The sequence below is a fragment of the Chaetodon trifascialis genome, chromosome 11 (genome assembly GCF_039877785.1).
Source record: "Chaetodon trifascialis isolate fChaTrf1 chromosome 11, fChaTrf1.hap1, whole genome shotgun sequence".
Classification (NCBI taxonomy): Eukaryota; Metazoa; Chordata; class Actinopteri; order Chaetodontiformes; family Chaetodontidae; genus Chaetodon; species Chaetodon trifascialis.
In genome coordinates this window covers 26,839,579-27,977,335 of record NC_092066.1, presented here as the reverse complement: position 1 = coordinate 27,977,335, position 1,137,757 = coordinate 26,839,579, and the positions used below count along the sequence as shown (strand labels likewise).

General features: G+C 41.9%; 14 protein-coding genes and 2 long non-coding RNA genes across 31 annotated transcripts; 9 read left to right on the top strand and 7 right to left on the bottom strand.

The window, feature by feature from the left end:
* Positions 1 to 29,800: 29,800 nt before the first annotated feature.
* On the top strand, positions 29,801 to 73,130 carry blvra (biliverdin reductase A). 5 transcript variants are annotated; one of them, XR_011602647.1, is made up of 9 exons: positions 29,801 to 30,064; positions 35,778 to 35,897; positions 36,538 to 36,657; positions 38,326 to 38,423; positions 38,737 to 38,844; positions 43,863 to 44,031; positions 44,320 to 44,485; positions 54,691 to 54,813; positions 54,927 to 57,909. XR_011602647.1 is itself a non-coding variant. In XM_070974638.1 (9 exons), the coding sequence occupies exons 2-9, from the start codon at positions 35,779 to 35,781 to the stop codon at positions 72,214 to 72,216; spliced, it is 1,101 nt and encodes a 366-aa protein (XP_070830739.1). In that variant the 5' UTR covers positions 29,801 to 30,064; position 35,778; the 3' UTR covers positions 72,217 to 73,130. The 5 variants fall into 5 exon arrangements, 4 of the variants coding, with proteins under 4 accessions (XP_070830739.1, XP_070830743.1, XP_070830740.1 ...); XM_070974638.1 differs by lacking the exons at positions 54,691 to 54,813; positions 54,927 to 57,909 and adding exons at positions 71,623 to 71,709; positions 71,983 to 73,130; XM_070974642.1 differs by having other exon boundaries at positions 54,691 to 59,523.
* Positions 73,131 to 75,049: 1,919 nt separating this feature from the next.
* exoc3 (exocyst complex component 3) lies at positions 75,050 to 163,486 on the top strand. Of its 2 annotated transcripts, none has more exons than XM_070974615.1 (16): positions 75,050 to 75,117; positions 77,273 to 77,476; positions 78,487 to 78,706; positions 79,283 to 79,455; positions 93,420 to 93,632; positions 146,453 to 146,631; positions 147,021 to 147,137; positions 147,837 to 147,954; positions 152,524 to 152,649; positions 153,301 to 153,401; positions 154,418 to 154,528; positions 159,151 to 159,292; positions 161,492 to 161,614; positions 161,816 to 161,977; positions 162,171 to 162,292; positions 163,066 to 163,486. In XM_070974615.1, exons 2-16 carry the CDS (start codon positions 77,333 to 77,335, stop codon positions 163,268 to 163,270), a joined length of 2,256 nt encoding a protein of 751 aa, XP_070830716.1. In that variant the 5' UTR covers positions 75,050 to 75,117; positions 77,273 to 77,332; the 3' UTR covers positions 163,271 to 163,486. The 2 variants fall into 2 exon arrangements, with proteins under 2 accessions (XP_070830716.1, XP_070830717.1); XM_070974616.1 differs by having other exon boundaries at positions 75,057 to 75,351.
* A 1,777-nt stretch (positions 163,487 to 165,263) lies between these two features.
* LOC139339152 (dnaJ homolog subfamily B member 6-like) lies at positions 165,264 to 207,802 on the top strand. Of its 2 annotated transcripts, XR_011602648.1 has the most exons (10): positions 165,270 to 165,434; positions 167,397 to 167,503; positions 168,039 to 168,148; positions 168,386 to 168,451; positions 171,802 to 171,912; positions 172,084 to 172,230; positions 172,371 to 172,569; positions 196,444 to 196,514; positions 202,350 to 202,489; positions 207,696 to 207,802. XR_011602648.1 is itself a non-coding variant. In XM_070974643.1 (8 exons), the coding sequence occupies exons 2-8, from the start codon at positions 167,439 to 167,441 to the stop codon at positions 196,547 to 196,549; spliced, it is 804 nt and encodes a 267-aa protein (XP_070830744.1). In that variant the 5' UTR covers positions 165,264 to 165,434; positions 167,397 to 167,438; the 3' UTR covers positions 196,550 to 197,095. The 2 variants fall into 2 exon arrangements, 1 of the variants encoding a protein (XP_070830744.1); XM_070974643.1 differs by lacking the exons at positions 202,350 to 202,489; positions 207,696 to 207,802 and having other exon boundaries at positions 165,264 to 165,434; positions 196,444 to 197,095.
* Positions 207,803 to 207,879: 77 nt separating this feature from the next.
* LOC139339134 (potassium voltage-gated channel subfamily B member 2-like) lies at positions 207,880 to 235,625 on the top strand. The gene is made up of 2 exons (XM_070974613.1): positions 207,880 to 208,464; positions 233,285 to 235,625. Exons 1-2 carry the CDS (start codon positions 207,880 to 207,882, stop codon positions 235,295 to 235,297), a joined length of 2,598 nt encoding a protein of 865 aa, XP_070830714.1. The 3' UTR covers positions 235,298 to 235,625.
* Positions 235,626 to 246,944: 11,319 nt separating this feature from the next.
* LOC139338915 (uncharacterized) lies at positions 246,945 to 268,918 on the bottom strand. 4 transcript variants are annotated; one of them, XM_070974259.1, is made up of 11 exons: positions 268,839 to 268,908; positions 253,009 to 253,213; positions 252,759 to 252,866; positions 251,825 to 251,916; positions 250,567 to 251,734; positions 250,262 to 250,324; positions 250,104 to 250,163; positions 249,778 to 249,840; positions 248,758 to 249,002; positions 248,117 to 248,276; positions 246,945 to 247,698 (listed from the first exon to the last, which is right to left on the bottom strand). In XM_070974259.1, exons 6-11 carry the CDS (start codon positions 250,320 to 250,322, stop codon positions 247,580 to 247,582), a joined length of 708 nt encoding a protein of 235 aa, XP_070830360.1. In that variant the 5' UTR covers positions 250,323 to 250,324; positions 250,567 to 251,734; positions 251,825 to 251,916; positions 252,759 to 252,866; positions 253,009 to 253,213; positions 268,839 to 268,908; the 3' UTR covers positions 246,945 to 247,579. The 4 variants fall into 4 exon arrangements, with proteins under 4 accessions (XP_070830360.1, XP_070830364.1, XP_070830361.1 ...); XM_070974263.1 differs by having other exon boundaries at positions 250,567 to 251,916; positions 268,839 to 268,900; XM_070974260.1 differs by lacking the exon at positions 268,839 to 268,908 and having other exon boundaries at positions 253,009 to 254,097.
* Positions 268,919 to 270,310: 1,392 nt separating this feature from the next.
* rnf31 (ring finger protein 31) lies at positions 270,311 to 420,817 on the top strand. Its single transcript, XM_070974644.1, has 24 exons — positions 270,311 to 270,880; positions 272,540 to 272,738; positions 305,939 to 306,085; positions 306,578 to 306,733; positions 310,111 to 310,167; positions 319,426 to 319,621; positions 320,270 to 320,447; positions 321,023 to 321,156; positions 329,617 to 329,789; positions 346,217 to 346,450; positions 357,543 to 357,728; positions 357,826 to 357,978; positions 358,086 to 358,271; positions 360,465 to 360,671; positions 360,763 to 360,936; positions 363,267 to 363,365; positions 364,022 to 364,111; positions 373,634 to 373,748; positions 375,013 to 375,125; positions 390,578 to 390,688; positions 391,089 to 391,137; positions 418,067 to 418,163; positions 419,590 to 419,755; positions 420,708 to 420,817. Exons 2-24 carry the CDS (start codon positions 272,541 to 272,543, stop codon positions 420,756 to 420,758), a joined length of 3,270 nt encoding a protein of 1,089 aa, XP_070830745.1. The 5' UTR covers positions 270,311 to 270,880; position 272,540; the 3' UTR covers positions 420,759 to 420,817.
* Positions 420,818 to 427,716: 6,899 nt separating this feature from the next.
* Positions 427,717 to 777,896, top strand: xkr4 (XK related 4). Of its 2 annotated transcripts, XR_011602646.1 has the most exons (5): positions 428,043 to 428,908; positions 488,610 to 488,809; positions 493,025 to 493,379; positions 499,617 to 501,591; positions 777,877 to 777,896. XR_011602646.1 is itself a non-coding variant. In XM_070974627.1 (4 exons), the coding sequence occupies exons 1-4, from the start codon at positions 428,214 to 428,216 to the stop codon at positions 500,215 to 500,217; spliced, it is 1,851 nt and encodes a 616-aa protein (XP_070830728.1). In that variant the 5' UTR covers positions 427,717 to 428,213; the 3' UTR covers positions 500,218 to 502,079. The 2 variants fall into 2 exon arrangements, 1 of the variants encoding a protein (XP_070830728.1); XM_070974627.1 differs by lacking the exon at positions 777,877 to 777,896 and having other exon boundaries at positions 427,717 to 428,908; positions 499,617 to 502,079.
* On the bottom strand, positions 569,390 to 938,526 carry tmem68 (transmembrane protein 68). Of its 5 annotated transcripts, none has more exons than XM_070974635.1 (9): positions 611,099 to 611,266; positions 610,388 to 610,569; positions 608,503 to 608,676; positions 605,833 to 605,932; positions 579,531 to 579,698; positions 577,038 to 577,231; positions 576,053 to 576,113; positions 570,983 to 571,122; positions 569,390 to 570,211 (listed from the first exon to the last, which is right to left on the bottom strand). In XM_070974635.1, the coding sequence occupies exons 2-9, from the start codon at positions 610,445 to 610,447 to the stop codon at positions 570,107 to 570,109; spliced, it is 1,002 nt and encodes a 333-aa protein (XP_070830736.1). In that variant the 5' UTR covers positions 610,448 to 610,569; positions 611,099 to 611,266; the 3' UTR covers positions 569,390 to 570,106. The 5 variants fall into 5 exon arrangements, with proteins under 5 accessions (XP_070830736.1, XP_070830737.1, XP_070830734.1 ...); XM_070974636.1 differs by having other exon boundaries at positions 610,388 to 610,472; positions 611,099 to 611,241; XM_070974633.1 differs by lacking the exon at positions 611,099 to 611,266 and adding an exon at positions 938,516 to 938,526 and having other exon boundaries at positions 569,397 to 570,211; positions 570,979 to 571,122; positions 610,388 to 610,589.
* On the top strand, positions 611,692 to 646,095 carry tgs1 (trimethylguanosine synthase 1). Its single transcript, XM_070974614.1, has 15 exons — positions 611,692 to 611,927; positions 612,080 to 612,147; positions 612,666 to 612,778; positions 612,873 to 612,963; positions 614,437 to 614,514; positions 621,345 to 621,863; positions 624,348 to 624,459; positions 625,955 to 626,041; positions 627,670 to 627,826; positions 629,082 to 629,457; positions 629,623 to 629,787; positions 637,244 to 637,390; positions 639,547 to 639,765; positions 641,357 to 641,433; positions 645,958 to 646,095. Exons 1-15 carry the CDS (start codon positions 611,818 to 611,820, stop codon positions 646,069 to 646,071), a joined length of 2,433 nt encoding a protein of 810 aa, XP_070830715.1. The 5' UTR covers positions 611,692 to 611,817; the 3' UTR covers positions 646,072 to 646,095.
* On the bottom strand, positions 646,330 to 805,584 carry cntnap2b (contactin associated protein 2b). Its single transcript, XM_070974612.1, has 25 exons — positions 805,150 to 805,584; positions 745,380 to 745,490; positions 723,364 to 723,557; positions 712,196 to 712,343; positions 703,015 to 703,218; positions 699,594 to 699,778; positions 696,881 to 697,024; positions 690,457 to 690,715; positions 690,143 to 690,292; positions 687,614 to 687,776; positions 687,350 to 687,456; positions 687,153 to 687,272; positions 686,612 to 686,727; positions 660,452 to 660,536; positions 658,969 to 659,125; positions 658,615 to 658,742; positions 658,277 to 658,447; positions 657,008 to 657,226; positions 655,329 to 655,565; positions 654,787 to 655,008; positions 654,515 to 654,648; positions 653,516 to 653,609; positions 650,730 to 650,960; positions 650,546 to 650,620; positions 646,330 to 649,754 (listed from the first exon to the last, which is right to left on the bottom strand). Exons 1-25 carry the CDS (start codon positions 805,217 to 805,219, stop codon positions 649,555 to 649,557), a joined length of 3,924 nt encoding a protein of 1,307 aa, XP_070830713.1. The 5' UTR covers positions 805,220 to 805,584; the 3' UTR covers positions 646,330 to 649,554.
* On the bottom strand, positions 924,472 to 931,664 carry LOC139339150 (C-C chemokine receptor type 3-like). The gene is made up of 2 exons (XM_070974637.1): positions 931,545 to 931,664; positions 924,472 to 926,276 (listed from the first exon to the last, which is right to left on the bottom strand). Exon 2 carries the CDS (start codon positions 926,260 to 926,262, stop codon positions 925,126 to 925,128), a length of 1,137 nt encoding a protein of 378 aa, XP_070830738.1. The 5' UTR covers positions 926,263 to 926,276; positions 931,545 to 931,664; the 3' UTR covers positions 924,472 to 925,125.
* Positions 938,527 to 948,215: 9,689 nt separating the features above from the next.
* LOC139338630 (uncharacterized) lies at positions 948,216 to 949,025 on the top strand (the record flags this gene model as incomplete). Its single annotated transcript, XM_070973817.1, has 1 exon — positions 948,216 to 949,025. A coding segment is annotated over exon 1 (810 nt), but the record flags the coding sequence as incomplete, so codon positions are not given.
* A 19,060-nt stretch (positions 949,026 to 968,085) lies between these two features.
* Positions 968,086 to 1,135,814, top strand: LOC139339140 (choline transporter-like protein 5-A). The gene is made up of 22 exons (XM_070974623.1): positions 968,086 to 968,195; positions 1,011,650 to 1,011,698; positions 1,039,558 to 1,039,631; positions 1,068,483 to 1,068,567; positions 1,082,541 to 1,082,625; positions 1,103,578 to 1,103,706; positions 1,103,981 to 1,104,041; positions 1,109,066 to 1,109,189; positions 1,109,708 to 1,109,791; positions 1,110,742 to 1,110,854; positions 1,111,123 to 1,111,254; positions 1,116,489 to 1,116,588; positions 1,116,728 to 1,116,820; positions 1,117,023 to 1,117,110; positions 1,122,999 to 1,123,267; positions 1,123,415 to 1,123,509; positions 1,123,607 to 1,123,710; positions 1,123,822 to 1,123,895; positions 1,133,670 to 1,133,740; positions 1,133,964 to 1,134,052; positions 1,134,501 to 1,134,585; positions 1,135,686 to 1,135,814. The coding sequence occupies exons 1-22, from the start codon at positions 968,108 to 968,110 to the stop codon at positions 1,135,781 to 1,135,783; spliced, it is 2,190 nt and encodes a 729-aa protein (XP_070830724.1). The 5' UTR covers positions 968,086 to 968,107; the 3' UTR covers positions 1,135,784 to 1,135,814.
* Positions 982,725 to 985,868, bottom strand: LOC139339388 (uncharacterized). The gene is made up of 5 exons (XR_011602655.1): positions 985,751 to 985,868; positions 985,101 to 985,199; positions 984,892 to 984,990; positions 982,926 to 983,026; positions 982,725 to 982,816 (listed from the first exon to the last, which is right to left on the bottom strand). It is a non-coding gene; the product is annotated as an uncharacterized lncRNA (long non-coding RNA).
* On the bottom strand, positions 988,311 to 992,910 carry LOC139339258 (uncharacterized). 2 transcript variants are annotated; one of them, XR_011602650.1, is made up of 4 exons: positions 992,510 to 992,910; positions 990,788 to 990,863; positions 989,753 to 989,887; positions 988,311 to 988,508 (listed from the first exon to the last, which is right to left on the bottom strand). It is a non-coding gene; the product is annotated as an uncharacterized lncRNA (long non-coding RNA). The 2 variants fall into 2 exon arrangements; XR_011602649.1 differs by lacking the exon at positions 992,510 to 992,910 and having other exon boundaries at positions 990,788 to 991,741.
* LOC139338474 (uncharacterized) lies at positions 1,127,750 to 1,128,631 on the bottom strand. Its single transcript, XM_070973508.1, has one exon. It carries the CDS (start codon positions 1,128,629 to 1,128,631, stop codon positions 1,127,750 to 1,127,752), a length of 882 nt encoding a protein of 293 aa, XP_070829609.1.
* Positions 1,135,815 to 1,137,757: the final 1,943 nt, after the last annotated feature.

The following is a 1,137,757-nucleotide window of genomic DNA, read 5'->3' as shown; positions in this document are numbered from 1 at the left end:
ATTTTACTGTGTCATTAGTACCGATATTGTGCAATTTTCTATATTTCTATATTTTCTCTATTATATTTCTCTTTTTTCTATTAACTATAGCGCCCCCTTGTAGTGAGAAACTTAATGAAACTTGACCGTCTTACAAAAAAAACGAAAGACATGAAACACATAAAAAACACGTGGAAAAAAAAACATGCAAGAAGATCACCACCTGACCAATAGTGACAAAAGAGAACGGGCTCCCTGGGCGCCGCTGTCGGCTGCCAGCCCACCGCTCCTGGTCTGCCGCGGAGGAAGGACTTGCCGGGATGGGATAAATGTGGAGAAAAGAATTTCACAAAAATGCATGGCGTGTGCAGTTTCCCCCCTGTAACTCTGTGTGTGACTTGTGACTAATAAAATGATGTCTTTCTTTCTTTCTTTCTTTCTTTCTTTCTTTCTTTCTTTCTTTCTTTCTTTCTTTCTTTCTTTCTTTCTTAATTATGATGTAAGTCTGAACTTGAGACAAATTTGACTGTGTAGTAGATTGGAAAGGCTACATGCTCATTTTCTTTTGGAAACGGACACCCCCTATATATATATTTTTTTTTTTGTTGTTGTTAAATATTTAAACTGATTTAACATTTAAAGGTGATACTTAAACATGTTAATAGATGGTGATACTCTGCCACTGTGGATACTGTAGGGAGAATTGTATAACCGCTCTGCTCATGCGCAGCTCTAAAATTAAATGAGCAACAGCAGGAGCAAGACACCAACTTGTGTCCTCTCTCTCTGATTAATCCACAGTGCACCCTTTCCTGTGGACCTTGTCTATCGGCCCAGATTTCCCCTAGGTCTGGCGCCGGTAACAACTGGGGGCTTGTCTGGGATCCTGTAGTGTTGCTGCCTGGTGAAGCGAGTGCCTTGACAACATGTCCAGTATTTGAAGCTTTAGGGAAGGCTACAGTCTACTATGTCATCCAGAGAGCAGAAGTTACCTGTTACTACGTGATCATGGCCACTGTCAACCCCTGGGCGGGCAAAATCCAAAAGAGACTTGCTGATTTGAGTGCAAGTCAGCTGCTGCAAGTTGTGAGTTCGATAGATGATGGCAGTGTGATTGGTAATGTTGATGACCTGAGTGAATCAGAACTGTATGACCTGATTGTCGACTATGTCAGAAGTGAGAAATTGGTTGCCCTGGAGGATGGAGGCATGTCTCAGCTCCTCCTCCTCGATGACATGTTGAGTGATCTGATGGCTATGGACGCAGGGGCAACTGGAGCTATACAGATGGCAACTCTTGAGAAAGAAGGTTCAACAACTCAGCTGCAGGGATGTTCCACTCCACCTCTTCGTGACCACAACCAACCTGCCAGATGCCCAGTTTCAGCCACCACAGACATTTCTGTCGCGTCACACTTACCCATGGACACAGATGTGCACATGAACCCACCTTCAGTGAGAAAAGACCTTCACACACCACAGTCGCCTGCAGGAAGAGACAGTGTTGTGTAAGCAGGAAATCCCACCTTTCCAATATCAGCCAAGCCTCCCTCAGCTGGTTTTGCTGGTGTTTCTTCTGGTAGGGCCAGTCTCTTAAGTTTACTGATGTTGCAGCTCTTCTTCCTCACAGAGAGATCAAGTTACATAGTGGACAGATTTCTGATGTTAGCTCTGAAATGTCATACAGTTGTCTGTGTAAACTAATTGATGAAGGTTTACAAGAAGGTTTTACTGAGTCAGAGGTAATACGTACAGTGATTAAAATCATCAAACCGGGTACATTTAGAGAGATGCTGCTAAACAAAAGTGATCTAACTGTTGAGGAGTTAAAGCGGTTTCTCCTTGCACATATCAGGGACAAAAATAGTACTGAACTTTTCCAAGAGTTGAGTAATGCTAAGCAACAAGAAAAAGAGAGTCCACAGCAGTTTCTGTACAGAATAATGGGTTTGAAGCAGTGTGTTCTCTTTGAGTCAGGACAACGAGGTGCTGAGTTTAACTATGATAAGAAACTTGTTCAGGGCACTTTAAAGAACTGACTGCACAGGTGTCCTCACTAACCAAGCATCTGGCACAAATGGTGAAACCTACTAATAGTGTGACACCTGGGACTCCTGCTCACCCACAGCTCGTCCACAGGCACTGACAACGGATAAAAGAGGCAGATGTAATGACTGTGTACAGCAGAGCAAGGTAAGCTGTTCCCACTGTTTTGTATGTGGCCAGACTGGACACCGTGCCATCGGCTGTCTTCAAAGGAAGTTTTTGGGAAACGGACTGAGGTCACTGGAGAGGGACAGCCAGTGACTGTGACAGCTGAGATGTCCCCAACACCAGCCACCAACCCAAAAACAACCAACCCTGTGAAAACAAACACAAAATGCCAACCACCACCATCACCAAGAAAACACATTGCACAGCTCATCGGGAAAAGGTGCATGGATTTGTGTGCCATGAATGGAGTTCCCCTTCAGATGTTACTCGATTCAGGAGTTCAAGTGACTATGGTAGGGAGAGCATGGGTCAATAGAGAACTCCCCAACATCCAGATTCAACCACTTGAATCCCTTCTTTCTGACCAGCATTTAGACATTACTGCAGCTAATGGCACAGATGTTCCCTTTGATGGATGGATCGATGTTGAACTCCAAGTCTGTAGTGAAACCCACAGACATGTCACCATACAAGTGCCAGTGTTAGTCAGCCACAACAGTGTTAATTGTCCCCTGTTAGGCAGCAATGTCATTGGTGGAATAATTAAAACTATGACAGAACAGAAAGGGGAGGCTGATATTTCTGCTTTACTTAAAGAAGCTCTAAGTATTGATGAGAGTGCAGCTGAAGCTCTAGTTTCTGCTCTCCAGATTTTGACTCCTGATGAGACTTCCCCAGAGTGTAATGTGAAAACAGGAAAGAAAGGTGTAAACATTCCAGCAGGACAGATTTGTGAGGTGAAGTGTAGAGTCAGAGAAATGCCAAGGGGTGGGACAGTACTTTCCCAACCCAGCCTAGTGGGTAACTGTCCTGAAGGATTAGACCTGTTTCCAGCCTTGGTTGATGTCCCAAGTGGGTCCACAAAAATAGTTAAAATCCCTGTTAACAATCCAACAAAGCATGACATCTACCTCACAAAGAGAACAATATTAAGTTCATTATAGGAAGTTACAGAATTGAGATCAGTTAACTTGTCCCCAGTTAACTCAGAGCAAGTATCTCAGTCTACTGTAAATGCATGTTCAGCTCAGTTTAACACTGACAAGCAAAAACAAACCAATGACAAACACAAGACACCAGACAATACAAAACAGAGATGGCACCCACCTGTTGACATGTCACATCTGGAAGAGGATGAACAAAAGATGGTTCGTGACATGTTGTATGAAGAGTCGGATGTGTTTGCAAAGGATGATTCAACTTCAAATGTTTCATTCAGCTGATCATGGATGGAACTAACAACATTGAAAACCAGAGCAGGAGAACAAACATTTTCATCAATGGCATTGCTGACGAGAAAGGAGAGAATTTGAGTGAATCAGAGAAAAAGGTGAGACAAATGCTTTCTAAGGACTTAGGCTTAGATGGAACAAATATGGACATTGAGCGTGCCCAGAGGCTTGGTCAGTACCAGGAGGGGGGAAGGCCAAGGAAAATTGTTGTCAAACTTCTTCGCATTAAAGACAGAGAGCTGATTCTTTCTTCTGCCAAGAAATTAAAGGGCACAAAGATCTATATTAACGAAGATTTCTCTGAAGCTGTGCAACTGAGGAGGAAAGAGCTGTGGCCAAAGTTGAAAGCTGCCAGAGAGAGAGGAGATAAAGCGAGCTTGAAGTATGATAAACTGATCATCACCCCCAGGGCTGGACAATGTCACTCACTGGCCTAATGAGCTTTAAAGTTCAATTTTATCTTTTTGCGAGTGTAGTGTTCGTGTACATGCATGTGTGTCTGTGTGCTAGACCAATAAGTCTGATGCAGCCTACTTGATCATGACAAAACAACTTATGGTACATGTTCAAATAGATTATACATATTTTTATAATATCTGATTTATTTACCATCAACTAAGATGACCAGTATAAATAAAGGTTTAATCCTTGCACATATTAATATATGTAGTCTGAGGAATAAAATTCACGACCTTTCTCTATTTTTGCAATTAAACAAAATAGACATACTCATGATTTCTGAAACCCATCTGGACAGCTTCATAGACAATTCAGATGTTGATAAAGGGGAGTTTCCAATTTATAGACATGATCGAAACAGGTTTGGAGGTGGCGTGTCTATTTACATACGTGATCATTTTCCTGTGAAACCAAGACACGACTTAAGGGTTGAGGATGTTGAAGTGTTGGTTACTGGTACAACTTCCATATTTAAAACCAATAGTTCTTGGCTGTTGTTACAGGCCACCTAGTGCCAGGATAGAGTACTTAAATAGTTTATGTAATATGCTGGACAAAGTGACTGAGGAAAACAGAGCTATACTGGCTGGGTGATCTAAATATTGATTGGCTATCTGATAATTGTCCTCTGAAAAATAAGCTTAAATCTATGACAGACACCTGTGGTTTATCTCAATTAATGTATCAACCCACAAGAAATTCTAGCAATAGTACAAGATCTTTAACATCAAAATGTATCAATCATATTTACACTAATAATCCTGATATGTGCTCAACACCCGTTTCTGTAACAGCTGGCTTCAGTGACCACAACTGCGTTGCTGTCTCCAGGAGAACAAAGCTACCTAGAGCCTGTCCTAAAATCATTATGAAAAGAACTTATAGGGCATTTAATGAGGAGAATTTTCTAAATGAATTGGATAACATTAAATGGGATTTGGTATGTGCCATTGTGCCCCATTATGAAGAAATACAGTTAAAGCCAAAAGTGCTCCCTGGGTTGATACTGATTTAAAGAGCTTGATGGCTGAAAGGGATGAGGCTAAAAAGGTTGCTGTTCTTTCTGGCTCTCTTGAAGACAGAAAACTTTATTGTACTTTAAGGAATCATGTGACCAAGGTGAACAGAGTGAAAAAGAAAAAATATTTTCAAAAGAGAATCTCCGATAGTGGCACAGATAGTAAGAAAATGTGGAATGTACTCAACGAAATCATGGGGAAAAAATCTACATGTACTTCTTTTGTTGAATTGAGTTTATTTGACTAAGCCAACACAGATAGCAAATTATTTCAATGATTATTTTGTTAATAAGGTTTCTAAACAAGAAAATGGATTGTAGTGTTAGTTCCAACTCCGATGAGCTGATAAAAAAAAATATTATGAAGGATAAACAGTGTAATTTTGAATTTCATCAGGTTAATGTTGTGCAGGTGGAAATGTTGCTGAGATCTTTGACTGTTGGTGGGTCTGCTGGTACGGACAACTTGGATAGTAAGCTGTTGAAATTATCAGCTGTACATATTTCTAAACCAATCTGTCACATATTCAACAGATGTCTGATTAGTGGCGTGTGTCCAAAACTTTGGAAGGAGGGCAAGATCATTCCTTTACCCAAAGATACAAAATCAACATTCTGTGGTCCAAATAGTAGGCCTATTAGCATTCTGCCTATTCTGAGTAAATTATTGGAAAAGATTGTATTTAAGCAAATGCAAGATTATTTTTCTCACAATGATTTAACTACAATGTTCCAACATGCTTATTGGACTGCCTTTTTTCCACCTACGTAATATCGCAAAAATCAGGCATATTTTGTCTCAAAATGATGCAGAAAAACTAGTCTATGCATTCGTAACTTCCAGGCTGGATTATTGCAATTTCTTACTATCAGGCTGCCCAAATTCATTGCTGAATATTCTCTAGTTGCTCCAGAACGCTGCAGCACGTGTTCTGACAAAAACCAGGAAGAGAGATCATATATCTCCAATACTAGCCACTTTGCACTGGCTCCCTGTGAAGTTTAGAATAGAATTTAAAATTCTCCTCCTTACTTACAAAGCCATAAATGGCTAAGCACCTTCTTATCTTAAAGAGCTCATAGTACCTTATTGCCCCACTCGAACACTGCATTCCCAGAATGCAGGTCTACTTATGGTTCCTAAAGTCTCAAAAAGCAGAACAGGAGTCAGAGCATTTAGCTATCAAGCTCCTCTCCTGTGGAACCATCTTCCAGTCTTTGTCCGGGAGGCAGACATTTAAGAGTAGGCTTAAAACTTTCCTTTTTGATAAAGCTTATAGTTAGGGCTGGCTCAGGCTGGTCCTGGACCACCCCCTAGTTATGCTGCTATAGGATTAGACTGTCGGGGGACCTCCAAAGATACACCGAGCTCCTCTGTCCTTCTGTCCCTCTCCATCTGCACGCTTTCATGTCCTACCACAGCTCTTTCCCCGGAGTCTCTGTGCTTTGTCGTCTCGCAGGTTCCACAGTGGCTGAATCTGGATTGTGGATTGCAGCTGCGTCTCCTGTCTTGGCCCTGCATGACATCCACTGCAACTGCTACTACTGTTATTACATCCACTGTCACTGTTATTGTGAATGCATGTCTGTCTGTCTGTCTGTCTGTCTCTCTCTCTCTCTGACTGCATTTCTGTCTGTCTGTCTGTCTGTCTGTCTGTCTGTCTGTCTGTCTGTCTGTCTGTCTGTCTGTCTCACTCTCCCTCTCTTGCTCTCCCTCTCTCACCCAACCGGTCGAGGCAGATGGCCGCCCACCCAGAGCCTGGTTCTGCCCGAGGTTTCTGTCTGTTAAAAGGAAGTTTTTCCTCGCCACTGTTGTCAAGTGCTTGCTCATGGGGGAATTGTTGGTTCTCTGTAGATAAAAGAGCTTGGTCTGTACCAGCTCTATATGGAAAGTGTCCTGAGACAACTTTTGTTGTGATTTGGCGCTATACAAATAAAATAAAATTGAATTGAAATTATAGGTCTGGTCATTCCACCTGTACTGCAATGACACAAATGTCAGATAGCTGGTTGACTTCAGTGCTGCCTTTGATGTGATCGACCATGACATTTTGATTTCCAAACTTATTAATTATGGTTTTACTTCCTCTGCAATCAAGTGGTTTACAATCTATCTGTCTGAGAGGTCGCAAATAGTTTATTTTAATGGTGCATTATCTTGTAGTAAGTCCCTAGACTGTGGAGTCCCCCAAGGAAGCTGCCTCGGACCCCTTTTATTTTCAATTTTTACTAATGATATGCCATATGCACTCAGTAAGGCCATATTGACTATGTTTGCCGATGATTCTACTCTTTATTATGCAGCCCCTACATGCTCAGAGCTTAATCAGGTTCTGTCTTGTGAGATCAGCAAATTATATTACTGGATCAAAACAAATAAACTTATTCTAAATATATCAAAAACAATGAGTATAATATTTGGTTCTAAGTATAGACTATCAGATAATCCTAAAATGAATATACAAGTAAATGGTCAAACTTTACAGCAAGTAAAAACAGTGAAGCTTCTGGGACTTTGGCTTGATTGCACATTGTCATGGTCTGATCACATCAACAAGGTTGTTGCCAAAATGGGTAGAGCTGTTGCCATAACGCGTAAATGTGCACCATTCCTCAATTCACAGTTGTAAGTCGTGTTGTTTGTACATTGGTTTTATGTCATTTAGATCAGTGGTCCCCAACCTTTTTTGCGCCAAGGACCGGTTTAATGTCAGACAATATTTTCACGGACCGGCCATTGAGGTGTGGCAGATAAATACATAAAAATAAAATGATACGACCGTCAGCCCTTCTGCTCTCTTTATACATCGATGCTCTGCCCCCTAATGCTCTCTGATCGTTATGGTAATGTTTAAACATGTTTATCATATTTTGAAGAAATATGATACAGATACACCACAAAAATTAGTAAAAAGTGCATGAAAAATCCAACTGACCTTAACGCTCAATCAATGGGAGCCCTGAGCTTTTTTCTCTGCAACAAGGTAATGCAGGGTGCTTGGTCTGCAAGTGGTGAAGCAGTTTTGAAGGCTTCATTGCCTCATTAGAGAGTCGATCACTACATATAATGCAGAGCGGGCTTGGTGCGTGGGAATCACCTGTCGCAATAAATCAATTTTTTAAGTAGGACTCCTGGTACTGTCTGTTAAATGCAGCTCATCCTCTGCCTCCTCACTGGGCCTTTTTCCCTTCACAAAGAAACTCTCTAACGATGTCTGTTTTTTGCTCATTTTGCTAGCTTGACTGTAAAATTTCAGCGACAACGTGTCACGTGACTGAGATGTACCAGAGAGAAACCTCATTTTTCAAAATAAAGCATCGTTCAGACTCAACAATAAATAAAACGGAAATAATGTGAGTCATTTATTCTTTCTGTGCGGCCCGGTACCGAATGACCCACGGACCGGTACCAGTCCACGGCCCGGGGGTTGGGGATCACTGATTTAGATTACTGTTCAGTTGTACGGTCTGCTGCATCAAACTGTCTTCTAAGAAAATTACAAGTGGCTCAAAACAAGGCTGTAAGACTGGTTCTTGGTTGTTCTTCAAGAACTAGTGTTGCAGACATGCATGAATGTCTTGCTTGGCTGATGGTCAAGCATAGACTATCTGCTAATATATTAACATACTTTCATAGAATTATTAACACTCAGACTCCTAAATTTCTTTATGATAACATAATTTACTGCTCAAATACGCATTCACATTTCACTAGAGGGGCGAATAGTGGACAGATTACTTTACCCCTACCTAAGTCAGACTCTATGAAGAGGACTATATTCTATAGATCAACTGTGTTTTGGAACAATCTTCCAGTTGTGGTTCGTGAAATTAAGGGAAAATTTGGTTTTAAAAAGAGACTAAGAATGTATTTATTCTCAACACTATAATATCATCTTACTTGATTGAGCGAGGTTTTGTCATGTGATACATGAAGGGATGCTGCTTTTTCTTATTTTAATGTTCTTATTTTAATAAGTACTGTTGTTTTTTTTTCCTCTTTTAATTGAGATTTCTTGTAATTGAGATTGTAATTATTGTGTTTTGTATGTGTGTGTTTTGAAATTTGTATGTTTTGTCTGGACCCCAGGAAGACTAGCTGTCGTCTTGGCGTCAGCTAATTGGGGATCCTTTTAAATAAACAAATAAACAAATCCCAAACCTGCAATTGAAAATCCACTTGAAGGATGAGACACCAGTGCAAACATCTTACAACTCAGTTCCTAAGCCCTTGTATAAAGAGGTTAAGGATTATGTTCAGAACCTGCTCAACCATGGCTGGATAAGAAAGTCCACCTCAACTTACTTGTCTCCAGTGGTGTCCGTCAGAAAAAGAGACAAGAGCCTATCGCAAAACCATCCCCGATCGTCACCCACTTCCACGTATCCAAGATTTGCTGAACAATCTCAGGGGCTACTCATGGTTCTCCATACTTGACCAGGGCAGTGCATACCACCAAGGCTTTGTTGATGAGAGCTCCAAACATCTAGGGGCTTGTATGAGTGGATCCGTCTCCCATTTGGCCTTACCAATGCCCCGGCGGCTTTTCAAAGGTGCATGGAGGGGGTCCTCAACGGTCTAAGCGATGAATGTTATACCCCATATTTGGACGATGTGCTCTGTTTTTCAAAGACTTTTCATGAACATATGGATGACTTGAGGAAGGTGCTCCGCCGCTTGCGAGAGCATGGTGTGAAACTACATCCAAAAAAATGTGAGTTTTTCAAAAGACAGGTTAGGTATGTAGGGCGCCTAGTGACCAGTGAAGGTATCCAGATAGACCCTAAAGATCTTGAGGCAGTTCAACACCTTAAAAACAGGGTGCCAAAGAATGTTGGTGAGGTCAGAGCTCTCCTTGGGTTTTTGGGCTATTATAGAAACTTCATACAGGACTTTTCTAGGTTAGCCAGACCCCTATTTAAGCTTGTAGAAAGTCCCAGTGAGTCAAGTCAAGGAGCTGACATAGCTAGATCCAACAAGACCAAGTTAAAGGGCTCTAGTAGTGGTCAGCTTTCATCCAGAACACCTGTTCAGTGGACATCAGAACACAGTGCAGTGGTGTCATGCCTTGTGGACATGCTAACCAGTCCACCTGTTTTAGCTTACCCAGACTTTGAGTTACCCTTCATCCTTCACACTGACGCTTCTAATGAAGGGTTTAGGTGCAGTGCTTTATCAGCAACAGGGAAACAAACTTTGTGTCATCGCGTACGGTTCTAGGTCTCTCACACCTGCTGAAAAGAATTATCACTTCCATTCGGGCAAGCTTGAGCACAGCTAAGTTAAATGCAGTTGGGCATCGTTGGGTGGGCGAGTTAGCTGACTTCCATTTCACCATCAGGTATCGGCCAGGCAAGTCAAACACGGATGCTGACACACTCTCACGATATCCAGTTCAACTGCATGACAACTTCAAGCACTACACTGAAACATTGCTCCCAGATGTAATTTCTGCCATCTGGCAAGGTGACAGAGCAGCAAGAGACAATGACGTGCCATGGGTTGCTGCACTGCAGTTGCAGCCTGATGCAGATAACACACCTTCTGAAGGCATTCCACTTATCACCCCAGAAAGTATTCGAGCAGATCAGAAGGAAGATGCTTCTATCTGTGAGGTGATAAATCCTGAAAAAAAGAGGATGAATTCCTAATGACGGAGACAAGAGACAAATGGGACGAGAAACAGACTGATACATGAATGGAACAGACTGACACTTGACAAAGGAATATTGTACAGGTAGACAGGACAATGGAAACAGTTGGTACTCCCGAGCAAGCTTAAATCAACTGTGCTGAAACATCTGCACGATGAAATGGGACATATTGGGGGAGACAAAGTCATTCATTTGGCCAGAGAAAGATTTTATTGGCCATTCATGGAACGCGAAATTGAGGACTATGTCATTCGCCGGTGCCGGTGTCTTAAACAGAAACAGCCTCGCATTTCAGAGAGAGCACCAGTGGGTTCAATTACAACTAGTGCACCCTTTGAACTTGTTTCTGTTGACTACCTTCATCTTGAGCTGAGTAAAGGTGGTTATGAGTACATCTTAGTGCTAGTAGGTCACTTTACTCGCTTTGCACAGGCATAACAACCAAAAACAGGCCGAACAGCAGCAGAGATCTTTTCAGACTCTATACCATGCTTTGGATATCCTGAGAAACTGCATCGTGATCAGGGTGGCAAGTTTGAGAACAGGCTTTTCCAAAGACTCCAACAGCTATCAGGAATTGCCCATTCTCGAACCACCCCCATCATCCGCAGGGGAACCCCGTTGAGCGTCTAAACAGAACACTTTTACAGATGATGCACGCTCTACAGCAGGAGAAAAAAACTGAGTGGAAAGAACATTTGCCCCACATAGTCCATGCATACAACTGCACAAGACATGAGAGCACAGGCTACTCACCTTTCTTTCTTCTGTATGGCAGAGCACCACGTTTGCCAGTTGATTTGCTTTTTAACCTGAAACCTGAACCAACACCTCAGTCCAGACAAGATTATGCACAAAAATGGGCTTCTCGGATGCAAGAGGCATACAAAATTGCCTCTGAAAACAGTGAAAAAAGCTCAGCAAAAGGGAAAAAAAACTATGACCAACGTGTGAAAGGTGCTGTGTTGCAGCTGGGAGATGGGGTCCTTGTAAGAAATCTTTCAGAGAGGGGTGGCCCGGGAAAACTTTGTTCTTATTGGGAACAAAAGATTCATCGTGTTGTTGAAAGGATCGGAGAGGGACCTGTGTACAGAGTTCAACCAGAAACAGGAGATCAAACCCTTCATGTCCTGCATCGAAACCTTCTGTTGCCTGTGAATGATTTGCATGTAGACTCAGACAAGCAACAGACTGCCCAGGCACCTCAGAAAAGACAAAAACATGATTACAAACACACATGATTACAACAAACAAAGAGATAGCAACGGCTGAGTCAGAAGATTCTGAGGAGGAAGAATACACATATTGCCTCAGGAAAGTACCTGTTTACCAACTGAGGAGACCAGACACCCAGTACCTCAGCCAGAATCACAGACCAAACTCAGTGCTTCAGCTTGTGAGTTTCAGCCAGTTGAAGAAGTAATAAGGACAGTTCAATACCAGCATCTACATACACCTGACCCTGCAGTGCCAGCTCCAGTGTCACCACCAGCACCGCCTGCTACATCACCAACTGGTGATGTAACAATTGCAATTGGTCGAAGGATTCCTGATTTTCCGCAGTTTGAAATAAAGCCTGTCTAGCAAAAATTAATGTCAGTTTTTAGGGTCACAGGAGTCATGGTGTGATTAAGTGTTAAGCTGCCAGGTGAGGGGGTTCAGGAACTCAGGCAGGTGCTTTGCAAAGCACTTAGAACTACCATGACCTGGATGAATGAGAATCTTCAAAGACTCTTTGAATTCATATCAACAGACACCAGAATTTTTCTTCTCTGCCTTACAGTTGCCAAGATATTTACCAAAACACTCTGCAATATTTGTTAATTGATTTCTCACCACATTGTGGCATTATTACTACCACATCTGAATATGACGCATTAAAGAGTGGGGAAGTTGTTTGCCAAGTTTCAATCTTGTAGCATTTATAGTTTTTGAGGTATTCATTATGTTTATGATATTCCCCATAGAAAACCATTAAAAATATTACAATTACTTTATCTTCTTTGCCATTTTTCCCATTGACATGGCTACTGAGTGGTTGAACAAGCAGAAGTGTCAGTATGCAAACAAATGTTTAAGAGCATTTCTAGATCCATTTATTAATAATTACTGGGAGTTGAACTTAAGTTTGTGTATGTGGACCTCTTTCCACGGAATCTGGTGTAAGCCTATATGCAGCTTTAAATCTGACAAAAAGAATGCGTCTGAATGCTTCCGTCTTTGTGCATACACAGAGTCATGAATCTATGTATCTGGCCCCTAGCCAGTTGTTTTTTATTGTAATGTTCTGGAGGATGATTGAGCTTCACACAGCTTGACCCTTGAAAACAGGTTCTGTTGTTCAATCATCCAGTCAATATCATTACCACCAGGGGTTAAAGTGGGCTGGAGCCCACTGGAGCTGAGCTCCGCCTCACCTCAGAGCTGAGCTCCGCCACCCCGGAGCTGAGCTCCGCCTCCTTAGTCAAATAAATAAATGATTTTCCCTACTGTGTCGCAACACCGAATTTTAGGGCTCCCCCACCTGTCAAATCCCACTTTAACCACTGATTACCACTAAACCGTAACGCCATTTGGGCATGACCAAGACATGCATGGATACAGATGAATGACCACTGCCTGCCGGCAGGTCTCTGACCTCAGCCCCTGCTTTAAGTGAAATTTGTATATTTGGGCTAACACAAATATGTAGATGGAAATTGATAGTCTGCCTTGTAGGCCTGTGCAAGTAGTTATGGGAGGTAGTAATTTTCCATAAGGGATTTTGTGCCAGAAAACCTCTCTGCCACAAAGCCTTTAGGAAGCCAGGTGGCATAGGGTAAACAGGGATAAGGTCCAAATATAGGGGGTAGATCACAGTGTGTCTATTGGTCAAACACAGGACTTATACCCAGGAGGCTGGGGTTTTATTTTTAGATTCAGCTGACTTCATATTTAGTTTTGTCTTTAACATTATTTTCAGTTTTCAGTTGTAGTTAGATTTAGACAACAAAAATACTTGGTTAGGTTTTGGAAAGATCATGGTTTGGATTAAAATAATAAATTCAAATTGCCTATTGGTTTCACATGGGACACGAACTGCAGCTGTCTGGCAGAAAGACTGTCTGACAAAAAGCCCAGAAGACAAACTTCCACCCAAATTGACATGAATTCCCAGCTGCAGGGCAGGACAAGACACTACACTACACTGATATCAGAAAACAGACCTTCCCATCTGAGTAGATGTTTGTGGTTGGACATAATGCTGTCCATCTACAACCCCATTTCCTAAAAAGTTGGGAAAGGAAAATCTAATTTTCAAAAACAATTACATTTCTTAGTTTCAATATTTAATATGTTGTCTTTGTACCATTTTCCATTAAATATGGGTTTTCAGTGTTTTGCAAATCATTAGATTCTGTTTCTATTTACATTTTACACAGTGGCCTAACTTTTTTGGAAATGGCCATACAAAGTCAGCCATCACAGATATTAGTACCAAAAATCAAACAAATTGAATTAGATAATAGATATATAAATGCACTGTTTTGTGAACACTTTGGATGGCACACAAATCTGTAACTGGACACATTCAGAATCAGTCAGCGAGGCCAAGTATGTTTATGCACACAAAGTGTCACACCGCGGTGAGGTATTGTCTTGTCTTGGGTTTTTTGTCTCGTCATTTCCTGTTTTATTTTGAAAAGTAACTCTCCTCTCGTTTCAGGTCACTTGCCCTTCCTCATGTCTCCAGTCTGATTGTCTTCCCGATTACCTGATTGTTTCCTCCTGTTTCCCTTGCCCTCATGTGTTCAAATAGTCTGCGTTTCCCTTTGTCTTGTGCCAGTGTGTTTCGTCCCTGTATGATCACGCCAGCGTTCCTTGCCACAGCCACAGGTTTTTGATATCGAAGTTCTTGTTTGTCTTCCTCTGATCTAGAGTGATTTTTTTGTTGTACATTTAATAGACCAGTTTTAGTATTCTTAGTTATTCTGACATAGGTCTTTCCTCGTTTTCAAGTGATTTTTTTGTTTTAGTTTGTATTGTTTTGTTTATCCTGTTTATTCCTCCGTTGGAGTGATTTTCTATTTCATGTTATTTTCACTAGTTTGTATAGTTATTCCTCCCATTGGAGTGTTTTTCTGTTCTTTGTTGTAGATGCTAGTTCTTTAGATTATCCTCCCTTTTGGAGCGATTTCTGTTTGGGTAATTTTGCATAGTCTGTTTTGGTTTCTTGTTTCTTTGTTAATGTTTCATAGCCGTGTGATTTCCCCTAGGGAAGATCACGCGTCAGGTAGTTTCATAGCCTCTTGTTTTCTCACTCTGCCCAGAGGTTTGTTCAAGACTTCTCTAATAAAGTCAGAACTTGTGAACGAGTCTCTGCATCTGAGTCCTGCTTTGAGCCCTAGCCTGACACAAAGAACTTGATAGACATGGGTAAACATAATGTACAGGGGGTGCTTTTCATTACGTTGAATTGTGCCTCCTCGTCTCCTCTCTCCTTCGTCGACCCAGAAGTAGTTTCCTCTCCGCCATGATGAAGGATCTTCCAAGTCTTTTAAATACTTAAGGGGCGTGTCGTATGTGTCATTAGTAATTGACGTCGCTTCGGACTGACGCTGTGGAACGAGGATTTTTCATTTCCTCGCATCCCTCTTTCACGTCCTCGCTGGGCGGGGCTAAGACGCGAGGAGAGGGAGCGAGTGGAGGAGTTACCCTGAATTACCCTATCAAGAACATTGTTTTATTAAGACCTGTATGATCAAATCTTAATCTGGTTAATACAGTCTCCTGTCTTCTATTACCTCTTTATACACCCTGTGTTGTAATGGATTTCTGCACATTAAGTATTTCCTTCCGCTGCTATCCCTGTCCCATCTGTCCTGCCATTTTGTCATTGTTCCTTTTTTGAGTATTGCCTTACCTTCTCCTTTACCAGTGTGTATATCTATAATATTTGGCATTCTGGTTGCTTTTTTGGCTATTTTATCTGCTCCCTCATTGCCTTTTATTCCAACATGGGCAGGTACCCCACAAAATTGTACTTCCACCCCAATCCTTTGAAGTCTGAATAAAGTTTGCTGAATTTCCAACATTAAATCTTCCCTGTTAGACAATATAGATTGTAAACTTAAAAGGACAGCCATTGAATCTACACAACACACTACTCTGTCAGGTCTTACTTCCTCTACCCACTGCAGTCCCACGATGATTGCCATCTATTCTGCTGTATAGACAGACATCTTATCAGGTATCCTATTTCCAATATTAATATTCATAGGGTATATATATTCCTGTGCCTACTCTATCATTTTCATCCTTCGATCCATCTGTATATCTAAATAATTATAATATTTGTGTTTAATATAATGACTTGCTAGATATCCTATCCCACTCTCTTCCCATTCTTTCTTTAATTCTATTATACTTAAATCTATTCTAGGTCTCAGGAGTAGCCGGGGGGGACATTACTAATAGGCGTAGGGGTATTGAAATGAATGTTCTCCAATCTATATTCCTGTGATTTAGCCTTTGTTATCCACCCAAATCCATTACCTTGAAATTTATTATATTCCCAACATTCCTGAATTACACTTTTGGTAGCATTTCCATTACCACACCCACGTAGGTGGCTCCAATATGTAAGTGTAAGTTTATCTCTTCCTAGATCTAATGGAACTTCTAATTCTACCTGTAGTGCCTTGATTGGTGTTGACCTCATTGCCCTAGTGCATATCCTAAGTGCTTTATTTACTACTCTATCAATCTTATCTAAGTGTGTTTTGGCAGTTGCACCATAAACAAAACAACCATAATCTATTATTGATCTCATCAAAGCCCTATAAATGTACATCAATGCCTGTTTGTCTGCTCCCCACTCTTGCCCCACTATTGCTCTCATTAAATTAACAATTGTTTACATTTCATTTCCACCTTCTCCACATGTGTCTTCCATAGGCCCTTCTGTTCTAACCAAATGCCCAGATATTTAAATGTATCTACTTTCTTCATGTCTTGTCCATATAGCTTCAGGCTCTGATTATTTATCCCTTTCTTCCTTGTGAGGAGCATGTAACAGAATTTGCTTGTAGAAAGTCTGAATCCCCAATCATATGACCACTGTTCCGTTTTACTTATTACTTCCTTAATTTTACCCATAACTCTCGAGATCTCGTCCCCTTGCCCAGATGGCCCCATCGTCTGCATAAAGAGCTGACCCAATCCTTCTGTCCAGGTTCATAAAAATATCATTAATCATAACATTAAATAATACTGGACTAATTACACTGCCTTGTGGTATTCCATTAATAATTTCAAATTCATCAGACAACTCTGAACCTACCTTAACTCTTCTTCGATCAGATAAGAAATCTAATACCCAGTTATAGAATCTTCCTGTTGTGGTCATGATTTTGTGTTTTTCTGGTCTTGCTTCCACTGACTTTCTCTCTCCCTTCTGGTAGTGCGAGTGACGAGGGGCGGAGCGATCTCCTGGAGTGCTGCTCTCCCGGCACACCTGCAGCTCGTTCTGCCTAATTCATCTGGCTTCTTAAGCCGCCCTCTGGTAGTCTCCAGTGCCGGAGAATTCTCGCAGATCGCAATCACGCGGAGCGCCTCCTGAGTTTTCCTGCACTTTGTATCTAGGCTTTTTCCCAATTATTGGTGATTTTATGTTGGAGTTTTAGTTGTTACTTTTCTAATGAGAATTTCAGTTGTTACTTTGTTTTTGCATCGTTCTGCTGAACTGATTTTTCGTTGTTACTTTGTGAATAAACTGTTCCTTATTTGATACTCTGCTCCTGGGTCCTGCTTCTCCATTGTCTGGCCTTAACAGAATTCTCCGGCCAACATGGACCCAGCAGAGTCGGAGAGTTTAAAACGAGCACTCTCCTCACAAGCTGCCCAAGTCAACCAGCATGAGTCTTCCCTGATGCAGGTAATGGATCACCTGCAGCAGCTTACAGCCAGCGTCGCTCAACTGGGCGGTCAGATGGTGGCTCTGAAAGACCGGCTCGCTCCACCTGCTGTTTCCGTTGCTCACCACCATGCGGATGATCAGCTGACCAGCCCAGCACCTCAAGCACGTGAGCCCTACATCCCCATATCGGCTCGGTATTCTGGAGACTTAGGCACATGTTCTAAGTTTTTACACCAGTGCAGCCTGGTTTTCCACCAGCAACCCCACACGTATGCCACCCCTCAATCTAAGGTCGCTTTTGTAATGAGTTTACTCTCCGGAAAGGCAGCAGCCTGGTCCCTAGCCATTTCCTCCCAACAGCAAGAACTTATTCAGGACTATCACAAGTTCACCGAGGAAATGAGACAGGTTTTCGATCATCCTGTTAGGGGTAGACAGGCCGTGAGCCGCCTGCTCCACTTGCAGCAGGGTCGCCTCTCCGTGTCGCAATATGCGGTGAACTTCCGCATTCTAGCAGCTGAGAGTGGGTGGGACGATTCGGCTCTCCAGGCCATTTTTCTTAAGGGGTTGGCAGGGGATGTTAAAGACGCGTTGTCGGTTCGGGAGGAGTGTAACTCACTAAACTCCCTGATTGATCTAGCCATTCGCCTAGACAATAGATTGAGAGAGAGATTTAGGGAACGACAGGAGGCGAAAAGAAGACAACCTCTACGCAACATCCAACCCAGTTCTCCAGAATCCACCCCGGCGCTTCCTGACACCTCTGACTACGCTCACGAGTCTCGACCTCCACCTGCCGACGAACCCATGCAGCTGGGACGGGCCCACCTCACCCCAGCGGAAAGACAGCGGCGCATGCGAGGCAAGTTGTGCCTCTACTCCGGCCAGGGGAGGCACTTTCTCTCCAGCTGTCCCGAGACGCCAAAAGACCGGGCTCGCCAATAGGAGGGAGGACTTTGGTAAGCCACACATTGTCTAATGTACCCCCTGACTATCACGATCTACAACAAGTGTTCAGTAAGACTTCCGCCTCCTCCTTGCCTCCACATAGACCCTACGATTGTGCCATTGATTTGCTTCCCGGTGCTCCTCTCCCCACTAAACGACTGTTTAATCTGTCCAAACCTGAGCGAGAAGCAATGGTAAAATATATCACCGAGTCAGTCACGGCTGGTCTCATCCGTCCCTCCTCTTCTCCAGTAGGAACTGGTTTCTTTTTCATAGAGAAAAAAGACAAAACACTACGACCCTGCATAGACTACACCGGACTAAATGAAATCACGGTGAAAAATAAGTATCCACTTCCCCTGATCGACTCGGCCTTCAGTCCGCTACATTCCGCCTGTGTTTTCTCAAAACTCGACCTCAGAAATGCCTACCACCTCATCAGAATCAAAGAAGCAGACGAATGGAAGACAGCTTTCAACACCCACTTGGGACATTTTGAATATTTAGTCATGCCATTCGGACTCACAAATGCTCCTGCTGTTTTTCAATGTTTAATTAATAATGCGTTACGAGACCTGTTGAACAAAACTGTTTTTGTTTATTTGGACGATATTTTGATTTTCTCTAGTTCCCTAGAAGAACATGTGACTCGTGCGTGATGTTTTGAAAAGACTTCTAGAGAACAAACTGTTTGTAAAAGCAGAAAAATGTGAATTCCACGTGCCTACTGTGAGTTTCCTAGATTTCATAATAGAAAAAGGACAACTGCAAGCAGACCCCTCCAAAGTGGAGGCTGTGAAGAGAACAGTTACAGCGTTTCTTGGGGTTTGCCAATTTCTACAGGAGATTCGTAAGAAACTATAGCCGCCTGGCAGCACCGCTCACTCGCCTCACATCCACCAAAGTAAATTTTGTCTGGTCTCCTGTTGAGCAAGCTGCTTTTGATAAGATAAAAAACATGTTTGTTAACGCTCCTGTCCTTGTGCACCCAGATCCTGAGCAGCAGTTCGTGGTCGAAGTTGACGCCTCGGACTCCGGGCTCGGGGCCGTGGGCGCCGCTGGGCGCTGTTCTTGGGCTGATTCCAGTTCACCATCACTTACCGCCCCGGGTCTCGCAACATCAAGCCGGACGCGCTCTCCCGTCAGTTCGCCCTGGGGGGGGGGGGGGTCCTCCAATGGTACCATCTTGGACCCCGAGTGTGTCCTGGGAGCAGTCCACTGGCGAGTGGAGTGGGGGGTAGAAGAGGCTCTTCAGGGAGAAACCATTCCAGACGGATGTCCACCGGGCCGCTTGTTTGTTCCACAGTCTGCCAGATCATCAGTGTTGTCTTGGGGCCATGCGTCCAGAATAGCCTACCATCCAGGGGTTCACCGCACTCTAGATCTCACCCAGCAGCGCTTCTGGTGGCCGTCCATGTCTTCGGACGTCCGGACTTTCATTGCAGCATGCACGGTGTGCGCGCGCAGCAAATCCCCAAACTCCCTACCGCCTTGGAAACTGCTAACCTGTTAGTCACCCATGTTTTCAAGCTGTATGGAATTTCTCAGGACATTGTCTCAGATTGCGGACCCCAATTCATTTCACAAGTATGGAAGGCTTTCTACCGAGCCCTCGGAACCTCCTCCAGCCTCTCGTCCGGTTACCACCCGCAGTCCAACGGGCAGACCGAGCGAGCCAATCAGAGCCTGGAGTCTTCCCTGCGCTGCGTGGCATCCCGCCTCCCGTCCTCCTGGGCCACACACCTACCTTGGGTGGAATACGCCCACAACACGCTCATCAGCTCAGCCACCGGTTTGTCACCATTCATGATTAACAACGGTTTCCAGCCCCCCTTGTTCCCCAGCCAGGAGTCCGACGCTGCAGTTCCTTCCGTCCAAGCTCAGTTTCACCGGGTCCGACAGGTGTGGCGGGAGGCCAGAGCAGCGCTAAGGAGGACTGCGGAGTGGAACCGACGGCTTGCAGACCAACACCGGGTCCCCGCACCCAGTTACCAAGTGGGACAGCAGGTGTGGCTTTCCTCCCGGGACCTCCCCCTCCAGACAGAATCCCGAAAACTCTCCCCAAGGTACATCGGACCCTATCCAGTGGAAGAAATCATTAACCCCAGTGCGGTTCGCCTCCGTCTCCCAGCCTCCCTTAATGTCCACCCTGTTTTCCATGTCTCCCTCCTCAAGCCAGTCACGGAGAACCCCTCCAGTCTCCCGTACCACCTCCACCGCCTCCGCGTCTCATCGACGGCCACCCGGCCTACACGGTGAACCGGATTTTGGACGTGCGCGGACGGGGTAGGGGTTACCAATATCTGGTCGACTGGGAGGGCTACGGTCCCGAGGAGCACTCCTGGGCAGGACGCTCCCTCATCCTCGACCCGCAACTGCTGCGGGACTTTTACCACAGGTTCCCGGGTAAACCAGGTAGGACGTCAGGTGGCGTCCCTTGGGGGGGGGGGGGGGTACTGTTGTGGTCATGATTTTGTGTTTTTCTGATCTTGCTTCCACTGACTTTCTCTCTCCCTCTCTGGTAGTGCGAGTGACGAGGGGCGGAGTGATCTCCTGGAGCGCTGCTCTCCCGGCACACCTGCAGCTCGTTCTGCCTAATTCATCTGGCTTCTTAAGCCGCCCTCTGGTAGTCTCCAGTGCCGGAGAATTCTCGCAGATCCCCGCACGCGGAGCGCCTCCTGAGTTTTCCTGCCTCTCGTCACGAGTTGTTCGCCTTCCAGTTTCTCGAGTACCAGTTTGCTTAAGTATTATTTTTGTTGCACTTTGTATCTCGGCTTTTTCCCAATTATTGGTGATTTTGTGTTGGAGTTTTAGTTGTTACTTTTCTAATGAGAATTTCAGTTGTTACTTTGTTTTTGCTATCGTTCTGATGAACTGATTTTTTGTTGTTACTTTGTGAATAAACTGTTCCTTTTTTGATACTCTGCTCCTGGGTCCTGCTTCTCCATTGTCTGGCCTTAACACTTCCTCTATTTCCCATCCTGTTCAGTTTAATTAACAGCCCTTCTCTCCACATAGAATCATAAGCTTTTTCAATATAAAAAAATACAATAGTCATTAGTTCTTTCATTTCAAGGGTTTTTTCTGTCTCATTACTTACTTTTACCACAGCATCCATTGTTGAACGTCCTTTCCGAAATCCACTTTGGTATGATGCAAATAACCCTCTATGTTCTAAAAAGTAATTAAGTCTTCGGACTAATATCTTTTCCATCCATTTACATAGATGAGCGGTTAATGCTATAGGTCTGTAGTTACCAGCATTGTTTGGGTCTTTACCACATTTGTTAAAAGGCAGTATTACGGCACTCTTCCAGTTTTTTGGCATTCTCCCTTCTTCCCATATCTTATTAAATAACTGCAAAATTATCTTTAATACTTCTAGGTACTTTTCTGAACATAGCATAGCTGAGCTGATCTTCTCCTGTCACAGTATAACCAGTTCCATTTAATACTGTTACTAATTCATTGTTATTTCTGAATCCATAGCACTCCCTTGTTATCTTTCTTTCTATATACATCCCTATTTTCATTTAGAATCTCCTCTTTCCTTTTTCTATGAAGGCCATCCAGATGGTTACCACTGTGGACACTAGCAAAATTTTTACCTAATATGTCTGCCTTTCCCTTATCTGTTATTGCCAGTACTCCATCTTCCTCTAGTACAGGTATTTTAACAAATACCTTTTTCCCATTCTTTTTTTTTAACATTGACCAAACAGCTCTGATTTGAACTTCCCTGCCTATAGTAGAGCAATAATTTCTCCACGCATTACGTTTACAATTTTTAATTACCCTATGAGCTAAAGCCTTTTTCCTCTGATAATTGAGTATATTTTCTTGATTCAAGTTATTTCTCAACATTCTCAGTGCACTATTTCATTCCTTTATAGCTTGAGTACATTCAGCATTCCACCGCAGAACCATTTTCTTCTCTCCCCCCAAAGTCTTCATTGGTATACTATTTAATGCAGCATTTCATATTAAATTTGAAATTTCAGATGCACATTCCTCAATATTACCCTCACTTGAAATCAATTTTACTGACTCTCTACAAAGTTCTGTAAACTTTCCCCAGTCTGCTTTTTCAAAACTCCACTTCTTATGACTAGGCCTTTCTTGCATATTTATCTCGACATTTATAGAGCATATAATTGGAAAATGGTCGCTTCCAATACTTGAACTGTGTTTAACACTCTACTCATAAGAACTTGCCAAATTATTAGAAATTTGAGTACAATCAATACTTGACAATGTATTAGAGCGCATGTCAATCCTTGTGCCATTTCCATTATTTAGACAAACTAACTGCCTCACGTCTATCAATTCTTCCACCACCTCACCATTATTGTCAGTATGTCTACTACCCCAAAGGCTACTGTGTGCACTAAAGTCCCTGCACCATATTTCTCTTCTATTTCCTTGTCTATTTACTATCTTCTCTAAGGATTCTAGTCTTAATGGTTTGCAAGGATTGTAGAATTTAACTATTATTATGTTCCCATCTGTTTTACATATTTCTGTAACTACACATTCCATTTCTGATGTGGCTTTTATCCTTCTAAATGCTATCCCATCCCTAATAAAAGTTGCACACCCTCCACCCTGATTTTCACTTCTATCATACCTCACTGATTGATAACCAGGTAAAATAAAATCAAGGTGAGGCCTAAGCCAAGTTTCTTGAACACAAACAATATCAGGTTTACTTTTGGATTCTGCTATAAACTTTTTGAATACCTGACCATTTGCAATTAGGCTTCTAGCATTCCATTGTAAGAGATGGAATACCATTATAAGGTTAAACAACATTCTGTGACCCACCATCATTATTTATGCTCAACATCTTATGTATATCTTCAGCCCTCAAGTCTTTAATTCCTAGAAACTCCTCAGCAGCTTTCACTACCGTCTTGATTCTGTTGCTTTTCCTTTCTTGTCTTGTAGCTACATTAACAACTTTACACACAAAAGCTACAAAGCTCTTCTTTTCTACAATTAAGGTGTTCTCCTCAACATTGCATTTGTGGTTACATGTTCACTGTGGAGGTGCTGGCCTTTCTGATTGGAATCTCCTTATGTTTACTCTCTGGGGCAGGCCTTCAGTATAGTATTGTGTCTCACTGTCATACATGTTTTCATTAGTCCTACTCTGCTTCCTTTCAATGGTTGCAACACTCTTTACTGCCTCTGCATATGACACCTTATACCTAATCTTATATCTCTGTACTTCTTTGGCTTGTTTCTGTACCACACAGCCAGCATATGCAGCACTATGCTCACCTCCACAGTTGCAACATTTCAGCTTAGCATCCTGACTACATTTGCCATAATCATGCTCCCCTCCACATTTTGCACACCATTTACATTGCTGTACTGCGTGTCCCATTCTTTGGCATTTAAAGCATCTTAAAGGCTGTGGGATGTACTCTCTCACCTTATAGTTAATCCAGCCCATTCTCACTTCAGTTGGTAGTATTTTCTCAAACATCAATAATACTGACAAAGTATCAGATTTGACACCACCTTTATTATTTTTATGTCTTTTGGCCTCTATAACCTTTCCACCTTGTATCTCTCTCTTCACTTCTTCCTTGGACATTTCCAATGGCACATTTGTAATCACTCCTCTCAACTTTGCTACTATTCCTGGTATATGTACCTTAATCTTTTCACCATCCAGGCTGCTCATCTTAAGTATCTTTTCCTGTTGTGTTTTGTTTATTGCAGAAATAAGGATTCTTCTATTTAGCAATTTTGCATATTTTATTTTTCCAAATGCCTTTTCAATTGCTTTCGTCACCTGAACTGGGTGAAAGTGGCCTTTATCATTACTGAGTGTAATAATAACTTTCCATTCCCCTTGTTTATCATCATCTCTGTTCTCGTCTTTGTTAACTATAGCTCTGATCTTCTTGGTGTTGCGACTTGGACTATTCTCTCCTCCGCTACTTGCTTTGGACCAAGACTGGTTTCTTGCATATTTCGTTTCGCTATACTCCATCTCAGAAGCCCATGTCTCTCCATCTGAACTATCACCCATCGCTACACTCACGGTACAGTGTGATTTCCACACCTCTCCTTCTGCCCCCTCTCATCCAGCTATAGTAATGTTTTCAATGTAAATCACAATTGTATCTTGCACTGTAAGCATAGGCTACATGATTTGGTCTTACCGGGTTATTGCATTCTTTCGGTAATGTGTATTTCTGGGTTTATGAATTGAACATTCATTATAATGTTGAGTGATTAGTGAAGAGAGGCCTTGGAGACGAACGGCTGACGCTGTGCTAGCTAGGGAGGACTGTGAATGGACATGAGATGGCAGAGGGAAGTGATGGGTCAGGAAATGATGGGATGGAATTAGGTGGCGGGAGAAATGAAAGTTGGAAGGTTGTGAAAGGGGGGAAGGCGAAGCGTAAACGCAGGAATAAGGGACAGAGAGGAATGAGCTCAGCGTCGGAAGAAACAGATAGCGAGCAAGCAAGAGAGGACGAGGAAGAGCATAAAGTAATCATTAGATTGGAGCAAGAAGGTGCCTCGTTTGGTGAGTGGAATCCTGTTCACCTTACCAAAGCAATAAATAAACAAGTGGGAGATGTGAAAAGTGCGAGAGTGTTGCGCAATGGAGCACTGCTGATTTTTTGTAGAGATAGTGCGCAGCTGGGGAGAGCCAGCAGGGTGGATAAAATTGAGGGGAGGAAGGTGGTAGCAACGCTGGCTAGGAAGGGAGGAGGGTTCACTCGAGGAATAATCTTCGGTGTGCCGTTAAGTATATCTACTGATCAGATAAAAGAAAATGTAAAGGGAGCGAAAGTGAGGGAAGCAAAGCACCTGAAAACAACCCGTGAGGGGGAAAGATGTGACAGTCTGTCAGTTTTGGTTACATTTGACAAGGAGCGACTCCCTGATAAAGTGTATATAGGGTATATGAGTTACGGTGTGAGGCTCTATGTGCCTCCGCCATTGAGGTGCTTTAAATGCCAGAAGTATGGGCATGTCGCAGCAGTGTGCAAGGGGAAACAAAGGTGTGGGAGATGTGCTGGGGAGCATGAATATGGGAAATGTGAAAACGGAGCCAAGCTTAAGTGCTGCAATTGTGGAGGGGATCATACTTCTGCATACAGGGGATGTGAAGTCAGTAAGAGAGCAGCAGAAGTGCAGCAAATTCAAACATCACACGGGGTTACATACGCAGAAGTGGCCAGGAGGGTGCAGGCAACTGAAAGTAATGCCTGGGCGACAGAGAGACATGAAGTGAGAGCACATGAAGGCTGTAAAAGAATTTAGGAAGACACGATGATTGTGGGGAAGAGAGATTTCATACTGTTTATGGTTGAAGTGATTAAGTGTACAGCGCAAATGGACAAAAAAACGGAAAAAATCAAAATAATAGTGAAATCAGCAGAGAAGTATCTGGGACTGGAGGCCATTGGGTGGGAGGAAGTGGAGGATCTTTTGAAAGGAGGGGCATTCAGTTCACAGATTCCATCACAACAATCATCAATATGGGGTGGGGGATCATCATGGTCCTAAGTATAGTGCAATGGAATGCAAGAAGCCTCATAGCTAATGGGCAGGAATTTAAGAAGTTTATTTCTGGGTTACAGGACAAACCCAGTATAATCTGCGTTCAAGAAACATGGCTGAGAGTGCAGTGGGATTTTGTAATACATGGGTACACGGCTGTAAGAAAAGACAGGAAGAATGGGACAGGTGGTGGGGTAGCTACCTTTGTTAAGGATGGAACAGGGTTCAATATTGTTCAAATAGGGACAGAACATGAGGCCATAACAATTAAAATTTGGACAGGAAGGGATGAGGTAGCGGTTATTAATTACTATAACCCATGCAACAGATTGAGTATGGATTCACTGAATATGGTACTGGGGGATGTGCAAGGGAAAATAGTGTGGTGTGGGGACTTCAATGCACATAGCACTTTATGGGGGAGTGAGAGAACAGACTCAAATGGTTCAATAGTGGAAGAATTTATAGAGGATAAAGGGTTAGTATGTATGAATGATGGGAGGGGCACTAGGTATGATTGTGTACGAAATAAGGAGAGTGCAATTGACTTAACTTTAATGTCCAATGAGATGGCAGGTGTCACAGATTGGGAAGTGCAAGATGAAATATTAATGGGGAGTGATCACTATCCAGTCATTAGTAAGGTGGGAGTAGAAATGCAGCAAGAGGAGGAAAGGAGGGTGCCAAGGTGGAAATTTCAGAATGCTAAATGGGATGTTTATCAGGCAGTGAGTAGAAATAAGTTTGAGGAGTTACATGAGGGGCAAGGGATAGATGTAGATGAATGGAATAAGAGAGTGGTCGCAGCTATAATACAGTCTGCTGATGAGACAGTTCCAAAAGTGTCAGGGGGCAGAAGTGTAAAAAGTGTACCATGGTGGGACGATAACTGCAAACAGGCAATAAAAACACGCAACAGGGCATTCAGATTGTTAAAGAAAGAGCATACAATGGAGTCATTAATCCAATATAGAAGGTCACAGGCAGTGGTGAGAAGGATGATCAGAGCAGCTAAGCGGGCGTGCTGGAGGAAGTACTGTAGTGGAATAGGGCAGGAAGTACAGCTATCAGATGTTTGGGGAATGATAAAAAAAATGAGTGGAATAAGAAGAAGTATAACAATCCCAATTCTGAAGAAGGATAATAGAACAGCAGTCAGTAGTTTAGAGAAGGCGAAACCATTGGCTGAAACGTTGATTCGAGTTCATAGTTCAGAAAATATCTCAGCAGAAGCAAAGCAGCATAGGCAAAATGTGCTGACACGAAACACTTGGGTTACTAAGAAAAAGCAGGCAAGAGGGGAAGACCTAGACCTGCCCTTTAATTTGTATGAATTAAGACGAGCCGTCTCCAACGCGCGGCAGTCGTCGCCAGGGAAAGATGATGTTTGCTACTGTATGTTAGATCACATGGATGACAGGTTGCTGGGGGTAATATTGAAGCTATTTAACAAAGTATGGGATTCAGGGGAGGTTCCACAAGCATGAAAACACTCAGTAATAGTGCCAATTTTGAAACCAGGTAAAGGAGCATCAGATCCATCAAATTATAGGCCAATTGCACTTACATCCCAGTTAGGGAAGACAATGGAGAAGATGGTGACAGAAAGGCTGATGTATTTTTTAGAGAGTTGAGATCTTTTTTCATCGTATCAAAGTGGGTTTCTTAAAGGACGAAATACGATGGATTCAGTGCTTAGGTTAGAATCGGATATTAGGAAAGCACAGACAAATAAAGAAATAGTGATGGCAGTGTTCTTTGACATAGAGAAGGCATATGATATGCTATGGAAAGAAGGGCTGCTGATTAAATTAGATAAGTTGGGAGTAGGAGGGAAATTATATAACTGGGTATTGAGCTTCCTGTTTGGGAGAACGATAGAGGTGAGAGTAGGGCAGGAATTCTCTCCAATATATAAGGTTGAAAACAGAACTCCGCAAGGGAGTGTGTGTAGTCCAGTGTTCTTTAATTGTATGATCAATGACATATTTGAGGAGGTGGGAGGAGGAATAAGTAAGTCATTATTTGCTGATGACGGGGCCCTATGGGTGAGGGGGAGAAATCAAGAGTATTTGCAGAAAAAGCTGCAGGCAGCTGTTGAAAAAGTGGAGCAGTGGGCGAATAGGTGGGGGTTTAAACTGTCAGTGGCAAAAACCCAAGTAATATGCTTTGCGAAGTGACATAAAGAGGTGTCAATAAAGCTATATGGTCAAACACTAGAACAAGTCAAAGTTATTCGGTTTTTGGGTGTTTTGTTTGATGAAAAACTTACCTGGAAGCAGCATATTGAAAAAGTGAGAGATAAGTGTAAGAATGTTAATAACCTTATGAGGTGTTTGGCAGGACGAGATTGGGGTGCAACCAGGAAGTCTCTGTTAAACATATATCAAGCTATGATGAGATCTAGAATAGATTATGGCAGTGTGGCTTATATGTCAGCAGCAGAGAGTCACCTTAAGAAGCTGGATGTGGAACAGGCCAAAGGGCTGAGGATATGTAGTGGGGCGTTTAAGACCTCTCCAGTGGCTGCTCTACAAGTTGAGGTGGGGGAAGAGCCTCTGAGGATAAGAAGGGTGAAGCTCATGCTGGCATACTGGGTGTATCTGCAGGGGCACAAAAGCAATATTAGAGGAGTGTTCAGAGTACAGCAAGGCAAATTTTTGGAGCTTGGGCTGGGTTGGAAATATAAAAGCTGAGAGTGTTGGTTTATGTAATATGCAGTATGTGTCGAGTAGTTCTTTGCCAGACATTCCTTCTTGGGTATTTTAGGAGCCAATGGTGGACTTTGATGTTCAGTGCCAACTAAAGAAAAAATCAGGGCAAAGTGGTACAGGAGTTATTGTGCAAAGATATATTGAACAGAACTATGCAAACAAGCTATTGATATTTACGGGTGGGTCAAAGGATCCAGAGACTGGGCACACAGGGGCAGCAGCCTACATTGCAGAACAGAGACTGGCAATTAAAGAGAGAGCTACAGATCACGCCTCAGTTTATACGGTTGAGCTCTTAGCTATTACACTTGCCTTAAAGTGGTTGAAGGAAGGCAGTAATGTACATGCATTAATAGCATCAGACAGCTATGCAGCCCTAAAAAGTAACAATGAAGTCATGTAGACAAGACCTAGTTATGGAGATACATCAACTGCTACATCAACTCCATAGCAGGGGGGGGGGACAGTCTGCTTTGTGTGGGTCCCAGCTCATGCAGGGGTTGAGGGCAATGAAGAGGTGGACATACTGGCAAAACAAGCAGTCAAAGCGCAAACAATAAACAACAACATTCCGCTGGGCAGAACTGAAGGGAAATCAATCATTAAAACACATATGCAGAAGGTGTGGCAGGAATACTGGGACAGAAATGACACAGGGAGATATTTTTACAGTATACAGAAGCAAATGGGGGGAGGGCGGGTGTTGGGCAGGAGCAGGAAGGAGGAGGTGGCCCTCACCTGCCTCAGGCTGGGACATACAGGGCTGAACAGCACATTAAGAATAATTGGTAAACACCCTACAGGTAACTGTAGAAGCTGTGATGAGCAGGAGACAGTGCAACACCTGTTAATGGAATGCAAAGAGTATGAAAGAGAGAGGAGAGTGTTAAAAGCAGGCCTGGAGAAAGAGAAAGTAGGATTCACACTAGGGAATCTGTTACAAAGATCAGAAGATATCAATAAACATGTACAAAGATATTTGAGGAAAACTGGTTTAGTTGAGAGGATCTAGATTGGGTTTGGAGGGGGTTCCCCCCTCCCATTTCTTTGTTTTGTTTTTTTTTTACCGCTAGCCTCCTGTTCCACACTCCAGTCCGGTAGGTGGCGGCAATGGGCCTAATAGTAGGATGCCAGCCGCCAATCAAAACAAGAAGAAGAAGAAGAAGAAGAAGAAGAAGAAGAAGAAGAAGAAGAAGAAGAAGAAGAAGAAGAAGAGAGGCCTTTGACAGCTCCGCCCCTCTTCCACCGGCAGGCCTGTCTCACCAACGGAACGTAACAAGCGTGCCTTTAGTAGTTCCTAGCGGCCATGGGACGTACGGAAAGTGAGCCATTGACGCTCGCAGGGTCTTCAGTCTTCCATCTATGCTCAACAGCTACATTTCTGCGTGTGTGTCCCGGAAGAACTAAGTAAAACCAGGTAAGGGAACAGCGATGTCCTGTCAGTGACTCTTGCTCCGACTGAACGTCGACGAACATGCTCAGCAACAGCATCAATAGCTACAGCCATACGCAGTGTTTTGCCTGAACGCGTTCATTGAACGATAGTTCATGAACTCGTTCATATTTTGGGCGGAACGTAACTGTAACTGAACGAACTGTATTACTGCCTGATGAACATTACTGTGAACTCGTTCATTCTGGTGTCTGTGAACGGCACACTCTCTCAGGCTACGTCTACACTTAGACCCCATGTCACTTAGAGAAAACTCATATGTTTTCATGCCGTTTGGCCTCTCGTTTACACGCAAAAGGATTTTTTTTTTTTTTTTTTACCACGGAAAACGATCATTTTTAAAATCTCCGGCCAAAGTGGAGATTTCTGAAAACGCCGGCTATTTGTCGGCGTGTAAACTGGGTTAAACGGCGTTTTAGGTTCCGAAACGTCACATCATGTGACTGAATACTTAACGTCATGTGAGCGACCTATGTTTACACACCCATAGGCTTGGCACAATTATGATGCGCTCGACGGCGTATTTATCCGGGTTCATGTATACGACAACATTTTTGAAAACGATGTTGTGTGCACGATGTTATTTTTGAAAACGGAGGGCCCAAAATATCGTTTTTCCAAATTACCCTGCTACGTGTAAACTTGGGCTCAGAGAAAACGCATATGCTTTCATGCGGTTTGGCCTCTACACGCAAACGGAGTTTTTTTTTTTCACGGAAAACGATTATTTTTAAAAACTCCGGCCAAAGTGGAGATTTCTGAAAATGCCAGTTATGTGTTGGTGTGTAAACAGGGTTAAACTGCGTTTTAGGTTCCGAAACGTCACAACATGCGACTGAAAATACTTAAAGTCATGTGAGTAACCAATGTTTACACTCGCGCCCATACATGAACCCATATCCGGGTTCATGTAAAGGACAACATTTTTGAAAACGATTTTGTGTGCACAATGTTATTTTTGACATTGTAATCACAATTTAAAAGAAAAGGTAGCCCTCCAATTTTTCCAAAAATGTTCTGTGGTATGAAGTACCAAAGGGATTCTGGGTTTTTTAAATATTCTTTTATCCATTTTTGTTTTAAAGGTATAGTTCATATCCATATAATCTAGCAACTCCACGTCGCGGTCCTGCTAAGATTTATTTTTTTAAATGATGGGTTTTGTTTTTCCCAAACAAAATTAATTAATTAAGGTGTTATTTATTTCTTTACACCCCTCAACCTCAGTCCCTTGTGAAAGGTTGTTTTCTGTTGCTGGTCACATTGTGCAGAAAAAGAGAGCTTCTTTATCCTCTGAAAATGTAAATAATCTTGTGTGCCTTAGCAACTGGCTTAGTGCAGAGGAGTAGAAAAAAAAAACAGAGCTCCAGTAAAACATGCACTTTACATTCTTGTCCCCTGTAAAGGAAGTTTCAATAGTGAACTTTTTCTGGTAATGCTGCTAATGTTAAAAGTTTCTGCTGTTACCTCAGAAATTGCCTGTTTGTCCTGATTGTGGCTCAGGATTTTGTTGGTGGATTTTTTTTTTATTTTTCATAAAGAGAATGTCCTGGCAATGGCAATAAGCTTTAATTTATTATTATTACTATTATTATTTATTTTATTTATTATTATTATTATTATTTTTATTTATTTTTTTAACATTTTTTTTTAGTTGAGATTTACACTAAATATGTGTTACTGAGTGCTGATGTTAAAAGTGTTTGCACAACAAATGTTATGGCACTTTCGTTCATATGGCAGCTCATATGGCAGCTCTTTACACTATTTTTGAATTCATTATTGGATTTTGCGTATACGATGCGATTAATTGTGATTAATCAGGCAAATTATGCGATTAATTGTGATTAAAGATTTTAATTGTTGCCCAGCCCTAGTTTTTTTGTATTCTGGGTTTGAAGTTTTTTATTTGATGATCATTAGGATTTTTAGAAATGTGAATTCCAAGATACCTAACACTTTCTTTAACTGGAATCTTACACATGAGGGTTTCCTTGGTGTTATATAGACATAATATTTCACATTTTTTTAAATTAAGTTTTAAACCTGATGCATTAGAAAAGGTGTCTGTTATCCTAAGTGCTGTCTCTATTTGTTGTTTATTTTTCAAAAATAATACTGTATCATCTGCTAGCTATCTTTAAACCTTGAAAAACGTTGCTCTGTCGAATCTAAACAACTCTAAGGAAGAGAAATGGAGAGCAGGGACATCCTTGATGGACCGACCTGCAAACTGAAATTCTTTTGGTAGTATTTGGGAATAACATGACACAACAACTGATATCTTTCGAGAGCATTTTGATATTGGAGACAAACATTTCACCAAAACCAAAAGATTAAAGTGATCTAAATAAAATGTCGAATGCCTGATAAAAGTCCATCCATCCATTTTCTATATCGTCTATCCCTTTCGGGGTTGTGTGGGGGGCTGGAGCCTATCCCAGCTGTCAACGGGCGAGAGGCGGGGTGCACCCTGGACCGGTCGCCAGTCGATCACAGGGCAACACACAAAACAGACAACCATTCACGCTCACACTCACACCTAAGGGCAATTTTAGAGTCACCAATTAACCGAATGAGCATGTTTTTGGCCTGTGGGAGGAAGCTGGAGTACCTGAAGAGAACCCACGCATGCATGGGAAGAACATGCAATCTTCACACAGAAGGGCCCTGCCTGACCCGGGGATTGAACCAGCGACCTTCTTGCTATGAGGCACGCACACGACCTGCTGAACCACTATTGAGCCCCTGCTGTGTTCAGTGCAAAGCACTGAACCACTATTGTTCTTCTGCGTGTTTCTTCTTCTTCTTATTAGTGATTCAGTGCGAAGCACTTAACACTATTGTTCTTCTGCGTGTTTCTTCTTCTTCTTCTTCAACTTCTTCTTCTTCCGTACAAATTTCGATTCGCTACTAGTCCTACCCGTTTTGAGAGCACCCAGGCACGTTTTGATATTATATATCAAAATGTGCTGCTCGATCGGGAATGGGGTGCTATTATTTTTCTCGACAGAATACACGAAAAACGCACGAAAAAATCCCAGAAGAATAAGAAAAAATCTCCCCCTTTTTCAAAGGGCTACTGCTCGGGCATACTTTCACCTAGAGATGACATTCCAACTTGAAAACGTAGACATAAGTCTCGTCTATTGTTGTATTAAATCTCGTTTTGATAGGTCGTATAGTTTTTGAGCAGTTGCCGTTCAATGACCGTGAGCGTTTGGGGAGAAATTTTGAGTTTATAATGGGTGTGTATTGCGCGGAATTTTCGCGCTAGAGTGGAGGGGATTAACTGCCAGAGTGGAGAGAAGGTCTGAAAATTGTCTGAAACTGAAACTTTCCACGCTCCTCCAAAGCACAAATTTTGCTTTACGCGCGTGAAACTTTCCAAGGCTTGCGCTGATTCTCACGATGTGCCTGGCTAAATGATAGGACTTACGGTTTTTGAGTTGTGAGCCTCTGAGCAAGGAGAGCGCCTCTGACCTCGCCCATAAGGTCCAATACAAATCAAAAACGGGAGAGACAGAAACCAACCATTTTTTAATTCGCTCTAAAATCCGCATTTTTGAGGCCAGCGGAAAAAGAAAGTGATCAGCTTGTACAGCAAAGCCTTGTGGCTCTCATGGTGAAGAAATTTCCGGAATAGGAGTTTCGGTCTTTGCGTGAGAAGCGTTTGTTCAGAGGGTGCGCAGAGGCCAAATTCAGATGTTTCTCAGACTCACAGACCCGCAGGTGGCCTGATTTCAAGTTGCCGGGGCAACCCCTGAGCCTTCGTGCCTCTCCCACACACACACACACACACACACACACACACACACACACACACACACACACACACACACACTTACACATATGTAGCTTTAGCTGCAGCTGTGCAGCTCAGTCAAATGATCAGGGCCGTTTCTCAATATGCGTTCTTCTCTGTACTTGTGTTCTTGTGTACTTGAGAAACGTCAGTTGCCGTGCCAACCTCTGAGCCGAAGTGCCTCTCCCACACTCATATTATGTAGCTTTAGCTGCAGCTGTGCAGGTGATTCAAATGAGCAGCTCCTCATTAAGCAAAGCTGAAATGTAATGTAATAAGTGATGTTGGCCTGTTAGCGCTAGCCACAATGCTAACATGCTAATGCTAACATGAGGTCCTATGAGCTTGTTGGTGCATGGAGGTTTGACTATAGACATAATATACGTAGACGCCTCATTACATGCTGGAGCGTAATCCAGCGTCACCGCCATATTGGGTGGGTTTCCGCTAGCACCAGAGCCAACCGAAGTCAACGTAAAGAGCGCAACAATGCCCCTATTTTATTTATTTATTTTATTTTATTTGGCTTCCCAGCCCCAGTTGCAAGCTTAACAGGGTAGTGTAAGACGTTGGAATGACCTGAAATTATAAAGCTTAGTTTTCCAGGCCTTAAAAAAAAAGAAAGAAGGAAAAAATGTACTGAGCAGGTATATATGGGAGCTTTGTATGTGTGTGTGTGTGTGTGTGTGTGTGTGTGTGTGTGTGTGTGTGTGTGTGTGTGTGTGTGTGTGTGTGTGTGTGTGTGTGAAAGCAGCAGTGGGCCGACACACATGATGAGTTTGCCAAAAAGAAAAAACCTTCCTCGTTTCGACAGTTTGTTTTGGTGAAGTTTTATTCCAACACAAATAAGTATAAAAACTTAAAGTTTAATACGCATGTCAACAGGTTATGCGAGATGTCTGGTTTTTGTGCGTGTGTTGTGTGCCTGTGCTTAACTTTACATTAAATAAACTCAGTGCACAAAACAAACAAAAATGAAGAAATTCTTGTGTTATTGGTGTGTACAGAAGGGCCATGATTTTGTGTGTGTGTGTGTGTGTGTGAGAGAGAGAGAGAGAGAGAGAGAGAGAGAAATCAAATGAACAATCAAACTGTTTCTTTATTAAAATATAAAATTAATTCATTTATACATTTATTAATATGCCATACCATATGTCTGTATTATGCTCTTTAACAAAGACAAAGTATTTCAGCATGAAAGCATTTGTTTTTAATGTGTGACACCATCCTGTATCATAACTACATCTCTGACGTTTGTGACAAACCAAACCGTGTGAAAATTGGGTAAAAATTAAAGGAGTTATGATGATTATAGTAGCTGGACATACACCTTCCTCCGTAGAAATAAATGCACTGGGGACGCATGGGAGACCCATCCAAGATGGCGGCCGCGCTGAACGTCAGCTCCAATAGGAAGCGTCAGTCAATGAGGCGTTTACGTATATATGTCTATGGGTTTGACTATTGATGTCGGGTTGTTGTGCTAACATGCTAATGTTAGCATGCTAATGCTAACATACGTTAAAATGAATGTTCATTGCATTCTAATGGTGGTTCAGATGTTTTTAATGTGTTATTTGACATGCTAATGTTAGCATGCTAATGCTAATATGCTAACATACGTTAAAATGATTGGCAAAGGCATTCTAATGGTGTTTGCGACCTTCAATGTGTATTTTTTGACATGCTAATGTTAGCTTTGCGTTGTGTTTTTAGTACTGGACACTGCCACACGGCCCGGCGTTTGCGCACTGTATCACTCTCCAAAGTTCCCGCCGAGGGAAATTTGTCTAGTTAGAATTTGATATCCTGGACAACCAGTTTAAATCCATTCACTGAACTACTGTATAACCTCTTCTCTTTGTGTCTCAGTATGCTTGGAGCGGTGGTGGTTGGCATGGGTACAGCTGGATGGGTGAGGATCAGAGACATGTTGGCTCCCCTGCCTGGCAGTCCTGCAGAGAAACTCACTGTTAAAGGATTCATATCCAGGTAATGTGCACAAGGTGCACATTTTAATTCTACTTTATTCTCCACCTTATTTTAATGTATACTTACAAACTACGTTAATCTGCTCCACTTGCTTTTCCACACACACACACACACACACACACACACACACACACACACACACCCCTACACTACTGTTACTGCACACACACTGGCTTGCCCCACCTCGCTTCTTTCTGGTTAGGAATGAGGAGTGATTTTGGGTAATTTGTCTCAAAACCAAAAACGGAAAGAGCGTTTGCTGTGTCAGAATCAAAAAATGAGAAACCAATTACAAATGGTCCATTTTTGGTTTTTGGAAATTCCTTCTATCATTGTTCTTTTTTCAATTGAATAATGAAGAGGTCTGTTTATGTTAAACCAATTCATTGTTTCTTTTGAAACCAGAAAAACAGAAGTCATATGTTTTTTGTTTTAAATCAAAAATGAAAACCCAAATTACATGGTATATTTGTTTATTTGGTATATTTCTTTTTGTTTCCAAATGAAGAACAAGAAAACCAAATTCCAGCAACCAGAAGAGTGACGTGATGTCATATGCAAACAAGCTATTATTATAAAGGTGACTTTTTTTAAGCAGTTTTCTCATCAGTATGATCCTGATAGATGTTTTTGTCAACAGGAGAAGCCTGGGCACTCAGCAGGGAGTGAGTCAGATATCAGTTGAGGAGGCTGTTAACAGAGAGGACATTCATGTGGCATTCATCTGCACTGAAAATGAGTCGCATGAGGTCAACATCAGGTAATGTTAGAGACAAGCAACTACAAAATAGTCTCTGCCCTTGATTTCTGCCACATTGCATAAGCCAGTGAATCAATCAATTAATTAATTCAAAATAAAAGGAAAAAACAGCAGAACAAGTCTTAGAATGGTGTTGGGCCATACGTCTTGAATGGCAATATCTTGTAACACATTTCAGTCACTGAGTGGCCACTGGCGGCCAGAAGATACATGAAGGAAGCATAGGTTGTCTTCTGGCCACCAGTGGCAGTATAGAGCTCACAGCTGCTGAGCAGAACTCTAGCTCAAGAGAATAAAAAACTGTGATGTACTTAATTGCATAATTTTATTTAATTCTAAAATATCATTTTCAGTGCATGTTGAACAAAGAAAGTTCACATCTGTCACATTGACTTGAAATGTCATAATTACATGCATAACAAAGCAACAGACTGAGCTAACAGCTGATAGTTAGTCTCTGTTTCTGACTGTATGAGCTCCCTGCTAACCTACAACTTGCAGCCAAAAGTTCTCTTGCTTTGTTTATTGCAGTGATTTCTTGGGGGGGTTTGCTGTAATATTTAACTCTCCATATTATATGTTTAATATGTACTGCTTTGTGGCCATAAACATTCTAGTTTTGTTTTAATGCTCGTTTTCTTCACTGTGAACTGGTGTGATCAGCGCTTGATATGTTAGGTTGTTGGTGTTTCCAAGTCATGAAGTGAACCAGACTTTACGTAGTCTGCCCACTTTAGCTCCAGCTTTATGAAGCAGATTGATCCTGGTTCAATCTGTGAAGTAAATTCAAGACACAATAAGCCCTGCTTTGCTAAGCCACCTTTATGAAACACTCCTTTGGTTTCGGGCAACAGCAAGCAGCTATTTCCACTGACAAAGCTCATATAAACCCAGCGGACACCATCTGTTCAGCACCAATACTGGACTTTTATCAGGTGGCCAGAGAAACCACTCCAAATCATTGCTAATATTGCTCTGTGTCTGCTGGATGTGTAAATAGGCAACTCTTTGTAACTTTATAGTAGTAGTGATATGCCACATGTTTTTTTCTTAGCACCCATATATCAAAAAAAAAAAAAAAAAAAAAGCTGAGCATCTTCTTTCACCACATTAGTACACTGGACACTGTATAACTTGACAGCTCTGTTCTCTAATTTTTTTTTAAATCTCTTATTCTCTTATGGAGAAACAGAATGCACAACTTCTAGTTTCCTAGCAGAATTACTGTTTTGATGGGTGGCACGGTGGCAACACTGTCGCCTCACAGCTAGAAGGTCCCGGTGTGATTCTTGCTGTGGGCGCCGGGGGCCTTTGGTGCCTGCTGCTCCAGGAAAGGGACCTTTCTGTGTGGAATTTGCATGTTCTCCCCGTGTTGACCTGGGGTATCCTCCTTAAAAAAAAACCCACTAAAAACATGCAAGAAGATCACCACCTGACCAATGGTGACAAAGGAAACTGGGTCCCCGGGCACCGATCGGATGGCAGCCCACCACTCCTGGTCTGTCGCGGAGGATGGACAACCAGGATGGGTGAAATGCGGTGGACAAATTTCACCAACTGCGTGGCATGCATGTGTATGTGTGTTGTGTGACTAATAAAGGGGATTGTCCCTCTGATTCTTCTTCTTCTGAACAATTTTGACCAAGAAACTCTCTTTTATCTCATCAGGACTTTTCTGCAGGCAGGGAAACACGTCTGTGTCGAATATCCCATGACCTTGAATTACAAGGCTGCTGTGGAGCTCTGGGATTTGGCCCAGGAAAAAGGTGATATTAATGTATGACAATGTCTAAGTATAACATGTATGTATGTCAGGATGAAGTTTACTGTTCAACATGAACAACATCTAACACTCTGAGGAAAATGTCAGGTTATGATCAATGCGTGGTACCTTCAGTCAGCTCTGGGTTTTGAGACGTTTCTGCAAAAATACACAGGCCAAACTAAAAGTTTGTGCATCTCATTCTACTATCTCAATTAACATTTGTGTGTGTGTGTGTGTGTGTGTGTGTGTGTGTGTGTGTGTGTGTGTGTGTGTGTGTTTGTTTGTTTGTTTGTTTGTTTTTATGTGTGTGTCAGGCTTGATTCTTCATGAGGAACACATTGAGCTACTGACAGAAAACTACAAAGAAATCAAGAGAGAGGTAGAGGGAAAAGTCTTGCAAGAAGGTACCCTTCATTTTACTGGTAAGAGACAGTAGTGTGTATCCCCGTGGTGTGTTTTTTAATTCAATTTCAATTCAATTCAATTCAATTTTATTTGTATAGCGCCAAATCACAACAGAAGTTGTCTCAGGACACTTTCCATATAGAGCTGGTACAGACCAAGCTCTTTTATCTACAAAGAAACCAACAATTCCCCCATGAGCAAGCACTTGGCGACAGTGGCGAGGAAAAACTTCCTTTTAACAGGCAGAAACCTCGAGCAGAACCAGACTCTGGGTGGGCAGCCATCTGCCTCGACCGGTGACAGACAGACAGACAGAAATGCAGTCAGAGAGAGAGAGAGAGAGAGAGAGAGAGAGAGAGAGAGAGACTCCGGGGAAGGAGCTAAGTTAGTAACACGCCGTGGTAGGACATGAGAGCGTGCGGATGGAGAGGGACAGAAGGACAGAGGATCTCGGTGTATCTTTGGATGTCCCCCGACAGTCTAATCCTATAGCAGCATAACTATGGTGCTGGTCCAAGACAAGCCTGAGCCAGCCCTAACTATAAGCTTTATCAAAAAGGAAAGTTTTAAGCCTACTCTTAAATGTAGAGACAGTGTCTGCCTCCCGGACAAAGACTGGAAGATGGTTCCACAGGAGAGGAGCTTGATAGCTAAATGCTCTGACTCCTGTTCTGCTTTTTGAGACTTTAGGAACCATAAGTAGACCTGCATTCTGGGAACGCAGTGTTCGAGTAGGGCAATAAGGTACTATGAGCTCTTTAAGATAAGAAGGTGCCTGGCCATTTCTGGCTTTGTAAGTAAGGAGGAGAACTTTAAACTCTATTCTAAACTTTACAGGGAGCCAGTGCAAAATGGCGAGTATTGGAGAAATATGATCTCGCTTCCTGGTTTTTGTCAGAACACGTGCTGCAGCGTTCTGGAGCAACTGGAGAATATTCAGCAACGAATTTGGGCAGCCTGATAGTAAAGAATTGCAATAATCCAGCCTGGAAGTTACGAATGCATGGACTAGTTTTTCTGCATCATTTTGAGACAAAATATGCCTGATTTTTGCGATATTACGTAGGTGAAAAAAGGCAGTCCTTGAAATTTGTTTTACATGGGAGTGAAAGGACATGTCTTGGTCAAAGATAACTCCCAGATTCTTTACAGTGGTGCTGGAGGCCAGCGCAATGCCATCCATAACTGCTATGTCATCAGAAAGTGACTTTCTAAGATGTTTAGGGCCTACTACTATAACTTCAGTTTTGTCCGAGTTTAGCATCAGAAAATTGCAGGTCATCCAGGTCTTTATGTCATGAAGACATGCTTGTAGTCTAGTTAACTGACTGGTTTCTTCCGGTTTCATATATATAGATATATACATATACATAAATATAGCTGGGTATCATCTGCATAGCAATGAAAATTTATTGAGTGCTTCCTGATAATCTTACCTAAAGGAAGCATATATAAGGTGAATAGAATTGGTCCAAGCACAGAACCCTGCGGAACTCCATAGCTGACTTTAGTGAGCACAGAGGAGTCGTCATTAACGCGTACAAACTGAGAGCGATCTGACAAGTAGGATTTAAACCAGCTTAGCGCAGTTCCCTTAATGCCAATGAAATGTTCCAGTGTCTGCAATAGGATGCCATGGTCAATGGTGTCAAATGCAGCACTAAGATCCAGTAAGACTAGTACAGAGACAAATCCTTTATCAGATGCAATTAGAAGGTCATTTGTAACTTTAACCAGTGCTGTCTCTTTGCTATGATGCACTCTAAATCCTGACTGGAAATCCTCGAATAAACTATTATTGTTTAGAAAGTCGCACAGCTGATTGGCAACTGCTTTCTCAAGAGTTTTTGAGAGAAAGGGAAGGTTGGATATCGGTCTATAGTTGGCTAAAACCCCTGGATCAAGAGTAGGCTTTTTCAGTAGCGGTTTTATCACAGCTACTTTAAAGGACTGTGGTACGTAGCCTGTTGATAAAGAGAGACTGATCATGTCTAAAACTGTAGAGTCAATTAGAGGTAATACTTCTTTAAACAGCTTAGTCGGGATAGGATCTAAAATACAGGTAGATGATTTTGATGATGAAATTATTGAAATTAGTTGGTGAAGGTCAACAGGAGTAAAACAGTCTAAGACTGTGACAGACTGAGTAACAATTTCTACGATTTCTGCGTTTGAAGACAAAACAGTACCTGTTAACGGCAGGAGTCGATGAATTCTGTCTCTAATAGTTAGAATTGTATCATTAAAGAAGCTCATGAAGTCATTACTGTTCAGAGCTAAAGGAATACATGGTTCAATAGAATTATGGCTCTCTGTCAGCCTGGCTACAGTGCTGAAGAGAAACCTGGGATTGTTCTTATTTTCCTCTATTAGTGCAGAGTAATAGGCTGCCCTGGCACTGCGGAGGGCTTTCCTGTATATTTTAAGACTGTCTTGCCAGGCGGACCGAAATTCTTCCAGATTGGTAGAACGCCATTTCCTTTCTATTTTCCGTGAAGTTTGCTTTAATTTGCGGGTTTGAGGAGTATACCATGGAGCTAACCTCCTCTGTTTAATTTTCTTCTTTTTTAGGGGAGCAACAGAGTCAAGTGTCATACGCAACGATCCTGTAGCACTATCAACCAGGAAGTCAATCTGGGAGGGACTAACGTTAGCATAAGACTCCTCTGTTGTATTGAGACATGGCATTGAATTAAATACTGATGGGATCATATCCTTAAATTTTAGCTACAGCACTATCAGACAGGAGTCTGGTATAAGAATTTTTGCCTAATGGCTGGTAGTCTGGTAATATGAATTCGAAAGTTATTAAATGATGGTCTGATAAAAGAGGATTCTGTGAGGAGACTATTAAGTCATCGATTTCAATGCCATATGTCAGAACAAGGTCGAGGGTGTGGTTAAAACAGTGAGTCGGTTCATGTACATTCTGGCGGAAGCCAACTGAGTCTAATACTGAGATAAACGCAGTGCTAAGGCTGTCATTATCAATGTCGACATGTACATTAAAGTCACCTACAATAATTACTTTATCTGCTTCAAGAACTAAACTTGATAGAAACTCAGAGAACTCAGCTATAAATTCGGAGTAAGGACCAGGAGAGCGGTATACTACAACAAATAAAAGTGGCTGCACTGTTTTCCATTTCTCATGAGAAAGAGTGAGAACAAGGCTTTCAAATGAGTTATAGTCGAGTTTAGGTTTAGGGTTGATCAAAAGGCTTGAGTCAAAAATGGCTGCAACTCCACCTCCTCTGCCGCTGCCTTGAGGAATGTGGGTATTAATATGGCTCGGAGGAGTAGCTTCATTTAGGCTCACCTACTCTTCAGGACACAGCCAGGTTTCAGTCAGACAAAATAAATCAACATTATGGTCTGATATTAACTCATTTACTAGAACAGCTTTAGAGGACAGAGATCTGATGTTAAGGAGTCCACATTTAATTCTCTTATCTTGTTGTACTATTGCAGAGGTTGTTCTAATTTTAATTAGATTCTTATGTTTAACTCCTCTTCTCTGTACTTTTGGTTTACTTAGTTTACGTGGTCGGGGGGCAGACACAGTCTCTATGGAGTGTTGGGTGGGTAACTGCTCTAATGGAGGCGCAGAGAAGCGTGTAGGACTGCAGCTCTGCCTCCTGGTCTCAACTCTGAGTTGTCAGGGGTTAGGTTCATAAATAAAATCGGTCAGATTTCTAGAGATGAGAGCTGCTCCCTCCAAAGTGGGATGGATGCCGTCTCTCCTAATCAGACCAGGTCTTCCCCAGAAAGTCTGCCAATTATCAATGAAGCCCACACCGTTTGCTGGACACCACCTCGACAGCCAGCGATTGAACGATGACATGCGGCTAAACATATCATCACTGGTCAGATTTGGCAGGGGTCCAGAGAAAACTACGGAGTCCGACATTGTTTTAGCATATGTACACACCGATTCCACATTAATTTTAGTGACCTCCGATTGGCGTAACTGGGTGTCATTACCGCCGACGTGAATAACAATCTTACGGTATTTACGCTTATCCTTAGCCAGCAGTTTCAAATTTGATTCGACGTCGCCCGCTCTGGCCCCCGGCAGGCATTTGACTATGGTCGCTGGTGTCGCTAACTTCACATTTCTCAAAATGGAGCTGCCAATAATCAGAGTTGGTTTCTCAGCGGGTGTGTCGCCGAGTGGGGAGAACCTGTTAGAAACATGAAGCGGTTGGTGGTGACCCGTGGGCTTCAGCTTGGGACTATGCTTCCTTCGAACAGTCACCCAGCCTCCCTGGTTTCCCGGCTGCTCGGGAGCTGTCGAGGGACGGCTAGCCGGAGCTGCACTTGGTCGGTCCGCACCGACTACGGGGGCCTGGCTAACTATAGCTAATGGTTTTGTTTCCATGGTGCGGAGCCGAGCTTCCAATTCACTAAGCCTCGCCTCCAACTCACCAAATAAACTACATTTATTACACGTACCAGTATCACTAAAGGAGGCAGAGGAGTAGCTAAACATGTGACACACCAAGCAGGAGAGAGCTGGAGAGGGACAGAGAGAAGCCATCGCTAGCTGCTAGGCTAAGTTGGTATAGCTAGCAGAGCAGACAAGCGCGTAGACAAATAAAATTGACGGTCGCTAAATAAACAGACTTATGGGTGCTTGAGCAGAACTAATGTTACTCTAGAGCGCGGATAAAAGGCCGCTGTAACAAAACACAGAGCAAATTACACTCAGAGGAACAAGAGCGACAAACGCACACTACTCGTAAGGCAGCAACCAGAAACAGGAAGTGAGACGATACGCTTACCTCAGCACGTCAGCACATGAGATTCCTTTCCCTCCAAACGTACCGCTCAGTTTCAAAATTAGGAGTGAAAGTATTTTATTAGTTTAGTTTTAGGACAAGGCTTAAGTTTGATGCTGTTTTCCAGTTTATCAAATGTCAGTCTAATGCGGAGTGTTGTCTTACAAGACCAGAAGAAAACACATTTTAGGATTGAAACTCAAGCTGTGTATGTAATTTCATAGTAATAATGTGTGTAGTGTTATTTGTTGAAGGTGGAGCTGTGAAGCCCGGATTTGGTTTCCCAGCATTCACTGGCATTGCTCGCCTCACCTGGTTGGTTGAGTTGTTCGGTGAGCTGTCAGTAACTGCAGCAACCATTGAGGAGGACTCCGGAAACAACTACAGCAAGATGACTGCAAAGCTAAAAACATCTGAAAACAAGTGAGCAAGTATATATCTGTATGTCTGGACTGTATGTCTGTCTGTATATCTGTATGTCTACCGCAGCAACAGCAAAGTTCTTTATATGAGATCATTCATTGGGGAGTGGCTAGATTAACAACTTGTTTAAAGGCCATTATAGTAGCCACTGAATAGGGATGTGTTCCAGCCTCTGCCCTCCCTTGGTTGTCCTGACAGTTAAGGAGAGCACTGATGTGGATATAGGTAAATTATGGAGAGACACTTTATGAAGCATTGAAAGAGTAATTAATATCTGTGTCCTTATAGACCTCTGATGTGGACTGAAGAATGTGGACCAGGTCTCCCCAGGGGAAGGAACATCAACTTTCGCTTTGATTCTTGCACTCTGACCGAGATCCCTTCTGCACCCAAAGGAGCTGTGGGCCTCTTCATGCAGGACCTGATCCACTTCTCTGCCAAGCTTGTGGGCCAAGTGAGTTCCAAGGAGCTCCAGAAAGAGAAAATCAGGATTCTACACTGTTTGAAACTGGCAGACAGAATAAAGCAATTTTGCCAAGGTTGAAAGGGGACTCTCCAGTTTATGATAATCATAAATCTTAACCTCATTCATACATGAATTTGTATTTATTTTGAAAAATGTATTATCACACCAGAGATAATTATTGTCTGAAAGATGAGTCATTGAATTGAATAATACATTCAAACATGAACAGCACATATTCAAACATGGGTGTCTGAAAGTAGAATATTGTGACTACTGGAAATATCATATAGAACAGGTCTCCATCATCCAACAAAGATTCAGTAGGCTGCACCTACTATGACTGTTGTTTGATGGAAGGAAATGTTCTTTTTTGAAAAACCATTCAACCATGGAATTAAAAGGAAACCTTGGCAACACGAGCTGGCTTACTGGAAGCATTTTTAAAAAAATCTAAACTACATGTTTGTAATCAAAATTGACCAGAGGGCCATTTAGCCTGGTGCTATGATTTTGTGATGCAGACTCAAAGACAAACACAGACTCAGGAATAAAATGGCTTATTGAAACAATTTATTGGAAGAGGTAGTGGGCTGGCTGTGGGAGAAGGCAAGAGGGTGCTGAGGCATAGCTGGACTAGCTGGAGCAGCATGAATGGGGGAGAATGCTGTCAGCCAGCAAATGTAGCAGGTGATTAGTATGTTGGAGAGCCGAAGGAAGGACTGACCAGGATGGGTTAAAGGCAGAGAAAAAAAATTCGCATATGCATGGCGTGTGCAGTTTCCCCTCCTTAACTTTGCATGTTGTGTTAAATTGTGACTAATAAAGGATTTCTTTTTTTCATGCAGATTATGTAAAAATGGACAACCCACCAAAAGATATTATGTCATTAGCAAGGTTAGACTTGGAAATTATACAAAAGGAATATAGGTACGGTAAGTAAGCATTCTAAAAACCAGCAATTGCTAAAAAAAAAAAAAAAAAAAAAAAAATGTGATGCACACATGCCTCAGAGAGAGAGCTCATGGAAGAGAAGCGTATTAGACTATGGACATAATTGTTGAATTGACATGATGCCTATTGTTACTTTTCAGTTCTGTGGTTCATCAGTGCCTACTGGAGTCTCTTTCAACAATGACAAACCGATCCGTGTTTAGGTTTCACTTGTATACTCTGAAATATCTCTATCCTCACTGTGCTACATTTTTATAAACTATGATGTATGGATCATGGGTTACACCTCTAGGTGTCATCCAAGGGCTGTCTCTCCCTCTTCACCTCCTTGAAGTTCTCATGCATCAGTTTTGTGCAGTTGCTGTGGCTGCCATGACATGTAGTATGTTACTGTTCCAGTTTACTGTCTGCAGTAGTGTAAAACGTTTCAAATTAGTGGATTTGTAGAATGGGAAGGCTAGATCTCCTTTTCCCTTTTAAAATGATGGTCCAGTGTATCCTACACCAAAAGATACAAGAGGGTATGTAATGAAGCCCCTTTCCTTAGCTTTTAAAAAAATACAGCTCTTATCATGGCTACCACTTAGATATTTCCAGGCCATTTCACCGAGAGAGAACCCCTCCTCAGAATTTTTTTTCTTTTTGTCTGCACCACAACCCTAGAATGACGGCTCTAACCATGACAGATGTGTCATCTGGGTGGGGATAAGCTGTACCTGAGCAAATTTATAATGGTTCAAGTGGCTTGTCATTTACCCAAACAAGGTGTTTTAACTTTCAGGGTGGGATATGACAGAAGGTAAGGATTTTCAGGTATGATGATTTTCTATACGCACTGTATCCTCTAAACACTCAGTGGCCACTTCACAATCTAATGTAATGCAATCGAATACAACAGCCCTGCTGTAATATCTTTTATACTCTATATATATGTTTTAATAAAGCTCATAGATTAGATTTTTGCTTTTCTAAATGACTTTCTCATGACTGTTGAATAATCCTCAAATTGACCATCATAACATTATACTGGAAAATATATAGTGCAAAAATATATGACAAATCGGCAGGTAACCAATGCCGTGTACATTAATGCATCCCATACCCACATGGATGCTGGCTTTTGAACTGTGCGCTGTTAACGAGCCAGTTGGTCCCTCTGCTCTTTAGCCTGGATGCAGTGTCCATAATTTTCAAAGAGAATTTCAAATCTTCACTCGTCAGACCACAGGAGAGATTATCACTTCACCTCAGTCCATCTTAAATGAGCTTTGGGCCAGAGAAGGCAGCAAAATTTCTGGATCTGGTTTATATACAGTTTCCCCTTTGCATGGTAGCGTTTCAACTTGCATTTGTGGATGCAACTTTGTTCACAGACAGTGATCTATGCAAGTCTTCCTGAGCCCATTCAGTGATGTTCACTATAGAATCACGTTTGTTTTCAATACAGTGTCGTCTGAGGGCCCGAAGATCACAGCCTTCCAATATGGGTGTTTGGCCTTGTCTCTTGCATAGAAAGTCTTTTTTATGACATTATGTACTCTAGACCATGAAATTCTTTGTAATTTTATGTTGAAAAACATTATTCTTAAATTGTTGCACTGTTTTCCAGCACAGTCTGTCACAGAGTGGTGAACTTCTCCCCATCTTGACTTCAAGAAGACTCAGGCTACATTTACACTTAGGGAAAACATGTTGCATGTGGTTTGGCCTCTCGTTTACATGCAAACAGATTTTTTTTTTCACGTAAAATGATCATTTGTAAAAACTCCAGCCAAAGTGGAGATCTCTGAAAACACCGGTTATGTGTTGGGGTGCAAACAGGGTTAAATGGCATTTTAGATTCCACAACATCACAACATGCGACTGAAAATACTTAATGCCATGTGAGCGACCTATGTTCACACTCGCGCCCATAGTTTTGGCATAGTTATGATGTCGCTCGACGGCATATTTATCCGGGTTCATGTAAACGACAACATTTTTGAAAACAATGTGTGGACGATGTTATTTCTGAAAACCTAGGGGCCAAAATATCCATTTTCCAAAATACCCTGCTACTTGTAAACATAGGCTCAGCCTCTCTGGGACCAGATCATGTTACTAACCTGTTCCCAGTTAACCTAATTAATTGTGAATCATGCCACCAGATGTTTTCTTTTAGCATGTCACAACTTTTACAGTCTTTTATTGTCACTGTCCAACTTTTTTGAAATGAGTTGCTGGCCTGAAATTCTTATTGTGGATATAATTTATTTCCATCCATCCATTTTCTATGCCACTTATCCCTTTCAGGGTCGCGGGGGGCTGGAGCCTATCTCGGCTGTCAACGGGCGGGAGGCAGGGTACACCCTGGACTGGTCGCCAGCCGATTGCAGGGCTATAATTTATTTATTCATATTTTTTTTAAATAAGAAATTTAAATGTCTTATTTTCAACAATTGGTGTGTTGTCTTTGTGCTATTTCCAATTAAATATGGGGTTTGGTTATTTTGCAAATCATCACATTATATTTCTATTTACATTTTACAAAGTGTCTCAACTTTTTAAGAAATGGGCTTGTAGATGGACAGCACTATGTCCAACCACAAACATCTTCTCAGATGGGAAGGTCTGTATTCTGATATCAGTGTATAAACTTCCATTAATAAATGCCCTGCAGCTTGGCGACCAAGCCCATTTGGGCTGAAATTTGTCTTCTGGGCTTTTTGTCAGACAGTCTTTCTGCCAGAAAGCCACAGTTCATGTCCCATGTGAAACCAATAGGCAATGCAAACCATGATCTTTTCCTGAACATAACCAATAGTTTTGTTGCCAAAATCTAACCCAACTACAACTGAAAACTGAAAATAATGTAAAAGAAAAAAGTAAATAGTAAGTCAACTAAATCGAAAAATAAAATGTCAAAATTGGCTTGTGGCTTTGAAAAGAACATAACCCCAGCCTCCTGGGTGTAAGTCCTGTGTTTGACCAGTAGATACACCATCATCTACTCTCTTTATGTGGACCTTATCCTTTTTTATACTATGTCACCTGACTTTCCAAAGGCTTTCTGGCGGAGAGGCTTTCTGGCACAAAATCTGTTATGGAAAATGTCTCCTGTAACTTCCCATATGGGCTTACAAGGCAGATGATCAATTTCCCTGTTCTTAGGTGTGAGCCCAAATATACAAATTACAGGAAAGCAACTTGCACTCAGAGCAGGGGCTGAGGCAACAGACCTGCTGGCAGGCAGCTGTCATTCATCTGTATCCATGCATGTCTGGTTGTGCCCAAATAGCATCACAGTTTAGTGATAGTGATGATGATTGGATAATTGAACGACAGAGCCCCTTTTCAAGGGTCAAGCCACTGTTTGAAGCTCAATCATCCTCCAGAACATTACAATGAAAAACATCTGTGTCATATATGCTCATATGTACACAATGTAATATGTACATATATGTACATATTGGGAACAGAAAGTATATGCACGTAATACAGCACTATGGATATGATAATAATGAAAGTATGACTAGTTGTAGGAGCAGTTGCAGTGGATGTCAGGCAGGGCCACAGCGGGAGATGTGGCTATAATCCACAATCCAAGTTCAACCACTTTCCATGGGAACCTGCGAGATGACAAAGCACAGACTCCGGAGACGAACCTCAGTCAAGAACATGCCTTGGTAGGACATGAAAGGTTCTGCTTTTGGAGACTTTAGGAACCATAAGTAAGCCTGCATTCTGGGAACATAGTGTTCTAGTGGGGTAATAAGGTACTAAGAGCTCTTTAAGTTAAGATGGTGCCTGACCATTTATGGCTTTGTGCATAAAGAGAAGGATTTTAAATTCTATTCTAAATTTTACAGGGAGCCAGTGCAGAGGGGCTATTATTGGAGAAATATAATCTCAGTGAACGGTTTACTGGCAGAGGGGAAAAATTGATTCAGTTAAATACAAGCAAATGAATGATACAAGAGAATGGCTTCTAAAACAGGATAGTGATCCAAAACACTTCCCAAAATCCACAATGGACTACATCAAGAAATGCAAGCTGTGGGTTTTGCCACGGCCCTCAGAGTCCTCTGACCTAAATGTCATCAAAAATCTGTAGATAGACCTCAAAAGAGCAATGCATGCAAGATGGCTCAAGAATCATACAGACCTGGAAGGCTTTTCTAAAGATGAGCAAATATCCCCTAATGAAGAACTGAAAGACTCTTGCCTGGCTACAAAAAGTGTTTACAAGCTGTGATCTTTGCCTAATTCAATTCAATTCAATTTTATTTGTATAGCGCCAAATCACAACAGAAGTTGTCTCAGGACACTTTCCATATAGAGCTGGTACAGACCAAGCTCTTTTATCTACAAAGAAACCAACAATTCCCCCATGAGCAAGCACTTGGCGACAGTGGCGAGGAAAAACTTCCTTTTAACAGGCAGAAACCTCGAGCAGAACCAGACTCTGGGTGGGCGGCCATCTGCCTCGACCGGTTGGGTGAGAGAGGAAGAGCAAGAGAGAGAGAGTGAGACAGACAGACAGACAGACAGACAGACAGACAGACAGACAGACAGACAGACAGACAGACAGACAGACAGACAGACAGAAAGAAAAGCAGTCAGAGAGAGAGAGAGAGAGAGAGAGAGACAGAGACAGAGAGACAGACATGCAGTCACAGTAACAGTGACAGTGGATGTAATAACAGCAGTAGCAGTTGCAGTGGATGTCAGGCAGGGCCAAGGCAGGAGACGCAGCTGAAATCCACAATCCAGATTCAGCCACTGTCCATGGGAACCTGCAAGACAACAAAGCACAGAGACTCCGGGGAAGGAGCTAAGTTAGTAACACGCCGTGGTAGGACATGAGAGCGTGCGGATGGAGAGGGACAGAAGGACGGAGGAGCTCGGTGTATCTTTGGATGTCCCCCAACAGTCTAATCCTATAGCAGCATAACTAGGGGCTGGTCCAGGACAAGCCTGAGCCAGCCCTAACTATAAGCTTTATCAAAAAGGAAAGTTTTAAGCCTACTCTTAAATGTAGAGACAGTGTCTGCCTCCCGGACAAAGACTGGAAGATGGTTCCACAGGAGAGGAGCTTGATAGCTAAATGCTCTGACTCCTGTTCTGCTTTTTGAGACTTTAGGAACCATAAGTAGACCTGCATTCTGGGAACGCAGTGTTCGAGTAGGGCAATAAGGTACTATGAGCTCTTTAAGATAAGAAGGTGCCTGGCCACTTATGGCTTTGTAAGTAAGGAGGAGAATTTTAAACTCTATTCTAAACTTTACAGGGGTGCTTGTACTGACCATGCAAACTTTTGCTTCACACCATTTTTCATTTTTGCTATTTCAAAACTAAAAACTTTTAAATGAAATAATCTAAATAGAAATATTAAAGAAATGTGTGATTTTTAATATTATGTTCCTTGGAAATAATGTAATCTTTTTCTCGCTAAGCTATTAACAGTAACATACATTTTGACTAAAATTACCCAAACTTTTGCATTGTCTACACACGCGAGCAGCTGATCGCGCTGTGTAAACCCACGCTGCTGCCTGGAGAGAGGATTATAGTCCCGGCCAAGCTGAAAAGATGACGTCAGGGTTGCAGAGCCAATCAGAGGGCAAAGGCATGGAGATACAAACCGTCCATTCTAGTGATCATCACAGGGAACATGAGGTCCTTGGCTAATAAGTCGGATGAGCTAAACTGCATCAGTTTCAGAGTCCTGAGGACTTGTGCCAGTCAGCTGTCTGTGATCCTGGGTCACCTCTTCAACCTGAGCCTGAGCCTGCAGAGAATCCCAGTGCTGTGGAAGACGTCCTGCATGGTTCCTGTTCCGAAGAGGAAATCTTCATCTGGCCCCAATGACTACAGACCCGTTGCCCTTACATCGCTCATGATGAAGATGCTGGAGAGGCTGGTCCTGGCCCACCTTCAACTGCAGGTGAAATCATCACTGGACCCTCTACAGTTCGCCTACCAACCCCCCCTGGGAGTGGACGATGCCATCCTACACCTGTAGCAGCAGCACTTTGAGCATCACCTTCTTTGATTTCTCCAGTGCATTTAATACCATCCAGCTGCTGCTCCTGGGTGAGAAGCTGCAAGTGATGGAGTAGACGCGCCCACAATCACGATTTTGTGGAATGGTCTGGAAAATGGTCAGAAATCACCTGCTGCTTAACGTGGCCAAAACCAAGGAGATGGTTGTTGATTTTAGAAGGAACAGGATGAGCACACAACCACTGTGCATTCTGGGGGAGAATGTCACAGTGGTATTACAAATACCTTGGAGTGCACTTTGACAACAGACTCAACTGGAAAACTAATATCAACACTGTTTACAAGAAGGGGATGAGCAGACTATTTCCTGAGGGGGCTCAGATCATCAGAGGCACAACAACATCCACATGCACACACACGCCATGCACTGGTGAAATTTTTCCTCTGCCTTTAACCCATCCTGGTCGTCCTTCCTCCATGGCAGACCAGGAGCGGTGGGCTGCCATCGACCGGCGCCCGGGGACCCAGTTCTCTTTGTCACCTTTGGCCAGGTGGTGATCGTCTTGCATGTTTTTAGTGGGGGTATTTTTATGGAGGAAACCCTAGGTGAACACGGGGAAAACATGCAAACTCCACGCGGAAAGGTCCCTTTCCTTGAGCAGCAGGCACCGAAGGCATGGTGGAGGACACACCCCCAGCGCCCACAGCAAGAATCAAACCCAGGACCTTCTAGCTGTGAGGTGACAGTGTTGCCACCGTGCCACCGTACCATCATTCAACATATGCAGCAAGATGTTGGAGATCTTTTACCAGTCAGTTGTTGCCAGTGCACTCTTCTTTGCTGCAGTGTGCTGGGGGAGCAGCATCAGAGCTGGTGACACCAATAGACTGAACAAACTGATCAGGAAGGCCGGCTCCATTATTGGCTGCAAAGTAGACACTGTTGAAGAGGTGGTGGAGAGGAGGACACTGGACAGACAGTTATCCATTATGGATAACCCTGAACATCCTCTTCACCACCTCGTGGACAGACAGCGCTGTCACAAGGACCGCTTCAGAAAATCATTCCTGCCACAAGCCATCACAGTGTATAATAGCAACTTAAACAATGTCACAACCCCAGTACTTTACATTTTTATCAGCACTATTGCAATATTGCATAACATTTATTTATATTTACAGTATATTTACATTTACATTTAGTTTTATCTTGTATTCACTGCTGCTTTCTCTGTATATATTTTTGTCACTTTTTTGTTTACATTTTTTAATTCTTGCATATATTCTATGGTCGTCTGTATGTTTTTTGTTCTTTGCTACTGCAACAGAAAAAATTCCCAGATTGGGATCAATAAAGAAGCAGTCTAAAGTCTAAAAGTCTAAACATCGTCCATTCTGTAACCCAGACCCAACTGTCTGAGTTGGTGCAAATCCATCCCTCAGTATATCATCTGAATCTTTTACAGATATTTCAACAACATTTAAGAATCACCTGGCAGCTTCTAGCGCCATCTTAATCCGTTCTGATTTCCCATATATTTCAACAACACAATTAATAACCATGGCAAATCCCAAAAGTCTTTTCTTATCCCTGCAGATATTTTTATCAGCTCCATTTCCTCCAGTTCCTATTGCACTGCCACATTTCATAATTTCTCTCCATTCTCTTAGCAGCTTATGAAAAACCCCTTTCAGCTCTGATTTTATTCAATTTACTTCCTCTTCTTTTGCTCTCTTTTGGACACTTTGCTGACCCCGCCTGGTGATTTTGCTAACAGTGGCTTGCTGGTTTGGCTTGCTCTACATCTTCGCACTCCCCATAGCACTTATCCTTTTAACATCTCCCATATCTTTTGACTCCTCTACAAACTGCACCAACATAGAGGAAGTCTGGGCTCACAGTTCACTGGAATATATACACAGAAGCCATGACTAGTTATAATAAAGCCATCCATCTCGCAAGATCATTACAGAAAATTCTGGTACCTGACTAGCAACTCAACACTGTCCCCACCCATCCACAGTTTTCTGCATCAAATTGTAAAGAACATATATCATTGTTCAATAACAAAATAACTTCAATTAGAGCCAGCATTGCTGCTGGTATAAACACAGATGACCTCAGCAAACCCGATGAAAAAGATGTTACTGTGGGAAAAATTCACCTGTTTTACATTAAGTGAGCTCTGCAAGACTGTCGCTGTACCTAACTCTTCCACCTCATGTGTTGGCCCTGTAGATGGTTGAAATCCTTCTTTTCAGATCGATTTCAATTTGTACATGTTAAAGATGATTACCCTGTGTTAGGCTGTGCCTTGATATATTTTACTGGACTCAAAGATGCAGACCAGGGACAAAGGAAAAAAATATTTATTTTACAATATATGAGCAAAAAGCATACTCTCTAGGAACAGAGTAAAACTAACACAAAACACACTCTTAAGGAGCGGAGAAAACAAACAAAAGAAAACCACTGGATGGGTTGAGGTGGAGCAGTCCAAATAAAAATCTAACATAGAGTTCACTAAAGCACATGAGGAAAGATTCTGGCAGCAAGACTGGATGATACTCACAAGGGGAAAACACATGAAACTCACAGTAGAGATAATGAAAATTCAGCAACCAGTAGAGCCGAGAGCCTTCCTTATATACCCCTTACCTAATCAGCCCGAAGTACCACAGGTGCGCACCTGATTAGGCGGTGCCAACTGAGTGTAGGAAGCCACACCCAGCTTAGACAGACAGAGGAACAGACAAATAGCACCAAGGGGAAAGGGACATAGGAAAACACTAGGAACAGACAGGTCAAAGATCCTAACACCCTGTGCACGCTATATGCTTCCTCTGGCAACATTATCAGGAACCACTTCATAAATTTTAATTGCTATGCAGATGATACCCAGCTATATTTATCAAAGAAGGCAGATGAAACCAATCAGTTAACTTAACTCAAACTTTTTGTTACTAAACTGCAGTTATGTTATAGTTATAGTACTTGGCCCTAAACACCTCATTTTGTGATGATATAGCTATTCTGAATGGCATTGCGCTGGCCCCTAGCACCATTGCAAAGAATCTGAGAATCATCTTGTCCTTTAACTCCCACATTAAACAGATTTCAAGGACTGCCTTGTTTCTTCCAGGTTGGATTATTGTAATTCCTTACTATCAGACTGCCTCAATTCATTGCTAATGTTATTTGTCTGTCTGTCTGTTCCCCTGTCTGTCTGAAACTCTGCGTGGTCTCCTACACTCAGCTGGCTGCTGCCAAATCATCTGCGCACCTGTGGTTCATCAGGCCAATAGTGCTTTAGGTTGGGTCTCTGCACTACTGGTTGCCAGCTCATCCCGATCTCTCCTGTGTCAAATGAGCTCCTAGTGTGAGTATTGCCGAGACTATTCTTCCAAACTTTCCCTTGTGTGTGCTCAAAAATTCTTATGTTGGATTTTGTTTTGTTTTTGGACTGCCACTCACGTGTGCTTTTTCTTTTAGTGCCTTCCAGCCATGTCCGGTGTTTGCTCTGCCTCAACCCATCTAGTTGTGTTTTCTTTTCTCGTTTTTATCCGCTCATTGCGAGTGCGCTTTTTGTTAAGAAAGACTGTTTAGCAAATGTACTTTTGTTTGTTCAATACATTTGAGTCCAGTAAAATTTAGAGGCACAATCCTAACAGCTAAATACTCTCCAGGTAATTCAGAATGCTGCGGCATGTGTTCTGTGTCCTGTGTTCTGAGAAAAAGAAGAAAAATGGATCATATTTCTCCAATATTAGCCACTCTGCACTGGCTTCCTGTAAAATCCAGAACAAAATTAAAATCTTTCTCCGTACCTACAAAGCCTTAATGGTCAGGCACCATCTTATCTTAAAGAGCTTAAAGTGCACTATTACCCCGCCAGAACACTGCATTCCCTGAATGCAGGCTTAGTTATGGTTCCTAAAGTCTCCAAAAGCAGAATGGAAGCCAGAGCCTTGAGCTACCAACCTCCTCTCCCGTGGAACCATTTTCCAGTCTTTGTCTGGGAGGCATAGCTGTCAAAAAGATGTGTCAATTTTTGTATTTTTAAACTTAACAATTTGTATGTCATAATAGTTGTTTTACACAAAATTCTGTTATCACATACGTGAGTCTGTGAAATTGGATCCGGGTTACAATTGTTTTTATATGCGTATGAGTATAAAAGCTGTGAGTGCAAAGTCTTATGAATACAACCCATTTTTCTACAGTACGACTACAAAGTCTTCACTGTGAATATGAATTCAAGTTTACAGGTACGAGTCGAAAAGTGCTGAAATGATGTCACTGAGGTCACAGTCAAGTCGCAGGGGAAAGTAATCGATCGATTCCTCCAACTACGCATGAGCCTGCCCCGGACACAAACATGCAGGACAATGCCGCACGTGCTGGGGGGCAGCAGGACGAAATCATGTTTAGGTGCAACACCAGACAAATCACACTTAAATTTCATTTTTTGCGCAGTACGGGGTCAGGTGCAGGCTAAAGGCAGATGGGGCGGAGCCCAATAAGGGGGGTTTGCTACTGAGGTGTCATGTCATTGCAAATTGCCCATTGTTGTTGTTGCTGTGGAGTATATTTTGGCAGCCCTAGGGGGCCCCCTAGTGGCCGCGGGCTCCAAGCAACTGCCTGGCTTGCCTGTCCAGAGGTCCAGCCCCTAGCTCCAGTGACCACACCTGTGTAGGAGGTCAGCCCTAACATCTGGTTGGATGCTTCAAGAACATCCTTCACCTAACTGACCTCCCCTGCTGGACACCCTCTTATCAGTTAATGAATTATTATAAAAATACTTGTAAAGTACTTCTAAACTTGTAAAATATGTAAAATGCAATGTAGAAAAAATCTGATTTTATCAAAATATCAAAGGGAACAGTTTTAAAAGCCATATATTATTGTTTAAACACTAGAAAACAGCATCAAGAAAAGGGAACAGCAGCCCCATGTTGAAACAGGCCAAGAGGCATCTGAGCAACATACAGAATACAGGAGGTGCTTGACACTGCTGACTGACATGTTATCTATTACAATCCATATTTAGTGTTACAATATATATCAGTGAGAGCGAGCCAAATAACACAAACACTTCTTTGTATAATGCAATACAGCTGAATCAACAGCTCTTTGAAACCTAAGCTCTTAAGTCTCATGCATTGGGCTATTTTTTAGAAGAGTGGAGTAGGTAGAGGACTTAGTGATGTGTCGGTCGTGAACGAAACGGAAGAGCCAGATCTTTGAAGTGAACGATCGGGCCGACTCCTGCCTGGGAGCCGCTTTATTTTGGTTTTTTTTTGTTTTTTTTCGTGACTTTTTTTCTGTTCAGCTGCATGTGATTGGTCAAATACATCATGTGTGGTGGCTTCTGTGTGTATGCACTGAGCTGGGGGGGGATTACAGACACAGCGCACGTGCACATACCTGCACTAAGAAATGCTGAATTAAAGAAATACTTTCATTTGTACGAATTTATGTGTCATTTATCAGATCAGTCAAACTAGTCAGAGAGGTAAGGAGAAAAGAGGAAACAACTTCATCGAGACTAGGGTGAAGAAAGACAGGAGCAGTGGAGGTAATAAATCAGGAAGAGAGGAAAGAAGTCGGGTAGGGAAGGAGAGGATGGTGAGGAGAAGGGGATTTCGTCTATGAGTCCAGTAAAGCTTGCAACAGTTCTAAAAAAACCAGATTGGGGACATACATATGGCTAAAGTCCTTAAGGATTGTAACTTGTTGATTGTCGGCAGGAATAAAGAGCGGAGAGAGAGGGCTGGCAGCATTAAAGAAATTGGACAATTTAAAGTGGTAAGTGTGAGTCATATTTACAGTGGAGGGTAATGGGTTAATGGGATCAGCCACAATCTTTCCTGCACGCCTCAGGGTCCTGGAGGCATACAGGTCTTGGAGAGACGGGAGATTGCAGCCGATCACCTTCTCTGCAGACCTAATGACACGCTGCAGTCTGCCCTTGTCCTTGGCAGTGGCAGTGGCAGCAGCGTACCAGATGGTGATTGAGGAGCTGAGGATGGACTCAATGATGGCTGTGTAGAAGTGCACCATCATTGTCTTTGGCAGATTTAATTTCTTCAGCTGCCGTAGGAAGTACAACCTCTGCTGTGCTTTCTTGATGAGGGAGCTGATGTTCGGCTCCCACTTGAGGTCCTGGGAGATGATAGTTCCCCGGAAGCGGAAAGACTCCACAGTGTCAATTGTGGAGTCACAGAGGGTGATGGGGGCAGGTGAGGCTGAGTTTTTCCTGAAGTCCACAACCATCTCCACTGTCTTTAGAGTGTTTAGCTCTAGGTTATTTTGTTTGCACCAGGTCACCAGATGGTCAACCTCCCACCTGTAGGTGGACTTGTTGCCATCAGAGATGAGTCTGATGAGCATGGTGTCGTCCGCAAACTTCAGGAGTTTGACAGACTGGTGACTGGAGGTGCAGCTGTTCATGTACAGGTAGAAGAGCAGAGGAGAAAGAACGCAGCCCTGAGGGGATCCGGTGCTGATGGTCTTTGCGTCGGAGATGTGTTTCCCCAGCTTCACGCACTGTTTCCTGACAGACAGGAAGTCTGTAATCCACCTGCAGAGTCAGGCACGCTCAGCTGGGAGAGCTTCTCCTGAAGCAGGGTTGGGATGATGGTGTTGAAGGCAGAGCTGAAATCCACAAACAGGGTCCTGGCGTAGGTTCCTGCGGAGTCCAGGTGCTGGAGGATGAAGTGGAGGGCCAAGTTGACTGCATCATATACAGACCTGTTGGCTCTGTAGGCAAACTGCAGGGGGTCCAGGAAAGGGTTGGTGATGTCTTTGAGCTGTGAGATCACAAGGCGCTTGAAGGACTTCATGACCACAGAGGTCAGAGAGATGGGTCTGAAGTCATTAAGTCCTGTGGTCCTTGGCTTCTTGGGAACTGGGATGATGGTTGAAGACTTGAAGCAGGCTGGCACGTGACATGTCTCTATTGAGGTGCTAAAAATGTCTGTGAACACTGGAGACAGCTGATCAGCGCAGTGCTTCAAGGCGGATGGGGAGACAGAATCTGGTCCAGCTGCTTTCCGGGGGTTCCGTCTCCTGAAGAGTTTGTGGACGTCCCTCTCATGAATTGAAAGAGTCATGACTGAGGTGGGTGGGGAGGGGGGTCCTTTAAGGTGGGAATTGGTGGAGGTGACTGGAGCTGGAGCTGTTGGGAGGTGTCATGGGGGATGGTTGCTGGACTGTCCTTTTGTCTTTCAAAGTGGCAGAAGAACTCGTTCAGGTCTTTGGCTAGGCATCGATCATTGATGGAGTGGGGGACTTTAGGCTTGTAGTTAGTGATCTCCCTGAGCTCCTTCCAGACAGACGCAGAGTCGTTAGCTGAGTAGTGGTGTTGGAGCTTCTCAGAGTGCAGTCGTTTAGTCTCTTTCACTGCCTTGCTAAACTTGAATCTGTCTTTGTCCCCACTCCTGAAGGCCTCTCCCTTTGCCAACCTTAGCTGTCTGAGGTTGGCTGTGAACCAGGGTTTGACATTGTTTTAACTCACCCTGGTGCGTGATGGAACACAGCAGTCCTCACAGAAGCTGATGTAGGACGTCACAGCCTCCGTGTACTTCCTCCACAGCATCACTGGTCCACTTCCTAACATTAACATTACTTAAGAAGCTGGAACTGATTCAAGCCCAAGCTTTAAGGTTATATTGTGGTGCTTTTAAAACAACCCCTGTGTCGGCTCTGCAGGTTGAGGTGGATGAAATATCACTGCATCTCAGAAGAAAGCAGCTTATGCTGAATTATTGGGTAAACCTACAAGGCCATGCTGAGAACTATCCTACAGCAAAGGTACTGATCCCATGTTGGGAGAGAAAGAGCCAAGCGAAAATGTTTTGCATGGGTCAGTAGTGAAATGGCTGCACTATAAAAAATTACATCCCTCTGTAGTTATTTCAACTTGTTTATTACATTAAACTTAATGTACCATGATGTGTTTTGAATATCAAACTCAACTTTTTAGGTTTTCCAAGTTTTAACTCAAAATTATTCATTGACTTGACTATCTGAGAATTCTCATGGTTAAGCCAATGTCCAATCAACTCAACTTTGTAAATTGAGGATTTAAAAAAAAAAAAGAGAGAGAGAGAAAAAGTAGTTGTAGACCGGAACAACGGAATAGAACGGCTGTTTCTAGTCAGCGCTCATAACGGGCAAAAATATTGTAGTAACTTTATACAAATTCTGTGGTAGCAATATATGAAAGGATTCAATATCGATTGACTAAGTGGACTACATGTTGAGATGGAGGAACATGCACCTGACTACATCATGAGGCGGAAGAGCACCTACACTTTTTGCTTGACTTTGCGCCAATTTGCCAAAGTTTCACAGGAACGCAGGTACACAGGAGGAGAGACAGAAGTGAGTGAAAGACGTAAGTATCTATTGTGTAATAATTTACGTTTATAAGCACTGTTAATTTGTCAATTTGTTAGAAGGTGTTTTCCATTATTTTGGCTTAGGCCAAAAATTTTAAGTTGCAGATGTAATTTTAAAGGGTTAACGTACAGTAACATTGTTAGCATTCTGAAACAACAGCTTTTCAAAACATTAGAAAGCTAACTTAATGTCAGCTAAGTTTCTAACAACCAGTACCTAAAAAGCTTAGTTAAAAATAGCAAGTGAACCACTTTGGAACATACAGTTTTACTCTAACGTTACCCCAACCTAACTTTATTCTTGGACATGGACAGGCATGTCCGGATGATTGTCTGTAGTGTGCTGCTGTCGTTTTACTGCCGTGTTACTGCACTTTAACTGTTGTTTTACTGCCGTGTTACTGCACTTTTACAGTCGTTTTACTGCCGTGTTACTGCACGTTTGCTGTTGTTTTAATGCTGTGTTACTGCAGTTTTACTGTCGCTTTACTGCTGTGCTACTGCCGTGTTACTGCACTTTTACAGTCATTTTACTGTCGTGTTACTGCACTTTTACAGTTGTTTTACTGCCGTGTTATGTCGTGGAATGTGAAGGCCAAATGCACAAACCACAATCAGGCCCAAAACATTTAAAAACAGCCGTCCAATTATTTTCAGAGAAATCTTTCTTTTTTAACGAAATGCCCAATAAAGATAAAAATTGTAAAAATCCAATAAAGACAAAGGGTATCGAATAAAAATAGAGGATGTCCAATAAAAACAAAAAAGAGTCGAATAGAATAAAAAGGTGTCCGACAAGAACAAACTCTGTGGGAGTCAGAAGTCCGATAAGAGTCCGAGAAGAATGAAACTCTGCAGGAGTCAGAAGTCCGAGGAGCAAAATACTTTATTGTGCACAATAAATGGGAACACGCTCAGAAACACACAAAGTGCAATCCTGACGAGCTCCAAAGTACAATGGTCAGTGCTCTAGTTTTATACACTTCAGCAAAGTGTTTACCATGCCCTGTGGTCATCTTTTGTTTTTTGTGAGTTGCTTCTCATCTTACACCATAAGGTAATCTCAGGGCAGCTGCCCTGACCTTAAAATCCCCTATCTTTCCCAGATTTGCATTGTTACATCAAAGGTGCATCCCAAGGAGGCAGTCCATTTATTTTTCTCTCTGCTCTTCCCAAATTACATCATTATCTTTTGTAAAAAGTTTACAACTTTATTGCAGGCACAGAGTGTATAACAGAAAGCATAAAAACAATACTTTGGTCATTAAGTGCACATAAAGTGATTATGAGAACTTTCAATCCGTCAGTGATTATAGTAAACACACAATTATAAAGAATACATGCTTTAAGGTTACTTCAGGACAGCGAGGTTATGTTAGGTCACACAGAGTAGCAGCTGCCCGAACACCTGCACACCCCACGAAGGGGGGTTTCAAAATCTCAGGAGTAGCAGCTGCCCAAACACCTGCAAGGCCACGAAGGGGGGTTTCAGAATCTCAGGAGTAGCAGCAGCTCGAACACCTGCAAAGCCACGAAGGGGGGGTTTCAAAATCTTGGGCTACGTACACTGTCTTCAAAATTCTCAGACCCTGAGCATTCTCCTTCCGTCATATCCATGATCACTCTGTCTTCTGTCTCAGTGTATCACAGATTCGTGCTCAGTATATCATAGGCTGTGGCCAGGTGTCATTCTGAGGGCAATGCATCACAATAACACACTTCATCAGAGCTACTATAATATAAGGCTCAACAAATCTATCTTCTTCAGTCATTTGCTACCATTGATTATAACACTATATTCTATTTCTCCAGTGAATACATGACATCATCACATATCTGTTTTTACACTACAGTTACTGCACGTTTGCTGTCATTTTACTGCTGTGCTACGGCTGTGATACTGCCGTGTTACAGACACTTTGGAAAAAAACATTTATTTACGGTAATTAAAAATTTAAAAAAATCTTACTGCGTACCATCTTTCTGTGTAAATATCTCATGCTACAACGTGGGCACCTGCAGCTTATAGACAGGTGTAACAGTTTTGTATGTTTCAGCAGACAACTTGGGTGCACATTCACTCGGTGGATTCCAAGAGTCTTTCAACGTAGAGAGGTTTTGTAGATTTTGTTTGGCCACCCGTGAAGACATTCAGCACTATAATGTCAGAAATGGATTTTTTACTCTGAGAACATCTGAATTGTTTGGTGAAGCTGTGAATGAACTTAACCAAAGTGAACTACTGTCTGTTGATGGTGTTAAAAAAGACTGCCCTTTGAACAGATTAGCCCACTTTCACACTGCTAAAGGATTTCCACTGATTTTCTACATGATGTACTCGAAGGAATTGTACCTGCTGAACTATACCTATGTCTCTCAGATCTGATTTCAAAGAAATATTTTACTTTGGATCAGCTTAATAATGAAATAGTCTCATTTCCCTTTAAATTCTCAGACAGAACTAACAAACTTCAGAAAATACAAGCAACTTTAAAAAAACAAAAAAACAGAACAATAGGTGGTAATGGACACGAGAACTGGGCTTTACTGAGATTTCTCCCATTGTTAATTGGACACTATATACCAGTGGATGAAAAGACATGATGGATAATCCTTGAGTTAAAAGACATTGTGGAACTATTATCCAGTCCTTCATTCCCCAACAGAGACCCTCTGCTACCTGCACTGCTCCTCCTCCTCTGGCAGCTGGTTTCTGTCTGAGCTCGTGATTTCCCATTTTGTCTTCTGTATTTATTTTAATTTTCCTTAAACTTGACTAATTTTTGGCTGAATTGGACATCTAAAGACATATTTTATGGACAAACATTTAAAAGTTGTGGATGACCCTTGCGACCTCTGATATTTCACAGATACACTCTGCACTGGCCTACTGACAGAAAAAGCCTGCTTTGGCCTACCAACAGAGAAAGCCTGCTGGCAGCTAAAGCTAATTAGCACCAAGATGCCTCTTTTCTCCACAGATGACCTCTACAAACTTCTGCAGCAGGTTGCAGTGTTGGAAACTAAAGTCCAGCGTCTGGAAATAAACACAGAAGTGAACGGACTTTGTGGAAATGACAGCACTTTGCCGCTGACTCAAAACAGCGGACTGGAGAATGCTAACATCCAGCTAATTAGCTCTGATACAGCTCCCTCAAAACTAAAGGGCTGTGTACTGGGTAATAAATCTGCCAGTATTAGTCCTCCCTGGAATGCTCTTGGAGCAAAGCCCAAGAGTAAATCAGCTGATATGGGGAGACGTCCAACAGGTAGAACCCAGCGCCCAGAGATCTGTGATGTGACAGGCTGGCCTGCGTTAACATCCTACTCAACACCTGTGCAGAGTAAGACACAGCCGTGGATAAAAGCTAAAGGGAAGTTGAGCAACAAAGCTCCCAAACCAGCTAGTGTGCAGTTACAAAATCGGTTTGCTCCACTACTGCAGGACCCCGGATCTCCGACTGAAAACCTGGATAACTTCTCGGACTCACAGAGAAGGGTAAGGCCTGACAGGAAGTCAGAAGCTAGAAAGCTACAAGGAAAGCTACTGACTGGTCCTGAGACTCTGATTGTTGGTGATTCTGCTATTAAAGATGTGGGAAGAATGTACAGCAGAAACACAAAAGTGTTGTGCTTTCCTGATGATACATTCTCCAACATGACCGACAAAATCCTCAGTATTGTTGCAGAAATTCCAACTCTGAAATACCTTGTACTGCACACAGGGGCAAATGATATTGCGAAATGACAATCTGAAGTGCTCAAACAAGATTTAGGTAAACTGCTAAATACAGTGAGCTCTCTGAATGCTAAAGTCTTCTTCAGTGGGCCTTTACCACCAGTCAGAGGAGGAGGAGAGAGATATTCAGCAGATTGTTGGCACTAAACAGATGGCTTTCAACTGCATGTGATGTCCACTCATTGCATTTTATTGACAATTTATAACCCCTAACCCTTTTTACATGTAACCCATGTTATTACATGTGTAACCCATAAACTCCCATGTGAAACCGATTCAAATACCCATGTGAAACCCATGTGATCACATGTGAAACCCATGTTATTACATGTGTAACCCATATAGACTCCCATGTGAAACCCATGTAAATTCCTATGTGAAACCAATGTGATTACATGTGAAACCCATGGGATTCCATGTGAAACCCATATTATTACATGTGAAACTCATGTTTTTACATGTGTAACCCATAGAAACTCCCATGTGAAACTGATTCAAATACCCATGTGAAACCAAGTGGGTTTCCAAAACTTACATTTTCTATATAAAATTTAAACCAACAAAACACAAATCTAAACTAGGAATGCAAGCAGTCTTGGATGTGCCTGGCAGATGTCGTCTAAGAGGAAAATGAGGGTGCACGATATGATCTGTCCATCCATACAAAGGCAGACTTCAAACCATCCATCCATCCATTTTCTTTGCCGCTTATCCCTTTCGGCTGTCAACGGGCGGAAGGCGGGGTACACCCTGGACCGGACGCCAGCCGATCGCAGGGCAAAATATACAGACATACAACCATTCACACTCACACCTAGGGGCAATTTTACAGTCACCAATTAACCTAATGAGCATGTTTTTGGTCTGTGGGAGGAAGCCGGAGTGCCCGGAGAGAACCCACGCATGCACGGGAAGAACATGCAAACTTCACACAGAAAGGCCTGACCCGGGAATTGAACCAGCGACTTTCTTGCTTTGAGGCACTCACACTACCTGCTGCGCCACCATGCAGCCCGACTTCAAACCAGTGTTTCATATTTAGTTTAATAATTTTACAAGAAATTAAGCAGTTAAGACGAATAATAAGTGATACAAATACTGTTTATTTGCAAACATGCAATGAAAAGTGAGAACAGAACTGTCCACAAAAAGGATCAAAATGCCCCTAAAAAATGTCTTCTGGGGAAAGAGTGTGTGTGTATTGTGTGTTTGTGTTGTCTTGGTCCCTGGGTGTCCTCCAGCAGGCTCCCTGTTTTGGGATTGAAAGACAAAATCAAAGATTAGGGCAGTACAAACACCAGTCTATTCTATCAAAGTAAAGGTTAATTTCTTTTCTATCTGGATTACAGGATTGGTTATTTTCAAGTGATGACTGGTCTATGTACAGTAGTCAAATATATAAACAAGCACAGATCCTGTGCAGACCCACAGCAGGCCCCTTAGAAGCCATCCAAAACTGGATTCTACGAATCAAAGTATCATCAACAGTATCATATACAGTATAAATAGGTTACCCTGTTTCCTTCTCAGCTCATCTCCTGGTGTCTTTTAATTTTTGTGCCACGCAGGCTTTGGTTTCAGTGTGTCCAATGGCTCCGTGAACTTTTTTGACATGGCCTGTAAGAAATGAAATGCTACTAAATTTACTCGGGGTTCACCAATTAATTCATGTTGTGTAAGATAGGTGTCAATGAGGATGTAAATGAAAATCATTGAAAAAGAGCAACATTTTTGTGTGTTAACAAGCTGATACAATAGCATTTTGCCCAACCCAAACAATATTCAGACATGCTTACCAATTACTAGCTTCACTTTGCCTTTGTCAAGGCTCTGTCTTTTCTCCCCTATAATCCCCTTTTTACCTGTGATGGAGCACGTCGCCATCTCTTCAACAGTGAGGATGGAGTCCATCACAGTCCTGCTTCTTGTAGCCATCACACCTCTGAGCATAATCCAAGGCGGTTCGATTCATTAAATCCATTACAGACTCGTTCTGCAAAGATGAAGAAATATTAGAATACATCCATGTACTCCCAGAATGCAAAAAAGTCCAGTTCTCAAAGGTGTGGCATTGGCATGGGTGCTGGTGAGAAAAAAAAGATTTGACTGAACTTTTTTTTTTTTACTGGGGTTCAGGTTGTGTGGCGAAGCTTATGTTTGCATCCCACATGTGCAATGTGTAGGTGTAAAGCCTAAATTAGCAGCTAGCTATTACTGAGTTTCTAATAAGCAGTCTTAAAAATATAGGAATTATTTAAAATCATCATTTTGGCACAAATAGTCTATGTAGGGGCTGCACGGTGGCGCAGCAGGTAGTGCGCGTGCCTCACAGCAAGAAGGTTGCCGGTTCGATCCCCGGGTCAGACGGGGCCTTTCTGTGTGAAGTTTGCATGTTCTTCCCGTGCATGCGTGGGTTCTCTCCGGGTACTCCGGCTTCCTCCCACAGACCAAAAACATGCTCATTAGGTTAATTGATGACTCAAAATTGTCCGTAGGTGTGAGTGTGAGTATGAATGCAATCAGCTGGCGACCGGTTCAGGGTGTACCCCGCCTCTCGCCCATTGTAGCTGGGATAGGCTCCAGCCCCCCGCAACCCCGAAAGGGATAGGCGGTATAGATAATGGATGGATGGATGGATAGTCTATGTAGTATTACTGCGTGGTGATGAATGAGTGTGTACTCAGTCTATTCAAAACAGGGTTAGGATTTATTTCTATTTTAAATATAACTAAATGTTGTTTCTAGAGCAGCAACAGTAACGTTTACAACAAGTTAAAAGTTAAAACAGCATATTTAGATAACGCAAAGCCTCATTATAAACATGTAATATGTAAATATGTGGATTGAAGGGCATCATATATTTCACTATGAACTCTGCTGTTGCCGGGGTCATCTCACGGTGTCGTTTTGAATCTCATTCAAAAGGAGTTCTGCTCTGTAACATTTCTGTCAAGATGGGTTTTTAGGGATGCAATCGTTACACATGGCCTTGTGATACTTTTTTCTACACAATACGTGACTGTCAAAAGAGATCCAGACAACCGCCATACTGTTCCTCTTTGACACTAAAGTCGCCTCTGGCTCGTTGGTGTTCAGTTCTGGGGTGGAGGGGAGCTGGCAACTAGCATGCCATCACCAAACATTAGAAGAAATGAAAAGACAGCAGAATTTAAGTATAGATGATCAACTCATTGCTTACAAGAGGATTTGGGCAGGCCAAATATAATGAATGTATGGGAAACACTGCATGGTCCACAAATGAAATCACTTTTCCTGACTATGTAAGTGATACCTTTGTGGCTGCTAGAAGGCACAGGGTGGCTGGGGACAGGCTGAGCTGCCTGTATAGCGTCTTTCACAGTTTTTGTGATTGTATCTGCTAGCCCCACAATTAAATCAAAGACTTGAGACTTGTTGAGTGTTAAATCAACACTTACCTATTCAAAATCATTAATTGAGTTGTCACTTATTATAGTTGTAGCATTAGTATTATAATATTGTCATGAAAACAGGTTCAAGGTTACTGCAAGGGCTCCCCTCCATACTTACGCTCTTGCAGTTGAAGGTTCAACCTTCGCAACTGCCTGATCTCCTTATCCTTGTCATTTATCCTCTCCTCAAGCTCCTTTAGGTCATTTTTGTAGTCCCTCTATCAGGTGAGAAAGAGAAGATAAAGAAAGAAGAGGCTTAAATGGATGGAGAACTTTGGTAGTATCTTGTGATATACTGTAAGCCCAAAATCTGTGATTCTCTGTTATCTGTTGCTCTGGTTGGTACAAGTCGAGAAGGTGTGCTATAATCCTGCTGAAATGTTTTCAAGCGAATTGCTTTCTCTATGTCATTAAACAAACAAGTGAAACACCAAAATCAGGTCTGAAAAATTGCACACTTGTTCATTCAAACTGAATGGAAACCTGAACTTTGGCAAACATTACTGATGACAGGAAGATCATTGAGTGAATATACTAATATTTTTGGAATCTGCAGACTTCAGAGGATGTGCAACATGTTTTGTGTTGGGCTGGGACCACTTATGGCACTACCAATTAATTTAATAAGTACTGATGATAACAGGCAGAAAATCAGTAAGCAAACATTTTTTGGTTTTCCCTTAATTGCTGATTCTGCCTTTATTTGCTGCCTAGTTTGCTGCCTAGTTTGCTACCTAGCCACAGCATGACTGAGATCTCTGACAACAATCAGTTGGGTGCTGCGGCCTATTTTACACACTGTTTCTACTGTCTTAAAAAAATAAATGAATAAAATAAAGAACTACACACAAAAAAAACCTTAGTTGTACTTTTAATAAGATGAACTGTTATATTTACCTTTGGTCGTTTTGGAGTCCTGTATGGGTCCTCCTGAAAAGTCTGAAAAACAAGTGTGGGGGAAGGGTGTAAAAGGCCAGCAGTTATGGTGATGAGTTTAAGACTGAATAATAACATGTGTACTACCCAAAAGTTGTATACATACTCAGGTTTGTAAAAGCATAATGATAAATGTATGACATAGACAACAAATCATCAGTAAATTATGTCACAACTGAAGCAATCCAAATAATTAAAATAAAAGGTAACCGGGAAAAAAAGTAACAAGAACATGAACATATGTTTGTACAGCATTTCTGTACCTTCTGGCGTTGAGGTGTGTCATCCTCATCATCAGAGTGACCACTTTCCTCAGTGGCAATTGTAGTCTGACAAAACAGCAAGTGAATTGCAAGGGAAAGGAGAGGACAGGAGGGAGTATAAATGAGCTTGAACATCCTGCAGTAACACCTTCATTATTGAGTAAGTAATTTAAATATTAGATCGGACTATTTCAACAATAGTGTAACAATATACCTTTGGTTTTTCTGGAGTCCACATATTGTGTCTCTATCCACTGACACTCTGCCTTTCTTATTTCCTCAAGGCTCTCTGTTTTACAATAAAACACAAGAACAGCAATTGCAGCAGGGATTGACCATCTGGCCACTCATTGTGCCTCCTCGGGGGGGGGGGGGGGGGGGGGGGCAGATTCTAACATTGCGGGAACGGTGGATTCCCAGTCGTTGGATTCTGAGACGGCGGTTTGGCTAACGCTCACGTCATGCTAATGTTAGCCGGCCCGTGGGTAGACATACGTCCTGGACGGCTTCCACGTCAACATCGTCCACCAATGTGTCCCGAGCAACGTTAGTAGTAACACTCACGTTAATATTGCTAACTTCTGCGAACTTTTGCTAGCGCTCACGTTATGCTAATGTTAGCCAGCCCGTGAGTCGACAACTGCCGTTGACGTTACACGTCACACGTCAAATCATCCACCAACGTGTCCCGAGTAATGTTACTAGTAACACTAACATTACTATCGCTAACTAGCTGATTGACTTCATTTCTCTAAATTCTCTCACCTCAACTCACAGCACCACTCGACTGACAGCTCACGGAGACAGCTCAGCCCACAGCTATCAACGCGATAACAGCTGGGCTGTGATTGGTGCCTAGAGCTTCGCATTGCATGCAGGGGGTAGTAGTTTTTTTTTGCATGTGTCCACATGTGGTACCACATGTTATCACGTGAACACAAGTGGACACATGTGGTAACACATGTTTCACCTGTGTCCACATGTGACCACATGTGGTCACATGTGGACACAGACATGGGAAAATTCATGTGGTTTTTCTGTAAGTGGTAATCCAAAAGCGTTATATTAACGATAATACCTGTGCAGTCTTCACTCAGTCTTTTATACCATCACCAACACTGCCCTCAGCTTCAACTGATGACCTTGTAAATAATTTCAGTTCCAAAGTTATGACTATTATTGACTCCATCACCCCAATTAAGACCAAAGTTCTGTCAGGGAGGAATAAGGCACCTTGGAGAAACACCACACTGGTCAAAGTCCAGAAAAGAGTCTGCAGACAGGCAGAGCGCAGGTGGCAAAAAACTCCAGGTTAACTATGAAATTTACAAAAACAGTCTCCACACCTATAACCATGATCTAAAGAAGGCAAGGCAAGCATTCTTCTCAGAGATTATCAACAGAAACTGTAACAATGCCTGCACTTTGTTTTCTATTGTGGACAGACTGACAATCCCCACAGCATCAGTCCCTCCTGAGCTGCTATCCAACAAGTCATGCAATGATTTTGCAGCCTTTTTTACAGATAAAATTTCAAGACAAACAGTGTGCAGCTCCAACTCAGGCAAAATGATAAGTCCATCTGTGCCTTCTTGTTCTTCAGTTAATCTAGCACATTTTAACCTTCTAGATCATACAAGGCTGACAGAAACTGTATCACAATTAAAATCCACAACATGCTGCCTTGATACTCAGCCAACAATTTTTTTTTTTTAATGTTTTTAATTGCATAGCTCTAGATGTGTTGCAGATAATAAATAATTCTCTTCAGTCCATCAGTTTCCCCAGGCATTGAAAACTGCAGTAATAAAACCTCTCCTAAAAAAGACTAATCTGGATGCTTCAGTAATTAGTAACTACAGGCCAATATCAAATCTTCCCTTTCTAGGAAAAATTATTGAAAGGGGTGTTTTTCAACAAATGCATGCTTTCATGATGCAGAACAATCTTTTTAATGCATTTCAGTCTGGATTTCGTCCACACCACAGCACTGAGACTGTACTTATCAAAGTTTTAAATGACATACTTCTGAATAATGATGCTTCCAAAACCTCAGTCTTAGTATTATTAGATCTCAGTGCTGCCTTTGATACGGTTGATCATGACATACTTCTTGACAGACTGGAAAAGTGGGTGGGACTAACTGGCACTGTACTACACTGGTTCAAATCCTATTTACAAGATTGAGACTACTTTGTGTCAGTTGGTGAGCATGTGTCTGAACGAAAAAAGATGATGTGTGGGGTGCCACAAGGGTCCATTCTCGGACCACTTCTTTTCAATATTTACATGTTGCCCCTAGCTCAGATTATGGAGCATCATAATATTTCTTATCATACTTATGCAGATGATACACAACTTTATATTTCTGTGTCATCACATGACTACAGTCCCTTACTTTCACTGAGTGAGTGTATTCATCAAATCAGTGAGTGGATGTGCCAGAATTTTCTTCAGCTTAATGCAGATAAAACAGAAGTGATTGTTTTTGGCCCCAAAAATGAAAGGTCAAAGATCAGTGCTCAACTTAACTCCATGTCACTGACAACAACAGATAAAGCCAGAAATCTTGGTGTAATTATTGATTCGGACCTGAATTTTAACAACCATTTAAAGCTGATTACCAAATCAGCCTACTACCACCTGAAAAATATAACCAGAATCAAGGGATGTCTGTCCAAAGAAGACATGGAAAAACTGGTTCATGCATTCATTTTCAGTAGGTTGGACTATTGCAATGGAGTCTTTCCTGGCCTAAACAAAAAATCAATCAGGCAACTACAGCTGATCCAAAATACTGCTGCACAAGTCCTTACAAACACCAGAAAAATGGACCATATCACACCAGTCCTCAGATCACTACATTGGCTTCCTGTGAGTCAAAGAATAGACTTCTTACTGTTGGTCTACAAAGCATTAAATGGTCTAGGACCAAAATATATTCTAGATTTATTAACTCCATATGCGGTATCCAGACCCCTCAGGTCATCAGGGACAGGTCAATTTGTGTTCCCAGAATGAGAACCAAACAAAGTGAAGCAGCTTTCAGTTATTATGCTCCTCACCTGTGGAATATTCTCCCTGCACACCTGAGGTCTGCACCAAGTGTCAGCTCATTTAAATCAGGGTTGAAAACATTATTATTTGCTACAGCTTTTACTTAAAGTAAATGTATTTGCTCAATGGTTTTAATCATTCTAAATGCTAAATTATTGTCTTTTACTGGCCTCTGTTTTTAATTGTCCTTTAATTGTATTTTATTTTTATTTTTCTATTCTCTTCTACTCTCTTTCTTTCTTTCTTTCTTTCTTTCTTTGAAATGTGTGATTTTAATGTATTTTTATGCTTCTGTAAAGCACTTTGAATTGCCTAGTGTATACCTATTTCTCCAATTCTGCCTTTTCTGTGCTCGAGGACACAAACCAGAACAGAAGAACGGCTGCCATACTTGTTCTTCCACACTACTTGCGAGAGAATCCCTCAAACATAAGAATGTGTGAAGTAAGTAAATTGATAAACTCATGCCCAAAACTGCACTATTTGATATTTATTCATGTTATTTTTATTAGCATTCAACATGTATTTTACAGCTAGGTTCAAAAATGGATACTTGTTTTTTCTTTTGGCTTTCTATTTTACTGAATAATTTTTTTCTTAAGAAAAATTGTACTTGGAAAAAGGCCCAAGTGTCTACTTTTGACCATGGCTCCACATTTTAGTTGAATGATCATTAGGTAAAATTTCCTTTTTGTTTTTATATTTTTTTCTCTTCAGCCTCATGGTGAAACACTGGATGTTGCCATGAATGGGATGCAAGTTGGACTCCTCATCGGACATGAAGGCGTGCTGGACGATGCGTTTCCACTTCAGATCTTCAATGTAGCAGTGGTAGTGGAGGAGAAGATCGTCATCTATAACCTAAGAGATGGCAAATGGGTTTGCCATACTAATGGACATTATCTACTCTGTAAATCTGGAATACCCGCCCTCCATGAAATACTCATTTGAGTTTCTACAGAGGGTCATCATGAAGATTAAACCAGATCAGTGCTCCGCAAGAATTCATGGACTCAGAAACAAACTCTTGAGGTACCACACATAGACTGTTTAAGGACTCCTTACTATTGCCTGCCATTGCTTGGGGCAAGTTTTTGTTCTGGTACTGTTTTTATTTGAGGCGCTGTTTGAACAGACAAAACACGTGTACTGTGGTTAGAACCCCAACAGCAGTCTTATTCTCCCTTGCTTACTGTCTTTCCTTGATGTGGGAATTGACAAATGCATGTGCTCCCTTCTGCCTTGGTCAGAGGAGAAAAATGTTTAATGGATTTACAGTTGTTTAGCACTTGAACTTTGAAAGATTTGTTAGTTGTTTCTAATAAATTTGATATCAAACCTTCATGTCCAGTATATCACTTTTCACACTCTGTTAAGTCACTGCCAGTTTACAGAGGCCAGTATGTGACAGCTCCTGCAGTTCCTGAGTTAATGTATGAAGGTCACTGGAATGACAGTTGCATTATGACAGTTGCCTTATTCTCAAATATTATGTTTGTTCAGTTTCTGGTCTGTTTGCAAAGAAATTATGATCTTTTTGTCAAGGATGAGAATAGAAGCCTTAAAGCTATACTGAGAAGGATTACTCCCTTTTAGTAATTTCTTGACCAGTCATGTCAAATGTATTTCCACAGCCTTTGTCTTTTCTTTTTTTTCTTTCTCTCTGGGAAACCTGAATCCTCAATCCAAATGTTTGAGAAATGTATTATGAATGTATTATGATAGCTTACTGTCACATTTTTGGTGTTTTATGCCTTTGATGTCTTTGAAGATATTGCAGTAGCTCAGATAACAGCTGTTAAAATACGAAATGGCAATGTTGTACAAATTTCACTGTTAAATAAATAAATGTCAGTGTTCCTGATAATTGCCTGTGCCATTCATTATAGATACAACTTTACTAAGTTTAAAGAACAAATTTTGATTTGAAAAGTAAATATATATATATAAAATTTAAACTTAAAAAGTTAAGTCCACTGAACTTAAAATTTAAGTTTAGTTGTACTTATTAATGCTATTTGAACTTGAATGACAAGTTGAGATGGTGCAGAATCGTGCATTTATTTGACTCAAAACATAATGTTTTTCTTAAGAATGATGTGAAATACTATATTGTTTTAAATCAGGGAGTGAAGTTGAGTAAACGAACAACTTAAAACATTGCATTGAATGACTGGAATCCTATTAGTTGTATCAACATTTGCAACTTGCTTTTGCAAGTTGAAACAAATTCTAGACTTATGTGGATTTTACTCATACTCTTAAGGCAGCAGGGAAACTTAAGTTTTTAAGTTGAACTACCTTAAAATTTCTTATAGTGTTGAGAAATGAAATTAAAGCAGAACAGATTCACTCCGACAGTTTCATTGTCAGTAACACTACCCTGGCCGTTTCCCCCAGTGTTGCCTGATTTTTGTTTTATGGATAAGGTTTATAAGGCAATAGGAGATATTGCTGCTTTAGTTGAAGACAGGTTGCAAACAGTATACCAAACGTATGTCCCAGTTTTTACAGATGAATCCAAAGACCCTGCCACAGACAGAACATGTTTTGCTGTTAGTATTCCAACATTAAATGTCTCTGACAAAAGAACTACAGATCACCTTTCAGTATTTACTGTGGAGATGTTGGCAATATTAACAGCACTGCAACGAATAGAAGAACTCTGGATTAAGAATGCCATTGTTTGCACAGACTCATCTACTTTAATGTTATTGAACTCATATTCAATGTAGACAGGACATTGTTAATGAAATCTATGAAATGTTGTGCCAATTTAAGAGTTTAAATATAGTTCATGTGGGTACCAGCTCAAAGAGGGGTAAAAGGGAGTGAAATAGCAGATTCACTAGCAAAACAGGCCCTTAATCAGGCGGAAAGTAAGGACATCAGTAAAAGTGAAGCAAAAGCATAAATTAAAAAACATATTATCAAAGAGTGGCAGCACAGTTGGGATGCAGGAGGCACCGGGCGACACCTCTATTCAGTACAGCAAGATGTTGGTACAGTGGGGACAGACAAAAGATGCACAAAAGAGGAGAATATTCTAACCAGGCTGAGAGGAGGACACACAGGGCTGAACAAAACTCTTCATCTAATAAATAAACAACCCATAGGGCTGTGTGAACAGTGTCAAGTAGAGGAACCAGTGGAGCATGTCATTCTTCATTGTCAGAAATATTCAAGACAACAAGAAACTTTGGAGAGGGAAGACATTTTTACCACTGGAGTATGTAGTTTATTCAATTATCTCACTGAAACAGGGCTGATCCAAAGAATCTAGTGTTTTTTTCTTTTGTTTTGTTTTTTTCGTGTGTTTGGGTTTATTTGTGGGCTGCACGGTGACGCAGCAGGTAGTGCGCGTGCCTCACAGCAAGAAGGTTGCCGGTTCGATCCCCGGCTTAGGCGGGGCCTTTCTGTGTGAAGTTTGCATGTTCTCCCCGTGCATGCGTGGGTTCTCTCTGGGTACTCCGGCTTCCTCCCACAGACCAAAAACATGCTCATTAGGTTAATTGATGACTCTAAAATTGTCCATAGGTGTGAGTGTGAGTTTGAATGTTTGTTTGTCCTTGCATGTGGCCCTGCAATCGGCTGGTGACCGGTTCAGGGTGTACCCCGCCTCTCGCCCATTGTAGCTGGGATAGGCTTCAGCCCCCCGCCACCCTGAAAGGGATAGGCGGTATAGATAATGGATGGATGGGTTTATTTGTTTTACAAGGGGTAGTTACTCAGGTCCACACTCCAACATAGTGGGTGGCAGTAATGCACCACAACGCTGGTTGCCACTCGCCATAAAACAGAACGAAGAAGACGAGCTCATAGGAGGAAGTGGAACCACAACAACATAACAGCGTTAGTAATATCAATGTACATTTATGAAATGTATTTAATCTTCCCCATGTTTATCCGTTGAGTGCCTGAGATAAGAATGTTTGTAAGGTTTGTAACGTGTAGGGTTTGTAAGGTTATAGAGAGTTTGTTTCACAAGCAGTGAGATAGCTGATTGCTTTTTCTCCTCCGTTCTTGGCGTCGCGAGTGCTATTAAATTTATTGAGCTGGGAGATTCATTGGAAATTCATTTGTGCGGTTAGTTAATATTTTATTCTACACTATGTATGTCACATTGGATAGCTTGTCCGCCTGCTGTTTACCACCTGTCAAAACAAAAACAACGCCAACGCTAGCTTGCTAGCTGTCATTCAGTTACATTGTCGCCCTGTACGTTACTCGATGCTTCACCGAAACTAGCTATTTAACAATATTTTACAGTTGAATAGCTTGAAGAAAATTTGAGGCAGGCTGCGTTATAGTTTTTCCCTCTGGGAAAAAAAAGTGCCTTGTTAACTGTCTGCGGTCAGGAGGAGCCAAGTCGGACAATGGTATAAATGGTGTAACATTAGCTACTGTGTTACATCTATGGTGAAAGATTTAAAGTAATAGCTACAAGCAACACGACTAACACTTATTAAACCAGCCTTAACGATTTCACAGAAGACAGCTGATCGTAAACAACGTACCCTGTCTTGTTTCGAGGCGATCTACGTCTTAGTGGCGAGCGACCATTACGAGTGGTTAACCTTTTTGATTTAAATTTAAATGAAGTCTTTATTTCGAACATGTAATAGCAATACAAAACAGCAAAATCAAAAACAAATGAAACAATATTAACTTAACATGTCTGAAAAGGAGTAGGAAGAAGCAAAAGCTTATTTAATCCTACCCCTTCACCACTTAGTAATTAATGTGTCTACTTCCTGTGTATCCTGTGGTGTTTTTTTTTTTTGTGATCACATACTCACAAACACAATAGATAAATACATTTGCCTGTGCCAACAGTAGAAAAAAAATAAACAAGCAAACAAACAATATGTGAGAACCCTAGTGTTTGTCACACCCTTCTTCCTCCCTGTACATTGTGAATACCATATGTTTGTACTGCTGTTTGAACTTGCTCATGCTTGGACATTGCCTTAGCTCCACTGACAGTTTGTTCCACAGTTTCACTCTTCATATAGAAATACAAAATGTTTTTAAGGTTGTGCAGCACAAAGAAGTTTGAATTTCAGTTCCTCCTCAAATTACATCGCCCCTCTCTTTGAAAAAACAGTTTTTGAATATTTTCTGGAATTAGGTTGTTTGTTGCTCTGTACATGATTTGTGCAGTTTGAAAATGAACAAGATCAGTGAATTTCAGTGTTTTTGAGTATTTGTGTGTTCTCTGTAACCAGTGTTATGAATTATCCTTATGGCTCCTTTTTGCAGTATGCTTAGTGGTTGTAATTCACATTTATAAGTATTGCCCCAAACCTCTGCACAGTAATTCAACCGTAACATAAACGTCAACATTCAGCACCGTGGTGCTGAAAGTCAGTTACTAGGTTAATTCACAGGACAGTAACAGCTGTGCACCTTTGAAAAAACAAAACGACAGTCATCCCTGTGCAGCTTGGTGCAGAGGTCGTGAATCCATTTGCTAACAAGAAAGTTGTATGCCTCCATTCCTCTGTGCCTCCGTTTTGTATGCTTTCATTTGTTTTCTAGAGTAGAACGATGTCTGAATGACCAGGTAGTTGCTGCCTCAGTAACAAGCAAGACTTTCAGTTCAGCTGTAAAAAGGTCTCATTCAACATATGTTCTGATTTTCTGTGTGTACCTGTCTCTCATAATATCATATAAACTAATCCAGTAAGAACTTTCCTTCATCTCTTCCATTTCAGTTTTCACTTCTGGCCCTTTGTCTCAATTTAACAACATGACTGCACACAACCTATTGATTTTTTTGTTTTTTTGATCATTGGTTTGACAGTCATCAAGAACAAGAATTATTCTTGAATCAGTGTCCTTTTCAGTCAAGGTTGCGTATATCAAAAGCTGCCAATGTGTTGGTGTGTAGAAGTGTATAATTTGAACAAAGAGTCACATCAATATGTGATTGATGTGCAGGAAATTTACAGATGAAAAGCCATTCAGACAGAGACATATGACATTCTGTATTTTTCTCTTTTAGCTCAAGTGTTTGCATCCAGTTTTGGGATATAAGTGGTGCTTTATACTACTGAGCAGTACTATGGAGGAAACAAGTCGGGAGGCGGTGGCCACGGCAGTGCAGCGTGTGGCAGGGATGCTGCAGCGATCGGACCAGCTGGACAAAGTGGAGCAGTACCGAAGAAGAGAGGCCCGCAAAAAGGCCTCTGTGGAAGCTAGGCTGAAGGTGATGTGTTTGCAGACAGTACACTACTGTTCAGTATACTTAATTTTACACATCTGTTCAGTCACTGCTGCATTAAGCAACAACTGTTTTGTCAGTAAAATGTCAGAAAAGTTTTGTTGAAATGTCAGCAGGCCAAACCTCAAAGATAATCCATCTAAAATTAGAATCAAATGGAGGAACCCAGCAATTCCTGACCAACCCTCAGAAGTTGGAACCACGGAATTGTTGGTATTTTTGCTTGATGATTTATCAGTCATGATTAAAGTTGTTTTTGATCCATTTTCAATTAAATGAAAAAAATAAACATAAATTGTGTAACCGATTTAGTGGTAGAAGAAATAATTTATTGAGCAATCACAAAAATTTGATAGTTGCTAACAAAATGAAGTTAAGATTGTCAACAAATACAGTTAAGGTTGGCTTCATGTCAGTCTTTTGTTATACAATTGTACTGGAACAAAATCCTCTCTCCATATTGCCATGTTTCCTCCCTGCCTTTTGTCTGTTAAATGTTAAGGTTATTTGCACAAATCTAGGTATGTTTAACTCTGATGGGCAATACTTTTAAATGTGGATCTCCAATAACAACAGGAATATGTTTCAGTAATTTTTTTATTCTTTTTTAAAATTCCATCCACTTCTGATCTTGATGTCACAATGTAATTGTCCTTCCATCAGATGGGAACCAGTGGATTCCAAATAGCATGTCAGCCTCTAGTGCAACCTTTTTTGCATTTGTAAACAGTCTGTTATTTTTGTATCTTCCTTGTAAGTTTGTATAGAGATCAACCTTATTTGTGCTTTATTGCAGCTATGTAATAATGCTTTAATCTATTTAAATGTGACCAAACATACATTATACTGTGACACATACTCAGTAATAAAGCAAGAATTTATCATATACCACATTAGTATTAATTGACACAAAAGGTGTAATAATAATAATAACAACAGTACCTTAAGTAATTGATAAAAATACCTATCTCTTGATGGCCCATGATGTTCTTCAGGCAGCCATCCAGTCCCAGCTAGATGGAGTTCGCACTGGACTGACCCAGCTGCATAGTGCCCTGCTGGACGTCAAAGACATCCAGAGCTCACTGGCTGATGTGAGTAAAGACTGGAGACAAAGCATCAACACCATAGAGAACCTGAAAGACGTCAAGGATGCTGTAGTTCAACATAGTCAGCTGGCCTCAGCTGTGGAAAACCTTAAAAACATTTTTTCTGGTAAGCCAAGCTCAAACCTGCCTAAAATTCAATGATTGTGTTTCCCTTAGGGCTGTGACTAACCACTGTTTGGAGAATGGATGATTCTATTATTGCTTCAATACCTAACCCCTACCCTAACCTACTTATTCCTTTGCGTTTTTCTGATGTATTGGACATGAAAAATGCCTCTGCCATTTTTCAAATGCTTACCCCAGAGACAAAGTAGATGGTGTCATTTCCTGAAATTCATCACGTGAGCTACAGAGGGCACGGCATTGGCTGGCTTACTGCCTCACCTTATTAAATGTTGCCACAGTTTGTTTCATGCATCATAATACAGATTCAACTAATTGATAATGAAATTCGTTGGCAACTATTTTTAGAATTGATTTTGATTGATTACTTGTTGCAGCCCTAGTATCTCATCACAGACAATATACTGTCACTACAGAAACATTCTGGGGTATTCATAAAGTTTAACTCATCTGAAGGAAAAGTTCTGGTTTTGAATACATCATTGGCAAAGTTTTCCCCTGCTTTCTCTTGTTCTTAGTAGTCTCTGTGTGTGTCTTTGTCACTTTGCTGTGTGTACAGTACCAGAAATTGTGGCAGAGACGCAGCAGCTGATAGAGCAGGCAGAGCTGCTTCAGGCCCACAGGAAACTGATGGAGCTGGAGTGTTCGCGGGATGACCTCATGTATGAGCAGTACCGCATGGACAGCAAGAACACAAGTGACATGAATCTCATCTCTATCTACTTTGAAGATGTAAGTTCAAGTGATAGAGTATTAGTGTTGTAACATAACTGTGAAAGATTGTCATACGTATCATCAATATTTTTGGGAAAGACCAAACTGACCTTTTTCTCTCCCCAGACACTGATTACGATATAGTTACATAAACTCTGGGTATTCTCTAAGAACACTGATCTGATACCATTGCTGTTCATTTGTTATGTAATTTAAAATATCAATTCAACATGTGAAAATTTCATTGCTACATAGTGCCATCAGTACCACAACAGCGAGAGAAGAGAAGAGAGAGAGAGAGAGAGAGAGAGAGAGAGAGAGAGAGAGAGAGAACCAGGCACACTGATGCTATGCCATCGGTGTGTGAGTGGATGACGCTCATAATGAGCAGGCTTAGCTGCCGTGTGAATGTACAGTATGCGCAAACAGGTGAATGCAGACTTGATTTGTTAGAGCGTTTTGAGTGTTCTTCAGACTAGAAAAGTGCTATACATCCAAGTCCTTTTGCCATGTACCATTTGTTTGGAACAGGCTTAAGATAGAGTCCTTTGTTCTTAATTGTACTGATTCTCTGTAATGATAATAATTTTAACACTTCCTCATGTTTACATGTTTACCACGACAGTGTGAGTGTGTTTCTTTGAGTATGAAATGTCTGGAATTAGTAATTTTTTTCGTGTTGGACACCAGCTGACAGTAACTGCATTTATTTAAGGTATATTGTTCTAGAGAGTTTATGAAATGTGTAGTTACAATGCATCAGAATCAGAATCAGAGGGACAATCAGAATCAGAATCAGAGGGACAATCCTCTTTATTTGTCACACACATTACATATACGCACACACGCCATGCAATTGGTGAAATTTTCGCATTTGACCGCTCCTGGTCGCGGCAGACCAGGAGCAGAGGGCTGCCATCCAACCGGCACCTGGGGACCCAGTTTCTTTCGTCACCATTGGTCAGGTGGTGATCTTTTTGCATGTTTAGTGTTTTTTTTTAATTATTTTAAGGAGGATACCCCAGGTGAACATGGGGAGAACATGCAAACTCCACACAGAAAGGCCCCTTTTTCCTCGAGCAGCAGATTTTTTTTTTTTGCTTGGTTGTCATCAGTGGCGGCTGGTCAATAGAGGGCGCTAGGGCGCCGCCCCTCCCGTGAAATATTGACTCTTTTATATATCTGCCAAGATCAACCATGAATCAATCAAACCAAACAAATACGAAATAAATAAACAAAAATACATCGCGTTTTTAATTGTGCAATGGTGTAGTGGTACCCGCCACACTGCCAGCAACCATTCAATGCGTCCGACTTTACGCTAGACTTGCGATTTGCCATTTGATATAAAGCCCTCCTCCTCAAGGGTGCCACTAATACTGGAGTCTATGGGAGCTAGCAAACTTTTTTATTGTTTTCGAGCAGAGACTGCATTTCATTGGTGCATGAAAATTTGCTTCTAGTTCGCACCTCTGTGCGCCTAGACCAATGGCATTGTTTTCCAATTTTTTAATCTAAGCGTGATTGGACAATTCATTGAATCGATCACGTCCATCAGCAAGCATTTGCACCACAGCTGTAACTACTTCCAGAGAAGAGAAAAGATGGCTAGTGGAGACTGTGAAGGAAGGATGGCGACTGTGGTGAAGGAAAACTTGATTGTTTCTCTACGTGAAACTCAATTTTTTCATCGGTCAGATGTGGACAAGAAAAGGGTGAAGGATTTGGGACCCGACTGTCTGTCTGGATTTAAACATTTCGCAGCAGACTACTCATCCGCACTGATGCGTGCTCGGACTATACGCACAGTGCACAAAAAAAAAAGAAGAAAAAAAACGATACAGCACGTGCATGTCTCGGGATTTGGGAGACTGCAAGATTGACATGGCTAGCAACTGCAACTCCATCATTTCATTCAGGGAATTACCGTTCAGTCGTCGAGTGGTGAGTGAGTGTGTTATTAAATGGTGAGTTGTGTTATGTTGTGCTCTCCAAATGTTGGTTTGTAAATAGTTGTGTTACGGTGTGTAATCAAGGCCAGAACCCAAATTGCAGAGTCTCAAAACCTGGACTTTCACGAAATTCGGCTCACCAGCGACCCCCTTTTCACTGGCGAGCCCGATCTTTTGGGAGCTCCGAGCAGTGGCTGATGAAATGCCCCTCCTGGCCGCAGTAAAGACAGCGCTTTTCCCTCATGCGGCGCTGGCGTTCCAGGTGAGACAATCTGGTACGACCAAGCTGCATGGGCTCCTCAGCGGAGAGTGGCGGAGTCCCTGAAGCGGAGTGATCGGAGCCAGGGCTGGGATGAGCGTAGTCTCGGGCGTGCGGGTGGACTGCCAGGTGCTGTCGTCTGCTTCGAGCCTCGTGTTTTTCCCTAGCTCTTTCCCTTAACCTGTTGTCCAGCTTTATGGCCAGATCAATTAATTGATTTAACGAGTTGCACTCTTCACCAACCACTAGCTCGTCTTTAATTTCCCCGTTTAAACCTCTATGAAAAATTGCCTGAAGCTCCGCATCCCCCTACCCGCTTTCAGCTACTAATAAGCGAAAATCTAACGCGTATTGGGAAACAGATAAACCTCCTTGCTGAAGGTCTAGTAAATGTCCCACGGCTTGCCTCCCTTTAACGGGGTGGTCAAACACGCGTTTCATTTCATCTGAGAAGGCCTGATAGTTAGTTAATAGTTCGGATTGCTGACCCGAAATGGCAAGGGACCATGCTGCGGCCTGTCCAGTGAGTAAACTCATTACAAAGGAAATCCTAGCCTGAGGGGTGGCATAAATATTTGGCTGCTGGGAAAAAACTAACGAACACTGGTGAAGGAATTGGGCGCATGTCCCTAAGTCTCCCGAATACCTTGCTGGGATGGGGATGAAAGGCTCTCTTGGCTGCGGGGTGGAGCTGACGAGCGGATCGATGATCTGATCTGAGGGCAGCTGATGGTGTGAAGGACCAGCCGGTTGATTGAGCTGCTCCCGCATGGCCGCCAGCTGGCCGCCCAGTTGAGCCACACTGGCGGAGAGCTGTTGCAGGTGGTCCATCACCTGGTGTAGTGACGACTCGTGCTGACTCACCAGAGCTGCCTGGCTTGAGAGGGCTTGCCTCAAGGATTCGGACTCTGCTGGGTTCATGATTGCCAGACTATTCTGTTACGGTGTGTAATCAAGGCCAGAACCCAAATTGCAGAGTCTCAAAACCTGGACTTTATTAGAAAACAAAGTACAACTGAAAAGCACCACGAGGGGAAAACTCAAAGTCAACAAACAAACAGAAAAACTCCAAAAGGGAGAGACAAGACTTATAGATGCTTGTAACAGAAAACACGCCCAAAACAAAACTGGCGGAGGAATAACTTCTATGGAAAATCCAAAGTAATCAAACAAACAGAAAAACTCCAAAAGGGAGAGACAAGACTTATGAACGCTTGAAACTGAAATCACGCCCTAAACAAAACTGGCGGATAGCACGAAATCTTCCAATGCACACGTAACAAGGCTAAGGACTAGAGAAAAAGCTCGAGGACGAGAGACACGGGTGAACACGGCTGGACTGAGGAATAGTCTGGCACAGGGACGATTGTGAACGGAGCATAAGAAGCCGGCTAATTGCCGATGAGCAGCAGGTGCGTCTCGTGTGCCTCGCCCCCGAGCCGAACGGCCCCGCCTCTCCGCACCGAGCCAGCTGAAGCAAAAGGGAAAACAAGGGTCAATATAAATACAAAAAGGGCTGAACAAAACCCCAGACCATGACATAGTTGTATTGATTGCATATTACCAGCCAAATACTGTATATACTGAACATGTTCTGTTAAGATTTGATTAATTACAGTTTTGATGATAGTATAATTTGATTTGATTTGATTATTGCTATGGCATCCATGGTGCCTATAAATTGTAGACTGTGCTAACAGTGATTTCATGGGCAATCTAGTAGATGACAGTGTATCTGTTGATGCCACGGTGGAAGTGTTTTATTGTGGAACCTAATTTATTGTATTTGAGACATTTAACTTTATATACCTATACAAAAATAGCTACTGTACAGTATGTACCTTTCATGTCTGGTGTTGCCATCTAGTGGTTGAACAGGAAAACCAAAATAAACAACACAATGTAACACTGTAAAGTTAGCTATCTGACTTTTATTTATTATCATTTTACAATGAACGGGTCATCTTAGCCATCATCGCAATAGTTGCCCCCCCGAGAAATTTGTCAGGAGCCACCACTGGTTGTCATAGGTTTGTACCCAACCCGAATTTTTTCAGCGGAATCAGAAAATCTGTTGAAATGACTTCCAATGATGATTTCAACCACATTAACATCATCAAATGCAACAGAGTCATGGGAACATTAAATCATTTAAAAGTCAATAAAAGACAGCTGCATATGATACAAGATTTGAATTATGGCCTTTTTTACAGGATAGGCTTAAACCCTACTTCTTTATTTCTCTTTAAATATAAAAAATGCTAAACAAATCTACGCAAAAATAAATTAACAGAAATTTCCCCACTGTGGGACTAATAAAGGTATATCTTATCTTCTCTTAGATTATTTAATATCGTAAACATTTTTTCCAAGGCCTGTCCCTGAATCTTCGTCTTAAGTCGTCTCGGTGTCAGCACTTCAAAGCAAGGGGGTTTACTTCTGTTGGCTATGTTGATTTGTCATTCGCTTGTGGTTCATTGGTTCATACTTTCTCTTATTGATAGATATTTTTCATTTTCATAAACACAACATTATTACTGATATCTTTTATTCAATATCTTACCTACAAATATGAAAAATATACATTTCACTTCTCTGCCTGTTTAGTGTTAGTTTAACTAACTACTTAAACGCCTGTATCAGCCTACATTCTCAGTCTCATATCTTTAAAGCCCATGTTTTAATGCTGTTCTTTGTCATCTGTCACATGAAGACATCAGATTACCACATGGTCAGAGAAAGTTAAAGAATGTGTTCTGCTCATAGTTTAGTTCTAAAATCACAGTGCACCACGGGGCATCCCTCTTGCCAGTCAACTGACAGTCACAGTGGATGGTGAAACAGCAGCCTCTGGGGGCGCACAGTGTGGGATTAGGAAAAAACACCTCAGCACACAAGCAACATAATAAGACATAATAACAAAACTCGAAGACTTGCACATGTGCCACTTGGCCTTCAGGCCATAGTTTACTCAACCCTGGTGTATAATGATGCATCTCAAGAACAAAAGTGCATTGATTCGACTGACAAAATGCGAGTCAAATTGTGGTCTTCTAATCTGATGATTTGAATCAACTTTCAACTTTTAGGGGGCAGTCCGAGTCTGAGACACATTATTAGCATCTGTTTGTATTTTCTCACTATTACTACCCTAACCCTAACCCTTTTTTTTTTTACTTGTTACTGTAAAGCTACTGTAGAGGTGGTACATCAACACAGTGTCACTTAAAATTATGCTACTCTAACAGCTGTTGAAACAAAGGACCTGCAGTAGTGTTCCTTTTTACGCAGTGAATGCAGCTGTCTGTTGCTGAAGGAGCTGCTTAAGGTCTCCACCATCTCATGCGGTGGGTGAGAGGGGTTGTCCATTATTGATGTCAGCTCAGCTAATCTCCTCTCATTCATCCTCTTGATGATCTCTAGAGCGCAGTCCAGGACAGAGCCTTACCTGGTGTTGAGGATGTTAGTCTTTTTCTGTCCCTCTCAGAGCTTCCACAGCCCCAGCAGACCACTGTAGAAAAGATTGTAGATGCTACCACAGTGTCTTAATGTGTTATTAACAGACACATCACAGAGAAGCTCAAGCAAGACAAGCTGGAACAGTATCTTCATGAGAACATCTTCACCAAGACCAAAGACCAGCAGCAGCAGCAGCAGCAGCAGCAGGTCAATCTGATATAAATCTAGAGAATCACATATATTTTCTTGCATTTAAGTTCCTGGACTTGTGTGTAAGTGAGTTCACCACCTTAGGAGAGTGAAATCAGCAATGGCAAGAATCATTTGTGGCAGAAAATAGTTCAAACCCAAGCTCCAGTGCTTCTGCCCGGCCTGGGCTGCAGTAGCAGCCAAGCAGGCACCAGGAAAGGTCCAGGCTTTGGTAAGCTACACTAGGCCGGGGACCAGGCCCTCTATTCACCGGGCCGAGTGGCAAAGCGAGGAAAGATGCCTCAGCGAGAAGGAAAGAAGCAGAGCAGGAAGAACAAGGGTGATGAACAAGCCAGTGATCACGAGGGAGAAGCATCCTCTCCTGCTGAAGAGGAGGTTGAGCTCGTCACCATGGCCTCTGTCAGAAAGATGATCAACCAAATGCTGACACAACAGAAAGCTCACTACCTGGAGATGCTGGACAGACAAACCGACACCTTTAATAAGTTTGTCAAGGTGATTCTGGATTCCACCAATGAGCGTCTTGACTACATGAACAGGAATATACAGGAGATCAAGGACAGTATTCACTACACTCAGAGAGAAGTAGATGAGATTAAAGCTACTGTGTCCAAACTCTCTGATGATCACAACACTTTGGAAAATAATATGAAAACCATCTGTGAGGGCCTTGTCAAGCTAAACAACAAGGCTGATTATCTCGAAAATCAGTCAAGAAGAAATAATCTAATTTTTGAAGGGTTTGAGGAATCGGCACGGGAGAGCCGGGTGGATACTGAGGGGAAAGTCCGCACTTTAATCTCTGAAAAACTGAAGTTGGATGCCAGGGCAATGCCTATTGAAAGGGCTCATCGCAGTGGAAAGCCAGAAAACAGAGCTGACAACAAGCGTCCTATTGTTGTTCTTAAACTACAAGGACAAGGAGCTAATCCTGAAGAGGAGAAAGGAACTGAAGAAGACTGCTCCTGGGGTTTACATCAACGAGGACTTTTCCGAGGCTGTAAGGCAGAGAAGACGGGATCTTGTGCCTAAACTAAGGGAGGCATGGAAGAGAGGGGACATTGCCTACTTAAGATACGATCGCCTTGTGACCCATCCACCTAGGGAGCGAGGGGCTGTGACGCCCCCGAAAATGTCCTCCACCCCTGAATGAAAAGGAGTGGTATTTAGGACAAAGAAATGAGGACCTTCAGTTTGTTTTTTCTTTCTTTAATGTCTTTGAAATTACCAAAAAAGGGATTAAGGTTTGCTCACTTAAACATCTGTAGTTTAAAGAACAAGGTTCAAGAGTTATCTTCTATTCTACACGAAAATGATACTCATATTATGGCTGTGTCAGAGACACACTTGGAGGATGCTATAGAGGATGGAGCGGTTTCAATTCAAGGCTATAATATATTCCGATTGGATAGAGACAGGTATGGAGGAGGTACTGCTTTTTACATACAAAATCATATTCCAGCTAAAATAAGGAAAGATCTAGGTATGACTGGTGTGGAAGCCCTATGGCTCCAAGTGCATATCCCTCATCTGAAACCAATATCGGCATGTTGTTGTTATAGGCCACCATGCTCTAACACTGAATATTTGAGTAATATGTGCACGATGCTGCTGACAATGGCAGGGATATTTACATTCTTGCTGATATGAACATAGACTGGTTGTCCAGCAATTGCACACTGAAAAGGAAGCTGAGCGATACAGCCTCATTATGCAACTTATCTCAAGTCATAAGTGTACCCACAAGAATTAATGTCAGCAAGAATGGAATAATCACGTCAACATGTATTGATCACTTTTTTACAAACTGTTCTGAAAAATGCTCTAAAGCCGTGTCGGCACCGGTGGGCTTCAGTGACCACAACATTGTTGCCCTAACTGTAAAAGCAAAGGTTCCTAAAGCAGGGCCTAAAGTAATTCACAGGAGAACATACAGAAACTTTTTGGAAAAAGATTTTATTTCTGAGATAGAAAGTATTGAATGGGATGCGGTTCTTGAGAAGATGCATGTAAATGCTGCGCTAGACTGCTTTATGAACCTATTTTCCACAGTGTGTGATAAGCATGCTCCAATTAAGAAGTTCACTGTTAGATCAGTCAAAGCACCTTGGCTTGATGAAGAATTAAGAAACATGATGAGAGACAGGGACCTATTGAAAAGATCTGCCACCTTGTCAGGAAATGTTGCAGAGTGGCAAGCCTATCGCTCATTAAGAAATAAAATAACTAAATTAAATAGACAAAACAAAAAATACTACTGTCATTCTAAATTTGAGCAGTATTTTGGGGACAGTAAACAACTTTGGAGAGTACTAAATGATGCCATGGGCAGAAGTAAAATGGCTAAAACGCCTTCGTTTATTGAAGTGAATGGGGAATTTATCACTAAACCATTTGATATTGCAAATTACTTTAATAATTATTTCCTTAGTAAAGTGAATACATTAAGAAATCAAATGTTGCCTGGGAGTGGCAGGCTATCCAAAGATATAATAGAGCAACATATAATGAGGGGAAAGGATTATGTGTTTGAATTCAAGCCAATCAGTGTTGATTTTGTGGTGAAGCAACTTAATTCAATCAAGTGTGATAAACCTTGTGGGTTTGATAATACTGATGGAAGACTACTTAAACTGTCAGCTAAATCCATTGCTAAGCCTATAGGCCATATTTTCAATTTATGTTTTAAAGAGTGTGCTTATCCGGACTTGTGGAAAATTGCAAAAATTACTCCTCTGTTAAAAAACAGTAGGGAGTCATTTACAGGTGAAAACAGTAGACCTATAAGCATTTTACCTGTTTTAAGTAAGACTCTCGAGGGTATTATGTTTAAGCAGATCCAGCAATATCTTGCAGAAAGTAATATTAACTCAGATCAACAGCATGCATACAAAGAAGGTTACTCTACGAGCACTGCACTGACATGTCTTACTGACGAGTGGTTGAAACAGATTGACATGAAATCAGTGGTTGGGGCTTTATACTTGGATTTCAGCGCGGCCTTTGACCTTTTAGACCACAACCTACTACTCATGAAACTATCTGCGTATGGATTCAAAGACACAGCCATTGATTTATTGAAGAGCTATTTAATGAATTGACAACAATGTGTTAACTTTAATGGGTTCCTTTCAAATATTGAGACACTTCAGTGTGGAATTCCTCAGGGAAGTTGCCTTGGCCCTCTTCTCTACTCTATTTTTGTAAATGATATGCCATATGTATTGAGAAATGCAAGTATGGCGATTTACGCCGATGACACAACTTTGTATGCATCGTCAGAGAGCATTGAGGGTGTCAATGAGGTTCTTCAACTAGAATTAGAGCTGGCCAATGAATGGATCATGGAAAATATGATGATGCTTAATATTAAAAAAACTAAATGTATGACTATAGGATCCAAATACACTTTCAGGACAGATAAGATATTATGCCTCTCTCTATATGGTGCCACAATTGAGCAGGTTAAAGAAGTGAAATTATTGGGTGTTACCATTGACGAGACACTGTCATGGTCCACTCAGATTAATAATACAGTGGCCAGAATGAGTAATAGCATCTGTGCCATTAGAAGGAGTGCTCACCTGCTACCTAACAATACAATTAAATTAGTTATACAGTCTCTAGTTATGTCAAACCTGGACTACTGTCCTGTTACCTGGTCTAGTGCATCAAAACAACAACTTTGTAAACTTCAGTATGCTCAAAACAGAGCGGCAAGGCTAGCACTTCAATGTCCTGTCAGAAGTAGTGTGGATACTATGCATGCCAGGTTGTCACGGATGCGAGTGCATGAAAGACTGGCATACAGTCTTATTCTGTTTTTAAAAAATGTGTATTCCTTACTGAAACCCCTCTATTTGTTTTCAGAAATAGTACCTGCAAGTGAAAGACATCAGTATCATACTAGGCAAGCACTATAGTAACTTTGCTTTACCAAAGCCCAGAACCAACGCACTTAAGAAAACGGTCATGTACAGAGCCATATCATACTGGAATATGCTTCCACCACACTTGACCATTACCAGAAATAAATTTGTTTTCAAAAAGAAACTTAAAATAGCAATAATCAGAAAAGATTAAATTTGATTAGGTTTTTGACTGATGAACTTTTGTTTGGTTTTTCTCTGTGTTTTCTTTTATTATACTATTAATGTAAATTGCGTTTTCTACGCTTGTATATTTTATTTTAATTGATGACCATGCTATATGGCATTTTATGTTTGCACTGTAATGTATCTTGCCTGGACCCCAGGAAGAATAGTCTCCACTATGGTGGAGATTAATGGGGATCCTTAATAAACCAAACCAAACTTAAATTTAGACTTAGACAAATTTTACTGTCATTCAGTAAACAGCAAGTGTACACTGAACGAAATTTTGTAGCAACAGGCTCAGCACAGGATTAAAAATATTTAAGAATATATACAGTACCAGTAAAAAGTTTGGACACACCTTCTCATTCAATGGTTTTTCTTTCTTTTTGAATTTTCTACAATGTAGATGAATACTGAAGGCATCCAAACTATGAAGGAACACCTATGGAATTATGCAGTAAACAAAAAAAGTGATAAACAAACCAGAATATGTTTTATATTTTAGTTTCATCAAAGTAGCCACCATTTGCTTTGATGACAGCTTTGCACACTCTTGGCATTCTCTTAATCAGCTTCACAAGGTATCACCTGGAATGGTTTTCCAACAGTCTTGAAGGAGTTCCCAGAGGTGCTGAACACTTGTTGGCTGCCTGGCCTTCGCTCTGTGGTCCATCTCATCCCAAACCATCTGAGTTGGGTTTAGGTCAGGTGATTGTGGAGGCCAAGTCATCTGACGCAGCACTCCATCGCTCTCTTTGTTATTTTGTCGAGTTGTGTTTGGGGTCATTGTCCTGTTGAAAAACAAATGATGGTTACACTAAGCGCAAATCAGATGGGATGGCATATCACTGCAGAACGCTGGGGTAGCCATGCTGGTTAAGTGTGCCTTGAATTGTGAATAAATCACCAGCAGCAAAGCACCCCCACACCATCACACCTTCTTCTCCATGCTTCACTGTGGGAACTGCACATGTAGAAACCATCCGCTCACCTTTTCTGCATCTCACAAAGACATGGCGGTCGGAGCCAAAAATTTCAAATTTGACTCATCAGACCAAAGGACAGATTTCCACTGGTCTAATGTCCATTCATTGTGTTTCTTGGCCCAAGCAATTCTCTACTTGTTGTTGTTCTTTCTCAGAGGTGGCTTCTTTGCAGCAATTCGACCATGAAGGCCTTATTTACTCAGTCTCATCTGAACAGTTGATGTTGAGATGTGTCTGCTACTTGAACTCTGTGAAGCATTTATGTGGGCTCTAATCTGAGGTGCTGTTAATTTGCGGCTTCTGATGCTGGTAACTGATGAACTTATCCTCTGCAACAAAGGTAACTCTTGGTCTTCCTTTCATGTAGCGGTTCTCATGACAGCAAGTTTCTTCATAGTGTTTGATGGTCTTTGCGACTGCACTTGAGGACACGTTCAAAGTTCTTGAAATTTTCCAGATTGACAGACCGTCATGTCATACAGTAATGATGGACTGTTATTTCTCTTTACTCAGTTGAGTGGTTCTTGCCATAATATGGATTATAAAAGTAGCCAAATAGGGCTATTCACTGTATAGACCTTTCTACCAACCCTACCTCTGCACAACCGAACTGATGGTCTCAAACACATTAAGAAGGCAAGAAATTGCAGAAATTAACTCTTGACAAGGGACACCTGTTAACTGAAAACTATTCCAGGTGACTACCTCATGAAGCTGATTGAGAGAATGCCAAGAGTGTGCAAAGCTGTCATCAAAGAAAATGGTGGCTACTTTGAAGAATCTGAAATATAGAACATATTCTGGTTTGTGTAACACTTATTTGTTAAACAAATAAGGCTCAGGTAGAGAGTGGAGGAGATTTCGTCCTCAGTGGAGCGGTTTGGTCGGTCGGCAAACTGGAAGGGGTTGAACGTGGGAGGGAATCTGGAGATGATGTGTTCCTTTTACCAGCCTCTCCAAGCACTTCATCATAATGGGAGTGAGTGTGACAGGCCGGAAGATGTTGAGTGATGTGATATGAGGGGGTTTTTTTGGCACTGGGATGGTGGTGGCAGACTTGAAGCATAATTGGACTTCGGCTTGATCCAGTGAGGTATTAAAAATGTCCGTTAGAATGTAAGCCAGCTGATCTGCACATTCCCAGACAGACAGACAGACAGACAGACAGACAGACAGACAGACAGACAGACAGACAGACAGACAAAGAGAATGCCTCTTCATTCTGCTGGGGAACAGCTTTCTCTGCAGGACTGCTATTTAATGCATCAAACCTCCCAAAGAAGATATTGAGAGCGTTTTTTGTTTTGTTTTTTTTGGCTGTGAGCACGCTTTGTTAGTCTGATGGCACGATTCAAGTTGGCTCTCGCTGTTCTCAGTGCCTCCTCATCTCCAGACTTGATGGCTGAGTTCCATGCCTTTAGCATTTTCCATACATCCTCAGTTATCTAGGGTTTTTGGTTGGCCCGGATGATGATGTTCCTCACAGTGCTGATGTCATACATGCATTTGTTCATGTAGGCTGACAGACATGGCATACTCATCGAGGTTGGAGTGATCATTGCAAGTGGCAGCTTCCTTGAACAGTGCAGTAAGTGCAGTACAGTCCTGTAGTGCCTTCATAGCCCCCTCAGACCACACCCTCACCTGCCTCAGTGATTGGCAGGGGCTTGTATGCAGGAATAAGCATGACAGACAAATAGTCTGGAGAGCCGAGGTGGGCGCTGCTCTGAATGCATCTTTGATGTTGGTGTCTTTGATCATCAACAACATCAACATCTTTGATGTTGTCTAGTGCGTTCACTCCCTTGACTGCACAATCCACATGCTGGTGGAAATGTGGGAGAACTGTCTTCATGTTACAATTACAATTACGCTTTTATGTTTTTATGTTACAATTACAATTACGCTTTTATCCAAAGTGAAGTACATATGAATTCACACTGCAGCAGGGGCAGTTTTGGGGTTCAGTATCTTGCCCAAGGATACTTCGGCATGTGGGCTGCAGGGATCGAACCACCAACCTCCTGATTGGCAGATGACCGCTTAACCTCCTGAGCCACAGCCACCCTGTGTTGGCCTGGTTAAAATCCCCAGCAGCAATGAAAAAGCCCTCAGTGTGAGCGGATTGAAACTGACTGATACTCCAGTAGAGGACACTCATAGCCTCCTTTGTGTTAGCGCTGGGGGGCACATACACAGCAGTGATGGAAACTAAAGTAAATCACACAGTTTGAAATGAAACATGCATCTTGGCTGAAAGCGTCTTCACTACGTGAAAAGAGTAAAATAAGTTAAAAAATCCCTCTTAAAGCAACATTTTTTTCTCTAAACGAACCAAAAAAACCCCCATTTATTTTAACTCTTGCAGTAATTCTGTATAGACGTGGAGGCCAATTTGCATTAGTGGTTCAATCGATTCTTTGCTTTAATCAATGCATTTTCCACCCAGAGTCCCAAAGGCACTGTCCATTCAGGCTCCCTTCAGTCACTGACCCTAATATTTACTTGAGCAAGGTGGGGGGAAGTTATGTATGTAGATGAGGCTGCTGCTGGTATCAGGGATGCACTGGGAGAGGAGGGTATGTGGAGTAGTAAAGCCGTCAGGACTGGGCACTGGCGGGTGGGGGAAAAAAATGGGGTTAGAATCAAATCTGTTGAAAAACAGATTTAGTTGGTTTGCCCAGTCTCAAATTCTGGGCCCCTCCCACTGACTTTACCGTGGCCAGAGATTGTTTTCAGGCCTTGACAGACCTCTTTGCATTGTTCCCCTGAGGCGCTCCTCCAGCTTCCTCTTGTAGCAATCCTTGCATTTCCTTATCTTCCCTTTCAGCCCTTGACCCTCCTCAGCTCATATTTGTCTCCAATTCTAAAAACCCTCTTCTCACACAATAGGGCTTTTAGTTCCAGGTTATACCCAGTGTTTGTTATTTGGGAAACGTATCTTCCTTGTAGGCACAGTGTTTTCCACACGGTGCAGGTTGTTCAAATCAATTTTCAGTGTCTCACTTTCCACTTCCAGGTTCAGGGATTATCAGATGAGCTGGCCAAACAGTTGTGGATGGTCCTACAGAGGTCCATGGTAACGGTTCGGCGTGACCCTACCATGCTGGTGTCAGTGGTTCGCATCATTGAGCGGGAGGAGAAAATTGATCGGCGCATGGTTGACCGCAAGAAACAGACTGGGTTCATTTCTCCTGGGCGACCCAAACAGTGGAAGGACAAGATGTTTGAGGTAAGAACAGTGATGAGGGAAAGCTCTTTTATGCTCTTTTTGCCCTTTGCCCTCTAACTCTTTTTGTCCTCATTTGACTTTTCATCAGATTTTTGCTGCTACTCTATTCTCTCTATTTTCTATTTATCCCTTTCTCTCTTTCTTCCTCTTTATAAAACAGAACTGCATTTTGGACAGCAGTCAGATGTAGTCTCAAATATCTATATCCAAATATGGCCATATGGAGGCTGGTTTGAAGGCAGATTCAAAGTAATGCTAATGGTGGTGATTGTGATGCCTTGGCCTCACAGTCATGGATGTCCATTGGAACATTACTGTCTTTGGGGAATATGTCATGTTTTAGGGTTTGTAGATTGTATTTCACTGTCAACACTCAAATGCTGAAATCTATTTTGAAAATATATTTTGTGAAAGTCTGGAACATTAAAGAATTCATGATTTGATTTGCTGTGGAATAGATGTGTTGTTAAAGTTTTTATTACCTTAATAAGACAGGGTTAAATAAGATAATAAGCTCCCAGACACTTTGTTTATGTGCGGAAAAGTGACAAAATGAAAAAGAAGTTGATGAAGCTTTCCTTCCCCATGTTCCAGAATGAACTGTCTGAATGCCCTGAATGGAGCTCCAGCCACCAGGAACAGGACAGAGCACGGTCCTGAAGGTTTATATACCTTAATAATATTATGGTGGCAGAGAGACAGAAACAAATAAACTAATTAATGAATTAATAAACAAACAACTCAGAAATAATGAAATGAATAGAAAAAATAGTGTATGAAGGGGTAACTCTGCTCAAAATGAATTAGTCAAGTTAAAAATCTTTACTGATCGTATCGTGATCGTATAATTTTTTGAGGACAAAACAATGGTCAATGGAAACCAAAATCATCAACCCACTGAGGGCAAGATTCAAAATCGCACCGAGAGATCACTGACGTGCCTGTATGCACTCCCAACTAGGGATGGGAATCGAAAACTGATTCTTGTTTAGAACTGGTTCCCAGTGTTTCAGTTTCTTGGAATCATTTGTCAATTTTGCAAACGATTCCCTTATCAATTCCGGTGGGGGTGAATGATGTCACCACACAATGTGCATTCCTCAAAAACAAAAGCTCGAAAGTTTGGGTACATTTCACGGGAAAGGATGTCAACAGGGCAATTTGCAATACTTACAAAGTGGATATTTCATCAAAGGAAGGAAATACTACCAATATGCAGAAACATTTACACACACAGCATGCGATAACTTTGAATGAATGTCACGTTTTCGATCCGCTCCTGAGTGAATCTCAACCAAGCAGCAGCGGCAATGTTAGGACGTCCTCTGCTGTTAATACTGCAGGTAACTAACTAACACTGCCTATTATGTTAGTGCCATTTACCTCATTGTAAAACCTGCTATTACTAACTGTTAACGTTAAATGAATGCCTTCTCATGCATTACATTTATATGAGATGAGATAAGACAGAGTCTGACTGGCTCACAGGCTGGCAGTACACACTCCATTTCACGTCTACCCCTAGCTTCTCCTTTCATTGAGTGGATCAGGAGATCCAGTTGTACAGAAGCCTGCCCCCATCCCCTTCAAGGATAACACCACCCAAGAGAGAGACTCTGCCCCTGCTGTCAGGACTGGCTGAAAGCTTTCTGTGTGTACAAGCGTCCTCCATCCCTGAGAAGGTGTTCTCTACAGCTGGAGACACCAGTTCAGAAAGATCACGTATCCCTCCTGAAAAAGCAGATATGCTTATTTTTCTGCAAAAGAATTGTTAATTCTTCTTAGTTAATGTCTGCAGAATTGCACAATGCACAGTTCCATTGGACTTGATTGTATTTGTCACTGGCTGATGTAGTTTTATTTTTGAGTGCTCAGGTCATATATCCTTTTAAAAAGGAGAATTTTAATTTCTATTAGAAAAATGTTGAACATGATACTGGACATTGTTGTGTAATTACCACAGAATAATTTACGTTGTATTTTGTTAATTTCTACAGAAGAATATTTATTTTATTACTATTATCATTTTACATTTATTTTCAAAACAAATTAATTGGGACCCCCTGCACCCCATCGAGGACCCCTAGGCTGTGGGCCTCTTAAGACCTCACTTTTGGGTTTGTAAGGTCATGTTACTTCTAAACTAAACAAAGTTGATGCTAATCGTTTGTTCTCCTTTTTTCCAAATGAGAAGCATTAAGCAGAATTGAAAATGGAATCGGAATCATAGAAATCTTATCGATTCCCATCCCTACTCCCAACAACGTCTAGGCATGCTCCTGATGAGTCGATGGATGGTGTCCTGGGAGATCTCCTCCCAGACCTGGATCAGAGCATCAGTGAGCTCCTGGACAGTCTGTGGTGGTACTTGGTGGTGTCAGATGCACTGATGCATAACATCCCATAGGTGCTCAGTTGTTTTTGGTCAGGGGAACGTCAGGCCAGTCAACGGCATCAACGCCTTTGTCATCCAGAAACTGACTGTAAGGTCTGACAGTCGCTTTGAGAATTTCATCCTGGTACCTAACAGCAGTCGGGGTACCATTGGCTGTAACATGGAGGTCTGTTTGACCCTCCAAAGATATGCCTCCTCAGACCATCACTGACCCACTGTCAAACCAGTCATGCTGGATGATGTTACAGGCAGCATAATATTTACCACAGCATCTCCAGACTCTTTGATGCCTGTCACATGTGCTCAGTGTGAACCTGCACTCATCTATGAAGTGGCAGACCTGCCACTTCACTTAACGTTTCCGACGCCATCGCAAGTGGCAGTCCTTCCAGCAGCTCTGTGTGTGTAGTGTGCTATTTTGACTTTTAGACCTTTCAGATTAACCTCTATCCTATGGATATGGATTATAACAAGCCTAAACTTGTTTATTCGAGGAACCAACTGCTTGCTCTGCAAACAAAGTCCTGTGCCGGTGTGGTAGCAGCTAGTGAGAAAGTGGAGATACAAGCCTTCGGTACCTTCGGTTATCATGGGAAATGTGAACTCACTACCGAACAAAATTGATGAAGTGGCTGCACTGATGAAAAATATCAAGACCTACGGGGAGTGCAGTTTGTTGTGCTTTTTTGAAATGTGGCTCACAACAAACATCCCGGATGCTAACATGGAGCTACCTGGCCTCAGCACAGTCAGGGCAGACAGAGACACAAAAGCCTGCAGGAAGAGAAAAGGAGGAGGACTCGCTATATACATCAACATAAGGTGGTGTAATCCTGGGCATGTAAGCACCAAAATCTCCATTTGCTGCAGGGACATCGAACTTATGGCTGTAGGTTTGCGTCATTATTTGCCCAGAGAGTCTGGACATGCCATTGTCATTATTGTTTACATCCCTCCATGGGCCGACGCAGAGGTAGCGTGTGACGTCATCCACTCTGCAGTTGCCAAACTACAAACACAGCATCCTGAGACCATTGTGTTCATCTCTGAGGACTTTAATCACGTGACTCTTGACACAGCGCTACCTGCTTTCTTCCAGTATGTGGACTGTAACACCAGGAGAAATAGGACTATTGACCTACTGTATGCAAAGGTAAAGGATGCATACAACGTCACCCCACTGCCTGCACATGTGAAAGCAGACCACAACGTGATTTTGCTTCAGCCCCACTACAAACCAAGAGTGAGGAGGCTACCACAACCACACTCTCTCTCAGGAAGTGGTCTCCTGGGGCAGTGCAAGCTCTGAGAGATTGCTTTGCAACTACAGACTGGGAGTTACTGCAGGGGTCACACGGCGAGGACATTGAGGGAGCTGTGAACTGCACTACTGACTACATCAACTTCTGTATGGACGTTGTTGTTCACTTAAGGACTGTACGCTGCTATGCTAACAAGCCCTGAATCACGAGTGACATCAAGGGCTTTCTAAACCAGAAGAAGAGGGCTTTCAAGGACAGTGGTCAGCAGGAGTTTAAGGGCATGCAGAGGGAACTTAGAGTCCAGCTCAGGGAGACGAAGGAGCAGTATGAAAGGAAGCTTGAGCAGAAGTTGCAGAACAACAGCATGAGGGAGGTGTGGGACGGGATGAAGATCATCACCAGCTGCAGCTCAAAGCGGGGTGCCACCATCAAAGGAGATGTGGAGAGAGGGAACCAGCTGAACAACTTCTTCAACGGGTTTGACCACCCCAACTTATCCGCACCTCAGAGTAGTACTGCACCCCCCTCCCCACCCCCACTCTCTCTCTCCCTCCCTCTCTCTGCATTTTCTGGACAGAGAAGACAGATGGTTTGAAAGAGGAGTGAGAGAGGCCATCCATGTCAAGGTTGAAAAACCATCTCTTTACAGAGGGAGAGGTCTGAGACACCACCTATCTCCCACATACAATGCTGTCCTTTCATCTCTTCCAAAGAGATTCAAAAATTTAGCCTCTGAATATAAAAAACAAAGCCATACACACATGGCTCAAGGAGCTTCCCAATGACAAGAATGGGACACTAACGAGGCAGATGATTGTCATTGACACCCAAGGGTTGCACCCTACCCCGCCTTAATGGGGGATCGTTTGCCTCACAATAGAGTGATACCATCCTTGGTTTTGGGGGTTGGCCTCACTTAGAGGATAAATACTTGAATCTAACACCATTTCATTAGACCAGAGCTGTCCTATCTAGTCTGATGCACATGAACTGATGAAGCCTGCTCGGATGAGAGGCGAAACGTCTTCTAAGACAAACTGACAAGTCCAGTTGCGAGCGATTGAATGCCCTGAACCTCTCCCTCTAAACCCCAGCACAGGGGCGACCCCCCCCCCCCCCCCCAAGATCACAGCAGCCCAGGTTTGTGGAGAGTTGAGGAGGCTTCATCCCAGCAAGGCAGCGGGTCCCGATGGAATATCCCCACGACTGCTGAAACGAATATCCCCACGACTGCGCCCAAACAGACCAAAACCTGAAGAGCTGAATGACTTCAGGCCAGTCACTCTGACATGACACGTGATGAAGACCATGAATCGGCTGCTGCTACAGGAGAGGACAGAGCCGACTGTATTTCCTCAGAAGGCTGGTGTCCGTCAACATCTGCAAAAAGATGCTGCAGATGTTCTACCAGACTGTGGTGGCAAGTGCCCTCTTCTATGCAGCAGTGTGCTGGGGAGGCACCATCAAAAAGAGGGACACTACACATTTGGACAAACTGGTGAGGAAGACAGGCTCTGTTGTGGGCACAGAGCTGGACAGCCTGACATCTGTGGCAGAGTGACGGGTGCTGAGCAGGCTCCTATCAATCATGGACCATTCACCGCTGCACAGCGTCATCTCCAGGCAGAGGAGCTGGTTCAGTGACAGGTTGCTGTCACTGTCCTGCTCCACAGACAGACTGAGGAAGTCCTTCCTCCCCCACGCCATGCGGCTCTTTAACTCCACAAAGGGGGGGAAATGTTAAACATTAATGTCAACATTCATCAGTGTCCTGAATGGAATCTGTACAACACTCTGTTCAACATGCACCTTAACTTGCATTCTGTTTGCACTGGACATTTAAACTTGCATTCTGTTGCACTGGACATTTTTACTTTTAATTCTGTCTGGACATTTTTACTTTTAATTCTGTTTGCACTGGACATCTTTTAATCCTGTTTGCACTGGACATGTGGACATTTTTTACATTTTTTTACTTTTAACTTTTAATTCTTTGCTTGCTGTGCTTTTAGATTATTGCATGCCTTTATGTAAAATTTGTGGAATATGCTGGAACTTGTGAATTTCCCTTGGGGATGAATAATCTATCTATCTATCTATCTATCTATCTATCTATCTATCTATCTATCTATCTATCTATCTATCTATCTAATTCTGGTGTTCTCTGGTGAATGTCAGTCAAGCTGCACGGTGCTGGACTGTGAGCACGGGTCCTACTAGAGGATGTCGGGCCCTCATGCCACCCTCATGGAGTCTGTTTCTGATAGTTTGGTCAGAAACATGCACATCAGTAGCCTGCTTGAGGTAATTTTGTAGGGCCCTGGCAGTGCTCCTCCTGTTTCGCTCTCCTGTCCCTTTGGGTGACACGGTGGAACACTGTCGCCTCACAGCTAGAAGGTCCCGGGTTCGATTTATATTTAAATTAATAAAAATTAATAAAATCTCTCCACCATTTATCATGCATTTTTACTAACATTGTATATATTGATTTTATACATGCATGTTTTAACAATTATATATTATATATATTCAATCCCTTTACCACAATTGTTGTGTGCACTTTTTTATTATGCTTGTAAGCACTTGCTTTTAACAGGATGGACGGAAGACTGTATCTTATTAAAACATGATCTTATAAAAATAAATGACTAAAAAACTAATAAATTGGGGATTTATTGAGGATTTATTTATTTATTTCACTATATATGGTCCCCGATTCGAATCCCGCTGGGGGCGTGTCCTCCACCATGCCTTCGTTGCCTACTCGAGGAAAGGGGCCTTTCTGTGTTCACCTGGGGTATCCTCCATAAAAAAACCTCCACTAAATACATGCAAGAAGATCACCACCTGACCAATGGTGACGAGAGGAACTGGGTCCCTGGGCGCTGCTGTTGGCTGGCAGCCCACTGCTCCTGGTCTACTGCGATTTTCTTGCATGTTTTTAATGGGGGTATATTTTATGGAGGATACCCCAGGTGAACACAGGGAGAACATGCAAACTGCACAGAGAAAGGCCCTTTCCTCAAACAGCAGGCACCGAAGTCATGGTGGAGGACACACCCCCATTGCCTATGGACCTTATAGCTGTGAGGCGATAGTGTTACTACTTGTGCCACCGTGTGTGTATATATATATATATACACACACACATATATATATATATATACAGTGTTTCCCACAGATCAAGGATCTATTTGTGGTGGTGTGGTCTGGGGGGGGTGTTAAGATTAATAGATATACATAGTAATAAAAGATATGAATAATAGCTTATAATATATATAATATATAATAATAGCTCCAGTTTTTACTGGAGTATTTATTTAGTTTGTACTAGATATACAAAGCATATTTACATTTATAGAGACATTTACATCACTAGTGGTTGCAGAGTTTGCACTCTTTATCTGAGCAACCAATTCTTCTGGGCTTCCTAAAGAAATACTCCAAGGCCTTATCGTAAGGGAAGTCCTCAGGGAAGCCTGCTGCCTGCTGCCTGCTTCCTCCCCCCTCCCCTACATCTCCCTGCGTAACGTTACCCGCTTCTACTATCCCTTCCTCCTCCTCCTCCTCCTCCTCTCTCTCCCTCTTACTGCTGCATCTCTCTCTCTCTTTGCCGCAGCTGCATCTGCTGCCACAGCTGCGGCGCTAGTTGAAGCCTGGAAATATTGAAAGCAAATACATTTCACACTGATGGAAGACTTGTCACTCCATGCATTTCTTAAGCGTCTTATACCGTTTTGATAATACCCCGTGAGGTCCGGAACCTACCTCCTCTTCAAGACGAGGTCTTTTCTTCTTTAGAAAATATTTTTCTATACTCATCTGTGTAAAGGAGTGAACATCCAAGTTAATTACTAATGAGCAGAGATTAAGATTACGGCAGCAGCTCTGATGCCTGTCGGCTAACATACACTAACAGTTAATGTCTCTGCACATGTCTCAGCTTCCAGGTATGATACAGACACAGGCTGATATAACATAATGAGTTAGAGTTGTTCGGACCACTTTTGGGCTTATTTGACCACTTTGTACTGTCGTTCGAGCCAGGCCTCTTCCACCACGACTTTTTCTTCTGCGTCTTATTAATTTATAGTCGGCGTTACAATGCATACCGCCACCCAGTGCGCCAGAATTGTAACGACACGCGACATTCTCAAAGCAAACAGTCTGGAGGCGAGGTCGAGTCAAAAGCCGAAAAATGTATTTGTGGCGGCTAAAATTTATTTGTGGCGGGCCGCCACGAATAAATGAACGTGTGGGAAACACTGTATATATATATATATATATATATACACGTATGTGTGTGTGTGTGTGTGTGTGTGTGTATATACACGAGTTGCATGAAGTGCTCTCCACTGAACTGCATGAGATGTTTTAAGGATTTCGGAGACCCGGTTGGCCACAAACGCTCGGAATCTGGAGGTCTCATTTTTGATATACTTAAGCACTGAGGTGCTGTCAGTCCAAAAGACGGTCAAGCAGACTGTAGACTGCTTCTTTATTGATCCCAATTTGGGAAATTATTTTGTTGCAGTAGCAATTAAACATACAGACAAACACAGAGTGTATACAACAATTGTTTAAAAAAAAGTAACAATAACAGGAATAACAGCAGTTTGTTAAAAATAAAAATATAACTAAGTATAACTAAATATATTGTTATATAATGTGTATTATAATGTACAACACGTACTATATAACGTAATAAAATAGTAAAAATACAGTAGAAGTAAGTATATAAGTATTTACAGCAAAACATTTGTGCACTTTCAGATGATGAATAAATGTAAACAGTGGACTGTATGTGTAATATTGCAGTAGTGCAGATAATATGTAAAATATTGGGGTTAAGATAAAAGTGCAGTGCTCCTGGGGGAGCACTGCGGGGGGCATGGGCTCTCAGGGGCTGTGGGGATCCAATGGATCTTAAAAACCTTTCTTATTTTGTGGTCAAGGATCCTTATCCAAGTCTTCAGAAATATACTTCTTAATAAAAGCATGTTAAAAATACAAGGTGGATTGGGCAACGGTTCAGGACACTTGCGGGAATTTGTATATTTATCAAAGTACCCCCTCTTTCCAGGGTCTCTGCTGTAACATTTAGGGCTGTCATTACTTAAAAAGAGCAAGCTTTATACAATATGATAAGAGAATAAATCATAAGTGCTAGGATGTGAATGTAAGAGGTTAGACATAAAACCAGGGATTAGTAAAACATAAGTGCTAAAATCATATAATATAAAAAGTGCCTTCAAACAAGTACTGGTAAAAATCACAATATATAAAAATATATACAAGTAGCGAAGATAAAAGTTAAATAAGAGAGAAACACACCCATATATACACAGGGATAAAATAAGGTCATGCGTGGTTCTGTTGTTCTTTGTCTAAAACCTTACATTTGTAAAAATCCAATTCCAAAGTAAAAGAGCTCGTTCTTACTAAAAAGTGATAATGATAATAATAATAAGAAGAAGAAGAAGAAGAGGAAGAAGAAGAAGAAGAAGAAGAAGAGGAATGACACCAACTTCCCACAGGTTTTTAGAAAATACATTTTATTTCGAACAAGGATTAATGGAGGCTCTGTCTGTGGTGAGGCCTCTTGTGAGGAAATGATCCTTTTATAATAATAATATAATTGTTAAAACATGCATGCATAAAATCAATATATACAATGTTAGTAAAAATGCATGATAAATGGTGGAGAGACTATTTTATTAATTTAAATAAGTTAAACTATAATTAAATTTAATGGGCAAAATATGTAAATAATAAGTGATAAGTAATCGAAGAAAAAGAATAAAAAAAATTAAAAAGTTAAATCCCCATAAAGAGGTTGTAGAAAAAAGAGGGCCATTAAAAGAAGAGGGTTTCTTTCTTTGATCACCACAGTCAGAGCCCTGCCAGAAACCTGCAGGAGAAGAGGCCCCGGAAAGTGTGGAGGTGAGCACTTCTAGTAAATGCTGTGAAAAAAGTGTTTTATTATCAAGTGGAAATGGACTCATCAGCCATACTTTCCATTTAGCCCGGTGGGGTCTATGGTCCTTAGTAGATGAATCCATTTCCTCTCCGCTGCCTCTGTCTCTGGCCCGTGATCGAATCCCTTCTGCTATACAGGCCGATGCTTTGGACATTGTGTTGGCCATGTAGTTTAAAATGTGCATATAGGACACTGGTGCCACTCTTGTTCTTAACATAAAAATGCTGTTTTATTCTGTCTGCAATTGAATGTCTGGTCTGCCCCACATACATTTTGTAGCAGGCCTTGCACCTAATGGTATATATAGCATTGTCTGTTGTGGGCTTCAAGGCCTGCCATGGGTTTATGCCTGTTCTGATGTAAAATATTTGGGTTTGTGAGGTTGGTGGATTAACTGTTGAAGTTGCTACTGTTGATGGCTCATAGCAGGAATGTCTATTGCAGAAGGAGCTCTGCTGTCTGTCCATGAGGTGGTGAAGAGGATGTTCTGGTGCTGTTAGCTCCAGTCTAGGACTGGTAATTGGCTTTTAGGGAGCCACTCTTGCCTTTCACATGATAAATACACTGCATGGTGTGCATGGTTGTGCGCTGCGGTTGCTTTGAGCAGAAGTCACAGCTCCGAAGCCCGTGGGCTTGAAGAACCTGCTGACTTAGGTGGAGTTCTTGTATCCATTTTGCCCACTCCATTGCATTGAGTTTAGATATGGTGTCATCCCACCCAAGGCCTTTCCTGCACAGATCTTGCAAGATTATTTTGGCTTTCAACACCACTGGCTGGAGCACCTGCCCCTTTGCCCCTTGATGCCCAAAGTGCCCTTTTTTTTTTTTTTTTTCAAATATATTTTTATTGTCAGTTTTCTTAATAGTTGAAACAACAGATAAACATATATACATGTAATAATAAAAAAAGAAAAGAAAAATAATGAATAAAGAAGGTTTTTACACAGATTGCAACATGGAAAAACAAAATACACACAAAGAGGCGTTGAACTTTCATCAATTACATCAGTTATGCCAAGACAGATAATTCTTAGGGGGGTTGACTATAGTTTCAAGTATTCCAAGATAGGTCTCCACACACCACGAAATTTCTGTAAGTTACCAGATATCTCATATCTCAGTTTTTCAATGTGGAAGATTCCTACTAGCTCCCTCAACCAGGCTTCAAACTTAGGTGGTGAGTCAGACTTCCACACTCTCAAAATACATCTCTTTGCTATAACCATACCATAGGCCATCACTGTGCTAACATTCCGACCCATCTTGTCTAAAGTGTTAGAAATGCCAAGCAAAGCAGTTTCAAGGTCAGGATCCAGATTTACTTTAAGTACATGAGAATACCATCTGAAAATCGAACACCAGAAATCTTGAATCTCAGGGCATAGCCAAAATTGGTGTGCAAGTGTGCTATCTGATCTCTTGCACCTTTCACACAAGGGGGAAGTTTGGGGAAAGATTTTATGCAACTTAACCTTCGAATAGTGTAACCTGTGTATAACTTTGAATTGAATCAATTGTAACCTAGCATTGATTGAGCAATGGTGAATGTCATTTAAAGCTTGTTTCCATATCTAATCTTGAATAGAGATGTTGAGATCATCCTCCCACATTTGTTTAAATTTAATATCAGGCTGTGCATGTTTGTGGAAGAAAAGGCACACCAATGGGCCAAGTAGGAGCTTGAAGAAAGAATTTTCCTCCGGGAGGGGATCAGATGATGAGATATTTTGTCTTATGTAATGATGTAACTGTAAATACCTGAAGAAGTTTGATTTTGGCAGGTTATATTTTTTTTTGTTGCAATATTTCAAATGAACAGAGATGCTTATCAACATAAAGATCTTTTATAGACCCCATTCCTTTCCTACTCCACTCTTTAAAGACTGCATCTGTGTTTGAAGGGAGAAAGGCGTGGTTAGGCCATATAGGGGCGTGCACTGATGTCTTCTAATCTGTGTCCAAATTTTTTGATTATTAATTATTGTGTAATGCTCTCCCTTACAAGAGGCTCGTGGCCTTGGTGATGAGAAAAGAATTGCTCTGAGGGAGGTTTTCTGAGGTAGACTTTGTTCTATTGCTAACCAGGATGGTATCTCAGTCTGTGGATCAGGGTCATTAGCCAGTTGCCAGTATACCATCGCTCTGCTATTAGCATCCCAGTAATAGTGTAAGAAGCATGGTAGGCCTAGGCCTCCAAATACCTTTGGCTTTTGAAGATGTTGTTTAGAGATTCTGTGCGCCTTATATCCCCAGATAAATGGTAAAATACAGAGACAGAGTCAATCATTTTAAAAAAAGGATATTGGGATAAAAATTGGGATGTTTTGAAACAAATAAAGCAATCTTGGCAGGGAAACCATTTTAATTGTATTTATTCGGCCTATCAGTGACAGAGGCAATGTTCTCTCCATTTTTCAATATTCTTTTTCAGTGCATTTAATCTCTCTGTGAAGTTATATTTAAAAAGTAACTCTGTTTTTTTAGTGAGTTTAACACCTAGGTATTTAACACTGTTTTTTGAAATGTTAAATTGAGTTGAGGTCACAAATGCAGGATCCAAATCAGCCATGAGCGTCATGAGGTCGCTTTTTTGCCAGTTTATGGTGTATCCCGAAACCGTGCCAAACTCATTTATCAGATCAAGCAGAAACAGGACAGATTGTTCGGGGTCCGTCAGGAAAATAGCAATATCGTCGGTGTAGAGTGATATTTTATGATTAACACCATCAATGGTGATAATGAATTTATTTTCCCTTATACTAATTGCCAATGGCTCAATGGCTAGCGCGAAAAGTAATGGTGAGAGGGGACTCCCTTGACGAGTGCCCCTCTCAGGCGAAAGGAATGTGATCTGTTTTGATTAGTGACAATAGAAGCAGTTGGATTTAAGTAAGCCATCCGTATCCAGGAAACAAAATTGTCTCCTAGACCAAATGACTCCATCACTCTAAACAGGTACCCCCACTCCACCTGGTCAAATGCTTTTTCGGCATCTAAACATAAAATGGCCTGTTTAGAACCAGTAGTATATTTATAATATATGATATTTATTAACCGTCTTGTGTTGAAAAAGGAATATCTGTTTGGGATAAACCCTGTTTGGTCGCTATGAATAAGGGATTCAATACAGTGATTTAATCGGTTGGCCAATATTTTAATAAAAATCTTAAAATCCATGTTAAGCATAGAAATTGGTTGGTAAGAGGCAGGGTTTGTGTTGTCTCTATCCGGTTTAAGGATTAGAGCAATGTCTGCATTATATAATGTTGGTGGTAGTTTTTCTGTCCCAGTGGAATGGGACAGCATCCTGAGTAGGAGTGGAGATACCCGTCGAGAAAATTTCTTATAGAACTCTGGTCCAAAACCGTCTGGCCCGGGGGCCTTTCCACTGGCAAAAGATCTGATAGAATCTGTCACTTCATTTATAGTTACTGTCGCATTCAGAGCCTCCTGTGAAGCCTCATCTAGTTTAGGAATGGGAACATTTTTAAGCCGACAAGTATTTACAGAAATCTGCATCATTCATTAAGTAAGGGCGGAGCCTCCAAGTCATTTGCTGTTTTTGCTGGTTGAAGCCTAAGTTTACACTAACTGTTTTACGAAAGAAGCCTGCATCGTCAACATTTGGACCATAGATATTGACCAGTGTGACATGCATAGAATACAACTGTCCAATTACAACTAAGAATCTGCCATTGTCATCATTTATAGTTTTTATATGTTGAAAGGGTACATTCTTTTTAATTATGATGACTACTCCTCGTGCCGTGCTAGAAAATGTAGATTGGAATATATGTCCCGCCCAGCTGCATCTTAAGCGACATTGTTCGGATGGTCTAATATGCGTTTCCTGTAAAAACAGTCAGAAGCCAAGGATCTCAAATGAGTGAAAACCTTTGCTCATTTAATAGGGTGTCCCAAACCTTTTACATTCCAACTAACCATAGTAACCCCCTTACCTCTACTACTATTCACTGGCAACATGGCATATTGTAACGATTATTTCTTGGGTAGACATATTAAAGACCTCAGACAAAAACATAAGACAGCAAGAACACCTAAGTGTACAGAACGTGTACAAAACCCCACCCACCCCCCAATCCCACTTTCCCAAACAAAGTAGGAAAAAACCCTGGTTAAACATACTGTTGAAAGGGGAAATCCAACTGGGCTTAGCCTGAAACTAAGCTGTGAATACGCTAATAGCTACCTAACAGCTCGCTTCCCCTACGATATGAAAGTCTTGTGAATGAAACACCCAAGCCGAAACAATTTCATGTCAATAGTAAGGCACTTATTATGGAGTGAACAGTCAGAAAAAGGAATACAATAGGACTAGATCCTGTAAACTTATGGCTGAGTAAGCATAACTCATGTGTTATATTATGTCCAGAAATTGATCTGGTTTGTTGTTATATGAGTTACAGTTTGAAGGTAGCCATTAGAGCAGCCTTGCTGCAGTATGGATGCAGGATCTGTCCATGGTGATCAATGCTCACAGTCTCTCATTGGACATCCTTACTTGGTGAGATTGTTTGCGAAAATCTCCGCCTCCTCTGGATTGTTGAACGTTGAGGTTACATTGCCATGAGTAACTCTCAGGCGAGCGGGGTAGATGAATCCCGTGCGGAGACCAGCAGACTTGAGCCTTTTCCTGGTGTCTTCAAAGAGTTGACGCTGTTTCATAATCTCCGCCGGGAAGTCCGGAAAGATATGAATGCATTGGTCTTGATACATCAGAGGGGATTGTTGTGCTGCAAGCCTCATGATTAGCTCCTTGATGCGGTAGTTGTGTATCCTGGCCATTAGGACACGGGGTCGGTTAGCACCGTTAGCAGCTTGTCCACCCAGCCTGTGTGCACGGTCAACTTCGATGTGCTTTGGAAAGTGGTTTTTCCCCAACAGATTTTCAATAAAGCTGGCCACAAATTCAACCGGGCGACCAGACTCAGCATTTTCAGGCAGGCCTATTATCTTGATGTTTTGGCGTCTGGAGCGTACCTTGAGGTCCACAACTTTGTCTTGTAGGGTTTTATTAGCATCCCTGAGGTGTTTAGCCTGTAGCTCGAGTGCGGCTAACCTGTTGTCATGATCACTGGCCATCACCTCCACTGCAGAGAGACGAGAGCCGTGTTCTGTTAGTGTTGCTTGGCTGGCTTGCAAAGACGCTTCCAGTGAGTTGAATCTCTCGACCATTTTACTGCTCATCCCCTCTATAGCAGAGAGAATAGCTGCACTTTCTAGCGTGATTCTGAGGTTTCTTTTTCGGTCTCATTTGCTTCTTTGGTGGCATCTCTCTCGTCGGCGTTTCTTACAAGTTTTATGAGCTTGCTCATACACTGTTTTTAGTCAGAAGGAGGTGTTTTTTATGAAAAACTCGATTTATCAGAGCGGAGCTTCACCTAAACACGTCTAGTCTGTCATGTGCGCTCTAGCGCCCCCGCCCAAAGTGCCCTTTTGTCAGTGATTTTTTGTGTGTGTGTGTGTAAGTGTGTGTGTGAAAGTCCGTCTGTGTGGCCCAAAATAATAATAAATAAAACAAAATAATGATAATTTAGATCTACCTTGGTCGGTCACATGATCCACAACGTGCCCTCACTCTGCCGTCGCTGCCCTGACGTGCCCTGCTGCTAATCGCTAAGCTGCTGGAGACGGCCACTGCTAGTCTCGCGAAACTGAAGAAGACCCGAGGGCGTAAACAACTGGTCCGGTGAATAGGTTTTGCAGCGTATTCGCTTGTGCACAGTGTATTCTTGCAAGATGACTGACGAAGTGAAGTGAGCAATGAGCATCCTCTGTGTCGTCCAACTCTGCATACACACCTTTCATAAGTTATAGCTGCTATTTAAGCACACACAGTGTGTGTCAGCAATATGCATATTCACATAATTTTGGACTATTGCAGTATAAATACAACAATAATAGAAGAATTTGAATTTTGATTTTCTCAACTTCTCATTTAAACATATCAGTACTTGTTTGTTTATAACATTTACACACAAATTAAATATAATATGCATACAAATTATATAACTTTTAGAACCTTGCTGTCAAAGTCGATAGTCAAACAGAATAAAAGCACAAAAATATTTAAATACATGATTTCTATATGATTTAATTATTTTTTACTTTATTAATCTAGCACTAGGAATAATAAAGGGCAGATTATGAATGGATGAAATTCATGGCTATACAGTGCAGTTTTTGAAAAGGTATGAAATGTCATATCAGCAGCAGCAGCAGCAGCCTCCTCACCAACCTCCTCAACAGAAGCTGTTCAATGTACCCCATCAGGTAAAACAGAGGCTAATTTTGCTTTGCACTGGCCTCTAACAAATATATGAGGTGTGGACAATGATATGGTGGTGATATGGGAGAAGGCGTGGAGTTTGACACAGCCGAGTCCAATCTTCACCAGTCACACCAGCTACTTGCCTCACTGCTGACAACGTGCATGGCAAGTTTTGAGGATGACTGAGCCCACGCAGGAAACTGTCCGACGCCCAAACTTCTCCAAGGAGGCGACTGACGTCACTCATGTCTAAATATGAGGTCCTTAGATGGTAAATCCTCGGCCTCCTCCTCCTCCTCCTCCTCCTCCTCATCCTCCTTAAAGCAATGATGTACTCCATCTTTGTAGATAACGTTAAGCATTACAATTACAGATGGACCAATTTTCGGCCTGGCCAATAATATCGGCTGATATTCGTCATTTTTCGATAATTGGCATCGGCCGTTTTTTCCACCGATAACCAATAAAATTAATTAATTAAATTTTAAAACACGCTCCTTTGGCTCTGATGCAGCCATCTCTCCGCCTGACGTCACCACTCTTGGCTGTGTAACAATGTCCCGCCCACAGCCCTCACTGATTGGCTACATGGCACAAGTGAGTCAGTGACAGCCAATCAACACTGAAGCCTCTACATGCAGTACACAGACAAGGAGAAGCAGACGACTGCTCCGGTGATCCAGCAGACATAAGGCGACAGAGTCAGTCATAGTTGCATTAAAAACCCTCTACGATGAAGTTTTAAAAATACCACAACCTTATGATCAATTTCAGTGATAACATGCAAGCCCAGAGTTGACATTTCACTGACTTACTTGTCTAATCAAATCAAACATACAACTTTTCAAGATAGTGTCACGCACCAAAAAAAAAAAGAAATAACGACATACCAGTAGGTAGACTATAAGGGAGGAAAACCTGCTGAATTCCGCTGTTTGGCTCTGGAGATGAACCTGTTCACAACTTCAACAAGGCGTATTTCATGATGACCCACCGCAACCGCTTCATAGCCGGGGCCAGACGCACAATAATAATATAGGCCCTTTTGGTTACCATTACATTGTGGGAATAATAAATCTCCTAATGTGTCTCAGCCCGTGGGACGGCTCCTCGTTTATCAATAAACAAGACTGGAGGTGATTATAGCCTATAAGTTTTACAGTACTGCACGCTAATGTGTCTTTGTTTACAATCGCCTCTTCCTCAGCGCTCATGCTCTCACTACACTATGGTGCAGCAACTTAACTACTGGTGTTAGATGATCGTCTTTTTGCCTGTTCCTCGTAAAATCCAGGGATATGAGTTAGGCAGAGAGCACATGTCGAGGATATTATTCTCAGTGTGTTTTATTTTCAATCAATAAATTTATCATTGCGTCTACAACTCACGTGTGGAATGAAGCCTTTATTGTTTGCATTTACAGTTACAAGTGCCTTATTCTTATTTATGTAATACGACATACAGTTTTAATTCAATTCAATTCAATTCAATTTTATTTGTATAGCGCCAAATCACAACAGAAGTTGTCTCGGGACACTTTCCATATAGAGCTGGTACAGACCAAGCTCTTTTATCTACAAAGAAACCAACAATTCCCCCATGAGCAAGCACTTGGCGACAGTGGCGAGGAAAAAACTTCCTTTTAACAGGCAGAAACCTCAGGCAGAACCAGACTCTGGGTGGGCGGCCATCTGCCTCGACCAGTTGGGTGAGAGAGGAAGAGCAAGAGAGGGAGAGTGAGACAGACAGACAGACAGACAGACAGACAGACAGACAGACAGACAGACAGACAGACAGAAATGCAGTCAGAGAGAGAGAGACAGAGAGACAGACATGCAATCACAGTAACAGTGACAGTGGATGTAATAATAGCAGTAGTAGTTGCAGTGGATGTCAGGCAGGGCCAAGGCAGGAGACGCAGCTGCAATCCACAATCCAGATTCAGCCACTGTCCATGGGAACCTGCAAGACGACAAAGCACAGAGACTCCGGGGAAGGAGCTAAGTTAGTAACACGCCGTGGTAGGACATGAAAGCGTGCGGATGGAGAGGGACAGAAGGACAGAGGAGCTCGGTGTATCTTTGGATGTCCCCCGACAGTCTAATCCTATAGCAGCATAACTAGGGGCTGGTCCAGGACAAGCCTGAGCCAGCCCTAACTATAAGCTTTATCAAAGAGGAAAGTTTTAAGCCTACTCTTAAATGTAGAGACAGTGTCTGCCTCACGGACAAAGACTGGAAGATGGTTCCACAGGAGAGGAGCTTGATAGCTAAATGCTCTGACTCCTGTTCTGCTTTTTGAGACTTTAGGAACCATAAGTAGACCTGCATTCTGGGAACACAGTGTTCGAGTAGGGCAATAAGGTACTATGAGCTCTTTAAGATAAGAAGGTGCCTGGCCATTTATGACTTTGTAAGTAAGGAGGAGAATTTTAAACTCTATTCTAAACTTTACAGGGAGCCAGTGCAAAGTGGCGAGTATTGGAGAAATATGATCTTGCTTCCTGGTTTTTGTCAGAACACGTGCTGCAGCGTTCTGGAGCAACTGGAGAATATTCAGCAACGAATTTGGGCAGCCTGATAATAAGGAATTGCAATAATCCAGCCTGGAAGTTACGAATGCATGGACTAGTTTTTCTGCATCATTTTGAGACAAAATATGCCTGATTTTTGCGATATTACGTAGGTGAAAAAAAGCAGTCCTTGAAATTTGTTTTACATGGGAGTGAAAGGACATGTCTTGGTCAAAGATGACTCCCAGATTCTTTACAGTGGTGCTGGAGGCCAGCGCAATGCCATCCATAGCTGCTATGTCATCAGAAAGTGACTTTCTAAGATGTTTAGGGCCTACTACTATAACTTCAGTTTTGTTCGAGTTTAGCATCAGAAAATTGCAGGTCATCCAGGTCTTTATGTCCTGAAGACATGCTTGTAGTCTAGTTAACTGACTGGTTTCTTCCGGCTTCATTGATAAATATAGCTGGGTATCATCTGCATAGCAATGAAAATTTATTGAGTGCTTCCTGATAATCTTACCTAAAGGAAGCATATATAAGGTGAATAGAATTGGTCCAAGCACAGAACCCTGCGGAACTCCATAGCTGACTTTAGTGAGCACAGAGGAGTCATCATTAATGCGTACAAACTGAGAGCGATCTGACAAGTAGGATTTAAACCAGCTTAGCACAGTTCCCTTAATGCCAATGAAATGTTCCAGTGTCTGCAATAGGATGCCATGGTCAATGGTGTCAAATGCAGCACTAAGATCCAATAAGACTAGTACAGAGACAAATCCTTTATCATGTGCAATTAGAAGGTCATTTGTAACTTTAACCAGTGCTGTCTCTGTGCTATGATGCACTCTAAATCCTGACTGGAAATCCTCGAATAAACTATTATTGTTTAGAAAGTCGCACAGCTGATTGGCAACTGCTTTCTCAAGAGTTTTTGAGAGAAAGGGAAGGTTGGATATCGGTCTATAGTTGGCTAAAACCCCTGGATCAAGAGTAGGCTTTTTCAGTAGCGGTTTTATCACAGCTACTTTAAAGGACTGTGGTACGTAGCCTGTTGTTTTTAAGCACAAGAGTTTACATCTAGCCTACTATTCTGAGATTCAGAATATGCCTTTATTTCTCTAGCTATATATGAATAAATATAATAATAAATAAGGAACTATAAGTGAAAAACTCCCCTGAAAGTTTCATTTTTATTTACTCATTATGCTGTTTTATGTAAAAATTGAATCTGAAAAGCAACTACTAAAGCTATCAAAGCCAAGGTTCCTGCCAACCTCTTTATTCATTAAGGGAAAGGCAAGGGAAAGGCTTTTTCAGTTTACACAAAACAAACAAACAGTATACTGTATTCATTCTAATCCCAGGTGTGTTACTCTAAATTTTGACACCAAAATTTTCATTTTTGCTGCAAACGAATATCGGTTCTAAATATCGGCTAGCGGTTTGCTTGATTATTAATTATCAGTATCGGCCCTGAGAAATCCATATCTGTTGATCTCTAATTACAATGATAACATTTGTATTTGGAATGAAATGACGTGGGTAATAGCGGACAATGATCATCACTTATGTTTTTTCCATGTGTCTGTTTCTGTCTGTCTCTCGAGTGCTCTGAGATAGATGCAGTATGCTCTGTAGGATGCCACGGCTGTTTCTGGTTGGCACAGCGACCTTAATTGATTAGTTTGCATCCCTGTTTCACCTGTGTACATTCGGTCAGGGTGAGTGACCATTACGCGTGCCGGACGCGCTTGCGATGTGGTCAGATGAGATACTGATCAAAATATATAAATTTAAGTCTGACTATATGTGCTGACTCAGATAGTTGCATTGAATCGTGGCTGTTGCTAATTATTGATCGCGGTGAAATGCCAGACACTGTGGAAACCTGCCTGTGAGGTATAGGTGACATGGGTGCACTGCTGGCGCACAGAGTTGACCAGGTCTGGGGTGGCGAGCTTTCAAATCCAAATGTGCCGGCTGATTCAATTAAATTCAGTATACCTTTATTTGTCCTGCAAGGGGAAATTCCAATTTACAGCAGTACCAGTAAAAGATAGAATTAGGTAAAAACAGCAAGTATATACAAAAGAGTTTACAAAAGTGTACAAAAGATTATGCCAACACCTTTCCCTACTGCGCCGCAACACCCATCCTGGCGCACCTCTGTATGCCTTGGTTTACCAAAATACCAAGTGCGCCGTGCGTCTGCCTGCGCTGCACGAAAATACCACTGCGCGGGGTGTGCAGCCTGCGCTGCGCGGGCGGCAGAGTCAAAAATAGAGCCCTAATCCTCTAGTCTGACCGTACACGTTTAGAAGAGAATGGAATGAATGACTTGTTAAGGGTACACTCCATAATTGCTACCATCTTAGCTTTGCACTGTCTTTGGCGTATATTGTATATTGACATTGAAGTTCACAATGTCAGGAAAAGTAGCTCTTGGATGATGTCTCTCTTGAATATCACAAGCCACTGATCTCCACTTGTCTCTTAGCTTAAATGGCAACTGATTGATTGCTTTCCGAGCAATCAGACATGTAATGTATTTCATCCATAGCATCAGAGTATCTTCTTAAAAACCATAAGCCTGCAGTGATTTCAAATCCCCTGCTTTAATTTTGGCCATGAGAGGGCTTTGTCCAAGTCAAAAGGCACAGATGAATTTGCATCAACATTTAGAGCAGCATTGGCCTTTGTCTCCCCTTCATTAAAATAGGATTCCATACAATCCATTTTATGAGATATGCTGCCTTTCACACTACTTCTTGTGGCTCTTAAGACATTCACTTCAGCCTTTGATGCTGCCATCTCCGCTTCAAGCTCAAATCGCACTTTCCTTTATCTTATTTCCTCCTCCTGCTGTTCCAGATCAAAACAATGCATCCTGCTTCATCCATGTTTTGGCATCTGCGTAGATGTTATCACTAACCTGAACAATGATGTGTTCTGGCAATTTTGTACAAAAGCACATTTGTTGAGTCATTTGTTGTCTTTCTGAGAGTTTATTCTGTTTGCCTGCAGACTGAAACTGAAAAAAGAAAGTTGTTAGATTCTAAACATTATCTTTGTAGACAGGATGATTTTGTTCTATCATCAGAACAATGTCGACACAGTAGTCACGTTGTTTTGTACAATCAGGACAAAAGGTTCACTTAATCAGTGCATATTAACATATGTGGTGTCATGGTTAGCAGATTATGGCACACGCACACACCTAATCATATGACACGGTTATTCATTTGGCTTTAAGACAGTGAATGTTTATGATTGAGTAAAAGAGAAGATGAATAGTAAGAATTCCCATTACATTCCCCCATTTGAGCATATTACGCTCACAAATTAACATTAATCAAACTAGAATTAATCATCGAAACCTACAATTTGTAAAAACTAAAAAATGTCTAGATTAAAAAAGTGTTAAAAATCATGAAGATCAGCATAGGGTGGAACCCAGTCCAGAGAGGAATCATCTTATGACTGAATCACTTACTGTCCTACAGAGGGTTTGACTAGTGAAGTGATTAAAGCTTTTATGCAAGGTATACCACAATAGATTACAACCATCAATATATTCAGGAAAAGGAGCAAAGCTGTCAGTATTTTCAACAATGTCACTTTTCATCCTCTGTCAGTCAACCAGGACCACAGACTCCATTTGTCAGAGTCTTTGGTCCTCTCTTCAGGCAGCAGGTCATTTTTCGTAACATTTCATCTTCGCACTGGCTGGTATGGGGGAGGTGCCTCTTAACCAGTCCAATCCCTGTATTAATCGGCCATGCAAAGAGGATTTTAAATGGGCTGAAGCCTTTTCTGCTTCTGACCCTAGCTCTCATCTGCATCAAAACAATTGGAAGTGCTTTTGTCCTAGTTTAACCAGTTTTGTCACACCATTTAACCAGCTTGCCTTTCAATGTACCATTCTCTCTTTCAACAGCCTCCCTGCTCACCAGGTGATAAGCACAATGTTGCCTCATTTCAATGCCAAAATACTCACCCACACTCATCAGGGCTGTGCTCACGAAAGGTGTACCATTGTCAGACGAGATCTTACCTGGAATTCCCCATCTTTAATCTCTGATTAAAGCGTTTGCTACTGCTGCTGAATCCTGTTTAGAAGTGGGAAAAGCCTCCATCCACGTGGAAAACATGTCAACAAAAACCAAACAATATTTGTTTCCCTCACTAGGTGTTTGCTCAATGAAGTCCATTTGTATGGGTTCAAAAGGTTTTTGTGGTGGTGGATGAGCACCCTGGGCGAGCAGGTAGTGCGCGTACCTCAGAGCAAAAAGGTTGCCGGTTCAATACCCGGGCAGGGCTTTTCTGTGTGAAGTTTGCATGTTCTTCCTGTGCATGCATGGGTTCTCCCTGGGTACTCCGGCTTCCTCCCAGACCTGAAAAACATGCCCATTAGTTTGATTGGTGACTCTAAATTGCCCCTAGGTGTGAGTGTGAGCGTGAATGGTTGTTTGTCTTTGCACGTTGCCTTGCAGTCGGCTGGTGACCTGTTCAGGGTGTACCCCGCCTCTCGCCCGTTGAAGCTGGGATCCAGCCTCCCCGCAACCCCGAAAGGGATAGGTGGTATAGAAAATGGATGGATGGATGGATGGATGGATGGATGGATGGATGGATGGATGAGCACCCTTTTGTATTTGGATGCCTCTGCCTGCATTGTAGCACAGATTAGTAGCACAGATCACACAACTGTGACAAAATTTTTGGGAGAAGTTAGAGAATCCCTTTGTGAACCAATATCTCTGAGGTCAACGATACACAATACACACATACAATACACAATACAGTATCTTTGCAGAAGGGATGACTTTGTTCTATCAGTATATCCAAAACTCTGCAGCTAGGATCCTGATGAGAGTGCAGAAACATGAGCACATTACCCCCATTCTCCACTCACTCCACTGGCTTCCTGTTTCCACCAGGATTGAGTACAAGGTCTCCCTCCTCACACACCAATGCATCCATGGATTTGCCCCCCCCCCACCTCAAAGAACTTATCAACCCACAAAACACAACACGCTCCAAGAACCAGACTCAAGACCATGGGAGATAGGGCCTTCTGTGCTGCTCCCCCACATCTGTGGAATGCCCTCCCTGACCTACCTTGAGGGCACCACAACCCACTGACTGTTTTAAAAAAAGGTTTTAAGACATCTCTTTTTAGCAAAGTTTTTGGCCCCTTTTAGTTTTTTGTTTTAAACCTTCTTTCATATATATATATTTTTTATCATTTTCTTTTTTATTAATTTTCAAGTATAAACTTACAAACACTTGAAACCAAAAACATATAAAAGGGTCTGGATTGCTCTGTCTCCACAAAGTCAGTCAATTTCTATAACAAGTTCATTGGTTCATCCTCTCGGCTTGTCGCTGATATGTAAACAATGTCCATTTCTCCCATTTCTCTTGACATTTTTCCTCTTGAGTTCTTATTCTGTAGGTTAATTGTTCCATGTTGTATATTTCAGCCACAATTTCCAGCCATTCCTCTTGTGTTGGTGGTTCAGCTTTAAACCATTTCCTCGTAATGGCCTTTTTACAGGCTGCCAACAGAATTTTTAACAAATATTTATCTTCCCTTAAAATACTATCAGCTGCAAAACAACCAAAATACAAGACTGTACACGATTTAGATACATCATAGCCCAGAATCTTGACAATAGTCATGTGAACATCTCCCCAAAATTGCAAAATTCCAGTACAAAGCCAAAATATATGTGAGTGGTTTGCATTTACTACTCCACATTGTCTCCAACATGGTTGTGATATAGACAGATACTTACTCCTAACGTTGGGTGTAATAAAAAATCTAATTACATTCTTCCAACAATGTTCTCTCCAAGCACGTGAGGATGTAGTAGATTGTTGTGTTTTCCAAATATTTAACCAATCGTCTTCTGAAATATTTACTCCTAATTCTTTCTCCCATTTGTGCTTTATATATATCGTATTCCCTCTTTTCTCCATTAAATGTTGATATATAGTGGATATCATTCTGTATTTCTTTGAATGGTAAACTCCAATTATTGTTCTAACTATTCCATTTTTATCTAAATTCACCCTATGCTTTATTCCTCTATCAAAATAGTCCCTTAATTGCAAATATCTGAAGTGATCCTGATTGTTTAATCTGTAATCTTGTTTCAGATGCTGAAAACTTAGGACCTTTCCATCTTTTATAATTGTACATAATGCTGTTATACTATTAGGAATCCAGTGTTTAAACCTCTCGTCAAGAGTAGTTGGGGTAAAATGTTCATCATAGGCTATCCATCTAAGTAGTCTGAGCTCCTGTTCTAGGCTGTATTTTCTTACCAAATTAAACCACAGTTGTAAAGTAAATCGAGTTACGGTATTTAGTTGTTCAAGCAAGTCCATTGTTGTCTCTCTGTCCGCAATGAGACTTTGAATTTCACGCCCTTGTACATATCGTTCTATGTTTTTCCATTTTGCTTCATAATCCCTAGCACACCAGCAGATTAATGGTCTAATCTGTGCTGCATGGAAATATTCTTTAAGGTTTGGTAGAGCCATACATCCTTTATGCTTCCCTCCCCTCCCATCTGTAATGTTTCAAATTTGACTCTCGGTCTTTTACCATTCCAAATAAACCTTGAGATGATTTTATCCCAAGTTCTGAATTGTTTATCAGGTATATCAACTTGTAATGACTGAAATAAGTAAAGGAGCCGTGGAAGTAGATTCATTTTTATAATTTCTACTCGTGAGCTGAGATCCAGTGGAAGTACATTCCACCTCTCAATATCATTTCTAATGTCCTGATCTACTTTTGTATAATTTGCTTTATACAGTTTATCAATTCCACTTGTTAAGGTGACCCCAAGGTAGTCTATCTTTTGGTAGGTATCTTTTTGGAACTCCAATTTAGATTATATATTTGTTGTATATTTTTTGATGGTTGATTAATTAATTAATTGTTAGAACCTGTGTTTTAGTTAAATTCAATTTATACCCCGAATAGAAACCAAACATCTGTAGTTGGTTGGTTAGAATAGGAAGACATTTGTCTGGGTCCTCTAAGTAACAAATAACATCATCAGCAAAAAGTCCAATGATGTGTTCTTCATCCCTGACCCTTATCCCTTTAAGGTCACCATTTTGCCTAATCGCCTGCACCAGAGGTTCTATAAAGATTGCGAATAAGGTTGGTGATAAACAACAACCCTGCCTAGTCGATCGCTGAAGTGTTATACTATCAGTTAGACTGCCATTTATTTTTATCCTTGCAGTTGGTCTTTGATAAAGTGTTTTAATACATTGTATAGCTTTGTCATTTAGTCCAAATTTCTCAAGCACCTGATAAAGGAAGATCCAGCTGACACTGTCAAACGCCTTTTCTGCATCGAGGCTTATTAGGGCTGCACTGATATTATTACGTTTAACATGTTCAATGATATATAATGTTCGCCTTATATTGTCTTGGGTTTGCCGTCCTCTGATGAAGCCTGTCTGGTCTTCATCTATGATATCATTCATGAAATGTTCATATCTTTTTGCAATAATTGAGGTATATAGTTTATAATCTATATTCAATACTGATATGGGTCTATAACCCAAGCAAGTCTCACTACTCTTTCCTTTTGGAATCACTGATATTATAGCTTCGTTCCAAGAAGGTGGGAGTTCACCATAATTAAGAGTGTGATTAAATGAGGCTTCAAGTAATGGTATAAGAAGTTCACTAAATGTCTTATACCATTCAGATGGCAGGCCATCACTGCCTGGAGATTTATTTGTTTTTAATCTAGCTAGTGCTTTTTCTATTTCTTTGGTTAGTGTCTGCTGATGGAGGCTGGCTGTACAACTTCCCATAGTAATTCCTAAAAATAGTTTCTATCTCTTTGGGTTCACACATTATCTTATTTGTTAGTGTGTCCCTTATCTTATGAATTGTCCTATCAGCTTGTTGTTTTTTCATTTTTTTGGCCAATAATCTAGTAGCTCGGGGCCCCACCTCATAGTAAGATTGCCTCAGAAATCTTGCTTTCTTTTCTATCCCTGTATTTAGCAAATTATCTATATTATTCCTAATTTCTTTAATTTTTGAGAGGAGTGTTATGTCATTTGAGTTCTTAAATTGTTGTTCAGTTTCGTATAGTTTTACTTTTTCTTTATGGAAGGCTTCTTCTTTGGCTTTTTTAATGGATACTGTCTTGGCAATAAGCTTCCCTCTCATAACTGCTTTAAGAGCATCCCACAAAATAGTGGGATTAACCTCTCCATTATCATTTTCAGTTAGATATGTTTTAATTTGTTTTGATTTCTTCTACAAATGATTTATTATTCAGTAGTCCTACATTTAATCTCCATAGTGTTTTTTTCTCCTGTGATTTTATTTTGATTTCTAAATAAATTGCACAATGATCTGATATGTCTGTTTGTCCAATTTCACATTCCTTTACTTTATACAAATCTTTTTTATTCATAGAGAAATAATCTATTCTCGAGAAACTGTTATTAGGTACTGAGTAATGCGTATAATCTTTTTTGTAGGGGTGTAATTCTCTCCAGATATCGAGTATACCATATTCTTTAAATATCATCTTAACCATTCTTGTAGTCTGTTTGATATTTTTCTTTTTATTTGTTGTGTCTAAGTTACTATTCATAACAATATTAAAATCCCCCCCACAGATTAATGTGCCCTCCATTTCCAAAATTATCTTATCAAGCAGTGTCTTAAAAAACAATTTATCACTATGAGGCGGGGCATAAACATTCACCAATGTCACTTCCTCATTTTCTACTCGTCCTTTCACGATTATGTATCTTCCCTCCCTATCACTGATTTCTGTGGTACATTCGAATCTTACAGAGTTGGGAATGAGTATAGTAACTCCTCTTTTACATCCATGGCGAAATGAACTATAAAATGTATTTTTATAGCCAAATCTCTTCAGTTTTTCATTTTCTTGTCTTGATAAATGTGTTTCTTGTAGATATATAATCTGTGCCTTGTCTTTCTTTAGTCGGGCCATTACTTTACGACGCTTAACTGGGTTATTCAAACCGTTCACATTCAACGACAATATCCTGATGTTACTCTATATAATTAACATTTATGGTATCTTGTTGCAATCCAAACATAAACACATAAAGAACATATGAACAGAAGAATATTAATTGAACCCAGAACATTGTGACTTCCAAAACAAAGGATGTGTTTGGCCATCCTTTATGTTCCCTGTTGGTGGGAGGAGGGTACAACGCCACATTTCTGCAGGGGCCCTCCCTAGTAGTGAGAAAGTACCCATAAGCTGGCACTCCTCCTCTACTAGAAGTGTCCAACATTTAGCGCGTATATAACCATTCCTTCCATCGGTTTGGCATACTTATTCAATCAAGTCATAGGTTTTCTTAGTGTGGCCCAGGATGTCTCCATTTCCAAATATTAGACATCGCAGCAATCAAGGAAAAATAAGGAAGGAATAAGGAAATTTAAAAAATAGATAAATAAATAAAAAAATTCCTTACTTTGTGAATCGAGTTTGAAGGCACATTCTTTAAAATGTATTATAAACAATAATAAGAGGTTTGTGTGGTTCAGTTTAGGTTAGGCTCTGCTGCCATAGTCATTTCTATTAACAAAAAAAATCACACCTCAGTCTCACCATGTGCCTTTACACAAAACAAAAGACCTTCCTATATTTAAAAAAAATCCAACTTAAATTCAGTCATTTAATATTTACCTGGACCACACTCATTTTCTCATCTCCTCCAGCTTTAACACTGCGAGCTCCGTCTGAATTCAGTGAGCTTTTCTAGTGCACGTTGAGCTGCGGTGCCTGTATGGCAAGCCATTCCTGACAGAAATACGCCACATTCAGTTGCGTTTCAACTGCATTACGGTGTAAAAAACGCATTTTTTTCAGACTTTACGCCGTTTTTTACGCCGTATTGCGAAAAAAGAACGCCGCTTTTTACGCCGTAATGAAGTCCTCCGAGAACGCCCATAAAAGACGCCGTTTTGTGCATCACAACGCGCGTAAAATACGCGCGTTTGTGCACATTACAACGCGCGTAAAAAACAGTGTTTTCCCAGTATGATAATAATCTCCACCCTTCTTTTCTCTCAGCCACTCAACTTGAAGTGTCTGCGCCCAATCGCTGATCAAGACAAGCAGACCAAATCAGTTGAGCACAGATCTCCATTGTGGCAAAGTTTGTCCTAACTTACCTTGTAGTTTCTCATAGGTAAATATTTTGGATGATAGGCAGGAATATATCCCATAAATTAACTTCATCATTATTTTAAATTCCTCCTCCATGCATTGTTTATTTGTTTCTTTTTGTGGTTAATGCTTCTATGTCATTGTTGATTCTGACTGGTGTAGCCACTGAGGAATGAAGCAAGGAAGTGGTGCAGTGGTTAGAGGCTGTGTATTTTAATGTTACGGTGTATTTTAATGTTACGAACTCTTATTTTGGTGCCTTTCCAGCGGCACAGGAAGTGTACAGCTAAGAAGCGTCACTTGACATGAGGGAGACGTATCCATAAAGTACGAAAAATCATACGGGAAGAGGAAAAACGGATTACACTGTGTTGCTGTCCAATGCAAAGATGTATAAAAGTTATAAGCGCCTTGCTGGAATGGGAACAAGCTCTTTCGGTGTTTCGTGAAGAAAGGAGTGAAGGACAGAAAAGTAAATTTGTGTTCAAAACAAGGCTGACGGCTGAACATAAATAAATGCTTTGTGAAACATCAGTACGCTTCACCATTGTCTGGCTGGGGTTTGCTACAAGGAGCTCTAACCACTGCACCACTTCCTTGCTTCATTCCTCAGTGGCTACACCAGTCAGAATCAACAATGACATAGAAGCATTAACCACAAAAAGAAATAAATAAACGATGCATGGAAGAGGAATTTAAAATAATGATGTTAATTTATGGGATATATTCCTGCCTATCATCCAAAATATTTACCTATGAGAAACTACAAGGTAAGTTAGGACAAACTTTACCACAATGGAGATCTGTGCTCAACTGATTTGGTCTGCTTGTCTTGATCAGCGATTGGGCGCAGACACTTCAAGTTGAGTGGCTGAGAGAAAAGAAGGGTGGAAAACGCTGTTTTTTACGCGCGTTGTGATGCACAAAACGGCGTCTTTTACGGGCGTTCTCGGAGGACTTCATTACGGCGTAAAAAGCGGCGTTCTTTTTGCGCAATACGGCGTAAAAAACGGCGTAAAGTCTGAAAAAACTGCGTTTTTTACGCCGTAATGCAGTTGAAACGCGACTGAATGTGGCGTATTTCTGTCAGGAATGGCTTGCCATATGCCTGTAGTGTTGACACATTGCCATGGTATCACCTCATTCAGCCTCTCCTCCACAGCGGCCGCGGTGCTCATCTTCACTGTCACCCTCACTTTAATTCCACGTTTATTCAGGTCCCAGGCTGCCTCATCTGCGTTCTCATAGATCCGTAATCCTGTATCCCAGTGCACTCACATCTTCGTGTAAGGTGTCTGGTACCGAATCCCCTTTTCTCTGAGTGCTGCTTTAATTGGGCCGTATGCCTTACGCTTCTCCATGATGTCAGCTGCATAGTCGTTGTCAAAATAAAGTTGCTTGCCGTCGAGTTCATTCCTTTGCTGCCATGCTTTCTTAAGTATCATTTCTTTGACATGATATTGTAGAAAGTTAACTATTATTGATATTGGAGTTGAGGTTGCAGCCGGTTTCGGCACCAATGCTCTGTGTGCTCGTTGAATTTGGAGCTCCACTCCCTCGGGCAATGTGAGGTGTTTTTTTAACAGATCAGCCACAAATTCTGCGACGGATCCCCCTTCTTTATCTTCCGGAACTCCATAAATACGAAGATTATTTCTTCGAGAGTGGCTCTCCAGATCAACTGTCTTGCCATGCATACTTGCGTTTTGTTTCACCACAGTCAACAGCGTGTCCCTTCATCTCGAGGCATGCTGATTCCAGATCTGTTATCCGGGCTTGCGTCTCCGCGATGCTAGTATTTTGACTTTGCAGCTCTTGCACAACTTCGTCTTTAAACTCGGCAAGGTCTTCTTTCATAATGCTTCTCACTTTGTTTTTAAAGTCGCTCAAGTCCCGCTTCATGTCCGTTTTAAAGTAATTTATCTCTCTGGAGAGCTGAGTCAGACCCTCTAGCAGTGCGTCTTGGTTAGCAACATTAGCTTCTCCTCCTGTTTCCTCGTCACCGTCCTCTTTTCACTCGACATCTGAGTTTTCCTGGATTTTGTTCATTTTCTTGTCTGTCCTATGACTTTTTTGTTCCCTCCCTCCTTTCATACTTAAGTTGAGCTAACTTTCATGTAACATATATTGCTAGGAGGTATTTAAAAAAAAAAAAACGATTCGAGGAGTTCACCACTACACGTCCATCTCGTTATGGCGCTACCGGAAGTCCTCTTTCATATATTTTTTTTGTTTTGTTTTGTTTTTTCTGTAGCCATTTGAGATCTGCGATGAAAGGGGCATTACAAATAAAATATATTATTATTTATTATTATCATCAGAACAACGTCAGCACAATACGCACATCATAATGTGTTTTACAATCAAGACAAATGTTTACTTGTACGTGGTGTCATGGTCAGCAGATTATGGCACAAGCACACACTTAATCACATGACATGGTTATTCATTTGGCTTTAAGATAGTGAATACTTATGATTTAGTGAAAGAGAAGATGAATAATAAGAATTCCCATTACATGTTCGCACAGGAGATTTTTCACATGGAATCATTACTCCTGCTTTGAGGAGGGATTCAAACACTGGTTGTATGCCCTCAACTGCATCTTTTTTCAAATGATATTGATTTTTGCATGGTCTGTACAAGGATTTTGGTGTGATCACAACTGGTTTGGCGCCTTACATCATATTTGTGCATCGCCTACAAACATGATGGTACCTCATTTAACTCGAGAATTTCAGAGGCATCTCTTATGAAAGTGCTGAAGAATGAATCAAAAAAATCCCTCAACGTTATCCCGACATGAGAGTGGCGCTGTATACTTATCTATAATGTGAGTGCCTGATGCACGCACTATCTTTGCGCTTAGTTTTGGGGTTGGGCTGATATCTTTCTGCATGATAACTGATTCTGTGGCACCTGAGTGCCAGAAAAAGTGATGTCTTGTCCCTCAACTGTGAGTGTGTATTGTGGCATTTTCTTGTATGCCTCGTGTGTGAATTTCATGTAAATTTTAGAAATTCTTTCTTCACCAGGTTTTTGTGTAGACTTCAGATGTTGAATGGCATGTCAAATAAGGTGTTGCTTGCTATGTGTGTCTACTTCTGCCATGTTTTGCATGTCAGTGGATGCATTTTTACTTATCTGCTGTGTGGAGTGCCGTCTCAGCCCTTGCATCATCACCAGATGAGTCTGTCACTGTCCTCTGCCACTGTGCTTCGCCCCTTGTCAATCAGTGTTGGTCTCGATCTCATTTTCCTTGTTTTTCAGACAGTCTCTAGTCCAGTGTCCCATGGCCTGCCTCCTTCCCTTTGTTGTGACATCTTTGGCCTCGGCCTTGGCCGCGTCCAGCTGTCTGTAGCGCGACAGCTCTTTGGCCAACTCCTCATTCCATTACAGATGAGGTCAACAAAAAGTAATGGCCCCAACCCAACCTCTCTGTTCCAAGCCAAAAAACTGAATAGCAACCAGGTGGGCCTACAGTCTTGTTCAGATTTTATTGATGGTATGGACAGCGTATTGTCACACTATGATACTATTCTGTATATTTTGGAGAGGACTTTTTTGTGGAAAGGATAATAATCTCTGAGCTGTAGGAGGAAGGTCAAGGTTGGTGGAGGTAATGTTACATTCCATTTGAATGGATGATTTCAGTTTTAGATATTCCAGACATTGCCGTACTTCTTCCATACTCTGTGTAATATGATTGATTGGGATGGATCTATTGACTATGTATTAAAGTTGATTTACCTCTAATGAGTAGTGCAAGGTTAACCCAGTGATGGAGAGCGTCATTTATTATTTTGAGTAGTTGGGTGAAGTTGAGTCCAGACAGCTCTGACAGCCTCTGGAAGACATTAATACCGAATGATTATTAACATCAATAACACTTGATGTGATCTGTGAATGATAGGGCTGTCAACAAATATTCTGAATATGAATTTATATTCAAAGTATAAAAGAAATCCATACATTCGACTGAAAGTTGAAATTTTTGAAAAAAAGCTTCACTGAATGCGCTGCATGGCAGAAAGGAGAAACCAGAGTTTCTGTCGTCCAGTAATGAAGCAATTTTTTTGTCTCCAGGAAAATCTGTCTGACAGTCTGACATGAGTCTCTCCTGTCAAAGAAAATATTTCCAAGTTAGATATGAAAATGCCCAGCTTCTATGTCCATCTGCTTTTAAAGGGGGACCTTAAACCGAAGGTGAGGGTCAGCCCCTTCGTGCTGCCTTTAAGAATTGTGATAACTTGTCTCCTGTGACAGAGGTTTCAGTTTGGGATACTTACAGCCCAGCAGGACCATCTGAATGGGGGACAGCAGCTGTCTGTAGCGCGACAGCTCTTTGTCCAACTCCACATTTTTAATGAACAGAGGTGTGTTTGATGTTATAATCTTTTAGTTGTACTAACCAGTGGGAGGTTCACGGGGGTGAATGTATCATGGACCACAACACTATTTTCAACTAATCTTTCCACTTTAGACACATCATCCAGAAAGATGGCGATGGCACTGTTCATGTGAAAGGCAGATTTTACACTTTCATACCCGACAACCTCTCCAGCAGCACAGCCAGCCTCCACTGAACAGCCGACAGTTGGTGATAACCGTCAGCGTGTCAGCTTCTCCAGCTCCACCTGACTACTGACAACGGGCATGGTGCCTGACTGCCAACCCCACCACCAAACTAACCCAAAACCAACTGATAGCGACAACTAACAAAAAGAAAAATAGTGTTAGCCCAAATTCTTTTGTTGTAAGCCCTAGAGCAAGACAGGAGAAATCTTTAGTTCACAGATATGAAGTCTATTCAGGTCACAGGTAAAACAAGGCAGCACTGGGCTTGAAGTGACAAAGCTCTCACAGGACCTCAGTCAGAGCGGGCCCAGACTTCTGGATGTATACCCATTTTATCTTCTTGGGCTGGGACTTGCCCCGTACAGAGGTTGGACTTACATGTGATCTCTCATTGGCCACTTATTTCTGATGTGAACAACCAAAGTTCATGTGAATTAACTGATATTAAATACAAAAGATGTGTGTGTGTTGGTTTCAAGGTGTGTATCTAACGAGACAGACTTAACCTTGACAGATATGAGAGGATCCTGTGGGCACATCTGGTGTTTGTCCTATCAGGTAGAATGCCACAGTGTTCAAACTAAGGAGTATGATTTGCAGGTTCACATGAGTACATAGTCAGATGATTTGCAGGTTACATGAGGACAGAAAAATACATGAATACAAAGAAAAAGGAAATTCACAGTGAGTATGGAGCCTAAATATTATTATGTCATTTAAACATAGGTTGGAACGTTCTTGCTGTATTGTGTCACAACTGTGACTTGCAGCCAACTTAGCAGGCCCCAGAACTGGGGAAAGTGGCTACCTACCTCAGATGCAGCACAACCAGGAGATTTTTGATGTCCCTCCTTTTGATTTAATTTTATTATATTAACACAAAATACAACATCATAACTGTATAGTGTATTTGTAAGCATGTCTTCATTGCATTGAGCATCCTATATGTATGCAAGTATGTGTAAGCTTTTCTTCGTTCTGCAGGCATGTGGAAATGATAAACAGAGCAATGTGGGTATACCAAAACAGTCATAAAACAAAACGTTAGCTAAACAATTCATATCAGGAGTTACAACTGTGATGCTGGGAACAGAACCTCTTTCCCTGGGAAGTACAGCCTTCCAAAATTCTAGTGATAGCATATACGCAGTGAGCACAAAAATCTTAAAAGAAAAGGGTATGTGGGTAACTTTAGTAGAATGTATGTATTTACAGGGATTCAGGAGTATAAACAGTGATCTTCATCATCAGCGTCCTTGTAGTCTTCAGTCTCATCCCCTTCGGGCTCAGAGAGGGAGACCAGGGGAACAATTTCAGCAGCATGTTGTGACAATTGGTAAGGAGGTGGTGTGGGGAAATTGTCATTGATCGCTGTGGTAATACACTTAAGACAGTGGTGCCTGATACATGAATACATGAATGTTCCTCTGGAGCATCTAATTTGCATGCAACAATGTAAGTAACTATTTGTAAAAAATATTAAAATGTTATCATTGAGACACAATTATTTTTTTTCATAGCTACTACAACCTAACGTTAACAAATGCAGTAAATGTTTTTTCTAAAAAAACATTTTTTTTCTTGAAAATCTACCCTGGGGACAGAAAAACTCCCTTAATTGAAGAATCACCCATATCCATGTACAAATATGTTACCAACCAAGTCTTCCGGGGGGCATTTTGAGTTATTTACAAATTCTGAAATTGTAGTTTCTAAGCTTTCCAACGATGTGTAACACATGGAAATCTGAAAATATTTGAGGAAGATGTGGACATTTGAATGTAGGCACTCCTCAAACTATTTTTTTGAGAAATCCAGCCTGAAAGATTCTATTCTCACCTACCAGGGGAGCCAGGTAACACAGTACTGCTCATTGCATCTCATTTACACAAGTCCAACCCCCATTTGTTCAAACTATTGTAGTAGTTTGAGCAATGGTGATCAAATGGAAATGGGAATTCTTTTGTTACAAAAAGCCCCTGAATAAAAATAAAAAAACAAGAAAGGTAATATATTTAAGACAGGGTGTCCGGGGTTTTAAAAAGTATTAAAAAGTGATAAATCAAAATTGCCAAATTTGAGGCCATTAAAAGTGTTAAATGAAGTTTTAGAGGTATTATTTTAAAAAAAAAATAGGTATTATTTTTTCAGACTATGTGGTGTCCTACTCTGATTGAAATTCCATGTGCTAAAGTTCGTGTTATTTCGTTTAAACGTGGGCTTTAGCATATCTGGGCACATTATCAAAGATCTCAATCCTGAAGTCTCAACTTTGTAAGCTATCTTTGATGCTGACGTCATATTCAGTAGTCGTTCAACATCTCAAACACTTTGTGCGCTCAGCTCAATTGGTTAGCCACCTGGCTGGCTAACGTTTGACTTGCTTGCATAGCCTATCTTGTCCAGAACCATCATCGTCTTCATGGGCAAATGCAAGTTTTCTGATATGTGGTTGGAAGACCCAGCATTTAAGGACTGGCTTAGGCCTGTGGTAGGGAATAACCGGCAGGCTTATTGTTCGGTTTGTAAAAAAAAGCATCAACTTGTACTGGATGGGAGCTAACACACTTCGGTCGCATATGCAATCCATCAAACATAAAAATGGAATTCACGGTCAGCGACAGCAGTTAACTCTACCACTCTCAACTTTCTGTGCTGCTGCATCACCACCACTGCCGCCACAAGCTAGCTCCGCAGTACAAGCCAACGTTATGGCCCCAGCAACGATGCCTGACCTCCGGATGACTATGGGCGCCACACCAACACTGCGCGCCGAGGCTCTGTGGTGTCTAAACACTGTAGTTAAACACCACTCACTGAACTCCAACGAAGGAATTGCGGAGCTGTTTAAAGAAATGTTTCCTGACTCTGACATCGCAAAGTCATTCACCTGTGGAAAAGACAAAACCGGTTACATCATCAGATTTGGACTAGCATCGTTCTTCAAAAAACAGCTTGTTGATGGCATCAACAAGGCTGGGCCATTCGTATTGATGTTTGATGAGAGCCTCAATCAGGCATCAAAGAAGAAACAGCTTGACATCCATGTTCAATACTGGGCGGATGGTCGTGTCCATTCCAGATACTTTGGATCTCAGTTCTTGGGACATGGAAGGGCTGATGATTTGTTGCATCACATCAAGCTAAGTTTATATTCCTGTGGTCACTCATTAGAAGAGTTATTTATTTTATTGTAAAGCTAACAACAAAAGGACGCGGCTATGTATACAACACTGTTTAGAATCCATTTGGCCCACTTTAGAGGACTTTCGGGTGTTTTCCTCTTTGTAGGTAATGTTGAATAAAACCATGGAGGCAGCCATGTTGACATAAAGCGAGTGCCTTATTGGTGTAGCACAATCACGTATTGAACCGTACCACCACTCTCAAACCAAAATCTTATTGCGCTCTGAAGGAGCTAGTTCTGCATTAAATGCCTCGAGAAAGAGAATCAACTTGATTTTTAGCGACAAACTTTTTGCTGTTAGCTTAATAAGTCTCGTTACCTCCGTCAGAAATGTGGCACGAATATAATTCCATAAAGACCTGCAGTTACTTGAATGAAAGCTGAGTAGGCCTACCTACATTTATTAACCTGTGGGGTATAGCTCCAAGGTACAAAAAAAAAAAAACACGTGTTCAGTATTTTGTTAGGTTCAATAACCTATCACAGTTGTAGAAATGTAATATTTGGCTCAAGTTTTACTGTTGGTAAAAAAAAATAATAATAATTTTATTGCTAAAATACCAACTATACTGTCTCTTGAGGGCAGAGATGAACGCTTCTGCTCTTTTCAGCCTTTGAAGCAGTGTGTGGATGTGTTTCTACACTCAACGCTCAGCACATCCTACACTGACCTGTTAAGGTTCTGCCAGAGCCTTTTACTTCTATCACATGGACATGGAGAGAGGCTTCTCCATAAACAAGGAGGTGGAAACGTGTAACCTTCTTGGTGAATCCTTGGAGGCACTGAGGTTAATCTGTGACAATGTCAGTAGCTGTGGTGGTGTTCTCAAGGTGCCTTTAACCAAGGAACTGCTGGCCTCTGTGGCCTCAGCAAGGTCCCAGTACAGGCTATACCTTGAGCAAGAATGCAAAAAGAGGGAGAGTGCTGCTCAGACACTGAGGAGAAAGGCTGCAGAGGAAGAACTAGAAGAGCTCAGACAGCAAGGCAGAGTCCTGGACAATGTTTGTGCCATCCTTGAAAATGATGCCAACAAGTTGGCTGAGGAGGCAGAGGGGAAGGCTGGGTCAAAAATGGCCCACCTAATCATCAAATCCAATACACTCAGAAGAAGATACAAAAAGAAAAAAGAGGAACTGGTTAAAATGGATAAAATTATTGAAGAAAAGGCCATGCAATTATGACATTTGCCATAAGGTTCTTTTGCTCATGAATTCATATTAGGCTTATATATGTTTACATGTTTTTGTTAAAATCAAATAATAGCAGTTCACCAGTTCATGTAGTGGATGCCAGTTTGTAATGCATCAACAGTTCATGCAGTGAATGCCAGCCAGTGTGCTGGAACTATCTCTTTGTTGCACATTTTATGTAGTTTGTTTTATTTTTATTCACGAAGTGAAATAAATGTGCAATATGTGGTCAACATCAGTGAGTCCCTAAATTTATTCTGTTGTGTATAGTGTTCCATAGGTCAAAATCTAGTAAATGTTAGTAGGTCGCTGAACTCAGTGTCATGATGGTTTAAAAAAAAATTCTGAATGTAGTAAAAAAAAGGTATTAAAGGGCATTAAATTTAACGTAAGGATTACTGTATATACCCTATAAGAGTTAGAAGGAGCAAATTTTCTAATATTAAATAAAATAAATTCTGTCACTCTGTGGTGCAGTGGGATGGCTCAGTCTGTTGCTGAATGAGCTGAATGAATCAAGTCAAGTCAACTTTATTGTCAATGCTGCTATATGTACAGGACATACTTGATGATCGTAAAGTCTACGAGGGGTGAATAGTGTCTACAAATCACCACCGCGCTGCAGGTCTTACCTCCCTCAGTGAGGGCTCTGTCTGCTCAGTAACATGTTAGCCAGTCCAGCTGGAATGCGGAGTCCAGTATGCTGTTATTGAGCCATGTTTCCGTAAAAATGAAAACACAGCACTCTGTCATGGTCTGCTGGGTCGATCTCAGAAGGTGTATATAGTCCAGTTTGTTGTCCAAGGAGCGTACATTGGTGAGTACGAGAGATGGTATAGCTGGCTTGTGTGGATTGGCCGCTAGCCTAGCCCGAATACCTCCGCGCTTTCCCGCTTCCGCCTCCTCTGGCACCGCCTGCAGCCCTTCCTCTGCGGGTGCGCTGCAGTAGTGGGGGTCGGTGTCGAAACGGGCCGCTGGCGTGTGCCAGGTTTAATTTGCAGATTGCTGTGTTGCCGATGTCAAAAAGAGTCCCATGGCTGTATGTCTGCATCGGAACAAACAAGCGCGACGAAAACATAAAATCACTCAAACACACCGACGAAGACAAACATGTAGACACCACATTATCAGGACAGAGAGGAGCCACTGTGTCCACACACGCCACCATCACCACTACTACTCTTCGTCGTATTCTTCATCGTCTTGATTTTCAGCGAAGGTCAACTGTAGATTAGGGATGTTCTCCAGTGTATTGCAGTCGCTCTCATGGATTTCTTTAGTTTCATCTTCTAGTTTGGGTTCAGAATCAGAAGTGAGCTCAGCGTCAGCCAGAAGCTGCATAAGTAGCCATGTGGTTCCCTTTTAACGTGCAGCTGATTGGCCAAAAAAAGAACAGAAGCACGTGAATAACCAAAGAAAGCCAGTATGCTAATTTACTGTTGAATCGCCACACCCCTAACTGGGACCGAGAATTTCCGCTAAAACAACCCAAATTCAAATACAAAGTTTATGGTTTTAAGCCCCCCAATACTGTTGAAACATGGAGTGGCTTCTTCATGATTTCAGCTCACATATTCTGTAAAAAAACATAAATCACTATTTTTTTTTTTAAATAAATTTTTCTTTGTTTACACAACTTGTGCAGAGCCGACTTGTTGCTGGTTTTCTCGTGGTGTATGAACAGTGAAGTTAAGTTTATTATATTATTATTTTATAAGGTTATTATAGATGAAACTCGCTGCTCTGTCCCCCATAGCTGTAAATGACCATAGTCAGCCCTGTAAGTGTTTTATGTGTTCTGTTTGTTGCACAATTTCCACGTGTACTGACACAAACAAATAAAAAAATCATGCACGTATAAAGCTAAAGAAATAAGAAACCTTGCGTACCAGCATTTTCAACCAATAACAGCACCCACGTTTTACATTTGAATGTGTGTGCTCTAGCTAGCTACTTTTCCTCAGCCTTAGGTGAATGGTCAGTAGTGCTGGTCAGCAGTTTCGTCTGTGTGCTCTGCCCATTCATGTGTAAATGACAAGCAGTGCTGAAACTAACAGCTCACTTAGACCGGTCAGTGTCTCAGCAGATTGCTAGAAACCCCCTCCTCTTTATGTAAACAGCCAGGACCTTCGGACTCTCTGCTTTCATATAATACCAGGCTTGTAGTGTTTGCATGACGCAGTGAAATCAGCAAAATGGACATACGCTATTTCCGTGTTGTCATTTTGTGGGCATATAATTTCTTGGGGTATGAATTATGTTTCATTTGGGTGCTGGGTATGGTTTGTAGAGGCTTTTAGCTGAGTTCTCCCCGTCATTCTGGCTTGCTACAAGTTAGGATCGGTGCTTCCTAGCATGAGCATTGACCGTCTGAACTGCAGGCCTCTCGCGCTTTACCCTGTACAAGTGGCGCTCGTACTGAAGAGAAAAAAAACAGAAAGACGTTTTTTGAGTAACCTTTCAGAAGTGTCCTGCTGAAGGTTCTGAGGTCTGAGGTTCTGTAGGAGCCTCCCCTCCTTCAGGATCCGATTCATGTTCGAACATGTATGGTTGACCTACTGAAGAACGCTGCCATGTCTGCTACTTTTGCACGGGTAGTGCTCTGTGAGTCTATGCTCTCCCCATTACCACAGTAACATGGGTGGGACAGCAGCAGCTCATTTGCATTTAAAGCCACAGGCACCAGAAACAGCACATTCTGAAAAGGGCCTGAAACAGAGGGAAATAGAGGGGGACGAGAATCTTTTCCTAAAAGCTATTTCCAGCATACAGCTTCAGAAACATGTTTTATGGAAATCACAGACCTATGTAACTTATTGAAAAAGCTTCATAATATGGATTGTCCAGCCCTGAGTGTTCTGCTAATTCTTCTGACATGGTCTTAAGGCCAGAAAGGGCTCGAGTTATGGAGCCATCTGGGGCTGTGTTGTTAGGGATGAACACACAGCAGTCTTGGGAAAACATAGCGCACACAGAGCCTCTTTCAACTAGGAGGAAATGGAGGGCCATTCTGTTTTGATAAGCAATCAGGGAGGTAGCAGCCAATTGTTCATGCAGTCCAGCAATAGCATCTCTAGTCATATTGTTGAGCCTCTGGACATTAAAATAGATGTAATTAATCCTGTCTACATTTTTATTTGTAGTGACCCACCAGAATAGCGACTAAAACCCTGAAGCAACTTGATCAACCAACTTCTATTCATCAGGTACACTTCTGGGGACTCCAATTGCATCTATATAGGTCAGGGAGTTCTGATATAAGTCAAATGTGTTACACTTATGCCTGCAGGAATGGGGTGAGCTATGATAGATGGTGGATGTCCACGAGGCTACTTCTGAGGCAGTAGTCTTAATGATTTTGTCAGGAGCTAATAATGACAGGATAGTACGTTTACCTGTCCAATTTGGAGGTAGTGTATTCCTTAGTAAATTTCCCCCACAACCGGGGGCCTGATGCCAATTTCCCTTCTGTGGGTGTGGAGGTGGAGGAGCCTGAGGAGGGGGAGGATATGTATTATAATCATATTAACCTCCTTGTGGTTACAAGTACTGTTGGACTCGACATTGTTTAGCCCAATGGCCGTAGCCTCCACATCGATAGCATTGATCATTTCTGTTTGGTCCTGATCTGGACCTGTTAATATTTATTCCCCTTCTTCTATTGTCAAACTGAGATCTGCTCTGTAGAGCAGCCTGTGTATTAGGATAGGGAGATGGGTCAGGGTAAAAACCGTACAACATTTGCGTGGTAGAAGGAGGGGGCTGAGGCATTGGTTGTGGTGGCACTTGCTGAAGTAATTGTGTAGCAGAAGCTTTGTTCTGATTTACTTTATCTCTGATTTCTTTCGATTGAAATTTAGCCAATTGTGCCTGGAGAGAAGCCAAATCCTTTTTCTCCTGATCCCCTTGCTCAAACTCATTATCAATATATTGAGTGACATGCGCTGCCCAAACTAAGTACGTCATAGTTGATAACCCTACCACCTGTCTTGGTGTTGTTTGTATAGAGGGAGGCAGTGAAGCTTCCACTGTTCCTCTAAAAAACATCTCAATTGTGTCACTGACAGCAGCATCTTCACCAGTTTTATCCTGCCATAGCTCTTACCCAGAGTAAGTATGCTGTGCCTCTTTCATCATCACGTGGTGGTATTCTACACAATTCAGCTGACTTCACCTGTATAGGAATTTTTTTCTTGTATAAAAGGCCACAAGCAATACATGAGGTGGTCTAAGGGCGTACTGTCCAGGTCTGTATCTTTTCCACAATGTTGTTCCACTTCCTTCAGCATTCCCAGTGATGTGCACAAGGCGAATACACGTCTGAAATCACTTTAGGCTGGGATTACTCCAGCACATGCTTGTAGTAATGCCTTGATCCAGGGTGTGCCCCCTTGATTTATGTCTGGCAATTGAATGAATGAATGAATGAATGAAAATTTTATTTCAGTCAGGTCATTTAAGATATATGCAGTTTACCAGAAAATACAATTATTATGACAAATAACCAAACCGAAAAGGCATAGGCTGAAGCTAACGCTTATTTACGCCTACCCTTCTTACCTGATCAGCTTATTCAGATCAAATAATTCAAATCATTAACCAGTAAATAATACTTCTTATGTAACAAAAAAAATCCCAATAATGATTCCATTATGGTATCAATAACATCATGTACATTTCTCATATTTTTCAAATATCTTACATTTAAACAAGCGTTTAAATTCAAAGATTGACCGGCACATCTTCAATTCATCGTCAAGACCATTCCATAGATTCACACCCCTTACAGAGATACATTGATCTTTTATTTTAGTCCTGGATTTTATTTTCTCAATCATATGTTTTGCTCGGAGCTCATATCTACATTCCCTTTTTTTAAACATGCTCATTATTTTACAAGGTAACAGATTGTTATATGCTTTGTACATTATCAGTGCTATTTTATAGTCCACTAAGTCCATAAATTTAATAAATAATCCATTTGATGGTTCTCTGCAATTTGATTTTGTTATTATCCTTACAGCTCTTTTTTGAAGGATAAAAACAGGTTTAGTATGAGTAGGATATGCATTCCCCCAAATTTCTAAGCAATAAGTTATGTAAGGGACAACCATTGAACAATACAGAATATACAAAGCATGCTGGTTCAACACATCCTTTACCTTGTACAATATGGCTATTGATTTAGCTAATTTTGATTTAACATGATTTATATGCAGTTTCCAATTCAGTTTATGGTCCATAATGACACCTAAGAATTTAGTTTCAAAAACTCTTTTGATTTCTGTATCCTCTATTCTCAGCTTTACTTCAGTGTCTATTTTACGGTTCCCAAAAATCATAAATTTTGTTTTACTTGTATTTAAAGATAACTTATTTACATCGAACCATTTTTTGACCAGTTTCATCTCATTTTCTACAGTAATAATTATTTCAGTTAATTGTTCCCCAGAGCAGAAAAAAAATTGTATCATCAGCGAAAAGGATGCAATTCATTAATTTTGACACTTTACAGAGTTCATTCAGGTACAAGATAAAAAGTTTTGGTCCCAGAACTGACCCTTGTGGGACCCCACATTGTACCTTTAATAACACAGAATCAGTTTTATCACAAGAAACATATTGCCATCTATCACTTAAATAAGAACACAACCATGAGTGAGCTACCCCTCTGACGCCATATTTATACATCTTTTGCATTAATAGTCCATGATCAATTGTGTCAAAGGCTTTTTAAATCAATAAAAATTCCCATTGTGTATAATTTATTGTCTATTGCAGTAGTTAATTCATCCATAACTTTCATGAGTGCTAATCCAGTAGACTGGTTTGTTCTAAAACCATACTGATTCTCACTCAGGATGCTATGCTTTTCTACAAAGCTATCCAGTCTTATAACAAATAATTTCTCAAGAATTTTCGAAAACTGCGGAAGCAAGGACACCGGTCTGTAATTTGATAGAAGATCTTTTCCACCAGACTTAAACAGAGGAATAACTTAAGCTGTTTTCATTTCATTTGGAAATATTCCAGTTGTGAGTGAAAGATTAAAAATATAGGTCAGAGGTTCAACCACACATTCTATTGTGTCCTTAATCAAGGCCATATCTAAACCATTATTATCTGTGGACCGTTTGCTCTTAAACGCTCTGACAATCCCCATTACTTCAGTTTCATGAACGGCTGTAAGAAACATACTATTTGTATTTATTTCTGTCAAGTTACTTACTTCATCCGTGTTAATTGGTTGTACAATATCTCTTGCCAAATTTGGTCCTACATTGACAAAGAAACTATTAAATTCGTTTGCAATATCTTCCTTATTGTAAATATAATTATCAACCTTTAAGATGGATTGGGGAGAAACAGTTTTTCCACTGTTCTTTCTAATTAAGGAATTTATTAATTTCCAAGTCTCTCTGATGTTGTTTCTAATTTACTATAATAATTCTCCTTACTTAACCTAATTATATTTGTCAATCTATTTTTGTATAGTTTATATCGTCTTTCAGCTTTTTCTGTTCTACTTCTTAAAAATTCTCTATATAGTGTATTTTTCTTTTTAATTGCATTTTTTAGTGTTTTGGATATCCATGGCTTATTTTCGTTTTTATTTCTATCACTATATGTTCTCAAGGGACAATTTTTATCATAGCAATCTTTAAATATCCTTAAAAATGAATTATAAGCCTCATTTACGTCAGAAACATACACAGATTCCCAGGTTTGTCTCATTAGATCCATTTTCAGTGCCTCCACTGTTACTGGGTTTCTCAGTCTAGATGTTATTTGAGGTTTTTTTTTCCGGATTTCCCTTGGGATTACAGTGAAAAGTAGTAAAAATTGGTAAATGATCACTAATGTCTTGGATGAACAACCCCCCTACAGTTGCATCTATGATGTTAGAGTAAATATTATCTATGAGAGTTGCACTGGACCTAGTATTTCTACTTGGTTTAGTGATCCTTGGGAATAAACCAATGCTATACATGGTGTTAATGAAATCAGTTGTTCCCATTTGACCCTGAGGATTTAATAAATCAATGTTGAAGTCCCCACATATGAATACAGTCTTCTTGTTAGTCATTTTTTCATACAATTCAATCATTTGTTCCTTAAGAATTTCTATTCCACATGCAGGAGCTTTGTAAACACAACTTATGATTATGTTTTTAGCTTTCTCCATCTCAATTTCTACTGTTACTAATTCCAACTTATCATCTATCTCTTTAGACATGTTTTTGACTTGTTTACATTGTAGGGTCTCATCAACATATAAGGCCACGCCCCACCCCTTTTTTTCCTCCTATTAACATAAAACATCTGATACCCCTGCAATTCATAATCTTTTACTATTTCATCAGTCAGCCAAGTTTCTGAAACAGCTACAGCACTAAACTTAGTTTTCAATATCCTCAGGAAGTCATAGACCTTTGAGAAATTTTTAATTAGGCTTCTGCTATTTGTATGTAAGATTGAGAATACACCTACCATTTTAACCTTTACACTGAATTGCTGTTCAGTGTAATACCTACATTCGTTGTGCATTGTATGGAAAAAATTTGTTTCTGGATCAAAGTCCCAGTCCATGTTGTGTTTTCTTTTTCCAGAGTAATCAAATGTTTCATAATTAAAATCTAGATATGAATTCAGAGTGGTCATGTCATTTCCTCCAATCGTTACATCTAGCTCTTCACTTTCACATTCCATCATTGGTGAAAAAATAAACAGTAACTCATAATTAAGTAAAAATATCAAAAGCACTAAAAATGGACTCACATGTGTCCAAAGTTCAATTGTTCCTCCACAATGTCCCCACAGTCCAGCATCTCCAGCAGGATAATAAAGCAGTACAGGGCAAATCAAGTCCGTAGGCCCACTCCCAATACTCACGCCAGGTCTGCTGCTCCAAGCCACTCCGTGCTCCAATCTAACTCGGGAGAAAGCTGTGGTCACTGTCGTCCAACCATTACGCACACTGTCCAAACTCATTTCTGTTGCCCAAAACTCCCGATAAGACGTCCATAATACTACTGAATGAAGACTGAAATGCCAGAGCCAAACTTGTCACTTTAAATATTTCTATTTGTCCATTCAGACTCATTGGAATTTATCCAGTTCTTCAATCTCCCGAATAACCATGGATTTCTCCTCTTCCGGGGATGAGCCATTCGTGCGTATCCAGATCTTACAGTCTCTTGTCCACATTGATTTAATTTTTCTCTGTTTTCTCAATAAACGCGCACATCTAGCAATGTCCGTGTTCTTTTTCGTTAGATGCTCATTTATGTAGACATGAGTCTCTTTCAGCTTGTTTCCTTGTCTCAGAAGATCTGTCTTGTGTTTCCGATTTGCAAACCGTATGATGATATAGTTTGGCATGCTCCGTTTGAGGCTCTTTTTGGTAAAAGATGACAGGCTGATATACTTTCCTTTTGAATGGTTATTTGTTTACTGTGAAAGAACTGAATCACCTGTTCCTCAAGAGTCTGTAGCTCGTGCATTGGAGCGTCCTCTCCCCTTAACTCCCCGCTGGCAACTCGTGCGTAAGAGCGGTGTCTGGTTTTCAATCCACTTATCACCACATTATCCATGCGTGTATATTGTTCCAAGTCGTTGACTCTCCGCTCCAGAACCGCAATCTTGTCATCTTTTTCCTTGATCAGTTTCTTCAGACTCTTCACCTCTTCTTTCACCAGATCTTTCACATCTTTCAGCAAATTTACTAAAGTTATGTCCTGCAACACATTGATTTTCCCCGTAAGGGCGTCCAACAATTTCTTGATCTCATCCATCTCGGCTATTGCGCTTGCCTTGGGATCTTTCTGATTAATCTTTATTCAAAATGTTCCCCCATAACTGACGGGTCAGAAAGGGAACTTCAAAATTTTCGAAAAGTTTGATCTGAAAGTTTCGATCATCAAACAAAGGAGCGGAGACTGCAAGGCTTCCACTCCATGCATGGCCAATTGGGATTTAATCAGCACAGTATCCTGTAAAGAGAATGGAGTGTATGTGGTAGAAGTGTGACCACCAGCGGTAGTTGCCATAACCAGTGGTATCTGATAAAAGCAGTGACATGTGTCTGAGCAGGTGTGAATATTGCCATGATCAGGTGTCCAAACAGAGACATGTGGTACTTCACAATTGCGTGGCTGATCGGTACAGTTCTTCCAATCATGCAATCCATGTTGCTCAAATACAGAAGTTAGGCCATGTACAGAAGGACCACTTCATACAGCCTCTGGTCTATTCATGCAATCAGATTTAGATGATAGGGCCTGTGATTGGGTTTCAAATTTGTCAGATGACACAACTGAAATAGATTGCTCAACTTGAATAGTAGTGGTGAATGGATTAGTGCTTTTTCATGCCGTTTCATCCAGGTCCTCTCCCACCATTGTTTGTGAATCATTATCCCCTGGGAATGGAGCTGATTGCAATAGACTATTTTTGACAACTACTAACGGAGCCATCATGGAAGGTGTATTCTGAGTCTGTTTTATGTCTTGGAAGTAGCCAGTTTAGTTTGAGACATCTCATGTTGAAGGGCCTCTAACAGTATGCGTGCCTCTGCATAAGGAGGCGGCGCTGCTGGCGTGTCATCGGTTGTAGTTACTGTAGGCGGAGGAGTATTATCTTTTAGCTCAGCACATTGTGTCTCTGGAGGAGTCAAGGTCTTAACTGGCATTTGATGTTTTGGTTGTGCAGAGGACTGTATGTGAATAGAGTGTTTGACTTCTACAAAACACTGACAATTTGTCAGAAAGGCTTCTGCTTTCTTCAGTTCCTTCCCTGCCTTTCCTTTCTGCAATCTGCCTACCTCCTGCAGCTTCGCAGGAGGTAGGCATATTTAAAAAACATGCTGAAATCGCTCAGTTCTGGTAGAGTGCTTTCACATCCTCCCTTATTTGTATTTCCCTAGTCCAATCTACAAATCTATCTATTCCTTTCTGTTCTTCCTCGTTTGTGCCATCTAGCCACTGTTTCAAATAATACCAACCCCAAGGAGCCAGGTTTACAGTTCTTCCATTTATCAATAACTTTCTGTGACATCTTTAAATATCTACACACGTGTAAGTCAGTGAGGGTGAATGGCGCAGTGTCTGAGTGAGGACCTGATCAAGAAGCTTCTACACAGAGCCTATTACTCTGTGTGCTTGATTGCTGGGGGTTCTCCCAGTCTGTTCACTTGTTTTTTATTCACCAACCTCTGTAACAGCCTAACTGAAAATTCTCTCTAAACTATTCCAAAGCCCCCCTTTTACAGAACTACTTGAGACGTGTTTTAGTGCAGGAATTCTTGATCAACCTCAACTGCTTGATACACTGCACTGTCACAGTAAAAATATCAATTCATTAGGAAACCACCCCACGGATAATTGACACTTCTTATCAGGAAGTGTTCACCTAACGTGGCATCGCCTAACGTGGCTTCAGGGGGCCCTTTAATGTCCTTTAATAATTTAAAATGCCTTTTTATTCTAGCCAATTGCAGAGCTTGATGATGAGCTGATCATTTGAATCAGGTGTGTTGACGCAGGAAACATCTGGTCTATTGTACTGTCATGATGAGTGAATATTGTAGAATAATTCCACACTAGTATCAAAAGAGGTTTGCACCGCCCCAGAAAATGATGCTATTTACAAAGAGCCACTCATGACTCTAATTTGAGGAATCAGAATGCTACAATGCTCTGAAACTACAAGGGCTGTATGAATAATCTTGGTGTCAAAAGAAAGCTAAGACCTGTGAGATTACCACAGAAGTGTCAGAATATAGAAATGTGTTACTGTGTCACAGTAAATTCATCTGGAAGACAGTAGAAAATTACATTTTTTTTATTTCTGCCTAAAAAAAAAAAAAAACATTATTCAGAGTGAAAACCACCTCTAAATAAGGGGATAGCAGCCAAATTCGTCTAGGAATTGGTTAAGTAATATCTGATGAGTGACTGTGCAAACGTAAATGCTTAAAAATTAACCTGAGCAGTTTTACAGATGCTTTAACACAGGTATGTCCATGTGCTCATTTGGGCACATCTGGGCTGAGTACCATTATGTCACCCAAGCATACGGCGAACCTCCTCCTCGGGCTGGTCAGCAGTGTTTTCTGTGAGCGCCCTGCCCATTCATGTGTAAATGAGACGGAGCAGTGAAACTAACTGCGCACTTTCACACTCACACACTCACTTTCATGTTTTTGTTACATGCCCATATAATTTATTTTGGTATAAATTATGTTTCGTTTTGGTGGCGAACAAGTAGGGGATTGGCTGAAGTATTTTCTGCTTGGTATTTCATACCTGGGATCCAATGTCTTGATCATCTGTCTGAAGCCTTCTTTTTCTACAGTTTTAAGCAGGACCATGTCTTTCATTTGGTGGGTAGTGATAGAGTTTGTAATCTCAATCCACTGTTTTTTCTGTCGTAGGGAGTCCCTCTAGCAAAAGCATCTTGAAGTGACATTTGTCTCGATTTTTTCTTTTGCTTTTCCCATGTTACCTGTTGATGTGGAGGGTGTTGATCTTAACTTCATACATTCTTGATATTCCAAGACATGCTTGCAGCTAAGGTGGTGGAGCAAATTGCTCATGTTGCCACATACGGCGACAACTTTAACCCGTAGACACTTACTTTTTTTCCCTTTCGAAATCAGAAAACCTCCAAACAGCAGACACGGCTCCTCTTTTTGGCACAAGTTCTTCTGTGTTGTCATGTTCTGCAGCTTCGCTTTCAGAAGGTCTATCCCATCTGTCTTCACTGTAACGTAACACCTGAGCACTACAGTTTACCCTCACCACGCCCTTCTGAAACAGTGTTGCGCAGCGTTCTGAAGGTTGTGTAATGAAATACACCAGTATGGCTGTATATTAATAATTCATATCATAACAAAAATATGCACTGGTATTTGGTGTGAACCGACTATCTTGAATTTTACAGGGAGCCAGTGCAGAGTGGCTAATATTGGAGAAATAAGATCTTTCTTCCTCATTTTTGTCAGAACGTGTGCTGCAGCACTCTGGAGAAACTAATATTTAGCATTGGATTTGGGCAGCCTGATAGTAAGGAATTGCAATAATCCAACCTTGAAGTTACAAATGCATAGACTAGTTTGCTAGTTGTTTTTTGTTTGTTTTTTTTGCATGGTTTTGAGACAGGATGTGCCTGATTTTTGTAATGTTACATAGATGATAAAAGGCAGTCCTTGAAATTTGTTTTACATGTGAGTTAAAGGGCATAACCCTATCAAAGATAACTCCCAGATTCTTTTCTTTACAGTGGTGCTGGAGACCAGCGCAATGCCATCCATAACTGATGTATCATCAGAAAGTGAGTTTCTAAGGAGTTTTGGGGCTAATACTATAACTTCAGTTTTGTCTGAGTTTAGCAACAAAAAATTGCAGGTCACCCAGGTCTTTATGTCCTGAAGACAGGCTTGTAGTCTAATTAACTGATTGGTTTTTCCTGGCTTCATTGATATATATAGCTGGGTATCATCTGCATAGCAATGAAAAGTTATGTTTCTTGATAATATCACCTAAAGGTAGCATATATAGGGTGAATAGAATTGGTCCAAGCACAGAAAACTTCTTTAAGCAGATTAGTTTGGCTGGGGTCTAAAATACAGGTTAATTATTTTGATGACAAAATTATTGAAATTAGTTGGTGAAGGTCATCAGGTGAAAAGTGACGTGTTTAGTAACATTTCTATGTTTTTTTGTGTTTGAAAATAAATCAGTACCTATTGCGGGCTGGAGGTGATGAACTCTGTCTCTAATAGTAAGAATTTTGTCATTGCAGAAGCTCATGAAGTCAATACTGCTTAGAGTTAAAGGAATACGTGGTTCAATGGAATTATGGCTCTCTGTCAGCCTGGCTGCAGTGCTGAAGAGAACCCTGGGATTGTTCTTATTTTCCTTTATTAATGAAGAGTAACAGGCTGCCCTAGCACTGCGGAGGACTTTCCTGTATGTTTCAAGACAGTTTTGCCAGACAAAACGAAATTCTTCGAAATTGGTGGGGTGCTGTTTCCTATTTCTACTTTTTTAGTTTGGAGGGTATACCATGGAGCTAACCTCTCCTGTTTTTTTTTAATCTTCCTTTTTAGAGGGGCAACATAGTTGAGTGTCATACACAATGAACCTGTAGCACTATCAACCAGGTAGTCAATTTGGGAGGGACTAAAGTTAGCATAAGATTCCTCTGTTGTATTGAGACATGGCATTGAATTAAATGCTGATGGGATAAATGTAGCTACAGCACTATCAGATAGGCGTACACTGCGTACACAACTGCGTACACATCCCTTTTGAAACTCAGTGAGTGAAATTTTAGAGTAAAGTCTGGAAAGATTATTTTCCTCCAGAGATGAGTATGTCGCTTACCTCTGTGCAGCATGATGGTTTTGGTGATGTGGATGGTGTTGTACCCGGGCTAGAGAGTGAACCTGAATGTGTCAGTGTCATGAGTGTCATGCTGTCTGAAGTGAAATTGGCTTTGCCTTGGTAAGATCCTGAGTTACCCCTGTACAGTACTGGACCAGCTCTCTGTTCAAAGGATCCGGTTTGCAATCCTACAAGTAGGTTCGAAATCTATAAACTTTTTTAAGCTGGTGATGAAGAGACACACCTAGGTTCTTATTGCCCACATCTGCACACCTGTCCTGCTCCCACTGCCAGTGCACACAGCTGCATAGCCCTTGAGTTGGGTGCAGTTACCAGTCACTGTACACCTCTCCTCTAAATGAGCTTAGGCTCTTGGTAATAGTGCTAGGATAAGGTTTAGTGGCCAATGTGCCCAAAGGATCTGTTAATTTTCCGTAGGCTAGAGTAGTCTTTCAGAACTTTCATGGATGTTTATCAAAGAACAATCTATGTTCTCCTACCATCAGAAAAATATAAAAAGGAAAATCCAACACTTATTTATTTCCAATTGAATATGATAAGCAATCGCAAGCAAACAACTCAATTAAACTTAAATCTTTCAATAATAATGTAAAATCAATCAGTGTAAAATCAGTGAAGGAAATCTAAAATATGGCTGAAGCTAATCTGTAACTCATCTAATGGAAATGGAGAGAGATTGGTCTTCTGGCCAGTGTGACCTTTTCTTTCCTGCTGAGGTTTAGGACTTGAAGAAACTCAACTCTTGCAAAGTCCCTAAGTCTTTTCAAAGTCCCATTGTTGTAGCGGTGTGAGAGAGGAGGAACTTAAACTCCAAATTATAATCCACAGTCAATTGGGAAATAGTTATTTCTCCTCTGCTCTATGCTCCTGATTTGACTGTAGAAATTGCAGAAGTCCTCCTTTGCGATGTTGGGCTTCTCACATACTCCTCTACAGTTGGCTTGAGTTTGAAGAGATGAAGGAAGAAAAATTATGTTCTCTCCTTTGTTGACTATTTTATACCCTTTCTCTGAATCCCTCCTCTCCATTGCACATGTTCTTTTAGACACCAAACTGCCAAAATTTATGCATGTGCAACTTTATGTGTATGCGTTCTTGGTAATTTCCTGCCAAGCTCTGGCCTTCAGCTCAGTTTGGCAAAGGCCACCAGCTATAGCCTTACATGACTTCCTCATCTGGATGTTGCTTATCTCCAGTGAAAAAGTACATGACCTATTACTTATTAACTCGCTCAGCCAGATACACTTGAAACACTTTATACTTAATTCACATTTAATTTGTAACCGTTATCATTCCTTGTTATTATATTACATTGTTAACAGCTTACAATAATCATCATCATAACTTGATAAATGGCAAAAACTCGTGCATTGTGCAATGTGCATTACTTCATCATATTTGGACTAGGTGCGAAAAGTCCTTTTTACTCACAGTATGTCTGAAAGGGAATGGGGATCTCAACTCTTTTGACAGCCTGTTAAAGCATTCATCAATTTCTTCTTCCAGACCATGCAGCATGATATTGATATTGTATTCTGGTTTTTGAATGTAAAAAATGGGACAATAGATGAGGGGTAAAATGGACAAGAGAAAAGGTTCTATGTCCAACAAGAGATTTGATTAAATCATTAGCCAAGTAGCAGGGGGCCGCCATCTTGGATCTCATCATCTCACCCCAAGAGTTGCCTCCTCTCTCTGAAATGTAATATGTTTTAGTTACCTTCACCTCAGTAAGAGACGGTTTCTGGCCAACCATACAGACTCAATCCCCTAAACCAATTTGATCTCTTTCCTCTGCTGTAGGTGTTGGAGGCCACAGTCAGCACCCGCATTGAGGGTACCCAGTCAGTGACGAGAGAGGCTGATAAAATGTGGCTGGTTCGCCTTCTTGAAATAACCAGGAAATATGTTCTGGATGATCTCATCGTTGTCAAGAACCTCATGGTTCAGTGCTTCCCCCCACATTACAATACATTCAACAGGTAACCGATACAAAATGTTTTGAGTGCGTGTTTTTCTGTCAGCATAGAAGCAAAACACAAGATTATTGTGCATACATATTCAGAACAGAAAAACCTTTTTGTCTGGACACCAAACTTTCCCTCCACCTTTCAATCACTTCATTTACAAAAGCCAAAGGTGCAGATCCTAATTGAATTTATTACCTCAACGGCTCATTTGAACAGTTGAATTTTAGAATGAACTGAAAAAGGAAATTGTGTCAGTACAATGTATTGAATTGAGCTATGAATTATGTTGCACATGCTGGCAAGAATCTGCAAACGTCCAAATGTTCAGTTGTACATTCATTCCACAATCATTCAACAAATTCAGGCAAGTGTTTGCTCACATTTATGTATATGTGTTTCAGGTTTTTTAGTCTCTACCACAATGCCGTGTCCACTCGTGTAAAAGAACTGGCATCTGAGGACTTGGAGGCTAATGAAATTGTATCCCTGCTAACTTGGGTCCTCAACACATATAAAAGGTACAAACACATCAGACATCTACATGGTGACCTCTGTAAGGTATTAGATAAACAGTAGGCTTAACCCCAGTATGTGTGTGTGTGTGTGTGTGTGTGTGTGTGTGTGTGTGTGTGTGTGTGTGTGTGTGTGTGTGTGTGTGTGTGTGTACACACACATATACAAACTGGCAACGGTGCCACCATTGTAAGCTTTCACTTTGAGGTTCATGCCAATCAAGTCAAGCTTGACCTTTATTGATGGCATATAGTACAGTAAACAAAATTTCCTCAGTGTTGTGAGTCATTTAGTCTGTTTGAATTACTGATTCCTGTTCTTAAACATTTTCACAGAAAACTCCCAGATAAGAAACATGCCAAACCTAAGGCACTCATAATACTGATTTATTAATCTAAACTGTTTCCCATCTCTAAAGTCATTTGTTACATTTCGCTACATTTTATTGCTTTCAACAGTCATGTACGTACTCATGTACGAGGGGCATGCAGGGGAGGGATACCTCCACCATAAGTCCATCTAGCTTGACCACAGTGTTTCGTCCTCATTAAGTTGCTTCTCATTTGATTTACCTTGTGCATCTGCAGTTTGCTGTTTATATTGTTGCAAAACTTGTTCAGATTCATCAGTTTATATGGCCACCCAGCATGAATAAGAATGCTTCCCAAATGCTGAAATAATGTCCGTGCATGTGTATGTTTCAGTGTGGAGATGATGGGCCACCCAGAGCTCTGCTCAGAGTGTGACATCAAACAGCTGCAGCCTCTGCTGCCTCAGGATGTGGTGGACGATCTGCTTAGCAAATATGTCAAGACCTTTACAGTAAGCGCGCAGGCACACACACGCACACACACACACTCACACACACACACACACACACACACACACACACACACACACACACACACACACACGTTGTGTTTTTATCACTTGTGGAGACATTACATAGACTTACATTAATTTCCTGGAGCCTTACCCTCCTTATCTAAACCTAACCCTAACCTGTGCCCCCCGCAGCGCTCCCCCAAGAGCACTGCATTTTAACCCAAACCTAACCATAACCACTATTTGCCTATTCCTAACTCTGTACCTAACCTAACCTTACCTAACCCGAAACCCTATCCTCAGTCTTCACCCTAAAATTTAATGATTTACATTAAGGTGACCTGCATTTTGTCCCCATAAGGCAGGTGAGTCCCCACAATGTGACTGTGTAAACAGATTTTTGTCCCCACAACGTGATGAATACCAGGTCATACACACACACACACAAACACACACACGCACACACACACACACACACACACACACACACACACACACGCACACACGCACACACACACACACACACACACACACACACACACACACACTAACAAGGACGGTAATGGATGTCCCATTCACGTTATGTAGCCTTTACTCTTTTCAGACATTATGCCTGCCTTCATTTCATTTGGACCAGTTTGTAGAATCAGAATCAGAATCAGAATTACAGAATTGTTTTTGATAAAATTAGGATAAAAAAATTAGAAGACAAAAGAAAGAACGATAGATAGATAGATAGATAGATAGATAGATAGATAGATAGATAGATAGATAGATAGATAGATAGATAGATAGATAGATTTATAAAATAATATATTATATTATATATAAATATATTATATATATTTATAAAATAAAAATATATATAATATAAAATATATATAAAAATATAGAAAAAAATATACTGAGAACTACAAGTATACACATAGACAAAGCAAAAAATAGATTAAAAAAAGTATTTGCAGTAGGAAAGAGTATATACAGAAAGAATGTGCTTTGTATATTGAATTAGGTCAACAGTGAACTGCAGTAAATATGTGTGATCTACCAGGGAGTGAAAAAGTCCAAGGGCCATTCAGAGGGAGGAGTTATACAGTTTGATGGCCACAGACAGGAATGATTTCCTGTGGCGTTCAGTCTTGCATTTTGGTGGGATGAGTCTCTCACCGAAAGTACTCTTGTGTCTGATCAGCACATCATGAAGTGGGTGTGAGACGTTGTCCAAAATAGTCTGTAGCCTAGTCAGCATCCTCTCTGATACCACCGTCAGAGAGTCACACTCCAGCCCCACATCAACACTGGCCTTGCAGATCAGTTTGTTGAGTCTGTTGGCATCCGCCATCCTCAGCCTGCTGTCCCAGCAAGCAACAGCATAGAGAACAGCACTAGCCACCACAGACTCATAGAAGATCCTGAGCATAGTCCGGCCTCAGCACCAGTGTTCTTTGCCCAGTCCAGTTTATTGTCAATATGTACCCCCAGGTACTTGTAATCCTCCACAATGTCCACACTGACCTCCTGGATGGAAACAGGGGTCACCGCTGCCTTGGTTCTCCTCAGGTCCACTACCATTTCCTTAGTCTTTGCCATGTTTAGTTACAGATGGTTCTGTTCACACCATGTGACAAAGTTGTCCACAGCAGCCCTGTACTCATCCTCATCACCTTTACTGATACATCCAACTATCTCAGAGTTATCAGAACTATTGCACAGGTCTCTGTGCAAGAGTGGCTTGACCATGGGCCGGAGCTGCTCCAGGACGAGTCTATCCAGAGTCTTCATGATGTGGGAGGTCAGTGCCACAGGTCTGTCATCCTTTGAGGCCCTGGGCCGTGATGTCTTTGGCACAGGAACGAGGCACGACGTCTTCCACAGCATGGGGACCCTCTGGAGACTTAGGCTCATGTTAAAGACATGGTGAAGAACTCCACACAGCTGGGGGGCACAGGCTTTGAGCACCCTGGGGCTGACACCATCAAGGCGTGGAGCCTTGTTTGATTGGAGTCTCATTGGCTGTCTTCTCACCTGGTCAGCAGTGAAGCACACTGTGGAGGTGACAGGTGGGGAGGGGTGTAGTCCTCAGGTTGGAGAGTACAGTCTGTCTTGCAGTCTGAGGTGGTGTGAAGAGGGCTCACACAGGAGGATGGGGGGGGTTAAGATGGGGGGGGGGGTGTCAGGAGTCAGAGGGGGGTTGAGCCAGGCCTGAAGTGTCAAATCTATTAAAAAACAGATTCAGTTCATTGACCCTGTCAACGCTGTCTTCAACTCCTCTGTTGTTGGTCGTTCTGAAGCCAGTGATGGTCCTCATTCCACTCCAGACCTCTCTCAAGTTGTTCTGCTGGAGTTTCCACTCCAAATTCCCACACAATCAGATTGAGTGATGCATCATAATCGGTCAAGCTGTGACCCTGATGAATATTTAGCCAGTCATACAGTGTCACTGAACCTCTGATGCCAAGACATCCACTGACTGGCCATTTACAGTGCCTATCATAAGTATTCACCCCCTTGGATGTTTTACACTTTTATTGCTTTCATAAATCAATCATGGTCAATAAAATTTGGCTTTTTTTAACACAAAAATTTATTGGAAAAAACTCTTTAATGTCAAAGTGGAAACGGATTTCTACAAAGTAATGTTAATGAAAGAAAATTATATAAATGAAAATAATTGTTTGCATAATTATTCACCCCCTTCAAGTCAGTATTTCGTAGATGCACCTTTGGCTGCAATCACAGCAGTGAGTCTGTGTGGATAAGTCTCAATCAGTCTTGTACATCTGCCCACTGCAATTTTGCTCCATTCTTCTTTGCAAAACTGCTCAAGCTCTGTCAGGTTGCGCGGGTATCGGGCATGAACAGCCCTTTTCAAGTCCAGCCACAAATTCTCTATAGGGTTGAGGTCTGGGCTTTGACTTGGCCACTCCAGAACATTTACCTGGTTCTTTTTAACCATTCCTGTGTAGCTTTTGCAGTATGCTTTGGATCATTGTCTTGCTGGAAAATAAATCTTCTCCCAAGCCGTAGTTCTCTTGCAGACTGAAGAAGATTGTCCCCCAGGATTACGGTGTATTTTGCAGCATTCATTCTGCCCTCTATCTTTACAACTGATGGCCAAAAAGCTCAATTTTGGTCTCATCAGACCAAAGAATCTTCTTCCACTTGACCATGGAGTCTTCCACATGCTTTTTGGCAAACTCTAGTCGAGATCTAATATGACTTCTCTTCATCAGTGGCTTTCTCATTGCCACTCACCCATAAAGCTTTGACCGGTGAAGAACCCGGGCAGCAGTTGCTATATGCACAGTCTCTCCCATCTCAGCAGCTGAAGCTTGTAACTCCTTCAGAGTAGTCGTAGGGGTCTTGGTGGCTTCTCTCACTAGTCTCCTACTTGCACGGTCACTCAGTTTACGAGGGCGGCCTGATCTAGGCAGATTCACACAAGTGCCATATTCCTTCCATTTCTTGATGATTGATTCCACTGAACTCCGGGGGATGTTCAATGCCTTGGAAATTTTTTTGTATCCATCCCCTGAATTGTACTTCTCAATAACCCTTTCCCTGAGTTGCTTGGAGTGTTCTTCTGTCTTCATGGTGTAGTGGTAGCCAGGAATACTGATCAGCCAGTCTCTTGACCCTTCAGACACAGGTGTTTTATACCTCAATCACTTGAAACACACCCACACCACTCAGATCACACAGGTGATCTTCATTTCACTAATTGTGAGACTACTGGCAATAATTTGATGGACCTCTTGTAGAAGTCTGTTTTCACTTTGACATTAAAGAGTTTTTTCCAATAAATTTTTGTGTTAAAAAAGCCAAATTGTTTTGACCATGATTGATTTATGAATGCAATAGAAGGGGAAAACATCCAAGGGGGTGAATACTTATGATATGCACTGTATCCACATCCACTGTCACTGTTACTGTGATTGCATGTCTGTCTGTCTGTCTGTCTGTCTGTCTGTCTGTCTGTCTGTCTGTCTGTCTGTCTGCCTGTCTGTCTGTCTCACTCTCCCTCTCCCTCTCTTGCTCTTCCTCTCTCACCCAACCGGTCGAGGCAGATGGCCGCCCACACAGAGTCTGGTTCTGCTCGAGGTTTCTGCCTGTTAAAAGGAAGTTTTTCCTCGCCACTGTCGCCAAGTGCTTGCTCATGGGGGAATTGTTGGTTTCTCTGTAGATAAAAGAGCTTGGTCTGTACCAGCTCTATATGGAAAGTGTCCTGAGACAACTTCTGTTGTGATTTGGCGCTATACAAATAAATAAAATTGAATTGAAATTGAATTGTATGGTTGAATAATGCATGGTTTTTAACATACAGTCATCACTCATTGTCACTGTCAAACTAAATCCGTGCACATTGTAAATTTCATTGTATATATTGTTTATTTTATATTTTATATTTTTGCACTTCTTAACTTATTGTTCAGTCTTTTGTTTGTTTGATTTTTGTCTTTTTGTCCTTGTTGAGCTTTATGTCTATTTTCCTATGCCAGAGTTGAATTCCTTGTATGTGCACACATGCTTGGCCAATAAAGCTGATTTTCATTCTGATGTCTTCAGTCTAATATAACAGGCTGGCTGCGGAAGGCCCTGGAAACAGACAAGAAGGACTGGCAGAAAGAAACTGAGCCTGAGGCTGACCAAGATGGATACTACCAGACCACACTGCCTGCTATTGTCTTTCAGGTAACACATATACACGCACCCTTCTGATGAAGTATTCCAGACGCTGAATAGGAATGAGCAGAAATAGAGAATCACTTGACAGATTTTCAAGGGGCTGGAGGTGTGCAGATTCAGGAGGGGCACTCAATGGCATTCAGACATTCCCTAAAGATACTCCCTTTTGACCATTGTCTTGCCTGCTGTCGGGCCGGATTTGTCTCATCGCACCGGACACCAGTTTCTCATACTACTCTGTGTGTGTGTTGTGTTGTTATATTTCCCACATGAGTTGGTGTACATCAAACCAGAGCTAAAAAGGAGAGTAAACATTGAACTTACATTCATCAAGTCACCAGAGAACTTGATGTGTGAATAGGCAATTTGCTAACATGTTTGCCATAACAACTTAAAAGGTTGAAATATGTCAGTGTTGTGTTTGCAGCTGCCCCCAAACGGCCCCAAACACTCTTAATGCAGGCATAAGTTTATAAGACAAGAACTCCAGTCAAATTCTGGGAACATGTCAAGGATGTAGGTTTGTGAATACTTACTGAAGCCACTGTATGTTTACTTCCTGATCATTGTAAAGAAAATAATTTATTGGAGACCACAGTACTCTTGTCACTCATTCTCTCTCTGATCTTAACGTATCTTCACTCCACTCTTCATCAGATGTTTGAACAGAATCTGCAAGTTGCTGCCCAGATTGATGGGGATTTCAAAGAGCAAGTTCTGAAGCTCTGCCTGAAACAGATGAACACTTTCCTCATCAGGTAAATTTTTTCATACTTATTGACTTTTTCTGACATGATGAAAGTCTCTTAAACATATCCTTTAGATTTATGGGATTCATTTCCCCACATACACCACATGCACATTTCAAAATCTTGTTGAATTTAAGGTCAAATGAAAAACACCTTGTCAACAACATAGTATAACCTGGGTAATTTTCAAACTCTCCACATTTGTGTACTCCCTACATTCGCGCAATGAGTTCTGCTGTCCATAATTTACCCTTTAAAGCTGCAGTGGGTAACTTGTATAAAAGTAATTTTTTTTATCATATTTTCTAAAACTGTCCCTATGCCCAGACAGCAGTACATGAAACATGTAATCTGTGAAAAAAACAGGCTCCATTGGTCCCATCTACTGCTCCTACTGCAGTTTGCGAGAATCCACCAATCAGAGCCAGGGGATGGTCTGAGGGAGTGTCTGACATCTGTCAATCACTACTCACACACGCTGCAAACCGCCCCCTCCCTCCGCTCATGCTGCCGGCTGCCGCTCAGCCAAACAGCTCTGTGAGCGGCATCAGGAGGCTAGTGAAAGCTATGGTGGAGCAAAAGCCACCCCCAGAGGAGAAACTGCCCATACCGCGCTGCAAACAACAGCATATACGGCTAAGACAACTAATAATTATAAAGCTAATATGGTGATTGTTACAGTAACACTCCGCGTACGGTATGTTAGCGACTGCGATGTAGTGGCTGAGCAGAGTTAGCTTATTTCCGGTGCTAAGGCTAACATTACTGGTTGTCACGGCAGCCAGGCAGACGCCACAGGGAGGAGGGGCTTGGAGTCAGGACATGAGTGCAGCGGAGAGGGAGGGGGAGTGACATGGAACTTGTGTTGGTTCAAATTTTCAGGCTAAGTCCGCTCTCTTCTCGATCTTACCTACTGCAGCTTTAAATATTGGTTCTGTCAATACAGGGAACAAGAGAACAAACTTCTGCAATAATTCTGACAGTTACTATGTAAACCTAACAAATGTGTGCATTGTTGTCTGTAGGTACAGAGAAGAGGCAATTGTCTACAAAGAGGAGCACCTGAGAGACAGACAGCTTCCTCAGTGTTATGTACAGTACATGATAGCCATCATTAACAACTGCCAGACATTCAAGTAAGATTTAATTTATACATGAACTCGTGTGTACACTTTAAGTAGATGATAACTTTGGTCAAGTTGTTTGGCCCTCCCAGTGTGAGACAGGGAGGGCCAAACAACGTTATCATATCGAATGCAGTGGTTGTAATTGTCACCTGTTGTAAATCTGATGGCAGCGTGGTAAATGGAATATATTGGCCTCAGAGTGTAGCAACATGTCAATAAATGACATCTCCATGAATTAGAGCTGAGAGGAAAACCACTTGAACAACCTCTTACCACAGGTCAGATGGAAGCTGCATTTGTTTCTGCACCAGAGGCAGTTTAGAAAGGAGGAACAGCCCATAGAAAAAGAGAGTTGCTTTTTGTAATGTGTATTTAGATATGTGATTCCTAATTCTTCTGAACTTTCACTTGAGTAAAATTTTGAGTGCAGGACCATATGTGTTGTTACTCTTCCTTAAGTAAAAGACCTGGGTACCTCTTCCACCACTGATTTACTGTGTGTGCGTGAATATTTTTGTTGTACTTCTATGGTCATAATTACACATCCTGAGACATTCACATAAATATTCCCAATAAGTAAAAATTAATGAATGCCAGCAACTGCTCATTTCAAGCTAAGAAAGAAATTTAGTCAATAGTGCAAAATAAAGAAGGCAACCAATTGCATTCAATGAAACATTTTATTATATAGTATATCCGGGAAGAGGGTAGGTAAGTTTTTCCTTGAATGGGCAGTCTTCAAAGAAATTAATTTGACTTCCTACACAGAGAAATAGCAGAAAGTAGGCTGGGAAAGGTGTGCAAGCGTTCAAACTGTTGGCCTTCCCTGTATTTATAAAGAGACTACTTCCTCTGGAAAAGCTGTATTCAGACTGCATGCAAATCACATGTGTTTCTCACATCAGATCTTTAAGAGACAGACATCACCAAGCTATGTGCATGGATAGTTCCAGTAATGACATAGGCATCAATCACTATGTATGCTAACAATACTGCTTTCTAACATGGAGCATTAGAAATGGAAATCACTGGCTCTGAGGTCCTGAAAAAAGACCTCTACTTGCTACTGGAGACAATAGACGATAGTCACTCCCAACATGTATTCATGTCAGGCCCCATTCCAACCTTGGGTAAAGGAATCAAACCTTTCGGCAGACTCCTTTGGAATGCCTCATTCATGGCATACAGTATATTGACAATTCCAATATATTTTGGCACTGTAAAGTCTTCTTAAAGACTAAGGGCTACATCCAAATATCGCTGGTCGCAGGCTGCTTGGCACCAACCTGCATGTCATGTCCTTTGGCTGCCGTACCAGAACAAGAATGCATCAGATAAGCATGAAGGCCAGCACACACCGTGTGCTCTCAGAGTAAAACAAAGACGCGTCAACCAGTTCACGCCTCCGTGAAGTCCATACATTTCTGATAATGGACACCTCGAAGGGCATTATCCCGCTTATACCATGGTCACTTACGAAAGAAATAAATATTAAATCAATTATTAATACGTTAATGTTGTTTATTACCGTTAAAATCGTAAGTTTTTCACAAGAAGCGGCTGAGTGGACTATTTAATATCTCTCGTTGTGACGCGTTGCCAAGGTAACCGGCTCTGGCCACAGAACCTGCAGCTCGGTCGGCCGCAGCTGTTATATTAGACCTAATCAGTGGAGGGAAGTGAGATGATTGCTTAACGTTATGTTACGTGATACAAAGTATCATTTCAGAGGGCAAGTGCACCTTTTACCGCTTGTGCGTGTCCAGAGGATGATGCAAAATTTTGTTTCAAAGAATCAGAATCCACAAATGGTTTCCTAAATCGTTTTTATTGCAAAAAATATTATCCACCATTGACTCTGATCATTAAATGTGTATCAAGCAAGTAAGTCTATCCTAAATCGTTTTTATAAATATTATTCACCATCCACTCTGTATCAAGCGAGTAAGTAAGTAAGGTAAGCAAGACAGAAAGACAGGCGACAAACTATTTAAAATTAAATGCACTGTGAAATAACATCTGTTAACGTATGTTCTGAGTTTCTGTTGCCAACTAGCATTTGAGCCAGCGCAATAATTTAGAACAATCAGGCTATTTGACCGGAACTTTTTTATAGGTGTCCTATAACACTTTAACGGACACCCTGCAGCCAATCAGAATCGAGTATTCACCCAGACCACGGTATAATCTGTTTTAAAGGTGTTTGTTATCGTATATAACATATATCATATATCATATATAACAGTCAATGGCAACTGTTTTTTTCTTGTATTTAATGTTTAATGTTTTTGTGTATGGATAAAACGGTCTCATTTCAGGTTCAAGCATCTGGCTTAGACTTAGTGTGCATCAAGAGCAGCAAACTCAGGTTTAATATATGTTTACATTTTGCACTCTTTTCTTGCTACCACTGGGCACGTTTGGTTTTTCTTTGAAGGACATAATTTTTTGGTTGTTGTTGGCCTGTGGGAAAATGTTTTCATTTGAAGTTACTCTGGGAAGCTGTAGATAACGCCATAAGAAATGATTGCAACTGATTTCAATTTTTTTTAATGATTAATGTTGTTTTATAGGTAATAACTTATAGGCTGTGTTAGTTCCAGGTTTAATATGTGTAATAAGTTCATTTCAATCAGTTCTCAATAAACATTGAACCAGTCTGGCCCTTGAATTTCCCCTCGAGGGACGAATAAAGGAATATTGAATTGACTTGGAACAATTTTTTTTTAATTTTGGCCCACTGAGTATTTGAGTTTGACACCCCTGGTATACAGCATTCGAAATATTCAAGTTCCAGTGATATTGATTGGTATGCACCCTGCCCAATGGTGACTAGGACGAGGCCCAAAATGGATCCCTTGGTAACTCGTAGAAATTTAGATTTGGCCGTTCCTGTCATCACACATTGGTGTTGATCTGAATAACCAGGCATCCCTTCCGAGGCTGACGGAGACTAACCTTTAGAGGTGCAAAATGATCAATCGTTTCAGAGGTTTATAAACATGGAGGCACAATGTTTCTTATTGTTCAAACCAGTAGTAAGTAACCAGTAGTAGTTATTAGGATCACTTCTGTTTCTCCATTTATGCAGGGAGGGACCATATGAGCCAGTTTCCACATGTGATGGACTGTGCAAGATGTAATTGCAAAGTTAAAAATATATGTAATGTGATCTGCAATGACTGGAGCAGATAGAGATAGAAATCATAACATCAGTCTGACATGCCTATCGCAAATTAAGCATTGTTTTTCTTCATTCATGCAAGGAAAAGAAAAAAGAATGGCAGCAGGAAATCTGTGGCCAGTTTCTTAATCACCAAAACAATAAAAAAACTTGTATGTGAGCAACCCCGAATCAACAACAACAAATCTAATAATGATTAAAAATCAAGAGGAAAATGTTAAAGGAAACATAAAATACCCTGAAATTACAGCATAAAGGCTCCCTCAAAATATCTAATCTTTCTCATGGCAAATTTAACGACTAAACTATTTAAGAGCACCACTTCATCAAAACAGTTCTTGGTGGACAGACAAAAAACATAAATAATTGCAGGCATTGCAACTTTATGATTAACTCAGCCACAGCATAATGGCCTTGTCTCTTGATCACATTTCATCTCCATGTACATATACATTTCCATGTACGTGCCTCACCAGATTTTCAGATTTTTTTTGGTCATTTATTTTCTTACTAATATTTCATATAGTTATGATCACCTTTATGAATGGAACATATTCTATATATGTCATAGATCACACCACAAAAAGCCACAACCCTACGGAATTAGTTTCTTCCAAAAGTGCAGGATGAAATCAGGTAGTCTCAGCACTCACATTCACTGGAGATATACGCTAAAGCAGGCGTCTCAAACTCATTCCACAAAGGGCCGTGTGGCTGCAGGTTTTTCCTCCAACCAATCAAGAGCACGCAGTCTGACCAATCAGCTGTCTGAAGACTGAGATCAGCTAATGAAATGAGTCAAGTCTGGTGTGCTGCTGCTTGGTTGGAAAGAAAACCTTCAGCCACTCGGCCCTTTGTGGAATGAGTTTGAGACCTGTGCGCTAAAGTCTTAACAATATTTTGTTGAAGTAGTTAGTAGAGCATCAATCCCTCTTTCAAACGTATAACCAGTTAGTTATACACACTTATTTGCATTTGAGAAATAAAGGCATAGTTTGCTTTGCAAGATGGTTGGCCTTTACCAGCTAAAGTTACTAGCCATCCCTCTGTCTGGTTGTTTAGCCTTCTGGTGTTCAGTCATAACTTGTGATAGCATAGCTTCATGTTTGATATTGGTAAAGAAAACTTATATAAATCGCTGAATTCAATTTGAAATCTCAAGGTCAAGATGCAGAGGAAAATCTCATCATTCTTTAAAAAAATGACAGAAATCCTGTCCTACAGTAAGTCAGGAGGTTGTTGGTACGAGGTTGGTTTATTGTCACATCTACCACAATTACACTGAAGCAGTCATTGGCAATGAAAATCTTAGTTCTCAGGCTCCCTGCAACAAGGCTCAGAAAATGAAAAAGAAAAGTAAAAATGGTGCAGAAGACATTCAGTATTGAACACTTTGGGGATTCATATGCATAACAAATTAATGACAGATGTCCCATGTGTTCCTCAGAGAGTCCATCAACAGTCTGAAGAGGAAGTACTCTCAGTCTTCAGAGCCCACTGACAGTGATGCTGCCATAGAGAGGACACTCAATGATGTGGCCAAGGAGGGATGTCAATTCCTATTGGATGAAGTCTTCCTAGACCTTGAAGTAAGAAGGGCTCTTATTGGACAGAAATATATTTAGTCTTTGTTTAAAGCTTGTTTGTTGTATCCTCAGCACATTTGTATGTATGTATGTATGTATGTATGTATGTATGTATGTATGTGTGTGTGTATACATACAGTATATACACCGATCAGGCATAACATAATGACCGCACCATTGCCTAAGATTGTGTTGATCCCCCTTTTGCTGCCAAAACAGCCCTGACCCGTCAAAGCATGGACTTCACTAGACCCCTGAAGGTGTGCTGTGGTATCTGGCACCAAGATGTTAGCAGCAGATCCTTGAAGTCCTGTTAGTTGAGGTGGGATCTCCATGGATCAGACTCATTTGTCCAGCATATCCCACAGATGCTCGATTGAATTGAGATCTGGGGAAATTGGAGGTCAAGTCAACACCTCAAACTTGTTTTTGCTTTGTGGCATGGGGCATTATCCTGCTGAAAGAAGCCACAGCCACCAGGGAATACCACGAAAGGGTGTACATAGTCTGCAACAATGCTTAGCTACGTGTCAAAGTAACATCCACATGGATGGCAGGACCCAAGGCTTCCCAGCAGAACATTCCCCAAAGCATCACACTGCCCGTGCCGGCTTGCCTTCTCATAGAGCATCCTGGTGCCATGTGTTTCCCAGGTAAGTGGCACACATGCACGTGGCCATCCACGTGATGTAAAAGAAAACCTGATTCATCAGACCAGGTGACCTTCTTCCATTGCTCCGTGGTCCAGTTATGAAGCTAACGCACCCATTATTGCCGTTTTCAGTGGTGGACAGGAGTCAGCAAGGGCACCCTGGTCTGTGGCTATGCAGCCCCATACACTACAAACTGTGATGCACTGTGTATTCTGACACTTTCTATCAGAACCAGCATTACCTTTTTTGGCAATAGGAGCAACAGTAGCTCGTCTGTTGGATCAACGTCCCCACGTGTATCAATGAGCCTTGGCCCCATTGACCCTGTCGTCAGTTCACCATGGTTCCTGCCTTGGACCGCTTTTGATAGATACTGACCACTGCAGACTGGGAACACCCCACAAGAGCTGCAGTTTTGGAGATGCTCTGACCCAGTTGTCTAGCCATTTCAATTTAGCCGTCTTCAGACTCGCTCAAATCCTTACGCTTGCCCGTTGTCCTGCTTCTAACACATCAACTTTCAGGACAAAATGGTCACTTGCTGCCTAATATATCCCAGCCACTTAAAGGTACCATGATGAAGTGATAATCAGTGTTATGCACTTCACCTGTCAGTGGTCATAATTTTATGCCTGATCTGTGTGTGTGTGTGTGTGTGTGTGTGTGTGTGTGTGTGTGTGTATAGGGCTGCACAATCTTACCACAATCTGGAAGATTTGTGTGATGTACAAGGTTTTGATATTTCCTCTTCTGTGATTTCTGCCATCACCCTAAGTGCAGGTTTCCACCAGACGTGTAATGTCCGCATTGTGTCCACGACACCTATGACGGAGTTGATAGCTGCCATCGTAGTCAATGAGTGCATTTCCACGGGGCACGTAGTGTCTCCTTTTCAGAAGTGTCCCAAAAGCGTATCTACACTCTGCTCCCCAGAGAGAGAGAATCTGGGAGATTTTCAAAATAAAGCACCCTGTGCAGACTCCAGATCATCCATCAACAATAAACGCACCTACTTACCTGGTGTAGAAGGACAAAAATCAAGGGAAAATGAACAAATAAACACGGCCCGAGCAAGTCAACAAAGCTCAACAGGCAAAACACTTTGCTTCTGAAACGCCAGTAGTGGTGATTGGAGATGTGCAGAGGACGGAGCAAATATGCGCGGCATATGCAACGGCATGAATACATGCCTGGTGGAAATCCTAGGTAATGCAATTACAGATTATTTAATTTGGTTTGTGCTGTCTAATCAGAATCAAATAATGCAAAAAAAAATTGCACTGTAAAATTAAGTAACATGCTTTTACAAAATGTCTTTCTATGTCAATTAATGTGGTTAATTCACATGTACTTCAGTGGAGTGAACTACAGAATGTGTGCCAGGAAATGTTGTCATTTTCTACAAAGTAGAAATTCCTTCAAATGAAAAATACATGATATTTATTTTGATGTTGCTCCTTTGTTTTTCAAAGCCAGTATGTCAACATAGGTTGCAAAAAATAACCCCCAATGTATTTAATTGCTGTAATTTTGACATTGAATTGACCAGCATCACCTGAATGAGCTGCTGACCAGGAAGTGGCTGATGGGCTCTCATGCTGTTGACACCATCTGTGTGACAGTGGAGGACTACTTCAATGACTTCAACAAAATCAAGAAACCCTTCAATGAGGTAGGATGGGAGGGGAACACAGTGCTTCTAGCAGGGTATCTCTAAAAGTTCTGAATTAATTCCACTGAAACCTAATGGAAATGTTTGTCATGCGATAAGAACCAACTTTCCGTAGAATCCAACATGTAGAACAAGAGTCATTTTCCCCCGTTCAGAAACTATTGATATGAACTTATGGCATGTTGGCTGTTGTATGTGCAGGAGATGACAAGTGAGGCCTTGCGCAGAGTGGTGGTGGAGTACATTAAAGCAGTGATGCAGAAAAGGATCGCCTTTAAAAATCCTGATGAGAGGAGGGAGGGAGCAGAGAGGATGATCAAAGAGGCTGATCAGTTCAAGTTCCTCTTCAGGAAGCTGGCAGCTGTGAGTTCACATATAATGGCTTTGCTATACTGCAACATTGTTCACTTTCAGCACCAGGACTGCATTTTCATTTTCATCAACAACTAGTTACTGGGCCAATGCTGACATGGTGTAACAGTTGGAAGCACAATGACATGAAACCTTTTAAGGTTGAAAGGGCACACCTAACTTTGGTTAATTGCTAATTGTGTAGGGTGAAGACACAGACCGGCTTTGTGGCGCCATAACTGCAATCGCTGAGGTGTTCAAGCTGACTGACCCCACACTGCTGTTCCTGGAAGTCACCACTCTGGTGTCCAAATATCCTGACATCAGGTACACACAGTCACACACACGTTGACAGCCATTTCTCCTTGCATTAGTACTGTAACTAATAACTGATTTCTCTTGACATTAAGAGAGTGGGCATCCTTTATGGAATTTAATGACTCCCCAGAAATTTTGTCATCATTACTATGGGAAACAGGTAGGGCAGTAGTTAGAGGCCAGATAATATCATACTAACAAGAACTAACAAGAAAAAAAAAGGAACAGGAACTAGAAAACATCTGGAACAGAAGATTAAGCAGTTTATAGACATGTACTCAAACAATTCCAATTAACAAATACAAAATGAGCTACAAGATGCAAAATTTCCTCCTTAATTATGTTAACACTTTATGTCTATGTTATTCATCTTCTATATCACTCATTTCATTTTTGTCTTCTGTTCTGAAAAAAAGAGAAAAAAACATAAATCTTACTGTATCATGCATTGTATTAACATGTCAACATCTATTGTAGCAGCTGAAATATACACCCTGAAATACAGTGTCTCTTCCTCTCTGCAAAATACTTTTTGGTTTGGCAGTAAACACACACTCCCACATTGTATTAGAGATCCCCCCCCCCCCCCAATTTCAAAGTCCAAGGGGCATGAATACTTATGCAAGGCACTGTAAATGAACTGCAGCCATTGTATTTTGGATGAGTTTCTACATGAATGTTACACTCTGCTTTCTGGGTGAATTGGTGGTAATCACAAAGGAAGTGAAGGCCACATTGTCTGCACATTGCTAAGGTTTTTTTTTCACTTCTGCTGTTCCTAGGGAGGAGCACATCCAGGCGTTGCTGGCAGTGCGTGGTGATGCCAGCAGGGAAATGCGCCAGATGATCATCGGGACTCTCAGTGAGAACAAAGTATCCTACTCTGGTGTGACAGAGCCCATCTTTAAAGATATCACTGTGCCCACCATCACCATGACAACCATGACTACCATGACCTCCATGGCAACTGCAAAGCTGCTCAAATAAAACCAGTCACCATGACACTATTTCCATCTTAATTACCTTCAGACACAACACCATTAACGAACTTCTTTGTCCAGATACTCAGTTAATTGTAATTGATTAATGCAGCTTGCTGTGTTTTATTGTCCCCACCCTTCCTGTATTTGCAGTTTTAATTGTAATCCTGATCACGTCTGCTTCAAAAAAATAAATAAATAAAGTTATAATTGTAAAAATGTGCACTGTGGTATGACTACTAATTAGAGGTTCAAGAATCACAGCAGTTGGGTCCCTGCTTTTTCTTCTTCTCTTCTTCCTCTTATTTGTTTAGCTTCTTTTTCTTTTCATCCTGTGGCTTTTCCACTGCTGCTTCACTTTGACTTGTCCACAGATGTCACAGTCAGTCAACAAAATTCTCTTTGCAACACATTCAATTTGCCAACACTACAAACTGACACACAGTTAGTGAGTCCAGGAGGATACATTACAGAAGATCAAACAGGCACTAATATTATAGGGTCCTTATTTTCATATGAGAAAATAGAAATAGAAATTAAGAAATAAAAATGGATCAGACCACACCAGACAACAAATACAAAATGCTTTACTTCTAATTTTGTCCTCAAAATGTCACATAGCACACAAATTGAAAACATTGTAGTCGTGTAAGGGAAATTCTCCCTGTTGATCGCTGAGAGTTGCTAATTCTCTAAAGAATTACAGACTCGTTGTGATGTATCAGGTCTCTTTAATACATGCAGCATGGAGGGAAAACTCATGCAGAGTGTTCTCTGCCGATCTCCGCAGTGTCTTGGCTTCTATACTGTCCAACAACAAAAGGACAACTGGTTGTCACATGCACCTGGTGTTGGTAAATCATTCCCCCAAAACAATGACCATTTGAGGAGTGCACTCATCCTGTGTCCTAGGGTTTATACTATAAAATAAATTCCTCAGGTACAATGACTTGGACCCTAAATTGCCCCCTTATCCTGTTTCCCTCATCGAATGTCCTTTTGTCCTCTCCCTCACCTTAGGGAGAAAGGGCCACAAAAACTTGTACAATTTATAGACTGATTCCTGGGATTAGTAAGTCATCTTACAGTCAAACATGATGCAAGTTTATCAGAGCAACACAATAGCGTTTATCAGTTCTTTTTTTTAAATATTCATGATTAATTGACATCAAAAAGAGTTTGCAGTGGTCATTTTATCAAGATTATACAGAGAGCTGTAAGAAAAAATGCAGTCAATGCAGATGTCATCATTTTTTTACATTAATGATGACGAGTGAGTTTTAAAAATTAAACATGCTGTATCCCTGTCAATATAGATGTAGTCTGAGTTTACAGGTAATCTAAATTCATAGCAATCAAAATGGTGACTCCACGGAATTGAAAGTAATGTTTCACAACTGTAGTGATTGCAAATCAATATACACTAAACTGTGCACTAATTGCTGCCCTGATGACTGATCCTGGGACAGCAAGTGATGTAGGAACTATCAACTGGAAATGTCTGTGGGATTCATGTTATCAGAAGGATTGCTCAGTGGATCATCTGTCAGGAATGATGCTATTGGCCAAGTCTGTGTACACATACAAGGAATTTGACTTGCTGCTTTCAATGTAGCCTCGGAAGAATTTACAGAAATAGAAATAGACATACAGATAAAAACAAGCACAACAAATTTGAACAAATATAGGTCAAATAAGTATAGAACTATTAGGGAAATACAAGTAGGTGTGAAATAATATATATGAAGAAGCAACAATGGGCAACAAAATACAATCGCTATATACTGTATAATACAAGTGAAGTATTCAGTGGATTGTGAACATACACAAAATGAGATTTTACTCAAGATTTTGCTGTTTCCTGAAAAAGAGAGAATTCGAATGGGGCTGATAGTTGACAGCTATTAAATGAAATTCTTTGTACTAATTGTTTCTATTGCTACAGCCTACTGTGTCCAGGTGGTGGCGGTGACGCACGTGTGAGTTGTAATGACCTCCAATAAACAAGAAGAGGGTGATGAAGAAACCAGGAAGAGGACGATGTGTTAAATCTGAACCTGTGAACCGCGGCTCATGAATAAACCTGTATAGTTTTTGTCAAAAGCTAAATAACAGACTGTCTGTCTTTCTTACATGTTTCCTGACATCACGGACAGCTGGACTTGAATTGGGTAAGAATGTTTGACAACAGCTAAATGGGCTAATGATGTTACTGCTAAGCAGAGCTAAGCTAACGCCATCATCATTTTACGGTAGGTTCGCTAAAGTGAGCAGCTAACAAACACCTCCGCAAACAAAATATTTCAGTGAGATTATATTCTTCAGTGCGAACTGTTGGACATGCTATATGTTATAGCTGTGCTGCAAATAATCCCTATTTACACTGTTGTTCCTAGTTCTTTTCTTAAATCTTTTCCATTTATGTTAGCTTAGTGGCAGCAGCCATTCAGGGTCACAGAGAGATAAACAAGTTAGCGTCACCCTTAAAGCTGAAATAGGGTGTATGGAGATCAGGTTTAGATGGTTGTCGTTAGATTCTCTCAGTTCAACTATATTTTGATTGCAATCTGATTGCTAAATTCATAACGATAAAAATATGTGAAATGGTATGCGTCGTTAAATCAGGACACAGACATGCTTCTTTTGCTATTCATATGTAGTGAGATTGAATATCAGTATGGAGCATCTGTACAGTTTAGAGCATAATGGTTCGCGATGGCTGGGAAGAACTGCTGCACTGAGCAAAAAGATGGAGACTAGAAAAAGAAGAATTTTTTTCAGAAAAGACATGGGATTGCTATACGCATTGGTGACTGCTGCCAGTGTTTGAAAAAGAATGAATAGATATTTGGCATCAAATTTTAAACGTGGATATAATTTTCAAAAAACGAAAAAATGATATTTATTAGTTTCATCATTTGATATGTGGTTTTTTTTTTGTCATTTTCAATTGAGCTTTTAAAAAATGTTTTTGGAAACAGGTTGAAGTTAAGTGAATAGTAACTGGACTTAGCTCTAGTGCATTATATATCTCAAAGTAATTCATAAACTTCACATGCAACATAATGAGCACATGTTTAGTTGAGCAGGCTGAAGAATTTAGTATTTTGAAAAGAATGGTGTTTGCACTGTGTACAGTGAATATCATATTGAATCATCTTAAGGCATGAAGATAGGCGCCTCTCTTCCCAGCACACTGTGTTCATGAAAACCCAGCAGTGCCTCCAAAGGCTGAGGAACTCAGGACTTTTGTCAGCAGCAATACTAATTGAATCTATATTCACCTTCAACATTTCAACCTGGTACAGCGCCACCAAACACAATACAGATTCTCCACCAAAATAAGTGGTTCACCCCAAACACCACTTTCTGAACAATACACCAGGTTGGTAGCCAGGAAAACCATTTAGATCAAGAAGGACTTCTTTCACCCCCTACATGAAGCCTTCCAGTAACTGCTGTCAGGTTGCTGCTAGTCTCACTGACCTGGAAAAACATCTGCGAAAAATCTTTCATACCCTCTGTTGTCATCACCCTAAAGAGATTAAAATAGGCAATGTGCTTTGACCTGTTTGCCACTGTTCTTGTCAGTTTAGTTTCAACAGGTTTTAGTCCTTGGGGTGTGTGTGTGTGTGTGTGTGTGTGTGTGTGTGTGTGTGTGTGTGTGTGTGTGTGTGTGTGTGTGTGTGTGTGTGTATTCAATTCAATTCAATTCAATTTTATTTGTATAGCGCCAAATCACAAAAATAGAAATCACATATGTGTGTGTGTGTGGGTGCCAGAGCCTCTTTTATATTTCAGCAGCTCCAAAGTACCTTTTGATTAGACATAATAACCCTGTGCATTTCTCTTTATACACATTAAAGTAAAACAGTGTGATAAGAGATCACTCTTCTGTTTGGCTTCTCATAGCTTGAAGATATGTGTAACCTGTGATGGGGCACAAGTAGACATTGCATTACTATAAACAGTCACAAGTCAAAAATGTGCTAAAAATGTTCTGGCTGATAAATCCAGGACACTAACCATGGTGGCTAATCATACTGTAAGCCATATCAGTGCAGTGTTTGGGTGATGTATAATTTAAATACACTGCATGTGTAATATTAGTCAGCAGCTCTCATTGTTTTCAGGTTCATCAAGCTTGCTGAAGTTTCTCCCTTCATCCACTCATCATGGTGGAGTACTACCAGGTTTTAGGAGTGCGAAGAGATGCATCTGCAGATGACATAAAGAAAGCGTGAGTTGATAAAGTTTCAGAATTGTGTACTACTCTGAAATAGTTAAGCAAACATCTGCTGTCACTTTTTTGTCCTTGAAAGGCAGCGCCTGCCAGCTGTACATCTAGTGAATGACTATCCAGGTTGGTCAACTTTCTGTGGAACCTCATTAACAACAAAACTACGGATTGAGCTAAAACTAACAAAGTAATCTGTCTGCAGCTCGAAATTTAAGAGTGTGAAGAGGCACATTTATTAAGTCAGGACAAGTGAGCAGAGCACAGAGCAAACAAGAGTGGAGTTGTGATTGGAACTGAGACAGTTAAAGGATTCCTGTGGTCAGTGCCTCAGTGTTGCACACTTTGTGGATAATTGTCATAAAAAGAAATGTTCCAATGCTTAGTTCAATGTACAGTTCAAATAATTGTTCAGTTGTTATATTGACTGCTGTCATTAAAAGAAACACATGGACAGCATGATTCCTTCAGGAATGCTTTTTCATTTTTCAGTCAAGTCTTATTAAGCAACCATCATCTTCCCTCTGTCCTCGTGTAGGTACAGAAAGCTGGCCCTGAGGTGGCACCCTGATAAAAACCCAGAGAACAAGGAGGAAGCTGAGAAGAAGTTCAAGGAGCTGTCAGAGGCTTATGAAGTGCTGTCTGATGGTTTGTATCATAACTCTGTACAAGTCTGCAAATTAACACCAGACACCACTGAAAGACTACATTGTAGTTAATAGAGATAAGCTAATACCAACAACACAGCGTCTGAGGGGAGCAGAGGAATTCAAGTGAAACACACTATTTCTTTTTTCTCTCCAGTGCTGCTTGTATTTCTGACTTAGTAGTTGTATTCTCACTGTCGTTATTCTGCTTTTGAGTTTTTTCACTTTCTTCTTCCAGCCAACAAGAGGAGCATATATGATCGCTACGGCAAAGTGGGACTGACAGGGAACAACACAGGAAGAGGTAATTGCTCTTTAGAACCCCTTCATAACAAGCATCTTCAATACTTAGTAGAGCACCCTTTTGCTGTTATGACCTGCTGCAAACGTGATGCATAGCCAGACACCAGCTTCTGACAGTGTTCCTCAGTGCTCTTATGGCCTCAAGTTCAGTAATATTCTTGGGTGTGCGTTTTGCAACGGCCTTCTTCAAATCCCACCAGAGATTTTCTATGGGGTTCAAGTGAGACGTCTGTGACGGCCACTCGAGAATCTTCCATTTTTCTTCTGAAACCAAGCATTGGTGGACTTTGAGGTATGCTTAGGATCATTGTCCTGTTGGAACGTCCATTGACGCCCAAGCATCAGCTTCCTCACAGACGGCATGACATTTTTCCCTAAGATTTCCTGAATCCATCGTGCCCCCCACACACTGAAGTTTTCCAGTGCCAGGGCCGGCAAAGCAGCCCCAGAGCATCGCAGAGCCACCGCCATGCTTCACTGTAGGCAGGGTGTTCTTTTCAGCATATGCTTCATTCTTCTTCCTCCACACATACCACTGGTTCATCGGCCCCAAAAGTTCCAGTTTTGTTTCATTGCTCCACAGAATAGAATTCCAAAACATCTGTGGCTTATTTATATGGTTTTGACTTTTCTCACACTTTTCTTGTGCTTTTGGGTCAGTAGTGGTGTATGTCTTGGAGTCCGGGCATGGAGCCCTTCAGTGTTTAGTATGCGTCTTACTGTACAAACTGAAATCTCAGTGCCTGCTGCCACCAAGTCTTGCTGCAGGTGTTTTGCAGTCACTCGAGAGTTTTTTACCACTTGCCTCCTCAGGAATCTGGTGGCAGCCACTGATAGTTTCCTCTTTCTGCCACATCCAAGTAGTGTAGCCAGTGTTCTTTTAGCTTTGAACTTACGAACTATGCTTCCAACTGTATGTATGTACGAACATTCAGAGCTTTTGCTATCATTTTGTATCCTTTTCCTTGTTTGTGCAAAGCAATGATCTCTTCTCTGAACTTTTTGACAATGGTTTTGCTACAAAATACAAATTCCTTCTATACATGTCCCATACAATGTAGTGCAAATGCTATGAATCCATAGTGCAAGAACAGATAGCAGCAGATATGTTTTTTTGTCTCTTTATATAAAGGTGGCTGGTGCTGGATGTGGATGTGTGTGTGATGAGGAGAGGCAGTGGGGGGCAGCGGCATTACAGTCAAGTATTTTTGGGGGAAGAGGGGAGAGGTGGGAGAAAGAGTTAAGAGAGACAGCATCCTGACAGCCTGGTGGATGAAGCTGTGACTTAATCCAGTGGAGGTCTCATGGAGGCTCTGGTATCTTCTATCAGACATTAGGAGGCTTTGTGAGGAATGGGTTGAGTCAACCACAGTGCTGAATGCTTTGCGGGTATTCATGATGCACTGCAGAGTCTTGTGGTTGGAGACAGTGCAGCCACTATACACAGTGATGTGGCTGATCAGGATACTTACAATGGTAGAAAGAGCACATGAGGGTATCGAGGCTTTCTTGGCCAGTGATGCAGTGTTTATTGTCCAGGTGCTGCTCTCACTCCGCACAGCAGAACCATGTTCTCTGTTCTCTTGATGTCAAAAACGGTCTCCTTTGTTTTCCCCACATTCATGGAGAGATTGTTATTTCTGCACCATATGGCCAACTGGTTCACCTCATTCCTGTAATTTGTCTCATCGTTGTTGCTGATGAGACCCATCACAGTCATGTTGTCTGCAAATTTTCTGAGGTGATCGGTGCTGTAGGTTGGTGCAAAGTCATGGGTCAGCAGGGTGGGGAGCAGGGGACTGAGCACACATCCTTGGGGGACTCCTGTGCTCATTGTGATGGTGCTTGATGTGTTGTTGCTGACCTGTGCTGCTTGTGATCTCTTTGACATTGTCCAGCAACCAATCACAGAGAGAGGCTCTCAGGCCCAGTCAGACCAGTTTCATCATTAACTGCTGAGAGACATGAGTTTTGAATGCTGAACTTAAGTCAGTGAACAGCATTCTCACATAAGAGTCTGTGGTGTCCAGATGGGTGAGGGCTGAGTGGAAAGCAGAGGAGACTGCATCATTGGTGGACCTGCTGGCCTGATGTGCAAACTGAAATGGGGTTTGGGAGGATCTTAATTGCTGCATGACTAGCCTATGAAAACACTTCAGGATGGTGGAGGTTAGTGCAACAGGGCAGTAGTCCTAGAAGCAGGATGGAGATGACTTCTCATCAGGTATGATCGTGGAGGCTTTGAAGCACGTGGGGACAACAGCCTTACTGAGAGAGGTTTTGGTGATATCCGTAAGGACATTGAGCTCCTCTGCACGTCCTCGTTCAACACACAACCACAAAACATGACATTTCACTAAATAATACTCGTTTTCAGTCTTGTTTTATCGAACCAAGACTGTCTTTAAAGACTATTTCATTGCTCACTGCTTGTTCCACTATACTTTCCGCAAACCACAGACCCATGTTTGCCTTCTGTACAGGATGTTGACTGTTGATTGTCAGTTGTCAGCATGTTTTGTTGGTTGTTAACATGGAAACACAGCTCTAAATTCAGCTGTTTGTAAAGTGGCTAACTTTTGGGGACTAAAATTAGTCAGACTTTGTTATCATTCAACTCACATTAGAATAGTTGCAAAGTCAAGCAAGTTAGGCCTGGCTATTGTTGACTGGTCTGTCTCAGTCAAATAACCACTTTGATAGAGTTAAGTTTGGTATTATTGAAATTCTGTTCCAAAGGCAAGGGGTCACAGCAAAAAAGGCAACATAGCACATAAAAGTCTGTGAATGTTGCTACACAGAAACATCACCAAAACTCTAAAAACTGCTTGCAAACAGATGTGTGACTTCAATCAGTTTATCTATTGAATGTCAGTGTTTGTAGCAGTTACTCTTCAAGCTAAGCACTCTGTACCACATACCAGAAAGATGAGCAGCACACTCAAGTACAGAGAGTGACTGAAGTCTCTAGAACAGATGTTTTTGTGGTCTTTCCAGTGTTACACTCAGATTATGCAAAAAAAACAAAAAAAAACAAAACTTAATTATTGGTGTAGGCTTTATAAAATGATTTCATGTGTGAGGAGTACAGCTTAAGACATGTCAGCTACATCAAAGTGTGATTCCAATGACCCATGACATTAGGGAGGGCATGTCCAGTCCCTGCAGAGTTGACTGCTGGGTAATAAACAGAAGCACATATTGTTGTTGAATGGAGCAGGTGACCATGGCAAAACAGGTGAAAATAAACACTGATTCAACAATAATGAGTATTGTATGCATTTTGTTCTTTTTTGGTTCTGGTCCACATGTATACTGTTTACATTACTTTTCGTTAATGTAATGTTTCAGGTGGCCATTTCCACAATGGAGAGCATTTCCATGAACCGTTCACATTCCGCAACCCAGACGACGTCTTTCGGGAATTTTTCGGTGGTAGAGACCCATTTGCAGACTTTTTTGGTAAGTCATACTCTTTCAGTGTAAAGAAGTTCATATGTCACTAAGTCTGCCACTGCTTTTAGAAGTTTATAATAGCAGATTTGAAAAGCTTCAGCCTGAAGAACAATCTTCCTTATTTCCTGCTCCAGTTTTTGATTTACTTTAAAACTGTTGTCTGTCATGTTCCCTCAGGTGCAGATCCATTCAGTGATGATCCGTTTTTTGGCAGTGGCCGGCGGCACCAAAATCGGGCTAATCGCAGTCGCACAGGTGGCTCATTTTATGGGGGCTTTGTTGGTTTTCCTCCCTTTGGTGCTGGCTTCTCACCTTTTGACCCAGGTAAGAGATGCACCAGTGAATTAAAAAAAAGTTATATGATATATTCAACTGTAAACCAAACAAGTTCAAAAATATTTCACACTGTCACCAGGGGAACATTACCCGTGGCCCACTGAGACTGTCTGTACTGTTTATCTCAGGTTTCAGTTCTTTTGGCTCCATGAGCACCATGGGTCACATGGGTCAAATGACAACCATGGGCAGTCTAGGAGGTGGAGGCTTCACCTCTTTCTCTTCCACTTCCTTTGGGGGAGGGGGTGGAGGAGGAGGCATGGGCAACTTCCGCTCTGTGTCCACTTCCACCAAAATCATCAACGGCAGGAAAATCACTACGAAAAGGTAGGTACTGACCAACTAAAATGACTGCCATAATGGAGTGTCTTTAGTCTTTTTCATTTCTTCACACATTGCAGCAGTATAATTTTTTTTTCTTTCCTACACACATCACTGGAAATGAAAATCTAGAAGACAGCTTCTCAGCCTGGTTCTTTATTGACAGTAAGAAATGTTCAGTATTACTGAAATCCAGACCAGAAACAAGCCAATTGATTTAAGATAGGACAAGATAAGATTTAATATTGATCCAATTTAATTCAACTCAACTCTATATTCCATATTGAGCTGGTACAGGCCAAGCTTTTTTATCTACAGAGATCCAACAATTCCCTCATGAGCAAGCACTTGGTGACAGTGGCGAGGAAAAACTTCAGAAACCTCAGGCATAAACAGGCTCTGTGTGGGCGGCCATCTGCCTTGACCGGTTGGGTGAAAGAGATTGATCCTACACCGGGGCAGTTAAGTCGTTACAGCCAGCAAGTATTAAAAAAGCAAAAACGATGGCACAGAAGGCTCTCGTTTGCAAGATGGCGCTGTGTTAGTTGGCAGCCTGTTGCAGTAGCTCTGTCATTTTTGTTTGTCTTTTGTTCATTTACTGTGTTTTTGTACGTTTCTTTTAATTTCTATTTTACTGTGTTTTTGGAAATTGTCGTGATGTTCGCGTGCAGTTTTACAACATATTTGGTGGCCTTTCTATTACTTTTTACACTCTTTGTAATGGAGGGCCATACATAAGGGAGTGGGGGCATTGTCTACACACGCAAGCAGCTGATCACGCTGTGTAAACCCATGCTGCTGCCCCGAGAGAGGATTGTAGTCCCAGACGAGCTGAAAAGATGACGTCGGGGCTGCAGAACTGGAGCCAAACAGAGGGTGAGGGCACGGAGATACAAACTGTCCATTCCGGTGATTATCATGGGGGTCCTTGGCAAATACGATGGATGAGCTTGTTGCGCTGGTCAGGACTCAATGGGAATACTGCCTGTTCATCCTAATGGCCTTGACGGAGTCGTGGTTGCATTCAGACGGCCCAGACCAGAGCGTGGAGGTACCCGGCTTCAGCTGTGTGAGGGTGGACAGAGACGTGGCTCGGAGCGGTAAGAAGAAGGGAGGAGGAATTGCGCTGTTTGTGAATGAGAAGTGGTGTAATCCCGGACATGTTACCGTTAAGGAACGTTTCTGTAGCCCGGACATTGAGCTGCTAGCCGTGGGGATGCGGCCTTATTATTTGTCTCAGGAGTTCACATTCACCATTGTGATTGCAGTCTACATCCCTCTAAAGGCTGACGGGGAAGCAGTGTACGACGTTATCCACTCCACCGTAGTGGAGCTACAAACACAGCAACCAAACACGTTTGTAGTCATTACTAGAGACTTTACCACAATACCTTGGACAAAACTCTGCCAACTTTCAACCAGTTTATCAACTGTCACAGCAGAGACAACACCACACTACACTTGCTGTATGCTAATGCAAAGGATGCATACAGTGCCACTGCCCTTCCCCCCTAGGCAGAGCTGATGACAGCCTGGTGTTGTTCACACTTCAGTATGTCCCTGTCGTCTGGAGGCAGCCTGTGTCCACGAGAACAGTGAGGAGGTGGACTCAAGACTAGAGATTGACCGATATGGATTTTTCACGGCCGATACTGATTATTAATAATCAAGTGAAACTGATAGCCAATATTTAGAACCGACATTCGTTTGCAGCAAAAATTAAAATTTTGGTGTCAAAATTTAGAGTAACACACCTGGGATTAGAATGAATACAGTATACTGTTTGTTTGTTTTGTGTACACTGAAAAAAAGACCTTAACTTTTTGTAAAATAACACAAACACAAAATCTTCATTGAAATGCCTTTAAGTTTAATTAATTTTACAACAAAAAGTGCAGGGGCTTTCCAGCAACATTTCTTAAAACTCACTCAAATGAATAAATAAATAAATAAATAAAATAGCTCCCTGAATTTTTGAAACATCAACAAAATAAACTGAACTGAACTGTTCTGAAATTTGGGTCTGAGTTAGTACTCCCAATTCAGTAGCAGGAGAAATGCCAGCACCACAGTTTTCATATCTTCGAGCTTGGAAAAGCATTTCATTACACACATGAGTTGTAGACGCAATGGTAAATTTATTGATAAATAAATAAAACACACTGAGAATAATCTCCTCGATGTGTGCTCTCTGCCTGACTCATCCCTGGACTTTATGAGTGACAGACAAAAAGACGATCATTTAACACCAGTAGTTGCGTTGCTGCGTCATAGTGTAGTGAGAGCACGAGTGCTGAGGGAGAGGCGACTGTAAACAAAGACACGTTAGTGTGTAGTACTGTTCAACTTATAGGCTAGAATCACCTCCGGTGTTGTTTATTGATAAACCAGGAGCCGGCCCATGGGCTGAGACATGTTAGGAGATTTATTATTCCCACAAAGTGACGGTAACCGAAAGGGCCTATATTATTATTGTCCGTCTGGCCACAGCTATAAAGCGGTTGCGGCAGGTGTAACGTAACGGTGGGTCATCATGAAATACGCCTTGTTGAAGTTGTGAACAGTTTCATCTCCAGAGCCAAACAGCGAAATTCAGCAGGGTTTCCTCCATTATACTTGCTATAGTCTACCTACCAGTATGTCATTATGTCTTTTTTTTTATTAAGTAAGGAGCTTCAGGTCATGTTCACTTGGTTATGTCTTTTTTTTTTTCCCCTGTCGTATGCTTGATGTGATTAGACAAGTAGGTCGGTGAAATGTCAACTCTGGGCTTGCATGTTATCACTGAAATTGATCATAAGGTGGTAGTGTTTTTAAAACTTCATCATAGAGGGTTTTTATTGCAACTTCGACTGGCTCTGTTGCCTTGCATCTGCTGGATCACCGGAGCAGTCGTCTGATTCTCCTTGTCCGTGGCAGGCTTCAGTGTTGATTGGCTGTCACTGACTCACTTGTGCCATGTAGCCAATCAGTGAGGGCTGTGGGCGGGACATTGTTACACAGCCAAGAGTGGTGACTTCAAGCGGTGAGACAGCTGCATCAGAGTCAAAGGAGCGCGTTTTAAAATACATTAATTAATTTTATTGGTTATCGGTGTAAAAAACGGCCGATGCCGATGATCGGAATATCGGACGATATTATCGTCCAGGCTGATAGTTGGTCGATCCCTACTCAGGACGCTAATGAGTCACTGCAGGATTGCTTTGATACAACAGACTGGAATGTGCTCTGTGAGCCACATGGGGAGGACATCTACAGTCTGACAGAGAATATCAAATTCAAACATCAAATTCTGTGAACAGACCGTACTTCCAACCCGGACAGTACGCTGCTTCCCCAACAACGAGCCCTGGATCGCCAGTGAACTGAAAAGTCTCCTAAACGAGAAGAAACAAGCTTTCAGGTCAGGGGACAAAAAAGAACTGAGGAGTGTGGAGTACGAGCTAAGGGAGAAGCTGAGGCAGAGCTGAGATGCCTGCAGGAGGAAGCTGGAGGCCAAACTCCAGCAGAACAGAGTGAAGGATGTGTGGACAGGAATGAAGGGGCTCAAGGCAAAAGACAGACCAGCAGCCGGCAGCCTTGAGAAGGCCAATGAGCTAAACTGCTTTTTCAACAGATTTAGCTCACAGCCAGGAGTCGCCCTACAGTCCCCTGCCCCTTCACACTTCCCACTATCCACAACCCCCCTCTGCCCAAGCTTTCTCTCTCCAGCCCTCAGCCCTCCCTGATAATCCCTCCCTTGGACTCAACTCCCACATCCCTCACCATCCCCCACAGCACCCCCTCTCCACTAGCACCATCCCCTACCTGATTGCGGGCCAGGTAAGAAGACAGCTGGAGAAGCTGCACCTGGGCAAAGCTGCTGACCCTGACGGCATCAGTTCCAGAGTCCTGAGGTCATGGGTCACCTCTTCAACCTGAGCCTGAGCCTGCAGAGAGTCCCAGTGCTGTGGAAGACATCCTGTGTGGTTCCTGTTCCAAAGAAAAAATCTCCATCTAGCACCAACAAATACTGACCTGTCGCCCTTACATCGCTCATGATGTAGGTGCTGGAGAGGCTGGTCCTGGCCCACCTCCAACCGCAGGTGAAATCATCACTGGACCCTCTACAGTTCTCCTACCAACCCCATCTGGATGCAGACGACGCCATCATACACCTTCTGCAGCATGCTCACGTCCACCTGGATTGTGGTGGCAGCACTTTCTTTGATTTCTCCAGTGCATTTAATGCCTCCAGCCACTGCTCCTGGGTGAGAAGCTGCAAGTGATGGAAGTTGACATGCCCACAATTTCCTTGATTACTGACTACCTGACAGACAGACCACAGTTTGTCCGACTGGGCAACGTTCTGTCGGAGACCGTGGAAAGTAGTACAGGAGCACCATAGGGGACTGTTCTGTCTCATTTTCTCTTTACCTTGTACACCTCAGACTTTCAGTGCAACTCTTCATCGTGCCACCAACAGAAATTTTCGGACAACTCAAGGGTGGTGGGGTGTATAAATGATGAATGAGAGGAGGAATACAGAGCAGTGGTGGACGATTTTGTGAAATGGTCTGGTAGAAATCACCTGCTGCTTAATGTGGCTAAGACCAAGGAGATGGTGATTGATTTCAGAAGGAATAGGATGGCCACACAACCACTGCGGCATTCTGGGGGAGAATGTCGCAGTGGCTGAGGATTACAAATACCTCGGAGTACGCCTTGACACAGTGAACTGGAAAACTAACATCAACACTGTTCACAAGAAGGGGATGAGCAGACTATTTCCTGACGAGGCTCAGATCATTCAAGGTATGCAGCAAGATGTTGGACATCTTTTACCAGTCTATTGTTGCCAGTGCATTCTTCTTTGCTGCAGTGTGCTGGGGGAGCAGCATCGGAGCTGGCGACACCAACAGATTGAACAAACTGATCAGGAAGGCCAGCTACGTTATTGGCTGCAAACTAGACACTGTTGAGGAGGTGGTGGAGAGGAGGACACTTGACAGACTGTTATCCATTATGGATAACCCTGAACATCCTCTTCACCACCTCGTGGACAGACAGCGGAGCTCCTTCTCCAATAGGCTGCTTCAGCTCCGCTGTCACAAGGACCGCTTCAGGAAATCATTCCCACCACAAGCCATCACAGTGTACAATAGCAAATTAAACAGTTAATCCGCCAACGTCACAACCCCAATACTTTACATTTTATCTGCACTACTGCAATATTGCACATTTATTTATATTTACAGTATATTTACATTTACATTTAGTTTTATCTTGTATTCACTGCTGCTTTTTCTGTATATTCTGTCACTTTTTTGTTTACTTTTTTAAATTCTTGTATATATTCTATGGTCGTCTGTATGTTTTTTGTTCATTGCTACTGCAATTGTGTATATGTACATTATGTGTAAATTATAATAATACTTAATTACATTAAAATACTACTGCCCATGAAAATACAATTGCCAATATTCTGAAGAAGAAAAACTACCAGTGCCGTATGTTGCATTGCACCCTTCATAGAAAGAACATTGAACAGTTTATCAAAATAAATACTGTTGCCAAAATGAATATTGAATACAGTGTTATTGACAGTAGAGGAAAAAAATACAACTACAACACATCAACACAGTGCAATATTATCTGATGCCGAACTGACAGCTGTTGGGATGAAGGACCTGCGGTAGCGTTCTTTCTTACACACTGGATGCAGCAGTCTGTTACTGAAAGAGCTGCTTCAGCCCCCCAATGTCTCATACACAGGGTGGAATGGCTTGCCCACCTCCTAGGTGGTGTTCAGAGGGCAGTCCAGGACAGTACCAGCAGTTAATGTGCAGGTGGTTCAGTCCACACCAGTTGACAAAGTTGGTTATGACCTCCCTGCCTTCCAGTTTGTTCCCCTGTGATACACATCAAGCTATGGCTGTATCATTGGAGAACTTCTGGATGTGACAGCTGTTGGTGTTGTGCCTGAAGTCTGATGTGTAGAGGGTGAAGAGGAAAGGGGAGAGCACACTCCCCTGCGGACCCGCTGTGCTGCAAAGTACCACATCAGACACGCAGTCATAAGGCATCCCATACTGTGGTCTGTTGGTGTGGTAGTTGATGGTCCACGCAGCCAGGTGGCAGTCTATTCCTGCTCCTTCCTGCTTCCTCCTGAGCAGTGATGGTTGGATTGCGTTGAAAGCACTAGAAAAGTCAAAAACATAACCCTCACCATGCTAGCAGTGTTCTTCAGGTCGATGGAGCTGGTAGAGGAGAGGTACAGATGTAGCGGCCTCAAATTTCCCCTAATCTCGTGCTGGGGCCCTGGCGGGTCCGTAACCGGTCCCTGCTCTGCAGTAGGCGGGTTCGTGACTGTAATGAGATCCCCCGCGATGACGTCATCAGTGCGTGGCCAACTCGTAACGCCCCTAAGCTCCATTTGCGGAAACTACCTGCACTCGCTCGATCAGTCCACCAGGAGGAGCAGTCATTATAATTGGTTACCGTGTCAGCTTTGCTGAGTCTTCTTTGTTGTTCATTAGATCTGCACATAGCCTCCACTGCTGTAAGAAAAACTGCTTGTCTAGTAGAGCACCCTATGCAGTTTTTTAAATATAATTATGCTTAATCATCCACATTATTGTAGTGCTCGTTCACAAACTTCTTGGATCTGCTCATCTGCCCATCCTGCCTTTTCCTCCACATCTCTCTCCACCTTTGGAGAGGCTCCCAGCGCATCTCCATGTGCCGAGTGATTTGTGCCCAGAAAATTAATCATGAATAACAGAAGTTGTGCGTCGCGTTTTTCTAGCATTTTGAACTGCTAAACAGTTAAATGTTTAATACTCTGCCTGATTTGCAGAGCCACTCTGCTTTTCAGTTGGTGGGTTTCCTGTTTGTAGCGCATTTTAGATTTGCGGGTCACTATTTGATGCGGCGACCAGCAATACGCAGAGTCCTGTATGTGTTTGTACTGTATATTACTGGACAGAAATCATTTACAGTGCGCTGAAGAGGGAGGGACGGGAGGATGAAATGCCAATTTCAGCCTGTGATCTGTTAATGTCTGACTGAACAGCCTCGTGGAAGTGATATTTTACAGTTCTACATATTTTAATCTAACGAAATTCGTTAAAACAAGTCACTTCGGAAATGTTCAACATGACTTCATCATGTTAGACCAGGCAGACAGGTTCTTACTACAACATCAACTCTCCCTCCGCAGCCAGCGAGCCTTATCCCCCGCATGGACACCTACATTCAATCATGAATAATCCTAATGGGCCAATCAGACCAATGAAAAAAAACAATGTTGTGGGGCATAAAGGGCCAATGGGCCGATGTAGATGGGCCAATCTACTTGTTTTTATTGGCCAATCAGTTAACACACACACATGAAAACGGCCAATAAACAGTGAAATCAGTATCATGAGTATTTCTCAGATGATGATTTCTGTATCTATCTAATCCGTGGCATGCAATATATAATTGATTTAAAACGCTTCACACTTAAACATCAGAAGCAAACACAGTTTTGCATCACAGAAGTTTACATTTCAGCTTTCGTGGCCAAATCTCTTGTTAACTTATTAAGCTCTTCCGCACAGTGTGACATCTATTTTAATTATTAGAGAGCTGCTTTACAATAGGTCATTGCCGTATGGCCACTGATAGACAGACCATCCTATTCTATAAACTGTTGGTGGTTTGTGAACTTTACTGCATTTGTGCATTTGAAGCGATTAACTCCCGGCACATTTCAGAGCTGATTAAACCTGTAGTTTCACTGACACATCGCGCATCATCACCATGGGCGTCATGATGTTCTCCTGTCTGTCACTCTGTCAGGCATGTGTAGTGTCGAGCCGGCCGCGTTGTTGGCTGAAAAGTCATTATTTGCATTACAGTGTATCCTTTGTTCTAACTCAATGGATGGTCGCCAGCCAAACAGGCTCCCAGCCCCCACTGTCCCACAGACTAGCTATGGCCAGTAAAATAGGTGGAGGGCTGAGGGGAGTGCGTACCTCCAGTAATTAAAAATCAATTTGTGCTACAGATATTAATATTGTGTCGCTGGCTACTTTATAGACAACACTAAATGTTTCCATTACACTTAATTACATTTATGGATAAGCCAACTTTCCCACCTCCCTCATGCATCAAAATGTATATTATCAGTCCAACCAGGAAATCTTGCGATCGCAAAAATTAGCGCATATTCAACCAATACTAATATGACTGTCTACTGGCCGCTTCCTGGTCTATTTTTCCCGAGAGCCGCGCGCCTGTTGTGGAAAACATAGGCGAGCCCTGGAATCTCCAGATGACGCGTGGCAGCAGCCACGCAGGACCGAGTATCTCTGCTCCTGCAGCTCTGTCTCTGTTCCAGCGCATGTAAAGTAAAATTAGGTCATCATTTTTGTTGATAATTATCAAAAGCAAACTCTATGTAAACAGATGGAGCCTGTTTATTCTTGGAGTCACAGGCTGTTTTGTAAAGCTACATCACATTTATGTCTCAGGAATGATTTTGTAACTTTTTTTTTCAAAGTTATGTTTTGGGCTTTTTGGCCTTTAGTGTATAGGACAGCTGAGGAGCAGCCATAAAAGAGGGAAGATGACATGCAGCAAAGGGCTGAAAGCGGGAATCGAACCCGTAGCCGCTGCAGAGAACTTCATGCATGGGGCGGACGCTCTACCAACTGCGCCAAATCTCCGCCACATGATTTCGTAACTTTGAGCTGATGCTTCTTGTTCTCAGGTTCAAAATTTTTTTTTCTTTTTAAGATCAGAACTGAATCTTTTCGACTGTTTTTGTAATGTGAAGTATGCTTATTATCATATAGGAAGTGATTATATACAACTTTTTTACATGAGTTTGTTTTTTTTATCGCAACAATCACACAAAAATTCATACAGTATATTGTAAGAGAAAAACTTAGGAATTTTCTATTTGCAAATCGAAAATATGCATTAAAACAGGCTGATGGAAACACACATTTAAGACTTTTTTAAGACTTTGTGCGAGAAATATTTTTCTAAGTTGATTTAAATAATCATAAAATAGTTGAGTAACTGACTGCCTAACTACAAATAAGCCTACTAAAGCAGATGAATGTAGTGGAGTAAAAATTTTTGCCCCTGAGATGTGAGTGTGACACGCCATCTGACACCCTGCAATTGAATGAAGAGGCGTGTTTATAGCGGATTCTGGGCACACCCCCAAGAGGAGGGGGGGGGACTCCCTGCGACTGGTAGCTGGTTGGGAGCCGGCTGGGAGCTGGATGGCCTCTGGCTGGGAGGGGAAATTCGAGGCTGCTGCATCTGTACGGGGGTATAATGAAATCTGTTGAAAAACAGATTTGGTTCATTTACCCAATCCCATTCTCCAGATTCTGGACCCCTCCTGCTATCACTGTTGTGGCTTGAGATGGTTTTCAGACCCCTCCAAACCTCTCTGGTTTTGTTGCCCTGAAAGTGCTCCTCCAGATTCCTCATGCAGCTGTCTTTGCCTTTCCTCATCTCTCTTTTCAGCTCCCTCTGCACTCTCCTCAGCTCATCTTTGTCCCCTGATTGAAAGACTCTCTTCCTCTCATTCAGTCAGGCTCTCAGTTCCGGGGACACCCAGGGTTTGTTGTTTGGGAAGCACCGTACCTTTCTAGTAGGCACAGTGTTTTCCACACAGAAGTTAATGTAGTCCGTAATGCAAGTTGTTAAACTGTCAATGTCCTCCCTGTGTGGACTGCACAACACATTCCAGTCAGTGGTGTCAAAACAGTCCCTCAGTGCCATGCTGGACTCCTCTGACCATCTTGTGTGTCCTCCTCCTCCTCCTCCTCCTCCTCCTCCTCCTCTTCTGGTAGCTGGTTTCTGTCTGGGCTCGTGATTTCCCATCTTGTTTTCTGTATTTATTTTAATTTTCCTTAAACTTGAAAGTTTTAATTTTTGGCTGAATTGGACATCTAAAGACGTACTTTATGGACAAATATTTAAAAGTTGTGGATAACCTTTGCGACCTCTGATATTTCACGGATACACTATGCTCTGGCCTACTGACGGAAAACGCCTGCTTCAGCCTATCAACAGAAAAGCCTGCTGGCAGCTAAAGCTAACTAGCGCCAAGATGCCTCCTTTCTCCACAGATGACGTCTACAAACTTCTGCAGCAGGTTGCAGTGTTGGAAATTAAAGTTCAGCGTCTGGAAATAAACACAGAAGTGAATGGACCTTGTGGAAATGACAGCACTTTGCTGCTGACTCAAAACAGCGGACTGGAGAATGCTAACATCCAGCTAATTAGCTCTGATACAGCTCCCACAAAACTAAAAGGCTGTGTACCGGGTAATAAACCTGCCAGTGTCAGTCCTCCCTGCCCCCCTCCACCACCATAGCGCCGACGGGCACCACCTCCACCCCCTCCACGGCTTGATCTGAACCTACTCCAGTCCCCTTGTAAGAGCCCAGCACAGCCACCTATTTGTGTTGGTAACTGATGTGTTCTGGGTCCAGCTTTTAAGGCAAATGTTATGCCTGGCTTTTCCAAGGAAAAGCCAGGGCCCATTGTGCCAGAAGCTGCATTCATTCATGTCACAATAGGTAGGAGGAGAAGATCGGTCCATCTCTCCAGAAACATCACATCATTGAACATGTATTCCATGTCAGCCACAGTATGTTCTAAAACATGGGGATGTTGTACTTTTTAGCACACTTAGCTCTTTTAAATGTTAGGTCTTTGGCAGGCAAATCATTCTTAATCAATGACTTTATCATCAAGCACAAGCTTGATTTTATGTTTTTAACTGAAACTTGGTTAGGACAAGATAACAGTGCAGCAGTTCTCAATGAGTCAGCCCCTCCGAGTTTCATTTTCCTAAGTGAATTAAGAATGCTTAAGAGAGGAGGTGGAGTCACCATTTTGTTTAATGATAGCATCCAATGCAAGAGAGTCTCTTATGGTCAGTTTGAATCTTTTGAATATGTTGCCATTCAATCAAAGTCTCCCTGTTGTAACCATCTACAAGCCCCCAAAATACAATCCAAAGTTTTCCGATGGGTTTGCCAAACCACTGTCTGTTTTCGTATTGATTTTGACTGTGTTGTATTAGTGGGTGACTTCAACATTCATGTTGATAATCTCAACGATGGATGTGCTAAAGAAATTTTAAAGGTCCCATATTATGAAAAACCATCTTTTTCTGGGTTTTGGGGTGTTATTTTGGGTCTCTGGTCAGTGGCAGATGCAGAACGTGACAGATGGGCGGGCGTGGATTAAGTCTGGGCGGGACTGATCACCACTTCGCTAAAATTGATAAGGTGTGTGTGTGCACGCGCTCACACACACCTTATTGCGCACACACACACACACACACACTGAAGCCACCACACATCAAGTATCTGACCAATCACGTGCGGCTTGAACGGAAAAAAAGTCGAGAAAAATGCGAAAACAAACCAAAAAAAAAAAAAAGCCCAAAGCAGCTCGCTCTCTGGCTTCAATTGTTTACTTCAAACCGACACACGACCGACACATCACTACTGTGTCACGCTAGAAAGTGTTCAGCACCTACCTAATAGGGGGTTTGGGGCTTAATCCCCGATTATTATTATTATTATTAAACTGGGCTGTTAAACATGCAGTTTAAATGGAGTTTGAAGGAAGGAAGAGAAATCGTCTTGTCTGACAGGAACGAAATGGATGGCTGGAGTGGAGGAAACACATGTGAACGCAGTTTATGCACCTTTACTATTAATGGAAAAAAAAGTTCATGGCATGCACCTCCATGCCTTGAAAAATGAATTCAATCCACAGTGCTCTTCTGTCAGCTGGGAGCCGATGGAGCGATTTGTGCTCCTCTTTACAGCCAATAACAGAACAACGCCTGGACATGATTCACAGCACAGTGCTTTCAATAACCTAACAGCGGATCTGTGGGAAGGTGGCGCTGGGTGGAGAGACACCGGGAGCGCCGAATTCAAACAGCTTGTGTGGAAGCTTGTGTGGAAGCTGAAGGCAGGGTGCTTACAGAGATCCGTATCTCACTCAAAAAAGCGCGGACAGTCTTGTTTCACACTTTGTATGTGTGTGGCAGCACCAGAGACCCAAACAAGTTTTTAATAATACGGGACATGAAAATCGTTTTATTTTTTTAATTTTTTTTTATTTGAATTTCTGATTGGCCGTAGCTCCGCCCCTGTCTCTGGTGCTGCCACACACATACAAAGTGTGAAATAAGACCGTTCGCGCTTTTTCGAGTGAGATACGGATTTCTGAAAACACCCTTCCAAACCAACCATTTGCAATTGTCTCTCGCTAATACGCAATACGGGAACATGTTCCTGCCCACCAGACACCACTCCCTCCCCATCTCCCTGGTGTCTCTCCACCCACCAGATACAGCGCTACCACAGATACGCCATTTCGTTATTGAAAGCACTGTGTAAGTAGTTATCATGTCGAGGCGCTACATGCATTCTTCTGTTGTTGGCTCTAAAGACCAGCACAAATCGGCTCCAAGCAGCAGAGGACAAAACAGTGGCATGGATTGAATTCATTTTTGAGGGCAACATCCCAGCTACAGTTGGCAAAAACCTGCTGGTGTGTGCTAACCACTTCAAGGCTGACCGTTTTTCCAACCTCGGTCAGTACAAGGCAGGATTAGCCGAGAGACTTCATCTAAAGGAGGGCTCACTTCCAACTTTGCGTGGAATACCTGCAGAGGAAGGACATGTAAGTATACAAATAATTAGCTGTGTGTTTCTTTTGTAGATTAGCGCGAACTCTTGCGTGTTGTAGCGTGTTTGTTTTGAACGACGTATGGCTAACCGCTAGCTTCGAGACTGCGGCTTCAGCCGTCAAACGTTAGCTCGCTGCCACCGTAGCTTCTGGTACATCACACCACGTTTCTGGTCTCGTAAATGATTTAGTGCATGTCCGAGGGAGATACCAGCATTTACAAATGTTAAGCTGTGTTCATTTTTCAGTTCTACACGAACTAACAAAGTAGCGTTTTGCCATATAGCACAAGCTAACGCTAACCACTAGCTTCTAGTTAGCAATCAGCACGGTCTTCATATGCAAACCCAGCGACCAGGTCGGCCAAACGATACATACACGGACGCTTCACCGGGTCTAAGCTTTGGAATTTGTGAAAATAATGCATTTGGAAATATCTTCTAAACTGGTGTATGTTAGAAAAGCCCAGGGCAAAACGAGTGTATGGTTGAGACTGCTACATCCCAGCACAATTTACACTCCAAGCGTTTTTTCTCTGGATTTTATTTATGAGTGATCCTTTTTTACGCTGTATGCAGCTGTTGGCATAGCTATACACGTAAGATAAAGCTGATGTCACTTCTCTCTTTTTACATAGGCCAGTGCATCATTACAGTTACCTGCTGTTGATCAAGTGTAGCAGTGAGCTGTTGCAGCCTTTAGCGCTTGAATTGACACTGTAACAGTGCTGTCATGTTTTACTCCTAAGTATGGCCTGTTATCATAAGAATATAATTTTGCACTGCATTACAGTGAAAATGCTGTTAGAGGACAAACCATCACATCATCAGGGGATCCTCTTTTCAAATTGAGCTTTCCAAAGTTCATGAAGAGAGAGTGCAGAGCCAAACCAGTGAAGACTGAGGCTACATTCGTGTTAACTTTTTTTCACTCAAAAAACAAACATTTATATTGTACGTCATACAATAAATGAACCAAAAACTACACACTTAAACACAGAATTCAAAGTGTAAAATGTCACTATATTAACAGTTGTTGAATAATCCAATAAATGATACTAATGATTCATGTTTTTCTGTGTGTCTGTGTATTGCACAGGGTATATTGATGATTTGATGGACATGCACGTGATGGGATGACTACACAAATCTTCTTTCCAAGGAAGCTCCAGCACCAGCTCACAAAATTCATATAGGCTAGATACCTGTAACAACTGAGAAAATTGAACAATATGTTAGTCAAAAGGTTCTATAATGTCAACATCTGTATTCACATTTTTCTAATATAGATTCAGTGATTCCTTCACTTGTACTGTATTTCCATGTACAAATACTCATGGCTGCGGTCAATAAATATTTATTGTATATCTATAAAATGTTTCATGTGAATAAATGTGTAATATACAGTATTTGCTAAGGAAAAACTTGGCTATATGTTCAAGAAAAGATATGACTGACTTTATTTAGTTTATTATGTCGTATGAACAATGAAGTTGGTCAAGATGAAACTCACTGCTCTGTCCCCCATAGCTGTAAAGGACCGTAGTCAACCCTGTAAGTGTTGTATGCACATTTAGGCAAACAGGTTCTAAACCTGGATGCTCGATCATGCCTGGAGGCCTTACATCCAGCTGCTGCAGCCGTCTTGTAACCTGTTATGCATAACATAAGGTCAGTATCTGCAGTGGCATGTTATCTGCAATCATACACTGCGATCATACTTTAAGTGCAGTAAAGATATTGTGACCTGTAGCACCTCCTGGCAGCATATGTTCTCAGGCTCTGACTGCATTGTTGCACAATTTCCACATGTGTACTGATACAATCAAATAAAAAAAAGACAATTCATGCATATATAAAGCTAAAGAAATATGAAACGTTGCATACCAGCATTTTCAGCCAATAACAGCACCCCTTTTTTTACATTTGAATGTGTGTGCTCTAGCTAGCTACTTTTCCTCAGCCTGAAGTGAATGGTCAGTAGTGCTGCTCAGCAGTGTTGTCTGTGTGCTCTGCCCCTGCATGTGTAAATGAGACGGAGCGCTGAAACTAACAGCACAGTTAGACTGGTCAATGTCTCAGCAACCCAGTGACTACTAGAAACCCCCTCCTCTTTATGTAAACAACCAGGACCTTTGGACTCTCTGCTTTCATATGATCCCAGGCTTGTGTGGTTTGTGTGATGTGGTGAAATCAGCAGACGCGTTTAAGTGGACATAAGCTATTTCCGTGTTTTCGTCACATGCCCATATGATTTATTGCTGTATGAATTATGTTTCCTTTGGGTGCAAATGCTTGGTAGAGGCTTTTGGCTGAGTTTCTCCCCGTCATTCTGGTATGCTACAAGTTAGGATTGGTGCTTCCTAGAGTGAGCATTGACCGTCTGAACTGTGGGCGTCTCACGCTACCTCCTGTACAGGCGGTGCTCATGCTGAAGAGAAAAAAATAGAAAGACGTTTTTAGACTAACCTTTCAGAAGCGTCCTGCTGAATTCTCTGAGGTTCTGTAGGAGCCTCCCCTCCTTCAGGATTCGATTCAGGTTCGAACACGTACGGTTCAACTACTGACGAACTCTGTCTGTTTACTGCCACCATGTCCGCTACGTTCACATGCATAGTGCAACGTGAGCCTATGCTCTCCGTTCTTCCCGTTACCACGGTAACATGGGTGGGACAGCAGCAGCTCATTTGCATTTAAAGCTCCAGACACCAGAAACAGCGCATTCTGAAAGGGACTGAAACAGAGGGAAATAGAGGGAGGCAAGAATCTCAGCACGTAACACATTCAACACATAACAAAGGGCATGTATTAGATTTGTTTTTTCCAAAGGGCTTAATATCTCTGAGGTTGTGGTGATGGATGTTGCACTTTCTGATCTGACTACTGTGTGTCATTTAAAATGGCCACACCTGCTATTCTTAACAGAAGTGGAACAGAGGTAATCAAAAAGCGTCATATTAATGATAACACCTGTGCAGTCTTCACTCAGTCTTTTACACCATCACCAACACTGGCCTCAGCTTCAACTGATGACCTTGTAAAAAGTTTCATTTCCAAAGTTACGACTATTATTGACTCCATCGCCCCAATTAAGACCAAAGTTTTGTCAGGAAGGAAAAAGGCAGGGCAGGTGGCGATAAACCAAACTCCAGGTTCATTATGAGATTCTCCACACCTATAACCATGAACTAAAGAAGGCAAGGCAAGCATTCTTCTCAGAGATTATCAACAGAAACTGTAATAATGCCCGCACTTTGCATCTCAGCATCTCAGCATCAGTCCTTCCTGAACTGCTATCCAACAAGTCATGCAATGATTTTTCAGCCTTTTTTACAGATAAAATTTCAAGGATAAGACAAACAGTGTGCAGCTCCAACTCCTCCAAGTCCACCTCAGTGTTTCCTCTAGGATTTTTTTCAGCAGCGGGGGCAGGGAGCTGTGGCAGCTTAAACAAATGACACTTGACTGCAGATTTTACTTTTACAACCTATTTATTGAATGGCCAGTTGAAAATTGCTTCTTAAAGGCTGTGTGTGTGTGTGTGTGTGTGTGTGTGTGTGTGTGTGCGCGTGCGTGCGTGCGTGCGTGTGCGTGCACGCACTGTGTCTGTAACCCCCGCTCCTCCCCCTCCTGCTCAGTGCATACACACTGAAGCCACCACACATCATGTAGTTGACCAATTACCTGCGGCTTGAATGAAAAAAAAAGTCAATATCGAATCTTCCCTTTCTAGGAAAAATTATTGAAAGGGTTGTTTTTCAACAAATGCATGCTTTCATGATGCAGAACAATCTTTTTAATACATTTCAGTCTGGATTTCGTCCACACCACAGCACTGAGACTGTACTTATCAAAGTTTTAAATAACATACATCTGAATCATGATGCTTCCAAAACCTCAGTCTTAGTATTATTAGATCTCAGTGCTGCCTTTGATACAGTTGATCATGACATACTTCTTGACAGACTGGAAAAGTGGGTGGGACTTACTGGTACTGTACTACACTGGTTCAAATCCTATTTACAAAATAGAGACTACTTTGTGTCAGTTGGTGAGCATGTATCTGAATGAAGAAAGATAATGTGTGGGATGCCACAAGGGTCCATTCTTGGACCACTTCTTTTCAATATCTACATGTTGCCCCTAGCTCAGATTATGGAGCATCATAATATTTGTTATCATATTTACGCAGATGATACACAACTTTATATTTCTGTGTCATCACATGACTACAGTCCCTTACTTTCACTGAGTGAGTGTATTCATCAAATCAATGAGTGGATGTGCCAGAATTTTCTTCAGCTTAATGTAGATAAGACAGAAGTAATTGTATTTGGCCCCAAAAATGAAAGGTCAAAGATCAGTGCTCACCTTAACTCCATGTCACTGACAACAACAGATAAAGCCAGAAATCTTGGTGTAATTATTGATTCTGACCTGAGTTTTAAGAACCATTTAAAGCTCATTACCAAATCAGCTTACTACCACCTGAAAAATATAACCAGAATTAAGGGTTGTCTATCCAAAGAAGACATGGAAAAACTTCATGTTCATGCACTCATTTTCAGTTGGTTGGACTATTGCAATGGAGTCTTTACTGGCCTAAACAAAAAAACAATTAGCCAACTACAGCTGATTCAAAATGCTGCACGAGTCCTTACAAACACCAGAAAAATGGACCATATCACACCAGTCCTCACTACATTGGCTTCTTGTGAGTCAAAGAATAGACTTTAAAATCTAACTGTTGGTCTACAAAGCATTAAATGGTCTAGGACCAAAATATATTCTAGATTAATTAACTCCATATGAAGTATCCAGACCTCTCAGGTCATCAGGGACAGGTCTATTGTGTGTTCCCAGAATGAGAACCAAACAAAGTGAAGCAGCTTTCAGTTATTATGGTCCTCACCTGTGGAACATTCTCCCTGCACACCTGAGGTCTGCACCAAGTGTCAGCTCATTTAAATCAGGGTTGAAAGCATTATTATTTGCTCCAGCTTTTGCTTAAAGCAAATATGTCTGCTCAGTGACTTTAATCATTCTAAATGCGAAATTATTATTTTTTACTGGCTTCTGTTTTTGATTTTCCTTTAAATGTATTTTATTTTTCTGTTCTCTTCTAATTTCTTTCTTTCTTTCTTTCTTTCTTTCTTTCTTTCTTTCTTTCTTTCTTTCTTTCTTTCTTTCTTTTAAATGTATGATTTTAATGTATTTGTATGCTTCTGTACAGCACTTTGAATTGCCTGGTGTATAAATTGTGCTATACAAATAAATATGCCTTGCCTTGCCTTCTCACATGCCTGATGGTTGGTGGTTGTTTTTTCACCAAAGGTATGCATGCAGGGAGCAGATAAACCAGATTGTGGTGGGAATGGCCCAGCAGGGGGAGAGTTGATGGGCTGTAAGCATCCTTAGTGTTTGCATACAGTAGGTCCTGTGTTCTATTGTCTCTGGTGGGGCATTTAACATACTGGGGAGAGTGGAAGACAGGGAAGCATGATTGAAATCCCCAGAGATGAGGAGGAGGGCCTGGGGGTGCGGTGTCTGCAGCTGTGAGACCACAGTTTGCAGCAGCTTGCATGCTGCTGCTGTTGCATCGGCTGACGGGGTTAGCACTGGTTAGCACTGTTAGATCTTCCATCTTATTTGCGAAAGATCTTACATTCCCCATAATAAGATAATAATGGTTTGTACTGTCTTTACTTTTCACGGCACTTCGCCCCAACTCTGCATCCCTTTCTCCGTTCTGTAAAGAATGTAGCTGTGGTTCAGTGGATCTCCCAACGCTGATTTAAGCATTCCAGAAAAGAGTAAAAAGCAGATCACTCGTCTCACCAGTTATACATCCATACGTACGCACGATCGACTGAGACTAGTGACGGAAGTAACATGAGGAAAAACACAGAATCACACTGCTGCCGCTTGTGCTTCGCCATCTTGTACACGACTTAGTGAAAAGTGAATAGAAAGCAGCTTAACCCACACCCTAGGAGTGTCCATCTGCTCAGCACTACAGTAAGTTACAGTCAATGTTGTAATTCCACCAATTACTTAAATAACACAGTTACAATTGGTTGCATTTATATACACTTATTGTTACTTTTGTCTTGCATGAAGGCAGTGGACAACTGCAGAGTTGAGCAAACACAGCTTTTCCCTGGATTTTCAGTTTTTTTGATCAAATGTCACCCAACATTATGGCGGTGCAAGAAAGTTCAGGTGATGTGAAATTGTAAAAAAAATCAAGCTCACTCTATGTTATGGTGATTGTAATGTTTCTCATATAAACTGAAGAAACTTGGGTTCATCGGATATACTTATTACCTACTGTAACAAAGTTTGGTTAACATGTACATTCACCATCTTGCGGGCATTCTTCTTTCAAATTTTTCAGACAATGCAAGATATGTTACAGGTGTAAAGCGAGACATTGCTTGCTTTTTTTTTGGGAAAATTTTATTTTACATTTTTGAAATTATGAGAACAGTCATATACAATATACAAACAACCAAAATAACAAGTATTTATAAACACATGCCACTCTCCCCCACCCCTCCCTCCAAGACTCAAATAGGGAGACAAAAAAAAAAAAAAAAATACAGAAACAAATCACAGGAGACTAGAAAGGTACATCTCATTTCAATTCAAAGCAAAAGTATACCCATACTTCTGTGTAAATATTGTGGTTACAACCAGGTAGATAGTACAGTCACTGGAAGGGAAAGTTTTCGATAAAGTTGATGAAAGAACTCCAGGTCAAAACAAAGTGTTACGGGCTTTACATACTTTACATCAGAGCTTTTCTACAGTGCAGAAAAGACAGCACGTCTCTTAGTTACTGTGAGAATGACAGGGCATTATTTGACTTCCAATTAAAAAGAATACGTCTGTGAGCCAGAAATTAAGCAAACACTAAAGCATTTGCCTGCAGAGATGTGACATTTCAGTTCGGGGTAGGTATACCGAAGATGGCTGTGTGAAAATCAGGGGTTGTGTCATGGTTTGTTTACAGATATGCGTAAAAACATCAAATATCTGTCCCCAGTAGCTGTTAAGGAAGGGGAACGCCCAGAACATGTGTCCTATTGAGGCTGGACTATGGCTGCACATCGGACAGTCAGCGTCTGCAGTGGCAAAGAGTCTGGCAAGCCTTTCTCCCGAATAGTGAAGATGGTGAAGCACTTTAAATTGAATTAGACCATGACGTATACACATGAGGTGTGTATACAAGTTAAACTGTCACGCCACGAATCCTCAGAAAGCTCCACACCTGAATCCCTCTCCCAAGCAGATTTTGTTTTGTCCCAGGATATGTTTCAATCTCTGTATGCATAGATTGTAGAGACATTCCTCCTCTCAAAGTGATCTAGTCCAAGAATATCGTCTCATTGATTCCTGGGTGGCAGGTGAGGAAATGTGGGAAACACTTCCTTGGCAAAACTGTGAATTTGAAGGTACCTTAAATCTGGGATCTGGCTATGTTATGGTCTTTAGCAAGAGTTTCAAATGATGTAAACGTACAGTTTGTAAAAAGGTCACAGAAAAACACCAGTCCATTCCTATGCCAGTACTGAAATGCATTATCCAAAAGAGACGGTGGGAAAAATTGATTATTTGCTACTGGGAGAAGTTTGCAAACATGCTTTAATCCAAAATGCCTCCTAAATTGTACCCATATCCTAAGTGAAGCTTTAACCACCGGGTTTGTTAATTGTATGTTACGGATATGGTAGTGGAGAGGTAAGTATTGATAAAGGATTGGATAAGAGTTCCATATGAGCCTATCTGTGCCCTGTTTATTCTCATAAATAAATGCCCATTGTAAAAGTTTGACGATATTCGCAGCCCAGTAGTAATGGATCAAGTTAGGCAAGCCTAACCCTGTCTCCCTGGGGACTTCCAAATATATCTTCTTCATCCTGAGGTTTGAATTGTTCCACGTGAACGATGAAATAAATCGTTCTACAGTCCCTGAAAAAAGTCTTGTCGCTTATCCATGTTGTAGGAACAACAAATAATAACTTGACTTGTAGTTGATCAGTTGGAATCGGAATAGCTTTTATGAAAGGCAAAGGCCCCTAGATTATGCGTATTATACCAAAATAAAGTATTGTATCATTCACTGAGTTTTATCATTTAATTAGAACAGAAAGGTCAGATTTTGCTTGGACAAAAGTGTTGTCACATACAAAAGATAATGCACGATAGAAATTATACTTCATTTTGAATACACAAACATGCTACAACAACATCAGAACATAAAGCCATGGTGCCTTGGGAAAAATAATTAGTATCGTGTATGACTCCCATGAGCTTGAAGGACTGCATCCATACATGTTGGCAATGACTCAAATAACTTATTGATGAAGTCATCTGGAATGGCAAAGAAAGCAGTCTTGCAGGACTGCCAGAGTTCATCAAGATTCTTTGGTTTCATCTTCCAAGCCTCCTCCTTCATCTTACCCCAGACATGCTCAATAATGTTCATGTCTGGTGACTGGACTGGCCAATCCTGGAGCATCTTGACCTTCTTCGCTTTCAGGAATTTTGATGTGGAGGCTGAAGTATGAGAAAGCGCGCCATCCTGCTGAAGAATTTGCCCACTTTTGTGGTTTGGAATGTAATGGGCAGCAAGGATTTCTTGACACTTCAGGCTGTTGATGTTGCCATCCACTCCATACTGGATGTAACCCCAAACCGTGATTTTTCCTCCACCAAATGTGACTGTTTTCTTGGTGAATCTTCGGTCCATGTGGGTTCCAACAGGTCTTCTGCAGTATTTGTGGCGATTGGGATGCAGTTCAATGGATGAAGCATCAGAAAAATTAACCTTCCTCTGCCATTTTTCCACTGTCCATCCTTTCTGCAAGGTGTGGGCCTTGGTAAATGCAACACGGTTGTTTTGTTGTCTTCTGTTTAATGCTGGTTTCTGACCACTAATTCGGCCATGGAGACCACCATGAGAGAGAATTCGACAAACCGTTTTCGTAGATACAGGGGTTTCTGATGACCAGTTCTCATGTAGCTCTGCTGTAGTTGAAAAAGGGCTGGCCATGGACTGTTGAAGCAACAGACGCTCCTCTTGAACAGTTGTCTTACGGGGTCTGCCTGACCTGGGCTTGCCATGAACGTCAACACTTTCTTCATATTTTTTTCTTATCCTCTCCACTTGACATTTGGATACATTGAAGATGTCTGCCACCTTAGCAGCAGACTTGGTCTTCAGGCTCTTTATGATCAGCACTTTGGTCTGTAGTTGAATCTTTGGCATGTTGTCAGAAGTTCAGGTTGCACTTCACATGAAGGCTTGGTGTGCTGGGATTCTTTTTATACACACCTGGGAATGTGTTAATTCCAGGATTTGTCACAGGTGAAACTCTCGTCTGTAATTGGTTGAATCATTTAAAGACACAAACCTTTTGTCCTTGCAAAAACAGATGTTATGGGCTTTACCAAGCTGTGAACATCAGGACACTTTTTGACAGTTTAATTTTGCACCCAGTTATTATTGTGACAAAAAAAAAACATTTATTGTTACTATTGATTGATTTGAAATAAAGTTATATACCATTTTAAGTTACTATGTCCTCATGCACAAGACTTCTGTCAATGCTTTAGTTGTTGAAAGGTTTCCTTGGATATGAATATGGGAACCATTTGAAAAAGGTAGAGAAATCTAGGTGAGACTGTCATTTTAACTATGTTAATGCAGCCTGCTAATGAAATTGGCAGTGTTGACCATTTCTTGAAATCTTGTTGTGTTCACTTAAATAATATTTTAAAGTTCTGATTATATAACTCCCCCATTGAATGGATGACTTTGATTCCAAGATATGTGAATACCTTATATTCAAGTTTAAAAGGGGAATAAGAGTAGTCTCTATCCGTAAGATTAATTGGAAATTTTATAAATAAATAAATAAATATTTAAATAATTCTAACCCATGTTAGGAATGATGAACCAAAGTCAGACCTTTCAAGGACAGTGAACAAATATTGCCATTCGATGCGGTCCAGCGCCTTCTTGGCATCCAAAGAAATCACTACTTCTGTCTGATCTACAGAGTGAGGTGCATACAGTACATTAAATAATCATTTAATACATGTTGTAGAATGACTGTCTGCCTAGCACAAAACCAGTTTGGTCCGGGTTAACAACCTTTGGGACTACAGCTTCAACACAGGTGGCCAAGATTTTTGTAAGGATTTTATAATCGCAACTCATTAGGCTTATAGGGGGTATGAATCACACATCAAGGGATCTTTATCTTTTTTAAGCAATACTGATATGATTGCCTGTGTCATAGTTTGAGGCAGTTGCTGTTGATGGAAAATTTCCTGGTACATCAGGGTAAGCGTCAGTGCCATGTTGACAACAAATTCTTTATATATTTCAATCGAGAAGCCTGGTGCTTTGTTGCCCTGCGTAGATTTAATTGCTTGTGCACTTCCTCTGTCAATATCTCCCTGTTAATCTGTGGCCCAGTTTTCAGAATTGTCAAGAATTGTCTAAAACAGTGTTTCTCAATTCCGGTCCTCGGGCCCCACTGCCCTGCATGTTTTAGATGTTTCCTGCTCCAACACACCTGATTCAAATGAGTGGCTCATTATCAGGCCACTGCAGAGTTTGATGACAAGCTGATCATTTGAATCAGGTGTGGTGGAGGAGGGAAACATCTAAAACATGCAGGACTGTGGGGCCTGAGGACCGGAATGGAGAAACATTGGTCTAAGAAATGGAGGATATGCAATGAGTTATTTGGTGGCTCTGAACTATAAAGGGTAGTATAGAATTGTTGTTGGGTTTTTTTTCCCCTGCCGCTCTATAAATTTCAGGAATAGACATTGCATATTGGCATAGTGATAATGGGTTCAATGACATAAAATTTGACAGTCTTCTTGTTCCTTCAATTAATTAACAGATAAAATTGTGGATTGTAGATGGTGAGGCACAAGCATTGTGTCTGTATCTTTGCTCGATAAAAACCTTTTTGATTAACAAAATACATCTCTTAAATGGATGGATGAACCCATCAATGTCTCTCATTAAGCTGAGAACTCAGTTTCTTCTGTTTAGGAGGGTTTGTGTCAGTGAAGTCTGTTTTAAAACTGCATGTACATTCTTTCCTCCTTCACACCCTCTTTTCCTTGTGGGTCTCTCTTCCACCAGAATTGTGGAGAATGGTCAGGAGCGGGTGGAGGTGGAAGAGGATGGGCAGCTGCGGTCATTAACCATTAACGGTAAGGAGCAGCTGCTGCGGCTGGAACACAAGTAAAGACGGAAGCATCCTCTACTGAAGGGGTGTTACCTCAGCACAAACATACCAACAAACTTGAGCTTGAAACAGAAGGGGAAAAAGCTACACAACAATGTAATAATAGTGCTCTACTGTTGTTTTGATGTACATACTTAGGTTATGTTTATTTCCCCTCATGTCCTCTCCCTGTTGACTCTCATTTATAATTCAAATCACAGGATTTGAACGCAGATTTTTCTATGCATTCTGTTCATGTATTTCTGAATTGGAGCTGTCCTTACATGTTGGCTCAGGGTGGTTTTATTGTTTTAGTGTTTGGGACCTAAGTGTTGTTCTGATGTATATGACCAGACACCCTCGCCCCTTCCAGTACTTTCTGTATACACTTCACTGCGTGTCAGTCTGTCTGCAGACAGTACAAACAGTGTGTTCAGAAAACAAGCATGACTTTTTCATCTGAAAGTTCTAAAACATGTTGAATTTGATTTTAAAAAGTGGCTAGGAATAACTGATCTCCCCCATCTGTTTACTGCTGTCTAAACTCTTCATAGTCTTTTTTTTTTTTTTTTTTTTTTTTAAATATAATGCTGTTAAGATGAGTTATGCAATTTTATATGTTATAATACCAATGTGTTTTTGTTTATTTAATAATGCATGTACACCTGTTGATGTTAAGTCTTAAAGTTGCTTTATGGTGCACGAATATTGGAAGGCATTCAATTGCCCTGATTCCAAAAAAGTTGGGACACTGTGTAAAACAAATAAAAACAGAATGCAGTCATTTGCAAATAAGCTGTATTTACCAATGTGTTGTCTTCCGGAGCCTATGTAGTAATATCCTTTATTCATGTGTTTCACAAAGTTGTGAACCTTAGTGGTTAACCTTGCTTGCCAGGATGCCCTTTTCATCATACAATCATACGATCACCTGTACCAATGAACTTGTGGAATGTGTTTTTTCCTGAACTTTCTCAGTCTTTTGTTCACCCTGTCACAACAAATTCAGAATAAGCATATATTGACAAAAATCTATCAAGTTGATGAAGTAAAACATTAACGATATTTTCTTTGTACTGTTTTCGAAGTATATGTCAAAAGGTTTAGCAAGTAATCGCATTCTGTCTGTATGTTTTTCACAGTGTCCGTTCTTTTTTTTTGTTTTTTTGCAACTTTTTTGCAATCAGAGTTAATAAATGATAATATGGAAGAAATTTTGTGTATTTTGTAAACCAGTAAAGCTGATTTTCATCCTGTTTTCAGGATGCTGAAATCTTGGCTGATCTCTGTGCTGTTGATTGTTATTGAGGTAGAAAAACAGTTATGTTCCAGCCATCAATGTCAAGAGCGTAAACATGGGTAGTAACCAGGGTGTCAGTGCTCACAATTACATTAAATTTCACTTTGTCAGATTTGTTAGAAATGTGTCTTGAATGACAAGGTGGTGTTTCATAGACATACCAAAACATTACAAACCAAAATTTGTATTACAGTGATATATTAAAAACAAACAAAAAAAATTGTCCCCCTGCAGTGCACTCTGTTTCATTACTTGCTTCCACCTTTAGTGCCTTACCCACACAGGTACACACGCCCTGCATTACATCACATCCTCTGTGTAGATTTACCCCTGGCCCACTAAGAGCCCAGATTCTGGTTTTACTGACTGAGGAATGAAAGACTTCTGTTACAATCTGTCATTCTAACAAATTAAACATTGTACGGGTCTGTTGTGGTATGTAGTGCCGAAGAGAAAATGTCAATATGCCAATATATCAGAACTTCATGTGTTTTAGATGTCAGTTTTGCAATCATCTTTATAAACTGCAACCCTGAGGTTTTCCTCAATTAGTAACAATCACAGTTTATCTGAATTAGTATCATCCTATCCCAGGGTGTCTGGAGTTCAGTGTAGAAAACACCACTGTCCTTGATGTGGTTCACCATCTGTTCAGGAAGCCCCATTGTGCAGACATTCAGGGCACTGGACAGACACACTGTGCTGAAAAGGTCCATCTGACAATAATTTAAGGTTCTCTGGGAGGAGTTTGTTAACTTCCTGTGACTCCGACCATAATTAGCATTGGAAAGTGGATAGGTGTGGATTGCTATGAGGTGTCTTGTTGAATTTACATATTGCTAAACAACTGCATATACTACAGTAACTACAGAGTGTTTATTAAAGGGTACAGTATGTATGAAACATTACTTTTCTCACTTATCACAAACTTACTTAACTTACATTTTCTGTCATGTCTAGTCAGATTTATTTGTGGCATGATGTCGCCAAATGATATCCTGTGGAATCTGGACATCTTTCTTTGCCTGGTTTCAGATGTGGAAAAACTGCCCACAGCTCCAATTTTTTCAGTGATTCTAATAATATGAAGACAATTGCAGTCTGACTATTAGAACAGAGGTTAGTAACACAAAAGAGTCAGTGGAGTCTCAGGCCTGAGACTTCAGCTTAATTCTCTCCTCACAAGCGAAGCTGAAAATATGCTAAGAACGCAAGCTAGATATTAAGAGAGTGGTGCAAGATGCACAAAATTTTTAGCTTGGAAATTGGAAAACGATAAAAGTAGGAATGTATCCACATCTTGGAAAAGATAAGCATGGTAATCTGGTGTGAAATGATTAAGAAATCAGTTTTATTTTTATAGATTATTATGAAAAGCTGTATCAATCAGAATCAACTGCTTCTGGTCAGGTATCTCCTAACCAGAATGGGGAGCTTTTTCTCAAGTATATTCAACAGTCTTCTGTTAGTGCTGAGGAGAGAAGGCTCCTGGAAAATGACATAACTGTTTCATTCGCTAATCCAGCTATTCATCAAATGGCCACTGGAAAGCCACCTGGTCATGATGGTCTCTCTCAAGATTTCTATGCTTTGTCATGATAAACTCACTCCTCTGCGTTTTTGCTCATTATAATCATTTTTCAAAAAGAGAATCATTTTCTGCAATCTCTAATACAGCGTCAACATTTTGGATTCCTAAAAAAAATAAAGACCACAGTTTATGTGAGAGCTGGCCCCCTCTATCAATAGTGAAAGTCTTGGCTGAGGTATTAACAAATAGATTGGAGAAGGTGATATGTAACCAAATGCATGCTTATCAGCTTGAGTGCATAAGAAATTGTATGGTGCTGATAATGCCAAGCATTTATGCAATATAAAAATGTTACACAGGTATCTCCCCCAGTCCTACCATATTGTCTTTAGATGTCGAGAAGAAAACCTGTGACAGGGTAGAGTGGGGATATGTACTCAACATTTTGAATTCTTACAGATTTTGTTCCATATATATCAGAATTGTGAGAATCATATATTCAGGTATTATGCCTCAGTTATCACAAATGGTCAGGCATCCCCAGGTTTTAAACTCAATAGTGGGATTAGACATGGGGGTTTGGCTCTTCTCCTTTGCTATTCTGGCCCTTGAATGCATTACTATTGCTATAAGAGATGATGAAAATATACATAGTGACAAGGTTCACAAGATTGCTTTGCATCTAGATGATGATATCTTGTTCAATACCCAGCCACAGCAATTAATCAAGAGAGTGTCCAGAGCAATACAGTGTTTCTCTTCTTTCTCTGGTTATAAAGTGAATTGTTCAAATTGTTCAGAGGTCCTTCTTCTTTCTGAACTGTCAACTACAGCCTCCATAATAAGTTCTCACAAAATGGCATATAGCTTAACATTGTTAATTAATCTTTATATGGGATGGGGGGAAAAGCAGGCTTGAAACTCTGCAAACATTAAAGACAAAGGAGGATTCAACATTCATTGTTCAATATTCAGTTTTATCATTGGGCATTCAGTATGCATACAGTTCTGAAGACAATTCTTTTAGTTTAGTCAGCCTAAACCACCTGTGACAGTTTGAGATGCAATCTTCATGTCCAGTCAGTTAAAACAGTGTTTTGTTTTTTACCTAACAACGCACTGAAGGTCTTCACATTGATGTCTAAGTAAGTATTGTATCTGGAAGAAGTTACATAGCTATACTGAAGAACCTGTGACACAGTCCCCATGGATGCAGACTTGGGATAAGCCATCAGTGGTGATGGGGGGAAACCTATTAGATGGCACAATTCATATGTGAGGAAGATTGACAAAGAAGGTGATCTTTATAATGACAAAGGGTTTAAGTCATTTGCAGATATTAACTCAGAAGTCTCTTCAGAACAAATACCTCTGTGGACGTACCTCCAATTGAGGAGTGCAGTCATTGCTTTTAGGAATCAAGCTAATGCACCGCTCAAGTCCCCTATTGGGATGAATGTTAACTAGAAAGAGATATGTATATCAATTAAACACAAACATTATAAATAAATAATAAACTATATAAAGAAGTTAACAGGTGTTGCAGTGCCTCTGTGTGGCTGACAAAAGCAGTTAAGATTAAGATTTCCTTTATTCGTCACAATTATTACACACAACATGCAGAGTTAGGAGGAAACTACACACACCATGCATTTGTGAAATTCTGTCTCCGCTTTTGACCCATCCATGGTCAGTCCTTCCTCCACGGCAGACCGGGAGCGGTGGGCTGCCAATCGACCGGTGCCCGGGGACCAGTTCCATTGTTGTCACCATTGGTCAGGTGGTGATCTTCTTGCGTGTTTTTAGTGGGGGTATTTTTATGGAGGATACCTCAGGTGAACACGGGGAGAACATGCAAACTCCACACAGAAAGGCCCTTTTTTCCTCGAGCAGCAGGCACCGAAAGACATGGTGGAGGACACGCCCCCAGCAGGATTCGAACCGGGACCTTCTAGCTGTGAGATGACTGTGTTTCCACCGTTCCACCATACCACCAAAAGTTGAATTTGAAATTGTCATTATGCACTATAGCACTATGCACTACTTTACATAAAAAACACGTTTAGTGGGGTATCTAGAGGACTATGAACTGCAATGTCTCTGGATTGGACTCTGGGTGCAGAAACACTTTCAGAGATCAGTTACTGAGCCACAGTAACTTTGACTTAGTCTGGATGGAGAGTAAAACATGCAAGGCAGGTGGGATAGGAAGGGCTACTGTAAAATCAACTTTGTGTCTTAATTAAATATGTCATCATAGTAGGCATACCCCCCATATTATATCCCCCTCCCTCTGCCACACAAGTACAACGTGTCTGCATGTTTAAACATGCCACTAAATGGTTACTGAAGTTACAGGGGCAACCAAATGAAGTCTGTACTTTTTTTTTTCTTCAAATTTTTCACATTGTAAATGTGCATTTCAGACAGTGAGCCATGATAAACAGATAAATAAACAGGTTTTTCAGGCAAAATCATTGTTTCTTTATCCGATGATGACATCATTGTTCCTACGGAGGTTGAGTGCACGTGCAGTATTATCCTTACTGAGGGCCCTTACAGACTTGAAATTAAGAGAAAAAGAATGTGACCAGCAGAGGAGCCGAGCAGCCTGTAGTTCAGTGGAAAGAAGCTGTTGATCTGGAGCTGTCCTTGGTGCTGAACGCCTCAATCCAATTACCTCGCTCTCCCTCTGTCTCTTTCTCTCCCTCTCTCCCCCTTTCCTCCCCCCTGCTCGCTCCCTATCTCTGTCTTTCTCAGTGTCCGTGTCCTCCCCCCCCCCCCAGCCTATCTCATCCCTTTATTCTCTCTTCCTTGGGGCTGGTAGCTCTCCGGGCCATCCGGTTCACGCTTCTCTTTCTGTATCTAATGTGTGTGTTTCCTCGTGGCGCTCAGCAGAGCAGACATACATTCTGGGACATTCCTCTCCTGCACTGACAGTTTTTTTTGTTTGTTTGTTTTTTTTCCCCCTTCAACATGTGGATCTGCAGCAGTCTGTGTGCTCTCGGGCTTCATGAATCAGCAGTCAAAGTGGAGGCGAAGCAGCTGAAATAACTAACTGGATGCTATGGTGGGACCTCCTGGCAGTGCAAGAGTTCGGCTTTCCGAAATATCATCGGTTAACACAGAGGTGGGCTACATGGAAATTATTTTACTGAATAGACTGTTTAATATATTTAAAAATATAGACTTTAAAAATGATGGTAAGCTACTATTGATTACATTAATTGGAGGAAATCAAATATAACAGTCAACAAAGTGATGTGTGTTCGTCCAGATATTATTTATATCCACTTTCTGTCCACCTTGTACTTTTTGAACTTGTACTTATACACTTAGGTGTATAATCACAGGTTAAGCCTGAGTCGCCTTTATCTCTTGACAATGAACTGGACGCATTCACTTTGGGCTTTTATTCTGGTTTGTATGTCCACGATTCCACCTGTCTCTGCAGTTCATTAGGTCTAGTTTGAAAAAGAAAGTGGAGAGAACAAACTAATGTCAGCTATCTCACCTGTTACAATAGTTTTAATTGCAATCCAGTGAATCTCAGTTTAATAATCCCAAGATACAAACTGTAAAGTCAGTTTATTAATATAACTGTTTGTAATTTGTTTGTAATTCATTTCTGGAGGGGAAAGACTAGATTAGATTGATTTTTTAGTATTGACGCAGCAGCTTCTTTCCTTACGTAGCCATGTGTCCCATGAGTGTCCCAGGAGAAGATAGACGGTCTATAATTAACTAAGGCAGACTTGATCCAAGGGAGACGAAGCCTAATGCCACTACTGGGATTTGTGGAACTCCATTACACAATCAGATAAAGGTTCCACAGTCAGAGGGCTTCTAATGGCAACATAAGCCTTTATAGTCCAACAGGAAAAAGGCTTCCGAGAAAAAAAAAAAATGCATTTAGGTTCCATTCATTCTCAGACAGTGGATTAAAATTCCAAATTGGTATACATTACATAAGAAGACCCAGACAGACATAAAGTTTCATTATTCAGTGATTTAATGAAAGGATTCTTGATAATTAAACATACCAAAGTTTCCTAGGTACTGATGAATCTCCAGGGTTTAACAGGGCTTCCAGATATTGCAATGTATCACATCTATAATATTTCCAACCATAATGTGGATAGAATATGGCTTTCTAATGTAAATACTCAGATTTGTAATTTTGATTTGGTCTTCTACTGACTGAACCAAAGTAATTTACTGCAGATGAATATCTCTATAAAGAATTACCTATCTGTGTCACTCTCTAAACATGCAGGTTATGACCTTATGGCCTTGCTAATGATATTTTAGGAAATTAGTAGATTTGACCTATCCAGTGCCACCCAATCCCTAGCTCTGCTTCTTTTAAACATTCTGCAGGCATGGTCAGATTAACCTGCAAGAGGACTCCAAGGCAAAAACGAGCTGCTAGGCCCATACTGACACTTTCTTCCTCACCCTGCATTGGGTGTTGTAGTAGAGAAAACCAAGTTATCGAGGTGCCCCTGAAAGCGTTTCTTCTGATTTGATTGAAAATTAGTTTAGAAATACACAGCACTCGAACACAATAACAACTGATCTGTGGTCTCATTCATAAAGCAGTGCATACTAAAAATGTACATGGCACATATAGTGGAGAAAGTAAGTATTGAATGCATCAACATTTTTGTCAGTAAACTTATTTCTAATGGGGCTATTGAAATGAATTTTTCACCAGATGTCAGTAACAGCCCAAGTAATCCACAAATACAAAGACACCAAAACAAGTAAGTCCATAAATTAAGTTATGTGAGATAAAGTGGAATGACACGGGCAAAAGGTATTGAACATGCAAAATTAAAAATGATTTAATACTTGGTAGAAAAGCCTCTGTTGGTAATGACAGCTTCAAGGTGCCTCCTGTATGAAGAAACTAGTTGCATGCATTGCTCAGGTGTGATTTTGGCCCATTCTTCTACACACACTTTCTTTAGATCTTGAAGGTTCCTGGGACCTCTTCTATGAACTCTGATCTTCAGTTCTTTCCATGGATTTTCAATCAGATTTAAGTTGGGTGATCGACTGGGCCACTCTAGTAGCTTTAATTTCTTTCTCTGAAACCAACTGAGAGTTTTCTTGGCTGTGTGCTTGGGATCAAGAGCTTGGTCTGTACCAGCTCTATATGGAAAGTGTCCTGAGACAACTTCTGTTGTGATTTGGCGCTATACAAATAAAATTGAATTGAATTGATCATTGTCTTGCTAAAATGTCCACCCTCACTTCAGCTTCAGCATCATGGTGGATGGCAGCAGATTATTATCAAGAATGTCTCTGTACATTACTCTGTTCATTCTTCCCTCAATTACATGAAGTCTGCCAGTACCATGTGCTGAAAAACAACCCCACACCATGATGTTCCCACCTCCAAAGTTCACTGTTGGTATGGTGTTTTTGGGGTGATGTGCAGTGCCATTTCTGGTGTGTGCTGTGACATTCAAAAAGTTCAATTTCAGTCTCATCTAGGGTTGCCACCTTTCAGAAATGAAAATAGGGGACGCCCACCACAGCTCCTTGGGGCCATGACCACCACGACCCGACTCCCGTGGGGTGGGGCGCCCGCAGCAGTGGTATGTTTTATTTTGTGCCACTGTTTTTAAAGCAATTGGTCATACTTAAAGCTTGAAATGCTTTATTACCAGTGAACACATTCTTTATTGTGCAACATTGTTGCATATAAAATGCTGTTAATTAGGCTACATAAAGCCGTAATTACATCCCTATTTAACATACAATGAGGAAAATATATAACAAAGTGCCATACGCACACAATTTAGTAATTGCACAATCAATTAACCTAGTTAATGAGATAGGTCAGATGAGGTCATCCAAACAGTTAAACCACGTATAATAATAAAAGAATTTATGTAATGATCACTGAACACTGTATTCCTCAAAAATATAAACATTGTGACATAGATTACACAGAAAGCTCTACAAACATTTTTAGTCTAGGAAATGTATATTTAAAAAATATATGTTTTCTCTTAACAATATTTATTTATTAACTGTTAATCCATTAATATGATTTGTTTTTTAAATGGCCATTTATATTGGCTAATACTGCTGTATATTAAATAAATGATCATTCATTCGACTTTAAAAACTCAACATCCTAAACAATCAACCAAACCACAATAGTCTAATAGTAATCATCTCCACTGACGCCGTCCAGCCAAGGATGTGCCTCTTCCCACTCATGTCTGTACTTTTGCAAGCGTTTTCACTTTTGAGGACGTGGTGGAGTATCGGGTGTAGTGGACATTTTTAAAAGGCACGGGTGTTGTGAGCAGCGCCGGTGTGTGATGTCTGTCTCCAGGCAACCGTGACAGCAACACACGCAGGCAGCCAGGCACAGACACACAACGGGGGTCCTGTGTAGATCCCGCCACGACAATTTTACTGGCCTTAGTATTTCCTGTGTTTTATTTTGTTCATTATTGTTAGATTTAGTGTTGATGTGTGTGTGACAGACATGTGTATTGGACATTTGTGAAAATATGGAACAAATCCATATTGAACCAATACGGGACGCAACTTTTAATTGTCAATTAAAGGACGATTCCATATTTTACGGGTTCTTTTACATGTTCTTTCTTCAGGAGTGGAGTCTTGTGTGGTGAGTGTGCATAGAGGTCATGGTGGTTGAGGGCATTACTTATTGTGGTCTTTGAAACAAGTGTACCTGCTGATTCCAGGACTTTCTGAAGCTCCCCACGAGTGGTCCTTGGCTCTTGAACAACTCTTACGATTATTCTTTTGAGTCCTCTATCAGAAATCTTGTGAGGACCACCTGGTTGTGGCTGGTTTAAGGTGAAATAATGTTCTTTCAATTTCCGGATAATGGCCCCAACGGTGCTCACTGGAATGTTCAGAAGTTTAGAAATGTGTCTGTAACCAATGCCATCACTATGTTTCGCAACAATGAGGTTGCAAAGGTATTGCGAGAGCTCTTTGCTTTTACCTATGATGAGATGTTTCCTGTGTGATGCCTTGGAAATGAGAAACCTTTTTATAGACCATCAATGAGGACTTGTCTTAGGGGACAGGATTGCATTCTACAGATTTCAGCTGTTTTCTCAGCTTTCCATGCATTTTTGCACCTCCTCTGCCTCGTGTTCAATACTTGTGTCATTCCACTTTATTTCACATAATTTATAGACTTATTTGTTTTGATTTATTTGTATTTGTGGATTACTTGGGTTGTTACTGACATCTGGTAAAAAATTCATTGTATAGCGCTTTTCTAGTCTGACAACCACTCAAAGTTTTACAACTGAAGTCTGCATTCACCCATGGCAGCTACTGCAGTGTCTTCAGTGTGAGACAGCATAGTCATGTTCACTGCAGCAAATTTACACACAAAACCAAGGTTAAATAACATCCAAAACTGTACTTGGTGATATGTGTAGTATCAGAAGATATTATTGAAAACTGTTGATGCTCTGTTGCAGTTCTTTAATACTATTCATGTAATTGCAGATGATGATAATTTAATCAGTTAGCCTTCAGCACTTTTTCTCTGTGCTCCAGGCATGGGGATGTGATGACTTTGATTTAAGATTTGAGTTTGTTTATATCTTTAACAATTTAAAGGTGCTTATGGAAATTATGGCTCACTACAAGCCCAAACACAAATATGTTTATGGTAATGTGAATCTATAATAAACATTTGATATGAGGTGAAATTAAATTTGTGTTAACCATGTATATATAACAATTCCTCTCACATTTAATTTTTGGAACCTCACCATTTGTTTTGGCATTTTCCCCTGTCTCCAAAATGTTCCTACCCATGGGACAGAGTTCACATACAGGTGCTCACATTCCTCCATCTGGTTTTATAGATCACACTTTTTGGTTGGAAATGGCGTATGCCTCCTTCAGATGTCGTTCTGAGTTCACGCAACAGTTATGTTATCCATTTATTTTTGGGTGGTGTGATACATAACTTTTTATGAGTAAGACATGAATTTTGTCTTTTTGGTTAAAAAATATGTCAGTTTGGACAAAATGAATGTATTGTAATACACTGAGAATGCAGGAGATGAGGATTATAAGTGGCCTAGCAACTCATTTGTTCCTTGAGGCCGCCTAGCAAGTTCTTCTGGTCATGATGACACAGGGATGGTTTGTTTTTTTTGTCTACTTTACATTAAATGTATGTCATTGCTTTTATAAATGTTGATAGTAGCACATCTTGTGGTCATTGAAAAGGTTGTACAGCTCATTTAGGAGAATTACATAATTTAATTTACTCTGGTCAGATTTGTATAATGTATAGAGTCTTGTTTTCCCAGCCATGGATCTATACAGGAGTTCAGTGGTCTGAACACAGCCAGGTGAGCGTGGTTGGCCTGGGCAAGCTTCTGACCACCATCATCTGATTGAGCCGCACGAGTTCCAGATACTCACACACACCACTCCAACTTCTGATTGAGGTGACTGACATCCACAGTAAGAGAGCAGCACACGCACAGCAAAATGACAGACAGAGTGAGCTTCAGCACACCCAAAGTCAACCCTCGGCCCGCAGCAGCTCCTGTGCTCCCCCCTGAGCCAATAGACATTATCCGTATCAAGGCACGCTCACGACGGGTCAGGCTCAATGTTGGAGGTCTCACACATGAAGTCCTGTGGAGAACACTGGACCGCCTGCCCAGAACCCGTCTGGGACGGCTAAGAGACTGCAACACCCACGAGTCACTGCTGGAGATCTGCGATGACTACAGCCTCTCTGAGAATGAGTACTTCTTCGACCGGCACCCAGTGGCCTTCTCCTCCATCCTCAACTTCTACCGAACAGGGAAGCTGCACATGATGGAAGAGATGTGTGCCCTGTCCTTTGGCCAGGAGCTGGACTACTGGGGAATTGACGAGATCTACCTGGAGTCATGCTGTCAGGCGCGATACCACCAGAAGAAGGAGCAGATGAATGAGGAGCTGAGGAGGGAGGCGGAGACACTCAGGGAGAATGAGGGGGAGGAAGGGGACCAAGGCTGCTGCCCTGACAAGAGACAGAAGCTCTGGGATCTGCTGGAGAAACCCAGTTCATCTGTGGCTGCAAAGGTAAGAACAGCAGCACACACTCTACAAACATGTTGGTCAAGGAAAACTCCACTCTAAAAATAACCCCATTCTGTGATCCTTTAGTGTAAGATAATAAAATGCCCATCACCTAGACTAGATGGAAAACATTTAGTACTTGCACTGTGCACTGCACCATTGCATGATAAAGCCAGTTTATATATGCAATGTGATTTATGAGATGAGCTCCTTATCTCTTAACTTTGATATTGGAAAGGAAAGGAGACACCAAATAAGGGATGACATTGATCAAAGCAAGCCTCAGGTCAGGTCAGCTTGAACCAACAGCTATGAAATTACTGTTGATGGTCACACATCCTGAACCCCTAGGTGACCCAGACATGACTGTTGACGTCTCTTGTAAAAGAAATGTATTCACATACCAACAGAACAGAGGTAATAGAATTATTTAGTTCTGTTCAGTTTTAAAAGTAAAAAAGGTATCCTATTCTGTTTCATGCTACAGGATTCTGTTTAATTAATCAAGTGTGTTAAAGGAGGAAGCTGATTCTTAGAGTCAAGTTACTGTAACATGCATTTGGTGTTAAAGCATTTTTTTTCAACATTTTAACTTGGAATGTGACACCTCTTTCTGTCTGGATTTAGTAGAGCTGCAATAGGCCTGAAATCTTAGTACCTAGTAGATGGACACTGGACACATCTTTGATTTCAACCAATAAGTTGTTAAAATATTGGATGAAAATGATTTGTGACTGGGGTGTAATGTCTGTCCACAGAGTGAAACTGAGCCATTAAGCAGTGATGTGATTCCTACAATTTGCAATTTGCAACTATTTACAGTGGTAGTCTGCTCAGCACTTGTATTTTGAGGTATTTGTACTGTGCTTGAGTATTTCCATTTTAAATCATATATAATGCATTATTACAGATTCAACAAAAGTCTGTTGTTAAAATTATTACCACATTGACCATCTACTGCATTAAAATGCCACTTTCATTTTGATTTGTCAACAATAACTCAATATGAATTGAAATCATCCATTCTGTATAATGAGATGCTTTATTTTGCTTATCAAACTTTGTAAACACTTTGCCATTGTCATTTTGAAAAAAAGAAAACATAACTATGATTGAATTCATTGCATGTCATGTGTTTTGAACCTACAGTGTAATGCTCTGAAGTAGAGGTATTGAGTCCCATTTATTTTTAGAAATGAGTCTGGGATGCCAGATGAGCTCAGGTCTGTCTTAATCACAGGTTAGGACCTTAATGTAGAAGCGACTGTTAAACAGTAGCAAATATTTTACAAGAAAAAAGAAAAGAATAGAGAAAATTTTTAAAAATGTAGACATTTTCAAATAAAATAAATATTTGGTTTTTAATTATCTCATTAACCATCCTGTAGCCCCAACTTCCATGTTGGGGCCCAGTGCATTATACAACTGTCAAGACTACTCTTGGCTTTAAGAGCTATTATACAGAGAAAGTGTGATCATGGTGGAGTCCATGTGGTCCATGATTTTTTTGCGTCAAGAAAAAGAATGTCATAATTTCTGTATAAATAAGGATGCATTTCCAGTCAGATAAGCTTTAGAGTGCATGTGTGTGTCTTCAACATATACTACACTCTGCAAATTGTATTTACATGGTTTTTCTAGCGAAGCCATTTATTCTTTTTGGCTTAACCTATCAGAAAAATTAAAAATAAAAATAATGAACCAGAGAGATATTCCTACTAGTATCTGGGACCAAAAATAAAAAGCCAGTCCTCTAAAACCTGTCCTAAACCAGCAAGCCACTGCTGCATTAAAGAGAAGGGGAACCAGTATGGGACAGCTGAGCCACAGGTGTTGTACAGTTTTCTCAGCTTTGAATAACACAAAGTTACCTCCTGCTTGATAGTCCATGTGTTCCACATATCTGTTTGTAGCCACGGCCCCATACACCACCCCCCACTGAAGATCCGCACTACACTTCTGTGTGGGAGGTTTGTACAGCTGCCATTGGGAGGTGGCCCTGGCACCAACAAACCAAACCTCCTCGACTCTTGGACACCGGCTAATGATGCTCTGTTGAGAACCTTCATAGTTACAGAATACCCGCTGTTCTTTGACACTTTGGAGAAGTCCAGTAGTTCAGGTGTTCAAGAAGATAGCAGAACTTATTTTCCTTCCTCCTGCTCCTCCACTGCAGCACAGATAGACAATGATGGAAACTCTGTAGGCTGTATGACCGACTTAACTGAAGTTCATGTTGCGGTCCATTGCATTGATGTGATCCATGAAAGCTTCCACTTCCCGTGCTCTGCTACGCACTTCTTCCATATAGAGATTAACTGCTATTGGAGAAACTGGGGACCCCATGGCAAAACCATGCTTCTGTCTGTGGAAACCCTTGTTGTACTGGAAATAAGTGGTTTTTAGGCAGAGGTCTAGCAGGGCACTAATGTGGTCTTTGGTCTGTTTTTTTTTTCAGTTAGCCAGGATCTTCTTTTTTGGGTAACTGTAGTGTATGGCTGAGTGGTGAAGTCCCACAGTCCAAACAGCCTTTGAAAATGTAAAACAAGTCTTTTTCCTGTAGGGTCCAAAATCTTTTATAAAACTCTGAAAGAAGTCCATCAATTTCACAAGACTGACCACAGTCAGAATCACAGATGACACAGATGTCAGCCAGTGTGGAAATCTATAGGTAGCTTCCACATCCCTCATGTATTAGCAATTACAACTCCATTTGGAAGTTTGAGATGCGTCAGTTGCATTCGCTCTCTCCAATTTAAAGAAAAAGATTGTTGGGGGTATCTATATTTTTAATGGTTGAGATTCAAGTGCTAATAAAAGCACCCATTGCTTTTTTATGTAAAACCTACCTAAAGCTTTCATCCTGTTCTCCTGAATCCTGAGTGCTATCTATTCCATTAATAACTGCATCTTCTAGTATCATAATCTCCTAATCCAGCTCTTTGGAGCAGTTTCTTTCTATAGCTATTGTGATTGCTGTGTACTGCTGAAAAAAATCTAATTTCTGTTTTAAGGAACGGCGACAAGAAGCAAGGATGGGAGAGGAGTGTAAGAAAGCAGAGAAGGAGAGAGGTGAGGAAGAAGAGAATAGAGGAGAGAAGAGAAACAGAGGAGATGAGAAGAGGAGAGGAAAGGAGAAGGGAGGCGTAGAGGAAATGGGAGGAGAGAAGTAGAGGAAAGTGGAGGAGACCTATAGTAAGATGCTATTTAATCAGTTTGAGATGACCAGAACCTGCCAAGTCTGCTAGGGAATTGCATTCATATTGGATGTGCAGCACATGGTTTACATTGAATGATAAAGTTGTCATTGCAAGAAGTAGTGTGGTCCTTATGTACAGCCAGTGAAACAATAGCATGATGACTTTAATGTGCTAGACTTTGTGTCTTCAAGATAAGAGATAAGATAAAACTTTATTGATCCCACACCGGGGAAAAGCCAGCTAGTATTACAAAGAATTCATGTAATTAATGGCAGTATAAATTGGCTGCTCTGTGGTTCTTTCCTCTTCTGTACATGATGGTATCATTTAAATAACATAAATGGAAAAACAGATATGGAAGCAAAGGGACACATAAAATAAAAGCAAGTGATCGGGGAAGATAAAAATTTATATTGTTAACTGTTACCTGTTTTCAGCTGGCCGACTGCAGAGTGCCGCTTTTCTTTCTGTCTGAAATGTTAATTTTTAACTCAAGTCCTCCTTAAAAAAACTTCATCACTGCACATGTTCACTGCACAGTGGACCATTAATGTTATAGCTTTGTAAATGTCTTTGTATGGTCTGACCAAACTAGCTGCTGTCTGCTAATCAAAGTTACACAATGTTGTCAAGCACATTAATTCCTGCTGTCTGACCATTTATTTTTCACATGCAGCTATGTCCTTACCTTCAGAGCATGTCTTTTGAATAAATTTACATACAGCAGTAACACTCATGCATACTGACAAAGACCTCAGAGCAGAACAAGCTTCATATATCAACAAAGCTAACACTAGCTGTGCTTGCACTGCAGTATAAATACACAAAAAGCAACATATGATGTTCCTGACCACAGAACTGTGAGTAAACCAGTTGTTGTGAAGCATGAATATTACCTTTGAGATATTATTGCAGATATCAGGAGAGATAACATCAATTTAAATAAGACACCTTTACATTTCCATTCTTAGTACTGACATGGTGGCCATCCATTCTCTTCCGCTTATCCGGGGCCGGGTTGTGGGGGTAGCAGTCTGAGCAGGGACGCCCAGACTTCCCTCTCCCTGGACACTTCCTCCAGCTCTTCCGGGGGGATCCCGAGGCGTTCCCAGGCCAGCCGAGTGACATAGTCACGCCAGCGTGTCCTGGGTCTTCCCTGGGGCCTCCTCCCGGTGGGACATGCCTTGAACACCTCCCTAGGGACGTGTCCAGGGGGCATCCGATAGAGATTCCCGAGCCACCTCAGCTGACTCCTCTCGATGCGGAGGAGCAGCGACTCTACTCTGAGCTCCTCCCGGGTGACAGAGCTCCTCACCCTATCTCTAAGGGAGCGCCCCGCCACCCTGCGGGACCTCGTTCTTTCGGTCATGACCCAAAGTTCATGACCATAGGTGAGGGTAGGAACGTAGATTGACCGGTAAATTGAGAGCTTCGCCTTTCGGCTCAGCTCCTTCTTCACCACGACAGACCGGTACAGCGACCGCATTACTGCAGCCGCTGCACCGATCCGCCTGTCAACTGTCTCACGTTCCATCCTTCCCTCACTCGTGAACAGGATCCAAAGATACTTAAACTCCTCCACTTGAGGCAGGAACTCTCCCCCAACCTGAAGGGAGCAAGCCACCTTTTTCCAGTCGAGAACCATGGCCTCGGACTTGGAGGTGCTGACTCTCATCCCAGCTGCTTCACACTCGGCTGCGAACTGCCCCAGCACATGCTGAAGGTCCTGGCTCGAGGTAGCCAACAAGACATCTGTGAAAAGCAGAGACGAAATCTGCTGGCCCCCGAACCGAACCCCCTCCAGCCCCTGGCTGCGCCTAGAAATTCTGTCCATAAAAATGATGAACAGAACCGGTGACAAAGGGCAGCCCTGCCGGAGTCCAACATGCACCGGGAACAGGTCCGACTTACTGCCGGCAATGCGGACCAAGCTCCTGCTCCGGTTGTACAGGGACTGTACAGCCCTCAACAGAGGGCCTCCAACCCCATACTCTCGGAGCACCTCCCACAGAATGACGCGAGGGACACGGTCGAATTCCTTCTCCAAGTCCACAAAGCACATGTGGACTGGTTGGGCAAACTCCCATGAACCCTCAAGCACCCTGTGGAGGGTATAGAGCTGGTCCAGTGTTCCACGGCCAGGACGAAAACTGCATTGTTCCTCCTGAATCCGAGGTTCGACTATCGGCCGGATTCTCCTCTCCAGTACCCTGGAATAGACTTTACCAGGGAGGCTGAGGAGTGTGATCCCCCGATAGTTGGAACACACCCTCCGGTCCCCCTTTTTAAAAAGAGGGACCACCACCCCAGTCTGCCAGTCCAGAGGCACTGTCCCCGTCTGCCACGCGATGCTGCAGAGGCGTGTCAACCAAGACAGTCCTACAACATCCAGAGACTTGAGGTACTCAGGGCGGATCTCATCCACCCCCGGTGCTTTGCCACCGAGGAGCTTGCGAACTGCCTCAGTGACTTCAGCCCCGGTGATGAATGAATCGACCTCCAAGTCCCCAGTCTCTGCTTCCTCTACGGAAGACATGACAGAGGGATTGAGGAGATCCTCAAAGTATTCCTTCCACCGCACGACAATATCCCCAGTTGAGGTCAACAGCTCCCCACCTCCACTGTAAACAGTGTTGACAGAAAGCTGCTTCCCCCTCCTGAGGCGCCGAACGGTTTGCCAGAATTTCCTCGAGGCCAACCGGTAGTCCTCCTCCATGGCCTCCCCGAATTCCTCCCAGACCCAAGTTTTTGCTTCTACAACCGCCCGAGCTGCCGCACGCTTGGCCTGCCGGTACCCATCAGCTGCCTCAGGAGTCCTATGAGCCAACCAGGCCCGATAGGACTCCTTCTTCAGCTTGACGGCATCCCTTACTTCCAATGTCCACCACCGGGTTCGGGGGTTGCCGTCACGACAGGCACCGCCGACTTTATGGCCACAGCTATGGACGGCTGCATCAACAATGGAAGTAGAGAACATGGTCCATTCGGACTCAATATCTCCAACCTCCCTCAGGATCTGGTTGAAGCTCTCCCGGAGGTGGGAGTTGAAAACTTCCCTGACAGCGGGTTCCGCCAGACGTTCCCAACAGACCCTCATGGTACGTTTGGATCTGCCAAGTCTGTCCCGCTTCTTCCCCTGCCAGCGAATCCAACTCGCCACCAGGTGTTGATCAGTTGACAGCTCAGCCCCTCTCTTTACCCGAGTGTCCAAGACATACCACCGAAGGTCAGATGATACGACTACAAAGTCGATCATTGACCTCCGGCCTAGGGTGTCCTGGTGCCACGTGCACTGTTGGACACCCTTATGCTTGAACATGGTGTTCGTTATGGACAAACTGTGACTAGCACAGAAATTCAATAACAGAACACCACTCGGGTTCAGATCGGGGAGGCTGTGCCTCCCAATCACACCCCTCCAGGTGTCACTGTCGCTGCCCACGTGAGCATTGAAGTCTCCCAGCAGAACAATGGAGTCCCCGGTTGGAGCACTTTCCAGTACCCCTCCCAGGGACTCCAAGAAGGCCGCGTACTCTACGCTACTGTTCGGCCCATAGGCCGAAACAACAGTGAGAGACCTATCCCCAACCCGAAGGCGCAGGGAAGCGACCCTCTCGCTCAGCGGGGAGAACTCCAACACATGGCGGCTGAGCTGGGGGGCTATAAGCAAGCCCACACCAGCTCGCCGCCTCTCACTGCGGGCAACTCCAGAGTAGAAGAGAGTCCAGCCTAGGGGTTTGGGTCGTCGGGGCCCCCGCCCACGACTGCTACCCATATCACATAGCACCGGCCCCTTCTGATCCTTCCTGCGGGTGGTGGGCCTACGGGAAGGCGGGCCCACGTCGCTCCTTCGGGCTGTGCCCGGCCGGGTCCCGTGGGCAAAGACCCGGCCACCAGGCGCTCGCCTGCGAGCCCCAACCCCAGGCCTGGCTCCAGGGCGGGGCCCCGGTGACGCCAATCCGGGCGACGTACACTTCCTTGATTTAATTTCTTTCATAAAGGGCTTTTTGAACTGCTCTTAGTCTGACCTGTCACCTAGAACCTGTTTGCCTTGGGAGACCCTACCAGGGGCATTAAGCCCCGGACAACATAGCCTCTAGGATCATTCGGGTACTCAAACTCCTCCACCACGATAAGGTGGCAGTTCAAGGAGGAGAAATGGTGGCCAAATAGTGCTAATGACTAATACTTAACTTTCTCCATCCATCCATCCATCCATCCATCCATCCATCCAACTGTCCCTTTCCGGGGTTAGCCTATCCCAGCCTATGCCAGCTGTCAACGGGCAAGAGGCGGGGTACACCCTGAACCGGTCACCAATCGCAGGGCAACATATACATATGAACAACCATTCACGCTCACACTCACACCTAAGGACGAGTCACCAATTAACCTAATGAGCATGTTTTTGTGGGAGGAAGTCGGAGTGCCCGGAGAGAACCCACACATGCATGGGAAGAACATGCAAACTTTCTCACATTCAACATTCTCAAAAACCTTAGATCAGTCAATAAAAAGGGTGACACAATCTTACTATCTAATTCATGAGCAATTTCTGTGCCCCCTGACTATTCAGCTCATTTGACAGACCATCTTTATGTAAAGAGGCAGGAGACGCAATTGGTGGAGCATATTTCTGCACCTCTTTGTTCGCTTATGCTTGGCAAATTCTCACTTTTCTCTCTGTGTGATACAGTAAAGTCCCTGTGGCATGTTTTACAAAGAAAAATGTTCATTTACTCTTCATTAAATATGGATAGTCCCCCTTCCATTTGGTGACACACACACACACACACACACACACACACACACACACACACACACACACACACACACACACACACACACACACACACGCGCACGCACACACACATACATGTATGTATGTATGAATATATGTGGGTGTGTGGGTGTGTGTATATATATACCACATACTACTGGACACGAGTGACCAATGGTATGTTCTTTTGTGACTGATCGGCTGTACTTTGATCCTCCAATTCCACTGCTTGTGTCTCAGTTTGTCAAGCCTTGACTTGAATGAGTTTTTAATACTATTGTTCTCAGTCAAAAGCCGCGTCAAGGTGTATTTATTTATTTATTTGGATCTGGTCAAGTCAGAGAGGAAATGACTTCCATGAAACTGAATTCAGTGGAGACATTTTTTAAATTATCAGAAGTGTTAGTTACCTGTTAATGCTCATATCACTCAGGATAAGAAGTTCTGAACCAACATAGTTGGATATCAAATCAATCATCTATTTCACCCACAGGTACAGAGGGTGAATGATAAAACCCAATAACTAGTACTTTCCAGAATTATTTTTCCCCAGACAAATACTTACAGCCAAGGACTCAAAACATTTTGGCATGGATACAGAAGTAATAATGGAGACAGATAAACAATCTTTCACAACAATGGCAACGCTACCTTCCAGTCACATTGAAGAACACTGTGATTATCAAACAGCATTTTGAGTTTTGTTCGACAACCATGTTTCTGAGAGTACAAAAATGGGTCAGTTTTTTGCACCAAAAATTTAACAGTGTCCACGGAATAGTGAAGAGTCAACTAAAACATTCAGAGCTTTTGGACCGAGTTGGAATGGGGCCAGACACAAGATAACATTTTCCCAGTCTCTCAACTGTGTAGCACAGGGAGTCAAGCTCTGTGTGGAATTTGCTTGAATTTCTAGCCATGGTGTCAGTCATTTGAATGTGTTAAAACAATTTCAGTGAAAGTTGGAATGAGCTCGTCAACTACCTTAGTACCAAAGAGACAACAGATGATAGCACCCAGGAGAGTTAAATACCTGATGACAGAGTCACCAAAAATTAAACTGATTGCTTCTTTTCCCACAGCTGCTGCAGTTTACCAGCTTTGGTGAAAGATGGTTCTGATGATGGTACACAATAACCAGGCTAGCTGGATTAGCTTCAGCAACAGTTGTGCTTGGCAGATACAGTGCAGCCCCCTGTCCAGAGGGACCAAGGCTAAGCAAAGACTTCAGAATGTTAAAGCAGGAGCTGCATTGCTGCCCTCTGATGATGAGTTCACACACAAGAGCACTTGTCAGATGGAGAAATGGCTCTGGAGCTGGAGTTTCTGCACAGAGATCTGCACCTTTAGGAAAGTTAGATGTAACTGTAGGATTTGCTCCAGCACAACCTCCACTCAGAGGCTGTGAAGGCAACATTGGTAGCACATTCTAATGAGAAAAGTTTACAGTCAAAGTTATACAGCTCCATCCTGGGAATCATAGAGAGGAAGGAAGAACCTCTTCATACACACAACCACTGAAGCCAAGGTGGAACAGCCAGGAGATAGGTCGACTATATCAGGGTGCGTTACCTTGCTGGTAGACTGGTGGACTCTGGATGCTCCAGTGAGGCTAGCCAGGAACCAGTGTCCATCTGCCTCTGGAGAAGGACTGAGATGATGTACTTGATGGAGGTTAACTTGCCCTTGATCTTAGATATCAATAAGGAAGTGACCATACTTAGAGATATACCCTCAGTAGTCCTGTTGTCATATTCAATGCAGCAGCAAAGCATCTTATACAACATCTCAATGAGCTATTTATACTTGTTAACATGATCAATGCAAGCAAAAGAACTAAAAAAAAAAAAATGTTATGAAATTAAGCTAGATTATAAAAGTGGCTGCTGAAGACACTTTGCTTCTGAAACGTTTCCAGCAGACATTGTGTCACTTATAGAGCATGCACACATTACTAAACTGGGAGTACAAATTTACACATGGCTCTTTTTTTTCACAGCTGACTCCTGAGGGGCCAGGTACTAGTCTCTTGCTTCAACAAAATTGAGACCTGATAACCTAGAATGTTTACTGTGACTTATTACAAAATTAGAGAGTTCTGTTGACTTTCATCTTTATGTCCGGCTGTGGCTCAGGAAGTAGAGTTGTCATCCACCGTGGTCAGTGGTGCAATCCCTGGCCTCGGTAGTCCACATGCTGAAGTATCCTTGGGCAAGATACTGAACCCCAAAAACTGCCCCCAATGCTGTGCCATCGGTGTGTGAATTCATATGTTCATTGCTTTGGATAAAAGCATCTGCCAAATGACTAATTGTAATGTCCAACTCCTTAACATTTTAAAATGTCATTATTATTACATTAAATCAACTCATCTTTTATCCTAAACTCACCTTTAATTTAGGTCACCCTAGAGAGTCCACTTGTCACTTTCAGACCTTGGAAATATGAGTTCATACTGAACATTATTGCAAGCAAAACAAAAGCTTTAATGATTAGATGTTGTATGTCCTGATGGATCAACCTTATACTATTACAACTGTTTCCATTTCCAGTAATGATAGAATTAACATTGTTAGTACCCAAATTAATCTATGAAATGAAAATTCCAAATGGGTACAATGTACAATTACACAATAACAGTGATTTTGGCAGACGCTTTTATCTAAAGCGACGTACATATGAATTCACACACCAATGGCACAGCATCGGGGGCAGTTTTGGAGGATCAGTATCTTGCTTAAGGATACTTTGGCACGTGGACTGAGGCCAGGGATTGAACCACTGACCTCAATGGCCACAGCCACCTCTACATGAGTTATCATAACTGCAGAGAATATTAAATTGGACAAACCCAAAGTTAAATTGTCTAACTCACCTTTTTATTTTGTTTGTTGTTTTGAAAGAATATTTTCTCAGTGTTTTCAGTTTTACTCTTCAGATGGACTTATCTCTGTGAGTGTTAAACCCTAGTGTCACCTTCAGACATTCACAACTTGATAAAGTAGTGTCTGACTGTACAGCTGTGTAATCTGAGTATAGGAGAGGCAGCATTTGGCTCCAGAGACTCCTTAGGTGTTTTTTCTGCACTGTACAGCAGCAACCATGTTGTCAGTTTCCATAGTCTGGTAGACTTAGACGGTTTCTTTTTTTATCCCAGTTTGGGAAATTATTTTGTTGCAGTAGCAATTAATCATACAGGCAAGCACAGAATGTGTACACAATTGTTTAGAAAAAAGGAACAAAAATATAAACAGGAAGAAAAATAAAAATATAACTAAGTAAAACTAAATATATAGTTATATCATATGTATTGTAATTAGTGCTGTCAAAAATATTGCATTATTAATGCATTAACACATCAATTTTAACGGCGTCATTTTTTTTTTATCACAAGATTAACGCTCTTTGTGACCTAGTGAACTTGTAATTTTTTATAAGCTGTGGCCACTGCTAATAACGTAAGAAAAAGTGCAGGATCTGGTTGTAAACCAGAAACAAAACAATAGGCATGCCCCACGCACGTGTTTGGTCTTGTCTGCTCGCTAGCTGGAAAAGAGTAGGTGACCGGTTTGTGTGGATGTCAAGCGTGAAACGCCGAATCAGAGGCGAACAAGATTCTGAATGGAAAGTTTAGTTTCAAATAGTTGCTAGATGGGTCAACAGACAAGACCAAAATTATCTGTGTGTATTGTCGGTGTGAACTGAATTATCATGTAGCACATCCACTCTGAAATAACACTTGATGGCCAAACACACAGTGAATGCGAATTCTCCGCTGCCTCCACCTGGTCAAAACCAGGTGACAATGGATGGCTTTTGACGGAGGCATATGGATGCTATTATGTTCAAAGAAAACTTAAGAAAGGAAAGTTTAAGCCATGGTTTGCAGTTAAACCATGGCTATAGCCTGAGTCCTAGTTTACAATGATGTGCACTTCGTAACTTTATTTTGGATCACCCTGTTTTGATCCCTTAGAAAGGGTTGTTGAAGGGGCTTTTTTGTAACCAAGTATTTATTTTTTTGTCATCTGTTTACTGACAGTGTTAAATTGTGTGAGATTTTGCTTCAAATGTGAATGACTGCTCAAAGTGAGAATGTTAGTGTGAAATATAACACTACATGTTGTTGTTTTCAGTTAAAAAACATTTGCACAAAGCAAGCGACATTTAGAATAGATAAAAATGTGTGATTAATTTGTGATCAATCTCAAGTTAACTATGACATTCATGAGATTAATCGCGATTACATATTTTAATTGATTGACAGCACTAATTGTAATGTATAATACATATTATATAATATTATAATATATAATATTATATAATAAAACAGTTTAACTAAATATATAAACAGTATTTACAGCAAAAAGCAGCAAAAAAAGGTGTAGTTTCAGGTGATTGATAAGTATAAACTGTAGACCGTATGTGCAATATTGCAATAGTGCAAATAATATGTAAAAGTAATATGTAAAAACACAAGAGTTTGTGAAGTTTGTGGATTAATTGTTTAAGTTGTTATTGCACAGTGTGATGGCTCGTGGCAGGAGTGATCCTTGAAGTGGTCCTTGTGACAGCACAGCTGGAGCAGTCTATTGGAGAAGGAGCTCCGCTGTCTGTCCAGGAGGTGGTGAAGAGGATGTTCAGGGTTATCCATGATGGATAACACTCTGTCCAGTGTCCTCCACTCCACCACATCCTCAAAACTGTCAGCATGATGGAGCCAGCCTTTGGGATCAGTTTGTTCAGTCTGTTGGTGGCGCTGGCTCTGATGCGGCTCCCCCAGCACACTGCAGCAAAGAAGAGTGCACTGGCAGACTGGTAAAAGATCTCCAACATCTTGCTGCACATGTTGAATGATCTGAGCCTCCTCAGGAAATAGAGTCTGCTCATCCCCTTCTAGCAAACAGAATTGATGTTAGTTTTCCAGTTCAGTCTGTTGTCAAGGTGCACTCCAAGGTATTTTTAATCTTCTACCACTGCGACATTCTCCCCCAGAATACACAGTGGTTGTGTGGTCGCCCTGTTCCTTCTGAATTCAATTACCATCTCCTTGGTCTTGGCCACCAGTCTACCACACCATTCCACAAAATCTTCCACCACTGCTCTGTATTCCTCCTCTCGTCCATCCTTTATACACCACCACCACACCACGGAGTCATCCGAAAACTTCTATAGGTGGCACGATGAAAAGTCTGAGGTATACAAGGTAAAGAGAAAGGGAGACAGAACAGTCCCCTATGGTGCTCCTGTACTACTTTCCACAGTCTCAGACAGAATGCTGCCCAGTTGGACAAACTGTGGTCTGTCTGTCAGGTAGTCAGTAATCCAGGAGATTGTGGCCGCAGCTTCTCACCCAGGAGCAGCAGCTGGATGGTATTAAATGCACTGGAGAAATCAAGAAGAAGAATAATAAGAAGAAGATATCCCTTTATTAGTCACAAATGCATGCAGAGTTACAGGGGGGAAACTGCACACGCCATGCTCATGTGAAATTCTTTTCTCCACATTTAACCCATCCTGGCAAGTCCTTCCTCCGCGGCAGACCAGGAGCACGCTACAGCAGGTGTATGATGGTGTCATCCACACCCAGGGGGGCAGTGGCACTGCATACATCCCTTGCATTAGCATACAGTAAGTCCAGTGTGGCGTTGTCTCTGGTGGGACAGTTGATAAACTGGTTGAAAGTTGGCAGAGTTTTGTCCAGAGTATTGTGGTTAAAGTCTGTAGTAATGGCTACAAATGCATTTGGTTGCTGCGTTTGTAGCTCCGCTATGGAGTGGATGACATCATGCCACTTTTTCCCCGTCAGCCTTCGAAGGAATGTAGACAGTGATCATGATGACGGATGTGAACTCCTGAGGCAAATAATAAGACTTCAGCCCCACAGCTAGCAGCTTAATATGCGGGCTACAGAAACATTCCTCAACGGTAACATGTCTGGGATTACACCACTTCTCATTCACAAATAGCACAATCCCTCTTCCCTTGTTCTTACTGCTCTGAGCCATGTCTCTGTCCGCCCGCACACAGCTGAAGCCGGGTACCTCCACGCTTCGGGACGTCTGAATGCAACCACAACTCCGTCAAGGCCATCAGGCTGAACTGGCGGTATTCCCATTGAGGCCTGACCAGCTCGACAAGCTCGTCGGTCTTATTTGCTAAGGTCCTCATGTTCCCCGAGATGATCATGGATGGTCTGTATCTCCGTGCCTTCACCCTCCATTTGGCTCCGGCTCTGCAGCCCCAACATTGTCTCTTCAGCTCGTTCAGGACGACAATCGTCTCTCCGCGCAGCAGCGTGGGTTTACACAACGTGATCAGCTGCTTGCGTGTGTAGACAATGCCCCCATTCCCATCTGTTTGGCCCTCTGTTACAAAGGGTGTAAAAAGTAACAGAAAGGCCACCAAGCACGAACACTTAACATCAGTTAAGCCATAGAAGTTAAGGAAACAAAAATGAACCAAAACAACAAAGCTACTACAACAGGCTGCCACCTAGCACAGCGGCATCTTGCATCTTGATAGCTTCTTCTTTGTATTTGTCAATCATAGATAACCATGGCCAATATATGACCTGTATAATGTAATATGGTGTATGGCAAGTATATGTATAGCTACTTTATTTTTCGTGATAAAAGTCCAGTTACCAGATCATCATTCATTACAATCACAACACTGCTGGCCTTCAGGGGTCCATGTGACTATGTTGGAACTGTAGTGTCAGCAGGAGGGAAGCTGCTTAGGCCAGTCTGCACTGACACCAGCCGTGTGCTACTCTGTAGCAGCAGTGATGCAGCTCAGCTTGTACCCAATAGGCGTGTCTCTTATTGGTGACATGTACAGATCAGTGGTATAGCTGATTAGAACAGAAGCATTGCCTGGCCATTTGGAAAACAAGCTGCAGCATTTGTTCAGCAGTGCGCTTGCACACACACAGCAATTCAGACTCCAGTTGGAGTTTTAATTGAATAATATGAGTATTAAATATTCCCATGATATAGATTAGTTCTGTATACTTTATATAATATTATTTTTCCATCCGATTACATTTTTTGACATGTTCCCTTTGTACACATCCCCCAACCTTCCCCCCATGTGCGCACACACACACACACACACACACACACACACACACACACACACACACACACACACACACACACACACACTACACTCCCCCCACCCCCACACTACCACCACACACATATCACACACGCACAGTATGACTTAGGAGAATGGCTTAATCTCCTTTGAGGCTTTTACCAGGACTGCTGCAAATAGACTATTGGGTAGTCTGTCCTGTCCACTGTCTGACCTGCTGGAGGGAGAATAGGGTGGGCAATTAAGAACACAGTACAATGATAGGTTTTATCTAATGACAATGTCACTTTAATACACACAGTTTTATTTAAACAGTGCAATTACTGTGAGGCACCGACTCACTTGCCCACAAGATGGTCAGTCGTACACTGGTTAACCAAGCATTTTTAAACCAAGATAAACAAACTATGCAGAAAAGACTGACATAATTATTTTGTTACTTTGTGCTACTACTACCACTATATTCACTTAGGCTACTGCTAGTTGTTTTGGGTTGATTCAATTTAACAAACAAATGCAACCACCAGAACAAGATATTACATGTGATTTGGAGGAAATTTATTTACAAATTTATTTACAGGCCACCAGTGTTGCAATGACACCAACAAGCTACAGCTTTCTACAACAGACTGGTTGGACCTGGAGAAAATAATTCAGGATGACAACTATAAGGCAGAGAGTCCCCTGCAAAAGCTGAAATCTCGAGTGAACCTTAACCAGCCAGTTGAAGACCTCACACGTACTCAGTGCGTGTAGTTGGCTCATACAGCCTGTTGCACCTCCAGGGTGTGTAGATTATTTAATTAATTATATATATCTCGAACATACTGTGAGCAGAACTGTGGCAAGTCTGTGTTCTGCTTGTTGACGTCCTACAAAGTAAACAACAAGCCTGGAGCAGTTTCTCCTTCATCTTCATGGACACATCAGCCATTCCCCTGAAACTTGGGGAAGAGGATTTGCAGGTGCTTGGACCTGGTCAATTAAATGTTTCACTTGGACCTGAGTGGGCTTAGGATTTTTAGTTTGGCTGGTGCTTTGGCTTGTCCGTTCCTCGTTGACTGCTGTTCCAGGAAAGCTGGTAATCTCTCCATGAGCAGCTCTCCACAGACCTGTGGCTGTACTGTTACCCATCTTCACTGGATTTTCTGTGCAGGAAGCACAGTATCAACTTTCACAGATGTTCTGTTCAACGGTATGTCAGCAGCAATGAGGCCAAACTGTGACTTAAAGAGCCAGGGGTTTATTTTAACAGCAACACACACAACTTACTGACGGATCCATGAGAGCTGTGACACTCCCACAGACTTCTGTTGGAATTGGAGAATGTGAAATTACCACAGTAGAGTGTATGTAAGTGCAAGAGGTATGTGCATGAATCTACAGCAAAAGAGGAAAGAGAAGATCACATGCAAGAATGACATGAAATTGAAAAGAATGAGAAGGGAAAATGGGCAGCGCACCAGGTAGTGCGCGTACCTCACACCAAAAAGGTTGCCGGTTCGATCCCCGGGTCAGGCAGTAAATCTTTTCGAATCTTTTGATCCGACACTGATGAGCAGCTAATTATCTGATGCAGGTAATCTAACACTGAGGAGTCTGTCTGCTTAGTTAGTCTGCACAGCACCTTAGCATCTTAGCTGCAGTGTTGGGAAAGTTCACTTTCCACATGCACTAGTTCAAAGTTCAGTTCACAAATTTTAAAATGAACTAGTTCAGTTCATAGTTCATAATTCAAAATTTTGAACTAAGTTCACCATTCCAAAAATGAACTAGTTCATAGTTCTTTTTTTCCCATTTGTTGCTGCGAGCTATTATTTTTCAAAATTATTGCCACAGCCCATATAGAACCACAGACAGCAATTATTTTACCAGTTTTAACACTGTAACCATGCGTCAGAACACACCTTGAGGCTAGCCAGGTGCTTCAGTTCAATGTGTTTTCAGTGTTGCTGTGGATGTGAAGTGCGGATTTTCTTTTTGAAAGCTGTCGGACAAAGTTTGCACAGAAATGTATGATTTTTCACATGCTCACCGACCTTGTCATAAAACTCATTAAAATGATCATATGACGCCTCCTGCGTGCTTTGTCGCCTCCATGCTGCTTTTAATTTTGATGACGCATGCGGCGGTGCGACATGGATGGCTGGTGTTGCCAGATCGAGTTCATGAACTATCGTTCAATGAACGTGTTCAGGCACAACACTGCTTAGCTGTTCTAAGGACTGTACTCCTCTGGACAGAGACCACTCTCCCGGTTTGTGGGTCACTGTCCCCAGATAAACAAGTATACCATTGTTGCCTTTACTCCCCACATCTTCTCTAGCTCCTTACAGCCCTTGGTATTTTTTTTAGCTTCTTCTTCTCTGTTAAACAATTTCCCCTTGGGGATCAATAAAGGAATTCTGATTCTGACTCTTGTATTCCTTCTCCTTGATGTTGCTGTCCCTCTGGATCGCTATGTCTATCACTACTGCCTTCCTCAACACATTTTTTCAACACAGCTGCCCACACAAACCCACCTCTATGCAAAGGTTCTTGTCAGGTATCATCCCATTTCAAATGGTCAGTCATGTCATGATTGAAGTCATGAAGTCATGATTGATCATATCTGTAAAAAAAATACTAATGTGTGTATTGATGAAATATTGCAATTTAGTGTGTGCACTGTGGCAAAAGTAATCGAGTTGTCATCATGATGTTGTAACATAACTGGCCATGCCCACATGTTGCCTGGTAAAAAAACAAAACAAAACAAAACCAACAACCTGTGGGTCCAGCATCTGCTATGGGTACACAGGAGCATCAATGATGAGCTGAGCCAGGGGGAAATTTGATTAGGGGATTTGCTCCTAATGTTACTTACAGTGAATGTCAAACATCTGGATTAATGAACGGATGAATTAATGAGTATTAGAATGACCTCTGTTTAAAAACAGATGAAAACAATGAATAGTGAATGCACCAGTTTTCTCGATAAACTGTGCCAGTGACCTCTGCAGAAACACAAGCTGTGCAATCCTGTCCCTGTTGTTCCAGAAATGCCTCCATATATTGATCAGGGCTTGGGTTTCTCTGCCCAGTCATTTCATCCATTCTTTTCAGTCATTCTTTAGTTCTATCATGTGATTTCCCTCTGTCAATTTCTCTGATTCCTTACCCTGCTCTCTCTCTGGAAGTGCATAAGGTTTACTGCGTCATTAACACCATGTTCCTCAGCTTTAATCTCTGAAAAGTGTATTGCTGTTACAAGGCTTGAATGTTTTTTTAGCTGAGTCATATTTTTTTTGTTAGCAACTCATTGTGATACAAACTCCAAGTGTTATTGATCAGCTGAATCTTAAATGTGGAGCCTCTGTTAATTCTTCCTCCAGTGTACAGCTTCTAAAGCAGCTTGTGTGTTCCTGGTATTGCGTTAAATCTGCCCTAGGTGCCAAGGTCACAGTATTTGGCAACCATTAAGCCATTAAGACGCTGCAGAGTGGACACACTTTGATACACCTGTCCTCTACCTCCCTTTGTCCTGTCGTTTTCTTTTTCTTGCTTGCTATTGCAGTTTTGCATAACAGTTTTTTTGTCTAACACAGTCTGAACGTCTGAATGAAGATTGTTAAACAGCAGAAATGGTATTCACTGTTTAATGTTGTAATGCTCAGTGCTGTTTGCCATGACTCTGATAGGCCAGATGCTCCATCATCTATAGACAGTAAAGACAATCATTTCATCATGTGATTTCACAGGAATACCCTCTTGAGTCTCAGGGACAGTTGTCATCGCAGAATAAAAAAGTGCATGCATGATGAATAATGATGTCTTTTTTAAAAGATTTTTTCATGCATCGGTCACACACAGTATTCCCTGTCCCTGCAGCTCAATCCATCCCAGCAGCATTTAAATAAATAACTTGACATCTTTATTTTTGAGTGGTGCATCATCTGCATGTCTTTAAAGTGAACAACTTACAGATTCATTATTCTGTTTTGGACATTTCACTTCACCTCTATTGGTCACTGTAGGGAATATTTCCTTTCATGTCAAGCAATGTGAGCTTTCCAGATGATTTCTTCATTGTGTGGTATGTTGAGGTATGAGTGTTTTCTTTAACAATTTACTTTAATCATTAGAGAGGTTTCTTTCAGTGATTGTAAATGTTTCCATTTCTATTACAGTCATTTGGCAGACGCACATATGAATTCACACACCGATGGTGTAAAAAATTCGGTAATTCGATAATTCGGCACATGGACCGCCTAGGCCGGGGATCGAACCACCAAGCTCCTGACTGGCAGACAATTGCTCCACCTCCTGAGCCACAGCCACCCTATTTCCATTTGTGCTGTACTAAAAACTGTAGTTACAGACAGAGGAAATAATAAATAATTTAAATATTTATTAACATAGTAACAATTGTATAGCAATTGTATCAGGCTGGCCTTGGCCCCCCTTGGTGCACACCTGGCGACTAATTATGGAACACATATATCACAAACGGCTGTATTGACTGGAAGTGCTTCTCTTTGGTGAGGCATCTGATGTCAGATGGTAGAAATGATGATGATGATGATGATGATGATGATGATGATGATGATGATGATGATGATGCTTCTTACAGCTGGTTTTCCAGGGTTGGATCAGTCAATCAAGAGTCAAGTTTGATTTGTTCCTTTTCTTGCAGCTCTTATGTATGTCAGAGTTCAGGCTGTTCAGGGGGTCATCAGTTTTCTTTGCCAGACTGTTGTGGGATACAGTATTGGAGTAGACTAACTCTAATTGATGGGACTTGCAATCTGTCTCGTGCAACTAGCTGACTACTACTACCAGTCTCTGTAGCCACTGCCCTGTTACACACTCCCTCACACTGTCTCCATCCTCTCTGCTGTACATACAGCAACTCCTATCACCTCATCTTTCGAACTGTGGCTCATCACTGATAGGAACTTTGTGGTGGCCAAAGCTTCTTTCAGTTTTTTTCTGTCTGCCTTGAATGTTTGGGTTCCTATAATGTTTAATAATTGACTAAATCCTGAGAAAGTTGCTAATTATTCCAGTGGCACACTCCAGACGATTCTTACAAAAGTAGCCTTTTTGTACGCATATATATATATATATATATATATATATATATATATATATATATATATATATGAATGTGTGAATGAATATATGTACATGCTAGTGTACAATCCTGACAATCCTGACCACTCTTTATTCTCTAGCAGTCTTACCTCTTTTTGTTCAGTATTCTTTGTCCTTGTTTATAGCTGTATGTCTTCCTGTGCTCGGACTGGGCAATTTGTTTGTGTTAACTGGAGTGTTATGGTGTCACTGTGTTTTATGTTCAGCCAAGGTTAAAAGGCCTGTTAGTTGCAGTTACTGAGTTTTCCAGGATGACAGTGAATTTGTTCAGGGCTTGTAAGGAAACGTGAGATACGTGCTTAGAGGCTGTGAAGCCTGTCAGTCATCTCAGATACCTATGACAGTGAGATAGCATACCTACAATTGGCAGAGAGTTTGAGAGGACACTTGTTTATGAAGATTCTCAGGTATCCAGGTCATAGTTGCGAGGGTTGGCAGCTGGTTTTGTAAAAAACAAAACATTTCACCTTTCATCCAAGGAGTTTCTTCAGATCTAACTGACTGGTATCACGATCTGATGATATACCTATTCTGGATGGCACTGTGCTGGCCCCAAGCACCACTGTAAGGACTCGGGGAGTTATCTTTGATCAGGATATGTCCTATAACTCCCACATAAACCAAATTTCAGCTTTTTTCACCTACCTAAGATTGGAAAAAAAATCTGGCACATCCTGTCTCAAAATGGATGCAGAAAAACTAGTCGACGCATTTGTTACTTCCAGGTTAGATGACTGCAGTTCCTTACTATCAGGCTGGCCCAATACATTGCTACTACATTGTTAGTACTCTCCAGCTGAACCGCAATGCTACAGGACATCTTGTGACAAAAACTAGAAAAAGGGATCATATTTCTTCCATAATGGCCTCTCTGCACTTGCTCCCTGTAAAATCTAGAATAGAATTTAAAATCCTTCTCTTTTCCTATTCAGACCTAAATGGTTAGGCACCATCTTATCCTAAATAGCTCATACTACCCTATACTCCAATAGAACACTGTCCTTCCAGAATGCAGGCTTACTTACGGTTCCTAAAGTCTCCAAAGCTAGAATCCGAGCCAGAGCCTTCAGCTATCAAGCTCTTCTCCTGTGGAACCATATTCCAGTCTTGGTCTGGGAGGCAGACACCCTCTGTAGATTTAAGAGTAGGCTTAAAATTTTCCTTTTTGTTAAAGCTTACAGTTAGGGCTGGCTCAACCTCGCCTTGGACAAGCCCCTAGTTGTCAAGTGCTTGCTCATGGGGGAATTGTTGAGTCTCTGTAAATTAAGAGCATGGTCCACACCTGCTGATAATGTTGAATTGAATTGAACTGAATTGCAATAATCCTCTTTCAAACCATTTGTCCTCTCTGTACAAAATACGTATGTTGTGAGAGGATACTTGGGCTTGCTAGTTTGAAAAGCGAGTGTTGGACTACAAGCTAGAGTTGAAATGAAATGCTGGTGCTGAAATCACACTGTAAGACAAACAGGTATTGTTATTTTGCCATTGGTTATGGCCCACAGTAGCCTGTGTTTTGCTGATTAGTAAAGAGTAAGTGAAACCAGCTAATGTAGCGTCATTAACATAATGATGCCACATTTAGTGTCAGAAGTGAGGGAAAACGTTGCCTACGGGATCTCCTATATAGCTCACTAACTCACAGCTAACATTGCCCAGTTGCTGCTCTTTCCACAGGTGAGGAGCACGTTGCTAGGGGACTTTTAAGTTACGCAGGCTCCCACTCTGAGAGAATAGCAGTGGCCGAGGCCACACTCAAGGGCCTTACAAGGGGTGTGGACAGTCTGGTCACCTGGTCCAACATTGGCCTTCATACTAGGGAAGTGGGAAGGGGACCACACACACACACACACACACAAACACACACACACAAACACACACACACACACACACACACACACACACACACACACACACACACACACACACACACACACACACACACACACACGGAGTGTAGATAGATTTTTTTTCCCCACATTTCACACACTCCTGTTGGGGGAGGCAGGAATGAGTAAACACTTCTAACCTCTCTCTATCCTTTCTATAGATAGCAACACAATCCTATTACAATTATCCTGAAATGTCCTAGCAAGTGCTGCAGAGAGAGGAGTCAGACTGCACATGCTTCAGCTATCTTATTCACCTCCGACATTAGATTTCCCCATTACTGTTTTTTTTAACAGTGCTATTAGGAAGTCCCGTTAATTTCCCTTGGTTTATTTTCTAGGTGAGTCATGTTGTGAGAACTAGGACTACTTGGACTACAGCCAGGAGCACTAATAAATTGGGGTTGGGGACAAAAACTGTCAAAGTTTCATAACTTATAACTGGTTAAATATGCAGTGGCAAATAAATAACTCACTCTGTTCATATTTTAATTCAGTTCAATTCAATTCAATTTTATTTGTATAGCACCAAATCACAACAGAAGTTGCCTCAGGACTGTCAACTGTCTCTCTCTCTCAATCTGACTGCATTTCTGTCTGTCTGTCTGTCTGTCTGTCTGTCTGTCTGTCTGTCTGTCTGTCTGTCTGTCTGTCTGTCTGTGTCTGTGTCTGTGTCTGTCTCACTCTCCCTCTCTTGCTCCCCCTCTCTCACCAAACCGGTCGAGGCAGATGGCCGCCCACCCAGAGCCTGGTTCTGCCCGAGGTTTCTGCCTGTTAAAAGGAAGTTTTTCCTCGCCACTGTCGCCAAGTGCTTGCTCATGGGGGAATTGTTGGTTCTCTGTAGATAAAAGAGCTTGGTGTGTACCAGCTCTATATGGAAAGTGTCCTGAGACAACTTCTGTTGTGATTTGGCACTATACAAATAAAATTGAATTGAACTGAATTAAAATATGAACAGAGTGAGTTATTTATTTGCCACTGCATATTTAACCAGTTATAAGTTATGAAACTTTGACAGTTTTTGTCCCCAACCCCTATTTATTTATGCTCCTGGTTGATTTGAAGTAGTCCTAGTTTTCACAACATGACTCACCTAGAAAATAAACCAAGGGAAATTAACGGGACTTCCTAATAGCACTGTTAAAAAAAACAGTAATGGGGAAATCTAATGTCGGAGGTGAATAAGATAGCTGAAGCATGTGCAGTCTGACTGAATTGACACTTTCCATATAGAGCTGGTACACACCAAGCTCTTTTATTTACAGAGACCCAACAATTCCCTCATGAGCAAGCACTTGGCGAGAGTGGTGAGGAAAAACTCAATTGATGAATTCCTTCTAGTGCATTGTGGGAACAATTGGACCAGTATAATAGGCTGTTAGAGCAGTTGACACACACAAGAAACAGGGAATCCTGACCTCACAGAAAGCACTACAATAACTGAAAAAATGTCAGAAAAGCCCAATAACTGGCAACAACTGTGGTTGAGTAACCAATTACTCAACAAAAATAGCATAGATCAATTTATTCTACTTTTACTTATAAAACTTGTACTTGTATTTCATTGTTTTGATTTGTTGATGAGCCAGTTTAATCCTTATTAAATTTGGTTGTGAGCATGTGCAACTGTGCGTGCAGTCTGTTGCAGTTGCTTTGGCCTGTTCTTGCCATTTTCTCTGCTGTGGCCTGCTAGGGCAGGAGCCTGAGGATTCAGAAGGTTGGCTCTGTCCGTAGGGTGGAGCTAGACTCTCTGCATGTAGTCACAGAGGGGAGGATTGCTGTCAGTTTTTTCCACAGCAGGGTGGGCTGGATGGTACTGAAAGCACTGAAGAAGCCAACTCACAGTGCTATCTGGCCATGGCCTGTCTATGTGAGCATTGGCATGGTGATTCAGCTCCCAACTCCCAACTTTCATTAATATTTAAACTGAAGGTCATAATATAACCAGGGGCCATAGGTATGTTAGGACTGTCCTCTGCAAGGTCATGTGAGAAGACAGAAAGTTCTCCTTTGCAAATAGGGTCATGAATAGAAGATGGTTAAGGGCTGAGTCTCACTCTGCCACAGCTTTCAGAGCTAAATAATGAATGGTGATCATACATTTGGGTTCAACTAATTACAAGAATAAAACCAGAGACACATTTTAAGACTGTAAAAAAAATTGGCCACTTTCAAGGAAATTGAGTGGGTTTCAGGTTCTGCATGGGCTGCTGGGTGCCACTCAAATCTCAAAACACTGATTGTAAGGCTGTAGTTATGCACAGCAAGTTTATTAAATGCTAATGTCAGCAAGTGAACATGCTTGCAGTGACAATGTTAAACATGTTGATGTTTAGTACGTTATGTTTACCATGTATGTACACCCACAGTAGCATGTTAGCATGCTAATAGTTGCATTATTTCCACTGTACACCAAATGCAGTTCAGGCTGATGGGAATCCTATTAGTTGTGGGACTTTTTGGTTATAAACTGAAATACTGGATAAATTGAAATTTAATTTAATTTAAAGAGTCACAAGGAAGTAATTACATGTCATCCTGTGGGAAACAGGAATGTCTGTACCAAATTTAATAACTGTCATGACATTTGAATCAAAAATGACAAAAGATGAGGGGGTCCTCAAAGTCATTATGAATCATCCTGTCAGGACTTTCAATGTCTGTATATCGTTTTGTGCCACATAACGGTAACCCACAATCTTGTCTTTGTTTCACAGATCCTGGCTATGATATCCATTCTGTTCATCATCATTTCCACCATCTCATTGTCCCTCAACACTCTGCCGGAGCTTCAGGTGGTAGATGAATTTGGCCAATTCAATGATAACCCCAACCTAGCCCATGTTGAAGCTGTCTGCATTGCCTGGTTCACAATGGAGTACATCCTGCGGCTGCTTTCAGCACCCAACAAGTGGAATTTCATTAAAGCACCACTAAACATCATTGATTTGCTGGCTATATTGCCTTACTATGTGACCCTCTGCCTAACTGAGTCTAACAAGAGTGTGATGCAGTTCCAGAATGTACGCCGTGTTGTCCAGATCTTCCGAATAATGAGGATACTGAGGATCCTGAAGCTTGCCAGGCACTCAACAGGACTGCAGTCTTTGGGCTTCACTTTACGAAGGAGCTATAATGAGTTGGGTTTGCTGATCCTCTTCTTAGCCATGGGCATTATGATCTTCTCTAGCTTGGTGTTCTTTGCTGAGAAAGATGAGGATGCCACCAAATTCACCAGTATCCCTGCCTCCTTCTGGTGGGCTACCATTACTATGACCACAGTTGGTTATGGAGACATCTACCCACAAACCCTGTTGGGCAAGATTGTAGGAGGACTTTGCTGCATAGCAGGTGTGTTGGTCATTGCCCTTCCCATCCCAATCATTGTCAACAACTTCTCTGAGTTCTACCGAGAGCAGAAGAGGCAGGAGAAGGCCATCAAAAGGAGAGAAGCTCTTGAAAGAGCCAAACGAAGTGGAAGCATTATTTCTATTAACCTAAAGGATGCTTTTGCACGAAGTATGGAACTCACAGATGTCTTGGTGGAAAAGAGGGAGGACAGTAAGTGTCCTGTGGACAATCACCTGTCACCCAGCCGCTGGAGCTACCACAAACACTACTGCAATGCAGAGGTGGGTAGTCCAGGCAGGTCCCAACATTCACATTACCAGGAAGTGGCTCAGTTGGGCTCTCCTGAACGAGTGAAGCCTTTGTCTAACAAAACGACCCCTCAACACCTCAATACAAAGAGGTTTGATGACACTTACAATGAGACACCTTCTATCCCAGAGCAGCAAGAAAAAAATACTGAGGAGAAGATAGAGATGAAAGTGCTGACGTCCACCCAAACCTGTCAAACTTTGCCTGAAATGGGTATTGTCAGGAAATCCTCTGATGTGGCTGATGATTTTTCTGTGGAAAAAGGAGAAAGAAGCTCTCTGCTCCCTAGTGCTGAAGGGAGTCAAACTGGAACTAGACACCAGCGTATCCCCCCTCCCTTGGATCTAAGCCAGATCAGTACCATGGAGGTGAACAGGGCCCCTGACAGCATCCAGCCAATAACTATCATCAAAGAGGGACTGTATGAATTTGTGTCCAGTCCCAGAGGAAGTGGGACTGGAGATATGGGTTTGGCACTACAGACCATGGAAAGCTTTGGGATGACCTATGACAGCATCTGCAGCTCCTTGCAAGATTATAGCAGCCCTCAAAATACAAGAACCCTCAATGTTGACTTCATTGGATCCCAAGATGATGTACTAATGGCAGTAATGACACCTGTAGCAACCTCAGCCTCCTCTGGCTCAACCAAGCTTGCTCAACTCCTTTCCGAAGACATTGTTTCCAGGTTTTCTACATCTTCCAGCTCTGCAACACAGGAAGGTAAGTCTACAACATCTACGTGTCTGGCCCAGCAATCTGTCAGTCCAAGCAACTACCAGGGGGGAGGTGAAGGCTCAGTAGCCAGAAGCTTAGATGGTGAAGGGCAGCTCACCGGCTTAAGCCACCACAGTAGGAATCACATGGAGAGCTCTGCTCTCGGCTCAGGCAGCACTGCTAGCCCACTGTTGGCTAAAGCCAGCCCGCTCAACTGCACCCAGGAGCTAATAACAATGGAGGGAGTGGAGGAAGGAGAAGGAAGGGAGGGAGCAGAGCAGAGTGGAGAGAAAAGAGAAAACCACATTGTTCGGGATGGAAGCCTAACACCGCCCTGTGAAACAAGTATGTGAACCCAAAAGTGCAGAAAGGTTCACAGACAGGGACTCCAAATGGATGATTTGAGGATAAGGTTGCTTGGATGGGTGACAGCAACTACCCAGAATAAACTATGATAACTATTACCTGGTGGGCAAAGACACATTCGTTAAAGTGTTAACAAAACTATCACTGTATCAGTGTTTTACAATTTACAGTTGTAGTTTTTCTGGAGAGATGCAGTCACCGTGTCCCACAAGACCTTTGGACTCTCACCTGTTTTTGATAAGCACTGCTGTTCAGAAACAGACATCTATGCAGTGTTGTCAGATGGCTTTATTACTGGATATTGTGGGAAGTCAGAAAACAATTTGAAAGATGCTGTATCTTTTGTGTTGTTGACTTAAAGACCAGACTGAAAACAGTGACAACTGATCTATCATTTAGGGCTCAGATTTGAGCATAAATGAAGCCTTGTGTGAATTAGAATATTTTCAACTAACCTGAGGAGCTTTGTGTACAGCTCAACAGGCATAGTTTGCAGTTTCCTATTTCTTCATATTTAGGCCTATTTCTTATGATGGACTAATAACACCAAGGAACATGGTAAAGGACTAAAATTCCCACTCTTATTTTTATTGTCTTCATTGGACACAAATAGCATTGAATAGTCCAAAAGAACATACTATGCATCTGCTGAATCCTGAACGCTGATGTTTGTCTGTTTTATGTGTTTCTGTAATTTTTGTTTTAATTTAATTTAATTTAATTTTTTGTTTGTTTGTTTGTTTTGTTTTTTGTCTTTCCTTTGTACCTGAAATCAAAACAGGATCTTGAATGTAAAAAGAATAGAATAGGGATGCAGAGGTAATTGTATTCACTGCAAGATCAATATTTGCATACACTTCTGGAATCAAAAATCCTCTCTCTCTCTCTCTCTCTCTCTCTCTCTCTCTCTCTCTCTCTCTCTCTCTCTCTCTCTCTCTCTATCTATCTATCTATCTATCTATCTATCTATCTATCTATCTATCTATCTATCTATCTATCTATCTATCTATCTATATATAAGCTTAGGATGCAACACTATATATTCATAAGGAGATTGCTGAAATGAGCAGATCTAGAGAAAAAAATACAGAATGGTGGGGGATAAGTTCACTGCTCACTATGTTGATCATCATTGTGTCGTGCTCATGAGCTCCTCTTTCAGTGTTATGCATTTCTGTACTGAATGTGTCATAACAGGCTGATGAGGCTTAACACAAACCAAAGGAACCTCCATACATGGCTAAGAAATGTAACCTTCTTCTTCCATCCTTTGTCAAAACATTTACCTGCCGCTTGTTTCATGACATCTTCACGCAGTCCTCCTAAGTTCAGTAATATTAAGTGTGCATATAGTTTAAATTTGATGAAGAGCACCCAAACACACCTCACACACCATCTGTTTTGGTCTTTGTGAGACTAGTGTCTTATTTATGGATAATTCCAATTTATTACATCTCGGCTCTTGTTTTGTAGTTTTGATCATCAATTCAACTTAATAGTTGAGGGCTTGGGACATCAATAAAAGAAGACCACTGGATCAAGAAACATGATCAGTCAGGTTGGAAACAAACAACATACCAACAGGTTAGTCAACTGTATTTGGATAAACTAAGGTATCTGCTAACGCTAAACAATCGTTACTCACACCTTCCACTCTCCTTAAGCTCCACTTATTCTTACTATTTACCTTAAATTCCCGCCCGAAGCTACTTTTAATTTCAAGGAGGCTAATCGGCATTTTTGGTGTTTTTCCAAAATAACAAACTAAATCACTTCCACAGCAATGCACCATTTATGTGGATGTGTTAGAGGAGACAAAGGTTTCAACTTCTCTAGCTCTCCTACGTCATTTATCACTTATTGTAAGTGTAACCATCATGAATTGCTTTCATTTAGCAGGGCTAAAGTCAAAATGGCACTCATTATACTAATTCATGCTCATGTACTACAAAGTTCTACAGGCAGTTATCTTTTCACCCTGCTTACGTGTGGCCATATGGAACCAGAAACACTTTTGTTGTACACTAGTGTCTTTCAAGTGTACTAAACCCATCACTGTATGCACACAGTTTTCCTGTACAATAAAGGATTATTAGCAACATTTCATGTGTGTTTATCCAAATGATCTAAACCACTCTATTTTTAGGTAAATCATCAGTTTGTTTCTTTCCTTTCTGATCATCAGACTGCGTACTCCTCAGACTTTGTTGTGGCAATGCAGGCATGCTGTCAGACAATTTACTTGGAGACTAACATGGCAGATGGACAAAACCAATCAAAATAAGACCAAGGGTAATAAACAAATAAACTTCATTATGACTACAACTATCATTTGAGGGAGTAGGTGCAAGTTCAACCTACTGGCCTGGCCTTTCTCCAAGAAATTATATTTATATGCAACTAATTTACATTCTGAACTATGGTGTATTAACAAATCCAATTGCTGCCTGGATTATGTTCAGAGTCAACATTTCTTTGAGTGAAAGAAATTTATGTTGCACGCAGGAGTCACCGGGATGTGTTCATGTGGTTGATCGCAGGCAGTGTTGGGAAAGTTCACTTCCTACATGAACTAGTTCGAAGTTCAGTTCATAAATTTTAAAATGAACTAGTTCAGTTCATAGATCATAATTCAAAATTTTGAACTAAGTTCACTGTTCCAACTAGTTCATAGTTCTTTTTTTCCATATGTTGCTGTGAGCTATTATTTTTCAAAATTATTGCCACAGCCCATATAGAACCACAGACAGCAATTATTTTATCAGTTCTAACACTCTAACTATGCGTCAGATTTCATCTTCATATCCAATTTTGAATCCTTATCCAAATAGGGTTTATATTAGCATTGAGGGGACAGCATTTCCCCATTGTTGCTTTAACGCTTTGTTACTGTCAGTTCAGTCCACACTAAGAGCAGTTGCAGCTTTCACTCCATGTGACTGAAGTGCGGATTTTCTTTTTGAAAGCCAGCAGGCAAAGTTTGCACAGAAATGTGAGATTTTTCCTATCCTCACCGACCTTGTCATCTCGTTTAAATGATCATACGACGCCTCCTTGCTGCTTTGTCACCTACATACTGCATTTTGTTTTGATGACGCATGCGGCGGTGCGTCACTGGTGGCTGGTGTTGCCAGACTGGGTGTTTTTTCCGCTAATCTTTACGGTGTTTTAGACGGGTTTTCGCCTGGAAGGCTCTATAGAAATCTGGCACCCTATTGAACAAAGTTAAACTGAGAGAGCGTGCCGTTCGCAGACACCAGAATGAACGAGTTGACAGTAACGTTCATCAGGCAGTAATACAGTATGTTCAGTTCACATTCGCCCAAAATATGAACGAGTTCATGAACTATCGTTCAATGAACGTGTTCAGGCACAACACTGATTGCAGGTATACAAGGTGCAGGACTATGATACCAGAATCCAGGGTTCATTAGCAGTCAGTGTCTAAACATAACCATTAAAAAGTTGAATATTGCTGTAGTCACTATGAGTGTGTTGCAAGATTGCCTATTTTGGTGGAATTAGATATATTGTATTGTAAAGGTAGTATAAGAGTGCCCTCTACAGGCATTCTCAAGGTACTTGAATGAAAGGATCCCTCTTTTGCACTCTGCATAATCTTATTTAAGGGATATTGTTTTATTAGATGAGCTGTGCATTAATTTGAATGCATGTTGACACATTCAAATGCACATTTAATTGTGCGCACAATGGATTACTTACACACAGTGCAGAGTAAGTGTGTAGTAATGGGACCAGTTGGAGGTTGAAACATGAATTGTAACTGTATTCTCAAGTATACTTACTCTTTCTAGATGAAGATGTCATTTTTTTTGTTGTTGTCAGTTAAAAGTAACTTATTGCATTTTTGTAAGAGGAACGTGGAGCTGTGTTGTTAACATCTCAGTGTATTTAAAGAAATAGGTGCCTTTTCATAAATAGACAATTTATGAGAAGGTGAAAAAAAACCCTGTATCCTCAATATGACCAAATTCCTCAATATGACCAAATGTTTTGTTATTTATTTATTTATTTTTTTGTTATTTCTCTGTTTATCTCTGTTTAGTGGATATGTTAATGTGCAAATCCATGGGTTCTCAAGGTTCTGCATACCTTTACCTTTGTGTTGTTCTCGAGTGAACTTCAATGTCAGTCATCTAGTTTAGTTTTTATGCAACATAGCTTACAGCTCTAACCTCACTGTGCCACAATGTCTTTTTTCCAGCAAATGCAACTTTTTGGAGAAAGCAGTGGCTGCAGTTATATTCAGAAGTGAGTTCAGCTTGGATCACTTTGGTACCGCAGCAGTATAATTTATATTTACATTTTAACTGCAACACTTTTCTAGATGAACAGTGACATTCAATAAGGTATGGTTAAAACAAAGAGCCCACCACAGCATGTGGAAAATGATCCCAATAAAGACGTGAAAACCAATCAACATAAACTTCTGTACAGTAGCTTTGAAGATACAGTGTGAGATAAAAACATGACTCTTTTTTAAAGCCTTGTAAGTGTTGGGATAATGCTAATATGTAATTGTCTTCATACCATTTCTGGGAGCCAGTATCCCAGGCAGGCCAATCAGGGCTTTTGGTTTGATAAGAGTGCTTTGTAAAGCACAGTGTGATCTCTCAGGAAATCCCTTCTTTATTTTTTTTTTAAAAAAGAAGGAAAAAAGATCATCCTGTCTGCTAGATATGCCAAAAAGAAAACATGTGGACTCAACCAGAATGAGTATTTACAATAAAATAAGCAACATCATGACCAAAAGTGTATCTCATTCTTAACCGATTAAGTCAACCAAACAGTATCCTACATAACTTAAACATGATGCAACTTGATTTTGAGTAATTGATGTAAATTTGCAAAAGCTGCAGATTGCAACTTGGGAACAGGGTGGTCCAGGCATGCACTGCTCAAATGAGACTGAGAATTTATCTCTTCATCTCCACACATCATCTGAAAAATGTCACAATCTCCATTTGTATTTGTTGTTGTAATCATTTAGGTTTTGTACAGTTAAATAAACATACAATCATACAAACCAGACACAAAAATCAGCTTCTCCATCCCCACTGCTTGCTCTCCTTCTTCTTTGTTTCTTTAATGTTTCACTCTTCCATCCTCATCTGCTTGGTTTAACAGTAGCCTGTGTGATGATTAGTAAGTTTCATTATTTGTAAGTCAACAAAATGATCGTGAATGATTGGGGCTTTTGATTCAGTAACCATATGCAAGACAAATAAACTTGTTCATGTGACCAACTTTTGTCTTGTCTTGTATTTTTGTGTGTGAAGCAGGGCTGGGCAACCATTCATTCTACTGCCTTGAGTGCTTTTAAGATAAGATAAGATTTTACTTTATTAATCACTGCACACACATGCTACAGGGAGGAGACTGCACACATGCCATGCTTTGTGAAATTATTTTTCTCTGTGTTTGACCCATCCTGGTCTGTCATTCCTCCGCGGCAGACCAGGAGCAGTGGGCTGCCAGCTGCCAGCCGATGCTGATGCCCGTGCCCGGGGACCCATCCTTCTTCATCACATTGGTCAGGTGATCTTCTTGCATGTTTTTAGTGGGGGTTATTGAGGAGGAAACCCCGGGTGAACACGGGGAGAACATGCAAACTCCACACAGAAAGGCCCCTTTTTTCCTCAAGCAGCAGGCACTGAAGGCAGGGTGGAGGACACGCCCCCAGTGCTCACAGCGGGATTCGAACCAGGGTTCTTCTAGCTGTGAAGCGACAGTGTTACCACTTGTGCCACCGTGCTACCCAAGCACATGTTCTTGTTAATATTCTGAACTTCTACTCAAAAAAAAAAAAACTTTTGGATATTTGACTTATACTTTAAATGACCAGTGTTTACATGGTGTGGTAATATTACTTCAGTGAGGACCCTCCTTGACATACACGTCCTTATGTCATATTGCAATCCCTAGCCCCTTACTTAGTCACAACTAATGCCTAATCTCAACCCTTAATACAATTTGCAACCTAACACAATAGAATTTCTGGACACAAGTGTCTTTTTCCGTGACTCCAGTGACCAAAACAAGGTACTGGCCACCAAAGTCCACTTCAAAGACATGGACCGCCACGCACTCCTCCATAAGTCCAGCTACCACCCAAGGCACACATACAGGGGTCTCATCAAGTCCCAGCTGATATGCTTCCACAGGATCTGCATCTTCCTGGACCATGTGGAGGAAGCCATAAGCACCCTCTTTAGTGCACTGAGGCCTAGGGGTTACTAAAGACCATAGACCCTACGGGTCTAAATGAAAAATGTGGTTGATGAATCCATCTCCACTTGATAATGAGAAACTTTTTTTACAGCATTTACTAGAAGTGCTCACCTCCACACTTTCCGGGGCCTCCTCTCCCACAGGTTTCTGGCAGGGCTCTGTCTGCGGCACTCCAATAATGGAACCCTCTTCTTTTAATGTCCTCTCTTTTTGTATTTTTTATAGTAATCTAACTTATTTTTTAATTTTGATGTTTATTCATTTATTTCATAATCTAAAGGGACACGATTCAGTCTCTCAACCACTCATATATGGATTTTATGCATGCATTTTTAACAATTATATATTATATTTCATATATTTCATCTTTTTATCAGAATTGTTGTATGCACTTTTTAATTATGTTTTTACAGCACTTACTTTTAACAGGTTGGATGAGACTGAATCTTACTACCACATGATTTTATTCCTCCTTAAACTGTGAGGATTTATTTATTTATTATTTTACCTTTAATGCATTTATTCCAATTGAATTATTTTATTATTAATCTATATATTTTTTTATTGAAACTTGGAAAATAATTATTTTCCCACATGAGACTTCTCGCTGCAGCTGGAGCCCCCATTAACCCTTTTTCTTAATGAAATGTATCTTACACAAACTGGTGGGAAGTTGTCATTATAATCATTATTATATTTTTTTAGTAGAGCAAGCTCTTTTATCTTGGGATTTTTTTTTTTTTTTTTTTTTTTTTTTTTACGAATAAGATGTTTTTGACAAAAAACAATGGCATGGTCTAAGGCCCATAAAAATACACAATCTCATTTTAACCCTCTTATCTTTCTGATTTCATTTTTACTAACTGTGTATATTTATATATTGTGTTTTATACTAGCACTGATTTAAATGCACTTTTTTATTACTACATATTTTAGCACTTATGTTTTACTAACCCCCCTCGTTTTTTGTTTACCCTCTTAAATTCAATCCCAGCACTTATGTTAAGGTTCGTGGTTTTGGACCGACAGTAGCGGAGCAGGACACAATCAAGCAGTAAATAGTCTTTTAATGTCCAACAAAAAAAACACCGCTGGCAAGGCAGCACAAGGCAAACACAAAACACTCCAGCTCTAAAAAACGAAGGCGGAGGAGATAAAAGTCTTAGATCTCCCGGGAGACGACGGAGAAACCAGACAGGAGGCAGCGACCAACAGGAGACGGAGACCTCGAGGAGAAACGTGGGTGAAGCAACTGGTAATAATCTGGCAGAGAGGTGGAGGAATGATCAGAGTCTTATGGGGAGCTGATCAGTGGGGATGAGACGCAGGTGCGCCTCATCTGGAGACCAGCAACGGCAAAGATTGGCCCGCTCCGTCACCTGTCGCACCTGCAATGAGAAAAAACGCAAGAGGGAGGGGGAAGGGCACCAGAACAAAATACCAAAATCCAGCAATGACAAACAAAACACAGGCCCTGACAACTTATTTTATTAAACTGTATAAAGCTTGCTCCTTTTAAGTAGTGACAGCCCCAGATGATACAGCAGAGACCCACTACCGGCCTGCACCGTTGTCCAATCCACCTTGGACTTTTAAACATACTTTTAGCCAGTCTTTTTTAAGGATTCTCTTTTAAGGATTGTTTTTAAAGACTTGGTTAAGATCCCTTCATCTTTTATCTATTGGATCCCCACAGCCCCCGAGAGCCCGTGCCCATCGCAGTGCTCCCCCAAGAGCACTGCGCTTTTACCCAAACCTAACCCTAATTCTAATGTGACCCTTAAAATCAAATGTTAACCTTCAAACAACTCTTTGAATTGTGAATGTCCTCACTTTCCAAAAATGTGATCACTGTCAAAACTCCTCCACAGCAAATGTAATTACACTTCCTCCTCTTCGTCATCTATTATTACACTCCTCAATCCCTGTCTTCTTTAACTTCTTTTCACACTGAAATATTTTTATTGATAAGCCTTTAAAGCTATCCTTAAAAATGGTCAGCTTAGTCAGTCAGCTTTATAGCATCAACCATAGATGCTTCTGAAGCATGTCTATAGTCAGGGGTGCACACACCTTTTAACTTTTACTTTTTGAGTACCAGGTGATCATCCTCATAATCGTCCTTGCAGTCCTCCTTAGTGTTGCCTCACTGTTGCTACACTTCAGCTTCCTGCATTGTTGATGATAAGGATGCACCTCTCAGTCGCTGGTTGAACCTGCAATTAGCTCTCTCCATCCACAGGTCAACTGCTGGCTTTAGGTCAAATGTCTCTGTGGTCATTTTTAACAGGTGAATGTGCATCAAGGCTGAGAGACGGACATGTGACAGAATGGTGTTTTTTTATGTTGAGATGTGAGAATCCCCTCTCATATTGCAGTGCTCAAAATCAGTGTAAAAGACAATTTAACAACCACGTTGATGTTGGAGTAACGATGTGGATTGCTTGTATTTACAATTTGGACAGAGAGGACACTGCCAAGCTTTTTCCTGCTTGCTTTAAGCACATCCATTCTCTCACAGAAGAGTCTCTGTCACAATGCAAGGCAGTTTTTGTGATGTCCTCCAATTCCATCAAAGAGCAGCCCCAAAATTCATTGGACTGCAACTTTACTTTGATAGTTGCTCTGCATTATTCATCTTCCCAATAATTTCTCTGTTTTAATAACACAAAATTCTCAGTATAGGAAGAAACAAGATCTGTGTAAGTTGGTGAAGTGAAGTGAGAAATATATATATATATATATATATATATATATATATATATATATATATATATATATATATATATATATATATATATATATATATATATATATATATATATATACACATACACACACACACACACACATACATACACATACATATATACATATATACATATATATATATATAAAAAATAATAACAAAAATATAAAAAACTAAAAATTGGAGTGTGCACATGCTATGAAGCCCCTAAAAAGTTCTGGTACAACCAATTACCTTCAGAAGTCACATAATTAGTAAAAGGAAGTCAACCTGTGTGCAATCTGTGTCACATGATCTGTCAGTATAAACACACCTTTTCTGAAAGGCCCCAGAGGCTGCAACATCACTAAACAAGAGGCAACATGAAGACCAAGGAGTTCTCCAAACAAGTCAGGGGCAAAATTGTTGAGAAGTACAAGTCAGGGTTGGGTTATAAAAAATTATCTAAATCTTTGATGATCCCCTGGAGCACCATCAAATCCATCCTCTTCAAATGGAAAGAACATACCACAACAAACCTGCCAAGAGAGGGCTGATCACCAAAACTCACAGACCAGGCAGGGAGGGCATTAGTGACCCACCACCAGCAACAAGTTGGCCAGCGCAAGCTGAGTAAACAATGAAAAATCGATTTAAAATAAAATAAAATAAAATAAAATAAAATAAAATAAAATAAAATAAAATAAAATAATTGTGATCTTCGTTTTTTGAAGAATATGTCAGTTGAAATCATGAAGAAGCCACTCCATGTTTCAAGTAACAGTATTGGGGGGCTTAAAACCGTAAACTGTATTTGAATTTGGGTTGTTTTAGCGGAATATTCTCGGTCCTAGTTGGGGGTGTGGCTATTCAACAGTAAATTAGCATACTGGCTTTCTTTGGCTATTCACGCAATTCTGTTCTTTTTTCAGCCAATCAGCTGCACGTTAAAAGGGAACCACGTGGCTACTTCTGCAGCTTCTGGTTATGCGGACACTGGTAATGTGGTGTCTAAGTGTTTGTCTTCGTCGGTGTGTTCGAGTGACTTTATGTTTTCGTTGCGCTTGTCTGTGACAATGTGCACATACAGCCGTGGGACTCTTTATTTTGACATCGGCAACATAGCAATCTGCAAATTAAACCCGGCACACGACGGCGCCCGTTTCGACACCAACCCCCACTACTGCGCACCCGCAGAGGAAGCGCTGCAGGTGGTGCGAGAGGAGGCGGAAGCGAGGAAAGCGCGTGGGTATCCGGGCCAGGCTAGCAGCGAATCCACACAACCCAGCTATACCATCTATCGTACTCACCAATGTACGTTCCTTGGACAACAAACTGGACTATATACACATTCTTTGATCGACCCAGCAGACCGTGAGAGAGTGCTGTGTTTTCGTAACAGCATACTGGACTCCGCCAGCTGGACTGGCTAACATGCTACGGCTAACACCACAGCGGCGGGGTCTGTGTTTACATCAGAGATGCTTGGTGTCAAGACGCTGTGGTGATTTATAGACACTGTTCACCCCTCCTGGAGTTTATGATCATCAAGTGTCGGCCTCTTTTAATGTCCTGTACATATAGCAGCATTGACAATAAAGTTGACTTGACCTGAATCATTCAGAAGCAGACTGATCCCACTGCACCACAGTGACAGAATTTATTTTATTTTATTTAATATTAAAAATAAGTATCTACATTTGCTCCTTATAACTCTATAGTATATTACCTTTCTTGTTTTTAATTTTTATTCAGGAGCTTTTTGTAACAAAAGAATTTCCATTTCCATTATATAACCATTGTTCAAACTACTACAATGGTTAGGGGGTTGGACTTATGTAAATGAGATGCAATGAACATCATAAGCTGCGTTTCCATTACAGTTGTTCGCAAAATAAAAGCGATATTTCTGAAATTTCGACAAAGTTCAAGTGCTACTTGCAGGTGTTTCCATTGAACGGTGTTTTGCGAACTAACCGAAATTCTCGTAAATTCTCGGCCGTCCCGCGAGACTGGAAGATGGCCGAAAGCGTTATGCGTCTCGGTACACTGATCTCAGGAGCCGCTACGGCTGTTGCTGTACTTATTATGAACAGAAGGCGGAGGCAACGTATAACTGTTCAAAGGCGAAGCCCTTATGTGTGGCAGCGGCCACGAATAAGGGATTTCTGGGAGAAGATTGTAAATGAGGAATTCACAGACGAACTGTGGATACAACATTTTCGGATGACCCGGGCCACGTTCATCGAGCTTTGCGATGTTCTTGAACCTCTTGTGGCACCAGATGCGACATGTAAATGCGAAAAAAGTGTTTCCTTTTGCGATACACTTTTATATTGACACGTCTGAAAAACCACCTCATGAGAGCGTAAAAATGTTTTTGCGATATTTGAGAGGATTTTCGAAATATAGGTGTTTCCATTACCAGTATTTTATTGCGATATTTAGGTTTTGCGCATTTCTAGGGGTAATGGAAACGCAGCTACTGTTACCTGGCTAGACCTGGCCTAGATGAGAATCTTTCAGGCTGGATTTCTCAAAAAATTAGTTTGAGAAACATGCCTACATTTAAATGTCCACATTTTCCTCAAATATTTTCAATTCAATTCAATTCAATTCAATTCAATTCAATTCAATTCAATTCAATTCAATTCAATTCAATTCAAAGCAACTCAGTTTTATTTGTATAGCACCAAATCACAAAAGAAGTTGTCTCAGGACACTTTCCATATAGAGCTGGTACAGACCAAGCTCTTTTATCTACAGAGAACCAACAATTTTCAGATTTCCATGTGTCATTGGAAACTACACTTTCAGAATCTGTAGATAACTCAAAATGCCCCCCGGGAGACTTGTTGCTGGTTTTCTCGTGGCTGGTCACATTACCCAGAAAGCAAAAATCCATTGAATCAACATTGAGATATGGTCATGGCTTAAAATTGAATCAACATTGATGCATTCTCTATGAACAAAAAGAAGAGACCGTTCTATTTATTACTATTTATTTAGTACTAATTTGAATGTCATTTTGCTGCCTCAACAAACAGCTACAAATACTGGGCTGTCTGCCATTTCTCACAAATGTCTCACAATTTTAAACAAAACAGATGAAAGCAATAGTCCAGTGGCAAAATAAAAATTGACATGGGCTAAATAAGCCAAATATTTTTCAAGGTTTCAACAGGTTTTATAGTCCCTCTTTGTGTTACTATACTTTCACTGCAGCCCAACAGGTAATCCTGGAACTATAGGATCCAGTTCAACATGAACAAAACAGACAGGAAAACAGCTAATTCTTTCCTTTCCTTGGTACTCTGCCACTCCTCCCTGGTGCATAACGTAGCCACTTCTTCACAGTCTCGCTGTATGGGAATTCCAGCAACTTGCAGTCAAATTGACGAACAGCCGCTACAAAAAAAAAAGACTTGTTATAAAGGTGTGTGTCTATCTATCTATCTATCTATCTATCTATCTATCTATCTATCTATCTATCTATCTATCTATCTATCTATCTATCTATCTATCTATTTGAGAGAGAGAGAGACAGACAGACAGACAGACAGACAGACAGACAGACAGACAGACAGAGGGGCAGTGTAGTTTTTACTGTACTAGACTTTCACTCAGCCTTAAGAATGGATGCATCTTCCTCACCATGGAATGATTCATTTATCTATGTAGATTATGCTTCATTTCATGGTGAAGAAAAAAGCATCCAATCTTGATTAATTATGCTAATCAAATTAAAAATACATATAAATTAACTTCAGTATTTGCCAAATCCATTGCAAAGTAGTAAATCTAGTTTGTTGAGATGTAGGCTCACCAAACATGCAGTCCTGTAGTAGCGTGTCTTTGAAGGCCCTCTTCTGTCCTTTTCCCGCCCAGTTGAAGAGGCAGGCTAGACTGTTTGTCATGGTAGAGGATAGCATTTGCCGGATCATCATGTCTGAGTTGGTCCCTCTGACTAATGCCAGGCGGGTAATCTGAACAGATAATGGAGAAATGGTCGGTGTGCAAGTGTAAAGTGTACCATGTCAAATGGACAAGGTATCAGCTCATTTTTTAATTACAAATTTAATGAATTTTAAGCCCTTTTTATTTCATCTAAACAAAAAATAAGACCATTACTGTGTCAAAACCAAACAACAAACAATGCTATCAAACAAATTGACAATCATTGGCTAAAAAAAAAGACAATTATTAACTAACAAAGAAATATTATCCCGCATCGTTCTGAGCATTTAGATCGGCCATTTTCACAATATTTCTCTGGCAAACACACAACCAAGTGAGAAACAGATTTAATCCCTCAACTCCTACAGACATCACAAACCCTTTGATTTCAAACAATAAATTGAAGGTCTTTATAAAACTTTTTAAAGATCCACAGGATACCTATGCCTGCAGAAAAGATTGAAGCCTCGACAGATTATAGAGAAAAAGTTTAGTGTAAAAATTATTCACCATCTTTCGACGGACTGTTTCCTCTTTAAGTGCAGCTTCAGCCTCGTCAAACTGCTCTTCATTGGTGAGCGGCAGCACGATTGGGAAATTCTCTTCTCTCTGTGAGTCAGGTTCAGCCCCACGACTATTCAAGGTGGATCTAAGGTCTGTGATTTCAGTCTTTAAAAACTGGATGTCCCGTGACATTTGCTTCACCTCCATGAGTAGCTCTGTAAGCATCGTGGTGTTTTTATTGGCAGCAATGTCTGGAATAAAAACAATTGATTTTACATTAAATTTCAAGGGCAGATTCAACTTTCTATCATTTAGAATTATACTAAGCAACTCACTGAGTATTTGTACTCCTTACTTCTAGTAACCATTAAGTGCTTCAAAGTTTAGGCCTAAACACCATGACAAATTACACAAAAAAACATGGGAAAGTCACAAGAGATGTGTTTCTCAATTCAGAGGGCATCAATAAGGTTTATTTTATTTTATTTATCCTTTATTTAAAGTCGTACAGAAATGGAAAAATTTTATTCCGCTATGGGTCTAAACATTAGTGTAATCACTCACCTATGAGATGATGTAAAGCAAAGTTTTTACAAAATTCTACTTATGTGTAAATCTGCAGTTAAAGTCGGTAATCCCCCGCCCAGTTAGTGCAGGCACATGAGTTGTGCGTCAGCTAGTACAGGATTCATCAGCCATCAAACTGCTACCGAGCGAGTCACGAGCTGGACAACATCCAATCAAATTCCTTCAAAACACTCAGTGTCCCGCCTCAAACATAACGTCCAATCAAATTTGTTTTCTTTACTCATGTAAAGTCGCGCTCTCACTCAGGTGAAGTCGGCAGAGACAGGGAAACGGCTATTTCTGTACGATTTTAATCAGGTGAGTCTTGTTGAGATTGGAATCTCTTTATAAGGGAGCTTTGGCCAAAAAGGCAGCAAGCAAAAGTTACAATATAAAACATAAACACAACAGTACATTGATAAATAAGGGGTAAGAGGTTGATCAGAAAATGATACTTGCCTTTCAACACTTGGCTGGACTCCCCTCCGTGGAATCTTCGACGTGGTGTTTCTGGAGCTGAACCTTTAAAATACGAGACCACACCACAACAACATAGCATCAGCATTTACGTTAGGTCATTGTGTATTTTATGAATGCTAGATGTGTAATTGCATTGCAGTTGAACAGGGGTGAAAGAAGATAGCGATCATCTCATTATTTTATGTCCAGTCCTTTGAGACATACATTTTGTGATATTGGGAAATCGGGAACAGGAACACTTTGACTTGACTATTAGTAGCCAAGTGTACTCAGTTACAATGGGAATATACTGTAGGTATCTTTACCTAGGCCAGATGACCTGAACTCAGCTGATCTGGAGCCATGTGCATAGCTGACACTGAAATCTAAAAGAAAGGACACACATCATTATTTGTGGAAATGAACATGAATTGCAGAATTTTGCACAAAAAACAAACAACCATTTAAGTTAAGTAATACATACCATTCCTTGCTTGCTGTGATGGCAAGCGAGTGTGGTAGGGGCTTGAGTTATACATTGGCATTCCTAGAGAAATACAGACAGAATCAACAAAATAAGGCTACAGGTTCTAGCAAAACAGTAAGACACTGAATAAGCTATATCCACTTGACACTCCCACCCATCTAATTAACATTTCCAGTCAGTGCATGGTCTCCAGTATGTCAGGACCAGTAATCTCCCATAGAGGCACCACTGCCTCCTAATGAACTGGAGAAAATATGAGTAGCTGAGAGAATCACATACACATAGCATATTAGTCTACTTACCATTATTACAGATGTCTGTGGACTCTAACTCTGCCAAATAGCTTCCACAAAAGCCTAAAATGAAAGGACACAAAACAGGAACTATGAATGTTGTAACTTGGACAAAGTTACGAGTAACTTAATGTAACTGAGTTACTTTTGAAAGAAGTAACTAGTAACTGTAACTAAGTTACTAATTTAAAGCAACTTGCCCAACACTGCTTGTATTCAATTCAATTCAATTCAATTCAGTTCAATTCAATTCAATTCAATTCAATTCAATTCAATTCAATTCAATTCAATTCAATTCAATTCAATTCAATTTGTATAGCGCCAAATCACAACAGAAGTTGTCTCAGGACACTTTCCATATAGAGCTGGTACACACCAAGCTCTTTTATCTACAGAAAACCAGCAATTCCCCTATGAGCAAGCACTTGGCAACAGTGGCGAGGAAAAACTTCCCTTTAACAGGCAGAAACCTCGGGCAGAACCAGACTCTGGGTGGGCGGCCATCTGCCTCGACCGGTTGGGTGAGAGAGGGAGAGCAAGAGAGGGAGAGTGAGACAGACAGACAGACAGACAGACAGACAGACAGACAGACAGACAGACAGAAATGCGGTCAGAGAGGGAGAGATAGAGAGAGACAGAAAGACAGAGAGACAGACATGCAGTCACAGTAACAGTGACAGTGGATGTAGTAACAGTAGTAGCAGTTGCAGTGGATGTCAGGCAGGGCCAAGGCGGGAGACGCAGCTGAAATCCACAATCCAGATTCAGCCACTGTGTAACCTGCAAGACGACAAAGCACAGAGACTCCGGGGAAGGAGCTAAGTTAGTAACACGCTGTGGTAGGACATGAAAGCGTGCAGATGGAGAGGGACAGAAGGACAGAGGAGCTCGGTGTATCTTTGGAGGTCCCCCGACAGTCTAATCCTATAGCAGCATAACTAGGGGCTGGTCCAGGACAAGCCTGAGCCAGCCCTAACTATAAGCTTTATCAAAGAGGAAAGTTTTAAGCCTACTCTTAAATGTAGAGACAGTGTCTCATTTAGTTCCTGTGTATGCACTGACACAGGAACTAAATGCTTTTAAATTAAAGCTTACATGCAAAATTCTGTCTCTACCATTTTAATAAGTAATGACATACCACTGCTTGCATCTGGGGGGCACTTGCTGGATTCTGGCACTGTATTAACAAATAAGTGAAATTAAACACGAGAAATGAGTACAGTAGGCGTAGCAGTTAGTGCCATAACTGACAGTGTTATCCCTGTACCTGGAAAACGAACAGCTGGTGGCTTTGCAAATTTTCTCTTCACGTTTATTGTTTCTGGCTCTCCATCCGACTCCAAATACACAGGATTTGGCCTTGAAAATAAAATTTAAATAGTTAACATTCCCAGCAATTGAAACAATTTTAAGAATAATTAAGTTGAGCAAGCCTTGAGAAACAAAGTTCACAGGTCATGAGCCTATTGCTTGTTTTTGCAGAATGAGTTAGCTTAATATACAAGTACACGTAGACATGACTAGTCTATCACAGGAGAAACATCCAACTCGCTGTGTAACTGTGTGTGTATCTCCCTCTCACGTTGTGTAACTGCGTGTGTATCTCCCTCTCACTCTGTGTAACTGTGTGTGTGTCTCCCTCTCACTCTGTGTAACTGTCTCTGTGTAACTGTGTATCTCCCTCTCACTCTGTGTAACTGTGTGTGTATCTCCCTCTCACTCTGTGTAACTGTGTGTGTATCTCCCTCTCACGTTGTGTAACTGTGTGTGTATCTCCCTCTCACTCTGTGTAACTGTGTGTGTATCTCCCTCTCACGTTGTGTAACTGCGTGTGTATCTGCCTCTCACTCTGTGTAACTGTGTGTGTGTGTCTCCCTCTCACTCTGTGTAACTGTGTGTGCACCTCCCTCTCACTCTGTGTAACCGTCTTTGTGTAACTGTGTATCTCCCTCTCACTCTGTGTAACTGTCTCTGTGTAACTGTGTGTGTGTTTATCTCCCTCTCACTCTGTGTAACTGTCTCTCTGTGCGTAATTCTGTTGCGCTCTTCCTCTGTCGCTCTCACACTCTCACTGTTGCGCTGTCTGTCGCTCTCTTTCTCTCTGTCAGGGTGGGCATTCACCACAAAGCCCCAGCATCTAGGTGTGAGCTAATAAGTAAACCAATGCACCAAACACATTTGGCTGAGGAATTCCACTGTACCTTGTTCTTCTTTTCCGACGTTCTTCTGCTTCCTCCTCCGATTCCAAATCAGTGGTTGGACATCCAGTAGTCACATTTCTTCATACTGTTTGGCCTTTTCTAATGAGTCTGCAAAAGAATAAGTAGAACATACAGTATTACATTTTTAAGAAGTATGATTACTAATCAAGAAAAGGTTTTGAAAATGTCTGAATTTAATTCAGATAAATTTCAATTCACATCAGATAATGGTGATGCAGTGACTACCTACCACAATTAATTAAGAGCCGGACATCCTCATATGTGGTCTATCCTTCATGGGTTGCATGTTTTCTTTGAGGGCCTTCATATAATTTATGTTTTTTGGGGGCCATAACAATGTTCCTTCCTTAGGATTGAACCAGCTGGCAAGAACTGTTGCAGTTCCGCCGTTTGGAAATAGTACAACGGCCCAAAGCACCACCTCACTTTCCATCCTGTGTACAATAAATGTATTCTAATATTCTGATTGTAATTACATTTACATATAAATAATAAAAATCATAAAATGCCATTAACGTGCTCAGAAATATGAGTGGTAAGCTACTGCATATGAGCAATTGGAATAGCGATGAGGCCATTTCCCTCTGATTCTGGATACAGAACACATTTACGTTTGATACAACTCAGTTTCCCAACCCCAATATCATCACATAACTCCTTAACCTTGTATGTACCTATGCATGAGGACTCACAGGGATAAGTGTAATATGATTCTTGGTGTCTGAACCTTTTGTATATCACATAGACCTCATTTTCTTCCTGGACTACATTCTGGACTACTGCAATTCCAGCTCCCAACTCAATACAATTATCCCCCTGCTTTCTGGACAAGGTAAAACGACTACAGGAGACCTTTGTGTACTGTAGAGAAACACTGAAATATTGAGGAAGTGGACCATCAGTATGGATTTTCTGTAAGACTGGTTCATCTGATGGTAACGGAACCTCGACAAGCGGCATTTCTGACAATCTTTTGACCACCTGTTGTAGAGGTTGGTGTGGCTTGCGTAAAAGATGCTTTATTTGTCCAAGATAATTCTCAAAGGGGAATCCTGAAACATTATCCAAAGGTCCAAATTGTTTGTATTCATCGGCCAAGTGAATAAGCTGGTGTACATTGTACACAATCTCATCCCTGCCATACAACTGTCCAAAGTGTTCCACAAAGGAAATCATCAATCTATGTGCAAATTCAACCATATCACCAGAAATTCCAGGAGACAACAACAAATACATGGCCACTGAAAACAACATGAAGTTGTCATAAAACTCACTGGGAAGGCAATCCCTCAGCACTACAGGACCCCAGTACAACATGAAGGACCGGAGCTCAGTGGCCTTCCAACGATCTAGCTAATTCAAACCTCTTGGCTTGCGATTGAATTCACAAGGGGTGTGGGAATGTAACCCTAGCAGTTTATTTGATATACTGTTAACAGCTTGTGAAGGAAGCCGAGTGGCTAGTTTACCCTTTGACCAAATATTCAACAGTTTTCTCATCACCCCAAGACAACATAGGTGCATGTAATCAATTGGGAATGAAGAAACCATATTTACTATCCCTGTTAACTGTTTCACTGTTTCAAGTGATGTTCCTCATCAATCATCTCACAATAACTCGCATCTGTCCTGAGCCTGACATTTGTATCAGGATATGTCATTTTGTTCCTCCATACACCCTCTTGATGACACTTGTCACATCCTGAGTATCCATTATGTGACTTATATTTTTGACGAAGGCTTTGGCTGGAGCATCACACACAAATGAGGAAACCAGTACATTAAATCATTTACCATTATGAACAATGCCACTACCCAGTACATTTTTAAGGTCACTAACAAATTGCTGTAGATACTCAACAATACACTTTGGCTTGCTTAAACCACAAAAGATACCAACAATAAATGGCGACTTAGTGTAATCACATCTTAGAATTGCAAGTATAGGCCAGAACTGAAGTCTTGAACTCTTAAAGAGGGGGAGACCATCTATGTTGAACTGTTAAGTAAGAGTTCTGAGGTTCACTGGTAAATATAAACATTTCAATCGTGAAAGTATTCCTTGCATCAATCCAAAATGATAGTACTCGCCACCTTGCATTTTAGTGGTTTCAACATGAGATTGTAGGGGTGTAACGATACACAAAAATCTCGGTTCGATACGTACCTCGGTTTTAGGGTCACGGTTCGGTTCATTTTCGATATAGTATGGGAACAAAATGCAAAATCTAAATTTTCTTGTTGTTCATTTGGGTGTTTATTATTTGTAAACAACAAATTACTGTAACAACTTACTGTTTTATACAAACAGGAAAATGAAATAAATGCAAAGTGCTGCCTGGTAATAAGTTAAATAAAATTCTCAAATAAACAACAAATGTATGAAATATTATTAAAAAAATGAATTCCTTGTAAACAGCTTTTAACAAAACTTTTCAACAAGTAAAGTGCAGCAGTAACAGTTCCAGCATGAAGCCCTGTTCAGTTTTACTCAACCTTCATATTTTTTGCCAGAAAAATTAACTTGTCCACGTTGTCAGCCGTAAGTGCAGATCTGCTGGCAGTCACAATGTCCTCAGCGGTTGAAAATACCCTCTCGCTAGGGACAGAGGTAGCGGGTATGGCAAGATAGCGCCTTGCTAACTTTGCAGTTAGGGGATATATGACCTCATTGGCCTTCCACCATAGAAGTGGGTCAGAGTCTACTGAAATACAACTCACTGCCTTGTATGCAGCAACCTCCTCCTTCACCAGCTGCAGAGTATCCTTGTTGTTTCCCACCTGTGTCTTGAAGAGCTCACCAAACAGTTTAGCCATCGCTGACTTCTTGACAGGAGGAGATGATTCAGATGTCTCTGGGTGTCCTGTCTCTGGGGATGAAGCAGCTGCTGTTGTCCCTTTGGCCTCCTCATTCTGTAAAATAAAATACAAAAAAAGTATTAATATTTTTAATAAGAATATTAGTAACACAAGCAATTTGTTGTTTCAAAATTATCAGTGAAAAAGACATTATATGCACATAAAATTATTATATTATTATTATTAAATTATTACAATACCTCTCTTTCCATGGCCACAATCTCTGTGACAAGGCTGTTGTAGATCCTGTCACGGCAGGCATCATCCACATGAGGAAGAGGTTTAAACCTCGGGTCAAGTGCGGTGCATTTGTGGAGGAAGTCCTGACAAGAGGAATACCTGTCCTCCAGGTTTTCTCCGATAGCAGCCTTGACTTGGGTCACCATCTTTTGGTTCCATAGAGTGGAGAACTGTGGCTTTGAGGGGCAGGATCATGGATGCTGAAGGTGTAGCTTCAGTGCTTATGAGTGTTGTGAGAGTTTTTAGTGGCTTCAGGACCTCAATTACCTCCTCTGCCATCCTCACCTCCTGGTCAGACAATGTGCTGATATCTTTCTTCTTGAGAGCCTGTTCTGTCAGTGCCGAAAACACTGCTGCTTGCTGCTCAAGGTACCTCTCAAGCATATCATAGCTTGAGTTCCAGCGGGTGGTGACGTCCTGAATAAGGGTGTGTTTTGCTATATCAAGCATCTCCTGTTTTCTCTCCAATATGTGTGCAGCTGTTGGGCTACGGTGAAAGAAAGACACAATCCGTCTCACTTTACCAAGGAGTCTGGATATTTGGTTGAGACCTGTTGCTTTCTGAGAAGCTAGATTAATAGTGTGCGCAAAACATCCAATTTGGGGGCCCATTCCAGCTTCACTCACTGCATTTACAATATTCCTGGCATTGTCTGTTGTGACTGTAATTGTTGTTCCTGGCCTCTCCAATTTCCACTCCAACACTGTCTCTTTAAGCCCCTCTACCAGGTTTGCGCTGGTGTGTTGTTCATACATGGGCCGAGTTTGCAGAACATCGCTCACTATGTTCCACTCAGGGGTGATGTGATGGACCGTCACAGTTATGTAGCTCTCGTTAGCTCTAGATGTCCATCCATCAGTTGTGAGTGCTACTGCACATGCTTTTGACAAGTCTTGGACAACAGAAGATTTAGCTTATTCATAAAGTTGTGGAATTATTTTCTGGCTGAAGTGCGGACGAGTGGGAACTTCATACCGGGGCTCAATCACCTTGAGCATGTGTTTAAAACCAGGATTTTCAACAACTGAATATGGTCTTAGATCCGCTGCTATAAAAACTCCAATGGCTCTTGTTATAGCTTTGGCCCGATCTGAATTACCAGGGAGAGGCTGCTTGAATGCCGAGGTCAGCTGCGTTTGCACCATGTTGGTTTTCTTCTTGTAGCGGTGATATTTACACTCGGGTGGTGCCGTTTTAGGTGAGTTAGCATGTTTGTTGTGTTGCCGGAGACATACCCGATCTCAGCTGAACAGTGTCGGCACACCGCCCTCGTTTTATCCACCTGTCTTTCTCCGTTGAAATATTTAACCAGGAAGCCGAAGTGTTCCCAAGCAGGAGACTTTAGCGACAGGGGAGGGTCTTCAAGCTCCGGTTTACTGCTAGCAGTAGCCATCATGCGCATGGGCTACAGGTGTAGCTGCACGTTAGCGGCGGAATGTAAACACACGCAACTTCCGGCCTGTGAGCCCCCCCCCAAAAAAAACAACTTCCGGCCCGTGATCTCACCCGTGCACAGCCCTGTACCGAACCGAACGTCGCGTACCGAAACGGTTCAATACAAATACATATATTGTTACACCCCTATGAGATTGTGTTCCAAGCAGGGTTCTTCCATCTTTTGGGAGCCAAGGGTGAAATAGTCTTAAGATGGACAGCAGAGCGGACAGAGCAACCACACTGATTGAGTAGGATGTTGCCCAATATCTTAAATTCCTTATGAGCAGATCCTGACTAGGTGGATGCTCATCATCACTGTCAGAATCAGAATCTGAGTTAACTTCATCATTGTCCGGTTCACTACCATCTGTATGATAATTTTCCATTTGTACGTGATCTGATTCAACTTCACTATTCCCAGCTACACTACTATCCACATGATCCCTTTCCATGTGTACATTGGAAGCTGGTGGTGCATCTAGTTGGGAAATGTGTGAGATTCTGAAGGGTGGTTCCCTATTCCCACATGGGTGCTCATTCTCCCTTTGATTATCAAGAGTTTCCTCATATTCCTCAAGAATATCTTTCTCTATGTTCCTTACAATTTTGCTGACTCTATGTCTTTTAGCCCAATAAGAGGTCATCTTGAGAAAAGAGAGGTGGTGCTACTGTGATTGCAATTATTACTTGGCCTTCTGTATTGCAGTGAATGCTCTCGACTTGTAGTGTTATCACAACCCTGAAAATAGAGGAAATCAAAGCATTAGATGTTTCCAGGTGAGCGTAGCGGAGCCGCTAGCTTCTCAGCCACTTCTATGGTGGCTGGTGTTTTTTGGTTTCCCTCATCAAACTCAGCAAATACACAATCCAACAACTCCCGAACGCTGTGGTGGAGGAGTTGTGACTGGCACATTCACCGCGCTATGAGATAACACTAACCCGCAGGGTTTCCCCCAGAAAACTTGTAAGGCCCGGTGGTAGGGTGACCCCTACCACCACAACTGAAAATTGTAAAATATTACCATAATCATGTATTATTATAAGACATTTTATGTAACATATTTTAACACCAGCTATTCTCTTGAAATGCTGTCAACCAACCACAAAAATTAATTAATTAATTAATTAATTATTATTATTAATAATAATAATAATAATAATAATAATATGAACAGTTTGCACTAAACACTAAAAGACAACTGCCTGAAGTAGGCATTATTTAGGCTTTTTTCTCTCAGAGATTTGTCTGCGTCTGCTTCCGGTTAGTTGCCATGGGAACACATGACACCCACTGATCTACTGTTTGGACTTGAGTGAACAACTATGCCAAGTAAAAAAACAAACGTGTGTAAATGGGAACAAAACGCTGGATCATTTGTGTTCATGTTTGGCTGTGAAAAACAGTTGTATAATAAAGTAATTTATTAAGAATTTTTTGGTATTTATTTGAAATACATTATGGTTTTTATTAATCATGCAACAGAAAAATAATCGTTAGATTAATCGTCTAATTAATCGTTAGAATAGTCGATTAATCGATAAAATAATTGTCCGATTAATCGTTTTAAAAATAATCGTTTACCCGCAGCCCTAGCTCACAGAAGCGCTGAGCTCTGTGCTAACAGCTAACAGGCATGCTACAGCGGCTGGCTGAGCCTCTCTGAGTCGCGGGTTGGTCAGCTGGTGAAGCAGCGGTCTGATGAGCATGACGTCCGGGACATGTCCCGTTATGCGTGATTACGCTCAACTAGAGATGGTTAGTTGTGACGTTGTCAGGTGATGAAAAAAAGACACCTGATAATGTTTTGATGCAGTGTGAAGCAAATTAAAAAAAAATACTAAACAATGCTTACGTTACGTTTCCACCAAACGCGATGAAACAACATCGCGCCGCAAGATTACATACAAAGTCAATGCAAAGACGTGATTTGAAGCGTCATTTTGCCGGGCGACGTGATGGACGCGATGCGCGATGGACGCGTTGGCTGTGAAAATCGCTCTCATCGCGTCGCCCCATCGCGTTATCGCTTCATCACTCGAGTTGAAATAATTGAACTTTTGCGGCAGATTCGCATGAAGACGCGCCACGACAGCCTATCAGCGTTGAGATCTTCATCGACATGCTGACGTACGGACGTCCTGGTGTTCCCTCGCAAAATGAAACCGCCAGAAACAATGGAGGAGCTGCTCATCGTTGCCGTCACCGCTCACCCAGAGCTTTATGACAGTTCAGCGTAGCATAGCCCCAGTTAGCATAGCTTGCTTTACTAGCATACTTGTTAGTTCATTCAACAATAGCCGCACTATTTTGTGCAGTACAGGTACAGTGCAGCGATGGTGGTTATTTCAGCCATGAGCCGTTTCTCAATACAAGTACGCCAAGTTCGGACTGAGCAAGTTCGACTTGGGAGTACAGTCTCTCCAGGATGGGAGAGCGCAGGACTGTCATTGCATGCAATTGGGATGGCAGCGTACTTGATGATGTCACCATCTCAGCTCGTCGGTTAGCAGGATGACACATCTCCGAAAACTTTGGAGCAAATTTTAAACTACTTGCTATCGTGATGAATCGACCACAGATTTTAAGTTTTAACATCCACTTTCTCACATAAAATAATCTTAAAGCCACATTCCGGTCACGAGAGAATGAAATGGCGGAAGAAATGTTGTTGTTGTGCGGGCTCGTCGCGCAACGCGATGCCCCGTCAAGGGGTTTTTGTACCAGCGTCAAAACTGGAGCGTCTGGTGCGACGCGATTTCATTTGGAGCGCGATTAAATAATTTTCATTGCGTTTGGTGGGAACGTAGCGTTAGGCTGTGTTCCCACCAAATGCGATGAAAATTATTTAATCGCGCCTCAAATGAAATCGCATCGCGCCAAATTTGCTCCAAAGTTTTCGGAGATGTGTCGTCCTGCTAACGGACGAGCTGAGATGGTGACGTCATCAAGTACGCTGCCGTCCCAATTGCATGCAATGACAGTCCTGCACTCTCCTGTCCTGGAGAGACTGTACTCCCAAGTCGAACTTGCTCAGTCCGAACTGCAAAGTTCGTAAGTCCGAACTTGGCGTACTTGGTATTGAGAAACGGCTCATGGCTGAAATAACCACCATCGCTGCACTGTACCTGTACTGCACAGAGTAGTGCAGCTATTGTTGAATGAACTAGACAAGTATGCTAGTAAAGCAGGCTATGCTAACTGGGGCTATGCTACGCTGAACTGTCATAAAGCTCTGGGTGAGCGGTGACGGCAACAATAAGCAGGTCCTCCATTGTTTCTGGCAGTTTCATTTTGCGAGGAAACACCAGGACGTCCATACGTCAGCATGTCGATGACGATCTCAACGCTGATAGGCTGTTGCGGCACGTCTTCACGCGAATTCGCCGCAAAAGTTCAATTATTTCAACTCGGGCGAGGAAGCGATGACGCGATGGGGCGACGCGATGAGAGCGATTTTCGCGGCCAACGCGTCCATCGTGTCGCCCGGCAAAATGACGCTTCAAATCGCGTCTTTGCATTGACTTTGTATGTAATCTTGCGGCGCAATCTTGTTTCATTGCGTTTGGTGGGAACCGCGTTCCCACCAAATGCGATGAAAATTATTTAATCGCACCTCAAATGAAATCGCGTCGCGCCAGACGCTCCAGTTTTGACGCTGGTACAAAACCCCTTGACCTGGCATCGCGTCGCGCATCGCGCGTCGAGCCCGTCCAACAGCAACATTTCTTCCGACATTTCATTCTCTCGTCGACCGGAATGTGGTTTTAAGATTATTTTATGAGAGAAAGTGGATGTTAAAATTTAAAATCTGTGGTCGATTCATCATGACAGCGCATACTTTAAAATTTGCTCCAAAGTTTTCGGAGATGTGTCGTCCTGCTAACGGACGAGCTGAGATGGTGACGTATGCTGCCGTCCCAATTGCATGCAATGACAGTCCTGCGCTCTCCCGTCCTGGAGAGACTGTACTCCCAAGTTGAACTTGCTCAGTCCGAACTGCAAAGTAGGCTGTCGCGGCGCATCTTCACGCGAATCCGCCGCAACAGTTCAGTTATTTCAAAGCGATCACGCGATGGGGCGACGCGATGAGAGCGATTTTCGCTGCCAACGCGTCCATCGCGCCACGCAATCGCTTCCATCGCGTCGCCCGGCAAAATGACGCATCAAATCGCGTCTTTGCATTGACTTTGTATGTAATCTTGCAGCGCAATCTTGTTTCATCGCGTTTGGTGGGAACACAGCCTTAGCCTGGCAGGGGGCAAGTAAAGCCTGGTGGCCCGCCAGGCTTATAATACACTGGGGGAAACCCTGGACCCTCAGCGTAGCCTCTGCACACGGACACACTAGCGTTAGCTAACATTATCTAGAATGCTAGCGCTAGCTAATGCTAACGACGCTAATAAGCTACAACCTCACGGTAATAATTAACAAAGTTGACATGCTGGAATTTCCAGGTGAAAATACATTATGTTCTCATTAGGACTTACCAGTTTGTCTTCTTTTGTCACTCGAAGGTAATAAAAGCCGCTAAAAGCTGCCAACTGCTGCCAACTGTTGACTGGTTTGAACTGGTTTGGTCTCAGGAGAGAGCAAGTCTCGTGGGCGGGGGCACAGGTGCACAGCCACGGCATGCCATACACTGAAACCATGTCTATTTAATGTTGACATTTCAACATTGAAAACCCAGCATCTATACAATGCTGATTCAACAACATTTTTTCAAGGAGTTGCAGAGTTTCACAGCAGAAAGTGGAGTATCTGTTCATAGGACCACAATTAGCTGTACACTCCATAGAGCTGGGCTTTATGAAAGAGTGGCCAGAAAAAAGCAATTACTTTAAAATTAAAAATAAGGAGACATGTTTTGAGTTTGCCAAAAGGCATGTGGGCGACTCCCCAAATGTATGGAAGAAGTTGCTCTGGTCAGATGAGACTAAAATTGAACTTTTCAGCGACCAAGGAAAACACTATGTCTGGCGCAAACCCAACACATCTCATCACCGCAAGAACACCATCCCCACAGTGAAACATGGTGGGGGCAGCATCATGCTGTGGGGATGTTTTTCAGCAGCAGGGAATAGGAAACTGGTCCGAGTTGAGGGAAAGATGGATGGTGCTAAAAACAGGGATATTTTTGAGCAAAATCTGTTTCAGTCTGCCTGTGTTTTGAGACTGAGATGGAAGTTCACGTTCTAGCAGGACAATGACCCAAAGCATATTAAGCCACCCTGTCACAGTTTACCAAAGGTAAGGCATGTGGTTTGTCTGTATATTTGAGCATGGTGATTGGGGGTGTGATGTGTAGTGCAGTGGGGAATTCCATTTAGAGATTCACAGTCATACATTAGCACGTTCTAGCCAAAATGAGCTGACAATCAATTCCAAACAGAAGTGCTTTATTTCCTCACATTACTGATTGCAGTATTGTCTTTACTTCATCCTAATAATCCTAATCCTAATAAGATGAATAAAAACATTGGTTATTTACTGGTGATACTGTAACAGGTCCAAGGCAGAGGACCCGTGTACAGATAAGGTACCTGTAAAGGAGAATGAGACAGGCGATAGTGCTTTCCCTCAGTGCCGCTTCACTCAGCAGAATTTATTTACAAAATTTCAAAATTCATCATCCTTTTCTTTTCTATATTTTCTTCCCCATATTCAATTGTTTTTCCTTCACTACAGAGGTCCACAGTGTCCTCCTTACAGCGTCTAGCAGGCTGCAGCACGGGACACATTAGAAATAAGTTCCAACTAACGAGAGCTCAGGAAATCCAATTTCCAATCCAAAAGGAACAACATGCCGCTGATGCAACGGGATCACTTTAATCAAACAATCACAGTCTCAGTTTGTTTCGCTGTGGCTGTATTTCTGCTCTCTGTCCGCTGCTGCTACACAACTCGGCATGACGGCAAAGTACATCTTGCCAAAACAGTGAGCCAACTGTGTATCTACAATACGCTGCTCGACAATGGCCATGTCATACCATAGAAGCACAGAAAAATAACATCAAGCACTCAATCAAAAGATATCTTATGGCTATTAACAATCTTACTGCTGGCTGGAGACATAGAAGTAAATCCGGGACCTGGCCAACCGGGTTTGGCGTCTCCACTCGGCGTGGTGCTCCGTGCTGCGCCTCCAGTGCCAGTAGTGCTGGTGGTGCCTTCTGGTGTCGTGTCCTCTGGCTTTGCTGGGACTGCCTCCGTTGCTGCTCCGCTGCTGCCTGTGCTGGTGCCGACTACACTCCTGGCCTTTACTTCTGTGTGTCCACCTGGCTTGTTGTGTGTTCTACCTGGATTGCTCCCTGGCGTCTCACTGCTGCTGGCTGCGCCCCTGGCCTGTTCGGCTGCGGGCCTGCTTGGCTCGCTGCATGCTCTTGCGGCTCCACCTGGATTGTTCCCTGGCGTTGTGTTGCGCTATGGTGCATGGCTGCTTGGTGGAGTGGAGCGGCTTCTTGGAATGACACACGGGCCCTCCAACCCAGACTGGACTTGTCCTCGGCGGAGCTCACTCTCCATGCGCGTCTCTGATTCTGAACCATCACACGAGCCGCAATCCACCATGGCAGCCTTACAGAGAGGATTGGTGCTGACCATCCGTGAGTGTAACTCAATTTCATCTTCACCTGTCACAACGGTAACTGGGGGCAAATGCTCCAATTCAACAGCCAGACTGAAATTTCTGAACCCAGCGATAAAGAAACAACGCAAAATGCACTCTTTTCAGACTCTTAATAATGCTAAGATCATCTGGGACTCATGATCAAAGCCAAAAGGACTTTTACTTGGCCATATTAACATTCGTAGTATAGTAGGCAAAACTGAACAAACTGAACACTTATTAATTGATTCCAATATTGATCTATTAGGCATATCCGAAAGTTGGTTAACTCATTCATCACCAACAGCTGCCTTCAATATCCTAGGATACAATGTGTTTAGAAGAGACAGGGGAATAGGACGAGGGGGTGGATTATTGATTTATGTGAAGGACTGTTTGAAGTGTAAATTAATTGAATGGCCAACAGAAATAGATATTGAATGTATTGGCCTCAATATAACTATTTCCCCTGAAATGTCTTTCACTGTGATATGTCTGTACCGACCTCCTTCCTCTAAAAATACATTTTATGACCAACTTAAAACTATTTTAAAATGCAGTGATCTTAGAAAGGAAATTATTCTTTTGGGTGATTTTAATGTTAACTGGGACAATAAAGCTGACAGAAAAAAACTCAAGCTACTAACAGACAATCAAAACCTCTCTCAAGTCATTCAAGGTCCAACAAGAATAACCAAAACATCTAAAACCACAATTGATTTAATATTCACAAATAAATCTGATAGGATCAGTAAAACTTTCAATCTTCTGTCTGGGCTTTCTGACCATAACCTCATCATATGCTCAAGGAAAATCAACTGGAAACGTCTTACCGGACCCACTAGAGTTAGCAGCCACCATATAATACCTAAAAGTGAACAACAAAATCTGAAGAATGCTCTACAGGAGTATGATTGGTCCAATGTATTAACAAATAATGAAGTTGAGGACAGCTGTAGCACCTTTTCCAAATGTGTTATGGAAGTTCTGGATCGTTTCACAAAAAAAAAGTGGAATTTAAAAAGCGTAAAAAGGTACTACCTTGGGTGAAGGAAGCTGATGAAAGAAAGAGATAATGCGCTAAAAAAAATCTCTAAAAACAGGGCTTACTTGTGACCGACAGACTTTTACATCACTTAGAAATAAAGTAATAAAAAAAATTCGTAAAGCTAAAGCAGATTTTTTCATTGAAATGATAGATGGGGCAAATGGCAATGGAAAATTGATATGGGAACAATTAAATAAGTTAACAGGAAGAAACAAAGATACAACACCCAATGATATGCAGCTCCAGGTGAATGGCATTCTGATAAATGACTTGAACATTATCACTAGTAGCTTTAACAATTTTTTTATAAATTCAATTGAGGAATTTATGAATTTTAAATGTCCAGGCACTTCATATAACCCTCTGGATAACAGCAAACCAGTTTTTAGCTTAAGGGAAATAACTGTCCCTGAGGTTTTAAAAATCATCTCATCTCTGAAAAACTCTAAGGCTGGAGATGTCTTTGGTCTGGACAGTAATTTTATAAAACACCATAAAGAGGCTTTTGCACATCCAATTGCACACTTAATAAATTTGTCTATAAATCAGGGTAGAGTGCCATCCACCTGGAAGATTGCCAAGGTTACTCCAGTTCTAAAGGCTGGTGACAAGACCAAGCTCGAGAATTATCGGCCGATAAGTATCCTGCCAGTCATTTCAAAAATAGCGGAGAAATGGATTGCAATACAGTTAACAGACCATCTTAACAATGGGCATAACCCCCTCCATCCAATGCAGTTTGGATTTCGTAAGCATCATTCAACCGAAACAGCAATTTGTTATTTTCATGACAACATCAATTCTGTTCAGTCTCTATGTAAATGACCTACCTAAAGTGTGCCCAACTATTAATTTGCAACTATATGCTGATGATACAGTTCTTTATGTCCACGCAAAAACAAAACAAGAAGCTGCTGCAATATTATCAGCAGCACTGGCACCAGTATCTAACTGGCTCAATGAATCTTGTCTGCACCTCAATACTAAAAAGACTGTATGTATGTTTTTCTCTCGTCAGTCAGCAGAGGGCGATCTTCCATCTGTAGTGGTCAATGGAGAGAGCCTTGATGTCGTGGAAGAGTTTAAATATCTTGGAGTGGTCTTTGACACAAATTTATCCTTCAAATCGCATGTTAAAAAAATCAAAAACATTATTAATCTCAACTTGTCAAATTTTTATCATATAAGACCATTTCTTACCTCCAAGACAGCTAAGGTCTATATGCATGCCATGATATTTTCGCACATAAATTATTGCTGTACAACTTGGACACACACAACAGAAAGTATATTAAAACCCATCAAGTCTCTCTTCAAGAAGGCAGTTAAAGTTCTTGACAGGAAACCTCTTCATTTTCATTATTGTAATGTTTTCAAAAAAGTTTAATATCCTTGATCTAGACAGTCACCAGACTTTCATGGAGGCTTGTCTCATTTATAAAGTCTTACATGCTTCTGCCCCCCCACCATTGAATGAATTCATCCAGAAAAAAAATAATGAGGGAAGAAGAATGAGAGCACAAACTCGAGGTGACTGTAATGTACCAAGGTGCAGGACAAAATTTTGTCAAATGGTTTTATCTGTAAGAGGAACACATTCCTGGAATAAGTTACCACTACAGATCAGAAACTGCGACAACTACATACTCTTTAAAAAAAACCCCTCAAACATTGGTTAAAAATAAAACAGAAATGTACGCATTTACCCTAAACACTATTTTTAATCTGACCCCTATTCCTGGGGCTCTTGGTCTATTGTACTTTTATCTGTAACTGTGGGTTAAAATTTTATATTATCAGCTGCTTTGATATTTTCTGTCTGCGTCCTTTTTGTTTTGATGTTGTTTGTCTATGTCTTGTTTTGTAACTGTCTATTGTATGATTTGTAGCTGTGAGGTCTTAAAGTCTTCTGTGTCGTTGTTATGTATTTTACCTGCCTGAGCAATGTTTTCCATGTTATGGGACTACGGATGGAAATTAGCATTTTTGCTACAATCCGGCATGTTAACATATTTGTATGTTTATTAATGTGCACTGTCCCATCCAAATAAACAAATAAATAAAAAAAAATACAACAAAAACACACAGTATAATTAATCTCAGTAGCTTTGTAATTTGTTTACAACCATGTAACATAAGGCATTTTTATAAAATGCACTCTCTTGGTCACTTCAATTTTCGCCCTCATTCACAGTAATTTAACCCATGGTGTACAAATAGGGCTGGGCGATATGGCTGAAAACTCTATCATGATAAGTGTTTTATATTGGTCAATATCGATAATTATTGATATTTTTTATGACCTATTTAAAATAAGGACCAGGAGAAAAATACCTTCAATTTAAACATTTTTATTTCAAATTTAAACTTCCTCTGATTATAATCCCCTCAGCTATCAAGGCAGAAAAGAAAGGAAATGTCAACACAACCATGGAAAACACTCAAATAATAAATGTAAAAAAACCTTCTGCTGAATAAAATGTTTTCAGATATGTGCAGTGTTTTGGAAACATAGCAGAAACTGAGGTGGACTTGACATCTGTAACATACAAACAAACAAACAAACATGATAGACAGTACAGTACTGACTAAACTATAAAACCAGCCTAGACATATTAACAACTTTAGTCACTCTTCTTACTCTAAACATACATGAACTATTCAATTATATTTTTATTGCAAGTGTGTTTAAAAAAAAAAAAAAAAAAAAAAAAGCACGTGTAAGAGATTTTTATAACCTGGCTTCTCCACAGTGCTCAGGGGAAGCATGTCTTTAGCTATATGATATGCCGCTGCCTCTGTTATGTCTTTGTGTCTGTTAGATGATTTGTCATCAGGCACTGAAGCAGAGAAACTCTGCATGGTGGTCAGCTGCTTGTGCGGTGGTGCTGCGGTTGCAGATGTTGTTGGACGTTGGCGAATACGGCTGCACTCCAGAGGGTGAGCGTGGCTAAGGTGGTTGAACAAGTTTGTGGTATTACCGGTCTTGGTGGGGACGACAGTCTTGCATAAGTTACAGACCACATTGGTCTGACTACGGTCGGACTTATAAAATCCAAAAAAGTCCATACTGGCAAGCTGACTTTCCCTGTTTTATCGACAATTTCTTTGCTCGCTGCAGTGCTCACTTTCTATTTCTCATCTCACTCCTCGCGGGGCATCATACACGAGACGAGATGGCGCAACCAAACTTGATAATGTTACATGATTGGCGTGTTGGCGTGTCTCTCTCACTGATTAGCGATTATCCCTACGTTACTCGGTTACCTGAGAGTGAGTGCCTTTGTTCATGCAACCAAACTCGCTTCGCAACTTCAGGTTTCTTCCGACGAAGAAAAAAAAATCATCAAGTGTTTTATCGAACGCATTTTTTAATGATATTGATGACGTGTCTATCGCAAGACATATCGCTATTATTTTATTGCCCAGCCCTATGTACAACTAAAAAAAAAACTAGCACACTGCTGGTAATGACCATCACCCCAGTCAGGCTGCAAGAGTTAAAGACAGACAAAACCCAAATTTTCAGAATCCCTACATTCAACAATACACTTGGAAACCACTTTAAACCTGTAACAACAATAAAATACACATTTCAAAAGAGAGGTTACCTACACAAGAATGACATCTTAACTACAGTGAAATGCGCTGGAGCCAAACCAGAATTCCTCTCCTCTTGACAGAAAAAACACTTACAGTCACGCCATTTTGGGCCATTCACGCAACACAGAAAAAAACATTGACTCGTGTCTTCTCATTTACAAAACCGTTAAATGTTAACATTTGCCTTTACATAGTCAATCTTACATTTTTTTCAATGCCACACCATGTATAAATGGAGTTTGACCAGTTTTCTCAAGTTTACTAACCTGTAAAGGAGAATGAGACAGGCGACAGTGCTTTCTCCCAGTGCCGCTTCACTCAGCAGAATGAAGAAGCGAACGAGTCCGGGAAGCACAGCGCCACACTGCCTCCTGCTGGCAGCACTAAAATACTCACAACATTTTTCAACATAAAATGTGTGTGTGTGTGTGTGTGTGTGTGTGTGTGTGTGTGTGTGTGTGTGTGTGTGTGTGTGTGTGTGTGTGTGTGTGTGTGTGTGTGTGTGTGTGTGTGTGTGTGTTTTGGGGGGGCATTCTAGTCATGATTGGATGTCTTAGATAATGTGTCTCCTGTGTTTGTTGTGCAGCATATGTGGCATTACTGTATAATGAAAATAAAAAACCCCATTGTGTATTGTGTCTTTAGATGGCAAGAGTAAATAGTAATTGTGGCCTTCCCTCTGATCCCAGATGTCAAATCTGAAACATCCAAAACTGACATGAGAAGGGAGAGGAAATAGCTTGCTCTCCAAATTCTAGAGGCATCAGGTATCCCTACAGCTGAAAACAGTCTTTTAATGTCAGATTATTGCCTAACAAATCCTTTTTTGTTACTGATCTATTAACTGAAAAGAATCTGCATTTTATGTTTTAAGTTGAGACCTGGCTAAACAGCACTACTGGTGTAGCTACACTAAGCTTGTTCTCCAAATTATGCCTTTTATTAATCAGTCAAACAAAACAGGAAAGGAAGAAGTGTTACAGCTATTTTTTCTAAACACTTTTTGTGTAATGACATTGACCTGGGTCAATTTACATCATTTGAATACCTTGTTCTTGAGCTGAAAGCAGAATTATCAGTGCTCATGGTTACCTTGTATTGACCCTAAAGTTGTTCACCTGTGAATTCTCAGAGCTGATTGCACTTAGTGCAACAAAATAATCAATCCTGAATGGAGACCTGAATATCCACATCAACAAAAAGAATGACTCCAAAACCATGGAGCTTATGAATTTGCTGGACAGCTTTGAACTTAACCAACATGTAAATGAAGCCAGTCATCAGCACAACAACAGCATGGACCTGGTAATAACAGCAGGGTTAAACAGCAGCAACATCTCAGTAACAGTTACCTTACTGTGTGTGTGTGTGTGTGTGTGTGTGTGTGTGTGTGTGTGTGTGTGTGTGTGTGTGTGTGTGTGTGTGTGTGTGTGTGTGTGTGTGTGTGTTTTTTAAATACCAAACTAATCTTGACAAAGACTAAACGGGGACTTCTGGTTCAGAGACAATTCCTTGTCCTTTTTATTTAGCTCAACGGGCAAAATCGTGACGTCCATGGCAAAAAAAATTACATAAAAGAATGAAGAACAAAACGTGCTTAGGCAAAATCATAGGCTTCATGTTGGACATTATTATTATTATTATTATGGATTATTATTTTTTATTATTCAAAAAAGGATGAAAAATAAATAAAAACCGCGATTGAATTTGCGATGTAATCATCATCATCATCATCATCATCATCATCAAAGTTATCTTACAAAATGGCCTTCACACCGGTGCTCGATCCCTAAATATTCATAACTAAGTAGGTAGATGAGTTATGTGATCGGCACCATGTAATTTCTTTATAATACAAAATAGCTTTTAATGACCAACTTTGAGATAAACAAACATCACAAACTTGCGTTTTACCTATTGATAATTGAATGACGAATGTAATATAACAAGCTGAAACTGAATCACGACATCGCCTTAAAGCATCCCTTCGCAAACCTATGGATGACGTCATCTACTATGCCTCCATGTTTTGCTCCAGCTTGAGGAAAGAGCCCCCGTGTGATTTTGATTGGATTTGGATGTACTGGACCATTTTTAGTACCATTTTGTGGTTAAAGTAACCACTGAATGGTTACATTACAGGTAGATAGGTACATCACTGCTGTAATACTGACGACCTTGCATTACGTCTTAAAGAGATGGATACTCGGCGTTGTCTCGCTCGCTGCTTGGTGTGAAATCAACGTGAAGAAAGAAGAAAGAGGTGTGGGGCAGCCCCTGATCACTGCTGTGTTCCTGTAGAGCAGAGGTAGGAAACAACACTAGCATAGACCGACAGCTTCACTGACTCCTGATTTCACCAAGGCGTGTGTGTTCATGTAACCTGCTGCAGTGGAGAAACATGACATCCGCAGACTGTTGTAATACTGTAATAGTACAAGTGCAGCATTCCAAATGTTCCTGAGGTAAAAATAATCTAAACATGAAAATATGAAAATAAAAGAAACCTTTAAGAATAAATGGTCCCTCTTTGACACATTTTATGGATTCCTCTATGTTTTGTGTTGAAAATCTTTCATCTGCAATGAAAAGTATATCTTCAGCTGAAAGATACACTGCATGTTGCTTGTGGACCTGAAGTATATAATATATAGTAAGTATCTCAAAGTTGTCCACAAGTACAGTGCTTGAATAAATATACTGTCTTTATTCCAACCCTGCTGCTGACTCAATCTTATGTTGCTCTGACTGCGCCCAATAGCCACAACCATGGGGAAACTAAAGATAATGTAATAATAAATTGTTACTTTGCCATAACTGCTGTAACTGAGCCATTATTTTTTCCACCACTGCCTTTCCTGCTATTACAAGTCAAGTGTCTTTTGTGAAAAAGGCCTGTGAATCAAATTTATTTATGAATGATAAAGAAAAATGAGTGTTGTGATGCTGGTAGTCAATCAAGATTCAGGCTAGCAAGAGTTATACAGGAAGCAAAATGACATGTAAACTACAATGAAGTGTTTTCCACACACAAGAGCATTACAGGGGAGATTTGTACCAGTGAACTGAAAATGAAGCAAAAATATCAACCACTCACTGGTTGCAGTTTCTTTAATGTAAAGCTTGTCTTTGTTTTATGTCATTGTAAACTGAGTATCATTTTGGACTGAAAAAAACATGAATGTGTTACCTCGGACCCTGGGATAATGAAATTAGCACTTCACATTTTTTTTTTACCCTTTATATACAAAAAAATAAATACATTAATAAAATCAGTAATCAGTCCATTAATAACAAAACTATTAGCATTAAAAACAATATAGTTGCAGCCAAAAAGCAACATCTGGTAAAAGAATAAGTAAACAACAATAAGACTAAAGCATCCAGTAGCAACTTTTGATACATCTTGTTTTTAGGCATGCCCGTGGAATGGCAATACCAGTCCACTGGTCCACAATACCGGTCCACCCCGCCACTTTGGTCCAAAATGCAAACAGCTATTGAATGGATTGCTTTGGTACACACATTCATGTTCCTCTCAGGGTGAATTGTAATAACTTTGGTTTATGAGCAATACCTGCAAAATTAGTAACATTCCCACCAGGCCTGCAGCATCAGTTGCTATTTGTGTTTAGCACTAACTGGTAAATGTAAGGATGCTAATATGCTAAGATTTTGAGCATGATCAACATTATACCGGCATGTTGCCACTGTTAGTATGAGCATGTTAGAATGCTGATGTAAGTATTTAGCTCAACTGTGCCTAAGTACTGCCCCATAGAGCTGCTCTCTGTATTGATCCACATAGAGAGTAAGGAAGACCAAACTCTGAGGGAATCCTCATTTCTCTGATATCTAGATAACACGATCTTTTATAAATGTATATGATTTACTGTAAATGCATCTGTCCTGTAGTTTCATACAGATACCAGTCACTGAATGTGTGTATGTGTACTTCTGTGTATAGAATGCCATCTCTGTCGGAGCAGCTGCAGGAGGTGCGGAGTCGGGCTGAAGTCTGTTTGTACTCTGGTGGCAGGGTGGTGGAGGTGCGAGCCGGGGTAATGTCAATGGCTAATCTGCCCTTACCACCCTGCTCCAAATACCACCACATCACTGCAGAGACCATGGTCATAGAAAACAGCTTTGGCAGAAACAGGAAGGAGGTGAGAGAGAACAAGTACACATACAATATTCATTTAAATGAATCTGTTATAGCACCAGAATTAAAAAGGAGAGGAAGAAAAACAGAACAAGTAGAACAATAATAGACAATAAATATGGATACAAAACATATACATACATACATATACAAAGAGTATAAAATAGATATTGCCAAATATTTAGTCGGTCACGCTCTTTGTAAAACATGCTACACAAAATTTAGTGTATCACACGATGGGAAAAGTCACTCCAAAGACGTTGCTCCACCTATGACTGTATTTATACTATCTCTCCCATTTTGTAATCACCCTGTCGTGCAAATTGTCTCACTTGCCAGCAGCCTCTCTCAAAATCACAGAAGTATAATGTATAAGTGATGCTACATATCTTTCAAGTAATACATAAATAAATTAAATGCTGAATTAATATTCACTTTTGTGTTTTCATCTATACAATGTAGGGATGTTCACAGCATTTCACTTACAACCAGTTATCTGAGTCTGATCCCCTAGTCCATAGTTCACTAACTAGTGGACCGCGGTCCGAGTCCGGACCCTGAAGCAATCGTGTACGAAACCAGATCGATAATCCATTAATTATTAGATGAATTGGACGAGCTACTTCTGTTTTAACCGGTGCAGCTTTTCAAGTGTTTACAACCAATGCCGTTGACACTGTGTCGGATAAGATCAGGCAATGAACTGGCCAATTGCATACGAGTTAAGCCATGCCACGTGATGCTACTCAGCCAATCAAGTCTCTGCATTCCAGGCAGTAAACATAGAGGCACAGTCAAAAGTTAAGAGGACAGATGAAATGACGACAGAGAGACAGAAAGAACGATAAATAAAGCAATACAGAGAGAGAAGACGATCAGATGAGTGAGCGAGTGATTTGGAGACAGGGAGAGAAACAAAGACGGTCAGACGAGTGAGCAGATGATCGGAAGCAGGAAGAGAAACAGACGATCAGACGAGTGAGTTGGAGACGCCGAAAAAAAACAAAAAACAAAAATGGCGCTATCTAAGAAAAGTTGATTGCAAAAATAGAGCTTTCAATCCGGAATGGACGGACTCATTTCTGTTCATTCTTCCCCCCGGCAGTACAAAACCACTGTGTCTGATATGCTCAGAGACCGTAGCGCTCTTTTAAAGTGGCAATGTCAAGCGCCACTATGACACAAAACACAAAGATTTCGACCGAGCATACCCCCTTAAATCTGAACTGAGGTCTCAGAAAATAAGCCATCTGAGAGTTCAGTATGATCAGTCCACCAGGATCTTCACCTACTCATTCACTACCCAACAACGTGCTCATGAATGTTCCCTCAGAGTTGCTTGGATTTTAGGTCAACACAAAAAACCATTTACTGATCGGGGGTTGTTAAGGAGTGCATGAGTGCAGTAGCTGAAACCTTATATGAGGGAAAACAACACGAAGAGCTGTGTAACAAAATAAAGCAAATACCTATTTCAGCATCATCAGCCACAAAGAAAAGTAAGATATTAACACAGGATGTACTAGCCCAGCTGAATGAAGCCATCCATGAGGCACCATGTATAGGCTTGGCTGTAGATGAGTCCACTGATGTGTCTGACAATGCTTAGTTGTTAGTTTATGTCAGGTTCTTCAACAAAGACCAGAAAATATTCTGTGAGGACCTGTTAGGTGTTACTCCCCTTCAGACCAGTACAAGATGAGAGGACATCTACCTGGCCATTAAGGAGATGTTAAGAGAGCGTGGAATAGAGCCAAAACAAGTGGTTTCTATAACCACAGATGGAGCCCCTGCCATGACAGGGAGAGAGAGAGGAGCTGTAGCAAGACTGGAAGAAGACAAACAATTCATACCACTGCATAATCCACCAGTCTGTCCTCTGCACCACCCTGTCAGATAAGCATGCTGAGGTGATGAACACAATAATGAAAATGATACATTTTCTCAGGGCATCCTCTTCCTATCAGCATCGCATGCTCAGGGAATTCCTCAGAGATGTTGAAGCAAATGCTGATGATCTTTTGCTGTACAACCATGTCAGATGGCTCAGCAAAGGCAGGGTTCTGGAGCAGTTTTGGTCCATCAGAAAGGAGGTAGCAGCTTTCTTGGTAGAGCTGAAAAGTCAGAAGGCAGCACAGTTTACTTTGTTTTTAAAAGATGAGAAAAAGATGGATAATTGGCATTTTTGGTTGATATCACTTCACATCTGAATGATCTGAATATGAAGCTACAGGGCAAGAACAATTCCATTTGTGAACTGATAACAGCTGTGTACTCCTTTCAGAGGAAACTTGAGGTGTTCAGCGAAGACCTGCAGGGAGACTGTGCTCACTTCCCAGCAGTGCAGGACCAGGTTCAGGGACAGAACCCTGTACATCATGACCATGTTTGGCTCCACGTACAGTTGCGAGGCAGCTTTCTCCACAATGAACATCCATCCATCCATTTTCTATGCCGCTTATCCTTTTTGGGGTCGCGGGGGGGCCGGAGCCTATCTCGGCTGTCAGCGGGCGGGAGGTGGGGTACACCCTGGACCGGTTGCCAGCCGATCGCAGGGCACAAGCACACAACCATTCACACTCACACTCACACCTAGGGGCAATTTAGAGTCACCAATCAACCTGTGGGAGGAAGCCGGAGTACCCGGGGAGAACCCACGCATGCACGGGAAGAACATGCAAACTTCACACAGAAAGGCCCGACCCGGGAATCGAATTGGCGACCTTCTTGCTGAGAGGCACATGCACTACCTGTTTGCGCCACCGTGCAGCCCCCACAATGAACATAATTAAGACAAAATATCGTTCCAGGCTTACCAATGAGCACCTCCACATGTGCATGAGAATGGCCCTGACACCATTTAGGCCCAGTTTTAAAACCCTGGCAGGAAAAGCTACAGCTCAACTCTCTCACTGAGCAACAGAAAGAAGGGGAGTAGAATATAAGAGGGAAAGACAGAGAAACTGAAAAAGAGTTCAATTGGTAGGATTTGTTAAGATTTGTATTGTATAAGTGGTTGAAATTGTTCAGTCAAGATGTGAGACAGTTAAAGAGGAAAAAATGAAAAAAAGCTGTTGCTAAACTTTATTTCTCTCAAGTTAAGAACTTTATTTTAAGATGCACAATTTTTCCAAAACTATTTTGTTTATTTTCTTTTTTTAAAAAATGCAGTAAATCTTTTAATAAATGTATCTGTGCACTCCAATGTTAAGTGACAAATATTGTCAAAATGTTCATGTTTTATAAAATGTTTATCAGTTATTGTATGCAGACATTCATGCAACTACTTAAACATATAGCATACTAATGCAAGTCGGACATGATGTTCTGGACCTTTACTTGAATAAATTTTCTCTGACTGGACCTCTTTGCGTTTTAGTTGAACACCCCTGCCCTAGTTGCAGTCACTTTCTTTATGTAGGAACTACTTAATTTAGTCTTTGATGCTGCATTATTTAAAGCAAATAGTTGCCTTACAGGGATTTTCAGATTGACTATGTGTACCCTTGTCTAAATGTAAGGGGTATGTGGACAGTGGTAAGGCTGGTGGGACAGCCTATGTAAGGTGCTGGAAAATTTCCTTTATTTTCAAATCCGTGTTGGCAGGTATGAGTTTATGAACTGTATAATCACTGGACCTGCGGTATACCCATGTTAAGGAGGTCTCAGAATATCAGACCACAACTTGGTCCACCATCTGCCCTTGCATACGCCTACAGTCCAATAGCAGCCTGTTATTCTGTACTAGTGTTTAACTTATAATATATGCCTCACTGTGTGGAGGAGACTGGGATCATTCTTTTATGTGGAAGGCAACATCATGTTTGACTTAAATTTTGCTATCATAGCTTTGTACAGCAAAATGTAACAAACATACATAATGTACATAGATATAAATTTACTGATTTGCTATTTATTATTAAAATATAAACAAGGCAACTTATTAAAAGAGTCTTAAAACATATAACAGGAATTACAGATTGGTCAAGGATTAAAATTCCAATGTAAAACAATACAACTGCATCAAATTAGAACAAAATGGAAACATTAAACCTAGACAATTTCCCCTAGGGGAAATTAAAGTAACACATTGAAAAGGTCTCAAACACAATTAGAATGCATTCAAGAATCATTTTACCATAGGTTAGCATGTTAGCATTAGCATGCTAATCATTAGCATGTTAGCACAACAACCATCCATCCATCCATCCATCCATTATCTATACCGCCTATCCCTTTCGGGGTTGCGGGGGCTGGAGCCTATCCCAGCTACGATGGTACACCCTGAACCGGTCGCCAGCCGATTGCAGGGCCACATGCAAGGACAAACAAACAAACATTCACACTCACACTCACACCTACGGACAATTTAGAGTCATCAATTAACCTAATGAGCATGTTTTTGGTCTGTGGGAGGAAGCCGGAGTACCCAGAGAGAACCCACGCATGCACGGGAAGAACATGCAAACTTCACACAGAAAGGCCCCGTCTGACCCGGGGATCGAACCGGCAACCTTCTTGCTGTGAGGCACGCGCACTACCTGCTGCGTCACCGTGCAGCCAGCACAACAACCTGACACCAAAAGTCAAACCTCCATGCACCACCGAGTTCATAGGACCTCATGTTAGCATTAGCATGTTAGCATTGTGGCTAATGCTAACAGGCTAACAGCACTCATTGCATCACTAACATGTCAAACTCACCAGTAATAGGCTCAGCTGTGGCTCGCTATCAAGCCACTGTAGAGCTTGATGACGAGCTGATCATTTGAATCAGCTGCATAGCTGCAGCTGAAGCTACATATGTGTGTGTGTGTGTGTGTGTGTGTGGGGGGGGGGGGGGGGGGGGGGGGCACTGAGGCTCAGAGGTTGCCACGGCAACTTGAGGTCAGGCCACCGGTCGCCGTGGTGATGAGCCCTTTTTGCACTGTGAGGGTCTGAGAAACGTCTGAATTTCGCCTCAGCGCACCCCTCGAACAAACACTTCTCATGCAAACAACAAAAGTCCTATTGCCGAAATTTCTTCACCATCAGAGCTGCAAGGCTTTGCTGTACACGCTGATCACTTTCTTTTTTTTTGCTGGGGTCAAAAATGTGGATTTTAGAGCAAGTTAAGAAATGGTTGGCTTCTGTCTCTCCTGTTTTTGATTTGTATTGGACCTTATGGGCCAGGTCAGAGGTACTCTCCTCGCTCAGAGTCTCAGAAGTCAAACATAGTAAGGTCTGTTGTTTAGCCAGGCACATTGTGGGAATCAGCACAATGTGGCATTACAACTTTGGAAAATTTCACACGTGTAGAGTGAAATTTGTGGTTTGGAGGAGCGTGGAAAGACAAAATTTCAGACATTTTTCAGAACGTCTCTCCACTTTGGCAGTTGGTCTCCTCCACTCTAGCACGAACATTCCGTGCAATACACACCCATTATAATCTCCAAATTTCTCCCAAAACGATCATGGTCATTGAACAGCGATTGATCAAAAACTATTCGACCTATCAAAACGTGGAATAATACACCAATACACAAGACTTGTGTCTATGTTTTAAAGTTAGAATAAACATAGACACAAGTCTTGTGTATTGGTGTATTATTTCATAGCTATTTCATAGCTGTAGGGGCAATAGGCCTCAGGGCGATTGCCCCGTGGCCCTTATAATAATAATAATAATAATAAGAAGAAGAAGAAACACGCAGAAGAACAAGAGTGTTCAAGCATAGGTGCTGAGCAAACAGGTAAATGAAAACAGAATAGTATATAATGAAGTACAAGTAAATGTTAATGAGAACATTATCTAGTTTGTGGACACTTAATTTCTTACCTCTTCCTGGAGAAAAGCCAGTGGGGCTATTTGGAGGTGCAGATCCTCGTCGAATCTTTCTCTGGATCGTTTTCAGACGCCAAAAAATGTATCCAATGCTGCTTGCAGCATCGTAGAAGTGTTCCTAAAATGAAAATACATTCAAAATGAATTTGTTATCATTCTGAGAAATCTCAGAATTTAAATGTCAATGTAACACACACAAAACCCAACAATGCTAAACATGAAAATTATGAAAACAAAGAGTACAATAATAATGACTGTACATAGCCTTTCTTGGAGTATGGGTCTTTGAGGGATGGGAACACTGTCACTATCCCTAGAGCATACAATTCTCAGCATTAACAGCTTTGGTGGGGAGGTGCCTGAAAAGAGATATTAAATTAGCATTCTGTGCTTATGTAATGGTCAAACAGGTATTTGTATTAGGAAGAGTACACACAAATAGAACACACATACCTGTGTTTATCAATCATGTGAGCCACTATTATATTGACCATTTTTCTTCTGATAGCATCTGTTAGAGTTTGTGTTGTGTGATATTCCTGGAGAACCTCTTCACCACCTGAATTGGTTCCAAGTACACCTTCGATCAACTTAAGAAAAAAAAAAGAAGCAAAAAATGTGATGAACAGCTTTTCTAGATATTAAGAATGACAAATCTTGAAGTAAAAAACAAAAAACAAAAAACTGAAAACTGTGCTTTGTCACAAGCTTTTTAGCAGATGCTGCATCACCAGTACCCTCAACTCTTGATTTCTTCGACAAGGAGCAATAGGAAAATTCTAAAAGGGGAAAAAAAAAAAAAAAACTTTATTCTGTAGGGTGTTGGAAAAAAAATCATTCTGAATGAAGCAACACTGAGCAGGACATTTCCTTAAAAAGTTGTTAAGAAGCATATTGTTGTATTGCAAAAGTGAATTACAAAGTCCAGATTTATTGCTCCGTATACTGTAAGATTTGTGTGATAAAATACAGGTTACACCATTTGACATTGGGATACATCACATCATTGCCCCTTTGCCCCTCACCGTCACTTGAGAAAACTGTTAGAACCACATTGCCTTGGCTGATAAGGTCACTGAAAATGTCTTCATCAACTTCTGTCCCTGTTGCATCTTTGTACACTACTTTTGCATCAGGTGGCAGGAAAAGATAAGATATATCTGAATGCACCTTTTGTTGTTCTTGCCTCACAAATGATTTCACATTCACCAAAGTAATCCACCACTTTATGATTAAACAGACTTGGAGAAACCCCCCTACACAAAATTCAGTCTCTCTTAAGTACAAATAGTTTTTCACCCCTGTTTTTCCCTCCTTAAACCAAGAGTAAGTAAAATATAAACAAACCTTTTTCATGGAACCGCATAAACTCAAACCGCCCATCAACCTCATCCACCTTCACATACTTCTGCTGTTGGCAGTATGGAACATGGACCAGCATTTTGCTGAGACACGCAAAAAAAACTTGATATTTAAAGCAATTCAAGCAAAAATGATTAAAGGTCTGTCATAAACATGGTAATTAGTATCGACCACGCCATACACTGTAGCAGGTGAATTCCACAAGACAATGCTATTACATTTAACAGTAACATTACCAAACAAACCAGTGGCTGCCCATGCTTCGAAGTCCAAAATACACATAATCCCCACTGCCATGTGCAAGTTAAGTCATCCTATGGCTCCATTTCACTAAAGTAACATTCAATAGCAAAATATTTGCACACTCAAAAGGATGCAAGTGCCTAGCAAGCATCACTCACGTCTAGACCCAAGCAAAAACACTGCAACATTAGTGTTGAAGGCTAAATTGAATTTTGGACACATCTCCCCCTCTGTTAAAAACTCGCTACACCACACCAGTGGAACACCGTGAACTTCATATTAGTTCATTAAAGAGAAACTATGCAGGATTTTCCCGTGGCTGTGCTGCATTTTTACCTTAAACAGCTTCAGTAATTGTGCTTGTTACATACATGACTTGGAACGTGTTAACGAGTGAGAATGGAGGCTCTCTGTCCTCCACCTGGCGCCTGTCTCCCCGCTCTCGTCAGACTTGCACTCAGTAACCCATAATCTTTCGTTTATGATGGTTATGACTAACATTACATAAACATAAACGTCGTGTCACTGCAATGTTATTTGGGGCTCCATGGATAGCTTTTTTCGCCATCTTAAAAACAAATGCACATGGCCTTGAGGAGGGTTAGCTGTTCAGTACCAGCGACAACAAAGCTTAGTGGAGTAGCCTATATATTCTCCATAGATATTTAATTTTATACACTGCGTTTCATTTAATATTATTGTATCCATAAGTTTGATTTGTAGCGTGGCAGAGCGAATTATTAATTGACCCACGGGTTTACCTGGGCCGAAGCCTAGGGGCCTACCAAAAAAAAACAAAAACCAAAAAACTCTCTTCTATGGTGTAAGATCGCTGTCAAAAAGACGTGTCCATAATTAAAGTTTCGTATTTGTAAAGTTAACAATTTGTGTGTCATAAAAGTTGTTTTACACAAAATTCTGCTGTCATATATGTGAGTCTGTGAAATTGGGTACGGGTTACGATTGTTTTTGTATGAGTATGAGTCTAAAAGCTGTGAGTGCAAAGTTTAAGAATACAACTCATTTTTCTACGACTACAAAGTCTTCACTGTGAATACGAATTCAAATTTACGGGTACAACTCGAAAAGTGCTGAAATGACGTCACTGAGGTCACAGTCAAGTCGCAGGGGAAAGTAATCAATCGGCGATTCCTCCAACTGTGCATGTGCTTGCCCCAGACACATACATGCAGGGCAACGCCACCAGCCCCGGAGAGACTTCACCACTGGCAAAGCTCTCAAGTCTCACCCACTGGGCGTGAGGCACACGCATTTCAACCCATTCACATGTTCACATGCCATATCTTGTATTTCTCACACAGAGAAATTACCAGGATAACGCCCACCAAGTTGCGCCACTATTTTTTAAAACAGTGGAACAGAGAGAGGAATTGGTGATGTGTCGGTCGCGAAAGAAACAGCTTGTAGAGCTGCTCTTTGAAGTGAATGATCGGAGCAGTCTTCTGCCTGGGAGCTGGAGTGGGAGCCACTTTGTATTTTTTTAACACACTGAGCAGGATGGGGAAGGGCGGGGGTTACAGACACAGCGCATGCATGCACACACACACTTGCACTAAGAAATGCTGAATTGAATAAATATTTTTATTTGTACCAATTTATGTGTCATTTATCAGATCAGACCCCCATCCCCACCCCATCCCTCACTGCCGCTGCCAAATCTCATTCTGAACTCCACTCAAAACTTGAGAGCCCTGCACAGGTAACATCAATAATAACGTGCATAGCCATTATTTATTTCATAAAATCGAACCATGATATACAATATACATTTCTTGAACTCACATACTCACTGCTTTAGCTTGCAAGATAAAGATATTTACAAGCCGATGAAGCTAGTGTAGTGCTATCGTTACTGGGATTAGAAGTGGGCCAGTGCTAATTAGTTAGCACCAAACAGCATAATATGAAACATATAACGTTACCCCCCAAAAATGCACTGTCCTCATAATTTTCGACCAGAGCATTAATAATCAAGCCAGATTTGGGATGAGTTAACGTGAACCAGTAACTTATTGTCTCAAATTTATAATTGAATTCGTAAACCGTGCAATAAGCAGGATGATTCATCATGTCCGGGTTTATTTCTCCATATCAACCTTCTCACTCTTTCTGTGTTAACTTTGCTCAAAGTTACTGGTTCACGTTAATTCATCCCAAATCTGGCTTGATTGTTAATGCTCTGGTCGAAAATTATGAATGGTAGCACCCAGTAACGATAGCAATAACTAGCTTCATCGGCATGTAAATATCTTTAACTTGCAAGCTAAAGCAGTGAGTATGTGAGTCCGGGAAATGTATATTGTACAAAATGGTTCGAGTTTATGAAATCAATAATAGCTATTCACGTTATTAATGACATTACCTGTGAAGTCTCTCCAGGGCTTGCGGTGTCATCCTGCATGTTTGCGGGCATGCGCATGCGCAGTTGGAGGAATCGCTGATTGATTACTTTTCCCTGCGACTTGACTGTGACCTCAGTGATGTCATTTCAGCACTTTTCGAGTCGTACCCGTAAACTTAAATTCGTATTCACAGTGAAGACTTCGTAGTCATAGAAAAATTAGTTGTATTCTCAAGACTTTGCACTCACAGCTTTTAGACTCACATAAAAACATAACCTGAACCCAATTTCACAGACTCACATATATGACAGCAGAATTTTGTGTAAAACAACTTTTATGACACACAAATTGTTAAATTTACAAATACGAAACTTTAATTATGGACACGTCTTTTTGACAGCAATCTTACACCATACTCTTCAGAGTTAATTTACTTAGGCTTTAAATAACTCCAACGCTGAACACTATTTGAATCAGAATGTGTTAAAATTACATTTTGAGAGTGGAAATCAACTCTAACATGTTTCACCCTGAAATTTCAACACTCAGTGTTCTTCACAGTTCTTCAACTTCGCAGTTTTTTGCTGTGTAGGGTGCAGAGAGTCAGAAAGGAACGGCAAGTCTCAGGATCTCCGTCATTGGAATTTCCCCTTGTGGGACTAATAAAGGAATATTGAATACCTTTCAATGGGCGGTGCACGCGGTTCGTGTCGGAGTGCAGGCTGGGTATCAGGCGTTGCTGCCTGGGCAAGAGGGATTGAGGCAGCCACCACTGGAGCTTGGTTGTGAAGGAGCGTCAAAAACCGCTGAGTCTGGGCTGTGAGTGCATGTAGCTGCTCCTTCATGCCATTCTGGAAAGAATCTTGGCGCTCATGACGCTCTCTAACACCTCTGACCAACCTCTTCAACATCTGATCATGGTCTTGCAACCACTGCTCTTGAGAGTGTAGAGCAGTACGGAGGGCATCGTTCTCTGCTGAGTCCGACATGGCCAGATTGTACTGTAACAACTCTGGAGAAACTGGGACTCAGGTGCAGAGGAAAAGAAAACTCTGGAGACAGAGTGAGGTTCAAACAAAAATCACTGTCTTTATGAGAATCCAAAACAAAAAGGCAAAATAAAAACCAGGAATCCAAAAAAGGCTAACAAAAACAGACAGGAAAAAAGTCAATCCTTGAAACTGGCAAGGTGTGGTTGATGAAAGACGGGAAAACAGAGGAAACTGAAACGACACAAGAGGTTAACATTACAAAATAAAACAGGAAACAACATGACACAATCCAGAATGTTACACAATGAATCCATCAAAAAATCAGTCTTTGAGCCTATGCCTCTCTTTCAGGCTCAGTTGTATTTAAAGAGTCATCCAGGGTTTAGAGTTGGGAGGTATTTTTATTTATTGACTCATATAGTGGTATTAATGCACAAATTGATATAGCCCATAATGATGCAGATATGGCTGCACGGTGGCGCAGCAGGTAGTGCGTGTGCCTCACAGCAACAAGGTTGCCGGTTTGATTCCCGGGTTTGCATGTTCTTCCCGTGCATGCGTGGGTTTTCTCCGGGCACTCCTGCTTCCTCCCACAGACCAAAAACATGCTCATTAGGTTAATTGGTGACTCTAAAATTGCCCCTAGGTGTGAGTGTGAATGTTTGTGTGTTTGTGCCCTGCGATTGACTGGCGACCGGTCCAGGGTGTACCCCGCCTCTCGCCCGTTGACGGCTGGGACAGGCTCCAGCACCCCCCGCAACCCCGAAAGGGATACGCAGTATAGAAAATGGATGGATGAATGATGCAGATATACAAAAGCTAGGTACTTTAATTGCATGCATCCCAGGTTAATGGTATCAACATTCACACATTTCTGACCTGCTAAAAGTACCTCTGCTACTTAAACAGAGTTTGTCTGGTGTTTCCTTTCTCTTAGTCATAAGTTAAAGATTAGCTGTCATTTCTGTGCATGTCTGTGAGTGCAGTCTACACAATCACTAAAAGGAGAGCAGAGAAGAAGAAACAAGACAAAAAAAAAGAACAAACAAAAAAGAAAACATCCAAACAATTGAGACATTAAAAGTTGATCTAAAGAGGTGTGTAACCAATCTCAGCCCTAGCTCAAGGTGGTAGACACTGGGTGGTTCAGAAACGGTATCGCTGTATTACTTCACTATCACATGGACCAGTTATCAGGTTCTAGGTTCATTACGGGAGGAGGGAGCATTTAGTAATGTGCATGAAGTAGCAAGAGTAAGAGTCACAAGCAGGTAAGTTTATAAAAGCACGTGTAACTGTATTAATTATCTGTATAAAGAGGAAGGAAAAACCTTTGTCACACACTCAATGAGTTTTTGGTTTTTTACAATGTACCTTTTTTAAATTTAAATGAATTTATCAACACACCCTTTGAAGTGCTCATCAAACACCAGTAGAAGTCAAGTATCAATTCCCAAACAACTTCAAAAAACAAATCAAATACAAAGTCAATACCATACATTTACAGAATGCACCTTTAAAGCATGAACAGTTCCTCTTTTAGTGTCTCTAGTGTCCTTTAACATTGAAGTCTGCAAAACGAAATCCTTCAGTGTTATGGCAAAGATCAGTCCTACCAGAATGATGATGGAAACACAGTTCAGATATCTCAGGATCGTCTCATCAATTAGCTTGGCTCACCACCACTGCTGAACTCTACCACCACTATTGCAGCGCAGAGGGCAGCAGGAGAAGTCCACTTCAATAAATTTCAACAGGAACAAAGAAAAAGACCCGGCCTGCAATAGACCAAAAGGAATCAGGCATTTACTCTTTCAAACTCTGACACACACATTTAGAGTCTAAGGCTGAATCCCATTTCACCCCTTGGCCCTCCCCCTTGGCCCTACCCCTCCGTTTTGCACGTTCACGTGGAGGGGTAGGGGTGTCCCAATTCCCATTATGACGGAGGGGTAGGGGGAAGTGGTAGGGCTATGTACCCCTCCAAACGGAGATTTTTCTGAGGCACACTCCAAACGGAGGGGTACGACAGATTTCTCAGAATGCTTTGCAAGACCGGTATTTTCTCCATGAACGAAGTTTTAAAATGTACGAAAACCACTTTATTGTCTATTTTAACGTAGTTTCAATGTGTAGTGGTCATTTTCCTCGTAAAAAAAAAACCCCGAAAAAAATCGATAGTAGTCGAGGCTTCAGTTACGTGGTTACCGTTGCCAGGCTGAATGCCACTAGTGGTGCTCTGTGGGCAGCCTGATAATCTGCAGTGATAACGTTATCAATAATAACTTTGGCAACCTCGCTGCTGGTATTTAGTTACATTGATAGCGTTGTGGGATACAACATGCAGGAATGTCATACACAAATCGAATGTGACGGTAGCATTAGCTTGTCGCATCTGCCTACGTAAGAGGCAGCGGCGACTACTGATGACGTACGCGATTGTCGAAGGGGTGTCCCAATTCGGAGGGGTTGACTTTCGGCCCTACCCCTTGGCACTCCGTTTCAAGGGGCAAGGGACAAGGGGTAGGGCTAAGGGGTAGGGGTAGAAAAGAGAAATGGGATTCACCCTTAAATTGCTTAAACTGTGACATTTCTTACTCTGCTTCATTTAATCAACTATATACATGACAACTAATCTAACCCTAATCAGAAATAATCATTTAAACATTTTTCTGACAACACTTCAGTATGATTTAGTTGCTCCGACCACACGTTGCTCTCACTATTTTACTCATCGCCACCGCGCATAAAAAAAACACAGCGGGGGGGGGGGGGGGGGGGGTAATTTACAGCGCATGGCCCTATGCACGGCATGTACAGAAATAACGCAAGCTCTAACTAGCATCTACTTAATTATTTAACGGTAAACAACGAGTCGGTACCAACTAATTCACTCACAAAATTAACAATTAAATTCACTCACCAGAAAAAGTTCAGTCATATGCGCACACTCCAACTCGTTAAGGAGCACGGCTCACAAACTCCAGGTTTTTGTCCACTTTGCAGAGACAGGTGACATGAGGACAGAGTAAATAGTGTTTTTAGATATCTACTTCACAAGGCAATAGCTCATGCTCGACTTTAGACGGCTAATATGACTGCTGTTAGCAAACATGGCGACGACAATGTTAGCCAACACTCACGTTTTTCCTCAGCTCGACAGCGACACGATATCCCGACTTAATTTGACGAACTGCCAAAAAGGGAAACGTTCTCCACTCAACCTCTCATATCTTCATCAGAAAAAAAACTCAAATATCAATTTCTCTAATACAAGTTCCAGCGTAATCCTCAGAGCAATCTAAGGTGCGTCCGTGTTCGATCCAGTTTTCGCGGAAGAGAGAGAGATTCGGAAATGCGAGTGAACTTAATCGACACGGAGCAAGCTGGGCTCTGATTGGCTGATAAAGGATATCAGCCCTGTATCATGCGCATGTCACCTGAACTCGCCGAGTTCAGCGCTATCCTCCTCCCCTGTCACCTGAATCTTTACAAATGTCATGAACTAAGCACATTAAGCACTTTCACCTCCAATGAAATGAAATTAAACATTTTTAGATCAAAGATTTTAACCCTTTTTTTAAAAAAAAAATGAATGAATCTATTAATGCACTCGTTTGTCTTTTTAAATCACCTTCTAATTTATTTCTGCATGGAAAATATGAATTTTACCATCATCATTTTTAACTGACATCTCTGGATTATAGTGTGATATTTAATGTCTAATAACTTGGGTTACAGGTGGGTCTTGAGGAGTGATTTGAATGTGATGAGGTCAGTGCAGTCACGGAGGAATTTGGGGAGTGAGTTCCAGAGTGTGGAGCCAGCAACTGACAAGACTGTCCCCCCAGCTCCGGCACTTGGTCCTGAGACAGGTAGTAAGGAGTTTGGCATCTGCTGAGCGAAGATTACAGGAGGGGATTGTATGGGTAGAGCAGGTCAGTGAGGTAGGAGGGGGCGGGGTTGTGAAGGGATTTGAAGGTGAGGAAGAGCAGTTTATATTGAATGCAGTGAGGGATGGGGAGCCAGTGAAGGTTCTGGAGGAAGGGGATGATGTGGTTGTAGGGAAATCAGTTCATTAAACCTCTAAGTTAATGTTGCATTCGTTAATAAAATAGGGGCACCAACCTTCCTCAGCTCAGAAGCATTTTATTTATTATTTCTTGTACTGCTGATTTAATGAAGTGTGTGAATGAATGAAGTAACAGAGGACCAGTCTGATAATCTGAAGCATAAATTCTTGATACAGGGATTGCTTATATCCAGCTCAAAAGGACACCGTCTGACCACGACTTGAATGAAAAGTCTTACTTATTAAACACAATAATGGGAATGAATATGAATAATATGATAAATAATATGGGTGGTATGACATAACACAAACAACTGTATGGAGAGACTTATGGCAAAATAATGTCAGAACGAGTTTGGCAATAGTGAGAAGTAGTTTTGAGGAAAAATGGGGACGTGAATATACTGTTAATTTCTTGAATGAATGGCTGAGAGAATCTGAGGTGAATTGAAAGTATTAGAGCATCAACTTGGTAGCCCCATTTCTTTTGCTGGAAGCCCAAGAACAGTCCAGAGCAATCTTCAGTTCACAGCCAAAGAATTTATTGAGGTCACATGTATAGTAATGCAGCGCTGTTCTCAGAATGACAGAGATCTCGCAGGATCTCCGCCAGAATGAGCACAGTTTTCAGACAAAAGTTCACATATATTTTCTTGGGTTTTACCAAACCCCATACAATAAACAGACATACGTTACAGAATGTAATTGGCCAGTTTCCAGGAAGTGGACCTATCATGCTTTGTTCATGTCTTGTCCTTGACTTGTAAATAAACAACCTGTGTGTGTGTGTTGTCTTGAGGCGAGAGAAAAGAGGAGACAAAAAGTGTCATCTGCCTCATGTTATCAGAACTGGCTTTAATCCATAAAGTTATCTTTACAACTCTGAGCTGTGGAGGACATTCACTTAGGTTACACAAGTGCAATAAAAGATCACAGGATGAGAACACATAAAATCACTTGAAAAGACTAAATCGTTGCAATTTCCCCTTTTGACATGATTTTATCATGTCAATTCAAGGGATTCAAAGGATTTTATGTATTCAGGTCTTACAATGCTGACTTATAATTTGTAAACTAATGGTAAATCAGTCTCATCATCAGAAGCTTAAGGTCTACATACAGTGATCGTCTATATCCAGACACTAACTGACAATGACGTAAGTAGAAAATATTACTAAATTAGCACAATAAATGAAAACAGACATGAATAACAAATCATATGACAAATAATATGGACAATATGATGTATCACAAACCACAGTTACAGTGACTAAATGGGTCTAATGTGATTTAACATTTCATAGTCTATGACATCAATCCTGGATTCAAAGGCAGCATGGAAGATACCTACTTTTGTGCCATCAGCGCTCTGACAAAGGGCTATCCCGAACTGCCATGAGTGGGTCCCAGACTGTCTGTTCCAAACTGTGTTACGGTTAAACGGGGAGAACCAGTCAAACCACAGTGGACAGCCGGTGTAGGACAGACATGCTTCAGTGCCTGGGTCTTCTGGTGTCAGTAACAGTAGAGGAGAAGCGCCTTTTAGTGGCTATGTAACCCAGATAGATGGGTGAGGCTATTCCAAAAAAGGAAAATTCTTCAATTCAATTCTTCATTGCACAAGCATTCAGACCCCATGAAAAAATTGGAAGAAGAGGTGTTACCCGGCTTGGAGGAAGCCCAGAGCCCCCGTCTGGAGCCAGGCCTGGACAGAGGGCCCGTCAGCAAGTGCCTGGTGGTTCGGGATTGCCACGGAGCACAGCTGGGCACAGCCCAAAAAGACTACGTGGCACCCTCATCTTCATCCTGTGGGCCCACCACTTGCAGGAGAAACCGCTGGGGTCCAATGCACTGCCATATGGGTGGCAGTGAAGGCCGGGGATCTCGACGGACCGGACCTGGGCGGCAGAAGCTGGCTCTGGGGATGTGGAACATCACCTCCCTGTGGGGGAAGGAGTTGGAGCTTGTATGTGAGATGGAGCGCTACCAGTTGGATCTGGTGGGGCTCACCTCTACGCACAGCGTCAGCTCTGGAACTGTTCTCCTGGATTGGGGTTGGACTCTATTCTTCTCCAGAGTTGCCCAAGGTATGAGGCGCCGGGCGGGTGTGGGGATACTCACAAATTCCCGGCTGAGTGCTGCTACGTTGGAGTTTACCCCAGTGGATGAGAGGGTCGTCTCCCTACACCTCCGGGTTACGGGGGGGAAAACCCTGACTGTTGTTTGTGCATATGCACTGAACAGCAGTTCAGAATATTCGGTCTTCTTGGAGACCCTGAGTGGAGTCCTGCATGGGGCTCCTCTAGGGGACTCCATAGACCTTCTGGGGGACCTGGAGAGGCGTGATTGGGAGGAATGGCCCCCCTGATCTGAACCTGAGCTGTTGTTTGTTATTGGACTTCTGTGCTTGTCATGGACTGTCCATAATGAACACCATGATCGAACATAAGGATGTTCACAAGTGTACATGGTACCAGAGTGACCTAGGTCGAAGGTCGATGATCGATTTCGTTATCGTATCATCTGACCTGAGTCGGTGCAACTACTCCCCCTTCTCATCTCAGTCCCACCCAGCGGCGTAACTCGGAAGGAGGGAGGGGAGAAGGCGTGGAGTGGGTTTGACACAGCCGAGTCCAATCTTCACGAATCACACCAGCTCCTCGCCTCACCTTTAAAAACGTAAGTTTTGAGGATGACTGAGCCTGCGCAGGAAAGTGTCCGACTCCCAAACTTCTCCCAGTAGGAGACTGACGTTCTGCTCCAGGAGGTCCAGGCTTGCAGTGGCCTCGCAAAATTTATTTCAATACTGTCTATCTGTTTAGTGTGGAAAGTTATTGATTGTCAGATGTTTTTTGAACTGATGTAACTGCAAATACTCACTTAATGACAAAGCTGGGTGGCGAGGTGCTCCCTCCTCTCCCGTGCGCTCTGCTGCTCTCCCAGTTGACACGGCACATGCAGTTCAGCCTCTCTCCATCTTAAGTCCCTTAACGTCTCCTCCGTGAGTTCATAGTGACATCACATCGTGTAGAATTCACCAGGATGAACGAGTCATGTGCCGACCCAGGGAAATTGGCATACATGTTTGTCACCAGGCAATTTGGGTCACAGATCACCAGACAGCCCTGTTTCACCTCTGTACAATTGGTCAGGTTGAGTGACCATTACGCGTGCCAAATGCACTTGCGATGTGGTCAGATGAGGTACTGATCAAAATATAGAAATTTAGGTCTGACTGTATGTGCTGACTCAGATAGTTGCATTGAATCATGGCTGTTGCTAATTATAGATCGCAGTGAAATGCCAGACACTGTGGAAACCTGCCTGTGAGGTATTGGTGAGGTGGGCGCACGACTCCGCCAGTTTATGAAAATCCACTTGCCCGGTGGTGTGCCACTGGTGCACAAAGTTGACCAGGTCTGGGGTGGCAAGCTTTCAGAGCACTTTTACGCCACCAGCATGGACCGAAATGGACCAAAAATCCAAATCCGCCAGCTGATTATGCCGACCCCTCCCCCTATTGCACCGCATATCGGGTTCTGCTTCAGCCTCTTCCTCTTTGGGCTCAGGGAAGAGCTCCATAGGAATCATTTCACCAGGATATCGTGCTAACTGTACTAATATGTCAGAGAAGGATGAGGGTACTGTTGGTGGGGCTGGTCAGGGGGAGGAGCATACTATGCATTCATCCTTTGTAACCATGCTAGCGGCATTCTGTACCCATCCTAATCAATAGTTTTTCTGCGAAAATCCTGTCTCAATTAGCATTTTATCATTAATGGTATAATTTTGAGAATCAAGTTTAATTACTGTTGATGGTTCTGAGTCGAGCTGGGGTCGTGATATAACTGGTAGTTATTTTAATGGTTGTCAAAGGGTCTGTGCCGGTGATGTCTACTCCTAGAGCCAAATAGAAATGGTCACCCAACGACGCCCAGGGTGACAATGTAAGGTTCTTTACAGTTACAATGAAGGGGTTATGCTTCTCTGTGGATTCAATATATTGGTCCTGAATGAGGGTAATCTTATCTTTAAGCTCCTTCCAATCATTTGAGGTAGGTGTGGCTGTATAACTACACGGCCCTGAGTTCCAATTCACATAACTCCAATCAGGGCACCATGGACCATTGGTGGGCTGTCCCCACATGAAAATGCACATATATGCATCATAACCTCTCCATCTATGGGGTAATGGTCCAGACTCTATGGCATCACACAAATCAAATTTAAAGGACTGGGGGGCCAGATCACGAGTCACATTAAGTTCAATTTTGGTATCACAGGTGTCCCCCTTTAACTGTCTTTTGGTTCTATCCCTTTCTGCAGGGACAGGTGTCAAATCATTGGTCTTATGTTGAATTGACAGAGCTTCAAATTGTTGGCTGTCCCACCACAGGATTGGGACTACAATTACAAGTGTTAATATGGCTAATATAGTGACAGTTACTTGAGTACCTCCAAAGTAGAGTATTTTTAGAGGCCATGGTTCGTTGGGGTTGATCCAGTTTACTATAGCTCACCAATTCACAACCACATACAGCACCTACCGTAAAGTGTGACGTTGATACTTGAATCTCTGTCGAGTTCGGCTCTTAGAAACAACGCTTTTTTACTTGTTTCTACGGCTTTTTAATTTGATTCAAGACTTCGACCCATATCTTAATCAGTGTCTCTTTCAGCCGGGCTACTGTTTTTAATGATCAAATGTGCAGATCGTTCTATTTTTAAGCAGAATTTGGGTGGCTCGCTGCTGCCCGCCGCTATCTCCGAGACGCCATTAGAGTGACGCCGGTTTTTAATTTTTACTCACTTCTCTGGGTTTCCACCACCACTGTATGGACAATTACTTCCGCTAGTTTGTGGATAATTCTTCCTACGAACTCTTCGGCCGATAGCTGAAGCCAGTTTGACCGAATCCTGCAGCTAGTGACTCTGGAGAGTACTGCCACCGCAAGCGGAGGCTCACCTGAGCTTGTCTCCACCAGCGGGCACGGTCTGTGTGACCTGGCCGGGTAGAGTCTCCCTCTGCCTCCGGCTGCTGACTTGCTGTTTCGCCTTCGCATTGCTGTGGGCTCCAGGACGGAGCCCTGGTGGGTAGGTGTCCTGCACGGCACATTTCTCTCCTCCGGAGCCTCGACCTGCACATCATTCCCTGGCTCTCTCTGGCTGTCTGCTCTGCTGGCTGCTGTTCTCTCTTCCTCTGTTTCAGTGCATCGCATCCACATCCATGCCTCCGCTCACCTCGCCATCCAGCTGTGACAGCTGCACCCGTCTGGCCGGAAAGATCCTGGAGCTGGAAGCAAGAATCTCTCACCTCTACCAGATCCAGGAAGATGAGAAATTCTTGGACACCATCGTCTTCGGTGGCACCATCGTCACCGAAGACACCATCGTCTTCGGTGGCACCGTGCCCTCAAACGTTGCCCCGCCCCCTTCTGCCCTGGAGCCGGCCACCTCCGCCCCCCCCCCCCCCCCGGTCAGTGGGAAAGGAAGGAAACCCCCCCCCCCCCCCCCCCCCCCACCTCTTCTACCTCATTTTAGTCTTCATCTTGATAATAGATACGACATTTTTAGTCAGAAAGACTTCCCTCCTTTGCCTGCATCCTCTCAACCCAGGTCCCCCTCTTCCCAGCTGTCACAGGTCTCCTCTTCACAGGGCTCTTCCAATTCCCCGCCACCCCTCCCTCCTCCACCCACTGTGCCAAAGCCCTCCTCCAGGTCCCGCCGCTCCATACCCTGCTTCACCCCTGCATCCCGGGCAGGCCCTGCCAGGCTTCCAGCCCCTTGTCATACAAGGTCACAACAACACACTAAACCCGCCCCCTGTCACCTGGCCCCCCGCTCTGCTCTCCCACATCCCTCTCCACCCACCAAGATAGTTGTGGGTGACTCCATCACTAGAAACATCCGTCTTCAAAACTCCACTACACACTGTCTACCTGGTGCCACTGTCACTTCACTATTAAGCAAGCTCCCTGACCTGCTCAAATCAACTCCTCCCTCTGTTAACCGCATCATTATTCATGTAGGGACAAACGACACCGCCCACCAGCAATCTGAGGTGCTAAAAGCCGGATTCAACAGACTATTTGAGTTTTTGAAAACTTGTGATAAAACAGTTTTCATCAGTGGCCCTCTTCCCACACTCAATCTTGGCTCAGAACGTTTTAGCAGACTCCTGTCGCTTAACTCCTGGCTCCAGGTTGCCTGCAGAGAGCAGGACTTCAACTTCATTGACAATTTTAATTTATTCTGGAACCGTCCCTCCTTTTACCAGGGTGATGGTATTCATCCAAACAGGCTGGGCAGCCGCGTACTGTCTGGCAACCTCCAACACGCAGTATTGAACGCATGACTGATAACAACTGAAAGTCACCAACAAGGGGCACATACATGTCTCCTGCGTTCATTGCTCCCCCCCTCACTGCCTCCTCCCTCGACTATTAAGATGGCGCTGATCAATGCCAGATCTCTTAACAATAAGACTTTTATTCTGAAAAACTTTTTTTCTGCTCACACTTTGGATTTTTTGCTGTTAACCGAAACCTGGCAAAAGCCAGGTGATGTCAGTGCCTTTTCGGAGCTCCTCCCTCCTAGCTGCTCTTTTTTCAGCTGTCCACGAGCCATAGGCCGAGGTGGTGGTGTAGCCTCTGTGTTCAAGAATAAATTCAAATGCAGATTAATCACAACAAATACTTACTCTAGTTTTGAGCTGCAGGTCTTTGTGTTAGATAGTAACTGTTCCATCCTGTGTGCTATTATCTACCGTCCTCCTAAGGCAAACCAGAATTTTATTTCTGAATTATCTGAGTTTTTAGCAGAGTTTTTACCAAAATTTGACAAGATCCTAATCTGTGGAGATTTTAGTATACATGTCTGCTGCTCAGCCAATCAATTGGGTAATGACTTCAGAAATCTTTTAGATTCTTTTGATCTCACCCAATTGGTGGCCGGACCAATGCATAATCTTGGTCACACACTGGATTAATCACCTATGGTCTCTCTGTGTCAGTCAAAGAAATCAGTGTCACTCCCCTCTCCGATCATCTTCCCATACTCTTCGACCTAATAGTGCCATCTTTGGCAACTAAGCCCCTCTTATCTCCTTGCCGTCGCCGCATTATCACCTCTTCCACTGCTAGTGACTTTGCATCAGCATTTCAGAACAGTGATCCCACTACCCTAGACAACCTGTTTTATCCTGCCTCACCTGACTGTTTCATCTCCTCCTTCCACTCTACCTGTACTTTAATTCTCGACTCTGTAGCTCCTGTAAGGATAAAATCCTCAGAGTCCAGGGCTGATCCGTGGCTGAACAATTATACCCGTGCTCTTAGACAAGACTGCAGATTGGCAGAACGGAAATGGAAGAAGCAAAAATTTCCCATTTTGCTGGGTATCTGGAGGGACAAGTTAGCTACTTATCAAAGAGCTATGAGAGACGCAAAATCACTCTATCTGTCCAGACTCATGTCTACGAGCAGCAATTGTCCAAGGGTATTATTCAGTACCATAAACTCTGTCATTAGTCCATCCACTAGTAGCCCCACAGATGCTTCAACAGCAACATATGAAGAGTTTTTAAAATCAGACATTGTCCCCACTTAGGTGCTGAAAGAGGTATTTCATACTGTCGGACCTTACCTCCTTGTTTTTATCAATATGTGCCTTAGCTCAGGTACCGTCCCAGATGTTTTTAAACATGCCGTGGTCAGACCACTTCTTAAGAAACCTCACCTGGATCCCTCAGTTTTATCTAATTTTAGGCCCGTTTCACACCTGTCTTTTTTATCCAAGGTCTTAGAGAAGGTCGTCTTTATTCAGTTACAGTTTTCTGGAAAACAATGCCATCTTCGAAAAATTTCAATCTGGTTTTAGATCCCGCCATAGTACTGAGTCAGCTCTTCTTAAAATCCATAACGATATCCTCATGTCAGCTGACAATAAAAACCCCATGATACTAGTTCTCCTAGACCTTACAGCAGCATTTGATACAGTTGATCACTCCATTCTCATCTCCCGTCTGTCCAACCACGTGGGCATTCAGGGCCCAGTATTGGAATGGCTCTCGTCATACCTCAGAAACAGGTCTTTCTCTGTTATGATTGGAGACCTCTCATCCTCCCGTGCCCCCCTCTCTTGTGGCGTCCCTCAGGGTTCCATTCTCGGCCCTCTTCTTTTTACCCTTTATCTACTGCCTCTTGGAAAGATCATCTCCACTCATAATCTTCACTTTCACTGTTATGCTGATGACATTCAGGTTTACCTCCAGATTATCTCCAATGCTCCAGCTGCACTGAATTCCCTCTTCAAGTGCCTAGAAGACATCGACCGATGGTTGACACAAAATTTTCTGCACTTGAACCAGTCTAAAATGGAATGTATTGTTTTTGGTACCTCTGATGTATGTGAAAATGTGATTAGTAACTGCGATTCTTCTTCCTTTGCCTCTCTTCTTAAACCTGCTGTAAGGAATTTGGGAGTTGGTCTATGTTTTGACCAGCAGATTGACTCTGTATTGAAGCTGAGTTTCTTCCAACTACGTGTTTTAACTAAAGTTAAGCCCTTCCTCAGCAGGAACGATCTTGAAATGGCTATCCATGCTTTTATCAGTTCTAGGTTAGATTACTGTAATTCCTTGTACTTCGGCATCAAGCAATCTTCTCTCTCGCCTTCAACTGGTGCAAAATGCTGCAGCACGCCTTCTAACCAACACCCCCCGTTACAGTCACATCACTCCCGTTCTTCTTGCACTACATTGGCTCCCACTTAAATTCAGGATCATTTTTAAATTGATAATGTTTGTTTTTAAAGCTATCCACGGTCTTGCTCCAGCGTATCTGTCTGATTGTATAAAGCTTAGACGACACTGTAGAGCCCTCCGGTCCTCAGAACAGCCCCTGTTGGAGGTTCCTTTTTCTAATTTTAAACAGTGGGGGGATCGTGCCTTCTCAATAGCGGCCCCGAAATTGTGGAACTCCCTACCCCCTGAATTACATTTTATTAATGACTTGGCACTTTTTAAATCACATCTTAAAACTCATTTATTTAGAATGGCTTTTAATATTGAGTAACTTTTACCCTTTGATATGCATTTTTTGTTGTTTCTTGCTTTGTATCTTTTGTAATTTCTCTGTAAAGCACTTTGATCATCTGTCTGATGTTGTAAGGTGCTATATAAATAAACTTTATTATTATTATTATTATTATTAATTCCAGTGTGTCTGTCATTGCCAGTAGATGAGGTTCCTAAATCAGTTCTAACCTCAGCCAGTGTTCTTTCAGTTGGGTCCTGAGTAAGTGTACAGTGTGTTTTGTGGATCCAATTACTCAGTCTGTCTTCTGTCAATCACCCCTTCACACAAGGTGACATAGTTTCTGCTACCCTGTATGGTCCTTTCCACCTCGGGGGGACCAATTAAGTTTGTTGACTTTCCTTAGGACCCAGTCTCCCACTCCTACAGTTGAGGTTTTGTGGTCCTGCTCCTTGGTGAGTATTTGTGTTACCTGCTGGGAGATACTTATCACTGAGTTATTCAATTGTTTCACATACTCACACGTTTTCATGCTGTAACAACACAGGTGGTGAGTCTGTTGGTGCTGTAGTAAATCGACACGGCGTTTTTCTTCCTGTCAGGATTCAATTCAATTCAGTTCAATTCAATATACCTTTATTTGTCCCGCAAGGGGAAATTCCAATTTACAGCAGCACCAGTAAAAGAATTAGGTAAAAAACAGCAAGTATATGCAAAAGAGTGTAATAAAAATAAACATTATATAAAAATAAGCATTATCGAATTCTAAATTGTTTTTGTGGACTGTTATGTACAGGATGAATTGCACAGATTATTGCACCAGTTATTGCCCAGATTATTGTACAGATAATTTACAGATAAATGCACAGATTATTGCACCAGTTCTTGCACCAGTTCTTGCCCAGATTATTGCACAGGCAATTTACAGATGATTTACAGATAAATTATCAAAAAATTACTTTCAGCAGTTCTTGTTGTGTAGTCAGCTGCAGGAAGGAATGACCTGCAATACCACTCCTTCACACACTTTGGATGTAGCATCCTATCACTGATGGAGCTCCTCAGTGCAGTGAGTGTGTGTTGGAGTGGGTGGGAGTCATTGTGATCTCATGTGGACTGACATTCATTGTGGCATTTGGGGTGGATCTAAAGTTGAATAACAAAATATGTAGGGCCTCAATCCACATTAACTTTGTGTCAGCACAGACTTTTGCTAGGCCTTCCTTGATGGTTCTGTTTGCTCTTTCCACTAATCCTTGGGAGGCTGGGTGATAGACTGTACCAAACTTATGCCTGATCCCAAACATCCTTTCCTCTAGTTCTTCATTAGAAAAATGGGGACCATTATCAGATCTTATAACTTCCGGAACTCCAAATCTGGGTATAATTTCTCTCGTCAACCATTTAATGACTTCTTTTCCTTTTTCAGTTTTGGTAGGTGTGGCTTCCACCCACCTAGGAAATGGATCTACACAGACTAGATATATAAGATATCTTTTACCTTCAGTTCTGTGGTCTGCTCCCATATCAGTAAAGTCAATTACTATCTCCTTCCATGGGGCATCGGGTACTGGGAAGCTACACATTCCAGCCTTGAGTGAGACTTTTGGATTAAATTGATTGCATATCTCACATGGCTGTAAAAAATATTTAGTGATATCCATAATGTGGGGATGCCACCAATGTTGTGAAATGAGAGCTCTTACTTTTGAACTAGCACAGTGGCCTCTGCCGTGTGCTTCTTGTCATAGCAAGTTTGGTATTCCAGTCGGAGCTACTATTTTGCCTTTGTGATTTCTCCAGAGCCCTGTAGAATCTTTTTTTGCTCCTTTTTCTTTTCAAATCTGTTTTTCAGACAGAACGGCTGCTTCTTGGAGTTCTTTGATGTTTTGTACACATAGATCTCTATGTGGTTTGTCATCAGGTGTCTTTTGAGACATTTGTTTATGTGCATTGTATCCTGCTATTGCTTTAACTGCCATATCTGCTGCATTATTGCCTCTTGCTATTTTGCCATCTCCTTCTTGATGTCCTCTGCACTTGACTATAGCAACATGATTTAGTTCAAGCAGGGCATAATAGAGAGTAGCTGATTCAGGTTTGGAATGACTCAAAATGTCTGTTTTCTGGGCATTAGTCATCTTCAAATCGGAGATTTCGAGACTTTAAAGCCGCAGAGTGCGAGATGACGTAAAAGTGTTTCCCTGGCCGTCATGATAGAATTTGAATCAGGAGCAGCAAGAGCATGTCATCCACATACTGGAGGAGGGAGACACCCTGTAGAAATGTCAAGGATTGTAGCTGCTGTATCAGAACATGATTGAAGATGGATGGTGAGTCAAGGGAGCCTTGAGGTAGATGCGAATAAGTGTATTGTGTACCCTCATGAAAAAGCGAATCTGTTGGGAGTCCTCATACAGGGGCACACAGAAGAAAGCGTTAGCCAAGTCAATGCAGGAGAAAAACTTTTGGTTAGGCGAAATAGTGTTGGGAAAGAGATGGGTGGGTCTGATATATAATCAGACCAATGTCAGTGGATCCTGTTGACCACATGGAGTCTGGAAAGCTATCCAGTAGAGCCTGTACTCATGGATGATTGGTATTTTCTCTACAATGCATCCAGGACAGAAAGCATTTTTCCGGGTGTAAGAGGGTGTGTGAGGAGCAATCATGTAGGCCTGTGTGGAAGATGAATATCGAAGATGTTTGTTTTGGGTGGGTGTCCGATCACAAGCCGCTAAACAACGCTTCACCATGGGGCCTAGATTTTTAGTCTCTCCTTCATTAGCAACTTTCAAGGTAATGTGAGGGGCTGATGTGTGGGCCAACGCATGTAATGCGCCGAGAGAGTCTGGTAATGAGACAGCAGCAGCCAATCCTTCTGGGCCTACATAGATGTCACGTATTTCAACAATGGGATGGTGAATGCGACATAACTCCGCAGATCTCATTTGTATAGGAAACTTCTCTTGGATGACAGGCCACAACACGTGTACCAGATGATATAAGGGCTGATTATTTAGGTCTTTGTCTGTTGTGCTGAGTTGCTCAGCTTCTGCCAACATGACCGGTGACGTGCATGAGACGAACACTCGTCTGAAATCACCTAGAGCTGGGACTATTCCAGCACATGCTTCCAAAAATGCTTTGATCCACTAAGCGCCCCCCTTGTTTATGTCTGGCAAGCCAGATTTAATCATTGCAGTGTCCTGTAAGGAGAACACAGTGTAGGTGGCAACAGCGCGTCCCCCAGTGGAAGTTGCTATTATCAGTGGCATCTGATACTGATGTCGACGGGTGTCAGAGCAAGTGTGAATGTTAACATGAGGGGGTTGTGAGCTGTGACATGAGGCAGGTTAAGATAACATAACTGGTCAGCACGGTCTTTCCAATTATGCAGTCCGTGTTGCGAAACGTCAAATGTGCTTGACGAGGCAACTGAATTGGATGGCTCCAGTATAGAACTGGTGATGAAGGGATTAGTGCTCTGTCGCGCAGTTTCATTCAGGTATTCCTCTTCCTGTTTTTGTGATTCTCTATCTCCTGGATATGGGGTGGTTTGCAGCAGACCATTTTTAACAACTACTAATGGAGTCATCAAAGGGAGTGTATTCTGAGTTGTATTTGATGATTCTGAGCTAGCAGAGGATGTAGTCTGTGTCATTTTCGATGTTTCTGAGGTCGTAGGTTCAATTTGAGGCTGATCTGATGCTGAAGAGCCTCCAGCATTGTGCATGCCTCAGCATAGGCAGGAACTGGCATTCAATGTTTTGGTGAGGGCTTGTTATATTTTGCTTCAGAACATTGTGTCTCTGGAGGTGTCAAGATTGTAGCTGGTAGTTGATGTTTTAGTTGCGCAGAGGACAGAGTCTGAATTGAGAATTTGACTTCTCTCATGAAACACTGTCTATTTGCCAAAAATGTTTCTGCCCTTTTTTCTTCTCTCTCCACTCTGCCTTTCTGCAGTATTCCTGCCTCCTGTAACATTACTTTCGCATGGTCTATATTCCCTGTCACCTGTTTCAAAAACATACTGAAATCGCTTAGTTTTGGTGGAGGGCTTTCACATTCTCCAAACATTCTCCTCGTTTGCATTTCCCCTACCCAATTTACGAATCTATCCATTAGTCACTGTTCTTTCTCTTTCGGGACTTTTGTCTTGTCAGCTGGTTGAAATATTATGAATAATTGAATGTTGAAAAAAGTGGAAAGATTAACAAAACATGAATAAAGGGGTTTGTGGGATTTTAGAGAGGTGTATGTGGGTGTGTCATCACTAAACTGTGTGACTAAAACATTATGGAACAAAAGTGCGCTGAGCGGTTGACCTGCTCTCAGATGCACTCATTACTGGCACCAAAATTACTGTATGCCACTTGTTTGGTATCGCCACCCTCTACTGCGCCTCTCTTTCCAGTTTCCAAAGCACCAAACCTAGCAGCTATGGAAATAACCTCATTGCTCCCCAGGAAATTACTGCTTTGGTAGGTTCCCAGTGTGACACTGCATTCCATGCCTTGCCCCAACAACAATATAAAACTCTCAATGTCCACATGTAAGCAACTTAATTGCTGGTTCGGCATTACAGTGGCCTCTCAATAGGTTATCATCAACAGTACTGGCTCTGATAAAAGACAACTCTCATTACAGGATGACTTTTAAAGATAAGAGACACTTATACCATATTAAAGGTACACTTTTACATTCTGGGAAGTGCTTATTTGCTTACAAGCTGAGAATAGTTGCCAAGATAGAGGAAGAAGAGATAGAAAATAGCAACAACAATTAACAATTAATTGCTGTTCTTCTTCTCCTTCCTGTGAGAGGTGTGTGAATAGAAGAGGCAGAGAGTGATCTTTAGTGAGAGGCTTTTTCCATCTTTTCTGTCCCTTCTTTGAGTTGTCTTTGTTGGATGTAGTTGTTAGTTTAGTTTAGTGTTGTATTTTCTGGGTTTGTGTTAGTTTAGGTGTGTGTGTGTGTGTGTGTGTGTGTGTGTGTGTGTGTGTGTGTGTGTGTGTGTGTGTGTGTGTGTGTGGTGGTCAGGTGTGTGTAGCCATCATGGCTGCCAGCAGCTTGGCCGGGCTGAGCAGGAATCAAGGGGTGAAGGTAGGCTCGGGCTGTGTGCTCAGTGTGGGGGAGGTGGCCCTGGCTGTGGGGGAGCTGAGTGGAAGCAGATCTGTGAAGTACACAGCCAGGATGAACCGGCTGGTGGAGACGGCATCACGGTGGTTATGGGCAGCAGGTGACACCTCTGACTCAACCTGCCACCATGGTAATTCTGTCTAATGTTCCACCATTCATCAGCAACAAGTATCTGCTATGAAGTGCTTTGGTTGTGGTGAGGAAGGCCACGCTATAAAAATGTGTCCGAGCCGAGCCGTACGGGCTCCGCAGGGGGCTGGAGCCCAGCGTGCAATGGAACGGAGCTGCCGGATGCTCCCAGTACTGGGGTGCAGGTGCTGCCGATGCTGCAGACACACAAGACCGCAGCTCTGAGAAGCAGCCTGAGTATGTAAGCAATGGTGTTGTAGGGAAGAAGGGTTAGAAGGGGTGAGCAGGGAGGTGAGGCAGGAGTGTGTGTGGTGGAGAGGGTATGTGGTGAGGCAGGAGTGTGTGTGGTGGAGAGGGTGTGTGATGAGGCAGGAGTGTGTATGGTGGAGAAGTTGAGTGGGGAGCAAGGAGGTGAGGCAGGAATGTGTCTGGGGGAGGTGAGTGGCGAGCAGGGAGGTGAGGCAGGAGTGTGTGGTGGAGAAGGTGTGTAGTGAGCAGAGAGGTGAGGCAGGAGTCTGTGCGGTGGAGAAGGTGAATGGCGATTTTAATTCACTTTAATGGAACATTTTTGAATTTTGTGGACACTTTTGGCTGTTTTTAGTATAGTTTTTAACCTCTGTTTTATGTTTCTCTGAAAACATTAATGAAAACAGTTCGGGTCATTAAATTATGTTTTTATGGGTGGGGATTTTAACTGTACTCTAAATGAGATTTTAGATCGGAACCATGCAGAGCCTCATCCAGCTTCCCAGCATGCTTTGAGGCAACTGGTCTCTGCCCATGGCGTATGGAGGAGGATGCACAAAGGCTCTAGGCCAGGGGTGGGCAACCTGTTCCACAAAGGGCCGCTGTGGCTGCAGGTCTTCTTTCCAACGAAGCAGCAGCACACCAGACTTGACTCATTCAATCAACTGATCTCACTCTTCAGACAGCTGATTGGTCAAACTGTGAGCTCTTGCTTGGTTGGAAAGAAGACCTGCAGCCACAGTGGCCCTTTGTGGAACAGGTTGCCCACCCCTGCTCTAGGCAGTACTCATGGTCCCACATGAGTGAAAACATATTCTTGTTAGCTCGTCTGGATTGTTTTTATAGTTTTAAACATTATTTTAATGTTTTTAAATCATGTAAGATTTTACCTGTTGATTTTACTGATCACTTGTTGGTTTTATGTAGTGTTTTTATTAGAAATATTGTAACCAAAAGTGCCTATTCACATTTTAATTCAGTTTTAACATTTGACCAAAGTTTTAGAGAAGCATTAAGTTGTTTTTTGAATGCTTTTAGACGTTGAGATCCATTGTTCTACAGGTGGGTTACCTGGCTAAGGTACCTGCTACTGGCGACCGGCTCTGGCTGTCGATTTCGCCCGACTGGATCCTTCCAAAGGGTCATTACTGACAGCTTCCTCCGCTCCATCGCTGTTCCATTGCTGTACATTGCCGTTCCACTTGGAGTCCACCCTGAGGGTTTTTCTGGCATCTGCTCCATGATCTGGCTGTCAGCTGGCTGCTAAATGGTGCTAAACTTGTTTGGTCAGTGGCTGGTGAGGCTCGGCGGCTAGCCGGCATGCGTCCTGGGTTGGCATGACATTTGGTTATTCCGTCCCACAGGTCCGAAAGCTCAATTCCACAATCACTACTGGACTTAATATCCCCATTGTAAAAGAACTTGGACTTTTGCGTTGCTCCCATTATGCCCACCGGATTACACGCAGAAATTTTGTTTACCACCAGCGGTCCGAGCAGTGCATCCTCTCCATCTGGATGCCCGTCGCACAATTGACACGTCACAGAGCACCGCCACTACGCTATTTAACTCTAAGCAGGACAAAAAATGTGGAGTGGATCACAGCCTATCTGGCCCCTACAGAGACACTCCACCCCCACCAAACCAGGACACCCTGTCAAAATTGAAGTTTTTAATGCGCAATCCATAAATAAGAAGGCATCCTTTATACATGACCACATCATCAACAAGGAGATACACTTCATGTGCCTGGTTGAGACCTGGCAATAGCCAGAGGTCTACTCTAGTCTAAATGAAGCCTGGTGGCACTGGGGAGACTTTGAGTTGTCCTCCCTGTCCCTGCCTGTTCACTCCTCTTTTGAATGCCCTGCATTCAAATGCAAGCCACCACTTTCCATTACAGTTCTCCTGATTTACCGCCCCCCCAAACCGAACCCAGCCTTCATCCCGAGATGCATGGCCTCCTCACCACACTCTGTATAACCCCAGGGAATATCATCATACTCAGTGATTTTTATATCATGTTAACAACCCCTCTTCCTTTTCTGTAGCTGAATTCCTCAATCTTCTTGACAGTCTCAACCTCACTCACCACGTCAATGTCCCGACACACTCCAGAGGCCACACTCTTGACTTGTTGATCACCAACTCCATCCTCGTCACCAATCTGTCGGTGCACGATCTGGGTGTGTCTGACCATAAGGCCATCTCAGTGGAGTTACCTACCCTGCCCCCTGTCAATAAGCCCAAAAGTCAAATCTGTTTCAGGGACCTTAAAAACATCAACCCAGTCACAATCCGTGGATTTCTACACTTGGAACCCTCCTGGACCACCATGCCCCAGTCAAGACCAGAACTATCACCTTCACACACTCAGCTCCCTGGTACACTAGTGAGCTGCGGCTACTGAAAAGAGTGGGACGCATCCTTGAACAGCGTTTCAAAGACTCAGGAGTCGCTGTTCACAAACTAGCCTACTGGGAACATCAGAAGGCTTACATTAATCATTTCCTCAAACCTCAGACCCCCCTACACTCTGACAACAGGACAACACAGGCAGGAGCGATGCAACAGCTTCATCTCCTTCTTTAAAACTAAAGCAGGAAACATCTGCTCCCTTCTCTTCAGACCCTCCACCCCCTCTGCATCTCCAGTCACATCTGCTTATGCTCAGATCCAGGATGTCCCTTATTTTTATTTTTTATTTTTAACTGCTCTTATATTAACATGTAATACTTATGCACAATTGTGCATGCATGCAGTGCAGTGTATTGTAAACTTCTATGAGGTAGCTTGAATTACAGTCTCAAGTCAGAACAGAACACAGAAATAAAATAACATTTTCTTCACATTAGGAATAGTGCAACATTATGTAAAGGATAATGCCCAACGAGGTGTCCATTATCAGAAATGAATGGACGACGCGGAGGCGTGAACCGTCCGACGCGAATGAATGGACTTCGCTTTCATTTCTGATAATGGACACCTCGAAGGGCATTATCCCGCTTATGCCATGGTCACTTACGAAGGAAATAAATATTAAATCAATTATTAATACGTTAATGTTGTTTTTTATCGTCAAAATCGTAAGTTTTTCACAAGAAGTGGCTGAGTGGACTATTTAATATCTCTCGTTGCCAAGGTAACCGGCTCTGGCCACAGAACCTGCAGTTCGGTTGACCGCAGCTGTTATATTAGGCCTAATCAGTGGAGGGATGTGAGATGATTGCTTAACGTTATCTTACGTGATACAAAGTATCATAAATTCAAAATTTCCCTGCTGACTCACCAGTGCCTCCATGGCACTGCTCCCCCCTACCTTAAAGAACTCCTCACACCCCAATCCTCCTCATGCCATCTTCGCTCTGGACAGGCCAACCTCCTTCAGCCTCGGAGGACAAGGCTCCATCTATGGGCGACCACGCCTTCTGCACAGCTGCTCCCAATCTGCGAAATGCTCTCCCCAACTACCTAAGGGCACCGCAGACTGTGGATTCTTTTGGATCTTTTTAGAAAAGCATTTGCATAGACTACAAATTTTAAAGTCATTTTTGTTTGTTTGTTTTGTTTTAATTCAGTAGGCCTATATGCAGCCTCGCTCTGCACTAGTTTTAGTTTTGTGACATTGTTTTTTTTTTTACCCTTTTTTTGCAGTGTAGCACTTTGAGATAATTTGTTTGATGTAAAATGCGTTATAAATTACATTTATTATTATTAATAATAAAAGAAACATGTTTAAATTAATGTAACTTTAAAAAAAAACCTTCTTCTTCTTCTTCTTCTTCTTCTTCTTTAGACCCTTGCATCTCTCCAGCGCTTGTCTACAGCGTTTAACATCCTGGAAAAGTATGGCTGTAACTTGACAAATCCCAACAGGCCAAAGTACTGGAGGACTGTGAAACACAACAACCCAGTTTTCAGGGCCACCGTTGATGCTATTCAGGTAACAAAAAAACAAAACAAAAAGAAGAAGTTAAAGAGTATGGTATAGTATTAGGTAGAGTATAACAAGCACTACAGAAGAATATACTACTCAAGGGATCAAATGAACTCGAGACTGAGAAAATCATTATGTACAAGCTCTCAAGACATTTTGATGGCATGTTTAGCCAGTCTACAAATTGCCACATTGTTCAGTTGGTAAGTAGCCCTGTTATCTAAAGTTACATCGTTTCCACCTAGTCCTGTGACTGTGATTGCTGATAATGCTGTCCTTCCCTGAACCTGCCCAGAAAGTGTCCCTGTTTTGTCCCAAACCTGTCCTGAGCCACTCCTAAATTTGCCCAGAAACTATACTGAAACTATTCGAAACATGTTCCAATCTTGTTATGAACCTGTCTAATACCTATCCTAATCCTGGGAAGGTCTAATTTCACATTCAACTGAAAAATAAACCAAAGTTCACATTACACCCATTTCTTCTTTCTGCTCCCAGGGAGGACGAGCAGTGCTCTGTCTCTATGGTTACTCCAACCAGCAGCCAGATGGGCTCAGCTTCCCTGATGATGTTGTGGATCCTGATGTGGGTCGAGTTGCTGCAGTAACACTAGAAGTGATGTGCCTGAGGATGGAACTAGAAATGCTTATTAAGGTGTGTGTGTGTGTGTGTGTGTGTGTGTGTGTGTGTGTGTGTGTGTGTGTGTACTAGCTAGTTACATGTAATTGATTTTAATTTAGATCCTCTGCATCTTCTTTTTGCAACAATGACATGAGCCTTCATAATAATTGTGCATTTCTGTTTGCTCCAGTTCTTAATATGTCAGTTTGCTGTGAAACCAAACAAGCATTTTAAAAACCCTAACCCTACCCTAACCCTAACCCTATGAAACCAAGCCGCCACCTAACAATTGTTCAACAGTACCTCACCATTGCGAGGCTTCAAACAGTATGTTCTCAGCGGGAAGTGGCCACTGAGCTTAGAGTGTCACAGAGTGGACGTCCTTTTGCCCCTGCATGAACAACACAGGCCTAATTTTATTTTCATGGATGACAATGCTCCAGCTCATCGAGGTCCCATCATTAGGGAACGGCTGCTGGAGACTGGGGTACCTCAAATGGAGTGACCTGCACTTTCTCCAGACCTGAATCCCACAGAAAACGTATGGGATCAACTGAGTCACTGTGTGAAGTCTCATAACTCTGTACCCAAGAACCTCAATGACCTGAGGGCCACCCTTCAAAAAGAGTGGGATGCCATGCCTCAGCAAATAAGTCGACTTGTGAACAGCATTAGACATTGTTGTTGTTGAGCTGAGCTGCAGGCCACGCCCCTCTGCCTGAGTGCATCAGGCCTGGGTGTGTCTCAGCAGAGAGCAGTAAATTGAGTGCACCTGGAGGTGTTCCTGTAATCAGGAATGCTTGGGAAGACACACTCACAGAACAGCGAGGAGGACAGTGTGGAAATGTTTACAGGATCTGGACATTGGAAATAGCTTGTTTCAAAGAAAGAAGAAGGAGCCGGTGAGCTTTATGTGCCAGATCTTTGTGTTGTAAACTGTGGACTAGCCATGTGATTGCCATGTGATGTGTGAGTGAAATGTAATGTGTTCTTCTGTTGGGGTGTTAAAAATCATGTGGTTAAAATGCAAATCAGAGTGCCATATACTTAACGTCATGTGGAAAAAGGCAAGGTAAAGATGTGTATTGTAAAACAGCGAAAAGTAATTTGTTAAAGGGGATTTCGTGTGTACGGAAGTTTAAAGCCGCCAAATTCTGTAAGGTTGAAATTATTATTTAAAATGTATTTGCTTAATTTGAGTGTTGTAAATATGGGTTTTCTATTTTCCAAGATTAAATTCTAAGTTGTAAAAATTACTTAAAATTAATTAAATTTAAATTAAGTATTTGATTTTGGGTTAATTGATTATGGTTTCTTGGGCTACATTTTTTTTCTAAAACTTGTATTTGTGTTTGTATTCAAAGGTTTTTCACCTGTTCGGCCTTGACAATTTTCAAAATAAAAGAAAGAAAAGGAAAAAAAAAGGATCTCGGTCATTGAGTGAAATCCAGTCAGTCTTCCGAAGCAAGCCGACCTTTCAAGTGAGGGGAAACTTGACAGTTGTAATTAATGCTCAAGAGCACATGAAAAGTTATTGAGACATCAACATTTTTTGTTGTGGTATACCCACCACTGTTGTTGTTTTCTTTCCATCATTTTTTTGAGATGAGGAAATCACCATTGCATGCTTGTACTTAAATGCCCTACTTTCATGACATAATATCACTGCAGCGTGAAATTTTTACATTTCAAATAAATTTCACTCGAAAGCCAAATATCCCTAACTTTTTGTGAGTAGTGTGTACACACTGATTAGAAAAATTAAGGGAACACCTAAATCACACATCGGATCTTGATCAAGGAAATATTCGAGTTGAAAACTTTACTGATTGTACATTGCACAATTTGCTGATTACAAAATAATGTAACAGTCAGTGGAAACCAAAATTATCAACCAACTGAGGACTGAGGATTCAAAATCACACCGAAAATCTAATTAAAAAAATGAAAATCACAGGCTGATCCAACTTGCATGAATTTCATCACAGCAACTCATAATGTGACTCAGTAGTGTGTATAACCCCTGCGTGTTTATATGCACTCCCTACAACATCATCCCAGACCTGGATCAGGGCATCGGTGAATTCCTGGTCCCATACATAATGTCTCACAGATACTCATTTGGATTTAGGTCAGGGGAATGTCAAGGCCAGTCAATGGCATCAATGCCTTCAACATCCAGGAACTGCCTACACACGCTGGCCACATGAGGCCAGGCATTGTCTTGCACCAGGAGGAACCCAGGGCCCAATGTACCAGCGTAAGGTCTGCTCTGAGTATTTCATCCCAGTACCTAACAGCAGTCAGGGTACTATTGGCTATGACAGGACGTCTGTGCGACCCTTCAAGGACATGCCTCCCCAGACCATAACTGACCCAATGCCAAACTGGTCATGCTGGAAGATGTTATAGGCAGCATAGCGTTCACCACAGCGCCTCCAGACTCTTTGAAATCTGTCACACGTGCTCAGTGTGAACCTGAGAAGAGAATGGGGTGCCAGTGGCGGATCTGCCAATTGGTGTTCTCTGGCGAATACCAATCGAGCTGCACGGTGCTGGGCTGTGAGTATAGGTCCCACTAGAGGATGTCGGGGCCTTATGGAGGCTGTTTCTGACAGTTTGGTCAGAAACATGCACACCTGTAGCCTGCTCCTCCTGTTCCTCCTTGCACAAAGAAGCAGGTACTGGTCCTGCTGCTGGGTTGATGCCCTTCTACAGCCCGGGACAGCACTCTTTGTGTAACGGCCGGTCTTCTGGTATCTCCTCCATGCTCTTGAGACTGTGCTGGGAGACACAGCAAACCTTGCCACTGCACATATGGATGTGCCATCCTGGAGACTACCTGTGCAACCTGAATGGGCTGCAGGTACCGCCTCATGCCACCAGTTGTGACAAGGACGCTAACAGAACTCAAAACTAGAGACGTATCAGTCAGGAAGGAAAGGGAGAGCATTTTTGGGGGTTGTATTGTCTTTGCCTCTCCATTGCACCTGTTGTCACTTTCATTTACACCAAAGCAGTTGTAACTGAGTCATTTGTGCATCCTAAATGGACAGATTGATATCTCTGAAGTTTAGCTGATTTAGTGTTATACTGTGATCGATCCCTTAATTTTTTTTTTAGCAGTTGTATATATAGTATAGATTATATATAGATATATCTGTATATATATTTTTTTATTTTGTGTTTTTCATTCTCTTCCATGTCTCCCTTTATACTCCTCTACTCTTAATCTTAAGGGTGATTGTGTAGCCATAAACTGATGAATTCCAAGGCATCGCTATGGTATATGTATACCATAAAAATACAATGTGTCATGCATTGTACTTGTTGCATGATGATGATTTGAAATTAAAAAACAAAACAAACAAACAAAAAAATAAATATTAATGTTATTTTGTTTGATCCAGGAGGCTCATCCCCATCCTGAGTTCTATGAGAGAATCATTCCTACACTGAGACATAAGGTAGGGTCCATCATATCCTTTGATACTGCATGAAAAGTAACATTTCCGTCAATTTCCGTCACTGTAAATTGCCGTGGAAGTTCTCTCTCAGCCCCTGTGACCATGAGGTGTTAAAGTGCAAATGTAATGCTGCAAGCTATACAAATGCAAATTGGAATTGTGTGTGTGTGTGTGTGTGTGTGTGTGTGTGTGTGTGTGTGTGTGTGTGTGTTCTGTGCCTACAGAATACAAAGATTTTTTTTTTTCCATGAGGATTTAAAAGTGTGTTTAAATAATTTTATAGGGTACATACAGGATAAGTGTCCTGACTCTCAAAAGCTTTAAATTTCCACTTAAATTGCTAAATCAAATTGTGAAAATTAAAGGATCTACAGTTCTTGGACACCGGTCACAATTTTTCGCATTTGGCCACCACACCACCAGATGAACAATGCTTGCGTGATTAGCTTGCAAAATTCCAACAGGGTCAGTCCACTGATGATTCTTTAAGTAGGAATAAAAAGGGAACACACCAAAGTAACTTTTCTTTTTTTTATTTTCGATGATGTCAGTTTAAAGAAGTTTACATGTTTTATAAAATATTCAGGTACAAAAATAGAACATCAAAGTACCTAAAAAAAATCACAGCATGTTTTTCTTTCTACGCAACAAAAATGGTCTCAGAGCGCGCGACCTCGCATATGATTGGACGCCTCCTCTGACGCAATGACGTCGGCAGAAAACGACCTCGGCGCGTCTGTGAATGCGAATCGTGTTTGGATCAGAACAGTTACGTTTCGGGTCCTGCTAAACTTTAACTCTGTTCATACAATGGCCGGACGTCGTCTTCAGTTCACCCCAGAAGGCACTCCTCTGTGATGAGCGGACGGCCTGGCTGCAGAGCAACCATATTCAGAAAGTCCAAACAATTTAGAGAAGAAACTGCTGAGCGCCTTCATTGGATTGTCTCGGCTGCTAACACAGCTGATCGCGCAGTTGGCGAGGAGAATGGCTGAGATAAAAGCCAGACTGCTTGCTCTGGAGGAGCAGCCCAACCGAACTGCAGCTGTTGAGACGAAGAGACGGGTGCATAAGTTGCAGTAAGTAACGTTAGAATTTAGTACTACATTGTGCAGTTTTTAGGGCGCCAAACCTTTATTATTCTTATTGCACTACGTTCCGAACATTTGGTAACCCTTCACGTTACATTTAACATTACAATGTATTTTGTATTTTAAAGGAAAAGGTGCGACGTCTGCACAATAGTGACGGAAACAATAGGCGATATGAACCTGAGCAGGGGTAAGTTAATTAAATACACAGGAAATATTCTGCAGAATATAAGTAAACGTAAACGTTGCATGACCTGTACTTTTTGTGTTTTACAGACTAAACTCGCCCCACAACGAAACAGTGACGTCATATTTGATGGCACTTTAACTGCGAGTCCAGACATGGATGCTGTGGAGAGAGAAGTCCTTTTATGTAAGTTTTTTTTATTTATTTAACCCCTTTCTGTTGTTTCTTGTTGTTGTTGTTGTTTTTACTTTCCTGAAGCCTGTTTTAATTATTTCAAACCAATATATATTTTCTTCCAGCGGCCTGTAAGACATATTATGAGACGGTGCGGAGGAGCTTCATGTATGCCCAGCCAGCTCTTTCAGGTCAGGCAGCAGCTGTGAAGATTTCAGCTCGCAGCAGACAAAGAAGGCAGCGGGTAAGAGTTCCATGAATGCTGCTTTATTTTCACAACAATGTATAAATGGGCTGAATTTTATTTATTAGCTGCATTGTTTTTGAGAAACATTGTCACATATGTTATCACGTGTTATTGTTTCTTTGCAGTACTATTATATTAATACCTGTATTTACAGCTTCTGGAAGCAAGAAGGAGTGTCCTAGCCACCCAGCAGGAAATAGATTTTTGGCAGGGGGTCACTGCTGACATGATGTTTCATGAGGAGGATGACACCGCGGAAGGGGAAGCTGGGTGGGTCGTAAAGCCTCCATCTTTCCACAGTCAGAGGCTCTACCGACTCTGCCAGACACTTCAAGAGCGGCTGGAGAGTGACCCAAAATATGTGGCGACACACCGCAAGAGGCTTTGCATTGAGTCCCCATCAAAGCAACCAGCACCAACTGTGTATGACCCAGAGGCAGCAAAAAGGCATTTTCAGAGGCCTTAGGCATGCACGTTAAAACAGCGGCATGGCCCAACCCAGAGACTGTGTGAACCCCCACATTTCCTTTCTTTTTTTTCCTTCCCTTGTTAATGTGTGTGGCACAAATTCATTAAAGACTTTTTTCAAAATGTTTCTGTCAACTGTGTTCTACTGTGTGGTAGTGTAGAAGGTGGATCGCCAAATATATCAATGAATCATCAATCAAATAAAATATATTTATCATCTATATTTTATATATACATAAATATAACAATATAATAATTATTTTTAATATATTAATTTATGGGCTGCACGGTGGCGCAGCAGGTAGTGTGCGCGCCTCACAGCAAGAAGGTTGCCGGTTCGATCCCCAGGTCAGGCAGGGCCTTTCTGTGTGAAGTTTGCATGTTCTTCCCATGCATGCGTGGGTTCTCTCCAGGTACTCCGGCTTCCTCCCACAGACCAAAAACATGCTCATTAGGTTAATTGATGGCTCTAGATTGTCCATAGGAGTTGCTATCCAATCACATGAGGGTTTCCTTTTAAAATGCCTGTGGAATCATCCAATGGTTGTTTGTGAAGTCAGCAGGCCAGCCTGAGTAGATCAACGTCGGTAGCATTCATGTGCTAATTAGAGCTATTTGCACCACGCCCCCCGCCGACAGATGGTTAGTTTCCGACGATATTCGGAGCCGGCAAAGTTCCCCGTAAACTTGCCGTAAATCGCCGAAAATCAATGAACTTCGCGGGAATTTACGGGTCGAAAATGTGGTTTTTCATGCAGTGTGAGCTAAAAGTTTGAAATGAATATACTGGCAAAGACTACATTATGGGGTGTAACAATACTTAATCACTTGGTCAGAAAATCCCTGTTGCAGTCAAACCAGGAGAGTTTACTTTACAGGGGGAATTTTACTGAATTTATTCTAATATTTCCTGTTTATTCCAGGCAAGTATTGAAAGACCTGCATATATTTTTTTGTTTGTTTGTTTGTTTTTTGAAGGAAAATTGCTAACAGGCCACATATGCACACAAGTTTTTCCAGACCTCCCAGGTTTTCCATGCTTTTGGACCCACAGTGCATGATCTTTAGGGTGTAGCCACTAGTACCCTTTGCCCTTCAGTCTGAGGACAAAGGGTACTAGTGGACACAGGTTTGAGAGACATGGAAAATGGGATGAATCTTCATGGAGGCAGGGAGCCTGAGGGTGACAGACTGAGGATTGATTACTTTAACAATGGGAAATGGGCCACTATGTCTAGGGAAAAGTTTACATGACTCAGTTCGTAAAGGGATATTTTTAGTGGATAACCAAACAGACTGACCTGGCTTGTAGGCAGGGGCTGAGTTCCTGTGAAGATTAGCAGATGATTTCTTCACCATTTGGGTGCGCTTGAGGGCAGTCTTGGCCTCCTTCCAAATCCTCCTGATGTTAGCCATATGATCTGCAAAAGCAGGCACAGCAATCTCCTTCTCCTGGGCTGGGAACGGGGGGGTTGATAGCCAAGGGAGACCTTGAAGGGAGAGAGGCCACTGGCAGAGGAGATGAGTGAGTTGTGTGAGTATTTGATCCACAGAAGGAGACAGCTGCAGTTAGCAGGGTTCTTGTGGTGAGACAATGCAGGGCGGTCTCCAGGTCCTGATTTGTTTTCTCCGTCTGGCCGTTGGACTGGGGATGATAACCAGAAGTTAAACTGACCATGGCCCCCAAGGCTTTGGCAAAAGTCTTCCAGACTTGTGATATGAATTGGGGACCACACTCTGAAACAATGTCCGTGGGGGTAGCATGTATGTCAGATGACATGCTGAGTTAATTGTTCTATTGTTTCAAAGGCAGATGGATGTTTGTGTAGGGGAATGAAGTGTGCAGTCTTAGAGAAGAGGTCGACGATGGTGAGTATGACAGTATTACCGTTAGATGGAGGCAAACTAGTGATGAAATCGAGAGCAATGTGGGACCAGGGTCTTCTAGGGACAGGCAGAGGATGGAGGAGAGTCGATGGAGCAGGGAGATAGTGCGGTTGGCTCCGGGATGACAGGCGAGACGAGTGGAATGTGACCAGTAAAGGACCTGAGAACAGGCTGACGGAGGGACAGAAAGTTTATTGGGGGTTCGTTACCCAGGTCAGGGTGCTGTTGTTGGGCCTCCTGAACCACACACCCCTCAGTTCCCCAGGTGAGAGCTGACACTACCCGATCAGTAGGCAGGATGATATCGGGGGAGGGGGGTCTCAGGCTTAGATGAAGAGAACTGATGAGAGAGAGTGTTGGGTTTTGTGTTCAAGGAACCAGTTCCATAAATAAGGTAAAAGCTAAATCTGCTGAAAAACAGGGCCCACCTAGCTTGTCTGGAGTTCAACCGTGTAGCTGTCTTGATGAGTGCCAGGTTTTTATGATCCATCCATACTATGAAGGGCTCTTCAGTCCCCTCCAACCAGTGTCTCCACTCCTCTAGTGCCAGTTTCATGGCTAACAGCTCGCGGGTTCCCATATTCTAATTTTGCTCTGCGGAGGATAGACGAAGTACCAAAATACCGGGGCTGAGGTGAAAAGCCTCTTGAGTTTATTGAAAGACCTGTCTTCCTCAGCTGACCAGGTAATTTCACTTTGGAAGAAGTTAGCTTAGTCAGTGAGGCGGCAATCTTATTATAGTCCCAGACAAACTTTCGATAGAAGTTTGCAAAACCCAGAAATCGCTGCAACTCCTTTCGGGTTTCCGGGACAGGCCACTGCTCCACTGTTTTCACCTCTGGGTCAGCTTTCAGGCTTCTCTCCTGGATGACGAAACCGAGGAAGGAAACAGACACGCAACAAATCCAAGACAAAATGTACCTTAGCCTGGTTGGAGAGAAAGGAACTGGGACACTGCTTAAAGACTATACTGCACTGTAGTAGGAAATGCCGACATCCCAGTTCCTGTCAAACGGTTCTGGATCACTGATATGAGCTTCATTTACCAACTGGGATTCAGAAGTGATTAACTGATGCAGAAGGTGGTGATGCAGTGTACCAGTCAGGTGAGACATGTGCCGATCGAGTGAGCTCAGAAACCTGAGCCACCATGTACTGGCTCGATTTGCACAAGGCTTGGAGAAACTGCTCATACATACCAAGTAGCACACTCTGACTGGTAAAAGGCTTTTTTCACCGGGTCTGCTGAGTCCATGGTGGCCGAATTATTCTGTTAGGCTATGCCTTTAAATACAATAGATGTTGGACTCAAAATGCAGACCGCAGACAAGGGTTTGTAAAGAAAACAATTTATTAACAATAGTGGCGAACAAAAGCGCACTCATAAGGAGTGGAAAAAACAATAAAAAACACACACTCAAAGAGTGGAGCTAAGCAAACACAAAACGCACTCACGAGTGGAGATATCAAACAAAAGAACACCACACGGTGGGTTGAGGCAGGACAAACGCTGGACATGGCTGGTAGGCACTGAAAAAAAAGAGCACACATGAGTGGCAAAAGAAAGAGACTATTCTAAGACTCACAAAAACACTGAGTGCAATTGACAAAAGACTGGAGATATTCACAAGACAAAAACTCTGGGAACTCATGGAAGAGGTCAGGATAATTCGGAGACAGGCACAGCTGAGAGCCTTCCTTAAATACTCAGCCCTAATCAGGCTCATGTGCCCCAGGTGCGCTACTGGTAGGGTGGAGCCAGCTGGCTGCCAGGACACACCCAGCTAAAACAGACAGGGGAGACACATAAGACCCAGGGAAAAGGGAAAAAGAGAACACTAGGACCAGACAAATTAGTGGATCCTAACAACTACCATGCCATGGTAGAAATGTGTCCACTGGTAGAGATTTGGTAATACTGTTTCCACTGCAGGAGCTATCCCTTACACAGTGTCATTCACATTGTATCCACTGCCCTGCTACACAGCAAGTGAATGAGCTTGTTCATACATGAAGTGCAGCAGCTCTTTTCTGCTTGATATTACAGGGCTAGGCTAATTAGGGTGCTACAGACAGCTGCAATACTATTGGGAATATTATATATCACTTTCTACTCTTACAATGACATTGCAGATATGTCCAAAAACATGCAGTATTGATATCAATGCAAAAGTCCTCCCCCGCCGCTGCACACTTTGCCCAGGTAGCAGAGATCCACTAGAACAGATCCTCATATCTAAACAGCTGAATAAATGGAATGCCAATTACTCCAAAAATAACACATCTGAATTATTTGAGAGTACCAGCAATACGTGCACTGGAACACTGTTGTCATGTGGTTAGGGTTGAGATGCGCAGTTTGCTGTGGTTTAGGCACTAAAACTTCTTGATTAGGTTTAGGCACCATACCTACTTTGTTAGTTGTAGGCAACAAAACTAATTGTCTAATTAATTGTTGTCTTTCGGTTTCACATGGGACACAAAGCACGGTCTCCTGGGTAAAAGTCCTGTGTTTGTTTGACACATCCAGCCATCCCACCGTCCTCTATATGTGGACTTTCTTGCATTTTTATACTGCCTGACTTACCTAACTTCCTTTTTTTGCTTTTCCTATTAGAATTACTTTGGCCACTACAGATCATTACCTAACAACAACATAAATATTGAATATATTAAAAAAAACACATAGGTTTTTGAATATCTATTTTTGTGCATGTCCATAAGGGAGGAAACCAATTCAACGAGAGACATAGGCTACTACTTAATGTCCTATACTGTGATGTTTATGATGTGATGTTGAATTTTTTGTCGTAAGAGTTTGACCTACATTTACATTTACAAACAGTGAATGTGGTGTTGTGTGCAGTTTCCCATGGACCCTATTTTCACATTTTTGTGTCTAATGGAGACGACCATTTTTGAAAGTGGGCCAGTGTTGAGCAAGAGCACTGTACCCCATAAAATGAGCTACAATGTAATCCCTTCAAGCACTGGTGCACCACCAATGCACGTGCACTGAAAGTGTTTACTTTTGCCACTGACAGGCTCTGATTATTATTCCAAGTGTCTGATGAGATTTGGGAATTTTTTTTGTTTAAACAGAAAAAGCTGCTGTGTCACTGCTACATCCACCATCTTTTCCAAGTATTAGATTATAGTAAATTGTAGGGGAATTAGGTCATTAAACCTTTGGGCTTAATATTTGCACTTGCTAATATAGAAAGGGGCACCAACCTTCATCAGCTCAGAAGGATTTTATTTATTCTTTTCTTTCAATGCTGATTTAATAATAATAATGAATTAACGGTAGATCAGTTTCATCATCTGAAATGTAAGCTCGCGATTCAGTGATCATCTATTTCCAACTCAAAAGGACACTGACAACGTCAAATGAATATTTAGTTACACAATAAATGAGAATGTATATGAATAATGAATAATATGATGAATAATATGGATTATATGATGTAATGCAAACAACTGGATGAAGAAGCTATAGCAAGATAACAAAAGGAATGAGTTTGGCAATAGTGAGAAGTAGTTTGAAGAAAAATGAGGACGCAAATGTAGAATTAATTTCTTAAATTAATGACTAGGCAGGTCTAATGAGAATTAAGATAGTTATAGCCTACGACACCAACTTTTATTCAGTGCAGCATAGAAAATGCCTACTTCTGTGCCAGCGGCGCTCCGATAATGGTCTGTCCCGGACTGGCACAAAGGGGGGCCCCGATTGTGGTTCCGATCTGCACTGCGGTCCGAGAACCATTCAAACTTTGGTGTTGAGAGCCAATATTGGACAGAGGTGCTTCAGGGGCTGGCCCTTTGGTGTTGGTAACAAAAGAGGAGCGGCACTTTCGGTTGCTATTTGAGCCAGGCAGATGGGTTGAGGCTGGCTGCAGGACTTCGGTCCAAACAGGTTGACGACTGTATGGCAAAACTTCTCAGTTAATAATAAAGTTGAGAATACTTTTGATTGGTGGGCGAAAATATATACAAAAATATTATTATGTTATTGCCTTAATGGTTAAAGAAAAGAAGAGTTTGGCTTTAACTTTGAAAAAGTCATGCAGTTTAACATGGCGAGCTAAAATTGAAGTTACACAAAGACTGGAAAAAGAACTAGAGAAAAACATTTTTCTGAGGGGAAGCGGAAAACAACTAAACGTGAAGCAATGAAGTGAAAAGTAAAAGTGAGTAAAAAATGAGCGCTTGCGGCGGGCTGCTGGGAAATGTACCTTCTGGCATTCTGGGGCGTGTCTGTGACAAACAGGCGTCGCTCACGTTAGAATGATTTACAGGTGAATGCTGTCATTTCGTCCAAAAATTTAAAAAAAAAAATGTTCAAACGTTCACTAAAGATTGCGTGCGGTTGACTCATTTGCTTCTCACTATGGTCAATCACAGAGTTTAAATGATCAATTTTCAACATTTTCGAACATCAAGATTGTTTACAACATGTATGTTTACACCGATATACATGCATCAGACGCATTTCATTGATTAATGGCAACATTCTTCAATACTAATACTAACTAATACGATAACTAACAGTATAGCTAACTTATAGAATAAAGGAGCAAGGAAAGGCAGATTATATTTGGTGAATTAAGCACTACTAATTATAACTGTCTAATGTCATGTATCTGAAACCTAACTGCTTCTAATCTCTAGATGGCAGTATGGTTCCATGGTAGAAACCCAGACAACACTGCTTATGAGAGTTAAGATCATAGTTATGTCGTTTTACAAGCTCAAAAGCATTGATACCATACACACTGTGAGTTTAGTGCTGTCGGAACATCCAAAGTTGAATCAAACATATCGTTTGCATTATCCTGATGTGGTAGAAAAGAAAGCACACAGACACAAAAACAGTTTGCTACAGGAATGTCTGATTTACAACTTGTCAATGTTATCTGGTTCTTGAGTTCTTTTGAGACCTGTTAATTGTCCATCCTGACGGTTCTAACGGCTTCATCTGGTGTTGAGCTGTAAGAAAGGATTAGCTTCTCCATGAAAAACAGTTTAACTGATAGGTAACCCTTTGTAGTTGAAATGTCCCTCCTTCCCAGCTCTCCAGAAGGAATGTGAGAAGGAAAGCTGAATTGGAGGTCTCTGGTTCTGCTACAAATGATCCATCAAAGTTCATGATGGGCACCAATTCTTCAAGTCAGCTTTTACATACTCTTCTATCCTCTTAGGATGTCGGTCTCAACACTGATGCTGTGGCCTACCAGTCCTCCTCTACTTCATGCCATTCAGATGGTCAGACTAAGTCTCTAGCCTTCCCCCTCCACCATCACTCCTCCAGGGAGAACAACTATGCTTACTCCCTGTCCTCCAACTTCCAAGGTCTCAGGTCCATTCAGGTCTTTTCGACCTCAATCAAACAGCCAGGTGAGGAGAGAAACCACTGTAAACCAACTAACTCACTAACTTGGTTAGCTATGTATTAATTTGTGTTTGTTTATGTTATATTAGATTAACTTAATAATCACGAACATGGTTGGTAGGTGTGTCTTACTCTCACATTCAACAAACATAGTAGATTGGTGTATATGAATGTTGTATTGTGTAGGATATATTTTGTGGTGTTATATATTGTGCATTAACGTACATAGAACCTCAGTGGCCTAGAAAACAACGGGTAGATGTTTTGACATGGTGTTTTACTGCTAATGTGTTGCTCTTTAGAATTCTGACCATAGAACCCACATAGCAGCTGCCCAATAGGTGCCCAGTAATTCTGTGCTCTCTACTTAATATACCATATTTACAACACCCTGCACTGAAAACTCACCCAGAACAACACTTCCATCCAGCAAGTTGCCCTGTTATATGGCAGCCAACTGCAGGCACCATTAAGGAACACAGTCATTCCCTTAAAGATATCAACCTCTTACTTTCTGCCTGCATGTTTTTGTTGTTGTTTTTACAGCATTTCTTTTTTACTCTACACTTTATACCTCCACAAAAATTGAATTATGGTTACTCACAGAAATTGAATTTGTGAATTGGTACAGATGATTGTTATCTCTGTTTCAGAGAACTGCACTATCTGTGAAATATTCCGTATCTCTGCCCACTGCCTCACCTGCCTCCAGGGGCTCTGCTCAGAATGTGACAGACTGTACCACTCCTACCCTGAGAGGGCCAACCACCATCGAACAACTGTCACATCATCATCACCATCTTCCTCACCCCAAAACAGGAACAGTTACAGGTCCAGATTAATAGCTTTGATCCCACTGGACCACAGCCAGTGCTGGTTCTGACTACTTGTCAGTCAACTTCAAGTAACAATTTATTCATTAACTATTGAGGTAAAAAGTCAGCTGCTGTATATGTCAGCACCATTAATTTGAGGAGTCCCTTTCTTTGCTGGTCAGCTGCCCTATTTCCACCCCCTGTGGTTTGATGCAGATCAGTTGTTATGGTGTCCCTGTAGAAGAGACATGAGGTTTCAATTATGTCAACAATGTAGTGCAGAATAGATTAAACATAAATGCAATTGCTGGTTTTGATTTTCATCTGAATAATGACTTACAAGCTGCCAAGACAGTGCTTGTGACTGTATCTGACCCAATCAAATTCTGCAGGTTACAGGGGGTTAAGGGTTATGGTCAAACTTAAAGCTGGTCACAGCAAAGTGTAGTGGCAGTTTAAACATAATGAAAGTCAAGGTTTTAGAACTGAGTCATACTATACCTATAAGAAGAACAAAACCAATATGTATGGATAAATATTCTGTTGATGCAAATTGATACAGCCGTAACATTACCTCTTCCCTTGTTTCAGTTCTTCCACTTGGCATTGCTGTCACTGCACGAAAGTCAACTCTGTCCAGGATGTACTGTGTGAGAAGTGTGAGCGTCCCTGCATGGAATCGATCAGCTCTAAAGAAGATGAATCTCAGCCTGCCACCCTCACTGGTCTGTGTTATATCAATGTGCATCCCACAGCTCCAGTAATCCTTTTTATACTACTTTCTAGTTTTCCCCTGTGACTTAAGAAACTGACATAAAAGCAAGTAAATATATTCATCTGTGGCATTTATACTTGATTTACTACCCATGCCGTCAGATTGGAGAAAGCTTTTAGCAGCAGATCCAACCTCTTTTCTTTGTTTTGGTGTGCTTCTGTCCTTTTTGTGTGTTTCTTTTGTCACTAGTGTCTGTTGGTTGTATGCACGTATGGATGGACAACTGGTGAGATTTATGAAATGCTTTTTACTCCTTTTTAGACAATTCAAACAACTAGTGGCGCTAACCAGGCTGCATTAGATAAACCATTACCACACTTGACCTCCTTGCCGTTAACCTCAAGTCAGACTAACCTAGGCAGGGGCTGGAATGTGTGAAAACACACCAATTCAGACTGCAGACAAGGCTTGTTCACAAAGTAAATATACTCCAATCCCAAGCTTAAATCAAATATTTACGTACGTGCAAAAACAGTTACCCTGCAAAAGGGTCAGCACACCTTAAGCGTGCCCTGACCACCTGACTGGGGTCGACCTATAGGTAAGATAAATGATTGAATGGGGGAAACAAGCTGAACCAAAAATAAGACAAACAAATGAAAAATAAAGAAAAGAAAAACTAGTCCACCCCAAGGGCAATACCCAGCTCTTTGCGAAGTCAAAAGTTTGAACATCTCCACTTTGTGAAGCTCTGCCCAGTAGAAGACTATTAGAAGTGATGTACTGGATGCTGTCTTCTCGGCTTTGTGTCCTGGCATCAATTGGTCTTTCGTTTGCAAGGTTAGCTGCCATATAAAGCATTGTCTGGAATTCACTCCAACTTAATCCTGTTTCTCCTCCAAGGTTCTGCAGTGCTCTCTTGACAATGTGCACAGCAGTTTCTGCTGCCCCATTCCGGTGTGGAGAATCAGCTGGATGAATCTTCCATGTCCATTCCGTGCCACTCTTGGCTGCAGACTCTTCCAGAGTGGCTTTGTCAACATTGGCAAGAAGCTTGTATTATTCTTCTATGACTGATTTTGCTCCTATGAAGTTGGTGCCTGGATCTGACCAGATCTTTTTCGGATGACCTCTTAGTGCTGTAAATCTCTGGTAGGCTAACAGGAAGCTTTCTCTGGACTGTGTGTTTACCAGGTCTGTGCGAATAGCTCTTGAGATCATGCAACAAAATACAACTCCCCAAACCTTCAGTGGCACTCGTTTCTTGACGTCATCTCTAACTTGGATAGTCCAAAAAGGTCAACAGATGTAAACTCAAATGGGGCAGTTGGCTCAGCTCTCTCAGGAGGTAGTGTTCCGGCCACTCAATCGTGGTTCTCTTCATGAGCTTCCCTGGCTAGTAATGTTGCTACCCAGGTTTGGTGTGGTAAAAGAGGGATTGCAAGGTTGTCTTTGTCGAAGATTTGCACACGACCACCACATACTAACAAGCCAGTTTCATGGTCTCTGTATACTGCCAGCCTGTCTGTGTTTGCACTCGAGAATGTGTGTGCATCTGAGTGCGTCTTTTCTTTCTCTTGTTGAGATGCCTTGTGAAAATGACTCTGCCTCCCACTTTGGGTCATTTGTGGTGTGCTGTTTCTTTTCAAGGAACTTCTTTGCAGCTCTCCAAATCCAAGCAACCACCTTGATCAGTCGACCAAGATTGCTAAATTGCTTGACATCAACAAGCTTTAAAACTGCTAATCCTGCTGGTGGTCTTTTCAGTTGCATTTGGGTTTCCGCTTGCTTGTCCCCCATCTTCAGTCCAGGGGGCCCTTGTGTTTTGGACTCTTTCTGGTCTAATGAGTCTTTTATTTTAGCTTTGGCCCTTGTCAGTGTGGCAACAAATGTCTTCCTCTGAAGTTTGCTGACACTTTCCCTTACATCTGGTACCAAATGTCTGGTTGACTTAATTGGCCACTTGTTTATAGGAAGCCTAAGGAGTCCTGGCCCATTTTGCCATTCTGATGCTTCATCCAGGTCTTGAGGACTGGCTCCTGTCAGCAATGTTATGGGAAGCAGGAATTCATCACCAGTCTTGGATTGTTGTTGTGTTTTGGATTTTTCCAACCCTATTTGCAAAGAATGTCTGAAAACCATAGCTTTCTCTCTAACTGTCTGGTTATAGATGAGATGGAACCACTTTACTATTTGGATTTTGCTGTGCTGTTCAAAGTACTTTCTCAGGCATGAGGCAAACACAGCACCACATATCTCCGCTTTGACAGCATCACCCCTGTGGTCTGACGGAGTTAGCTTTGCCTTGGACCCCACTAGTGTGACAACTGGGCCTCGATCAGTGTTTCATCAGAGGTACATTACAGCCCCATAAGCGTGCTTGCTCCCATCGGAGAGTGTTATTGCCCAAGGTTCTCCAGTGAAGCTTGAAGGTGTTATGGCCCTGGTGAAAGTAACCTGCCCAAGTTGCACATACTCTTCAAACAGCTGGATTGCATCTTCTCTAAGGCTGTCAGATAGTGCTGCATCCAAGGTATCTTTGACTGCACAATTTTCACTCTTTGCCTCTTGAAACGCTCTCCGCACGAGGATGGCACCTTTTTGCTTGGCAGGGGTTACCAGGCCTAGTGGGTCAAATAGTCCTGAAACTTGACTCAGTAGCTCCATTCTTGTTAAGGGGTTTGGCATTTGCGGTCTTACTTGATCCAAAAGAAGATTATCACCAAGTCGCATCTTTTTCTTTCTCTTTGAGAAGTTAATGGATACCATGACATGAAGCTTGTCTTCCTCAACGAGGTAGCCTAGACCAAGTGCCTTGTTGTCCTCATCCTGTATTTGATTTGGTAGGATCATTGTTTTAACTTCAGCCTTGGTTGTGTTGACATTTGTCTTCCTCCCACTTTGAGAAACTTTGGAGAAGACCCATGGCTTTAGCAGGAAGCCTCCAGCTTTCAGGATCTGTTCCACATTTGCTATGATGGTTTCCAGCTCATCAAGGTCATTGTGAGATGTGAGGTTGTCGTCAACATAACTATCTTGTTGCAGTACTCTGCCTTCCCCTTTGAGGTGGATGAATGGAGGTAGGCTAGCCGTCTCTCGCATTGCAAGCTGTGTGATGCATCCCGCTGGCTTGTTTCCTATGTTGACTCTTGTGATTACATATTCCTCCAAGCTTTCTTCCTCTGAGTCCCGCCAGAGGAACCTGTGGAGATGCATTTCTCTGTCTTCCAACCACACAGAGTTGTACATTTTTCTAATGTCTCTCAAAGCAGCATTGACTCCCCTCCTGAATCTCAAAAGGACGGCATGGATCTTGTTAAGGATGTCTGGCCCCTTCATCAACAGGTCATTCATGCTGATGCCTCTGAACCTTTGGCTGCTGTTCCACACAAGTCTTACAGGTGTTGTTGTTGAGTGAGGATTTGGAGCTATCAGATGGCTCACAAACCACATTGGTCCTTTCCAACTGGTAATCTGCTCTGGGGATAACTTGATTGCAGCTCCTCTGTCAATCATTTCATGTTTGAGCAGTGTAGGCAGATTTCCATCCTGGTGCTTTGGCCAGTTGCTTATCAGTCCTCAGGAACATTGCTTCAACTGCTCCTCTGTTATTTGGCAATGAAGATGGATCTTCTAGCCATGGGTACTTTGCATGCCAATGTGGTTCCTTACTATGATTGTCACTTGTGATGTAGATGAGTCCTTCTCTTACCACCTCAAGCTCTCTTTTCTCAGCAAGGGTCATTTCCTTTCATCGGGTTGGCAATTTCCACAGCGACAGCCACCACATTTGGGCTCGCATGCTGCACCAATGCTAGTTCCACCATTTCAGAAAATCCTGATTCTTGGTCAATGCAGTCTCAGCCTGACTCTCTGTGATCTTTTTGTTTAATGGGTTATACTCCACAATGCTACTCATAAGCTCTTCATATTTAACAGCTGCTGTCCTCATTGACCTTGCAAAATGTGTCTTCGACATGTGGGCTGGCACACCAACCTTCTTTAACAGTTCAGGATGGGTCCCTGCAACAGTCTTTCCAAGTGGCCCGTCCCACAGCACAAGGTCTCCAACAACTTTGATTCTCTGGGGTGCTAACTGCCCTTCCCTATGTTTAATGAGTAGCTCGATTTCCTGGGGCCTCATAAGCTCGTCAAGAGGTACATCAGGGAAGAATGACTGCAATTGTTCTGGTGTCACCAACTTGTGGACATCAGCAATGTTGTCTAGTCCATAACAAACCACTTGATGTGCTCCAAGGGTGCCCTTGGAGGTGGATACACGAATTTAAGAAGATAGCATCTTGTCTTCACCTTGATTTTCACTGGATTTTACTCATGCAATTCTCCCTAATAACCACTTTTCCTCTTCTCTTTACTCCTTTAATTTCAGTTTTTAACAGAGAGTTGGGTTACAGAGCAGGGCAAACCAAGCAAGGTAAAAAACGAACAAAAATTTTAGCTGTACCCTCAAACATGTACCACCTTGTGATCAATATTACTACTTTGTTTTTTCACACCATTCTAGGCAAATTAAATCGTGGCATCCTCTTTAACTGAAAATATTTGAAGAAATCATACACAGACTACAAACTTTGGCATTACACATGACGCTAATGAACTATAAACTTCAATGGCTTTGTCGCTCCCTACAGCAGCCATGATTTATTGTACGCGTCTCTGAAAACCAAAGGTCCGACATCTCACCGGTTGCCTCTCTGGATCACGTCTGCACCATTTGCTGCATCTTTTGGCTCCACTGCATTCCTGTCGCTTTGGATTTGAGTCTGAGCTCACTCAGGATTCCTCCATGTGCGTCTGATGCTATCTCCTGACTCCATCTGTTTCTGGATGCGCATTCAGGTGAATGCACCCTCCCTCTAATCAGCTTTGGACTTGCGACAGCTGGGCTTCAGACAGCTGTCAATCAGGCTTCTTCATCCTCCAGGATATACTTGAGTATTAAAGATATTTTCTAAGTAATAATTTTTAATTTATTATTCTTATTTTCCAAGTTGACTTTACAGACATGATGTCAGATATTCCTTTTTTGGCAGGGCTGAAATGCAGTGTAAATGTTTTTTGGGGATTAAGTTCATTTTCATGGCAAAGAGGAACTTTGCAGTCGATTGCAATTCATCTGATTACTCTCATAACATTCTTGAGTATATGTAAATTGCCATCATAAAAACTGAGGCAGCAGACTTTGTGAAAATGGATATTTGTGTCATAGCCCTATATCCCCAGCCTGACTAATTGGCAGACCTGCTGCTTTCCGACTTTGTGCCACCCACCACAATGTGTTTCACAGAGATGTGACTGAATGAACTCACCCTGGACTCGAATGTTTCTTCGGACGGTTTTCAACTGCTGAGAGCAGACAGAAGAACAATGGAGAGCAGTAAGAGGAATGGTGGGAGAATAGCAATGCTTGTGGAAAAACAGATGGTGTAACCCAGGGCACATCAATGTAAAGACGCAATGCTGCACTACACATGGAGCTGCAAGCTGTTAGCATTCAGCCATACTACTTCCAGGTGGAGTTCTCCCATGTCATTGCGATAACACTGTATATCCCCCTGTTGGCTGACACTACAGGAGGACGCTAACAATTTAACAATATGGATCATGGACTACATAAACTTCTCTGTGGAAAACTCTGCACCTATCAGGAAGGTACGGTTGTTTGCAAATAATATACCCTGGGTGTTCTGGAACTAAAATCCCTATGAGAAGAAGAGGGGTTTTAGATCGGGGGATAAACATGAGCTGAGGAGGGTGCAGAGGGAGCTGAAAAGGAAGATAAGGAGCGGCAAAAGCAGCTACAGGAGGAAGCTGGAGGAGGAGTCTCAGGAGATCAATGCCAGAGAGGTCTGGAGAGTCAGCAGTTAGACAGACTACACCAGTGAACATCCAGGGTTTGGACATCGAGATCATGGGTGAGCACAAATACCCTTGTGTTCACTACAACCACAAACTGGTATGGAGTAATAACACAGATGTCCTGTATAAGAAGGCCCAAAGTCATCTCCATCTGCTGAGAAGACTGAGGTCTTTTGGAACGTGCGAGACACTGTTAAAGAACATTTAATGATACTGTGATGGCATCTGCAATCTTCTACACAGTGGTCTGCTGGGCCTGTGGGAAATCTGAGAGGGACAGAAAAAGACTGAGGAAACTCTCAAAATCTTGAGAGCTGGCACTGTCCTGGACTGCCATCTGGAAACCATTGAAGAGGTCGGTGGTTTTGCGATGGTTAATACATCAATATGTAGAAGCTCTTTAACCGAGAGGATATTTTTAATGCTAAAATACAATCATTATTGTTATCCTAGAATTTATTGACACAAAACAACTGAAAGCATAATAAAGCACATTATTATTTCTTGATTAATATGTCAAATTATAGTTATTTACTTCCATTCCTGAACAGAAAAATTTGTTTCAGTGTTGAATGTTATGCTTGATTAATTTCTGACTTCTCAGAGAAGCCCAGTGAGCTGGCTCAAATTTAAGCATAAGAAGGTTAATTCAGTTTTAAATTCCTCATTTCTGTTCAAAATCGTAAAATGTTGAGAGCTCACTGAAAATGAAAGAGTCCGCATGAAAGTACTTCATGATGCTGGATGGTCTCTGAGGCAAATAGGGAACAGAAAGTGTTCTCACAGTGTGGTCAAGTATGCTTTGGAGTCAATTGCCAAGACTGGTACTTACAAAATGTGCCAAGGAAGAGGCGGGAAGCAAAGGTTTCCTCAAGATTTTAAGTAGTAGAGACAGAAGGAAGACCACTGCTGATCTCTAGATAGCGCCAAATCACAACAGAAGTTGTCTCAGGACACTTTCCATATAGAGCTGGTATAGAACAAGCTCTTTTATCTACAGAGAACCAACAATTCCCCCATGAGCAAGCACTTGGCGACAGTGGTGAGGAAAAACTTCCTTTTAACAGGCAGAAACCTCGGGCAGAACCAGGCTCTGGGTGGGCGGCCATCTGCCTTGACCGGTTGGGTGAGAGAGGGAGAGCAAGAGAGGGAGAGTGAGACAGACACAGACAGACCGACAGAGAGAGACAGACAGACAGAAATGCAGTCAGAGAGAGAGAGAGAGAGAGAGAGAGAGAGAGACAGAGAGACAGACTTGCAGAAACGGCTCAGATTTGCCAGGGAGCACAAACACTGGACTGTTGATGACTGGAAGAAGGTACTCTGGACGGAAGTTTGAACTCTTCGGTGAGCATCATTGTGTTTATGTCCGTGGAAAAGCTGGAGAATGTTTTGATGCCAGATGCATTGCACCCACAGTGAAACACGGTGGAGATTCCATTATGGTATGTGGTTTCATTTGTGGAAACGGCGTGGGCAAATTAGTGAAGCTGTATCAACGGTATGATGAACAAGACTGTCTACCACATTATCTTAGTGCATCATGGAATCCTTCTGGATTGAATCTGATTGGGCGTGGGTTCATATACCAACAAGACAATGACCCCAAGCATACCTCAAAGCTGTGCAGAGACTATTTGACCAAGAAAAAGGAATCTGGAGTACTGGAACTGATGGACTGGCCAAGTCAAAGTCTGGATTTGAATCCTATTGAACAAATTTGGGATTTAGTAGATTCTAAGATTGATCTCACAAAAGTTTCATCTAAAGCAAGTCTGTGGGAACAGCTAGAAACTATTTGGAACTCAATAATAAAAGAGACTGTCGAAAAGTACATAAATACAATGCCAGCAAGAATGCAAGCTGTTATCAAGGCCAAAGGAGGCCATACAAAATATTAAGTTTTTTGGTTATTATGTGTGAAAAGCCCTTTCAGTTTGTTATTTGCCAAATAAATAACGATAACATTTTAAGTTTTAAACAAGTTTTTGAAAGAAGAATATTTGTTTTCTCGTTTTTATGACAGGTGGTCTACTAAATTTGTTAAGCACCGTATATACATATTATTTATTACATGCATTCCCCCATTCACGCACATATTCATACGACAGCTAAGCCACCTGCTCACAGCGATGGCGCAGCATCAAGGGCAGTTTTGGGGTTCAGTATCTTGACCTCCTCACAGGTGAACGACCACTTTTCCTCCTGAGCCACAGCTGCCATGTTTAATTTAATTTTCATTTTGGGCCCAAGTACGTCCTCAATCATATGTATGTATGTGAAAATGGGCCCCTTTGACTTTGAGATATCTCGGGGGCTTAATGCCTTCACTTGGATTTAAGGCTTTTACTGTTAACACATGAAGGAAGTGTTGAGTTTCATTAACAATAAATTTGAATCAAGGTGGAAGGGCAAAGTAGACTTGATTGATTGGATTTTTTTTTTTTTTTTGGCCACCAAAGCCATAGTCTTTCTGGAGCAAAAATAACTTTACCACAAAGTTAAGGACATAAGGACATGGACTACTACCCATAATGTGAATTCAAAGAATTGATGTTTGTGTGTGTGTGTCTTAATGACTTCTTCTCAGAGTGGCAGTGTAAGAGCTGTACCATGGTAAATGCAGCCAGCAGCATTCTGTGTGAGGTGTGTGAAAGACCGCGTTTGGCTACACGACCTCCAGTGACCCTGTCACACCCACCCATCAACCCCCCGAGACCACCAGCACCAGTACTGGGCATGCCCGGTGACCCAGACAGCCAGGTCAGCAACGGTTTGCTTGTTTGTGTGAGTGTGTGTGTGTGAGCGTGTGTATGTGTGTGTCCATGTATTATTAATGTTATGCAGGCATAAGTGTGTTCACACAGCCACATTGTGGGAACTGGCCTTCCTTATGGGGGCAAAACACAAGTCCCCAAAATATAAATCATTCGGTTTTATGGTGAATATTGTCAAAGGTTAGGTTAAAGTTCTCATATTATGAAAAACTGACCTTTTCTGGGATTTGGGTGTTATTTGGGTCTCTGGTGCTGCCACATGCATACAAATTGTGAAATAAGACCATCCATGCTTTTTTCAGTGAGATAAAGATCTCTGAAAGCACCCTGCCTGCAGCTTCCAAACGAGCCGATTAAATTCGTCACCGACTTCTATGTAAAAAGTTGGCACATTTGCATATTCCCACCCACCAGCGACCAACTCCCTCCCCATCTTCCCTCCTATTGAGGCATAAGTACGGTGTCTCTTCATCCCCCAGATACAGCACTACCTTTACGCAGATCCGCCATTTCTTTATCGAGAGCACCATGTTATGAATCATAATGTGGAGGTGCCACACGCAGTGTTCTGTTGTTGGCTGTGAAGACGAGCACAAATCACTCCACCGGCTGCCAACCATACAGGACAGAAGAGCAGCGTGGATTGAATTGATTTTTTAAGGGAACATCCCAGCTACAGTCAGCAAAAACCACAAAAAACCACTTTGTGACTAACTGTTTCTCCTGTTTCTGGAGAGGCGTGATTGGGAGGAATGCCCCCCCGATCTGAACCCGAGTGGTTGTTTGTTATTGGAATTCTGTGCCAGTCATGGGCTGTCCGTAATGAACACCATGTTCGTACACAAGGACGTTCATAAGTGTACCAGAACGCCCTAGGTTGAAGGTCAATGATTGATTTCGTTATTGTATCATCTGACCTGAGGCCGCTTGTTTTGGACACTCGGGTGAAGAGAGGGGCAGAGCTGTCAACTGATCACCATCTGGTGGCGAGTTGTGTCCGAGGGTGGGGGAAGATTTTAGACAGACCTGATAAACCCAAGCGTGTGGTGCGGGTGAACTGGGAACGTCTGGAGGAGGCCCCTGTCTGAGAGATCTTCAACTCATACCTCCAGCGGAGCTTTTCTGGCATCCCTGTGGAGGTTGGGGGCATCAAACTTGAGTGGACGATGTTCAAAGCTTCCATTGCTGAAGGTGCGGCGGAGAGCTGTGATCTAAAGGTCTTGGGTGTCTCAAGGGGCGGTAAACCCTCAAACACTGTGGTGGACACTGGTGGTCAGGTAAGCTGTCTGACTGAAGAAGGAGTCTTTCCGGAACATGATATCTCAGATGACTCTAGAGGCAGTTGCAAGGTATCGACAGACCCGATGGGCAGCAGCTTGGAGGGAGGAGTTTGGAGCAGCCATGGAGAAGGACTTTCGGTCGTCATCAAGGTTTTTCTGGAAAACCGTCCGGAACCTCAGGAGGGGGAAACAGGGAACCATCCAAGCTGTATACAGTAAGGATGGGACACTGTTGACCTAAATGGAGGAGGTAGTCGGGCAGTGGAAGGAGCACTTTGAGGAACTCCTGCATCAGATCGATACGCCCTCTATTGTAGAGGCAGAGCTGGAAGCTGATGGGGGATCATCATCAATTACCCTGGTGAGGTAACTACTGAGGTAGTTAAACATGTCCAGAAATGCTGAAGACTCTGGGTGTTGAGGGGCTGTCTTGGATGACACGTCTCTTCAACATTGCGTAGAAGTCTGGGGCAGTGTCTAAAGAATGGCAAACTGGGGTGGTTGTTGTTTGAAAAAGGGGACCAGAGAGTGTGTGCCAATTACAGGGGTATCACACCACTCAGCCTCCTCGATAAAGTCTACTCCAAGGTGTTTGGAAAGGAGAGTTCGGCCGATAGTCGAACCTCAGAGTGAAGAGGAACAATGCGGAGTCCGTCCTGGCCGTGGAACAACAGACCAGCTCTTTACTCTCGTAAGGATCCTGGAGGGGGCCTGGGAGTATGCCCATCCGGTCTACATGTGTTTTGTGGACTTGGAGAAGGCATATGACCAGGTCCCCCAGGAGATATTGTGGGAGGTGCTGTGGGAATATGGGGTGAGGGGGTCATTTCTCAGGGCCATCCAATCTTTATATGCCCAAAGCAAGAGCTGTGTTCGTGTACTCAGCAGTAAGTCGGACTTGTTTCCAGTGGGGGTTGGCCTCTGTCAGGGCTGTGCTCTATCACCAATCCTGTTCGTGATATTCATGGTAGGATATCAAGGCTTAGTTGGGGGGAGGAGGGTCTGCAGTTCGGTGTGCTGAGGGTCTAATCACTGCTTTTTGCAGATGATGTGGTCCTGTTGGCATCATCGGTCTGTGACCTCCAGCACCACTGGATCGGTTCGCAGCCAAGTGTGAAGCAGCTGGGATGAGGATCAGCACCTCTAAATCTGAGGCCATGGTTCTCAGCAGGAAACCGATGGATTGCCTACTCCGGGTAGGGAATGAGTCCTTGCCACAAGTGAAGGAGTTCAAGTACCTCGGGGTCTTGTTCACGAGTGAGGGGACAATGGAACGTGAGATTGGTCGGAGAATTGGAGCAGCGGGGGCGGTATTGTGTTCGCTCTACCGCACCTTTGTGACAAAAAGAGAGCTCAGACAGAAGGCAAAGCTCTCGATCTACTGGTCAGTCTTCATTCCGACTCTCACCTATGGTCATGAGGGCTCGATCATGACCGAAAGAATTAGATCGCGGGTACAAGTGGCCGAAATGGGTTTCCTCAGGAGGGTGGCTGGCGTCTCCCTTTGAGATAGGGTGAGAAGCTCAGTCATCTGTGAGGGACTCGGAGTAGAGCCGCTGCTCCTTTGCATTGAAAGTAGCCAGTTGAGGTGGTTCGGGCATCTGGTAAGGATGCCCCTTGGGCGCCTCCCCAGGGAGGTGTTCCAGGCACGTCCACGGGGAAGACCCAGGACTAGGTGGAGAGATTATATCTCCACACTGACCTGGGAACGCCTCGGGATCCCCCAGTCAGAGCTGGTTAATGTGGCCCGGGAAAGGGAAGTTTGTGGTCCCCTGCTGAAGCTGTTGCCCCCGCGACCTGACCCCGGATAAGCGGTTGAAGATGAGTGATGAGTGAGTGAGTGTTTCTCCACCCTCAGTCAGTAAGAGGCAGGATTAGCTGGGAGACTTTTTCCAAGGGAGGGGTCACTTCCAGCTTTGGAGTACCTGAAGAGGAGGGACATGTAAGTATACAAATAATTAACTGTGTTTCTTTTGTAGATAAGTGCTAACTCTTGCATGTTGTAGCGTGTGTTTTGCCATATAGCACAAGCTAATGCTAACTGCTAGCTTCTAATTAGCAATCAGCATGGTCTCCACATGTTAACCTAGCCACCCAGTTGGTCAAGCGGGTCTAATCTTCGGGAATTTGTGAAAGTAATGCATTTGGAAATATTTTCTAAACCAGAATATGTTAGCATAGCCCAGGGCAAAACGAGTGTATGATTGAGATTGCTACATCACAGTGCAATTTATACTCCAACTGATTCTGTACAATGAGCTTCTTCTCTTGGAGTTTATTTATGACTGATTGTTTACACTGTATGTAGCTGTTGGCACAGCTATACATGTAAGATAAAGTTAATGTCACTCCTCTCTTTTTATTTAGGCCAGTGCATCATTACCGGTGCCTGCTGTTGAACAAGTGCAACAGTGCGCTTTTGCATCCTTTAGTGAATTTATACTGTAACAGTGCTGTCATGTTTTACTCCTAAGTACACCCTGTTATCATAAAAATATACTTTTGTTACAGCTGTCCAGGCTACTGTGTCCTGCAGGACTATTCTAAGGTAATGCATTGCAGCCAGAATGCTGATAGAGGACAAGCCACCACATCATCAGGGGATCTTCTTTTCAAACTGAGCTTTCTAAAGTCCATGAAGGGAGAGTGCAGAGCCACATTTGTAAGTGTAAGTGTAACCCGGGACCTTCTAGCTGCAAGGTGACAGTGTTACCACTGTCCACCGTGCCACCCTTGTCACTACATGTCAAGATTCAATTGGGGGGGGATGAAGCCTCCGTGTCTTCCCTGGGTGTCAGGAAACTCCCAATGTATGTGAAGTACTACACATGATGGGATGACTACACTTATCTTCCACCCAAGGAAGCCCCAGCACCAGCTCACAAAACTCCCATAAATATAAACTAAATACCTGTAATGACTGAGAAAAATGAACAGTATGTTACATCTGTATTCACATTTTTCTAATTTGGATTCAGTAATCCTTCACTTGTACTGTATTTTCATGTAAAAATGTTCATGACTGCATGTGAATTAATGTGTAATATACAGTATTTGCTTAGGAAAAACTTGGTTATATGTTCAAGAAAAAATATGATCTGATTTTGTGGCATTGGCTGACTGTATTTAGTATATTATGGTGTATGAACAGTGAAGTTAAGCAGGTTATTATAGATAAAACTCTGGATGGTTGATCATGTATGGAGGCCTTTCATCTCGCTGCTGCAGCCATCTTGTAACCTATTATGCATAACATAAGGTAAGTATCTGCAGTGACATGTTATCCGCAATCATCCACTGTAATCATAAGTGAAGGTAAAGATACTGTGACCTGTGGCACCTACTGGCAGCATATGTTCTCAGGCTTTGACTGCACTGTTGCACACTTTTCACATGTGCACTGATACAAACAATTAAAAAAATTGACAATTCATGCATGTATAAAGCTAAAGAAATAAGAAACCCTGCATACCAGTATTTGCAACCAATAATAGCACCCACATTTTATAGTTGAATGTGCGTTCTCTCCCAAGCTACTTTTTCTCAGGCTGGGGTGAATGGCCAGTAGTGCTGGTCAACAGTGTCGTCTGTGTACGCTCTGCCCATTCATGTGTAAATGTTAAGCGCTGAGACTAACAACACAGTTAGACTGGTCAATGTCTCAGCAACCCAGTGGTCAAATGTGATGATGGACACCTCTATTGACCAGTCAGAGTCAAGCGATTTGAGGGGCAGCACCCAAGTTCACAATAGAAACACCTATGGCGATCCAGAAGGAAGTAACCCTAGAGACAGTTTATCGCATGAAGAGCACTTCCTCCACTCTCGAAACCCCCTCCTCTTTATGTAAAAAGCCAGGACCTTCGGACTCTCTGCTTTCATATGATACCAGGCTTTTGTGGTTTGCATGACATGGTGAAATCAGCAGAGCTAACTCTGAGGTTCAGAAGGAGCCTCCCCTCGTTCTTCAAGATCCGATTCAGGTTCGAACATGTACGGTTGAACTACAGAAACACTAGGTCTGTTCATTGCTGCCATGTCCACTACTTTCACACGGGTTGTGCTACGTTAGAGTCTAAGCTCTCCCTGTTACCACGGTAACACTTTATGGGTGGGGCAGCAGCAGCTCATTTGCATTTAAAGCTACAGGTACCAGAAATAGCGCATTCTGAAAGGGACTGAAACAGAGGGAAATAGAGGGAGGCAAGAATCTTTTCCTAAAAGCTATTTCCAGCAAACAGCTTCAAAAACATGTTTTGTGGAAATCATAAACCAATGTAACATATTGAAAAAGCTTTATAATATGTGACCTTTAAGACTATGGTTCGGGTGATGATTTGGGTTTGGCAAATAGTGTTGTGGTTAAGGCAAGTCTCCAGGAATTTAATGTAAGTCTCTGTAATGTCCCCAAAGTGACAGAAACAGTTTTGATACTTGATGCCTGTGTTCTGAAATTCTCACATACTACAAGCATACTCCTTAAGGCCGAACAGAATGTTACAGTGGTGGAACAAGAGCCTGTCTTCCAAAGCCACATCATCATCATCCCCCTTTGGATATGTTTTGTTTCTTTATGTAGCCGAGTGGAATAGACATATAAATTTTGTCCAAGTTGCCCACTAGATGGCACCGTGCCCTTTCGGGTGTCTCCTGGTTGCTATAGCAATTACGCGCGAGAAAGCAGGAAGTGGAGAGTTTTCCCATTCCGAGTTGCCCAAAATGGTCTCCTGTCAGCGCGTCGCAAAAGACGTTTTCAACAGCGTGTGTGTTGAGTACCTCGCCGAGACGGTACTGGTCCTGCAGAGTTAACAAGTTCTGAAAGTCATGTGAGTCCACTTCACGGAGATATATTTTGTTATTATAAGGAACTTTCGTGCATGTATAGTGTGCTGAAAATGACGTTTATTTTTATTGCACAGTTTGTGGGGTGTGTGGGCTTGATGGCTGTCGCCATAAACACACCTACGTTGGCACAGAGTTGTGGTGAGTGTAATTTTGAAATGTACTGCACCATTTTGAGTAATATTAATGCGCCAGGTATTTGACTCTGTATTTGCAATTGATTGTGTTCTTGTTTTTTTTATTTTCTGTTAACAGAGTTGTGAGCTGCCGCTGCAGTTGTTTATATGCTTACTTATTCTTGTGAAAACAGTTAAAATTAGCATTCGTCAGTCATATTAGGATTGGTCTACATACTCCAAATTCATTTAACACTGCTCCGTTATTTTGAGAGTAGTAGAGAATAAAGATCCCTGTATATAATATTGTGTCTGGTGTTGTTTTCACACTGTCACCAGGCTACATTTACATCAGAATAAATTAATTAGGCTTTTTAAAACACCAATTAACAGAAAAAGAATCTTATATGTTATGCTGTAAACAAATTTATCTAAACTAACCACAAATGTAATACACAGAATACCTGCATACACTGCTGAAAGGTAAATTCAAGAATGTCATAATGTTTTGTTTTGAAGAAGAAGAAGAAGCAGAAGACAAAATCCCTTTATTAGTCACAATTACATACACAACATGTGGAGTTAGGGGGGGAAACTGCACACGCCATGCGTTTGTGAAATTCTGTCTCTGCTTTTAAGCCATCCTGGTCGTCCTTCCTCCGTGGTAGACCAGGAGTGGTGGGCTGCCAGCCGACTGGCGTCCAGTTCCTTCGTTGTCACCACTGGTCAGGTGGTGATCTTCTTGAATGTTTTTAGTGGGGGTATTTATATATGTATATATATATATATATATATATATATATATATATATATATATATATATATATATATATATATATATATATATATATATATATATGTATATATATATATATATATGTATATATATATATATATATATATATATATATATGTATGTATGTATGTATATATACATATATATATATATATATATATATAAAATATATATATATATTTTATATTTTATGGAGGATACCCCAGGTTAGCACGGGGAGAACATGCAAACTCCACACAGAAAGGCTCCTTTCCTCACTGAAGGCATGGTGGAAGACACGTCACCAGCGCCCACAGCGGGATTCGAACCCGGACCTTCTGTGAGGTGACAGGTGTTACCACCTGTTCCACTGTCCCGCTGTGCCACACGGTGGGATGATTGAATTACATTTTGTCTAAGCTAAGAATATTTTTTCCAGTTACAGCTGATTGCATTGTTGTCACAGTCATCTTCCAATCAGAATTAGAATAAAAATCACAATTGGCTTTATTGGCCATATGTGTGCACATACAAGGAATTTGACTTTAAACGTTGCACTCATTGTACTTGCTTCAGAAGAATAGACATGCAACTCAATGAGGACAAGTAGTGCAGTAAGTAAAAAATATAAAATAAATATAAAACAATATATACAGTAAAATTTACAATGGGCAGGTATTTATATTGACCATGACAGTGAATGATTAATTTATTAATGGATTATAAATGGCCATCAGTGGGTGTTTTGGTGTCTGAGGGTTAGTGACACTGTATGACACCTAATTGTTCATCAAGGTGATGGCTTGTGGGAACTGCTCCTGTGTATCTGGTTGTTTTGGCCTCCATAAGATCAATCATGAGATATATAAGAATATAAATATTATATAGAATAATTATGTAAATATTAGAGAAGTAAATGCCTTCGCTTATTTGAAGAGTCAAACTGATTTTAAAACTAGCTGAGACAAAAGCCACACATTGTCGAATTGGTTAAAGGCACAATGAAGGATCAGGGGAAAGAAGGGAAAGAGGGATACCATCCCAGCTGCTTCACACTTGGCTGCAAACCACCCCAGCTCATGCTGAAGGTCCTGGCTCGAGGTAGCCAACAAGACAACATCATCCGCGAAAAGCAGAGACGAAATCTGCCGGCCCCCGTACCGAAACCCCTCCGGCCCCTGGCTGCACCTAGAAATCCTGTCCATAAAAATGATGAACAGAACCAGTGACAAAGGGCAGCCCTGCCGGAGTCCAACATGCACTGGGAACAGGTCCGACTTACTGCCGGCAATGCAGACCAAGCTCCTGCTCCGGTTGTACAGGGACTGTACAGCCCTCAACAGAGGGCCTCCAACCCCATACTCCCGGAGCACCTCCCACATAATGACGCGAGGGCCACGGTCGAATGCCTTCTCCAAGTCCACGAAGCACATGTGAACTGGTTGGGCAAACTCCCATGAACCCTCAAGCACCCTGTGGAGGGTATAGAGCTGGTCCAGTGTTCCACGGCCAGGATGAAAACCGCATTGTTCCTCTTGAATCTGGGGTTCAACTATCGGCCGGATTCTCCTCTCCAGTACCCTGGAATAGACTTTCCCAGGGAGGCTGAGGAGTGTGATCCCCCGATAGTTGGAACACACCCTCCGGTCCCCCTTATTAAAAAGAGGGACCACCAACCCAGTCTGCCAGTCCAGAGGCACTGTCCCCGTCTGCCATGCGATGCAGACGGGGACAGTCCTACAACATCCAGAGACTTGAGGTACTCAGGGCGGATCTCATCCACCCCCGGCGCTTTGCCACCGAGGAGCTTGCGAACTGCCTCAGTGACTTCAGCCCCGGTGATGAATGAATCGACCTCCAAGTCCCCAGTCTCTGCTTCCTCTACAGAAGACATGACAGAGGGATTGAGGAGATCCTCGAAGTATTCCTTCCACCGCCTGACAATATCCCCAGTCGAGGTCAACAGCTCCCCACCTCCACTGTAAACAGTGTTGACAGAAAGCTGCTTCCCCCTCCTGAGGCGCCGAACGGTTTGCCAGAATTTCCTCGAGGCCAACCGGTAGTCCTCCTCCATGGTCTCCCCGAACTCCTCCCAGACCCGAGTTTTTGCTTCTACAACCACCCGAGCTGCCGCACGCTTGGCCTGCCGGTACCCATCAGCTGCCTCAGGAGTCCTATGAGCCAACCAGGACTCCTTCAGCTTGACAGCATCCCTTACTTCCGGTGTCCACCACCGGGTTCGGGGGTTGCCGCCACGACAGGCACTGCCGACTTTACGGCCACAGCTATGGACGGCTGCATCAACAATGGAAGTGGAGAACATGGTCCATTCGGACTCAATGTCTCCAACCTCCCTCGGGATCTGGTTGAAGCTCTCCCGGAGGTGGGAGTTGAAAACTTCCCTGACAGCGGGTTCCGCCAGACGTTCCCAACAGACCCTCACGGTACGTTTGGGTCTGCCAAGTCTGTCCCGCTTCTTCCCCTGCCAGCGAATCCAACTCACCACCAGGTGGTGATCAGTTGACAGCTCAGCCCCTCTCTTTACCCGAGTGTCCAAGACATACCGCCGAAGGTCAGATGATATGACTACAAAGTCGATCATTGACCTCCGGCCTAGGATGTCCTGGTGCCACGTGCACTGATGGACACCCTTATGCTTGAACATGGTGTTCGTTATGGACAAACTGTGACTAGCACAGAAATCCAATAACAGAACACCACTCGGATTCAGATCGGGGAGGCCGTTCCTCCCAATCACACCCCTCCAGGTGTCACTGTCGCTGCCCACGTGAGCATTGAAGTCTCCCAGCAGAACAATGGAGTCCCCGGTTGGAGCACTTCCCAGTACCCCTCCCAGGGACTCCAAGAAGGCCGGGTACTCTACGCTACTGTTCGGCCCGTAGGCCGAAACAACAGTGAGAGACCTATCCCCAACCCGAAGGCGCAGGGAAGTGACCCTCTCGCTCAGCGGGGAGAACTCCAACACATGGCGGCTGAGCTGGGGGGCTATAAGCAAGCCCACACCAACTCGCCGCCTCTCACCGCAGGCAACTCCAGAGTAGAAGAGAGTCCAGCCTCTCTCAAGGAGTTGGGTTCCAGAGCCCAGACTGTGCGTGGAGGTGAGCCCGACTATCTCTAGCCAGTACCGCTCAACCTCCCGCACTAGCTCAGGCTCTTTCCCCCACAGTGAGGTGACATTCCATGTCCCCATAGCCATAGTCGTTGTCCAGGGTTTGGGTCGTCGGGGCCCCCGCCCACGACTGCTACCCATATCACATAGCACCGGCCCCTTCTGATCCTTCCTGCGGGTGGTGGGCCTACAGGAAGGCGGGCCCACGTCATGTAAACTTCTTTAAACTGACATCATCGAAAATTTAAAAAAAAAGTTACTTTGGTGTGTTCCCTGTTTATTCCTACTTAAAGAATCATCAGTGGACTTATGAAAGGCTTTTGAGAGTCAGGAAACTTATCCTGTATTTAGCCTGTAAAATTATTTAAACACACTTTTAAATCCTCATAAAAAAACAACAACTTTGTATTCTGTAGGCACAGAACACACACACACACACACACACACACAATTCTAATTTGTATTTGTATAGCTTGCAGCATTTACATTTACATTTTAACACCTCACGATCACAGTGGCTGAGAGAACTTCCACGGCAATTTACAGTGACAATAATTGACAGAAATGCTACTTTTCATGCAGTGTTTTGTGAAGAACTCAGTTCCACCGATGTAGACGTGTACAGTGAAGTTTGTTCTGGCAATTTTGTTTAAAAAGCACAAAGCCATTTGTTGTCTTTCTAAGATTTTATTCAGACGCCTGCAGATTGACTCCCTCCTTGTTGTCCTTGCTGAGCCCAGAGCAGGGGAAGTTGTTAGTTTATATACAATACATTATCTTGTAGACAGGATGACTTTGTTCTACCATCAGAACAATGTCAGCACAGTAGGCAGGTCATAATGTGTTGTACAATAAGGACAGAATGTTCATTTAATCAGTAGATTATAACATATGTGGTGTCATGGTCAGCAGGTTATGATGCACGCACACGCCTAATCATCTGACATGGTTATTCATTTGGCTTTATGACAGTGAATGCTTATGATTGAGTAGAAGAGAAGATGAATAATAACAATTCCCATTTCAAGTTTTAATCTTGACAACAAATAGGAAGAGGGTCGGAGGCTGGTGGCAATTGTCTAAATTTCTGCAATTTTATATTCAGTACAGCTGTAAATAAGCGACTGAAGTGGCATATCAGCGTGTTCAGAATTTCATTTGCCATTCAAAGTGTCAGTCATCTTTGAAATCAGCTGTGATTGGCTTGATCTTCACACATGTCTGAGAAGAGAAGGAGCACCTTTCATCTCAGACTGTTATTGGTTTCTCTGGTTGCTTAGCTTCATGTGCCAGATCACGATTGGTCAAGTGAGGTGTCACTTGAAGCCTGAGAGTAACAGGAGACAAGATGCTGCCCTTCTGCATACATTTCCAGAAGTTGTAACTGGGAAAACACTGGAGATGAGCACATCGTCTGCTAATTGGAAAGGAGAAAACTTCTTTCTGTGGATTACTATCTTGGTTTCGACTAAATATCTTTACTGCAGTAGATCGTGTAGACCTTTGTGGATGTTAACAGACCTTTTTGTCTAAATGTTATCAATCTGTTTATCAGTGATCCACAGATTGATAACAGATCAATTTTAGACACGGTTGTTTGTCTGATGTTGGCGTGTATTGTGCCTCCACATCTTGATGTGTCTTGTGTCAATTGATTCAAAGGAATTTAAGCTTTCTCATGCTGTACAGTTTGAGTATAAACATGAACATGTTTGAGTCCATAAACAGGAAGAAAAATGAACAACAAGAAATGTTTGGATGGTGGACGATTGGAATGTCAAGAGGTTTGGCTGATGGTGCGACTGTGTATTGTTGTATTAATATAGAGATGGGCGGAGGTGAGGTGGCTGAAGAAAATGGGACAGGATGATAGAAGTGAGAGAACAGAGAAGGGTGCTGGGATGGAGGAATGAATGTGCTCATTTTGTTTGAAGTTTTAGGAAAACTGAGGGCAAATCACAGTTCTGAAACAAAGACTGACAATGTCAGAGTTATCAGAGGCTGAGAGCTGAGAGAATCTGGTAATTTGGATTGCTGAGCCCAACCAAGTGCGCTGGGTGTTGGGAGATGGAGAGGACTTTGGAGAGGAGTTTGCTGATCTTCAAACAGATTGCTGTCTGAAAGATTAAGAATGAACTTCTGGTCCATGGTATGATGTGAGCAATTTGCTGTAATACTTGTTCGTCATGTGTTGTGCAAAGATTGAGTTGCAGGGGAAATAAAGGAATCAATGAGTTTAAATACTTTTATGTGGAAATGGGATGTGTTTGATGCATGGTCTTGTTCTCGAACCTAGTCATGAAACTTGAAGTAGTTCTGCTTCAGGTCTGAGAAGATGTCTCTCCAGCAACAGAAACCAGCAGCATTACCATCCATACTGGTAACTCAATTAAAACATGAATTAGAAACACATAAGACACATTTAACTAAAGACAAACTCAAGTGTGACTGAATGAACTATGAACTAATGAACTAAATGTGCTTATGCGTGCTTGTTTGTTCTTGGTGAAAGCCAGATTTGAACCTTGCCTACTGTCTTTGTTGTCATTTATCTTAGCTCTTAGCTCTGGTATTTGTGGCGCCCCCAATGGGTTAGGCTCAAAATGCTTTGGCATGTGGCCAAACATGGACTGAAGCTATCTATCAAGATTGTATGTCATTGTTGCAGGGTAATCAGGTCATTAAACCTCTGGGTTTGATGTTTGCATTCGTTAATATAAAAAGGGGCACCAATCTTCCACAGCTCAGAAGGCTTTTATTTACTCTTTTCTTTTAATGCTGATCAGAGAATTGTTGGTTCTCTGTAGATAAAAGAGCTTGGTCTGTACCAGCTCTATATGGAAAGTGTCCTGAGACAACTTCTGTTGTGATTTGGCGCTATACAAATAAAATAAAATTGAAAATTGAAAAATTTAATAATAATTAATGAATTAATGGTAGATCAAGCTCATCATCATACAGTGATCGTCTATTTCCAGTTCAAAAGGACACTATCTGACTTATGTGAAAAATATTATTTATTTGACACAATAATGAGAATGGATATGAATAATGAATGATATGACAAATAATATGTAACACAAACAACTGGATGAAGAAGTTATAGCAAAATAATAAAAGGAAGGAGTTAAGCAATAGTGAGAAGCAGTTTGAAGAAAAATGAGGATGCAAATGTAGTGTTAATTTCTTGAATGAATGACTAAGAGTCTAATGAAAATTGAGATTGTTATATCCTACAACACCAACTCTTCAATGCTGAAAATGCCCCCCCCCCCCCCCCCACAATGGCCTATCCTGAACGGACACAAAGGCAGGGGCCCAGGCTGTCCCTCGTGGCTCCGATCTGTGCTGCAGTCCAGCAGGGGGAACCAGTCGAACCGCGGTGGAGAGTCAGTGCTGCGAAGAGATGCTTCAGGGGTTGTGTTACGATGGCGAGTGGGAAGAAAAGGAGGGCACATGCTGATGCAGGCTAAATTATCCCCATGTGGTAGTTGGTAGTATTGTGCAGAAACCAGGACTATTTATAGGGTGAGTTGAAGTAAAAAATACACAAAGGCAAAAAATGTCTTCAAAAAATAAAAAAAAGATAAGAAAAGAAAAATAAAGGATTAAATAATGGCTCAAGAAAACTACATAAACAATGAAAAACAGAACTAAGCCTCAAACCAAAGCATAGGCTAAGCCCTTTGAGGGGCCCTATGCTCTAGGCCAGCAGTCCTGATCCTAGCAACTGACTGGAGTTCGGCAAAGCGAGCCCACACCCATGGGCGCTGGCCACCTATATTCTCTAATTCCCTGCTACAGAGACAAATTCATTTTCAGTTTACACACCAATACATCATAGGTCCCATTCAATATAACCATACTAACCTTATCAAAACATGTAACAAAACATAATACATTGCAATGGCCCAATGATCCGTTAAAGGCATAAAAGAATACATATATACACTAATCAATTTGGACCCCCCTCCTCTCAACCATACTGCCACCCCTCTCCATAAATGAGGATGGACTCCTCCGCCTCAGTTTCAGGCTGGGACTGAACCGGAACTATTAGGTGTAGGAGAAGACAAGCAAATGGGGTAAGCGTTAACATGCAAGTACCTCATTAAACGTGCTAAACTCTAAAATGTCTCCGCTTCCTTCTTTAATGTTTTGAATGATTTATAATATGTGTTAATGGTTACGTGTTATGCACCAATAGGCAGGCAAAAAGACAACCAATGAGCAAAAATTGAAGTCACAAAAACTAAAGAAAAACTAAAATGCAGAAGAAATGGCGTGAGTAAAGAACAAGTAAAGAGTGCGTCTAGAACAAAGAAGTAACAAAGAAGTCAAACAAAGAAGCAGTTGGTGTCTGTGACGAACAGACCTTTGTGCAGAATGATTTACAGGGGAACGCTGTGATTTCATCCTATAGAGAGAAAACATTAACTAATGGCTGCGTGGGATTGACTCATCTGCTTCTCACCATGGTCAATCAATTTTCATCACATTTCAAAATTGTTCACAACATGTTTGTTGACACATGCAATGCACATACATGCATCAGACACATTTTGTTGATTATTGACAACATTCTTCAATACTAAGGAATACTAAGTGATTGATAATTTTTTAATTCCATATCTGCATTGCACCTATGGGAAACATTGAAAGTTGTAATACAAGGAGAGATTAAATCCTATTCTGCACAAAAAAACGAGACTGAAAAAACAAAAGAAGGAACATCTCATGAAAAATATAGCCGAGCTTGATAGACGGCTGGCAGTGGCCCCCAAGCTAGAAACACAGGAAAAGCATTGATACCATACAAATTGTGAGTTAAGTGCTGTAGGAACATCCAAAGTTGAATCAAACATATAGATTGCATTATCCTGGTGTGATAGAAAGGAAAGCACACAGACACACAAAACAATTTGATACAGGAATGTCTGATTTACAACCTGTCAGTGCTGTCTGATAATTGGCCAGTTACCAGGACGTGGACAGGCCAACCACTGTCCAGATCTTGTCCTTGGAATGTGATAAGCAACCTGTGTGTGAGTGTTGTTTTGGGCGTGTATCCAATGCAACAGAGCTTACTGACAGAAAAGAAAAGTGTCATCTGCCTCCTGTTATCCAAACTGGCTTTCACCAGTCCTGCTATCTTACAGTTCTGAACAGTACATGGACATACATTAGGTTACACAAGTGCAGTAGAAAAGTACAGAATAAGAACACATGATGTCTCTAGACAAAGCCAATTATAACACAGGAATGTCTGATTTACAACTTGTCAATGTTATCTGATTCTTGTGGTCTCCTGGGGCCTGGTGATTGTCCATTCCCATGGTTTTAACGCCTTCACCTGATGTGGAGCTGTAAAGAAAGAATTAGGATCTCCATGAGAACAGTTTAAGTGATAGGTAACCCTTTGAAGTTGAAATGTCTCTCCACCCCAGCTCTCCTGAAGGAATGTGAGGGAAAGAGTTGCAGGACTCTGTTCTTCCTGCATTGTAAAGATTGATGATGATGACTGGACAAATGGTCAATGAGGTATGCATTGGTGAATCTCAGTCCTGCATACCAAATTTGGTGTTGATACAGTCCAAGTCCATAAGGCAGAAGCAATTGCTTGTAAATGTAAATTCAGATTATGTAAATTAGCAAAAAAAAAAAAAAAGATGGTCAAAGAGGCTTTTCTGTAGGATAAGTTGAGTTTGGATCTGTGTCAAATTTCAAGTTAGTCAGATGCACAGTGTGCATATGCCAGCCAGGTTTCAAAATCTGTAACTGCAGCCTGTTGTAAGTCATTTTGGACAAAAATGTCCGATGAAAGAATATAATGTGTCTTTATTTTCCTTTAAGTTGCTCACTTCTCCAGGGAAGTTATAGTAAATTGTTAAAACATTTTAAAATGATATGGAGCTTGTAAAATAACATGTTTCTATTTGTGTCTCAGTGTTGAGTCTCAGGCTGTGTACAAATCCTACCTGAAAGTCCAAATGAAAGTACAGTCTGTGTAGGTTTTCTCATTGAAATATTTTACAAAATAACAAACATGATCTATTTGGCCGTGACATATTTCATAACTGTTACTTTGACCAGGCAAAGCAGCAAATGCTTCATAACTGTGTCTGTGCTTGGGCTTTAGATGTGACAAAGATTGGAATTTGGATGGATGGATTTTAACTTCTCTCTCTCTCTCTCTCTCTCTCTCTCTCTCTCTCTCTCTCTCTCTCTCTCTATCTCTCTATGTTTATCTGTTTCTCTGCCTCTGACCAGTGGGTGTGCCAGTTCTGCACCTATCTGAACTACTCTCCTGCTACTGTGTGTGAGATGTGTGACCTGGCTCGTCCAGAGCCTGCACCCCTATCTGTGAAGCTTCGCCCTCCCTCTCCTGTCAGACGGGTCCCTGCCCTGCCAATCAAACCGAAAGAGCCTGCCTCTAAAGACCTGGATTCCTGGAGGCAGAAGCAGATGAAGGAGGAGGGGCTGAAACTAATTCAACTGATTAGAGCAAGTCACCTTCATTCCACTTCATTCCCCGTCATTGTCCTTGGATCTATGGTACATTTACCCTACGTTTACACGTAACAGGGTATTTTGGAAAAAGGATATTTTGGCCCCTCCGTTTTCAAAAATAACATTGTGCACACAACATCGTTTACAAAAATGTTGTCGTTTACATGAACCCGGATAAATACGCCGTCGAGCGCATCATAACTATGCCAAACGTATGGGCGCGAGTGTAAACATAGTTCGCTCACATGGCATTAAGGATTCAGTCGCATGATGTGACGTTTCGGAACCTAAAACGCCGTTTAACCCAGTTTACATGCTGACAAATAACCGGTGTTTTCAGAAATGTCTTTGGCCGGAGTTTTTTTAAAAATGATCGTTTTCCATAAACAAGAGGCCAAACCGCATGAAAACATATGCGTTTTCCATGGTGTGAACGGGGTCTTAGTGTGTATATATATCAGTGGCGGCCTTTACAAACATTTGATGTGCTATTACTATGTATCACTACTAGGGTACACGTAAGCACTATGCCGAGTCAAATAGACAGTTAAATGCAGGTGAATGTTACCAGTTAGTGAATTTGAATTTATCTCCCCAGTGTTTGATATGTTTTGCTACAGATAAGATATAATTGGTACACACAAACTAGGGATGTCCCGATCACGTTTTTTTTGCCCCAGAGTCCGAGTCATTTGATTTTCAGTATCTGCCAATACCGAGTCCCGATATACTTCTATAAAACATTTGCTTTGGAGAAACATGCTTTTACATAATTCAATAACTTCACATTAATGACGTGTTGTGCAACCAAACACCCCTCATACATCCATGGCCTCCTCCTGGTTTTCGTACAATGCTTAGTTTGGAGAAATGTGCTTTTACATAATTTTGGGGAATTTTTCAAGGGAATAATATTAAATAATTTCACTTCTATGACCTGTAGTGCCACCAAAATCCCCTCACACATCAATGACCTCCTCCTCTTTATACTACAACACTTAGTTTGGGAATAGGTGCTTTTATATAATTTTTGGGAATTTTTATTGAGAATAATACTCAATAACTTCATGTTAATAGTGTGTATTGCCACCAAAATCGCCCCACACATCAATGGCCTCTTCTTGGTTGTACTACAACACTAGGTTTGGAGAAATGTGCTTTTGCATATTGTTGGGGAATTTTCAAAGGGAATAATATTCAATAACTTCATGCTAATAATGTGTAGTGCCACCAAAATCCCCTCACACATCAATGGCCTCCTCCTGGTTATACTACAACACTTAGTTTGGGAAAAGGTGCTTTTACAGAACTTTGGGGAATTTTTCAAGGGAACAATACTCAATAACTTCATATAACATGGAGTGCCACCAAAATCCCCTCAGACATTAATGGCCTCCTCCTCTTCATACTGCAACACTTAGTTTGGGAATAGGTGCTTCTGCATAATTTTGGGGAATTTTTATTGGGAATAATATTCAATAACGCTACTTCTGTAGTGTAGTCCTGTAACGATTTGTTCCTTTCAAGTCATTTTATGTGTTCTCATCCTGTGATATTTTATTGCATTTGTCTAACCCAATGAATGTCCTTGTACTGTTCAGCGTTGTAAGATAACATGACTGGTGGAAGCCAGTTTGGATAACAGGAGGCAGATGATACTTTTCTCTTCTCTACTGTCAGCGATGTCTGTTGCATTAGATCCATGCCCAAACAACACTCACGCACAGGTTGCTTATCACATTCCAAGGACAAGATGTTGACGATAGTTGTGCTGTCCACGTCCTGGTAACACATCTTCGTGATCATCAGACTCTCTGCTTTCTTGGTGGCACTACACATTATTTACATAATCTACATCATAGAGGTGAAATTATTGAATATTATTCCCTTGAAAAATTCCCCAAAATTATGCAAAAGCACAATTCTCCAAAATAAGTGTTGTAGTATAACCAGTAGGAGGCCATTGATATGTGAGGGGATTTTGGTGGCACTGCACATTATTAACATGAAGTTATTGAATATTATTCCCTTGAAAAATTCCCCAAAATTCTGTAAAAGCACCTTTTCCCAAACTAAGTGCTGTAGTATAACCAGGCAGAGGTCATTGATGTGTGGGGGGATTTTGGTAACACTACACTTCATAGAAGTGAAATTACTGAATGTTATTCCCAATAAAAATTCCCCAAAATTATGTAAAAGCATATTTCTCCAAACTAAGTGTTGTAGGAAAACTAGGAGGAGGCCATGGATGTATGAGGGGATTTTGGTTGCACAACACATTATTAATGTGAAGTTATTGAATATTATTCCCTCTAAAAATTCCCCAAAAATATGTAAAAGCATGTTTCTCCAAAGCAAATGATGTAGTACAACCAGCAGGATGCAATTAATGTGTGAGGTGAGTTTGGTGGCACTACATTTAACAGAAGTGAAGCACTGTACCACAGTGCAGCACATCACGCACCCCAACTTCAAAACAAACTGCTGTGTGCGAGTTCAGGCAAGATGGCGATCTGCGCAGTCGCATCCATCTGAGCTCCGCATAAGGTCCCGAAGTTGAAAGTATTTGAAGTTACATAGTCCACTTTTATAAACAGGAAAAGAAAGAAACAGCTGAAAAATGCCCGAAAATGAGCAAAATCAACCATACGAAACCTTTGGCAGTGAAAAACCTCCTGTTCACAAATCGTTTGAACACAAACGAGCACGACTACTCGACGAGAACAGCTAATGCTAATGCTAGCGGCAACAAACGAGACAGAGGGGGGACAAGTCCAGCCAACACTCCTGAAAAAACTCACATGGATATGAAACCGAAAGGTATGTCTCAAGAAGAAGACTGCATCACATCAACCGACGCTATACTGAAAGCCATCGACTCCCTCAGAAAACGTGTCGACGACCGCATGGAAGAAGTTAGCAGACAGATGCAACAACATAGCGCCATGCTGTCCTCCATTGCTAAGTCAGTGCAGCTTAACTCAGAGGAGCTAAAAGAATGCAAAACAAAAATTAAAGACATGGAAAAACAAATCGACTCACTCAAGAAAGAAAATGATGACATCAAGGACCGTCTATTGAACCAAGAAAGATACAAGCGACGATGGTGCCTCCACATTAAAGGGAAAAAAGAGAGAGTTAATGAGAACATCAGAGCAGAAGTGGTGGAGCTCCTGGGAAAAATTGCTCCAGACTTAAAGGAAAAGATGAACGAAGCGGTCGATGTGGTCCATAGAGTTGGGAGAGCGATGGAAAACAAACATCGACAAATCATCATCCTATTTGCAAGACGCATAGTGAGAGATGACATCTGGAGATGCACGAGGGGTTCACCGGTATGTAAAGAAGAAGGGATCCGCTTTGCTGAAGACCTGATTCAGGAAGACTGGTGGTCCAGACAAGCATTATGGCCAAAAATCGACCAGGCTAGAAAGGAGGGCAAGGCTGCAGGCTTCAGAGGCCCATTTGCTTTCATTGAAGGCAAGCGCATTGTGGAAAAGACTCCAGGTATGGACTGATTTTTGATTCTGGGAAGGAATACATAGTGGAACAGTTCTGGATATGGGACCACCCACTCAAGGTTTTTCTACTCCACCTCTTAGAACTTTTTCATAAATCTTGTTCTATGTGTTCTACGTTCCAGTTAAAAACTGACATTTCTTTTCTTTTTTTTAATACAAGGGGACTTAAAGACTCTGTCAAGCGCAAAGCTGTTTTTTTGTATTGCAAGGGACAACAAGCACATTGCATCTTTCTTCAGGAAACCCACTCTGATGACTCTGATGTTAAGTTCTGGTCACAGCAACAAAATTCTTTTCAGTCATGGGACAAATCGTTCGGCTGGAGTTGCCATCTGTTTCAACAGATGTCCTGGTAAAATACTGTGTAATAAGGCAGATGAAAATGGACATTGGGTTGCTTGTGCTTTGAATATTGACAACATTGTTATTATCCTGGTCAACATTTCTGGGTATAACAGTGAACCAAAAAATAGGAGCACGTTACATCAAATTTCGTTGATTATAAAAGAACTACAGGCAAAATTCCCCACTGATTATATGGTGATTGGTGGTGATTTCACCTTAACTCCTGATGAGTGGATGGATAGATGGCCCTCAAGACTTTCGGGGGAATTCAGGAACCCATTAATGGAAAATTTTATTAACAACAATAAATTAATGGATATCTGGAGAACCTTGAACAAAGATGCTAGACAATTTACTTGGCACAAACCTAATGGTCAAGTCAGATCACGTATTGATTATTGGTTGACTTCAAGATCAATCTCAGAACACGTTGCGGAAACAACGATCTCTAATCACTGTACCATTAATTTGAAACTAAGAAAAATGGATAAAAATAATAACTTTAAAGATTATTGGAAATTCAATTCTCAGTTATTAAAGAATGTGGAATACTGTAACTCTATTAAAACATTAATTTTGGATATTAAAAATGACATCACAATAAGTACATCGATATTAAAATGGGAATATCTAAAATTTAGTGTCAGAAAATACTCAATTGCATTTGGTAAAAAGATGGAAAGGGAAAGGAGAGCAGAAGAAACAAATGTAGTTAAAGAACTCATGGATCTTTACAGCAGATTGAACTGGACTGATGTGGAAAAAGAAAAAATTAATAACTTGCAATCCAAACTTGATGTAATGTATCTGCAATAAGGCCAAGGGTGCATATGTGAGGTCCAGAGCCAGGTGGATAGAGAAAGGGGAAAAAAACACGGCTTATTTCTGCAATTTAGAAAAACGCAGACAAGAATATAATTCAATACGTAGTCTACTAATTAATGGAGAGGAATGTACAGATCCCAAACGCATAAAGAAAGAAGTCTTTGAATTTTACAGTAAATTATATAAATCTTCGTATTCAGAACAAAATGTCACAGCCTTCTTTGATGAAATCAGTAACTTGATTCCGATAATTGATGATAATTTTAAAGAAGCTTGTGACGAGCAGTTATTAATTGCAGAATTTGACTGTGCAATTAAAAACATGGCATCTGACCGCTCACCAGGGCCAGATGGATTAACAACAAATTTCTATAAACATTTTTGGGAAGATATAAAACTCCTGTTGTTCCAAGCTTTAATTGAATGCATTAATCAAAAAGAACTAATGGAAACAATGAAACAAGGTGTAATAAAACTGATACCAAAACCTGGAAAAGATAAGAAAATTCTCAGTAACCTAAGACCTATAACACTTTTAAACACGGACTACAAAATCTTTACAAAAGTCCTGGCAACTAGATTAAAAACAGTTCAATTCAATTTTTCAATTCAATTCAATTCAATTCAATTTTATTTGTATAGCGCCAAATCACAACAGAAGTTGTCTCAGGACACTTTCCATATAGAGCTGGTACAGACCAAGCTCTTTTATCTACAGAAAACCAACAATTCCCCCATGAGCAAGCACTTGGCGACAGTGGCGAGGAAAAACTTCCTTTTAACAGGCAGAAACCTCGGGCAGAACCAGACTCTGGGTGGGCGGCCATCTGCCTCGACCGGTTGGGTGAGAGAGGAAGAGCAAGAGCAAGAGAGGGAGAGTGAGACAGACAGACAGACAGACAGACAGACAGACAGACAGACAGACAGAAATGCAGTCAGAGAGAGAGAGAGACACAGAGAGACAGAGAGACAGACATGCAATCACAGTAACAGTGACAGTGGATGTAATGATAGCAGCAGCAGTTGCCGTGGATGTCAGGCAGGGCCAAGGCAGGAGACGCAGCTGCAATCCACAATCCAGATTCAGCCACTGTGGAACCTGCAAGACGACAAAGCACAGGGACTCCGGGGAAGGAGCTAAGTTAGTAACAGGGATCTCTAAAATAATTAGTTCAATACAATCAGGATATCTTAAAGGAAGGTCAATTCAAAATAATATCCGCCTGGTTCTGGATCTCATTGATTACAATCACTTAATCAAAGATGATGGTTTCATGTTGTTTCTGGACTTTCACAAAGCATTTGATTCAATCGAACATGCTTTTATTATTAATACATTTAAACATTTTGGGTTTGGTGACACATTTCTTGATATGATTGCTATGTTGTATACTGATGTTTCCCTCTCAGAAGGTACATGTTCCAGATTCAGAGTAGAAAGAGGCATCAGACAGGGATGCACTATCTCACCTCTTTTATTTATTGTCGCCACAGAATTACTAGCTATAACTGTTGTAAATTCTAACATTAAAGGATTAGACATAAACAACCACAAAGTAATTATAAGTCAGCTTGCTGACGACACAACAATCTTTCTTAAAAACAAAGAACAAATTCCATTGGCCTTAGAAACAATTAAACTGTTCTCCCAAGCCTCAGGTCTGCATCTGAATCTGGACAAGTGTGAACTCATGAGTATACATAACTGTTCTGACCTTTCACTGTATGATATGCCTGTTAAAAATAAGATAAAATATTTAGGAATTTGGGTAACCAAATGTTCTGACACTAGTGAAAAAGAGAATATTCAAAATACGATTGATAAATGTAAAAAAAAAACCTTAAACAACTGGCTGCAAAGGGACTTAACGTTGTTTGGAAGAACAATGTTAACCAAAATTGAATCATTATCCAGGTTAATCTATCCAGCATACTCTCTAGCAATCCCACCAAGGATTATAAAAGAAATTAATGGAATAAATTTTTATTTCATATGGAGAGATAAACATCACTATATCAAAAGTGGAGACTTGGTGAAGGACTATCAGGACGGTGGCATAAAAGCAATTGATTTTCGAAATTATGAATGGAATGTTAAAGATTAACTGGCTCCGATCCTTTTTGAAAAATGGTGATGAGATATGGTTTTCCTTACCCAATCTTATTTTCAACAAAGTTGGAGGTATTGAATTTCTATTAGTATGTGATTTTGAAATATCCAAACTACCCATGAAACTTTCTAAATTTCACCAGCAGGTTTTACTACAATGGAAAATGATGTTCAATCATAACTTCAGCCCTCATAATGTCCCACTGTGGAACAACAGAGCAATACTGAGCAGGAGGAGGTCTATGTTCATGGAAGACTGGATGGTAAAACAAATTTGGTCAATTACACATCTAATGGATGGGACTGGAGAAATACTTGTATTGGATGATTTTAATGCAAAATATAACACTAATTGCTCCATTGAGATCTACAAGGAAGTCACACAAAATATCCCAAAAGTCCTCCTTTATTCAATAAAGAACATGTTAAACATACCAACTCCCAATCCACACAAAATTAAAATAGAGGATATGGACCTTGTTAATGACAAATGTAATAATAAATTTTTAAGGCAGTACTTAGGTAATACTTTCTATCCAAGTATAGCCAAAAGCACACTTACTCTCAAAGATTATGATAAATCAAAAATATCAGCTATTCGTACAAAATATCTAAAATTCTTAGTTCCTCCCAAATGTAAAGAAATACATTTTAAGACCATCAACAACATTTATCCCTCAAATGAATTCATTAACAAAAGATTTAAATTAGTTGTAGATAACTGTTATATTTGCAAAACGAATGTAGAAACGATAGAGCACCTGTTTTTTGGATGTGAGATCATTCAAGATATATGGAAGTCTCTCCATGATTTAATATCGTCCAGCTCCATCAACATAGATTTCTGGTCTTTTCAAAACATTCAAGTTGGTGTAATTCTTCAGAATTAAAAAAATGAATTTTTAGTGAATAATTTGATCATTCTTACAAAATACTATATTCACAAGTGTCGCTACACTAAATCCCCCCCTTCATGGACTGCTCTTAAAAATGAAGTCTCCTTATTTCAACAGTGTCCAAAACACATCAATACTCCCCTTGCAGTCAAATTGTATACTCTGATTACAACTGTCAATTTATCCTGAACCCCTTGTACTTGTCAATATGATTTTCCTTCCTTATTCATCATTTATTTAAGTACAAATTTTTCATTCATTTATTTATTTTTCCTTCCTTCATTTTTTTTTATATATTTATTTATTTATTTTCTTTCCTTTCCCTCTATGCAATCTCAATTTAATAGGAGGTGTGATTGTTCTCTCAATTTGATGTACTTATGTATACATCTGAGTTTGTCATTGTTCTTGTTAAATAAAGTAAAAAAAAAAAAAAAACTGCTGTGTGCTGCCGTGTTCCGCGCATGCGCTGTTCAGTGGCGTCTGTCACAGACACAGACCCGGCCTGTAAATGTTGGTAGTTAATAAATACTATTTTATTCTCATTTATTTTTAATCACTAGCCCATATATTGTAAATGTGATTAAAAATAACAATAAATATACATATGTATCCGATACCTGATCGGGACATAACGTCCAATCCGATCAGTCTGCAGTCACGTGAGCGGCCCCGATTTCCGATCACGTAATCGGATCGGGACAACCCTAACACAAACCCTTAAAATCCTCTTTTTCCATCATTAAACAAACCAAGAATATATAAATATATTTTTTACTTCAAAAGTAAAAAGAGAAACAATTCATTTTCACAGCTTCCAAGAGTACCAAGTGCTTCTTCTCCCCAGCTAATTAATGGAACAACATATTTATATTTACATACTCAAATAAAAAAGAAAAAAAAAAACGGCAAATACATACACATCCGAGCTCCTTCACTCTCAGTTTCTCCTGCTGTCTTCTCCTCTCGAACGGCGTTGTTTTCAGTGACTTCACTGAATTTTCTCTCTAGATTTTCTCCTTTTTCGGCTCTCTCTGTGACTAGCTAATGATCTTGTTTACTAATTACTCCGACACTCTGCACTCGACGTCACTCGCTTGGTGGTTTTAATTACAGGCTTGCAGGTGAACAAACCGCTCGCTCTCTGCTGCCACCCCATGGCCGGTGGTGTGTATAGCGATCAGAGGGAGACTGCGCCCCGCTGTCTTCTATCTCTTGTATTGAAGAGGAACGAACTGTGCATGTCAACGTTATGACGAGAGTCAATGGGGAAAGATGTGTGCGCCCGTGGCCGGATATATGTCAGCTATTAGTAACTGTAGGACATTTCTAATCTGACTATTTAGTGCAGATTTTACATTTTAGTAACTCACTTCAGACTATTATTCATTTTGCCTTTTAAAACATAGAATATGCATGTAAAAGTCATTAAAAAAAAAACGTTTTAGATAGATAGATAGATAGATAGATAGATAGATAGATAGATAGATAGATAGATAGATAGATAGATAGATAGATAGATAGATAGATAGATACTTTATTCATCCCGGCATACTCCACAAATTTAAAGTAAAAGGCATGCAATAAATAATCCAAAAGTACAGCAAGCAAAGGATTAAAAGTAAAAATGTCCAGTGTGAACAGAATGTAAGTTAAGATGCATGTTGAGTGAGTGTTCGGATTCCATTCGGAACATTGAGGAATGTTGACATTAATGTTTAAGCCCCCCCCCAGTGGAGTTAAAGAACTGCATGGCGTGGGGAGGAACAACCTCCTCAGTCTGTCAGTGGAGCAGAACAGTAACAGCAGCCTGTCACTGAAGCTGCTCCTCTGCCTGGAGATGGTGACATAATGTGCTTTTACAAATTCTTTTTTATATATCTGTCACATCATTAAACAGTTCTAAACTCTCTCTGTGCCACATTTCACAGACATGAGAGTCTGATCAGGGGCACTATTTGCCCTCTAATGGCAGAAGTTCTTGTGATATTCTTCTGGCAGCTCGGATTGTCCATGATTGACAGGAGCCTGCTCGGCGCCTGTCGCTCTGCGACAGATGTCAGACTGTCCAGCTCTGTGCCCACAACAGAGCCCGTCATCCTCACCAGTTTGTCCAGATGTGTAGCGTTCCTCTTTTTGATGCTGTCTCTCCAGCACACTGCTGCATAGAAGAGGGCACTTGCCACCACAGTCTGGTAGAACATCTGCAGCATCTTTTTGCAGATGTTGAAGGACGCCAGCCTTCTGAGGAAATACAGTCGGTTCTGTCCTCTCCTGCACGGAGCATCTGTGTTAGCAGTTCAGTCCATTTTATCATCTAGCTGCACTCCCAGGTATTTGTAGTTCTGTATAAACTCCACACAGTCCCCTTTGATGATCATAGGCTCCGGATGAGGCCTGGGCCTCCTGAAGTCCACCACCATCTCCCTGGTCTTGGTGGTGTTGAGGTGCAGGTGCTTGGAGTCGCACCATGTGACAAAGTCCCGGATCAGTGTCCTGTACTCCTCCTCCTGTCCACTCCTGATACAGCCCACGATACAGGATCCTGATACAGGCGGCCATCTGTCTCGACCGGTTGAGTGAGAGAGGGAGAGCAAGAAAGGGAGAGTGAGACAGACACAGACAGACAGACAAAGAGAGACAGACAGACAGAAATGCAGTCAGAGAGAGAGACAGAGAGACATGCAATCACAGTAACAGTGACAGTGGATGTAATAATAGCAGTAGCAGTTGCAGTGGATGTCAGGCAGGGCCAAGGCAGGAGACGCAGCTGCAATCCACAATCCAGATTCAGCCACTGTCCATGGGAACCTGCAAGACGACAAAGCACAGAGACTCCGGCGAAGGAGCTAAGTTAGTAACACGCTGTGGTAGGACATGAAAGCATGCAGATGGAGAGGGACAGAAGGACAGAGGAGCTCGATGTGTATCTTTGGAGGTCCCCCTACTCTTAAATGTAGAGACAGTGTCTGTCTCCCGGACAAAGACTGGAAGATGGTTCCACAGGAGAGGAGCTTGATAGCTAAATGCTCTGACTCCTGTTCTGCTTTTTAAGACTTTAGGAACCATAAGTAGACCTGCATTCTGGGAACGCAGTGTTCGAGTGGGGCAATAAGGTACTATGAGCTCTTTAAGATAAGAAGGTGCCTGGCCATTTATGGCTTTGTAAGTAAGGAGGAGAATTTTAAATTCTATTCTAAACTTTACAGGGAGCCAGTGCAAAGTGGCGAGTATTGGAGAAATATGATCTCTCTTCCTGGTTTTTGTCAGAACACGTGCTGCAGTGTTCTGGAGCAACTGGAGAATATTCAGCAACGAATTTGGGCAGCCTGATAGTAAAGAATTGCAATAATCCTGTTCTAAGTATCTGTCCTTTATGTCTTTGTCAGGATGGGGAGAAGAAAGGAGTGAGTCCAGAAGAGGTGTACACAAGCATGAGGGTAGCTAGGGACAGCAGCATCCTCCCCTGCAAGTGGTTAAAGACAGAGCTTCCTCGGCTGTTAGACCAGATCAGGACGTTGGTGGCAACTTCCTCCCAGAAGTCTGTTTCTGAGAAGACCACTACACAGAACACAGTCAGTATGCTTCTCTCAGTTTTAATGAACGGCTCTTTCATCTTGACAGATTTTCTGACAGTATTTTCTGGTAGTGACAGACCTTCCTCTAATACAGAGCGGCTCATGTGAAGTTCCTGCTGAGGATGCTGGGAAACAGGTTGACAGTGTAATCCAGCTGTCCCGAGCAGAGGCCAAGCAGGCCTGGCTGACAGCAGGAGGCGACACTGAGAGGGCTGCCAGGCAAGCTCTGAGAGACAGACTCGCCAAGGTGACAAATATGTCTCCATGCACTGTTTAAGGATGCACAATAATATTCCATCAGTTTTCCTGTTGTGTAGAGATGGTATAATATTTTTCTTGACCCCACTCTCTCAGGTAGAGGAACTATGTGCACTGGGCTTCAGTGATGAGACTCGTTGTCATGAGGTTTTGAGGCAGAGTGGTGGAGAGGTGAGAGGGGCTCTGGCCCTGCTGCAACGACCCCTTCTGGAATTCTTCCACAAGCACATGTGGAGCGACAAGCCCGAGCCTCCTGTAGATATCCTTCACCCTGACAAACAGGTGAGACCAGGCATTTACATCACATCAGTGTGCTGACACTATAAAAGTTCAGTCCTCAGCCATCTTAATTCTTATCAGTGTGATGTTTAGATATTTATAATCCTGCCTCATTCTCCGCATTAACATCAAGAGGGTTGAAATGGAAAAATGGGAGGTCCAAAACCATCGAGAGTGAATTCAGCTGAATTGAAAAAAAAAAAGGTCTGAGAAAACATATACAATAAAAAACTAAAATACTTTTAGGGGTGGTAAAAGAACTGCTTTAAGAATGTATGTCAATCTAAAACTTCTCCCTCCTCATCCCCTTCTGTTAGTTCTGTGTTGACTATGTAGTTGCTGTATCTGTTATGATATATAATATGTCTGCTGTGTGCCATAGTTTAACACGTTCTCAAATTGTGGTAAATTGTCGGGAATAACTATGGGATGTAAGTTATCCTGACCATTCAAATAAATGCAAAGTAAGTATATCACAGATGTTATTTATTATGTTATTGTAGGGACAGAAATTCTTTCAGCTACCCCAACTGTGACTGACCTCCAGTGTCACTGGCATTTAGCAGCTAAAGTGTTAGCTACTTCCTTCAAGAGCTGAAGGAGAGCAATCCACAGCTAAAAAGAGAGTGAATAGTGAAATATTGGATTCAAGAGGTTACTAGAGAAATGATTCCAAATGCATGGTAATTGTCCAGTGCAGTGATAATGTCACAAGGCATCTCTGTGGAGCTATGTTTGTGTGAAAGTCTACAGGAAATAATGCGCTGCAGAGAGGAAAAAGAAAGTTAGCTATGCTTTACCATGCATATAGTTAAGTAAACACAAACGAGTGAGTTTACCCATGAGCATCTAGCCATCCTCCTAAAACCTGCAGTGGGGAACTTTTTTCTCCCCCTTCTGGTAGTGAGAGTAATTACACAAAGATTGTCATGAATGTAGCAGTTCATTTATATGTAAAAGACCAGCACTCCAGTTTTAACATGAATGCTGCTCTGTGTCTGCTTCATGGGTGAAACTGTTTGCTAACACATTAACCATAACAACTATGATAATATGTCAATGTTCATAAAGTGACAATATGTTAGTGTCAGTGCACAAGTGGGCAAAACCATCAGTGAATGCAACGTTAATGAGGATGCTTTTAGAGCAAAAGAGTGGTTTGAGTGAGTGTAAGGATATGTGATAGTGTTGTGTTGTTTGCGAATGATTCGTTCAAAAAAACGAATATTTTAAGTGAACGTACTGAACTGAATCACTTCCTCAAGTGATTTGTTCGTTTCTCAGTTCAGTTAAACTGTCAGCAGCACCGGGTGGGCAGTCAGCAAGCCGCTGCAGGGAGGGAAAGAGGGAGGAAGGGAAAGACCGCGCGCGCCGACTGCACCGTGTCACTGATGCCTGAATCACTCAGTGAACTACACTCTCCTGAATCATTTTCCTCTGAGGGATACACTTTCATGGCGACCGTTGTTCCCCGTTGTTCTAACAGATTTAGTTTCCAGATAAACAAACTTAAAACATTAGGCTGGCAGTAATGAGAAGAGAGTGAGACTCACCAGCTGTAGCAGGCACTAGGCAGGAGCAACGGAGGGAGATAGGGATGTGTTTTGTTCAAGTGTACCATGGAGAAAACTATTTTTTTTTAAACTCTGTTAAATTTGCCACCTCAACAACTCACATACAGTAGGACACAGCATGTAACAAGTAGTGTATAAAACCTGCAGTTTGAGAAAATGCATGACTGTCTGATCATCTCATTGCGACAATTTGCGAGGGAACGGTGCATATTCAGTGTGAATCTTTCACTGAATGTACTGTGTACTCACTGAGCCCAATTTGCCGAGTAGACCAGTTAAATAGCATACCATAGGACAGGACACTTAAGGCATCGTGATTTATAAACAAGTTTTATATTTACAAATGTGTTTGTCAAAGCAACACTCTCGTCTCCCAGTCCTGGAAGCTGTGAACTGAAGTGAAACCTGAACCGTTCAGCCGTATATCAATTCAGGAGTGGCAGGCTCCTCCTGCCAAGCACTGAATGAGTCGGTGATTCGGTGAACGAATCTTTTGAACGAATCTTTCTAGTGAACTGATTCTAGTGATTCAGTACATCTAAAAGAACTGGCGTGCCCATCACTAATATGTGAGGTCTGTCTTTGTTGTATCCATCTACCTATTGTTTTTTTTCTTTTACAGCGCATATGTCGGAGGTTACTGGCGGTGTACGATCTTCCTAGCTGGGGTCGCTGTGAGCTGGCGTTGTCACTGCTTCTGGAGCACAGTGCCCCCTATTCATTAGAAGATGTAGTGCAGGCTGTGCGAGAGTCCCACGACAGGGATTTTATAAAGAGAGTGCTGGCAAAAGAGTGTCCCATCTGCCTCTCTGTCTTCCCCCACAGCAAGGTACTGAGACAATGAATCTTTATATGAGCTTTGCATCGTTGAAGCATAACTTAAGTAATTTCCTACATTTTTGCCTTCTCTCCTCTCTCAGATGCAGTCTCTGACATCCTGCCAGTGTTCAGTGTGTTGTGGTTGTTTCCAGCAGCACTTCACCATCGCTGTGAGGGACAAACACATCAGAGACATGGTGTGTCCAGTCTGCTGGGAGCCTGACATCAATGACCCTGAACACCTCAACAGCTACTTCTCCACCCTCGACATCCAGGTAGGGAAGAAGATGAACTGCGGAAGGAATAAGGGAGTGAGGTTATAGGTTGTGTTCACAAACAAAGAATGTCACAGTGACATTGGGATAGGGCTGTCAAAATTGGCACAAAATGACATTTGAAAAACCCCAATTTTTCTACAGATATCTATTTTATATCCATAAGAAGGAAAAGCAATACCACGAGGGGCATACTGTTAATATATTATTTCAACCTATAAATCTTTTAAAATATCGACAATCCTACACATCACAAAAACAAAATAATGTTGAATTATGCTCTCATTTCATTTTCAATCAATGAAAGTAAAATATGTGCAGAGTTTCTGTGTGATGAACGAAGTAATGATCAGGACTCAGATGCAGACAGAAGTGTAGCGTGACCGGTAAAAGGGTTTATTGTAACCAGAGTTCAGGCTGACTCTTGAGTTAATGGTATGGAGGTGGATAGTAGAGTGGTAAAGGCAACGTGGTGGACAGGAGTCTTTGTAGGTTGAGGTGCCACGTGGTGATGCAGTGCAGGAGAGGACACAGAAGGTGGTGTGGGCTAGAGGCAGGTGGCCGAGCGGGATCCAGCAGCAAGGTGGCAAGGATGAAAACGCAGGGAACAGGACACCAGTAGTGGGAAGCGGAGGAACCTCTGCAGGGTGGAGATTGAAGAGAGTTCCGATGAGCAAACACGAAATCAACAAACGAACTATCACAAGACCGTAGAGCCCTCCACTGAACGCCAGCTTTATCCCGTCTGGGATAGAGATGGGAATCAGCTGTGTGCCAGCTCCCCAAAAATCCGCCCAACCTCAGCCGAAAAAGGACTACACACAAAAAGAAAACCAGCCCCACACACTATAAAGGAAACAAACAAAACATAAATATCGCACCAATCATAACAGTGAGAAGCACACAAATCCTGTTTTAGGGTTTTATGCTGTGCCATGAACTCCTCAGGCACAATGCATTTCACCCTAAATTTCCCCCTTTTTCCTGTTTCCCTCATTGAATGTCCTTTTGTCCTCTTTCTCACCTTAGTGAGAAAGGGCCACTACAATTCCTAGACTGTTTCCTGGGATTAGTAAATCATCTAATTCCCACACCCTTCTCAAACCTGTTAACTCAAGTCAGCTTTGCCATTGACAATGAACCACCTTCCACAGTCAGATGACTTTTGGATGTTCGTTGCTGAAGGGGACTACAGTATTCTGCATGCACATTAGGGTTGGGCGGTAATCCGGTAGTAACGTATCCCGCGGTATCTAAAAATAGCGACGTATCACTTTCATTACCATCATTAAAAAAATGCTGCGCATATAGGTCTATAGGGGTCTAACATAATTGTAGCATCGTCATAACAAAAATGACGTCCACTCCACTTTACATGCTAAAAAAATGAACCTGAGCAGTTTTACAGATGTTTTAACACAGGTATGTCCAGGCGCTCATATGGGCAGATCTGGGCAGAGTACCGTTATCTCGTCCAAGCACACGGAGAAACTCCTCTGTTGAAAACACCTTTTCAGCCTTTTTTCTGCTTGTTATTGTTCTTAGCTCTCATAAAAAGATGAAATGCAAATAAAACAATAAAATAACACTTCGGGCTGCTCAGCAGAGTCCTCTGTGAGCGCTCTGCTCATTCATGAGACGGAGCGGTGAAACTAACTGCGTGGTTACACCGGTCAATAGCTCAGTGACCCGCCCACATTCACCATAGAAACACCAATGACGATCCAGCAGGAAGTAAGCCCAGAGATAGGTTATTGCATGAAGAGCGCTCCCTCCATTCTAGAAACCCCCTCCTTTTTATGTAAACAAGCAGGACCTTCGTGGTTGATCTCAAACTAACGCACAGAACGTCATAGGAGGAGACATTAGCAGCGTTTTTTCGGGCTGGTATATAACTTTTGACCACAAAACAGCAAAGATAAAACATACTTTATGATTTAGCAAAGTTTTTTTTCTGGTACTCTTTGGCTGCCAGCTTGCCGAGTTTTCGTCGCACAGTGTGGAGGCAGACATGTAATTTTGTGGGGTATGAATTATGTCTCGTTTGGGTGACAATGCTTGTTAGAGGCTTTTAACTGAGTTTCTCCCCGTCATTCTGGTATGCTACAAGTTAGGACTGGTGCTTCTTCGCGTGAGCATTGACCGTCTGAACTGGCGCCTCCTATCTCATCTGTAAAATTGGTGGAGTGCACATTTAAATGATCATTCCTGTGGTTTTGCATGTCTCAGCCCATCTACCTCAAACAATGTTTACATTTCAATACTGACTGGGTTTTGGCTACTTTTCAGGCACTGACTTTCAGGTTGCATTATTGTATTATATGCTTCAGCTGCGAGAATGTCTGGACTCGGAAGTCTATGAATTGTTCCATAAGAAGCTGACAGAGCAGGCTCTAATCAAAGACCCCAAGTTCCTCTGGTGCTGTCATGTAAGTACACAATGAGTGACCCGGCTTTGTCAACAAAAATATGTTGAACAAATTTTGTAAAGTACAATATTCAAGACTATGGAAGTTTCAGTAACATTAAGGGCTTTATTTTTGTTGCGGTGCAACTACCAGCACAAGCAGCTCTCACACAGTTTGGTATGTTCCTGCCTTTGAAATACACTTTGTCCATTTGTGTGGCATTTTAGTGTTTGGTACAGAACACTCGGTGCACAGGTGGAGGAAAGGAGCAATAATTCAAATGAGGCAGCTGCAAAGTCACTTGTTGGTGTTTTAATGGAAGTTGGGCATTAGAAGCTACTCTGAGATTAGACATCTCAGGAACATGTCTGTTTCAGGTGCAACGTCACAGTCATTTGTCATTTCACCTTTGTGCAGTCCATTCAGTAAAGATGATGTTCTAATAAAACGTATAATAATAAAATTAGCTTCAAATGAAAGAATAACTGCTTGTCTAGTACTTCTTCTCTATTGTATTCAAACCATTTTCGAGCAAGTTTCATTTTTTAAAACATGAAGTATAAGTGAAAACCTAATGCTGATAGTAATATATTTCAAAAGCCAGTGTATACGTTAGATAATAATACTCCTCTACTATTTCCTCTCCTTCTTTTCTCCACTCCGTTTCCTCTCCTCAGTGTTCATATGGGTTTATCTATGATGGAGACCAGCTGAAGGTCACCTGTTTTCAGTGCTGCAACAGTTTCTGTGCTCAGTGTAAAAAGCCTGTAGGTATTATATATCTCTTTCTTTTGTCTTGATCTCCTCTTCCTGTTTTGTGCCTTCTGTATTTCACAAATTACCTTGTGTTTGCTCTTTTGTAACCTTGTCCTTTCCCCCCATTCCTTCTATCCTAAACAAATGTTTTAAATGTGAAAAAGTTTTCTACAATTGCTAAGACACATTTTTTAAAAAAACATTTCACCCTTTTCTCAAAACATTGAACAGAAAATCAAATCTTCAAACTGCATTGACAAAACCTCTGTCAACCAATTTATCTGTGCTCAAAATCAAACAATGCTTTCAGATCATACACACAGTATATAAACACGACTGAGCATTCATTACACACTACATAAAAACACAGTGTCCAGGACATGTAGCTAGAGAAAAATATTTTTTTATTGTGTATAATAAATACACATTTTATTTTAAAAATATATATTCATAACTTAGTACAGAACATATTATAGTCTTGCAAGTAATAGGGTAACACAGAGATTCATTCACATCTTTGTGCTGGGTCAAGCCAACGGCCTATATCACAGGCAACATTCCAACATTCCTTTGCTGGGAATGGCATAAAACCCTCTGGTGCATCAGATTCAGGGTTGACGAGACCCCACACCTATGTCACAGCAACACATTCCTCCTCCCAACTTGTCAAAATACAGAAGTTTGGTCAGTGGTGCTACTTGGTCATGTAAGCAATAATAGATAGAATATTTACATTTACTGAAGAAAATGTATGTGATTCCTGCATTGCTTCTTGTGATTTGGTGTGTACAACAATTCAAGTCAGATACTAGTGTCTGTTTATAAACTATCTGAAGATATTATACAGTACAGGGAATATGATAATTGTGATACGTTTTCTGCCTTTTCTTTTGCTGGAATTTCAAAGGTCCTCTGATGACAACATGTTACATTATTGCTTGGACACGAGTGACAGGTTCATTTTCTGCCTTTTCATTCAACTAGCGCCATCTTAACAAAAAAAGGAAAGTAAAGACAAATACTGACCTATGAACAAAATGATTGCCTTTCTATAATATTTTTTTTGTTTCAGTTTCAGTTTTATTGGTCATATGAAGGTTAACACAGGGTCATCTGTAGAATGAAATGTGTTGGACAAGGAAACAGGTAAACTCAGCAATGAGAGCACTAAACATAAAGTAGATTGAAAAGAAGAAATAATTAATAATAATAATAATAATTTAAATGAAAATAAATGTAAACATTAAAAAATGATTTAACACCATAAACATACATGAAGATGAAGATTATGTATAAAAGTAAAGTAACAAGTGTGTACAAGAGTATTTCATGATTGTATGTATCAGTCCAAGGACATTCTGTGAAATAGTGCATTCCGAGTGCATTCCTAAATGGTGGAGACAATATTCTAACATTATTGCACAGTGAGTGTGTTAATCCTGGTTAAGTAGCAGTCATAGTTAATAATGCAAGAGAGACACAGCAGCAGAAGAAGAAGATAACAGATAACAGAAATTAACTAAAAACATTCCTGTGTCCCTATACAAATAATAGATCATATACCCTACACCATAAATGAGAAGCAAAAATAAATGAGAAGAAAGATTATACCATTATATTGTGTAAATGTGCATGAAACCTGGGACAGGAGTTGTTGACCCTGTTGCCCCTCTAAAAAGGAAGATTAAAAAAAACAGAGGAGGTTAGCTCCATGATGCCCCCCAAACCCGCAAACTAAAGCAAACTTCATGAAAAGTAGAAAGACATTCCACCAATTTGGAAGAATTTCAAATTTCGCCAGGGAAGACAAGCCCTCCACAGTGCTAAGGCAGTCTACTCAGTCAGTCTACTCATTACTAATAGAGGAAAACAAGAACAATCCCAGGTTTGTCTTCAGCACTGTAGCCATGTTGACAGAGAGCCATAATTCCATTGAACAATTCCTTTCGCCGACAGTAGCAATGACTTCATGAGCCTCTTTAATAATAAAGCTCTTACTATTGAAGACAGAATTCACCACCTCCTGCCCTTGGCAGGTACTGATTTAGCAATTACATTGTATAACATAGCATAACATAGCAACTATCATTAAACCTGGCATAGTTTTAGACCGTTTTTCATCTGTCAACCTTCACCAACTAATTTCAATAATTTTGTCATCAAAATCATCTACCTGTATTTTAGACCCCATCCCAACTGAGCCGCTTAAAGAGGTTTTACCCTATGGATTTCCACAGGGTTCTGTGCTTGGACACATTCCATTCACCCTGTATATGTTTCCTTCAGGGAACGTTGTCAGAAAAGACTCAATAAATTTTAATTGCTACGCAGACAGCTCTATTTACCAATGAAGCCAGAAGAAATCAATCAATTATAGTACTAGGCCCTGAACACCTTAGAAACTCACTTTCTGATTATATAGCAGATATGGATGGCATTGCGCTGGCCTCCGGCACCACTGTAAAGAATCTGGGAGTTTTGATCAGGATGTGTCCATTTCATGGAATGCCTTTTTCACCTGTGTAACATTGCAAAAATATAGGCATATCCTGTCTCAAAACTATGCAGAAAAACTAGTCCATGGATTCGTAACTTTCAAGTTGGATTATTGCAATTCCTTTCTATTAGGCTACCCAAATTTGTTGCTGAATATTCTCCAGTTGCTTCAGAACACTGCAGCACGTGCTTTGACAAAAATGAGGAAGAGAGATCATATTTCTCCAATATTAGCCAATATTGCAGTTTTGATGATAGTATGATTTGATTTGATTTGATTTGATTTGATTTGATTTGATTTGATTTGATTTGATTTGATTTGATTTGATTATTGCTATGGCATCCATGGTGCCTATAAATTGTAGATTGTGTTAACACTGATTTCATGGGCAAACTAGAAGATGACAATGTATCTATTGATGGCCACAGTGGAAGTGTTTTATTGTGGAGCCTAATTTATTGTATTTGAGACATTTAACTTGATACAGCTATACAAAAATACTGTACAGTATGTACAATTCATGTCTGATGTTGCCATCTAGTGGTTGAAGAGGAAAACCAAATTAAACAATACAATGTAACACTGTAACGTTAGCTATCTGACTTTTATTTATTATTATTTTACTCATTGAACGGGTCATCTTAGCCATCATCGCAACAGTTGCCCCCCCTGAGAAATTTGTCAGGAGCCACCACTGGCTGAAAGAGTGCACCTACTTGCATATAGTAAAATCACTGATCTGATCCATTTCTGAGTTGCACTCAGAGGGTAATCTGTACATATTCTTCATGCTTAGACTGTTACGTTGGAATACACTTGCAGCTGACACTGCTAATTCCTTCAAAATTCACATTGTCTTCAAGTTGAATTGCATTGTTTTGAAGGTTGAGAGTCTCTTGATTGATTGATTGATTGATTGATTGAGGATCCAAAGGAAAACATGTTAAAGTGAAAACATTTATTTATTTCAACATGGTTGCAAGATGTTAAAAGAAAAAGAAAACACAAACAATAAAAGGATATTAATCATAGAAACTAAACAGCACAATCGTGAAATTGAAAACCAACCAACACAATTAAAGAAACAAATGACTCATAAATCAAAAAATGAAGACAGCTAAACAATGTAATTGCAAATTTCATTAGTAATTTGTTACCCTGTTGCATGAAAAAGTGTTAGTCTGACTTCTATAAGCCACTCTCATATTTAAAAACTTTATGTGGGGTATTTACTGCTGTAAATTATTCACTCAAGGCACTTCATATAAACACACTTTGGCCCTCGTATTATAGTTATGCTGAGTATGGACTATTGTTATCTGAAAACACAAACATTTAGAAACACCCATTGAAATTGCAATTCACTTCAATTCAATTCGATTTAATTCAGTTTTATTTATATAGCACCAAATCGCAACAGAAATTGTTTCAGGACACTTTCCACATAGAGCTGGTACATAGAGCTAGTACAGACCATACTCTTTAGATCCAACAATTCCATCATGAGCAAACACTTGGCAACAGTGGCAAGGAAAAACATTATTTTAACAGGCAGAAACCTCAAGCAGAACTAGGTGAAATGAAAAAGCACAAAGAGTCTGGGGAAGCAGATAAGTTTTTTTAAGCGCTTTAGTAGGACATGAATGCATACAGATGGAGATAGAGAAAAGAACACAGGAGCTCTGTGTATCATTGGAACTCCCCTGGCAGTCTAATCCTAAAGCAGCATAAATAGGAGCTGGTCAAAGGCAAGTCTGAGCCAGCCCAATTGGAAGCTTTGTCAAAAAGGAAAGGTTTAAGTCTAATCTTAAATGAGGGGGTGTCTGCCTTGCAAACCGAGACCGGAAGAACAGGGGAAAACGAGACTATCAAAATAAAACAGGAAACAAAAGAAAACCGAGACATGACAGATCCTGACAGAAACAAGCAAGCCTGCACATTCTGGGAACACAGTGTTCTAGTGGAGTAATAGGGTACTATGAGCTCTTTAACTCCTCCTTGAACCGACACCTTATCGTGGTGGAGGAGTTTGAGCACCCGAATGATCCTAGAGGTTATGTTGTCCGGGGCTTAATGCCCCTGGTAGGGTCTCCCAAGGCAAATAGGTTCTAGGTGACAAACCCAAACCCTGGACAACGACTAGCTATGGGGACATGGAATGTCACCTCACTGGGGGGAAAGAGTGATACTGTTGAGTGGTACCAACTAGAGATAGTCGGGCTCACCTCCACGCACAGTCTGGGCTCTGGAACCCAACTCCTTGAGAGAGGCTGGACGCTCTTCTACTCTGGAGTTGCCCGCGGTGAGAGGCAGCAAGCTGGTGTGGGCTTACTTATAGCCCCCCAGCTCAGCCGCCATGTGTTGGAGTTCTCCTCGCTGAGCGAGAGGGTTGTTTCCATGCGCCTTCGGGTCGGGGATAGGTCTCTCACTGTTGTTTCGGCCTATGGGCCGAACGGCAGTGCAGGGTACCCGGCCATCTTGGAGTCCCTGGGAGGGGTACTGGAAAGTGCTCCAACCGGGGACTCCATTGTTCTGCTGGGGGACTTCAATGCTCATGTGGGTAGCGACAGTGACACCTGGAGGGGTTTGATTGGGAGGAACGGCCTCCCCGATCTGAACCCGAGTGGTGTTCTGTTATTGGATTTCTGTGCTAGTCGCAGTTTGTCCATAACGAACACCATGTTCAAGCATAAGGGTGTCCATCGGTACACGTGGCACCAGGACACCCTAGGCCGGAGGTCAATTATCGACTTTGTAGTCGTATCATCTGGCCTTCGGCGATATGTCTTGGACACTCGGGTAAAGAGAGGGGCTGAGCTATCAACTGATCACCACCTGGTGATGAGTGGATTCGCTGGCAGGGGAGAAAGTGGGACAGACCCAAACGTACCATGAGGGTCTGTTGGGAGCGTTTGGCAGAACCTGCTGTCAAGGAGATTTTCAACTCCCACCTCCGAGAGAGCTTTGACCAGATTCCGAGGGAGGTTGGAGACATTGAGTCCGAATGGACCATGTTCTCCACTTCCATTGTTGATGCAGCCGTCTGTAGCTGTGGCCGTAAAGTCGGCGGTGCCCGTCGTGGCGGCAACCCCCGAACCTGGTGGTGGACACTGGAAGTAAGGGATGCCGTCAAGCTGAAGAAGTCCTGTCGGGCCTGGTTGGCTCATGGGACTCCTGAGGCAGCTGATGGGTACCGGCAGGCCAAGCGTGCGGCAGCTTGGGCAGTTGTAGAAGCAAAAACTCAGATCTGGGAGGAGGTCGGGGAGGCCATGGAGGAGGACTACCGGTTGGCCTCGAGGAAACTCTGGCAAACCATTCGGCGCCTCAGGAAAGGGAAGCAGCTTTCTGTCAACACTATTTACAGTGGAGATGGAGAGCTGTTGACCTCGACTGGGGATATTGTTGGGCGGTGGAAGGAATACTTCGAGGATCTCCTCAATCCCACTGTCATGTCCTCTGCAGAGGAAGCAGAGACTGGTGACTCTTCAGTGGTAAAGCACCGGGAGTGGATGAGATCAGCCCTAAGTACCTCAAGTCTCTGGACATTGTAGGAATGTCTTGGTTGACACGCCTCTGCAACATCGCATGGCAGTCAGGGATGGTGCCTCTGGACTGGCAGACTGGGCTGGTGGTCCCTCTTTTTAATAAGGGGGACCGGAGGGTGTGTTCCAACTATCGGGGATCACACTCCTCAGCCTTTCTGGGAAAGTCTATTTCAGGGTACTGGAGAGGAGGATCCAGCCGATAGTCGAACCTCGGATTCAGGAGGAACAATGTGGCTTTTGTCCTGGCCGTGGAACACTGGACCAGCTCTATACCCTCCACAGGGTGCTTGAGGGTTCAGGGGAGTTTGCCCAACCAGTCCACAAATGCTTTGTGGACTTGGAGAAAGCATTCGACCGTGTCCCTCGCGTCCTGGTGGAGGTGCTCCAGGAATATGGGGTTGGAGGCCCTCTGTTGAGGGTTGTACAGTCCCAGTCCCTGTACAACCGGAGCAGGAGCTTGGTCCGCATTGCCGGCAGTAAGTCGGACCTGTTCCCGGTGCATGTTGGACTCCGGCAGGGCTGCGCTTTGTCATCGGTTCTGTTCATCATTTTTATGGATAGAATTTTTAGGCATAGCCAGGGGCCGGAGGGAGTTCGGTTCGGGAGCCGGCAGATTTCGTCTCTGCTTTTCGTGGATGATGTTGTCTTGTTGGCTCCCTCGAGCCAGGACCTTCAGCATGCATTGGGGCGGTTCGCAGCCGAGTGTGAAGCAGCTGGGATGAGAGTCAGTACCTCCAAGTCCGAGGCCATGGCTCTCGACCGGAAAAAGGTGGCTTGCTCCCTTCAGGTTGGGGGAGAGTTCCTGCCTCAAGTGGAGGAGTTTAAGTATCTTGGGATCCTGTTCACGAGTGAGGGAAGGATGGGGCGTGAGATTGACAGGCGGATCGGTGCAGGAGGCCCCGGGGAAGACCCAGGACACACTGATGTGACTATGTCACTCGGCTGGCCTGGGAATGCCTCGGGATCCCCCTGGAAGAGCTGGGGGAAGTGTCGGGGGAGAGGGAAGTTTGGGCGTCCCTGCTCAGACTGCTCCCCCCGCGACCCGGCCCCAGATGAAGCGGGAAAAAATGGACTCTACTCTGAGCTCCTCCCGGGTGACAGAGCTCCTCACCCTATCTCTAAGGGAGTGCCCCGCCACCCTGCGGAGGAAACTCATTTCAGCCGCTTGTATCCGGGACCTCGTTCTTTCGGTCATGACCCAAAGTTCATGACCATAGGTGAGGGTAGGAACGTAGATTGACCAGTAAATCGAGAGCTTCGCCTTTCGGCTCAGCTCCTTCTTTACCACGACAGACCTATACAGCGACCGCATTACTGCAGCCGCTGCACCGAGCCGCCTGTCAATCTTACGTTCCATCCTTCCCTCACTCGTGAACAGGATCCCAAGATACTTAAACTCCTCCACTTGAGGCAGGAACTCTCCCTCAACCTGAAGGGAGCAAGCCACCTTTTTCCGGTCGAGAACCATGGCCTCGGACTTGGAGGTGCTGACTCTCATCCCAGCTGCTTCACACTCGGCTGCGAACCGCCCCAGCGCATGCTGAAGGTCCTGGCTCGAGGTAGCCAACAAGACAACATCATCCGCGAAAAGCAGAGACGAAATCTGCCGGCCCCTGAACCGAACCCCCTCCGGCCCCTGGCTGCGCCTAGAAATCCTGTCCATAAAAATGACCTATCCCCAACCCGAAGGCGCAGGGAAGCGACCCTCTCGCTCAGCGGGGAGAACTCCAACACATGGCGGCTGAGCTGGGGGGCTATAAGCAAGCCCACACCAGCTCGCCGCCTCTCACCGCGGGCAACTCCAGAGTAGAAGGGAGTCCAGCCTCTCTCAAGGAGTTGGGTTCCAGAGCCCAGACTGTGCGTGGATTTGAGCCCGACTATCTCTAGCCGGTACCGCTCAACCTCCCGCACTAGCTCAGGCTCTTTCCCCCACAGTGAGGTGATATTCCATGTCCCCATAGCCAGAGTCGTTGTCCAGGGTTTGGGTCGTCGGGGGCCCCCGCCCACGACTGCTACCCATTCCACATAGCACCGGCCCCTTCTGATCCTTCCTGCGGGTGGTGGGCCTACGGGAAGGCGGGCCCACGTCGCTCCTTCGGGCTGTGCCCGGCCGGGTCCCGTGGGCAAAGACCCGGCCACCAGGCGCTCGCCTGCGAGCCCCAACCCCAGGCCTGGCTCCAGGGCGGGGCCCCGGTGACGCCAATCCGGGCGACGTACGCTTCCTTGCTTTGATTTCTTTCATAGGGGCTTCTTGAACTGCTCTTAGTCTGACCCGTCACCTAGAACCTGTTTGCCTTGGGAGACCCTACCAGGGGCATTAAGCCCTGGACAACATAGCCTCTAGGATCATTCGGGTACTCAAACTCCTCCACCACAATAAGGTGGCAGTTCAAGGAGGAGTGGCGGCAGTCTTACCCAACTGAATTCTTCATTTTACATCATCTACAGTTTGTTCCTAGTTTAAGTTCAAACCAGTTTGCTGAGCAGAGAATGCATAATCAAAATGGCACTAAATAATAGCACACAAACTTTCTTCAGAAAACAAAAGCCTTGTTCTGCAAAACAGGAACTTGAGTTTTTTGGCAATGTTATTTTAGCAGCAGCAGATTCCCATGGGAGTGACTGTTACAATATTAACACTTTTCTGAGATACAATTTCACCTCCATTACAGCAGACTTTTTAATGTATTTGTTTTTTCCATCATACCTGACATAAGCCTGTGTGCCCATTAATCTGAACTAATCTTTATAATATTAATTACACATTCCCAAAGAAGTACTTTTTATCCTATACATTCATAGCATTCATAGCATTTGCATCTAGGCACATTCAGAGATGCCATCAACACTGACAGCACTCTACATCCATCCATCCATTTTCTATGGATGGGGGTGCTGGAGCCTATCCCAGCCGTCAACGGGCGAGAGGCAGGGTACACCCTGGACCGGTCGCCAGTTGATCGCAGGGCAAAAACACACAACCATTCACACTCACACTCACCCCTAGGGGCAATTTTACAGTCACTAATTAACCTACTGAGCATGTTTTTGGTCTGTGGGAGGAAGCCGGAGTGCCCGGAGAAAACCCACGCATGCATGGGAAGAACATGCAAACTTCACACAGAAATTCCCGACCCGGGAATCGAACCGGCAACTTTGTTGCTGTGAGGCTGTGCACCACCATGCAGCCCCACTCTACAATGCTCTGTAAAAGTTTTGATTCGCTGGAAAAAAAAAATCTGAATCTTTTCAACAGATATGACGAACCACTCTCTTTTTAGTTAACTAAAGTATTCCTGAATAATTTGTTAGTGTAGATATAATGTTAAACATAGTGAACCAATTTAACTGAACATAACTTGAAAAAATAAACTTAAAATTTTGTTCCCTTTAGTTCCCTTTCATCCCCTGTAAAGCGTTGATTTCATCAGGGAATGGACAGGTGGTTACCAATGGAACAGTATATGCATGTTTTGCTCTTGTCTCTGCAGTGGGAGTCTCAGCATGCTGGTCTGTCCTGTGAACAGTTCCAGTCATGGAAGAGAGAGAATGATCCAGAGTATCAGAGACAGGGCCTGGCTGGATATCTCAGAGACAATGGAATCAGTAAGTGCGCGTGCGCACACACACACACACACACACACACACACACACACACACACACACACACACACACACACACACACACACAGATTTCTACAGTATTATTTTCTTGAAGCAGTTGTTAAAGATAATACATGGTTCTGCTTTAGCTAGATGTGCTCTAGTAATAGATTTGCAATCTTTGCCCACGTTGAACTTTATTAAACCATCCCTGTTATTTTCAACTCAAATGCTTTGAAAATGAAGTTAATATTATACCCACCAATGTCACTAAGCTGCAGTTGAGTGCTTCAAACAGAAGACTGTCATACTTGGAGTGATGTTTCACATAAAAATCTTCTGATGATCAGAAGACTTGAGAGACGAGTTTAATTCAGTAGTCAGGTCAGCATTTTTTTTTTCCTGTCAGCATCAATACCATCATGTACCTTGTTTCTGCTGAATGCCTCAATCTAAGCAAGTGTGGACTTGACTGGGTACTTGGATGGGAGACAAATGAGAAAAAAACAAGTTGCTATTGCAAGTAGTGTTGGTGGGCCCTTAGGGAACAGAGTCCTAATTCCCCAATGTAGTTTTTGGGGTGTTGTTCTGTAGGAGATGCCGTCCTTTGGCTGAGATGTTAAACCAAGGTCCTGACTAACTGTGGTCATTAAAGATCTGATGGCACTTTATGCAAGGAGTTGAGCATTCCCCAGTGTCCTGTCAAAATCTGAAGTCAACAAAAATGGGAAGGCATATGGAATATGAGGCTGTGCTGACGACGGAACAAAACATAGAGCTGTGCGCAGTGGAATCCAGAAATTGGAGATTTTATATCTTGTTCTTATTTTTATTTTTTATTGTCCAGGATTGGTACAGTGATACACTTCTTGTTGAATATTCTAAATATTTAAATGGTTTAAGGACCGCAATGGCCATCTACTCCTGGAGGTTCTTCATACCTTCATACATACAGTACCTTCATACCCCCATACCATTGGCTGGGCAGGTGGTATTCAGGTGATGGTGCTCAGGTGAGATATCAACTCCTGGCATGTGTTTAGCCCACAGTTACACCCAACCTGCCCTTAATTTGACCTCCCCATGTGACTCAGGGATACAACACATTAATTCAATGAATGAATGATCTACACATACTGTGCAAGAGTAGAATAATTTACCACACTGTACTGACACAGCCTCTCTTCTTACTTTTTCTGTTTTTCTTCTTCATCTTTCTCACCATTCATATCCTGCCTGTTACTCTTCCTCTCTTCCTTCCCTCCAGCCTGTCCTAACTGTCGCTTTCAGTATGCACTGTCTAAAGGAGGCTGCATGCATTTCTGTTGCTCACAGTGTCGTTACCAGTTCTGCAGTGGCTGCAACAACCCTTTCCACACTGTAAGTCTGGCACATATTGTAGTCCTGTATCACAATTTCACACCGTAATTATCATGTCATCATGTGATGTAATAGTTATATGTAGCAGAAAAAATATAATAAATCCCTAAAGTATGTTTATTTTCAATTCCCAGTGTATGCCAGTCTGTTGTTGAAATGATTTGAAATTATAAATGTATCCTGGTACAGTAACATGTAGACCAGCATTTTTTTTTTTTTTGCACTGAAAATAACCCTATGTCTGATTCATGAAACATGACAGGATTTGTTGTTGACCACTGATTTGTTGGACTGGTTTGCAAATTAGGGTTTGCTATTGTGTGTTTCGGGCAATCAGTAATCAGTATAAGCATATATGGGGCAATAGCCAATAGCCAACAGACAACAGACAATAGACCTGCATTCTGGGAACGCAGTGTTCGAATGGGGTAATAAGGTACTATGAGCTCTTTAAGATAAGAAGGTGCCTGGCCATTTATGGCTTTGTAAGTAAGGAGGAGAATTTTTGATTCTATTCTAAACTTTATAGGGAGCCAGTGCAGAGTGGCTAATATTGGAGAAATATGATCTCTCTTCCTGTTTTTTGTCAGAATACATGCTCCAGTGTTCTGGAGCAACTGGAGAATATTCAGCAACAAATTTGGGCAGCCTGGTAGTAAGGAATTGCAATAATCCTACCTGGAAGTTATGAAGGCCTTCTACTATAACTTCAGTTTTGTCCAAGTTTAGCAACACCATGGTCAATGGTGTCAAATGCAGCGCTAAGATCCAATAAGACTAGTACAGAGACAAATCCTTTATCAGATGCAATTAGAAGGTCATTTGTAACTTTAACCAGTGCTGTCTCTGTGCTATGATGCACTCTAAATCCTGACTGGAAATCCTCAAATAAACTATTTTGTGTAGAAAGTCGCACAGCTGATTACCAACTGCTTTCTCAAGAGTTTTTGAGAGAAAGGGAAGGTTGGATATCGGTCTACAGTTGGCTAACACTCCTGGATCAAGAGTAGGCTTTTTAAGTAGAGGTTTTATCACAGCTACTTTAAAGGACTGTGGTACATAGCCTGTTGATAAAGACAGATTGATCATGTCTAATACGGAAGAGTCAATGAAAGGTAAAACTTCTTTAAGTAGCTTAGACGGGATGGGGTCTAAAAAACAGTTTGATGATTTTGATCATGAAATTATTGAAATTAGTTGGTGAAGGTCGAAGGTCGCTTTGTCAGCAAGGAGAAGGATTTTAATTCTAAACTTTACTGGGAGAGTAAATGCTTCAGTGTTCTGGAGCAACTGGGGAATATTAAGCAACAAATTGGGCAGCCTGGTAGTAAGGAATTGCAATAATCCTACCTGGAAGTTATGAAGGCCTTCTACTATAACTTCAGTTTTGTCCAAGTTTAGCAACAGAAAATTGCTGGTCATCCAGGTCTTTATGTCCTGAAGACACACTTGTAGTCTAGTTAACTGACTGGTTTCATCTGGCTTCATTGATAAATATAACGGGGTGTAATCTGCATAACAATGAACGTTTAAAGGAAGCATATATAGGATATATATGTATCTATATTTATGCACAGGGGAGTCATCATTAACATGAAGCTGAGAGCGATCTGAAAAGTAGGATTTAAACCAGTTTAGTGCAGTTCCATCAATGCCAATGAACTGTTCCAGTCTCTGCAACAGGATACCATGGTCAATGCAGCGCAAAGATCTAATAAGACCAGTGTAGGGGAATTAGGTCGTTAAACCTTTGGATTTAATGTTTGCACTCATTAATATAAAATGGGGCACCAACCTTCCTCAGCTCAGAAGGATTTTACAATACAGTGATCGTCTATTTCCAGCTCAAAAAGACAGTATCTGACCACGACTTAAATGAAAAGTATTATTTGACACAACAATGACAATGGATATGAATAATTAATGATACGACAAACAATATGGATTATATGATGTGACACAAACAACTGGATGAAGAAACTTTAGCAAAATAGTAAAAGGAATGAGTTTGTTGCCAAACTATTGAGAAGTAGTTTTGAAGAAAAATGAGGATGTGAATGTAGTGTTAATTTTTGGAATTAATGATGGACCAAACGAGTCTAATGAAGATTGAGATTGTTATAGCCCATGACACCAACTCTTGATTCAAAGCAGCATAGAAAATGCCTACTTCTGTGCCATCAGCGCCCTGAATGGGTGAGGGACTTCCGGTATGTAGTGTTAGCGAGGAGTAACACTTCCAGCCTCCTCAATTTATTTTCACATAATGCCATAAATGTGATGAATTTATTTATTTTTTTAGGCATTTAATGAAGTTGAAACTCTTTGAATTATTACTGTGAGCTTAAATGAGCTCAAGCCTGCGATGCAAAGGCCCAGTGTCCGACAATGCCGTCCTGACTCTCACGCGCAAACGAAAGACCAAACAATCCAAACCGACAATGGCAGTTAGAGGAGAAAGAAGAATACAGCTCAAGCAAGCTCATGAATGCTATTAGGCGTGGGAACGCATTGTCCAAACAGATATCTGGACAAATAGGTGACCTGGACAATAAAATAGTGGCCCTGACAACTCGAGTTGAACAAGCTGAACAACGAATTGGTGCAGAGGAGACCAAGTCCAATGGGCTCAAATTACAGCTGGAAACTGTGGAGAATGAACTTGAAAAACTCTGCGAGAAAAATACAGAGATGGAAAGAAGAAGTCGGAATTATAACTTGAAGATTGTTGGTCTAAAAGAAGGGAGAGAGGGAAGCGATGCAACAACGTTTTTTTAAACTTTCTTTTTTACATTATTTGGTCCTTGAATGCGTGGATCTCCCAGTCCCTCACCATTCTCCATCTGCCCTGCCAGAACCTCCACCCGCAGGCAAACCTCTATCAGTGTGGGTCAGATTCATCTGTCTCCAGGATAAATGCAAGATCCAACGGCTGGCACAAGAAAGGGGACCTCTCACCTTAGAAAATGCCCACATTGGAATATATCCAGATTACCCTCAGGAGATACAATAGAACAGAGCCAAATTCATCAACGCCAAAGCCATCCTGAGACAACACAACATCAGATACGGAATCATCTACCCAGCAAAACTCCAGGTTGATTACAAGGGGGAACGTAAGACTTTTCAATCCAAAGAAGAAGTCGAAGTTTCTGAGGCAGAACAAGATCACACACGAATGAAGACGGATGAACAGGTCTCCCCCCCTTTTCCGATCAGTTTTCTGTGATACTGCATGAGGACGCTACATTACAAGGATGGATTATGTGCTACATTGTATCAAAGGTGAGGAGCAGACATATCGGTTGCTATTCTGCATCCAAGACAGATTGTGAGATGTTTCACGGCTGTGCTACATTGTATCAAAGATGGCAGAGTGTGCATAATGGTAACTAACTCTCGGTAGGCTGGATCTGTTTGGACTCTTAACTTTTTTTTAAGTTGATTTAAACTGGCTGTGAAACTGAATTTCTAAGCAAGATTTATACTAATTAGCAGCCTTCTGAAATGTTCTTTTCTCGTTTAAGCAAATTGCCCGAATCGCCCATGGCTGTGCACTTTTTTTTCAATCTGATTATGAAGGTTAGTGTGTATGGTAGTTAGGACCGGGACGATCTACTGGGAAAATTTCAAGTGTAATGTCCTGCACCTCGTCAGTTTGGAGGGCGAGCGTAGGATGGGGTTCTGGGCTCTTTTGTGTGAGGGGGGCGGGATGGGAGGTGGTGGTGGTGCAGGTGGGTGGGAGGAGGGGGAGGGTACTGGGTCCTGCCAATGCATTGTTGTATTTTTTGTTTGCCTTTTTTTTTTCTCTTCCACTCTCTCTCCACTCTTTTTTTTCTCTTCTTCACCTCTCTCTAAGGCTCTTTGCCGTTTCTTTTCATATTGTGATGGATCTGTTTGATTATGGCTAATGCTACAAGAGATAAAGATACATGTCTCAGATTTGTCTCGTGGAATGTAAAAGGAATAAATGGTCAAGTCAAGAGAAGTAGAATATTTTCCCATTTAAAGCATTTGAACACTGAAATTGCTTTCTTGCAAGAAACCTAGGGCTGGGCGATATGGCTGAAAACTCTATTGCGATATAAGTGTTTTATATCGGTCGATATCAATAATTATTTTTCAAATATGTGCAGTATTTTGGAAACATAGCAGAAACTGAGGTAGACTTAACATCTGTAACATACAAACAAACAAACATGATAGACAGTACAGTAACACTGACTGAACTATAAAACCAGCCTAGACATATGAACAACTTTAGTCACTCTTCTTACTCTAAACATACATGAACTATTCAATTATATTTTTATTGCAAGTGTGTTTTAAAAAAAAAAAAAGCACGTGTAAGAGATGTTTATAACCTGGCTTCTCCTCAGTGCTCAGCTGAAGCATGTCTTTAGCTCAGGCATGTCAAACTCATTCCACAAAGGGCCGAGTGGCTGAAGGTTTTCTTTCCAACCAAGCAGCAGCACACCAGACTTGACTCATTTCATTAGCTGATCTCAGTCTTCAGACGGCTGATTGGTCAGACTGTGTGCTCTTAATTGGTTGGAGGAAAAACCTGCAGCCACACGGCCCTTTGTGGAATGAGTTTGACATGCCTGCTTTAGCTATATGATATGCCGCTGCCTCCGTTACGTCTTCATGCCTTTTAGATGATTTGTCATCAGGCACTGAAGCAGATACCTCTGCATGGTGGTCTGCTGCTTGTGCGGTGGTGCTGCGGTTGGCGGACGTTGGCGAATACGGCTGCGCTCCAAAGAGTGAGCGCGGAGAAGGTGGTTAAACAAGTTTGTGGTATTACCGGTCTTGGTGGGGACGAAAGTCTTGCATAAGTTACAGACCACATTGGTCTGACTACGGTCCGACTTATAAAATCCAAAAAACTCCATACTGGCGAGCTGACTTTCCCTGTTCTATTGACGATTTCTTTGCTCGCTGCAGCGCTCACTTTCTATTTCTCATCTCACTCCTCGCGGAGCAACAAACACGTGACGATGACACAGCGCAACCAAACTTGATAATGTTACATGATTGCCGTGTTAGTGTGTCTCTCTCACTGATTAGCGATTACTCCCTACGTTACTCAGTTACCTGAGAGTGAGTGCCTTTGTTCATGCAACCAACCTCGCTTCGCAAACTTCAGGTTTCTTCTGACGAAGAAAAAAAAAAATTGAAATCTAATGCTTTATTGAACGCATTTTATATTTATATTGATGACGTGTCTATCGCGAGACATATCGCTATCATTCTATCTGCCCAGCCCTAAAGAAACCCATTTCACGACTAAAGACCACCATAGGTTGAGGGCATCTTGGGTGGGTCAAACATTCCATTCTAATTTTTCTAGTAAGGCCAGGGGTACAGCTGTTCTGCTTCACAAAAAAAAATACAGTTCACCCCTGCAAATATAATAGCTGACCTTCAGGGTTGCTTTGTGATTGTCTCCGGTGCCCTTTATAATATGTCTGTGGTTTTTGCCAATCTCTATGCTCCCAATTGAGATGACGAAGCATTCAATAAAAAAAATCATTGCGTTACTACCCAACTTAGGTTCCCATCACCTGATTTTGGGTGGTGATCTAAATTGCACAACAGACCGTATTGGACAAATCCAGCTTAAAAAGAGATTCCCCTTCAGGATGTATAGACCCATGGCGATTCCTCAACCGAAACAGTTTTCTTTTTATTCTCAAGTTCATAAATCATTCTCAAGAATTGATTACCTTTTCATTGACAGTTATTTTCTCCCTGTCCTTCATGGAATAGATTATTTACCCATAGTTATCTCTGATCATGCTCCGTTATTATTCAGTCTCTCACTCCGGTCCCCCTTAGAAAATATGCCCTCCATGGAAGTTGAATTGCACTTTGTTGTATGATGACAAATTTTATGACACAATTTCCAAAGTGACTGATAATTTTTTAATTGATAATGATTTTCCATATCTCCATCGCTCCTATGGGAAGCATTAAAAGTTGTAATACAAGGAGAGATTATATCCTATTCTGCACAAAAAAAACAGACTGAAAAAACAAAAAAAAGGAACATCTTATGAAAAATATAGCCAAGCTTGATAGACGGCTGGCAGTGGCCCCTTCTTTGGAATTGGAGAAAGAACGCCAGAGGTTGCAGATGAACTATAATCTCCCCTCAACACAAGAAAGAGAAAAATCACTTCTCAGATTATGTGGAATTCTGTATGAGCATGGAGAGAAGGCGGGGCATCTCCTTGCATATCAAATTAGGAGCCAGCTTCTCAATAAATTCATCAGATTAGAACCCCCTCGGTGGAACTATCTGTAATCCCATCTGTCATTCACGAAACCTACCCAATTCCCTGCTGACAACACAGATATAATCGAATTTCTCTACAATCTAACATGTCCCTCAGTAAGGGCTACTCAGAGGAAAGAGACTGATTAACCTCTCACTGTCAATGAAATTGTTAATTCAATTAATACGCTGATATTTTGTCCTAAAATTTTAAATAATAATAATAATAAAGAGTTTAAATGGTCAACTTTCAGTCACATGTTGTTGTTCACAACATGTGTGTTGACACCAATATACATGCATCAGACATTTTGTTGATAACAATAATAATAATAATAACATTGTTACGGCCAGACAATGGAAACCCGGACCCAGGAGCAGAGTTCAACAAAAATAATTTATTAACAAAGTGACAACAGAAAATCAGTTCATCAGAATGACTATCAAAAAACAAAGTAGCAACAGAAATACTCACAACAAAGTACCAACTAAAAACTCCAAACAGAAAATCACCTTGGTAGGGAAAAAAGCCAGGACAAAGTGCAACAAAAGACAACCAGAATAAACTAATGACTCGAGAGAAAAAACACACTGTGGTTTGCTCGTGACGAGAGGCGGATGATCTCTAGCTGCGTGGAAGTGCGGGAAGCATAGAGAATAATCTGGCACTGGGGACTTGCGAGAGGGTGGCTTATGAAGCCAGATGATTAGGCAGAAACAAGCTGCAGGTGTGCCAGGAGAATCAGTGCTCCTGGAGATCGCTCCGCCCCCTCGTCACTCACACTACCGGAGAGAGAGGGAGAGTGTCAATGTGAGCAAAAACAAAAGACATAACAGAAAACAGAGCCACAACAAACATTCTTCAATACTAATACTAACTTATATGATGACTAATAGTATAACTGCTAATAGAACAAAGGAACAGGGAAAGGCAGATTATATTTGGTGAATTAAGCACTAGTAATTATAATTGTCTCATGTCAAGTATCTAAAACCCAACCGCTACTAGTCTCTAGATGGCAGTTTGGTTCCATGGTAGAAACCTGAACAAACATGCTTATGAGAGTTAAGGTAATAGTTTTGTCATTTTACAAGCTAGAAACATGGGGAAAACTTTGATACCACACAAACTGTGAGTTTAGTGCTGTGGGAACATCCAAAGTTGAATCAAACATATTGCTTGCATTATCCTGATGTGATGTGAGTAAAGAAAGCATACAGACACGCAAAAGAGTCAGTGTTATCTGAGTCTGGGGGCCTCTTGAGACCTGTTAATTGTCCATTCAGATGGTTTCAAAGCCTTCATTTGGTGTAAAGCTATAAAGAAAACATTAGCATCTCCATGAAAACAGTTTAACTGATAGGTAACCCTTTGTAGCTGAAATGTCTGTCCACTAGTGATGTGTCGGTGCCGGCTCCTATGGCAAGCCTTTTGAGCATTTATTCCAAATTCTTGATATCAAACATTGCTGCGCTTATGGCAAGCCTTTTGAGCATTTATTCCAAATACTTTATTCAAAATACTTCCAAATACAGTACTTTACTTGAGTTTTTCCATGTTATTGTACTTTGTACTTACACTCCACTACATGTTAGAGGGAAATATTGTACTTTTTACTCCGTTATATTTATTTCTCAGCTATAGTTACGAATTACTCTTGTTGGATCTGTGCTCAATCTACTTCATCATTATGTGTGAGAGGATCCTGCATGTTCGTTAATGAAGCAATAGGATAAGGTATTTAGGCTTAAATCAGTATTTAATTCAGCAATCAAAGTACAGCATACGGAGCTCTGGGTCTGATCTTCTATTCCCTGACCAACAACAAAAGTGTGTCAGTTCTCGAAATCTGACTGCCTGTGCTTTCCTGACCCAGCGTTTTATTATACAAAGTATGAATTGTGCAGTTGCAGACGCCGCCTCCTCATTGGTTGTCTTTCGTTGCTCAGGTCTCTTCAGCAGGGTATCGTCTTCGCAGATCGGCTTGTGTCTGCGTGTTTCTTCTTATCTTTCCTTCAGTCTCTCAGGGTGTGTGCTGTAACTCAACAGTCATGACATCCACAATACTTACCTTCTCACCTCAAAAGACATTTTGTGTCTCTTACTTCTTAATACTGCTCAATGTCTTCAATATATGGAGTTGTTATGCATTCTTTGTGTTCCTACCTTTCTTGCTTGAGGTCACAGCTATGACCAAATGCAACAATTATCAGACCTGCAACATATTTGCTTCTGTATGCACTTTCTCTGTATTTTCCACTGAGAGGTGTTATACTGCTCTGCAAATCATGTTCATTTAATTAAAGGCACATTCTCATCTTTGTCTCACAGTATATTTGTTATAACATCCATCCATCCATCCATCCATTATGGGTCCATTCAGCTGACCGAGGCTGGGCGGCGTTACCTAGCAGCAGCATGCCGCCGAAGAGGGCAATGACAGCAGAGGAGGGCGACGAACTCAAGAAAACTTTGGAGTTTTTGGCTGAGGAGATTTCTGTGGTTAAACAGCAGCAGAAAGGCATCCTGGAGCTGGTGGAGGAGGTGAAGGCTCTCCGGATCCAGAACGCCGAGAAAGACCGGCGTCTGGTGGAACTGGAGAACAGAGTGGCGGAGCTAGAGCAGTACTCCAGGATCAATGACGTGATTGTTACCGGGCTCCACATCAAGCCCTGGTCATACGCCCTGGCGGTGACCGCTGACAACGGGGGACAGCCTGGCGAGCAGGATGACAGATTGGCAGAGCAACAGGTAGCTGCCTTCCTCCACTCAAAGGGAATTGCAGTGGATCTAAACAACGTAGAAGCATGCCACCCTCTGCCCCGGAGAAACGACAGCAATACACCAGCCATAATCATGAGGTTTGTAAACAGAAAACACAAGACTGCACTGCTGAAACAGGGAAGGAAACTGAAAGGAACAAACGTTTTCATAAATGAGCATCTTACAAAAAGAAACTCCGACATCGCAAGAAAAGCACGCAACTTGAAAAAACAGGGAAAAATTCAAAGCACATGGACCAATAATTGTAAAATATTCATTAAGCTTAACGGAACGCCAGAGCAAGCCAAAGTCAGGACCATGGAGGAGCTGGACAGGTACCAATGATCATCATCATAAACCGGAGTCACTACACAACACACAACCATAACAACTGTCGGAAATTACTCATTCACCTGCAACCTGAGACAATGATAGCACAACTCAAAGGATTTCTGATCATGACAAAATGGAGCTAAAAACTTTTCAATATACAGATCATAATTTACTGGACAGAGAAAACGATATAGATCCGGACAACAATTTCTTTTCCAACATTAATGACAACTGCTGTTATTACACGGACGAACAATACAATCAGACCATTAAAACTGACAACAAACTATCCATAATCCATTTCAACAGCAGAAGTATGTACGCAATAACATCAAGGACTACTTAGGTCAGTTCACAAAACCATTCAAAATTATTGCCATATCAGAAACCTGGATTAACGCTGATAAGGGAATGGATTTTGAGATGGACGGATATGAACTCAACTTTATAAACAGAATGAACAAAAGCGGAGGAGGTGTGGCTGTATATGTGGACAAAAATTTGAATTACAGGGTATTGCAAAATATGTCAACTGCAATTGACAATCTGTGAGAATGTATAACTATTGAAATTTATAAAGAAAGAAACAAAAATGTAATAATTTCCTGTATATATAGGGCGCCAGGTTCTAGTGTTGAATTATTCAGGGATTGGATCGAAGCATCTTTTTCATGTATGAATCAAAAAGTTATTTTCATCTGTGATGATCTTAACATTGATCTTTTAAATCCAAATAAGCACCAAATGATTGACGAATTCATTAATACAATGTACAGTATGAGTCTTTATCCAAAAATCACTAGACCTAGCAGAATCACACCCCACAGTTCCACATTAATTGACAACATATTTACTAATGACATTGAAAACAATACCGTGAGTGGATTACTAATCATTGACATTAGTGACCACCTACCAGTTTTTACAGTTTATGACGGCAACTTTCAAAGAAATCACCCAGATGTAAGACTAACATACAGACGATTGAGGACAGATGAAACTATGAATGCACTTAAAAATGACTTGCTAGCGCAAAACTGGGATGTTATATACAAGGAAAATAATATTGACAATGCGTATGAAACATTTTTAAGGATATTTACATCACTATATGACAAAAATTGTCCAATAAAACAATATAGTAGAAAACATAAATATACGGATCGACCATGGATCACAAAGGGGTTACAAAATGCCTGTAAAAAGAAAAATACACTTTATAGAGAATTCATAAAACAAGGATCTAAAGAGGCAGAGAATAAGTTAAGAGTAAGTTAACCAATATTATAAGAGTTAGCAGAAAGGAATATTATAGTGAAATATTAAATAATAACAAAAACAATATTAAAGGAATATGGGATATATTAAATAATATAATCAAAAATGGCTCTAGACAATGTTACCCTCAATATTTTATAGATAACAACATTAAAAAAGACAATATGGATGATATAGTTAATAGTTTTAATCATTTTTTTGTAAGTGTTGGACCAAACCTGGCAGAAAAAATCCCTGATCCATTGTCATCTCAGGATTGGAATGATAATCTTATAGAGAGAAACCAAAGCTCAATGTTCCTCACAGCAGTGGAAGAAAAATAAATAATTGATATTGTAAATAATTGCAAAGATAAAATATCTACTGATTGTAATAATATTGATATGAAAATTGTAAAAAGGGTCATTGAGGGGATTTCAAAACCACTAACTTTCATCTGTAACTTATCATTCCAAACCGGTCAATTTCCAAACAAAATGAAAATAACTAAAGTTGTGCCGCTGTATAAAACTGGGGATAGACACCACTTCACAAATTACAGGCCTGTTTCCTTACTGCCACAATTCTCAAAAATTCTAGAAAAAGTATTCAACAACAGATTGGACAAATTCTTGGATAAACATAAATTACTCTCTGACAGTCAATACGGATTCAGATCAAACAGTTCAACATCACTGGCATTAATGGAATCAATTGAAGAAATCACCAACGCCATAGATAATAAGCGGTATGCAATTGGAATATTCATCGACCTCAAGAAAGCTTTCGACACAATCAATCATGACATATTAATCAATAAACTGGAACGGTATGGGATCAGAGGGGTTGTTCTGCTCTGGGTTAAGAATTATCTAAGGGACAGGAGGCAATTTATGAGGTTGGGAGATTGTGTTTCCTCATGCTTGGACATCACCTGTGGTGTCCCCCAGGGGTCAGTGCTGGGTCCAAAACTGTTTATTCTTTATATAAATGATATCTGTAAAGTCTTTACCGTATTAAAATTAGTTTTATTTGCAGATGACACAAATATTTTTTGTTCAGGGGGGAATTTACACGAGCTTCTGGGGATGATTACTGCAGAACTGTGTAAGTTAAAGAAGTGGTTTGACATAAACAAACTGTCATTAAATCTAAACAAAACTAAATTCATGTTATTTGGGAATTGTAAAAGCACTAAACTAAAGCACTAATACAGGTGGACGGGGTTGACATTTTAAGGGTTCATGAAAATAAATTTCTTGGTGTAACTGTGGACGAAAAAATAACATGGAAATGTACATGTACAAAACAAATTGTCACGCAGCATCTCGGTACTAAGTAAAGCAAAACACTTTCTGGACCACAAATCACTCCACATTCTTTACAGTTCAATGATACTACCATACTTAAATTACTGTGCAGAGATTTGGGGCAATACTTACAAATGTACATTACAACCACTGTTTATACTGCAAAAAACAGCCATAAGGATAATTCACAACACTGGTTACAGACAACACACAAATCCTTTATTCTTAATATCAAAAACACTGAAACTCACAGATCTGGTTCATTATCAAACAGCACAAATCATGTACAGAGCCATAAACAACCTACTCCCGGGAAATATTCAAAAACTGTTTTATCAGAGGGAAGGGGGATATAATTTGAGGGGGGAAATGAATTTAAAACATCTTTGTGCTCGCACAACTTTAAAAACCTTTTGTATCTCTATATGTGGAGTGAAACTGTGGAACAGACTGTCGGGGGAACTAAGGCGATGTCCAAGCATGAGCATGTTCAAACAGCGGTACAAACATATGGTATTCACGAGGTACAGGGAAGAAGAAGGGCATGGTGATCATTAGGGTTCTCACATATTTACATGTTTATTTATTTTATTTATTTGCTATTGTTGGCATAGGCAAATATGCTTAGTTACTGTATGTGAAGTAGGTGTTAAAAAAAAACAAAAAAAAAACGGGTTACACAGGAAGTATATGGTATGATCATTAAGCGGAGAAGGGGTAGGATTAAACAAGCTTATGCTTCTTCCTACTCCTTTTCGAACATGTTATGTTAATATTGTTCCAATGGCTCTGTTTTCATTTGTTCATTTGTTTTTTGTTTTTGCTATTATTTTTATTTTTTATTTTTTTGTACTACTCTCACATGTTTGAAATAAAGCCTTCATTCATTATCTATACCGCCTATCCCTTTCGGGGTTGCGGGGGGCTGGAGCCTATCCCAGCTACAATGGGCCTGAACCGGTTGCCAGCCGATTGCAGGGCCACATGCAAAGACAAACAAACATTCACACTCACACCTACGGACAATTTAGAGTCATCAATTAACCTAATGAGCATGTTTTTGGTCTGTGGGAGGAAGCCGGAGTACCCGGAGAGAACCCACGCATGCACGGGAAGAACATGCAAACTTCACACAGAAAGGCCCCGCCTGACCCGGGGATCGAACCGGCAACCTTCTTGCTGTGAGGCACGCGCACTACCTGCTGTGCCACCGTGCAGCCCTTTGTCATAACAATTTAATGTATTTCATAAGGCTTGTATGTCTCAGCTTGATGAAATAATGATTAATTATGAATGATATTGTCACACTCTTCAGATCAATATTTTAAAACATTTGATCATCGTTATAAAATTCCTATAAAATAGCATTGTTACAGATCACAAGAGTGGGAATATCACCAAATAAGAGAAGGAATCCTGTAATATCAGCAGAATAATACTGAAATATACCACTGATGTGGGATGATCAGAGCGGAGAGTTTTGACCTCTGATCTCCCGAGTCCCGGGACTATGAAAAACTTGTAACATCATAAGCCACGGAATTTAACGTCTTGGGCTGACTGACTTTTCCCATCGGGCTGTTTTGATGTCCAGTTTTATTGTGGACAACAATTATTTAAAGTTAGATAATTTAACATTTCATTGTAGGTACTGCTAGTTTTTTCATAATTAATCAAGTAAACTGGTCTTATTAATTTTGTTATGTGTTAACAGAATGGACAGAAGTCACAGGTTTAGGTAGATTAAAAGGCTACAAGACCTATAATGTGATATAATGTAATATATGGTGTATTTTCTGTTGGCGGAGGACAGAGCTGGCGGCTCCCAGACATGAAGCTTTTTTTATTTGTCAACAAATGCTGCAACAATAACTGCAAAAAGGAATAATAAATCAAGCAGTGAAAAAAAAAAAAACCTGTCATAGTCTTTTGTTTCATGGTTGTTAATGAGTCATCCAAAGGTGCATGCTTTATTTTGCATGATTAAATGGTGGAAAAAAAAGTGCAGTGGAAAGTCCCTTTAAAGGGTTACATTGTGACTGGCTGGAATTCTTGCTGGAGAGCCAATAGGAAGCTTCAATGCCCACCCCTTTCCCGCCTCCTTATTAGCATTTGTGCAACTAGTATAACTAGTGCGCATTTTGGACCTCACTAGTAATACTAGTGCGCATTTTGGCCGTCACTAGTATTACTAGTGCGCATTTTGGCTGTCACTAGTAACACTAGTGCGCATTTTGGCCGTCAGGACAAAAAGAGGCTCACTAGTATTACTAGTGCGACAAAATGGCGAACTAGTGAAGACAAGATGTCGAACTAGTGAAGCGCAGCAATATTTGATATCAAGAATTTGAAATAAATGCTCAAAAGGTTTGCCACATGTGGTGGCTTCAGTGTGTACACACTGAGCAGGAGGGGGAGGAGCGGGGGTTACAGTCACTATTTTTGTGTAGAAAGTCACACAGCTGATTAGCACCTGCTTTCTCAAGATTTTTTTTGAGAAAAAGGGGAGGTTGGATATAGGTCTGTAGTTGGCTAACACTCCTGGATCAAGAGTAGGCTTTTTGAGAAGAGGTATTACAGCTACTTTAAAGGACTGTGGTATGTAGCCTGTTGATGAAGACAGATTGATCATATCTAATAAGGAAGAGCCAATTAAGGGTAAAACTTATTTAAGCAGCTTATTTGGGATGGGATCTAAATCCATCAGAGATTGACGATTTTCATGATGAAATAATTGAAATTAGTTGGTGACAGTCGACAGGTGAAAACAGTCTAAAACTATGACAGGTTTAATAACAATTTCTATGCTTTCTGTGTTTGAAAAATCAGTACCTGTTGATGGCAGGAGGTGATGAATTCTCCCTCTAATAGTAAGAATTTTATCATCAAAGGAGCTCATGAAGTCATTACTACTGAGGGCTAAAGGAATTGGTTCAACAGAATTATGGCTCTCTCTCAGCCTGGATACAGTGCTGAAGAGAACGCTGGGATTGTTCTTATTTTCCTGTATTAGTGAAGAGTAATATGCTGTACTCGGGCTTTCCTGCATGTTTTAAGACTGTCTTGCCACTTAAAACCATATCTTTCGCTGCAAAGTTACTCAATTTCTGATTTAGTGTTTTTGTTAGCAAGAGAAAAAGTACTTAATTTGCTCTTGTTGAGTAAGAATGAAATAATGTTTAAAATGTTAACAAGCTGTTTTAATTTTAAGCTGCCTAACCAGTACATGCAAGTCATCAAAAATGTTTCATGTCGTTGAAGCAAGAATGTCAATAAATTATTCTCCAATGTAAATACTCCTCTCAATACAAGTCCTTTTCCACATCTGTCTAATCATTACTGTATGCCTCCTGGAATGACAGTGTTACCTGACCAAACACAAAGAGCTAAAGGAGTTAACTTCTCATAGGTTAAATTAACTGCCTCAAGCACATTTGGTGTGAATGTACCTTAAGATTTTGACATACAGTACAGTACAAGACAGGCGTCTCTTCTTTCTTCCATTCAGACCTGTGCAGTGGATGAGTGCAGTGTGTCTGGATTACATGCCCATCATCCCAGAGACTGCCTCTTCTATCTGAGAGACTGGGAACCTTCCAGACTGCAGGCTTTACTGCAGGTACACACACACACACACACACACACACACACACACACACACACACACACACACACACACACACACACCAATTGCTTCTAAAATGTCTTTTGTGGGATGTTTTTAATACATAATACTAATACTCGGGTCTTTTGCGTTGTTTTCTAAAATGATTTCGTTTTGTATTTTTAAATGTCAGTGTTTTCTGTTTTATGGCTGTCTTGTCTAAAATGTTGTATTTTCTGTTTATTGTGTTTTTTAATTTGTTAATTTGTTCTCAAAAATGTGGTTATGTTTTTCAGTTTTTGTTGAAATGTGTTTTTTAAATGTTGTGTTTTCTATTTTATTGTTTATTTATTTGGCACCTCAGGGCCTTTATCTCACTTGAGCAACCAGTGTTCTTTTTTTCTTTGTGACTCAGACTAATGGAGTGGCCTTCAACTCTGAACCCCCTCCTGGAACACAAACAGGTAGACCCCATGCAGACATTTATAGTTCTAAACGTGCAAACTTTTCAGGTGTTTCTAATCCATCACATTTAAATCAAGATAGGGATGGAGCATCAGCAGCTCACAGTGGACAGGTGGAGATAGTGTTGCTATTAATGTTAATAAATTGGTAAGTGCAGCCAAACTAAAGAATATGCAGTTCCAGTCTGTGGTGATTGTACAGTTAATTGATGATCAAGTTAAAATTTTAATTTCAACAATACAAACCAAAACCCTCCATCCACTATTCCCTTGCATTACATTAATCAGATTGTGTAGTCATTAATAGTAGTCCAATTGCTCTTTTTTTTTCTTTATTGTCATTTTGTTGCATCGGCTCTGCTCCGGGGCATGTTTGTATTGTGGGGACTCAGTAGCCCAGTGCTCTATTTGACCAAAAGAGCCGACCTGGCAGTGAAGGTGGGCATACTGTTGGGTCAAACTAGTTCTATTGAGTCCACACTTCCTCGTTTAGAGCTGCAAGTCACTTTAACCTCCGTCAGTGGCGGTTGGCCACTCCACGTGTTGGTAGACTCAGGAGCCAAGGATAATTTCCTCAATTCAGAGTTTGCACTTCAGGCAGGCATTCTCCTGATTCCCCTGTCTGAAGAATTATTTGTAAACCCACTAGACAGTAAGCTATTCACCAAAATTACCCACCAAACAGCACCTGTTCATCTGGTTGTTTGGGGTAATCATGATAAAATCCTCCGGTTTAAGATCCTGTCCTCCCCTTCAGCTCATGTATTTTTAGGTTATCCGTGGCTGAGGACACATAATCCTCAAATTGATTGGTCTTCTGGAAAGATTCAGGGCTGGAGCTCGTTTTGTTTCGCTACCCTTCTGTGCCTGGCTATTCCTCCTGCAGCTGGAGCGGATATTCCAAAGATGGCCACCGCCGCAGATCTCTCTTCGGTTCCCAAGGTCTATCATGACTTAGCTGAGGCTTTTAGTAAGGATAGGGCTTTATCCTTGCCTCCCCACAGACCTTATGACTGCTACCTTCCAGTTGTATGTACAATCTGTCAAGACCTGAGTGGGACGCTATGGAGAGGTACATAGGTGAGCCTTCACTGGCGGATCAGTTTGTTAAGTCTGTTGGCGTCTGCCATCCTCAGCCTGCTGCCCCAACACGCAACAGCGTAGAGAATAGCACTTGCCACCACAGACTCATAGAAAATCCTGAGCATAGTCAGGCAGATGTTGAAGGACCTCAGTCATTTCAGAAAATAGAGGCGACTCTGGCCCTTCTTGTAGAGAGTGTCAGTGTTCTTTACCCAATTCAGTTTATTGTCATTGTGTACCCCCAGATACTTGTAAACCTCCACAATGTCCACACCGACGCCCTGGATGGAAAAGGGGTCACCGGTACCTTGGTTCTCCTCAGGTACACTACCAGTTCTTTAGTCTTTGCCACATTTAGTTACAGATGGTTCTGCTCACACCATGTGACAAAGTTATCCACAGCAGCCCTGTCCTCATCCTTATCACCCTTACTGATACATCCAACAATCGCAGAGTCATCAGAAAACTTCTGAAGGTGGCAGGTTTCTGTGCAATAGTTGAAGTCCGTGGCGTAGAGAGTGAAGAGGAAGGGAGAGAGAACAGTCCCCTGTGGGGCCCCAGTGTTGCTGACCACTCTGTCTGACACACAGTGTTGCAGGCGCACATACTGTGGCCTGCCAGTCAGGTAGTCCACAATCCAGGACACTAGGGGGGCGTCCACCTGCATCGCTGTCAGCTTGTCGCCCAGTAGAGCTGGACGAATGGTGTTGAATGCACAAGAGAAGTCAAAAAACTTGACCCTCACATTGCTTGCCGGCTTGTCCAGGTGGGCGTAGACACGGTTGAGCAGGTAGATGATGGCGTCCTCAACTCCAAGTCGGGGCTGATAGGCGAACTGGAGGGAGTCCAACAATGGTGTGACCATGCGCCGGAGCTGCTCCAGGACGAGTCTCTCCAGAGTTTTCATAATGTGGGAGGTTAGTGCCACAGGTCTGTAGTCCTTTGAGGCCCTGGGCCATGACGTCTTTGGCACAGGAATGAGGCATGACGTCTTCCACAGCATGGGGACCCTTTGGAGACTTAGGCTCATGTTGAAGACATGTTGAATAACTCACACAGCTGGGGGGCACAGGCTTTGAGCACCCTGGGGCTGACACCATCAGGGCCTGGAGCTTTGTTAGAGTGGAGTCTCATCAGCTGTCTTCTCACCTGGTCAGTAGTGAAGCACACTGTGGAGGTGACAGGTGGGGGAGGTGTGGTGTCGTCCTCTGGTTGGTGAGTGAAGATAGTCTGGCAGTCTGAGGAGGTGTGAAGAGGGCTCACCCAGGAAGATGGGGGGGTGTGAGAAGGCGGAGAAGGAGGGGGAGAAGGGGGGGTGGATGATGATGATCGTCCAGGACAGTCAGCAGAGGAGTCAGAGGGAGACTGAGCCAGCCCTGAAGTGTCCAAATTCAGTTCATTTGCCTTGTCAACGTTGCCTTCAACTCTTCTGCTGCTTGTCCCAAAGCCAGTGATGGTCCTCATACCACTCCAGACCTCTCTCAAATTGTTCTGCTGGAGTTTTGACTACAGCTTCCTCCTGTATTTCTCCTTAGCCTCCTTGATTTTCATCTTCAGTTCCTTCTGTATCGTTCTCACCTCCTCCCTGTTACCAGGTCTGAAAGCCCTCTTCTTCTGATTGAGGATGTCTTTGATGTCCTTTGTCACCCACGGCTTGTTGTTTGGATAACAATGGACAGTCCTGGCTGGGACAGTGGAGTCCACACAGAAAGTGATATAGTCCGTGATGCACTCTGTGAGCCCGTCAATGTCCTCCGCATGCGGCTCACAGAGTGCCTGTCAGTCTGTCACCTCAAAACAGTCCTGCAGTGTCTCATATGTCTCCTCTGACCATCTCCCCACTGTCCTTGTGGTCGTAGGCTGACTCTTCACTAGAGGCACATAACAGGGACTGAGGTACACAAGATTGTGATCAGGCCTGGCCAGAGGGGGGGAGGGGGAGCAGCTGTATGCATCCTTGATGTTAGCATACAGCAAGTCCAGGGTTCTCTCCTCTCTTGTGGGACAGTTCACATACTGCGTGAAATTTGACAGTGTTGTTGCCATGGTGACGTGGTTGAAGTCACCCAAGATAGCGATGAATGCACTTGGGTGTTGAGTTTGTAGACGGACCACGGCGGAGTAAATGACGGGTTGGCAGAGGGGGGGATGTAAACAGCAATGATGATGGCATGTGAAAACTCCCTGGGCATATAATATGGCCTGAGCCTAACAGCCAACAGTTCAATGTCCGGGCAACAAATATGTTCCTTAATGGTAATGTGACCAGGATTACACCAACGGTTGTTGACTAGAACGGTGAGCCCCTCTCCTTTATGCTTACCGCTCTGGGTGCAATCCCGGTCGGCCCGAACAATCTGAAAGCCACTGATGGAGACGTTGTTGTCGGGTATGTCCTGATGCAACCACGTTTCCAAAAAACAAATCAGACTGCATTCTCGGTACTCCCTCTGACTCCTGGTGAGTGCTGCTAGCTCGTCCGTCTTGTTTGCCAGCGACCTCATGTTGCCCATGATGAGAGAGGGGAGACACGACTTATATCTCCTCTTTTCTATAAGCTTCTGTTGTCTCGACCCAGGTCTTTTCCTCCGCTGTTTCTGTCCTCCCCTGCGTCCTCTGTGTGTTTTTCTCCAGATTTCAGCGGGGATCTCTGTTGTTCTGGCCAACAAGCCGGCCGGCCTCAGCGCGATCAGCTGATCTCTGGCGTAATCAATGCGCTGCACATCGGTGCTGTGTCCCAGTGAGAGTAGTAGTTTTAAAGTGAAAAAACAAACCAGAACTCTCTCAGCCAGCATGTTTGGTGAGGGCACAGCTTCAAAATGATGGTCATAAAGTTGCAGATATAAATAATAAAGAATAGAGCAAAAGAATTGTAAAACTAAGACAAAGAAACAGGAGCAACTGCGACAGGCTGCACGCACGGTTGGCGCATGCGCACTATATTCAGCATTCAGGCCCTGACCAGCATCTTCATCCCTGCACATTCTTCTCCTGAAGACTGTGCCTCACAGAGAGGAACTACGATGTGGGGAACCGGGAGCTGCTGGCAGTCAAGATGGTACTCGAGGAGTGGTGTCACTGGCTGGAGGGGGCCGAGCAACCTGCTGTGGTTTGGACAGACCACAAAAACCTTGCATATATTCAAATGGATCGACTGAATTCTTGCCAGGCCAGATGGGCCATGTTTTTCAGTCACTTCAACTTCACCATGACTTACAGACCCAGTTCACGCAACACCAAACCTGATGCCTTGTCCTGTTAGTTTGCGCAGTTGGAGGTTGAGGCAGAGGAGGAGCCTGAGACCATCCTTCCCATGACCTGTGTGTTGGCAGCGGTTTGCTGGGAAGTTGAGGCATTAGTCCGTGACACCCTGTGCACAGAGCCGGACCCCGGTAGCAGCCCTCCTCACTCTCTCTTCGTCCCCAGTGGAGTACGCTCCCAGGTGTTGCAGTTGGGGCCTTCATGTAAGTTAGCTTGCCATCCAGACATGGCCTGGACACTGTCTTTCCTTTGGAGGAAGTTTTGGTGGCCCTCCATGGAGACAGATGTCAAGGACTTTGTCGTGTGTGCAGTTTGTGCCCTGGGCTAGGCATTGCATCGGGCTCCCTCCAGTCCCCTAAGGTGTGTGGCAGCCCAAAATCCCTCCGACTGGGCTTAGTACATCCCTTGGATTGAGCACGCGCACAATTCCCTGACCGCCTTGGTCCTTTTGAGGCGTCACTGGGAGGAGGGGAGAATTTCAGTGCCTTCGGTCCAGGATCATGTTTGCTGGTGCAGCAAGGTTTGGAGGGATATGTGGGCGGCTCTTCTACGCACCGCCAAGTTCAACAAAAGGATAGACGGCGCACTCCAGCGCCTGAGTACCACACTGGGCAACAGGTTTGGCTTTTCCTCAAAAAATATCCCTCTCTGGGTTAAGTCCTGTAATTGGCTCCCCGTTACATTGGTCCGTTCCCCATTGACAAAATTATTTCACCTTCCGTGGTTCGTTTGAAACTCCCCAGTACTATGAAAATCCACCCCACCTTTCATGTCTCCCAGCTGAAGCCTCTTGCCTCTAGCCCACAGGTCTCAAACTCATTCCACAAAGGGCTGAGTGGCTGAAGGTTTTCTTTCCAACCAAGCAGCAGCACACCAGACTTGACTCATTTCATTAGCTGATCTCAGTCTTCAGACAGCTGATTGGTCAGACTGCGTGCTCTTGATTGGTTGGAGGAAAAACCTGCAGCCACACGGCCCTTTGTGGAATGAGTTTGAGACGCCTGCTCTAGCCAGTTGTCCCCACCTTCCAAGCCCCCTCCTCCCGCCCGCATCATTGCCTGCTCCAGTATTTGGTCAACTGGTGGGGTTACGGACCAGAGGAATGCTCTTGGGTTCCTTTCCGTACCTTTTCGTGTATATAAATAAAATTATTATTATTATTATTAAAATTATTAGTTATTTACATTCTCCCATGTATTCTGACCGGTTAAACTAACAGAATTTTACTATGTTACCATTGTAGCAAATATAGTAAAATAAAATAAAATAAAATAAAAAGATACAAAACATTCCAACTTCTGTAGCTATGAACTAGGTTTTTTTTTTCCACAATGTACATTGTAGGAATTAGATGACTTACTAATCCTGGGAATCAGTCTACAGTATGAATTGTAAAACTCTTTATGGCCTTTTGTCACTGAGGGGAGAAAGAGGATCAAAGGACATTCAGTGGGGGACACTGGATAGAGGGGGAAGGTAAAGGTACAATTCACTGTACCTGAGGAGTTTATGGTATAGTATAAACCCTAAAGAAACGGGATGAGTGAACTCCCCCAAATGGCCGTTGTCTTTGAAGGAAGGTTTATGATTACCAGGTGTGTGTGTGATAACCATCTGTCCTTTTGTTGAAAAGTATAAAAGCCAAGACATTGTGGAGATCTGCAGAGAACACTCTGCATGAGTCTTCCCTCCATGCTGCATGTATTAAAGAGACCTGATTCATCACACCGAGTCTATAATTCTTCAGAGAATTAGCAACTCTCAACAAGCAACAAGGAGAATTTCCCTTACAACATCCCAGATAAAATCTGACCTAATTGGTCTTATTTACTCTATCCAGTTTTCCCAAATCCTTTTAAATCTACCCACCACCAGTCTCATAGAAAAAGTTAGCTTCTCCATCACATATATATTGTGTATTACCTCAACCCAGTCCTCAACCTTAGGTACCTCATTCTTCATCTATTTTCTGGTAATTTGCTTGCAATCACCATTATCCTACAAATATGTTTGCCTCCAAATCTTTTAAAGTTTATGTCCAGGTATAATACCGCAAATGTATGTGGAAGGTCTACCGTCAGTATTTTATCCATACACTTCTTAATCTCATGCCAGTAGCTGCCAATGGAGGGACAAGCCCAGAACATGTGGAAGTGATCAGCTTTTTCAGCTCTACATAATCTCCAACACTTTGTGTCATAATACTGTGTCTGTGCTGGTGTTCTAAAGAATCTTATGATCTTATTCCACCCGTGTTCTCTCCATGAAAAGGAGCAAGTTGTTCTCCCCTGCTGCTCATTTATCTCTTCCCATTCATCCACTGACATGACAATATTTACCTCCCTCTCCCTCCTCTTTTTTATATACACCACTGCATGAAAAACCACATTTTCGACCCGTAAATCCCCGCGAATTTCGTAGATTTTCGGCGATTTACGGCAAGTTTACGGGGAACTTCGGCGGCTCCAAAAATTGTCTGAAACGAACCATCTGTCGGCGGGGGGCGTGGTTAATCGCGCCTTCGCGAAGGTGCGAATAGCTCTAATTAGCACATGAATGCTACCGTTGATCTACTCCGGCTGGCCTGCTGACTTCACAAACAACCATTGGATGATTCCACAGGCATTTTAAAAGGAAACCATCATGTGATTGGATAGCAACTCCAATCACATGAGTGAGTGATCATGTGATTGGATGACAACTCTGCTGCTATTGGTCATCTGTGCGCCACAAATAATAATAATAATAATAATAATAATAATAATAAATACATATTAAATTAAATACTATATAATAAATCAATATGTTAAAAAATGTTATTATATATATATATATATATATATATATATAAAATATAAATGATATATATATATTTTATTTGATTGATGATTCATTGATTTATTTGGCGATCCACCTTCTACACTACCACACAGTAGAACACAAAGAACACAGTTGACAGAAACATTTTGAAAAAAAGTCTTTAATGAAATCGTGACACACACATTAACAAGGACCAACGAAGTAAAATCATGACTACTGGGGGAAAAAAGCAAGGAAATATGCAGAGGGGTTCACTGATAAGAGTCTCTGGGTTGGGCCATGCCGCTCGTCCATGGTGCATGAAAAAGAGTCTAAGGCCTTTGGAAATGCTTCTTTGCTGCCTCTGGATCATACTGAGGTGGCGCCTGTCACTTTGAAGGGGACTCCATGCGAAGCCTCTTGCGGTGTGTCACCACATACTTTGGGTCGCTCTCCAGCCGATCTTGCAGTGTCTGGCAGAGTTTGGAGAGCTAGGACACGCCTTCTTGCTTCCAGCAGCTGTAAATACAGGTATTAATATAATATTAGTACTGCTAAGAAACATTAACACATGATAACATATGTGAGCATATTTGTCAAAACAATGCAGCTAATAAATAAAATTCAGCCCATTTTTACATTGTTGTGAAAATAAAGCGGCATTCATGGGACTCTTACCTGCTTCCTTCTTTGTCTGCTGCGAGCTGAAATCTTCACAGCTGCTGCCTGAACTGAAAGAGCTGGATGGGCATACCTGAAGCTCCTCCACACCATCTCATAATATGTCTTACAGGCCGCTGGAAGAAAATATATATTGGTTTGAAATAATTAAGACAGGCTTCAGTAAAAACAACAACAAGAAACAACAGAAAGGGTTTAAAAGACTGCTGTCCACACCATCCATGTCTGGACTCCCAGTTAAAGTCGCCATCAAATATGACGTCACCGTTTCATTGTGGGGCGAGTTTAGTCTGTAAAACGCAAAAAGTACAAACAGGTCATGCAACGTTTACGTTTACTTATATTCTGCAGAATATTTCCTGTGCATTTTATTAACTTACCCCTGCTCAGGTTCATATCGCCTGTCGTGTCCGTCACTATTGTGCAGACGTCGCACCTTTTCCTTTAAAATACAAAATACATTGTAATGTTAAATGTAACGTGAACAATTACCAAACGTTCGGAACGTAGTGCAATAAGAATAATAACGGTTTGGCGCCCTAAAAACTGCACAATTTGGTACTAAATGCTAACGTTACGTACGTAACTTACGCACCCGTCTCTTCGTCTCCGCAGCTGCAGTTCGGTCGGGCTGCTCCTCCAGAGCGAGCAGTCTGGCTTTTGTCACGGCCATTCTCCTCGCCAACTACGCAATCAGCTGCGTTAGCAGCCGAGACAATCCACTGAAGGCGCTGAGCAGTTTCTTCTCTAAATTGTTTGGACTTTCTGGATATGGTCGCTGTGCAGCCAGGCCGTCCACTCGTCGCAGAGGAGTGCCTTCTGGGATGAACTGAAGACGACGTCCGGCCATTGTATGAACAGAGTTAAAGTTTAGCAGGACCCGAAACGTAACTGTTGTAATCCAAGCTCGATTCGCGTTCACAGATGCGCCAAGGTCGTTTTCAGCAGACGTCATTGCATCAGAGGAGGCGTCCAATCATATGCGAGGTCGCGCTCTCGGAATTTCTCGCGAGACCATTTTTGTTGCGTAGAATGAGAAACATGCTGTGATTTTGTAAGGTACTTTGATTTTCTATTTTTGTACCTGAATATTTTATAAAACATGTAAACTTCTTTAAAGTGACATCATCGAAAATAAAAAAAGAAAAGTTACTTTGGTGTATTCCCTTTTTATTCCTACTTAAAGAATCATCAGTGGACTTACTCTGCTGAAATTTTGCAAGCTAATCACACAAGCATTGTTCATCTGGTGTTGTGGTGGCAAAATGCGAAAAATTGTGACCAGTGTCCAAGAACTGTAGATGCTTTAATTTTCAGAATTTTGATTTAGCAATTTAAGTGGAAAATTAAAGACCTTTGAGAGTCAGGACACTTATCCTGTATGTAACCTATAAAATTATTTAAACACACTTTTAAATCCTCATGAAAAAAAAATCTTTGTATTCTGTAGGCACAGAACACACACACACACACACACACACACACACACACACACACACACACACACACACACACACACACACACACACACACACCCAATTTGCATTTGTATAGCTTTGCAGCATTTACATTTGCATTTTAACACCTCATGGTCACAGTGGCTGAGAGAGAACTTCCACGGCAATTTACAGTGACGGAAATTGAGGGAAATGTGACTTTTCATCCAGTGCACCGTGTCAATTCACTTTAAGTCTTCCACTCCCTTATATAATTTGGAAATCAGCCTTTCCCCAGTTTCGATACATATGCTGAAATGAACATCTTAATGACTTCTGACCCCTTCCCTCACTGGTTCCCCTTATTGTTTGCTATAAGTAATGCCTTAATTGCATGTACCTATATTGATCCAGATTCGTTAGACTATATTGGTCTTTTACCTCTTGGAAAACACTTGAAAAACTTTTAATCTCCTTCTTTCTCAAGAGCTCCCAGAATTACATAGGTCCCCTTTCCCAATTTTTAAAACTCTTATCTGTTCTATTTGGTATGAATTTCGGAATCATACCCAATCCATCTTAATAGTCTACTTTGTATTCTCAAGTCATTTTTCGCAATTAATTCAAACCAAACTTCAGTGATATATCCAACCAAGGGTTTGTACCTTCCCTGATATGTTTTCTCAAGTTGTTGTCCCCTATTATAGCCTATATAGGAACCCCATCTGTTGTGCTAGTCTCAATTTCTTTCCATCTTGCTGAGTAGGAAGGATTGTATACATTCTGCAATATTTTTTATTTGTGCAGCTTGATAATAGCTCTTCAGGCATGGAAGTGCTAGCCCTCCTTTGTATTTAGGTAAATGCAGCATTCTGTACCTGATTCTCAGTCTCTGCCCCTGCCAGATATATCTAGAGATCACTTTATCCCATTCCCTGAATTCATTTCCTGATACCTCTACCGGTAGACTCTGGAACAGGTACCGAAGTCTCGGCAGTACATTAATTTTTATCACCTCCACTCTTTGTGTAATGCTCATATAAGGTATCAGATTCCATCTGCTAATATCAGATTTAATTTTGTTAAGCAAGGGATCGTAGTTGATGGATTTTAATTGTCCTAAATCTTGAGGTAGATTAACTCCCAAATATTTCATTGATTTTAAGTCCCAGTTTATTTTGTACTTGTCCCTAATCGTTTGGCTTGGTCTATAGTTGAAAGTAATAACCTGAGTTTTTATAGCCCGATAAATGACCATAGTCTGTAACGGTTGTCAAGTGCAGGGAGGGACGTGTTCGGGCTTGACAAATGTATTAAAACGTCATCTGCAAATAACACCATGTCTATACCTGTTATATTTTCGTTTTGTTTCATCCAGTTGCTCAGGGGTTCCAAAAAATGGCGAAGAGAAGAGGACTTGCTAAGCAGCCCTGACGACAGCCTCTTTCTAATGTGATAAACTTTGAGGGACTCCCATTGATCCTGATCCTAGCTGTCGGTTTATTAAACAGGGCCTGTATGACCTTAATAAATGTCTTGTGGAAATGAAACAGCTCCAGCACTCTATATAGGAAATCCCACCCAATGGAGTCGAATGCTTTTTCTGCATCTATTCCCACCACTACCGTCTCTATCTGATTTTTGATTACAATTCAATTCAATTTTATTTATTTGTATAGCGCCAAATCACAACAGAAGTTGTCTCCACTTTCCACTTTCCATATAGTGCTGGTGCAGACCAAGCTCTTTTCAAGCAACCAAGGGTACCAAGAGTACCCCTGACATTGTCTTGCGTCTGTCTTTGTTTAATAAAACCCGTGGGGTCTGAGTGAATTATTTCTGGCAGAATAATTTCTAAACGTCTGGTTAAAATAGTTGTAAACAGTCTATAATCTTGATTAAGGACACCAATAGGTCTATAACTGGAGCATTCCTGCTTATCCTTCCCCTCCTTCGGAATTGCAGAGATAATGGCTTCTCTCCATGAATGAGGAATTTCTCCCTCCTTCAATACCCAGTTAAATGGCTTCCGCAGAAGTGGGATTAATGCTACCTTAAATGATCTGTACCATTCCGCGGTGTAACCGTCTGCACCTGGGGACTTGCTGGCCTTAAGATTCGAGATTACTTTATTTATTTCCTTCTCTGTAATTTTGGCAGTTAAAGCCTCATTCTGTTCCATCTGGATTTTATTACTGGCTTTCGGTTGAGCATATAGATCTTTATAATAAGCTTCAAAGCACTTTTGAATTCCCTCTGTATTGTCCACTGCTGTTCTTGTTCTTTTTAGATCTGATTTTAGTGTGTCAAGTTTTAACTGTCTTACCTTTCTGTAAATATGCTGATTTGGCTATTATCTTCCCTCTCATCACGGCCTTACACGCATCCCACACCACAGATGGGGACACTTCACCATTATCGTTATCCTCTATATATGTCTGAAGTTCCTTCACTATTTCTTCCTTCATGTGTCCTTTTCATATATTTGAATTTAATCTCCAGATTGTTGTTTTTTTCTCACTCACCAGACGTAATGTTAAATAAAGAGGGCTGTGGTCTGATAGGTCCATTACTCCTATATCGCATTTTTCGGAAACGCTTCCTTTTACGGTACTGTAATTACCATGTATTTACATGGTAATTACAAGGTAACTATATAGGTAATTACCTTGTACTTTTAAAGTAATTACCAAATCAATTCCAGGCAAATACCAAGTAACTACCTGGTAATAAGTATTAATTACTGGGTAATTATAATGTAATTATATACTAACTATTTTGTTAATTGCCAAGTACTTACTAGGTAACTGCCAAGCAATTTCTTAAGAAGTACCTGGTAACAGCCAGGTAATAAGAAGTAATTACTCAGTAATTATAAAGTATTTATATGGTAACTATGTGATTAATTACTAGGTACTCACTAAGCTATTATTATATTATTTCCTAACAACTACATATAATAATTAGTAATTACTGGGTGTTTCTTAAAGTAATTCCAAGGTAACTGCATAGTAATTAATAATGTACTTATTTCATGAGTACCAAGTAATTTTCTGACAACTACCAAGCAACTACAAGGTCATAAATAGCAATTACTGAGTAATTACTAAGTAATACATGGTAAAAACCTTATTATTTACACTGTACTTACTTAGTAAATATATAATACTTACCTAATAACTACTCATCAAACACCATGTAATAATAATAATAACTACTAGGTATTTAACAATTACAATCTTAATAGCTTGATAATTGCCAATTAATTACTTACTTACTCAGTAATTAGTATTTTCCTAATAACTACATGGAAACTACAATGTATTTTAAAGTACTTATCAGCCACTTACCAAATAGGTACCTGGTAACTACCAGATAATATACCCAGCAATAACTGCAAAATTACCATGTGAACTACCATGTAATTATCAGGTTATTGATTGTATTTATTTTGTAACCACACAGTAACTACCCTTTAATTGTACCTGACAACTACTGAGGAAGGCTATGTATTGGTAAATACACAGTAAGTACTGTGAAATTTACAAAGAAATTATTATGACACTACCAATTACTTTCCTATTGGCTACCAGGTGTAATTACCAAGACATTATAAGTTTCTACTAGATACTTACCGTGTAATTACTAGGAAATGAAGAGTATTTACTAGGTACTACTAGGTATTTACGCCATGTATTTCCCTAGCAGTCAACTGGTTTTTACTACTTACCTGGTAACTTCTTAGTATTTACCCAGTAACTACAACATTTACCTGGTAATTACAGTTGAACTGTACTGCAAAAGGAAGTGAGGCCTGTTTCCATGCTATTACCTGGTAATTACTCATTCGTTACCCAGGAACTAGAAAAATACCTACCTACAAAGTACCTAGTTATTAAAGTGGAATTGTACTGCAAAGGGAAGTGAGGTCTGTTTCCATGCTATTACCTGGTGATTACTCATTTGTTACCCAGTAAATAGAAAATATCTACCTGGAAATTACATAGTTATTAAAGTGCAACTGTACTGTAAAAGGAAGTGAGGTCTGTTTCCATGTTATTCCCTGGTAATTACTCAGTATTTAGCCCGTAACTAGGAAACTATCACATTACCCAAGACACTTGGACCAAAAATGCTGCAAAACCAACCAGTGTCTATGATACAGTGTCAGAGTACACTGATACAGATACAGAGTCTGATTCTCCCCCTGAACAGCACACTGTATCTGTCAGGAGATTAAGAGTTCCCATCAAAAACCACCATCGCCAGCCATCAAATTACATTAAGATGAATGCATTATGTTTACACTTCCTCACTCAAAACACCTCGCTGTGACAGATATGCAAAAACAAGTGAGCTGCCAAAGATAAACATTTTAATCCAATGGATTTCAAATTCTTATAAAACAATTTCAAAAACAGTGCAAATTTTTAACAGTCAGGCACTTTTTAAAAAAATCAGAATACACTTCTTTTTCAAAAAATAAATAAAAATAACAGTGATAAATAACTATAAATAATAATTACTAAGTAAACAGTCCCAGTCTTGGTAATTCACATCATCATGTGTTTTCTGCAGACCGTTGTGGCCCCAAGCACTGGGTGGGCATTCCACTTTTTGGTCTCTGAAAAGTGAAAACACCCACCTAGTGTAAGCACCCACATGGGCCAGACCGGTCTGCAGTAGACACATGATAATGTGATATCACATGGCTGGTGCTTCACCAGGCCCCCTCATTTTGGCTTACACTTTGTGACATACTCTTATATCTTTAAACAAGCGGCCTAAGATGCCCTCCCTGTGCTCTTTCCCCAGCCACTGGTTCCATTCAATGAACTTCAAGTTAATCTTGAGAGCACTTTCTGATAGGTTCCCTCTGTAGCGGTATATGCTCTCCTTACAGCTCCTCCATGCACGCTCAATGTGTTGTGTATGAGCACCATTCCCAGGGTGAGAAGAATAGTGCAAAAAATCATTGTAAAACCTTTAAAATCCCTCCTGTAAAGCAATGGTTCCCAAACGGTTAAACCTTATGATAAAAAGAACAGGTATTTGGCATTTGCCCGGGACACAAAACTAGTGAAAACAACGCATTAACTCCAACTGTGTGTGTGTGTGTGTGTGCGTGCGTCTGTGTGTGAATTCACATCATCATGTGTTTCCTGCAGACTGGTCTGGCCCCAAGCACTGGGTGGGCGTTTTTCAGAAACCAAAAAGTGATGTGTCTGTCAGGACTTTAAGACAGTGCAGACATTGGTTGATTCTTCACTTTTTGGTTTCTGAAAATACCCACCTAGCACAAGCACCCACATGGGCCAGACCGGTCTGCAGAAGACACATGATAATGTGATATCACCTGACTGGTGCTTCACCAGGCCCCCTCATTTCTGAAATTTGTATTTGATGGTGAGCAGCTCATTGGCCTTCCTCAACTTATCCACTTTCTCCTTTAGGGTGGGGTTTGCATCCAAAAATGCCTTGCATACTTTGGCAAAGCTAGACAAACTCTGCTTTTCAGCAATTATGGGCAGCTCTCCAAAATCCCCACCCTCTCCAGCAATGGGGACATCTGCGATGACCGCAGTCCCCGCGATGGTGTAGCGGTCCAAGTCAATGGCCCTACAGGTTTCTGGGATGCTCCTGGTCCTCTTGTACATCCTCACCAACTTCTTATAGCGGTGGACCACATCCTCTGGGCTACTGACTACAAGACACATCAAAGAAAAAGAAAAAAAAAAGAAAGGGAAAAAAACACTCATAATTACAAATATATTGTACAATCCGAGTATACATGATGATCAGTACTTAAACTATTCTTTTTCACTTCAGGGTTTAATTGACAGTATATACATAACAGTTTCATAATAGGGCCTGCCTGACTATGCTAAATGTTGCCGTTAAGAGATTGTGTGTAGGTGGAAGGGAGAGTACTCTTAGCAGAGATGCTCCTACTAAGACGAAAATCTTCCATAGGCCTTGCTAAGGTGAACGGAGTCTGAAGGCTCCCTAATGTAGTCGATAAAAAAGGGGTGCATTTACCAAATTTTGGGGTCACTTAAATTTAGTGCATTTTCATGCTGCAGTGTGATGTAAAATTTAAAAATTCAAGGTCCCCCCCTTAACTCTGACAGTGCACAAATGGACTGGTTAGGGCTCATTTGGTTCCATCTGTACATCAGAGTTTTGTGTCAAGAGTTACATACTCTCAGGGGTCGATTTAGAACGCTTAAGGTAAACCCAGAGTCCCTGAAATCCACTTTGATAACCACTGATGTAAGCAAAAGCACTGTTTGTGTGTGCATTGTTACAGAAGCAATATGAAAATCTTTATTTTCCCAGATACCTCGCTTTCCAAATGAAGCCTTCTTTGGCTTTTTCTTTGGGGAGTCCTCATCTGATGATGATGACGATGCTGGCTTCCTTCTTCTCTTCTTGGCAGCCTTCTTTGTTTCAAAGGAGGACTCACGCTCAGAGGAGTCGCCAAGGTCATGGCTCCTTTTCTGTGAACCTTAAAGTCAGCAAATATATAAAGAGAGAACCAAAGAGCAAAAAAATAAAAATAAGAATGCAGTGATTGCAATTTTATTTCATGAACAAATATGAGAAAATCGAAGAAATTCCATAAATTAGAAAGTAAAAGGCCTATATACAAGCTCACAACACGGTGTGAAGCGACACATTGTGAGTTTGTAGGTCTGCTGTTTTCACTATTTTTGTGTCCCAGGCAAACGTAAAATACCTCTTTTTTTGTCACAGGCTTAACAGTTTGGGAACCATTGCTTTACATCATGGGTTTTCAACTGGTGAGGCATTGGAGGTGGTCCCTGGCCATGCATTCATTGAAAAGAAAAGTTACTTTTCCTTTTTAAATTTTCCTTTTAGTTCAATTTGCTTCTCTTTTTTTCTTGTTTGCAGGTGAATAAAAATATTTTGAGGGGAAAAAATACTTGATAGAATGATATAACTGCTCTTTTCTGGTAATAAAATGCTTTGAGAACGGACAATATGTTGTTGGATGGGTCTATGATGGACCCACCTGACAATAGTGGTGGTCCCCTGGTTGCTCCTAGTCAGAATGGTGGTCCCTAGGTCAAAATCAGCTGAAAACCCCTGCTTTAGATGGTAGTTTGAGTCTGACATGTAGGTTTTAGGAGGAACAGTCTAGTTACCTTTTGAACCGGCCTCAGAGGAAAGAGACTTCTCTTTTAGGAGATCCCACTCCTGTTTTAGTAGTCTGTTCTCTTCCTTAAGGAGACGAATTTCCTCTTTGAGTAGCCGGTTCTCTCCCTTTAGCTGGTTCAAGTCCGACTTGAATTTTTCCATTGTTCCACAGAAACCGCCTCGAACCTCTTCAACTGAAAAAGATGCGCAAAGATGTATTAAATACTTAGGATTGTATTTGCTTCAACGTGTTAACAGTCATAGGCTGTTCTATTTCAGTTAGACAAAGCCTTGTAACTAAGCCTTGCCAAGCCACGAGGCCCATAGGGCAGGAGCCTATTTCCTGTTTCTTTAGCATGAGGCAGCTTTGTGTACATTACAAGTCCACCCCCTGGACATGATGCTAGTATGTCGCAGGGACTCAATCTATATCCAACCCGGGATGCAGAGTGCCAGGATTTTTATTTGTTATGTCCTGACCACGGGTTGAACATCAACCCCCCAGTCTGAGTGCGGACTAGCCACTTTGTAGGTGAACAGAATACCAAGGCGTGTGTGTTTCCACACGCACGCACGCACACACACACACACACACACACACACACACACACACACACACACACACACACACACACACACACACACACACACACACCTTGGTATGGAATGATTGTGGTGGTGGTGGGGGGGGCCCACCAGACAACCTTGTGCTATACGAGACCACTCTATGTATAACCATGATTGAATAAAATTCTTACCTCCGATATCTGACTCCACCTCCTCCAAGTTGTTTTTCGACTGGCAAAGTCTTCTTCTTGTTTTCATCTCTTTTTTTCCCTCTTCGGGTTTGCGTTTGAGACATGACTCTGTTGGGTAAAATAACTTAAGATAATTTAACAAAGCTGTATCTGTTATACAGTATGATATATAAATCAACCCTGAGCTGATTTATGGCTCATAAAGTGGTCTGGGAACCCTAGGGGTCCGTCACAGTTACTACAGGGGGGCCACCAAATATTTGTCATTTTTGTTTGATCTACATTAACCACATGGATATTTTCAGTCACTCAAATGCATATACTGGCGATGCGCTTTAAGCTTGTAGATCAGCTTTTTCTATTGACATTTTTTAATTTGAATCCTGAATTATTTTCTTTTTACTATTTTTGAATTGGAATTGGGAAAAATTACATTTATTAATTTTTAAATTAAACTTTATTCTTATGCTAACATTATGAACTTCAATTCAAATACAATAAACAAAAAATATATAATAGGCATTCATATAGACTGAAGTAATAACCGCAGAAATAAATAAATCGGGTGAAATAACAATGTTTAACATTTAACTTAAATCTCCCAAGCTCTTTTGAGAACCCCCTTGGGGTCTGATTCACAGGTTGAGAACCACTTGATTGATTGAAAAGTTTATTGAGAAAAAGGTACAGTTTCGTCACAGTACAGACCCACTGGTACAAGGTCAACTAAAAGGAGATTACACAAGAAAGCCTGAGCCTTGTTTCAATTGACATTTTTTTAAACTCATAACACTGAGAAACATACAGAAAGAACGCAGTACTATACATAAAGTAGCATTCAAATGACACAAATACTGATCTAAATGTTGAGGGTTTAAGTGGCTAACACGTTTAAAGCTAAACAAAGTAAAGCTCGGTAGTGCTTAACCAAACACACTGTGCAATGGGGTAACATTTGATGTGTTCATTAACCCTTCTAAAACCAAGCCATTTATTGCTATTTTTGTCCGCCTGGCCTCTATGGCTATTAATGCATGTATAATCTCAACCCTTTCATGCACAGTCGAGGAATGAACATCTTTTTTTTTCAGGACAACCTGGGCAATAATAATATGTATGCTAAAATGATGCCACATGAATGGATCAATAGTTATGAGTATAAAAACAAAAGAAAAAATAAAATGGAAAATGAATGTCACAAAATTTACTTCTAAGTTCTGAAAATAACTTTTTGTTTGTCTGTCTAACTCTATCAATAAAACTCACCACTCTCAAACTCACTAACCCATCTCTCCAAATCTCTCCCCTCCCACCACAAACACTGTGAAACTATGACCCGCGAAATTTGCTCTATATAAAACAAATAGCCTAATAACTTCTGTTTACCATAAACAACAGTAAATGCAGTAAAAAACATATGTGCCCACAGGAAATGCGCACTGAGCACATGCCGTATAGTGCGTAAAGCTTGTGTACATTTCCACGTGCAAAGGTTGTTAGTAAATGTTTATGCATGCGAACCACAGTCAGCTTATATTAACTGTTAATGTTACAGTTATTTCTCGGGTAAATGTGTCACTTACCAAGGTGTATTTCTTCTGTGGTTGGGAAAGTGGAGCACACACCGGGAGAATGTGGGTTTCTGTGACGCCTCGAGTAGCGCGGTTGAAAGGAGTGGAGGAGAAATAAACAGTCGCACACAGCTTGTCACCGGCTGTTTGATTACAACTCGTGGTTCCGTGTTTCCCCTTCACGTTGGTGACGTTGCATACGCATGTGCATACGTCATTACACTCGGGAGACGTTCAATGGCCAAAATCGCCCGCGAAAATAGGAGCTCCAGCAAAAAAGCGCCACGAGCAGTTCAAGCTTCTTACTGTGTTGGTATGGTGTGTAGGCAAACTAGGCACTGATTTATTGATTGATTAATTGATTGAAAGGTTTATTATAAGTTTGCATAGGGAAAAGGTCAACTAAGAAGGAGATTACACTATTAAGCCTGAGCTTATTTGTTTCAATTGAGATCCTTTTTTTAACCAAGAAGAAGGTAATTTCTTCAAAAAAAAGTCAACCATGACTTTAATAAGAAAACTCTTGCAAAATACAGCACAAGGTGGAAAACCTCTGATACGGTGGCTTCAGAGGGAGAGGCTGTTGGCCAGTAAAAAAAGATGCCCAGTTTGCCACAGGCAAATGAAGTTCAAAAAAACAAACACAACCAAAGATGGATATCGGTGGTAAGTGATGAAGCATTATCATGCATTATCATTATCTTATCATTATGTCTTTATTGTTAATTAATTAAATTATATTTACAGGTGTGGTATGATATGTTACAGGAGCTGCAGAAGGTCATCACACGGGGGCAGGGCAATAACAAGGTCCATCAGAGATGGATCCATTTTCTCACATCACATTACAGTCATGGATGCAGATTATGCACAGGTTGGATGTTTCTCTCCCTCACTTCAATTCAAATGGTCTCTCATTCTCTCATAAACTGTGTAATTGTATTTTGTTACACAATAATTAATTATTTTGTGCATTTCATTTTAACTTTGACCATTCCAATTAGGTAGACCTAATACAGTACATGCAAATACCACATGTAAACAGTGTCTCTTAACATGAATAGCCAAATGCATACTGACATATTACATAGAGCAGTGGTCCCCAAACCTTGTATCGCAAAATCCAAAAGCCAAATTATGTTTGCCCAGATCGCAAACTTATGAACATAGCAGATTTACAAGCTCTGAATGTGTTCGCACCGCAATGTGAACTTGTAGATCAGCTATTTTTACTACTTCTATTGTCTAACTTATGGAATCTTAGTTTTCTTTCATGTATTAAGGAAGTTAATGAGAAATCAGTGCTTGTTTGTTTTTTAAAATCATGAAAACTTACATATGCTGCTAATGTTTTTGAAAAGGTTTTGAAATAATAATAATAATTAGGGGACCCATGTATTTATTTGTGGCCCACAAATGGGTCCTGACCCAATGTTTTGGAACCATTGACATAGAGTACACATTCTAAAGAAATTCAAGAAATCACGCACGTTCATCCATCCCAACATTTACAATATGCAGAATGGATATTGTAGCAACAACCTATTTATATAAGGACCCCTCCTTGTCTACAAAACTATCCTATCCCTGGAGCTAATATGTTGATAGCAGTTGTCCTCCTTTTTTGGCTCAGCTTGGCACAGGGATTGAGGCGAAGACATGTGGACATGATAGAAGATGGTGTGTGTGGAAGCCCCAAGTCTCTCACCAGGGTGACAACCCTACTCCGTGAAATATGCTGTAAAGCAGTGAGGCGGATGGAGAGAAACTGGAAGATGAGGATCGGAGGAAGAACAGCGTTCGTCGCAATAGACGAGAGCAAGTTTCGACACAAAAGAAAAGTAAGCTTTTATACGCTACTAAAACAGGGACAATAGGTTTTAAACACAGGCACTCAGCAGGGTTGGACTGGGGGGGTGCCTGCTGGGTTACTGGTCCAGGCGCATTCTATATGGGCTGTGATGCCCAGGCGGCGTCACTGGATCGATTCCCGAGCCAGACATTTGCCGCACTTCTCCCCCCATCTCTCTCCCCCTTTCCTGTCAGACTACTATCCTATCCAATAAAGGCAAAAATGCCCAACAACAAATCTTAAAAAGAAGAAGAAAAAAAAACACAACAAAACAGCTACTCCAATAAAAGGTTAATCTCCATGATGATGTAACTGCCAGAACGTTATGAAAATATAAATGGATCCTTTAAAGTGCTTCAATTTAGCTGCTAAAATGTTGTGTGAAGAACAGTGAGTCTGTTGTTCATTGTCTTCAGACAAAATTCTTGCAGGTACTGGGCGTGTGAGATATAGAAATCAGTGGCATTATTGACTTTCTTTGACATTACCCATGACTACATTCATATACCACCTCTTGATCCATGTCTCAAACTATGCCATGAGGGGGCAGTTAATTTGAATAGAAGACCCTCGAAATTATTGAAAAGTCCTCAAATAAATGTATTTTATTTATGTATTTTTAGGTATTTAAATTACCTTATATTATTTTCAGTATGGACGTGGACGACATGGCAACACCTGGCGATGGCGGTCCTGGGTATTCGGGATGATGGAGGTCAAGGGGTCCCGTAGACGCCCAGTGCTGAAACTTGTAGAAAACCGATCGAGGAGAATCTTGCACCCGATAATTCTCAAATACGTTAGACCTGGAAGCCAAATAATCAGTGATTGTTGGCGTGCATACGACGGGTTGGCCAGGGATGGATATATTCACTACCAGGTGAATCATTGGCAGTACTTTGTTCACCCTGGGAATGGTGCTCATACACAACACATTGAGCGTGCATGGAGGAGCTGTAAGGAGAGCATATACCGCTACAGAGGGAACCTATCAGAAAGTGCTCTCAAGATTAACTTGAAGTTCATTGAATGGAACCAGTGGCTGGGGAAAGAGCACAGGGAGGGCATCTTAGGCCGCTTGTTTAAAGATATAAGAGTATGTCACAAAGTGTAAGCCAAAATGAGGGGGCCTGGTGAAGCACCAGCCATGTGATATCACATTATCATGTGTCTACTGCAGACCGGTCTGGCCCATGTGGGTGCTTACACTAGGTGGGTGTTTTCACTTTTCAGAGACCAAAAAGTGGAATGCCCACCCAGTGCTTGGGGCCACAACGGTCTGCAGAAAACACATGATGATGTGAATTACCAAGACTGGGACTGTTTACTTAGTAATTATTATTTATAGTTATTTATCACTGTTATTTTTATTTATTTTTTGAAAAAGAAGTGTATTCTGATTTTTTTAAAAAGTGCCTGACTGTTAAAAATTTGCACTGTTTTTGAAATTGTTTTATAAGAATTTGAAATCCATTGGATTAAAATGTTTATCTTTGGCAGCTCACTTGTTTTTGCATATCTGTCACAGCGAGGTGTTTTGAGTGAGGAAGTGTAAACATAATGCATTCATCTTAATGTAATTTGATGGCTGGCGATGGTGGTTTTTGATGGGAACTCTTAATCTCCTGACAGATACAGTGTGCTGTTCAGGGGGAGAATCAGACTCTGTATCTGTATCAGTGTACTCTGACACTGTATCATAGACACTGGTTGGTTTTGCAGCATTTTTGGTCCAAGTGTCTTGGGTAATGTGATAGTTTCCTAGTTACGGGCTAAATACTGAGTAATTACCAGGGAATAACATGGAAACAGACCTCACTTCCTTTTACAGTACAGTTGCACTTTAATAACTATGTAATTTCCAGGTAGATATTTTCTATTTACTGGGTAACAAATGAGTAATCACCAGGTAATAGCATGGAAACAGACCTCACTTCCCTTTGCAGTACAATTCCACTTTAATAACTAGGTACTTTGTAGGTAGGTATTTTTCTAGTTCCTGGGTAACGAATGAGTAATTACCAGGTAATAGCATGGAAACAGGCCTCACTTCCTTTTGCAGTACAGTTCAACTGTAATTACCAGGTAAATGTTGTAGTTACTGGGTAAATACTAAGAAGTTACCAGGTAAGTAGTAAAAACCAGTTGACTGCTAGGGAAATACATGGCGTAAATACCTAGTAGTACCTAGTAAATACTCTTCATTTCCTAGTAATTACACGGTAAGTATCTAGTAGAAACTTATAATGTCTTGGTAATTACACCTGGTAGCCAATAGGAAAGTAATTGGTAGTGTCATAATAATTTCTTTGTAAATTTCACAGTACTTACTGTGTATTTACCAATACATAGCCTTCCTCAGTAGTTGTCAGGTACAATTAAAGGGTAGTTACTGTGTGGTTACAAAATAAATACAATCAATAACCTGGTATAACATAACAATAACATGGTAGTTCACATGGTAATTTTGCAGTTATTGCTGGGTATATTATCTGGTAGTTACCAGGTACCTATTTGGTAAGTGGCTGATAAGTACTTTAAAATACATTGTAGTTTCCATGTAGTTATTAGGAAAATACTAATTACTGAGTAAGTAAGTAATTGGCAATTATCAAGCTATTAAGATTGTAATTGTTAAATAAATACCTAGTAGTTATTATTATTATTACATGGTGTTGGATGAGTAGTTATTAGGTAAGTATTATATATTTACTAAGTAAGTACAGTGTAAATAATAAGGTTTTTACCATGTATTACTTAGTAATTACTCAGTAATTGCTATTTATGACCTTGTAGTTACTTGGTAGTTGTCAGAAAATTACTTGGTACTCATGAAATAAGTATATTATTAATTACTATGCAGTTACCTTGGAATTACTTTAAGAAACACCCAGTAATTACTAATTATTATATGTAGTTGTTAGGAAATAATATAATAATAGCTTAGTGAGTACCTAGTAATTAATCACATAGTTACCATATAAATACTTTATAATTACTGAGTAATTACTTCTTATTACCTGGCTGTTACCAGGTACTTCTTAAGAAATTGCTTGGCAGTTACCTAGTAAGTACTTGGCAATTAACAAAATAGTTAGTATATAATTACATTATAATTACCCAGTAATTAATACTTATTTCCAGGTAGTTACTTGGTATTTGCCTGGAATTGATTTGGTAATTACTTTAAAAGTACAAGGTAATTACCTATATAGTTACCTTGTAATTACATGGTAATTTTACAGTAACTACTCCTTATTACATGGTACTTACCTTGTAATTACCATGTAAATACATGGTAATTACAGTACCGTAAAAGGAAGCGTTACCCATTTTTCTACCCTATGTCTATCTTTATCATACATCAAGAAATAATCAATCCTTGAGTATATGTTGTGTGGTGACAAGTAATAAGTATAATCCTTACTTGTGGGGTTCAGATCCCTCCATACATCTACAATTCCCAGTTCAGACATCAGACCCTTTATTTTTTTACTAATTGCACTTTTTTGTATTCCGTCTGCTGAGGAGTTAGCTGCTGTGAGTTAAGTCTTTGATTCAGATCACCTCCAATAATCAAAATACCCTCCGCCTCTGATGTCATCAGATCAAACATCTGTCCATAAAATCTCCAATCTGAGCCTGGTGGAATATAGATGTTGAGAAAAGTTACCACTTCTCCCTCTAGTTTCCCCTTAACCATGATAAACCTTCCCTCTTTGTCCTCTGTCACAGATATTTTTTCAAATGAAATCTTCCCCGAAATTAATATAGCCACCCCTCTCCGGTGTCCTGATTTGTAGGAGGCAGAAAATATTTGATTGTAACCATTCCTCTTAAGCTTTGCATGTTCCTTTTCTGTTAGGTGGGTCTCTTGTAATAATATCACCTTGACTCCTTTTTTCATCTTATTTACATTATATAAGGTTACTTTAATGCAGTTTTTGGATGTTGTCTCTCTGTTCCTCCTGCCTTGTGTCTCTCTCCTCCCGTCCCTTTCATATTTACCCCTTTTGCTACAGAACCATTATGAACATTAAACAACGTATAACAAAAGTTTAACATAAATGTTTAATGAACTTCCTTAGGTGAGGTCTGATTATTGACCTTCTCTGAGCTCTGATGTTCAGTCCGTTCTGAGGGATGTCCTCTGCTCCCGAGAGGCAGGGCGCCCTCACTGATAAAGTTCAGCATCGTTCATAAGTCCACAACAGCTTTAAGTGCTGCCCCGACGTCCTTAGCTTGTGAGGATATAAGCATTTCAACCAGAACCCGTATAAAACACTGCAGTGTTAACAAAAATAAAGCTACGTGTTTCTCACCTCAGTTTTCCTAATAGACTTAGGATATTTCCTGGAAACAGTCTAATCCTCACCTTAGAATGTTTTGTTTCATCATGTGTCCCGATCTCTCCTGAAGGCTTGCAATTTCTGTTTGTACCCCTGCCATGTCTCCATTATCCCATGTCCATTCTTCGCTCGGCTCATCGTCCACATTAGCCACTCGATCCGCTCTATCCAGTTCTCCGCCGGTTTCACCACCTCCACCTAGAGCCCCTGGGCCACCATGTCCTTCGCCGCCTCCTCTGCTGTAAATGCGCGTCTCTCCCTCGTAACAGATCCGGAGTTTCGCAGGAAAGGGCACCTGGAAACGTATATTCTTATCTCTTAGTACCTTTTTCGCCTCCATGTATTTTGTCAAAATCTCCGGCGCACAGTCGTGGTCTAGAAATACCTTCCTCCCCTCGTACATGAAGCCCTTTTTCTGCCACACTATCATGATAAGTTCTTCTTTAGTCTGGAAACTTTGTAACTTCATCACAATGGATCTGGGCGGGGAGTCCTTGGGAGGTTGTGAGACTCGAGCCCAGTGGAGAAGTCCAGCTTCTCCCTAAGGAGGTTTTCGACAAAAGTGGTCACTGATTGACCGTTTCCTTCCGCTCCTTCCTTCACCCCGTGAATCCAGACATTTTCCCTCCTTGAACGGCCCTCCAAGTTGGTCATTCTGGTCTCAACCTGCGTCTGCAGCTCCATGAGCTCCAAAGTGGCCTCCTCCAGATTCTGAATATGCTCCTCTGCTTCCACAATCCGCTGTTTGGCGTCATCTATCCTGTTGTTCGTCTTCTTGATATCGTCTTTGATTTCTTTCAGGTTTCCAAAATTCTCCCAGCAGAACTCTCGTATCTCTTGTAAGATTGTTTCCAGGTCTGCCATGTTTTTAGCAGGTCGCTGTGTTTCTTTCCCTCTTGGCTCGGTTGCGTTGCTAGCTTGGCTTTCACTCTATTACTTATTGACTCTGCTAGATCTTCAGCTCATCCGGCTAACTCGTCTGCTAGCTTAGCTGGCTTGTTATCTTGCTCAGGGTTCAAATCTGCGTTTTTAATCAACTTTCAATTGCCAAGGGATCCTGACCATACATTCATATGTGACGAGGTGGCTGTCACATTTTTTGAACTAAGAGAGATCCGGCGGATTCAGCAACAAATTTGGACAGCCTTATAGTAAGGAATTCCAATTCTCCAACTTGGAAGTTACAAATGATTGGACTAATTTTTCCACATCATTTTGAGACAGGATGTGCCTGTTTTTGCAATGTTACGTAGGTGAAAAAAGGCAGTCCTTGAAATTTGTTTTATATGGGAGTGAAGGGACATGTCCTGATCAAAGATAACTCCCACATTCTTTACAGTGCTGCTGGAGGCCAGCGCCATCCATAAATGCTATATTATCAGAAAATGAGTTTAAGGTGCCCAACTGTCCAGTCACAGCTTGGGGTCAAAATCATGGGCATCTGTGCTGACATGAGTTGATGGTAGCATGCATTTCCATATAAGGTGCAGCCTGATTGATGTTTCTCATGATCAACAAATAATTACTGTAATTACCAAATGTTAAAATGATAACACACTAAACTGCAATGGTGAGCATGATAAACATTACACCTGTTTAACATCATTTAATATTGTCACTGTGAGCATATTAGTATGCTGATACTATAATTTAACTCAAAGCCCTGCTGTGCCAAGTACAGCCTCACAGAACTGCTAGCATAGCTGTAGCCTTGGTCTTGTCATATGAAATACTGTTCAACATTAAGTCAGAATAATCTACTGATTTAATATTTAAACACTAATAACAACTGTCAACAACCATTATCCTTCATTTTCATTCTTGGCTAAATTTGTTTCTAATCTTAATTTTGGGCAAAAATCCTAACAATAATGTCTTGTGTAAATCTTGGGTAAACGTGCCATTTTAAGCCATTTTAAATAATGTTTTCCAGTTCATATGATCTGCTCTCTCTCTCTTTGTTTATCTGTTTTTGCAGGTCTGTGTGGAGTGATAGAGCAGAAAGATGAGGGAGGCCAGCAGCCAGACTCAGCCTGTGGTGCTCAGACCCAACCGGGACATGCTGGACTCTGCGAGTATGGGGGCTTTTTTCAGTATTATTTGCCCTTATCTCCGGAAAAACAGGTCAAAAAAACTACAATGTTACAAGCTACTATAAAGGTGACATAATACTACAATAACCATAATACTGATAACAAATTAAAGTAAAAATGACAGTAAAAACTAACAACAAAAATGTGCAAATGCTAATTTGTGCAGATGGCAATTAAAATAACAATTATTTAAGAGGAAAGTCCCAATAAGACTGGTTGCCTTTGCTGGGTGGAGTAGTTCCCTCCTCACTTGGTCAGCAGAGATGGTCAGTAAATGGGACGCATTCTTGTTGCTCTGTGGCTGTTGGACAGAGTGGTCAGTGTGGGGCTGTGTGTCAAATCTGTTGAAGAAATGGTTGAGCTCATTGGCTTTGGTGTATTCAAAGCAGAGTTGCAGGGTAGCATATGTCTCCTCAGTCCATCTCATCACAGTCCTGGTGGGGTTGGGTTGATGCATGACCAGTGGTTTGTACCTGGGCTGAAGGCAAACCAGGCTGTGGTCTGATCTACCAAGTCGGGAAAGGGTGGTTGCACTGTAGGCCTCTTTAACATTTGCATATAGCAGGTCTAGGGTCCTGCCCTCTCTGGTTGCACAGTCCACAAACTATGTAAAGGGAAAAGTCTCATCCAGCGGCATTTGTTTAAAATCACCGGAGATGATGAAGAAAGCTGTGGAGTGCAGGGTCTGGAGTCTCGCAGTAACACAATGGATGACGTCACACATGGTTGCCATGTTACTGGAGGGGGCAATGGAAACAACAACCAAGAGTGTGTGAAAACTCCATAGGCATATAATATGGATGTAGCTGCATGGCTAACAGTCCAATGGCAGGGCTGCAGAAAGTTTCCTTAACAGTAATGTGATCAGGGTGGCACCAACAGTTATTAACAAAAGCAGCAAGCTCAGCACCTCTTTTCCAACTTCCCGGAGGTTAACATGACTATTGTGCTGATGAACTTAGTGCTATGGAAATGTACAGTATACTAAATGTATCTAGTCAGCAGTTAAAACTGGAGGGTTCTCTTTCTAATAATGATTTATATTACTAAAATTAGAAATAAAGTCCTCCGATAATATAAGTCTGCTTTAAACAAAAGTTTTTTTCTGGAGTTAAAGTACATGAGATTAAATTTTATAAATAAAATTCCTGGTCAATATTTGAATGTATTTAATATATTTGAATTGATGATAAGTAAAATGTTATCAAAACTGATCCAAAAAAATGTATAAACTATGAAAAAGACCCATGTTCTAAAAAGGGTATAGTTTTACTTTAATGGGCAAAATCACAAAAGCTTATTCTGACTTTGTTACACCATCAATTCAGAGTTTTATCATCAGTATTAGCAGGAGGCTGCCATGATGTGCTATGTCATAATGCTAACATGGTAGTGTACTGTTGTTCAGGAAGCATTACAGGGAGTACCTGGTCAGCCTGATCAACTGCCACTCCATCGACCCAGCCCCCCTCTACAGTTCCAATGAGCTGTTGCTGGCCTGCAAGAGGTACAAGGTGGAAGACACCCACAGGGATGAAGAGGATGGCTTCACCTACTACAGCAGACTGCTCAAGGTGAGTGTGTGTGTTTGTGGATGCATGTGCATGTATGTTTGTGCATGTGTGTGTGTGTGTGTGTGTGTGTGTGTGTGTGTGTGCAAACAGTACATGTGTTTAATTGGTAAATGTGACTTAGCTATGGCCACAGCTCTATGGATGGCTTTGTGGGTCTGTCAGTTGCTTAGTCTGCCCCTTTGGTCCACATTCATGTTCCCCAAATGGGGAAAAAAAAAACTAAAAATGTTGGTGATCCCCTCACTTGTCCTTTAGTGCCACCATCAGGTTTGAATTTATCATTTTGTGTGAAATGTCTACTGTTAGATGGATTGCCATGAAATTGAGTTCAGATATTCATGTTACCCTGAGGATGAATTGTAATTGCTTTGATGATCAGCTCATAATTACAGTTAAAGTTACCTGTTCATATGAATACATGAAGAAATACACATTCACACAAAACCATGACCCAAACATAAAATAGATATTATGCAGCAGTAATTGTAAACAATTCAGTGGCTACTCAATTTGATGTGCAGCTTAAAATCACCAACTAATAACACTTCGTTCAGCCTAATAATACGACAGGAAGTCAGGCTGCTGCACAGGAGGTCCATAAATTTAACCACAATAGAATGGCTTTAACCAATCAATTTTAGTTAGTTTTGCTTCAGAAGTTGTAAATGTTTCTGTGCTCACCAGTCGGGCAGAAAGTGATCCTTCCAGACCACAGTGAGACCTCCACCATGGTCTGAAAGACACAAAAAACAATTAATGAACAATCCATAGGGCACAGCTTATTTGAATGGATTTCATGAACTTTATACTCTGTATATTCTGTGTATCAGACTGCATGAACCAATATGTTCTATACATTTTTTTTTTTTTACATATTTAATTATTCTTATTATTAAAATTAACAATTGTTGTTTATTTTGATGACACTAACATCCCTCTATGGTCTTTGCAGAAACTGATGGTTGAAGTACCGCTTGGTGACAAGGTGCCACGCAAGAAATAATGAATGCTTTAGTTCCTGTTTCCTGCAGTCATGATCATGTTGACCTTTCAACTTAAAACTCAGTAGATGGGACAAAATGTCAACATCCCATAATGGTATGTACAGTATACAGGAGAGAGTAATCTCTCAAGCTCTGTCTGAATATTTTTATTTATTTTTGTTATTTTAGTTCCATTTCAGAATTTCTCTCTTATGATCCTCGTTAATTGTACCTTTATTGTGAATTCAGCACTTTTGTCCCTGTAAGTATCCCTGTAGATATGGTCAGTGATCTAATTGGTCAGGAGTCAGACTGTTGGACAATGTTGAACTAATTCTCTGTACTTAACCCTGTCTTGAGCTGTTAGCCATGCAGTGTACTATACGCCACCACAGTAATCTTCCCAGTTAAAAGTGAGCCAGGTTTGTGATACCAGAAAACCAGAGTTAAACCCAAACATAGCTGGCTACTCTAATCTTTACTGCACGTTTGTCACTGTTTTGTCTTACTTATTGCATGTAAAAATAAACACTATAATGGTGCATGTTTAATATAAGTACTGTATCAGAATCAGTTTACATATATTCACAGTATTTACAGATGATTTGTCTTGCATTCACTGTTGCTGATGGGTTGCCAATGAAGTCCCTGCCTTTGAAGGCAGAGCTGATACATTAAACTAATTCATTATAATTAATATGCATCATTATGAACAGGTTTATCTTGCTGATTACTGCTGACTTGCATATTCCAAGTACTTTTAATGAGTGATTTATTTTATTGTGTTATTCTTTTGAATATATAGATTGTTAGGGCTGACAGACACAAGCAAGAGGGGTAAATGCTGTGCTCTGTACTTTGTCAACTGGTGATGCTTGTTCCAGACTGTCACATGTTTCACTTGAGTCTAACATATCATTGTTGAGGTCATGATTTGTGATGGTGTGCTATATGTCTATAATGGGAATTTAATCAAATCAATCTGCACATAAAGCAGGTGAATGGTATAACAGGAACATCTAAAATATGGTTATATCAAGAACAGCAACAGTCACAAACAACAGGAAACTCAGAGTATCACTGAGCATCATGCCGAAACATTTACAAATACACTGCTGGTGTGAGTGACATAGTGATGGGCTGAAGAGCTCAATAATCTTTCTAGCCTGCAGGATGAAGCTATCCCTGAGCCTCGCAATGCAGGACTGGATGCTGTAGTACCATCTGCTGGACAGCAGCAGGCAGAGCAGGTTATGGCTAGGGTGGCAAGGTCTGATGGCTTTCTTCTTTCACTGCAGAATGGAGAGATCCTCCACAGTTGCTGAGCAGTTTTCTCCACTCTCTGTAGAGCCTTACAGGTGAGGATGGTGCAATTGCCATAGCAGATGGTGATGCAATAAATCAGGATACTCTCAACAGTGCACTTTTCAGAGTATCCTGAAATGCATCCTCCTCAGCCTGCAGAGGAAGAAGAGCCATTGTCTTTGCGATGTAGGCCCAGGTCAGGTCTTTGCTGGTGTGAACTCTGAGGCACCAAAAAACACTGACTCTGTTAACAATCCCAAGTCTCACTCAGTTGCTCAGCCTGCCACTCAAGCTCTGACCACTCCCTCCAAGGTTATAAAACCCCACCCTGTAGGCCTGTCTTGCCCTTTTCCCTCCAAACCACTGAGACAGGACAAAGGAGCACCTGAATACCTGCCAGATTGGTGATGCATTACTGATGTAAGTCATCGAACCTAAGTTGACCTAAGTTATTTGACTATTATTTGTCTTCTTGTTATTGTTTGCATCACTGGTGATACTTTTCCTTTAATCCTTTAGACTAAATCATCCACCAATCATTTGATGGAAAATGAATCATTGAAACGGCTTTCTGGATCCTGTGTTTGAATGTGCACACCACATCAGCCACCATAGTCTCAGTGATGGTGTCACCTGGTGTCCATTTATTTATGTGGAGTCCACATTCAGCTCATTTGTTTTGCTGATGGCAGGGCTCTGATCTCTTTTCTAGAGGCTGTCTCATCATTGTCTGTGATCAGACCGATGGCAGTTGTGTCATCAGTAAACGTGATGATTGTGCTGGAGCTGTGGGTGGCCACACTTTAGTATATGACCAGGGAGTACAGGAAAGGGCTGAACATGCGGCCCTGAGGGGTGCAGGTGTTGAGAGTCATGGAGGATGTAGGGGTGCCTAACTGTACAGCCAGGGGTCTAAGTGTCTGATCTTGATAACAAGCGTGGACACCACAACAGTATTGATTGTTGAACTATAGTCAATGAACGTGTGAGAATATTTTTCTCACATGCTCCAGTGTTCTACCTAGAGCTAGAGAGATGGCGTTAAGGGAGGAGGTGATGAAGGCTTTGTTGTTCAGGCAGAGGGCTTTAGTCTTTTGGGAGACAGGAACAATGGTGGTCTTGAAACATGTGGAGACGAAAGACTGGAACAGTAGGTGGTTGAAAATGCCTGTGAAGACATCTGCCAGTGTACACACTTTCCTAGCTAGGGATGTCATCAGGTCCAGGTGCCTCGCATGGATTGATCCTTTCAAAGGATCTGTACATACCCAGCCTAGATATTACTAGCAAGCAGGAATCCTGGGCCCTTCGTACCTCCTCAGCCATAAAGTTGTTCTTGAAGCATGCATAGAAGGTGCTCAGTTCATCTGGGAGTGATGCAGACATTATCTCAGCACTGCTGGTTTTCCTTTTATTATCTGTGTTAGTTCTTAGTCCAGACAACATCTCTCAACATCTTTCTGGTGCTGGAGCCTTAGTAGTTAGACCGCACTTTGTCCCTTTATTGTTTCTTGCTTTATTGCACTGCTAATAACTCTTTGGAGAGTGTACCTGGATTTCCTGTATTCGTCCAAACTGCACAAGTTGGACATGTCAATCCGTACTTTACTTTTACACTTCCCAGTTAACCTAAGGCTTTGGGAATGTTTGCACAGTAGCCCCAGGTGCAGCATGATCATTTGCAGATGTTGCAAACAGCCACATCCATGTGTAAACATTGTTGATTATGATGAGAAAGTGTTGTGCACCAACAATGTGCTATGCAAACGTTGCTCTCTATCATACTGGATGAAATTTGAGGAAGAGCTCCAGCTACAGTAGTAAACCAGTAAACCAGATCAAAGCAGGCCAACTCCAAAAGTTGTAGTGCATAGCTCTCTAGAAGAGTTCACAGTATTCAATAACACTCCATACACTATGCATATATTAGTGTTGATTATGGAATAATTTTGGTAGTGCACAAGATGAATTTTGTAGCGACAGGAAATTATATGAGATGTCGCTACACTAAAACAGCAGACTTCACAAACAGCAAGCAAAGTTGTAAAGTTGAAAGTTGTGCTGTATTGCCTTGTATGTCAAGTAAGTTCATACATAACAACCTTTGTTGTAATGGCAATGAAAAGATAAGGATGGCAAAAATTATAAACCTGTATGTACTGGCTTGAATTACGTACTTTTGTTTACTTCTGAAACATGTATACAAGTGTCAACACGTAGTTGCAGCCACAGTAAAGTATATGACGTCATGGATGGCTAAGTTACTGTAGTCAGACAAGTGTCTAGACAAGCTCATGTTGCAGCATATACAGGTGCAGTCCAAAAAAATTAGAATATTGTGAAAAAGTGAAGCTCATATATAGATTCATTACACATAGAGTGAAATACTGCAAGCCTTTATTCTACATGTATATACATGTATATAAGTCTACACACCCCTGTTCAAATGCCAGGTTTTCGTGATGTAATGAAAATGAAATGACAGCAAGACATATAATTTCACAACTTTTTCCACCTTTAATCTGACCTATAACCTGTACAATGCAAGTGAAAAACAAACTGAAACCTTTAAAGGGGAAAAATATAAAATAAAAAACTTAAAATAACCTGGTTGCATAAATATGCACACCCTTAAATTAATACTTTGTTGCAGCACCTTTGGCTTTTATTACAGCACTCAGTCTTTTTGGGTAGGAGCCTACCAGCGTGGCACATCTTGATGTGGCAATATTTGCCCACTCTTCTTTCCAAAACCGCTCCAAATCTGACAGATTGCGAGGGCATCTCCTGTGCACAGCCCTCTTCAGATCACCCCACAGATGTTCGATGGGATTCAGGTCTGGACTCTGGCTGAGCCATTCCAAAGCCTCAATCTTATTCCGGTGAAGCCATTCTTTTGTTGATTTAGGTGTATGCTTTGGGTCATTGTCGTGCTGAAAGATGAAGTTCCTCTTCATCTTCAGCTTTCTAACAGAAGGCCGAAGGTTTTGTGCCAACACTGACTGGTATTTGGAACTGTTCATAATTCCCTCCACCCTGACTAAGGCCCCAGTTCCAGCTGAAGAAAAACAGCCCCAAAGCATGATGCTGCCACCACCATGCTTCACTGTAGGTATGGTGTTATTTAGGTGATGTGCAGTGTTGTTTTTGCACCAAGCATACCGTTTGGAATTATGTCCAAAAAGTTCAACCTTGGTTTCATCAGACCATAACACATTGTCCCACATGCGTTTGGGAGATTTCAGATGTCTTTTTGCAAAATTAAGCCGGGCTTGGATGTTCTTCTTTGTAAGATAAGGCTTCCGTCTTGCCACCCTACCCCATAGCCCAGACATATGAAGAAGACGGGAGATTGTTGTCACATGTACTACACAGCCAGTACTTGCCAGAAATTCCTGCAGCTCCTTCAGTGTTGCTGTTGGCCTCTTGGTAGCCTCCCTGACTAGTTTTCTTCTCGTTTTATCATCAATTTTGGACGGACGTCCTGTTCTTGGTAATGTCACTGTTGTGCCATATTTTCTCCACTTGATGATGACAGTCTTCACTGTGTTCCATGGTATGTTTAATTCCTTGAAAATTCTTTTGTAGCCTTCACCTGACTGATATCTTTGAATAAGGAGATCCCTCTGATGCTTTGGAAGCTCTCTGTGGACCATGGCTTGTGCTGGAAGATGTGGCTACAAAAATGTGAGGAAAAGCCTACTAGAACAGCTGAACTTTATTTGGGGTTGATCAGAGGCACTTTACTTGGCGACAGGTGTGTGCTGATGCTTTAACATGAGTTAGAATGTAATTGGTAAAATCTGAACACAGCCACATCCCCAGTTATAAAAGGGTGTGTACACTTATGCGACCACATTATCTCAGTTGTTTATTTTTACTTCACCCCCTTGAAAGATTTCTGTTTGTTTTTCACTTGCATTGTACAGGTTATAGGTCAGATTAAAGGTGGAAAAAGTTGTGAAATTATATGTCTTGCTGTCATTTTTTTACATCACGAAAACCTGGCATTTGAACAGGGGTGTGTAGACTTTTTATATCCACTGTGTATATATATATATATATATATATATATATATATATATATATATATATATATATATATATATATATATATATATATATATATATATATATATATATATATATATATAGGGACCTCTGAGATGTGTTATTTTTATTTTCTGGTTGCTGTCTGTATTGATTTTTCCCTAGCTTTTGTTGCAAATGTATCTGTGAAGCTTCCGATGTATTTTAACTGATGGAAATACAATAGCAACAGCATTACCCATGAGAATAAACTAATTCATAAACAACGCACAGGTGTGTCCTACTTGATGCTATTAAAAACTTTGAGATTCATTTTTCCTTAAATATTTGTCTGACTTGCATTTGACCTATGTGCACAGAGCCCTTTTTTCCTCATCCTTCTTCTACTTAAGCACTGCCATGTGCATGGTGATCTACTGAAAGGTATTGAAATCTGACTGACACACTTGACCCTTGAGAAACTTGACTCAAAACAGAATGTTTTGTCCCAGTTGTTAGTAAACCTACCAAATATTATTTTGAAACCATTTCTTCCATAGTGCCTTGGAAAGTTGAAATTGAGCCTCTTATCACAGAATTTCCTAATATGGTAAATGGTTGGTTCGTTTATTTAGCATTTTTCTAGTCTTAACGACCACTCAAAGTGCTTTTAAAGTATGACTAGGTGGCCAGGAAGCCACCTGGTCATTACAAGCAGTAACTATTCACATGCACAGTCACACATCGATAACACAGCATCAGGAGCAATTTGGGGTTCAGAATCTTGTCCAAGTATATTTTGACATGTAGAATGCAGGGGCCACTGAGCCTCCGATAAGTGGATGACCGCTCTACCTGTTGAGTAGCCACCCAGCTGGTAATATGTTATTTTTTAAGCAACAAAAGTTGAATATAAAGTTGGCTTATAAAAGATGATTTCCCACCTACACATTCTGGTTCACTGAATTTATATCAGACCATATTTAGTCCAAAAGAGTCAGAGCAGTGAGTTTGTTCTGAAGAGCAGTCAATAGAACAGATAACAGTAAAGACAATGAACCTTCGAGACCTTCTTGTCTTTTTATGGTCAGCCCCATCCATGAACTTTAGGTCTTGGTCTGTTTTCTGGTTTAATGTTAAACTCTACAATACTGTTTTGAACAACAGTATTCTTGCAATTCTGTGGCAACAGTTTGGATAAGGTTTTGAGTGAGGCAGCCTTATGTTGGATAAATGAAGTATTGCACTGCATTGTGTACAATGATTTGGTGATTGATCTGAATGTTTTGAGAACTGTTTGATATTTGATAAAAGCTGTAAGAGTATGAAGTTAAACTTTCTACAGAAGCTGCTAAAAGTAACAGTAGGATCTGTCCATGGTGCTGGAAACCAGTCTGGACCTTGCAGGATTTGAGGCTGTTTCAACTCAGTTATATATATATATATATATATATATATATGTGTGTGTGTGTGTGTGTGTGTGTGTGTGTGTGTGTGTGTGTGTGTGTGTGTGTTTCTCAGAAGGGGCTTTTAACAAAAGTCTTTACTTTGAGCTCAAATGGTATGCCAACAGCCAAGAGACAGGCAGAGAGAGAGAGAGAGAGAGAGAGAGAGAGAGAGAGAGAGAGAGAGGAGGGTGATGTCATAGTTTTTGGTCTGTGCCATGGAAGAAACAGATGGCTTCAGCCTTCCCCTTTTTCATGGCTCTTTTTTCCATCTTCATTCCTAACATATGACTCTGAATCAGATCTCATGTAGGGCAGAGAGTGACGAACTGCAGAAATACAATCCGTTCAGGTAGGCTCTCTGCGGGTGGAGGAAACAAAGCGAAAAACCCCTTCTGTCAATTGGATGAGCAAATCATCAACAGGCACAGAAGTCCAATAAAGACGTGGTATGGACCAGAATATCGGTGCAAGAATGGGGCGACCTCCAGTCTTCTTCTTCTTCTTCTTCTTTTTTTCTTGGTCTTTATTCTGTATTATGTACAGGCAGTTTAGATGAGGTAGTCCTGCCCAGAAAGGAGGAGGAGTAGGAGAGACGCGCAGGAGGGTGTCGACGGGGAGAGGCAGGGTAGAGGAGAGGAGGAGGGAAGGTACGGAGGAAATATAATAAAGTAGGAACATTACAAGCTTCTAATAATGGCGGCTAAATCGGACGGGGTCCTGAAGATGAAAAAGAGCGACGTGGCTTTCACACCCCTGCAGAACTCAGAGTACTCCGGTTCGGTTCAAGGACTCCACCCGGGCGCCCAGCTCGACTCTGCGGGCACCGGGGATGGGGACTTCGCCAACGGCGAGTCGCGATGTTGCGGCGGGGGAGGCTCCAATACGACGTGCCTTCGCCTGAGTAGGGAGCAGCAGAAATACACAGTATGGGACTGCCTGTGGATCGTAGCCGCAGTGACTGTGTATCTGGCTGACGTGGGCACCGACGTGTGGCTGTCGGTCGACTACTACCTCCGGCGCGACTACTGGTGGTTCGGCCTGACGCTCTTCTTCGTGGTGCTCGGCTCCTTCTCGGTCCAGCTGTTTAGCTTCAGATGGTTCGTCCATGATTTCAGCACGGAAGACGGTGTGGAATCTGCCGCCGATTGCGGCCATATGGATGGGAATAAGCTACTGAGTGGTTCTGCCTCACACGGAGACGTTACCGCTCAACACCACCCGGCCACGCCGCAGAGACAGGCGTCGACCGCTAGCAAGAACACCACGACCAATAGTACCGCGAGTACCGCCGTGGGCAACAGGAGTAGGAGACGATCGGCCTACTATTCCTTTTCCGTTTGGTTCGGCCAGTCAGTCATCCACATCCTCCAGCTGGGCCAGATATGGAGGTAGGATGGAGGCTGGGATGAAGGCCTCGGGATGGGTAATGATGATGGTGTGTGTATGTGTACCTGTTAGTGTGTAATCAAATGAATCAATGTGTAGAGGGCTTCTCTTACAGTAGTTGGCATTCTTGGCGCCATTGTGGCCTCTGAATGACGCCAACTCCTACAGCATGACTACCAACTGCCATCCTCAGCATGCCCCCCTTTGCAGGCCAACACACATGATGCTGTGGGAAGCTTTTAGCTCACTTCTCTCCTATATCCTTATCAACGGTCCATGCAAGATAACACAAGCTAAACTGTGTTGTATAACACAGAGGGAATTGATCCTTATCTGTCAGTCAAATATAATGTCACACAGTAAATGTTGTTGATGATGAAGTTATTTCCCTTTGTGTTGCAATCGGAAAAAAAAACTTACGTGGTTGGACAAAAAGCCTCTGGGTTGAGTCATGAATTTCAATGAACCTTAACTCAAGATATATATGGTGGCATTTGACAGCAGCTAGCACACAGTCATTTGTTAAATCAGTGTACAAATAAAATACCATGCAGCACACAGTTTACTGAGAATAAGAAGTGTAGCATGCAGCCATATAGAACTATTCTGTGGGTGCACATATTGTAAAGTAACCAGTGGTGGAAAAAATATTCTGATTCTTCAGTAAAAGTAAAAAATTCTAAAGTATTTATCAGTAAAATGTAGGCCTACTTAAAGTAAAAAACACATGTTGAGAAATGCTCCTATCGTTGTATGGATATTATTGGAGTTAAAATAGGGCGGCTGTGGCTAAGGAGGTAGAGCGGTCATCTGCCAATCAGGAGTTTGGTGGTTCGATCTCTGGCCTCCACAGTACACATGCCGAAGCATCCTTGGGGCAAGATACTTAATCCCAAAACTGCCCTTGATGCTGTGCCATCGGTGTGTGAATACATATATGTATGTTGCTTTGGATAAAGCATCTGCCAAATGACTAATTGTAAACTCTAATACAATCTTTAATGTGTAAGTAGCATTTAACTGCTGTAGCTGGTCGAGGTGGAGCTATTTTAGATTTAGATTTATTTGTCCTTCTGCAAGGAAAATTGATTCCACCTTCCACACAACCTCAGCTTACACAAATACATACAGACTCGACAGAAAACATCAAGTTGGACAGAAAACATTAATCATTTGATCTACAGTTGGGTGGTTTCATCTGTAAGAGTGCATCATAATTTCTAAGTGGATCACATGCTTTGTTTATGACATGTTTAATCCTCAAAGTAGCTATTAATTATAGCTGTGTCAATATTTTCCTCAGAAAGGTAGTGGAGTAGGTTAGGGTTTCAAAGAACAAATATTTTCTTAATCTGGAAATTATATTTTCAATTAATCAGTATAACAGTCCGCTTGACCTGGGCTACACATATATGAATATAATGGGACTTCAAGTCTGCCTTGTGATATTTACAGTCTAGTTTGTAATACTGCATACTGCATACAGCACCATAACTTGTCTGTGTTTGTTTCACTTAGTTCAGACTGGAATTAGACAGTACCACCCTGTGACCCTGAACAGGAGTCAGCAGGTGTAGATTTGTGATTATGCCCCTGGCATTTAGAATTTCTATGAACCTGTGAATTTGTAAAACCTTTTATTACAGAACTGCAGTATTTGTTTGTTTTTGGGAGTTTATAAGTTTAAATCAGTTTTGTCCATCAGTTGGGATATGTGATGGAAAACTCACATAAGGAAAATGAGATGTGAGATTGGAACCACTTGAAAACATGTCCATGGTGTAGTATTGAGTTTTCTGAGTAAGACATTTTGCATGGACATTCCTGGATTATGTAGGTGAAATTTTGTATGATTCATTTACTTCAAATTTTTTAACATTCAATTTAAAGTAGTAAGACGATCTGTTGATGTTTCATGCAAATCTAGATAGCAAATTTTGATTATTGTTAAATAACAAACAACTGGCTAGAGTAGAATTGTCCTAAAACAATTAATTTGTTGACAGAAAATCATTCACCAACACATTTTTAAAATCAGTTAATCATTTAAGTAATTTAAAGTGGGTCGCAGTTCCTACAGTGTCAGAATGTGCTGCTTTTCTCTGTTCTACATCATTGTGATTTTGGTGAGAGGAAGACCATTTTATGTTTTATTACCTATTATATAATAAAGGGCAATATGTTACATCTCTAGTTACTTCCTGTAGTAGAATAATTACAAAAGACTTGAGTGGAGTTTGAGAAACTGAACATATCACATTTATAGTGCAGGGGTGGGGAACATCTGACCTCCAAACCAGACAGTTTGATACATCCCCCAAGTTAAAAAAAACAATTCAGAAAGCAATTCAGAAATACAATGCATTCTCTAGACAGCAATTACTTTTTCTTGCGCTAAAACAAGAATAGTGGACTAACACGTCCTTCTGAATAGGGCTGGGTGATAAAACAGGGAAAGTCAGCTCAGCAGTATGGCAGTTTTTTGGATTTTATAAGTCCGACCGTAGTCAGACCAATGTGGTCTGTAAATTATGCAAGACTACCACAAACTTGTTTAACCACCTTTGCCGCACTCATCCTTTGGAGCGCAGCCATATTCGCCAACGTCCAACAACATCTGCAACCGCAGCACCACCACACAAGCAGCAGACCACCATGCAGAGGTACTCCGCTTCAGTGCCTAACGACAAATCATCTAAAAGACACAAAGACATAGAGGAGGCAGCAGCATATCATATAGCTAAAGACATGCTTCCGCTGAGCACTGTGGAGAAGCCAGGTTATAAAAATCTTACATGTGCTTACATTTACATTTTTTTTAAACACACTTGCAATAAAAATCTAATTGAATAGTTAATGTATGCTTAGAGTAAGAAGAGTTACTAAAGTTATTCGTATGTCTAGGCTGGTTTTATAGTTCAATCAATCTTACTGTACTGTCTGTCATGTTTGTTTGTATGTTACAGATGTCAAGTCCACCTCAGTTTCTGCTATGTTTACTGCACATATTTGAAAACATTTTATTCACCAGAGGGTGAATCAGCTTGTGAACTTCCTGCACTAAACCTACAGAAAAAAAAGTTCTCAGGTTTCTCTCTCTTTACATTTTTACAATTTTTTTTTTCTTTTTTACATTTATTATTTGAGTGTTTTCCATGGTTGTGTTGACATTTCCTTTCCTTTCTGCCTTGATAGCTGAGGGTATTATAATCAGAGGAAAGTTAAATTTAAAATAAAAATGTTTAAATTGAATGTATTTTTCTCCTGGTCCTTATTTTAAATAGGTCATAAAAAACATCAATAATTATCGATATCGACCGATATAAAACACTTAACTCAACTCAAACCTATTTATAGAGCACATTTAAAACAACTGGGGTTGACCAAAATGCTGTACAGAGTAAAAGGATAACTTATAAAATGACCCAAACAATGCAGCAATTACAATAAATAAAACAATAATAAAAACATAAAAACAATGCAGTAAAATAGGATGAAATAAAATAGAATAGAATTCAAATTAAAATTTTGCCAGGAGTCCACTTAGACTTGATTAAAAGCCAGGGAGAAGAGGTGTGACTTTAAGGAGGATTTAAAACCTCAATCGATCCCGCAGAGCGGATGTGCCAGGGCAGGTTGTTCCAGAGCCTAGGGGCTGCCGCCACAAAGGCTCGGTCACCTTTAGTTTTTAGCCTCACTTTTGGGGTGGCCAGTAGCAGCTTATATATGTGGTCATGCTTGCGTTTGCCAGTGAGAAGACGGGCTGCATTTTGTACCAGTTGCAGGCGGTGCAAGAGAGAGTGGTCCAGGCCAAAATACAGAGAGTTACAGTAATCCAGTCGTGTGTTGATAAAAGCATGGATTACAGTCTCAAAGTCTTTATGTGGCAGGTACCCTTTTACTTTCGATAAGATCCTCAAATGGAAAAAGCCCGACCGAACTAACCTGGCGATCAAATTTCAGCCTGTCATCAAATATTACACCAAGATTTTTTACTGATGACCGGATGTTTGGTGTAAGGGGGCCCAGAAAGCCAGCTGGAAAGTCTGCTGGACCACCTCCAAACATTATGATTTCAGTCTTGTTTTCATTTAGATTCAGAAAGTTTGCGGTCATCCAGGATTTAACATCGTTTAAACAATCAAGTAATGTCTGTACAGAGTCATTAGATTTTGATGTTAAAGGCAGGTATATCTGGACATCATCGGCATAACAATGAAAAGAAAGATTATAATTCTTGAAAATTGACCCTAATGGTAGCATATACAGCAAGAAAAGAATTGGCCCGAGGATGGAGCCTTGGGGGACCCCGGTGGAGAGAAGGGCTGACGATGAGGTGAATTCACCTAGCTGCACAGAAAAACTCCGATCAGACAGGTAGGACTGGAATCATGAGAGAGCAGAGCCTGTAATACCCACCCACTGCTCCAGTCGTGCTAAGAGGATCCCATGATCCACAGTATCAAAAGCAGCCGTCAAATCAAGGAGCACTAACATAGCAGGTTTTCCTGAGTCAACAGTTACCATTAGATCATTAAAAACTCTCAGCAGTGCTGTCTCAGTGCTATGACATGGTTTAAAGCCAGACTGAAACTTCTTATAGATATCATTGGCCACCAAGAATGATTGGATCTGAATAAAAACCACTTTCTCTAAAATTTTGGACAAAAATGGCAGTTTAGAGATTGGCCTGAAGTTGGATAGCACAGATGGGTCCAGATTTTTCTTTTTGATAAGAGGCTGCACAACGGCATGTTTGAGAGCAGCTGGAACACATCCGGTGCTAAGGCAGGAATTAATAAATAAAAGCACAACAGAGCCCACCGTACTGAATACCTCTTTAAAAAGACGAGCGGGAATGCTGTCTGAGGGACAGTTCGTAGGTCGCAGATGCTTAACAACATTGGCCAGTGAAGGGAGGGATACAGGTTCAAACTGATCAAAAACAGCATGTAAAGGAGGAATGGTGAGATCAGAGCTAGGGCCTGCAGACGTGAAGGCAGATGGCCTAAGAGCAGATATTTTTTCAATAAAAAATTTGAGAAAACTCTCACAGAGGGTGAGTGAGGGGACTGTTGGAAAGTTGTCACAAGGATTTACAAGGGAGTTAAAAACATTAAAAAGAACCTGGGGCTTGTGACTATTACAGGAGACAAGGTTGGAAAAATATTCCATTTTAGCAGCTTTGACAGCACTCTGGTAGACAAACAGGCTTTCACGAAGAGCTTCTTTAGAGACATGGAGCTTATCTTTTTTTCCACTATCTCTCAGCGCGCTGGCATGAGCGCCTGAGAGCGCGTGTGGAGTCGTTAAGCCACGGTTCTGAGAATGCTTTTGTGCGCCTTAATCTAAAAGGTGCAACAGAATCAAGGATATCTGCGCAAGTTGAATTAAAATTGCTTAAAAGTTCTTCGGGGTTAAAAGCGTAAGGCTACGTTCCCACCAAACGCCTCAAATCGTGCCTCAAATGAAATCGCGTTGCGCCAGACGCTCCAGTTTTGACGCTGGCACAAAAATCCCTTGCAGCGTCATCGCGTTGCGCGACCAGCCCGCCCAACAACAACATTTCTTCCGCCATTTCATGGCGTCGACCACGTCCGTACGTCAGCACGTCGATGACGATCTCAATGTTGATAGGCTGTCGCGGCGTGTCTTCATGCGAATCCGCCGCAAAAGTTCAATAATTTCAACTCGAGCGATGAAGCGATGGCGCGTTGGGGCGACGCGATGAGAGCGATTTTCTCGGCCAACACGTCCATCGCGCCGCGCAATCGCGGCCATCGCGTCGCCCGGCAAAATGACGCTTCACATCGCGTCTTTGCATTGACTTTGTATGTAATCTTGCGGCGCGATCTTGTTTCATCGCGTTTGGTGGGAACGTAGCCTAATTGTCATCCAGAATGCTGAGTACATCACCAGAAATGATATAGTTGTTAAACATGACTGAAAACTGCGAAGCAGTTTGAGGGTTAATTGTGCGGGGACGACGCATAGAAGCACGGGTCTTAGCCCGAAAGCAAGGGACTGAAACAGTGAAAAGCACTGTCAGATGATCAGAGATACACGCCGATTCACAAATTTCAGTTACACACACAGGTAAGTCATATGATAAAACCAAATCTAAAATGTGCCCTTTCTCGTGAGTTGGGTCTTTAACACATTGAACAAGATTAAACGATTCAATGAGGTTTAAGAAATCAGTGACCAGTGGTCTTGATTCACAGCAGACATGAATATTGAAGTCTCCAGAAATTAAAAAGTGGTCATATTTCACAGTGGCACCTGACAGAAAGTCTGCAAAGTCACACATGAAGTCCTTATTGAATTTTGGAGGCCGATAAACAACCGCAAACATAGTGGAGAAAGAGGAGGGTTGAAGCTCAAAAGTTTGCAGTTCAAAGCTGGAGTAGGTAACAGATGGGATAGGACGGCACTGAAAACTGGATTTGAACACTGAGGCCAGACCGCCACCTCTGCCGGTGCTCCGAGGGGAGCTGAGGAATAGACAGCTGGGAGGAAGGAGCTCAGAAAGTGGTGTGCACTCACCATCCCGAAGCCAAGTTTCTGTCAGGAGCATAAAGTCCAAATCCTGTGAGGTGAAGAAGTCATTCAATAAAAACAATTTGTTTGCTAGTGACCTAGTATTTAGTAAAGCCATGCGAAGATTGAGCTCCTCAGTAGCCGGTGACACAGCGCGTTTCAGCGGCCGAAGGAACTCAGGTGTAACGCCGCCTCTGCGGGCCCGGAGCTGGCAGCACCAGTGAGGAACCTCCACGGCCAGGATAGAGGGAGTAGCAGGAAACTTCACCGGGGCCGGGCACAGGTTGGGCAGCGTCGGGAAGCCGGTGATCAGAGGAGTCAATCCCGTCAGCGGAGGCAGCAGCTCGGGGGGGATAGGACAAATCCAGCAGCCCCTCATGCGCAGCGAGCGCTTCACCACAGGGAGATGGCATCCGACATGGAGGAGACGAGGATCAGATCCTCCAGAGGAGGCCACCAGGTAGGCCTTGAATCTCACGATCACACCACCTCGTTTTCTGCGTCTTCTGAAGCGCTTTTTCTGAGGAGGAGCGCAGGGTAGACGGAGCAGGTACGCAGGGATATCAGCAAGTACAGGTGGGAGACTAGTGTGTTGCTTTCCCAGTCCGGACTTGGACAGTAATAGCGACTCACTGAGAGTTTTAATGTTAAAAAGAGCCTGGCGATTATAGACGATTAAAGTGGAGACATCTTGGCAAAATACACAAAGCAGTATGGTAACTGCGAACAATATGCGGAGCAGACAAGGGAGACGAGGCTGACGGCTTGCCACCACAGGCGCCATCTTCGCCTTCTACTCTTCTTTCAGTGCATACAGTACTGCATTACTTTTACTGTAACACTTATATCGTGATACAGTTTTCAGCCATATCGCCCAGCCCTACTTCTGAATGCAACACACGTCACACTTGTGTATCATAGCTGACATGCATTATGGCGAATGTCAGGAAAAGAAACAAATGTACTTAGATAAAGATAGCACTCTTCAGCAGAGTTTGGGTGCCCAAAGCTGCTTTCAGAAGACCGCATTCTGAGCGAGACTGTTACGCAGGAAATTTTTTTGGTGAATGAGATCATGGCTACGAAGCTGAAACCTCATTCAGAAGGAGAATTTATGAAGGAGGACCTTGTTGCTGCTGCAGACCTGGGAGCATCAGACAAAGTCAAATTTGGCCAATTTGTGGAGATGAAGAGAAAATCTATAATGGAACTCAGTGATAGCAAGTGACTGTGTGTTTTGACCTTCATTGTGGGGTCCCTCTCAAAGCTGAACGTTAAGCTCCAGGGTCCCAACCAGCTTTTCAGCTCTCTGCTTGCAAATCTGAAACTATGTAAGGCAAAATTAAAGCCATGACAAGTGCAACTGGAAAGAGGTGACGCTGTGCATTTTGTTACTCTTCAGCATCAAAGGCCTGCTGTGACACCTGAATATGAAGGTGAGTTTGCAAAACTCCATCAGGCATTTGGTGAGAGGTTTCAGACCATGAAAAGTGAACAAAAAGAAATGATCATATTTTCTACACCATTTAATATGGAACCAGCTGATGCGCCTGACAACCTACAGTACGACGTTATCAAGATGCAAAGCATTGATTGAATTGAAAATTAAATAAGTTACACCTGTGTTCACCATAAACTGATGTTCTTGTCGATTGATGATGAATGGCATGGTAGGCTGATATTGTGGTTGTATTGAGATGATTGTTGACATCACTTCCCCCTCTGGCTGCTCTGGGCACCTGTATCATCATGTGGCTAGTCCTGTCCATTGGATTGGTAGGACAGTCTCATTCGGTTCTTCGATATCCCACTTGGTTACATCCCTAGCACGCATCCTCAATGGGCAGGTTATCTGACGGCAGCTGTTGCTGCTGCTGCTATGGTTGCAGTTGTGGTTGAAGCCCTTAATTGGGCTGTCTTAGTTGCTGCCTCAGTGGTGGACTCTACTCTCCCTTGAGCCTGAGGTTTCACATTGTCCTTATCTTTCTTTTGTCTGCACAGTTCTCCCAGCTGGAACTGAGTGAGCTTGCCGAGCAGTTGTTTGTTCTGCTCTTCTGCTTCTTTCTTGTCCTCTCTATGCTGGTCCACTTGATTTTGTGTGTGTTCAGTGATCAGTGGCCAATCCATCTTCATCAGCCCCACCACACTGTGGGGCATATTTGTCCTGGCTCTGGCATACATTTCTAGACCATTAGCTTGAATAAATTCACTGTGGTCATGTTGGCATTCCTGGGGCTTTGGATCTTCTGCCGTCACTGGGGGGTGGGTCTGGTTTATACCCCAGCCACTCCTCTTTATGCTTTCTCTTCTTTTCCTGATTTCCCACTTCACTGCTCAGCATGTCTGTCATTGTCCTGATTGACTGTCTATGTGGCTCTCCCTATTGTTTAAACCAGCACCTCTCTGCTTTTTGCCTACCCTTTTGTTGTTGTTTGTCTTGTTGCACAGTTCTTTCATGCCATTTCTTTCATTTCCATGCACTCCAGAATAAGTATTGCTCTATTATTAGCTCCACTGAATCATTGCACCCTTGTGTCCTTGCCTTGCACTGATTGGTAATGACTGGTAGAATCTCTGGTTCCTTTGACTCCCTTGTCCTAACCAGCACTATTATTTTCTCGTCAGTGATTGCTGTCTTATATTTCCTACTAGAGTTAAATTCTATGCCCAGTTGATCTACACCACAGCTCGTTCAAATGGTAATGAACAACCAAGGATTTATTAATGCTTGCTTGCTTTTGCCTGGATGCATACTGCCCTCAGATGCAACCAGCATATGCAGACTTAGAAAAGGCTCTGTTGATCTAAGAATTAGCAGCTCCGTCCAAGCATTTAGCTCCCTCAAGCCTCTCCTGGCTGGCTCATCAATGATTAATGTGGGGATTCAAAGACCCAAGCCTGGACTAGATGGGTGCAGGGCCTCATTTGCGTAACTTAGAAACACTTTAATAATTACCAAGGGTCAACAGAGTGCAAAATTTGAGAGATTAAACATTACCTACCCTTATAATGTCATTGGGGTGCTTTTCACAGGTATTGAAACAGCTTAAATGGACAAAGTTTCACACCTGCATTATGCAGACTGCAGTTATTTGATCAGCTTTCCCTCATCCTACTCCAAAGAGCTTTTGAAAGCCTACAAAAGCCATCTCTGACCTGTTTTGAGCAAGCCTTACTGTAGAAAAACCTCCCCAAAAGCTGTACATAAGAGGGACAGATCATAAAGCCAGTGGCCCTCTCTGTTGTCAGTTTGCAGCATCCTGTTTGCCAAAAGTTGTCATGCCGGATCTATCAGAACTCCTCACAGATCTTGAGGACATGCAGCCAAACACATAACTGTAACCAAGGAATACATAAATCATTATTTAGAATTAATGTTGATTAACATAAAGCCTAACAAAACAAAAGTGGGTTTATGATGCAGAATTAAGAAAGACGTCAACACAGTGCTATATTACATGATTCTGGAGTTAAACAGTCTGACAGCTGTTGGGATGAAGGGCCTGTGGTAGCGTTCTTTCTTACAGACTGGATGCAGCAGTCTGTTAGGCTACGTTCCCACCAAACGCGATGAAACAAGATCGCGCCGCAAGATTACATACAAAGTCAATGCAAAGACGCGATTTGAAGCGTCATTTTGCCGGGCGACACGATGGCCGCGATTGCGCGGCGCGATGGACGCGTTGCCTGCGAAAATCGCTCTCATCGCGTTGCCCCATCGCGCCATCGCTTCATCGCTCGAGTTGAAATTATTGAACTTTTGCGGCGGATTCGCATGAAGACGCACCGCGACAGCCTATCAGCGTTGAGATCGTCATCGACGTGCTGATGTACGGACGTCCTGGTGTTCCCTCGCAAAATGAAACCGCCACAAACAATGGAGGAGCAGCTCATCGTTGCCGTCACCGCTCACCCAGAGCTTTATGACAGTTCCTGTCCCCTCTACAGGGACAGGAACAAAAAAGACCAGGCCTGGGTGAGCGTGAGTGAGGTGTGTGGACTATCTTGGTAAGTTCTGTATCTGTCTCTTGCTTGATTGCAGCTATTAAGTAATGTTTCATTAATTTACTTGTGTATTTTCAGTTGAACAGTGTCGAAAACGCTGGAAGAGCCTCAGAGACACATACATTAGGGAGAGGCGAAAGGCGCCAAAGACTGGGGCAGCAGCAGGGACAGCCAAAAGATGGAAGTATCTTGGGGTCCTGTCTTTCCTTGACCCCTTCGTCAAACCAAGACAAACAAGTGGGAACATGGGGCAGGGGGTCGAGGAAGATGGGACCCCAGAGCAGAGTAAGGAGTCAGTGGAGGATGAGGGAGAGACAGCTGGCCCATCACAGAGAGGTTTGTTGAGAAATCAAGATACACACATAATGTAAAATATGTATATTTTTGATAGGAATATTACTGAGTTGCATAGATGTCTCTGCAAATATATTTCTTTTTCACAGCCTCAACTAATCATCATTTTCAAAAGTGTTGTGGAGATTATGTATTACTATGCCTGAACTATATAATTTATGAGTGTATGTGTACAATGCTTTTTGACACTGAAAATGACAGTGAATACACCGTATGTACAAACATAAAACTAATACATTCTTGTCAATAATACAGAAGAAGACTATCAGGATGAGGAGGAGGCTGAGGAGGAGGAGGAACCTGCTGTCTCTCCTTCGGCTCCCGGCTCTCCACCTGCTGCTGCTGCCCCTGCCCCTGCTGCCCCTGCTGCTTTGGCGAGACCACATTTTAGTACGTATATGACAAATGTTATTGTGATCACCTTTAATGTTTGACTTGACCTTTTATCTGTTGCCTGATCATTGCCTGACACATGTATGCACACACACACACACACACACACACACACACACACACACACACACACATATATATTTGTTGGATGCAGTACAATATAATATGGTGTTTCTATGATAAACAGGAAGAAAGAGGACCCAGAAGAGATCGAGGGAGGAAGAGGAAAGGAGGCACCAGGAGATTGAGGCCTTGCTCCTGGAGGCCCTGCAGGCCCAGCCGCCCCAACCAGCGCCCCCGGCACCCCAACCTCCCCGCTCCGAGGATCAATTATTCCTCGATAGCCTGGCTCCTTCCCTGGAGAGATTGGAGCCCCAAGTAAAGGCCTACGTTAAATTTCAAATCCATAATTAATTTATGAAGCTAGCACATTTGCTCAATTTGGAGAGTAGCCGAGTACCTTATTAGCTAATGGGGCAACAATGTCTGCAGGGAACGACCAGGCTATCGAGGAATATTGACCACAATGTCCCTGAGGCTCTTCCCTTTTTTTTTTTGGGATGTATTATATTGTTAATTATATATATATATATTTTTTAAAGAACATTATATTTTTAATTATATTTATTTTGTGTTTTTGTTTTTCAAAATAAATGTTTTCTAAAAGAGAATTATCTTGTCTTTCATCTTCTTTCACTAGACAATTATCAGACCTAGGATATGTATGTGTATATATTTGTTGCACACCTTCAACATTTAACACTGTAAATTTAGCCTCCTGCTCTGCAGAGCTTATTAAGATAAAGTAAACAAAAGAATGTCATTTGAAAGCAATTTTCATATTAACATTGAATATTTAAATATACAGTTAAGACAGCAAAAAATGATGATTTGATGAGCAATCCACTGCCCCACAATCAACAATCTGTAGTGTTTTCCAAACTCTAGTCAAGACCATCATGACACAGTTCACAATTTGAAGGGTGAATTTGTGTTCAGGAAAATTCCTGACCAGTTAAACTAAAGTAAAACTGCAGGCGGTCAGCTGTTCAACCTGGATCTGTCTTTGGTAAGATGCTGGACCGTTAAAAAGAAAAAGTATTTTTAAATCTCTGCACTTTAATGTGAGTTTTTGGTCTACATGGAGGTCACTAATCAATAATCAGGCAGATGCAGAAGCTGCAGGACAATTTTTTATTGATACATGTGCAAAGGACTCCGGGCGAGTGGATCTGGAAGATAGAGATGAGTGAGTGTGGATGATTGTGGGACAAACTTCAAAGGCATCCTGCCCACTGCTGCTGTGCAGGAGACTCAGGTGAGGAGGGTTGCGATGACAGTGGACATCAGAGAACGAAGCAAAATTAAGTTTTGACAGTCACGATGTAAGTGGTTGAAAGATAACTTGTGAATTAATCATCTCTCATCTCATTGTTTATATTCAACTCATCAGTAAAATAATATACACATTTAAATACTTCTATAGCTATTATAACAATCTATAATAAGCCTACCATTTATGCACTGGATATAGTGCATAAAGTATACTGTGCTTATATACATGCATTCATTTCATTTTATTTCTGTCAGTATAGTGATACTGTAGGACGTATGCTCTTTAGTATGTGTGGGTGGCTCTTAAACGAGCCGTTGGAGGAGTGCTCATGCACTAAGTGTTGGCCTGCCACTGGACTGCTCCCTCTGTGGAGAAGTAGGCCGCAAAGGTCTCCCGCACCCTCATGGCCTCTCGTCCAGAGTTGTTGGCTGCAACTCTGCCCAGACCTGGCAGCGGCTCCACATCACCACATGGGGTGATGCCCCTCACCGTAGGCGTCGAGGTCGTCTTCTGCAGGAAGTTGTGGAGCACACATGTTGCCTTGACGCACCTCTCAGCAACATCTGGCTGGACCTCCAGAGCACGCCAGTACAGCCGCCACTGAGATGCCAGGATCCCGAAGGCACACTCAACCACCAGGCGTGCCCAGGACAGGCGGTAGTTGAAGACCTGTCGGTCTCTGGCAATGGTGCGACCAGGGAATGGCCTCATCAGGTTCCTCCGGAGAGGAAAAGCCTCATCAGCCACAAAGACATGTGGCTGGGGTCCCCTGTGGTCAGCTCCGGGCAGCAGACAGTCAGCAGGCAGCTGGAGGGTGCCAGAGCGAAGGGCCTGACCAAAGGCCGAGTTGGCCAGGATGCCACCGTCGCTGGTCCTCCCGTAGCCCCCGATATCAACCATCCGGAAGCAGTACCTGGCATCCACCACAGCCAAGAGGACAATGGAGAATGTCCGCTTGTAATTAAAGAACTGGGAGCCAGAGTTGTCAGGGGCTTTGATCCTGACGTGCTTCCCATCCACAGCACCGCAGCAGAGAGGAAAGTTCCACCGCTCCTCAAACCCCTCCGCGATGGACCTCCACTCTTCTGCGCTGGGCACAGCCATGAACTCCCCCACAAGGCAGTCCCAAATGGCAGAGAGCACATCTGGCACGATCCTGGACACACTGGAGACGCCAACACAGAAGCTGTTGGCGATGGTCCGGTAGGAATCACCAGTGGCCAGGTATCTGCAGCATAGACAACATTTAATTTAATCTGTGCCCTACACAGTGTTGCACAATGATAGATTGTGACAATATTGCCCATAATCAAAGTTGGGGTGCACGCACACACACACACACACACACACACACACACACACACACACACACACACACACACACACACACACGAGCGTCTGGCTTCATTTGAGGTGCGATTAAATCATTTTCATCGCGTTTGGTGGGAACGTAGCCTTAGACTTAGACCTAGACTTACACACACACACACACACACACACACACACACACACACACACACACACACACACACACACACACATATATATATGAAGAGTATGTAGTGATATATACAAGTATCTTAAAGTATGTTAAAATAAACAGAATAATTATGTCATATACAGTATGAAAATAAACAATATGTAAAATAAACAGTGTGTTGAATCAACAGTTGGAATAAAAACATTAAGTTAAAAAAAATAGCAGTAGGGATATGCGGTAAGTGAAAGAAATAAGCAGCATAAATGTACATTGAAGTAAAATTTTAAAGTGCAGTTGAGGAGAATGACCTGAGGTGTCAGCAGTGGTGCAAAAGATGCTCATTTAGAGTTCAGCAGTCTCATGGCCTGGGGGAAGAAGCTATCACAGAACCTGGTGGTCCTGCACTGGATGCTGCAGAACCTCTCTCCAGAGGCCAGCAGGGAGAACAGACAATGGTGGGAGTGTGAGGAGTCACTGATGATGTTTTCAGCACAGGACATGCAACGTTTGGGTACAATGTCCTGAATGGAGGAGAGAGATGTCCCAATGATTTTCTCGGCTGTCCTCACCACTCTCCTCACACTCTTCCCGTAGGCGGCACTGCAGCCTCCACACCACACAGAGATGCAGCTAGTCAGGATGCTCTCTATGGTGCTTTTATAGAATGTAGTGAGGATGGGCGGGGGCAGGTGGGCTCTCCGCATCCTGCGCAGAAAGTGCAGGCATTGCTGTGCCCATTTGCCCAGTGATGTGGTGTTCACAGACCAGGTGAGGTTGTCTGTGATGTGCACTCCCAGGAATTTGGTGCTGCTGACCACTTCCACAGCTGTGTTGTTAAGGAGAACTGGAGCCTGGCTGGGCTGGCTCTTCCTGAAGTCGACAGTGATCTCTTTGGTTTTGTCCACGTTCAGGATCAGGTTGTTGACATTGCACCAGCTCACCACCTGCTCCACCTCCTCTCTGTAGGCCAGGTTGTTATCGTCTCTGATGAGGCCCGCCACTGTTGTGTCGTCTGCAAACTTCAAAAAGTGGTTGGTGGCAGCCTTCGGGGCGCAGTTATGTGTCATCAGGGTGAACAGCAGTGGGCTTAGGACACAGCCCTAAGGGGCTGAGGGTGATGACATGGGAGGTGCCATCGACTGTGGTCTGTCAGTGAGGAAGTCAAGCAGCCAGTTACACAGGGGGGTGCTGAAGCCCAGGGGTCCTAGTTTGTCTACCAAATGCTGTGGAATGATGGTATTGAATACTGAACTGAAGTCCAGAAACAGCATCCATACATGAGTGTTGTGATGTTGAGATCGTTGTGGAAGTCAGCATTATCATCGCACGCAGGAGGGGCTATCTTGTAGTTTGTGATAGACCGTATGAAAAAATAGGGATGGTATCGGTCCCGATATGGAAGAAAATTCTTGATTGGGTATTGGTGACAATGGGCCCGATACATAGGGGCCAATCTATTCAGTCTAACGCTGTGAGTGGCGTCATGCGCAGCAACACGCAGTGTTGAAGTGCACATGATGTGTCGGCTATCTGGAACTTTTTCAAACTTCAATCTCAGCCGACAAACTCGACGGCTACTTGCAATACCTGCACAGTAAATGTTCTGAGGGGTGGTGGTAAAACGTCAAGTTATAACACGACCGACTTAATCAAGCACCTACAAAGATTTCACGCCGGGGAGCACGCTGAGTTCATTGAACTGAATTAACAAAAAAGAGGCAGTATGACTCAGCTAACATTGAAGGAGATGAAGGAAAGAGGTGAAAAATTTAAACCTAATAGTGTGCAGGCAACAAAAATTACAGAGAGGATGTCCCGTGTAATTTTTAAGTTTAACTGCACACTGTCTGGATGAGAGTTACGTGCCATACAGTGCATCCTCATCGCCCTTGCTGATACATCCAACTATCGCAGAGTCATCAGAAAACTTCTGAAGATGGCAGTTCTCTGTGCAATAATTGAAGTCCGTGGTGTAGAGGGTGAAGAGGAAGGGAGAGAGAACAGTCCCCTGTAGGGCCCCAGTGTTGCTGACCACTCTGTCTGACACACAGTGTTGCAGGCGCACATACTGTGGTCTGCCAGTCAGGTAGTCCACAATCCAGGACACTAGGGGGGCGTCCACCTGCATCGCTGTCAGCTTGTCACCCAGTAGAGCTGGACGAATGGTGTTGAATGCAATGGAGAAGTCAAAAAACATGATCCTCACAGTGCTTGTCGGCTTGTCCGGGTGGGTGTAGACATGGTTGAGCAGGTAGATGATGGCATCCTCAACTCCAAGTCGGGGCTGGAAGGCGAACTGGAGGGGGTCCAACAGTGGCTTGACCATGGGCCGGAGCTGCTCCAGGACGAGTCTCTCCAGAGTCTTCATAATGTGGGAGGTCAGTGCCACAGGTCTGTAATCCTTTGAGTCCCTGGGCCGTGATGCCTTTGGCACAGGAACGAGGCACGACGTCTTCCACAGCATGGGGACCCTCTGGAGACTTAGGCTCATGTTGAAGACGTGTTGAATAACTCCACACAGCTGGGGGGCACAGGCTTTGAGCACCCTGGGGCTGACACCATCAGGGCCTGGAGCTTTGTTCGTGTGGAGTCTCATCAGCTGTCTTCTCACCTGGTTTGCAGTGAAGCACACTGTGGAGGTGACAGGTAGGGGAGGTGTGGTGTAATCCTCTGGTCTGTGAGTGAGGATAGTCTGGCAGTCTGCGGAGGTGTGAAGAGGGCTCACACAGGAAGACGGGGGGGTGTGAGAAGGAGGAGAAGGAGGAGGGGGAGAAGGAGAAGGAGGGAAGGAGAGGGGAGTGGGTGATGATGGTTGTCCAGTACAGACAGCAGAGGAGCCAGAGGCAGCATGAGCCAGGCCTGAAGCATTGAATCTGTTAAAAAACAAATTCAGTTCATTTGCCTTGTCAATGCTGCCTTCAACTCCTCTGCCGCCCGTCCTGAAGCCAGTAATGGTCCTTATACCACTCCAGACCTCTCTCAAATTGTTCTGCTGGAGTTTCCACTCCAGCTTCCTCCTGTATTTCTCTTTAGCCTCCCTGATTCTCACCTTCAGTTCCTTCTGTATCGTTCTCACCTCCTCCCCGTTGCCAGCTCTGAAAGCCCTCTTCTTCTGATTGAGGATGTCTTTGATGTCCTTTGTCACCCACGGCTTGTTGTTTGGATAACAATGGACAGTCTTGGATGGGACAGTGGAGTCCACACAGAAAGTGATATAGTCCGTGATGCACTCTGTGAGCCCGTCAATGTCCTCCCCATGCGGCTCACAGAGTGCCTGCCAGTCTGTCACCTCAAAACAGCCCTGCAGTGTCTGATATGTCTCCTCTGACCATTTCCTCTCTGTCCTTGTGGTCGCAGGCTGGCTCTTCACCAGGGGCACATAACAGGGAGTGAGGTAAACAATGTTGTGATCTGACCTGCCCAGAGGGGGGAGGGGGGAGCAGCTGTATGCATCCTTGACGTTAGCATACAGCAAGTCCAGGGTTCTCTCCTCTCTTGTGGGACAGCTCACATACTGCGTGAAATTGGGCAGTGTTCTTGCCATGTTGACGTGGTTGAAGTCACCCGAGATAGCGATGAATGCACTCGGGTGTTGAGTTTGCATACGGGCCAGGGCGGAGTGAATGACATCACATGCCACTATCGGGTTGGCAGAGGGGGGGATGTAAACAGCAACGATGATAGCACGTGAAAACTCCCTGGGCAAATAATATGGCCTGAGTCCAACAGCCAGCAGTTCAATATCCTTCTCCCCCTCCTCCTTCTCCTCCTTCTCACACCCCCCCGTCTTCCTGTGTGAGCCCTCTCACACCTCCGCAGACTGCCAGACTATCCTCACTCACGGGTTGACTAGAACGGCGAGCCCCCCTCCTTTACGCTTACCGCTCTGCGTGCAGTCCCGGTCAGCCCGAACAGTCTGAAAGCCACTGATGGAGACGCTGTCGTCGGGTATGTCCTGATGTCCTCCCCTGCATCCTCTATGTGTTTTTCTCCAGATTTCAGCGGGGATCTCTGTTGTTCTGGCCGACAAGCCAGCCGGCCTCAGCGCAATCAGCTGATCTCTGGCGTAAACAATGCGCTGCACATCGGTGCTGTGTCCCAGTGAGTAGTAATTTCAACGTGAAAAAACAAACCAGAACTCTCTCAGCCAGCATGTTTGGAGAGGGCACAGCTTCAAAATGACGGTCCTTAAGTTAAAGATATTAATAATAAAGAAAAGAGCAAAAGAATTGTAAAACTAAGAAAAGAAAACGGGAGCGACTGCTACAGGCTGCACGCGCGGTTGGCGCATGCGCACTATTTATGTCATGAAGACATGCTTGTAGTCTAGTTAACTGACTGGTATCATCTGCATAGCAATGAAAATTTATTGAGTGCTTCCTGATAATCTTACCTAAAGGAAGCATATATAAGGTGAATAGAATTGGTCCAAGCACAGAACCCTGCGGAATTCCATAGCTGACTTTGAGGAGCACAGAGAAGTCGTCATTAACGCGTACAAACTGAGAGCAATCTGACAAGTGGGATTTAAACCAGCTTAGCGCAGTTCCCTTAATGCCAATGAAATGTTCCAGTGTCTGCAATAGGATGCCATGGTCAATGGTGTCAAGTGCAGCACTAAGATCCAATAAGACTAGTACAGAGACAAATCCTTTATCAGATGCAATTAGAAGGTCATTTGTAACTTTAACCAGCGCTGTCTCTGTGCTATGATGGACTCTAAATCCATCCATCCATTTTCTATGCCGCTTATCCCTTTCGGGGTCGCGGGGGGGGGGGGGGGGGGGGCGGAGCTTATCTCGGCTGTCAACGGGCGGGAGGCGGGGTACACCCTGGACCGGTCGCCAGCCGATCGCAGGGCACATACACACACTCACACTCACACCTAGGGGCAATTTAGAGTCACCAATAAACCTAATGAGCATGTTTTTGGTCTGTGGGAGGAAGCCGGAGTGCCCGGAGAGAACCCACGCATGCTCGAATAAACTATTATTGTTTAGAAAGTCGCACAGCTGATTGGCAACTGCTTTCTCAAGAGTTTTTGAAAGAAAGGGAAGGTTGGATATCGGTCTATAGTTGGCTAAAACCCCTGGATCAAGAGTAGGCTTTTTAAGGAGCGGTTTTATCACAGCTACTTTAAAGGACTGTGGTACCTAGCCTGTTGATAAAGACAGATTGATCATGTCTAATACTGAAGAGTCAATTAGAGGTAATACTTCTTTAAACAGCTTAGTCGGGATTGGATCTAAAATACAGGTTGATGATTTTGATGATGAAATTATTGAAATTAGTTGGTGAAGGTCGACAGGAGTAAAACAGTCTAAAACTGCGACAGACTGAGTAACAGTTTCTACGGTTTCTGTGTTTGAAGACAAAACAGTACCTGTTGACGGCAGGAGCCGATGAATTCTGTCTCTAATAGTTAGGATTTTATCATTAAAGAAGCTCATGAAGTCATTACTGTTCAGAACTAAAGGAATACATGATTCAACAGAATTATGGCTCTCTGTCAGCCTGGCTACAGTGCTGAAGAGAAACCTGGGATTGTTCTCATTTTCCTCTATTAGTGCAGAGTAATAGGCTGCCCTGGCACTGCGGAGGGCTTTCCTGTATATTTTAAGACTGTCTTGCCAGGTGGACCTAAATTCTTCCAAATTGGTAGGTTTTATGCCTCTTCTCCCCAGTGACAGTCGAGGTTCGTCATTGTGTTTTGAGGTTGTCAGTTCATTCATTTGTACATACTTACATCCCATTCTTGTGAGCATGATATCTCAGGAAAGCCTTGAGGAACTTTCTTCAAATTAGACACAAACATCCACTTGGACTGAAGGATGAACTGGTTAAAATTTGGTGGCCAAGGGTCAAGGTTTCACCTGCTGATTATGATGAAATTTTACACAAATGTCTCATGGGATAGAATGAGGAAGTCATCACATTGTATATCCACAGTGTCAAAGGTCATCTCTACCATGACATTATAATGTTCTTCAAAAACACTCTTCTGGCCATTATTCAATGCCATGACCCAGGAACAAAAGGTCAGACTCTAGCATATTTCACACTAGTCAGATACTAATCTCTTGTGTCTACCTTGAAGCTGTGGTGATCATATAGATCTTGTGTGCTGCCAGGTGAAGGTGTGTGAAGCATCCATGGATTACAATTTGTACCTTCTTTAAAACAAATTTCATATTTGAAGCATTGTAGTCCACCACAACCTCATTGGTTTTGCTGATATTAAGCTTCAAATGATTGTCGTTGCACCATGTGACAAAGCTGAAAGATTTGGTAACTTTCAGATGAAGTTCATGGCTAATTATACAATATGATACAATCATGGAAAAATTATTAGACCACCCTTGTTTTCTTCAATTTCTTGTTCATTTTAATGCCTGATACCACTAAAGGTATATTACCTGAAGAATACAATGAACACGACAAATAATGCAACTGATTCCATAATAGATTATGTCCTGTTTGACATGCTTAAGCTTAATTGTATTCCCAGGGTATACAAGAGGCCATTTCATGTCATAAGTAGCACTTCACATGCAAAGGCGTAGAGTGGTTTCCTACTTACATTTAACAACTCAGAAGTTGTCAGCTCTCACATAATGCCTAAAACAAAAGAATTATGTGAAGCCACAAAGGCAGCCATCTTGGCACTGCTGGAAATTGGCATGAGTGAGAGACAGGTAGCCAAAAAACTGAAGCTCTCAAAGACAGCTGTTCATTACACCAAGAAAAAGCAAGCCGAACATGGTACTACCAAATTGCTAGCTGGTCGAGGCAAGAAATGTCTTTCTACCCCACGAGAGGACCACGCACTCATACGTTCCTGTGTCAGGAATCATCGTCAGACCTCCAGAGACCTTAAAAATGAGTGGGTGCTGTTGAGAAATGTGACTTGTTCAGCAAAGACAGTTTGAAACCAACTTCTTAAAGCTGGTCTGAAGTCACACAGGGCATGGATGAAGCCCTTCATCAACGAAAGGCAGAGGAAGGTTACTCTTTCCTAGGGATCACAAGGATTGGACGGTTGATGATTGGGCTAAGGTTCTCTTCAGTGATGAATCCAATTTTGAGTTGATGCCCACTCCAGCCATCTTACTGGTTAGGGGGAAGCCTGGAGAAGCCTACAAACCAGACTGTCTTGCACCTGCAGTGCAGGGTGGATCATTGATGATCTGGGGTTGTTTCACTATGGGTGGAACAGGGCAAATGCAATTGTGTGAAGGGCGAATGAACCAGGACACGTACAGAGCTACTCTTGAAAACAGTATTCTTCCATTAGCTGATAAACTCTTTCCTGCCTCGAATGACTGGATTTTCCAACAAGACAATGCCCCTTGCCACACGGCAAGGTCAGTTAAAGCCTGGATGGAGAACCAGAACATTCGAACCATGCCTTGGCCTGCTCAATCACCAGATCTAAATCCATGTAATATGTGATGGAATCTAGGAAAACCCGTCGGATGTCGCACTGGCGCTTTTCCAGGAAAACATGAAAATAGGTAGAAAGTCAAAATAATGGTGAAATTGGGTTTTCATTAAATTATTGTTTTACAGCATCTTGTCTATCATTCATGAAAATATCTCATATTTCGCTTGTTTAATATGTTAAAAACATTATTTAAATTAGGCATGTTTGTCGTCATCTCCTACGAATTAAAAATGATCAGCGCATGAAATCCGCCCCTAACTTGTTAGTCTACATAGCCTACGAAGACGGTTTATCTATCATAGTTTGCATCCCGCAAATTGTGACGTCGCGAATTGTTATTGACAGTGTCGCTAACAATTCGCAACAGTGTCACAATTTGCAGTGTGTGTGAAAAGTAATGGAAATGTGTGACTGTCCCGCTTCGTGGGACACACGAAGCGGGACATCTGGTCACCCTAATCATAGTAAACCACATAACATGAAGACGAAGTCATATTAATGCGCATGGAGAGGGATGTAGAGGCTTCAGAGACGGTGAGAGTTTGAGGTAGCTGGTCGTGTTTTGATTTAGAATCCTTGTTTTTAAACCTGTTTTTCTCAAAATTCTGCTCTAAAAAATCCTACTGATCGGTTGGCTTTGAGTGATCATAACACTTGATGAAAACCAGATATAAAAATAATGAAAACACATTCGAAAAGAGCTTGAAATAAGCTCCTAGGTGATATTAAAATCTCCAAAAATGTTGACATGTGACCAGTTTTCCCAGATCCCATCACATATATTAAAACATTTCCAGATGGGGCACTTCTGTAAAGTATGAATACTTTAGCACTTCAAGTTATTTAGCCTTAAACTTTCAAACATTCCTCCAGACTTCCTTTATAAATTTCACTACTATTAGAAGTTATTTCAAATCACTCAAACATGTTAGCATAAAGAAAAGTAATAGCATACACCTAATGAAGAAGATGTATGTTTTGACATTGAAACTTTAATCCATGTCCGCCTGCTGTAACTAATGTCCTATTTCATAAAAGGCTTGAAGGCTATTGCTAGTGGGATAAGGGTGAAGCAGGATATGGTCTATGCTACACTGGGTTTTTACTTTGCAAAAAGAAAAAACAATAGCATGCCATGCCCTGCCAGTACATCATATGTAATTGTGCATACAGGACTGCCTCAAGTGCCACTACAGAACAGAGTTAGAAAATATCCAGCATTTCTGATGAGGGAATGAAGACTGGGAACAAAAAGAACCTTTTGTTGTGAAAGAGGACAGATGAAGGTTATGTACTGTTACAAGGAGCAGAGAAAGAGATGAAGACTTTCCATGTGTTGGTAAGCAGGACACAGACAGCATAGAGCGTGGATACAACAAAACCAATCACTCTGACAAAATGCTCAGTACAGAGTGAGTCATGGAGAAGTGCGAAGCATCACACAGATAAAAATGAATGAGAGAACAGGGGAAGGACCAAAAAGCCACAAAAAAGCCTTCCACAGATGAAACCCCTCTGTGCACCTATTAAACAGCCTCATGAATATATATAGAGAGAGAACTAAGATGAACACATCCACATTCCCTGAAGAGGAGGAGAGAGAGAACTAAGATGAACAAAACACACATACCACAAACCACATGACCCATATGAGTCATAACACTGATACAGAAAACACGTTCACCGCGAGCAGGTGGTTGTCCCATGCTCTCAAGGAGAACCACAGGGTGCACTATGCTTTCCCTCACACAACAAAAACCTCCCCCACACTACTGAACCTGTTGCAAACCTGGGAAACCAATTCAAGATGTAGGTTCCAGTCCTCCTGACAAAGACCTCCTCTCAACATGATGTTCATCCCAATGTTCAACTCTCCATACACACTGCCCTGAGAGAGTAAGGAAGGAGGGAGCATGTGCCCATCACAGCAGCCATCCAGCAAGCTGCATTCAACACAATTTATTCTTGGGGCAAGATCGTGACTGAAGCCCACCCTGCAAGTGGGCATCAAAGTTTTTCAGGGCTGCACAGGTGGGCAATAGAAAATATAGAAATGCAACTTCTTATATTTGACATCAAGTGAAAAGGAAAGAAATACTTTGCAATTCTCAGGGGTGGCATCAAATATCTGGCATGGGCATGATCCATTATACAGCTCACGATATTGACCAGTGGTCTTGCATTGGAATGATTGCTATTTATTTGAAGTGGTAAAATATGCAGCTCTATAATTCAGCCTCTGTGTTAAAAGTCTTAATTAGAGCCCCGAAAAGTTTGAGTTGAAATGTGAGTTTTGATGATTTCTGTAGTCCCTCTACCATATAGCATTTTTGCTTCAGCACCCAAATATTTTCATTCATCTAGGGCATTAATAGGCAACTTGATTTTTTTTTGTTTTGAAGGGAGGAATTCAGTTTTTGCAGAATTTCAGTAAAATTTGGATGGAGGAATGTGTTTTACTAAAATTGTTCAACACTTCACTTGCTGTAAAGGATGAGCAAGACAAATGAAAGGGGAAGTTGAAGACAGGACTAAATTCAGTACGAGAGGGTGAGTTAAAAATCCTGTCTTTTTTGGGTTACTGGCCTACAGGTATCATAAGACACCATGTTAAACATAATACATTGGTGGTTAGAGACATAGGCATTGACGCATTAAACATCAGGAATCTTCATACCATGGGGTAAGACTTCAAGAATAAGACTTCAAGAATAAGACATTTTCAGTGAGTAGAAGCAGACAGAGTGTGTGGTGCATTAAATGACTCTCTAAGTTTTAAAACTCCAGATCCAAGGGGTCATCAGGGCAGCATGGATATTGAAGTCTCCAAGGATCAGTGGCTTAACAAATCTAGGCAGAGCTAAGGACAGCAATTCAGCAAATTTACTTATAAACGTGGGAGCATACTGTGTCTAGGCTGTCTATATATTATCAAGCAAAGGCAGGAAGATTCTCCTTTAATCAGGAATGGAAGGGCTTCCAACAGGCTATGTGATACAAAACAGAATGTGATAATATTGAATATGTGACATATATTCAATTAAAAACAGTATCAAATGTAATTGACATTTTACATCATCAGCTTCATTGATTTAGTAATCATAAGAGGTGGTAGTATCATGATTAGGTATTGTGAGTGTGGTCGTTTTTGCAGAAAGAGGTCAGGAGATATGTCTTCAGTTAACACACTGATAAAATAGAGAACATGTACATGGATCTCAGTCTTTTGGGAAATCGCGGTTTGCAAGCAATTAGCTGCAACCACCCACCAGAATGAGAATGCCTGACTTACGATTATACAGAGTTTTAAAAAGAAATGTGCTAGGGCCTGTTGCACAAAACTAGGATTAAGACATCCAGGATAAGTGACTGAGCTGAGTTCAACCAATCCAAAACATGAGCGTCCAGGCTTAATCAGTTGCACAAAGACCAAGCCAGGATGAGCAGACACAGATTCAACAAGCCAGGTGAAACCTATCCCGGATAAGTATGTGCACGTGGCTTCCTCAAATAGACCCCGCCATCGATCACAGATTCACCGATTTACCATGGCAACTGGAGCGGCGTACTTTCCCCTGTCGGAGGCATGGCATGGAGGCTTACGAGGAGGTGAAGAACCAAATTAAAAAGACAGGCAACACCGCCACAGTTACACCGCCACAGTTATAAAACAACGAGAGAAAGCGTGGCAATGTATTGCAGCCTGCCTAAATGCATAAGTAGTGCACAAATACCCACTCACTGCTCCGCTGAAACCATCACAATTACAATCCAAATAATGAAATTGTATAAATGTAATTCTATCAGACTGTATAACTCCTTGTTATACCGTGGTCTGGATGAATACTCGATTCTGATTAGCTGCAGGGTGTCCATTAAAAAGTGTTGTAGGACACCTATAAAAAAGTTCCGGTCAAATAGCCTGATTGTTCTAAATTACTGCGCTGGCTCAAACACTAGTTGGTAACAGAAACTGTCTTGCTTACCTTACTTACTTACTTGCTTGATACAGAGTGAATGGTAAATAATGTTTATAAAAACGATTTAGGATAGACTTACTTGCTTGATACACATTTAATGATCAGAGTGAATGGTGGATAATATTTCTTGCAATAAAAACAATTTAGGAAACTATCTGTGGACTTTGATTCTTTGAAACAAAATGTCGCATCATTCTCTGGACACACACAAGTGGTAAAAGGTGCACTTGCCCTCTGAAATGATACTTTGTATCACATAACATAACGTTAAGCAATAATCTCACTTCCCTCCACTGATTAGGCCTAATATAACAGCTGCAGCCGACCGAGCTGCAGGTTCTGTGGCCAGACCTTGGCAACACGTCTCAATGAGCGATATTAAATGGTCCACTTCTTGTGGAAGTTAAAACTTACGATTTTAACGGTAGAAAGCAACATTAACGTATTAATAATTGATTTAATATTTATTTCTTTCGTAAATGGTATAAGCGGAGCTTCACGTTGGACGGTTCACGCCTCCGCGTCGTCCATTCATTTCTGATAATGGACGCCTCGTGGGGCATTATATCTTACATAATTTCTATTCGGGATAAATAAAGTTGATCTTATCAAGTTAGACTGATTTGGCCTCTTATGTTTGTGCTGTACACAAGCTTGCAGGCTCCTGCATCCATTCATTTGTCTGTTCATTTGTTGTGTACGGATTTGTCCTGCATTTATTTCAGTGTGCAGACATGTGGGGTGTATTATATACAGACCATTGGATGTGTATTTATTCTTGTGTTGTATAATATGTTTTGATTCTGTGCTTTCTGTCTTGTAGAGTCACTGTGTGACTTCAGTTTGGAAAGGAACTGATGCTTTGATTTATCCTTATTCAATAAAGGAACATCATGTTACTCTTTGATGTGTATGTGTATTTATATTTATATTGGATGTGTATTTTATATATAGCCTATGGGAAACTGTCTGATGATTGCAACACATCTAAAATCATCATTTATCTACAGTGATTGAAATTAATTAAAATTGAATTTAATGATGCTTATGTTTTGTGTCAGTGTTTAAATAATGACAGTGGATCTAGTTGAATGTGATAACAATGTGTAGTGGTCAGTGGAATAACTATTGGTTTCCATTTGTGATGACTGCTGATTGAGATAAGGGATTAGATTAAATAGATCCTGGAATTTAGCCTGGTCTGGAGCAGGCTAGCTCCACAGAATAAATCTCCATGGTAACTTATCCCATAACATATCTCACTTTCCGCTATCCTGCTTTTGTGCAACCGGATCACGGATAAGTTGAGCCAGGATCACCAACATATCCCGGCTTAATCCCTTATCCTAGTTTTATGCAACAGGCCCCTGCTACCTGATTGGTCAAAACAGGTGGTGATCATCGTGGTTTACTACTACTACTAATCTTTATTTATAAAGCACTTTAAAAACAACATCATTGGCCAAAGTGCTGTACACACATAAAAGCAAATGAAAGGGCAATAAAAGAGATAGAAGATAAAATCAATTTAAAAAAATAAAATCAATCAAAAAAGAAAAAAGAAAAAACTATAGAAAACAAAAAGCCAACATCTCACGCTGAGTTAAAAGCCAAAGAGAAAAAATGTGTTTTAAGAGAGGATTTAAAAACTGAAAGTGAGTCTGCCTGCCTAATCTTCAAAGGCAGCTCATTCCAGAGCTTTGGCGCAGCAACTGAAAAAGCTCGGTCACCTCTCATTTTCCTCTTTGTCTTTGGGACAACCAGTAATGACTGATCAGCCGACCTGAGAGCACGTGAGGGAGTGTTGGGCTGAAGCAGGTCAGACAGATATTGCAGGGCGAGACCATGAATACATTTAAAAACAAATAAAAGAATTTTAAAATCAATCCGAAAACGGACAGGGAGTCAGTGAATGGAAGTTAAAATAGGAGTGATGTGCTCTTGTTGTTTGGTTCCAGTTAAAAGCCGAGCAACAGCATTTTGCACCAGCTGCAGACGGGACAGCGATGTCTGACTCAGCCCAACATAAAGTGCATTGCAGTAGTCTAAACGAGTTGTGATAAAGGCATGGATTAAAATCTCAAGATGATGTCTGGAGAGAAATGGCTTGACCTTGGATAGCTGTCTCAACTGATAAAAACTGGACTTGATCACAGATTTAATCTGAGCATCAAATCTCAGGTCACTGTCCAGTTTTACTCCGAGGTTTGTAGCTGTGTGTTTTAGATATTGTGTTAACGAACCAAAATCTACACAGGCTTTGGAGGTATCACTAGGGCCAAACATCATGCCCTACGGCTTTTTATCATTTAAAAGTAGAAAATTTTTTGACATCCATGCCTTCAATTCTGCAATGCAATCAAAGAGTTGGTTTGCAGAGAACCCACTTAGCCTGTCTCAGTGGCAGGTAAATTTGACAGTCATCAGCATAAGAATGAAAAGAAACACCATGCTTTCGAAAAATTGTTCCAAGTGGAAGCAGGCACAGGGAGAAGAGAAGAGGACCAAGAATAGAGCCTTGAGGCACTCCACATGTGAGAGGTGCTGCACCAGAGTCAGTGGCACCAAAACGGACACAGAAACTTCTCCCTGAGAGGTAGGACCTGAACCACTGTAGGGCACCACCCTGAATGCCCACCCAGTTCTCCAGGCGAAACAAGAGGATTTGATGGTCCAATGTGTCGAAGGCTGCTGTTAGGTCCAACAGAATCAAAGCAACACAGTGACCAGAGTCTGTGGCTAAAAGAATATCATTAAAAACCCTCAACAGTGCCGACTCAGTACTGTGACGGGCTTTAAACCCAGACTGGAAGATCTCAAGTATATGGTGCTCTAAGTATGAGTTCAGCTGACGGTAAACAATTTTCTCCAAAATCTTTGACAGGAAGGGGAGTTTAGAAATTGGCCTAAAATTAAAGAGAACAGAAGGGTCTAACCCAGGCTTTTCTCGCAGGTACAATCCCATTTGACAAACTGCCATTTATCACGCTGAGCACATGTGCCAAGGTAGGGAAAACGTCTTTAAAAAGACGAGGTGGCAGTGGGTCACAGGGAGACCCAGCAGGCTTCATATGACCAATTATATCTCTCAAGGACGGCAGACTGACAGGCTCAAACTGGTCAAAAACAGCCGAGCATGTAACAGAGATGGAGAAGTCATAAGAAGGGGAGCTAATAAGGGCTCTGGTGGTCGTGACCTTATTAATACAAAAGTTCAGGAAGCCTTCACACACCTCAGGCTGGTTGTGGGGGATTAAGAACAGAGTTGACAGTTTTAAACAGGACATGAGGATTGTGACAGTTAGAGGTGATAATATCAGAGAGATGCCTGGTTTTAGCAGCTTTCACAGTACTCTGATAAAAACGCCAGCTGTCCTGCAACATCTGGAAAGACGCCTATAGCTTGTCCTTCTTCCACTTTTGCTCAGCTCTCCTGCACTCACGCCTGGCAGCACGTGTGGCGTCATTTATCCAAGGCTCCGGTCTTGGTTTGGAAGGCCTTGTTTTTAGTGGTGCCACAGCATCTAATCCAGTTTTACAGGTCGAGTTAAAATAGGTGGACAATGCCTCAACATCTGGCTTAGAATGCATGGATTCAGCTGGGCTGGACGCTGAGTTGAACGCTGTGGAGAACTGAGCAGCAGTGGAAGAGTTAATAACACGCGAGTGATGTGCAAGAGCGCGAGGTTTAACTGTGTGACAGAGGAGAGCTGTGTCAAATACAGCTGGCATGTGGTCCGAGAACACAGAATCACAAACCTCTACGCTAGAAACGGTAAAACCATGGGTTAAAATAAGATCAAGAGTGTGCCCCTGTTCTTGTGTAGGACCAGACACAAGCTGTACAAGATCAAAAGAGTCAATAAGATTTAAAAGGTCTTTGGCCAACGGCTTCACAGGACAGCACACGTGGATAGAGTTTAGTGCTCCCTCCTTGGTCCACAGGCTGGTCCCAGCCTCTTGGCACACAACCCATCCAATCCATAGGAGACAGCGCCCTGAAAGAGAAGATAGCTAGACCCCCCTCTATATGTAAATTATGTGTTATCTGACATGAGATATGTTAAGTTTCGTTTTCTGTGTTTTCTGAGGTTATTAAAGGTCATATTGCCTGTGTGGCTATGTGTGTGCAGCTTAGTTAAGCAACATAGTTACTGGAGGGCATGTTGATTGTGTTCCATGTGTATGTAGCTTATAAAGAGATGAGAATAAATATGTAACTCTAACAAATCCCTCCTTTTACACCTTCTAAGGTGTAAATCATGAGGTAAAATATATATTAGAAAAATAGCTATGTGAGAGTTTTTAGGTAACCCTCCTTTCACACATTTTAGAGTGTGAATCATAAGGTAAAATATGTATTAGAAAAATAGGTACTTGAGAATTTTTTCGGTATCTCCCCTTTCACACCTTTTAAGGTGTGAATCCACAGTGTCAGGACTAATCACAGATTTACTTTTTTCTTTTCATACAGCAGTTAGTGTAAAATATACTCTTCTTTTGTTTTTGTTTTTTTAGTACCATAGTAAAACAACAGCTAAATATAAAATAAGACATAGAAGTATAAACACATGAAGTAGAAAAATGTAAAAGTAGAAAAAATATAAAACTGAACTAGTGCAATATGTAAAAGTATAAATCTAAATTAGTGCAAAATCTAAAACCAATATAAAATATAAGAATATAAAATCAAACAGTGCAAAATATAAATGTATAAAATCCATCCATCCATCCATCCATCCATCCATCCATCCATCCATTTTCGATGCGGCCTACCCCTTTCGGGATTGCAGGGGGCTGGAGCCTATCCCAGCTTCGACGGGCGAGAGGCAGGGTACACCCTGAGCCGGTCGCCAGCCGATCGCAGGGCAACATGCAACGACAGACAAACATTCACACTCACACTCACACCTAGGGGCAATTTAGAGTCACCAATCAACCTAATGAGCATGTTTTTGGTCTGTGGGAGGAAGCCAGAGTACCCGGAGAGAACCCACGCATGCATGGGAAGAACATACAAACTTCACACAGAAAGGCCCTGTCCGGGGATCGAACCAGCAGCCCTCTTGCTATGAGGCACGCGCACTACCTACTTGCGCTACCGTGCTGCATGTATAAAATCAAACAAGTATAAAATCAAACAGTGATGACAGCAAATAAGGGCATAATATGAGTTTATAATCAAACAATGCAAATCTAAAAGTATAAAATCAAACAAGTGCATAATATTCAATTCAATTCAATTTCATTTGTATAGCGCCAAATCACAGCAAAAGTTGTCTCAGGACACTTTCCATACAAAGCTGGTACAGGATGAGCTCTTTTATCTACAGAGACCCAACAATTCCCTCATGAGCAAGCACTTGGCAACAGTGGCGGGGAAAAACTTCCTTTTAACAGGCAGAAACCTCAGGCAGAACCAGGCTCTGGGTGGGCGGCCATCTGCCTCAACCGGTTGGGTTAGAGAGGGAGAGCAAGAGAGAGAGAGTGAGACAGACAGAAATGCAGTCAGAGAAAGAGAGAGAGACAGAGAGAGAGAGACAGACAGACATGCAGTCACAGTAACAGTGGATGTAATAACAGTAGTAGCAGTTGCAGTGGATGTCAGGCAGGGCCAAGGCAGGAGACACAGCTGCAATCCACAATCCAGATTCAGCCACTGTCCATGGAAACCTGCGAGACAACAAAGCACAGAGACTCCGAGGAAGGAGCTAAGTTAGGAACACGCCACGGTAGGACATGAAAGCGTGCAGATGGAGAGGGAGAGAAAGACAGAGGAGCTCGGTGTATCTTTGGAGGTCCCCAGACAGTCTAATCCTATAGCAGCAACTATAACTATAAGCTTTATCAAAGAGGAAAGTTTTAAGCCTACTCTTAAATGTAGAGACAGTGTCTGCCTTCCGGACAAAGACTGGAGGATGGTTCCACAGGAGAGGAGCTTGATAGCTAAATGCTCTGACTCCTGTTCTGCTTTTTGAGACTTTAGGAAGTAGACCTGCATTCTGAGAACACAGTGTTCGAGTGGGGTAATAAGGTACTATGAGCTCTTTAAGATAAGAAGGTGCCTGGCCATTTATGGCTTTGTAAGTAAGGAGGAGGATTTTAAATTCTATTCTAAACTTTACAGGGAGCCAGTGCAGAGTGGCGAGTATTGGAGAAATATGATCTCTCTTCCTGGTTTTTGTCAGAACACGTGCTGCAGCGTTCTGGAGCAACTGGAGAATATTCAGCAACGAATTTGGGCAGCCTGATAGTAAGGAATAATATAATTCATAATATGAGTTTAGAAAAATAAAAACAAAATAAAAATTAACCTGATAAGATCTGATTTCTGGCCTTAAATTCATGGGTATGCCTATAGCATCTAGGTACACTCGGGAGTCAAACAAACCACCTGGTACACTATTGACCTGCAAAAGATCAGCATCGATAGGTAAGACTTGAAAGGGCATCAATAAAGGCAGGTTGTGCCTCTCAGGCCTCTCCCACCTGGGATCAGTCCACTTTCTTTTGTGAACTTTCACTCGTACCCAATCACCAACCTGAACCACGGGCACAACATCCACAGTTGTTGTGGTTGCCTCAGGCTCGGCCAACTGCACCTGCTTAGACAGAGCTCGGGTCAAATTAGTCAGTGCAGTCATATAAGATAAGATAAGATATACCTTTGTTAGTCCCACAGTGGGGAAATTTCAGGTATTACAGCAGCAAATGTGGATAGCAAACATAGAGGGCATCAGTAAAAGGACATTAAATATCAAACCAAACAATATAAACAAGGAATGATGAAATATGAACAAACAATACTGATATTGCACACTGATGTGTGTGCACATCATGTGGAGTCAGGTGTGTTTTGACTCCAGGTGAAGTTCGCATGGACATAAGTGCTAGAGGGAGTGCATCTACCCACGTTAACTTAGTCCCATGACGTCTTTGCTATCTTTCTTTTGAGTGTCTGGTTAGCTCTTTCCACCAAGCCTTGTGATGCAGGATGACAGACGTCTCCGAATCGGTGTGTGATGCCAAGTGCTTTTTCCACTTCTGCCGGGTTCTTATTGTTGAAGTGGGATCCATTGTCAGATCTAATCCTCCTTGGTATTCCATACCTGCGAATGAGTTTGTTCTTCAGCCACTTTATCCCTGTGCTGCCGGATTCATTCTTGCATGGTGTGGCTTCTACCTACTTGGAGAATCTGTCCACCATCACTAGTAGGTATCTGTAGCCTTTCATGCAGTTGTCAGCGCCCATGTCGGTGAAATCAATGGTAATGTCCTGGTACAGGGCCTCTGGTACAGGAAACTTTCCCATCGGGCACTTGTATGGTTGCTTTGGATTGTGACCATTGCATGTGACACAGTCTGTTATGTAGTTATCTACCAGCGCTGTCATATGTGGGTGCCACCAAAGTGCCTCGATGCTGGCTTGTGTTCTCGTTTTCCCTTCGTGCGTCGGTCCGTGTGCCTGTCTCATCAGCAGGTTGCATAGTTTCGCTGGAGCTCCTATCCTTCCATCGTGAGCTCTCCATATCCCACTTTCCATCTTGGTGGCTCCTTTTCTGCTCCACTCACTCTGTTCATAGGCTCCTGCATGTTCTTGCATTTTCACAATGTCTTCTTCTGTCAGTTCAGGGAGCTGAGTTTTTTTCAGCACCATTTCTTTTGGCGTATAACCTCCTGCTGCTTTCACCACGGCATCGACTGCATTATTTCCTTCAGCCACTTGGGTGTCTAACTTTTGGTGTCCTTTGCGTTTCATTACAGCTACAGCCGACAGTAGGGAGACAGCGTGTATGAGTTTCTCTAGGTGAGTTTGGTGCTTCACAGGGGTGTTTGCTGTTGTCAGAAAGTTCCTTCTTACCCACTTTGGTCCACCCACATGTACTGCTCCATGTCCATATGCTGAGTCAGTGTACATGTTTACATCTTTTTTTTTTTACTTTTTCCTTCAGCCAGTTCCAGGACCTTGGGCAAGGCAATGATCTCAGCCAACTGGGCTGATGCTGGTTGTAGGATGATGCCTTGGTCTCTCGTCTGATGTTGTCCAGTAAGTGGGTTCTGTTCCACTACTGCGAATGAGGCCACATTTCCTTCTTGTCCTTTGTAGCAACATCCATCCGTGAACAGAGTGAGGTCTGGGTTATCCAGAGGCTCTGTCTCCAGGTCTGACCTGATGGATCGGTGTCCAGTCTGCTTGCCATGTTGATGCCTCCAGTGCTGTAGCTGATGTGTGGTTGAAGTAGCAGCTCTGAGATTTTGTTTTTTCTGGCTGTAGAGAATGTCAATGCACTGGAGGCCAGAAATGCTACTACTCCATGGGTGGTGTTATTGAGTTTGATTTTATGTGATTTTTAGCTCATGGCACATCACACTGTGGCTTGTTTTGCTGATTGACTTTGCCAGAGCTGTGAGATATCTTGCACATCCTGCTTGTCCTGTTTCCATATTGTCCAGCTTTGAGCTGCGGTACATCAGCACTCTTCTTTCTCCCTCCTTTTTCTGGAAAAGCACAGCATTCACAATGCCTGCTTTTTCAGAAACATCCAAGTAAAATGTCTGAGTGTAATCTGGTGAAGCCACGGCCGTCGCTTTTGCCAGGGCCTGCTTTGTTAGGGTGAATGCTTCTTCTCCAGCCATAGTCCAGTGCAGTTCAGCTGTCAGGTTTCTGTTGCCTACTTTGGCTACCATGTCTCTCAACGGTTGTGTGAGGTCAACATATCCTGGAATGTGGTTTCTGCTGTACTCTGTGAGTCCCAGGAAAGCTAACATCTGTTGGACAGTCTTTGGCTTACTGTGAGGATGGATGTTCTTTGTGTGCCAGCTAGGGAGTGGCCTCTTTGTGAAACCTCCATTTCCAGCCAGTAGGCACAGCAGTGAATCAGTGGCTGTCAGGCAGGCTTCCACAGTTGGAGCTGCCAGGATTATATCATCCATGCACTGTAAGACCACTACATCTTCTGGTAGTATCAGGTCAGTTAGATGTTGTTTCAGCACATGGTTGAACAGCTCTGGGCTGTCTCTATAGCCCTGTGGCAGCCGAGCATATGATGCATACTGAACTCCCTCATAGGTGAACCCAAAATGCTCCTGAGACTGTTCATCCAGTGGTAGGCAGAAGAACCAGAAGAATGCATTCGCCAAGTTTACTACGGAGAAGTACTGGTGTTGTGGTCCTAGATTTTGCAGGGCCAGATAGGGGTCTGGTACAGGCAATGTTTCTGGCAGGGTTTCATTGTTGACAGATCTGAAGCGTTGTACCACCCTCCATCCCTTTCCTTCTCCCTTCGTAACTGGCAAAATGGTATGGAGACTTTTCCCACATTGTGAGGTGATGTAGTCCAGATGGCTTTAGGCACTTCAGCCAGAAGTCTCGGTCTGTCTGGATGGTCAGATCTGTCTCGTGGCAGGTCTTTAGCCTCGTATTGTACATCTTCTTCTCCTGCAGCTGCTATGCACCAAATGTCCTCTTCTCTGGCTTTCCATAGTTTTGGTGAGCCTGTGGGATCCCAGTTGAGTGTCAGGGCTCGTTTCACCATAGGTCCCAATGATCTTGCTTCATAGCTGCTCCCCACAGCCAAGGTGACATGTGGGGCAGAGTCTGATAAGGCGTACCACTGCTGTTGTTCATTGGTGAGCTCACAACGGGCTACGACGCCCTCTTTGCCCACAAAGATCAATGTGGTCTTAAGTTTGTCTTTCTTTTCTCCAATTTCCTCTTCTCATGCTTCTTCATATAGTTCATCTGGGTTGGTGAGATAGTTCAGGGTGCAATACAGTTCATCCTCTGGTGCCTTGTAGGGGTGTAAGGTTTGTAGCCATGGTTTCCACTTCATATATTCAAATTGTATTCTTGGTGTGCTTGGCTCGTTGGACAGTAACTTCATCCAGTAGACTCTGATGTTGTTTTCAGTGGGTTCGGGTGCTGATGCCATGTATCTTTGCATAGGTTTGGCAAAGCAGCAATGGGATGGAAGTGGTCATCAATCTCAGTCCTTCAGGGCTGCATAAGATGTTTATGCCAAGTTTGGCCAGCAAGTCTCTTCCAAGGAGATTGATGGGACACTCAGGGGCATATAGAAACTGGTGAGTCAGTCTTTGTCCTTCATGAGTCAATGGAACAGTGAAAGTCTGAACTTGAGGTAGGCCTGAGACCCCCACAACGGCTAGGCTTCTGTTGGACAGGAGGTAGGGAGTGGTGAGAGAGGAGTAGGTTGCTCCAGTGTCCGCTAAAAGTCAACGTGTCTTCCCGTTGATTTCACAGACCACCATTGGTTCTGTTGGTGGTGGACAGAACTGGCCTACTTCGGTCTCTAGGATGAGTATGGGATGTTTGGACCTCCTCTGCCTCTCAGTGGACCTCCTCTTCCTCTTCCTCTCTCTGGCTGTCATCGCCATCTGCTTAGCTTTAGCCTTGACTTCAGCTTTCGTCTTGTTTATTTCGGCATCTCTGTTAGCCACTTCTTGCTTTAGTAATCTTTTGTTCAGTTGTTTGATTTCCTCTTCCTCTTTTTGCTGCTTGGTCTTGTATCTTTTCAGATGATGTTCTAGATGCTCCACCCACAGGGAATGATTCATCTTCTGCAGGCCCGCTACTTCCGCTAGGGAGTTGCGTATGTCTTCTGGGAGGCCCTTAACACACTGGGCTCTCCACAGGGCCAAAGTGGCTGGGGTGGCATCATGTCTTCCTCCGATGTGTTTAGCCCATAGCAGGCCAGCTTTTTTCAGATATTCCAGTATGCCTTCATCTGGTCCCAGGGTGATGTCATCCACACTGTGTACGTTCCTCTCAGTAGGATAGGACCTTCTCAGCTCCTCCCACAGGCGATTTCTGAACATATCCAGTGGGATGGTGTCTCTGACTGAGGGCCCTGCTCCTGCTGCTTTCAGTAGCGATCTAGTCATCTCTTTTCCTTCTACCCTCCCCAGCAGGGCTCTCATGTCTCCTGCACAGAGCGACTCTCCCATTGTCTGGTCCTCCAGTATACTTATCCATTCTTCTGCTCCAGCTATCAAGGGAGGTAGTTTGCCAATCAGTCCTTCCATGTCTCTGTGTGCAAATGGCATATACGCTGCTCCTCCACTATGGGCAACCCTCAAGGGGAACCTCATTTTGTGTGTTCTCACTAGATGTTTAGCCTTTCTTTTCCCCACCATTTTTCTCCTCATTATTTCAGTTTCTGCAGGCGTAGAATGATGTGGTTGTTTTGGGATGATTCTTCCTTGGAACTCTCCCATCAAAAAGCCATTCATTTCTGCATCTGTGTTTTTCCAACCATCCGGGTCATTGGTCAGCAGATAAGGCTCAGTACAATTACTGTCTCTCAGGTCTTTGAGCTTATCTTCATCCTCTGAATCCTCCTCTTCACTCACCCAATTATCTTCATCTCGTTCCTCTTCTGCAGCTGGCCACCATTGATAGGCCCCAGCTGCCTCTGTTATCAGTGGTGGCGTGTATGTTGGCCTTCCATGCTGTTATCACTGTGGTTACTGCTCTGTAAGGCTGTATTTGTTGAACTGGATGCGCTTTTCTGTGTTTTCTTTGTTCTTTCTCCCAATTCTTTGATTGTCTGGCGTTCCCTGGTTTCATCCTCCACTCTTCTAGCAGCCTCTTGTCCAAAGTCTTCCACTCTGTCTTTTAAATTCACATTTCCTCCTTTCACCATTCTCTTCTGATTCAGGGGGAGATCCTGCACCTGTCAGCCCATGTCATCTATTCTTGCTGTATTTATCTGAAGTATTTCTTTTACGGTGTCGGCCACTTTCATTATCTCGTCAACAGACTGCATCTGTCTGCAGGTCTGCTGGGGTCTCTAAATCCAATACACCTCCTTTAACTTCCACCATCGGCGCGTGGATCTGTGGGGCTGTAGGTCTGTCATCCTCCTGTAGGTATGGTGGCGGTGGAGCCCCGGCCCTTGGCAACTGTGGATACAGCCCTGTTGCAGTTAGAGGTCCTCCGCTAGCCTACATTTCCTTTTCCTGGCGTCTCTGATTTTTCTTCTTAATCTCTGTCATGAGCTTACACATGGCCATCGTCATTGCATGCTGGAGTTTTTTCTTTCTCATTTTACTGTGTGCTGATCCCCACGTCTTTTTTCCACTGGATTCCCACTCACTGTGCGCAGCCTTCACCTCTCCGTCAGCCGTGGTGACCAAACACATAATCACATTATTACTTGGCAAAGTAGCTTCTGGTTCTTTTGAAACAAGGCCTTTCTTTTCCCCACTTCTCCCACATCTGTACGGCTCTTTTTTGGCTTGACCTTGACTTTTTTCTTCAGCATTTCTCACCACCTCTCTTATAACACATTCTTTCAGTCCCCCCAGAGTTTGCACTTTCTTCATTTTCTTTACTTATTTGCTTTATCTTATCCCCAGTTTTCTATTCACTAGCACTCTGTCCAGCACTCACGCCCAGGCCGACCTGTAATTATACAGCACACAGAGACCAATGAACAATCCTTTCCCAGTGGCCAGTCAGTTTGTATGGAGTTTACCCGAGCAACTGACCCAGACACCACTGGTACTCCCCCACAGCAGCCAGTCAGTTTGTATGGAGTACACCCGAGCATCAAGTGACCACAGAGCAGGCCTTGGGTTGACACCGTTAGGTTTCAATTCAATTCAATTCAATTCATTTCAATTCAATTCAATTCAATTCAATTCAATTCAATTCAATTCAATTCAATTCAATTTTATTTGTATAGTGCCAAATCACAACAGAAGTATAAAATCAAACAGTGATGACAGCAAATAAGGGCATAATATGAGTTTATAATCAAACAATGCAAATCTAAAAGTATAAAATCAAACAAGTGCATAATATTCAATTCAATTCAATTTCATTTGTATAGCGCCAAATCACAACAAAAGTTGTCTCAGGACACTTTCCATACAAAGCTGGTACAGGATGAGCTCTTTTATCTACAGAAAACCAACAATTCCCCCATGAGCAAGCACTTGGCGACAGTGGCAAGGAAAAACTTCCTTTTAACAGGCAGAAACCTCGGCCAGAACCAGACTCTGGGTGGGCGGCCATCTGCCTCAACTGGTTGGGTTAGAGAGGGAGAGCAAGAGAGAGAGAGAGAGACAGAGAGACAGACATGCAGTCACAGTAACAGTGACAGTGGATGTAATAACAGTAGTAGCAGTTGCAGTGGATGTCAGGCAGGACCAAGGTGGGAGACGCAGCTGAAATCCACAATCCAGATTCAGCCACTGTGTAACCTGCAAGATGATAAAGCACAGAGACTCCGGGGAAGGAGCTAAGTTAGTAACACGTCGTGGTAGGACATGAAAGCGTGCAGATGGAGATGGACAAAAGGACAGAGGAGCTCGGTGTATCTTTGGAGGTCCCCCGACAGTCTAATCCTATAGCAGCATAACTAGGGGCTGGTCCAGGACAAGCCTGAGCCAGCCCTAACTATAAGCTTTATCAAAGAGGAAAGTTTTAAGCCTACTCTTAAATGTAGAGACAGTGTCTGCCTCCCGGACAAAGGCTGGAAGATGGTTCCACAGGAGAGGAGCTTGATAGCTAAATGCTCTGATTCCTGTTCTGCTTTTTGAGACTTTAGGAACCATAAGTAGACCTGCATTCTGGGAACGCAGTGTTCGAGTAGGGCAATAAGGTACTATGAGCTCTTTAAGATAAGAAGGTGCCTGGCCATTTATGGCTTTGTAAGTAAGGAGGAGAATTTTAAACTCTATTCTAAACTTTACAGGGAGCCAGTGCAGAGCGGCTAGTATTGGAGAAATATGATTTCTCTTCCTGGTTTTTGTCAGGACACGTGCTGCAGCGTTCTGGAGCAACTGAAGAATATTCAGCAACGAATTTGGGCGGCCTGATAGTAAAGAATTGCAATAATCCAGCCTGGAAGTTACGAATGCATGGACTAGTTTTTCTGCATCATTTTGAGATAAAATATGCCTGATTTTTGCGATATTACGTAGGTGAAAAAAGGCTGTCCTTGAAATTTGTTTCAAAGATCATGGTCAAAGATAACTCCCAGATTCTTTACAGTGGTGCTGGAGGCCAGCGCAATGCCATCCATAGCTGCTATGTCATCAGAAAGTGACTTTCTAAGATGTTTAGGGCCTACTACTATAACTTCAGTTTTGTCTGAGTTTAGCATCAAAAAATTGCAGGTCATCCAGGTCTTTATGTCATGAAGACATGCTTGTAGTCTAGTTAACTGACTGGTTTCTTCTAGCTTCATTGATAAATATAGCTGGGTATCATCTGCATAGCAATGAAAATTTATTGAGTGCTTCCTGATAATCTTACCTAAAGGAAGCATATATAGGGTGAATAGAATTGGTCCAAGCACAGAACCCTGCGGAACTCCATAGCTGACTTTAGTGAGTACAGAGGAGTCGTCATTAACGCGTACAAACTGAGAGCGATCTGACAAGTAGGATTTAAACCAGCTTAGCGCAGTTCCCTTAATGCCAATGAAGTGTTCCAGTGTCTGCAATAGGATGCCATGTTCAATGGTGTCAAATGCAGCACTAAGATCCAATAAGACTAGTACAGAGACAAATCCTTTATCAGATGCAATTAGAAGGTCATTTGTAACTTTAACCAGTGCTGTCTCTGTGCTATGATGTACTCTAAATCCTGACTGGAAATCCTCAAATAAACTATTATTGTTTAGGAAGTCGCACAGCTGATTGGCAACTGCTTTCTCAAGAGTTTTTGAGAGAAAGGGAAGGTTGGATATCGGTCTATAGTTGGCTATAACCCCTGGATCAAGAGTAGGCTTTTTATGGAGCGGTTTTATCACAGCTACTTTAAAGGACTGTGGTACCTAGCCTGTTGATAAAGACAGATTGATCATGTCTAATACTGAAGAGTCAATGAGAGGTAATACTTCTTTAAACAGCTTAGTCGGGATTGGATCTAAAATACAGGTTGATGATTTTGCTGATGAAATTATTGAAATTAGTTGGTGAAGGTCGACAGGAGTAAAACAGTCTAAAACTGCGACAGACTGAGTAACAGTTTCTATGGTTTCTGTGTTTGAAGACAAAACAGTACCTGTTGACGGCAGGAGCCGATGAATTCTGTCTCTAATAGTTAGGATTTTATCATTAAAGAAGCTCATGAAGTCATTACTGTTCAGAGCTTAAGGAATACATGGTTCAACAGAATTATGGCTCTCTGTCAGCCTGGCTACAGTGCTGAAGAGAAACCTGGGATTGTTCTTATTTTCCTCTATTAGTGCAGAGTAATAGGCTGCCCTGGCACTGCGGAGGGCTTTCCTGTATATTTTAAGACTGTCTTGCCAGGCGGACGGAAATTCTTCCAAATTGGTAGAACGCCATTTCCTTTCTATTTTCCGTGAAGTTTGCTTTAATTTGCGGGTTTGAGGAGTATACCATGGAGCTAACCTCCTCTGTTTAATTATCTTCTTTTTTAGGGGAGCAACAGAGTCAAGTGTCATACGCAATGAACCTGTAGCACGATTAACCAGGTAGTCAATCTGGGAGGGACTAACGTTAGCATATGAATCCTTTGTTGTATTGAAACATAGCATTGAATTAAATACTGATGGGATCATATCCTTAAATTTAGCTACAGCACTATCAGACAGGAGTCTGGTATAAGAATTTTTGCCTACTGGCTGGTAGTCTGGTAATATGAATTCAAAAGTTATTAAATGATGGTCTGATAAAAGAGGATTCTGTGAGGAGACTATTAAGTCTTCGATTTCAATGCCATATGTCAGAACAAGGTCGAGGGTGTGGTTAAAACAGTGAGTTGGTTCATGTACATTCTGATGGAAGCCAACTGAGTCTAATGCTGAGATAAACGCAGTGCTAAGGCTGTCATTATCAACGTCGACATGTACATTAAAGTCACCTACAATAATTACTTTATCTGCTTTAAGGACTAAGCCTGATAGAAACTCCGAGAACTCAGCTATAAATTCGGAGTAAGGACCAGGAGAGCTGCTTGGTAGACTTGTGTTATCACTGTTAGGTTTCCGTCTACCACTTGGAGATTTCTCTCTCTCTTTAGTCACTCTGACACTGCTGGTATCTTAAACAATCCCCAATGAAAAACAATTTGTAATAATAATAAAATAAAAAATACAATAAAATGAAATAAGACAAAGGAAAAACAATTTCTAACAAAAATATTCTAAAAATGAAAAATTATCCCTAATTAAAGAAAATTAAAAAACAATCCCCAGTGCACTCTTTAGGCCTATTTTCGCTTTATCTCAGTTCAGTATTTATTTTTTCACAAATAGTTCAGTATTTCTTTTATCACAATTTTCTCAGTTCAGCATTTCTTTTAACACAGATGTCTCACTTCAGTATTTCTTTTAACCCAAATTTAATTTGGATAAGCATAACATTCAGCATGGGGCCGGACTTCAGTGTCGGACCTTTTTTTCAAAACATTCATGTTCAAACCATGTCAGAAGTGTACGCAATTATCCACACTATTGAATGCTTTATACCCGAACAGAACTGGCCCGTTTGCTGCAGCCTTTTGGACACTCTATTGGTATACTTTCAAATCAGCTCCATGATTACTTGCACTAAGCGCTATAGAAGGGCATTTCACCGGTCACTGATTCTACTCTTTTTCTCAACCAACGTTTCTGCCAGGATTTACAGAAAGCACTCTCATCACTGCATGAAAAACCAAATTTACGACCAGTAAACCCCCACGAAGTTCGTTGATTATCCGCAATTTACGGCCAGTTTACGGGGAAGTTCGCCCGCTCCAAGTATCGTCGGAAACGGACCCTCTGTTGGCGGGGGGCGTGGTTATTCGCGCCTCCGCCAAGGTGCAAATAGCTCTAATTAGCACATGAATGCTACCGACGTTGATCTGCTCAGACTGGCCTGCTGGCTTCACAAACAACCATTGGATGATTCCACAGGCATTTTAAAAGGAAACCCTCATGTGATTGGATATGAACTCCAATCACATGAGTGAGTGATCATGCAATGGCAACTCTGCAGTTATTGGTCATCTGTGCACCACAAGAAATAAATAAATCAATAAATACATTTAAATTTTCCTTCTCTCTCTGCTGCGAGCTGAAATCTTCACAGCTGCCTGAACTGAAAGAGCTGGCTGGGCATACCTGAAGTTCCTCCGTACATGTCGTAATATGTCTTATCACTGCATGAAAGACCACATTTTCGACCCGTAAATCCCCGCGAAGTTCGTTGATTTTCGGCGATTTACGGCAAGTTTACGGGGAACTTCGCCGGCTCCGAAAATCGTCGGAAATGAACCATCTGTCGGTGGGGGGCATGGTTAATCGCGCCTTCGCAAAGGTGCGAAGAGCTCTAATTAGCACATGAATGCCACCGACGTTGATCTACTCAGGCTGGCCTGGTCCATGGTGCATGAAAAAGAGTCTAAGGCCTTTGGAAATGCTTCTTTGCTGCCTCTGGGTCATACTGAGTTGGCGCCTGTCACTTTGAAGGGGACTCGATGCGAAGCCTCTTGCGGTGTGTCGCCACATACTTTGGGTCGCTCTCCAGCCGATCTTGCAGTGTCTGGCAGAGTTTGGAGAGCTAGGACACTCCTTCTTGCTTCCAGCAGCTGTAAATACAGGTATTAATATAATATTAGTACTGCTAAGAAACAATAACACATGATAACATATGTGAACATGTTTGTCAAAAACAATGCAGATAATAAATAAAATTCAGCCCATTTTTACATTGTTGTGAAAATAAAGCAGCATTCATGGGACTCTTACCCGCTTCCTTCTTTGTCTGCTGCAAGCTGAAATCTTCACAGTTGCTGCCTGAACTGAAAGAGCTGCCTGGGCATGCCTGAAGCTCCTCCACACCATCTCATAATATGTCTTACAGGCCGCTGGAAGAAAATATATATTGGTTTGAAACAATTAAGACAGGCTTCAGTAAAAACAACAAGAAACAACAGAAAGGTTTTAAAAGACTGCTGTCCACACCATCCATGTCTGGACTCTCAGTTAAAGTCGCCATCAAATATGACGTCACCGTTTCGTTGTGGGGCGAGTAAAGTCTGTAAAACACAAAAAGTACAGGTCATGCAACGTTTACGTTTACTTATATTCTGCAGAATATTTCCTGTGTATTTTATTAACTTACCCCTGCTCAGGTTCATATCGCCTGTCGTTTCCGTCACTATTGTGCAGACGTCGCACCTTTTCCTTTAAAATACAAAATACATTGTAATGTTAAATGTAACGTGAACGATTACCAAACGTTCGGAACGTAGTGCAATAAGAATAATAAAGGTTTGGCGCCCTAAAAACTGCACAATGTGGTACTAAATGCTAACGTTACTTACGTAACTTACGCACCCGTCTCTTCGTCTCCGCAGCTGCAGTTCGGTCGGGGCTGCTCCTCCAGAGTGAGCAGTCTGGCTTTTGTCACGGTCATTCTCCTCGCCAACTGCACGATCAGCTGCGTTAGCAGCCGAGACAATCCACTGAAGACGCTGAGCAGTTTCTTCTCTAAATTGTTTGGACTTTCTGGATATGGTCGCTCCGCAGCCAGGCCGTTCACTCGTCGCAGAGGAGTGCCTTCTGGGATGAACTGAAGACGACGTCCGGCCATTGTATGAACAGAGTTAAAGTTTAGCAGGACCTGAAACGTAACTGTTGTAATCCAAGCTCGATTCGCGTTCACAGGCGCGCCGAGGTTGTTTTCTGACGACGTCATTGCGTCAGAGGAGGCGTCCAATCATATGCGAGATCGTGCTCTCGGAATTTCTCGCGAGACCGTTTTCGTTGCGTAAATGAAGAACATGCTGTGATTTTGTTAGGTACTTTGATTTTCTGTTTTTGTACCTGAATATTTTATAAAACATGTAAACTTCTTTACAGTGACATCATCGAAAATAAAAAAAAAAAAGAAAAGTTACTTTGGTGTGTTCCCTTTTTATTCCTACTTAAAGAATCATCAGTGGACTTACCCTGCTGGAATTTTGCAAGCTAATCACACAAGCATTGTTCATCTGGTGTTGTGGTGGCAAAATGCGAAAAATTGTGACCAGTGTCCAAGAACTGTAGATGCTTTAATTTTCACAATTTTGATTTAGCAATTTAAGTGGAAAATTAAAGGCCTTTGAGAGTCAGGACACTTATCCTGTATGTAACCTATAAAATTATTTAAACACACTTTTAAATCCTCATGAAAAAAAAATTACCAGCATTACCAGCCGAGACAATCCACTGAAGGCGCTCAGCAGTTTCTTCTCTAAATTGTTTGGACTTTCTGTATATGTTTGCAGAGGAGTGCCTTCTGGGGTTTACTGAAGACGACACCCGGCCATTGTATGCACAGAGTTAAAGTTAAGCAGGACCTGAAACGTAACGTTTCTGATCCAAACTCCATTCGCGTTCACAGACGCACCGAGGTAGTTTTCTGCCTACGTCATTGCGTCAGAGGATGCATCCAATCATATGCAAGGTCGCGCTCTCGGAATTTCTCGCGAGACAATTTTTGTTGCGTAGAGAGAAAAACATGCTGTGATTTTGCTAGGTATTTTGATTTTCTAGTTTTGTACCTGCATATTTTATAAAACATGTAAACTTCTTTAAACTGACATCATCGAAAATTTTTTTAAAAAAAAGTTACTTTGGTGTGTTTCCTTTTTATTCCTTCTTAAAGAATCATCAGTGGACTTACCCTGCTGGAATTTTGCAAGCTAATCACGCAACCATTTTTCATCTGGTGTTGTGGTGGCAAAATGTGAAAAATTGTGACGTGTCCAAGAACTGTAGATGCTTTAATTTTCACAGTTTGATTTAGTGGATTTAAGTGGAAAATGAAAGGCTTTTGAGAGTCAGGACACTATTCCTGTATGTAACCTATAATATTATTTAACACACTTTTAAATCCTCATGAAAAAAAAAATCTTTGTTTGTGCTGTAGGCACAGAACACACACACACACACACACACACACACACACACACACACACACACATTCTAATTTGCATTTGTATAGCTTGCAGCATTTACATTTGTATTTTAACACCTCACGGTCACAAGGGCTGAGAGAGAATTTCCACGGCCATATACAGTGACGATAATTGACGGAAATGCTACTTTTCATGCAGTGCATGCAGCCAATTTTAATAATGATATCTCTTTTTCATCTCATAGTTCTCTTATTATTCACTTTTACTTTCTTCTTATTGTACTTTAACCCCACCATAGGTCTATTTTGCCAGTGTCCTCTTTGGGCTCTATTTTCGACTCTGCCACCGGTGCAGTAGTATTTTTGACCGCCGCAGGCAGGCACACGGCGCATTTGGTATTTTGGTAAACCGAGGCGTACAGAGGTGCGCCAGGATAGGCGTTGCGGCGCAGTAGGGAGGAGGTGTCGGCATAATGAGCCGGCGCATTGGAATTTTCAACCATTTTGGTCTGCGCCAGTGGCGTAAAAGTGTGCTGAAAGCTCGCCACCTCAGACCTGGTCAACTCTGTGCGCCAGCAGTGCAAGTGGATTTTCGTAAACCGTGAGTGAGTTGTGCGCTCACGTTACCAACACCTCACAGTCAGGTTTCCACAGTGTCTGGCATTTCACTGCGATCAATAATTAGCAACAGCGACAATTCAATGCAGCCAGAGTGAGCACATACAGTCAGACCTATATTTTGATCAGCATCTCATCTGACGACATCGCAAGCACGTTCGGCAGGCGTCACTCACTCTGACCGAATGCACACAGGTGAAACAGGGATGCAAACTAATCGGTTAACGTCGCTGTGCCAACCAGAAACAGCCGTGACATCCTACAGAGCATATATACTGCATCTGTCTCAGAGCACTCGAGAGACAGAGAGAGACAGACACATGGAAAAAAAGTAAGTGATGATCGTTGCCTGCTATTACCCACGTCATTTCATTCCAAATACAAATTTAATCATAGTAATGCTTAACGTTATCTACAAAGATGGAGTACATCATTGCTTTGAGGAGGATGAAGAGGAGGCCGAGGATTTACCATGGACCTCATAGTTAGGCATCAGAATCAGAATCAGAATCACAAATCCTTTATTTATCCCCGAGGGGAAATTGTTTTTGTTGCAGTGCTCCTTACAAGAATAGAATTAGAATAAAATTAGAAAAGAAAGAAAAGAGAGAGAACTATATATAAAAAGCAAATACAAAAACAAAATATTTATATTGAGAATATATATATATATATATATATATAAACAAAATATACCACAAAATATAGAACAGAATATAAAACAATATACACACACACACACACACACACAGACATGAGTGACGTCAGTCTCCTCGAATCTTGCCATGCGCCTCACCAGGAGCGTTCTTAAAGGTTTGGTGAGGAGCTGCTGTGATTGGTGAAAATTTGACTCGGCTCCACGCCTTCTCCCCTCCCTCTTTCCGCTGGGTGGGACTGAGATGAGAAGGAGGAGGAGATGCGCTGCCAGCGCAGTGCACGAAAATACCAAAGTCTGCGCCGCCACACCCCATCAACGCAGCGGACCTGACATTGCGCTGTGCCTGCGCCGCGCCAGCGGCGGAGTCAAAAATAGAGCACTTTGACTTCATTGCTTATAATCTATTACTACAATATTTTTACTCTATGTTCTTACCTCTCAATCACTCAAAGAAATTTAGTCATATGCCAAATGCAGAAATTTGGTATAAAAACAACAGGTTTTCTGCTTACTTTTCTTAAAGCGGCCGCTTTGTGAGTGATGAGAAGTCAGGGCATGGAGTCCGTCCCCACTGGGAAAAAATCCAGTCCAGGATGTCCCAAAAAATCCTGGTCCTCTCTGCAATCACGTCGGGGTCACCATTTTGTGTGTGGTCGTTTTTGCAGAAAGAGGTCAGGAGATATTCTGTCTTCAGTTAAGGATATTTATTAACACACTGATAAAATAGAGAACATGTACATGGATCTCAGTCTTTTGGGAAATCGCGGTTTGCAAGCAATTACCTGCAGCCACCCGCAAAATGAGAACGCCTGACTTATACAGAGTTTTAAAAAGAAATGTGCAGCTATCTGATTGGTCAAAACAGGTGGTGATCGTCATGGTTGAGAGTTTAGTGCTCCCTCCGTGGTCCACAGGCTGGTCCCAGCCTCTTGGCACACGACCCATCCAATCCATAGGAAACAGCACCCTGAAAGAGAAGATAGTTAGACCCCCCCTCTATATGTAAATTATGTGTTACCTGACACGAAATATGTTAAGTTTCGTTTTCTGTGTTTTCTGAGGTTATTAAAGATCATATTGCCTGTGTGGCTATGTGTGTGCAGCTTATAGTTACTGGAGGGCATGTTGATTGTGTTACCATGTGTATGTAGCTTATAAAGAGATGAGAGTAATTATGTAACTCTAACGGTATGAAAGGGGCTCCATCGAAAGGCTCAGTCTTTCACAAGGATGGGCTGAGGTTCACCACTTCAAGAAGCATATGACTGTATAAAGGTTATTCTGCATATTACTACAACACTTCAGAAAACTGTTGTTGGTAAATAGTTTGTTTGCAAATGATTGCATTCAGTTTTTATTTACCACCCCTGTCTGCTATTCTGGGTTGTTTAATAACCAGCTATGTGTATGTCCAATTGTAGTCTAGTTTGAAATGAATGTGTTTGAAATTTCTAACACATTCTAACATAGGACATAGTGCTGGGCTGTATGACCAAAAATGTACATCACGGTTTCAACGGTTTCACAGTATATGACGGTATTTTTTTCTTTCATCTGGAAGACAGATGTTTTAACACAGGTATATCCAGGCGCTCATCTGGGCAGAATACCATTATCTCGTCCAAGCATATGGAGAAGCTCCTCTGTTGAAAACACTTTTTCAGCCTTTGTTTCTGCTTGCTAATGTTCTTATCTCTCATAAAAGGACGAAATGCAAATAAACCAACAAAATAACACCCCGGGCTGCTCAGCAGAGTCCTCTGTGAGCACTCTGCTCATTCATGAGTAAATGAGACGGAGCGGTGAAACTAACCGTGCAGTTAGACCTGCAATAGCTCAGCAACCCATTGGTCAGTTTTAAACCAAGATCAAGGACATCAGATCCAGCCTTTTATCCCAACAAGTTTTATCACTTAACACACTGGAATTGTTGTCCTTGCCTGAGGAAACACTGGAGGGTTTTGCCCTGGTTGATGCGAGGACACTTGGTTGAGTATTCTCCCAGGTAAACCCAACAACCTGCCTTATAGATCCAATTCCCACGCCACTTTTAAAATCATTTTATGGATTCTTTGAGGAACAGCTTTTAAACATTATGAATTACTCTCTTCAGAAGGGCATCTTCCCCACCGCTTTTAAAACAGCGGTGGTGAAGCCCCTTCTGAAGAAGAGCAATTTAGACCCCAACGTTCTTAATAACTACCAACCTGTATCCAACTTACCCTTTTTAAGTAAAATTTTAGAAAAACTGTTTTTTAACCAAGTCAATAACTTTTTAAACAGAAAAAATATCTTTGAGAGACATCAGTCTGGTTTTAGGATGAACCACAGCACCGAGACAGCACTTTTAAAGATTTTAAACGACATCAGGTGGAACTTAGATGACAAGAAACTTACAGTCTTGGTTCTACTGGATCTAAGCGCCGCCTTTGATACAGTAGACCATCACATTTTATTAAATAGACTCAGACACCTGGTTGGCCTCTCTGGTACTGTTTTTAAATGGTTCCAATCCTATCTCACAGACAGATGTTTTTATGTAAGTATGGATACTTGTTCCTCAGGAACCCATGAAATTAAGTGTGGGGTCCCCCAAGGCTCAATTTTAGGTCCAATTCTTTTTAATCTTTACATGCTTCCTCTTGGAGACGTCATCAGGAGACACGGCATCAGTTTCCATAACTACGCTGATGATACACAGCTGTACATTGCCGTGTCTCCACAAATGCCCTCAAATGCCAACTCAAGCACTGAACCTTTTAACAACCCAACCATGTAATGCATTTTAGAGACATCTGAGGGAAAGGTTAGTGGTTTCTGACTGAACATCATATTTCATTGGAGGAGAAAACCTAATTGCCTAAAATGCCTAATTCCCTGGAAAAAGGCTCTGGGTCTGTGGCATGGGATTCTGCAGATTGCGCAGGGGCTGCAGCTGCTTGAACTGGGGGTTTGCGGATTAGGTGGCAGTGGGGCTGGAATGGAAGAAAAATCTGTTTGTGCGTTAATGTGATTCCACATGGCTTGTTGCTGGGCATAATTTGCTTCCAACATATGTCCATTTTGTCTCACAGTGAGAGCAAACAGACTGATCCAAGTTCTGCAGTGAGAGCAGACTGGCAAGGCACGGACAGAGCAGGTTTGAGAGCAGACCGGCAGGACACAAGCAAAGCAGGCATGGGTTAGGTACCTGAGCACAACAGGAGGAATGCAACTGATTAGGTATACAGAAAGTAGACAAGGCAAAAACTGACTACCCAACTAAACTTCTTAACATGAACTTCTTGTAGATTGTTACCACACATCAAGGAAGATGATATGACAAATGCTGGTAGTAATCCAGGTGCTTATATACAGAGTGAGCAGGTGGGTCTTGATTGGTGATTGCGTGCAGGTTAGTTTAGGAGGCCAGTCCCAACGTGCCATTCACGCCCTGTAGGAACACAGACACAGACTAGACAGAGAGGGGAGAGACTGCAGATCCCCACAAAAATCAGATTTGAAACCATCTGGAATCCAGGATAGAATTACAGCAACTGCTTCATAAAATGCACATTATCTGAATAACAGGACTCGCTAGCCCAAACACCCGTCATGGATGGATGGATGGATGGATGGATGGATGGATGGAGTGTGACAAAGGGTCAGCGTGACCTGCCAGCGTGGAGACGGGATGGAACTGGGGAAGTTGAGGCTAAGGGTGGGGGACCACCTTTTCAGGTGTTCTCAGATTTTCAGTAAAAGCCTCAGTGGGTCCTCTATTGAAGTGAGACACAAGGAAGAGAGGAAAGGAGTTTGGGGAGTGGGTGGGAAGACAGAGTCCAAGGGGAAATCAATGAATCAGGTGATCTTAAATTATCTGTCCAGAAGTGGGATGTGTTCAGGGCATGATCTTTGTTCCTGAAACAACTAAAATTGAATTTCACAAACAAAGACCACACCGATAAGATGCAGATTTAATGCATATTATGGATGGAGGAGAGCATGGATGATGAATGAGAATACATTAGCATGAAGGTCGAGAGATGAAGCTTTCAAATGTATGCAAATTTTGGTTGACTCTACTATCTCCCGTGTTGATGGTCTTGTTAAAACCCTATAATGCCTGACCCCAGAAATAATGGACAGAAAATTCTGATTTCTTGAATCTGGAGCCTTTATTTGGCCTTTTCACAGAATTTGAAAAAAAATTATTTGCATATAGGTTTTTTCATTTGTATCATAAATGATACATTGGGCATTACATGCAATTCTGGCGATACAGCAAGAACATCAGCCTCTTTAGGCCTCTTCTTTTTTCTATTATTATGAACAGTGGTAAGCATGAAAACAGCAGTTAAGGCTATTCAACAAGAACATTGGCCTCTTATTTTTTCAAACTGCCACCTTTTCCAGTAACTTTTTCTTGTATTATGAACAGTAGTAAACATGAAAACAGCAGTTCAGGCGATTTTTTTCCTTCCTTTTTTTCCCCTTTCTTCAATCCCTTCATCAGCACTCTCAATAAATGGAACATTTGGAGGGTCAAATTCTGCCTTTCTCCACCTGTACTCCTTCGTTTTCACTTTTTTCTTTGCAGACTTATTTGTTCTTTTGGCCTGTGTTACTGTTGGACCTCCTTCTTCTGTGCTAATCTGGTCATCACTTTTATCAAAGTCAGCAGCTATATGTGCCTTTCTATTCTTCTCTCTTTTTTTCACTTTGCTTCTACCACACTGTCTTGTTGCCTGTGACATTGTTAGATGCTCCTCTTCCTCTTCAAGCCTATCATCAAGAGTTTTATCTTCCTCATTGCTACTACCAGTACAAAAGTTCTCTTCATCATCGTCTGCATTATAAGTCCAATCTTTATCCAACACTTCATCATCTGCAGACATCAACTCCTCTATGTCACTTGAACTGCCACCAAGAAAGCGTAGGACATCAACACTGTACCATTTAGCCATCTAAAGTACAGAAATATAGGTTTATCAATTTTCGAGTGCAATTATTTGTTGTAAATATCACATTTCAATCTGTAATTTGTGTAATTGATTGATCAAAACATTTTTATGATACACAATGATCAATATAATGCATATTGCACCAAGAAAAAAAAGATAATGACAATTGAGGGATTTACTACAAAATTCCACTTTTTACCTGTAGTATCAAATTTGAACACAAATTTTATGCACGATTTTACTATATACTAAAATGCAAAAAAAAAATAAAAAAAAAAAAAAATCAGTAATTATAACTTGCTTCAACAGATTAAGTGTTCATGTTAGAATATTACTAAAAATTTCATAGAAAATATTAGTGGAAAATCCTGAAAATCACAATTTTCTTTACCTTGATCCAGTGAGTTGGGAACTATCTAAAGGCAGCCATCTTGGATTGTCCCATGTACTGTGTCTGAATTGTAGTGATAAAGGTATCCACCAGGGGATGGAAGACAAGTGTCAGATTGGATACAAGAGGGTTTTGAGTGAAGTTTTTATCATAAGATGATGCAATAGGTCTCAGAAATGCTTGTATCAAATTTGATGCATTTGGCATTATAGGGTTAAGATAATCACAAGCATGTCTAAGGATATTCAGGAGCTAAAAGCCAGTTTGCACTATTCCCAAGCTGACTTGGGTGACTTAAATGCCAATAAGGAGAAAAGCGTGGATAAAATCGATTGAAATTACCTTGTGGATTACCACATTTTCATTAATGATTTGCCTATGATTTCCAAAAAATGTTTCCCTATTTTATCTGCTGACGATACTACCCTCATGATGATTTTAAAGCATTAATTCAACTTGCAAATAAAGGAAGACATCCCTTATTTGTCACACTACAACGAGACTCATTGTCAATGTCAAAAAAATCTGATTTTGCAACAAATATAGATGTTCTAAAGATTTTGCTAAAATATTGATAAATAATTCAGAATTGATTCAAGTTCCATCTGCAAAATTTTGGGGAGTCATCCTAGAAGAAAGGCTTACTTGGAAAAAAAAACACTGCATGCACATTCTGCATTATAATTTAATAATAGAATTTTTAATTATAGTTTTATAGTCAAAGTTTTATATATCATTTGATTCTTGATTATTTCTATCTTGAATTTTTAGGTATTTTTCTTTTTCCTCGATTGTTATACTGTAGATATCTAATTGTTCTTGTTTGTTGTTTGCGTGTTTGTTTGTTTCTGTATGTGTGTTTCTTGTTTTTTCTTTAGTTCATGTTGTACTGGTCGTTTTAGTATCTCTTCAACAGCTTTGAAATGAAGGTGAGGACTCGTATAAGCCCTCATGCGCTTCTCTCCTCTCCTGTCCAGCTTTTAACTTCTTCGTGTGTAATATCTATATGTCCTCCTATGTGCAAATAAATAGAACAAAACAAAACAAGGAACAGAGGGATTAAGGGATAGCAGGATGTAGGGAAGGAGGGATGAGGGGAGAGGGTTGAAGGGATGAGGGGATTAAGGGGAGGAGGAATGAGAGATGAGGGAGGAAGGGGTGAGGGATGAGGGGATGAGGGGATGAAGGGATGAAGGGGAGAGATCTAGGCTGTGGATGGATGGATGGATGGATAGATGGATGGATGGATGGATGGATGGACCAGTGTGAGCTGCCAGTGAGGAATTGAGATGGAACTGGGGGAGTTGAGGCTCAGGAAGCTGCCTCTTTGGATGTTATTGGATTTTCAGCAATCTAATGGGGAAAATATGGAAGACAAGTGGAAGATGACCACATCACTAATTGGAAAGGAGAAAACTGTGGATTACCATCTTGTTTGGAACACCTATTTTAACTGCAGTGGATTTTCTGAACATTTGTGGATGTAAGAGATGTAACTGGTGCGTAGCCTCAATATTACGTCAATTGCAAACAGTTCTTTTTCTGCTGTTGGTGTTTATTGCGCCTCCTGTTGTGATTGAAGTGGCTTGCAACAACAATTCACAAGAATCTAAATTTCCAGCGGTGTATGATATGAAATGAGATGAGATATAACTTTATTAATCCCCATACCGGGGAAATTAGGGCATTACAGACAGCACCAATAGCAGCAGGAATGAAAAAACGTAGAAGATGATAAAACATAAAAAAAATACAGACAGAAAAACACCACCAACAACAGACCCAGCCCGATTGTCACCAAATTCGAACACTGTAAACAGGAAGAATTGGTCAAACATCAAGGAAAACAGCTTAAAGGAACGGACTATGGACTAAATGATCAATATGATCAAATCATGGACAGGTGCAAAAAACTCTTCCCCATCCACAAACAAGTGATCTCAGAAGGAAAGAAAGCAGTCATCTCAGTGGACAAACTTTACATAAACGGACAGTTATACCACAGCAAGGACATCACCCACTGGTTATACTAGCTCCCCCTCTCTCCTGTAAACGCCATTGTCTGCAATAACTCATAAGGACAATCATAAATAGTCACGCACCAACGTCTTGCTCCGCACAGTATGAGCTCTGATAGGCAGCGCTCTCTATGTTCTTTATTGGTAAGTGTTTGTGCTTCGTTTCCTGTTCTTATGTGTGTAAACCTTACTGTATATGTCCCTTTTTGTTTTGTAACCACGTCTAGATTCATTCACACACACACACACACACACACACACACACACACACACACACACACACACACACACACTCAGCATAATGAATCCCTCTCCTTTTGATAACAGTCACCCGACATGTTAGCAATAAAATTTGTTTCTTGGAATATCCGTGCCATTGGTACTCAGGCTAAGAAAAGTTAAGGCTTTAATCATCTCACCTCACTCCATGCAGATATTTGTTTATTGCAGGAAACACATCTCTCAGAATCAGACAACATCAAATTACAATCATCTCAGTTTACTCACTCATATTCATTCAGTTTGTATTTTAATCAGTAAATCAATATCATTTATCCATAAGACCACCATCGCAGACCCAGAAGGACGTTTTATCATAATTAACATATTAATCAACAATAGCCCACTGACAATTGGTAATCTATCTGGCCCAAACACTGATGTATTCCACACAAACAATAATCCAGTTCATGAGTGATTTTGGTCTTGGCGACAGTTGGCGCCTACAACACCCAACTGTAAGAGAATTCTCATTTTTTTCATCAGTTCATCATTCATATTCATGCATCGATTTCTTTCTTACCAGTAATTCACTCATCTCAGATATCTTTGATCACCAAATCCACCACATCATCATCAGTGACCATGCCCCAGTATCATTCAAATGGAACCCACCAAGACCACACAAACCACACAAAGAATCTGAATTACAGGAAGAAATCAAACAGCTAGAAACTGTCAATGCAACTAACCCAACAGAAGAAAACAAGAAGAAATTAAGCTAAAAATAAACTAGAAATAAATGAAAATGTTAGAAAACTAACTTCATGATCAGCAGACTCCAACAGGAAAACTTCCATCACAATAACAAATCCATTAAATATCTCGCAAACCAAATCAAAAGAAATAAGGAAAAATCCACAATCTCCACCATCATGAACTCAGCAAGGAAGTCAACAAACTTACCCGACGAAATAAATCAAATATTACTTCTCAGATAAAAACCCTAAGGAAGAAGACATCAAACCATTCCTCACCAGCCTCAATTTACCCCAACTCCCCCCGAACAAAAAAACACATTAGACACACCCCTATCAACTGAAGGAATCCAATCTGCCCTCAATAGAATGCCTAACAATAAAGCACCTGGTCCTGATGGCTTCCCTGAGTTCTACAAACACTTCTGGTCCATTTCAGCTCCACTTTTCCACAGAATGTTAACCGAAATACAACAAAACTCCAGACTTCCACCCAGCATGACTACAGCATCCATCTCACTCCTTCTCAAACCAAACAAAGGCCCCACCCTGCCTTCAAGTTACCATCCCATTTCACTCCTCAACGTCAACATTAAAATTATTGCCAAAGCACTCTCCCACAGATTAGAAAAAATAATTCCATCTGTTAATCATCCGGACCAAACAGGATTTATCAAAGGAAGAAACTCATCCAATAACACATACAGACTATTCAATATAATACACCACTCAGCCACACATAACCATAATTCAATCATAGCCACCTTAGATGCAGAAAAAGCCTTCGACAGAGTTAACTGGTCATTCCTCATCCACACCCTACACAGTTTTGGCTTCGGGGAATCATTTATTAACTGGATTAGAACACTTTACACCTCACCTACAGCCACAGTTATTACTAACGGACCAACCTCACTCTTCACAGTGGGGCCAGGCAAGGTTGCCCACTCTCTCCCTCTCTGTTCACCATTTTCATTGAACCCCTAGCAGCAGCCATCCGTCAGAACCCCCTCATTACAGGAATCCAAACCCCCAACATGCACCATAAAATCAGCCTCTATGCAGATGATATATTACTTTTTATTGAGAATCCACAATCATCACTACAAGAAGTAATCAGAGATCAGACTACTCAATAAACTGGAACAAATCCTCCAGACTCCCATTAAACACCAACAGTCTAGATGTGGCAGCCCTTACAACATCCATCGCCTTCTGCACAAGTCACATCACTTATTTAGGCATCCACATTTCCCCCAGGCTGTCAGAGTTGATCAACCTGAATTTTACTCCACTACAAAAAACAATTCATGACGATATCCAACGATAAATGAACTTCCCACTATCCACTCTAGGCAAAATAGCAACAGTTAAAATGACAATGCTCCCCAAAATCAATTATCTATTCTCAATGATCCCCACTCATCCACCTCTCACCTGGTTTCATTCCCTCGATTCATCCATCAATAAATTTTACTGGAAAAATAAACCCCCACGAATCAAACTGGCCACTCTTCAAAAATCAAAAAGATTAGGCGGACTCAGTGCTCCAAATTTTCATTATTATTCACTAGCAAATCAACTTCAATACATCTACAAATGGACCCACCCCACTCAGTCAGATAACACTTGGTTAGACATAGAATAAACAGTTAGCAAAGACATCCATATTTCAGATTTACCATTCCTTAGTCACTCCCCACACCCCTGTTTCCAAAACCCCACAATATCATCGGCCCTGACAGCCTGCTGGAAATTCTACAACATTACTAACTCCACTCTGACACCTTCACTTTTCACCCCGATCTGGCACAACCTGGAACAGATTGCTGTGTGAAGGGTTGAAAATGAGCTCCTAGTCCGTGGTGTAACATGAGCGATTTGCTGTAATGCTTGTTTGTTACATGTCGAGCGAAGACAGAATCAAAGGGGAGAGGAACGAATCAGATGAGCTTAAATACTCTGTATGGGATGTGTTTGGGGCGTGGTCCTGAACTTAGCTATAAAACTTAATGTGCCAGAATAGTCTGTCACAGAGTGGTGAACCTCTCCACAGTGTTACTTTAGAAAGACTCAGCCTCTGTGGGATGCTCTGTTTTACCCAATCATGTAACTAACCTGTTGCCAGTTAACCTTAAACCGTGACATGTTGCACCAGGTGTTCTCTTTCAGCATTTCACAAATTTTCCAGTCAAAAAACAAGGAAAATTTCTGTGTCAATGTTTGATATGTTGTACTATTTCCAATTAAATATGGCATTTTAGTGTTTCGTAAATCGTCACATTCTGTTTTTACATACACTTTACAGTGTCCCAACTTTTTTGGAAATGGACAAACTTTCTTTTCGGTAGATGTGACAACTGAGGGCCACCTTCAGTTTCAGTGGGAAGCCTGAGTGGTAGGTTAATAAGTCTGACTTCTAGACTTACAAAGACCAGCACCAGTAACATACTCATACATACTTTTATTTCTAACCTTGAGAGGACATTCACTGATCATAGTTCAGTTCATAGTTCATGATTCAAAATTTTGAACTAAGTTCACCGTTCCAATTCAGTTCAGTTCATAGTTCTTTTTTCTCATCACGTGCAGCTGATTGGCCAAAAAAAGAACAGAAGCACGTGAATAGCCAAAGAAAGCCAGTATGCTAATTTCTGTTGAATTGCCACACTCCCAACTAGGACCGAAAATTTCCGCTAAAACAACCCAAATTCAAATACAAAGTTTACGGTTTTAAGGCCCCTGATACTGTGATTTGAAACATGGAGTGGCATGGAAAAATCGATTTTTCTTTGTTTACACAACTTGTGCCAGGCCGACTTGTTGCTGGTTTTCTCCTGGCGGGCAGTAGGTAAGAGACTCAATATACTGTGAGACAAGGGAGCATACAAGGCATCACTCCTCTCCCACCTCAGTCTCTCTGACCGTATCACTTTTATGCTAAAAAGAGCATCCTTTTCACCCCAGGTAAAAGTCACTAAACCGTTTCAGGTACGTGTGTGTGGAGGGGGCCTTTGGACACCCCAGACTGGGACATGTTGAAGCAGGCAGCCGCTTACACTTACACACTGATGATGATGTGACACAAACTAAAACCATCACCACCCAAGCTAACCAGAAGCCATGACTGACAAGTGAGGTCCACAAGCTGAAGGCCCAGAACACCAACCTCTCCTGTGGTATCAGGAATGCCAAACATCAGTACACGAAATTGCCTCTGATACCCCGCTGGTATGATCAGCTTGCCAGATGAGATAGAAGCCACTGATATCAAGACAAGGAAGCACCTCACTATGCATCAAGGGTTTCATCATTTTTCAAGTCCAGCACCCTGAGACTGTATGCTAAGCGGACCAAGGGAGGCCAAGGACTGGTGAGTTTTAGAGCCACTGTCCAGGATGAAACAACTAAGATTCAGGAAGACATCAAGATAGCCCCCAAACATCAGCTGCTAAATGAATACCTCAGGAAACAGAATCCTGATAATGCAGAAGAGGACCGACAATCATGGAGAGAATAGCCCCTCACGGGATCCACCAACACCAGACAGAAGAAGTGGCTGATACCAAGAGATCCTACTAGTGGCCAGAAAGGGCTGGACTGAAAAACAGCACAGAAGCACTAATCATGGCTGCACAAGAACAGGCCCTCAGTACAAGATCAATAGAGGTAAGGGTCTACCACAACAGACCAGACCCCAGGTGCAGGCTGTGCAGAGGTGTTCCTGAGAAAGTTCAGCACATAGTAGCAGGATGTAAGATGCTTGAAGGAAAAGCGAACATGGAACCAAGCCAACATCCTGTGGGACCTCCAGATCCAGACTGACAAGATGGTGGTGGCTAACCAACCAAACATCAGGCTGATAGACAAACAGAAGAAGGCATAAGTGATTGGCGTAGTGATCCCAAGTGACAGCAACATCAAGAAGAAGGAACAGAAGAAGCTCGAAAAATACCAAGGGCTGAAAGAGGAGCAAGTGTGGGGAGTTAAGGCAACAGTGGTAGTAGTGGTAATTGGAGCATTGGGGGCAGTGACCTACAAACTGGGAGAGTGGCATCAGATTCCAGAAACATCATCTGAGGTTGTCTGCCCAGAAGAGTGCAGTCCTAGGAACAGCTAAGATACTGTGCAGAACCCTCAAACTCCCAGGACCCGAGCTTCAGGAAAAAGACACAGATATAATCTCCCCTATTAGCAGACTGTGAACATCACAATATATAGAATAGAAAATGATTTTGTTTTGGACTAAAGGCACACTGGTGCAGTTCACCCCCTGATCTTGCATGAAATTGTTCCAGTGGTTGCTCGGAGGAATTTTGGGTGCAATTGAACCCTATGACCAAATTGAAGAACTTCACCTTCAAATTGGGCAGTGTTCCTGAATGGGCATATAGACACATTACAATGAATCAATAACAATAAATCTTACTTGTACAGCCTGACTACTATTTGGATAACATTTGCTTACAACTCCAGGTGTATCTCTATCTATCAGATTTGGTAAAATGTGATGATCAGAACCCCTTTTTTCTTAAATTGTATAATCAGTGCAATCTGACTCTCAGATGTTATTGGATGTTACCATTGCTTTTTTCTATAGTATTGTTAACGTTACATGTTATGTTTTGTCCTATCTAGTTGATATTGAGAAATGATATTTTTTTCTCCATTCCTTTCAGGTATTTCCATACCATCTACCTGGGCATTCGGAGTCGTCAGAGTGCTGAGACCGAGCGCTGGCGTTACTACTGGAGGATGGTCTATGAGTTTGCAGATGTGAGCATGTTGCATCTGCTGGCCACCTTTCTTGAGAGTGCTCCTCAGCTGGTGCTGCAGTTGTGCATCATCATACAGACACACAAGCTCCAGGCTGTCCAAGGTACACCCTCTCTCTCTCTGTCAAACACACACACACACACACACACACACACACACACACACACACACACACACACACACAGACATTTGTTTGTCTTTCTATACTTGGAATGCATTGACTTAAGGCAGCTAAGTGCTAGCCCTGGCTTAAAAGAGAAACTGGTTCTCACAAACAGTATTTATTTAAGATAAGATAAAATAGGACTTTATTGATCCCACACTGGGGAAATTAAGTCGTTACAGCCAGCAAGTTACAAAAAGCAAGCACAGTGGCATAAAGTATATTCAATTAAATTCAATTCAATTCAATTTTATTTGTATAGCGCCAAATCACAACAGAAGTTGTCTCAGGACACTTTCCATATAGAGCTGGTACAGACCAAGCTCTTTTATCTACAAAGAAACCAACAATTCCCCCATGAGCAAGCACTTGGCGACAGTGGCGAGGAAAAACTTCCTTTTAACAGGCAGAAACCTCTTGGCCTGAGCCAGCCCTAACTATAAGCTTTATCAAAAAGGAAAGTTTTAAGCCTACTCTTAAATGTAGAGACAGTGTCTGCCTCCCGGACAAAGACTGGAAGATTGTTCCACAGGAGAGGAGCTTGATAGCTAAATGCTCTGACTCCTGTTCTGCTTTTTGAGACTTTAGGAACCATAAGTAGACCTGCATTCTGGGAACGCAGTGTTCGAGTAGGGCAATAAGGTACTATGAGCTCTTTAAGATAAGAAGGTGCCTGGCCTTTTATGGCTTTGTAAGTAAGGAGGAGAATTTTAAACTCTATTCTAAACTTTACAGGGAGCCAGTGCAAAGTGGCGAGTATTGGAGAAATATGATCTCGCTTCCTGGTTTTTGTCAGAACACGTGCTGCAGCGTTCTGGAGCAACTGGAGAATATTCAGCAACGAATTTGGGCAGCCTGATAGTAAAGAATTGCAATAATCCAGCCTGGAAGTTACGAATGCATGGACTAGTTTTTCTGCATCATTTTGAGACAAAATATGCCTGATTTTTGCGATATTACGTAGGTGAAAAAAGGCAGTCCTTGAAATTTGTTTTACATGGGAGTGAAAGGACATGTCTTGGTCAAAGATAACTCCCAGATTCTTTACAGTGGTGCTGGAGGCCAGCGCAATGCCATCCATAACTGCTATGTCATCAGAAAGTGACTTTCTAAGATGTTTAGGGCCTACTACTATAACTTCAGTTTTGTCTGAGTTTAGCATCAGAAAATTGCAGGTCATCCAGGTCTTTATGTCATGAAGACATGCTTGTAGTCTAGTTAACTGACTGGTTTCTTCCGGTTTCGTTGATAAATATAGCTGGGTATCATCTGCATAGCAATGAAAATTTATTTAGTGCTTCCTGATAATCTTACCTAAAGGAAGCATATATAAGGTGAATAGAATTGGTCCAAGCACAGAACCCTGCGGAACTCCATAGCTGACTTTAGTGAGCGCAGAGGAGTCGTCATTAACGCGTACAAACTGAGAGCGATCTGACAAGTAGGATTTAAACCATCTTAGCGCAGTTCCCTTAATGCCAATGAAATGTTCCAGTGTCTGCAATAGGATGCCATGGTCAATGGTGTCAAATGCAGCACTAAGATCCAGTAAGACTAGTACAGAGACAAATCCTTTATCAGATGCGTATATAAATTAAGTATAAAGTACACAAGATACAGAACAGAAAAAAACTACTATGTATATGTACATTTGTACAGATTATAAAAAACATAGTAAATGCCAAAGAATTGCTGGCTCCTTCCATCTTCCAACTAGTGATGGTTGGATCATGTTGAAAGCTCTGGAGAAGTCGAAGAACCAGTATGCTCCAGACGGGAAAGAGATTGATAGAGCAAGTGGATGACTGTGTCCTCCACACCGATGCTTAGATGATATGCAAACTGTAGGGGGTCCAGCTGGCTGCCCGCCAGGTGACAGAGGTGGTGGTTCAGTATAATCCTCTCCAAGGTCCTCATCAGGTGGGAGGTGTTTGGGCTCCGTGGGATGGGACTGGAACCACACAGGAAGTTTTCCAAAGGGTCGGAACTCTCTCCAGACTGAGGCTCATGGCACCTGACTTTAGTTTTAGTCTTAGTGTTTGCACAAAAATGTAGTTTTAGTGAAATTTTAGTCATTTATTTTTTGTTGTCAACCAAAATGTAAGACAAGTAGTCTAGTTTTAATCAATAACTATAATAATAATTTAACATTTTTATGTCAACTATGGCTGCCATTGTTGTTATGTAGTTACTATGTTGTTACTACTACAGGTGTGGATCTCCTCTTGCACACGGTTGGTGGAAAAGACACTTGTTAAAACACAGTGCTCATGTCACTCTGCTCTCCGCTCTTCCCTTTACAACAGACTGACTCTCCTCCGTAAGTCCAACTGCTAATTCCAAACTCCAGCTGTTTGGACAGAACAACTTTCTCTCTGTTCCTGCTCACCTAGCATTGCCACAGCTAGCTGTGCTCTCCATTGTAGACTCATTCCAAAGCTGGATTGTTCAATGAAATATACTCGTCTCTGTGTTAAGCTTGAGAGTAAAAGCAAAATCATTTGATAATGTAGTGATGTTTCTTTAGAGAATATAGAAAATAGAGAATATCTACAGCAACATTTAGATGGTTAATCCTGTAATTTATTCATTCTTTCAGACTGCAGCACTACAGATAATCAACTGAAGGTAACATTAATGTTAATTCCACAGCACTAATGTTACATTAGCTTACCGTTCTATAAATGTGGGCACGCTGCCTGCGTGTTTTTATAGTTTTGTCTCAGTTGTTTTGTTAAGTCTTCTTGTCTAATTCTCAGTAGACATATTTAGTCCATGTTTCTTTTAAAAAAAGTGTTCCTGAATGAGACAGAATTACTGAATTCAAGATGCTTCTTATAGTCTACTGTTGTATTAAGTCCACATACACACACACAGAAACACTGTGTGATAATAGATATTTGTAACTTAGTCTCAGTCATTCTAATTTAAGCCAGTAAAACATAAAAGCTTTTCAATCGTTTTTCTACCCCATGCCAGAAGATTCATTTGATCAGGCATGTCCAAACTATTCCACAAAGGGCCGTGTGGCTGCAGGTTTTTCCTCCAACCAATCAAGAGGCTGCAGTCTGACCAATCAGCTGTGTGAAGACTGAGATCAGCTGATGAAATGAGTCAAGTCTGGTGTGCTGCTGCTTGGTTGGAAAGAAAACCTTCAGCCACTCGGCCCTTTGTGGAATAGTTTGGACATGACCCTGTGTATAGGAATTGTTTCTGATTATAGCTTTTTTCTGACGAAGTTTTTCTTTTTTTCTTGAAAAAAAAAACTTGTGTAGTCTATACGTTGCTTGTTCCAATTCCTTATATGCTGATTTGTCTTTTCTTTCTTTTTTTTTTTAACATATATAGTAACTGTCATACAAAAAGTCTAGGGCAACTGTCTGGTGTGAAAAGGGCCTGCTGGCTACCTAATAAGTATGTTGGACCCTATGCAAACACATACCTCACCGATGATGATACTGCAATCATTATTATCAAACATTAGAAGGATAATGATTTCTTTATAGTGCTCATACCACAACAGACTTTACATATCACTTCATTGTAAAGGAAAAATAAAGATCCTAAACATGGTAACAAAACAGAGGCAAATACAGAGGAAATAAAATGAAACCAAAATGAAATTTATGAACATGGCACAGGGGTAACACTGTCGCCTCGCAGCTAGAAGGTCCCGGGTTCGATTCCCACCTGGGTCACTGGGGGCATGTCTTCCACCAAGCCTTCGGTGCCTGCTGCTCAAGAAAGGGCCTTTCTGTGTGGAGTTTGCATGTTCTCCCCATGTTCACCTGGGGTATCCTCCATAAAAAACACCCACTAAAAACATGCAAGAAGACCACCACCTGACCAATGGTGACGAAGGAACTGGTCCCTGGGCGCTGGTCGGCTGGCAGCCCATCACTCCTGGTCTGCCACGGAGGAAGGACTGACCAAGGACGGGTCAAAAGCGGAGAAGAATTTCACATAAGCATGGCGTGTGCAGTTTGCCCCCCCAACTCTGCATGTTGTGTTGTTTGTGACTAATATAGGATGTCTTCTTTTCTTTTTCTTCTTTATTGACAAGTTACAGATTGCTGTGTAGACCGCAAAAATATTATACGTAAATATGGTACTGAAATCAAACCTGCTGTGTTACTGTGTGCCCGTTTGTTACAGGTATGACAGCAGCAGCATCCCTTGTTTCTCTGGCCTGGGCCCTGGCCTCGTACCAGAAGGCCCTTCGAGAGTCTCGCGATGACAAGAAGCCCATCAGCTACCTTGCTGTCATCATCCAGTTCTGCTGGCACTTCTTCACTATTGCTGCGAGGGTCATCACCTTTGCCTTGTTTGCCTCAGTGTTTCAACTCTACTTTGGCATCTTCATTGTCCTGCACTGGTGCATCATGACCTTCTGGATTGTCCATTGTGAGACAGACTTCTGCATCAGCAAGTGGGAGGAGATTGTGTTTGACATGGTGGTGGGCATAATCTATATCTTTTCCTGGTTCAACGTCAAGGAGGGACGGACAAGGTGAGGACACTCAGCTTCATTTAGTGTGATTTAGAACTGGAGAAAAGATCTATTTCAGTGGCTTAATTATCGATAGTAACGTTAATTGAATTGAAGGGTTTTTTATTCTGTATTCTGAAAAACTGCCCTGATGCCAGAACTTTGACCTCAGAATGGCAGTGTAGAACAGGTCATGGCTTAACAAATTCAAAGTTTTTCCTCTGATACCATCAAACTGTTTAGTAAATTTCTCATAAATGTTGTGGTGTCATTACAATAAGAGGGATTTATCCTCAGGGGACTGCCAACATCCACAGCAAATTTCCTAATCTCTGAAGTCTATTTTCTTTATCTTGTGTACTTTGACCTTTTCACTCATTGTTAGTGCTAAGGGAAAGCTTGTGGAGTGTCCAAAAGTGTATTTTAAATATTCAGTGCAACTGACGGGTGTTTAAGCTGGATGGAGATAGGGGAATCTTCTATTCCCAGGTCAAAAGGACACTGTCTGAAAACAACTTAAATGGCCCTGCAATCGGCTGGCGACCAGTTCAGGGTGTACCCCGCCTCTCGCCCATTGTAGCTGGGATAGGCTCCAGCCCCCCGCAACCCCGAAAGGGATAGGCGGTATAGATAATGGATGGATGGATGGAATTACTAAGCAAGTCTAATGAAAATTGAGATTATTATAGTCTACGACACCAACTCTTTTTTCAAAGCTGCATGGAAAATGCCTACTTCTGTGCCAGCAGTGCTCCAATGGTTGTCGGTCCTGAACTGAATCAGGCTGTCGTGCGTGCCTGCGGTTGAGAGCTGATATGGGACAGGGATGTTTCAGGAGCTGGAAGGCCTCCGGTGTTGGCAACAGATGAGAAGCCGCTCTTTTGGCGGCTGTTTGACCCAGACAGACGGGTTGAGGCTGGCTGCAGGACTTCGGTCCAAAGAGGCTGACAGTCGTATGGCAAAAACGTCTCGGCTAATAATGAAGTTGAGAACACTTTCGATGGCCTGTCAAAAGTCTCTACAAAAATCTTCTTACATGATTCAGCTTTAATGCTTAAAGAAAAGAAAAGTTTGGCTTTAATAAGACAAAAGATTAAAATATCTCGCCAGTAGGCGGGAAAAAGACAACCAACAAGCAAAAATTTAAGTTACAAAAACTAAAGAAAGATTAAAATGCCAAAAAAGGGGTGAGTAAAGAACAAGTAAAGACAGGTCTCGAACAAAGAAGTGAGACAACGAAGAGAAGAAGATGTCCAAGAAGATGTGTAACAAAGAAGAAAGTGAATGGAAGAAGTGCGTAGAAGAATGACAAAGAAGAAGTGAGCACTTGATGCACGTTGCAGGATGTGTCTTCGATGGCATGACAAACAGACCTGCGTGTATGTAGAATAATTTACAGGTGAACAATGTGATTTCATCTTATAGTGAGACAACATTAACTAATGATTGTGTACGATGGACTCATGTGCTTCTCACCATGGTCAGTCACATATATTTTAAATGATCAATTTTTCAATGACATGTCAACATCATTCAAACATGCGTCAGACACCTTTTGATGAATAATGACTACATTCATACTCATAATAACACATCTGATAATTAATACCATAAGTAACTAATAGAACAAAGAAACAAGGAAAGGCAGATTATATTTGGTGAATTAAGCATCAACAATTATAACTGTCTCATGTCACTATCTGAAACCTAACCGCTTCTAGTCTCTAAATGGCAATATGGTTCCATGGTAGAAATCGGATAAAAAAAAAAAATATCATGAGTGTTAAGATTATAGTTTAGTCATTTTACAAGCTAGAAAAACACTGATACCATACAAATTATGAGTTTAGCGCTTTAGGTGTTAGGATCCTGCAGACTTGTCCTTGTGTTTCCTCTTGCCATTTCCCCAGTGTAGATTTTGTCTGTTTGTTTCCCGTCTGTCTACCTGGGTATGTCTCTACACCTGGCCAGCTCCGCCTTTCCCAAGGCCGCACCTGATGTACATGACACTAATTAGGTACAGGTTAAAGGGGGAGAGCTCTCTCCTACCTGTTGCGGGATTGTTCCAGACTCCTTCTTCCCGACTTCTCCTGACTCGTTCCTCCTGAGTTCTGACTCCTGGCGTGATCGTGTGTTTCATTAGTTTGAGTAACAAACTCTCTTTCTCCTCTGCTCATGAGTGTGCTAATGTTCTCTTATGAACTACCACTCAGGTGTGTTTTTCCGTTTCAGCTGCCTGCCTGCCACGTCAGCATGTGCCTTGCCTCAGACCCATCGCAACATGCACTTTTTGTTCTTAGTTAATTCTCCACTCCTTTTGAGTGCGCCTTTTTTTCAACATTATTTATTTTTAATAAATTGTGTTTGTTTTATACCTTCTCTCTGGTCTGCATCTTTGGGTCCAAGCAAAAACATTTGGTGAAAACCATAACAGAACAATCTGGCCAGTATGGACCCAGCAGACCCAGTGAAGAAAGAAGTCACGATCCAGGGCATGTTACTCGGCCAGCACAAGCAATTATTCCAGGCGCTCTATGATTCCAATCAGCATATGGCGTCTCGGGTGGCTGAGCTCTTATGCCACATGGCCCAGCTCACTAGTTTGATCAAGCAGCAGATAGCTCCCCATGCCGTCCCCCCCAAACCTCCTTCTGTGGAAGCGCAGATTTCTACTCCCGAACCATTCGACAGAACTCACAGTAGGTGTCGGGGGTTTTTGTTGCAATGTAATATGGTTTTTCGCCAGCGACCATGGTCATTTAGTTCCAATCAAGCGAAAGTACTATTTACTTTCGGGGCTGGCTGTCAAGTGGAGGAGCTTATGGTGGAGGTAACCCCTGTCAAGATGATCATATTGGGCAATCACCAGGAGGAAATTTCCTTCTTCCTCATTCAATCTCCACATGCCTCCTTGGTCCTAGCACATCCATGGTTACGGCTCTGCAACCCACAGATCGATTGGGCTCAGGGGAAAATTTCAGGGTGGAGTTCCCAGTGTCATTTGTTCAGCCCTCCCTTCTGCAGGTAGAGTCCTGCGCAGCCTCTCCTCCAGATCCCCAGGGATCTTTCCTCCATTCCTGCCAACTACCATGACCTCCAGGAAGCATTCAGCAAGGAGCGTGCACTATCACTTCCTCCTCATCGTCCCTACGACTGCTCCATCGACCTCCTCCCGGGTGTGCCCCCCCTGCCCACCAGCCGGCTCTATAGCCTGTCACGCCCAGAGCGGGAGGTGATGGAACAATATATCAAATTCGGTTGGCCGGTCCCGTAGATCCAAAAGGAGCTTCAGCATTTTCTCAAATTCACTAACTTCTATCACAGGTTTGTCCGGGACTATAGTAAAATAGCCGTCGCTTTGACGAAGCTGACTTCTTCCAAAGTGAAGTTTAGCTGGTCAATGGAGGCTGACAGGGCCTTTAAGAAACTCAAGGGGCTGTTTACATCCCCATTCTGGTTCAACCTAAGCCTGCTAAGCCATTCATAGTGGAGATGGATGCGTCTGACACAGGGGTAGGGGCTGTACCTTCCCAGTACGCCGAGCCAGATAACCGTTTGCACCCGTGTGCATTTTTCTCTTGATGCCTTTCCCCAGCGGAGCAGAATTCTGATGTCGGCATTCAGGACCTGTTGGCTGTAACGCTCACACTGGAGGAATGGAGACACTGGCTGGAAGGGGCTGAGCAGCCATTTGTGGTATGGACTAATCACAAGAATTTGGCTTATATTAAATTGGCCAAAAGATTGAACTCCTGCCAAGCCCGGTGGGCAGTATTCTTTAGTCGATTTAACTTTTCAATCACTTACAGACCCGGGTCCAAGAATACCAAGTCTGACGCACTGTCCCGCCAGTTGTCCCCCCCGGTCTGAGGCCGAACCTGAACCCATCGTTCCAGAGTCATCGCAGCTCTCTCTTGGGAGATAGAGGGAGTCATTCGGGATGCCCAGCAGCAGCATCCAGACCCTGGTGAGGGACCCAAGCATAGATTGTACCTCACACTGTTCATTCGCAGGTGCTTAAGTGGATCCATGCTAACTGCCTTGTCTGCCATCCTGGAGCGAACTGTACCATTTCGCTGCTGAGACGGCATTTCTGGTGGCCATCTCTGGAGGCTGATGCTCCCGAGTACGTTGCAGCCTGTTCCACCTGTGCTCATAGCAAGGCCTCTCACAAGGCTCTGGCCGTCTCCTCCTTACGCTGCCCGGACCTGGGAGACCCTGGTCTCATATTGCGATCAACTTCGCCACTGGACTGCTACCGTCGCAAGGTAAAACCACCATCCTGACAGTAGTAGATCGTTTCTCTAAAGCTGCTCACTCTGTTCCTCTACAGAGGCTGCCCTCGGCTCTGGAAACAGCTGAGCTAATAATTCTCAATATTGTTGGACTACATGGTATTCCCCATGATATTGTCTCTGACCAAGGACCCCAGTTCATCTCCCAGGTATGGAAAGCTTTCGCCAAAGCATTGGGGGCCACGGCCAGCTTGTCTTCTGGTTTCCATCCCCAGTTTAATGGGCAGGGCTAACCAGGACTTAGAAGCGATGCTACGGTGCTTATGCTCTGACAACCCGTCGGAGTGGAGCACTCCTCTCCCGTGGGTGGAATATTCTCATAATTCCCTGATTTCCTCTGCCAGTGGTTTCTCCCCCCTTTGAAGTCTCTTTAGGTTATCAGCCATCGCTGTTCCCTTGCCGTTGCATCAGTGGCCGATCACATCCGTTTCCCATCCTGAAAGTTGTCAACCCTCGGGCGGTGACGCTGAAGTTACCTGATTCTATGAAGTTACCTGATTTTCCTTCTGAACCCCCTCTGCCTCCCCTGGTCATTGACGGCGACCCTGCCTTTACTGTCCGCCGTCTGGTAGATGACAGAAGACGGGGCAGAGGACTCCAATACCTGGTGGACTGGGAGGGCTATGGTCCAGAGGAGCGAAACTGGGTGCCGCGTTCTTTTATCCTTGACCCCACCCTCATCAATGACTTCCATTGAGCCCACTCTGATAGGCCTTCTGGAACGCCAAGAGGCATCCGTTGAGGGGGGGTACTGTTAGGATCCTGCAGACTTGTCTAATCCTCGTGTTTCTTCTTGCCCTTTCCCCGGTGTGGATTTTGTCTGTTTCCCCTGTCTGTCTAGCTGGGTTTGTCTCACCTGGCCAGGTCCGCCTTCCCCGGAACGCACCTGATGCGCATGACGCTGATTGGGCACAGGTTAAAAGGGAAGAGCTCTCTCCTACCTTTTGCCGGATTGTTCCAGACTCCTTCCTCCCGACTTCTCCTGACTCGTTCCTCCTGAGTCCAGGACTCCTGGAGTGATCGTGTGTTTCATTAGTTTGAGTAACGAACTCTCTTTCTCCTCTGCTCTTGAGTGTGATAATGTTCCTCTCATGAACTACCACTCAGGTGTGTTTTTCTGTTTCAGTTGCCTGCCTGCCACGTCAGCATGTGCCTTGCCTCAGACCCGTCGCAACAGAGCTCCCTTAGTTGTTTTTCTCCACTTCTTTTGAGTGCGCTTTCTGTTCTTAGTTAATTCTCCACTCCTCTTGAGTGCGTCTTTTGTTCAACATTATTTATTGTTAATAAATTGTGTTCGTTTTATACCTTCTCTCTGGTCTGCATCTTTGGGTCCAAGCAAAAACATTTGGTGAAAACCATAACAGTAGGAACATCCAAAGTTGAATCCACTGTTTAGATTGCATTATCCTGATGTGATAGAAAAGAGAGCACAGTCACACAAAACAGTTTGCTACAGGAATGTCTGATTTACAGCTTGTCCAAGTTATCTGATTCTGGAGTCTCTCTGAAGACATGTTACTTGTCCATCCTGATGGTTTTAATGTCCTCATCTGATGTGATGCTGTAAAAAAAAAAAAAAAAAAAAAAAAAAAAATTCCATCTCCATGAGAACAGTTTAACTGATAGGTAATCCTTTGTAGTTGATCGCTTTCGTTTCCAGTCGTCCTGAAGGAATAGGGGGAGGAAAGCTTCAGGTCAGACATCACGTCTCCCTACATTAGCTGCATTAACTCCTTGCAGCTGGAACTGCAAGGGAGAAGGGTCAGTTAAAGGGCAGTTCTGCTACAGAGGCATGACCAGTATAGCCACCCTTACGGCTCACTGTCAAAATACAAAATAAGCACTGCCAACAACACGTACCTATCCTTCTAATACTGGAGAACAGTGCTTCATGCTTTGCTTACTGATTTGTTTCACTCTATGTTATTAATTTATTCTTATCATGTTTCATGTCTTTGTTTAGATGTCGGCTTTTCATCTATTACCTAGTAATCCTGGTGGAGAATGCAGCTCTCAGTGCATTATGGTACCTCTATCGGTCTCCTCACACCACTGACGCCTTTGCAGTACCAGCACTCTGTGTCATCTTCAGCAGTTTCCTCACTGGTGTGGTTTTCATGCTCATGTACTATGCCTTTTTCCATCCTAATGGGCCGCGCTTTGGACGGTCACTGAGCGGCCAGGGACTCGACCTGGACCCCACCGCTCAGTTCTCCACACTACCATCTGAAGGTGCCACCAACTCACTTCGTTCCAACCGCGGTGCCACCACAACCCTAGAGCGTGACATGGGGAAGTATTCTGAGCGGGACGGCTGCATGCCTGTGTTTCAGGTCCGACCCACAGTGCCATCCACACCATCATCTCGTGCTCCACGCCTTGAGGAAACTGTCATCAAGATTGATCTTTGTCGGAACCGCTACCCAGCTTGGGAGCGCCATGTTCTTGACCGCAGTATACGCAAGGCAATTCTGGCTATAGACTGCTCCCTGACTGCTCCACGGCTGCAGTACAAAGATGATGCTCTGGTGCAGGAGAGGTTGGAATATGAAACCACATTATAGTTACACCCTGCTCTAGGAACCCATTCAGGGGTGCTGTCTTCAGATGATTATCTGCTATCACATCAACAGCAACAGGAACTGTGGCAATAAGAATTTTGTTACTACCAACAATCTCACTTTTCATCTCTCATTCCCCTTTTTCTTTTTCTGCTCCTTTGCATCAGCGCCTAGTTGGTAGTAATGGGAGGAGCAATTAGTGTGCAATGCAGTTGATGTTGCTGGATGTATTTGGGTACTTGTAGGTTATTGCAGTTGTTTTTACTTCCTGTCATCAGGGAAATCCTGTCTGGTACAAACTAAATGCAAATCCACAGAGCACTTTGACACCCACCTAAACCCTACAGAAAGGCGATGCGCCGTCTTGTTTTGGTTGGAAAAATTTAGGATAAAATAAGCATGTGTCCATGTCCATCTAGACAATTTTTAAATGATCAGATATACCACTTTAACCCAAATGACACCTGAGTTACACAGAAATTCCCCTAATGTGTTGAACAAAGGATGTAATTCCTCATATAGCAACAGTAGAAATTTGAACTGTTATATCCATCTTAATGCTTTTGGAAGAGTGTTAACTGATTTGAAGTTCTAATGACGTGTTCCCATAGCAGCCACAACTGGCTGGGTGCTTCCATCAATGTCTACATGGTAACACTCATTGCTCCTGCTCTCTTAGTGCCAAAAAGGTTCCTTGGAAATGTCTTCTTGCTCCTGAGAGTGGAAGACCTTAGAAATGGTTGGGGAGTCCAAAATATTCTTCTCTGGCCTTGACATTTCATTCCTCTTGGATAATTCTGGTCTATACTGGAAGATGGTCGGAATGTTAGTGAACTACATGAAGACAATAGTCAAAGTAGCATCTATACCCAGTCATTGTATTGTGTTACTAAACCTGGCTGGAATGAAGCATAAGGAGCAAAACAGAGGGGGTGAAAGCTGGACAGACATAAGGTCTACAAAATAACACCATGCCAAGAAAAAATCTTCCTGGCAGCTGAATTCAACTATTTGCAGTCCAGCCTCATAAACCTGGGTGTGCTAGGATACCGATCTTTGCTCGTTTGTTAAGGAGAATGTGGGGGGGAGAGCAGAAGAAATTTCAAAAGCACCAGACAGCAGTGAAAAAGAGATGACAAGAGAGAGAGACAAGATGCAAGAAACGGAAATGAGTAGGTGATGCAGAAGAGAAAACGTAGACAAGCAGCCATCTCAGCCAAACTAAACCAAGCACCTGGATGTACAGTACTGTGATACCACATGCAGCATTTTTTACTTTAGAAATGATGTAGAGGGTACTGAAGACATTGTAATTCTGTGTTTTTTGTGGTTACATGTTTATGTGTTGATGATAGGTGATATCAGGTGATCAGGTGTGTGTGTGTGTGTGTGTGTGTGTGTGTGTGTGTGTGTGTGTGTGTGTGTGTGTGTGTGTGTGTGTGTGTGTGTGTGTGTGTGTGTGTGTGGTGTTAAAACGGTTCTGTGCTATCATCGATGAGTGAAGGTATATCTTGACATTTTGATTTAAGTTTGCTTGATCTTTGATAAACACATCACCTTCTGGTGAAAATGCTCCTGTTTTTGTCCTCAATCTAACCCAGGAACAGCATTCAACACTGTTACACCAAGCCATACAACAGAAGTGAGTATGGTGCTGGTAGTGTCCACTAGCTTCAATGACTAATGATAAGATAAGATATAAGATAAGACTTTATTGACCCACACTGGGGAAATTTAGTAACTAATGTTAACAAAATTATTTTTTTTTAAACTGAAGTGCCACTATAAAAGCTTGATGCAGGACCATCACACCACATATCATGGTCAAATACAGACATTTTCAGTGAGTGACTATTGCTGGAAAAGACAGCAACAACAACAATAAAAATAAAAAATAATTGCAGATGGGTATAAAGTAACAAAAAAACACAATTCCAAGAGATATAGATTTATTTCAAAATGACACAACACAGAGAGAGCTCTGTCATGTTATTCATGTTTCATTTTTGTTTTTGTTTTTTTCTGGCATTTTTCATCTGTGAGGAATCTAATCCTTGTATGTTCCTGTGCCAAAATAGACATGTTCATCAAGAGTTTGCCATGCTAATTAATGCCACAATGGGAAAGAAACAAGAGGAAAATGCTAAATTTGGATAAAATGGTGAGCAGAGAGATGAGGACAGGAGGGTAGAGAACTTTTTCTTTAACTTAAGCTAAGCTGTTGTTCTGATGTCAGTGCCCTATTCCAGTCATATCACACTTGTCAAAAATATAAATACTCTTAATTAAAATGACAGGAAGCAACTGGATCACAATGACTCCTGACTATGAACATCATCTGATTCAGACTGGAGCAGACTCGGTTGAACTTGGCCTAATCAGTTGTCATGTTCATATTCATATTTATCATGGGTTAAACAATTGTAATGTGTCCCCAGATAATGTCCCCAACATTAGAAGTCACCAAGAAATTGCCTGACATCTAGTGAGTTCATATTTTCAACATTCCTCCCAATGTTCATATAGTTTATGACTGCCTGGGTGATTAAATGTCCAGGCTCCATAGGATCAGATCAAAATCAGCAGCGTGGTATGGAGGTGCTTGCTCAGGACAAGATAGTATCTGATGATGAGAAAAGACTAAAGATCTTAAGCTCTTAAACAGAAGATCGCAAACAGCATACTGCGAATTTTGTTATGCTTAGAGCTTACCAATAAGTGGTGCTGAAAATTGAAGGTTTGTCCTGATGGTGGCATGGAGGGAAAGATCATGGCCTCTCCATTAAGATTCATCCTGTGGAGCCACTAAAACTAATAGCAAATTTCAATCACAAACAGTTTGACTTCAGAGAATGCTGGGAAGCCAGAGGCAATGACATCATCACATACTGTAGATGAGCTGTCATGGAATGATCACGGCATGAGACTGTAGACTGGTTTTTTCCAGCTTAACCAAAGCCGCAGGTGTACAAAGTTTTTCTGACTTCAGCTGGTCATGTGATTCTGTGTATGAAGTCAGAATTGTGTTGCAGGTCATTATAGATTATCTATAAAGTAAAGTAAATTGATCATCTTATTATTTTGGTTACAATAATATAGCACTAAACAGAGGATTAGTGTGTAGCCCAATATATATATACCACAGAGAGAACCAACAGTACGTGTTTCCATGATCCACTGACCTGATAAATATATTCGAGCTTTTATTTGTGGTTTTCTCACTAGATGTAAGGTTTAAGTTTTAATAATAATTGTGCTTTGTTGGTGGTGGAAAGTCAAGAATACTGGATGATCTTAAATGATTCATATTTTGGTGCTTATGAACAGATACGCTATATTCTGTCAGAGATGTTCACTAAGGCACCATACCAGTGGTTTTGCATGCTTTAGCCATGTCACATTTATTTCATGTCACTGTCAATTTATTTTTTTTATTTTTTTGCAAATCATGCTGTTTTAGGAATTTTAATGTAATTTTCCTTTTTTTACTGCAACTGCATTGTAGTATAAAACTTGCACTTAAGTTGTGTGATCAAGTGAACATAATCTATATTGTTGTTAGCTACATCATTGCCGTAAATCTGTCTGCATTACCTACTATTTCATAGTGTACGAAAATGAATGGAAACCTACGGAGACCTGGAACTGAAGGTAAAATACATCCAAAAATCTAACAGTGTATAGCACACAACTAAAAAAATGTTGCAAAAATATAAAGTATACATAATGTATAGTAAGAAACCAAATTTGCAAATACAGTGGTATGGTTCTTTAAGTTTGTCAAGGTTTTTATCAGTTTAAGGTTGGCTACCTTTATCATCATTTATAGTGTCTTATCCTTTAAGTTTGGACTTTGGTTCATGAAACATCATATTGAAGCATAAGTCACAAAACTTTATTGTTACTATTAATTTGCCTTCTTACCACCACACTACTGTGTGTGTGCATGTTTGTGTGTTCTGATCAATGTGTGTAGTGTTCTACTGTACTGAACAGTTTGTAGAGTTTGGTTGTTTTGACCATAGCTCTTTTGAATTATTTTTTTCATCTTGTACTTAATTTTGAGCTTACTTAAATTTTACACATAAAACAGGACTTGGGGAATGTGAGTAAATATGAGAAGTATACATTCTGTAAAGTCATTTGTGGTTTCAGAGGAAGGTGCTTAAAATTGGATAAATTGCCTCATGTGATGTCACTTGAGTCAGTGTTGGTTGAATCTGCATGTGTCACGTTAGAAGAAGTGAGCTTACAAGACATCTATATCCAGCTCCTTATTTCTGCTGGCATTACACACCTGAATTTCCTGCTGAACTGTCAGTGGCCAAGTTGTATTGTGGGTAATGTACACACCGTTTTTTTGTTTGTTTGTTTGTTGTTGTTTTTTTTAAACATCTAAGTAGAAGAAGCACAGGTTTTAGGATGGCACAACGCTGTTAGAGTTGGGCATTCACTGTACAAGGCTGCATTTAGATAGCGCTGCAGGAGCTCATGCTCAGCTCTTTTTCATGTCTATGAAGAGGGAGAAATCTGCCTATATGTAATTTCTGCCTGGAAGGAATCTATTAATTCTCATTCTAAATCAATTTATCATTCAGTCAACTTTGGGATAATACATATGCTGTGGATGACAGGAGACCAAGAATTAAAGGACAGCTGAAAGTATCATAGGTATCACATTGAACAGACTGTTCTTTGGTAAAATAACTACAGAGACAGCATATCTTTGTTCTCTACTACAGGTCTAATTCACCAGCAGAGGTCCTGTGCTTATCAGTCAAAACTGGAGTTGTGCAAAATGAAATAAATGTACATTCACTGAAAACATTGCCATTATTTTATACAATCAGACAAGATTTCATTTGACCTGGTTGTTTGTCAGACATTTGTTAAAAGGAAACAGTAATTTGACAGAATCGTCATGGACTATGAAGAAGTCTGACTGAAGGTTGAAAACCAGATTTCACCTCTGTTGTCTCCTCTGTGTAAATGCAGTCTCATATTATTTGAAAGGGACGTGAAAGTACATGTATTTGCAGTGTCTCCCAAATCCACCCTTTGTTTGCTCATCACATGTCATGAACTAACTTACATACTGATATATATGATGTGTACTGATATAGACGGAAGGTTAAGCTACCTCAGTTTGTTTAATGGACAGAATACCCTCCACCCTCTCATTGGCGTCCAGTGACAATTTAGGTTCAGCTTTCTGTTTCTGTAAGGAACTCAATGAGTCTGAGTCCATTAACAGATGATATTCAGAGTGCTCCGAAGTATAACACTGAAAGTGAATGGGACTGTTTTCAAATGGACAGATGACTGAAACTGCATGACACGCATGACAGTACTGGACTCCAAAGCACAGTTTTTAATGTGGCCATAAAGCTTTACTCCAACTTTAATCTCACTGTTAAAACAAACAATGAGTTGTGGTCGTAAAAGCACGACTCCTCATTAGACTGGTGGTGGGTATCCTGCTCACTGGAAGTGTATCATAGGACATGACACATCAACAGCCTCCCTCCCTCACTTTGATCATGACTCTTAAAAGCTGCTTTCTGTATTTTGTTTGCCTTAAAGAGAAATATTTCTATTTTTGTCTTTATTTCGACCTCATATTTGAAGACATTATTTGAGGTTGAACTGAGACTAAGTTTGGTTCTCTTGTTCGCCTGGTGTGTGTGTGTGTGTGTGTGTGTGTGTGTGTGTGTGTGTGTGTGTGTGTGTGTGTGTGTGTGTCCTTTTTACACTGTTCATAATAATGAGTAATGTGTCAACAGCAGTTACTGTGCTTATACTAGGACAGAGTCATTGTCCAACAGGGAGGTTGCATAGACTTTTTCCCTCCATCCTCTCAGCTTGAACATATCTCAGATGAAAAGCTTTGTGTTCAGCTGTGATTATGTGGCTGCTGATTATCTCTGGTGGTAATGAAAGACATCAGTTGTGAAAAAACTATGAAGGAATAAATAAGCAATGTAGGGGATTCTAACACTAAAAAAAAAAATACTATTTCCCATGGCATATCCTTGGTTTTTCACTGTAGGAAAGAATTTTGAGTCTCCCCTCTCTGCCTCAGGGGTTTTTTGTTTTTTTCTGCTGCACCTCTTCATTCTGCACTCTCATAAATTAGCCTATAAACTCCACATGAAGTAACAGTTACACTGTAATGACAGTAACAGTAAAGGTTATTCACAAATCCCTGAACATCTCAATGGTTCTTGAATAATTGGAATGAAATTCAATTATTTGTAGGGAATTACATGATCAGAATTTACAGTTTCAAGGATATACAGTAAAAAAAATATGCAACATTATAACAATCATTCATATGTACATGGAGGGCAAGTGCCACATCCAAAACAACTGGATGCACATCTTTGGTCACAAGTGCTCAGTAATGAGCAGCCAATGAGGGATCATGCCCTTATTGCTGCACTGTTACTGGCCAGTTGGATTACCCATACAAAGGGGGTGAGATTCCTGGGGCAATATTTGAAGCAAGACTGTCCATCCTGGAAAACATCTCATCTCCTACCAAAAGTGAAAATTAGCTTCTTTCTGACCACCAGTGTGAAAGATGGGAACCAAGTCTGTGCAAAAATGCATTTCAGTTCAGCAGAAGCTAATATGAGACTTCAGCAGTCTCTGAGACAATCTTTCCCCAATCTTAGTTGCCCAAAATTAACAAATGTAAATGCAGAATTCATGTGACATTCAAATCACAGAAAACTGTCAGTCATACATGTCATTTTGATAGGTTCCAAATGCCCACATTGTCATTTAGGTATGAGGACTTATTGGAGGCGAGATGAGGCTGTATACACAGTGGGAGTTAGCAATTAATCCACAGTCACACCAGTGCGCTCACATAGCTGTTGACTATTGTTTTTCCATGCCCTCTGTAGTTCTCTGAGACGTGAACAGGCCTTCTGAGCATCCCTTGGGCTGTCTCTGTTCACCAGCTGCAACAGATCAAAGCTCTGCTGTAGGAGCCTGCACATACCATTCAAACAACAGAGAAGTCAACTTTATAACTCTTAGCTCACAATTGTCTAATCAGAGAAAATGACAAGGACAGGGTGTGTGCAGCAGCAACAGTCCCAGATTAGATAATACGTCCTTAGTACAAGCACAGTACCCAGGAGGTAAAAAATGATTTGAAGGATTCCAGTCATGCTTGTATTATCATTCTGTACAGATGTCAGTTTAGAGAATTGATTGAACAAGGAATACCACAGATAATGAATTGCTCAACTTTAAAACTTATCTGTAAATAAATGTATGCAAAGTGTACACGTTTAAAAAGAACATTCCTCTTTTTTTGAGTTCTGGCTGTGAAGGGTTTGATGCCACCATGACTGTAACTATGACAATATACTATGGAGAAAAAAAAAACAGATAAATGTGGTGTATGTGGTGTATTTAAAAAAGATACAAATGTGTAAGACAAAAAATATTGGTCTTTTCAGTAAGTTGCATTGTGTGATGAAAGTCTGAAGTGCTAAAAATGCATTCAATGGGGGAAAAGTACATTTTATTGTAAAAATAAATCAAGAGTGATGAACATGAACAAAATGTCATTTTTGTATATATGGGATTTTTGTAAATTTTTATTTGAATCTAATGCAACACAAACTACCAAAATCCATTTAATAAAGTACACTGTGGTCATTTTTCTGGCCTCAAGTTTGTTTATTTGTTCTTTCATTTTTTTCTGTGAGGTCAAAGCAAGAGTATTCTGGGATTATTCGTTAATCCTGAGCCTTAAGTATTAAATATTTCAGGACTCAAAGTAACAGACCAAAACGAAGACAATTGCCAGAATTAAACTATTCAATTTATTTACAGAAGGAAAACCAAAAACGCACTCAAACTGGGTGGAAATAGCAAAGAAACTATACTGGAGAACTGAAGTTGAGAGGCACAAAGAGTCCAAAAATTAAATTGATCCACAGGAAAATCCTGGACAGATCTTAGAAGTAGGGCTTTCAAAGGTTTTCTTTTTCTCAAAAACTCACACGGAAGGTAGGATGCGGTGTGCAGGTAATTAGACAGGGCCAGCAGTGCACGAGGAAGACACGCCCAGTCTCAGACAGACAAACAAATAGACAAATAACACTAGGGCAAAAGGGAAAGAGAAAAACTCTAGAAGACAAAAAGCAAATCCTAACATTATTATTATTATTATTATTATTATTATTATTATTATTATTATTATTGAATTTATTTGTTTCTGAGGATTGGACCATTTTGAGCAGACCGGGTTGGTGCATAGTATCAGAGTAACATTTTGTGTTTGCAAATTCTATGACATAATTTTGGTCATATTCTTACAACTGAAAATAAGAGTGTCATGCAGAAACCTTCCCAAGTGTTAAGACCAGTGGCGATAATCATGGAATCAGACAAATTATTTAACAGAGCTCCAGAGTTGTAGGAATGACCAGCAGAAGGCTGAATCGTATGCACAGAGGACACACACTACCCAACAGTGATGATATCAACAAAAATGACAAGTTGATTTGTCATGTCACATTACCATTAATTGTAGTTCATTAATATTTCTATTAGATGGGCTATGAAACAGAACAATGTGAGCAACAATTGAAAAAAAAAAAAAAAAAAAAAAAAAAACAGAAATGACAAATTACAACCTTTAATCATGCGATTAGAGGTCTGAGTCTGTTTTTGTTTTTGTTTTTTTGTTTTTGTTTTTTCCAGAAGCACAGTCTGTTATTTCAGGAACACAGTCAGTTTTTTCAGAAGGAAGTCCAAGCAGAGCGTTAATGTAATGCATAGGGTTATGGCAATGTCAATATGACAAGATGAGGCAGAGGTAGAGTGTGAACAGTGTCGGGGGGGTTCTGGGCCTTGTTAATAAGGCTGACAGCAGACGGGAAAAAACTGTTCTTATGGTGTGAGGTTTTGGTCCTGATGGACCGCAGCCTCCTGCCAGAGGGGAATGTCTCGAAGAGTTTGTGTCTGGGTTGGGAGGGATCAGCCACAATCTTTCCTGCACGCCTCAGGGTCCTGGAGGTGTACAGGTCCTGAAGAGATGGGAGATTGCAGCCAATCACCTTCTCTGCAGACCAAATGACATGCTGCAGTCTGCCCTTGTCCTTGGCGGTGGCAGCAGCGTACCAGATGGTGATGGAGGTGATGGAGGAGCTGAGGATGGACTTGATGATGGCTGTGTAGAAGTGCACCATCATTGTCTTTGGCTCCCACTTGAGGTCCTGGGAGATGATACCAGAAGGTACCAATTCATAATTGAACACTCCCACGACACAGGCCCCGCCGCCAACATTGTGACCTTGTCACAATGCCTTCGCCATCGTAGGATTCATAATTTAGGGGTATGCAGACGAATGGAAACATCATTTTTTCAGGTTCTGATTAGCAAAAATGGCTTTAGGATTTGGTTAAATGATGGCTTGTGTTTCTGCGTTTCATTTGGATGGAGATTTCTTTTATAACAGCTCTGTGGATGGGGTGTTTGTTTTGGGATTGTGGGGATTGTTTTTTAAAAACACCTCTATACGTGTGGACTGGGCATGGAAAAAAGAAGACAAGATTGGAGGTACAACTGAAAATTCCTGCCTGACTTGATTGTCTCTATACTAGCTTGAATGCATATATCATTTCTGTTGAGACAAGCTTATGACAGTGCAGCATGCCACCCTCTCGTTAAAATAACAAATAATTATCTAGCCATGTCAAGACGGTATTTCCTAAAATAGTTAAAATATCATGTTATATTATTGTTATAATGTTTTAGAAAAAGATTTAAAAAGTGTAATAATCAACCAGACTTGCTAGTCACCGTCCACAGCATATCAGTCATTTTTTTATTTAGCAAGACTACCAGTTGGAAATCATTGTGGGAAGGAAAACAGTATTAAAGCTGCAGTAGGTAACTTGTATAAAAGTAATTTTTTTAAAACTTTCCCTATGCCCAGAGAGCAGTACATGGAACATGTAATCTGCAGGAAAAAAAACAGCTCCATTGGTCCCACCTACTGCTCCTAGTGCGATTTGCAAGAATCCACCATGCCCAACACAAAACAATCAATCAGAGCCAGAGGAGCGTCTGAGGGAGTGTCTGACATCTGTCAATCACTACTCACCATGCTGTGAACCGCTCCCTCCCTCTGCTTATGTTGCTGACTGCTGCTCAGTCAAACAGCTCTGTGAGTGGTGTCAGGAGGCTAGTGAAAGCTATGGCAGAGCAACAGCCACCCGCAAAGGAGAAACTGCCCATACCGCCACGCAGACACCGCAGGGAGGAGGGGCTTGCAGGCAGGGTAGAAGGAGGGGGAGTGACATGAACTTGTGTTGTTTCAAGTTTTCAGGCTAAGTCTGCTCTCTTCTCGATCTTACCTACTGCAGCTTTAACTTCTGTAATTAAAAGGCCCAGTCCAAATTACTTGGGCCAAACCAAAAGCGAAAGTCTGGCACTGTGCTTGCATGATGGCCAAATTGACTTTTTTGTTTTTGTCATCTGTATCTCTAAGTAAATGGACTGCATTTTTATAGCACCTTTCTAGTCTACTTTGACCACTTCAAGCACTTAATTCAGCCATTCACATGATGGCAACCATTGGTTCAATGGGCTCTATTTTCGATTCCGCTGCCGGCACGGCGCAGGCTGTGCACCCAGCGCAGTGGCATTTTCGTGGTGCATGGCTCATTTGGTATTTTGGTAAAACCAAGGCGTACAGAGGTGCGCCAGGATAGGCGTTGCAGCGCAGTAGGGGGAGGTGTCTGCATAATCAGTTGGCGGATTTGGATTTTCATTTCATTTCAGTCCACGCGGGTGGCGTAAAAGCTCGCACCCCGGATCTGGTCGACTCTGTGTGCCAGTGGCGCACTGCCAGGCAAGTGGATTTTCGTAAACCAGCGGAGTCATGCGTTTACGTCACCAATACCTCACAGTCAGGTTTCCACAGTCAGGCATTTCACTGCAATCAATAATTAGCAACAGCCAGGATTCAATGCAACTATCTGAGTCAGCACATACAGTCAGACCTAAATTTATATATTTTGATCAGTATCTCATCTGACCACGTCGCAAGCGCGTTCAGCACGCGTAATGGCCACCCAACCTGACCGAATGAACACAGGTGAAACAGGGATGTCTGGTGATCTGTGACTCAAATTACCTGGTGACAAACGTGTATGCCAATTTCCCCAGGTCGGCACATGACTTGTTCATCCCAGCGAATTCTAGCATCCCTACAGTCTTTCAGGGGGACACCCCTCTGGATGGGTGGCTGCTCGGTGATAACGGCTATCCACTGAAAATGCGGTTGATGATGCCATATATCACACCTTCAACAAGACAGCAGCGTGGTTTTAACGGTGTTTTCAGCAGTGCTTGGTCAGTCATCGAACACACACTGCGATCAATAATTAGCAACAGCCACGATTCAATGCAACTATCTGAGTCAGCACATACAGTCAGACCTAAATTTATATATTTTGATCAGTATCTCATCTGACCACATTGCAAGCGCGTTCGGCACGCATAATGGTCACTCAACCTGACCAAATGAACACAGGTGAAACAGGGATGCAAACTGATCAATTAATGTCGCTGTGCCAACCAGAAACAGCCGTGGCATCCTACAGAGCATATATACTGCATCTATCTCAGAGCACTCGAGAGACACAGACAAACGGAAAAAACGTAAGTGATAATCGTCCACTACTACCCACGTCATTTCATTCCAAATATAAATGTTATCATTGTAATGCTTAACGTTATCTGCAAAGATGGAGTACATCATTGCTTTAAAGAGGATGAGGAGGAGGCCAAGGACTTACCATCTAAAGACCTCATATTTAGACGTGAGTGACGTCAGTCTCCTCCTGGGAGAGGTTTAGGCGTCGGACACTTTCCTGCGCAGGCTCAGTCATCCTCAAAACTTGCCATGCACCTCGCCAGCGGCGTTTTTAAAGGTGAGGTGAGGAGCTGGTGTGATTGGTGAAGATTTGACTCAGCTGTGTCAAACCCACTCCACGCCTTCTCACCTCCCTCTTTCTGAGTTGCGCTTCTTGGTGGGACTGAGATGAGAAGGGGTATAGATGGGGCAGCTGAAAAAGCACCTGACTTTGCACAGCGCCGGTCGCGGAATCAAAAATAGAGCCCAATATCTTGAGCAAGGAAATTTCACAAGACTGAAAGGGATCTAACCACCAACCCTCTGAATGGTGGACAATCCACTCTACACAGCTGTCACCCCATAAGCCCATAAATTTATATATTACAAAACATTATGTGATAGTTGTGGTCCAATATATTAAAAATAGGTCTGCCATGAGAGAATTCGCAACAGTCACACCTGTGCAATACAGCTTTGCGATGCATGTAAGACAGTCTGAAACAGTGCTAAAATGCTCAGCTAGATGGAGCTGGTTTTTCTTATGGCCCTGGTCTAGGGGAGGACCAGGCATAACATGTTGTGTACCCACTCCCAAGAAAGATCAGCGACACAGAATAAGTCCTAAGTAAAGGTAGCTTCAATTGTCTTCAGAGCTGAGCTATGCCCAAAATAACACACAAAACCTCATTGTTGAGCCCTGAACTTCTCTAATCAAATAAAACAAATAAACAACAAGAAAACTAACCTAGGCTCCTAACTCATAAACAGGAGAAAAAAGGGAATAAAACAAAAAGGGCTTCACACTCCTACTTGCTACCATACCATTAGGTCACCACAAATTTACAAGAACTATTTCCAATGCTAGACTGTCAAATTTCATCACAATACAAACTCACACAGGCAGAATTGCTGGTTCATTTTCTTTGGAGTGGGAAAGGAGAGAAGGGGCAATTGCTGTCAGCTGGAGTTTAAGTATACGTTTACATTTGGAAAAAACTATCATCAGTCCTTCCTAAGATGTTAACCTCTCACAGGGCTGAAATTGAAATGGTCTCAACATATGAGTATTTGGGTATTTTTGTTGATCAGAATTTGCCATTTCAGCCACACATCAACGACCTTGTTTCTAAGGTGAAACTGAGACCTTTTTTAGAAACAAATCCTGTTTCAGACAAGGAAACGCCTGATTTCTGCCATGTTTTTACCTTTGTTGGACTACGGTGATCTGCTCTATATGGGTGCATCTGAGCAATGCCTTAAGAAGTTGGACACTGACTGATCATGTATTCTGCTACCGCTGTCCCTTGGCCACCTTTTTTTTTTTTTTCGGGCATGGCAAGATGTTGAACTTTGCCTGCAAACCACCGTTCAAGTTAATTAATTATTAATCATTGTCAATGAACTGTGTAGCATTGTGGCATATAACATAAAACATCAATTAATTAATTAATTAATTAAAACTATAACATTATTTAAATTATAGTATGATACAATGCCACATAACTGGGAAACTTTGTCTTGTAGCCCCACAGAGTCAGAAGTAAGATCCAGCACCGAGCACCAGCCTTGAGCCCACAAGTTGAGAGTGGACAGGTAGGATTGCTTGTTGAGTGAATAAACAATTAATAGAATGAAGAGTATAGTGTAGACCTGCTCTATATAAAAAGTGCCCTGAGATGCTAGATGATTCAGCACTACATTAATGAGACTGACCTGAATTGATCAGAAGGCTTTGTAAAAAGGAGAGATTTGTGCTGAGAATTATGACCATTTTTAAAATGTGATTTGGTGTTGAAAGCAGAGCCAGGAGCCAGTAGTGATGAGGGGATTGCTCCTGTCAGTATGGAAGGAGCAGGTGAGCTGTTGTAACAGAGTGTGTGAACAAGCAAGCATTAGTTCCAATATAACCACTTTTTATGCCCAAACGAACACTTAGAGAACACTTAGATTCAGATATTGTTGAAAAGGATGTGTTAAAGAATAATGTTGAGGTTGTGCACTCACGTTGATATAAATCTACACTGTGAAGCAACCCTCACTTGCACTGAATTGGAAATATTTTAGAAAAATAGACTGAATTACAAGGCTTTACATAACAGTGCGCTATTGTAGACATAAAATGTCAGGTTATAATTACATGATTTTAATAATAATAGGCTGTGATCTAAATTGGGCCGGTCTGAGGCATGAAACTCCAGGGCTGAAAATGAGTCCCACTCCGGCCCTGGTTTAAGTCCTTCTTTGGTCTGCTTCCCTCTTATCTGTGCACATACATGTGTAAAATCGAAAATCAATACTGCCTGCGTTCTCAAAACATTCTACAGATGTTGGTCCCCAGAGTTAGATCTGACTTAGGCAAAAAGGCTTTTAAATATGCTGCTCCCAATTCTTGGAACAACCTCCAGAAGGGGGTTTGCATTGATTTTTTGTTGTGCCCTGGAAGTTGTAAGTTGTAAGCATATTACAAGGTGGTTGATCGACTCATTTAGGCAAGGGGCAGGATGTCAGCTGAGGGCGCGCTGCAGAAAGTTCAGCATTATGGCAATGTCTATGTTACAAGGGAAAAACAAGGCCCGAACCCAAAGATGCAGAGTCTCAAATCAGGGATTTATTAGAAAACAAAGTGCAACCCAAATTCACCATGACGGGAAACTCAAAGTACAACAAATAAAACCGAAAATACTCCAAAAGGGAGAGACAAGACTTACTAATGCTTGTAACTGAAAACACGCCCAATACAAAAACTGGCGGAAGATTCCTTGTAACAGGAAACTCAAAGTATACAAACGAACAGAAAAAACTCCAAAAGGGAGAGACAAGACTTACAACTGCTTGTAACTGAAAACTCACTCAATATGAAAAACTGGCAGGTGACACAAATACGTTCCAATATCACACTACAAAAACAGGAGGCTAGAGACAGGCTTGAGAGCCGGAGACACAAGGGAACACGGCTGGACTGAAGAATAGTCTGGCACAGGAATGAGAGTGAGTGGAGCATATGAAGCTGGCTAATTGCCGATGAGCTGCAGGTGCGACTCGTGTGCTGGGGGACACCCCTCTGGATGGGTGGCTGCCCCCGAGCCGACGGTCCCACCTCTCCACACCATGACAGCTGAAGAAAAGGGAAAAGAAAGGTAGATATTAATTAAAGTGCCAGAACAAAACCCGAGACCATGACAGTCTACCCCTTGTTGTTCTCCTTCTCTTGGATTCCCATGGGATGGACAATGGATGGAGAGTTTTGTTCTTTTTTGAGGAGCCAAACGCATTACAATGAAGAATGATGACAAGTCCATGGATAAAAGATGCAGAATTTTCCAGATAGGTACTGTTATATGAACTGCTTATAATCAACTTTTTTGCAGGTAAACTGTTGTGGCATTGCTGTGCACTATGCGTTCACATCACAGCGCCTTCACTAGCTTGATGGTATGTGATTCTACAAGTATTGTGAGTTAATACTAATGTCAATTAAATGTAATGTCGCTATATAGTTTACTGTTTAAAATATGTTTAAATATGATATACTATATATTTAAGTTTTCAGTAATTTTATTGGTGCCAACGTGAGGTTTATGTCAGAATAATAACAGTCGATCTGTGAGATTAGCAATTGTCTTTTTACTGTTTAATTGCAATGTTCTTTAAACTTTGAAGGTAATTTCATTCTGTTCATTAGAACAGGTCAGTGGCAACAGGACATTTTTGCGCCCTAAATCTTGTACATCGCGGTCATTATGAGGTCCATGGAGAGCGAGAACATAGCCCTGACCGACAGCCAAGGAAATTACAATTAGTCATTTTGGCAGACCCTTTTATCCAAAGCGACATACATATGAATTCAAACACCGATGGCACAGCATCGGGGGCAGGCTTTTGGGGTTCAGTTCTTTTGGGGTTCTTGCTCAAGGATACTTTGGCATGTGGACTGCCAAGGCCAGGAATCGAACCACCTACCTCCTGATTGGTGGACGACCGCTCTACCTCCTCCACAGTCAGAAAAGGGCTCAAGAAATAAGTTACAAGCAACTTGTTTCTATTTTGTGGTTTCTAATTAAGTTTTATTTTTAAATAGAGAAGTAAATGATTTCTGACTCATAATGTTTCCATTACTGGAAACTGAACTCCAGAAAAGTCTATGCCATCTCTGAAGATGACTTGGTGGAGTTCCAGTATAAACATAAAATATTTAGACAGATCATTAAGCATTTGAAATGCACCATCTAAAAAAAAAAAAAAAAATCCTCTCTTTCTGCTTTTACATTTAAGTCAAAGGTCCAAAGATGGTTTGAGCCTACAGGAGGTCATTGGTGAAATTGACCAACTAAAGCAAGCTGCTGAGGGTTGTCATGACATCACTTCAACAATAAACAAGCTGTCTGAGCTTGCAAAGGCCAGGAGAAGAAGGAGGATTAATGCCAGATGACTGTCTGCATCCTATAAAGCAGTGGTTCCCAACCTTTTTTTCCTTGAAGCCCCCCCTTGCCTGTGTCCAAGACAAGCCAGGTCCCCCAACTCCTACCTGCATGCATACACTAAAAGAATAAAGTGATTAATTACAAACTTTTAATTGCAAAAATAAACAGGATATTTTGGAAGAATTCTGCTTCTTCATTCATTAGAGACCTATCTGCATTTTTAAAAGGGTCATAGTTATGGGGAACCACAATTTGGTTTAATGATAACAAGTCAAGGACAGGGTTTCTTCAGAAGGGAAAGGGACACATCCAAAAACAGATTCCTTTTTCAAGGCTACTTTCAAAGTACTCCCTTCCTGCAAGACAGGAAAAAGAGAAGGTTACATTTAGGTGATACCAAATGAAAACTTTTCTTAAAAAAGAAAAAATATTGGTATTTTAGTTGTTTATCACAGAATACTGGAGATGAGAACAATGAATATGATATATATACGAGAACATTGTCAACATCCAAATAATGTGGGACTAACTCACTGGCAACATGTTTTACAAACTGATTTTGCTCCTCTACTGTAGATATCAGTCAGAACTGGATTTACTGCTTTGTAATGTCAGCTATTAATTTGTAAGCCCAATTCAGACAGAAATCTACAATGGCGAAATTAATTTAAACTGCTTATTGAACAAGACTCATACCCGGGATTCTGAGTGAATTCCATGCCTGTATGACATTTGTGATGCAATCCTAGTCATCTGGCATGTCAGATTTGACACACAATACTTGGATGTGTTGTCCTGTTCTTTCATGTCCACAAGATGTACCAAAGCTGTCTTCAAAGGGTAGCTGACTCAGGCATTTACCTCCAACCACATTCTCTCTCTCATCAGAAATGAGCCTACATTGCAAGAAATCATGATTTACATTACAAATATAGATTTTAACCTCTAACCTTTTTAGAGTAGTACTTCTTGCACAAGCAGAGTTAATTTACCTGTACACTTGTAAGGGAAATTCTCCTTGTTGCTTGTTGAGAGTTGCTAATTCTCTGAAGAATTATAGACTCGGTGTGATGAATCAGGTCTCTTTAATACATGCAGCATGGAGGGAAGACTCATGCAGAGTGTTCTCTGCAGATCTCCACAATGTCTTGGCTTTTATACTTTTCAACAAAAGGACAGATGGTTATCACACACACACCTGGTAATCATAAACCTTCCTTCAAAGACAACGACCATTTGGGGGAGTTCACTCATCCGTTTCTTTAGGGTTTATACTATACTATAAACTCCTCAGGTACAGTGAATTGTACCTTTACCTTCCCCCTCTATCCAGTGTCCCCCACTGAATGTCCTTTGATCCTCTTTCTCCCCTCAGTGACAAAGGGCCATAAAGAGTTTTACAATTCATACTGTAGGCTGATTCCCAGGATTAGTAAGTCATCTAATTCCTACATTCCTCCCTTTTGACACAAAGTGTCAACAACATATTTAGGAATTACATCAAAATATCAAATTTGAAAAATCATCAATACAGATCCCAATAAAAGCAAAACAATGTTACACAAACTTATCATCTGATTCACTATAAGGGTTTCTTGGTGCCCATTCTGATGTAGGGTGAAAATCTGGTTCATCATTATTACTTAGTTCAAAGGGTATTTTCACGTGCAGTGATGTTTTCTCTTCCCCAACTACCCCATTTATCCATTCATATATCAGGGCCTGCATACAAGTAAGCACACATGTACAAAAGCATACAAAAACCAATAAAAACAGGAATGAAAGCATGAATTGCCATGGTACCCCAGGGGCCAAAGTGATCAGTTTAAGATTTCAGCATCAAACCCCCAGGGTCTCCGGTCATTCCGTTCAAACAATTGTGTCTTTCTCCTAATCAACTGCTTTATTTTGGCTGTTCTGATGTCATCTTCTTCTGGGGTCTCCTGACCCTGCGTTGGCGGCATGCCAATGCCACTTCTCCCCTCTGTGTCTTCTTGCGCCCTCGATGATAATAGTCCATCACCATCCTCTCTGGAGTTCAGCTGGTTGTAGGAATAGCTACCATCTTGCTGCTCAGCTGGAAACTGCAGTTGGACTATGCTAGCGGTGATGATCAACCACATGATGAAAACTGCCATCAGGATTTTCCACCAGGAACCCTTTTCAGCTTCCTGCCGGCTGAGTTGTTTCTTTTGTGTCCAAGGCATCACTGGGGAAAGGTTTGCACTGCGATGCATGAATTCACGTGTCTCTCAGTGTTTTCTCCTGAGATCCTTCACCAACACCCAGTCTTCAGGTTGGATGTTATGGAGCTGTACTGCTGTAGGCTCAGGAAGGGCAGCTTTCACCTTAGGAAACATAAGCTTCAAGACATGGTTAAGTGCACAACAGTATCTTAACATGTCATCATCCATTCCTGTCAGTGTTAACCTATTCTGTGGAAAAGGGGTGTTGGTCATTCGCATAGGCCGCCCAGTAAGTATCTCATAAGGAGATAGTCCAGTTGTCTTATGTGGGCGGCCTCTCATGAACATTAATGCGAGTGGTAAAACTTCAATCCATGACAGATCAGTTTCTGCCATTAACTTTGTCAATTTTGTCTTCAAAGTCTGATTAGCCCTTTCCACTGCCCTTCCACTAGCTGGGTGGTAGGCACAATGTGTTTTCAGATTTATTCGGAGGCTGTCTGAAAGGCTCTGAATTACATTGTTAACAAAATGAGATCCATTATCACTGGTTAACTTGGATGGAAGTCCCCATCTTGGGATTACTTCTCTCAACAATGCTTTTGCAACTGAGACAGCTGTGGCATGTTTACATGGGAAACACTCAATCCATTTTGAAAACATGTCAACAATGACAAGGCAAAATTTGTAACCCCTACATGGAGTAAGTTCAATGAAGTCCATCATTAAATGTTCAAAAGGACCCTCTGGTTTAGGATGAGCTGACAAGGGCATTGTTTCACCTTTGCCAACGTTGCTTGTTGCACAAATCAAACATTTTTTGCAAAAATTTTCAGCAAATGCTGAAAATCCTGGTGCATACCATAATCTATTTACAATATCCATCATCCCCCCTTTTGATACATGGTCAGGACCATGTATCAATTTAGCTAGGAAAAGGAATATGGATTTTGGGAGAACTGGGAGGCCGTTAGAGCTCACCCAGACTCCAGTTGGGAGTTCATTACACCCTTTTCGTCTCCAGAATGCTTTTTCTCCATTATCAGCTCCTGTTTGCAGCAGAGACATCATTAAGAGAAAAGACATCATGTTGGACAGACAAAGGCATTTGCAAAATGGGGGAGACAGGTGAGAGAGCAGCCGCTTTCGCAGCAGTATCTGCAGCTGCATTACCCTGTGACACAGGGTCAATAAATCTTGTATGGGCTTGACATTTGCATGCTGCTACTGAGGTTGGTAGAAGTAATGCAGACAAAAGGTTAATAATGAGACTTCTATGAGCAATTGGTTTGCCCGTAGAAGTAAAGAAACCACGGTTTTTCCACAAAGCATGGAAGTTGTGGCAGACATTAAGTGCATATTGAGAATCTGTGTAAACTGTGATGGTTTGTCCTTTTCCTAGAATGAAAGCACGGGTTAGTGCAAACAATTCGGCTGCCTGAGCAGATAGGTTATTAGGTAATCTGGCACTTTCAATTACATTATGGTTTGTACATATGGCATAGGACACACAAGGGGAGCCATTTGAGGGGTCCCTCATGGCAGAACCATCTACAAAGAAAACACAGTCAGGGTTAGACAGGGGTGTGTCAGACAGCGCATCACGTGGATTTGACACAATGTCAACCACCTCTAAGCAAGAATGAGGTTCTCCATCTTCGGTCGTAGGAAGTAGAGTTGATGGGTTAAGGACAGTACAGCGTTTTAGAGTCACATGCGACATTGTTAGTAGAACATTTTGCCAGTGCAGTAGTCTTGCTGGTGTTAGGTGAGCAGTTTTTGCTTGAAGAATGAGGGAGTGAACAGCATGGGGAACATGCGCAACAAGAGGACACATAGCAACAATGTCAGCTGTGGCCATAACTGCTTCAGTGGCGGCTGCTACAGCCCTTAGGCACGCTATCATAGCCCTTTCTGTTGTGGAAAGTCGTTTTGAATAATAACCTATTGGACACTGTCTGTCACCATGGGACTGTGTTAGGACTGCTGACATAAAACCATCACGTTCAGACACAAAGAGATTGTAAGGAATGGTAGGATTTGGGAGTCCTAAACAAGGTGAACTAGATAAGGCTTGCTTTAACTCAGTAAAAGCTGTTTCTGCATCAGAAGTCCAAGTCAAAGAGTCAGTCATAGTCAAATGTTTTCCCCCATGTGTGATGTCATACAGGGGTTGGGAGATCTCCGCAAAATCACGAATCCATGGACGGCAATAGCCTGCTAAACCCAAAAAAGACATCATCTGCTTTTTTGTTTGTGGTTTTGGAACATCCAAGATGGCCTGGATGCAGTCCGGACCTAATTTGCAACCCTCCGGAGTTATAATATGGCCAAGATAACGCGCTGATTGCGCCACAAGCTGCAGCTTGTCCTTTGAAACTTTGTGACCGTTTTCTGCCAGGAAACAAAGCAATGCCACTGTGTCAGCTTGACAATTTTCCCGTGTAGAAGAACACACTAGAAGATCATCAACATACTGAATAAGTGCACTGCCACACACTGGTTGCCAATGCGACAGGTTTTCAGCTACAGCCGCCGTAAACAAAGTGGGACTGGCAGCATAACCTTGTGGCATCCGCGTCCAAGTGTAACGTTTACCATTGAAAGTGAAAGCAAACCAGAATTGTGAGTCAGGGTGTACAGGAATGCTGAAATATGCATTCGCTAAATCAATAACTGTAAGTCAGCAGGAGTTTGCCAGAACCTGTGACATTAATGTTACAAGATTAGGTACAATTGGGGCTGGATGTTGAACAGCTTCATTTACTACCCTGAGGTCTTGGACTGGTCTCCAACTCCCATTTGGTTTCTTTACAGGCAAGATGGGGGTGTTACATGGTGAATTAGGGCATTCCACAACAGCACCTTGATTTATGAGAGACTGAATGACAGGAGCAATGGCTTCACTTGCTTCAGGGCTGAGCGGATACTGTCTTTTGCAAGGTCTGTAAGTTGACTTTGGCTGGACAATAACAGGAGATGCACCCTTTATGTTGCCAAAATCAAACTTGTTTTTTGCCCACAAAATATCAGGTACTGTTGAAAGTAATGCTTCCTGCTCAGCAGTCAACGGCATAAGGTTGACTTCTGGTATGTGCCTGTGGACAGATTGAACAACTGTCACCTTGATTCTCAAAGGATAGGAAGCTGAAAAAGAGCTTCCATCTGCTCTGGCTTGCCAGTCTGAGGTCTCCAGAGCTATTTTAACCCAAGGTCCTATGGCCTTCCAAGTACAGTCAGAGTGTTTTGTCAATGGAATGTGAGGCACAAGACTAGGTGAAAACAGTTTCCTTTGAGATTCAGAAAGACGCACAGATGCAGCCGGAAATTTTGAGCCCACAAATACCGTATCTATTTCTATCAAGTCAGTTCCACCCAGATCCCAAATTTGCTCATATGTATGATCTTGCGTACTTGATGAGACATGTGACACGCATTGCAGACAGTCAGGTATCTCTGACAGTTGAGGTATTGTGGCCAATAGTTTGTCCATATCCCCTGGATCGGTAAGGTCCCAAGAGTAATGATAATCACCCTCAGAGGAGCAGATAGGATATAGACCGGCAATACCACATTTTATTTTGATACCCGTAGGATCGCAATGTACTTCAATGCTCAGAGCGCACATAAGGTCTCGGCCCAGTAAATTAATAGGGCACACATCAGAGAGGAGAAATGGATGTTCCCCTCTGTAATCTCCAAAGCACACGGTTAATGGTTCAGAAATTGGTTCAAATCCTGGAATGCCTGATGCTCCTGCTGTTTTTAGGAAATGTGTCGTCTTTGGTGCATTAGGGAGAATTTTAGATTGTATTACAGAGACCTGTGCTCCCGAGTCAACAAGGAATGTCACATTAACACCCTGTACATTGAGAATCAATTTAGGGGGTGTTTTAGCTCCTAATGTTAACTGTACACACTGGTGATACGTGATAACTGGTTCATTAATGTCATCATGGGTGTCTGGGTGTGTGATTGTGTTTGTATGCTGCTCAACACTCTGACCTGCCTCCGCTGTCTCCTATGGCTGTGTTACTGGGAGTCCTGGAGAATGAACATAGTCCTTTAAGTGGTGAATGTGGCCAGGAGCTGGTCTGTTGGAAAGTCTCAGGGGTTGCACAACCCTGTGAGATGTGCCCGTCGCCTTCACATCTGTAGCATCTCAACTTGCCATCCAGCTGTCTTTGAAATGCTGGCTGTGGGCCCAGTCTTCTTCTCCCTCTGCCTTTCTGGTGAGACCATTTTCTTTGCCCAAGATGTTGTGAGCCCCCCTATAGTCTTTTTGCAGATCAGGTAGCTCCTTAGCAATCTCCTTCAGTTCATCTGGATGCCATTGCCTGCACACAAGCACCTCTGGATCCCAATGTGCATGTGCCTCGTCACCCGTTGGTCGTGGTTGGGGGTTGAGAAACACCATCATAGGCATGGGGTATACTGCTGTAGACAGAGACTTCTTGGGAGAAGCAAGGTTAGTCTGCTGGGTTTTTGGAGTCAAAGAGAGAGCGGACAGGTCAGGGTACAATGCTTGTTCTTCCTTCTCCCCCTCAGAGTCTTTCTGGTGGCTTTTGGTTGCAGGGGTGGACCCCTGCTGAGAAGTTGTCCCTTGAGAAGGAGGGGCTGCAGGCCTGGAGACAACATATGGAGGCAGAGCCATTTCCCTATTTCTTGCCCTACATTTTTTTTTTTTCCCTTTCCTTCACACATACTCTCTTCTTTCATTTCTTGTTTAACATCAGTCCTGCTACTGACTTCACTTCCTTCATTTCTGATAAGCTTGTCAGTTCATCTTTCTTTACCCTACTTTCTTTTCCCTGCATGTTTTCTACTACCAGTACTCTACACCTTCTTAAACAATCAGTACTTAATGTGCCTATCAATGGAAACACCCCCTCAGTGACATGGTGCCAAAGTGGAACATCCTCAACCACATTTCTTCCCCATTTTTCTGCCATTAATTTAGCAGGGCCTGTAAGAGGGTCAGGTAATGGTTTTAATTTCCCCGTTTTGTTCCCCATAATTCTAACTGACTCACTACTGGAACAGGTGTGCTTTAGACTTTCAATGGGCTTATCAGTCACACAAACTTCACAGTCACACTGATCTTCCCATACAAGTATGATTGGATCTTATCAAACACACATTACGTTGGAGCAACTCATTCAGCCAGGTGGTTTGTATGACACAGTCCGAGCAATGCACCCCTTTAGTATGCATGCATACTAGACACTGAACGAGTCACAACAAAGTTTAATTCCTGCATTATGTTACAGTTTCTCCACTCATACGCCCATTTTATATTGTGATATATGATATAGTATATTATATATATATATTATATTAGCATCAACCACTTTTATTTCAATCTCTAATTATATCTAATAGAATTTCTGTATTTCTATAAGGATTATCTCAAACTCCTTGCTATTTCTTAATAACACATAACATACACATAGACATACATACAACGTTGTAGGCATATATACACACATACGCATATAGATGTATACATAATGAGCTCTTTTCACGTGAATCACGATTTACAACAGCCTCTTGCTGCACCGATATCTCTCTTTTTTTTTTTTTTTCTATTTTCTGCTCATACAGTTTCAACACCACAAAGGAATTACTTGAAACCGGTTTACACTGCCCCGCGGGTCTTACGTGTAAACTGTCCCAGCACCGCAAAGGAATTACCTGGGAACTCAATACCTTAAAACTTCCAAGACCACACAGGTATTACATGAAAGTTGTCCCAAGACCACACAGGTATTACATGGGAACTGTCCCCAAGACCACGAAGGAATTACATGGGGACTGACGGTTGAGACCACACAGGCATTACACAACTCGTCCAGAGATTGATTCATAACACCGCACTCACCTAGTAAAATAGATGGAGCGTCCACTGTCCGCCACCCGTGCCCGACCTTAGGCGGGATCCTTTCCTCCGTTTGTCGGAGCGGAACTTTCCCTGAGTCGTATGAGACTCCTGCCGGCAGTTGACCCTCAGTCCAGGCTCAGGTGTCGATCAGTAGAGCGTCCATCCCATCCTTGTCGCCAAAATGTAAGGGAAATTCTCCTTGTTGCTTGTTGAGAGTTGCTAATTCTCTGAAGAATTATAGACTCGGTGTGATGAATCAGGTCTCTTTAATACATGCAGCATGGAGGGAAGACTCATGCAGAGTGTTCTCTGCAGATCTCCACAATGTCTTGGCTTTTATACTTTTCAACAAAAGGACAGATGGTTATCACACACACACCTGGTAATCATAAACCTTCCTTCAAAGACAACGACCATTTGGGGGAGTTCACTCATCCGTTTCTTTAGGGTTTATACTATACCATAAACTCCTCAGGTACAGTGAATTGTACCTTTACCTTCCCCCTCTATCCAGTGTCCCCCACTGAATGTCCTTTGATCCTCTTTCTCCCCTCAGTGACAAAGGGCCATAAAGAGTTTTACAATTCACACTGTAGGCTGATTCCCAGGATTAGTAAGTCATCTAATTCTTACACACTCCATCATAAATGATGATGTTCTTTACTGGCATGGTGGAGTGACTGACAGCCTGCTTGCTTAAACCATCTATAGCCATTACATGGGTCACTGCAAACATGAAAAGTTTCACATTTTGATCTACATGAAGCTTGTGACCCATATATTCGCCAATGTAGGGTATTGGGTTCAGATTTTCGGGCACCCTAAAATATAAGAACTACATTATTATAAAAATTCCATAATCCTTTATCTCTATGATTAAATTCTAAATGCCTATATTCTAGAAGAAGAAGAAGAAGAATTTCCTTCATTCGTCACATTTTTTACACACAACATGCAGTTGAGGAGGAAACTGTACACGCCATGCATATGTGAAATTCCATCCCACTACACTCTCAATTGAAATGTAGAAAAAAAACAATACTACCTGCTGTCTTGTTTCTCTACTTTGGCCACTCTGCCCTCAGAAGCTTTAACCTCTTTTGCAGATAAAAATCCAGTCATCATTTTTGGGGCAAAAAAAGAGTCAGTCTATGGAGGGAGGGCGTGAGTTGTTTAGAATATGTACAGTACCTCCATCCATTTTGTATACCACATATCCCTTTCGGGGTTGCAGGGGGTGCTGGAGCCTATTCCAGCTGTCAATGGGCGAGAGGCGGGTACACCCTGTACCGGTCGCCAGTCGATCGCAGGGCACAAACACACAATCATTCACACTCACACCTAGGGGCAATTTTACAGTCACCAATTAACCTAATGAGCATATTTTTGGTCTGTGGGAGGAAGCCGGAGTGCCCGGAGAGAACCCACGCATGCACGGGAAGAACATGCAAACTTCACACAGAAAGGCCCGACCCGGGAATCGAACCAGCAACCTTCTTGCTGTGAGGCACGCGCACTACCTGCTGTGTCACCGTGCAGCCCATGTACAGTACATAAAACCAGTCAGTATCTGGTCTGTTGGTCCACTCCTCTTCAATGGCTGTGTGAAGTTGCTGGATATCGGCAGCAACTGGAACACGCTGTCGTATGCGTCGATCCAGAGCATCCCAAAAATACTCAATGGGTGACATGTCCGGTGAGCATGCTGGCCATGCAACAACTGGGATGTTTTCAGCTTCCAGGAATTGTGTACAGATCTTTCCAACATGGGGCCGTGCATTATCATGTTGCAACATGAGGTGATGGTCATGGATGAATGGCACAACAATGGGCCTCAGGATCTCTTCAGGGTATCTCTGTACATTCAAAATGCCATCAATAAAATGCACCTGTGTTCGTTGTCCATAACATACACCTGCCCATACCATAACCCCACCGCCACCATGGGCCATCTGCCCTGAACAGTGAAAACCGGGATTCATCCGTGAAGACAACACCTCTCCAACGCGCCAGACAATCGAATGTAAGCATTTGCCCACTTAAGTTGGTTACGACGACGAACTGTATTTAGGTCGAGACCCCGATGAGGATGAAAAGCATGCAGATGAGCTTCCCTGAGACGGTTTCTGACAGTTTGTGCAGAAATTCTTTGGTTATGCAAACCGATTGTTGCAGCAGCTGTCCAGGAGGCTGGTCTCAGATGATCTTGGAGGTGAACATGCTGGATGTGGAGGTCCTGAGTTGGTGTGGTTCCACGTGGTCTGCAGTTGTGAGGCCAGTTGGATGTACTGCCAAATTGTCTGAAACACCTTTGGAGACGGCTTATGGTAGAGAAATGAACATTCAATTCACAGGCAACAGCTCTGGTGGACATTCCTGCAGTCAGCATGCCAATTGCAAGCTCCCTTAAAACTTGCGATATCTGTGGCATTGTGCTGTGTGATAAAACTGAACATTTTAGAACAGGGCTGCACGGTGGTGCAGCAGGTAGTGCGCGTGCCTCACAGCAACAAGGTTGCCGGTTTGCATGTTCTTCCAGAGCATCCCAAACATTTTCTCCGGGCACTCCAGCTTCCTCCCACAGACCAAAAACATGCTCATTAGGTTAATGGGTGACTGTAAAATTGCCCCTAGGTGTGAGTGTGACTGTGAATGGTTGTGTGTTTGTGCCCTGCGATCGACTGGCGACCGGTCGAGGGTGTATCCCGCCTCTCACCTGCTGGAGCCTATCCCTGCTGGGATAGGCTCCAGCACCCCCCCGGGATACGCAGTATAGAAAATGGATGGATGGATGGATGGATTTAAGAATGGCTTTTTATTGTTGCCATTGTTAACAAAACAAAAAACGAAAAATTGATTGTTTTTTGCTTCCTATGTAATTCCAATGGCCACAAAGTACACAGACCGTGGACATAGCCATCTGCCTGTTTGTGTGAGGCGAGGGTTTGTGTGCCTGTTTGTGTCTAAGGTGAATCGATTGCACATCGCTATAGTACTGGTTAGTTGTAGTCTATCTTATGATTAAAAATCATGTCCTTGGCTGAATAGAATCCATACATCAAACACGAGTTCCCACAGTTACCACAGAACAGCCAACATATTGGTAGAGTGAAGCTGCACCTTCAAAAGCATGTACTAAGTCTATCAAAGTAGGAAGTCATAATACAGGATACCTGGTTAACATAAATGGGAGTTTTCATGTGAATTTACTCATGCTATCGATTGAAATATTTAATCACCGGTCCATCCCTCAAGTCGAGTCCCCCTAGTGGCCTGGCACTTCCGCTATGTGGAGTGAATTTGCAGCGTTTCTCTCTTGCAGTTGTTTTGGGGTTGTGGGTGTTTTGATATTTGCAGCATTTTTCTTTCGCATTTGTTTTGTGTGTTTGTAAGTTTTTGCTTCTGCTTTGTTTCTGTGATTGCAGCATTTTTCTGTTGCATTTGTTTTATGTGTTTGTTTTATGTGTTTGTGTTTGTTATGTTCCTGTGTTTACAGCGTTTTGCCGTTTGCAGCGTGTTTGCCCTTGTCGGCCACTGTAATGTAGTAATATAATATACTTTATACAATCATACAATACAACCTCATCCAATCCTTGCTCGTGAATGCATGAGCCTTACCTAATCATGACACTATCACCTGTTACCAGTGAACCTGTATGCCTGTGGAATGTTCCAAACAGCAGTCTTTTGTTTCCCTTGTCCCAACTTTTTTTAAAATGTGTTGCTGGCATCAAATTCAGAATAAGCAAACATTTAGAAAAATCATTGAACTTTATAAGGTAAAACATTACATATATTGTCTGTTTTCAACTCAATATAATGTATGTATATATTTATATATGTACATGCCTGTGTGTTTATGCATGTATACACTGTATATTCTATTTGTTAATAAGATACTGTGCTTTTTTTCACTTTAGTGCTGCTCAGTCTTCATAGCTTGCCATGAAATGGAGGCCATGGAGAAATATATCTGACTTTCTCACTACTGCCCTTATCAGACTTTCATCATCCCTTCTAGGAGCAGGCTTCTTTTTTACTCCCTCCACCAGCGTATCTTGGAACTACGAATCACCACTATCACGTGCCTGTGTGTCTGCTCTTGAGTCCTTTTCCCAGCCGAACCATAACAATCACAGAGTCAAATACTTATCCATTAAATGATTGCAAAACCAGTCAAACTCTATGGCCCAAGTAATGCTACAGTTACTCGAATTGTTTGATGAGAGCATTCCAATGCCAGAGGCAGAACACGTCACGTGCCCCAGAGGAGACTAGGGCTTGAGTTGAGTCCAGCCTGTCACTGCTGTAGAGAATTGAGAGAGGTAAAGAAAGGAGAGGTCAAGAGAGATGAAACAGTAATAAGGTTAATACATAGGAAATAAATAGACATAGAAAGTCAATGTTTCCCAGACATTTCCATGAGGTTGAGCATATAGAATTGTGAGTACACACCTACAGTTATGTCCATACTTATTTGGACATTGGCATGATTTCTGTTATTTTGGCTCTGCAGTCCAGACAGATTTAAATCAATAATGAATATGGACTTCAGGTACTTAGGTTTTTCACCTTAAGTTTTTGAATTTGAAGACCAAGTAACAAATGCCAAAGCTAAACACCATATTACAGCTGAAAGTCTGTATTGGTACTGTTGCACTAAGCTGCATTAGTTACAGAGATGCTTCTAATGTTCTGCCCTTGTTGGGTTTTAGCAGAGTTTACAGGGCCCAAAGTGCCAGGCTCAGACAGATGAGGCAGGATGCAGAGAGCAGGTTAAACTGTTTAAATGAACAATGAGCAATGTATGAGTTCAGGGGAGTCTATTGTACTGAGTTGGAGTGTTGGTAGATCCAATTTCCTGAGAGTGAGAGTAGACAGACTAATCTGAGTTCTTCCTTGAGAGCAGAGTGCGGACAGAACAGGTGTAGTCTGGGTGCAAGTGTAAACAGGTTGCTCACATGACGTTAAGCATTTTCAGTCATGTTGTGATGTTTCGGAACCTAAAACGCCGTTTAACCCTGTTTACACGCCAACACATAACCAGCATTTTCAGAAATCTCCACTTTGGCCAGAGTTTTTAAAAATGATGTTTTCTGTGAAAAAAAAACTCTGTTTGCATGTAAACGAGAGGCCAAACTGCATGAAAACATATGCGTTTTCCCTAAGCGTAAACGTAGGCTGAGTAAGCAGGTGGGTCTTAATTGATGATTGCCTGCAGGTGTGTGCTGGTCCCAACCAGCCAGCCACACCCTATAGCAACACAGACACAGCATAGACTGACAGGGGAGAGAAAAACAGGAGATATCAGGAGGGGGAAACACTGGAGCACAGTGGGGAAAAAGGAGGGAAGACTGTAGATCTCCACAGCCCTCCTATGTATGTAAATAGGGATGCCTAAAAAATTTGAAGCACCTCTCAATATATTGTATTTCGGTACAACACCACCTTTAACTATAAACTCAGCGAAAAATATAATTGCATTTACACATTTGTGACCGTTAAAAAAAATGAACATTATGAACTTCATAAAAGTAGAATTTATGGCAGAACTGTTGAATTGAATTACATTAGTTTGTACAGGTGTAGCCAATAAAGTGCCCACTGAGTGTACAACATTCTTGAAATGAGGAAGTTTCATTCTCCTGGTACTGTAATGAACTGGCTTCTCTGTCACAAAATCCAGACAAAAGGGGGAAGGTGGACATATAGGGACATGGGAGGACAGGACTGAAGGTGCATTGAGATGGGAGGAATGAGAGTATTGATTATTTTGGAGGATACGGAGAGCTGTGCCTGACAGTTACATACCTTGTTGCTTTTTGGTTCCTTTGGGTTTTTTTTTTTTCTTAAGGAAAATACCCCAGGCAAACATGGGGAGAACATGCAAACTCAACACAGAAAGGCCCCTTTCCTTGAGCAGCAGGCACCAAAGGCATGGTGGAGGATATGCCCCCCGACATCCACAGCGGGAATCAAACCCGGGAACTTCTAGCTATGAGGCGACAGACCACTGCTCCACCGTGCCACCCAAATCAGGTCCCACTGAGATTTGTACTCGGATCACTGCATTCAGAGTGCTAAGCATTACACCATGGTAACTAGTGAAGTATTGCTCATGTTAGCTAACTGCAATTAGAATATAACTATATATCTTAAGATAAACCTAGCTAGATACATAAATATCACCACTGAGCAGATTCATGAGAGGTCAGCTAATGCATTAAAATGTCAAAAAAACAAAAACAAAAAAAAAAAACAGTAATTTAAACAACTTACCAGTGAGCATTCTTGGAAAACAAAAAATGAATGGAGTACAGTGTTGGAACTATTCAGTGTTTCATACCATCATATGCCCTACAAAACAGTTTCAACAGAATGGCAGTGGTGTAACTATCTTTTTCAGTGGTGCTGCTTAGAGTTATTTCAAAGTGCAAACCCTTTGTAAAGTGTTGGAGCAGCCTGAGAATGTGATGGGAGCTGTGCTGATATCTCCCATTACAAACTGAAAATCTGTCTTTTTAGCCCGTCTTCTGCTTAATGGCCAAACTTGCCTTTAATTTTTTTCATTTATCATTATTTTTGCTTAATTTATAATATATTTTGAACTGAATTAATAAATAGTTTGATCTGTAAAATACATTTAAAAAAAAAACATCAAGAGCAAGGTAATATCGTCAAATATTTAGTCCAACTAACAGAATATTATATGTTTACAATTATATAAAACAGAGAAGAGCAGCAAATCTTGACAATTCGTGCACACCAATCATGTTAAATAATTTTGTATAGATCAAGTAATGGTTTCAGAACAACATGTCAGCACTTCCTTTTGAACTAATGGCAACTGTATCAACAGTCAGAAGTAAGCAACATGAGATGTTCTGATATTGTCAACACCAAAGGAACTTTCAGACTTACAGAGTCTGAATTTACTCCTGGACTTAAGGTACACCTGGACTTTTCAGAAATAATCCCTCTTTTAACAGTTGATGGTTTGTGGACACTAAATAATCATTGGGAAATTATTTCAGCAGAATTTGAAGTCTTCCAGTGTATATATCATTTAGAATTAATTATACCATGAGTTATTTACTATGTATCTTTCATTGGATTAATTATGATGCTCAATTATATTGGAAGTAACAATACATATTTGTGAAAGTATAAATAAGAGGAACACCTTGCAACAATGTCATTTAAAAAAACATAAATTACATAAAAACTAAACAACAAGAGATGAATCAATACTCTGACAGTCTCAATAAAAATTGAGTATTCAGGTCGGCCTCGAGGAAATTCTGGCGAACCATTCGATGCCTCAGGAAGGGGAAGCAGCTTTCTGTCAACAATGTTTGCAGTGGAGATGGGGAGTTGTTGACCTCAACTGGGGAAATTGTGGGGTGGTGGAAGGAATACTTCGAGGATCTCCTCAATCCCACTGTCATGTCTTCCGTAGACGAAGCAGAGACTGGGGACTTGGAGGTCGAGTCATCCATCACCGGGGCTGAAGTCACTGAGGTAGTTCACAAGCTCCTTGGTGGCAAAGCGCCAGGGGTGGATGAGATCCGCCCAGATACCTCAAGTCTCTGGATGTTGTAGGTTTGTCTTGGTTGACACGCCTCTGCAACATCGCGTGGCAGATGGGGACAGTGCCTCTGTACTGGCAGACTGGGGTGGTGGTCCCTCTTTTTAAAAAGGGGGACCGGAGGGTGTGTTCCAACTATCGGGGGATCACACTCCTCAGCCTCCCTGGGAAAGTCTATTCCAGGGTACTGAAGAGGAGAATCCGGCCGATAGTCGAACCTCGGATTCAGGAGGAACAATGCGGTTTTCGTCCTGGCCGTGGAACACTGGACCAGCTCTATACCCTCCACAGGGTGCTTGAGGGTTCATGGGAGTTTGCCCAACCAGTCCACATGTGCTTTGTGGACTTGGAGGAGCCATTCGACCATGTCCCTCGCGTCATTCTGTGGGAGGTGCTTCGGGAGTATGGGGTTGGAGGCCCTCTATTGAGGGCTGTACAGTCCGTGTACAACCGGAGCAGGAGCTTGGTCCGCATTGCCGGCAGTAAGTCGGACCTGTTCCCAATGCATAATGGACTCCGGCAGGCTGCCCTTTGTCACCGGTTCTGTTCATCATTTTTATGGACAGAATTTCTAGGCGCAGCCAGGGGCTGGAGGGGGTTCAGGTCGGGAGCCACCAGATTTCGTCTCTGCTTTTCGTGGATGATGTTGTCTTGTTGGCTCCCTCGAGCCAGGACCTTCAACATGCACTGGGGCGGTTCGCAGCCGAGTGTGAAGCAGCTGGGATGAGAGTCAGCACCTCCAAGTCCGAGGCCATGGTTCTTGACCGGAAAAAGGTGGCTTGCTCCCTTCAGGTTGGGGGAGAGTTCCTGCCTCAAGTGGAGGAGTTTAAGTATCTTGGGATCCTGTTCACGAGTGAGGGAAGGATGGAGCGTGAGATTGACAGGCGGATCGGGGCAGCGGCTGCAGTAATGCGGTTGCTGTACCGGTCTGTCGTGGTGAAGAAGGAGCTGAGCCGAAAGGCGAAGTTCTCGATTTACCAGTCAATGTACTTTCCTACCCTCACCTATGGTCATGAACTTTGGTTCATGGCCGAAAGAACGAGGTCCCAGATACAAGCGGCTGAAATGAGTTTCCTCCGCAGGGTGGTGGGGCACTCCCTTAGAGATAGGGTGAGGAGCTCTGTCACCCGGGAGGAGCTCAGAGTAGAGTCGCTGCTCCTCCACATCGAGAGGAGTCAGCTGAGGTGGCTCGGGCATCTCTATTGGATGCCCCCTGGATGCCTCCCTAGGGAGGTGTTCCAGGCATGTCCCACCGGGAGGAGGCCCCGGGGAAGACCCAGGACACACTAGGGTGACTATGTCGCTCGGCTGGCCTGGGAACGCCTCGGGATCCCCCCGGAAGAGCTGGGGGAAGTGTCCAGGGAGAGGGAAGTCAGGGCGTCCCTGTTCAGACTGCTCCCCCCGCAACCCGGCCCCGGATAAGCGGGAGAAAATGGATGGATGGATGGATGGATGGATGGATGGATGGATGGATGGATGGATGGATGGATAGTCAGGTTTTTCTTTTTTTGTAGAGCTGTTGTACTGGATTGAATTTCATTGTCACGTGTTCCAGTTATTTTGTCCGGCCTATAGGTTTATGTACATAGAGGTAAACATATTTGGAAAAAGCTCCTGCAGACTGTCCCAGACACTATTTGGACACCATATCTGCCTGTCACTGTCAATGTGCTAAGATGCTTCATTCAGAAGGTAGTGTAGCAAGATATGTGACGCAAGTTTAGCAAAAGGACTACAAGTGTTTATCCCGCCCATTGAGAGCTAGGATAGTCCCCCCGCAACCCCGAAAGGGATAGGCGGTATAGAAAATGGATGGATGGATGGATGGACTACAAGTGTTTATATAACTGGAACTTTTTTCATTACTGAGGGCCAATCTTTCGAAAAACTGAAACACAATTTTACAGGTTAATTAGCTTAATGTAATTTGCTGGTATTGCTATTAAATTACTAATTATTGGGAAAATAGACATGTTCAGTTTGCATGGTTGGTAAATCAGAGGTGGGAGAAATTCATTGTTTTGCAAGTCTCAAGTAAGTCTCAAGTCTTTAATCCCAAATCTTAAGTCAAGTCTCAAGTAAAGATGTGCAAGTCCAAGTCAAGTCTCAAGTAAAGACAAGTCAAGTCAAGTCCGAAGTCACAGGCTTAGAATTTTCAAGTCCTTACAAGTCATAAGCACTGTTTACCAAATAAAATGCACATTTAACAATGTAACAATCTATCAAAATTGACAAATAATATGAATGCATGTTGAATTGTTTTATTTTTTAAATAAAATAAGACCAGTATGACAGAAATTAATCACAGAAAAGGAGAGCTGACATAGCATTCAGGATACAATCAGTGCTAAGCAGTGTAACAATAAATGAATTTCTGAAGATGTACAGTCATTTTAACTCATCTACTGTGTGTGCATGTGTGTGTGGTGAGTGTGTGTCTATGCAGGGTGTGTGAGTGGATATATAGGGTTGGTGTGTGTAAGTGAACATGTTTGACTGGTCAACATTAGATTTAAGGTGTTACAGTATTACCAGTCCTTCACATCAAGTTGTGTGAACACAATGACTTTCCCCTAGTGAATAAACAAAAAACATCAACAGGACCTGAGAAGATTTTATGAAGAAAATGGTCTTCATTCAATGTATACACTGACTCTTATACTGACACTTTGTTGAACACTAACAGTTGAAAAACATAGAAACTCAATGATATTTTCATTCCTTCATATGAGTTTTTTTATGTTTATCTCTCTATGATGCGTTGCATTTGCAAAATATCAAATTAGCTAAGAGTGTGTCAGTCATTTGTGTTCGATGGGGCCATAGTATGATGCCACCATGGCTGAAAACTCGCTCCACCGGAGCACTGGAGGCAGGAACTGCCAAAACCCTTTCCGCCACTTGGAATAGTGAAGGAAGAGTTTTCATGTTCATTGCCCGCCCAGAACAATAGGTAGTTCTGTCCCTCACACATGTCAAGGTAGTGACTTAGCTGTATTGCTGGAGTGGTCCCAACAGCCTTCTTCAGCCTCTTATGGTATGCAGCAAACAGCCTCTCACCATGTCCACAGTCCTCTTGCTGCTCTACATCAATGCGAGGAATATGTTGCTTAGGCTCTGTAACATCTTGCAGGATGAGGTCTGGCAAAACATGTGAAAATAATGGCAGAAACAAAGCAGCCCATATTACAGTCAGTGTTGGTGTTACGATGGATTAAACAAAAAAAATAAGCACATGGTGCTCCACCCAGAGCAGTGAAAAGGCTAGATCCAACACTGCTGCTTTGAGGTAGACTGGATCTGAGAAGGAGGCAGTAACTCCATCTTCTTTCCTGGCCATTTTCCCATTGATGAAGATTCCAAGAAATCTTTTGTTGAGGGATGCTTGGAGACTTCTGACTAGGCTGCTCAGGAAACAGACTCGAGGCTTCAGCTTTTCAAGGTGGTGATTGAGGGACAGAACAGAGGGAACAACAAAACTAATTGTGACCATCTTCTCTCCTTGTGTCAAATCTGTTGCCTCTCCAAAGGGCTTCAAGATGTCCACCAACTCCTTCAACAGATTCCACTCACGTGATGTGAACAGCAACTCCTTGTGTCCAGATTTGTCTAGAACTTGACAGAGCTTAGGATGTTCACACTGGAGAACTGCCTTCACTTGCCTCAGTGTTGAGTTCCACCTTATGTTGACAGAAGCAGGGATGCCTCTGTGTTCCCCAAACTCTGCATCAAACACATCTTTGAATGTTGTGCTTCTGTGCAACAGTGAGCTGAGTTTTGATAATTTTGAAAGACAAGGAGTTGCCACTTTAGCTTCTTTCAAACCGTCTGCCACTACTAGTTGGAGTGTATGCGCAAAACACTGCAAGCACTGTTTTTTCCCCATTGCAGCATCCACCATTTCTTGATCCTCCAGGGTGAGGTCATGCCAGAGCTCTGGGTCATCAAGGCATTCTTCATTATGGACATAATCTTCTTGTTCAGCAGGAAAACACACAGTAAATGCTTTGCGCATGTTGGCTGCATTGTCACTGATAATGTAGTCCAATTTATGTTTAATTTCATAGTCGTCACATATGGCGTCAAATTGCTCACAGATTTTTTCAGCAGTGTGTGAGCCCTTGAACCTTTTACATGACAAAAGATTTGACCTCAGCTGTATCCTCTCTTCATCTCTCTCTATCCAGTGCAGTGACACCAAGGAACCCTCTCATTTTTCTGTCGGACCAAATGTCCACAGTTGCTGATACATGGTTGGTGTTGCTCAGCTGTGTTTTTAATTTGGAACGGCGCTGGGCAGTCAGGCTCTCTGCTTTTGTTGTTAATGTTCTGCGGCAAACTGGACTGTACTTGCTGTCAACAACTGATAGAAAGTGACGAAAACACTTGTTTTCTATGATGGACAGTGGCAAGTTGCAATCAATGATCAAGTCAGACAGTATAGCATTCGTTATGGCTTTCTGCTGTGGATGACTTGTGCTGTAATACCCCTGATGTGCATCAAGGAACTGTGAGATTGTAGGCTGTTGAGGGTTACCTGGGAGGCTTCTAAGCTGCTGGTATTCCTCAAATCTGCAAGTGGTAAATATATAAACAGATGCAAGAATTTGTCAGTCTCACAACAACTGCAGATGACAGAAGATAAATGTAATAAATAATGTTGTTGGCAGAGTAAGCCCTTACAGTGGCTACAAATTGTGAACCGTTTCAATTATAGCACCGAACATGAAGAATGGAAGTAAAAGGTGACAAAAAGGGGAAAAAAATAAAAATCAAGGACATGCTCTGCTGCTTGTTCAGTCACTCACTGTAATCCACAGCAGCTGCGTGCAGGAGGATATTTATTGGCCACGCCCACACAGGTGGCGCATGTACATCAAACCACAAATCAAAATTACGTCACAAATGACTGTTCCTACATGAAACACAAAAAGGAAATAAATAAACAATAATTGAGAGCATTGTTCAACACCCCCACTTGCTCTCACATTATCATCAGCAAAAAAAAACAAAAAACATTACAGTCACAACCAGTAAGAAAAATATTACAGTCATATTACATCACTATGGTTTCTCAGTCACCTCCAAACATAAATCTGTCAAATTTAGTCAACTTAAATTTTGTTGCAGGCTTGGTCATCACATCTGCTAACATCTGGTCAGTTGGACAGTATTCTAGCAACACTTTACCTTCGGTTACAGTGGAACGAATGAAGTGGTACTTAATATCCACATGTTTGCATCGCTGCCTACTGACTGGGTTCTTACTCAAAGCAATTGTACCTTGGTTGTCCTCATACACTCTGGGCAGTTCATATACATGTCCATCAATGCCACCCAAAAGTTGTGTAAGGTACAAACACTCTTGAATGGTTGCAGCGAGAGCAATATACTCCGCCTCACACGTGGATAGTGCTACAGTAGGCTGCTTTTTTGTTTTCCATGACACCAAAGTGCCTCTTTTAGTCAGACTTACACAATACCCAGTTGTACTTCGTCAGTCATTTACATCACCAGCCCAGTTTGCATTACTGTAGGCGTGAATACCCAGGTTCTCATCACACTTTCTATCACACAACTTCTTATCACTTGTCCCTCTAAGATACCTCAGCACATGTTTAATTGTCCCAAAATGCTGATCAGTGGGTTCTTTGAAATACTGTGACAGTTTGCTCACAATGAAACTTAGATCTGGTCTTGTACAAACAGTCAAATAAATCACCTGCTCCCTACTGCTTCTCTGTATTTTGGAACATCATCCATCAATGTAGCATCATCTGTGTAGTTCAGTTTCTGTTCACATGGTGTGGATCTGGGTTTACAATCATGCATGTCAAACCTTTCAAGAATTTTCTCAACATACTTTGCTTGAGACATTGTTACACAGTTGTTGCTTTGTTCAAAATCAATACCAAGAAAATGTCTCAGTTTGCCCAGATCCTTCATTTTAAACCTTGCTGTAAGCATCTCTTTTGTGACCCTCATAGCATTTTCATCACTTGCTGCAATGATTAAGTCATCAACCCAAATTACTATGATCACCTTCTCATGTTCTTTTTCTCGTGTGTAAACACAGTGATCAGCCTGGTTTTGCAGAAACTTGTTTTGTGTCAAATATTCATGTAACAACTTATTCCAATTTCTGCCCGATTGTTTTAGCCCATACAATGACCTCTCTAACTTGCACACCAACTCTGTGTCTGTGTGAGATTCCACCTTGTACCCTTCTGGCTGTTCCATGTAAATCTCACAGTCTATAGGGGCGTTTAAATATGCAGTCTTAACATCCATTTGGTGTAAGATCAAATTTTCCTCTGCTGCCTTCTGCATCAAAACTCTAACACTTGTCATGTTAGCTGTAGGAGAAAATGTCTCCTCATAATCCGCACCCATCTTTTGACTGTACCCCTTAGCAACATATCGGGCTTTGTATTTCTTAGATCCATCAACATTGGTTTTAATAGCATATACCCATCTACCCCCCACTACTTTCTTGCCCTCTGGCAGGTTGGTCAGGGTAAATGTGTTGTTCTCTCTAAGTGAATGCATCTCCTCATCCATCGCTTTGACCCACTCTCTTGATTTACCTGAGGTTACAGCTTCTGTAAATGACACAGGTATGCCACACATCACACGATAACAGTAATCTATCAGATCAGTCTCCCCCTCAGACACGTTTTTAGACACACTACAGTCTGTGTATCTGTCTGGCCTTCTCCTCTCTCTGGAAGGATAACGTTTAGACTCAGGCTCACACTTGACCTCAACTCTCTGTGGTTGGTGGTGGCTGACTTCAGGTCTGTGTTCTACTTTAACATGGTGGTCTGGACTTCTGAACCTGTATTGAATGAAGTCATCGTCCTCAGGTGCAAAACTGGTCTGTGTCTGTCTTTCTACACCTGATTTAGCCACAAAATTTACCAATCTCTGCTTCTGCACCTTTCTACTGACAGGAAAGTAAACAACGTATGCAGGACTGTATTTGTTGTATCCGATGAAAACACACTTTTCACACCTTGGATCAAGTTTTCCCTTGTCTTGTGTGTACGCAAAACACTCCGAACCAAACTTTTGCATTTTAGACAAATTTGGCCGTCTTCCTGTCAACATCTGGATTGGTGTCTGCTCTGTGCGTTTATTGAAACATCTATTTCTGATCACAGCTGCGGTCTGGACTGCATAAATCCACAGTTGTTTTGGCAAACCACTTTCAATCAGCATGCACCTTGTCATATCAAAAAGTGTGCGCCAGTTGCGTTCAGCAGTCCCATTTTGATGGGGAGAATATGGTGCTGATGTTTGATGCCCAATTGCATTTTTGATGAGTAATGCCTGGTATGCTTTTCCGGTGAATTCAGTACCATTATCAGATCTGAAACATTTCACTTTGCCATATGGGGCAGTATCAGCTAGAAACTTTTCTGTAGCTAGTACTGTGTCACTTTTATTCTTAAAGAAATACACAAACACTGTACCGGAAAAATCATCAGTAAATGAAAGTGCATATCTGTACCCATCTCTCGACTCTGGCTGAATTGGTCCTGCCAAGTCTGTTTGGACTAGTTGTAAAGGGGTTTTAGCCCTCACATCAGGGTCTCTGTTTCTCGTGTGATAAAACTTTCCCTGAGTGCACACTTCACAATGTAAAGGTTTGTTTGTTGAACCCTTAATTTTCATACCATCAACAACATCTTGTAACTTCTGAATGTCACTGTAATTGCAATGTCCAAGTATCTCATGCCATGTCTGCATATCATGACATCCCTTACATTTATCATCATCACATTCATCGTCATCATTATTATTTACTGTTTGCAAATAATATAGTCTATCATGTACATGTATGTCGAATTTGGTACCGTCTTTGTGGATCAGAACGTCCTTCCCCTTCTTGAAGATCACCGTCGCACCATTGGCAGTGGCTGCTTTCACAGACAGACTGTCCTGTGGGTAAGATGGAATACACAGCGCCTGCCTTAGCGTTGTTTTCAGGTGTCTTCCTTTGCTGTCAATCAGACAGACTTCTTCGAGGGGACGTGACATGAGCAAGATGGCAGACTAGAACTTCAGCTCCTCTCCCTCCAAATTGTTTGAAGCAAACTCGTTCATTTTCAGGTTTTGGAATATTTTCTTAACTTTCATCATTCGAAAGCTTAAAACCTATGCTTTCTGCCATGTCGAGACAAAGTCGGAACAATAGTAGATCTAAAGATGCTTTTAAAAAACTGGTGTGTGAGGATGAAGAGGAGGAATCTGAGAGCCTCCTCACAATGGCCTCTCTTGAAGCTGTTCTTATGAAACACTTCAACAAAGCTGAGAAGAATGCCAATGAAAGATTTGACCGCATAGAGACTCAGCTTGGTAACATGCAAGCGACTCTGAACAAACACACCGAGGAGATTGACAAACAACGTATCATCTCCGCCAAACTTCAGGAGCACATAAAGAAAGCGGAGACTACAACCTCAATACATAGTGACTCTCTGGACCAGATCCAGTCCAAACTGGAAGATTTGGAGGACAGAAGCAGAAGGGACAACTTACGGTTGATGTTTTTAAAAGAAGGAGCAGAACAGGGGAATGCAGGGGAATAGCCTACCTGAGTGCTAATATCCCGAAATGGTTCCCGAGACTCGCGGCTAACCTTCTGGAGCTAATGCGGGTCCCCCGCGCCAATCTCCTTCGGCTCCTAGAGTTTTGGTCATGAAATGTCTCTGGTATACAGACAGAGACCGCATACTCAAAGAAGCCAGGGATAATCCAATCGAAGTTGACGGACATACCATCCGATGTGACAGCGACTACACATCGAAGCTGAGGCGCCGACAGCTGGGACCAAGCGTTCTTGCTCTACCCGGCAGTCATCAAACTCATCCCCGGATCAGAACAGCATCTATTCCGTGATCCATCTGAGGCGGTGAAGTTTCTTGGTCCAGAGGAGGAAAATCCCACTGGATGACTGGGGTAAGGCTCATGTTTTGAGCTCTTGTCTACTTTACTGTACCGTACTGTCAAAGTCCTTACATGCCGGTTTGTTTACTTCCTGGAGGACACGTCAAAGCTGATGGGACGTCACTCAGGAGGTGTTCCTGACATTCTGACTTTCTACAGCTGTTTTATCGGCAACTTTTGCCATGAAAGGCCTGCCAGTTTATCTTTCTTTCTCTCTTTTTCTTTGTTGATTTTAGTTATATATTTCCTTTTCTGTGAATATTAACACTTATCCACTTTGTTAAGCAGCAATCTATATCTGGCAGGATATGATTATTTCCACTGTTCACTTACACTGCTGATGGTTTTCTAATGAATAGCAGCTTTTTGCTATGTTTCCCTCCTTTTTTTTTAATTAGCTATGTTTTCTTGATTTTGGCATAACCATATTTGAGTCTTAATAACAATTGGGGCTTGTAGCCTAATAGTTTTCTTTTGCATCAATTTTTCTGTTTTTTTTTTTCTTTATTATGCAATGTATACTCAAATAAAGGTTATCTTTTTTTATGGAGAGGAAGGGGTTATCTGACTATCCCTCACTGTCACTTAAATTTTGTGGGGTGGGTGGGGGTGGGCTCTGGATGGACTTTTTTCCATCTGTTTCCTTTCTTTGAGGGTGGGTTTTAGGAGCCTGTTTGGTTTGGGACTCGTTTTCTTGGGTCCCAGAAAGGAAAGAAAGCAGGCTGGGTGGGTGGATGGGTAAAGATGTTTCAGGATTGTGGGTTAATGGAAGGGTGGGACAGGACCCAAGGGCTGTAACTTTACACTTGTTATTTTTCATTCGTGGTGGCTGTAATTGGTTTATTTTTCTGATATTATTTTTCTGCTCAGACACCCATGACTAGTGTCTCCCTTTTGTCTTGGAATGGGCAGGGATTTAATATTCCTCAAAAACGTACAAGCACTCTGGACTTTCTGCGGAGGATGAATATAGATGTGGCTCTTTTTCAAGAAACTCACCTGCTGGAAAGGGGTGTCTCCAGACTCCATGATAAATTCTATTATGTTATTGCTTCCTCCTCAAATTTGAAAAAAAAACAAAAACAAAAACAAAACAAAAACAGATGAGTAGCGATTATTGCTAAACGTAGCTTTCAGTTTACAATTTTAGGCTCTGGGAAGGACTCTGAGGGTAGAGTAGTCTTTATTAAAACTCTAGTAAATGATAAAAAATATAGCTTTTGTTTCTGTTTATGCCCCTAACTCCCTTGATAGGAGCTTTTTTGATTATCTGACTAAACTTATGCTGGATTTATCTGATTTTGGTTTAATAATAGGAGGTGACTTTAATGCAGTTTGGTCACACTCAGATAGAACTGGAGTAGCTGAGGGGGCAAACCAGCGTCTTGCTTCCTCTGTATTAAGGAAATGGGCTTCAGACTGTGCCGTAGTAGATGTCTGGTGGACAGCTAATCCCTCTCTAAGGGAGTTCTCCTGTTTCTCATCCCGTCACAGAACTTTTTCTCGTATAGATTACATTTTCATTTCTAAACATTTATTTGAAAAAGCCTCTGATTTTGCTTTTCTTCCTATGTCTCTTTCTGACCATAGGGCTGTATTTGGCAAACTGGTAATCCCTTCTGGTCCTAAACGAGCGGCCCGCTGGCGGTTTAATTCCACTCTATTGCAGAATAAATCTTTCCTAAGGGAGATGAAAGAACAACTGGACCAATTTTTAGCGATAAACAGACCCTCTGTTGAGGATCCCAGGGTACTCTGGTCAGCTGTAAAAGGGTTCATAAGGGACAAAACAATTGGATTTGCTTCTAATCTAAACAAAACAAGATGGCAGCATATTGTAGATTTAGAAAATAGAATTGCAACTTTAGAGAGTTCTTTGTCTCTTAACACTACCTCTGACCTTATTCTCGAGCGAGAACTGTTAATTATAGACCTTAATCAACTACTTAGCAACAAATCTGATTTTCTCATTCATAGGACTAGGCAACTTGATTACTTGTACAGTGCCCAACCAAGTCATTTACTGGCTTTGAAACTTAAAACCAATGAACAATTGGCTAAGATATCATCTGCTAAATCTTCCACAGGTAAATTGTGCTTTGCTCCAGCTGAGGTTAATGATATTTTTTGCTAATTTTACTCCAATTTATACTCCTCTGAGTTTATTTATAATGAGCATGCATGCAAAAGCTTTTTGAACCCCCTTCAACTTCCAAGGCTTTCTTATGAATCTGCCCTTGAACTTGATGTTCCAATAACCCTGAGTGAATTGCACAAAGCCCTAGTTAGCATGAGTAAGAATAAATCCCCAGGTCTTGATGGTATACCCCCAAAGTTTTATCTGGCCTTCTGGCCCCAAACTGGTCCTCTTTTACTGGAGATGATTCATTCTACAATCAATAATGGTTCTTTCCTCAAGAATACTAATATTGCTATTATTTCTTTACTCTTAAAAAAGGGTAAGGATCCTTCTGAGTGCTCGAGTTACTGTCCTATTTCAATTTTAAATGCTGATACTAAGTTATTTGCCAAAGTCTTAGCTTCCCGATTGGAACCACATTTGTCTACTCTAATTCATGCGGATCAGACTGGCTTCATTAAGAAGCGCCTTGCCTCAGATAATGTCCGCCACCTCCTCCACATCATAGAAACTTCCAACACCGCAGATTCTTTAAATGTCATTTTGTCGCTTGATGCAGAGAAGGCATTTGATCGTCTGGAGTGGCATTTTCTGTGGCAGGTTCTGCATCATATGGGCTTTGGACATAACTTTTTATCTATGATTCAAACTTTATATAATGACCCAACTGCAATGGTGTTGACAGGGAGCACCTGTTCTAGGCAATTTCCCATATCTAGAGGATCTCGACAGGGTTGCCCCCTCTCGCCTTTGTTGTTTGTTTTATCTCTTGAGCCTCTTGCCCAGGCAGTCCGGCAGTCAATCAGTCATAATCCTTTTATTATACATATTACCAAACACTTTATATCGTTGTATGCAGATGACATACTTCTTTTCCTCCATAATATCTCTCATAGTCTTCCTCACCTTTTAAACATCTTCAAGGACTTTGGCCAGGTTTCAGGATACAAAATCAATTGGGAGAAATCTGCATTATTACCTCTGAACTCTTCCACAGGACAGGTTCCTTTTACCGCAGCCACATTAAACGTACCAGTTGTCCAGACGTTTAAATATCTAGGAGTCTCAATTTTTCCTACAGTTTCAGCCACAGTGACTAACAATTATAAGACAGCATTTGCAGAGGTGGAAACTAGTCTTCAAAATGGAGCTCCTCATTCCTGTCTTTTCATTCCCGCATCTCAGCGATTAAAATGAATATTCTCCCCCAAATAAATTTTGTTAGTTCTATGCTTCCTCTGGCACCTCCCAAAGGTTATTGGAAGAAAATTCACTCTCTACTCTCTAAATTTATTTGGGCTTGTAAAAGACCCAGAATCTCCTCACAGAATCCTCTTTTATCAGACCATCATTTAATAACTTTCGAATTCATATTACCAGACTACCAGCCAGTAGGCAAAAATTCTTATACCAGACTCCTGTCTGATAGTGCTGTAGCTAAATTTAAGGATATGATCCCATCAGTATTTAATTCAATGCCATGTCTCAATACAACAGAGGAGTCTTATGCTAACGTTAGTCCCTCCCAGATTGACTTCCTGGTTGATAGTGCTACAGGATCGTTGCGTATGACACTTGACTCTGTTGCTCCCCTAAAAAAGAAGAAAATTAAACATAGGAGGTTAGCTCCATGGTATACTCCTCAAACCCGCAAATTAAAGCAAACTTCACGGAAAATAGAAAGGAAATGGCGTTACAGCAATTTGGAAGAATTTCGGTCCGCCTGGCAAGACAGTCTTAAAATATACAGGAAAGCCCTCCGCAGTGCCAGGGCAGCCTATTACTCTGCACTAATAGAGGAAAATAAGAACAATCCCAGGTTTCTCTTCAGCACTGTAGCCAGGCTGACAGAGAGCCATAATTCTGTTGAACCATGTATTCCTTTAGCTCTGAACAGTAATGACTTCATGAGCTTCTTTAATGATAAAATTCTAACTATTAGAGACAGAATTCATCGACTCCTGCCGTTAACAGGTACTGTTTTGTCTTCAAACGCAGAAATCGTAGAAACTGTTACTCAGTCTGTCGCAGTTTTAGACTGTTTTACTCCTGTTGACCTTCACCAACTAATTTCAATAATTTCATCATCAAAATCATCTACCTGTATTTTAGATCCTATCCCGACTAAGCTGTTTAAAGAAGTATTACCTCTAATTGACTCTTCAGTTTTAGACATGATCAATCTCTCTTTATCAACAGGCTACGTACCACAGTCCTTTAAAGTAGCTGTGATAAAACCGCTACTGAAAAAGCCTACTCTTGATCCAGGGGTTTTAGCCAACTATAGACCGATATCCAACCTTCCCTTTCTCTCAAAAACTCTTGAGAAAGCAGTTGCCAATCAGCTGTGCGACTTTCTAAACAATAATAGTTTATTCGAGGATTTCCAGTCAGGATTTAGAGTGCATCATAGCACAGAGACAGCACTGGTTAAAGTTACAAATGACCTTCTAATTGCATCTGATAAAGGATTTGTCTCTGTACTAGTCTTACTGGATCTTAGTGCTGCATTTGACACCATTGACCATGGCATCCTATTGCAGACACTGGAACATTTCATTGGCATTAAGGGAACTGCGCTAAGCTGGTTTAAATCCTACTTGTCAGATCGCTCTCAGTTTGTACGCGTTAATGACGACTCCTCTGTGCTCACTAAAGTCAGCTATGGAGTTCCGCAGGGTTCTGTGCTTGGACCAATTCTATTCACCTTATATATGCTTCCTTTAGGTAAGATTATCAGGAAGCACTCAATAAATTTTCATTGCTATGCAGATGATACCCAGCTATATTTATCAATGAAACCGGAAGAAACCAGTCAGTTAACTAGACTACAAGCATGTCTTCATGACATAAAGACCTGGATGACCTGCAATTTTCTGATGCTAAACTCGGACAAAACTGAAGTTATAGTAGTAGGCCCTAAACATCTTAGAAGGTCACTTTCTGATGACATAGCAGTTATGGATGGCATTGCGCTGGCCTCCAGCACCACTGTAAAGAATCTGGGAGTTATCTTTGACCAAGACATGTCCTTTCACTCCCATGTAAAACAAATTTCAAGGACTGCCTTTTTTCACCTACGTAATATCGCAAAAATCAGGCATATTTTGTCTCAAAATGATGCAGAAAAACTAGTCCATGCATTCGTAACTTCCAGGCTGGATTATTGCAATTCTTTACTATCAGGCTGCCCAAATTCGCTGCTGAATATTCTCCAGTTGCTCCAGAACGCTGCAGCACGTGTTCTGACAAAAACCAGGAAGCGAGATCATATTTCTCCAATACTCGCCACTTTGCACTGGCTCCCTGTAAAGTTTAGAATAGAGTTTAAAATTCTCCTCCTTACTTACAAAGCCATAAGTGGCCAGGCACCTTCTTATCTTAAAGAGCTCATAGTACCTTATTGCCCTACTCGAACACTGCGTTCCCAGAATGCAGGTCTACTTATGGTTCCTAAAGTCTCAAAAAGCAGAACAGGAGTCAGAGCATTTAGCTATCAAGCTCCTCTCCTGTGGAACCATCTTCCAGTCTTTGTCCGGGAGGCAGACACTGTCTCTACATTTAAGAGTAGGCTTAAAACTTTCCTTTTTGATAAAGCTTATAGTTAGGGCTGGCTCAGGCTTGTCCTGGACCAGCCCCTAGTTATGCTGCTATAGGATTAGACTGTTGGGGGACATCCAAAGATACACCGAGCTCCTCCGTCCTTCTGTCCCTCTCCATCCGCACGCTCTCATGTCCTACCACGGCGTGTTACTAACTTAGCTCCTTCCCCGGAGTCTCTGTGCTTTGTCGTCTTGCAGGTTCCCATGGACAGTGGCTGAATCTGGATTGTGGATTTCAGCTGCGTCTCCTGCCTTGGCCCTGCCTGACATCCACTGCAACTGCTACTGCTGTTATTACATCCACTGTCACTGTTACTGTGACTGCATGTCTGTCTCTCTGTCTCTGTCTCTCTCTCTCTCTCTCTCTCTCTCTCTCTCTCTGACTGCTTTTCTTTCTGTCTGTCTGTCTGTCTGTCTGTCTGTCTGTCTGTCTGTCTGTCTGTCTGTCTGTCTGTCTGTCTCACTCTCTCTCTCTTGCTCTTCCTCTCTCACCCAACCGGTCGAGGCAGATGGCCGCCCACCCAGAGTCTGGTTCTGCTCGAGGTTTCTGCCTGTTAAAAGGAAGTTTTTCCTCGCCACTGTCGCCAAGTGCTTGCTCATGGGGGAATTGTTGGTTTCTTTGTAGATAAAAGAGCTTGGTCTGTACCAGCTCTATATGGAAAGTGTCCTGAGACAACTTCTGTTGTGATTTGGCGCTATACAAATAAAATTGAATTGAATTGAATTAAATTATCTGTCCTTCAGAGACCAAAGGAATCTGGTGGTTTAGGACTTTCAAACTTTCAATTATATCATTGGTCCTTTGTGTTGTGCCCTCTCTCCACCTGGTTTGACAAGGTATCTTGTGTATCTTGGCGTCCCATTGAGGAAAGTATTGTTCAGCCCCACCGATTACAAGATCTTATTTACTCCAATATCTCTATTAAACAATCTAAGCTGAAATTTGGGTCTATCATCACCAAGCTAATTTCCACTTGGAGTGCTGTGGAAAAATGTCAACTGGTATCTCCAGTCACCCATATTTTTTAACTCTCGCCTTCAGTATATTTTTCCAGTTGGGCAAATAACGGTGTATTTATACTATCTGATATTTTTGGGGGGAGGGATTTTCATTCTCAGACATTCAGAAACTCTTTAACTTGCCTGGTTCCTCCTTTTTCTTTTATCTTCAGTTGCGTACAGCAATGCGCACTTATGGGGTGCCTTGGGATGGCACACTAGGTTTACACCCTTTTCATAAGGCTCTGACTGGGACTAAGGGTTTGGTCTCTACAGTTTATGCCATTTTGATGCAGGCACCAAAAAAAAAAACCACTCTCTCTTGACAGAGTTTGGAAGCAGGACCTCCCATGTGATGACAATAATCTGGACTGGCACTTGATCTGGCAAAACTTGTCTTTTTTCTTCCAGAAACCCCAACCACCGAATTATTCATTACAATTTCATACACAGGTCATATCTCACTCCACGCCCTTTGTTCAAATTTAAAGCATTGCCCTCTGCTAATTGCACTCTGTGTTCACAAAAGAGCTTAGGCACCTTTTTCCATATGGTTTGGGAGTGCCCAGGTGTTGTGGTCTTCTGGAAGAATATTTGTAGTGTGCTGTCCATAATATTGTCTAAGCAGATTCCCTGCTCGCCTACCATCTTATTACTTAACTCTGGTTTGAACCTACCTGCTAAACTTAAACGCTATTTTCTTGCTGGTCTCACTGCCGCTAAAAGGCTGATAGCATGTAGATGGAAACCCCCTCATTTGTTATCCTTAAATAAATGGTTATTAGATTTCATAGATATAGCCATTATGGAACGCTGGGCAGCTAACTTGCACCGAGCCAAACCTGAAAACATTTCATGTTGGGATGATGCCATCTCCACTCTAAAATCTTTATTGTAGCCATCTCCTCTTCTTACTTTGGGTCCTGTGGGTGGGTGGGTGGGAAGGGGGAGGGTGGGGATGTGGCACCCCTTGTATATATTTTCTCATTTATTTCTCCTTGTTTTTGTTTTTTTTCTCTCTCCTGGGTTTATTCACTTATTTTGCATTTATTTATTTATTCTTCTGATAAAGATAATTGACTCTGTCTTGACATTGACTCCATTCAGGTGGTCCAGCCGCCATTCAAGGGCCCTAAAGGCGTTTGGTTTTGAGGGCAGTATTGGTTGAGACTTGTTTAAATATCTCTGAATTGCTATATGTATATATGTGTGTTCATATGCGTGTTTGTATGTACATCAGTATACTTCATAAAGACAAAGCCTGTTGCCCCCTTGAGATTTGGGGTGCGGGAGGGGAGTTGTCTATCTATTTTTCATTATTATTATTTTATCTATGTATTATTCTTTTTTTCTCTCTTTTTCTTATTTGTCAACCCTCAATATTATTGATATATACTGCCATTGTTATTTACTTATCTATTTATTTTTTTGTTCGTTATGCTACACTACCATTCTTTTTTCTCTGTTGCTATTATTGTCCAATTGATGCTTGCCACATCTGCCTGTTTTAAACTAAATGGAAAAATCAATAAAAAAATTGATCACAAAAATTGATCAAAAAAAAAAATCAGACAGACTTCTGCATCACCTCAGCGCTCTGCGACGCCCTTGCACCGCATGCTATCCGCCAGCTCCATGCAGTGTGTCTTGGCCTGGAACCCATCGTCAAACCTTTTAAGCTTTGAGAGGTCTGTGACGATGTGCGAGGTGGCCCCACAGTCGACCATCGGGCCCCTCACGTCCACTCCTGCTGCTCCCTCGCTCACTCGGAAGACGTACTCCCAGCGTACTGTCAGCCGTCTCCCCGGAAACCCTGCATGCATCATCTTGGTTCCGCCGCTGTTTCCGTCTGCAGGTCGTGTCCCAGTGTGTGTTGCTCTTGCAGTGGCTGCACCAGAGTTTACGCTGGCAGGCTCTGGCCAGGTGTCCCTTCATGCCGCATTTAAAACACACCATTTCCGCCGCGGCCCTCTCGGCACCCCGGTCACCTGCCACAGCGGGTCTCCCTCTCTGCTGGCGCACGTTCATCACGTTGTCATCTGTTGCCGCTGCGCGCATCTTCTCCGTGTCCTCGTAGCTGCGCAACTTTGTTTTGAATTCAGCAAAAGATACTGTCTCATCACTCTGTGTGACATGGATTGCAAATGGTTTGAAGGACTCCAGCAAACCTTTCAACACCATCGCTACCAGAAGCCTGTCACTTAAAGTCTCACCGGCATTTCTTAGTGCTGTGATTGCGATCTCTGCTCAGATCACGTACTCCGTCACACTTTCACTCTCTAACTTCTGGAGTGAAGTTAATTCTGTGTAGAGGCTTATGATGCACGGTTTTCCTTTACCTTGATAGTAGTCTCTCAGAATGCGCAAGGCTCCCTGCCCGTCGTCGGCAGCTTCCCGCATGACCAGCGACAAACTTTTATCATCCAAAAACTGAATGAGTTCAGCGTATGCTTTGGCATTCTTTCCCACATCTTCAAGCAGCTCCTCCGCTTCCTCGGTGGTGGGCTCTGTTAGAATCGTGTCCTTTAACCCTTCCAAACGAAGGTGGCCCAAAAATTTCGCTTCCCATATTTCATAATTCTTCTCATCTCCATCAAACAGGAGCCGCGACCAGCGACTGCTGTGCCTCGTGTCGGCTCGTCCGCTCATGGTGCTAGCAACATGCTATCTTCACCGGCACGCCAGTGGAAACACGCTGCTGCAAAACTGGCTCTGAGTTTTTCTTGGCCCATAACCTGCTGGCAGAGTAAGCCCTTACAGCGGCTACACGTTGTGAACCGTTTCAATTATAGCACTGAACATGAAGAATGGAAGTAAAAGGTGACAAAAAGGGGAAAAAATAAAAATCAAGGACATGCTCTGCTGCTTGTTCAGTCACTCACTGCAATCCACAGCAGCTGCGTGCAGGAGGACATTTATTGGCCACGCCCACACAGGTGGCACGCGCACATCAAACCACAAATCAAAATTCTGTCACAAATGACTGTTCCTACATGAAACACAAAAAGGAAATAAACAATAATTGAGAGCATTGTTCAACAAATGTGACTTGAAACTACAGCACTGAAGTTAGCTTTTAATTTCATCATTACGTGATAATACAATATATTTGTATCATATTGCTTTGTTTTTTATTAAAATGTTATTAGATATTTTTTTCTGATGTGTCTATTTCTGTCTTCCTTTTCTAGATGGTGAAAAGGAAAGTAATTGGTTTGACTTTGGAAATATTCATAATAAACTAGGGATTTTTGTCATAAAGTGCTTTACAACATAGAAGTCCTCTATAAATAAAGTTTATTATTATAATACCATAACATAAGACATACAGTGATGGGGAAAATACTTAAAGGTGACATATTATGAAGCTTTTTCAATAAGTTACATAGGTCTATGATTTCCATAAAACATGTTTCTGAAGCTGTTTGCTGGAAATAGCTTTCAGGAAAAGATTCTTGCCTCCCTCTATTTGCCTCTGTTTCAGTCCCTTTCAGAATGTGCTCTTTCTGGTGTCTGTAGCTTTAAATGCAAATGAGCTGCTGCTGTCCCACCCACGTTACCGTGGTAACGGGGAGAGCAGAGAGTGTGGGCACACGTTGCACTACTCATGTGAAAGTGGCGGACATGGCGGCAGTAAACAGACTGAGTTCGTCAGTAGTTGAACCGTACGTGTTCGAACCTGAATCGGATCCTGAAGGAGGGGAGGCTCCTACAGAACCTCAGAGAATTCAGCAAGACGCATCTAAAAGGTTAGTCTAAAAACGTCTTTCTATTTTTTTCTCTTCAGTATGAGCACCGCCTGTACAGGAGGCAGCGTGAGAGGCAGTTCAAAGTTCAAAGGCAGTTCAGACAGTCAATGCTCATGCTAGGAAGCACCAACCCTAACTCGTAGCATACCAGAATGACGGGGAGAAACAAAGCTAAAAGCCTCTACCAAGCATTTGCACCCAAAGGAAACATAATTCATACAGCAATAAATCATATGGGCATGTGACGAAAACACTGAAATAGCTTATGTCCACTTTAGCGCGTCTGCTGATTTCACACATCACACAAACCACTGTAGGAATTAGATGACTTACTAATCCTGGGAATCAGTCTACAGTATGAATTGTAAAACTCTTTATTGGCCTTTGTCACTGAGGGGAGAAAGAGGATCAAAGGACATTCAGTGGGGGACACTGGATAGAGGGGGAAGGTAAAGGTACAATTCACTGTACCTGAGGAGTTTATAGTATAGTATAAACCCTAAAGAAACGGATGAGTGAACTCCCCCAAATGGTCGTTGTCTTTGAAGGAAGGTTTATGATTACCAGGTGTGTGTGTGATAACCATCTGTCCTTTTGTTGAAAAGTATAAAAGCCAAGACATTGTGGAGATCTGCAGAGAACACTCTGCATGAGTCTTCCCTCCGTGCTGCATGTATTAAAGAGACCTGATTCATCACACCAAGTCTATAATTCTTCAGAGAATTAGCAACTCTCAACAAGCAACAAGGAGAATTTCCCTTACATTTGGCGACGAGGATGGGATGGACGCTCTACTGATCGACACCTGAGCCTGGACTGAGGGTCAACTGCCGGCAGGAGTCTCATACGACTCAGGGAAAGTTCCGCTCCGACAAACGGAGGAAAGGATCCCGCCTAAGGTCGGGCACGGGTGGCGGACAGTGGACGCTCCATCTATTTTACTAGGTGAGTACGGTGTTATGAATCAATCTCTAGATGAGTTGTGTAATGCCTGTGTGGTCTCAACCGTCAGTCCCCATCTAATTCCTTCGTGGTCTTGGGGACAGTTCCCATGTAATTCCTTCGTGGTCTTGGGACAGCTTTCATGTAATACCTGTGTGGTCTTGGAAGTTTTAAGGTATTGAGTTTAAGTTCCCAGGTAATTCCTTCGTGGTGCTGGGACAGTTTACACGTAATTCAATTCAATTCAATTTTATTTGTATAGCGCCAAATCACAACAGAAGTTGTCTCAGGACACTTTCCATATAGAGCTGGTACAGACCAAGCTCTTTTATCTACAAAGAAACCAACAATTCCCCCATGAGCAAGCACTTGGCGACAGTGGCGAGGAAAAACTTCCTTTTAACAGGCAGAAACCTCGAGCAGAACCAGACTCTGGGTGGGCGGCCATCTGCCTCGACCGGTTGGGTGAGAGAGGAAGAGCAAGAGAGGGAGAGTGAGACAGACAGACAGACAGACAGACAGACAGACAGACAGACAGACAGAAAAGCAGTCAGAGAGAGAGAGAGAGAGAGACAGAGACAGAGACAGAGAGACAGACATGCAGTCACAGTAACAGTGACAGTGGATGTAATAACAGCAGTAGCAGTTGCAGTGGATGTCAGGCAGGGCCAAGGCAGGAGATGCAGCTGAAATCCACAATCCAGATTCAGCCACTGTCCATGGGAACCTGCAAGACGACAAAGCACAGAGACTCCGGGGAAGGAGCTAAGTTAGTAACACGCCGTGGTAGGACATGAGAGCGTGCAGATGGAGAGGGACAGAAGGACGGAGGAGCTCGGTGTATCTTTGGATGTCCCCCGACAGTCTAATCCTATAGCAGCATAACTAGGGGCTGGTCCAGGACAAGCCTGAGCCAGCCCTAACTATAAGCTTTATCAAAAAGGAAAGTTTTAAGCCTACTCTTAAATGTAGAGACAGTGTCTGCCTCCCGGACAAAGACTGGAAGATGGTTCCACAGGAGAGGAGCTTGATAGCTAAATGCTCTGACTCCTGTTCTGCTTTTTGAGACTTTAGGAACCATAAGTAGACCTGCATTCTGGGAACGCAGTGTTCGAGTAGGGCAATAAGGTACTATGAGCTCTTTAAGATAAGAAGGTGCCTGGCCATTTATGGCTTTGTAAGTAAGGAGGAGAATTTTAAACTCTATTCTAAACTTTACAGGGAGCCAGTGCAAAGTGGCGAGTATTGGAGAAATATGATCTCGCTTCCTGGTTTTTGTCAGAACACGTGCTGCAGCGTTCTGGAGCAACTGGAGAATATTCAGCAACGAATTTGGGCAGCCTGATAGTAAAGAATTGCAATAATCCAGCCTGGAAGTTACGAATGCATGGACTAGTTTTTCTGCATCATTTTGAGACAAAATATGCCTGATTTTTGCAATATTACGTAGGTGAAAAAAGGCAGTCCTTGAAATTTGTTTTACATGGGAGTGAAAGGACATGTCTTGGTCAAAGATAACTCCCAGATTCTTTACAGTGGTGCTGGAGGCCAGCGCAATGCCATCCATAACTGCTATGTCATCAGAAAGTGACTTTCTAAGATGTTTAGGGCCTACTACTATAACTTCAGTTTTGTCCGAGTTTAGCATCAGAAAATTGCAGGTCATCCAGGTCTTTATGTCATGAAGACATGCTTGTAGTCTAGTTAACTGACTGGTTTCTTCCGGTTTCATTGATAAATATAGCTGGGTATCATCTGCATAGCAATGAAAATTTATTGAGTGCTTCCTGATAATCTTACCTAAAGGAAGCATATATAAGGTGAATAGAATTGGTCCAAGCACAGAACCCTGCGGAACTCCATAGCTGACTTTAGTGAGCACAGAGGAGTCGTCATTAACGCGTACAAACTGAGAGCGATCTGACAAGTAGGATTTAAACCAGCTTAGCGCAGTTCCCTTAATGCCAATGAAATGTTCCAGTGTCTGCAATAGGATGCCATGGTCAATGGTGTCAAATGCAGCACTAAGATCCAGTAAGACTAGTACAGAGACAAATCCTTTATCAGATGCAATTAGAAGGTCATTTGTAACTTTAACCAGTGCTGTCTCTGTGCTATGATGCACTCTAAATCCTGACTGGAAATCCTCGAATAAACTATTATTGTTTAGAAAGTCGCACAGCTGATTGGCAACTGCTTTCTCAAGAGTTTTTGAGAGAAAGGGAAGGTTGGATATCGGTCTATAGTTGGCTAAAACCCCTGGATCAAGAGTAGGCTTTTTAAGTAGAGGTTTTATCACAGCTACTTTAAAGGACTGTGGTACGTAGCCTGTTGATAAAGAGAGATTGATCATGTCTAAAATTGAAGAGTCAATTAGAGGTAATACTTCTTTAAACAGCTTAGTCGGGATAGGATCTAAAATACAGGTAAATGATTTTGATGATGAAATTATTGAAATTAGTTGGTGAAGGTCAACAGGAGTAAAACAGTCTAAAACTGCGACAGACTGAGTAACAGTTTCTACGATTTCTGCGTTTGAAGACAAAACAGTACCTGTTAACGGCAGGAGTCGATGAATTCTGTCTCTAATAGTTAGAATTTTATCATTAAAGAAGCTCATGAAGTCATTACTGTTCAGAGCTAAAGGAATACATGGTTCAACAGAATTATGGCTCTCTGTCAGCCTGGCTACAGTGCTGAAGAGAAACCTGGGATTGTTCTTATTTTCCTCTATTAGTGCAGAGTAATAGGCTGCCCTGGCACTGCGGAGGGCTTTCCTGTATATTTTAAGACTGTCTTGCCAGGCGGACCGAAATTCTTCCAAATTGCTGTAACGCCATTTCCTTTCTATTTTCCGTGAAGTTTGCTTTAATTTGCGGGTTTGAGGAGTATACCATGGAGCTAACCTCCTATGTTTAATTTTCTTCTTTTTTAGGGGAGCAACAGAGTCAAGTGTCATACGCAACGATCCTGTAGCACTATCAACCAGGAAGTCAATCTGGGAGGGACTAACGTTAGCATAAGACTCCTCTGTTGTATTGAGACATGGCATTGAATTAAATACTGATGGGATCATATCCTTAAATTTAGCTACAGCACTATCAGACAGGAGTCTGGTATAAGAATTTTTGCCTACTGGCTGGTAGTCTGGTAATATGAATTTGAAAGTTATTAAATGATGGTCTGATAAAAGAGGATTCTGTGAGGAGACTATTAAGTCTTCGATTTCAATGCCATATGTCAGAACAAGGTCGAGGGTGTGGTTAAAACAGTGAGTCGGTTCATGTACATTCTGGCGGAAGCCAACTGAGTCTAATACTGAGATAAACGCAGTGCTAAGGCTGTCATTATCAACGTCGACATGTACATTAAAGTCACCTACAATAATTACTTTATCTGCTTCAAGAACTAAACTTGATAGAAACTCCGAGAACTCAGCTATAAATTCGGAGTAAGGACCAGGAGAGCGGTATACTACAACAAATAAAAGTGGCTGCACTGTTTTCCATTTCTCATGAGAAAGAGTGAGAACAAGGCTTTTAAATGAGTTATAGTCGAGTTTAGGTTTAGGGTTGATCAAAAGGCTTGAGTCAAAAATGGCTGCAACTCCACCTCCTCTGCCGCTGCCTCGAGGAATGTGAGTATTAATATGGCTCGGAGGAGTAGCTTCATTTAGGCTCACATACTCTTCAGGACACAGCCAGGTTTCAGTCAGACAAAATAAATCAGCATTATGGTCTGATATTAATTCATTTACTAGAACAGCTTTAGAGGACAGAGATCTGATGTTAAGGAGTCCACATTTAATTCTCCTATCTTGTTGTACTATTGCAGAGGTTGTTCTAATTTTAATTAGATTCTTATGTTTAACTCCTCTTCTCTGTACTTTTGGTTTACTTAGTTTACGTGGTCGGGGGGCAGACACACTCTCTATGGAGTGTTGGGTGGGTAACTGCTCTAATGGAGGCGCAGAGAAGCGTGTAGGACTGCAGCTCTGCCTCCTGGTCTCAACTCTGAGTTGTCAGGGGTTAGGTTCATAAATAAAATCGGTCAGATTTCTAGAGATGAGAGCTGCTCCCTCCAAAGTGGGATGGATGCCGTCTCTCCTAATCAGACCAGGTCTTCCCCAGAAAGTCTGCCAATTATCAATGAAGCCCACACCGTTTGCTGGACACCACCTCGACAGCCAGCGATTGAACGATGACATGCGGCTAAACATATCATCACTGGTCAGATTTGGCAGGGGTCCAGAGAAAACTACGGAGTCCGACATCGTTTTAGCATATGTACACACCGATTCCACATTAATTTTAGTGACCTCCGATTGGCGTAACCGGGTGTCATTACCGCCGACGTGAATAACAATCTTACGGTATTTACGCTTATCCTTAGCCAGCAGTTTCAAATTTGATTCGACGTCGCCCGCTCTGGCCCCCGGCAGGCATTTGACTATGGTCGCTGGTGTCGCTAACTTCACATTTCTCAAAATGGAGCTGCCAATAATCAGAGTTGGTTTCTCAGCAGGTGTGTCGCCGAGTGGGGAGAACCTGTTAGAAACATGAAGCGGTTGGTGGTGACCCGTGGGCTTCAGCTTGGGACTATGCTTCCTTCGAACAGTCACCCAGCCTCCCTGGTTTCCCGGCTGCTCGGGAGCTGTCGAGGGACGGCTAGCCGGAGCTGCACTTGGTCGGTCCGCACCGACTACGGGGGCCTGGCTAACTATAGCTAATGGTTTTGTTTCGATGGTGCGGAGCCGAGCTTCCAATTCACTAAGCCTCGCCTCCAACTCACCAAATAAACTACATTTATTACACGTACCAGTATCACTAAAGGAGGCAGAGGAGTAGCTAAACATGTGACACACCAAGCAGGAGAGAGCTGGAGAGGGACAGAGAGAAGCCATCGCTAGCTGCTAGGCTAAGTTGGTATAGCTAGCAGAGCAGACAAGCGCGTAGACAAATAAAATTGACGGTCGCCAAATAAACAGACTTATGGGTGCTTGAGCAGAACTAATGTGACTCTAGAGCGCGGATGAAAGGCCGCTGTAACAAAACACAGAGCAAATTACACTCAGAGGAACAAGAGCGACAAACGCACACTACTCGTAAGGCAGCAACCAGAAACAGGAAGTGAGACGATACGCTTACCTCAGCACGTCAGACCTGCGGGGCAGTGCAAACCGCAGGGCAGTGTAAACCGGTTTCAAGTAATTCCTTTGTGGTGTTGAAACTGTATAAGTAAAAAATAGAAAAGCAAAAAAAAAAAAAAAGAGATATCGGTGCAGCAAGAGGCTGTGGCAAATCGTGATTCACGTGAAAGAGCTCAGTATATATACATCTATATGCGTATGTGTGTATATATGCCTACAACGTTGTGTGTATGTCTATGTCTATGTTATGTGTTATTAAGAAATAGCAAGGAGTTTGAGATAATCCTTATAGAAATACGGAATTCTATTAGATATAATTAGAGATTGAAATAAAAGCGGTTGATGCTAATATAAATATATATATATATATAGTATACTACTGTACTAATATCATATATCATAATATAGAATGAGTGTATGAGTGGAGAAACTGTAAAATAATACAGCAATTAAGCTTTGTTGTGACTCGTTCAGTGTCTAGTATGTATGCATACTACAGGGGTGTGTTGCTCGGACTGTGTCATACAAACCACCTGGCTGAATGAGTTGCTCCAAGGTAATGTGTGTTTGATAAGATCCAACCATACTTGTATGGGAAGATCAGGGTGACTGTGAAGTTTGTGTGACTGATAAGCCCATTGAAAGTCCAAAGCACACCAGTCCCAGTAGTGAGTCAGTTAGAATTATGAGGAACAAAACGGGGAAATTAAAACCATTACCTGACCCTCTTACAGGCCCTGCTAAATTAATGACAGAAAAATGGGGAAGAAATGTGGTTGAGGATGTTCCACTTTGGCACCATGTCACTGAGGGGGTGTTTCCATTGATAGGCACATTAAGTACTGATTGTTTAAGAAGGTGTAGAGTACTGGTAGTAGAAAACATGCAGGGAAAAGAAAGTAGGGTAAAGAAAGATGAACTGACAAGCTTATCAGAAATGAAGGAAGCGAAGTCAGTAGCAGGATTGATGTTAAACAAGAAATGAAAGAAGAGAGTATGTGTGAAAGAAAGGAGAAAAAAATGTAGGGCAAGAAATAGGGAAATGGCTCTGCCTCCATATGTTGTCTCCAGGCCTGCAGCCCCTCCTTCTCAAGGGACAACTTTTCAGCAGGGGTCCACCCCTGCAACCAAAAGCCACCAGAAAGACTCTGAGGGGGAGAAGGAAGAACAAGCATTGTACCCTGACCTGTCTGCTCTCTCTTTGACTCATCAAAAAAAAAAAAAAAAAATCAGCAGGCTAAGCTTCCTTCTCCCAAGAAGTCTCTGTCTACAGCAGTATACCCCATGCCTATGATGGTGTTTCCCAACCCCCAACCACGGCCAACGGGTGACGAGGCACATGCACATTGGGATCCAGAAGTGCTCGTGTACAGGCCGTGGCATCCAGATGAACTGAAGGAGACTGCTAAGGAGCTACCTGATCCGCAAAAGACTATAGAGGGGCTCACAACATCTTGGGCAAAGAAAATGGTCTCACCAGAAAGGCAGAGAGAGAAGACTGGGCCCACAGCCAGCATTTCAAAGACAGCTGGATGGCAAGTTGAGATGCTACAGATGTGAAGGCGATGGGCACATCTCACAGAATTATGCAACCCCCGAGACTTTCCAACAGACCAGCTCCTGGCCACATTCACCACCTAAAGGACTATGTTCATTCTCCAGGACTCCCAGTAACACAGCCATAGGAGACAGCGGAGGCAGGTCAGAGCATTGAGCAGCAGACACACACATTCACACACACACAGCAACACTCATGACAACATTGATGAACTAGTTGTCATATACCACCAGTGTGTACAATTAACATTAGAAGTCACCACCTAAATTGATTCTGTCATTCATAAATGAAAGTGCCATTGTGGAAAGCCCTAATTCACCATGTAACACCCCCATGTCGCCTGTAAAGAAACCAAATGGGGGTTGGAGACCAGTCCAACACCTCAGGGTAGTAAATGAAGCTGTTCAACATCCAGCCCCAATTGTACCTAATCTTGTAACACTAATGTCACAGGTTCTGGCAAACTCCTGCTGACTTACAGTTATTGATTTAGCGAATGCATATTTTAGTATTCCTGTTCACCCTGACTCACAATTCTGGTTTGCTTTCACTTTCAATGGTAAACGTTACACTTGGACGCAGATGCCACAAGGTTATGCTGCCAGTCCCACTTTGTTTACGGCGGCTGTAGCTGAAAACCTGTCGCATTGGCAACCAGTGTGTGGCAGTGCACTTATTCAGTATGTTGATGATCTTCTAGTGTGTTCTTCTACACGGGAAAATTGTCAAGCTGACACAGTGGCATTGCTTTGTTTCCTGGCAGAAAACTGTCACAAAGTTTCAAAAGACGAGCTGCAGCTTGTTGCGCAATCAGTGCGTTATCTTGGCCATATTATAACTCTGGAGGGTTGCAAATTAGGTCCGGACTGCATCCAGGCTTTCTTGGATGTTCCAAAACCACAAACAAAAAAGCAGATGATGTCTTTTTTGGGTTTAGCAGGCTATTGCCGTCCATGGATTCGTGATTTTGTGGAGATCTCCCAACCCCTGTATGACATCACACATGGGGGAAAACATTTGACTATGACTGACTCTTTGACTTGGACTTCTGATGCAGAGACAGCTCTTACTGAGCTAAAGCAAGCTTTATCTAGCTCACCTTGTTTAGGACTCCCAAATCCTACCATTCCTTACAATCTCTTTGTGTCTGAACGTGATGGTTTTATGTCAGCAGTCCTAACACAGTCCCATGGTGACAGACAGCGTCCAATAGGTTATTATTCAAAACGACTTTCCACAACAGAAAGGGCTATGATAGCGTGTCTAAGGGCTGTAGCAGCCGCCACTGAAGCAGTTATGGCCACAGTTGACATTGTTGCTATGTGTCCTCTTGTTGTGCATGTTCCCCATGCTGTTCACTCCCTCATTCTTCAAGCAAAAACTGCTCACCTAACACCAGCAAGACTACTGCACTGGCAAAATGTTCTACTAACAATGTCGCATGTGACTCTAAAACGCTGTACTGTCCTTAACCCATCAACTCTACTTCCTACGACCGAAGATGGAGAACCTCATTCTTGCTTAGAGGTGGTTGACATTGTGTCAAATCCACGTGATGCGCTGTCTGACACACCCCTGTCTAACCCTGACTGTGTTTTCTTTGTAGATGGTTCTGCCATGAGGGACCCCTCAAATGGCTCCCCTTGTGTGTCCTATGCCATATGTACAAACCATAATGTAATTGAAAGTGCCAGATTACCTAATAACCTATCTGCTCAGGCAGCCGAATTGTTTGCACTAACCCGTGCTTTCATTCTAGGAAAAGGACAAACCATCACAGTTTACACAGATTCTCAATATGCATTTAATGTCTGCCACAACTTCCATGCTTTGTGGAAAAAACGTGTTTTCTTTACTTCTACAGGCAAGCCAATTGCTCATAGAAGTCTCATTATTAACCTTTTGTCTGCATTACTTCTACCAACCTCAGTAGCAGTATGCAAATGTCAAGCCCACACAAGATCTATTGACCCTGTGTCACAGGGTAATGCAGCCGCAGATACTGCTGCGAAAGCGGCTGCTCTCTCACCTGTCTCCCCCATTTTGCAAATGCCTTTGTCTGTCCAACATGATGTCTTTTCTCTTAATGATGTCTCTTTGCTGCAAACAGGAGCTGATAATGGAGGAAAAGCATTGTGGAGACGAAAAGGGTGTAATGTACTCCCAACCGGAGTCTGGGTGAACTCTCAGTTCTCCCAAAATCCATATTCCCTTTCCTAGCTAAATTGATACATGGTCCTGACCATGTATCAAAAGGGGGGATGATGGATATTGTAAATAGATTATGGTATGCACCAGGATTTTCAGCATTTGCTGAAATTTTTGCAAAAAATGTTTAATTTGTGCAACAAGCAATGTAGGCAGAGGGGAAACAATGCCCTTGTCAGCTCATCCTAAACCAGAGGGTCCTTTTGAACATTTAATGATGGACTTCATTGAACTTACTCCATGTAGGGGTTACAAATTTTGCCTTGTCATTGTTGACATGTTTTCAAAATGGATTGAGTGTTTCCCATGTAAACATGCCACAGCTGTCTCAGTTGCAAAAGCATTGTTGAGAGAAGTAATCCCAAGATGGGGACTTCCATCCAAGTTAACTAGTGATAATGGATCTCATTTTGTTAACAATGTAATTCAGAGCCTTTCAGACAGCCTCCGAATAAATCTGAAAACACATTGTGCCTACCACCCAGCTAGTGGAGGGGCAGTGGAAAAGGCTAATCAGACTTTGAAGACAAAATTGACAAAGTTAATGGCAGAAACTAATCTTTCATGGATTGAAGTTTTACCACTTGCATTAATGTTCATGAGAGGCCGCCCACATAAGACAACTGGACTCTCTCCTTATGAGATACTTACTGGGTGTCCTATGCGAATGACCAACACCCCTTTTCCACAAAATAGGTTAACACTGACAGGAATGGATGATGACATGTTAAGATACTGTTGTGTGCTTAACCATGTCTTGAAGCTTATGTTTCCTAAGGTGAAAGCTGCCCTTCCTGAGCCTACAGCGGTACAGCTCCATAACATTTGACCTGAAGATTAGGTGCTGGTGAAGGATTTCAGGAGAAAACACAGAGAGACACGTGAATTCATGCATCGCAGTGCAAACCTTTCCCCAGTGATGCCTTGGACACAAAAGAAACAACTCAGCCGGCAGGAAGCTGAAAAGGGTTCCTGGTGGAAAATCCTGATGTAGTTGCAGTTGTAGTTGATGCAGTTTTCATCATGTGGTTGATCTAGCATAGTCCAACTGCAGTTTCCAGCTGAGCAGCAAGATGGTAGCTGTTCCTACAACCAGCTGAACTCCAGAGAGGATGGCGATGGATTATTATCATCGAGGGCGCAAGAAGACACAGAGGGGAGAAGTGGCATTGGCATGCAACCAACGCAGGGTCAGGAGACCCCAGAAGAAAATGACATCAGAACAGCCAAAATAAAGCAGCTGATCAGGAGAAAGACACAATTGTTTGAACGGAATGACCGGAGACCCTGGGGGTTTGATGCTGAAATCTTAAACTGATCACTTTGGCCCCTGGGGTACCATGGCAATTCATGCTTTCATTCCTGTTTTTATTGGTTTTTGTATGCTTTTGTACATGTGTGCTTACTTGTATGCAGGCCCTGATATATAAATGGATAAATGGGGTAGTTGGGGAAGAGAAAACATCACTGCACGTTAAAATACCCTTTGAACTAAGTAATAATGATGAACCAGATTTTCACCCTACATCAGAATAGGCACCAAGAAACCCTTATAGTGAATCAGATGATAAGTTTGTGTAACAGTGTTTTGCTTTTATTGGGATCTGTATTGATGATTTTTCAAATTTGATATTTTGATGTAATTCCTAAATATGTTGTTGACACTTTGTGTCAAAAGGGAGGAATGTAGGAATTAGATGACTTACTAATCCTGGGAATCAGTCTACAGTATGAATTGTAAAACTCTTTATGGCCCTTTGTCACTGAGGGGAGAAAGAGGATCAAAGGACATTCAGTGGGGGACACTGGATAGAGGGGGAAGGTAAAGGTACAATTCACTGTACCTGAGGAGTTTATGGTATAGTATAAACCCTAAAGAAACGGATGAGTGAACTCCCCCAAATGGTCGTTGTCTTTGAAGGAAGGTTTATGATTACCAGTTGTGTGTGTGATAACCATCTGTCCTTTTGTTGAAAAGTATAAAAGCCAAGACATTGTGGAGATCTGCAGAGAACACTCTGCATGAGTCTTCCCTCCATGCTGCATGTATTAAAGAGACCTGATTCATCACACCGAGTCTATAATTCTTCAGAGAATTAGCAACTCTCAACAAGCAACAAGGAGAATTTCCCTTACACCACCCAAGCCTGGTATCATATGAAAGCAGAGAGTCCGAAGGTCCTGGTTGTTTACATAAAGAGGAGGGGGTTGCTAGTAGTCACTGGGTTGCTGAGACATTGACCAGTCTAACTGCGCTGTTAGTTTCAGCGCTCCGTCTCATTTACACATGCAGGGGCAGAGCACACAGACGACACTGCTGAGCAGCACTACTGACCATTCAGCTCAGGATGAGGAAAAGTAGCTGGCTAGAGCACACACATTCAAATGTAAAAAAAGGGGTGCTGTTATTGGCTGAAAATGCTGGTATGCAACGTTTCTTCTTTCTTTAGCTTTATACATGTATGAATTGTCTTTTTTTTTTTATTTGATTGTATCAGTACACATGTGGAAATTGTGCAACAATGCAGTCAGAGCCTGAGAATGTATACGCTGCCAGGAGGTGCCACAGGTCACAGTCACAGACACATCTTTACCTGCACTTGCAGTGTACGATTGCAGATAACATGCCACTGCAAATACTGACCTTATGTTATGCATAACAGGTTACAAGATGGCTGCAGCAACTGGATGAAAGGCCTCCAGGTGTGACCTCTGCGTGGTGTGTCTTCTTTTGAATAAATATCTTGGAGCTGGTCTGGGTTGTCACAGTTCAGGTTTATTTTTCTTCTCTGCAGTCAAAACATGAACATAGAGCAAAATCACCGTCAACTGTGGACACTGCACATGCTCTCTCTCTACGGAGTTCATCCATTGCTTTTGGGTTTCTTTTTAGAATTTCTGCTTATAAAAAATATTGACATTTCTCATGTTTACAATTATAAAAATACATATACAATAAACAAAAAATATATTTATGTTAATACAAAAAAATTATGAAAGGTTTCATATACTTTTTTTTTAGTTTCTTTCATAACAATGAAATAACAACAACATAAACCATTTTGGGACACACATACCTGCAGTCAAAAATGAACATAGAGCAAAATCACCGTCAACTGTGGACACTGCACATGCTCTCTCTGGAAAGACAGCATACGTACCGTTTTAGCTAGCAATGCGCAGGAATAATAATTTTTCCTTTACTGACAATAAAACACCCGAAAGCCCGCAGCCAACTCAATAAAAACATAGCGAAATTAACTTTAAACAATTAACAACAAACAAAATACAGCTAATTAAGGTTTTCAGTGCTTTTTAAAGGTTGGTTAATATTATTTTGTCCACAGACATTCACAGATACGTTACCTCTACGGAGTTCATACATTGCTTTGGGAATTACCCATAATGCTTTGCTAAACTAAGACTGCAGGCACCGATGAAAACAGCAGATGGCGCTGTTGTCCCATTTAGCGGGATTTAACCAATGTATTTTATCATGAACCTTTTTAACTATGTTACACAGGCATGATTGACCATCCAGATTTCACACCTGTTTGCCTAAATGTGCATACAACACTTACAGGGTTGACTACGGTCCTTTACAGCTATGGGGGCCAGAGCAGTGAGTTTCATCTTAACCAACTTCATTGTTCATACGCCATAATAAACTAAATAAAGTCAGTCATATCTTTTCTTGAACATATAGCCAAGTTTTTCCTTAGCAAATACTGTATATTACACATTTATTCACATGAAACATTTTATAGATATACAATAAATATTTATTGACATGAATATTTGTACATGGAAATACAGTACAAGTGAAGGACTCACTGAATTCATATTAGAAAAATGTGAATACAGATGCTGACATTATAGAACCTTTTGACTAACATATTGTTCAATTTTCTCAGTTGTTACAGGTATCTAGCCTATATGAGTTTTGTGAGCTGGTGCTGGAGCTTCCTTGGCCAGAAGATTTGTGTAGTCATCCCATCACGTGCATGTCCATCAAATCATCAATATACCCTGTGCAATACACAGACACACAGAAAACATGAATCATTAGTATCATTTATTGGATTATTCAACAACTGTTAATATAGTGACATTTTGCACTTTGAATTCTGTGGTTAAGTGTGTAGTTTTTGGTTTATTTATTGTGTGACATGTACAATATAAATGTTTGTTTTTTGAGTAAAAAAAACAGTTAACACGAATGTGGCCTCAGTCTTCACTGGTTTGGCTCTGCACTCTCTCTTCATGAACTTTGGAAAGCTCAATTTGAAAAGAGGATCCCCTGATGATATGGTGGTTTGTCCTCTAACAGCATTCTCGCTGTAATGCAGTGCAAAAGTATATTTTTATGATAACAGGCCATACTTAGGAGTAAAACATGACAGCACTGTTACAGTGTAAATTCAAGCACTAAAGGCTGCAACAGCTCACTGCTACACTTGATCAATTCAATTCAATTCAATATTCCTTTATTCGTCCCTCGAGGGGAAATTCCGAATCAACAGCAGGTAACTGCAATGATGCACTGGCCTATGTAAAAAGAGAGAAGTGACATCAGCTTTATCTTACGTGTATAGCTATGCCAACAGCTGCATGCAGCGTAAAAAAGGATCACTCAGAAATAAAATCCAGAGAAAAAACGCTTGGAGTGTAAATTGTGCTGGGATGTAGCAGTCTCAACCATACATTCGTTTTGCCCTGGGCTTTTCTAACATACACCAGTTTAGAAGATATTTCCAAACGCATTATTTTCACAAATTCCAAAACTTAGACCCAGTGAAGCGTTCGTGTATGTATCGCTTGACTGACCTGGTCGCTGGGTTTGCATATGAAGACCGTGCTGATTGCTAACTAGAAGCTAGTGGTTAGCGTTAGCTTCTGCTATATGGCAAAACGCTACTTTGTTAGTTCATGTAGAACTGAAAAATGAACACAGCTAAACATTTGTAAATGCTGGCATCTCCCTCGGACATGCACTAAATCATTTACAAGACCAGAAACGTGGTGTGATGTACCAGAAGCTACAGTAGCAGCGAGCTAACGTTTGACGGCTGAAGCCATAGTCTCGAAGCTAGCGGTTAGCCTTAAATCGTTCTCAATGGCAAAACAAACACGCTACAACACGCAAGAGTTTGCGCTAATCTACAAAAGAAACACACAGCTAATTATTTGTATACTTACATGTCCTTCCTCTGCAGGTATTCCACGCGAAGTTGGAAGTGAGCCCTCCTTTAGATGATGTCTCTCGGCTAATCCTGCCTCGTACTGACCGAGGTTGGAAAAACAGTCAGCCTTGAAGTGGTTAGCACACACCAGCAGGTTTTTGCCAACTGTAGCGGGGACGTTGCCTTCAAAAATGAATTCAATCCACGGCTCTTTTGTCCTCTGCGGCTGGGAGCCGATGGAGCGATTTGTGCTGGTCTTTACAGCCAACAACAGAACAATGCGTGTAGCGCCTCGACATGATAACTACTTACAAGGTGCTTTCAATAACGAAATGGCGTATCTGTGGTAGTGCTGTATCTGGTGGGTGGAGAGACACCAGGGAGATGGGGAGGGAGTGCTGGCTGGTGGGCGGGAACATGTTCCCATATTGCGTATTAGCGACCGACAATTGAGAATGGCTCATGTGGAAGGGTGTTTTCAGAAATCCGTATCTCACTCGAAATAGCACGGTCTTATTTCACACTTTGTATGTGTGTGGCAGCACCAGAGACCCAAAATAACACCCCAAAACCCAGAAAAAGTTGGTTTTTCATAATATGGAACCTTTAAAAATACTCACTCAACATTATGTATGTCACCCTTAACTAAGGTGATCATGTTTTGATAACAGAAAACCAGCACACTTGGTCTGGCAATGAGATATTCAAATGATACTCAAGGTTTACTCAAAGATGCCTTATAATTTAAATACATTTAAAGTATTTTTTAAATTTACTTTATTTTTGTTAAGCAGTTTTTTCCATGTCTAACAAAAAAGGAGCAAAAGGGTGGGGAAAACGGGTGACAAATAACTTAAGTTGGCAAAAAGGTTGGTAAAATTAGTGAAAAATAACTTAAATTGGCAATAAAGAAGAAAGAGGCAGGGGGAAGTATATGTTAAAGTGCGGATCAATTTAATGCCTTATAAAAGAATTAAAAACCAGGACATTTTCGTCACTTTATAAAAAAAAAAAACAACCAGAGCCAGGACAGGACATGAAAACAAGACACCCTGGGCCTTAACTTTACAACTGATTTCAGGTAATGTCAGTGTCACAGTTTCTAACCACTGGTGTTGCATATAATGGATGCTAAGCTAAAGTTACACAAAGCTATCTCTCAACAGGTCCAACTTACCGTTCTTTGTGCAGCTTCAGGTGTCGAACAAAGTTGGAAGTTGTCACCTCTCCATCTGTTATTCTCACGCTGCAGGTTTTGCATACGGCAATTCGTTTTTTGTTTATGACCTCGTAATTTGCAAATGCAAATGAAATTATCCTCGGTGGCATTGCTCCACATCTCTGCAGCAGTCTGGCGCTCACGTAAAGTAACGTGTAATCCACACCCTCTTTGTTTGTTCCTCTTATCCCTGATTGGACGTTAATAGATGCATTCAATGGGAAAGATTCTGTGGGAAACTTTACTGTCTTGCTGGAAATGACAGAATGCCGTTAGTCGAATACTTTGAATGGGGGTACATTTACTCAACACTCCTACTGAAAAACTCAAGTATTTTCAAGTCATCAGGCTAAAGTCAGAGTCAAGTTCCGAGTCACTGATCTGAAGTCCAAGTCGAGTTGCAAGTCTTTGATGATATTGTCAAGTCAAGTCCAAAGTCATCAAAATTAATTAAGTCACACGACTCGAGTCCACACCTCTGTGGTAAATACCCAATCATTTAAGTGTTCAGGAAATGATTGTAGCAGTAACATGATAACTGGAAAAGCCTAGCTCGGGGGAGTTCATAAGCAGCCATCAATGTCTGTGGGGAGGGAACTTTCTCCTTGTCCTTACAATTCCCTTCCCACTTCCTCATAGTTAAAATACCAAATTAGTAAGGCCTGCTTCAGACTACAAGATTTTTTTGTCTTTAACGATTGTCGACGTGTCAGATTTAACAGTCTCACTGCCAGAAACTGCAGGGTCTTGGTCGGAGCAAGCTGGCTGCATCAAACAGGCTACTTTGCTCTCAGATCTGGAGTTAGTAATGATAAGCATATTCCCGCAATTAGGTCCAGGGATAATGTTATGACAGCACAGCCAGCTACTCCTTGGGCTGAAGTGCCTCTGCTCTTTCTTGCCACATTTGTCTTTTTTGACTCTTTCCTCCTCCCTCACGGAAATGTCAGATAGCCAGGGGTACAGTTGCCACAGCTCTACGTACTTTTTCTCTCTTTCACTGTCCCACCTAACGGTAGCAACCTCAGCATCCCTCCTCCTCTCCGTCGTTACCTGAAGAATTAACAGTTTACATTCAACATTCTTTTTAAAGAAATTATTAGGAACAGTCCCAAGGAATTAGAGGTATCAGACCTGAAGAAAAAATCCTTATCATTAAAGTAGTATCATTTAGTTTCAAGTGACACTGAAGGTGTGCATATTGCTTACTTAAAGTGCTGTTACAGTATACCATTAAAGGCAACTGTCTGCATTGTCGGTGCATTTCATGGGCATGGACAATAAATCAGATTTATTGACTAACCAACATTGTGGATCTCTTGCTGACCTAAATGTACTTCCCATACAATCCCATAGATTTGAACTGATAACAGCTACAATGACCACTTACATCTATCCAGAAGATGAACCAACCAAGCAGCCCACAATTTCATCATTAACTAATAATACTGTAATCAATTAAGACAAAGGATATCAACGCACGACATAAGATACTGTACACATGTGTAATAGAAAAATAATTAACATTTATTGTTTTTGAGGTCCGCTTATTGTCACATCCAATAACACAACCTCCGAAAGTCTAGCTTTAAACAGATTCATCTTGAACATATATATCAGAAAGGTGCAATAAAAAGAACATGTATGTTAAAAGTAACCTCTGCACTTGCAGTCAATGGTGTTTGGGGGCAGTGAAAAAGAAAAGTAGAAGAGACGTACTTTATTAATCACTTGACACAACCACATACATTACATGCACACGCCATGTTTATGTGAAATTAATTCCTCCACATTTGACCCATCCTGGTAGTCCTTCCTCCGTGGCAGACCAGGAGCGGTGGGCTGTCAGCCAACAGTAGCACCCGGGGACCCAGTTCCTTCCTGTCACCATTGGTCAGGTGGTGATCTTCTTGCATGTTTTTAGTGTTTTTTTTTTTTATTATGGAGGATAGCCCAGGTGAACACGGGGAGAACATGCAAACTCCAAACAGAAAGGCTCCTTTCCTTGAGCAGCAGGCACCGAAGGCATGGTGGAAGACATGCCCCCAGCACCCACAGTGCCCCAGGTGGGAATCGAAGCCGGGACCTTCTAGCTGTGAGGTGACAGTGTTACCACCCTCCACCGTGCCACCTAAATTAAACCAAAAATTCCAACATGTTAGGGCACCAAACCTGTGCACACTGCAGCCACCTGAGTCGTTTAGGTCACACACCAGACAGTTTGTTAATGGTCTTTGTGTTTGGTGTGAAATCTCTCCAACAAGGCTCTCAAGATGTTCCCTGGGATCTGCTGGTGTTGGTCTATCAGAGACTGGACTGCCTGCTGCACCTGCAGAGCAAAAACCATAGTCAGCAGCATGGCATATCAATGATTGTTTTGTGTGGAAGAACTCACCTTATTGCAAACATCCTACATGACACCCCTCAAATTTAATCACAATAGTTGCCACTCTATCAGAAAGAAACCAATTAAACATTAATTAGTTCTATAGTGTTATGGAGCAGCTGGGGCTCAGGAGGTAGAACAGTCATCCACTTATCAGAGGACTGCTGGTCCGATCCCTGGCCTCGGCAGTCTACATGTCGAAGTATCCTTGGGCAAGATACTGAACCCCAACTGAACCCAAAGGAAAACTTTCAAAAATCTAAGTGTTAATAGTTTATTTTCATCAATTAATTGAAGAGAAATCTAAATCAAATCAATATATGGTGTGTCCAGCCTTTGCCTTCAAAACAGCACCAATTCTTCTAGGCACACTTACACTTACATTCATTTTGTAAATTGATAAAAACAAACAGTTATATTTTATGTTTTTGAAAGTATTCTTAGTATTATATTCGTATATTAGTATTCATCATTATTATGGTAATTACAGTGATGACAAACATATATTGTTTGGTGTTGTGTGTGCTCAGATTATTATTTAATGTGCACAGAACAGCTTTTTCCACCATGACACCCCACTGTTTTTAACAATACTGGATAATGGTCAATGCTCAAACGAATCAGTTCTGAAATTTAGTTATGAAGAGAACAAAAAAGAAGGTAGGTAAGAAAGAAAGAAATTCCTCAACAGTACAGTAACTTTAACTCACTCACTTTCTCTGCCAGCTCTGCAGCGCTTATGTTGGAGTCATAAGGAATGGGATCACCAAGGAAGGTTCGAAATTTCACAGGAAATCCACCATAAACAGGAGCTACAGGGAGACGAAACCTCTCATACACCCAGCGGAAACATTCTAGATAGAAAGAGCCAGAAAGACAGCATGTTACATGGATAAATAAGACAGACTTAGACTGAACTTTATTGATCCTAATTTGGGAAATTCTTTTGTTGCAGCAGCAGGTTAAACAATACACATAAACACAGAATAAAACGAGAGAGTGTTCTTAAAAATACAACTAAGTATATAAAGATAGAACAGCAAAATATAACTATGTAAAATACATAAAATTTAACTAAGTGTATAAGCAAATATTAACATCAGTTCTTAAAGAGAGAGAGAGCCAGCGCTAAAAAGTATGTACCAGAAAAAATATGTGCACGTGATCAATACATGTAAACAATAAACAGTATTGTGCAATATTGCAGTAGTGAAAATAATATGTTAACACTGAATATTGGGGTTTGTGAGGTTGGTGGATTAACTGTTAAAATTACTGTTGTACAGTGTGATGGCCCATGGCAGGAGAGATTTCCTGAAGTGGTCCTTGTGACAGCACAGCTGGAGCAGTTTACTGGAGAAGGAGCTCCGCTGTCTGTCCACGAGGTGGTGAGGAGGATGTTCAGGGTTATCCATGATGGACAACAGTCTGTCCAGTGTCCTCCTCTCCACCACCTCCTCAAAAGTGTCTAATTTGCAGCCAATAATGGGAGCCAGCTTCCTTGATCAGTTTGTTCAGTCTGTTGGTGGCTTGAAGGAAGAAGATCACCACCTGACCAATGGTGACAACAAGGAACTGGTCCTCGGGCACTGGTCGGCTTGTAGCCCACCGCTTTGCATGTTGTGTGTTAAAAAATGTGACTAAAAAAGGATTTCTTTTTAAATGCTGCTCCCCCAGCACACTGCAGCAAAGAAGAGTGCACTGGCAACAACAGACTGGTAGAAGATCTCCAACATCTTGCTACATACATTGAATGATCTGAGATTCTTCAGGAAATAGAGTCTGCTCATCCCCTTCTTGTAGACAGCGTTGATGTTAGTTTTCCAGTTCAGTCTGTTGTTGAGGTGCACTCTGAGGTATTTGTAATCCTCCACCACTATGACATTCCCCCCTCAGAATACACAGTGATTATATAATACAATACAATATACTTTATTGTCCCACTTAGGGAAATTTGTCTTGGACTCAGCAACTGTGCCATAAATGCCTTAACAGCCACAATGACAACAAACACAGACTTTCCACATGGGCATTCCAACTAAAACTGAACTTCAAGATACTTATATGAGCTGACCTGCTCAATTGGTGAGTCATGTATGACAACAGGACTGTAGTCCTCTACTGATCTCAGGTCTAAAACCATCTCTTTAGTTTTTTGAACAATCAAGTTCAAACAAATCAAGTGCTCTATTTCAGAGAAATAGGCTGAAGGGCTTGAATCTTTGTGCAGTAGGCTGAGGATGGCAGTATCATCAGAAAATTCAAAAACAAGGTTCCCGGGGTGACTGTTTGTACATTCATTTGTGTAAAGTGTAAAAAGGACTGGGGAGCTGACACAGCCCTGCGGGGCACCTGTGCTGATTGATTTGCACTCTGAGACGGTGTTACTGATTCTTACCTGATTGGTTAAAAAGGAAAAATACCACTTGATTAAAGAAGGGTTAACACTCATCTGCCTCAGTTTTGGGATGAGGAGACAGGGTTGAAGTGTGTTAAAAGCTGAACTAAAATAAATAAATAAAATCCATGCATATGCTTTTGGGCATTCCAAGTGCTTGACAGTGAAGTGGGTGATACTGTTGATGGCATCATCAGTACCTCTCCTCTGCCTAGAAACAAACTGGTATGGGTCAAGTGCCAAATTAACCTCTGCCTTTAGCATAGGCAGCATGTATTTCTCAAAACTTTTCATCACAATTGAAGTCAGGGCCACGGGTCTAAAATCATTGTTATCAGCTGGACACTGTTTCTTAGCTACAGGAACTATCGTGGATTTTTTCAAGAGGGCAGGAACAGTGTGTGAATCCACAGACCACTGGAAAATGGGGAACCAAACTAGAGTGAGCTCTTCTGCACATGCCTTTAAGAGCAGTGCAGTAATGCCATCAGGACCAGTGGATTTTTCAGTACACACATGTTTAAAGATGGACTGAATCATGTGTTGGTCAATTACAATCCTGCAGCTAGCATCAGTTAAAATAGTTCCCATTACATTATTGCATTCCTCAGAAAAGTCATGGTTTTCAAAACTGAGAAAAAAGACATTCAGTTCATTTGCTTTCCCCAGATCATCATCAGTGCTGAAGCGCTTCTTAGTGGTATTCATATTTGTAATGGCTTTCATAGAGTCCCACAGCTTTTTGAATCCATTGACATGTAAGTGGGCTCCATTGTGTCCTTGTGATGCTTTCTGGCTTCTTTTAGCCTCTGGTTGAGTTCTCTTTGCACCATTTTCAGTCCTGCTCAGTCATTATTTTTAAAAGCCAGCTTTTTCCTGTTAATACAGTCCCTTATGCACTTGGTTATGTAAGACTTACTGTTAAAGTACACTGTAATGTCCTTTTTAGTGACCACATTGTCTACACAAAATGTATGTAGTCTGTTATTACTTCAGTGGCCTCATCAATCTCCAAATTAGAAAATATATCCCAGTCTGTGCAGAGGAAGGATCCCTTGAGTGTCTCTATGCTGTCCTTGTCCCACACTGTCACTGTCTTAGTCTGTGGCTTGCTCCTTTTGAAAACAGCCTTATAAATTGGAATTAACTGGACAGTATTAGGACCAGAGTTTGACAGTGGGGGCAGTGGTTTTGCAGTGTATGCATTTTTTGTTTCCATAACATTTATCTAAAACTCTATTATGTCGTGTGTCACATGTCACACTTTGTTTGAATCCGGGGAGAGATAGTTCTAGCTTACAATGGTTAAAATCTACAAGAATCACAACTGGGGCTCCAGGTGTGCGTTGTAGTTGTTGGTGAATGCAGTCTGCTATTTGGGTAGCAGCTCCAGCCACGTTTCCGCTGGGGGGGAACATACACAGCACATATTAAAACATTTACAAACTCTCTTGGAAGGTAGAAGGGTCTCAGTGACAGGCATAGTAGTTCTACATCAGCCGTGCATACAGTCTCTCTCACAGTGTAATTCCTACAGCAGCTGTCATTCACAAACAGACAGACCCCGCCCCCTTGGCTCTTCCCTGACAGCTCTGTTCTGTCTGCTCAGATGAGAGAGAAACCCTTCAACTCAATGAGAGAGTCAGGCATATCTCAATGGAGCCAAGTTTCTGTGAACACCACCACCCTGTACTCGAAGCAAACTTTGCTGTTAACACGGAGCTCCTCCATTTTGCTCTTCAGTGATCTGATGTTGCTGAGTAACAGGCTGGGCAGCAGTGGTCTGTTTCCTCTTCACTAGAGACGCTGCCGTATTCCATAGGACGGAGGGACCACAGTGTGTTTTTGGAGTAATACAGTGGCAGCTTCGTCTCTGCGCATGTATGAGAAGCTGTTTGACAGGACACCAACAATTCCCAAACAATCAGCACCAGAAGTAATTCTTGTACAAAAGTCGCCATGGTGGTCATTCCAACACAAACTTGTTACAGAAACACACAACACAGACCAATAAAATAAGACAATCAGACAACTAGAATCACTGTGAACTGTAGAGGGTCCAGTGATGATTTTGGCTGTGGTCAGAGGTGGGCCAGGACCAGCCTCTCCAGCACCTTCATCATCAGTGATGTAAGGGCAATGGGGTGGTAGTCATTAGGGCCGGATGGAGACTTCCTCTTCGGAACAGGAACCATGCAGGATGACTTCAACAGCGCCGGGACTCTCTGTAGGTTCAGGCTCAGTGTTGATCACAGACAGCTGGCTGTCACAAGTCCTCAGGATCCTGGAACTAATGCCATCAGGGCCAGCAGCCTTGCCCTGGTGCAGCATCTCAGGCAGGGAAGGGTGCTAGTGGCGGGGGTGCTGTGGGGGATGGTGGGGGATGTGGGAGTTGAGTCCAAGGGAGGGATCACCAGGGGGGGTTGAGGGTTGGAGAGAGAAAGCTTGGGCAGAGGGGGGTTATGGAGGCCATTGTGGACAGTGGTGAGGTGTGAGGGGGCTGGGGAAGGCGAGGCCACTCCTGGCTGTGAGTAAAACCTGTTGAAGTGGTTTAGCTCTTTGGCCCTCTCAAGGCTGACGGCTGCTGGTCTGTCTCTTGCCTTGAGCCCCGTGATCTCCTTCATTCCTGTCCACACATCCTTCACTCTGTCCAGCTTCCTCCTGTAAGCACCTCTGCTGTGCCTCAGCTTCTCTCTCAGCTTGTGTTGAACATTCCTCAGTTCTTTTTTGTCCCCTGACCTAAAGGCTTGTTTCTTCCTATTAAGCAGACTTTTCAGGTCACTGGTGATCCAGGGCTTGTTGATGGAAAAGCAGCGTACAGTCCGGGTTGGCAGTATGGTCTGTTCACAGAATTTGATGTACTCTGTGATACACTCTGTCAAGCTGTTGATGTCTTCCCCGTGTGGCTCACACAACACATCCCAGTCTGCTGTCTCAAAGTCCATCAGTGACTCATTAGCCTCCTAAGTCCACCTACTCACTGTCCTCATGGACACAGGCTGCCTCTGGACAAGAGGGACATATTAGGCTGTGATCAGCTCTGCCTAGGAGGGGGAAGGGCTGTGGCACTGTATGCATCCTTTGCATTAGCATACAGTACGTCCAGTGTGGTGCTGCCTCTGGTGGGGCAGTTAATAAATTGGTGGAATGAAATCTAGTCATAATAATAATATATCATGTATAATGTAGACAATGACAAATGAACAGGTTACTATCACATTCATATTAACCCGAGTCAGGTCAGCACACTCTGTTTTTCGACTGTGTATGGAATGTCCTGTGCTGTGTCTTCCTATGTGTTTGACTGTGTCCTGTGTGAATTTCAAATTGTGTGTCCATCAGCGATACAGTCAGTCTTTCTGATTTTAACTTTCTTCTACACTTACTGAGTGTTCCGAGAGATCTGAAGCCTTCACGCACATTCTGGGTAAACATTGGAATTATTGGCTGAAAGAGAGACGACAAGAAAGAGAAGATTAGAGAGGAGGGCTTTGTACACTGCAGAATTATAACATAGAGAATAATATGACAAAGATCCCTTATACAGTGCATTATTACACTTGTTGAGATTAGTGACATTTTAAGTTTGTTAACTGTTTTCAGAACAATCCATACATGCTAATAAGAGTAAATGTGATGAAGATTTGAAAATGGCAAAAAAGCAATACTAATCTGAAATGTTTCTCATAACCCCACGACACATTACGCTTTAGCTATTTAATACATGTGTATATGCAAACAATAACTACAAAAAAGATGGCTACTTGTCTAGCAATACGTTAATGTCTTATTTTGTGCCAGCCTGAAAGCACCACACAAAGGCCTATATCAGACACTTCAGCTGGTCAGCTCACTTAACATGTCAGTGAAAACACACAATACTTTAATTCATAGATGTAGTTGGTAATGCAATGTTCAACTATACTACTCTTGACAATTTTCTTATAATGAGCTAATAAAATAGATATGTATCTTGTTAATATACCAGAATAAAAAAAATGAAAAATTAGAAAATAGTAAGTGCATGTAGGTTATGTCCTCCACTATGGCAAAGCAATAAATAAACACCAAACATTAAATAACAGGATTTCCACATTCAAAATGTAAAGTTTAGAAAAGATAGTCATATGCAGATGGTGGCTGGTCATAAGGAGTAGTGTTGCAACAGTCTGTTAATCCACCCAAAAACATTTTAAACATATATAAACTGGAAGTATTATGTATCTGCAAGTGTACTGGGAAACAATGTGACAAATGTAACAGTAAGTGAAATTTCTAATCTGCTATAATGATCAAGAATGTCATGCACTCCAGGCATTTCATAAAAGTGCTGAAAGACAGTCACAGTAGATTTCAGGAATGACGACACACCACTTGTGAGTCGATGGCAACCTGGGCAAAGCCTTTGCGTTTGCCCCAGAGAAGAGGATAGGTCTCATCACTGAACAGAGCCTCCCGTACTCCTCCTGGAGAAATCCCTAACAGGTGACCGTTCCTCAGAGCCCGCACACACTCCTCCTGAGGACCATGCATCACACTGAACACCTCCAACAGTAACTTGAAACCTGGAGGAATGGGATGGGATGAAATAAAATAAGGATGCAGTAGAATAAGAAAGGGGGGGGGGGGGGGGGACTTATGCTGGTAATAAAGAAGTGCAGGGAAAAAAATACCTACACATATAGTTGAACCCAAAGGTATTTCATGGATTTGAAAATCTGTCTTCTAACATTCTCAACATGACAAACTAGCAGTATCAAAAAGTACTGGGAGTTAGTTCCAAACACACAGTCACATGTTTACTGGGTAAGATTTTTGAGGGCTAAGGCTGGGGTCAGACTACAGGATGACTGTCTTTTGAGATGGTTGTTGTGTAAGATTAGGTGATCTCACTGTGGTGGTAAAGGTAGACTCTGTCTTTTCCTCTCCCAGTCAATAGAAAGTGCAGAGGGTGATGTCACACCCACAGGTGAGATTAAATTGGTGTAATGACCTGGACTGTTCTGTGGTCCTATTAGTCACCAAACATGTTGTAGAAATTGTCAAAATAGATAATAGACAGTCTTTTTGTCAAGACAATGTGAAGCACCCCAGATAAAGCTGCGGCTGTCTTCCACTATGACACATGACTAGGGCTGGGCGATAAAAATGATAGCGATATGTCTCGCGATAGACACGTCATCAATATCAATAAAAAATGTGTTCGATAAAACATTCGATAATTTTTTTTTTTTCTTCTTCGGAAGAAACCTGAAGTTACGAAGCGAGGTTGGTTGCATGAACAAAGGCTCTCACTCTCAGGTAACCGAGCAACGTAGGGAGTAATTGCCAATCAGTGAGAGAGACACGCTAACGCGCCAATCATGTAACATTATCAAGTTCGGTTGCGCCATCTCGTTGTCTCGTGTTTGATGCTCCGCGAGGAGTGAGATGAGAAATAGAAAGCGCTGCAGCAGGCGAAGAAATTGTCGATAAAACAGGGAAAGTCAGCTCGCCAGTATGGAGTTTTTTGGATTTTATAAGTCGGACCGTAGTCAGACCAATGTGGTCTGTAACTTATGCAAGACTGTCGTCCCCACCAAGACCGGTAATACCACAAACTTATTTAACCACCTTAGCCGCGCTCATTCTTTGGAGCGCAGCCGTATTCGCCAACGTCCGCCAACCGCAGCACCACCGCACAAGCAGCAAACCACCATGCAGAGGTATCTGCTTCAGTGCCTGATGACAAATCATCTAAAAGGCACGAAGACATTACGGAGGCAGCGGAATATCATATAGCTAAAGACATGCTTCACTGAACACTGAGGAGAAGCCAGGTTGTAAACATCTCTTATACATGCTTTTTTTTTTTTTTTTCTTAAACACACTCGCAATAAAAATACAATTGAATAGTTCATGTATGTTTAGGGTAAGAAGAGTGACTAAAGTTGTTCATATGTCTTGGCTGGTTTTATAGTTCAGTCAGGTCCACCTCAGTTTCTGCTCTGTTTACAAAACACTGCACATATCTGAAAACATTTTATTCACCAGAAGGTGAAACTTGTGAACTTTCTCCTGGTCCTTATTTCAAATAGGTCATAAAAAATATCAATAATTATCGATATCGACCAATATAAAACACTTATATCGCGATAGAGTTTTCAGCCATATCGCCCAGCCCTACACATGACACAGAATAAAGCCAGTGAATGTCACACCTGACACTCTTTGTTATTCCTCAAGCCTCATGTCGGTTTAGCTGAACAAATATCTGACTGATATCATGTAATCTGATCCTGGCGTAAGAGCAACATTCTTTCTCTATGGCTTCTCTACATTTGGTAAACAGTTAAAAATGGACGCAGACAAAGTCAACTTAAACACTCATCAGGTTCGTGCTGAACAGAGAAACTGAAAGAATAAAATTAAAAGAACATTCTGATTAATTTGGGTGCGAATTATACCATAATAACTATAACTTTGACGATTGCTACTCTTAATCTATCCCTCTTTTTGTACTTGGATGATAGTGATGTTTTTCTGTCTTCCTACCTTCATCACTATTAACATGAAACACTTTACAGTGAAAAATATTTGTATCTCTCTCTTTGTATCTCTATAAACACACAGACACACACACACACACACACACACACACACTAAAATATATATCAATAAAATTATAAAGAGTGGATAAAGTTGCAGTTATAGACTAAATGTTTCAGTTTTAGCTAAACCCTAATTTGTGTGAAAGAAGCTACCAGAACTTAAAAAGAAAAGTAAATCAAAACATACACTGCACTTATAATGAAATCAGCACTACTTGTGCACATTGGTAGTGTATGCATATGTGTGTATGCTTGTGTGAAACAGGGTGAGTACCTGGGATCTTGAAGAGGAAGTGGTCAGCTACAGAGTGGCAGGTTCGTCCCTTCTGGATGATAACATTGGCCAGAAAATAATAGTAGTCGATGGGAATGGCTCCATGATAGTACACTATAAGTGCTGGTCCTTTTTCAGGGATCTTCTCCATTCCATGGATCTCATAGCCTGGAACACAGGTCAAAGTACATGATGCATAGATGGCATACAGCACATCCCTTTAAAGGCTGATAAGTACTGTGGCCTTGCGATCTCAATTGCAACTTAGAAAACAAATAAACAGACAAAACACAAGCAAATGAGGAAACCATATTCACTAAATTGACAATATGTGTACAGCATTCAGAAACAAAAAGCTGCAAAGCGAGAAAATACAACTAAATACAGAAACACAAACACAGAAATGCCTTTTACATAACACCAAAAAACCCCAAAACAAATATCCTGTATTAGGGCACACATTATGGTACTGAGTATATTTCACAAAGTGATAATGACATTAAATCAAAATATATAGTCACATTATTTCAAATCATTGCGATTAATATTTCTAATATTGTCTATGAGGACTTTATTAATAGGCCTTCTGCCCGGACTCACACATAGACTCACACACCGACGATACACATTCAGGTGCAGCAACATTCGTGGTTCATGGCTGACAGGCTGACATGGCTGACAGTGATGAACTCATTAATTTTTTAGTCATTGTGCTACAGTTTTGGGTATTTTTACTTATGGCTTTAACAGTGATGAACTCTTGGAGCGCATTTTTGCTTTTTGTTATCTGTTCCTTTAAAATAGAAACACACTGGTGAGTCAGTTTTGATTTGTTTAGAAACTTCTAAAATGTTTTAGATTGTGCTTTCCAAGAATGAAGAAGTCAGACATCAGTGCTGCCATGGTATTTCTACAGTAAAATACTGTAGGAAGAATTTGCGAATGTCATTTTCATTGTCATGTTGTGCGTTTCATCAGAGGCAAGATGGATGTAAATATTGAGAGAGAGAGAGAGAGATTGCTTTGAGATTAAATCTTCATGCTATTCACAAAGTGTTTAAATGTAGTTTTAGTCATAGTCGCTTAACTGAAAATTGTAGTTGGCTTAAGTCACATTTTAGTCTTTTATTTTGTTTTCATCAAGATTTAGTCTGTGGAATCCAGTTTTTATTTAATTTTAGTAAATGTTTTAGTCATAATTTTCTCAGTTTCATGATGCTGTAATTGAGGTTGAACTATGCATTTAGTCAGTCAGCTGAGAATGTGTTACTGACTTACCATACTTTTATAAATCATATAACAATTAATGCCTAAAGTGTGCTAGATAAAGTGGGGGGGCCGTCTCTCCTTTTCCGTCCCACCTGACATGCTGGTGAAGATGAGGCACTCATCTTTTAGTGGCCAGCAGCAGCTAAAATGGTTTCTTTCAGCTTTAAGCTACCTAACTTAGACATATGTACGTTAGCTTGCCTTGTTGTTATCTATCAGTGGGTACCCGACATGCACCTGGCATGCACCAAGCAGGGGGAAAAACATCCAATGAGATGGGGCAGTGAGAGAATTTGACTTACACTTGCAGAAGTGATTTGTTAAAAATTAAAACAACCAGGCTGTCCGCATACAGAGACATACACACACTTTCTCGTCTCGTCTTTAGTCATTAGGGCAAAATGAACAGAGATTTCGTCTCATCTTCCCTCATCAGGGCATAATGAACAGAGATTTCGCTGTAATTTTTGTTATCAAGATTTTTTTCATTTACGTTGTTGTTCCAATTTAATCATACAATAAAATGATGTCAATGAATACTTATCAGAGTTTTCGTTGACAACATTAACACTGTTCACAAAACAGATGATGGTGGTATCATCCACATACAAGTTTGCTGAATGCTGGGGACTGCAACTGACATCTGAAGCATTGCTCCCATTATGTAACAGCAATTATAATCTAACAAAGATACGTAAAATACCACCATAAGATTCATGAGAGGTCAGCTAATGTGTTGAAATGTCAAAAATGCAGTTAAATCCCAGTGACCATTCTTCGGAAACACTAAAAATGGATGGGGTCCAGCACTGAATCGCTTGGTACTATCTGTTGCCCCATGAGGCATGTTACTTCCACATTCCACAATTCCATTAGAAGTCTATGGTGTGTTGCAATTCTCTTTTTCATTTCATTTTCATCTTTTGCATTGGTCTTGGCAGTTGAAAAAACAATTCTTCTTCTCTGGTTAAAAGGTTAGGTAGGTAAGATGGCACATCTCTGAAGTACTTCAAAAACAAGTAAGCACACTTTAAAATGGAATCTATAACTAACGGGGAGCCAGTGGAGGGAGGCATGTGTGGGGCAGGATATGGTCTCACTTGCACAAACTAGTTAAAAAACCTTAGAGCATCAACGGTAAATGTGTAAATTATAGAATGAGTGATGGCTGAATTCCATTTAGCTGTGAAAATGGCTTGCTAACCATAACAAAGAGGGCAATCTCAGAATCAATCACTGTCCAAGATAGTCTGTAGCTTTGTTAGCATCCTCCTCTCTGACACCACCGTCAGAGAGTCACACAATGTCACAACAGACACAGCCAAATACGGGGACATGCTGCACATATAGAAAACACAACCAACCACAACACAAATGCGGTGCAAAACCCTGTGGCACTGACCCCCGCTCTGATGAAGTGCTTTGAGAAACCAGTTTTCCAGCACATATACCAAATACCAGCCATCTTGACCCTCAACAGTCTGCATTTAGAACCAACAGATCCACAGAGGATACCATCTCCACTGTCCTCCACTCAGTGTTCACACACCTTGAATGTAACAATACCTATCAGATTGTTGTTTCTGGAGTTCAGCTCAGCATTCAACCCAGTCTCCCCCATCAAAATGATATGCAAGCCTAATTCTGATCTCAATTCAGTCTTTATAGGCACCATTTGTTCGGCAGTCCATCAGTGACATTAGCAGCACAAATGTGGATGATCACAATAAAAAAAAAAAACATGTATAAGTGCAGATAGTTAGTTAAGATAATTTTCTGTTCAAGAGTGGATGTGTGAAACCATTGAGACTTAGTCTGATGACCTCACAAGCCAGTTGTCTACAAGGAGTCCAAAAAAAAAACAACAAGGTATGTACTTGTCGGAAACCACTACCTGTACCCTCCAAAACAATCACATTGAATCAATGCTTCTTAACAACTAAAATTTATTGCAGGACTGCCAGATTTCCTTAGTTTTGGCTCAGTGTACCTAATAAACTGGCAACTGTATATTTCCTTATAGGCTTCAGTGAAACAATGTCTAATTGTATATTTTAAGAATAGTGGTGTGCAAATACCATATCCCACCAACAGTAACCCAGACAAGCTCTCTTCCACATAGCACATGGCAAACGTACAGTGGCTTGCAAAAGTATTCAATCCCTTGGCATTTCATGTTTTGTTGCCTCACAACCTGGAATTAAAATGGATTGTTTGAGGGTTTGCATCATTTCATTTACAGAACATGTCTACAACTATACTAATTATTTTGTTATTGTAAGGCAAACAACAAATAGGACAAAATAACAGAAAACTTCAGTGTGTATAACTATTCACCCCCTAAAGTCAGTACTTTGTAGAGCTACCTTTTGTGGCAATTACAGCTGCAAGTCGCTTTGGATAAGTCTATATGAGCTTGCCACATCTTGCCACTGGGATTTTTGCCCATTCCTCAAGGCAAAACTGCTCCAGCTCCTTCATGTTGGATGGTTTTCGCTTGTGAAAAGCAATCTTCAAGTCTGACCACAGATTCTCAGTTGGATTGAGGTCTGGACTTTGACAAGGCCATTCCAACACATTAAAATGTTTCCCCTTAAACCACTTGTGTTGCTTTAGCAGTATGCTTTGGGTCATTGTCCTGCTGGAAGGTGAACCTCCATCTCAGTCTCAAATCACAGGCAGACTAAAACACATTTTGCTCAAGAATATCCCTGTATTTAGCACCATCCATTTTTCCCCCAACACAGACCAGTTCCCTAATGCTGAAAGACACCCCCACAGCATGATGCTGCCCCCACCATGTTACACTGTGGGGATGGTGTTCTTGGGGGGGATGAGATGTGTTGGGTTTGCACCAGACATAGCGTTTTCCTTGGTGGCTGAAAAGTGCAATTTTAGTCTCATCTGACCAGAGCACCCTCTTCCACACATCTGGGGGAGTTGCCCACATGCCTTTTGGCAAACTCAAAATGTGCCTCCTTATTTTTAACACAAAGTATTGGCTTTTTTCTGGCCACTCTTCCATAAAGCCCAGCTATATTGAGTGTACAGCTTATTGTGGTGCTATGGACAGATGCACTCTCTGCTGTGGAACTCTGCAACTCCTTCTGGGTTACCTTTGGTCTCTGTGCTGCCTCTTTGATTAATGCCCTCCTTGCCCGGTCTGTGAGTTTTGGTGGGTGGCCCTATCTTGGCAGGTTTGTTGGGGTACCATGTTCTTTCCATTTGAAGATGATGGATTTGATGGTGCTCCATGACCAGATATCACCACTTCACAGTTCACGTGCAGCAGGTCTGAACAGTGGATGAACACAAGCGTCACAGCTGTCTGTGACAGTTTTTTTATACATATTTTTCTTATTTCACGTTACCAACTTAGACTATTTTGTGCAGATCCATGACATAAAATTCACATTAAAAAACATTTAAGTTACAGGCTGTAATGTAACAAAATAGGTAAAAGGGCAAGGGGGGTGAATACTTTTGCAAGGCACTGTATAAGTAGTGTTCATGGGAAATACAATTAACCTGAGCTACACAGGCATGAACACATCTTTCCTTTCAGCAACTGGTCTTCACTTTGTGTGTGTGTCAACAGACAGTCCTAATGCAGTGGAAGAGATAGAAGTCCCAGTCCCAAGACGGCATGGACTTGTGGTGATACCAGCTCTAGGGAGCGAAGACCTCTTACTGAAACAACTGAGGCACGTAGAATTGTTCAGTACGGTGTACGGTTGATTTAGGATTTATACAGATAGGTCAATATCTATATGGACAGAGACACATTTTTGCTTATTTTTTGCTCTGTCCTTCAGCACACTGGATTTGAAATGAAACAATGATAAGGAGTTTAAAGTGCAGGCTTTCAGCTTTAGGGTAAGGATATGTTTTGTTTTGTCATTACATTCAAATAATCTGCAACCAAGTACTAAATGTAACCATTTTATTGGGGTTTAGAGGAGTTGTCCAATAATTTCTGGCTGTCTGAAATCAGCTATCTGTTAAATGGCTATAATTACCACATGCTGTACTTGATACATCTGAAAATACGCTCAAATTTTAGAAGAGTTTGCACATGAAGTCTATAGTCATTATTTACTTCTGCAATACAGGAAAGACACAAAATAACAAACCATGCCAATGTCCAAATACATATGGACTAACTGTAGGCATGTACTTTCATTTCTGTGCCACTCTCAATTCTCTCCAGCAGCGACAGGCTTGACTTGACTCAGGACCCAGTCGACCTAGGGTCTGTGACATCGTCTACTTCTGGCAGTGGAATTCCCTCAACAAAAAATTCAAGTAACTCTAGCATTACTTGTGGTGTGGAGTTTTAAAGTTTTTGCTATCATTGTATGAATAAGTAAATGACCTTGTGATTCTTGTGAGTGTATTTGGAGATGTTTTAAGCAGTGATCATCCAGTGAAGTTTATTGAGTGCTCACAGCCAGGTGCCCAGGTCTCCTTTTCTCCTTCTTACTGTGACTAAAGACTATTTTGAACACTTGTCTGCCTTTCATGGCCTGCTTTCTGACATCCTTCTCTCCATGCAGGAGGTCGAATGAGTTTCTTTGAAAACTGCAGATTCAAGGAAGAATTAATCTACCCTCTGCCTACTGTAGCAGGAAGGGGAAAAAGGAAATGACAACACAGCCTTTTCCACCTGAGCAGGAAATGAAGGGGGAGGGAGATGATAAATCACACACCTGAGAGCTCAAGAGAGGAGGAAAATCAGACAAAGGAGGCTAGAGGGAGGATTGAAAGGGTGAGAAGTGAGAAAGAAAGAAAAGGAGATAAGTCAAATTTCACTTAAGTTGCCGGCTTAATGTCAAGAAAGCAAGTAAATTAAACCAAGTATTAATGACGTTCAACTGGACGCTGGAGGAAGAAGCTGATCCCTGGAGCAGGCGGAAAGAAGCTGATTATATGGTCCTTGGCCTGTTTGGATGCAGTGGCAAAGATCTCTGTCCAAGCTGGGTGAAGAATGTCATATAAGTCCCTTTTTTTCCCTGAAACTCTCCTGGCCTCTCCTAACATCAGATCTCTGAACTGAACATAACTGAATTACACCCAAACTATACACACTCTCACACACATCCACATACCCACAATTTGTTTTTTTCATTAACTGATAGGAACTATTATTATTCATTTGAAGAACTTTTGGTTTTGTGATCACTCTCGAAAATATTTCCTTTGAATTTAGTTTCTGTTTTATGAATGAACCTTTATGAGAGACATTTGAGTTTGATTATTGATCTGATATGTTTTGATTAATAACTGGTTGAAAATAAGAGAACTTACTAACTGCATCACTCTGTTGTGTTTCTATTGTGTGATTTTGTGGCTAGGAGGCCAGCTGTTGGGTTTTTCTGGGTTATTTCTGGTAGTGTTTGTTTTAAAATATTGGCAGGTTGATTTTTGATTTTTTTCTCTTGTCTGGCGCCCAACATTATTTCATATTTTGAGGAACTCCTTCACTACACTTTATATAGGGAAAGGATATTATATGCATATTTTGCATAATTAATCGAACTACTTTCTCGGCTTAAATTGGGTGTTGCTGACGTTCATCTATATTCACATGTTGTGCATGTTCATGCAGATGTTTTAACATTAGAATGTGAGTAATTATGACCACAGAAGCATGAGAAAAATACCAACACATACCTAATGTAAATCCATAAATCCGTGGTATCCGTGATAAGCAATCAAACTTTTTACGTAAGCAAAAATAAAGTAGCAATACCAGAGAGTAAAAATACTCCAAAACAGTAAAGTCCTGCAAAATTTTACTTAAGAAAAAATACAAAAGTATTCACATGCAAATATACTTAGAGTAGAAAAAGTAAAAGTATTGATTGTACAGAATTACCAAGAGAATTATTTATGTACTAATATATACATTCTTTAATGTTGCCTCTGAAATGCAGGGGAGTAGAGGTAGAAAGCAGAAAATGGAAATACTCAAGTAAAATACAAGTACCTCAAAATTGTGCTGAAGTACAGCACTTTCCATCACTGTTGTAAATGTATTCTATGTTGTGACAACAGTCCCCTTTTTCTCCAAAATTAAAACAGAACACTATCTCTCCCCATAAAAATGCTATATTGAATAGAAGTGTAGTCAAAGACATGTATTAATCATTGCGCATTATATGTTGACTGAAAATTGCTGCAAATATACGCACTGTTGCCATCTATCCTGCTTGAAACCATTCAAACAGGCTGACAGCACGGATTTGTTTGGAACTATTGAGAAGAACATGAACCTTTTGAAACTTTTTCTACACCACTGGCCAAGACCGCCAGAAAGAAGAAGAAACATGATTCCTTCTTCGAAGGTTGTGCTCCATGCAATAACCTCTGCACAGTTACAACTGACCACCACTGACCAATGAATTGAATTAAATTGAATGTCTTTATTGTCATTGTACAAGTGCAATGAAATTAAAAAATGCAATCCTTAAAGTGCACACTAATAAATAACAAATAATTTGAGAATATAAAGAACATAAGAGAACATAAAGAACATAAGAGAACATGAAAAGCCCATACCAGACATACAACATTTTCACATTCTGCAGTTATGACCTCCTCAAAAAGTTCAATAATAATGTCCATATATGGTTCCAGCCAGTGTTAATTTTGACATCAATTTTTAATTAAGTTTTAGTCTTAGTCACTTCCTGAAAATAATATAAAATTTAGTTTTAGTCTTAGTTTTAGTTTTAGTCTTAGTCACTTACTAAAGATAACATTAAATTTAGTTTTAGTCTTAGTCGCTTAACTGAAAGTTGTAGTTTGACAAAGTTAACTCTGGTTCAAGCGCAGCTATAACTGCTATAAGTTGTTAAACCAACTTCTTCATGTTTTTGGTGGTCTTTGGCAGCTGGAACACTTCCTACTATCTTATCTTACTATAAATTTTAATGGCGAAATAAAACCTCCATTGACTGGATTCATGAGAGGTCAGCTAATGTGTTGAAATGTCAAAAAAAAAAAAAAAATCATGAAATTCCCAGTGATCGTGCTTAGGAAACAATGAAAATGAATTGGGTCCAGCACTGAACCATGTACTATTTCTAATTCTTCTGTGCTCAACTTCCCTACATTTCAGGTCATGGAGAAAACAAATGACTTCTGAACATGTAGCTGCACTGGAACAGTACGTTGACATTATGTTGTCAATTATGTTGAAAACAACACTCAAAAGAAAGAAGAAGAAGAAGAAATGTACTTTTATTCATCACACGTTAGTTGCACACACTACATACACACACGCCATGCTTCCGTGAAATTATTTTCTCCGCATTTGACCCATCCTCAGTCTGTTGATCCTCCATAGCAGACCAGGAGCGACGGGCTGCCAGCTGCCAGCTGACGCTGACGCCAGTGCCGGGGGACCAGTCCTCCTTCGTCACCATTGGTCAGGTGGTGATCTTCTTGCATGTTTTTAGTGGAGGTTATTAAGGAGGAAACCCCAGTGAACACGGGGAGAACATGCAAACTCCTTCGTCACCATTGGTCAGGTGGTGATCTTCTTGCATGTTTTTAGTGGGGGTTATTAAGGAGGAGACCCTGAATGAACACGGGGAGAACATGCAAACTCCACACAGAAAGGCCCCCCTCGATCAGCAGGCACCAAGGGCACGGTGAAGGACACGCCACCAGCGCCCACAGCAGGATTCGAACCGAGGACCTTCTAGCTGTGAGGCGACAGTGCCTTGTGCCACTGTGCTACCCAGAAATCATAAGATAACAAAACTGTCCATTTAGTAAAGCCTCTAGGCGACAACCCCCCTCTGCCCAAGCTTTCTCCCTCCAACCCTCAACCCCTGGTGATCCTTCCCCTCCCTCCCTTGGACTCAACTCCCACATCTCCCTCATTGCTGCACCATCCCCCACAGCAACCCTCCACTAGCACCATCCCCTGCCTGACTGCGGGCCAGGTAAGAAGACAGCTGGTGATGCTGCACCTGGGCAAGGCTGCTGGCACTGACGGCATTAGTTCCAGAGTCCTGAGGACTTAAGCCAGCCAGCTGTCCGTGATCCTGGGACAGCTCTTCAACCTGAGCCTGAGCCTGCAGAGAGTCCCGGTGCTGTGGAAGACGTCCTGCATGGTTCCTGTTCCAAAGAAGAACTCTCCATCTGGCCCCAAAGACTACCGACCCATTGCCCTAACATCACTCATGATAAAGGTGCTGGTGAGGCTGGTCCTGGCGAACCTCCGACCGCAGGCGAAATCATTACTGGACCCTCTACAGTTCACCTACCAACCCCATCTGGGTGTTGACGACGCCATCGACACCTGTTGCAGCATGCTCGCTCCCACCTGGATTGTTGTGGCAGCACTGTGAGGATCACTTTCTTTGATTATCTCAATACCAGTGCATTCAATACCATTCAGCCACTGCTCCTGGGTAAGAATCTGCGACTGATGGGAGTCGACGTGCCCGCAATCTCATGGATTACTGACTACCTGACAGACAGACCACAGTTTGTCTGACAGGGCAACGTTCTGTCTAATACTGTGGAAAGTAGTACAGGAGAACCACAGGGGACTGTTCTGTCTCCTTTTCTCTTCACCTTGTACACCTCAGATTTTCAGTACAACTCTTCATCGTGCTTCCTATAGAACTTTTTGGCTCAACAGTGGTGGGGTGTATAAAGGATAGACGAGAGGAGGAAAACAGAGCAGTGGTGGATGATTTTGTGGAATGGTCTGGTAGAAATCACCTGTTGCTCAATGTGGCCAAGACCAAGGAGATGGTTACTGATTTCAGAGACAACAGGACAACCACACAACCACTGTGTATTCTGGGGGAGAATGTCAGAGTGGTGGAGGATTACAAATACCTCGGAGTGCACCTCGACAACAGACTGAACTGGAAAACTAACATCAATGCTGTTTACAAGAAGGGGATGAGCACACTCTATTTCCTGAGGAGGCTCAGATTGTTCAACGTGTGCAACAAGATGTTGGAGATCTTTTACCAGTCTGTTGTTGCCAGTGCACTCTTCTTTGCTGCAGTGTGCTGGGTTAGCACCATTGGAGCCGGCGGCACCAACACACTGAACAAATTGATCAGGAAGGCCAGCTCCGTGATTGGCTGCAAACTAAACACTTTTGAGGATGTGGTGGAGAGGAGGACACTGGACAGACTGTTATCCATCATGGATAACCCTGAACATCCTCTTCACCACCTCTTGGACAGACAGCGGAGCTCCTTCTCCAATAGACTGCTCCAGCTGTGCTGTCACAAAGACTGCTTCAGGAAATCATTCCTGCCTCGAGCCATCACGCTGTACAATAGCAACTTAGTTAATCCACCTACCTCACAAACCTCAAAATTTTACATATTATCTGCACTACTGAAATATTGCACATAGGGTCTACGGTTTACATTTATTTATCATCTAAAACTGCACAATTTTTACTGTAAATACTATGTTTAATTGCTTCTGCAACAAAATAATTTCCCAAATTGGGATCAATAAAGAAGCAGTCTTAAGCCTAAGTCTGAAGTCTAAAGTCTAAACAAATGATTCACCAACGCCATGGAACACATTGAAATGTTGCACCTGCACCTTCTCACTTTCCTGAGATTCCCTGGGATTTCCGTCAATATCACACAAAGACTTGATTTTTCAGTTTTGGTTTTGAAATAGGAAATATTAAGTGTTCTTGTTTTTTGTTTTTCCATTCTGGCTATAGAACAGTTTAGTTTGTCAAATTTGTTTTTGGAACAAAAAACAAAGAACAATAAATTGATTAGGGAAAATGGACAAGTTTGAATTTACAACCTCGTTTTGCTATTCAGATACAAACAAAAAAGCCACATACCTTGAAGCCAAATGATGACCATATTTAATTTTACAGAATTCAGTCACTGTCTTCTATTTAGCCTTTTTTGGACAGCCCTTTGTGCTTGATGGTTGGCAAGTGATATGCAAATAAAATACCTTAGGGCTGGGCGATATGGCTGAAAACTCTATTGTGATATGTGTTTTATATTGGCCGATATCGATAATTATTGATATTTTTTATGACCTATTTAAAATAAGGACCGGGAGAAAAATACATTCAATTTAAACATTTTTACTTTAAATTGAACCTTCCTCTGATTATAATCCCCTCAGCTATCAAGGCAGAAAGGAAAGGAAATGTCAACACAACCATGGAAAACACTCAAATAATAAATGTAAAAAAAAGTGTAAAAATGTAAACAGAGAAAAACCTGAGAACTTTTTTCCTGCAGGTTTAGTGCAGGAAGTTCACAAACTGATTCAACTTCTGGTGAGTAAAATGTTTTCAGATATGTGCAGTGTTTTGTAAACATAGGAGAAACTTAACTTGACATCTGTAACATACAAAAACCAAACTTGATAGACAGTACAGTAAGATTGACTGAACTATAAAACCAGCCTAGACATATGAACAACTTCTTACTCTAAACATACAAGAACTATTCAATTATAGTTTTATTGCAAGTGTGTTTAAAAAAATAACCTGGCTTCTCCACAGTGCTCAGTGGAAGCAGGTCTTTAGTTATATGATATGACGCTGCAAGGTATTGCAGCCGAGAAAGTGGGGTGAAAGGGAGCTTGGTTTGTCTGCAGTGCACGGATCAACAGCTTGGAGGAAGAATTACTGAGGCTGAAACTCGCATATCCAACTTGGAAGATTGATGTTACGTGAGGGAGAAAACAGTTTGCCAAGTCGGGAAAATGATGGAACAACTTCAGGAGAGAGTTAATTATTTGGAGGACGCAGGACGCCGGACGAACGTTTGCATAGTTGGTATCGTGGAAAATTCAGAGGCAGGGGACATGGAGATGTTTGTGCGCACACTACTGAAGGGATGCCTGGGCATGGATGTTGGCGGAGGCTTTGAAATTGAAAGAGCACACAGATGCGGACCCAAGCCGAATGCAGACACCGAATTCAGCCGGCACATCCTGGTTCAATTTCTCCGGGTCGGCGCGAGAGAGGCGGTCCTGCATGCCGCACGTGAGAAGGGGAACACCGAGTGGAACGGCCAGCGCATCTACTTCAGCCAGGACTCATCCAGAGACACAATACAGAAGCGCAAAAAATATGATGAAGTCAAACGCCAACTCCGGAGCATGAAAGATGAAGTCATATGCAATGCTGTATCCAGACACACTGAGTAAACAGTAAGGCGTCATCTTTTCACTAGACCTGCGGAGGCAAAGGCTTTCGTCTAAACATTACGCTGACATTGTGTTGGGCCATCAAACTGCCACTAGAGCGAGATAGAAGGCAACACATCCTCCTGGGGTATTGGACTTCAACGTATAAGGTGTAGTATGGATCTATGGACCAAAAGACAAAAGTTATAGGTGAAAAGTGGTAATTCCCTACACCGGCAAGACTTCTTCATAAGTACCTGGAGACACAATATCCCACAGGGGTTTAGGGTTTTATAATTTCTGCACAGTATAATGTTATAAGTTTTACTCAAGCTTAGTATAGAAAATAAATTTTATATTCAAAGTGGGTTATAGACAGGTGTATGTTATTTGGGCATTTTGATGACTGCTAGCGGCACTGTGTAGACTTGTATATCATGGATAAATGCCTCAACTGTATCATTATTTTTTACTTATTGTCACTACGTTTGGTTATTGGTGTGGGATTGACAACTGAATGACAACTCAGTTAACTAGTTGCTGATGCTTAACTCGGACAAAACTGAAGTTATAGTAGTAGGCCCTAAACATCTTAGAAAGTCACTTTCTGATGACATAGCAGCTATGGATGGCATTGCGCTGGCCTCCAGCACCACTGTAAAGAATCTGGGAGTCATCTTTGACCAAGACATGTCTTTTCACTCCCATGTTAAACAAATTTCAAGGACTGCCTTTTTTCACCTACGTAATATCGCAAAAATCAGACATATTTTGTCTCAAAATGATGCAGAAAAACTAGTCCATGCATTCGTAACTTCCAGGCTGGATTATTGCAATTCCTTACTATCAGGCTGCCCAAATTCGTTGCTGAATATTCTCCAGTTGCTCCAGAACACTGCAGCACGTGTTCTGACAAAAACCAGGAAGCGAGATCATATTTCTCCAATACTCTCAAAATTTAGAATAGAGTTTAAAATTCTCCTCCTTACTTACAAAGCCATAAATGGCCAGGCACCTTCTTATCTTAAAGAGCTCATAGTACCTTATTGCCCTACTCGAACACTGCGTTCCCAGAATGCAGGTCTACTTATGGTTCCTAAAGTCTCAAAAAGCTGAACAGGAGTCAGAGCATTTAGCTATCAAGCTCCTCTCCTGTGGAACCATCTTCCAGTCTTTGTCCGGGAGGCAGACACTGTCTCTACATTTAAGAGTAGGCTTAAAACTTTCCTTTTTGATAAAGCTTATAGTTAGGGCTGGCTCAGGCTTGTCCTGGACCAGCCCCTAGTTATGCTGCTATAGGATTAGACTGTCGGGGGACATCCAAAGATACACCGAGCTCCTCCGTCCTTCTGTCCCTCTCCATCTGCACGCTCTCATGTCCTACCACGGCGTGTTACTAACTTAGCTCCTTCCCCGGAGTCTCTGTGCTTTGTCGTCTTGCAGGTTCCCATGGACAGTGGCTGAATCTGGATTGTGGATTTCAGCTGCGTCTCCTGCCTTGGCCCTGCCTGACATCCACTGCAACTGCTACTGCTGTTATTACATCCACTGTCACTGTTACTGTGATTGCATGTCTGTCTCTCTGTCTCTCTCTCTCTCTGACTGCATTTCTGTCTGTCTGTCTGTCTGTCTGTCTGTCTGTCTGTCTGTCTGTCTGTCTGTCTGTCTGTCTGTCTCACTCTCCCGCTCTTGCTCTTCCTCTCTCACCCAACTGGTCGAGGCAGATGGCCGCCCACCCAGAGTCTGGTTCTGCTCGAGGTTTCTGCCTGTTAAAAGGAAGTTTTTCCTCGCCACTTTCGCCAAGTGCTTGCTCATGGGGGAATTGTTGGTTTCTTTGTAGATAAAAGAGCTTGGTCTGTACCAGCTCTATATGGAAAGTGTCCTGAGACAACTTCTGTTGTGATTTGGCGCTATACAAATAAAATTGAATTGAATTGAATTGAATTGAATTGAATTGAATTGAATTGAATTGAATTGAATTGAATAAGGGGTATTGAGTAAGGCTGAGATAAAGAAAATATGGATAGATTTAAGTTATTTTATGGTGGCTGCTTGAGAGGCCCAAGCATAAACATAAGGGTATATAATGCATATTAGAAGGGGGGTGCTTAGCAATAAACCTGGGCCAGCTGGCTAGGTTGGTCTGTCGGTATTGTTCTTTTTATTTTTTTCATGAGTCATTAGCACATTCTCATTTCCCTGGTTATTCATCACAGCCAACTTACATTATAAACACAGAGCAATCTATAACATGACAGGAACATTAAAAATAGTTACTTGGCATGTAAAGGGAGCTAACGTAGCCAGGAAAAGGAAAAAAAACTTATGATATATCTTAAATGAAAGAAGGCAGATATTGCCCTTCTACAAGAGACGTATTTAAATACAACAGAATCAGAAGCTACAGACAGACTGGGTCGGTCAGATTTTTTACAGCACATTCTCATCCAATAAGCAAGGGGCTATTATTTTGATTCGCAAAACTGTGACCATTAAAGTGTATGACCAGAAATCGGATGCAGAGGGAAGATGGGTTGTAATTGATGTGGACCTAATGGGCAGGAGATGCTCATTAGTAAATATATACGCCCCTACACAGACTCTCCAGACTTTTTCTATAACCTACATGCAGTAATACATCCATCCATCCATCCATTTTCTGTACCGCCTATCCCTTTCGGGGTTGCGGGGGGGACTGGAGCCTATGTAGGAATTAGATGACTTACTAATCCTGGGAATCAGTCTACAGTATGAATTGTAAAACTCTTTATGGCCCTTTGTCACTGAGGGGAGAAAGAGGATCAAAGGACATTCAGTGGGGGACACTGGATAGAGGGGGAAGGTAAAGGTACAATTCACTGTACCTGAGGAGTTTACGGTATAGTATAAACCTTAATGAAACGGGATGAGTGAACTCCCCCAAATGGTCGTTGTCTTTGAAGGAAGGTTTATGATTACCAGGTGTGTGTGTGATAACCATCTGTCCTTTTGTTGAAAAGTATAAAAGCCAAGACATTGTGGAGATCTGCAGAGAACACTCTGCATGAGTCTTCCCTCCATGCTGCATGTATTAAAGAGACCTGATTCATCACACCGAGTCTATAATTCTTCAGAGAATTAGCAACTCTCAACAAGCAACAAGGAGAATTTCCCTTACACCTATCCCAGCTGTCAACCGGCGAGAGGTGGGGTACACCCTGGACCGGTCGCCAGTCGATCGCAGGGCAACATACAGAGAGAGACAACCATTCACACTCACACTCACACCTAGGGGCAATTTAGAGTTACCAATCAACCTAATGAGCATGTTTTTGGTCTGTGCCGGGGGATCAAACCGGCAACCTTCTTGCTGTGAGGCACATGCACTAACCTGCTGCGCCACCGTGCAGCACGTAGTAATAGAGAGTATGGGAAATACTGACATTATAATTGAAGGTGATTTCAATCAAGTAAGGCAGAATGCATTCGATAGATCAGGCAACGCGGGGTGATCTAGGCATATTCAGAAATAGGGCTGGGCGATAAAATGCTAGCGATATGTCTCGCGATAGACACGTCATCAATATCAATAAAAAATGCGTTCGATAAAACATTCGATAATTTTTTTTCCTTCGTTGGAAGAAACTTGGTTGCATGAACAAAGGCACTCGCTCTCAGGTAACCGAGCAACATAGGGAGTAATTGCTAATCAGCGAGAGAGACACGCAAATCATGTAACATTATCAAGTTACAAGCTCTTTGGAGCGCAGCCGTATTCGCCAACGTCCGCCAACCGCAGCACCACTGCACAAGCAGCAGACCACCATGCAGAGGTACTCTGATTCAGTGCCTGATGACAAATCATCTAAGAGGCACGAAGACATAACGGAGGCAGCGGCATATCATATAACTAAAGACATGCTTCCACTGAGCACGATGGAGAAGCCAGGTTATAAACTCTTATACATGCTTTTTTTTTTTAACACACTTGCAATAAAAATATAATTGTATCTTGCATGTTCAGAGTAAGAAGAGTGACTAAAGTTGTTCATATGTCTAGGCTGGTTTTATAGTTCAGTCAATCTTACTGTACTGTCTATCATGTTTGGTTTTTTGTATGCTACAGATGTCAAGTCTACCTCAGTTTCTGCTGTGTTTACAAAACACTGCACATATCTGAAAACATTTTATTCACCAGAAGTTGAATCAGTTTGTGAACTTCCTGCACTAAACCTGCAGAAAAAAAGTTCTCAGGTTTCTTTCTGTTTACATTTTTACACTTTTTTTTTTTTTTACATTTATTATTTGAGTGTTTTCCATGGTTGTGTTGACATTTCCTTTCCTTTCTGCCTTGATAGCTGAGGGGATTATAATCAGACGAAGGTTCAATTTAAAATAAAAATGTTTAAATTGAATGTATTTTTCTCCCGGCCCTTATTTTAAATAGGTCATAAAAAAATATCAATAATTATCGATATCGACCAATATAAAACACTTATATTGCAATGGAGTTTTCAGCCATATCACTCAGCCCTATTCAGAAATCCCAGATAGCTATCGATACTGTTTCAGAGGAGCTTGGTCTTGTTGATGTATGGAGGCTCATGCATCCTCAGGAGAAGGAATATACTTTTTTTTCTAATCCCCATGCATCATACTGTATGATCGATTATTTTTTGATATTAAAGCAACTTGTATCAATAGTGGAGCAGACTTCTATTGGTAATATTGTTATTACTGATAATGGTCCTGTAGATATGACTCTGAGATTTAAGAGTGAGGGCAAGAGGCGTTCTACCCGTTGGAGATTGAATACATCTCAGCTCCAAAATGAAAATTCATGTCAGTTTATATGACAACAAATATTAGATTATTGGGAAATTAATGAGGGCACAGTGGATGATACAGGCATGGTATGGGATGGGATGCTTTTAAGGCATACTTAAGGGGCAGGTTAATACAATATTCATGATTTCTAAAAAAAAAAACCAAAAAAACGGCATTTGATCAACTTTTTAAATTAGAAACAGAAATAAAAGGCCTAGAGAGGGAATATGCAGATAGAGGAGACCACAATTTATTGGCTAATTTAAACAAGGCAAAATTTGAATTAAACACTATTATACAGAGAAAAGCAGAATTTTCATTGTTTAGGTGTAGGCAAAAATATTATGAACAGGGTGAAAGGGCAGGGAAATTATTGGCTCAAAGGGAGAAACAACAACAAGCTCAAACTTTGATCTCAGCAATACACTGAGAAAGAGGAAATCTTAACAGATACCATAGAAATAAATAACACCTTCCAATTATTTTATCAAAAATTATATACAACACAAGATTCTTGGAATAGGGGTGAATTTCAAAATTTTCTGTCTAGGACTACTTATCGGCACTAATTGAATTGGCTAGAGAAAGGCTGGGGGCATGCATCACACTGGGAGAGGTTCAATGAGCGATTAAATGTCTTAGTGCTGGAAAATTTCCTGGGGGGGGGGGGGGGGGGGGGCGGATTTCCCACAGACTTTTAGTCTTTTCCAGACCTGTTGGCCCTGAGACTTCTTACTGTCTTTCAGGATGCGTTCCAGAGAGGAAGCCTACTAGAGAGTATGCAGAATGCAATAATAACATTGATACATAAGAAGAGAAAAGACCCACAGCATTGCAGGAGCTATAGACCAGTATCCTTAATTAATGTGGATGCTAAGATTTTGGCTAAGATATTGGCATTAAGACTAGAAGTGTGCCTCCCTACCTTGATCCACCCCGATGAGGTGAGATTTGTTAAGGGGCGGTCTTCAGCGGATAACGTGCGCAGACTGCTACATTTGACAGGGTTGCCCCCTTTCTCCATTGATCTTTGCCTTGGCTTTAGTGGTTTGGTTTGGTGGCACGGTGCCACAAGTGGTAACACTGTGCCTCACAGCTAGAAGGTTCCGGTTCGAATCCCGCTGTGGGCGCTGGTGGCATGTCCTCCACCATGCCTTCAGTGCCTGCTGCTTGAGGAAAGAGGCCTTTCTGTGTGGAGTTTGCATGTTCTCCCCATGCTCAACTGGGGTATCCTCCATAAAATACCCCCACTAAAAACATGCAAGAAGATCACCACCTGACCAATGGTGACGAAGAGAGTTGGGTCTCCGGGTGCCGCTGTCGGCTGTCAGCTGTCAGCCCACCGCTCCTGGTCTGCCACAGAGGACGACCAGGATGGGTCAAATGTGGAGGAATTAATTTCACGGGAAGCATGGCGTGATGCATGTAGTGTGCAACATGTAGCGTAATGTCATAATAAAAGTACGATTCTTCTTCTTTAGAATGCTTAGCCTCTGCAACAACTTTTTTTATAAGATTAATAATAATTTAGATCTCTTTTTGAAGGTATGGGCTCCTTATCTGGAAAGTGATGATCATGACGGCTAATACCTGTATGCTCCCCCCATGTATGTTTTTACCTAAGTCCAAGGAATAGACACATCATGTGACATTGTTTTGTGATGAACCTGTCAAGAATGTGCATCTTAATTATTAATGTATGATTATTATTTATTATTAATTGTTTTTTATTATTATTTTAGTCTATCTTTTTTATTTTATTTTTATTTATTTTTTCTTTTATTTTTCATTCTGTGTATTTTGTTACTGTCAGGTTTGTTCTATTTTTCTTAAAATGCTGACTTGAACTCATTTGCAATGTATCGATCTGCATACTGGCTATGCATTTATAAAGAAAAGTCAATGAAGAAGTTGAAGTTGAAATGAAGAAATCAAAAAAAAAATGCATCTGTTCACTTGCAAAAAACAGTTCAGGCAGTTTGTATTAAAGATCTGATTTGAGAAACAAATCTGATTAGCCTACAGTCTCAACATATCAGTTTCATGGGCAGGGATTTACATGCACTTACATGTCCACCCCAGCTACCAAAACAATCCAGGCAGGATTGATTTACACATATTAGTGTGATGTCATTCTCTGCTCAGGATTACTCCACTATACATTTAAATTGCAAATTATTTTTTTTTTTTTTCCTGCTATTAAAATGTTCAAAATCTCATATATAGAACCTTTAAACCTTGAGAGGCAAAACAAGCTTGCAAGCATGTCAACTTTAGCTGAACCAAACGTGCTAACCAATTTAACATTAAATTGTTTAGAAGAAGTTGGAAAGAAGCCAATGTTAAGCTATAAACCTGATAAAAACCACCACAGTTACCAGCCAATCGTGATTAATATTAAACAGTTGAAGGATAATTTAACTTACATTATTCTGAGTTTGGTCACTTAAAATGTAATCTCATCCAGCCTGCATGTGCTATCATGTGACATGACTTGGGGATGTCTTCACAGCATTTCCACAATTTAAGAGAGAAGCCATTTCAAAACACTCTTGATGATAAACTACCATAGAACATGGTCCTAAACATAACTTAGGCTTTCAGATGGCGTTATCCGTTTTGGGGAGTTCTGACAGATAGATTAAAAATTCACTCTCAGCTAAAGTAAAATCACCAGAAAATCTGCACAGTAAGTCATTCCTGCTACCCATCCATGCACTCGTTTTCTTCTGCCAATCCAGGGCTGGACCCCTTGCAGTGGACGAAGGCAAAAAAAGGTACTCCAGGTGTTCCTCCCCAGCAATGTTTTCCTGCTCCTTCCTCCACCTTGTGGGTTGCCAGTCATCACCTGTGTTCGCCTCAGAAAGTGCGTATGCGTTATTAATGACAACGATCGGAAAGACATGGTTGTTCCCTGAAGATTTCCCTGGATACTGAATAGAGCCACAGGACTTCGTTGCAGTGGGGATCCATGCAGTAAGGTTGGTGATACTCTCTTGCCTTGACTGAACTTTCCAGCTGATGCTCGTCCGCTAACAAGGCCTACACTTCCTTCACTGTCATACTGCTGTCTGTCTGCACTTAACCTGGGTTGTGGAGCTCCCTACTAGCCGGTGCGATTTCCCTTAGAACACTGGTATCATGAAGGTGCTACTTCTCTGTGCGGTTATCTGCATCTTCGGACTATGCGACAGATTAAGGAATACAGAAGACAAAGCAATTCATCTGTCACGTCTCTGTATGCATCTCCCATCAAAACACACGGATACTATCTTCATATTTCGGGCTGCTTGTAGCATTGCTTCATTGGAAACAAGGACAACTCACTCACTCATCTGTATTCTCATTCCTTACAATCCCCTCTCCTCATCGAACTCTCAGTTAGACTCTCATATTGGACCATGTAGCCCTCCAATAAAAAAACCTAAGGCAGCGATGTCTGATAATATTGTTGCTTTTAATGGCCGGTATTGAGCCAAATCCTGGTCCTGTTGGAAATATTTCAACTCCTTTGGATTTCTCAAACAGATCAGGCCTTGGCATTATACACTTGCTGCCAAAATTAGATCAAATAAAAATCTGGGCCAAGACGACCAAAACAGATATTTTGGTTATCTCTGAGACGTGGCTCAAAAAAATTCATTTTAAGCCACAACATTCCATTAGAAGGGTACAATGTCTTACGAGCTGATCGTAAAAGTAAAGGGGGTGGGGTTGCAATATATATTAAATGTAATTTTCATGCAACTGTTGTGAAATCAGTTTCTCTCCCTAAACAGTTTGAGCTGTTGGCTATTGACCTGGAATATGGAAAGGATTGCCATTTAAATATAAATGGCTGCTATAGACCAGGGGTTCCCAAACTTTTCCATGCCATGGCCCCCCAAACAGCATTAGCTTCTGGCCGGGGACCCCCTTTGCAAACCCACCGACAATGCTACAAAATATGTAAGAAACATCAACTTTTAGAATGATTTTCTTATTTTTATTCACTATTCAATAATTATTACATTTGTTTAGCATAAGAATATTAATGAACATGTTTTCAACACTGTATTATATTCCCACTGAATAATGAACTTTTCAACAAACTGTTGACAGACAAAAACGGAACAAAAGAAACCAAACCTCTCTCAATTGTGTGCGTGTTCATTATGAAAACCACTGCTATAGACCACCCTCAGCTGTCAGTGATGCACTTACATCACTGTCAGCTGTTTTGACTGACTTGCTTTCTGAAGATCTTATATTACTGGGTGATTTGAACTGGAAATGGTTGTCATCAAACTCAAACCGGTTTAAAACATATTGTGATTCTGTAAACCTTACTCAGCTTACTGAATCGCCTACACTACCTAATCATAAAACCCAAGCAAATCCACTCTAATTGACATCATACTTACAAATAAACCGCATAAATACACCCATACAGGAATTTGTCCCGATGATGTCAGTGATCATTGCACTGTAGTAGCTATAAGAAATTGTAAAATCCCCAAAGCAAAACCTAGAATCATTACAAAAAGGATTTTTAAAAAAACTGACACTCAGGGATTTATGCATGATTTGTTTGTATGTGACTGGGATAAACTTTTTTTGATTCCTGATGTGACCACTGCATGGTAGTATTTCCACACCTTATTTCTGAAGACCGTGAATAGGCATGCACCAATTAACTGTGATAATCCATGTTCTCTGATGAACTATCTGATCTCTTTCATGAAAGAAATTTGGCTTGGGCCACAGCCAGGAAGTCTGGTACAGAAAGAGTTTAGGAGGCATTTAGAGTACTGAGAAACAAATGCACAGCTCTTGTTCGGAAATCAAAATCTGAATATTATTTAAATGAAACATCACAAAATCTAAATAATCCTATTAAATTCTGGAAAACCATTAAATCACTTTCTCGCTCCTCTGTATCTAATGATTTCCGGAGTCAAATATTAGTAAATGACAGTTTTATCACTAACAGGGCGGAAATGGTAAATAGCTTTAATAAGCATTTTGTATCCTCAGGTCTGATTTTTAATGAGGTTTCTGACTATAATACACCGAATTCTTCCCTTCCAATAAGAGAAGTTAGCCCTACTTTTAGTTTTTCTCCAATCTCAAGAACTGAGGTTTTAATTAATTAATTCTCGCTCCATAAGGTGAGATCACATCACTCTCCTGAAAGCCATCCCACACGCGTGACAGCCTATTGATGATTAGACACACCCTGGAGCATTATACTGTCTGCAGCATGCAGCGGAGAGTCAGTTTAGTGTTCTGTTTGTCTTGTCTTAGTCTACTTCTTTTCTTCAGTCTTAATTTTTCCTTTGCCTCTTGCAGTTGCTTTCCACTGAGCTTCCTCCTAGCCTTTTGTCTTTAATTTTGTTCAGCGTTTTTGTTCAGTCGTTTTATTAGTCTTTTGTGCTGCTCATAGTGACATTGAGTAGCTTGATTTCGTTTTTCAGAAGACTTATTTTTCTAGTTTGTCTCATCATGAAACTTTAATTTTTGCTCACCACGTGAAGGCACATATTTATTTTTTTTATTAGTTAAATTCTGTTTTAGAGATATTTTCGACCGGCCATCAAAGAGATCCCAAATCTTCTTCTTATTATTATTATTAATCTAAAGTCGTACTTCACGGTCGCCAACTCCACTGAAGACCTACAGCCAGCTACAGACCCGTTGGTTTGGGTTAGACAACTATCAGAAGCCATTCCTCATCTGTAGCCGTCACCGGAGGCGTTCCAGCCCCTAAAACATCCCTGTCCAACACCGGCTCGCCACCCTGGTTTGCTTGATTCATCCAGCAGACCACAGCTCAGATTGGAGCCACGGACACAGTTTGGAGCCTTCGCATCAGTTCGGAGCAGACATTTCGACAGGAACATCGTTGGCAAAGTAGGCATATTTCAGCTGGTTTGAACAAGAGTTGGTCCATGAGGTTATGATACTGTCAGTTTTCTTAAACCATTTTTCTTGAACCATTTATTCAAGAAATTAACTTTCCATTTGTGTCCCCATTTTTCCCTTAAAACTACTGCCATTGTTTTGCCATAAGTTTCTCTCTGCAATTGTTTGTGTTTCATATCACCTATATCCTCTGTCATACTATTCATGATACAATATTCGTCATCCATAATTGTGTTTAATAAATAAGACTTCTCATTCAAGTTGTGGTCAGACGGTGTCCTTTTGAGCTGGACATAAACGATCCCTGTATCAAGAGTTTAAGCTGGTCTACTGTTGGTTCATTTGTCAGCATTACATCAGCATTACAAAAATTTAATCAATACAATCCTTTTTAGCTGAGGAAGGTGGTGCCCTGGCTTTACAGATGAATGCAACATCAAATTAGAGGTTTAATAAACTGATTCCCCTACAGTAACTGCTACTATGAAAGTTCTAAATGACATAATCTGTGCACTGGATAGTAGAAAATAATGTGCTGCAATATTTATTGATCCAACAAAAGCTTTTGATACTGACAATCATGACATTCTTTTATCACGTTTGGTACGTATTGGTCTTTCTGAGCAATAGACTGGATTAGGAATTACTTAAATAACAGATGCCAAAGGGTACACATTAAGGGTTACCTTTCAGATGAACTTATAGTTGAAACTGGTGTTCCACAGGGGTCCATTTTGGGGTCCTTGTTACTCATGATATATATAAATAATCTTAGTTAGATGCAAACATTCATTTATATGCAGATGACACCATAATTTATTGTTCTGTATCATCAATTTGATAGGTGTATCTCAAAGCTGCAGGAAGCATTTGAATTAGTCCAGCGCAATCTCCTTTCTCTAAAACTAGTTTTAAATAAAAACAGAAAAAAGTACATGAATTTTTCTAAGAAACGTAAGCGTGGATCATATATATATATATATATATATATATATATATATATATATATATATATATATATATATATATATATATATATATATATATATATATATATATATATATGAGTGTGTGTGTGTGTGTGTATTTAAGAACTGCTGTTATTCCATTTTTATATGCTTAGCTATATTATTTGAGATCATTCTTCTCTTAGTTTTCATTACTCATCCTTATTCCTCTTATGTGCATGTTTAAACTGCTGCTCCAACAAAATAATTTCCCAAATTGGAATCAATACAGTAAAAGTCTAAGTCTAACTTTAAATTCCTCACATTGTGGATATATATATATATATATGTGTGTGTGTGTGGGTGTGTGTGTTGTTGTCCTCTGACTTGTTGCTGCTGTAACATGTAAATTTCCCCCATTGTGGGATAAATAAAGTCTATCTTATCTTATGCGCGAATACAGCAGTTCCAAATGCTTGACTTTGTTCTTTACAGGGGTTGTCTAATGGCACTATATATTTCAGTGAATAGGTATAAGTTTACAATTAATTACAATTCTTTTTTGTAACTCAGGTGCTGTATAGACCATATTCACATGGCAGCCATTTTCCTCTGAAGTCACTCTCAGGGTAGAAAGCTTAAATGCTGTTATTGTGATGACCACAAAATGTATGGTCACATTTTCTGTTATTTTGTTAATGGTTTTATTTTGAAAATGCTGTGAGTATTTTAGTGCTGCCAGCAGGAGGTAGTGTGGCACTGTGCTTCCCGCCACGGACTCTCTTTGTGGACAGACTCTTGTTTCGGAAGGTAATGCTTGCTGTGTAATTGAATATTAATAAAGGTTTAAAGTGGTTTTCAAGTTTCTACAAGTTTCCTACAAGTTTCTAAATTACTGTGAAAGAAAGGGGAAACTGAAGTGACCAAGAGATTGCCTTATGTTACATGGTTGTGAACCAATTTGAAAGTGACTGTGACTAATTATACTGTATGTTTTTGTTGTATTTTTGATACTGTGGACCTCTGTATTGATGAAATAACAACTGAATATGGGGAACAAAACACAGAAAAACAAAGGTGATCAATGTAGAAATTTTGTTAATAAATTCTGCTGCGTGAAGCTGTACTGAAAGGAAGCGCTGTTGCCTGTCTCACTTATTCTCCTTTACAGGAACCTTATCTGTTTCAGGTCCTCAGCTTTGGACCTGTTACATTATCAAAAGGATAATGTTGCACTAATGTGTTCCAGCTTGTATGTGGTATGAATGTAGGGAATCTAACAAATCATTAGAATTTTACTCCTTCCTGATTAATCAGCAACTAAAAAATGAGCCTGCATTGTAACAATTCAATTCAATTCAATTCAATTTTATTTGTATAGCGCCAAATCACAACAGAAGTTGTCTCAGGACACTTTCCATATAGAGCTGGTACAGACCAAGCTCTTTTATCTACAAAGAAACCAACAGTTCCCCCATGAGCAAGCACTTGGCGACAGTGGCGAGGAAAAACTTCCTTTTAACAGGCAGAAACCTCGAGCAGAACCAGACTCTGGGTGGGCGGCCATCTGCCTCGACCGGTTGGGTGAGAGAGGAAGAGCAACACAATGTAATATAACAAAGCAGCTATGTCTTGCCAGCCTAGTCATACCACACAAAATTGCTAAAGTGCTTAAAACACACTTATGTTGGATGTAATCTGTATGAACATTACACAGAAATATGTTCCAGTGAGCATATCAGATAATGTTACTGACTTTTGAGGGTTAGGGTTAGGGTTATCAAATTATTTAACACTATCAAATGGAAGTGTAAGCTAGGAAGTGGTTGAATACTGACATTAGCAGTTGTTCTACCATGAAATATGGCCCAATGGATTTTCACTTTGCATCTTTCCAGTTTCTGAACAATCAGGAAGCAGTGAAACAATCTGTCAGATTCCTACATTTATATGACTTGCAATCTGAGAACACAGTAGCATGACATTATCCTTTTAATAACAGCATTTGAGCTTCCCATCCGCCGTACTTTTTAGCTCATAAGACATCTACAGAGGCCTGTACCACGGTGTCTTGTGCAACCATAAACAAAGCTTAAAAGCCTCCTGAGGCTGTAGTTCCAGGCAGGGGTGTAGTTTCACTTCAGAATCTAGGTTTCTCCTTTTCCTTTTCTTTTATGGTGATAGCAGTCTTACAAATGAAGGCCATGGTGTCTTACCATGCCATATGGCTCCATGTCCATCCCACAGAGTAGCCAGGGTCTTCCTGGCTCCATCCCACAGATTGTTGCAGTAAGCTTCCCTTAGCTGGTTCTTCCTCTGTTAGAAGTATAGATCAGGAAAGATAAGGTTTGCAGGTGAATTTTTTTTTTTTTTTTGTTAGGAAGGTTCCTAACTGAGTGATATGACGTAGAAGTATCTAAGTAGAAGCCATGATAAGACTTGTTCAAATTCTCTAAATGCAAGGTGCAAGGGTGCTTCAATGCTTCTTTTCTTACCTCCTGTAGCATATGATACTCTAGACCATTCTTTACGCAAAGAACAGCGATAATGCCATCCCACAATTCCTTGCTGCTGCAACATTTAATGTGAATGTTATATTATACATCCACAGCCTGTATCATAAAGTCAACACTTCAAGTTGTTCATGAGTTGTGTGGTGGTTCTTAAGCTATTATAGCCATAGGCTGTTAATCAGATCAATAATCATATGTTTTTAATTCTTAAGAATTATATGTACAGTAGTAGATCTGTAAGTCTGATGCATTATGCCTAACTTGCATACAAACATATTAATTTGCAAACTTGCAAACCAACATACTGTATGTCAAAGCAGCCACAGCAAAAACCCGGTCAACAACACCAAATTAATGTATGAGAAAAATGAAAACAGAGAGACAGCACCTGGACATGAGCTAGAGATGTGACACATGACCAGTTCATCATAGTTCATGGTAATGTAGCGCAGTACGGATACAGATGTTTGATAGCGTAGATGAGCCAAGCCTAAACACTGACCTATTTGTCTATTTCTCACTGACTCCAGTCTGCAGTGAAGCTCATATACTTCACAGAATTGTACTGTCACGTTGTACACGTTAATGACGACTCCTCTGTGCAAGGAGTTCCGCAGGGTTCTGTGCTTGGACCAATTCTATTCACCCTTTATAGTATATGCTTCCTTTTGGGAACATTGACAGGAAACAATTAAATTTTATTACTATGTAGATAGTATAGCTATATTAATCAATGAAGCCAGAAGAAACCAATCACTGAACTAGACTACAAGCATATCTTCAAGACATAAAGACCTGGATGACTTGCTATTTTCTGTCGCTAAACTTTCTGATGATATAGCAGTTGTGGATGGCATTACACTGGCCTCCAGCACCACTATAAAGAATCTGGGATTATATTTGATCAGGATATGTCCTTTAACTCACATGTAAATCAGACACATCCTGTCTAAAAAAGATGCAGAAAAACTAGTCCATGCATTCATAACTTCCAGGTTGGATTACTGTGATTCTGCCCAGATTTGTTGCTGAATATTCTCCAGTTGTTACAGAATGCTGCAGCTAGTGTTAAAAACAAGGAACAAAAACAAGGAAGAGAGATCATATTTCTACGATATTAGCCACTCTGCACTGGCTCCTTGTAAAATTCAGAAAAGAATTTAAAATCCTCCTTACTTACAAAGCCATAAACAAGCACCATCTTATCCATACTGCTGTATTACATACATATATTATATGTTCCGAATACATACGTATATCACATACATAAATATATTTGCATATATTACGCTATATGTGCTACATAGAGTCAAGAGTCTATTATTAAACTCTTACTGTGATTGCATTTCTCTCTCTGTCTTTCTCTCTCTATTTCTCACCCAACCAGTCGAGGCAGATGGCCGCCCATACACAGCCTGTTAATGCCTGAGGTTTCTGTCTGTTAAAAGGAAGTATTTCCTTACCACTGTCACCAAGTGCTTGCTCATGAGGGAACTGTTGGGTCTCTGCAGATAGAGAGTTTGGTCTGTACCAGCTCTATAACACTGACCATTTAATAAATGTCATTATTAACAGAAAGAAGAAGCAATTCTGTTACCTCTTAACCTACAATCTGTCAGTGATTTTAACTTCAGTTAAAAACTTAAAAGTTAAAAGTTAAAAAGTCTGCATATGTCTAATACATTTACCACTTAATTATCATTTCTCATACACATTAAGGTCAGTCTGGTGCCACACTACAGAAATTTTACAGGTCCGACTTCATCAGATTACTAACACGAATTCTGTAAGTGAAAGGTGAAATTTACTATGAGGTCTATACAGTTTCTATTTTTTGCTTATTTTATTTCTTTCTTGATCTTATCATTATCATTCCCTCTGCTTTTTGACTGCTGAGTTAAGTTTATCTTATCTTTACCATAGAGTGAATCACATGCTTATTCAGACATGAGACCAAAATACAAAACTGCCAGAACATTTACAGATGCAGTAAGACATTTTCCATTGAGAGTAGCAATCAGATATTTTCCATTTACAGTTGCAGTCTGATTTTCCTGCTGTTTAGTTGTTTTCTGTTCATTTTGTTTTGTAATTTATCTGCTCAGACAGGTTTAGAGAGATCAAAAAAACAGCACAAAGAAGGTCCATTTGTTTGACTAGCTGATTCACAATGACTCCAGGGTGTAATTGGTTGCTGAGTCCCACACTCTACTCAACAATAAACTGGCTGTGAGCTTTGACATTTTGTTACATTCTGTCTTAACATGTGAAGGTATAAGTAGTAAGGAGTATCTGCATATCATGCTATAGCACCAGCAATTATTATTTATGCTTAAAAATAATGGATGACAACATGAAATGCTATTTGTGTACCTTATAGACATGAAGGAAGAGTATAGAGAGGTAAAGGAGGATGACGATGAGGAAAGGCAGGATGAAGACGATGGCCAAAGGGGTGAAAACCCACAGCAGGTACTCCAGGACACTCAGATAGTCTCGCATTTGATCAAGGCCTGCCCATTCCTCCCAGGCATGAAACACACACACCTGTGGACCAAGACAGACAGGACAATAATTACATCGCCCACTTTGGTCCAGTCTGGAACATATAAAAAATAGTGCTGTCAATCAATTAAAATATTTAATTGCAATTAATTTGTGCAAATGTTTTTTTTTTTTTTATTGAAAACAAAACGTTTAATTGTTATATTTCACACTAACATTGTCACTTTGAGCAGTCATTCACATTTGAATGAATCAAATCTCTCACAATTTAACACTGTCAATAAACAGATGACAAAAAAAATAAATAAATGCTTAGTTACAAAAAAGCCCTTTTAACAACCCTTTCTAAGGGATCAAAACAGGGTGATCCAAAATAAAGTTACAAAGTGCACATCATTGTAAACTAGGACTCAGGCCATAGTGCAGTTAAACCATGGCTTAACTTTCCTTTCTTAAGTTTCCTTTGAACATAATAGCATTCCTATGCTTCCGTCAAAAGCAATCCATTGTCGCCTGGTTCAGACAAAGGGGCGACGGAGAATTCGCATTCGCCGTGTGTTTGGCCATCAAGTGTTATTTCAGACTGGATGTGCGACGTTGATAATTCAGTTCACACCAACAATACACACAGATAACTTTGGTCTTGTCAGTCGACCCATCTCGCAACTTTCTGAAACTAAACTTTCCATTCTTGTTCACACCATTTCGGCGTTTCGTGCTTGATGTCCACACAAACCGGTAGCCTACTTTTTTATACAGCTAGCGAGCAGGCAAGACCAAACACATGCGTGGGGCGTGCCTATTGTTTTGTTTCTGCTTGACAACCGGATCCTGTGGTTTTTCTTACGTGACTAGCAGTGGCCACAGCTTATAAAAAACTACAAGTTCACTAGGTCACAAAGAGCGTTAACCTCGTGATTAAAAAAATGACGCCGTTAAAATTTATTTGCGTTAACACGTTAATAACGCAATATTTTTTAGCCAATTTTCCCTCCGGAGGATCACTAAATGTAGGAACGATGACGAAATAATATTCGATCAATTAATTAGAGTCAAATCTCTTGTAAGTGGGCCAGATGTGACCTGCAGGCTGCCAGTTCACGATGATGGCTGGGACCAGATTGCCTTGCGATTTGGCCCTGATGCAGACTGACTTTGAGGAGCCCTGATCTATAAAATAGCAGAAATAGTGAAAAATACCCAAAATAATTTCCCAGAGCATAAGACTTGAGTTCATTGAGTTGAGTTTTGAGATATAAAACAATGAAAAAAAGAAAACCCTCACACTGGAGAAGCTGCAACGAGAGTGGTTTGTGTTTTTGTTTAACAAATCATAGTTAATTCATGGTCAAAACAGCTGGTGGTGAATTCTCTGTCTCTGAACCAATACAGCCATGTCCTAAAGTAAACAATTAGGCCAGTGTATTTGTCTTTTGTAGAAGTAAAATAAGATTTCATTAATTTGGCAGATGGTTGTCTCCACTCTAACACACAAGAAACAGTCTGGGCTTCACTCTCTTCAACAGCCCTTCGAAGAGCAACCATGAACAACCAACAGAGCTACAATCGCCACATCAGTGACCTGTAATCACCCCTGATATGATCAAATTTCCATTAGGTTCAATCAAGTAATCAGTCAATCCTTTTAGTAATTAAAAGACTACAATGCATGCAAAATGCACAGCAAAATACATTTACAGAGAGAATGAACAGCTGTCAAGTAGTAAATGTCCTAAATGAAGAGGGTTCATACCAGGAGGGAGACAGTGTCCTCTGCTCCCATCCGACAAGAATGGTTCCCACTGTCTGACATTCTGCTTTGCTGACAGTCACAGAAACTGCAGCAATCAACAGATGACAGAATCAGTAAGTCAGACAGCTTCAGGAGGAAGGATCACACTGCATGGAGAGCACCTGCTGCTACATGCAGGTGAACTAAAGGAGAGGAAAACACACTCAGTTCAATAACTTAATTTGGGCATGAACAGAAATATTTTTCCTGTGTACCACATTTCAGTTAATACAGTGCAGGTGTCTGTATTAGGGAAGGACAGATAACTACATTCAAGGGGTTCTGACTGCTTTGTCAATAACAACGTTTTGTTGAACTTACCTTTCGTAATGAGTAAACAGTCAATAAGATTTAGAAAAAGGCATCGACATTTAAATGGCACTACAGTCACGAGTCTCAACACCTAGTCTTGCATTGAATCAAATGAAAGCTACGTTACATGTGATATGATGGAAACTAATTTCAGTGTTCCAATCTACATCATACCATAGATATGAGAAGTAAACCAACAACTATAAATGCGATAATACCGAAGACAGGAACTGCGGTAAAACAGTGAGCTAGCTAAGTAGCATTGGACCGAGCAGAACTGGAAAAAGAGTTGCGAGCAAGTCAATAGCCAACGTCACCTTAACGTTACGCTAAAGACAGAATAAACACAAAAAACGTTACCTCAGGCAGTTATGACAGTTGTGAATTGTGGCATTAATAACACGTCACTGTATATTTAATGTTAAATCAGCACAACTGCCTTGTTCCTAAGCCCGGGACGCGTTAAGTGTAACACAATCAGGTGTTACGTTGATTCAGTGTCCCTTAGAAACATTGTACTTACTCAATACCAACCTGAGGATGGAAATTCCTATTTGACACAAAACCTTCAAAATAAAAGCATAAACATTATCAATAGACGATGGTTAAAAAAAAAAAACATAATTATGAACATTCACTTGCTTTTTTCCTTATAACCACAAACAAGTGTTCTTCGTCAACAAGTGTGATGATATATTGTTTTATACGTTCTTTTGAATGGCCATATTGTATTTGTGGATAAACTACAAAGAACTGTGCAACGTATGCTTATCCCCTCTCTCATTCTCAAAGGCAGAAAGATATAGTTGAATTTCAGAGACTTTAATGATTTTTATTCTTTATTAAAATTCAGAAATAGACGCCTTTGTGTTTATTTACATTTTTGATATTCAATTTGTTCACGTTCAAAACGTCGGAAAATGATTTTATTCTGAATAGACCTAACGGGAAGTGTCATTGTTAGCATTGCTAGCGGAACGCTGGGGCTTCCTAGTGAAGAGACACTGTCAAACCCATGCTAAAACCCAAGCGCGAACGTGCCCGTGCTGCTGCGTGCTTGAATCAGTCAGCTCGTCGTCATGATGCTGGACAGGAGCAGGGCGACAGTGGTGGCGGATATCTTCTTCAGCAGGAGACTCACACCCTCGGAGAAGATAATTCACTGTCGTTGCTCGAGAGCTTTCGTACAGTGAGCTTCTCTATTTGTCTTATGTTTTCTAGCATTGTCTGACAAAGACGTGATGAACACATGTACATGCACTGCAGACGGAAGTGTGGATACATGGAACTAGAATTCCTCTTCATCGGATTTTTCTGCCTTTGTTCTTTGCCTCTGTTCAGGGACCGAGACCTGTATCGCTCTGATAATAGATTGTTCTCCTTTGACCTAGCAGACACAGCCATCCAAGGTATGTCATACCATTTGATGTTTAATATGCTGATTGAATCGGAAAATATCATCCACGGCGTGGGGCGGTATATTTCAGTGTACATTGGGTCTTTAGTTCAGCTGTTCAGTTGTTCAAATTCCCCAGCTGGCTCTGAAGTTCTCCACTGATTGAAACATTGAAGAATAACAACACACACACACACACACACACACACACACACACACACACACACACACACACACACACACACGTTTGTATCAGTATCCCCACAGGGACAGTCTATTGAGATAATGCACTCCCTAGCCCCTAACCTTTACTGTCATGGCTCTAATGCTAACTGTAAGCAATTTAGACCCTAAACTTAAAACCAAGTCTTAACTCTCAAAAGTCAGTGGGGACATTCATTTGGTCCCCATGGTGACATGAAGTCCTTATGGATTGATGTGTAGTCAGTCTAACAATTGTCAGAAGAAGAGGATTAAATCAAAGATTTGAAAATATGATTCATTTGAAATACATTTTCCATCAACTTGCAGATGCAGAAGATGAAGAGGAGGAGGAAGATGAGGTGCTGGATGAAGAGGCTCAGTTGATGGCTAGCATGGGTCTGCCTCTTGCCTTTGTCAGTTCCTCTGACCAGAGGAGAGTGGTAAACTTGTTTAACTTTATGAAACCATAATGAAAACCATAATGTTTGAAGTAGTTCCTGCTGCTGAATGATCCTGTTTTTGGTCATGTGACAGGGGAACAGGTCTAATGTGAAGCCTGATGCGTATTGGGCAGGACCAGCTAAAGAGGAGGAAGACGAAAAAGATCTACAAGTTGAAACCGAACGTAATACAATTAACTCATTATTATTATTAACAAATGTTGTATGTATACAACAAGTTATTGAGGCCAAAGTGAAAGAATGGTGCACAAATTAGCTTGACAGCTTTCTCATGATTAGGTTATGAGCTCATACAGTAATTATTTTGACATGAATCAGCTTAAGGTTTGAAAATATTGAAAATACAATATTGGATCAATACTAGTCTCGGCCTCCTGTACTTTGGAACTTTCTGATTATCTCAGACAGAACAGTTATTGTAGTATTAGTAGTACAACCCTGTTTCCAAAAAATTTGGGACACTGTGTGAAACGAAAATAGAAACAGAATGTGATGATTTGCAAAACCCCATAATTAATTGAAAATGACACAAAGACAACATATCAAATGCTGAAACTGAAAAAATGTCATTGTTTTTGGGAAATTCTGTCCTTATTAAAAATTTTAAGCCAGCAACACATTTTAAAAAGTTGACAGTAGCAACAAAAAGACAAAAAGTTGTGAAATGCTAAAAAACACCTGGTGGAATGTTTCACAATTTCTTAGGTTAATTGATAGGTAAGATAAGATAAAACTTTATTGATCACATGCTGGGTAAATTAAGTCGTTGTAGCCAGAAAAGTATCATAAAGCAAAAACAGCAAAAACTATGGCGTAGAATGGTCAAGATGAGGAGGATACAGGATAAACAATAATAAAGTCAACTATTTATGTACAGATTCTAAAAATACTACCGCCCATAAAAATACTATTGCCAGTATTCTTGTGAAAAAACTACCAATGCCATATGTTGAATTGCACTTGAGAGATGCTGTTGCATAAAAAGAACCATGAACCACACATTCACAGGTCTATAATAAATACAGTGTTTGTACAATTGCAGAGTTGAAAAAATATACAACAAATTAAAAATTGCACAAGATGGAATGGTATCTCACCAAATGTAGTGGATAATGTGAGCATATAACATGAGCATGTGTGCATTATCCACTACTATATGGCATATACTATATGCCATATGTCAAACTGGCAACAAGTTAATAACATGATTGGGCCTAAAGAGATTATTCCTGAAGTAAAAATGGTTAGGGGTTCACCACCCTGCACTGATAAATAGTGCAATGATTTAAGAATAATGTTTTTCAATGCAAAATTGCAAAGACTTTGAGGAATTTGTATACAGTGCATAATGTCATTAAAAAATCTGATGAAATCTCTGTATGCAAGGTTTTGCAAATCATCTATTTACATTTTACACAGCATCCCAAATTTTAGGGTTGTAGCAGTTGTAGTACAGTAGTAGTCTGATTTTAAACCATTTTCTTTTTTTTATTTTTTAATCATTCTTCTTGTTATTATTATTATTATTATTATTATTATTATTATTATTATTATTATTATTATTATTATTATTATTATTATTGTGTGTTCAGTGTTGTGATTTTATTTAACACTGTCTTGTGATTTTTTTTATCTAGTTGATGACATGGAAGTGTGTGATCCACTGGAGGAAGGAACAGGGGAGATGCAAGATGCTAGCTGGGAAATCTACTGGGGTAAGAAGGTGGCCATTACAATGAAGTACGCATACTTGTAAACTTGACATTTGCAGAAATAAACCCAATTAATCCATTGAAATTTGATGTTTTACCTCATTGGACATTGTATGTAGATGTGACAGTATAAATCTAAAGCTAATTTAAACCCAGACGATCCACTGCAGTAAAAATATTTAGCCCATAATATGAAGGTCAAGCGCAACATTTCAGAAAAGAGCATTTAACAAGACTCATCAGCGTTTCAGGAAACACGACATTTCAGAAAACACAACATTTCAGCTAAGAGAAAAGAAGAGACCACATTTGTTTGCGATTAAACAGAAACTTGGTGAGAGTTCAATGGCGGCGCGTGCACACGCAGCGGCTTCTCTCTCTCTCATCGTGACAGAGTTTTTGTGTTTTTCGTCGTGTAAGTCACAGTGTTTTTGTTCGTCTTCATTGCGCCTACCTGTCTTCAAGCACAAGTACAGTCGGGAGTTTCTGCTAAATGTCGACAGGACCAGTTTTCACAAGTTAAACCCTGTACTACTCCACCGACCCCCAGTCCTGCACCTCACCCACAGTGGAGGCGACACAAGCGGCGTCAGAGGAAGCAGAGGCGGGATAAGCGCGGAGGTATCCGAGCCAGGCTAGCAGATAGCCGACACAAGCCGGCTATCCCCACCATCATGCTGGCCAACGTACGCTCTTTGGATAATAAACTGGACTACCTACACCTTTTACGGACAACCCAGAAGTCTGCGGGAGAGTGCTGTGTTTATGTGTTCATGGAAACTTGGCTCAACAACAGCGTTACGGACCACGCCATTCAGCTCGAGCGGCTAACCTGCTACCGAGCAGACAGAGCTCTCGCTGAGGAAGGTAAGACACGCGGTGGGGGACTCTGTGTTTACATCAACAATGACTGGTGCTGTGACGCTGCTGTGATCTGCAAACACTGCTCACTACTGGTGGAGTTTATGGTCATAAAATGCCGTCCCTTTTACCTTCTGAGAGAGTTTACAGCCATACTGCTTGTTGCTGTTTACATCCCTCCGAGCTCCAATCAAAACAACAGGAGCGAGGCATTGAGTGAACTGCACCAACACATCAGTGAGCAGCAGACTGCCCACCCAGATGCCTTCCTCATCCTGGCTGGGGATTTTAACCATGCAGACCCAAAGAGTGTGTTTCCGAAGCTATACAAACACATAGACTTTCCAACACGTGGACACAACACACTGGACCAGGTTTACACCACCCAGAGAGGAGCTTACAAGGCCCTTCCCCTCCCACACCTCGGCGCCTCTGACCACATCACTATTATGCTAATGCCAGCATACAGACCACTGGTTAAAGTCACCAAACCAGTTCTGAAAGAGGTGCGAGTGTGGCCTGAAGGGTCCGGGTGCCACCTGCAACAACATCACTGACCTCCAGGAGTACACAGATGTCGTCACTGCTTACATCACCAAATGCATGGATGATGTAACAGTAGGGCTGGGCCGATAGAACGATAGCGATATGTCTCACGATAGACACGTCATCAATATCAATATAAAATGTGTTCGATAAAGCATTCAATAATTTTTTTTTCTTCGTCGGAAGAAACCTGGTTGCAAAGCAAGGTTGGTTGCATGAACAAAGGCACTCGCTCTCAGGTAACTGAGCAACATAGGGAGTAATCGCTAATCAGTGAGAGAGACATGCTAACACGCCAATCATGTAACATTATCAAGTTCGGTTGCGCCGTGTCGTTGTCACGTGTTTGATGCTTTGCGAGGAGTAAGATGAGAAATAGAAAGTGAGCGCTGCAATGAGCGAAGAAATCGTCGATAAAACAGGGAAAGTCAGCTCGCCAGTATGGAGTTTTTTGGATTTTATAAGTCGGACCGTAGTCAGACCAATGTGGTCTGTAACTTATGCAAGACTGTCGTCCCCACCAAGACCGGTAATACTATTTAACCACCTTAGCTACGCTCACTCTTTGGAGCGCAGCCGTATTTGTCAACGTCCGGCAACCGCAGCACCACCGCACAAGCAGAAAACCACCATGCAGAGGTATCTGCTTCAGTGCCTGATGACAAATCATCTAAAAGGCACGAAGACATTACAGAGGCAGCGGCATATCATATAACTAAAGACATGCTTCACTGAGCACTGAGGAGAAGCCAGGTTATAAACATCTCTTACGCATACTTTTTTTTTTTTTTTTTTCAACACACTTGCAATAAAAATATAATTGAATAGTTCATGTATGTTTAGAGTAAGAAGAGTGACTAAAGTTGTTCATATGTCTAGGCTGGTTTTATAGTTCAGTCAGTGTTACTGTACTGTCTATCATGTTTGTTTGTTTGTATGTTCCAGATGTCAAGTCTACCTCAGTTTCTGCTGTTTCCAAAACACTGCACATATTTGAAAACATTTTATTCAGCAGAAGGTGAATCAGCTTGTGAACTTTCTGCACTAAACCTGCAGAAAAAAAGTTCTCAGGTTTCTCTCTGTTTACATTTTTACACTTTTTTTACATTTATTAGAGTGTTTTCCATGGTTGTGTTGACATTTCCTTTCCTTTCTGCCTTGATAGCTGAGGGGATTATAATCAGAGGAAGGTTAAATTTAAAATAAAAATGTTTAAATTGAATGTATTTTTCTCCCGGTCCTTATTTTAAATAGGTCATTAAAAATATCAATAATTATCGATATCGACCAATATAAAACACTTCTATCGCTATAGAGTTTTCAGCCATATCGCCCAGCCCTATGTAACAGTAACAAAGACCATCACTGTTCAGGCCAATCAGAAGCCATGGCTGACAGGAGAGGTCCACAGGCTGCTGAAGGCTCGAAACACTGCCTTTAGAGAAGGAGACGAGGAGGGCCTGAGGACAGCGAGAGCCAACCTGTCACGTGGCATCAGAGAGGCCAAGAAGCTGTACCCCAGGAGGATAGCTCATCGCTTCAGCGACAGCAAGGATACGCAGAGCCTGTGGCGAGGGATACAGACCATCACGGATTACAAGCCCCCACCGCAGACCTGTGACAGCTCCACCCCCCTGCTAAATGAGCTAAATGACTTCTTTGCTCGCTTTGAAGCACACAACAACACACCTGCACAGAAATTCCCATCCCCTCCCGGCGAACAGGTGTTGACGCTGTCCCCGGACAGTGTGAGGAGGACACTCAGCAGGATCAACGCTCGCAAAGCTTCTGGTCCTGACAACATTCCTGGTCGTGTGCTGAGGGACTGTGCCGGAGAGCTCACGGATGTCCTTACAGACATCTTCAACATCTCGCTGAGCCAAGCTGTTGTCCCCATATGCTTCAAAACCACCACCATCATCCCTGTCCCGAAGAAGTCGTCGCCCTCCTGTTTCAACGACTACCGTCCAGTAGCACTCACTCCCATCCTCATGAAGTGCTTCGAATGGCTAGTGTTGAAACACATCAAGACTGTCCCCCCACCCTCCCTGGACCCCTTCCAGTTTGCGTATCGGCCAAACCGCTCGACCGATGACGCCATCTCCACTGCCATCCACTCAGCCCTCACACATCTGGACAAAAAAGACTCTGCTCATAGACTTTAGCTCAGCATTCAAAACAATCATCCCACAACAGCTCATTACAAAACTGGACCAGCTGGGATTAAACATCTCACTGTGCAACTGGCTGCTGGACTTCCTGACTGGGAGACCTCAGGCAGTTCGGGTCGGCAGAAACACATCCAGCACCACCACACTGAACACGGGAGCCCCCCAAGGATGTGTGCTGAGCCCCCTCCTCTTCACTCTGCTGACCCACAACTGCACATCGTCGCACAGCTCCAACCTCCTCGTCAAGTTCGCTGATGACACAACTGTGGTGGGTCTCATCAACAACGACGACAAGACGGACTACAGGAGTGAGGTGAGCCGCCTGGCCTTGTGGTGTGAACACAACAATCTCTCTGAACGTGGAGAAGACAAAGGAGATTGTTGTGGACTTCAGGAGAAGACGCCTCCAGCATGCCCCTCTTACCATCAATGGTGCTACAGTGGAGAGGGTGAGCAGCACCAAATTCCTGGGTGTGCACGTCACTGAGGACCTCTCCTGGTCCACCAACACCACATCGCTGGCTAAGAAAGCGAACCAGCACCTCTACTTCCTCCGCAAACTGAGGAAAGCTAGAGCCCCGGCCCCCATCATGCACACCTTCTACAGAGGCACCATCGAGAGCGTCCTGACCAGCAGCATCACCGTGTGGTACAGCTCCTGCTCCACATCCTGCAGGAAGAACCTCCAGCGCATCGTGAGAGCAGCTGAGAAGATCGTCGGTGCTTCTCTGGCACCTGTCTCAGTAATCTTAAATTTGTCAATGTTCAGCCATATTCAGCCTCCTCTACTGTCACAGAATCACAGGAATCACAGAATCTACATGTGAAATTAGCTCTTTTTAATGCCAGATCACTTGGTAACAAATCCATCCATCCATCCATCCATTATCTATACCGCCTATCCCTTTCGGGGTTGCGGGGGGCTGGAGCCTATCCCAGCTACAATGGGCGAGAGGCGGGGTACACCCTGAACCGGTCGCCAGCCGATTGCAGGGCCACATGCAAGGACAAACAACCATTCACACTCACACTCACACCTACGGACAATTTAGAGTCATAAATTAACCTGTGGGAGGAAGCCGGAGTACCTGGAGAGAACCCACGCATGCACGGAAAGAACATGCAAACTTCACACAGAAAGGCCCCGCCTGACCCGGGGATCGAACCGGCAACCTTCTTGCTGTGAGGCACGCGCACTACCTGCTGCACCACCGTGCAGCCCTGGTAACAAATCATTTTTGGTAAATGATCTGATAAGTGAAAAGAATTTGCATTTAATGTTTTCATTTGAGTACTGGCGAACAGCACTACTGGTGTGGCAACACTGATGGAGACTTGTCCTCCAAATTAGAATTTTTATTAATTATACATAACAGAAAATTATACAATTTTGATGTCTTGCGCTTAAACTCAGCAGCATTAGATGTGCTCATCATTAGATGGTCAGATGGTGCCGCGCGAATGGCAGCTTGTTATGGCAGTTCCGTCCGTTTCCTTTGTATTAGTTGTTTTTGTGTCTTTGTCGTGTTTTTTCCATCGCTAGTCTCGGTCGATCGAACATACGCTTGGATGTACTACTGGTGAGACTCTATTTTCGGCGCGGCACAAAGTCAGGTCAGCTTCGCCAATGGGGCGTGGAGTGAGTTTGACACAGCTGAGTCCAGTCTTCACCAATCACACCAGCTCCTCACCTCACCTTTAAAAAAACGCCGCTGGTGAGGCACATGGCAAGTTTCGAGGATGTCTGAGCCCGTGCAGGAAAGTGTCTGACGCCCAAACTTCTCCCAGGAGGAGACTGACGTTCTGGTCTGGGAGGTCCAGGCTCGCAGTGGCCGTATCTACGGCCTCGCGAAATTTATTTCAATACTGTCTATCTGTTTGGTGTGGAAAGTTATTAATCATCAGATGTTTTTTTTGAACTGATGTAACCGCAAATCCTCACTTAATGACAAAGCTGGGCGGCGAGGCGCTCCCTCCTCTCCCGTACACTCTGCTGCTCTCCCAGTTGACACAGCAGATGCAGTTTGGCCTCTCTCCGTCTTAAGTCCCTTAATGTGTCCTCAGTGAGTTCATAGTGACATCCACATCGTACAGCCATGTTGTGTAAAACGCAACATGCCACAAAGAATGCACGGACACTCCAAGGGTTGGATGTTAATGAACCACCTGTCCAGTCCAGACATCCAAAATGCATTTTGAGAACACCAAATGTGCCTTCAATGACTCACCGAGCACTGCTGAAAACACAGTTAAAACCACGCTGCTGTCTTGTTGAAGATGTGATATATGGCGTCATCAACCACGTTTTCAGTGGATAGCTGTTATCACCTAGCAGCCACCCATCCAGAGGGGTGTCCCCCGAAAGACTGTAGGGATGCTAGAATTTGCCGGGATGAACAAGCCATGTGCCAACCTGGGGAAATTGGCATACACATTTGTCACCAGGCAATTTGAGTCACAGATCACCAGACATCCCTGTTTCATCTGTGTACATTCAGTCAGGTTGAGTGACTGTTACGCGTGCTGAACGCGCTTGAATGTGGTCAGATGAGATACTGATCAAAATATATAAATTTAGGTCTGACTGTATGTGCTGACTCAGATAGTTGCATTGAATCGTGGCTGTTGCGAAACCTGTCTGTGAGGTATGGGTGATGTGAGTGCACCCTTTACGAAAATCCACTTGCCCAGTGGTGCCCACTATCTCCTGGTTTACTGACTACCTAATACAGACCACACTTTGTACGACTGGGCAATGTTCTGTCTGAGACAGACAGACAGACAGCTGGGGATAAAAGTTGTATTACCTGAACAAAGTTCAGTTCACTTTGGGTATGTCTTGAATTGGCATTTTATGCAGTTTTTTATTGCAATGTTATATATTAAGCCAATTAAAAATGAAAAATCAGTTGACTCATATGGACAGAAAATTAATACAGTGTCTTGTTTTGCATCATTTGTGTATGTTCTATAATGTTCTGTCATTTTTACATGCTGGTCTCGGGTCTCAATAAACTGCTTTGTCACTTCTACGGAAATATTCAATACACAGTCTCTCCTACAGAGCACCGTAGTAAACATAGTAGGTAATTATTATTTCTTAAAATTCATCAATTTATCCACAGAACATCTTTCTCTGGTATTTTTAAGTTGCACAGTTATCATTGTGGGACCTATCAAACCATTTGATTTGATTGTCTTAGTTATTAAAAATTGATTTTTCATTTTTGTCAATTTCATGTGTATTTCCTGAAGCTCAACAGGGTGAAGCTCTGCTATGGAGCAGTTGGCTGGAGAAACATCCAGAGACCGATCTGCTGTCTGCCAAAGATCCAGGAACAGTAAATGCCCCTTGGGATGACCCAGACACAAAGGCTGCCTGGGATGAACATGCTGCTGAGACTTACTACTCCTACTGGGAGCAATACTCTTACTGGGTGTCCCAGGGCTGGACTACTGACCAGTCCATCTGGAAAGGGAACACTGGAGGAAAAGCAGCAGGGGTCATGGACAGAGGCATAGAGACATGCCCAAAGAAATCGAGGGGTGAAGAGACTGGAGCTGAGAGCCAACAGAGTGGTGGCATTAACGTTTTGAATCATCTGTTTGGACAGAACTGCAAATTAGAAGCAGATGGGGGCTCTGTGACAGACAGACAATGTATGAATGTGGCTGATGTCAGAGAGCTCTGTGGTTCTGATGATCCCTCTGATGGTGGAAATGATTGCAAGAGACCTGCTGCCTCTTCACTGCAGAACACAGCTGAGCATACAGGTAATAACTTGTGGGTTTCACTAACAATAGTGCACTCATCAACATTGCTACAATTACTTTGTCTTCCATGGTTTAACACAAAAAGTTTTTGTATCGTTTTTTTAATAGGATAAATCAATTGAAATTTAATGTCACATACACATTCATACACATTACAGTGTATAGTGAAATTCTTAGCCCATGGTTGGACCACAGGCATCACCAGTGTGTATTCCATTTACAGCAGTTCCATCCTGTCTGCACATTTTAAATCATCAAGCAGAAAAGAGTAGCCAAACTTTCTGTGCAATTTGCAGCTGTATGCATATTACTGACCTGTTTTTTAACATTGGTGTATATGACTGACAGCGAAGTAGGTTATTTTCCTATTTTAGTATACATACATTATATACTCATAACTTTAAATAAGTTAGTTACATTTAAATTTAAATAGTTAAATTTGCAGATTATGTGCATCATGGACAGCAAAATTTAGATAAATGTATTTATTCAGTGCCATTTTAGGGGCCATCAGTGTCATGTTTAAAATGCCTATTTTTGAAAAGTAGACTTGAAGCAAAAATAAATGCTGAAGATCGTGCTTACACCCCTGAGATGCAAGCCTGTGCATAGCCGGTACAGACAGAGATTAAAATGAGAACATAGCTATTGAGTGAGACGTGCCAGTAAAAAATGTGTCTGATTCGATTACGGTTTAGACACAGGGTTAAAAAACAGGGTATAATTAAAGAATGAAACAATAGAGTAATTATGAGTTTCAATTAGTTGATTTGTAAGTTCCTTAAAAATTCAACAGTAAATCAGTCAGTTTCAGAAAAAAACAACAATAACTCAGACAACAACATGCATTCTAAGATATGCAATATGAGAGATGATGATGACATCACTATGACAGGAATGAATTATAGATTATGTGTAAAGTCTCAGGTTCAGGACCTGAATTACCTAAGGGAAGAAACTCCCCCTCATCCCCTTCATTTTGGCCTTCAGGTAGCAGTGGCACCTCCGTTACCACAGCAGAGAGAAGTGTCTGTTGTTTGTCCGTCATCTGCTGGTGTAAATATCTTGTAAGTCTGACAGTTGACATCTGATGGTGCATTCAGCTAACTGCATCACCCTCTGAAGGTCAAGGTATTCCCTCTTGGTGCTCTTACCAGTATCTCAGGCTTGAGGTGGTAGAGACACTGATGAGCCCTGTGTGATGTAGACACAAAGTTATCTGAAGCTGGTGCCCTGTTGATCCTGAGGGGATAGTCGTTCCTTGTTCTTGCCACTGTCAGCCCCTTAGTCTTGCTGACATTCACAGTTAGCTTGTTCTCCTGCATCCAGTTCTCCAGGTGCACTTTCTCTACGCGTACTCTTTTGTTATGTAAGACTCCATTGTGTTACATTTTTATTTTTCCACAGATGAGAAATACTTGTGTACATGTCGACTAGGCGAGTTTCGTGTGGGTCACGCATTTCAAAATGACATTTCAGATTCCAGCACTTCCTCTAACAATCCAATATTTCTGCCTCAAACACAAGAGTGCAACTCCCTCCACTGTGCCTTATGCACTTATGAACATGTCTGATGGGAAGTTGATTCATACAATGGTTTATTAGGAGCTTAAGTGGTTGTTTGACTTGGCATGGCGATTGCAAAAATCTCTTATCAAGTTGTACTTGAGAAAGAGAGAGTTTGTGAAGATGGCTGCTCTTTTTTTACTGAGGTCTTCTTTTCAGTGCAGTCATCTCATCCATAAAGGAAGCAGACTAACAATACTGAATGATCGCATCTTGTGCTGGCTGTAGGTCTTCCACAAAGAGATCCTTCTTCACATTTTGCCCTCTATTCATTCAAGCCTGTATTTTTTGCAAGCTTTCAGTGCAGACTTGATACACAGAATCCATGAAACATCTGTACGTGAGATTCTTTTTTTGGAATCTGGGGTTATAATCTTGGTTGGACCTGAACTGCAAAATTTGTGGTTCAAATATCAGATTATCCATGCCTCATCTAGTTAGAGGTCCAGTGTGTAGGATTCAAGGGGACATAATGGCAGGAATGGAATATAATATTCAAAATTCTATTTTCATTACTGTATAATCACCTGAAAATAAGAATCGTGGTTCCATTACTTGAGGATCAGCCATTTTATCTACAGAGGGAGCAGTTGCTCTTCCATAGAGTCTGCCATGTTCTACACTAGCACAGTACGAACAAACCAAACGATGGCTCTAAAGAGAGCCCATCAACATTTTTTAGCCGCCACTGTAGGACCTCCTACACCGTTGGTAGGGGAGGGTAAGGCAAGGGGTATTCAGTTGTTTGCAATATGCATCCCCCCTGCTAGATGGCACTAAATCACACACTGGACATTAACACCAGCTGTTTTCAGGCCACATTTGTATCAAAAATCCCATATTATGCTTATAGTGATTGTAATGTAGTGTATTTGTTGTGAGTTGTGCTGATAAATATCTTTTATGTTTGTGACTCAGGTTCTCAGCATGCTGCTGGCTGTGACAGTCCAAGCAATAAAATGTCAAATAGAGAAGATGACGACGAAGATGACAAACCCCCAACTCGAGGACATGCTAAAGTGAAACGCAGGTCAGATTGCACTGTGTGATTTTTAATCTGGTTTCTCTTGTGGACAAAGGTGTGCTTTGTACCCCTTCACAAATATTTATGTCATGTTTTGTGAGAATTGGATGAAAGATGCAAGGGGCACTGTGACTGTAGCAACCAGCAGCCTACCCCGCCCTGTCTTATTACTATTGACATTGGTAGTAGTAGTACCATCAGTGTACTTTTTTTTATCTCTTTGCTTTTTTTCTCAATTTAATTTCTTTTTTTAATCTCCCCTCCTATACTTTCCCTTTCTTTTTTCATCCATCTACTCCACTGACAAATAGTTCAGATCATGAACACACTCACACACACACCCGTATACAGTTGTTGTGTTAATGTTCTCACTGTTCTTGGGTTGTTTTGTCTGTGTTTTGTCTTAATAAAAAAAAAAAAAAGATTGATAATTAACTTTGTGTTCACATCATCAAATCTGCCCTAAGTCTTGGACACTTGGACACTTCAAGTGACACCTCACTTGAAGTGAGGAGCAGATTACCACCTAGTGGTTAATTGAATCAAATGGCTCGAGTGGCTGCCAGACAGATCTGGTAAACCCACACGTGTAGTGACAGTGAACTTGGACCATGATGTGGAGGCTCCTATCTGAAATGTCTTCAACAAAGCGAGAATGGGGACATGGAGTCCAAATGAGCCATGCTCAAAGCCTCCATTGTGGACGCTGCTGTAAAGGCTGTAAAGCAGAAGATGGAGGACGTCTGGGCTTGGTTGGTGCACGGGTCTCCTAACGCAGCACATAGCCAGAGGCCAAGACAGGTAACTGCTTCAGTGGTCGAAGCAAAAACCTGGAAAGGGACTTTTGGTTGGCCTCACGGAAGGTCTGGCAAACAGTTACTTAACTTAGGAATGGAATTCAGGGCTTGGCTCAAACTGTGTTTAGCTGGGGAGGAGACATGCTGACCCTGACTGGGGATATTGTTGAGCAGTAGAAAGAGCAAAGCGGAGCATTGGATGGACAGGGTGTTGTACTGGACCACTGTGGTGAAGAGATATGAGCTGGAAGGGAAAGGTTTTGCTTCTTCAGTCAATCTATGTTCCAACTCTCACCATAGGCATTAATTTTGGGTAGTGACTGAAAAAATGAGGTCACAGTTCTGAGTGGAACCACTGCTTCATCGCATGGAAAGGCTCTATCTGGGTACCTCTTCTCGAGGTTTTCCATTTTTGGCTTTTCACAACCAACTAGCAGGAAATCCCAATGTAGACCCAGAACGTGTTAAGCAAGCATGTTCGCAATTAAATATTTCATCTGGCCTGGGAACACCTCGAGATGCACCAGGAGTAACTGGACAACATTGCTGTGGAGAGGGACATCGGGATTACCATGGATGGATGGGTGGGTGGAAGGATGTGATAGGCCTCCTTCTCTCATTTCCTTACAGCTCGCCAAACTGCTGAAATAGAAAGAGATGCAGATGTGAAAATAACAATCATGTTTTTTTCTGTTTGTCTGAAGTCATGAGCTGGATGTGGAGGAGAGCCCAAATCTGACACCCAAAGAAGCCTGGAGTAAACTTGGACTGAAACACAACCCAGAGCCCCTGTAAGTCTGATCTGTTCAAGCTGCTGTTTTTTTTTTTTTTGGTTTTTTTTTCTCTTGTCCACTAGATCTGGCTGCATTGCATTCCAGTTGGTCCAAAGCTTTGTTGTGCCTTAAATGTCCACTGGAAGTATGTTAAGCGTGAAGCATCCTCCAGGAGTCTATTCTTCAGCACATTTGGATATTATTTATAGCTGTTTATCCAATTTTTTTGTGTTTTACAGCATGTTGAAAATGTTGAAATCTTTGCAGCTCTTCAGAGGTCAAAACAGATGTTTCTGGCTATACTTGATTTATGTACTGTACTATTGGATGTCATTTTGTGTCTGTATTTCCTGAATAGTTTTAAGAAAACAGCCTTTTTTCCCTCTCTTGCTCCCTCGCGCTGCCTCTTTCACTACTTACTTCCAATAAGAAAGTTATCTAGTTATCTGTGTAACAATAATCAATAACTAATAATCAATCATGTATATAGTCAATAAATATGATCTTATATATACCTTCAAAATGAATCAATGAATTCACAAGTGAAAGAGACATGAGCCATTTTGACAAAAATAGACCATAACAGCACACCGACTAGAATGAAAGTGGATGGCGGTAGTGGTCAATTCACTTCAGTTCAGTATTATATATCTACTGCCATATCACAGCTGAAGTTGTCTGAAGACACTTTCCAAATTATAAGAATAATAATAATGATAATAATAATAATAATAATAATAAGAAGAAGAAGAAGAAGAATGATAATAATTATAATAATGATTGTTTTGCACTATTCATGCAGGAGTTGCAGCTCAAAGCGCTTTACAAGAAATGAATCACATGCACCAAGTGGGTGCTTTACATAAAAAAGACTAAAATAGAGCAGGTCAGAACCATTCTCTTTAATCTACAGAGACTCAACAATATTCCCCCCACGAGCAAGCACCTGCTGACAGTGATGAGGCCAGAACGCCATACAGCCATGTAGTGAACATTTGGTTAACTAAGCTATCAAGAGATGGTTCATGAGCCTCAACATGCAGTTTCCGTCATGTTCAGTGATGCCATTTAAAAAAAAGATACACAATATATAGTGAGAGTATATAATCTTTACCTGGTACGTTTTCACTGAGGCATCCCTGGATGTGAGGTCAAAGAAAGCAATGTCTCTGTGATTGAAAAATGCCTCTCTGACCCAAACATGTTGAGAGCTGTTTCTTATTCTTTTCCTACCCTATTTATTTCAATGAGGATAGACTAAATATCAGAAACACCTCATATTTCTGTTCAGTTCAGCAGCAGCACAAACTATAGCAGACAAACTGATCAGACATTTTAATGAACACCTCTCTGAACAGTTTTTAGAGACTGAACATTTGTTTATTTTTTAGTTTTGGCGTAATGGCGTAGTTTTATCAAAGTGGTCCTAATAAACTGGCAACTAAGTTTATATATGTACAATGTGAAAATGAGAGTGATCAAGTGAGATTTGTTTTGCTCTTTGCTCAAAAAGCATGAAGCATGGCATTATTTTCACAGGGAAGGTTGTATGTGCTGCATGTATGTGAAATCTGGTGTTAACACACATTGGAACAGTTTTTACACAGTAAATGTCTCTTGATGAGGTGTTTGTGTTTGTATCTCAGGTTCGACAGTGTGTTAAGCTTTAAAGGCAGTGCTGGTCAAAAGTGTCAGAGGAAGTGGTGGACTAAGAAAAAAGTCTGCAGCATAAGCAAAAACACCAGGTTCTCAGAGACAGGTGGAAACAACACACAGCCATGGATCTGCACCTCCCTCTGCAAGGTACAGTCTATAAAGTGTTGAAGGCTGTACATTGTCTGATCCACCTTAAAGACTCGGGACAGAGGAAGGTAGTTTTTTTGTTTGAACGGAGGTTCTGATCTTATTGCTTGGAATGGACTTGGTTAAGCAATCTGAGCGGACTCATCTGAGATGCCATGTAGTGTATTTCCAACATGACAGATGCAGGGTCTTGTAAACATCCATCTACATAGGGCATTGGAGATGAAACGTGGATGCCCAGTAGTTTCTAGAACAGCTGGGAGACAGTGTAGTGCACAGACTTTTTGATGTAAACCTCCTGACCATCTTGCTTGACTTTGAACTAGTGATTCTGGTTTTGATTTTTTTTTTTTTTTTTTTTTTTTTTTGAATTTCTTCAAATCGTACCACCAGTGTGTGTATGTGGATGTTAAATGCAGTCATGTTTTTGATAAGAACAGGGGAGGTGGAAATGGCACAAATATGTCAAATATACTATATGTATGTAATTGCCATGTGTTTGTGTAAAAAAAAACACAAACTGATCCATTTCATTCAAATTCAAAGTCCCAGCCTTTGGAAAGTTTTTATTTTTCCCCATGAAGTTTGTCTCCGTGTCCATTAACAGTATAACTTAGAACTGTTCTGTTGCATTTTACGATTGTAATATAAAAACAAAAATAAATTATAATAAGGGGTTTAACTGGAAGTGGAAATAAATGTTGTGGGATCACGTCACCATTTCAATTTCACGGTCAGGTTTTTTTATATAGCGCCAAATCACAACAGAAGTTGTCTCAGGGCACTTTTCATTTAGAACTGGTATGGACCATACTGTTTATTTATAGTGACCCAACAATTCCCTCATGTGCAAGCACTGAGTTTGATGATCTCAAAGATATCCCATTTGTGAACTGGACCTACAGTATGAGCTCTCTCTCTCTTCTTGAGGAGAGATATGCCACTAAATTCAGTTTAAAACACAGCACACCTTTGTGTTACGCCATTATTAAGTCTGGCCCTTAGTGTCTTATCAAAAATGCAATGCAATTTTGAATCTACATAGGTAAGCAATATTCACTTTGTGAAAGTATGCATCTTTTGAATGTCTTTACATGTCTGATAATTACCTGAATGTTGGCAATCTGTTCCGGTTGGCTGCAAACTTTGGCATGCCTTTTTAAAGATCAAAAACAATATTCCAAAATGGACATTTATTAGTATGGATGTCAGATAGAAGAGTAGTTAAGGGAAGAATACTGTGTTTATTTCACAGGTCCAAAAGTTTCTTGAAAAGAACCAGACAGAGACACAGATGACTCAATGTGACCAGGGTGAGATGGGAAGCAAACAAGAACCAAAGGACAGGCCTCCATTTGTGGGAAAAGTGTTGGGAGAAGAGGAGAAGAGGAGGAGGAAGGAGATAAAGTGTGCTGATGAAGGAAGTAAAGAGACTGTGGGAGAAGGCAGTTCCAATTCTCTGTGCAGTTTAGATGCAGAGAGGAGGAAGTGCATTCAGCCTAGCACCTCCTTCAACTATGCTATTGGAACTGTGAATAGTGAGAGGGAGGAGGGGAAGCTTCCTGGTAGACAGTTATCACATCTAGACGTTCCTGACTTTTTCCTGTCTGATGCACCTGAAGGCAGCAATGGTAAGCATAGCAACTGTCAGATGCTTCCAATAGCATGCATTTTTGTTTGTAAAAAAATAAGACTAACTCTATGAGGAATGTGTGTGTGTGTGTGTGTGTGTGTGTGTGTGTGTGTGTGTGTGTGTGTGTGTGTGTGTGTGTGTGTGTGTGTGTGTGTGTGTGTAGAGTTAAGTATGAAAGATAGAAAGAAGTTAAAGAAGAAGAAGAGAAAGCGAATGAAGAAGCAGCAGGTCCCAGCAGAGATGGCAGCTGAACCAGAACTGGCCAAATATTGGGCTCAACGCTACAGACTCTTCTCTCGTTTCGATCAAGGGATCAGGCTTGATCGGGGTCAGTCTGCACTCTAAATCCATGCTTAGAAACTACCAAAGAATTTATTTCATTGCCATCTGCTCCAAATGAAGCATTAGCATAATTAATCAAATAGTGAAATGGGTCTTCATTTATCTCAACTGCAACTCGGATGGAAGGCTGCTGGGAAAATACCAGTTGCTGTAAGTTTGGGGCGGCTGTGGATTGGGAGGTAGAACCATCATCCGCCTATCAGAAGGTTGGTGGTCCAATCCCTGGTTGACATGTCAAAGTATCCTTCGGCAAGATGCTGAGCCCCAAATTGCTGCTGATGCTATATCATTGGTGTGTGAGCATGCTAAGGCTCGCAGCATTAGCAGGTGTACTAGACATGGTATGAATATGTGTGTGAATGGGTGAATGCATGCTTATGGCAAACTTAAATGCCCTCTAGCATTTCTTTGAACAGGAACCCTTAATTTCCTAACAAGGCTTATGTTATAAAATACCTGTGGGGTGGCTCTGGAGGTAGAGAGGTCATATGCTATTCAGAAGGTCAATGGTTCGATCCCTGGCTCCTGTAGTCTGCATGTCAGTGTGTCCTTGGACAAGATACTGAACCCCAAATTACTCCCGATTGTGGCACCTTGCATAATAGCCTCTGGCAGCAGTGTCAGTAAGACTAGGAAAGCACTATATAAATGCAGTCAATTTATCATTTGCAGGCATCCAGATCCATGGGTAGAAACCTCACATCTCCATATTTTGTAATTTTTTAATTTATTTATTTTTTTTTAAATTACATGCTCACCATTAAGCCAGATTACATCTGTGGGTTTTACAAATAATTAACCAATGAAAAGTATTAGAGCTTGTGACTAAATATAGTAACTCCATTGATTCCTCAAACTGTCGGTAAAATCTCATAACTGCATCCTGCCTTCACCTTGAGTTAAGTGCTGCACACAGCAGAGCTGATGGTAAACAGCAGATTCCCATTTGTGCACCCTCTAGACGACAACAGTATTGAGCCAGAATTGTTGGTAGGTAGGTAGGTTGGTTCACTCAAATGAGAAAGAACACACAGCAGTAGTAGGCAGTTGTTTGAAGACAAACTGTGGTTGTTTGTAACACAAGAGCTGTAAGGCAAGGCTAAATAAATAACCTGATGTTTGAAAAAGTAAGGAACTAAGTCTTTAAATCAGAATCAGAATAAAAGAATAGAAGAGATATAGAAGAGAAAGAAAAGATAAACATGAAAACATGTAATTGCAATTAAAAGAGAAATATAACTATATATAACTAAAAATATATATTTGACTTTGAAAATATATATATATATATTATAGCTGTCAATCGATTAAAATATTTAGTCGTGATTAATCTCATGAACGTCATAGTTAACTCGCGATTAATCGCAAATTAATCGCACATTTTTATCTATTCTAAAAGTCCTATTAATTATCATTTTCTTACTCTTATCTACATGGAAAAGTGGGTAGGCTTGCTTTGTGCAAATGTTTTTTTATTGAAAACAACATGTGTAGTGTTATATTTCACATTAACATTCTCACTTTGAGCAGTCATTCACATTTGAATGAATCAAATCCCACGCATTTTAACACTGTCAATAAACAGATGACAAAAAAATAAATACTTGGTTACAAAAAAGCTCCTTCAACAACCCTTTCTAAGGGATCAAAACAGGGTGATACAAAATAAAGTTACACATTAAAGTGCTCATCATTGTAAACTAGGACTCAGGGTATAGTGCAGTTAAACCATGGCTGAAACTTTCATTTCTTGAGTTTCCTTTGAACATACAAGCAGTCAGACTATAATGCTCTTCTGTTTATTCACCAGAGGCTTATCAACCCAGTCTCTTATTTCTCTCCAGAAAGAATGAACATTACTTGGCTATGGCTGCAGTAAGCTTGTTCTTAGTTGTGCTATCCATGTGCCTCTGTTGAAAGCCATCCATTGTCACCTGGTTTTGACAAGGAGGCGGCAGAGAATTCGCATTCGCTGTGTGTTTGGCCATCAAGTGGTATTTCAGACTGGATGTGCTGCGGTGATAATTCAGTTCACACCAACAATACACACAGATAACTTTGGTCTTGTCAGTCGACCCATCTGGCAACTTTTTGAAACTAAACCTTCCATTCAGAATCTTGTTCGCATCCATTTCGGCGTTTCTCGCTTGATATCCACACAAACCGGTCGCCTACTCTTTTACAGCTAGCGAGCAGGCAAGACCAAACACGTGGGGTGTGCCTATCCTGTAGTTTTTGTAACATTACTAGCAGTGGCCACAGCTTATAAAAAACTACAAGTTCACTAGGTCACAAAGAGCGTTAATTGCGCGATTAAAAAAAATTATGCCGTTAAAATTGATTTGCGTTAATATACAGATAACTAAATATATAACTAACTACAGATAACTATATATATACACACTTAGACAAGGGCCATTCAGAGGGATGAGTTGTACAGTTTGATGGCCACAGGCAGGAATGATTTCCTGTAGCGTTCAGTCTTGCATTTTGGTGGGATGAGTCTCTCACTGAAAGTACTCTTATGCCAGACCAGAACATCATGAAGTTGGTGTGAGACATTGTCCAAGATAGACCGTAGCTTTGTTGGCGTCCGCCATCCTCAGCCTGCTGCCCCAGCACGCAACAGCATAGAGAATAGCAGGGGGAGTGGGGAGTGGTTGGTAGTGGTTGTCCAGGACAGGCAGCAGAGGAGTCGGAGGGGGGATGAGCCAGGCCTGAAGTGTCAAATCTATTAAAAAACAGATTCAGTCCATTGACCCTGTCAACGCTGCCTTCAACTCCTCTGTTGTTGGTCGTTCTGAAGCCAGTGATGGTCTTCATTCCACTCCAGACCTCTCCTCAAGTTGTTCTGCTGGAGTTTCCACTCCAGCTTCCTCCTGTATTTCTCCTTAACTTCCTTGATTTTCACCTTCAGTTCCCTTTGTATTGTTCTCACCTCCTCCCTGTTACCAGTTACCAGAGAGCCCTCTTCTTCTCATTGAGGATGACTTTAATGTCCTTTGTCACCCACGGCTTGTTATTTGGATAACAATAACAATAACAATAACAAGATCACATTCCTCTTGTCCAGTCTCTGCATCCACTGTTTGGATGGTTCACATCCTGGCATCTGTACTGCTTGTAATATCTCGACAAACCTAGTTTTCAAGGACTTCTCAAGAGCTTGCACTAGGGGTCCTCAGTACTTCACGTTCCCTTTTTTTTCTTGCATGTGAGTGCACAGACTGAGAACACAGAGCACAACTACACTGACGGTTACTATTTTCTCGCCCTGAGAGAGGTTAGTGGCCTCTAGAAACGGCTCAAGAATTTCTATCAGCTCCTTAAGCTAACCATACCTGCGTGGCGACGAGGAGGTTTTGGTGGCCCTCTGATTGTAACACACTAGCTAGCTTTTGGCTAATTGCACGTAACCCTGGACCTGCTTCAGGGTAGAGTTCCACCGTGTTGCGTTAGCTGAAGGGATGGTGACATCCCCAAGCCACGCTTCGAAGCGATCTTTAAAGGTGGTGCTTGTGTGGAGGATGGTGGCGGTGCGGGACACCTTTTCCAGGGTGCTTGAGAGCCCACATGCCTCTTTCAGGCCGTCTTTTATCACTAGCTGCAGTGAATGACAGAAGCAAGACAATCTCTGCTGCTCTGACAATTGTCATCTAATGTGTCATTCACTAACTGCTGATCTTCTGCCATCAAATCTTCCCAGAACTCATCTTCCTCATCCTCCTCAGATGTGATGGGATCTTCAGTTTCAGCACAACAGGGATCCTCTCTGGGAAAGCTGACCTGAAAGGCTTTCTTCATGTTCGATGCATTATCTGTTATTACAAAAAATATCTTGCTTTTAATCAGGTACTCCTCAATACAGGATTCAAACAGCATGGCAATGTTCTCACCTGAGTCTTTCCCATGCACTCTCTCACAGGCAGGAAGATAGGACAGAATCAGAATCAGAAAAAGCTTTATTGCCAAGTATGATTTTACACATATGAGGAATTTGCTTTGGTGAGGTTGGTGGATGACACATCTATTAAAAAAGAAGCTATTAGAAAAGTAAAAAATATAACAGTAAGTAAATAATATAAAAATAAGTAAAAGATATAACAATAGTAGAAACTGTAACAGTAAGTAAAAAATCTAACAATATAAATATATGTACACAAGTCAGTTTTGTTTTTTTGTTTGGTTTTTTTTTAACAGAGGCACAGTCAGTTTTTTCAAAAGGAAATCCAAGCAGAGCCTTAATGTAACGCATATAGTTATGGCAATGTCAATGACAAGTAGAGTCAGAGGTGGAGTGCGAAGAGTGTCGGGGGGTTCCGGGCCTTGTTAATAAGGCTGACAGCAGATGGGAAAAAACTGTTCTTGTGGCGTGAGGTTTTGGTCCTGATGGACCGCAGCCTCCTGATCCAGAGGGGAGTGTCTGAAAGAGTTTATGTCTGGGGTGGGAGGCGTCAGCCACAATCTTTCCTGCACGCCTCAGGGTCCTGGAGGTGTACAGGTCCTGAAGAGACAGAAGATTGCAGCCGATCACCTTCTCTGCAGACCGAATGACACGCTGCAGTCTGCCCTTGTCCTTGGCAGTGGCAGCAGCGTACCAGATGGTGATGGAGGAGCTGAGAATGGACTCAGTGATGGCTGTGTAAAAGTGCACCATCATTGTCTTTGGCAGACTGAATTTCTTCAGCTGCCGTAGGAAATACATCCTCTGCTGTGCTTTCTTGATGAGAGAGCTGATGTTCGGCTCCCACTTGAGGTCCTGGGAGATGATAGTTCACAGGAAATGGAAAGACTCCACAGTGTCAATAGTGGAGTCGCAGAGGGTGATGGGGGCAGGTGATGCTGAGTTTTTCCTGAAGTCAACAACCATCTCCACTGTCTTTAGAGCGTTGAGCTCTAGGTTGTTCTGGTTGCACCAGGTCACCAGATGGTCAACCTCCCACCTGTTGACTGAAGGTTGGGTTCCTGGTTTCTTTCATCCCTTGTCACTCTGTGTGTGGTCACCCCAAGAAACGTCCTCATCTTCCTGTCACTCCAAATGTCTGTTGTAACAGAGACACTGGAAACTTCTGCCAGCCGGCTTTTAATTAGTTCCTTTTTGGCTTCCACCAGGCCTGGAATGGTATGTGCTACTGGCACATACAGAGGGTCCAGGACATGAAGAAAGTGCCTGAAGCCCTGATGGTCAACAATGGAGAGGGGCAAGCCACAGCTAATTATTAAGTCCTTTACAAGGGAGTCACTTATGGCCTTTTGACTTGGATGTTTCAGGTCGTAGACCTTCTGCGGTTCACCAAAGAATGATGTAATGATGTTTGAGGTCCAAATTGTGACACAATAGAGGAGCCTATAAGGGAGATAGGATAAACATTTAGCTGCTCGTGCAAAAAACTTTCAACTTTCATACCAACAAGGATATTATAGGTCTAGGATAATATTTATTTATTTATGTATTTATCTGTTTATGTATGTATGTACTTGACCATATTAAAAATATGTTGGCTAGACAATGGCAAAAATATGAATACACCCCTGTCCTGCAAATCAAGCTTTAAATTCAGTAACTTTATCTGTGTCTCCCCTCTCTCTATATATATTTATATACGGCTCTGACTTTTGGCGAATGTATCAAAGGTAGCGAATGGAACACGCTCTAGGCTATGATGGTAGCACTAGTAGAGAGCTCTGCGTTCCAATATCTTTGGTAGAAGATCTGCTAACATTACCACATCACTTTTAATTAAGTTAAAATCTTGCAGTATCAATAAACAGTGGACATTTTCTTGTTTCTTGTTCTGTTCATGTAATGTATTTGTAAGTGTCATTTCAGTAAATACAATGTAAACCACCAAATTCAGTCTAATGAGAGACTGTTAGCATTGCATTAAGCTACTGGACTCCTTGCTAAGCACATTGTGTCAAAAAAACAGACTCTATTCAACTTAGATCCTCCTTGATAATGCACCCTCCAAATAACATTGTTGGCAAATGGCAATACAATTATCTGAATATGTGATACAATTGTCAGATACTCTAATACTGTGAATCCTTCATATTATGCTCACAAACTGTAGACATCAGCAGACAGCAAAGTCCTAGGCTAAGAGGTTCTAACTGTTGAGCAAACTAACTCTCTGGGTGGTGGCAGCCCTAGCCAACCATTAGCAGCATTCAACGTAGCATGTCACTTACTTTTCTGGGTGCAGGGTTAGGGTTAGGGTCGGTTGAAATTCGCGGTAGTCCCTGCTGTCTCCTCAGTCGTCTTTCAACAGATGGAACATTTTGTGTTCCATTTTTTGCCATGGCACATGGAGTCTTTGAAAGCAGGCATTGTTTCCAGGCATTTTTTCGCCGTTAAGGTTAAGTTAATGCAAGGGCTCTCAAATGTCACACATTGAGCATGACCGTTACACTTTTCAGTCATTTGTCACACACTCCCACCACACATTATATTTCTCACACAGGGAAATGACCAGGGTAACGCCCACAAAGTTGCACCTCTATTTTTTATAACAGTGCAGTGGAACAGGTAGAGGAATTAGAAATGTGTCGGTTGTGAATGAAGAAGAAGTCAACTTTATTTATCACAGCACACAAAGTTACAGGGAGGGAACTGTACACGCCATGCAAGTGAAATTATTTTCTCTGCATTTATCCCAACAGTGGGCTGCCAGCTCACAGCGGCACCCGGGGACCCAGTTTTCCTTCATCACCATTGGTCAGGTGGTGATCTTTTTGCATGTTTTTAGTAGGGGTACATTTTATGGAGGATACCTCAGGTGAACACTGGGAGAACATGCAAACTCCACACAGAAAGGCCCCTTCCCTCGAGCAGCAGGCACCTGGTGGAGGACACGCCACCAGCGCCCACAGCGGGATTCGAACCGGGACCTTCTAGCTGTGATAGTGTTACCACTTGTTGCACTGTGCCACCAAATGTATGTGTCATTTATCAGATCAAGTGAGTGAGTGAGTGATCAGTACTCAGTGAGTAGGTCGGAGTCTTTGTTGGCTATGATGGTGTGATGCGAGAGGCTGTTACGTTTTTTTTTTGTAGCCATTTCCCACTGAAGAATGTTATCTCCAATGCCCGCATTGTCACCCAGTCTTTAGCTCCAAGCTAACTTTCTCCTATAGCTGTACACTGCTCTTGCCAACTAACAATAGCTCACTCTTTTTACTTTCAAGTACCTGAGTCTTCTCAGGTCAATGTCAAAGTGTCCTGCAGCTTTCTGTCCTGAATTTCGTCTACATACTTCAAAACCATCTTAGGTAGTGGTTTATTTTTCCAAAATTAGTAAGTATGTTATTGATTTCTTTAGATGTCAAGATGTCAAACATTGATAACGCTTTCATTCATATGATTTTACTTGACAATGTAGGATATCCAGAATTTCTTATGTTCTGTCTTACATACGTCACTAACATTTTTTGTGTTTCAGAGGGCTGGTTCTCTGTCACACCAGAGAGGATCGCTGAGCACATCGCTCTCAGAGTTGACCACAGCTTTTCTGACTCTCAGCTAGTCATAGACGCCTTCTGTGGTGTGGGAGGAAATGCCATCCAGTTTGCCCTCACTGGAAAAAGAGGTAAGCCCTGTGTGTGTGTGTGTGTGTGTGTGTGTGTGTGTGTGTGTGTGTGTGTGTGTGTGTGTGTGTGTGTGTGTGTGTGTGTGTGTGTGTGTGTGTGTGTGTGTGTGTGTGTACGTTAGGGATGTATATCTCCACCACTGAGGTCAATTCGATACGCATCTCGATACGCAGCCACCGATAGGATACATTAACGATTCACTGAAGCCTCTGTCAATGAGATGCGATGCGATTCCCTCCTGTTCACGATACAATGCAATTCAAAAATGATTTCATAACGATATGACTTGCTTACAAAGAGATGCAGTTCGATATGATGTGATCCAGTTCGATACAGTTAGTTGTGGTACGAGAGTGTGCCCATATCAGATTTCTTAGAGCACAACTCTGCTTTACTCTCAGTTTTTACTGAGCAAACCAAGCAAATAAATCCTATTTTTAAAAAAAGATATAATTCAGTATGTATAGACAGACCATTACATTTTATTTATAATAAGCAATCCTTACTCCGAAATATGTTCTCTACTACTGACGTAATTGATAGCTGGTCGGCATTGTTAGCAGATTGCATGCGTTTTGTCCTGTTTACCTTCTCACTTGAAAAACCCAAAATATTGCCACACATTTAATTTGTGTGTCTTTTTCAGTGCACTGAATATCTCCTCGCTGCTAACATCATTCTCGTTTCCCTCCGTGTTGTGAACAACGCTTGCGTCAGTGAAGGAGGAGCAATGCTGCGTTCAGGTTGCCTCGGAAAACACATCTAGGCAGGGAATAGTACTAGAACATGAAATAATCGATTTAACCATGGAATTTACCAATGCAGACAGGTTAGAGGAGATGCACCCGTAAATTATATCCGATGTACCTTGTATCTACCGGTGCAGTCACATCACAAACGTTTGTATCGGATCACCAATATGAATCGGTGAATCTCGTCATCCCTAGTATATAGGGTGAGTCTAAGCACAGAACCTTGTGGAATTAACGTGTACAAATTGAATCAATCTGATAAATAAGACTTAAACCACTTTGCTGCTGCTTAATTAATGGCAATTAAACATTCCAGTTTCAGTAATAGGATGTAATGGTCAATGGCGTCGAAGATCTAACAGAGAGTAAGTCCTTTTTTCTAATGTAACTGGAAGGTCTTTGACCAGTGCTGTGTCTTGCTATTGTGCACTCTAAATCCTAACTGAAAATCATATAAATCATATAAACTATTATGTGAAAAGTCACACAACTGTTTGCAGCTGTTTTTTCAAGAATTTTAGAGAGAAAGGGATAAGTTTAGATTTTTTTTTTTTTTTTTTTGAAAATTTAAATAGGATTGTGTTAACTGCTCACCCTGCTCGCACGTGACCAGGAACATACTAGTGCTACTAGGAATACAAAAGACAAGAAATGGCTGGAAAGTTTAGAATAAAGCTTGAACAGTCTGGCAAAAAAACATCCCAGCCTTGCCACTTAAATGGGGAGAGAATCAGTGGATGAGAATTAGGTGCGGTATCGGTATCTAAACAGATAAACAATTATTTTCCATCTGCACAACTACGATGTTAAAATGAACTAGTTCAGTTTTCTAGTTCATAATTCAAAATTTTGAACTAAGTTCACCATTCCAAAAATGAACGAGTTCATAGTTATTTTTTCCATATGTTGCTGCAAGCTATTATTTTTCAAAATTATCGCCACAGCCCATATAGAACCACAGACAGCAGGCTCTATAGAAATCTGGCACCCTATTGAACGAAGTTAAACTGAGAGAGTGTGCCGTTCACAGATCCAGAATGAACGAGTTCACAGTAACATTCATCAGTAATACAGTACGTTCAGTTCATCGTTCAATGAACGCGTTCTGGCTCAACACTGAGTAATGGCACTCCAATGGAAGCATGTGTAAAGAAAGTATAAAAGGGCTCAAGATGCTCTCATGAAGAACTCCATAACTAACTATGTCAACTGCCATACAAAATAGTAACAAACATTCAAGCCTCTGAACTGCCTCCAGGGTTTAATATTTCTGTTTTAATATGTTTTTATGTGATTAACTGTCCAGTTAGTCCAAACACAAGATTATAAATATTTCAGTTCCTGTACATACAGAAAGGTAAAAGACTGTGTACTCACTATCTCCGTCTTCTGCTACCTCTCAGTCTTGGCCATAGATATCGACTCAGTGCGGCTGGACTTGGCGTGGCACAATGCTATGGTTTATGGCGTCGCTGACCAAATTGACTTCCTGCAAGGGGACTTCCTTCAGCTGGCACCCCATCTTCGTGGCGACGTGGTTTTCCTGTCACCACCTTGGGGAGGGCCTGATTATCTGACTGCTGAAGTTTTTGACATTAAGGTCATGATGGAGCCTGATGGATATCCTTTGATGTTTTGAAATATATGTACAGTCCTAACTGGAGTGTGAATCATTCTGTAGAACAAAAAAATTAGCACATTTTGTTGTAAGCACCTTTACTTGTTTTCCAAGTCAGAATTATAATTTTTGCCTTTGGATGAGATCTGCCCTGAGTACCTTAAGTCTCTGGATGTTGTAAGACTGTCTTGGTTGACACACCTCTGCAACATCGCATGGCAGTCGGGGATGGTGCCTCTGGACTGGCAGACTGGGGTGGTGGTCCCTCTTTTTAAAAAGGGGGACTGGAGGGTGTGTTCCAACTATTGGGGGATCACACTCCTCAGCCTTCCTGGGAAAATCTATTCCAGGGTATTGGAGAGGAGGATCCGGTTGATAGTCGAACCTTGGATTCAGGAGGAACAATACGGTTTTTCGTCCTAGCCGTGGAACACTGGACCAGCTCTATACCCTCCACAGGGTTTTTGAGGGTTCATGGGAGTTTGCCCAACCAGTCCACATGTGCTTTGTGGACTTGGAGAAGGCATTCGACCATGTCCCTCGCGTCATTCTGTGGGAGGTGCTCCGGGAGTATGGAGTTGGAGGCCCTCTGTTGAGGGCTGTACAGTCCCTGTACAACCGGAGCAGGAGCTTGGTCCGCATTGCCAATGGACCTGTTGCCAGTGCATGTTGGACTCCGACAGGGCTGCCCTTTGTCACCAGTTCTGTTCATCATTTTTATGGACAAAATTTCTAGGCGCAGCCAGGGGCCGGAGGGGGTTCAGTTCAGGAGCCGGCAGATTTCGTCTCTGCTTTTCGCGGATGATGTTGTCTTGTTGGCTCCCTCGAGCCAGGACCTTCAGCATGCACTGGGGCAGTTCGCAGCCGAGTGTGAAGCAGCAGGGATGAGAGTCAGCACCTCCAAGTCCGAGGCCATGGTTCTCGACCGGAAAAAGGTGGCTTGCTCCCTCCAGGTTGGGGGAGAGTTCCTGCCTCAAGTGGAGGAGTTTAAGTATCTTGGGATCCTGTTCACGAGTGAGGGAAGGATGGAGCGTGAGATTGACAGGCGGATCGGTGCAGCGGCTACAGTAATGCGGCCGCTGTACCTGTCTGTCGTGGTGAAGAAGGAGCTGAGCCTTTCGGCTCAGCTCTCGATTTACCGGTCAATCTACGTTCCTACCCTCACCTATGGTCATGAACTTTGGGTCATGACCGAAAGAACGAGGTCCCGGATACAAGCGGCTGAAATGAGTTTTCTCCGCAGGGTGGCAGGGCGCTCCCTTAGAGATAGGGTGAGGAGCTCTGTCACCTGGGAGGAGCTCAGAGTAGAGTCGCTGCTCCTCCACATAGAGAGGAGTCAGCTGAGGCTAGATTTTTCCAGTCTTTATGCCAAGCTAAGATCAGGCCACTGACTGTAGATTAATTTTTACCACACAAACATGAGAGTGGTATCAATCATCTCATCCCATCCCTGGACAAAATTTCCACTACATGAAATTCCACAATATTACATGGGTTGATCCCTTGAATTTTCACACTCTATGGGCTGTCCTGTAGCAGTCTGTTTACATCAAATGTTGATTTGAATCTTTTTTAATCCTTAACAGTAGACACATTTGAGATTTTCCACCTGGCCAAACTGATATCAGACAACATAGTGTACTTCCTGCCTCGCAACGCGGACATGGATCAGGTCTGTATGTATGTTCAGTGGTCACAACAAGACAGGACATTAGTTATTGCACAAGAACACTAACATATTTAGCTCAAAAAGGTCACAAAGCACACTATTTTGAAAGATTGCACAAAGCAGGCATCACTAATCTCACATTGTAGTAAACTCACATTATTTCACCAATTTGCTGTGACAATTAATGTCACATGTACATCTAATTTGCTGACTTTGAAACATTTTATTTTATTCAGTTCCGGGGACACCCAGGGTTTGTTGTTTTGGAAACACCATACCTTCTTTATAGGCACAGTGTTTTCCACACAGAAGTTAATGTAGTCCGTAATGCAAGTTGTTAAACTGTCAGTGTCCTCCCTGTGTGGACTGCACAACACATCTTAGTCAGTGGTGTCAAAACAGTCCCTCAGTGTCATGCTGGACTCATCTGACCATCTTCTCACATGCCTGATGGTTGGTGGTTGTTTATTCACCAAAGGTATGCAGGGAACATATAAAACAGATTGTGGGCGGAACAGCCCAGCGGGGTGAGAGGTGATGAGCTGTAAGCATCCTTACTGTTTGCATACAGTAAGTCCAGTGTTCTATTGTCTCTGCTGGGGCACTTTACATACTGTGTGAAAGTGGGGAGAGTGGCGGACAGGGAAGCATAATGTGTGAGTCTGGCATGATCTTCATAACCAACTTTCAGTCAAACATATGAGGCTACACTCCTGGTACTCCCTCTGCAGTCTGGTTAGCGCTGTTGTACATCCATACGTACGCACGATCAACCAAGACTAGCGATGGGAAAAAACAGGACACAAAACACAGTAATACAAAGGAAAATGGACAGAGCTGCTAACAAGCTGCCACTTGCGCTGCGCCATCTTGGATATTGTAGGAGGGATGTAGTGTGTACTACCTTAATTTGATGTTGCATTCGTTGATAAAATGTCGGGGCACCACCTTCCTCAGCTAAGAAGGACTGCAGAAATTAACTGCTATAACGCTGATAAATACTAACGAATGAACTAACGGTAAACCAGTCTGATAACCTGAAGTGTAAATTCTGGATACAGGGATCGTAAATATTCAGTTCAAAAGGACACCGTCTAACCAGGACTTAAATCAAAATATCATTTATTAAGCAGAGTTGTGGATAATGGGTAATGTACCATGAACAATAAGACAGAAGATGGGAGGTGATATGACAGAACACACAAGAAACTTATGGCAACACAAGGGTAAATAAATTGGCGATAGTGAGAGGCAGTCTAAAAAGAATAATGGGGACGCGAACGCGGAGTTAAGGGAAAGAACGATTAATGGAGAGAATTTGGACGAATTGACCTACTCTTAACCTCACGGACCAACTCTTATTCAAACCCGCTTAGCGTGCCTACTTGGTTGCTGGCGTCCCGTTGTGCTCTGCTCCGAACTGGCTCGAAGGCGTTCCAGATGTTCGTCCGCGGCTCGATCTACTTGGTGGTCTAGTGGAAGGCCCAGACCTCCAAGATGACAAACTGGTGCGGAACGGGGCGTCTCTGGAACTGGTTCGGCGGTCGGTTACAGATGATGGACTGCTCCGGAAGGTTGTGAACTGGACCAAGGATCAACAGCTGGCCGCGGGGTTTGGTTCGGTTGAGTCCGTGACGGATTATTTTAGACTGATAGTACAAATTAAGAGTCTCTTCGATGGCCGGTCGAAGAAGGCTACAAAATTAGTATTACTTGCCTAAATTCACTAATCAAAACAAAACAAAACGTTGGGCTAAAGAGGAAGTTAACTTTGAAGTTTACGGCAAATTATAAGAATACGTCTTCTGAAGATTATTTACGCTACCCGGAATGGCTTGGAGTAGCTCGAAGACGAAAATTTAAGGAGCAAAACGGCTGTGCAAAACTTAAGACAAAAGCAAAGAAAGGAATTCAGCTGAGAGTAACTAGACGTGAAAGAAAACAAAGGAACAGAACAAAAGAACAAAAACAAAACTAAAAATCTACTACAAATCTACTAAAAGGCTACTAATCTACTACTGAAACGCGCACTACACGCAGTTTTTAAAGGTCGCTCCGGGGCGTGTCGAAAGGCAGGCCATCGAATCACGTGAGACTCTTTGTGACGCGCGGTGTAATCTCGCCTCATGGAGCTGAACTAATCAAAGAATCATACGAGGGGCTCATCTGCTTCTCACTATGGTCAATCACATATAATTTCAATGACCAATTTTCAATGGCATTTCAACATTGTTCACAGCATGCATTAGACACTTGGTTGGGTGAAAACATTAAATGATAATCATGGTACAGTTTTATCCCAACAGGTATAATAACTCAATGAATAACCAATACAAAAATAAAGGTAGGAATAAAGAGAGGTAGATTATATTTGTCAAAATGATTATCACGATTATAGTTACTTATCGATAAATGTGCCAAGTCAAGCATATTCAATCTGACGGTTAGGAAACTCTGGATGGCAGTATAGTCTTGTGGTGACAATTCATACAAACTTTTATAAAACCGTTAAAATCACAACTTGGTCATACTTCAGGTCAGAGATACGGGAAAAACATCAATATTATGCGTACCCCGAGTCCTGCAAGTTGAAAACATGAAAATTTAAGTTTAACATAAAAGTCTGGTTATCTTGGAGTGTTGAGGAAAATCACACAAGCATACTCAAGTTGCCTCAATGGATGTCCGGTTTACAACCCATCAGCATTTGCTGATGCTTGTGGATGTTCCTCTGGAGCCTGGCGTTTGTCTCTCCAGGCGGTTTTATTGTCTTGATCACTCTTGGGGCTATCAGGAGAGAATTAGCATTGCCATGAGAAACATAGTGAGGAGAAGGTGAGGAGAAGGACACCTTTGATGTTGAGGTGTATGTGTCCCTGGCTTCCCTGAAAAGAAAACATGGAGGAGATGTCTCTTGTCCAGACATCTTTTCTCTCTTCGAAATCAGATTGCATTATAGGTAAACCAGATGGTCTACAATTCAATCAGTTGGCGGGTTTACACCTCCATTTCCCTTGAGTATCACCAGAAAAGGAGGGAAAGAAGGGGTCAGTTAAAGGCCGGTTCTGCTACAGGGACATTAGATCCACCATTTCTATTCCTGCCTTTCCTTCTTTTGAACATCTTACCTTCAGTCCTAAATATGCTTCAATACATCCAGAACTCTGCTGCTCATCTGCTTACCCACTCCCACTCCTGTGACAACGTCACCCTTGTCCTCCAGAACCTGTCCCACACAGATTCCCTTTTTCAGAAATGCTTTTAATGTGTGATTGTGTTATGTGATATTTTTAATGTGTTGTGTTCCATAATTTTAACTTGTAAAGTGTCTTTGATTACTGTATTTTTCAAATTTTTTAGAAATGTTTGAGGTATACTAAAGCACCTCTGTGACAGCATTTTCTGTGGTTTTTACAATTGTATCTTTGACAGTTTGGGCCACAGAACAAGTAATAATAGTAATGATAATAATAATTAATAATTAATTGCACATAGGGGAATTGATTTAATGCTATATAAATTCAATTTAATAATAATGATAATAATTAATAGAGGCAATAATTAGTGTTTAAGCAGATTGTGAAAAATCACAGAATTTGACATTTTTAGAGCAGATGACTTGAGTGATTTAAAATAATGAAAGAATTTTGACTCTTGGCCAAACTATTTTTTTAAAACATAAGCTTAATTATTATAGTGTCACCTTGAGGTCAATTAGTGTCATTATGTGTCTTTTTTGTGTCTCTAGGTCATCACACTTTTAGCAGAGGAAAGTAATAATAAAAAGAAATTCTAATTATTATATGTAGGTCCTGGGAGATTGTGAATTTGCTTTTGGAAATAGCAAAAGTAGATCAGGATATGGTTTGTCAACTTTTAACTAACCAGCAAATGCTCTTTTTCTTGGAATGTGAAATATCTAAATATGTATTATTTCTTGTAATAATCCATGCCGACTTAAATCAGTCATTACCAAATGTTATCAGTTTCACAGTGTAGAAACAGCTCAACCGTTTCTAACAAGGTGTCAAAAATAGAATTTTGAGGACTTGAGAAAAATTCGCAAAAATTGACGTTTTTAGCAGAGCAGGTAAATTGACAGATTAAAATGATGACTGATTTTGCAGTAATCACAAAAATGTATTCTTGAGTGTTAAAGTGCCATCAACCCACCTGCCCATTTTAGTAATTGTTGGTTGATCTTACAGTTACAGCATGAGTGTTACAGCTGCAGGACCACTTCTCACAGAGAAAAGGAAGAAGAAGAGAGAACAATAGCAAGAACAAAAATAATAGGGTTCCAGCAGCAAGCATTGCTGAGTAAAAACAATAAGGATCTAACACAGGTGCTTGGCTACCATGGCAGGATATTCAGTTGTCATCAGAACATTACTGTACCTACAACCACAATGCAACAACGTGTGTATTTCCTTTCTATTCTGGTCTGGTTTGACTTAATTAACAGTTTGAAGGACTGGAGGAACACCTATCAGAAAATATATTATGTCCGTGTCCATCTCTTCACAGATCGCCTCTCTGGCTGGTCCAGGAGGGAAGGTGGAGGTGGAGCAGAACTTCCTCAACAACAAGCTAAAGACTGTGACTGCTTACTTTGGCTGCTTAATACAGTCCGATAGCTAATACCCCTGGAAAAAACATTATGAATAAGGATTTCTTTATCCACTTACTGAGTAAAGAACAAAAATGTATTTCTACTCTATTTCTCTCTCTACTCGGGCCTACTGGACTTACAATGACATCTTCTTTCACTCACTTCAGGGATCCATTCAAGTACAAGTACTAAAAGTACAGCAATTTTACTAACTTGTCATTACAACTGTGTTATGTGCAAGTAAGAAATTGTTTCTGCCCACCCTGCATGTTTGAGTTAATGTAGGTGTTCTCTAGCACTTGAAAAATACTGTGTTGGAGACTTTTACAACATCAATGAATATTTTATCCTTTCTTTATAGTACATTAGAGCAATTAAATTTTTTTCAGAAAATGTGTTTTGTCATTTTGTTAAATTATGTAGCAAAATGTAAAAAAATCTTTGATGTACAAACTTATTTATACAACTTTAATAGTCACTGTGAATTTTAATGTCACAATTCAGAGGCCAAATCTTTGAAACTGCATATTTTCAAGACTGCATTTCATTACATTGTAATAAGTCAAAGAGGTCTGACCCACCCCCTCCAAAGACATTGTCTTTTGCATGGGATCTCTAAATCTGAGCTTCAGGGGGTTTTGTGGTCTTGAGTTGCTTTGCTTGCCAGTCACCCGATAAACGGTGTTTGTCATGTGAGACTGATAGTCAGGATACTTTCTGCATTAAACTTTACTGTAAGCGTTAAACTTGGATAGCATGTAACATGCTTGAGGGTCCCACTTTGTTGTATGTTTGAGAGCAACATCAACGCAAACTCAGAGATTTCTGAATATATTTCTGAACTTTTTGTTTTGTTACAACATATTGGATTAGTTCTCTGTTTAATTTTATAAATACCATATGTCATGTAAAAAATATTAACTATCACGATTTTAACCAGAACTATCATTCTAAATTAACTGGTCAAATTGGTGCATACGTATGCCCCCAGCCACCACCCCTCATGCCTCTTCAATCTGAAAACGATTCTTTCCTAATCATAGCAACGTCAATTTTCTGTTTAAATCTGGCAACCTTCAGCTTAGTTCTCTTCTGGATGCTAATCACCAGGTTATGCTTTGATCAAAAATCTAATACTACGCATATTTTTCTGGTCTTTCTAGAAATAAATCATTAAAATTTTCAAGACAGTGACATACACACAAAGAATGAGAAATCACCTTTGAAAAGAAGAACAGGCAAAGTTTTATACATATAACATGACAAAAAAACAATCTGATGCTACAGTGGCTTATCAAACAAATTTGTGTGTCATTCAGTGTCAGACAGCATGCCATTACACTGCAAAGGAATACAAAGGAATACAAAGTCAAAGGAATACAAAGTCAAAGGAATACAAATACAATACAATCAAATGTCAGGATGTAAGACATAGTTTTGTATGTGGTTAACAAACATTCTTTGTAGAAACATCATTCTACTTCCTAACACTCAAAAACATAAGTCAGGTTTTAAAGGACAGATTTCAGAAGAATCCTAAGCTACAGGTCCTTCAGTCCATCTAAAGAGTTAGTGTTACTGTCCTCCATCATGAAGTAGCTAGTCTCAGTCCTCAGCATGGGCACATCTGCCATACTATCCTAAGTCCAAATTCACTAAGCCTGACCAAAGCAATATCATTAACATTGGTGAATGTCTCTTCAAAAATACTATGTTAAATGTAAATAATTTCTCAGCAGCAGGGGAAATTGTGATTCCTTACATGCTGCGAATAGAAGGTGATTACTTCATGTCCCTTTAATGGACATAGAAACACGCATTTCTGTGAGTTATTTGTTTTGCTTGTTACTTGCCACCTGGCACAGAATTGGAGGACATGATGAAACAGGTCCAGAATGCACAAAAAAAAAAAAAAAGAAAGAAACCCTCATGCCAACCAATCCAAGTACTCAAGATTTATTTTATTTTATTTTATTTTTTGTTTGTTTGTTTGTTTGTTTGTTTGTTTGTTTGTTTGTTTGTTTTTGTTGTAGATGTTGTGACTTGTCTCAACCACCAGTCTCACCTTGTGAGGGACCAACAAAGCGGAACCAACAAAGCTGGGCTCCTCGAAATAGCTTGCTTGCCAACAACATATAGCTTTGGAGTTATGGAAGGTGTATTGGTTCACTTGTGATGAAGTTAGACAACCAGATTTGCCCTGCTTCCAATCTAAACACGTCCCCCTGACTCTGTACTTGATTCAATAATATTGAACTTATCTTATTCTGGGTCGCATGGCACATGAGAAGATTTGCAAGAAGTTGTAATGTTCCTTAAACAGTAATTATGTTAAGAAATCCCACAGTATGTGGTATCATATGTTTTTGCATTATTGTGTTTTGGCATTGCTAACAAAGTCAAGCCCTGCCTCAGAAAACTGAAAGAAAAAAAAAGTGAGTTGAGCTCTTGAGGACTGACAGAGTCAGTGATTCCTCCAAAGCTGAACTCAACCCTGAACTCATTTGGCAGCATCCGTCCATCCATCCGCTTATCCCTTTCGGGGTCGTGGGGGGGCTGGAGCCTATCCCAGCTGTCAACGGGCAGGAGGCGGGGTACACCCTGGACCGGTCGCCAGCCGATCGCAGGGCAACATATATACACAAAAAACCATTCACGCTCACACTCAATTTAGTGTGAGGCAATTAAGAGTCACCAATTAACCTAATGAGCATGTTTTTGGTCTGTGGGAGGAAGCCGGAGTATCCAGAGAGAACCCACGCATGCACGGGAAGAACATGCAAACTTCACACAGAAAGGCCCAACCCGGGAATCGAACCAGCAAACTTCTTGCTGTGAGGCACACGCACTACCTGCTGCACCACCATTCAGCCCATTTGGCAGCAAAAACAGAAATTTAACAATGCATTCATTAGGCGTTTCATCAATAGTCAAAAGTCATTAAGAGACACTGTCAGTTATGTAGATGCAAAAATACATAGAAGTTTCACATTTCCTTTTCCACAGTTCTTAGTCCAAATGATGTGGACAAAGTCATGACTACATCTGCTTCACAGACACCCAAGCCACTTAGCACACACAAACATACAATTACTCAGCAATTGCTGAGTAATTTCAGTTTTAAGGCTGAAATTAATACTGAAATAAATGTAACATAAGGCAAAACAAGATATAATGTTAAAAAAAAGAAAAAAAGGCAAATACGAGCATTGCTACAGATGTGGCGGACTGTTGGGATTAATGGATTAGTGATCATTACCATTAATGCCATGATGGTAATTGCAAATTAAAATAAATTGCTCCATATCTCCATATAAGCTTTGTCAGACAGTACTGTGCCCGTTGTTTTAATACCCATGCTGTAATGCCATGGTGTCCATTGTCCATAAAGTTTTTGAATTAACCACTCACTACATCTGTGAGGTTTCACAGGTGGTAACCCCACTACTATTCTCTATGCTTAGAAAACTACATACATCCTAACATCATGTGTCCATGCTGCTGAGAGGGGTTCAGATGAACCACTCTTTCTTGCTCTCATCGATGGTTTCAGTGAAAGCTGGGTCATTGACGATGATGGCTGCGTCTGCACAGTCTGCTGATTCTGCTCCCTTGGCCTCGTTGGTGTGGTAGGACCCTTTATGACGGAACATATGGCGGATCACAAACACCATGAGGCAGAGGACAGTGAAGATAACCATAGAGATGATGCCTGGACAGAGACAGAGATATATTGACTTTTAGTCCATAATATACTGTAAGTCAAGCCCAACAATGTAAATTGATGTTTTTGTTAGATCCCCCTGCATGCTATGCACCAAAATCTTTCATATTCTTCACCTCCAGCTTGTAACACTGGCTTTCTGTTACACATGTGTAGTGTCCAAATCAAGCGAACGTATCCCTGATGACATCACTATAACATCACCAAGGATAGCAGTACGCCTGCAGACCCACATAAGTCATCATAAAAGACATCAACAAATTTTCACTTGCTGAGTAGTGCTCCTCGTGACTTAAAACTGACTTTCATGTGTCAAAATCAGCAAAGTTCTCCTTGGACATTTTCAGAGTAAAAGCCATTGTTAAAACTGTTCTAATCAACTAAAAAAGCCCTTTTTCTTTTCTCGATTAATGAGATACACATAATGAGCATTATGAGCAGTGCACTCAATGAAAGGTGGAGCACAGAGAGAAGGACAATGTAGCACGGGTCCTTATGAGTCCAAAATTTTCAACCCCATCTAAAACAGCTCTGTGAAAAAGCTTCCATTGTGCCAAAATACATTTTCAACAAAAGAAATATGACAATAGCACAATACATAATCTAAAATACAGTGGACACATAGAGATGTAAGGAATGAGAGAACACCAACCCTAGGAGCAACACGATGCATATGTGCAATAAAAGCAGCAATACCACATCATCAGAACTGATAGAGAGTCCACTTGAGTCCAGCTGCAGCTCTAAGACTTGGTAGTTGAGAGTTAAATAAGATGTACCTCCAATTAGGGCAGAGTTACGATCCACTCCATCATCACTGGCCTTGTCCTCATCGAAGGGGAAAACAGCTCCAGCTGAGGACAAAGCAAATATTTGTTATCGATGTGCATTCTGACAAACTGTCATTTGACTTTGGCATGTCCTAATGTTCCTTCAAGCTGCATTATTTATCTGTGTCTCTACCAGCTTCTAGGTGCCAGGGGTCACTAGCAGAAGCCATTGGGGAGATGGTCAGTGGTGAGGCTCCACAGTTGGATGGCACCAGAATCCCATGAGTGCTGACAGGTGCTGCCAGGCCCGAGCGCAGAGCAGCTTTCAGTGGTGCCACACTGTTCAACTGAACTCTTGAAAGACAGCCCACAAAGCCTGGTGTATTGTAGCGCTCGATTAGGATGGGGTCAATCTGTCCTGTTTCTACAAGAAAAAAAAACAACCAGGGTGTTATCTGCCCTAACAGATCACGACAAAAGTCTCTGGAAGCAGCACAGCTAAACCTATTTCTAGGGAGGGCGTGATACTAACTTTTGAAAGATTGACTGATTGTTTGCCTATATATACATATTACCTGTTGTGATTTTTTAGCATTTGGGGATTACTTGGGTTGTCACTGACATCTGGTCAAAAATTTATTTCAATAGCCCCATTAGAAATACATTTACTGACAAAATCAATATTGGGATTAACGCATGGTAGAAAATATACACATTTTTGTAGGAATGGGGTGTACGTATGGGCCTAGGGGGTTTAAGACACTGACCTTAGTTGGAGTCCCCTCAATTCATGTCAGCTCTCTACTGGCTAGTGCAGTGGTTCCCAAAGTGGGGTTCGTGTACCCCCAGGGGTACAGGAAGTGATGTAGGGGGTACGCGAAAAAGAAAAAGTCAGTGAATTCATGGGCTGCGGAACCAGGATGGCCGGTATAGGGCTTGGGCCCTACCTACTTTTGAGCATGAAAAGTTCATAAAAACATGAAATTTTAGTTCATGTTTAAAAAAAAAAAAAAAAAAAGTTTCTTAGAGAGTTTCTTACACGCCTGGTTTATCTGTCTGATATTTTCATCGCCTGAATTAACTTAATCTTGGTTTACAAGGTGTTTCTGCAGTGACATTTAATGTGCGAGATAAAGTTGAGGTCATGATAAAGAAGTTGAACCTCTGGTTAAACTGCATGGACAACAACAAAACAGAGGTCTTTCCATCGTTGCATGGCTTTTTGTGCACAAATGAACTCTGTTTGACAGACAGTGTGAAACATGACGTAACCACGCACCTTTGTGAGCTGGCTGCGCAGCTGCGCAGGTATTACCCCAAAACTGACACATCAGACAGTTGGATACGTGATCCATTTACAGCTGTGCCTGCTTCTTTAACAACATCTGAACAGGAGAGCCTCATTGAAATCACAACCGATGGATCCCTTAAAATGAAATTAAATCAGAAGCCACTGCCAGATTTCTGGATCGGACTGCGCACAGAACAGCCTGCACTGGCCAAATGCACTGTTAAGACTTTGATGCCCTTTTCCACCACGTACTTGTGTAAGAGTGGATTCTTAGCTCTGACGAGTATCAAAACAAAATACAGAATGAGACTTTGTGTGAAGAACAATTTAAGTCTGAGACTTTCTCAAATTCAGCCAAACATTGCAGAGTTATGTGCGTCCTCTCAAGCATACCATTCTCGTTAAAGCTGCACGTGGTGAGTTTTTTGGGTTTTTTTGTTTCACCAAAAAAAAAAAAAAAAAAAACTGGTGTTGCTCAATCAAAATGCTGGTAAAATGTGGTAAGAAATAAAAGAAATATACTAGAAATCAGTTAAGTCTAAGAGATTTTATTTGATGTGACATGCTGTGTGTGTGTGTGTGTGTGTGTGTGTGTGTGTGTGTGTGTGTGTGTGTGTGTGTGTGTGTGTGTGTGTGTGTGTGTGTGTGTGTGTGTGGCAGTGGGGGCTTACAGTTTTTTTTGTGCGTGAGTGGGTAGGGGGTACATGGCTGGAGGTCAAATGTCTGAAGGGGTACATGGCTGTGAAGGTTTGGGAACCACTGGTCTAGTGTTTAAAAATAAAGTTTTCTCTGTCTTGGCCTGGAATTCAGACTCTCAGATGATGATGATGCCATCCTCATCTTGTGGCCAATGGTGTATAACCATAAAATTAAGATCCAATTGAAAGAGATCAATATTCCAAAGGGAAGTGGGTAATAAAATACCTGCCATACTCTTCGTACACAACAGGATTGTTTCAGAGCCAAAGTGTTTCAGAGCCTGTCTAGTTTTATATTTTATACAATCGTGTTTCGCAAAGTGGTGAACCTCACCCCATCCATGCATGAGCCTTTGGAGGATGCCCCTTCCATACCCAATCATGATTCAATCACCTGTTGCCATTGAACTTGTTTTTTTTATCACTTAGTTTTTTGAGTTTTCTACAACTTTCCTGGCTTTTGTGGCCCCTTTCCCAACTTGTTTGAAATGTGTGGCTGGAATCAAATTTACAATAAGCATATATTAACAAAAAACAATGAAGTGAAGAAAAATATTAAATATATTGTTTTTGTAATGTTTCAATTGAGTATATGTTAAAAAGCATTAGCCAATTATCACATTCTATTTTATTCATGTTGTACACGGTGTCACAGCTTTTTGGAATTGGGGTTGTATTTTGAATTGTAATTTTAATCAAATTAAGAGCATTTTTTTTTTAATAGACAAGACTATAATGTGGGTAAGTCATGTAACCCTGTTCACCTACGGGTTTCTGGTTCTCACAGATACACTTTATGATAGAAGCTGTAAATTATGGGTAGACCACAGAGTAAACTGAAAATTGGTAACTGGGACTGTAATTAGTAGGAGGAGAAAAATGTTGCACATGTACATGATTAAAACCACTGAGCATCACCTAACATCGTTTAGAAACCAACTCTGTCTGAGTCAGACCTGCACACACACTTCTACTTATCTAAACACTTACCAAAGACCTTTCCGAGAAATATACTTTTGACCAAGTTGAACTGGGTGTCAGAGGCCTCAGGTAGGGTGTATGTAGACACTGGGTAGTGGTCCAGCTGGAAAATATGAACAGCAAAAAGGAACAGTGACAAGTCCAACAGATAACTTTAATCTGTTACCATTACCACCAAAACCTGTTAATCTTCCAGTGCGGGCTATAAGACACTAATGCACCCAAAAAACTGATTTTCATCTTTTAGTGTTTATACATGCAGATATTAGTTTTATTTGTTCAAGTTTGAAGATATCTGTGTCTGATTTCTATCTATACCCCAAAAGGAGGTGAAAAGAATTTCATTTTCACTGCTCAAACATGACGAGACTACATTTAAACAATTCAACTATAATGTATCTTTATGAAATCATGTCTCAGGATAATCCATGGATTGTGTGCTTAACAGTTTACATTGAGACTATTTCTTCTGTAGAAAGTAGTTCAAATGAAAACTATTAGCAGTTTTCCAATTTGGGTGAGCTTTCTTTAAAATAAATTACTATTTATACTAACTAATTTTTCTATCCATATCTTCTTCCTCATATAAACCTTATATTCAAAGAAATTAGTCAGCAAAAATTTATCTTAAAGAAATATGCGTATTTGCTTCTTTTCAAGAGTTTATGTGCAGTTAGCAATCAGTAATCAATATACATCATGTTAAATAGTGAAATTTAGAGGTGTTGGTAGGTGACTTTGGACAGAACCAGAGAATCTGTTTCCTCCCACTTTAAGTCTCTATGCGAGCCAACCCAGTCCTGTTGCAGATTAATTTTTTTATATATTTGACATAAAGACATGAGACTGATATCCATCTGAACATCTCACTTTCCGAAAAAAGCCCATTCCCCAAAATGTTGAACTATTGCTTTGATGCAATCGGACACCCTTTTTTCTACTCATTTGCAGCATACACTATTTGGTAAAGCATCGTCAGATACTACTGTAGTGACAGGAGGCACAAACCTGTAGTTGTATCTCTCTTAAGTTCCTAGTTATGTTCACAGAGTGTGGTTGCCCGTTGGCCATGTTACGATGGTCAATATCAATGGTATAAGGTTCCATTAGCCCCCCGAGACTATAGCGGATCTGTAGAGTGCCTGGACACATATTTATAAAGACATAAAGCATGTTTTGACACATGATGATAATGTAATAGCACTTCATAAAATATATCCTTTTATATCTTTTTTCTTTACTGTTTTTTTAATCATCAGCTACAAAGTTGATGAACCCACCATTGTGCCTGAGCACCACAGCCATGTAGTCCTGAGTCCTGGAGCTGATGTACACCAGAATGCTAGGAGCGCTGGAGGTGCTGAAGCTGAACATCAGCTCTTCCTGAGTCAGGTTGGCCTCACTAGGTACACCAGCACCTGATAGGCTCTTCAGTTGAGTTGCCACCTCTGGCAAGAAGTCATACCGTACCAGGGTTCCTGTCTCAAAGTAGCCACCTACATCTAACACACACACACACACACACACACACACACACACACACACACACACACACACACACACACGAGCAGAAGAAGGGTAATCAAAACAGTGTTAAAGTGTTCACTGTTCTTGTTACTGTATCTAATCTAATGAAACCTCTAACATTAGATATACTCGTTTGTACTTTGGAGTGTTGTGGTGAGCAAGAGCTGATCCCAGCTGACAGTGGCTGAGAGGTGGGGAACACCCTGGACAGGTCACCAGTCAATCATAAGGCTGACACACAGACAGACAACCCTTCACACCTTGTTACACCTCACCAATTGGAATCGTTAATTACCATCTGTGCAGAAAGGTCCATCGTATGCAGTGAGGGAGCAGTCACAGGAGTATCCATTGTACTGCTCCACACACTTCCCTCCATTCCTGCAGTGCATCCCATATCTGCTGCAGTAGCCCTGGCAGCCTGGATTCACCCCTGGAGTCATCCTCGCCCTCTCTTCCAGGTCAAAGGTCACGCCATTGATCTTCAGAGCCCGCATGCAGCCTAGGAAACCCCTCTGACCACTTGAGGCACCTGGCAGATAAGACATTGAGCATAACATTAACTCAGGCAGAGCACTACGGTCAATTGCAGCTTCCGTCAGGCTTTACACTCACTGAACTCAGTGAACTAGCTTCCCTGATATCTATAGGTAGGTTCCAGAGCTTTGGGGCATAATTGAAGAAGGCTGCATCCCCAATTTTCTTTCGGCTGTTGCTGGAAACCTCCAATAAACCAGCAGCAGATAATCATCAGTGTTCTTGAAGGCAAATAGTTATTTAGCAATGTAGCTTGGTTTCAGCCCATTAAGGCCTCTGTATACAAGGAAGAACATTCCTGCATTATATAAATGAAAACACAAAGGGGCATATACAGTAAATTCAGCATGTAGTTTATTTATGTATTACTTGGGTAATACTTACACATCACTTCCACATTATGCTTCAATTGTGATTTTGAGGAGGCTATTGGTAAAAGAGAAATTTGGTTGGAGAGGGTGATTACGAAAATGGATGGGAAAGATAGTGTAGTCATTGGTGGAGCATGACTCTGTGCCTCTTGGGCCAACTTGTGCTTGTCAAATTTGTCATGCTGGCTCATGCTGTTGTTCCCTCTAAATCTGTGTGGCATATTTTACAAAAAGCATGACTTTCGACCAACGTTGCTCTCTTCATTAAGTATAGGTAAGCTTCCTCTCATCTCTACCTTGAGATTCTTGCCCAAACTTTTAGCCTTTTTGACATTTTTTCCATCCCTCTAGTGGTCATCATTCTTATCTTTGTTCTACTTATTTTTTTATTGTGCCGTTTGTGTGAATGACTCCTCGTCAACAGCTAATGTTCTATATAATGCCACCTGCCTCCTGTCAACATTACAGACAACCTTTTAAAAAATTCGAAGATTTTTTTAGATTAGTTTCAACTTTATTGTCATCGTCAGAGTGCAACACAGAGATGGAAAAATATTTAAATGGATGGACAGTAGGACCGAATGGCAAAACATGGGAGAATTACTCGAAAAACGAGGGGGTTGACAGGTCTGACAAGAAGTATCACATGACCATGTTGGATTGATCAGATATTGACTGAGTGATCAGATGGTCATCAGTCACTAGTAAAGCCAGGCATAATCTCTAAAACATGTTGTACTTAAAAGCCTGGACATTTTTTTCATCTGTACACAAAATGTTACAAAGAAATTGTAGTTATACAGACATACATTGTAATGATTGACTGCAGTGTATGCAGTTTATTCACCATATTTTGAAATGACACACCTCAGGGACCACTATCATGCCAAAAGTACCCCAGTGGGACTCCCTGATGTGGTTGGACTATCATAACATATAGTCAATCTTTACATCAAAGGGAGTCAACACATCCCCCTTCACCAGAGGTGGACTAGAGTGGTGTATGACATCACATGTGACAGCTGTGGAGAATACATCCACATGTATGTTTGCACGTGTGTCTTACCAACATATAGGTGACTGTAGAACGCCAGTTTTGTGTGTCCCTGTGGTGAGGTGGGTCTGACCTCCCTGTACTGTCCATTAAGCTGCAGCACCGCCTCCTTGATGTTTTTCTCAGCCTCCACACGATGCCACTGGTTATTGTTTAGAGGGACCGGTGAGCGGACACTAAGCTCCACCCGCTCATTGCCCACATCAAAAGAGAAGAAGACCACCGAGCTTTCTGGAAGCACCAAAGTAAAAATCAAATATCTGCAACATTTTAAGACTTTCATTAAAGACAAGCTCCATCCTTGATTTCTCATTTGTCTGGAATTCCAAAATTTCTTAAAAACAAGAAACTCCTGCTTGAGAATCTCAAGAAAGCCAAATAACAATCTCAGGAAAGCCAAATAACGAAATTACTTCTGAAAACTCTCTCTTACCAAAGGGCATTTTTTCTACTTTTACTTTTTTTTTGTTAAACTACTGTGGTTTGTTTTGTTTTGTTTTTTTACCTTTACTGTTTTGTTTCTCCGTTTGTGTTTATTGAAAAGCACTGTTAAAAAAAAAAAAAATATAGACACATGGAATAAGTTTGTATTTCATAGCAGTAGTTAAAATTGAAAATCCCAAATCAACTGAATTTTTTAGCCTGACACATTAAGTGAAAAAATACATTTTTTACATTTACTTTCTACTAGGGTGGCTGTGGTTGGTGGTTCGATCCCTGCCCACGGCAGTCCACATGCTGAAGTATCCTTGGACAAGATACTGAACCCCAAAACTGCCCCAGATGCTGTGCCATCAACGTGTGAGTGGATAATGCTCATAATGAACAGGTGGCTTAGTTGCCGTACGAATGTTTGTGCGAACGGGTGGATGCAGACTTGTGTTGTAAAAGCGTCTTCAGACTAGATACAGTCCATTAACTTACTCTAAATACTTACTCTTTTACTTCCTTTCATCAGTAAGCACTAATCTACTAATTTGAACTAATTTGGTTACATCAGTAACTGATCACAACTCAATGATAATATTTTCTTAACCTCCTAGCTTGGTCAGGTAAAAATATGTTTGTTTGTTTGACTAGATTAAAATGAGGTCTTATTTGAGCACCTTTCACTAATGTACACCTCATACAATAGAGCCTTTTGTGTTGTTTTGTACAGTTAGAATGGCATTATTAAAAAAAGACCCTGTCAAAAACATTGCAGAGATCACATCATGCCTTCATTGGGGTCATTAATATCTATTTAAAATTTAGCAAAGTGCAGTATACACATAGACACACCTCTGAGTTCAATGTGAAGGAAGTCAGTGATACCAAGGTTCTCCAGAAATACTCCATGAGTGGAGGAAGTCTTAAAGTAGAAGGAAATGTCAGTGCTGGCTTCTCCTCTGAAAGAAGGGAAGCTGAGGTAGGAAGCAGGGCTGGTGAAGGACGCTGCGTTCCAGTAGTTCCCTTCCAAAAAAGTTAGGACATGGATAAAACACAAACGTTTCTGACGATATGAAATATATCTGGTGAATGATTGATGTGTGTTGAGCGTGTGTGTGTGTGTGTGGGTAGGTGTGCTGAATGTGTGTGTGTGCTGAATGTGTATGTGTTTGAAAGAGAGACACACTTACGGTCACCCTGGCATTTGAGTGGCCCTACTGTCAGTTTGGCCTCAGATCCAGCTCTGCTTGTATCACCAACCACAACCTGACTAACTGGCAAATGGTCTTTATACACCAACAGGCCTGCATCCTCCCTCCTGCGTGCACACACATACACAAAGACACACACAGAAAACAAAAAACTGTCAACCAAGTAGGGACAACATCTGAAGCAGTTTTAGACAATTAGACTGATTTCCCAGTCAATAATAACAAGTGCTTTATTGAAGGTAAAGACTATAGTTCAGTGTGAATATACAAGCTCTGTACTTTTAACTAGTTTAAAAAAAACTCAGGTGAGCTGCTGAGCAGTGGTCCACTTACCAGGTGCGCAGATCAGCATCACAGTTGCAGTAGTGTTCGGGATTTGTACAGTTGTGTTCGATACCACAGGAACACTTCTGTATCCCCGGTCCTGAACCCCCCCAGTAAGAATGCCTCTCATTGGCTCGTCCGACCCACCAGGTAAACGGGGAGCCATCTGGGAGTCAAACCCATAGACTAGGGTAAGTTTTAACTACAAGTTCACTTTCATTAAATTTTCATTTTTAAGACAGACTATGAGCTTTAATTCAGAAATATCCTGCTCTTATTAATGGCCTTGAACCTGTGTACAATTGTGTCACATTAAAACTATAGGCTTGAAATGCTCTCATGTACTCGGTAACAAGAGGACAATTAGTCAGGTCGTTAGAACTGTAAATTGTGTACCATATATTTTTTGGTGTGGTGTGAAATCTAGTTTAAAATATGATATGCACTGACATCTGCAAACTTCAGTCTTACGCCTTTGGACCATAGTATGCCTGATCTGACAGTACCCCACACTAGAGGCTTATGGTCAACCAAAGTTAACGGTGGACAAGCAACAAAAGCGCACATATGAACCCCAGAAAAGAATCCATTTGCTAATTTGCATAAATAATAGGGCTGTCAGTTTAACACATTAATTAGATTAATTAATTACGCTGCAAATTAACGCGCTATAAAAATTAACGCAGTTAATCATGAGTGGCAAGTCAATGCGCAAGCATTTTAAATTTGGCCCTTTGAGTGACCCGTAGGCTGCAGTGGCAGGTCGCATCCTACCTGCACCACTAGTCAAAAGCAGGGTGACAACAGACATGGATGCGACACCGGAGAGCGAGGCAAGCCTACTTGGACCTTTGAACGGCAAGTTTATTTATAAAAAGAACAAAGACGGGACTATTAACAAGAACGCAGTGATTTGTACCTTGTGTAAAAAAGAATTTTCCTATCACCGTAGCAGCTCCAGCCTGAATTATCATTTAAACGCTAAACATGTAGTTGCTGCTAGTGCCGCTAGTGCGACCGTGAGCTCACTCCGCCAACCCACACTTGCTGAGTTAGGAAAACGAATGAGTAAAGCCACGACTGAAAAACTGACAAACTCAATCGCAAAGTGGGTTGCTGCTGATTGCAGGCTGATTTCAATCGTGGAAGACGAGGGCCTAAAAGAGGCGTTTCAGATAGCGTCATCTGACTCTAATTTCCAGCTACCATCGAGAACTACAGTGATGAAAAGAATTCACCAGCTGTAATGTGAATGTCAGTGAATTGTAATGTCCTAGAATTCAAATTCTTTATTTGGGGACCTTTAGCAGATATGAGATTAAAATGCGATTAATTAGATTAATTAATTACAAATCCTGTAATTAATTAGATTAATTTTTTTAATCGCCTGACAGCACTAATAAATAAATTAGCAAGGTATTTTATTGCTTAATGAAAAGTCACTAACAAAGCTGTGATGTGATGATGATGATGGCATTGAGGGATACTTTACTTGGAGTGTTGAGCAGACGAGACATCCGGCAGGTGTAGGCTACATACTGTTCACAGTACTCTGCATTGCTGGTGACTGACAACACCTGGATACACACACAAGAAGGAGACAGAGAGAACTTCTTTATATGCATTCTTTCATTAGCAGCAAATGTAGCAAAAAAAAAAAAAGAAAGAAAGAAAAAAGCTAGTACTAGCATTACAGCAGGGTATTGCTGCCACCATGACATAATAAATGGTGGTCAGTTTCTCATTAAAATTTCTCTCTTGTGACTGTGAGATCTTTTTCATGTCACATCAAAATATACCAATCAAGCATAACATTATGACCACTGAGAGGTGAAGTGAATAACACTAATTATCTCTTCATCATGACACCTGTTAGTGGGTGGGATATATTACGCAGCAAGTGAACATTTTGTCCTCCTAGTTGATGTGTTAGAAGCTGGAAAATGAGCAAGCATAGGGATTTGAGCAAGTTTGAAAAGGGCCAAATTGTGATGAGTAAACGACTGGGTCAGAGCATCTCCAAAACTGCAGCTCTGTTCCCAGTCTGCAGTGGTCAGTATCTATCAAAAGTGGTCCAGGGAAGGTCCAAGGACTCTCATCTCATCTCATCTCATCTCATCTCATCTCATCTCATCTCATCTCATCTCATCTCTCATCTTCCACTGCTTATCCGGGGTCGGGTCGTGGGGGTAACAGCTTCAGCAGGGGACCCCAAACTTCCCTTTCCCGTGACACACTGACCAGCTTTGAATGGGGGGTCCCGAGGCATTCCCAGGCCAGTGTGGAGATATAATCTCTCCACCTAGTCCTAGATCTTCCCCATGGTCTCCGAGCTGGACATGTCTGGAACACCTCCCTGGGGAGGCTCCCTGGGGATACTGCAGTGGTCAGTATCTATCAAAAGTGGTCCAAGGAAGGTCCAAGGACAGTTGGTCAAATTGCCAATAAAGTTAATACTGGTTCTGATAGAAAGGTGTCAGGAAACACAGTGCATCGCAGTTTGTTGCGTGTGGGGCTGCACAGCCCCAGACCAGTCAGGGTGCCCATGCTGACCCCTGTTCACTGCCAAAAATGCCAACAATTGGCACGTGAGCATCAGAACTGGATCATGGAGCAATGAAAGAAGGTGGCCTGATGAATTAGGTTTTCTTTTACATCACGTGGATGGCCGGGTGCATGTGCGTCGCTTACCTGGGGAACACATGGCACCAGGATGCTCTATGGGAAGAAGGCAAACTGGCGGGGGCAGTGATGCTTTGGGCAATGTTCTGCTGGGAAACCTTGGGTCCTGCCATCCATGTGGATTTTACTGTGATGTGTATCACATACCTAAGCATTGTTGCAGACCATGTACACCCTTTCATGGAAATGGTATACCCTGATGGCTCTGGCCTCTTTCAGCAGGATAATGAACAGTGCCAAAAAGCAAAAATGATCCAGGAGCACAACAACAAGTTTGAGGTGTTGACTTGGCCACCAAATACCCCAGATCTCAATCCAATCAAGCATCTGTGGGATGTGCTGGACAAACAACTCCAATCCATGGAGGTCCCACCTCGCAACTTACAGGACTGTCACTGACGTGCTGAGGTAAGTGTATCGTCTCACTTCCTGTTTCCGGTTGCTGCATTAGTAGTAGCGTTGCTCTTGCTCGTTGGAGTGTAATTTGCTCTGTCTTTTGTTACAGCGGCTTATTACCCACTATTTAAAGTAACATTAGTTCTGCTCAAGCAACCATAAGTCTGTCTATTTAGCGACCGCTAATTTTATTTGTCTACACGCTTGTCTGCTCTGCTAGCTACACCAGTTTAGCCTAGCAGCTAGCGATGGCTTCTCTCTGTCCCTCTCCAGATCTCTCTGGATTGGTGTGTCAGATGTTTAGCTACTCCTCTGCCTCCTTCGGTGATACTGGTATGTGTAATAAATGTAGTTTATTTGGGGAGTTGGAGGCAAGGCTTAGTGAATTGGAGGCATGGCTCCGCACCATGGAAACCAAACCATCAGCTGTAGTTAGCCAGGCCCCCGTAGCCGGTGCAGACCAACCCAGTGCAGCTCTGGCTAGCCATCCCTCAACAGCTCCCAAGCCAAGTGAACCAACTCTGATTATTGGCAGCTTCATTTTGAGAAACGTGAAGTTAGCGACAGCAGTAACCATAGTCAAATGCCTGCCGGGGGCCAGAGTGGGTGACATTGAATCAAATTTGAAACTACCAGCTAAGGATAAGTGTAAATACAGTAACACTGTTATTCACATCAGCGGTAATGACACCCAGGTACGCCAATCGGAGGTCACTAAAATTAATGTGGAATCTACATGTACATATGCAAAGATGATGTCGGACTCCCTAGTTTTCTCTGGACCCCTGCCAAATCGGACCAGTGATGACATGTTTAGCCGCACGTCATCATTCAGTCGCTGGCTGTCGAGGTGGTGCCCAGCAAATGGTGTGGGCTTCATTGATAATTGGCAGACTTTCTGGGGAAGACCTGGTCTGATTAAGAGGGACGGCATCCCTCTTTGGATGGAGAAGCTCCCATCTCTAGAAATCTGACCAATTCTATTTATGAACCTAACCCCTGACAACTCAGAGTTAAAACCAGGAGGCAGATACTGTACATGCTACATGCTTCTCTGTGCTTCCATTAGAGCAGTTACCCACCCAACACCCCATAGAGACTGTGTCTGCCCCCACCACGTAAACAAAGTAAACCAAAAGTACAGAGGCGTTAGCCTTAAAAATTAAAACAACATAGTACAACAAGATAGGATAATTAAATGTGGACACCTTAACATCAGATCTCTGTCCTCTAAAGTTGTTCCAGTAAATGAGTTAACATCAGACCATAATATTGATGTATTTTGTCTGACTGAAACCTGGCTGTGTCCTGAAGACTATGTTAGCCTACATGAAGCTACTCCTCCGAGCCATATTAATACTCACATTCAAGTGGCTGAGGAGATGGAGTTGCAGCCATTTTTGACTCAAGCCTTTTAATCAACCCTAAACCTAAACTCAACTATAACTCATTTGAAAGCCTTGTTCACATGAAAAATGGAAAACAGTGCAGCCAGTTTTATTTGTTATAGTATAGCGCTGTCCTGGTCCATATCAGGTGCAGTCCTTAAAACAGTTAATTATCGTAGGTGACTTTAATGTATATGCTGACAGCCTTAGCACTGCATATATCTCAGTATTAGACTCAGTTGGCTTCTGTCAGAATGTACACGAACCTACTCACTGTTTTAATCACACCCTCAACCTTGTTCTGACATATGGCATTGAAATTTAAAACTTAATAGACCTGTCCCTGATGACCTGAGAGGTCTGGATACTTCATATGGAGTCAATAAATCTAGAATATATTTTGGTCCTAGACCATTTAATGCTTTATAGACCAACAGTAAGATTTTAAAGTCTATTCTTTGACTCACAGGAAGCCAATGTAGTGATCTGAGGACTGGTGTGATATGGTCCATTTTTCTGGTGTTTGTAAGGACTCGTGCAGCCGCATTTTGGATCAGCTGTAGTTGCCTAATTGATTTTTTGTTTAGGCCAGTAAAGACTCCATTGCAATAGTCCAACCTACTGAAAATCAATGCATGAACAAGTTTTTCCATGTCTTCTTTGGACAGACAACCCTTGATTCTGGTTATATTTTTCAGGTGGTAGTAGGCTGATTTGGTAATCAGCTTTAAATGGTTGTTAAAATTCAGGTCCGAATCAATAATTACACCAAGATTTCTGGCTTTATCTGTTGTTGTCAGTGACATGGAGTTAAGTTGAGCACTGATCTTTGACCTCTCATTTTTGGGGCCAAAAACAATCACTTCTGTCTTATCTGCATTAAGCTGAAGAAAATTCTGGCACATCCACTCATTGATTTGATGAATACACTCACTCAGTGAAAGTAAGGGACTGTAGTCATGTGATGACACAGAAATATAAAGTTGTGTATCATCTGCGTAAGTATGATAAGAAATATTATGATGCTCCATAATCTGAGCTAGGGGCAACATGTAGATATTGAAAAGAAGTGGTCCGAGAATGGACCCTTGTAGCACCCCACACATCATCTTTTTTCGTTCAGACACATGCTCACCAATTGACACAAAGTAGTCTCTATCTTGTAAATAGGATTTGAACCAGTGTAGTACAGTGCCAGTAAGTCCCACCCACTTTTCCAGTCTGTCAAGAAGTATGTCATGATCAACCGTATCAAAGGCAGCACTGAGATCTAATAATACTAAGACTGAGGTTTTGGAAGCATCATTATTCAGATGTATGTCATTTAAAACTTTGATAAGTACAGTCTCAGTGCTGTGGTGTGGACGAAATCCAGACTGAAATGCATTAAAACGATTGTTCTGCATCATGAAAGCATGCGTTTGTTGAAAAACAACCCTTTCAATAATTTTTCCTAGAAAGGCAAGATTTGATATTGGCCTGTAGTTACTTATTACTGAAGCATCCAGATTAGTCTTTTTTAGCAGAGGTTTTATTACTGCAGTTTTCAAGGCCTGGGGAAACTGACCGGACTGAAGAGAATTATTTATTATCTGCAACACATCTGGAGCTATGCAATTAAAAACATTTTTTAAAAAGTTTGTTGGCAGAGTATCAAGGCAGCATGTTGTGGATTTTAACTGTGAAACAGTTTCTGTCAGCCTTGTATGATCTAGAAGGTTAAAATGTGCTAGATTAACTGGAGAACAAGAAGGCACAGATGGACTTATCATTTTGCCTGAGTTGGAGCTGCACACTGTTTGTCTTATCCTTGAAATTTTATCTGTAAAAAAAGGCTGCAAAATCATTGCATGACTTTTTGGACAGCAGCTCAGGAGGGACTGATGCTGTGGGGGTTGTCAGTCTGTCCACAACAGAAAATAAAGTGCGGGCATTATTACAGTTTCTGTTGATAATCTCTGAGAAGAATGCTTGCCTTGCCTTCTTTAGTTAATGGTTATAGGTGTGGAGACTATTTTTGTAAATTTCATAATGAACCTGGAGTTTGGTTTTTCGCCACCTGCGCTCTGCCTGTCTGCAGACTCTTTTCTGGACTTTGACCAGTGTGGTGTTTCTCCAAGGTGCCTTTTTCCTTCCTGACAAAACTTTGGTCTTAATTGGAGCGATGGAGTCAATAATAGTCATAACTTTGGAACAGACCATCGTTTAATAACTTTTGAATTCATATTACCAGACTACCCACCAGTAGGCAAAAATTCTAATACCAGATTCCTGTCTGATAGAGCTGGAGCTAAATTTAAGGATATGATTCCATCAGCATTTAATTCAATGCCATGTGTCAATACAACAGAGGACTCCTACGCTAACCTTAGTCCCTCCTAAATTGACTACCTGGTTGATAGTGCTACAGGTTCATTGCATATGACACTTGACTCCACTTGTTGCTCCCCTAAAATAGAAGATACTAAAACAGAGGAGCTTAGCTACCCCCAAACCCGCAAATTAAAGCAAACTTCACAAAAAATAGAATTTGGAAGAATTTTGGTTCGCCTGGGAAGACAGTTTTAAAATATACAGGAGAGCCCTCCGCAGTGCCAGGGCAGGCTATTACTCTGCACTAATAGAAGAAAATAACAATCCCAGGTTTCTCTTCAGCACTGTAGCTGTCACACTGCGGTGAGGTCGTCCTGTCTTGGGTTATTGTCTTGTCATTTCCTGTTTTATTTTGAAAGTCTAACTCTCCTCTCGTTTCAGATCACTTGCCCTTCCTCTTGTGTCACCTGTTCGTCATCCCTGATTCCTGATTGTGTCCACCTGTTCCCCATTACCCTCATGTGTTTAAATAGTCTGCGTCTCCCTTTGTCCTGTGCCGAAGTGTTTCGTCTTATGTCCGATCACCAAAGCCTGCATCATAGCTCACAGCCACAGTCTGTACTTGTAAGTCTTGTTTCCTCGTCAGAGTGATTTTTTGTTGTAACTTCTGTAGTTTAGTTTAGCATTTATAGTCTTCTGAGTAATTTGCTTTCTTGGTTTGCCTCCCTTAGGAGTGATTTTTAGTTCATATAGTTCATAGTTGTAGTGAGTCTAGCCTCCATCTTTTAGGAGAGTTTTTTGTTTCTGTCCTGTTCTTTCTATTTCTTTGTTAGCTCATTCTCCATTCGGAGAGACTTTAGTTTAAAGTTTTGTAGCCTTTTGATTTTCCTCTCTGTGAGTGATTTTGATTTTGATAATTTTAATAGATCCGTGTTTGAGATATTTTCCTCCTTTGGAGTGTTTTTTGTTTTCACTAGAGTAGTCAAGAATTCTCATAGATCAGGTTTCATAGCCCCTTTGTTTGCTCTGCATTGAGGTTGTCTTGACTCAATAAAAGTCTGCTCACTGTCATTCTCTGCTCCTGAGTCCTGTTTTGAGTTCGGGCCTGACAGTACACTTCGGCCAGTATGGACTCAGCAGAGGCTGGCCGGTGGGCGGCCACGTTACAGGCTCAGGAAGCCCGCATCTCTCGTCAGGAGGAGTTCCAGACGGCGATGGTGGGTCAGCTTGGCCAGCTTTCGGCCCAGGTGAGGGAGCTGACGGACCACCTGCGGCAGACAGCCCCACCATCAGCGGCGCCGGAACCCCCAGCTCCTGCTGCGGCCGCGTCCCAGGGCGTGGCCGGGATGGGAATCAAGTTGGCTTCCCCGGAGCGATACTCGGGGGAACCAGGACAATGCAGGGCTTTCCTTATTGATTGTTCCATACATTTTGAACAGCTCCCGCACGCATTCATCACAGACAAGTCTAAAATTGCATTCATGATTTCCTACCTGACAGGGAGAGCCAAAGCTTGGGCCGCCGCTGAGTGGGCTCGAGACTCTCCGCTTTGCTCCTCTTTTACAGACTTCAAAACTGCTCTCATGATGACTTTCGATCCTGTGTCGACTGACAGGGAAAAGGCCAGGGAGTTGAGCAGAGTGACACAGGGCCGGGACTCGGTGTGCGACTATGCTATTCGCTTTCGCACCCTGGCGGCGGAGAGTGGGTGGAATAACACCGCCCTGTACGATGTCTTCCTGAAGGGGCTGGCGACTCATATCCAGGAGCTGCTGTTGCCCCTGGATTTGCCTGCGGACCTGGATTCACTCATCTCGCTTGCCATCCGGACTGACAACCGGGTTCGTGAGCTCCGGCAACCACGGAGCAGCGGTTCGAGGTCGGAGAGGGCTCCGTGTTTTCCTACCCCGGGGGGGCAAGTTCTCCGTGATTCACCGCCTGAGCACCGTTTTCCCTCCTTCCCCACCAGGGAAGAGGAGCCCATGCAGCTTGGCAGGACACGGCTGACACCGGAGGAGCGACGACGACGCCAGCAGGAAGGCAGCTGCTTTTACTGCGGCAAATCTAATCACCTCGTCGCTACCTGTCCGGCCAAAAAGATCCAGGAGGTGAGTCAACCCCCAGCCACGGACCGCGCTCCGCGCAGCCTGACGCCTGTTAAGGTAACGCACCATGCCATCACTATGGACATTGAGGCACTCATAGACTCTGGGGCCGATGAGAGCTTAATTGACTGGGGGCTGGCGGAGACATTGGGGTTAAAATCGAACCCCCTGGCCAGCCCCATCAAAGCCAGGGCTCTCAACGGAAAAAAACTGTTTTTGATCACTCACGCCACGGAACCACTGGATCTGCAGATCCAGGGGCATTGGGAACTCCTGACCTTTTACTTGGTTACTTCACCCTCTCAGTCTCTGGTTTTAGGCTACCCTTGGTTATGTCAACACAACCCCCACGTGAACTGGATAACAGGGGCTATTATGGGATGGGGGGAGGATTGTGTGGACCACCGCAAACCGGTTCCGGTCCAGGGGAATAACATGACTGCTATTAATCACTTCTCTGTCACCTCTGCCACAGACTCTGAAACCTCCGACCTGAGCTCCGTGCCTTCCTGCTACCACCACCTCCGAGAGGTTTTTAACAAAAGCAAGGCCTTGTCACTTCCCCCACACCGGCCCTACGACTGCGCCATAGACTTGATTCCTGGCTCCCCCATACCCAAGGGCCGGTTGTACTCCATCTCCGGGCCAGAGAAAGCAGCCATGAAAGATTACATAGAGTCATCATTGAGGGCGGGGCTTATTCGTCCTTCCTCGTCAGCAGCTGGGGCCGGATTCTTTTTTGTGGGGAAAAAGGACGGATCTCTCAGGCCCTGCATCGACTACAGCCCCCTAAACGCCATCACCGTCAAAAATCGCTATCCCCTGCCCCTGATGACGTCTGTTTTCGACCAGCTGCAGCAGGCTAAGGTATTTACCAAGCTAGATTTACGCAATGCCTATCATTTAATCAGGATCAGAGAGGGGGATGAATGGAAAACAGGATTTAATACTCCTAGCGGCCACTACGAGTACTTAGTCATGCCTTTCGGTCTCACTAATGCCCCAGCTGTATTCCAGACTATGATAAATGAGGTGCTCCGGGATTTTTTAGACCGGTTTGTGTATGTGTATTTGGATGACATTCTCATTTACTCACCAGATCTAGAAACTCACAGAAACCATGTATCCCAGGTCCTCCAACGGTTGTTGGAGAATAAGCTCTATGTGAAAGCAGAAAAAAGTGAGTTTCATGCCGACACTGTCTCCTTCCTGGGCTTCATTGTAGCCCCTGGAAGGGTGCAGATGGATCCGGCTAAAGTGAGCGCTGTGGCCAAGTGGCCCACGCCTGATAGCCGCAAAAAAGTCCAGCAGTTCCTCGGCTTTGCTAACTTTTACAGGCGGTTTATCAGACACTTCAGTGCTATAGCGGCTCCGCTCCATGCACTCACCTCCACGAAGCAGCCATTCCTCTGGACTCCGGAGGCAGAGGCAGCCTTTCAGCACCTCAAGACCCGCTTCACCACGGCTCCCATTCTCACGATGCCTGATCCTCTGCGGCAGTTTGTGGTCGAGGTGGACGCCTCCAATGAAGGGGTTGGGGCAGTCCTGTCCCAGCGGTCGGAACAGGACGGGAAGGTGCATCCCTGCGCCTTCTTTTCGCGGCGCCTGTCCAGGGCGGAGCGGAACTATGACGTCGGCGACCGGGAGCTGCTGGCGGTCAAGCTGGCCTTGGAAGAGTGGAGACACTGGCTTGAGGGGGCGGAACATCCGTTTATTGTCTGGACCGACCATAAGAACTTGGAATACATACGTAAAGCCAAGAGACTGAATTCTCGCCAGGCCAGGTGGGGACTCTTTTTTAACCGTTTCTCCTTCTCTCTTTCTTACAGGCCGGGGTCCCAGAATGTCAAGCCCGATGCCCTGTCACGAATCTACGACCCCGAGCCTGTTGCCAAAGAACCAGAGCCAATCCTTCCACGGACCTGTGTGGTTGGAGCGGTGACTTGGCAGATAGAAAATGAGGTTAAGCATGCAAACGGTGAGAGCCTGCCACCTAGTGGGTGTCCCGAGAATCGATTGTTTGTCCCGGCTGAGCTACGCCCACAGGTGATCCACTGGGCTCACACCTCGCTGCTTTCCTGTCATCCGGGGGTACGGCGCACCATGTATGCCATCTCCCGGAGGTTCTGGTGGTCATCCATGGAACGGGAGGTCCGGGAGTACGTCGAGGCTTGTTCGGTCTGTGCCAGGAATAAGACGTCCTCCAGGCCACGTATGGGACTTCTTCAGCCGCTGCCCATCCCCTCCAGACCATGGGCCGAAATCTCCATGGACTTCGTCACGGGGCTCCCGGTCTCCCAAGGTAACACCACGGTTCTTACGGTGGTAGACAGATTTTCCAAAATGACTAGATTCATAGCCTTGCCCAAATTGCCCACAGCCAAAGAAACGGCTGAGATTATGATTAACCATGTCTTCAGAGTCCACGGATTTCCTAGGGACATTGTTTCTGACCGGGGGCCCCAGTTTGTGTCACGTTTCTGGAAGGAGTTTTGTCGTCTCATCGGGGCCACGGCTAGTCTCACCTCAGGCTATCACCCGGAGGCCAACGGCCAGACCGAACGCATCAACCAGCAGTTGGAAACCGGCCTCCGATGTTTGGTGTCCCAGAACCCCTCAACATGGAGCAAACACCTGGTCTGGGTCGAGTATGCCCACAACTCCCTGCCCACCTCAGCCACAGGTTTTTCACCCTTCAAATGTGCGTATGGTTACGAGCCTCCTGTCTTCGCGGACCAGGAACCTGAAGTGTCGGTGCCCTCCGCCCATGCCATGATCCGCCGTTGCCGACGAATCTGGGCGGCTGCCCGGCAGCTCCTTATCCGCCAGGGAGACCGGGTCAAAAAGGCCGCGGACCGGAGAAGACGGCCCGCTCCTGCATACCAGCCAGGCCAGAGAGTGTGGCTCTCAGCCAAGAACCTTCACCTCCGAACCACCTCGAGGAAATTGGCACCACGCTTCGTGGGGCCATTCCCCATCACTAAGGTTATTGGTCCTGCAGCAGTTCGCCTGCGTCTGCCCCGGTCTCTCCGTGTCCACCCCACGTTCCACGTAAGCCAGGTCAAACCAGTCAAGGACAGTTCCATGGTCCCGGCCCCCCCGCCCCCTCCTCCTCCGGAAGTTATAGACGGGGGTGCTGTCTACAAGGTCAAGAGGTTGCTGGCAGTGCGCACCCGGGGTCGGGGCAAGCAGTACCTGGTTGACTGGGAGGGTTATGGCCCAGAGGAGCGTCAGTGGGTCCCGTCCCGCTTCATACTGGACCGGTCCCTCATAGACGACTTTGTCAGGGACCATCCTGAACTTCCTGGGCCGTCAGGAGTCGGCCCTTAGGGGGGGGGTACTGTCACACTGCGGTGAGGTCGTCCTGTCTTGGGTTATTGTCTTGTCATTTCCTGTTTTATTTTGAAAGTCTAACTCTCCTCTCGTTTCAGATCACTTGCCCTTCCTCTTGTGTCACCTGTTCGTCATCCCTGATTCCTGATTGTGTCCACCTGTTCCCCATTACCCTCATGTGTTTAAATAGTCTGCGTCTCCCTTTGTCCTGTGCCGAAGTGTTTCGTCTTATGTCCGATCACCAAAGCCTGCATCATAGCTCACAGCCACAGTCTGTACTTGTAAGTCTTGTTTCCTCGTCAGAGTGATTTTTTGTTGTAACTTCTGTAGTTTAGTTTAGCATTTATAGTCTTCTGAGTAATTTGCTTTCTTGGTTTGCCTCCCTTAGGAGTGATTTTTAGTTCATATAGTTCATAGTTGTAGTGAGTCTAGCCTCCATCTTTTAGGAGAGTTTTTTGTTTCTGTCCTGTTCTTTCTATTTCTTTGTTAGCTCATTCTCCATTCGGAGAGACTTTAGTTTAAAGTTTTGTAGCCTTTTGATTTTCCTCTCTGTGAGTGATTTTGATTTTGATAATTTTAATAGATCCGTGTTTGAGATATTTTCCTCCTTTGGAGTGTTTTTTGTTTTCACTAGAGTAGTCAAGAATTCTCATAGATCAGGTTTCATAGCCCCTTTGTTTGCTCTGCATTGAGGTTGTCTTGACTCAATAAAAGTCTGCTCACTGTCATTCTCTGCTCCTGAGTCCTGTTTTGAGTTCGGGCCTGACAGTAGCCAGACTGACAGAGAGCCTTAATTCTGTTGAACCATGTATTCCTTTAGCTCTGAGCAGTAATGACTTCATGAGCTTCTTTAATGATAAAATTCTTACTATTAGAGACAGAACACACATTGGCTCCTGCAGTCAACAGGTACTGTTTTGTCTTCAAACACAGAAACCGTAGAAACTGTTATTAATCTGTCACAGTTTTAAACTGTTTATCACCTGTCAACCTTCACAAACTAATTTAAACAATTTCATCATCAAAATCATCAACCTGGATTCTAGACCCCATCCCAGCTAAGCTACTTAAAGAAGTTTTACCTTTAATTGACTCTTCCTTATTAGACATGATCAATCTGTCTTTATCAACGGACTACGTACCACAGTCCTTTAAAGTAGCTGTAATATTTCTGTCTCTCTCTCTCTCTGACTGCATTTCTCTCTCTCTCTCTCTCTCTCTCTCTCTCTCTCTCACCCAACCGGTCAAGGCAGATGGCCGCCCACCCAGAGCATGGTTCTGCCTGAGGTTTCTGCCTGTTAAAAGGAAGTTTTTCCTCACCACTGTTGCCAAGTGCTTGCTCATGAGGGAATTGTTGGGTCTCTGTAGATGTAAGAGCTTGGCCTGTAGCAGCTCTATATGGAAAGTGTCCTGAGACAACTTCTGTTGTGATTTGGCACTATACAAATAAAATTGAATTGAATTGAATTGAATTGAATTGAATTGAATTGAATTGAATTGAATTGAATTGAATTGAATTGAAAATTGAATTGAAGGATCTGCTGTTAACATCTTAGCGCCAGATACCACAGCACACCTTCAGGGGTCTAGTGGAGTCACAAGGCACAACACAATATTAGGCAGGTGGTCATAATGTTTTGATTGATCGGTGTATATTCATGTTACAATGACAAGTTCAGAATCAGAATCAGAAATCCTTTATTTATCCCCGAGGGGAAATTGCTTTTGTTGCAGTGCTCCTTACAAAGTTAGAATTAGAATAAAATTAGAAAGAAAGAAAGAAAGAAAAGAGAGAGAACTATATATATCAAAAGCAAATATAAAAACAAAATATTTATATTGAGAATATATATATAAAACAAAATATACCACAAAATATAGAACAGAATATAAAGCAATATATGTATATATACTGAGAAAAACGGATGTGCAAAGTTGAATTTGGCTACAAAAGGATGTGCAAGTTGAATTTGGAAAAAACAGTATATACAACAGGATGTGCAAAGTTCAATCGGTCAAATATGTAACAGCATGAGTGAAAAGTCCAAGGGCCATTCAGAGGGAGGAGTTGTATAGGTTGATGGCCACAGGCAGGAATGACTTCCTGTAGCCTTCAGCCCTGAGTTTTGGTGGGATGAGTCTCTTACTGAACGTACTCCTGTGCCTGGCCAGCACATCATGAAGTGGGTGTGAGATGTTGTCCAAGATAGTCTGTAGCTTAGTCAGCATTCTTCTCTCTGACACCACCGTCAGAGACTCTCCATCCCCACAACGTCACTGGCCTTGCGGATCAGTTTGTTGAGTCTGTTGGCGTCTGCCATCCTCAGCCTGCTGCCCCAGCACACAACAGCATAGAGAATAGCACTTGCCACCACAGACTCATAGAAAATCCTGAGCATAGTCCGGCAGATGTTGAAGGACCTCAGTCGGAGAGGACTCTGGCCCTTCCTGTAAAGAGCATCAGTGTTCTTTGCCCAGTCCAGTGTATTGTCAATATGTACCCCCAGGTACTTGTAATCCTCCACAATGTCCACACTGACCCCCTGGATGGAAACAGGGGTCACCTGTGCCTTGGTTCTCATCAGGTCAACTACCAGTTCCTTAGTCTTTGCAACATTTAGTTGCAGATGGTTCTGCTCGCACCATGTGACAAAGTTGTCCAAAGCAGCCCTGTACTCATCCTCATCACCCTTGCTGATACATCCAATTATCGGAGAGTTATCAGAAAACTTCTGAAGGTGGCAGGTCTCTGTGCAATAGTTGAAGTCCGTGGTGTATAGGGTGAAGAGGAAGGGAGAGAGAACAGTCCCCTGTGGAGCCCCAGTGTTGCTGACCACTCTGTCTGACACACAGTGTTGCAGGCGCACATACTGTGGTCTGCCAGTCAGGTAGTCCACAATCCAGGACACTAGGGGGGCATCCACCTGCATCGCTGTCAGCTTGTCATCCAGTAAAGCTGGACGAATGGTGTTGAATGCACTGGAGAAGTCAAAAAACATAACCCTCACAGTGTTCGCCAGCTTGTCCAGGTGGGCGTAGACACGGTTGAGCAGGCAGATGATGGCATCCTCAACTCCAAGTCGGGGCTGATAGGTGAACTGGAGGGGGTCCAAGAGTGGCTTGACCATGGGCCGGAGCTGCTCCAGGAAGAGTCTCTTCAGGGTCTTCATGATGTTGGAGGTCAGTGCCACAGGTCCGTAGTCCTTGGAGGCCCTGGGCTGTGAAGTCTTTGGCACAGGAACAAGGCAGGACGTCTTCCACAGCATGGGGACCCACTGCAGACTTAGGCTCATGTCGAAGACATAGTGAAGAACTCCACACAGCTGGGGGCACTGGCTTTGAGCACCCTGGGGTGCTGTTACTTTCTTTGGGGTGGTATGGTGGTACAGTGGAAACTGCTGCCTCACAGCTACAGAAGGTCCCGGGTTTGATTCCCATGTCTTCCACCATGCCTTCGGTGCCTGCTGCCCCGTATCTCGAGGAAAAGGGCCCTTCTGTGTGGAGTTTGCATGTTCTCCCTGTGTTCACCTGGGGTATCCTCCATAAAAAAACCCACTAAAAACATGCAAGAAGATCACTGCCTGACAAAATGGTGACAAAAAGAACTGGGTCCCCGGGCGCCACTGTTGGCTGGCAGCCCACTGCTCCTGGTCTGCCGTGGAGGAAGGACTGACCAAGGATGGGTCAAATGTGGAGAAATAATTTCACAAGAAGCATGGCGTGTGCATGCAGTGTGCATAGTGATGTGATGTGATGTGATGTGATGTGATGTGATGTGATGTGATGTGATGTGATAAATAAAGTACATCTCTTCTTCTCTGACACCATCAGGGCCTGGAGCCTTGTTTGAGTGGAGTCTCATTAGCTGTCTTCTCACCTGGTCAGCAGTGTGGAGGTAACAGGTGGGGGAGTGGTTAATAGTGGTTGTCCAGGACAGGCAGCAGAGGAGTTGGAAGGGGGATGAGCCAGGCCTGCAGTGTCAAATCTATTAAACAGATCCGATAATGGCATGTGAAAACTCCCTGGACAAATAATATGGCCTAAGCCCGACAGCCAACAGTTCAATGTCCGGGCAACAGATACGTTCCTTGATGGTAATGTGACCAGGATTACACCATTGGTTGTTGACTAGAATGGCAATCTCCCCTCCTTTACGCTTACCGCTCTCGGTGCAATCCCAGTCGGCCTGAACAGTCTAAAAGTCACTGATGGAGACGTTGTCGTCGGGTATGTCCTGGTGCAGCCATGTCTCTGGAAAACACATCAGACTGCACTCCCGGTATTCCCTCTGACTCCTGATGAGTGCTGTTAGCTCATCCGCCTTATTTGCCAGTGACCTCACGTTGCCCATGATGAAAGAGGGGAGACATGGCTTATATCTCCTCTTCCCCATAAATCTCCGTTGTCTCGACCCAGCTCTTTTCCTCCGGTGTTTCTGTTCTTTCCCTGCATCCTCTGTGTGTTTTCCTCCAGATTTCAGCGGGGATCTCTGATGTTTTGGCCAACAAGCCGGCCGGCCTCAGCGCGATCAGCTGATCTCTGGAGTAAACAATGCGGCCATGAAGTCTCTGTGCATCAGTGCTGTGTCGCAGTGAAAGTAGCAATTCCGTAACGAAGAAACAGACCAGAACTGTCCCAACCAACATGTTTAGAAAGTGCACAGCTTCAAGATGTAAGTCATAAAAATACACCCAGTAAAAGTAAAAAATAAAGCGAAAAAGTTTTAGAAAACTAAGAAAACAAACAGGAGCGACTGCAATAGGCTGCACGCACGGTCGGTACATGCGCACAGACGCTGACCAATCAGAGAGTGTGCTGGGGTTAGCAGTACAGGCTCTTCACTGGCGTGAGTGAAAGTGATGGGATGAGAATTAATAATGGCTTCCACTTCTGTCAATACTGTTTCAATTTCCTCATACTGCTTTTCCGATCACTTTACGCAAACAGATTTTCATTGACCTCACCATTCTCTCTCACATGCCTTCCCACCAGGCAGCTTTTTCCACAATGAATTTCCAGATGATTCGTTTTTTTAAGCGAATAATTCCTGTAACTCTTTTGATGACAGGGAATTCCACTCTTTTTGTGCCCCTTTAAAGGTTTTTGCATTGTCTGAATATGCTATTTTACAGAGTCCTCTGCACGCCACAAAACGTCTAAAGGCCAACAAAAACTTTTCTGGTCAAATCTGTCACTAACTCAAGATGATTAGCTCTCGTGACTGTGCAGGTGAAAAGGGCAATATGAATCTTTTCTTGGGATTTGGTGTACAGGGGGCCAGCAAAATCTACTCCGGTGATTTCAAATGGAGGTGCTTCCTCAATGCACTGCTCAGGCAAAGGAGTAGAAATCTGCTGAGCTGCAATAACCTCAGATTTATGGCAAATCAGAAATGCATGCAATTCTTCTTGTCAGTTGTCATCCTTTTAAAACCAGAATCTCTCTCTTACTTGATTGAAAGTGTTTTGTAAACCAGAATGGAGCACCAATTGGTGACATTTTTTCAATATCAACTTGGAAAATGTCGCGTTTGCAGGAAGGATGCGGGGATGCTTTTGCTAAAACTTTAAGCCGCTCATTTGTAGCCTGCCTCCTAATCTCAAAGTTCCCATTTCATCCAAAAAGGGACTCAAAGGCTTGACCTTTGACTGGATTTTTATTTCTTGACCTCTTCTTAACTGATTAATTTCTTCACTCTTTTTTAGTTTTGCTCTGACATCGTAAAGGAATCATCTTATCCAGGCAGTTACACATAACACTCGGTTGAGATCACTTTGATTTTTCATTTCCAAAGTTTCTCTTTTCTTTGGGTTTTCAAAACTAGTTAAACTGGAAGTTTCAACAGCAGCCATATTTTCTTTAATAACGTCATCATCTTCATTTGCTTTGACATTATTTTTACAGTGATTTATTTGTCTTTCTTTGAGCCAATCGGGTCTGGTCCACCAAAGAGAACTGTCACATAATTTATTGATGTTTATTCCTCTTGCAACATCCGCAGGATTTTCATTACCGCTGCAGTAGTTCCACTGTGCAGGTTCTGTGAGACTTTGGATTTCTCTGACTCAATTCTCCACAAAAGGTTTCCACTGTTTGGCTGTACTCTTTATCCAGTGCAAAGTTATCGTTGAGTCACTCATACTGACTGAGTCTAGCTGCAATTAAAGCACCAAGCAGTTCAAGTCTAGGTAACGTAACTTTCTTAAGGGGAGCTACTCTAGTTTTAGCTGTGATAAGAGTCACTGTGCACTCACTACTTTCAGGAATGATTTTCAGGTAGGCAGCTGCACAGTAGGCACTCTCACTCGCGTCACTGAAGATGTGCACTTCATAACATCGGGGAATACATCGGGGAATACTTATTTTTTGGATGTCAGGTAATTCTGCACACCACTGTTGCCAAAGATGAAGCAGATCCTCAGACAGCTCACTTTCCCATTCAAGTCCACGTCCCCACATTTGCTGGAAAAGACATTTTACTCTGGATCAATGATGCACGCAGCAGCTTGTGACACTCAAAAAATCTCCACTCTAGACAAAATCCATCAAATTACTCAGCTCAAGATGAAATCATCTTGTTTGGTTCTCCATGTCAGACTGACTGACTGAATGAATGACTGTGTTTTCCATTTTTTCATCCCAGTTTTCTCAGCTCTCCAGAATTGGTGCTCCATTTACACAGGTTCATTCCTGCTTCTTTTAGGATGCTTCGGGCTTGCAAAGAGGTCTGCGGCTGCTTCTACACTGGGAGTGCTACAGATCAAATCATCTACATACAGACACTTATCAAGAGTAGATGTCACAGTGGGATGTTGTAGTTCTTTTTTTCAGATGGTGTCGTATGGTCACTGCCAACTGGAAGGGACGATACTGCTAACGATGCTGCTCATAAAGTGGCACATTGGTTTTTAGGAGTTTGATTAGAATGGGGCACAGACAACTCTCATTGAAGCCAGACTACAGATCTGAATTTCACAGTTAAAATACAAATACTCGAGTGCTCTAATGTCACTGGCATTCTTAACAGTATTTAGATTTAAAAGTTTGGCCATATGTGCATTAATCACCAAATCTTTTCTACCGAATCTATTCTGTAGAAGCTGAACAGCATAATTGGCGTCAGTTAATGGCAATCCTGCAACAACATTAGTGGCTGCACCAGTGAGATATGATCTTAGATAACTAAATTTTTCTGTTTTGGTCAGGTTGGGATTACTATTTATTATCCGTGTCAAACTGTCCCCAAAAATACGGCCACTGACTTATATCTCCTTCATATTTTTCGATGACAAGTTTTGGCAGCTCCACATTATTACGCATGGGATCTGATTCAAATGACACTGTAGACACTGCATCATTTTGCGCTCTCCTGAACGCTCTTCTTAATTTCATCTTTCTCAGTGTTGTATGTTCTTAGTACTCCAAAACTCTTGAAATCTCCTCTTCCAAATCATCATTTTTCGTTACTTCCTCCACTTCTTTGTCTAATTTTTCCAAACATTCGTCCTTTCCTTTAATAGATCCAGCAACTTTTCCAAAACATCAGCATCAATTCTTGATTTAGAAAGTTCATCATCAATCTTACTTTTGTCAGAAAACTTCTCCTCTTTTTAAGACGATCCATTTCAGCGATTGTTCTTCTTTTCGGTCTCCCTGATTGTCAAGCAAACTACTGAACGTTTCGTTCTTTCATTCTTTCATTCTCCCATTCCCGGGTTTCGGCACCAAATTTTGCATTGTTGGTCGCCCGTCATGCAAAACATGCTTGCGGACAGTGGCAGTCAGAGGAGGCAATACATCAAATACGATAGCACATCTACGGGAGCACCACCCTTTGCTATATGCTAAATTCACGGTAAAGTTACCACCCTTAGCCTCTGGCATTAGTGAAATGAGCTTGTTACTGAGGCAGATATGGTGACTTGTATGCTAAGAACTTTTTTTGTTTTGTTTTGCTAAGATGGATAACACCAGTTAGTTTCCTCTCTGACGCAAAGAGGTGGTTTTGCTCCCACTGATCTCTCTCTCACTTTTTCCTGCAGTGCGAGTGCCGAGGGGCGGGGCAATCTCCTGGAGCACTGGTTCTCCTGGCACACCTGCAGCTTGTTCTGCCTAATTCAGCCGGCTTCATATGCCACCCTCTCTTTGTCTCCAGTGCCGGATTATTCTCTCTGCTTCCCGCAAGTGATGCGCTGTCGGAGATCTTCTGCCCCTCGTCACGAGTTAGCCCTCCAGTGTTTGTTTTCTCGAGTTAATAAGTTTTCGGTGCCTTTGCTACCCTTTTTTGTTAGACTTTGTTCCTGACCTTTTCCTTGGTTGAATGTGATTTTCTGTTCGGAGTTTTTAGTTGATACTTTTTCCAGTGAGTATTTCTGTTGATACTTTGTTCCTACTGTCGTTCTTGAAGAACTGATTTTCTTTTGCTACTTTTGTCAATAAATCTTCATTTGTTCATCACCCTCTGCAACTGGGTCCTGGCATCCTTTGTCTGGCCATAACAAGGGCATCCGCATCAAAAGCTGAAGGTCAGCCCACAATTCAGCAAACATTTGAGAAACAAGTCACCTATGCACCCACATCAAAGCATGCTAAAGACCCAGGCAGACAGGAGCTTGTGGCATTTAATGGCAAAAGACAGTGATGTGCAAACTTTGGAGAGGGCCTGCCAAGTCCTGAGGTCTCTCAATGACTTTAATTCAATTCAATTTTATTTGTATAGCGCTAAATAACAACAGAAGTTGTCTCAGTACACTTTCCATGCAGAGCTGGTACAGGCCAAGCTCTTTTATCTACAGAGACCCAACAATTCCCTCATGAGCAAGCACTTGGCGACAGCGGCGAGGAAAACAGGCAGAAACCTCAGGCAGAACCAGGCTCTGGGTGGGTGGCCATCTGCCTTGAGCGGTTGGGTTAGATTTACTTGGCTCTGAAACAAATACCACCCTCTCATCTTTGAAGCCTGTTATGGAACACATCACAAATGAAAAAGGTAATGATGAATGATCTGCAACAACGTTACTCCTGTGAGAAATCAAGAAGGTGACTGACATCACTTGCTTCACTGATCCCCGTTTCAAGGACAACTTTAATCAAAACAAGGATGATGTCATCAGGTGTGCTGAAGAGGAGGCTGTGAACCTGGCAGACACAATCTCACTGCACCTCAAGAATCACCTACAGCCACTGCTGATCAAGAACAGGGAACCAGCACTTCCACCACCACTGCCCCCTCTGCTGCCACAAAGGAGAAAGACAAATCTCTGTCTTGCTTGCTGAAAAAATTACATCAGCAAAAAAAAAAAGGTGACGCTGAAGATGCCTCCCCAAAAAGAGAGTGAAAGTGGAGATTAAACAGTATTTGTCTTACAGTCCCATATCCTCTGATGCTGACCCACTGGCATGGTGGAAGACACATGTGGAAGAGTTGCCTCTCCTTGGCAGTGTAGTGAGAAAATTTCTCTGCATCCCAGCCACCAGTGTGTCCTCAGAGAGGGTGTTCAGTTCTTGTGGGCACATCCTCTCACCTCAATGCTCCAAGCTAAACCCAGGGAAAGTGAACATGCTCACATTCCTGCATCATAACTTGGACCGAGAGAAATGTTTAGTAAGTGAGCAAGTTTCCAAAAAATGTTTAGATTCAGTTTTAAGCTCCTGCTTGCATTTATTTATTTATTTCTATCTATCTGAGAAGTGTTTTTACTTTTTTCAGTTATTTAAGTTCTGATCTAGAGCCACTGGTTTAGTGATTTGCATTTATTTGCATTTTGTGTTGTTTTTCCACTAAAAATAATTTGTGTGGTTTAGCCTCAGTTGAAGGACTGCATGAAGGACTGCATTTATCTTTTTATTATCTATTTTTTACTTAGAAAGAATCCAGATATTTGTTTATTATTATTTATTTTAAATACATATTTACTAATGTTCCATCATGGCTATATTGTGAATGAATGAATGCTTTATTTCGGTTTAAAAACAAAAAATAAAATCATGTTTTTACAAAAGAATTTATCAGATAGCAACCGAAAAAGGAGTAGGCTGAAGCCCCAAGGCTTATTTTTGCCTATCCTATACCATCAGAGGATTAACTGAATAATTCACAATAAAACATCAGTACTAGTACATCATTACAAAACACATGATAACTTAAACAGAAAAAATGAATTCAAATCATCAAAATGAATTCAATCAAATTTCATTGTAACTTTTGATAATATTAGATTTTAAAGTCTTCTTGAAGACTAACATAGAATTACACATTTTTATTTCATCGTTCAGTCCATTCCATAATTTTACACCCAAAACTGACACACATCTGTACTTTAGATTAGTTCTGACTTTGTGAGTTTCAAACATTAGCAACCCCTTTAAGTTATAAACCACGTGCCTTAGCTTGAACATTTTTTGAATACAAATGGGAATTGTCTTAATTACCACTCGAAACATAATTTCTAATGTTTTTGAATATACAATGTCCAAAAATTTTAATGTGTGTGATCTTAAAAAGCTGATTTGTAGAATCACGGTATCCAACTCCATTTATTATCCTAATATCCCTTTTCTGCAGTTTAATTATTGGATCTAGGTTCGTTTTGTGTGTATTTCCCCAAATTTCAGCACAGTATGTCATATAAGGCATCACAAGTGAACAGTACAGCAAATGAAGGCAGCTCTTATTCAGTAAATCTCTTGTTTTGTAAAGAATAGAAATAGACTTGGATAATTTCTGTTTTACGTGTTTTATGTGAGGCTTCCAACAAACTTTATCATCTATTATTACTCCCAAAAACTTAGTTTCATATACTCTTTCAATTTCAACATTGTTTAAATTCTTGTTTCACCTCAATGTTAGTCCCTTTACCATAAAACAACATAAATTTAGTTTTACTTTCATTTAGCGATAGTTTATTTAAAGCAAACCATTTGTTTAACTTCATCAATTCTATTTCTACAGTTTTTAACAACTCCTTTATGTTCCCTCCAGATTGAAACCTATTATTTAAGTAACTTAGTAACCAAAGTTGTGCTATACCTCTTATGCCATACCGTTCACATTTCTGTAGAAGTAAAGAGTGATCGATCGTATCAAATGCTTTACGCAAATTAATAAACACACCTCCTCCAAACTGCTTATTATCTACAACTGTTGCAATGTTGCAAAAACAGGCAAATGATCACTTACATCTGTCACCAACAGTCCACTATTTATATTCCCATCAGTTATATTTACAAAAATATTATCAATCAAAGTAGCACTATCCTTAGTTATCCTGCTGGGCTTTAAGATCAATGGATAGAAACCAAAACTAAACATAGTATCAATAAATTCAGCACTTTTCTTATGATCATTTGACTTTAGTAAATCAATGTTAAAGTCACCACAAACAAAAGTCACCTTCTCTTTATGTTTTTCAAGTATTTCCAAAATCTTTGTGTTAAAATAATCAATGCAGGATCCTGGTGTGCGATAAATGCAGCTAATTGATATGCTTTTGGCTCTTCCCACCTTAATTTCAATGGTCAAACATTCCATCAGATCATCAATTACAGCTGTCATGTTACTGATAACTTTACATTTGAAACCCAAAACTACAAATATAGCAACACCCCCTCCCTTTCTATTCACTCTGTTTTGCCAAAACATTTCATATCCCTCTTGTCCATCCTCCAGCTCTTTATCATTACTCAATCACGAATTTTTTTTTTTAATATTTTATTGTTGTGCCATGCGTCTGCTCAGTGACTGTTTTGTTTCCCCATTATATAAGTCTGTGCATTCCTCACTGCACTGGACTGCATATACCAGATTGTTCTTCTGAGTATGAGGTGTCTGGTCCGGCATGGCACAACACAGAAGGGCTAACTCTTCAGGTCTAGACTCAGCTGTTTACCTGTACCTCAAGAAGGAAGCACACTCCTTTGAGGATAAAAAATGTGCATATTCTGGACAGAGAAGACAGATGGTTTGAAAGAGGAGTGAGAGAAGCCATCTATGTCAAGGTTGAAAAACCATCTCTGAACAGAGGGGGAGGTCTGAGACACCACCTATCTCCCACATACAATGCTGTCCTTTCATCTCTTCCAAAGAGATTCAAAAACTTAGCCTCTGAAAATAAACAACAACGCCATTCACACATGGCTCAAGGAGCCTCCCAATGACAAGAATGGGACACTAACGAGGCAGACGACTGTCGTTGACACCCAAGGGTCGCACCCTACCCCGCCTTAATGGGGGATCGTTTGCCTCACAATAGAGTGATACCATCCTTGGTTTTGGGGGTTGGCCTCACTCAGAGGATAAATACTTGAATCTAACACCATTTCATCGGACTAGAGCTGTCCTATCTAGTCTGGTGCGCATGAACTGATGAAGCCTGCTCGGATGAGAGGCGAAACGTCTTCTATGACAAACTGACAAAGTCCAGTTGTGAACGATTCAATGCCCTGAAGCTTACAATGACCTGGATGAATGAGAATATTCACAGGCATTTTCAAAATTACACATTTTAGAGTTGTAATCATAATACCTTGAAAGATGCCTGTGAATATTCTCATTCATCCAGGTCACTGTAAGCTTCAGGACATTCAATCGATCGCAACTGGACTTTGTCAGATTGTATATTGTAATACCGTGAAACCGTCATATTTTTGCTTAAGGTTATCATATCTTCAGAATCTCATACTGGCCCATGCCCACATACGACTGTACCATTGAGCTTCAGCCCAGCTCATCTCCAAACAGGGGATGTCTGTATTCTCTGTAAGCACCCAAGAGAGTTGCCATTGAAAGCTACATAAATGATTCATCATCTGACCATCGTCTTCACCAGCAAGGGCAGGCTCCTTCTTTGTAGGAAAGAACGGTGGATCACTGAGACCATGCATCAATTCAGGGTCTGAATATCATCACCATAAAGAATTGCTATCCACTCCTACTCCTCTCATCCGCCTTTTAACTACACCAAGGTGCCACTATGTTCACTAAATTAGATCTCTGCCTACCACCTGGTTTGCATTCGGGAGGGAGACGAGTGGAAAACAGCCTTTAACACTCCAACTGAACACTATGAATACCTGGTGATGCCCTTCGGACTTACTAATGCCCCGGCTGCGTTTCAGGCTCTGATAAACGACATCCTCAGAGACATGCCAAAATGCTTTGTGTTTGTCTACGATGATTACACTCATCTTCTCATGATCACAGGGGGAACACATTCATCATGTTCAGACCTTCCTGCAGTGCCTTCTGGAAACTTCACTTTTTGTCAGAGCTGAGAAATTTGAGTTCCACGCCCCTTCAGTCTCCTTTCTGGGGTACATCATCGCCAAAGACAGAATCTGGATGGACCCAGCTATGATGCCCTCTCCCGTCAGTTCCAAGTTAGGGAGGAGAGCACCACCAAGACCACTCCCATCCTGCCTGCTTCCAACCTCATAGCCCTTGTCACCTGGGAGATAGAGGAAAGGGTGAGATCTGCTGCAGAGAACCAGTCCAGCCCCAGCACCTTCCCCCAGAACTGCTTATTCATCATTCACCCTCAGAACTTGCACTCAGACGTCCTCTTGTGGGGGCACTCCTCCAAGCTTACTTGCCATTCTGGAATTTAGCGGATCCAAGATGTACTATGTCAACAGTTTTGGTGGCCATCACTGGAGGAGGACATCAAGGGTTTTGTCAACGCATGCACAGTCTGCAACTGATACAAGCCATCCCATCAGTCACCCGCTGGCTTCCTCCAACACCTTCCTATCCCACACCATCCTAGGTCACACACCTAGACTTTGTCGTTGGACTTGCTCCTTCCCAGGGCAACACAGTCATTCTGACTATTGTGGATTGTGGACAGTAAGATGGCTCATTTCGTGTCTCTCCCCAAACTAACCCTCTGCTAAAGAGACCGCTGAACTGGTACTGCAATATGTTTTCCGACTACATGTGCTCCCAGCTGACGTGGTATCAGATAGGGGGCCCCAGTTTGCATCAGTGTTCTGGAGGGAATTCTGCAGCCTACTGGGGGCCATGACCAGCTTATCATCCGGATTCCATCCTCAGTCCAACAGCCAAATGGAACGGATGAACCAAGAGATGGAGATTGCGCTGCCTTCTTCCTGGTCACAGCAAATCCTCCAGGTAGATTACGCTCACAACTCACTCACCAGCTCTGCCACAGACCTATCACCCTTCCAGTGCATATGGCTTCCAGCCCCCGCTTTTTCCTGCACAGGAGAGAGAGGTCTCCTGTCCTTCCGTTCAGAGGTTCATTCACTGCTGCCACCGCACTCGGTTCCAAGCTAGATCCTCTCTCCGTGCGTCCGGTCTTTAAACCACCAGCACCAACCATCATGACTGATTCATCCTACATGGATATGAAAAGACTTTATTGATCCCACACTGGGGGAATTCACTTGTTACAACAGCAACAATTAAAAGGAGCGATAGAGAAAAAGAGCATGTACAACAAACATACAAATTAAATCAACTATAGAGGTTTTGTACATTGTATACAAAACAGTATAAACAATATTGCCTTGTGAAGAATGGCTCACAGTAGATTTTCAATTGCACATCAGCAAAATAGGAATAATAAAATACAGTGGCATATTTGGGCTATTGCACAGTAAAATAGACAACACCACATCACACCATTTGACAAAGTAGATGATGACCTCCCTGTATTCCATGGGGAAAAAAATCAATGTATGCACCTTCATCAGCTTAATTTTTCCCCAGATCTAAAAATTCCTTTTTTCTCATTCAGTGGGGCTTGCTGGTAGCTGTTTTCCACTTCCAACTGAGACTATTGATGAAAGAAACCCAAAAAAGCACAGAAACACGACAAAACAAAGAAAAGAGGTTGGAGCTGCTGTAACTAGCCACACTTGTGGTGCCATATTGGATACCTGAGTATTCATTCTAATGAGAAGAATGACTCCAAAGCTATGGAGCTTGTGAATTTATTGGACAACTTTAAACTTACATTACATGTAAATGAAGCCACTGATAACATTCTCAACTTGGACTGAAGATAATAAATACATCTCTGCAAACACGCATCTTCCCAGATGCCTTTAAAAGCAATGTTGCAAAACCCTGACCAGAGAAACCCAACATAGATAGTAATGCACTCACCAATTATAGGCCAATGTCCAATCTTGCATTCATCAGTGAGATACTGGAAAAGATAGCCTCAGTGCAACCTCCTCTCTTAAAGAAAATTTTATTCTGGAGGATGTTCAGTCAAGCTTTAAAACATACCACAGCACTGAAACTGCTCTTACTAAAATAATCACTGACCTCAGAATAAATTGTTATGAAAATAACATCTATTACTAGCTGTCTACTACTATTAGCACCAATACACTACATAAAACAGTGAAGTTCTCCACTTCAACCACAACAAAGCAAATTGTCGAAGTAAATGCATAGTCATTGTGTACCTGTTCATCAGTCATATTGTAAGTGATCCGTAGCACTGCTGTCCCCCCATGCTCTACACTAGTGACTGATGTTTGAGGAGACAGGTTGTTCTTCAGCGTGGTCCAAACCTTTTCCTCTAAAAGGACAGAAAATAGATTATCAATAGTCTCCACACCTTATTCAGCAAAGATCCACTTGCACTATACAATATGTTAGCAGATGTGTAATAACACAATATACAGAGAAAAAGGTAGTAGTAGTAGTAGTATGATAGATGCATGTTTCCATGTCACAGAAGCTACTGTGACATTCACAAACAAAATTATATTCTTGTTTGATTTACAGACACAAATGTCTGTTTGTGGAGTACAATAAGCATAGCTGCAAAAGATAAATATTAACAGTAGCAATAATGATGAAGCAGAACTCATGTTTGTTAAAAAAACGGAGGGAGCACTGACAACAGCAATTCTGAGGAATGCATTTTTTGCTGTTTTGCTCAGAGTCACGTGAGACAATTAAACTGACTAACCCTACACCACTCTTGCAGTGCCACCTCACCTGTCATATCACAGCTGACTCTGAAGGGGGCAACAGATCCACTGCCATCAGGGTCAATCCAGTAGCTCCCTGAGCTTTTCCCCTGGTGCTTATACTCCTCACAAGACTGCTGATATATTGCTACAGAGGAGAAACAACATGATGTTCAGTAGATGCAAAACATTGTGTGTGTGTCTGGCATCTGCATGTGCACTCACAGGTATGGCAGGTAGCTCCAGTGTATCCAGTGCCACTACAGTTGCAGCTGAATGTGTCCCATGTCTGAGAACAGCGACCATCATGCTCACATTGGTTAGGAACACACCTGACATGATACACAATTTAACAGTGGAAGGAGACTTGTAAACACAAGGAGTACACAGTAAGGAACAGTTTTCAACCCACAATATTTGCTGCGAGGAAACAAAACTACCACTTTTCTGACAATCTTAAGTTTAATTAATTATGACTAAGTTGTATACCTGTCTATAATGGCACACATATCCAGGCTGACATTTTCAAAGGTTCCAATAAGACCCTGCTCCACAGCCCTGAGGTCAGCAAGGTGGTCATCTATGTGGATCATCTGCATGCAACCCTGGAAGGAGCGCTGAAGTGATCGGGCATTAGTGTGCAGAAAGTTGCCTAGAGTCAAGTGGAGAAATTCCAAGGTCATTATTGCATCCTCTGGAGAAATAATGTCACCCTATTTTTTGAATTGGGACCGTGCATATTAATCAACACTAGCACAACATCAGCACTAGGCATCAATGTAAATCCGTCCATCCATCCGTCCGTCCATCCATCCATCCATCCATCCATCCATCCATCCATCCATCCATCCATCCATCCATCCATCCATCGTCTATACCCGACTATCCCTTTCTGGGGTTGCGGGGGGACTGGAGCCTATCCCAGCGGTCAACAGGCGAGAGGCAGGCTACACCCTGAGCCAGTCGCCAGCCGATTGCAGGGCAACATATACAGATGAACAACCATTCACACTCACACTCACACCTAAAGACAATTTTAGAGTCAGCAATTAACCTAATGAGCATGTTTTTGGTCTGTGGGAGGAAGCCGGAGTGCACGGAGAGAACCCACACATGCACAGGAAGAACATGCAAACTTCACACAGAAAGGCCCGACCCGGGGATTGAACCGGCGACCTTCTTGCTGTGAGGCATGCGCACTACCTGCTGTGCACATTTACATTGATGCGGCACCTCACCGTGCCGCATCAATGTAAATGTGCCGGAATAATAACAAATCATCATACGAGATCAGATGGTTTGAAGCTGACAACAACACCCCTGCACAGAAGACACCACCCCCTCCAGATGACCAGGTGCTGTGCCTGTCTCCAGCTAGCGTGAGGAGATCCCTCTCCAGGATCAACACCCAGTTCCTGGGCGTGCACCTCACTAAAGACCTCTCCTGGAGCAGCAACACCTCTTCACTGGCCAGGAAAGCTCAGCAGCGCCTCTACTTTCTCTGCAGACTGAAAAGAGTTAGAGCACCAGTCCCCATCATGCACACCTTCTACCATAGAACCACCGAGAGACCACCGAAATGTTGTCGGCATATATTAGATAAATCTCTTAACAACTCTTTAAAACATTATTTTACCTGTATTTTAGCATAGTATTTAAGTGTTTAAAAAGTGTCAAAAAAAAAATCTTAAAAAAAAAATGTTTTCAGTATTCTAATTACCTTACAAAGATTGAGGAATTAAAAAAATGTGATTGGACAATATTTTTTTTCCTGACAGTTGTACTTTAACCTTTGGACAGACTTTAGGTAAATTACTGACATAGAGGCTGAACAGAATTGGACCCAGAATGGACCCTTGTGGAACCCCGACTAAGCAGCCGAGGTAAGGTGATTGCGAGTTTCCCATCTGTACAGCTTGTGTTTTATTTGCCCGATATGATTTCATCCAGCAGAGGGCACCATTAGAGAAGTTAAAATATGACTTTATGGTTTATCCTGTCAAAATGCTCTTTTCAAGTCTAAAAAAACAGCTCCAACATAACCACCCTGGTCTAATTAACCTTTGATATTTTCAAAAAAATAACAAATGGCTGTGTCTGTGGAGTGATGTTTGCAAAATCCAAACTGCATTGGATGTTGAGGGGTACGCCCATTGTTAAGATGTTCTGTTAACTCCATGCCAACTCATTTCTTGGCCACCTTTGGTACAACTGGCAAGATACTTACCAGTTGATAATTCTCTGGTTTGGTCTACTCCACCCTGTTTTATGGAAAGCTTTATTAGGTGTGCAATTAGCTAAGCAAAAGCTTCTGGTTAACTCTATGCTGTGCTTAACATTGAGCAGTTTATCTCAGCTGCATGTTTCTTCCACTCCCCATCAGCCAAATGGCCATAGCCAGGATCTTAGAAATGTTGAGGATATGAGTCCAAGAGGTTATGAGTCCAAGAGCCACCCTGCTCATTCAGCCTTTGGGTTGTAAAATATTAAAATCACAACATCATCTGTAATGATAAATTCTCAAAATAGAGGACATGCCTGCCGTGTCCTGTGTAATACCTATAGCCCAGCCCAAGGGCTCAATTAGATCCAAAATTTGAAATTCTGAAATGAATGCCTTGCTCTTCTAGAATATACAGGTATGTCCATGTAATAAACTGATTTAGCTGTTAATGCACGTCACTCATGCAAATATGTATTTCTGCCAAATACACTGCAAACAGAAGGAGACCCATATATATCTTTTCAACTGTCAGTGAAATAGTTGAAAAAGTTGCTGAAATAGTTAACAGTTACTTATTTTACACTCCTATCAATGCTGTTTCATCATGGTCTGTGAGTATTGTTTTTATTGTAAAGTGAGTAAAGTATCCAAAGTGTGATACACTTTAGTCACGCTTTGTGCTAAACCGACTAATGTAATTGGACTGCATGTTTCACCGCCTGAAAATAAAAATATCCTGCACTGCAACCACCTGATGAAATAAATAAAGTTACTTTGGAACATGACTTAATCACCTCCAAAGTAGTAGGTTCCTCCAGTCTGAATCTGGATGGGGATGGCTGTTCTGACTGTGGATGCCTCATCTCCATCCACTGTTAGCATAGCATAGTACTCCAATGCGTTCAGATGGACACTGTGCCACTGGCCATCATTCAAACCTGAACCTGCAAAGAAAAGCATACTTCAGTCTATAAACGTTTAACAGGATAAAATTAACAACAATAACAACAAAAATTGAGGAAAGCAGAACCATGAAGAAGTAACAACTATTATAACAAACTGAAAGCTCCAGAACCTTCATTCTGAAGACCAATGAGTTCAAGCTCACCTGATGAGATGTCAATACGAGCATTCTTTTTCTGTGTCACATTCATGTAGACAGTGACCTTGCCCTCTGTTAGACCCACTTCCACCCAGCCATCAGCCAGCACTGTGAACATCAGCAGCCCATTGGGATTCCATGTCCTGAAAGACAGACTGACTGACAGAGTGTCACTGTCACTCTGACCTGGCAGCCGCAGGAAGGACGTGGAGTTGAAGAAGACAGAGAAGGAGTTGGACTCAGCACACGAGAATGTCAGGTTATGCTACAATGGGAGAGAGAGAGAAATGAAACTAGTAAGTTTCAACCATGGACTATTGAAATTACTGCTCAGTCAGCGCTAACATTGAGAGTAAAACTTCATTTTTAATTGTATTTATTGCTAAACATAATTTAATGATAAAACCATATTCTGAGTGAGTAAACACATTTGACCACTTCTTCAGGAGTACTATTTTACCAGAGCCTTAATTAAGAGCAGGGAGCTTAACCTGAGATGTGACCACTGACCAACATAAACATCAACATTCAGCACGGGAGTGCTGAAAGTTTGCTGTTAGGTTAAGTCATATTAAATCAACGTTAACAGTTTCACATAAGACAGATAAACAGAAAACATGTATCCTGTCTTGTTTAGTGATGATCCATGTCTTTAGTGGCGTTTCATTGGACCTCTGAGAGTTGTAACCTAGCAAACAACTGCGACCTCCTACACACTACAGTTTCATAGCTGCAGACATTGCACCCACTGCCCCTCCTCCTCATCTCCAGTGGCTTCAACCATACTTCCCTGTCTTCAACTCTCCCCACCTTCACCCAGTATGTTAAATGTCACATCAGAGACAATAGAACCTTGGACTACTGCAAGCAAACACAAAGGATGCTTACTGTTTTCACCCTTTCCTTTACTGGGCTGCTCTGATCACAACTTAGCTCATCTGCTCCCTGCCAACATAACTATGGTAAATAAACAACCACTAACCATAAGGTGTGTGAGGAGATGGACTGAGGAGACCAGTATGGCACTGAAGGGCTGCTTTGATAACACTGACTGAGAAGTGTTGTGCAATCCACACAGGGAGGACACTGACAGTTTAACAACCTGCATCACGGACTACATAAACGTCTGTGTGGAAAACACTGTGCCTACTTCCCAAATAACAAACCCAGGGTGTTCCCATAACTAAAAGCCCCACTGAAAGAGAAGAAAAGGAATTTAGATTTGGGGACAAAAATTAGTTGAGGAGGGTGCAGAGGGAGCTGAACAGGAAGATAGGAGAGGCCAAGAGAGTTTCAGGAGGAAGGTGGTGGAGCACCTACAGGGGAACAATGCCAGAGAGGTCTGGAGAGGCCTGAAAAGAATCTCTGGCCACTCTAAAGACAGTGGGAGGGGTCCAGAATCTGGAGACCAGGAATGAGCAAATGAACTGAATCTGTTTTTCAACAGATCAGATTCTGTCCCCAGCCACCAGAGTACAGACCTGATGCCAGGTCCCAACAGGAACTCACCCCCACCCCCACGTCTCCTGCCATGGCCCTGCCTGACTTCACTGCAACTGCTACTACGATTAGTCATACTTCCATACTTCCTTTATTATTACATCCACTGTCACTGATATTGTGAGTGCATTTCTGTTTGTGTTTTTTCTGTTTGTCTCTCACTGTCCTTCTCTCACTCTCTCTTTTGTTCAACCGGTCGAGGCAGCCCACCCAGAGCCTTGTTCTGCCCGAGGTTTCTGCCTGTTAAAAGGAAATTTTTCCAACTTTGTCAAATGGTGTGAACTAAACCACCTTCTGTATCCCTTTTAATCTTTATTTTTTTTGCCTCTCTTTTTATACCTTGCTGACTGTAAACATTTAATTTCCCTGGCATATGATTAATTAAGTTTTATCTTTTCTTATCTTAATTGTTCGATTATTAATATATTAATTAATTAAAGAAGGTCCCTGGGTTACGATGTCCCCGACTTAACTCAACTTGCTGTTATCAATGAACGCTCATCAAATCATTTTGCTGTACTGTCATACATACAAAAGAACTACTTGGCATAGAGTGAAGAACACACACTATGTGGTCGTCTGAGCAGGGAAAGCACTACTCCCAATGCTGGAGCACCTGCCCCTTTGCCCCTTGATGCCCAAAGTGCCCCTTTGTGTGTGTGTGAAAGTCCGTCTGTGTGGCCCAAAATAATAATAAATAAAACAAAATAATAATCATTTAGATCTACCTTGGTTGGTCACATGATCCACAATGTGCCCTCACTCTGCCGTCACTGCCCTGACGTGCCCTGCTGCTAATCGCTAAGCTGCTGGAGATGGCCACTGCTAGTCTCGTGAAATCGAAGAAGGACCCGAGTAAACAACTGGTCCAGTGAGTAGGTTTTGCAGCGGTATTCATTTGTGCACGGTGTATTCTTGCAAGTTGACTGATAGCAACTTAAAAAACCTGAAGTGAAGTGAGCAATCAGCATCCTCTGTGTCGTCCAACTCTGCACACACACCTCTCACAGGTTATAGCTGCTAGTTAACCACACACAGCGTGCTGTGGGGGGAAATGTATGTCAGGCTTTTTTTTTGTTTCTGTATGTTTCTCTTATTATGGGCAAAGTGCATTAGAGAGATATCATGTTTTTTTTTTAACTGTCAAGCTGTTTTTTCCTATGTTTCTAGAGGCAATGAGGCATAGACTATGTTATTTCACTACAACTATGCAATATGCATATTCACATAATTTTGGACTATTACAGTATAAATTGTTAGAGTTACATACTTTACACTCATCTCCTTATAAGCTACATTCACATTGTCACACAACCAACATGCCCTCCAGTAACTATTATCTACACACACATAGCCACACAGGCAATATGACCTTTAGTAACCTCAGAAAACACAAGAACAAAATTTAACATATCACATTTCAGGTAACAATTAATTTACATATAGAGGGGGGTCTAGCCATCTTTTCTTTTAGGGCGCTAACTGCTTGCAGACTGCAATTTGTAGGGATGTCCCAATCACTTTTTTTTGCCCCAGAGTCCGAGTCATTTGATTTAGAGTATCCGCCGATACCGAGTCCCGATCCGATACTTCTATAAAACATTATGAAACGAACTAAGAGCAAAGAATAAGATCCAGGATGTCCCTTATTTTATTTTTTTTTTTTTTTTTTACCAACGGCTCTTATATTAACATGTAACACTTATGCACAATTGTGCATGCATGCAGGTATGAGGTAGCTGGAATTACAGTCTCAAGTCAGAACAACCATCCATCCATCCATCCATCCATCCATCCATCCATCCATCCATCCATCCATCCATCCATCCATCCATCCATCCATTTTCGATGCCGCTTATCCCTTTCGGGAGCCTATGTCAGCTGTCAACGGGCGGGAGGCAGGGTACACCCTGGGCCGGTCGCCAGCCGATCGCAGGGCAACATATATACACAAACAACCATTCACGCTCACACTCACACCTGGGAGCAATTTAGAGTCACCAATTAACCTAATGAGCATGTTTTTGGTCTGTGGGAGGAAGCCGGAGTACCCGGAGAGAACCCATGAATGCACGGGAAGAACATGCAAACTTCACACAGAAAGGCCCGACATGGGAATCGAACTGGCGACCTTGTTGCTGTTAGGCATGCACACTACCTGCTGCGCCACCGTGCAGCCCCAGAACTGAACACAGAAATAAAATAAAATTTTCTTCATTAGGAATAGTGCAACATTAAGTAAGGGATAATGCCCGACGAGGTCTCCATTATCAGAAATGAATGGATGACGCGGAGGCGTCAACCGTCCGACGCGAAGCGTCCAACGCGAATGAATGGACTTCGCCTTCATTTCTGATAATGGACACCTCGAAGGACAATATCCCACTTATATCATGGTCACTTGCGAAATAAATAAATATTAAATCAATTATTAATACATTAATGTTATTTTTTTCCATTAAAATCGTAAGTTTTTTCACAAGAAGCGGCTGAGTGGACTATTTAATATCTCTCGTTGTGACTCGTTGCCAAGGTAACCGGCTCTGGCCACAGAACCTGCAACCTGTTATATTAGGCCTAATCAGTGGATGGAAGTGAGATGATTGCTTAACGTTATGTTACATGATACAAAGTATCATTTCAGAGGGCAAGTGTACCTCATACCGCTTGTGTGTGTCCACTACTGTCTTGGCGTTGTGATAAATAAACTGTGAAACAACGTACGTTAACGTATGTTCTGAGTTTCTGTTGCCACGGTTACCAACTAGTTTGAGCCAGCGCAATTGTTCTCGTCGTTCACTTTGAAATATTTCCACACAGCAGCTGCGTGCTGCCATGTTCCGCGCATGCGCTGTTCAGTGGCGTCTGTCACAGACACAGACCTGGCCTGTAAACATTGGTAGTTAATAAATGCTATTTTATTCTCATTTATTTTTAATCACTAGCCCATATATTGTAAATATGATTAAAAATAACAATAAATATACATATGTATATATATTATTTATCCAATACCTGATTGGGACATAACGTCCAATCCGATCAAGTCTGCAGTCACGTGATCGGCCCAGATTTCCGATTACGTGATCGGATCGGGACAACACTAGTGATTTCCCAAAAGACTGAGATCCATGTACATGTTCTCTATCAGTGTGTTAATAAATACCCTTAACTGAAGACAGAATATCTCCTGACCTCTCTCTGCAAAAAATGACCACGCTCACAAAATACAACAATAATAGAAGAATGAAGAATGATTTTCTCAACCTCTCATTTAAACATATCAGTACTTGTTTGTTTATTACATTTACACACAAATATAATATGTGTACAAATTATATAACTTTTAGAACCTTGCTGTCTTGCACAAAGTCTATAGTCAAACTGAATAAAAGTACAAAAATATTTAAATACATGATTTCTATATCATTTCATATTTTTTTATTTTATTAATTTAGCACATTATGAATGGATTAAATTTGTGGCTGTCCATCCATCCATCCATTTTCTACACCGCCTATCCCTTTCGAGGTTGCGGGGGGGGGGCCTCAGCTGGGACAGCTGAGATAGGCTGTGTACACCCTGGACTGGTCGCCAGTCAATCGCAGGGCATTTGTGGCTGTACAGTACAATTTTTTGAAAAGGTATGAAACGTCACTGTACGTGTGTTTGTTTTATGTGCATCAGATTGTAGTTTAACAATCATATTTCATTCTGCAGAGATGCCTCGTAAGGAGAGGAGATTAAAGCAAAAACAAACAAACATACGAGGTGTGGACAATGATATGGTATATTGTGATTCCATGTTACATTCTTCATGAATATGGGTTGCTACCATTCAACCGGTTATATTGCAAGGTATGTTTCTGTATGGTGTTTCAAATTTGTTCTCCATGTGCCCTCTTTTAACTTTGCGCACCTGCCCCTCCAAAGGTCTCTGCACAGCCCTGGTGAGGAGCCAGCCGGTGTCCAATCCCCTGCAAGTGGTTATCTCCTGTCGGCTACAAGAGTTGTCTAAGCCTGGCAGTGTGTGACTGGCATCTCTCATGACCAGTCCTCTGCACACGAGACAATCATTCGCTTTGTGGTAGGTTTGTCTGAGCTCGTACTCCTTGTGTCCTTACTGTAACCAGACATGAACTGGGCTAGGTTTAAGATGGGGACTGATTCTACACCCACAGTCATATCGCTTGTTAGCCTCAAAAGACCTAGGGGTGCTATTTCCTTATTTTATGTATTTTGGCTCTTGTTTCCCACCTTTAATGTGGGCCTCATTTAGGAGGGTTTTATTTTCTTTTCGTTTGAGTGTGATTCAGGTAAGCTCTCGTTTTTGAGAGTTCTCTTTTGGTTATGTTTATTTCATTTGTTTGAAAAGCACCCAATGGCTCTTTTCATTGTCTTGGAAATTACCCCTTTGTATCCAAACAATTTAAATCACTTGGGTTTAAATAATAACCATTTTAACCATTTACATCTGGTTGTGTTTTTGTTTAAAAGCAAACTTAAGACCTACCTTTTAATGTGTTTTCATTGAACCTTACTAATTTTATTTATTTCTCTTTTATTCATTTGTTTTAGCCTGTTTTACTTGTTTTATCCTTTTAATTCTATTTTTATTTTCTTGATTCCCTCTTCATAACCTACTTATTATGTATACCTCTGGAGTTTCCTAATTGCAAATTCATGCAAAGCTGTGTTATCACGTCATAATTTCCTGTTTGTATTGAGTCAGTATTTATAACATAGTCATTAAATGTTTGTGCGTGGATCAGGGTGGTGTGTGGGGGGTTGGGGAGGGAATGTTTTCTTTTTTTGAGTGTGTTTTTATTATATATGTATGTTTATTATGTTATTTCATTATCTAAAGCACTGTACACACACACACACACACACACACACACACACAGAGTCAGAAATAGAGTTGTCTTACAAAGCTGGAGGTGTCCACTTTCTTCCTGCGGACTAGGTTAGTGATGTTGTCTCCATTGTACGTAATTCCCTCCATGCAGCCCACAAAGTTCTCTCGGCCTCCTGAGCTCGGCTTCACTGAAGCAGGAAGCCCTCCAAAACTGATCTGAGGACAGACAGCATTCGACAACATGGACTGAATAAAGTTGATCAGACTGTGATGTTTATTGTACTGCTGTGACCAACACACACTTAGCGTCAGGAACTCTACATAATCATACAATTGGCTTTCAATTCAAGCTGAAATTCTATTCCATTTCTTTCTTTCTTTTGTACTGACAGCATTGACCATCACATCCCATTACAGAGACTGGAACATTAAATTGGCATTAAAGACAACACACTATGCTGATTTAAATCCTATTTTTCAGCTTGACCTCAGTTTGTACATCTTAATGATTAGTTCCCTATACATGAAAAAGCTAGTTAACTACTTCCACAAGGTTCTGTGCTTGGACCAATTCTATTCACCTTATATATGCTTCCTTTAGGCAACCCCCAGGGGCAGGGCTTGTGGACAGGCAAGCCAGACAGTTGCTTGGAGTCCCCGGCCACTAGGGGGGCCCCGGCCACTTATTTACAACAACGATTATTGATAGGTCTGGGCTTTCAGGGACCTCTGTTGGTCCCTGGACCTCACTTTGAGAACCACTAATCTATTTTTTCAGTATTCTTCTCAAATGTCCCAGAAATTGCGCATTTATGTGTGCAAAAAACAAATTTTTGCGGCGTGCACGGGAGGGTTGGGGGCCCCAGGGATTTCTTGCTTGGAGCCCCAAGAGACCCTGGCAACACCACTGGCAACCCCTACTCCAAAAATGTGATGCTGTGGAAAACATACATAAAAGCAGAATGCAATCATTTGCAAACAAATTGTTCATATAGACAATGGTATTCAGAAGTGTTCCTAAGCCCATGTAGTAATATCCAAAACACAAAATCTAAAGATATAGTTACTCTAGATGGCATTGCCCTGGCCTCCAGCACCACTGTAAGGAGTCTCTGAGTTATCTGTGATCAGGATATGTCCTTTAACTCCCATATAAACATAATTTCAAGAACTACCTATATTTTCACCTATATAACATCGCAAAAATCATCAGGCACATCCTGTCTCAAAATGATGCAGAAAAGCTTCGGGAATTAGTTACGTATAGGCCGGTGTATTGCAGCTCATTATCAGGCTGCCCCAATAAGTCTCTAAATACTCTCCAACTGATCCAGCATTCTGTGGCATGTGAACTGACAGGAACTAGGAAAAGAGATCATATTTCTCCCATATTAGGTCCTCTGCAGTGGCAAACTGAGTATGTTTGTCTGCTTCTTGGGAGCCTGAAGAAGAGTTTTTATTGAGATAACAATAGATTTGTTGGTAGTTGAACTGTGGGGTTTGCGTTGATCAATCAGATGACTGTGGTGTTACTGTGGCTTTTTCCCCTATGGCTGACATCATTGTCAAGGCCACGTTAACTGCTGGAGAGAGTGTTGTGTGTTGAGCTTCTGAGTTCACACGTAAATGTTACACCGGCGAATTTGCAGCTCCTAAATCGCAGTCTCCTTTTCTCTAGTACAGGATTTCTACAACTAGTGTAAATGTAGATTAAAAGTATGTCTGATTTAGACATAAATATGAACTAGAACCTTGTCTGCTTCAGCCTTGTGTTGGTCTAAGCACATGCGACAATGATTATTTGATTAAATGATATTTTGCTCCTGTCCTGACCTTTGACTTCCAATAAAAATCAGATACAGACCTTTAAGTGATAATGCAGAAGGAAAGCCTAGTGCTCAAAAGTGTTTCAATAAAGAATGGTTAAATATAGAAGAATGAGTACAGAGCATTACATGCCTTTCGCTGGCAGAAAATGACAGAGATATCCACCAATGATCCCCTGCTGGATGCACGGGGCCTGAGGGGTTCATGGTTGGCACCTTAACCCCTCAGCCACCTGAGCACCCCTATGTAGAGAGTTTTCTTTATGCATTTAAAATGGTTACAACACCACATGTAATGATAGACAGGTTTGTTGCAACTAACCCAACAAGCTTCAATAGTGGGTTCATACCATCAGTGTGCATTGATGGTTTACACCTTGGATGGGGACCTCCGGCTGATGGGCAGGGACTATTTGATCTTGCCCACAAAGCAATTAATAAATATGGATTCATGGAGATGAAGGTAAAACCTCTCGTGGAACTTGTAGAGTCTTAGAGTGACAGCAAAGTGGCTATGTGATTTGACCTCATGGTGGACAATAAGAGTTGAAACTTGAAGGGCAAAAATCAGCTTGTTAGCTCTCTGCTTTGAATGTGAAATCATATTACATCCTGAGGATTTTCCCACTGTGAGGAGACATGCTGTGAGAAGCTCCTGTCAAAACTAGATCTTGCAAAGACTCAGTTCCGCTCATGACAGACTGACCCAAACCTGAAAAACCAGCAGTGAGTAGCATCATCACTACCATCTAACATCAGACACCTCACCAAAGACAAGCAGTTACAGCCACTGCATTGAGGTCAGTGTTATATGTGTTTGATCATTTAGTATGGCCTGCGAAGGATGTTAGAAAATTTTAAATGGCTCCTGATAGAAAAAAGCAATAAGTGAAGTCTTCAGATTTGTGACATCAGTTTAAGATGATTACAATGCAGCATGAGCCACAGGGAGTCTCTACCTCATAATCCAGGTCCAGGTGGTCAAACTCTCCATTGGTCCTGAACTTCTGAGTGTGGTGGTCCAGAGTGAAGTTGACATTCCTACGGTAGCGCTCTATGACAACTGAATGCCAATGGTCATCGTCCAGTAAGCTCCCACTGGTCACAGATGTGTGACCCTGAATTGATCCATACTGGTTACTGCCTAGAGAGAAGCAAGCAAATCACACAAACAGGAACAGGTTCTAAATGTATCATCACACATCTGACAGTCATAGATAATACAGCTCTTAGAATTTCAATTCAATTGGCTGTCTCTCAATAGAATACATTTTCAGTACTTTGGCTGTCCTTGAAACCATACAGACTTTATGGGAGGCTACCTAAGTTTTTTTTTTTTTTTAACCATATGTTTATTAATTTTTGTCGACAAGATTTACAAGACAAGACAGACCTTACCAAAAATTAATAAGTGACAGAGACAAAAGACATAACAATAATCGTGAACAGTAATAGTAATAGTAATAATGATAATAATATAGACAATAATAATAATAATAATAATAATACTGTTAAGAAATATATACATAAGAATAAAATAAAATAAAAAAAAACCCAAAGCAAAAAAACAGAAACAAAAAAAAAAAAAAAAAAAAAAACTATATAAAAGGGGCAGAGACAGTACTATCGTATTTAACACACAGTCATCTATTCAAGAAAAAGTCCAGGTTGACCAGCAGATGATCCCTAGCATAAAGGTTCTCTCCTGCTTGTTAATTTGAGAAATTAGATATTGATTTATTGTTCATGGTCACCGTTCACATTATCAATTCTTTGCAGCTGAGCTGGCACACTAATGTTCCCCAGCAGTTGAACAAGAGGGGCCCAAATTTTTTCAAAGGTTTCGCCTTTTCTCTTTAGTATGTAAGTAATCTTCTCAAAAGAATAGCATGTACTCATTTCTCTAAGCCAATGACCCACCTGTGGCCTTTGGGTGCTCTTCCACATCAACACTATAATACGCTTAGCTTGAAGTAAACACATGTTCATAAGAATTCGTTTATTCCTTGATATAGCTAATGTGGGAGGGAACAGCCCCAGGATGAAGATTTTAGGATCAAGAGGTAACTTTACATCTAACATTTTATGTATGTTTTGTGAAATCTCCTGCCAGAAGGTCTGAATCATTTTGCAATCCCACATACAGTGAAAGAGAGTACCTTTAAATTGCTCACATTTAATACATGTATTGGAAATATTACTATTAAACTGATGTAATTTAGCTGTAATTAGATAGGTACGCATCAGCCAGTTGTATTGTAGTAGTCTTAATCTTGTGTTAGCAGTTTGTCTATGTGCCTCAATACAAATCACCCCCCAATCCTGTAAAGAGATCTCCTCCTGGATATCTCTCTGCCAGGCTTCAAGGCGGTCAACAGAGGATTCAACTGAGTTACAAACCAACATGTTGTACAACACAGAGATACGCCCTTTACCACAACAGTTCTCAGAGATTAAACGTTCCATTTTGGAGAGAGGAGGAGGAGATAATGATTGATTGTGTGAAGCTAATATGAAGCTTCTTACCTGCAAATATTTGAAAAAGTGGCTATTCAAAAGGTTATATTTAGTACATAGCTGTTCAAATGACATCAAAGTTTCATTCTGAAACATATCTCCTATTTTAGTGAGACCTTTACTAGCCCAGGAATAAAAACCTTGGTCTGTTTTACTTGGTTTAAATTGGTCATGACCCCAGATAGGACTAAAACGGGATATTAAGGAGATTTCACCTAGTACTTCTCAAACCTTATACCAAACATTAATCATATTCAACACAAATGGGTTTGTTGTATGTTCCCTTAACTTTTTAATATTGGCAGAGTACAAGTATGTATTAAGTTTTAGTTTGGGTCTAAGTGAAGATGACTCAATATTTACCCATGGTATGATTGGTTCTGAGGTAAAGTAATACATTACCGTACATAACTGCGCAGCGCAGTAATACCACTGGAAATTGGGGAGCTTGAGTCCCCCTCTCTCATAAGGCAAATATAGTAATGTCAAGCGTAAGCGGTGACGCCTCTTATTCCAAAGAAAATTCAGACACATTTTCTTTAGTTTCGAAAAGTAGGATGTTGGCAGTGGTAATGGTATATTCTGAAACAGGTGTAGCAATTTCGGAAGAGTATTCATTTTAATTACATTAATTCGCCCTATTAAGGAAAGCGGCATATTAGACCATGTTTCTAGTGATTTAGAAATTGACTCTAAGACAGGATCATAATTGGTTTGGATAACTCTTTCCACATTGGGGACTATGTGTACGCCCAGATAGGTAAAGTTATCTGTTTGGCAAAACGGGGAAGTATAATCCATTGGATTACGTCTTTCATCTTCATTCAGTAGTATTAAAGAGGATTTTGCATTATTTACCCTATAACCTGAGAATGATCCAAAGTTCTTAATTAAATCTAGTAAGGCCGGAATTGAGTATGATAAGTCAGTAAGGAATAAAATTACATCATCAGCAAATAGCGCTATGCGATGATCCATCTGTCCTAACTTGATCCCAGAAATATTATTGTGAGCTCTAATTGCCATGGCAAAGGGCTCTATGGCTATTGTAAATAAGAGGGGTGACAAGGGACACCCTTGCCGGACCCTTCGATTGATATTAAATGGTCTAGAGATGACATTATTAGTAAGGATTTCAGCAGTGGAACATATGTACAGTAATTTTACCCATTCACAAACAGTGGAGCCAAAACCAAACCGGTCCAAAGCTGCAAATAGGAAAGGCCATTCAATTCTATCGAATGCCTTTTCCGCATCGACTGAGATTAAAGCTGTGTCAGGTGCATCCCTCTTTTCATGTAGTATATTTAACACCCTCTGTACATTATGAAAACCTTGTCTCCCTTTAATATATCCATTCTGATCAACCTCTATAATATCTGGGAGTACAGATTCTAACCTAAGTGCTAATACCTTACATGAAATTTTAATGTCAGAATTTAAAAGAGAGATTGGACGGTAAGACTGACATTTATGGGCCGGTTTATTTGGTTTTAAGAGTAAAGTGATCATGGCTTCTCTCGGTGAGGGAGGAAGCGAACCATTATGGTAGGATTCACAAAACATTTCCATAATAGGAATTACAAGTTTGTTTTTAAATTTTTTATAAATATCTATTGGCAAGCCATCGGGACCGGCTGCTCTACCTGGATTCATAGCATCACTTGCTTCAACAATTTCATTTGCAGTAAAATCAGATTCTAAATTAGTTTTTGCCTCTCTTGAGATAAGCGGGAATTTCAAATTATCTAAAAAGGAGGTTTGTGCATTAGAATTAGATGGGTATTCTGAGGAGTATAAGGATTCGTAAAAATCTCTAAAGATGTCGTTTATCTCTTTAGGGTCCACTGTCACTGAGGCTACCTAAGTTGATGCTGAGCTGTAGCCTTGCCCTGGAGAGCTCCAGAGAAATGTAGTCTCCCTGCTGTCCCTCTCCGTGGAGCAGGACCCCATCTCCAGTTGTGGTTCTAAATTTTAGAGAGATGACATCCTTCACAATCTTCATCTTCTTACTCCTGAAGCGGTAGGAGATGACACCATGGCCATCAAAACTGATCACATCTGTCCCTGGAAGACAAAAAAAAGGAAATGATCTTCTGATATGAATCTGCTGAGCCTAATGTATATGATAAACAGAGCAAGATGAATGTGTTACTTCCAGGCTGGATTACTGCAGTTCCTTACTATCAGGCTATATTTCACAGGTATTAGCCTCTCTGCACTGGCTCTCTGTAAAATCCAGAATATAATTTAAAATCCTTCTCCCTAAAGCACTAGCATATCCAAAAAAGCTCCACTTGAACACTGGAATCTCAGAATACAGGCCTACTTGCACTTCCTTAAGTCTCCAAAAGCAGAATGGGAGCCACAGGCTTCATCTATCAAGCTCCTCTCCTGTAGAACTATATTCCTGGAGGTCTGGGAGGCAGACACCCTCTCTATATTTAGAAGTAAGCTTAAAACTTTCCCCTTTGATAAAGCCTACATGTAGGGCTGACTCAGGTTTGCCTTGTTCTAACCCCTGGATAGGGTATGGTCCTGAACTGCTCTAGATGGAATGCGTCCTCAAACAACTTCTGTTGCGATTTGGTGCAATATAACTAAGATAAAATAGAAATTAATTGAAGAAGATTAGTTGAAGAAATATGTATTTTGATCAACAGTGTTGGCCTAGCTCAATATCAGTCCAGGTTCACCACTTTGATAAATACATGATTGTATAAAGGATATTACAACATGGGCTCTGGAACATTTAAAACCACTCTTGGTAAAAGCAGTTTGTTTGCAAATTATTGCATTTTGTTTTTATTTAAGTTGACACAGTGACCCAAGTTTTTTGAAAACAAGGTTGTATACAAAATCAAATATTAGCACCATTATCCTTTAAAATTACTTAAATGTCACAGAAGAAGCAGTACACCAATTTAATGCAGCTCCATCACAAATTCAAATTCAAACTGGAGTTTGACAACAAACAAGCATTTGATCTCTTCTGATCTGCAAAAATGGGGCATCTGTGATGACTGACAGAATGTTACCTTTACTCCAAGGCTCCAGAGACATGTCTCCCTGCTGTCCACTGCCTTTTAACTTCTATTTTCTAGAATTTTCTAAAATTTCTACCTCCTGCTCTCCCTCAGAGCAGAGTCAAGCACAGTGGCTTGTAAATGAGCAGTTCGCAAATTAGAGTGCATGTCTGGGATGAATGTTATTGATAAAAACACATTGCAGTTCCATATGAAAATCATACAGTTGTTGGCATCATTAATAACGGCTGCTCCTCATCAAGAGACATTGTGCCTTTTCGTGAAGTATCACATCGTCATCCATCACGTGCAACTTCATCATCACAGCTCATCACATAACTGTTCAATGCATTCCTAGTAAATCTTTATATTTTATTTACCCTGACAAAGAATTTGGTATTGCATCCTACTCACTACAGGAGATATAGCGGTTGTCAAACTATCAGAAGGTCGGTGGTTCGATTCCTGGCTACATGCCAAAGTATCCTTGGGCAAGATACTGAATCCCGAAACCGCCCCCCGATGCTGTGCCATCTGCGCATGAATATATAACTCAGCTTAGCTACCGTATGAATATGTGTGCAAATGGGTTAATGCAGACTAGTTATAAAAGCGCTTTGAGTGATCTTCAGACTACAGAAGTGCATTACAAATACAGTCCATTTACAATCCATTTTCCATTTCATCAGCTATATCTTTTCTCTGTGACTAATGTCCATATTACGTATTTTGTCTGTTTGGCAGGATATTCCTGTACAGATCATGGCATCACTGCCCCCTTAAAAATGATTTCATGATAGGGTTGTTAATATTCCGAGTCATCCCTGTACAGGAAGTACTGAACCAGCTCTCCGTTTAAAAGGTCTATTTCTCAGTCCAACAGTATATTACCCTAGTCGGTTGAAAATCTGAAAATTGTGTAAGCTGGTGGCAAGGAGACGCGCCTAGCTTCTAACTGCCCACATTTGGGCACCTATCCTGTTACCTCTGATACCTACCTACCACCTAGCCGAATAACCCTTGAGATACATACAGTTACCAGCCACACCTGTTAACAGCAGCTCACCTATAAATGATCTAGGCTCTTGGTAAGAGTGTCAGGATAAGATTAAGTGGCCAATATGCCCCGAGGATATATATAAGGAACGTCCAACACTTATTCTTTAACTTCTGATTATTTATTATTGGATATGTATATATTAAACAAGTGAAATCAATGATAGTATAAAGTCAATCAGTTCTAAATCAACAAATATAGACAAGGAATCTAAACTATGACTGAAGCTGATCTAATACTCATTGAATGAAGAGAGATTAGTCCCATTCTTATTGCAGCAGTGAGTGAGGAAGAATTTAAACCTGAATTTATAATCCACAGTCATTTGGAAAGTGGTTATTCCTCCTGTCCTCTGTCTTCTTGAGTTGACTGTAGAGTTTTTCTAACTCCTTTGCGAAGTTTTGCTTCTCCCATTCTCCTTCTCTTGAGTTGGCTTGGTCTTTCCTTCCTTCCTAACCCTTGTTGGTTGTTTTATAATCTTTCCCTGAATCCCTCCCCTCCATTGCACACATTCTTTTGCACACCAAACTGCCATATTGTGTCGTGTGCAACTTTATGTGTTTATATCCCTTTTAGGAAATTTTCCTGCCAAGCTTTGGCCTTTGGCTTGGTTTGGCACAGGCCACTAGGTATGGCCTACGTGACTCACTCATCTGGATGTATCCCCCTCTGGTATTTGCTTTCAGTGTTATAGTACATCCACAGCTGTTTTTTCTTTCTTTTTTCAGTTCACAAGACCACAAGCACCACACACAACACTTCTGTCAGTTTGACTCACAGCTCCTTCTCAATGACATCTGAACTTGAGTAATGATGACATAACATGTGCTGTGATTAGTTGGGGTCACATGGCCAGAGTTTATGGCACTGTGATCATTAGATCTGACATGGTGACCATTGTCAAAGGCAAAATTAAATAAATAAATAAATAAATTGCAGTCTGATTCCAACACAAGGACACACAAGGGGTTGAAATGTCTGTATGTATTAACCTCCACTCCTCCTCTGTTCTCATCCCTCAAAGAGAGAGAGAGAAAAAGTAAAACAAAGGGACACTGAACTGTATTTATTTTAATTTTGTCTTTTGTTTTTCCTGTCCATCTAAGTATGCATGCCTGTGAATGTATTGTATACACATTACACAAAACATTACAACCACCTGCCTATTATTGTGTTGGTCTCCCTTTTGCTGTCAAAACAGCCCTGACCTGTTGAGGCAAGGAGTCTGCTAGACTGCTGAATGTGTGCTGTGGTATCTGGCATCAAGATGTTAGCAGCAGATCCTTGAAGTCCTGTAAGTTGCAAGGTGGGGCCTCCCTGTATCAGACTTGTTTGTCCAGCACATCCCACAGATGCTCAATTGGATTGAGATCTGGGGAATTTGGAGGCCAAGTCAACACCTCAAACTTGTACTCCTGAACCATTTTTGCTTTGTGGCACTGCGCATTATCCTGCTGAAACAGGCCACAACCATGAAAGGGTGTACATGGTCCGCAACAATACTTAGGTAGGTGGTACGTCTAAAAGTAACATCCACATGGATGGCAGGAAACAAGGTTTCCCAGCAGAACATTGCCCAAAGCATCAGACTGCTTCCGCCAGCTTGTCTTCTTCCCATAGTGCATCCTGGTGCCATGTGTTCCCCAGGTAAGTGACACACATGCACCCGGCCATCCGTGTGATGTAAAAGAAAATGTGATTCATCAGACCAGGCTACCTTCTTCCATTGCTCCGTGGTCCAGTTCTGATACTCATGTGCCCATTGTTGCTGTTTTCGGCATTGGACAGGGGTCAGCATGGGCACCCTGACTGGTCTGGGGCTATGCAGACCCATACACAACAAACTGAGATGCACTGACTCCTTTCTATCAGAACCAGCATTAACTTTTTTGGGGGCAATTTGAGCAACAGTAACTCTCCGCAGGGTTCTGTGCTTGGACCAATTCTATTCACCTTATATATGCTTCCTTTAGGTAAGATTATCAGGAAGCACTCAATAAATTTTCATTGCTATGCAGATGATACCCAGCTATATTTATCAATGAAACCGGAAGAAACCAGTCAGTTAACTAGACTACAAGCATGTCTTCATGACATAAAGACCTGGATGACCTGCAATTTTCTGATGCTAAACTCGGACAAAACTGAAGTTATAGTAGTAGGCCCTAAACATCTTAGAAGGTCACTTTCTGATGACATAGCAGTTATGGATGGCATTGCGCTGGCCTCCAGCACCACTGTAAAGAATCTGGGAGTTATCTTTGACCAAGACATGTCCTTTCACTCCCATGTAAAACAAATTTCAAGGACTGCCTTTTTTCACCTACGTAATATCGCAAAAATCAGGCATATTTTGTCTCAAAATGATGCAGAAAAACTAGTCCATGCATTCGTAACTTCCAGGCTGGATTATTGCAATTCTTTACTATCAGGCTGCCCAAATTCGCTGCTGAATATTCTCCAGTTGCTCCAGAACGCTGCAGCACGTGTTCTGACAAAAACCAGGAAGCGAGATCATATTTCTCCAATACTCGCCACTTTGCACTGGCTCCCTGTAAAGTTTAGAATAGAGTTTAAAATTCTCCTCCTTACTTACAAAGCCATAAGTGGCCAGGCACCTTCTTATCTTAAAGAGCTCATAGTACCTTATTGCCCTACTCGAACACTGCGTTCCCAGAATGCAGGTCTACTTATGGTTCCTAAAGTCTCAAAAAGCTGAACAGGAGTCAGAGCATTTAGCTATCAAGCTCCTCTCCTGTGGAACCATCTTCCAGTCTTTGTCCGGGAGGCAGACACTGTCTCTACATTTAAGAGTAGGCTTAAAACTTTCCTTTTTGATAAAGCTTATAGTTAGGGCTGGCTCAGGCTGGTCCTGGACCAGCCCCTAGTTATGCTGCTATAGGATTAGACTGTTGGGGGACATCCAAAGATACACCGAGCTCCTCCGTCCTTCTGTCCCTCTCCATCCGCACGCTCTCATGTCCTACCACGGCGTGTTACTAACTTAGCTCCTTCCCCGGAGTCTCTGTGCTTTGTCGTCTTGCAGGTTCCCATGGACAGTGGCTGAATCTGGATTGTGGATTTCAGCTGCGTCTCCTGCCTTGGCCCTGCCTGACATCCACTGCAACTGCTACTGCTGTTATTACATCCACTGTCACTGTTACTGTGACTGCATGTCTGTCTCTCTGTCTCTGTCTCTCTCTCTCTCTCTCTCTCTCTCTCTCTCTGACTGCTTTTCTTTCTGTCTGTCTGTCTGTCTGTCTGTCTGTCTGTCTGTCTGTCTGTCTGTCTGTCTGTCTGTCTGTCTGTCTGTCTCACTCTCTCTCTCTTGCTCTTCCTCTCTCACCCAACCGGTCGAGGCAGATGGCCGCCCACCCAGAGTCTGGTTCTGCTCGAGGTTTCTGCCTGTTAAAAGGAAGTTTTTCCTCGCCACTGTCGCCAAGTGCTTGCTCATGGGGGAATTGTTGGTTTCTTTGTAGATAAAAGAGCTTGGTCTGTACCAGCTCTATATGGAAAGTGTCCTGAGACAACTTCTGTTGTGATTTGGCGCTATACAAATAAAATTGAATTGAATTGAATTGAATTCTGTTGGATCGGACCACACGGGCCAGCCTTTGCACCTTATGTGCATCAATGAGCCTTGGCCGCCCATGACCCTGTCATACGTTCACCACGGTTCCTCCTTTCGGAGCACTTTTGATAAATACTGACCACTGCAGACTGGGAACACCCCACAAGAGCTGCACTCAGTGATGACCCAGTCGTCTACCCATCACAATTTGGCTCTTGTCAATCTTGGTCAAATCCTTACACTTGCTCATTCACTTCATTGGTGTGTGTATATATATATGATGTCGTACATAATTGCCATCTATGGCATTTAAAACTGTGTTTTATCACTCACTTATTACTAAGCATATGATGTCTTGTCAATTTTTTTATACCAAACACAGGGGAATGTGTGTGTGTGTGTGTGTGTGTGTGTGTGTGTGTGTGTGTGTGTGTGTGTGTGTGTGTGTGTGTGTGTGTGTGTGTGTGTGTGTGTCTTTAAAAGCGGCACTCTTTGCTACTGAATGATACCAAACACATGCAGTATGTTGTGGTATCATTAATGGAAGCAATAAACTTGTAACAAACTCTCTTAATTCTTTAAAAAGAATTAGAGCAAGTTAAAGTTTAGGACAGGATAGGTACAGAAAGGGAGGAGTGAAGGGTTGTGCCAATGACATAATACTGCCGCCCCCCTTCTACAGAAGACTATAAAGCAAGATAAAATCCAGGGATCACATTCTTGACTGTCCTGTTTTTTGGCTGATAACCTTCTGGTACCTGACTCTTCATTTTGGACTGCTGGCTGGTGGGCCCTGCAGAGTGCCCGGTTCAGCATAGCCCTGCTTGGAACTCAGCTGCATCCTGAGCCACACAGAACAGGCTAAAGATCAGCCTTTGTTCCAAACCAGCATAAGTTAAAACTGAAGAAACTCTTAACCCAGCACATCCCAGCCAACTGGGGTGTGGCAAATGTGGACTTCTATGGACACAGTTGAAATATTTAATTACTGCAGATATTTTTCCTTTTGGCTTCCTGCACATCTCAGAACAGTGCTTTTCACAGGTTTGTTTCCTCCACTTAGTCTTAGTATATCTTACAATAATTCGCTGCTTTATCTTGTATACACTGGTCCTCAGTCATTTATTGCCATCAGTGTGTTCATAGTGTTAATCAAAGGATTATTTTTTAATTTCCCTAAACTGAGCTTAGTTTTCCCTAAAGAAGCTTTCATTCAGTGTCTCTTTGTTCTCTGTTTTCTGAGGACATGATGTGAGCTCCCCAGCCACAATTTGAGATGTAGGGGTATTGGCAGTTTATCAGTTTAGTGGGGTTCCATCATTTAGTTACCTGCCATTTGTCACAAATCCTTTTGTGATGTCCTTGAGGGGTCTTTGCAGGTCGTGCTGTATGACCGAGAGAGGGATCCAGTAAGGGACCAGGCTGGAGGAGAAGTTTAACGCAGTTTAACTCTAGACTCTAAAATTGGTGTTTTATTAGCAGTGCGGTTTACTGTTTGCTGTTTGCCTCTGCTTATGGGTTTTTTAATCTCACATCCCCACCTGACTTTGACTAATTGAGCTGTTTGTGTCAATTTTCCTACTTTATAATTCTTGAAGTTTTCCCACAGAAAGAGTTCGGGAACTGGCCATGACAAACAGGGGTGTGCAAACTTATGGCCAAATAATGTAAGCACCATTGAGTATGACAGAGGATAGGATTATATATATATATATATATATATATATATATATATACCCAGCTATATTTATCAATGAAGCCGGACGAAACCAGTCAGTTAACTAGACTACAAACATGTCTTCATGACATAAAGACCTGGATGACCTGCAATTTTCTGATGCTAAACTCGGACAAAACTGAAGTTATGGTTGTAGGCCCTAAACATCTTAGAAAGTCACTTTCTGATGACATAGCAGTTATGGATGGCATTGCGCTGGCCTCCAGCACCACTGTAAAGAATCTGGGAGTCATCTTTGACCAAGACATGTCTTTTCACTCCCATGTAAAACAGACTGCCTTTTTTCACCTAAGTAATATCGCAAAAATCAGGCATATTTTGTCTCAAAATGATGCAGAAAAACTAGTCCATGCATTCGTAACTTCAAGACTGGATTATTGCAATTCCTGACTATCAGGCTGCCCAAATTCGTTGCTAAATATTCTCCAGTTGCTCCAGAACGCTGCTCGGCTGTAAAGTTTAGAATAGAATTCAAAATTCTCCTCCTTACTTACAAAGCCATAAATGGCCAGGCACCTTCTTATCTTAAAGAGCTCATAGTACCTTATTGCCGCACTCGAACACTGCGTTCTCGGAAAGCAGGTCTACTTATGGTTCCTGAAGTCTCAAAAAGCAGAACAGGAGTCAGAGCATTTAGCTATCAAGCTCCTCTCCTGTGGAGCCATCTTCCAGTCTTTGTCTGGGAGGCAGACACTGTCTCTACATTTAAGAGTAGGCTTAAAACTTTCCTTTTTGATAAAGCTTATAGTTAGGGCTGGCTCAGGCTTGTCCTGGACCAGCCCCTAGTTATGCTGCTATAGGTTTAGACTGTCGGGGGACATCCAAAGATACACCAAGCTCCTCTGTCCTTCTGTCCCTCTCCATCTGCACGCTTTCATGTCCTACCACCTGTGCAGGTCCCACAGTGGCTGAATCTGGATTGTGGATTGCAGTTGCATCTCCTGCCTTGGCCCTGCCTGACATCCACTGCAACTGCTACTACTGTCATTACATCCACTGTCACTGTTACTGTGACTGCATGTCTGTCACTCTGTCTCTCTTTCTCTCTCTCTCTCTCTCTCTCTCTCTCTCTCTCTCTGTCTCTCTCTCTCTGACTGCATTTCTGTCTGTCTCTCTCTGTCTGTCTGTGTCTGTCTCACTCTCCCTCTCTTGCTCTCCCTCTCTCACCCAACTGGTCGAGACAGAGGGCCGCCCACCCAGAGCCTGGTTCTGCCTGAGGTTTCTGCCTGTTAAAAGGAAGTTTTTCTTCGCCACTGTCGCCAAGTGCTTGCTCATGGGGGAATTGTTGGTTCTCTGTAGATAAAAGAGCTTGGTCTGTACCAACTTCTGTTGTGATTTGGCGCTATACAAATAAAATTGAATTGAATTGAATTGAATTGAATTGAACTGAATTGAATTGAATTGAACTGAATTGAATTCTCAGCCCTGCACTGCACTGTTCATTGTCATAATGTAAAAAATGTAAAAAACTTAAATTGTAAAAAAGAAAATTAAGAAAATAATTCATATCCACATCAACAAACAACTGAGATTCTCCACCTAATCCAGCAGAAACCCATATAGACACAGTGGCTTTTATGTTTTAGTAGTAGCACAGATGAAACATACTGTTGGTTGATTTGGCTTTCCCTACCTTGTCCACATATACTCACAATATGGGCAGCCGTAGAGTTCCAGACGTAGTCCAATGCGGCCCCCCCTGCTCCAGTCCACTGGGATGAAGCGGATGTAGCGAGCAAGGATGGCATGCTGCAGCTCATAGCGGACCACACCATCACTGTTCACATTCCCCTCAAATGTCTGAAAAACATAGAAACCTGACACTCTGCAGGTAGTTCTCCATCATCTGTGTAATGCTTATCAGTCAAAATTATATATTTTTTATCCACCTAAATATGATTGAGATCCCCCCCCCCCCCCCCCCCCCCTTAAACTGTAGGTTAGAAATTTATTTATTATTTATTTGGAAAATAAATCTTAAAAAAATCTGGTACTTTTCTTTCATCCCTTGGTTCACCTGAAAGGGGGGGTACTAGGCATTAGACTCAACCTGCATTTAAGTGGCCAGCTTGGCTGCCCATATCCCCAATCTTCATAAGTACAATCTGAGCAAAAGCACCAATGCTTGCACTGTGTATGCAGTTTTGTGGTGCATTCTCAATACACATTTGCTGGTGCAGCCACTGGCATCAGAATAGAACAGAAAACAACCCCAAATTCAGATTGTAAAACTCAGCCACTGTCATTGATTTATTTAATCTCTATTGTCTGACATTAATGTATATTGGCGAGATCAATGTGTGTCAGATTCAAGGAATATCCACAATAACATGTTTCTGTACAAATGCTCCAGCAACACAGCGATGCATGATCTTATCTTGATATTTAGATCCATGTTTATTTCCATTGCCTAGCCCATCTCACTGTGTTGCAGAAAATTATATACAGACCAGCGTCTCATATGACAGAAAAGGATGACAGGTCACTCACATCAAAGTTGCACAAATAAATGAACGACCCTTCGATGCTCTCTTTGAGACTTTTTTTAAAGATAGTTACTGAAAACAGCTGCCACAAAACTAGTGGCAGAACTACTTTGATCTGTTCAAATTTTGTCTGGATTGTTTCAGATGAAACTATAGAATTAGGCAAAGACACTGTAACGTCTGCTTAAATTGTAATCGGAAGAACAGTGATAAATTCAGAACTCTCAGTGGGGTTGAATTAACTGCCCTTGCACATTGTTAACACAGGGAAAACAGATGGTCCCTCCTCGCCTGCAGTGCTGTGAAAAAGTATTTGCCCCCTTCCTGATTTCTTACTATTTTGGATATTTGTCACACTTAAATGTTTCAGATCATCACACAAATTTTAATATTAGACAAACATAACTTGAGTAAATACAAAATGCAGTTTTTAAATAATGAGTTTATTTATTAAGGGAAAAAAGCTATCCAAACCTATATGACCCTATGTGAAAAAGTAATTGTCCCCCTTGTTAAATCATGAGTCAATTAACCACATTTTTTGGAAAGCTGAGTTCAATTTCACTGACCACACCAAAGCCATTTCTAAGGCTTTATGACTCCAGTGAATCACGGTCAGAGCCATTATCCACAAATGGAGAAAACTGGGAACAGAGGTGAACCTTCCCAGGAGTGGTTGGCTAACCAAAATTACTCCAAGAGCACAATGACGACTCATCCAGGAGGTCACAAAAGAACCCAGAACAACATCTAAAGAACTGCAGGCCTCACTTGCTTCTGTTAAGGTCAGTATTCATGATTCAACAGTAAGAAAGAGACTGGACAAAAATGGCATCCATGGGAGAGTTCCAAGGCTAAAACCACTACTGACCAAAAAGAACTCAAAGGCTCGTGTCACATTTGCCAAGAAACATCCTGATGATCCCCAAGACTTTTGGAAAAATATTCTGTGGACTGATGAGACAAAAGTTTAACTTTTTGGAAGGTATGCATCCCGTTACATCTGGCGTAACAACAACACAGTATTTGATAAAAAGAACATCATACCAACAGTCAATTGTGGTGGTGGTAGTGTGATGGTGTGGGACTGCTTTGCTACTTCAGGACCTGGAAGACTTGCTGTGATTGATGGAACCATACATTCTGCTTTCTACCAGAAAATCTTGAAGGAGAACTTTCAGCCATCATTTCGTGACCTCAAGCTCAAGCGCACTTGAGTTATGCAACAGGACAACGACCCAAAACACACCAGCAAGTCCACCTCTGAATGACTTAAAAAACAATATTAAGGTTTTGGAGTCACAGTCTGGAATCCAATTGAAATGCTGTGGTGTGACCTTAAATGGGCAGTTCATGCCCCAAAACCCTCCAATGTGGCTGAGTTAAAACAATTCTGTGAAGAAGAGTGGGCCAAAATTCCTCCACAGCGCAGTTATCGAAAACGCTTGATTGCAGTTATTGCTGCTGCGGGTGGCACAACCAGTTATTAGGTTCAGGGGGCAATTACTTTTTCACATAGGGTCATGTAGGTTTTTGTATTTACTCCGGTTATGTTTGTCCAATATTAAAATTTGCGTGATGATCTGACACATTTAAATTTGACAGCAAAAAAAAAAAAAAAAGAAATCTAAAAGGGGGCAAATACTTTTTCACAGCACTGTACATCCTGCACCTTGAAGCAGATGTGCTCTGATGTCTTCAAGGTATTATGACCATAGGAAATTCCATTCATCAGGAACACAACCTTTGGTTTTTGCACAGGGTTTGCCCAATTCAAAATTGACCAAAATTATGCCTCATCCTGGCATAAAATTCAGTTAAGAACAGTTGTGAATCTACAGTGCCAGTCACAAGTTGGGACACACCTTCTCATTCAGTGTTTTTAATGATTATGATTGTTATGACTATGATGATGATTACTTATTCAGTTAACTTTTTTATTTATATTACAGTAAATGAATGTAAGTGTCAGCCTGTTACACCAGCTCTCACTCACTGTTGCTGACTGACTGACTCACTGATGCTTCATGGGACCTGGTCCATGCATGATGGACACTACACTCACTGAGTTTGCCCTGGTCATTCTACTGGTTTTTGCATTGTTTACAATTGTGTCCTGCGATCCTGAGCACAGGCATGGGCCCACTGTCTACATCAGGGATCAGCGTAACCGCTGAGGCAGAAACCAGATGTTTCCTGTGTGCTGAGAAGGAAGAGACGAGGATATGTCACATGACTTCTCTCTACAATCAGGTGGATGAGCTTGCAATGCTGACTCAGCACTAGAGGGAATACCAGGGGTGTAGCATTTTGCAGTTATTGGAGATATGGCTAACTGTGGTCTCTCTGGACAGAAATGTCCCATTGGTCAGTTGGAAGGAGAGCAGTAAAAGGAAAAGAGGAGGGCTAGCAGTGTTTGTTACAGATAGATGCTGTAACTCTGGGCACATCACTATTAACAAACAACTCTGCAGTATGGACATTGAGCTGTTAGCAGTTAGTAAGAGGCCGTGTTATCTACTGAGAGAATTCTTGCATGTTACCACAATAGCAGTGTATATTCCCCCCACTGAGTTACAAACAGGCTGCAGACGCAACACTGATTACACTGATACTAGTATAAGTGTTAGGATCCGCTAACCTGTCTGCTCCCAGTGTTCTCTGTTGTTATGTATCTGTTTATCTGTTCCCCTGTCTGTCTCAGCTGGGTGTTTTCCCTGCATCCAGCTGGCCACGCCTCTCCAGCAGCGCATCTGGAGCGCATGAGCCTAATGGGAGGTCTAGTATATAAGGAAGACGCTGAGCTTAGTTTGTCGCTGGATTATCCTGATCTCTCCCATGAGTTTCCAGAGCCCGTGCCTTGTGAGTACTCTCAGTCTTGCCAGTTGCTGTGTCTTACGCACACTTTCTTGTGTTCGTTTTTTCCTGCGCCCTCACGTGTGCTTTTGTCTTTTTCTTGTGCCTATACTGCCATGTCAGCCCTTCCTCGGTCACAACCCACCATGTGGAGAATTATTTGTTCCACTCCTTATGTGTGTGCCTTTTGTTCTTTTTCTCTCCGCTCCTTATGAGTGTGTTTTTTTGTTCCCCTCATTGTTAATAAACCTAGTTTTCTTTTAGTCTTGTCTCTGGTCTGTCTATTGAGTCCAAGCACTACCAAATTTAAGGCGCTGCCTAACAACAAGTATACACTAATACTACACTAGAAACAACTAAATATAAGATTCATTTAATGCCAACACCAAGGAGGCATATAACTCATCAACTGATGAAGACCCTGGAGAATGTGGTCCTTGTCGATTCCACAACCTGGTGAACCCATAAATGGAGCTGCTGCCTTATCAAAAGCACTGGGAAATGGTGCTGTCATCTACCTCCTACATAGATCCCTCTAACCTGGAAAAGGCTGGAAGCACTGTGAGAATCATATTCTTTGATTTCTCCAGTTCATTCAGATGACATAGGCCACACAGCGCACTAGGGTGGACCACTGCCTCACATCATGGACTACCTCATCAAATGACCACAGTTTGAGAGGATAAAGGATTGTGAGTCTAAATGGTTGTCTGCAGCACAGGGGCCACACAGAGAACAGTCCTGGCTCTCTTCCTCTTCACCCTCTACACTGCAGCCGTCACACACAATTCAGTTAACTGCCAAATAATAATTTCTGTGAGAACTCTGCAATCATCTGCCTCATCACAGATGAGGATGACAGGGAGTATGGAGAAATGACTTGACTGTTGCCAGTGGAACCTCATCCAGATCAATCCAAGGAAAACCCAAGAGCTGAACATCCTGGGTCTGACGACATTAAGAAGTACTATGAACTAATCTTACATGTATCTGTGTGTTCACCTAAGTGATTAACTGGACTGGACTGGCAATACAAAAAAAAAAAAAAAAAAAAAAGCCAGAGCAGACTGTTTTGTACTGAGAAGACTCAGGTCTTTTGGAGTGCAGGGGGCACTCCTGAGAATCTTTGTTGAGTCTGAGGTGGTACCAGCCATTTCCAAGGTGTGGTCTGCTGGGGCAATGACAGACTGGTTAAGAAGACCAGCTCTGTCCTGGGACGCCCCCTCGACCTGGTGGAGGTAGCAGAAGAAAGGGGAATGATGGCTATGCCAAATATGCAGGACAGCTCCTTCAGTCGCAGGCTGCATCATCCACAGCGTGTGAAAGAGAGATACTGCAGGTTTTTCCTTTCTGTTGCTGTCAGACTTAACAATGAATTCTGCTCCCACTAGACCACAGACACACACTTAAACTGAAAAATTAGCGTGTGTATTCTAAATTGTGCAATATCAATACTTCATATGTGCAGTAATGTTGAATTCAACGGTCATCTGTTTACTCTGCTTTACTAACTATATTGTTTACTTAGTCATCATTCCCTTCTCTTTTTTTACTAACACTTCTTGTTATTGCACAATCCACTTAGCTGCTGTAACACTGCAAATATCACACCTCCAGGCTATATAAAGGTCCCATATTATGAAAAACCCACTTTTTTCAGGGATTTGGGGTGTTATTTTGTGTCTTTGGTGCTGCTACATGCATACAAAGTGTGAAATAAGACCATCTGTGCTTTTTTGAGTAAGATACGGATTTCTGAAAGCACCCTCCAAACGAGCCGATTGAATTCGGGGAGTACTATTATGCAACAAGCCCCGACCTTCGCATGCTCCAACCCACCAGCCACCACCCCCTACTCCTTTCTCCGGTGTCTCTCCACCCACCAGATACAGCGCCACCTTCTCACAGATCCACCACTTCGCTATCAAAAGCACCGTGCTAGGATTCATCATGTCGAGCTGCCACACCCAGTGTTCTGTTGTTGGCTGTAAATACAAGAACAAATCACTCCATTGGCTCCCAGCCGCAGAGGGCAGAAGAGCGGCATGAATTGAATTTTTGAAGGCAACGTCCCCACTACAGTTGGCAAAAACCTGTTGGTGTGTGCTAACCACTTTGAGGCTGACTGTTTCTCCAATCTCGGTCAGTCCGAGGCAGGATTAGGAGACTTTCTCTGAAGGAGGGCTCACTGCCAGCTTTGCGTGGAATATGTGCAGAGGAGGGGCATGTAAGTATAAGTATACAAATAATTAGCTGTGTGTTTCTTTTATAGATTAGCGCAAACTCTTGCGTGTTGTAGCGTGTGTGTTTTGCCATTGAGAACGATGTAAGGCTAACCGCTAGCTTCGAGACTACAACTTCAGCCATCAAACGTTAGCTCACTGCTACCGTAGCTTTTGGTACATCACATCACATTTCTGATTTGCAAAAGATTTAATACATGTTCCAGGGAGATGCCAGCATTCACAAATATTAAGCTGTGTTCATTTTGCAGTTTTACACAAAGAAGTGTTTTGCCACATAGCACAAGCTAACACTAACCGCTAGCTTCTAGTTAGCAATCAGCACGGTCTTCATATGCAAACCCAGCGATCAGGTCGGTCAAATGATACATACACAGACACTCCGCAGAGTCTAAGCTTCAGGAATTTGAAAAAATATGCATTTCGAGATGTTTTCTTAACTGGAGTATGTTAGAAAAGCCCAGGGCAAAATGAGTGTGTGGTTGAGGCTGCTACATCCCAGCACAATTTACACTCCAAGCGTTTTTTCTCTGGAGTTTATTTATGAGCAATCCTTTTTTACACTGCATGCAGCTATTGGCATAGCTATACATGTAAGATAAAGCTGATGTCACTTCTCTCTTTTTAATTAGGCCAGTGCATCATTACAGTTACCTGTTGTTGATCAAGTGTAGCAGTGAGCTGTTGCAGCCTTTAGTGCTTGAATTTACACTGTAACAGTGCTGTCATGTTTTATTCCTAAGTATGCCCTGTTATCATAAAAATATACTTCTGTTACAGCTGTCCAGGCTACTGTGTCCTGCAAGGACTACTGCTGTTATGCACTGCATTACAGCAAGAATGCTGATAGAGGACAAGCCACCATATCATCACGGGATCCTCTTTTCTTCCAAAGTTCATGAAGGGAGAGTGCAGAGCTAAACCAGTGAAGACTCAGGCCACATTCGTAAGAGTTAACTTCTTTTTTTTTTTCACTCAAAAATCAAACATTTATATTGTACATGTCATAAAGTACCACAACTCAGTACTTTCAACACAATAAATAAACCAAAAAAATAAAAAATAAATACACGCTTAAATACCTGAGAAACTACAGAATTCAAAGTGCATCCTGCTGGACGTGTCTTCACAATATGAGCATCCAGACGAGGGGGAGGTCATTGCCAGCTATGAGTCAAGATTCAATCAGGGGGGCGTATCTTTCCTGGGCATCAGAAACTCCCAACTTATCTGAAGTACTACACATGATGGGATGACTACACGAATCTTCTGCCCAAGGAAGCTCCATCACCAGCTCACAAAACTCATATAGGCTAGATACCTGTAACAACTGAGAAAATTGAACATTATGTTAGTCAAAAGGCTCTATAATGTCAACATCTGTATTCATATTTTTCTAATATGGATTCAGTGAATCCTTCACTTGTACTGTATTTCCATGTACAAATATTCATGACTGCAGTCAATAAATACTCATTGTATATCTGTAACAGGGCCGGAATGGGACTCATTTTTAGCCCTGGAGTTTCATGCCTCAGACTGGCCCACTTTAGGTCACGACCTATTATTATTAAAATCATGTAACTATAACCTTACATTTTAAGTCTACAATAGCGCACTGTTATGTAAAGCCTTGTAATTCAGTCTATTTTTCTAAAATATTTCCAATTCAGTGCAAGTAAGGGTTACTTCACAATGTAGATTTATATCAACATGAGTGCACAACCTCAACGTTATTCTTTACAACACATCTTTTTCAACAATATCTGAATCTATATTCTGTACAAATAAGTGTTCGTTTGGGCATAGAAAGTGGTTATATTGGAACTAATGCTTGCTTGTTCACACACTCTGTTAGCTCACCTGCTCCTTCCATACTGACAGGAGCAATCCCCTCATCACTATTGGCTCCAAGCTCTGCTTCCAACACTAAATCACATTTTAAAAATGATCATAATTCTCAGCACAAATCTCCCCTTTTTACAAAGCCTTCTGATCAATTCAGGTCAGTCTCATTAATGTAGTGCTAAATCATCTAGCATCTCAGGGCACTTTTCATATAGAGCAAGTCTACACTATACTGTTCATTCTATTAATTGTAATAATATTCACTCAACGAGCAATCCTACCTGCCCACTCTGGACTTGAGGCACCATGGCTGGTGCTTGGTGCTAGATCTTGCTTCTGATTCTGAGGGGCTATAAGACAAAGTTTCCCAGTTATGTGGCGTTGCATCATACTATAATTTAAATAACATTATGTTATATGCCACAACGCTACACAATTCATTGGCATGATAATTAATTAACTTGAACGGTATTTTGCAGGCAAAGTTCAACATCTTGCCGTACCCGTTTCATCGTCCTCATTTGTCGTTTCCAACCGCGAGCTTGTTTTAGTGAAAAAGTTGCCAATTTTAGCACATTTGCCTACGTCTGTATCCAGAGCTTTCCTCTGTTTAACTCTTGCCTTCTCCGCACCACCCCTGCTCTTCCTATTTTCCATCGTTCAAACACCACTGACTGAGTGCACAGACGTGCTACGTCAGGGTGTGTCTGCAAAACAAAAACAAAAACAAAAAAAACCCCAGTGCCATGAAACACTGGTGCTCGCGGCCCAAACATCAGACCGGCCCACCAGGAATTGTCCCGGTCCTCCCGATTAGCCACTCTGGGCCTGATCTGTAAAATGTTTCCTGTGAAAAAATGTGTAATATACAGTACTTGCTCAGGAAAAACTTGGCTATATGTTCAAGAAAAAAATATGACTGACTTTATTTAATTTATTATGGTGTGTGAACAGTGAAGTTGGTTATTATAGATGAAACTCACTGCACTGTCCCCTATAACTGTAAAGGACCGCAGTCAACCCTGTAAGTGTTGTATGTACATTTAGGCAAACGGGTTCTAAATCTGGATGTTCAATCATGCATGGAGGCCTTTCATCCAGCTGTTGCAGCCGTCTTGTAACCTGTTATGCATAACATAAGGTGAGTATCTGTAGTGGCATGTTATCTGCAATCATACACTGCGATCATACTGCAAGTGCAGGTAAAGATTCTGTGACCTGTGGCACCTCCTGGGAGCATATGTTGTCAGGCTGCATTGTTGCACAATTTCCACTTGTGCACTGATGCAATCAAATAAAAAAAAAAGACAATTCACGCATGTATAAAGCTAAAGAAATAAGAAACGTTGCATGCCAGCATTTTCTACCAATAACAGCACCCCTTTTTACTCTAGATAGCTTTTTTTTCTCAGCCTGAGCTGAACAGTCAGTAGTGCTGGTCAGCAGTGTGTATGCATACTCTGCCCATTCATCTGTAAATGACAAGGTGCGCTGAAACAAACAGCGCAGTTAGACCGTCAATGTCTCAGCAACCCAGTGATTGCTAGAAACCCCCTCTTCTTTATGTAAACAACCAGGACCTTCAGACTCTGCTTTCATATGATACCAGGCTTGTATGGTTTGCGTGACGTGGTGAAATCAGCAGACGCGCTAAAGTGGACATACGCTATTTCCGTGTTTTCGTGCCCATATAATTTCTTGGGGTATGAATTATGTTTTGTTTGGGTGCCAATGCTTGTTAGAGACTTTTAGCTGAATTTCACCCCATCATTCTGGTATGCTACAAGTTAGGATTGGTGCTTCCTAACGTGAGCATTGACCGTCTGAACTGCGGGCCTTTCATGCTGCCTCCTGTACAGGTGGTGCTCATACTGAAGAGAAAAAAAATAGAAAGACATTTTTAGACTAACCTTTCAGAAGCATCCTGCTGAATTCTCTGAGGTTCTGTAGGAGCCTTCCCTCCTTCAGGATCCAATTCAGGTTCGAACATGTATGGTTGAACTACTGAAGAACTCGGTCTGTTTACTGCTGTCATGTCTGCTACTTTCACACGCATAGTGGTACGTGAGTCTATCCGTGGTACGTGAGCTCTACCTGTTACCATGGTAACACGGGTGGGACAGCAGCAGCTCATTTGCATTTAAAGCTACAGACACCAGAAACAGCACATTCTGAAAGGGACTGAAATAGAGGAAAATAGAGGGGGGGCGAGAATCTTTTCCTGAAAGCTATTTCCAGCAAACAGCTTCAGAAACATGTTTTATGGAAATCATAGACCTATGTAACTTATTGAAATACCTTCATAATATGTCACGTTTAAGGAAAAGCAGCCAACAAGTGCTCAGTATAGAAACCCTCAAGAATGTTGAAAAACCATTTAACCTCCACCTCTAGAGAATGCCAATAATGTGCAAAGCTGTCATCAAATCTATTTTGCTTTGTTTACACTTTCTTGTATACGATGAAATTGTGTTAGTTCACAGTTTTGAAGTGTTCATTAATCTATGATAGGGAAAATAATAAAAATAAAGAAAAACATTGAATGAGAAGGTGTGTCCAAATGTTTTACTGATAATTTAGTTCAAAAGCAGTTGGCTTTTATACATATTCTACCAGTAAAATTAGAAACTTTTTAAAGTACTCACTTTACTCAAAAGAATAATATTCTCATTTTATCAGTAAGTGTTACAGTTACAATGTGACTCAAATACATCTCAGCCTGAAGATGCTCTAATATGACATTCTGTTGTCACTGTATAATATTCTCAAATACAGTGAGACACATAGCGGCAATGTTAACACATTGCTGCAATGCATTTACATTTATGTTTTTATGGAAAAGGACGTCTCAGTGCTCTAAAATTGAGATGAGCAACTTTAGGACTCTAGGACTCTGAAAAACTAAACAAATATCTCTTTAAAACTTGCATGGATTAAAAATAATACAAAGCATAATTATTTACCTTGCTTGCAGTTTCAGGTATCCTTACAGTCTGTTGATAATAATGGTGGTCTATGGGAAATTAAAAGACTTTTTTGGAAGCAGGGGATTTTTTGTTGCAATACCATGAATGGCCACTTGGACTATTTGGATGGTCAAGATGGGTAGCTAATCAGACACAAGTTGAGTGCATCCAGCTCTTTAAGGCAAACCAAGGCATGAATAGAAAGAAAAGTAGCCTAATTTCCTCTTTCATTTTTCCATTCTCCCATCCAAAAGTGCAGGGTATATCACTTACTCTGAAGACTATGACCATTAACTTCAATGCATTTATTCCAGCAATATGTGAATGGCATCTTTATGAAATTTTTTATGTAAATTTCATTAAATGGTTTCAAAGAGTTAAAAGGAAAGTTTAGATGAGATGAGATACAATTCTCACTTACCCAGATGTTTCCATCCTGCAGATAAGGCCTCCAGTTTTTCTGTGTGTCACTGTAAAGCAACCGATACTTGCTGGTCCAATCAGAGCTACTGTAGCGACCTTGTGTCACTATGGCAACCACTTGCTTCCTTGAACCCAAGTCCACCTGCAACCACTGGTAACGGTCTGTATCCAAGGGTGACCAACCTCCAGCACCTAATTTTGTGGGTGTCGTAGGGGTAGACAATGTGAAAGATGGGAGGAAAGTAAAAGGTTTCATTTGCAAGTAAATATAATCTCAGATTAGGTACATTGTGGACAAGAAGTATAAGGGATGCACAAAGTTTCGTAATAAAGCAGTAAGTCCACACCACAGCAGCAGCTAAGGGGCATAGCAAGGCAGGACGTGGTGTGATGCATTTTGGAAGTTTGTTCTCACTCCAATTTTCATTCCCCATGATCTTTACATCAGAAAGAAAGAAAATTTGTGCCGGTCACAGATATTTAAGTACAGAAGCAAACAGACTTACACTTTTGGCTCCATGAGTTTCCAAGATGTTAAAGCTCCCATTTTATGTAAAACTCACTTTTCTAGGATTTTTGCGTCTCTGGTGCTACCACATGCATACAAAGTGTGAAATAAGATTGTCCGTGCTTTTTTAAGTGAGATATGGATTTCTGAAAGCACCCTTCCAAACGAGCCGAATTTGGGGAGTACTGTGACGTAACAAGCCCGAACCTTTGCATGATGCCACCCACCAGTCACCACCCCCTACTCCTCTCCCCGGTGTCTCTCCACCCACCAGATACAGCGCCACCTTCTCACACATCCGCCATTTTGCTATCAAAACAACTGTGTTAGGATTCATCATGTTGAGGCTGACTGTTTCTCCAACCTCAGTCTGTTTGAGGCAGGATTAGAAGGGAGACTTTCTCTAAAAAAGGGCGCACTTCCAGCTTTGCGTGGAATACGTGCAGAGGTGGGACATGTAAGTATACAAATAATTAGCTGTGTGTTTCTTTTGTAGATTAGCGCGAACTCTTGGGTGTTGTAGCGTGAGTGTTTTGCCATTGAGAGCGATGTAAGACTAACCGCTAGCATCGAGACTACGACTTCAGCTCGCTGCTACTGTAGCTTTTGGTACATCACACCACATTTCTGATCTTGCAAATGATTAAATACATGTTCGAGTGAGCTGCCAGCATTTACAATATTTAGCTGTGTTTATTTTGCAGTTTTACATGAACTATCCAAGAAGTGTTTTGCCACATAGCACAAGCTATCGCTAACCACTAGCTTCTAGTTAGCAATCAGCATGGTGTCCAGCAAACCAAGCGACCTGGTCGGTCAAACGATACATACACAGACGCTCTACGGGGTATAAACTTCAGGAATTTGAGAAAATAATGCATTTGGAAACGTTTTCTATACTGGAGTATGTTACAAAAGCCCAGGGAAAAACGAGTGTATTGTTGAGTTTATTTCTGAGTGATCCTTTTTACGCTGTATGTAGCGGATAGCATAGCTATACATTTAAGATAAAGTTGATGTCAGTTCTCTTTTTATGTAGTCATGTTTTACTCCTAAGTATGTATTTCCATTTACAAATATTCATGACTGTTGTCTATATATATATATATATATATATATATCCATCCATCCATTATCTATACCGCCTATCCCTTTTGGGGTTGCGGGGGGCTGAAGCCTATCCCAGCTACAATGGGCGAGAGGCGGGGTACACCCTGAACCGGTCGCCAGCCGATTGCAAATATAGTGCTGCTCAGCTATCTAGATAGATAGATAGATAGATAGATAGATAGATAGATAGATAGATAGATAGATAGATAGATAGATAGATAGATAGATAGATAGATAGATAGATAATGTTTTATGTGAATAAATGTGTAATATACAGTATTTGCTTAGGAAGAACTTGGCTATATGTTCCAGAAAAAATTTGAAATGAATTTTTGGCATTGGCTGACTATACTTAGTTTATTTTGGTGTATGAATAGTGAAGTAGGTTATTACAGGTGAAACTCTATAAAGCTAAAGAAATAAGAAACCTTGCATACCAGTATTTTCAACCAATAACAGCACCCATGTTTTACATTTGAATGTGTGTGCTCTGGCTAGCTATTTTTTCTCAGCCGGAGCTGAATGGCCAGTAGTGCTGCTCAGCAGTGTCGTCTGTGTGCTCTGCCCATTCATGTGCAAATGACGAGAAACTAACAGCGCAGTTAGACCAGTCAGTGTCTCAGCAGATTGCTAGAAACCCCCTCCTCTTTATGTAAACAACCAGGACCTTCGGACTCTCTGCTTTCATATGATACCAGGCTTGTATTATTTGCATGATGTGGTGAAATAAGTGAAGTGGACATACACTATTTCCGTATTGTCATTTCATGTGCATTTAATTTCTTGGGGTGTGGATTATGTTTAGTTTGGGTGCTGGGTATGCTTGGTAGAGGCTTTTAGCTGAGTTTCTCCCCGCCATTCTGGTATGCTACAAGTTAGGATTTGTGCTTCCTAGCGTGAGCATTGACCGTCTGAACTGTGGCATCTCACACTGCCTCCTGTACAGGTGGCGCTCATATTTAAGAGAAAAAGCTAGAAATTTTTTGACTAACCTTTCAGAAGCATCCTACTGAATTCTCTGAGGTTCTGTAGAAGCCTCCCCTCCTTCAGGATCTGTATAGTTGACCTACTGAAGAACACGGTCTGTTCACTGCCACCATGTCTGCTACTTTCACACTGGTAGTGCTACATGAGTCTAATGCCACATTTCCACTCGCGAGGCTCGACTCGACTCGACTCAGCTCTACTCTACTCAGCTCTACTCTCCCCGGTTGTTTTGTGTTTCCATTAGGGATAGTACCTGGTACCCGATACTATTTTTGGTACCTGCTCTGGCGAGGTTCCAAGCGAGTAGAAGCGATACTATATGTGTGACATCAACAGCCTGTCAGCCACTGATTGGCCGGAGAGTGTCATCTGGTCTGCAACTTCCAACACTGGAAAAACAATCCCGCCCCCTCCATTGTAACGCCGGGCAACAGCAACCGCTGACTTCATTCTTTATTCTCACTCAAGGGAAATGGCTGCTTGTAAAATATCACCATGGTCTGTCGACGAGGTCAGCTCTGTTTGCGTTGCGTACAAATTGACGTTATGGCAGTTTCACGCAGCCGTGGTATGACGACCCCGCCTACGTTGAGGAGGTACTATGAAGTACTCAATTGTAATGGAAACTCAACCAAACCAAGTAGAGTAGAGTAGAACCGAGTCGAGTAGAGCTGGAACTGTGTAATGGAAATGCACCGTAAGCTCTCCCCGTTACCACAGTAACATGGGTGGGACAGCAGCAGCTCATTTGCATTTAAAGCTACAGACACCAGAAACAGCACATTCAGGGAAACAGGGACTGAAACAGAGGGAAATAGGGGGAGGCGAGAATCTTTTCCTAAAAGCTATTTCCAGCATACAGGTTAAGAAACATGTTTTAGGGAAATCATAGACTTATGTAACTTATTGAAAAAAGCTTCATAATATGTCACCTTTAAGTTTTTGGCAGTTACTCAGGACCCGCAAGATGAACTTCGACTCAGATACCATGTGAAAGTTTAACTAAGAGAAATCTATTGTAAGAGCAGCTAGTGGTGGACTTTCTGAGAGATGGAATGGAATTAATCCAAGGTCAGGATCAGAGGCAAATAGTTGGAATCTTCAGGAAGAAAACTGGAGACTGATGAGGATCAGGGCATAAAAGGCAAATCAGGAAGGAAGGAGACAGTGGGCCTGAAGCACAAATAAGAGTAGGCAGGAGGAGGAAACTAGGTTGCTAGACCTTGATGAAACAGATACACCCATAAACACAAACAGAGCAAGACAAAGAGGACACACTGGGGAGAGGAAAACAGCAGAAACACAGGGGATGACAGAGGTTTCCTGCTAGACTCTGACAGTACCCTGCCAGAGAGCCTTCAGGTGTACCACCAGGTTCCTCAGGGTCAGTACAATAGAAATCCCTGACCATCAAAACACCAGAATGAAGGACAGTGTCACACATGACCACTCCTCCAGGCAATATCCTTCCCAGTCGACAAGGTACTGCAGTCCTTGTAGCCCATCTGCGTACTACCAGAGGACGTCTGACTGAATGCTTGTTAAGTGTCAGGCCGGAGGAGAGGGGTTGGAAGGAGGGTATAGACGACAAGAAAAAACTGGTGTAAAATGAGACAGATGGAATACCAGTTGAATCCTCGTAAGATTAGGCAAGAGTTTCTTAGAGTCTGTCTTAGGAAGAATTTTCTTGGATGAGAAACTCTCTGACTTGGATTCGTATGTAGGTGCTGGGATCCAGTGGTGGTCAGTGACAGAATCAGCATTTCTTAATAGAGCAGCTCGAGTCACCCTCCCGATTTTGCAGCAGTGGCAGAGGTGCATCTGGATAGAGGGCAGAGCAATCTCTCCTTGCAAGGGAAAAGGAGGCAGGTAACCAAGACATTAATCAAATGAAGACAGACAGCAGAAATCTCTCACAAGTTCTAATGAGAGAGACTGACAGCTGCCCCCCAGGGCTCAACAAATTTCATTCCACACTAGGGAAATGAATTGTGGAACTCTGTCTGAGACAATACCTGAGTGAATACCATGGAATCTAATTACATGTGTTATTAGGATACCAGCAATCGCTCTGACTGAGGGGACCGTGGGAAGGGCTACAAAGTGAACTGCCTTAAATCACCACAGTTTTCCTCACTATGGCACAGTCATCCTCACTAGACCCTGGGGATGAACAACGGACGCAGCAGACCAGCTGGATTATGATATGAGGTCTTCCCCTGGGAACAGATGAAGCAAGCATATCCACTTCTCAATCCTGTCGTAGGTTTAAAAGATGATTGGAAGCATTCCCATAATGACCTGGGTAGTCACAGCTGTCAACATGGGCACAAAATATCCATAGTAAATAGTGCCCAAAGAATTATTTGCATGCACCACCTCAGCTAACACCAGCAACCCTCATCTAAAGAATTAAATAATAAATTGTATCTTGAAATTTTACCACAGCAAAGTTCATTTTCATTGACTGCAAACAATAGAGCACTGTAGTAGCAACCAATGGCATTTGTCCAAATCACCAGTGAAAGGCTCAGGGTCTGTGGAATATGACTCTCTTACGGATATGGGTGCAGATGGTAATGCAGATGCCACTTGCTGGGGTGGTTGAACAGGTTAGGCGGCTGAGGGAGACATTAGAGAAAATAACAGAGAGAGTTGGTTCATTACTTGGGACTTTTGAGTCCCCATGACTTGAATATTGTAAGTGTATTGAGCAATTGCTCATGGTGTCCGAGGAGGATTCCTTGTTTGGAAATGTTTTGTTGCATGTTAGTTGTTTCCTGGTCTGTCTAAAAGGCCCATTTGGGCCAGATCATTTTGTTAAGTTTTAGGTAACTACTCCGGACCCAAAAGTAGAACTCAGACCATGTAAAAGTTCAACAGAGAGCAATATATTATAAGAGTAGTTAGTGGAGAAAATCAGGAGCAATGGAGCAGGGATTGCTGGATTGTGTATTGTGAATCAGAGACAAACAGAAGATCAGAGCAGGCAGTGACTGGAACTCCAGGAAGAACACCGGAGACTGACAAGGATCAGGGCATAACAAGCAAAGCAGGAAAGCAAGAGATAATGGACCTGAAGCACAGGTAAAATACAATTAGGCAGTTTCAATGGCAGCACAAGGAAACTGCAGAGGAGGAGAAGAGCTGGCTGAATGTAGTGCCACTATGAAACATGGACCCATCTGACAAAGAGTAGAGTGAAAGCACGGGATTTGTATACTGCAGGCTACAGGTGTCGTTGATGAGTGGATTGGCAGCAGGTGTGCAGGTGAGAAGGCGGGAGGAGGACGCTAGGTTAACATGCTGTGATTATAACAAACACACACACACAAACACAAACACAGAGAGACAAATTAGATTTCAATTTAATTCAATTTTATTTATATAGCACCAAATCACAACAGAAGTTGTCTCACAACACTTTCCATATACAGCTGGTACAGACCAAACTCTTTTTATCTACAGACACCCAACAATTCCCTCATGAGCAAGCACTTGGTAACAGTGGTGAGGAAAAACTTCCTTTTAACAGGCAGAAGCCTCAGGCAGAACCAGGCTCTGAGTGGGCAGCCAACTGCCTTGACTGAGATCAGAGAGGAATCCTGCTTGACCCTGACACCTTTTGTTGTTTGTTTTTCCGCTCGTTGAGCGCGTTTTCTGTTCTTCGTTTGTTAATAAACTTATACCTGGTTTTACACAATCCCTGCCTCTGGTTTCTGCATCTCTGGGTCCTAATACTCGCCGGTTGCATAGCCCTTAACAAAATTCTGTTGTCCGTTTTCATTCATCTGAATTCTGTGTTTTACAAAAAAGCAGATTTTGTCACATTTTGAGTGTCATTTCACGTGGTGTATGAATAAAAAACAATTGAATAAGAAAATAACCAGAATTTAATGAATGTAAATAATAAATCTGATGTAACACTGCACTTTTTTTTTTTTTTTAATTAATTTATTTTTTTTAACCAGACCTTAACAGACCTTTTGCAAGACTCCATATGTAGCTTGAACAGGAAAGTGGCCCTGAGTAAAGCTACTCTTATGTTCAGGCAATGCTCATCCCCGCTTACAATGCTTAACCAGAAAGAAACTTTTCTTGTTTCCTTTTTTCCAACAGAATATCTTATTCCACACATACAGCCATGAAGTTTTCAACAAACTTACATCTAGCATTTGCCCATGTAGTTGAACGTCTGAGAGTTTGTCGATGTGATCTCTTGCTAGCACGCTACCTCTTTGACATGAGTCTGTATGTGTATGAAAAAAACTTATAATGTGTAATGTATAACCCTTATAATGTAATAATATTTTATAGGGAAAACATTGATTTTTACAAATTTCCACAATATTCTGAGATTTCATCTAGGTTCGTTGCATCATGGCAATCACAGGGCCCAATATTGACTCCCATATTAAATGAGAGGACAAATTTGAGGAGGGAAGCAGTAACACTCACTTTGCTTACCTGCTCCAGTTCTCAGGTTTGACATTAGACACACAATTTTGCACACTGTGCTCAACAGGGTATCCTATTAGATAATATAGATAAGATTAAACTTCATTGGTGCCGCACTGAGGAAATTCAGTCATCACAGCCAGCAACAAAACACAGGAAGGAAACACAGTGGCATAAAAGGGTCAGGGTAAAAAAGTGTCCAGGATACAGAATAGTATATACTGTATATACAGCCCTAGAAAAAATTAAGAGACCACTGCAATTTTTTTCTTCTGAAATCAGCATCTCTACATGTATGACAGTCATTCCATTCCAGTGTTTGTTGAATTCCAACACAAGCACACCTTATTCTACTTAATGAGATACTGATAAGGTGATAACCTGAGCCAAATCTTATTTAATGAGGAAACTATTGACCATGCCAAAAGAGTTGAAAAGAAAAGTTTTGAGTGAGGAAAAGAAGGGTTCAATTCTGGCTTTACTGGCAGAGGGATACAGTGGGTGTCAGGTTGCTTCCATCTTTCTGAGACGACGGTTCATAAGAACAAGGTCAAGCAGCAGACATTGGGGACAACGAAGCTACAGACAGGCAGAGCGCGAAAATGACTCTCCACTGACCGGGATGACCGTCAACTCATTCGAATGTCACTCTGCAACCATGGGACAAGATCAAGTGACCTAAAAAGAATGGCAAATGGCAGCTGGGGTGAAATGCATGGCGAGAACAGTTCGAAACAGGCTCCTAGTGTGGTATTATTGTATGTTGATTCATAGTATGGTTTATTGCTATGGGAGTTCTTGAGTCATGTTACCATGTGGGGGCGCTGTAGCGTCAGGCTGTATTGTATTGTCTAGGGTGACTGCCGAGCAAGGGAAAATAAAACAGAGTTGCGTACTGCACAGTTGGTCTGATGACCAACTGCTTTAAGAACACGACACCTAGGGGTAGCACAGAAAAAAGCCCTTCATCAATGAGAAGCAAAGAAGAGCCAGGCTGAGGTTTGCAAAATACCATAAGAATTGGAACATATAGGACTGGAGTAAGGTCATCTTCTCTGATGAGTCCAATTTTCAGCTTTGCCCAATACCTGATCGTCTAATGGTTAGACAGAGACCTGTGTCTTGCACCCACTGTGAAATTAAGTGAAGGATCAGTGATGATCTGGGCGTGCTTCAGCAAGGCTGGAATTGGGCAGATTCATCTTTGCAAAGGATGCATGAATCAAGCCACATACAAGGTTATCCTTGAAGAAAACTTGCTTCCTTCTGCTCTGACAATGTTCCCCAACTCTGAGGATTGGTTTTCCCAGCAGGACAATGCTCCATGCCACACAGCCAGGTCAATTAAGGTGCGGATGAAGGACCACCAGATCAAGACCCTGTCATGGCCATTCCAATCTCTAGACCTGAGCTGCTGAGCTGCTTGAATTTTTACACCAGGAGTGGCAGAAAGTCACTCTTCCTAAGTTAAAACATTAGTATTGTGTTGTTAAAAAAGGAATAGTTTCCTTTGCGTTATTTGAGGTCTGAGAAAACTACTAATGTCACATGTTGTAGTGCATTTGAGAAATACTATTGTACTTGAGAAATACCAGGTCTATGTATATGCACAATATATACAAAAAATACTGTTGCCAATAGGGCTGGGCCGATATATCTCGCGATAGACACATCATCAATATCAATATAAAACGCATTCGATAAAGCATTCGATAATTTTTTTTCTTCGTCGGAAGAAACCTGAAGTTGCGAAGCGAGGTTGGTTGCATGAACAAAGGCACTCGCTCTCAGGTAACTGAGCAACGTAGGGAGTAATCGCTAATCAGTGAGAGAGACACGCTAACACGCCAATCATGTAACATTATCAAGTTTGGGTGTGCCATCTCGTTGTCTCGTGTTTGTTGCTCTGCGAGGAGTGAGATGAGAAATAGAAAGTGAGCGCTGCAGCGAGCGAAGAAATCGTCGATAGAACAGGGAAAGTCAGCTCGCCAGTATGGAGTTTTTTGGATTTTATAAGTCGGACCGTAGTCAATGTGGTCTGTAACTTATGCAAGACTGTCGTCCCCACCAAGACCGGTAACACCACAAATTTATGTAACCACCTTAGCCGCGCTCACTCTTTGGAGCGCAGCCGTATTCGCCAACGTCCACCAACCGCAGCACCACCACACAAGCAGCAGACCACCATGCAGAGGTATCTGCTTCAGTGCCTGATGACAAATCATCTAAAAGGCACGAAGACATAACGGAGGCAGTAGCATATCATATAGCTAAAGACATGCATCATTGAGCACTGAGGAGAAGCCAGGTTATAAACATCTCTTACACATACTTTTTTTTTTTCTTAAACACACTTGCAATAAAAATATAATCGAATAGTTCATGTATGTTTAGAGTAAGAAGAGAGACTAAAGTTGTTCATATGTCTAGGCTGGTTTTATAGTTCAGTCAGTGTTACTGTGCTGTCTATCATGTTTGTTTGTTTGTATGTTACAGATGTCATGTTTCTGCTATGTTTCCAAAACACTGCACATATTTGAAAACATTTTATTCACCAGAAGGTGAATCAGCTTGTGAACTTTCTGCACTAAACCTACAGAAAAAAGTTCTCAGGTTTCTCTCTGTTTACATTTTTACACTTTTATTTACATTTCTTATTTGAGTGTTTTCCATGGTTGTGTTGACATTTCATTTCTGCCTTGATATCTGAGGGGATTATAATCAGAGGAAGGTTAAATTTAAAATGAAAATGTTTAAATTGAATGTATTTTTCTCCTGGTCCTTATTTTAAATAGGTCATAAAAAATATCAATAATTATCGATATCGACCAATATAAAACACTTATATCGCAATAGAGTTTTTAGCCATATCGCCCAGCCCTAGTTGCCAATATGAACAATGAATAGTGTTATTGCACAGTTGAGGGAAATATACAATGATGCAGCAATCTGCTACTGAAGGAGCTGCTTAAGCCCCCTACTGTCTCATGCATGGGGTGGGATGGGCTGTCCATGATGGATCATCAGCCTGGCTAACATCCTCTTCTTACCCACCTCCTTGATGGTATCCAGAGGGCTCACCTCTCCTGAGCAGTTTGTTCAGTCTTTTCCTCAGTCTTCTCAGCAGGTGCAGATGACTTTGGCCCTTCCTGTACAGGGCATCTGTGTTGTTTGTCCAGTTGCAGTTTGTTGTTGAGGTGAACACCCAGATATCTGTAATCCCTCACGATCTCACTGTCCACGCCCTGGATTTTCATTGATATAGTCTGTGGTACCTTCCTTCGGAATTCAATCACTTGCTGGTTGTTTATATGCAGGTGGTTCAGTCCACACCACTCAACAAAGTCGGTTGTGACTCCCCTGTATCTCAGTTTGTTGCTCTGTGATACACGTCCAACAATCTGTGTCATCAGAGAACTTCTGGATGGGACAACTATCTGTGTTGTGACTGAAGTCTGATGCGTAGAGGGTGACGAGGAAAGGAGAGAGCACTGTCCCCTGTAGAGCCCACATGCTGCAAACTACCACACTGGACATGCAGTTGCAAGGCCTCACATACATGGAATGATGTTTCACTTTCAGGAAAGAAGCAGTCAGGGGGCAGCTGTGGCTCAGTCATCCAACTATCAGAAGATTGGTGGTTCAATCTCGGCAGTCCACGTGCCCAGGTATGCTTGGGCAAGATACTGAACCCCAAAAAATTGCCCCTGATGCTGTGAGTGTGTTCAAATGGGTAACGCTCGTAATGAGCAGTGTTATTCAAGGATAAAACACCATGTTAAGTTCTCAGTAACTTTTAATGACAATCCCCATCTTCACTCGCTCATGAACAGTTGAAACGTCAACATCCGGTCCTTCCACAATAAAAGTCTGTAAGTGTTTTCATAGGAAATACAACACATTACATTTCACAGTAAACAAACTCACTGTCTTCTAAAAATTGAAAATAAATCCTGATGCTTTCCAATAAAGTGAACATAATAACAGTGCACAACTTAACATCTTCTAACAGTATGCAAGTACCATGTTATTATGAATACTGGCATGGCACAGCATTGGGGGCTATGCCATACCCTTCTTGCCTCGTTTGGAAACCTCTCAGATAGGGGATCTGAGAGGTTTCCAAACGAGGCATCACTGAACACTACAACCTTTAGAGCACTGTCTCTGTCCAAATGGTGAAAGATTTTCCCTACTTTCTTGGACTTTAGTTTGCACACTATGTGTGCTTCATCAATTGGTTACACTGTTGCACTTTTAAGCTTTGACGCTAGGTTGCGAATAAAACATGACGTATGTCCTGATCCGCCTCGCTACCCAGAGAATCAGAGTATTTAGCCAGACGCTTCTGAATGGTTAGTCAAAAAAATGTCTTACTAGGTGTAACTAGAGGCTAGCGGTTAGCCTTACATCATTCTCAATAGAAAAACACACGCAGAGTGCACGCAAATCTACGAAAGAAAGACACAGCTAATTATTTGTATACTTACATGTCCCTCATCTGCAGGCATTTCACACAAAGTTGGAAGTGACCCCTCGTTTAGAAAAAGTCTCCCAGCTAATCCTTCCCTGTATTGACCAAGGTTGGAGAAACAGAAGTCTTGAAGTGGTTAGCATACACCAACAGTTTTTTGGCAACTGTAGCTGGGACGTTGCCTTCAAAAATGAATTCAACCCATGCTGCTCTTCTGTCCTCTGCGGATGGGACCCAATGGAGTGATTTGTGCTTGTCTTACAGCCAACAACAGAACACTTTGCGTGGTGCCTCAACATGATGGTTCGTAAACCGGTGCTTTCGACAACATAATGGTGGATCTCTGAGAAGGTAGCGCTGTATCTGGTGGATGGAGAGACATTGTACATATGCTCTGACGGGATGGGGGATGGGGAGGGGGGTGATGGGTGGGAATATTCAAATGTGCCAGCCCATGATGTCATTGGCCGTGCCAAATTTGACTGGCTCATCTGGAAACTGCAGGCAGGGTACTTTCAGAAATCTGTACCTCACTCAAAAAAGCATGGACAGTCTTATTTCACAGTTTGTATGTGTGTGGCAGGACAAGAGACCCAAAATAACACTCCAAATCCCAGAAAAAGTGAGTTTTCCATAATATGGGACCGTTAAGAGTCGTGTTGTACAGCATGCGAAGGAACCACATGTAAAGGCTGCATGTGTTGAATGTAAGTTCTCCGGGTGTATTTGCACAGCTTTGTCCACAGTTACAAAGTCTATCCTGACAAAGCACAAGTTGCCATGTCCCTCATGTTCAACTTGAAAGTGAGACCTATGGTATAACTGTCTTGGGGAAACTTTGTGTGCCTCCTCACATGAAGTCATCTGCATGACAGGCAACTACACCAGTCTCAGTGCAGTCCTGATCTGCCCAATAGAAAACGACCTTGGACAACTTACCTCCTGCTTTCAGCACTATTTCCTTCACCCCGTTGTACCAGTAGAGTGAAGCATCTGCCAGCCCATACACACACTTTCTGGGCTGCCATAAATTTCCCATACAGTCTGCATCAGGGGAGGTCTGATGTAGATGACACATGCAGCTTTAATATCCATGGAATGTTATGTCCATTTACTGTGATAGATGACAGTCAAAAGTAGTTGAAGGGACTCTGTAGCACATGTTGCTGAATCATTTTGCAGGTCTGACAATTGTAATTCTTCAACACCTGTAGCCACAAACTTTGCCTTTGGCACCAATCCAGTGGGCATTTCCTTAAGGCTGCATACCCATCTGGTGGTGATGCTCTTTTGTCCTGATGGCACATTCTGCATCATTAGTGGCTGAGCTAGATAGAAACCTCAGCAATCTGTCAGCAGAGGCACGACCAAATTGCCTATGAAGCTCCACTAGCATTTTTTGTTTTTCAGCTTTGTTCATTTGTTCTGAAATGGTTAAAATTTCCTCATCACATTGCTTTTTTATGTTCTCATTGTGTTCATTTGAAGCCACACCCTCAGCAGCTACAAGGATCCACCATGAATACACCACTGTCTCTTATAATCTGATCAAAGTTTGAATATACCTCATATGTTCGGTCTTTTTCTTTGAGAAACAATCCATCAAGTTTTATAAGCAAAGTCGCCATTCCAGTGTCTTTATTCAAACCATCTACCAGTATTTCCGTCGCAGTTTCTCTCACTCTTCCCAATAGCGCCAAAGCCACTGCAAGATCCATAACTAAAAATGTTTCCACATCTCGACTTCATTCTTCCAGCTTTTGTAGGGTTTGCTTTCATCAAAGGTCAACGGAACTTTGGAATTACTAACCATCCTCTGCTACCAATGTTATTCAAGGATAAAACACAACGTAAAGTTCTCAGTACTGACAACCGCCATCTTCACTAGCTCATGAACAGTCAAAACGTCAACATCCGGTTCTTCCACAATAAAAGATGAGGTGTTTTCATAGGAAATACAAAACAATATATTTCACAGTTAAGAAGCAGGTGGCTTAGCGGCCATGCGAACGTGTGCGTGAATGGGTGAAATCAGGCTTGTGTTGTAAAGGCGCAGAAACTTAAGTACTATATTTCTTGTATGACGATAATCATATAGAAAAGAGGTTACTGAGTTCAGAGATTCAGAGTCTTTTATCTGCTCTTGAAATTTATGGCTTTAGATTGGCAGGGCAATAGGAAGAGAAGGAACATGGAGCAGATGTCTAGTAATTTGTAGGAAAAGATTTTTAAGTCAACATTTGGTTGAAATGCACAAATCTAAGGCTACATAAAATTGCATCAAATTGTGAGGAAGTTATAAAAGCTTTCCATCTGGAACACCAAGTTGGTCATCTAAGAAATTTTGATATTTTGATCTTGGGAGTTAATTGAGGTAGTTGGCACTTGGAATATGGGACATTCCCTGGATGTGAGAGGACACTGGCATTGTTCGCCACTTCTCCGTCGGGATAAATCCTACTTTCACAAGACCAGTAGCAGCTTTTTGACCATCCAGTCTGGTGAAGCTCGACCCATCTTTTTGGAGTTTAACAACCGCTGCCAATTGCCGTGTTTAGTTACTGTGTTCACCTACCTGTTGACACAAATGAAACACATGCTTCATACTGCTGCCCCGCCAGCTCTCCACTGCTTTCTCCTTGATCCTCCCAGCTTCATCTGACCAGCTCTTCCACTGCTGCTTGCAAAAAACTGCTGGACACCTCACCACCTATCCTGCTGTCATAAACCTGTCGCTGGCTTGGTCAACTCTTCTGTGGATTACCTGGACAGCTAGCTAGCTCCCTGCTGACATGACAGTTGCTAACTGCTACTGCTAGCAGCCACCTGGCTGCATCCTCCACCTCCACATTTCCTGTCTTCATATCCTCCAGAAACAAACCCTCAAGGACATGCTTATCTTCTCATCTTTTGCCATGCTCTGGATCAGCCTGTTGTGGTTGATGCTTTGGTCAGCTGTCCCGTAGCTGTCAACAAACTTGACATTCTCAGCTAATGACTCTCTGCGTCTGTCTGGAAAGTGCTTAGGCAAATTACCAACTACAAGCCTAAAGCCCCCCACTCCATCAACAATCAACGCTTAGCCAATGACCTGAACAAGTTCTACTGCTGCTTTGAAAGACAAAGGGACAGTCCAGCAACCATCCCCCACGACACTTCCCAACAGCTCCAGCTCCAGTCACCTCCACCAATTCCCACCTTAAAGGACCCCCCCTCCCCCTCCCCACCCACCTCTGTGACGACTCTTTCCATTCATGAGAGGGATGTCAACAAACTCTTCAGGAGACAGAACCCCCGGTACTGTTATATTTTTTACTTTTCTAATAGCTTCTTTTTAATAGATGTGTCATGCACCAACATCACCAAAGCAAATTCCTCGTATGTGTAAAATCGTACTTGGCAATAAAGCTTTTTCTGATTCTGATTCTGATATAGAAAGTATATATAGAACGTACCATAAGTAGTGGGTATATTTTGTGCTTACATTTTATATATGTTAATCAAACCAGATTACTGTAATGATGATCGCTCTCTTATCTCTCATCTTACTTTGAGGTTTGTTTGATTATAATTTCCTAATCTCCGGACTGTGTGGGTGGAGCACGTTCTTCAGAGAGCTGGTTGGTCGTAAGCAACTGAAACTCAAGCCACCTGCCCCACTTATCCTGCCAACCTGTCTAAGTTCCTCCCCAGTTTCCCCTACAGACCTCTCCATACTCATTACTGGAATGGAAACCACAACCTGCACCCTGGACCCCATCCCCTCCTACCTTGTCAATGCCTGCTTTCACACTCTTTCTCCACTAATCAGCACAACAATAAACTCCTCCTTGTCTACTGGCATTGTCCCACCATCTCTCAAAATTGTTGCTGTCAACCCCATTCTAAAAAACACCTGGACTCAACCCCAAATAACTTCAGACCAATCTCCAACCTACCTTTTCTGTCCAAAGTACTGGAATGTGCTGTAGCCTCTCAATTAAAAGATATCTCTCCACCAATAACATGTATGAAACATTTCAGTCTGAATTCTGCTCAAATCACAGTACTGAAACTGCCCTCCTTAAAATCACCAATGACCTCCTCCTCTCCTCTGACGCAGGAAACCTCAACCTTCTCATCCTCCTCGACCTCAACGCTGCCTTTGACACTATCAATCACCCCATCCTTCTCTCCCGACTGGAAACTACCTTAAATATCACCGGCTCTGCCCTCAACTGGTTCATATCATATCTATCTGGCAGACTTCAATTCATCTCTATCAATAAATGCCAATCCACCACTGCTCCCCTTCCCCTAGGCATCCCCCAAGATTCAGTTCTTGGCCCCCTCCTCTTCATCATGTACATTTTTCCTCTTGGTCACATAATCCACCAATATGGTCTCCAGTTCCACTGCTTCGCCAATGGCATCCAGCTCCTCATCTCCACCAAGACAATCTCAGTTGCCACCAACTCAAACCTGACAAAGTGCATCACTGAAATAAAATCCTGGCTTCAAGCCAGTTTCCTCAAACTCAACTGTGACGAATCAAAATCATCATTTTTGGACCAAAATCACTCTCCAAATCCATTCACAACATCACCCTACATATCAGCGACTCCACAGTATCCAACGCCCCCGACATCTGAAATCTTGCCATCATCTTCGACCAAACCCTTTACTCAACCAACACATTAAACACATCACCAAAACAGCCATGTTCCAGAAACCCTCAACCCCATGTTTATCACCTTTTGAGCTCTTACACGACACACTGCCACCTGCATACTCTGCTCTGCCGATGCAGACCTCCTACATGCCCCCAACTGGACCAAGTACATATTCTGGGACGACAGGACGTTCTCCGTCACTGCTCCTACCCACTTAATTCTTAAAGCCATCAGGGACTCCTCCTCACTCTCCATTTTCAAAAAAATCAGTCAAGGACTTCCTGACTGTCTCTCTGAGTGTCTTCTCCTCATGCTTTATTTGTTCTTTTTTCCTTATTATTTAAATTTATTTATGTTGTCTTTGCCTCTATTATTATTATTATTATTATTATTATTATTATTATTACTTCATGGTATATACAATGGTGCGTTACTCTTGGAATTAGTTGGGACGTCAAGAGGGATTATTGGCTCAGCATTGTTGATATGCTTTTGAGGAGGTCATGGTGGGTGCATTTAGTTGATTATGGACCCAAGGATCTCCTTACAACCCCTTCACCACAAAACTCTCGCACCGGCAATAAAAAGATGAAACAGCCATTCACTCCCCAGAAAAGACCAGCTTTAGCACAGCAGAGAGATTTGCAAAAGAGGCCTGGTGGGACTAACAGGACAGGAAAGAAAACAAAGCAAATGGCAAAAAACGTCTCTACAAAATGAAAAGAGTTTGATTCTTCAATGAAAGAGCATTAAGACGTGACATTAAAAAAATATAGGCATCACTATGGTGTGAACCCTTTCTCTCATATACACACACTTCAATTATTGCCAAAAAGGACTAAGTAGATAATCAGAAATCTACTTGTATACCAACTGTCACTTGAAAACTAGTAGCCTACCTATCCTTTTAATATATGTTGGAATTAAGTTTCTTTTTTTCTCTGCAATTAAGGCAATAATATCAGAATCAGAATCAGTGTGGGATTAGGAAAAAAGCCAATGATCCCATTAGAAGAACCATATTGATATCTACTGTTCATGTATAACGAGTTCACTGCAATACCAGCATATGTTAGTCCATCCATCCATCGTCTATACCCGACTATCCCTTTTCGGGGTTGCAGGGGGGCTGGAACTTATCCCAGTGATCAACGGGCGAGAGGCGGGGTACACCCTGAACCGGTCGCCATCCGATCGCAGGGTAACACATATAGACATGCAACAATTCACGCTCACACTCACACCTGCAACCATGCCTGCATATGTTAGTGATTATCTATAATGGTATTTTACCAGCATTGAGAAAAGAATTGTTAATGTCATTTAGTAGTAATGCTAAGAAGCATTTATTCCCTTATGGTCAAGTAATTTTGTATTCCTTTGAAAGTTTTGATCAATGTACTGTCAGGAAAACCAAGCCACCCAAGTCATTCCAAAATTATCCTTCGAAAGTTATGAACAGTAGAGTTATTTACAGATTCTGAAAGTGTAGTTTTTAAGCTTTCCAACGTTGTCTAACACATGGAAATCTGAAAATATTTGAGGAAGATGTGGCCATTTGAATGTCAAACCATTGTAGTAGTTTGAACAATGGTTATCAAATGGAAATGGAAATTCTTTTGTTACAAAAAGCCCCTGAATAAAAATGGAAAACAAGAAAGGTAATATACTTGAGAGTTAGAAGGAGCAAATGTAGATACTTATTTCTCATATTAAATAAAATAAAATAAATTCTGTCACTCAGTGGTGCAGTGGGATGGATCAGTCCCCTGCTGAATGAGCTCCTGTGGCTGATCAGCACATTGATATCTTACGCTCCAGCTCCTCCGGTGCGAGGTTGAGGGATTCTCAAGTCAAGTCGTGTCAATTTTATTGTCAATGCTGCTATATGTACAGGACATTAACAGAGGCCGGCACTTGATGGGTTTAATTTGCAGATTGCTGTGTTGCCAATGTCAAAAAGAGTCCCATGGCTGTGTGTGCATTGGGACAAACAAGCGCAACGAAAACATAAAATCACTCGAACACACCGACAAACACGTAGACACCACATTACCTGCGTCGGCATAACCAGAAGCTGCATAAGTAGCCATGTGTTTCCCTTTTAACGTGCAGCTGATTGGCTGAAAAAACAACAGAAGTGCATGAATAGCCAAAGAAAGCCAGTATGCTAATTTACTGTTGAATCGTCACACCCCCAACTAGGACTGTGAATTTCTGCTAAAACAACCCAAATTCAAGTACAAAGTTTATGGTTTTAAGGCCCCCAATACTGTTATTTGAAACATGGTGTGGCTTCTTCATGATTTCAACTTACATATGTTGCAAAAAAACAAAAATCACAATTTTTTCTCGTGGTGGGTCACATATGTCTGCCTAGGAACACCTGCAGGATCAACCAAGCTATGGATCTTCTGAAAAAGTCTGCTGGCAGACTTCATTAACTAAAGAGTTGGGCGAGAAGAACGATATGGCCCGTCCCCTGGCAAAGACACATCGTCTCAGGGAAAGCCACGCAAGAGTCTGTCGCAGCAACATCCACTGCTGTGGGTTCCAATCAAGCAACAATCTCCTGGGTTGAAAAATGAAGATTGGCAGGAGTGCCAGAAAAGTCAGTTCCTCAAATGCCCACTTGAGACTTGCTCCAAAAGTGAGTCAATCCCTATAGACCACCATATTAAAATTTACAGCAGAAAGGTTTAAATATTCCCTCTAAAAAAACCCACATTGGTTTAAACCATTCAAATATCTACCTCTAGGCATTATGTAATGCTTGGATGTCATTTCATCATTAACATATTTTTAAAGATGTACATACCTACATGTTACAAAATAAAATAATACCCTCTACCGTGTTGTTGAATTATGTGCTGATTTGGGATCAGCTGATGGTGCTCCGCCTGGCTGGAGTGCCCAAACCAGTTCATCAAATCCCTAAGGAGATTAGGAGAAAGTTTCTGGGGCAACAAGGGAAGGGTTGGAGGTTAAGGCAGAGCAAGGCAAAGGCACAGAGGAAGAGAAGGAGATACAACCCATATCTCCCCTCTTTCATCATGGGCAATGTGAGATTGCAAATAAAATGGATGAGCTAGCAACACTAGTCAGGAGTCAAAGGGAGTTCTAGAAATGTAGTCTCATGTGCTTTATGGAAACATGACTGCATCAGGATATTCCCAATCACAATGATTCCATTGATGGCTTTCAGACTGCTTGCGCTAAGGGTGACTGTGCCAAAAGCGGAAAGGCAGGGGGCTTGCTGTTCTACTCAACAATGGCATTGGCATGTAACATTATTCATAGTGCCATAGCCTTACTCCAGACTCAACACATCAGTGCTCTCATTGCTGTCTCATGTGATGTCAACTCTATGAACATCGAAACAACCCTTCCCAACTTTACCATATATATGAGCTGTCCAGCCACAGAGGAGAGGTCCCTGGACCTGATGTATGCTAAAATTAAGGATGCATATATCTCCTCACCCCTCCATCCCCTGGGTAGATCAAATTACAGTCTTCTACATATCAATCCCTCTGGTGTGCTTTTGGTAAACCACCAGCCTGCTACCACAAGGACAGTGAGAAGATGGTCAGAGGAGGCTTATGAGACACTAGGCTGTTTTGAGGTGACTGACTGGCAGAGGCGCATGGGGATGACAGCAATTTCTACATGGACTGCACAGTCCCTGAAAAAGTTATCCATTGTTATTCAAATAACAAGCCATGGGTAAAAAAGAAGAAGAAGAGGGCTTTTAGAGCTGGCAAGAGGAGTGTACAGGAGGAAGCTGGAGCAGAAAGAGCAGCAGAGCTACAGGCTGCCTGGACAGGGCCTAAGAAACTGTTTTTCAATAGATCGGACATAATGGCCCCTGTCCATCCTTCTCCTTGACTCATCTAATGTTTGCCCATAACCACCACCTACTTTAATACCACTTTGGTGGCACGGTGACACAGTGGTTGCCTCTAGAAGGTCCCGGGTTCCTTCCTGCCTGGGGTGCTGTGGGCGCTGGAGGCGTGTCCTCCACCATGCCTTTGGTGCCGCTGCCCTTTATCTCGAGGAAAGGGACCTTTCTGTGTTGAGTTTGCATGTTCTCCCCGTGTTCACCTGGGGTATCCTCCAAAAAAAAAAAAAACCCCACTAAAAACATGCAAGAACATCACCACCTGACCAGCTGTGACAGGAAGGAACTGGATCACCGGGTGCCACTGTCGGCTGGCAGACCACCACTCCTAGTCTGCCACGGAGCAAAGACTTCCAGGATGGGTTAAATGCGGAGGAAACAATTTCACAGAAGCATGGCACGTGCATGTAGTGTTGTATTCACCAAGGCATGGCATATGCATGTTGTGATATGTTGAGTGATTAATAAAATAAGTCTTCTTCTTCAACTCCACTCACCTCCAACCCATGGTCAAGCCATTATTGGAACCCCTCCAGTTTGCCTACCTGCCCAGATTGGGAGTTGAGGATGCCATCATTTACCCGAGGTAACCCAGCAAGCACTGTGAGGGTCATGTTTTTTGACTTCTCCAGTACTTTCAACACCAAATGGCTGACTCTACTGGGCAAGATACGGAAAAAGACAGTGATGCAAGTCGATGGACCCCTCATGTCCTGGATTGTCAACTATCTGACTGTCAGACCAGAGTATGTTCACCTGTAACACTTTCTGTCAGTTGTCAGCAACACTGGGGCACTGCAGTGGACAGTCCTATCTACCTTCCTCATTTACACTACAGACTATGAGTTAGAGTCCTGCCATCTTCAGAAATTCTCTGATGACTCTGCTATAGTTAGATGTATCAGCAAGTGCGAGGAAGCTAAGTACAGGGCTGTGGTGGAAAACTTTGTCACAGGGTATGAGCAGAACCACCTGCAGTTCAACGTGGCAAAGATGATGGAGCTGGTTGTGGCTCTCAGGCCATGGTGGCAGACTAGATTTTGACTTTATCAGACTGCTGACTAGGCCTTAGATTTACACTCGGTATTAAGCCTAGACTTTGAACACCAAGTTACAACTGACTTAAGACCAGACGGAAGCTTTGTCTGTGCAACTGACCCCTGGAGAGCTTATTCTCAAGCTTCTCCAACAGACACTTTTCAGTTGTTTCTGTGTCAATGATAGCTACAGTGGCTTATCTGAAGATTGTTGACACAGAAAGTGCCAAGCAAGTGGCTTCCTGAGAAAAGCTCAATTAGCCCCTCACAGACCTGACTATACTGACTGACTCTGCACAGCTATTTTGGCTGTGGATCTGGCAGAGCCCAAAACATCAGAGATGGATACAGAATTTGATACATTGACCCTCTTTACAGACAGCAAAGTATTTCTGGAGTACATGACAAGCTTCATTCACAGAGACTGTGCCAAAAGCAGTAAGCGTAAAGGCAGGGGGCTTACTGTTCTACTTAGCAATGGTATTGGCATGTAACATTATTCACAGTGCCATAGCCCGACTCCAGACTAAACACCCGAGGGCTCTCATTGGTATCTCACTTGATTTCAACAACATGACCATGGTAACAACCCTTCCCGACTTTACCCAATATGTGAGCTTGATGGTAAGGACCTCTATTAGTAGCACTGGAATTATGAATGAAGGGATGCTGGTAAAGCCACAATGCAGTCAAATATGCAGTCATGTCAAAATTATATTATATTACATATTGGAAGAAATACATCACACACAAGAATCATCATTCCATGCAACAGCTACTAGTATGCAGTTATAAAAGAGAAAACCAACTAATAAAATTGACAATATGATCCCATGTTCATACAAATTAACAGGAACTATATTGTACTTCTCATTACAAAGGCATACCTTGTTTCCAGTTGAGTTTGGCATAACCAGCTCCATATCCTCGGGCATACACTGATGAACTGGTAAAGGAACTGTAAGGAAGAGGAGTAGCCAAGCTGTCGTCACACTTCCCTGAACAAGAGAGACAAAAAGCAGACACACAGCTCAGGTTCTCATCGTGATTAAGTCAGTCTGCAGAAGCAACCCAATAAGTGATTATATTGTACATTTCTGTTAACAATTGAAATTCTTCAGCATAATTTTTTTTTTACATTCTTTATGTTGAGACTTTGCTTTACATTTCAATTTTCAATTTCATGATGTGAGAATATGTGGTTCAGGTTAGTTGTATTTAGGCACAAAAACCCACTTGGTTAGGTTCAGAAAAGATCACGTTTTGGCTTAAAATATCCAGTTTTAGAGTTGGGGGGTATCCAAATTTTGATACCGTCAAACCTTCCCCACATTGTCCCAGGGTATACGGTATTACCGTGACTAATTAAAAATCACTTTACAGGGCTCAGAGTGAGTCGCCAAAATTGTAGCTTGTGCCTATAGCGTTCAGAAACAAAGCAGCATGCATTACATAGGCCTAAGAATACTGAAAAAATAACAAAACATGTACAATAACAACTTTTATTAAAAAATATTTAAAATATTACACAATACAATTAAAAAATATATAATCCTTAATACTGTCCATAATTTTTAAAGCCCACCTTTAGGTAAAGTGACAGTCTGAACTTTTTTGTCCATCAGAACAGACGGCTATTGAAAATGAAATAAAAACAAACTAATCTATTGGAACCTATTCCAGGTTTTTCGCCAGAAAAAACAGCATGTTGACTTTGTCCGGCTTGAGCAGGGCACGTTGATTGAAGACTTTGCCCACGGTGCTGAAGACTGGCTCTGATGGAGAGCTTGTAGCACAAACACACAGATATTTTCGGGCAACCCTCGACATGAGAGGAAAATGCCTGGCTCATTCACTTTTCCACCAGAGAAGGGGGCCGTCGTCTCCCTGAATAACAGGCTCATGACAATGTTATTTCTGCACCTGCTCACTCCTGTATGGTGCTGACCGGACGTGCAACTGCATCGGCTTTTCTTTAAACCTGTTCAGTAAGAGCACTCCCTGTACAGAGGGCAGCATGACATGCACGCAGTTCAGACGGTCAGTGTGCACGCTAGGAAGCACCATTCTTAACTTGTAGCATACCTGAATGAAGGGGAGAAACTCAGCTAAAAGCCATAACCAAGCGCTGCCACCCAAACGAAACATAATTCATACCACAAGAAATTACATGCACATGTAATGAAAACACAGAAACAGCGCATGTCAAAGGTACTGCATCTGCTGATTTCACCAGTTCACGCAAACCACATAAGTCTGCAGTCATATGAAGCAGAGAGTCTGATGATCACAAAGATGTCAGCCTCCTCACTGTGTGACGAAAACTCGTTGAGATAGCAGCCAAAGAGTAGTAAAAAAACTAACTAACTAACTAAAGATGAATCATAAAGTATGTCTTACCATTACTGTTTTGTGATCAAAAGTTAGATTCCAGCTCAAAAAAACACTGCTTATGTCTCCTCCTATGACTCTGTGTTAGTTTGAGACCAATCATAAAGGTCCTGGTTGTTTACATAAAGAGGAGGGGGTTTCCAGAGTGGGGGGAGCACTCTTCATGCGATATACTATCTCTGAGGTTACTTCCTTCTGGATCGTCATTGGTGTTACTATGGTGAAATTTCCGCTGCCCCTCGAATCTCTTGACTCTGATGGGTCGACTGAGGTATCGATCATCAAAATAGACCAGTGGGTTGCTGAACTATTGACCGGCGTAACCACGCAGTTAGTTTCACTACTCCGTCTCATTTACACATGAATGAGCAGCGTGGTCACAGAGGACTCTGCTGAGCAGCCAAAGGTGTTATTTTACTGTTTTATTTGCATTTCATCTTTTTATGAGAGATAGGAACATTAGCAAGCAGATAAAAGGCTGAAAAAGTGTTTTGTGACGGGATAATGGTACCCTGCCATGGTGTGCCCAAATGAGTGCCTAGACATACCTGTGTTAAAACATCTGTACAAGTGCTCAGGTTCATTTTTTTAGCATGTACTTTTTGCCACCTTTTTCTTGAGTAAAAATTCAACCAGATACATTGAATGGAGTGAACTTCATTTTTTTTTTTATGATAATGCTACAATTATGTTAGGCCACTATAGACCCATATGCGCAGCATTTTTTTTTTTAATGATGGTAATGAAATTGATATCGTTGCTATTATTAGATGCCGTGGAATACTTTATTACCAGATTACCGTGGCAATATCCAGTTTTATTGCCACAAACAGCTGGAAATTATTCCAAAATTTCGTTAAAAACAGATGGTGTACTTGAAAAGTGGTCTGCTGCTTAGCAGTCATCTTGCTAGCTGTCACACCAACACTCCTCCTGAAGAGAAAAACTCAGGTCATATACATGTACCAGTAATCTGAACTACGTCACTTTGATACCGACTCGAGAGACACTGATGTGATACATAAGAAACATAGATGTATACGTGGTGAGCAGAAATGCGCAATGCCAAAATTTTTTTCTGGTGACTAGGCAGGCAGAAGCCCACAGACTTTGGTGATCCCCTGAACTTTCCTGTAGCACCACCAGCTGGTCAAGTTTTGAAAAGTCCACTATTTTCGAATACCTTAATGACAAATCATTAAGAAATACCAACAAAAACGAATGGCATTCCCTTAGCTGTACTTTTTTAAGTGTTAATTAGCAAGTGTTGGCATTATAACTCATTAATCAAAGATGGTGAGCATGATAAACATTATTTCATCCACTAAATGCGAGCATATTAACAAATATTACTGAGCATATTAGCATGGCAATGTCAGCATTTAACTCAAAGCAAGAACAGCCTCACAGGGCCACACAGACAGCTGCAGAATTAGTTGTGCTATAATATCAGACTAATTGTAAGTTTACTCTGGTCCTCATTCCTTTCTTTCTTTATTAGTGCAATGGGACACTGTAAAAAAGGTGAAAAATTATAAATAAATAAGTAACAAAATACTGTATACAGACACACTACTCAACACTGACAGACACACATTTTCACATAATATTCTTACTAACTATATATTCACTATACTTAGTAGGGGTGTGAATCTTTAACCCAGAAACCGATCCGATTCGATCTCGATTCACAGGCTACAATTCGATTCAGGGACGATTCCTAAAAAATATTCAGCGATTCAGTGCGATTCGATCCGATTCGATCCGATCCGATCCGTTTCGATACAAATTGACAACTTACTGTAACTCCCAGGCACTTTGTTACTAAGAAAAAGAGAAAAACAGAGATGAAACTTCAAAACAACTTTTGTTTATTTTGTATACAAAGAATAAACCAAAATGGGCTTATACACTTGAACAACTTTAAACTCTGCCTGTACTTAAAATAAGGTTACTAAAATTAAAAAATTGAAAAACAGAAAAAAAATGAAGTTGGAAGCTTTACCAACTGAAAAACAAGTGCTACAAATAACTTAGATACATATACTATAATAAAACAAACAACAGGTCTTTGATAGTTGCAATTAGAAAACAGAAATAAACTACTTGTGTCATCTGACAACATAACATTTTTGCAGTCTACCTAAGGCAAAAAAAACCCCAACAAATCTATGCTCCAAAGAGCAATAGTAGTGTTTGTGTGTGTCTGAGTGGATGTGTGTGACTGTGTGTGAATACACTGAAGTAATAAAAGAGCCCAATAGGCCAGAGCGCCTGTGTGAGGAGGAAAGCAGTTGATATGGATGAGAGAGGAAAGAGGATCTAAAACATATAAAATATATCACATGACTGCTTTAGTTAGGGTTTTAGAGGAGATGAGTGGAGGACAGAGGAGCGAGAGATGGAGAGACACATGGCAAAGTGTGTGTGTGTGTGTGTGCACGCCCTTAAGTCGATCCAATTGTCTGTGTGCCTGCCCAAAAAAGCGAAAAAAGGAAAAGGTTTTCTCCATCTCAACATAACATCATTTCAGTCTTTTTCTAGACAAAAATCAATGGCTCAGACAGCAATAGGTGGGCAATGGGGTGTCTGTCTGTATGTGTGCACAAGAGTGGATCTGAGCATGTATGTGTGTCAGTGTCTATGTGCTGGAGTGTGTGTACGTCTGAGTGGGTGGGTATGTCTGTGTTTATGACCCCTGTTTACATTGCATAACTCAAAAGTTCATTCATACAGGTCAAGATTCTTTTTGAGGAAAATCAACTGATCAACATGGTCATGTCTGAGCACACTGCGTTGCACTGAAACGATATCCCCTGCTGTACTAAAAACTCTCTCTGCTGCTACGCTGGTGGCTGGTATACAGAGGTACCTTTTAGCAAGAGTTGAAAGCAATGGGAGGTCAAATTGTCTCTTCCACCATTGCAGTGGGTTGTCTTTGAGGGGCAGTGGATCACGCTCTCTGTACCTCACGACTTCTTCACTGGCCATCTTCGCACATGAAGGTTTTGATGCTCCCTTCACTTCAAAGGTCTCTCCAAACAGCAGGTCCAGTGCTGGACCTTTTCTTTTCATCTTACAGGGAGGCTGGTCATCATCTGAAAGGGAAATACCACTAATTACTGGTCTTGTGTGAATTATGGTCTCCTTTTTTGCCTTATTTTACCTACAAATTTAACCTGCTTTAAAGTGCTTAGCCAGGGGTATAAAGTAGTAGTTAGGGTTTAAAGGGGGTAAAAAGTTGTGGTAGAAGTGGTAGACGTGCTGTTACTGATGTAATAACAATACTAGTACACAATCTTACATAATTTATACAAGTAGTTAATCTACTGTGCCAAATGAGGTAGATACACCACGCCTACAACTCTTTACACCCTATTCATCTTAACACCACACCTGTCTCTGCATCCTGGATCTGGGAACAAATGTGTTCCTGATTGCCTTGCCCAGGGCCTGTCAGCAGATCTGTCTGCCTGTCTCCCTGATCTGGCTGTCCCCGAATGTCTGCATGTGATGCTTCTTCCTACCAATCAAAATATACCAATCAAAATAAACACATGAGTTAACACAACATTTTCTTAACTAAAAAAAAAAAAAACATTAACTACTACATCAGCAGTCATCACAAGGCAGATTGCAAGACATGGTGACACAGAACAATAGAAAAAAGATGGAATGCTTCAATTAAAAAAAAGAACATTTCTTACCTCGTTGTGAATGAGTGTAGCTCCAATAGAAAGGCTGGTGAAGACCCTCTCGGTGTCATGGTCACTCAGAAAAGGCACTGCCTTGAAGCGTGGGTCTAGCGCTGATGCTGTGTATAGGAGGTCACTGACATCTGCATATCGCCTCCCAAAATCATTGGTGAATGCCCTCTTCATTTCTGCGATGAGGGGTGTATCATCATCACTGGGCTGAAAGTGATTTTCAAGCTTGGCCTCGAGTGGGGCAATCATTGAGATTGTTGGCTGCTCCTCTTCGCACATGACAGTGGTCACAACTTTCACTGGAGCCATCAGTTTCACGATATCTTCACAGTTGCAGATGTCTCTTTCATTTAAAGTGTTCACCTCTTCTCCCTTCCGGAGCTCCCTGGACATGAGAGTGGAAAACGCCGCTGGATGCTGTTCCAAAAACCGCTGTAACATGTCGAGGGAGCTATTCCAGTGGGTGCACACATCGTGTATGAGCTTGTGGTTAGGCAAGGATAGTTACCTTTGTTTCTCGCGGAGAATTTCTGCACCTCTGGTGTTCCGATGCAGAAACCCGACCACCCTCCTAACTCTCCCCAGCAAACGTGCAGCAGCGTCGATGTGGAAAGCCTTCTGGGAAGCTAGATTTAGTGTATGCGCAAAGCATGGAATGTGCGCGCTCATTTCGCTTTCCATTCCAGCAACGAGCATATTTCTGGCATTGTCGGTAACTAGTGCTGGCTGTTTGTCTGAAATGCCCCAATCAGCGCACGCTTCCTTCAGCAAGGCCCCTATGTTTCGGCCTGTGTGGCTTTCGTTGAAGACGGTGGTTTGCAGGACATGGTTCCTCAATTCCCACTCTGAGGATATGTGGTGTGCCATAATGGTGACATAGGAGTTTGTGGCACACGAAGTCCACGCATCTGTGGTCAGTGCCACTCTCTCTGCTTTCATTACCTCTTCTTTCACCTTCTTCTTTATTTTGTGGTACATTTCCGGCACACACTTCTCTGAGAAATGTTGTCGTGACGGGATTTTGTATCTCGGCTCGATTGTTTTGATCATGTCGCGGAATCCCCCGCTTTCCACTACGCTATAAGGTCGCAAGTCTTTTGCAATAAAACGAGCAATTGATTCAGTTATGGCCTTCGACCTTGCAGAGTCCTGGCTGAGTCGTCCTTGAAAAAAAGTTGTGAGTTTCTTCTTGCCATTTTGCTGGCTGCTCGTCGTATCCATCTTCGTAGCAGTAGACGTGCTAGCCCCAGCTTCATCCTGTTCATCACCCGCCAAACAATGTCGCCTTCTGAGATGGTTACTGAGGTTCGTCGTGCTCCCGGTGTATTTAATTGCAGTTCTGCAAATCTTGCAAATCGCCTGACTTCTGTCAAGCTCCCCATTCTTTTTGAAAAAGCCAAACGACTTCCAAACCTTGGATTTCAGCTTTGGCGAACTGAAAATCTCATCCGACATGTTGTTGCTCCTTCATTCAAACTGCGTGCAAATCCCGCACTACGTCATGGGTAAAAGGTCAACACTGGAGTCTCGCGAGAGTTCACACACCAGTAACACAACACTACTGGACACATGTATTTGAATGTAAAACCATGTAGAACGGCTGTGGTAAAACCAATGCGCGGCCATAAATCCGGGTCATCGGACCGTTCTTAATGAATCTAAACCGTCCCAGGCCCCATGGACCGATTCACTCGTGTCGTGTATGTTACAAAACGATTTTCGGTCCAAAATTGGTTATCTTTACACCCCTAATACTTAGTATATTGCATATTGTAAGTACAGTAGTCTGTGTACAATGGGGCCATGTCTATCAAGTACATTTTCATATGTCAACAACAGACACAGATACTGACGCAGCATGCAACAGAGGGGGCTTTCATGTATCAACAAAACCTGCTGAGCTTGTGTTGAGTATAAAGTTTAAAGATAACTTTATGTCTGGCTATGTGAGACTACACAAAAAGCTACATGAAAGAACAGTTGCCCACATCCAACCTACTACTCTGGTATTCAGTTGGCTTCAAATGAGGCTTAACATTCAAACAGTTTCTCTTGAGTGTCTGTCAATAATAAATGGACCGACATTGGTCCAGTGTGCAGGTCTACAATAGATGCCCCTAGCAGCAGAACATGCCAAAACCAAACTCAACAGGCTAACCAGCAAAATTAACAGTAAAGAAAAAAACTTACAGTGTCTAAGTTTGAAGTCAGTATTGATCCATCCTTAAGCTTCAATTTTGAAACTAATCCTGCTTTGTATCAACCCTCAAAGCAGTCCAAAGTCAAATAATTAATGCATACCTAATGATGAAAGTGTTAGCCTTAGAAAAGTTTGCCTAAACAGTTTTATTATACTATGTACATCAATCAAGTGCAGATAAGAATTCAGGGATAAAGCTGCTGATGGATTGTGGGAAGTTTATTTAGCTTAGTTTCAACAGTAGGTTAGGATTTTTTTTCCCAGGATGACAATGGCAAGTCATTAATATTTAATGAGTGAAATATTGTTTGTCCAATCACAGTGACCAAACATGCTTGATGTCAAACTGTTAAACGTTCACACAAACAAGGTCTAACAAAAAAAAAAAAAAAATCTGGGAGGCTGGGGTTTGTGTCCTGTGCAGACCTGTCAACCCTTCTACTATATTTTACCCTTCTGTAGGAGGCATAATTCCAATTTAATGTGATTGCTATACACTCCTCTGGTACAGAAGGTGGCAGTATGTAGAGCATTAGCCATAACATCTATTGATGAGGAGTCATTCATTCTATCGGCACCTACCTCGCCAAATAAGAGAAGGATTACTGAAGAGTGAACGAACATTGGTCAACATCATGCTTCTTGTAAGATATGCCACATGGATTTCAGTGTTTTACACAGAGAAAAGGACAGATCCACCATGCCCAAGAGGTGCAGAAACATGCTCCACCAATGACTGCATTTATACTATTTCTCTGATGTTTTTTCATAATCACCCTCTCTTACCAATTGTCTCACTTGCCAATAGCCTCTCTCAAAATCACAAATGAAGCATAATGTATAAGTCATGTGTTCATATCCTTCAATTAATACATAAACTATGTGCTAAATTTATATGCCCTTTGGTATTTTCATTTATGTAATGCAGTGTTGGTATTTCACTTTCAACCAAGTAACTGATTCTACACACATAATTGGAATCACTTAATGTAGAAACCAGTTAAACTAGGCATGTCCAAACTATTCCACAAAGGGGTGTGTGGCTGCAACCAATCAAGAGGATGCAGTCTGACCGATCAGCTTTGAAGGCTGAGATCAGCTGATGAAATGAGTCAAGTGTGGTGTGCTGCTGCTTGGTTGGAGAGAAAACCTTCAGCCACTCGACCCTAACCAATTCTTGTTGCTCTGATTTTTTAAAGCAAATGATTGCCTAGTGGTGATGTTAGGATTTTCTGCTTTTACCCTTGTCTTAATGTAAGTGGTATATATACAGTGACAAGGGTGGTGGGACAACCCAGGGTGGGGTGCCAGAAATTTTTTCCAAATTTTCACATTCCAATGTTGACAGCTACGGTCCTGTGTGAAATTTATTCATATATTGTTAACTTATTTTTTTGTTTTATTTTATTATTAATTATTTTCTGTTTTCTGTAAGTTTGATTAGTTTTAGGTAATAAAGCTATTTGGTTAGGTGCAGGAAAAGATACCGATTTCAGTTAAAATAGACCCTTTTTTTTTTTTACAAAGTTAACTACTCTGGCTGGTAAAACACACAGGGTATACAGAGTATACAGGCATATCCTTTGGATGGCTACACCACTTTTACTACTGTCTCCTATTATTGTGATTATTTTTTCATTTCTTGCTTTGTTTTAATTCTGTTTTAATATTGTTAATTTTATTTATGCGATATTCCATTATTATACTGTGTTATGGTAACACAATATATCATCTTTATCATTAATTCACAACCTGATTGCTTTTTTCTCAAGAATTCTATAAACACAATAACACAAAATAGTAGCCTAGAATTTAGACTGAACTTTACATACCTAAATGTACGATTCAGAGTTAAAGTTTTCTAGGATTTTTAGCTGACACTGACTCTGTTTTTCACACCATACATTACTATGCCCCATTACTATTATTACTATTTGGTGGCACGGTGGAACAAGTGGTAACACTGTCGCCTCACAGTTAGAAGGTCCCGGGTTTGATTCTTGCCTGGGGTGCTGGGGGGAAAAGGGGCCTTTCTGTGTGGAGTTTACATGTTCTCTCCGTGTTCACCTGGGGTATCCTCCATAAAAAAAAAACACTAAAAACATACAAGAAGATCACCATCTGACCAGTGGTGACAAAGAGGAATTGGGTCCCCGGGCGCTGCTGTCGGCTGGCAGCCCACCGCTCCTGGTCTGCTGCAGAGGAAGACTTACCAGGATGGGTTAAATGCGGAGAAAATAATTTCACGAAGCATGGCATGTGTGCAGTCTCATCCCTGTAGCATGTGTGTGCAGTGATCAATAAAGTAAATCTTAATCTTAATCTTACTAGAAATAATAAGTGGAGTCCTTAATAAGAAGAAGCACACCCACTGTGAGATGCTACTATTACAAAAAAAGCAAAAACATATGTGTCATGTTGTGGTCCATTTGTATTTGAAGAGACAATGCAAGCAAAGTAAAATGTAAAGATGTAATGTTGGCCAGCATTTAGCTGGTGTTTTGACTCGTGTACAACTGGGCTTTCAGCCACTGAAGTTATAATGTCATCCAACCTGCATTGCTGCCATGTGACGTGACTTGGGGGTGTGTTCAAAGCACTTCCACAGCACCACTGACAGCAACCTATACAAAATCTTCTCATTCATGAACTACTATTTGAGCATTACTATTATCCTGAACATAATTTAGCCCTTTCAGCTGCCAGTGGTATCTGTTTTGGGGCACTCTGGTAGACAGCCTAGAAGTTCATTCTCAGCTAAAGGAAAAGAGGAGCATGCTGAAATCATTTTTGAGGACAACACAAGTTTTTCCAGGACATTTGAGTTTTTCTCTCATTGTTCCATGATGGGAAAATTTGTCAACTGTTTTCCAGGACATGTGGGAACCAAGGTCAAGAACTTTTGTTTCCTACTATTTGATGACAATGTTTCACTGGGACTTCTGGTAAGCATTTTAAGATGGTGGTAAAGTTCTATAAATCTCCCAGTAAATTAAGAAAAAAACTCAAATATTGTCAGTATTAGAAAGTGAAATAACCTAAAATGAGTGGGGTTAAAGACAATAAAAGGAAAAACAAGGACCTCGACAAGGGAAAAGACACATACAAATGACAACAAAACCAGCAAGGGAGAGATTGAGTCTGGTGGAGGATGTCATAACTGCTAAAGCCATCCAAAACCTAGGCAGAGATAAAGAAAACCTGAAAACAGAACTCAAGCAAGAATTAATGGAGTTCAAAAAGAGAAATTGAATTTGGAAATGTTATTAAAAAGGAGCTCAACAGTTTCAGGGAAGAGATTGATAAAAAAAATTGCAAGCATGGTGCAAGACAAACTGAAATAGAGTAATGGGAAGAAGTGGCGATGGGCAACAATGAGTTAGCAGAACAGATGGAGATCATATCAAAAGAGTCCGAAACAGGCTCACATACTTAAAACCACAAAAAATAGCAACAATGTATCAGTAGATATCACACAGACAAATTCCCGAACATCCATCCATCCATTTTCTGTACCGCCTATCCCTTTCGGGGTTGCAGGGGGGCTGGAGCCTATCCCAGCTGTCAACAGGCGAGAGGAGGGGTACACCCTGGACCGGTCGCCAGTCGATCGCAGGGCAACATACACACTCACACCTTGGGGCAATTTAGAGTCTGTGGGAGGAAGCCGGAGTACCCAGAGAGAACCCACGCATGCACAGGAAGAACATGCAAACTTCACACAGAAAGCCCCCCCCCCCCCCCCACCATGCAGCTATTCGCGAACAGTAATAATAAACAAATAAACATACATGCAATATTTTCAAATTGCTAATCCACAACAGAGAGACACATACAAATACCATTATCCCCCCGTTTTCAGGCCCTGTCCCCCTCTTTTGTAATGATAATTTAAATACAGGTACATTTGAACTCCATTCTCCTCACGATTATTATTTTTTTTATACTTTCATTCTTTTTCTGATCCCCTGATTTTTCAACAAAAGAGTAAATTGAACAAGGGGAGACTAAACGACTTTTGCTTTTGCAAAGAGGGAGCCCCTACATTACGTATGACCAGTGGTGTAGTGCAGGGTCTACGCAGTATATGTTGTATGACCACTTATTTTTCAGATGGAATTGCGTAAACCCACTTACAAATCCCCTCTGATGCTCACCATTTAGTAGCGTGCTGCAATGATTATTTCCTAGGGTGGCAAAGGCATGACCCACCTTACTCTGCCTCTGAATGGCTGCTACTCGTTTCTGCCAACGCTGGTTGGTTGAGTAAGAATATCAGGGTAAGCCAATCAGAGGCAGAGTAGTGCGGGTCATATGTTGCCAATGTCATCCTTGGAAAATAAATGTCGCCTGTGGTCTACCTGCTTGCCCTGTTGAATAATAAAGTAAATAATTAAATTAATGACGGAGAGACGAAAATCAAAGAAATATAAAGCAAACAACTGAGATAAACTATCTGCTTCCAAAAAAAAAAAAAAAAAAACACTTTGTGATGCTTTGTCGGTGCCATTGGCCAACAGCTCATGTAATGATGGGAAGACCAACATTACATCAGTGCTAGCCAGCAGCTCAGCTAACCATAGCTCAGTTTGCGCTCCTGTTCATGAGTCTGTTGCTGCCGCTCCATCCCCCAGCCCAGTTGGAAAGGATGCCGACAGAGATGCTGACTCTTCGACTACCATTACAATCTGATGATGTCAACCACGGTAAGCACTTTTTAATAGCAGCAGGACCTTGTAAATTACACCAATAACATGTCAGCAGTATTTTGGCAGCTACCTTGGTTAGTGAGTTAGTGAGTCTTTTTGGAATTCTTCTGCCAATTAACTAAATTCAATACTGTTCAGATCATGGTAATTGTTTCAATTGTTACAGCCTACCTTTCATTCACTCTTGTTATTTTTTTGTAGACACCAATAATTACTGGCCAGACATGTGGACAGTCCAACAGAAAGACAATTTTACATCCAAGAACCCTTGGTCAGACACAGAGAAATACATATAGTGTGTTTGTGTGCTTGTATGTATGTGGGAGAAATGGACACTACACAGATATGAATAAAGTAGTTACAATGTTTGTTTATCTTCTTCACAGGGTGTCCGGTCTGTAGCTGTGTGAACTCTATTGGAATTCACAAGGAGCAAGGTGTCTCTCAAGAGAGAGAATGAATGAACTTTGAAATTCAAGATGCAAGAGCAAACAGAAAGAAGCGTTCACTGAAAATGTGATGGAGGCTATGACTGAGTCCTACATGAAGGAAACCAAAGCTGTGTTTCGAACAGCCTAGCATTTGGCCAAAAAGAACAGACTCTTTTCTGACCATGAGAGCCTCATTGAGCCGCAGGAATTGAATGATATAAAAATGGGCTCAATACTTTATTTACATTACAGTGCAACAAAAATAACCAAACATGTTGCCAATGAGGTGCAGAACAAAATTGTCAGTAGCATAGTAGTATCATTGAGTCAGTTAGCCGTCCAAATCGACAAGGCCACTCCTTTAAGTCACAAAGCTCTCATGACAGTTTCAGTTAAAGCATCAGTTCAAGAAGAAAGCCCTGAATTCATATTTCTTGAGCTTGTTGAACTGGAATATCAGAGAGCAGATGGCATAGTAGAGGGTTTACTCACTTGTTTAACCAATGCTGGTCTAACAGAAGAATAGCCCCATGAAAACTAGGTTACATTTGTATCTGATGGAGGCGGCATCATGTTAGGAAAAAAGTCAGGAGCAGCAACCAGGATGACTTTGAGATTCCCAAAGCTTCTTATATGGCACTGTATGAGCCATAGACTTGAACACTTTAAAGCTTTTCTGCAGAAGCTATATTCTCTGTACAGCATGTCCAACAAAAATGAGCATGAATTGAAAGATGCAGCAGCTGAAGTAGGCTCACAACTTCTTCACATTGGCAGAGTCTTGGATGTACACTGGGTGGCCAGTAGCTTCCAGGCTGCTCATGCTGTTTGGACATCACTAGTAGCTCTTGTGCAGCACTTTAAGAATGCTTGTTCTGATGAGAGGAGTTGCAACAAGGACAGACAAATGTACAGAGGTTTATGAGACCATGTTCAAAGCCCTGAATTTCTTTGTGGCCTTGGGCTCAAGTATGACACACTCCATGAACTAAGTGTCCTGTCACAGGAGCTTCAGACTCATTCTCTTTAGAGCACAGCATCTGCTGAAATGCACAATCAGACTGATAAAGTCATTTAAAGAGAGTCCAGGTGAGAAATATGGTGAGGCTTTAGAAGCAAAAATAGTGGTAGAGTATCAGTCTATAGCCTTGAAAAGAAATCCAAAGCTCAAGTCTATGAATCCAGGCTAGTTCTTAGAAAGCCTTGTAAACAATCTTAAGCAATGCTTGTCTTTCGAAGATTAGACCAACAAGGACCTCAACATCCTTGACCAGAGGAAATGGCCATCAAACTCCAGCATCCGCCATGGTGAAGAACAAGTTAAGTGACTGTGCAAGTGATTTAATTTGTACACGGACCAAGAACTGAATGGCATGCAGGACCTACTGGAAGAGCCCAACAGTGAACCTAAGGACATAAAACCGCTCCTTAACTGCATGAAAATGTTCCCTGTCAGCAAAGCAGAGTGTGAGAGGAACTTTAGCCTTGAACAATATAAGTACAGACAAGAAGTCTGTCCTACTGGTCTCTTAACGATGAGTAACATCAACACCCCCCTACTTCGAAGTCTGATCCTAGGAAGTATACAAGGAACTGATTAAGAGCTGTGCTGCCTCTTCTTTGTGTTCTAGACAGTGCAGTGTAAAAGCCCCTGCAGAAAGCAAGTCTATGGTCTACACTATCTGTTGCAGATCAGCTGCTCCAAAAGACCCATAAATGTCATAAATTAAGAGTACACAATACAGAGAGAGTATACAAATTAAGTGGTACAATAAATTGATGCTGCATTTCAAGCATATCACAGACTCTCTACTCACAAACAAAACGACAAATGAAATGAGAAACGAGTTCCATAACATCACAGATCACGAAAACAGAATTGGAGACTGCATTGAATAGATTAAAAAAAAAAAAAGACACCCAGAAGTGATGTCAACTCCACCTTCATAGAATGAAGCTGTCAGCATGATCCCAAAAAAGGACAAAAACAAAATGTTATGCAGCTCAATGCAGCTCATTTAGACCAATCTCAAATTTACAAACTGTGAGCGTCTATCATTTCTAGGAGACTATATACCTTAATTCCTTATCTAATTGACAGTGACCAAAGCGGCTTTGTTCAAGCACAAGACAATATTAGATGCTCTCTACATATAATACAAAGCAACAGGAAAGCAAAAATGCAGTGTCAATCAGTTTCTCAGCATCGAGAGAGAGCTTTTGACTGTGTCAGCTGGGAATGTTTGTTTTTGGCCTTGGGGCAATTTAGCTTCACTGAAAAGCCAATTAAGTGTATTAAAACCATATATTCTGCCCCTACAGCAAGAATAAAGATAAATGGAAATCTTACTGATTGCGTAAAACTCGAAAGATCAATTCATCAGGTATGCCCTCTTTCACGGCCCTTTTTGCTCTTTACATAAAACCTTTGGCACAGGCAATAAATAGAGAATAAAATAAGGGGAGACTGTAATATAAAGGGAATTCTAGGCAATAACATGGAAACATGGAAAACAAAACAAAATTAATATTTGGTCTTACTACCCTTTAGCTTCAAACCAGCACCACTTGAACTCAGGCAATTATAGTCAGGATTATAGTCAGGTCAGATCAACCAATTATACCAAATTAACAGGTGCTAATGATTATCAATTTCACATGTAAAAGATGAAACCAATAGATTTCCACTGGTCTAATGTCCATTCCTTGTATTTCTTTGCCCAAGCAATTCTCTTCTTTTCCTTCCTCAGAGGTGGCTTCTTTGCAGAAATTTGACCATGAAGGCCTGATTAACGCAGTCTCCTCTGAACAGTTGATGTTGAGATGTGTCTGCTACTTCAGAATCAGAATCAGAATCAGAATCAGAAATCCTTTATTAATCCCCGAGGGGAAACTGATTTAGTTGCAGTGCTCCTTACAAGAATGGAATTAGAATAAAATTAGAAAAGAGAGAGAACTGTATATATAAAAAGCAAATATAAAAACAAAATATTTATATTGAGAATATATATATAAAACAAAATATACCACAACATATAGAACATAATATATATGTGTGTGTGTGTGTGTGTGTGTGTGTGTGTGTGTATATATATATTTATTTATTTAATTATTATTATTTTTTCAATTCAATTCAATTTTATTTGTATAGCGCCAAATCACAACAGAAGTAGAAACCTCAGGCAGAACCAGGCTCTGGGTGGGCGACCGGTTGGGTGTATATATATATATATATATATATATATATATATATATATATATATATATATATATATATATATATACTGAGGGGCTGCATGGTGGCGCAGCAGGTAGTGCGGGTGCCTCACAGCAAGAAGGTTGCCAGTTCGATCCCCGGGTCAGGCGGGGCCTTTCTGTGTGAAGTTTGCATGTTCTTCCCATGCATGCATGGGTTCTCTCCGGGTACTCCGGCTTCCTCCCACAGACCAAAAACATGCTCATTAGGTTAATTGATGACTCTAAATTGTCCGTAGGTGTGAGTGTGAGTGTGAATGTTTGTCTGTCTTTGTATGTGGCCCTGCAATCGGCTGGCGACCGGTTCAGGGTGTACCCCGCCTCTCGCCCATTGTAGCTGGGATAGGCTCCAGCCCCCCGCAACCCCGAAAGGGATAGGCGGTATAGATAATGGATGGATATATACTGAGGAAAATATAAAAAATAGTATATACGGGTGTGCAAAGTAATGTGCAAAGTAATACATACGGATGTGCAAAGTAAGTTTGGCTCCAAAAGGATGTGCAAGTTGAATTTAGTCAAATGTGTAACAGCATAAGTGAGAAGTCCAGGGGCCATTCAGAGGGAGGAGTTGTATAGGTTGATGGCCATACTTGATACTCTGAGAAGCATTTATATGGGCTCTAATCTGAGGTGCTGTTAATTTGTGCTTTCTAAAGCTGGTAACTGTGATGGACTTATCCATTGCAGCAGAGGTAACCCTTTCCTGTGGCAGTCCTCATGAGAGCCAGTTTCATCATAGCGTTTGATGGTCTTTGCGAGTGCACTTGAGGATACGTTCAAAGTTCTTGAAATTTTCCTGATTGACTGACCTTCATGTCATCACGTAATGATAGACCGTCGTTTCCTTTTAATTAGTTGAGTGGTTCTTGCCATAATATGGATTAGAACAGTAGTCAAATAGGGCTATTCACTGTATTGACCTTTGTACCAACCCTACCTCTGCACAGTACAACTGATGGTCTAAAACACATTAAGAAGGCAAGAAATTAACTCTTGACAAGGCACATCTGCCTCATGAAACTGATTGAGAGAATGCCAAGAGTGTGCAAATCTGCCATCAAAGCAAATGGTGACTACTTTGAGGAATATATATATATATATATATATAATAGAGTCTGATTTGTTTCGCACTTTTTGCTTACTACATAATTCCATATGTGTTTCTTCATAGTTTGGATGTCTTCAGTATTAATCTAAATATAGAAAAAAATAAATAAATAAATTGAATGAGAAAGTGTGTCCAAACTTTTGACTGGTACTGTGGTTGAAACACAGTCATTAGCTGAAACAGAAACAGCTGTGTGGGAGGCTTAAAACTGAGGAACAGCCAAACTCTGCTACCAAGGTGAGGTTGTGGAGGACAGTTTCATGTCACAGGTCATACACCATGGCAAGACTAAGCACAGCAACAAGACACAAGGTAGTTACACAGCATCAGTAAGGTCTCTCCCAGACAAAGATTTCAAAGCAGACTGGGATTTCAAGATGTGCTGTTCAAGCTCATCTGAAGAAACACAGAGGAACGGGCAACATTGAGGATCGTAGATGAAGTGGTCAGCCAAGGAAACAGTGCAGCAGATTACAAACACATCAAGCTTATATCCCTTCGAAATCAGAACATGTCAAAGCAGTGCCATCAGCTCAGAACTGGCAGACCCAGGTACAACTATCTACTGTTTGGGGAAGATTGGCCAGAAGTGATCTTCATGGAAGAGTTGGGGCCAGAAAGTCATATCTCCAACATGGAAACAAGGCCAAGTGACTCAACTATGCACAAAAACATAGGAACTGGGGTGTAGAAATATGGCAGCAGGTGCTCGGGTCAAAATTTGAAATATTTGGCTATAGCAAAGCAGTTTGTACACTGAAAGGCAGGAGAGTGGTACAATGATGAGTGTCAACAGGCAACAGTCAAGCATGGTGGAGGTTTCTTTGCAAGTCTGAGGCTGAACTTTTGCAAATGGAGTTGGAGATTTGGTCAGAATTAATGGTGTCCTCAATGCTGAGTTATCAATCATGCCATACCATCAGGGAGGCGTATGTGTAGGTGCCAGCTAATGCCATGTGTAATTTTTGTGATATTTATATGGGTGCATACTTTTATGAATTTATTAATAGTCACATACGGGGATATGCATCACATGGTGTGGGTGGTACATCAGTGGTAGTAATATCAGCTGTTCTTCACCTGGCAGGTTCTTTTGAATGAACTGAGAGGGTGAGTGGGGAACTTCCTACTTCGCCTGACCACTTTGCAACACTTTGCTTCGCTTGGCTTTTGATACTCACACAAGATGCATGGAAATGTTCACGATTATGAAATCGTCCCATTGTTTGTGTTTGATCTGCAATAAATATAGCCTACAAACGTAACACGTCTTTGGAGCCATGACTTATCATCAACCATATATGTATGTATGTGTGTGTGTGTGTGTGTGTGTGTGTGTGTGTGTGTGCGCGTGTGTATATGTATATATGTGTATGTATATGTATATATACACACACACGCACGCACGCATGCGCGCGCACACACACACACACACACACACATATATGTATATAAATAAATTAGTGATGCACTATATGAAAAATTTCAACTGATATCGATAACCGATAATTTCCTGCTTTTCATGGCTGATACCGATAACCGATAAGTTCATATTTTTATATTTAATATAATCTTCATATAATCTGCAGTTTGTGCATCCAGGAGAATAACAAATCTAGGATGCAGTGATGAAAAACTGATATTTTAGTAGCTCTGGCCTATCTAGAACAGCATACAATTTGGGCTCTTTCAAAAGTTAGTTTATTTTCATGTCATATCACAAATATTTGTGGTCATTTGCTGTAAATAACAATAACAGAAGCAAAGACACTCATAGGCCAACCATTTACCGTATGAAATGAATAAATCCAATGCACTAACATATCAAATCATTACACAAAACAAAAAAGTGCATCTCTCATCTGTCTAATGTCTGCATTATCTTTTCTATTTGCTAGGTGAGGGCATCAGTGGGAGATTTTTCTTAACAAAAAGAAGCATCTCTGCCTTCTCACATCCAAGTCGGGCTCTTTTTTATCAATAACATTTGTAGCAGCAGAAAACAAACATTTACTGTCTATGCTGGTGCAAGGGGAGGACAGGTATTTCTGTGCAAGTGAGGCAAGGTCCAGGAACTGGGTTTTGTTGCTTCTCCAGTAGTCCATGGGGCTCTCGGATCAAGGAATCATGGGCTCTGAGAGATAGGTTTGAATCTAAAGTAGTATAACAGTAACAAAGAACAAAACAAAATTATATATTTAACATTACTATGTTTGGGTCTATTTCATCAGAAATAGCCAAAGCTTTATTTGAACAATAAATTAACTACCTGCTGATCTGTTTGGCTTTGGGTCAGCTCTTTCATGTTGTTTTCTTGAAGGACTTCTTCATACATTGTCAGCAGGGAAAGATTGTTCTCTATCGTCTCGAGACTATCTCTCCACTCCGTTTCACATTCCATATGTACGGGGATATGACCCCTGCTGCTTCTCAGGGTACTTGGATAATTCTTTAAGACACACCGGCTTGCCCGGCCACTGTGTCAGCTGCAGTGTTGGTCATCTGAGGGTCGGGCCAGAGCTGAAGCTCCGGCTCCCGGCTCTGGCGGTGTCCTCTTGCCGGCGTATCGCGGTCTAACGCGCTTGCCGGCAAACGCCGGTCTTTCCCTCTCCAACAGTCTCCCCCTCCAATAGTTCAAGCACTCCCTTGTCCACCCCACCATAGCATACGGCTCCCACGGCGGCCGGCACACACAGTCCATTACAAGAAACAAAAAACACACAAAAAATGAAAAAATAACTGAGTTAGCTTCGGTGCTACAGCTAACAGGAAGTGATGGAGTACTTCCAGGTCAGTATGGTGGCTCAGGAGGGACATTGTTGTGTGGGCTGTGGGGTGGCGATGCCCCTAGAGGATGGGCATGATAGCTGCGTTTTATGTCTGGGGCATGAACATGCTTTAGTTTCAAGAGAGAACCCTCAGTCGTGCATGGATTGTTTTATTCTGCCTGCACGTACCAGAGAGGCCCATTGCCGATTTTTTGTTCCAAAGTGTATGGGTGCTCAGGTTTATGAGGGATAAACCTGAGCACCCATACCCTGGCAGGCTCAATTACCTCCCCTTCAGCCTATCATGGTTCGGGGGCCCTCCGGGTCCTCACTCCATTGGTGTCCACCTCTAGCTCCATACTTGGCAACACCACCTGCTCTAGTTAAAATTGCAGGGTCATGGATAGCCTGGCCACATAAATCCATGTCGGTGCAGACTCGGCTGGCAAATACAGGCGCTATATTGTCCTTTTACCTCCGTGACTTGTCTCGGCAGGTTCAGGTCGACACCAGCATCGGTGAGGAGCTGCAGATGGCCTCCTCATGCCTCTCCTCTGTGATGAGGGAGCAGGCTGAGGCGGCAGGCAGTGCCTTAGCTTCCTTTTGGGTAGCTAGGCGCCACTTGTGGCTGTCTCAATCCCAGCTGCAACAGGGGGATAGAGACTGCCTGCTTAAAGTGCCGGTGGAACCCTCAGCCATGTTTGGCCCTCACGCCACTGCCTTATTGCAGCAGGCGCAGGAGAACCGCCACTGTGCTAAGGAGGTTTCAGTGGGCCTTGTCAGGTGTGTCGCAAGCTCCAGGCCTAGACAGCCTCGCTCTCTGCCAGCACCAACTCCTGAGGCCTCGTCATGGGGTCAAGGGGACCTCAGACTCAAGCTAGAGGCCTCCCGGCAGCATAAGTGCCGCCGCCAGGGCAGGGGCAGAGGACTGACTGCTAAGGCAGAGGGGTCCTCCAAGCACCCTCAACCCTCCTGACAATCATTGGACTCGGGCCAACCGGGTTTCCCCGTCTGCTGCTCGCAGGGTGGCCTGGTTGGCCCTGGAGGCCGACCCGTTGGTGGTTTCCACCATGACCCACGTACCGCATTCAGTTTTTGCACCGACCGCCGGTTACAGGAACACCCTGCGGTTCTGCAGGCAGAGCTGTCCACTCTCCTGGAAAAAGGGGCCATAAGGGAGGTGGCCTCAGGGGATCAGCGGGCTGGGTTTTTCTCCTGCTACTTTCTGGCCCCGAAGAGGGACGGAGGGCTTCGCCCAATTCTGGACCTCAGGGGGCTGAATCAGTATCTCCGGCCCCTGCGATGCCGGATTTTGACGGTCCCCAGGGTGAACCAGGCAATCTCTGCAGGAGATTGGTTCGCCACTATATACCTGAAGGATGGCTAATTCCAGATACCCATCTGTTCACTGGCGCTTCCTGCGGTTCGGCTTTGCCGGCAAAGTATATGAGTTTCAGGTGCTGACGTTCGGTATTTCTCTGGCACCACGCACCTTCACTCGATGTATGGATGTGGTTCTCTCCCCCCTGAGGTGCAAGGGCATCAGAATTTTGAACTACCTCGACGACTGGCTGGTTTGCGTAGTCTCAGAGGAGCAATGCCGCTGCTGGGAATGCTGGGATGCTCTGGCTCATCCATGGCCCAGGGTTCTGCTCTACACCTTTCCCCACTTCGCTTTTCTCCAGCCTCTTCTTCGAAGAGTTCAGGTGGAACATGTGCGGGTGATATTGGTGGCGCCTCTGGGGCCCCACATGGCATGGTTCTCAGCCATTCCACCTCTGCTGGACGGACCACCGTGGGAGCTCCTGTGCCGGAGGGACCTTCTCTCCCAGGCGAACAGAGCCCTGTTCCACCCCTTTCCAGCGGGGCTCAGGCTGGTGGCTTGGCCCCTGAGAGGGACAGGTTCCTGTCCTTAGGATTGCCAGAGCCTGTCATGGCAACACTTCAGCAGGCCTGGGCTCCATCCACAAGGGCGGCTTATTCGTACCGTTGGCAACTGTTTACTGCCTGGTGTGGGTCTAACCAGGTGAACCCCTACTTAGCCTCAGCTCAGCAGATCCTGCAGTTCTTGCAGTCTCAGCTGGAGGTCCGGAAGGCTGCGGTGACACTGCAAGGATTGGTGGCGGCAATCAAAGCAGTTCAAATCGGTGAGGTTGCACTGGGTGCTGAGGACTGTGCCCTCATTTCTCGGTTTCTCTGGGGGGCCCAGAGGCTTACGGTGCGAGCTGCTGGTCCCGCACTTCCCTCGTGGGACTTGGATGTCGTCCTTGGGGCTCTTCAGAGTCCCCCTTTTGAACCCCTTGGGGGTGCTGATTTGAAGTGGCTTTCCATTAAGACAGCCTTTCTGCTTGCTATTACCTCGGCCAGGAGGGTGAGTGAACTTCATGCATTGTCAGTGAATGGTGACTGCTGCCGGTTCTCCTCGGATGGTTCTAGTGTCGTTCTGAGATCCAACCCACCCTTCCTGCCTAAGGTCCTCACTGAGTTCCACCTGTCTCAATCAGTTGAGGTTAGGTCTCTCTCCTCTCCTGATGCTGATGAGGACGCTGAGCAGGGCCTTGACGGAGTACATTCAGCGGACTCAGGCTATCTGGAAGTCCGATCAGTTCTTTGTCTGTTACGACCCTGGACGTCTGGGAAGACCTTTGTCTAAGTCCAGACTGTCACACTGGGTGGTGGACGCTATCCGTCAGGCTTACGTCCTGTCGGGTGTGCCTGTTCCATCAGGGGTCCGGGCGCACTCCACTCAGGGTGTGGCTGCCTCCTGGGCCTTGTGGCGGGGGCCTCCCTTGCCTACATTTGCTCTGCCGCTGCATGGTCATCCTGGGCTGGGCCCAACGGTAGACACATTGTCTCCCCTCGGCCTTGCGTCTTGCGGGCCGAGTGAGCGGCTTCCCTGTGGCCAGCCTAGCCCCTGCGTCTTGCGGGGCCCCTGGCTGGTTCCCTTTGGTTGCCTTGCGTCTTGCGGGCTTCCATGGCGCCCCTTTCCCTCTCAGGATGGGCCCTAGCGCCTGGCGGGGCCTACTCCCGTGTCTTGTATATATTGTATATTTGTACATAGTTCGTCTGTTGCACGTTGTGGTGTGGGATTGTGGGCTGCACCGTCTCCTCACGGGGTGTCTTAAAGGTCTACCCTGTACATATGGAACATGTAACAGAGTAGAGAGATAGTCTCGAGATGATAGAGAACGTGTGGTTACTGTGTAGCCTTGGTTCTCTGAGTGAAGAGACTATCTCTCCAGTCCTTAGGCCGCTCGGAGACACGTTTGATCAAACTATCAGTGATCGCACGTCAGTGCTGGCGCTTTATAGCTACCCAATAGTGCGTGGCCGGGCAAGCCGGTGTGTCTTAAAGAATTATCCAAGTACCCTGACAAGCAGCGGGAGTCATATCCCTGTACATATGGAATATGTAATGGAGTGGAGAGATAGTCTCGAGACGATAGAGAACAATCTTTCCCTGCTGACAATGTATGAAGAAGTCCTTCAAGAAAACAATATGAAAGAGCTGACCCAAAGCCAAACAGATCAGCAGGTAGTTAATTTATTGTTCAAATAAAGCTTTGGCTATTTCTGATAAAATAGACCCAAACATAGTAATGTTAAATATATAATTTTGTTTTGTTCTTTGTTACTGTTATACTACTTTAGATTCAAACCTATCTCTCAGAGCCCACGATTCCTTGATCCGAGAGCCCCATGGACTACTGGAGAAGCAACAAAACCCAAGCCGGTGTGTCTTAAAGAATTATCCAAGTACCCTGACAAGCAGCGGGAGTCATATCCCTGTACATATGGAATATGTAATGGAGTGGAGAGATAGTCTCTTCACTCAGAGAACCAAGGTTACACAGTAACCACACGTTGTCATCTGCCTTGGTTTTCTTCTCCTTTGGCTCTTCAACATTTTCTGCTGATGTTGCACATCTCACCTTGGCCTGCAACACTTCTGTTGCTTCCCTTCTTGTTGCTTGGTCAAAATAGCAGTCCTTATATGCAGGGTCCAAGCTTGTGGCAAGAAAAAACATTGACTCTGTGTAGATGTGACTGAAACGCTGCTCTATGGCTTGCAGTATGGTTCTCTTTGAACTTTTAACTCCATTATCTGTTGCAACAGTCTTCTATAACAGACGCTTTAAGGCTTCAATGGAGGGGATGACATCAGCTGCTGTGGCTGTAGCTGAGCTAATGTCTTTTGTCAGCTGTTCACATGGGTCAAGAATAGTGAGCATGTTTTCAATTAAAGTCCACTGGTATGGGCTCAGAAAAGCAGGTAACTTGAAATCTACTGCATATGCCGCAAGGGCTCAGCTCTGCCCCAACAAACTTCTCATCATGTACAATGTGCTGTTCCATCTAGTGGGCACATCTTGTTGAAGTCTTGCCTCTTTCATGCCTAGTTGTTTCTGTAAGCTTTGAAGATGGGAGGTGGCGAGTTGGGAATGTTTGAAGTGCCCTACTATCTTCCTGCTGACGCTTCTTTGGCTCAGCACAGCCTCGTTTAAAGCGAGCTGTAAAATGTGTGTCATACAGCCCACGTTTGCAAGCCCACACTCCTCTATAGCCTTTGTCATGTTTCGTACATTATCTGTGAGCACACCATGCACTTGATCTTTTGTTATACTCCACTGTGAGAGCCTTGTTTCAAAAGCTTGGCATATCATTGTTGCTGTATGTGACCCAGGGCACTCCTGTGAGTGCAGCATTGCTTTTTGCATATTAAAATCTTGATCCAACCACTGAGCCGTTAAGCTTAACATGCTGACCGGACTGCCATCAAATGTCCATATGCCTGTGGTAAAACTTCTGCGTAGTCCGTTCTTGGGACCCAGCTTGGGTCCTGTCAGTAAGGCGCGATAGATGACGTAACCAGCGCACCATGGCCTATTTTGGGGCTCTGTGGCTTGCAAACTGTTTCCCCAATTTAATAAATTTATCAGACCTTTATAATGGATAAAATGTACCTATCGGATCGATTAAAAATGACGTAATTTCTCCCCTAATTGGCTGATATTTTATCGGTCCGGTAAATATCGTGCATCCCTAATATATGTGTGTGTGTGTGTGTGTGTGTGTGTGTGTGTGTGTGTGTATACACATGTATATATACAAGTATGTATGTATGTATGTATGTATGTATGTATGTATACACACACATACATACACACACATATATACATACATATACGTGTGTGTGTGTGTGTGTGTGTGTGTGTGTGTGTGTGTATACACACATGTATGTATGTATGTATGTATGTATGTATGTATGTATGTATGTATGTGCGTATGTATGTATTTATGTATGTATGTATATGTCTGCTTACTGTAATGAATAATAAAACTGTAATGGAAGACACACAGCAAAGCTTTCAGACATTAAGAGAAAAGAATAATTAGGAAAAGCATGATTTTTAAAGATATTGAACTTGTTAGAGTTACATATTTACTTTCGTATCTTTATTACTGACACTGTGGTGGCCTCTGCAGTGTTTTATGCCATAGTGTGCTGGGGAGGGGGCAGCACGGACAGAGACAGGAAGAGACTGAACAAACTAGTTAAGAGAGCCAGCTCTGTCCTGGGCTGCCCACTGGCCTCCATCAAGGAGGTGGCAGACAAAAGGATGTTAGCCAAGCTGACATCCATTATGGACAACTGTGAGGACCCTGAGCAGCTCCTTCAGCACAAGACTTTTACATCCCCAGTGCAGGAAGGAGTGCTACCGCAGGTCATTCCTGCCCACAGCCATCAGACTGTATAATAGTGCACAATAAACATCCATTCAAACGCAAGTTGTACTGATAACCTCTGTTTTCATGCGCAATCGTCATTTTTAAATTAGTGTGTACGTATTGTATATATTGTAAATTACCATAAGGTAGATAACATTCGTGCAATATTTTTTATTCTTGTTATTTTTATTTTTTGTCTTCTTCTCCTCTGACTTCTTGCACTCTGTCATGTTGCTGCTGTAACGTGTGAATTTCCCCCATGGTGGGATAAATAAAGTCTATCTTATCTTATCTTATCTTATCTTATCTTATCTTATCTTATCTTATCTTATCTTATCTTATCAGCTACATACACAAGGTAACAAAACCAACATGCCCTTCAGTGACTATAAGCTCCACACATAGCCACACAGGCAATATGACCTTTAGTAACCTCAGAAAACACAGAAAACAAAACTTAACATATCTTGTGTCAGGTAACACATAATTTACATATAGAGGGGGGTCTAGCCATCTTCTCTTTCAGGGCGCTGTCTCCTATGGATTGGATGGGTTGTGCGCCAAGGGGCTGTGATCAGCCTGTGGACCAAGGAGGGAGCACTGAAGTCTAAACCACGGTCACCCCGTCCTGTTTTGACCAATCAGATAGCTACACATTTCTTTTTAAAACTCTTTATAATCGGAAATCAGGCATTCTCATTCTGGCGGGTGGTTGCAGCTAACTGCTTCCAGACTGCGATTTCCCAAAAGACTGAGATCCATGTACATGTTCCCTATTTTATCAGTGTGTTAATAAATATCCTTAAATGAAGACAGAATATCTCCTGACCTCTTTCTGCAAAAATGACCATGCTTACAAAATGGTGACTCCGACGTGATTGCAGAGAGGACCAGGATTTTTTGGCACGTCCTGGACTGGATTTTTTCCAAGTGGGGGCGGACCCCATGCCCTGACTTCTCATCACTCACAAAGCGGCCACTTTAAGAAAGGTAAGCAGAAAACCTGTTGTTTTTATACCAAATTTCTCCATTTGGCTTATGACAAAATTTATGTGAGTGATTGAGAGGTAAGAACATAGAGTCAAAATATTTTAGTAATATATTATAGACAATGAAGTAAAAGACACTGGTAAAATAGACCTATGGTGGGGTTAAAGTACAATAAGAAGAAAGTGAAAGTGAATAAGAATAAAGAGAAGTGTGAGATGTCATGATCAAAACTGGCTGCATGAGAGTGCTTTTTGTAAATCCTGGCAGAAACGCTGGTTGAGAAAAAGAGTAGAATCAGTGACCGGTGAAATGCCTTTCCATAGCGCTTAGTGCAAGTAATCTTGGAGCTGATCTGAAAGTATACCAATTGAGTGTCCAAAAAGCCTGCAGCAAACGGGCCATTTCTGCTCAGATATAAAGCATTCAAAAGTGCAGATAATTGTGTAAACTTCTGACATGGTTTGAACATGAATGTTTTGTAAAAAAAAAAAAAAAAAAAAAAGGTCAGACACTTAAGTCCGGCCCCATGCTGAATGTTATTCTTATTCAAGGTAAATTTGTGTTAAAAGAAATACTTAACTGAGACATCTGTGTTAAAAGAAATGCTGAACTGAGATATTTGTGATAAAAGAAATACTGAACTGAGATAAAGAGATAAATTGGCCTAAAGAGAATAGAGAAGAAAAACAATAAAAGTGCACTGGGGATTGTTTTTTAATTTTCTTTCATTTGGAATAGTTTTTCTTTGTCTTACTTTATTTTATTGTATTTTATCATTATTACAAATTGTTTTTCATTGGGGATTGTTTAAGATAGAAAGAGAGAGCGAAATCTCCAAGTGGTAGACGGAAACCTAATGGTGATAGCACAAGTCTACCCAGAGGCTGGAAACCTAATGGTGTCAATGCAAAGCCTGCTCTGTGGTCACTCTATGGGTCAGTTGCTCGGGTGTACTCCATACAAACTGACTGGCTGTTGTGGGGGAGTACCAGTGGTGTCTTGGTTAGTTGCTCCGGTGAACTCCATACAAACTGACTGGCCACTGGGAAAGGATTGAGTGTTCATTGATCTCTTTGTGCTGTATAATTACAGGTCAGCCTGGATGGGAGTGCTGGATGGAGTGCTAGTGAATAGAAAATTGGGGATAAAATAAAGTAAATAAATAATAAGCGAAGAAAATGGAGAAAGTGCAGACTCTGGGGGGACTGAGAGAATGGGTTATAAGAGAGGTGGTGTGAAATGCTGAAGAAAAAAGTCAAGGTCAAGTCAAAAAAGGAGCCGAACAGATGTGGGAGAAGTGGGAAAAGAAAGCCCTCATTTCAAAAGAACCAGAAGCTACTTTGCCAAGTAATAATGTGATTATGTGTTTGGTCACCACGGCTGATGGAGAGGCGAAGGCTGCGCAGTGAGCGGGAATCCAGTGGAAAAAAGACGTGGGGACCAGCACACAGTAAAATGAGAAAGAAAAAACACCAGCATGCAATGACGATGGCCATGTGTAAGCTCATGACAGAGATTGAGAAGAAAAATCAAAGACACCAGGAGAAGGAAATGGAGGCTAGCAGAAGACCTCTAACTGCAACAGCAGGGCTGTATCCACTATTGCCAAGGGCCGGGGCTCCACCGCCACCACATATACAGGAGGATGACGCGGGAGGCGCTGATGGTGGAAGTTAAAGGAGTATTGGATTTAGAGAACCCAGCGGACCTGCAGACACATGCAGTCTGTGACGAGATGATGAAAAAAGCCGACACTGTAAAAGAAATACTTCAGATAAGTACAGCAAGAATGGATGGCATGGGCCGACAGGACAGGGCAGGATTTCTCCCTGAATCAGACAAGACTAGTGAAAGGAGGAAGCGTGAATTTTGAAGACAGAGTGGAAGACTTTGGACAAGAGGCCGCCAGAAGAGTGGAGGATGAAACCAGGGGACGCCAGACAATCAAAGAATTGGAAGAAAGAACAAAGAAAAAGCAGAAAAGTACATCCAGTTCAACAAATACAGCCTTGCAGAGAGGCAGCCACAGTGATGACAACATGGAAGGCCAACCCCCCCCCCCCAAGAGATGAAGATAATTGGGTGAGTGAAGAGGAGGATTCAGAGGATGAATATAAGCTCAAAGACCTGAGAGACAGTAATTGTACTGAGCCTTATCTGCTGACTAATGACCTGGATGGTTGGAAAAACACAGATACAGAAATGAATGGCTTCCTGATGGGAGAGTTCCAATGAAGAATCATCCCAAAACAACCACATCATTCTATGCCAGCAGAAACTGAACTAATGAGGAGAAAAATGGCGGGGAAAAGAAAGGCTGAACATCTAGTGAGAACACACAAAATGAGGCTTAGAGGACAAAAACCACAGACTGTGTACAGTTTCCCCTTGAGGGTTGTCCCTAGTGGAGGAGCAGTGTATGTGTGTGCTTTTTGCACACAGGGACATGGATTGACTGATTGGCAAACTGCCTCTCTTGCCAGCTGGAGCAGAAGAATGGATAAGCATACTGGAGGACCAGACAATGGGAGAGTCGCTCTGTGCAGGAGACATGAGAGCCCTACTGGGAGGAGTGGAAGGAAAAGAGATGACTAGACAGCTACTGAGAGCAGCAGGAGTAGGGCCCTCCGCCAGAGACACCATCCCACTGGATATGTTCAGAAATCACCTATGGGAGGAGCCAAGAAGGTCCTATCCTACTGAGAGGAACGAACACAGTGTGAATGACATCACCCTGTGACCAAATGAAGTCATACTGGAATATCTGAAAAAAGCTGGCCTGCTATGGGCTAAACACACCGGAGGAAGACATGATGCCACCCCAGCCACTTTGGCCCTGTGGAGAGCCCAGTGTGTTAAGGGCCTCCCAGAAGACATACGCAACTCCCTGGTGGAAGTAGTGGGCCTGCAGAAGATGAATAATTCCCTGTGGGTGAAGCATCTAGAACATCATCTGAAAAGATACAAGACCAAGCAGCAAAAAGAGGAAGAGGAAATCAAGCAACTGAACAAAAGATTACTAAAGCAGCAAGTGGCTAACAGAGATGCTGAAATAAACAAGACTAAAGCTGAAGTCAAGGCTAAAGCTAAGCAGATGGTGATGACACCCAGTGTTGACGAGGGACTCAAGCAAGAGATAGCCAAGGCAGTGAAGGAAGCTATGCAGGAGCAGGGAACGAGCACTGCGAAGCAGCAGCCTCCAATACAGAAATACTATGGAGGGCCAAGCAGGAGCCAGTAGGGAGGACAATGGAGAGGAAGAGGAGCCAGGGGCGGATGGAATAACATCTGTTAGATCTGTGGACAACCAGGACACTGGAGCACCCACTGTCCTAATAACATGCAACAAGGATATCCAGGACTACAGAGAGGAAGAGGAAGAGGAGGTCCACCGAGAGAGAGAGAGAGGAGGTCCAAACATCCCATACTCATCCCAGATGCCAGCACATGCATGGGAAACCGAAACTGATTATTGACGGGACCTAGAGACCGAAGCAGGCCAGTTCTGTCCACCACTAACAGAACCAATGGCGGTCTGTGAAATCAACAGGAAGACATATTGGCTTCTAGCGGACACTGGAGCAACCTACTCCTCTCTCACCACTCCCTACCCCCTGTCCAACAGAAGCCTAGCCGTTGTGGGGGTCTCAGGCCTACCTCAAGTTCAGACTTTCACTGTTTCATTGGCAATGACTCATGAAGGACAAAGACTGACTCACCAGCTTCTACATGCTCCTGAGTGTCCCATCAATCTCCTTGGAAGAGACCTGCTGGCCAAACTTGGCATAAACATCTTATGCAGCCCTGAAGGACTGAGATTAACGACCACTTCCATCCCATTGCTGCTTAGCCAAACCTATGCTAAGATGCTACACGTGGCACCAGCACGTGAACCCACTGATAACCACACCAGAGTCTACTGGATGAAATTACTGTCCAACGAGCCAAGCACACCAAGAATACAATTTGAATAGATGAAGTGGAAACCATGGCTACAAACCTTACACCCCTACAAGGCACCAGAGGATGAACGGCATTGCACAACTATCTCATCAACCCAAATGAACTGTATGAAGAAGCATGGGAAGAGGAAATTGGAGAAAAGAAAGATAAACTCAAGACCACATCGATCTTTGTGGGCAAAGAAGGCGTTGCAGCCAGTTGTGAGCTCACCAATGAACAACAGCAGTGGTACGCCTTATCAGACTCTACTCCATATGTTACCTTGGCTGCAGGGAGCAGCTATGAAGCAAGATCATTGGGACCTATAGTGAAACGAGCCCTGACACTCAACTGGGATCCCACAGGCTCACCAAGACTATGGAAAGCCAGAGAAGAAGACATATAGTGCATAGCAGCTACAGGAGAAGAGGGTATACAATACGAGGCTAAAGATCTGCCACAATTCCATGGAAGAGAGATATCTGACCATCCAGACACACCAAGACTTCTGGCTGATGTGCCGAAAGCCATCTGGACTACATCACCTCACAATGTGGGAAAAGTCTCCATACCTCCAATCCACATCAAACTAAGACCAGGACAGCTACCAGTGCGGAGGCCGCAGTATCGCCTCAAACCAGAACAACAGGAGGGAATCTCAGACACCATTCAGGGACTGCTCTCAGCTGTAGTGATAGTTCCATATCAATTGACATGGAACACACCAATTTTGCCAGTTTCGAAGGGAGAAAGAAAAGGATGGAGGATGGTACAAGACTTCAGACCTGTCAACGATGCAACCCTGCCAGAAGCATTGCCTGTACCAGACCCCTATCTGGCCCTGCAAAATCTAGGACCACAACACCAGCTCTGCTTTTCCAGAAAAAGGAGGAAGAAATAAGAGTGCTGATGTACCACAGCTCAGAGCTGGACGATATGGAAACAGGACAGGCAGGATGTGCAAGATATCTCGCAGCTCCGGCAAGGGCAATCAGTAAAACAAGCCACATTGTGATGTGCCATGAGCTAAAAATGAACACCACCCATGGAGTAGTAGCATTTCTGGCCTCCAGTGCATTCACGTTCTCTACAGCCAGAAAAAAACAAAATCTCAGAGCTGCTACTACAACCACACATCAGCTACAGCACTGGAGGCATCAACATGTCAAGCGGACTGGACACCGATCCATCCCAGCCACATGACTGTGCCGAAATCGCCAAGAGACATCAAACTCAGGTCAGACCTGGAGACAGAGCTCCTGGATAACCCAGACCTCACTCTGTTCACAGATGGATGTTGCTACAAAGGACAAGAAGGAAATGTGGCCTCATATGCAGTAGTGGAACAGAATCCACTTACTGGACAACATCAGATGAGAGACCAAGGCATCATCCCACAACCAGCCTCAGCCCAGTTAGCTGAGATCATTGCCTTGACCAAGGCCCTGGAACTGGCTGAAGGAAAAAGCGTAATCGTGTATACTGACTCAGCATACCGACATGGAGCAGTACATGTGGATGGACCACAGTGGGTAAGAGGGAACTTTCTGACGACAGCAAACACCCCTGTGGAAAAAAAAAAACACATGTAAGGGATTTTTAGAACTTGGCTTCTCCTCAGTGCTCAGCGGAAGCATGTCTTTAGCTCTATGATATGCTGCTGCCTCCGTTATGTCTTTTTTGCCTTTCAGATGATTTATCATAAGGCACTGAAGCAGAGTACCGGGAGTACCAGAGTACTGCATGGTGGTCTGCTGCTTGTGCGAGCCTGAGGCAACCACAATGACTACGGAAGCTATGGCTATCCGCCGTGGTTCAGGTTGGTGATTGGGTATGAGTGAAAGCTCACAAAAGAAAGTGGACTGATACCAGGTGGACAGGCCCTTACCAAGTAACGGAGGTCACGTCTCACGCTGTTCAAGTGAGAGGTAAAGCAGGGGCTGTCTGGCACCTCCTGACACATTGTGTACCCGCACAACCACCCCCTCAAACTTTGGGATAGGTTAAAACTGATCAGAAAGAAGAAACAGAGGGCTCCAAAACAATTATCAATCCTGAACATACAGCTGAAAGACCTGCTGATCCTGAAAGTCCGACTTTATGCCGGTCGAGAATGAATTGTGAAAACCATCAGACTACAGCTAAAGAAGTGTGTGTGTGTGTGTGTGGGGGGGGGGGGGGGGGGGGATTAGAATATTAACGATATCCAAACTATTGTATATGGGGTGAAAACTAAAATAGAACTCTTTAAAAACCTGAGTTCTGTGGCCTGAGAGGCACAACCTGCATACTTTTGAGTATTTCCTTAATAGTGGTGTTGCCAATCTTTTGGTGGGAATTAGGCACAGAGGGCCAAGACGAAGACCAATCGACCACCCCAGTCCAATACACCAGACAAACCAGAAAAGTACAGCAATCTCCTGGACTGGTGATCGTGACTCTAGAAAAGGGACTCACAACCTCATTCCAATTCGACTTACGTAATGGTAAGACCGCCAATGGTGTGACCACACATCACTCAGCTTGTTTTTCCAGTTCGCCCAAGTATTTGTGTAGGTACAGTTGTGATTGGAAAGACGCGTTTTCTCATTCAGATAGGGGATGGACTCAGCCAGATCACAAGTTGTCATCACGATGGTCTATGATAAAGAAGTCTGAGTGTGCGAACCAGTGTCCCAGTGTTGGCCAACGGCTGCGAAGCAGCTATAAGTGCGCTAGCAAACCCGAAGCAGGCGCCGAGTCACTAACCTGCAATCCCATCATTGTAACTGTAAAGAACCCCCAGGAGGCAGACACAGGGCTATACACCATAGGCATGGATGTAAAAGGTGTAGATCGCCTAAGGACCTTCTTAGTCCATGTGATAGATTCAAAGTATTCCCAGAGCTTGCTCACCACAAAGCCTCCACTATTTGACCATGTGCATGTAAGTCCAAAAGTAACATATATCACCAATGTAACCTATGAGTCTAAATTGGCATTAGAGACAGGATACAATGATAAAAATGAATGGCTAGAGTGGGTACGTTATACGGCAATGACAACTGGCAAGGGAGACTGTGTAGCATGTGCCATGGCCAGGCCCCTACTAGGCACAGTTCCCTTTAGATTGGATCAGATTTAGGGATCGTGAGGGCCTACAATGTGCAATTCGCCTATTTAAATCATACAGTGCTCCGGGACAGTGTAAAACTGTCCTATTTTTTCTTTCCTATTTTTTTTTTTTTTTTTTCAAAAATGTATTAATGGATAGCCCCTTGAGATGAACCATCTCGTTTTCAAGGGGGTCCGACAGAAAACATACAGAACAATACAATACAACAACACAGTCACAAACAGCATACACAAGCTCTCAGTTACCACCCCATCCCCACATCATTCCCCAGACCCACAGTACCCACACAAAGCACGTGGTATAGTACCAGCCATAGCAATAATGTAGACATTAATATCAGTATTAATAGTAATAGCGATACTATGTAATGACATCAATAATATAACACACCATTACTACACTGTACACAGTACAGCAAAAGCACTAATATACAATAATATGCCACGAATAGTAACAGCAACAGCAACCACAATAAAATACAACATCACAACCATTAAAAGCAGTTACATGATGTTTTAAGAAGACAAAATATGGAATTCTTGAAAAAGCTAAATGAGTTGTTTGTGCGTATATTGTTGGATAGAGAGTTCCAATCTGATGGGGCTTTAAATTTGAAAGCACGTCTGCCAAATTCTTTATTAGTTTTAGGAACAAAGAAAAAGAGTTGCTGAGTGTGTCTGAGAGGGTATGGTGATGTGAATGGGATTAAGTAAATAGGACGGACAGTTGAAGTGAATGCATTTGAAGATAAATAGGAGCCAATGGTAATGTCTTCTTCTATTGAGAGGTAAGCAGTTCAAAGATTCATACATGGAGCAGTGATGAGTTCGATATGGGCACCTTAAAATAAATCTGCATAGACTATTGTAAATGACATTGAGAGGTTGGAGATGTGTTTCAAAGGTGTTCTGATAGACAATGTCAGCATAGTCCAAAATAGGAAGTAATAACTGAGTGACAATTCTTTTCCTGATCTGAAGGGTAAAACAGTTGGAACGGTAGAGTATGGCTAGGTTATGACTTAGTTTGTTTGTGATGGATTCAATGTGACATTCAAAAGAAAGCAAAGGATCAATCCAGAGGCCAAGATATTTAAATGAGGTGATTTGTGTAAGTGGTGAGCCATCACTAAAGGAAATGGTCAGATCTGAGGCATCACCAAGACCTGGTCTGGTGCCAAACAACATACAACATGATTTCTTTATGTTCAGAATTAGTTTGTTTGATGAAAACCACCTTTGAACTGAGGCAAACTCACGTTGCAAAGTATTTTCAATGATAGATTTATTGGCACTGGATGAATATATTACGGCGTCATCAGCATATAAGTGTACCTGACAGTTAGAGCATATTTTTGGGAGATGGTTAATGAATATGGAAAAGAGAAGTGGTCCTAGAGATGAGCCTTGTGGTACTCCCTTCATGAGAATTGCATAACCAGAGTTATTGCCATTAAGACGTACACACTGTCGTCTATTATGAAGATATGAATTGAACCAGAGTAAGCTATTTTGAGAGACACCAATTGAATAGAGTTCATAAAGTAGTAAATAGTGGTCAACAATGTCAAATGCCTTTGTTAGGTCAGCAATATTGCGCCAGTGAGTTCACTGTGTTCAGAGGAAGTATACACATCATTAGTGAGCTTTAACAGAGCTGTAGTTGTTGAAAAATTGGGTCTGAAACCAGATTGGCATGGGGATAAAATATTGTAGTCAGTAATATATTGTGATAGTGATTAAAAATTAATTTTTCAAAGATTTTTGCTATAGAATTAATAATGGAAATTGGACGGTAGTTGTTGATATCATGTGGGTCTCCTCCCTTATGGAGTGGAGTGACAGTGGCACGTTTCCAGGCAGAGGGGAGGGTACAGGTTGAGAGTGACAGATTGAACAGATCATAAATTGGGTACATTAAAATATTTGCCGCAAGTTTAATAAATTTTATCTCGATGCCGTCTGGTCCAGGTCCATAAAATCATCCTTGAGTTCATTAATTATGCACTGAACTTCAGCAGGTAGTATTTTACGAAAAGAAAATGAACTGTTACAGGAAGAGCTAGGAGAAAAAGAATATGCTGGAGATGAGTCAAACACATAGGAGCTACCAGCAAATGTAAAGTGCTGGTTAAAGATGTTTGAAATAGCTGATGGGTCCTGAATGATATTATTGTGAAAGCGAATCTGGCTATTGGTGCTTTTGTTTGATTTGTTGAGGATATTATTCATGTTTTTCCAGAACTGTTTTGGGTTGTGGATATTTTCAGATAGTTGGATTTTATAAAAGTCTGATTTAGCATTACGTGTTTTGGTTTTGCATAAGTTCCTTAATGATCTATATTTTTCCCAGTCAGCAGCATCCTTACGTACTCTATAGCACTTCAAAGCTCTGATAATACACACAGATAATAATGATAATAAAATAAGATAAGAATAAAATGAGATTGACATCAAATGCATCATAATTTAATAATTTCAACAAAGTATTCACCGGTTATAACAGATTTCATCGGCGTCTGTCCTTTCCCAATTTAAGCAGCCTGCCTTGAACATCGCATCATTTAGTGTTACGCCTTTTTACGGCAGTTGTGACAGGTTTTAAGGCAAACAGAAGTAAAGTCCCAGACACCCAAACAACATTCAGCGACAGAGTTGAAAATAAGAAACAAAATAAAGCAGCAGCCACCGCTGCAATACTTATCGAGAATAAGACTCAGCGCAGGCCGGGTAATAAAATAATTACGAGAAAGGAGATAAACAGAAGAAGTCACCGGCAGGCAGAGTATTGTGCTAACGTTAGCGCTAGCCACTGGTCATCAATGTTAGGCAGACATTTCAGAGTCAATGGAGGAGTCAATGGAGGAGAGCTCACCAAGGAATCTCTCAACTTCATCAGGAGTGTGAAAGGAATGTATCTTACCATCGTGGACAACTCTCAGCGCGCAGGGAAAGATCAGGGCATATTTAATGCCCCGGTCACGTAGCTTTTTCTTGGCCTCATCAAACCTCCAGCGTCTCTGGACCAGACCAGCGGAGAAGTCAGGGTAGATATAAACACGAGCTCCTTCATAATGAAGGGGCTCCATCTTCTCCCTTGATAGTTTCATTATTTTCAACTTGTCCTGGAAGTGGTGGAACTTTACCATGATCGGCCTGGGACCCTTGGCTCTGGGGTTGTCCTTGACACCGGTACGATGACATCGGTCGATCACAGGAGGAGAGGAGAAATTCGCTTCACCTAGAAGCTGTGGAACCAGACGCCTCATGAAGCTGAGGATATAATTAGCCTCAGTCCTCTCAGGGATGCCGATGAAGCGTAGGTTGGCGCGCCTGCTTCGGTTCTCGGCGTCTTCAGCCCGTGATTTCAGTTCGGTGTTTTCCTTTTCAAGCACTTTTACGCGTTTGATCAGGTCTGATATGTCATCCTCATTTGAGCTTACTCTCTGCTCAATCACGATGACCTGCTCTCCAAGCATGTGAAGTGAGTTGTCAATTTTGGTCAGTCTGGCTCCAAGTGGATCATTTTAGTATCCATGTGTGAAATCATGTCAAGCTTCATTTGCTGCATCTTGTCCAAGATACTTTGAAGAGTAATCGGCTCGTCACCCATTGTTAGGCCAGCAGGCATTCCACTCACACAAAGAGATGGATGGTCAGATAAGTCGTTGGTTAGGTGTTAAAGGCTGCTTTAGTTTGCGTTACTTAATTTAACACAACTAGTGTTATATATATATATATATATATATATATATATATATATATATATATATATATATATATATATATATATATATATATATATATATATATATATATATATCATAGAAGTCTCAGTAGACAAATAGTTGAGCCAGCAGACTGCAGCTTGTAACACACGCTCAGGTCGTGGCAGCCATCTTTGCACTAGATGGCTTAGATAGATGCACTAGATAGATTTCCAGCAGTAAAAACGCCAGACATACCACCATCTGTAAATGTCTATGCAGGCTACTAGACATGTTTTTCTAGGCCAGGGACGGGACTGTATTTGGGAAATTTGCCTCAGTCATATTGTGAGAAAACCATCAATATAACCACAGACAAAATGAATTACACTGCACAGTCATTCTTGAACCGAAACACCTCCAGAGCTGATCTGTGGTGGCTCTGTGGAGACCGTAACACTCCTTCCTTCCACCTGTGTGGACTGGTAAATGCACCATCACCCCGCTATTGATGCCCTTTCCAGTCTTTCCTATCGATGCTGATCTTTTGCAGGTCAAGAGTTTGCCAACTCACCACAACAGAGCCAGATGAAGCGCACCAGGTGGTTCATTTGACTCCCAAGTGTACCTAGATGCTATAGGCATACCCAGAGGCATTCCGGATGAGTTTAAGGCCAGAAATCACATCTTATCAGGTTTTGAATCTTTACTTCTATTTATCTCTGTGAATAAAAATGTGGACTGGATTAACTACATTTACTATAATCAGCAGTGTTTTGTCAATTACACCAGAGAAGGCATTGCTGAACAACTAGGTCCTGCTTCCCTGATGGAATGGCAGAATACAATGGCATTAGATATGTTATTGTGCTAGAAAGGAGGTGTATGCAAAATGTTCAGAGACTTCTGTTGTACTTATATCCCAAACCACACCGCCCCAGATGGTAGTACTACTAAAGCTCTAGCTGGTCTCACTTCGTTGTCTCAGGACCTTGCTGAGAACTCAGGCATTGATAACCCAGACAGACTGTTTGGTAAATGGAAGAGTCTAGTAATTTCTCTATTGGTCCCAGCTGGGGGCTGCACGGTGGCGCAACAGGTAGTGCGCGTGCCTTACAGGTTAATTATTAACCTAATTAACCTAATGATCATTAGGTTACCTAATGATCATTAGGTTAATTGGTGACTGTAAAATTGCCCCTAGGTGTGAGTGTGAGTGTGAATGGTTGTGTGTTTGTGCCCTGTGATCCAGGGTGTACCCCGCCTCTCGCCCGTTGACGGCTGGGATTGGCTCCAGCACCCCCCGCAACCCCAAAAGGGATACGCGGTATAGAAAATGGATGGATGGATGGATGGATGGTCTCAGCTGGTTGTTCCCTTGGTATCCTGGTCTGTTGTGGTTGTTGATAAATCCTTTGATTGTGACTGCTCTGTCCAAAGAAAAAGCCGAACCCCCATTATACCAAATGCCCCTTTTAAGTGACAGGTGTGACGGACTGGAATTAGAGACAGACACAGAGGAGCAAAAGGAGGGTGATGAACAGAGGGTTCCTGATCTCTTCCCGGAACCAGATTGGCTTAATCCAGATCGAGAGACAGACCTTTACATGTAAGCTCAGACATGTGTAGCTGGTTTTCTCAGAACAGAAGGTTTTAAGGGCATCAGGTCACAGCGGAAGATCTGTTAATCTATTAACATCTCCAGGCAATTAGGAGTTAGAAGATGGCGCCTCTGTGTTCGGCCGGCCGTCTTCCTCTGCTGAGTGTGTTGGTGTTTTTCCTGTGTCTGCTGTCTGTTATACGGAGTGTGTCACTGCTGCAGGTGTATGATCGCCTGACACTTCTTATTCTTAATATTCGCGATTCTTTGGAAAAACGGCCAATCTGTGGCTCCGATGGACACTCAAAGCTGCCTCCACCGTTCCTGGTGTCCATACCTCTACATCTACGGCGTCTTTCCTGCTGGTTGCCTCGTAACAGCCGCCGCAGAAGACGCGGAAAGCGAGGAGGAGTCCTCATTAAACTGAAATTCTACCTGGCTTCGCCCTGTAACAATCGCTGGCGATTACTAGCCGGATCCTCCACGGACTACGGGGGCTATGATCTGCGGAGCTCCAAGGAGTACAGATATCGGTGGCTCCGACCGCTGTTCCTTCTTTAACGTCCCGCGAGCTGCCAGCCGTGGCGGCGGTGTGGCTGCTATATTTAAGGAGAGCTTCAGATGCCGAACAATAACTGCTAATAATTATTCCAGCTTTGAACTGCAGCTGTTCATGATTGACCTCGCCTGTCCCGTGCTGTGTGCCACAGTCTATCGCCCTCCCAAATTTAATAAGGATTTTATTTGAGAATTTTCTGAGTTTTTGTCCGATTTTATCTCAAAGTTTGATAAGCTATTGATTTGTGGAGATTTTAATATTCATGTTTGCTGCGCGGACAATCAACTGGCTAATGAGTTTAAAGGCCTTTTGGATTCCTTTGATCTCACTCAATCTGTTAATGCACCAACACATGAGCATGGACACACTCTTGATCTTGTCATTTCTCATGGGCTTTCAGTTTCGCTCAGAGAAATAGTGGACACTGCCATCTCGGATCACCCCCCAGTTGTTTTTGACTTTGCTGCCCCGCCACCTACCAATAAGCCTGTTTCCCCAGCTCGCAGACACCGCATCTTCACTTCATCGACAGCTGGAGAGTTTGCTGTTGCCTTGAGGGACTTTCAGCTAAATGTTGACAGTGGGCTGGCTCCTCCCCTTTGTCCAGACAGCTTACTCTCCACTTTCCATTCCACTTGCTCTGCGTTTCTGGACACTGTCTCCCCTTTTCGAGAAAGAAGCACCAAAACCAGGACAGATCCCTGGTTGAATGATCACACTCGTCTGCTCAGACAACAGTGCAGACAGGCTGAACGGCGGTGGAAGAAGGACAAACTCCATGTTTCCCTGGGCTGGTTAAGGGACAGCTTGGCTAAATACCAGAAGACTCTGAGGGAGGCCAAGTCCAAATATCTGTCCTCCATTATTACTAACAGTTCTCATCATCCAAGAGTGTTATTCAGTACTATTGACTCTGTTGGTAACCCACGCCCCACTGTCCTGTCTGATGCCTCCACTGCAACCTGTGAAGAGTTTGCCTCTTTTTTTACTGACAAAGTGACAACAGTCAGGCAGACTATTAGCAGTGTTGATGTGTCCCTTGATGATGTGTGCGTTCCTCCGACACAGTCTGCTGTTTTCGAGCAGTTTGAGACTGTATCTCTGTCGTCTTTCACTAAGGTGGTTAGTGGCATGAAACCCACTAATTGTCCCTTAGACATTATTCCGGCCAAGTTCCTGAAGGAAGTTTTTAATTCTGTTGGGTCAAGTCTGCTTATTTTTATAAACACCTGTCTTAGTTCGGGGTCTGTCCCAGCTGCCTTCAAACACGCTGTGGTTAGGCCCCTCCTTAAAAAACCACATCTTGACCCCTCTGTGCTGTCCAATTTTAGGCCTGTCTCTCATTTGCCTTTTCTCTCTAAGGTTTTAGAAAAAAATGTTTTTATTCAACTGCAGACATTTTTGGAGAATAATTCTGTTCTCGACAAATTCCAGTCTGGCTTCAGATCCCGACATAGCACTGAGTCAGCACTGCTAAAGGTGCACAATGATATTGCTTTGTCTGTGGATGCTGGGAATCCTGCTGTGCTGGTACTGCTGGACCTCACAGCGGCTTTTGATACAATTGACCATGCAGTCCTTGTATCTCGCCTAGAACAGTATGTAGGCATCTGTGGCACCGCTCTCCGGTGGTTTAGGTCATACCTGGCAAATAGGAGCTTCTCTGTGATGATTGGTGACCTCTGCTCTTCACTTGCCTCCCTCCCTTGTGGGGTGCCAAAGGGATCCATCCTTGGCCCTATTCTGTTCTCATTGTATATCTTACCGCTGGGATCAGTTATAAAAAAACACAATCTGTCTGAACTTTTATGCTGATGATCTGCAGATATATTTGCCCATGAAACCAAACAAAAATACTGCACTTACTAAACTGTTGGAATGCGTTACTGATGTAAAGCAGTGGCTGGCACGGAACTTCCTGCACCTAAATGACAGCAAGACCGAATGTGTCTTGTTTGGCACGTCACCTACCTCGGATGTTCTCACAGCTAACTGTAGTACTTTGGCCCCCTTTTTTAAAGCATCTGTGAAAAACCTTGGGGTAACATTCGACAATGAGCTTAAATTCGACAAACAGATCAGTTCTGTTGTAAGAACAAGTTTTTTTTCAGCTCCGTCTCCTGGCCAAAGTGAAGCCATTTCTCAGTTGGCAGGATCTTGAGAAGGCAGTCCATGCTTTCATTAGCTCAAGACTGGATTACTGTAATGCCCTTTACGTTGGCCTCAGCCAGTCTTCAATATCACGTCTCCAACTAGTACAAAAAGCTGCTGCCCGATTTTTAACAAGCACGTCTAGACGTAAACACATTACCCCTGTTCTGTCGTCACTTCACTGGCTCCCGGTTCGTTTTAGAATTGATTTGAAACTGTTGTTGTTTGTTTTTAATGCCATCAATGGCCTGGCTCCCTCCTACTTGTCTGACATCTTAACTATCCGTGATCATGGCAGGGCCCTGCGTTCTTCGGGTCAGCTTCTGTTAGACATCCCGAGGTCAAGATACAAACAGTGGGGTGATCTTTCTTTTGCTGTCGCTGCTCCGAGACTGTGGAATAAACTGCCCCCCGACATTCGCACCACTACTGATCTCGGCCTTTTTAAATCGAAGCTGAAGACTCACTTTTTTAGATTGGCTTTTAATTTTGGCTAGGACAGCTTTTTTTTTTTTTTTTTTTTTTTTTTGCTGTTCTATTTTATATGCCTTTGGAAGGCTTTTAATAACTTGTAGCACAGTGGCACTTTCCTTGGTCAACACTTGTGTCTTATTGTTTTTGTGTTTCGTTTTTCTGTATGGTTTTATGGCATTGTTGTAAAGCACTTTGGGTACCTTTTTGGTTATTGTAAAGGGCTATATAAATAAAATTTGATTGATTGAATTTGATTGATTAAATGTATAGGTTTAGTAAAGCTAGATCAGTAAAGTCCAGTGCTGTACACTGTCACCAACTGATTCATTCATTTTCAAACACATATTATGCACTTGTTTGATTTTATCACTGTTTGATTTTATATTCATATTTTGCACTTGTTTGATTTTATACATTTATATTTTGCACTGGTTGATTTTATATTCATATTTTGCTTTGTTTGATTTTTTTATTCTTATATTTTACACTGTTTGACTTTATATTCTTATATTTTGAACTTGTTTGATTTTATATTTTTAGATCTTGCACTAATTTACTTTTACACTTTTACATATTGCACTAGTTCAGTTTTATACTTTTTCTACTTTTACATTTTATACTTTATGTGTTTATACTTCTATGACTTGATATTTTTATATTTAGCTGTTATTTTACTATGGTACTGAAACAGAGAAGAGTATATTTTACACTGATAGAGGGGGGTCTAGCCATCCTCTCTTTCAGGGCGCTGTCCCCTATGGATTGGGTCCTGTGCCAAGAGGCTGGGACCAGCTTGTGGACCAAGGAGGGAGCACTAAAGTCTAAACCACAGTCTCCCCATCCTGTTTTGACCAATCAGATAGCTGCACATTTCTTTTTAAAACTCTGTATAACCGTAAGTCAGGCATTCTCATTCTGGCGGGTGGTTGCAGCTAACTGCTTCCAGACTGAGATTTCCCAAAACTGAGATCCATGTACATGTTCCCTATTTTATCAGTGTGTAAATAAATATCCTTAACTGAAGACAGAATATCTCCTGACCTCTTTCTGCCAAAATGACCACGCTCACATTACACCAATATTTTATGAAAGAAATTGGGAAGAACAAAATTACAGATCCTAATGAAATAATAAATTAGTGGTAGAGGCATACACTCTACTTCAGTAGTTTCAAAACTTTACCAGGCAATTGCAAAGGGTAGGGAAACTACCACAAACTATATTAAGGAGAGACGAGGAAAAGAATGAAATGATAAAGTGATAAAATAATCTATATCTCTCAATAATAGGAGAACACATGTGAAACTATTTTTTCTACTTTCTTCTTCTTTGTATTGGCATGAGTTCTGTTGGAAGAATCTTGCCAGTTTTTTCATTACTCCGAAAATGAAAACATATCTCATATTGATAGACCGTACATGTTGGAGCAATTTGGGGGGATGGTGAGGCAGATCACTACATTTTTCGGAGCTGGCCAAAGATACAAATGTTTTGTCGATGTAATTGGACAATCATGCGACACGTTCTCGGGTTCTCTTGCCAGAATGAATAATATGACATGATAAACACCTCCTCATTGCAAAAGAAATAAATAAATGGTTACAGACTGACTCACCTTAATTAGATAATTAGCTTGAAATCATAAAAGATATTCATTAGATGGAAAGACTTTCCTACTGAGACTCAGAAATTACAGATGGAGCGGCCTCGAAATTCCCCCAATTTCATGCTGGGGCCCTGGCGGGTCCGTGACCGGTCCCTGCTCTGCAGTAGGCGGGTTCGTGACTGTAATGAGATCCCCCGCGATGACGTCATCGGCGCGGGGCCAACTCGTAACGCCCCTAAGCTCCATTTGCGGAAACTACCTGCACTCGCTCGATCAGTCCACCAGGAGGAGCAGTCATTATTACCGTGTCAGCTTTGCTGAGTCGTTCATTAGATCTGCACATAGCCTCCACTGCTGTAAGAAAAACTGCTTGTCTAGTAGAGCACCCTGTGCAGTTTTTTAAATATAATTATGCTTAATCATCTACATTATTGTAGTGCTCGTTCACAAACTTCTTGGATCTGCTCATCTGCCCATCCTGCCTTTTCCTCCACATCTCTCTCCACCTTTGGAGAGGCTCCCAGCGCATCTCCGCGTGCCGGGTGATTTGTGCCCAGAAAATTAATTGTGAATAACAGAAGTTGTGCGTCGCGTTTTTCTAGCATTCTGAACTGCTAAACAGTTAAATGTTTAATACTCTGCCTGATTCGCGGAGCCACTCTGCTTTTCAGTTGGTGGGTTTCCTGTTTGTAGCGCATTTTAGATTTGCGGATCGCTATTTGATGCAGTTACCAGCAATACGTCCTGTATGTGTGTGTGCAGTATATTACTGGACAGAAATCATTTACAGTGCGCTGAAGAGGGAGGGACGGGAGGATGAAATGCCAATTTCAGCCTGTGATCTGTTAATGTCTGACTGAACAGCCTCATGGAAGTGATATTTTACAGTTCTACATATTTTAATCTAACGAAATTTGTTAAAACAAGTCACTTGGTGCTTTCAAAGTCATGTCATTGAGCTGAAAGGTTCCAGATTTCGTTCGCCTTCACAGGCGGCTGCGGAGCGCAGCAGACGGCTCGCACTGCGCACTGCGATGTTCAACATCATAGGCTTAATATACTGTAGTTAATTATCAGTGATCTTTTTCATCACTCTGTCTGTGTGACTGTCTGTGTCCTCCTCTCTGTGTCTCTGTCTCTTTTTTCAGACTGTTCACGCGATGAATATAAACAGTAACTATTAAAAAAAGTTATAGTCGTGGGTAAACATAGTGCTCAGAAGCGCACCAAGAATGCATTTTTTACGTCAGGCATTGTGCACGCGTGTTTGATATTAATATTGTGCCGCTGCACCTCAAATAAATGTTTTTTTGGGAAACGGAAATGTTCAACATGACTTCATCATGTTAGACCAGGCAGACGGGTTCTTACTACAACATCAACTCTCCCTCCGCAGCCAGCGAGCCTCATCCCCCGCACGACACCTACATTCAATCATGAATAATCCTAATGGGCCAATCAGACCCATGAAAAAAAACAATGTTGTGGGGCATAAAGGGCCAATGGGCCGATGTAGATGGGCCAATCTACTTGTTTTATTGGCCAATCAGTTAACACACACACATGAAAACGGCCAAGAAACAGTGAAATCAGTATCATGAGTATTTCTCAGATGATGATTTCTGTATCTATCTAATCCGTGGCATGCAATATTTCATCCCGATTTTGGATAAAGTATAAATCCAATTGTTTCATTGTTTCAGCTGTCGTGGCCAAATCTCTTGTTAACTTATTAAGCTCTTCCGCACAGTGTGACATCTATTTTAATTATTAGAGAGCTGCTCTAATGGCCTCTGATAGACAGTCCATCCTATTCTATAAACTGTTGGTGGTTTGTGAACTTCACTGCATTTGTGCATTTGAAGCGATTAACTCCCGGCACATTTCAGAGCTGAGTAAACCTGTAGTTTCACTGACACATCGCGCATCATCACCACGGGCATCATGATGTTCTCCTGTCTGTCACTCTGTCAGGCATGTGTAGTGTCGAGCCGGCCGCGTTGTTGGCTGAAAAGTCATTATTTGCATTACAGTGTATCCTTTGTTCTAACTCAATGGATGGTCACCAGCCAAACGGGCTCCCAGCCCCCACTGTCCCACAGACTAGCTATGGCCAGTAAAATAGGTGGAGGGCTGAGGGGAGCGCGTACCCCCAGTAATTAAAAATCAATTTGTGCCACAGATATTAATATTGTGTCGCTGGCTACTTTTTAGACTTCACTAAATGTTTCCATTACACTTAATTACATTTATGGATAAGCCAACTTTCCCACCTCCCTCATGCATCAAAATGTATATTATCAGTCCGACCAGGAAATCTTGCGATTGCAAAAATTAGCGCATATTCAACCAATACTAATATGACTGTCTAGTGGCCGCTTCCTGGTCTATTTTTGCCGAGAGCCGCGCGCCTGTTACGGAAAACATAGGCGAGCCCTGGAATCTCCAGATGACGCGCTCTGCTCCTGCAGCTCTGTCTCTGTTCCAGCGCATGTAAAGTAAAATTAGGTCATCATTTTTGTTGATAATTATCAAAAGCAAACTCTATGTAAACAGATGGAGCCTGTTTATTCTTGGAGTCACAGGCTGTTTTGTAAAGCTACATCACTTTTATGACTCAGGAATGATTTTGTAACTTTTTTTTTTTTTCGAAGAAGATAATATGCAGCAAAAGGCTGAATGACGGAATCGAACCCATAGCCGCTGCAGAGAACTTCACACATGGGGCGGACGCTCTACCAACTGCGCCAAATCTCCGCCACATGATTTCGTAATTTTGAGCTGATGTTTCTCATTCTCAAGTTAAAACTGTTTGGTTTTTTTTTAAGATGGGAACTGAATCTTTTCGACTGTTTCTGTAATGTGAAGCATGGTTATTGTCATATAGGAAGTGATTATATACAACTTTTTTACATGAGTTTGTTTTTTTTGATCGCAACAATCACAAAAACATTCATACAGTATATTGTAAGAGAAAAACTTAGGAATTTTCTGTTTGCAAATCGAAAATATGCATTAAAACAGGCTGATGGAAACACACATTTAAGACTTTTTTATGACTTTGTGCGAGAAATATTTTTCTAAGTTGATCTAAATAATCAACGTAAAATAGTTGAGTAACTGTGACTGCCTAAGTACAAATAAGCCTACTAAAGCAGATGAATGTAGTGGAGTAAAAATCTTTGCCCTTGAGATGTGTTCCTGTGAGGGACACGCCATCTCCTGGTGACACCCTGCAATTGAATGAAGAGGCGTGTTTATAGTGGATTCTGGGCACACCCCCAAGAGGAGGGGGGGACTGGTAGCTGGCTGGCAGCCGGCTGGGAGCCGGCTGAGAGCCGGCTGGGAGCTGGATGGCCTCTGGCCTGGAGGGGAATTTCGAGACCGCTCCATCTGTACATATATTGCAAGATGGCAAAAGTGGAAAATATATTTGTTGGAATACGGGACTCACTCATCCTCACTATTTCAAGGGTCATTTGCCCTCCTGCTACTATTGTTAGGCAGTGCTCGGTTTCCTCCTTTCCCCTGTGTTTTCCCTGTGTTTCCTTGCCCCCTTGTGGTCTTGTCTGTCTTTCCCTGTCTGTTCAGGTCCATGCTGTGGGCTGCACCTGCCTGCCCAGCTCCTCCAGCCCTGCCTCCTCTCACACCTGCAAGTCATCATCTCATCTACACCTAATCAGCAGTTGTATTTAACCCCGGCTCAGTCCACCAGTATTGGTCAGATTGTCTGCTTATCTCAGTGGTACACCTGTCCGTTCCTCTGCCAGTCTTCTGCTCTCCTGTATTTCCTGTTCGCGACCCACTAGAGCGTTTTATGCTCTTGCCTTTTGTTTCCAATTTTTGTGGACACCTTCTGTTAAATCATATTTTGTTTGTAACCAGCTTAGAGCATTTTGTGCTCTCGCCTTTTTGTTTCCCTCTTGAGGCAGTCCATTATGGATTTTGAGGTGTATTTATGATCATTATCCTGTGGTAGAAGCCATTCTCTTTTCATCTTCAGCTTTTTTACAGTGTTATGTTTGCTTCCAGAATTTGCCGGTATCTAATTTCTTCCATTCTGCCCTCTACCAGTGAAATGTTCCCCATGCCACTGGCTGCAACAAAAGCCCAAGGCAAGACTGATCCACCCGTTGTTTGAGTTGGTAAGGTGTTATTGTCATGTGTTTGTTGCAGAACTGGCCATTAAATGACCCTCTCCCCCTCTCTCCATTCCTCAGGAGGAACAGCCCAACTTTTAAGAGTTATTGGCCATTTGGAATGTTCACAGGGAGATGTGATTTCGGAGAGAGACAGGAATGTCTGGCTTAGAGACATCTCCTCCACACTCTTTCAGGGAAGCGGGAACACCGATACCTTCACATCAAAGGTTACCTTTTGCTCAGGATGTTTCTCATGGAGATGCTAATTCTTTCTTGATAGCCCCATGACAGATAAAACTGTCTGACACCTTGGTAAAAGTTAGGAGTGCAAACCTTTGCAGGGTGCTTTTATTCTTTTTAAAACTGCACGAATCAAAATAATGAACTTATCTTGCTTAAAACGTTGAAGAGGATGTTCCATCTTTAACTTTATTACTTTTGGTGATCAGCCATTCTTCTAGTTACTCAACTATTCACAGTAACAGAAGTAACTTGAAGTTTCCAAGAAATAGGAGCGCTTTCTGTCTGGAAATATGTTTAATACATTTGCAACCCATTTTTGCTATGTGTTCGCTACATTTGAACAACATGAATCACAGTGGGTCTCCTTTAAAGAATATGTAAACAGGTATTTTTCAGCATTTTCTTTTTTCTAGTGGGGATATTCTTGTGAGAACATGAAAAAAGAGCTCTTATAACTATACACTGTTATCAGACATGGGTTTTTTTTGAGTAGGAACAAGATTTTTAGCTGTGGAACAAGAAGTTTTTCTTTTACAAAAGATAAAATAAAACTGTATTATTCCCGTGTAGGGGAAATTAGGGTGTTACAAACAGCAGCAATAGTTGAAGGAATATAAAAGACATAGAATAAAATAAAAATACAAAGTAAAAAAAAAAATCAACTATATATATATTCTATGGGGGGGTGTTAAAAATGGTATTGCTAATGGGAGAAAAAAAACAGAAATTTGCACATGGTTACTGAAGACTGCAAAAGCTGAAATCTATTGAAGTAAATTTGCACCATAAAGGTTATTCCATATACCACTGCTATTTATCAGCACTTTGTCCATGAAAAGACAAAACTGCTTTTTCTTATCTTGTAACTGGACATATTCTAACGTGTGTGTATGTCTGGTTATGTGTGTGGTTGTATAGGTTGGCCTTTGTTCTCACCATGTTCATCTGAATTACTATAAGATGCTTTGGGTGGGGGTGGGGTTACAGCTTGTGAGAGAGAGAGAGAGACAGGTGCAGGGCATGGTAATGAGATTTCTCATATGCATTACAAAACAAAAAGCCAAGCATGTATTAAGCAGTTTACAGGAAAAAGAAATTAGTCACTCAATGGAGAACCACAAAAATAATCTCAAGACTCTCGATGAGGAACATACTTGTTCTTCATTTGTTTGATAATTTGAATTAAACCTGTCCTTCTTGTAATCCCAGATTACATTTAATGATACTGTTTTTAAACCTCCACTGCCAATGTTTTTATGATTTATGATATCTAAATCATATCAAGTGGATAGCTTGTAGCTGTTGTATTTTTATTATTTGAATGAATTTTGGACACCTAGGAAGCTGATTTTGTTTCTTTTTTGTTTGTTTTATCAGTTAATTAACATTACCAATTTCAGTGCCAATGTTAGCAAGCTTTAAGAGCATAAATACTGTGATTACAACACTGTATTTAGACATACATATTTACACTTCTTTCTATACATGAAGTTACAGAAACACTCAGATATGATTTAAGACATTGCATTATTTTACATAGAAATTTAACTGCAATCTGTATCTAATTATCAGTGGTCAGTCTGTTGGCCATTAATGAAAACCAAGACCATAAGGACAGAATCTTTCTTTTTTGATGTCTCACATATTTGCTGTCAGTTTCTAGAGATTTTTCTTTGACAATACTCACACTATTTCTTTTAAATCAGTCTCTCTGACGGACTCTGACAAACCACAATCAACCACACATTTATTCTGTTATCAATATTTAGAATACAATATCAGACTAATAAAAGCTAAATCTTTACAATTTAAAAATAAATGAAGACTATAAAAGTCAGTGAGCTTCAGGGCATTCAATCATTCGCAACCAGACTTGTCAGTTTGTCTTGGAAGACGTTTCGCCTCTCATCCGAGCAGGCTTCATCAGTTCATGCGCATCAAACTAGATAGGACTGCTCTAGTCTAACGAAATGGTGTTAGATTGAAGTATTTATCCTCTAAGTGAGGCCAACCCCCAAAACCAAGGATGGTATCACTCTATTGTGGGGCAAACAATCCCCCATTAAGGCGGGGTAGGGTGCAACCCTTGGGTGTCAACGACAGTCATCTGCCTTGTTAGTGTACCATTCTTGTCATTGGGAGGCTCCTTGAGCCATGTGTGTATGGCTTTGTTTTTTATTTTCACAGGCTAAATTTTTGAATCTCTTTGGAAGAGATGAAAGGACAGCATTGTATGTGGGAGATAGGTGGTGTCTCAGACCCGCCCCCTCTGTTCAGAGACGGTTTTTCAACCTTGACATAGATGGCTTCTCTCACTCCTCTTTCAAACCATCTGTCTTCTCTGTCCAGAATATGCACATTTTTATCCTCAAAGGAGTGTGCTTCCTCCTTGAGGTGCAGGTAAACAGCTGAGTCTAGACTAGAGCTGTCCTATCTAGTCTGATGCGCATGAACTGATGAAGCCTGCTCGGATGAGAGGCGAAACGTCTTCCAAGACAAACTGACAAGTCCAGTTGCGAACAATTGAATGCCCTGAAGCTTACAGTGACCTGGATGAATGAGAATATTCACAGGCATACGGAGAAACTCCTCTGTTGAAAACACTTTTTCAGCCTCTTTTCTGCTGGCTATCTGTCTTAGCTCTCATAAAAGGATGAAATGCAAATAAAACAGTAAAATAACACTTCCTCGAGATAAAGGGCAGCAAGCAATGAAAGCATGGTAGGGGACACGCCCCCTAGCACCACAGCGCCCCAGGCAGGAATCGAACCCGGTAGTAGTGAGGCGACAGTGTTACCACTGTTCCACCGTGCAGAGTGTAAGAGTAGTGGTGGTTACCTGTGTCCTTGCTCAGTGAACTCACGCAAGTAGACTCACAGGTCTTTTCCCAAAAAGGTCTTCACACAACAGGGTCTTCACACGAGGCTGATGCTTCCGCTGACACTTCAGCACAGCCTGTGTGTTAAATACAGGAAGTGCCACAGCTGTGCCCCCTCACAGCCTGTCGCCACGGCTGAACCTGCCCCTTCAGGATTTCACCAGCTAGCGACAGATAGAGGGCGTGCCCCGCATCAGCCAACCCTACTATCGAAACTCAAAGAGTGACAGCACTCAGTGCACCGTGACACAATAACAACAACAATAACAAAGTCTCCTAACAGCTCCTAGTGTGAGCCAGAAATAACGACAGAAAACACTTACTGATCAATTGCCATCCACAACCGAGCTTGCTCATCCAGAGATAGAACAACACCCAGCAGCTGCAATCCTTCTGGCAAACCAATGTACTCTGCAGCAATATTCTATACTGCCAGCCAACTCAGAACACGCAAGATAAGACAAGATAATAACTCTGTATATAATGTATTTCATTTCAAAAGATATGAGTCCCTGCAGCATCCTTAATCATGAAGACTCTCAGTGCAGGATGCACACAGTTGAGCCCAGGTAGACTATAGCATCTTGTCACCTTTTTACTTACTTAAAAAGTTCTGCCTCAGCTTTACTATGAAACTAGGGCTGGGCGATAAAACAATAGCGATATGTCTCGCAATAGACACATCATCAATATCAATAAAAAAACGCGTTCGATAAAAAATTTGAGGCAATCGCTCACAGGTAACCGAGCAACGTAGGGAGTAATCGCTAATCAGTGAGAGATACACGCTAACATGCCAATCGTATCAAGTTCTGTTGCGCCATCTTGTTGTCTCGTGTTTGATGCTCCGTGATGAGTGAGATGAGAAATAGAAAGCGCTGCAACGAGCGAAGAAATTGTCGATAAAACAGGGAAAGTCAGCTCGCCAGTATGGCAGATTTTTGGATTTTACAAGTTGGACCGTACACTGGATGAAAAGTCACATTTCCGTCAATTTCCGTCACTGTAAATTGCCGTGGAAGTTCTCTCTCAGCCACTGTGACCATGAGGTGTTAAAATGCAAATGTAAATGCTGCAAAGCTATACAAATGCAAATTGGGATTTTGTGTGTGTGTGTGTGTGTGTGTGTGTGTGTGTGTGTGTGTGTGTGTGTGTGTTCTGTGCCTACAGAATACAAAGATTTTTTTTTTCATGAGGATTTAAAAGTGTGTTTAAATAATTTTATAGGTTACATACAGGATAAGTGTCCTGGCTCTCAAAGGTCTTTAATTTTCCACTTAAATTGCTAAATAAAAATTGTGAAAATTAAAGCATCTACAGTTCTTGGACACTAGTCACAATTTTTTGCATTTTGCCACCACAACACCAGATGAACAATGCTTCTGTGATTACAAAATCACAGCATGTTTTTCATTCCACGCAACAAAAATGATCTCGCGAGAAATTCTGAGAGTGCGACCTCGCATATGATTGGACGCCTCCTCTGACGCAATGACGTCGGCAGAAATCAACCTCGGTGCGTCTGCAAACGCGAATCGAGCTTGGATTACAACAGTTACGTTTCGGATCCTGCTTAACTTTAACTCTGTTCATACAATGGCCGAACGTCGTCTTCAGTTCATCCCAGAAGGCACTCCTCTGCGACGAGTGGACGGCCTGGCTGCGGAGCGACCATATCCAGAAAGTCCAAACAATTTAGAGAAGAAACTGCTCAGCGCCTTCAGTGGATTGTCTCGGCTGCTAACGCAGCTGATCGCGCAGTTGGTGAGGAGAATGGCCGTGAAAAAAGCCAGACTGCTCACTCTGGAGGAGCAGCCCCGACCGAACTGCAGCTGCGGAGACGAAGAGACAGGTGCGTAAGTTACGTACGTAACGTTAGCATTTAGTACCACATTATGCAGTTTTTAGGGCGCCAAACCTTTATTATTCTTATTGCACTACGTTGCGAACGTTTGGTAATTGTTCACGTTACATTTAACATTACAATGTATTTTGTATTTTAAAGGAAAAGGTGCGACGTCTGCACAATAGTGACGGACTCGACAGGCGATATGAACCTGAGCAGGGGTAAGTTAATAAAATACACAGGAAATATTCTGCAGAATATAAGTAAACGTAAACGTTGCATGACCTGTTTGTACTTTTTGCGTTTTACAGACTAAACTCGCCCCACAACGAAACGGTGAAGTCATATTTGATGGCGACTTTAACTGGGAGTCCAGACATGGATGGTGTGGACAGCAGTCTTTTAAACCCTTTCTGTTGTTTCTTGTTGTTGTTTTTACTGAAGCCTGCCTTAATTATTTCAATCCAATATATATTTTCTTCCAGCGGCCTGTAAGACATATTATGAGATGGTGTGGAGGAGCTTCAGGTATGCCCAGCCAGCTCTTTCAGTTCAGGCAGCAACTGTGAAGATTTCAGCTCACAGCAGACAAAGAAGGAAGCGGGTAAGAGTCCCATGAATGCCGCTTTATTTTCACAACAATGTAAAAATGGGCTGAATTTTATTTATTAGCTGCATTGTTTTTGACAAACATGCTCACATATGTTATCATGTGTTATTGTTTCTTAGCAGTACTAATATTATATTAACACCTGTATTTACAGCTGCTGGAAGCAAGAAGGAGTGTCCTCGCTCTCCAAACTCTGCCAGACACTGCAAGAGCGGCTGGAGAGCGACCCAAAGTATGTGGCGACACACCGCAAGAGGCTTCGCATGGAGTCCCCTTCAAAGCGACAGGCGCCAACTCAGTATGACCCAGAGGCAGCAAAGAAGCATTTCCATAGGCCTTAGACCCTTTTTCATGCACCATGGACCAGCAGCATGGCCCAACCCAGAGACTCTTATCAGTGAACCCCTCTGCACATTTCCTTGCTTTTTTTCCCCAGTAGTCATTGATTTTACTTGGTTGATCCTTGTTAATGTGTGTGTCACGATTTCATTAAAGACTTTTTTTCAAAATGTTTCTGTCAACTGTGTTCTTTGTGTTCTACTGTGTGGTAGTGTAGAAGGTGGATCGCCAAATAAATAAATGAATCATCAATCAAATAAAATATATATATCATTTATATTTTATATAGATATAAATATAACAATATACTAACAATTTTAATATATTAATTTATTATATAGTATTTAATTTAATATATATTTATTATTATTATAATTATCATTATTATTATTTGTGGCGCACAGATGACCAATCGCAGCAGAGCTGTCATCCAATCACATGATCACTCACTCATGTGATTGGAGTTGCTATCCAATCACATGATGGTTTCCTTTTAAAATACCTGTGGAATCATCCAATGGTTGTTTGTGAAGTCAGCAGGCCAGCCTGAGTAGATCAACGTCTGTAGCATTCATGTGCTAATTAGAGCTATTCGCACCTTCGGGAAGGCGCGATTAACCACGCCCCCCGCCGACAGATGGTTCGTTTCAGACGATTTTCGGAGCCAGCGAAGTTCCCCATAAACTTGCCGTAAATCGCCGAAAATCAACAAAATTCGCGGGGATTTATGGGTCAAAAATGTGGTTTTTCATGCAGTGGTAGTCAGACCAATGTGGTCTGTAAATCATGCAAGACTCTCGTCCCCACCAAGACCAGTTATACCACAAACCTGTTTAACCACCTTAGCCACGCTCAGTCTTTGGAGCGCAGCCATATTCCCCAACGTCCAACAACATCAGCAACCGCAGCACCACCGCACAAGCAGCAGACCACTATGCAGAGGTGCTCTGCTTCAGTGCCTTATGACAAATCATCTAAAAGGCACAAAGACATAACGAAGGCAGCAGCATATCATATAGCTAAAGACATGCTTCCGCTGAGCACTGCAGAGAAGCCAGGTTATAAAAATCTCCTTCATGTGCTTTTTTTTTTTTTTAAACACTTGCAATAAAAATATAATTGAATAGTTCATGTATGTTTAGAGTAAGAAGAGGCACTAAAGTTGTTCATATGTCTAGGCTAGTTTTATAGTTCAATCAGTCTTACTGTACTGTCTATCATGTTGTTTGTATGTTACAGATGTCAAGTCTACCTCAGTTTCTGCTATGTTTCCAAACACTGCACATATCTGAAAACATTTTATTTACCAGAGGGTGAATCAGCTTGTGAACTTCCTGCTCTGAACCTGCAGAAAAAAGTTCTCAGGTTTCTCTGTTTACATTTTTACACTTTTTTCACATTTATTATTTGAGTGTTTTCCATGGTTGTGTTGACATTTCCTTTCCTTTCTGCCTTGATAGCTGAGGGGATTATAATCAGAGGGAGGTTAAATTTAAATTAAAAATGTTTAAATTGAATGTATTTTTCTCCTGGTCCTTATTTTAAATAGGTCATAAAAATATCAATAATTATCGATATTGACCAATATAAAACACTTATATCGTGATAGAGTTTTCAGCCATATCGCCCAGCCCTATATGAAACTAACAAAAATGTCGTGGAGGTCTTGAAGAAAGCACAGAGAGTGGCACTAATGTGATGAATGGACATCAAAAGCAATGTAATCATATGTCACCGCTCACTATGTCACTGATGACAGCTGGATTCTCGGGTTTTACAAACCAGAGTAATATGTAAAAGTCACACAGGAGCAAACCCGTGTTTCAAACTGTCACAGTGGCACAGGGGCTCGCAACCACAGACATGGTGCTAGTTACCGATAATGCTGCTAACATCATAGCAGCTACACAGCTGAGCAACTTAACACACGTTAAATGTTTTCCGCACATTATCAACCTCACTGCACAGAGAGTTATAAAGATGCTGCCCATGTCGTGACTTCTGGGGAGGATTCAGACAATCACAAGTTTTTTTCCACCATAAATCATGCCTTCCAGCAGAAGCATAAACTTCTGGAGCTACCAGCCCCGTTAAAGATGAAGACGAATGTGGCTACAAGATGGAATAGACCATTGGGGTGATGAAAAGGTTCCTTGAGCAACAGCCAGCCATTTGCATCTTAACTTTACAGGGCAACTGAATTTAGGAGCAGTGTGTACATGGCCTCTTGTGGTTATGATAATTGTTTTCCCAAATCTATGTTACAACTTGCCTGCCATATTATTCGTCTACCTCTGATTTTAGGAAGTATAATGTACCTAGTTTGTGCTACTGTGTATTCCTGCATTATTGTGTGATAGAACAGGAAGAGAAAGAAGTGTTTCAGATGGAGACCTCTGGCTAATAGTATTTATTGTTCATCTTATTTGAGTAGTTGAGTACATGTCTACGTCACATTTTAAAAGTCAACCGCTAGTTACAGCACACACTTACAGCTAAATGTAAGAGTTGATGTGAGGAGACATTAGCAGTGTTTTTCGAGCTGGAACATAACTTTTGACCACAAAACAGCAAAGGTAAGACATACTTCATGATTTGGCAAAAGTTTTTTTCTGTTACTGTCTGGCTGCTAGCTCGCCAAGTTTCCGTTGCACAATGAGGAGGCAGACATCGTCATCATCAGCAGACTCTCTGCTTTCATATAATATCAGGCTTGTGTGGTTTGCGTGAAATGAGCAGACGCTCTAATTCGGACATACGCTATTTTCGTCTTTTTGTTACACGCACATATAATTAATTGCTGTATGACTTTTCATTTGGATGGCAATGCTAGAGGATTTTAGCTGAGTTTCTCCCCATGATTCTGATATGTTACAAGCTTGAACTGGTGCTTGTGAACACTGATCATCTGAACTGCGTGCATTTCACGCTGCCCCCTGTCCAGGCAGCGCTTGTATTGAACAAGTACACGTCGGAGATTGCAAATTGGCTTAAGTATTTTCTGCTCGGTATTTCAAACCTGGGATCCACTGTCTTGATCAACTGCCTGAGGCCCTCTTTTTCTACCGTGTTAGGTGGGACCCTGTCTTTGGCTAGGTGGATGGTGATGGAGTTTGTAATCTCAATCCACCATTTGCTTTCCCTGCTGTAGGAAGTTCCTCCAGCAAATTCGTCTTGAAGTGACATTTGATTCAATTCTTCTTTTGCTTTCTCTTGTGTTACCTGCTGATGTGGAGGGCACTGATTCTAATTTCAAATATTCTTGATATGTGATGGAATCTAGGAGAACCCATTGGATGTCGCGCTGGCACTTTTCCAGGAAAATGTGAAAATAGGTCGAAAGTCAAAATACTGGTGAAATTGGGTTTTCATTAAGTTATTATTTTACAACATCTTGTCTATCATTCCTGAAAATGTCTCATTATATTTCATTTGTTTAATATGTTAAAAACTGTTTAAAATTAGGCACTCAAATCCACACCTAACTTGTTAGTCTACATAGCCTATGAAGACAGTTTAACTATCATAGTTAGGGTGACCAGATGTCCCGCTTTGTGCAGGACAGTCATGCATTTCCATTACTTTTCACACATCCTGCAAATTGTGATTTTGTCACGAATTGTTAGCAATGTTGTCAATGACAACTTGCCACAACGTTACAATTGCGGGTATTCAGTGTGAACCCAGCCCTAAGTAAACACTTATATTTGATTCAGTGATATTTTTTCTTGCTTTGAGATGTATAAAAGTGTGTACTGCAGTGAAATGTAAAGTAACTCAAAACCGCAATTTGGAGCCACATCTGTGAATGTACTGAATAGAGAAAATTTCTTTCATTGTTTTGAACTGAAATCAATTTTGAATCTAATCATGACCCCAGGAATCAAGAATCAAAACGTGAGATTTCCTGAATTGCGCACCCCTAGTAATAAAAGTCATAAGAGTTGTTGGAAAGCATGTATGCTCACTTTTGACAGAATGGTTGAAGTTCAACCTGCCAAAGAGAGCAATGGTGCACTTCTCAACTGTCATCATTGAGTCCATGCTCACCTCCACCATCACCATCTGGTATGCTGCTGCCACTGCCAAGGACAAATGCAGACTGCAGCAAATTTGCTTGACCAAGAAGGTGATCGGCTGCAATCTGCCAGCCCTCCATGACTTGTACTTCTCCAAGACCTGAAGCATGCAGGTAAGATTGTGGCTGAATCTTCACACCCAAGCAGCAACATCTGGGGCGGAAAAGTGAAACCAACGCACAAGTGCGAAACACTGAAGTTCAAATGGCCACTTGAGGCTGGCTCCAGAAGCAAGCCAATCTCAATAGACTCCTATATTAAATGTCTAACTTAACAGCAGAAATAAACATGTTTACAGCCTCATACATTATAAGGAACAAGTTAAGTACCTTGTTCATGACAACTGTACAGGGTGGGAATTTTTATATAACTCATTTGCTTAAAAGCTGAAAGTTATGCATAATTAGGGCATGGCCAGTTTGAGTGACAGCTATCTGCTAGGTTCCAGCAACAAACCTTCAACTGGCCTGCCTTAGTTACCCCCCCACTCCACGTCTTCACCCATTTCTGGATTTTTGAAGTCAGGCATTACCAAGATAGCGAGGACCAGGAGCACCACACTGAGCTTCACAATGGCTGTTCAGAAACCAATGGGTGACATCATAGAGGCTACATCCATGTTTAATAGAGTCTATGCTCCAATTCCAGACACAAATGTTCAGAGACTCCCCACCTGCATGAGGTTGCAGTTCATTAGGACCAAAACCTAAAGCCATAAGAACAGTTATTTCATGACTGCGGCTGGCCTCATCAACAAGGTCAGACCCTCATCACACTGACCCCTAACAGCGCCTATATTAAGATAGGCTAAACACATCCAGAGACAATCAGTGTACTGGACGCACAGGAACTTAATTAATGGCAACCTTCTTCTCTGACTTTATACCAATTTGTTAGGGGTGAGCACACAGCCTGCTACTTTCAACCACTGATAAAATTATTTGCAGCATGACATTCTGTGCCATTCTGCTGCTCAAAGAGTTAGAGTGGTCGGATTCTTTTGTGCACAGCATGTTATACAGCCAGTATGGAGACGGGGTGCAAATGGTTGATAGAGCAGAGGGCAATATTCAAACAGTTACTTTTTAAACCATATAACTATAACTCAGCCCATGACACATCCATAACTGGTGTGAGAAGTTGATAATACAGTACAAAACTGTAGTTATCATAGGTTCTCAGTAAATTTTAACACACTATGAAACAGTTTTAAGGCACCAGTGAATTAGTTGTGCATGTACATTAACAATTAATAAATGCGTTTTACTGTAGAAATTTGTTCCTGTGGAATCACATATCAAGCTATGTTGTTGTAAACTACTTCATACTTTTATTTTATACAAAAAAAAAAATTCATTACAAGGTCCACTTGTTAGCTGTTCAGGAGCTTTTGATCATATTGTGTGATATTAGGAATACTGCGTTATCAACTATTTACATACTAAGTACCATAATGATACCTTAAAATATAGTCTCCACATCTGCTTTCAGCTTAAGATATGTTTGACAGGCTTCTTCAATGTTTGGTTACATTTGCACTTATCAATATAATTTTCAGTATGAGGGAAGATTTATGTATTTTTATTCTCTGCATATTAAATTGATATGTTATTGATACACTGCTGGACTGCGCTTTCTAGTTCAGAATTTGCTTGACTGCAGTAAACCATTGGCTTCATAAATACATGGAGCACTAAACTGACTCCATTCTTGCTTTCAAAACATGTTGCTCTTTGAGGTTTGTGTTGTCCTCTTCAGTAACACGACTTTATTTTGTGTAATGCGATAGATTGTGTCGTCATTATTATGACACTGTATAACCCGTTGGTGGTTTGGCCTCATGATGTGTCATGACTAACAGTCCACACTCTTGACTGCACAGTAAACCTCTCTGGCCCCAGCAAGAACAAGTCGCCAAATTAGTTGCGGTTGCTATTGTGTGTGTGTGTGTGTGTGTGTGTGTGTGTGTGTGTGTGTGTGTGTGTGTGTGTGTGTGTGTGTGTGCGTGCGTGCGTGCGTGCGTGAGCGTGCGTGCGTGTGTGTGTGTGTGTGTGTGTGTGTGTGCGCCTACTTACGGGATACTGATACGGTGCAACTGATGCTATACAGGACTGGCAGCAACAACAGCACGGTCAGATAAGACATCCTCAAGGAAGATTCTCACAGTCAATTAGACAAATAGAAAAAATAAAGCGGTATGGTGTGGTGTTCCCTCTGCCGAGGCAGTCTGTTGTTCCGGTGACACTGCCGAGGCGTTGCTCTCTTTATTAGTAGCGAAGCAAGAAGCAATGGCTGTCTGTCCGTTGCGCCTTGAGCGTATTGTTTGCGATCTCCTCTCCTCTCATCAACTCGCTCAGCGGCACTCCAGCGGGATCTGACCAACACCCTCGGGAACTAGCTTGTGAACCGAGTGCGGCTGAGCTGCTGGCCAGGCCTCAAGCTCCAGGTGCATGGTCAGACAGACAGGAGCTGCCCAACCGTTCAACTGGCTGGCAAATCAATACACCCCCCAGTATTTGTCGTACTTGGTATGTTCCGTACAACAATGCACGGCTCCCCGAAGTGGGAAGGGGACAGAAGGAAGTAGGATGGTCCACACTAGCCCCCATGACGTTATAAAAGAGAGGTACAATATAAAGACACGTTAGTGTTTGTGGTCTATGAAAGACCTGGGAAAAAATAACAGGTGCAGTAGACCTACATCCTTTTAAAACATAAGAGACTAGAATGTAAGGATGTAATAGGACTTTACTGCCCTCAAAAGCTTACTACCAAATCTCTGCATTGAAGATAAAACACATTACATAAAATAACAAAACATGACCTACCAGTAGAAGGTACATAAGGTAATCAGTATCTCTTTGTAAAGGTTCTCAGTGGTTCTAGGCCTCTTTATTGCCACCTCAATGAAAGCAGTCTATCAGAGAAGGAGCTCTGCTGTCTGTCCACAAGGTGGTGAAAAGGATGTTCAGGGTTATCCATGATAGATAACAGTGTGTCCAGTGTCCTCCTCTCCACCACCTCATCTAAGGTGTCTAATTTGCAGCCAACCATGACTAGTAAAATCACTTAACGTAAGGATCATATGAAGAGATCTTAATCTTAATCTTAATCTTAATCTTAATCTTAATCAATTAAGTCCTAACTTGTGTGGAAAATGCCAAGGACCATTGTTGCTATAGAGAAATATACATCTTGTTTTTCTTTGACATAAATCTTATTTGATAAATAATAGACTATCCATCCATCCATCCATTTTCTATGCCGCCTATCCCTTTCAGGGTTGCGAGGGGGCTGGAGCCTATCCCAGTCAATTTAAGCCAATTAACCTAATGAGCATGTTTTTGGTCTGTGGGAGGAAGCCGGAGTGCCCGGAGAGAACCCACGCATGCACGGGAAGAACGTGCAAACTTCACACAGAAAGACCAACCCGGGGATTGAACTGGCAACCTTCTTGCTGTGAAGCATGCGCACTACCTGCTGCGCCACCGTGACACCAATAATAGACTAATTAAACACAAATTAAGTGATATGGTATTAATTATCTAATATGTTTATTAAACCTCATTTCCACAGAATGCCTGTTAGAGTAGGGTACAGAGTGGAGTATAATGTTTTGTGGTTCTCTTCACACAAGTCAGAGTTCAGACAATCAGTGTACATTTCAGAGTTCAGACAATGAGTGTACATTTCACTTTCTGCTGACATTGTTTTCAAGCATCTTTCCAATTGAGGAGCCAAATGTATATCACGTCAGTTAATTCACTGTGTGAAGATATGCAAAGGCACAGAGCCATTGACTTCAAATCAGTTTGGAGTCACATGTATGTCAAAAAGATGGAAGCAGGGTTTTTTTCAAGACTTCTTTTGTGTCTATGATGTAAACTCTACACTGAAAAAAATGACTTTGGTATAGTAAAATATATTAATGGCTGGATTGTCTTCAATATAACGTAAATTATCGTCTTTCTGTTTAAATATGATAATATATAGGTTTGTGTGCATTATGATAGTTTAATTCATGTTTGGTAGAGGTAACATATGCTACTATTCATTTTTAGTAGGTTAGAAAAAAAACAATGACATGTTTGCCTAACTGTTCTGGAAAACTCAGTTACTTCTTTGACTTCTGTAAAACTAAACTTTACCAAAGAGAGGAAAGTTAGTTGAAATTAGCAGAGAGGATAAGTGGTAAACTTGGAAAGAGTCACTGTGTCAAGTTAACTTTAGAGTTATGAAAGTGGTGATTATTAAGACCATGATGAAGCTCTTACTTTAGCAGGTAACTTATCAAAATGTGCCAAAATAATTTTAAAAAATGCTGGTAAGGGAAGTGTGTATCCTGACTTATAGACAAATCATTTATACATTGCAGCAGGTAATTTATCAAAAGAGAGGAATCTTTTGAAATCAAGTTATTGATGGCAGTGCTTGTGTCAGCCATCCTGTTGTCATACTTGGAAGGGTGAAGGGTGAACATAAGCACTCTGAATGCATCCTCTCTGTGCTTTCCAACACGGTTTAGGTCAGGGTGTGTTTATCTTTCAGTGTATGTGTGTATTCAAAAGATAATGCAAAATGAGTCAACCCACAAAAAAATCTACAAATCTTAATATTCTAACATTTTGTATGGCCTCCTTGATTCTGAGAACTGAGAACAAAAAGCTACACTTGAGGCAGCACAGGCTAGTAACACCCATAGCCACAGAGTTAAAAGGCATTATGCTATTACTTAAAGATTAAATAATTTCCATGTGACAACAGGTTACCCACTTGATGTACTTCATTATTTACTTGAAGGTGTTGTACCTGTTGGATTGGCACCATGTTTCAATATCTTGATAAAGAAAAAATATTTCTCTCTTGAGGAGCACAAAAGAATCATCAAACATTTCCCATATAAGTGGAAAGACAGGACAAAATGTCCCCAAGTCATACCACCAACCTTTGCCTCTCGTAAACACATGGGTAACACACATGAAAACTGGTGCCTACTGAGACTGCTCCCAGTTATGGTTGGTCCCAAAGTACCGGAAAAGGAACAAGCATGGCAGTTGTTAATGACACTCAAAGATGTTGTTGAGTTGCTGATGTCACCTACCCATACAGATGAAAGCATTGGTCACCTGGATAGCCTGATTGCAGAGCATAGACAAAGCAATGTTTTTCTATGGAAGTAAATCTGTGCCATTGGATTTTGAATTTAAATTTTTAGCGCTGAATTTTTTTTGTATCAAATTTCAAGCACTGAAATTTTTTTTGCATCGAAATCAGACTTTGAATTTCTTTTTTATATCTGAATTTTTTTCCCAATGTTTAAAAAAAAAAAATCAGTGTAAAAAAAATTCAATGTCTCAAAATATTCAGTACGAAAAAAATTCAATGTCTCAAGAAATTCAGTGTTAAAAATTCAGAGTCAATATCTGGCTAATCAAAGAGAAGCAATCGATCCCTGAATCAAATCGTTCAACATCCAGCCAATCATGTTACGCTCCGTTGGCCCTGTGCTCCTGAAACAGGAAGGCGGTGAAGCTCTGGCTCACTCAGGTATTCAGCTATGACAACAACGGGCGGAAAAGATGACGCTTCAGTGAGTGTACTTACTCTTTATTTACCATTTGTATTCATAAAATTCAGTAATAGATATTAATGGACACATTGCACATTAACAGAAGTTACTGAATGTTGAATGTTGAATGTTTCATGAGGTGGTGTTGGTTAAAAGTATGTTAGCAATTAGCTAACGTTTTGGTAGCATGGTTTATGTTGTGGCTGGCAAGAAATATCTGACAGTTTGCTTAACAGCTGACTATTAAGTTACTAGCTACTTCACTTTACTCAAATTATTAAAAGAAGGCGCAAAGGATTTAGTGAGAGTGTTAACTGGTAACAGCGTGGGTCATACTAGCTCACACTGCATGAAAAACCACATTAATGACCAGTAAACCCCCTGCCATTAATGCCAGTTTACTGGGAATTTTGCCTGCTCGGAATATCGTCGGGAATGGACCATCTGTCAGCGGGGGGCGTGGTTATTCGCAATAACTATAATTAGCACATGAATACTACCGCCGTTGATCTACTCAGGCTGGCCTGCTGGCTTCACAAACAACCACTGGATGATTCCACAGGCATTTTAAAAGGAAACCCTCATGTGATTGGATAGCAACTCCAATCACATGAGTGAGTAATCATGCGATTGGATGGCAACTCCGCTGTTATTGGTCATTTGTGGTGCACAAATAATACAATACATCAACAAGGAACAGCAAACAATCAAATAAAACCAGTAACTACTGGGGACTGGGTCACACATCTGGTGCCTGGAAAAAGAAAGGAAATCTGTGTCTCTGTGTCTGTGTTGGGCCATGGTACATGAAAAAGTCCATCTAAGGCCTCTGGAAATGTTTCTTTGCTGCCTCTGGGTCATACTGAGTTGGCGCCTGTCGCTTTGAAGTGGACTCAATGCACAGCCTCTTGCGGTGTGTCGCCACATACTTTTGGTCGCTCTCCAGCTCTCTCCCTTGAAGTGTCTGGCAGAGTTGGGAGAGCGTCTGACTGCAGAAAGATGGAGGCTTCCCCCTCCGCAGTGTCATCCTCCTCATCGGACATCATGTCAGCAGTGACCCCCTGCCAAAAATCAATTTCCTGCTGGGTGGCTAGGACACTCTTTCTTGCTTCCAGCAGCTGTAAATACAGGTATTAATATAATATTAGTACTGCTAAGAAACAAAACAAAACAAAAACAGTGTAGCTGGATTGGGAACGTAGTGCAGTGAGAATAATAAAGGTTTGCCGGCCTAGAAGTTGCACAATGTAGTATTAAATGCTAAAGTTGCTTACTGCAACTTTTGGGTAATGCACCCATCTCTTCCTCTTCTGGTCTTCTCCACAGCTGCAGTTTGGTTGGGGCTGCTCCTCCAGAGTGAGCAGTCTGGCTTTTATCTCAGCCATTTCTCCTTTTAAGTCGGCCACCAGTTGCGTGATCAGCTGCATTACCTGCCAAGACAATCCACTGAAGGCGCTCAGCAGTTTCTTCTCTAAGTCATTGTTTGGACTTTTTGGATATGGACACTCTGCAGCCAGGCCGTCCACTTGTCCGAGAGGAGTGTCTTCTGGGGTGAACTGAAGACGATGTCCGGCCATTGTATGAACAGCAGGACCCGAAACGTAACTTTTCTGATCCAAGCTCCTTTCGTGTTCACAGACGCGCCAAGGTTGTTTTCTGCCTACGTCATTGCGTCAGAAAAGACGTCCAATCATATGTGAGGTCGCACTCTCGGAATTTCTCGCGAGACAATTTTTGTTGCATAGAAAGAAAAACATGCTGTGATTTTGCTAGGTATTTTGATTTTCTATTTTTGTACCTGAATATTTTATAAAACATGTAAACTTCTTTAAACTGACATCATCAAAAATTAAGAAAAAGAAAAGTTACTTTGGTGTGTTCCCTTTTTATTCCTACTTAAAGAATCATTAGTGGACTTACCCTGCTGGAATTTTGCAAGCTAATCACACAACCATATTTCATCTGGTGTTGTGGTGGCAGAGCTGCAGTCCTACACGCTTCTCTGCGCTTCCATTAGAGCAGTTACCCACCCAACACTCCATAGAGACTGTGTCTGCCCCCCGACCACGTAAACTAAGTAAACCAAAAGTACAGAGAAGAGGAGTTAAACATAAGAATCAAATTAAAATTAAAACAACCTCTGTAATAGTACAACAAGATAGGAGAATTAAATGTGGACTCCTTAACATCAGATCTCTGTCCTCTAAAGCTGTTCTAGTAATTGAGTTAATATCAGACCAAAATATTGATTTATTTTGTCTGGCTGAAACCTGGCTGTGTCCTGATGAGTATATGAGCCTAAATGAAGCTACTCCTCAGAGCCATATTAATACTCACATTCCTCGAGGCAGCGGCAGAGGAGGTGGAGTTGCAGCCATTTTTGACTCAAGCCTTTTGATCAACCCTAAACCTAAACTCGACTATAACTCATTTGAAATCCTTGTTCTCACTCTTTCTCATGAAAAATGGAAAACAGTGCAGCCAGTTTTATTTGTTATAGTATACCGCTCTCCTGGTCCTCACTCCAAATTTATAGCTGAGTTCTCGGAGTTTCTATCAGGCTTAGTCCTTAAAGCAGATAAAGTAATTATTGTAGGTGACTTTAATGTACATGTCGACGTTGATAATGACAGCCTTAGCACTGCGTTTATCTCAGTATTAGACTCAGTTGGCTTCCATCAGAATGTACATGAACCGACTCACTGTTTTAACCACACCCTCGACCTTGTTCTGACATATGGCATTGAAATTGAAGACCTAATAGTCTCCTCACAGAATCCTCTTTTATCGGACCATCATTTAATAACTTTTGAATTCATATTACCAGACTACCAGCCAGTAGGCAAAAATTCTTATACCAGACTCCTGTCTGATACTGCTGTAGCTAAATTTAAGGATATGATCCCATCAGTATTTAATTCAATGCTATGTTTCAATACAACAAAGGATTCCTATGCTAACGTTAGTCCCTCCCAGATTGACTACCTGGTTGATCGTGCTACAGGTTCATTGCATATGACACTTGACTCTGTTGCTCCCCTAAAAAAGAAGATAATTAAACAGAGGAGGTTAGCTCCATGATATACTCCTCAAACCCGCAAATTAAAGCAAACTTCACGGAAAATAGAAAGGAAATGGCGTTCTACCAATTTGGAAGAATTTCCGTCCGCCTGGCAAGACAGTCTTAAAATATACAGGAAAGCCCTCCGCAGTGCCAGGGCAGCCTATTACTCTGCACTAATAGAGGAAAATAAGAACAATCCCAGGTTTCTCTTCAGCACTGTAGCCAGGCTGACAGAGAGCCATAATTCTGTTGAACCATGTATTCCTTTAGCTCTGAACAGTAATGACTTCATGAGCTTCTTTAATAATAAAATTCTAACTATTAGAGACAGAATTCATCGGCTCCTGCCATCAACAGGTACTGTTTTGTCTTCAAACACAGAAACCGTAGAAACTGGTACTCAGTCTGTCGCAGTTTTAGACTGTTTTACTCCTGTTGACCTTCGCCAACTAATTTCAATAATTTCATCATCAAAATCATCAACCTGTATTTTAGATCCAATCCCGACTAAGCTGTTTAAAGAAGTATTACCTCTAATTGACTCTTCAGTATTAGACATGATCAATCTGTCTTTATCAACAGGCTACGTACCACAGTCCTTTAAAGTAGCTGTGATAAAACCGCTACTGAAAAAGCCTACTCTTGATCCAGGGGTTTTAGCCAACTATAGACCGATATCCAACCTTCCCTTTCTCTCAAAAACTCTTGAGAAAGCAGTTGCCAATCAGCTGTGCGACTTTCTGAACAATAATAGTTTATTTGAGGATTTCCAGTCAGGATTTAGAGTACATCATAGCACAGAGACAGCACTGGTTAAAGTTACAAATGACCTTTTAATTGCATCTGATAAAGGATTTGTCTCTGTACTAGTCTTACTGGATCTTAGTGCTGCATTTGACACCACTGACCATGGCATCCTATTGCAGACACTGGAACACTTCATTGGCATTAAAGGAACTGCGCTAAGCTGGTTTAAATCCTTCTTGTCAGATCGCTCTCAGTTTGTACGCGTTAATGACGACTCCTCTGTGCTCACTAAAGTCAGCTATGGAGTTCCGCAGGGTTCTGTGCTTGGACCAATTCTATTCACCTTATATATGCTTCCTTTAGGTAAGATTATCAGGAAGCACTCAATAAATTTTCATTGCTATACAGATGATACCCAGCTATATTTAAATCAAATCAAATCAACTTTATTTATATGGCACTTTTCATACTTTATAGTAATACAAAGTGCCTCACAGGGGTTAAAAACAACAACATTACAAAACAGTGTGACCCCAAACCTCCCACCCCCCCAAATATACACAGAGATACACAATTACATACAGTCACGCACATACATGGACAGACATACATACCCACACACACAAACTTACACACACCCACATACATACACTAACTGTCGCTGAGGAGACATGGCTGGGCACCGAGAACCGAGGTGAGGAAGAAGCTACCATTTGGGGGCCACGCACACCGAGAGGAATCATGGTCCATGACTGTGGGGGTGCTGACACAGGGACCACCCCAGCCCAGGCAGGCAGGAGGCTCCACACCAAGGTGTAAAGCTCTCTAGCTACCTGGGCCAGGGCCATCCACGGAACAGCACCCCCATCGGTGAACCAGAATCAAATCCCGGTGTGGTAGGCCCCCAGGAGGAAACACTGGAAAATGAGGGGCTAGAACACTAAAATAAGATAAAAGGTATAGAAGCTAAAACTGAGAATAAAACAATAGAATGTATAAAATACACCATAAGTAATGACTAAAACAATTGAAATAAAACATTGAGGTAACCCAATAAAAAATAAAAATATATATAATATTAGAAAATGTAAGAATAAAGGTCAGCTTAAGAAATTATAAATAGCTAAATGAGTCAGTTAAAAGCCTGATTAAAAAGATGGGTCTTGAGCCTCTTTTTAAAAACATCAACATTCTCTGTGGCCCTGAGGCTCTCCGGCAGGCTGTTCCACAATCGGGGGCCATAATAACTGAATGCCGCCTCCCCGTGTGTTCTAGTTCTAATTTGTGGTATCGTTAAAAGGCCAGCACCGGAGGACCTCAGGGTCCGCGAGGGTTGATACGGTAAAAGTAATGCAGATAAATAAGAAGGCCCAAGATCGTTAAGACACTTAAAAACTAGTAAAAGAACCTTAAAATCGATCCTGAAGCGCACGGGGAGCCAATGCAGCGATTTTAAAACAGGTGTTATATGCTCCCGCCCTCTGGTCCTCGTCAGCACTTGTGCAGCTGAGTTTTGTAATAATTGTAAGTTATACATGCTCTTTTTGGGAAGACCAGAGAGCAGGGCATTACAGTAATCTAAACGACAAGAGATAAAAGCATGCATCAGCACCTCCGTACTGGCCTGAGAGAGGAACGGGCGGACTCTGGCTATATTCTTAAGATGGTAAAAACCTATCTTTGTTATGTTTTTGATGTGTGGAATAAAAGTGAGCTCAGAGTCAAAAATCACGCCCAGATTTTTTACTGATTTTGAGAGTTTAAAATCCTGTAACTTTGGTAAAAGTTTCTCTCTCTGGCCTTCAGGACCAATGACTAAAACCTCAGTTTTGTCCTGGTTGAGCTGTAGGAAGTTTGCTGCCATCCATGACTTGATTTCTAAAATACAGTTAAAAAAGGCATCAATTGGCCCTGTGTCATCAGGAGACACGGCGATGTACAGTTGCGTATCATCAGCATAACTATGGAAGTTGATGCCATGCCTCCTGATGACGTCCCCAAGGGGCAGCATGTAAAGATTAAAAAGAGTTGGACCTAAAATTGAACCTTGGGGAACCCCACACTTTATCTTATGGGTTCCTGAGGAACATGTATCCATACTTACAAAGAAACTTCGATCAGTGAGGTAGGATGTGAACCAGTTAAAAACAGTACCAGAGAGGCCGACCAGGTTCCTTAGTCTATTTAATAAAATGTGATGGTCTACTGTATCGAAGGCGGCAGTTAGATCCAGTAGAACCAAGACTGTGAGTTTATGATTATCTAAATTACACCTGATGTCGTTTAAAATCTTTAAAAGTGCTGTCTCTGTACTGTGGTTCATCCTAAAACCAGACTGATGAGTCTCTAAAATATGTTTCGAGTGTAAAAATTCATTTACTTGATGAAAAACAAGTTTTTCTAAAATTTTACTTAAAAATGGTAGGTTGGATACAGGCCGGTAGTTATTTAAAACATTGGGGTCTAAATCACTCTTCTTCAGAAGGGGCCTCACCACCGCTGTTTTAAAGGAGGTGGGGAAGACACCCGTCTGGAGAGAGCAATTGACCAAATACAGCAGCTGTTCCTCAAAGAATCCATAGAGTGTTTTAAAAAACGGTGTGGGAATTGGGTCTAAAAGGCAGGTTGTGGGCTTTACCTGGGAGAAAACTCGACTCAGTGTCCTTGCATCAACCAGGGCAAAACTCTCCAGTGTTTCCACAGGTCCAAGCAATGATCCAGGTGTTAAAAGCTGTTGAGATAAAAGACTGGATCTTATGTCATTGATTTTTCTTCTGAAATGGTCTGCAAAATCCTCGCAAAGGGCGTTATCTGGTGTCTTGGAGGATCTTTTAAAATTTTTGTTTGTTAAAAGATCAATTGTGGAGAATAAGAATTTGGGATTATTTTTATGGTCATGGATTAGGTTTTGGAAGTGAGAGATTCTTGCTTGTTTGACTGTGTTATTGTAGATTTTGAGGTGTTGACGTAGTATTTCATAGTGAACTGTCAACTTTGATTTCCTCCATCTCCTTTCAGCACTCCTGCATTCCCTTTTGAGTTTTTTAATTTCCTCAGTTCTCCATGGAGGTGTGGGTCTTGTTTTGATTGTTTTGATTACAAGTGGAGCCACTGAGTCCAATGTTGACTTTATTTTATTGTTAAAGTTGTCAGTGATAAAATTGCAGGGTGCTGGTAAAATTTCGGCAGGAGTGCTCTGTAAGATCTGGATAAAATTTGCAGCCACTTCAGAAGTTAGGTAGCGTTTGCCTCCCGCTGATTAAAACTGGTGATTATAAAAAACACACAGAAGTGATCAGACACAGCCAGGTCCACAACAGAGGGCGCACCAACCGACAGACCATAAGATATAACGAGGTCCAAGGTGCGCCCCCTGATGTGGGTTGGCTGCGTCACGTGTTGCTTAAAATCAAGGCAGTGTAAAAGGTTTAAAAATTCTCTGGACATTGAGTCTGAGGGAAAGTCCATGTGTAGATTAAAATCACCGGATATTAAAATTCTGTTAAAAGAGGTATGAATAATTGATAAGAGCTCAGAAAACTCACTAATAAAAGAAGTAGAATACTGGGGTGGTCGGTACACAGTTATACAGAGGATCGGTGGGCTGCTAAAAACAAAGGCATGGTATTCAAATGATGAGTAGCTGTTAAAATTGACTTTGTTCATGTGCATGTTGGTTTTTGTGATTGAAGCAGTACCGCCCCCTCTTTTGCACCCCCTGGTTGAAAATAAAAAGTTAAAATTGGGTGGGGAAGCCTTGGTGAGAACAACAGGTGCGTCAGTGCCAAGCCACGTCTCCGTAAGGAGAATGCTGTCCAGGTTATTATCTAAAATTATGTCATTTATAATAAAAGATTTGTTTAAAAGAGAGCGCACGTTCAGCACAGCCATTTTAACATCTGTGCTGAACTTGCGCTCATCACATTTTTCCAGTGGAATATTAAAAACACATTTTGATCTAAAAGTAGTCCTGGGTCTCCTATGTCTGTGTGAAATTATGGTTTTGATTGTGTAAAGTGAGGGAGGGGCGTGTATGATGTAGGTGGGGGTGGGTGAAGGTGAGTGTGAGTGTGAGTGTGGGTGAGGTGCAGAGGGCGTGTGTATGGGTGTAGTGAGTCAGGAGGTGATTGTGGTGCAGGACCGGACTGTCAAGTCAATGTTTACTGATAAAAGCCGTGACCCCTCCTGGTTTGGGTGTAGGCCGTCTGTTTTAAAAAGGTGGGGTCTGTTTAAAAAAGCGATAAAATTGTCCACATATGGAATACTTTTTCCTAGGCAGAATCCCTTTAGCCACAGGTGCAGTTGGCGGAGGCGACTGGTGGTGACGTCACCATAGCGCGGCGGGGGAAGCGGGCCGGAAATAACCAGTCGCTTCCCCGTGTCCAGCATGCGGTCCACCATGGACCTGAAATCCCGCTTGAGGATCTCGGATTTCTGGTCTCTGAGATCATTGATGCCGGCCTCCAGGACCAGCGTGGAGGCTGAGCTGTGCTGAGCACACAACTGGAGGGCGGAGGACTCAACCTCCTTGATGCGGGCTCCGGGGCGGCAGAAGGTCCGACCATCACGTACCGACACGTGTCTGACCATCGAGGTCCCGACGACCAGCACAGAGGGGGTGCGCTGCTCCACGGGCTGCCTCGAGGTGCGCCGATGGCGGGGCGAGACCCAGGGTTGGTGGCGCCGGCCCGCGGTTGCTCCTGGCCGAGATGGAGACGAGGGGCCAGGCTGGACACGCGGATCCTGGTTGCTGTGCTGGCGAGAGCCACGACCAGCTGGGTGGACAGGTCGCGGAGGCGAGCTGGAGCACGCTCCCAAATCCTGCAGGCTCAGGATGTCGTACCTGTTCTCCAGCGGTAGATCTGGAGGTGGAGGAGGGGGAGATGGACGGGCCCCGGCGCCCCTGGTCACCGCTGACCAGGATTCCCTTGCCTTGAGTGGCGTTGAGCTCACTGGTGCTGGAGCCGCCGCTCCATCCTCCCTGATGGAGCACTACCACTCCGGGGGGCGAAGACAGGAGGTGGAGGGTACTGATGGCTTGGGCTTGGTGCCCTGGTAGAGCCAGCGGAGCTCGGCGAGTGCTGGTGCCGGAGATCTGGTGGTAATGGAGCCGATCCACGGCAGGGTGGTGTTGTCCGCGGCCATCATGCTCCGGTTACCAGCGCCGGATGCCCTCATGTGGGCGATAACTTTTGACTGGGTCGAGGCGACGGTGGAGAAGTCCATAAGGATTTTGTCCCTCTCCTTGAGGTCAGCCTTCAGGCTAGAGACGTTGTCCCTCAGTTTTGAGAGGGTGGGGAGACAGGACTCACAGACCGCCATCATGCTGCCGGCTGTGCCGATGATCCGTCACCCCGGAACGCAGAACCACCACAGGGAGGAGGTGAGTTAAATCCCACTAAGTTAAAAGGTTTTATAAAAAACTTAAAATTACTATTACCTAAAATTACTGTGGGTTTAATAAACACCAGAGTCAACGCAGGAAACGAGCGTTGCGTCCTGCTGCGGCGGAGTCGCGTTTAACTGACGTCGAAGAGAAATGAAGAGAAACACATAAAATCCACGAAAAGGCTTGACTAGAGCAGCCGGAATGAAGCCGGAAGAAACCAGTCAGTTAACTAGACTACAAGCATGTCTTCATGACATAAAGACCTGGATGACCTGCAATTTTTTGATGCTAAACTCAGACAAAACTGAAGTTATAGTAGTAGGCCCTAAACATCTTAGAAAGTCACTTTCTGATGACATAGCAGTTATGGATGGCATTGCGCTGGCCTCCAGCACCACTGTAAAGAATTAGAATTACAGTTATCTTTGACCAAGACATGTCCTTTCACTCCCATGTAAAACAAATTTCAAGGACAGCCTTTTTTCACCTACGTAATATTGCAAAAATCAGGCATATTTTGTCTCAAAATGATGCAGAAAAACTAGTCCATGCATTCGTAACTTCCAGGCTGGATTATTGCAATTCTTTACTATCAGGCTGCCCAAATTCGTTGCTGAATATTCTCCAGTTGCTCCAGAACGCTGCAGCACGTGTTCTGACAAAAACCAGGAAGAGAGATCATATTTCTCCAATACTGGCCGCTCTGCACTGGCTCCCTGTAAAGTTTAGAATAGAGTTTAAAATTCTCCTCCTTACTTACAAAGCCATAAATGGCCAGGCACCTTCTTATCTTAAAGAGCTCATAGTACCTTATTGCCCCACTCGAACACTGCGTTCCCAGAATGCAGGTCTACTTATGTTTCCTAAAGTCTCAAAAAGCAGAACAGGAGTCAGAGCATTTAGCTATCAAGCTCCTCTCCTGTGGAACCATCTTCCAGTCTTTGTCCGGGAGGCAGACACTGTCTCTACATTTAAGGGTAGGCTTAAAACTTTCCTTTTTGATAAGGCTTATAGTTAGGGCTGGCTCAGGCTTGTCCTGGACCAGCCCCTAGTTATGCTGCTATAGGATTAGACTGTCGGGGGACCTCCAAAGATACACCGAGCTCCTCTGTCCTTCTGTCCCTCTCCATCTGCACGCTTTCATGTCCTACCATGGCGTGTTACTAACTTAGCTCCTTCCCCGGAGTGTCTGTGCTTTGTCGTCTTGCAGGTTCCACAGTGGCTGAATCTGGATTGTGGATTGCAGCTGCGTCTCCTGCCTTGGCCCTGCCTGACATCCACTGCAACTGCTACTGCTATTATTACATCCACTGTCACTGTTACTGTGATTGCATGTCTGTCTCTGTCTCTCTCTCTCTCTCTGTCTGTCTGTCTGTCTGTCTGTCTGTCTGTCTGTCTGTCTGTCTGTCTGTCTCACTCTCCCTCTCTTGCTCTCCCTCTCTCACCCAACAGGTCAAGGCAGATGGCCGCCCACCCAGAGTCTGGTTCTGCCCGAGGTTTCTGCCTGTTAAAAGGAAGTTTTTCCTCGCCACTGTCGCCAAGTGCTTGCTCATGGGGGAATTGTTGGTTCTCTGTAGATAAAAGAGCTTGGTCTGTACCAGCTCTATATGGAAAGTGTCCTGAGACAACTTCTGTTGTGATTTGGCGCTATACAAATAAATTGAATTGAATTGAATAGCATACTTCTTGCTGCTTCAATCAGTGTTTGATTTTTTCTTTCTGCAACATCGTTTTGCTGAGGTGTGTGGGGTACAGTTATCTCATGGTGGATACCTTGAGCCTTCAAGTATTCTTGAAATTCACTCGATGTGCATTCCCCAGCATTATCTGTTCTCAGTCTTGTGACTCTCCGCCCACACTCATTTGAGAATGCCTTCTCAAATTCTTTGAATTTGCTAAGGACTTCACTCTTCTGTTTCAGGAAGTAAATCTTGCAGCATCTTGAATAATCGTCAATAAAAGTCACAAAGTACTTTGCTTCACCTATAGATTCAGTCTGCATTGGACCACAGACATCACTATGGATCAGCTGCAACTTACGTTTGGAGCAAATGTCTCCCACTGGCTTGTTGGTTTTCTGGACAGCTTGCCCTCCACACATGCTTCACAGAAGGGGCTTTCTTTCTCTGCTGTAAAATCCACTCCAGTTGCCAGATTTTTGAGTTCCCTCAACTTGCTGGTGTGACCCAGGCACTTATGCCACAGGCTGGCTGCTACTGTTGCACTTGATGCACCATGACAAACAGGTGAACTTCCCTCGACGTCCAGCTGATACAATCCATCAGATCTCTGTGTTCCCATCCCTAGAAGAGATCCATTTTTTCCATGAATGTAGCAGCGAGACTTCTTGAACTGCACTGTATTTCCTTTCTGGTAGCAGCTCCCACTGAGAAAAGATTCCCAGATAACTTGGGAACATACAGTACATCATACATTGGGACAGTTTTTACACCACTGGATTTGAATGTCATTCCCAGTTTGATGTTTCCAAGTCCTAGGGCTTCCACCACCCTGCCGTCACCAAGTTTCACAGACTGTGGTTCTGGATACTGCTGGTAAATTTGAAGATGTTCTTTGTGACAAATCATGTGCTGTGATGCTCCAGAGTCAATCAACCACTCAGCCTGTTGTGACATATCATCCTGGTTTGTCTCTTTAGCTACAAAAGCACTCTCAGATGAGTCTTCATCTTCACACATCATGCTTTTGGCCTTGTGGTTTTTATTTTTCTTTTTTCTGCTTGGACAGTCACGTTTTATATGACCTTCTTTCCCACACTTGTAACATCTGAATGAGCTGGGTCTGTCAGCTCCAACTGCCTTTAAATTAGGCTGCATATCTCCACGGACCTGTGTTGACATCGCTGATGCCCCAGCAGATGCAGCACCATCATGATCAGCTTGCAAACGCTTTTGCTCATCATTTATTAATGCTTGCTGAACAAGCTGCAGTGTTAAATTGTCCATCTTTGTCTCCAGTGCAGTGACAATTGTAGCATAGCTTGATGGTAAACTACCCAGGAGTGTTACAATCTGGTCTTCCTCCTCAATAACAGTACCGATTGCTCCAAGCTGATCAGTAAGTTCCTTCATTCGCTTCAAATGATCAGTTAAGATATCTCCTTCCTTCATTTCACATCTGAAGTACGTTTTCTTTAGGAACAGTTTATTTGCAAGAGTATCTCTCTCAAAATATCCCTTCAGCATGTTCCACGCCTCTTTTGGGGTCTGACAGCTTGTTATCAGGTACAACTGGGGGGTACTTACATTCAGCACCAAGATGGTAAAAAATGCTGCTCATGCGCTAGCATTAGCATCTGCTGCTAGCACCTCCGTTTCCATTACCATGCTCCACAGTCCCCATATTGTCCAGTTCTCTGGTCCGCTCAGCTTGTCAATAAACAGCTTATCTTCCATTGTGAATCCCACAACACTGTTTATATTCCACAAAACTCTGTGTAACACAGCTTTTTAGCGACGCTCTGGGCCCATAACCTATTGTTTTTTTTAACTAATTTTTATTCAGACTCAGGAAAAAGGGTCCAAAAGACGCCAATAGAGGGCAGCATAACACATTCTCAAGTTTCTGTGTCATACTTACTGTTTTACAACATTTTACACCATACAGATCACCTACCAATTCAAAATATAAAGCATACTACATTTTAAACTTTACATTGGTCACAACGTCCCTTAAATGCATATTCACAAAATTACAGGTACAATAAAAACAGAGGTATGTCTGTCCCTTTAAAACAGTGTAAGAAGTGACTGGGACCTTCTGCTAATTGAACTTGCCAAATCCCTGAAGCCAAATGGCTTTTGAACCGTAGCTTCAATGAGTCTACTGACCCTTTTGCTGACCCTGCCAACCGGTGTCCTGACCAGGTGCTCTGTGTCTGCAGGCAGGTGCATTTGTGTGCTTGTATCATGAACGGAGTCTACCACTCATGACTGTGTCACTGTGTTTCCATTTGTATTCTCTGGATGCGAGCAGGTTTCCAGTTCATGTGAGAGTACATCTGACATAGGTGGATAATCTGAGTCGGGCTCCAAGTCATTGCCTCTTACAGAAAAGCTCTGCTCACTTGAGGGGCGCTGGGTTAGATCATGAATCGACTGGTCTCTGTAGTCCAACTCTGGAACATCTTGACTTGACTCATCTGACTCTGACAGCATTTCGCTCTCAATCTCCTGACTTTGAGCATCCTCTGAAGTGTTCATTACCCATGCGCTGGTCCTTTCCTCTTTATCCTCTTCCTCCTCCAAACACTCCATAGAGTTAGCTGCATATGTTCCTTCCTCTGATTCAACATCACACAACTCCCCTTCAATTGACTCCACAGGCAGAAAACTGATATCCAGCACCAGATTGCAATGCACTATCTTTGTATTGCCTTCACTGTCCTCCAACTTGTATGTGTGTGTCTTTAGATTTCTGTCTTTGACTCTGTCCCCTATGTTCAGGTGAGTGCCTTTCAGTTTTCTGTTATAAGCCTTTGCTTGCTTGTCTTGTTCTTTGATAGCATGTTTTTGGGCTATTCTGGCTGCTTCATGGCAGGGGTCTTCCATATGTCGTCCTAGCCTTAAGCCTTCCTCTGCTGTGTCAACTGCCTTGTTAGGGCAGAGCCAGTACTCTACAGGGGTCTCTCCTGCCACTAGAACTTTACTGTAAAAATCAGCCATAGGCATACACGAGTAGGTCATCTCACTGTCTGAGGATGTCATAAATGATGGTTGGATTTTCTCTTTTCTCGGTTTCATGGACAGGCTGCTTCTCAGAGTTATTCTCACTATATCCTTCGCCCTACCCATTAACTTAGACATTATCTGAATGTGCCGTTCTTTCAGGGGTGTAGCTCGTTTTCTGAAATAAACTTCCATCAACTCTTGCCACTCACAGACTGTGTTCTTGTCAGAGCCATCTCCCCTGAAGACTGGAGGCTGTCTCACATCTGACTGTAGGACTAGCTTTGCACCAGTCAAGTTGAGGTAGGAGGCATCACTGGGTAATTGGCCTGCACTGCTCTGAGCTTGTACACCACTTACACCTCTTTCTTCATGCTCACTCCTCAACTGCTCTTTTAAAGACTGTCCTACTTGCTGGACAATATGGGTTATCAAATTATTTAGGGCTGGATCAGTTGTATCTGGAAGACTTGAAAGTGTAATCCCCTGACTAGGACTAGAGGCTGTATTAACAGGCATGCGAGTAGAACAAAAAGCTGGTGAATCTACATGATTTCTTCCTTCCAATGCCAAAACCAAAATTATTAGCTGAAACCTTGTCCTCATCCATTTTTTCCAGTACATAGGTAGTTTTTCAACCTCATATATTTTAGTTGAACACAGGAAAATATTTTGAAATAACAAATTTAACCTCAAGGCAAGAAATACAAAACAACTCAAAATGACCAGGTGTCAAAGTGCCAGTTTTTGAATGTGTCGGATGGATGTGACATAACTGAAAGGTCGAAGGTCACATAACAAAAACACATCACATCAAAATAAAAGCTCCCAAAAATAAATACAGAAACAAGTATAAACACACACAAAAAAAACCCAACAAAGTATATGAACAAACATGAAACGAAATTTGGTGAAATATAAACCTATTACAATTATACATTCACTACACCATGTAGTGGTAGTATGTTAACATACAACTGCTAGCAGGAGTACTGTAACTTGTATTAGTATTTGCATAGGATGTAATGACATGCAGTATGTATGTAACAAGATCTAATTCTAAATATAGTGGGTTATGTCTAAACACAAAATAAAGTAGAAATTAAAAGGCACTATGAAATCAGTTGGATATCTTAACATTTCATTTTTGTGCATTTGTGGATAAAAACCTTTTCATAAAAGGTTTTTTTTTCCCTTTTTTTCCAATTAAAATTTTTGGGTGGTTGTGGAGAGACCTGTGGGTAACATGCATCTACCATGATGTTCTCCACTAGCTATGAATCATATTTTATATTTTTGCATCATCTGAATTATATTATTCTTATTGCCTTGAAGAGAAAGAAAAAAACGAAGGTAGAGCATAGTAACATTGCAAAAATGAAACCAGTACAGTTCATTTCATTTTAAACACTAAACACTTTATTTACTGTAATACAAGGAACGTTACAAAAAGGGCTTTCATCCCCTTATAGTTCACTTAACTCCTGCTTGAATGATATCAGTGCAGAGATTGTTTACAAGGAACATGTTAAACTGAAAAACTTATACGAGATATACATGTATACCACATTTTGATGTGAAAGCTGAGATTGACATATGTTTTGTAATACTGCAAAGGACTCTCAGTAACAGTGTGGAAATAAATTCATTATACAAGTAGAACTTCTTGAATGCTTGCAGAGATAGTTTACAATGAAGATTTGTGGGAAGTACTCCCTTAGGTTAGTTCCCTTCAGTTTTTCAAGTCTTTAAACCATAATTTAACAGAACAACTTACAAGCTTAAAAATAAACATATTCTACTAAAAGATTAAATCTTGTCTGACAAGGGTAAATACAGACCAAATGTCACTCACACAAGACCAAATCCTGTAAATACAGGTCAGGATGTCATGTTTAAAAGATGTCCCAGACAGCAGCTGACTCTGAACCAGATCCGCCTACAAGTCGTGAGATCCGCGTAGCAGTCACACCGCCAAGCGCCTCTGACCCAGCTTTGCGCCGAGTCTGGGTGGAGACCTGGTGGAGACTCACACTGACAGTCGAATTATACATTCGGCTCGAATCTGTTTCGGCAGCGCAGCCCAGACGCGCCGAAATTCAAATTAACTGTCCTTTTTTTTTTACCACTTCAGCGGTAGGGAGCGGAGCACAGACAGACCAGAGGGACAGGACACCGGCAGAGCGTCTGTCATTGGAGTTCTTGGTAAGTACCTAACACAATATTAAAATGATTGTAACAGCGTTGTTGTATTTTTTTTTCAATCAAGCAATAGTTTGCAGCGTTTGTGCATCGTCCTCATTCGTTTCTGTGATACTATTCTTGCCAAACATGCTAACGTAGCAAGTTTAGCTAATAGCCTAGTCGACAGTTAGTCCTGCACACCACCAAGCAGGTAGTTTTGGTCGCATCCACCGCTTAAGAAACCCTTAACACCAACAATTAGGTCAGTTTTCTGCAGGACACGGCGAGTATATCCTATGTGTCCTATGGCAGGAATTAAAAATCGGTTGTACCGGTGTAGCGTGGCTAACATTGCTAAGATATGCTAATGTGACTCCGGGGGCTAGTAGCTAGTAGTTTACCCTTCGGTCTCATGTTCTTTCTTGCTCAGTTTGACTGTTGTACGTGGAAACCGGGGATATTACCGGTGGGCTGACATAGACGCTAAACGTCCAGTATAACAGCTCACCACTCGGTTAGTCACCATATTATTAGCTCCCTGACCTTGGTCAGAGAGCACGGGTGGATTCATCCATCTCTGTGACCAAAGTTGATGTGTTCACTTTGGCGTTAATCACTTCTTCATATACTTTGATTTTAATCTTCATTTTCACATATTTATTTCCAGAACATGAAAAAAATTTTTAGTTTTTCAGATTGTGTCCAAATACTCAAACAGACCCGTTTTTTTGTTTTTCTAAATATTATTTTTGCTCTTAATACATATATTATAGTGGTTGCCAGTGGTTTAATTTCTTAAAAGTCATCGTGGATTTTTAAAAACTCCTATTTCATGATTTGCTCTCTTTTCAGTGTGTCAGATTATATGAACCTGACACAAAATTAGTGAATAAATAAATTATGCACTTAATTATGGATAATGTTGCATATTGTACATTGTGAAATACTGATTTCCACTCATACTATGAATAGTTATTTTTGTCTGTGTCACTCTGTGACCTAATATTGAAGATCTACTTCATACATGGGCACCTTCTGCGTGGAGACTTGAAACATCATCCAGCAGAAATAATAGAACTCTCCCCTTCCTTTCTCTCTTCTCCTCTCTAGTGCTAATCATACTGCTGCTTTCTGCTCCACCACTTCACCTCTGACCGCCCAAACTGTCGTGTAAGTTAACTGGTTTTAATTTTGTTACACTGTGTTTAACCAAGTAAATTCCTTAAAGCTTTGTTAAAATATTGTCCCTCTTATTTTCCTTACAATTTAACAGCTTGGCTGGAAGAATATATGTGGGGATGGATTCAAGGGTACTCTCTGATACCACCATTAGATGGAGAGCGCGTAGAGATGTTGAGAGATGACTCAAGGAAATCAGGACCATGCACACTGAAAGATTTGCTTCACAGTGTTGTAGTCAGGAAAGCACAGAGGAAAGAATAGCTGAGGCAGTCATAGAAAATAGTGGGAGTGACAGAGAGGAGGCTGGAGGGTTGTTGGAGGAGGACATAGTAGAGATGGACACATCACATTTTGACCAGCAGTCCTTTTTAATGGATGTGCCTGAGGAGAGTGACTCGGACGAGGATACTGATGAGCCAGTGGATCAGTCATGTAATCTAGGGGCCAGTCTTCATAACTGGGCATTAACATTTGGAGTTTCCCTAGTGGCTCTCACGGCTCTTCTTGGTTTGTTAAGATTGTACCATCCTGATCTTCCGAAGGATGCAAGAACCCTCCTTAAGACAAAGATTACTCACAACATACAGGAAAGATGTGGAGGACTATATTATTACATTGGCATCCTGTCATCTTTCAAACAGAAACTGCACCAGGCATTTGAGTCAATCACTAATGGCTGTACCTTAAAACTGCAGGTCAACATTGATGGGCTGCCTTTGTTCAAAAGTAGTGGGATTCAGGTGTGGCCCGTTTTAGGACTCCTCCTAAGTGTTCCAATTAAGGAACCAGCTGTGATTGCATTGTTCTGTGGACCACATAAACCAAAGCCAGCAGGTATATTTTTGAGAGACTTTGTTGTTGAGTTGAAAGAGTTACAGAATGGCATTGATTTCGAAGGCAAAAGGATTTTTTTTAAGTTGGATTCTGTAATCTGTGATGCCCCTGCCCGGGCTTTTATAAAAAATATTAAGCCTCACAATGGCTATTTTGGATGCGACAAATGTGTGCAGAAAGGACAGTATGTGGGAAGAATGACATTTCCTTTAATCACTTGTCCACTGAGGACAGATGAATCATTTGCAGAAAAACACGATGAAGAACATCACCTAGATGGCCCTAACACTTTCCATGACTTAAGTATAGGGATGGTATCTCAGTTCCCAGGTGATTATATGCATTCTGTGTGTTTGGGTGTTGTAAGGAAACTTCTGAACATTTGGCTCAGGGGGCCCCTCAAATTCCGCTTACCCGCCAGCATTGTCAACTGGATGTCTGATTGTTTGACAGGTTTACGTAATCATATTCCAGTGGAATTTGCCAGGAAACCCAGAACACTGAGCGAACTTGATAGGTGGAAAGCAACAGAATTTAGGATGTTTTTATTGTACATTGGGCTTGTCATTCTACCTCCCTATCTGGACACAAACATTTACAATAATTTCATGCTGCTGTTTTCTGGCATTGCCAGTTTAGTCAGCCCAACACTGTGTTCATTGTACTGGCAGTATTCTGAGACATTGCTGCAGATGTTTGTGACCCATTTTGGCCAAATATATGGCAAGGACTCACTTGTGTACAACGTTCACTCATTAGTTCATCTTGCTCAGGATGTAAGGCTGCATGGTTGTCTGGATAACATTGCAGCCTTTCCCTATGAGAACCACCTTCAAATGCTCAAAAAGCTTGTCCGGAAGCCTGAACGTCCACTTGCACAAATTATACGTCGGTTGTCTGAGAAAACTACTTGTCAGACTGATCAAATATCATACTCTTTAAAAAGGCCTCACTGTGTTGGACCTGTTCCTGATGAACTTGCCTTTAGAGGGGTCAGTACAGCCAAATGATTACTGACCAATGGACTATCAAGGTTTCAGCAGGGGATAATGTGTTCGTCATTACAGATGATATTTGTATGATTGTTAATAGGGCTGGGCGATAAATTGATTTTATCGATTAATTCGAATTTGTACTTAATGTCGATTTGTTTTAATGAAAATCGATTTTCTCATCAACATCTGCAACCAACGCCTGCCTGCTGGGCTCCCGTAGTTCAGAGTGCGCGCCCCCCTCCCCCCGCGATTGATACATAAACAACATGGCGGCAAGCGGTGCAGAGCTCACTCTGAAGAAAGGCAACGTATCTTCAGTCATTTGGAATTGGTTTGGGTTTGCGGCGTCAGACACTGAACAAACAGCACCTCGCTGCAAAGTCTGTTTAAAGGCTGTTGCTACAAAAGGTAGCAGTACTACTAATTTACTGCAGCACCTCAAACAGAAGTATGCTGCAGAGTGGGAGAGGTGTTGCTCCCTACGAAAGGAACAAGACCGCAGCAGCCCAAGCACAGCCACCAAAAAACAACCCACTGTCTTGGAAACATTGACAAACTGTATCCCGTATGATAAAAAAGGAGCCCGGTGGAAAGCTGTTACGGATGCAGTCGTGATGTATATTGCAAGAGATATGGTGCCCATATACACCGTGGAAAAGCCGGGGTTTATTCACCTGCTGAAATTTTTGGACCCCAGGTACATGCTACCAGGCCGCAAACATTTTTCTGAAGTTGCCTTGCCTCAGCTGTATAACAGTACACGCCAAAGGATCTCTACGGAGCTGGAAGGAGTGCCGTTCTACTCCGCGACAACCGATCTGTGGTCCAGCAGAGTGATGCAGCCCTACCTAAGTTTAACGGTGCACTTCATAAGCGACGACTGGACTCTGCGGAGTGTCTGCCTCCAAACGGCTTACTTTCCCGATGACCACAAAGGGGAAATAATTGCCCAGGGGCTAAAAGACGCTCTGAGGTCGTGGAATCTTGCTGAGGACAGACTCACCTGTGTAACCACTGACAGCGGTACCAACATGATCAAAGCTCTGAAAGACAATGAGTGGCCCATCCTTCAGTGCTTTGGACACAGATTGAACTGTGCTATAGGTAAGAATCAAATGAAATCCATTTCCCTATTCTAAAAAGACATGGAAAGCCTAATTAATTAATGATGTGAGTGATGCATTATATCAAACCAACATATACTGCCACAAAATCTGCATGATTAAATATAATGGTACACACAGTACATGCTACTGTGTGTGCGTGTGTGTGCACATGCATACATTTGTGTGCATAATAAAAACACTAAAACTACTAAATACTTTTAAACAATAACAACTAAACTGTAACAAGGAAACAGACTGTTGCAGGTCCCAGGTGATGGGGCCAGCAGGCAGATTACTGTATATAACAGATGAAACGAGGAGCAGAAGTTGCTGTTTTCATCACGGCAGCTCTCGTATGAATTTATTCAAAATAAACACAATATTTCCATCTTTCTATTTCAAATACTCAAAATGTTTCACCAAAGTGCTTCAAGTACACATATAACATACAGTATTAAACCCTGTAAATATAGTATTAAACCATGTTTAACCAGGAATACAAACCCTTTCCCATTACTGACATTACTGTCATTCATTTCACATTGTTCACAACATCTCAACCAATAAGGCACCCATTTAACTTCCTGAGAGTGAATACACACAGTAGTAAACAGCAGTTCAACTCAACACAGTACACTCTGAAACACCGAAAATGCAATATACATAACAATTTAAACACACAGCAGAGAAGAATAACCTGTGCGCGGGATATCTCATACAGCGGGAGTACACATTTAGCACTACGCTAGGCACCAGCCACTAGCCCACCGATGCTAGCGCAGATAAACAATCTACACATGCTAAGGCTACGAACCTTATTTTACAACATTCTAATCATGTTAACCACACTAACAATCATGTTTGTTACTTGTTATGACTTGTCTAACATTGGACCAACCTGTATATAACAGATGAAACGAGGAGCAGAAGTTGCTGTTTTCATCACGGCAGCTCTCGTATGAATGAGGAGCTTCCACTCCACCGAGAAAGAGACGCTCCCGGCCACTCAACATTCTACTACCGCCACCTAGTGGCCCCCTTTGTGTCATAACATGACATTAACTTGTACTTTTTATACTCCCCTTAAACAGAATTATATTACAGAAAAAATACATTTTAAACCCATGTGAACACATTCTGTGTGGGTCACACACTCCCCAGCAAAGAAAATGACTCCCGGCATTAAAATAAAATCTAAATTTCACTCTTTTTTAAATCACAACCAACATTATACAGTCCTGAGGTTTTCTCCTTTGTGCAAACGTTTATGTATATATGAATGTGTGTGTGTTAGTATGCAAAGGGATGGACAGTGTATGGCATCATGACAGGGTAGGGCAGGGGCGGATATAATGCATGATAGGGTGTGTAGTGCGCCACTGGGACAGAGGGCATTCCCCATGGTAGCAGTGTTTGTGTCCCACAAAGTCCAACAGTGTTCACAGACCCCTGAGGCTGGTAGGATGGCTGGCCAAGACATTCATATGTCAATGTCTTTGGGGGTCTCCTGTCTCGTGCTGGCCGCCTGGATGATTCACACAGAGGGGTGGTAAGTCTGCCAGTCTCTGGATCATTTCTGACTGGACCATGTGAGTGTTCAGTGTCTTTTCCTGCCGTTTGTTCATAGTCATTGTCACACACTTGTTCAAGTTCCTGTTCACTGGATTGTTCTCGTTCCATCAATGCATGTTCCTCCAGTGTGATCCTCCGCTGCAGTTCTGCTCCTGCTGCTGGTGGGATCAACGGTGATGACTCACGTGAGGATGGAGAAGTCACAGTGCCTCTCTGGGGCACATAGGGAAGCGTGGCATGTGGACTTTGTGACAGACCTGGCCTGGCCACTCTTAACCAGTATTGTGCTCTGGGAACGTCATCATTGGAGTCAGGTGAATCACTGCTTTGAGCTGGTTCTCCCTGTCCATGCTTTCCTCTTTGACTCTCTTTCTTTTGTCTTTCTTTGGTCAGTGTTTTGTTCTTGAACTGTTCAGGCATGCTCACAGGTAAGTCATTTACAAGGTGGGGAAGGTTTCTGTGGAGTGTCCGTGTTTTATTGCCACCTGTCTCGGGACACACTTTGTAAATGGGGTTCTCATTCACTTGTTCTTTAACCACATACACTGTTTGTTCCCAATAGGACCTCAGCTTTCCTGGCCCTCCCCTTTCACTCATATTACGAACCAGGACTCGGTCACCAGGCTGCAGGACCACTCCCCTCACATGATGGTCATACTGTCTCTTCCCTCGTTCACTGGACGGTTGGCTGTTCTGAGCTGCTACTCGGTAAGCCTCTTTCATCCTCACAGCCCACTTGTCTGCATACCCTTGTGCAGTTTCTGGCTCTTCTTCACTGGACAGGCCAAAGAGCAAATCTACTGGGAGTCGGGGATGGCGCCCAAACATCAGGTAGTGAGGTGAGAAACCTGTGGCCTCATGTCGAGTGCAATTGTACGCATGCACAACCTGTGGTAAGTGCTCCTTCCAGTTACTCTTTTCCTCCTCTTGCAATGTTCTCAGCATCTGGAGTAATGTTCTATTGAATCTCTCTGCAGGGTTTCCCTGTGGATGATACGGGGTTGTCCTGGAGTGACTCACACCAGCCAGCTTTTGCAGGGTCGTGAACAGGGCATTTTCAAATTCCCGGCCCTGATCGTGGTGCAGCCTGCCTGGGAACCCAAACCGAGGAATAAAGTCATTAAATATTTTCTCTGCAGCTGTTCGGCCTGATTTGTTCCGTGTTGCATACACTTGGGCAAACCTGCTAAAGTGGTCTACACACACTAAGATGTAGTCATAACCCCCTTTGCTCTGTTCCAAATGCATGTAGTCTATAGACACCATCTCCAGGGGTGCACTGGTCGTGATGCTTCCCATCGGTGCTCTGTCGTGGGCCACAGGTTTCTTTTGTTTTATGCAGGGGCATTGCTTTGTAACATAGGCCTCAATGTCCTTTTTCATGAAGGGCCAATAAAAACGATCTCTTGCTAGCCCAATAACTCTCTCCGCCCCCAAATGACCCATGTCGTCGTGCAGCTGCTTAAGTACAAGGGGCCGATACTCAGCAGGTAGGACCAGCTGCTTCCGTTCTCCAGTCCTTCTGTACAGCAACCCAGACTCAATGTACAGCTTTCCCCATTCATGCATCAATCTTTTCACAGGGACACTTCCTTTCCTCCTGTCTTCATTTGTGAGCACTGTTTTTGACTGTTTTAGCTTTATGAGCTCATTAATAGCCACATCTTGTCGCTGAGCTCTGATCAGTTCGCTCTGGCTGATGGCAGGTAATGTCATTGTGGTTACTTGTGAGTGAGTGTGAGTTTGTGAGTCTGAACTTTGGGCCAGGTTGAGAGCAGCAACATAGGCGACATCATGCTTTTTAGCAGCCTCACTTCCTTCCCACACAGCACGGATGGCATCTCCATTGAGCTCCTCACTACACTCCCCAACATAACTGTCCATGTCAAGTGGGAGACGGGACAGTGTGTCAGCATCCACATTGACTTTTCCCGGTCTGTACTTGATACTGAACCTGAAGTCGGCGAGCTCTCCAACCCATCTGTGGCCTGCTGCGTTCAGTTTTGCCGTGCTCATCACATAAGTTAGGGGATTATTATCTGTATACACAGTGAAGTGTGGGGCATAAAACAAATAATCCCTAAACTTTTCACATACTGACCACTTTAAGGCCAGAAACTCCAATTTCCCAGAGTGGAGGTTGTAGCTCTTTTCAGCAGGGGTTAGTGTCCTGGATCCATATGCGATGACTTTCAGCTTTCCACCCTGTTGCTGGTATAGGACTGCACCGAGTCCATGCTGACTAGCATCCGTGTGAAGGACAAAGGGCGGTTCAAAATCAGGATAGGACAGTACAGGTGGGTGTGACAGGATATCAATAAGCTGCTCAAGCACGGTCTGGTGGCCATTGGTCCACTGGATGGGAGTCTTTGAGGACAGCTGGGCTCCTTTCTTTTTTTGCCCCTCCCTCTGCGCCCCATCTGGATATCCCCTCACCTGCAGCAGCTCATACAGTGGTTTGGCGACACGAGAGAAGTCTTGAATATACATTCTGTAGTAACTCAAGAACCCAAGTAACTGACGCACTTCCCCCACTGTGGAAGGTCTTTTCTCCCTGAGTGACTTTACAGCCTGTATGTCCTTTGGGTCCACTCTCACACCATCAGCTGAGACCAGCCTCCCCACATACCTGACCTCTGACTTGAACAGCTCGCATTTTGTGGGTCGCAGTTTAACACCATGGCGTTGCAGGGCTCTCAGGACACGACGTACTGCACACACATGATCACGGAATGACTTGGAATAACAGAGGATATCGTCAAGGTAAGGAATACAACATTCATCTCGCAAACTGATGAGCATTTCCTCCATGCTGCGCTGAAATGCAGCCGGAGCATTGCAGGGACCAAATGGTATTCTTACCCACTCATGTAGACCCCAAGGCGATATGAATGCTGTCATGTGGCGGGATCCCTCAGCCATGTAGCCTTGATGATAGGCTTTGCCCTGGTCAAGAATGCTGAACCAACTGTGGCCTCCCAGAGTGTCTAAGAGGTCCTGGATGCGAGGCAGTGGGTGGCGATCTGGTACTGTCTTCTGATTCAACAGTATGTAATCAATGCACAATCTGAGGGTTCCATCTCGCTTCCTGACACACACCACTGGTGCTGCAAAGGGTGACTTTGACTTCACAATCCAGCCTTTGGCAAGCAGGTCTTGGATGTACTGTTTTACCTCTTGGTAGAGCGGTTTGGGGATGGAGGTATAGGATTTTTGGACTGGAATGTCATCTTTGAGATTGATGGTCATTTGAAGACTGGGGATGTCACCAATATCACCGTCATCTCGAGCAAAAGCCCCTGATTCCTCCCACAGCATTTGTTTCACCTCCTCCTGTTGTTCATCTGTAAGATGGCTGACGTCCACCGGTGGGTTCCACAGTGATGCAGTGGATGTTGTCTGATCATGGCTTGATTCTGGTGAAGAGTTGACAGTATTTACATGGATACACTTTTCATCATTTTTGGGACAATCTGTCTCTATGACCCCGACAACAGGTTCAATGCTGCCGAGGAGTGTTTGGCCTGGCAAAGTCACATCATGGTTGGAGTGGTTCGACACTGGCACTTTAATGAAGGGTCTGTCTGTTTTGTGAATTTCCATTAATCCTGCCCCAATACTCAATCTGTCCAACTGTGTACTGTCAAATGTGGGCTCAAACAGCACAAGTGCCTCTGGGGGGTTAAAGTGTGTTGGGACCCTGCACTTAATGTGAGCTACATGACCTGCTGAAATGGTGACTTCTTTAAAGCCCACTTTCACTGCAGCATGTTCTTCTTTTGGAACTTTCTGGGTCTGTATTAGGTTTACTATTGCCTCTACACTGGCATCATCAATCTCCATAGCACCAGCGAGAAGGGCAGACAGGATGGACATGAGCTTGGGCCGGCTCTCATTGTTTCTAATGAGTACCTGAATTACATTGAAACCAATTAATGGTCTGTCCAATTCCAGGCGACTCACCAAAAAGGGGACACGGATGGATAAGTCTGGGTCATCATTACCTTGCAGGTTTACCACCACCTCCACCCATCCATCATACGGTATGTCGTCTCCCGTGACAGCAGACACATTGAGAGGATCATCCAGCAGTTCACTGAGAGGTCGAACATCTTGGCCAGGTAAGTACTTGTCCTTCCAGGCGCGATCAAGAAGGCTTACATTGGCTCCTGTGTCCAGCAGAGCAGTGACAGCATATCCAGCTATACTGCATTTCAATAGAGATTTGCGGCCAATGAGTGGGGCTATTAATTTACATGGCTCAGTTGTTTTATCAGTCTTAGTTATGTTGGCCTCACTAGGTTTGTCTGGTTTTGTTACTGAGTCTTTGTGGGGACGGGACATGTGCTCCAGACCGGTCAGGGGTTGTCCCTCTGCCTTGACCGCATCCCGTTTCCCGACTGCTTTGCTCTCTTCAAACAGCCTACAGCGCGATGGCCTTCCTCTCCACAGACAAAACAGTGGCTGCAATTTGGATTGGCCTGTGTGATACAGTTTGGACAGCCATGAGGTTTTTGTGACCTTTTTTGTGGTCTTGTCTGGTCTGGGTTGTAATAATGAGTGGGGGGACAGCACTGTTCTGGTGTTTGAGCTCGTGTCACAATTTGTTTCAGGGACTCCATTGCTTGTGTCAGCGCTTCAACCTGTATACTCAGTCTCTTTATTGTATCGTCTCTACTACTCACGGTTGTGCTGACTTGGGCCTCAACCTGGAGTTTTGGGTCAGGATCAGCATGGGCACTGTGGGCTTGAGTTACTTTGCGTGTAGAGCTGCGGCCCAACCTGCGCTTTCTCTCACCCTCCTCGGTCGTAGTCTTGATAACTTGTCGTAGCAGAGCCTCATCAGACACAGCAGGGTCAGCAAGAAGTGGCTTAAGCTCTCTTCTGACGTCCTCATATTTCTCCCCAATTCCCTGACATATTGTGTTCAGGAAAATGCACTGAATCGTAGATGCATCATATTGGACAACAGATGCTGTGTGCTTAGTTGTGAACATTATTCTTTGCTTGAGTCCAATCATTCTATATAAGAATTGCTGTGGTGTCTCATTTTCATGCTGTTTAGCGCACATGAGGTCTTGGAAGAGTTCGGTGCTACTCTTTTCACCTAGGTGTGACTGGAGGAAGCTTTTGAGTTCTGTGACAGTGAGGTCATCTTTATTTGTCAACATGTCCCTGAAGTTGCCAGGCTTAATTGCACGGAGCACCCCTCTAATGATCTCACCTTCTGTGTGTTTTTCATGGAGTCCTTCATCAATTTGTTTGCATATGCTGTTGTATGTCATGTCAGATGTAGTGTCACTTATTTGGCCCCCATGTAACCTGAACTCTTTCCTCTGGAGGTAGGCAAGATCTTTCAGGGAGACCAGTCTCTCTGTAGTGTGGTGTGGGTTATCTGCACAGCTGTTCAGTGGGCCAGCTCCTATGTGTGTGGCTGTCGAGCTTGACGAGCTGGTGGTAGTGGCTGTGCATTCTTGGAGCTTCCTGCCCAGTTCTTCATACATCCGCTGTAGCTGTTCTACCTCTGGTGTGGTTGTATGGGTGTATGGGTTAGGGTGCTGTGGTTGTGTAATGAAATGTGGGGGTGTAGCTTGGGCAACTGAGGTAGACATCTGCGCAGCCCCATCTGACGCAACAGGTGTTTCTACCGAGTCACAGTGATGCATTACTTCTAATACCACATCATTTAATGACAGCAAATGACTCATCCCCTCGTCCTCTGACTTAGTCAGGTCTTCAGATTGCATGTATTTGAGGATATGGTCGAAGCAGTCCTCTTCATCCGCCGAACTTAATTGGTCTGCTCCCGGCTGGTCTTTACCCAGTGCCATGGCCACCTCATAAGCCCCAGCACCAGACAGCTTGTATAAGTTCTTTTTGATGCTCCAGATCAGTTCCTTGCGCATGGTGGACATGGTGTGTGCTGACGTGTTGCCTGATGAGCTAACAGTTCGGCTCTCGCTTAGGTTGAGACCCTCTTCCCTGATCTCCCTTCCTGGACACCAACTGAATACTCCTTCGCTGCCGTCACGTCCCTGGTCACGTCTGCAATCACCCTCTGGACAGCACCTCGCCCCAGCAGCACACAGTCGCTCTGGCCTCGGTTCATAGATCACTGGATCAGCAACCCGTCATCAATAGCTGCGGCGCTGATCCCGGACGAGCCCCCAAGAATCTGTTGCAGGTCCCAGGTGATGGGGCCAGCAGGCAGATTACTGTATATAACAGATGAAACGAGGAGCAGAAGTTGCTGTTTTCATCACGGCAGCTCTCGTATGAATTTATTCAAAATAAACACAATATTTCCATCTTTCTATTTCAAATACTCAAAATGTTTCACCAAAGTGCTTCAAGTACACATATAACATACAGTATTAAACCCTGTAAATATAGTATTAAACCATGTTTAACCAGGAATACAAACCCTTTCCCATTACTGACATTACTGTCATTCATTTCACATTGTTCACAACATCTCAACCAATAAGGCACCCATTTAACTTCCTGAGAGCGAATACACACAGTAGTAAACAGCAGTTCAACTCAACACAGTACACTCTGAAACACCGAAAATGCAATATACATAACAATTTAAACACACAGCAGAGAAGAATAATCTGTGCGCGGGATATCTCATACAGCGGGAGTACACATTTAGCACTACGCTACCCACCGATGCTAGCGCAGATAAACAATCTACACATGCTAAGGCTACGAACCTTATTTTACAACATTCTAATCATGTTAACCACACTAACAATCACGTTTGTTACTTGTTATGACTTGTCTAACATTGGACCAACCTGTATATAACAGATGAAACGAGGAGCAGAAGTTTCATCACGGCAGCTCTCGTATGAATGAGGAGCTTCCGCTCCACCGAGAAAGAGACGCTCCCGGCCACTCAACATTCTACTACCGCCACCTAGTGGCCCCCTTTGTGTCATAACATGACATTAACTTGTACTTTTTATACTCCCCTTAAACAGAATTATATTACAGAAAAAATACATTTTAAACCCATGTGAACACATTCTGTGTGGGTCACAAGACCTTGGAAACTAATTAATTGAAAACAAAAAATAAATACTAAATAAAAATGAAAACTAATGGTAAAATACAAAACTATAATAACTTGTATGCATGCTCTTTGTGTGCATTAATAAAATGCAGATATGTGAGTATATGTGAGTATACAGACAAGTTTGTTAATGTAGGCCACGTTCCACTAAAACTTGTTTTGCTTGTTTATGCTTTATCTATCACAGAGAACAGTGTGAAGGACCCACGAGTCGAGCGTGCAGTTGGGGTCTGTAAAAAGATTGTGTCTGCCTTTTCTTACAGCTGGAAGAAAAGAAAAGAGATGGCTGAAGTGCAGACTGAGCTGGGCCTACCCACTCATGCAGCTAGTAACAGAGTCCCCGACCAGATGGGGCTCACGCCAAAAAATGATTGAGAGGTTTCTCGAACAGGAGAAGGCCATAGTCCGTGTCCTGGGTTCGGACAAGAGAAGTCGCCATCTTGTGCCCATTTGGCAAGATCTTGAAGTCTTAGAATCCATAAACAAAGCTGTGAAACCACTCCAAGACTTTACTGATGCGCTCTCTGGCGAGTCATATGTCAGCGTTTCGTGCATTAAACCGGTGCTCCATTTGTTCAGAACCAGTCTCCTACAGCGACAGGCAGACGACACAGAGCTCACTGCAACAATAAAAGGAAACATAATGCAGTACCTCGATGACAAATACAGCCGCCTGGACCAGCTGTGCAGGTGTGTGAAGAAGAACAGCCACTGCCCAAGAAAAAAATGACTTTAGCTGCCTTCTTCAAGAAGAATGCACCACTGTCATCTCCTGACCAGCCAGAGGCAGTGAAAATAGAGACTGAGCTGACAACGTACTTATTGACCCCTGAGGTTGACCCAGACACCAATCCACTTGACTGGTGGAAGCGCCACCAACCTAACTTTCCAAGGCTAAGTAATTTGGCAAAGAAATACCTCTCGGTCCCAGCTACAAGTGCCCCCTCTGAGAGGGTTTTCAGTGTGGGGGGAGGCATTGTTACATGCCACTGTGCATGCCTCAAGCCAGAGGTAGTAGACAGGCTTGTCTTCCTGGCTAAAAATGTTTAAAAACAGCAAAGAAGCACCTCATGCACTACTATTTGATGCTGTTGATCGTGCTGTGAATGCAGATGTTTAATGTTGTTAACAGGCACTTTTTTACTATGCAAAATATTTTAAGGTAACTGGATACTGAATAGCAAGTTGTTAAACGTTTGTAAATGTTTTGTCAAAAAGGATTACATACATTTTATTTCAAGTTATGCTTATGTCACTGTCAGTAAGAAAAGCTTACTGAAAATTTACATTTTCACAGTTGTTTACAGTGGAAGGCTACTATTTAATGCAGAAAGAAGAAATTTTATTTATTTTATTTAATTTTATTTGATGCAGATGTTTAATTTAGTTAACACGATTCAGGGACTTAAAATAGTGACCAAATACTTTTTGTTTACCACACAAGCACCTCTTTATTATGCAAAACATGTTCAGGTAACTGAGAGTTTTGTTTGCACTTTATTTTATCAACCTCAACAAAGGGTCTTAAAATTTTATGTTTTATTTTTTTAAGTTAGTGTAAGAGTGCATTGAGTCATTTTGAAACAAGATAAAGTTTACTGAAAAGTTACATTGTCACTGTTTACAATGGCAGGCAAGGCTTGCCATCTCTTTTTTGTGGCTTGTTTGTGTAACTTAAACCCCAGAAGGGAAAATTTAAACAAAATAAAATTGAAACTTGTTTTGAACAATTTCTTTGTCATCTGCTAATTGATTTTAGGTAATGGGTAAAAAAAATTGTTTTAAATCATGAATCTGGATTTTTTGTGAAAAAATCTGAGATTTTTTTTTTAGACCATATCGCCCAGCCCTAATTGTTAATATTGTTGAGTGTCATGATGGAATCTATGTTGTGTATAGAAACTTTTCAAACAAGTCCACCTTTTTTACATATTCCTTTAACTCTGACTTCCTAAATATTTATAGTGTCTCACAAGTGTCAGAACAGTGCACGTATGCCAAAGTTTGTACAGTTAAGCAAAAATGTGTCCTACTCCCCCACAGAAGAGGTTTTGTAACCATACCAATTCTGCATAGCCTAAAGAAGTAGATGAACTGATTTGCTATAGTGGAGTAAGTTGTGGTTAGTTGAGTCGTCTTAAAACATCATCATTCTACGCTGAACATCGATGTACTAAGTACATGTAAGTTTATTTCTTTTTGTTGATACTAAAAAATCTTGGTGGAAAAAATAGCAATACAAATGACTCTTTTCTTTTATTTCTCTTTTTTTCTAGGATGTTTCATGTTGTTCAGTACTTTGATGGAGCAAAGTCTGTGGCGGTAGTACCTCAGTCATGGTACAGTGATGGTTTCACCCTGTGGCCAAATTATACAAGTGATGAGCGGATCAATAAAGCTGTGCGGTGTGCAGAGGCACCTGGACAGAACTGGGCAAGGCATCCTGTCAGAGTTTTGAAGACATATGGTAAAAAAAATATTTAAACATCTGGTTATTGTTAGAACTTAATATCTTCCAGTATTTAGCTGTAATTGTGTTTGTCTCTCAAATCAACCTGTAATTTACTAATGTCAATTTTGTTTTAGATGACTACATGTCAGCTTGGCATGGTATGAAAAAGTCTTTGACCTGTGACACATCTGAGTTGGATTCACATGATGAGGATTCACCGGTTGGCCGTGTTAAGAGAACACCTAAACCAATGTAAGAGGGATTCGATGTATTTATGTTTAAATGCATGCGCTTTGAACATGATATAAAATGTCTTTTTGTGTTTGTGTTTATCCAGCCACTATTATGGTGATACTGAAGAGGAGAGTGACACTGAGTGTGTTCCTAAAAAAAAGGCCATATCCCAAAAAGGCTCAAATCCAATAGCACACCCTCAGCAGTCATCAGCATCCCCATTGTCATCACGAAGGTAAATATAACCACTGTCTGATTTATCATATTAGATTAAGGTGTTTTCTAATCCTGCAAACAATCTTTTGTGTGCATTAAAAAAAGATTTCTAAACTGCTGAGATGTTAATTTTTGTTTTTTTTCTCTGCACTGCATGATATGACACTAATATAATAGGTAGGAAAATGTACACAACGCCATTTATTTTTGTCCTTTCAGCAATGCATCCTCTACAAGACCATCTTCCTTTGCTGCACCTCCACCTCCACCACAGCCACCACCAGGGCTATTTTCCATTACTGCTCCTCCACCACCACCTCTAAGGCTATCTGCCACTGCTGCACCTCCACCATCACCATCTCCTCCAGGGCCATCCGCTCGTGCTGTACCTCCTGAGCTCCCTCCTCCTGAGCCGACACTCACAGAGCTGACGTCCTTCGTGACTTCTTATACATCATCTCTCCATCCACCACCTCCTGGGCTGTCCTCGTTTGCACCACAACCTCCACTGCCATCTTTTGAACATTTCCATTCATCTCAGTCCACAAATCCTTTGGAAACTGCCTCAGAAGTGACCTAAAACACCAGCTTAACCAGCAAAGTTCTGTGATGAATCTCCTCATGTCACGACTGAACGCTGCACGTGAACCACCATCAGAAATGCCAGACGACATCTCCTTTCCTTTGAGTTCACTGACTGAGGTGGACTGTTTTGAGGACTGGCTCAATGACCCAGCGAATGCTATGAAGAAGAAGCAGTTGGTATATATATCTTGCAAACACCACTTTAGTTTATATTATGCACTCTCTCAGGAATTTCTTTCTTACTGTTTTTTTTCCTTCATTGCTAATTCAGTGCCTTATTTTTACAGGTCGCTGTCCTGGCCTCTCTTGGGGGACGTGACATAAAACATGTCACCTGGAATATCCTCACGCACATTTTTTCATCTAGTGTTGCCAAACAGATAAATTGGAAGGGAGTTAATAATAAAAAGAAATTCAGCGAGATGGCAACCAAGGCTCTCCTTGCACGTAAGTGTGAATTATATACATATTGCTCCTCAAAATGTCAAATGTCCTCAGCAAATCTAGCCCTGTCTTGCGTCAGGTGAAGTTTACTATTTCATTGTTGTGGCCGTGGTTTGGTGATCTGCTCTGACTCTGTTCTGTGTGTTTTTTCAGGGCTAGAACAAGGCAGGGGCAGGGCTGATCTTTGCAGGGGTTGAGCAGCTCCTGACACACCTGTCACCTATCTCCCCTAATCAGGACTCTCCTTCTTAAGCATGCTTCTCCCACACTCTGATGCCAGATGGTCACATTGCTCATGCTTGTGTTTCTCGCCTCAGCATTGATCTCCAGGTTCCTGCCTTGTGTTCTCCAGCTGTCTTGCCTTCATGCACGCTGTGATTTTGTGAGTTTTGTTTTCCTGCCTGTGTGCTAACCCGTTATGGAGTTTTTTGTTCTAAGTGTCTGTCGAGTGGTTCTCCAGCACTTTTGGTTCTTTTGTTTGCCTGTGTGCTTTTTCCCTCAGCGGAGCTTTTGTTTCCCACCAGTGACTGTCGAGTTCTCTCCAGCACCTGAGTTTCATCCTACCTGTGAGTTTTTCCCCGAGTGGAGATTTTTGTTTTTTGTGGTGGCTGTCGAGTTTTCTCCAGCGTTTATTTTTGGACTTTTGCCTGTGTGCTTTCCCTTAACGGAGTTTTGTGTTTTCTCATTAGAAGCTGTCGAGTGTCCTCCAGCAGAGACTGCCCTCTCCGTTCCTGTTATATCAGCTCCCTCAGTTGTTACTTCTTTTGTTGTTACTTTTCTAAAATAAACTGTGATTTCCGTCTCTGCATTTGAGTCCTGCTTCCAGAGTCCGTAACATTCATACAAAACTGCATTGTGGGATAAAGTGACAGAAATCAAAATGTTGAGTTGGTAATTTCTGGACCATAACCTTTTGTTTGCTCTGTGTGTTTTTCTTATTTTAATGTACTGTAGGGGCTGTGCGCAAGAACCATCAGGGGGAAAAGGCAACGGACATGGAAATAAACCACCATTCCATCAGGTGGTTTAATTTGGCTTCTGACCGTGGGGGTGGCCGTAGACAACGGTCACAACAAACTATGTCCCAATGAACTAGTGCCCATTCTGGACTGTTTGACACCCTTGTGACTAAGTGCCGGTGGACTGTTCCCTATGCTAAGGTTTCCTCTGTGGTTCGTGCTCAGCCATAGCTTGCATGCATGCATATGTGTGGGTAATTCTGACAACGAGAGCGTTGGTGTTTTCATATACATGTTCTGACAGAGAGCTATTTGGTGTTTTACATGCAAGTCTGACAGAGCTGTTAGGGTTTTAAAAATGTACATTTAAGTCTGACAAAGAGCTGTTTGGTGTTTTTATGTACATTTAAGTCTGACAAAGAGCTGTTTGGTGTTTTTATGTATATGTTGTTCTGACAGAGAGCTATTTGGTGTTTTACATGTAAGTCTGACAGAGCTGTTAGGGTTTTAAAAATGTACATTTAAGTCTGACAGAGCTGTTGGGTGTTTTCATGTACATGTTGTTCTGACACAGAGCTATGTGGTGTTTTACATGCAAGTCTGACAGAGCTGTTAGGGTTTTAAAAATGTACATTTAAGTCTGACATGTACATGTTATTATTAAGACCCTGTTGAGACATTACATGTAATTCTGACAAAGAGAGGTTTGATGAAGTCTGACAAAGAGAGCTGTTTGGTTGGGGCAAATGTAAACCTATAAACAAGGGTTCTGGCCTTGTTTTCTCGCACACAACAGTCCTATAAATGCTTGTAACGAAAAAACTCACGCTCTAAAAAACTGGCGGAGGAAAACACACTGTAGACAAAGCACGTAAGAAACTAGCTACTGGCACGAGAGCAAGAGACACGAGGGAATCACTGCTGGACATGAGAATAGTCTGGCACAGAAACGAGCGTGCTTGGAGCATATGAAAGCCGGCTGATTACCGATACGCTGCAGGTGCGACTCATGTGCCTCGCCCCCGTGCCAGCGGCTCCGCCTCTCCGCACCGAGATCAGCTGTGGTGAAATGGAAAAAGAACAGATGTAAATAATCAGACATAACGAAAACCCCGAGACCATGACACAGCTTTAAAAGGTAACCAAACCTACCTTTAGCAATGAACTGTCGAAGATAGCCTGAAATGCTATCCTCACAAGGCCATGTTGCTGGAGAAGTACCTGCATTGAAAAAAATAGCATGAGAAAGACTTTGGTCATTTTGGTTCTTTGATCAAACATCACTGGTTGCTACCCATGATGTCGATTGTGGGTTATGTATGTAGGAAAACAGAAAAAACAAGAACAAGAGTGAAAACAGACAGTAATAGATGCTAACCAGGTATGAACCATAAATAACATTAGAAAATTAGAGTAATTAAAATTAGCCTCAGGGCTGGAGTTTCCTGCTCCCTCTTTAGGAAAAAGCATCGCCACTGTGTCAGATCTTTGGGTCATCATTGTCCACGTTGGGGTTTCTTTAAGACCTCATCTCAGCTGCTTAATTTGCCTTGTGACACGTTCTATTACCTGTTAATAGTAATCAGACAGAGAGGATAGAACATGTAACATTCCTTATCTAAAAGTAAGGTTGAAGAGTAAGATAGAAAAACAATAATCCCATTTGAATAAAGTCATCTCCCGTTTTTCTCTGTTAGGGAAGGGAGGTCCCAGGCAAGGGCCAAGTCTTGGACATGCATGTTTATTCTCATCTGACAGTATGGATCCCCCTTCACGTTTCAAGACAGAGGGAAACGTGTAACGCCAGATAAGGAAAAGACAGAAATACCTGACCCCTACAGTGAGGGGGGATTCATTCATAGGGGTCACTGATGTCACTAATGTGAATTATATGCAATGATCTTAGCAGCCACCAGATCTGACCCAATTGAACACCTATGGGAGATTTTGGGCTGATGTGTTAGACAGCACTCTTCACCACCATCATCAAAACAAATGAGGGAATATCTTTTGGAAGAAAGATGTTCAGTAGAGTTCAGGGACCCAATACCTTACTAACACTTTATGTTGGTTTTTCCATTAATTTGTCCTCTGTCTGTATGTGCACTTGCAAAAAGTAATGAATATGAATATTACAGAGTGGATCCAAATAAGTGCTCTCTATTTTATTTACAGATTACTATCATTTCAACTGCTCTAAAGTCTGTATTTTTATGCCTGTGAATATTCTCATTCATCCAGCTTCAGGGCATTCAATCGTTCGCAACTTGACTTTGTCAGTTTGTCTTGGAAGACGTTTCGCCTCTCATCCGAGCAGACTTCATCAGTTCATGCGCATCAGACTAGATAGGAGAGCTCTAGTCTAATGAAATGGTGTTAGATTCAAGTATTCATCCTCTAAGTGAGACCAACCCCCAAAACCAAGGATGGTATCACTCTATTGTGAGGCAAATGATCCCCCATTAAGGCAGGGTAGGGTGCAACCCTTGGGTGTCAACGACAGTCGTCTGCCTCGTTAGTGTCCCATTCTTGTCATTGGGAGGCTCCTTGAGCCATGTGTGAATGGCTTTGTTTGTTATTTTCAGAGGCTAAATTTTTGAATCTCTTTGGAAGAGATGAAAGGACAGCATTGTATGTGGGACATAGGTGGTGTCTCAGACCTCCCCCTCTGTTCAGAGACGGTTTTTCAACCTTGACATAGATGGCATCTCTCACTCCTTTCAACTAAGTCTGGACTGGACTGTATTTTAATATATTACTACATTTACAGTATTACAAAATTAAGTATTAAAAATCTCATTCAATCCCTATTTATTTGATAAGCTTAAGTTAGCCACATATTAATGTCACCATTATTAATGCCAAGGAAAATGGACATACAATAAAAGGGTGCCCCATTGTACACAAAATCTTAGTGAAAGAAAAAACTTTATTAAAATCAAACATACAAGCTTGTTTGTGTCTCTGATGTCCAGGGGCCTCATTTATAAAACATTGCGTAGAATCCATACTAAAACCGTGCGTACTCACCCACAGTGTAAGGAAACCTGATGTATCGACTGGTCATTTTTATAATGCCATCCAAAACAGCTGGCATTATGGCACTGAGGGATGGCTGCGATATCCAAGACCTAAGGACATAATTTAACCGAATTATATCATACCCAAAAGGGACTTTAGACAGACAATGTAACATTATATAATATTAGTCATATCAAACACTTATCTGTCGACTAATTCCCGCTGAAAGGAGCCAGTCGCCAGAAACCCCAGAGTGGTCAGCACCTGGATATGCACCGGGGTGGTGCGGTTCCGGTGGGTGGGTCTATCTAACACTGGGCCCAGTTCAGCACATAGATCCAAGAGCACTGTTCTAGGGAATCTAAATCAGCTTATTAGTCAGTCATCATCATGGGCCAGGAAATCTCTGTGGTCCCTAAAACTTCTCTCCATCCTGATCCTACCATTTGCGTGATCTTCCAGCAGTGCCAGCGCATCCATTGTGCAGCATTACGCACGAGTGTCACCGCACTATTTATATGCTTACTCAGCAAATTGAATGATTGTTACACACCTTGTCACAATTAATACTAATCCATCAGTGCCATCCACCGCTCTGTATCATTTGAAGATGGAAGTATGATATATGAACATTGTGCATAGAGTAGTAGGCCTAACGGCTCACTAAAGGAACACATCTATAACACTGCAGACTTGGGTGTTTATGATTACGCGGGTCTATAAGTCTGATATGTGATGACATTATATAGTGACTCAAAAACGGAAACAAAGTCACCGAGAGGCTAAGTGAGGGAGCTTTGCATTCTTGACTCGCTACACAAACAACAAGCCATTTCCGTGTTTTCGATTGAGTTCGTATTTATTTCCAACGCCGCACAAACAGACAAACAGGGCAAGGCAAGGCAAGATGTTCTAAGGGCTTAGATTGCAGTTAATTTAAGCGGTCAACAAAAAATACGCTCTCCCTACTCGCCCCCTCTCCTGCGGAACACAGGTAAATATACCCATTCATTCAATCACTCAATCACTGCTCCTAGACCACACCCCCGACCATGACGTGCATGAATGATACAAAACAGATAGCTGAAGCCAACACACACACACAAACCTGACTACATCCGCATATGGCACCTACACATTAAATGTATGAGATCAGTCTGGCTTCAATTCACCATCTCACCCTTTGCTCCACCAGTTCCCCCTGTCTCCAAAATGTTTGTACGCAAGCATCAAAGTTGGCGTACCGGTGCGCACATTCTCACGCTAAGTTTATTTTTATAAATCACAACCTTTGCGTAGGAAGTTTGCGCAACTTTCAAGCCCCGTTTTGTGCGTAGGCAAGTTTTATAAATGAGGCCCCAGATCTGGACAGTCCTCTAGTGTAACTGTGCCATTTCAGGACTCCCACCAAGGGGGGTATTCCAGGTAGGAGGTTCAACAAACTCTGAGTTTATCCTTGAACTCTGAGTTGATTTACTCTGAGATGGGAAACTCTGACTATCTGGTTCCAGAACAGCTGATCTGAGTTAGTTCAATCAACTCTGAGTATGTTAACCTTGATTTGCGTGTGTGCACAACCACTATAAAAAGTAAAAAGCCATCATCAATAGAGCCCCGATACCACGAGTCACCATGACAACATAAAAAAAAAATTAAAAAATGAAGTTATTTTACCTCGATGGAGTTGGAGGTCTTATTGCAGGCCTATGGGGAGTATGAGCACATATTTTGGCGTAAATATATCATCACTGCAGCAGTGAAGGAGAGAGAAACAGCATGGGAGAAAACTTCTATCCGAGGCAATGCGTAAGTTTGAATGTACTATTCCACTGACCTAACTTAAGATCGTAGCATACAGTTATGAATAGGAATAAAATCTGATTTTCATTTAGGTGCAATCCAACAGGGGAGAAAGAAGCAGCTAAAAATGAAATATAAAAACATCATTCAAAAAGGTAAGGCATATTTTGCTAGGCTATGATTGTACCTCACTTTGATTTGAATTTTATTTTTTTTAATTGACTTAGGCTATTAAACAAAGTAAATCAGTGGCTACTTCAAGTACAACAAAATGTTGTTTTAACACGTCATCTCACTTAATATCCCACTTTGTTACTTGATACACATTTTTATTTTATACGTATTGAAGTCATTTAAAATGTCACGATGTGTCCATGAACACTCAATAAGATACTAATTTAGAAAAAGATTAAGGGCCACCTCCACCACCTCTGACAGAGGCTGAGGAACTGGCCCTCAGCCAAAACCGTGACCGGTGGCTGAAAGCATCCCTGGGGGAAGCTCATCTGAGCCTGTCATCCCCCAGGACACAAGTGCCTACATCAGATGCAAGTATACACTTGTGTGTGTGTGTGTTTTTTTTTTTTTTTAAATAAAACGTATCGTATTACGACGGAGGATTAGGGCCACATTAAGGGAAAAAAAAAATATTTACGAGATTAAAGTCATTATTAACGAGAAAAAAGTCATTATTAACGAGATTAAAGTCATTATTAACGAGAAAAAAGTCATTATTAACGAGATTAAACTCATTATTAACGAGATTAAACTCATTATTAACGAGAAAAAAGTCATTATTAACGAGAAAAAAGTCATTATTAACTAGACCTCAGTCATTATTAACGAGAAAAAAGTCATTTTTAACGAGATTAAACTCATTATTAACGAGAAAAAAGTCATTATTTACGAGATTAAACTCATTATTAACGAGAAAAAAGTCATTATTTATGAGAATAAAGTCATAATATTCAAACCTGCTGCTTTTGGAGAGTTGTATTTTAGGATAGGTTTCACAAACAAGGAGATACTTAATCTTTTGGCACATCAGCATCACATTATCACCAGTATCAGGACTTTAAAAAGAATATGCAAGAAACTGCATCTTTTCCGGCGAAAGAACCAGTCGGACTTTGAGGATATTGCTGCTTTTCTGGAGGGGGAAATGGCTGGAACTGGTCAACTGCAGGGTTATCGTTGGATGCATCAACGGACTATTCAGAGGGGTTTCGTTTTGTCTCAAGAAACAATCCGACTGATAATGAAGATTCTGGATCCAGACGGAGTCGAACTCCGCCGAGCACGGCGTCTCCGACGCCGGTGTCGTGCCAGAATTTGATTTTTGCCAGAAACTGATTTCCGGTCCGCGGGAGCGCGCACAGTCGCTATAGTAGAAAAGCGCAGCTTCTGTGGCTCTGAGGCAGGCTCCGTCGGGCTCAAACAACCAGTTTGTTTTTGATCATCTAACGATGTTTATTTGTGTTTGCGTTTGATAGCCTCCTGTACGTCCAGCTGCCTTATATTGCTGCTGAATAGGCTAGTTGGTGATTTAAATCTGGCTTGTATTTGCGCTAATAAAGATATTTGTCACCGAGGGAGCTTCTTTTTTCTGCACCAAAATTACATTAGATCCCTCAACAGAGTAATTTGACCCCACGGTTTGAAAAATGAGTAAAGGGACATTACAGTGTAAAAATCAGCTTATTTTGCTTGCCAAAAAGTGATTCATGCCTCTGGTATTGTACATAGAGGGATATTTTGCCCCAAAATGACTTAATATGACACAGCAGAGTGATATATGCAAGATTTGACTCCAACCAGTCCCTTTTACCTCTTGAAAAATGAGTAAAGGGACATTACAGTGTAAAAATCAGCTTATTTTGCTTGCCAAAAAGTGATTCATGCCTCTGGTATTGTACATAGAGGGATATTTTGCCCCAAAATGACTTAATATGACACAGCAGAGTAACAATTGCGAGATTTGACTCCAACCAGTCCCTTTTACCTCTTGAAAAATGAGTAAAGGGACATTTCAGTGTAAAAATCAGCTTATTTTGCTTGCCAAAAAGTGATTCATGCCTCTGGTATTGTACATAGAGGGATATTTTGCCCCAAAATGACTTAATATGACACAGCAGAGTGATATATGCAAGATTTGACTCCAACCAGTCCTTTTTACCTCTTGAAAAATGAGTAAAGGGACATTACAGTGTAAAAATCAGCTTATTTTGCTTGCCAAAAAGTGATTCATGCCTCTGGTATTGTACATAGAGGGATATTTTGCCCCAAAATGACTTAATATGACACAGCAGAGTAACAATTGCGAGATTTGACTCCAACCAGTCCCTTTTACCTCTTGAAAAATGAGTAAAGGGACATTACAGTGTAAAAATCAGCTTATTTTGCTTGCCAAAAAGTGATTCATGCCTCTGGTATTGTACATAGAGGGATATTTTGCCCTGAAATGACCTTGGATCACTCAGCAGAGTGATATATGCAAGATTTGAGCTCAAACAGTACTTTTTACTACTGGGAACATGACTAAAGGGCTATCACAATGTAAAAATCAGGCTATATCACCTGCCAAAAATTGATTCACACCTCTGGTACTGCAGAGAGCTGCATATTTTTTCCCAAAATTCAGCAGAGTTATAATGACCAGATTTGAACTCAACCAGTGCTTGAGAAATGAGTAAAGGGTATCACTTGGTGTCACTCAGCAAAGTTTGAGTCTTTTACCCTATAATAAAATGTAATCATCACAATGACAAGACCTCGTTTGATATCTTACTATACTGTGTCCACTTGTTTAAATAATGATAGAATTCATGAATTTTCAGAAAAAGAACGATTTATTTTGGACAGTAACACAATAACACAATAACAGACAGACAGACAGACAGACATCCACTCTCCCATCCACACTACCACACACACACACACACACACACACACACACACACACACACACACACACACACACACACACACACACACACACACTACTTGCATGCTTCACACACATATGAATTGCTTCCCTTTTGGGGGTATTTTGCGCAACTTTGGTGGTACCACCTTGGACACACATCACACCCGATCTAAAAAAAACAATGTGAGTGATGACTATATTGTTGGAATTTGGGATATTTAAGCATTTTTTAATCAAAGCCAAATTTAGGAAGGATGGGTAAAACACTTACCCACAAAGTGTCCCCTGTGTGCTCCCCACAGATATGACAGAGGTCTGTCAGGTCATCTTGCAATAAAAAGAAAAAGGGTCAGTCAGTAATGTTTGTTAGAGTAATGGTATTAGAATTAGAAAAGGAGAAATTAAAAAAACACACCTGTATTCACAAGAGGAGAAACAGCTATTTCCTCTCTCATGTTGTTGACACTGGATGGTGAAGTGTCAAACACTAGAGGCAACCCATCCAGGATGCATTCAGCAAACTGTGAATAATAGATGCCACAATGTATTTCTGTATTATATTTGAACATCAAGCAGACCTTAAGTGTCATTTGACCATCTAATGTCCAAAATTGACAATAGCATTAATGTTTGTGTAAGTAACACATAACAGTGAAATCCCCAAAAAACATAATATTTTACTTTCTTTCTCCTATCTTACACATCTCTTACATATCAAATAATATAATGTCATTGTCCATATTTACCAAACATGCTTGTGTGTTACAACAAACAGTTAAGCAAGGTTCGGAGCAATGAGGAATAATATTCTTGATGTTATAATATACCTTCAATGCAAAAGCCCCACAAGATGTGGCATCTTGCTGGATCGAGTGGGTTCTTGTTTGACACGTCCACCTTGAAGGAGTCAATCCCCTTTGTCTCATGAACGATCTAACACAAATAGACATGATTTGACATGACACATTTATGCAACTACAATATCTGTGACAACACAAATGAATGCTTAATATATTACCTTGTGACATCTTTGCAGTGATTGACTGCCTTTTTTTATTCCCCAAGTGGGTCCAGAAATAGGCTGGTCTTTTTTGCTGGTAAGATCACCTACAAGGTACAAATTCAATAAATGTGCCATAACAATACCTGTGTAGTGATACACACACATGCACGCACACACACATGCACGCATGCACACACACACACACACACACACACACACACACACACACACACACACACACACACACACACACACACACACACACACACACACAGACAAAATGTGTTGTGAACTTACCACCAGCATCCAGTGATGGGCCTGATTGACCACACCCAAAATTAAGTCATACAGCTGTGGGATGATCTGTAACGTAAGATAATACACAAAAGATGTCTTGTGATATTTTTATATTGTGCTGTATTGATTAGTACAAAAACATGAGAGAATATATTTTATTACCTTAATTTTTGGTATCTTCCCCTCCCAAATCCGTGTCATTTCAAAACTGTCGATTGCAAATGCCCTTGTGGTGTTATTTTTGTTATACCTCTCCACAAGTTTTGTGAGATATGCGTTTATAACCTGTAATTTAAAAAAAAAGTTAAACCCCTTTTTGCAGAGCAAAATATAAAAAAGAAAGAGATGTGTGTGCCTGAAAGTATTTAAAATAGGAAATAAATGTAAAGTAAAATAGTGTTAAAACCTCACCTCACTCTCAAACTCCATTTGAGGACCCGTGTTGAAGATATCGTTGTAAAATATTTTATAGGGACCCACTTTGGAGAGCAGGACGTATGCTCTCCCCCCCCCCCCATGCATCTCTCACATCTGGAAAAGAGAAATTTAAAGTTGTAATAATGTAATTCTGTCAGTACAAAAATAAATTTGAGATACAATTGTCTGTCTGTCTATGAGAAAACATATGCTTGCTGATAGGGGTGTCCACTGTGGAGTACATGTAGGGGAGGTGTATATAACCTGAAATGGCAGTGGTCCTTAGCCCATCACTGGATGTTGCAGCTGGCGGACCAGAGGAGGAAGCTGCGGCAGCTTGGGGGCCGGTGGAAGCTGGCACAGCCTGGGGACCGGAGGAAGCTGGAGCAGCTGTGGGACCAGTGGATGCTGGCGCAGCTGTGGGACCAGTGGATGCTGGCGCAGCTGTGGGACCAGTGGAAGCTGGTGCAGCTGTGGGACCAGTGGATGCTGGCGCAGCTGTGGGACCAGTGGAAGCTGGAGCAGCTGTGGGACCAGTGGATGCTGGTGCAGCTGTGGGACCAGTGGATGCTGGTGCAGCTGTGGGACCAGTGGAAGCTGGTGCAGCTTGGGGATCAGAGGAAGCTGGCACAGCTGTGGGACTGGTGGAAGCTGGTGCAGCTGTGGGGCCGGTGGACGCTGGTGCAGCTGTGGGGCCGGTGGACGCTGGCGCAGCAGACGGTCCGGTGGAAGCTGGCGCAGCAGGTGGGGCTTGACTTGATGGGGTTGTGGGTAGGCCAGTGGAGAGTTTGTGTGGAACTCTGTCTTTCCGCTCAGTATAAGGGACAAGGTGATCCTTACTTATTTTGGGGATAGTAATCCCACTTGGGTCCACCAGATCCACACTTTTGCCAGTGATGGAGGAAATTGTGTAGGGCCCAAGATAATTTGCCTCCAATTTTCCTCCTTTCCTCTGCTGGCTCCTCACATTAATTCTTAGCACCTTCATGCCCACCTGAAGGTTGACAGCACTTTTTTTATCCTTCCTGGGTTTGGGGCGGTTGTTGATATTTTGGATGGCACTTTGAAGTGCATCGTCCAGTTTGAGGACATTTTCTGTGACTTCCTCAACAGAGAGGTTGTCCTCCACACTGCTATCCACCTTTTGAATGAGTTAAAAATCAAATTAAACAACAATTAAACCAAATCCCTGTTAAAGCAGTACATTGTTCTAAGTTTAAAGCTATTAAAGGTGTACAGAAATGACAGTTTGTCCTGTCATGCCGAGTTTACCCGAGTAAGGAAAACGAATCTGATTGGTTGTTATCGAGCGGGGGGATATTCAATGTTTGGGGTGAAACCGAGCTTGGTGTGTGTGTGTGGGTCTCAGACGTTTGATTGAGGGATGACGGATCCATTATCAGTGGCTGATAAATCATGAGCAGGCTGATGTATAATCTGTGCGCCTGCATTTTCCAATGAGAAAAAAAACAAAAAAACACTTTCATCCCAGATTTACTCAAAAATAGAATTTTGCACAAAGTTTGGGCTACATCGTCTGATAGATGAGTTATTACACTAATGTTAAGGCCCACAGTGGGCTCAAATTCAATTTTCTTTTCTGTACATCTATAAATTTTTTTTTTTCAGTATGCGCAATGCATCTTACCGTGTAATCCTCTGGGATTTCAGAGGGATACCTCGCTTCTCTCCCGAACATTAAATAGAATGGTGAGAACTTTGTAGTGACTTGCCGCTTGGTTCGCAGGCCAAACATTACAGCATCTAAATGCTGGTCCCACATATCTGGCCTGTCATGCACCAGTTAGGCCAGTGCTCTACAAAGAAGAAAAATTATAATTTTTTTACAAGAAGACAAATTCCAGAGTGATATTAATAACATGTTAAAATAGATATAGGCCCACCTCTGGATCGTCCCATTCATCCTCTCCACTAGTCCATTTGTCTGTGGATGATACGGGGCGCACAGGCCTCTTTTGATGCCCAGAATCTTGCACACGTTGCTGTTGATCTATTTTAGAAATACATAGACAGCAAATTAAAGGTAGCCATAGGGGGAATAACAGGTGACTAAAAGAGTCACTGAATACCGTAAGCGTTACATAATTAATTAGCAAATTTTTGTGGATGATAAATGTTTTTAGTTTTCATACATACTTCATTAACAAACTCCCGGCCTTGGTCTGTCAGTATCCGTTTTGGTGCTTCAAACTGATAGAAGAACTTCAGTAAGCACTGACTGACCTCCTGTGCAGTCTTGGATTTTATGGCATAAGCCTGGGGCCACTTTGTTAAATAATCAATGAGCACACATATGTACTGGTTTCCACTTTGAGTGGTGCTCAGTTTGCCAATTAGATCCATACCCACAAGTTCAAACGGTGTAGTGACCTGCAACCCATAAAATATAACTCATTAGATGTGTATCATATTTCCAGCAAATTGTTATTTTCTCCTATTAACTTATAATTTTTTTTTTGTCTAAAAGAAGAAGATGATATAAAGATTCAACTTTTTTCTTACTTTAATGGGTTGATATTCCACTTCCTGTTTAATCACCACACTATTGACCTGGCATTCAGGACACTGGGCAACCTAACAGTAAGAAGAAAAACCAACAAAACCATAAAAATTACTCTTCTTATACCCATCTGTGTGCCCTTGACAAAATGAAAAAACGTTTTAACTTCAGCATAGTTCAAGAATTTAAAGTGTAAAAATATAGTGAACAGACCGAAATATAAAACCACCACAGATTATTGGAAAGACAGGAAAGCATATGCTCATACTGACCCACTGATGAATGTCCCCAGACATTCCAGGCCAGTAAAACCTCTGAGAGATGGCTGCTATGGTTTTCTTCTGCCCACAGTGTGCACCATGGCTGCTGGCATGAAACTCTATGAAGAAATTGTTGGCCTCCTCTTGTCCACAAAGAACCTTTGCCCTGGTGGAATTAGCCTGCCCTTTATGCCTTATATAGTACAAAAGACCATCTACAAGAAGAAAAATTAATTAGTGATGAATTGTTATCAAGTAGACAATTCCTTTAAAAGCCTATTGCAACCCAACCAAAATCTAATACTTCGAGATTAAAGTCGTAAATTTATTAGAATAAAGTCGTAAATTTATGAGAATAAAGTCGTAATTGAGTTAGAACGGAAATGGGAGGAGAACATCTAAATCAACAGAGGGAGAACGTAATGGGAAAAGACGAGAGTACATTTAACGTAGTCCAGCCATCTCCCCCTCCACAAAAGCAGCGACTTCCTCCAAGTCCGCCTGGTTCTTTCAATTTCTTGCATATTCTTTTTAAAGTCCTGATACTTATGATGATGTGATGCTGATGTGCCAAAAGATTAGCCTAAGTAGGCTATCTCTAGAAACCTATTCTGAAGTACAACTTAACGAAATGCTCCACGTCCCTCATTTTAACTCTCCTCTAAAACAACAATGTTATGACTTTATTCTCATAAATTTACGACTTTATTCTCGTAAATTTGCGACTTTATTCTCATTAATTTGCGAGTTTATTCTCATAAATTTACGACTTTAATCTCGAAGTATTAGATTTTTTTTATGTGGCCCTAATCCTCCGTCGTAATAAAGTAAAACTGTCCAAAAAACAAAGAAAAAAAGACAAGATAGAATAGTGACCCGAGATAGCCTGCAAGTCTATGACATTTAAGACGTCCCAACTCACCTTGCAACTCGTAGTTTTTAGTCTTTCGACGGAAATTGTTCTGTTGGACCTTTGTCAGTCCAGGAGGGATGGTTCCATCACTCAGGAAAGACTTAATGTTGTTAAATACAACAGGATCCATAATTTCGACTCACTCCTAGAATCACTCCTAGCATGAAGGTTTATTGGCTATGATTGGCTATGAAGCATGCACCGTGATGTCTCATTCAACTGTGCATAATGGTGCATAAAGGCCTTAATTACCCTATACATTAGCGGTGAAAATGCCATGTGTTGATTGCATGACACCAAGTCATTCTGAGCATATATTTTAATTTTAATTTTTATAATATGCAGGTCTGTGCAATACCAGGGGCGTGAATCAATTTTTGGCAGGTGAAATAGCCGGATTTTTACACTGTGATGGACCTTTACTCGTTTTTCAAATGGTATAAAGCACTGGTTGGGGCCAAATCTTTTAAATCTCACTCTGCTGAGTGACCCAAAGTAATGTCTGGGCTAAATCTCCCTCTATGTACAATACCAGAGGCATGAATCAGTTTTTGGCAAGCAAAATAAGCTGATTTTTACACTGTAATGTCCCTTTACTCATTTTTCAAGAGGTAAAAGGGACTGGTTGGAGTCAAATCTCGCAATTGTTACTCTGCTGTGTCATATTAAGTCATTTTGGGGCAAAATATTCCTCTATGTACAATACCAGAGGCATGAATCACGTTTTGGCAAGCAAAATAAGCTGATTTTTACACTGTAATGTCCCTTTACTCATTTTTCAAACCGTACAAAGCACTGTTTGGGGTCAAATTACTCTGTTGAGGGATCTAATGTAATTTTGGTGCAGAAAAAAGAAGCTCCCTCGGTGACAAATATCTTTATTAGCGCAAATACAAGCCAGATTTAAATCACCAACTAGCCTATTCAGCAGCAATATAAGGCAGCTGGACGTACAGGAGGCTATCAAACGCAAACACAAATAAACATCGTTAGATGATCATAAACAAACTGGTTGTTTGAGCCCGACGGAGCCTGCCTCAGAGCCACAGAAGCTGCGCTTTTCTACTATAGCGACTGTGCGCGCTCCCGCGGACCGGAAATCATTTTCTGGCAAAAATCAAATTCTGGCACGACACCTGCAGTACACCTGCAGAGGCCCCAACGCCTTATGGCACATGGATTCTTACGATAAACTAAAGCCCTATGGCATTGCAATTAACGGCTGCATTGATGAATTTAGTCGCCACATAATGTGGATGGAGGCCTACACAACTAACAGCAACCCCAAGGTAATAGCTGATTACTTCATAAATACTGTGATGCGCATTGGAGGCTGTCCACAGCGGCTGAGGGCGGACCCAGGTACAGAAAATGGACACGTCAGGGACATGCAGATGTTCCTGCGGCGGAATCACACGGACCATCATGCAGGAGATGGGAGCTTCATTTTCGAATGCAGCTCTGCCAATCAGCGCATAGAATCGTGGTGGGGGATCTTGCGCAGAGTGTCCAATTTTGGATGGACATACTTCAGACCCTCAAAGATGATGGGCTCTTCTCAGGGGACTTCCTGGACAAATCCCTGGTCCAGTTCTGTTTCCTCAACCTCATCCAGGTATAGTGTTGAATGAAGTTGTTCTTAAATTAAGAGTGCATACAATGTCATTTTAAAATGTTAATGTGAGAGTAAAGTTAAAGTATCTGACATTCAAAATATATAGTATTTTTTATTATATTATATAACAGGCCTAGTTATTCGTGTCAGTGTATTTCCTAGTTGATAGTCACCTTTCCTTCTGCAGATACAGTGCTTTCAGGGCAGAGCATATCAGGAAAAGGGATCTTCAAAATACAGTCCATTTTCATTGTGATCAACAGTGGTTGTATTGAGTATAATTAATGTTAAATGGTTATTTATTTACAGGATGAACTTGGCTGTCAGGGTTTGGAACACTCACCAGATAAGATCAAGACCAGCCCATGGTGTGCAGACAGGACGTCCTATTCTCATGTACTCTATGCCACAGCTCTATGCAGCAGAGGACAAACTCCAATGTACGCTACCTGAGGAGTTTGCTGTTTGCAAGGAGGAGTGCACCCCAAAAGGGCAGTACCCCTGTGATGAGACGCTTTTCGAGCTCTGCGTTCTCCTAATGGCTGAAAATGTTTGGTCTCCTCCTACGGATGCATACAGTGCCACAGAACTGTATTCACTATTAAGAAATGAAATACTTGAAAATCTATGAATGTTTCACAGTGTTCACTTGGTTTTTGTGTTAGGACTGTTTGACATGACTTCACAAGAGGCTGCCTCAGTACTATGCTACAGACCTACAGCATCTTTCCAAATAAGGGTCTAAACTGTGTGGACATAAAGACAGTTTCTTTGAACTCATTATAACTAAAATGCCAGTCCTACCAAAATCAATAAGCACTGTTCAACTTGAGGTACTGATGTGCAGCAATTATTCTGAAGCATTTCTATGCACGTCATGCTACTGTACAAACATGGCCTCCTCCATAAAAGGGAACCTGGTGCCCCTGTAGATATAGGTTCATATATATATATATATATATACACACACACACACACACACACACACACACACACACACACACACACACACACACACATATATATATATACACACACACACACACACACACACATATATATATACACATATATATGTGTGTGTGTGTGTGTGTGTGTGTATATATATATATATATATATATATATATATATATATATATATATATATATATATATATATATATATATATATATATATATATATATATATATATATATATATATATATATATACACATACACACATATATATATTGATGTATTGATGCAAACACATCAATACAATTTTCTGTAAACAATAAGAAACCTGTCAAGATCAAGATATACTTCTGTAAACAATTTGATTACCAGTTTGTCAAAACCGATCAATAGATTTTTTCTGTGAACAGTTACCTTAACTTGATCACAACCAATCAATACATTTTATCTGTGAACATAGTTATCCGAGTTTGATCCCAAACAATCAATACATTTTTTTAACAGTTATCTCAGTTTGACCACAACCAATCAATACATATTTTCTGTGACCAGTTACCTCAGTTTGATCCCAAACAAACAATCAATACACTTTTTCTATGAACTGATCATCTGCTTTTCCCAACCAGTTAATACATTTTTTCTTTAACAGAGATACATTTGAAAATTCTGTTAGAAATGCCTTTTTCTGAGATGTGTGCATTTAACATGTTTGTATTAAACATCTGTACTGATGACAGCATGTGTTTGTACCTTGTGTATGGAAGTAGTGAACTGTGTAACAATAAGTCAGCAGTAATATTTGATGCCACACATCCTAGATAATATCCATTATCCAGATGTTGCTCTCTAGAATAGAATTAAATTCACTGCGGAACTCAGGAAAATGGTCATAGCTGTCAGACAGTTTCAAGACCATTCCACAGGTGTGGGAAATGGGCCGTCTTGAGAGAGTGCTCTGAACAGCGAACTCCACCTTGATATGACCAGACAACAACAAATCTGAGCCGGTACAAAACCTTAAAAACCTACCCAGCTTTTCTTCATTAAGCTCCCTGATGTATCTTTTAAGGTGCTGGGAGACCTCTGCTTCCTTCTGTGTCATCCCTGTAGGAAACTCCAGTATTCCCACCACTTTCCTTGGCGTTGGTTTGAGGTCATTGTACATTTTGGTCAGTTCTGCATAATTCAGGTGCAGCTCTGGCTGTGTGATCTCCCTCCAGCAGTCAATCACAAACTTGGGTTTCTGTACAAGTTCCTTGTGAGAGATCTCATCTAAGATGTCTGGCAGGGTTGCAGCAGAGACCGTCTTTCTTTCGTGGTTTTCCTTTCGAATTTTTAGTTTTTCTCTCAGTTTTTCAAACAGTCCCTGTTTTCGCTTTGATGAGCTTGTGTTGACCTTGCAAAAATTTAACAGGGCAACCCTGTCTCCATAGGAAGGCAGATATTGGGCCAGTTGTTTGTCCTCCATGAGAAGGATGACCTCTTTGTCAATCTGGGGATAGGAGAGAGAAAGATTATCAACTTAAGATGCATAAGAACAACAAAGTTTAAATATGCTAAGTAAAAAGCAAAATACAAGACATTCCTTAACTGTTGTGAAAAAATACTTGAGTTATGATTCAGCTTCTTTGAAAAATGGGTGCATGAAGTATTATCAAGTCTTATTTTAGACACCTTGGGACTACATTCCCTCAGCCATATAATGTCAAGTCAAGTCATAGTTAATTTACAAAGTACATTTAAAATAACCTCAGTTGATCACAGTGCTGTACAGTTGTAAAAATACAATGTAGTTAATCACAGACACTGTAATGAGGAGTAGGAGCAATGAGAGCTCAACTGAAAACACAATTAGAATAAGAGAGAGAGACAGAGACAGGGAGAGAAAGACAAGATTACTTGTTATTGTTATTGTTGTTGTTGACGTTTTCTGTCTATATTCCTACACAGAGGTGCAGCTGTGATGAGAGCTATGTGCATTCCTTTTAAGCTGTGTTTTCTTATTAGTAAGTAAGGTGCTCTGACAGGATTCTTATGTTTATAGATACAGTCTTCTCAAAGCTTAATTTTCTTGCCCCCTTAAGTAACAAAACTAGCTGGGTGGGTTACTGGTTTATCTTACAGTACATTCAGAACAGTACCTTTTCCTCTTCAATCACCAACAAAACCTCCTCTGTGACACCTCGCCCTCGCAAGAAGGATATAATTTCAGCCATGATGGATCTGCAGAACAAAAAAATAATAGCCTATAGTTCATTCATAGTGAAAACGTGTGTGTGTGTGTGTGTGTGTGTGTGTGTGTGTGTGTGTGTGTGTGTGTGTGTGTGTGAGTGTGAGAGAGAGAGCGAGAGAGAGAGAGAAAGAGGGGGTATGAAAAGAGGAGTGTTAAGAGACATCCTTTCGTTTAGTGTAGGCTACTCAGTTAAGTTGATGCACATGATGTGTGATATGAGGTGATTGTGATGTGTACATCCACAGCCCTGAGGCAGCACTCTCCTGTTCTGCACATACCCAGTGGGCATCTGATGTCAATTCAACATCAATATGACATCAAACATGATAAAAAAAATGTCATATTGATGTTGAATTGACAGATGCCCACTGGGTAGCTTCATAGCTTTTCATTCAAACAAACTAATGTGACTGCCACCACAGTTGTTAGATTTAATCACTGAGACCAACATTTATCTCCTTAAATTATTTAATTACCTGGTGGTTAATCTCTTAAACGCTCAAACGGTTCACCCCGGGATGACAACGCTTGTTGACCGAGCAATCACACCAGCTGCTGTGTCTCTGACGAGCCGCTGCTCTCGGTGACAAGCGGCCGCCGCTGCTGCTGCTTGCTAACTTAATCGTTTCAGCCATAAATCACTACCGTTCTCGGAGATTACAGAAAAGAGCATTAGCCCCACTTCTGAAACAACAAACATTAAAAAACCTAGGTTTGCTCAGTAAGCAGAACAGTTTAATAAACATTTAACATGTAATGTCTGCATTAGCCTAGCGCAGGGCTCTCAAGTTTTGAATGCAGGTAAGAGTGACACCCCCCGACAGCTAATTATCTGGGCAACATTCTCTGACATTCTTGACAGCAGTCAAGTTGTCATTATTATTGTTACTATTATTGTGTCAAACAAGGTGTGAATTTATTAAAACAAGATACGACTTACTCCTTTCCATGCTCTGATCAATGGGCAAGTATTGATCAGTTTCCGCTGTAGCAGAATCACGTGATAATAATGCTCTTTTTTATTCGTTGTTGCGGCTCAGGCTCGACTCCAAAGCAGATGTGCTTGATTCCCCCCGGTTCCATAGCAACGGTGCACCAGAGAAATTTACCAGGGGCCAGATTCACAAAGCTTTCTTAAGAAAAAAATAGTTCTTAACTGGTACTTTTCTTCATAGATATACATAGAAACAACTTCTGTTGTGATTTGGCGCTATACAAATAAAATTGAATTGAATTGAAAGGCTAGATGGCTGATGGGACTTTCGCCGGCGTCGTCACCGGTCGGCCATCTTACCTGGGGGGACTTTTCCGGAGCGCTCTCTCGTGGTCGATGGAAGGTGAGCGACCTACACAAACAAAAATACCCTTAACTTGCTGAATTCTGGACGGATTTACAAACGGTTTGGTTTATTAAAAACCTTATTAACGTGGCTATGATTCAGGCCGCGCAGACCTGTTGAAATTGCAGTTTTTCTTTTCGAAAATCGCTGCATAGTTGTGTGCTTGTTACAGCCATTTGCAAGGCTGCAATCTGGGAGTTTCAATTATTATATAGGTTTCCGTGAGACCAATAATAATTGTATGACAACAACATATTTTGTCTAAATGACAATTTGTGTGGATGCAGTTGGGTATTAGCTAGCAAAGAAACAAGAGGTTGTGAATGAGACATGTGAGCCACTTGGACTATTACAAAGTAACCTGGACTTAATTCTATACAGGTGGGAAAGGCATAATTACTCCTTTGTTTTAACATGATTTCCAAGCTGTTTCATTAGTGAAATATATCCTCGATTTAGATTTATTGTGATACAGTAACTGGCTGGCTTTGTGTTTGCAGAAATACCCCCCTACAGTACAAGATGCCACACTTTTGTGCAGCATATGGATGCTCAAACGAACGTTCCTTCAAAACAAGAGCCCGTGGAATCACTTTTCACTCGTAAGAAATGACTTGAGGGACATATTTAGGATAATTGTTGCGAAGTTAGTGGATTTGTACTTGTATAATACAAGTTATTTTGACCCTGACGTTTTAGAAATGTTTCTACCATTTGTTTACATAATAATCATTGAATATTTCTTTTTCACATTTCTTTTAACATGTTATTGTTATTTAGGTTTTCATAATGGCATTCAAGCATAGGCTACATGAATTACCCCAGCAATATCATAATTTAACTCAGTATTTTTGTCCTTGCCATTAATGTTAAAGGTAAGAACGGTGTAAAATGTTGTCAATAATTCATATATCTTGGTATCTTCTCATGTTTTTAAGGTTTCCCCAAAACGCAGAGAAGAGGAGGCAATGGGAACTTGCTCTAAGAAGGGACAGTTTTGTTGCATCAAAAAACTGCAAACTGTGCAGCGAACATTTCAGGAGTGAGGATTTTGACAGGACAGGGCAGACTGTCCGGCTTAAGGCTGGTGTTGTGCCAACCATTTTCAACTTCCCTGCTCATCTCCAAAGGGTATGTGTATCATTGGCCAACAAGAATATGTGATATACGTATTGTCACGATTTCTGCAAGTTTAGGAATACATAAAGTGTTGTGTATTAAGGACATTTTAATATTTAACTGTATATTTTAGCCGGTAGCAAGAAGAAGCACTGCTGCCTCTAGAAGAGCAGGAGAAAACCTGCCCATGGACCTGCACCAGGATGAGCCTCCACCTGATGTGAGTATTTGTACACAACTAAGAGCATCATATGGCTTATCATTAAATCATTTATCTCAGTGGTGCCCAGGAAGGGATATGATGGTGTTACTTGAAGAACCCGATATTATTTGAGGCGGTAATCTGTTTAAAAGGATTGAGAACCACAGGCTGTCACTTGCTCATGTCACTCATACACTTTTATGAATAAGCATGTACAAACTACAACAAGGTGAAGGGAACCTTTACAATCAAAACTGACAATTTTGTCTAGAGACCCAAAACATAATTTCGCCTTTAGCCAAGCCAATTTATTAAAATCAATTTATTACAAGAGCACTGATTTGGGTTTTATTTTGTAGATTTAAAGAACATAGCATTGTCTTGAACTCAGCACTGATAGGTGAACATGAATTGTTAAAAAGTTACCGTTAATACTGTCCTTATTATTATTATTATTATTATTATTATTATTATTATTATTATTATTATTATTATTTATATATTTTTCCAAAGCCTCAGGCAGCCACTGGAGAGAGGAGAAAGAGCCTGAAGAGGAAGGCCCCTGACCACCTGTACGCACTGCCTTCCTGCCCCAAGGCTATAAAGGCCAAACTCAATGCAGCCTTGTGACAGATGCTGAATCTGCCCGTAAGGACCAGAGCTACCACCTGCTGACTCTGAAGAACAATGGAGGTCTGGTCATTCCATCTGAAGGCACAGTGAAAGTCGTCAGGGCAGCAGAGTGGGTCGTTCGCCAGGCAGCAGCAGATTCTAAACGATCACAGCCCATCAAAGTGTTGGAGGTCCTCTACATGGTGCGGAAGAGGATAGGTTCAGAGGATGTGTTTTTGCTCGGGGAGCATATCAACGATACACACTATGGCATCGACAGTCACCACAACACTCTGTTGACATTAGTTGTGTCCCTGTTTTTTAAACTAAGGCTGCACCACATTGCTAAAATGACTATGCTTAGCCTACAGCAAGACAATGTGAGACAGAAGCTCACCAAGACAGTCCTTTTTAAGGGGCAGTAGCTCAAACTGTCCGTGCACTTGTATATATGTTGGTTTTGTATATATGTTGGTTTTGGGTGCATGTTGGTTTGGAGTGAATATTGCATGGTTTAGTGTTACTGTTGGTTTGGAGTGAATCTTGAATTGTTTTGTAATTGTGCGCACCTGTTAATAAAAGAAACCTTGATGTCATGTTACTGAATGTGTTTATTTAAAAATTTATAATAAAATATATGTAGGGTAGAACAGGTAAGATGAACAAATCATCCCCTTGATCTTTAAAACTATACACATGAGTTGTCACGAGACCCTAAAATAAGAACACAAACATCATTTCCAACTGGCCGTGGAATTCTTTGACTTCTGTGGTATAATTATTTTTTATGCTAAAGCAAATGGACCCAGGTCTAAACTTATACATTATTCATGTTAGTGATATTCAATGTATAGAACTATGTGAATCATTTAGCAAAAGATCATTCTGAATCATTAAATTAATTAGGTTTTATCAAAACGATGGTCATGGGGCAAGATGAACCAAAAGCCTTGGAGTAAATTGCCAATATGAATCACAATTCATATAATGTACATACATTATTCAGGTTAAGTTTGAAATATCATGTGTGTCAACTTACCCCTTTATATTTAATATATGTATTAATTAGAAATATAAAATATCAAACTATTAAATGTTTAACATAAACACTGATGATTTAATTTCACTGTATATGTGTGCAGCTATGGCAGGTAATGGTCTACTATCTACTTTTTTTATTTAATATGAAAGTCCATGGTTATAATTATCCGTGAATATGCAATAACATAACTACATCTCTGGCGTTTATAACAAATCAAACCGTTTAAAAATCGGTTGAAAATTGAGCAAGTTATGGTTAATTAAATAGTACATGCTCCATAGGCATTAATGTTATCAGTGAGCCAGCAGCCCCTAGGTAAGATGGCCGCCGCGTAGCGACATCAGCCCTCATTGGCTCACAGCGTCTGTAAGCTATCTAGCCTTTCTATGTATATCTATGCTTTTCTCTTAACTTTTGTCTTAAGTCAAAAGTTAAGAAGATTCCATATTCACAAATAAAATTCTTATGTTTTTTCTTAACTTTCTTCTTGTCTTTTGTCTTAAGAACAATGTTAAGAATAATTGATATTCTTGAAAGCTTAGTTCTTAAGATTCTTCTTAGTTTTCTTCTTAACTTTAAGACAACCCTTCACCACATCTTACCACATCCACAGAAAAAGGTAAGCCTCTAATATTATTAATTTAAACACATTTCTACAAAAAAACTTAATAAGAGAAGTTTTGTTTTTGTAATGTAAGTTTGTTACCAATGTTTTTGTGTGTATGCATTATTAATTATATTAGGTAGACTATATACATTAGGCTGCATTTTAGAGTTAGTTATTAGTATGGGCCTTAACATCGTATTTAGCTTATAGGCTATTGAGTGTAGCTGTGATATGCAGACCATAGATCATGAAGCCAGGGTCTATTTAAGTTAATAATTTAATAATTTAAGTTAGTTATTTAAGCTATTTAAGTTAATAATTTAAGTTAATAATGTAATCACAGTCATTTCATGACATTTGGGTCACAGTCATTTCCTTATGTTTCAGTCTGTATGTGTGGATTATTTATTAATGTCTATGCACACATTGACTGACTGTTAATGACTATGTACATGAATTGATTACTGAACTTGTCCCTTCCAATTTTTAGATGGAGATGCTATGGGTTGCTGCGAGGGAGGAACATAGAACGTTCTTTTAAAAAGTTCTTAAGTCATAGAAATAAGAAGTTCGTAAGAAATGGCATTGTTCTTACGAAAATATTGAAGAATTTCACTTAAGATTAATCTTAGGAACATCTTAGTTTTTTTCTTAAGATTCTTCTTAAGAATTATCTTAAGAAAAGTTTTGTGAATCTGGCCCCTGTATTTTTTCTCAGCGTGAGAAATACAATGTGTGGCGGGAGTGCGTGACAAAAGACCAACTGTCACGTTCAATGCGTGAAACTTGAGAGCCCTGTGTAATACATCAACCATCCTTACCCGTCTCTGGCGTTTTCTCCCATCGACTTCTCCCGTAAATTTATGAGTCGGAATGTAAAATATGACCCCTTGTTTGTGAAACCTATCCTAAAATAGAACTCAAATCCTCTGTAGCCCTCATTTTGCCAAGTGTCTCCAAAAGTAGCAGGTTTGAATATTATGACTTTCTCATAAATAATTACTTTATTCTTGTTAATAATGACTTTTTTCTCGTTAATAATGAGTTTAATCTTGTAAATAATGACGTTTTTCTCGTTAATAATGACTTTTTTCTCGTTAATAATGAGTTTAATCTCATTAATAATGACTTTTTTCTCATTAATAATGAGTTTAATCTCGTAAATAATGACTTTTTTCTCGTTAATAATGAGTTTAATCTCGTTAATAATGACTTTTTTCTCGTTAATAATAACTTTAATCTCGTAAATAATTATTATTTTTTTCTCTTAATGTGGCCCTAATCCTCCGTCGTATATTATATATAAAACTTCTTATATATAAAACTATATAAAATTTCCACCCCCCAACAGTTGTGGATGTGTGGTGTCATCTGCCTCGTTCAGCCTCCTACTACTGAAACAATTAAACACCCTGCAGCTGTAAGTATTCCATACTCAGATCTTACCTCAGATGGTAGTGCAAAGTATTCTGAAACAGTATCTTTTCCTTCATCACAGGATGATGATGATGACGATGATGAAACACTGTCTGCTGCCACAGGGAGAGATCCAGAGAGGCCTACTGAAGTGTGTCTTAATATTATGTAGAGCTACTGGCAGTGCTCTGCTCATTCACATTCCTTTACATTCATGAGTGGAATTTGGAGTTTGACATGTACACTGAAGTGATGAGCATAGATAATGGACAAACAACTACCACATTCTTGTCCTTCAACAGAACAGCTGGGCATCACCAGGAGGAAGGTCCATCAACTTCCACAGTGCAGCTTGACACAGTGAGATTCCACCTCATGAACAGTATAGAGAAACATGAAAAGGAAATGGTCTATCTGGATTGCCAGATTAGAAAAACAGACCTTGAAATTCTATTACTGGAACGCCAGTTGAGGTGGGTGCACTTCAAAGGTGAAATATGTTAATGGAAGGAACTATATTACAAATCCTAACTGCTGCTTTTGTACTTTTAGGGAATAAAGAAGACCAAATCACATGTGTATTTGTCTTTATTTTACTGTTTTAATCAAAAGTAATTTCTGCTGATTAGGTCCCTTACAGCCCTTCCATCCTGCCTGTCTGCAGGGTGGATGGGATGGTCATCCTCAGAGTCATTCATTGGTACAGCAGGGTGTTGCTCTCCTCTAATAGTTGCAATATTATGGAGAACAACACATGCCACAATAATGTCACATGCCCTCTCTGGGGTGACCCTGAGCTTACACAGGCACTGGAACCAGGATTTGAGTATGCCTATGGCCATCTCTACGCGGGCTCCAGTCCTGCAGTGGGCCACATTAAAATGTTGTTGGGGCCCCAGCTCAGGCTCAGGGTAAGGGGTCAACAGAGTGGGCTGGCATGGATAGCCTCGATGCCCCAGTAGGTAGCCGTCAAACACTCCTGTAATTATAGGAGGACACATTTGAGCGGATTAAAAAGGGAGACAAAGAACATTTGTAGAAAGTTTTAGTTTCCTTGCACGTGCAGATCTGTTGCTCAGACTACACTCCCAGTAGATCTGGAAATCATGTACAGAGCCAGGGCACTTGGCTTCTACATTTGTAATGATGTGGGCTGCTGCATCGCATATGATCTTCACAGTGCAGAGAATGACAGTTACAGTGTATTGTAATGTATACATTTTCATGTAGGTACATCATTTTTAAGATGTTAGGTCATAAACCTGGACATTGATGCTCTGAAGGATTTTCTATTCACACAGTGCCCTTTGTTTTCTGCAGGAGCTGTGATAGGAATTTGTGTCCCATCTATGTGTGGCGAGGAGGGGGTGAATGAATGTAAGAATAATACTGTTACCAAAGAAAAGGGAGCTCGACAACGCCACCCTGGGAATTTCACCCAGAGAATTAATTTTTTACAACTTAAGGCACACAGATTCGTTTACTCAGGAGGCAAGAGACGTGGTTCCAAAAATTAAAACACAATTTATTTAAATAATCATTTAAAAAAAAAAAAAAAAGACATGAATCAATCATTCACACTATAAGGGGGAAAACTTAATCAGGGCTGAGGCCTAGTGGATGAACGGGAGCTAGTGCAGGGAAGGGATCCACCAAAAAAATATAAAGGGACTATAAAGGGGATCAACTTAAATCACCAGACACACGTGACAGACACACTCTCAGTGAAGAAACCCACTCCCAGGGACACAGCAGACAGGGGAGACCACCACCAACACCAGCACCGCCACCACCGGCCTTCAGCAACTGAAAACAAGGGAAATTAAACAAATTAGTGTGGTTGCAACAGAACAACACAAAACAAAAAAAAACAATTAATCAAAATCTAACAAATATTATAATTAATGGGCAGGTCGCAAACCTAAACTTAACAAAATATATCAATCACTGCCCAGCAGAACGTAAACAAATGCAACCAATCATAAAAAAAAGGAAGGCTAAAGAAAAGATAACAAACCCAAACCCAACAATTACCTAATTACATATAGAAAATCTGTCAAATTAACCTAACAAATTAATTACATAAGTAACCAAAATCAGGATTAAATCAGAAATAAAGAAAAAAAAAAAATACAATTTAACCCATACAAATAATTCAAAAGTAATAGAACGTAACCACACGTTACGCACTCATACACTCATGCATACAATATTTAAAATTCTGCTTCGGCCGTGGCGTGCGGCCGAGCAGCCGTCACACACAGGACATTTAAACAATCAATTAAGCCTTCACGCCGTGCCGTGGACGCCAAGCAGCAGTCGAGCAAAGCAGAAGCAGTGGAGACAAGCAGCAGCGGAGACGGAAACAGCAGCGGCCCCAATCAGCTGGTTACATTACTACCTAACCAAGAAGAATACTATTAGCATGGCTAAATAACTGAACGTGATGCGGTGCATGCTGTGAGACACACGTACCTTTTCGGTCACAGCCAGCACACACACAAATCAGCTGGTTACATTACTACCTAACCAAGAAGAATACTATTAGCATGGCTAAATAACTGAACGTGATGCGGTGCATGCTGTGAGACACACGTACCTTTTCGGTCACAGCCAGCACACACACAAACACGCACGAGAGGAGGGAGGGAGAGAGAGGACTCCAGGCAGCCACCCGCGTTTACCTGCGACCACACTAGCATTAGCCAATTAATAGCATCAACCATACCGTAGAGAGAGAGGACACTTACCACGGCCAACAAACGCAACAGCACACACGGGGCATGGAGCTGACATTCTGGGTTGACCAGTGACAGAGCCAACTTTTGTCTCTCGCCAGGTAACAGATCTAACTGAGCCTGACTCTAATTCAATCTCTCCACAACTCTTGAAACAGTTGGTGGGTCCATGCACCGTAGTGCAGCTGACCATGAATGGGATCAGTGTCCCTTCGTTATTGGACACTTGTTCAAATGTTACCACACTGACAAAGAGTTTTTTCATGTCACATTTTCATTCAGATCAGCCTAAAATTAACAACTGTAAGTGGCTAAACCTCTCTGCTGCCAATGGGCTTGCCATCCCATATTTGGGGTATGTAGAGGTGGAGGTCACTGTCTTAGGTCGAGTGCTTCATGGTTGTGGTGCTCTAATTGTTGAAGACCCACCCAGTTTCACATCATTACAGAAACAGAAGGAAAAAGTGCCTGGACTGTTGGGAATGAACATCATAAGTCAACTGTATACTGACCTTTATAAGGAATATGGGGCCGCCATGTTTTCTATCCCTCAGGTTACACAGGCCGCACCTGGTTGGAGGGAAGCACTACAAATGTGTCATTTGATGGAGACTGAGCAGAGTGAAGAAGGACTTGGCAAACTACGAGTGCACGCTGAGAACCCTGTCCAGATCCCTGCAGGTACCACAGTGATGATTCCAACCACAGGTCCAAAGGGTAAACAATACAACTCACTCACAGTCCTTTTGGAACCCGATAACAGTTCAACCCACATTTGTGCAGGCCTACTGGTGTCCACAGCTCTAGTCACACTAAAAGACGGCATGGCTTACATTCCAGTTACGAATGTTAACAGTGAAGTAGCCTACCTTCAGCCACGAACCCCATTAGGTTTTCTGCATTCAGTCCATGTAGTGGAGGCTAATAGTCCCACGATTGTTTTCGATGAAGAGACTATTGCCCAGGGCAAAGTAACTGTAATGTGCTCTCAAGCCTCTGCTAGCCCTTCTCAGGGTTTAGATTTACAGTCAGTCGACTTGTCTAATTTGACACACCAGGAGCAAATGAAAGCAAAAGACTTGCTTGGAAAGTACAGGGATGTATTTTCAACAGGGGATAGTGATCTGGGTTGTACGACACTCATTGAACATAATATTCCACTTACAGATGACATTCCAACTAGACAACGTTACCGTCGTATCCCTCCATCGCAATTTGAAATAGTGAAAGCTCACATTAAACAGCTACTACAGGCTCAAGTCATAAGAGAGAGTTGCAGTCCTTATGCTGCACCCTTGGTTTTAGTTCTGAAAAAGGACGGCTCCCTGAGGATGTGTGTAGACTACAGGCAACTCAATGCAAAGACACGAAGGGATGCCTATCCATTACCCAGAATCGAAGAATCATTAGACGCTCTGACCGGTGCTAAATGGTTCTCTACACTAGACTTTGCCAGTGGATACAATCAGGTCCCTGTGGCTGAAGCAGATAAGCATAAAAACAGCTTTTTGCACACCATTCGGCCTGTTTGAATTTAATCGAATGGCTTTTGGTTTGTGTAATGCACCCAGTACTTTCCAAAGATTAATGGAAAGGATATTTGGGGATCAAAGCTTGCAGTCTCTGCTTCTATATTTGGATGATGTAGTAGTCTTTTCAACCTCTGTAGAACAACATTTGCAAAGATTGGAGCTGGTGTTACAGCGTCTGCAAAAAGAGAACTTAAAGGTCAAGTTGGGCAAGTGTTGTTTCTTTCAAAAACAAGTCAAGTATCTGGGCCATGTGGTGTCTGAGGATGGGGTGGCTACTGATCCAGATAAGATCGCTGCAGTAGCACAGTGGAAATGTCCAGAGAACGTTAAGGAACTAAAATCATTCCTTGGCTTTGCCAGTTATTATCGGCGATTTGTTCCTGGCTTCTCCCAAATTGCTTCCCCATTAAACTCCCTGGCTGCAAAACTGACTAGTAAAGACAAGAGAGTCAAAAATTCAATCAAACCTCACTGGACTGAGGCATGTCATACAGCCTTCCATACACTGAAACAGAAACTCACCACAGCCCACGTGCTAGCTTATGCTGATTTTAATAAACAGTTTATTCTGGACGTAGATGCTAGCCATGATGGGTTGGGGGCAGTCCTGTCGCAAGAGTTGGAGGGCAGAGTTCGACCCATTGCCTTTGTCAGCCGCAGTCTGAGAAGAACTGAAAGAAATATGCAAAATTACAGTTCCATGAAATTGGAATTCTTAGCCCTTAAATGGGCTGTTACAGAAAAATTCAGAGAATACTTGGTGGGCCACAAATGCACAGTCTACACTGATAATAATCCTCTAAGCCAGACAGCCAAATTGGGAGCAGTTGAACAAAGGTGGGCCTCAGAATTGGCAAGCTTTGATATAGATATCAAATACAAAGCAGGAAGAACAAACACAAATGCAGATGCTTTGTCCAGGCAAAATGCGAATCTGGAGCATATGCTAACCCTTGCTCCTATGTCTGCCCTTTCAGAGGAATTGAGGTGTGCAGCGCAAGAGCAGCATGGTGTACTGACTCCTCAAAATTGTGTATCTCAAGCTGTAATGGTGTCCCCTGGGGAGGCTGGAGCTAATCTTGCTGTGTTGCAGATGGAAGACCCACTGATCCGGGACTTTCGCTTCTTCTGGGACAGACGACAACAACCAAATAAGGATGAGAGGAAGAAGGCATCACCCATGCCCATGGAGCGGACAACAGATCTCATTAGGAGAAGATGCTACTGGCCAGGTATGAATAATACAATAGAAAAGTACTGTAAAGCTTGTGAACGCTGTACATTGGCCAAAGATGTTCATACCCAACCACAGAGCTTTATGGGCCACCTGACAGCCTCTAAGCCTAATGAGATTCTGGCTATAGATTTTACTGTTTTAGAGCCCGCATCTGATGGACGGGAAAACATCTTAATCATGACAGATGTGTTTTCAAAATACGTACAGGCCATCCCAACCAGAAACCAAACAGTGGTAGCAGTAGCTGAGGCTTTGGTTAAACACTGGTTCTATGTTTTTGGAGTCCCTCGCCAAATACACTCTGACCAAGGACGTTGTTTTGAGGCTAAAGTAATACAGGAGTTGTGCCATATTTACAATATCTCAAAAACCAGGACGACACCATACAGACCTCAAGGTAACGGCCAATGTGAACGGTTTAACAGGACGCTCCATGATCTGCTCCGGACCCTACCACAGGAAAAGAAAAGGCAGTGGACAGTGCACCTGCCTCAAATAACATTTGCTTATAACACCACAAAACATCAATCCACAGGATGTTCACCACATATGTTAATGTTTGGACAGGAGTCACGGTTGCCTATTGATTGTGTGTTAAGTGTCGCAGGACAGCCTGAGTCACTGACAGCAGATGAGTGGACTGCCGACCATCGGGACAATTTGGCCTGCATTTACCTGGGAGCGAGGCAGCGGCTTTGAGCCGCCGCTGACCGACGAGCAAAACAACACAACAACAAGGTCAAAACAGATACTTTGCAACCTGGCCAGCTAGTCTACTGCCGGGACCACAGCCACAGAGGACGACATAAGATACAGGACCACTGGAGCTCTGTGCCGTACAAGATTGTGCGGTGTCCACAAAATGGAGGGCCAGTGTATACCATCAGCCCAGCGGAGGCAGAGGGACCCCTGAAACAAATACATCGGTCCGAGCTACGTCCAGCGGCAGGTAAACATATTGATTTATCAATAAATGACCCAGGTCTCCCGGAAGACCTACTCATGGTTGATGATAATGATGACACCCCGCAACCACCATTTGTCATTGAGTTTACACAGAGACCTGTAACTGATGTGGTGCAGCAGGATGACACACCCCTACCACAGTCAGATGTGGGGGAGAGGCCTGGTGCAGAACAAGAAGGATCACGGCGTCCTCGTAGGACCACACCCGGACAGCGCTGAACCCCCCATCATCTCCCAAGATCAACCACCATCCAAGTGAATCAAATTCTTGCCTTCCATAGGCCTTGGCTTTGAAGCCCATCGACGGGACGTTGACTCAATTCATGGGGGCAGATTGTAGCAGTGGGTCACCAGGAAGCAGCAGAGAGCAGAGACCAATCAGAGGAGATGGGGGCTGGGGGAGAGTCTGATTAGTAGCAGGTGTGAAATTAGGAGCCACTCTCCTTAAAAACCCTTTGTGTGCTCTCGTGGCTGTGACTGTTGACTCTCTGTTGCGTGGTAAGACGGACTTGTCGGGTTTTTAGCATTGTTTTATAATCATGAGTATTTTAATTGTTAGGGTAATGTAGGGGTGCATGCATGCACCCTGAGGTGCCTGTATTTTAATTATTTGAATTGTGGGTCTGTCATTTGTTTGTAGGCATAGCACTGGCTGCCGTTTATTTTAGCTTATAGTTGAACCATATTTATTTTATTGTTTCTTATTATTTTAGACTCGAGGTTGGTAGTTTTAGGATTTTAACATTCTGTCTCCTTTGTTTCTAGTGTTGCGGCTGGTGGGGTCCTCCACTCACCAGTGTGGTTAAGACGCAGAGAGTTCACTCTAGATGGTGATAGGGTTTGTGGTTATACGTTGAATTAGTGTGGTGTTTTTGTTTGAAGTGTGTGAGGTTTATATTTCATTTGGGTATTCAGTATACTCCCTGTGTCCTAGGCAGTGACTGGTTGGCTTCCCGGCCGTGATATGACTGTCTGTCCTCTTGTCTTTTTATTGTCTGTATTTCTTAGAGTTTTATTTGCTGTAAAATAAAGGGCCTATGATTGACCCACACTGACCGTTGTGGCCTCCTTAACTGAAGCCCCTGTGTGCTAGATCAATCCCCACGGTTACACTACCATCATGGGTAACAGGCGTTTCAGTGCGCGAAGGTCACTTTCCTCACAGCTCTACACACTGTTGCCTTTCTGAAGTGCTCTGCATCCTCAATTTTGTACAAAAAACTACTGTTTGCAAAAAGAAAAATGTAGCGCTATGCGTAAAATTTGCTGTGATGTGAGCACACGTCCGCGGTGTGTGAGGTTGGTGATGTATGGCTGGAGAATGTTATCCAGATATATTATACCGTCTGATGAAAAGCGGTAGCGTTTGAACAGATATTCCTCTGGAAATGACGGGACATCTAATCTGGGTCGGAAGATTCTCTCCCAACGTAAAGCATTTCGAATCAGTTGGGCTTTGATATCAATCTGATTGGGAATGAACAGGCAATCCATGTCTAACAGCTTTCTTCACGTGGGAGGAGACAGGTAGAAACTCAGGGTTTCTTACAGTAAACCTGCCAGCAAGCAGGTTATGTTCACATGAGTCTGATACCATGGTGACTGACAGAAAACTCAGAGTTTCCACAAGAAACTGAGAGGCTGAGGGGACTAAATAGCCAGGCTCTCCTTCAAAGAGCCGTGTAACATTTAAGTTTGCTGTTGAAGACATTAAAATAAGAAATAACAACAACAATAAAAAGTGATCGGCTTCCTTCCTCAGTACAAAGACATGCAGATTAATAATGCTCTTACTTGCCATTGGGTATGTATGTGAGAGTCAATGGTAGTCAGACAATATACAGTATGTTAGTAAGATTAAGATACATACTTAATCACCACACAACATGCCATGCTTAGGCGAACACAATAACACACACAACATGCACATGTCATGCTTTTTGGGGAAATTATTCATTTGGTAAGTCCTTCCGACAGCGGCGGCCGGGGACCCATTTCCTTGTTGTCACCATTCGGTCCGGTGGTGATCTTCTTGCATGTTTTTAGTGGGGTTTTTTTTATGGAGGAAACCCCAGGTGAACACGGGGAGACCATGCAAACTCCACACAGAAAGGCCCCTTTCCTCAAGACAAAGGGCAATAGGCACCGAAGGCATGGTGGAGGACACGCCCCCCAGCGCCCACAGCGCCCCAGGCACGAATCGAACCCGGGACCTTCTAGCTGTGAGGAGACATGGCGTCATGGACTGGAAACTGTAGCTCTCATGAATACAGGCATTATATATTTAGGAGAATCCTTTGAACTATCATGGTAAAACAATCCAATTAAAATATAATAACTACTGCTGTCAATCGATTAAAATATTTAATCATTTTTTATCATTTAAATACTGTTATCAACATGGAGAAGTGGATAGGCTTGCTTTGTGCAAATGTTTTTTTATTGAAAACAGCAACGTGTAGTGTTATATTTCACACTAACATTCTCACTTTGAGTAGTCATTCACATTTGAAGCAAAATCTCACACAATTTAACACTGTCAATAAAAGATGACAAAAAAATAAATACTTGTTTGCAAAAAAGCCCCTTCAACAACCCTTTCTAAGGGATCAAAACAGGGTGATACAAAATAAAGTTACAAAGTGCACATCATTGTAAACTAGGACTCAGGCTATAGTGCAGTTAAACTATGGCTTAAACTTTCCTTTATTAAGTTTCCTTTTAACATACAAGCAGTCAAACTATAATGCTCTTCTATTTATTCACCAGAGACTTATCAACCCAGCCTCTTATTTCTCTCCAGAAAGAATGAACATTACTTGGTGATTGTTTGGCCATCAAGTGGTATTTCAGACTGGATGTGCTGCAGTGATAATTTAGTTCACACCGACAATACACACAGATAACTTTGGTCTTGTCAGTCGACCCATCTGGCAACTTTTTGAAACTAAACCTTCCATTCAGAAAAAGACCAAACACATGCGTGGGGCATGCCTATTGCATTGTTTCTGGTTTACAATTGGATCCAGTAGTTTTTGTAACGTTACTAGCAGTGGCCACAGCTTATAAAAAACTACAAGTTTACTAGGTCACAAAGAGTGTTAATTGCGCACTAAAAAAAATGACGCCATTAAAATTGATGTGCGTTAACGCGTTAATAACGTAATAGACAGCACTAATAATAACATACCAAAATTGATGCAAAACCCTGACTTCAGTTTTTCCATGCATGTTGAAAAAGAGGCGAGTTACACCCTGTCCAATAGCAGTAACACAATTTAAGGTTTAACAAGATAATGACAAAGGAAATACTTTAATTATTTTTGGATAACTGTTAATTGTAATTGGAGCTACCTTCAAGTTTGCAATTCAGAGGTCGTCCCCATTCCACATTAGGTTGCGTGTAGAAGGAGATTTGCGCCATGTCCTGTTCAGCAGGGCTTTTCCTGATTGATATTCATGCTGAGAAGTAAGGGGCCCTCCGAGCTCCAAGAGTAGGCCATGCTTCATAAATGCCAATTTTTCTTCACAATGACAGTTCACCTTCCTTAACTTTCCTATGCCACTGCTCGATGAACAGCACCTATCATTTGTTACAGTTGCACAAGTTCTGGATTGTCCAGGCATTGCTGCTTGCTCTTCCTCAATTACAATGCTTTCATGCATCACCTCTTTTCCTCCCCTACCCACATAAAATTATTTGTGTTTAACTGATATCATATATGAGAATTGCTGATGAGAGAAACAACATTGACAATAGAAAGTAAACGTATACTTTTCCCACACATGAAGAAGCGTGTACCTCAATCAAGTCAGTGGGAAACATTTTTGTGCAGACAGGACATTCCTGCATAACTCTTGTTGAGAAATGTTGAGAAGTTACAAGCAAGAATAGTGTTAATTTAAAGAAAAACAGTTTCTGTTGTTTAATACTATACAGTATGCTCACAAAAGCTTAAAATGAAGAATTCTTACACTTTCTATATTGTGACTCACTGCTATCCGCATTAGCAGTTAAGCTGAGTTGACCTAATAAATGTTCACAAAATTTCTTAAATTGAACTGGCTTAATAATAAATGTACAGAGATGATTTTGAAGAAATCTTTTAAAGTTTTATTTAGGTACATCTGTTAAATTATAAAATAACAATGTTGTGCATTGCATAATGTGAAGTTAGCTGCTGCATATGTACTTTTTTGTGACTGAACAACTGTCGACCTGTGTCGCCCTACCTGCAGATTTGTATGGCAGCCATCCACCAGTAACGGCCCCCAATTTTGGAAAGAAAATCTGAGGGCATTACATAACTGTAAGCAAGAAATGGACGCAAGTGTAAGCCTCTCCAAAAGAGAGTTAAAACTCATCATTCAAGTCAGAAATAGCATTCATCACACTGTAGGACAAACTAGCAAATCCTTACAATACAGATAGCTTAAATAACTAATTTCTTGTTATTACCTCATTGTGTGTTGTGCTTTCATCTAGATGAGCAGTCCTACGGCCCAATCTTGCATGCATATGTACCATTTGCTCCTGGTCTTTTGTTTTTTGTTTTTGTTTTTTTTTCACACTGCTTTGGCAACAAATAGAAAGCCGCATCAAGTGGTTTAAGTCTCTTGGCAGGAACAAGACTTGCTGCAGGAGAGTGCCTCTTCCCTCTGCCCTTGGTAAAAAAAAAAAAAAAAACCTGGAAAGGACCTATAGAAAATAAGACTGTTAAAACATGAACTACCACATCATCTGTGAACATTTTTCTAATTACCAGAGAACGTTATAACAAAAGGCATATTTGAACATTGTTTTAGAGGACAAAATAGAAAAATGTGGCACTGGCATACCCTCACCAGTTTCCTATAAAGTGCAATAGGCAATCATTTACACCTTCAAATCCTATTATATATATATTTTTTTCTTTCATGAACAAATTTCATATTGGCCTTAAGTGAAACAGGGGCCGCACGGTGTGCCTCACAGCAAGAAGGTCGCAGGTTCGATTCCCGGGTTGGGCCTTTCTGTGTGAAGTTTGCATGTTCTTCCCGTGCATGCGTGGGTTCTCTCCGGGTACTCCGGCTTCCTCCCACAGACCAAAAACATGCTCATTAGGTTGATTGGTGACTCTAAATTGCCCCTAGGTGTGAGTGTGAGTGTGAATGGTGTGTGTTTGTGCCCTGTGATTGGCTGGCGACCGGTCCAAGGAGTACCCCGCCTCCCGCCCGTTGACAGCCGAGATAGGCTCCGGCCCCTCCGCGCCCCCGAAAGGGATAAGCGGCATAGAAAATGGATGGATGGAAAATGGAGTGGCCTTAAGTGAAACAGGCCTTTGTATATTTTATTGAATCGTCACAAAACATCAGATGCTTTCTTCCAGGATTTACTAACTTAGATTTGAACATCTGCAATATTGGTAAGAAACAGAGCATGCAACACGATATTATCATTATTTTCTCTAAAAGTAAAAAGCTGAATTTTACCTGTACAAATCAGCAGCATATCAAAATGTGTATATGCATTTAAAATAGCAAACATCTCCCTTAAGCCTGGTCATTTCCATTTGAAGTGTGTGGTCTCTCCACCACCTTACCTTGCTGGAGGAGTTTGAGTACCCGAATGATCCTAGCGGCTGTGTTGTCCGGGGCTTAATGCCCCTGGTAGGGTCTCCCAAGGCAAATAGGTTCTGGAATGTCACCTCGCGGGGGGGGGGGCTGAGCTAGTGCGGGAGATTGAGCAGTACCGGCTAGAAATAGTCGGGCTCACGTCCATGCACAGTCTGGCCTCTGGAACCCAACTCCTTGAGAGAGGCTGAACTCTCTTCTACTCTGGAGTTGCACACGGTGAGAGGCGGCGAGCTGGTGTGGGCTTGCTTATAGCCCCTCAGCTCAGCCGCCATGTGCTCATGTGCCATGTGAGTTCTTCCCGCTGAGTGAGAGTGTCACTTCCCTGCGCCTTCGGGTCAGGGATAGGTCTCTCACTGTTGTTTTTCGGCCTACAGTTCAAACAGCAGTGTAGAGTACCTGGCCTTCTTGGAGTCCCTGGGAGGGGTACTGGAAAGTGCTCCGACCGGGGACTCCATTGTTCTGCTGGGGGACTTCAACGCTCACGTGAGTAGCGACAGTGATATCTGGAGGTGTGTGATTGGGAGGAACGGCCTCCCCGATCTGAACCCGAGCGGTGTTCTGTTATTGGATTTCTATGCTAGTCACAGTTTGTCCATAACGAACACCGTGTTCAAGCATAAGGGTGTCCATCAGTGCACGTGGCACCAGGACACCTTAGACCGGAGGTCAATGATCGACTTTGTAGTTGTATTATGTGACCTTCGGCCTTATGTCTTGGACACTCGGGTAAAGAGAGGGGCTGAGCTGTCAACTGATCACCACCTGGTGGTGAGTTGGATCCATGGGCAGGGGAGGAAGCGGGTCAGACTTGGCAGACCCAAACATACCGTGAGGGTCTGCTGGGAACGTCTGGCGGAACCCACTGTCTGGGAGGTCTTCAACTCCCACCTCCAGGAGAGCTTCGACCAGATTCCAAGGGAGATTGGAGACATCAAGTCTGAATGGTGTTCTCCACTTCCATTGTTGATGCAGTCGTCCGTAGCTGTGGCCGTAAAGTCAGCGGTGCCTGTCGTGGCGGCAACCCCCGAACCCGGTGGTGGACACCGGAAGTAAGGGATGCCGTCAAGCTGAAGAATCGGGCCTATCGGGCCTGGTTGGCTCATGAGACTCCTGAGGCAGCTGACGGGTACTGGCAGGCCAAGCATACGGCAGCTCGGGCAGTTGTTGAAGCAAAAACTTGGGCCTGGGAGGAGTTCGGGGAGGCCATGGAGGAGGACTACCGGTCTGCCTTGAAGAAATTCTGGCAAACCATTCGGCGCCTCAGGAAGGGGAAGCAGCTTTCTATCAACACTGTTTACAGTGGAGGTGGGAAGCTGTTGGCTTTGACTGGGGATATTGTCGGGCAGTGGAAGGAATACTTCAAGGATCTCCTCAATCCCACTGTCATGTCTTCTGTAGAGGAAGCAGAGACTGGGGACTCAGAGGTTGATTCATCCATCACCGGGAATGAAGTTAGGTAGTTTGCAAGCTCCTCAGTGGCAAAGCACCGGGGGTGGATGAGATCCGCCCTGAGTACCTCAAGTCTCTGGATGTTGTAGGACTGTCTTGGTTGACACGCCTCTGCAACATCGCGTGGCAGTCGGGGACGGTGCCTCTGGACTGGCAGACTGGAGTGGTGGTCCCTCTTTATAAAAAGGGGGACCGGAGGGTGTGTTCCAACTCTCGTGGGATCACACTCCTCAGCTTCCTTGGGAAAGTCTATTTCAGGGTACTGGAGAGGAGAATCCGGCCGATAGTCAAACCTTGGATTCAGGAGGAACAATGCGGTTTTCGTCCTGGCCGTGGAACACTGGACCGGCTCTATACCCTCCACAGGGTGCTTGAGGGTTCATGGGAGTTTGCCCAACCAGTCCACATGTATTTTGTGGACTTGGAGAAGGCATTCGAACGTGTCCCTTGCATAATTCTGTGGGAGGTGCTCCGGGAGTAAGGGGTTGGAGACCCTCTGTTGAGGGCCGTACGGTCCCTGTACAACCAGAGCAGGAGCTTGGTCTGCATTGCTGGCAGTAAGTCAGACCTGTTCCCGGTGCATATTGGACTCCGGCAGGGCTGCCCTTTGTCACCGGTTCTGTTCATCATTTTTATGGACAGAATTTCTAAGTGCAGCCAGGGGACGGAGGGGGTTCGGTTCGGGATACGGCAGATTTTGTCTCTGCTTTTTGTGGATGATGTTGTCTTGTTGGCTCCCTCGAGCCAGGACCTTCAGCATGCACTGGGGCGGTTCGCAGCCGAGTGTTAAGCAGCTGGGATGAGAGTCAGCACCTCCAAGTCCGAGGCCATGGTTGTCGACCGGAAAAGGGTGGCTTGCTCCCTCCATGTTGGGGGAGAGTTCCTGCCTCAAGTGGAGGAGTTTAAGTATCTTGGGATCCTGTTCACGAGTGAGGGAAGGATGGAGAGTGAGACTGACAGGCAGATCGGTGAAGCGGCAACAGTAATGTGGTCGCTATACCGGTCTGTTGTGGTGAAGAAGGAGCTGAGCCAAAAGGCGAAGCTCTCGATTTTCAGGGATCAACTGCTTCTCTTTGGTTACCCAGATGTTAGCTCGGAATTTTTGACACTGAATTTCTTGAGACACTGAATTTTTCTGTACTGAATATTTTGAGATATTGAATTTTTTTTACACTGATTTTTTTTTATAAACATTGGGAAAAAAATTCAGACGTAAAAAAAATCTGTGCTAGAAATTTGATGGCTTTTAAAATTCTAACTCAATGCAAAAAAATTAAATTCAAAATCTGATGGCACAGATTTACTCCAAAAACACTATTTTGTAGAGCATTACTCACAGCTCATTAAAGCTTTTGACCCACTAGTGTCCCTATGGACTGTGAGATTTGAAAGTAAGCACAGCTTCTTTAAGCAGATAGTGAGACAGACTAACTGCTTCTGTAAAATTTTTAGGTCAGTGGCAAAAAAACACCAGTCCATGATCGCATACCATCTCCATGCTTCAAATGTTAATAAACCTGCAGTCTGTGTATCAAAGATGTCAAAAATTCCATTAGAACTTGTAAATGACAACATGCAAGAATTTCTGTCAGAAATTTCCTGAACAGACAGTTGTTCCTTTGACAAACAAGGCAGAATTCAAAATTTAAATTTTTCTCAAAAAAAATTTATTGGACACTTTATTTGATCAGATGCTCTCCTGAGGTATATACACTGAACAAAAATAAAAATGCAACACTTTTGAAAAGATCCATTTCTCTCAAATATTCTTCACAAATCTGTCTAAATCTGTGTTAGTGAGCACTTCTCCTTCGCCAAGATAATCCATCCCACCTCATAGGTGTGGCATATCAAGATTCAGATTAGACAGCATAATTATTGCACAGGTTTGCCTTAGGCTGGCCACAATAAAAGGCCACTCTAAAATGTCTAAAATAAAAAGGAGAAGTGCTCACTAACACAGATTTAGACAGAATATTGGGAGAAATTGATCTTTTGTGTATATAGAAAATGTTTTAGATCTTTGAGTTAAACTCATGAAAAATGAAAGAGCTCAGTGTTCCATACAAAACCCACAGTCTGGTCTTCAAATACAGGCAGTTGTAGAGGCTCCAATAAAAAAAAAAAGCACCCATGCTTAAGCAAGCCTAGAACCTCATTCTCTCCAACTCATTCACCACTTACCATTGCAACTCCATTCTGTCCTTTTTCCAAAACAAAATTGATTCCATTCACAGCATCTTATCCACCTCACCCACCCCTCCTTCCTCCCCTCTCCTCCCCCCATTCCTCTTAACATTCCTCCTCTGGTTCATTTCTCCCATCTCCCCCCTGGAACTGTCCAACTACATCTCTGGAACAAATAACTCTTCATCTTGCCTGGACCCCATCCCATCCACCCTCCTCAAGAACTGCCTCCCTGTCATCTCCTCCCTAATCACCAAAATCATCAACACCTCCCTTAGTACTGGCTCTGTCCCCTCAAACTTGCCTCTGTTACACCCACCCTCAAGAAACCTGGACTTGATCAAACTCCCCCAATAATTTCTGGCCTATCTCCAACCCCCCCCCCCCCCCCCCCCCCCCATTTTAAATTTGAGAAACAGATCAGTACTGTAGTACAAAAAAGAAAAAAGTTTTTATCAACTACGTCAAATAGCTAAGGTGAAACCTATTTTATCAAGACCTGACTTGGAGAAATTAATCCATGCTTTTATCACAACTCGTCTTGATGACTGCAACTCCCTGTACGTAGGGAGTAGCCAGGCTTCTTGGTTCTCTGCAGCTTGTGCAGAAATCTGCTGCACGCCTGCTAACGCAGACCCGTAGACATGCGCACATCACACCCATCCTGGAGTCCCTACACTGGCTCCCTGTTCGCTACAGAATTAATTTTAAGCTTTTGTTATTTGCTTTTAAATGCCTAAACAACCTTGCTCCACCATATGTGTCTGACCTGCTTCATCCTTGCTGTCCACCCCGATCCCTAAGATCAGCCGATCAGCTGCTGCTGGTAGTCCCCAAAACAAGGCTGAAGCTCAGAGGAAACAGAGCGTTTGCCACTGTTGATCCCAAGCTCTGGAACGAGTTGCCTTTTAACATTAGACAGGCCTCGTAGCTTCCTGTTTTTAAATCTCTTTTAAAAACACACTTTTATTCCTTGGCTTGTCTACATTTTAACTTATTTCCACTCTGTTTAGCATCCTCTAAAAAAGCACTTGCCGTGAGCTTGTTTGGTTGTTTGCTTGCTTTTATGCTTGTAACTTAATTATTGTTATGTCCCAATGTACAGCACTTTGGCTACCCCTGTGGTTTTTTAAATGTGCTTTATAAATAAAGTTGATTGATTGATCGATCGATTGATTGATTGAGTTGAAAACACCTCCATATCCTCATCGTCCTCGGCCTCTCTGCAGCCTTTGACACCATCAACCACTCCATCCTCCTCTCCTGTCTCCAATCCTCCCTCAACATCACCGGCACCGCCCTCACCTGGTTTAAATCTTATCTCACCTACAGACAACAATTCATCAAGATCAATAACTGCACCTCCTCCACTGCCCCCCAGTTCCACGGTGTCCCTCAAGGTTTGGTGCTTGGTCCTCTCCTCTTCATCCTCTACCTCCTCCCCCTCGGTGACATTATCTGTCACCACAACCTTCATTTCCACTGTTATACTGATGACATTCAACTTTACATGTCCACTAAAACCATCTCCACCCTAACCCACACCACTCTCACCAACTGCCTGATTGAAATTAAATTCTGAATGCAAAAAAACTTTCTCAAACTGAACTATGACAAATTGGAACTCATAATCATATTTGGCCTCAGATCCCTCACAAAGTCCCCCCACCTCTCCATCACCATCGAAAACAACACCCTGTCTCCCTCCCCTCACATCCATAACCTTGGCGTGATAGTCAACACAAACTTCACATTTGAACCCCACATCAATCACATAACCAAAACTGCATTCTTCCACCTCCCCAACATTGCCCATCTTTGCCCATCTCTCTCTCATCTCTCGCCAAAACCTTCATTCATGCCTTTGTCACTTCTCACCTAGACTACTGTAACAGCATTCTCTTCTGTTCCGCCTCCAAAGCTCTCAGTAAACTCCAGTACATCCAAAATTCTGCTTCCTGACTCCTCACTCAAACCCGTTCTTACAACCACATTACCTCCATCCTCCAGAAGCTCCACTTACTCCCAATCCCTCACTGCATTCAATATAAACTGCTCCTCCTCACCTTCAAATCCTTTCACAACCTTGCCCCCTCCTACCTCACTGACTTGCTTAAACCACACAATCCCCCATTAACTTCCGCTCAGCAGTTGCCAACCTCCTTTCTACCCCTCTCAGGACCAAGCGCTGGAGCAGGGGGGACAGAGCTTTTTCAGTTGCTGGCCCCACACTCTGGAACTCACTCCCCAAATCCCTCCATGACTGCACTGACCTCATCACATTCAAATCACTCAAGACCCACCTCTTTAGATCAGCTTTTAATGTTTGAATTGTTTGGATGTTTTAATTATCCTGTATGGTCTTATTGTTTTTAGCTGACCCTTCTCCTGTCAAGCATCTTTGAGCATTGTTAAAAGCACTCTACAAATAAAATTAAAATGTATTATTATTCTCAGGCACATATGGGTGGCAGCAGAGCCTTAAATAAGGGATGGCTAATTACTGTCCGAAAGTGAGACGGCGACCAGATCCTAGTTCTGAATTTGATATAAATTCCTTGAACAGGAAATCCCCTGGTGAGAAAAATACTGCAAAAAAAGAGACCAAACAGAGCAGAGGTGAACTACCTCCCACCACATCCAAGTGGCAAAACCACAGTCTGGAGATGCAGAGACAGGAGCTTCTCAATGAAGTAAAGAAGAACAACAGTGTGTCACAGTATATTCAGTTCTTACCTGGGTAAGAACTGAATACATGCAAGAAGGAAGAAATAATTTCACAGATGCATGGCATGTGCATGTGATGTTGTAACATCCACTCTCAGCCACACCCACCTGCCTGCTCACCTGATTACACACCTGAGACTCATGCTACACTCACTCTTTGCAAGACTGTCATTGTTCTAATGCAAGACTCTCCAGCTATAACTCATGGACTGATCTCCCATTCTGCCTGTTCTACTGTTCCCCAGTGAATATCTTTGCCTTTTGTCCCTGACAACAAGTCTTGCTTTTTGCTTCCTGGTGTTTGCCACACCAAACACTTACAGAGACTCTACGACTTTGTATTCAGCACGTCCCAAATCTTTGCCTGCCTGTAATTGATAGATGTTTGATTCCCTGCATGATACCAGAGACTGCATTTGTTGCTGCTAATCTGGTCTTGACAAGTTAAGCTTAAAAAGTTGATAGAACTTTATCCGTGTTGTGGTGTTTGTAATGCTGCAAAGGTAAGAGGAGTGTTTTGCTTCACTCCACGTTTAAGTTGGCACTGGGTTTGGTCAGTAACAGCTGCATGGTCAATGTATAAGGCCTAGCCTTAAATGAACTTTTTGTGAGTATGAAGTTCGTTGATTGAGCTGCAGCTAAAAGGTGTTCAGACTTGTTTTCTGCTGGAACATGTGTGTCTACCACAAGAGAAAGGAGGGAGAGAAATTCATTGAATATCAGTACTGTAAGTAACAGTAACTATTTTTGCTTTGTTTTATTCACAACTACTAAGTGTATTAGCACACGGTGCAAGAAATATTTTTTTACACAGCACTAGTTATGTTTAGTGTGAGTGCAAAGTTGCTGGGAAGCGGGGCACCACGTGGAAACCCTGTTGAAAAAGGTGTAGTGAAATAAGCTAGTTAGCCGTTACTTATCTTAATCACATTACTTCATATAACTGCACATAAGACTACACTAATAATATTATTTTATATTACTTTCGGCTTCTATTTTTATCTGCTGATCCTACAGTTTGCTCAATGAAAAATCTTGTAACACTGTAGAAAGGGTGTTTTTTGTTTTTTTGGCATTACAACATTAGATCAGAAACTCATTTTTCCATTCAACCGTTGTTCACAACTTCATGGCTTTCTCCCTTAATTTTTACATTTTTGGTCAACAACAGGCTAAGACAATGATATTGATACAGTCCGAAATTAGTTTAATGGCTTTGTATTCTCTTTCGAAAGGTTTCACTGTCAGTTTCTAATAACATTGTACTTTGAGAGGTTTCAATTTTTCTTTCAGTGTAGTCTGCCATTACTGTTTGCATCGCCATGACTTTTGAATTAAACTGGTTGCTTTTAGGAATCAAAGCAAATCATGTTGGATGTACTAAACTAATTGGGTTAGTCTGACTAATAAAGACTGATAAGGTTTACTCAATAATGCCAGAGTTGGAACTACTTAAAAAGATGTATGCAAATTCGTATCTTTTTTTTTTTTTTTTTTTTTTTTTTTTTTAAGTTGCTGGGGGAGCAGCATAACAACAGCTGACAGGAAGAGGCTGGACAAACTCATTAGGAAGGCCAACTCTGTCCTCGGATGCCCTCTGGAACTGGTGGAGGTGGTGGGGGAGATGAGGATGACAGCCAAGCTGTCCTTCATGATAGTCATTGACTCCCACCCCCTCCAACACACACTCACTGCACTGAGGAGCTCCATCAGTGACAGGATGCTACAACCGAAGTGCACTAAAAAAACAAACTTTGAGGTCTATTAAAATATATAAAGGAAATGGTCATAATATCTACATTGTAATATTAAGTTTCAGTGACAACTTAATTAAATTGCGAATATATACACATTTTTTTGTGTAATAAATGAACTGCAACATAAGAGTACGATTTCTCATACATTTTCTAGTAACCTGGACCTGGTCTAATGTGGTCGAGATGAGAAAAAAGCAGTGAAATGTGCCTTTTTGCGTTTTCACAAATAGAATAAAGGTTTCACAAATCAGAAACTGTGTTTTTATGAATGTTTAGGCTCTGTAGAATAATTCAGTGCAGAGTTGAGGAGTCTAAGTGTAGCGGATCCAGACCTGGACCTGGTCTTATGTGGTCGAGATGAGAAAAAAGCAGTGAAATGTGCCTTTTTGCATTTTCACAAATAGAATAAAGGTTTCACAAATCAGAAACTGTGTTTTTATGAATGTATAGACTCTGTTTAATAATCTAGTCCATATTTGAGGAGTATAAATCTTGTGGTTTTATATCAGGAACAGGTCTAATGTGATGTGGATCAGAAAATCAGCAAATCAGAATCAGCGTTCCTTTATTGATCCCCGAGGGGAAATTGTTTAAAAGACATAGAAATACACCATTTACATTTTACTGTGACTTACACATATTGGAGAGTAGATCTACAATTAAAATAAATAAAATTCTGTTTTTTTAGATGAATAAAATACCGTTGCAATCTAGGGTTGATTGTTTTTTCATCGTCCTCCAATGTTTAATGCTCTCAGTTCATGAATTAGGAAAACGACTGAATACCGCCATCTACAGGCGTTATGACACTTTTAAGGTGGACCAGAAAATTCCAATCTGAGGCTGTGAATCGGATGCCAACTTCAGAGTCGTTTTTGGCTTAAAGCCTAATGGTTTCAGTTATTTTCTTGAGACAAAGTGACAATTTTTTGTTGCTTTGATAGTCTTAAATATGAGGATTTAAGGTTGTTAATATAAATGTTAGCTAACAGAAGCACTTTGGGCTTTAAGCCTGATGGTTTAATTGTTTTTTTAAACAAAATGTCCAGTGTTTATTGGTTTCATGTGTATGTATCCGCTTGCCACACATTGTATTTCTCACGCAGAGAAATGACCAGGATAACGCCCACACCAAGTTGCGCAGCTATTTTTTCTACACTGAGAAAAATAACCCACTTAATCTGCTTAGAAAAAATGAAGGCAACTTTTGCATGAGATTACTCTGCAGAACAAGCAAAACTGGTATTTGTATGAACTACTCAGTGTTTCAGTAAGAAATACTGAAAGTCAGCTTAATTTTTCAGAGTAAAATCCACTTAGTGTTTCCATGTAAAGTCAACTTAAAATCACTTGTAAAATTTAGTAATTTTTTTCTAGAAAAATCATATCAATTGTACTTGAAAAAATAAGTTATTCTACAGCCAAAATCAGGCTTACTTTAATTGAAAATGTACTCATGCAAAAGTTGCCTTAATTTTAATTAAATCAAGCACAGTATTTCTCAGTGAAATATAACAGCAATTAAGTATTACATTTTATGATACCTTTTGTATAAAGCTAACATTTTGGTCATGAAATAATTAAAAGGACTCAATATCTGCCCCACAGATTTCGATATGATTTTAATATGACACTTTTTTGTTCTTTTACAGGGTCACTTTCAGGAGGAGCCAGTGCTGTGGTCAGGGTCACTTTTAGGAGGAGCCAGTGCTGTGGACAGAGTCACTTTCAGGAGGAGCCAGTGCTGTGGGCAGGGTCACTTTAAGGAGGAGCCAGTGCTCTGGACAGTTAGTTTCTCTTTTTTTCATAAGTATTGTTGTTGTTAAGTGTAGAACAGTTTTTTTTATTTCACAGCATAGCATATTGTTCAATTACATCACCATCTTTTTATTTAGAAATGATGGAGACAAACAGGTCAAGATTGACTGAACAATGCTATGAGGTGGTCATGCAAAAGTTGCAATTTTAGGACATCAACACGCTTAGAGCTCTTAAAGCATTATAGATTGAAACATTTGCACACTCGGTCACTTCCCTGTTTGTACTCTGATTGTCCTTGTTCCTTTAAAAGTTGGGGTGAACTTCAAACACATTTGTCTCGAGATCATCCAGAAGCTGAACAGTTAGGGCAAATTCTCTCTTTTTCATGTCTTGTTTGTAATGTATGTGATTTTCACACAGAGAAACAATATTTTGAACACCTTGGGAATCATTTGAAAAAGCACGAAACTGTCCAGTGTGTTTTTACTGCCTGGAGGATTTTAAGCAAACTATCCTCCAGACGTTTCCAAGTCAGGCAACAGATGATGATAGTTCACTGGTAGATGAAAGTTATGTTTCCTCTAATGGAACACTTGTAGGGGAGGGTGAGGACTTGGTTAAAGTCATTGTAGATGAGCTTGGTTCTTTACTGCTTAAATTAGACTGCATCTTCAATGTGCCAAGTAGATGTATAGATGAGATTATGGGGAGCTTCAGTTTATCACTTCCTCAGCATCTACACCCGTAGTAAAAAAAAAAAATGTCCATAAGACACGAGAGGACCATAATTGCACTGTAGGAGAACAGGTGATCACAGATTTCGTAAATAGCATTTGCCAGTTAAATCTTCTTAGTGCAGCCTTTAGTGAAGAAGGTCCTCTTGGCACAGCATACCAGAGAAAAAGTTACTTAAAGGAACACTTCTCTATTGTTGAGCCAGTAGAGTATATACTTGATAGGAAAGAAGGTAAGTCATTCCAATATGTCCCAATTTTGCAATCCTTGTCAGAAATTTTGAAAGATAGTGACATTCAGGAGAAGGTGTTGACTCCAAACTATTCTCGTTCTTGTCACTATAGTAGTTTTCATGACGGTTCCCATTTCAAGGAAAATAGTTTTCTATCTGGAGAGGAGTTTAGACTTTCACTGCTACTCTACTGTGACGAGTTTGAAATATGTAATCCATTAGGAACTTCTCGTAAGAAGCACAAGTTAACCGGTGTCTACTGGGTGTTGGCTGATATTCCTGTGTTATTAAGGTCTACTTTATCATCTATTTATTTGGCGATTTTATGTAAGGCAGATGATGTTGAGCAGTTCAGGAGCTAGAAGTCAGGACAGGTGCATTCCCTTGTAGAACAAAACAGCAACACCAGTTGGATGTTGAAGCAGCAGCAGCCAGTGACACCCCTAGCCACGGAGTTAAAAGGCAGTGTGCAATTACAGAAAGGTTGGATCACTTTCATGTGACAACAGGTTACCCACCTGACGTACTGCACAATTTATTTGAGTGAATTGTACCTGTAGAATTGACATTATGTTTAGATATCTTGATAAACAAAAAGTACTTCTCTCTTGAGGAGCTGAATGCAATCATCAAGAAATTCCCGTACAAGGGGAAAGACAAGACAAATTGTCCCACACATATAGCACCAACCTTTGCCTCCCGTAAAACCATAGCTGGCAACGCACATGAAAACTGGTGCCTACTGAGGCTGCTTCCGCTTATGGTTGGCTCCAGAGTACATGAAGAGGACCAGGCATGGCAGTTGTTGATGACACTCAAAGATGTTCATGTATGTCGTGCATGTCACCTACCAACACAGATGAAAGCATTGGTCTCTTAGATAGCCTAATTGCTGAGCACAGACATAGATTTTTCACTGTTTTTCCACAAGGAAAGTTAATCCCTAAACGCCATTTTGTAGAGCATTACCCTCAGCTTATTAAAGCATTTGGCCCATGAGTGCTCTTATGGATGATGAGTTTCAAAGCCAAGCACCACTTCTTTAAGAAGATAGTGAGACAGACTTGCTGCTTCTGTAACATTGTGAAGTCCATGGCAACAAAACACCAGTACATGATTGCATACCATCTCCATAGTTCGAATGTCAAAAAACCAGCTGTCTCTGTATTGAGGATGACAAGAGTTCCATTTGAGGTTGTAAATGAGAACATTCCAGAATTTCTATTGCAGAGATTTCCTGAAGAGAAGACTGTTAATTTGACAAACAATGTAGACTGTCAGGGCACCAGCTATGGCATTGGCATGATGGTGGCATATGGCTCAACTGGGGGGTTGCCTGACTTTGCTGAAATACTGCAAATCATGATTATTCATGACAGTGTAGTGTTTGTACTAAAACTGCAGAGTTCATGGTACTGGGAGCATTTTAGATGTTTCAAGTTGGAGTGCACAAGCACAGTCAAAGTAATTGAGCAGTCTCAACTCACTGACACATATCCACTGGCTGCCTATGCAGTGGGAGGCAATCGAATGGTTTCTCTGAAACACCACATCTGCTTGTCGAGCTAGATTAAGTATCATTGTAATAGCTTCTTGAACCCATTTTGTACCTTGTCAAAACATTTTTGTTTTTTTCTGTCAACAGCATGCATACAAGAGGGTCGACTGTGACCCCTTCACTCACAGGCCATCATAGCTGATTGTGAGAAAATATTTGCTCTGTCTAATCAAATTGTCTTCTTTTTCTACTGCAGTTCTGCTTGTACATGTCTGTGATGATGTCTTCACCCACTCAACTTCATGTTATTATTGAAGAGACTTCAAGTCCACAAGTTAACCCTACCAAGTGTAATCCCTGGCACTGTAGAAGAACTTTTGGCAGCAACACATGAACATTTTCAACACCAAGGCAGTTTTACCGTGACATACATGGACAAAGAATTTGATGGCCAGTTCTTCACTCTACTGTCAACCGAATCAGTCAAGGACAAAGACACAATCAAACTAGTGAAAAGAGAAGAACCTGTTGTTATTACTTTCACTCCTTTTGATGAGCCGGGTGCTTCCTTCCATCCAGAGCCACTGGAATCATCTTCCCTGGATGACAGTTCCTCATCTAGTTCATCCACCAGCACCATCATTTTACCGCAGTCACCAGAGTATTGATCCAAACTGTGGCCAACCAACTTTGTGATACCCACCTTGTTAGAGCCATTTTTGGGGGTTTATATTGTGTATTTTGGTTTTGGGTTTGGTTTATTACCTGGCGGCCACAGTAGGCGGCACTTAGCGCTGTTGGGGGCGGGAAGTGTTAAATGCTGCACCAGGTAATCACTGGGCAGGTGTGCTGCTGACGGGGGAAGCACACAGTTTTTTGATCGTCCTCACCGTTTTCTTTGTTTGTTGAGCGCATTCTGATATAGGTATGTGATCTCTTTGTTGTTTTTGCAAACAAATTACAATGTTAAATATGCATAGTAAGTTCAATTTCAATTTTCAATTTCAATTTTCAATTCAATTTTCAATTCAATTTTATTTGTATAGCGCCAAATCACAACAGAAGTTGTCTCAGGACACTTTCCATATAGAGCTGGTACAGACCAAGCTCTTTTATCTACAAAGAAACCAACAGTTCCCCCATGAGCAAGCACTTGGCGACAGTGGAGAGGAAAAACTTCCTTTTAACAGGCAGAAACCTCGAGCAGAACCAGACTGCCTCGACCGGTTGGGTGAGAGAGGAAGAGCAAGAGAGGGAGAGTGAGTGAGACAGACAGACAGACAGACAGACAGACAGACAGACAGACAGACAGACAGACAGACAGACAGACAGAAATGCAGTCAGAGAGAGAGAGACAGAGACAGAGAGACAGACATGCAGGCAGGGCCAAGGCAGGAGACGCAGCTGAAATCCACAATCTAGATTCAGCCACTGTCCATGGGAACCTGCAAGACGACAAAGCACAGAGACTCCGGGGAAGGAGCTAAGTTAGTAACACACCGTGGTAGGACATGAAAGCGTGCGGATGGAGAGGGACAGAAGGACAGAGGAGCTCGGTGTATCTTTGGATGTCCCCCGACAGTCTAATCCTATAGCAGCATAACTAGGGGCTGGTCCAGGACAAGCCTGAGCCAGCCCTAACTATAAGCTTTATCAAAAAGGAAAGTTTTAAGCCTACTCTTAAATGTAGAGACAGTGTCTGCCTCCCGGACAAAGACTAGAAGATGGTTCCACAGGAGAGGAGCTTGATAGCTAAATGCTCTGACTCCTGTTCTGCTTTTTGAGACTTTGAGAACCATAAGTAGACCTGCATTCTGGGAACGCAGTGTTCGAGTAGGGCAATAAGGTACTATGAGCTCTTTAAGATAAGAAGGTGCCTGGCCATTTATGGCTTTGTAAGTGAGGAGGAGAATTTTAAACTCTATTCTAAACTTTACAGGGAGCCAGTGCAAAGTGGCGAGTATTGGAGAAATATGATCTCGCTTCCTGGTTTTTGTCAGAACACGTGCTGCAGTGTTCTGGAGCAACTGGAGAATATTCAGCAACGAATTTGGGCAGCCTGATAGTAAGGAATTGCAATAATCCAGCCTGGAAGTTACGAATGCATGGACTAGTTTTTCTGCATCATTTTGAGACAAAATATGCCTGATTTTTGCAAGTGTATGCATAGTCGACGAGGATCATTTGTTTTGTTAAGAGCGCAAACAATAAAAATAGGTTATTGCACAGAACGTTTCTGTGTTTGACTTTGTGGATCTGGAGGACGACAGATGCGTCAACTGAGTTAATAGTTTAGCAGCCCCTCAGTGGCTTAGGTTTGTTTTATTGTTTTTTTTTTTTGTTAAGAACAAGTCACTATACACCTTTTCCCCTCATGTTGAGATGTGCCTTCAAACAGGAAACAAGGCTTACGAAAGTGATGGCTCTCTGCTCCAAAATCCAAGTATGAACTCTGACATAATAGAGAAGCTTGCCGAGGAGATATTTCACTACATGACCTACCCCACTGGTCTGCAAATATCGGCAGTTGCAGAAGCCCTGGTGAAAAAGCATCCTTGCCTGAGGGAGCTGGGACCTCATTGTCCGGCTTGTATGGGTGGCAGCAGTGACTCAAATACAAGATGGCCAACTACCGGTCAAAAATAAGAGGGCGTCATGTCCGGAACTGGATATTAATTCCTTGAGGAGGAAGCCCATTGGAGAGCAACAAGCGGCGAAGAACTGCAAGAGACCGAGGAGGGCTGAGGTTAACTACCTGCCTCCACATCCCAGTGGAGAAACTGGAGACAGTCTGGAGTAAGGCTGGGCGATATGGCTGAAAACTCTATTGCGATATAAGTGTTTTATATTGGTCGATATCGATGATTATTGATATTTTTTATGACCTATTTAAAATAAGGACCGGGAGAAAAATACTTTCAATTTAAACATTATTATTTTAAATTGAACCTTCCTCTGATTATAATCCCCTCAGATATCAAGGCAGAAAGGAAAGGAAATGTCAATGCAGCCATGGAAAACACTCAAATAATAAATGTAAAAAAAAAAAGTGTAAAAATGTAAACAGAGAGAAACCTGAGAACTTCTTTTTCTGCAGGTTTAGTGCAGGAAGTTCACGAGCTGATTCACCTTCTGCTGAATAAAATGTTTTCAGATATGTGCAGTGTTTTGGAAACTGAGCAGAAACTGAGGTAGACTTGACATCTGTAACACACAAACAAACATGATAGACAGCACAGTAAGACTGACTGAACTATAAAAACAGCCTAGACATATGAACAACTTTAGTCACTCTTCTTACCCTAAACATACATGAACTATTCAATTCTATTTTTATTGCAAGTGTGTTTAAAAAAAAAAAAAGCATGTGTAAGAGATGTTTATAACCTGGCTTCTCCACAGTGCTCAGTGAAGCATGTCTTTAGCTATATGATATGCCGCTGCCTCCTTTACATCTTCGTGCCTTTTAGATGATTTGTCATCAGGCACTGAAGCAGATACCTCTGCATGGTGGTCTGCTGCTTGTGCGGTGGTGCTGTGGTTGGTGGACGTTGGTGAATACGGCTGCACTCGAAAGCGTGAGCGCGGCTGAGGTGGTTAAATAAGTTTGTGGTATTATCGGTCTTGGTGGGGATGACGGTCTTGCATAAGTTACAGACCACATTGGTCTGACTACGGTCCAACTTATAAAATCCAAAAAACTCCATACTGGCAAGCTGACTTTCCCTGTTTTATTGACAATTTCTTCGCTCGCTGCAGCGCTTTCTATTTCTCATCTCACTCCTCGCGAAGCATCAAACACGAGACAACGAGATGGTGCAACTGAACTTGATACTGTTACATGATTGGTGTGTTAGCGTGTCTCTCTCACTGATCAGCGATTACTCCCTACATTGCTTGGTTACCTGAGAGCGAGTGCCTTTGTTCATGCAACCAACCTTGCTTCGCAACTTCAGGTTTCTTCCGAAAATTCTTGAATGTTTTATCGAACGCATTTTTTATTGATATTGATGACGTGTGTATCGCGAGACACATCGCTATCATTTTATCGCCCAGCCCTAGTCTGGAGATATGTTGGTCTGGTTGTGTGGGTGCGAGTGTGTTGGTCTGGGAGTGGGGGCAGATGTGTGTGTGTGTGTGTGTTGGTCTGAGTCTGGGCATGTAGGTCAGTCTGTTTGTGGGGGTACGGGTCTGGTCTAATTCCCCTCTTGTCCACTTGGAGGTCGAGAGGCAAGAGCTTCTGAATGAAATGAAGAAGGACAACAAAAAAGTCATTCAAGAGTAAATGGCCAAAACCTTCTCCGTTCAACAGCTTGAGGTGGTGAGAGGTAGCCCAGCTGTCGCTGAAATCAAAGAGAGATGGCCTGCTTTGTTCTGTGAAGCTGAGGTAAGCACTGGCAGATACAAAAATGTTAATTTCTCCATTGGGAACCAACCATTTGTTTTTAGAATACATATACTGAGTACTGCTGGGATAGATCACATTAACAATAAGCTTGAAATGCTCTTCTCTTAATGTTGAAATTGGAAGCTTAGTGTGCCTCCTTTTACACGGCAGCAACAGCAGCTACACCATGTCTAGCTGCTGGTTTTAGGTCATATGTAAGTAATGGACGCTGTCTGAGGATGCTATGTAAGTGAGCTACAAGGGGTACCAGACAGCCACGTCAATATGCACAGTTTGCACTTGTTGAGATAATAATTGTAAACAAGCTCAAATTACGCATTTTGACATGGTGGGCTGGCGCCTTCTATGGGTCAATCACATAGTGTCCGCATGTCACATAAATGATTGAATGAGCCCCTTAAATTGGCAGTATTGGTCCATTAATATCTATACAGTTCCTCATCATGATCTTAAACCTTGTAAATGTCTCTGTCGTGTCTTCCTGTCATTGCCTGGAGCATAGATTCCTGTCCAAACTGGACCTGTACACACCAAAGCTCATTGCCTTGATGAAGACCAAAGGAGGTTGTATGGGAACCAAACTGAGGCCACTCCTAAGTAAAATGAGTCAGGTGTGTTTTCACTCACTCACTCACTCACTCACTCACTCACTCACTCACTCACTCACTCACTCACTCACTCACTGTCTCTCTGTCTCTCTGTCAGTCACTCACTCTGTCACTCACTCTGTCTCTTTGTCACTCACTCTGTTTCTCACTCACTCTCTCTCTTCTTCTACACACACACACACACACACACACACACACACACACACACACACACACACACACACACACACACACAAACACACATTGCCCTATATGTACAGTGTACTTGTATAGCCAGTCCTGGCACACATTAGGTTCAATGTGTGCCAGGACTGTGCTCCCATTTACCACTCATTGCTCTTGCTCCCTGAAAATCATGGCACATACTCCTATGTCCTCACCCAACAGTGCATTGTATTTGAAAAATGATTAAGTATTGACAAAATATGAATCTGTGCACAGAACGTAAGCACTGAAGCAAAACGTGAAGCAGTTATCCGCACTCTCATACTGTACCTCGGCGAGGAGGAGGACCTTTTCGAAGATTGATGGGTAAAGCATGATTTTTAAAAAAATTTTTTTTAAACAGGCACAAGTACATTTAGTGAAGGCAAATGGTGTGCAGACAGACGCCACTCAACTGGCATGTCATTCATCTGTGACGCCATAAGTCTGGTGCCATCTAATGGCCATGGCAACCCATCCCACTAGCCCTCTGATTTTTCATGCATCCGTAGCACAACTGGCCAGATGATGCTGGTTCATTTGAAAATAGTTCTGACTCCATTAAGCTTGCTTTGTGCCATCTTGATGGTCTATCTAAGTATATATTCATTGTGCCCTCATGATGAAAGAGTAGTGACTGAAAATGATTGAAACCATTTATTGTTTGTTTCTTAATACAATTCTGTCATTTTTCTTGTTAATTGTATGCAGCAGGACATCTGCAATGATGTCACTGCACATGTCATCAAGGTCCTGGTCATCCATGGTGCTGATGGAGAGGACCCGGTAGACGCATCCATCATCCTTGAAGGCGTGGAGATGCTGTCTGGATGTCGCAACTCTGCCAATGTGCTGCTTATAGGACTTGTCTACGCCCTCAATCTTGCATACCCACCAACACTGTGCAACACTTTTGAGGTATTTCAGAAACTTTTCCTTGAACTGGATGGGATCAAGCTCTCCCCAAAAGTGCACACTTTGAAGGTTAAGTTGCTGTCTTCAATGGTGCTAATACACACATGCCCACCCATTCATCGGTTCCATTGTTTTCTTCTCTTTTTGACACTTGATGTGAGCATCTATCACCCATACCAATAAAGCCTTTTGAAAGCCTCAGACTAAGCAATTACGTAAGTGAACCTTATGTGTTGGGATCTTTGTCAAATTATTTCAAAGGTGAAGACTAACCAAAAACCTTTTTTTTTTTTGAATAAAAAAGTAATCATTAAATGTAAGACTTACTTAGTATTAGGATAAGGATTGATTAACTTGATTACTGTAGCTAAATACAACTGAACTCAAATATGTAATGGAGTAGGAGTTGCTTACGGTAATGTAGTAAGAGTTACTTAATATGTTAAAAAATGTTAGATTTAGTGGCAAGTATATTTTACTCAATACTGGTGAATGGATTATACTTGATATTAGAGCAGTAAAATTTACTTAGTGTGAGTGCAAATGGTTACAAGGATATTATTAAGAAAATCTTATGAAAAGTTATGTTTTTCAGTGTGTGTGAAAGAGCGGTATCGCAGGTCATTCCTTCCTGCAGCTGTCAGACTATTCAACAAAAACTGCTCCAAGTAACCTGTGGTTAGTGTCCAGAGTTTGTGGGGGCAGAGGGCAGGGAAGGAAGGGGGGGAGAGCTGGGAGCGAGTTCAGCATCCTGATGGCCTGGTGAATGAAGCTGTCTCACGGGCTACGTTTACACAGAAACGATCTGAACAGAGCGCAAAAGTAGCTTTGCGTTCTTACTTTTTATTCCACATTTACACAAATGTTTTTTGGGGTGAAATCTGCATGCATACGGTGACGCAAAAGTGTGTGGAATCAGAGAATCTAAGGGACGGGCTGTGGCAGATTGGAGCACACTTTTGCATTTTTACCCTTTAGACGGAAACGCGTGGAGTGTTTTTAAGATTTCCACTCTGGAGGGGGGTTTCACATTTTTGCATTTTTAAGCCCCCCAAACACCATCACTGTCTAAACAAAAGGCACATCCGATAAATATTTTGTCATTTTCATCCGCAAGCGTTGTCATGTAAATGGGGCCCCAGTCTGCTGGTTCTGGCCCGTAGGCTGAAGAGGCAGTGGGTGGGATGGGTGGAGTCATTCACAATGCTGAGTGCTTTGTGCTGTAAATGTCTTGGAGGGAGGGGAGGGGGGCACCGATGATCCTCTCAGCTGCACTTACTATGCACTGCAGGGTCTTCCAGCTGGATACAGTGCAGCCACCGTACCACACAATGATGCAGCTAGTCAGGATGCTCTTGGTGATTCCACGGTAGAAGGTGTGCATGATGGGGACTGGTGCTCTGGCTCTTTTCAGTCTGCAGAGGAAGTAGAGGCACTGCTGAGCTTTCCTGGCCAGTGAAGAGATGTTGCTGCTCCAGGAGATGTCCCCAGTAAGGTGCACATCCCAGGAACTTGGTGCTGCTCACTCTCTCCACAGCAGCACTATTGATGGTCAGTGGGGGGTGCTGGGTGGAGGCTTTCCGGAAGTCGACAACAATCTCCTTTGTCTTCTCCACACTGAGAGAGATTGTTGTCTCTGCACCATGCGGCCAGTTGGCTCACCTCGTCCCTGGAGTTTGACTTATCGTTGTTATTGATGAGCCCCACTACAGTAGTGTTGTCTGTAAATTTGGGTCAGCAGGGTGAAGAGGAGGGGACAAAGTGCTCGAAGCACTTCATGATGATGGGGGTCAGTGCCACACGGCGGTAGTCGAAGTAGGATGGAGAAGTTTTCTTTGGAACAGGGATGATGGTGGTACTCTTGAAGCAGGTGGGGACAACAGCTTGGCTCAGGGAGGTGTTGAAGATGTCTGTGAGGACATCTGTGAGCTCCTCTGCAGGGGGTGGTGTCTTCTGTGCAGGGATGTTGTTGTCAGCTTCAAACCGTCCAAAGAGGTTATTTAAACTGTTGCGATGTCACTGTCACAGGTCTGTGGTCGGGGTTTATAGTCCATGATGGTCCGTATCCCCTGCCACAGGCTCCTTGTGTCTCTGCTGTCAGTGAAGTGGTGAGTTATCTGCCTCTTTGCTAGTCTGATGCCATGGGACAAGTTGGCTCTTGCTGATCTCAGACCAGCCTCATCACTTGCTCTGAAAGCAGCATTCCGGGCTCTCAGTAGCCTGTGGACAGGTGTGGATACTACTCTAGGCTGCAGCCTAGGGGCCCCACGTATGAAGGGGACCTGATTGGTCAGACTATTTTTGGAAATTTAAATATACTTCAATGGAAAATTGGATTGGCCTCTATATGGTCCATAAGGTCAGACACAAAAAAAATAAGCACCTGATTGGGCAGACATGGGTCACTTTTATCCAATCAACAGGTGCTCGCACTCAGCGATTTGTTTACTTGCGTCACCGGCGGCCGTTGATGCTGTCACTCACAGTCATACAGCGGCAAAATGTCAGAAAAAAAATATAGCGGAGCTCAAAAGAGGAAAGTGCAGCGGGAGAAAGAAAAAAGAGAGGAACAATTACTGAAGAAGATTCCGAAACTGACGGGATTTTTCAAGGCATCTTCACTTGGTTGTCACGGACAAGATGACCATCCACAGCAGGCGGAGGCGGACAACAAGAATAGCCTAGCGGCCCATCACTACCTTTCTGTGTGGAGTTTGCATGTTCCCCCCGTGTTTACCTGGGGTATCCTCCATAAAAATACCCCCACTAAACATGCAAGAAGATCACCACCTGACCAATGGTGATGACAATGGAACTGGTCCCTCGGCGCCGGTCGACTGGCAGCCCACCGCTCCTGGTCTGGAAGGACTGACCATGGATGGGTCAAAAAGGTGGAAAGAATTTCACAGATGCATGGCATGTGCAGTTTCAACTCAACTCTGCATGTTGTGTGTAAAATTGTGACAAATAAAGGAATTCTTCTTCTTAATCCTCCTCTGCCTGTGGACTTCCCCCGTCAGCCATGGCTTCTGGTTGGTCCGTACTGTGATGGCCTTGGTGTCTATGACATCATTGATGCATTTCCCGATGTAGGCAGTAACAGTGTCTGAATGGATGTTGATCTGGTGGTTGTAGGTGGCTGCCTGCTTAAACATGTCCCAGTCTGTGGTGTTAAAGCAGTCCTGAAGTGCTGAGGAGGCACCCTCTGCCCGCACCCATACCTGCTTCTGGACTGGTCTGGTGTCTTTGACCTTCAGCCTGTATGCTGGCATTAACATCACAGTGATGTGGTCTGAAGCACCGAGGTGGGGGAGGGGTGAGGCCTAGTATGCTCCTCTCAGAGTTGTGTAAATCAGGTCCAGTGTGTTGTTTCCCCGTGTTGGAAAGTCAATGTCAAAGTCAACTGAGGAAACGCTGTTTTGAGATTTGCATGGTTGAAATCTCCAGCCATGATGAGAAGTCACTCTGGATGGGCTGTGTAGGAGCCAGATTTGTCATTTTCTTTTATTCATGAGTGCTGTACACATTTATGCCAGTAGGTGGCAGTATCTGTTTGAGTCAATTGTCTTGAACCTATATAGGTGGGTGGGTTAATCAGCGCAGGTGCAAACACTGAGGAAGCCATATGGTTTTTGACTGTGCCATGGCTTGTAACGCCGCAGGTTGGACTATGATGTATTTTGTGATAGTGAGTATTTATTGAGTCAGCTGTGTGTAACAAAATAAATCCGCAACATAAGAAAAGTAATGAGTGGACATTTGCTGTGTTATGCACCTACTGGCAGGCGTACAAGCCCTTTAAACCATCAGCGTGCGCGGATAGTGGCAAAGGGCCACTATATTAGTCAAAAACCCGGTTCCCATTGGGCTTGTTGGGAAAGCAACAGTCGGCCTTGTGGTTCCTGCGGGCCTTCGCTGCGTTTGGAAAGCCTGGAGAAGCCACGTGGGAGGACAAGCGAAGGAGCTGCTGTTGCTGCTGGGTCTTGGCTTGAGGCGGAGTTCGGCTACGGACGGCTGCTGCAGCGATTCGGCCGGAGTTCGGCAACAGCTGGAGGAACGACCGCAGCGATTCGGCCAGAGTTCGGCAACAGCTGGAGGAACGACCGCAGCGATTCAGGCGGAGTTCGGCAACAGCTGGAGGAACGGCTGCAGCGATTCGGCGGAGACCGGAGCCAGGCGAGGCAGCGGAGTATCGGATCAGCTGATCACCACATGGCGCCCAGCTCACGGATGCCGAGGTATGAGTAGCGCTATACAATAATGGCCATTTGACCTGTGTGCACAATTAGGGAGGCATAAATCCAATGCCGAAACGAACATGTGATTGACTTTGCGTGAGCTTTGTTTGTTGTTGTGAACTGTGGAACGACTGTAAAAACCAGGAAGTGCGGAAACGGCGTTTGCTGTAACCATGGAAACCGGAAGCGGACGAAAGGTTAAAATGACTGAAAAGGCGCTTGCTAATAAGCTTTCAAGGTTGCAAGCAGAAGGAAAGGCTAAGCTGAACACAGCCGCCAATATACGAAACTCAATGAAAGATCTAATCATAAATGGTGATAAAACAATGGTTTGTGATGCTTTGAATGAATTAAGGGTGGTGTGTGATGACGCAAAATCAATGCATGCACAGCTGTTGGGTTTAATGCCAGGTGATGAAGCAGAAAAACCTGAAATATGGTTTAAAGCAAAATTGCTGTCTTTAAATGAGTGTATTCATGTTGCAGAAATGTGGGTTTCAAACTTTGAAGGTAATACACAAGAAAATGTTGGTGTTACAAACAATGAGGGTAATGCAAATAAGAATGAGGTTGGTATCAATCAAAATGGTGGTGTCACAAACAATGAAAACAGTGCACATGCAACTGGGCTGGTGGTGGATGACATTAGTCCAAATGATAGCGTTTCTAATGTAGGAAGCAAACGCTCAAGTAAAGGAAGTAGAGCCAGTGGAGGATCAAGCATGGCTTCAGCACGCATAAAAGCCGAAGCAGATAAAGCTGCTCTTATTGCCCGTGCTACAGCTTTGAAGGAAAGGCACGCATTGGAGGAGCAGGAGCAACAATTGAGGAGGAAAAGAGAACAGCTTGACTTAAAAGCGGAAATAGCTGCAACAAATGCTAAGTTGGCGGTACTGCAATCCTCGGATGTGAGAAGTGCTGGTTCAGGATCCAAAAACACAATGAGCTCTTGCCTGAAAAATAAAAAAGGGAAAAATGAGTCTGTGATTGTCCTAAATCCTTTGGCAGATGAATATCAGCCTGGATTGTGGAAATCAATGCAACAGCAGTGTTCAATAAATCCAAATAAACCACTGGATGTGCGACCAAAGGAACATGGCCCAAGTTTTAAAACGGCTTCCAAACATCACTACAATATGCATGACCAGCAGGAAAGCATGGAAAATTCACACCAACTTAAAGGTCAAATGACAACTCTTCAATTGAACAAAGAAATCAGTCAACCTCAAATCACCCAGCAATTCACCCAACCTCGCATAAATCAAATTAGAGGTAAGATCTTAAGCCCGAGCCCAAAATGTCAATTATTAACTTTGGGTCGGGTCGGGCCGGGCTTCTCTCTCACTAATTTTTTTTAATAAATATATAGTTATATATTATGTATTGTATACTAAAACGATGTATGGATATTAAACTAAAGGAATACTTGTTATAAAATAAATAATTTGGATAAAACAGAGAAGGCGCTATATGGTAATTGCTATTTAACTACTAAACAGGAGCCGCAGACGGCGCAGAGCCAGAACATGCCCTGCGCACGTGAACGCCGTGGCCCCCGCCCTCTTTTTAATCTTCCCCAGTCCACATCCATTACATATTTTTGACCTGGTATCCCGATATGGAGCAGCAAGAAGTTAAGAATAAACTAAAGACGGGGGAATTGAAAAGACAAACATGCACCAGTGCAAACAGCAGCTGGTCCAGAAACATGTATGAATCGATTCATCTGTGCGCGCAGTCTCCAGCGGAGGATTTTTAAAGTCCGTTTGTTTTCGCCTTTGGTAAAGAAGACTATAGTGAACCTGCTGCGCTCTGGAGGCTTTACCCTGTGTATCTCAGATGCCCTTCCTTGTGATCTACAATGAAGCCCAGAGACCTGCTCCTGCTGCTGTTCCTCTCCTTGTCAGAGAGGCGCGTCCATGTGAGCACAATATCACACACAGAAATATCTTTAACAAACTTTTCCAGCGTTATTTCATTGTGTAAATGCATTTATAATGATCATAAAAATATGTAGATCATTTTAACATTAAGAAAACTTGCGATATAAAATTTCGGGCCTGGGTCGGGTCGGGCTGGATTTTTTAGGGCCGATCTTACCTCTAAATCAAATTGCATCTGAGGACATACTTACCATCATGCACAGGCAAAACGAAATAACAGCTGCTTTGGTACAACAGCAAATCACGAAATCTCTGCCACCAAGAGACATTCCGATATTTGAAGGGAACCCTCTGCAGTACAGAGCATTCATGAAGGCATTCGAGCAAGGAGTGGAGAATAAAGCAGGAGCAGCAGATTGTCTTTTCTATCTGGAGCAATTTACCAGAGGACAGCCACAACAACTGGTACGTAGCTGCCAACACTTGGCTCCTGAGCGCGGCTATGTAGTAGCTAAGGACCTGCTGCAAGAGCACTTTGAAAATCAATATAAAATTGCTAATGCTTAAATGGAAAAGGTTCTAGCCTGGCAGTCCATAAAGGGTGAAGATGTTAAAGCACTCCAAGTGTATCCCTTGTTTTTGCGTGGCTGTTGTAATGTAATGGGGGAATTGGAGCATATGCAAGAGTTGGATACGCCTGCAAATATGAGAGCCATTCTTGCAAAGCTGCCATACAGGTTGAGGGAGCAATGGAGATCCATCGCTTATGGAATCACTGAACAAACACAACAGAGAGTTCACTTTATTGATTTGGTTGCATTTGTGGAGCGTCATGTTAAAATTCTTTCTGATCCTCTGTTCGGTGACATCCAAGATCCAGTATCTGGTGCGGCCGGCACAAAGACTCACCCGGTGTAAATCTTATCCTGGAAACAGAGTGAAAGGAAACATTGTTGCCACCACTGTAACATCTATGACCTTGTCAAAAGGAGGGGAGGAGCCACCAGCAGAGCTTGGAAGGTCAGCCAAAGCTGGATGTCTTTGCTGTTCATACACTCACACGTTGGAGGATTGTAAACAGTTTAATGAGAAAAGGCACAAGGAGTAAATTAAATTGCTGAGGGAAAAAGGAGTTTGCTTTGCATGCTTATGTGATGGTCACATGAGTCGTGAATGCGAGAGGCGCTTAACATGAAAAGTCTGTGGTCAAACTCATCCCCCTGTGCTGCACATCAAAAGGCAACCACCAGCTCCAGAGCAAAAGAAGCAACCTGCTTCACAACAGCTAAAGGGACCACTCAGTGAACAATCAGCTTCTGTCCAAACATGTGGTCATACAGGGGCCGGTAAGGCTGGCTGTGCTCTTTCAATTCTTCCTGTAAGCGTGAAGTCTGCAAAGGGAAATGACATTATACAAACTTATGCATTTCTGGACCCTGATAGCTCAGCCACGTTCTGCTCCGAAGATCTTATGCAGAGACTGAATGTTACAGGCAAAAGAATTAGCTTTTTGTTGAGCACAATGGGCCAGGAGACTGTTGTTCCAGCTTATTCCATCACTGGTTTGGAGGTGGCTGCATTGGATGGCAATGACTTTTATAGTCTCCCAGAGGTCCTGAGCCAAAGGAAAATGCCAGTCACCACTAATAACCTAATAACAACTGAGGAACTGGCTAAATGGTCTTACCTGTCAGACGTTCACATCCCACACATAAAGGCAAACGTTGATTTGTTAATAGGAACCAACGCTCCCAAATTGCTGGAACCATGGGAGGTCATCAACAGCCACGGGAATGGCCCATACGCTGTTAGAACTGTATTGGGATGGATCATTAATGGTCCACTGAGTGGAAGCAGTGGTGCTTTGGAGACAGAGTTTCCCTCTGCCACAGTGAACAGGATCTCTGTGAGGAAGTTGGAGGAAATGCTCAGCAGTCAATACATGCATGACTTCAATGAAAAGACTTATGATAAAGAGGAAATGTCAAGAGAAGACAAGAGGTTTCTGGAAATCGTAAGTCATTCCGCAAAGCTTCAGGATGGACATTACAGTCTAAAAATGCCTTTCAGGAAAGCGCATCCCACACTCCTGAACAATCTGTCTATGGCCAAGCAGAGGTTATTAGGACTCAAGAGGAGATTTCAAAGAGATGAACAGTTCCATCAGGAATATGCAAACTTCTTCACTGATGTAATCTCTAATGGCTATGCAGAGAAGGTACCTCAGCACCAGTTGGATGGTGCCAAAGGAAAGGTCTGGTATATCCCGCACCACGGAGTTTACAATCCAAGGAAGAACACTCTGCATGTGGTGTTTGACTGTGCAGCAACATTTAAAGGATCATCATTAAACAGTCAGCTGCTGCAGGGGCCCAACCTTACCAGTAGTCTTCTGGGAGTGCTCATCAGGTTTAGGCAGGAGCCGGTAGAGGTTATGGGAGACATACAGAAGATGTTTTACCAGGTCAAAGTGGCAGAGACAGACAAAGACTTTCTTCGCTTTCTGTGGTGACCTGAGGGTGACATAAATCAAGAGGTGGCAGAGTACAGGATGACTGTTCATTTGTTCGGAGCTGTTTCATCCCCGAGCTGCGCTTGCTACGCACTCAGGAAAACAGCTGAGGATGGACAGGCCTTCTTCTCTACTGATGTAACCAGCACAGTGAAGCAAAGCTTTTATGTGGATGACTGTTTAAAGAGCACATCATCTGAAGAGGAAACTGTTCAGCTGATTAAAGATCTCACAGCTCTTTGCCTGCGGGGAGGCTTTTATCTGACAGAGTGGGTCAGCAATAGCCGTGTGGTGCTGCAGGCTGTCGCAGAGGAGCATCGAGCCAAGGACTTAAAGGAACTGGATCTAGACAGAGACAGTCTTCCCTTGGAAAGAGCCCTTGGTTTGCAGTGGTGCATCGAGAGTGACACCTTCCAATTTAAGATGGTGGCAAAAGAAAAACCTTACACTCGACGTGGCATGCTTTCTCTGCTCAGTTCAGTGTATGATCCTTTGGGGTTCATTGCACCAATCACTCTACCAGGCAAAGTGTTGTTGCAGGAGCTATGCAGGAGAAAGTTTGAGTGGGATGACAACTTACCAAGGGACATACAGCAACACTGGACAAAGTGGCTGGAGGAGCTTGTCAAGCTTGCAGAGTTTAAGATCGAGAGGTGCATTAAGCCAAAGGATTTTGGACCACTTGTACATGCTCGTGTGCATCACTTTTCCGACGCAAGTGAATGTGGGTATGGTGTTGTCAGTTATGTGAGGATGGAGAACTGTCAGCATGATGTTCACATCGCTTTCCTGCTTGGAAAAGCAAGAGTGACACCATTAAAACAGGTCATTATCCCACGTCTGGAGCTCACAGCGGCGGTTCTTGCTGTTCGAGTGGACAGGATGTTTGAGAGCAGAGCTGCAGTTACAGTTGGAAGATTCAGTCTTCTGGACAGACAGCACCTCCGTCCTGAAATATATAAAAAATTAAGATAAACGATTTCACACCTTTGTGGGAAACAGAGGTTCAACCATCAGGGATGCTACCAATGTGTCACAGTGGAGATATGTCAGTTCTAGGATGAATCCAGCTGATTATGCCTCCAGGTATGGAGGTGGATGCACTGCTGACTGGCAGCAGTTTGGTGGAAGGGCCCAGCTTCCTATGGAAGTCAGAGGGGCATTGGCCAGAGTGTGTTGTGGAGACGGCCATCTCATTGGATGACCCAGAAGTAAAAAGAGACTTCATTGTGAGTGCAGCAATTGTGAAAGACTCACCCAGTGCTACTGACCAACTGCTCACTTATTTTTCAAACTGGCAGAGGCTGAAGGTCTCAGTCGCGTGGTTCCTCAAGGTGAAAAGAGCTCTGTTGAAGTTACGCCAAGTGAGAAAGGAGCTGGCGTCTGACCCAAATAATCAATCCACACACATGCAGTTGGAGATGAAGAGGGTCAGAAAGACACTTGGGGGGCAGAGTGTTTCTTCAGATGACCTATTGGAGGCAGAGGTTTCCATCATTAAGTATGCTCAACAGCAGCAGTTTAAGGAGGAAATTGACACACTCTTGTCTGGAAAGTCATCAGTCAGAAAGAGAAGTTCTTTGTACAAACTGGATCCACGCCTGGAAGATGGCCTGTTGAGAGTTGGAGGGCGGCTGAGTAAAGCAGCGCTGCCAGAGGAGAATAAGCATCCACTCATCCTTTCTAAAGATCAACATGTTGCAACTCTCATCTTAAAACACATCCACCATCAGCTGGGCCACAGTGGAAGAAACCACACATTGTCCATACTGAGGAAAAATTATTGGATCACAGGGGCGAATTCAGCAATAAGGAAAATGATATCTGACTGTTGCACTTGCAGACGCTTCACTATACGACCAGGTGAACAAAAGATGGCGGACTTGCCACTGGAGAGGACTCTGCCTGATCTCCCTCCATTTACAAGCGTGGGAGTCGACTGTTTCAGACCAATTGAGATGAAAAGAGGGAGAAGCATGTGTAAACGCTATGGAGTGATTTTTACCTGTTTGTCGAGCAGAGCAGTTCACCTGGAGATGGCGACCTCGTTAGACACTGATGCATGCATTAATGCTTTGAGGCGATTTATGAGCAGAAGAGGTCAAGTTACTCACATGTTGTCTCACAATGGTACTAATTTCGTTGGATTCGAGAGAGAATTGCGTGAGGCTCTTGCAAAGTTGAATCACAGCAAGTTACAGGGAGTACTGCTTCAACATGGAATCAAGTGGAGTTTCAATACACCTGCAGCATCCCATCATGGTGGTGTTTGGGAGCGTGTTATTCGGATGATTAGAAAAGTGCTCAGTTCGGTTCTGCGTCTACAAACACTGGATGATGATGGACTGCATACAGTGCTTTGTGAAGTTGAGGCCATACTAAATGATTGGCCCGTCACCAAGTTATCAGAGGATCTGAACAATCTTGAACCTCTTACACCCAATCACATTCTCCTCCTAAAAGGCAAAACTGCTGTACCACCTGGACTGTTTGTGAAGCAAGATCTGTATGTCAAGCGAAGGTGGAGACAGGTCCAATACCTCTCAGATTTGTTCTGGAAGCGATGGGTGCAAGAGTATCTTGTGTTGCTTCAGGAGAGGCAGAAATGGAACCAAGGGAAAAGAAATCTTGTTGCTGGGGATGTCGTCTTATTGGTGGACTCAACAGCTCCTCTGGGCTCTTGGCTGCTTGGTAAAGTGCTGGAAACCTTTCCTGACAAGAATGGGTTTGTGCGATCTGTCCGTCTTAAGACAAAATCTAGTATTATGGAAAGGCCTGTAACTAAACTTTGCCTGCTGATGGCAGCCTGTGATGTTTAATTGGTGTTTATGCACCAATAGGATATATTACGTGTACATCTGCCACTCAAGAACACTTGGCTCCTTTTGTTTATTTGTTTGTTTGAATTGTTATGTTTGCACATCATTAACAATTAGGGGCCGTGTGTAGGAGCCAGATTTGTCATTTTCTTTTATTCATGAGTGTTGTACACATTTATGCCAGTAGGTGGCAGTATCTGTTTGAGTCAATTGTCTTGAACCTATATAGGTGGGTGGCTTAATCAGCGCAGGTGCGAACGCTGAGGAAGACATACGGTTTTTGACCGTGCCATGGTGTGTAACGCTGCAGGTTGGACTATGATGTATTTTGTGATAGTGAGTATTCATTGAGTCGGCTGTGTGTAACAAAATAAATCCGCAACATAAGAAAAGTAATGAGTGGACATTTGCTGTGTTATGCACCTACTGGCAAGCGTACAAGCGCTTTAAACCATCAGCGTGCGCGGATAGTGGCAAAGGGCCACTATAGGCTGTCTGCTGGTCACTAATGGCGCTGTACAGTTCACTCAGTGCCTTGTCTCTATGATTGCTGTTGTTGCAGCAGGGAGGGATGGAGACTGCAACTAGCAGGATGGGAGAAATCTCCCTCGGTAGATAGAAAGGCCGGGACTTGATGATCACAAATCACCACAGCGTCTTGACACCAAGCATCCCTGATGTAAACACAGATCCTGCCGCTGTGGGTCTTACCTCCTTCAATGAGGGCTTTGTCTGATCGGTAGCATGTTAGCCAGTCGAGCTGGATGGCGGAGTCCAGTATGCTGTTGTTGAGCCATGTTTCCGTTAAAAACAAAAGCACAGCACTCTCTGGGGTCTGCTGGGTACATACAATTACAAAAATACTTATTATAAAGCCACAGTTTTCTAACAGTGTTAAGGTGCAGAGGTATGCTATTTATGGCTGAGAGCTGTACTCAACCAAAATTCATTCAGAGACTAGAATCTGGAGGCAGCCATCTTGTGTCATGTTCTGCAAATGTTTTCCTACTGTGAGGTTACTGTAAAATAGATTGGATTCAGTTGAGATGTATATTTAATGATGGTCATTTTTAGCATGTATTCATTCTGAAACAATCGTTAAGTCACTTTGAATGACTGAAGCAATTCTATTTGCTATATCTATTTTTTTCTTTGTAAACTGAATGCAGGAGGACAGCAGCAGTGGCCCCTATTTAATACATCCGTGAGATCCTGGTCATCCATGGTGCTGATGGAAGGCACCTTCTTGAAGGCAAGGAGATACTGCCGGGATGCAGCAGTACTGCTAAAGCTTGCACGCTGCTTATGGGGCTCATTTATGCCCTCAACTTTGCATACCCCCCAACACTGCGTAATACTTTCAAAGTGTTTCAGAAGCTATTCCTCGAGCTGGATGGGATTAAGCTGTCCCCAAAAGTACAAGCTTTAAAGTTAAAGTTGCTGTCTGAAATTCTGTTAGCCACCGAAGGCACCGCTCCTCTTCTGTTACCTACACCAAAGGACCAGCCCTTGAAACATCTCTGTCCAATACTGGCTCTCAACACCGCACATCGACTGGTTCTTCCCATTGGACCGCAGCACAGATCAGAGCGACAGCCATGGTCCATTTGGTTCAGTTGGGGTCAGTCTACCATCGGAGCACTGCTGGCACAGAATTAGGCATCCTCCATGCTGCAGTTGATAAGACTTGATGTTGTAGGCTATAATCTAATTTCTCATTAGACTCGCTTAGTCATTAATTTTAAGGAATTAACACTACATTCACGTCCTCACTCTCTTCAAAACTACTTCTATCACCAAAATAATTTATTTTATTATCCTGCTATAGCATCTTCATCCAGTTATTTATATTACATCATATAATCCATATTATTCATTGTATCATTCCTTATTCATATCCATTCTCATTATTGTGCCAAATAAATAATACTTTTACCTTAAGGTGTTGTTAGACAGTGTCCTTTTCAGCTGGAAATAGATGATTACTGTATTGAGACCGTATGCTTCAGATGATGAGAACGATCTACCATCAATGCATTAATTGTTATCAAATAACCATTAAAAGCAAAGAATAAATAAAATCCTTACCGTCTGATGAAGATTGGTGCCCCTTTCTATATTAATGAGTGCAAACATTAAACCCAGAAGTTTCATGACCTAATTCCCCTTCATTCATTTTGGAGAACATAGTTTAACTTAGTTTGATTTATTCTGAACTGACTAATATTGTTGTATTGTTTTTATGCTCTGTTTTTAAATGCAGATGCATGCAGAGTTCCAAACGATTACTAACCAGAACCTCAGTAATGTTGGACACAATCAATGTTTCAAATGAGATTTTGAATTTTACAATCAGTCCACCTAGTTTGATTAATTGTCTTATTACATTAAAGATGTGAACATATTATTTGATTATTTGTGGATATTGAAGTTTTAACTAATCCACTAGTATTTTTATTGTTACAGGAATTACATATCCACACTAGACGTACCACTGCTCTCCATGGCCTTCCTGTGTATCTGCGCAATGATGTCTCTGGATTTTTCAGAACCTGCACAGCTAATATCCTTGATTAATTAATAATACCATTATATTTTTTTTAAACTATATTTTTATTAAACATTGAACAACACAGTACAGAACATTCCTTGACAGCATCACAGAGCATGTACGACAGTGCGACAAAACAAGACAAAACAAAACAGAACATTAGGGTCCAGAAGTTGAATAGTAATAATGAGTGAAAAATAAATTAATACATAAATGGACAGTTAAGATATTACAGCACAATGTGGGGTTCCCCTCAGTTAGAAATGTATCTTGTTATGGGTAGCCACCTCCTCAAAAAGACATCAGACCTTAATTGTAATTGAGCAGTTAAAGCCTCCATTCCATACACCTCCCTCAACTTCTGTTGCCACTGTGCCACTGTAGGTGGCTGTGAATTCATCCATTTTATTGTCACCATTTTCCTAGCAGTCATCAAGAGTATATGTAATAGGTGCTTTTGGTCTCTGGTGTACATGTCTTTTGGAGTTAAATCGAGAAGAATCTGACTTGGGTTAAATAATAAATTGATTCCCAGAATTGTATCTATCTCGCTGGTCACCAACCATTCCACATTCTCTCCAACAATATATTGCATTGGGTTATTTACAAATTTGGAAATCACAGAAGGTGTTTTCATCTCATCTTCCAATCTTCGTCTTCCAATCAATCTCCTTCCACATATTACTATTGATACCCTTATGACATCCAACGCATATTGTTTCCCACTCTCCATCCTCAATTATAATATTTAACTCCAATTCCCATTTATTTTTTTATATAAAAAGTATTGTCTACTGTATCCAGCAACAGATTTCTATATATATGGGAAACATGCTTTTTGTTGGGTTGCTCATGTATAATTATATTAATAAAGTAAGTTTCTATGTTTGTTGGAGCATTTTTAATTGTATTCCAGTCTTTATGACTTGTGATGTAATGTCTGATCTGAAAATACCAGAACATATCACTTTGAGGTAGAAGGAATACCATTCTATTTTAAGTGAAAAGTCTATCAAAATACATTTTACGCTTTGCACTTGCACTACAGTCTATCCATCCATTTAGTTTGTGTGGTTTGGAGGGTTGTTTTGTTCAAAGTGATACAAAAATTCAGTTAAAAATTTTCCTCTCTGTTTTTGAGCTTAATAACAGTTTCTTCCACGTTCACTGGTATATCAGCTGTCTTCTGTAAGTAGAACACAGATCTTCTGTTTTCATTCTTCATGTCAGAGACAAAACAGGCCTGTCCTAGAAGTATAGTCATTACAAGTATAAATAATCAAGTGTGACACTACCAATAAATTATTACCAAAGAGATATAATCATATCAATGTTAGAAAGCCAGAGGAAAAAAAGAACAAAAATCTGGCCTTTCTTGAAGTTACAAAGGTCAAAATACAAGCATCCCTCACACACACGACAAATCAGAGCTAAAAAAAAAAAAACAAAAAAACCTCAAAACTCAAAACAAACTCAGTTCTTGGTTTGTGATAATAATAATATTTGTCTGGCCTGCTTTCCTTTGTCTCTGACATGATGTTTGGGGTGTGGCACTTGGACACTGACAGTGGCTACTCCCACTGTTGCATATCAATCCTGTCTAAATTGGTCAAACCTATTGTCCAATGACAAATGTACATTTGGCCTAGGTAGACTATATATGAGTGCCTGATATTTTCGTCCATTTGAACTCTGATGAAGACACATCAGTGTCAAAAAGTCAGCTCTGTTTGTTTGCACTATTAAAGGCTACGATATATTATCAGTGCGCTCCTTCTTCCTCTGAAGTCTGCTGTCCTCAAGCTGAGAAGCACCTGATTCCATGACATTTTGCTGAGCAATGCATGGGGAGCCCATGTTAGTAACTATTCCATGTTACTAACATGTTTTCCATCTTTGTCTTTATCCAGAGTCTAGTTAGTTAAAATTTACTAAGATTTTTGTTTTAAAAGTTGTTGCACTGTAATTAATCCAGAGGGACCAAAGTATACTGTGCATTATTGACAGTAATACTTACATGTCAGAGTTTTAGAATTAGAGGGTTCATAAAGAGTTTGCTACGTTTTGGTCATTTGGATCAACAGCAGTGGAGCCGGACACAGGCAAACAGTTCGAGAGTCTTTAATCAACAAACAGAAAATTCAGCTGGCTAAGGAGAAACAAAAGATCCAGCTCTTCTAAACCCTTGGCAGAGGAGACGGGAGTCAGCGGTCCACGGGGAGGCTGGCAAAGAACAACAAGGGTGCCAGCTTATGCACAAGAGACAGAGACCAAGAAGCATGGTGAGACACATCCGAGCAGAATGGAATTATCTGGCGACGAGGTGGAGGGATGACCAGGATTTCATGGAGACGTTGATTACTGCAGTGTGCCTTTGTATTAAGATTTTTTTTTGCTGAAGTTGCTGCACTTCAGTCAATCCAGATGAACCAACTTATGCTGTACTTTTGATACTTGTTAATAGTTGTACATTTACATTTTAGAGTTTTAGAACTAAAGGGCTCTTAAACAGTTTATGGCATTATATTTCACCAAACATATACAGTACTGTTGTCCTACTCACGTTTAGCCTAAAGTACACACTGACTCTCCAATTTATGTACTATATGATTTGTTTTTGTCTCTATTAACAGTAAAGTGTGTTAAATGGCAGAGGACAAAAAAAAAAAAACTTCATTTAATTAAAAAAAAATTGACTTTTGGGTTCATGAATTTGAAAGTTTTAAGACTGTCAGTTGCCTTTAATAGTTATCAAAGAAACACTGCTTTTTAGCTAATTCCCTAGCTTGAAATTTCATGTATCAAATTTAAAATTTGCTTACATACACTTGCCGTACCCTATTACTAGAAGCCCTTTATCTGAATAATGCTGAGTGTTTTCTTTACTATTTGATGGTAGAGACTTGAATGTCTTGATCCTGATTCATGACTTTTTTCACCTTTATTTGTCAAGGGTAATTTCAATGACAAGACTGCTCTCTTTTTCAGCTCATTCATACCGGAAAACTGCTCAGTTTGTGCTCAGTGTCTGATCTGTTGGCCACTGAGCAGATCCTCAGGAGCTGCTGGAGTTAAGGGCCTTACTCAGGGCCTCTCATCCAGTCTGGTGAGGCTTTCATCAGAGTCATCAGCACTTCATGTAGACCATTTTATTAAATTAAAAATAACTAATTAATGCAACAAGCAATTGGGTATTCATGCATACATATGTGGTAATGATTGACTTTTGCATATAGAATTTAGAGAAATCAATTTCATGGACTGCAAGGCAAGGCAAGGCAAGGTGTGGGTCCATTGTTGGATGTCAGGGACACCATGTTTTATCCACAAACAGCAGAAGTGCCTCTATTGGGTGGTACCAAATTGTTTCTCTGAGTCTGTATACCGAATGAAAACACTTGAACTACAATAAATATGATAATACCCAAAGATCTTTTTTTTTTAATCATTCATTTTTTATTGGAACAATATCAAATAGGCTATCAAATGCTAAAAGCAAATAGAGCAAACTGCCATTTACATTTTAGGTTTTTGGTTTTCATACCCCTCAACACCCTTTTCTACCTTCCAACAACTTTGCCCCAGAATTCCAAAATCCCTGGACATTCCCAAACAACATAAATAAAGGATTCAGTTCTGGGGGAGCAGAAGGAACAATATGGGTCAGGGACCAGTCCCATTTGATGCCTAATGCTTTGTCTAAGTTATGCTCTATGACAAAATTTTAAACGTATATATTGATGGTTTGGGTTTTTGGAATCATCAGCAACATTATTCCAAATTACATCCCATTCCAATTTTTTGTCCCACCTCAGCTATGTCTCTCCCCCAAGCCTTCATACCTGGTGTGGGCATATATTTCTCAGAGTTTAATTTGTCATACATCCATCCATCCATTATCTATACCGCATATCCCTTTCGGGGTTGCGGGGGGCTGGAGCCTATCCCAGCTACAATGGGCGAGAGGCGGGGTACACCCTGAACCGGTCGCCAGCCGATTGCAGGGCCACATTCAAGGACAAACAACCATTCACACTCACACTCACACCTACGGACAATTTAGAGTCACCAATTAACCTAATGAGCATGTTTTTGGTCTGTGGGAGGAAGCCGGAGTACCCGGAGAGAACCCACGCATGCACGGGAAGAACATGCAAACTTCACACAGAAAGGCCCCGCCTGACCCGGGGATCGAACCGGCAACCTTCGTGCTGTGAGGCACGCGCACTACCTGCTGCGCCACCGTGCAGCCCATTTGTCATACATATATGACACTATTCGTCTTGGAGCACGCTGTATCCAACTTAAAATAGGATTTTCTTGTAAGGCTGATCCCCACGGAACTTTGTAGGCTTTACAAGCTGACCGTACTCTGAAATAAAAGAAAAGACAGTGTTTATCAATGTTTTATCAGGAGATAAGTTCTTGGAAGGTAAGGATTGCGCTTGCCCCATTAATATCTTGAAGAGTTGTAATACCTTTATCTTCCCAGGCTTTGTTAATAAAAGGTTTCCCCCAGATAAGAGGTGACCATTATTCCATATTGGGGAAGATTTACACCAAACACTTTAAATTTTGAGGAATTTTTCTGCTGCTTTAAACACTTGTAGCATATGAGTTAAAATTGTACCATAATACAAATCACATTTCTTGATAGCCAATAAGAAGAAATTCCTTCAACCTTATCGGAGCTATTATCTCTTGCTCTAACTTTTTCCATGATGTAACTCTATCCTCCAACCAATAGCAGGGTAGGGGAATCAGTTCATTAAACCTCTAAGTTAATGTTGCATTTGTTAATAAAACAGGGGCACCAACCTTCCTCAGCTCAGAACGATTTTATTTATTATCTCTATAATGCTGATTTAATGATAATTAATGAACTAATGGTAGACCAGTCTGATAGTCTGCACGCTGCATACAGTATATTCGCTCCAGGGCGTGTCTAATGACCAATAGACTGTTGCGCATGTGGGATGGTTTACAGGCGAGCAATGTGATTTCACTTCATAGAGCGAGAATTAAGTAATGATTCGTACAAGGGACTCATCTGCTTCTCACTATGGCCAATCACATATATTCTAAATGATCAATTTCAGTGGCATTTCAACATTGTTCACAACATACAACATTTTTTTCATGAATACTGCCAACATTCTTCAATAATCATGATAACATTTTCTAATACATGATGATAATACATACATGATGACAAAGGGTATAATTAACTTAATAGGACAAAGCAATAAAGAAAGGAAGACTATATTTGCTGAGATGATTATTATTATTATTGTAACTGTCTCATGTCAAGCATATACAACCTAACTGCTACAAACCTCTAGATGGCAGTATGGTTCCATGGTAGAAACTCATACAAACTTTTTAGGAGAATTAAAATCACAGTTTTGTCATTTTATAAGCTAGAAACACTGGAAAAGCATTGATATCACACAGATTATGGATGTAGTACTGTAAGAACATCCAAAGTTAGCTCAAACATATAGATTTCATTATCCTGGTGAGATAGAAAAGAGGCACACAGACATACAAAAACAGTTTGCTTCAGGAATGTCTAATTTACAACCTATCAGCATTATCTGATTTTGGAGTTTCCTCTGAGACCCGGCACTTGTTCATTCAGATTTTTTTTCTGTCCTTATCTCTCATTGAGCTATCAAGAAAGAATTAGCATCTCCATGAGAAACATCCTGGGTGAAAGGTAACCTTTGAAGTAGAAGTGTCTGTGTGTCTTGCTCCCCTGAAAGAATGTGACATAGGGCTCTGTGTTCGACTCCGCCGGCGGCACAGTAGTCTTTTCGACCGACGCAGGCAGGCGCACGGCACACTTGGTATTTTGGTAAACTGAGGCGTACAGAGGTGTGCCAGTAGGGGGGAGGTGTTGGCATAATGAGCCTGCGCATTGGAATTTTTGACCATTTCGGTCTGCGCCGGTGGTGTAAAAGTGCGCTGAAAGCTCGTCACCTCAGACCTGGTCAACTCTGTGCGCCAGTGGCGCAAGTGGATTTTCGTAAACCGGCGGAGTTGTGCGCTCACGTCACCAACACCTCACAGTCAGGTTTCCACAGTGTCTGGCATTTCACTGCGATCAATAATTAGCAACAGCGACAATTCAATGTAACTATCTGAGTCAGCACATACAGTCAGACCTATCTCATCTGACGACATCACAAGCACGTTCGGCACGCGTAATGGTCACTCACCCTGACCGAATGTACACAAGTGAAACAGGGATGCAAACTAATCGGTTAACGTTGCTGTGCCAACCAGAAACAGCCGTGGCATCCTACAGAGCATATATACTGCATCTATCTCAGAGCACTCAAGAGACAGAGAGAGACAGACACATGGAAAAAACATAAGTGATGATCTTTGTCCGCTATTACCCACGTCATTTCATTCCACATACAAATGTAATCATAGTAATGCTTAATGCTATCTGTAACGATGGAGTACATCATTGCTTTGAGGAGGATGAGGAGTGAGGATTTACCATCTAAGGACATCACATTTAGACATCAGAATCACAAATCCTTTATTTATCCCCGAGGGGAAATTGTTTTTGTTGCAGTGCTCCTTCAAGAATATATATATATATATATATATATATATATATATATATATATATATATATATATATATATATATATATATATATATATATGATACACGATAGGATATACGGTTTACGAAAAATGCACGTGCACCGCTGGCACACAGAGTTGACCAGGTCTGAGGTGACGAGCTTTCAGCACACTTTTACACCACCGGTGCAGACCGAAATGGTCGAAAATTCCAATGCGCAGGCTCATTATGCCGACACCTCCCCCCTACTGCACCGCAACACCCATCCTGGCGCACCTCTATATGCCTCGGTTTACCAAAATACCAAGTGCGCCCTGCGCCTGCCTGCGCCGGTCAAAAATACTACTGCGCCGCAAAATATACCACAAAATATAGAACAGAATATAAAACAATATACACACAGAGAGACATGAGTGACGTTAGTCTCCTCCTGGGAAAAGTTTGGGCGTCGGACTTGCCACTTGCCATGCGCCTGGCCAGCGGCATTCTTAACGGTAAGGCGAGGAGCTGCTGTGAATGGTGAAAATTTGACTCGGCTGTGTCAAACCCACTCCATGCCTTCTCCCCTCCCTCTTTCCGAGTTGCGCCGCTGGGTGGGACTGAGATGAGAAGGAAGAGGAGATGCGCCGCCTGCGCAGTGCACGAAGTCTGCGGACATGACTCCACGCCGTGGCGCAGGCGATTGGTGGGAACTACTTTTTCTTACACTACTACTTTTTCTTACGCCTGGGTAAGTGCGTAATGTGGAAACGCAGCGGCACACTGCTCAGTCAGTCATTCAGTCTCAGGCTATAGACACTATTGCTCAGCGGAAACGCAGTCATGTGTGGAGTTATTTCAGCTCCACAGACAGCCAAGACGCGGTTTGCGATATCTGTAAACAGTAAGGAGTTGTGGCAACGCAGCAAACCTTGTGAAACGCCTCAGGTTAAACCACAACACAGAATACGAGGCATTTCTGGTGAGGCGGACAGAGGAAGAGAGTGTAGTGCAGTGTTAGGTGCTGCTGCTGGGGCAAGACAGATGTCTCTGGTGGAGTCCTTCGGTGCTGCAGGCAGGTACTATCCAGGTACAGAGGGAGGAAATATGGAGCTTTAAGCAGCGCTAAGCACTGTTGCTGTTGGAGTTGTTCAAATTAATAAATATGGTTATGAAATAAGTAACGAAATAAATACATGCTTCAGCAAATAACTGCATGAGTTCAGCTTGGAGTAATAATATGTTTATCACTGAGATAATCTCACATACACAAAAAAGCCTAGATTCATTAAGGTAAGATTTCCGAAAGAATTGATCATTTAAAGTGAATTACATAGACTAGATGTGAAAGTGTTGATGTTGGATGCTTTTGTTGAAGTATTATTTACATGTTCAGTATCTTCAAGTTAACATGTTCATGAAACGTGAATTAAAAAGCAAGTTTTAATTTTTTTATCGTAGTTCTTAATAATTAAACAATAATTTATTTTTACGGTTTTATTATTTTACTTATTTTCTTTTTTTTACTGTGTGAAACACCATTTTCTCATATTTTGTCGGATTGTGTCCTCTGTTTGGTTTTTCTGCAGTTGTATTAGCTCGGCTATATTATAAATGAGGCTGCTACCTCAAAATGTAAAATGGATTAATAAATAAATTAGTCTTACTATCTTGTATTCTTTATGAAGCTATGATTTGAAATACACTACTTTTTTTTAGATTTACCAGACACATTAGGTGTATTTGCATACACCTAGTATCGGTATCAGATTGGTATCGCCGATACCAGCCTGGTATCTCTGAACTAATAAAGATAAATCTATGTAAAATGTTCATTTTAATGACTGATATACAAGCTGGGACTGATGCTGGCAGATGTTTCCATCTTTTGAGGTCTTCTGTTTTTTTCAAAATTGATAGGTAATTTGTTTTAGCTATACATGATAAGGACATACTAATTCTAATACCCAGATACATGACCTCATTAGTAACATCGGTTTGAGGAAAGAGAGATATCTTATTTTTGTCTGTATTAATCAGCATCAATGCTGATTTTGACAAGTCAACCTTGTATTATGGCAGGTTGCCTAGGGAGAGTTTGTTGAACATCTGCCATGTAAACTTGTTGTCCACAAATAATGATACCGAGTGAGATGTGGCCCCTACTGCAATTAGGAAGATGTGAGGAGATTTTCTAATTAACTGTGCAAGTGGTTCAGTGGATAAATTAAAGATTAAAGGGGACAAAGTGTCCCCATGCCGTGTGCCCCACTGGACGTCAAAAAGATCTGAGAAACCTCCACCCACACACACTTGAGCTGATGGATTAGCATATAGCGTCTGAATCATATTGATAAATCTATCTCCAAACTTAAATTATTTTAGAACCCTCTATTCGAGGAAATCGAGTGCCTTTTTGGCATCCAAAAATAGGAAGCCGCAGGTAGATGGGATCCTATGTGTTGCGCTGAGAATGTGTAGGAGCCGTTGAACATTGTCAGGGGCCAGATTTCCAAAAAAACGTCTAATAAAGCCTGTTTGATCTGGGCTAACTAGTTTCCCAACCACTGTCTCAATTCTACTAGCTAAGATTTGGAGAATATTTTGAGATCAGCATTTATCAGTGAGGTATGCCATTGTTTGTAGCCTTAACAGCTTTTAGCAGCTCCTCCAGTGTGATTGGACAGTGGCGTAGATGACGTAGGGTTGGTGGGGTTTGTAAACCCATGGGCCCTCTTGTGGTCAAACTTTTATTATTATTTTTTTTTTCAAATGTAATGTTGTTGTTGTTGACCCTCGCAGCGGCAGGTAGCACGGAGTGTAACGTCAGACTGGGTCACTGCATTGTGTTGCATATAAGGGGGAATACAAGCGCCCCCTCCCAATTTGAACTGATCCATGCGTCTATTGATTGTGATTGGCTCAGCTGCTCAGACGACGACCGTTATTTTTCTGGAAAAAAAGAAAGAAAGAAAAAAAAGCAAGGTAGAGGCAAAGATGCTTAAAAGGAAGAAGCCACCAGAAAAAGAGATGTGTGGTGCAGATAAGCGGAGGGCAAAAAAGAAAAAGAAGTTAATTGAGGATGCGGCCAAATGCACAAAGCTGACAGATCTGTTCTGTCGTGGTGAGAGCAGCCAGGCCAGTGACGACACGGGTCCGAGCAGCAGCACGGCCACAGCAGGTAAACAAGCAGTCTGCTGTAACACGGCGCTATCATGACCTCAGACTTGAGACTAGGGTTGTCACAAGACACGACACTACCAGTAATCTGAATGTGACTGAACCTGGATCCGCTCCAGCTGCTTGGTGTGGCCACAGCCACAGGTGAAGCCCATAAACATGACGCATCATGTGTCTTTCTCCGGTCAGTTGTCATGGGAACAAGACGCTCTGACGGTGGTGCACAATACATCCATGGTTTGGAGCAGAGACAAACAAAGATGTGTGAATATATAAAACGGAGCTGAAGAATGAAACAATAAGTTAACACCAGTCAGTGGAAACAGCCTGAAAGTGAGTGAATGAGAACAACAGTTCTATCATTGAACTACTAGGAGAATAATAATAATGGCTACATGACTTCCTGTTTGTGCGGAGGCATATTCACCATTTTACCTCATGTTTCTGCCTGAGAAGTTGTTTAAGTGCAGCTTAGCCTAAAACAAGTTTGATGTGTCAGTTGTTAGTGATACAGTGCTTTTGCAAAGCACTGAACCACCATTGTTCTTCTGCGTGTTTCTTCTTCTTCTTCTTCAACTTCTTATTATTCTTCTTCCGTACAAATTTCGGTTCGCTACTAGTCAAAAACGATAGCGAGCACCCAGGCAAATTATATATCAAAACGTGCGGCTCGATCGGGAATGGGGTGCTATTATTTTTCTCAACAGAATACGCGTTTTTCGCGTCTTAATCCAATAAGAAATGAATGGGACGAGACGAAAAATGCGAAAAAATCTCTCCCTTTTTCAAAGGGTTACTGCTCGGGCATACTTTTACCTAGAGATGCCGTTCCAACTTTAAAACGTAGACACAGGACTCGTGTATGGGTGTATTAAGTCTCGTTTTGATAGGTCATATAGTTTTCGAGCAGTTGCAGTTCAATGACCGTGAGCGTTTTGGGAGAAATTCTGAGTTTATAATGGGTGTGTATTGCACGGAATGTTCATGCTAGAGTGGAGGGGATTAACTGCCAGAGTGGAGAGAAGCACTGAAAATTGTGTGAAACTTTTGTCTTTCCACGCTCCTCCAAAGCACAAATTTCGCTCTATGTGCGTGAAACTTTCCAGAATTGTAGTGCCGCTTGCACTGATTCTCACGATGTGGCTGGCTAAGCGATAGGACTTACGGTTTTTGAGTTCTCAGCCTCTGAGCGACGAGAGCGCCTCTGACCTCGCCCATAAGGTCCAATAGAAATGAAAAACAGGAGAGACAGAAACCAGCCGTTTTTTAACTCACTGTAAAATCCGCAATTTTCAGCCCAGCGAAAAAAGAAAGTGATCAGAGTGTACAGCAAAGCCTTGTGGCTCTCACGGTGAAGAAATTTCGGCAATAGGAGTTTCGGTGTCGGCGTGAGAAGCGTTTGTTGGGTGCGCAGAGGCCAAATTCAGACGTTTCTCAGACTCTCGCAGACCCGCAGGTGGCCTGATCTCAAGTTGCCGTGGCAACCTCTGAGCCTGAGTGCCTCTCCCACACACACACATATGTAGCTTTAGCTGCAGCTGTGCAGCTCAGTCAAATGGTCAGTTCTCCATTAAGCTCTGTAGTGACATGCTAACCAGCCACAGCCTAGCCTACTATTGGTGAGTTGTATGTGTTAGTGAGGTAATGAGTGATGTTGGCCTGTTAGCATTAGCCACAATGCTAACATGCTAATGCTAACATGAGGTCCTATGAACTTGTTGGTGCCTGGAGGTATACCTGTTGATGCTAACATGCTAGAGGTTCTTAATGTGTTATGTGACATGCTAATGTTAGCATGCTAATGCTAACATGCTAACATGGGTTAAAATGATTGGTAAAGGCATTCTAAGGGTGTTTGAGACCTTCTCAATGTGTTTTCTGACATGCTAATGTCAGCTAAGCATTGTCGCCGATGCTGAAATTGGGTCCCATGAACGGGTTTGACTTTGATATCGGGCTGCCGTGCTAATAGCCACGCGCACGGCCCGGCGTTTGGCACACGGCCCGGCGTTTGCGCACTGTATCACTCTCCAAATTTCCCGCCGAGGGGAATTTGTCTAGTTGTTGTTGTTGTTGTTGTTATTAGGCCTATTATTATTATTATTTAATAAAGTAGCCCAATGATTTCAGAAGCACATGCTTTTTTTTTCAGTTGTGGTATCGAATAGAGTATCGAGAATTTCAATTCTAATCACTGTCATGGTGTATTCCTGGCTGACTTATTCCTTACTTTTTTGGCTATTCGCATGTGCAATGTCGGGCCCCTTTGACCTCAAAACCCATGTGGAATACAGCTATGCCACTGTGATTGGAGAATCCAGAGCTTCGTCTTCCTCTAATGACAACTCTGCGAAATCTAAACTTTTGTTAGAGGGTACTGATTGGCTTGTATATAAATCTGTAACATAATTCTTAAATGTCTCATGAACTTCCTCTGTTGATGATACTAAACCTTGCTTAGCACATCTCATTGCAGGTATGGATGTTCTAGCCTCCTGTTGCTTGAGAGTCAATGCCAAAAGATGTCTTTGTCTGCTCCCTTCCGCATTGTATTTGTGTTTAGTTAACTTATATGGATCATATATTCTGCCCTACTTCTTAATAAATCATTTAGCTCTGCTTGTCTCATTTTGAGCTCAGTTTCTTTTGTTGTGGTGTATCCTATCGTTCTCTAAATTACTACTTTGTTTTTCTAGGGTAGGAATCGTTTGAGTACATTTTTTATGTAAATGGGAGCTAAACTTTATAGCATTATTTTGGATGAATCCCTTGATGGAGGCCCAAACTACTGTCATATCTGAGATACTATTATTACTTATATTTGTGAATTCAGTCAGTCCTGTCCTCAGTTGGGCTAGGAATTCTTCATTTTTTCTGAAGATCATTTTTAAAAATAAAATTTGTTAAATTAAAGAAAATCAGTTACTGAGCAAAAAGAGACCTAAAAACACTTAACACAAAAAAGAGAATCCTCTAACTTTATGGAAGTTCAATACTAAATTGCTGGAGCACCCCTTTTCCATATGATGTAACAAAAATGAATGCTAATTTCTTATTTGTTTTTAACATAATGCCTCAAACCAAATGTTCAAATTACCTGAAAGTTAGAAAAGTGCTTTTAATGCTGCTGATAAGATGTTAAAACAACCAGTCTATGTTTTTCATATACTTGTCAAAAATGTGTTTGGCAGTAACACTGACTCATACTGTATGAATCATAAAACCTTTTTGATCACAATATTTTAACGTATTAAGACTATGTCCACATACCCTTAATTTATGTTGTTTCTCAAGACCTGACTACACTGACTCACTAGAGAAATGTACTGAGCTGACAGAAAACTTCTCCAGATGCTGTATCAGAAAAGGGAAACGATCATTTGTTCAGTCCCACAAAATACAACACTACTGGGAATAAAAAAAAAGAAAAAAGAATTAGTTTCCATAAAAAGACAGATGTCACAGGGGCACAGTTTGATGTATTTATTGCAAAGTTAAGATACAGTTCTCTTTAAAGCGCTTGGACAAGGTGTGTCAAATGCAACACATTTCTTCACAGGCATTTTGCATCTACCATTGAATCAACAAAACTGGAACACTCAGTATAAGGACCAAACCAGGAGCAGGTCTAATCAATGTAAAAATCATTAAGCCACACATAGAGACATAGGCTACTTTACGTTTCTCAAGAAAGCAACTTTTCACAATCACTTCACATTAACTTCTGTCTATGTCCTTCACTCGGCTGCTGCAGGTCTGCCTCAGCTCAAACTTTAAACCTCAATAATCGGCTACCTGAAGATACTGATAATTCATTCTTGATTTTGAACACAGCAATTAACAAACATTTCATCACATTTTCAAATTTTCAAAATCAATAAACTCAAATTTCAAATCAGAATGCTTTATCGAGAATTTCAACATAAATATATAACATGCTAAATACTGTAAGTAGTATGATAAAAGGTAACAACTCTTTCATTTTCTAATGAGCTAATTTAGCTAAAGATTATATGTTATCAGAGTTCATTTTTGTTGAAGCAAGAGAAAATAATGGTTTAAGCCACAATTTCAGCTTATTCTCTAAATGCTGATCATTCATATTTCTAAATCCTAAAAACTTGTAGTCCCACCCTGTGTGTGTGTGTTCCTGTCTGTCTGTCTCTGTCTATCTGTCTTGTACTCATAAGCAGAATGTGGTGTCCTCTGTGATGTGGTTCTGGTGCTCTGGCTGCTGAGGCTAATGTGTCTCTTCAAACAGGGGATCTTTGTTGCTATCAGCCTTTTGAAGTGACTTTGGAATTTCTTTCCCACAAATGTGTAAAACACAGGACTAATGCAACAATACAAATAGGCTATGTTCCGGGTCACATACAGTGCATAATCCAAACTCTCAGAGTAAGAACATGAGTCATGAGTCTGAATAGCTTGAAGGAGGATGACAATATTGTACGGCGTCCAGCAGGCGAAGAAGGTGAAGATTATGACAAATATGAGCTTGATGGTGCGGCACTTCTCCTTCATACGGGTGGACAGGATGCGGACAGTGATGCTGATGTAGCAGTACATCACCAAGAACAGAGGGAGAAGGAAGAAGAGCAGGAATTGTTGGTAATAACTGACCAGGCGCCAGCGTTCCATGGTGTCCTCAGGGTATCCTGACTCATCACACATGAGTCCATTGAATGGACTCTCCCACACATTTTGGAGAACCAGCTCTTTCACACTTGCCACAATACTGATGCACCAAACTGTGACTGATGCAATGATGGCATATGCCCTTTTCCTGGTTTTGGCTGCTGCCACTGCATGCACCACTGCAAGATATCGGTCAAATGTCATGAGTGTAAGGAAGAGAATGGAGCTGTAGAAGCCAATGAAATAGGCACTGCTGACTATCTTGCACAAAGCCATGCCAAATATCCACTCAGACAGATGGTACGTTGCCCAGAAGGGGAGACTGGAGGCAAAGAGAATGTTGGAGAGGACCAAATTCAGGAGGAAGATGTTTGTGACTGTGTTGAGCCTCTCATACTTGTAGATGATGAAGAGGACAAGCCCGTTGCCAAGGTAACTCAGGAGAAAGTTGGCATAGTAGAAAACTGGGATGAATCTGGCACCAAACTGGTTAAGAATCTTCTTTGAACAGAGCTGTGCAGCATTACTGACGACGTAACTCAGGTCAGTTGTGTTATCAGTTTCATTGAGTAGCTCCAAGAAGAGCAGATAATGGTCTTCTTCATTACCCATGGCTTTGGTTTGTCCTGTGGCACATAGACATTACAGGTACAACATGTAAGAATATGAAGCAATTTACATGTATTAATTGCTTTATATTGGCAATGTGTAAAGGGACTGTAATGTAACTTATAAAATGAGACCTTCCCCAACTTCTTTTGTTGGCCCTAACAATGTGAGGACTGATTTCTATGAAGGACTTCTTCATCCTTCTTCTATGAAGGATGCGGTTTTTACCAGAAAATCAAAATGATGTGACATTTATGTGCACCCCCAAATGCCTTACCTTTTTTGCTCTCCTACAGTGCCAACGGAGTATAACACTAAATGAGTCCGCTAACATCAACAATCCACTAGCACCCAGGATAACACAGATTCCAACACAAATTTGAAAGTCAAAGCTAACATTACTGCAAAGCATGTGCAAGAATTGCTAGCTGGCAAACAGCAATAGCTGTTAGTACAGCAACAATACCATCTTGAGTGGATAACATCAACTAGTTTACCCTGGAGGCTGATCTGGCTGGTGGGCCAAACTGGCTACCGTGCCCTTTGCGAACTACTTTATATGCTCATGTTATAAAGCATCAAATGCCGGATCCATGCAGTGTAACTAAGACACAGCTAGCTTGCTAACCCTAGCTTGCTAATGATATCACTAGCAAAATACTGTCTGAGTGCATAGTCCGATAGCTTAAATTACTCCACCACATAACTTAAACAATGATACTAACATATGTTATGATAAATGTATTGATTCAGCCAACAATAACTGTTTTATCTTTGGCAGTATCAATGGTCTGAAGTCCAATTTTCCTGTTTTACCCTCCACTCCATTCAGAAGTCCCATCTTACTGTCTGAATTTGCTCCTATGTTCCTGCAGATCCTTTTTAACACTGTGGGCTCTATTTTCGACTCTGCCGCCTGCACAGTAGTATTTTCGACCGGTGCAGGCAGGCGCAAGGTGCACTTGGTATTTTGGTAAACCAAGGTGTACAGAGGTGCGCCAGGATGAGCGTTGTGGCACAGAAGGGGGGAGGTGTCGGCATAATGAGCCGGTCTGCGCCAGCGGTGTAAAAGCGTGCTGAAAGCTCGCCACCTCAGACCTGGTCAACTCTGTGCGCCAGCGGCGCAAGTGGATTTTCGTAAACCGGCGGAGTCATGCGCTCACATCACAACACCTCACAGTCAGGTTTCCACAGTGTCTGGCATTTCACTATGATCAATAATTAATTGATCACAGTGCAACAGCCGCAGTTCAATGCAACTATCTGAGTCAGCACATACAGTCAGACCTAAATTTAAATATTCTGATTGGTATCTCCTCTGCCACATCGAAAGTGCGTTCAGAACGCGTAATGGTCACCTGGCCGAATGTACACAGGTGAAACAGGGATGTCCGGTGATCTGTGACTCAAATTGCCTGGTGACAAACGTGTATGCCAATTTCCCCGGGTCGGCACATGACTCGTTCATCGTGGTGAATTCCAGCATCCCTACAGGGGGACACCCCTCTGGATGGGTGGCTGCTAGGTGATAACGCCTATCCACTGAAAACGTGGTTGATGACGACATATATCACACTGTCAACAAGACGGCAGCGTGGTTTTAATGGTGTTTTCAGCAGTGCTCGGTCAGTCATCGAACGCACACTGCGATCAATAATTAGTAACAGCGACGATTCAATGCAACTATCTGAGTCAGCACATACAGTCAGACAGTTTTGATCAGCATCTCATCTGACAACATCGCAAGCGCGTTCGGCACGCGTAATGGTCACTCACCCTGACCGAATGTACACAGGTGAAACAGGGATGCGAACTAACCGGTTAACATCACTGTGTCAACCAGAAACAGCCGTGGCATCCTACAGAGCATATATACTGCATCTATCTCCGAGCACTCGAGAGACAGAGAGAGACAGACACATGGAAAAAACGTAAGTGATGATCGTTGTCTGCTATTACAGTACCCACGTCATTTCATTCCAAATACAAATGTTATCATTGTAACGCCACATTTGTTTATTTTCCAATGTGTAGGTATATAGATCTTTTAAAAGACATTTATGTTGAATTTATATACCAGTAGTATGTTTCTCATTTGTATTGGGTTTCCCTCTTATGGACATAATGCACAACAATAGATATTTGAGTTGTACAAACCTAAATGTTTTTCTAAAGGAATGTTCTAACATCATTTTTGGCCAATTTTGACAGCCCTGATATAAAATGGCTGCCATAATGTAATTTTGTTCTTAGTTATGGAAAATAATTCTCTTTAAATGTCTCTTTAATAATAGGTTAATAATTGCAGCTCTGGAGCACATTATTAATAAATATCATTTAGCTTGATCAGAAAATACTGTAGCTCATTCTTCCAGTCAATTGTTTGAGTTCAGAGAATGTGTAGTGTGCTTCTTGCATTACCTATTTACTAATGGCACTGTTTCATGTGTTCCACAGAGGAGCTGCATACTTCTGCCACAATGTGGCACTGGCAATAACAATGAACATGAATTATCTCTCCAGGGGCCTCTCATAACCAGGAGGTGGGCGAGAGGAAGAGCAAGAGGACGTCCAGATGAACCCGGTCCCCTCATAGAGAGGGCCCTTGTACAGTGATTGGCTGAAGCGGAAATGAGAGCAGGACAGCACACTCTCATGTTAGAGGCGGGGCTGAGCATTTCACCCTGCTACACAAATAAAACAATGTCCTATACTATGTTTGTGAATAATGCACTCACATCAGCTTGACTTACATTTAATTTTCAATTAAAGTGACATTGTGTGTCCAATCTTTCCAGTTTGTGTGGGTGCACACGTCCTGGAAGACTTCAGGGTCCCAGACAAACAGAAGGAATTCTGGTCACATATTATCTGATTTTGGACCCTATTTTCCCATGTTTTTTGTGTCCAAGTGACAAACAGAGAGAATCCTTTTTGAATTATTTTTTTCGGTATTGGGTGATTATATATTAGAATTTAGAATTTAGACAGCCCTCGTTGACATGTAGTAAGAAAAAAAATAATATACTTATAGTATAATATACATACAAACAAACTATTTATAGAGGGTAAGTTCATCTTAAATGTAGAAATAATACTGCTACTCTCTAGATAGAAGTGTTTTTGTATGAAAACCCACATTTTGAATTTAATAAAGAATCCTGACAAATAAGCCTGATGACTAATTTTAACTGACTTATATGCATTAGAAGGCACAGCTTCCATGTCCAATATGATGGCTGTCCCTAGAAATTGTGGGGATTGGTGTTGGATGTATGGAGTGTTCAAAGCCAGCAACATGATTTTTAAGTGCACAGTAAACTACAGCTACCATGTAGAATAGTGATGCACGATGACTCACCTCATACACAAACAAGTTGCTCTGTCTGACTCACATTGCAAAACTATATCTGCATCTGTAATTTGCTCACACAGACGATTTTTTAGTACACTAACAGACATTTGCTCCCACCTACTTACTTAGCTATAAAGCAATGGTGTAATGTTAGAACTTCTGATTGCCTTTTACTGGTCACGAGGAATGCCAAGAACACTAGCATACTGTAACCTAAGACAAGCTACGGTTAGCCAGCTATGCAGCATGTATGCAGGCATTATAATGCCCACTGAGGGGCAATCTGTAAATGGTATGCTTGGTAGTATCATGAAGGCAATGGGCCAAATAAAATATAGGAATATCCAGCATTGTGCAATGTAGCACTGTGTTGATGCTGTCTTTCTCAATTCTACATCACAAACCCACTTTTTGTTTGCACTACTGTTTCAAAGGTAATATATGCTCACATTATCCATTTCACCTGGTGCAATTTCTAAGGTGTGTATTTCTCTCAACTGTGCACTAACACTATTTTTTATCCATATTGGCAACTGTATTTTTTATAAACTATATATTGTGCATGTACATAAACTCAGTATTTCTCAAGCAAAATCATATTTCATCAATACATTACATGTCATGTCAGTATTTTTTCTCATAAGACTACTATGAGATATATAGGATATTTAACAGACATTTCAAGCTTTTGGTGCATATTTTCCTTTTCAAATTATACAGTTTCCAACTTGTGTCATAGTGTACTACCACATTCTTATCTAGCAGACAATAGGGTGTTAAAATGAACTGTGCTGTTTCCAACTCCATAAGCTTTCCTGCAGATGCAATGTGTGCTTGTGCCTGTTAGCTAATTTCCTGACACCAAACTGTCTGCACCCACGTTGGAGGAGAGGTGGAACTGAGACTGTATTTCTGCTGACTATGTGGTATGGTGCAATATTGGTGCTCATTTTAGCATGGAATTGCATTTACATTGAAGCCTGCTCAAAGTCAGACTTCCACATAAGAGTTCCGCATAAGTGTGAAGACCATTGTTTAATGAGTGATTATTCTACAACAACTTGTAGAATGCTGGATCGTTTCTTTAAGATCCTAACCCTGATATATATTTAGAGTGCTTTTCTCCCGTCACCAACCAACTTCAACGATTTTTTCATTTTAACCCTCAAACACAGTCTTTTAATGTAGCTGTAATTAAACCTCCTCAACTCCAAACCTATATCTAACCTTTCCTTTTTTTCAAAGATGTTTCAGAGAGCAGTCACCAATTATTTGTGTGACTTTCTACATAACATTAGTTTATTTGAGGATTTTCAGTCAGGATATAGGGTGCATCATAGCATAGAAACAGCTCTAGTGAAAATTACAAATGACTAATTGCATCAGACAAAGGATTTGTCTCCGTACTGGTCTTGTTAGATCTCAGTCCTGCAATCAACACCAGAAACATTTAACTGGCATTAAAGGAAACACATTCAGCTGGTTTACGTTGTATTTATCATATCGATGTCAGTTTGTACATGTTAATGATGAATCCTTTCCAATTAGTTCCACAAGGTTCTGTGCTTGGACTGATTCGATTCCATGTAATTGAAAACAATTCAGTTCAATACATTTAGAAAAATCTGATGTGACATTGAAAAAAATGTCTCATGAATCATTTTAATCTTGTATTTGAAGCTGAGAGTTCAGGTTACTACTAGTGCTGTATTTGATCTGATGAAAACTATTTAAAGAGACACTTCACCCTTCACCATGCATTTCATAACTAAAAAATACCCTTGTTAAACAGCACATTTAACCAGCAAAATATGCACATGAACATTTCACACCGAAGCATAAACTGTTAAAGACACATTACTGTAAAAAATTAATAAATGAAAAAGAATTTGACTCTTGATGTCACCATTATAAGGCTGATTGAACTCACCAGTGCAGTTTTATAGGTTTGCAGTAGAAGGAGGACAATGAGGAGCAGGAAGAAGCACTGACTGATTCTGGAGTATTCACTGCAGCTGAGTAGGCATGAGAGATTTAGTGACAAGAGGCTAGCCTCTGCCAAAAGACCTTAAACCGAAAATGCACTATAGTGTGTGTGTGTGTGTGGGGGGGGGGGGGGGGGGGGGGGTACTCAGCAGTCCAGCAGTCCAGGCTTTAGCTGTAGCTATTTGTATTGCTGTCAACACCACTGACTTAATAACTTAATATGTAGGGCTAATGTGTAGGTCTATTGAAATTCTGCACATTTTAATGCTGTGCAAATTATGTGAACAATTGTAAGGGAAATTCTCCTTGTTGCTCATTGAGAGTTGCTAATTCTCTGAAGAATTATAACTCGGTGTGATTGTTATGTGCTGGGGGCAAGAACTGGTTCCGGAGGCTTACCAGCAGAAATTCCGCAAACTAAGATGACAGTGTTACCAATCATATGTGGAATTTGTGAGAGAAAAGGAGGCTCTCTTTGATAGGTGGTGCTCCTCTCAAAATGTTACTGGGTTTAATCAGCTTAAGCAGCTAATATTGATGGAGGATTTCAAAAATTGCCTCCCTGATAAAGTAACCACGTATGTGAATGAAAATAAAGTTACTGACGTGTCTAAAGCTGCCGTGCTCATTGACGAGTATGTGCTATCACACAAGTCTGGGTTTGCAGAGCACCCTTTTGCTTTTAAAAGATCTGACCGAGCTAATGGTAATGGCAAGGAAAGCAGAAATGTACCTGTGCCCATTGAACCAGTTGCTGGCTCTGTGTCCAACGTTGACGTTAAAATGGATGTACCGGAGGCCAAGAGTAAAGATGATGTGACATGTTTCTATTATAAGAAGAGAGGCCATGTCATTTCTGCCGGTGCTGAAGAAAAAAAAAAACGTTAAACCTGTGGCTTTAATCAAAACTGCGAAGCATGTTAGCCAGTCACTTCAGTATCTAAAACCTTGTGACTATGCTGACTTTAAGCCTTTTGTGATGAATGGATGTGTGTCTTTGTCCAGCAATGGTGAAAAGATCCGAGTGAAGATTTTGCGCAATACTGCAGCCTCTAAGTCTTTTATCCTTGAGGGTGTTTTGCCGCTGAATATTGTCACCGCTGTTGGCTCGGATGTCCCTGTGCTTGGTTTTAATATGCAGGACATTGATGTTCCCTTACACAAAATAGTGATCCAGTCAGACCTGTGGTCGGGAGACACAGTGGTTGGTGTGCGTCCTCACTTCCCGTTAAGTGGGGTTTCTGTGATAATGGGAAACGATTTGGCAGGAGGCAGAGTATTCGTTACACCTGAGGTTACACCTGTCCCTGTGGTGTGTAAACGTCCTGATGAGCTTGCACGGGAGTATCCAAATGTCTTCACATCTTGTGCCGTTATGCGTGCAGCTGCAAAACCAGACAAGGAGCAGGATAAAGATGACATTGATTTGAGTGAAAGTTTCATGTGCGGGCTCAACGCCAAATCTGGTAGTGAACCCTCGTTAACTGCAAAGAACAGGGCAAAATGTGACATGAACATAACTGATGTGAGTGGTCACTGTCCAGACAGCAGTTGATTGCTGACCAGAAAAATGGATGGAAGTTTGGCACATCTGTTTGAAGATGCTGTGACTGGGGACAGCAGTGAATCAATGTCTACCGGTTACTTTGTGGAAGGCGGGTTGTTGATGCATATATGGACACCGCTTAATGTCTCCTGTTGAAGAGTGGATTGTAGTTATGCAGATTGAATCCACTTGCTGGCCATCTTGGCATTAACAAAACTTATTATCGCATTCTGCGTCATTTCTTTTGGCCGGGGTTAAAAGGCGATGTAACACGCTTTTGTAAATCATGTCATTGGTTTCTGGAAAACCCAATCAGACCACTCCTCCCGCTCCTCTCTTCTCTAATTCCAGCTGTTGCAAAACACTTTGAGCGCGTACTGGTAGACTGTGTGGGTCCGCTGCCTCGAACAAGATCAGGAGATAAATTCCTAATAACTGTCATGTGCCCAGCTACCCAGTTTCCAGAAGTTTTTCCTGTTGCCTCACATGGTACAGATGGATCAGGGCTCAAACTTTATGTCAAAAGTGTTCACCCAGGTCCTCAAACACCTTAAAATACTTCACTGTCACTCCAGCGTGTATCATCCTGAGAGTCAAGGCGCACTAGAGCATTTTCAGCAGACGCTGAAAATGATGCTGCGTACTTACTGTCTGGAGTTCGACAAAGACTGGGATGAGGGGGTTCATTGGCAAATGTTCGCTATACGGGAGGTGGTTCAGGAGTCACTTGGTTTCAGTCCCTCAGAGCTGGTCTTTGCACACACTGTCCGTGGCCCGTTGAAATTGTTAAAAGACAAGTGGTTGTGTGGGGAAACAGAATCTGTTGGACTATGTCAGTCGGTTTAGACTGAAATTGCGCAGTGCGTGTGAAATTGCTATAGGCAATCTTGAAGTCACACAGGCCAAGATGAAGTCTTGGTTTGATAAGAAAGCTAAGATTAGAGAATTCAAACCTGGGGAAAAAGTATTGGTGTTATTGCCCATTCCTGGCTCCAGTTTGCAGGCACGGTACTGTTGGCCCTTACATAGTAAAAAACAGAGGTGGTGATAGGGACTATCTGATCTCCACCCCTGACTGTCACCATGCAACACGTCTGTGCCATGTAAATATGTTGAAGGCGTATTTTGAAAGAGTGGAGTCATTTGTGTCTGAGTCAGGAAATCCTGTTGTGGTCCCTGGGGAGCTGTTCAGTGACACTGGTGCTGAACGCTCCCAGCCGCGTGTCAGTGCGTGCGCTCCCGTACAGTGGTACGGGAGCTGTCCAGTTCAGCACCCCCTGAAGATGACAGCTTGTCTGTGGCTTTGACACAGGGAAAGTTTGCCAATTCAGTCGCATTACAGAATTTGCCATTGTTACTGTCCCATCTGTCTGTCTCGGAGCAGGCTGACTGCTCAGCCATGATATTGAGGTGGGTGACGCTAGGCCAATAAAACAGCATCCATATAGGGTAAATCCTGACGTGTAGTTGTTTGAAAAACAAGTCGACTACATGGTGCAACATGGCATAGCCGAGAGTAGTAGCAGTGCATGGAGCTCTCCGTGTCTACTGACAATAAAAGTCACGGGTGATGACCGTTTTTGCAAAGACTTCAGGAAAGTCAATGGGGTAACTAAACCAGATTGTTATCCACTGCCGAGAATGGAGGATTGCGTAGATCATGTTGGCGCAGCCAAGTATGTTACAAAGCTTGACTTGCTTAAGGGATATTGGTAAGTCCCTTTAACAGAGCACGCCAAGGCGATATCCGCGTTTGTTACACCCGACGACTTCCTCCAGTACACGGTCATGGCTTTCAGCATGTGCAACGTGCCAGCTACATTTCAAAGGCTGATGAATGTGGTGCTGTCTGGGTTGTCTTTTTGTGAAGCGTACCTTGATGACTTGGTTATTTGTTCGTCCTCATGGGGAGAGCATTTGGATCATGTGGGCAGGGTCTTTGAGCATCTGCAGGAGGGAAATTTGACATGAATCTGTCAAAGTGCGAATTTGGCAAAGCCACTGTAACCTACTTGGGGAAACAGGTGGGGGGAGGCCAGGTGCGCCTGGTTCAAGCTAAGGTTGCGGCTATTTTAGTGGTTCCGCCTCCCACCAACCGTACTGAGCTTCACCTGTAATTGGTTATGGTCGGTTATTATAGGGGCTTTCGCAAGAACTTTTCAGCTGTGGCTGCTCTTTTAACTGACCTTCTTAGCCCGAAAGTTGATTTCTGTTGGTCTGATGTGTGCCGGTCTGCCTTTGATAACACGGAGGCACTTCTTGTTAAGGCCCCCGTGTTGGCTGCACCATGCTTTGAGAGACCTTTTAAGCTAGCCGTGGACGCGTGCGACTCGGGTGTGGGTGCCGTGCTCCTGCAGGATGGTTGTGATGGAGTCAAGCATCCTGTGTCGTTTTTTTCCAGGAAGCTTGACAAGCAACAGCGGTGGTACTCCACGATTGAAAAAGAAGCGCTGGCTTTGGTTATGGCCGTGGAGCACTTTGAGGTGTACGTGGGTGGTTCTAGTGTGCCTGTGGTCGTGTATATGGACCATAATCCCCTTGTTTTCCTCAGACGCATGTGCAATAAAAATCGTAGACTAATGAACTGGTCCTTGCGCTTGCAGCAGTTCAACATCGTAATCGAGCACATTCGTGGAAAAGACAATGTAGTTGCCGACGCGTTGTTGCATCTTTGAGATACTTGACACAGTACTTAATAAGCTAGGTTTTTTTCTTTTTTTTTCTGTCGCTATTCAGGCTTATTCAGTGACTCTGGGTGGGGGTGTTATATGCTGGGGGCACATTTTTCACCCTTTTCCTTGGTTGGTATATTTTCCCTCGCTATTTATGTTGAATCTAGTTTGGTATTTTTTCCTTTTTGAAGTTATGTTTGTCTTTGGTAAGTCTTTTCTTATAGACTTATTTCGTTATTAGGTTTTGGGTTTTTTTTTTACTTTATTGCGCTCCTGCTCCTCCTATAAATAGGCTGGTTTCAGGGCGCTCTCGCTCTCTCTGGCTTCTTCTTGCTTCTCTCACCTCACTGGCTCCACCTCGCTACCTGCGGCGCGCCTCGTTTCCGTGCGTGCTTTTTGCCATCAGCTGGTCCACGCTGCCGGCTTCCATCATGCCAGTCAGGTCGCTGTTTTTCTTTTGTTAGTATGGTCTTCTTTTCCCATTTGACCTGGTGGGATCGGCCGCCCTGTTTTCACTCTTTTCTTTGGTTTGGGTTTAGTTTGCGGTTTTCTTTTAGCTCGGCCCCCTTTGGTTTTGTTTGGCCGACCAGCCAGGTCCACCTGTCAGTTTATTACTTTGATTAGTTTTTGGGCACGGGGGTTGTTAAGGGTTTTTTTTCCCCCTCCTCTTTCAACAACAGTTGAAAACATCCAACTTAATGAAAAAAAAAATTTAAAGTTTAAACCCTTAATTTTGTTTCCTGTGTCCTTTATAAATATGTTTGTCCCTTCTTATGGGTCATAACAGTGATGAATCAGGTCTCTTTAATACATGCAGCATGGAGGGAAGACTCATGCAGACTCTGTCCAGATCTCCACGTCTTGGCTTTTATATTGTTAGCAACAAAAAGGACAACTGGTTGTCACATGCAGCTGTTATTGGTAAATCAGTCCCTTAAAACAATGACCATTTGGGGGAGTTCACTCATCCTGTTTCCCAGGGTTCATACTATACCATAAACTCCTCAGCAGCAGCGACTGGCCCATAGGGGGCGCTGGGGCCTCGCCCCACCAGCTGTGGAGGGCAAAGATATTTTTTGCGTTTTTTTAATCAATGTCAGTTTTTATTTAATAGCATGTGTGTGTGTGTGTGTGTGTGTGTGTGTGTGTGTGTGTGTATGTGTGTGTGTGTGTCCCTACATGCAATTTAAACCAAACCAAACCAACCAACAGTGAAGTTCCACTGACAGACAGTGTATCATTGTCTCATGGGACGCTCGGCAAAGCGCCTCTGATTTGCAGCTAAACAGCCAATCCGATTATGGTTGCGAGGGAAATATTATGAATAATTGGCCTATCAACGTCGCCAAATGTAACGCCTGTGGGGAACTGGAAACGTAGCCCCAACAGCTACGTAAAATGCGTGAAGGTTTAGGATTGCTAGAGCTACGTGAGGAGCCAGCGATAGGTTTTATTTGTAGTGCGACTCCCAGACTCTGTCCTACGGGGAGAAAAATACAGCGATGAGGTAGAGAGATGATGGTGATGGCGGTAACTGGAGTTCAAGAGCAGCTTCCACCAAATTCGGTGAAATTATTATTAATGTACCCTTTTGCAAGACGGACGACAGAGGAAAAACTTCTCGTTAAGGAGCTGGGACCCGACAAGCCTGAAATCAACATTTCCCAGCAAACCAAGGAGAACTGTACAAACAAAGTTTTTGTCGGAGCTGGTTCAACCGTAAGAAGTGGCTGGCAGGTTGTGGTGCAGCCTATGCACTTTTCTGTTTCCCCTGTATCCTCTTCAGAAGTTTCAAATGTGATTCAACTTGGACAAAGACTGGACTAACTGACTTAAAGCACCTCTCCAAATGGATCAAGAAGCATGAGAGATCCAAAGTTCACATGGAGAACTGCGTAAAGCTAGCAATATAGCTAGATGATGGGCAACACATTGCTGTAAGAAGGCACAATGAAGAGGTAGATAAATACTGTATGTAATAATAATATACTTTTGGAGACTGTTTTGTTGTTTCTCTCAGGCTGTGACATGCAGTGACAAATTTTGCTGCTTCTATGGCACTCCAAGTAAATGTTGCATTTTTTTCTTGATTAGAGAAGGTATTAAAATCATCAATAAAATCAATCATCATCAATTATGTTTAATTTTTGAACTTGCTTCTCAATTCTTTGTATATGTCACATTTTAATAGGAAATGTTCTGTTTCATTCTCTCTTCATATAATAACTCAACCCACACTCACCTTAGACACTTCCCCGCTCCTTCTTCTTTCAACTATGACTGCTAACATAGCTGAAGTCAATGCCATTCTTGGTATTGTTATCTTCTTCAAGGGTGCCACTCTTGCCTTTCCAAAGAGAAAAGATGAACCTCATTTTCAGACTTTAAGCAGTCATCCACGTTAAAATTGTTCAGGACCGTTTCCACAGCTTCTTTGGAGTACTGCTCGTGGTTATCTTCTGCAGTTGTTTTCAGGGCACAGCTTTCTGAAGATGCACTGTCATCCTGTATTCGGTCAAGTTTTGTTCAATATCACCGTTAGGTCACCACAGGAACTGCAGGAAGTTCGAGTCATCAGCGTTTACTTGGACTTGATGGTACACTCCCTCTATCAGTTCAGTTCAGTTTAACTTTATTGTCCCAAGTGGGAAACTTGTTTTACAGTCAGGACAGACCATATAAGGACATAAGGGCAACACAAAACACAAAATGCAAACACGATACACACAGCTGTAAAAACAAAAAAATAAAAACAACAATAGAACCATCCTATAAAGTGCAAGTTAAATGTGCCTATTTGTCATAATTTAAAAGTGTTATTGCACGGGAAATGAAGGAGTTTCTGCTCCTATTGCACTTAGCCCTGGGCACTCTAAATCTGCGACCTGAGGGAAGGGACTCAAATTCCCTGTGAAGAGGATGACCTGTGTTTGCCAGTATCGCCCTGGCTTTACGAAGGACTTGTCTGTCATAAATCACAGCTAGTTGGGTCTGTGGCACGCCCATCACCTTACCCGCTGCCTTCACTATGCTGTTTGCGTTGTTTTTGTCCCTGGTGTTCAGGTTGCCGAACCAGGCGATTAGGGAAAAGGTAAGAACAGATTCAATAAAAGACTTTCATCATCATCATTCTCCTGTCAACATGAAAAGAATTCAGCTTTCTCAGAAAGTATGACCGTTGCTGTCCCTTCTTGCAGACCATATCAGAATTTAGATTAAATCTTAGGTCATTATCAATGACTGTCCCTAAATATTTGTACTGTTCTACGATTTCAATACTACTTCCTTTGATGGAGGTGTGTACAGGAATGTTTGTTACTTTCCTCCTGAAATCAATAGCCATGTCTTTGGTCTTTGAAGTATTCAACTGGAGGAAGGCCTCATCACACAAATTGACAAATTCGTTCACCACTGGCCCATGCTCAGATTCATCATTTTGGAACAGGCTAATGATGACTGTGTCCTCCCAGAATTTTAGTATGTGCCTGTCCTTGTGCTGACTTCTACAGTCATTGGTGTAGAGAATGTAAAGCAGAGGGGACAGGACATAACCCTGAGGAGAGCCAGTGGAGGATGAGCGCCGTTCTGACAAGAAATGATTTACTCTCACCCTCTGAGGCCTACATGTTAAAAAATCTAAAATCCAGGCCACAAAGTTTACATCAAGACTAAAATAATTGAGCAGTTTCCTTGCTAAAACATGTGGCTGGATAGTGTTAAATGCTGATGAGAAATCCATAAACAGGAGTCTGGCATGGGTGCCAGGACCCTCAAGGTGTTTATACAAGAGATTGAGCAAAGTAATTTGCGCATCCTCCACTCCCATCCTGGATCTATAGGCGAACTGCATGGGGTTGAGTGCCTCCCCCACCCTTTGCAACAGTTCTCTCTTAATCAGCCTTTCAAATGACTTCATAACCAGTAACGTTAATGCCACTGGTCTGAAGTCATTTAACTCCCTAGGGGTCCTAGTTTTTGCCACCAGTACCACAATGGATTCTTTCCATAACTTTGGAACTTTACACTGATCTAGAGACATCCAGAATATGTGACAGAACACTTCGCAGAGCTGTTCTGCACAACACCTAAGCAGCCTCCCTGTAATACAGTCCGGCCCAGGGCTCTTGTCAGTCTTAATTTTCTGAAATACTGCTTTCACATCCTTAGCTACAAACATCTGGGTTGGTTCAGTGAGTGGGGCAGACATTTTGCCGAATTCCTTGAGATTATCTGTAAAGTCATGGGTGTCAAATCTTAAATAAAAAGAATTTAGAGCTTCAGCTAAGTCTCTGTTACTGTCATAACCTGTGAGCCTAACTGGCTTTTGATCATTTTTTTGTTGGCCTGTCATTTTTCTCATTCCATCCCATGCTGCTTTCAAATTATTGCTACTTAGATCTTCCTCCAGCTTATTTTTGTAATTTAATTTCGCCCTCATTATTTCAGCTCTGACCTCTCTCCTGGACTCTCTTTTCACTATTTCATCCCCATTTAAGGAGGCCCTATGCTTTTTATTTAACGCCTCTTTCAGGGATTTAGTGACCCATGGCTTGTTATTTGGGTACTCTCTAACATATCTTTTGGGAATAACAGTATCCTCGCAAAATGTGATATAACTGCATACAGTGTCAGTAAGTTCATCAGTATCTTGGGTAGAGTCCATAAACACAGACCAATCGGTACAGTCCAGGCATCCTTGTAATTTAGTGACAGCATCTTCACACCAGACCTTGACCTCTCTTGACTTCACCTTGACCCTCTTGAGTGTTGGCCTGTATACAGGTATGAGGTGAATTGTGCTGTGATCAGAGGAACCAAGCGGGGGCATAGGAGAAGCCTTATATGGTCCTTTAAGCCATAACATAAGTCCAGAGTCTTATTTTTCCTGGTTGGACAGGTGACATACTGATCAAGATTCAGAGATTTATGAAGTTTGCAATTATTAAAATCTCTCATTAACAAACAGGGTGCATCAGGTGAAAGAGACTGGAGTTTTTGGATCACTCTCTCAATAGTATGAGCAGCATTTTGGGTGTTCGCTTTAGGATGTATGTACACCACTGTCAGAAATAACTGGGGAAACTCCCTGGGGATATAAAATGGACGGACAGACACAGATAACAGCTCAATGTCAGCTGTGCATATGGACTCTCTGACGGTGACGTTGTTGCATCACCGCTGATTGAAGTACACACAGACTCCGCCCCCTTGGGATTTCCCTGTAGCGCCACTGTCCCTGTCAAGCCTGACAGGTGCTCCAAAGTAGGCATGAGCCATGTCTCGCTAAAGGCCATAATGCAAGCATCTCTGTATTTCCATCCATCCATTTTCTATGCCGCTTATCCCTTTCGGGATCACGGGGGGGCCAGAGCCTATCTCGGCTGTCAACGGGCGAGAGGCAGGGTACACCCTGGACCGGTCGCAGGGCACATACACACACCATTCACACTCACACTCACACCTAGGGGCATTTTAGAGTCACCAATCAACCTAATGAGCATGTTTTTGGTCTGTGGGAGGAAGCTGGAGTGCCCGGAGAGAACCCACGCATGCACGGGAAGAACATGCAAACTTCACACAGAAAGGCCCGACCCGGGAATTGAACCTGCGACCTTCTTGCTGTGAGACACGCGCACTACCTGCTGCGCCACCGTGCAGCCCATCTCTGTATTTGTGTTGATTAATTATGTTTGCCTGCAGCTCATCAGTCTTATTTCTGAGCAACTGCACGTTTGCGAGGATTATAGAGGGAAGTGGGACGCGCCGCAGCCCCTGACGTTTCAATCTCACCTGGGCGCCACCTTTACTTCCTCGTTTCCTTGTTTTGTCAGAGTGAGTTTTGCCCTGATCATGAGTCCTGTATCTCGCCAACTCTCTTTGTAGGTCTTGAATGAAGAGCTGATCCATACTCATGTCCACACGACTTGCGTCGTCCCATTTCATTAGAAACTCCCGGGAATATTGTTTCACCTGTCGGAGTGGTTGAGGCTGGCAGCTCTCGGCGAAATAGAGCCATAAAGTCCATAGCAAAGCCACATAAAGAAAATCCATGATGACTGTTGACACCAACAGTCACTCACAGTCCAAAAAACACGGTAAACGAGGTAGAACAACACAGCAGACAGACTTAAACGAAAAAAAAAAAGCTTAGACACCATGCACCCTGATGCCTGTCGCCACAAGAGCAGCGCCCATCTTGAGATGTCTGCCATTACTGCAACTGGTTCATAACGAAAGCGAATAAGGACTCCCAGCAATGTGTTTGTGAGGTTTGGCCCTTGAATTAGCTCTTCGTTCAATGAGGTGCCTTGAAACTGTGCAGAACAATCATATACAACTCGTAACTTGTGCTTCTATGGATGCCTTACACCATGATGAGGCAAATACCACACTTTGCCTTCTGGCTGTACCAACTGATCTTGCGGCACCATTTCAGCATGCCCTTTCTTGATAACTTCTTCAAGAAAGTCTTTGTACTCCTGGTAAAAGCTGGGGTCTTTAAGGAACTTCCTTCTCAAGCTTAGGGCTTGCTGCTCTGCTAGTTTGCGGTTGTTTGGCATAGAAATGTGAGGCCCTTTGAATGGGAGCTTCAGCTGGTAATGTCCATCTTTTAACTTGGCAGATGTAGACATGATGTGCATGAATCATTTATCTTCCATAGACATTTCAGCCTTTTCTTCATACACCTTCTCAGGGAAGTCGTTATTAAAGCTCTGTTTCACAAGATGATCCAAATTCACCACAGATATCCAATGACTGTGAACCTGTTTATGTTGACCTTCAGTGTCACTGCAGCTATTCAAAAGTCTATTGACCACCCATCCTAATCTTGTTTTAACAGCATAAGGACTCTTATTTTTACTGTTGATTACCTTCTACGGTTCCATGGTCTTTGGTGCATTTGTTCCGATCAGAAGTCCTATTTTAGCATCAATATGGGGCAATTCAACCTCTTTTAGGTAATCCCATTCTTTTAATGCTTCTGATGTAGGAATTTGCTCCTTTGAAACAGATATCACATCCTGGGTGCAAGCTGCTGGCAGTGCAATAAAGTCATTTTCTTTCAGATTTGAAACTTCAAGGCCAGAGATTCAACAGTCACAATTTTCTCTTGTCTCAGAGTTCTCAATAGGATTTTTGTTTTCCTCCCCTTAACGTTCAGTTGTCTTTGGAGATCTGTTGTGCAAAAGGAAGCAATACCACCTGGATCTAAAAAGGCGTAGGTTTGGACACATTTACTGCTGTTCCTCAGTTTGACTTGAACAGGAACAATAGCTAATGTCTGGTTGACACTGGCCCCATTATGAGTAGATTTCTCCAAAGAAACTAGTGAGCTGTTCACTGATGCTGCGTTGTCCACATTTGCATCTTCCGTCTTATTTTCTTCTGGTTTCTTTCTTTCAATGTATAACATGGTGGGGTGTTTTAATGAACAGATTTTGCAACTCAGTCTTTTTCTACAGTCTTTCTTGGGACTAAATTGGCCCACTTTTTGTTTATAAAAAGTATACTTTAAGCGTAAAAGAAGTACACTTTGAGTGCACAACTAGTTTACATCTAAGTTTTATTTTATACTGCAACTGTACTGTGAACTATACTACAAGTGAACTTAGGTATACTGTTAGTTCACTAGTTATATACTTCTAGCCGACTTAATAGGTCATGAAAGTTCACTTTAAAGTGTACTAAAAGTCTAAATTTAGTCAACTCTCAGTAAGCTACTAGTTTAGTAGTTTTTATACTTCAAGTATACTTATAAGTTTTCTATAAGTGAACTTAAGATCATACTTATAGTTTACTATCTATATATTATTTTCACACTGTAAAATATACTACTAGGTTACTTTAAGGTATTATTTTCTATTTGAAATATAACCTCAGCAGCTGAAGTTATATTTCAAACTGAAAAAAATTCTTGGTGGGGCTGGTCTGCCAACAGATTTCACTGCCTAATCTAGCATAAGCATTCAAACGAACAGCTGGAAAATGACTACAGTTCACAGAAAAAGTAACAATTTACAGCTATAATAGACTTTATGCTATCAAATAGATAAAATATTATTATTTTTTTTATCTACCTCTTCATTGTGCCTTCTTACAGCAATGCAGTGCCCATCATCTAGCTACATTGCTATGCTAATCTTTTTTTTTCCCCTGTAGGACAGAGTCTGGGAGTCGCACTGCAAAATAAAACCTATCGCTGGCTCCTCACGTAGCTCTAGCAATCCTAAACCTTCACGCATTTTACGTAGCAGTTGGGGCTACATTTACAGTGCCCCACAGGCGTTACATTTGGCGAGGTTGATAGGCCAATTATTCATAATTATTCCTTAGCAACCATAACCAGATTGGCTATTTAGCTGCAAGTCAGGGGCGCTTTGCCGAGCGCCCCATGAGAGAATGATACGCTGTCTGTCAGTGGAACTTCACTGTTTAAGGAGTGTCAGTTGGTGTAAATGTTGTTTAAATTATTTAAATTGCATGTAGGCACACACACAGACACTATTGAGTAAAACTGACAGTGATTAAAAAAAAAGCAAAAGATGTTTTGCCTGTTACAATACCCTCACACCTTGGAAGAATTGTCAAATTTATTTTCAAATAAAATGAGCCGAATGATTATTTGTCTCCGTGTGGGTTAATAACACTGTGTACATAAAAGATCAGTTTCAGTTCCACCCATGTACTATTTACTTTACTACTTTTACCTATTCCACCCCAGAACTGACTTTTTACTATAAACTTACGTATGGAACATGTACATTTATAAGATAGTATAACATGCTGGAGTACTACTTCAAAGAAGCCAATAAGTGTGAAAAAAATAGGCTACTCCATCAAATGAGTAAGCACAACTACAAGCCATGTATACTTAAACTTTCTGTAAAAGGCAAGAATACTTCATTATACTTTCCTTAAGTATATCTTGATCAAAAGATTAAATACAAGTATAAGCCAAATATACTTAGACTTCTGTAACAAGTACCCTGCTAACCCACCAATAATAATCTTAGGCTATAAGTAAGCCTCTATTAGTTAGCTGAGTAGTGGCCAATGTCTAGGTTCGTGGAGGTAAATGCTGTGCTGTGTAATAGTCAGGAAGGAGCAAGACAGACCAAGGAATGAGCTCAAGTTGAACACTGCATTTCAATTTCAACCTTGCAGAGAAAAAAAATAAAGTTTACAACTTAACGGCCGGCATCTCCATGGAAAGAAAACAAATTAATTAGTGCATTGCACAACCCAAAAAAAAACACGAGCGTAAACTCAGTCCAGAATTTCAACCACTTTCAGGTAAGAGTTCAAACTCAAAAAAGAATATTAAGGGGCAATAAAGTTCAGTTTTTCCACTCAGAGTTCAGTTTGGTTTCTTCAGTGCAACTGTTTCAACAATGTACAGTTCTGCGCAGTTTCTTTGAGTCAGGTCGTAAATTTTTGTCAGTTTGGTCCTTTAAGTGTCAAATGTCAAGTCGAAGAGTCTTCAGTTTTGTGATAAATCCTACCACACTGGTGAACTTAAGGAAGAAGGATCTGAGGAGTTCCCTCTCTGATCACAGAAACAATCATATCTCCAGGTGGCTCACCATCTCCCTCGTCAGGGAGAACATCCAGCTCCAGGGTCCAGAATCCAAGAAGGTTCCCAGGGGTGTCAAAAAACCTAGCCTGCATAACAATATAAAGCCCTTATTGCATACAGTCATAAACCTTTGATCACTTATGGCCATATTTTAGATCAAATCTACATTCTCAGAAAACATAGTTATGACTATATTTATGATATAGTTCAGAAATAGCAGTAACTTCAACCCACATCATTTTATGACATGTTTTTATCCATGAAATTAATACTGATTTCTTTTAACCATGAATTATGATTACAAATCTGCATAATGAATTTTTATATCCTTAGTTTTAAATCATGAACTGAAATAATGCAATATGAAATCTAATATACACTTTAAATCTTAACTAAGGTCACAGTTTTAACAGTTTTTAACTCCAAAACCAAGTTTTTAATACCTTCACTCTTGATGAATATCATTTTTTACAAGCCTATTTTATAAATCAAAACACATCACATTCTCAAAATACAAAATTGACTGCAACCCAAACAGTACAGCTATGGTTCACATTCTTCTCTCTCACATAAAATGAAAAAAATATGCACCCTTTAATGCACTTGAAGCACTTCACACATCACAGCAGTTACTATAGATTTTGCAATTAGCATTTTAGCTAGCGAGCCAACACGTGTACACACATAGATCATGCCGCCCTCGTAAACTGAGTGACCGTGCAAGTAGGAGACTAGTGAGAGAAGCCACCAAGACCCCTACGACTACTCTGAAGGAGTTACAAGCTTCAGCTGCTGAGATGGGAGAGACTGTGCATATAGCAAACTGCTGCCCGGGTTCTTCACCGGTCAAAGCTTTATGGGTGAGTGGCAATGAGAAAGCCACTGATGAAGAGAAGTCATATTAGATCTCGGCTAGAGTTTGCCAAAAAGTATGTGGAAGACTCCATGGTCAAGTGGAAGAAGATTCTTTGGTCTGATGAGACCAAAATTGAGCTTTTTGGCCATCAGACAAGACGTTATGTTTGGCGGAAACCAAACACTGCACATCACCAAAAACACACCATCCCCACTGTGAAGCATGGTGGTGGCAGCATCATGCTATGGGGATGTTTCTCAGCAGCCGGACCTGGAAAGCTTGTAAAGATAGAGGGCAGAATGAATGCTGCAAAATACACCGAAATCCTGGGGGACAATCTTCTTCAGTCTGCAAGAGAACTACGGCTTGAGAGAAGATTTATTTTCCAGCAAGACAATGATCCAAAGCATACTGCAAAAGCTACACAGGAATGGTTAAAAAGAACCAGGTAAATGTTCTGGAGTGGCCGAGTTAAAGCCCAGACCTCAATCCTGTAGAGAATTTGTGGCTGGACTTGAAAAGGGCTGTTCATGCCCGATACCCACGCAACCTGACAGAGCGTGAGCAGTTTTGCAAAGAAGAATGGAGCAAAATTGCAGTGGGTAGATGTACACTGTAAAAAAAATATGTAATTTTACAGGAAATATTAATATAATATTAATAATAATATATATCTGTAAATATATAATATTTACAGATTTTTCCTGTTTTCCAATAAAACAATGAAATGCCAGTAGATTTACAGATATTTTGAGTAATTTTAGGTTTTATGTTTAAAATCACAGTTAATTAACCATAATGTAAGATTACATTAATATTATGTTTTAATGACAATTTATTGTATTTGTACATCTTTAACTCTAATTTTACGTACAGTTTTCTGTATGTTTTTACAGGTTTACCACCTTTTTCCATAAGACAATGTAATAACTGTAAATTAACAGATACTAGCCGTAATTTAAATATTTACCTTTAGAATAACATTTAATTACTAATAATTTATTATTACAGTATTACTATGTTTTTTTAGGTTAATTTAACATATTTCTTTCATTATTCAAGTGTAATTTTACACAAAATGCAATGTAATTTTACTAATCTTTCCTGATAATGATAATGAAGAAATGTACGTAAAATTACAGAAATCTGTAGTGTTTACATTAAAAATTGCAGTTCATTAAGGATGTGTGGTTAAGGTGATTTTATGTTTTTTTTAGAGGTAATAAGTAGTATTTGTAAAGTAATTTACTGTACATTACTGTATAAAGACAATTTAAAATACATTGTTTTACAAAAAGTGCACTTTAAATAATGTAATTTTACAGAGAGTATTCTGTATTCTTACAGATTTTTGCTTTTTTAAACTATAAAGTGCCTGTACATTTAGATATTGGAAGTAATTTAAATTTTTACCATTTATATGGTATTGTATTAGTACATATTCCACTGTAACTTTGAATATATTTTTTTGTTTTTTACAGGTTTATCACCATTTTCAAAAAGACAATAACTGTAGATTAATGTATATTAGCAGTAATTTAAACATTTACCCCTAAAATTAGAAATAATTAACCATAGTAACATTACATTATTATTATGTTTTTAAAGGCAGCTTGTCTTTTTTATATTCAAATGTAATTTTACATCACATCAGACGTGCTGACGTGCTGAGGTAAGCGTATCGTCTCACTTCCTGTTTGCGGTTGCTGCCTTACGAGCAGTGTGCGTTTGTCGCTCTTGTTCCTCTGAGTGTAATTTGCTCTGTGTTTTGTTACTGCGGCCTTTTATCCGCACTCTAGAGTAACATTAGTTCTGCTCAAGCACCCATAAGTCTGTTTATTTAGCGACCGTCAATTTTATTTGTCTACGCGCTTGTCTGCTCTGCTAGCTATACCAGCTTAGCCTAGCAGCTAGCGATGGCTTCTCTCTGTCCCTCTCCAGCTCCATCCTGCTTGGTGTGTCACATGTTTAGCTACTCCTCTGCCTCCTTTAGTGATACTGGTACGTGTAATAAATGTAGTTTATTTGGTGAGTTGGAGGCGAGGCTTAGTGAATTGGAAGCTCGGCTCCGCACCATGGAAACAAAACCATTAGCTATAGTTAGCCAGGCCCCCGTAGCCGGTGCGGACCGACCAAGTGCAGCTCCGGCTAGCCGTCCCTCGACAGCTCCCGAGCAGCCGGGAAACCAGGGAGGCTGGGTGACTGTTCGAAGGAAGCATAGTCCCAAGCTGAAGCCCACAGGTCACCTCCAACCGCTTCATGTTTCTAACAGGTTCTTCCCACTCGGCAACACACCCGCTGAGAAACCAACTCTGATTATTGGCAGCTCCATTTTGAGAAATGTGAAGTTAGCGACACCAGCGACCATAGTCAAATGCCTCCCGGGGGCCAGAGCGGGCGACGTCGAATCAAATTTGAAACTGCTGGCTAAGGATAAGCGTAAATACCGTAAGATTGTTATTCACGTCGGCGGTAATGACACCCGGTTACGCCAATCGGAGGTCACTAAAATTAATGTGGAATCGGTGTGTACATATGCTAAAACAATGTCAGACTCCGTAGTTTTCTCTGGACCCCTGCCAAATCTGACCAGTGATGACATGTTTAGCCGCATGTCATCGTTCAACCACTGGCTGTCGAGGTGGTGTCCAGCAAACGGTGTGGGCTTCATTGATAATTGGCAGACTTTCTGGGGAAGACCTGGTCTGATTAGGAGAGACGGCATCCATCCCACTTTGGAGGGAGCAGCTCTCATCTCTAGAAATCTGACCGATTTTATTTATGAACCTAACCCCTGACAACTCAGAGTTGATACCAGGAGGCAGAGCTGCAGTCCTACATGCTTCTCTGTGCCTCCATTACCTACCCAGCACTCCATAGAGACTGTGTCTGCCCCCCGACCACGTAAACTAAGTAAACCAAAAGTACAGAGAAGAGGAGTTAAACATAAGAATCTAATTAAAATTAGAACAACCTCTGCAATAGTACAACAAGATAGGAGAATTAAATGTGGACTCCTTAACATCAGATCTCTGTCCTCTAAAGCTGTTCTAGTAAATGAGTTAATATCAGACCATAATGTTGATTTATTTTGTCTGACTGAAACCTGGCTGTGTCCTGAAGAGTATGTGAGCCTGAATGAAGCTACTCCTCCGAGCCATATTAATACCCACATTCCTCGAGGCAGCGGCAGAGGAGGTGGAGTTGCAGCCATTTTTGACTCAAGCCTTTTGATCAACCCTAAACCTAAACTCGACTATAACTCATTTGAAAGCCTTGTTCTCACTCTTTCTCATGAGAAATGGAAAACAGTGCAGCCACTTTTATTTGTTGTAGTATACCGCTCTCCTGGTCCTTACTCCGAATTTATAGCTGAGTTCTCGGAGTTTCTATCAAGTTTAGTCCTTAGTCCTTTAGTCCAGCCTATTACTCTGCACTAATAGAGGAAAATAAGAACAATCCCAGGTTTCTCTTCAGCACTGTAGCCAGGCTGACAGAGAGCCATAATTCTATTGAACCATGTATTCCTTTAGCTCTGAACAGTAATGACTTCATGAGCTTCTTTAATGATAAAATTCTAACTATTAGACACAGAATTCATCGGCTCCTGCCGTCAACAGGTACTGTTTTGTCTTCAAACACAGAAACCGTAGAAACTGTTACTCAGTCTGTCGCAGTTTTAGACTGTTTTACTCCTGTTGACCTTCACCAACTAATTTCAATAATTTCATCATCAAAATCATCTACCTGTATTTTAGATCCTATCCCGACTAAGCTGTTTAAAGAAGTATTACCTCTAATTGACTCTTCAGTATTAGATATGATCAATCTCTCTTTATCAACAGGCTACGTACCACAGTCCTTTAAAGTAGCTGTGATAAAACCGCTACTGAAAAAGCCTACTCTTGATCCAGGGGTTTTAGCCAACTATAGACCGATATCCAACCTTCCCTCTCTCTCAAAAACTCTTGAGAAAGCAGTTGCCAATCAGCTGTGCGACTTTCTAAACAATAATAGTTTATTTGAGGATTTCCAGTCAGGATTTAGAATGCATCATAGCACAGAGACAGCACTGGTTAAAGTTACAAATGACCTTCTAATTGCATCTGATAAAGGATTTGTCTCTGTACTAGTCTTATTGGATCTTAGTGCTGCATTTGACACCATTGACCATGGCATCCTATTGCAGACACTGGAACATTTCATTGGCATTAAGGGAACTGCGCTAAGCTGGTTTACATCCTACGTGTCAGATCGCTCTCAGTTTGTACACGTTAATGGTGACTCCTCTGTGCTCACTAAAGTCAGCTATGGAGTTCCGCAGGGTTCTGTGCTTGGATCAATTCTATTCACCTTATATATGCTTCCTTTAGGTAAGATTATCAGGAAGCACTCAATAAATTTTCATTGCTATGCAGATGATACCCAGCTATATTTATCAATGAAGCCGGAAGAAACCAGTCAGTTAACTAGACTACAAGCATGTCTTCATGACATAAAGACCTGGATGACCTGCAATTTTCTGATGCTAAACTCGGACAAAACTGAAGTTATAGTAGTAGGCCCTAAACATCTTAGAAAGTCACTTTCTGATGACATAGCAGCTATGGATGGCATTGCGCTGGCCTCCAGCACCACTGTAAAGAATCTGGGAGTCATCTTTGACCAAGACATGTCCTTTCACTCCCATGTAAAACAAATTTCAAGGACTGCCTTTTTTCACCTACGTAATATCGCAAAAATCAGGCATATTTTGTCTCAAAATGATGCAGAAAAACTAGTCCATGCATTCGTAACTTCCAGGCTGGATTATTGCAATTCCTTACTATCAGGCTGCCCAAATTCGTTGCTGAATATTCTCCAGTTGCTCCAGAACGCTGCAGCACGTGTTCTGACAAAAACCAGGAAGCGAGATCATATTTCTCCAATACTCGCCACTCTGCACTGGCTCCCTGTAAAGTTTAGAATAGAGTTTAAAATTCTCCTCCTTACTTACAAAGCCATAAATGGCCAGGCACCTTCTTATCTTAAAGAGCTCATAGTACCTTATTGCCCCACTCGAACACTGCGTTCCCAGAATGCAGGTCTACTTATGGTTCCCAAAGTCTCAAAAAGCAGAACAGGAGTCAGAGCATTTAGCTATCAAGCTCCTCTCCTGTGGAACCATCTTCCAGTCTTTGTCCGGGAGGCAGACACTGTCTCTACATTTAAGAGTAGGCTTAAAACTTTCTTTTTTGATAAAGCTTATAGTTAGGGCTGGCTCAGGCTTGTCCTGGACCAGCCCCTAGTTATGCTGCTATAGGATTAGACTGTCGGGGGACATCCAAAGATACACCGAGCTCCTCTGTCCTTCTGTCCCTCTCCATCCGCACGCTTTCATGTCCTACCACGGCGTGTTACTAACTTAGCTCCTTCCCCGGAGTCTCTGTGCTTTGTCGTCTTGCAGGTTCCCATGGACAGTGGCTGAATCTGGATTGTGGATTTCAGCTGCATCTCCTGCCTTGGCCCTGCCTGACATCCACTGCAACTGCTACTGCTGTTATTACATCCACTGTCACTGTTACTGTGACTGCATGTCTGTTTCTCTGTCTCTGTCTCTGTCTCTGTCTCTCTCTCTCTCTCTCTGACTGCATTTCTGTCTGTCTGTCTGTCTGTCTCACTCTCCCTCTCTTGCTCTTCCTCTCTCACCCAACCGGTCGAGGCAGATGGCCGCCCACCCAGAGTCTGGTTCTGCTCGAGGTTTCTGCCTGTTAAAAGGAAGTTTTTCCTCGCCACTGTCGCCAAGTGCTTGCTCATGGGGGAATTGTTGGTTTCTTTGTAGATAAAAGAGCTTGGTCTGTACCAGCTCTATATGGAAAGTGTCCAGAGACAACTTCTGTTGTGATTTGGCGCTATACAAATAAAATTGAAATTGAATTGACATAATCCACATACTATGCAGCTGGATCACTACATAATCAATCTAACATGCTTTGTATGAATAGTACATGGTAGTACATGGTAATAGTACACACAATAGTAATACAGTATGATGGACAGCATGACAGCTGTGAAGTGAAGTCAAAACATCTCAATCACCCCCCTGGTGGCTGGCTGTAGTATAGGACTTAAAGTCCACCCTCTCGATGTTGTCAAGTGGAACATGGGCCAAACTCAAAAAAACTCCCGAGTACGTGTTTATTATTTTAATTAAATTGTTTTGTAGGTAGGTAGGTAGTTCTTATGCTGATGTTACCTATAGATGAAGGGTGTTTCCAGTTTTGCCCTGTATATGGAGGTCTAGTCAATGTAACTTACTTGTTGAGCACAGGAGCCGCTGCTGAAAGCTGATCGGATTGTGACTGAAAACATGTCATTTGGGCCCAGGGTTAAAAATACTAAAGTGAAGTTTTTACAGATATTATCCTTAAATGTACATATTGATGTATTTTGATGTACAGTGTTTAATTTTCCATTGTCCAATTGTTTAAAATAACTAATACTGTAAATGTGCAGAAATTCCTATTTGATTAAAGGTGCATATTTTGTTTATACATTGTGTCATTGTTTTTGTACTTGGGGAAACCACAATAATGCAGCAAATCAGTGTAGATGGACAAAACAGTTTCATGAAATGACTACTAAATACTCTTAATTTACAGGGATTCACCTTAAATATTGCTATTTTTGATGTATTTTTAATATATTCTGCTTTTTTTCTACTGTCCAATAAACATATTTAAATCTCGTAATTCATTAAAATGACAAATTAATACTGTGAATGGGCAGACATTCATTGTTCATGTAATGCATTTTTAGCATTTTTATACATTATTTCTTAGTGATTGTACATGAAAGAACAATAAATAAACGGGAAATTACTCTAGGTACCACTCCATTAAAAAAATACTAAATACCCTTAATTTAAAGAGAGAGGCATTAAATGTAGCTATTTTCGATGTATTTGTAATGTATTTAGCTTGTTTTTCCACTGTCCAATGGTTGTTTTTTAATATAAAAATTCTATAAAATGATAGATTAATACAAATATAAATTTTATGAACCTAGTTCTTTTTTATACATTCTAACTTTGTTATTGTACATGGAAAAAATAGTATTTTAACATGAGGTTACTGTAGATAGACTTGGCTATTTCCTAAAATAAATAATGTATACTGTGAAATTACAGAGATTAATCTGAAAGGTATCTGATTTTAATGTTTTTTACTGTAATATGTATGTTGTTTTACAGTATAATGGACATTTATCATTGAAATACACTGCATTTTAATTAAATTTGACTGTAAAAATCAACTTTTTTTTTACAGTTATTGTATGTAGTTCTTTGTTATGGTTATTTACTGTAATTTTATGGTATCTGTTTGGAAACTTTGCTGCCAGTGCTCTTACCATTTTTTTTTTTTTACAGTTTTTATAATACTGTAAAATTACAGAGATTAACCTGAAGGTTATCTGTTTTTTAATGTTTTTTGACATAATATGTATGATATTTTACAGTATAATGGGCATTTATCAACTATTATATGCTGTATTTTGATTATATTTGACTGTAAAAATCTGCTCTGTTTTTTTAAAGTTATTGTACGTGCTTCTGAGATATTGTTATTCACTGTAATTTTACAGTATCTGTTTGGAAACTTTGCTGCCAGTGCTTTTACCGTTTTTTTTTTACAGTTTTTTTTTTTTTACAGTGTACAAGACTGACTGAGACTTATCCACACAGACTCACTGCTGTGATTGCAGCCAAAGGTGCATCTACGAAATACTGACTTGAAGGGGGTGAATAATTATGCAAACAATTATTTTCATTTATATTATTTTCCTTCATTAAAATTTTTTTGTAGAAATCTGTTTCCACTTTGACATTAAAGAGTTTTTTCCAATAAATTTTTGCGTGGCTGCACGGTGGCGCAGCAGGTAGTGCGGCAAGAAGGTTGCCGGTTCGATCCCCGGGTCAGGCGGGGCCTTTCTGTGTGAAGTTTGCATGTTCTTCTCTCCGGGTACTCCGGCTTCCTCCCACAGACCAAAAACATGCTCACTAGGTTAACTGATGACTCTAAATTGTCCGTAGGTGTGAGTGTGAATGTTTGTTTGTCCTTGCATGTGGCCCTGCAATCGGCTGGCAACCAGTTTAGTGTGTACCCCGCCTCTCGCCCATTGTAGCTGGGATAGGCTCCAGCCCCCCCGCAACCCCAAAAGGGATAGGCGGTATAGATAATGGATGGATGGAAATTTTTGTGTTAAAAAAGCCAAATTTTATTGACCATGATTGATTTATGAAAGCAATAAAAGTGTAAAACATCCAAGGGGATGAATACTTATGATAGGCAATGTATATACATATGTATATTTATTGTTATTTTTAATCACATTTACAATATATGGGATAGCGATTAAAAACAAATGTGAATAAAATAGTATTTATTAACTACCAACGTTTACAGGCCGGGTCTGTGTCTGTGACAGACACCACTGAACAGCACATGCGTGGAACACGGCAGTACACAGCAGTTTGTTTTGAAGCACGGGATCTTGAGAGGTGGAAAGGACAAAACTGCTTTTAACACCACAAACTTGATACGACACCCCAATACAGTGCACTGCAGTTTACAATACTTTGAGAATATGAGTTAGGAGTGCAGTTCCAAAAAGCACAATACTGGCCTTAGGCTACTTGATAACAGTCACTTTTATTTGCTCATTTGTTTGCATTTGATATTTTGATGCCTATTTTAAGTTAAGCAGCTATTTGTTTTAATACTAGACTATTAAGTCTTTATACCATGGTCTGGGTAAATACTCAATTCTGATTTGCTGCAGGGTGTCCGTTAAAAAGTGTTGTGGACACCTATAAAAAAGTTCTGGTCAAATAGCCTGATTGTTCTAAATTATTGCGCTGGCTCAAACGCTGGTTGGTATCCGTGGCAACAGAAACTCAGAACATACGTTAACATACGTTGTTTCACAGTTTATTTATCACAACGGCAAGACAGTAGAGGACACACACAAGCAGTAAGAGGTGCACTTGCTCTCTGAAATGATACTTTGTATCACGTAACATAACGTTAAGCAATCATCTCACTTCCCTCTGTTAGAGTTACATATTTACTCTCATCTCTTAATAAGCTACATACACATGGTAATACAATCAACATGCCCTCCAGTAACTATAAGCTGCACACACATAGCCACACAGGCAATGTGGCCTTCAGTAACCTCAGAAAATGAAACTTAAGATATCTCGTGTCAGGTAACACATAATTTACATATAAAGGGGGGTCTAGCTATCTTCTCTTTCAGGGCGCTGTGTCCTATCTATTGGATGGGTCGTGTGCCAACAGGCTGGGACCAGCCTGTGGACCAAGGAGGGAGCACTAAAGTCTAAACCACGATGATCACCACCTGTTTTGACCAATCAGATAGCTGCACATTTCTTTTTAAAACTCTGTATAATAGTAAGTCAGGCATTCTCATTCTGGCAGGTGGATGCAGCTTACTGCTTGCAGACTGCAATTTCCCAAAAGACTGAGATCCATGTACATGTACTCTATTTTATCAGTGTGTTAATAAATATCCTTAACTGAAGACAGAATATTTCCTGACCTCTTTCTGCAAAAACGACCACACTCACACCTCCACTGATTAGGCCTAATATAACAGCTGCGGCCGACCGAGCTGCAGGTTCTGTGGCCAGAGCCGGTTACCTGACAACGCGTCACAACGAGAGATATCAAATAGTCCACTCAGCCGCTTCTTACTTACAATTTTAATGGGAAAAAAAACAAAATTAACGTATTAATAATTGATTTAATATTTATTTCTTTTGTAAGTGACCATGGTATAAGCGGGATAATGCCTTTCGAGGTGTCCATTACCAGAAATTAAAGCAAAGTCCATCCATTCGCGTTGGACGCTTCGTGTTGGACGGTTCACGCGTCCACGTCGTCCAGTCATTTCTGATAATGGACACCTTGTCGGGCATCATCCCTTACTTAATGTTGCACTATTCCTAATGTGAGGAAAATTTTATTTTATTTCTGTGTTCTGTTCTGACTTGAGACTGTAATTCAAGCTACCTCATAGATGTTTACAATACACTACACTGCATGCATGCACAATTGTGCATAAGTGTTACATGTTAATATAAGAGCCATTGGTAAAAAAAAAAAAAAAAAAAAGGGACATCCTGGATCTTATTCTTTGCTCTTAGTTCATTTCATAATGTTTTATAGAAGTATCTGATCGGGACTCAGTATCAGCAGATACTCAAAACCAAATGACTCGGACTCGGGGCAAAAAAAACATGATTGGGACATCCCTAATATCAAGCCTTTCCTCCAGGACCCAGCTGTACAGGACAAAATATTACTTGAGAAAATGAGTGCTGCCTACAGTGTGGAACAGGAGAGAAAAAGTAAACTGTCATCTGTGACCAAACAAAAAGGTGTGAAAGTAGCCATAGTTCAGGAAGAGAAGAGCAGTGAAACTGAGCAGGTTAGTGGTGTAACGAAAAATAAAAGCCACTCAACTAAGCCCAACCCTATACTTGAGAAGCTTGATGCTGATAACAAAGTAATCTGTGAAGCACTCCAGAACCTCACTACACATGTTGCTAGTCTCAGCCAAGCACATTTAAACTGCCCATGTACGTGCAAAACTTGGAAGGCACTTTTGACCCACTTGTCAAGATCTCATCAGCCATTCTCACCTGATTAAATGTCTCTTATGCCACGTCAATGAATGTTTAACAGACTATTTTCAACATATAGCTTAACATCTTAACAACAGTGAAACAATTGATTGTGTGTTTGAGGGCTGTTTGTACAGAAGAAATATTTATGGTTCATTTAGAACTCACATAAGCAGAAATCATAGGAATTATACAGTAAATGACTTAAAGCATGAAATACTTGTGAAACAGGGGTCAAGCTGAGGTCTTTCAGTTGAAAACCATGACAGTGTCCAGACTGATATTGAGCCCTCAGATGTAAGTAGAGAGGACCTGGATGATTCAAGTTTTGATTTAAATGATTTGGGACATAATGCTGAGCTCAAAGTTGCTTCACTCTTACTGAAGCTTGAACATATCTATCTTGTTTCCAGTGTTGCTGTTGATGAACTTTTACAAGAGTTTAACCATTTACTTGGCACTGCTTCTGTACCCCTTGTTCATCAAACCATATCTCAGCACTTACAGAATGAAAACTATCAAGTAGATGAGATTATTTTGCAAGAGATAGTATCTACTATTTGCAAGTCGAATCAAATTACAGCAGCTTTTGGTAGTCGTAGCCTACTTTCTACTGCCTGGAAACGAAAGACATACTACAAAAAACATATTAAAACTGTAGAACCCAGAGAATTAATTCTTGATTCCCAAAACAAAAAATCATTTCAATACATCTCTATACTAAAATCTTTACAGCAGGTCCTAAGTTGTCAAACTTTTAGATTTATCAGTCAATTTGAAATCTCCCCATCAAATTCAGTTCAATTCAATTCAATTCAATTTATTAGTATAGCGCCAAATCACAACAGAAGTTGTCTCGGGACAATTTCCATATAGAGCTGGTACAGACCAAGCTACAGAGAACCAACAATTCCCCCATGAGCAAGCACTTGGCGACAGTGGTGAGGAAAAACTTCCTTTTAACAGGCAGAAACCTCCGGCAGAACCAGACTCTGGGTGGGCGGCCATCTGCCTCGACCGGTTGGGTGAGAGAGGGAGAGCAAGAAAGGGAGAGTGAGACAGACAGACAGACAGACAGACAGACAGACAGACAGACAGACAGACAGACAGACAGACAGACAGACAGAAATGCAGTCAGAGAGAGAGAGAGAGAGAAAGACAGAGAGACAGACATGCAATCACAGTAACAGTGACAGTGGATGTAATAACAGTAGTAGCAGTTGCAGTGGATGTCAGGCAGGGCCAAGGCAGGAGACGCAGCTGCAATCCACAATCCAGATTCAGCCACTGTGTAACCTGCAAGACGACAAAGCACAGAGACTCCGGGGAAGGAGCTAAGTTAGTAACATGCCGTGGTAGGACATGAAAGCGTGCAGATGGAGAGGGACATAAGGACAGAGGAGCTCAGTGTATCTTTGGAGGTCCCCCGACAGTCTAATCCTATAGCAGCATAACTAGGGGCTGGTCTAGGACAAGCCTGAGCCAGCCCTAACTATAAGCTTTATCAAAAAGGAAAGTTTTAAGCCTACTCTTAAATGTAGAGACAGTGTCTGCCTCCCGGACAAAGACTGGAAGATGGTTCCACAGGAGAGGAGCTTGATAGCTAAATGCTCTGACTCCTGTTCTACTTTTTGAGACTTTAGGAACCATAAGTAGACCTGCATTCTGGGAATGCAGTGTTCGAGTGGGGCAATAAGGTACTATGAGCTCTTTAAGATAAGAGCTCATACTCTACATTTAAGAGTAGGCTTAAAACTTTCCTTTTTGATAAAGCTTATAGTTAGGGCTGGCTCAGGCTTGTCCTGGACCAGCCCCTAGTTATGCTGCTATAGGATTAGACTGTCGGGGGACATCCAAAGATACACCGAGCTCCTCCGTCCTTCTGTCCCTCTCCATCCGCACGCTCTCATGTCCTACCACGGCGTGTTACTAACTTAGCTCCTTCCCCGAAGTCTCTGTGCTTTGTCGTCTTGCAGGTTCCCATGGACAGTGGCTGAATCTGGATTGTGGATTTCAGCTGCATCTCCTGCCTTGGCCCTGCCTGACATCCACTGCAACTGCTACTGCTATTATTACATCCACTGTCACTGTTACTGTGACTGCGTGTCTGTCTCTCTGTCTCTGTCTCTGTCTCTGTCTCTGTCTCTCTCTCTCTCTCTCTTTTCTGTCTGTCTGTCTGTCTGTCTGTCTGTCTGTCTGTCTGTCTGTCTGTCTGTCTGTCCTCTCTTGCTCTTCCTCTCTCACCCAACCGGTCGAGGCAGATGGCCGCCCACCCAGAGTCTGGTTCTGCTCGAGGTTTCTGCCTGTTAAAAGGAAGTTTTTCCTCGCCACTGTTGCCAAGTGCTTGCTCATGGGGGAATTGTTGGTTTCTTTGTAGATAAAAGAGCTTGGTCTGTACCAGCTCTATATGGAAAGTGTCCTGAGACAACTTCTGTTGTGATTTGGCGCTATACAAATAAAATTGAATTGAATTGAATTGAATTGAATTGAAGGTGCCTGGCCATTTATTATATTACAGTGGTGCTGGAGGCCAGCGCAATGCCATCCATAGCTGCTATGTCATCAGAAAGTGACTTTCTAAGATGTTTAGGGCCTACTACTATAGCTTCAGTTTTGTCTGAGTTTAGCATCAGAAAATTGCAGGTCATCCAGGTCTTTATGTCATGAAGACATGCTTGTAGTCTAGTTAACTGACTGGTTTCCTCCGGCTTCATTGATAAATATAGCTGGGTATCATCTGCATAGCAATGAAAATTTATTGAGTGCTTCCTGATAATCTTACCTAAAGGAAGCATATATAAGGTGAATAGAATTGGTCCAAGCACAGAACCCTGCGGAACTCCATAGCTGACTTTAGTGAGCACAGAGGAGTCGTCATTAACGCGTACAAACTGAGAGCGATCTGACAAGTAGGATTTAAACCAGCTTAGCGCAGTTCCCTTAATGCCAATGAAGTGTTCCAGTGTCTGCAATAGGATGCCATGGTCAATGGTGTCAAATGCAGCACTAAGATCCAATAAGACTAGTACAGAGACAAATCCTTTATCATATGCAATTAGAAGGTCATTTGTAACTTTAACCAGTGCTATCTCTGTGCTATGATGTACTCTAAATCCTGACTGGAAATCCTCAAATAAACTATTATTGTTTAGAAAGTCGCACAGCTGATTGGCAACTGCTTTCTCAAGAGTTTTGGAGAGAAAGGGAAGGTTGGATATCGGTCTATAGTTGGCTAAAACCCCTGGATCAAGAGTAGGCTTTTTCAGTAGTGGTTTTATTACAGCTACTTTAAAGGACTGTGGTACGTAGCCTGTTGATAAAGACAGATTGATCATGTCTAATACTGAAGAGTCAATTAGAGGTAATACTTCTTTAAACAGCTTAGTCGGGATAGGATCTAAAATACAGGTTGATGATTTTGATGATGAAATTATTGAAATTAGTTGGTGAAGGTCGACAGGAGTAAAACAGTCTAAAACTGCGACAGACTGAGTAACAGTTTCTACGGTTTCTGTGTTTGAAGACAAAACAGTACCTGTTGACGGTAGGAGCCGATGAATTCTGTCTCTAATAGTCAGAATTTTATCATTAAAGAAGCTCATGAAGTCACTACTGTTCAGAGCTAAAGGAATATATGGTTCAATAGAATTATGGCTCCTATGAAAATTCAGTCTGATAAAATTCAGTATAGATGCTTTTGATGAAGATGACTTTGAAATCTGCAACCCCCTTGGTACCTCAAGAAAAAAAAAAACATAAAATCTGTAAGGTATATTGGACATTGGAGAACTTACCTGCTAGTTTTCACTCATCACTGTCTAATATATATTTAGCTGCACTTATTCATAGTGAGGATGTTATGCTATGGCTTTGAGAGTGTACTGAAGCCCTTAATAGATGATCTCATTACCTTACAACAAGAAGGACTGTTTATTGCCAAGTTGGGGAAAACTGTGAAAGGATTTGTTCATTGCGTAGTGGCAGACAATCTCTGGGCTCACAGTTTGACAGGTTTTGTGGAATATTTTTCAGGTAAATACTGTATGTTTGCCCGTTCTGTAAAGCATAAAATGTAGACATTCAAACAACAGAGGTCAAGTCTAGAGCATTTTGTTTAAGAAGCAAAGAAATTCATAATTCTCATCTTAAAGCTATTGAAGAAAATTCATGGGGTTGTCATTTTGGTGTAAAAACAAAGTGTGTGCTGTCAGAAAGTCTGTCATATTTCAGTGTGAAATATAGCTCATGAACTGTTTGAAGGAATTATCCCTGTTGAGATTGCTCTTTGTCTAACTGTGGTAATTTCTAAAAATATTTTACATTAGCAAATTTGAATGAAGCAATAATAACATTTCCATTTAAGTGGACTGATAAGACAACCCAGCCCCATCTTGTGCCCCTCACCTATTAGACTGTCGGGGGGCCTCCAAAGATACACCGAGCTCCTCTGTCCTTCTGTCCCTCTCCATCTGCACGCTTTCATGTCCTACCACGGCGTGTTACTAACTTAGCTCCTTCCCCGGAGTCTCTGTGCTTTGTCGTCTTGCAGATTACACAGTGGCTGAATCTGGATTGTGGATTTCAGCTGCGTCTCCCGCCTTGGCCCTGCCTGACATCCACTGCAACTGCTACTACTGTTATTACATCCACTGTCACTGTTACTGTGACTGCATGTCTGTCTCTCTCTCTCTCTCTCTCTCTCTCTCTCTCTCTCTCTCTCTCTCTCCCTCTCTCTCTCTCTCTGACTGCATTTCTGTCTGTCTGTCTGTCTGTCTGTCTGTCTGTCTGTCTGTCTGTCTGTCTGTCTGTCTGTCTGTCTCACTCTCCCTCTCTTGCTCTCCCTCTCTTACCCAACCGGTCGAGGCAGATGGCCGCCCACCCAGAGTCTGGTTCTGCCCGAGGTTTCTGCCTGTTAAAAGGAAGTTTTTCCTCGCCACTGTCGCCAAGTGCTTGCTCATAGGGGAATTGTTGGTTTGCTGTAGATAAAAGAGCTTGGTCTGTACCAGCTCTATATGGAAAGTGTCCTGAGACAACTTCTGTTGTGATTTGGCGCTATACAAATAAAATTGAATTGAATTGAATTGAATTGAACCTATGCTCCAGAATTGGAGCCTGTTGAGATTTCTTCCTCTCTTGATTGGAGCCAGAGTTCCTTTAAACAAACCAGCATGGCAGGTCCTGTGTGATTTAAAATACATAGTAGAACTTGTTGCACCTCTTCATACTGAGGACACTATTTCTTATCGAGACTTCAAGATATTTGAACACAGGGCTGCATTCCAAGAGGTTTTCCCCCACAAAAGAATACAGTCCAAACATCATTATCTGGAGCATTATCCCCAGTTGATACGTCAGTTTGGCCCCCTTGTTGCACTATGAACTATGAGATATGAAGCAAAACACAGCTTCATCGAAGGAGTAATCCGTCATACAAATTGTTATAAAAATGTATGGTATTCATTAGCCCAGTGGCACCAATTTCAGACATTGCATATAATCTGCATGTCTGAATTTTCTAAACCCTCTTTGGAGGTTAGTGACGTTTCAACACTTCCACTTGATGTTATGAATGAGGATATTGCACTAGCAGTCAAAGAGAAACACCCACATATGGACATGTGAACTTTGCAAAAATGTATCCTATAACGCTATAACTACAGGACTGGAATGGTGGTAGCCCATGGGTCGCTGGCTGGACTTCTACAGTTTTGTGAAATAGTTCATATGATTGCTTTGCAAGAGACCCTCATTTTCATTGTCAAAAAATTGGATGCCTGGTGCCTGGAGCATTATCGAGCTTAGAACTTGGTCATGTCTGCCACTAAAAGTCAAGCCTGTAAGCACCAACAAGTTTATAGGACCTCATGTTAGCATTAGCATGTTAGCATTATGGCTAATGCTAACATTAGCATGTCAAATGACACATTGAAAAGATCTCAAACACCATTAGAATGCATTTATGAATCATTTTACTGTAGGTTAGCATGTTCATAGGAGTTCATGTTAGCATTAGCATGTTAGCATTGTGTAGCAAATTTCTCCCAAAACGTGTTGCCCACTCTCTCAGCACCTGCAGAAACCATCAGCTGTTCTTCCTCCACCTCAACCCGTGGCTGTGTTTGAGGTATTTGTCTCAGTGGCTCGAAGGTGTATGCTATCGGGTGTGATGGCATCGTTTCGAAATTCCGCTCAATCTCATCCTCTTCCATTCTTTTGTCTACTCACACGCATGGGTCCCAGTTGTGAAAGTGGCTCACGCAAGCCAAGCAGGGAGGGAAACTTGATGGAAGAGAGACAGAGCAAGCTGAATTACCAGGCGTCCATCTTCTTTTCACCAAATTTTGGCGTCTTAATTTGAAATGGGAGGAGAGACGACTGACGAGGAAGGAGAAGGAGCAAATTCATGTAAGCCACCGGCACAAAAAAAACGATATACTCGTTACAATCCTCACTGGGTGACACTTTCAGAGTTTGAATGGGTACGGCCGACCCAGGAAGACCATTTTTCCGCCACTTGTGTTTTGTGTCCGGCACAAATCTCCATAAAATATGAAGGAAAAAAAAACGCTTTGGAAATCCACGCGAAAACAAAAAAGCATCAAGTTGTGGTATCAAACAAACAAAAACAGGCAGCCATTGCAACTTTTATGACCAAAAAAGGTTCACCAGAAGAAGACAAGATTGCAGTGGCAGAGCTTACCAGTGTGTACCATGGAGTGAAACACGGCTGTGATGTCTCTCTCTGTGTTCTAGTGTGTCGGTATGGCTGCTGAACTCAGATGTCTCACGGCTAGGGTGACTCATCAAAATTATCAGCTGGTGCAGGCCTACATCTACCCTGGTTTAACTAGCAGTCAGTATCATGTGTGTGAGATTTTGACCCTTGAACGATTAAATGTATTAACATGACTTTGTTGCTGTCTCTTATGTCTGAATTTCGTGTTAATTTGGTTAGTCTGAACTGGTAATAATGCCCGAGCCCTCCGCCCCAAACATTTGGTCAAGTGTCCCGTTTTTTCACAAATCCAAGGTGGCAACCCTAGTGCCAGGCCATGGAATCATCAGATCATGGAATCATGCATGATTAGGATAGACAGCAGGCCTACTCATGTTGAGCAGCAGTGAAACATCCTGCTTGGTTTTTTTGTCTCTTTGCTGTTACAAATTAATTTCATCCATCCATCCATTTTCTATGCCGCTTATCCCTTTCGGGGTCGCGGGGGGGCCTATCTCCGCCAGAGATTAGCTTTTTGAAGTGAGAAATTCTTGCCTGTTTAATGGTGTTATTGTAAGTTTTGAGGTGATGACGTAAAATTTCGTAGTGGACTGTTAGTTTTGATTTTCTCCATTTCCTCTCAGCACTTCTGCAGTTTCTTTTCAGATGCTTAATTTCTTCATTTCTCCACGGAGGTGTAGGTTTTTTCTTAATTGTTTTTGTTAAAAGAGGAGCCACTGCATCCAACGTTGACTTCAGATTACTGTTAAAATTGTTAACGATAAAATCACATGGTGCTGGTAAAATCTCTGCAGGAGTGCTCCGTAAAATCTGGATAAAATTTGCAGCCACTTCAGGAGTTAGGTAGCGTTTCCTCACTGTTCTCACTGGTGCCTCCCGCTGATTAAAACTGGCGATTCTAAAAAAAACACACAGAAGTGATCGGACGCCGCCAGATCCACAACAGAGGACAACCCTCCAGACAGGCCATAAGTTATGATCAGGTCCAGGGTGTGCCCCCTGCTGTGGGTCAGCTGTGTAACGTGCTGTTTAAAATCCATACAGTTTAAGAGGTTTAAAAATTCTCTGGATACTGGGTCCGAGTTGTTGTCAATGTGTAGATTAAAATCACCAGCTATTAAAATCCTGTTGTAGGTGGTGTGAATGACTGATAAGAACTCAGAGAATTTGCTGATAAAAGAGGATGAAGACTGGGGTGGTCTGTAGACCGTTATGCAAAGAATAGGAGGACTGCTAAAAACAAAGGCATGGTGCTCAAATGATGTAAAACTGTTAAAAGGAACTGCATTTGCAGACATTGTAGTTCTTGTGATAGATCAAGTTCCGCCTCCCTTTTTGCTCCCCCAGTAGAGAATAAAAAGTTACAATTTTTTGGGGAGGCCTCATTGAGAATAACAGGTGCATCAGTGCTGAGCCATGTCTCTGTAATGAGAATACCATCTAGGTTATTGTCTAAAATTAAGTCCATCCATCCATTTTCTATGCCGCTTATCCCTTTCGGGGTCGCGGGGGGCCGGAGCCTATCTCGGCTGTCCACGGGTGGGAGGTGGGGTACACCCTGGACTGGTCGCCAGCCGATAGCAGGGCACATACACACACCATTCACACTCACACCTAGGGGCAATTTAGAGTCACCAGTCAGCCTAATGAGCATGTTTTTGGTCTGTGGGAGGACGCCGGAGTGCCTGGAGAGAACCCACGCATGCACGGGAAGAACATGCAAACTTCACACAGAAAGGCCCGACCCGGGAACCTGCGACCTTCTTGCGGTGAGGCACGCGCATTACCTGCTTGCGCTACCGTGCAGCCCTAAAATTAAGTCATTTATGATAAAAGATTTGTTTAAAAGAGAGCTCACATTCAGCACAGCCAATTTGATAGCTGTGCCGAACGTGCACTCATCATGGTGTTTTAAAGGGATGTTAAAAACAGTGCTGGGCTAAAAACATTCCTGGGCTTTGAATGTCTGTGTGAAGTGATTGATGTGATGATGTGAATGTCCTGAGGTGTCGGTGGAGAAGAGGGGGTTACTGACAGGAAGGTGTGCATGGTGTGGGTGAAACATGTAGTGGGTGAGGGTGAGGGCGAGCAGAGTGTAGAGCAGAGTGCTTGTGTGCATGAGTCATACCTGTTAGTCAGGAGGTGGCTGAAGTGCAGGACCGGACAGTGAGGTCAATGTTGACTGATAAAAGCCGTGAACCCTCCTGGGTGGGGTGTAGGTTGCCCCGTTTAAAAAGGCAAGGCCTATTTAAAAACGATATAAAATTGTCCACATGTTTCTTGTAAGGCAGTAACCCTTCAGCCACAGGTGCAGCTGGCGAAGCCGGCTGGTGATGACGTCACCATAGCGCGGTGGGGGAAGCGGGCCGGAGATAATTAGTCTCTTCCCAGTGTCCAACAGGCGGTCGATCAGCCAGTACCACCACAGGGAGGTGAGTTTTTGTCTTTTGGGTCTGGTACCGGTAACATTGGTAGCGTGCTGTTATTGCTTTATGTTTGACTTATTTCATTCAAACTACTCTTATTACATACAAAACTTCTCACTGGCGTCCTTCATAGAGCTGCTGGCTACGTCGCAAACTGATTTTCCCATTCACTTCATTTCATTCATTTCCTATTTATTTGCAGTAAATTTTACAAGTTTACACACAGTACAGTACAGTACTTAAGGATTAGGAATTAATTTCAGAAAATATAGTTTACCAAGGCATAATGCAGTATTTCTGATTTATTTCCATAGCATACTGTAAGGTGGCATAATTCCTGCAGTAAAGAGGTGTCATTGTTTTTGCTCTAATGGAATCTTGATTTATTCAAAATATTCAAGTAAAATTCAATTCAAGAAAAAAAAAGTTACTTCAAAGACAGTAATGATGCATATTGTAATACTTCTGTAAGTGTTTTAGGTCATTGTTTTATGAATGACAAAGTTATCTCGTTAGGAGACAAATATTGTCAGTGTTCCTATTTAATGGTTGGATCCTACGATGTGTATGACGTATTTAGGTTGCATTAATGCATTTTGGATGTGAAATGAACTGCCCTGCTGGGCTGCATTTTGGTGAAGAGAACTGCCTTTAGAGAAAATGAGAACTCAGTAGAGAGAAATTTGTGATACTGATTGAAAAACGAACTTAAGTCATGTGAATTTAGCTATTCAACACAACATTTATTGTGACCAACAATGGCAATTACTGTCAAATTTAGATAAATTTAAGATGTGATGATTGATAACATACCTGTCTACTACTCTACAGCATTTCAGATAGTTTCTTCTTCTTCTTGCAGGCCTAATGTCCCTCTCTGATGTCTATATTCAGAAATTGTGCTGTCCATGTAAAACTGGACAGTATTTATCATTTTGATCTCAAAGAATAACTCAAAGTATTGCAAGGACAAGTTAAGATAAAACTTATATGTTGGAAATCTCTGTAACATTAATGAGAAATGCATTCATTATTGTTATAAAACACAGGCTATAGATACACCATATCACACTCTGTTTTGAAAAGCATTGTGCCAAAGATCCAGATCATCTAAATGTATGCAAGAGCAGAATTTTCCTCATAACCTTTCAGGTTTTTAGAACAAGTAATGATCAGAATAATCTTCAGCCATGAGTGAAAAATCCAAAAAGCGCTTTATACACTGCCAGTCTGTGTGAAATTCCCTAGTCAATATACCATGCAGCTTGGCTTCTAACTCTGTCTCAATATTGGATGAGGAAAACAAGAAATGAAGAATGCAAATGGTTGAGTGCTGAATGTATTATTCCTACTCTACCTGCAGGGGGCAGTGGTGCAGTGCTAGTGAAATTTCAAAGCTTAAGCTGATTTGGGAGAGACCGTAAACACAGTAAAGCATGATGTTCAAGTAATGTATCTGCTACTAATTAAAATCACAGGTATGGGTGCTACTCCAGACTATGAGTCTATGACTTGATTGTAGGTGTGTCATCATAATAAGCCATAATGATGATGCAAAAAACTGGACCCGTCTAAATCAACACATCAGAACAGCTGAAAAGAAAGAAAGAAAGAAAGAAAGAAAGAAAGAAAGAAAGAAAGAAAGAAAGAAAGAAAGAAAGAGAAATAGTCTCTGGGCTTTTGTTCGGATTTATTCGTTATCAAAACGTAGCCTATAAAATTATTAGAGACATGGTTCCATCACGATTTTTTTTTAATCTAAATTGAATATGTGCCATATTAAATAACAGTCAGATAACAGCCGTCCTTGCAATGTGTGCACGGGGCCAAAACAGTATCAAATCCCATTAAAAAACTGCAATTTGGCGGAGTAAGTCCTGTTTGAACAGCCTGGAAAAGGAGGAGAATGGGGGATATGCGCTGAGGAGGAGCTCTATAAAATACTTGAACTGTCAGCTGTCTCGTCATTCAGCCGTCCCTTGTCCGCCAGCAGCACCGCGCGTCATGGCGCCCCAGCTTTACATCCCGGGTAGCTCTACAGCCATTCAGAGCGAGACAGCAACTGGAGCTGCGCCGCAGGGTCCCTTCTACGGTGGGTACCGGACTACCGGAGTATCTGGACTTCTGACAGCTTCACAGGAGAGTATTGCAAATGAGCAACCAAAATCCAAACATGTTAGGAGCAGATTTGTGCCAATTTCAACAGCAATTTTGTGTTTTTTGGCGACAGTCCATGCTTCATTAGAAAATAGAATCTTTTGATTTGAACATCAAAACTGTAATCTCCTCAGTGAAATGGCTCAGAAGACGTTTGACATGAAGATAATGTTCATTGTGCCCTCTTACAGCTGGATAGAATACAAAACAAGTATCCCACATATCCAGTATATATATATATATATATATATATATATATATATATATATATATATATATATATATATATATATATATATATATATATATATATATATGTGTGTGTGTGTGTGTGTGTGTGTGTGTGTGTGTGTGTGTGTGTGTGTGTGTGTGTGTGTAATGGATTTAACTCAAAAAAAAAAAGTTGTATTTTGCAAACCAAATGCTTCATTTTCACAATGCTAGTTTTATACTAATTGTCACTGTTGGCAAATGGCCATTAAGTCTTGACTGACATCAATCCTGTTGTAGTCAACAGTAACCATCTCATGCTGCCTGGTGTGGTCTTCAGATGACATGGTTGCAGTTTTTGGCCTGAACATTTAGGACACTGCCCAATCCATTGCTTAAAAATAACCAATAACAACAATGCAAACAATGGTGTTGGTACTTTGTACTGAGCAGTCTGAAGCTATTTTGGTAAACAGTAATACTCAGCTAATCTATAGGATAAAGATTAGCTGAGTATTACTGCCATTAATGCCATCAGCTGACTTCAGGTCTGTTTATTTTAACAAGGCTGCATCTGACCCAGCCTGTCTTATACTAACTGCCTACTTCACACCAGTTTGCCTTATCAACCAAAGTCTTTTTTCATTTTCATTTATTTGTGCATTATTAGTCATAGTTTCTATTTTATCCCCTCTCTGCTTTCTTAGCTTCTGAGCTGAAATCTATGGAAGCAGGATGGTGAATGTAAATTTTGGCATTGAAAATAAATTTTGCCTTTGGAAACAAAACCTGAAATGAAAAAGGAAACACTGGAAAAAAGAAACACTTTTCTGTGTTAGTGGGAGGGTTTGGCAGAGTATAACAGATAAGTGGGGGTATTTTCTTGTAAGGTCTGGTTAAAATCCACACATTTTCACAAGCACACTCTCAGTCAAGTGTGTGTGCAAAAATATATTTCTCAATGTACTACATAACAGTATATTTCACGTGTATTCACATATTGTGAAATTTAGATAATATATCATGATGTATTATAAAACAATATATCTTTAAGTGATATATTGTGGCATATATGAAAATACTGCAATTATTGTCGTTTTCATATATTGAATAAATACATTGTGAGGTTATTTAATATATTGTTATTTATATTGAAATATATCCCACATTATATGAGATTATATATTGGAATACACAGTGAATATATTTAAAATTATATCAGAGCCTCTGCTTGCATTGAGCACACTTCAGCTGCCTTTGTTAGTTCATTTTGAGATGGAAGAACCAGAAACACCACCTTCAACTTCAAGTGATAGTGGTGGTGAGAAAGGTGACCACCCCTAGCCCTACTTAGAGGGTTTTCATTTGTGGGAGTAAAAGACCATTCATATACATGTAGAATTAAGTGCCTACTCTGGCTCCCAAAAGATTGCGCAATAATGCTGCTACAACCAAAGGAATTTTGAGTGTCCTTAAGGCAAAACATTTGAAATCATATAAACAATGAAATTCAAACTTTTGACTGCTGTCTTTAATAACCACATAACAATACTTCACTTGTACTTTTATTCAAGTTTTGGTCTCTAGTACTTTACATGTTAGCAGGCTACACAATATTTTAGGCTACACAACAATCCCTCAGTGGAGGAAAAAAAAAAAAAAAAAAAACTAATCAAGAAGTCCACACATGCCAATTTATCAAGGCCCAGTCCTTCAGCTGTCCATGGACTTCTTCTTCTGCTGGTGCCTTAATTCGCAGATCCTTTAGTTAATTGCTCTTCTCTTGTCCGGAAGCTTCGCCCCTGGGTGTTGCTGAAGAATTGCATCTGCAAAAGATAATATAATAAGACATCCACAATGTTAGCCTCGGATTGTTGCAATAGGAAAGATGAGGTGGATCCCAATCTTGTATGCCTACAGGTGCTGGTCATAAAATTAGAATATCATGGAAAAGTTGATTTTTTTCAGTAATTCCATTCAAAAAGTGAAACTTGTATAATGTATACATTCATTTCACACAGACCGACATATTTCAAGTATTTACTTCTTTTAATATTGATGATTATACCTGACAACTAATGAAAACCCCCAATTGAGTATCTCAGAAAATTAGAATATTGTGGAAAAGGTCAATATTGAAGATATCTGGTGCCACACTCTAATCAGCTAATTAACTCAAAACACCTGCAAAGGCCTTTAAATGGTCTCTCAGTCTAGTCCTGTAAGCTACACAATCATGGGGAAGACTGCTGACCTGACAGTTGTCCAAAAGACGATCATTGACACCTTGCACAAGGAGGGCAAGTCCCAAAAGGTCATTGCTAAAGAGGCTGGATGTTCACAGAGCTCTGTGTCCAAGCACATTAGTAGAAAGGCAAAGGGAAGGAAAAGATGTGGTAGAAAAAAGTGTACAAGCAACAGGGATAACCGCACCCTGGAGAGGATAGTGAGACAAAACCCATTCATAACTGCGGGGGAGATTCACAAAGTGTGTACTGCAGCTGGAGTCAGTGCTTCAAGAACCACCACTCACAGACGTATGCAAGACATGGGTTTCAGCTGTCGCATTCCTTGTGTCAAGCCACTCTTGAACAAGAGACAGCGTCAGAAGCGACAAAGACAAAAAGGACTGGACTGCTGCTGAGTGGTCCAAAGTCATGTTCTTGGATGAAAGTAAATTTTGCATGTCCTTGGTAATCAAGGTCCCATAGTCTGGAGGAAGAGAGGAGAGGCACAGAATCCACGTTGCCTGAGGTCGAGTGTCAAGTTTCCACAGTCAGTGATGGTTTGGGGTGCCATGTCATCTGCTGGTGTTGGTCCACTGTGTTTCCTTAGGTCCAAGGTCAATGCAGCTGTCTATCAGGAAGTTTTGGAGCACTTCATGCTTCCTGCTGCTGACCAACTTTATGGAGATGCAGATTTCATTTTTCAACAGGACTTGGCACCTGCTCACAGTGCCAAAGCTACCAGTACCTAGTTTAAGGACCATGGTATCCCTGTTCTTGATTGGCCAGCAAACTCCCCTGACCTTAACCCCATAGAAAATCTATGGGGTATTGTGAAGAGGAAGATGCGAGATGCCAGACTCAACAACGCAGAAGAGCTGAAGGCCACCATCAAAGCAACCTGGGCTCTCATAACACCTGAGCAGTGCCACAGCCTGATCGACTCCAGGCAAAAGGAGCCCCAACTAAGTATTGAGTGCTGTACATGCTCATACTTTTCATGTTTATACTTTTCAGTTGGACAACATTTTTAGAAATCCTTTTTTTGTATCAGTCTTAAGTGATATTCTAGTTTTCTGAGACGCTGAAATTTGGATTTTCATTAGTTGTTAGTTTAAAATCATCAAAATTAAAGAACTAAACATTTGAAATATATCAGTCTGTGTGTAATGAATGAATATAATATACAAGTTTCACTTTTTGAATGGAATTACTGAAATAAATCAACTTTTCCATGATATTCTAAATTTATGACCAGCACCTGTAGTCCTCGCTCCTCAGTGGGTTACCTGTAAATACTGTAGTTGAGACTGAAATCAGAATTGGCTTCTCAAGGAACCAAGAAAGGAGTTAGAAAGATTGCCCAAGGGGCTTTCAGAGCGAGGAGTTTATACTACTGTATCCACTTTGTTTTCCAGGAAGTATTGTTGTCAGTGAGAGCAACTTTACTTTGCCGTAGCTAAGTGTCTACCTATGGGAAGTGAATTTGTGCTGTAAATCTACTACAGGGGATCCATTTTAATGCTGATAACATCTGAAAAAATATATAAACTGTTAAAAGAGATAGTTACCTTTAACTGCCATGTTGCGCAGCCTGGTGTTTCCAGCCTCCATTTTTAAACCCTTGACTTGGGCCTCAAGATCTTTACTGCCTGCAGGAGGTCCTCCACTCAGCTGGTCCCGTAGCCTATTATTCTCTTTCCTAAGGGCCCTGTTTAATATCATGGCTAGAATCTGTTTAAATTCATAGCTGTAGTACTATAGTTCCTTCTTTTTAATTTGCCAGGAACTTACTTGTACAACCCAACAGCGCTATCAGATACAGACACACAAACACCTATAGTGCCTAGAAACAAAACTATGTGGCTTACGTTACATGAAAGACATTATTTTACTGTCCAATTTTGTGCTGTTTTTACTTTGTAGTATTGTGTCCTCCGTTAATCACATGAGTACTGCTTAATTATAACAGTAATAGTAACAGGCTGGATAAGCTGATGAATAGGTGTGCCTCTGTGATGGGTGGGAGAGTGGAAACAGTGAGACATGGTGGAAAGGAGGATGAGGAGTATGGTGCACACCATCCTCAGTAACAAGAGTCATCCTCTTCATGAAACTCTGGAAGCTCAGAGAAGCAATCACAGGCTCCTCTCCCTGCGCTGTCAAACTGAGAGGTTCAGGAGATCAGTAATTCCTGCTGACGTGAGACTGTATAACAGCTCCTGTTAAATGTTGAACTGTGCACATCATTAATTCATTAATTTATTATCTTATTTACTATCGGTAATGTGTGGTTTTTATCTCTTTTTATCTGTTCATATGTGCTACTGGACACCCGAATTTCCCCTCATGGGAATAAATAAAGTATCTATCTATCTATCTATCTATCTATCTATCTATCTATCTATCTATCTATCTATCTATCTATCTATCTATCTATCTATCTACAGGTGCTGGTCATAAAATTAGAATATCATGGAAAAGTTGATTTATTTATTATATTCACTCATTACACACAGACTGATATATTTCAAATGTTTAGTTCTTTAATTTTGATGATTTTAAACTAACAACTAATGAAAATCCAAATTTCAGTATCTCAGAAAACTAGAATATCACTTAAGACTGATACAAAAACAGGATTTATAAAAATGTTGTCCAACTGAAAAGTATAAACATGAAAAGTATGAGCATGTACAGCACTCAATACTTAGTTGGCGCTCCTTTTGCCTGAATTACTGCAGCAATGCGGAGTGGCATGGAGTCGATCAGGCTGTGGCACTGCTCAGGTGTTATGAGAGCCCAGGTTGCTTTGATGGTGGCCTTCAGCTCTTCTGCTTTGTTGAGTCTGGCATCTTGCATCTTCCTCTTCACAATACCCCATAGATTTTCTATGGGGTTAAGGTCAGGGGAGTTTGCTGGCCAATCAAGAACAGGGATACCATGGTCCTTAAACCAGGTACTGGTAGCTTTGGCACTGTGAGCAGGTGCCAAGTCCTGTTGAAAAATGAAATCTGCATCTCCATAAAGTTGGTCAGCAGCAGGAAGCATGAAGTGCTCCAAAACTTCCTGATAGACAGCTGCGTTGACCTTGGACCTAAGGAAACACAGTGGACCAACACCGGCAGATGACATGGCACCCCAAACCATCACTGACTGTGGAAACTTGACACTTGACCTCAGGCAACGTGGATTCTGTGCCTCTCCTCTCTTCCTCCAGACTCTGGGACCTTGATTACCAAGGACATGCAAAATTTACTTTCATCCAAGAACATGACTTTGGACCACTCAGCAGCAGTCCAGTCCTTTTTGTCTTTAGCCCAGGTGAGACGCTTCTGACGCTGTCTCTTGTTCAAGAGTGGCTTGACACAAGGAATGCGACAACTGAAACCCATGTCTTCCATACGTCTGTGAGTGGTGGTTCTTGAAGCACTGACTCCAGCTGCAGTACACTCTTTGTGAATCTCCCCCGCAGTTTTGAATGGGTTTTGTCTCACTATCCTCTCCAGGGTGCGGTTATCCCTATTGCTTGTACACTTTTTTCTACCACATCTTTTCCTTCCCTTTGCCTTTCTACTAATGTGCTTGGACACAGAGCTCTGTGAACGTCCAGCCTCTTTAGCAATGACCTTTTGGGACTTGCCCTCCTTGTGCAAGGTGTCAATGATCGTCTTTTGGACAACTGTCAGGTCAGCAGTCTTCATGATGATTAATGTTTCATGACTAATGAAGTGAAAATATATAATAATAATTATTATTATTATTATTATTTTTTAATAATAATAATAACTGTTTTTGCCTGCCAACTGCAATATTTGCTGGTTCAACCAAACACCCATTCGAAGGCCTCTTGCCACTGCGGCACTTGATAAGATACTCTTTATTAGAGTCTTCAAGATCGAAGTCCACTATCCAATTTACGGGGACTATACTGAGAGCATCTTTATCCTTCCCTTTTGACCTCACCAGTGCAAACTTCATTTTCTCCTCTCACCGCCGAGACATGCACAGACTTGGTTTGTTTACTTCCATTCTAGAATCTCAGTATCCCCGGAACCGGATTTGTAGAGGTATTGCTCTGGCACGCGGCTTGACTGCAGCTTCACTGTTTTGTTGGAAAATGAACACATAATCACTGTGTATTATTACATTGTGGTAAAGAGACTTGATAACAGAAAATGTTTTGCTGTTGGAAGACAGTGTGACAAATCACACAATTCAGTGCTAAGTTTAGAAAATGTAGTTGCCTTGAAAAGAGGGGCAGGAAACAGATTTTTGATGTGGTGAAATTCAACAGGAAAATGTATGTTAATTGATCTGCCACCTTGTGTCAACCTTTATGCATGTATACCTCCACATTCCTACAGAGCCCTGGACCTGACATGGAGAAAAAAAAAATTAATTAGTGCGAACGAAATAGTAATTCGCGCGAACAAAATACTAATTCGTGCGAACGAAATACTAATTCGTGGGAACGAAATACTAATTCGTGGGAAAGAAATAATTAATTCGTGGGAACGAAATAATTAATTCGTGCGAACGAAATACTAATTAGTTCCCACGAATTAATCACAGGGTTATGCTGCTGCCGATCGCACGTGGAGCGTGCATCCACTTAGTATTTTGTTCCCACGAATTAATTAATTCGTTCCCCCGAATTAGTGTTTCGTTCTCACGAATTAGTGTTTCGTGGGAACAAATTAGTATTTCGTTCGCACAAATTAATTTTTTTTTTCTCCATGTCAGGTCCAGGGCTCCGTACGTTCCAGTGTGGAGGACTGAAATTTCATGCTGAGGATGAAATGCAATGTGGGGGAATAAAAAGTGGACTCAAAGAAAAAAAATTTTTTTGTTTTTGCACAGCAATGTATTTTAAAATATATAAATCAATATATAGCAATAGGATTTCCATCATATATTGCCCCATGGAAGGAATGTGTCATATTGTCAAATATTGAAATATATTTTCTAATGTATTGCAATGTAATTCAATTTCAATTAAATTTTTATTTGTATAGCACCAAATCACAGCAAAACTTGTCTCAGGACACTTTCCATATAGAGCTGGTACAGGCCAAGCTCTTTTATCTACAGAGACCCAACAATTCCCTCATGAGCAAGCACTTGGTGACAGCGGCGAGGAAAAACTTCCTTTTAACAGGCAGAAACCTCAGGCAGAACCAGGCTCTGGGTGGGCAGCCATCTGTCTCGACCGGTTGGGTTAGAGAGGGAGAGTGAGACAGACAGAGAGAGACAGAAAGAAATGCAGTCAGAGAGAGAGAGAGAGAGAGAGAGAGAGAGAGAGAGAGAGAGAGAGAGAGAGAGACAGTAACAGTGACAGTGGATATAATAACAGTAGGTAGTAGCAGTTGCAGTGGATGTCAGGCAGGGTCATGGCAGAAGACATAGCTGTAGTCCACAATCCAGATTCACCCACTGTCCATGGGAACCTGTGAGACGACAAAGCACAGAGACGCCGGGGAAGGAGCTAAGTTAGTAATATGCCGTGGTAGGACATGAAAGTGTGCAGATGGAGAGGGAGAGAAGGACAGAGGAGCTCGGTGTATCTTTGGAGGTCCCCCGACAGTCTAATTCTATAGCACCATTACTAGGGGCTGGTCCAGGACAAGCCTGAGCCAGCCATAACTATAAGCTTTATCAAAAAGGAAAGTTTTAAGCCTACTCTTAAATGTAGAGACAGTGTCTGCCTCTTGGACAAAGACTGGAAGATGGTTCCAAAGAAGAGGACCTTGATAGCTAAATGCTCTGGCCCCTGTCCTGCTTTTGGAGACTTTAGGAAGCATAAGTAGACCTGCATTCTGGGAACGCAGTGTTTGAATGGGGTAATAAGGCACTATGAGGCTTTGTAAGTAAGGAAGAGAATTTTAAATTCTATTCTAAACTTTACATGGAGCCAGTGCAGAGTGGCTAATATTGGAGAAATATGATCTCTTTTCCTCATTTTTGTCAGAACATGTGCTCCAACATTCTGGAGCAACTTCCACAATGGGCAAGTGGGCTTTGTAGTTAAATGATTTGCTTTGCATTTGTTGTTGATGCACTGGATGATTTATTTTGAAATTTTACTGGATTCTCTATACTTAACCATTAGATGTAAAAGCAATAAAACATAGTTTCAGTTCACCTACAACTGTTCTGCCAAACAGGGGGTCTATTTTTGCTGAGGAAGACTGCATGGGCACTCATTGGATGTTGCATAACAAACCATGACTTTGATGGCTGATTGGAAATTGGAAATGTTTTAGAGAAAATAATTGTCTCTTTCATGATGTGTATGCGCCTGTGTTGTCTGTATGTGTGCATGTTATTATTGTGTGTGTGTGTGTGTTGGTGGGTGGATGGGTCTGAATGTAAGGTATGATGCAGCTGAAATGAAAATGAACAAATTTATTTTGACAATAATGATGAAACAAAAAGCGGACTCAAAGTGAGTGGAAACTAATGATCAAACAGAAGGAGCTCCACCTTGCCTCAACCCATTGAGGCAGGTAGGCACTGAAACAAAAAGCACACGGTAAGTGGCAGTGCAAACAAAAGAAATCCAACAATGACATACATGAGTTCAAGGAGAGAGGGATGAACTATGAGTACTCACACTGGGAAACAAACAAGGAAGTCGCAAATGATTCAGGACAAAGGGAGCCTGTAATGTTCTCACGCAGAATGTAATGATTCTGCTTCAACATCCAGCTAAACCTTGTCCAAAGAAAACATCAGCCATAGTTGTGGATTTGACTTTTACTCTGAAGTCTTCAGTGACATTGGTGAAAACTGTATTTACAAACAAAATAGATATTGTATTTTTAACCACTGCAAACATGAATCAACATTACCCCAGGCACAATGAACTGCAGCCAATATACTGTTTTTAAATGTATAACACAGCCAAAATGTCAGTTTATTTTTAACTGTAAATAAAATATACTTTTGCTTTACCAATCATCTCTACTTATGCTTTTTAACATCATTAACACAATACATATGCACTCACGGCCTTGCCTGTATAATGCTTCTCAGTGTACAGCTGCATTCAGCTCCAGCACAGTTAACATGGCTGGCTCACTCGAGGAAAAGAAAGGTAAACAGAAAATAAATTCAACACAGGCAACTCTTAAGGAAATGATGTCATCGTGGCTTGACCTTTAAAATAAAATCCTGTCAAAAGACTTTTCAACATTTTAGCTATTATTTTAAACATTATAAATTATAAATAAATTACTTTATATGTACAGATAAACAACAGAAATGCCTTAAAGGCAACACACTCCCCATCTGGCCTATGTGAGGCCACTATGAACTTGAAGGAGTCCCAAACATTAGTCTTTGAATCGGTCCTTGAGAAGAAGTAGGACTACTTCTGCTACTGGCCTCTGGCAGGTTCTTGCATCCCCTTGGTCAGTAGTTTTTATCTCAATCTTTCTCACATGTCCATCCTTCCCAGGGAAGGTTGCAGTGACTATGGCCATGGGCCAGCAGTTACAGAGAGTCTGTTTGTCTCTGAGGAGAACCAGATCCCCAACTTGAAGGTTTCTGCAGGGCACTGTCCATTTTGTCTTCGTTGTAAGGACGGCAAATATTCTTGGCTCCAACGAGTCCAAAACTGGTTTGCGAGAGGTTGAACTTGTTTCCATTGTTTTGTGTACAGGTCCTTGTCTGTGAAGTCCCCAGGAGGGGGTGGAACTCCTGACTTCTGTGTGAGGAGTATCGCCGGTGAAAGAATGAAAGGTTGAGCGCCTGAGAGCATTTATGCAGCTGGACATATCCATTGATTCAATCAGTTCAATATGGACAGCTCTTGAACTCAGACAACTAAACATCATGGCCCACCGTTTGCTCTCTGTCTGTCCTCCTCTGGTGCGTCTGGTTATAATGGACCAAGTGTTACGGACTCTGGAAGCAGGACTCAAATGCAGAGACGGTAATCACAGTTTATTTAGAAAAAGTAACAACAAAAGAAGTAACAACTGAGGGAGCCGAAATAACGGGAACGGAGAAGTCAGTCTCTGCTGGAGGACACTTGACAGCTTCTAGTGAAAAAACACAAAACTCCGTTTAGGGAAAGCACACAGGCTAAAGTCCAAAAATAAACGCTGGAGAAAACTCAACAGCCACCACACAAAAACAAAAATCTCCACTCGGGGAAAAACTCACAGGTAGGATGAAACTCAGGTGCTGGAGAGAACTCGACAGTCACTGGTGGGAAACAAAAGCTCCGCTGAGGGAAAAAGCACACAGGCAAACAAAAGAACCAAAAGTGCTGGAGAACCACTCGACAGACACTTAGAACAAAAAACTCTGTAACGGGTTAGCACACAGGCAGGAAAACAAAACTCACAAAATCACAGCGTGCACGAAGGCAAGACGGCTGGAGAACACAAGGCAGGAACCTGGAGATCAATGCTGAGGCGAGAAACACAAGCATGAGCAATGTGACCATCTGGCATCAGAGTGTGGGAGAAGCATGCTTAAGAAGGAGAGTCCTGATTAGGGGAGATAGGTGACAGGTGTGTCAGGAGCTGCTCAACCCCTGCAAAGATCAGCCCTGCCCCTGCCTTGTTCCAGCCCTGAAAAAACACACAAAACAGAGTCAGAGCAGATCACCAAACCACGGTCACAACACCAAGGCCCGAAGATATCAAGGCCCACGTACATGAAGGGAGGGCAGACCTCAAGGCGTTCAGGTGGCAGATCAGCCATACGTTGTTCTTCCAGTTTTCCACGCAGCTTCCGACAGGTTATGCATTTGTGGAGGACTGAAGTGATTAGTCGCTTACCACCCAAAATCCACAGTCCAGCTGCCCTTACTGCACCTTCTGTGAGATGACTGATGTCTCACCTGTTCATGATGGTGTCGTACAAGCAGTAGGGCGATGTGACTGTCTTTGACTAGAATCACTGGGTTCTTCTCTTGACTTGTAAGCTGAGAATGTTTCAGCCTGCCTCCAATGCAGATGAGATTTCCCTCTAAGGTTGGACTGAGCTTGTGCAAAGGACTGTTTGTTGGTACAACCCTATTTGCTTGGAGGGCTGATAGCTCCTTCGCGAAGGCTGACCTTTGTGCTGCTTTAAGGATAACCTCTTTGGCTTGAGCCATCTCATCCACAGTACGAGGTAAGTGACATCTGTGCCATCCTAAGCATCCATTACTTTTGTTGGAATGTTTGTGAGATCTTGCCACATGGATGAGGAATGCCACCGCTCGTAGTAGAGAATTGAAGGTGGAAAAGTGCTGAAAGCAGTCGGAGTTAAGTCCAGGTTCTTCCAGGTAAGTAGCGCAGGTACGAACAAGTTTATGTTGTCTCTGCAGATGGCTGACGCAGGAATGAAGGTACTGTGAACCAAGAACTCTGTGCAAGCTGGGATGCACGTAAAGACCTTGATGCGTGGGCCGCAGGGTTTTCTTCTGTGCGTAAGAAAATGCCATTGTTGTGGTGTGGAGGATTGTCCGATGCATTGAACTCTGTTGTGGACATATGTGTAAATGCGTTTCGTCTCATTACAAATATAGCCAAGCACCTTCTTGCTGTCCATGTAGAACTCGATAGCGTCCAGTTTCAGATCTAGCTCTCCACGGATGAGATCTGCCAACTCTACAGCAAGGACGGTGGCGCAGAGCTTGAGCTGTGGGATCGTGGGTTCTGACTGCGACGCTAATTTGGCTTTGCCCATAACCAGTCCTCCTTCAGCTTTTCCATCCTCTTGAACTACTCTCAGGTAAGCAACGGCTCCAATGGCCTTGGTCGAAGCATCCGAGAATACACACAATTCCATGTGCACAGCTTTGATGAGTGAAGTTGGCGTGTATGTGCGAGGCACATGAAGCACCTTTAAGATTTGAAGAGAATCACTCCAGGTTTCTCATTTCTTCAGCTTGTCTTCTGGGAGGGGTGTATCCCATTCAGACAGCTCTGAAGTAAGTTCACGAAGAAGGGCTCTTCCCTGGATTGTGACAGGTGCCAACAGACCCAAAGGATCAAAACACTGTTGACAGTGGAGAGGACTCCACGTCGGGTACAAGGTTGGACCTCAGTTGATGCAGAGAAAGTGAATGTGTCTGATCTGATCTCCCACAGCAGGCCTAAGCTTCGCTGCGGGGGTGCTGTTTCTCCGCTCAAGTCTAGATCCTTGATGACTGGGACACAATCCTCAGGTGGGAAAGCTTCAATGACCGCTGTACTGTTGGACACAAACTTATGTAAGCGGAGGTTAGTTGCGGTGGTTCTCATGTACCAAGAAACAGTGAAACATTTGTTGGATGTCAGTTAGGACGGCTACTCTCTCCTTTCGAAAGCATAGAAGGACACCTAGAAGGGAGTTATTAAGGTCAGGGCCTGTCAGAAGCACATCACCGAGGGAGACACCAGAGAACTGAGCGCTGGAATCAAAAACTACTCTGATCTGATTGGGCTTCTGTGGGTGGTATACCCCAAACGACGGAAGATACCAGCACTCCTCATCTGCCCCCGATGGCGGCGCTACTTCTGCATGACAGTTGGCAAAGATTTTCTCCATGAATACCGCATATTGTTCCTGCATCTTGGGGTTCCTCTTGAATTATCGTTGCAGGGATTCAAACCACTTGACTGCATGCTCTCTGTTGTTTGGCATACATTAACGTGGCTCCTTGAAGGGCGCGACCCATTGTGAGTGTCGTCTCTGTGGACGTTGGTGTCCATAATCTTTAGAAGAGCACATCTTCTATTGACGGAGCAGGTTTGTTATCATGCTCAGTTTGGTCAAACACTGTATGTCCCAGCATCCTCTCCGGCAGTTTGCTAGGCTTACTGAAGCTTGGTTGTGTTTCCCTGACATGCATGAAACTTGTACAAGGCTGAAAAATGGAAGGGCGACCACGATCTAGTACATGGGTCTTAAATGTGACAACTGTTGGCTTGTGCACGTTACCTAAACACACTTCTCCTATCACCACCCAGCCTAGATCGAGATGTTGTGCAAAGGGAGCGTTATGTGGCCCATTTACTTGCTGCCTGACCTTGTGCGCTCTAAGCACGTCTCTTCCAAGTAGCAGGAGTATCTCCGCTTCTGGGTCCAGCTCAGGGATGTATTTAGCGATGTGATGGAGATGAGGCTGGTGCAAAACTGCACTTGGTGTTGGGATCTCATCTCCATTGTTTGGGATTTCCAGACACTCGAGGAGGGGTGGAAGAGAGATGAACACTTTGCCATCCAGCAACTCTATCTCGAAGCGTTTGGCTTTCCTACCATAAGTCTCTATAATGCCAGAGCATGTTCTGAGATGGTACGGAAGTGGTTTGTTCTTCATATTAAAGAGCTCGAAGAACTCTGGTTTGGCTAAAGAGCGATTGCTCTGGTCGTCCAGGATAAGATAGGCGTTAATGGCTTTGTGCTTTGAGTCTTTGGGGTAAACCTTCGCAAGACAAATTTTAGAGCACGAACGACCCCACTGACCTAGGCCACAAACCTCTGTGCAACTTGTTCTGACGTCAGTCACATTAGAATCTTCTCGCTCCCCGCCGTCCTCTTGTGGTAGTGGAGGAGCCTTGGTGGGTTGAAGTAATGAGCCGGGGTGCATAGCTGTATCATGATACACTGTAAAAAAAAATCTGTTGTTTTTACGGAAAAATACTGGCAACAGTGGTTGCCAGAATAATCTTGTTAAAAATACAATAAAACATAAACAGCATTACAGAATAACTAGTGCATTTCACTGGGATTCCATGTAACATTAATGATAACTAAATGTAAATTTTACAGGTATGCAATGTACAATAATCAATACATAATTGTTTATTTTACGGATATTCAATGTACAATTAACAATGACTTCATGAACATTTCAGCAGGATTCAATGTAAAATAAGCAGTTTTAGGATGTAAAATTTACAAGTTGTTCAGTAATGTTTACATACAGTATGTACTGTATTTATTACAGGATTATTCTGGCAACCACTGTTGCCAGTTTTTATCCGTAAAAACAATGCTTCAAATTACTTCTAAATGTTAATTTGAAGATAGGCTGTTAACAAACCACTCGTTAGTCAATGAATCATTCTAAAGAATGCAAGTTTATTTTTGAAAACAGTGGAGATATGAATGCTGTGGTCACTCAAAGGAACACCTAAGGGAATAGAGAAGAGAAAGAAGCACATACAGGATCTCCCTTAGTTTCATTTGTTAAGTTAGTCAATAATCAAAGACAACAGTAGCAGTAACACTATCACACCCACCTTTAATAATGGCTCGCCAATCATGGATGGGAACATCTAGAAGTTAGAAGTCTAGCCTTAGTTGAACTTTGACCCCGTATTTTGGTCACTCAAAGGAACACCTATGGGAGTAGAAACGAGAAAGAAACACAAGCAGGATCTCCATTACACACCACATTCCAGATTATTATGCAAGTTACTTTTTTCACAGATTTCCCTAAATAATGAATATAAATGACAGTCAATTTTCATGGCATCAGCCATTAGAGTACAAATCAAATGTTTTTGAATGAACCTTCCTATGATAACGTTTTTTTTTATAAATAAAAAACTTAAAATGCACTGTTTTAAATTATTATGCAAACAGAGTTTGTAGTGTTGTAAAGAACTGAAAATGGCCATTTTTTTTAATTGAAAGCATTAACAGGTCCTAATTAATGAAAACAAAATATTTCAATCAAAAACATCTTACAGTTCTAGTTACATCACTGGATTTGTAGCTGATTCAGAGCACACACTGGTTTGTGCAGGTAAAGGCACATTAAGAAAGGTTTCTGTCAGATAAATGCATCAGAATAAGATAACGTGCTAAAAATTCATTACAAAGCAGCAAATAGGTGAAACGGGTGACGTTTGAAACTGTTGGTAGCTCCCACAAACTGCAGTCCCACAAACTGCAAGTATGTAGCTATGCAGTTATGCATGAACCCACTATTTGGCCATGCTTAACCAATGCTCACAAGCAGAAATGACTCCAGTGGGCCTAGAAATACACCAAGACAACTTTTCAAACAGTCTTTTTCATTGTTGAGTGCCCTAACAAGTCTGGAAGCTTCTGGTGCATGGATGGTGAATGGCCACCTTGTCCTAATAAGGCTGCAACATCAGCAAAGAGGTGGCAGAGTCATGTTTTAGGCCAAATCAGGGGGAGAGACCTGGTTGGGTCCTTTAGGGTACCCAAATGTGTGGAAATGATGTTTGGGAAGTATGTGGAGTTAATGACTAACCACTTTCCTCCATGACAAAAAAATAAGAACCATGCTCTATAATGACATCATCTTCATGCATGGCCATGCACCATCTCATGCTACATGAAATATCCATACACTTGTGCATGTGGTTTCCATGTATTTCTAGACCCTCTGGAGTTTTTTCTGCTTGTGAGCATTGGTTAAGGTTGGCCGAATGGAAGGTTTATGCATAACTGCATAATTACACCTTGGTGTTCATGGGACTACAGAGCTACCAGCAGCTTCAAATGTCACATGTTTGCTGTATTTTAGCATATGCTTTCTTAATCTGATGTATTTATCTGGCAAAAACCTCTCTTATTGTGCCTTTATCTGCACAAATCTGTGTACGCGCTGAAACGGCTAAAAATCTAGTAATGAAACTTGACCCGTACAATTTTTTGATTGAAATAGTTTTTGATTTCATTAATTAAGACCTGCCAATGCCCCTAATTTCACAAATGACAATTTTCTGTTATTTACAAGACAAAAAAGTTTTGAAACTCTGTTTTGCGTAATTTGGAACAGGCCATTTTAAGTTTTACATTTTTCAAAAAAATACTGTTATCATTGGAAGGTTCATTCAAAAACATTTGAATTATACTCTAATGGTTGATGACTTGAAAAATAGGATGACTGTTGTTTATATTGACTTTTTAGGAAAATCAGTGGAAAATGTCATTTGCATAATAATTTGGAATGCGGTGTACTTTCATTTGTTAAGTCAGTCAATAATCAAAGACCACAGTAGCAGTGGCACTATCACACGCACCTTTATAAATGGCTCGCCAATCATGGATGGGAACATCTAGAAGTTATAAGTCTTGCCTCAGTTGAACCAGGACCCCTGCATTTTGGTCACCCAAAGGAACACCTATGGGAAGAGACAAGAAAGAAGCACATACAGGATATTCATTAGTTTCATTTGTTAAGTCAGTCAAGAATCAAAGACGACAGTAGCAGTATCACACGCCCACCTTTTTAAATGGCTCGCCAATCATGGGCTGGAACATCTAGAACAACACCCTGAAGAACATCTAGGGAAACATCCACTGCTGTGGTCACTCAAAGGACACCTAGGGAATAGAGAAGAGAAAGAAACACAAACAGGATCTCCATTAGTTTCATTTGTTAAGTTAGTCAATAATCAAAGACAACAGTAGCAGTAGCAGTATCACACGCCCACCTTTTTAAATGGCTCACCAATCATGGGCTGGAACATCTAGAAGAACACCCTGAAGAACATCTAGGGAAACATCCACTGCTGTGGTCACTCAAAGGACACCTAGGGAATAAAGACACACACACACACACACACACACACACACACACACACACACACACACACACACACACACACACACACACACACACACACACACACACACACACACACACACACAATAATCTCAATTAATCAGTAGCAGTGGAAAAAATAACTGCTGTACTGTTGTTGCAGTATGAACTGTCTGGACACTAGGCACTGTCCGGACACTAGGCACTGTCCTGAGACAGCCAGCACTGTCTGTCCTGGGACAGTCGGGCACTGTGCCCAACTCTCTTAGGACAGTGCATCGCTCCCCTGGACAGGACCTGGTTGCCCCGGGGACAATGCCTGGCTGTCTCAGGACGGGGGCAGTGCCTGATTGTCTCGGGATAATGCGTAGCATCGTGGTAGAGTGCGTTGCCATCTCTGGACAATTGGCACTGTCCTGAGACAATGAGTAGGACAATAGCAACAGTACAGTACAGTTACTGTTCCCACTGTCTCTCCCATTAATTTCATTTGTAAAGTCAGTCAATAATCAAAGAACGTAGTTGCACTAGCACTAGTACCTTTTTAAATGGATCGCCATTCGTGGTCTGAGAGGTCCTGAATCAACGTCTGCCAGGACTCTGGCATTAACATGCAATCGTGTAGCACTGGTTCGCTCCACTTTGGTCCCCCTCTCTGGATTTATAGAGAAGAAACATCTAGGAATACAGAGAAGACAGAGGAAACACATGTATATAAAAAACAACCGTACAGGGGAAACACAAATCCATGATACAACTGCCTCCACAACAACAAAGGAAAGGATAAGTGTGAGGTTACAGTTTTCCTTTAATTAATACTTTATTGGTAGGCAGGGAGCAAAGGGGCCTCCAGAGACACTGTCTTTTTTCTTTTTCTTTTTTTTTTTTTTTTGCTCAACATGAATCAGAACGTTAACATTTCGCATTACATGTTCAAGGTAGATAATGCATTTTCATTTCCATAAATTGCAAATTACAGGAACATAACTCTTCATGAGCTCTGTCTTTGCACATCCACAGTAGAGGACTGAAGCAGAACATGTATGGTTTGAGTGATATAATTGGCTTCCCCTATACAAGTTCAAGACATGTTACGCATTTCTACTGTATCACAAGGAAAATCAGGTAGAAATTTGGGTCTCTACTATTTAAGAAAAGTCAATAATACTATTCAAACCATACATTAATGGGTTGGTTAGTAATCTGCCTGGGGGAGATTGGCCCCATTCTGCCTTCTATTCAAAGTTTTAACTCGAACTGAGTTGTGGTCTCGAGTCAGCCTGCATTTCCATTACTAACCGGCTACTCAGATGTGGGTGGTGAGAAAAGAAGTGGGCGGTAAACAAACATGGAGTATATGGAGACATTAGTGGTGCTGCTCTTCGCTCTGATGCTTTTAGTCTCTCAGAAGATGAAAATGATAATGTAGGCTATAGCCAAGGTGAGACACAACTGACTAGGCTACAGAAAGTGGCAACTTTACCAGTTCATTCACAAGAAAGAAATAGATTTCAACACGGGGCCATGATTGTGATGTGGATTTATGTTGTGGGTGATTAATTTAGTACGTCAAATGTATGCACGTTTCTTATTTTCTTGCAGTTGTAGAGAGTGAATGTACTGAATAGCACTTCCAAACATGCAATCATTCTACTGTTAGCTAGTCTAGTTCTTCAAGATAGGAACACAGTGCGAGGGCAGCATAGGCCCTGTAAGTATTTATATGCATATTGCTTTGGATAAAAACTCAGCGAAATGACTTAATAAATAGAGCATAACAATGGTTAAATTAAATAAATAAATTTAAAAAAAAAAACTTACCTCTGTAGAAACTCCAGGGTTGATGCAAGTGCAGTTGGGTAATGGATGTTGAAGCAGTAATACGAGCCAAACATCATGCACAAGGAGGAGATGAAGAAAGAGATGTTCTCGTTGACGATGACGTGATCCACACACAGCATCATCCTTCTGGAAGAAAAGCAGGATTGTCCTTAAAAGAAAAAAAGAAAGAAAATTAAAACAATCCAGAAATTAAGTTTACATTTTCACGTCAGTCACTAACTCATGTATCAAGGGTGAAAACAAGTACCTACGAAGAAACCCACACCATCAGGAAAAAAAAAGGGGTGAATTCATTATAGTCAACATCTACGGTATGTGTCAGGCTTTACTTTTCAACTCAGGTAAGTAAGGTTAACTTACCACATACAACAATCGTTGGAGTCAAGGGAACTCCTGTGTGCTGACTGCCTGTTCTCCCATCATAATCTGTAGCTTTGTTGCAGCTTGGTAGAATCTTTTGGATTTGTTGACAGCAACTGTCTTCATGAAGTACAAGAGCCGTTCCCCCTTCTGTTCCACATTTTTCAAGAAGGTTTCCTTCAGGTCAACTCCAGTGAGCTCGTTGAAGTGAACATTCATGCCAATTTCATGAAACCAATATGGCCAGTTTTCCTGGAGGTACTTCATGTCTTTCCCTTGGTTCACGTCTTTTCGCTGGCTGTAGAATGTGGACTTCATCAGCATTTTCAAAGGACCTGGGCTTTGTTGATTCTGGCTGAACAGATTTTTAAGCTCATCTTTCTTCTGCTGCTGGGTTTCGGCCGTTTTTCGGCCAGTCATGTGATTTTCTTTTTTTAATTTTTGGTGTTGTAGGTCTTTTCACATTTTCGATCCGATTTTGAATTTGTTTCACGAGGGAGCCATACCCTGTGCCAATTACGTCGCCCTCAATCACATCTTGAAGTGACTTGGGGTATTTAGCCACCAATTTCTTAGCCACATCAGCAGCATTCTTCTTGCTTAAAGATGTGGTTACTTTCATCATTTCACAGACCACAATTCTGACCATCTCTTTCCTCAGACTTGGATTTGGACGCCTTTCCCTCTCCAAAGCCTGTGTCAACGCCTCTGGGAACTGTCCCCATGGTATTGTGAATGACTCTGGAAAACTGCCACTTGGGCTCTGACAGCTGCTGGACGACGACGTTGGCGAATGGTTTTACATTTTAATTGAACTTCATAACAATGTTGAGAACAGATCACATCATAAAACCACCAAGCAGTCAGGATGCTGAACAATGACGTTAAACTTACATTTCAGACTCCATGCAGCAACCAGCTTCCTGGCTTGTATGGGCCTCAGGGCTGACAACAAATCATCTTCTTTCAAAAACTGGAAGTCATCAGGGGTCTCTACCCCCAGAGATTGGAGAGTTTCCTCCAAGATCTCCCTTGTAGCATCTGGCAGGTCAGACAAGGCCTCCGTGATGGCAGAGTGTAGAAATGATTTGGACATCTGTACAAATTTACATTTACATTTACATCTACATTTACTTCAGAACATTGTAGTTTGGGACTAATTCATATTGAAGTTAAAGTTGTGCCCAATATGACTACAGACATTGAAAATCAAAAAATAGAACTACATAAAACTCATTCAAACATTGCAAAAATCACATGGACAAAACGCTGTGTTTCAGTGGGATGACTCTGTGTGCATCGATGGTGTATGAAGTCAGTGGGTAAAAATCTAGCAAGGCCTGTATGTTCACACACTTCATTGCTGTACTTTGCGGTCTAATGGCATACAGATGGTATTTGGGAAGGAAGACGGATTTGTGCAAGTCCATAAGAACATACACAGCATCACCCTTAGTTAGAATTATGATAATCTTCCCAAATTCCAGAGACTCGTTTAAGACCAAAAAATCCCCCTTCTTGTAGGTTGTACCTCTGTACTGAATTTCTGTTGAGACAACAGTATCCCTTTTTGAAAATCCAAATTCAGAAGCAGCATGAATGACAGCTTCACTGTAAAGGTTGGGAATAAAAGCGCAACCATTTTTAATTTGTAGTACCTCACTAGGTCCTGGTCCTGCCGAGACATATGCCTGGAACATCTGATGCCTCTCAGAAAGAGTGAGGCAAATGTTCTTGAAGTTTTTCAAATGTCTGGCACATCGCTTGAAATAGCTATGTTTGCTTTCAAAACGCATCGTCCACAGTCGAATAAGGGGGCCAAATTTCAGGATTAGTGAGGGATAATGTCTCATGTAATGGTGTTTCGGTTTGAGAGTACTATGAGGAAGCAAACATGTCCTTGAATCCAGATACTCCTGAACTATGATTTCAAGGTAAGCTATCTGTGACACTGAAATCTTTTGCGCACAAACTAGATCAACAATATCTTTGAGCAGGAGAGTCAACTGCCACACGTCATCATCAGCATTATGCACCTTGTTGCCAATTAGAACAGGTAACAACCTCAAAAAATTCCAATTCTGGATCGCGTTACCAGAGAGTTTGAGTGCACCAGACTGGACAGTGCAAGGCTTGGAGAGAGCATCTGAACCTTTGAACTGGAATTGTTTGATTCGCCTGTTCAAAAGGGTATATGTGAACCACTTCTTGGCCTTGATGAAATAATTCAAGTACAGACCAAGGTCATAGGACAACACGCCCTCAAAAATGTCATGGCCTAAACATGGTGGGAGCCCGGGTTGGCATACATGAAAGTTTGGCACATCATTGAAAACTGACCTCAGTTTTATTCCTTTGACGTCTCTGTTCTCCTCAGACAGAGCGGCGACAGCAGCGTCATAGGAATCAGCAGTTCTTTGCTGGCCGCAAAGATTGGGTTCTTTCTTAAATTCGTCTCTGGTTACCTCACAGTACCTGCAAAAATAACAAGACGTGAAATTTTCGTTAAACCCTCCAATGCCATGTGACCCTAAATTATCCCCAGCTATACAGTACAAAGCTCCACGGACAGTTTCCCCTCCTACAGTCACTCCATTTTCTGCTAAATCTGACAAATCCGAGATCAGGTCAGCAAATACTTTGGCACATCCAAACTTTTTTAGATCATTTTCTCCACACAACAAGACTAGGGACATGTGATCTGTGTTGGATCGCACATGAACTGCCAAATTCGCAACAGAAAGATAAACGAGAACTTGTGCTTTTTTTTTTGCTGAGCCGAGAGGACTGACTACTTCAAATGCATCTTGGTACAAAATAAGCTGCAGGCCTCCTGGGTTTGCAATGAAGAACGGATTGGACTTGAAGGCCTGTCCATCACAAGTGTCACCAAGGACACGTGCATCTGTTTCAGTAGTCTGTTGCAACACAGAATGTTGAAAATTGTGATTCTAGTAAGTTAGTCAGTGTTTGCTTTACAGGTATGTAATAAGCATTTCTTTGTCTCATATCATCATCATATCCTAATCTTACTACTTTGGGCTCTACATATTTGAACATCCGTTTGAATGTCTGAGCTCTCGTGTAGGCTGTTCTCAGTGGGCCTTTATGAGATGAGGAGAACAGATCAGAATCCTTAATACAATCAGAGACTTTCCCCATCACATCATCAGTAAGATTTAACTCATCTTTCATGACAGAGTGTAATTTGCTCAAAGTGTAATCAAGTCCTAATTCATGTAGATTTTGCATCTCTTCAACAATTATCTGTATTGTTGAATCTGGAAGCAGCAGTTGTCCTTGTAGTTTTAAATAGAACAGGCAAACACTCCTAAGGAAGATTTCATCGAAAACCTGTGTCGGTTCAGTGCTTACTGATAGATCTGCTGCCTCATCCACCGTCTGCGAAACCTCTTCACAAGCCGTGGCAGAGGACTGCGGTGTGATTTCTCTGTAAAGATCATTTATGTTATTCACTGAACAGTCTGGATGCTTCCTAGACAAGTGCACTGCAAATGATGACCTCACAGTAAATGTGTTTTGACAACCTGCCACTGGACACTTAACAGATCTTCCCTCCACTAAATGTTTTTTTAAGTGTACAAGAAGTTCCTGCACAGTCTGAAATCGGTCTGAGCAAAGTGACACAGCACACACAAAATTAGACACAATGGCTGTGTTGGCATTAACAGATGACGTTGTGGCATTGTGCTTCCTATAGAAGTGAGACTTAAATGATGCATATGTGCAAAATGTCTGCCTGCAACTAGTACTCTCACACCTGAAGACACAGCGTGGTTCGTTTCTGTGAATCCTACAATGCAACACATAACCCCTCAACGTTTGCAAGGTTCTCCCGCAAAAACGACAACGAATCATGGCAAGGGGAGCTTGAAATAGGCGAAACAATTCTTATCTGCCAACAGTCAAAAGCAAAAAAAATGCACCAACATTGATAGCTGTCTATCAACGAGTGTAAAATAAAATTAAGACACGATGTATCGTTTCACAACATGAACACAGTGTGGCTCGCTTCTGTGAATCCTAAATGCAACACATAACCCCTCAACGTTTGCAATGTTCTCCCGCAAAAACGACAAACGAATCATGGCAAGGGGAGCTTGAAACAGGCAAAAAAAAACTCTTATCTGCCAACAGTAAGCAAATGCACCAACTTTCATAGTTGTCTGGCCATCAACGAGTGTAAAATAAAATCAAGACACGATGTATCATTTCACAACATTGGACTTTGACTTAACCGACGATTGAGTATGATTCAATGGTGTTCAATTTGCACCACTACTGCAAAATGGAATTGGGAAAAGGGCGCAGAGAGCTTAGCTGCTAAAGCTCTGTTAGCTGCTTGAAACTGCAGCAGCACAAAGATAACAGTAATCGCTCATAGAACAATTTAAAACATGAAAACACACCGTTTCTTGACAATTAACTGCTTTAAACTTAACCTGATGGTTGAGTATGCTTCAGCTGTATTAACTCAGCTCTGCTGGTATACTTGATTAGCTAGCTTGGCTAACCAAACTGGCTGGTAACATGAAGTTGACATCGAGTAAAATATTAAACGACCGCTCTTCAGCTATCTTTAACTCTGAATGAACAGAAAGGGAGGGTGATTCTTCGGTATAGATTACCTTCTAACTTTTGACGACAGTGTTTAGGTTGGATATCCGACAGGAAAGTTTCACTCTGAGGAGCAAACAGTCACTGACCAGAGACGACAAGAGTCTGCGTGCAAGCAAGTGAAGCACCTGTTGCGCGAGGCTTTGCTTGTGACGTCACAGCACCACGCAAGGCACGACATGCTGAGTCGTCTGATCTCCAGAAAACATAGGCCTAAATAAAAAAATGTAACCCCCTTGGCTTGATTTCGTTGTAAAACCAATTGTGACATTGTTCATTGTATGTTTTAATTTTTTTTTGTATTTTTTTGTTTTTTTTTCTTCTCTTTCCCACAAATTATATGTGTACAGATTGTATTTTGAATTTTTTCTAATTAAAAACAAAACAAAGCAGGCTACACTAGTCTCTGTAAAATTATTTTCCATGCAGGATTCAACGAAATTAGTATTGTTTACTTACCTTGAGATTGTCGCTGGTTTAAATGAGAAGTTCCCAATATGTCCAGAGCAGTTTAGGCCTTAAAATTTCTCTGTAGTGATTTCTCTTCCCAAGGTTTGACTCGACGTGGGCAGAGTCTTTGTTCTCACAGACAAAATAACACTTCTTTCTTTATCCCCCAACTTGATTAAAAAAAGATTTGATTAGCCTATGCTTTCAGTTATGGCCAGCCACATGATGTATAGTTCAGAGAAGATTCAAAACAAGAAATAATCACGTATATCCTTAAAAAAAAGTGGATAACTAGGCTAAATGTTAAATAGGTAAAATTGAAGTGGTGGCAGTCTTCCTTGTAACATTTTGGAAATCCATGTTTGAAGTCTGCAGAATTAAATTGTAATTTGAACACAATTTTACTGTCATTTAATATGCATTGTATTGTTTTTTGGAATACAGTATTTATATGTCACAATAACACAAATAAGTTATTTTCACTGCATGAAAAACCAAATTTTCGACCCGTAAATCCCCGCGAATTTCTTTGATTTTCGGCGATTTGCGGCAAGTTTACGGGGAACTTCGCTGGCTCCGAAACAAACCATCTGTTGGCGGGGGGCGTTGTTAATCGCGCCTTCGCGGAGGTGCAAATAGCTCTAATTAGCACATGAATGCTACCGACATTGATCTAGTCAGGCTGGCCTGCTGACTTCACAAACAACCATTGGATGATTCCACAGGCATTTTAAAAGGAAACCATCATGTGATTGGATAGCAACTCCAATCACATGAGTGAGTGATCATATGATTGGATGACAACTCTGCTGCTATTGGTCATCTGTGCACCACATAATAATAATAATAATAATAATAATAATAATAATAATAATAATAATAATAATAATGATAAATACATATTAAATTCATATATTATATAATACGTTAATATATAAAAAATAGTTATTATGTTGTTATATTTATGTATATATAGATGACATATACATTTTATTTGATTGATGATTCATTGATTTATTTGGCGATCCACCTTCTACACTACCACACAGTAGAACACAAAGAACACAGTTGACAGAAACATTTTGAAAAAAAGTCTTCAATGAAATCGTGACACACACATTAACAAGGATCAACCAAGTAAAATCAGTGACTACTGGGGAAAAAAAGCAAGGAAATGTGCAGAGGGGTTCACTGATAAGAGTCTCTGGGTTGGGCCATGCCGCTGCTCCATGGTGCATGAAAAATAGTCTAAGGCCTTTGGAAATGCTTCTTTGCTGCCTCTGGGTCATACTGAGGTGGCGCCTGTGGCTTTGAAGGGGACTCGATGCGAAGCCTCTTGCAGTGTGTCGCCACATACTTTGGGTCGCTCTTCAGCTGATCTTGCAGTGTCTGGCAGAGTTTGGAGAGCTAGGACACTCCTTCTTGCTTCCAGCAGCTGTAAATACAGGTATTAATATAATATTAGTACTGCTAAGAAACAATAACACATGATAACATATGTGAGCATGTTTGTCAAAAACAATGCAGATAATAAATAAAATTCTGCCCATTTTTACATTGTTGTGAAAATAAAGCGGCATTCATGGGACTCTTACCTGCTTCCTTCTTTGTCTGCTGTGAGCTGAAATCTTCACAGCTGCTGCCTGAACTGAAAGAGCTGGATGGGCATACCTGAAGCTCCTCCACACCATCTCATAATATGTCTTACAGGCCGCTGGAAGAAAATATATATTGTTTTGAAATAATTAAGACAGGCTTCAGTAAAAACAACAACAAGAAACAACAGAAAGGGTTTAAAAGACTGCTGTCCACACCATTCATGTCTGGACTCCCAGTTAAAGTCGCCATCAAATATGACATCACCGTTTCGTTGTGGGGCGAGTTTAGTCTGTAAAACACAAAAAGTACAGGTCATGCAACGTTTACGTTTACTTATATTCTGCAGAATATTTCCTGTGTATTTTATTAACTTACCCCTGCTCAGGTTCATATCGCCTGTCGTTTTCGTCACTATTGTACAGACGTCGCACCTTTTCCTTTAAAATACAAAATACATTGTAATGTTAAATGTAACGTGAACGATTACAAAACGTTCGGAACGTAGTGCAATAAGAATAATAAAGGTTTGGCGCCCTAAAAACTGCAAAATGTGGTACTAAATGCTAACGTTACTTACGTTACTTACGCACCCGTCTCTTCGTCTCCGCAGCTGCAGTTCGGTCAGGGCTGCTCCTCCAGAGCGAGCAGTCTGGTTTTTGTCACGGCCATTCTCCTCGCAAACTGCGCCATCAGCTGCGTTAGCAGCCGAGACAATCCACTGAAGACGCTGAGCAGTTTCTTCTCTAAATTGTTTGGACTTTCTGGATATGGTCGCTCCGCAGCCAGGCCGTCCACTCGTCGCAGAGGAGTGCCTTCTGGGGTGAACTGAAGACGACGTCCGGCCATTGTATGAACAGAGTTAAAGTTTAGCAGGATCCGAAACGTAACTGTTGTAATCCAAGCTCGATTCACGTTCACAAACGTGCCGAGGTCGTTTTCTGCCGACGTCATTGCGTCAGAGGAGGCGTCCAATCATATGCGAGGTCGCACTCTCTGAATTTCTCGCGAGACCATTTTTGTTGCGTAAATGAAAAACATGCTGTGATTTTGTTAGGTACTTTGATTTTCTAAATTGATTTTCTAAAGTGACATCATCGAAAATAAAAAAAAAGAAAAGTTACTTTGGTGTGTTCCCTTTTTATTTCTATTTAAAGAATCATCAGTGGACTGACTGAATTTTGCAAGCTAATCACACAAGCATTGTTCATCTGGTGTTGTGGTGGCAAAATGCGAAAAATTGTGACCAGTGTCCAAGAACTGTAGATGCTTTAATTTTCACGATTTTGATTTATCAATTTAAGTGGAAAATTAAAGACCTTTGAGAGTCAGGACACTTATCCTGTATGTAACCTGTAAAATTATTTAAACACACTTTTAAATCCTCATGAAAAAAAAAAAAATCTTTGTATTCTGTAGGCACAGAACACACACACACACACACACACACACACACACACACACACACACACACACACACACAAAATCCCAATTTGCATTTGTATAGCTTTGCAGCATTTACATTTGCATTTTAACACCTCATGGTCACAGTGGCTGAGGGAGAACTTCCACGGCAATTTACAGTGACGGAAATTGATGGAAATGTGACTTTTCATGCAGTGTTTAACAACGACATTGTGTTTCAAAAACAACATTTTCATGTTAAATTTACAATAACATTTAGTTTGAAGTTTTACTAAATTACACTGTAAAGAAAACAATGTTTAGCTGTAATACCCTTTACAGTTTTTTAATGTTGAGATTTTACAGTGCTATTCTGTTATTTCTATGGATTTTTTACAGTGTAGGTGCACTTCACAGGAGATTTGCAGTCTTCGGCTACATGTAAGGTTGATTAACAGCACTTGAAGCATATCCCTTTCTGCTTCAAAAAGGCCTTTCTGTCATTGATAGATTTGCTTCTGAATGTCCTGCATTTTTTGAGTGGGTGTGGTTTATCGTGCAGTGGACAGTTCTTGTTAGGGTCACCATTGTTTGTAGAGACATCTGTCTTGTGAACTGTGACAGGTTTGTTGGTGTTAAAACTCTTTACATGAAGCCATTCTGCTTTCGTAGGATTTGTGCCACTGTTTTGATGAATAAAGCTGGGGTCATTTCGCTTCTTTGCCTCGTAACACACAAAATCACAGAAGTAGATAAAGGTGTTTTGTTCTTTGTTCTTTCTACCATGACCCAGATGACACCCACTTCTCTTGGAACCCATATGGAATCTTGTCCACAACTGGTGCAATGCCTCAGGAAGTGTCTAGATACATCAGCCCAGTGAGATATCCATCCTCTTTGGCACCTTGTATCTCCAGGAGAAGATCTCCAAGTTTGCGTATCTTGGTGTGATCTTTGGCCGAAATCCTTGGAAAGCTGTCTAGTCTCTGGAACAGTGACTGTTCAATTATTTCAGGAGCAGCATAACAGTCACGCAGCCTCTCCCATGCCTTGCGTAGAGCTAGATAGGTGTCGTTCACATGCATTGAATGTATGCATCTCACTTGTTCACTAGACTCTCTCCCTAACCACTTGGTCATGAGGTCAAGTTCTTGTATTGCTGTGAGTAGGACTTCAGCCACTGCATTGGTGAATGAGGACTGCCATGCACGGAAATTCTCCAGCTTATCATCAAATTAGTACAGACCTGACACAACAAGATCTCATCGTGCCAGATAATGTGCCAGTGGATCTGAAGGAAGAGGGGTGCTAGCTGGAAGCATACTGGGGGGTGTGGGTGTAAGGGAAATTCTCCTTGTTGCTTGTTGAGAGTTGCTAATTCTCTGAAGAATTATAGACTCGGTGTGATGAATCAGGTCTCCTTAATACATGCAGCATGGAGGGAAGACTCATGCAGAGTGTTCTCTCCAGATCTCCACAATGTCTTGGCTTTTATACTTTTCAACAAAAGGACAGATGGTTATCACACACACACCTGGTAATCATAAACCTTCCTTCAAAGACAACGACCATTTGGGGGAGTTCACTGATCCTGTTTCTTTAGGGTTTATACTATACCATAAACTCCTCAGGTACAGTGAATTGTACCTTTACCTTCCCCCTCTATCCAGTGTCCCCCACTGAATGTCCTTTGATCCTCTTTCTCCCCTCAGTGACAAAGGGCCATAAAGAGTTTTACAATTCATAGACTGATTCCCAGGATTAGTAAGTCATCTAATTCCTACATTCCTCCCTTTTGACACAAAGTGTCAACAACATATTTAGGAATTACATCAAAATATCAAATTTGAAAAATCATCAATACAGATCCCAATAAAAGCAAAACAATGTTACACAAACTTATCATCTGATTCACTATAAGGGTTTCTTGGTGCCCATTCTGATGTAGGGTGAAAATCTGGTTCATCATTATTACTTAGTTCAAAGGGTATTTTAACATGCAGTGATGTTTTCTCTTCCCCAACTACCCCATTTATCCATTCATATATCAGGGCCTGCATACAAGTAAGCGCACATGTACAAAAGCATACAAAAACCAATAAAAACAGGAATGAAACCATGAATTGCCATGGTACCCCAGGGGCCAAAGTGATCAGTTTAAGATTTCAGCATCAAACCCCCAGGGTCTTCGGTCATTCTGTTCAAACAATTGTGTCTTTCTCCTGATCAACTGCTTTATTTTGGCTGTTCTGATGTCATCTTCTTCTGGGGTCTCCTGACCCTGTGTTGGCGGCATGCCAATGCCACTTGCGCCCTTGATGATAATAGTCCATCACCATCCTCTCTGGAGTTCAGCTGGTTGTAGGAATAGCTACCATCTTGCTGCTCAGCTGGAAAGTGCAGTTGGACTATGCTAGCGGTGATGATCAACCACATGATGAAAACTGCAATCAGGATTTTCCACCAGGAACCCTTTTCAGCTTCCTGTCGGCTAAGTTTCTTTCCCATCAAAGTCATCGCAGGGGAAAAGTTTGCACTGCTTCAAGACATGGTTAAGTTCACAACAGTATCTTAGCATGTCATCATCCATTCCTGTCAGTGTTAACTTATTTTGTGGAAAAGGGGTGTTGGTCATTCGCATAGGACGCCCAGTAAGTATCTCATAAGGAGAGAGTCCAGTTGTCTTATGTGGGCGGCCTCTCATGAACATTAATGCAAGTGGTAAAACTTCAATCCATGAAAGACTAGTTTCTGCCATTAACTTTGTCAATTTTGTCTTCAAAGTCTGATTAGCCCTTTCCACTGCCCCTCCACTAGCTGGGTGGTAGGCACAATGTGTTTTCAGATTTATTCGGAGGCTGTCCGAAAGGCTCTGAATTACATTGTTAACAAAATGAGATCCATTATCACTAGTTAACTTGGATGGAAGTCCCCATCTTGGGATTACTTCTCTCAACAATGCTTTTGCAACTGAGACAGCTGTGGCATGTTTACATGGGAAACACTCAATCCATTTTGAAAACATGTCAACAATAACAAGGCAAAATTTGTAACCCCTACATGGAGTAAGTTCAATGAAATCCATCATTAAATGTTCAAAAGGACCCTCTGGTTTAGGATGGGCTGACAAGGGCATTGTTTCCCCTCTGCCTACATTGCTTGTTGCACAAATTAAACATTTTTTGCAAAAATTTTCAGCAAATGCTGAAAATCCTGGTGCATACCATAATCTATTTACAATATCCATCATCCCCCCTTTTGATACATGGTCAGGACCATGTATCAATTTTGCTAGGAAAGGGAATATGGATTTTGGGAGAACTGGGAGGCGGTTAGAGTTCACCCAGACTCCGGTTGGCAGTACATTACACCCTTTTCGTCTCCACAATGCTTTTTCATAATTATCAGCTCCTGTTTGCAGCAAAGAGACATCATTAAGAGAAAAAACATCATGTTGGACAGCCAAAGGCATCTGCAAAATGGGGGAGACAGGTGAGAGAGCAGCTGCTTTCGCAGCAGTATCTGTGGCTGCATTACCCTGTGACACAGGGTCAATAGATCTTGTGTGGGCTTGACATTTGCATACTGCTATTGAGGTTGGTAGAAGTAATGCAGACAAAAGGTTAATAATGAGACTTCTATGAGCAATTGGTTTGCCTGTAGAAGTAAAGAAACCACGGTTTTTCCACAAAGCATGGAAGTTGTGGCAGACATTAAATGCATATTGAGAATCTCTGTAGACTGTGATGGTTTGTCCTTTTCCTAGAATGAAAGCACGGGTTAGTGCAAACAATTCTGCTGCCTGAGCAGATAGGTTATTAGGTAATTTGGCACTTTCAATCACATTATGGTTCGTACATATAGCATACGAAACACAAGGGGAACCATTTGAGGGGTCCCTCGTGGCAGAACCATCTACAAAGAAAACACAGTCAGGGTTAGACAGGGGTGTGTCAGACAGCGCATCACGTGGCTTTGACACAATGTCAACCACCTCTAAGCAAGAATGAGGTTCTCCATCTTCGGTTGTAGGAAGTAGAGTTGATGGATTAAGGACAGTACAGCGTTTTAGAGTCACATGTGACATTGTTAGTAGAACATTTTGCCAATGCAGTAGTCTTGCTGGTGCTAGGTGAGCAGTTTTTGCTTGAAGAATGAGGGAGTGAACAGCATGGGGAACATGCACAACAAGAGGGCACATAGCAACAATGTCAGCTGTGGCCATAACTGCTTCAGTGGCGGCTGCTACAGCCCTTAGGCACGCTATCATAGCCCTTTCTGTTGTGGAAAGTTGTTTTGAATAATAACCTATTAGACGCTGTCTGTCACCATGGGACTGTCAGGACTACTGACATAAAACCATCACGTTCAGGCACAAAGAGATTGTAAGGAATGGTAGGATTTGGGAGTCCTAAACAAAGTGAGCTAGATAAAGCTTGCTTTAGCTCAGTAAAAGCTGTTTCTGCATCAGAAGTCCAAGTCAAAGAGTCAGTCATAGTCAAATGTTTTCCTCCATGTGTGATGTCATACAGGGGTTGGGAGATCTCCACAAAATCATGAATCCATGGACGCCAATAGCCTGCTAAACCCAAAAAAGACATCATCTGCTTTTTTGTTTGTGGTTTTGGAACATCCAAGAAGGCCTGGATGCGATCCGGACCTAATTTGCGACCCTCCGGAGTGATAATATGGCCAAGATAACGCACTGATTGTGCAACAAGCTGCAGCTCGTCTTTTGAAACTTTGTGACCGTTTTCTGCCAGAAAACAAAGCAATGCCACTGTGTCAGCTTGACAATTTTCCCGTGTAGAACACACTAGAAGATAATCAATATACTGAATAAGTGCACTGCCACACACTGGCTGCCAATGCGACAGGTTTTCAGCTACAGCCACCATAAACAAAGTGGGGCTGGAAGCGAAACCTTGTGGCATCTGCATCCAAGTGTAACATTTACCATTGTAAATGAAAGCAAACGAGAATTGTGAGTCAAGGTGAACAGGAATGCTGAAATGTGCATTTGCTAAATCAATAACTGTAGGTCAACAGGAGTTTGCCAGAACCTGTGACATTAGTGTTACAGGATTAGGTACAATTGGGGCTGGATGTTGAACAGCTTCATTTACTACCCTGAGGTGTTGGACTGGTCTCCAACCCCCATTTGTTTTCTTTACAGGCGACATGGGGGTGTTACATGGTGAATTAGGGCTTTCCACAATGGCACTTTCATTTATGTATGACAGGAGTAATGATTGTCATTGGTGGTATATGACAACTATTTCATCAGTGTTGTCATGAGTGTCGGGGTGTGTGCGAATGTGTGTGTATGCTGCTCAATGCTCTGACCTGCCTCCGCTGTCTCCTATGGCTGTGTTACTGGGAGTCCTGGAGAATGAACATAGTCCTTTAGTTGGTGAATGTGTCCAGGAGCTGGTCTGTTGGAAAGTCTCGGGGGTTGCATAATTCTGTGAGATGTGCCCATCGCCTTCACATCTGTAGCATCTCAACTTGCCATCCAGCTGTCTTTGAAATGCTGGCTGTGGGCCCAGTCTTCTTCTCCCTCTGCCTTTCTGGTGAGACCATTTTCTTTGCCCAAGATGTTGTGAGCCCCCCTATAGTCTTTTGCAGATCAGGTAGCTCCTCAGCAATCTCCTTCAGTTCATCTGGATGCCATTGCCTGTACACAAGCACCTCTGGATCCCAATGTGCATGTGCCTCGTCACCCGTTAGTCGTGGTTGGGGGTTGGGAAACACCATCATAGGCATGGGGTATACTGCTGTAGACAGAGACTTCTTGGGAGAAGCAAGGTTAGTCTGCTGATTTTTTTTTTTTTGATGAATCAAAGAGAGAGCAGACAGGTCAGGGTACAATGCTTGTTCTTCCTTCTCCCCCTCAGAGTCTTTCTGGTGGCTTTTAGTTGCAGGGGTGGACCCCCAGCTGAGGAGTTGTCCCTTGAGAAGGAGGGGCTGCAGGCACGGAGACAGAGTATGGGGGAGGCAGAGTCATTTCCCTATTCCTTGCCCTACATTTCTTCTCCTTTCTTTCACACATACTCTCTTCTTTCATGTCTTGTTTTAACATCAATCCTGCTACTGACTTCGCTTCCTTCATTTCTGATAAGCTTGTCAGTTCATCTTTCTCTACCCTACTTTCTTTTCCCTGCATGTTTTCTCCTACCAATATTCTACACCTTCTTAAACAATCAGTACTTAATGTGCCTATCAATGGAAACACCCCCTCAGTGACATGGTGCCAAAGTGGAACATCCTCAACCACATTTCTTCCCCATTTTTCTGCCATTAATTTAGCAGGGCCTGTGAGAGAGTCAGGTAATGGTTTTAATTTCCCCGTTTTGTTCCCCATAATTCTAACTGACTCACTACTGGAACAGGTGTGCTTTGGACTTTCAATGGGCTTACCAGTCACACAAACTTCACAGTCACACTGATCTTCCCATACAAGTATGGTTGGATCTTATCAAACACACATTACCTTGGAGCAACTCATTCAGCCAGGTGGTTTGTATGACACAGTCCGAGCAACGCACCCCTTTAGTATGCATGCATACTAGACACTGAACGAGTCACAACAAAGTTTAATTTCTGCATTATTTTACAGTTTCTCCACTCATACGCCCATTCTATATTATGATATATGATATTAGTACAGTAGTATACTATATATATATATATATATGTATGTATGTGTGTGTGTGTGTGTGTGTGTGTGTGTGTGTGTGTATATATATATATATATATATATATACACACACACACACACACACACACACACACACATATACATATACACACATATATATATGTATATATGTATGTATGTATATATATATATATACACACACACACATACACACATACATGCATATATATATATATATATATATACACACACACACACACACACACACACACACACACACACACATATATACATATATACATATATATATATATATATATATATTCATAACACCGTACTCACCTAGTAAAATAGATGGAGCATCCACTGTCCGCCACCTGTGCCCGACCTTAGGCGGGATCCTGTCCTCCGTTTGTCGGAACGGAACTTTCCCTGAGTCTTATGAGACTCCTGCTGGCAGTTGACCCTCAGTCCAGGCTCAGGTGTCGATCAGTAGAGCGTCCATCCCATCCTCATCGCCAAATGTAAGAGAAATTCTCCTTCTTGCTTGTTGAGAGTTGCTAATTCTCTAAATAATTATAGACTCGGTGTGATGAATCAGGTCTCTTTAATACATGCAGCATGGAGGGAAGACTCATGCAGAGTGTTCTCTCCAGATCTCCACAATGTCTTGGCTTTTATACTTTTCAACAAAAGGACAGATGGTTATCACACACACACCTGGTAATTATAAACCTTCCTTCAATTCAATTTCAATTCAATTTTATTTGTATAGCGCCAAATCACAACAGAAGTTGTCTCAAGACACTTTCCATATAGAGCTGGTACAGACCAAGCTCTTTTATCTACAAAGAAACCAACAATTTCAAAGACAACGACCATTTGGGGGAGTTCACTCATCCTGTTTCTTTAGGGTTTATACTATACCATAAACTCCTCAGGTACAGTGAATTGCGCCTTTACCTTCCCCCTCTATCCGGTGTCCCCCACTGAATGTCCTTTGATCCTCTTTCTGTATCGATTCTAGCTGCTTCTAACTAATTTTGAGCGTCTCTTGTCTCCCTTCCTGCTTCTCTAACAGCCTTTTCCATTTTTAATTTAGCCTCCTGGCTAGCATATGAAGCTCTCACCTTAGCAGCTTCTGCTTTAGCTCTGGCACGAGCTGCAGCTGATGACAACGATGTCATGTAGTTCTTAGCACTTGTTGCTGCTCACTTGTTGCTAGCTGCCATCTTGATCACTTTGAAACATTGAGTGCCGCCTTTTCACTGTAATGCACTGTAAACATTACCCTAGACACAATGAACTGCAGCCAATATACTGTTTTTAACTGTATAACAGCCAAAATGTCTGTTTTTTTGACTGTAAATAAAATATACTTTTAAATATACCTATTATGTATGGAGGGGCTAGGTTCCTGAAGCATTCCTGAGGTGTTTAACTGCCTGGGTGTGCTCGAGTGCCGCCTTGGTCCACACCTCCCTGATCCTCTTGACATGGTCTGTGACAGCAGGAACAGCAATCTCTGCCTCCTGAGAGGGGAACAGCGGGGGTTGATAGCCTAGAGAGACTTCGAAGGGGGAAAAACCACTGGCAGAGGATGTGAGTGAACTGTGAGAGTGTTCGACAAATGGGACAAGAGTGCTCCAGCTGGTGGGGTTCTCAGATCATATGCACCTCTGAGCAGTCTCCAGGTCTTGGTTGGCTCTTTCTGTCTGCTCGTTGGATTGTGGGTGGAAACCAGAAGTGAGGCTCAACGTGGCCCCCAAAGCTTTCGCAAAAGTTTTCCATTTTTAAGAAATGAACTGGGGGCCACAGTCAGAAACGATATCAGAGACGAAACGATACTGTGGATTCTGATGACATGTTAAGTGAGTTCAGGGTTTCAATGGCAGACAGTAGTTTTTTAGAGGAATGAAAATGTGCTGCTTTGGAGAAACGGTCAACTATAGTGAGTATGGTGGTTTTACTTTTAGAGGGTGGTGACCCTGTAACGAAGTCCAAAGCAACATGTAGTCTCCAAGGTCTCCCAGGAACAGGCAGGGGGTGGAGAAGTCCAGTCAGCGCCTTGTGAGAGGCTTTGTTCTGGTCACAGGTGGTGCAGGCAGCCACATACTCACAGGCATCAGCCTCCAGTGATGGCCATCAGAAGTGGCATTGTAGTAGATGGTATGGTTGGCTCTGGGATGGCAGGTGAGGTTGGTGGTGTGGGTCCAGTCTAAGACCTGGGAATGGATGGTTTGAGGGACAAAGAGTTTGTTATTAGGTCTGTTACCTGGGTCAGGATGTTGTTTCTGGGCGTGACGAACCACCCCCTCAGTCTCCCATGTGAGAGCGGCTATGACCTGTTCGTCAGGCAAGATGGTATCAGACACAGCCTCAGGCTCAGTGGAGGAGGACTGTGGGGAGGGAGCATCAGGTTTAGTATTTCTGGATCCAAGTCTGTAAGTGAGAGAAATATTTAAGCAGCTGAAAAACAGAGCCCATCTAGCCTGACGAGAGTTCAGTCTCTGAGCAGCCTTGATGTAGCCGACATTTTATCATCGGTCCAAAACATGAATGGTTGCTCAGTTCCCTCTAGCCAGTGTCTCCACTCCTCCAGGGCCAAATTAACAGCCAGCAACTCCTGATTTCCTACGTCGTAGTTGCGTTCTGCAGGAGAGAGACGACAGGAGAAAAAGGCACTGGGATGCAAACGATTCTCGGGACCCGTATACTGAGACAGTACCGCCTCCACCCCCATATCAGAGGCATCCACCTCAACAATTAATTGCTTTTCTGGGTTTGGTTGCACAAGCACCGGGGCTGAGGTGAAAAACCCCTTAAGCTTGTTGAAAGAATTGTTTGCTTTGGTTGACCAGCTACACTTCACCTTGGAAGAAGTCAGCGTCAGTGGAGTGGCAATTTCACTGTGGTACAAACCTTCGACAAAAGTTACTGAAGCCCAGAAATCGCTGCAACTCGGGTCTTTCGGGTCTCCAGGACCGGTCACTGTTCAACTGCCTTAACATTCTCAAGGTTGGCTTTGAGACACCCCTCCTGGATGATGAAGCCTGGGAAAGATAGAGTCAGTGTGGAATTCACATTTCTCAGCTCACAAAGAGTTGATTATCTAATAGTCGGGAATTCGAATGCTGAGTTAACTAAGGGTAGAGGGTACTTATTTTTTTTTTTTACAATGATGTCATTTAGTCAATGCAGGGCATAAGGGTCTTGTTTTTCTTGGAGACATAATAGAAGCCTGCCCCTAGCGGTGAGGATGAGGGTCTAATGACACCTGCAGCCCGAGAGTCTTTGTTGTACTGTTTCATCGCCCCTATCTCCGGGCGTGAAAGACTGTAAAGCCGACTGGTGGGCAGAGGTTGCTTTCCCCAGTCATCCTTCCCATAGTTGGTTGTTGATTAACGTGGCAAGACCCACTAGAGCTGACAAGGTGGCGGGCTGATCCTGAGTTGCCAGTTCATCTTGGAGTTGTTTGGTTAATCCCCGGAGGAGCACCCCCCGCAGCACCGTGTCGTTCCAGCTGACGTCTGCAGCCAACCCAAGGAATTCCACAGCATAGTCCGCAGCTGGTCAGTTTCCCTGTGAGAGTCTCAAAATATGACTGGAGGCGTTACCAGAATAGTTTGATCAAAGACTAATCTCATCTTTCTCTCGAACTCAGCAAATGGCAAAGTTCTTATGTCACTGTTAGCTTTCAGTGCCTCGGCCCACATCAAAGCCTTGCCTCGCAATAAACCCAGCATGTAATGTACTTTGGCTTGGTCAGAAAGTAATGAGCGGGGTTTCTGTTTGAAAACCACACTGCTTTGAAGCAGAAACCCCCGACAATGGTAGTTTCCGTCGAAAGGATCAGGATGAGTACCCAGGGAGTAGTCAGAAAACTGAGTTTCAGTAGACACAGACAGTAGCTGTAGGTGGTGGTGAAGAGAACCAGACATCTGTGTCATGTGTAGTGAAAGTTTGGTGACTTGAGCAGCCATGTGTTGGTGCCATTCACACAATCCGTGGAGCAATTGCTCAAGCTGTCCTAAGAAAATACCTTGACTATAATTACAATTAGTCATTTGGCAGACGCTTTTATCCAAAGTGATGTTCCATCTGCGCACGTATTCTCCCCCATCACCAGTGAACATCCAGGGAAGGGACATTGAGATGGTGACATCTTATAAGTACCTGGGTGTTCATCTGAACAACAAACTGAACTGGACTCATAACACCATTGCACTTTACAAAAAAGGAAAGAGCAGACTCTATCTGCTCAGGAGGCTGAGGTCTTTTGGGGTGTGTGGGGCACTCCTGAAGACCTTCTATGACTCTGTTGTGGCCTCTGCCATCTTCTACGGTGTAGTCTGCTGGGGGAGCAGCATCACAACAGCTGACAGGAAGAGGCTGGACAAACTCATCAGGAAGGCCAGCTTTGTCCTGGGATGCCCTCTGGAACTGGTGGAGGACGTGGGGGAGAGGAGGATGACAGGCAAGCTGTCCTCCATGGCAGTCAGTGATTCCCACCCCCACCAACACACACTCACTGCACTGAGGAGCTCCATCAGTGATAGGATGCTACATCCAAAGTGTGTGAAGGAGCAGTATCACAGGCCATTCCTTCCTGCAGCTGTCAGACTGCACAACAAAAACTGCTCCAAGTAATCTGCAAATTGTCTGTAAATCATCTGCAAATTACCTGCAATAATCTGGGAAGTAATTGGTGAAATAATCTGTGCAATCCATCCTGTACATAGCAGTCTGCAAATACAATTTATAATTTAAGATACTGTTTATTTTTATTACGCTCTCTTGTATATACTTTTGTCTAATCTTTCTTTCACTGGTGCTGCTGTAAATTGGAATTTGCCCTTGCGGGACTAATAAAGGTATATTGAATTGAATTGAATTGAATTGAATTGAATTGAATTGAATTGAATTGAATTGAATTGAATTGAAATGAATTGAATTGAATTGAATCGTTTATATCCCCTCCTCTGCCAAACCAACGTAGGCATGTGACATCATTCACTCCGCCATAGCCCGTCTGTTGAGTTTGCACAATGTCTGTCAGCTGGAGAATGAACTTATGGTACCAGCCCACCATTCCCAGAAATCTCTGGAGACCCTTCACATCTCTGGGAGCTGGGTAGGCTGGGATGGCTTTAGCCTTTTCTAGGTCAACCTCAACCCCTTTACCTGAGACTACATGCCCCAGGATGGTAAGTTGAGTCTGGAGAAGATCAATCAATTAATCAATCAAACTTTATTTGCATAGCACCTTTCATACATAAAAATGCAACACAAGGTGCTTGACAAAAGATAAAAACATAAAATAGCAATAACATAGCAAATACCCCCCCCCATCACACCCGCAGACCTACATCATGCACACGCACACACACACACACACACACACACACACACACACACACATACACACACACACACACACACACACACACACACACACACACACACACACACACACACACACACACACACACACACACACACAAATAAAAATAGAAAGATATTTTTTGACTAACCATTCAGAAGTGTCCTGCTGAATTCTCTGAGTCTGAAGTTCTGTTGGAGCCTACCCTCCTTCAGGATCCGATTCAGGTTCAAAGATGTATGGTTGAACTACTGAAGTAACTTTCACACAGGTAGTGCTACATGAGTCTTCGCTACCCCCGTTACCATGGTAACATGGGTGGGGCAGCAGCAGCTCATTTGCATTTAAAGCTTTAAGGCTACCAACACCAGAAACAACACAATCTGAAAGGGACTGAAACAGGGAAATAGAAGGAGGCAAGAATCTCTTTTCCTAAAGGCTGTTTCCAGCATACAGCTTCAAAAACATGTTTTATGGAAATCACAGACCTATGTAACTTATTGAAAAAGCCTCACAATATGTCACCTTTAAAATGCTTTGCTTATAGCACATCAAGAATTCCCAGAGTCTCTTACAGTAGGTTCCTTTCAACCACACATACAATATAAAAAAAATATGATGCAATCCCGCTCCCGGGCCTTCACTCTGTAACAATTCTCCTAGGGCTACTATGCTTGACTCTAGGTCACGGGCAGATTGGATGTGCGTGATGTTAATTCACCCCCAGGGACTAGTCAGTCAAACTAAACACATGGATTTCAAACACAAACATGAACCAAATCACAACCAAAATCAATGTTGAAATTATTAAGTAACAAAAATGCTTCAGAAAGTTCTGATTCCAGAATTTATTGAAATGAAAGCAAACTTAAATCGCGTCTGCTGTGGGATGGCTCAAACAAAGACAGTGTGATGCGGTCGCCTGCAAACAATTTCAAAACAAAATCAACACATACACTCAGTTCAAACCTTAGGGTTTTCTACAATTCATTAATCAGAATCAGAATCAGAAATCCTTCATTAATCCCCAAGGGGAAATTGTTTTAGTTGCAGTGCTCCTTACAAGAATGGAATTAGAATAAAATTAGAAAAAGAAAGAAAAGAGAGAGAACTACATATATAAAAAGAAAATATAAAACAAAATATTTATATTGAGAATATATATATAAAACAAAATATACCACAAAACATAGAACAGAATATAAAACAATATATATATATATACTGAGAAAAAATAAACAGTATATACAAACGGGTGTGCAAAGTATGTGCAAAGTAATACATACAGATCTGCAAAGTATTACAAACGGATATGCAAAGTAACAGATGTTCAAGTAACGGATGTGCAAAGTTTAGTCAAATATGTAACAGCATGAGTGAAAAGTCCAAGGGCCATTCAGAGGGAGGAGTTGCACAGGTTTATGGCCACAGGCAGGAATGATTTCCTGTAGCGTCCAGTCCTGAGTTTAGGTGGGATGAGTCTCTCACTGAACGTACTCCTGAGCCTGGCCAGCACATCATGAAGTGGGTGTAAGACATTGTCCATGATAGTCCATAGCTTAGTCAGCATCCTCCTCTCTGACGTCACCGTCAGAGAGTCACATTCCATCACCACAACGTCACTGGCCTTGCGGATCAGTTTGTTGAATCTGTTGGCATCTGCCATCCTCAGCCTGCTGCCCCAGCACGCAACAGCATAGAGAATAGCACTTGCCACCACAGACTCATGGAAAATCCTGAGCGTAGTCCAGCAGATGTTGAATGACCTCAGTCGCCTCAGGAAATAGAGATGACTCTGGTCCTTCCTGTAGAGAGCGTCAGTGTTCTTTGCCCAGTCCAGTTTATTGTTAGTATGTACCCCCAGGTACTTGTAATCCTCCACAATGTCCACACTGACCCCCTGGATGGAAAGAGGGGTCACCCCAGTGCCTGGTTCTCCTAAGGTCCACTACCAGTCCCTTAGTCTTTGCCACATTAAGTTGCAGATGGTTCTGTTCGCACCATGTGACAAAGTTGTCCACAGCAGCCCTGTACTCCTCCTCATCGCCCTTGCTGATACATCACTATCGCAGAGTCATCAGAAAACTTCTGAAGGTGGCAGGTCTCTGTGCAATTGTTGAAGTCCGTGGTGTAGAGGGTGAAGAGGAAGGGAGAGAGAGTGTTTCTGACCACTCTGTCTGGCACACAGCGTTGCAGGCACACATACTGTGGTCTGCCAGTCAGGTAGTCCACAATCCAGGACACTAGGGGGGCGTCCACCTGTATCGCTGTCAGCTTGTCACCCAGTAAACCTGGACAAATGGTGTTGAATGCACTGGAGAAGTCAAAAAACATGACCCTCACAGTGCTAAATAAATTAATCCTGATGAAAGTTCGATTCCCATAAGTCCATATGTTCATAAGTCCAAGTCCAAAGAAAGGAACAAACAAAAAAAGCTCAGCTTAGAGAGGCAGGTGTGTGGTAAGTGCCGTAGCTTTGCTCTGTAAAAAAAACTGTGCTATCTTCAATTCAATTCAATTCAATTTTATTTGTATAGCGCCAAATCACAACAGAAGTTGTCTCAGGACACTTTCCATATAGAGCTGGTACAGACCAAGCTCTTTTATCTACAAAGAAACCAACAATTCCCCCATGAGCAAGCACTTGCCGACAGTGGCGAGGAAAAACTTCCTTTTAAGAGGCAGAAACCTCGAGCAGAACCAGACTCTGGGTGGGCGGCCATCTGCCTCGACCGGTTGGGTGAGAGAGGAAGAGCAAGAGAGGGAGAGTGAGACAGACAGACAGACAGACAGACAGACAGACAGACAGAAATGCAGTCAGAGAGAGAGAGAGACAGAGACAGAGACAGAGAGATCTTCTCTTCCACTTCCTATCTTACCTGATCCGTCTCTTTGGCAACCAGGTCCAGCTTGTGATGCTGCAGAGGCCCACTTCAGACCCCCCAAAACAATCGATACCTTGGTTTTAATCCACAATCCAAGGAAAGTAGATTGAGTGTCCTCCCATGCCGCTGACCTCCAAACGCTCTCCTCCTCCTCTCTCTCTCTCGCTTCTGCGACCAATGTTACTTACCCTTTTACCACATCTGAAGCACTCAGAAAATAAAATTAACAATTAATAACAAAGAGTCTTTTTCATAGTGCATTGTGCCTGTGTTGCAGGAATATGGTCATTGATAATACTCATTACATAAAAAAGGTAATGGGAGATGACAGTCATCCATCCATCCATTTTCAATGGAATTTGAACATGCATTTTCTATGCCGCTTATCCCTTTTGGGGTCGCGGGGGGGCCGGAGCCTATCTCAGCTGTCAACGGGCGAGAGGCGGGTTACACCCTGGACCGGTCACCAGCCGATCACAGGGCACATACACACAACCATTCACACTCACACCTAGGGGCAATTTAGAGTCAATGAGCATGTTTTTGGTCTGTGGGAGGAAGCCCGGAGAGAACCCACGCATGCACGGGAAGAACATGCAAACTGAGAAAGGCCTGACCTGGGAATCGAACCTGCAACCTTCTTGCTGTGAGGAACGCGCACTACTGGCTGCGCTACCGTGCAGCCCAGATGATAGTCAGATACAAACATTCACATTCTTCTCCATCTCAAAAAACCTTTCACAAGGTGGACCTAGGCAACCATTACAATCGCTCTATCGTTGTGCTTAGTGCTTCTACACCCACTGGTGGTCCTGCTTCCTGTTAGTGTCTGAGCATGTACAGAGACTGTGTCCTTTGGATCCATCATTGTCAGATGATTGAATTGTGGACAGACAAATAAGTCCACTTATGAGTTTCACACCTAGCAGATGATGTTACCTCTTTTGCATTCATTTTCAGTGAAACAAAAACAGGTTCTAGTTCAGGTAGTCTTCTACCTAACAAACAACATGTGAGTGTCACAGGCTTGAGATGTGAAATAACCAAGAAGACAATACTTTTGAATGTGTCTTGCCTGACTGGGACCAGTCGACTGTGACCAACCATGTAACTAACCACACACACTTTTAAGCCACTGTATTATCTACCCCTCTTCAGGCATTGATTTGATTCAGTTTAGCCTAAATCCATTAAACCATTTTATTTTTTGTTTCTTCCAGGAGAACCACACAGGTTTGATCCTTCTTTCAGAGGACCAGTCCGTCGAAGGTAACTCCCTACTTCCTTCTTTGCATATAAAGCAAATCTGTCTATTCTGTCCAAACTTTGTTCCATCCACACTAAGCGGACCAGTTTTTAAAACACTGTGTCTTCAATAATATTTCAAATCAAATCAAGTTTCACTGTTATATACAGTCATTTGCAGTACAACACATAGTGACATTCTTAGGGGCTCCAAAACAAATCTAACAAATAGATAAATAAAATAAGGATGAATCTAACAGTAGAATCTAGTGTATCAAATAAAACAAAAATAGAAATATATAAAATACAGTAAATACTAATGGTGGAACAATGAACTATGATTTTCAACGTTGAGTATGCATTTCAGAAGATTAAACAATTTAACTGGTGCATTTTTAAATTACACTACATTTCCCCCCTTTGTGACTGTAAACAAGTAGACAAGTCACAGCGTTGGCGGTTCTACCATGCTACTATTAACAGGGATCCTGAACAACTAAGAAAATGTAAACATTTTCTAAGAAGAAAAATGCAGCAAACCTCTTACCAATGATAGTGAGGCGTAAACACTTTGAACTTCGAATATCATACTTCCATACATGAGATGGCACGGTGGGACAGCAGGTAGTGCGCATGCCTCACAGCTACAGGGTTGGCGGTTCGATTCCCGGGTTTCACAGACCAAAAATATGCTCATTAGGTTAATTGGTGACTGTAAAATTGCCCAAAGGTGTGAGTGTGAATGGTTGTGTGTTTGTGCCCTGCGATCGACTGGCGACCGGTCCAGGGTGTACCCCGCCTCTCGCCCGTTGACGGCTGGGATAGGCTCCAGCACCCCCGCAATCCCGAAAGGGATACACGGTATAGAAAATGGATGGATGGATGGATACATGAGATGACTATACAATGTCTATTCAATAGATACCTCTGCGTGGATACACATATTTCTGGTAGCTCTTTTTTGTCCCAATTCGCACATACAACCATGGGACTCTTTTTTACATCGGCCATACAGTAATCTGCAAATTAAACCCGGTACATGCTAAGGAGTTACTCGACCTCGGCCGGTTTCCAGACGACCCCCACTACTGTAGCGCACCCGCAGAGGAAGCACCGCAGGCGGTGCAAGAGGAGGCGGAAGAAGGGAAAGCGCGGGGGTATCCCAACCAGGCTAGCGGCAAATCCACACAAGCCGGCTGTACCATCTATCGTACTCGCCAATGTATGCTCCTTGGACAACAAACTGGACTATATACACCTTCTGAGATCAACCCAGCAGACCGTGAGAGAGTGCTATGTTTTCGTCTTTACGGAAAAATGGCATATCTGCCATCCAGCTGGAACAGCTAACATACTACCGAGCAGACAGAGCCCTCATTGAAGGAGGTAAGACCTGCCGCGGTGGGGTCTGTGTTTATATCAGGGATGCTTGGTGTCAAGACGCTGTGGTGATTTGTAGACACTGTTCACCCATCGTGGAGTTTATGATCATCAAGCCTCTGTTAATGTCCTGTACATATAGCAGTATTGACAATAATGTTGACATGACTTGACATGACTCATTCAGCTCATTCAGCAACAGGCTGATCTATCCCACTGCAACACAGAGTGACAGAATTTATTTTATTTTATTTTATATTAGAAGTAAGTATCTACTTTTGCTCCTTCTAACTCTTAAGTATATTACCTTTCTTGTTTTTCATTTTTATTCAGGGGCATTTGTAACAAAAGAATTTCCATTTCCATTTGATAACTGTTGTTCAAACTACTATGATAGTTTCTGTCCTGCGGGCTAAAAGATACCAGATGTCACTGATAGCTAGACCAGTAGGGGGTTGGACTTACGTTAATGAGATGCAATAAGCAGCATTGTGTTACCTGGCTCCCCTGGTAGGTGAGAATCTTTCAGGCTGGATTTCACACTAAACTAGCTTGAGGAGTGTCTACATACATCCTTTTAGAATCTGTAAATAACTCAAAATGCCCCCCAGGAGACTTGCTGCTGGTTTGCTCATGGCTGGTCACATATGTGTGTGCCATGTCGTCATCTGTTATTGTTACCTCTGGGTTTACATTGTTCTGGATCTGGAGAAGGAATTGTCCTGGCAAAAATCTTGTTGCTCTTTTTATTTTTATCTTATCTTTTTATCTCCCAATTAATAAATCGCTGTTGGTTATACCAAAGGAAGTTCACCCATCTACTGTTTCGTGCTATCCATCAGTTTAGGAAGGGGCCTACATATGATAGCCATCCTGTACCATGTCCTGATTTTATCCAATGTTCGCTTACAGCTTTATGATTGTCTGGCACTCCTATAGGCTCTTGGTTCCATGCTACATACATTTTATCTTATGGTTTCCATGATTCACCTATGCTTCGACGGGTTCTAGTTCTGTTTGTCCGGGTTTTGTTATTTTCTCGTGCTGCAATCATCGTGATTTGCCCTGTCAGCATAACTGGCGCACACATCCCTGTCCAATTGTATGGTCATTGTGTAAGTCACTTTCACCTGTTGATTGCTGTCACATAGCCAGAATATATCTGCCAGCAATAGTGTACCATTTTGTAACGAAGGGAACCCATATTGAACTTAAACTGTGTAGTTTTCTATAATTCCTAATGACCACTGTCCGTCTAATATTATTTGTTCACATTGTATCATTGCTTTACTTGTAATGCTGTATGTAACATAGGCGTCACGATAAGACTGGTTCTGTTTCCTATTCTGCCTTGGGATGAGCAGCCACCTGTAAGATGCAAGCCATCTTTTACTATGTTTACTCTTACTCCTGGTTCACTGGTGCTGGCTTTTGTTGCATTTAAGGACAGCTGGGTTATGTTTTTAGTCTTTTTCATCATTTTGTTATTGAGCTCATTCATCTGCTTCTTAATGTCATTTCCTCTTGCTATGCAGAAGGGATGCACCACCTCCTTTGTTATTTTGGTGAGGGGTGGTGTCCACGATTCAAATGTACTATTCAATTGCCTGGGACAGCTTTTCAGGCTCTTCATTTCTGTTACACAATAAGCAAAGCAGGTAGTCCGATTTTTACATGTTTTCTTATCTATTCCTGGGATATGTAATGCAAGCACTTTGGCTGACCTGTCTAGCTGAATACTTCATCCACTGATAAAACACATTGGTTTCCCATCCCAATATTTCATCCTGATCTAACAGCTCCTTTACACTTCTGGTTTTATGTTTTTTTCAGTATGTTTAGGATCAATTTATTTGCTTCTTCAGCAGTCATGGTTTCGTGCAAATATACTTCTGTGCATCGACTTGGGGACATTGCACCTTCACTGCCACCACCCCTTCCATCAGGCACTATTTGTGGATTATTTCTGTGTTAAATGTTATGCTATCTGGTCCTAATATCAATGTTTGTAGTGAGCTGATTTGACATATGTGAGTGTCTGTAGCCAGGGCACATTCTACGATCTTTCTTGTTCTGTTGTACTTCTTACTGGTTGATCTTTTATACTGAGGAGTATTAGGCTCACTCCTATGGCCAGTATAATCAAAGCTCTCCAGCTAGTCATCTGGAGACCTGTCCTGTTCTCTGGGTAGCCAATTGAAAAAGCTAAGTGGGTCAAGTTCTGGTGGAAATGTCTGTGATGACGTCCCTTCTCCTGCACCAGTGTTGACCTAGGGGTGCCCTCATCTTCTCCCCTTGCACTAGGTGTTGGTCAAGGGATGTTTTCATCATTTTCCCCTGTACCGTCTTCAGGAGACTGTCTGGGTTGCAGTGAACCACTACTTGTTGAATCTCTACTCTCACGCCCTCTCCTCTCAGCCAGTCTCTGTGATCGTCTTTCTCCTTGTGGCTCTTGGGACTGTCTTTCTTCCAGATGGGAGGCGTGGCCATCCCTTTCTGGTCCCCCTTGGGAGGCATGGCTGTCCCTCTGGCTCTGGCTGTCTGGCTCTCTGGCTCTGCTGCAGTGGTTTAGATGAAACCAAACTTTCTTACCCTCTACCTTCAGTGCAGTTAGGGTAGCTAGGATAACCTTAAGGCATCCTTCTCGTCTGGCTTGGTCCCACTTCCGTTTGAATACCTTCACGTAGACCCAATCTCCAGGCATGATCTTCCTCAGCGGCTCTGGGATATCAGCATTCCTCTCCTCTGAAACAAATTTCATCTGTTGGAACACAGCTCTATGTATTTGCGTTAGGTGTCTCAGATAGCAGGTCAGTTCTCTTTCACATTGCTCAAGTGGTCCCTCATACGTCCCTTTATAAAAGGGGACTGGCATCGGTCTCCCTGTGAGTGCCTCGTGTGGTGTTTTTGTCAGTTAGCTTGTGTTCGCATAGGCATTAAACCGAGTGGTAGTGCATCTACCCAGTTGAGCTTTTATTGGCTGTCTGCCATAATTTTTGCAAGCTTTGCTTTCAGCGTGTCATTCACTCTCCCTGTGACTGTGGACACATCCAAACTTCTGTTTGATGCCTAGCATCTTTAGAGCTACTTTTATTGTTTCTGCTACAAATGCAGCTCCATTGTCTCCTTTGGATATTGTGTCTGGGAAGCCAAATCTTGGAAAAACTTCTTTGCACAGAAACTTTGCTGCTGCTCTAGCGTCTGGACCTTCAGTTGAAACTGCTTCTACCCATCTACTAAACCTGTCTATCACTACTAAAACGTTCAGATACATGTAGTCCATTATTAAAGATTGAAAAGGAACATCTGGTGGTGGAATATGTGGTGCCGTAAATGATTTCCTTATATTATATTGTGCACATACCTCACACTCCTGTAGTGTTCTGTCAACCATGGCTGCGAAAAACCTTTAAAGTTGACCAGACCATTTCAAGTTTGGGCAGGAGCTGAACAATCCATACATAACTTGACAGTTGATAACCATCTGTGGCACACGGACAAAGGGATTAAAGGCCTGCTAAAAGTCAGAAGAAAGCTATCGACGCAGAAGGGGATCCTCGCAAAATAGCAGAGGAAGCTTTTTGGAAAACAGTGTAGCAGCTGAAGCAGGAAAGGACCTTAGCTAAAAGTGCTTTCACCAAGGTAGCCAACTTCCTCAGCAGATGGGCCCAGAGCATGACTGAGGCTGAACTGTGAGATGAATTCAGCAGGCTCGTCTCTGAAGCTTGAAACGTCAGTGAAGCAAATGAATGAATACAGAGCTGGCCTTCTAGCAGACATTGAAGCCAACACAGCTGATGGTGAGGAAGTAAAGCTTGACCAGCAATAGGAGGCTGACCTGGAGAAAACAATTGCTGATTATCAAACAAGATTGGATGAGATCAGAAGAATAGTTCAAACCAACCTATGGTCCAAGTATGATCAAGACAAATTATTGACTGCAATCCAAGATGCAGAGAGAGTTTGTAATGATGTTTCTACAATGCCTGTCACTGCTGTAAATTGTGGATATGAGATGCAATTCACCTTTATGACGAAGCTGGTTCAGAAAGCCTGGTGGCTTGGGAGGTTTGGATCCCAGCAAAGGAGAAAGCTGACCTACAGGGCAGAGTAAAAGGGCGTAAGAACTGAGAACAGAAAAACAGCTGAGGAGGGATCCTGAGTGGCAGGCTGCCTACACAGCTCAAGTGCATGAGATGGTGGAAAGAGGTGCAGCAAAGAAACTCACCGAAGTAATAATTGTAAGAATTAATGTTGTAATACTGTTGAGGTGACTCTTGTCTTCCTTGTTTGACCGCGAGAGCAGCTGTTAAGCCTGTTTGGGAAAGAGGATCAGAGAATTCTTTCAGCAATGTTTCACAGAGCAAGTCATAATCATTTCTGACACAGTCGGGCTGTCTTTCAATGAACGTGCTGACCTCCCAGTTAGATGTCACCTTGATTAGATAGATTTTATCATCAACAGTGGCACCTGGAAACTTACGAAGATAAAACTTGATGTCTTTGAGATATTGGCTGGTTTGATCTGAACCACCAAGGTTTGGTTCAAACTGAGCTATATTACGAGCAATCTTGTCTAGGTCTCTATCTGTAGGCCCATGCGCCATATAGTTAAAGGTGGCTGGATTAGGACGCTGAGTGGGGCTTTCTCTTACACAATTGGGTGAGAGCCTCCTACTCCTCAGGTCATAAGCAGGTTCCAACGGCACTCGTGGGGAGGAAGCATCCCTTTGGATGTTTTCAAGCAACTTAATGTCTTTCTTCTCTTCTTGGAAGGAATCATCAAGGAATGTTCGGCGCCTTTGTTTATGTCCAAAAGGAGTTTGCTTCCATCAGTTTTTGCTGGTGGCGTGCTTCACTAGCTTGTTCCTCAGCCTGCATCAGTTGTAGACGCATGTCTTGGATGTACTTTTGATCAGATTCTGCAGATTCAGCTTGGAGTTGCATTTAGTGCTCGAAGTGTTCCACCTTACTCTCGGATTCCTTGAGAAGTATTTTATTCAGGTCTTCTTTCCAGACAGTCTTTTACTTGGGCTAGTTCTGACTCACGTTCGTAGAGAGTGTCCTCCAGACATCTAACCTCAGTTCTCAATAGAAATATTTCCTAATTTTCTTGTGACTCGTCAGTGGAGACCAGCATCTGTATTTGCCCTTCTACCTCAAGCAGAGGTTGTTTCTGGGTTTCATTCTTTTCCTGCAGGCCTTAAACCTCGTGTTTGTAGGCTCTTAGCCTCTCTTCTGCTTGTTTTAATAACTTATACGCATGCTTGAGCTGGGCAGTCACCACCACTCCTATGCTTCCAAGCGTTTTAGACTAGTCTTTACTCCTAACTTCATCACTCACTACTGGAGTGGTTAACTGTGACATGATAGCGTCTAAGCCCTTGGGGTCAGCAGTATATATTTGGTCTAGGTATACAGGTAGCAAATCTCCGGTCAGATCCATTAACGCTAACTCCAGGCTATCGGGATGGTCCGTACTACTGGAGTGTTGAGAATGATCTGAATCAGCCATGTTGAAGTCTGGTTTTAACCGTGTTAGAGGGCAGCTTGGTTAAAAGAGTTTGAGCTTGTGTGTGTCTTCAAGAAACCAAAAATAAAAACACAATAGCATAAAAGTAAAATTAACAAATGGTTAAGTTCAAGAAACAAGTGTAGAAATTTTTTTAAAAAGTTTTTTAAAATTTTTATTTATTTTCTAAAATGTTAACTTTATTTATTTCAAATTTTCTTTAGCATATAACAAAATTTATAAATGATTAAATTCAGTAACTAAGCAAGTGTGTAAATTTCAAAGTTTATTTACTGTTATTTTATTTATTTAAGGTGTTCTTTATAGGTATACAGGCATACTTCTGGCTTTGTTTGAGAATTTGCCAATTCAGTTTAAAACTCCAATTTCAAAATTTAATTTGATTCTTTGATCCAATCAATTAAATGAGTGAAATGATGCTTTATTTGTTGTTTGAATTTGGGAATAATTTACTGTATTAGCGGTTACTTAAATAAATAAATAAGGAGGAAATCTGTAATGGAACTATGACAATGCGTTAGGGTCAGCAAGCATAGACTTAGTCTATGAACACTGCATGAATGATAATACCAAACTTTGAACTGAAAGCAATGGTCAAATTGTAAGTGGCAATCAACCTGACTGAAATAAGGAAGAAAATGATTAAATGAGTAATTGGAATTTAGAAGAGATTAAATGAGAAAAATATGATACAGTTGGGTTAATACAGATTACACTATCATGAATTGCACACACAAATTGAAAAACACACATCAAACTCAGTTAACAGAAGTGTCCACAAGAGGGAGGTATTATGTTTCTGTCTTTCTTAAGGGGTTAACCTCACCCAGCCAGCAGGGGCGCTGTGGTTATCTTTACACACAGTAGAGGAAGACAAGGGTCCAATACACTGGAATTACTAAGAGTGGCGCTGGAGAGTTGAAAGAAATGCTCTGAGCAGCAAGCGAAAGAGGTGGGCGCATTTAGCTCCACCCCCCTGAAAAGGACTAGCTGTTCTGGCTGACCCGCGTCAGTAGGGCTCCAGCGCTCATAAACTTCACATCGGCAGATACAACAAGCAGCAGCAGTCTCAAACACACAGTCAGCTTTCACTATCAGAAACCTCAGACAGAATGTTAACCACTTTTAATTCAATTGTCCATTCTCCAATTTCCACATACTCTCAAGTTAACTTTAGCTTCTTAGCAACGGGTTAACACCGAAGGAAGATCCACTCCGACGAATAGTCTGGATAACGGATCTACAGCCACTTGACAGGTGCTGTACAAGTTAAGATTCAACAAGATAAAATAGGCACAGCAGCTTTTCTTTAATTCTCTTTTCAACACAGGTCCTTTCAGACCCTCAGATCGGCACTTCGGCTAAGCCTAATTCACTGGACTGTAATCAGATCGCTATTATGATCATTCAATAAGAGTTCACTCTCGTATCGGCGATTCACTGCATTCACCAAACCAACAGATGCTTCTTTTAAACGTTCACAAATGACCGCCGTTGATCACAACTTTTTATCGGCCGTTCATCGCATAAACAAGCTAGCAATCGCTTCTTTTAATTCTCACACTGGACCAGCGTTGGTCACAACTTTTATTAAAGCAAATCAAGAGTCTATGTTCTTTACCAAGGCGGATGTCCACTGTCCACTAACCCTAACCCTAACCCTCCACTGTCAAGCAGTCGTCCCTTATCAGGTAGCTAGTCTGATACAGAGATATGTAGAGTCTGTATTAATCAAAACTTGCTGGAACCTTGCAGCCAAACTGAACTAATACAGGACACATTTATAACCCTGGAACATCACAGTTATACTGTGCCAACAGGCTTTTCAATATTAATAGCGTACGGCATGCATGTGATTCAAACACTTCAATATTCCATCAGAGCTCAAAATATCATCAGAATCCAGTTAATTTACACTGAAAGATAAGAACACATATATAGCTTGTACACAGGGTTGAAATGCTCGCACACAAAGCCACAGTTCAAAACTGCACAGAAACACAGTTGAGCCAAAACAGCGCACATAAGATTCTCAGTGGAAAGTCAGCACCGATATGATGCGATGAAGCCTTAATTACTGAATAAAACAATTTGAATTCACCTTATGCGGCGGGCACCATAAATATGTAGGGGAATTAACTGAATTTGATGTTGCATTCATTGATAAAATACCGGGGCACCACCTCCCTCAGCTAAGAAGGACTGCAGGGATTAACTGCTATAACGCTGATGAAATACGAACGAACTGAATGAACCAACAGTAGACCAGTCTGATAATCTGAAAGGTAAACTCTAGATACAGGGATCGTTTATATCCAGCTCAAAAGGACACAGTCTAACCACGACTTGAATCAAAGTCTTATTTATTAAACACAATTATAGATAATGAATAATGTATCATGAGTAGTACGACAGAAGATACAGGTGACATGGCATAACACAAAGAGAAACTTATGGCAACACAATGGCAAAATAAGTTTGGCGATAGTCAGAAATAGTTTTAAGGGAATAATATGGACGCAAATGTAAAGTTAAGTGACTGAACGAATAGTTGAGAGAATTTAGGCAAATCAACAGTATCATAACCTCACGGACCAACTCTTATTCAAACCCGCTATGCCTATTTGGTTGGTGGCGTTCCTATCGAGGCCCGCTCCGAACTGGCCCGAAGATGCTTCTAGTGATCGCCTGTAGCTCGATCTGCTCGGCAGTCCGGTGGGAGACCAGGCACACCAAGGTTGAGAGCTGATGTTGGACAGTGATGTTTCAGGAACTGGACTCGATGGCGTCGGTGGCAGACGAGGAATGGCTCCGGGTGATTGTTTTAACCTGAACCAAAGGTTCAACAGCTGGCTGCAGGTTTTCGGATTAGTTGGGCCTGTGAAGCACGATTTTAAACTGATAACAATAAGATTGATAACCTCCTCAATGGCCGGTCGAAAAGTGTCTCCAAAATTATTATTACTTGACTAAAATTTACGGAGAAACTTGAAGAACAAAATGACTGGACAAAACTAAGACAAAGAAGGCTGGAGACTCAGCAAAGAAAACCACTGTAAGAGATGATGAGAAAATTAAGACTGACAGAAACGAGAACAGAATAGAAACTTGAGTTTGTGCTGCATGCTGCAGACGGTATTATCCTCCAAGGCGTGTCTAATCACCAATAGGCTGTCACGCATGTGACACGGCTTTCAGGCGAGCGATGTGATTTCACCTTATAGAGGAGGATTAATTAATGATTCGTAAAAGGGGCTCATCTGCTTCTCACTATGGTCAATCAGATATATTTCAAATGATCCGTTTCCAATGGCATTTCGACCTTGTTCACAACAGCGTTAGACAATTCTTATGAACAAATGACGACATTCAACAATAATCATGATAATAATTTCTTAAACTCATCCTTATATATATATGATGACCCAGGGTATAGCTAACACAATATAACAAAGAGATAAAGAAAGGCAGACTATATTTGCCCGAAATGATTATTACTACTTATCATAATGGTCTTATGTCAAGTATCTAATGTAACAACAACAGCATAACTACAAACCTCTAGATGGCAGCATGGTTCCATGGTCGAATCTCAGACAAATTTTGTAGGAAAGTTAAAATCACAGCTTTGTCATTTTACAACCTAGAATCACTGCATAGGCATTGATATCATCCAGATTATGGGCTTGGCACTGTAAGAAAATCCAAAGTTAAATCAAACATAGAGATTCAATTATCCTGGTGTGTTAGAAAGAAGGCACACAGTTTGCTTCAGGAATGTCTAATTTACAACCCATCAGCATTATCTGATTTTGCAGGTTCCTCTTTTCATTCAGACAGTTTTACCGTTCTTATCTGCCATGGGGCTATCAAGAAAGAACTAGCATTTCCATGAGAAACATAGTGAAGAGAAGGCAAACTTTGATATGAAGGTGTTGGTATTCCCGCTTCCCTGAAAGAGTGTGGAGGAGATGTCTCTAAGCCAGACATCTTGTCTCTCTCCAAATTAGCACCTCCTGCAATAGTTCAGTTGGTCAATAGCTCTTGAAAGTTGGGATGTTTTACAACTCCATTTCTCCTGAAGGAATGCCAAAGAGGAGGAAAGAGGGTCAATTACAGGTCAGTTCTGCTACACCACATTAGTGCCTGTGTTTCTAACGTTCCCCTCCCAAAGAGCCCAGTCTGCTGTGATTGGTCAGCTCTCTGAGGCCTGAGCAACCACAGCCTGTACAGCGGGCTTGGCTGAGGGTGGTGACTGTGTAGTACAATCAGAAGTCCAGATGGCTCCTGGTACAGTTTCCAAAACAGGCTGTGTGCACTTCTCAGTGGATTCAGCATTTTGATATTTTCACTGTATTTATATAGCACTGATTTTGTAATCAAAAAAGATATGGAAATCTCACTTTTAATTGTGTGGGACCTTTAACATAATTCCCTTTCCAGATTTCCAGGTTGGCCAGGGCAGTGTGGATGAGGTGATTTATGGCATCATCTGTTGATCTGTTGCAGCGGTACATGAACTGCAGCCTGCAAAATCAGAGTTATGAAAGAGGTAATGAAGTACTTGACAAGTCTCTCAAAGCGCCTCAGATATCAGAACTACTGACTGGTAGTCATTCAGGCAGCTGGATTGAGGTTTCTTTGGGACAGGGACTCTGTTGACAACTTGAAGCATGTGGGGATAACGGACTTGGCAAGGGAGAGGTTGAAGACAGCGATAACAATGATAACAGATTTAATGATTGTTGGAAACTGTGTTCAAAAACACATCAAGTAGAGTTGCTTCAAACTTAGTTTAATAGGCACATGACGACGATGCACAGTAAGCATGACAGTAGCACCGAACCATGAGCTCAACACCATACTGACCTAGTGCGCATGCGCAGCATACTGATCAGAAACTACGGCATCAGTAACAGATCAATATAGACAGCTGTGAACGTAATGACTGATCTACATCCCCTTACCTTAGCTTACACTCCGTATTACAACAAAATTGTCTAATGACATGCATCCAACTGGCCATATCAAATGTCCAAAATAACTAATCTTCAGTACAACTTATTCAGTAACAGATATGGCATTCAGAAAACATTCTGCTGAAAATGTAAATAATATTATCAGTCAGTCACTATACCAGAACAAGCATAAACATAGTGAAAATAAGAATAATGCCTCAGCATAGTATGATGATACTATGTCAAGTATGATTAGTCTCTGTATTTGGGGTTTGGCTTACTGATAGGACCTGAGCGGGTTCGGTAAGGACACTGTCAAGTGTCTTTAACGCTATGGCTTCCCACACTTGAAAAGGAAGGACTGGATGTGCGACAGGATTTCACTCGTTTTCTTCTTTATTTTTATTTAAGCAGTGAAGAGGAGACAAGGTGAAAAACCTTTAAAACACAAAAAAACCCCAAACAAATATAAATACATATATTTTACAACTGAGTAAAGTAAGCATGTTTTATATCAATATAATCATTAATTAAACACGAACTTAATCAGGTTTTAAGTAAACAGAAATTTAGCCCTAGATTTTTAAACAATGTTTTAAATTAACTCATTTTACCCAAATTATTTTATATGGATTTTACACAAATTAAACAGATTTTATTTTGTTATTTTTTAACAGTTTTTTAGCTTTCTTCCCATGAATTCAAATAAAGCAAACTTATTTGACTGCCACTCAAACTATTTTAAATAAAGGTTTTAGCAAACAATGAACTACTTTCTGTCTAATTATGTAAGATAAATAAATGTTAATTCAAATAAACAGGTAATCAAAAATAACACAAATTGCACTTAAGCTGCATTTTTTTCTTTTACTCACACAAATAATAATAATACTAACTTAAACAAGCAGGCAGTACAATTTACACGTGTCTTCAGCAGCAGTGTCCGACAATTCAAACGTGTCTTCACCAGCGCAGTCAAAAAACACACTTAAGAGTCCAGTGAGATGTATGAGCTTACCGGTAGCCTCTTTTTTTTCCAGTCCCTTTCCCATGCGTTTCTCGTCCGTAGGTTCCTTCTTTGTCCTTGTTTTCCTGCTGCTGCTGAGCCGTTTTCGTCTGCGGGTTCTTTCTTTGTCTTGGATTATTTGCTGCTGCTGGTTACCTCAATTGCTCTCACCTGTTGAGGCGCGTCATGGAGGTGCGCACACAGCGCGCGCCTGCCGACACGTTTGCTCTGCTGTCCACTGCCATCAGGTGCAGTGCGCACAGCCACACCTCCAGGCAGATCGTCGCAACAGACACTCAGTGGTATTTGAGGGAAGCTCAGCTTATGGCACCTCAGACAGGTTAGTGTTCATCATCTCTGGTCTGTCATTTGTGTGAGTACCACTGTCTTTCAAGTTTTGTTCATTGTGCTGTAGGTGGTCATTGTCACTTAAAGTAGGCTGTGCTGGAGCAGGCTCGAGAACAGGCAGGATATGTCGGCGATTCCTCCTATACAGCTTTCCTTCTGAGTGGATGAGGTAGGATCTGGGCTCTTTACAGATTCCCTTTATCATGCCTGTGCGATTGTAACCATGTGGGGTTTGCAGTCTGACAACCTGTCCTGTCATCAAAGGTTGAAGTGGCATGCTTGATTTGTCATAGCACAACTTTTGTGACAGTCTCTTTTTGAGAATCTGTGCCTTCACTTGTTGTTGTTCACGCATATGTGGTTCAAGCAGCTTGCTCGAGACTGGGAGAGTAGTGTGTGTCTGCCTTGACATCAGTCTCTTTGCAGGTGATCCTAGCGTTACATCACGTGGCACATTTCTGACATTCAGGAGGTTAAGAAAAACATCAGTCCCATCTCTGTGAGACTTCTCCATGAGTTGTTTAGCACTGCGAACAGCTCTTTCAGCTAACCCATTGGATTGGGGAGACTCTGGGCTGCTCGTAACATGAATGAAGTCCCACTGAGTAGCAAAGTCTTTGAAGCATTGGCTTGTGAACTGTCAGGCATTGTCTGATATCAGTGTATGAGAGGCTCCATGCACTGAGAAGTGTCTCTTGAGTTTTGTAATAACCGTTGCTGAGGTGAGGTTGCGAAGCAGGTCAATCTCGTACTAGCCTGAATATGAGTCCACCAGAACCAGATACTGTTTATTGTGCCATTCAAAGATGTCCGTTGCCATAGTTGACCAAGGCAAGTCTGGGACTGGGTGTAGTTTGAGTGGTTCTTTCTGCTGGTGTGATTTCGTGCTGTTACAGACGGCACATGACTGTATCTCTTTCTCAATGTCATCTGTCATTGTGGGCCAAAAAACAATACCTCTTGCTCTCTGCTTAGGAGCTTGTACACCAGGATGGCCTCTGTGCATAATGCTGATGTACTCCTTTTGTAGAGAGTATGGGATGACTGCCTTGTGACCCTTCATAATGACACCATTTTCAATTGTTAGTTCATCTCAGAATGGAAAGTAGGGGTGGGTGTGGAAGACTGCGCTGTTTGCTGGGCCACTCATGTCTGATGATAGCACTGAGAGTCTGCAGAGTTGTGTCCTCAGCTGTGTGTTTCAAGGCGAAAAGAGGATATGTAGTTGACTGTCATCACATCAAAACTGTCCTTCTTATGGGAGCTCGGGACAGAGTGTCAGCCAGGTGCATTTGTTTCCCACTTTTGTAGATGAGAGTAATGCTGTACTTCTATTCAATTCAATTCAATTTTATTTGTATAGCGCCAAATCACAACAGAAGTTGTCTCAGGACACTTTCCATATAGAGCTGGTACAGACCAAGCTCTTTTATCTACAAAGAAACCAACAATTCCCCCATGAGCAAGCACTTGGCGACAGTGGCGAGGAAAAACTTCCTTTTAACAGGCAGAAACCTCGAGCAGAACCAGACTCTGGGTGGGCGGCCATCTGCCTCGACCGGTTGGGTGAGAGAGGAAGAGCAAGAGAGGGAGAGGGAGACAGACACAGACAGACAGACAGAAATGCAGTCAGAGATAGAGAGAGAGAGAGAGAGACAGAGAGACGGACATGCAATCACAGTAACAGTGACAGTGGATGTAATAACAGCAGTAGCAGTTGCAGTGGATGTCAGGCAGGGCCAAGGCAGGAGACGCAGCTGCAATCCACAATCCAGATTCAGCCACTGTCTATGGGAACCTGCAAGACGACAAAGCACAGAGACTCCGGGGAAGGAGCTAAGTTAGTAACACACCGTGGTAGGACATGAAAGCGTGCGGATGGAGAGGGACAGAAGGACAGAGGAGCTCGGTGTATCTTTGGATGTCCCCCGACAGTCTAATCCTATAGCAGCATAACTAGGGGCTGGTCCAGGACAAGCCTGAGCCAGCCCTAACTATAAGCTTTATCAAAAAGGAAAGTTTTAAGCCTACTCTTAAATGTAGAGACAGTGTCTGCCTCCCGGACAAAGACTGGAAGATGGTTCCACAGGAGAGGAGCTTGATAGCTAAATGCTCTGACTCCTGTTCTGCTTTTTAAGACTTTAGGAACCATAACTAGACCTGCATTCTGGGAACGCAGTGTTCGAGTAGGGCAATAAGGTACTATGAGCTCTTTAAGATAAGAAGGTGCCTGGCCATTTATGGCTTTGTAAGTAAGGAGGAGAATTTTAAACTCTATTCTAAACTTTACAGGGAGCCAGTGCAAAGTGGCGAGTATGGGAGAAATATGATCTCGCTTCCTGGTTTTTGTCAGAACATGTGCTGCAGCGTTCTGGAGCAACTGGAGAATATTCAGCAACGAATTTGGGCAGCCTGATAGTAAGGAATTGCAATAATCCAGCCTGGAAGTTACGAATGCATGGACTAGTTTTTCTGCATCATATTGAGACAAAATATGCCTGATTTTTGCGATATTACGTAGGTGAAAAAAGGCAGTCCTTGAAATTTGTTTTACATGGGAGTGAAAGGACATGTCTTGGTCAAAGATGACTCCCAGATTCTTTACAGTGGTGCTGGAGGCCAGCGCAATGCCATCCATAACTGCTATGTCATCAGAAAGTGAATTTCTAAGATGTTTAGGGCCTACTACTATAACTTCAGTTTTGTCCGAGTTTAGCATGAAGTCTTAATATCATCCTCTGCAGTCTCGCCGGTGCTGCATGTACAGATGCAGCAGCCTCGAAATTCCCCTCCCAGCCAGAGGCCATCCAGCTCCCAACCGGCTCCCAGCCGGCTGCCAGCCAGCTACCAGCCAGCTACCAGTCCCCCCCCTCCTCTTGGGGGTGTGCCCAGAATCCACTATAAACACGCCTCTTCATTCAATTGCAGGGTGTCACCAGGAGATGGCGTGTCCCTCACAGGAACACATCTCAGGGGCAAAGATTTTTACTCCACTACATTCATCTGTTTTAGTAGGTTTATTTGTAGTTAGGCAGTCACAGTTACTCAGCTATTTTACGTTGATTATATTAGATCAACTTAGAAAAATATTGCTCGCACAAAGTCTTAAAAAGTCTTAAATATGTGTTTCCATCAGCCTGTTTTAATGCATATTTTCGATTTGCAAACAGAAAATTCCTAAGTTTCTCTCTTACAATATACTGTATGAATTTTTTTGTGATTGTTGCGATCAAAAAAAACAAACTCATGTAAAAAAGTTGTATATAATCACTTCCTATATGATAATAAGAATACTTCACATTACAGAACCAGTCGAGCGTCTGCCCCATGTATGAAATTCTCTGTAGCGGCAACGGGTTCGATTCTCTCTTTCAGCCCTTTGCTGCATGTTATCTTCTTCGAAAAAAAAAAAGTTACAAAATCATTCCTGCGTGCCTCACAGCAAGAAGGTCACAGGTTCGATTCCCGGGTCGGGCCTTTCTGTGTGCCCTGCGATTGGCTGGCGACCGGTCCAGGGTGTACTCGCCTCTTGCCCGTTGACAGCCGAGATAGGCTCCGGCCCCCCCACGACCCCGAAAGGGATAAGCGGCATAGAAAATGGATGGATGGATGGAAATCATTCCTGAGTCATAAAAGTGATGTAGCTTTACAAAACAGCCTGTGACTCCAAGAATAAACAGGCTCCATCTGTTTACATAGAGTTTGCTTTTGATAATTATCAACAAAAATGATGACCTAATTTTACTTTACATGCGCTGGAACAGAGACAGAGCTGCAGGAGCAGAGCGCGTCATCTGGAGATTCCAGGGCTGCCTATGTTTTCCGCGACAGGCGCGCGGCTCTCGGCAAAAATAGACCAGGAAGCGGCCAGTAGACAGTCATATTAGTATTGGTTGAATATGCGCTAATTTTTGCAATCGCAAGATTTCCTGGTCGGACTGATAATATACATTTTGATGCATGAGGGAGGTGGGAAAGTTGGCTTATCCATAAATGTAATTAAGTGTAATGGAAACATTTAGTGAAGTCTATAAAGTAGCCAGCGACACAATATTAATATCTGTGGCACAAATTGATTTTTAATTACTGGAGGTACGCGCTCCCCTCAGCCCTCCACCTATTTTACTGGCCATAGCTAGTCTGTGGGACAGTGGGGGCTGGGAGCCTGTTTGGCTGGCAACCATCCATTGAGTTAGAACAAAGGATACACTGTAATGCAAATAATGACTTTTCAGCCAACAACGCGGCCGGCTCGACACTACACATGCCTGACAGAGTGACAAACAGGAGAACATCATGACGCCCGTGGTGATGATGCGCGATGTGTCAGTGAAACTACAGGTTTACTCAGCTCTGAAATGTGCCGGGAGTTAATCGCTTCAAATGCACAAATGCAGTAAAGTTCACAAACCACCAACAGTTTATAGAATAGGATGGACTGTCTATCAGTGGCCATTAGAGCAGCTCTCTAATAATTAAAATAGATGTCACACTGTGCGGAAGAGCTTAATAAGTTAACAAGAGATTTGGCCACGACAGCTGAAATGTAAACTTCTGTGATGCAAAACTGTGTTTGCTTCTGATGTCTAAGTGTGAAGCGTTTTAAATCATGCGCATCTTCTTTGTACTCAGAAGCACATCAAGAATGCATTTTTTACTCCGGAAATTATGAAAAATCAACAAAATATCAGCCTAGAGAAGGATCACAAACTTTTCAATGTCTAATGTCAATTTAGTCGCCTTTATATTTATTTATTTACGTGCATAACGTGCTGTCTGCCACCAGTTTTTTGTGGAAATACTTCAAAATATGAAACAATGAAACAATTGGATTTATACTTTATCCAAAATCGGGGTGAAATATTGCATGCCACGGATTAGATAGATACAGAAATCATCATCTGAGAAATACTCATGATACTGATTTCACTGTTTATTGGCCGTTTTCATGTGTGTGTGTTAACTGATTGGCCAATAAAAACAAGTAGATTGGCCCATCTACATCGGCCCATTGGCCCTTTATGCCCCACAACATTGTTTTTTTTCATTGGTCTGATTGGCCCATTAGGATTATTCATGATTGAATGTAGGTGTCCGTGCAGGGGATGAGGCTCGCTGGCTGCGGAGGGAGAGTTGATGTTGTAGTAAGAACCTGTCTGCCTGGTCAAACATGATGAAGTCATGTTGAACATTTCCGTTTCCCAAAAAAACATTTATTTGAGGTGCAGCAGCACAATATTAATATCAAACACGCGTGCACAACGCCTGACGTAAAAAAAATGCATTCTTGGTGTGCTTCTGAGTACTATGTTTTCCCACGACTATAACTTTTTTCAATAGTTACTGTTTATATTCAAAATAAAAAAATCTGAAATCTGAAATCTGGAACCTTTCAGCTCAATGACATGACTTTGAAAGCACCAAGTGATTTGTTTTAACGAATTTCGTTAGATTAAAATATGTAGAACTGTAAAATATCACTTCCATGAGGCTGTTCAGTCAGACATTAACAGATCACAGGCTGAAATTGGCATTTCATCCTCCCATCCCTCCCTCTTCAGTGCACTGTAAATGATTTCTGTCCAGTAATATACAGTACACACACATACAGGACTCTGCGTATTGCTGGTTGCCGCATCAAATAGCGACCCGCAAATCTAAAATGCGCTACAAAGGAAACCCACCAACTGAAAAGCAGAGTGGCTCCGCAAATCAGGCAGAGTATTAAACATTTAACTGTTTAGCAGTTCAGAATGCTAGAAAAACGCGACGCACAACTTCTGTTATTCATGATTAATTTTCTGGGCACAAATCACTCGGCATGCGGAGATGCGCTGGGAGCCTCTCCAAAGGTGGAGAGAGATGTGGAGGAAAAGGCAGGATGGGCAGATGAGCAGATCCAAGTTTGTGAACGAGCACTACAATAATGTGGATGATTAAGCATAATTATATTTAAAAAACTGCACAGGGTGCTCTACTAGACAAGCAGTTTTTCTTACAGCAGTGGAGGCTAGGTGCAGATCTAATGAATGACTCAGCAAAGCTGACACGGTAACCAATTATAATGACTGCTCCTCCTGGTGGACTGATCGAGCGAGTGCAGGTAGTTTCCGCAAATGGAGCTTAGGGGCGTTACGAGTTGGCCCCGCGCCGATGACGTCATCGCGGGGATCTCATTACAGTCACAAACCCGCCTACTGCAGAGCAGGGACCGGTCACGGACCCGCCAGGGCCCCAGCACGAGATTAGGGGAATTTCGAGGCCGCTACATCTGTATGGGTTTTTTTTAGTATAGTAACCAGAGGCTGGTGGTCTGTTTCTATGGTCACTGGCCTGCCATAGATATAGTCATTGAACTTCGAACATACAAAGACCACCACAAGCAGCTCCTTCTCGATCTGAGCATATCTGGTTTCTGTGTCTGTCAACGTCCGTGAAGCATATGCCACAGGTTTTCCTTCCTGTAAACATGCCGCACCAAGCCCATAATGTGAAGCATCACAGGTGAGTGTTACAGACTTGCTGACATCATAATATGACAAAACTGGTGGGCTAGACAAATGGTTTTTCAGTGCTTCAAAAGTGTTCTGCTGCTGTTCATGCCATGCCCACTCAGTGTCCTTGTGTGTGAGTTGTCGCAGCGGAGCTGTCAGCTGACTGAAGTTTGGAATGGATTTCCCTAGATAGTTGACCATTCCCAGAAATCTTTGCAGAGCAGACACATCTGCTGGCACTGGCATTTCACTAATCGCCTTTGTTTTGGAAGGGTCTGCTTGTAAAGACATGGCCAACATAGCTGACCTCATTCAGTCGAAACCTGCATTTGAGCAGATTAAGCCTCAGGTTCACCTCTCTGGCACGGTTGAGCACTTTCCTTAAGTTGACATCATGTTTCTCAACAGTTCTGCCTCCAATCAGGATGTCGTCAACTATGATTGCACAGGGATATCCAGTGAAAATCTGCTCCATAGAGCGCTGGAACACTTCACTGGCAGAGTTGAGTCCGAATGGCATCCTCAAAAATCTAAATCAACCAAATGGCGTGCTAAATGTTGTGAACACTGATGATCTGTGGTCGAGTGAGATTTGCCAGAAAGAGCTCTTTGCATCCAAGGCTGAAAACACTGTGGAACTTGACATTTGTGGAGCCACTTCCTCCACAGTGCGCATAGAATGGTGTGGTCTTTTCAGAGCAGTGTTCAGATCTCTTGGGTTGATGCATATTCGGATTTCTTGCTTATCCTTTTTGTTGGTAGCGACCATGGATGACACCCAGTCAGTTGGCTCTGAAACAGTGATGACTCCAAGTTCCTGCATCCTGTCCAGCTCAGCTTTAACTCTGTCTTTCATAGCCACAGGAATGCGATGTGCAGGATGAACAACAGGTCTCACATCCGGATCGAGTGTCATGGAGTAGGTTACAGGTAGCTTTCTGAGCTCATTAGAGAAGAGGTCACTATATTCAGCTTGAATTAAGTGTGAAAAATCGTCATCAGTGAGGCTCAGCTGACGAACGTCTGCTGAATGAAACTAGTCCCAACTGAATGCATGCACGTAGCCCAAGTATTTGCAAAACATCTTTCTGGACAATGAAGAATGGTAATGTATACCTCTGTTCTTCTAGCTGGCACTGTAGCTTAGCCATTCCATGAGTCTCTATTTCACTGCCACCATATGCAATAAGGTTTGTGGGTTTAGTGCGCATTGTTTGTTCTTTGTCTTTAACTCTTTCAAATGTCTTCTGTGACACCACATTACACTTTGCACCTGTGTCCACTTTCATCTCAACCGAAGCGTTGTTAATTTGTACAGTGACAAAATCTTCATTGTGTTCTTTAATCTCAGTTGAATTGACACTCATCTGCAGCGATAAGCCATTATCTGTTCTGTTATCAGTTTGGTCAGGCTCTAACTGGTGAACAGTCCTATGTTTCTTCCTGCTATAGGTTTGTTATTTGGACTTGCAGCATTTTTTGAAATGATTCCATTTTTTACATGCTTGACACTGCTGTCCGAAAGCAGGGCATTTATCCTTAGCAGCATGGCTGCCTCCACAGTTGTGGCAGTTAACAATGCACCGTGTTACATTTGTTTCTGTATGCTCGTTCATCTTTGCATTATGCTTTTGTTTTCTCGTGATCTTAGCTTGGACCACATCAACATTTGTGGCAGAGTGTTGTGGAAGAGCTAGTGTTTTGTTCAATTCAATTCAATTCAATTCAATTCAATTCAATTCAATTCAATTCAATTCAATTCAATTCAATTCAATTCAATTCAATTCAATTCAATTCAATTCAATTTGTATAGCACCAAATCACAACAGAAGTTGTCTCAGGACACTTTCCATATAGAGCTGGTACAGACCAAGCTCTTTTATCTACAAAGAAAGCAACAATTCCCCCATGAGCAAGCACTTGGCGACAGTAGCGAGGAAAAACTTCCTTTTAACAGGCAGAAACCTTTTGTTGTGCTCTTCAGTTACTTCATGAACCTGACACATGTTAATAGCCTTAGCCAATGTCAAATCACTGTTACACAATAACACTTTTGTCAGATTGTCATTATTGATACCACATACCAGTCTGTCTCTAATAAGTTCCTCATAGAGATCTCCAAAATTGCAGCTTTTTGCTTTAATCTTTAAGTCGCTGACATAAGATTCAATTGTCTCACCAGCCCTTTGGCTTCGTGTGTTGAACTTGTGTCTTCCCATGGTGATGTTGGTTTGAGGGTTACACATCTCTCGAAACTTTCTCTTGAGGCACTCTGGGTCTTCTTTGGATGGATTTGCGGGAACAAGGACGTTTCCATCCTGGCCTCTTATTTCTCCTGTGTACACAAAAGACCGCTCACGTTCAATAGCCTCCGGTCCTGCCAGAATGAGGAGAATGTACGCTTGAAGGAAAAAAAGAAAACTTCTCACACCATGTTGGAAAATGTGTTCAAAAACACGTCAAGTAGAGTTGCTTCAAACTTAGTTTAATAGGCACATGACGACGATGCACAGTAAGCATGACAGTAGCACCGAACCATGAGCTCAACACCATACGGACCTAGTGCGCATGCGCAGCATACCGATTAGAAACTACGGCATCAGTAACAGATCAATATAGACAGCTGTGAACATAATGACTGATCTTTAATGATAATAGAAATATGACTAATAAAATCGTATGATTGTATATGGAATGTGTGTAACATGTTTATATTAACATATAATAGCTTATGCATATAAAAATAAAAATATTTCGATAATGATTTAATATAACTAAGAAAAATAACAGTAGCAGTGGACGTTCACTTTCACGCTCTCTCTCGGAAGTTCCTCCTTATGTTGCATGCTGAGACTGCACTGTATGTCTCTCTCTGACAGGGGCACTCACCGTGGATGTGACTGCTTGTAAACTGCTGGTAATGTTAGCCTCAAAGCGCATGCATATGCAAAATGCATAGAAGGTGCTGAACTCTTCAGCTCGACTGATGTCTGCAGTCACTGTCCTGGAGGAGGTTGCTCTGTCGTTTATTAGGCTCTGAAGTCCCTTCCTAAGAGTCTGGAAGCACTCTATTGGAATAGTGATTCCACTTTCTTCCTGTGGTGTTTGCTCTGAATTATATAATGAGGCTTTGCAGTCATGTTCCCATTTGCCAGCCCTTAGCTGTATGGAGCTGTGCAGGTCTTTAGAGTAAACTGGATGATGAGGCATCTGATTGGAAAAGGTCCCAATAGTCACCTTAGGAACAATTACGTCCACTAATTTCCTAATAGGTATTCTAAAGTCCATAAACACATTTGTTTTCATGAGAGCTGCACCAGAATATACCCCAATCTTCATCACTCAGATCATCCTGAAGAGTGTTACCTCTGATTGGTTAGTCCAACATATAATGTTAGAACTAGAACTTCCTGTTCCAGCCTTTCTTTTGACAAGAGAAGATGGTGGTGTGGTCTGACTTGCCAAATTAAAGACACACTGCTGCACACCCCATTTGGGAATGTGATGTATTGCTGAAAGTCTGGTAACGCCAATCAGAGGTTTGTCCCGTGCTTAGTCTCAGCTGGTGTAACCAGCTCATCTACATATCTGTCTTTTTTGACAGACAATGGAATTGATGGAAATTTGATAGTGTTTCATAAGATATGATTGTAATGTAATAAATAAATCAATGTAAATACAGGTTGACTAGCCAAAGTGAAGCACAGTGGAAATATCATCTTACCTTTTTAGATAATCTGATAAAAACAATTGTAGTGTAACTAGGGGACTACCTTAATTTGATGTTGCATTCGTTGATAAAATAACGGGGCACCACCTTCCTCAGCTAAGAAGGACTGCAGAAATTAACTGCTATAAGCTGATAAAAATTACTAACGAATGGACTAACAGTAAACCAGTCTGATAATCTGAAGTGTAAACTCTGGATACAGGGATCGTATATATTCAGTTCAAAAGGACACCGTCTAACCAGGACTTATATCAAAATATCATTTATTAAGCAGAATTATGGATAATGAGTGATGTATCATGAATAATAAGACAGAAGATGGGAGGTGATATGACAGAACACACAAGAAACTTATGGCAACACAATGGTAAAACAAGTTTGGCGATAGTGAGAAGTAGTTGTAAGGGGATAATAAGGACGCAAACGTAAAGTTAGGGAATTAACGAGTAGTTGAGAGAATTTGGATAAATTAGCAGTATCTTAACCTCACGGACCAACTCTTATTCACACCCACTTAGCATGCCTACTTGACTGATGGCGTCCCGTTGTGCTCTGCTCCAAACTAACTCGAAGATGCCCAGATGGTCGTCCTTGGCTCGATCTACTCAGTGGTCTGGTGGAAGCCAAGCGCCCCAAGGTGGAGAGCTGATGTTGAACGGTGACGTCTCTGGAACTGGTTCTTCGGTGTCGGTTACAGATGAGGGGCGGCTTCGGATAGTCGTTAGTCGGACCAAGGATCAACAGCTGGCTGCAGGGTTTGGTTTGGTTGAGTCCGTGACGGATTATTTTAGACTGATAGTACAAATTAAGAGTCTCTTCGATGTCGGTCGAAAAAAAGCTACAAAATTAGTATTACTTGCCTAAATTTACTGAAGTTAAAACAAAACGTTTGGCTAAACAAAAAGGTTAACTTGAAAACTTGCGGCAAATTATAGAAACACGTCTTCTGAAAAATGAATCACGCTACTCGGTATGGCTTTTGAGTAGCTCGAAGACGGGAAAAACTTAAAGAGTAAAAACGACTGTGCAAAACTAAAAGACAAAACTAAACATAACCTAAGACAAGACGGAGTAACGCGCACTCTGAGTAACGCGCGCACTCTGAGTAACGCGTGCACTCTGAGTAACGCACGCACTGTGAGTAACGAGCGCACGCACTGTGAGTAACGAGCGCACGCACTGAATTCATGCTGTGGCTGCAGACATTTAAATCTCGCTCCAGAGGTGTGTCTAATGGGCAGGCCGTCGAACATGTGAGACGCTTTGTGACGCGCAATCGCCTCAAGGAGCTGAATTAATCCATGACTCACACGAGGGGCTCATCTGCTTCTCACTATGGTCAATCACATATAATTTCAATAACAATTTTTCAATGACATTTCAACATTGTTCACAGCATGCATCAGGCACTTCCTATGGTTGGGTGACAACATTAAATGATAATCCCGGTATAGTTTCATCCCAACATGAATAATGATTCAATGTATAGCTAATACAACAACAAAAGAAATAGAAAGAGATAAAGAAGGAAATAAAGATAAAGAAATTACGAAATAAAGAAATGCAGACGATATTTGCCAAAATGATTATCATCCTTATGATTATTCCTTAATAAAGGTCTTATAAAGCACAGTCAACTTCAAACCCTACGAACCATTAGATAATAGGAAGGCTCCATTGCAGAGCCTCAGGCAAATCTTAAAACAAAGTTAGATTCACAGCTTGTCATGGGACATGAGAGAACATGGGCATCATATAGATCATGAGTTATTCATGTGAATATATCCAGCGCTGATTCATACAGAGATGCAATTGTCAGGTATACCAAGAAACAAAGTCCTCCGGTTGACAGTTCATTTTAAGATTGGCTACTTTGCAACCCATCAGCGGACTCTGTTTGTGGATTCAGTTGAAGCCTGGCCTTTGTTCTTCCCAGCCGGCTTTACTATATTGAGTCCCTTAGGGCTATTGGGGGACCATTAGCATTGACATGGGACATCCTGTTTCTCTTCGAAATCACACTTCATTATGAGCATTCTAGATGGTCTATAGTTCAATCAGTTAGACTGGTTTACAACTCCGTTTCTCATGAAGTCAGAGAGGGTGAGAGAAGGTCAGTTAGAGGCTAGTTCTGCTACACAATTCTGAAAGTGTGAAGCTTGCGGATGCATTATTCTGTTGTTTGAGTATTAAAAATATGGTAAATTTGAAGGATAAACTTTTTTTTAACATACTGTAAGTATCTTGACATGACTGTCATGACATGACACAATCAAGATGGTGGCGCATGCACAATGGGAGGCTCAGCATCTCGCTAGAATTTGCAATATAGTTATTATTTTCTTACTGATTTCGAGTGTGTTTGCTCACTACAGCTTTGCGAACAACACACAGACAGTAACTTTTGGATTTAAGATTTTGATGGACAAGCAGTGTATTTGACAAACTTCAGCTCCCCCAAGAGATCACCAGTACAGCGAGGCTGATCGACACAACTATGCCGACCAGAAGCAACTGGAAGTGACCATTGGTGATGTCAAGATCGTAAACAAAGGAGAGGGAAGTGTGGAGGTCTACAGATTAAGCTATGGCTTACCCCGCATCAGCAATCGCTACCAAGTATCTTTGCCAGTGTGTCCTTGGCAAACAAAATGGATGAACTACAACTTTGGATTACCTCACAGAGAATGTTTATAGACTGCAACGTCATGATTTTCACTGAAACGTAACTGAAACAGCAACAACATGCGAGAGCTGCAGGGACACCGCATCTTCAGAGCAGACAGAGCAGCCCCCCAGATACTAATGCTAAACTAGCAATAAAAGAATTGCATGCCACTATCAACAAACAACAAACTACACACCCTGATGGAGCCTTTATAGGTTGCTGGATACTTCAACCACTCCAACCTGAGGACTGTTCTCCCCAAATTTCACCAGAATGTCTCCCGTCCCACCAGAGCAGAAAAAACCCTGGACCATATTTATACAAACACTCCTGAGGGTTACAATCATCAGGATTGCTAAACTGTGGCCAGACAGAGCTGACTCTACACTCCAGTACTAGTTCCAACACACAGACTGGAGTATGTTCACCACCCAGGCCATGTTGGATTTAAGATCCATAGACACTGACTAATATGCCTCCTCTTTTCTGGATTACATTAACACATGTGTTGACTACATCACCACCAACAGATAAGAATTTCCCCAACCAGAAGCCTTGGTTGAACAGTAAGGTCCGCCTCCTACTAAAGGAACATGACGCTGCCTTCAGATCTGGCGACGCAGCGGCCTACAGCTCACCCAGAGCTAACCTGAAAAGGGGCATCAGGGAAGCTAAACACACTCATTGATGGGACTGAGGTTGAACATGTCGCCAGCTTCAAGTTCCTGGGCGCCCACATCTCCAAAGACCTCTCCTGGACCCTCAACTCTACCACCCTAATAAAGAAGGCTCAACAGCTCGATGACTTCCTGAGGAGACTGAAGAATTTTAACCTGGCATGTCATATCCTAGTTAATTTCTACTGGTGCACCATCAAGAGCATCCTGACCACCTGCATCTCAGTATGGCACGGCAGCTGCACAGCCTCCAAGAGGAAGGCCCAGCAACGGGTGGTGAAAACAACCCAGTACATAACTGGTGCTCAGCTAACTGCCATTGAGGACCTCCAGTGCAAGCAGTGCCTAAGAAGGGCACACAGCATCAGCAGAGACAGCTCCCAGCCCAACCATGGACTGTTTGTCACCCCTCCAATCTGGTAGGAGGTTTATGAGCCTCTGTTCCCACACCAACAGAGCTGTTACCCTGCTGGACTCTGTCCCCCAGCCAATTGCACTATCTGTATATATTTATACTTTGGATATTATGACTATTTGCACTTCTGGTTCGATGCTAAACTGCATGTCTTTGTCTCTGGGTTGCTCTCTGATGATGACAATAAAGTTGAATCTAATCTAATCTAATGAAGGTAACTATGTTACAAAATGTGAGAGGGTGTAGACTTGATGTTGAAATGTTTACAATACAATATGAAAAATTCCACCAAGATCAGAACTCTGAATATGTTTAAATTTTCACCTATAAAATATTCAGACACATATGAGCTAAATTTCAAAGAAAAAAAAAACACATGAGAAAAAATGTGAACTTTTATGTTGAAATGTCAAGATATTTAGAAAAGACAGACATCACAGAAAAAGAATTAACAAATGTGTAGATTATTTACATAAATGAAATGATAGCTGCAGACACTTACTCATATCATTTTTTTGTGCATTACAACCACAACTTGGTGATTCCAATATCTTGAATCAGGCACTGCAACTTTTCTCTTCAGAATAGTAGTCCTGAACTTTTTTCTTTTCTTTTTTTGTTTTTTTGTTTTTTGCTGGTGTGGATAACAACATGTTCCTTCTCTGTCTCTTCAGAAACTGCACTGATGTCTTATGTTGTTTGATCTTCATCATTGTCATCCTCTCATATGTGGCCCTGGGAATAATGGGTGAGTCTATACACACACACACACACACACACACACACACACACACACACACACACACACACACACACACACACACACACACACACCATCCTTGGTTGGTTGGTTGTGAGGGGCCAAGCAGACATGCATTAGGAGTCCAGGTGGATTTAAATAAAAAGAGATTTATTTGGACAAAAAAAGTAATCAGTACATAAACGTTCGGGGCCAATAAAAGAGGTCAGCTAAACAGAACTTAACTCAGGCTAATTTAACTTAAACAGACTGAACTGAATTGGACAAACCAAACAAACTTAACAAAGATAAAACCTATCCAACCAACTGCACACAAAGGGGAAAACAAAACAAACATTACTAACTGGATGACAAATAACCCAAAACAAGACTAGTTGGTCGGAAGGAATATTTCAATAATAAAGACTAAACCAAAACACCACAAACCCTACTATAAATTAAAGAAATAAAGAAAATCCTGTCCTAAACTTTCCTGCCCCCCTTGATGCTGCAGGCACTTGGTATAGGCCCAATTGGCCACTGCCTGTATTTAACAGCTGCATTTCCTCAGCCGCATCCATGTTGTATGAAAACAAAATCTATGTGTCATCCTTTATGTGTTTGCTGTCTGTATGTGCAGTGTGAAGATTGTGGGATCAACTAAACGAATAATTAAATGTAAAGAAAAGTAAGATGAGTATAGGAAGGTCTAGGACAATCATGTTAGCTGTGTGGCAGCAGTTGCAGCCATCACAGTTGTAAAAAGCCTCTTATTATCAGACTGTTCATGCAGTGCATTCTCTAGTAAATACATAGGCCCTACACACATTTTTTGCTGTTTCCTCTTGATCTCTCTAAGTTTTAGTCACACACACAATGATATTAGAGTGTCTTTGCATGTACTCAAAGCCAGGTGAGGTAATGTACAGTATTTTTGAGCATTTTTTGTTATATTTGCTTGAAGTCCCTGTGTATATATAAGGAAAAAATATGGTATCAACAGCTGTTTCAGGCCTATAATAAGTAAATTCAAACATTTAATTTGGCCAGATAGATTGCTAAAGCCATAGCAATAATATCGTGAGTTTGTTGCAAGTGAATGGCAAATAAAGTGCAGCCAAATTTTCCAGTTCCACCAAGCTCAGGATTTCCACCGGACAAGTATTCGTGACATTGTGTATGCAACGCGTATTTGCTCCCTCCTCAAATCCCCACCGGTCGCGTTTCAGCAGAATGCTTTGCCTGCTGAGCTTTGTTGACTTGCTCGGATTGTTTTTATTTGTTCATTTTGCCTTGACTTTTATGTTCTTCCTATGGATAAGTAGACTTCATAGTTAAATGGTTTCTTTTTCGTCTGTCTTAATTGGGGTTTTTTAGGAGTCTGCACCGGGTGTTTTTTTACTGTATTCTGCACAACCTTCCTGTTTTCTGACCTTTATTGCATGTTATTGTTATTTTGGACCACTGTATTTGTTTTCCGGCTTGCTCACATCAACCTCACTCTTTTCAGCAAAAGCTGTTTTGATTAAAAAAGCTCTGACAAAGCCACCTGCCTGCATCACCAAACAGCAAAGGTAGAGAGTAGCTGGTTAACATAGTGAAGCTTTTAGAAGCTATGAATGTGTAAATAGGGAATTCAATTCAATTTCAATTCAATTTTATTTGTATAGCGCCAAATCACAACAGAAGTTGTCTCAGGACACTTTCCATATAGAGCTGGTACAGACCAAGCTCTTTTATCTACAAAGAAACCAACAATTCCCCCATGAGCAAGCACTTGGCGACAGTGGCGAGGAAAAACTTCCTTTTAACAGGCAGAAACCTCGAGCAGAACCAGACTCTGGGTGGGCGGCCATCTGCCTCGACCGGTTGGGTGAGAGAGGAAGAGCAAGAGAGAGAGAGTGAGACAGACAGACAGACAGACAGACAGACAGACAGACAGACAGAAAGAAAAGCAGTCAGAGAGAGAGAGAGAGAGAGAGAGAGACAGAGACAGAGAGACAGACATGCAGTCACAGTAACAGTGACAGTGGATGTAATAACAGCAGTAGCAGTTGCAGTGGATGTCAGGCAGGGCCAAGGCAGGAGACGCAGCTGAAATCCACAATCCAGATTCAGCCACTGTCCATGGGAACCTGCAAGACGACAAAGCACAGAGACTCCGGGGAAGGAGCTAAGTTAGTAAGACGCCGTGGTAGGACATGAGAGCGTGCGGATGGAGAGGGACAGAAGGACGGAGGAGCTCGGTGTATCTTTGGATGTCCCCCAACAGTCTAATCCTATAGCAGCATAACTAGGGGCTGGTCCAGGACCAGCCTGAGCCAGCCCTAACTATAAGCTTTATCAAAAAGGAAAGTTTTAAGCCTACTCTTAAATGTAGAGACAGTGTCTGCCTCCCGGACAAAGACTGGAAGATGGTTCCACAGGAGAGGAGCTTGATAGGAACTGTCTGCTAACACATTCTCCATGTCAACCTTACACAAGTGTTCAAAAATCAATCAGTGCAGCTTTACGTGTGAGACAGGAAAAGCAAGAATGGTAGTCATTGTTCATGTCACTAGTAAAACTCTCCAGACAATATACAACTGATGTAATTTGGTTTGGCTTGTGCACTATCCCCCACAACCTTTTTTTAGTGGTTTATTTGAGTATTAGAACAGACATACATACATACATTCATTACGAACATGTAATCACTGATCATGCCTAAAGACATGAACCACATCATTGTGTAAGTAGTTATCCTCTTAAGGGGAGAGGAAGAAAGGGGGACTGGGAAAGGAAAGGAGAGAAAGAGAGGAGGTGAAGAAATTAATGGAAGAGCAACAGAAGAGGGACTATTTTCCTAGGATAGACAGACATGGAATAGATATCATGTGTACAGAATAGATCAGCAAAAAAATGCAATGCATAAAAATGTTGATAACAAAAATAGGAAGAAGAACAGGCCACACAAACACAGAAGAGGCACAGCACAGCATTCACACAGATATGGACAAACAGAGAGAGAGAGAGAGAGAGAGAGAGAGAGATGATAGCATACAAACTAGGCAGAAGAGGAGAGAAAAGGAGAGCCAAATCTCCTGGGCAATGGTGATCCAGATCCAAACATCTGGATGAAGCACGAACAGCAAAGGGAGAGGAGAAGGAGAAAACTATAGTGAGAGAAAGTAGAGAGATGTACATAGCTTGGTAGCTTGAGAAAGCAGAAACAAAATCAGCAGGAGAGAAATGCAGTGGTTATTAGGTTTACTGTTCGTTGATTTCTTATTGGCAGGATGAATATGGATCAAGTACTAAAGGTAGATTTGTTGAGACTGAGACCAGCCAACAGGATAGATGAGAACTGCATGTAAGTTAGGGCAAACCGATTAGTTGTTATCTCTTTATTGCTATATAAAAGCCTCAACAGAGTCAGACCTTCTGACAGGACAATTGTTCCAGAGGAGAGAGGCAGGTACACCCATCTACTGTCTGGAGAAGTCTGACCAAAAGTGGTCTACATGAAAGAGTTGCTGCCAAAAAGCCATGCGTCCGACATGGAAACAAGGCCAAGTGACTCAACTATGTACAAAAACATAGGAACCGGGGTGCAGAAGAATGGCAGCAGGTGCTCTGGACTAATGAGTCAAAATTTTAAGTATTTGGCTGGGGTTAGGGCAGTACAACAGTACCTGCAAGTTTGGGGCTGCATTTCTGCAAATGGAGTTGAATAATTGTTCAGGATTAATAGTGTCCTCAATTCTGAGAAATACAGGCAGATACTTATCCATCATGCAATACCATCAGGGAGGCATATAATTGGCCCCAAAATTATTCTGCAGCAGGACAATGACCCCAAACATACAGCCAATGTCATTAAGAACTATCTTCAGTGTAAAGAACAACAAAAAGTCCTGGAAGTGATGGTGTGGTCCCCACAGAGCCCTGATCTCAGCATCATCTAGTCTGTCTGGAATTAATTAATGAATTAAAGAAGAGACAGAACTACATCCACAGAAGATCTGTGGTTAGTTCGCCAAGATGTTTGGAACAACCTACCAGCCAAGTTCCTTCAAAAACTGTGTAAGTGTACCTAGAAGATTTGATGCTGTTTTGAAGGCAAATGACTCTTCTGTTCATTCTCTGCATTTTGGTAATTGAGGAAAATAAACTAATAACACATTTTGGAAAGCATTCTTACTTTATAGCATTTTCCATACCTGCCTCAAACTTTTGCATATTAGGACACTTACTCTTGTTGTTCTCTCCCATCTAGAACCTTGCTTGCGATGTATGAAAATCTCATATGTACGTCACTTTCGATAAAAGCGTCTACCAAATGACATATTGTAATTGTTATTGTAATTGTAAATAGCTACACGACACAAGATATGTTCAGAAACAACATAAAGACAGGGGCAGCATATTAAATCAAGTATTTATTGACTGACCTTGAAAGTATTGGCTTACAAAAGCAAAATACGTTGTAACAGTGGTATATAGAGATACAATAACTTTACATTCCTCAACAATGCACAAACAATCTGCCTTTCCACAAACACATGAAATACAGATTGAGCTAAAAATACAGCATCTTGGTATTTGTTCAGATTGCAGGATCAAGAGCTTTCACAACCTTTACAACATTTTAAAGGTAGTACAGCTTTCAACAATAAATAAATAATATCAGTATGGCCATAACAAATAGAAAAAAATATTTGAGAATTGGGTCTCAAAGATCTACCCTTTCTGGTATTTAGGATAATCACCAAAGTGCTTCTTTATAAATGCAACATTGACATGTCCCAAAGTGAATAAACAATTGAGGCTTGACCTAATGTGGTCACTGACAGTGCACCTTGGTTTTACACATACACATTGAAGACCAAGCCAGAATGATAAGGTGCTGCTATATTCAACCAACAAATTCTGCTATACACATTAATGACTTTTTTCAAAAAGGCCTCATGGTTGAATTGGAGATATGTGCACCAGAGCTGTGTTGCACATTAACATACTTTATTCAGTTACAAAGTACAAAGATTTCCATATACCCACTTAAAATAGGCTGGGAGTTAGTGTTAAACACTTTGGTGTTTAATCTCTTCAATAAAAGGCCTATTTTGTCTGCCTCCCATCCGAAATTACTTACCCAAAGTAAATAGAGTTTACCTTCACAACTACAAGGGCTGTATGAGTACTCTTGGTTTCAAAAGAAAGCTAAGACCTGTGAGATTACTACAGGATATGTGTTACTGTGTCAGTACATTGATCTGGAAAACAGTTTCAGTCTTCAGTTCTCTGCCTCATTTAGAGTGAAAACCACCTTTGATTCATGTGATGGTAGCCAAATTCATTTAGAAATTAGTAAAGTAATATCTGATGAGTACATGTGCAAAAGTACGGGCTATAAAAATTAACCTAAACAGTTTTACAGATGCTTTCACACAGGTATGTCTAGGGGCTCATTTGGGCAGATTATCGTTATCTTGTCCAAGCATACGGAGAACCTCCACTTTTGAAAACACTTTTACAGCCTTTTTTCTGCTTGTTATTTTTCCTAGCATAAAACGCCAAAATGTAAATAAAACTGTAAAATAACACCTCGGCCTGATCAGCAGTGTCCTCTGTAAGTGCTCTGCCCATTCATGTGTAAATGAGACGGAGCGCTGAAACTAACTGCATACTTCCACAGGTCAATATCTCAGCAATCAATTGGTCAATTTTGATGATTGAATCCTCTATCGACGTGGGCTGCACGGTGGCGCAGCAGGTAGTGCGCGTGCCTCACAGCAAGAAGGTCGCAGGTTCGATTCCCGGGTTGGGCCTTTCTGTGTGAAGTTTGCATGTTCTTCCCATGCATGTGTGGGTTCTCTCGGGCACTCCGGCTTCCTCCCAGAGACCAAAAACATGCTCATTAGGTTGATTGGTGACTCTAAATTGCCCCTAGGTGTGAGTGTGAGTGTGAATGGTTGTGTGTATGTGCCCTGCGATCGGCTGGCGACCGGTCCAGGGTGTACCCCGCCTCCCGCCCATTGACAGCCGAGATAGGCTCCGGCCCCCCCGCGACCCCAAAAAGGATAGGCAGCATAGAAAATGGATGGATAGATGAATCCTCTATCGACCAGTCAGAGTCAAGAGAATCGAGGGGCAGCACCCAAATTCACCATAGAAACACCAATGACGATCCAGGAGGAAGTAACCCCAGAGATAGTATCGCATGAAAAGCGCTCCCCCCATTCTAGACCCCCCCCCCTTTATGCAAACAACCAGGACCTTCATGATTGATCTCAAGAGTCATATAGAAGGAGACATTAGCAGCATCTTTTTGAGCTGGAATATAACTTTTGACCGCAAAACAGTAAAGGTAAGACATACTTTATGATTTAGCAAAGCTTTTTTCTGCTACTCTTTGGCTGCTAGCTTGCCTAGTTTCTGTCGCACAGTGAGGAGGCAGACATCTTCATGATCAGCGGACTCTCTGCTTTCACATGATATTAGGCTTGTGTGGTTTGTGTGAGGTGGTAATATCAGCATTAAAGTGCACCTACGTTATTTTCGTGTTTTTGTTACATGCCCATATGAATTCTTGGGATATGAATTGTGTTTCGTTTGGGTGGCAATGCTTGGTAGAGGCCATTAGCTGAGTTTCTCCCCGTCATTCTGGTATGCTACAAATTAGGATCGGTACTTCCTAGCGTGAGCATTGACCGCCTGAACTGCGGGCATCTCACGTTGCCCGCTGTACAGGGGGCACTCATATATCCATTGTGTCTCACCTAACGAGGATATTCAGCAGAGTGTAAAGCAAGCTAGATTACACCATATGTTCTAAAAATAATGTAATTCAAAACACAAATGCAGTCGCATTTTATGCATGCTTGCATGTTCATGACAAAGCTATGCTTTGAGAAGGATGGAATAATAGTAGTTTAATCTTACTTATGGCCTGCACACTGGAGGTGAAGCTCTTGAGGGCTCATCTGATGAAGACCACATGGCTGCTGTCCATGTATCTCAGCACAGGCACCAGCTGTGTCTGTGTGGAGACGTCCGTAGTCTCATCAACTTGGATGACGGCATAGTTCGCAGACTTCACCTCCTCCACAATGCGTTCCCTCACGACCGCTAGCATACACTCCAGTAGCTCGTTTTGAACAGCCCTCAGTTTCATCTTTGCCTCGCAAAGCTAGCTCAAACACTCCACAGAATTTCACATACTGGATAAGCCAGTTCACAATGTGAGGGTTCTTGCTCACCTCATCATTGTGGCGACAAACAGCTGGCCTGTATCCCTCATCCAGTTTAGTGGCAATGTTCACCAACCTAATGTGAACCAAAAGACGAAAATCTCAAGCAGCTATCTATGTGGATCTTCGACAGCTCATGTTTCTCTATTTTTTCAGATAGATAGTGCATATCTGCTGCACCAGTCAACATCCAAGCATTGCTGTCTGCCGTGCCACTTTCAGGGTGAAAAAATAGGCAGAGAGAGCAGAAGACTGCGTTGGCTACTTCAGAGCCTGCTAGCCAGGTTTTTCGCTTTTGTAGAAAACCCTTGGGTGTAGGTCTTCCCCCCTTTGTAGAAACTTGTTGAATGATTAAATTTGGTCTTGGAGGTCCTGATTGTTTTATTGCCAATTTATCTGGATTCGCACGCCGACTCAAAGGAACTTTTTTCAAAGACACAATCAAATTGATTTGCTAGTCATCTTGAGAGTAGTAAGTGACTTAATTGAAGAAGCTGCAGGACCATGTAAAGGATGACTTTAGTCTGATTGGACAATGATGTTTTTGACAGATCTAACATCTAGAACACTGATTGCGACTGCTTCTGTGTTAGAAAAAAAAAATTCCCTCTTTGTCCCATTGGTAGTGCTTCACCCAAATCGCCCTAATATCCAAACCACTCATTGTACTGTACACTCCTGATCAAAATTTTAAGACCAGCTGAAAAATTGCAAGAATTTACATTTTGCTTTGCTGGATCTTAAGAAGGTTCTAAGTAGAGCTTCAAAATGCAAAAGGAAGAAATGGGAGTGAGACAATAAAAAATTTATTGCAAACAGTTTAAAATGACTGTCTTACTGCATCCAACCTCAGCAGCAATGGCACGCTGCAAGAGGCCTTGCTTATGCAGCTCAACAATCTGACCGCGTTCAAAAAGAGAAAGCGTTTTTGCCTTTGCCATCAGGTCATGACAGTGTGGATACCTGACAGAAAATGACACTGAATCCACATTTTTTGTGAAGATTTGGGCTTTTAAATGCTGTGGTCTTAAACTTTTGATCAGCTGATGAACAGCCTATTTCAGTTTAATACTTTTTCGCAATAAATTGCTTACTCAAATTTTTTTTGTCTCACTCCCATTTCTTCTTTTTGCATTTTGAAGCTCTACTTAGAACCTTCTTAAGATCAAACAGTGCAAAATGCAAATTTTTGCAATTTATCAACGTCTAAAATTTTGATCAGGAGTGTATGTACATCCTATTCACTGTCACTGTGACCTCAACTGCATCCTATTCTCATGAACACAATATCTCAAGAACGTGTGTCACTGTGACCGCACAAAACTGTTCAATTAAACTTTCATTTGTTAATTATGACAGAATTTCGCACAAATGTGTGGCCAATATTCAATGCCATAACTCAGCAACATAAGGGAAGATTGTGATCATTTTTCACCCCTCTGGAGGTTTGGCAAATGGCTCCTGGTGAAGGCAGAAGTCTGCCGAAGGTGGGGTACGAGGCCAGCGGTGAAGATGGAAGTTCTCTGGAGGATTGAAGTGATCAAAAGAGTCAAAAGGCTACATCATGGCGGTGGCTGTGGACGCTGTGGCCACAGCTGCTGCTCTGAGATCTAAACCTGAGATATACACAGCGCGTAATGGGAAGGTCATCATGGAGGATGAATTTTTAAACTTTCTGGTCATTAAAATGATGACTATGAGCCAGGATGAGCTGGTATCATTGGCAACAAGCCACTTCTCGTCTGATTGGATAGCGAGTTCAAGGAAGGCTTTGTTTGAACTCTGCCCGGGATCTACGCAGCACTATATCCAGCACAGAGGGGAGCAAAAAGATGCGAATAATGTCAAGAGTTGCATCAGCCTGTTAAATGAGTTTGGAGAGAAAATATCACATCATCTAGACGAACTGCCACCTGTGTCTTTTAATAGCATTGATGTTTCATGTCTGCTCGCTAAGATTGAGAGGCTGTGTGGAGACGTATTTGTTATGAGGCGGAGTATGTCAGTGCTGGCCAATGTTCCGGATGAACTTCATGTTGTTACAAAGGACCTGAACCTGCGTCTGAGTGCGGTGGAGCAATGTGATTCGGCCAGGTTGCACCCATCCACTTCCTCCCGGACTGACAGAGGAATCCCCGACCAAGCGACAGCTGATGATCGAGGAGCTGACCCAGGGGCCCAGAGCAATGTCTCTGCGATCGCTGAGTGTGGACAGACCGCACACTGAAGAATGCGCCAGGGAGGCAGAAAGTGCAGTGCAGGACCGTAGACGCGCTGCACCTGCGTTGCCTGCGTCGCCTACATGGAGCACTGTGGCTAAGCGGAGTGGACGCTGACCCCAGGCTGCTGGTGAACCTGTGCGGCCCAAGCCCAGGTTGAACTCTCGGCGTGAGAAGAGAAGTGGTGTTGTTGGAACCAGCGCTGGAGGTAACATCCGGACTGTGAAGACTAAGTTGGTGAGTGTGTTTGCAACAAAGTTCACGCCTGATCTTGATGCTGACATACACAAGGTGCGTAAACCCAGGGCCACTGTGATTGCTGTGAATGAGCCTGGGGTGTCGGACACAAAGTAGATATGACTGTGTCTACTTCTCATGAGAATTGTGTCCTATAACACACGTGGCCTGCGTCTAGGACATAATGCAGCGGATAAGGCACGGTGACTTGTTGTTGACAAACTCCTTGAGGAAAGTGACATTCTTTGTCTACAAGAAACTTTTCTTGCTAAACAGGACCTGGACAAGCTTAACTCTGTTCACAGTAACTTCCATGGGGTGGGGGAGTCGACCACAGATTTGAGCCCGGGTTGGTTCAAGGCAGAATACCTGGAGGTGTGGCTATTATGTGGCATAAAAAATATGACCCTCTGATCAGTGTGATTAGATTGAGAGTAGACTGGTGTATTGCAATAAAAGTTTCTTATAATGATAATGTTTTTATAATTTTAAATGTTTACACACCTTATGAATGTTCCAGTAAAGAGGACGAATATCTTCAAAAGCTTGCGTTTATTAGCTCATTTAATGAGGAAAATGAATGTACCCGTATTTATGTAATGGGTGATCTGAATGCAGATATCTCTGATAGGAAGTCTGTGTTTGGCCGATACCTAGTTGAATTTTGTCATGATAATAAGCTCCTATTAACAAGTAAGATCCGTCTGCCAACAGATAGCTATACATATGTCAGTGAGGCTTGGAATACAACATCTTGGCTAGATCATTGTATAAGCACAGCTGATGCCCATGAATGTGTGGATAATGTTGATATTTTGTATGGGTTTGCAACAACAGACCACATACCTGTCTTCATTATGCTCAATGTCGAAAATCTGCCTACAATGACCACAGATGATAATCATGTTAACCAGGGTAGGAAAATTGAGTGGGCTAAACTTTCAGAGAACGTCATTATCATGACTTGACTGAGAAGAGCATAGGTAACATTGAAATTCCATATGATGCTATAATGCGTGATAATTTCAACTGTTGTATGCCAAATCACAAAGAAGAGTTATGTGTACTATATGACAGAATTGTGCAGGGTCTGAATGAGGCTAGTAAACCATTCATCCAGAGAAGAGCAAAGAAGTACTGCTTCAGGCCAGGCTGGAGTGAGTATGTGGATGAACTCCACCAGCAAGCCAGAGAAGCTTTTAAAAATTGGGTTATCGCTGGGAAATCAAGGCATGGACCTGAGTGTGAAGATAAAAAGAAAGCTGTTGCTAGGTTTTAATATGCAGTACATTATATTAAGAGGAATGAAATAACTCTGAGAGCAAATGCATTGGCTAGGAAGATGCAACAAAATGATGTTAATGATTTTTGGAATGAAGTCAAGATAATGAATCACAGTAAAATACCACCCCCTCCAGTATGGAGGAGGTGAGTGGCAGTGTAAATATTGTGGAATTATGGAGAAGACATTCCATGGAGCAATTGGGAAATTGGCTTTAAACAAATCCTGTGGCCTTGATCTGATCTCTGCAGAGCATTTGAAATTTTTGTGTCACAGAGTCCCTGTTTTACTTGCTCTTTGCTTCACAGCAATGCTGATGCATGGTATACTACCTGACTCCATGCTCTCAGTCCTGCTGGTGCTAGTAGTTAAAGATAAAACAGGAAAGATGTCCAGTATTGACAACTATAGGCCCATTGCTCTGGCTAGTGTATTATCAAAAGTGTTTGAGAGAATCTTGTTGGATAGGCTGGATGAATACATTGACACTACAGACGATCAGTTTGGTTTCAAAAGGAAACATGACACTGACATGTGTATCTATGCTCTGAAAGAGGCTGTCAGTAGCTATAGAAAACATAATTCCACCATGTTTCTGTGTTTCCTGGACGCTTCTAAAGCCTTTGACCGCATCAATCATGAGAAATTGTTTAGAAAGTTAGAAGAGCGAGGGGTTCCCTCTTATTTAATACGTATTCTACATTACTGGTACACACACCAAACAATGCAAGTAAGATGGGGTAATGTCATATCTGAGCCTTTCCTGGTAACTAATGGGGTTAGGCAGGGTGGGATTCTTTCACCTATGCTTTTTAATCTGTACGTGGATGAGCTCTCTAAAATGCTTAAAGGGTGTAGGACTGCCTGTATGGTAGGAGAAAAGCTGGTAAATCGTTTACTGTATGCTGATGATCTGGTCATCATGTCTCCTTACTCTGCTGGTCTGCAGGAGCTGCTTAGAGTCTGCTCGGACTATGGAAAGCAGTTTGATGTTAAATTTAACTCCAGAAAGAGTGTGATCATGATTGTTAGAATGAAAGAGGACCAGAAAAGAACTTTCCCTTCTTTCTTCCTGGCAGACAGAGTTGAATGTTGTTGATAAGGTCAAATATCTTAGTCACATTATCAGAAATGACCTTTGTGATGATGATGATATTCAAAGACAATATTGTAAACTTTATGCACAAGCAAACATGATGGCACGTAAATTTTATGTGTACTGATGATGTTAAAATTGCTTTGTTTAAAGCCTATTGTACTCCACTGTACACTGCCCACCTGTGGTGCAGCAATAGTCGGGCAAAATATCATAAGCTGTGGGTGGCGTACAATGATGCTCTTCGAATTATACTGAGGCTCCCTCGGTGGACGAGTGCCAGTCAGCTCTGTGTGGTATTCCCACCTTAGATGCTGTCCTAAGGAATTTTATGTTTAGTTTTATGGCGAGATTGGACAACTCCAAAAATGAAATTACTATGGCTTTGTTCTGAAGACTGTGTGGCAGAGCAGGTGATGAGCAGAGTCCGACCACTAGGTGTGTTGTCTTGCTTAAACTTGTAATAAGCAAATGAGGCGTGATAGCTGGTTTTTATATATTTACTTCATTTGGCACAGAACACAGTTCCCTGCAACATGCATGGGTACATAACACTCCCTCCTGGCGGGGCTCCTGCACATGCTTCCCATTACTGTGGCCTGCTGGGTAATGGAGTTCTTATCCAACACAACTCATAACATCACATCTTTCCTCCTATAAAGAAATAACGTTTACCCCTTTAAAACAAAGCCATGCTAAACTTTGTATTTCCTCATGAGCATTGTAACTTTACTTGTAACATTGTTTCTTTCAATCGAAGAAAAATATAAAGTACAAACTCTAAGCATCAGAACACAAACTTAGATTCATGTCAACTTTTTTTTTTTAATTTACGTCAACATTTTTTTTTTTTTAACATCAACATTTTTGTTTTCCAATCTGTCAACGAAGTTAAAGGTCCATGTTGCTCCTTTGTGCAGCAACTTGCAATATTAAAGAGTCCCTAGCAACTCTCGATCAGCCTCTGAGGTGGCTGAACATGTCTCTTGTTTGGAAGGTTCCACAGCAGCTGGTGATGCAGACGCTGCTGTCTGACCACAGTCAGTGTTGTCAGGCCCACTGTTGGTTAGCTCTGTGGGTTCCGCCGTGTCCTGCTGAACTACATCCTGGGCTGTAGTGTCCTCAGTAGTCAGCTGTAGTTCCGTGAAGATCCGTGCGATTCCTCCTCAGAGACAATCCATTCTCAGTCTGGATCCTGTAGGAGAGTGGAGCAACTTCCTCCTCCACCTGTCCCTCTTGTCTCCATGTGCCTGTAGAGATGTCCCTGAGGCACACCACATCCCCAGGCTTCAGCTTAGGCAGGTGTTTTACCGTTCGATCAAACCACTGTTTTTGTTTCACTTTGTGTCCCTCCTTTGTTATTCTGACTTTGTGTGCATTTTTGGGCGTCAGCAAGTCCTCATTTACAGGCAAGTTGGAGCGCAGGCGCCTACCCATCAGCATTTGGGCTGGTGATAGTCCGTTCTGTAGAGGCGCACTCCGGTAGATCAGTAAGCTTTTCTGAAAGTCATCTCTGTCCATTGCTTTTTTTCATCATGTTTTTTACTATTTTCACAGAGCTTTCTGCCAAGCCGTTGGACTTTGGGTAGGTAGGACTTGATGTAAAGTGTCTAAACCACCATTCTTTGGCAAAGGCAGCAAACTCACAGCTAGAAAACTGGGGCCCATTTTCCGAAAACAATTCACATGGGACTCCATGTCTAGCGAAGACAGTCTTGAGGTAGCTGATGACTGCTTTGCTTGATGTTGATTGCAACGCTCCAACTTCTGGATAGTTAAAAAAGTAGTCCGTGACCACTATGTAACTCTTGCCATCACAGTCAAATAAGTCAGTTTCAACCTTGTAATAAGGTCTGTGGGGCACCGGATGAGTCATCAGCGGCTCAGCATGTTGTTTTGGCCTGTGGGTGCGGCAAAGTTCACATGACGCTGTTGTCTGGCTGATATCCTGATTGATTCTTGGCCAGTACATTACCTCCCTCGCCCTGCGTTTACACTTGACTTCTCTAAGGTGGCCTTTGTGTATCTTTTGAAGCATTTGTTTACGTAGTGAGGATGGAATGACATATTTGGTCCCCTTCAGCACTATGCCATCCACCACTGCAAGCTCTGCTCTGCAATTCCAGTAGTCTCGTATTTTTACAGGGCAGTCCTTCTTGTTTTCAGGCCAACCTGTCTGTACTGTGCTCTTGAGTTCTTTCATTGTTTCATCTGCATTAGTCTCTCTCCCTATTTGTTCCGTTCTGTCCGCAGTTACTGGAAGAGACGTCACAATCATGTCCACATATGCCTGTATTTCTGCGCTTTTCTCGCTGTCTGCACATTCCTCCTTATCCACTGCTCTAGACAAGGTGTCAGCGGTGTACATGTATTTTCCCTGTGTGTATATCATGTGCAGGTCGTATTTTAGCAGCCTGATTAGCATGTGCTGTATTCGTACAGGACAGTCATTCAAAGGTTTGGACATGATGGACACCAACGGTTTATGGTCGGTTTCTACTTCAAAAACTCGACATAGACGTATTGATGGAAACGCTCACATGCATACATGCTCGCTAACAGTTCCTTTTCAATTTGAGCGTACCTGGTCTCGGCACTTGTCAAGGCTCTGGATGCATAGGCAACAGGTAGCAAGTGCTCAACGTGTTGCTGTAGCAGCACCGCTCCCAGGCCATACTGTGACGCGTCCGCTGAGATTCTGGTACTCTTCTCTGGGTCGTCACAGGCTCCTGTGTCAGAATCTCTTTCAGTTTCAGAAAGCTTTGTTCCTGCTCATGGGACCAGATCCATTCATTCTTGTGATCGAGAAGACTCCTAGAGGTGCTGACTGTGTTGACAGCTGTGGGACAAACTTGGCGAGATAGGTGACCATCCCCAGGAACTGTCTGACCTCATCTTTGTTGTTTGGTCTTTCCATATTGTTGATTGCTGATGTTTTTCTTGGGTCTGGCTTCACCCCCTCTTCACTGACAACATCTCCCACAAAGGTAAGTGTCTTCACTCCGAACTCACATTTGTCTTTGTTAAGTTTCAGATTCACTTCTCTTACCTTGTCTAGCACTTGTCTCAGTCTTCTGTCGTGTTCTTCTCGAGTAGACCCCCAGACTATGATGTAATCCATCATTGTCTCTACTCCTGGTATGTGTTCAAAAATCATGTGAATAGTCTTATGGTAGACTTCAGGTGCTGACAAGATACCGTAGGGCAGACGAAGAAATCTGTACCTGCCCTCAGGCGTGTTGAATGTGCACAGCCTCGAACTCTCCTCATCTAGCCTAAGCTGCCAGAAACCTGACGAAGCATCGAAGCATCTAGTTTAGTATCTAGTTTACTGAACCATTTAGCTCCAGCAAACTGCCATGATTTCTTCTCTGGTTGGTAACTTAAAATGTTCTCTTTTGATTGCTTTGTTTAAGTCCCTTGGGTCCAAGCACGTTCTCAGAGCACCTGTTGTCTTTTGCACAATGACCAGTGAGCTGACCCATTCAGTTGGCTCATCTATTTTCTTGATGACCTCTAGTTTTTCCATGCGCGCTAGTTCATCTTTCAGTTTTTCTCGCAGTGCAAAAGGAACTTTCCTGCAGGGATGCACAACAGGAGGCACACTTTTATCCACACATATTTTGTGTTTTCCAGGTAGACATCCAAGTCCTTCGAAACAGTCTTTATACTCCTCCATGAGTGAGTCTTGATCATTTGCAGTATCTGATGATGTCACTACAAACACTCTTTTGACCAGATTGAGGTTTTCACATGCACTGAGTCCCAGGATTGGTTGTACACTCATATCCACGATCAGTAGCTGTGCTCTTATCTGCCTACCTTTGTATTTGAAGGTTGCGATGCATCCGCCTTTAACAGGAACTCGTTCTCCAGTGTATCCCGACACTTTTGTTTTTACAGGGTGAATTTTGCTTTTCACAGTCAGTGTTTTGTAGTCTTCCAAAGATAATAGGTTTGCATGGGCACCTGTGTCTAACTTGAATGGTATTATCGTCTCATTCACTTCGATTGGCACGATCCACTCCTCTTTTCCAGTTGCGCAAACCTGCACCACATCCACAATGAACTCCTCATCATCCTCATCTTCCTCATCAACTGTGTGAACTTTCTGTTTTGAAGCTGCTTTGCAACATTTAGCATAGTGATTGCTCCTTCCACAGTTGTTACAGGATTTTCCAAATGCCAGGACATGATTTTGGCTTGTGGCTGCCTCTACATTTACCACATTTGAACTCTGTAGATTTCTCTTTTTGGTCCTTTGGTAAATGTTTTCTTTCTCCTCTGTTCTTTGTGTACTGCATGCACTGTTGTTTCACCTCTCCATAGCTCTTTTGCTTGTGCTCGAGTGGTTTCTGCTGCTCTACACATACTGACACATTTGTCTAGTGTAAGTCCAGTCTCTCTGAGCAGTTTTTCTCTGAGTGCATTATCCACTGTGCCACAAACGATTCTGTCTCTCACCAGTGAGTCTCTCAAAGTGCCAAATTCACATGTTTTGCTTAGTATGTGAAGCTCTGCTAAGTACTGATCAAAAGGTACTCCTTGCTTTTGGTCATGGGTGAAAAACTTGTACCTCTCAAAGGTCACATTCTGACTAGGCACAAAGTACTCTTCAAACTTTGTCATTAGCTCTGCCAAAGTCAGATTAGCTTCATCCAGCTGAAAGCTATTATATATGTCCAAAGCATCTTCTCCTATAACATGCAAAAGGATGTGAGCTTTCAGTTTTTCATCATCACCCCCTGCTCTGCTTGCTGCTAGATATATATTAAATCTTAGCTTGAAACGCTTCCAGTTATCAGCAAGATTACCAGTCAGTTGCATTGAAGTGGGCGGACTTAGCTTATCCATGACTGTACGTCGGGGTACCAGGACGTCCTCAGCCCTCTCCTGTTGCTGGTTGTCCTCCAATGTGGGCACAAGATCCTCTTCTACTTGTTTGATCTCTCCCTCATCCCCTGCTTCACTTCCACTGCCGCCTGTAGCCATCACACGCCGTAGCAAACTCTGTTAGCATGTCGCTTTCATAGCACGTTCCACTCACGCGAGCGGAGACTTTTTCTTGTTTGTTTTTTTTTTTTTTCGTGGCTCCCCTGTGGCAGATCTTCCATCCGAAACTGCTCACAGCCACTTCTGACACCATGTGTTGTCTTGCTTAAACTTGTAATAAGCAAATGAGGCGTGATAGCTGGTTTTTATATATTTACTTCATTTGGCACAGAACACAGTTCCCTGCAACATGCATGGGTACATAACACTCCCTCCTGGCGGGGCTCCTGCGCATGCTTCCCATTGCTGTGGCCTGCTGGGTAATGGAGTTCTTATTCAACACAACTCATAACATCACACTAGGGGCGTGGCCGCGCTCGGTCAAGCTGCATACTGCAGGTTTGAGAGAGAAGTAAAACTGTTGCGAGTAGTAATCGTATTGACACCTGTTGTGGCTTCACGTTAGTTCATGCTCTGGTTTTGGTTAGATGTGAGTCCAGAGAAAAGTGAGTTCCTGTTGTGTTGTGTTAGCCAAATGCTTGTTATTGTCATGCTGCTACTCTTTACATGTTAATTCGGGTCTATATCTGGTGCTAATAAATGTGTTGGTAATAATTAAGATGCTTGTTATTGCCAGAAACGAGACAAACGGTCATTCATTATATATTTATATTTACGTTACTGACCGTCCTTTTTTCTTTCTCTTACACATGTGTAATATAGACATATTTCTGTTAACTGTGTATTTTGGTTTTCATGTGTTTTGAGGAAGTTGTGGAGATGGTAGTGTAGTGTTACTAGGGGACTACCTTAATTTGATGTTGCATTCGTTGATAAAATAACGGGGCACCACCTTCCTCAGCTAAGAAGGACTGCAGAGATTAACTGCTATAACGCTGATAAATACTAACGAATGAACTAACAGTAAACCAGTCTGATAATCTGAAGTGTGAACTCTGGATACAGGGATCGTATATATTCAGTTCAAAAGGACACCGTCTAACCAGGACTTATATCAAAATATCATTTATTAAGCAGAATTATGGATAATGAGTGATGTATCATGAATAATAAGACAGAAGATGGGAGGTGATATGACAAAACACACAAGAAACTTATGGCGACATAATGGTAAATAAATTGGCGATAGTGAGAAGTAGTTGTAAGGGGATAATAAGGACGCGAACGTAAAGTTAGGGAATTAACGAGTAGTTGAGAGAACTTGGATAAATTAGCAGTATCTTAACCTCACGGACCAACTCTTATTCAAACCCACTTAGCATGCCTACTTGACTGATGGCGTCCCGTTGTGCTCTGCTCCGAACTAACTCGAAGATGCCCAGATGGTCGTCCTTGGCTCGATCTGCTCAGTGGTCTGGTGAAGGCCAAGCGCACCAAGGTGGAGAGCTGATATTGGACGGTGACGTCTCTGGAACTGGTTCTAGAGTGTCGGTTACAGATGAGGGACGGCTCCGGATGGTTGATATCCGGACCAAGGATCAACAGCTGGCTGCAGGGTTTGGTTCGGTTGAGTCCGTGACGGATTATTTTAGGCTGATAGTACAAGTTAAGAGTCTTTTCGATGTCGGGCAAAAACTACAAAATTAGTATTACTTGCCTAAATTTACTGAAGTTAAAACAAAACGTTTGGCTAAACAAAAAGGTTAACTTGAAAACTTACGGCAAACTATAGAAACACGTCTTCTGAAAAATGAATCACGCTACTCGGTATGGCTTTTGAGTAGCTCGAAGACGGGAAAAACTTAAAGAGTAAAAACGACTGTGCAAAACTAAAAGACAAAACTAAACATAACCTAAGACAAGACGGAGTAACGCGCACTCTGAGTAACGCGCACACTCTGAGTAACGCACGCACTGTGAGTAACGAGCGCACGCACTGAATTCATGCTGCGGCTGCAGACATTTAAACCTTGCTCCAGAGGCGTGTCTAATGGGCCGGCCGTCGAACATGTGAGACGCTCTGTGACGCGCAATAGCCTCAAGGAGCTGAATTAATACATGAGTCACGCGAAGGGCTCATCTGCTTCTCACTATGGTCAATCACATATAATTTCAATAACAAATTTTCAATGACATTTCAACATTGTTCACAGCATGCATCAGGCACTTCCTATGGTTGGGTGACAACATTCAATGATAATCCTGGTACAGTTTCATCCCAACATGAATAATGATTCAATGTATAACTAATACAACAATAAAAGAAATAGAAAGAGATTAAGAAGGAAATAAAGATAAAGGAATTACGACATAAAGAAGTGCAGACAATATTTGCCAAAATGATTATCATCCTTATGATTGTTCCTTAATAAAGGTCTTATGAAGCACAGTCAACTTCAAACCCTACGAACCCTTAGATAATAGGAAGGCTCCATTGCAGAGCCTCAGGCAAATCTTAAAACAAAGTTAGATTCACAGCTTGTCATGGGACATGAGAGAACATGGGCATCATATAGATCATGGGTTTAGCCATGTGAATATGTCCATTGTTGAGTTGTACAGGGATGCAATTGTCAGGTATACCAAGAAACAAAGTCCTCTGGCTTACAAACAGTTCATTTTAAGGTTGGCTACTCAGCAGACTCGGTTTGGGGATTCAGTTGAAGCCTGGCCTTTGTTCTTCCAAGCCAGCTTTACTTCCTTAGGGCTATTGGGGGACCATTAGCATTGACATGGGACATCCTGTTTCTCTTCAAAATCACACTTCATTATGAGCATTCTAGATGGTCTATAGTTCAATCAGTTACACTGGTTTCCAACTCCGTTTCTCATGAGAAGTCAGAGGGGGTAAGAGAAGGTCAGTTAGAGGCTAGTTCTGCTACAGTAGGGATGACTGTTTATGCTGAGTATATTGTGGGTTGTGTTGTTGATTATTATTATTTCTGTTTATCCCAGAACCACACATACACACATGCCCAACCAGATCAGTGAAGTTGTGAAGGGTGAAGTTGTTTAAATAAATCATCATACATGGAGCACCTGTTTCATTATTGAGTCTTGGGGGAACTTGGTGGACTGCGTTCTAAAAGATGCACACTTTGCGATTATATACAGACGCCAGTCAGTTTCATAAGAGAGCCTCCATAACAGGCTTTAACCACGCCTAAAAGGAGCAGCACCAGTGTGATGGAGCGGCTCCGTCACTAACGTTGGGCAGCGCACTCACACACATACGCACACACATAGGCACGCAAACGCTTTCATTCATACGTCCCTGCTCACTTTCCCCGTCTTTTCAATAAGTAATTAAAAATACCCCATAGCCATTTCCCTTTTCTCCTCCGTTTCTGTAGCACGACCAAGGGTGCACACTTGGTAGTTCTACCTCTGTTCATACATATATTTCCACACGTATTCATACCACCATTTTATCACCTACCATGTGGAGATGTGCTGTGTGTCCATCCTGCTCTCTCACGCTGTCGTTAGTTTGGTTGGCCAAACAGGGGCGTAACTGACAGCTACATTAAATAGTCTGTCTTCGCGCGTTTTATGATCATGTGACCTACGTTATTATTTGTTTTGTTTGTAAAGTTGAATTTTGTGATGAATAACTAAGGATGGTTAAAGGGGAACATTTGTGAACATAAAAACTATTTTTTGCTCTATTTATAGTGGAAGTTGGGAGACTAAATATATGAATAGGGTTAAGGAAAATGTTGAATATGTTTTTTTTTATGTGTATACCGAGCCTAGTGGGAGGGGCAACTGGTTTAAAAGGAGGTTGCTCAGCCCTAGATCGAGAGTCTTGACTTGGTTACAGAGGAGGTAACAGTGTTTGATCTCGAGACTGTGTGAGTGATTTCTTTGAAGGGAAAATATACTACTGTGAGTTACTGAAGGACTTTTTTTTTTCTAGAATATCATTTGAACTTTGTTCTATTTTCTTTTTTTTTCTGCATTTCACTTTTTTGTAAATATGTTTGCACCTGGGGAGGCCGGCAAATAAAATAACACCAACAGTGTATTTCCGACTACGCCTGTGTTTTAAAGGAGAACCCCGTGACAACCAGATATTATTCTGGTTTCTGGAGACACAGGCGAGCATGTCTATATGTATTTTAGGTGTGTGTGTTTTTGTCTTGTTTGTTTTTGATGTTGTTTGTTTGTATTATTTTTATATGGACCTACTTTTGAGTCTGAAATAAACATTGATTGAATAATTGATGGGCAGGAGGCCAATGGTGAAGGCAGAAGCCCTCTGGAGGTTGGACAGAAGGTCACCAAAGTAGGGGAACAGGTGTTGGTTGGACCACTGAATGGCAACCAGGAACAGTTTTTGGCAAGACCACCGACATTGGAAACCATGAACTGACATGGTGCCGGCTGACCCAAGAGTTGAAGAGACATCAAACTCAGGAACTTTGAAGACGTCCAACTCAGACTGGAGCAGACAAGGCATCAGCAGAACCAGGAGCAGTGCTCAACGCAGGCACTGTAGAGACATCAGATGGGACACTGGGCAGCAGGACATGGCTGGCAACTGGCTAGCTGGTTGATAGCTAGCCCACTTAGGAGCTGGTGCTGGCAGAACTCTACCAGGCCATGGTTTAGCCAGATTAGGTGCTGGAGCTGGCAGGAGGCTAGCAGACTGGTGGTTGACAGGCAGAGGTGCAGACTGGAGGCTAGTGGGCTGGATGCTCACAAGTCGAGGAACAGACTGGAAGTGAACCAGTTGGAGGCTAGCAGGTTCAGGTGCAGACTGTAAACTAGTAGACTGTGGGTTAGGACTGTGGACTAACAGGCTTCATGCTAAGCCCAGTATGGAAACCAATGAACAAAATACAATTTAGCAAACATGTTCTTCTTAAAATTAGCCATTCCATTTAACAGTTGGTCCACACCTGGAGCTTCCAAAAGCATATGGTAAACAAGAAAACATGGACCCAAATGCAGACGACAAAGTCAAAACAGTTCAAAGGATTTATTACAAGACATGGCCAAAAAAAGAAAAAAAGAAAAGAAAAGAAAAATTAAGAATAGGACTTGGATTTAAGGGCTAGGTTAGAATTGGGTTTAGGTTGAGGTTAAGTTCAGGGTAAGGAGATAGGGAATGCATTAAGTCAATGAATGTCCTCATGAAGAGAGAGAGAGTGTGTGAACACAAATCTGTTGATACAGTCACATTGTGGGAACGCGCCTTCCTCTTGAGGACAAAATGAGAGTCCCCATAATTAAATTTAGGATTAAAACTATGGTTAAGGTTAGCTTAGGTTATGTTTGACGTTAAGGCAAGGTGTGTCACCTCATACCCCGTATGAGTTCATTCCCAAAGAGCAGCATACTTGTATGGAGCAGACATACTTGTATGGAGCAGACATACTAATGGAGTTCAAAGTAAGTGGATCATAACACGTATCCTCTGGTGTGTGTTACGGCAGACTACTAGTGACATCATCCCATTAAGAGGCAGAGATGGGGGCAAGTCCCACACATGCAAGTCCCAAGTAAGTCACAAGTCTTACCCCTCAAGTCTCAAGTAAGTCCCAAGTCGTCTGTAAGGAGGATCAAGCAAGTCAAGTCCAAGCATAGCTTTAGTCAAGCAAGTCAAGTCAAGTCACAAATCAAGTCATTATCAAATTAATTACTTTTTTCAATTGTCTGTATTTCACCAATCCTATTTTTCAGAGTCAATATCTTTTCTTTTTAAAGTAAGCTGATAAGTTAATGAATCAGCTCAATATGAATGAATTTCAAACAGCTTTTTATTACTTAAAAAAGATGACACAACCACATTACTGTGATATGTATAATTGTGTGTGTAACAATAAACATCAATAAACATGAAAGTGTAACTGAATGTCCACACAGATTGAAATACTGAATTGCTTATTTTGTGGTCAGGTATGAGTGGCAACAATCACATACTGTACTGTATATGAAAAGAAACACTGGAACAGTTATAATGCACTTAATTCAACACAAATGTGAGTGTATGTATAAGTGAGTGAGTATTCAGAACTAGGTTATTGGAATTTTACAGTATATAAGTGTACCGTGTGTGTGTGTACACGGCTTGGCATTTCAGACAGAGATATCATTGCAGAGCAGGGTGAGAGGTGTACAGCACTGATTCAGAGAGGGAGGGGAGTGTTCAGTCTCACCCTGAGAGTGGTGAACTGTGGTTTTCCTAACTCAAGAAGGGCCCTGCTGCCAGACAACGTTGGGTGAGATGCTGGGATTCAGGCTAGAAGTTCAAGTCCCTGTGGCTGTGCTGGGCGCCTGGTCCTCAGTGCGTGGCTTGATAAGCAGCGTTGCTTCGAGTTTGTTCGAGCATATTCGTGACTATGTGCATATATTCATACAGTCAAGTCAAAGCATGCAAAGATTCCAAAGCACCTTGACATGCCTCACAAGGTCCATTCTCAGCATGTGACAGTCTGTGTTCGCAGGTGATTCTGGGGAGAGACCAGAACTCCACTGTTGTCACAAGACTACATTCCTGGAATTTGATGTCAGGGTAGCAGTTCTAGCTGTGGGCTTTCTGGCAATTATGTCTATCCACAAAGAGACACTCAATCTGTAACCTGCACACTCAGCCCCATTAATGTATGAATTGTCCTTTGAAGTTGCTTTTGTGCACTTCATGCCTGTAAATACCCTTCATATTTGCCTCTGCTACCTTTACTATGGTCTGAAATTATAAGATGATTATCATGTCTGTGTGTGAGAGAGAGAGAGAGAGAGAGAGAGAGTGGTAGGGAACAGCATGTGGTGTGTGTGCCTAAGAGAGCATCAGAATATCTTGAGTTATGAGCCATTACCAATGGCTATTACACTTGCAAAAAATCAGATTAGTCAACACTTTTGCACTGAGTTGGGAATGATGAGGTCGCATGATCACACCACCATGGCTGAAAACACGCTCTACTGGCGCGCTGGATGCAGGAATATGCAACAGTCTTACCACAACCTCGAAGAGAGAAGGAAGGGTGTGTCTGTTTAGTGTCCAGAAATGCAGGCAGTCTTGTTCACTACAAATGTCCAAAAAGTGTGTAAGCTGCATATGTGGTGTTGAAGCGGAATCCTTCTTTTGCCTCTTCCTATGGTAGGATGCAAAAAGGCCCGACGAAGGCTCTGTGTCCTCGACCTCTTCCTCCTCTTCTCCGCATGGAGTTGGCGCCACTTTGCTTGCCTCTTGGAGAATCAATTTTTGAGCAAAGAAAAAGCACAAACAAAATCACTCATGATGTGTATGACATTTTTTTATAAAGCCCATTTTTTAGATGGGCTAACCAGGCAAAATCACTCATGTATTTACTGTAAAGCTATAACATACCTTTGATCATCTTTGACACCTCCTCCTTAGTGTGGTCGGGAACCAAAACATCATGTGTCACCCACATGCTGCCAAAAGAAGGATCCAGCATGGCTGCCTTCAGATACAGTGGGTCAGAGAAGGGCAATGGCTGGCTATCAGATGGGGAGTTTTCTGCCATCTTCACATTGACGAAGATCCCTTTAAACCTCCTTTGAAGAGATGTCTGCAAGGTGTTGATGAAGCTTCCCAAGTAGCACATGCTGCCTTTTAATTTTTCAAGATGATGGTTGAGGGAGAGTACACACGGGGCTACTGCACTTATGGTTACCACTTTTTCACCTTGAGTGAGGTCAGTGGTCTGGGCAAAAGGCTCAAGGACACGCACCAACTCCTGAATTTGACTCCATTCTCTGGATGTGAATGCTGTCTCCTTGTGGCCAGACTCTCGAAGCACGGCTGTGAGCTTCGTGGCATCACATTTCAGTACCGCTTTCAGTTGTCTAAGCATTGAGTTCCAACGTGTGACAACTGAAGATGGGATGCCAGAATGCCCAAACTCACGCTCAAAAATGTCCTTGAAGGAAGTACTGCTGTGGAGCAAATTGCTCAGCTTGCAGGCCTTTGCAAGAGCTGCATTGGCTATTTTTGTGTCTCTCAAGCCATCCCCCACAACTAACTGAAGCGTATGGGGAAAAACACTGCTGTCTTGTCTGAGATTTAGTTTGGAGAAAAAGCTCCACCCTCTCTTGGTCTTCATCTGGCAAGTTAGTCCACAAGTTATCATCCTCAACTCCTTCATCCTCTTCTTCCTCATCATCTCCATGTTGTGGAAAACAAGTGCTGAAAGCTTTCCTCATGTTTGCAGCATTATCACATATAATGTGCAATAGCTTTCTTCTGACTTGGTACTCCTCACATATTTGCTCGAATTCGTCACAAATTTTTTCACTTGTATGGGAACCGCTGAACCTGTTACAAGCCAGCAAAGCGGATTTCAGGACGATTCCTGCTTCTCCACGTTCCAACCAGTGACCAGTAACTCCTAGGAAGCCCCGTATCTTGCGATCCAATCAGATGTCAACTGTAACTGACACATTCTCTTAAGTTTTGTCTGTTTGTCCAGCACCACATCATCTAATTTTGAAGTCAGAGTTCTTCGGCTTACAGGGCTGTACCTTGTGTCAACAACAGACAAGAAGTGACGAAAACTTAGGTGCTCTATGATGGACAATGGTAAGTTGCAGTCAATAACCAGGTCTGAGAGTATTGAACGTGTGATAGCATTCTGCTGGGGATGACTCGAAGTGTAGTGTTGCTTGTTGCATGTGATGAACTGGGAGATCTGCGGCTGACTACAGTCTGCTGTAGTTACTTTTGAGCGAAGGTATTCTTCATACCTAAACATTGGGACAGAGGGAGAAAAAAGATACATTTTAAACTCTTGTATTCATTGCACAGTTTGTCATTACTGCCTACAAAGTGGTCAAAACATCTGAGAATAAAGTTTTGATTCCATACAGCCTCATTCTAGGCAGGCATGTAGATATTTTGCATGTAAATGGCAAGTGCATGGCAGCTAACAGTAGGAACTTTTGAGTTCTGCACTTAACAGCATGACACAAATATAACAGTAGAGTTTCTACAATATATACATTTATGGATGGATAGAAATACATTTATTAAACCCATGAATGAATAAATAACAAAATTAGCATGTTTGTTAAAACAATTAGTGTACCAACTTCAATGTTATATTGCGTTATGCTGTTATAAGTTCAGAACTGCTGAAAATTCCTATACCTGTTGGTTCATGAACGCAAGAGAGAGAGAGAGAGAGAGAGAGAGAGAGAGAGAGAGAGAGAGAGAGATCGGCATGGTTACAGCCGACAGTAATCGGGGTTGAATTAAAAATTGCTCGAAATTTGTCCTCTTCCGAAATTTGACATAATTACGTTGACGCCTCATTGACTGACGCTTCCTACTGGAGCTGACGTTCAGCGCGGCCGCCATCTTGGATGGGTCTCCCATGCGTCCCCAGTGCATTTATTTCTACGGAGGAAGGTGTATGTCCAGCCACTATAATCATCATAACTCCTCTAATTTTTACCCGATTTTCACACGGTTTGGTTTGTTCCAAACGGCAGAGATGTAGTTATGATACAGGACGCTGTCACACATTAAAAACACGTGCTTTCATGCTGAAATACTTTGTTAAAGAGCATAATACAGACATATGGTATGGCACATTAATCAATGTATAAATTAATTAATTTTATATTCTAATAAAGAAACAGTTTGATTGTTCATTTGATTTCTCTCTCTCTCTCTCTCTCTCTCTCTAAATTTAAACAACTGTTCACAGCTTTAGGATGACAAAGATTCCATAATAGCCTGGACTGAAACTGCTGATGTTTGTGATATACACTTTTATTTTAACACATATACATACATACAAAGCTCCCATATATACCTGCTCAGTACATCTTTTCCTTCTTTCTTTTTTTTAAGGCCTGGAAAAGTAAGCTTTAAAATTTCAGGTCATTCCAGCGTCTTACACTACCCTGTTAAGCTTGCAACTGGGGCTGGAAAGCTAAATAAAATAAAATAAAATAAAATAAAATAAAATAAAATAAAATAAAATAAAATAAAATAAAATAAAATAAAATAAAATAAATAGGGGGCATAGTTGCGCTCTTTATGTTGACTTCGGTTGGCTCTGGTGCTAGCGGAGACCCACCCAATATGGCGGCGACGCTGGATTACGCTCCAGCTCGTAATGAGGAGTCTACGTGTATTATGTCTATGGGGGTGTGTCTGTGTCCTGGAAGAGAGTGTCTTCTTCACAGGACAGATGATGGAAAAAGACAACAACTCTGGGAAAAATGGGAGGGGGGGACAACACTAGTATCCATAAAGGCAAATATGCTAACGTAGTCAGTTATGGTGTGAGAGCTAGCTACCGGTACTAGCGCCACTTGACTAGCAGCTAACGTTAGTTGCCGCCAGATTTGCAATTTTAGCCATTTCGGTCTCTCTCTCTTTTTTTAACTGAAGTACGGAATCGTCGATAGCAAAATGTTATCAAGCCACTGGCCTAGTACTCTCTTGTCAGCAGCCAAATGGCGAAAAAACAATAGTCAAGATGTTAACTTAATCCATCTAGCAAGCTTCACAGCATGTTAACGTTACTCACCTTTCTTTGTGTATTGTCTTTAGATGTCGGATAAAATTTGATGTGGTGCTCGCAGTATCTGTGATTTTAACGTTGCAGATTTTGCAGACAGCTCCTCTTTTCTGTTGTGTTGTCGTTTAATCTTTGAAAGCAAACTGTACAACTTTCGGGACGACGTTGGTGCCTTCCATCTCTGCCATGCTCTCTGTCCAATCTGATCACTCCGTCCGCAGCAGGTGCGTCGCTTGTCGCGTTGTAGAGAGGGGTTGCCAGGTTTGCTGATATGCTACAGGTCAAGAGCACTCACGCACAATAAAGCAATGTTCATCATCTAATAATTTATTTGTTGATTTTTTAAAAAAAAAAAATTTCAACAAGAATTTAATGACTTGGCAAGTCACATGACTCAAGTCTAAGTCAAGTCACAGGTCAGGAGAGGCAAGTCAAAGTCAAGTCAAGTCTTAAGTTCATGTTGATCAAGTGAGTCACAAGTCACAAATATGGCAACTCGAGTCCGACTCGAGTCAAGTCATCCACTCGAGTCCCCCCATCTCTGTTAAGAGGACATAAATCCACTAATCCTGCTTTACACACAGCTATGCATGCGTTAACCCCACTAGCTCATTTTCACCTGTCTGTGGATGTACTGTATGTGAATGTAAGGGTGAAATTAAATAAGAGAATGCACACAGATATAAATAGATAGTCAAACACACTCACAGGTGCACACATACTTATACAGACTTTCCAAAATCCGATGACATCACCCTCACTCTCTCAAGTATACCTCTGTCTCTACCTTGTACTTAGCCTTCATTTCTTTTCTGTCTCATCCTTCCCTCCTTCCATCGGTGTATGTGTGTTTGTGTGTGTGTGTTTGTGTGTGTGTGTGTGTGTGTGTGTGTGTGTGTGTGTGTGTGTGTGTGTGTGTGTGTGTGTATACTTTAATGTTGTGTTGGTGACTGAATGTGATAGTTTTGTGTGCGGAATAGCATGTTATTGATGTTATTGCTTCTGTTCGTATTAGCACAGCATTCAGTTTCTGACAGGTTGAAAAATGCGATGAGGCACTTAATCCAAGTCTCTTTACATCCTCTTTGTCTAAGACAGTTTTCAAGATCTTCAGTTTGGGCATAAAAATCTGCTATTGTTTCACATTTGGTACCTTTTTATACAATGCAACATAAATAAATATTCAGATATATTATATTATTGTAACAAATGGGTCTAAACCTAGTCTTCAACCTGTATAATTGCACATAGGATCCTATAATGCCTCCTGTTCCTCTGTATAATGATCTGTCTTGTGTGTCTGTCCATCTATATGTCTGTCTCTTTGGCTGTCCAGCCTGGTTACATGGGGATCCCAAGAAAGTGCTCCATCCAACAGACAGCTATGGCCAGTTCTGTGGTCAAAAGGGAACTTCCAATGCGTAAGTCACTGTTATCACACTGAAACACCACATCCCTCCAATACCCTACAGGGGTGTTGGTCTGCGGTTTCTTGGTAGCAAAATCTTTAAAGCATGCATGTAGGAAGTCATACAACATCAATGCCCTTAAAACCCTTACTCCTACTATTAGTTCAGATGTTGTAATGACCAAATGATCTTCGTTCAGTTTTTATAGACAGACAACAGTGTCTTTGGTATGTTGCATACTTGTTGACAGGATTGTATTATATATGGAATACTGCTTGAATCTAAACCTAAATTAAAGTTGTAAAGATATTCTATATAATTTTGGTCAATACACTACACAACTAACTCACCAGAGCAGGTTGCGTTTTAAATGCAGGTTTCACAGGCGTTTGGAAATAACTTACAGTATACATCAGTTGTGGCCAGATAGAGATCTCCATTCTATTAGTGATTGACCTGTTACGAGCTGATCTTGAATTATAGGTGAAAAGTGGGTAAAGGCAGTTTCTTTTGTAAGACTGAGAAACTGTACATGTTCATGCAGCCAATATCATACTGCAGTGCTAATCTATTGGCAGCCCGGGGGGTGTGTCCAGCCTGCAAGGTAATATTTAAGGTCAGTTTGAGCAATTATTGTTTAAACTTTTTTTTTTAATTATTGTGTCATCTCTCCCTTTCTCCTGCCACACTGTGTCACAACTATCCCTGTATGTGCCGGGACAGTCAATTTAATTTCAATTTATTTAAAAGTCATTCCTGGCTGGCACATGGTCTACTCTTCGCTCTCACCTTCGCAGGTGCTTTTGTGGCTGTTGTTTTATTCTGGTTAGTAACACAAAATTTGTCTTTATAAAAAAATGTTCACTCACAAAATAGGTAATTCAAATCTGTATCAATTGCATATCAGCGTGTGATGAATAGAACTTGAGAGTGGAGTTTGAAACAACCCACGTTAATTTTGACACCACATTTTCATTTGACTTTGATGATTTTGGGTCTAATTTTGGACTTAAGACATTGCACCCTGTTTTGGGCATTTACAGTGCAAGAGAGAGCTACATCAGCGTCGCCATGAGTGGCATGGATATTAATCAAATTAATCAAAAAGAAAAGCCATTTCTAGATGTGGAATGTATCAAGGAGTGTATGCTTGCATCAATTGAGGAGGTGGTTACAGATGAGAAAACCCAAAACAGGGCAATTTTTTTTTTACAGGAATTTTTTAAACACTTAAATACTACACTAAAAAAACAATACAATACAAATCAAAATAATTCAGACAATGTTTCAATGTGTTGTTAAGACACTTCTCTAAAATATGCAACATTTCAAGCCAGTAAATTCGCTCAGTAAAAAGTATTATGCACTTACTTTTCCTCTTTCCATAAAATGCATTTATGCACTGATGGACGCCATTTTCCTTAATGAGAAAGAGAAAGGTACGCCCCACCCCTTTACATTTGGTATAAATGAAAAACCCTAAATGTTTTCTGTAGATAGCAAAAGGAGTTAATTCAGTAGTATGCAGTGGGTGGGAGATATTCAGGTTTACAAATGTCTTCAACAGAGGACAAATTTGAACTACTGGCAGTCAGAAGGTTATCCACTAAAGTCTTTTGTGTGCCAAACTAAATGGCGACAAAAAACACTTCATTATGCAAATAAAAATCAAATAAACTTTTTTGTCGGAGAGGTTTAATCTAAACTGCATTGGAAAATTGATAGAGACTTCTAGACCAAAAATCCAGACTTAAGATCCAGGTCCTGAATTAGAACACGTTAACCTTCGGAGGACCCAGCCTAAGCGGTCTCAGCAACAGCTTCGGAGGCTCCTCCATCGGCTGCATCAACTATCGATAAATGGGACGGTCTAGCCTTCGGAGCATTTCCTGATTGCGTCATGACGTCATAACTTTGTCCCTCCGAACCCGGGAAAAACACACGTACGGAGACAAAAATGTAACAGATGACAGACAGACGACAATGGAGCCAGAAGTTTTGATTTTGTTTTTTTTTTATATATTTTTTGTTGGAGGAAGAGGAGAGGCGGCTCCGGCAACACCAGCGGCTCGTTTATCTCCGGCTGGGAGAGCGCCGTGGGGAGGTAACATTGTTCTTACCCTCTGTTCTCCATCCAGGTAAGGCCAATGTACTGCCGTATTAACATCGGTGTTCCCGTTCTGCAAGTTTTTTTTTCAAAGAATCATGACACCAGACATGATTTTAGGCTGAGCAGAGAGTCCCTGGTGGTGCTGCTGGAACTTCTCCACCAGGAAAGGTGACATGGATGGGGTGCCACAATAGAGACTTTGGTCTTCCTCTTCTGGCTGGCGAGTGGGACATCCTACAGGGTGGTGGCAAGGGTGTTTGGGATGCCTCGCTCCACTGTTCACCACATCGTCATCAAGTTACTGAGGAGGTGGTGAGCATTCGCCACAGGGTCATCTACCTCCCCAAGACTGCAGAAGATCTGGCGGCAGTAACTCAGGGGTTTGCAGGGCTGGCCAGACACAGAGCTTTTCAAAAAGCTGCTGGAGCAATCGACGGCTGCCATGTGAGAATCAAGCCTCCAAGTGGCCCTGATGGTCACTGTTATCGGAACAGAAAACAGTTTGCTTCAATAATCTCGTAGTCTGTTTTTGACCATCAGGGCCGCTTCATTGATACGTACGTGGGCTGGCCGGGGTCAGTGCACTACTCCAGAGTACTCCGGCACAGCCCACTGTACAGGCGTGGCATCTACCCTCCCCCAGGGCACTTCATCTTGGCAGACGGCGGGTAACCATTAATTTTGATTATTGTTAAATAGTGAACACCAGTAAATTAAGTGAATTCAAATTTAATTTTAATTACATTCAATTTATCTTTTTTTTTTTCTTCTTTTCTACAGGTCACAACAGCATGTGCCATGTCCTGCACAACATCTGCCTGGGTGCTGGCGGGACCAGCAGTCTGCTGAGGTGTCTGTCTGGAGGAGGGTATACTTGACCATGATTACCTTTAGAGGGCAAGTACTATAATTTTGAAGCTATTCCTATTTGAAGTGTTTTGTAAACAGTTGAGTTTGTTGAAGTAATTTGTGTTTTTATTCTTGCCTCTCTTTTAAACATTTTTAGTAACATGGCAGCCATCGAAACCCCTGCAAACCCCAATGATGGACGATGTGGTGGACAGTGGAGACATGCATCCCCCACCCCCGGCCCCCCACCCCCCAGATGATGTCCCACTCACAGCCAGAAGACTCCAAGGTCTTCCATGTGGCATCCCATCCAGTCAAGCAGCAAATCCAGGGACTCCTGCTCAGCCTCAACTATATATATGTTCTCTGTAAATATGCAAATCTCTGTAAATAGTCATTTCTGCTGATCTTTTGTAAATAGTTGTACATTTTAAGAATGCCCACTTGTAAATAGTTAGAAATATTCATATTGTATCTTTGTAAATATCTGTAAATATCACAAAAAAATAAACTAATTGTGTTGTCACCGAAAAGTAGTTCAAAAGTCTACTTATATTGTAAACGAGAAATGGAATAGATAATGTAACGAGGTTATAAGATTTTAATTTAGAACACAATATTTTTAATTAACAATTTAAATCAAACAACACAGAACGTAATCAGAAAAAAAAACATTTAAAAATCAATGCCTGTCAATCATCCTCTCTAATAAACCAAAAAGTTTGTCCATCCTCTCTCTGCTCTCTCTCTCCTTCTCTCTCTCCTTTCCTCGGCCTCCCTCTGCAATTGCATGTCCTCCCTAATCAGTTCCAAAAGCTCATCCCTTTCCCTTCTCTTTCTGCTTCCTGCTGCTGATGTTCCTGGTAGCCTCTCCTCCTCCTCATCCTCCTCCTCCTCTTCCTCGTCATGCTGCCCACCCACTGCAGCACCTGGCCCTGGTGTGTCCTCAGGGATGGAGGCAATTAGGACAGGCGGGGATCAGTGGGAAGATAAGCTATTTCTAAATACCATAGCTCTTTACCCTCTGGAGGCTGTGGACCGGTCGGACTGCCAGACGATGAAACGATGTAAGCACTCAGACCAGAGGAGACGGCACATTTGATGAGGCTACAAATTAGCATTGCGTTGTAGCTACACTAGCGAGTAAAAAAACGAAAGTGCCTTGGAGATTTTTTCTACGTTTCAAAGTGTTTATTAACTTGGGTAAAAAATGTAGTTTCCTTATCATTATCCAAACCTGCACATACATTGTATTTTTTCTTTAAGTTGTCCCATTTTTTTGGCCTGTTGGGGCTCCACCTTTCCCTCCAGGCCCATTTTTGCAGGATTGTTCTAAACATGAGAGAAGCATGACAAAAGGTAAAAAGACAAGATCACATTATCACAGATATGTACAGATTCACAAAAAGTGACATCAAGACTGACATAAAATTCCTACCCCCACCCAAAAACAACATTCATTAAATGTGATCCAAAGATTATATTTGTACTTTGGTCTTTGTACAGGATTTGGGTTCATTTATGTAACTTCTACATACAAATACAGTATGTATAGAGAACAAATGGGCTATGCCTCAACAGTGACCTCCATCCGAGTGTGGCCGTGTTTATGGCCCCTGTAAACAGGTGGTCGTTTTTACCACGGAGTTTAATAAACTCCTCCGTCTGCTCCTTGCTCCCTACAACAAAATGACATGTCAAGCATATTTTCTGTTCTGTCAACAGACAAAATTATTGTTCGATATAATAACAACAATAACAATAATAATGCTCCTCAAGTTAACTCTATAACTATATTAGCTGTATTCAATCCAAACCTTTACAGTATTAACAGCCTAGAAATACAGCTGGGCTCACAACCCATCATTAATGTTATTTGTTCATCTGCATTCAGCTTTGGGTGCTGAGATGTGCCTGGACAGTTCCTGTCACTTGTAAGAGGAGTGAAATGTATTAACATCTCGTACAACTTACGAGAACAAATTCACCTGATGTGAATATCTTCACAGTTACAATAAGATATTAGTTGACATCTGAGCTTGTAACATTTGTAAGTGAAGGGTTTTAATAAGGCTAACAGTTAACTGAGCTCCTTATATCAACAGGTTAGCCTTAAGTTACAACACATAGCTGGCTCTACATTCCGGTGGCTACGTGTTAGCGTTATTAACGTTATGTATTTTAACAGCCATTTAGAGGTTTTAAGGCCATTTGAGCTCCTGGCGTTAAGCAAAAACCTGTAACTTACATTTAAATGTGTATTCTGCACCACCTCTGGTGCCGGTGCTGCTGCTGCTGCTGTTGGTCGCCATTGTTTAAAAAAAACAATCGGTGCACAAGGCATCTTGGGATATGGGAGGCTGTGAAGGATAGTAGCGATGCATCCTCCAAATACAGGGAAAAGGAGGACACATTTGTCAGCTGCATTTGGAGGAGCCTTCGAATTTGGACGAATTGGGACAGCCTGCGTACAGCGTTACGACATAATCGGCCTTCAAATGCACCCTCCAAAGGATGCAGCTGCTGAATTGGGACACAGCTACTGTGTGTGTGTCAAGATGGCACCGCGGATGGCTGCCTCGGAGTGTTGGCGCACATTATTTGTGGTTTTGTTTTGTGTTTTCACTCTGTTTTCTGTGACCGTACCCAGAGCTCTTTCACCAGAGAAGAGCTCATTCAATTCAATTCAATTCAATATTCCTTTATTCGTCCCTCAAGGGGAAATTCCAAATTTCACAGCAGCATCAATAACAGAATAGAATAATAAAAGACAAAGTGCATGCAGTTAACACAAAGTATATACAAAAGGGTGTACCGTGAATAGTATTTACAGACTTTTATGTCCTAAAATATTGCACAGTTTACCAAGAAATATTGCACAGATTACAGGCTTTTATGTACTGAAATATTGCACAGATTATTGCCCAGGTTATTGCACAGATTGTTTCCCAAAAAATTGTTCAGTTCAGTTATTGCACAGAATGTTATGCAGATTATTGTACCGCCTACTTGGAGCAGTTTCTATTGTAAAGTCTGATGGCTGCAGGAAGGAAAGACCTGCGATACCGCTCCTTCACACACTTTGGATGTAGCATCCTGTCACTGATGGAGCTCCTCAGTGCAGTCAGTGTGTGTTGGAGGGGGTGGGAGTCATTGTCTGTCATGGAGGACAGCTTGGCTGTCATCCTCCTTTCCCCCACCTCCTCCACCTGTTCCAGAGGGCATCCCAGGACAGAGCTGGCCTTCTTGATGAGTTTGTCCAGCCTCTTCCTGTCAGCTGCTGTGATGCTGCTCCCCCAGCAGACTACACCATAGAACCAGGCAGAGGCCACCACAGAGTCATTGAAGGTCTTCAGGAGTGCCCACCGCACCCCAAAAGACCTCAGCCTCCTGAGCAGGTAGAGTCTGCTCTGTCCTTTTTTATAAAGTGCAGTGGTGTTGGGAGTCCAGTCCATTTTGTTGTTCAGATGAACACCCAGGTACTTAAGATGTCACCATCTCAATGTCCCTTCCCTGGATGTTCACTGGTGATGGGAGAGAGTGTGGGCACCGACGGAAGTCCACAACCAGCTCCTTGGTTTTATCCGCATTGATCAGCAGGTGGTTCTGCTGACACCAGTCCACAAAATCCTGAGGACTGGATTTTGTGGACTGTATAACCTATCGTCCCCATTTGTGATGAGGCCGACAATGGCAGAGTCATCAGAGAACTTCTGCAGGTGGCAGGTGGGTGACAGGTGGGAAAAGTCCGCTGTATAAAGGGTGAAGAGGAACGGTGCCAGCACCATTCCCTGGGGGGCCCCCACACTGCAGAGGACAGTCCCTGACACACAGTCCTGTGTCCTCACATACTGTGGACGGTTGGAGAGGTAATCCACTATCCAGCATGTGAGGTGTTGGTCTACTCCTGAAAGCTCCAGCTTGTTTCTCAGGATGGCTGGCCTGATGGTGTTGAAAGCACTGCTGAGGTCCAGGAAGAGGACCCGAACAGAGCTCCCCGGCAGATCCAGGTGAGACAGGGCTCGATGGAGGATGAAGATGAGGGCATCGTCCACTCCGATGCCAGGCTGATGTGCGAACTGCAGCGGGTGCATGGACGAGCTCACCAGGGGGTGCAGGTGGGCAAGGACCAGCCGCTCCAAGGCCTTCATGAGGTGCGATGTTAGTGCCACCGGCCTGTAGCAGCTAGGGTCCTTAGGATGTGGGGTCTTTGGCACAGGTACCACGCAGGACGTCTTCCAGAGTCGCGGCACCCTTCCCAGCCTCAGACTCAGGTTGAACAGGTGTCCAATGATCCCGCTCAGCTGATCAGAGCAGGATCTGAGGAGTCTGGGACTGAGGCCGTCTGGTCCTGCAGCCTTCCTGGTCTTTAACCTCCTCAGCTGATTTCTTACCTGGAGAGGTGTGAGAAACAAGTTGGAGCAGGGGGGCTGAGTGTCTTGTGAAGTGGCTGGGGGGCTGGGAGGAACAATGGGGGGTGGCATTGGTGGTGGTGAGCTGAATACTGTGGGGGGGAGGGGGGGTCAGAGGGATACTTGGGCAGAGTGCTGGCAGAACAAAGGAGGGCTGCTGCAGGGCTGGTACAGCTGGGGGAGGGGCAGATGTTTCCTCAATCCTGCAGAAGTAGCTGTTCAGCTCATCTGCCCCAGCTGCCTGGGAGTTTGGCTTCTGGTGGCCTGAAATGGTTTTCAGGCATCTCCAGACTCCTCTGGTGTTGTTCTCCTGCAGCTGTTCCTCCATTCTCCTCCTGTATTTGTCTTTCCCCTCCCTGATTTTCCTTCTCAGCTCCCTCTGGACAGTTTTCAGCTCCTCTTTGTTTCCTTACTTGAAGGCCCTCTTCTTCTCCCTTAAAAGAGCCTTAATGTCAGGATTAATCCAGGGTTTGTTGTTAGAGTGACACCGTACAGTCCTGGTGGGTACAGTGTTCTCCACACAAAAGTTTATGTAGTCCGTGATGCTGTCTGTCAAGCTGTCGATGTCCTCTTCATGAGAGTCACTGAATATATCCCACACGGTTGTCTCAAAGCAGTCCTTCAGAGCCTCTCAGCCTCGTCAGACCACCTCTTCACTGTGCGGGACACAGCTGGTTGCCTGTTGACAAGGGGCTTGTAGACAGGCAGGAGATGAACCAGGTTGTGATCAGCTCTTCCCAGAGGAGGGAGGGGTGTTGATTTGTATGCCTCCTTGGTGTTGGCATAGAATAAGTCCAGTGTTTTATTGTCTCTGGTGGCACATGTGACATACTGCATGAATTTGGGCAGAGTGGAGGACAGAGAGGCATAATTAAAATCCCCAGAGATCAGTAAGAGAGCCTGTGGTTTCTGAGTCTGCAGCCTGCTGATCACGGAGTTGATGACGTCACAGGCTGCTTCGGCGTTAGCGGAGGGAGGAATATACACAGCCACCACTATGGCGTGTGAGAACTCCCGCGGCAGAAAATATGGCCTCAGACTAACAGCCAACAGCTCAATGTCCGGGTAGCAGTGCTGCTCTTTGATAGTGATGTGCCTGGAGTTACACCATCTATCGTTCACAAACACTGCCAGCCCTCCTCCTTTCCTCTTACCGCTCTTCTCTGTCCGGTCCGCTCGAACGAGTGAAAATCCATCCAGCACCACAGTCGCGTCCATGTGCTGCATTCCCAGCCAAGTCTCCGTGAAAAGTAGCAGACTGCACCGCCGGTAGTCCTGCTCATGTCACATCAGCGCTGCCAGCTCATCCATCTTGTTAGGGAGAGATCTTACGTTCCCCATGATAACAGACGGGAGAGTCGGTCTTTAAGCTCTCCTCCTGTCGCGGCGTTTGATCCCAGCGCGGCACCCCCGCATCCTCCTCCTCAACTCGCGGGGGACATCAGGTCGCTCCTCCTGCCCCACAGCTGTGTTATGCAGGGCCAGCAGCTGATCCCTACTGTAAACAATTGGAGCCATTGTCTCTCACGGACCCACAGACGCGGAGAAAGTGTACGGGTTGTAAAAGTGATTACGAAGTAGCGCCAGAGTTACCGTGTTTAATGTCTCTGATGCGCCAGATTTTAACAAACACGTAGAATAAAAAGAATAAAAGAAGACGCACAAGAAAAGCAGAAAAAGATAAGAAAAACTCTTAAAGTCTAGTGAGCTGCTGTAAAAGGCTGCTGCCCGTACGGCGCCGGAAGTGAACATGAACATCGGGGTACCAACACCTGAGGATTTATTTCCTAATTTTCTGCTCCCAACATTGGAAATTTTGGACATCCTGGTCAAAAGTGCGCTCAAGCAGAGAAACGCCGGAGGAGAGGAAAATGGGCCGGTGCGCTTGTGCGTCTTCGTCAGTGTGGACTACGCACAGCGTTTCCAGAAATATTTATCTCTAACGTGCGTTCACTGCCCAACAAACTGGAGGAATTGCAACTGCATCTGGGTAAAAACAGGGACTTTTCTTCATCTGGGGTTTTGTGCTTCATGGAGATGTGGCTCTGTGGATTCATACTGGACTCTGCGCTGTAGCTGGCAGGCTTCCAACTCTACTGCATGGACAGAGACACAGAACTTTCCGGCAAAGTAAAGGTGGAGGAATCTGATCATCCCCCGTGCTGCACTGGGCCACTCTGACCACATCATGGTCCACCTGATCCCTGCGTACAGGCAGAAACTAAAGCTCTGCAAACCTGTAGTGAGGACATCAAGGAAGTGGACCAGTGAGGCTGTGGAGGATCTCCAGACGTGTTTGGACTGACTGGGATGTTTTCAGGACTGCTACCAACAGTCTGAATGAGTACACGGAGGCTGTGACATCCTACATCAGCTTCTGTGAGGACTACTGTGTTCCATCATGCACCGGGGTGAGTTACAACAATGACAAACCCTGATTCACAGTCAAACTCAGACAGCTAAGGTTGTCGAAGGAACAGGCCTTCAGGAGTGGGGACAAAGACAGATTCAAAGAGGTGAAGTCCAAGTTTAGCGGTGAAAGAGGCTAAACAACTGTACTCTGAGAAGCTCTAACACCAGTTCTCAGCTAACGACTCTGCGTCTGTCTGGAAAAGGCTCAGGCAGATCACCAACTACAAGCCTAAAGCCCCCCATTCACATCAATGACCGACACCTAGCCAACGACCTGAACGAGTTCTATTGCTGCTTTGAAAGACAAAGGGACAGTCCAGCAACCATCCCCCATGACACCTCCCAACAGCTCCAGCTCCAGTCACTTCCACCACTGCCCACCTTAAAGGTCCCCCCCTCCCCCTCCCCACCCACCTCAGTGACAACTCTTTCCATCCATGAGAGGGATGTCAACAAACTCTTCAGGAGACAGAACCCCTCGGAGAGCAGCTGGACTGGATTCCATCTCCCCATCCTCCTTGAAGCACTGCGCTGATCAGCTGTCTCCAGTGTTCGCAGACATTTTTAACACCTCACTGGAGACATGTCATGTGCCAGCCAGCTTCAAGTCTTCAACCATCATCCCTGTTCCCAAGAAGCCAAGGACCACAGGACTTTGGTGGCACGGTGGGACAGTGGTAACACTGTCACCTCACAACTAGAAGGTCCGGGGTTTGATTCCCGCCTGAGGCACTGTGGATGTGTCCTCCACCATGCCTTCGGTGCCTGCTGCCCTTTATCTTGAGGAAAGGGGTCTTTCTGTGTGGCGTTTGCTTGTTCTCCCCGTGTTCACCTGGGGTATCCTCCATAAAAGAAACCCCCTCTAAAAACATGCATGAAGATCACCACCTGAACAAATGGTGACAAAGTAGGAACTGGGTCCCCGGGCGCCGCTGTCGGCTGGCAGCCCACCGTTCCTGGTCTACCACGGAGGAAGGACTTACCAGGTTGGGTTAAACGCAGAGGAAGAATTTCACCTAAGCATGGCATGTGTGCATTGTGTAGTGTGTGACGAATAAAGGATGTCTTTCTTTCTGAACGACTTCAGACCCATCACCCTGACCTCTGTGGTCATGAAGTCCTTTGAGCGCCTTGTGCTCTCACACCTCAAGGACATCACCGACCCTCTTCTGGACCCCCTGCACTTTGCCTACAGAGCCAACAGGTCTGTAGACGATGCAGTCAACTTGGCCCTCCACTTCATCCTCCAGCACCTGGACTCCGCAGGAACCTACGCCAGGATCCTGTTTGTGGATTTCAGCTCTGCTTTTAACACCAGTATCCCAACTCTGCATCAGGAGATGCTATTCCAGCTGAGTGTGCCTGACTCCACCTGCAGGTGGATTATAGACTTCCCGTCTGACAGGAAACAGTGCGTGAAGCTGGGGAAACACGTCTCTGACTCAAAGACCATCAGCACTGTTCCCACCCTATTTCCAAACCAGTAATCAGATTAAAGCTACTTATCCAAGTCACTGCACGTTACTATTTTTTATCATTTTCCTTAATAAAAAAGATAATATATATCATATATATGTTAGATTTTTTAACGTCCTGTGTGCATAGTCACGTTTTCAGCATTAGGACAACTCAAGTCACGTGTAATACCACACTGCCAGCAACGCAAACATAGCTACACATAAACAACAATGGAGGGAATAGAAAGAACTGCGTTTTCGAGCTGCGGGTATAGTCATTATTTTCAGTTTCTGTCAGCTAAACAAGACAAATTAAAAGCACGCTGTACACTCTGTGCTGGCGAGAAATTACTTTCTTGCTATAAAAACACGACTTTGAATTTAAAAAAGTATTTTGGAGTCGCAGCATGGCACCATGCAATTATCGGAGCAAATCCCACCAGGTAGTGTGAATAGAGCAGCAAGTGAGACTAATGGAGGCCCTCTACCACCACACAAACAACAAAAGCTGGACTTCGGTCGAAAAGCACTAAGTGGGGGAGAGTTAAAAAAGTTGGTCGGGCAGTATGTTGTGGAGGAAATGCTGCCCATAAAAACAGTTGACTCGCCCTTGTTCTGTGCCATAATAAATAAGATCAGTACCACCATCAACACCGAGTTGCCTCACAGAACAGCTTTTTCTTCTTACCTGGAGAAGGAGTATGCAGAGATGGAGAAATCTGAAGGCCGCGCTGAATGAGTTTGACTTTATGTCAACTACTGTGGATATTTGGACTTCTAATAACAGAAGCTGCTATATGGGAGTAACGCTCCACTGGATCAGTAGATCCACATTAGAGCGCAACAAGGCTGCATTGGCATGTAGAAGAATTCGACATATGATGTTTTTGGTGCAGAGATCGAAAACATTCACTCTTCATATGGACTACTCAGCTGATGAATGTAACTAATAAAGTAACTTGTAATCTAACTTAGCTACTTTTAAAATCAAGTAATCAGTAAAGTAACAAAGTTACTTTTCGAAGAAGTAATCAGTAATCAGATTACTTTTTCAACGCAACTGTGGCAACACTGGATACGCTGCTGCCACCGCCAAGGACAAGGGCAGACTGCAGCGTGTCATTTGGTCTGCAGAGAAGGTGATTGACTGCAATCTCCCATCTCTTCAGGACCTGTACACCTCCAGGACCCTGATGCATGCAGGAAAGATTGTGGCTGATCCCTCCCACCCTGGATACAAACTCTTCGAAAGACTCCCCTCTGGCAGGAGGCTGCAGTCCATCAGGACCAAAACCTCATGCCACTAGAACAGTTTTTTCCCGTCTGCTGTCAGCCTTATCAATAAGGCATGGAAAAATAAACTCTAGTTTAGTAGACGGCAAGGGAGTGAAATGGGTGTGTGTTTATAAGTTTCAGAAGATTCAGTGTGATGGGTGACAAATACCCCCAAAAACAAAATAAGTGAAGCAGACATTACTTTATGTTTCTTCTGTTTGCATTGCCATCAACTGGTGATTGCGTGTTGCTATACGCTGAAGGATTTTGCTCTTTCTTTTTAAAATATTCATATTATACATAGGTGAGGGGTGTCGAAGATTATGGTCTATCCCCTCACCAATGTACTTTCGCAGGATTACTTTGATACTAGCACTGAAAACTTGAAACAGTGATGTTCTATGGCAAGTTCTATAGTTTTATGGAGTGTCTTTTTTATAATTTATGAGTAGATTTATGGATGTTTATTAAGCAATGAACATCAGAGATAATGACATTCCCTGAAAGTGTGCCTGTTATGCCTGTGTGTTCAGGTTTGGCTGAGTTATGACTCTGAGTTTCTAAGTTTCAAACTGCATTGATTGGGCACTAAAGGTTTTATAGTGCTTTAATTGCCTCCATGAGGTGTGTATCACAGCTGCTGGTGCTGCTCCAACTGTTAGCCATGTTGATCAGCAGCCAAACTACAATAACTGACTTCCTGTAATAAAAAATGAAAAATTGAAGGTTTTGAAGGAGTTTAGAGGACTTTGTATGGATACTTTCAAATACTGAAGTCCTCCATAATATAATAGCCTGTAATAATATGTAATAATATTTATTGCCTTAGATTAATATATTTTTATCATATGTTTGAAAGACATAGCTGTTAATTGTCTTTTTAATTGCTGGTGTATTTTTCTTATTGCTTTCGATAACTGGACAAACCTAGAGCATGCAACATCACATTCAAATTATTCTAGTTTGGGTACAGCATGATGTGATCACAGATCATGATTTATTTCCATGTAATATTCATCTACAGACATGTTTTCCTCCTCTAGATATTCCAGTTTCTATCAATCAAATAGAAATGCATAAAAATTTTAGGCCTTCCAGTATAAATTAAATAAAACCCTTGATTTGAATGGCTGCAAACACACATTCGTCAGGCTGAGGCACCAGCAAGTATTTCAGAATTTAAAAAGTTAAGTAAACAGTGTGACAGGGACCACAACTATGTCTAGATTTTTACACACCAGGTGGTCAGCCAACTACTGTGTTTATATGTGCTTCAACACTGCTTTGGCATAAAGCAATGATCTTTACCCTCTGCTCTACTGGGTTATCAGGTGCATTCATGAGACATGTAGGAAATCAAAATAAAAAGAAACAAATATTGCAGACTAAAATGTGAAGTGACAATATTTAACTGCAAAATAACTCCTGACTCGAATGTGTGTGAATTCACATCAATTCTTTTTTTTGCAGGAAGAAACCCATCCTTTTCTATTTCAACATGTTGAAATGTACCAACCCAACAATACTCATCAATCTACAGTGTCCCACAACTCAGGTAATCTATTAATAATTACTCATGCATATCTACTACAGTAACACAAGATCTGTTTATCAAGGTTACATCTGTTACAACTGATTATAATGTGAGCTTCACTGAAAGAGTATTAAGTTGGGACAGAGAGAAATAACCTACTAACAAAATGGCACATATGGCTCATATTGTATAGTGCTCATTACATCACTAAAATCAGCTTGATGTTTACTTGCTATCCGACAATGTGTATTGATATTGGTAAAGTAGTGTGTGCTCCATATGTCCATAGCAGCAGTAAATGACCTTGGCACTATACAGTATGGGTATATTCATTAACATTAGTTAATGCAATAATACACATTAACTAACAGTTAATAAACAGTCATTAGTTGTTAGTTACAACAAATATATTGCATATCCATAGCTACCTGGCAGAAACCTTGAATTTCTATCATTTTAATCATCTTCATTTGAATTTTTTGTTTCATAAATTAATGCTATTGGTCACCCTTTATGTCTGTCTATAGGTTTTACAAATATTTGACATACGAAATGTGTTAAAAAGAGCTTGTAAGTTGGATCATCAGATGGTTGGCAAAGCCTCATAGCTCCACCCCACCTCCACCTTGAATGAAATGCTGCACACAGCAGAGCTGACAGTGATGAGGCGATTTCATTGAATAAAACAGCTCCATAAAATGTTTTCAAATTAGCCCTAGGTGGTTTCAGACTCAGTTAAAACAATGCAGTGTACCTGAAACTTGAAACTTTCTCTTAAGTTAACACTGATATTATAGATTGAAGTGTCTGCTGAGGCTACAAGTGTAGCTAGCCAGTGATGTGACAAGAAATGGTCAGATTAGTCATTGCCTTTCTCACTCTACCTAGATCAATCCATACTAGGTAATGCATAGTAATGCTTATGAGAAAGCTCATTATTGAATTGAAACTCCATTATTGAAACGGTGATGATAAATAAAGTATAGCAGCTAGATGCTATATCATTCAATTGATCAGTCGATACTCAAGATTGTTATCATCAGGTGTAACGTTACATCATATCAATGTTGTGTGGTACAAGTTGCAGATGTATCCTCGAGTTAGCTAGATCAGTAGTTCCCAACCTTTTTTCCTTGAAGCCCCCTTGCCTGTGTCCAAGACAAGCCAGCCCCCCCCCAACCCCAACTCTTACCAGCATACAGACACTAAAAGAATAAAGTGACCACCATTTGCCTCACGCAGTGCAACACACCTTCTTCGCATAGAGTTGATCAGATTGTTGATTGTGGCCTGTGGAATGTTGGTCCACTCCTCTTCAATTGCTGTGCGAAGTTGCTGGATACTGGCAGGAATTGGAGGACACTGACGTATACGCTGATCCAGAGCATCCCAAACATGCTCAATGGGTGACATGTCCGGTGAGTGTGCTGGCCATGCAAGAACTTAGATGTTTTCAGCTTCCAGGAATTGTGTACAGATCCTTGCAACATGGGGCCGTGGATTATCATGCTGCAACATGAGCAGGGCTGGACTGGGACAAAAAATCGGCCCGGGCATTTCGAGCCTGGACCGGCCCACCAGGTATTGATGGGAAAAAAATTACACCAACTTTCTTAACTGGTATCTTTACTCTAAACAAAGTGGTAAAAATAGTTGTCATATATTACTGTATATAGACAGTATTTACTTAAAGGAACACAAAAGGCTGCTATGTAGAACTATAAACAATGCAATCGTTTTCCTTACTCGGGTAAACTCGTGCTGCCACTCGTCGAAAATCGGCGCGACAGACAGGACAAACGGCCATTTCTGTATACGCCGCTGCCTCCATCCACTATCCACTTACAGTCAGAGCAGCACACAAACAACAGCTCTGTCCATGCAATGTCAGACTTTTTAAACAGAAAAATGAGACGAAATAAAATTGTAGCCTAGTATTCCCGCAAGAAACGGACTCTGAGCGCACGGAACACACCGCAACAGTGTTCCTAACATTAGCTGCTCCGGTCCTCTGTCCTCTGTGTCAGCAGCGACCATAAATCGGCAATTAAGTCATAAGCCAGCGGCAAAATATTCTAATACATGCTAATTAGTGCAAACATCCAGGCAAAATAGTGAGAAACTTACTTACCGAAATAATCTACACTAACCGTCGGTTAGTACAGTCTACACTACAACAAGCCATATTGTCACAAAAACCTATCCGATCATCGGCAAACAAACACAGACACTGCAGCCCCCGTCAACCGCTGGAGGTAGCCGCCTAGCCAAGCCGATGCTTTAGCAAAGAGCTAACTGCCAGTGCCTATGGTGTCTATGGAGCTGTCACTCAACGTAACACCCCCCCCCCAAGCAAGCACAACGACAATAAACTATCAACCAAACATGATTCATATCTAACCCAGCAGGTAGTAGACTGCAGTTCATCGCTTTCTTACCTTCAGTTCAAATTCGGCGCCAGCCACGGGTCTCTCCTCCTCCTGCCTCCCCCTTTTCTCATCCAACTGACTGTGTTAATTTAACACATTTGGCTGCCTCGGCCTGAAGGGCTAGCCTTTTTTTATCACGCAATTTCTCCGCACCTCCTTTCCGTTTTCTTTTGCTCTCCATGTTCATTCGCCTCGCTCTCTCTCACTGTATGATCATTGATTGACAGTCGCGGCATGAGAGAGGGGGCGGGCATCAACCCTAGGCTGTAGGCTAATTGGTCCAGCCAAGAATCAGTCATGACTGTGGACCTATTACCAGTTTTGTTTAACATGAGGCGACGGCCTATGTCGGGCTGTTGGCCCATCGGCCCGCCGGTCCGTCGGCCCACCGGGCAAATGCCCGGTATGCCCGATGGCCAGTCCACCCCTGAACATGAGGTGATGGTCGTAGATGAATGGCACAACACTGGGCCTCAGGATCTTGTCACAGCATCTCTGTGCATTCAAAATGCCATCAATAAAATGCACCTGTGTTCGTTGTCCATAACATACGCTTGCCCATACCATAACCCCACCGCCACCATGGGCCACTCGATCCACGACGTTGACATCAGCAAACCGCTCACTCACACGACACCACACACGCTGTCTGTCATCTGCCCGAACAGTGAAAACCGGGATTCATCCGTGAAGAGAACACCTCTCCAACGTGCCAGACGCCATCGAATGTGAGTATTTGCCTACCCAAGTCGGTTATGATAATGAACTGCAGTCAGGTCGAGATCCCAATGAGGACTACAAGCATGCAGATGAGCTTCCCTGAGACCGTTTCTGACAGTTTGTGCAGAAATTCTTTGGTTATGCAAACCGATTGTTGCAGCAGCTGTCCGGGTGGCTGGTCTCAGACGGTCTTGGAGGTGAACATGCTGGATGTGGAGGTCCTGGGATGGTGTGGTTACACATGGTCCGCGGTTGTGAGGCCGGTTGGATGTACAGCCAAATTGTCTGAAACACCTTTGGAGATGGCTTATGGTAGAGAAATGAACATTCAGTTCACGGGCAACAGCTCTGGTGGACAGTCCTGCAGTCAGCATGCCAATTGCACGCTCCCTCAAAACTTTCGACATCTGTGGCATTGTGCTGTGTGATAAAACTGAACATTTCAGAGTGCTCACTAACACAGATTTGGACAGATTTGTGAACAACATTTGAGAGAATTTTTTTTGTGTGTGTGTATATAGAAAAGGTTTTAGATCTTTGAGTTCAGCTCGTGAAAAATGGGAGCAAAAACAAAGGTGTTGCGTTTATATTTTTGATGTGTGTGTCAGTTTGTCAGTGTATGTCCCAGCTGAATATGTTGTCCTGAGGAAGAGAGCGGGGTCAAAGCCTAAGTTGTATGAAGTCAGATATGAGGACTGTAACTACTTAATGCTAAAACCAGAGTTCCTGAAATGCTTCAATGAAAGTGAACTGCATTATCTTTGGGTTTTCAGTCAGTTGTCAGCTGCAGCCCTTGCCAATTTTTTTACACGTGTTTGTAAAGATGTCAAAGAGCTGATTTACAATGAAGACAAGTGAAACCTTTCAAGTTAGATACAGTCTAATATAGTACAGTAGAATTCATTGGAATCCTGTTGTTTTGTGTTGTTGTTTTTTATTCATTTGTTAACAGTCTGATCTGAAGGTCAGATGACTTCAGATGAAGAGATGAGACATTAGACAGCAAAGACACCCGCGTCATTAATAATAAGGTTGAAAGAAGAGCAGTGCTGGTTTGGTTTGAGTCTTGGGCTGCAAGATGGCTGACGTAACGCCCTAAGCAGCTGCTCGAATCGGCTGTCCCAACATGCTGCAACTCGAATAAAACTATCACTGATAGTGATAAAACTATCACCGTCACCAGAAGAATCTATGAAGAATTGGAACTGTATATCGACACCGTCGATAATAACATGTCAACCCAGTGCGATGGTAAGCGTTTCAGGAAAAGAGCTGAGCTCCAGCGATAAAGATGACTCGAGCGCCACTGTGGATTTACAACAAATAAAAGAATCTATGGATTCCATAGAAAAACAACTTAAAAAGCTGGACCTGCTAAAAAAAACTGTCAGACGATGTCGACGATCTAAAACAGGCAATGGATTTCAACAACTCTCTGATTGAAGTCCTTAAACAAGACAACAATAAACAATCTCAAGAAGCTTACATCCCAACTTTAACTCAAAAAACAATCAAATGTCAAACGACATTCTCGAAATGCAAAGCAGCAGCATGAGAGACAATGTAATAATTCATGGAATACACGAAACAAATGAAGAAACATACCAAGATGAACGAACGTGAAGTCGAAGCCATCCACTTCTCCAGAGCACACCGGATTGGAATGCTGAGGCTTCCAGGCAAAAACATCATCCCATTGTGGCAAAAGTTGCCTACACGAAAATGAAAATATCCATCATGGGAAGAGGCACAGTACCAAATTTTCCATCAGTGACCAGTATCCAGCTGAGATCCTGAGGAGACGTAGGCTGCTTCACCCCATTATGACAGAGGCCCGGCAAAACCGAAAAAATGCTTATCTCGTCATTGAAAAACTATACATCAATGGGAAGCTCTACATAAATCCTGAAATAACCGACTGGCTTGGAGGAATGAGTGCCAACTCCGGACAGTAAAATTCCCAGTGATCTGTGCACATGTAAATAGTCGCATACAATGGACGTCGTCAGACGCAACGGGTTACCTCGGTAACTTAACATCAACTCCGGGCTTCAACACGACAAGAGGAAGCCGCAGATTGGTCACAGTGATGTAGTCACTTTTTCTTTTTTCTTTTTAAGGACTTTAAACCACGCAACTTGGGTACAGTTGGTCTATGGTCTACAGTCTTTTTTTCTTTTCTCACTTTTTCTGTCTCATCGGACAGTGTTTCATTTTCCTTTGCTCTTTTGTGTTTTATGTTAGTTCAAGATGGCGCCACAGACGGCTGCCTCGGTGTGTTGTGTGTGCTGTTTTGTTTTGTTTTTTTGTGTTAAATCTGTTTTTGCAATGGTACCCGGAGCTCTTTCAACAGAGATGAGCTCATGAACATCACGGCTACAACACCAGTAGATTTATTTCATAATTTTCTGCTCCCAACAGTGGAAATTTTGGACATTCTTGTCAAAGGTGCGCTCACCTTTGCTCACGCAGTGAAACGACGGAGGAGAGGAAAACAGGCCGGCGCTGGCGGAGACGCACCAGCGCGGCCTACGCACAGCGTTACCAGGAATATTTCTCTCTAACGTGCGTTCACTGCCCAACAAAATGGAGGAATTACAATTTCTGTCGGGTAAAAACAGGGACTTTTCCTCATCTGCGGTTTTGTGCTTCATCAAAACATGGCTCTGTGAATTAATACCTGACTCTGCGCTGCAGCTGGCTGGCTTCCAACTCTTCCTTGCAGACAGAGACACGGAACTTTCCAGTAAAACTAAAGGTGGAGCAATTTGTTTCTACATCAACAGTGGTTGGTGCAACGACGTGACAGTGATCTAGCAACATTGTTCTCCTGACCTGGAATCTTTCTTCATAAACTGTAAGCCTTTTTATTCATCCCGTGAGTTAGCTTCATTCATTCTGATCGGCGTTTACATCCCGCCGCAGGACGGCGTGCAGGATGCACAGCGTATGCTTGCAGAACAGATACTGCATGTGGAGCGGACCAACCCGGACTCTTTAGTTATTGTCCTTGTCGACTTTAACAAAGCTAACCTCACCCACGAACTCCCTAAATACAGACAGTTTATTAAATGCCTGACCAGAGAGGAGAATATTCTGGATCACTGTTACACCACTGTCAGGGATGCTTATCACACCATCACCCGCGCCGCACTCGGCCACTCTGACCACGTCATGGTCCACCTGATCCCTGCGTACGAGCAGAAACTAAAGCTCTGCAAACCTGTAGTGAGGACATCAAAGAAGTGGACCAGTGAGGCTGTGGAGGATCTCCAGGCGTATTTGGACTCTACTGACTGAGATGTGTTCAGGACTGCTACCAACAGTCTGGATGAGTACACGGAGGCTGTGACGTCCTACATCAGCTTCTGTGAGGACTGCTGTGTTCCATCACACACCAGGGTGAGTTACAACAATGACAAACCCTGGTTCACAACCAAACTCAGACAGCTAAGGTTGGCAAAGGAAGAGGCCTTCAGGACACAAGGACAGATTCAAAGAGGCGAAGTACAAGTTTAGCAAGGCAGTGAAAGAGGCTAACCTCCCAACAGCTCCAGTTCCAGTCACCTCCACCATTTCCTACTTTAAAGGTCCCCCCCCCCCCCACCTCAGTGACAACTCTTTCCATTCATAAGAGGGACGTCAACAAACTCTTCAAGAGACAGAACCCCCGAAAAGCAGCTGGACCAGATTCTGTCTCCCCACCCGCCTTGAAGCACTGCACTGATCAGCTGTCTCCAGTGTTCACAGACATTTTTAACACCTCACTGGAGACATGTCACGTGCCAGCCTGCTTTAAGTCTTCTACCATCATCTCTGTTCCGAAGAAGCCAGAGACCACAGGACTTAATGACTTCAGACCCGTCGCCCTGACCTCTGTGGTCATGAAGTCCTTTGAGCGCCTTGTGCTCTCACACCTCAAGGACATCACCGACCCTCTCCTGTGTTCTTTCTCCTCTGCTTCTCTGAACATGCCCTGTACACCAACAGCTGCACCTCCAGTCACCAGTCTGTCAAGCTCCTGAAGTTTGCAGACGACACCACCCTCATCGGACTCATCTCGGATGGCGACGAGTCTGCCTACAGGTGGGAGGTTGACCATCTGGTGACCTGGTGCAACCTGAACAACCTAGAGCTCAACGCTCTAAAGACAGTTGAGATGGTTAGATGGAGATCCCTCCCACCCTGGACAGCCTTATTAACAAGGCCCGGAAACCCCCCTGACACTCTTCACACTCCACCTCTGACTCTACTTGTCATTGACATTGCCATAACTATATGCGTTAAATTAACGCTCTGCTTGGACTTCCTTTCGAAAAAACAAAAATAAAACAACTGACTTGTGTACATATATTTATCAATCCATCCATCCATTTTCTATACCGCCTATCCCTTTCGGGGTTGCGGGGGGGCTGGAGCCTATCCCAGCTGTCAATGGGTGAGAGGCGGGGTACACCCTGGACCGGTCGCCAGTCGATCGCAGGGCAACACACAAGGCAAACAACCATTCACACACACACTCACACCTAGGGGCAATTTTAGAATCACCAATTAACCTAATGAGCATGTTTTTGGTCTGCGAGAGGAACCCACGCATGCACGGGAAGAACATGCAAACTTCGCACAGAAGGCCCCGCCCGGGGATCAAACCGGCAACCTTCTTGCTGTGAGGCACGCGCACTACCTGCTGCGCCACCGTGCTGCCCACATATATTTATATTGTTAGATTTTTTACTTACTGTTACAGTTTCTAATATTGTTATATCTTTTACTTATTTTTACATTTACTTACTTTACTTACTGTTATATTTTTTACTTTTCTGATAGCTTCTTTTTAATAGATGTGTCATGCACCAACCTCACCAAAGCAAATTCCTCGTATGTGTAAAATCGCACTTGGCAATAAAGCTGATTCTGATTTTTCTGATTCTGATGATTTGGATGCTTTTGGATATGTTATGTGTTTTCCTACTATAATAGGGCGTGGGGAACATGGGGGAGGGACTTAAGGGTAAATGTGGGAAGTTTTGAGCGGATATCAAGTAAATATGTTGGTAACATGCACTCGCAGTCACATCCAGACACAAACTCGTCAAACCAAGAAACACGCCATATCTCCCACAAATAAAAGGGGGGGGCACGGGAGAAAGGAAAACAAACAAAGCAAATATCCTCGTTAATTAAATCATGGCTACAATAAAATTTGTAAGCTTGAACATATGTGGAATTGGGAGTCAGGCAAAACAGCTAAGAGTAATTAATCATATTCTCAGGATACAAGCAGACATTTGTCTGTTGCAAGAAACTCATCTAACCGATACAAGGCGCACCATTTTAAAATCAACAACGTTTCCTCATGTTTTCACTGCAGATTACAGTTCAAGAAAAACAGGAGTAGCAATCATGATTAATTAAAAAAATTACATTCAGTCATAACAAATCAATTTCAGATCCAGGAGGATGATATATCATCATCAACATCTCCATAGGAAACAACCCTTTCACAATAGCCAGTCTCTATGGTCCTAATAATGATGACCCTTCCTTCTTTCACAGTTTCTTTTCTATTCCTAAGAGTCTGCCCAGCTCAGATATAATCATAGGTGGTGACTTCAACACCACACTTGACCCAACACTTGATAAATCAAACGTAACAGGAAATATCCGGATACATAAATCTACTGTAGTCCTAAAACAGTATATGGAGGATTGTGGTCTTTGCAACAGCTGGAGGCTAAATCATCCCACTGACAGAGAATACACCCACTTCTCAAAAGTTCATCACACATTCTCCAGAATCAATTACTTCCCCATCTCCAACTCATTACACTCCATCTGAAACACAAATTCACTCAAACACAATTAGTGACCATGCATCAATCTCCTTTAAACTGCACACAAAAATAACCTCAAGTACATCATCCAGATGGAGGTTCAACACATCACTGTTAGAGGACCGTGAATTTGACAGTTTTTTTAAGAGAGAGTGGGCACTCTTTATGGAAATGAATGACTCTCCGAATACCTCCGCAACTCTTCTCTGGAAAAACAGAAAACACAGAACTACAACTGAGATTGGAAGAGAAAATTAAAGAACTCGAAAACACTTATGCAACACACCCCACTGATAATATTTATTGTCAAATACAGAAATACAGAATGGAACTAAATGATCTGTTAAATAAAAAAAAATAATTCCTGATTGAAAGACTAAGATTGAACACATCCCAGTACAGCACCAAACCAACAAGTTATCTGGCAAATAAGATTAAACAGAATAGAGAGAACAACTATTACAGAAATCAGGGATCCAGCAGGGAAACCACACCATAACCCAGAAAATATCAATGAAGTCTTCAAGAACTACTACCAAGATCTTTACACATCCTCTCACAACCCAAATGCCTCTGATATACATACATTCCTAAATAGCATCAATCTACCCCAATTAACACCAGATCAGTCCAATCAACTAGATCGGCCGTTAACCGCAGAAGAATTGCATAGTGCACTCAATAAAATGCAAAACAACAAAGCACCTGATCCCGATGGCTTCCCTGCCGAATTCTAGAAACATTTCTGGTCTACCATCTCACCTCTCTTTCTCAGAATGATCGACGAATGCCACACATCCAACACCATACCATCCACAATGACTACAGCCTCAATCACTCTGCCTTTAAAACCTGGTAAAGACTCAACTCATCTGTCCAATTATCGACTCTCTCCTTAATAAATACAGACATTAAAATCATAAGTAAAACACTGACTAACAGAATTGAAAAAGTCATTCCCTCCACTATACATCCAGATCAAACCAGCTTTATCAAAGTAAGACAGTCATCCCACAGCACAAGGAAATTGTTCAACTTAATACAGCTTTCTAACAATCGGGAAATGGAGACCATCATAGTTTCCCTAGATGCACAAAAGGCCTTTGACAGAGTTTGCTGTTCTTTCCTGTTTGCAACACTACACAGATTTGGATTTGGAGAGTCATTTATTAACTGGATTAGGGCATTCTACACCGCACCAACAGCCACCGTCACAACTAATGGGTTGACCTCACAACAATTCACACTTCACAACGGCACTAGACAAGGATGCCCACTCTCTCCATCACTTTTTGCAATCTTCCTAGAATCACTCGCAGCTAGTATACGCCAAAACAATAACATCAAAGGCATTGTATCTTTATCCAAGGAACACAAAATAATCCTCTACGCAGACGATGTGTTGATCCTCCTACAAGAACCCCATTCATCATTAATGTATGTCAGTTATTACCTTCTTCTCATCTCTCTCCAACTACTCTATCAACCTATCAACATCCACTGTCCTACCACTTTACATGGGCCCAAGGAATGCGGCAGCTCTCACCTCACAATTTCACCTACCCATAGGAAAGTAATATCAAATATTTAGGTATCCACATTTCTGCCAAGCTGTCAGAGCTGATGACTCTGAATTTCACACCATTACTCATATCAATACAAGACAACCTCAATCGCTGGGCACATTTGCCACTCTCACTCTATGAAAGAATATCCATGATTAAAATGTCAGTCCTTCCCAAAATTATTGACTTATGCAATATGATCCCTTCAATCCCAACTCCATCCTGGTTCAATTCCCTGAACACAGCAATATCAAATCAAATCAAATCAAATCAAATCAAATCAAATCAAATCAAATCAAATCAAATCAAATCAAACTTTATTTATATGGCACTTTTCATACTTAAAAGCAACACAAATTGCCTCACAGAGGCTAAAAACAGCTAAAAATAAAATAAAATAAAATAAAAATACTGGAAAAACAAACCACCCCGTATAAAACTTCAAACATTACAAAAATCCAAATCTCAAGACAGTTTAGAGGCACCAAATTTACCACCTGTCAAGTCAGCTAAAATATCTAAAACAATGGCTCAACCCTTCAGATCCAGATTCTGACTGGCTAGAGACGCAACAGGCACTATGTAAAGATATCAAACTGTCAGATCTCCCATTCATCAGCGAAACAATTAAACACAACAACTGCTTTCTAAATATCTCCATAGCCTCAGCTCTGACAGCTTGGTGGAAGACACTCCGTATCAAGGGCTCCATGGCTGCACCATCCACTTGCTCACCAATCTGGAAAAACCCTGATTTCACAATCAAAGGAAAAGGAAACCATTACGCTTCACATCATGGAAACATAAAGGCATCACACATCTTCACCATATTCTCCACAACTCAAGACTAATTCACTTTCAACAACTAATCCAAAAGTTTGAGATAAGTAGTAACCACTATCTGCAATACCTACAACTCAAATCCACTATTCTTCCCAAACACAACAACACATCTAACATGTAAGATCAAGCAATCATCACCAAAGACTTCATGAAGATCACTGGCCCTGCTAAATCACTCCCCAATATATACTCATTCCTAAACAACTCAGACATCACAATCCATCTCCCAATCTCAAAATGGGAACAAGATCTGTCCATCACAACTTATCCGGCTTTCTGGGCTCAAATATGCAAAAATTCTCATTGCCACAGTCCAAATTTACAACTCATTCAATTAAAAGTCAACCAAGGACACACTACACGGGTGAGAGATTATATAAATGGTATCATCATTTCAGATCAGTGCATACAACACAGCACAGACACTTATGGGTAGCACGGTGGCACAAGTGGCAACACTGTCGCCTCACAGCTAGAAAGTCCCCGGTTCGAATCCTGCTGTGGGCACTGGTGGCGTGTTCTCCACCATGTCTTCGGTGCCTGCCGCTTGAGGAGAGAAGGGGTCTTTCTGTGTGGAGTTTGCATGTTCTCCCCGTGTTCACCCGGGGTTTCCTCCTTAATAACAGCCACTAAAAACATGCAAAAAGATCACCACCTGACGAAGAAGGATGGGTCCCCGGGCACCGGCATTGGCTGGTCTGCCGCGGAGGAACGACAGACCAGGATGGGTCAAATGCAGAGAAAAAAAATTTCACGAAGCATGACGTGTGTGCAGTCTTCTCCCTGTAGCATATGTGTAGCAGTGATTAATAAAGTAAAAATCTTATCTTATATGCATGCACTCTGGCACTGCACCTCAGTTAGACAATTCTGGACACAAGTCACAGATCACCTATCACACACTCTAGGCTGTCGTATCCCTTTAACCCCACAACTCTGCATTTTAGGACACATGTCAACTGTACAATTACACAATCACAATAAAACCACTTTGTTCACAGCCCTGGCTGTCACCAAGAAAACAATCCTCCTAAATTGGAAAACAAGAGATCAATTAAACCTCATCCATTGGAAGAACAGATCAATTGTCACTGGAAAAAATCTCGGCCTCACTCAATCATACCACACCCCGCTTCAATAAAAATTGTGTAGCTTTTATCAGAAAATTTACCAACACGAATCCCTGACAATCTCACTCAACTACAACCTCATTCATGTTTGCTCCTCCGCTTATTTACTTTTCTTTAACTTGCTTCCCCCCTCTTGTTCCCCCAACTCCTGCTGACACCATCAATGCCATACGATCACAGATACATTCACTCACATACAAACACACACACATGCACACACACACACACAAACAAAACACACAGACACACAGATATGCACGGACACGCACATGCAACGCACATACACATACACATACACATACACATACACACCACATGAACACCATTGCAGTATCTGTTATCAATGATCTATTTATTGACTTTGTTAGTATTATCAGCATTCATTTATTGTTTTTTTTCTCTAAAAATCATTTTATTTTATTTTCATTCAAGTTTTGATTTATTCCCTATAGGCCCACTCTCTCTACATCATCCCATCAACACAGTACACACACACACACACACACACACACACACACACACACACACACACACACACACACCACATTATTACTTTGAATAATGCATCCTTTATGTTGTTGTTGTTGTTTTTTGTCATGTGTCTGTTTACCCTTACAGAAAAACCACATGAATTCCCATGTGTCCACTTGTGTCCACATGTGATAACATGGTACCCATGTGGTACCACATGTTATCACGTGATAACATGGTACCCATATACCATGATAACATGATACCACATGTTATCACATATAGTAACGTGTGTGTGCGTGTGTGGGTCAAAATGCAGACGTGAGCTTGATGAGATGCTGACATACCTTAAATGTGTTTTTCCCACAGAGGCACATGGTAACATGTGGTACCATATAGAGCACATTTGGAAAATGTGTTTCCACTTGTTGTTAATATGTGGTAATTTGGAGTGCATGTAGCAAACATTTTACCATGTTGCAACATATGGAGCACATGTGGAAATCATGTTACCATACCATACCATACCATACCATACCATACCATACCATACCATACCATCGCCACACCCCCAACTAGGACCAACAATTTCCTCTAAAACAACCCAAATTCATATACAAAGCTTATGGTTTTAAGGCCCCCAATACTGTTACTTGAAACATGGAGTGGCTTCTTCAGGATTTCAACTTACATATTCTGCAAAAAAACGAAAATCACTTATTGTTTAAAAAAAATCATTTTTTCTTTGTTTACACAACTTGCACCGGGCTGACTTGTTGCTGGTTCTTTTCATGGCAGGTCACATATGTGAGAAATACTGCACATTTTCAAGGTTTCACCATAACATTTTAAACAAGTGCAGTAATTTGAGTACTGACAAACACAAAGGTTCAGCAATACTGAAAAATGATAAATACATACAGAATCTGTATAACGTCGATACATACACTACAAAGATGGTAGGCATTTAAAAGTATTTTATTTTGACTGAATAAGTTAGTGAAGCTGGACTAAAGTATGAAATAATGACACCAGATGTAGTCTTGAAAGTAATGCAGTACTGTATGTATTGAAAGAACTCTCCAAGATTTAGAGTTTCTAGGACATATTTCAGTTGGCCGACAAGGCGTACGGTTATAGACAAAGTTACCGTTTTTCATTAGTTCATTTTTGTCAAATACCTGATGGCAAGTCTTGCATGCATTGTTTTCCAAAGCACAAAAGCAGTTGGGCCAATATACATGAAAATCATATCTCCCTGTTTTGAAAAGTTTTTTGAGCAGATATTTGGTGGATGGCAAGAGGAAAGTTTATGGTAGAAGAAGTATCACAATTTGGAGTGAAGTGTTTGCAGACCATCTTGTGTCAATCCCACTGCTCCATCGAAAGCCATCAAAAGTAGGATGGTTTGTCCAAGAGTAACAGATGCTCCTCTGTACAGTGGGGACCTCATTATGTCATCATTAACCTGGAATAAAAAACAGGATCCCTATTAGTTATAGCTCCTGTAATGTGGTTAAAGTAGGAGATGTGATCGAACCATTTGGCCTCTTGGCAGCAGAGGCACCCCCACCCTCTTTCAGAGACAGTATGAAATGTTGTGACATCATAAATTAAACTGCTTGCTATTGGCAGAAGAATCAAGAATCTGGATTCCAGCTGTGAAGTGTCAGGGGGCTGCCGTAAAATATTGACTAAATATTGACCATTGGCTCTAAGATGGCACGATATTCAGAACCACTGGTTGTTATGAGTGTTATGAGTTATTAGTGCATTATCAGAAATTGTCATTATTTGGAATCCTGCTCAGCCATTCCCAGTGCCCATTCCAAGCTAACTATGGTACAAGGACAAAATGTCTGATGGCTCTACTGTGCAAATTTGGGATATATATTATAGTAAAGATTATCCAACTGCATGTAGTGTGAACCATAACAGCTCATATTTTACAGGAAGTGATTGAACTTCAACAAGGATTTGATTCATATCTCTAATCAGACTGGTTTGTATCAAAAATGATCCTACCATGTGTTCAGAATCAGAAGTTGAGCCGTTCTCACCACCATCATCACCATCACCACCACCATCGTCATCCGTGTTACTGTTGAGAAGGTGCTACAGAGAGGAGAGACACTTATAGCTATTATTAGTTAAGAGAAGTGCTGGATTTAAATTGTTGTGTTAAATCAGTTTCTGTGAAAGGGAAAGGATTTAGAAGTTGATATACAGTATTTATACAAAATCATCATGTTGATAATGATGATGATGATGATGAATAAATACTGTAAATCAATTTCTGGACTCGTTAGCACAACTACTACTCATGTTTTCTGTCCTTGGTTCTGAGAGGTCCCCCAGAACATCATGTTTGATTACTCCGCTTTGAAAGTGAAAACTTAAAATGCAAATTCACCTCGAAGTCAGAGTCCAAACTTGCGCCTGTGCCATTGCTGTTTCTGTCCGTGTGGTCATCAAGGGACTGCTAGGAGGAGACAATAGGTAGCATTATTTCAAAGTGGGGCTAAGTCTTAATCATTATGAGAATACACATGAAATAAAGAATGAGTGAACCTACTTTTTCAGGTTCATTGCCCATCCTCCCCTGTTCCTCATCACTGTCATCTACAGCGTGTCCACCTTTCCCTTGCAATTCGCTTGCTGTTTTGTCAGACTACAATTGCCACTGAGGAAAATGGTCACTCTGATGATGAGGATGACACACCTCAACGCCAGAAGGTACAGAAATGCAAACATATGTTCATGTTCTTGTTACTTTTTTTTAGTTACCTTTTATTTTAATTATTTGGATTGCTTCAGTTGTGACATAATTTACTGATGATTTGTTGTCTATGTCATACATTTATCATTATGCTTTTACAAACCTGAGTATGTATACAACTTTTGGGCAATACACGTTACTATTCAGTCTTATCACCATAACTGCTGACCTTTTATACCCTTCCCCCACACTTGTTTTTCAGACTTTTCAGGAGGACCCATACAGGACTCCAAAATGACCAAAGGTAAATATAACAGTTCATATTAAGAAAACTAGGCAGCAAATAAAGGCAGAATCAGCAATTAAGGGAAAACCAAAAAAATGTTTACTTACTGATTTTCTGCCTGTTATCATCAATAGTTATTAAATTAATTGGTAGTGCCATAAGTGGTCCCAGCCCAACACAAAACATGTTGCTCATCCTCTGAAGTCTGCAGATTCCAAAAATATTAGTATATTCACTCAATGATCTTCCTGTCATCAGTAATGTTTGCCAAAGTTCAGGTTTCCATCCAGTTTGAATGAACAAGTGTGCAATTTTTCAGAAAATGAAAACATTTCAGCAGGATTACAACACACCTTCTCCACTTGTACCAACCAGAGCAACAGATAACAGAGAGTCACAGGTTTTGGGCTTACAGTATATCACCAGATACTACCAAAGTTCTCCATCCATTTAAGCCTCTTCTTTCTTTATCTTCTCTTTCTCACCTGATAGAGGGACTACAAAAATGACCTAAAGGAGCTTGAGGAGAGGATAAATGACAAGGATAAGGAGATCAGGCGGTTGCGAAGGTTGAACCTTCAACTGCAACACAAGTATGGAGGGGAGCCCTTGCAGTAACCTTGAACCTATTTCCATGACAATATTATAATAATAATGCTACAACTATAATAAGTGAAAACTCAATCAGTGATTTTGAATAAATGAGTGTTCCCTCTTTGATTTAATTGTACGGCTAGCAGATACAATCACAAAAACTGTGAAAGACGCTATACAGGCAGCTCAGCTTGCCCCCAGCCACCCGGTGCCTTCTAGCAGCCACCCAGCCCCTCTTCACAACCAAATAGGAGAGACAAAGGTATCACTTACATAGTCAGGAAAAGTGATTTCATTTGTGGACCATGCAGTGTTTCCCATACATTCATTATATATCGCCTGCCCAAATCCTCTTGTAAGCAATGAATTGATCATCTATACTTAAATTCTGCTGTCTTTTCATTTCTTCTAATTAATGTTTGGTGATGGCACACTAGTTGCCAGCTCCCCTCCCCCCAGAACTGAACACCAAAGAGCCAGAGGTGACTTTCGTGTCAAAGAGGAACAGCGGTGGTTGTCTGGACCTGTTTTGACAGTCACGTATTGTGTAGAACGGCCCTTTCTACTGTAGCTTTAAAAAGTATCACAAGGCCATGTGTGACGATTGCATCGCTAAAAACCTGTCTTGACAGAAATGTTAGAGAGCAGAACTCTTTTTGAATGAGATTCAAAACGACACCGTGAACCTTGAGATGATAACATCTCCTGTGACCGTGAAATGACCCTGGAGACAGCAGAGTTCATAGTGAAATATACGATGCCCTTCAATCCACATATTTACATATTACATGTTTACAACAAGGCTTTGCGTTATCTAAATATGCTGTTTTAACTATTAACTTTGCTGTTGTAAACGTTACTGTTGCTGCTCTAGAAACAACATTTAGTTATATTTAAAATATAAATAAATTCTAACCCTGTTTTGAATAGACTGAGCACACACTCATTCATCACCACGCAGTAATACTACATCGACTATTTGTGCCAAAAGGATGATTTCAAATAATTCCTATATTTTTAAGACCACACAACCTGAACCCCAGTAAAAAAAAAAGTTCAGTCAAATCTTTTTTTCTCACCAGCACCCATGCCACGTCTTTGAGAACTGGACTTTTTTGCATTATGGGAGTACATGGATGTATTCTAATATTTCTTCATCTTTGCAGAACGAGTCTGTAATGGATTTAATGAATTGAACCACCTTGGATTATGCTCAAAGGTGTGATGGCTACAAGAAGCAGGACTGTGATGGACTCCACCTTCACTGTGGAAGAGATGGCGACGTGCTCTGTCACAGGTAAAAAGGGGATTATAGGGGAGAAATTGTATCAGCTTGTTAACACACAAAAATATTGCTCTTTTTCAATTATTTTCATTAGCATCCTCATTGACACCTATCTTACACAACATGAATTAATTGGTGAACCCCGAGTAAATTTAGTAGCATTTCATTTCTTACAGACCATGTCAAAAAAGTTCACGGAGCCATCGGACACACTGAAATCAAAGCCTGCGTGGCACAAAAATTAAAAGACACCAGGAGACAAGCTGAGAGGGAAACAGGATAACCTATGATACTTTGATTCGTAGAATCCAGTTTTGGATGGCTTCTAAGGGGCCTGCTGTGGGTCTGCACAGGATCTGTGCTTGTTTATATATTTGACTACTCTACATAGACCAGTCATCACTTGAAAATAAAAGAACCAATCCTGTAATGCAGATAGAAAAGAAATTAACCTTTACTTTAATAGAATAGACTGGTGTTTGTACTGCCCTAATCTTTGATTTTGTCTTTCAATCCCAAACAGGGAGCCTGCTGGAGGATACCCAGAGAACTGAGACAACACAAACACACAACACACACATACTCTTTCCCCAGAAGACATTTTTTAGGGGCATTTTGATTTTGATTTTTATTCTTTTTTATGGACAGTTCTGTTCTCACTTTTCATTGCATGTTTGCAAACAGTATTTGTATCAGTTATATTTGTCTTAACTACTTTATTTCTTGTAAAATTATTAAACTGAATATTAAACACTGGTTTGAAGTCTGCCTTTGTATGGATGGACAGATCTTATTGTGCACCCTCATTTTCCTCTTAGATGACATCTGCCAGGCACATCCAAGACTGCTTGCATTCCTAGTTTAGATTTGTTTTTTGTTGGTTTAAATTTTATATAGAAAATGTAAGTACTAAGACTATTTTGAAACCCACTTGATTTCACATGGGTATTTGAACTGGTTTCACATGGGAGTTTATAAGGGTTACACATGTAAAAACATGAGTTTCACATGGAATCCCATGGGTTTCACACAGGAATTTGCTTGGGTTTCTCATAGGAATTTACATGGGTTTCACATGGAATCCAATGGGTTTCACATAGGAATTTGCATGGGTTTCACATGTAATCACATGGGTTTCACATGGGAGTCTATATGGGTTACACACATTACACCATGAAAAATGTTCCAAAACCACGTTTCCCATGATTAACGTGTGCAAATCACATGTTCCACATTTTTCACATGTGGATTTAACATGTTTTCACATGTTAAAAAAATCACATGTCCATATAATCACATGTGACCACATGTGATTTGCACATGTGACATTCATGTGGTTTTTCTGTAAGGGTAGGGTTGTTCTTATTTAGGGTTGTTCTTATTTTATTTTTAGTTTAGGATTGTTTCTTATTTTAAATGGTATTATTCTCATAGTCTTGCATTCTTTTTGTGCACCTTCCAGTAGGCAGCAGTATTGAGCCAGAACTGTTGGTCGTTGCTTCACTCAACTGTTGAAGAATACACAGCAGTAGTAGGCAGCAGCCTGAAGTCAGTCTCTAGATGTTTGCAGTGCAAGAAGTGTATTGCAAGGCTAAAGAAAGAACTGGTTGTTCGACTAAATATGGCATTTACTCAAGAAACACTAAGTCTGTTATGGTTAATGTTTTGAGGACTGAGTCTTGGGTGCAGAGAGAGCAGGCTGTCAGTTTGAGTGCAGTTTAGTCTAGCAACTGACATCTAGTCATAGCCAATACTGTCTTTGGTAGTGTGTGACACCTAGCTACAATAAACCTAGAAGCTGATGATAACGTAATGCAATTCAGTAACTGCCTCAGATGTGGCTGTGATAGACAAAACACATACCTCGACATTCAGTTGTCAAAAACCTCATAACTCCATTTCCGCTTGATTTTGGTAAAATATTAATAATACAATGACACATACAAGTATCTGAGCATATATGAAGGCACAATACTGACCTTACTGACATGATGTTCAATTATTTACTTTTTTTAAATTTCCTGAAAAGTAACGGTTTTGGACATCCACAGTTTCCATATGACAGCAACAGTTTACTAATGGTGTTCAGGATAACTAAGGTATTAACTTATACATTATTTGATAGTTTGTAAAGATGCCATTAACACAGTCTCTTGTTATGTCATGAAGTTCACTGCTAGGCCAATTTATTAAGAGATAAATGTTTTGATAAATGTTTGTGTAAGAATAATGTTTATCAACTTACATTTCTTGTCCATCCTCTAACTTATGACTTATTTTTGGTAAAGATCAGTGATTTAACGTTCTTCATGTAGGGGTTTGTTTGCTCCTTTATCTTCATGCAGACATTCCTTTATTTATAGACTAAGTTATTAATAATTGTGCATGTTATATGGGAACATGTAATATTAAAAACATTTGTTAACAGTTACATAGTTACTACTACTACTTCTCATTCTATGAATTAGCTTAACTCTTAATTTTATGAAATCTTTGTAAACTATTGAATATTGTACAAATCAATACAGTCATTAACATGAACACCATTAGTTAATGGTTACGAAACCCAATAGTTGACTATTGTTAACTATCCATCCATCCATTTTCTATACTGCCTATCCCTTTCGGGGTTGCGGAGGGGCTGGAGCCTATCCCAGCTGTCAACGGGTGAGAGGCGGGGTCGCCAGTCGATTGCAGGGCAACACACAAGACAGACAACCATTCACGCTCACACTCACACCTAAGGACAATTTAGAGTCACCAATTAACCTAATGAGCATGTTTTTGGTCTGTGGGAGGAAGCCAGCGTACCCGGAGAGAACCCACGCATGCACAGGAAGAATATGCAAGCTTCACACAAAAAGGCCCCGTCCGACCCGGGAATCGAACTGACCTTCTTGCTGTGAGGCACGCGCACTACCTGCTGCAGCTCCGTGCAGCCCTATTGTTAACTAGTTAACTAAAAATTAATTACAACATTATTTGTTCATGCTTAGTACTGCATTTACTATTTTTAATTCTTGAACCTTATTTTAAAGGTATCAATATCTTTCCTCAATAAATTAACAGTGTACTCTCTATATCAATATTCTTCCAGATGTGCGTGTCAAAGTGCCCAGACAAGTTTGCCACCTACTCTGAGATGCAACTCCAACACAAACTCAGCAAGAGTTACTGGGAATATTACAGACAGTTCTGTAAACCTGGCTTTAATAACCCTGGCAAGGTACCAGTAGTGACATATGAAATACATTAATTATTTAGAGACATGTTAACACTTAACAGGAATTACTTTATTTTATGTGGATTGATAAGCTGTGGTTAAATGAAAACAATCACGTACAGCATAGAGTGTAATAATAAAATATTGTGAATCAAGTTGATCCTGTTTAAAATTTTAATGGACACAAACCTGATGTAGCCAAGGACTGGAGAGTGTCCAAGTATGTGCGCACATACATATTATTCTAAGCCTCTTGCCTCTCCTCTGTTTCTTTCAGCCAGTATCTCAGGTTCTACGGGATGAGGACTGTCCCTCCATGATTGTGCCGAGCAGACCATGTAAGGACCATGTAACACCCCTCTCCCTAAAATTTCAACTAATTATGTCTGATGTCTGATGTGTTTTAATTTAAAAGTAGAATAAAAATTTCATCACTCTAAAGTTTTTAAGTTTTTAAAAAAGTAAAACTAAAAAACAAACAAGCAAACACTGGACAGTTAACAATAACAATTACCAAACCAAACCACCATCCAAACACATTTCTCATATATCAGTGTTTCCCCTACCATTGTACAGGCCAGGTGGGCCGCCAGGCCAAGGAGACCCCCCGACAGGCAAAATAAATAAATAAAAAAAATCAATATGCCAAAAATAAGCCACCTTTCCATTCATTCATAAATCAATAATCATTTACATTTAGGAGCACGTCTGTGCAGCGCAATGTGAGTCAACCTGTTTCGTTGCCTAGTAACGATGCAAGTACCGCTGCTGAGAGCGCGGGCTTATTTTATGGGATGTTTCAGGGTTGTAGAAGAAAAGAAAAAATATTGCGGGCGACAGACAACTTAATATAAAGAAATTTTTCTGCCAGACTCCGGAGCCAAGGAAAATAGATGAAGGGAGAGTATCAGACGCAACTCTAAAAAAAATGACAGGTGCAGGTGAGACGGAAGAAAGGGGGGCAGATTGCAGTGGAGAGGGGGGCTGCTTGAGGACCATTACAGCCGCTGACACCTGTCCGATGGGTGACCCCGCTCCGACTGCCGGCCGCGATCCCACGGGTGACCCTGCTCCGACTGCCGGCCGCGATCCCACGGGTGACCCTGCTCCGACTGCCGGCCGCGATCCCACGGGTGACCATGGGCCCGGTCCGACTGGTAACCCAGTCAAAAAAAAATAAAAAATACAGCTAAACACAGAACATCTGGCTGGGATCCCAAATAGTTTAATAACCATAAATACAGCCCTTGGTTTTACCACACTCCACATGGTAAGTTTCCAATTTGTTGTTTAGCTTAAATTCTATTTAGCGGAGAATGTGAAGGAAGGATGGCGACTGTGGTGAGGAAAACTCGATTGTTTGTCTACGTGAAACTCCATTTTTTCGTTGGTTGGATGTGGACAAGAAAAGGGTGAAGGATCTGGTGCCTGACTGTCCAGATTTAAACATTTCGCAGCATCATCATCATGCGTCATTTTTTTTATTGCGCGATTAACGTTCTTTGTGACCCAGTGAACTTGTAGTTTTTTATAAGCTGTGGCCACTGCTAGTAACGTTACAAAAAGTACAGGATCCAATTGTAAACCGGAAACAAAACAATAGGCACGTCCCATGCATGTTTTGGTCTTGCCTGCTCGCTAGCTGTGAAAGTGTAGGCGGATGTCAAGCCAGAAATTCTGAAATGGATGTGAAGAAGATTCTGAATAGAAAGTTTAGTTTCAAAAAGTTGCCAAATGGGTCGACTGACAAGATCAAAGTTTGGACAGAGGCATATGGATACCGCAACTAAAAACAAGCTTACTGCAGCCATAGCCAAGTAATGTTCATTCTTTCTGGAGAGAAATAATAGGCTGCGTTGATAAGCCTCCTGTGAATAAACAGAAGAGCATCATAGTCTGACTGCTTATATGTTCAAAGGAAACTTAAGAAAGGAAAGTTTAAGCCATGGTTTAACTGCAATGATGTGCACTTTATCTTGTATCACCCTGTTTTGATCCCTTAGAAAGGGTTGTTGAAGGGACTTTTTTGTAACCAAGCATTTATTTTTTTGTCATCTGTTTATTGACAGTGTTAAATTGTGTGAGATTTGATTCATTCAAATGTGAATGACCGCTCAAAGTGAGAATGTTAGTGTGAAATAAAACACTACACATTGTTTTCAATAAAAAACACTTGCACAAAGCAAGCCTATCCACTTTTCCATGTTGATAACATTATTGAAATGCCTGTGAATATTCTCATTCATCCAGGTCATTGTAAGCTTCAGGGCATTCAATCGATCGCAACTGGACTTTGTCAGTTTGTCTTGGAAGACGTTTCGCCTCTCATCCGAGCAGGCTTCATCAGTGCATGCGCACCGGACTAGATAGGACAGCTCTAGTCCAATGAAATGGTGTTAGGTTCAAGTATTCATTGCGTCACTCAGAGGATAAATACTTGAACCGAACACCATTTCATTGGACTAGAGCTGTCCTATCTAGTTAACTATGACATTTGTGCGATTAATAGCGATTAAATATTTTAATCGATTGACAGCACTAGTTTGAAATTATTAAGACGGGCTTCAGTAAAAAAACAACAACAAGAAACAACAGAAAGGGGTTAAAAAAAAAAACTTACATAAAAGGACTCCTTTTTCCATACCATCCATGTCTGGACTCCCAGTTAAAGTTGCCATCAAGTGTGACGTCACCGCTTTGTTGTGGGACGAGTTCAGTCTGTAAAACACAAAAAATACAAACAGGTCATGCATTGTTTACATTTACTTATATTCTGCAGAATATTTCCTGTGTATTTCTGTGTATTTTATTAACTTACCCCTGCTCAGGTTCATATCGCCTGTTGTTTCCCTCACTATTGTGCAGACGCCGCACCTTTTCCCTTAAAATACAAAATACATTGTAATGTTAAATGTAACGTGAACGGTTACCAAACATTCGGAACGTAGTGCAATAAGAGTAATAAAGGTTTGGTGGCCTAAAAACTGCACAAAGTAAATGCTAACGTTACTGCAACTTATGCACCTGTCTCTTCATCTCCACAGCTGCAGTTCAGTCGAGCTGCTGCTCCAGAGCGAGCAGTTTTATCTCGGCCATTTCTATTCGCCAATTGCGCGATCAGCTGCGTTACCAGCCGAGACAATCCACTGAAGGCGCTCAGCAGTTTCTTCTCTAAATTGTTTGGACTTTCTGGATATGGTCGCTCCGCAGCCAGGCCGTCTACTCGTCACAGAAGAGTGCCCTCTGGGGTGAACTGAAGACGACGTCCGGCCATTGTATGAAGAAAGTTAAAGTTTAGCAGGACCCGAAACTTAACTTTTCTGATCCAAACTCCATTCGCTTTCACAGACGTGCCGAGGTCGTTTTCTGCCGACATCATTGCGTCAGAGGAGGCGTCCAATCATATGCGAGGTCGCACTCTAGGAATTTCTCACAAGACAATTTTTGTTGCGTAGAAAGAAAAACATGCTGTGATTTTGCTAGGTATTTTGATTTTCTTTTTTTGTGCCTGCATATTTTATAAAACATGTAAACTTCTTTAAACTGAAATCATCGAAAATTTAAAAAAAGAAAAGTTACTTTTGCGTGCTCCCTTTTTATTCCAACTTGAAGAATCAGCAGTGGACTTACCCTGCTGGAATTTTGCAAGCTAATCACGCAACCATTTTTCTTCTGGTGTTGTGGTGTGTCCAATAACTGTAAATGCTTTAATTTTCACAGTTTGATTTAGCAATTTAAGTGGAAAATGAAAGGCTTTTGAGAGTCAGGACACTTATCCTGTATGTAACCCTTAACACTAATCTTACACTCCATGATGCACTTGTGTCATTATGAGCCATATAACAGGGGACCAGTGTCATTTGGTACAGTGCAAGTGTGGACCTTTTTGAGAACCTTGGGGATACAATTACATACATAAATTGATTAAAACAGTATTTTTTTAGGTCTAGTAAAAATCAGATGAACTTAAAATAAGTAATCTTAACACTGTCTTTTTCATTTTATGTCTTTGTATTCTGGTTAATTTGACTATTTTAAAATGTCTTTAAACTCCTTGAATTCCGCCTCAGTCTAGACTGAGTACATAGGGTTAGGGCTAAAAAAAAAGTTAAAAAAAAAAAATCCTGCAATTGTGAAATGTGGTCAGAACAGCATTTTGGGAACATCAATTTATTTTTTGTGTTTCATTTAAACTAAAATAGTGTCTTACTGCTGAAAATTTTATTTCAATTTTTTTCCCCTCCTTTTTCGATTCTAAAACATTCATTTATATGCTGCATTCTGGGTAACCCTTTATTTTAATACGGTGAAATCTAAGTTGACCATTAAAGCTGCACTTAACAAACCCAGCTAAGTGTGGACTTGGGTGTGTGAGTGTTTAAGAACCTACTCATGAGTGCCTTTACTGGTTTGAACAATGAATTTCAACGACCCATTACACAGCTTGAGGAGTGTGAAAAGCGACGTGTGTGTAATGGGTCGTTGAAATTCATTGTTCAAACCAGTAGAGGCACTCATGAGTAGGTACTTAAATACTCACACACCAACTGTGGACCTCTTGGAAAAAAGTGAATAAACCTTACCAGAGCATGTTAGACATGATTTTAGGCTGATTTAAGGCATGTCCAAGAGGGGACCTAAACCGATGCCCAAGTCCATACTTAGCTGGGTTGGTAAGTGCACACACACACACACACACACACACACACACACACACACACACACACACACACACACACAATTTACATTTGTGAAGCTTGCAGCATTTACATTTGCATTTTAACACCTCACAGTCACAGGGGCTGAGAGATATATACAATATACAGTGACGATGATTGACGGAAATGCTACTTTTCATGCAGTGACCTGTCCTCAGCTTATGATGCTGTACTAAAACACAAATTACACCTTGATATTTTGTGGATGAACCAGCTTGCTCCACCTCACAAGGGAAGGGAAGAGCACTACCACAAGCTTTTGGAAATACCATCTCCTGAGACAAGCACATTTCAGTGACATTATAGTAGCCATGTGACTTTTACATCTCAGAGTGATGCTGATCACGTGCCTTCTTTATGTGTATTTCTGTGTATTACTTCCTTTTACTTTACGACCAAGAAAGGTGTTTGGATGAACACCCAAACACTTTTATTGATTGTTTTTTTAATTGGCCAGTGTCTTAAGAAATGAGTGTACATAGACATATCCTAAAAATAGTGGAATATTATTTGTTTGAAGTGTTAGTATCAGCTCTGAAAATGTCATGTTCCCTTATGAGAATGTAATAAAGAACTTGTGCACGTGTGTGTGTGTGTGTGTGTGTGTGTGTGCGTGTGTGTGTGTGTGTGTGTGATTGTATCAGTTTTCCAGAGATGTCTACCACACTTCATCACTCTGAATGGGACTGTGACTGTAGCGAATAGAACCAATTTTAAAGATGCTCTCGAAGTGACACGCAATGTTACTGAACTCCAACATGCTGCAAAGTACTGTAACTTCTTTTTTTTTATCTATTATTTACACAAAGACAATGATCACTCAACAGCACTTAGAACTCCCTAAACTCAGAAGACTCTCTGGGTGACTTAGTTTTCATGATTTTTCTGTAGTTTTCTAGTGTGCAATCTTGTCTGTGTTATAGCAAAAATACATTTCATTACTTCTTAGGCAGTGAAGGGATGTGATCAATGATTGGAGCGCATAGCTTCAAGGTATTGACACTAGAAAAAAAATATTGTGTGAATATTCTTTTACAATTATAAATTCCATTGTATGAGGCCAGATATTTTCTGAAAGATAGCTCACCAAGACCTGGAATGCAAAAGTAGTTAGTGTCTAGCTGACATAGATCCTAAAAAGATGGCATTTCTTTATATCTTCTTAATGTGTTAGTCTTTGATATGACATCAAGGGGACCACTTCTCTGTTAAGAATGCTCTCAATTTCTTGTTAGATTCCCACCTTTGTCTGGATGTTGACATTCATTTGTCTCACCTCCATGCAGGGGTATAACAGGAGGAGTGGACACTGCGGAGCATGGCATGAAGATTGTCGAAGATTATGCCAAATCATGGGCATGGATACTTGTGTAAATACAGAAGCAACCCACAGTTAAAGCAGCTATTGTGTAAACCCACAACATGATATTTAGTCCCCACTTACCATTTTGCCAAAACTGTTCATCAGAATGGTGTGTGACTACGGACAAGGATCATTAGCAATTGTGCTTATATCTACTATCCTTCCAAGGTTTTTAAAAGTTTCAGTTTCAGAGTCAGAGATTCTATGTAGTGACCCCTTACTTCACATCACTTTTGAATAATATCCAGAGTAAATGTTCTTGGTTCATCATCCACTGATGTTCAAAGTTTATTCTATTAAACAAATTTGTCACAGTGCCTCACAAGTGTGTCACAAGTTACAAGTTGAAAAAACACTCAGAAAATCATTGTTATTAATGACACTGATGGCCGTTAAATGAACTGCATTCACCATCCTGTTGCTCGCGCTCTTTATCGACAAGCAAGCATCACCCAAGGCACTGGCCAAAACAGTGACATGGCATTATGCTTCATGAGGCTGAATCTTGATGAACAATGGAAAATAAATTACAGTCGTAACTAGAATGTTACTGTCTTTGATGCTTTGTATTGTCAGCATATAAAGTAATTTGCAAATGACAAGCTGTTCAATTTATCAACCAGATCAGATAGGAGTCTAGATGAATTAGGCTCGCTTACGTTACCTACACAAGACAGTATTTGCCACGTTAGCTAGCTAGCAATTTAGCTCAATTTAGCAAACATTAGCCTGTTTAAAACAAGATATCACAATATATTTCACACATTATTTTGGACATTGTTTTAGACTATGTATTGTGGTGGGTGCCAGCCTGTTGTTGATGTTTACGGACTACGGTTGTAAGATAATTTTAGCAAATGTTGCATTTTTGCATGTTCCGAGAAGAACTATGTACAGAACCTTATATTTTGATAGAATGATTTTAATCATCCCTTGTATCTGTGCATTATCTTACAGAGGTCTGCTGTTGTCCTTCATTGTTAGTTTGATCTTCATCCTGTTGCTGAGGTTCACAGCTGGGTTGCTACTGTGGACTTCCATCATCACTGTCATACTGCTGCTGGCATATGGTGTGTACTCAGGGCTTTACATCTCCTGAATCTTAGGACACGTCATAATCTGTCTTCAAAGTTTAGCTCCTCTTCTACTGCTCTCAGGTACTATGAAGGTGACAACAGAGATCTGACTTCTCAAGAACAACTCTTGAACTTCAACTCAGTCATGTCATCAAGTGACCAAAGAAACACTTGGAAAAGCAATGGAAATGTTTCAGAAATATATTAGCTTTCTTCAAATTCCTCACTGAATGTGTATCTGTGTGTTTGTATGTGTGTGTAGGCATGTGGTACTGCTCTGATGAGTTGTCCCAGCTCAGACACAGAGCAGGCTCTGATGTTCCCATTGTAGAAGTCGGCCTCCAGACTGACCTGCAGGTCTATCTACAACTCACACAGACATGGATCATATTAAGTAAGTTTTTTTCTGTTTTGTTTGATTCTTACCTTTGGATATTTAGTGTCAGTGTTCTTAAATTCAGAATTCTGTAACATTCAAAAGGCAGCGACAAGTTCTATTTAACAGTGATGTTAAGTGCAACTTCACATGACTCAGGTAGCACTTGCAAGAAAAACCTTCCTTTTAAGCACTTAAGAGAAGTGTATGTGCTCTGTATTAGACTGATAATGCAGCGATTTCCAATCTAGGAGTGGAGTTATATCACTCTAATCACCTGATAGTGTTACAAATTAAAATACATTTTGATTTTGCCATCAAACCTACCTTCCTACATTCCTCCATGCATTTCTAGTTCAACCAAGATGCTGGATAGGACTGCAGAGAGGGACTGAAGTTCAGAAGTACACACACACACACACACACACACACACACACACACACACACACACACACACACACACACACACACACACAGCAAAAATAGAAATTGCTAAAATAATTGTAAAACATTGCTAAAACATTGTAAACAGTTTCAATTAGAGTTGTCTCGTGTGTTTCAGGATCGACTTTAAGGTGCTTTTATTAGTTTTTAAGTGTCTCAACGGTCTTGGGCCATCTTATTTATCTGACCTGTTTTTATCATATCAGCCCTCGCGGATCCTGAGGTCCTCTGGCACCGGCCTTTTGATTGTTCCAAGGGTTCGGACCAAAGCCCACGGGGAGGCAGCATTCAGCCACTATGGTCCGAAGCTTTGGAACAGCCTGTCAGAGTGCATCAGGACCGCAGAGACTGTTGATGTTTTTAAAAGAAGGCTCAAGACTCACCTTTTTAGTTTAGCTTTCAATTGATTTCTTATACTCTTTTAATTCAGACATGTTTTATCCGAGTACTTTGTCTTTTAGCTCTTAGGTCCTTTTATTTTATTCAATTTTAGGTTTTAGGTCCTTTATTCTATTGTCTTTTAGGTTCTAGGTCTTTTAATTCTATTGTCTTTTAGGTTTTAGCTCCAGTGCTTCCTCATGGGGGGCCTCTGCACTGGGAGGGGTGTCTGGTCTGCCCACCGGGGCGTCGTCCTGGGGACCCCTCGGGCCCAGAGGACTGGGGGGCTCTGCCCTGCGTGTAGAGTCCACCCCGGTTTGTCTGGGTTGGGGGTCTCTGTTGCGGCGGCGCTCCCTGTGGCCACGGCCAGTGATCCTTCGCAGTGCAGATGAGCTCCCCGTGGGTGGTTTTCTTTTCCTTTTTTTAGACAGAATGAGGATCTGGGTGGGTGAGGGTTAGAGAGAGAGAGAGAGAGACACACACACACACACACACACACACACACACACACACACACACACACACACACACACACACACACACACACACAGAAGAGGAGCTTGATAGCTAAAGGCTCTGGCTCCCATTCTGCATTTGGAAACTTGAGGAACCATAAGTAAGCCTGCATTCTGGGAGCGCAGTGTTCTATTGGGATAATAAGGTACTATGAGCTCTTTAAGATAAGCTGGTGTCTGACCATTTAGGGCTTTGTAAGTAAGGAGAAAGATTATAATTCTGTTCAGAATTTTATTGGGAGCCAGTGTAGAGTGGCTAATATTGAAGAAATATGATCTCCCTTGTTTTTGGTAGAACACGTGCTGCAGTGTTCTAGAGCAACTGGAGTATATTTAGCAACAAATTTGGGCAGCCTGATATTAAGGAATTGCAATAATCCAACCTGGAAGTTTTGAATGCATGGACTAGTTTTTCTGCATCGTTTTGAGACAGGATGTGCCTGATTTTTGCAAGGCTATGTAGAAGAAAAAATGCACCATTGGACAGGGACATACATGGGAGTGAAAGGACATATTCTGAACAAAGATAACTCCCAGATTCTTTACAGTGGTGCTGGAAGCCAGCACAATGCCACCCATAACTACTTTATCATCAGAAAGTGAGTTTCTAAGGTGTTTTGTGCCTACTACTATAACTTACTATAACTAAGTTTTGTCTGAGTTAAGCAGCAAAAAAAAACTGCAGGTCATCCAGGTCTTTAAGTCCTGAAGACATACTTGCAGTCTAGTTAGCTTAATGGTTTCTTTTGGCTTCATTGATAAATATAGCTGGGTATCATCTGCATAGTAACAAAGAGTTATGGAGTGTTTCCTGACAATGTTCCCTGCAGAACTCCGTTACTGGCTTTAGCATGCACAGAGGAGTCATCATTAATGTGTACAAACTGAGAGCATCTGAAATATAGGACTTAAACCAGCCAAGTGCAGCATATTTAATGCCAATGAAGCATTCCAATGGTGTTGAATACAGCACTAAGATCTAGTAAGACTAGTACAGAGACAAGTCCTTTGTCTGATGCAATTCGAAGGTCATTTATAACTTTAACCAGTGCTGTCTCCATGCTATGATGCACTCTAAATCCTGACTGGAAATCTTTACTGTTGTTGTGTAGAGTCACACAGCTGATTAGCAACTGTTTTCCCAAGATTTTTTGAGAGAAAGGGGAGGTTAGATATAGCTCTATAGTTGGTTAAAACCCCTGGATCAAAAGTAGGCTTTTTAAGAAGAGGTTTTATCACAGCTGCTTTAAAAGAATGTGGTATGTAGCCTGTTGATAAAAACAGGTTGATCATATCTAATAAAGAACAGCCAACTCTCAAGGAAAAACTTCTTTAAGCAGCTAAGTTGAGATGGTTTCTAAAAACTGAACCCCAGAACTGCCCCTGATGCTGTGCCATCGGTGTGTGTATGTATGTTGTTTTGGATAAAAGCATCTGCCAAATGACTAATTGTAATTTAAAATAAATCAGTACCTATTGAGGGCAGTCGGTGACAAATTCTGTCACTAAAAAGGAGAAGTCATTGCTACTGAGGGCTAAACAAATACATGTTTCAATGAAATTACAGCTCTCTGTCAGCCTGGCTACATTGCTGAAGAGAACCTGGGATTGTTCTTATTTCCGTCTATTAGTGAAGAGCAATAGGTTGCCCTAGCATTGCAGAGTACTTTCTAAGACTGTCTTCCCAGGGAAAACGAAATTCTTCTAAATTGGTGAAAGGCCATTTCATTTCTACTTTTTGAGAAGTTTGCATTAATTTGCAGTTTGGGGGGGTATACCATGAAGCCAACCTCCTCTGTACTTTTTTTTTTATCTTCCTTTTCAGAGACTCAGTCTAAGGCTTAGAGCACCAATCAGGTGAAATTTTCCTGTTTGCTCACATGCCATATCTTGTATTTCTCACACAGAGAAATTACCAGGATAACACCCACCAAGTTGCACCACTATTTTTTATAACAGTGGAACAGGTAGAGGAATTAGTGATGTGTCGGTCGCAAACGAAATAGCTCTTAGAGCTGGGTCTTTGAAGTAAACGATCGGAGCCGGCTACTGCCTAGGAAGCTGTTGAAGCCACATGTGATTGGTGAACTACATGATGTGTGGTGGCTTCTGTGTGTAGGCACAGAGGGGGAGGGGTGGGGGTAACAGACACAGCCACACACGCACGCCTGCTCTAAGAAATGCTGAATTGAATAAATATTTATATTTTTACAAATTTATGTGTCATTTATCAGATCAGACCCCCCCCCCCCCCAAAACCCTCACCGCCGCCGCAAAAATCTCACTCTGAGCTCAGTTCAAAACTTGAGAGCCCTGTGTGTGTCTTTCTTCAATTCCCACAAAAATATCAGCTTTGTGTTCAACTAAACAGGCCCAGGTTTCACACTGAGTAAGTAAATTGAGACTAGATTTTCATTATATTTCAATAAATACACTTTTTGTGACATTTTTGTTTGGTGGTGTGCCTTGTGATTTTTCTAATGTAAAATATGTGCCGTCGCTCAAAAAGGTTGGGAAACACTGAGCTACAGCACTATCCGATAGGCATTTGGTGTAGAAATTTTTGCCTAATGGCAGGTAGTCTGGTAGTATGAATTCAGAAGTTATTAGAAGATGGTCTGATAAAAAAGGATTCTGTGAGGAGACTATTAAGTGTTTAATTTCAATGCCATAAGTCAGAACAAGGTCAAAGGTGAGTAGGTTCATATACATTCTGACAGTGTCATGTCTGTCAAGTCTCTGTATTATTTTGAGCACATTCCATGTCTTGTCCCTCCTGTTTTATTTTTGGTATCATTCATTTTGTGTTTCTGTTTTAGGTTCACTTCCTGCACGCCTTTCCCCTGTCTCGTCACACCTGCTCCCTGATTGTTCTCCCCACCTGTTTCCCATCTCCCCTGATTACCTCTTGTATTTTACCCTGTGTGTCTCACAGTCGCCAGTTCGTTGCACTTCATAGTCCTCGTTCCAGCGTTGATTATCATAGTCTGTTTCGTATATGACCTTGTTTTTTGCCTTAGACCTTGCCTTTAGCCTCTCGTTCCTAGATACCTCTGCCTGTTGTTTCGATCTCCTGTGTACCCACCTCTGACTGGAAATAAACTCGTCTCTTGCCTGAACCCTATCCGAGTCATGCATTTGTGTCCACCCATTTCTGTGCCTTGAGTTCATGACAAACAGAAGTCAACTGAGTCTAATAATGAGATAAACACTGTACTAAGGCTGTCATTATAGACGTCCACATGTACATTAAAATCACCTACAATAATGACTGTTTTTTGGACTAAACCTGATTGACACTCAGAGAACTCAGATATAATTTGGGAATAAGGACCAGGAGAGCAGTACGCTACAACAAATAAAACTGGCTGCACTGTTTTCCAGGTTTGATGTGAAAGACTAAGAACAAGGCTAGATTTGGGGTTGACTAATAGGCTTGAGTCAAAAACAACAGTCCCAGATAGCATTTTTGTAACTTGCATGCTAAAGTACAATTACAATAAGTCATTTAGCAGACGCTTTTATCTATAGCGACATGCATATGAATTCACCCAACAATGGCACAGCATCGGGGGCAGTTTTGGGGTTTAGTATCTTGCCCAAGGATACTTCGGCATGTGGACTGCTGAGGCCAGGGATCGAACCACCAACCTCCTGATTGGTGGACAGCCACAGCCGCCCTAAAAATGGCTGTGATTGAATAAGCAAATTCTTTTCGATGCAAGTCAACAATTTGCATGTCCAATAAAATGTCAGATTATATTCATATCTATGGGTGTAAATCAACCAGTTATTCATAAATCCCTGCTGTATCTCTGCTGCTTAATTTTGTATTTCAGATTAAGATAGGAAACTATGCAACTACGTTGCCTTTGAAAATATCAACAGCATAAACTGTTGTTTGCATTTGTCAGTGGTGTCTCTGGGAGTGACAGAAGCTTCCATCTTGCTGATGTTGATCTTTCTAAGAAGAAGAGTCCGAGTGGCTATCGCCCTGCTAAGAGAGGCAAGCAAGTATGAACTCTAAACATATTAAGAGAAAATCACAGAAATTAGATGCCTGAATGTTCTTCAAATTATGGGTCTTAAAATAAAGAAACTATACTGTTTAATGAGTTGTTTTCCTGGCCCTATGTTTTCTCTGTTGTTGCAGAGCCATTGGTCACATCATGTCCACGCTATTCTTTCCAGTCATCACCTTTCTCTTGTTGACTGTTTGCATGTTCTACTGGGTGATTACAGCTATGTATCCTTCAGAGTGGTCACAAGCAACAGCAGGAAGAATGCAAGGAGAAACACATTTTATGTTAACCTTTTCTAGATTCATGTACTAATGTCAAAAATTATTATTTTTTAATCTTTTCAGTAAGGTAGAAAATTAATTTTCTTCTTCATTAGCATTCAAACAAGCTTGTTAGATGTATCTTTAACCTGCACTGTAAAACCAGTTACCTAGCATCCTCAGGTGAAGCCATCTACAAAGTTATGTCTCCTGATGAGAGCTGCCCTTATGCCAACAGTACCTGCAAACCTGAGGTGCAGTATATTATCTTTAATTTGATTTCTTTGTCTTTCTGCTTTTTGAAGTTATAAAATGTCATGCATATTTATGAGTGAGTGTATTGTCTAAGGTCTTTTTGGGGGCACATGCACAATCACACACTGATGGCACAACATTGGTAGAAATTTGGGGTCCATTAATAATACATCTACTGATTCACAACCTTGGACACATCATCAGTGTTCCTGGAGTCACTGGGTGTAGATACCCTCCTCGTAGTTGACCCGACTGAGGCTGATCAGACCCCGGCCTGTGTCCAAGTGGCATGCTTTGCTACTGTCCCCACTGGTCACCCCTGCTGACTGCTGCCTCCACATTGTTGCTTATGGCTCTTCTTTGGTTGGCACCTATTATGCCCAGTATACCATAGGCCTTGCTCAGGGAATGACTGGCAAATCCCTGACTGCCCACATCCACTGGCATACATCTGGCCCTCCACCCGTTCTTCCAACAATCCTCCACCAGCTCCTGGTACTTCTACCTCTTTCTTTCATGTGCCTCCTCCATCCTCTCATCCAAGCAAGATGAGTTGTTTTTTGGCCTCTGAGACCACAATGATGTCAGGTCTCTAACGGGACTGGGTGATGTGTGGTGGAATTTTCAGCTGCCTCTCCAGGTCAACTGTCATCACCCAGTCTTGGGCTGTAGAGAGCAAACCAGCAGAACAGTTCTTTGATGTTTTCTCCAGCCTTTGTCCTTCCTTGACAAAGTAAATGGCCTTTGCTGTGACTTGGGTGTATCGGCTTCCCTTGATCCCCTTGCTGATTGCTTCAGCAAAGGATTTGAGGACCTGGTCATGCCTCCATTGATACCAGCCCTCACCCAGTGCCTTGGAGCAGCTGCTCCTTATTATGTCCTTATTTTGGAACACAGGGTGCATGCAGGTGTTTCAATTTTGCCCCATCTGCACAGGTTGGGTGGACTTGGGAGGACATTGTAGACCCCCTGAATCAAGAACTTGATCCTCTGGGGGTTCCACTTCCAGATATCCTTCCAGGTGACACTCCGTTAAATCGCCTGCTCCCACTTCATCCATGCACCCTGCTGCCCAATGGCCACTGCTCTGCTGGTTCGCTCTTCCTCGACTCAAGCTTCACTCAAGTTTCAGCTTGCTGGACTGTCTCGGCTGCCCTCCACTCCCTCCCTGTCCTCACAACATTCCCTGCCCCAGACACTCTGGCATCTCTTGATCCAGAGTACTGCAGATGTTCAAACAACTGTGCCATGATGCACTCCTCCGTGACTGAGCTGAAAGGGAGCCTGAGCTTGTTGGTGTTCCCATACAGCGCAACATTACGTAGGCTACACGGCAATCCCAGCCTTCTGCATAGATAGCTGCTCACCCTTTGCTCGAAGCCTTCCATCACAGTCATGGGGACCTCTTAGATGAGCAGAGGCCAGAGGATTCTTGGGAGGATTCCATGCTGATAGACCCAGGCCTTGAATCTTTCAGGGAGCCCAGACTTGTCCACTGTTCTCAACCAGCACTCCAGTTCTGCACTGGTTGCCTTGATTGAATTTCTCTCATTCAGACTGCAGTTGAAGACCTTCCCCAGGCTCTTCACTGGCTTCTCAGTGACAGATGGGATCTGGTGTTCTCCCAGCTGGAAGCGGAATTCGTCTGTGACCTTCCCCTTCTTTAGAACCAAGAATCTGGACCTTGCAGGTTTAAACTCATGCATGCTCATGTCATGAGCCTCTCCAACCCCTGGAGGATCCACCTAGCTCCCGGTACAGCTGTTGTTGTCACTGATGGGAGGTTGCCTTACTCCAGACTTGCTGAGGGGGCCTCTGCATTCTGTTTCAGCAGCCAGTGATTATGCCAGTCAGAAGTAAACTTCCACTCTTCTACCTCTGAAAGTTACTAAACAAATTACGTCAGGTCTTGTTTGTCACCAAACTGTCATGCAAGACTCATCTCATGATGGGTAGAGGCAAAGAGCTTTCCCAAGACATTCTCAATGTTTTTAAGCAACATAGCGATGGCACTGGTTAGTGGCAGATTTGTCAGCTCCTAAATATTCTTATGTGAGCATTTGGGCTCATTGTCTGCAAGAGGCGGGAACATCACTCCATCATCAATTGGCAGCAGGAGCTCCTTGCTAGATTTACAGCTGGGCAGTCAGAAAGTTAGTCAGAAGAGTAGCCCAAGAGCCGAGGACCACAAGAACCAGATGGAAAAAAAAACCCCATAAAGAGCTAGAAGCAGCAGCTACAGTGAAAGTAATAGGCAGGGCACCACCATAGTCTCCGTGCAAGATCAGTGTATGAGATATATATATATATATATATATATATATATATATATATATATATATATAATGGATCACCATTTTGTTGCAGTTGACAAACCAATGTGACACTGTTGACTGTAATAAGTGATTTTTTGATAAATTGAAAAACTGTTTCATTAATGTGGGTTCTTGCTTCAAGCCCAGTGATATATTCCCAAGAATATTCTGTTTGTGCTTAACTTCAAACATGTCTAAAGGTTACTATATTTATTCTGGTAAGTGTGATTTATATATATATATATATATATATATATATATATATATATATATATATAAAAAAAATCACACTTGATGAGATCTGTCCAGAAATGATGAAGGCTCTGGGTGTTGAGGGGCTGTCTTGGATGGCATGTCTCTTCAACATTGCGTGGAAGTCTGGGACAGTGCCTAGGGAGTGGCAAATTGGGTTAGTGGTCCCCTTGTTTAAAAAAGGGGACCAGAGAGTGTGTGCCAATTACAGGCGCATCACACTACTCAGCCTCCCTGGTAAAGTCTACTCCAAGGTGTTGGAAAGGAGGATTCGACCGATAGTCGAACCTCAGATTGAAGAGGAACAATGTGGATTCCGTCCTGGCCGTGGAACAACGGTCCAGCTCTTTACTCACGCAAGGATCCTGGAGGGGGCCTGGGAGTATGCCCATCTCATCTACATGTGTTTTGTGGACTTGGAGAGGGCATATGACCGGTTCCCCCAGGAGATATTGTGGGAGGTGCTGCGGGCGTATGGGGTGAGGGGATCACTTCTCAGGGCCATCCAATCTTTATATGCCCAAAGCAAGAGCTGTGTTCGGGTACTCGGCAGTAAGCCGGACTTGTTTCCAGTGGGGATTGGCCTCTGTCAGGGCTGTGCCTTGTCACCAATCCTGTTTGTGATATTCATGGACAGGATATCAAGGTGTAGTCGGGGGGAGGAGGGTCTGCAGTTTGGTGTGCTGAGGGTCTCATCAGTGCTTTTTTGCAGATGATGTGGTCCTGTTGGCATCATCGGTCTATGACCTCCAGCACTCACTGGATCAGTTCGCAGCTCTGAATCTGAATCTGAATCTGAGGTCATGGTTCTCAGCAGGAAACCGATGCCTACTCCGGGTAGGGAATGAGTCCTTGACCCAAGTGAAGCAGTTCAAGTACCTAGGGGTCTTGTTCACAAGTGAGGGGACAATGGAATGTGAGGTGGTGGTGAATGTGGTGTATTTAGACTGTGTGGAGTAGCTAAAATTGTTAATATGTACATGTTTAACCAGAAAATTGATCACAGCTTGTAATGAAAGGATAAAAGGACTTGCACCACCCTCGGAATGCATGTAGGTACCACCCACTTCGCCTCACAGCTAGAAGGTCCCAGTTCAAATCCCGCTGTGGGCCCTGGTGGTATGTCCTCCACTATGCCTTCGGTGCCTGCGCGAGGAAAAAGGGGGCCTTTCTATGTGGAGTTTGCATGTTCTCCCCATGTTCACCTGGGGTTTCCTCCTTAAAAAAAAAAAAAACCCCACTAAAAACAACTAAAAACAAACCACCTGACCAATGGTGATGAACGAAACTGGGTCCCCGGGCGCTGGTTGGATAGCAGCCCACCACTCCTGGTCTGCCGCGGAGGAAGGACAACCAGGATGGGATAAAAGCGGAAGACAAACTTCACCAATTTGCATGGCGTGTTCAGCGTGTCTGTAAAATGTGTGACAAATAAAGGGGATTGTCCCCCTGATTCTTCTTCTTCTTCTTTTCTTCTTCTTCTTCTTCTTCTTCTTCTTCTTCTTCTTCATCATCATCTTCTTCTTCTTCTGCCTTCCTCAAAGACAGGAGAAAGTAGATGTACTACAAGATCTACATACCCACACATTACATAATAATAATGCATAACATATTGTCTAACATAACAATATATAATAAACTTTAAAAATCCTTTACTTATTTAACTTCTGCCTGTGCATCTGTGCAGCATCAATGAACATCCACTAACAGTGGACCAGACCTGCCAACCTGTATGCATTTTGCACAGCAAGTATGCAATTTGACATCTAAATATGCTGGTATGACTCGCCCCCCGAAACTATGCAAAAAGCTGCGGACATGTGAGTTCTGTGGCAAATGTGCATGTGCGGTACTCATGTCTGACAACACAATGCAGCAGCGTGGTGAAGCAGTTTCAGCCAATCACTGTAGAAAAGTGGAGAATAACGAGCCTGCCGAACCTATTGCGTAACATCCCCGCCCCTTCCTCCCTGCCCAGTACGTTCAGTTCAAGTTGGCCCAAAATATAAATGAGTTCATGAACTATCGTTCAATGAACGTGTTGCGTACTTGCTACGCAAAATGAGTACAAGTTGGCAGGTCTGAGGTTGGCAGGTCTGGTGGACAACAACATTATCAAAAGTATCCCCATGGAAGTACCTTTTTGTCAAAGAGTGAGATCCTTTTTGTTTAACTACAAACACCTGATATATCACCAAAGCCACCAGACTTCATTCATTCAAATGCAACAGAAACAATACAAATCTCACCAAAACCTTTTTGGTTCATTTTTCACTGTTCCAACATCACCAATTCTGGATTGGTTTAAACAAACTCTTAAGTCACCGAGTCAGGAGAGGAGGGAGACAGAGGAGGAGCAGGGTAAAACTGTATGGAGCCAGAATATTTTCACATCTAACTTTTTTTTTTTTTTTTTTTTTTTTTTTATGAATGGAGAGACTTAAGTATGTCGAACTTAAACAGCCCAGTACATTTAGACTAATTACAAGACAGCAGAAACTGTTTTGTGTTTCCTTTCCATCATCATGTGCTGCATTCAGTGCTGGTGCCACTGCTTTCTTGTTCCTACAATCAAATATTAATTTTCACAATGGAATGTATGAATTATTGCACAATTGAAATATAAATTGGAATTTAGAATATTAATTGATACCCCTTGTGCCTACCAGACCCAGAGACAGGCAGGTTGGCACCAATGATTTTTTTTTGTAATCTGAACTGTCCATTGTAGTCTGGTCTTGTCCTGGCATTGAAAAAGTGATGGGGGAAGGGGTTTCAGATGCTGTTTGAGGACTTGACAAGCACTTTTTTAACACATACTGTCACCATTTAAGTTTCATTCACAAAATACACATTAGGACTTTTGTCATACAAACATATTCTTAGGTTAGTAATAGTAGTTAAATTTTGTTGACTTTACTTGATTGACAAAATCTCTCAATTTGGCATCTTTCTACTGTCTGCTACCCACTAAATGGCCTGAAAATAAATTAAAATATAGAAATAAGAAATTCTTTGTAGCACTGTTTCACCTCTTTACATATTTAACTAGCATCTTGTATCGCATCAGGTAACCTTTCACTTTCACTTTTTACATAAAAAATATAAAAAGATTTTTTTGCACTTTTTGGAAATTTAGGTTTGACTCAATGTGAATGTACATTTCTAAGAAAAAAATAATTACAACAATTACACGTAACCAACATATTTGAAAACTTATAAATTCTGTATTAAAATACACCAGAAATTAATGAATAAAATTCATATTGCACAACCCTAGTAAATAACTCTCTCTGTTTTCCCCCTCATGTCACTGTCAGACCTTCAACAGAACCGACATCTCCAAAGTAGAGCTGTGTCAGGGTTCTCAGTGTCTGTTTGCCTTCTATGGCGGGGAGACATTCTACCACCGCTACCTCTTCCTGCTACAGCTGTCCAACCTATTGGTCTTCCTCTGGCTGGTCAACTTCAGCTTGGCCTTGGAGCAGTGCACCCTGGCTGGGACATTTGCAAGCTACTACTGGGCCAAGAGGAAGCCTCAAGATATTCCACCATGTCCACTCTTATCATCATTCAGCAGGGCTATCAGGTCAGGACACACTCAGAAGACCAAGCCTGCGATTCATCATTTTTCGAAGTATATACAAGCATGTAAAATTGGTACTCTTTCATTTTTAATCCCAAATTGATAATGTAAGGTAAAATAACAGACAGTCTTGTGTGTAACAATCTTCAGGTATCACACAGGGTCTTTGGCATTTGGAGCCCTAATTCTTTCAGTTGTCCAATTTGTCCGGATAATACTGGAATACTTGGAGCAGAAACTAAAAGGTATACACATTCACAGTAACACATATACAGTTCCTCTCTACTCCTATAATTGCTTTCATTATCACTATACTGATCTTGAACATGTTTATCCATATAGGTGTTGACAACAGCCTGTCCAAGTTCATAATGCATTGTCTGAAATGCTGTTTCTGGTGTTTGGAGAAATTAATACGCTACATGAACCATAATGCTTATATCATGGTGAGTTGAGTAAAGTAGTGCTTTTTAGCATGAGTAGTATGAATACTACCTATCCACCATTCATTCATTCAACAACCTTGTGATATTGAGATTTTTATCTCTCTCCACCAGGTGGCAATTTACGGTAAGAACTTATGCACCTCAGCCAGAGAAGCCTTCTTCCTACTGATGAGGAATGTAGTCAGGTAAGGAGGCTCAATGCTTTTCAGACTAGTTTAGTGGTCCACTAATTCTGGGTCTTTTAAAGGCACTGTTTTTCTCATACTCTTATTCTGTCACAACTTATATGGGATTTTTTTTTTTTTTTTTTTTTTTTTTATGTTCAATTCAATTCAATTTTATTTGTATAGCGCCAAATCACAACAGAAGTTGTCTCAGGACACTTTCCATATAGAGCTGGTACAGACCAAGCTCTTTTATCTACAAACCAACAATTCCCCCATGAGCAAGCACTTGGCGACAGTGGCGAGGAAAAACTTCCTTTTAACAGGCAGAAACCTCGAGCAGAACCAGACTCTGGGTGGGCGGCCATCTGCCTCGACCGGTTGGGTGAGAGAGGAAGAGCAAGAGAGGGAGAGTGAGACAGACAGACAGACAGACAGACAGAAATGCAGTCAGAGAGAGAGAGAGAGAGACAGAGACAGAGAGACAGACATGCAGTCACAGTAACAGTGACAGTGGATGTAATAACAGCAGTAGCAGTTGCAGTGGATGTCAGGCAGGGCCAAGGCAGGAGATGCAGCTGAAATCCACAATCCAGATTCAGCCACTGTCCATGGGAACCTGCAAGACGACAAAGCACAGAGACTCCGGGGAAGGAGCTAAGTTAGTAACACGCCGTGGTAGGACATGAAAGCGTGCAGATGGAGAGGGACAGAAGGACAGAGGAGCTCGGTGTATCTTTGGAGGTCCCCCGACAGTCTAATCCTATAGCAGCATAACTAGGGGCTGGTCCAGGACAAGCCTGAGCCAGCCCTAACTATAAGCTTTATCAAAAAGGAAAGTTTTAAGCCTACTCTTAAATGTAGAGACAGTGTCTGCATCCCGGACAAAGACTGGAAGATGGTTCCACAGGAGAGGAGCTTGATAGCTAAATGCTCTGACTCCTGTTCTGCTTTTTGAGACTTTAGGAACCATAAGTAGACCTGCGTTCTGGGAACGCAGTGTTCGAGTAGGGCAATAAGGTACTATGAGCTCTTTAAGATAAGAAGGTGCCTGGCCATTTATGGTTTTGTAAGTAAGGAGGAGAATTTTAAACTCTATTCTAAACTTAACAGGGAGCCAGTGCAAAGTGGCGAGTATTGGAGAAATATGATCTCGCTTCCTGGTTTTTGTCAGAACACGTGCTGCAGCGTTCTGGAGCAACTGGAGAATATTAAGCAACGAATTTGGGCAGCCTGATAGTAAAGAATTGCAATAATCCAGCCTGGAAGTTACGAATGCATGGACTAGTTTTTCTGCATCATTTTGAGACAAAATATGCCGGATTTTTGCGATATTACGTAGGTGAAAAAAGGCAGTCCTTGAAATTTGTTTTACATGGGAGTGAAAGGACATGTCTTGGTCAAAGATGACTCCCAGATTCTTTACAGTGGTGCTGGAGGCCAGCGCAATGCCATCCATAGCTGCTATGTCATCAGAAAGTGACTTTCTAAGATGTTTAGGGCCTACTACTATAACTTCAGTTTTGTCCGAGTTTAGCATCAGAAAATTGCAGGTCATCCAGGTCTTTATGTCATGAAGACATGCTTGTAGTCTAGTTAACTGACTGGTTTCTTCCGGTTTCATTGATAAATATAGCTGGGTATCATCTACATAGCAATGAAAATTTATTGAGTGCTTCCTGATAATCTTACCTAAAGGAAGCATATATAAGGTGAATAGAATTGGTCCAAGCACAGAACCCTGCGGAACTCCATAGCTGACTTTAGTGAGCACAGAGGAGTCGTCATTAACGCGTACAAACTGAGAGCGATCTGACAGGTAGGATTTAAACCAGCTTAGCGCAGTTCCCTTAATGCCAATGAAATGTTCCAGTGTCTGCAATAGGATGCCATGGTCAATGGTGTTAAATGCAGCACTAAGATCCAATAAGACTAGTACAGAGACAAATCCTTTATCAGATGCAATTAGAAGGTCATTTGTAACTTTAACCAGTGCTGTCTAAATCCTGACTGGAAATTCTCGAATAAACTATTATTGTTTAGAAAGTCGCACAGCTGATTGGCAACTGCTTTCTCAAGAGTTTTTGAGAGAAAGGGAAGGTTGGATATCGGTCTATAGTTGGCTAAAACCCCTGGATCAAGAGTAGGCTTTTTCAGTAGCGGTTTTATCACAGCTACTTTAAAGGACTGTGGTACGTAGCCTGTTGATAAAGAGAGATTGATCATGTCTAAAACTGAAGAGTCAATTAGAGGTAATACTTCTTTAAACAGCTTAGTCGGGATAGGATCTAAAATACAGGTAGATGATTTTGATGATGAAATTATTGAAATTAGTTGGTGAAGGTCAACAGGAGTAAAAGAACAAGAACAGTTTCTACGATTTCTGCGTTTGAAGACAAAACAGTACCTGTTAACGGCAGGAGTCGATGAATTCTGTCTCTAATAGTTAGAATTTTATCATTAAAGAAGCTCATGAAGTCATTACTGTTCAGAGCTAAAGGAATACATGGTTCAATAGAATTATGGCTCTCTGTCAGCCTGGCTACAGTGCTGAAGAGAAACCTGGGATTGTTCTTATTTTCCTCTATTAGTGCAGAGTAATAGGCTGCCCTGGCACTGCGGAGGGCTTTCCTGTATATTTTAAGACTGTCTTGCCAGGCGGACCGAAATTCTTCCAAATTGGTAGAACGCCATTTCCTTTCTATTTTCCGTGAAGTTTGCTTTAATTTGCGGGTTTGAGGAGTATACCATGGAGCTAACCTCCTCTGTTTAATTTTCTTCTTTTTTAGGGGAGCAACAGAGTCAAGTGTCATACGCAACGATCCTGTAGCACTATCAACCAGGAAGTCAGTCTGGGAGGGACTAACGTTAGCATAAGACTCCTCTGTTGTATTGAGACATGGCATTGAATTAAATACTGATGGGATCATATCCTTAAATTTAGCTACAGCACTATCAGACAGGAGTCTGGTATAAGAATTTTTGCCTACTGGCTGGTAGTCTGGTAATATGAATTCGAAAGTTATTAAATGATGGTCTGATAAAAGAGGATTCTGTGAGGAGACTATTAAGTCTTCGATTTCAATGCCATATGTCAGAACAAGGTCGAGGGTGTGGTTAAAACAGTGAGTCGGTTCATGTACATTCTGGCGGAAGCCAACTGAGTCTAATATTGAGATAAACGCAGTGCTAAGGCTGTCATTATCAACGTCGACATGTACATTAAAGTCACCTACAATAATTACTTTATCTGCTTCAAGAACTAAACTTGATAGAAACTCTGAGAACTCAGCTATAAATTCGGAGTAAGGACCAGGAGAGCGGTATACTACAACAAATAAAAGTGGCTGCACTGTTTTCCATTTCTCATGAGAAAGAGTGAGAACAAGGCTTTCAAATGAGTTATAGTTGAGTTTAGGTTTAGGGTTGATCAAAAGGCTTGAGTCAAAAATGGCTGCAACTCCACCTCCTCTGCCGCTGCCTCGAGGAATGTGAGTATTAATATGGCTCGGAGGAGTAGCTTCATTTAGGCTCACATACTCTTCAGGACACAGCCAGGTTTCAGTCAGACAAAATAAATCAACATTATGGTCTGATATTAACTCATTTACTAGAACAGCTTTAGAGGACAGAGATCTGATGTTAAGGAGTCCACATTTAATTCTCCTATCTTGTTGTACTATTGCAGAGGTTGTTCTAATTTTAATTAGATTCTTATGTTTAACTCCTCTTCTCTGTACTTTTGGTTTACTTAGTTTACGTGGTCGGGGGGCAGACACAGTCTCTATGGAGTGTTGGGTGGGTAACTGCTCTAATGGAGGCGCAGAGAAGCGTGTAGGACTGCAGCTCTGCCTCCTGGTCTCAACTCTGAGTTGTCAGGGGTTAGGTTCATAAATAAAATCGGTCAGATTTCTAGAGATGAGAGCTGCTCCCTCCAAAGTGGGATGGATGTCGTCTCTCCTAATCAGACCAGGTCTTCCCCAGAAAGTCTGCCAATTATCAATGAAGCCCACACCGTTTGCTGGACACCACCTCGACAGCCAGCGATTGAACGATGACATGCGGCTAAACATATCATCACTGGTCAGATTTGGCAGGGGTCCAGAGAAAACTACGGAGTCCGACATCGTTTTAGCATATGTACACACCGATTCCACATTAATTTTAGTGACCTCCGATTGGCGTAACCGGGTGTCATTACCGCCGACGTGAATAACAATCTTACGGTATTTACGCTTATCCTTAGCCAGCAGTTTCAAATTTGATTCGACGTCGCCCGCTCTGGCCCCCGGCAGGCATTTGACTATGGTCGCTGGTGTCGCTAACTTCACATTTCTCAAAATGGAGCTGCCAATAATCAGAGTTGGTTTCTCAGCGGGTGTGTCGCCGAGTGGGGAGAACCTGTTAGAAACATGAAGCGGTTGGTGGTGACCTGTGGGCTTCAGCTTGGGACTATGCTTCCTTCGAACAGTCACCCAGCCTCCCTGGTTTCCCGGCTGCTCGGGAGCTGTCGAGGGACGGCTAGCCGGAGCTGCACTTGGTCGGTCCGCACCGACTACGGGGGCCTGGCTAACTATGGCTAATGGTTTTGTTTCCATGGTGCGGAGCCGCACTTCCAATTCACTAAGCCTCGCCTCCAACTCACCAAATAAACTACATTTATTACACGTACCAGTATCACTAAAGGAGGCAGAGGAGTAGCTAAACATGTGACACACCAAGCAGGAGAGAGCTGGAGAGGGACAGAGAGAAGCCATCGCTAGCTGCTAGGCTAAGTTGGTATAGCTAGCAGAGCAGACAAGCGCGTAGACAAATAAAATTGACGGTCGCTAAATAAACAGACTTATGGGTGCTTGAGCAGAACTAATGTTACTCTAGAGCGCGGATAAAAGGCCGCTGTAACAAAACACAGAGCAAATTACACTCAGAGGAACAAGAGCGACAAACGCACACTACTCGTAAGGCAGCAACCAGAAACAGGAAGTGAGACGATACGCTTACGTCAGCACGTCAGCACGAGTAAACGTTATGTTGTAACGAGTAAACGTTATGTTGTATGCATTTTAGGGTTATTTAGAGAACAAAAAGCTTCTCCAAAGTCTAACTTGGTTCTAAAAGGTTCTACTTGTTAGCCAATCAGTACTTCAAGTGAACACAAGAGGACCAAGGAGCAGGTTCTGCTTCTTTGTCATGTTGCCACACTGTGCACTGTTCAGTGACAGCAGACAGAGACAGAGGCAACATTATAAATCTTTCTCTAGCAAAGGGATGACCCACCCTACTTTGCCTCTCACTGACTAGTAGTGATGTGTCGGTCGTGAACGAAATGTCTCTTAGAGCTGGCTCTTTGAAGTGAATGATCGGAGGTGATAGCCGGAGTGGGAGCCGCTTTGGGGTTTTTGTTTTTTTCTCCTTGCCTTTTTTCCATTCAAGCCGCACGTGATTGGTCAACTACATGATGTGTGATGGCTTCAGTGTGTACGCACTGTGCAGGAGGGGGAGGAGCAGGGGTTACAGACACAGCGCACGTGCGTACACACACACACACACACACACACACACACACACACACACACACACACACACACAGAGCCGTGACAGACAAAACACTAGAAAGGTGAGAAGATGAGTGACTGCAAATGCAGTAAAGTTTGATAAAGCAGTGGTGGACGCAGAACGTGACAGATGGGTGGGCGTGGATTAAGTCTGGGTGGGCCTGATCACCACTTTAGCAAAATTGATAAGGTCTATATTGTGGTAGAAAGTGTTCAGATGTGTTAATCAGTACCTACCAAATAGGGGGTTTGGGGATTAATCCCCGATTATTATTATTATTATTATTAAAACTGGGTTGTTAAACATGCAATTTAAATGGAGTTTGAAGGAAGGAAGAGCAATCTTCTTGTCTGACACGAACGAAGTGGATGGTTAAACTGGATGAAACACATGTGAATGCAGTATATGCACCTTTACTATTAATGAATAGCTATATTTTAAACTCCAAAAAGAGTTCATGGCATGCACCTCCTTTTTGCACTACCTGTATCGTTTTTATCCAGAAGCACCACTAAAGGGACATCACATCACACATGAAACTGTATTCATAAAGTTCTCTTTATTAGCCTACTTATTTTGTAGTTTATACATTTCATCTGCTTCAAAACTGAGCCAGATGCATAGGCTACATACAACTATAACATTGCTACCGGTACATTAATAATAATTATCATTCACAAAGAAAGCCACATCGTATAGTGCATAGTGCATAGGCTACATAGCTATGCCAACAGCTACATACAGTGTAAAAAAGGATCACTCATAAATAAACTCTAAGAGAAGAAACTCATTGCACAAAGTTGTTGGCCTGGAGTGTAAGTTGTGGTGTGATGTAGCAGTCTCAACCATACACTCGTTTTGCCCTGGGCTTTTCTAACATACTCCAGTTTAGAAAATATTTCCAAATCCATTATTTTCACAAATTCCCAAAGCTTAGACCCAGCGGAGCATCTGTGTATGTATTGCTTGACCGTCCGGGTCGCTGGGTTTGCATATGGAGACCGTGCTGATTGCTAACTAGAAGCTAGCGGTTAGCCTTAGCTTGTGCTATGTGGCAAAACACTTCTTGGTTGGTTCGTGTAAAACTGCAAAATGAACACAGCTAAATATTTGTAAATGCTGGCATCTCCCTTGAACATACACTAAATCATTTGCAAGTCAGAAAAGTATTACACAGAATGTTTGGGTTCTACTCTAACTTGTGGTGTTATGTACCAAAAGCTACGGTAGCAGCGAGCTAACCTTTGATAACTGAAGTTAGTCTTGAAGCTAGCGGTTAGCCTGACATAGTTCTCAATGGCAAAAGACACGCTACAACATGCAAGAGTTCGCGCTAATCTACAAAAGAAACACACAGCTAATTATCTGTGTACTGATATGTCCCTCGTCTGCAGGTATTCCACGCAAAGCTGGAAGTGACCCTTACTTTAGAAAAAGCCTCCCGGCTAATCCTGCCTCGTACTGACCGAGGTTGGAGAAACAGCCTCGAAGTGGTTAGCACACACCAACAGGTTTTTGTCAATTGTAATGGGGACGTTGCCTTCAAAAAAGAATTTAGTCCATGGTGCTCTTCTGTCCTCTGCGGCTGGGAGCCGATGGAGCGATTTGTGCTCCTCTTTACAGCCAACAACAGAACAATGCCTGTGGCGCCTGGACATGATTCATAGCACGGTGCTTTCGATAATGTAACAGTGGATCTGTGAGAAGGTGACGCTGTATCTGGTGGGTGGAGAGCAGTGTTGGGGCTACTTACTCAAAAAAGTAATATATTGCATATTACACATTACTCTCAAAAATAGTAATGCCTTACTTTACTTTATTACTCCCTGGAGAAAGTAACTAGTTATATTACTAGTTACATTTTTTACATTATTACTCTATAATTGCCTGAGATGCATCAGATGGAGGGAGAACAGACAAAGTAGGAGTGTTCTTTAGGGTCTTTATTACACCAACAACAGACTGGCACTGTCTATCATGTCTATCATGTCACTTTCCATCATGGCATAACATTTATCTAGGTACACTGTGAAGGTTTTCCTGAAATGGCTGGTCTCCCCCTGCTATCGGTATTTTGCCGATTATCTTTTGAAAAGACAGCGATTCGATGGTAGAAAGAGGTAACATTTCTTCTACTACCTACAAGGCAACAAGCTTATTTATCTCGGATTTTGATGTTGGTAGCACTTTATGCTCAAATGAAAGTTTTTGCTGCTTGCGGGGCTGCTTGTTCATGTCACTCCTTTGCTTCACAACAGGCTTGATGTGTCTGTGCTGTCGCTCCAGGTGCTTCTTCAAATTGGAGGTATAGTTACCAGCGGTGGGTGGTTACCCGGGCAGAGTGTGCACTTCACCATCAAGTTATTTTCCTTCCGTTGAACATATTCAAAATAATGACTGAATCTCCACGGGGAGGGTGGTGGTGGTGGATGGTGGGTGGGAATATACAAATGTGCCCCCTTCTTACGTGGGCTTGTGTGGAAGCTGTAGACAGGGTGCTTACAGAGATCCGTATCTCACTCAAAAAAGTGCGGACGGTCACACTTTGTATGTGTGTGGCAGCACCAGAGACCCAAAAAAGTGAGTTTTTCATAATATGGGACCTTAATTGTGAAAATCGTATTTTCTTTCTGAGATCTGGCTCTCTTAAAAGAGCCGGAATTCCCATCACTACTGGCTAGTGATTGCATTTAGTTGGGTTGATTAGCTTTAGGCATTAGAAGTAATAATCAGTTAAGGTTGAAGAAAGAATATCAGGGTAAGCCACTGAGGCAGAGTAGGGTGGGACATCACTTCTCCATAGTACAATTCATAAATATGATCTTTCTGCAGTGTCATAGACTACACAACACACATGCATGAGACACCCACTTTACAACTTGACACACCCCCTGTAGCCACTGTGTGTCTGTAAATAGACCCCCTTGGGCAGAGAAGACAAAGAACTCAGGGGAGATGAGAAAGTGATATGTAATGCCATGTTTAAAAGAAATCCCAAGATTGAGCTAATGCTAATGCAATCTAGGTTATAGACTCCAGAAAAAGTGCTGCCTTGTAATGTTAGCATAAGCTGCCAGACTTAACATCAGGAAGCAAGCATAAGCTGGCTAGAATGATATCTAAAAAAAGGTTAAATTTATCTGGCATATGTACAGATGTCCTTCACAAGAACGTCAGTAGACTCCTCAACAGATCTTGCAATGACTTGTGACAATGTTGAAGTTTATAAGACATTGTGAAACATGCAAACGTGTTGCTGAAGCATTGTCTGTCCTCTTGCAGTCTTTTAAAAAAATCTTACAATGTCTTAAATTTTATATAATATTAAGCCTTTTATATATTAAGCCGGCTGCACGGTGCGCAGCAGGTAGTGCGCGTGCCTCACAGCAAGAAGGTTGCCGGTTTGATCCCCGGGTCAGGCGGGGCCTTTCTGTGTGAAGTTTGCATGTTCTTCCTGTGCATGCGTGGGTTCTCTCCGGGTACTCCGGCTTCCTCCCACAGACCAAAAACATGCTCATTAGGTTAATTGATGACTCTAAATTGTCCGTAGGTGTGAGTGTGAGTGTGAATGTTTGTTTGTCCTTGTATGTGGCCCTGCAATCGGCTGGCGGTTCAGGGTGTACCCCGCCTCTCGCCCATTGTAGCTGGGATAGGCTCCAGCCCCCCCACAACCCCGAAAGGGATATGCGGTATAGATAATGGATGGATATATTAAGCCTTTGGTCATTTGAATTTTGAATTTATGGGGTCTCAGAAAGACCCATTTTGGAGGATCAGAGTGAACATTTTCTGATATTAAAAAAAAATATTTTTGTGAGGCTATTTTAGTCTTTATAAGAGAGGCTATTTATCATGTTTAAACCCCTGTGAACACACTTCATACTCCATACCGCTCCTGGTCTGCCGTGGAGGAAGGACGACCAGGATGGGATAAATGCGGAGGACAAGTTTCACCAATTGCATGTCGTGTGTGCATGTGCATGAAAAAATTGTGGGACAAATAAAGGGGATTGTCCCTCAGATTCTTCTTCTTCTTCTTCTTCTTCTTCTAGACATAGCTAATATCCTCTGCAGAGCAGCATACTCACAGAATACAGTACACATAGCCGGTCAATCAGGTCAAGTTACCTTTTTCTCTGGCTGTGACTGCAAGCAGCATCCTGGCACTCTATTTTGAACTGACCTGTGTAAGATGAGTGGCAAGGCTCAATCTCTCAATTTCTGACTCTGTATCTATAGGGTTACAGTTCTGGACAGAGTGACAGACTTTCTGTTGTTTCTGGGCAAAGTGCTGATAGCAGGAGGAGTTGGTAAGTGACATTGTAAGGTGGAAGTCTTACATTGGTCGAACCACTTTCATGTTCATGTCGTTGTTGTTCATGTCCCCTAAATTTATTTTTAAAAATAATTCTATGTTTCAGAAAAAAATATGTGGCAATCAGAAAACATATAGACAGTGTGTGTGTGTGTGTGTGTGTGTGTGTGTGTGTGTGTGTGTGTGTGTGTGTGTGTGTGTTTGTTTGTTTGTTTCAGGAGTTATTGCATTCTTCTTCTTCACCCGGAAGATCCCTGTTATGCAGGAGGAAGTGCCCAATCTCAACTACTACTGGGTCCCCCTATTGGTCAGAGTCACAAACACAATCACAGACAAGAACTGATCATACTGTACATGCATGCACATACATAATTAAAATCTTTTGGCCTCATTGTTCAGCTTGCCTATAAAGTAACAGTCGTAGGAAGGACTTATGAATCATAGTAGGAATTACACCACAATTGTCCAGCCTTTTTTTAATTGCAGCACCTACTAATATGTAGGAATATGTAGCTTGTGTCAGAGAGACACCCTTAATCTGCATAACATCTACCTTTACCACTGATCAACAGGATTATATAATATAGAATATATATCCCAAGAAGCAATGAACTGGACATGGAAATACAAAGACATGTATAAAATATATGCAGTAGATTGTTGAACACGTACGAGGTGAATTACATCAGACATCTTATGTCTTTCTTGCCATGTATAACCCTGCTGTTTTTGAACCTCTGTGTTTTTCACATCAGACAGTGATGATAGGTGCCTACCTGATTGCTCATGGTTTCTTCAGCGTCTACGCCATATGTGTTGATACGCTCTTCCTCTGCTTCTGTAAGTGCAATGTGATTGATTTTAGAATGGGGTGCTCCGTACTGAAAATAAACTGGTTTGACAGTCTCCAATGGTCATAATGGCCCAACGTTTATAAAAAACAGTATGCATTATTATGTTTTAAATTATTTGTTTTTAAGACAGACTTAGTAAGAATGACAGTTATTCTTAGTCAGCAAATAAACTGTGGAACACTTCAAAAAGGAATATCTGTTAAATTTTCAGATATGCAATAATATGCATATTGATACTGTGCACAAACAGGTTCTGTATATTAAGCCACAGAATTTGGTTGATGCATTTTATGTTAAATATTACCCCTTCTCACAGCCATAACTTTGTCAGATCAGAATACACAGGGGTCATATACATACATACTACTTGAATTTGTGCTACATGCTCTCAGTGGAAGTAATCCAGTGATTGTTGTCTGCATGTCAAACAGGAACATTTCTAATGCTCATATCAACATGACTCTTTTATGCCTGAAATCCATTAATGTACTGATCTACTAATTTGCCATGTGAGGAAAATTGTGGAGATACAAACAAAAGACAAACAATTTCAAATTTTCACATTGTTTTAATTAAAACTGTCCTGAAAAATAGGTAATGCCACTAATGCACTAGTTTGCATTCCTGAGTGACTTAACTTAGGTATTCTTAAAGCTTTTGATAGAGTCATCCTTCCAATAGTATGTTTCAACCATGTCAAGGCTCCATTTAAACAAGTCTCAAATTTAGAAAAACCTTCCCAGAGGCTACACTGATTTGAGTGAATCATGTAGCGTTTAATCGAGTGATCATCTTTTTTGCATGTGTCTATTTAACAAACTGACTGACTTCTTTTTGTCTTTTTGTTTTTATGCACCATGCTATTCTCCTGTTCTACTTCACATCCACACATCTTGATTTGACCTTTGCCCTCATACTTGAATTCCATTCTTGACTCACTCCATCTCCATCATACTCATTCATCTACACATATATCGTTCATCTCTACATGAATTTACTTTATTCCATCGACACATCATTCATCCATATGTGCTTTTCTTCCCATGCTTCCCCTTCTTGCATCCATCCATCTGTTGGTCCAACTAGGTGATGACTTGGAGAGGAATGATGGTAGTTCAGAAAAACCTTTCCTCATGTCACCAGAGCTGCACAGAATTCTGGGAAAATCCATTCAGTTGCATTGATATCCCGTCCTCCAATCCACTGCATCAGCAGCCAGTCTTGTGAGTCTTTATGAATCTGTGAGAGACAAACTGTCCTGGAAACACATCCCCTGGCCAATTCCAAGAGATGTCAAGGTCCCCACACTGAACAAATTCGGTGGCACCCAGCTGCACCAATGCAGTAACAGCATTACCAAATAATGGAGGAAACTTGTGTTTTGCCATTCATGGTTTGACAGGATCCTTAGAAGTAAGCTCCCAAGTGAGAACTTTGTTTTGTTTTAAGATTCAGTGTAATTAACAACAACCAAAAAAAACTCTTTTTATTATTTATTATTATTTTTTCTTTTTTTCAATATTTTTTTATTGTTGTGTGTGTTGGATAAATGTTAAAAAAAAAACAAAAAACAAAAAAAACCCTTCAGTTTGTGAAAATCAGTAGTCAGTAAGTTAGTGTGGCCTATACCAAGAGATTAAATTGAAACAAAAACCACACAAAATCACCTCACAGTGTGGAGTTGGATGTTGGACAACCACCCATATCCAAAATGAACATACTCATGGTACTGTAATTCTATACTTGAATGCTTCCAATCAATAGAGGCTCAAGCTATAATTGTGAAACCCTTCACTTTTGTTCCACATGATTTGGATAATCCCGATTTCCAAAAATAGGTGGAACACTGTGTAAAACATAAAAACATTATAAAAACATAATGCAATCATTTGCAACTGAACTGTGTTTACCATAAACATTTTTGAGCCCATGTGGTAATATCCTTTATCCAATAGTGTGGTTCCAAAGCGGTGAACCTCGCTCCATCTTTGTTTGTGAATGACTGATCCTTTCCAGGATGCCCCTTTCATACCCAATCATGATACTATCACCTATTACCAATGAACCTGTTTACCTGTGGAATGTTTGAAACAGGTGTCTTTGTTCCTCCTGCCCCAAATTGTTTGAAACATGCTGCTGCATCAAATTCAGAATAACCACAAACTCAATGAAGTTGATGACATAAAACATTAATTATAGTGTCTTTGTACTGTTTTCAAGTGAGAATATGTCAAAAAGGATTAGCAAATGATCACATACTGTTTTATTTATGTTTTCTACTACATCATAGTACCACTGTCCACTTATGACTGCATTATTTAGTCAATATACAATATAATAATGTCTATTCTGTTATTGATGCTGCTGTGAAATTCGGAATTTCCCCTCGAGGGACGAAAAAAGTCACGACGTCTCAGTTGTTTTTTTTTTTATGTTGTTCTGTATTTCTGATGTGACAGACGAAATTCATCAAATAATGCTAGAGGCAGATTTACATTTACAACTCAGATCTGCAATGTGGCCAAAGTATACCACAGCAGAAATATCAAAAAGATGATGTCTTTTTCAATGTAAGCCAATGTTTTGAAACACAGTTTCCAACAATTTTCACAGCCTGGTATATGATCTGTTAATTTTTATAGGATGCATTGATATTGTATTTGTAATATGGGGTGGTTTTTAGTATTATTTGTAAAGGTGATTCAAATACAATGTTCATTCATTAATTAAAAACCTATGAAAAATGTTTTGATGTGATTTGTTTTTAATGAGATTTGTTAAATGACTGACTGTTCTCCATGGTCAGACTGCTATGACTGCTTTTTTTAAAAAAGAAGCAGATCCACTGATATTTAACACACGTACAAGTGAGAGAAGAAAAATAACAAATGAACTGTTCTCTATTGTTTATTGTATTCCTATTAGCTTCCACAAAGTGGACACTGGTCTTCCTGGGATCCTCTTTTATACAGCAATGCAAAATGCAAATTAGAATTGAACTGTATTACAAGAACAAACCAAAACAGCACCAAAAATAATAATTAAAAAAGAGGTACCAAAACAGTGATAATGATCTTAGTTCTATTCTCATTCTTGTTCTTCTTTATTGAATATATATTATGTTTATGTGTACACTACCATTCAAAAGTTTGGAGTCA

Excerpts from the sequence above, each read along its gene's own strand:
- LOC139338915 (XM_070974261.1), bottom strand. The coding sequence starts at position 250,322 with ATGCCAATGTATAACTCAAGCCCCTACCACACTCGCTTGCCATCACAG. Across the intron at positions 249,003-249,777 it reads GTCCAGCCAAGTGTTGAAAG|ACATTGCTGCCAATAAAAAC; the intron begins GCAAGTATCATT and ends TTTTTATTCCAG. Across the intron at positions 247,699-248,116 it reads ACTACAGGACTGCATGTTTG|CGGCTGTTCGTCAATTTGAC; the intron begins GTGAGCCTACAT and ends TTTTTTTTGTAG.
- LOC139339140 (XM_070974623.1), top strand. The coding sequence starts at position 968,108 with ATGGCGCCCCAGCTTTACATCCCGGGTAGCTCTACAGCCATTCAGAGC. Across the intron at positions 1,011,699-1,039,557 it reads AGAGGACCAGTCCGTCGAAG|AAACTGCACTGATGTCTTAT; the intron begins GTAACTCCCTAC and ends CTGTCTCTTCAG. Across the intron at positions 1,123,510-1,123,606 it reads CTTGGAGCAGAAACTAAAAG|GTGTTGACAACAGCCTGTCC; the intron begins GTATACACATTC and ends TTATCCATATAG.
- xkr4 (XM_070974627.1), top strand. The coding sequence starts at position 428,214 with ATGGCGGCTAAATCGGACGGGGTCCTGAAGATGAAAAAGAGCGACGTG. Across the intron at positions 428,909-488,609 it reads CAGCTGGGCCAGATATGGAG|GTATTTCCATACCATCTACC; the intron begins GTAGGATGGAGG and ends CATTCCTTTCAG. Across the intron at positions 493,380-499,616 it reads GTCAAGGAGGGACGGACAAG|ATGTCGGCTTTTCATCTATT; the intron begins GTGAGGACACTC and ends GTCTTTGTTTAG.
- tgs1 (XM_070974614.1), top strand. The coding sequence starts at position 611,818 with ATGATGCTGGACAGGAGCAGGGCGACAGTGGTGGCGGATATCTTCTTC. Across the intron at positions 637,391-639,546 it reads TGCCCTCACTGGAAAAAGAG|TCTTGGCCATAGATATCGAC; the intron begins GTAAGCCCTGTG and ends GCTACCTCTCAG. Across the intron at positions 641,434-645,957 it reads GCAACGCGGACATGGATCAG|ATCGCCTCTCTGGCTGGTCC; the intron begins GTCTGTATGTAT and ends ATCTCTTCACAG.
- cntnap2b (XM_070974612.1), bottom strand. The coding sequence starts at position 805,219 with ATGTCTTATCTGACCGTGCTGTTGTTGCTGCCAGTCCTGTATAGCATC. Across the intron at positions 660,537-686,611 it reads ACAATATGACTGATGAACAG|GTGTTGTCAGTCACCAGCAA; the intron begins GTACACAATGAC and ends GTGTGTATCCAG. Across the intron at positions 657,227-658,276 it reads CCTTCACATTGAACTCAGAG|AAAGCTCGGTGGTCTTCTTC; the intron begins GTGTGTCTATGT and ends TGGTGCTTCCAG.
- LOC139338474 (XM_070973508.1), bottom strand. The coding sequence starts at position 1,128,631 with ATGGCTTCTCTCTGTCCCTCTCCAGCTCTCTCCTGCTTGGTGTGTCAC.
- tmem68 (XM_070974633.1), bottom strand. The coding sequence starts at position 610,447 with ATGTCAGACAGTGGGAACCATTCTTGTCGGATGGGAGCAGAGGACACT. Across the intron at positions 608,677-610,387 it reads AGGACACTGTCTCCCTCCTG|GTGTGTGTGTTTCATGCCTG; the intron begins GTATGAACCCTC and ends CTTGGTCCACAG. Across the intron at positions 576,114-577,037 it reads TTGCCATCGACTCACAAGTG|CCAATAATTCCAATGTTTAC; the intron begins GTGTGTCGTCAT and ends TCTCTCTTTCAG.
- exoc3 (XM_070974615.1), top strand. The coding sequence starts at position 77,333 with ATGGAGGAAACAAGTCGGGAGGCGGTGGCCACGGCAGTGCAGCGTGTG. Across the intron at positions 77,477-78,486 it reads CTGTGGAAGCTAGGCTGAAG|GCAGCCATCCAGTCCCAGCT; the intron begins GTGATGTGTTTG and ends GATGTTCTTCAG. Across the intron at positions 162,293-163,065 it reads TCCAAATATCCTGACATCAG|GGAGGAGCACATCCAGGCGT; the intron begins GTACACACAGTC and ends TGCTGTTCCTAG.
- LOC139339152 (XM_070974643.1), top strand. The coding sequence starts at position 167,439 with ATGGTGGAGTACTACCAGGTTTTAGGAGTGCGAAGAGATGCATCTGCA. Across the intron at positions 168,149-168,385 it reads TTATGAAGTGCTGTCTGATG|CCAACAAGAGGAGCATATAT; the intron begins GTTTGTATCATA and ends TTCTTCTTCCAG. Across the intron at positions 172,570-196,443 it reads AGGAAAATCACTACGAAAAG|AATTGTGGAGAATGGTCAGG; the intron begins GTAGGTACTGAC and ends CTCTTCCACCAG.
- LOC139339150 (XM_070974637.1), bottom strand. The coding sequence starts at position 926,262 with ATGGGTAATGAAGAAGACCATTATCTGCTCTTCTTGGAGCTACTCAAT.
- rnf31 (XM_070974644.1), top strand. The coding sequence starts at position 272,541 with ATGCCATCTCTGTCGGAGCAGCTGCAGGAGGTGCGGAGTCGGGCTGAA. Across the intron at positions 360,672-360,762 it reads CTGTCTTCCCCCACAGCAAG|ATGCAGTCTCTGACATCCTG; the intron begins GTACTGAGACAA and ends CTCCTCTCTCAG. Across the intron at positions 418,164-419,589 it reads GGACATGCTGGACTCTGCGA|GAAGCATTACAGGGAGTACC; the intron begins GTATGGGGGCTT and ends ACTGTTGTTCAG.
- blvra (XM_070974638.1), top strand. The coding sequence starts at position 35,779 with ATGCTTGGAGCGGTGGTGGTTGGCATGGGTACAGCTGGATGGGTGAGG. Across the intron at positions 35,898-36,537 it reads GTTAAAGGATTCATATCCAG|GAGAAGCCTGGGCACTCAGC; the intron begins GTAATGTGCACA and ends TTTTGTCAACAG. Across the intron at positions 44,032-44,319 it reads CTAAAAACATCTGAAAACAA|ACCTCTGATGTGGACTGAAG; the intron begins GTGAGCAAGTAT and ends GTGTCCTTATAG.
- LOC139339134 (XM_070974613.1), top strand. The coding sequence starts at position 207,880 with ATGACAGACAGAGTGAGCTTCAGCACACCCAAAGTCAACCCTCGGCCC. Across the intron at positions 208,465-233,284 it reads GTTCATCTGTGGCTGCAAAG|ATCCTGGCTATGATATCCAT; the intron begins GTAAGAACAGCA and ends TTTGTTTCACAG.